The sequence below is a fragment of the Ischnura elegans genome, chromosome 2, assembly GCF_921293095.1.
Source record: "Ischnura elegans chromosome 2, ioIscEleg1.1, whole genome shotgun sequence".
NCBI lineage: Eukaryota > Metazoa > Arthropoda > Insecta > Odonata > Coenagrionidae > Ischnura > Ischnura elegans.
Genome location: NC_060247.1, coordinates 55214676 through 56368108, shown reverse-complemented (window position 1 = coordinate 56368108; position 1153433 = coordinate 55214676). Strand labels below are relative to the sequence as shown.

Below are 1153433 nucleotides of genomic sequence, written 5' to 3'. Positions count from 1 at the left end.
TTTTCTATTACCTGACGATTCGGTAGTAAATAAACGGCGTTTTAGTGAGTTAATTTCCTTCACGAGGCCCCCTAAATCCGCCTATGCATACTAGATACACTATGCTAAACTATAACAACGTAAAACTCATTGTCAAAGATCATTCCCAGCCAGTTTTTCATTGTGTTTTGCTTTTCATGCTCGCATCTTGCTCAAATTAGGATCAGTTTTGCATGAACTCGACTACAAGGGTGTAGATCTACGCACATGTAAGGAATTTTTCATTGACCAAAGATCGCTTTTCAAAAATGTATCTCACGTTTTCCGTTTTCCGTTCATGAAAATTTCAAGTCTGACATTGGCGCACCCTTGCGTAACTTGCTATTGGAATCCAATATGTTATCAATTTTCTCGAACACCTGATACTCGAACAGTCCCTTTTAACTTTGGTTCACAAGAAAAGCTCCTATATTAATCCACATCCTTCACTTCACGTTTCACAAGTTTTCTTTGATGGCGAATTATCTGAAAAAGTTACTTGTAAAACATTAAGTATTTTCCGTGACTTACCTTATCTTTATCAATACTCTTAAGGCATAACAAACTATTCATCAGCTTTATATATTTCGATATCTATGAATTCTAGCATTGATAAAAAAAACTCTAAACTAAATAAAAAAGAGGATTTTAAAATGAACTTTCCAGAAAATACAGTTGGGAAAGCCGTTTCTTTTCCGTCAGTGGAAGAAGAGTATATTTTGTGATACTAAAAGAAACTTTTCAGGCTTTAACGCGTGAATAGTTTGGACTGACGTTTCGCGACCCCTGCTGGTCGGTTCTTCAGAGGCGATGGAATCATCATTGCCTCGAAACAAGCGGGTCGCAAATCATTAGGCGAAACTGTTCCACCGCTAAGACCGGAAAAAGTTTCTTTTATTAAAACTATTAAAGGTAAAAGTCCCATCGGAGTATATTTTGAACTTTCATTAAATGAAAAGGTGAATTATTAGTCGGACTAACCTCCTTCAGTGCTTGTTTTGATTCCACCAACCTTCAGTTCAATCGATGGCTTGGAGTAATGGTAGGGAAGGGTAGGTTTGGAGGATATTTTCGCGCTTGACGTGTATGGGAGACGGGTCTAATCATCTCATGCTTTCTTTGTCTCCTCGCGACGACAATGCAGACTCCGATTTCTCGCCCTCACCCCCAACCTCACCAGAATATCGTTTATATCCGCGAAACATGTCCCTCAGCCCTTCTCCTCCATTAAAGGTCTCATCTCTGCTAATTGAATTTTTACCCACCAGTCGTCTCTTGTCATTCCCGCGCTCCTGCAGCAATGCCCCGCTCGATTGAAACTTTTATTCCCGAATCAGCACGGCTCCGTTTTACGGCACACTCCCTTTCAAAAATTTACTCGTACGTTCTGCCTCGGCTGTGCTTCATTTCACTGTCGCCGTGTAAATTAACGCCCGGCAACTTCAGGGATAATTGAGATGACATTGTGAAAGGTGTGGGGATAGGCGGAGTGACGGTGTTTCAAACCAGAGCTCCTTTATTTTCTTTTATCATAGAGTTGGTTGAGGTGTATGTGGAGTCTTATGAGATTCCGCATCCAAAAGTCATTCGAGAACTACGAGAAAGACACGGGAATACGAAAGAGAATATGTACTCCAGTGGCCCTCCACTTGGTTTTCACCCTGCTACAGGAGTCGCGTTATTTATTCAGTAACCACTATATTTTGGGGTCTCAAGAGTGGAAACAATGGTCCCTAATGAATTAAATACGTTGTTCATTTATAACTAGTTGGTCGCCACGAAATGATCTGTGATAATGAGCTCCGAGGTAAAGAGGGATGGGAACGCATTATCGCAACCCTTGTTAAGGTTAATTGGCATTCAAGAGGTCTTTCGAGTACTCTTAGTTACTCAAATGAAGATCAAGTTAAAATTATCTTTCCTCTGAGTTCCTTAATCCAATTAATCATCGTGCTTGGTACTATCATGGGAGAGATTAATTTGTCATATTTAGCGCTTGCAGTGATAAATAGTCTGATTGGATAGGGGCTGTAACATTAACTTTTTTAAACTGAATCTTTCACTCAAGATAATTCGGTGAACTAAATCAATATCAAGTACCGGCTTTATACGCGAATTAGAAAGATAATCTGTATTGGTGATAATCATAGAAAACAAAGTTTTTGTTCCATTAGGCTAAACGTTTAACATTAAGTACAGTTCCAGAAATTGAAATATGTTAGTATCATGCTTTTATCTTCAATCCACGACTTAAAAAGACCTATTTTTGGGAGAAAAAATTACCTCAGAAAATAATGGAAAATTAGTCAGTTTTTGCTCTATGGCACCATAAACACTTCATTTCAATCTAAATTTTCAATCGCACTACATCATGTTCCGTCAGTCATAGTGCTTAAATATATTTTCTAATTGTTCAAATAAGGCTATTTTTGAGACTTGGTGATATCAGATTCTATATAAGTAGTAGTTTATAAGTATTTCAAGGGTCGTAGTGAAGGTAAAACTTTGGCAAAATTTGCCGAAATTTTGCTGTGTACTACCGGTATCGATAATGTAAACTCCTCCAAGAAGCCAACTAAGGGTCATAAGTATTTGTGAAATTTTGATTAAGTTACACTACCATTGTTTTGTCTTTAACATTTTGAAATAAATGGTAGGTGTACAATTATTCAACGCGTACGGCTTTCGGCTACGGCTACCCATTTTGGCTTACAGAGCTGTCATATTGTACAGTACCAGTTGATTTACCTTTTATTTCAATATGTCAAATTTCCACTATATAACGCATGAATCGGTAAAACATCTTAAAAAATGTGACGAATTGCATTTTTTACGAGCTCTTTTTACGCTAATTCATGCATGTGAGATGAAATCGCTGGAGAATTCTCGACACGGGGGAGTAATAGGTTCTGTTTCCAAGTCTCCGCCTAAATTATCGCCTATTATTGTGGCACGCTATTTGTTATCCACGATAGGATGGCTGTGGGAAAGGTAACATGGAACCTGAACAGGACCTTTGAGGAGAATCATTCGCTCGAGTCTGTCCCCTTCACATTCCTCTGAAAGAGAAGCACACAGCTTCCATCTATCTCGTCCCATACTATTTGCTACTCCAGTTCCCATATCGGTGGCGTTTTGGTTGAGACAGATGTGATAATGAAGGCATTTTCGCCTCGGCAGCTTGTCTTTATCCCCCCTTTAGTTTGTTATTGTTTAGCGATTGATTGAATATGACGAATGTTTCGGAACGAAGTGACGAACCATGAAGACGCAGGTTTTCGGATGTATTATGTGTGTGCTTGAGGGGAAGGGTTTACTACTCTGCTGAGATACGGATAGGTTTTGTTCCGCGGCGAAGCATCTGTTTTCGAGAGCCCCATTTGTGAGATATCTGGAGTGAAGGGATGGAATTGGGGAGGACTTCATTGTTTTTTCATCAAGGGTATCTGGGGAGAATACGGCGATATCTACGACGATTGAATGGGTCTCCATCTGGTCTGGATGGAGAAAATTTGTGATTAAATGTTCTCCGCCCTGTTAACACATGAGCCAGTTTTCAAATATATTATCTGAAATAACGCGAAATTAATTTAGAGATAATTTTTTTTAGGTAAAACTGCAATTTAAAAAAATAATGTGGCTAAGCGTGAGTTAGCCATCCAATCTAAGGTGACTTAGGCCATATAAATACTTCTTGAATGCAGTATGTTCGAAAATGGTGATATTTTTAAAATGTACAATGTACCACCTGAAACCAATGAAAATTTCGTTCATAACTTTAATCATAAATACATGTTAAAAATATTAAACTGAAAAAAATCAATTTTGGATGCTATCATTAAAAGTCTGAAGACTTATCAAATAGAGAGGTGATGTAATATTCAAAATAAGTAAAAAATTGGTCACCGCGCCTCAAGAAAAATATTTTTAAACATTATTTTCGTATTCTACGTTATAAATCAACAAACCAGTCTTTGTTTTTGAAAGAAAAACATGGAGTAATGCTTTAAATGTACCGCCGTTCATACGCCGATCAGCCGCTGTCGGAGCAGTTACTTGTCATTCATTATGTAAAAAAATTAAGTCTGCTTTTCGAAATGATATGACAGCAATTCATTTCATTAAATATAAAGATGTTATTTAGATACGGCAGTTATTTCTTAAAATTACTGCCCTTGATAATGGGTTATCAATTCAATTAGTATTGTCTTTGGTTCCGTGAATACTTCATTCACCATTTCCCACATTGGTCAAATCATGATTTGTCTTCAAAATACTTCCGTCACCTTATTTTATGACAATCCTGATTAGCACCATACTAATCGTTAGCCACATCCATTTTAAGGGTGCAATGAGTGGAGGGGGTTGAAGGCTCAACCCCTAACCCCACAAAATGCCTGAGAGTTATTGTCTGACGCTCACCTCCTCCGATTAAATCTCCATGAAATATACCTTCTCTCCGCCACAACCCCCAAAAATGTTTTCTCCCTCCAGCCCTTATCTATTCCACTAATTGGTTTTTTTCTCTCAGTTTGTACTGCAACTTACTATAAAAGAATGTCTTTCAGAGCATACAAATATGCTTTAAGCTTGCACATATTATCATCATCTTCGACGATATGTGAATTAATTTAGGTATCAGAAATTCTATAAAAATGTCTGCATGTCCATATTTGTCCTTGCGCGTAAGTACCTTTACTCTCACAGGTTTTCTATTCTCGTGAGCTTGTTCTTGTATGATACATATTTAGCTTCCTCTGTAACAAGAGTACCGTTCTCATGATGGAGATGGGGGTATCTCTTTTCTTTGCTTTAACAAAATACATCAAATTAATGGGGAAACCAAAGGAAAAATATCCTTTGCTTCATTGTTATTTAAAATTAGCTTGCGTTGTGATCCTCTGTGATTCCGCTACATATTATATGCTATTTATAGGAAGTAAAGTCTATGCATCGCTCGGGTAGCAATGAAGGAAGTATGAGGCTCACTCCAACGGCATAGTATATCTACGGTCGGCTATCAAAATGCTCCCATTGTTGGTTCACTTCTCGGATGAAATAGGTTCCCACTGAGAAATAATTTTTGATACTGGTTAAAAAAAGAATAATTGCGCTTGGAAAATTATTTGATATAATTTTATTTGATTAATACAAAGTTATTACACTGATTCAGTCTACAGCTTCCATCTATTTCACCTACCAATACTGGTGCCGATATATCCCCCTGGATTATATTCCGCTCATTTATTTTTTTCCTTTAATACGATTTGATATTGCTATGCCCCGGAAGGAGCAATAGTGGTATATCGTTGACTGAATACTTACTCTCTTGTATGGTAATCGTGTTCATGATTCTAATAGTTGTTATCTGGACTTTCAATCCTCTTCAATGTGATTAGTCTGCCGTGTAGAATGTAGGTAGGTATTAATTACCAAAACATGTGCTATCATTATTGGCCAAGTTTTCACCAAAACTGTGGATGTGTCATTGTAGACGGTGTCATTTTAGAATTAAGGAGGCAGAAGTACATAAGGAACACCTGATTTGAAAAATGTTTATTTTTACTGTTGCATTGGTCAATTGTTATGTCTCACGATGTTATCGCTGTAGATTTCAAGGGCTTTCTTATCAGCAGTACCAAAGGTTCACGCTTCTGTCGCTTAGAAAACCACACACCTATCAGACTTTTTGCACAAATTTTGTTTAATTGCCTTCATTTTATGCTCTGCGAGTAAATTAGGATTACTTTGGCTCTACTTAAAGGCCAATCAGTATTATTACTTTTCATCATTAATTATTTCGATTGTCTGACAGAGTGGCGGCTGGTGTAAAATTATAACCGTTTATTTTATTTAATGGTTACTTACGGAACAACAGGCGTAGTAATTTCTGAGGGAATCTAGAGACATGGCTTTATATATTGTAATTAACTCCATTTTATATATCTTCTGCAGCTTTCCTTGACGTGAACAGTGGCGGATCCATGGGGGGCAATGGGGCTGTAGTGTATCCCCCCTTCGTGTATCCAACTTACACTAGATGGAATAGTAATTTTGCTCTGACCCTCACTGCTGCTGGTACACCCCAATTAGCCCCCCCTTTTCCTGGGTCCGCCCCTGGACGTGAGCACTTATTTGTCGAAGAAATCTATTAATTGAGTGAACGGGTTTTGGGCATTACTTAATGCCTCACATTTCTCCTACGATGAATTTATTTCACTGCACAATTCAGTTTTTCCTTTCCAATTTAATGATATGGTTATCATCTACGGTGAATGGGAATTTAAACTTAAATTACGCAATGATTACAGTTTTTAGCGAATTTTTTTGCAAGAAACCATCGGTATGGAACTAAAATGAGAGCTAGTGCGACATATCTCACAAACAAAAGAGGGTCTTTAACCTTCTTTCACGATTTAAGATTAATAAAAACGTAAAAAAATATAGGTATTAATATCGACAGCCTAACTTTCTCGTGGTAAATACTGTATCTCCATGAGTGAATAATGTTGTTCTTAACTCTCTCTGGCATGATAAAGGCTAGAGTGGAGTAAATTGTTTCGAAAAATATTCATAGCTGTTTATTCATGCCTTTTATTATCTTCGCTTAAGTACGGGTTGTGCATGACTGCATGCAAGTTTTAGTAAGTCTTTATTTCAAATATTATTTTATAAATATAGTATTTCTTGGAATTTTTGCGAAGCTAATAACCAAGGAACTCATCTGTAACTGTGATTACTCGCGAAATGAGTGAGACGCTTCACTGTCGTGGACTTGATATCGAAAACACCCTTTAAATATGTAATCTGAGAGCGTGGACACAAGGTTTTCTTCCTTCGCGGATTCGAAATCATTACTTCTTCCTGGAGGTAATCGCCCTACTTCGCGAATCCGTCCGACATCTGTTAAATTGGAAACGCTCAAGGCCAACGTATTGGTCTCCTCGGAGGGACTAGGTCACGGGGATGAAGAAATTTTCACGGACTCATAAGAATTTTCGGACGATAGACAAAAATCGTGCTCAAGGGTCAGAAGGTGGATTGGATTAATGGCGCCTGCTCCTGGGCCGAGCACGCTCGGGAGAATCCTGACGGCTGATCTATAGCGGAAGAAAGTTGGAGGCATTGATCAAAACGTATAACAAAAGCGGCATATCACGCTTATCTCTTCGTCGTCGTCGTCCGTAAAAAAATCTGAGCTCTGAAGGCTTTGCTGCCACGAGCAGAGTGTGACACACTATATATTACTTTTGATTCGGGGTGCGGTCAAATACCATTATAGTTGAAATGTGGAGTCTTAAAAATACTTCCGATGAAAGAAAAACTAATGGCCTTTTCAGAAGACGCCTAGGAGAAAGAGGCTTGCTTCAAGAAACAATGGTTTTGTCTTGTTTTATTACCAATGATTGTTTTTGTAAAGCTTCCTCTACGTACGTGACGCCTCTCATGTTTCCAGATCTTAAAAGAATGATGAAAGATCTGGAAAATAATGACTTTTTCAAGAAATTCCTTACGAAAAGCGGCTAATTACTGGAAAATTTATTTGGTCTAGTTTCCATATTAATGAAAATTCTTGTCTAAGGCAAAGCTTCCTAATTCTGCGATGTAGCAGTAGCTACTATCTCTTCTGCGGAATTTATTTTCGATCCAAACCTCAAAAACGGTTCAATATCCTTGAATAACTTGAGGTAAGGGGCAAATAGTGGTTTTCATTCTTAGTTAAAGTTTTTCGGAAACATGGAACCCAGCCGAAGCTTTCGGATACTTGGATTACCTACCCAACCGCAATCATCCGCATCTATGTCAACTGCTATGGTTTAGGGTAACTAATGGATCCCGTGTATTTTTGGCCCTAGATGCTATTGCAATGAATTATTGATAGGAATTAAATTTCTTAGAGAAATCTAACATTGTCAATGACGTTTTACAATATTTAGACGCCTTTGAAGTTACAAGTACCTAGTTAAAGTTTTGATTTTTATGTTAAATGAATACCTCTTTAACGAGCGTGAAAACAATTACATTAAAAGAGGGATACAATTTAATGGTAAAAACCACCACTGTGTACCTACCACGTAAAATCAATTAAGGGACTTGATGTTCAGATCGAGTGAATAGTAATTGATTGCTACATTTCGCTTTTGGGTTTGCTGCCGTTTAATTGTTTCTATCACCCAACTTTTCTTCCCACACCCCATCCCCATCTTCAGGTCGAAGATGTATTATATGCATTTTCAACGACATTCATACTTGAGCTGGCCTACTGATTGCTTGTGATTATTTCGCGCCATTTCATATTTTCCACTTATCATCGCTAAGGCTCATTCCCATGGCTTTGTTGTAGCTGTATTCTCTGTTTAAGTTATTTTTGAATTTTTTTGCTCACGATTAGAATTTTCATTTCCTCAAAAAGTATGGAATAGCCGGGCGCCGACCAGAAGCGTTCGGCGCCCGGCTATTCTTCGCGTCTTCTTTTCAAGTATTCATACTTGTGGTAGAAAATGAATTCATTATTTAAAATTTAATTGCTTCTAAGAAGCTTACATAAATGGCCGTTCGTAATCTGCGTATTTTGACGATAAATTTGCGAGGTCGTTATTATGTCTTTTCTAATGAATTACATCATTTTTAAATACTGAAAAGCATAAAGTTTTGTATGCTGATCCTTACGTAGTCTAATATGGAAATGGAATGTTTGTCCAACCAAACTGTTTAAATTCCCTATTTGCTCCCCAAGGAAGTTTTGAAGTTGAAATGGAGTAAAAAACGACGAATTTTTCCGCGAAAAAAATATCTCATTCGACGTAAAAGGATGACAGAGGCCGTTGTAGCTGCTAATTTTCGAAACAGTCCACCCATATGTTCCAAAGGTGTTTTATTCATGAAATGATATTCCGGCTGCGGATTTCCCGTGAAATGGCGTTACAGTTTCCCAGCTGATGTGTAAGATAATTATTGACTCAAGTAGCAAATTGCTGAGGATTTTTCAGTCATGGACAATTGTGTTTGGAAAAATGAAAGAAGTCGCATAAACGTAATTATTTTCATTACGAGAAAATGGTATCCATAGTTAAAATTCACATACACAATCTGCATTTGATAAATATGGGGAGTCGTTTCGCGATCGCTCTGACCAAATTATTTTAATTAATATACAATTAGGAAATCTAGGTAACTAGCGTATGTGATTCCGGATTCTTGTATTACAGCCATTCTTTTGATTGGAAATCATAGCATAAAAGTGAAATTGTTATTCTTTTAAAGTAAATGAATGCGACTCACGCGGCACATGCATGAAATTTTTGTTTGTGGTTTTTTGTGGTTTGTTGATGTTACCGGCCATGGATTTACACATCTTGGAATCTTGCCTGTAACTTAAACGGTGAACTTTCCCTTTCGAGAATGTTATAAAGTTACTGTAATATGCTATCTTTTCGTGATAATTGTTTATTATTTACAATTGCATCTCCAAACAGTCAATTTTCAGTCTCTCATGTTGAATCCATGTAACCGCCCGAAATAATCTTCGTAAAATACGCTGATAACTCTAATGACGCGCCACTAGTTTTTTATAAAACCTGTTCCCCTCTTTTCTGATGAATCCTTCTGATGAGGCTTCCAGAATTATTATGGCAGCAGTTCGAATCGGAATAAATAATAGATCGATTGTCTCATTAATCACTTGAAATTTTCGTAGGTGTGCCTTTTACAAATACCTGGCCTGCGGAAATCGATACTAAATGGAATGAAATAAAATGAATCAAATTTTTTATTCGATACTACTTTCGAAAAGCGACTTAAAATGTAAAACAATCTAACCGCTAAGTTAAAATAATAATAATTGGTTATTTGAGGTAAATAAAATGACCCTTTCATGAGAATTTAATGTAAAACAACCTTAATTGAATATTCCATAGCATTAGCTTCACGAAATGAGGCTAGTATCAAGTTAGGATAGAATTTAATGGGATCAGATTGGAGTTTGATGGAGGAATCCTTAAGGGCATTTTAGGCTCCGTAATCCTCGGTCATGGCGGTGCGTGATTTTCCATTAGTCGCCTATTCAAGTAATTAGTGAAGGAAGTTCAAGCCTCGGAAAGTTCGTCTATGATCGCCTTTACTTTCCTGAAACTAGTGCTGAAACCGATCAGATTTCAGCACTAATCAGGTTTTCCTTTAAAATTCCGACCCCCATTTCCGATTAGCATTTTATTTCGTAAAACTCGTTAGGAAGGATAGATTAAATCCGCTATTGATTCGAAAAAAATTTCGATTGATGAAAAGTGGTTGATTATATTTTTATTTTTATTCTCATATTACCGAAAACAGCGTAGTCTCTTGTATCGAGGTTTCTTCATTATTTCCACAATAACACATGTACAAACAACCAGGGCGTAGATAGGGCAAATTAACCCAGGCGGACTTAACCCCGTTTTACCGATATGATGGAAAATTTATGCCTCGCTGGGAAGTGATTTACGTATATTCATTACCATTTTATAACACATTATCCCTAAGTGAGGTGTTTTCTTTGGTTAATCGTGATATTATTTCAAGCATACATATTGCATTGCATTTACCTTGAAAAAAGACCCTTTTATTTTTAAAGGGTTTTTCAAAAGGGTTAAAAATTTTTCCCGAATCTTCAAGTAAATTTCACCCTAGGACTCTTCGTTCATTCATACGCTAACCCCCCCTGCTAGACGATTACTTTCTCTACAAATTGAATGGTTAGGGACTACCTTTCCAATAGCATGCTATGTTATTGAGATATTTTTCGTGGCCGATACCCAAATCATATGAGCTTGGTAAAAGTGTTCATCGTCACCTGCATTTCCCTTTATTTAACCCTTATAGTACCGGAAAGCGCTATCGCGCTCCTCCTGCAATGTCACTCTTAGATTACGAGAGTTTACTAATCATTCAATACTCAATATTCGTTTTATTTTAACACCAAATGTTTTCTTTTAATTATAAAAATGGACTCATCTCACCAAAAAACTCGTCAAATAATACATTAAAAAATTAAAACTACGCATAATAAAATTTCGTAAAGTGAACATATAGGTACCTTTAGTTATTTTTGAGGCCTAATTTTTTTCCTAACCACTAGCAAAATCAACAAAAATGCCTCGGCACTTATAGCATAGGACCTAGAAAATCGGTTGGCACTCGAAGGATTAATTTATTGGGTTTTTTTCCTGTCTTGAATTCTAGATTTAATTTTTAGTCAGTGTCTTGGCGTGCGGATCTTGAAACATTTTAAACGCAATTTTTGCAAACGCCTTGGTAAATAAATATGATCCGAATTATTATAGTATTATTTCTATACCTGTATCTTAATTGGAGTGAAATGCTCCGAGGATCAACCCGAGAGAAATGGATACCCTATCATTTTCATCATTAGTTTCATGGAGATGCTATATCAATGAATTGCAAGGGAAATACAGGTAACTAGGGAAACTTTTACCCACCTAATATCGCATCGTGATTCCTTTGCATTGAGGTCAAAGTGCAATTACTGCTTTTGAGTGCAATTTTAGTTGAAATCGTCGCGTTGATTTCCGGTCTCTTCATTAAGATTAGATGCTAGTAACATGTGGTAATAATACCCCAATTAGGTCTGGAAAAATATTGGTTGAATTCGCTTTCTACAGTAATCAATTTTTTTTCGAAATGAAAAGCTCGACTTTAAAACATTGAGATTGGAACCAAAAAAACAATGAAACTATAAAATTACGGTTGACATTAAATAAAAAGTTTGTAAAATTGTTTATTCATTCTACCCTCAAAATACCCATTTGAGTTGTTGAAAAAATCTACTCAGAGTAGATGCTTGGATTGATAGTTGTAATAATTTACAAATGCACGCACACGTAAATTTTGGTATCTCTAAGTTTGGATCATTTCCACTTCCCAAAAGTTTGTAAGAATGATAAGCTAAATTAGATGATTTCCTGATGTTTGAGTGCATGGATTTCATATTTTACCAGCATTAGAGAAAGTCTTGGACGGATGACTTTATCATAGGCTGGTGATAGCGACGCTGCTGAGATCAAACGAAATGGTAATTATCTCAGTTGAAAAATCGAATTTGGATCGCAACTCGAAGATCGATCTCTATTTCCCCGATCTTGGGCTGTTAAAGCCGCGTCTCAAACCGTTAGGTATGAGGAAACGTGAATTTGGGCGGCAAAATTTTGGGTAGCCTAAATGGAAGTATGAATTGGGCCATTCTATTGCAGGTGTTACCATCTCCTGGGAACGAAACCAATGAAAATGAAGAGGAATTGGGAATGAATTGAATAAAGGTTTATTCCTTCCCTTTTCTAATTCTAACGAATTTTTCTGTCATGTCAGCACTATCTATAACGATATCTCTTTATTGTAAACGAAACAAAAATCGCCAAGCCCTCGAACGAGTTTAAAAATATCGACACTACTCATAAAAAATACTTTCCTTCGTTGAAAGTCATGTAGCACTTCATCTGACTTCTCAAAGACGCTTCCCACGCTTTGAATCAAGGGAAAAGAATGGATTCGCCGATGCCCCAATCTGGCGGCCAAGAAAGGTACCTAAATTTGCTCCCTTAAGAAGCCTAACATGTTGAGAAAGGGTATTGGATAGGGGAAGCCTAATACCGTGTAATAGAAGGTTGATTTTTGTGGCCACTTCGGTCGCATTTTAATTTGCCGGAATCGATTAGAAAAGAACTGGAACGCACAAATAGCGGCTTAAGAAGAGTCGTGAGTGCAACCTTTTTGTGAAAGTAGGTCACTGGAGAAGAGTTACACATTGGGGGACAAAGCAGAAAAAAAACATTGAATGGAGAAATTGAAGCCGTGCGTGGGAACTCACCCGACTCCGAAAGGAGATATTTAGTACGGAAGCAAAGTTCAGTTCATGACCAAGGCCTTGACCACATTGCTCGCTGTTCCTTTTAGGCTCCACTCTTACGTATCCGCTCTAATGCATTTGCTATTAGGGCGGATAGAATTAGGCATAAAAGCTCTGTGTCGGAATTCAAAGTAAGTATTTGCAGTACACTCAACGTGGCTGCGCAGAAACCAAAAGACGATCACAAAGGGCAAATGTAAGGTTTCTCTTTCTTGTACAGGACCATAAGAAACAGGAAAAAATCTACCAGCAACAATATTTGAGTCCTTCCCGAAAAGGTTACGTACGTATTAATAAAAATAAATTAAAAAGAAGTAGGTTTCAAGGGCTTCTTATGTTGTTTTCAATTGCTTTCATCGTATGTTCATGTTACCACCAGACTAATGGCCTACTTTTATCAATTTTATAATAAAAAATATAATAATAGTGACGACAAAAATTAATATGCTACTAGTATCATCCCAAAACATGTACAAAATAGTTTCAAAATAATCAACCTTCATCCAATTACATACATCAAATTTCAAAAGGCTGTATTAATTTCAACCTACCATATACCGAGAAAATTTCTCAACGCAATAGAACAGTGAAGAGTTACCTGGGTGAGAACCGGTGCTCTTTACACTAAAAAAACTCAGTGAAAAATGAAGAAAATTTAAGGAAAAAATAGTGATAATGATAATAAAAATAATAATTTTATTAGGACATATTAACAATAAATATTTATTTGTCTAATTTATCTCTCACTTCACCAGGAACAGCGAATCATGGCTTTTTTTTTAAACCGGGGATTTTAAAATGAACAATGTACGAAACCAGGAAACGGTGCCCTGGATAGGGGTTATCTATGAATCAACAGTAGATGCATAACAAATTAATACTTCAGCAATTAAGAACAGTTAGAGCGTAGGTCATGCATCTTCTCAACGAAGAAATTGTAGCTTCGCATAGAAATTTACAGGATTTCCAAAAGAAATAGACCGTGAGGAAGCTATTTTCATGATCGCATTATTGACCCTTGAGCTCTTGGTCACATTCTGTGACGTTTCTTATCATTTCTCACTCCAAATTTCTCAAATTTCTTACTTTATTTCCACGAATAATAATAGCTGAAACAGAAAAAAATGCCAAATTATTTTTTTATAAATAAATTTTATCAAAATCCTTTTACCTTTCCCTATTCTTGAATGTTAAATGGAATGGCAATCACATTTTTGATTCTTGCGGAAGTTATTAGTCTTCTTATCGAAGAAATTGTAGCTGCGTAAAGTAACCTACAGGACTTCCAGAGGTAATAGTCCGTGAGGAACCTATTTCCATGACCTCATTCTTGACCCTTGAGCCCTTGACCACATTTTGCGCCGTATCCCATCCTCGCTACCCCGCCTCCTGTCTAGTGCACTACTGCTTTTTGGGCAAACGGAGCGTTAGCCTGACGTTTGGGTCGGATGGCGTCGCTGAGGAGTGGACTGTAGTTACGGGTATGCGTGCGGTGAGTGGATTGAGGTAAAAATGAAGGTGTGGCGTAATGGAGGTCGCGGAGTAAGTGCGAGGCCTTGGAAGACCCCAAGGTGGAGTACAACAGCTGGTAACGCGTGGGTGCTGTGTGGATTTGTTGAGAAGCTACAAGTGCACCACGTCACGCCAGGGTCAAATGTAGGCGAAAAGCCGCGAGCCGGTCGTGGTATAGGAGAGGTTAGTTTCTTGCTGGCTTTCAGTCCCTATAATATTTTTCGTCGGATATCGTTGTTTCCTCGATATATATCTCAGCAACCCAAAGTATTTGTGATCAGAAATCATTACATTTTTTCGTGGGTAAACTTTTGTGGGAATTCCTACCGGGTTAAAAAGTCCATTTTTTTCCGAAGTTTCGAGCTCCTTCTCAGGGATTTTCCTCAGGGCTTGCAAATGCTAAAGAGTTGCTATTCAAATTTATTGTTTTTCGTTGCCACCTACTTGGCAAAAAAATGAGATTTACCATAAGAAAAATATTGCTACTCAAAAAAGTAGTCGGAAAGGGGATGTTGAAATTATTCCATGAATACAGTCAGCAAATAGCTGCATAACCGGAAAATTTCTTGATTCATGATATAGTTAATCCCGGAAAATATATCAAACCACTGTCAGTGTTCACTATAAAACATTGAGCCCGGAGTCGGAACACGAAACCTTGGCAAAAAATGGAGGTTTTAACCTGGTGGGAATCTTGATAGCAGTTTACCCAAATAATTCGCCGGGAAAGCATCAAATCCTATTTCATTATGTTGCTTAGTTAGTGTGCCGTTTAAGGTTTTACTTCCAATATTACCCATGTTTCACGTTGCCATCCGAGTTTTCTCCGAAGTTGTTCTTCGTCAATTCTTCGCTCATTTTCCTGCTAAAGAATGCTTGAAATACATAAGGCACGTTCTCAGGTTTCACTTTATGACACTAAATTACAATAATATGACATTATTTCACTCGGTAACGCTACAAAGAAAGTTTTTTTAATCTCTGAACGATGTTTTTACTCTAAATAAGTAATTTTCAATGTCAAAATAATCAAGAATTGAAACCTAGGTTAGTATATTAAAAATTCTGTGAAATATTGTGTTGTGAACTATATCCTAATATAATGCAAATACTGAAATGAAAACAATTACGGTGGGTTGATATATTTTCCCGTAATAAATATTCTACGAATAAAGAAAATGCTCGGTTGTGAAACGATTTGGTGCATGCGTTCGCGGCGATGGACAACCTTATTATAAGTAGCAGTATTTTTATATTGCTCATTTTTTACCAAATAGGCAGTTGTGGATGGCAATACATTATAATAGTAACTTTTTAGCATAAGTCGTCTATTAGTTCACAATTAGTAGAGATTTATGAGTGTCAATTGGTTCTGATTAATGGCTATATTTTGATGCATTATCAATTCCGTTGGTTATATTAGTGTATCTAAAAGTTTTGATAGTTATTATTTTACCGCGGTACCATGTTCTCCTGTTAATTGTCTCCTCTTAGTGTCGAATATTTACATATTAATGGTAGAAGACTGCATGCGACAGAATGAAGGGGATGGAAGGTATAATATAATAGAAATCCGAAGTCTCTTGAAACGTTAAAAGTCGTTCGTACTTTGGCTTAATCTTTATGTCTTGAGGAAAAAAATTAGAACGTTCTAGTTAAAGAATAAGATTAACGAATAATGATAGTCAAAATTTGCTGAAGGGGACGTGTTCGTCGTTGAAAACGAGGGTGTTTGTGGATAAAATGTCTCACATCAAATAGTCACTTCGGTGAGAAAGTTGAATCCACCTTTTTGACACGCATCATAAACTTCAATACATGCCTGTCAAGCCCTTTCAAAGAATGCAGTTAACGAGATTTTCTCCTTTTCTCCCTCGCTAAATATATATATATATATTTTCATTCGTGTAATTCCCATGGAGGTGCTTTTTTAATCAAGAAAGAAGAGCTTGCTCTCGCTCATTAAAACGGGGCTTTCTTGCTAAATGTTGGAATTCAGTGGGTCAGCTTGAATGCAAACGCTCGTATTTTACCCTACAGGAGAGCATGAATCGCTTTAACTACTTTTTTTCCGCTCCAAGTCTCTTTAAGGCCATCATTATAAATATTATGGTGTACTCATGCAGGTTAATCCGTCCATAAAATTTTTCAATAACCTTAGTATTTTTCGTATATGCCGTGAATGAGATGTTAACGATAAGTTTTCATAAACACAGACAAAATTTGTCTCTTCTTCGGAGCTCCTTCAATCTTCTTATTTATTCACGTTGAACTCAGAAACGGATTCTATAATCTACTAATATTTTGATATTTGTTAGGACGAAGAACATTTTGAAGATGAAAGTTCAATACTTACCAACTTGTTTGTTGCCATGGCTAAAAATGAGTAATGCTCTTTTTATATTGCTTCTTTAACTGCAAGGTCGAGGTAATGGGACATTCCATACAATATATGGAACAAATGCGTTATTTTTATTATAGTTCTTTATGTAGAGGAGGCCCGGGCAATAAGCATAGCGCGGGTGAGAAAAATAAGCAATTTTTTCACAAATCGGAAAAAGATGGCTTCACGATACGCGTAGGCCGGGTCAGCTGATCGGTTTGGCGACGCCATAACAGTTAAATCAGAGCAATACAAACGCGAGTTTGTCGTAAAAGTGAATAAGAACGATCCTTTTTACGAACGAACGCATTTTTGCAATTTTTTAGTGATCAATAATACTTCCTATTTGTTTGATGGCACGTTTCTTTACGTTTTATTTGTGACTGTTGTTTTCCACTAACCGCCAAAGATACCTGAAAGTTTGATGCATATTTCTAGTATTGGGTCTCCGGGAAAGACAGGTATGGGCAAACGGATAGGTACTCGTTTCGGAGGAGAAACGCAACTTTGATGTGACTACCAAATATAACATGAACAAAGGTGTGAAGGGCAGCACAAGTACCTTCAATAGTTTTATCTATCAAAATCAAAAGCCAACTCGAAGTAGTGAGCAGTGAAGGAAGGGTCTACTAACCATTATTGTTAGCTTTCATATGATTTTCGCAAAGGTTTTTACATATTTTTTCCACCAATTGTCTTAAGGGCAAACAGTACAGTCGACTCCAGCACCTTCGGCGATATTCATACCACTGCAAATCAGACCCATACCAGCTATGGTCGCTCCCAAAACAAACCGTAAGCATATTAGGCAACAGTAAGAGATATTGACGAACACTTCTGTTAAAGCTGAGCGGGCTAAAAAAATATGATAATTTAAAAAATAAAAATACGAAGATAACTGAATTTTCAGGACTCAGCAGTTGCAAGAAGAGAGAGAAATCTAAGAATATGAATGCCATATCAGATTTCTCTTCCTTGGTGTGAACTGAAAAATACAGTGGGCCGATTATTATTACAAGAGGACCTAAGTGATCTAATACAAGATTTAGACTTACCAATGTGTAAAGCACACCTTTTTGGCTCGCATTTACAGCAGTGGACTCTTTTGGCTGATGTGTGAATGTTTCTTATCACAGAGGCAGACACTCATCCCTCACTCAATTTTTTTCAACGGATGATGAAAATGATGATCTGATTTTCTGCACTGATATTGAAGGACTGATGAGGGAATTAGCGATTACGAATAATCCAAACAAACGGAGGCTATTCATCGCCTCGCCGAAGACAATTTTAAGGGTTGTTTTACTGAACAACGGCCACGATTTACCTTCGGTTCCTGTTGGATATGCCACTGTTTTAATGGAAACCTATATTCCAGATTTTTGTGGCAGCACTTAATACCACCTCCTATACTCCCTCCTGTACCCACCTTCCCCTCTTATATTTTATGTTATATTAATCCTTTACTAATCGGACAGTGAATCCATCCCTTAAAAAATTTTCCAGTAGCTATCATATCATATGCAATAAAAAGCGAAGAAAAATGGTTATTTCAGAGTTTTTAAAATTTATTTTTCAATTTTCCCCCCCTAAATCTTTTCAACTCCAGTTAACTTTGTCTCTCTCGTGACCCTGATAGCCTTAAAAAATCAGGTTTTTCAATCAGAAGCAGATAAAGTTAGTAAAAGTCCCTTGAAAAGCGATAAGTTTAGATACGGGGTTGTTTTCCCTAATTTAGGGGTTGCTCGTAAAAATTGAGAGTGATAGAAATAACGGTGATCATTTTCGGATTCTGCGACCCAAAATTAGCCAGAAGCACTAAATTGTAGCCGGGCATTCTTTTGAACTTCTTTTGCAGAACAGTGCTATCGAAGATTGAATATAGTGCAGCCAGTGAAAAGGATGGGCACACGAGAACCGCACAACATATGCAGGAGTAGTCAGCTACTTCTGACATGATTGTAGAGACGGACTTTTTAATTTTTCAAGTTATCCTTTTTTCCCTAATGACGTATCCATTTTGCCCGGATACTATAGGCAAAACGAATAGTTGGTACGTTTTTATGGCAATTGATTTTAGGAGAAGTTACCGTTTAAGTTTTCATTTTTTTAACAGCTCAGTCCATAGCTAGTGAAACAAAGTACTGATTAACAATTGAGGAATCCTATTGGTCATATATTTGTACCTTTTTGTCTGCACTTTCCCTTAACATATGCGTCTTGCTTGGGCCTCCCATGTATACACTGAAGACTTACTAGAATATCCGAATTTTGATGTTTCATTCTTGAAACCTATCTGAATGATATGAGTTGTGGATATATTGAAGAGGGAAGTGATGTTCATCTAGACTTACTTGTGCTGTTACTTGTTTGTACTCTGTAATTCTTCTACAAATTTTATTTGATTCTAATTTTATTTAATAATAATTTATTATTTTCTAATTGTAAAAAATGATCTAAAATAATTGTATTTTATTGTATTTTCTTAAACGTTTTTCAAGTTTATTCGCAGACTTTCATTCATAATATATGAGCACATGTTACTATGACGAGTCAAAGATGAGCTACTTTAAAAATATCTCATGTGTAAAATGTACTGACGAGTACGGGCTTATTTTCATTGAATGGCAAAACCTACATCAGATTGTATCATCTGGGGTGCCTAATTTCACTGATTTTATATATTTTTTGGTATAATTTTTGGGCAGTGAAATGAATATCTATTATAATTGTATTGCGGAGTTTTGATGAGGGATAGGATGAGTTTGACTTTTCTGCTTCAGAACTGAGTATTCGATCGAAAACATTATTGGGTAGATGGCGGCAGCTGGTACGCTCTTGTCTAGCGGAATCCACGGATATGAAAGGGCGAAGGATGAGTGAAATCATTTTTCCTTTGATCCCCGTTTATCCTTTCATAAGAGAGAAAACACCAGAGACTGGGTCCCTAATGATTGCTCAGATCTGTCTGTACGCTTTCGCTGCCCCTCACCCCCCCTAATTCAATCATCAAAGCATACGCAGGAGAAAAAAAGCGTTCATTCCTTTGGTCTCCTGCCTCTCTCTTTTCCTGGAGTGGGGGTAAATGAAATCCGTGGTGCTTATATTTTCCCTCTTTAACACGGCCTCCCACTGCCTTTCACTCACGATTTCCGTCCGACTCCCTTCATTTTCAAGCCATTTACTCCATTTTCCTCTCATTATTAATAATCTTAATTAGATCGGTTTGAATCCGAATTTGGTTCCTGTTTCACGCCCTCATACTACCACAATATTCAAAATTACACCTTAGGGGCCTGGATACTGGAATATAACACATTATAAACACCATGATGTTAGCTCAAACGCTGTGCCAAGATAGTTATATTCTAATATTTGCCCACACTTTTTTCGCATTTTCAAGCCTGCGATACTTCATTTTTCCTCTCATTATTAATAAACTTAACTAAATCGATTTGAATTCGAATGAGGTACCTGTTTCACGCCCTACTACTACCACTATAATAGTCAAAATTACACCTTGGAGTCTGAATATTGGATTATTACACATTATGAACTCTATTGTATTAGCTCCTACTCTTTATCCCGTTGTATTTTATTGTTTTCCCGCTTTTTCGTACACGAACTCCCTCTCTTATCCCATCAATAAAACCAGTTCTCTTCATCCTTCAAATCAATGTAGTCATTGTATGCCATGGTAAAATCATGAATAATTTTTATACCTTGAAAGACATTTATACCTTCTTACAACTGTATTTTCCAATTATAATGCCTTGTGGTACAAAATGACGTCCTAAAGAGTGAAACGGGTCGTTAATTGTCATTAACATAAATTAGGAGTAATTTATATAATGCTGTGAGGATACCGACTGCGATGTGACGCTTGTATATAGCGAGCTAAGGTGTCGTGGAATCACAGCCACATGGTCTTTCTTTGCAACAAGCCATTGAAAATCACATTGCGATGGTGCCAGGGGCAGTGTGAAACGAATGGTGGCAAAGGCCTGGCTTAGAGAGGCCGCATAAAAATTGTTCGAGTTTTGCAAAGGACATTTTCTAACATCCTTTCTTTCTTTAGAATTTTTAGCTCTGAAGAACTAATGTGAAACAGCGATTTATGTATTCAAAAACTGTGGTTGGAAGAAAAATTTTCCTCCATACCTTTCTCAACTAAAACTCGGGCTGCAAAAAAAGTAAGCAGAGACAGTAACCATGCGCTCCTATAGACATTTTCTGATGTGCGATACATATGTTGCAGAATCTTTGGGAGTAAATTTATTAGTCTAATATTTTGAATTCATTTTTATAATAATTCGATCTAAACTTCTAAATGTTGTATCAGACTAATTGAAACTATAGATTTAGTATAAAGTTTTGCTTTTGTGTTAAAAAGTGGAATGTGTTGTCAAAATGTCAAGAAAATAGTTTTCTTTAAACTTATGATATAGTTAGCATCTCCACAAAGATTATTCATGCCTGTTTCAAAGGATATTTTATTCCTTTCCCAATGAATCCAGCCACAATATTGAGGCACTGTAACCACATTCTGTGAACAGTAATTTGTAATTTAATTCTTAGACATTACAATTCACATAATATTAACATTTTCAAGGCTCAAATGAGCCTTAACAGTGTGATTACAATATATCCAATACAATATTTGGATTCTGCAGAAAACTTTGCATAGTCATGGATGGTTTCACATCTTCCATACTTCAATTTAGAATAAATTTAATAATTTAACCAAATTCGCGACAGTCGTGGACATTCAGTAGTACAGTTTGAAAATCAATTTGCTCTAGTTCTGGAATGCCTTAACATAGAGGCCCGAAATTTAAAACTAGCCATAATGAATGTAAACCAACAATATGTACCACATTTAAAAAAAATCCTAGCCGGTGGATTGTAGGCCGTAGTACAGTTGGCAGGGAATAAAGTCTATGGAATTTATTGCGACTGAATGCCAGCGATAAATTTGTTCTTAGACGTTTAATTTAAAATTAAGAAGTTTAATAAGTGGATATTGGATGTTTTCATATTTCTCAACTCTTTGAGGTTGTTTGCAGTGCACGATATCCCAGATTCAAATGAGGCCCGCTTCTTCCTCCCATTTTTATTTTTTCGTTCGTAGCATTTTTTCAGGGGACAAAGCTCTCTTCCTCCCGAGATCCCGTCGACCTTTCCCCTGAATGCTTAACCCCAATGGCAGCGTCAAGGCATCGAGGAAAATAAGGTTTCCTCCCCCTTTTAAAGTCTCCTGCTCCTTCCACCGCGCTGTCTTGCCGCTTTCCCACTCTTGCTTACTACGCTTCTGAGGGGCCACTTCACGCCACTCCACCGGGATTAATTTAGCACCTCTCTCTCTCTCTCTCTCGGGAGGAGGAGGAGAATCTTACGTTATCTCCATGTCCCCTTTTGCAGGAACCCATTTCCTCCTCCTTTGCTTTCCTGATTTCTCTCGGGCCCGACCCACAGAGGCGCTAGCAACGCCTTTGCGTGAATGTTGACAATTATTAAAGGTGAGAAACCTTCAGGTTAAGGAATAAATCTAGATTTGTTTTCCGGTGAATTTTATGCAACATAGTTTCTCGGGCTTCGTATCATGTGGTGTTTGCTGATCACGCGGACCTTTTGACGGGCTACTTGTTCATCAAAGAGAGACATACGGGTGTATGCCGCGTGGTGTATCGGAAATTGCCCCGACGTTTCCTGACCATGAAAAAAAAAATTACCAACAAGGACAGCAGGAACACGTCCAAAGACTCAGAAGACATCATCAGCCAAAATAAAGCCTTCCTCCCTTACGTGAAAGGAAAGACAGATAAAATCAGCAACGGATGAGGGCTCATGGGGGCCCTTCGAGGATACAACGCACCGGGGCCGGGAACCAAGCCAGTGGCTTATACGCCCGATCACCCGGGGAGGGAGAGGAGAGGAAGGGAAAAGGAAAGAGGCGCCGCCGCGATAGGAGCCCGACGACACCTCTGGGAAAGTAGCGAAAGGGACGGGAGAGGGAAAAACACCTCAACGTTATAGAAGCGAAGAGGGCCCTACTAAAAAGCGAAACCAGGCAAAGCCATTAATGCGCCAACGATTTTGGTGAATTTTCCTGTAAATGAGAAAAATCCATCGATCAAATCGTTGGATAGATAAAATCAGCAATATCCTTCGCAAGTTTGGCATTAAGGCCTTTTTAAAGCACACTCCCAAGTACGACACCTCTTGGTAAATGTCAAGGATAGGACGCCACTTCAAATTGAAGGAGTGTAAGAAATCCCCTGCGGAACTTTCGATAAGAAATACAACGAAACGAGCGAACACTCAAAACTCGACTAGAAGAGAATAAGCGGGAAATTCGACGGGGTTACTCTACGATGCACAAAGCCACGGGACACACGGTCGATTTCGAAAAATATAGAATCATCGCGAAGGTGAAACATTTAAAAAACCGACTCATCCGCGAAGTCATAGAGACAAATCAAAACAAAAATAATTATAACATAGATACCGGATTGGGAACTAGCAATACATGGAACCCAGTCATCCACAACATGTCTTCATCTTCCCCCTACAGTCCTCACTCCTCACCCTCAGATAAAGAGTAGGTGTTAACTCTGACGTTTTCTTATTACCCTTGAAAAATTGGAGAGGATATTCCTAATTAAGTATTTAACTTTTTCCATACGTTTCATTGTGCGGTTACTTTAAGGTAACAGTATGAAATAATGTAATTTATCATTGTATTTAGTTACCGTTTCCAATAAGACACATAAGAGGAATAATGATTAACCATAGCATGAGGGTTGGCATGTGAGCTTTATATGTAGAGTACTGTTTTAATATTTGAAGTGTTAAAGTTTCTATAAAACTTTATGGCTAAAACAATAGCCTTCCTTATCAATTAACTGAAGAATAATTGCGTTGGGAAAAGCAATCTTTATTAAAAGATTATTATTGAAAAAAATAGGATATTAATTGCTCGTGAATCCGCGTCTTGAAGGAAATGAAATTTTATGCGGTAGATTAAAAACTAATGTTTGGTTTGATTGGATGGCATATTCGGGGAGAGAGTTAAAATGTATATGATAATTTACGATTCTCGACGTTATGAAAGATTGTAAAACATCAAAATTCGGAATAACGAGACGTGTTAAAGAGAATGTATGCACTGTGGTGGAAGGACGAAAATATAATTGTATGAGCGACAGTCTTTTATTACTCCCCCGCGCGATGTCTCACGAAGACGTCGAGGGATGAAAGGTATTTTGGAAGCGCCGCTGCCAGGTGATGAAGACAAAGTTTCTCGGCGCACTCTTAAGGTTTAACTTGAAGGCACCCCCAGTGACAAAAAAGCCATTTTAAGGGGTCTATCAAGCATAGAGTAAAGATAAGACGTGGATTTGAAAAGAGGAATAAGCAGTGTGCATAGTCTACTGCTTAAGACTTGTGCGAAAAATCTTAAATCGTTTTTTTGTGAACCCTTTGGGAATAAAAAATACATTTTTGATGGTACAGCTAAGAAATGTATTAATTTAAAATCGTCAAAGGGTAATTTAGATTCCTGCATCTTCTACCGCTGTGTTTTTCTGCAGCAACTTAAGGATTGTTTGACATGATCATAATAAATTTAATTTGGCGTAATTTCACATTCCATCGCAAGTTTAATTTTAAATTTCTAAATCTATTGAATATCCTGAGACGAGTTACGCTATTTTAAAATGTTTTGGATCAACTGACGCCCTCATTGAGTTTTCAACTTCAAGTTGCGCAGAATTAAGTGAAGTCAAGTTGTTTTGATCAAGGGCGAAGTCACTTAGCACTTCTTGCTTAGACCGGTCGTTTGGAAACTTCAAAATACTTTAGCTCATGTCAGTCCTTAAGTTGATTTCACCTGTTATCCTTGTCGGTAACGCCTCGTGATCATCATGAAACTTTTAGCCTTGCCAAAACTTCACGAGAGCTAAGCTTTACATGGTATGGGGACGATATTAGGGGATATAATGCCGGGGGAACGTAGTTACGTACCGGAAATTAGGAGGAGCCTGCCTTTTCCATAGAAATTAGATGATTCACTCATTTTTAACGAATTTCCGATATAACTCGTCAATGTTGCGCAAACATTGTGATCAATACAGATTAGACTCGCCTCATTTTTAAATATACATTTGTTGGGTGGGGAATATTGGAAATTTCAAATTATGGGAAATTTTAATTTCTGGCCTATGTTTGGTGTGATTATTTCTCTCCTGCATGAAAAGCATTTTTCTTCCATTTAATGTTGCGTTATTATTCACGGCAAACCTTCCAAAAAGTTTTGGAATAGGATGTTTATACTTGTTGCTCCTACTTAAATATGGCTTTAAAGATCTTTAGCACCCTTCCGATTTATAATCCTATTGTTATTGGTTTCCTCATCTGGAAATTATTGTGAAGTAGAAAGTACATGCTGTCATAGTTTTTTACATGAAGAGGCTTAATTGTGTTTCATTTGTTTCAGGTGGAATTAGTTGAAAGATATTTCCTCAAAGACATTACGGGTCCTTTGAAGGTGTTGCCAACGTGACATCGGGTGAGTAGAGTATTATTTGTTCCCCAATACACTGTGAACGTGCTGTTCCATTTTATATTTTTACTGCCTTTCTCTACTTCGGAAACTGGAGGTTTCGTGTCATAGACTGTTTAAATTTTAGTGCTAATGTGTAATGTACCTAAGGGAAACCCTGTCGCCCGCAATTTATCGTAACCCTTTCGATATCCGATGCCATTCGTAAGCTCTTTAAAGTTTTCGTTTTTGATTTTTCAAGTACGTAATTCCGAAACTCTTCTTCATAGCGCCTATTATTATTCACAGCCATAGTGTTAGAGCAGATGCCGCTTACTTTCTCCAAATAAAAAAATGAACACGTTGACTTTTATAGGTGTGAAAGAAATAAAGTTTTATTTATTATAAAATTTTCCTCTTGATTTACGTTTAAAAACAGTGAACTTTTCGTAGCGCACCTTATCATTTTTCTGAACAAGTGTAATCCTCACCTATCACAGTCAATATCGTGAATTTATTAGTGCTATCCATTTCATAGCAATTTTGCTTTTACTGGTAGCTGTAGATAGGCATTTTGCTTTTATTGTCAATGCACAGAAGTGAGATAAAATTGAGCTCGAAATACCCAAGCGCATACCAAATCCAATTCTTCTGGCTGCGTAATGCTATATGCATTACTTCAAGTTTCAAATATAAAATTGCGCATAGGCCAGCGACATAGATGTGTTGTGATTATGCTATTAAAATTAAGGGCTTCGCTTCTAAAATATTATTAGAATATTATGGTCTTTTTTAACTTTTTTTAAACCAATCAAACGCGGAATATCACTTTTGATACAACTAGGAAATTGCCATTTTCCACTTTTCACCTTTTGAATGTTTTGTTAATGGATACTCTGCTTCATTATGTGAGTTGGTGACCGCAAGTTTGAAGTTTTTAACGAGATGAAAGGAGAAAGATAAACTTATTAGATAATGGAAAGTAAATATTTTTGAATATCGACCTTTATCTTTGAATGAATTGATGGACCAACCTAATTATAAAGTAATGTGGGAATGTATTTAATACCAGGTTGAATAAATTACTTATCATCTCATCTCTATGCTCATCATGATTATTAAATTTTGAAAGGACTATTCTGCTGTTTTCGGTAGTTTCAACTCCCTATCTGCAAGTTGAAAATATAGTTTGCCTCAGCCTCTTTCTATCCAGTAAGGGTTTTTGTAGTATTCCTCAAGGATAATGTCAACAGCAAATATTTTCTTACCCTAAAGACCGGCCTAGAAGTCTTCTCGAAAGTGAACCAAGAATCATTTTTAGAATTATGATTTCCTAATATAACCCTGAAATGAGCCATTGCATAATTTCTCGAGCAAAACATTTTTTGTGCTAAACATAAATTGCAAGATAATTGATAAAAAAACTTTGGACATATTGATTTTATTGAATAATTGGTAAAATCATGTGTTTATATACATTCGTCTCGATAGTTTATCCGCTTTTGATCCAATCATGTTGTCACGAAGTTGCTGGTAGAGTTACCTTTATAGGTTTTGATATATGAATCTAGTACTCAGGCCATCTATTTTTGTGTGCACATAACTATAGTGCTATTCAATTCAGTTTTTTACTGCCTGATCAATGCGGAGAGCGGAGGCAAATTGCTTGCTAAAACCCTTAGTTCCATTCTCACACTCTTTATTCTTCCATCCGATCCAAGCTTTCACTCACGTAGCGTCTTCGTGGCCTCTCTAGGCATTCGATTTCCCTGGATTCATCCAATCGAATCATGCGCCTCAAATCCAGACCTTCACTCACGTCTTCCTTCCTCTTACCCTTGAGCTGACATCAGCTCTTTCATTTAGCTTTCCTTTTACGCATTGCTCGGAAGGAGTCCTAATGGCGAGTTGATGCTCGTAAGATCTCGAGCAAATATTTTTGTCTATTGCATAATTTGGCTGCCACGGGTATCCTATATTTCAGTGTATCTATAGCCACTTCGTGCGTTTTTAAATGTGTTTTTGTTCCAGTTCTTTAAAGAAAATCGTGCCAATACACGATCATTAAGTTTGTAATTTTGTGTTATTACTAATTCAGAGAATGAACTGCTATAGTTCTGCTGACGACGGGTCATATTTATTAAATTTTTGCATTTATCTTAATGTTAAGACACTGGTCCAGTAAAAGTTATTCAATGCTCTCTACATTCATCAAAATATTGGTCTCAATATTTATCGTTCCTCTCTGGCTATAATTATTTCCAGACTCTATAAGGGTGGTTGAATACAATCGTATAACTAAAAAAAATTCGTGTAAATACTAATTGCAAGTAGGCCACCGCGTGATTTTAACTACCAAACATACTCTGGCTGTGCCATCTTCTGAGATTTTGTGCAACCAGAAAATTTTGGTGACTAATATGAATTTCCTTGCCAGAGATATTTTTTCGTCACTATCCATTCCGAACAGCTATTAGGTGATGCAATAAGGAAGGTATACGCTTGAATGTTACAAATACTCTCATAGTTTCTCAGGTTCTTGTGAGAGCAGGTATGAATCTGATGATTTTGTTCACTAATCTTATCTTCCATTTTCATATACGTCTATTATGCAGGAAATATAGAGAGTTTTTCACGAAAGATATATAGTCATTGTGTCAACTGTTTCTTACTGTTCATTCCTGATTACCATTCCTGAATAAATTTCACCTATGAACCCTCTGGATGTTTGAGATAAGATTTTAAGATAAGATAGAATAATGGCGGAGTCTTCTTATCATAGGATATTTTATGCAATTGGGGTAAATTGCGCGAAGAATATTCTTCAAAATAATATTTAGGAATAACTTTAATACTTTCTTCAAAAAGAAGAAGAAAGCTATTTATATTCACATGGGTCACATATTTTTGGAAATAAAAACCAAATATTCATTATTCATAGAACGAAGGAATCAATGTCATATCGTTTGGCATAAAATTTCGAAGGGATGGCTCACTATTGACGTATGAAGGATAGGAAAACAGGATTTCTTAGCTTGGGAAATTGAAACAAAAAAGAACAATTTTCAAGTAGCATCACATTGCTTGATTAATTATGGAGAAATATTTTCAAAAATCACTGATATTCATTGGAATTTAAATGCGGTTTAGCATTTGATGCCAATGTCATACATGAACAGTACAAAATTTTAGGGCACACTGACAGTTTAAAATGCTAATATTAGTTGAGAATAATATATTAATACATAATATATATAATACTTTTAATCCTTTAAAATTTATTGAAAGATTTATGAAAAAGACAAACTGAAGACATGCATACCTTTCCTCCGAGTTTTAGTACGTTGGAAACAGCAAATATTCGCCATTTTGAAGAAAATGTTACCTTTTATTTTAGTAATTCCGTAGATATTATCGCGACACCCTGTATGTATATCTTCAACTAATAAATGTTATAGGCCCGTAAGTACTTAATGAATAGTTTATGAGTCATCCCTAGCCAAATATCTCTTTCTAAAATAGGGCAACACTACCTTACAGTGCTCAATTTATATGGTTAATGCTCCTAAAATATTCAACTGCACGATCGTATAACAAGAGTAACGATCCCGTTCGTTATATATTTCATCAATTTGCAGTCGTGTTCCTATTTCAAGCTGTGAGCATTATAGTGATGATTTATGCAAATTGGAAAAAGGATGGTAAATTATGTTTTACTCGGGATTGAGTGAAGCTAAACATTTTCTATTTGGAATTATTTTAGGCTGCCTGGAATCAGTTGGGAAATTTAAAATGCCTATTAGCTCCGTGGAAGCTTGCTGAGCTACAGCGCAATTCTAGGAAAGAAATACTTTAAGTATATCACAATGTATTGCTTATACTTCTGATTTGTTCAGGTATGTAACACGGTTTTGAAATTGTGTCCGCTTTCGATTTTTTCTCTTGGAAATTTAGAATTATTCATGGACTTCAAGCCGCACATGTGTCATCATTGATATTATGCTTGGAGCATGTGGTAAAATACAAAGGGATCGATAAACAAGTATATTCAACCCATCTTTGGCGCATGGTGAAACAGACTCTCTTTATAAGTCACTAGCAAAACGTACATTGATGGAGCAAAACACTAAAATCCGCGTATGGAATCATATTCTATATAATGATGAAATTGACACATACATTTGCTGATTAATAAGTATGCTAAGTGAACTTTGGTTTTACGATCAACTTAAAGTCTTTATGACCATCTAATTGAACTAAGTGTTTGTGAATTTATTTGTAATTCTTATTTTCAGCATAATGGACGACAAAGAAATCTAATTTTATATTCGAAACACTTGACGAATTTATCAGTGCTGATGTAATATTCAAACGCATATATATTTAAGCTGGAAGTAGAGCGAGCAGTAAAATAAGTAACAAAAGTTTTTATAAAAAAGTTCTCTGTGCTCTTGGGGGGGTTTTAACCCCCATAAACCCCCTCGCTGCGTCACTGCTTCGCTTCGCTATATTTATTTAGCTTCATCCGCTTTATCTTGCGCCTGATAACAAAACAAAAACTATTGTTTATCAGAAGGTGCTTGACGCAAGACATTAAACCCGAATGTGTAGGTCACACCGTGGTGCGTTTGCGCATGCAGCACGTTTACGCAGAGATACTATAAGATAAACAGAGATACTATAGTCATCTGATACGAATGATGCTTCATAGGGGCCTTTCTTACACGATTTTGAGCATCAGTCAAGCGTCGATCTGGGGTTTTGTTAACCTGCCCCGTGAACGGGCCAAGTTTACGCAACGGATTTGGATCTAAAAACATTTTTTTACGGTTAATAACACAAATAGCCAACAACTGAATCCGTATAATTTTAATTTCATTAACTGCTTTATTAAACCACAATGCCCAAAATTTCTTAAGCTAAAACGTAAGAAAATGCATTGAAAAAAAATCCGCGTTAACATGCTCCGATCCACCCTATGTGGATTCAGCAAAGAAAATGTCTTTCTGACAAGCAATTTTGATACTCATTTACGTAGTTTTGTTGAATTTGTATCCTTATTTTATTATAATAAATTAAACATGATTAAAAACGATACAGCCTCTCTTGATTTATAAATGAGGTAACTAAACTGTAAGTTCACTGATTGTTAGGCGGTACGAAGTTCGCCGGGTCAGCTAGTTCTATTCATAAAATCTAAAACGTTACCAGCCACAGTATTGTTGCTCTTAGAAATCGGTGGTTCTTTTGAGGTGAAGTCTTTTTCGTGAATCAACAGATTTTTAAAAGAAAAACGATTCAGGCAAAGGAAATGTTTCCAATATTCCTTTTGTGAAGTTCTGGAGCGTATGGTTAATCATGAAAAGACACCCTTGACCAAAGTTTCCTCTTTATTAAAGTTTCTTCAGAGTAAAGGTACAACATAAGCATTATGTTAGTTGGCCGATGTAAATAATAAAAAAAATGTTTCCAGACATGGAGTTAATGCTGAGTCTGATATCCTGATGAAAATTTTAAAGTAAACAAAATTAGGCCGGGAAAGTTATTTTAATTACTCATAAAACCCTAAAATACCTCGCAGAAGGAATTTTAATAAAGATGTCGTCAATAAAATTAGAACATTTAATCTCATCCAATGATTATAGAGGGAGAGTTTTTATGAAGACTTAAGGTTCACTGATTTTCTTTTCGGATCAACCCTATCTTCTCCAAACGGGAATTCTTTGGCAAGTTAGCCGGGGGTATCTTCGTGTTTTTTTGTCCATTCACTTCCTTTTCCTCTTCACTATCAAACTTGCTCTCCTCCTCAGCGGCGCCGCCGTGCACCGGGATGCCTTAAATAGCGGAGGGATTGCACGGGATGACATGTGAGTTGCCGGTGAGAAAGAGTCCGCGGAAGAAGGGAAAGTCCTGGTCGATAGACTTCGCAGAAATGTCTTTCATGTGAGGGGTGGGATGGCTTTTGAGAGATTTTCTTTGTTCTCTCCCTCAAAAATATCCCTCCTCACCTCTCCCCTAAACCCTCGTCTCTTTAAAAGGGATTGGCTTAGGGTGGACAGAAAAAAACTGTGGCATCCGAAGCATCCATCTTCACTCTCAGAAATCGATTTAACCTGGTCCTGTATCCATTTTAATGTAATACGTGAAAGGACTTTAATTCTCTCTACGCCTCATATTCTTCATAAAAGATGGGAAAGAATCTAGGATAATGCATTAACGATGTACCTTGCAAGCCAACGCCAGGGTGTGTGGCACGGGACGATTCCTCATCAGGCATGTAATACTCTAGTAATAGCAATAATTAGTCTCTCTCAATACATCTTGAAAATCAGGAACAATGTATTCTACTTGAAATATCCAGAAAAATATTAAATATAACTTTTGCCCTTTGTTCGGTTAGATTTTCCCATACAATAATCCCTAATCCATGCACATGCTCTACTATGCATATCGTAAATACTTTTGACTTGACAAGGAATATCTTGCTCCTTGTCCCTGTGTTCAATCTAGACTATTTCGTGAAAGGTATTTTATACTTTATTCTTAGTTCATGATTAGAGCCAGAAGTACTTAGGGTTGATGAAAAATAAAATATATTTTATTCATGTTTTCCTGTAAGTCGTAGTTTAGACCTCGATGGTTTCCTAGTCCATACAAAATGGCATGTGAATAATACGTAATTCTGGCCAGTGGAGTTAAGATTTTTTCAATAGATAAGGAGTATATGAGATGAACAATTAATATGCGTGAAAGGGAATAGCTAATCATATATTATTGATGGCGTCGATGTGGTATAAATGGTTAAAATGAAAGCTGGGTATAATTACGAATTTCTTCTCAAATTACTTTAATGGCGTTGAATCTTTAACGTATCTTCCAAATTAGTTAATAGAAGGGAATTCTTTCGCACAAATTACAAAATAGTATTATATGCCACTATTCGAAGATAAAATTTGATATATCGACGTCAAGTTTCACTATGTTTTCGGATTTTTCCTTTTAGATGCTATTAATGCTTTGATGATTGCTGTTCTAAAAAATTGTATTTATTCAAGAGACATCATTGAATAATAATTTTTTATAACATATGGATCAAAGCTTTTTTGGAAGTAGTGCTTTTGGTTAAAATTAAAAAAAATACTCCTGGAGCACGAATGATGGAATTAATGCATTCTTTGATTGGTGATGTGTGTCCCATATGAACATTTATTTGAACTTTTATTGGCAACGTTTACCACTTTTATGGCTCAAAGCAGCTTTCATTCAAGCTCATTGGACTGAATTAAAATTCCTTGTGATTGAAATATACTTAGTTACATTTTTTGCGAACATTTCACGTTTTTGTGTATTCATGGAATTTATAATATTTTTTATTGAATTATTGAAAACCAGCTTAAAAATGCAGTACCGTCTGAAGTCTGTTTTTGATAAAATGCATCGTATTTGGTCTAAGTTAAATATTTAGCTGAAAGTATTCAGCTATGAAATCGAAAAAAAATTCTCTAGTGTGACTAATTCATTGTACCTTTTAGCTATCCTTTATGTTACCAGTGAAATGTTTGGGTGTTTGGATGTGTGACTCTGTTCGTGAACATATGGCTCCAAATAGTTGGAATATGATTAAGTAAGTGGGCGTTATCGTTTACCCTAAGTACAATCTTTGGTTAATAATTTTCGTTTTTAATAAAATACGTATTTTAAAATGATGGAGCAATGACTACAACTGCAGCGGAAGGATGATGAATATTTTTGGTTTATGGGTTGTGTTTGAGTTTAGCGCTAAAAATTCATAGAAATACAAATCATTGGAATGGCTGTATGCAAAAATACTCTCAATTCTTTGTGCCAAGAAAGTGTATTTAAACTATTAACGTTTTTGCTGTTAAATCGGTCAAAAATTGTGTGAAACTTCATGACTCTCAAAGACATGAAAATAAGACCATACGATATTTATTATTTTTTCCATGTCTTTGAAAACACTAATGACAGATTCCTATTTTGTTAATCTGAGACAATACTGAGACAATTAGGAAACTCTAGGATTCGTAATTTAAGTTTAATTTTTAATTTTAAGCTTATGGTCAGGTTTATAATCTTGGTGCCGGGGAATGAATGCCAGTATAGTTCAGTGGCGTAACTACTGGGGGGAGGGGGGATGAGGGGATAGATCCCCCCAAAAGCCTTAAAGAAATAAATTATTTTTAAAGATATTGTCAGTCATGCAATTTAAAAAAAAATTGCCATTGACCCCTCCAACTCGCAAACCCTGTCGCCACCCCAGGCCATCCCATCCCCCCAAAGCATATTAATAGTTACGCCATTGATATGGTCTAGTTGTATTTCGGATTAAGGAGGGATGTATTAAGCATTAATTCATATGATAGAATTTTTTTTGACGTAACATTGTATGAACACATATTTAATTTGTTGATTTATTTCAAAGAAAAAATTTAATCGTATCGTTACACGTTGAAAAATACTGTTGCTCAAATGAGGGAAACCGTACATTTGTTTGCAAATAAGAAAACGACCTGAAATTTTTGAATTTTTTCTAGTTTTTAGGTTAAAAAATATGCCTTTTCCTGCGATACAATTAGGAATAGTTTATCGAGCAGAGATAAACTTGCATTTAGCTGTAACAAAAATTGGTGCAACCAGAGGCCGAAGCTTGTTTAACGGGCGATGTACTATATAACGTTAGGAATCGTTTGACTGGCCATGACGTTGGGAACTACTGGTTGATTAATGTATGTAGGATACACTTAATTTTATTTTTCCAATTCATAGATGTTGCAAATTTATAGGTGTCATTTCCAATTCATAGGTTAATTAACACTTTCATGATTTCATGCTATCCTTTTAAATTATTTTCCCCGCCATATTCCCCAACGTTCGTGGAAGAGTATGTTGGCTTTTAACAATATCTATCCGTGTGGAATTCAAAGGGTGTAATTAGCAAGCCTTATACATCCACCGTCAAGTTATTTCAATTCTTAACATCCATCTTATATCTTTAGGCTTTTATTATTTTTCCCCATATTTTTGTAACTTTTTTGACCCCTACATAATTTCACTTCCGTTCTTAACGGATCTTTTGCAATATTTCTGTCATTAATTTCTTTCCATTTCTTTTCCATTACGTACCTGCATTCACTTATAGTAAAATGATCCAGCTCTTTCCAGAATTAATGCCTCGCTGAGAATATTTCTTCCATCTTATTTTCTTTGGGAAGGAGTTGAATGGAATTAAAAGAATACGATATCGGAATATCCTACATTTTCACTTCGAGTGCACACTTTTCCCAACCACACATTTCTCCTGGAATTTTTTCCGTCAACCTCATTCTTTCCTTCGCGTACTCCTTATTCATCTTTAAATGTGAGGCATGCTTTGTCACCATGGTTCCTTTCTTGTCCTCTGTCTCTGATGCCTCATCGTGTCTCCCTCTAGTCTCTTGTTCACTCTTTCTTAACCAGACAAAGGTGTTTTAACCTGCTGAAGGCGATTCTATTTATCGGCTTAATTGCGTATATACGTAATTTAACTGGAAAAAACATGTCAAGAGGGGCGTTACATTTGTAAAAAAAAGTAGAACATGTACAGGAGGATTTAAAAGAAAAGAACTGCATTATACGTCCACTTGACTTTTTTCACCATTTGGTTCAACACGTTTATGTAGCTAATTAGCTGCTACGTTTAATTGAAAAGTTATCTAAATTATTGCTATGAGACTGATACCTTTATTATTGATTTCGTGAAAGATTTTTGACTAATTTTCATAGGCGGAAAGCAGTTCATCACACACTTTTTTCCCATAATATGAAAATTAACGCCCGATCAAGGACAATGTGATTTGAGCTTTCAAAACTATTCATTACTCTGAGAGTATATCATTAGGTACGAGTGTTTAATCGGTACTACTCAACAAGCTGTTTACTTTACTTTCATCCTTACATTGAGGCAAGCCTTGTTACTCTCACTCCCTATGTAGCCCGGTGGTTACTGTACCATCTTCCTTTACAACCAAACTCTTCTTTTTTCTTTCTTTCCCAAGAAAAGTATGTTGATCCCAATCTTTGAATCCGATATGATTGTGTCGTTAAAACGACTGACATCCTAAAGGGTATATCCTCATTAATTATTACTGCAAAATATGTATGTCTCCCAAAAATTAAAAACTTTGTTGAATTTGAATGTGATCTTAAGTTTCCTACATGAACTTATCCTTTGCGATTCGTAAAGAAGCACTAAGGTTTTAGCTAAAACTCTCTGTTTTAATCGTGTAAATACTTTTGAGCGTAAGTAATGAGTTTTAACTGTAAGTATTCTTAAGCTCTTGTTTTCACTTATTTTTGTCAGATTGAGAGTATTGTCATTGTTTTAATCGGATGTCAGTTCCACTGCTATAGGAGTTATTGCTGAAGCCATTTAATCCCGAAATAAAACAGGTATTTTCTATTCATTTAAACTTTTCCCATAATCATTGTTCTCTCAAATCAAAACTATAAATGGTTAAAGTTTTCAATGCACCTGAGTGGATATGTGGGATTGTGTAAATATACCTACGTCAATCAAGGTTACCTAAAAATACATTCAGTAAAACCTGATATTGTCCATTACGTCACTTTTTCTCCTTAGCCAAGTTCTTCACTCATTCATACCTTCTTCATTTCTCGAAAAAGCGGTCGTGAGATTAAAAAAAATAAAATCTTCTTCTTGAAGTTTCATGAAAGCTTATTTGTGAACTCCACCGGGTCCGGTTCTCGAATTCATCTCCGCCGACGCGACGTTTCGATGGACGAGTTGTCCATCGTCACCAGGGCATTCCCTGACTAATGGCCGGTTGCAAGAAACTTCCGCTATTGGTCCGATAGCTATGGGTCCCACAAAGTTATGGAACTCATATCTAATTTAACCCCGCTCATTCGGCCCGATAAATAATGGAACGGTTTATGGGACTCATAATATTATTGAACATTCCTGCAACGGAAATTGCTCGGTTACCATGGCTTATGAGTCCCATTACTTCATTGAATACATATGTATCGTTCCTGCAACCGGCCGTAAGATGGACAAGTCGACCGCCGAACGTAGGCCGATATGGAGTTGGAGAACATGATCCGGCGGATTTCCCGAAAAACCTTCCACGATTCGATACTCCGGGAAAGGCTGCGATAATTTTTCTTGAAATTTGACTACGAGTAAAAAAAAACATGCTTCTCAGTATCTTTTTATTTCTCTTCCCAGTATGCTTGTCCATTCACTGATCATCCCTTCACGCCTTTCCGAAAAAGAACCCCGCAGCCTTGCCATCCTTTCGTCTTACCTTCTTTCTGCAAAACTCCTGCGGCGCTATTTACTTCCTCCTGGAAATATCTGCACTGTGGCATGTTCCTCAACTTACTTGTTCGTCACAGAGCACAATTTACACCCTTCTGAGAACTCCGACTCCAAGATTCTCCTAATCCCCATTATAGCTTCCTCCTCCTTTGTGCCTCAATCATCATTTTCATCAGAAATTTGGGGTATACAGAGAAGAGGAAACGAGGACCTACTATTCTATTCTTGTGCTCTTCCCCGAATACAGACTGGCAGTTATTTTTTATATTTATACGTAGCTACTTTATAAGTTATAACAGTATATATACTCCATTTACATCAGAATGTAAATAAACCTGTAATAAATGGATATTTTAAGGAGCAATAACCAATTTGACCAATTTTGTATCAGTCATTTTTAATAAATTTTATGCTCTTTTATTTACGCTCGTATATTATGTATGAAATATATTCCACACTTATGTAAAGTTAAGCCAAGCCTGTAGAATACACTTCCCTGTAATAGGTATTTAACGTCCATAGAAAATTAAACATATAGCCTACTCCCTGACGACCTATGTCTCCTTCCTAGAAATGGTTACGCAATACCCAAGGTTCTTACTTTAAGAACCTTACGCAATACCCACGCTGAATTTTTTATGATTTTGATAAATTTCTTGTTTCAGGCGAAAACATTAGTGTAAATACTTAACGAAATTTAAATATTGCGTCTTTTTTCCCGTACGTTGACATTTAGGAGTGTGGAATGGTGATTTTTTACTGAAATTTGGTTTTTTTATCTTTGTTCATTAGAAGCTACGTTACAGAAATTCCAACTCTTCATTTGAAAAATAATGTTATACGACAGATATTTACATTTTAAGTAAATAAAAAATATATTAAAATATAGTCTAAAAGTAGGCATATTAGAAGTATTACAATTAGTTGCATGGTTGTATTATTAACTAATGCAATAGTTAATGACATTTCATATTGGTTTTGCGATAGCGTTTGCTTTTTTCGGCTTTTTTGGGGTCGTTATAAAGAGTTCCTTCCAAGTAGCATTCAAGTTTTCCCGTGAAAAATGTATATGAGAATTCGTATGGCCGTTGCAGAGCCACCTTGAGAGCGCTCCACATCCCCGCCGGCTGGTGAGAGATAAAACATAAAAGTATTCGTCCTCTTTCACTTCGTTCCGTTTCCTCCCCCTACTTTGGAATGGAAACCGACAGGGGGAGGGGATGTAAAGGAGGGCACCAGCGTGTCGAATACTCCGTGACCTTGTGTACGCTTCATGTTTACTCTACCATCCCTTTGTTATCTCCGTCCCGTTCCACCAACCCCTTGCCCTAGTGTGCTGCTTCATTAAGCTCATTTTTTCGGTCTTGCGGAATGAATGCAGCTCCTTTTTTTTGGGTGTCCGAGAATAGTTTCCTTTATTTTCACAAAATATTCTCGACATTTTTACACAATCCTGGGGGAAAAAGGGCGATTGTGAGCTTTTCTGCCGTCTAGGTTTTGGAAATTTTATTGTTGCTTTTGCTTGCGAGTTGCAGTTCTGTTAACATAGAGTGGTGCTTTTCAGCTGCAATTTGAGAGGATAATAAAATCCGAGGATTCAAACAAGATGGTTTGACAATTGTTCCATATAAAAATAAATACTTGCAATTTTTCACGAATTTCATAGTAACATTAATTAAAAACCACCGGGGATGATGTAGTAAGGTTGAAGCCTTGGTTTTACTAAATTTTTATCCGTGGAAAATTTCAAGTAATTATTTCAAAATGGCTAATGGCTGAAAAGATTTCAACGTTAGGCAATCTTACTCCTTTGTAAGCCTTTGCACCCATAAAGTGTTTATTTATAATTATTTAACTTGAGGGAAAATTTACTTGAACGAGGAGCGCAAGTTCCCTTGGGTTTGAAATTCTTTGAAACTTTACTATTGAATGAGGATGTCAGTTTGGTATTGAAATTAGGACATTTTTTGTTTGTAGTTCTGGTTGTGATGTATTTTTCTGCATGTTTTCCGAGGAGTCACGCTTTGTATGTAATTCTCTTTGAATTCCGTAATTAGCATATTTGACTAAATATTTCCTCGTATTTGTCTTGAGAATGGATGTTTAATTAATAAAATTAAATGATGAATATTTCGCGGTGAAGCTACAGATGCTGTTAGGAGAATTAATTCATTAATATTTGTCTCATTTTATATCGTCTGTTTTATTGCTTCAAGCCATTGCGCGCTAGTTTTCACGCTTTTGCTTATGTCCTTTTCTGCGATAAAAAAATCTTTGACAGACCTAATATGCGTGGAGAGACTCAGTGATGCGATACATGGACTCAAACATCAGTGAAGTATGTGATGGAACAGCAGAAACAAACACTTTGACATGTTTATTTGCTTTGGGCACTCTTCGCCGACATCACTCGCGCACATCGCCACTTCTCAGCGGCACAGGAAAACATTTTAAAATTCTACTTAACATTTCTTGTTCTCCACGTATTTTCCCAATCTTTTAGGGATCACTGCGCTGTTGTATTTTTTGGAGTTGGTCGTCCATTTGCAAAGCATGCCTCCGATTCGTTCGGGAATAAAAATCCAAACAAGCATGGCAGTTGCTGATTCGTTTGAGGTTTTCAAGCGTGGAATAGTCACTTTTGTTCTACCCATGCGAATGTTTTTTCAACTCCTGTTGTGTTTCAATAAGATACAAGACATTGAAATCAATACCATGGAATGACAAAGAACTGTGTCCGTGTGAAGGAAAAAAAAAATCGCAAAACGTCCATCTTGAGAGTGACCTTCCAAGTATGACCGACAATGTACCTCCTCAATACAGCATTTAAAAGGGACGTAAGTAAAATATAAGAATTGGTATGGAAATATTTTCCATTATCATATAAATTGAATGGGACTCGTATTTTCATGGTTTGTAAATGCACGTTTTTGCAGTCGATTACTCAAGTCAAAATCATTTGCATCTTTTAAGCAAATCTCAATGGGTTTTTCATATTTTCTGCATTAAAGCACATGTGATGTGGCTCTACGCTATCATGCTTCTGCTTATCCTATGCTTGTTGTACATCGATCATAAAGCCATTGTATTGAATACCGTGGAATCAGGACGCGATCGATATATTAAAGGTAACTTCTCCGATTGCATGTCAACGCTATGCTCGTGTTGATTCTGGCGCCACCAGCATTGGGCCTTGCTGGAGTCGACGGGCGCGAGCGGATGTTGACGTCATTTCCCGTCACCGGCGGCGGCGTTGTCACGCGCAGGTGGGGATGAGTTGCAAGCGGGTGGTTCCCGTGTCGATACCTGGTGAAACTAAATAGATCGCATGAGTGGAGACGCGCTCAGATATGGGCAACCAAGTTTGCATTTCAATAAAGAGTGATGCGTGCATCGTAGGCGTAACAGTTCGTGCCATACTTAAACAGATTAGCCGTGGTTGTGCCATCCGGAGCATGTTGGTTCACAAATGTTGATGAATAATGCCGGAGCAATTATTATTGCGTGTTATAACTGGATATTAAATCAGTAAAAGGCTCAGTAAAAATATTTCCTATTCGAATGTGTTTTTCTTATAATATTTTTAGGCTACTTAAGATCCATTTTCATTTTATTTCAGTAAGGAAATAAATTTGCTGTACTTACAAAAAAACGGTGAGGTTCCTTAAGTTTAATATTGAAATCACTCATATGTTACAGTTCAAGTAAAATCCTCTTCTTAAATTGGATCTGAGGTTTATCTTTTATTCCTCTTTATAAGAATGCATGATTCTCTTTATAAGTATGTACGTATGGGTCACTTTTGTGATACATAAGGTCTTTGTCCAAATAAAGTTTATACTTTAGCCACAAAATACACGATTATATAGCGTAGATGATCAGCTCCAAAAACACCATATACATGGCCACGGACTGTTAACGCAATATAAATTTTATGGGGTGCTAATTTTTTTTGCCTATTTTTCCCCAATAAGAAAATCATGACCAAGGGAATGAATGGAAAGTTACATTATTTTAAATGCAGCTGACATTAAAATACATAATAAATCATTTAAAATGCTAAATACCTCCGGAAAAGAATCAATTTTCAAAACATAATATGATTTATTTAAGTTTTGTTTTATTGCAATATGTTTCGCTTTGCGATTTAGGATCCCTAGCCTAACTCAGGTAGCGAATTTGATACTCTGCTAAGTTCTTGGTGTTTTTTGGTGAAAATCTATAGAACCAGTTTTTATTTCTCTTTTAATACCAATTTCTTTAAACTCAGGAAATTTTGCAATGCGAGGATAAGATAGTAATCGCTTGGTGTCTGGTCTGGACTATTAGGTGGATGCATTAAACTTTTTCAGCCAAGCTCCCGGAGTTGCTGGCGAGTCACTACAGATGTGTGCAGGCGCGCCGACTCACAAAAAATATTGGGGGGGCCCTAACCGGGGATCTTACCCTGGGAAATTTTATAAGTAGTGAGTTTTAAGTTTTTTAAGCATTTTAAAAGAGTCATATGATCAACATTAGAACCCTGATAAGTCGAATCTCGATATCTGAACACTCCGGGAAAAATCGACAAGCCTGACACATTTTTTCCTCACACCCATAACGAATTTTTTAGGGGGCTCGGGCCCCCTCAGGCCCCATGGAGTCGGCGCCACTGCATAATGTAACTTAATTAATTTCTTGAATTATTGGGGGGGCTCCGCCCCCCTAAACGAATTATTGAGGGGGCTCTAGCCCCCTCAGGCCCCATGGAGTCGGCGCCTATGGATGTGTGTGACCTTTTGTTTTCCTGATGGAACACAACACCTCTTCTGTTGTCCAGTTCTGGCCGTTTCTGGTCAACCGCTAGCTTCAAATGGTCCGGTTGTTGATAGAAGAGATCCGAATTTAACGTTTTGCCTTATAGAAACAATTTATGATAAATGATTCCTTTCCAGTCTCACCAAATGCACTGCAGAACCTTTCTGGCCGTTAGCCCTGGTTTGGCCACCGATTTAGTAGCTTCAAGGCACTTTGACCACGATCGTTTTTGCCTATTATTGCCGTATGCAATCCACTTCTCATCCCTACTCAGTAGTCACCCTCTATTTAAGAAATAGGTCGCTTTCATTCCGTTCGCCCTAGGCTTCGCAGATAGAAATTCGATGCCGATTAACTTCGATTATTTCTGTGATCTAATCGACATTTTCGATGACGGGCCTGCCCATGAGAGGTGCATTTTTAGCATCAAAAATTACTGTACGGAATCGGTAAAACCAAAATTGCTCGTATTTAGCTGGCAAAATATGGTGACCATAACCACAATTCAAAATTTTTGCACCCTGACTTGTATTTCTGCCTTTATCAGGAAAAAAGAACAGAATTTTCTTGTTGTTGACCTCCATTTTAACATCCTGTAACTAACAGCTGGATGAACCAAAAAATAAACAGCAACTAAATTTAATTAGTATGAAATATCACCTTGACAACGAACTTAAATTTGAAATTGCTTGATTGATACTTTACGAGATATCGATCACTACAGCCAACAACCTACAAAATAGTGGATTTCTTTTTCCTCAACCTAATATTTACTGCCTTTCTTTTCTTGACATAAATTTTTGTTATTTGATGGTGGCTCAATTCTAGTCCGATGACATTGGAGACCACCTGAAGCTCCTTTTCTTTGTTTTCTTTGTAATTCGGCTGTAAAATCAAAATGTAGGAGTAAATAAACCTATTATTATTATTATCATTATCCTTAAATTGCCTTCATTCTCACACAAATATGTGCATCACGCTAACCTGCCCGCGGCACAATCGTCAACAAACCTTGCTTTAAATCCACTCTTCGTTCCATCATTGTCACCCAATCTTCCAAAAAAGGCGGCTACATTTTCTTCCTTACTTAGCTCGCGGCTCCTGTCTCCCGTACGACTTCTCTCCTGACTGAACTTATGGAACCTGTCCATCCCCGAAAATTCTCTCTTCATCCCAGGTCTTTGTGGTCGTATGTGTTGAAGCCTCGTATCCACTAACGGCTCACGTTTCTTTCAATCCGTTTTGTATGCTTTTCCTCATATACTTTTGTTTTCCGTATCTCCGAGTCGCTCTTTGTTTTTTCCTCCATCGCCCTTTTTTGCCCCCAGGGTTTTCCACTTCTCATCCCCTTGCCTTTTTATTTATTTTTCTTTATCACGCTCTTTTCCTCTTCCACCCTCTTTTTCTCTAGCCATTGGCCCAATGATTACGTTTGGTATATTTTCATACACTGATTTCCGTTGCCTTGTACACAGGATATGTTTGTAATACGTCATTGATTGAATCTCCGTGTTCTGCTACCAGCTTAAATACTTCATTGGCCGGTGTTTATGTCTAAAATTATTGAAAATTATCCTAGTTTAAAACGAAAAATAATGTTAGTATGTAACCCACAAATATTTTATCATGTTTCTTGTGTAGTATTCTGAAATACTTCCAATTTTTTTCCATTTGGTTCTTATTAATAGCAGGCATTTGAAAGATATTTAGACGAATCTTGGTTTACGTTCATCATCCCGAGGCAATTGGTGAGTCGTTGAGGTGGCGGAACAAGAATACATTATCCTTATAAGCTATTGTTTATGTATGATAATGAATGAACATATGCTGTTAGATAGCAAAAAAGCATAAGATACACTGACTTCTAACATATAAATGGATTTAATTAGTCATCATTTGTACGTTTCTCATTTAAAAAATGCACATATACGGAATAAAGTAGTGAAAATCGTGAATTTTAGTACATATAGTTTTTTTTCTTTACAATTAATATATTTGAATTCCTCTCGATTTGACATTCGGCTGCGATATTATTTTAACGCCATGATATGAAAGGTGCTCTATCGTTATCAGTAATTGTATTGCTCTGGTGGTGATAATAAACGGAGAGATTCTCCAAATGGAAGAAACCTATACATTAATTTATAGAAACTGAAGATTAAACTCCGTTTGCGTGTGTCTATGTTCCCGATAAGGTAGCCGCTAGCCTCTTTACTTTGCTGCGTAGATGTATCAGTTTTTTGGGATTGGCTTGATGTTGACCTTTTACTATTCTACTTTGGGATGAATCCTAGTGTAACTAATGAATTGGACAGCAAGCAGTATTTTCGTGGGACTAAATCGCTTGTGTGATATTTGCTGCTTTGTTACTCGGTTTGCGCGCGCAAATTCTTCACATAGGTGAATTTTGCTGCTTTTAAAAACAGGTGGTCGCGAACAAAAACTCCATTTAGCCAACTTGACCCTTTCATGTGAAAGTTCCTCGTGAAACCCAAAAAAACCATATTCCAGATAGAGATGTATGTTTCGTTAAACCGTGTGTGCGCTGTGATGTCGCAGAGAATCGTGTTCCGCAGAGCGTATACCCTCCGGCATCTTTTATTTTCGTATCTCTTTCTCATCCCTCCACTCTGTGCTTTTATCTCTCCTGCTTGCCTCGCGATGAGTTTTTTCAAGTCTCTCCCCACATTTTCTCCTATCCGCCAGTGTCATCCTTGCTCTTGCACACTCATGTGGCGAGGGAAATATCCTATCCTTTTTTTTCGCATCTCAGACGTTATTTACAAAGGCCCAAGTTTCACCTCTGAGTGTACGTATTCGTCCAATTCAAGGATTTCTTTTTCAACGCCGCATGGGCCGCGCGGAGTCGAGCAATGTATATATAGAGCGACGAATGGTATCTCTCTCGCCCCGTTTAAAATTGCAGAGGAGTTCGTGAGTACGCTCGAGTGTGAATATCGGGTGGGGCACGGTTGCCGAGACTATGTTTGGTTTTCGTTTATTTTTAACTTTTTTATAACGAGAATAAATGTAAAATTGATTGGAACGATGCTCTTCAATCCGTCAAATGATTTTGAATCAACTTTTGATTGAATTTACCGTTTGGAATTCCTAGCAGTAATATGAAATTTCAATTGTTGTACAAGTAAAACAGGCTAGAGATTGTTTACAGAAGAATAGGAGAATAAAAGCAACTCTGAATCACCATTTACTCTAATGCTTTTGTAAAACTGTGATAGAAAATAATTGGTATCTTTAAATCTGTTTTATTGGCTCAGAACTTTTAATTTTATACATAATTTTAACGATAGAAAGTAATCTGTCATAAGGGTGTGAATAGCTGATACAATTTTTACAGACCATTGATACTTACCTTTGTTGTGTTATGATTCAAATTTACAAAGAACAACTTCTTGGACTTTATTTTATTTTCCTACGCATTCAAACAATTACAACTTAATGATGAAAGTTTAATCCGTTGCACATTAAAGGTGTCTCACAAAAATGTCTAGTTTTCTCGTAGTAAAATTTATTTCATCAGTTTCAAGCATGTGAGTGATTGAAGCAACACTTTTGGAGTAACGTATGGCAGATATTATCAATAGCGGAGGTCTGTAAGCGGGGTGGAGAAGAGTGGTGAATGGATTTATTGGGCGGATAATTTATAGATATATTTGCTATTGGTAGCATACGCATAAGAATGTCTTATGCATTCTTCAAAATCTCCCGCATAACTTCAAATGGTACTTTCACTCTTCATTCCCACTATAATGAAATTTAAGTATGCGCATATCATCCTATTGTGCAGGTTGCTTAAAACTCTCTCATGTCTAATCAATTTCTCAAATTTTTTCGTTCATGGTTATGTATAGCAACACAAAAAAAAAAGAAACACTCAACGGGAAAATAAACTTGGGAGCTTTCGAAGTAGTGACTTCTTCATCAACCTAAGTAAGAACTTAGGTTGATGAAGAAGTCACTACTTCGTTATTTGTCTGGTGCTGGAAGGCAAACTCGAAGGCAAAAGACCGGTAGGAACACCAAGAATGCGCTGGGGCGATGAATGAAAAGAACAATGTGAGAACGATGGGAGCCCAGCTGGATATGGCGGGCGACTGTAGAATGTGGAGGCTCCTAGTTGGTGACGCCCAAGACCTTCTAGGTTTAGAATGGCCACAAGAGTAAAGTATTTGTCTGGTGCTGGACTACTGGCCTTATCTCTTTACCTGCTGGTCCAATAATGCTGGCATCTATCATTTCCACCGTTGTTACACTTCTAAAAATTTGTGTATGATTACGCGTTTTTTTTCCATTTCTGATAATTTCTCCTCATATTTTCCAATATTTTGTTTTAACTTGATAGTTATTTCCCCAATTAACTAACAGCTTTTCCAAAGAATAATACCAATCCGTGGTTTTTATGAAGAGAGTTGCGAGATAAAAGGTTAGGGTATCGTAAATTCGAACAGATTACATTAATTCATGCTTCTATGAACATTTTCTGTTAGTCGATAGATTGCGTCTGTGAAAAATAATAGTATGCTCATTAAGTCGAACTGTATCTGGAATTTTTTAATAGAAGACTGATCTTTTTTGGCGAGCGCTTTTTGAGGAACGGCTCTTATTTGTCCATTATTCTTCCCCGGGCCAGGTTTATTAATTTGAACTTGTTTTGAGAAAGAACAGGTCTTTTGTGTTCTTTAATAATTAAAGAAGACAATATTGAGAGGAAAAAAGCAGGAAACCTTGCATATTTATTTTTGTGAGGCTGATACAAAATATTAATGAAAGGAATTTCAAGAGAACGTTGGGGGAAATCATTTTACCCTTGAAGCGGTCGTTAAGTTCCCAGAATTTTTACGACCTTTAAAATAACCTTTTCCTTACTATTTGAGGCCTTTGGCTAGAATTTGGATCAAGAATAATAGGTATGTCTCCTTATCCCCTATTTTTAACGTATTTCTATACCAACCTTTTTCCAAATATTATATGTCATACGTAATATTACTGTTAATTTTAAACTCAAAATAGTAAACTCGTCATCTTGGTTATGTGTGTTAGCTTGACTCATCATGCGCTAAAATATTTTAGCCCAAAAACAAAAAGAAAACGTGATATGAATTCTGTTTTTTCTTGTAGTTGAATCGAGTAGCTGGAAACTATCATTATTAAAACACTACATCCCTTAAGAGTTTCAAGAAGCTCTCGTTCTAAGTTGTAGATCTATTCCATCTATAAGAGAAGAGGAAAGCATTATCTGAGAGTGTAATTTATAAAAAAATAATGGAAATAGTACCAAAAAGGCGGTTAATCTCAGTGACACTTGCGATTCTTTGTACAGATTAATTTTATCTCGCTAACGTGGAAGTTACAGGTTAGAATCCCTCAATCCTTGGTAGGGTTCTTCTTTCTTCTACGACGTGAACATTATATTATCACTTCTACGTGATTCATTCGATTTAAATACATACAAGAAGTGTATAATTCTGATAACATAACACAGTTATATTCGTGTTAAGTACGTACTGCCTCTATTATCACTACTCACAGTTATTATTTAACTTTTTTCGAAGGAAAGTATGGAGAAAGAATGGAGCCAGTAAGCAGCAATTAGGAGCCAGAACTCTTTATTTTTCAATATTTTTGTTTAGTGAGGGTATAATTATTTCACACAAAAATCCCTATGAATTGGCATGTGTTCAGATGGCCTAATAGATCAAAGCCAATATTTTGAAAACAATGCATTTCAGAATTATATACAAATGGCTAACTCGAAGGTACCCCTCCACTGCTCTGCACTATTTTTTATCCCTCAAATAAATAGGCAAATGATTCATATTTCATACTCACGTACGTTTTTGAAATTTGCGATATGCATTCATACCATATGAATATTTGGTGAAAATGCCAAAAAAGAGGAATTTTCTTGGCTCCGCAAAGAGAATCTTTTGCGAATTGATTGCTCAGACGGAAAGTACCTACATGGACCGCCTCTTTCATAAGAGCAAGAGTAAAAAAGCAGCTAAGAAGAACGCCCGCGAGGAAACACACTACAGCGACTCATCAACTCTCCAGCACGTATTTGCCCTCATGTTAGCCTGAAGCCATTCCCTTTCCCTTGTCCGTGAGTCCCATTTCTCCCGACTCGCTCCTCTACACTTAGAGAACACTCCCATTACATCGCCCAACAGTATCGAGTACATGTTCGCAAAATTGATTTCTACTCTCCAATCATCATCCCTTTCCATACCTTGCTATCCCAATCTCTGTTTTTGCCTTTTCGTGGCCCTCAAGTATATACGTGTATCTCCTTGTTTGGCTTCTGATTCATATTGCTCAAAAATACAGCTAATAGAGAAATTAATACTTTGCTCATATTGCTTACAAGTTCTTACATTTCAGAACCTGCGTTAAAGCAACGTTCGGGTTCATTTATTTTCCTTTTCATATTTTTTTATAACCAGAATTTCTCAATACACGATATTAGGTCCTACTCGTATTTATATGAGTATCAAAAATCAACATGCTAAACTTTTCTGGAAGGTACCCATCGTATGTATGTTGAAAATGTATTGTTCAAAAATTCAAATATTTACTCTTGTGGTCACAAAAACAAGGACTTTTACTAATCAGAATATATGCCAGGTAAGAGTTCGCTCATTTTTCAAAGCATTTACTCTATGGAGCAATCGTAATTATTCTTTGGTCTTTGGATCTATATGTTGCTATTGAATTTCACAGTTGCGCCGCTGACAATGGTTCGAGGTAGAATGTGGCATTTCTTAGCAAGGAACATTAATGCTGTTTCTACTATTTACCTTTTGGATCTATAAGAATACGTATCCAAAACGATGATACCAGAGAAGGGGTGAAAAAAATATTTTTATCCAGTAGTAACTTTAGTAACTTTAGATGAAAAAGTCACGATCTTTTACCTTTACCTTTTATTTTCTAGGCCTCAATTGTTTATCGGAGAAAAAGAATGAACGCAGGAATTCTCGTAGAAGGCATGATTGAGAAGTGAAAAGCTAATCGGAAATCAAAGATGGCGGAAATCAAAGATGGCGGAAATCGATACGGGAATATCAGGACCCCCTAGAGAGAATACAGGAAAGAACGTAAACGGGGAATACATATCCGGAGAAGAATGACGGAAGTAAGAATTGAAACGTGATTGGAATAAAGAAAAAAAACACATTTCTTTCCTGGAAAGCGCTTTTCCTGGACTGACCAGTGGTACTGTTGGGCTCATAAAAAATGAAATAACGGCTTTAAAATCCACATTTGAAATTGTAAAAACAATTGTGCATAGTTTGTTTAGGCTATTTTGTCCCATAATCTTACTACGGTGGAAAACTGGAGACAAAGGGGATAATTAATATGTACATACGAGAGCAAAGCGATATTTTCCAATATTTCAAAAGCCCTCAATTGTGTAATTTGTGTTGAAAACAATGAGATAGAAATGCATAATACAATATCAATATTTTTGGAAATGTTTAACCAAGAAAGCGCACACGTCATATTTACAAAACTTATCGTTCAGATTATGAGTCGTAGGCAAAACCCATTCGGGACTTATTGCTAATCACGTGTCACTACTTTCATTCATTGTCGTAGAACCACAAGTAGAAAGCGTGGCGGAAAACGTGTCGTATCATATAGATTTAAGAATACTAGCAATTGATCACTTATTAACACACATAATTTTCTATCGTGAATTTTTCAATTCTTAGGTACTAAGTATTTACGAAGGACGAAATCAATGAAGAACACGCATTTTAGAACTAAATTCCATGTTCATGGCTCTTTTGGGTATCTCTGCGTCCTCGTGGTATCCTTTCCTCTGGAAGAGGTCTCCAACAGCAGAGGTAAACGGTCACAGGCCCACAAGAACGTGGAGCTTTGAAACAGCCATTTTACAAAGAAATGTTGTTCTTGCGACGACTGATATATTACTTATTACTGTATAAACCACGCATCCACGTAACCTACGTTTTCATTTATTAATTGGATCTTGAATGTTGAATCATTCGAATTGCAATGAATCATTAATAACTACCAAAATGGTAGTAAAAACTTTTTGGGCTTTGTTGCCCCATCAATCCGACAAAAAGTTTTAACGAAGTATAGCTACCATTATTTTATTGTTTCAAACAATTGGAAATCAAAGCTTTCTTCCGCTTTATTTTAGGTCATTCTTTCAATGAGAAATGACAAAGAAACATATTATATTCAAGTAAATAATATAAACTGTAATGGAGTAAAATCTACATTATCATTATTATATCCTGAAATGTTTGAAGTAACGCCAATGATATGAGGCCGGCGACGTAATGGTCAAGTCTAATCCCAATCATTGCCCATACCTTTCCTTTCTCCCTCTCACGCATGCATTCTTTTACTTTTCTCTCCCGAGCATACATCAGCATGTTTTTCTCACCTCGTGCTCTCTACTTTTTATTTATTTCTTTATATTCGTGCCCCTCTCTCTTTCTTCGCTCACCTCCGAATAACACTCTCTCATTGAACCCCACGTCCGTTCTCTCAAACAATTCCCTCGCCACTCTCCTTTGCGAAGTTTCCATGGCGAAGTCAGCGAGGGAAATCCGCGTTAGTGTTTTTTCCGGATGTTTTGTGAAGGCGCCTTTTTGCATGTGTAAACATCGCGTCCGAGGCCAGTGACGCTTCGATTCCATATGCCGGAATGCTCGGGTGAAATGGCGGCGCTCTGGAATCCACTCACTCTCCGAGGAATATTTGTATTGGCTAGATTACGCTTCAAACCCCTCATACATCAGCTGTTGTGTCCCACGATGTCTCCTGTTGACGGTGACGACCATCTGAAAAAGAATTGTTTATTGTACTAGGGTGAGAAAACAAAATTTTGTCGTTTTCTGGAATCTCTTTCTGTCAAATTGAATTAACCTTCTTGCATACTTAGGAGGAATTTCCTCCAATCATGATTTTAGTAGGGCCTGTTTCCATATTTGCGGTGTTTTTTTATCAAAATATTATTCATCCCGCAATATTATTTTTTATAATTACCGTTTTTTTCGTACCCATTAAGACAAGAGACTTATTTTTTGAGTAATCGCAAAATTATTTTTCTAACGAAATAAATTTTTGGTTAATTATTCTGCATGAATCAAGAGACTTTGAACGCAGTCACGCGCATTGATGCAGAAATATATGCACCAAGGATGAAGGTATCCGTGAAAAAACATTTGACTTAACCAGGATTCGAACTCGGATCTTCCGATCGAAGGTTAGACGTGTTAGCTAATTACACTTCCAAAGCATCTTCCCTGCCCAGCAATCGGGATATCAGGGTTCGAATCCCGGTTAAGCCAAATAATGGTTAATGACGATCAAAGCTTCAATAGTAAGTTTCATTATAATATTGAACAATTTGCATAGTAAAGGAGGGTGGTAAATTTTCAGGTGGGTTTTCAAAGGTTAATTTCCTTCTTTAGGTTAAGATATGCCCGCCATTATGATAAAGCTGTGATTTATGTATTACTTTACAATATTTGTGATAATACGTGAATTGGAGATATTCATCGATATTATTATTTTAAAATTTGTCACCGGTCGTTTGAGTAATTATTTATCTCCACCTTTTGCTGTCTAAAATGTGATTTTAAAGTATTTTTCAAGTGTTTCTTCTGCAAATTGGTCATATATCAGGGAATAAAGGGACTGAGACCTCCGCCAGCATAATAAATTGTCCATATGTGCCCTACTATTTGTTTTACCATATGGACTATGGGGCTAATAAGATCTTATTTTCTGCATTTGGATGGTAGCCAACATTTGTAGGGCCGGTGCCATTGCACCTCTCCCTCGGAGGATGGAGCTGGCTCCCTTTTCAACATCAATTATGTCTTCACGTTTCTCTCTCTGTCATATTAGCTTCACTGACTGTCTCTGGCATTGCCTTGTCTCCTCCTATCCGCCCTTTCCTTTGTTTTTACGTCTCAGTTTTACTTTCCGTCTCTTTTATTCTCATTTACTAACAGTCGGCCTGAAGTGATTCGGGAAGTAAATTCTTCAATCCATTTTCACCTCAAATCATAATTACGAGAGGTGTTCTGTACGTAATAAAACAATTTTTTTAAACAAGGGTTGTTTTATTCAGCATTATAATACGCCGTATTATATTCCAAAATTTTAGCTACACCACACTATTTTTCTATGTTATCCTCATTCAACACTATTCAAGGCTTGACGTCAGCTTGAAGGATGGGCCTATATGCCTGCACTGTACTATTCCAATGGTCAATGTCGGAGCCAACGTCCTACTGCATCAAAAATTCCTTCATCATCCCCGTAGCGGCGATAATGAAACACGCGATGCTCAACGACTCACCGTGCAACCGTTGACTGCCAGATCACTGTAGACATACTGTAAGCGCCTATAAATATGTGAGATACCTTGGTTTTCCGCAAAAATAAATTCAATCACTGCTTGCTGTTTGGAACGCCGCCCCGTTACGGACGTCATTTTAACAGTTCCGTATAGCGAGGTCACCAATTCGAAGTCAATGAAACTAAACGAGACAAAGCGGAAATGTCTGAAAATGTTCCACAAGAAATGCCAAGTTTTTCAACAGAGGTTGGCCTCGAAAAAAATGTTTTCCATTATTTATTGAACTCTTGTACTTCGTTCAAGCATACATTTCTAATATCATTTTCTCCTCATTACTCTGAGAGGTATTAATAATCAATAGCTCAAGCCATCTAAACCTAGCGCGTAGCCTCTTAGTCTCTGGTGGCTCTCAGCCTCTTTCTCTTAACGCCTGTGCAACACTTTATGTATACGTCCAAAGCAGTTTTTGACGAATCGCAAATAGCTTTTTTGTATCTTGTAAAGTTCACGGATTTAGTATTTCTGCGCCGGATGCCATATGCTCGATGAAAATTCAAGGCGCGGCAGGAGAAGCGCGAAATGTCGTGTCTATTTCATTTTTTCATCGAAAAAAAACTTTCCACATAACGCCTGACGAATCCTAGCTTCTTGATGGCCCTTCCGCAAATATTTCTCCAATTTGACCCTATGTTAGGCTTAATGATATCGTAACTCGTAGATAATTCACTTCATCTGCCGCTTTTATGTCCACATTTTCCACGACATGTACATAATTGGACGACGTACGCAAGAAATGTACCGCCGAAAATTCACTTGCATTTGAAGAGCTACTTTATTGAGAAAAATTAAGTACAGGAAATACTGTGGGGCCGAAAATTAAAAAAAATGATATAATTCAGCGTAGAAATAAATTCTCTCTTGTATGCTATTTGTTGCATTGAAATTGATTGCCTCGTTTAAACGATATAGCTCTTCAAACTCGGGTGTCTTGCCTTTTTTACAGACAGTAGTCCGCACACTGGCTCCACGCATTAACGTTGTTTAAAGCCTATGATATCTAATGCAGCTCATGTCTTAACACCCCCCGCCACTTGCTTATTGAGGTGACTTACGGGGTTGTGTGTAGATGTAGAATCCTTTGGAATGTAGATACACTTCTACCGCAGGTGTTGTTTTAAATGAGTATATCGGAGGCTAAGTTCTAACAACACGTATCTCAAATTCGGCCGGTTTGAGACAGGTATCTTTAACAAAGTGTAATAACATTTAAAAAAATTAAATAAAAAAAACAACTCTTTGTTTGGACATGAATGCTTCTTTTCCAGGTTTATTGAACTGTTGGTTTTTAATTTCTTAGTAAAAGTAAAAAAAATTAATCCTTTTTTTGCTATCCTGAAAAGCTGTTTTTTTTTATAGATACGTGTTGTTAGAACTTTGCCATCGGTATACTCAATAGCGTACGAAGTTATATGCACCTTTCAGCTTTAAGAGCTCACATCTGCTGGAAATGTCTTGGAGGAGACATTCACGGTCCCTTCTTAAAAAAATGTCAACTGTCGAAATAAGGTCGAATCTGTGACGGCAATGTCACGTTCGACACCCTTGCTCTATCTCGCTTCACGCTCTCTTCAGGCCGCACGTGCTGCTCGTGCACTCTGGTGCATTGTCACGAGCGTGCCGAATTTGGTTTCCAATGTCACCGGGTTGAGTGAAGTGCTAGGAATCCGTTTGCGTTGGGAAATAAAATTAATGGTTAGGCTAAGGGATTGCTAGTATTTCGGCTGCAGGTTGCGTTTTGGAGTTTGATGTCATTTACAAACGCAATCTCTTGGTTTGTTATTTTCGTGACCTTGGTTGTACTGGAATAAATAGTCCGTAATGTCTGCGTAAGCTTGGTTTCGCTGATGGTAGGACCTGCCCGCCTTGTGACGGTGCAGGATTCCTCGTCCCCTCCCTTCCTTCCCCGCCCTTCCCCTGGGGGCGTCGTCGGACTCTCATCGCGGCGGCGCCTCCTTTCCTTGTTCCTTCCCGTCCTTCCCCTTCTGGTGGCAGAGGAAAAAAGCTGATCGCTTATAGTCCCTGCCTCAGGAGTTTATCCCGCGAGCCCGTCCTAAGGGTTTCGTTCCCACAGTCCGTAACGTCTCCATTAAACTCTTCCTAAAATTTCCCGAGGAAAGTTTGTTTTTGTTGTTGGCATCCCGTGTGCTTTTCCGTGTGGGTATGCGGTGCCTTTTATCCTTAAAAGTAGAATCGCGATGCCAGTGGGGCAGAGTTTATCTCACTCTATGCCACTATTTTGATCTGGTCTCTTGTAGAGTTGTATAATAATTGCATGTATGCTAAATACCATTGTAGTAATAAATATTTTTATTCTAAGAAGTGGGCCATCGAAGTAAATAAATATAAAGGAATGTATACTTTTATCCTCGAAACATCCAGGTGATTTAGGTAAAAACGTCGTTTTTTTCAAAATAAATAGAATATAAAATTATATTCACCCTGAATATGCGATATTTTGTAACTTATTTTTTCTATCTTTGTCGTTTTTGGTTCTCTGCTAAAGTTTATTGGTATGGTTCATCTTATGTGATGCTATTTATAACGAATTTTTACGTGCTACTTCTGTCTTATACCGGTTTGGCCTATCCTATGTCCTGCTTAAGACATCTATGCCTCACACTAGGTGCCATTGAAAGTTTTTGACTGTTAAAATATATTTATTTTTTGTTAGTAAATTTTTTTGAGCCTGTACCAATGCCATTTATTAAAACTATTTTGCATCTTTGTGTACGTTCTATCATACGTATGATACAGTATTTTACGATACGTTTGAATACCGTATGTTTTACAATACGTATTGGATAGCGATTGGGAGATAATAATATAAAACTGCAATATATCTTCAACTGTAAAATAAAAGATGTTTATTTTAATTGCGGTGAAAGTATATATCTATAGACTACGGGAATTTATTGAGCTGTTTTCAGCTGACTTATTAGACTCCCTTGCGGCTGAGGAATGGTGTACGAATTTTTTATATCATAATTTTTATTGAACAAGATGTTATCTTAAAAATGTATTTTGGTATATTTTGTGCGTTTTATCTGTCTAAATGGTCGCCGCATTTTTCCTCCTCCATCATCATGTATCCATGCTTGTTTTTTCTCTCGTTGTATTTGACCTCGTTATCTTACCGATCGTCATGGATAAGAAGCCGCAAAATCTTCTGACATTTCTTGTTTCTTGGTTTCTGAGGCATGGGCCTATTTCCCATGACGTCGTATCTCCCGTTTTTACCCTCAAAATCCCCATCGTCATATCTTCTTCCGTTTATTTTGCTCTTGTCTTTTTCATCTGCTCCTGGAAATATGCCAAGAAGACACCACTTGTTATTTTGTGCGCTATGATATTTGTTGGGCTTTCACGGTGGACGTCGTACATTTGAATTCAAAGTTGCGGTCATCAAAAGTGATTGGGTTAGTAAGAGAAAATTTATTCAGTACGTATTTTTCGCTTAAAACTTTGATTGATTCTCAACCAGCCTCTTACACAGTCAATGCTCAGTGAAACTATAGAAATATAAAACTAACGTAATGGTTAATCGTTAAACAACTAAAAATAAATAATCGATCGATACGAGGCTGCAATTAATTTTTTAAGATTTTATTTGAAGATAAATGATAATTCTTAAATGCTAATTTATTTTGAAATCCAAATTTAGTGCTGTCGTATCTTTTTTACTGACATCCAGTGGAAATAAGCATAATAATGTACGCAAATCATTGAAGGAGATGTATAAATAGTATCTTAATATTGTATCAAATCATGTGAAAACGGGAATTTGTATTTAAAAGCACACATAGTAAACAGCGATTTGGCTCAATGTGGCTGTGCACAGTGCCTCTAGCTGAGGCCGGAATTGCAACCCCAATTTCAGTATCTCAATAGAACATGGAAAATACCATCCAGCCTCGCTATAATAACTAGCACTTTTTGTCGGATTTGGTCATTTCACCCTTGGTCGCATTATAGCAGTCACCGAAATCGCTCTTTTTTTTATGTATGATCTGGGGTTCGGTCTTGGCTCCATTCTCAGCTGTACGTCTCATGCAGGGATACACACTCATCCAGGTATCCTGCCCTTCCTCGTGACCCTTGCCTCGGCCCCCCTTTTGCCGTTACCGCTACGAACTTCCTCGCCAGGCCGCTCTACCCCTTGCAAGCAGGAAGGTAGGGCTTGCCTTCCAGCTCACATCCCAAATTTCCAACCCTCTCCTCGAGTGACTCTCAAGATGAAGGGGTTGGTCGAATGGGCATTGTAGGGGTCCACGGCTCGACGTTTGGGGTGAGTCTGAGGAGTTGGTCGAGAAAAATCGTTTCTTCCCTAAATCCGTTCCATATCGTTCATTTTTTTCCTGGAAAATTTATTCTTGCTCGTATGAGATACACGAGGGATGAAATTCCGTTTCGACAGAGTGCCTACTCTCCAGAAGATCCTTGGCAATCGCGAAAATACCTTGAATATTGTAGCCGCGGTAAAACCGAGGAAACTTCTTTGCTAAATTACCATTCGTATTGCACATCGAGAATTTTCTTCCAGTATTACTCGGCTTTTACTTGTGCGAACTCATGAAATTTAGCACATCGATGGCTGCAGGGTGAAATCCCACTGCCACAAGCCGGAGGTACGGGTTCAAATAATGTCTTAGTAGGCAACGTCTTTTTTAGGAATTTATGCTTATCATCTATCGTTGTCTTGAATTACCTGAAATAAAAGGCCGTACTCTCTAGTGGTGTCAAGGTGCTGGAATGCGCCGCAGCGCCGTTCCGGGACTGGTTTACAAAAGACTTAGTAGTCAGAAAACACTTTTATCACTTTCTCTGCCTCAAAAATTTTAATTTAAACATTCGTAACCAGAACAAAAAAATAGTAATAAAATGTAAATAATGACTTTTAGTAATAAAAACACGGAGTAACACTTCACTTCTAAAGAAAGTTAAGGATGCTGCGTTCCGGCACTGCTAATTTTTCCACGACGTCACTAGTACCCTCCTGTTTTGAGGGCTATTAGAAATAAATCCATGTATTGACCGCTTCCGAACCTCTAGTATGGGAAATCTACTAATAAAAATGCGGATCTTATGTTTGTCATCTTGAGGGATAACTGTGTTGGTGGAACATTTAAGAATTTAGTGACCGTTACGGCCGTATGTGATCATAAGTAACTAGTTCAAGTTTTACTTTGACTCGTACTTCCATGATGATTATGAAATGGGTTTTATCCACAATTCATTTAGTAGCAAAACTGCTAACCCATGTAAAGTCTGAGCTGTGGTTACTAACAAATAAAGTGTGGATTCAATCAAGTGATTTTCACTCTGAGTGTTTGTAGTCTATCGCTCTTAGTGGTGAGGTGAAAAAATATTTTGATTATGCTTCATCAGAGCAAAAAGTACTGAGTAAACACAATCAAACGAAGCACTCGGTATTAATCAGATCGTTAAGCATTCAGGTACATGCCCTTCTTCTGGACACTACCTGTTAAGTCATTCGTCGGGTTGTGAATATATTTACGTAACGTGCACTGCTTTGCTTGTTGCATTACTTTTATGGCTACTGCGCCGATACGCGGTTGTATTTTGTAAAGAGAGACATCCACCGTGCTTAGTTACGAGTAAAATGACATAAAAAGATTGTAGCAGTTAACTAGGAAATGAAATCAATGACTGAAAAAATCCTAGGTTTTATCGCAGAGACTTAGGTTGTGGTAATAAGTCTTGGGAATTTGAGGAAAACTCCGTTTTTAATCCATTTCTCTATTTTTTTTAACCATATGCCAATCTGCTTTTGCGCTTACGGCTGTATGCTTTTCCTTTTTCATTGGAGCTGAGACTCCTTCGATTTTTATGGTAGTTCTTAGAGAGACGACAACAGTTTGGCTTTTGAAGGTCATAAGCTACCATGGAAATAATGACTGCATAACGTAGATATCACCAACAGTTGAATTCGTGTTATTTCGGATAGAGCAATGAGTATTGTAACCCTCAAACTGGCCGACGTTTCGACTGTCTAAGCGAGAATTTTCCTCAGGGTTGAGTGAGCCCTGTTGATTAACCACCCTTTGTTCTTCCCTCGAAAGCATTAACTGACCAAATTACTAGGACGGAATGTACTCCCCTTATGAATGATGATGATGTGACATGTAATTTAGTTATGCTACGTTACTATCGATTGTACTTCCAATTTATAATGGATGTCGTTGGGTTGTTGCAGCTTCACATGCATGCTACCTTTTGATATATTAATTTATTTTCATCGCAGATTGTAAAAATAGCGTGAGTATACCATACCTAGCTGCATACCGTTAGATAGAAGGCTAATCAGTGTCTGTTTATGAGCCATATGCATTTACAGCTTCGTCGCAGCACCCTCAGTTTCCAGTCCAATATTCCGATATTTTACAATTTTTCTCAGATTCTTTTAACCCTAGCCACCATTGAAAAGCCTTTGCTACGCAGTGAGTGTGTTTCTCGCTAACTTGCGTGCTTACGCCGTCTTCGATATGTCTTTCTCCGAGACTGTCACTCTCTCATCACCTCCTCCGATTCATCTTCTGGTGCTCTCTTCTCAATAAGCCGCCAATGGTATTTGTTTGCCAGCTCTGGGGCTCTTGAACTCCCGCCCAAGTGTTCCCAATCCAGCGGACATTGCAATCTTTGTACCTTTATCATTATGACTGTAATTCTCAATTTTATATTATTTAAAAGTATTCAAACCTATGGTCGATTATCTGAGGTTAATATCATTGTTATGTAAAGGCTTCGTGACCAAATATTTTATTTTATCTTTTATAACCTTAGCTTAATGTAGCTTCCAGCCGCATCGGCTAATAAGGCTTTACCTTACACATATTGAGTTTCGTAGGTATGGTTTAACGTTTCGCTATCATGAATAATTATGGTGTTCTTGGAGTATGCATGGGTTGAGTGATATGTACGACTTTCGAGTGAATTGATTCAAATTTCGAGTTAGAATCACAATTCTTCATTTGAATAAATATTCAAAATGGCACTGTAACCCTTATGGATTTATATTTTCCAGTTTACTTTTAAAATCAGCTTACTGCTGTCCGACGATGAAAATTTATAAACAAATGGTAATGATATGCATCATAATATTAGCGAGTTTAAGGCTAAATGATTGTATATAGATAGGGTAGTCATGTCTCTTATTAAACCCATTCTCATATAATTAATGAAGTTTTATAGATTTGCATAGACGTACAAATTCCGAATACCATGCATCTCTTGTAACATCCGCGATTTATTGATGCCATTCTCGTATTTTCGAAACCTTTTATCTCAATTAATGGATGGAATTCTCTCTTCCTCCTTGGCTTTACCTCTGATTCTTCCTTTTTCGGCGTGCAAATTTTTGCTTTTTGCACCTTAATTTTATTGTAATTTTTTTATAAATTTTCGTTTATAATCCATTCAATTTCGGCATTTTTTATGCTAAAATTATGGCTGTATTAATTCCTCTGCATTAAAAAGCTGTTAGAAAGAAAAAATCCAGATGATACGTATGCCCTTGAAGATTTTCATATGCTTAAGTAGCTATAAGGAAGGGAAAAATTGGTTCAGTAAAGAGCAGCACTCTAAAATTATTGATTATAATTTAATGAAATTACTGATTGAATTAATAGTTGTTGTAAATAGTTTAGCTCGGAGTCATATGTTGAAAATGTTATTTTTTGCGTAAATCTCAAAGCAAGAGAACTATTTTCGAGCTAAAACTTCGAGCTACCTTTCGGGCAGGATATGACCGTCCCCCGTTATTTTTTTAAGCGAGGAACCTCGTTTCTTTAGAAAGATACTTTTTCCCATCACACCAGAAAAAGTATCAAATTTCCATTTATAGATACGATTTACTCTTCTTAAAGGATCTTATTACAAGCTTGAATGCTGATTCGAGCTTACAATTCAATCCTCACGTGAGGCAAAAAGAAATTCGCGGAGGAAAAAAAATTTCCCGCCGCCGCTATTCAAATGTGCAAGCTGCTGTGACGAGGAAAAAAAAGTGCCGGGTGAAACGCGTTGCCCCCTCATCGGCAGATCGAGTTTTTTCTCCCCTCTCGTCGTGAGGACAACCTCTCCATCGGACGCGCCGAACGCGGCCCGGAGTTCACGCATGCGGAAAGGAAAGCGGAGGTTTGACTGATGGAGAGTCGTTCGCGAACATGGCTGAGCTAAGGGGCGCGAAATGTGGTTCTGAATGAGCGTAAAAGAAGAGGGTTTATTTTCTTTCGGTAGGTCTCATGTTTGATGGGTAATCGGGAAATTAGGAAAGGAAGGTAAAGAATTCGGAGAATTGTAGAACTTTCACTTCCTCTGGTGAGCGCTCATTGAGTCGTTGGGTCTGGAGGTCCATGAGATCGTGTTAGGAAACTGATTTATAAATACAATATATAATAGAGCAGCTAGAAAAAGGTATCTAGGTCGGGTTTAAAAAATTTATTCTATCATGATCACTTTTATCTGTGGGAATGGTGTTTATGAAACCAATGATTTGCGTTAAAAGTAAATGATATCAGATACATAGTCGAAAGAAAGAATTTATTCTTGCTTTACATGAAAACCTGGATAGCGTCTTGGAAAAAATATCAATTGATATCAATAAGATGATCTACATCGAAAACTTACAAATCCGGGTTCACTTAAAAAAATTGGTGTACCATTGGTTTACATATTAGTATTTAACTACTGATAGCTGTGTTAACCTACATCCACTCCTGGCCACTGTAATATAACCCAAGCCCTTACAATTTAGTAATGTCGTTACATTTTTAGTGCGGTTTACCTTGCAAATAGGGCTAAAGCAACTTCAACTTAATAAAAATTTAATTTTTAAGAAATCCTGGATGATAAATTTACGAGTAGTGTTATTAAGTGTTTATTTACCACAGTAAAATAAATAATCCTTCAAAAACTATCCAGGGGCTTTATTTTATAAATCTGACTTCGTTTTCAGTGCTGAATGCTTATTTTAGTAATGAACTTTAGTTACAGAACTTCAACTGGTCTACGAAATCGACGAGTGTCTTTATTTTTTTCACAAATGTGAGTTAAAATTCTTGACATGTATTTCTACTAAGCAATGATCTTATAAACTGCGGTAGTGAATGGTGAATACGTGTAGCGTGCTTACTTCAAGTTAAGATAATGCGTGAGTGAAGCTTAAAATTTTTCCAAACGGTAGTATCCCTTTTTGATTTTTAGATAAAGTTTCATAGGCATAAGAGAGTTATGAAATGCTTGATTTTCCTCGGCAGTCTGCTACGGGAGACTTGAGATACTTATTATGAAAACATTATAAAGATCTGGAAGTTTCAGAAGTTGGTGGGAGCTTCCTTATAGGCTGCCGAAGCGAAAATCATACGTAATGGGCCGTAATGCAGTTTAGAATGCTTTTGAAGACTTCATGGTTATCGGAGCGTAACATACCTGTTTTCCTAAAGTAAATGGAGTTAAATTATGCTATATCAGCTGTGGCGTCTTGAGAGGGAAGTTTTGGGTTAGAATATCTATTAGTGCTATGCTCGGCTTGAAATCTTATTTTGTAAGACATTTGTAAAACTATTTTCCATATAACTCTTCAGTACGTTCACATTAAAATACAATAAAGCTGTGTTTTGGAGATTCATTTCTGACATTAAATGATTTATAGACAAAATGAAATGTTAAGGTATTGTCTCAAAATGTCTGTTAAGATGTGAAGATGTATTTATAATTTCACTCAACCACTTTATAAATGATGAATTTAGTTGACAGGAATCTATTGCACATACGTGTAATGCCTTTTTCGTGGTGGAATTGAGGTAGCCAGGAATTCCGTTTGATGAGGGGTCCAAAACCAGGGGGGGGGGGGGGGGTTTGTTGAAAAACAGGATATCCTAAGTAGAGGGTTTTAAACAAATTTTTTAGCTTTTATTAATCGAAAAACTTCATTTTTCTAAGAAATCTTCTGTGAATTCATGATTTTTCAATATTTTGTTATCATTCATGAAAAAGATAATTGTGGTTTTATATTTCGGGGTGTCTGGGTCCACGGACCTCCCCTTAGATACGCTACTGCTGATGTATTGAAGTGAATGTATGAAGGAGTTGGTGCTTTCCCTACGAATTGTTGATGAAGTCTTCTCGCGAAAAGACGATGGCAGAGAAAGCCATTGAAATGTAGGCAGCAACGTCTATCCTGATCCGGCTGATTTCCCGAGAAGGCTTCATCAACCAGTGAATGTATGTATATTGAATTTTACGATTATCTAAAGAAGTACGTATTTCAGAGCCAGTTCTCTCCGAGACATAGATTTGAAGTGAATTACTTCGAGTGCTCAATTTTATACAAGTTGTAGTTCAAACCTTTGAGGGTTCTGAAAAATTATTCTAAGGAATTCAAAATTCTGTGCTAGGAACTGAATTTAGTGGCAGTATCTTAATAATTTTTCAACAATGATGATTGATATTTATTCGAGAGAAATATTCGATCGGTGTGAAGGCATTGAAATACCAACATGAAATCCCTTTGGACTAGTTTGACACGCTCGATTGCCCTTAATTGCTTTTCCATTCATTCATTTCGTTGTAGTATGCGAGTGTTTGAATTTTCTTGATGTATTGCATTGCTCAAAGCGGGAGGAGAAACAAGTTTTTACCTTTAGCCAAATTTTCGCTTTGGAGTTTGCACTGGAAAGGAACGCATTGATGTATAATGTTGCCTTCAATATGAAATAAAAGAAGTCGTAAGGCTTTGAGACATTAGCCTTTCTGCTTGAAATCAAAGAGAAATTTAATGTAGAAAATATTGATGCCGTTTGAATATCCATCTAATAAATATGTTTATATTAAATGGTGATAAAGAGGACGAAGAAAGTTCACATGAGGAATTATTTTTTCCCTTTTGCTGACGAGAATTTTTAGCTATGCCATGAATTTCATGTTCCCTCCTCCATCTACTTTCATTCACAGCGTTTCTCCGAAATTCAAGAACACAGTGGGAATTCGTCCTCAGTCCAATCTCTAGTTTCTCATAATAGTGAATTGATTCATCGTATTTTAATCAAGAGATTGCGCTCATGAGCTACCTTCATCCTACCACCACATGTTGATTGGTTCTTACGGCCCAAAGTGGAATCCATTTAGAAGTGTCGAATAAACTACTTCTTCAGTGTAAATATTTTTGCTGGACTGCATGATGAACAAAATAGCGAAGCAAGTGTATGGCGTCATTATTATGAACTTCCGAACTTCGAACAGAACATAGAGTTGACTCGATTCTTCCTTCATTTCACCTTTTAAATACACCTTCATCCATAAATTAGATGAATTTATTTCCTTCTTGAAACTTTTTCATTAAATTTAGGTATTTATAATTTTATTATTGACCTTTATTTCATAGTTTTTATTGATTTTGTAATTCACTATCGAGGGTTTCATTGGTATACGTCAGCGATGAAGCTATGAAAGTTCGATGATTTAGGATTCTTAGCTGCTCCCGGAGATTGCGCAAATGGTTCGAAATTGCTTACTATGCATTTTCATCCAATTATTGTCCTAGCAGCGTTAAAAACATCAGAACAATGAATTATTGAATTTTACCATGCACATTTTGACTGATTAAGTAGTTAATAAGCCTGGCATAGGATAGATAACTAAACTTCTGGTGAGAACAGTATGACTCCGGAGACGGAGAAATAAGTAATTGCATTAAAAACGAATTTGATAAAATGGATTAAAGGAAGGAATAAATGCGGTGAATTGATGGAACAAGTAGGGGCCTGTATCATGATATTAGAGTGCCTAACATTATTGGCCCTCTCTTCGTATTCGTTCCTGAGAGGAAAATCATTAACAACAGGGAAACAATGGCTTGACCCCTACGCAGAGTGAAGCAAACCTCGGTGATGAGAGGCGTTCGTGACCAGTGGCGTAGCGAGGGGGGGTTATGGAGGATAACCCCCCCACAAAGGTCAGAGAAATTTCTAAGTTTTATCCAATGGATTAATATTACTTATAGAATAGTGTTAGGATTAATCAAATATCCCGTGGAAAGCCGTAAAACTCAACTAATGTTAAAATTTTTCTCGGGGAGGGGTCGCGCACCTTCCCCTTACCCTGGCGGGTATTCTATACCCCCCAGACCCCGCAGTATTAGTTGCGCCTAAAACCCCCCCAGCCTTAGTTCTTAGCTGCGCCCCTGTTAGTGATCGTCAAGACATTTTAGAAATATTATTTTCATTCAAATAGGCGATTTCGACCTCTATCTCTCGCGAGTACTCGGGCTAGAAAATGATTGATCATGAGGATGAATTTATTATAGCCGGGAGAATAAATTTAAGCATAGGAAATCTTGTTTTAAATGAGGACACCCCGAACGAATAAAAATCATGTATGACGAAGTATCACAAAATGCCGCTGCTATGCCCTAGGCGCATGATGCATTAAAATGATTTAGACTGCGGTGCTTAATTTCTTTAACATTTTCAACATTTACGGGAGAAGGTGGTATTTTCAGGTAGAAAAAATTGTGCAGAAATAATTTAGCCTTTGCCACTTTATTTTACTGCAAAACTGCGGTGCTTTTCTTTTTTATAGAAAGGCACCGCTTTGATAAATCTATTTCATTAAACACCTTTTCTAGTTTTTGAGTAAAAGCATCTAATTGAAATAACTTTTGCTAAGTGATTTTTTGCGTTATTGGGATTCAGGATAACGAGAAAAGAGCTTGCAAGGCGAAAAAGGAAGGATAAAAATACGTCTCATGAGTGATCAGGAAATAAAAATGGCATCACGTAACTGAAGGGCTGGAGAAACGATTTTGGCTGGTGCCAGGAAGGAAACAGGAATAAAATCCCTTCGAAAGAAAGAAGATGGGGCGCTGAAGTAATTTTAATGTTAAGAGATTTCGAAGAGTGAATAGCCGAACCGTGCAGTCCTTAAGAGCTTCCTGAAGAGCTCTCTCGAATTTTAATGCATCGATATTTCGCTCAGGAAAAGTCTTCCGAGAATTTTTTATCGATAGGACGTAAGCAGATTAGTCTCACGGCTGTGAATGAAATGGGACAAGTAATCGACTTTTGCAGAACGGTGAATGTGATTTTTGGAATGATCTCATAGATCGTTTTTTTGTCTTCCTTCCCATACTTATACGCACTGTAACAATCGCGTTCTCTTCCTTACAGTGATTTTCATTGGATTTCTCGGTTCTCAGTAACGTATTTTTTGGTAGTCTTAGTTGGGACTTCTTTAGTAGGGAATCGAACCTCGCTCCCATGGTCCTCCTGTCCGTTGTGCAAACTATCCAAGGAAAATTGTTCTTATGAAAGGCTGTTAATTCTCACACCACTAAGATACGATTGAGAATTGGTACTGTGAGTAAAATGTTTTCAGTCTTGTCAAGGAATGATGGGTATTATTAATTTGGAATGTAAATAATTTTGGCTATTTGATGCGATTCCCAGACCGCAAATGCACAAATAGAAAATAATTTTCATTTATCATATTGAAATAGCTTTGAGTTTTGTCCAAGTCACGTAGCGTGCTTGTGGAAAATCAAGCTATTATCTTTTCCAGCTGACGAAAATAGGATTCAAAATTAGGCTTTTTAAGAGGTGCCAATCAAGCTTCAATTTTTATCGTTTCCATCTTTGATAGCATTTAGGCCATATATTGCAGCCTTTAAATGGGTACTTTGAGCATCCCCACATTTCCTTTAATGAGATGTTGTTTTTCCATACATTCCGTTTTACCTATTTTGCCTTTTCGGTATTCGGTAAAACCCTCTACCGAATGGTGTCCCAATATTTCCTCTAAACCCATTTCACATTCTTAGATTATGATTTGTACTTTAAGAGATAACTACTGCACTTCGGTATAAATGACCCAGAGAGGAAGGCTAAAGAAATTTATTGTAGAGCATAAAGATATATGTTTACATTATAGCAGTGAAAATACGAATTCACTTTTGATTTGATCATACTATACCGGAAATAAAATTTAGATAATTCTTAAGGATAGGCCAATTGCGGGACCAATAGTGGATCTAATAACAGCTTTCCAATGGAAATATTATTGAATTTACAATTCTTAGCTGCAGTGCAACGATAGCATAAATTTACGTTGATTAATTATGAGTTACGACAAAAAAATTCAAGAGAGTTTACTTAACGTTGAATGAACAGATAATTGCATAGTTTTACAAGTATTATCACACAGTATAACATTGATATATTAAAAAAAGATACACCTTTACGGAGCCAATTCTGTATCGTGAGATTTATATTCAAACGTATCTGATGCGTAACAGTTATTAAACTAGACCTATGGTCGTTGTCATCATTTGTAACAGGAATTCGGCCTCATAAATTTTATTATTTAATAGAGTTATTGATTGCATGCTATTTATTTTGCGTGTTGGACTTATTTTATTGGATTTTTTTGTTTTGCTTTTGATCAGAATTTAATCTAAAGAATTCCTACATTTGTCAGTAACTTATTGTAGGAATATGCGTATATCTTCTCGATTCGTTTCATTAGGTATTCCTTTCTGTCTTTTATGTTATTTCTTGCAGGGCATAACGGAGAGAACCAATGGAGGCTGTCGTGGTCCTCACTATATGTTACCTATCAAATTATTGTAAAACTGTGTGGTCGAGGTTGATTTCTTCTCTCGAAAGTATTAAATTTTTGAAAACCTAAGCCCAGCTCATCAGTTGCGAGTACTTCTGCTGTCGCTTTTCATGCGGCAATAATGTGGTCATTAATTCCGACCCAATATAGAAGTTCTTTAAAAGAAATTTATTGATTGAGGGAATGGATTGAGGGAAGGGATGGAAGGGAAACGACGGAAGAGTGTATTCTTCAGTTAAGAAATCGTGAGTTTTCAATAAAAGAGTGAAAGTCGTCGTCTACTTTCCAGGAATGTCATCGTTGTAGTGCCGGTTCATTAACTCGTTCTTGGAAAAGTATGCCTTGAAAAGTTGAATAGCTCACAAGAGCTTGAAAAACATCGAACAATGCGAGGCCGAGGCGCAAGTCCGAAAAGCAACTAAGAGGCGCTGAACCACGTTGTAGGGGCGCGCGACGCCATCAACTTATTTGCAATGGGGTTAAGACAGTCGATTTTTCGCCATTAGAGAACCTGTATAGCGTACTGGTCTTCGTAGTAGCTGGGAAACTAAAAGTGCTTCGTACAATTCCCAATTGGGGGGAATTGTTTCCCATGGAAATTTATGTGAACGGAATGCATGTTGGAGAAATCTAACCAAATGTGAAACACCTTTATGTTTGCAAAAATGATGCAATGCTAAGGTATTTATCTTATTCTAAAGAAATGCATAGAAAAAGTGATTTAATACGCAGTTACGCGCGCGCGTGCAGAGTTACACAAACCGAGGCTGAAGTTCGCAGTGAAAAAATATTTAGGAAATAATTTTCCCGTCATCCTTGGTGTATAAATTTATACCAGATCGCTGAATCCACATTGCACTAACATACGTCATAAGAAGTTCCCCCGTATCCTTAGCTCCTTAGTTCCTTACACCGTCATCGTAAACCGTACGCGTTCATTCGTGTCCCAAACCCTCTGAAGCCTGATGGCTTAGCCAGCGACTGGATTTTTCTTTTTAACCCCCTGGATTTTTCTCCTATTTCCTTTATCCTGGTCCCCCTCTTCCCATTTTCAAAACTCCCCCCTTTTTCCATCACCACGCTTCCGCTCATTCCTTTTCAATCCGTTCCCATCCGGACCGCGTTCTAATTTGCCCTTAAAAAGAGGTCCCATCGCTCGTATTCCCCGATTTTCGCTCTACCTAATCCTCCCTTCCCATTTCTTACCATCTCCAGCCAAAGAGCGCCCTTCTACAACTATGCGTCTCCGATTTTCACCGGATCTTTTCTCTGCGATGCCGTATTGAATGTTCGACTCCTATATCGAGAATTTTCCCATTGCTCACAAGAGCCAATCCCCTTAACCATAAATCATTTTCATGGCCTCGGCTGATCTATGCCTTTTCGCTGTTTTTGGTTTCGAGTTTTAGCTTTCACATCTGCATAGTAATATGCAATCACCTCTATGGGATAATTGGGATAGTTTAGATTGGAAGCCATAATGTAGAGGAGACTCTCTTTGGGTAAAATAAGTAAAAATGAAAGACTTGAACACGTACCGAGCGATAGCGCGACACCCAAAGCAGTGCGCACTTGCAAATCTAAGTATTAAAAATAACTAAGGTTTGTTGAAATATGACTTCGTAATAGTTTACCAGTTTTTTTAATAATGTGGGATGCGCTTAACACCTTAAATAGTAATACAACCGCCTGCGGCATGCGATAACTTCGGTCTCCTGGAACAATATAAAGTATGTATTTTATTTACCCATGAAAACAAAATTTCCTTAATGGCCCTAAAATATAATGGCCTTTAATGCCATTTAATCAAATATTTAAAAATATGTGCAGTTTATTTTCATCACGAAAGTATGGCAGCTGATGTGTTACTTATTTATGGCCAAAACCGTGTGACCTCACAGTAAAACATTGATTATGCCATAATTATTACTGAATCGTAAGAAAACACCAAATTGAGCTTCCAAAAGGAAAAAATCGCATCATGTCATTCATTAGTTTTTTTTTCGTGAAATATTACATGGGGTAAATTAAAGAAACTAAGCAGCAACGGTCGATCTGTAAAAGTGAAAGTAGCTCAACGAGAGAAATTGCTTACGTGAATTAAAAAATAAGCTCATAAAGTGGAGAGTAAGTTAGAAATAGAAAGCTACCGAGAAGAATGCTTTGCAGCATGCTATTTTTTGCCTGCATCACGAGAGAAATCGAAGTGACGTTCTGAGAGAGGGCATCACCAATCTCGGGTTAGTCGAACGAGTGAAAGATTAGGAGATCCATAAGGAAGTTATTGCTGACTGGAGGTGACAGAATGAAGGATATCAATAATATCTACGAGAAAAGTTATCGATCAATTCTTTCTCTATATAAAACAGGTAAGGAAAACTGTCTAGAATCTTAATTCAATGCATAAATGCCGTCTCCAAGGGCATACATAAAGTAGGTTGCAGGGCATGTACGGAAGTCTATGCTTTAAAAGTCGAGATCTCTCAAATGCTCTTTTTATGCTATGTAGAACATCGAACAGAGTTTCTTGATGAGATGAGGCGAATTCACAAAAGATATTCCAAAGTATTTTGAGAAGTTAAGGTCGTTGGTTGATCGGTTAAGTATTGTCCGTTGGGTGGTTGGTTAAGTATGGACCGTTGGGCGAATAAATGATGCTGGCTGTTGAAGGTGATGTTCACTGAATGGAGATGGCCATTTGGATAGTTTTCAGTGTGTTCTGAATTTATGATGTTCGTGTTTCCTCTCGCAACAAGAGGTATTTGACTATTTTCTAATATTACCTGTTTATATTTGCAAATTTTCCCAGGTATTTGTTATTGGAAATACATATGTACTCGATAGATATGCATCATATTATGGGCTCTATCGATTTAGTCATCAATTTAGCTATTTTATCATCAAAAGTGTGAAATAAATTTCAAGTGAAGTTCAACAGTTTTAAGGTAATGTGTAATTTGTGTATTTTTGAATATCCGCGTGGATAAATGCATTCCTTGCAAATAGTGACTAAGTATTCAAGCATTGAATTGAATGTCACTAACTAGTATAGGGTATGGATTATTGGGGCATGGGATTTTGGCTATCGATTTATTATGGAGGCCTTAAAGATGACAGTTACGGCGACCGTCTCATTGTTGCCACATCCGACTATATCTTCTAGGTTGATTTTCGTGTTAGCTGTGAACTCCTGGGCTCTGCACCAAGTTTTTCCAATCGTGTTGGCCGTCATTTTCCGTAACGTAAGTCAATGTGACAACAATAACCTGGTGTAGAAGAACACCTGAACATTATTCACCAGAAAAAATTTAAATACTTTTTATACGCCTCTTTATTTGTACCATGGATTCGGTACTTAATTATTATAGGTACAATGCAGTACATTTTTTCAGGTTGGGCCCATTCTTGTTTTTTTCATTCCTTTCTTTAAGCCTGTTCACTTATTTCCTTTTCTTTGCCTTCCTTCTAGTATGTGATTGGGTGGCCCATTGCCTCTCTGTATGCTCTTCAGCTACCTACTCAGTCTCCTCCTTATCCCTTTCAATAGCTGCCTCTCCTCACCATCCTACAGAGAACTTCCTTGTTCGTTCTCCTCTCTGCGAACCTGACCTTATCCTTTCTGTATCAGCCGATGACGCGATGGGCACTTGAGGACTGTATTCAACCTTAAACTGCATGATTTTCGAAGGAAATAATTTAATACTCCTCACTAGCTGAGGAATTTGACTTTTAAAATTTTCAGATTCAATTCATTGATATAACCGACGGTATTGTCTTTGGATATTCTGTGATCGATACGCCAGGTAATTATATTTAGGGGTCGTATCACATGAAATCGACGAAACGGAATGTCAAACAGTGTCTACCCAATCTTCCCTAATTACTTCGAAAATTGGTATAATCATACGTGATTTTTGGATTTATTAAAAACGATTTTTCGAAATTGCCGGCTCAAAAGGTGAAGGAGAGGTACCTACCTGGTGGTGGAGAATGTTTTCGCTTATTTTATATCTCCATCAGACTGTTGAAATTCATAAATCTATTCTCATGCCAAAAATTGGGGCGCTAAGTGCATAACTGTGATGCGGTTTAGCTCTCAACAGGTGGACACCTGTTACGTAAGAATTTAAACTGAATAATAAAAATTCACATAGGATTTCCTTTCAAGGAAAAGCACAAAACTTTTTCTGCATGGCAGATTTGTCAAAGTAAAAGGAAATTCATTTAGCGGTCCCCTTAGTGTGAATCTCAGTGAGAGGTAGTGAAAGGCGGTGCTGCACATGATTTTGATAGGTTTATGAATTAGTTTAGAATATACTTGTGATATGATTGTGCCGCTGATTTTCCCATTTTAGATTGTCAAAGTATGTAGAAATTTTATAGTTTTATTTTAACATTTCAGGAATAAAACATTACTATGGGGAAATTTTTTCAAACATTAGAGGTAAAATATTAAATAAATTTTGATTAATTTATTAATAATTAATTTGTGTGTAAGCTGTATAACGCTTTCTGTTACCATGTAGCAGTTTTTGCCCAAACGCACCGAATTTTTTTTGTATTTTATTTGGGTCACAGATTGAATATTTCCGTCGGATCCCATATGCATGCAAATTATTTTCCTTTTTCGTCAAATAACCTTGGAAAATACAGTAAGGGTTTCCCATTTACAGTATTTCATATTCCTCATATGTTTACAATACTCAAATACGTGTATTCTAGTACTTCTGGCAGCATACTTGCACACACAGTACCGACATTTGATTGTTATGCAATCGTAGAGATGACGTATTTTTTCTGGTCGTATACAGGGGTGTGTTTGGAGCCATGCCGCGTGACGTCAGGAGTGTACTCTCTTGACCCAGCTCGGAAATGGCAGGCAAAGCATAAAGGTCAAAGAGCCCCTCGTCATTGTTCCGTCCCTTAGTAGTGCTGCCCCCTGCGGACTCCTGTGTATACGCTGTTTTCACTTAATTCCCGGGAAATCTCTTGAAATGCCTCCGCCTCTTATTTCAGTCAGCACTACCGCATCACCATCCATAATTACCACAGAGCCGGAAATTTCATTGTTGTTCTAAAACATCGTACTTGATGTTGACCGCTGTTCTCAACTTCGAAAATGCATATTATGTTCAAATTTGTATCAAATTAGTGGTACTTTCCCATAATTATTGTCTTCATGAATGACTATGATATTTTTCTTCCCTTACGATACAGTTTCTACTGCCAAAGTTTTGCGTGATTGGCTCTTTAATAAATCATCCATGCAGCTCTTTCCATAGTAGTTACCTGATTAATATTCTCTCCCATCAAAAATAATCTTAAATTTGGTAGATAAAATTCGACATAGAATATTGTGCTTCGCTGTATTCTATTAACCTTAGATTGTTTATAATAAGTCCAGTCTAGGATTTTACGGCAAAGTTCCTTTTTTGAGTATCATTTGAAAATAATTTCGCATTTATAGCTAGCTAGCGTCCTTTCTCTTTAATGGGTCTGTTTCACTTGGTTTCACAATAATCTGATTACCTTTAGAGATGATAATTCATCTCATTCTGCCGTGGAAAAATTATGTTGGCTTCCCTCCTAATCCCTTGTTTACTAGGTATTCAGTTCGAAGTTCAAGTATTCATCTTGAATGGAGTATTATGCAAAAATAGGTAAAGTATCGTGGATAAGACATTTTTTTGTGTTTATGAATGTCAGAGTCGTGATATTGCCGACGTTCTGTAATAAATGGGGATTGTGCCAGTACGCATGCATATTTTGCCAATGGCAAGACCAGACGCTACCACACGTCTTAACGCATGGTAAAAAAGTTTTTAATTTACACAAGGGCTATATATGCAATATAAATAGTCACATTCTTTATTAGTAGATATTTTGACGGACCAAATTACCTTTTTTCTGGGACATGGCTAATGAATTTCGTATATTTAACTTACTAGTGTACTTTCTCTTTGCTGGGTTTGTTTCACATTGTTGAATTTTAATATATTGATTTCATCGATACGTTGAGTTTTGGGTATTAAAATTAATTTCTCTATGAAGCCAAAATGAATTTACCCTGCAGGATATCATGAGATAGTAATGTAATCGAGGAAGGTGCTCTTCTCTTTCATAAAACCTTCATAATTATTTTCATATTATAGCTATGTCATTATCTTCTGCATATCATGTTTTAATTGATATAGAATTCAAACTGGCTATATATTCGTGTTCTGTTCGAAATGGAGAGAAATTTCTTCTCCATTTCACATCCAAGACGAATTCATTTCTCGTCATTGCAGTGAATGAACCAAGGAAGAGAGGGTTGGGTTCATTCGCCATCCATTTAGCTCAATAATGCTCCTGTCCCCTACTTTATTTTCCTTATAATATCCCAGTTCATTCATGATTTGCGGTCGGAAGAATAGAGCGCAAGGAGGATGGAGATCGAGTTCGGAAAAAAGAGGTGTCACCTTAAGGATAAGGAATTGGAAGGAAGAGTCGCGAAACGAACCTCGTGAAGCTGCTGGGTTATTCTTCGGAAAATGAAAACGATGAGGAAATACCGGAATGGCTCTTTCTCACTTCTCTTATGGAGTTACGCCGTGGAAAAAATGGAGGAAGGGATTAATTGAGATGTGCGTGATGAGGAGGTTTGCACAAGTGGATTTAGGTTTCTCGGTTGGATAACTTTTAATTATAAAGGTTATTTTTAAAAATAAATCGACCCGGGTTTCGATGAATAATCGTCATCATCAGGCGTAAATCAGGGTGTTATGTATTTATCTTATTATTGTAACCTAGTTGCCTATCGCAAGAAGGGATGGATTTTGAAATCGTGACATAATACATTTAAAAAGTAAACTTTGTTGTATGACACACTATATCTTTTATTTTTTAAATCGTAATAACAAAGCTATGCTTGCTACACATATTTTAGAAAATGACCATATGATTTAATCCCGAACCTTAAATATGTTTGTGAAAAAGGTAAGAAAATGTATTTTATAGAGAACTTTGAAATTTTATCATATCTAAAGGGAGGTATATAAGAATGATTTGATAAAGAACCAAGTCCCTTCCAACTCCTCACCTTTCCACTCAGTACCCGAATAAATAGCTGATTATATATATTATTGCTATATATTCTTGTGTCTAAGATTCCTGTAGTGAGCGTTAATAGGTTTTACTTTTTACCCATTTATCTCGTTCATATTACTGTGACGTGGACTTCCTTCACTGCAGCACGCCCAGTTTATTCGGAACGGTGCCTGTTGTAACTTCTGGGGGGCGAATAGAAATCCCTTCCACTGGCCCTTACGGAAATAACCATAGCCGGTACGCATCAGGCTTATCTTGAGCCACCACACCGGGAGTGAGCAATAAAGATCTCATTAACCCTTGTTGCGCCATTGGGTGTTTGATCTTGAGGGAGAAGACGGGATGAAACGTACGGGAAACAAAATACATGTGAGCTATGATAGAAAAACCACCTTAACAGAAGTTTTTTGTTTTATTTTTCGTAAAATTAAATTGAGCTTCACTCTTCGCATCCATTTTTTCTCACATCACTAAACAGGAGATTCTTGGAAACAGTCTCAGCGCTCAACTGAAAATTGTTTTCTCCTCCTGATCCAACATAACATCTCACTCGTGTACATTTATTTCTTTTAAAAATGAGATGGGTAGCATCAGCCTCAGAAAAATAACCTACCATACCGCCTCTAAATATACATTGGAAATTAAATGTCGCTGGCAGATAATACTTCCTCATTCCAAACTGTGTTTCGCAATCCTCATTTCATTATATTTATCACGGCACTGATAAATTACTCAAACTTCTAAAAACTCGAAGGAATGTTTCCGTCGATGAAGGTATAATATAAGCGATGGAAATACGAGTATATCCAGCAAGGAAATCACACCTACTTTTCAATGCTTTATACGGTATGCTCTATGCAAGGAATGCTCTTAAAGTTAAAGATTGATGTTTATCTTGCATTCTGAGGAATTACTTTTTGCTTCGAAGCCGTTACACAAAATACGGGATTAAAGCGGTACTCGAAGTATAATCTAATACTCTTGACCAAATTAGTCAAGTAATAGTTGAAATTGCAAAATATTTTTGAAAATATTTTGCAATTTCAATTTGTGTGCCTGGGAATTTCATGAAAGAGAATAATAATTTGCTTGTTTGATTCCAGTACTATAATCATTCGATCATTTTAAACTCATTAGTCTGTCGGTCTTCTTTGGTGGGTGGTATCATTTTATCTAAAATAAAAGCGCAATGGTATTGAATGAACCATTGCCAGTGAACAGCTTGGAAGCATATTTGCTTGCTATTATTTGGCTGTTCTTGCATACCAGCGGTACATACATTTCTGATACAATATCATCTTAGTTTATCGTTTCCCTTGATGTCTGTCTGGTGTATTGAAGGGAAATCCAAAATTTCCAATATCAAACTAGGATTTTTTTCACTGATTGTGATAAAAAGAAATTTGTTTCAACAGACACGAAAACATGTTCTGATTGACTTTCTGCTTTCGCGTAATTTTTCCACAAAAAGGTTGGGTGAAGCCCTACGGGGATTTTGGGACTCATATCGAGTCTTTTTAATCTTCTCAAATATGACCCTCATGTGTATTTCGAGAAAATTTTTGTCATTTTTGAAATACGAATTGGTTTTGCTCGTCTTAAGTGGAACTTGAATAATAGCCCTACTCTGGGCAGCAAAAGGAAAAGGCTAGACGGAAAGTGAGTGAGGGTAAATGAAAAATGATGAGCTCGGATATTTGGAAATTCGAGAAATCAAGTGAGTAAAAATGTGGATCTATCGATTGGGAGGGAAAATACAGAAGAGAACTGCTTGGTTTATGGTTCTTCGGCAAAAATATTCAGTCACTCCTCAATTTATCTCACATTAAAAAATTTTTAAATGGTGTGTTTACTTATTTTTTTATATCAACATGAGAAGTTTTTCTGATGAAGTAATGAAATCAAGGGAATCATCAAAGTAAAAAAAAGATGCATGTGTTGCTAGCTTATTTCATAAGGTGTATTCAACTCATTCGTTATTAAGGATTTAAACAGTCGAGAAAAATTCATAGATAAAGACGCGAGCTAAGAGAATAGCTTCAAATATTTCTAGCTGTAATATTTGCTCAAGTTTAAATTTAACGTGTCTTCCATTGAAACTGGTGACTTGGCATGATGACGAGATAGGTATGCATTGATTGGCGAAGGTGGGCGGCAGCTACTCCTTTGAAAACATATGATTTTCAACGTGAACATTATGCATTCTCGTACTTATTGTAAGTGGTAATACATGATAAGGTGTAGATTATGTGTAAAAGTTAGTTGAACTAACTTATGGCTTTCGTACCATTTTTTACTATGCTAATTCTTTTATTTTATCTTTCGATACATTGAATATCAGCACTTTCTTCCTTGCCTCCGTTCCTTAGGTAGTTCCAATGGAGTAAAGTTCTTGCGAACGGTTATGCGATGAGCTCTAGATACTGTCTTGGTTTTAAGGTAGCCACCGCGATGTTTGATGCCTGATGACAACATTTTATCCAGCTTCCGACTTTAGAATTTAATGATTTATAAATACTTTCTCGCGTTCAGGTCGGGTTTCTGCTCTTCGATCACTCATTTTTAACTGCAAATGCTGACGAAATAATCGGGACAGAAATCACGTCCGTTGGTAATACTATTTCAATAGACTCGGGCATTATAGAGTTCTTCGAATTATGTTTTATTCGTATAATTGTAATAATTAATAAATTATTTGATCCTGTTAGGAAAAAAAAGTTTTAAGGTAGTTTTTATGCATGAGTTCAGAGTAATTGTCTATCTAACGATTGGTTGGTTAAATTAAATGTGACAAAACTATAACATAATGAAAACATTCCTGGTGGGGTTCGAACCCACGACCTTTGGATTAGAAGTCCAACGCGCTATCCTCTGCGCCACAGGGACAGCGTGAGATTTTCAGTTATGAAACACGAATAGATGCAAAATGTTTATCTTTCTCTTCTTCTCTACGTTTCAATGTTGAAACCTGTCGAGCGAATAAATAAGTGCGACATGAAAACTAAGTGTAACAAAAAATAGTGAAGTAAGTAAAATAAAAAATAAGTGTGACCGGTTCCAATGTTTCCACGTCATTTCCAGAGCCTTTGAAAACGATGGTAAACGTTAAAACCGGCAGAGCGATTAAATAATTGTGGGAAATTACGAACACTTTACATTTATGAAATTATCAGGGTAGATATAGGCATAAAATTGGTCAATATTCACCAGCATGTCATACATTAAAATTTTACTACGGTACAGAAGTAAAATATTCATTCTTGAGATATATTTGGCGCATTATGTAATGTCACGGGAACCTTCGCGTGGAGATCATGTCCCAACAAATGTTTGGAGTGAGCATCCCAAATACGCCAAGTGCCCACTTAAAAAAATTAATTGAATTTATAATAATAAATCGATACTATAATATTATATTTGATATAATGTTTGGTGATATAATATTTTATCATTACAATAATTTAATGATTTAATAATTTTTCTAATTCCATATCCTGACAGTGTTTTGAGAAGAAATTTTTCTACGTTGCTAGTCAGGCCACCAGGTATATGCCCCCACCAATATATTGCTGATGATGCCGATCTGGGCTTAATTCATGAGTGATAGTAATCAAAACAATGCTTACGCATGAGAAATACGTAAAAATTTAAACTAAATCCAGGCGACACTGCAGATTAAAAAATACATTTGTTTAACTAATAACCTACGTGGGAGGAGGTACTTTTACTAGTACTTTTACTTTAAAAAACTTATTATGACTATATAAAGAAAGTAAGTTTCATGGAAACTCGTTATTTTTATAAACAAAAACCTACGAAAATTATACCACAATTGCTATTCGTCCATAAATGGCCATTTTTTAAATTTATTGGAAGATGCCTTTATTAAAAACGTCAAAACCGGTTGAGCGAATAAAAAAAAAGTGTGGAAAATTATTGCGACAGTTAGAATGTTATTACAATGAAAATTTGTAAAAGGAATTAAAGTCTGGAAATCAAGACAGAATGCACAGTGGTCAAGCGACAGTAATGTGTCTCTTAACTTTATTATGATTTACACTCCGTTCCGCCCCGGGTGGACCCAGCCACATTCTGTCCGGTGTCTTGTTCCCTCGGAAACTACGCCAGGTGGTCTCCCTTCACCATGGTTTACCCTCACTTTTGGCTCGAAGATATGTACCCTCTCGACCACATTACTAACGACAGGAACACTCCCCCCGCGTGGGATATTCGAGAGGTCAGCGGTGGGTGTGGTCCGCCTTCGGCCTCCGCCGCCGGTCCATCCATTTCGTTGCCGTGATTACAGCGAAGCCGTGATTCCTTCGCCGTGCCGAGAGGTCACGTGATCGCACTTCCCCTGTAATAGACTGGGTGGATCTCTGCGCAACGCCTCCGTTTCTCCGAAAGGATAATCATGCTCGACGGTAATCCAGTCTGAATTAGTGTAGACTCACGTTGGCAGTACGTACTCCTGTGAGGAAGTACTCCCTCTGATGTCGTCGCGACGGCAATTTCCTCTTAGTGCTCTAAGTAATTTCCCAAGAAGGCCGTTCCCGTCATGCTTGGTGACGCTTCACATTTCCTCGAGTTCAGCAATTCGATCAAATTTATCCGCACGAATGGCAGTTACGTTTAAGTTTCACCTATAATTTTAGGATGATTTCATTCCAAATAAATCGAAGTGACAGCTTCTCGAGTGCTTTGGAACGTGATGCCGATCCTAGTCCTCTTCAAATCAATTTGATAATGGCATTTCATGTCATAATAAGAAAATTAATGAATGCAAAAGTAGCTCAATAGCGGAGGTGAAGTGCCGGTGGTATTTTCGTCATATTTTAAGCAACTTTTCAGAAGCCTAGAAATACCAGCTGAAATCAAAAGTAGATAATTATTATGAAATATAGCCATTCCAAAAATGGTGCTTTCAGTGGCATATTTTTATTTCCCTTTCTGGTGGCTGTTGAAGGGACTGTCCAGTTTCGTCGACCAAAAGTGCGCATTTAAAATATGATATGACAAAGAAATGTTTTTCATTTCAGTTATGACAAGATTCAGCCAATGGTGAATAGATTTCACATAACTTCACTAATGATAGCATGAAAAATTCCTAATTGTGAACAAATTACATTCAATACGAGTGAAAATTGGAATTTCAAGATATGAAGTTTTTGTATGATTCACTTAGGATAGTAAAATAACATTGTAAGTGATAGCCTTAAGATGGGAATATATTTTTATTTATGATGATAGGATTTTAAAAAGTAGAAAAGAAAGATAAAGATATCTGAAATGATTATCTATCCAACCAAAGTTTCACATTTAAATACTTAACTGAAGCTTAGCTTTGAAAGTATTGATATATTGCTCTCAGATAGCGAGGGCTATGAAGAAGTCTCGCGTTAATTCTCTGAGGCGATTGATTAGTTTGTGTACTTGATTTATGTTTAGGTTCTGTGCAGAAATAAATGATGCTCCACAAATATGCAACAAAAAAATGAATAGTGACTTTTTCCAGCGATAATTGAGGATATGTCTTAGGTATTTTTGTATTTGTAACCGAATTTCGCCCATCTCTGTGGACTTGGTTTCGAGGGTTTTAAAAGTGCATTTCAAGAGTCATAGCTATAATATGTTGTTAGTCCAATCAATATATCTATGGAATTCAATTGATTCGGCTTTTAGTTTGTGAAAATCTATATTGAAATGAAAATACACAACCTCGGTAATTTTCCAGTGAAAAGTTACCAAGCTTGTGAATTTTCATTTCAATCTATTTATTTATTCTTGCGTCAGCACGTTTAACATCGGGACTCAACAATCAAACGTACACGACCATCTATGACCTGGATAGGGGCAACTAACTCAGGCAGGACTCGAACCCGCGACCTTTTGTTTGGCAGGAACTTAACCCCGTTGCCACCGAGGCCACTATGCCTCAGTACTCCTAATTGCGGCACTTATTGTTGGTAGTAGGCGCTTATTAATATGCTAGATGTTCCCGACTCGTTCTGACTCCGAAAGTGAAGTCACCGACATGGGGTCCTTGTTGACTTTCTTCCTCCTCCACTCCCTCCGCCCTTTCTTCTCTTTCCCTTCTCGGCTGTCTCCGCCTCTCTCTCGCTTTGTTCATCCATTCGCACCGCTGCATTATGGATGAGGTTCGTATTTCAAAGCAGGGAGGGGGAGGAACAAAAGGGGAGGATGTGGTGGGCGACCCTGTGAACCGAGGCCCGCACAGAGAATATCGGGATTGCGCGAGACAGGGAATGGAGTGGAGGACGTTTCCCCATGTAAGTAATTCTCCCGTCCTCTTTGAGTGAGCGTGGAAATATACGTTCGAGTGATGAAGCGATGTAAAGGGATGGAGATGCGAGGAGGGGGAATGATTTGCGTGGTGGGGTGTTTCTCCGAGACAGAAAACCTTTGAAGCATTCAGAACGGTGCGAGCAACATCGTCTTGTAACATCCTATGTTTCTAGGTCCCACGAAAATGATAAAATGAGAGTGATATTTCACTGGCAATTATAGACTTCGTGAAGAGTTCTCGGGGTCGCCATCCGGTCAGAAACTGTATTAATGCCGACGTTATGATGTCTGACTAGGCTATCATTCTCAGAGCGCCGAGTGAAATTTTTGACCGGCTTATACACAGTCAATCTCCTGGGCTGATGACTCCTGATTTTCCGTTGTTAACGTCGCGCTCCAAAGTCTGTCGTGCTGATGATGATTTTGCCTCTTATTTTGGATAGTTTTAATCGAGGGTTCCCATAAGCAAGCATAAGCACCTAACCACCGCAGTCGCTGTATATAGGTCAAAATTTTCACTCGACATAAATAGCCCTAAGGACGATGGCCGAGTCGGACATCGAAACATCGGTAGTAATTAAGTTCCCGATCCGGCGGTGATCCCGAGAACTCTTCATGCAGTCTTTTCAACGGGAAAGCACCATATCGTCTTCGTATAGGTACAGAATTTACGTTTTTCTCCCGAAAAATGAAGGGCTTTAATGCTAGGTGAAGCTCGGTTTTCAAATATCTCCAATCCAAACATAATTTTCTTTCTTTGCCAGCAACACACTACATGCCTATTTTGGCGGCAAGCGAAGTAGTATGTAGACGAAAATATGCATTTCCTGGCATAGCATTTGGAGGAGGTGAGACACAAATTGGGCTCTATGTGCCTTGAAGGGTAAACGAAAAAATGGGGACCACGGCTTAATGTCCCATCCGATGTACGGAATGCTGTGCTAGAAATTGCCTCCCCTCCACAACTCTCAAGGTGGAATCGGCCAACCTCGGAGAAGTATTTGTTATCTCCAAGATTTGAACCCGGGCCCTCGAGGAAGGTTGACAAGAACCAAACCACCACACTAGCCCGTACCCAGTGCATTTTTTTCTTGCAGAAAATGTTCAGTACAGACCTAGAATGAAATAATCTTTTCGTCTCACTCTTCAGAGGCGTCAATAGGTGCTCCAATATGTGCTGACATTCGTTTCTGAATTTCAAATACTCGGGTATATCTTGTTGCATCTCACAGAAATAAAGCTACTCTAAAATTTCAGTATTTATTTTGTTCTTGCGCGAACTGCGGTGGCCTGGGAAAAGGAATTGGCCCTCGTACATAATTAATCATGCATTATTTTTATAATACGCTGCTAATTGTTATAAAGAAGATGTTCCAAAAATTCCCAAAGAAGCAGAAAGAATGGCCCCTTAAATAAATGGTATATAGAAAAGCAATTATCTTACATACAGTGAGATATCTATCAAAATATATTAAAATAAACCGCGAAAATCTAAGGCAAAACTGAAGTTATTTTCCTAAGGTAAATACCTTTTTTCCTACCACAATATTTATTCATAAGACATGTGCGTATCCTTAATTCCTTTTTTTATGTTGAAAATCCTGCAGCCAAAGTGCTGCGGCTTTCTGCGGGATATTTAACTAATCCCCACGCCATTCTATAAGTAATATCATAGAGTAAGTATATACTTACTCTATAGTAATATTTATCCAATAAAGGAAAATGGATTAAATTTTAAAATTTTTCCGAGTTCTGGGGGGGTTTATCCCACAACCCCCCTCGCTGCGCCACTGGTAATGATTGTCTGCAAGCTTTTATCAATTTACTTTTCAATTGAGGCACACATATCTTACGCCAGCATGGACTGTCACTCCCGTACGAATGCCTAACGTGGACAAGTAAGACACATGAAAGTTAGCATATATGCAATGAAATGAGAGAAGAAATAAGGAACCCATACAAATATTTGATTAGGATTGAAAATATTGCGGGAGGCATTTGATCAAATTTGATGTAATATGCCTTAGGAGTGGAAGAAACTTTGTGATTGGAGTGCTGGCGCAATATCGGTTAAAATATTTCATGGACTTGGGTGAACTCTCGAAATTTCCTTGTTATCAATTGGATTTCTCTCCGTCTGTCAACTTCTTTGGTCAAATATCTCCGAGAGAGCTCATCAACGATATTGTTCGTCAGGCTTAGGAAATATTTGGTTCGCTTATTTTGTTACCAACGCTGTTTCATCTCTGACGTCTCATGCGTGACGTCGTTGGGATTGTTTGCTCAGTTGATGTTACATCTTCGGCTTTGTTTGGGAAAATGATATGAAAGGGTCTTCTCCGTAAAAGCAGATTCTTTCTCGAAAAACAGGGCAGGTTTCTCAATATGAAAAACTTTCCTCTTCTACTCGCCTCGGTGATCACAGAACTTTCCATTTAGATATTGATAAACGTGTATTCTTAATATAACGGAGTGGTTTACTCCCAGAGGATCCGTTTACTCACAAGATTTGTATTGTCAGGAAATGTGACACCTGATAATTTTGGTTCCCGAGGATTACATAAGTTTTTCTCTTAAATTCTTACGAGGTCTAGATATTATGCTGGAATGGGCTATTTTTTAAAATATTTTGAAATTGAATATAGAAATTGATGATTTAAATCAATCGGATTCAATGCCAGATCACAGAATGGACTAAGGAAGCGGCTACCTTTGCGCCTCAAGAGCTTTCTTCCCCGCTCTGCTTTCCGCATGATTGCCCCTGAGTGTGCTGATTAGGCACAGCTTTCTGGTGGTGGGTACGGTGGAAGTAGATGCTACCTTTTCCCTGAGAATTACGTGCCGATAGTAGGTATAACATTCTAAGTTTATTATTAATATTGGATCTTCTATACTTCCGGACAAACATTTTTAATGTAAATCTTTATGGTGTCCTGTATATTATGCAATGGCGATCCAAGATCCGGCGATGCAAGAAGAGTATTTACTTTAAGTGCAGTGTTTGCTAGTATATAAAATTATCCTTCTCTATATTTTTTGCTGTGATTTAAGTTTTTTCTATTTAGGCAGTGGACTACGTAGAATATTGCTTCGGATATTGCACGCAAAAAGCAGCCTAAATCAAGAACAATAATCCTAAAGAGCCTAATACCGTTTTCTGTTCTGATAAGCCTCCTAAATGGAGTACGCATGTCTGATATATAAATATCAATGCCGTGAAATAAAATGAATTCGGCTCTGATTCAGATTTTTGCGTTCCATTTTTAATAGTTGGATTGATTAGTTTTAGGATTGCTTAAATTTCACCCCTATGTGATAGTTATTTAAAAAAACTCTAGGCTCATTAGTCAAATCAATTATTTAATCAAAATTCCTCGAAAAAATATTCTTCTTTGATTCTAACGACCCAAAGGCGAAAGAATGCCTATTTCTCCATGTGAAGTCATTGAAAAACATTGAATATGCTTAGCTGGCAACTTGAACGAAAAGTCATTTTGGTCCCTAGCGTCATGCCAGGGAGTTTGAGCTATTTATTTAGAGTATTTGATTTTTTTATTTTGCGAATTTATTAAATTATATTCTTAATAGACATCATACATATTATATATACCTGAACCCATGCAGGTTTATGATCATGGCCTATAGTTTACCTGATTGCTTCTCCTATTATTACGAGTTAATATTTATATTTGATAAGATTTTAAAATTCTGTTTTTCAATATTTATTGGAGATATAAAATTGCGATAATGCTCAAACTACATGAATGCGCAACACATGAGAGTTAAGGTGGCGTCCCTTAATTTCAAAATAGGAAATTTACGGTTTTAATTCCTGCTGAGACACTATCATATTTGCCCCCAAACGTTTAACTCAATATTTAACTAATTGGAAGTATATTTTGAAGCAATTGTAAGTTAGAATGAGTAATTTGCATGGAATCTCTAATAATGGCGAAATTTAAATCAATTTTGAGTCATAAATTCCATGTGCGAGGGTGGACCCAAAAATAACCGGAGGGATATCTCTGCGCGCGTCGCTCTTATACTTTGGGCTTCTCCCGCTGGATTGGGGTCATTTCATCATTTCTGAGCCAGTATGGGTCATTCCATTTCAAATCAACCAATATGAATAAATTTGTTGCTCGACATTTTTCATTATCCTGATTTTTTTATCATTGGTTCCGTACAAGTAGACAATCACATAACACCATTTGAAAAAAATTACAAGCCATACTTTTTTTTGGCAGCCATTTTTAAAAGGGTGGCTGGGCAAATTTTGATGAAAAACGTCCCCGGCAAGCGTCCCCGTCCCGTTTCGATCAAAATTCATCCCCCGCTTGTTGCCTCCTGATCAAAAGCGGCACGTGTTTCTAATTGCCGCAACTTGAGCTTTTGGAAAAAAATGCATGATAATGCCTCCTCATCCACCATACTCACCAGATCTCGCACCTTTTGAGTCCCTTTTGTTCAACCGGATGAAAATGATGATGAAAGGGACATTTTGTTGTCATACCACGGAGGTGATAAAAAATCGAAGGCGTCGCCGTAACGCATCGGAAACGCGTAGTGGAAAGAACGTGTTAACCAAGGTATCAGCGTAAATGGAGAAAACTTTGAAGGTGACTTCAGTTTGTGGGGCAAAAACTAAATATTGATGTTGTTAAAAATTTTGTTCGGTTATTTTTGGACCCCCATAATGGAAAAATAATGAAAGATACACTGTTGTATGTGTTCCACAGAAGTTTACTTGATCGACTCAGGTTTCGAAATTACACTGTCATTTTCAAAGGTTGCAAGGTGTAATGTCGAGATCTGGGTAGGTCAAGTAAACTTCTGAGGAACATTCAACAGTGTATCTTTTATTATGTTTCCTGTCACCACGTTCCACCAAGTATCGCCATTCAGCCTTAAGTTGATCCCCCCTCATTACTGGAATAAAATGGTATCCAAAACATTTTCTAAATGAATATGGATTTTCTTGTGATACAGAGCTAAGTATTACGACTATCTGTGGGGGGGGGGGGGGGTATTGATGAAATATATAGGATTTATTTTAGCAACTACGCAATGATTCATAATATTTACATGCAGCTGGAACACATGGTACTTCCATGAAACACACGATACTCAAGGATAAGTGCTGGGTTTGTTGCTGTGTTATAGGCTCTTGGTAACGTAGGTATATACGCGGATCTTCTGTGGCACGTACAATATTGATGCGCGTGGCACCTAGCAATTCTCACCATCCCGTAAAAACATATTACTACGCTGCAGGTGTTATTCCCTGTGCACCTGTGTAACTGGTAGGGTTACGGCGCTACGGTTGTGACGACGAAGCCAGCGGTGCACAATAGGAGGAGAAGAAAGGTTTGAGTATGGATAGAGGCACAATAACTGACTAGCGGTGGAAAATGAAAACAAATATCTTATCGAGAAACCCGCAAACGTCCAAAATAAGGGATAAATTCTGAAATTGTACGGCATTGCCCCTAGAAAGATAATATTTCACGGTGCAAGGATATTGATGTGGTTATTAGAGATTTATAACATAACCCAGCATACGTTGCCCAAAGTGTGTACTTTTCTTTACCTCAGTTCATAAATAACAAAAGAAGAATAGTTACCCATTTAGAAGTCCAAAAGTGCACGTAATAAGATCGGTAATGGAGTCAATTTTTTTAACCTACTCGCTGGGTAATAATTTCGCCGTCGATATCATAATTTGTGAACATTATTACTAGTTATCAAGAAATGCGCTACATTTATTTTACATATAAATGTGAAACTATTGAGTGAGAAACTCAATTTCCAGACTGATACAATCTTGAAATAAACATCGATTGAAAAAACTACGAACTTAATTTGGTCAGTCATACGATAAAAAAATCCAAGCCCTCTAAATTGAGTGATGGCTCATACTTCACAAAGGCAAGCAAATGAAATCGCTCCACTGAACCCAATACTAATTGAACATGAAGCGAAAAGTTTGGCGAGCCTTCAAGAGCCCTGAGGGCGAATTACAGCAAATTAAACAGTATGAAAACCTTTTCCTGGAAAAAATACCTAAATGGAAAAAATACCTTTTTTTCTTGAAACAGTTCTGTGCGCGATCAATACGCAAGACTAAAAGAGGATTAATAGTGCATTAGATGTGAGCGTCCAAAAAATTGTCAACTCTTAACTGATTCCCCGTGGTTAGTCATCTTTGATTTTACTTTGTGGTTGACGGCAAAAATATCGGAGTATTACATTTTAGTTGACAATTGCCTCGCATGTGTTAAATGTGTGTTTGATATGATTTATTGCTCAGATATGCATTTTAGGATGCTTATCACAAAATTAAACAGCATGAAACTATAATGATTCTCGTTAAAGATGTACTTAGGAAGGCTGCTTTTGTGTGCAACGTCCGTAGCAAAATTCCATGTAGTCTAAAACCTACATGGATAAAACTTAAGTAAAAGCTAAAACTAGAAAAAAGTATGAATTTTATAGTCATAAGCAATATACAAACATGAAAATAATGAATGAATATAATTAGTGGATACATTGGTTAGCTACTTATTACTGCCTTGCATTTCCTCGTAAAATGTGGATATTGTTGGCTAGTTGCGCAGCTAGAAGTGAGCTTGAAAACTGATTGAAATGCTCGCGGAGCGAGAACAATTCCAGGGGTGGACATGAGAATCCTCTTATGTAATATTAATGGTGAGAGCTCAGCCCACTCCATATTCGCGATGAGTAGCTGCGATAAAAATTGCTGCATTTACAATGTATTTGGCGAGTTTGAATGGGAATCTTGACGGGAGCGTAGAATAAAGTATGGGTTACATTTCAGTCAGTCAATCAGTTTGCAAGAGTTTTCCTCAGGTAATGTGAAAAATTACCTTACGTTTACCGTCGTACTGTGGCAGATGTGATCACGAGAAGAAAATACAGGAAAAAGATTACAAAACAGGGGGATGTAAAATGAAAAATTTTCCTCGTAGGTACTAACAGGAATAGCAACGTTGTCTTGATTCATAAAATTAATGACGACTCATTGAATGTTTATCTTTTTCAATTGTCCTAATACTGCATGGATATACTATTGGAATTTTGGAGTTAATAACCTTAGGCAAATTTTGCCTTTGTATGAATGTGCCAATAATTTTTGTTAATAATGCGTAATATATACATGGCCTTGTGGAATGCGTGTGAGATGTGTCTTTCATGGTGATAATTAGTCACCCTCTGCCAAACACCGTAGAGGTGGTTCGCAAGGTAAGATGTAGGTGTAGAATTCAGGGAATCCGGCTTCGAATTACGGTCAAGGAAAACGGTTTCTGGTCGGTTGAATTTTTGTCCGTTGTAGAAAATTACACATGAATCTGTAAAGAGTCTCTGCCGGCTAATCCACGTTTAGTTACTTATTTTCTAGTTCTTTATTGTTTTACTGTATCATTTTCAGAAATTTTAATGAGAAGAAGTAGGCTGTGGGCTTGCCTTACCGTCAGTTTGCCTTAATGTCTATGCGATCTATGATGCAGTAAATGTTTAAGAGGCAGAAGACTCGAATATCCATCTTAAACAGCCGAATTGTTTTAATCAGTATATCGCAGTGAACGGTTACCAGGATAAACATATATGTTAACCTTGAATGAAGATCTTTGAAGAAATGATCGATGACTCACTCGAGGTAAATTTGACTCTTGGATTACGTTTATTAATGAGTATATTGTCTCCTCTCCTCCTCATGATCAGGCGTCAAGAAACAATACTAGCTGATTGCAAGGAGTGATACATCGAATATTGCTAGCTGTAATAGTTCCTTTTGCGGAGAGCTCATTAATTGAAATCGGGCGAAATAGCACACAATAGCCACTATCTCCGCTGACTTTTCTGACTTCTTCGGTGATCGCAATCACAGTTAAGAATAACCGTTACTGATGAGTAGTGATGGGTCGATCATGAACGATTCGATCAAAAAGATTGAATCACCAGGTGAATCAAATGACTCATGATTCATTTCGTTAAACAAGTCGATCATCAATCATCAATCACTCCGACTTCCGGTTTCATATCAATCATCTCGGTTTCCGGTTTGATTCAAAATTTGGAACGACCGATGCTTAATCTCTTTTCGTCAGGGCAGAAATAATTGTGATAAAATTAAATACTATGTTATGAAGAACTGAATACTTGTGTAATCTTTTTCTTAAATGTTTTCCAGCAGTTATGAGTATTAATAACACCAATACACGTAAAAGGAAAATATTAAGATGACTCCTGTAGAAGAACGTTAAGAAGTAGAAGTTAAAGCTGGTTATATTTTATTGTGCCGTTCATAAAATTATCCTGCAGATCAGATTCATGAATAGTGTGTGGTGTATTTTGTGTTATATTTTGATCAACTATAGTTAGAAATTATTTTATTAGTGTTAAGAAACTGTGGCAGTTTCGCCTTCCCAAATATTTTCATGACACTGCTTCCTTCATTTTTGCAATCTAATTTACTCATCTAGGAATTCACAATTAAAATAGTATATGAAATGATAATATGGATAGCAATCAGCGTTACCTGATTCTTGATTTGAGTCTTTTCGATCATAGTGATTGAATCAATTGATTGAATCACTAAAATGATTGACTTTGCCCATCACTACTGATGAGTATCAGTCACAGGTAACTAAATGATTGGAATGTCACAGCTCTGCTCTTTACTAATGTCAAATCGTCAAGTGCTGGAGTGTACTACTTAGAACGATAAGTCTAAGCGATGGCGGGTTATCAATTATATTTCCCTATCCTTTTATCTTAAATGTAATAAGTTATTTATCAGAATAATGTCGTTGGGGTTGTCCCCGTATAAATTTGAACTCGCTGGATTTTTAGTTTCGTTTTCCTTGAATACAAAATTATTCAGTCCGAAACTATTATACCTCTCAAATCGATTTTATTTTTTGAGGAAGATACGTCCATAAAGATATCAAAAAGTCATATCTGGATTTAATACGAGTACCCACTGCATACAAAACTCTTTCACTATATTCATCCAATATTTATATTGCCTACGAGCTGCCCTCTCTTGGTAACTTACTGAGGCTCAAGGGCGCACAAAATAATAGTCTGGATATATTCACTCTTCACACCCTGTTTTAATAGGGTCATTTACTCAGACCAAACATCGCAATTCATAGTGTGAAGTTGGTGGTCGAAAGGGGAAGATCAGATAGGACGAAGCCCTTCAGCGTTCCTATTGATATAAATTGAAAGTAATGTTTAATAAGTGTGTCATAGCTACCTTTCAGCAGTTCGGAATCAAATGTAGTGAAATGCTGAGTATTGATGAAAATATTCGTCGTTGAGAGAGCTCGTAAAATGATGGCTGACATATGCATATATATGTGCAGTGATAAAAATCTCTTTTTCCAGAGGAAAGGCTACTGTTCGGTTATCTTCCTCGCAGTTCGGCTCCAGATAGTCCAGCTGCTCCTCTGGCTGGACCCAAATATTGAGAGAGTGTTCAAAAGGTGCGGCGACTTTTTTTAAAGGCCAAAGCCTAAGGCTGGTACCTGAATAAGCCTAATGACCCCTTTTCGCATTGTAAGCAATAATCCCTGTGTCTGGCGTTATTATCTCGGCTTTCCACAATGCGCGAGGTTCTCTGGCACTAATTAAATTACTTACAAGGCCCGTTCAGATGCGAATTACATATATCGCGCTTCATTTTAATTAAGGGGAGTGTATACTCGTTCAAATTTTTCGACGCAACCGTCATCAAACTTTAGTTTGGAAGGTGGCCGTTGTAGCTAGGGGGAAGGCTTAATGGGTTGAAGGAGGGCTCGGTGGTGATCCTATGGCAAATAACATGGCGAAGGCCCGAAAGATGGAGAGATCAACGAATGAAGTACACCACGGAATTCTACGAGACATATTCATCAAAATCTATCCTTATTATCCTTATATTATCCACAATTTCTATTTAAGTGCGCTTGGATATTTAAATTTTTTTACCGATGCAATTCATGGAAAACACTCAACTTTTTAATTACCCATTATTTCGAATTATTTAAAATATGGTCTCACATTTTCCGACGTTCGTACCTCGCATATCTCGCTTCACTATATTACATGCATGTACTGCTAAGGGCCCATCTCTGCTACTCTTAGCGCTAATGCATCCCAAATATATATGAAAATTGACCCATTTCCCCCAATGCGGGTATTACACAATCCGCACGTATTGTCGCTCGAGTTCCAGTTCATGGCCGCATTTGGTGCGCTGTTTTTCTTATGGTTTTTTCCCAAATTTCAAAAACCGGACTTCTCGCAGAAACTACGTGGAAGTGAGTATCGTACCGTGCTCAGCGAAGAAGGGGAACGACGTGGAAGCCGCGAAAATTGGAAACTGCGTTTTGAGAAAGCAGAAACTTTTTATAAAGTATAGCAGTCGGGATTTGAATTTAGCTTGTGAAACTCAACCTCTTGGTTAAACTCTGTTCATAAACCTAGTTTCCTACGATTAATTTGTTTTTTATTATATTCTAGTAACACTTAAATTTAAATAACACCTAATTTTAAATAACCCCTAAAAATTGATTACCTACTGCGACTGCAAGAGTTTTCTACAATTTCCATCTCCTTCACAAAAATTTCTGTCTGAGAGGCATTCTAATAAATTTGTTGAGACACCAGATAGTAATTTTGCGGGCTGCAATTTTACTAGAGAAATATAGACCTTTAATGCCCTATTTTTGGTGAGTCTCCGAGCAGTAAAAATTCTCCGATTTTCTCAAAACGTCTCCGTGCAGCATTTCAAAACGTTCTTCAGTACCGGTATGAAGAATCAAAAGGAGAAATATATGTAATTTATTAGAGTTTTTTGGCGAATTTGTTTCATAGTTCAAACGTAGCCCATCTTTCCTCTTAATGCACTGAATTCCTTTACGAACTCATGCAATTATGGATTATTTACCCCATTATCCGCTTTTTCTCGGACAGGCAGTAGGGGGTAGGGAAAGAATTTGTTTTTGCATGAAGAGATGGTAGACACCATAAAATTATTTGGTTAGGCACTTATGGGTGCTCGTGAGCTTTATATTCCTATATATGCAAGTATTCAGTTTCAGGGTGGCGCATATCTAAACTCCTTGAAACCTGCTGTTTTTTTACAAAATAGAATTGTACGTATTATTTTGAAAAAGGACAGATTTGAAAGATCCTTCCCACTTTTTCTTCATTTGGGTTTGCTTCCGTTGAGGCATCTATATATTTATAAGGTCCTACGATGTTTTTATGCTAGAAGTGGCAACTCTAAAATATTTCAGTCCCTGCCTTCTCCCTTTAGCCTGCGTAAATAAGTGTGCCCTTACCACAACCAAATTTGACTGTGTTTAAAAGATGTTTTTTGTACATAGGACCAAAGGTTTTTAATTTGCTACCCCAGTCATGTTTTATTTCAAAGTCTTTAAAAAAGTTTTTGCAAAATGTACATTCTTGGCTTCTCACTAAAAAAAGTGTAGAACAAATATTGTTGTAAATGATTTATAAATAGTACTTTTGTTGTTTTTTTTCATGTACGCACTTAAGATTTGGTTGTATAGATTATCAAGGTAAAACAAAATGGGCTACACTATATGTAAAGCATAAATATTATTATTTTGGATGGTAGCCTCAAACAGGTTATCCTTCGCGGCTACCTAAAATTACTCAAATTTGTTATTGTCATGTAATTTGTGTATGGAGTAATAAAAGTATTATTATTACTATTACCTCAGACTCTAACCCAGTAAAAAGTCATGGTGGCATGATAATATGACCTTTACTTTAGGGAGATGCTAGTATTCCTCAGAGGTGAAGTGACTGAAAGAATTCATTGTAGCTTTTGATTATACATCCGTGATCAATTCCATAAATGGGGACCGTTTTCCGAAATTTAATGCCAGGCATTCGAGTTCGCTATCATTAAAATTCCTCGAATGAGAGCAAACTTAATTATTCGATTCTCGGAAACGCGTTTTCCTCAACCGATTTTGCATCCGAGTCCCATGCATTGTTTGTTTCAAGTTTTGAAATCAGAACCTGTCACTAAGAACAACCAGGAAAAGACAATCTCGCTGACTCACTTCATTTCCCACATATTTTATTTACCCATTTAATTTTCGTTTTTCTTTTCTCCGTATATTCCCTGAACGGTTGTTTCGTTTTCCCTTTTGCTTTTTCTTCTTTGAAACTTTCCTTCCATTTACAGCATTTCTTTCAGATCTTTCTCCCGTCCACTCCCACGTGCTTTCTCCCCCTTCGCTTTGATTCCTCAACTGTTCACCGAAAATACCCTCTTATCCTGGAAGGTTTATTAATCTTCTCCCTTCCCTGCCGATTAAAACTTTATCTTCCGTAACTTGTGAAAGAACCTCACTCCCGCCTGGCCCTCCATTTACTTAACTGCTGTTATCCTCGAGTTCATTTCCTCCCTTCAAGCTGCCTCCCACTCGGCCGAGCGCGTTTCGCAAGTCCTCGGCTAAGTTCTCTAGCTCCATCGGCCGGAGATTTTAATTTTCGGCTCCTATGACTACGTTAGCCTTCCAACGGAAAGGCTGTGATGACGCTTCACAGTGGGCTGATATCGAAAAAAGTTGGCCAAAAATCGGTGAAGTCATCATTTATGATAAATTAATGAAACTTTTTGCGGTTTGTTTATTAGAACGATGCAATGAAACTTGTTTAGGATGGTGCAGTCCACAATATTATTGAGGAGGCCAATAACAATTAAAAACGGTTAAAAGTGATGCGGGATGCATCGTTGCTAGCGGCAGGTAGACATTTTGCATCAGGAATATCTGGGGAAAGATAGAATTTATTCCTTTATTAACAATGTTAAAGCTTTGAGATAGCTGCACATTAGGTAAATAATAATTAAAAATTATTATTAGATTTTCAAAATTGATATTTTGGTCATGGAAGCGTAATAATATAAAAATAAAATTTACAAAATATTTATTGGTAATTTTTCAAAAACTGAGGCGTGCTGCTTTAACTCCTTTTCTGGCATTTTTTGAAATACACCAATCGTTTTACTTCTCCAAACACGCTTTATCAACAATCGTTACTATGGATAGTATCTCCTAGATGTGATACGGAGGAGACAAGGTACGGATGGAGCGAGTATTGAGCGGGAATGTTGAAAACAGTGTTAGAAGGTATATTTTTGGGTAAACAAGGGAGAGGAAGGAAGAGGATAGGATTTTTAGATGGAATGAAAGGGAGACGGCCTTATTATGAATTGAATAGGGAAGTCCATGAAGGGAGGGTAGGATGCCAGAATACTACTTAAATACTCCATGCAAACCAGCCTTAATCGGTAGAATACTTTAATTATAATTATTATAATGAAAAAGAATCCTATTATAGAGTAATATCATGGTCGTTTCCAAGCATCATAAAATTATTTTTTTCCTTTCTTGTCTTCTGCAGGAGAAAAGCATAGTGCTGTAGTTGACCGGAGTGTTTTAAGATTCAGCTGCCAGGAGTATCTGTTCTCCTTCTTTTAAACTTGGTGAGTTGTAACCTATGATTTGTCTTCTTTTTTATTACCAATTTTTTAGCCATCTTTAATAGTGATCTTAGAATAGATTTTTTCACCTTTAGCTATCAGTCTCGTTCCTGTGACATTTTGATTTTTCCATTGAATTAAGCTAGCGTTTTTAAACACTGTATAGTCAAGCCACATCCCATGGCGAGAATATGTGCAACATCCTGTCATTCGCATCCATGTTTAACGCGGCATCTCTGTAGCGTGACTCAAATAATGCGTAAAATATTTATTTTCACCGCAATAATTGAGCGAGTGAATTTCATTCGTTCAGTTAAATGAAGTTTAAATAATTAGTAATTTGTAAATTCAAAGAATGTGTCGTTTCCTGTGAGAGCAGGTAAGCCACGTGCTCATTCAATGCTTAAAAAAACACCTCACCATTGTTTTCATGGGAAAGTGAAACATCAAATAGGATCAATGTTGTAATTAAATGATAAATTAATTAATCAAATATTAATTTATTCATGCATATGAAAATTCACGCTTTTGATATTCTCGGCCAAGTTTAAAGCCAGCAACCTTTGGCTTGATGTTTTAGATGTGCTTGTTCACTTGACAGGTATCTATGTTTTGAATGGCTACATCTAATGAAAAATAGGTTTATAGTCGTTTACCTCTGGTTAGGCTGAAATTCTTCAAAATTACCAAACTTTGGTATCATGCTACCACTGCATTACTCTCTCTAACTCTGTGTACTCTCTCTAACTTGAAATCGGGGATTTTTTTATTACTTACCACACTAAGAATTCCAATATCACATGCAGTGTCACTGAAAATGTCACTCCATAGTTGTAGAGGGTCGATAAGAGTTACATGTTGAATTTGCATGGAATTACCCATGTCCTAAAGCCTCAACGCCGGCTAGAATAGGATATAGTTAAGGAAAGAATAGGATATAGGAAATAAAAGAGGATATAATCTAGCTATGACATCTTGGATTCTTGAAAATTAAAATACTCTCTTTACAATACTGAAATGTTGGAGAACAGTATTTCGAGTTTTATCTAAACTTACCATAATTTGCCTTATTACATATTTGTTGTAAACACGTCGCTTTACATCAATAGTATGGAAGTTTTTTTGGACACTTACTCAGCGCGGGTAAACATATTTATTTGCATTTCGTTTTACCATCTTTGAAGCATGTTAGACTTTTTTAATCTTCTTATCTCAAGTGACTTTTAATGTTTGAACCATTAAGTTTGCCGCTGGAAAGAATAAAAAAAAGTTACCATGACAAATTTGAGGATGAGTAATTGGGCCTTTAGACTTGGGTTCAAAATTTTGGAGACACTTAAAAAATTGAGTTTTGGACTTCAAAGGAGATGATCTGCTGCTCCCTCTGTATTTCCTCGGCCATTATCAGATTCTCAAACTTGAAAGGGACTTTAATTTCCTCATTACAGACCTTCTTTCAAACCCTTACGCAATCCATCATCTTCTTGATCCATTCTTTGCGTTTTAATTTTCTTTTCTCTTCTCCCTCGCATTCCTCAGTAAATGCTTAGTTAATCTAGTAATGCTTATTTTTACCTAATGATAGAATACTGTAGTACGCGGCAAGCAGACATGTATACAACTACTTTTTTCTACTTATTTGACTACAGATGCTGTGGTAGGTATAATTAATCTAGCTATTTTTATGCTATCAAGGTACTGTGTCGAAAGATATACTTTTTCATTCGCAATTCTTGTAACTGCTTGGATTATAAGTCGACTAAATTGATAATTATATACGTCATTGGATTTTGGTCATTTTACGCCTCGTTAATTGATTTTTTATTCTTTTTATTGTCGTACACTTCTCCCGCGAAATATTGGCTGTTTTTGTAATCCGATTAAAATAGCCCGAGAAGGATTCTAGATTTTAGATTTTGCGTGTTTTGCGTCACTCCTTAAAGCTCAGATGACGTATTTTTGTAGATGAATGATGCAGATAATCGCTAGAGAAAATTGATATTCCTTTTTTAAATTAAGTCAAGGGTAATGCTCTCGGAAAAAATAACCTGAGATATACTATAAATTACTCAATAAATGATTATTCTATCGCATACGGTTATTCATTGATCAATTGGATTCGATTGGAAATTTGAATTGAACTTCAAGGTTTTTGTGTTGTTTTTGGTGAAATTGATTTCTGTATAGCAATTTTGATAACAAATTATTTGTTTACTATATATTTTCATGGGGTGAAAAAATATATACAGGAAAGTAAATGAACCAAATAGATAATATTTATGCATGGCGATCCGGTATTTAAAAGAGACTTATGTACTTAATAGAAAATTCTCTTTCTACCAACACGTCGATATTTGGCTCTGACGCCACCACCGTTATATTCTCATTTCTTAATCGTATTCACGGATTCGTTGATAGTTCACCTCATTCTCAGATAGACCACCACGTTCTCTTTAATCTTGAAGCCCTCAGTCATCCTTTTCTCCTCGCGTTTTTCGTCATCCCCTTTATCCTTCATCATTCTCAGCAACTGACGTCTTGCCTATGACGTCAAAAACTGCTGTCGCATCGACAGTCTTATCGTCGCTTCTCATCTTTCCTTCCGGTTTCTCTCTGTCCTTATCTATCGTTCACACCCAGCATCACATGCCATTTAAAGGATTTTTTTTTTACTTTTTGTACATATTCCCCTGAGAATCCCTAATTTTGATATTTTTTATTACCATTTTTTCCTATATTGCTTTCTTTCGTAGTGAATTATCCTTCTGCTAACGTGCCGACATTTGGTGCTGGTATATGAAAAGTAAAGCGGTGTCGCTGCCACCGCTTTACTTTTCATATACCTTTTCTCAGTTGTATTCATCGTAAATTTTGCCGGTGAGAGAAGTGGTTTCATTATTATGCCGTCAATAATTCATGACCTTGAAAGAGTAGATTGAAAAAGTATGAATCCAGACAACCGTTGTTATCAAGAAGTAATATAGAGTCAATTGATGTCACTCAAGCGTGGCTTGTGGATAACAGCTTTCCCTGTGTATAATTATACATCTAGTTATACTTACTACCTGTATTATACATCAGATTATAATTATAATTATAATCTAACGAATTTATGTTGACTAATATGCCGCACGGAAAGAATATGTTTTCCATTGCATTTAGTAAGCACCTGCTTTCATAATCTCTTCGTTTTCCCTGATTTTTGTAAGTTTCCAATTCCAAGTTGTCTCGATTAAATATACTATAAATTATATCATTTCCTTTTCAATGAATCTATTGACAAATATAGTTCATTAACTTATTTTTATGCCGTCAGGAGAGCGCAGTTACAAATTTTTTGCATCCATAATAATTTGTTAATTAAAATTAATCAAATATTATATATTCGCAACTTCGCTTTCAGATTCATTGCCGTGCATGCGTGCATTGCGAATTCATACCTATACTCTCGTTTCGAAGTTGAAAATCAGGTCAGTAACAGGGTTGGATGGGGAAAGGGACTTCAAAGCCTCAAACTAGTCCAAACAAAGGCTTTTTATTACTACCACTGATAACTGATGTAAAACCAACTACCCTGAATTCACTCATTTTCATTTTCGTAGCATTCTCTTTCCCAATGCATTCTTCAGCGTCATATTCCTTTTCATTAGTCTCTTTTGCTAATTTTTCTGACCCTTAAAATTTCCCTAGGAGCTGAGTTTAAGTTACCGAGTTGTCAGTCATAACTCAGAGATGCGCTGCTAAATAATTTTGGCCGTAGGAACGGATTGAATTCTATTGAAATTTTCTAATGCAGTTGGCTGAGTTTAATAAAAAACAATGAAGTTGTAAGTTTGCATTGCCACGATCCTGTATGTATGTAGAAATGAACATGATCAGCAGTTGAAGTTCTATGAAAAATTGTACACCATAACTGTTTTTGAAATATCGAGGCTGACTTATGTCATTCGAGTCAAACAGGGAGCTGATTTAACTGGGATTTTATGGCAGAAATACTATTTGAGTTTTTATTTCGTGTGTTGTTTACACATTAACCAACGTCTCTATAAGGAGTGAACTACCGCTTATTAGAGTTTGAGAATTTTCTTTTCTTCTTTTAACTTTAGCAGATCATCTTTAAAATGATGTGGATCTTGTGGATGAATATATTGGCGCCGCTCAGAACCAATTCTTATTTTTCTAAAAGTGCAGCATTATTTTTACTGGCTCATAATACGAACTTCCCGTTCTGCCTTAAGTTGGCACGTTGGAATATTTACCATCCATAAGTGAGTACGAAGACTAAATTCTAGTTTTATATCAAATTTTCGACACTGACCAGAAAATAATTTTCCAAAATTGTGCCAACATTACGAGTGATGGCATTTATTTACCGGTATGAGCTAAGGCCAGAATTTCCATTTGAAAACAGCGCCCCTAGATAGAGAAACATTCACTGATATAAGTAACACTAATGGAGGACACCAATGATTGGAGATTTCAACCTCTAGATCCATCTGGTGATCATGTTAGTAACTCTTCCTCTGCGACAGGTGAGGGGATTGGAACGGCAAAATTTAATTGCGGGGAAAATTAAAAACTGCGGCGCCCGATCTAAACCAGGGGTTTAAAAAAAATTTGATTTTCCTCGAAAGAAACATGCGGGAATCCCCAAAATTGCCCTCGGAACGATATTATTTCCTTATCTACGGCAAACTGTTTGACTTAATCCTCTTAGTTCCCTTTATCCGCTCTTATCTTTGTTATCCGTTAGCCTCGTTCCCTTCGTCCTTATTTCCCTCCCTCATTCATCATGCCTCTCCACCAGTTAATCTCTTACTCTTTCCTACACCACCTCCCTCCCTTCCTTCCTGCGTCTATTCGAACGACGCGGTTACCCGGAAGCCGCAGCGCGAACTCCTCGTGACTTTCAGTAATTAGGTCTGTTATCGGGGGAAGTGAAATTTCAATGTCTTGAGCATTCTCAGTTCAACTCCTCAAAGGGGACGAGAACAGTTTTCTTCGTCCTCTCCATTTTGTCCTGATTCTATATATGTTTTTGTTTTCAATCCGAGATAATCAATTTAGAGAGTAGAGATAGTAATGCATCTATCGTTGAATTTACTATTTTCATTAATAATATGCACATTTATTTTTTAAACTAATTTCTCACATGCAAATCGAAAAAAATTAAATTTTTTGAGCATTTTTGGTTTAATCCTGCAAAGGGTTGTGAACAATTTTCCTCACACTCTCAATTTTGTTCTGATTCTATATATTTGATTTTAGTCTGAGAAAATAAAGGTAGAGAGTGAAGATAATAAAGCACCTCCCATTGAATTAACTACTTTCATTGATAATATGCTGATTTATGTATGAATTGCCATGGAAAAAATTCCCATGGGCCGCGAATCGAACTAATGATCTCTGACTTTCGGAGCACTGCACAGACCATTATACTATCTGGGATGCTAAATTCGCATGGCAATAGTACCGAGGCTCATGGTACTAGTTAGTATGCTTTTTTTGTAGTTCAAATAATGTAAGGTACTTATGCGATAATTCTGGTTTATTTGAGGTTAGGAACGCAATTTAGCGAATAAATTGCTAATCATGCTGCCATGTTTTTATTATCTTCTTGGCTGGCTAGCGCTAGGTGTAGCTGACCCTTAGCAGCAGAAGAGCCGATGTAAATGCACACTTTAATTTTTGTCCAACAATAATGTGATTGAAATAAAACGTTATTGAAATAAACAATAAGGGTGAGTTTTGCTTGGATTGTTTAAATATTGCACCTTGATATTTTTTCTTGCGAATGCTTTCTACAATAAACAAGGCATGGCATCAGGTATCGTGGAAAATTCAAAATTAGATAAATGGCCCAAGTCCACATTTGAATCAATTCTCTCGGTCACAATTGAAAATCTTTAACTGGACTTTCACTTTAACTGAATATTTGAGATATATATCATCTAGGATAGTACTTCCTGATTTCCCAATCTGTCTAACACTTTTGGGTGAGAATAAAGAAAAAAACATCGAATTTGGCGTCTACTAATCACCAAATGGCGAAAAAACACACGGAAAGCCTCGACACTCTATTCTCCTTATGTCAAGAAGTCCTCCTGAGGAGTGATCGTAACCCAACGAAGAGGAAGATGGTTCAACGATTGCCGGTTCAACGGTAGCTCCAGCTTGTTAGCCCAGATTCCCGAGGAGGGAGCTGTGCCTTGTAAAGAGATTAGCTTCCGAAAACGAGGGTGATGGGATGGATGGGCAGATTGGGAGAATGCTGGAGGGGAAATGGGGTGAAAGGGGTGGGGTTTTTGTGTGTGGGGTGGTGGGGGTCGAAGAGGAATTGGAGACGGGGGGGGGAGGGATAATTCTCTCGGATGGATAGTTTAAGAGGCACGAGGGACAAGGGGTGAACTAGCCCTAAGCAGGGAAAGGATGCAATCGTAAAGCGAGTGGAGATGGCAGATAACCGAAGTGCCCTAAGGCTTAAATTCACTAAGCACTTTCCTGGGTTGAGGAAGAAATGGAATCGTTGGAGGAAAGTGACGGATTGGAAAAATCCCCAGCGTTTTATATTCTAAACAAGTCTGAGGTAACTTATCCAAGTGGTCTATAAATGTCAATTCAGAGGGGATGGGTAATTTTTAATTAGAGGTTGATTTACGTTCAGCTGCGTGTATTTATAGATTAGAAACTGCATTTAATGTGCGGTATTCGAAGTTAAATTACTTATTGGTTTATGTAGTGTAATAAGGATTCTAATAATATTTAAATCTCTTTTAGGTAAAAATTATTTTAATATGCCGCCAAAGGGATATTGCATGCATTTTTCAGCCCTAAGAAGACCACTAAGTACTTTCCTGGGTTGAGGAAAAGCAATGGGGTCGCTAGAGGGAAGCGACGGATTGGAAAAATCCCCAGCGTTTCATATTATAAACAAGTCTGAGGTGAGAGAGCCAACTTATCAAAGAGGTCTATAAACGTCATTTCAGGGGCGTTGGTAATTTTTATCGTTAGGTTCGTATACGACCAGCTCCGAGTGAATTCTAAGTTGGTGATGCAGGTAAATTGGTTTCGCAAGGGTTTCTAAAAAAGTATGGTAACCATCCCAAAAATTGGTACCATATCCATGCTAATCGTTATAGTTCGTAGTCCTATTGTTGCTTTGACTCAGGTTTCTCTTTACTCCTCTATTAGATAACCGTATCTCATTTAGTTATGTCTTTTCATTTACGTCTTTGCTAACCACTAGTACGTGACTAATTACATGCCTTCTTTTGCGAATCGACTAGCCTAATTATTCTGCGACGATTTTTCGCGTCAAGCTCTCATGGATTTTTATGTTGTCTAATGGGTTACCGGCTTCTGTGAGTGATTAGATTTATTTTTTTCCTTTCAATTCTCTCGGCTCAATGCTGTTTTTTGTCATAAAAAATGTGTTTGTAGGAAATTGAATGTATAGAATCTAGACTTTCATTGCTTATTCATTACTAACTATATTTAGTATTACTAAGTAATATTTATATACTAATAAAAAGCGTTCAACAACGATCATCCTAAAGAAAATCAACCCAATTCAAAATCATAATGTTCACCCATTTACAGTTAAAAAATAATATTTCTTAAATCAATTAGCTTATCAGAATTAGTTGGCAATTATAGTATTTTTAAATGGAAATCATTACTTTTCAAGCATCACTGAAAGGTCGAAGCCTCTTGGTAAATTATTAGTGTTTTTTTTGGTAGTTAGTAACTTGCTAGTAAATATATCTAAATATCTGACCTTGCATGAAATTTAGTAATGAAGTCATCATATCTCGTAATTTCTTCTTCATTTGTTCTAAAAGATTTTATCGTCAGTTCATTTCCTTGCAAACAAAATGTTGCTGAAATTCCTTTAGATTTTCTCTTGAAATCTTTGAAAACTTTTAAACATGCGTGCAATATCGCGACTACCGTAGTTTCAATTTTGTCTTCCGCGCTTTTGTTTCCTTCTCAGCCTACGCCAGCCACCTGTCGGATAATTTTAGAAGTACCTTGTGGAAGCGCGCGTAGCCACAGTTTCAAGCTTCACCTGCTCGCATATAGATGGCATCTAAGGCGTGTATTTGCGCCTGATGTTCCGTAGTTTGAACTTGCGATATCGGCATATTCCTTGAATCCGTTCTAGTATACCATTCTTATATGGACATGGATGTTTTATATCCTTGAAATTTCCTCGAATAACGTCTCAGATGTTATCTTCCCTTTATTTCCGTTTGATGAATATAGTTTCTTGACATATCTATGTTTTCGTCAACCTGTCATAATAATACAAAAGCATACATATTTTTCAAAAATATGGTCGAATATCCGTAATAGATTTCTGTGAATTTTCACATTATCCTTTAATTACGAAGCAATCACCCAGCTCGATGTAGGTAACGCATTTCTAGCTATTACTTTGAAAATCGCTGCTCACTAATTGTGTTTAAATTATACGAGTTATTTTTATCAACATCTGTGAAATTTGAGTTAAATAGCTTTTCTTTCCTTAATTTGAAATAAATTTACTTCCCAGAAAGTGCTCGTTTTGGAAAATAAACATAAATCCACTTTTTATAATGCAGCAAGTGAAACCAAGTGAAAGTGCTGCATTTAGCACGACTGTGAAAGTAAATATTATTGTTACCAGACTTAGTATCATCAACATTGGTTTCATTTTACATACAGCATATATGTAAATTAGTAAGTTATTTTTTTTTTAATTTCTTAATTGACTATTCGTGAATAAATGAGTTGGTCTGATTCTCCCAATTAACTGTAACATATCTTCAATGATGGGGGAGAAAATTTACAAAAATTTAGTGAAATTAACAGCGAATATTTTTCAGACTAGTATACACAAAACGAGCAGAAGTCAAACTAGTCATTACTTCATATGAATGCATCAATCCTAATTAATTACCCGAACCTCCATCAACATGACACACGTTAGATTCCACTCTTTTTATGTGATGAGACTCCTGGAGGTTATAGCCTCACCTGAAACATTTATTCTCTTGGAAACTGAGAACCATTATGAAGTTTAGCTAGATATAGTCTGAGTAAATTTTCAAAATTTTGGCATCTTCTTCTTCTATAATCTGGTTGTAAATTATTATCAGAACAGTTCTTATATGCTTCTGTTTTTATTAATTCTCGTTAGAGTTAATCCGAATCAATATATTTTCCTGATATTCGTCCGAACGTTGATAAGGGATAATTTATGCCGCAGCGTGCCGGCTTTGCGGCGATATCGTTGAGGCGACTGCCCAAGGATTATCTCATCATCCGCTCCGTAAGCCATTCATTGTTTAACTTCGGTGGCCTAATCCGCCCATTTGGTTAACTACGCAGATTTAACCCACTCATTGGTTGGCTTTGCCGGCTTAATCTGTTTAGGTGGCTGCTTTAGTGCCCTCTCCATTCTTTCAATCATCGGATTTGGTTTTTGATGATTCCTGGTGGGTACCCAAAGTCTTGTCCCTAATTTTATTGTGCCGATATCCCTTTTATGGCCAAGTGCACCATAATTCCTTGATATCGAAGAGGATAGATCACGGGTTCGAATCCGTCGTCAGGGTGATGCTTCTAGATTTTTGTGTGACTTTGATACATCATTTTTATTGCTCATATTGCTCGGGCATCTCAGTTGCTCTATCATGCGCCGTTATAACGCCTTATATTTATCCGTGTGTTTTGTGAAGTTGTCGATGCTTGTATGATTGGAGGTGCATACCAGTTAAATTATTTGTTTTTAAATTTCGAAGGATTTTACATAGTATCTCACATATATGTACAAATTCAGATCCTATTGTGGAAGGAACGACAAAATGGATAGCTTACAGAAATTCTGAAGCTATTTTTGTGAAAGTAATTAATATAGAAGTTAACAATGACTGCATCTAGGAGGTTTCAACGATTGTATTAAAATTTTATGCTGGTATGAAATTGATACTATGTCATCTACTTGAATTTTTTGGCGAATGGTAACCCTTCATTCGTTTTTAATTGTGTAGTTTTTTTTACAACAGATTATTCTGTTGGTTCTACTTGCCACGTTAACTAAAAAACTTGGTTAAATAATTATAATTAATTAATTATAATCAACCCAAACCTCAACGCTACCAAAACAGCTCTAATCTCGCTCCCTCTTAGTAAAAAAGCGACCTAATTTGAAATTAATGGGCTAATTGATAAGATATAAAAATGAATAATAAGGGTTTATTGCTAAATAAATGGTAATTATAAATAAATAAATCGATCGATTACATAAATTAAAATCCATTCAAAAATAAAGTTTGGTATGGTACTTGGAGGTGGCGATCGATAGCTGAGGTCATTTGCTCCATAGGAGAAGGGTGGAGAGAAACCCGGCGTCGGCATTATCCTGCTCTTAGCGAAAGGCGCCAAGGTCATCACGGCCTAATGTCCCATCCGACGGAAGGAGTGTTGCACTTTAAATGTCCCACATACAACATTCAAACAGGGATCGGGCAGCCTCTGAATATTCCCTGCCACTGCCGAGTTTTGAACCCGAGCCCACGGCTTGGAAAGCCACTCTAGCCACCACACCAACCCGATCCCCTTTTCAAAAATAAATAAGTAGTATTTATTTATTATTTATGCTTTCCATTTTCCCAATATTATATTATTTTCACCAGTTATGCATTTTTGAGCTTCAATTATAATATAATAAAAAATTATTGGCTGAAGTATTCTTTGGTTTTACGACTTTTATTTTTCCTTTTCAAAATTAGTTTTTAATTTCAACCAAGAATTTATATTGAATTTATTTAAAGTCTCTCAATTAAATTGTCGAAGAGTTAGTTAAACATATATTCCGAAACGAATGGTACCTATCTGCTTCTTCCATGCGAAAGCTGAAGCTGTTAGATAATTTATGCTTTGAAAATATATATCCATGAGAAAAAGTAGGTAAATACAATGTTTCAAATATGCAAACAATGCTGCTCTCAAGTAAAAGTGTACACAGCACCGTGTGGTTCTCTGCGGCCGTGTATCTCCAATGCCAACCCAATTTGCGGAAGATAATACCCGCGTTTTTGAAGCGGAATCCGCCGCATTCACGTAGGACTGCCGGGAGCTCAATAAATTGATTGCCTCACCCCCCATCTAAACACACGTGTATGTTGTTAGGTTCGAAAACTTTGAGCTTGCGTTCCCTCTCTCCCTTTCCGCAAACTTCTTTCTCCGTATCTATTCCTCTTCCAATTCCTGCGCCAGTTTTAGATCCTGCTTTATCCTTTTGAATATTTGAATTCTTCCGAGACGGCTGGGGATAATTGGAGAGGTGAAGGTGGTTCGTGGTGTGGTACGGCGTAGCAAACAGACCGGGAAAAAAATGAACGCGAGTGGCGACCGCATTGGATTTTGGTCTTCGTTGTGAAGAGCGGGGAAATGATTGCTTGCCCTTCGTTACACGAAGTCGTGTATGGGTGCAGGCGCCGCACATACGAACCGTGTGAAGAATCTCACTATGCATTCCGGACACGGACAAGGACCCATCTCGGTGTTTTTTTGTGGGTGACTCTCGAATTCCGTTGCTACAGACTCGTCAGGCGCAACATCGAAGAAAAAATTTGCTTTCCGCACCTATGACCTTGCCCTTAGTTCCTTGGATAATGTCACACTGTTGTTTTACTCTTTCTTTAAACTTCTCTAATAATTGGGCATGTGCATTTGATCTTCTACCTCTGCTTACCCATGTTCATCTCTCTAGTAGCATCCTCTTTACGCCATAGTTGTAGGAAGCTCTGTTATCGTAGATATCCATGAAGCGCTTCGTCAAAATGAATATTCATAGTTAAAATGTCCATCATAAGGTTTGAGAATAAGTATAACAATGAATTTTCCCGCAATAGACTGAAAAGGTTCTCAAGTTTTCTCAGATGTACACGTATCATTATTTCAATTTGACGTCATTCTCTTCTCGTTCAGTTGCTTGCTGGCTGCATTTTTTTCATTCATGTGGTCTTCTTCCACGTACTTCTTTCCCCATTAAACCATGGAAGGGTCGTGGCAATAAAAATAAACATACAGTCACCTCATAAATTTATGAATGATTTTACTCAGTCCAGCCTCAGTGTTTCACCAGCATGATAAACTAGTATATTTTAATTGTAACTTTGAATTGCTGCATCTAGGAATCTCAACAGGAACTGGTGGTATTGAAAAATGTGAAAATCATCAATGCCTTTCGCCACTCAAATGTTTTTTGCACCATATATCGTGGTCCGTCTTAGCACTTAGAGGAGTGGTTCATTAGTGGTGGAGTCTATAAGCTTTAATGACGAGGAATGGGAGACACCTTCCCTTCTAAATGTTACTATTGTTGCTTCAGCCATGATTTACAATATACTTTTTCTTTAGCCCGTCTACAAATGTCAATGTAATATGTACATCCCATTTCTATCGACAATACTTTTACTTATGAAATTATCGGCTGTCCTGTCCATCTTTTGCAATGGATTCACCTTTTGTAATATGCTGCCAAAAGTTGTGATGTTGGAGTAAATCTCTGATGAGCTTCATTTTTTTTCCTTTACTTGATTTCCAATATTTATCTTGGACTTAATATACTACTTGATGATAAGTTTTTTTTCTGTTGTTATACCTAGTTCTTGTAACCCTCAACTGAAATTGGATGCAGTTATGGAAGGGATGTGAAACTTTTGCTGATTGTCCTTAAGATATGTTTCGTTGATTTTATGTTATCCACAAAGATAATTGTAGCTTACTTTTACAATAGACTCCGAATATTCCTTGACATTTCAACTTCCAAAGGCGTGATTTTTAATAAGTTTTATTTTCAGAGATAAAATAATTTTAATGACTAATTTTTGGAAAATTAATTTTTTATTTCAATAATCATGATTTCTCGATCATTATTTGCACGGCTTAAATGGAAATTTAAGAGATATCACGACAATTATGCACCATTTCTCTGATGACCCCCAGTTACCGAGGTGATAAGCTACAACAATGGAAGCTTGAAACAGAGGCGAGGAAAAACAACTTTGTCTTTTGTTTCAAACCTAATATATTTACACATGGGATAATAGAAAAGAAACATACTAATTTAAGTCGCTCACTGGAGTCTACTAAATATGCCTCAAAACATTCAAGATGATTCTCTAAAATCAGCCAGTCCATGGGGATTAAGTTCTCTTTATTTGTAACTATACCCTTACCAAGCAAGCCTACCTAAGCTGTAAAATTACCTCAAACGATGAACCAGCCAAATCGGAAGAACACCTTTCATTATTAATTTTTTTAAATTAATTAATGACTCGAATTCTTTGAGTTAGGTCGATGTCTATATCTTTTAAACTAATCAGTTCCCTTGCCAACGTATCGAAATTTCATTTTTGTATCATTGGGGAATCGAACTTCTGGGTGGTTCCATTAACTTCTCCGTGCTTATATAAATAAATATATGATATAAAACGAGATAATATATACGATAAAAAATCTCTCGTTATAAAAGGTCAGGGAATATAAATACATCGACAAGGAGAAGTGTTCGTAACCACCTGGAAGTTATGTTCCCTGTTGATGAAAAAATCAATTGCAAAACTTTGGCAGGAAAATGGATCAATCAATAAATAAATATATTTATTCACCTATATACAAAATATTCAAGACAACACATGACTCATTCTCATGTTTCCGTAACGTGCTTCCTGATACATTGTAGTGCGTCATATCTCGTACACCAGTGGCGTAACTGTGGGGGGATGAGGGGATTGATCCTTCCCCCAAAACCTCAGAGAAATAAAAAATTATTTAAAACTATTGTCTAGTTTTGACATGTAATAACTGCATGTAATCAAAGTCAAATCTTTAGTGCCAAAATGTTGCAAAATGTATTTCCAAGCATGTCATTTTTCAAAATTTTTTTCTCAGATCCTCCGTTGCCTACAGGGGGGGGAGGCTCGCCACCCCAGGCCATACCATCCCCCCCCCCCCCAAAGCATATTCCCAGTTACGCCACTGTCGTACACTATCGGTTCGAGATCCACTACGGAGTATGGTCTTTAAATGCGGTGGAGTGGGTGGCCTACGGTGCCGAAATGGATGAAGGGAAGGGTGCGCGAGGTGTGGGGGAATGGTTCGGTTGACGTGACTTAATGAGCCTGGCGTGCTGGCTGCGGATGGACGGAGGGAGGGAGAGGGTGCCCTGTCGGGGAACAAGGGGGGGGGGGAGAGTTGGGGGAAGCACGCTCTTGGAATGAGGGAGTGGGTTGAGTTAGGTGTTAGGTGTGTGTGTCTGGGTGTGGTGTTTCGGTGACACCCTCGCTCGGTTCGCTCGCTCGATTGATTGATTGGGCCGTGACGCAAGGGAGGGGGGCCTTAAACTGTACAGGTGGACCTTTCACCCCGCAAACCCCACCCTCCCTTGTCGATGTCCACAATCTCTCCTACCCACTGTCCGTTTTTCTCCGTGGCTAACTCGCTAAACTTCGTGCCTACCCCTACCGCACAATTCGTCCACCGCTTTCTTCTTTTGCCGTGCCGTAATCTATCTTCCTGGATATCCACTTGTGTGTGTGTGGACTGAAGTTATTCATTCCGGTAATTTTCTCGCCTCTTTGTTGCCTGAAATATCCGAACTCTTTTCACCACAATTAATGAATCGTTCCCTATTATTTCGTCGTCGATACAGCCTATTTGCCAAAATCAAAACAAAATTGAAGATTGCGAAGATTTTTTCTGTTCATTCAATACCTATCATTTATATCTACGAACTGGACACATTTTCGTCAAAAAGGACTTTTTTGTTAATTGGCACTCAACGATTACAAATTTTTTTAACGATTCATGAGCTCGGAGAAATAGAACTATGTATACATGTTTTACTGCACATTTCATTCACATATTTTATTTCCTAGTTTTAATGTTTTCCGCTAAAAATAGTGCAATAATTCGTTGCCAATATTCTCTTAACATTACACAAAGGTCTTTTACGGCGTTTGTGTACTTTCAGTTCCATTTGAGTTCCAATCTTTTTTGTTTCAATTGTCTTCTACCTCGATCTCCGCCCTCTGGCGGTATCCAATCTCTTACCTTTTCCCACTGCCACAGTTAAAAACATTGCCCTACCTTTTCCAGGAGGAAAACCGTCCATCTACCTCGTCCTCGATGTTCCTTTGGAGCTCCACTTCCATTTTTTTTCCAATCTAGTAGTTGTTCCGTCGCTGGCCTATTTTCTGGGGAGCTGCTCTCATTACGGAAGGGAATCGGGGATTTAGGTTTCTGGTGCCCTAGAATTTTAGATCGGAAGTGGATCGGGTTTAAGTTTTCATTCACTTCGCTTCGTGTCAAAATGTACTTCCATTCTCGGGGTATTATTTTTCTTTCCCGTTGGCCCTCGAGTCTCGTCAGAGTATTCCTTGACGACAATGTCCCCAGTGGTACGTTAGTATTGGGTCCGGTTACATCGGACGCAGAACTTTGACGTGATGGTATCTACTTGAATGTTTGCGACTTCAGGGTAGGAAAGTTGAGAAACAGGGGTTCTGGTGAGTTTTATTGCAATATTTTTAAGACTCGTTCTCCTCTTCTTCTTGTTGTCTTGCCTGATTGAAGGCATTTTTTCAATAGCATTGTTTTTAAATTGTCAGGCCAACTTCAAAAGTCATGTCTTCAGATTGCTCGGTAGGATGAAACAAATAAACCACAACGTTTGAAATCGCTCAGCGGTGTGTGCATAAACTTTGTGGGTAGTAATCTTCATGAGAAATAGGGATGGTATCTTCAGGCTACGCTTTTTAGCCAAAATATCGAGTTTTTAGGAATAAAACGAGTGTTCTCCAGTTTTCCCTTGAGGTTAATGTTCCAGGAGCGGTTTTTGGCGAATGTATTCATATTCTACTAAATATTAGTGTATTGTGTGTGTTTCTAAAACAGGAAAAAATATATGTGGTTCGCCAGAATTGGTCAAAGGACGCCAGGTATGGAGAAATAATATGGATCGCGTTTAAGTTTTCATTCGCTTTCGTCGCCGTCGAAATACACTTCCATTCTCGCGGTGTTATTTTCTTTTCCCGTTGGCCGTCGAGTCTCGTCAGAGCTTTCCTTGAAGACAGTGTCCCTAGTGGTACAATAGTACCGGCTTGGGTTCCCTCGGACTCAGAGCTTTAATGTGATGGTAACTACTCGTATGTTAGCGATTTCAAGGGAGGAAATTTGAGAAACAGGAGTTCATGCTCCCGAGTTCTATTGGAAAATTTTTAGGATTTCTTTCGTGTTCCATCTCCTCTTCCTCCTCTTGCCTTTTCGTACTTGGAGGCACTTATTCAAAAAAATTGTTTCATTGTTTAGAAATCTTCAGGCCAACGTCAAAATTTCATATCTTAGGCTTAAGATCATTTAGAGACATCTCGACACATTAGTCGAGAGAAGACATTAATTTTATGGTCAAAAAAATTAATTGATCTAAACAAATGTTTGTCTATTATGAGATATTTTGTGTTATATTTATTTAATGCAAGAATAAATAACCGTAGCTCAACAAATGTATAAAAATTTACTTCAAAACCAAAAGAATTACCTTACTTACCTTACTCGGGAGGATGGATCGGAAAACCACAATTTTTGAAATCGCTCTGTGACTTGTGTCTAAGGTTTGTGGTGAACGATCGTCATAAACCAAACACAACGTCACCTTTATAAGATTGCACCATAAGGCTTCGCTTTTTTGCTAAACATTTCGAATATCTAGAAAAAAATCTGAGTTTTATTTTATTTATTCCCACATCTCCAAAAACAGCATGTAATGGCCTTTATGATAAGGGTTTATTAAAAAATTCAGCAATTCCATGTGCAAGAACAACCAATCCCTGGATTCGGGCAACTTACCTAGGTGGGACTCGAGCCCGCGACTTCTTGTTTGGGAGGCGAGGACCCCGCCGCACCGATACCGGTGAACTTGCTACTTTAATCTGAGGTTGATATACCAGGGGTGGTTTTATCGAAATTTATTGATTATTTTGCCAAATATTAGCTATTGAGTGTTCCCTTGTAACAGGAAAAAGTATTCATGGCAGAAAAATTGTAGTTTCTGGCCAGTAATTAATTCCATATGAAAAGGCGACCCCGCCGAATTTCATTAAATTGCAAGGAGCGATAAGACATTCCTATGGAGAGAGAACTAAATGTCTTACGTAATTGAGTTATCCAGTTCTTTCTCTACCCAAAACGAGGGTAGGGTTGTTATCCGCCAACACGGGTGGAATGGCCACTCATGATTCAGAGTCACCTTTGGCACGAAATTTTGCCAATATTATCATCCAAGGGGTTCAAAGAATGCAATCGCAGGAATAATAGCCATTAACAACAGTTTATGCAGCAGTAAAATTCTTGGCACACTGGTTCATATGGTTCAAGCAAGACCTGACCAAGTCTGTAGTGCCTCTCTGTCAAATGAAAATGTCCGTTCGTTTTTAAATGTTTTGCTTGTTTATGTTCTTTGAGTTAAAATAAACTCCTATACTCACATTGCAATTGCAAGTTTTGGAAACTGGAGAATATTAAAAGTATTTCATGTATCCTGGCGAGAGGGCTCTATCATATGCAGAGAACATTGGCAATGCCTGCCTCCCATAGGAAATAGGCATCACACACGATTCCTTTGTCCCTATTGCCTCTGCCGGTGGATAAACCCGGTTTCCTAAAACTTCAGCCACTACTGCATTATTGAGAAACAGCGGCCAATTCTTCGTCAAAAGTCAGAGAAAGAATGTTTTCAAAATTATATAAAAATAAATTTCTGGGTTATCTCGATGGCCGTTAATTTCACGAACCATGTGTCCAGCCAATCCAAATTCCCATGATAAGTAGTATTTTCGTGACGCAGTCTTGAGTAATAGCCTTGACTTCGCACGCTCAAGATTTTAAAATAACGAATCCGCCTTTTTTCCATTTTTTCTCAGAAAATTAAGATGACGTTCATATTTATAGCAGGAAAATAAGAATAAATGGCCTTTTCAAAGGAGAGAAATATTTTTGAAACAACGGGAGGCTCCGATAAGACTGCGGATATTCTCGGTGGTCTAATTTTAAAACTGTATTTAAATACAGTTCTTTCATCTGTTTTTTCGGCTTGAACTATTTTAAGCCTAATTCAATATTCCTGTGATGTAAAAAAAGGTTCGGTTTAACGTTGTAGGCATAGAGTCGGAAAGAGTATGGTGGCTTTCCGAGTGACTTCTCATTACATTGTTTATTTTCAATGGATACTTTTTGTTGTTTTCCATTGTCTTGTAGGCGCTTAACTTTATCTATAGGTTTAAAGCCTTAAGTGCGCATCAACTTATTACTTTTCACTTGATCGATTTTCGCTCATGTAATTTGTATAAACTTGCCTCGGAGCAGGTTAGGATTACAACATCCCGAAGAAACTGGTTATAAAATTAACCTTGCTCGTGAGGATCATAAGACAGGGTTATCATGAAAGAATTTTGCGGTTTTGAACATAGTTTAAATGAAAAAAGAATCACCAGCATTTTATGTTTTTTATTTCTCGAATATTTTCATATCAAAATTTTTTTGTGAAATGAATAATAAATATCAATATTTTCGTCCATAGTCGCTCCACAATTGAGAAACCCGTGGTAGACATTAGCTTAGTCCTGAATTCCTTACTTCCCACCAATTGGTTCCGGCAAGGGGACTGCATAGAGGAGGCCCAATTCCATCCCATACAAGGCTGATTTCTGTTGCCAATTCGGTTACATTTTAATCGGTTTTTCAAAAATGTCTAAGGCGCAGTGATGAGTACATTGCGATCCAATTTTTTTTCCAATGTTTTGCAGTATAATGCTTGTAATTGCGAGGGATATTATTAAAAAGTTATGGATTTGATAGATCACATCACCATGTACATAAATTTCGGTTAAAATCCCTAATTATATCTTATTTTTTTTATCGTGAAACTCGGATCAATTTGTCCGTCAGCGACGCGTGTGGCGACTTTTGTAAGCCCATTTAAATGCGCGGTGGGTGACAACACATTTAGAGGCCGACTTAGGGATCCTCTTTTAAAATATTCGTTGGTTCCGGGTTCAAATCCTTGAAGTTGCAGTGAATTTTCAGAGACTGCCCGAACCCTGCTTGAGTGCCTTAGGTGCATAGTGTAGGCAATTTTTTGGTTAGTTGTCGAAGACTTGGGGATCATTGGTAAAATGGCATTAATTTGAAATGCAGCTATAATTGGAGACGGACTGGATCTATGTGTCAAAAGTCATGTGAAGTGGTTTAATACTTTATGAAGGAGACATACCACTGTCATATATTTTATTTTTACTACTGTTTCGATGATGTTACTAGTCTCGATCATTTGCCAGTTACTATAAATGTAAGTCCACAATTCTTGAATTTTCTACGCATTTAAATAATTACCCATCAGACATAAACTTGGGTCATACATGATTCGACAATAATTAGCTACAGTCGTTTCATTAACTTTAGTTTCAATGGCATGAATCATAAATTATAACTTTATTAATGTTATTACCAATAAATTTAAGTGTACACCACAATATTCATGTAACCCGTAGGAATGCTTTAACTTGTAACGTAAAATTTTTTGTCAGGTAATGAACTTAAAATTTGGTGAAATACACAGAAACACAGCATGCTGCAATGTAGTTTATTGAAGAGTTCATAGAGAATTTAACTATTGGAAATATTTATATTCAGTAAATGAATTTGCTCTCAGCTAATATGTTATAAGAATTATAACTAATTTTATGTAAATGACTCAATTTGTCATCGTCATCTCTCCTGATTCAAGAATTAGGGTACGCACTTCGTAATTTGCATCACCCCTTTGATTTCTAAGCTCTTGTTAGCCTTGCCGCTTCGTATCAGGACCCGTATGGTTCCAGTTTTCGCCGCAATATCCAATCATGGCGCTGTCCACGGAAAACATGACCCAATTGATACAGATCGGGTTGGCGCCCCAGCCGCGCCTTTTGTGTTGCGTCATCTGCTCTCCCAGTGAAGTCTGCCCGGAAGGAAAAAGATTAAATAAAAAAGCGGGGTGGCGTCTCGCATCGCGGAAAAGTCTCATCCTCACGCCTCTTAATTTATGCTGCCGCTCGTTCGGTTCGGCGACGACAGCGCCGCCACCCATCCGTTCGGTTTTCTGTTTTCGCGAAAAACGAAGCGAAGAGTAATTTTTGCTGCGCGTTGTTCTTCACCGTCTGGTAGTCTCGTAGCACCGTGTATGCCTCCGATATGTACAAACCGTGACGTTACCACCACCTCCCAATATCATTCTGACGTTCTGGCTCGGGAAATTTGCTTCCGAAGATATTCCTGACAAAGTGCTCTCACAATGGCAACAGTCTCACAATAATATCAGATGACGTGCCTAATTTTATAGGTCAATTCAATTTGATTCACATATTCTTTCCATTACTAAAACATTAGTCTTTTGTAGTTTTTTTAAAACAATACCAGCCCAAATATATGATTGATATGTTGTATATGAAATCATATAGACTGGATCAGAGCAGATAAAAATTCTTCATGCCACCCTGCGATTAATATTTGATTAAAATTCATTTTAAAATCAGCCTATTCATTCAGAAATTCATATTTTGGTATAAAACTTCCTCCAATCTATTTATATAAAATTAAAATTAAAAAATGGCCGAGGAAAAAACTAAGACAAAGCTATTTGTTATTTAAAGTAATGACAGTGGAATGCTAATTATTGTTGTGATCTAATTTCTTATGTTAAAACTTGCGCTAATATTACAATTTGCCCTATTATATACTTAATTATTAAATAATGCATATTGTATATTATCATTAATTTCTATTTTATCAATTGGCATCAATTACCTGTTGAGTTATTAATAGGTTAATTTTTCATTATTAAAGGTTGTAGTAAATTTTTCCGCGATCATTATTATTTATTCTTTATTACCTAATTTACATATTAAAAAATTAATGTCGCATCTTACTTGCCAAATCAAATGTGTTTTTTTCTAATTTTCAATAAATGACATCAAAATATGTTATATCTTAGTTATAAAAATCACTGAAGAAGTTAGTTAATATTGTGATAATTTTTTAGAGTTTGCGTTCCACATTACTTTTTCAATTTGTTATCACGAAGCATTATCGTGTACAACAAATTCTTTTCTGATTATAATATCATTCACAAGTATTATTTAAACGAGATTTTAGGAAATAATTAAATGAAAAACATAATCTTTGATAATTGCATCTTTGGTAATTGACCATCAACTCGTCAGAAAGTGCTTTCATTTCTCTTCTCAATAACTCTACCAACTCGAAATTTCATGGAACACAAAGTGCTTTGTAATTTTGAAGAAATGTAACTTCGTGCATAAATCTTCATTTTGAACAGACTTCCTTGATTTTCGTGCGTATATTTCGGGACCAAAGTAATATTAGAACGCATCATGAGCTATGTGTGACCGTTCATTTGCAATGCAGGTAATACTTATATATTCGGCATAAGCTAAGAGAAAATATTTGGGGGAGAGTGACCTTGTGGATTTGGTTGATAGAGCTGTTATCTTCTTATCGAAGGGTCGAGGCTCAAATCGTGGTTGAAGACTTTCAACAATCCCAGTCGAAATATAAAAATAGGTGGCCAGGGATAGGAAATACATCCAAGCCTGAGAGTGTGAAATTAACTCATCTGTTGCTCAGTCTGAATTGAGCTATATCCTCACCTATCTAAGTTTGTTGGGAGTAATGTGTGTGAACTAGCGAACCGAATATTAGGGGCCTAAAAATCTATTATGGGAACTTGTAAGAATAAAGAACTTGATAGAAATGAAGTAAATAGCTTTGGACTGGGAGAAAGGAAGGTTTACAGTACACCAATTCTGAGATTATGGCAATGTGTTTCATATTTATTTAAGTATATACTCAGTTAAAAAATTTAGACATCACTATTTTTCAAAAAGACGACGATCAAAAGTTGGTTGTCCGAGCTCTCGGAGGCTACGATAGTGTTTTGTTGGTTCCCCGCGTGCCCCAGAGAGGACGACACGTGTTTTTGAAAATGGACGCTAGTGAGTCCTCCCCTGTCGACAAGCGGTGCGAGGCCATCGGAGCCATGTCCACCTGATCCCTCTGGGGGGTTCGTGTGCTCTCGGGGGTCCCATGGCGCGGCCCCCCAGAAATTTCCTCGCTTTGTAACCACTCGCGACACGGTGTACACGATGACGCTGCCCGGGGTCTGTGGATTTTGAGGTATGCATCCCAAACGGCGGCGAGCCTCAACTACAAGCGAGCGTTTGTGCCGAGCAGAATGTAAAACACGCGTGGGTGGGATATATTTTGCATTAACCTCGGTTGAAGTGACCTAGGGAAATAATATGATAGTCGCCTGCGGTAAACGCTACCCAGGAGAATTGTATTTGGACCGTTCTAGTCAATTGCGAGCGACATAAAACTCGATATAATTGGGTTAAATTGTGACGTTCGAGATATCGCTTACAAATGTTTTCGACCCCGACAAAATCGATTTTCATCTCTCGGAATAATCTCGAGGGGTTTAAACCCAATTCTCGAGTCACGAGTGGGTCATGATTAATGAAAAACGGTCGATTATTTGATTTTCGATTTATCGGATAGAATAGATTAACCGCAATTGACAAAAAAACTGATTTCACTGTGAAATGCGATGGTGGTTGGCGTAACATAGTAGAACTCCTTCATGATGCACAAAGGTTAAGAAAAAGACTTCGCTGTTCCACAAAATAAAATATATTTGCGACCGGTTTCGATACAGCGTACATACACGCTGTATCGAAACCGGTCGCAAATATATTTTATTTTGTGGAACAGCGAAGTCTTTTTCTTAACCTTTGTGCATGACTTCACTGTATTAATTCTGTATTAATTGATACGATAGATACAATGATAGCCTAGGAAATAAATTTAAATACTCCGTATACTTTGTTAACTTTGTTAACAAAGTTAATAAAGTATACGGAGTATATAGTATTTATTATTATTTATATACGAAGTATATAAATAATAATAAATACTTTGTTAAATACTCCGTACAACGTAAAATAATGACCAATTGTAAGCTTACATTTCACTACTCCCCGATTCCTGCTGATGTTACGACGTAGTCGTTCCGTTATCATGTCCTTTCAGATCCTGTGATGAGCATACCCTATAAAACAATCGCAAAATGTCTAAAATATAATCGATTAATGTTTTTATTAATTACGTGGGAGAGTTGCATCACCATTTATATGATTGTGCCTGAAAATTAGAATACTATCATTCGACATGCTCTTTACTACTAGATGCGTATTTGATCGAACGCAGTTAAACATTATTGGCGTAGATAGCGCGTAAAGTGAGCATATATTTGTATATATACATATATATCTTTGTGCGAGCTAAAATCAGGAGGTCAGAAGGTACACATATCAACCTAACAGACCTAAGGAACATATGGGAATAAGGTGCTTTTGCTGCATTCGCTAATGCTTGATGCCCTGCCTTTTCTTTCCTACTTTTCGATGTCGATCACATGACTGAGGTGAAATGTAACACCGCCTTTCAGCTGTGATTTTGGTACTAAAATTATCTCAATTGTGGAATTTGTATATATTTTTGCACTTAAACTAAATAATATCTAAAAAAATAGGGACTTAAAAGAGAGAGACATATGGGTGCATGCCGCGTGACGTAGTGGAGATTGCCCCGACGTTTCGTGACCGACTGCTGGTCACTTCTTCTGGGGAATGATGCTGGGATTTGGTTTTTGCTGCGTTTTTATTTATAAACATCGGGGAAACGGGACAAACTGTCAAAACTCGACTGGAAGAGCATAAGCGGGCCATTTGACTGGGTTACTCTTCAAAGTCAGCCGTAGCGGAGCACGAAGCCACCGGACACACGATCGATTTCGAAAAATCAAGAGTCATCGCGAGGATAAAACATTTCAAAGCCCGGCTCATCCGCGAAGCCACAGAAATAAAGAACGAGAATAATTATAACAGAGATACTGGATTGAGAATCAGCAGTACATGGAACCCAGTCATCCATGGCAACATTTCATCATCTTCCCCCTCCAGTCCTCACTCCTCACAGCCTCCGCCCACCCTTCCGACCTGAAATAAAAACACAGCAAAAACCAAATCCCAGCATCATCCCCTTGATGGAGTGACCAGCAGTCGGTCACGAAACGTCGGGGCAATCTCCACTACGCCACGCGGCATACATCCGTATGTCTCTCTCTTTAAATCACCACGGGCTGCGAGAGCTTCAATCAAGAAATACTCACTTACTCTGATTTGTGGATTACATCGCGTATTCGTGTATTTTTCACGGATGATGGTATTTAGTTTTACACCAAATTGCTTTAGGCTCGAGTTACTGTACATGTTATCCAGCATAAAGGACACTGTTTGAATAAAAATCTATTAATAGACGCACAGCCTGCAATGAGGCGTTGGATACTTGATTGAAATTCAACACGCGTTATCAAAAAATCATTTAGTGATTATTTGAGAAGCTATCTAGTTGTTATTTTAGAAGAGAAAGAATGTAGAAATTTTTCAAATAACCTCCCAATAGGCTACTCAACTCCCTCTCCCTTAGGTCCTAGACAACGGGAGGAGTAGGAGTATCCGTCAGGAACCTCCTCTTCATTGAGATCGGTATTAGCTATTGCCTGAGCATATTGGCGCAATGGAGTTGATCCGTTCCGTAATCGAGTTATTGCGTTTGAATCATGAAATTGGAACCGGGGTTGCATTTGCACGTTTAGTAGTCCAATACTCATGAGTAGAAATTGGAGAATATACATGTATCTTGAAGTGGTACCAACCCCAATCGCACGTTTGTGTTATCGTCGCGTTGTTTGATCAGCGCTGGCCTTCATTGCGAAATCATCAATTAATGGTATCCTCCTTTTACTCCTGAGGGTTCTCTTGCATTGATGCGATATACTCTTGTAGATTGCATAAATAAATTGGCGCGTCGGAAACTCTGGGAGTCATGGATATTCTATAGCTTCGACAGCCAATCAAATTAGTTACTCATAGGTTGTGCTTCGATTTTGTGCCTTGCTCTCGTTTCATTATTCAAAGTGTTTGGAAACGGGGTCGTAATCTAATGCCACCGGCGCGGTGGCATCTTAAATACATTTACGTAATGCAAAAGCTCATTCGGAGTCCTGTTGGCCAAGCGGAATTGGCTCGCGGCCCTAAAAAATATAGAGCTGAAATTAAGCACTCCGCTACTCTTTGGAAATAATGGGGTTGGGGCTACTTCAGAGGTTTAGCTTTAAAGACATAAGTGTGGTGGCGATATGATCCAAATTTTGTTTTTTGCTGGATGTTGATTTAAGGTCTTGAAATTATTGTATTTTTTATGTCAATACGTTTTAATTGGTTGCACACATCTACGAGACCTTTTATGTAATCTTGAAAGAAAATGAAGAGGAAAAACAGACTAGCAAGGATTTCAGACTTTAAGAAGATGGTGTCCTACTATATTTTGATGAAGCGAAAATGTGAAAAGAATCATAAGAATTGGCCAATCTACCGTCTTGTTGAAATTATTTAATATGATGGTATATGTGAGGAAAAATCATTGTTGTATTGAAAATAGTATATTCTAAAACCCATCCGGGTATAGTTATTATAATGCAATAAACGAGGAAGTAGATATTTTATAGAGGGATGGTCAATTAAAAATGCAGTGACTTTATAAATCCCGCACAGCTTTATTTGGTAAACCTCGATAGGTTTGTAAACACACGTGCCATTCTCAAGTAGTATATGACACACTGGTAGTATCTCTTCTCGAAAATTACACGCACATTGAGAATACTCGGTCTAGGGATAAATTCTTCTACCAAGGGGAGCGTGAAGTCTTACGTTATACTCGGAGTATTTCCTCATGAGAATGGAACGTGTTCCAATATGTTCATGTGGCTATAAGTTCGAGTTTTCACAAAGCAAGTTCGCAAACCATCGAAGATATATTTTAAAGAGGTGCAATGAAGAGTGGATTTACATATTTCTACCTCCTTATAGATCGAATACTTGTTGGAAACATTAAAAACGATGATGTTCTCTTGTTGGCCAACGCGGTGGGTTTTCGTTGGCAGTTGAAAGGTTCGCGTATCGTTATGCTGCGGGAAAAGTTGTTAATTTTTTTCCTTCCCCTGCCAGTTTCTAAACTCGTGGCTTTCCATTCAAGCACTCTCCGTCCTGCTTCCCCATCTGGCGGCTCTATTCACCTTCCTTAGCCAGAGGCCCACAAAACCCAACGCTTTGGCTTTTGTCTGTTCCGCTCCTTCCACTTCTCTTGCTTTGAAAAGGCGATCCCCTTGATGTATCCCTGCTAATGCAAGCGCCCAAAACCCTTTTTCCTTCTGCCTCCCGCGCGTAAGCTCCATTGCTCTAAAATTCGATCACCACGTGGCCCTATCTGTCGTATCCATCTCTCCTTGAAGTAAATATAGATACTATGAACGATTTAAATTTTTGGGTTAATCCTCGTCTAGCCTGAAAAAGGCCATCGTGTCACCTCCTTTGCCGGTGACCGCATCAGAGCCGCATTGTATTTTTTGTGAACATCAGTATATTTCGTCACGAGTTCCAGAAATAACGACGTAGGGAATACATCACTCATCCTTTTCCCCTCTTGCTTCACGATAATATGATGCACAATAAAGGCAATTTGGTCATTCGGCCCTGTTGAAGTCTCCAGTGAAGGAGAAGAAACGTTGATGTTTCAATCTTCTGACGGTTTAACACAAAAATTATCACTTTATAGCGAGCATGGACCGCGATTGCTTTGATCATTTGTAGAATGATCTTATGAATTAGCCCACATGACCAAAATTGAAGAGATCGAATCAAGAAAAACGCGGCGGGTCTCATTCACCAAGTATGACGCTAGCCTAAGTTTTTTACTATTTAAATTTGATCAAGTAAACACTGGATACACATCTAGGACAAATTATTGGCCCCGGAATCAAAATTTTTCATGAAGAATCATTAGGAGTTTGCTCTGGACCATTCTTCTTGTTAGGTGGTCAATCATAATCAGGACTGGTGGGCGACATCTCTCCAAATCTCTGCATCTTAAGCCATTCTCTTCATTTCCGCATATCATCCACATACCATATCCTCCTTTATCTACTTTTAATTTTTCTGTCTAGGTTTTCCTCTGAATCTTCTGCCTTCCACCACTCCTTCAAAGATTATCCTCACTCATTTTTCATGCCGCAGTTTATGTCTTATCCATCCATCCCGTTTTTTTTAAATTTCTCCAAAAATTACTCTTTTCTCTCGCTTACCTCAAAAAAATTATTGGTCACTGTCTCAGTCGAAATTATTTTGCACATGCCCTCATGAAACCAAATCTCAAAATCTTCTAATCTTTAATTTTCTGCATTGAGGTCCATATTTCGCTTCCATACAACAAAACCGCCACACAGCGGTCTTTTTCCTCAGCAAAATACTGACTTGGAGTTGGAAGTGACAGGTTTTTTTTTGTTGTTATAGGTTACCTTTGCTATAAGTTTTCTATTTTTATGCATAATTAGCGTCACACAATGGGTTGTGCTGCTTACGATGAATATTATACAGCAAGCTGGAAATCATATCCTGAATGCGCTTCTCAGGTGAAATTATTGACTGTGTGACCGTGCATTACGTAAGTACGTAGTGTTTATTTCCTATATTTAATACCATCGAGTGGGTCGTAATATAGTTCTTTTTTACAATTCGTCAAGTTTGAGCAATGCATCTTTTAGTCACATATTTTCAGCTCCTTCTTCTTTTTTTTAAATGCAAATTCGTCTGCACTTCACAACTGCCTTTCTTTTTTCTCTCACTCTCTCTCTCTATCCTGCCGATCCTCTTTTCTCTACTCTGGCATTGATGAATCTCTTTGTAATACTTGGCGACCGTTGGCTTCCCGCCAATTCCATTTCTTCCTTGGAACACTTTGTAGTGTGGAAGAGGGACCACTGCTCTCTCTTCTTATCCGTCTTTTTCCTTTCTCTCACATTTCCCACTCCATCTTCAGGGCAGTTTAGTCCCATCGCCTGCGCTTTTTTTTTAAACCCTTTTTTTCTTCTCTTTTCATTTTGCTCCTGCAAAGTCATGATCTCCATCGTTACCACATCTTCGTATCTCCACTTTGCTCCCACTCGAGAAAAATGTAGCCGCGCACTCGTTTTAGCCGAGTATTTTCGTTTTTCCTTTTTTTTCTCCTCGTTTATATTTCCTGGTGATGTAAATAATATATTTATCCCTCTCAACGTGGCAACCTTTAATTACGCGAGGCGTTTAGTGGAGGAGTAGGTCAAGATGAATCTCACCCAATCTCACGTGTGTGGAAGAGGGGGTCCTGGCAAGTATCACGTAATTTTTTTTCCGAAAGTAACAGTGCACAATTAATATCTTAGTAATCTTAAATACTAGCCTTAAATAACCTTAATTAAAAATAATAAAAATAATTTTTTATAAGTCCGAGTCAATGAAGCATAGATTGAAGTAGATACACTGACAATACGCATTTTGAACAATATCACGTGAGATTACAGTGAGTCAAATCTCACGATATTTAACAAACGGAGAAGGATGGGTCCAAAAGTCGCGAAAATCACCTCGCCTAATCAATGAACGTCCCTTAACCTGTGAATTTTCCTTCACTACTAGTTAATGCGAGAATATCTATCACTCGGACTTAATCTCGATAAACAATTAATTCGAAAAAATTCATTGGGATGTGTTGCCGTGTAAACCGGGAAATACTAAAAGTGCAAAAGTCCTTTATTGGATTTTAGAGGATTGATTTCTTATTTCCGTATAGTCTCTATACCTACCTCCTCCGATGATGCAAGGAATACCGTTTTACAAGGTGAACGTAACTGCGCAAGTTAGTACTGCATTAATTTCTTCCTAAGGCCTGCAATTGCGCGAATGCACGAAATAAATTAGAACGGCTTATTTTGGCATCTCACGCCCATGAATTTTCTCAGAATTTCCAGCAATTCACCGCTTTACACGACGCAGTTTTGACTGCGCCTTCGTGCACATGTTAAATTGTGTCCCGTGTAAAACGACATTGAGCAGAATGCTTATATTGGAGCATGGAGGAAACTTGCTTGGCCCTGACCATTAGAGTCACACGTTTATGCGAAATAGCATCGTCTCCAAGGAACTACATTCTGATTTCCTAATGATAGATATCCGCGTCAATTTTGACTGTAAAAGCTATACATTTTTTGCCATTATACTCTTTACTCGTACTAGTGGGAAGTGGCCACATACCACTTTGGATAGAGTGCAAACTGATTGAGGACTATAATAATCTCAATTCGACCTATTAGAGGATTCATAACTGCTCAAATTTTAACGCAATAATAATAAATATTTTTGAAGATATAGTGCCGATATAATAGTGTCTCTATCATGGTATCTATATATACTACCGATATGTGTACATATATAGATACAGTTCGCAATCGGAAACGATATTTCAAATAGTGAGCCGAAGAATGTAACTATAACTTCCTTTTTTCTTTTCATATGATTTCTTATTCCTTACTTTCGACGGAGCAGTTGCGAGACAACATTTTTAGTGCATTTTCTCAAAATTCAAGGAATAAGGAACTATCTCACTCTTTCACCTCTGACATTTCTTTGCCTTTCCCACTTCTACCGTTGACATATTATGGCAAATATGTGCTTTTATTATGAGCTACACTGTCTTAACCATTAAAGTCAGCATGCAAACACAATTGTAGAAAAGCACATACCTACGAAATAAAAGGGCATATAATATGAAAGCAATGAACATAGAATTCAATCAAACGTTATTCAACTTAAGGGAAAAAAATTCAAGGCTAAAAATAGTTTACCGACAAAAGTGCAATAAAAAAACGCGGCCGTATGTTACGCATAATTAGAAATAATTTATTGATATAAACCATGTGATTCCACTAGTTTGGATTGTATTGGGACGGCTAGTTACGAAGATTTTTATGCTGTCGTCTTGAAATATACAGATCTAATGATTTTCCCCGCCTTACGAGCTTAAAGCGTCTCACGTTTCATGAGTCAAACTGGAATGAGATCTCGAGTTCAGCGCATCGTCAGGTCGATGGCACAGGTTTATGTAGGGATCTACTGCCCCAGTGATGAAGTGTATTCAGGGGTATGACATTTTGCGTATACGATCGAAGCTAATTATTAATATATTTGAGTACGTTTTGTCATCTTTTGATTTTTTAGAACAGTGTCAAAATTTTTTGCGGAAAGTATAGGTTATTTTAGGAAATTTTCAGATCCTTTAGATACCCACCTTCGTCTCCTCTCTTCTTTCCTCATTTCATATCCCAGTCTCCGCTACTACGTCTGTCGCCTTCATCCTCCCCCTTCGCCATAGTTCCATAATTGCCCCCCTCTCCACATCTTCCAAGCCCCGGGACCCGCATTCAAAGTCTCATCATCGCCCGCGGCGTCTTTAGGGAAGAAGCTCCGGCGATTGGATAGGCGTTAAAGAGCCGTAATTCAGAGCAACCCTTCAGAAAGGAAAAAGTTTCTCTTCCTCCGTTATTTTGCTCGAGTGCAGGGCAAAAGGCTGAGGGGATTCATCGGGAATCGCTCCCCAAACCCCGCTTCCCAAAATAAATTTTTTTAACCAGATGAACATTAAGATATGCATGCACTCACGGTGCCGCAACGTTGCCCTCACCGTGTGGCAAACCATCCTCATTTTTAAAAGAATGTTAACGATGAAGTGACGTAAGAAAACTTTATTTTCTTGAAAATAATGAAGTTTATCCTCTTATTTGTCTCTCTTAACAGTGGTACCAAGAAATAGGATATTCGATACAATATGTTTTGTTAGTAGCATTTAAAAATCCTCTAACTTAGTATGACTATTATTTTTGGCTATGTTTACATTTTCGCAAATAAGTTCAAACTATCTTTATTGCTGCTTCCATGATGTTAGTATTATGATATTATCACATTACTTCTGATCAAGTATAATTATTTGGTGTTTAATGGTAAATTTGCCATTAATATGGTACATTTCAAACCTGCTGCGTCCACGATACTAAAATCCATATGAATTTCCATGAGAAAAATTCCCCTGTGCCGGCAATCGAACCACGGACCTTTGGCTCCAGACTTTAAATAGAAATTCGTTGACTGCTCATTTTTTTAACTCTATTTCATTATAAGAGGTATCTTTACAGGATTTCAAAATATATTTAAATTATAAATTCCATGGAAAAAGCTGCAATGAAGATTTTAATTTTGACCACATTTTCATGGTGCAACCTTCGTTGTTGAGTTTGAATTGGGTTTGGGGAATAGGGTGAACTCATTAGGATGATGAAGTGCGACGGTATTTTCGCAAGATTGGGGTCGTGATTGTTTTCAAGACTTCTTCAGCGGGAGCGGTTATCTTGCGCCAAAACACCCAAACGGAGAGTTACGTGACAAAAAGATTCATTACTCTTCCGGATGTCATTCGAGATTTACAAAATGCTAATGGCGTTAAGGCATGACGCCATTTGCCTGACGAAGTGTTTTTTGCGTGGACTTCCTATTTCTTTTTTTGGAAAGTGGAAATTAAAGTAATTAGACTCCGAAGAGCTGGTGAAAGTTTAGGAGAAAGTAAAGAACTTTGAGTCAAATTCTCCGATTCAGCCCCATCGTAAATCAAGCCCGTAATATGTCTTTACGGAGCATAAATTTTAAGGGATTCGGAGGAAGCACAGCGGTGGATGTCCTCGGGCACAATCTCTGCGTGTTAGCGATCATGCGGGATTCAACGTGATACTCCAACTGATATCTGGGTGAGAAGTTGTATTTCAGATCTTAGGGAAAACATCTTCTCTTACACCACTTATTGTGCTACACTTTACAAAATCATCATTTTAATGTGCATTTATAAAGTTGCCTTTCTGTTAAATATTTTGTTAAATATTATGTCGGATTATTTGATATTGATGCATCATGTAAATCTTCCCATTGTGTGTACTACTTGTTGACTCTAAAGCTGAGCTCACTAAAAAGTTTATGCTTATGCTTTCCTAAAAATGCTCACTTAAACTCGAAAGGTAATACTGGTTCATTGATGTGTCATTAGTCTCCTTAGCGCGCATTAAACGCACAATCAAAACCGCTGAAGAGCTGGTATATATATACTCATCAGCAGCTACACTTTTATCCATTATACATTGGGATCATATTTGTGGGTGAACGAATGAAAAGACTCTAAGGTATGTGTATTCATGAATGTTCCTAAAGAATACACTTGTCCCAAAATTTTATGTCATTTTCCATTTATTATCAGGGAATATATTATTCGGAAATCGAGAAAATAGAGGTTTCTGTCCTAGCGAGGGGAATGGGTAGACCACTTGGCAGATGATCTAAGAGTCCCGTATTCAAATCCCCAAAGAGCCTTCGGAAACAAAAAAAATTCTTGAAGTTCAAGGTGACTCAGAGTCCTCTTACCCTGAATATGTGGATTTCACTCCCTTATGGCTAAGTCCGCCGTGAGCTCTACCATGATCTATCTAAAATAAAGTTTCTGGTTGAATCACTGAGGGAGAGTTCTAGCCGAAGGTTTCGGCGCTGCGTAATGGAAGAATTCAAGACTGGAGTGAGCTCGTACACCAACTTTTCATTATTGTCAATTTGGCTGGACGCCCATAAGTATGTAAAACCAATCTCTAGGTTGCAGTACTTAGCAAGAGTGATCAGGAGACAACTCATATAAAGTTGTTTCTTCACCATGGGGTAACTGAATAAGTTTTTTCTGCCGTTGTTCGTTTAACGTAATGAATATTATCGGGGGAAACTGAATGTCTGAAAATGTTGAAAGGTTGAGGACTTATGAGTCCTAATGCCAACAAGTAGCCGTAATTATTGCGAGTAATGATGATGCATACTTATTCTCAATACTTATCTGCCATCACCTCAATTTTCTAAGGCTCATTTCCGCTTCCGAGATTCCAGGAACCCTACCTCCTGACGATATCGTTGTCTCGTCCTCATTATTAATTTTAATGATTAAGATCTTATGTCGTTAAAATATCGTTTTCACTTTAAGTAAGTATTCTGCTCTTATACTCACGGATAAAATGTTTCTGAAGCTATGCTTATGCCTTCCTAACACGGTTTATTTTCTAAATATGCCTTGATAACTCATCTGTCTTCCCATACCACTCCTTTCAGCCCTTAAAGTGATTTTAAGATTGATTGAAGAAAACAATGGTACTTTTGGCTCTTTAAATAATAGCATTTCTGATAGAACTTTTTCCATTAGATTTAATTTAATACTACGAGTTTCAATCGGTGGGTCATAATCTGGCAAATGCATATTTAGTAATTATAAATTATCGCTGTTGAAACGCATAGTACCGAAGTAAAACTTGTAGAAAAAGTGCTATCTTGTGTTATTCGACCAACACATATTTGCGCTAGACCTCGTCTGCCTCATTAAATTTGATTTTAAGATACTGGAGCCGCCAGAATTGCTATAAGATCAGAATCACGTTCGAATTTTCTGTTTCAGTGCTTGAATCACCACCCCAGCGGTAGTGATTTATTGTTGCCCTAAGTGTGATCATAATGTCGTTTCATTAGATCCGTCGTACCCTTCCGTCGTAATGTTTTGGCTTATCTGGCGTCCATTTAGCAACCTCCCCTCTCTCTATAGCCCGTCTTTTCTTTATCAACGCTGGTTCAACCCCTCAGTGCTCCTTTTATCTCTCACCCACTCTGGCTCAGAGCGCGCAAACATTTGCTGGGACCGTTCCAACTATTTCAACCCCTACCTACCTCTCCCCATTTCTTTCTCCCTTCGATGTGGCTCCGTGTCTTAAGTGCTTCCCAGTATCTTCCATTTTCTTTTTATCCGGTTCTTGGTAATGCTCTTCTCAATTTAACCCAATACATAGAGATAAGGAGCATATGTAAATTTTTAGCGAATATTTTTGCGATTTTTTTCGGGTGCTAATGAAAGATTTTCTCTAGTTTTGCTTATAAAACGAAAATGATACGCCTATTTTACGCTATCTTTTTAGAGTAAGTGCATATGTTGAAATTATAAGTAGTTTCATTTTCAGTATATATAGCAGAACGGTAGGTATTCATAGTGGTTGGTTAAATAGAGCATTTTTTGTCGAAGCCTTTATCTATGTTAATGAGCAATGTTATTGAGGTATGCACTACTTTGGCTCTAGCACTTATTAGAAATGTGTTGGTAGTCGTATTGAAATAAAATGTGAAAAAAGCTATGTATTTTTTGACATTTTCATTGAATAATAATGACAATACTTGAGATATTTTCAAGTAGCAGATACACATACACCCAACTCCTATACTAATAACAGTTTTCCGCAAAAGTCGAGGAATAAAATCGCATAAAACTGTTTTAGTTTGATGCATATCTATATGCACAACTTTGATATTTTAGTTTCATTATAAAAAAAAATTTGAAAAATTTGGAAGGGAAAATCCAAAATTGTCTGTGAAATCTCGTGATTTAAGCTCTCATTAATGTACGAATAATTTAGTAAAATTTATGCAATGATATATCTTATAGCAATTGAAGACAAATGTCAAAGGACCAGGTAATAACCAAAGGTGAATTTTCGAGAGAAATGAGAAAAATAAATGGATATGCTCTCAGAGAGTAGAACATAAGGTTTCAGCAATGTCTGCGGAAATTATTTCGAAGTTATTATGGAAAATTACAATACCTGCTGATGAAGGGGATTAGGGGGTTCTTGTGTTTGTGCAAATCTCACTTTTTCAAAGAAATTGGTCATTTTTGATTCTTACACTCAGATATGCATTGTTTATGGGATTTCTTCGGGATATCCTTCAGTGCTGATTCATAAATATAGGTGAATTTCAGAAAAAGCTTTAATAATATAGACAATGAGTTTTTGATATACACGTGGGTAGTAGCTGATCGCCGGTTTCTGTGTGAAGAATTCAAATTTTCTTTTTTCTTGATGGGTTTCCAGTTGTGCATTACGTGGATATGCGATCCATCCACCTAAGTCCGTCGAAAATCCTCATCCTCCAAGGTTTCCTACACTCAACGCAATTATGCCTCGCGCAAAAAAAGTAAGGAGGAACTAAAAAAAAATGGCGGAGTTGCTTCGGATGTGGCATCTACGTGCTTGGATACTTCCACGTCATCTCCCACTACTTTGTTTTCCAGTTCTCTCCAACGCCCCATGTCAATTTTCACCCCAAATTCCATCCCGCTATCTCCATCGTCCTTTTTTACACCCCTTCCACACTCTCCTTCGCGCGCCTGGCAGTTGGTCACGTTCCATTCCGGAGGGGAGAAGAGTTGTGAGCGCGTAATTTGTGGACCACTTTTTTCACCTCATTATCCTCTTCCCTCCACCCATCCCTCCTCGACCCCCCCCCCCGCCTTCACGCTGTTGTAATTGCTTCCTCCCCCCCCCCCCACTATCCTTCCTCCCAGTTTGTTCTTAAACGGTCCCAAACGGCTTCATTTTATTTAAATTTATTTTTGAGTGACAATTCTTTCCCGAGGCTGTTTTCCAACTTGTCAATCTTGGCTGTCTGCCCTTGGGTGAGGCGAACGGGATATCAGGGTGACCATTACTCTGGGTATCCTGGAAGGCCAAGGAGCTCCATTGTGTTTAGAATTTCAAGGTAAATGATAAAAATCATCTTTGCTGTCGAAGTCTATTCATCATATCTAGTCAACAATCCTAAGATTGGTTTGATGCAGCTCTTCACTCAATTCTCCCATTTTAGCCAATCTTTTAACACCCACGCATTCCTTCTTTTTCGCATTTTTCTTTACCTATTCCATATACTTCATTCGAGGTCTTCCTTTTCCGTTCATGCCATCTCTCATTTGTCTCTCGGCGATTGTCTTCATCAGTCCACCATGTCTCAAAGTATCGCCTATAAGCTACCGGTTCTTCTAGTCAAGATTTTCATAGGATTTATATTCTCTCCGACACCTCTTAGGACTTCCTCATTACTAACTCGGTTGGTCCATTCGATTCCCATCATTTTTCTGTATTACCACATTTCTAAGGCCTCCACCCTTAACTTCTCCGCTGCTTTCATTGCCTATTCCTCACTTCCGTAGAGAAGCAAAAGTATGTTAGGGGACCTTTTTATTGGTTCCTGTGTTTCGTTCGTGTTATCAACATGTGGTTGAAGTCGTTCGTCCTGCCACGCTGTTGACGATCTGAGGTCAACCTGAAGTGCAGATGATGCCCCTATATTAACTACGTGATAACTATATTCCAGTGAATTTGAAGTTTATTCCCTCAAATTATAAATAAATGAAACTAATTCTGTCCCTTTTATTTTAGCTGGGAAGGAGGGCGTCTGTAGCAAAGAACGTGAAACGTCTTCATCACAATAATGATATTACAATAGAAACCTTAAAAACCATTCCTGTGGTTCACTACAATTTCATTGCGATTACATGGAAACGATTCAATGGGTGGATAAAGTGCTCTCGGATTTTCAACCCCGTGAAAGAAAGAGTCCATTATGTTGACGTGTCGAGGTACGTCACGTTCATCGCGTTCAGGGAATGAATTCACTAAGGACATGGAATATGACGTAACTCGAACTGTCAGGCATAATAGACCCTCTCACCCGGTGCGAAACCCGAGATCACTTTATTCAGTTAATTTGCCGAGATAGAACCTGGGTTTCATGGGTGATTTTCAGCATCCTGTGAATCATTAATATCTATAGCTTCGGTATTCGAAAGTTCTATTCCCAGCATGCCACCCAAAAAGTGTTTCATATTAGCTAAAATTCTTTTTATACCATCTCATACCTTGATTCATCTTACGTATCTTATTTGACTGCCCTTAATCATATTTATATGAAGATTTGTGTCACGTACAATATGCTCATTATTATTCACATACATATTGTTAATACGCGTGTAAATAAATATAACTACTCCGCAGAGTGTGGAAAAATGAAGAAATTTAAAGTTGACAATTGCGTTGCCGCCTTGGGTATACACTTGATGATCTCGAAGCATTAAATACGGTGCACAGTAAGCAAGAAGGAAAAGACATAATGCGGCCGTCTTCCTGAGTTTTGATCATAAAAATGAACTATCATTTTGCATTAATTTTTGACAAGAAAATCAGAGAAGTAAATTGTGACTTCAGAAGGCAGTTATCTATTATATTCCTTGTAGTAATTGTATTTTTAGCCTCGGTAGGACTATCTTAGCTTAGCTTGGCGTAATTTTGGAGTATTTGAAAAGAGCATTTGTTCATTCACAACTTGAAGCAGCATAATCAGACAACTTAAAGGCTACTTTTTAGAAAAGCTTTATTCAACTTTTCACTAATTGTATGTATTTTACTTACGTAAGCTATATGAATAATATAGGCAATATAAGTCCACCATAGCGCTATGCAGCTAGAGTCATTCGTCTTTATGCATTCCGTTAATTTACTAATAAGTCAAAAAATATTCCGGAGGTGACAATAAATTTTATTTTATTGTGCTTCTTATTGTGTAATACTCAGTACATCAGTTATTTTCCTCTAAATTAGATTTGTATTTTATAATTTATCAAAATAATCATCAATCATAGCAATGGTGAAATTTTCAATGCAAAAATTATACGGATGAGCTGCGATTTGATTGGCTCGAGAGATCTGGATTCGAATCCAGGATAACAAGGAATGTCCCTCAAGCGTCACCACTAGATCTCGTTCAATTGTTGCTAGGTGATAGGAAATATATATCCATGAGGTGTAGCTTTTGTTTCAGCCGCTACCACTCAATGCTCCTCGAAATATTAGAGAAGGAACTCATTAAATGTATGCAACCCGCTATACAACCATATGTCCTTTTAGTCCGTTGCAAGGCTACTGAACAACTAATTGTGGAAGTCTTGTTGCGGGTTGCATACATTTATGGCGTTTTCATGTTTAATTTCCGTCGGTAATATCTCGTAGAAGTATTGAGCATTTGCGGCTAAAACATAAGCTACACCTCATGGGTATCCATTTGTTATCAACCTGAAAAATTTTAACGAGATCAGGTGATGACACTTGGGGGACTTCCCATGTAAGTCGAATGATGTTTTCATGGAAACTTTCACATTCTTTGCAATTTTTTTAAAACCTCAATCGATGAGGTACCTACGTCATGAAGATCACATATTGAAACTTTATTGAATATAACATGTAGTTTAACACTTAACGTAACACTTAGTTTCCCGGGCCTGCCTTTTTAAGTCACGACGCGACGTGTGTTGCCAACTTTCTTTCGCTGGGCTTAATTTAATTGAGTACGAAGAGGAAAATATAATTCCACGCACGTCTTACTTACTCATAGTATCCGAAATACCTATACGCGAGCGGAGCATAAATTTTGGGTATCCTTGCTGAAAAAAGCGAGCGAAACCACATTATTCTCGCGCGAGTACCCCGAAGCGCGTTTTACGAAGGAAGAACAATGGATCTGGGTTAAACTCGGGGTAGCTCGCGGCCGTAATGGCTCGAGCAGTCACGGCTACGAGCTAAAAGGCATTGCTTTGCTTGAGTAGAGAAAACTCATTGCGTCTTACACCACGTAATGGATGTACTCGGCATGCTGGAAGAAATTATCGTATTGCTTTCTCTATTGCCGAAAGCATTACCTGGGCTTCTCCGAAACCATCTTCTTGTTGAAGTATACAACGTAGAAGTATATATGGAAGTATCCACAGTGTAGAAGTATAGACTGGGCTTTCGCCTTCTCAAAGACAATGGAAATTAAATGGGAAATTTAAGATACTTCGAGAACAGAATCGTTGGAAGTACATTGGGATGATTTGAAGAAGAAAATGAAAAATACATATGAGTGCTAAAGTATTCTGTAATGGATTTCCTTTTAATCAAATTTTATAGTAATAATTAAAGAATCCGTAAGTTATTATTGAACAATATTATATACTAGTTATATTTATGTTCTACCTTTTTATTCAAGGCTAGATTCAAGCCTCAAGTGTTGTTTATACAAAAATGCATGCTTGTGGAAGATAGCTTTTTCAGTATTCATATATTTTGGCCCACGCTGAAGTAGGTATGTATATTGTCTTTTCTGTATATGGATGTTCTTACGTGACGCCGTAGTTTTCAGTTTTTAATGTTTACTCCTGACCCACTTACTTTAGCTCAGGCGTCTCTCATTATAGATTCAACGAGGAAACATTACCGTAGTGGTTCAGCTCCTTCGGTGTGGAAAAATAATGGAGAATAGTAGAGTAACCGTCAGCAAAGAAGGCATCAGTAAAATATTCGATCTCATTTGAATAGCATCAGGAGCTTGGAAGGGAACTTCAGATTGTCTATAGTCTGTGTATCTTCTGCCTTGATACCCCTAATACTCTACTTATTAACGATTATTTTTTGAAAAAGCGGCAGTGATGATGCATTTTTACTTTTGTGGACAATTTCTTAACAATACTGGCCCAAACAATGTGATGACTACTGCAGTGTAGTGGCTTAAATGTTTTGAAGGATGCTAGTTACAAAATCCATTTTAATGATGCTAATAGTAGAATTTTTGTTATACCCTTACTCGTATGGTTCCTAAATTGCACGAAAATATGAAACTAAGAAGGTTCAAATAAAAAATCAATTCATTTTTATTTTTAATCTAATCAGAACAAAATCCTTTGATAATTATAGAGCCATGGTCTTCATAGAGGCGATAAGTTATGTAAACGGTCGTAATATAATTAGAGCAATGAGGTCGAATTACATATTATTCGGCATTTTTGAATAGAATATGCATCTGTACTAATTGCTAAAGTTACCATCTGGAAGAGAATCATTCAAAGATATGTGCTAATCACAGAAATATGAGTGCTGTTGTATGGCACAATAATATCAAATTTCCCGCGATCACATAAAGGGAGAGCCTGCACGTCATTCCTTCACAGTTTGGTAATATTAGTTTATCAGGCGGCTATCTATCACCGTTCTAGCCGCAAGATTACTCAGTAGATCGATTTGTTTCACGAGAATCTAGTAAACAATCAATGAAAAGAGAAACCGGGGATTCGATCGCCAGCAGGTCTTTAAAAATAGGTGAAATGGTTCTTTCAATCTCTCGGGGGCAACGAAAAGTAAATTCTTGCGTCTTGGGAGACGTTCGTCTCGTCTACCTGCTACAGACGGGATATATTTAAATAACATCTCTTTCATAGATCTTGATCATCCTGCAATGCTAGCTTGACAAATTTATTTGCTTGTATGTTTCCAATACTTTTGTAATTGCTGCGAAATAATTTGTTTTGGCTGTTTTTTCATTAATGTTAATGAAATTTCGCACTCGTTGGAGAAATTTAGGGTAGTCAATATCTTACCTTTTCTTAATGTAGAACCATCACGTGTAGCTTCTCCTTATTTGATAGAGAAGGTACATGGTCGTGAGATAATATGCTTATTTTTTTGTATTTATGCTTTATAATAGGTTCTGCTTATAATTATTAATATTTCTGGACGGTGATATTAGTATTTTTCGTACATTTTTTTGCATTTACAATTGATGCTTGATTGCACTTAAATTTGATGAAGTGATTCTTGTCTAAAATTAATATTATGTGAATTTGGTGGATATCAATTCTGTTTAAAACAATACCGGCCCTTAAATTTCGCTTTCGCGCCCTTGTGAAGTTACGAATATGAAATACCCTTACTTTTTTATGTATATACTGCTAGTAGAATTTGAGTTTTTCCAGGCGTATAATCTGCAGGGATAATTATCGAGTCCCCCACCGCGTATTGCTTTGGGTGCATGGCCCCAAAATTTCAACGGCAAAGACTGTTTTCTTCAAGGGTATGCCCTTCGTCTACCCCTGACCATGATGGACCCTGCCTGATACACCCTGAAAACGATGGCAGACTTAGCCGTTGGAACTGGGACCACGTACACAAATACATTCCTTGTAGGAAATCTGAGTATTATACTTGTATATTTTGCATCACTACATCGATAATATTCTGTAATATTCTGTAATATTCTTAAATTGTTATAAATAAATAATTCATTTATCGTATAAAAATTATATAAATACAACTAAACTATTTTATTTCGACCACCTTAATTGTTATTGCATTAAATGTACGATTCCTAACTCTTTGACGGTGCGTAAATAAGTGCATTCGTTTATCAGTGGTGGAGTCCCTTTGCTTACCCTCCCTAGCATTGAGTTACGTTTTCTGTCGTAATCCACTGTCACGTTTATTAAGTTTGTACCAAGGGTAAAACCCACTGAGCAGATTAATGGGTTTTTGCCTAATTTATGTATGACGTTTAGATACAAAAAGACTTTTTTGCATTGTGATCATCTCATACTAAAATTGCAAGTAGTTATTTGATTGGATTGTAGGCATCAGCACCAGCTGGAATAAATTCAGCATATTGCAAACCTGCCGCATTTTTGTTTAGTTTAGTTTACCTTAACCTGAATGTAATCCTGATAGTGAAGCCTCAAACCGGGGTCAAAATTTGAATTCTAATTTTTAGATATTATTAGCATAATTTTATAATGTGCACCATCAATATTTTGGCATAGACTAAAACATTTCCGAATAATTGTAGTTTTTACGTAAATTTCGATTGAATGCGAGTTATTTTCGACAGTTTTGTGTACATGGTATTGGGAATACTACTTGTGAGCTATGCTTTCCGAGCTATCGACATGGATTTTCCAAGTTCGTTTTCCACGGTCACTCCTATAACTTTCCCTTTTAATTTTTACTCTTTTACTCAATTTGTTGATTAAAAGGCGCTTTAATACTTAATTATTTTTTAGCCTTCGCCGGTTTTTTGTTCAAAACGAATTTAGCTATCAATCATGCATGTCTGCCACTTCAAAGTCAGGCACATCCCGTCCCTGTTACCGAAATTTCGGGCCTCGTGCGTTATTTTTTTTATCCACGCCGCACGTCGATGTAGCCAGGGCAAGAAGAGTTTGTTTCATGTGCACATTTTTGCTATCATCATCTCGTGGGACTGCTCAATGGGAGATTGTTGCTGCAATATAGTGTGCCGAACCGTGTATGCTAGTAGCTTATTTTTATTTCTCTTGTCATCAGGCGAAGGGTTGAGGCCTGATCTACTGAAAATTCCGCGCGTCATTGTCAATTAAATTAGGTTGTCTCGACAGGGTTTTCATCGTCAAAATTTTGGTGCATTGAAAAATTTTCCTGCGGTAATAGGACGAGCAAGGGCTGTGGTATCTGGGTGACGTGTTTTTATTTAGTCACAGGGTGTCGGCGTTGTGATTCAGTAAAATGGGTGATGTGATCCCCGATCCTGTGTTCTTTTATATTTTTAATTGAGCGCGCGCTCCATTTTTTTTGAATCGAGAGTTTTTTTGGCTATTCCTCCTAGGTTGAGACAATGTGTTTTGATTATGCATTAGGAGTGCCTGTTTCCCTGTAATGTAAAGCGGGACATAATTATAACTTATATTGTTATGTGACTAGTCTCTTGGTCTATCATTATGAATACACCCAATGCCCACGAAATACAACACTTGAAGTTTTTTCATGCTTTTAATATTCAAGTTATTCGTTATAACGAAAGGGATAATGATTTGTTGACACTATGGGTTTCACTTGTCTTTGACTCACGTCTTACCTCTAAGGTATCAAATATTCTCTGAAATATGAAATCTCCCATTTTTCCTTCTAGTTTATTCTTGTGGTCCACGTGCTTAACATCGCCAAGCATAGTAATAAATAGGTACACCAAAATTTTGAAAAAAAGCACTATACCGTAAAGTTTTAGCTGAAACGTAGAATTCAATTGGGTGTAAAACCACGAGAAATATTTAAAGGAAGCGTGACGAAGGTTAAACTTCGGATCCATTATTTGATCTTCACGGTATTTCTTGAAGGAACGAATCCCATTTATACCCAACAAGGAAGGAGCTGTAATCGGCTCCTACAAGATGACAAGCGTGAGATTCGATACCTTACCTTGAGTGGCAGGAATCAGCTGACGAAAGCCCGGAAGGCGCGAGCGAGGAAGTATAAGGGATATTTTTTCTTTCTCGGCCGGCTCGCTCAATAGGAATCAGGCGGAGCTGTATGGATGTAGTGTGGTGGGTGTAAGGGAGGGGAAGTGAGGAGGTGGGGTTGGAAGCGAAAGAAGAGTGTTGGGTGGAGTGGGGAAAAAAGGGAAGCGATGGTGGGGGTGGGAAGGAGTGGGAGGTGAGTTTAAAATTAGACTCTTCGGCTGAGTTGAATGTTCTCGAATCCATCAAAGAATAGTCTCCCCACCTCCTCTGCTGCATCTTGTTAAGCTGGAGGAGGCGGAGCGTGGATCATGGGAAGCCGTGAGGGCGGAGAGAGGCAAGAGAATTGAGAGTGGAGGAATGCTGATTGACGTGGTGGAGGGCGGGGGAGTTGAGCGGGTCGGTATTATCATTTCTGCGTCGGGGTATAAGACGATCGTGGAAAAAGAAATCCTGAATAAGGAAGAAGAAAGTCTGGAAGAGGGGATGAGAATATCGGTGGATGAGCTTCTTTTGGTTGGGAAATACATGCAAATGGAATAGCTCAGGGTAGAAATGCTGGGTTTTATGGTGATCTCAAGAGTAAATATGTACCAGCACGCTCGCTCAAAGTGGCTGTCCAAGAATAGAGGCCAGCATTGAAACACAAACGTTGTTATTAATGTGAGAATTGGAATCAATTAATAAATGAAATATTATTATTATTATTGCATATATTGTTACAAGGCGACCGTGAAGTCGGGTGGTAGCATAAAGTCAGGAAGTACATTATCACAAAAATATAAAATGCAAAGTACCAGCTTGGTTGATAGGTTACATCACACACAAAATTATACATAATCCAAAATACAAAACAAAATACTAAGTACAAAAAATTTTTAAAAGCCCTGAAATTCCATTATTTACACAATACATGTCCCCATGTACATAGCAACAAATCATCAAAAAACAATGCATGACTACATTTACATTGCCCTCAACATCCATTTTTACACAACAAAACAAGAAACACTTATAAAGATATAATTTAATTAACCTGTTATTTCTGCCTCTTCATGAGTATCGCATTCGAAGAAATGAAAGTTCAAATCGAAATTAAAATAATGAAAGTAAAAAATGGCGAAGAATAGAGGCCCACATTGAATGACCATTTTAATGTGAGAATTGGAATTGGAGAAGAGTTATTACATGAAATTCTTAGAATAAAGTATTTTAAATTCTCTCTGTGAGTATTGAATTTGATGAAAATAAAAGTTGCATTCGAAATTAGGAGCATGAAAATATACAATTTCATCGTAGTCATCCCAAAATGACCCACCAGAAACGTTATTGGAACGGAATTAAATGTATATTTACAGTTTCTATGGCTGTTTTTGCGATTTATGTTGCGCAAGTTTCTGTGCTAAGCTTCGTTCGTAATTTAGGACAATATTTTTTTCAACGGGTTGATATTCTCGATTATTTGCTAGTCTTTATTTTTATTTTGTTGACATGGCAATCTGATTTCTTCACACTACAAAACATTGTATTCCGATGAGAGAGTGAATGGATAGATTTTATGAATAAGATGAAATAAGTAGGTGATTTTATTTTGACGAAAGCAGTTAACCCTCAATAAATGTTGACTGCTATGTGATATGAAAGCATAATTTACTGTTGCTTGGATGGAAAATGTCCTTCGATGGAAGCGAAGAAGTTTTCGGGTTGAAGTGAGTTTTATCGCAAGTGATTTCCTTTAAAAATATCTCGAGGAGTCATTCAGCAACTTATTTCCGAGAACTTGGCACGGAAATGGTTTTGCGTGACAGATAAAACGTATCAAGTCTGGCCGGCAAGGAAAAAACAGAAACACATGTAGGCTAAAGAAGTCCGCATTCATGAGTTCCCAGTGACGGCGAAAGAACACGTGTAAACAATTTGGAGAAATAAACAAGATCATTGGACTAGAGGGAGATTACGTGATTTTTTTTCAGGGCTACGTGTGTCAGAGAAAACGCTTCCCTAGCCAAGTGTTGCTTTGTTTGTTGTATTGTGTATCTGGCACAACTTGGCTCTGAATAAAAGTTGTAAGGATTTCATTGAAACTTCCACGCAGAGTGATAAGTAACGGGTGTGAGGGGACGAAGGATAAGATTGGAACATATAATGACGCATATTGTTATGCGGAATTCTTTGATAGGACGAGGTTGCGTTGGTTGAATATATAGAACGGAGATGGATAGATAAAATTGCGATTTAAATAATGAATAATTGTGAAAAGAGAAATTTTTTTAAACCATCTATGTGTTGCGGGCCCATTTTCATTCAGCATAATCTTATGTGTCCTGTAAGCGCTCAGTCAAATAGTGTAGGAAATAATTGATTAAATATTCCATATTTTATGCTAAGTAATTTAGGTTTCGAGATACCTCGTATTTATTGAAGTAGTTATATAACCATCTTCGGCTAATGCTTATCACCTACACAGATTACAATCATTAGATCCCACTATCTAAATCGATATGTAGTATAACGTATATTTTATATGGGAATCATGATTTATTTACGTACACTTCTTCAAATCATTAAATTTGTTTTAAATGTAAATATTAATATCATCCATCCGGTTAGGTACTGCGTAGGGACTCTCAAAGACACATTATTATAATCGACTTGGACTACGTCTATGGAGATCACGCATTCCACGATTCAATTGCCGAGTAAAATCAAAGTAAGCCATCAAGAAGCCCTCTTCATAACAGATGATACTGAATGAATTAGCCTTGAGTTCTATTTTCTTCAACGATTCAAGCACCAAATATTTCGGCCCGAATAATTACTTTTCTTCAATAAAAATATCTCACAAAATGTATACCAACCGTGCGGCGAGGTATGGGAGGTTACAACACTTTAGCAAAGAGACAAATTGGAAATGTAACCTAAGTAATTTCCGATTATTCTAATTGAGATTCAACTTTCGTCATTTTCTCATCAGTCCCTGAAGACACAACACTCTTTTGGCCATCCAAACCAAATATCCATAGTTTCTATATATTTCTATTGCCTCACTAATAACCTATATTTCTATGGCTTGACGGAAATAGTAACTAGGAATAAATACCTCTAAAAATATTCTCATCTCATGTACCATACGTCCTATATTCCACACTCAAAAAAATTGGCCGACAAAAATACATTCAACCCATAAGCTAACAGGTCTAGCAAAACAGCGTTCTTGATGCGCAATGAATCGCAATTATTTCGTTTGCATTATGACCACTATTCGCCCTCTCATTGCCTTCCGATAGCATTCGTAAACCCACTCAGGATCACTCCATATAGACCGCACCGTTCTACACACACGGCTTTGGCTATTTCGGCTGCACGCACTTCAGATACGCCCTTTGAGCATGCTACACCCACCATTCATTGTGAATCCTATGAATTATATCGTTAGTTAGGTAGTAATGCCTCCCTTGTTCCCCATATTGTTCAGCCTTGGGTGTAATGTTTTGGGGATCGGGATGATGTGGTGGCTAGAGTGTTGGCTTCCCATCCTGTGGGATCGGGTTCAAATCCCGGCGGTGGCAGAAAATTTTCTAAGACTGCCTGGTCCCTACTTGAAAGTTGTGTGGAGGGGATTTCAAGCGCAAAACTCCGTCCGTCGGACAGGACGTAAGGCCGCGGTCCCATTGGCGCCTGTCGATAATGCCTCGTTCACATTACGATAGTCAGAGCGATCGTCACAGTAATACCTTGACCCTGCATATCTCAACAGCTTTGCCAACCGTCAATTTCTCGTTCACTTTAGATGTCAGCACTAGAGGACAGCAATGGTTTTAATCATCGTTGTGTGAATGCACGATAGTTTCAACGATTGCTGGAACAATCGTAATCTGAACGAGGCATAAGAGCAGGCTAATGCCGGCACCGGATTTCTCCCCACCCTTCTCAATGGCGCAAACGACCTCAGCTGTCGGTCGCCTCCTCCAAAATACCTTACAACGCTTCACCTTCCAGTCATGTAACATGGTGGCTTTACGTTTCCTCCAGTTCACACTGCTTCAACCGATTCAGTGATCTTCACTTGCCGTAGCTGTGGCAGTTGATACCGGAATTCCCAATCAGTGCCTTTAAATGAAACTTCTGTCTCTCGAACATTGGAACCACATGGTTGAGAGTAGGTTATCGGTTCTTCATAATGAATTTTTCACGGAATGATTGATAAAATTCAAAATAGAGCCAATTAGCCCGGCTCTCTTCTACATTCACAACGAAATTACTGCGAATTCCGTATAATTGGGACACTTCGGGATCGATACACTGTGCCTCAATGACGCGACTACCTTACTTTTTTCCAAGTTTTCGGTTTATATAAATAAGACATTGAAATTACATGAAGTAAACCGTTTGTGAATAAAAATAAATTGCCTTCTTGTTTATAGTGAAACAAAAAGCTAAAATTATAAGTATTGAGATAGTAGGTTAATATTTTTGTAACTTAATCAGTGGTTAGAGAGCGAAAAAAGAGGACAACCGCACGATCTTAGCGCAATAAAGAGGAAAAAAGTTAAAAATCGATTTGAAGGGGTTAAAAAAAATTGTGTACCCTCACCTTGGTCGAATACCATAGATTCGAAGTCCGTTTAAACGGCTTACATTCCCAAATAAAACGAGGAGCGTTAAGGTGGGGGTCCAATTTGACGTGTATGTTATAAATGTAATAGAAAACCCTCAATAACTCCACTTATAAAGTTGTCATGGAAAAAACCAATAATGAGTTGTTGTTTATTTTGGGACGAAAGAGAGAGAGAACACGGAAGCTTATATAATTTTTTGTGCTCTCAAAGATAAAGAGGAAGAATAAAGAAAGTAAACAAAACTGTAAGTAGTGATAAGATAATTAATTCTATCGCTACAATACGATAAATTGAGTTTTGCTCTAGAAGATTTTCCCCAAGTAGGAAGCTTTCTCTAATATTTGGTGGCCCAAAAAACATAAATATACTGTGCAACAATGTAAGATCAAGGAAAGGGAGGGCTCCTGCAAACTTAGCATGCAAAGATTGACTTCCCAGGAGCTCATTTGTCCTTAAATTAAGCATCTCTCCACGTACAACAAATCGAGCAGATCCCGCAAGCCTATCTGCCACCATAGTCGCTCGTTTAACGAGTTCCGGCAACACTCGCGAATCCACTCTTGCCCACACTCCATGTAGACCCACGCACGCCGTACCCTATACGCACAGCTTCGGCTATCTCGGCCGCACGCAATTCCGGATCACCACATATGCCCGCCAAACCCACCCCTCCCTCCCTCTCAGCCGTGCGGGGAGTTGGAAGATGAAAAAATAACGTCGAGAGAAGGGAGTCGGAGCATACGCAGGTCCCCGAACTAGCGCAACACCACTCACGATCCGAAATTGCGTTTCCTCCGAGCCCCTCCCGCTCCTACCGAACCTCCCTAAACAACTGAAAATCCCCGCTGGCCATTCTTGTTGCCAAAAGCGAGAGGGAAGGGGTGGAAGGAAGAGAGTGTAGGTTCCCTAGCGGTTACCACGCAAGCACTTCAGCGTGCCATACGGTCGGATTTCCAGGGAGCGCGTCGGTGCCCATAGCCGTGCTTCACAATGATGTTTACAATATGATAGTTTCCCGCTTTTTCCCACTTTGGGTAAGCTATGATGTAAGTTGCCCGCGCAACGGTCACATTTTATAATTAAAAGATTGACTAAAACTGATTTATCCCCTATATATTCCGTAGCCGATTCCTCATTTAACAACCATCCAACCAATACAACGCTGAATTTTCGTGTATTTCAATGTTCTATGAATCTGTATTAGATGATTCCATAGAAGGAAAAAGGCTTTAACTTATTATTTGTTTCATGTTGTGTCGATGCAAACAAAACCTTAATACTGAGTGCCAAAAACGCTAAAATTTAAGCTTTTTTTTGATGTTTTTTTCCTAAATTCACCGTAAATCACGTGGAAAACGAAATATAATTGCAAATATTTGCATTTCTTTTTCTTTCTAATGGTACATGTCTCAACTCAATGTGACCAATATCACTAGTTTAAATGTGCAAAAGGAAAATGTCTGCAGTCATTAAAAACGAACTTTACATGTATTTCTTATGGAAATGACTCAGGGCCTATTCCAGGGCCTCAAAGGCCCTGGAGAAGAATGAAAAATAACTTACAACATATTCTCAGTCCCACTGAACACACACACGAAATTTCATGGGCATTGGTCCAGCCGTTAAGGAGGAGTTTGGAAAAAAGCGTGACACGAGAATTTAATATATTAGAAGATAAATTTAAAATTTACTTGCGATGGTTTCAGGAGCAAGTTCCATTATTACCGTGTATTTCTATATTCCGTGGTTGCAGCGAGGTAACATGGCCATATAAGCTTACCGAACGGGAAGGATGACAAAATTAAAAGGAACATATTGTAAGGTACACATGACTACGCTACATATTTTTGCCAAGCTTTATCCCCTTTTGACCCCTCTGACGGCGTCCATCTCCTTTTCCTGGTTATTCAATTTGGAATTTACAATATGTTTTTCCCTTGATGATGCAAATGGTCGCTTATGCCATAGTTAATAAATTACTAAGTTATACATTGATTTTAATGTGTTTGATTTGACTCTGTAAGACCATTCTTGCTGAGGCAGCTGCATTGAAGCATGAATATGTGCTTCTATATAAAGGATATTCAATCGTGCAAGTATTTTTTTTACTTCTTGTCTCAAAATGACTGGAGCCACTGAAATGATATTGCGTTCCATAAATTATCTAAGATATTGAAATGCGGAGGTATACAGGTGTACTTTGCGCTTATAGCCTGCATTAATGGATCGATATTTTCAGGTTCATATTCAAGCAGGCGAACTTTGCTCCTTCGTTTAGCATCGGTGTTCGTTGGCCGAACCATTCCTTGCCCTAAAAACGGGGAACCGTGGTGTACTCTGAGAAATCATGGTTTCTAGGGGTTTAAACGAGATGTGTAAAAGAGATTCACTATAACCATCTTTCCTGTGCTATGCGCACAGTAGTTTCATGGCGTTTGCATATTATAGTTTCACCTCCGCGCTCCGTTTTCCAAGATGTATATTTAAGCCGAGAATACAACCTCCGATACTTATTTTCCCTACGCATTAGCCCGCTTATGTATTTACGATTTTATTAAAAATGTTACATCTTAAAAAGTCTTAAATTGGCTAAAAATTTCTTTAATTTGGATCTTTGCACTTACTTGAAGCTCAGAATCAGGTGCCAGTGAAAATGTGAAATATGAAAGTTATGAGATATTAAATATGAGAATGATTTCAGCCTCATATAAAAGAAAGAGTATCGACAAAAAGCGTAAGTGATAAAACCCGTGGTAACTTATGGTGGGGATTTTTTATGGCGACTATTGACATTTATTTTCTATAGCCATCTAACTTATTTGAAACAAAAATTCCCCATAGTCAGTGTGGCACAGATCAAAGAAGAAATTTGTATTGGACCATAGATTAGGGAATTGCTGAAGAATTTCAACAGCAATTGAGTTCAATGGAAAAAAAGTGCGTGGAAGGCATTCAAAAATGTATTTGGACATTTTCTAGGAAATATCATGGCTGAAAAATAATGCGATCTGGTGGCGAATCTAATTAAATCGTACAAAAAAATGGGCTGCAATATGAATTGAAAAATTCACTTACTTGACTCACACCTTGACTTTTTTCCACCAAACCTCGGCGCATTAATGATGAACATAATAAGCGTTTCCACCAGGATATTTCACGCATGGAAAAATGGCACCAAAGGAAATTCAACATTATGTTATCAGATTACTACTGGCAAAATGTCGGTCGTACATTTGATTGTTACAGATTTTACTCCTTGTCGAATAATTGCAATCCTCATGGGGTTACAAAGTTTTTGGCGAACAAACAAATGTTTTGACAATTTTACGTTACTTCCCAGTGTCGTAACTTGGAATATGCTTTGGAGGGTGATGGTGGGGCGACCCCCCAGGTAACGGGAAAATTTTTGAAAAATACATGCCTGGAAATTCATTTTACATCATTTTGATCCATGGTATTTAAATTCAATCAGATGCAGTTACTATATGTCAAAACTAGACCAACCTTTAAATATTTTTTTTATTTCTCTGAAGGTTTTAAGGGGGAATAAAATCAACTGATTTGGGCGTCACTTGGTGGAACGATGAAATGTTCATGGTGAAACAAGACCCAGTCGTATACCACATACTTTTAATATAATAATAAAAGTTTGCGGAATAGTACTGGGTTTTGTTTCACCATGAACGCTTTAGGGGGATTCTCCCACATCGCCCCACTATTACGCCACTGTTACTTCCTACTTATTCATTATTACTGAAGCCGTCCTTTTCGAAGAAGGTCCCTTTTTCTCAACCTTACTCATCCTTTGTTGTCTTCGCTGTACCGATAGTGCACCATTGCTTCGCGGAACTAGTCCTGGACATTACGGTCAATCTCCCGCTCAAGTATTCCTCGGGTCATGGATGAAGCGCCGTCTATGTCCCGCGATGGCAATGTGAACATTCCAATATGTTCGAGGGTAGTATTTCTGCGAGCTTTGAAGCACCTGAGAGGTTCTCTTTGGTCATTCAGATTCCTGGTGCAGTTGAGCGTGTTCCGGGAACATCTTATCCCTTGGAATGCGTCCATCTGCTCTTAAATCAGGTTTTCCTCGTAAATACAAAAAAAAGAAGTCTGGAAAATACTAGAAGGATCATACAATAGAATAGAAAAATTAGTTTGAACGCTTTTGGTAATATTTTTTACATGCTTTAAAATAACTCAACTCAAAGGTGTTCATCGGAATATTTTTTATTTTAATTACTTCAATTAGTATTCAAGGGGTTCTTCATCGGCTGGGAGCATAAAATTTTTTTATTAATAATCTTAGTGGTATTTTACACATAAAGGAATTAATATACGACCCAGATTTTCGTTGCTACAGCACCACCAGGGCGTAAAAGTATTGCAGCAAGCAATAACTGGGTATTTATTGTACTATTACCTGTTAACACTGCAATTTTTTAATGGGCTCCACATTAACAGCCCACTTTATGTGTTAGACCTTAAAACTCTAGATGCGGTTCGCGAAGGCCGTTGATCATGAGTATTTTATGGGAAAAAAGTCTCAGTTTCTCTTCTAGTGAAGTTTTGCTCGGTAGGTAGTAGACGTGATCGAGATTTTTCGGCATTTCTCCGCCTTATTTGATTTCTGATGACGACTGTTTCTCAAGGTATTACGCCCATATATTCGTGTATGATGCAGAGTGTGATGCATAATGGAATAATATAAAAATTGAAATGAATAATATAAATAATTGAATAGTATTAATAATTGAAATGCTTAGTATTTTCCCAAATTTCGCACATTTTATTAGGTAAATATAATCGTATGAAAGAATAAACTTGATGTGACTTTGATAGCTAGCTGAGATGGCTTTGTCAAATTCTCATTGGGGGAATAATTTACAATATTTTCCGTTAGCTTTTCTTTCGTTAAATGGTGCATAAAAATCAATACCTAAGTTGTAAATCTGCTGTAACAAATTGGTGGCTCGAGTAAAGTACAGCTAGCTTCCTAAATTACCCAAATGTATGTCTTAAATAGAGTTCGTAAGTGAATAATAATGTCTAATGAATCCTTACATGCCTCATCTAATCTTATGATTATTTTGTTTATTTCCAGAGCTGCTGTCTAATCCTCTTGGCGGTCCCTTTAACCATCCAAATATATATTTGACCAGTGCCAGAAGACTTTGAAAAGGTAGATGGTCGGAAATTTTTCTCAGAAGACTTAATAAGCCATTCATTCTAAGGTTTCACATCTATGAGTAAGCCAAGAGTCTTTTCAGACGAATCAATATGGAATCATTTCCATGAAATACCAATCCTTAAAAAATTATCAAAGAGAGTGAGATACTGAAGCAGAAAATAAAATTTCATTATTATTACATGAAATGGGCCTAGGTATTTGGCTTTTGAGGAGGTTAAGATTGTGAGGCAGTTCCTTACTCCTGAATTGGTTTTCTTCAAAATTCTAATGCTTTCGTGACACTCACTATGCTAAGAAATCACCATTTTATTTCTAGTGATGTAAGAATAAAGTACATTAAAAAACCTTAAAAAATTAAAAGTGGCTGTCCTTAAAGATATAATGGTTGGACATTAGGTGGCAAATACGTTAAATTGTGCAATTAAAATGACTGAACAACACAGTGGATATTAACACGTTGGAGTTAAGCTTGCTATTCCTACAATAGCAATTCCCCAAGTAAATAGCAGAAAATTTTCTCAAACTCGTCAAATGACACCGCTCTTTTCACAACTATGCTATGAAGCCGCTCCGTCAATGGCATTAGATTTCATCGAATAGTTTCAGGTGTCATTACTTTGACCGCCTTTGGGATTGCCCCGTCGTCGAAGTTTTGCGAAGCCGAAACTATTGAACGTAGACGGGAAAAAGCTCGATACTTTGGCCCTGGGATAACGCGGGTCTCAAAAGAAGAGGTGAAAAAAAAGTTCTCCAAGATTTCTATTATTCTCGCGATTGACAGCCAGCGTCGACTTGGAGGCGCTTCGTGTGTGTTTGCCGACTCTTCGTGCAACCTCCTCGCAGGAAATGGAACAAGAGTGACGTGGGTTCCCCTTGCGTGTTGACCACATTTTCCCATTGACGGTGGCAATCGGCTTTGAAATTTTGAAAAGTCTCACTTCCCATCCACTGTTCCGAAGAGCCCGGAGCAGGAAAAAGAAGGAGATGAACGTCGTTTGAAGTGACTCTCCTCTTCTCTCAAGTGTGCAGCCTGGGAGGTGGTCAATAACATAATACTCGCATTTATTCCCTTTCGAAGAAAATATAATCCCCTCGGCGATGGAAAGAAAACTCCAAGAGTTTTAAGGTCAAAGGAAGAACAAGGGGTGGTTTCCTGTCAGAGGGACTTTCCTGCCAGAATCTGATTTGGATGGAACGTCGTCTCGCGCTGTGTTTGTTCTCTCGGGACAACTGAATATTTGGCCCCATCCACTGCTTTGAGTAGGTCTATGAGGAAGTGCATGAGAAGGAATAATAGGCTGCATTATGTTCTGCTGGAGACATGGAGATATTTCACCAGTGTGATAAATACTTGGACAAGCTGTAAAGATATAACTAATTTTCTTTTATTGATAGTATTGTTTACGCCTCTAAGCGATTGTGGATGCGGAATTTAAAAAACCATACCAATGGGAATAAAAGTGTTGTGAGAATTATATCCTCATCTTAAGTAAGACCTGATGAATGATGAAGACTGAATAGTTTAGAATATCGAACGGCAGTTTACAAGGTTTTGATTCGGTCAAAAGTTGACGAAAACGAAGATATATGGGCTGCTATGTAGAGTTTTCATTTTTATGGTGTCAACTTCCTGTGGTAGGACTAGGGCAGAAGTAAAGAGGGCTTACTTCATTCTTATCAGATAGATGGTGTAGTCGTCATACCGCTTGAACAGGAAGATTGAGAGAATATAAGTGTTTGAGGGGTTGGGAAAAGAATTTGATACAATGTGTTTATCAATCTGAAGGCTCTTCTCGGTGGGCTGATAGTGGTGTTAACAGGGGAATCAAGTCAAGACGATGAGCAAGCTAGAAGTACCATCTGTATGTACTATTTTTCTACTGTACTCCTAATCTGGTGTATTCAAGGACTTATTAGGAGATGAATGGTGGAAAAAGGATGGAAAAATGTGATTTTCTCCACCGCAATCATGGAGTTCAGAAGATCCCAGTGGTAGAGTTGAGGTTGTGTAACTATTAAGGAGAGTGCACTGTTCTAGGAGTGTCAAATTCCAGGAATTGTTGGGTAAAAGGAGTGATTTTATGTGCCCCAAAGTTGCAAAGGACTACGTAGAGTAGGACAGATTAAGTAAGTGAAGTTGTTTCATTGGGATTTTCATCGATGAGACACTGTCCGTAAGTCGCTGGATTTGAATTGCGCAACTCCGACAGAGGGGGGGAATTTATTTGAGTTCTTCAGTATAGATCCCTGCGGCAGAGAGTAAATCTCAGAGGTGAAGCTGACAGGTTTTGATTTCTACTGGAAGACTATTCTCAACGCAATTGACCGCTAGATTTAAGAAAATGGAGGGAAATGGGTTTGATTTGCCAGTGCTATTCAAACGTGTGCCCATGAGACAGTAGAATCGTAGACAGAGTAGATTTGGCAAGTTTGAATCTATTTGACTGGTTTGCTGGCTGATTTTTCAAGGATTATTGGGCAAAGGGTGTTGATATTCAGTAACTTTAGGAACTGTGCCATCCGAAGAACAGAACCAAAGTTATATCTAGGCTCGTATTCCTCTGAGGTGAAAGTGTTGACGATCGGAAAAAATCCTATACCTCTCTTCTTGCTTTTTCCTGATTGCTTGACCATGAATCTGGCGCTGGCATCCTCCGGCGGGGGCCGCCGGTGAGACCTACTCCGCCCCTAGTGGAGGGGTACTTGGTGGGGTTTTTCCATCCCCACATTGATCATCGCAGGGGCCGGTGGCGGCGGTGATGACGTCTCCTCAGGGCCATGACGTCATCTCCACGCCGCCGCCGCCACCCTCCTCGCCCTCATCGGCGTCCACGCCGTCTTTCGGCGCCGACGAGGAAGAGGACGACGAGGCGGCGTCCTCGGCACCGGAGCCGTGCGGCCCCGGGTTCGAAACCTGCAGGATTGGCTGTCCACCGACGGCGGCCAGCTCCTCCTCTTCCTGTCTCCTTCTGGAGCCTCTGGCAGTACACCACCATCACCTCCACCACCATCCGCAGCATTCTACCGGGAGCGCGGCGGCCTTCGCCCCCCAATCTCCCTTCCGGCACCGGGCCGGGGTCTCGCCCCACGCCCGCCCCCTCCCGCGCAACCGCCCCCACTTCGCAGAGCTGCCGCCCCCGTGCTCTGCGCCCCCCGACGTCCAGTCGCCCCCGTCGTGGCAGGTCCGCTATCCCGCCTCGGCCGTCGCCAACGCGTCCTCCCGGAAGCAGCACCATCAGCCTAGAGCCGCCGTGCGCTTCGAGGACATGGACTCCGATTCCGGCGGTGAGGAGGACGAGGACAACAAAGGATGCGACAGGTAGGTGGATGAATTTTTTCCTTATGGAGATGTTTGTCAGATGTAGCTTGGCAATGTCCTTTTCATGAATACTGGACGAAATTCTTAAGATTTTATTCAGGGACATGCCTTTTCGGAAAAAATGGTGGTGTAAATTGGCCTATTAGATAGGATCAATTTTAACTTTAACAGTTTTACCAAACTCGAGAAGATATGATCATCATTTAGGTTGATCGTGGTTCGAACTCGGATTTCCCGAATTTCTAATAGACTTGACTAACAAGGGAAATGAAATGCTTCTGGAGGTTTCTTTGCGCATATTTATGGAAGCCAGGTTTGACGACAGGTTGAAATAATTTTTCTTCCCAGTAATTTTCAAATCCCAAGATTGATTGGGTGCATGTCAGAGTTCTCTGATAGGATTATCTTTTCACACTCGCGCAAAAATTTCTTTCATATCCTTCACATCTTGTGGATAGCGCTAGCTGAAATTTTTGTTGGAAAAGCGGTTATGTGTTTGAAGTCTCATTTGAAAATAAATCCACAAGGAAAACTTATATTACTATATTTTTTTGGAAATTAAAGGGAAAACCAGGGTATGAAACTAATTAGTTATTTTGAAAGCCATAAGTGTTTCCAGGGAACGGGGCAGTGTAAGCATATTAGGCTATTTACGGAAATAATTATGGAATAGATTGCAATTGTAATCCCTTCCATTGATCGCAATGTCTTTGATGAGATATGACGGTATCAAGGTCACCGTTGAACTGATATATTGAAATAATGATTAGCTGTTCGATTATCTAGATCGCTGACACGCTGAACGTCGCACCCTTGATTGCTGTACTCAAATTAACTCTATGTGAGAGAAATATATATAGTATTTAATGTTATATTAGAATTTAAAATGAATATAAATTATTCGTTAGGAAAAACTGACACACCGTAGTGATAGTGATAACTTTTAAAAGTGACGGTAATATTTTTACGCGTATTTTATGAAATGATCAAAACATACCCGATTAAGGTAGTAATCTTTGAAATCTTTATCACTGTTAACGATCATTGACTTCTTAGAGAAGCGTTGAAATTTCCTTGTAAAACTATTTCAGATGTGCATCAATGCTTCAATAATATCAAATCATTGTTTTAACCGCTTGTATACGTCCTTATTTCTGGTATAATATTTTACCGCCCTTCTGTCCTGATTTTGCCCAGCAATCTAAACCTTATATTTATCGCACAAAACCCTATTTGAATCAGTCGACTGAGAAATATCTTTTGGGGCGGTGTATCAGTTCACATGGCTGGCTGAAATGATTTTCTGTAAATTTCGGTAGTATATTTTAAAGGTAGAATGTTATTACATATTTTCACGATGAACAAAATGTAATAATTTTATTTTCTATGATCTTATAAAATTCATAGAAGATATATAGCGTCCCGCGTTAAGGATCTTTTGCCATCGAATGAAACGCCCAAGCGGAATGGTAGATAGCTTGCCTGAGTGAATTACTGGGTGTTGATAGGTAATGATAGCATAGGAGTGGAGGTATCCAAGAGTAATCAACTTTGGAATAGAGCTCCCGTTCTAGGCCACGCCTGAAATAGCCGATGTAAACACGGATGCGTTTTTAGTGTCACAGAGAGTTCATACAACCTTGAAAGAAGTACACCCCTTACTGACGTTTTACGGAATCAAAATGTATTTTAAACTTTGTTATTAAGTGAATTGATTAATAGGATATCGTATCTTTGGGGTAACTAAATTGATTTTTTTAAGGTCTTCGTTGGAATTCAGTAATTCAAAAATTAATTGATTAATAATATAATATTGGCGCTGAAAATGCGCAAATTGAGGAAAAATAGAATTTTTATTGCTCAAACATTGATTTTATTTTAATTATTTATCCTCGATTCATTCAAGGAATACACTCCTAAGATTGGCATGCTGTACTGCTGCTGTCTTCCCTTTTTACCTTTCCCATGTTAGAGGTTAGTTCCTTCGGCTCCCTTATGATATTTTTCTACTGTTTTTCTTATCTGTCCAAAGCACTAATATCTTGGCCTTCATTAGGGGACATTTTCTGCTATTTTACCCTCCATATCATTTCTCACATGATCACATATATCTTATGACATGGCCCATCCACCTGGTTCTTCTCTACACTGCACAAATGCAATAGGAATCATTGTTGCAATATTTGAAATAATTTCAGCGTATTGACCCAATAACATATAAACATAAACTAGAATTGTGTAGAGATAATTTTTGAAAAATTGCGCTGAAATTCATTGGAAATTTCAGTGCTTTTGATTCTTATTGTATTTTCCCAAAATGTTATTTTCAATGTGACGTACTGTTCTCCTCAGTTCCTTTGATTTTTACAGTCTTTGCTACAACAAGCTATATTTGGAGTAGATGCCTTACTTTATTGCATTAGGGCGGCCGTACGGGGACGCTGTTTGAAGCATGCGACCGACAGCTGAGGTCATTTGCGCCATGAAGGGAGAGGAGATAAGGAAGGGTGGAGAGAAACCCGGCCTCGGTATTAGCCTGCTCTTGACCAAAGACGTCAAGGAAAACTCTGCTAAACGTCCCATCGAACGGACGAAGTGTTACGCTTGAAATGCCCTCCACACAACAATCAAGCAAGGATCGGGCAGTCTCTGAAAAATTTCTGCTCCCACTGGGATTTGAACCCGAGCCTACGGGGTGAGAAGTCATCGCTCTATTCACCACACCAACCTGATCCCCGGTGGCCTTATTTAAGCAAGGTGCTGGGACATTTACTTGAGCGTTACATCAAAAGTGAGAGATACTAGCGTTTTAATCATTCATTAACAAAAATTCGAGGTCCTGATGTTGGAATACGCCATTTGGTGGCCCGAAAATTCGTGGTTGGTCACCAAGAAGAAAAGGACCCTTGCATCCTATCGCTGGTTTATTTTCGTCGTATGCTTGAAAGAATGGTTTATATTCTCTCGTCATTCAACAAAAATTTCTTGGCACCTTCCTAACTCAGAAGATTGCGTATTATCTCGCGTAGGTGGGGTTAATGAAGAAGGATATTGCTTTCTCCAAAGGCCAAAGCGGTTTACAAACACTTAGAAGCCACTGCCAGGGCTATTTCAATTTCCAATACATGAAGGGTTTAAAGCCCTACCCTTGGTATTCCGAAAAATTTAGAAATCCTCCGTTCTATTAATATGAAAAAAACTTGGTTTTAGAATAATAATGCATCGTTTACAGTATTTTCATGAATTATCATTGGTCTACGTGAAGGTGACGAGAGAGAATTGTTACATTTATTCCTGCTATTCTCAAAACATATCATTGAAAATAACTCGTTTTCAATTTTACATTTTTTCGTATAGTGTATCATCGCTAAGTACAACAGAGGAAATGACCAAGAATGAGTAAAATTAAGGCTTAATTAGTGCCAAAATATTTAGAATTGGCCTAACCATAAGTTTACAAGTTCTAATTGTAAACAAACAAACACACACAGAGGTTTTCTGAATCTATCCCTCCTTCAATTGATTCCCGGCCTACTTTGCTCGGGAAGAAATATCCGATGCATTGATCGTAGCTTTCGTATTTCTTTCAAGCTATAAACCGGTTCGTCTTAAAAATAGAAAATCTTTCTTATGAATGAAGTTAGTCTTAGTTTCTGAATGTACTCTTGATTTCCTTGACATTTAAGTGAGATGAATATTAAATACTCCATCACATTAAATTTTGGTGCTCGTTGGTGGGTTACTAAGGCAACATTGCTCGTGGGGTGCGGTTATAGACAGATATTTTTTTCATCACCTTTTAGGTTGAGCGAATCGCAAGCAAGACAAATGCTATTTTCTGCCGGTATCTTTTCTGACTGTTAGAACTCCATAAGTTGTCTGTCATTGAAGTTTCCAAATTTTCGGTCATGGACGTAAACTTTTCGGGTATAAATTTATTTTGTAATTTTGCTGAAATCTAGGTAATAAAATAAATTCTATATTTGCTTAAAACATATATTGATTCTTTGTGTTGTGCTCGTGTCAGCTATTTAAAAATATCCACCATCATCAAATTAGTTTGTTTCAATCAAATTATCTTATTCATTCAAGATGGCAAAGTTCAATCACATCCTATCTTGCATTAATGTACAATGTACATGTTTTTAGGGTGGTATACGTTTTCATCGTGACGAATTTATGATTGTGCAATGGGTCATTTTTAATAATTCGATAATTTGAAGTGCAAAACAATTGTAAACTTTATCATTAATAGAGATTATAATAATCGAGGTCAAGGAAAAGAAATCGAATTGTAAGTTTTCTTGCAGTCGTTGAGTTGTTTGATATGTAATCTCAAGAGTAACCGTTTCCTGAAAATCTGAAAAATTGTTTCAAATTGTTAATTTCGTTTCGGCATTATCAGGATTCAAATCCCAGAGTTGGATTCTACGTATTTTGCTGGAACGATGTTTGATGTATTTTACTTTCACCCTATGCAAACAAATGATAGTATATCAAAGGTTAACGATGAAACGTAACGTCAATGTACGTACATCGCACTTTCAGATATGAACCCATATCAAGGTTTAATTCGTATTTCTAGTCGTATTTCTTAACAACATGAACCAGAATAGTGTCCAATGGATGTTTATATCCTTCTAATTTTAATTACCATCCGATATGTGATCTTCCATATTGGATCGCACCTTTTTGCGTCTTAATTTTACTTCAAAAACTCTGCCGTGCTCCCAATTAAGAAGATACAATCTTCCCAATTCCCTTCACCATCATCTCAACTATCATTAAAAGTTCGTAATTTGCTTTTGCTCTCTCGTCTTCGTTTTAATTTCTTATCTCAGGCTCCTATTTTTGGGCCGAAAAGGGATTTTATGAAAAATATAACCTCTTTGATTGAGATGACACCTGTTGAAGCTCTTTTCTTTGAACAAACTATGAGGACCCTTGCTTATCTAAGATGAGGAGAAATGTGCTGATACCAAGAACAGAAGGCATTGAGGTCATCTTTATTGAACGATTTAGCTTAGTTTTTGATTGCTTAGCATAAATAACGTTCCCTCTCGATCTTAACCTGGCGTACCTTACGTTGCCGAGAGTTAGTTTATATATTTTTGTTTTTAAATGCATGTATTTTGCACTTATATTCCGTTCATTACGCGTGTTCAATATGATTGTAACTATTTATTTGTAAAATGAGATTGTTAGATGCTACTGCAATAATATAGTTTGGCTCATCCATTTTTATCCATTGCTGGTCATCTAAGTACTTCATTCATATTTCCTTTAAAAGTTATTACTCTACCGATCACTTCTATTTCCTGACAGTCGAGTTTCTTTTATTTATTCCATTTGTAAAACAACACTTTAATATTTTCCATTTCTTTTCCTATAGGTAAACTTTAAGTAGAGCAATGAGTAACAAAATGTTTCACGATAGATGCAAGTCACTTTCAAAGTGCTGTTTTGCCAACCTTTTGGGAGAGACTATGATGGCTTTGATACCTCCATTATTTGCCGACTAGGATCTAATCCTCACCAAGTTTCCCCAAACGTAGGGATCCATTAGTTCAAGACGTCATTCGAGGACGTGGGAGTTCCATTTGAAGCAACATCTGAGGACTCCTCTTGGAAATCGTGAGAGCTCAATGATGAATAATCATGAGCAAGATTCTTGAATTGAGAAAGAAAGATTCATCTTGAGAACGGATGAAAGATAAAAAAATCAAAGTTTTACTCCGGCATTGGGTTTTATTATCTTTCTGCGTATCCAAGGCAATTACGTTCAGAAACTTTCTTTGAAGTATTAAAATCGCATGCAACTGTGTAGATGTTTGCTCCTGTGCTTTGTATTGCTCTCGTATTGCTCTGTCTTGATTCAAATTGAAGAATGAATCCATAAAGTTCGAGCTTTTAAAACCCTTTCACATTCCGCATTGTTTTTTCGATCGAAAAAGGATTGAAAACTTTTTGTATATTTCAACTCTTTTATCTATTTCATCTATTTATGCGTTTATCTATTATTTGATCTATTTTAACTGTCTTAGCGCATTCATATAAATCAGTAGCACTTCAGAAATGAAAATGTCACCTTACTGTATGGTTGACTGCGAAAGTACCATAGGTCTTCACTTCTGATATTCTCTGTAAAAATTCCTCTTCGTGATACGGAAACTTGGACGGGAAAAGTGCTGGCGCAAATTTAGGAAATATGTAGCACTTTATGAAAGAACGCAAATGAAGTTACCATGTTAGATATTATTGTAATGTTTTTTTTTTATTTTCTAAAAAACGTTTATTTGTTGGTTATAACGTTCTAACTTTTGGATGGGGGAAACATCAAAATGTATTATTGATTTATGATCTTAAATCCAGTCCATACCCGAGCCTTTATATCGGATCGTATCACTTTTCTACCTTAGGGCAAAAGCCGATATATCGGCCCGTGGCACTAGTAAGAGGGTGAAGGTACTTTTAACTAAAGTTGTGTCTCATTTTACTCTACTCTCTTATTAAAAAGCAGGAAATGAACGTGAAGCGTATGGGTTGAAATATTTAATTTGCTTCATTCAGCGCATATTTCACGGAACCATTTACTTTTTCAAAGTGATGGAATAGGGAAGTGTTTCAAATGCACCAAACACATTTTTAAAATTAGAGTTCAGAATAACATAATGTCGTAAAACCGCAGTTTAAATCCTAATAGTGAATACTTGATTCGAGATGACCGTCCGAAATATGGAAAAATTCAAAGGCCGCTAAAACAGGTGTCCATGTTGAATATTGGCCGTGACGTCACAAGGCAGTAGCAGAAGGCAGCTTCTACGCCGTTTAGTTCTACCACTATTATTGCATAGAAAAATTACTGAATTTGAGGGTATCCGTTTTTTGCTGTCATAAAATATCTTCATATGTGGCTGCTTCTCTTTTGAGTACATGACTTCATCATTGCGTAATACATTAATATTCATTTACGTGTCAACTTCAAGTTTGGAAAGAGTAGTACGAATAGCACATTGAATCTTTAATAAATAGACGATGGTATTTATTTTTCGCTGGGTATATTTTGGCACAATGCCGTTTATCATGCCAAAACTTTTTTTGTAAGAACTGAGTCAAACTAATAAACCTATTTCAGACGCTTGCTGCAAGACTTATTTGTTGCGTATGTATTCACGCCGGCCGGAACGTTCGCCGTTCGCAGCTAAAATCATGGGATGTTAGCCTTATTTCCGTGCTGGCTGGTTGTTGCAATGGTTTGCTGTCCAGGATGGGTGCAAGAAAAGTTAATCTTGGTTGGGAGAAGGAAAATTCCAACGATTTATAAATGGTATACCAAACTTTGATGTATTTATGGTCACTGAATTTTTGAAAAAGGAGGACATATTCAACGCTCCATAGAAATGCGAGGCGTAAAGGCTAACAAGGGGAGACCACGTACCTTGCTCCGTCTTTTTCAATTAGGGCCTTAGTTAGGCTGTATTTAATTAATTTTCTTGCGGTACTTTTCACTTCGAACACTTGTAATTCACATTACTCCAAAGGGAGTTTACTTACCCAGTACCTACCAGTATACCTCAGTAGCAGTGCTAAAAGAACCATTAAATCGTTTGTTATCATATATGCACATGTCATGGGCAAAGTACGCATTTTTCCCGGTCGTGTAAAATAACAGTCGCGCCATAATTCCTTAGCCAAACTACTTTCAGTTTATATAATTACGTAGGTCTACGCGGAAGATGCTATATTTTGACTCAACACACTTTCTGATGTGACTGAGGTGCCTATTAAGTAAATTATTATAATATAAATATCAATTTGATCTTACAATACCTTCAAATGATCTTCAAAACAGAATACCATCGATAGGTAAGAGTCAGGAGCAGCCTTGCCCATTTATTCCGTATGGCTTGAGCTTAAGGCACGGAAATGAATATTTTCTCCAGGCTTTTGTTTCAACGTTGAGGTGAAATTTGGAACAAAAACCATTTATAATTCTATTTTGAATTCTTGTTTTCCGTACTAGCCGACATTTTTAGGAAACAAACTCCACCGATTCCCGGAAACTCTCGCTGCGCTAAAGAAGGCGAAGGAATACAGCGATACTCCACTGGTGACTACTGCCTTGTGACGTCACATCTCAATCAAGATGGAGGCACTGTGTTTCAGCGCAGCATGAAATTTTCCGACTTTCAAAACGTTTTAAAGTGCATACCCCAGGTGCAGGAAATAAAAGTGACTATACTAATGTTTCTTTTTTAGGCTAAACTTTCAAATTCAGCAATAAAAAAAAATTAGTGCACTTCCCTATTATTGCAGATAATCGCGCAAATAATATAAATAACATCTTTTTTCTGTTGCAATTAGTAAATAACAGTTAATTTTATCCATATGAGTCCTTATGAACGGCCTTAGATTTTAAATTTTTAATTCATAAGTTTGTTTATCGGTTGTCAAGCACAACCTCAAATGAGCGAAAATATATTCAACGTTAATAGTTACTTTTCGATAAATTCATTGTTGAAAAGAGCAAAATTTAGGACCGTAATATTTTTGCAGGACCCAATGGAGGCCCTGCCAGGACTCCAAGGCTACTTTTTATAGCCTTCATCAGAATAGGGTATACCATGGATATTCATGCCAAATTTCTTTTCAATCATTTGCCTAGTTTTTGAGTGGTCGAGAATCAGACAGGCACCATTCAATTTATATTTGGTAGCGTAGATTTTTTCATGCAATGTCTCTTATTTAATATTTAGGTTTCTATCCATACGCTACTTATGTATCCTCCTTTATTACTTTTGGTCTTCTTTTAGCTTGCAGTTGAGAAATAGAAGATAGATGGTAGGTTTTGCTTTTTGGCGTCTTGTGTGCGTAGGTTGGCCATGCGCTTTAGGGAGCAGGAAGTGTGTTGAGGAATATTTCCGAATTTACGCTGCTTCGTGGGAGTGTGAAAAGGTGGGAGTCAAGATCCGAAGTGGAATATTTTAGTTTGTCGAGTGGGAATTCTTGGTACTAGGGGTTCGAAGCGAATGGTTGATTGGACTACTTCCTCTTGCTGTTATTGCGACAGGGATGCCTCTACAATTGCTCTCACTTCCATTCTCGACGCGAAATCTTCCACTGCCAAAGATCCTTCTCATCGTCATCAAAGTTTACGCAGTTCTTCGTTGCAACCCCTTCACGATCTCCTGCTAATTACACGTATATGTCATACTTCTTTCAAATGTTTACTATGTATTGTTTGCATAAAACATCACGTAACAAGCAATTCAATTAATTGTAAAGACTCTCCTGTTTTTACATAGTTTTTCATCGATAATCACGCAAATTCAGACAAAATACCAACTCAGATCTTTGTGTTTATATTTAGGTATGGATAATCGAGCGCAGAATATCAATAAATGGTATGGGAAGATGGTAGCACTTTTCCACAATATTTGGAATAACGGCTGAATCTGTTGAGCTTGAATGGTATGGGATTTCATGAAAGACATTATTGGCTATTGATTGGATGAAATTATGGATTTTAGGGTAATCAAATCAAAATAAGCAAAATAAATAAAGTCGAAAAAATTGAAAAATTGATGTAAATTGTAAATGTAAACCGCTGTACAGGCGGAAAAAATTTATAAGAGATTCAAACTTGAGGTGCAAAATTGCAAACTCTTTTTAACGATGATGTAGACTTCCAATGAGCTTAAGAGGGAATTTATACATTATGGGGCTGTTTTAGGATTCCTCGCGTTGAAATGCTGCTATAGTTATTTTTTACGCCACAAAATATTTCTATGGTTTTTAATTATTATTCGTAATTATTTTTCCGTGACATAATGACCGTTCATTTGTAATGTTGGAAGTCACTTGCGTTCATCTGTGTCGGAAAGCAGTAAAGCAGTAATTCTTAGTGCTGGCAAAGGTTTCGAAAATTCATTTTAAAATGTTTTATGCGCTAAAAAGAAACTCTTGGAACTGTAAAGAAGTAGATTGAAAAATGTGATGAAAAATAATAATAAAATAATAAGCTATAATAAGCTCACAGCGAAGGTGACCATGAAGCAAGAATTGCTCAACTACGTTATAAGATGTCATTGGCCGAGTGACAGGAATGATAAATGCAGTTACACGTTCAAAGTATTTACTTTTTTGTTCACTGGATTGAATGTAATTAAGAATTCTTAGTTATTCATATTGATTTAATAGCGTAGATCAACGATTTTATCAATCTTCTACTCAGTAGGATAAGTCATTTAAAAAAAGTAAAGCCCATGTATCCAGATAGTTATTTTGTACTTTACTACGTTAAAAAACCTTAAATTGTCTACATCATTTTAAAAGTAAGGAAACATTCTAATACTTCGTAACCGAATGGTGGAGGAATCTTTTTATTCGTATTTTTGTTTATTGAGAAGTATATCAGAATGAAATTAGTTCTCGAAAGCTAGGCATGCACGGTCCCCGGTTGGTAGTGCGATGAATGTCAACATTCTGTGCCAAAAATATCAATCTTGGAGCGATGCTCATCCGGTAGGATTGTCCTGATATTTTAGAATAAGAATTGGTAACGCTAGGGAAAAATGAGGATCCTAAAATCAATCACTTTACCTCTAAAATATACCAGAATTAACCCTATTTTTTCAGCATTACGGTCATTATTAATGACTTTAAGTTCCGGTGCATGCATTTCTTCATCATGGCAGCGTAGAAAGTTTGTAGCATTCACGTTAAAGGAAGAAAATTTCATCGTAAAGCAAAGGCGTATTTTGGCAGGTACGCAAATACGTATTTACAGATGTAAGAGGGCTTTCTCTATTATATGTACTTCTGCCATGTTCAAGAGTGGCCTATATGTTTGCTTCAATAACCAGTAATCACTTAGTGTATTCGAAACTCGAGTACATGGGGTAAATCATGTGATTTTGCAGCCGGAAGCGGTTGGACGAAATCAAATTGGCATTGGTACACAAGCAAACTAGGGTTAACTGTAAATTTAGAGAGAAAAAAACTGAAGTTGAATGAGTCATCGTCGTGGGAACAATTGGCCATTATTCGCCATTCTAGCTGTTACTTCCATGTAACGAGTCATAGTGCCATTCAGTAGTTTATCTCGTTAGCATCCGTTTATGTTTGTATGTCTGAGTCTCTGAACCGCATGTATTGTGCAAACACACATTTTCCTGTTTTCGCATCGTCCGTTGTCGTGTACAGAATCTTCTTCAACACAAATACACCTGAATTTTCTTGGCAGTTTTTGTTTTCTCGCTGGAAACAAAATTCCAGGAACTGTTTCTTTGCAGAAAATTGCAAATAATATATATTAGTGGAAGTTAAAATAATGTTTTAGGAATCAGATTGTAGTTTAATTTTTATAACGGAAATTACAATTTCTCAAGAGGGACAACAAACATGGGATAGGATTTATATTCCCTCCTTGCCACATGAAGTCACAGAAAGCTTACGAGGAGCTATTTTTGGCGTGAATTTGGTTAGGAATTTGACTGGCAAATGTCGTTATTATGGCCAAATAATACCTTTAATGCTATTAAAGTAAGTCGCAATATCTTTTAGAAGTGTCTAGCAAAGTAGAAAGCATGTAAGCCTGATTGGAAATATTTTGAAAATTCCCGTGTTGCCTTTCAATAGGATTGTTCAACATTTCTTTCCTAAAAGAATCTGTTTCCAATTATGAAAATCATATCAGATAGTTTTATTTCGTGGTCGTCGATAATTGCCACCACTAAATTTGGTAACATATTTATGTGAATAAATATTTACGATATTTTCTGCCTACTGAAATAAGGGAGCAATGCAAATTTTATTTTCCCGGTCAAATAAATTGTTCTGATAATGTTTTTAAGTTTAAAGATCTTTTAAGCCATTACTTATTAAGAGACTTCATTTGGTTAAATAGCTGTCCAACAGTTGGATAAATATATATTATGTAATTTATTTATGCAAAAGATGATTTCTTTGTCCCTTTACAATGGGTATTCAATAATGCGATGCTTTGTATTATGATATCCTTCTTAGTTGTTTCCATAATTTATTTTGAAAATAATGTTTACGGTATCTCGAATCAAGCCATGACGCCAGAGAAATTGGATTTTAAATTCCCTGTCGTGTCTGGAAGGAAAGGAAATGAAAGAGGAAATTACAAAGTCTGATTTATATAATGTATCGATTTCGATTATCACTCAAGAGAATGACTATTCAATTTATTTCATTGATAATGATTATTTTGATTACCCCGGTATATAGTTATTACATATAATTTGTTACTGCTGTCTGGTTCTCAAGAGGTTATTTCCTGTTATCGAACTGGCTTCTTCTAAATTTTTGCCAAAAGAGAAGCAATGGCTGCATTTTCCATTTCTGAAAAGCCGAAAGGTCACTTCGTGCACTATAGGTGGTTGTATTGAATGGACTAATCACTTATTTTCTCTCCTCTCCTTCTTTATTTTTCCTTTCATAATGTGTTTTACCAAAATAGTTCTATCCATTTTCCAATTCATTTTTATAGCTGAATGCGCATCATTCAATATACCTAGATGCGTGGAAAATGTTTGGATGTCTTAATATGGAGTATTTGAAGCTACACATTCTGGTAAATAATATGTTTAATTAATTTTATTCGTACTATTCAGCTGTTTCATCCAATAGCGCCAGAACATCGCAAAATGAATGATCTTCACCAAATGCGTGCCCGATGCCCTTAGAGATGTCTCCAATGAATCATTTTCAGAATATGCGTTCGTTCAATTATTTTATATTTTCCTGAGGATTTTACGTAATTTACCCAAAATTTTTAATCCTACCTACATATCTCGCATTTGAGCACTTTCCCTCACCATAAGTATTGCAAAGGGGCTTAATTCTACTGAGCAGCCTTCATGGCAGCGGGGTCTCCTGCAAAGAGGGTCTCTTTTGCACTGGTTTTAAGCTAAATCGTGAACTCCCTCAGCCCCAGGGTTAAACTCTCGTGAATAAGGACGTCAATAAGATTGCCGCCGATGGATTATGTCCATGGTTTTTCAAAGATGAATTTAGGTTATGCGCAGTTACGCGTAACTGCTGTTACAATGAAAATTCTCGGTAAGAAAGTTACGATGTTCTCACGAAAATGACATTCATGGATACAAATCTGTGAACTGAATCAAACACAACATAAAGATGCGCGATTTGCCAAAAATTGTAGCGAGAGTACAGAAAGTGTTATACAGATGTTAAGAAAATTAAGTTGGAAGTCAGTGAAGAATTGGAGGCTGCTAGGCTCAGATAGATTGATCAATTTAGCATAGATCGACAGTAAGAGCATCCTATTTAAGCCCCATTATATTCCCAGGGGTAACAAAAGCGATAAGGTAAGAGAACTATTTTACCGGATGGATAAGTGAGGGAATCCGTTTTCCCACAAACAACGTAGGACTTTCATAACTGCTGGTAAAATTTTGTTTCAGCATTTGCTTTTTATATTTAACGGCTGGTGTTGTAAAACGCCTCACGCCTTTTTAGGCAGCTTGCGGGCTAGGATATAGATTTATATTCATCTTTATCCGGTTCAGTTTTAGACGGTTGTTAATTCCAAGGATAATGAAACACTCCACCTAAGAAATGGATTTATCTGTGCCTTGTCTGGAGCCGTTGTATTTGGTATTAATGCAGACCAATCATATAAACTATTAAGGTTCACGGCTCCCCAAAAACATCCCTTGCGCCTTTTTAACCGTCTCTAGTGATTATTTCAAATTTTTAAGCGATCAATTACACATTTTCCTTGCACCTCCGAGGCAGGAATGTTTTCACTTGTCACCGTTTTAAGACATAACTCCATTTTGTTCTCAGCCGCTGTCCATCTGATAACTGCTGTCGGATACAACTGGCCTTGACAACTGAGTGGCAGTTGGCGTAAGAAGCTGTTTGTGCCCCTTCTTGTCGCTCCAACGTCTTTTCTCTGTCATCCACGACTTATATCCATACCCAATCTTTACTTTTACTACTCTTACACTATGAACGTGTAAAAAGTGTCGAAAGACGGTATAAAAAATTTTGAATAGTTCGTTGATTTTATGATAGTTACTAGTTATTTTTTTCCCGTAGTGAATTTTTTTCTGTAACTTTTGTGCGTCGTAATTTATTACTAATCATTAATGAAATTTATATTAAGTAGGTACGGCGAATGGCATGGTAAGCCGTTTAAGACGTTTAAGTCTTATTTCAAGTAACAATTTAAAGTTACATAATGATTTTATTTAAAAAGTAAAAGAATTCTTACGCTGATTTGGATATTTGCTAGATGATGGTATGTTGCAACCGAAGTCATAATCATGCCATAAAACTATCCGTAACGCGCGAAACGAACAGTTTGGAATACCTAGAATGAGGCTGATGTCGATTAACAAAGGCAGGCTAAATGTAACATATCGACCAAGGTTTGCCAATGGCCAAGTCTTACATTCAGACAGGAAATCGCTGGTATCGACGCTTTAAGTAATTAAGTACTAATTGTGTGGTTTCGTCTTTAACACAATCGTTTGGATACTTATTATCGGTTTTTCCCGGACAACAGCCTTAGTAATCATGTTAGGTTGTCGGTACGGTCTCATTAAAGGCAGAATGTCAAGGTGGCAAGGCAGAAAGGCAACGGTGGTTGTTGAAGTAGTCTTTCATAATTGGAGGAACTTCGAGAGTTAAAAAGCGCTTGTAAGTTTCAACGGTTTGCACATCCAGGAATCAGTTTCTCCGTGAATGGATGATATTTGAGGACTTTCATTGTGATTATAGAAGAAAAATCGGTATTTTAGTAAAGTTGAGTTTCGGAATCCAATTAATGTGCCTTAAAAATTAAAACAGAAATACACTCAACCTAACGTCTTAATAATTGGATTCGAATAGGTAGCATACGTTTTTGATTTCACGAAGTGGGACTTAATAATGAAGTCGTAGGAACCTGCATTGTTGTTAATTTTATGGCCTTTGAGATGGGTTCTAGTTAAGAGAAAGTGAAGATTGTTTGGAATTCTGATTTTTTTATAAAATTTAATTGGAATTGCTTCTTTAAGAATACCGGGAAAATATGCTGGGGGAAGACTATGTATTCAAGAAAGACTATAATTTAAAATAGATTCATTATTAGCACTAGAAGGACGGCAGGGGTCATTTGACCCATTTTCAGAATTCAAATTTATTTTTCTCTTATTAAAATATTTTTTTTAACTTTGAAACTTTTTGACTTTGTTCATTTTGGTCTATATTTTGATAAATAAGTGAAAATTCAACGATAATGTTTTGTTTAAAATTTTAACGACGTGTTATACCTAGAAGGACGGCTAGGGGTCATTTGACCCACAACTGGTTTTCGCGCTATTTTCTTGCCCGTGGGCACTTTAGTGCCATGTATATCATATAATCAGCAAGAGGCTAGTGTGGTAGATGATTTGCTTCATTTTGAATCTGGAAGTACCCGGTTCAATGCCAGTTTCGTCCCAAGGGTTCCTATCTGTATTCGAAAACCTAGGCATAGCGACTTGTTGTGCACAATCTTTCGATATTTTTTGGGCAGCAAAGGGAAATAAAGCCTTTTCAATCCTTGATTTGCGTAAATTCATGTAATTATGATATTTTAATTTTGTTTTATTTATTGTTCAATGATTATTGTATTACCCACACCGGAAAATCGTCACGTATCCCAAGAATTGTTTTCCGTCGTCCAAGATTCAGAGCTCTTAGAGACATTATTTTCAATATCGACTCATCAGGTTTACGAATAACTTTCATTTTTCTGGCCTGACGGCACTGTCACTTGACCGCCTCCGTGTGCCCAGCATTAGTGCCGCCTGACCCCGTCGGGGTTTGGGGCGGGTTGACTGCACGCTGCGTCCTGGGGAAAAATCCTGTCTCTTTTTGAGAGAGCGGAGGAATTGGGTGGACCGTAAAATTCTACTGTAAATCCTACCCTTGGAATCCGCACGTAGGTCGAAGAAGAAGCATTACTGCAAGTTCCTGGAAGATACGAATCAGGATTCGGTTGGCGGTTGAGTCCCTGCCTTTGGAACGGCAATTAGCGTTACTTCTGAAAATTTTGTCCTTTTATATGCATTTCTAATGCTCTCCAGCTCTCTATACCTCCAATGCAACTAGAGAAGATTCTACCATAATGCGATTTCGTTTGTAGATTTTTTCGCATGCATATCAGTAGCGAGTTGAGGAAGAAAGAAGAAGTCGAGAAATATATCAAGAGAAGAGAATCGTCGCGATTCAAATAGCTGTAGGGAATATTGAAGATCAGTCTGGAAGTGAATCGTAAACATCAGTGCAAGGACAACCAATCCATCAACATCTGCGTGTGATGGAAGCGACGAAGTCCAAGATAGTGAATCCGATGGCGACTTTGGCGTGATAGCAAATGCACATCTCTATCCAACAAAATGCAGCTGTCCTTTTCTGAGGTAAATTCCAAATAAACCAGACAAATTTGGAATCGAGTAGTGGGTTTTGACAAATGTGAAATGAAAATACAGCCTAAATGGATTTCTATATTGCGGCAAAGATGATGATTGGCCATCAAATCAAGCGTTTGGGAAATAAATAGTTACTAAAGTGACCGTAACATTCAAGAATGCAGGAATAAATGTAACTTTTAACAATTATTTTCCATCCATCCTGCTGGCCGGAAGTCATAAAAAAATGGAAAACTTCTCTTGCATGGACGATCTGAAAAAAACAGGCGTGACGCACAAATATCCATGACCCCTAAAATAGCCATGTAATCCATTCAACGCGAGTGTTCAAAAATACCTAAGGCCACACTCTTTCGTAGAATCAGGCAAACTAGAACAATAATGTACTTTCACTCAGCAGAATGATCTCAGACGACACTATTTCCGAAATGAATAAAAGAATACCAGAGACCATCCTATTTCATAATAAAAACAAAGCGGGAGTAGATATGATGGATAGCATGTATCAATATATTTACACGTCTCCAAATCCAACAGCCATATCTCCACGGGCACAAAAAAGAAAAAGGTGCCAAATACCATCAAATTGAATCATTGCACCAATTTCCTTTCCATTTTCCAAATTCCTTTTCATGTGCAAATGGCTGGTGTCCTAACAGCCCCTGCCACACGCTTTTAAGCGGCTTGCGGGTTAGTGTGTAGATTTAGATGTAGATGAATAAATCGTCCAATTAATGCATTCAGCGCAAATAAATATTTTGTGGAAACAGCGCTGAAAAAATACTATCTATCTGAGATTTGCAACAAAGTAATAAGTTTTAAAAATTTTAATGCAAATTTTGTAAACCCAGTACCCCTATTGTTCAAACATGTAACACAACTTTTGTATTGAGTGTATGTATTTTCATTATTTGATATGCAATCGACTACTACATACGGTTTAATTCACGATTCTTTAAAATAATTGTTATTAACTTTTGACGATGGAAATAATATTTAATAATGTGAAATAGTGTTTTTAATGAACTGATTGAACAATTAATACGATTAAACTGAATATTGGTTGAAAATTAGGCGTTTTATTCCAAAATACATTTTAGGGGTCAAATGAGCCCTAGCCGTCCTTCTAGGTAGCGCGAAACTCCCGTCCTCCTAGTGTTACAAGATAGAAAGAAAAATTTCGAGAGATTCTTAAATATAGTGAATAAAGAATGGATAATTGAAAATGCAAAAAGCACAATTCAAAAAAATGTTCCTGTAAAAAAAATCCCACTTCTTAAAATTAATGCTAATATTTTATCTTATTCCTTTCCAAATATTCCACCATCATAGTAACAAAATCACGTATTAAAAAATACCTTTCTCTAGTACGAAGGGTGTACTTTGCTGATCCTGTCAACTCCAGCGGAATCCCGGGGAAGTAAGATATCTTTTCCCCGAATAATCGGCGGAACATTCTATTTGCAACGGAAATAGATTTTTATAAAGTTTATACTTTAATTTCTTCAGGAAAATGTTTATAAAATTTCTGAAATTTTCATTTATCTATATCAGAAAATATTTTATCTAAACCTCAGAAGATTTTTTGAAGATTTCGTGGAGCCTCAATTATACTTTAAATGACTCGTTCCCAAATGTTCCCAAACAATTATACCTCGCTCACTAAATTTGAAACGGAAGAAGTATTTAAATGGAAATATTTACTCTTTATTAATAGATGACATTGTCTATCACAGGCTACAAGCGGCTCGCATTGTTTGTGCGTGGCCTCATTACCCTTTGTACGAGTATAACCCAAAAGTGTGTAATAGAAAAGAAAAGAAAGTCACATCATTAGAAAATTTAGACTCTACCGTAAATGATACATTAAGTAGCTACTGTATCTAGTCCAGTGCGCTCATTACCCCATGTTATGACCTTAATACTTTAATTTGGAGAAGTTGGATCTCTGGGAGGACTTATTATGATTAATCATGGTGGAAGACTTAAGGATTCGTAAAATTTATTCCACATATCAACTACCTTAAGTGGTGAAGAATATTCTTTAAAAGGGTAAAATTATTGGATTTCTTATTCATGCTACAGTGATAACGAAATTTAACTTACGCGGAGGAAGGTAAATTACGATTAAGGAATAACTCTTTTATTTTTTCCCGGCATCGCTTCGGGTAATCATCAGTAAGAGTATTCAAGCCTGACGACTCAGTCTGTACTTTAGTCATTTGTCGACATAAATGTGCTGTGATTTTTTTTCACAACCGTTTGATTATTCTGTAAATTGTTCCAATTTAAATTCAAGCGGACATTTATTATGTGTTTTCACATTTGAAATGTTTTTCAGGAATGGTTCCACGTTTCAGTAATGAATTTTCGATTCAAATTGGTTCAACGTCTGTAGGAAAAGCCCTCTTCATTAAATACCTTTCAGTTTTGATGAGGATGAACAAAGCTCAATTTTATTCCTTCATGCGGTAAATATACGCTGCCGTTTCCAAAACGAGAGATCTTTTGTTACTTTCTTGATTAATTGCTTGGTAGATGAATGAATTTGACCGCTCGGCGATAAAAAAATTAGTTTTTCCACTTAACGAGGACAGAGGAGACCGTCTCTCTTGCGACTTGCAAACCTCATCGTAATCTGATGGTGAAATTTGGTAGGCATTTTATCATCCAATTACCCCTTGTACTCAAAGGAGAAGCCGTTTCTTATGATTATTAGCGCGGCGAAAAAGGAAAAACATTTACTGCCGGGAGATGTATTCAAACCGAAGAGAAATGTTTTTTTTTCAGACGATGTTTCAGCATAATCCCCTGGCCAACGCTCAATTAACTGAAGAAGTGACTATTTGATTTTTAAAATACCTTTCTACAATATTGTAATGTAATCATACTATCTTCAGTGCATTTAAAATTTAGAAATAAATTAAATAAAGCAGTTTTTCTGGTGACAAATTGAAATTGGATTCGAACTTGATCGACATTGCTTCAAACGTGAGTCTAAAGGGAAATTGAGGCAGCTGCCATCTATTGAAGGGAGGGAGATATGATAAAGATTAATTTAAGATATACAAGTTTCAGGTTCGCTTTTAGTTAGTCTATTGCGTCAGTTTTGGAGGGAGGGAATTTATTATAGTTCATTTCTGTCAAGAGGTAGTTTCAAGCATTTTATCCTGTTCATAGAGAGTTTCAAATTAATTTTTACCTTTTACAATTGTATAATATTTAATTTTAAGAATTAGATAGAGAGAAAATTTATATCGTAGAAATGAGTATAGCGACTTAAAATGTAGGAGAGAGGGTTTATTATCGGTGGCTCTGGATTTCAAAACCGGCTGAAGCCTTAGCTCTTTCTCATCCCTGGACTTACTCTGGTTGTTTAAAACATTCTCAAAAAATTGGATTAAGATCGTGGGTAGAATATTTGCTATCTGAAATACAAGGTCCGGTTTTCAATCCTACCAATAACGGAGACTTGTTAGACACATCCTAATGCCTACTTGAGTGATGTGTGGAGGTAACTTCAAGTATAGCACTCCTTTGGTTGATTAGAATGCTTAGTAATGATCGCCTGCGGTCCTATCGACGAGATTGGCCGTATTTAGGGATTGTAAAATCGATTTTAATTTTAATTTTTTATCTCACTTCAATTTTCAATTTAATCGAAGTCAACGTTTTGATTTGTAAAATACAAAAAAATCTATTTCCAATTATTTTTTTGCTGCAGCGTTCGTATTTTGCGCAATTGTTATGCCCAGTTTGATTTCTCTTCAATACTATTCTTAGGTTGGCAATAGATTGCTCTTATCTTTTCCCGATAAGAAATGAATCCTACGCATGCGTTTGCCTAGAAATGTGAGACTGAAAGACAGCAAGTACTGAAAATTCTTCCGAGGGAGCGTAAAAAGGGAGGGTTAAATTTGTGTGTGAGAGATAATTAAACTATCTTACCTTTGAGCATTTTTTTTAAGTTCTCTGAGAATGCTAATCCGTTAAATGAGACGAATTTCGCGATATTAGACAAATTTCAGCTTTCTGTTCATGGAAGGAAAATATTTATTTTAATCTATGTATTATTTATTATTATTATTGACTAATAAGTTTTTATTGGGATGAAGCGTATTGGAAAATATTTGTTGAAGAGAGGGAGTTTTTATTTGAGAAATTAAATGGAGTTTCGGAAGGTATTATGAGAAATAAAAAAAATGAATATCAAAATGAGTTAAAGAATTCAGCGCGGAATGAAAATTATTATGAAGCAAGCAATTTTAGGAGGAGGTATTTCAAGGAATCTGACGAAATGAATTGAATTCTATGGCTGAAACGAAAACCAATTGTGGCAGCGGGGAAAATTGGAGCCTTTGGGTGGAAAGAAAGAGCCTTAAACGTCACGTCAAAATGTGACGGCGGGAACGTCAATGAAGAAAATGAGAATTGAATTGGAGTGTTTGTTTGAATTATTTTATTCGGTGGTTAATTACACTTAAGCTTTGAGCTTATTCTGTAATGTGGAATCTCGTTAAGTACTGGCTATTAATTCAATGAGAATAGAAGTCTTGCTGCTAAGGAATTATATTAATTCTCTTGGTCTGTAAGTCCAACGGAAGCAAGGATAACCATTTCTATACAGCACAGAAAGATAATCCTTTATATCTTTTTTAGTGTTTCTACCGCTCAATTCAGTCAAAACTGATCAAAATTAAGTGCATTGAGATGAAAAGTAAAGAAATTGCGATAGGCATTGAATTTTTTCCATAAAACTTCTGGTGAATTAATGCACCCGGAAAAAAAATTACATGAAAAATTTCTACTCAATATTTAAAGAATATCTTTTTAGTCGTAAAGATTTTAATCACTGCTCATAGAAATATAAGCAGCATCACTTTTATTTTGTGCAGGTACTAATGAGTAATTTTAAATACTGGCATTCGCTCTCTCCACTCATCATCTGAACAATCCCTTTTTCTTAATTGAATCATTGTGAATTAGTGCCTGTTCTTACCGGTAATATATTTTTCAGTTATATATAAGGAAAACTCATTCCATTAACTCAAGAATACTTAAGGTCCAATATTAATTCATCTACATTAGCTCTTAAAAAATACTGTTGGGGTTGCGCTTCAGATTGTGTAAGTCTTTTGTCGACGATCAATCCTCTTTGATGAAATGTGACTTCAAACATTCTAGCGTAAGGTAATATTATGCTCTTATAGTACAAAGGCCTGTTAATACGTTTCCTTTTGTTTTACTTCCTATAAAATAAATCTTTTAGACTCTTTTTCATGCATGAGTTATGAAATTTTAACGCCAAAATGGTAACTTTGTTGCATTACACTTAAAAAAGTTCAATCTTTGTCGCTCTATATGCCATCATTTAGCATCTCAGATGTGAGCTTATGCCTATTCAATTTCATCAGCTCATGTCCGGAGTAATAGCGTAACATAATGGTGAATTACGGCTCCACAAACCATACATTTATCATTCTAGAACGGAAGCTATTAATTCATCTCCTGGGGCCAATGAGATATCAGCATAAACCCTAAGGGCAACGGTAACGGGTTTTTCTAGTTGCTCCCGAATGTGGCTGAAACAGCAAAATAATAACTCCATTGAGTCAGATAGCGCGGCTATCGAGATGGTAATAAGTACAATGCTGTTTATGCGCTATCCGAAAATTTCTTCACATGATAATTCGGGACGAAATACACATCATGGTAATGGAGGTCAGGTCTTTCTACCCCTCAGTGCTGATGACATTTATACTGCCCTAGATGTAACTTTGAGAACCCACGGGACTAGAATGCATCTCCTCGTCATAAGTCCATGAAGTAAAAATTCAGTTTATAGAGAATATTTTAATGTATCGTTGCATATTATTCGAAAAATAACATGTTGTCTGCTATGAATCAGATTTTAAGTAAAATATAAATCATTATTCTCTTGTCGTCCTAGCAGGTGTTGGCATCCCGTATAAATTAATGGGCAATCAGTAGAACGTAGCTTCATAAACTGAAAATCGATATTTCTTTTATTATGCTACGTTTTATTGCTGTGTATCAGTATATGCGTTTCATCATCTAGCATGTTTATCCATGCGATAATTTGTGATGGTCAGTTTTTTCAGTTCAAATATTGATGAAATATTTAAGCTGTATCAACGATAGTTGCACTCACCTATCACTTAATAATACCCCCATCGGGGACAAAGTTTTTCTAATGTCAATTCCCCTTCCTCTTCTAATTCCTATTCCCTTTGGCATCGTAATGAGGATCTATTCGAAAGATCCCAAAGGATTCTCACCATGAAAGAATATAGGTCACCAAATTTCATAACTAACCTGATATTTTTATTTAATTTTTACTTGCCAAGTTGTGTTTAGTCCCTCACAGGACTCGACTTTCTTCTCGTTTCTAAGTTTGTTTCTATTTGGTAACCCGTTGAAAACTGATATTCTCTACAAATACCGCGATCAAAGGATAGAACTTAATTCGATGGACGCTATCGTTATCTTCGCCTAATGGCGTAGTGCTGGTTTGTAATTAACAGTGCCGAAATCCTAATTCCTTCTTCACTATGTTCTCATTTCATTCTGTAATTTTCTCGTGGGGAAGTTATGTGGTTTGGATCCCCTATTAGTTTGCGTCTGTTCCTCCCTCAGCCGCATAATCCTCTTCTTGCTGTCTTCGTTTCTTGGGCACTTCATCACTTCCCCTTTTAATACTCACCCTGCGTCTTTTCGGCTTCTCCCTTCGCTCGTCTCCCTATCTTCTATTCGCCTTCCAGCGGCAAACGCCACAGACTGTTAGAATACAGTGACACTGCTTCACTCAGTGATGTTTTCAATGGTATTCAACGACATTTAATGGTCTTTAACAGTTATTAGACTTTTAATAATTGGCATTTTTTATTGATCGAAATGAACGTGTTTAAGCCGTATTATTTTATTTTGGAAGCTATCGAACTCGATAATTAAATTATTTACATTGCGAGGCGGCCCTTCAACCGTGAATTAATTGAACCAGTATGTGAATAGGGTGGTTTCCTATTATTTTTTAATTGCCTAAATTGAAAGATTATTACTCCTGGAGTATGTAAATCACACTTTCAGATTCTTAAATGACCATATCTATTTTTCGCGATTAAATAAAAAGTGAAAAATTTCAAGCGCGCGAAAACGCGACGGGTAAGTGTGAATGCTGGCAAAACTCCGTTTGACGTCGTTCTGGTTCCCGCTGCCGCAAGTGAGGTGACCTTGAGGCGAGGCTTTGAGCTCTGATATGACGCGGGATGCTAGCAGGTGGCAGAATACCCTGCTAGCAGGTAGCGCTTGGCTTAAATAAGGATTATTTATACCTTAGCAAACGAAGGAAACTTTCCAACCGTTGGCAGTTTTAATAGGTGATTATTAAGACATGTTTCCCTGAGCTCTGTGCCTCATGCATGCATTGGTAATCTCAGACGAAGTAATACTCCTATGTACTCGTATAGAAACTAGGTCCCTGTGACGTCATGCGGAGTGGAATCGCAGGGGTGCCAATCTGGCCTTTTTCAAATGAGGTAAGAATTGACCGTTAACTTTCGTCTAAACTGGGATTTCTAAAACCAAATAATTTGTATATTATGAATACTATAATGGTGGGTAACGAATCGCAATCAATGCCTTTCGTTTTCTTTGATGAAGGAAACAACCCTATTTCTGCCTTCTTGGGTGGGAGCTTCTCTGGTTTCCAACCGTTTCGTCAGTGTCTGTATGGTAAGCCTTTCAATGAAACTTCGGCCTACACCATACAGACCCTGATCCGGTTGGAAACCCGAGAAGCTATCATCCATGCTATTCACCGGGAAAAGCTCAGACTCTCAGTCTTCTTGATTAAGTATATGGCATGATTCAGTAGCAGGCTACATTTACAAAACTACTAATGCTAAGAGCATGTTTGATGCACTCTCTCCAATATTTCTGCATGATAATATGGTAGTTGTATCAATTAATTAGACAAAAATGGCACTAATAGGCGTTCCAATATACACCTGGCGTACCCAGGAGAGGGTTCTTTCGTGCTTCAGTAAAAGAGAAACCCCCCCTTATTCCGCTTTCTATCCTGAAGTCTTCCTTATTTGACAGTTATGTTGTTTTATCGTCTGAACTTATCCTATTTATAAGGTAGGAAAACAACGAAGATCCTCTATTAGTTCCTTCCACTCTTATGTTGCCCTTATTCCGCACTTGTCTTGAAGTTTTACCCCCTTCTTAAACAATCACGCTCATGGGTGACATATAAGTGGCACCAATCGGGAGAATATCACACTGAAATTTGACAGTAGGGTGGTCCTTATTTTTTAAGTTTTCGAATTTCTTTTGGTAGGCCCCGAGTTTTGTTCTTTTTGTTGAGGAAAGAAATTATTCTTGCAATTGGATACCGGGAAAACGTGCCGCATCGTACTTTAAGTTTTGTTTAAGTTGTCGTATTTTTCGGTGTTTTTTCGGACATAACTGAAGATGATGTCACTCTCGGATTATTCTATCCCTTTTCTATTTTTTAAAACGACTCGTTCGGCATTTGTTGTGTATCATCTCAAATATCTTTCATACTGCCCTTTGGTTCCCGGGATATCGCACCAAGTGACAGATACTCGTCATATATTCTGCTTGCACCATTATCCCTGTCGCCATGCTGTGATCGTTCTTGCGCATGAAAAATACGAATTCGCATCATGGGTTTGGTATACTGCTGAGTTCCTTTTGATGTTGTAATTATCTCAGATAGCTTTGAACACATAGTCGCAACGACTTTACCAGTCGCAAACTTGATTTTTTCAGCATTTATACGAAATTCCAATGTGAGGACATATATTTTCCTAAAGTCGTAGATTCTGTGTTGCTTTGAGACGATTTCCTTTCGATAACACCGGTTAAAGAGAACTAATCCAGTAAGCGATATCTTTCTGCAATTGATGTTATAAAACCAATTGACTTATATAGTGGTTTGCTAGTAAATTTAACTAGAATCATTCTGAAATGCATGCAGATTTTAGTTTAGGCACATTCGTAATCTACATTTTGAAATGCTTTGATTATAACCACCTATTTGTTACAAAATATTTTTATGCCGGTAGAAAATCAGCTTGAAAGATCTACATGTATGTACTACCCCACAAGCCACCTAAAAAGGCGTGTGGCAGGGGGTATTAAGACACCAGCCGTCTACACGTTAAAAGAAAATGCTCAAACGAGACGAAAGGAAATTACGCCTAGCATTCATCAAAGTCTTTTATTTTTCAGGGGAAAATAGAATTTCCATTTTTATCCATTCGGAAAAATATCGGTCTTAATTTATCGCTTCTGTCGTACATGGAAATATAGTGGTGTTCCAAAAAGATATTCTCCGCGTCGCAAAAAAATCTTTTCTCAATTACTCGAGGACTCTAAGCCTAACGCGCAGCCTATGAGTCTCTAGCGGCTCCCAGCCTAATACGCTTAATATCTGGGTCACGCTTCCTATACGCCCGTAGCAGTTTTTGACGAATCGTGCTGCGTTCCTTTATATTTTGTTAAGCTCAAGCATTAAGTCTTTCTACATCGGATCCCATATCATCCCAAATCTTTCGGTCAAGGAAATGCCTAGCTTTTGATCAGTAAAATATTCTGAGAAAGTTGTGGTGTTCAAAATATCTAATGTTGTAAGCACAGTGATGATACTGGAAAACAGTCTCAACGGAAGAAATGACCTCTAGTTCGTCGGGAACAGTCTCAAATTATAGACAAAATAAAAAAGGTAAAGTCATCGCTATTATTTTAGAGTGGGATTGAGGAGGCTGTTTTGAAAGAAGTCTCCCGCGAGGAGGGCTGCTTCCAAATTAGAAATAGCACATGGAATACTCGTTATTTTTTCCCCGTGGATGCCTTGACAAATCCTCCCCTCATTCTTGGAGTACGAATCTTTTTTTTACGTAGCGAAAGAGTTCCGCGTGCAGGAGAAGAAGAACATATTGCCAAAAATATCGGAATATTGCCAATCCAAACCCCCCGCCGCTGCCTGGCGTCAAAAACATGACTCGCGCGCACGACCAGTATTCAAGAGGAAGGGCGAAAGTATTTTGGCAACTTTCCCTCGGCAACTTAAGTTGCGTTAAACTTTCCGCTGATAACGCTTACAGTAATCGCATTATATTATGGTTTCTCTCATTGCTAGTGGCATAAGGATAAATAGTATCGCACAAAAAAATATGTGCGGGGTGAAAAACCCGTGGCTTCTGAACTCTCCATTTGACACCAATTCTATGGCGTCTCGTAGATGGGCTCCTCCGGTTTTTTTTACGTGCCTTATGGTCTGGGGAAATTTTTCCGTGACTGTGCCAACCATACCATTGGTATATTTTATCTGTCCATATCTTGAATTTTCATTCATGTATTCGTAGAACTACTTTGTAAGATTGGTGTGCTTTTCATTTTTACGTCCTCCTAGGCCGTTTCTAAGAAATATTTTAGAGAAGCTTGTGGAGGGTGGGAGTTATCAAGGGATATAGAATTGGAATAGTTTAAACATCTTCCAAATATTTTGGTGTCTTTTAGATAGATTGATCCCTCTCCTCTACTTGCTACGGTCTTGCTATTTCAAACTTTACATTGTTTGTTGCATTGTTTTTCTTTCTCGTGCCATTATCGGTTCGTCAATCGAATTTTGTAGACTTGAAGATGCGATCCCTTGAAAATAAATATACAAATTAAAATTCAAGTCAGGTTTTCGTTAACGTGTTAATGGGTGTGACGAAATAGTTCCTGAAATGAATTTTCTCGCTTCCCTTCTTGGCTACATAAAGCTGCTCGACTGAGGTTAAGGTGACCGTGAGAGCCTTCCTAGAAAAGGCATTAAAATTCACTTTAAGTTCCTGATAGTAGAAGAACTATTTTCCATAAAAAAATGAACAGTATTGCAGTTTGCTTAATCTATCCCTATTTCAAACATTTTGCCCGTGTGCAGCACACAATTAAGAGAAAATAAGTTTACTGCGTACTCTCCTCCCACAGGCGGATATAATTAGGAGTTTTTCTTTCAGGAACGACCCCTCACATTCGTAAGGACCGTGTAATTTTGCAAGATAGAGGACACGTGCGAGATATTTCCTTTTAAATGATTCAACTTCTTTTCATATATCTTTTTAAAATTTTTTTGTGGAGGTTGTATTACTTTACGACACTTTTGTACATCTTCATTCGCACGGTTATAGAAGTTGAGATAACGGATGCAGAAAGCTCCTGCACTCAAGAGAATTGCAACTGAGCATAGTAAATCATTTTTCCCAAGATAATTTCCTCCTTTACTCTTTCGTTTATATGCTGGAGAGGAGTTTTTTTCATAAGGAAACTTGTGGAAACGGTATCACCACTGCGCGGCAATCTCGGAGATGGAGGGAATTTAACTCAAAAAATGTCTTGCAAACTTTTTACACTTTAAACATAAAAATATCGGAGTATGTATTAGAGGACCTGGGATTTTCTGAAGAGTACATTTAATTCAGCGATTCAACGTTAAGGTTGTTTTGATTAGGTGAGGGTAGAGCACATCCTGGACCTGTCCATAAGCGTGTAAACTTCGCAAAATCAGAGTACTTTACTTACATTTACTCACCCCGGGGCACCTCGAATATATTTGCTTTGGGTTTCACCCGGGGTTTGAAGTCGGGCTCTCTAGATCAGCATTCAAGTGCTCTACTCACTTGGCTAGCACGCTCCCCAAAGATATATTTTCATACGGGGAAACATTAATACCTTTAATGGAATAATTTTGATGATTGCTCATATATATTTTGATTGGGTTTTTCAGAAACGTTTTTTGACATTTATTTGTCATTGTCATGCATTAATTTTTAGTAGCTCTAAAATACTTGTTTCGAACTGCCTCCGATGCAATAGGATGTGAGAGAATATCATTGTGGTATCACGTGAAAAAAGTAACTGGTAATGGTTCGTTTATTCACAAAAGGCCGTTCACAATATCGTCACATTTAAAGTTTTTTTTTGGGCGCTGACTGTGTATTCGTAATTGCTAATTATTCCTGAATTTTACCGTACTACTTCTCCAATCATGGAGTAAAATAACAGTTCCTGAGTAAAGACAGTGTTATTGCCATTTTTATTTTATAATTGAGAAGAGGATAATGGTTTATGTGTATAAAAATCAAGTTGCCGGCAGAAATTTTCGTTCAGAACATGGTAATGGGCTTGAGCGCCACAGACTACAATAGGATTATTTCAATGTGAGATATTGGAATTGCTAACTTATATCCTTATATTATGCATTATTATAATGAACATATATTATGTAAGCTTTCTTTGGAATGCGGTGGTAATAATAAAAAAACTCATTCCAAGACCGCGCAGATAATGGAAAATTTCCTGCTTCATTAAAGGCTGTACAAGTGAGCTAAGAATTGCGCAATAAAGCCCTTGGAAGTACGTTAAACAATAGCAGAATGAAGTTTAACAGTCGTATCGACTAGATTTGTTTCAAATGCTCGGATTAACCATCCACAAGACATTTTTTGTGCCTCTAATATATGAATTATTGGATCTTACGTCGACTTTTCACGCACTCTTTATAGTAATCCGAAGGTTACTGTTCACATATTAAGGTAGAGCTCTCACTATATAAAGCCTCAGGTGTGTGAAAAAAACACATTCAGGACAAGGAGGCCAGTTCCTTTCCCTTGACCACCATACTCTCCAAAGATTTTTATGTGGGGGTTTTAAGTATCACTTGGGATATGAACCGAGGCCCTTCGTCCTAACTACTGTGGCATACAGGGTGTCCCATTTATCTTGACCACCCGAAATAACTTTTTGTCCAGATGCAAATTCAAAAATGTGTCAAGCAAATGTTCATTAGCCGTCAGGGGGACATTAATCAGCATGATTGCCTTCCTTGTAGCTTTGTTATTTACAAATATATGAACAGCGGTATGTCTAAAATTTTTAAATGGAACCCTAAATTTTTTATTCGGCGATTCATTTCCTTTCCTATAAATCCTCCTGTTCATATCTTTGTAAATAGCAAAAATACAAGGAAGGCAATCATGCTGATTAATGTACCCTGACGGCTAATGAATATTTGATTGACACATTTTTGAATTTGCATCTGGACAAAAAGTTATTTCGGGTGGTCAAGATAAATGGGGCACCCTGTATATGACCCTGAGAAAGTTTCCCCTTAGTAACCTCCTATCGCACTAACCTCCGAAATCAAGACTTACTCCCTCTACATTTCTTAGCTGAGTCTGAACAAAGCTGGCGCTTGATGGAGTTTAATTGAACCTGACTGGCAAGAACAAGGAAAAGAAGACTCGCTGCTGACTTATTCGTAGGTTAAGGAATCCTGTAAGAAACACAAAATGGGAAGGAATGAATAGTCTCTTGTGGAAGAGGGAAGATTCTCAGTGGAAGGAACGAGTCTTGGTGTGGTGGATAAAAAGAGGGTGTTAGAAGCGTGGGCGGACGGTAAAAAAGACGCGAGGGTTCGACGAGAGACGTGAGAAGTACCCATGCAAAAAGAACGAGGAAGATGGTTCGCCCACGCGCAACCCTGGTCCTTCCCCGCCGAAAGCAATTCCCACTCATTTCCCCCTCCGCTACCCTGTGACGTCACCTCACCATGGAATCCGTACCTCCTTCAGCCTCATCTCCACGAATACTACAAAAGAGGATCCTCAAGTCGACCTCCAAATGTGTTTTTACCCTCAGCACATTTAAATAGCTTCACAAAAGTCACCACTCGTGTCGCTGACGGGCAAAGTGATCCGAGTTTGAACGGGGAAATAAGGTATAATAAGCGGTGTTAACCGAAATTTATATACATGATGATGCGGTCAATATCAAAGTCATACCTTTTCATAGACATTCCTCGCAATTGCAAACATTATAATACAAAACATTGTAAAAAAGTAGAACGTATTGCTCTTATAACTGCACCGCGGACAAATGTGAAATCCGATTAAAATGCGACCGAAGTGGCAACGATAAACAGCCTAGTAAGGGATGGAATCGGGCCTCCTCTATGCAGTCCCCTTGCTTATCTCTGTCACCCCGTGGGGATTTTTTATTTGAGGGTGTATTCGAGGGTAATTCAAATTTACCGGGAATATCAACGGTGTTAACTTTTACGTAATCACCTGCAATGCACAAATTGTGCGAAAATTTCAAAGAGAAAAATCATTCAGGAATCGAACCAGGATCCCTCGATTTTCGGTCGAGTGTTTTAGCCAGTTAAGCTTCCGAGGCGTAATTTTCCACTGTGGAAAATTGTGAACTCTACCTGACTAGATGGTTTGCACTGCTGAGAATATTGTACGAATAGCAGTCCAAGTCGTGCGGACAGCGCGACAGCTGGAGAGCAATGCCCGAACTTTGAATTCGGGGAATTTGAGGGGTTCAAACGGATTTGAACCCGGGGCCAGTTCATTGGTAGGTTGTCAGTTCAAGTGTTTGCTTCCTTCCGGCTAGAGTTCACATCCCGACGGTGGCGCAGAATTTTCACAGGGGAAGCTCGAGACTTGTTTTAGCGTTAAGGAGTTTTTCTCGTGTTCTCAACCAGGCTAATTCAGTCGTATATGTTGACGTTTCGGAAGACGAAATGTCTTCTATTTTCAAAGCGTGTTACTCAATGACTGTCCAATTTCACACTAAAAACGTTGGCCTATACCACTTAATTAACCTGGTTCAGAAACCGAAAAGATTTCCTCACTATTATTCACAAAGAGAAATTAAAATCTTTTTTGTTTTGTCGTTGTTTGCATGGAACCTCAAGTCCTGGAGTCCATCCGTCTGGAAAAGAGGTGTCTTTGTAGTTTAACAATAACCATAGACTAGCACCCACGCCGTATTTTTCTCCACTCTTCCGTAATTATCCTTTTCTTTTACATAGCAATATAAAAGTAGGCAAGGCTGATTACATCAATGTAACCAAAGAAATGAATTATTGGAAGCCTAATCTTTAATATTTTCGGCTTTATTAGCTATTTGCTATTTTTACAGTCGGCCATTCATTTGATGAAATTCCATGAAATTATTCTTAACCATGCAATTGGAATACGTTCATAATGCTGGTCTTCATCATTATCACTGGTCAACAATCCTAAGATTGGTTTGACGCAGCTCTCCACTCAATTCTTCCATCAGCTAATCTTTTCGCACCTACATATTTCTTCTTTTTCACATCTTTCTCTACCTGTTCCAATATATTTTGTTCTAGGTCTTCCTTTTCCGTTCTTACCATCCCCTTGTCCCTCAACGATTGCCTTCATCAGGCCACCATGTCTCAGAGATGGCCTATAAGGTTGTTCTGTCTTCTTATCAGGGTTTCCACGAGGCTTCTCTTCTACTCTAATTAGGACTCCCTCATTACATACTCGGTCGATCCATTTGATCCTCCTCATTCTCCCGGAGTACCAAACTTCGTAGACCCTTGTTTTCTCCGCGGCTGTCATTGGCCATGCCTCACTCCCATATAGGAGCATACTCCAATTGTAGGTTCTTATAAATTGTTTCCTTACTTCCATATTTAAGTTTCCCGCTTCAATAAGGTCTCTCTTTTAGGGGAATACTCTTTTCACTTGGGATATTTTGCGATTAATGTCTTCCTTGCGTCTCCCGTTTCTAGTAATCCTACTTCCCAAATAGCAGAATTATTATGCTTCTTAGATATTTTAATCATTTCTTGCCCACGCTGTTCTTACTATTTTTGCTTATATGACTCCAAGAATTTTAAGTAAGTTAATATTTTGTGTACGCGATATTTTTGGGACTTGCTACGACTAATAAATCTTGCTTATTTGAAGACCAGTATATTTTTTTGAGCATGCGGAATCCATAGGCGTCGTAGTTTTTCTAATTTTTACATCATCATCATCATCATCACTGGTCAACAATCCTAGGATTGGTTTGACGCAGCTCTCCACTCAGTTCTCCTATCAGCTAATCTTTTCACTCCTACGTATTTCTTCTCTTTCACATCTCTCTTTACTTGTTCCATATATTTTGTTCGAGGTCTTCCTTTTCCATTCTTGCCTTCCACCTGTCCTTCGACGATTGCCTTCATCAGACCATCATGTCTCAAGATGTGGCCTATAAGGTTGTTCCGTCTTCTTATTAAGGTATTCGTGCGTAATTTTTTAATTTATATCTCGTGAGTAATTTCACAGCCTTTCTGTCTTTTTTTTCAAATTTTAATTTTTTATAAGACTTATATTGGTAGGGTAAAAAATAGGTACGCCATTGTTTCCCTTGTGAGATTTTTACTGTTAGTATAATATGTGTCAAGAAACTCTGTCCTCCTATTCCTGTCTATATTAATGATTGTATTATTTTTTTATCCTTTTTATATACTTATTTAAAACGTTAATTATTAGTTGGCAGCACTGATTGACATTTGCTCGATTCGATTGAAGTTTTGTTTTTTTTTCAAATTGTTAGCAATGGTAGAGATTTTTTGCCGAAAAAAATAGGCAGATGGAAGCTGAAGTTTACGAAACCTTTGTTTTAATATGGATTATCCTTATCCAGAAAAATGAATGGGAAAGAGATGATTCGGGTTAAATAAGTATCAGGTTAATAAATACTACATTGCGCAATGACGCAGAAGGGATTTACAATGTAACCGCAGTACCATTTCACGCTGCTTCAATTGGCAATTACAAATTTTATTTAATGTGATCTTGCACACTAAAATTTGATGAGCCTACTGAAGGTCAATATATGCTACCGTGCAATGTACCGTTATCGTGTTTTTATGTGGCTTTTTTCAGGCATAAATCTCTGATAACATATTTGACTCTTTGGGAATTCCGCGTTCGAATTTCAATGGCGTTGCATCCATTGTTAGTGGTCAGTGTTGCTTTATTCGGCGTATATTTATGAGATAAAATGCAGGAAATAGTATAATGAGGGATTTTTTATATTTTCAATGGTTCGTTGCTCTGGAAATCAAAATGATTATCGCTAGTTTTTCGTCCGCCGTTTTGTTGTTAGATAGTTTCCTTTGGAATTATGTGATCCTGTTTCAAATTTGATTTTATAAAAAAAGCCATTAATGTAAGCATATTCCTTCTTTGATTCTTTTTCATTACACCCAAATCACCCTCATACGTCCGCTCTGGTAACGGCTTTGTTTCTAAAATTCAAAAGAACCATTGTTTATCAATTGCTAATACATTCATGAATGCGGAGACTGTAAATAAAATTGGTTTTGTCATCATAGTGGTCTGATAGTAAAAAGAAAATGACCTCGCATTTTTACGAAGGCACGGATACATTTTTACAGTTTGCGAACGTATTTATTTCTCAGAATAATAATACATTATTGCTATCATCATTATTTATATGCGTATTTGCATGCATTCTTAATTATTTAAAATTATTTAATATTTCAACCGTGATGGAGGCATATATGAAGATTATCCAAGTCCATTCTCATTCAATAATTTAAGTATTGTTTATTTTATGTCATTGATAGCCCATTGTTCCTACTGAAGCTATGAAGCTATGGCTGAATTTGTTGGAAAATAATTCCAGGGGCCAAAATTTAAACGTCATTTTGTTTTTCTTCAGCCTTGCTTAATTTTTTTGCCTATACTCGCAAAACGAGTAAGAGATGGTGCTGGCTAGTGAATTTCCCGTGAATTTCCGAGCTTAGTATTCATTTTCGTTTTCCTGGAAAAAGATATTTGACTTCAAAAATTCGCATTCGGAGTCGTGTTCGGGATATTACATTTTCCATAAGGATTGGAATGCCAACCTTCGACCAGGAAATATTGCTACGTATCAAATGATTCGTTAGATGTATTCATTTGATGGGAATTTCATTGGGAAGGATAATTGAAAAATCTCGTTTAAATTAAATAATAAACGATTTTAGATAAAATTGCCTTAGAAATGCTTTCAGCAATGCTTGTCCGTCGTAGGCTGGATGATGATGAAAAAAGCCATGAAAATAATATACCTAAATAAGTAAGAAAATACTGCTGTAACTTTATTAATAATAGATTGGAATAGTAATAAGGAATTACAGTAATAAGAAGCGTATTTGGATCGCAATTTCTTGCTTCAAAATTTTGCTTATTTTTGTAGTTTCAGGATGTGATAAGTGCGTTTAGATGCGTGCGTGCGTGCGTGATAAATTTCATGGCTACTTACTTCTTACCCTTCCAACTTTAGCATTTAAGGCCTTATTTTTAAATCTGGCCAAATATTGATACATAAATATGATAATTATTAGTCAAGTGTTTTTGGCATCAGTTTATTTACCCTGCATCAAATAAAAATTTTTACCGACAAATTGGTTCGTATTGGGAATTTAAAAATTTTTAGAATAGTTAAGAAGTTAAGGAAGAATTAAACAAAGCAATAAAAATGGCGTTGCAACATTTTATGAATTTTTGATTTATTGCGGTCTCCCAGACCGCACGTCACTGGTAGTGTAGCAAGAATTGCACGTCACTGGTTAATGGTTTACATTGTATAATGGAATGGATCAATTTTTTATGGCGGTCGTTAATATTTTTTGCCAGAGTGTAGACCTCACATCATATACGTGATAAAATATAAAAGAAAAATAGTTATTTCCACTCTTGAATAAGCCTACAAATCGACTATCGACCACGATTTCGACACCTTTGAGTCATTCTCAAGAAGAATGAGAATGAAATAAGTGTGACCACACTATGGCATGTAGTGGATATTACTATTATTAAATTGTTACAAGTAGGCCATTGGCCTGGTGGTAACATGTATATATTATGCAAAAACAATAGAAAACATTATAAAGAAGCCCTTGGTCCCTACTTCTTCAACCACTATTTAAAACTATGTAAATTTTTAGGGAAGGGCTCAAATATTTTTGCTCGTTGGTCCTTCCAGTCCCTTATGGTTCTATTGAAAAAGGAGAACTGCTTCGCATTTGTTCTTTGTGATCGGCACTTTATCTTGAACTGGTGATCATTTTTTGGAGTTGCTGATCAAGCTGGGTTTATTAGAGTGTGGAAATTACTATCATAGTTTAATGTGTTATCATTGATGTATTACATTTACACCATATCATACGCTCACAAAAAAATCACGCTCACATTCAAATTCCTTTCCATCATGATTTATCACATTTTTCCCGAAAAAAATCCCGAATTCGCTTCAAAAGTAAGCATCTTGATTTACCCAGTCGGGACGTGTCAACGTTGTAATTTTCAGACTTTTATTTCATTTAGTCATCTCAATTCCATCCGTCTTTGAATGGAAGGTTTTCGGTGCCGTTTCCTCCTTCAGGCAAATGACATCGTAGGTACTCGAACATTTATGCGTGAGCTTAAATTTTCCCGGGAATGGATGTAATTAGTGTAATTGATTCTTTTAAACAACAGTCGCCACGCTGAAGTTTAAAGAAATCCTTTCTGCAATGGATCTTCTCTAAATATTTATTCCATGCATAACCCACCTTCCTCTTACCTCACCTTGTTTTATTTTTTTTATTGAATCTTTTTTTGGAAGTCGCTGCGCTTTCTTTCTCGTGTTTGTCGTCTGGTTTCTCAAGTAGTTTATCTTCTTCCTTTCTCTTTTTCCTTCTTTCGTACGCTATATCATCTTCCCATTTGCATTTTACTTAGTGTGCCTCTCTGTCCTCCTCAGTTACTTCCGCAAATATTATTTTCTTTCGCACATTTAACCTCTCTGATACATGGACAGGGTAAAGTGCCTGAGGGCAAATCATTGTAAATGGTTGTTTTGCTAGAGCATTTATCCAATGGCGTTGCCTTTACATTTTATACCTTTTCTCTTATGAATGTGGTTTTGTGAATGCTATAAATGGTAATATTACATACTCTTTTTAATCTCCCCATTGACCTCTGTGGTCCGTTCTCTTGTGTGTCTTCGTATCATTGAAATTATTGTATCAAATAAGTATAAGAGCACTGAAATCACATAGCTATTTTCGGGGTTTTCTCTTGCCATTAGCTTTCATTTTCCTAATTATCTTTTTTTAAGAACAATCCGCCTTGTATTACATATGCGCTACCACTTACAACGTTTTAATACGCACCCGCGTTGTACTACTCAGTTTTGTTCTTCCGGGGATTTATCAAATGTGCATGTGTTTTCATAAAGTTGGCAGAGTCGTCTCCAGTTACACTCCCATTGTGTTAACACTGTCTGGAGTATCTCCTTTCAATTTCTTCTTCCTACTACCATTCGTTGTTTAAGTCATTCACACGAGTTGTACTTTTCAGGTTTTTCTTCCGAGGATTTTTCAAATGTTCGCGTGTTTTCATAAAGTTGGTAGTGTCGTCTCCAGATTCACTCTCATTGTGGCAACACTGTCTGGAGCATCCCCTTTCAATCTCTTCTTCCTCCTACCATTTGCCTCGCGTATCCTTCTGCGTATTTTCCTTTTTTTCTCTCGTATCTTTTGTCATCCCGACTGACTTGTTGCGGCCCGTTTTCTCTTATACCACTCTCTTTTTCTCTCGTTCAGCTTTCCTCTTCTCGTTCTCTTAAGGCCGCGAGAGTCCCTTTCTTTTTCCCATGCTGCTCCAAGTGGTGCGGCGATACTCGAGGAAACACGGTACAAATTAAATTGCTTTCTGATGAGATCCTTATATTTTTTTATCTTTTTCTACCCACGGCAGCAAGTTCCTCAAACCCATTGGTGCTCCGCTGCAAGATTTACGGGGCGGTTCGTTCGTACGCGCGTCGATTCCGAGTGTTCCATCTTGCGTTAAATCTCTCCCCTTTAGTGCAAGCAGCTGTACGTACGTATTCACCGTCGCCTTTCATAACGCGTCTGCCGTGAATCCGCGAGGACGCACCGCGAGGTTTTTCCTTTTAGCACGTGAAGCCTCATTATGTCATGTTTATGTTGTAGTGAAAGACTTGAGAGTGAGTTCCTTCCGTAAAGGATTCATCCTTCCCTGAAAATGTTTAATAGCATTCTTTTTTCTTTAAGCTTCTTGAGACATTTTCTCATTATAACGTTTATGCCTGTATTTTTATGGATAAATTTTTTTCCATATTTAATAGAAATTCAGGTATTGTACAACACAATTACTGATCATTTTTATAGAATTAGATATTATATCGGTTTTCATTTACATTTGGAACATAATACATATCGGAACATTTTACAATGCCGTATGCTTAGCGGAATGGTTTATATTTGAATTATGCTCTATTTTTTTCATTATTGAGCCAGTTAAACACATTCTTTAGCTAATGTGAGCTCGTTATATTTATATTTTTGCTTTTTATTGTTTATTGTAACTATTTTTATTTTTAGTTTTTTGCCTATTTTTGCTCGTAAACAATTTCAAAGTAATATTTCTTGTGATAAATATAATATCAAGGTTTGTAATTATTTTATGATTCGCAAAATGATTGTCAACAAACTTTGAGCTCGTTCATTCTTTGAGGATACCTTGCTTCGGTAGATATCTCTTTTATGGTCATCATTCTTGGAATACATTTTAGCTTCAGTCTTTAGACTAGCCGATGTCTTCTTAGAGAGTACATTTACATTGACGCTATTACAAACGTCTATTGTGACGTGAGTATAGCATCTGAATTGCTTTTCCTAACAAATTCCTCTATATACGTAGGGAAAACTATTAGTTGGCTGATATGCGTTCACACCTGCCGTGAATTAGAAGCGTCTTCTCAAAATTATAATTCTGAAACGATCTCAAAATTTTGCATACATCTTGGAGCTTTTTATTATTGTAGAGATATTTTATTTAGAATATTTCACGATTATGCTGTCGGGGATATTATGCAACACCTTCTATCGATCAAAGTTATCAGTGGTATCTCGCGGAAGATTGTCGGTGCTTATTTTAAATGTCTTTATTGACTTTAGAGTTTAATGAAACCTCCATCCTTGCATACTCATTGAAACAAAATATTGTGACCGATGCTAATTTTATTTCCTATGTCCCATTTGCAATATATGAATTTTTAATCATAAATATAAGAAGCGCTGATGATTATTTACAACATATACTAAAATAAAAGATATGCTAACACTTGCCAAAGACTGCCTTTTCTTTCAAGAAATAATTGAACATTTATTTTGATGTAATTTCTTTAAAACACTCAAGTAATATTTACTGCCTTATTATTTGATTTTTTACATAAATTTTTGTTGTTTGATGGTGGCTCAATTCTGGTCTTATGACCTTGTAGACCACCATAAGTTCCATCTCTTTGTTGTTTTTGTTATTCAGATGTAAAATCAAAATGTAAAATTATAATTATTATTATATTTTGAATCGATGTAAATTTATTTCCATGCCAATGGTGTCTTTTCATTACTAAATGGAGGAATTATAATCCAAGCCAAGTATTTTTATCAGGATCTAAAGCGGGAAATGCATTTCATGTTAAATAGTTCGCGGGGTCATCATTTCTGGGAGAGAAAATTAAATGAATTCCGCGGTCTGGAAGGCTTGCACAAAAATGGAAGTATTTTTGAAATAGTACCGTATGCTTTCATTTTTCATCGTAGGTTAAATGTCGCTCCCATTTATAAAAAAATTAATTCAATTCAACCCTCCGGATGATTCGCTGTGTGCTTGGGGTGTTGGTTTCCCTTTCCGCCGGCATTAATTCACTCATTCTTCGGTGGGGTTCGCTATAACCGGCGGCAAAACCGCTGAACACGCAGCTCACGGTGAATTCCCGACCCGAACCTCTGGAATCCTCCCCCGTTTCCTCATTAAAGTTCGCCGGAACGAGTGGAACGCAACCCTCAGCAGGGTTGCTTGGGTGGACTGCTTTCCAGGCTTCCCTTCGATGGGCACCAGGTTCAAACCCCATGAACAAATGATGATTATCTGAGAAATTTATTGAGCGACACCGAAATAATAAACTACGGACGATTTTGACTTTTTTTATTAATTTTTATTTTTTTGATAGCTTGGTTGGGTTACTTTCAGGGTTCCCTGCTTTGCACATCAGGTTCAAACCCCTGAACGGATCTGAGATCTGGGAAATGTATTTAGCGAGACCGAAATAATAAACCATGGACTATTATGATAGAGTGTTAAATTATATTTATAAATGTTTTTGATGGCTTGGATGGGCTGCTTTCCAGGCTTCCCTTTGAGGGGCACCAGGTTCAAACCCCTGATCAGGTGATAATCTGGGAAATGTATTGAACGAAACCGAAATAATGCGCCATGAACGATTATGATAGAGTTGTAAATAAAATTAAAATTTTTTTGATGGCTTGGGAGGGGTTTTTCTCCGATGGGCACCGAAATTTATTTTTAATTCTTTTATTTATTCCTTCCCAAACCACCGAACACATCACATTAGCCGTTTTACATCGGGGTGTTCAACAAATTTAATAGTAACACGAACACGGATAACTAAATGATAAACTATGGACGATTATGATAGAGTTTTTAATTTATTTACAAAAGATTTTGATGGCTTGAGTGGGCTGCTTCCAAGGTTCCCTTCGATGGGCACTAAGCGCAAATCCTTGAACGGATGATTATCTTGAAATGTACTGAAGGACACCGAAATAATAAACTATGACTATTATGATAGTGTTTTAAAGAAATTATTAATTTTTTTGGTAGCTTGGGTGGGCTGCTTCCAAGGTTTCCTTCCATTGGCACCGGGTTCAAACCCCCGAAAAGGTGATGTGGGATTGTCGGTCTCTGTGGCGGCGGGAATAAGTTCTCTTGATTGTTTAAACTCCCAATGTAAAAGCCTGATTGTGATGTTTTCGGGGATAATTGAGATAAATAAACATGATGCATTGAGCGACACCGAAATAAAGAGCAATGGACGACTATGATAGAGTTAAAATAAATTTTTATAAATTTAAACTTTAAATCTAAAATCATTTTTAAACTCTTCTCTCTTCAACCTAAACCCTCTCTTCAATCGGGAGATCCTGGTTCGAATCCCGGCTATGTCAAATATTTATCAGGGCGAACTTCATCCTTAGGTGTATTTAAATTTATAAGAACATATATTTGTAAAGGATATTTCATTAAGATTTATATCATCTTCGATCGTACATAAATGCTACTTTTGTGATTATGATTCTTCTTCAAGCTCCATAAAAATCATATCATTATTCACTGCTTTCCCAGACCCAGCTTCTGATTCAGACGAAGGACATTAGGCCATATGTATTCTCTCACAGATATCCAAGTGCCCGAGTGAATTCAAGGATATTTAATGAATATGCCAGTGGGTACCTCGAAGAGCATATGATTATCAGAATGAATGCAAGCTTTTCCCAGCCGTAAAGTGATCACGGCGGTATTCATTCATACGCTTAAGTATTCACTGAGGCGAGTTCGTCGGCATTCATTCAGGATCTGGTATTCAGGAATATGTAACCAGTTGTTCAAACTTTACTTTGAGGCTGAGGTAGCTGTGATAGTCATTAGGGTACATGTGTATTCATCGACGCACAGATCTACTCACATAATCTCTCTGGCACTCAATTTGCACCAGGTAAATACGCAATTATTTTTTCGGGCTGCTTCATTTTTTTCATACAAATATGAGGGTCTTCGCTCTTTTTCGCCTGTCGCGACATGCCCGCTTCAAATCTAGCAGTAGGTACCATAACGTGGGGATTTGCGAATGATAGGTTATTTGTTCAGAATATTTTATTCCATCATTTATTCAAAATTTCATGCAAACCACTGCAAATTATGCGATTCGTCAAGGGTCAAACAATCCCGCGGATTGAGCCTTAATATTTAGATTTTATTATTTTGACAATTTAGGTATTTTAAAAGTCTATCTCTTGTTCTGATATTTTCCTAAGTCGTATTGGTCCATAGTTGGGAAAATATTTAATAAATTTATTATAACGGGATTAAGAACGTAAAATATATCAGGAAGGTATTGGCATTAGTATAAGTGGAGTTAATGGATACGAGAGGTTCCTTATGCACAAGTGTATGGGAATGGCTGGCGAAGAGTCTGAAGATCTGAAGCATGATGCAGATACTAAAGACCTTGAGGAAGTATTGGGGAATACACCGGACACGTTTGAAATATGGGTGTGGAGGAGAACTTGATATAAATTGAGAGATAATGGAATGAGAAAGTGTTGGAGACAATGGAGGATGCGAAGAAACTTCCAAGGCGATGAGTGATGGGTTTTGGAAGAGGGGATTACTTGGAGGGGTTTTATTTCCTTCGTGTAAGAAACTGCCAAGAGCTCATTGGTTGCTGAAATTCGGCTTTCGTGTTTTCGTTGAAGAATAATGCATATTATTTGCAGGCTGAATCCTAATCAGCGGCTATAACTACTATATCAGTCTGTGAACTAATATAGACTAATAAAATGCAGTTTCCACAAAGATAATTTTTAATGCAACTCAGACTTCAATGTCACAACTTCACCTTAAAATTAAAATTTATCAATGTGGAAAATTGCTTCTTTCTATTTCAATGCGAGCACATTCTACTCAATCTCGCTGAGTCTTTGGATTTTATATTTATGAAAAAACTTGCGGAAAGACCATTACTGGGTCAATCTCCAAAAAAACGTACACTTTCTTCAGCCAAAACAACAAAAATTAACTTTTGTTTATTGTGAACCAAAATTGTGTAATTACAGTTTGCCAATCATACATTCTAATGACGTAAGTGGCAGAGATCGTTAGTAATGTTTACACTTTTTTACTTTTGTGCTGTTTACGGACATGAAATACACACATGTCCACGGACGTAGCAGAAGAGGAATATTGTGTTTACTCACGAGAACATTTTTTAAAACTGGTCATTGGACTCTCTGTAACCAGTCCTTGTGTAGGTATCATCATGTCCGTTACCATCTGTCATGTCCATGGACTGCAGATTTCACGTACATGATGTTCACGGACGTCCACGTGACAATTTCCTCTAAAGTAAGGTATAGTTGGGACTCAATATAAGTTAGGGCCCTGTCCTTACTACATTGAAATTGCATTTTATAGCTGCAAAAGATATCTCAATTGTAATTAGTAAAAGATTTTACTTTTACTAATTTTTACCTGTCCACGGACATGACTGATGATCTTGGCTCTTTCAAAAAGCTGAACCAAAATTTTTCTTCCACGTTAAAGCATTCACTAAAGCAAGTATAAACTCAAATAACCCAGTATAGCTGACAGTATCTTTCTCTATTCACTGGTTGTTCAATGCTGCCACCATATCCTATGAATATTTCCCCCTTTTTCCTGTCCACGGACATTGCTTTTTTTGGTATGAAAAATGTTTTTTTATTATTTTATAAAAAAATATTATGAAAAAAGCAACCCAAAAAGACTAACTTAGAATGTTAATATTGTTGTAACTTGTTTAACCATAGATTTTATGATAAAGTATTTAGTAAAGGTTGTTAATACAATAAGCACCTTTTCCAAAATCTATGAGGGACCGTCGACGGATATTATTATTACACATTGCTGCAAGTAGACTATTGCCTGGTGGCAGCATTAGATGTATACACATGAATAACTTATGTACCTCTCTAATACAAAGTTTAGAGTCATAAAAGACACCCATGGTAAAAAATAATACATTAATTCTAATCTCATCTACTAAGAATTTAACATTTTCCCAATAAACCAGTTTCAAACAATCCATTGAATACATTAATTCTAATATAATACAGCTAACAAATGAACATTGATCCAATTAACCCAATTTCACACTCTCCCTATTAAACTACTATGTTATTAATCAAGAAGTGATAAACACTTATTTCTAAAAATTTTCGCATTTGCAGGGAAGATCTTAAAAATAACTTCAGGTAGGTCGTTCCACTTCTTTATTCCTCTATGTAGGAAGGATTTTTTCAAAATGTCTGTTTTCTGTTTTTTTAACATAATCAACACTAGTACATGACGAATCATGGAATCATCCTCATTGCCTGAGGACATTAAATTTGGGGAACATATTTTTTTTGTCTTTGCTAATCTGTCACTAAAATTAGTAAAAGCGTACATAAAATAATTTGCCACTCTATTTTTGATTTAACATTTTTGGTTTTTTTTTTATGGTAGTCCATGGACATAAAATGTACGATGTGGAAGAATGACCCTACAATATTGTACTCAGGGTCCTGTGCAATTCCGCGGGACTTTATACTTCTCTGCCTCCGCTACCCTCTCCCCCACCCACTACTATCGGTTTCCACTCTATTCTGCTGCGCGTCTCCCGTGGCAACGGCGTGTGCCGTGACGAAAGATTTTCCACCATCCTCCGAATCCATCCCCTCCTACGCAACCAATCTCTCCCCCTACTTTTCACCCCCCTACTTCCCATTCCCACCCCGTAAACCCTTTCCATACGATCCCCCCACTCCCTTCTTCCACTCTACCCCCTCCATTCCCCCTCTTCTGTTGGTATTCTCCTTTCCTCGTCTCCCGCCACTTGCTATCTCGTCGGCGAGCTCTCCGCACCCCGAGGGAAGTGTACGTTGCGTAGCCGCCGCAACACCCGCGCCGTTTGCCGCGCCGGCATCAACTACTTCGCCCGGCATCACCGATGAGCCGGCCTTTAACCGCCTGGAACAGTCTCTCATGACGAGCCGGAAGAAAATACCTTTGCCCCCTCTCCTCGTTGAGGTATCCGTCGTGCACTGTGGACAAGGATAGTGTCACCAACCTCATGAGAACCTCTCGTATCTTCGTCTCAACGTGATATGCGTGTTGTGTGTGGTTTTTATTTTCTTACTCGTGTGTGCTGTAGCGAGTGAATAAACTTGATACTGCTGTAGCTACTGGATCGACAGGTGTGCAATTTGTTTGAGATTGAAACAACTATTTCTCCTACTGAAAATCCATTGCCCACTCAGCGAATAATAATTGAATCCGAATTATAATTCCGAGATCTTTTTGAAAAATTAAGAACGCCTTGTGATTGATGTATGACAAATATATACTCGTGCTCTAATGTTATTGGCGATGCAAGAACATCACTTGAATCAACATCTCTTACTTCATAAACAGATATTTGGTTAATAAATTATAACACCGTTTTATCACCCTAGAAGTTATTGAAACTTGTGATGTAAACAATATATTGATTGTCTTGCCTGATTTTATCGATTGTCGCCCTGAGAACTGAGGAAAAAATGTGATTTAGAAAAATACGGAACTTTAGTGACATTTGCGCCTAATTCTGGATCTTATTCAAAGCAGCTAAACATAAACATTGCTAACTGAAACTTGAGAGACTTCCTCACTCATTTATACCTCAAAAGAATATCCTACGCTAATGAAATATTGGAAATTTTCACTTCAGGTTTATCCATTGTCAAGTATTGAGATTATTTAAGATGATTAATGCCCTTAGAACTCAATAAGGCCGGTAAAAGATTTTATCTTTTTCTTTCATGGAAAATTTCATTCATAACAAAACATTAATTTGAATTTATGTTGATCCAGATTCGCTTACGGAAATAATTTTTCTCCTTTTTTTTGAAGAACGCATCGAATCTGTTTACAGAAAAAAATTGGTGCTTCTCCATCCTGTTTTTGAGACCGATAAATAATCAAGAATATTTAGGCAAGCGCTTGATATGCATTTACTTTTTGTTGTTAAATTCACGTAATATTTAAAATTTTATTTTGAACATATATATATTTAAAATACTGATAATAATAATTTCTCTCTATTACCATAAGTGCTATAAATTATGGAGATACATTTGCGGATTGTCCGCGCTCCCTGAATTTCAGGATTACGGGGTTGGACGCGATAAAAACTGGAGGTAAAACCTTGACGCTGTCGAGTTCAAGGATACAATTTAGCGGAGTTAAACCCTCGCGTGACTACTTGTCTCTTGAGTGTCCCTTGGCTTGACTCATAAGTAAAGGAAAATGATAAAAAATAAACTTAAGCGACCCTATCTGTGAGTGTGTGCGAATTGGGACATTGAAGAAGGATCGGACGCAGGTGAGATAAGGGCGATAGTCGGTGCGTCTGGCCCCGCCGCGCTCAGGCTCCCGTCTCCCGCTGGCGTTTCTCTCACTTTCGCCGGCGGCGGTAGCTAGGTCGTGTTCTTTGGTCGAAAAAAAGGTGACCAGAGAGGGTGAGAGAAAGACAAGGGGAGGTAGAGTGGGGGGTGGGACACGAGTGAGTCTGACGGTGGCCTCTCTCCTCTAATTACAACACACCCCCAGCTAGCGTCGCCGGAGAAAATTGAGTTTGAGTTGCCATCCACGTCTCCTTCAACCCTGATACATCCCTTCTTCTCTTTCAGACACGAAAGCATCATTTTTTTCTGTCGTAGGATACGTAAAGTCCAATAGGTCAGTGTGATAACCAAGTACTAGGAGAAGATATTATCCGTGCTAGAGTATATTTTTATTTTGCTGATTGTCTATAAATCTTAGACTGCGAGCAAATCTATGCAAGAGGGTTTCTATTTTGTCGGAAACAAGACGAATTCCGTGACGGACTGAATTTTGACCTTTCCAGAAAGCGGTGTCGGCTTTATAGTTGTTGTAACCCTTCAAGTGTCTACGTTTTCTTTAGTTTGTATTTTTAAACGGCTTCCGTGAAACTGGGCATAATATTTTATCTCCGTGTGCACCTCATAAATAATCTTTCGCCAAGTGCGCTATAAATTTCTATGTTGTCTAGATTTATAAGAGTAATTTTTAAGCGCAAGTGTAAGATTTGTATATGCAAGCATTCTTCTGGGCTATAAAGCTCACCTATTTGAATTGTGGTTAGTCTATCTGTTGAATGATACATTAAAACGCTTACAATTTTTATGAACAATAGGTTATCTTTTTCCCGAATGTATCTGTCTTTCGAAAGCTTCATATTTGCTTTGACAAAGCATACCATCTCACGTGGCTTATTCAACTTCGTGAGTTGGTCGTTTCTTTTGAAATAGGCCAATACGGACTAACTTGAAACTCATTTTCCTTCCTTAAATGATTATTCGGCAAAGCGTTGAGAGTACACGTGACTAAACTGGAGAATGATAATGTTTAAAACTAAATTCTTCCGTCTACTCCTCCTTATCAACTTGCCGTTCATTGAGGAGCTTTAAGGTGCGACTTACTCGACCCACTTCCGGAAGATATCACTCAGGGCGACGTCGGAGACGCCGGGAATCGGGAGTAAGAGGGAGGATACTCGCCGCGGGAAAAGTAAGGACAGACTGAATAATGTTCCTTGATTGCTAAAAGGCTTTATAAGTTCATTACTACCTATTTTACTCACCTCATCCTCCGGGCTACCTTCTCCCCCATTCCTCCGACGCACTCAATTTTCCTAATACCCTCCCACCTTCCACAGATGGGCTCTTTCGAAACTTTAACCTCCGATATCCTCCGAAAATATATTCCTTGGTCCCCCTCCGCCACCCATTAGGGCAGCGTGATAATTTTTCCTCGACCTTAACTCCTGATCTCAAACTCCGCTTTCCCCTTCTCCCACTCTCACTTACTTTCGATTTCCTCACCCTGGTGGTGCCGAGCTAAAAAGACTCGCTCCTAACCGACTACGCCATAGCCCATTGCCACGCTTTCGCTCTTCAATTTGTTCCGCATTTTTTATTCCCTTACTCTTATCATAAAAGATCGCAGTCTTTTTCCTCCATCAATCGAGACAATTTGTCTCTTTCACACTGCAAAATTGCTCAGATTTCTATTCCGTATAACATATTCTCAATGTAACCTTAGCTTATTTTAACGCTATCATTTTGTAATAATTGTTTTTCTATTACATTTTTATTTGTTCGTCTAATGCAGCAAAATTGCTCTTGAAACCATTTAGCACACATTTACCTACAACGTCTAAACTCAATCATCATTCCATAATAATATATACTGGTTTTATTATTTGATAATATTTTTATTTAGGAATAATTAAAATTGCTTTTGAATCGGTATCCCTTTTATTTCATTTCCTTCGGCTAATCTGTAGTGTCTCTTTACCTGACGTTCATGGTGGTACTTGATTTTTTTCTGCGTGCATTTTAGTTGTCCTCTTCACCTCCAGGGTCGCTCTTTCACCCACTTCCCCTCGGGTTGTACTTCCTACTCCTCCCACTTTTTTTTCCACCTCCCCCTCCAAACTACCTTCCCTTCACCTCTGCACAACCTCCACCCCCTGACTTCACCCCCTTTCCATCCTCACACCACGCCTTCTCACCGTTCCCATTCTTCCAAACTCTCTGCCCCATTCTTCCCCTGCGTTTCCCCCCACGCCCCTCAGTCGAGACTCAGTCCACTTCCTCCCTCCCCTCTCCCCCCTACACCCCCAACTTCTCCACCGCTATCCGCAGAGCACGCCGGCCAGTCGCGGAGCGAGCGGTAGGCGCCTCGACAGCAGACAAACTCGTCCGCTGCCGCGAACAGTTGGGACACTCCGTCCGACTCCCGTGTGAAATAGGGAACCTTTTCCCTGCCGCACCGTGTGAGAGGGAAAGAGACAACTCCTGCGGTTTGGATGAACTTGGACGAAGTTTTCACGCTTTTTTCCTCGCTAGCGGGCCAGTTTCTCTCGCCTAAGTCTTTCTCTGCCTTCGTACTTGTAGTTTCCGCCGGTCAAACCAAAAAAATAAGCCTGTAGATCAGCTCAAGCCGAGCCTAATAGTTGTATATTTAAGTGATTTATCGTATGTAAGCACGTTAGTAAACCTGTGGCTGGTGTAAACGTTAGTAGCCCGCTTCCGCAGCTAAACTGTGACCAATTAGTCGTCACTGATCTAGTTAAGCTTCCTAGTTCATCGCTTTAGGTCAAGGGTGTATCTTCCCTGTTCTGCTGCTAGTAATTGCAATAGTAAGTGCAACGTTAGAGTCGCCTGGTTGATTTGTCAGAGTTTCCGAACATAGGGTCTGCGACTAGTGACTAGGTCACTTCTTGGACGACCATGAAGAGCTCACTCCGCCATCGTGGTAAGAAGTTCCATTGGTAGGACCGTTGCGACCGGTTTGACGATGACGGTCGCGGGATAATCACCTTGGTTGCGCTGCGGAACATCCAGTGACTTCAATTGAAAACTCGGACCGTCTCATCCGTGTGTCGAATAATGTTCATTGGTTTCGGCAGACTTTTTTTTGGAAGCGTGGACGGTATGTGCGCAGTACCGACCCTGGAGGGTATCAGCCCTCGCCATCGTCAGTGACTACTGCTTGTTCCTCGTCCCAATCTTAACACTGTGGGTAGCCGTTGGAGAAGGTTGCCGCAGCACAGCTGAGAGAAGTTTTTAAAGTGGAAGGTGTCTCTCACTTTTGGGTTCTCGCTGTGTCTCGGGCCAGGATCTCGGCATGATGGAAGCCTTGGGTCATCCCGCTGTTGAGTTCTGCCTGCTCGTCTCCGGGAAGGAGTCTAACAATATACGGGACGCGGGTTCCACCGTCGCGATGGGTGAGTGTAGTGAAAGTGTGTGTGATGCGAATGTCTTTGCGTGTGTTTGTGTGGGTGAATTTTGGGGTCATGCTCCGAAATTAAGCGTTTTCAGTAGTGTCTCATCAACTACGTTCCGTCTCCCTCTCGAGATAAGGGTGATGGGCCCTTGTTGACGGATTACCTGGGAAGTGGTTGATGCATATTTAGCGTTGTTGAGGGTTCCACGCCGAGAATTTTTCGGAATTTAAAGCGGGTGTTTTTCATCCACGTTTTTCTAATGTGTATTCCTATAGCTCCTGGTTGTGCATCGTTGTAAAGTCGTAGAAACGTTGAAAGGTTGGAAATGGTGAAAGAATACCTACTTTTCAAAGTTTGTGATTTCCGACAATACCTTGTGGAATTTGCTAAACATTTTGGACGAATAAAATTTTACTTTGTTTTCTATGGAATTTTTTATTAACGCATTACTATGGTTTCGGCGGTCTGCGGACCAGAAGGTGACGTTAACCATCGAAACTATGGTAGTGTGTTCATAAAATTTCTGTGGAAAAACAAAGTTAAATTTTAATCATCCAAAATACCCACTTTTCTTCGCTTTTTGTTCACAGTGATTAACCCTATGATGTTGCGTATCATGACTATCACCCACTCAGATTTGGCATGAGCCAGCAATTTGATTATAAGGGTGTATATATGTAACAACTAGTACCACGAGCCTCGGTATAATTGCCATGGGAATTAAAGAACCTGGATAGCGTAGTGGTCTGCGCATTGGCCCGGTCAAAGGTCCGTGGTTCGATTCCCGGTCCAGGGGAATTTTTTCTCATGGCAATTCTTGCACGTGATATTGTGGGTGTTTGTCTTTAATGCGATTGCATTAGATATCGCTAATGCCATAAACCTTCTGATCTCGAGGCGTACCTCGGGATATTATTTGTGAAATATGGTTTTTACACTAATTCATAGGAAAATGTACGAAGTACGATTTTCAATTGGAATCATGCAGTCTCCCGTGAGCCTTGAAACTTCTTGGAGGGAAACACACTCATATTCAAGTGCGGACTACTTTTTATTTTTTAGTAGGTCGAAATAATACGTTTTGTAGCGCTATCAATTTTTGTTTGTGATCAAGTCCGGGGGTTGAAATTAGATTCTAATGAAAGAGATAGCGCTGCCTGACGCTTCTATTTGATGTTATGGAAATAGCGAACGCCATCAACTTGAAATAGGAAAATTTTTCATTTGTATCACAGCATTCCCGTTCCTTGTGTTAAGTTGTCTTTCAAATACACCGGTTTCTCAATTCATATTTTCATGTTAAGTCCTGATTTCTGTTGAAATAAAAAATCGGATTTAAAGTGGAGATAGTCTAGACTTCTGCTGCAGTTAATGATCCAAGATTGACTTTATTTTAATTTCACACCTATGATATTAGGATTAGTTATGAATTTTCCGTTTTCCACGAATATAACCCCAGATGTGGTGCGGAGAAAAGTGACTGAGTTGACTTTAGTGTTGGTGAAAATAGAATGTAATTTTCGTTCAAATTATAACATATAAGTATCCAGTATTGACGCTTCATTGCGTTATTAGTTTTTTTGGATTAACCGGAGGTGTTTTTCCGCCAGGTATGATATCCCGGAAATGGGCTACACTATGCGCTTATTGGCTATGCTGGACCTCACGATCAGAAATTTCACTGGGAAATCGGTTATAAAGTTCCGAATACTTATTATAAATTGCCTCTGTATCTTGCAGGAATGCATGATTTAACATCATACAACCTTCGGTTCCAGAATTCGTCGTGCTAAATATTTAAGGTATTTTACTCTTGGAGAAGTGTTGTATTACTGCAATACAAGTTTTTTTTTCATTTGGAATAATACCAATGATTCCAACGATTTGATCAATCTTGATTGACTCTAATAATAATGGAAAGAGATTTAGGCAGGATAGGGTCGTAATGCACCGCTTACTGTGACTCCTATGTCTATACATTTTTATAAAGTTTCTAAGTGAAGCGTATGCATAATATTTGCATCGCTTTTCCAAGAATCCTCCCAATTCGACCAAGGTTTTCCCGTTAGTCCTCGCTTTTCCTCGTATTCGCTGGGAGGCAAGCTGTAACAAAATTTATTGTCATAAGACTCATTGAGGATGCATTTTATATTCCAAGCCTTATCTTTACCGTGGATTTCGTTAACACTACTAGTCTTGTGTCTTAAGGTGTAAAGATGTAATTGTTAGGTACTTCTTTTATATGGCTTAGTAAGTACGGTGTTTTCACCAATTACTTCTCGTATTTTTATCGTCCTTTTATGCGTATATGTAATGTCATTATTACTATGTTACTTTGCATGATGTTCTTTTTTTTAACATTGCATCTGTGCTCAAAATTTTCAAGTTCTTCTCAATAGCAGAGGCATTTGATATTTTTAGTAAGAGTTGTGACCTCTTTGGATATCGCATCTGTGAGGTGGTAAAATACATAAAAGGAATACAGAAGTAAATTTTTTGGCGTTTAATTTTCCTTATCTTTGTGGAAAAAATCTAACCGCTCTTTCATGATAGACGGCGCACCGTCACGCAATGCATAGTTGTATTATGCCTCTAACTTGACTCTAATTGCCTAGTTTTTCCCCTTGAATGAATATCGTGTTATTATTCCATCAGTGATTTTAATTCATTTTTTATTTTTTTAGTGCTTAAATCAATAGTTTCCAAATATTCTTAAACACAGAGTGCTATAATTTAGACAATTATCTTATATTTTTGATGTGAGAAGGAACTCAACTTTAGGCATAACGAAGTCGTCATGTTGGATGAAATAAATCAACATTTGATCAACGATGCATTACAACTCGCTTTTTGGCCGCAAATTTCCTTCATACTTATTTTTAAATTTATCTATTTGGTGGATTCATAAGTAGCAACGTAAGGTATTGGTATTTGATTGCTTAGGAACGCATTGAACTGTCCAATAAAGGATAACTTATGTTTATCGTAGTCATCATCATACTTGCAGTTCTAAAAAGGAAATTTGTTCGATGCGGCCGAAGAAAAAATTGTGAGGTAATATTCACGTTATTTTAGATAATGATTTTAATATTTTGGGCTATTTTATATTTGAAATTTCACTGTAAAAATTTGACCTAAATGCGTTATTTTTTTAAGTATTCGGTACGGCAAATTATACTATCAGAGTGTTTGAGCTTTATTGTCGGTATACTTCTCAGATATTATCCTGGTCGATGTGATGCATATTATTTCGGTCACTAGCATTACTTTGGAACAACTCGGAGGGATTTTAATGACTATGCCTCTAACCTCTGTGATCAAGGGAAAGAGTAGACAGGCAATTTAGGATTTTCTCTCAGGATAGACTTTTGGGTCTTTAGGGATTGGCTGTGAAAGTGTTTTATTTGACCGATTCATAATAGTAGAAGATTAATACATGTCTAGGATAAATATGGGTATTGTTCACGAATATTTCCTCAGGGAAAAGAAGACGCAGCTGAGAGTATGAAGACGCGAAAGTTTATCCTGAACTTAAGAGCGGAGGTAGCCGATAGGGGGTGATAAAATCTGAGAAAACGTAGAATAAAAACAGTGCTCACTTATCCACGGAAGTAGAAGTCTTGAGCGTCTACCCATTGGAAGAAGTCTAGAAAGTTGATATCACCCACTAGTGGGAGAAATATTTCCTCGAATCTAGTCTCTCGGAAAGTATTGAAGTGAGAAACTCCTGATGGAATAATTCTGAAGGACTTTTTTATAGGACTATTTTCGTTCGAGCTTCACTGGATATAAACAAGGAGAAAAAAATCGGGATCGGGGCTACTACTACTAAAACCAACACTACTTTAGGAGCGATGGTTTTCTCCTGAAATTGGATCCAGCCGGCGAAAATAATCTCCTTGGAGAAGAGGAACGGAAAATACGGGCTGCGTTACTTTTTTTCCTCTTTCAATTGCTCATTCAATTTCCTATCTCCTCGATTGACTCGTGCGCAGAAATAAAAATCGTTCCTCATTTGTTTTGTAGATCTGCACGGAAGGGTTGATCAACCCCATCTCTCTAACCCCCCTTATCTTATCTCCTCCGGATGGGCCGGTTATGAAGTGATGTATTGGCTGAAATATGCAATTACCTTTCGAGGGTATGAACGCGATTTGATGAAGCTTCTGTCCGATCAAATTAGGCGGAACTTAAGGATACGGTGGGAGGAAGGTATGGCAATTAAATTCGCCCGCCTGTTATACACGCTTTGGAGGATGTGGCATATTTCCGCCTCCCAATCATTCATTATTGAGTGTTGGTTATCCTGTGGTATTAAGGGGGCCGCTCTACTCCGGATCGAATGGTCATTTTTCGTCATGTATAGTTAGTAGGGCCAATGATATCACATTTAAACCTACCAATCGCATGTATAAAGTTGAGAAACATTTGATTTTATGTTGAATTAAATATTTTTAACTGAGAAAGTAGTAAAGTGCGAATTTTAAATTTGAATCAAAAGGAAACGTAGTTTTGAGCTTCTATGATTTCGTGAAAATTTCAAGTGGTCAACATAGATTTACAGTATCACATCTCTAAAAAAGACTCACTGCTAACGGTCGAGATGGAGTGATGTTCTCTGCAAAAGTATGCGGAATAATTCCATTTTTCCCAGGTTCTTTGTAGTGCCTAGTAACAGGTTTTCTGTCATAAATTAGTATTTTCTGAATAAATACTTGGGCGCATGTCTAGGAAAATAACTTTGTACACCTTGGTGAAAACAATCCCGTCCAAAGGTCAAAAATCGATTGTTGAATATCGATGTGCTGGCTTGCAAAACGCACCAGTTCCTTTCCGATGGCAATTTCACATCAGTCTGAACTCGCAATCTGAATGAACCTAGACGATTGAGTAAACTCTGTGACAGCTATTCTAAAAAAAATGTAGGAGAAAGGTATGTGAGTAGTTTAACTGAAATATTAGATACATCGAACAAAAATTGGAGGAAATAATTAGCAAGGTTTATGAAAGAACTTATGGAAATAAGGGTGAGGAGGACATTGCAAATTGCGAAGTAAATTGTTAATTTGTGTAAATTTTCTGGACCTCAGGAGCTTAAAGATCTTCCCACCCAGTCAAATACTGAGCTTATTATTTTATTCAGTCAAGTATCTCAGAAGTAAAGGGCAATTTCATCAGTGATTGAATTACCTTTAGAGTGAACTATGCAATAGAATATTTCGATAAAATTGTAAAACACAAAATAATGGCCAAACTTCTAACTAAGCATGATCAAAAAACATTTATGATAGTGATGTTCATGTACAGAAACAAAATAAATTATCCAAATACCTTCTAAACATACCAATAATTAACATGTGACGGATTTACTGCCAGGTCAGCCTCCTATGTGTAATGATTTCAAGCATCCTCAAAACTCTGTGAATCAAAGTACAATTCAAAACTTTTAATAAGGCTCTGAATAATTTTCAAATACTGATTTCATAAAATAAAATCATTTAGCTGTTGATTTACCAAGATAAAATATTTCCAGCCTTAATTTTAATTTGAGAGAAAAAGTCGACATATTCATGGAAACGCCCTAAAACAGTAAACATTTTATTAATAGAGACAGCTGAAGCATTAAAATGCTATCTCAACAATTTTGTGACTTTTTTCTATTTTCCTTTCATTATCCAGCTCATGATTTTTTTTAATGTTCATACTTGAGATGGATTCTGTGCATTATCCCAACATTTATGAATTATTTATTTGAGCAAGGGAGTGGAGTAGTTCAACTTTCACGTACTTTTATTCTGCCTGCTCGTTCAACTTTTTGACCATTTAGGTTTTAGCACCGCTTTCGTTGTTCTCCATCTAAATTACACGGCATGTAACATTAGTTGGGGTAATTTCCGAGGGCAAACATCCTCAGAACTTGTTACGATATCATGCCGCCCTTGCCAAGTAAGCAAGTCCACTGGGAGCGTGAATTATGGGAGCTTAAAGAGGCGTAAGGGACATTAGGCTGTAAACACTGTCAGACTGGGAACGTGAGAAAAAGTGTACACACGGGAGTTGTAAGCAAGGGAGGCGGGTGTTAAATCTCCAGGGATGGTTTGTTCATTGGATTCGTTCTGTAAAAGTGAGAAATATATCCTATCGATGAATAGATTTTATATCATCAGATTATAGTAGTTGAGAATGGCGTTTTTGATATTTAGGTGAAGGATATTTTATATGACCGGAAGTGTATTCATGTGAATGAATTTACTTCATTTTTAAATCCCCAGCTTATATTACCTACTTGAAAAAATCACGTAGAAGTGTCAAATAAAAGTCAGATTTTGTGGAACGCTTTAATCATCATTATTACTATGGCATTTTTTGTGATAGAATTTTGGTGAACCAATCGTATATCCTGAACGGATAAAAGAAATGTTTACTTGCTCATTCATAGAAAAAAAACTCGCATTTTGTAACAGATAATAACTTTGAAGAAGAGAAAGGGTTAAATCAGATATATTATTAATAACTCGAGGAGATTCAGTGTTTTGCATGTGTCGAGCTGCAATCCTATATCACATTTAGGTAATTACACAGATTTAAAAGGTAGGTAAAATGTTTTTGATATTTTTTTTATGTTTTGTCCCGATACGAGTGAATCTCATGAAGTAGCCTTCGTGGTATCGGTATAATGTGAATTGAATCTCACATATACGTGTGATAGCTTACTGCTATTAATCACTTCTGTTTTTAGATGCTTTTGGACAATTCCTTTTTATGCTCACTCTTGGTTTTAGATGTTTTTTTGACTTAAGTATTTGTCGTCGCTGTAAAGACTGTTATGTACTTTCCATTAAAATGCTAATTTGATATACATGGGAGAAATTAGGGTATTGAGGAGGAAGAGAAGAAAGTCAGGCATACTTTTTTTCCAACAATTTTGGCAGTGTGTACATATTTCAATTGATTAAATACTTAACGAAAATCTGCGTTCTTTTCCATTTTCTTAAGTCATGCTTTAAGGTGCCAAAGCTTTCTGTGAATAAAGTATGAAATTGAAAAGATGAGGAATTCCTAATCTCTTCCGTATTAATGAGTTTTCGTGCTTTTTACCATGACTTATACCGTGCGTAGTTAATCGCTGTTTCTTCGCAGGTCTACTTTCGTTATCCCACCCAAAAAGGCCTCACGTTTTAGTTTGCGTATTTCTGGCCCATGAAGATACCTCCGCTTCATAAATTGACGAGAAAAATAAATATTACTTTGGTTATAGGCTACCGGTGGATACAGTTACATTATTGTGTTTCCTGATATTGAATGCGAAAGTGATGCATTAAAATCTAACATCAGACTGGTTTCTTTTTTGAAGTTCTTTTAACATTATCTCTATTTCAAATTATTGGGTCATAGCTTCATATTAAATATCTGTTACTCCTTGAATATTAAATCAATTACATCGAAGAAATTAATGATTTCAGTCATTATATCCTGAAGTAGACGGAAATAGAGAACGCTAATGGATTTTTTAAACGAAAATATTTCGTAGAGATTTTTTGCAAATGAAACAATGAAAACTCTTCTGTAGGGCCGTCGCAGACCATCTCTCGTTGTGGAAATGTTATATTACTGTGAATTTCGGTAAAATTCGTATTGACATTCATGACATGCCTTTCATAACCCGCAATAGTCGCTTTATATCCACGTGGAGGCCCGGTTTGAGGTTCTATTCTCATCTGATGAATTCTTGGCAACAATCCATGCATTACCTGTATTAATTTATGACTAAAGTATTTTTCTAATGATTTGGCTGGTCTATGTAAACAGATTTAACCCTATATCAAAGCGATCCTCTGAATTCCTCGCTCTTCCATTCATACCGAAAAATTGACTTGCCTTTGCTAAGTGTTATACAAGTACTCGGGTTTTTTTGATTTAAAATAAAAACTTCGGCTTTTGCACCTGCGTGCTTTTAGGGTGTCATTTAAAAATCACACACGTCTTTTGATTGCAAAATTTTTTAATTTTATATGGGATATTAGAATATTCTTGCGAAAACAATTGAAAACCCTTTTGAATAGAGGCTTATAATAATAATTATATAAAAATACAGGGAGTTTTCCCCACGCATTGAATTAAAAGCTAGTTTCTTTTAAGGTTCTGCGTATTTACCTCACAAATCTTCATCTCTCCATCAAGGTCGAAGTCGTTTCTGGGATATCAAATTGTGCCTCACGCAAGTCGTGCTGAGTGGTTATCTACACTTGGTGTTGTTTTCCCTGGGAGGGAAAATTATTTCAGTGCCAGATTGTTAAATTCGGGAGAGAAAGTCCTACCTACTGCTTAAAGCTCTTTGGTATAAATGCAGAGCCTCGTATTCTAATGCATATGAAGACTCTGGACGGCATCCAAACCTCCAGCCCACTTACTCATAGCGGATTTTTTGATTGGTAGAATTTTTCGGTGAATCATATGTGGACATTTGCGGACAATGTCTGATTGTGAGTGAGGTCTACCGTTGCTTATAATGAAGACCTATGTTAAAGGACCTAGTTTGAATTTAATTATATCCTATCGTGCAGTGTCTACAGTCAATTTTGCCCTTAGCTAATTATTCCTTTCACTTCTTCATTCCTTAGACCGTACGATCTAAAATGGTCCAACAGAATACACAGCATACTCTTTGCTAGGCAAAGATTGGCCTTGGGGAATTAATTTTATTTCAACTGTTAAAGAGCCGTAGATCGTTCAATTACCTATAGAACATACAGCCATTTGCAGGCTAATTTGAGACTGCGCTGAATTAAAAATATTTCTATACATGAAGCTTGTTGGTAGATGGATACGATAATGTCAACAGGGATTTAGACACGGCATTGCTTTAATAGTGGCGAAGTATGCTCGAACTCGAAACTTGTATGTGAAGCGATGAACGTGTAAAATGTTAGTAGAAATATTATGCGGAGGTATTCATAATTTTTTCGGTGCCTTGGGTCATTTAGCGTCACCCATTTACCGGGCCACATTTCTGCCACCGGCCATTAGCGGAGCACGTCTGATGGCGAACGAGTTGACGCGGATGGGACACACCAAACAACGCGTCGTCGGAGAGAGACAACAGGGTCAAGATAAAGGGAGCGAGGCGGAGGTCAAACAAAGGGACGGTGGGAGCCCCAGGATGCAGCCCAAGCCGACTACACCGGCGAAATTTATGCCTGAAAATTACCGGGAAATGTGAAGCAACGGGGTTGTATATATATATTCCGCGCTGTCACCTGTCTCAACGTTAAGGTATGGATAATATCTTTCACGACTTTCTCTATAGTTGTGTTCATTTTCACTCGTAGGTAGATAATGCTTCGTTAATGGAACGCTAAATGGCCTCATTATAACATATTTTAGCCTAGTTCGCTTTTATTGACTCGTATGCGTGAGGACTAACTTAATAGTAAAATTGGGATTACTTTCTAGTTAATGTGGAAGATATAGAAAAAATACTCCTGCTTTCACGGTGCCTTTAAGTTTTCAAAAATTGTTTCAAAGTGTTCTGCAGACTTTTAGTGAACTATAAAATCATTTTTCCATGTCTTTCTTTACCATATACCCTGCCATACAAATTATTCCGATGCAAATTAGTGCATATACTACTGGAAGGAATTGAAAAAACTGGTACTTTTTATATATCCGTCAACTATTTTGGCAAACGTATTCCGACTATTTAATAAGCTGCAAAATACATGTACAGCTGTTCAACTTTAAGCTTCTTCACATACCTTGCCGCTCTGATTCACTGAACAATATATCTTCGCGTATCTGTTTTATTGGGGAGTCGAAGGTCTTTTACCCCTTCTTTGCGCTAAAATTTGACCATTTGTGAGACTTATCGCCAAAAAGTTATGAAAGAGTAAGATTTCGTAAAGATTAGTATAGGGCCTATTTTTGTATTTTCTCTAGAATGCGGAAATATCAGAAAAGTGCTGCCGAAAAATTGTTTTATTCATAAAAATAACTTGAGGACCCATCGTGGGGTACATAGTCTTCAATTCTCATATAGCAATTTTAAATCTTCGAAATTTCTGCTTAATTTAATTATAATGAAGTAATCCTGTGTTCTGGTCCTTTATTGAAGAGAAACCTCTTCACTTCTCGAACTATCGTAACCATATTTATTCTTTCTACTGCTCTGCTTAGGATATTCTCATACTCGTCGCTCATTGGAATCGCTTTCAGATAGGACACCATTTTGTTTTATCGCCCAATATAAATAGTGGAGCACATAGTTCAGCATTCTTACGTATTGTGAGGCATTATGTATTTGCGTGTATTTTCATTGAATACTGGTTTTTATCTTGAAAATGGAACTGTTCTATCACTAAAATTGTGTTAAGTGATCTCACTGAATAAAATGTATATCAGTTCATATTTTCCTCCACATAAACTATCAAATACTGGATATATTAAAATATTATTTCATTTACGATTGATTTTAAATTACCTCATTTAAAATTATAATTCTTGGAACATGAATATCGTTTAGAAAAATTTTGTTGAAACTCGGTGCGAAGAACGCATGTGCGTATGCAACAAGGGAACTCATCTAACTAACTCATGAAACTAACATACTTTCCAGGAGTGGAGGGAGGCCCGGCTGATTTTTAAATAATGAGATCTTTATATTAATACCTGAAACCGCTATTCACTAATAGAATTCGGTATGTAGAATGGTTGATAAGTTAGGAAAAAGGACCGTTCAACCGTTCCCGTTTCATTTCAACCGTTATCACGTAACTTGAAAATATTAAAGTATGAAAGTTGCCACCCTCTTTTTATGATCTGATGATGTCATTAAACTTTTCGGGAATTCAATTAATATGGAAAAAACCTTTTACGTCAGGATGTAATCGCTAGGAAGAGATAGAACAATCACGAGTCACGCGAGACCCTTACTCAAGATCGAATAGCAATCGAGACGCGATGACACGTGACGCCTGGGGTGAGCTCTACCTTCACCCATCTAAACCAACCTATGAGCTGAGATACCGAGTGCGATTGAGCATACTTATCCCACCACTCAATTCGATTAGAGTTCATTTCCAATATGTTTCAACTAGGAATGGCAATCGAAACTAAACGAAAGCAAAAAACCGGTAAAATTTCAATAGTTTCGCCCGGGAGCGAAATTTAGAAACGAAGCGAAAAAGAATTTAAAGCGGGGAGCTGAACTCAGGGTCGAAACGAAATCGGAGTAAATCTACTTCGGGTGGAAACTTAACTAAACCTCTGGGATGAAACGAAACAGAGATTATGTTTCACACCGGAGGGACCACGTGCTTCACCTTCGAACGGTTTAGTTTGGACCCAAACTCCGAGTACGAAGTACGGTTGAATGCAGTAGAGGTTCGGCTGACCGCCATTAGATGCATGGACCTCTCATATTTTGACCACAAGCAGGAGAGCGGTGGACGCAGGTTCTCGAAGAAGTGACTCCGATTTCGTTTTGACCTTAGGCCCAGTTTCACCAACACGGATAATATTCTCTATTATCTCAGTTTTCAAAAACTCGGTTAAAATTATTATCTCAGAAATGTGAGGATCGTGTTTCACCAACGACGTATTATCTTAAATTTCAAAAACCGAGATAATCAGAATGAATGATTTGGCTCGTACATTTTTCATAACTCCTACGTGGGAAAAATAAATGACGGTAAGCAACCGTATGACATGGAATCAGATTTAATAAGCCGGTAAGAGTACAATCAAGTACAGAGTGAGAAAATGAGCTGCGACAGTGTTAATATTGACAATGAGAGTTAGAAAAGCTCAAATATTACGTTTTTGGGGAAGGATTTATTAATTTGCCTTACCGAATACCACGAACCGGTAATCAAAAATAAATAAAAAACAAATAGGGGAACCGCGTTTGGCAAGAGCAAGGAATGCGAGAATATTGCGGTAAAAAACTTGCAAGCTCCTTTGTTTAATGCATCGTTATATAAAAATGAATTTTTTTTATTTGTCTTCAAGTTTAGCCCAGGTTTAAATCCATATCGTTTCGTTTCTTCATTTCGATTAATTTATTTTCATTACGTTGAGTAAAGTTTCGTCCCGGGTTGAAACTAGACTCCTTCGTGATTTTAATTTCATGCGGGAACGAATCTAAACCTATGACTCGTATTTTCGTTTCCCTTGGGGTCGAAACGAAACATTTCCGTTTTGTTTCAATTGCCATCCCTGGTTTCGACTGAGAGGCCGACCCGCGTTCTGTGAGGGTTGAAGGTGCTCGTGACTTCCTAAGGACCATTCGTAAGGTTATTGAATTTTGAAAACTAACACAAAATTTCAATAAATATAATGGGCATAGACTACATACAACTTGGGAAAGAATAGTTCGCAAAAGCGCGCCAAAACCGAGGTTCTCGACGCTGATTGGTCGTGCTCCTGGTAGGCCACTGAGAATGATAAATATATAATGGGCCATTTTCATCTATCGGCACTCAGACCTGATCTGAAAATGTGGACAGCATAGATCACGAAACTTCATCTGAAATCAACTTCGACGCAGCTAACCCGAAAACTATGGAGAGAACTGCAATCCAGCGCTGCGGAAGGCTCGATGAGGAATTGCATAGGGCTCTGCTTCTCACTATTCCTATGGTTCCCTACCGGTGGTGCTCGTACCCCTTAGGTGTACGTGACGAACCAGCCGGGGGTACGCCGAAAATAATCGGTAGTGGCGGACGCTACGTTCCCGAATAGTAGCGTGGCAACAGTGGCGCGCTGTAAGTATTAATCAGAAAATATGTACCTACACGTATTATTGGAAGCATTTAAAACAAATTTTCTATTTGTACAATTATTTATAACTGTACCTGTGTCATCTTAAGTGTAACCTTAAATGGCATATACCCATGCTAAAATTATATAATGCAATGTGCACGTTACATTTTTGGGAGTGCAGTGTTAGTTATCTACATCTGTATAATACCCTGCGAGCCACCTCTATGGTGTTATACAGGGGGTGATCAATTACCAGCATTCAGCATGCAATTGGACTCCCACATGCATACCAAACGGTCCTGAAAACGTTTTTTTTTCATTCAAAAATTCATAAACATGCATTAAGTTATACTTTTTTTTCCTTTTCTTGACCTTATTTAATATATAATATGGTATTTCCTGGAGTATAGGTCATTTATACAAAAGTTAGCAGCCAACGTTTGGATTTATTTTCTTAAATCATCTTCAGGGCTATGTTAGAAAAAGTGTGAAACAATATAAAATACAGAGAATAAGACGATACACAATATTTAAACATAAAGAAGGAACAATTGATTTTTTTAAATATTATACAATATAATTTAAAGAAATATTGTGTATCGTCTTATTCTCTGTATTTTATATTGTTTCACACTTTTTCTAACATAGCCCTGAAGATGATTTAAGAAAATAAATCGAAACGTTGGCAGCTAACTTTTGTATAAATGACCTATACTCCAGGAAATACCATATTATATATTAAGTTATACTTAAGTTATGAGGCTACACTACAAGTAATCGAATCTATTTGTGAGTTCTAACGCTGCCGTTATAATCTTTTATACATGTAGAGAGGTACGGGAAGAAGAAAAGGTTGGGAACCACTGCACTAGGCTACCACGTTACCCCCAGAATAAGAACAGTCCCTTGGATATATTGCTAGAGTCATCGGGCCCGATCTAGCATTCAAACCTACCCTCAATACCTTTCTCCATCGTCCGAATTTTTGCATGTTTCGGCAGTTTAAATTCGTGCTTTCCCTCTCATCCAACGCCCACAGAGATCCTTCCAGCTTCTCCCCTCAATGCATCCCAACAACCCCTAGCTTTTAAAAAGCAGAAAGGCATTGTGTGAGGCCAGCGTGCCAATTCCACTTAAACTTTCCCTTTGTTTCCACAACAATTCAAACATTCCCTATGTCCTTCTCCGTGCTATTTTTTTACTACCTACAGCAGGCGTCACGTTTTAATTAAAAAGTCTTTCCACATATTTTTCCATTTCTTTTTTTTATGCTCGTACCGTAGACTTGTGTTTTTATTTCCTCTCATCCTCGGAGTTGTGTGAGGGTTAGTGGATGAGGGTGAGTCTGGTAATTCATTAATTTGAGTCCCATCGTTTACGAGTTTCGCGGGGTGAAAATTTTCGGTGCCCCAAACCCGCATTCTGATGAGATGAATATCGTATCGATTGGAGGCTCACCATTATTTATTCTCGCCCCAATCACTATCCCTTCGAACTTCCCCCATACCACCCCTCTTCCCTCCTGTTTTCACCCCTCCCAGTCTCTACTGTCCCCTCCTACCCCTCCTCTCCTTCAATTTTCTCCGATCTACCTCCTTTCGTCCTCGTGTAGTATTGGAAGAAGGAGACCGAAAGCTGGGGTCATTTGCGCAACGAAGATAGAGAATATTTACATCTACGAGATACCTTGCAAGTCACTACCAGGGTGTGTGGCACGGGATGATTCCACACTAGACATGCAGCTTTCATGGAAAAATTAGTGGTATTTTTATACTCGTAATTTTGGTAGGCAATCTAAATAAGGTGCTTCTATTATTCATAAAAAAGTCATGGGTGATTTTTACATTAGACGACAAAGGTCCAATTCTTTTTAGCTATCACTTCTTCATTTTTGGGGGGTCAAATTACATGATTACGCTCGATGAGAATAAATTCTTTAGTGGAAAGAGAAAAGAGTTGTATTTCGAGCATCAAATCTATTTTATGAAAAATTGATTATATTAACTTGATTCGGTATTATCTATTTGAAGAGATTCATTCGAGTATTCAATACTTAACCACACCTTTAATGATAATGCTACCGCGATAAATTTAGCGGCAGAGAATTAACAGAGAATTCTCGGTCCCTGCTTGAATGTTGTATGGAGAATATTTCAAGCGCAACACTCCGTCCGTCGGATGGGACGTTAAGCCGTGGTCCTCTTGGCGCCTTTCGTTAGTAGCAGGCTAGTGGCGACGTCCGGTTTCTCCACCCTTCCGTGCCTAATCTTTCCTCATGGCGCAAATGACCTCGGTCGCCTCCTCCAAATGCCATATGATACCTGAAATTTTTCTTACTACGTAAATATACTTGTTTTGAGGTTACTTTAATCTTGTTAAAAGGTGTTAATCAAAGTATTTATATTTAAAACGTGTCAATTTAATAGAGTCGCTTTTGATTGAAAATATGAACTTCATTGTTTTGGCCCTATTTATTAATGACTTCTTCAATTCGAATTTTTGGATACTTCGAAGTTTTTAACCGGTCCCTCGATGCTCGAATTATCGACGGTCCACTGTATCTCCATATTCACTAGTCAGCAATCCGAAAATTGCCTTGGCACAGCGCTCCAGAAAATTATCTGATAATTATTGTACATCTACATTTACATAATACCCTGCGAGCCACCTCTAGGGTGTTTGGCAGGGGGTGATCAGTCACCATTTTACTTCACATCCTTCACCACCTGCTTCATTTATCTCATGCTTGGTCTTCCTTTGCCCGTCTTCCCTTCCAGTTTTTCTTCAACGATCGTTTGTAATGTAGCCATAACGTGACAAATTCGCTGTCACGTCTTATTCCCTAGGTTTTTATTAGAGATTTTTCAATCCCTCGTGCTCTCCTTAAAACTTTCGCCTTAATCGCAAGATCTGGGGTGTCATGGTGTTTCGTTATTCAGTGCCGGAACGGTATTCCGGCGCGTTTCGGCACTGAATAACGAAAGACGTAATAATCAATTAAGACTTTAATCACTTTTGTTGCTCAAAAAACTCTAATATTTTCAATTTTAACAAAAAACATTGCAATAAAATAACTTGCAATAAAAAATACACGCATATATATATATACACAATAATACCGTCACTACGCAACGTCACGTCAATAAATACACACAATAATAACGTCACTACGCAAGATGTATCGATTTGATCTTATTCGTTCATCTCTAAAGGCCGTTTTACACGGTACACGGAATTGCGCAGGTTAGAGCTGCATTAATTTCTAAAATGGTGTGGAATTGCGCGAATGCATGAACGAAAATAGAACAGGGGCTATTTTGCCGTCTCGCATCCACGCATTCTCGCACGTGTTCTAGCAATTCACCGCTCTACACGACGCAATTTTGAATGCGCCTTCACACGTAAGTCAGACTGCGCAATTCCGTGTACCGTGTAAAACGGCCTTAACACCCGCCTCCTCTCTTGCTGTCATTGTCCATACGTAGCAACCACAAAGAATTACCTGACCAATACTGCTGTAATTCGTTTTCTCGGGCGTGATTTCAATGGAATTAGCTAAAATAATGGAAAGAAAATACTTCTGCACATATTTTATAGAATTAAATATTGTACTCTGAAGTCTGACAGACCCATGGTAGGTGGTTGTGTGATAAAAATATATAGTAGGTGGTTAAGGGCTAATTAATGTATGTGGAATTTCAAAGTTTTACTTTTCATTTCAGATTTCAACGTGACACGTAATCATTTGGCATATTTGTATAGTTCTACATTTCAAATTTACCTGATGATGACGTGCGACGTCGAAACCAAGGGCATCCATTAATAAATTTATTTACTAAACACAAAAAACAGCACTAAGGCCTTTAAATTGGTTATAAAAAAATAAATTATGTACTTATGTATAATAAATAAACGAGTGCAAAAATAATCTCATGAATAAAAATCATTTTTAACACATACAATGCATACAAAAGGTGAGTATCAAAAAGGAAGACTTCAAAATTGGCTATAGAAATTGTTGCGGGAGGTCTTTGAGATGAAATTGGAAAGAGAAGGTAAGCGGTAAAAAAGGGATGCGTGGGACTTTGACAGTCGGAATTCGGGTGGTCGGGTTTTGCGAGGTGGAATGCGGAGTGAAATGACTGTAAGGAGATCAATGCATCTGAGGGATCCATTCTTGATGCAATGAAGAAATTTTATGTGCGAAAAATCCACGGAGAAAAAATCATTTGCCTTGACCAGTATGTCGCGAATGATTTTTTCCCTGGGTATTTTTCGCACAATTTGTAGAATTTCGGGTGACTCCGTGAAGATATCACCGTGGCTAGTCCCGGATTCCTTAAATTAAGAAATTTGATGCAGGATGTCAATCGGCAGTGGGTGGGGTGTAGTAATCTGAATGTAGTATTTCTTCTCGTGAAGTTTTTCTGTTCACGAAATTTATATGAATTTATAAAGATTTACTTATCATAATGACTGTGTCACCATCGTATTATGGCAATTTTTTTAACTTGCAAATGGGTCTCTGAAACAGTGCGGTCGCTGTGATATTTTTCTTTCGCTAATGGATGGATCCCTTACTTTTCGGATCCTCTTCAAACTCGAGTGAGGCGGCCGCTCTCAGAGTGGCACTCCCACATCTCCTTTTCGGCGATCGAAAACATTCGGATTGGAACACGTGCAGTCGATGATCCCTTCTCTCGCTTGGGATCGCTCTTTAGCTCTTGCTTTTCCGCGAATATCTTGACGGCGCGGCGACGCAGACCGAGATGGAACGGCCTGCTGCTGCTGCCGCCGCCCGTCTGCCGTCGCCTCGGGATGTACTACATAAATAACCGATTTATATTTCTCATGTATTCCATCTCTCGGATGCGGGAAATGTGTGAGGATGTTATCCAGGGCGTTCGTGGAATTGATGCGCCAGTCTATGAGCTTGAGAAATATGTCTCTCATTTATATTACTGATGTTCTATTTTTTTTCTCGAAATCCTTGTTTCATACCCATCCGCTACGCCAAACAGCGCGGCGTCTGTTGTTATGTTAGCAGTTCATATTTCATGATTTTTTTAGGGCATTTATTTTGAAATTTCTGAGAGTGATAGGCTCTTGCATTCATATATCCATCGTCTATGGTTTTAGGCGTTTGAGGAGCGAAAATTTTCAATACGTTTCTATTGTTTTGAGAACCGTAATATTTCTACGAAAACTTTAAATTTGTGATTTTAATACGTTTTTGTGTTTTTATCAGTACCTAAGATGTGTTACTAAACATTATAATTCTATTCTGGAGAAAATTCAAAGTGAAAAATTTGACAATTAGTGTGCTACTCGGTTGGTCAAAGTACAGCTTCATTAAGTTAGGATTTGCTTTGTTAGTCGTATTTAGCATCGTTAACAAGGCCCATGCAACTGTAATTTCGTTAAAAATACAGTTGCTTGGACCATGCTACTGTTGCACGAAGATAGGTCCTTCATACTTGAATTCTGCAAAATTAAGTTAAGTACTCTATTGGTTTCAACCACCACTATGGCCATCCTGGAAACTATGGTCTGGGAATTTAAAACCCAGAACCGATTTTCGATTCACTTTGGATTTTGGTTTTAAATTCGTTTTTTCTAAAACTTCAATTATTAGCACAAATTACCAGAATAATCAAAATAAAAATCGATATTTTTGAGTAGCAAGGTAATTTTCAGCTGAAATAAAGAAGCACTGTTGAAAGAGAATGAAAAATATGGGTAAATGGAAGAAATGCATATAGCACCCCTCGTTGACACTCTTACTCAAATCCAAACATTTCCCTTCGCTATCCCTCCCAAGCATTCCCAATAATTGCCGTCCTTCAGTCTCACTATTATCGGAAAATTAAGGAAGGCATAGGCTTCAATTCCATCGAAAAAAAAGATGAGACCAAACTATAGTTAATCTATGAATACCGTCACAGAGAAATTATCTATGCAAAGCTAGGCGAGGAAGTAAATATGCTGTTGCAAGCCTTAAGTAGAAAATCAATCGGCTAGAAACGATTTTTAGCGATAAAAAATCCACTTTGATTATATCCAAAATCGGAAAGGGATAATTAGAAATTACATGTAAGACTTAACACCTATTGACGTACATGCGGCAAGGAAAAAATAAAGAGTCACGGGAAAAACGAATTTGCGAGAGGAATTCATTTTGGATAATTATTTTGTGAATTCATCGTTTTCGAAGTAAATTGTGTTGGCTTGAGATCTTTGTTCTGGTAGGTCGGGGTTCAAGCCTTTTATAATTATGTGCCAAGAAATCGGTATGGCAGTCTGTTTTTTAGTCAAGCATAACTAGGCAAAGAAAAGAGTAAATGAGGAACCTAGATTTAATGTTGAAATAATCCTAGAGGCTATAATAAACCTAGAGGCTGGTAGGTCATGTAATGTATCGTATGGTATTCGGAGGAGGCTTCTGACAGCTGAGGTCATTTGCGCCATCAGGGTATGGTATAGACGGAAGGGTGGAGAGAAACCCGGCGTCGGCATTAACCTGATCTCAACGAAAGGCGCCAAGGGGACAACAGGTCAACCTCCCATCCGACGCGACGGACGGAGTGTTGCGCTTGAAATGTCCCCCATACAAAATTCAATTAGGGATTGGGTTATGAAAATGTATTGCCACCGCTAGGATTTGAGCCGGATCCCACGGGGTGGGATGCCAACACTACAGCCACCACACCAACTCGATCACCTCATGTAACATGAGAAATCACTGAATTCGAATTGGCTTTAAACCAAAGTCATGAACGAATTTAAGTATACCGGGACTAGCCACGGTGATAACTTTTACGGGAGTCACCCGCAATGCACAATTGTTCGAAAAATCCACAGAGAAAAAATCATTCGCCTTGACCGGGATTCGAACCCGGATCCCTCGATTTCCGGCCGAGTGCTTTAGCCAGTTAAGCTACCGAGGCGTCCTCAGGGATGAATGACGTCTCGGTAGCTTAACTGGCTAAAGCACTCGGCCGGAAATCGAGGGATCCGGGTTCAAATCCCGGTCAAGGCGAATGATTTTTTCTCTGTGGATTTTTCGCACAAAGTCATGAAACATATGTACTAGAAGGTAGCACCAAGAAGGCAAAAGATTATAAGCAAACAGTTCCGAGTGAGGAACTGAAACGAATGGGCGTTTGCTCTTTTTCCAAATCTTTATCAAAATCAGTCGGTCATAATTGAAAAGGGATAACTTTACGTTTTGAATTGTTAATATTTGAAAATCGGCTGCTCTTGTTTATTGCCTCTATCCAAGGACATTTTCTGCTGTCATGCCTTCACTGCAGAACCCCCTCTGTTGAGAAATCGCTTTCATCTCCAGCTGCACTTAGGTCTCGTTTTTATCTTGTATTGAAAAAAATGTGGGTTCAGGAGGAATAAGATTTGAGGAGGAATTGACTACTGAAATTATATTGTGTGTGAAGACAGTGGAGTCTTGATGGTTTTTTACACTCTGTCGAGGTTAGGTACACAAAATCTCTTAAATAGTCTGCAATGAAGCGGTTACGGTGGATAATTTTCCAAGAAGAGTAAGTATTTATTTGTCGTGGCTAACTCTGAAGTGTTCGAGCTCAGCGATAATGAGTCCTGCACATACTCATATATACATGATTGTATTTCAAAGTTGGTTTCATTGATTTGTTATATCAAAAATGCTCATTATTTCAGTGATAAATCCATAGGTTAGTTTCTACGTAGTAGGGTACATAAAAAAGTTATTTCCAAATCATTAAACCTATTCCCGTATTCTAACGCATTAGAGTTTATAAAGATTTGAATAAAATATAATTGCTAAAAAATGTACTCCATGGCATCCATTTAAGTCAAAAAGTCCAAAAATACCTACGTCCTTCATTAGGCATCTAAACATGGGTAGTATCAGTGCAGTCCCGTAAAGAATATATTGATTAATTAAGACTCTTTTACAAACGACGCATGGAACGCATATTCAACTACTCACTCTGACAAAGTGAATAAATGCTCTTGAATTTTAACTCTACCATTTATTTCACCGGTTGCGTGATGTAATTTTCTGCACTAAGTCGTTTCGCGGCACGCCACTACCCCTTCGTGCATGACCGTCTATCTCTTGGATTTCAATTCTCTTGCGGTGACATCAGGGAATAAAATATTGAGAAAATAATTCTCAGAACATACGCTCGATTTACTTCAAGGAAGTAATTCCCTGTGAGAACCATATGGCTTAGCCGGGATTCAAACCCCGATCTCTCAATAGATGGCCAAGTATTATACCATTTTGACCAGTTATTCTTCGTGCATGTAATTCAGTGTTTTGGGCAGATGCAAGAGTTAAAATTGTTATAATGCTATAATTTTTTCTCTTATCCAATTTCTGATGTTTTTGCTACCTTCGCTTGAAGCACGAAATTTGGAAAAACCATTTTTAAGGCCACTACCATTTGGTGGGATTGATTTGGCACTTCTTTTGTCAAACATTTCAATTAGCTGACAAAATATTACTTATTCTTAAAAATATGACTAAAGTTACTGGTTCTTAAAGATTAAGTTTCAAAAGTCTACTAGTGCATACATTAATATAGCGTGGTTTTGCCATACTATATGCATGCTCATGCTTTTTGGCTTGTATAATCTCTTTTAGATGATCTTTTAAGAGTAAAGACTTGTGAGGAAAGTGCTAAGAATTTTTATTCCTAGGCTTTGGCTTAAGTCTTTTCCTCCAGCTTGCTTATTTTTGGAAGAATTCTTACCCTTTTTTGGTGAAAATGTGGGTTAAAAGCTGTTTCAGGGCACATACATATGTATGTGTGTATATCTCGAAGTGGAGTATCCTGATATCGAGCAATTTTTTAACCTAGCCAATGGTACATCTCGTCTTTTTTTATTGAGGCCAAGGTCATCTTCATTCATTTCAATAGCGCTCTCAGGATGAAAAAATTCAGGGTCGAAGCAATAAATCGTTTCTGTTCTTTCGCCTCCACCTATTTCTTTCTTTCTGCCAGCCTTTATTTTATTCTTTCAAGTGCTCTTATTATTCTACGATCATTGGCATTATTCGTGAAGACTCGCTAGCGCTCATTCAACCTGGCACCAAAATATCTTTTCCTTTGGTATGTTTAAGTACCAAGACGATCTATAGCTCTCCTGGACCTGCCATTGAACTACTTTTCTGTTTGCATCAAACCTGGTATATAGGCATCTTAGCCCTTCTGTGACTGTGCGGGCTAACACAGTTGCCCTAAATTATGTTAATGTTGCATGATTTTTTAATTTATTATTTTGTCCCTTTGTTATTTTCTGTATTTGAGCTCAATCACTTTTTCGTTGTTTAGACGAAGAATGATTTTTTTTACCTTTAAATTGTTTTTTAAAATTTCAATTTTCATTGAAGGGGTAACTGAGTAACCCCGCAGAGCTATGGGAAGAAAAAAAACTTGTTTGCTATATGACTGCAGGGATAAAAGTGGAATGCAATAAATTTTATTATATTATAACTTCAATAATGCCAATATTCTAAATAATGACACGCTTTTGCAATTGTTTTTTCGTTGCATGTTTGCCAATGTACAGTTACAATAGCAAATTATGAAGGATTCCTGCCATTTCGGAAAAAATCATTGTACAAACCTAAATATGTTTATAAAGCCAACAATGTGTTTATAAATCATACAAAAGAAGATATTGCGTTATTAAAAACAGCCATGGTGTTGAATGACAGGGAAGTCTGATATACAAATTATGATTTATGAATTATAAATGGGGTTACAAGAGGTTATCAAGACTTTAAGGGTGAAGTTATTTACGATAGAATTTGCATATAAATATAAGGTCGAACATTATTTGATTGACTATTCATGGACTTGGCGTTTTCATTTTCTATTGTTTTTGCTTAAAATGAAACATTAAATCTAAAGTAAAGAAGCTGTGAACCCTTGGTCAAGTGAAAAGAATTAAATTCCATGTGATGTAAATAATTTTTCCCTTTCCATATCAATGTTTACTCAGTGCCCATATTACTTCTATTTATTCTATTGCATCCAATTGTAACCAATAGATGATTTTCTGGAACTTAAGAGTCTCATTCCAAATAAATTAGTCAGTAAAGGTATAGATAAATGTATAATGTAAGAAAAAATTAAATCTTCAATTAAGAAAATTGCCCACTTACGATACATATGAGCTCAAACTAGTCCATTGAACTAAATTTCTCTTTGATATCTTGGAAGATTCATCCTATGGTACACTTCTCTCTTTACCCATGTGGTGTCAAGCAGATATTTCTATTCAATCCTCCTGTATTACCTTAGAATTTAATATTGAGCAGATCAAATAAAAAAAATCTCATCTATAAGGATCATTTCAGCGGAAACGAACTCTTCATTCCTCCCTTTCGAGCAATGAGTTCCTTTTCGCACCCAAACTATCTCGTTATCTCGCTTCATTGTTATTCTTTCTCATCTGCTTCGCGGCAATTTAAAGCGGAAGGCTAATTACACAAAGAGCTCTCCTTTTCTCGCTAATTTTTATATTATCGCCTTTTAATTGGCAACATTCTTCGTGGACCGTTTGCGTCCCTTTCTACCACTAAATGTGTTGCGTTGTGGAAGAGGAAAAAGGAATAAACGTTGAAAAAGAAATTCTGGAAAGAAAAAAAAATTCAATTTTTTTTCTCCTCCCCATCGTTTGCTTTTCTTTCCTCGCTTGCACCGGAAAGACCTTTCATTTTGCCCGCTCTTTAGTTCCTCCCCCGGCCGCCGTTGACGCCTCTTCTGCTCCTCAACTCTCTTTGGCTCTATTGCGTAGGGAAAGCCATTCGTTTCTCCTTCCGGAACATAGGCGAGCTCTTAACTCCCACACGCCGCGCCCGTTTCGGTCTTCTTTTGAGGAAGAACCCAGTTTCTCTCTCACTCCTACTCTGTTGGCTCAAAATTCTAGGCCTTTCTCTCCGCTCAAAAATGCACGTCGTCTCTCGCTCTTGCTTCCTACTCCTCCATTAAGAAAGACCATCTTCCCGCCTCTCCTACTACTTGTACGGAGTGGGTAGTTCTCGTCACCGCAGGGGTTCCAGACGATGCCGTTCCGTTCCGTCCTCTGGAAATTGACAAAGACTCCAGCAAGCCACTTAAGATCCAACAGTCGAGGTGTTGTTTATGCCTGAAATATTTTTTTTTTGAGGAAGGGTGAAAGACAGTTGGACGTATTGAGTGGAATTAGTGCACTAGGAAGTGACGCGCATTATCAAATAAGCGCATTTCTGCCTTCTTTGATGAGCGAGTTTTAGGCTTGAAAGATTTATCTTGAAACTAACTGGGTTATGTAGTAAGAGAAATGTGGCAAGTGGCTTTCAATATCGAGTGCACAGAGAATTTAGAAAAGAACACAACGAGAGAAGAGAATTTTAGAATACAACGATGCAAATCATATCATGAAAGGGTGTTAATTCGTATTTTAGCTAAATATTTCGGCGTGCACAACAGATTTCGTGGTGAAATACATCTCCGACAGGGGTTTTCATCCGTGACTTACAACCTTCACGGCTTTTTCATCTCCTCGAACACATAAAGCAGAATAATTTATTTCACCACGGGCGTACCACAATATCTTAATGATATCTGCGTGTAAAAACTTTTTCGGAGTACCATTTCGTGGTATTTACAATGTTTGGAAGATTACATTAAGAGTATAATAATGTTCTGATTTTACGGTAACGGCTTAGTTAGCACAATCAAATAAATTAACTTCATGTTTCATATGTTAAGGAATGTGTGATTTGAATGTTCATTTTTGTGATTGACCCATCCATGTATTCAGAGACATGTCTTGTTTTCGCAGTCGTGCGTTAAACACAAAGATTCATCTAATGTAGCTAACGAGCGAAAAATTCTCTCCTAGTAAGTTGGCAAAAATTCAACTGGTAACTTTAGCATCAGCAATGCTGATATGCGTCTACCACCTAATTGCAAGATGAATTTCTCAGAGTGACAAAAATGTGACCATCAGATTTATATGGAAATAAATGTGTTCAAGCTTCTTAATCTGTCGTAGTTTATAATGAAATGTATAAAATATCATTTTAACATGGTGAAAACATTTTAAAATTAAATTTATAATCACACATGGCTACATTTCGTAGATAAAGCAGCGTCTTTGAATCAATGTACGTAATGCCTAAACGTCTTTCACCGTCAGTCGATATAAAGATTAGTCTTTTTTTCAAGCTTTGCATTCAAGTATTAAAATTATTAATAAAAAGTACAGTTTTCAAATAGATATCACATGAATCGCTTACTGGAGGAAGGAATCATGTGCAAATTGGACGAATTATTTTTTTTTAAGTTGTTGCTAGGTTTAAAACTAAAGGTTTCCTACTATAAGGAAAACTGTCATGCTAATAAAACCCAGAATGTGTCACCGTAACACGTTTCCTTCTAGCAGGAAACTTAACTTAAAGAAGAAAAAAAATCTCGTCCAACTTGGAGATGATGCCTTTCTGCAGTTAGCGAGTCATATACGTAAGTGACACGAATAGTAAATACTAGCTACTCGCATTTTGTCTGAAGCACTTTCCGCGGTATAGGCATCTGAGTTGGATCAAATATGATTAAATAATATAATTAAACCTGCATTAACGTAAATCTTGCTGGACCATCGTCCAGTCCAGATAATCCCAAAATCACACTGATAATCGTTGAAGATCTATTTCCGTCCGTCCTTCAAGTGACCTTTAACCTTAATATTACGCATACGTGATAGGAAATGCATTTCTATCAGGGAAACATATATTTAATCCAGGGCGCCTCTGATTCAATTAGGCCGACATTCGATTTCGGAATGCGTTGCTGATGCTTTCATTTTCGTGAAATGGGGAACAGTAGGCAATCACTTTTTATGTTAAACCTGCAGGAATAACTGTAGATGATGCAAAACCAACATGACATATTGTGATAAAATGGAGGTATGATGCAAAACGAACATGAAGTATTGTGATAAATTGGATGCATGCATTGTGGAAAGCTGGTTTAGAATAGAAAATAGGATTTAAGTTTTCTTGGATATCACACAATTACTTATACCACTTATTTTTCACAAAAAGTGGTATAAGTAAAATATAAGAGGTAAAAGTTATTGTGTGATATCCAGGAAAACTTATAATGGAATACCACAACGTTAATTAAGAGTTAGTGAATTTTGTAGAAAATAGAAATCGTCTATTTCAATGAAAATACTGATTTTGTAATTGGCATGAAAAATATTGTATTAAAAGTTTTTGAATGTTTATCGAGTATTCATAATATATTTTATCCACTGAGCCTTTAGTTAATTCAAAATTCATTGAGTTTACATCAACATTGGACCCTGCTTGTCACCTCTTTTATTTTTATTTGTCCTAAGGCCATTAAGGAGATTTTCCCCCAAATTTCTCGAACCCGAAGGTTCGCAGTGGTCTCGAGGATTGAGCCCTCTACTACCGATTGCAAGGTCGTAGGATCATATACCGAATGAGGCCTTCGGACACTAAAAAGATGAATATTCAGAGAGTAAGGTAGAGTATGGGAAGGAACCAGCACCTTTCACTGAATATGTGGCAATCACAAGTCTGCGGCTTGGTCTGAGATGAGCTGTACCCTCACTTATTCACAACACCTTTCGGGATGAAGTACTGGATGCGTAGTCAGCGACATGTGTCGCTCTTATTTTAGTGTAAATTTAGATAACAGATGAAATTTTGTAATTTTGGTTAGTTCACCATACATTACTTCGATTCAAATTATTTCACTCAGCACAATTCAAGCAACTATTAAAATGTAAGAAGTTTTTGTACCATTGGGGATCATTAGCATTTGCTTTCTGATACTTCAATTTGTCGACTTCTGTCTCATTTCTTACTTTCCTCATTTCATCTTTCAAGTAGTTTTTATGACTTCCATTTTCCTTTTCTTCTCTCTTTCCGTGTTTATTTTATACTTTATCACGACTTTTCTTATACCCCAATTCTCTAACCAATCCCATCGCTAAGAGTTATGTCCCCAACTTGGGATTGGACCCTCTCCGTCTTTATAAAGCTGCGTACAATTTAACCTCTCACCAAGTATCCCCTAGGTTGGACCTCCATTCTCTCCACGTTCACCGTCCTCTAGAGAGTATCCAACCCTCTTCAACTTTTGCAACCAATCGAATGATATGATGAATTCCTCCTGAGATCACCAGAGGAATTCAATTTTTTTCATTTTCCTCAGATTGGAACCCATCCTGGCACGATGCCGTAGATATATTTATCGCACGTGGCTCTTAATTCATCCTTACCAGTAGTGACGGTAAGTTTCAAGTTCCCTCATTGAGAAGACATCATCAGCGTGATTTTTTTTAAAGATTCGATTGGGCTTAAATTAACTAAGAATGCCGGCTGAGTTATAATTTGTAAAATAGTAATAACCTCTTATTTTTCAGAGTGGGTGTTAAACACCGTATACTCCAAATACTTAAAAAAAACTACACAATTATATATTAGTATGAATCGATTCCACTCCATTTCACTGGGATGTATATTTTTCATTTCTTATCTCTAATAATCATTGCATGGCGGGACTGAACACTTTTTGACACTACACATAAATGGTTTGCAGGCACGAACAAAATGTATTGTAATTTACGAAATATAATATTCAGACTTTCAGTAAACGGATTGGGTACCAACTAAACTGAAAAGTGTTTTGCAGGTAGTATGTTTAATTCAATTTTATATTTAGAGGCTGTATTTAGAGTTTTTTTATTGGTAAAAGAGGTTGCATTTTTTTCTCGATGTTGTTCTTAAGTATTACATTTTCTCTACCAACCCATATCTTTTCGGTGCTCCTGGACTATCGTACTAAACTATCACAGGTATACCCTTTAAAACAAATGACAGCTCTTCATTCTATTCCTCGACATTACAATTATTATGTTATAAGTTTTGAGAATAAATGCATCACTCTGCAGTCTTCGCCGAGCTGCGGACATTTTTGACAACCGATTAAATGCAACCAAAGTGACAGCAGATATTAAGCTTCAACGGGAGGGAATGGGGTCATTATTTAGTCTCTTTGGTCACACGCCACACGAATCGCGCTGAGCGCTGCTTGCCATATTCATTAAATGTCAAAGGTATACACTATACAACCAATTACAACTCTCAATTGATGGGGGTTCAACTGATTTTTGTTCTAACCAGAGTTAGGTATAGAAATTCGATGAAGAAAACGAGATCAAGTAGATATTTAGTGGTGTATTTTATTTTCCACTCGATGTCACGACAGAACAGAGACTAACTCGTATCCCTTGGAAACCGAGTTTGCCCATATTTATTTTATTGATTTCTGTGTTTAATTTTGTTAAGATAAGTAAATCACTTGTACCCCTTGGATTCTGACCCCCTGAATTCTATTCCTCGAGATTGCAATTTTTCAATTTTTTGAGAATAAATGCATTACCCTACAATGCTGCGAACAATCGATTATAATGTGACCAAAATGGCAACAGATGTCAAGCAATAGGTTACGGTATAGCAATAGGTATACGCTCTACAACCTATTCCGCAGATTACTTCTATTTTACAGTCGCAAACCTTTTCGATTCTCAAGCGTATCTCTTGCGTTGTGTTGGTGGTACTCCTCTCGCCCTTCTTTTGCGAAACCTTTCACTTTCTTCTTTTTTTCATCTCCTCTCCCTCCTCTTTCCGTCGAAGAAGTGTGACTTGAGGGTATTCGGGGCGAGGCTGCATTCGCAAAGGAGGGGGTTCGAACAAGGGTTCGGAGAAGAGGGTTGGCAGTTTAAAGGGTCCGTTTGAAGGTGTTGCTGCGGGTGAGTCAGAAGTGAGCAAGTCCCATCAGGTGAAAGGCAAGATCAGGATGCTTTAAGATTTCTCGTACCCTTTCGAGCGGTTCTTTTTCACGATTCCTTTTATTTTTATCTGAAAAATTTGGAATAGGTTCTTAAGAGATGGAGAGAAGAGTGATGCATAGTGTTCTTTTTTGGAAAATTTCGAAACCACAGAGTTTTGCGGGTCCAGCTAAGATTTAAGCCAAATGCTATATCGTAATCTGTATTAGTCACTCCGGAGAATATATTGTTTTTGACGATGCTTACTACCACGGTAATTAGTTGGAATAGATTCTTTAGTGATGAAGATAAGAGTGACCATTAGTGTTCTTTTTTTGGAAAATATCGAAAGCACCAGGTTTTTTAGAGTCCAGCTTAGAACCGCGTCAAATGTATTTTGTGTTAGTCATTTCAGAAAAAAATATTCTCGACGATGTTTACTGTCACAGTAATTTGAAATTTTGAACGTACTTAAAGTCATGGTGGCCAAAATATTTTATGTTTGTTTCTACAAATGATAGAAAACTACAGATAAATATCAGAAAAAGTACAAGGTAGCCCACCTTAAAATGACGAAGTCAGAGAGAAATACAGAAATGAGCAAGTCCCATCAGGTGAAAGGCAAGATCAGGATGCCTTAAGAATTCTCGTGCCCTTTTGAGCTGTTCTTTTTCACGATTCCTTTTATTGCTATCTGAAAAATTTGAAATAGGTTTTTAAGAGATGGAGAGAAGAGCTACCCATAGTGCTATTTTTTTGGAAAATATCGAAGCACAAGGTTTTTCGTGGTCCGGCTGAGACCTTAATGTAATGTATTCTTTGTTAGTCATTTCTAGAAAAATGTATTTCTCAACGATGGTTACTGTAACAGTAATTAGATATTTTTAACAAAGTTTATAACCACAAAGTTTCATGTTTGTTTCTAAAAATGATAGCTAACTAAATATAAAAAAGAAGAGGCATAGAGTAATCCAAGGTAGAGAGTAAAGAAATGAAGAGAAGAAAAACCCATAGTATTCTTTAGCGTAACTCTCAGCAGGACCCACAATACTTTGTTCTTTCGATATTTTCAAAAGCTTTTCATTTCGATATTATTTTTAAAATCGAAAGAACATGGTTTTTTGGGACCTGCTGAGAGTTACGCCAAATGTTATATTGTCTTCTGTGTAAGTCGTTTCGTGAAAAATGTTATTCTCGACGATGCGTACTGTCAGTATAAGTAAAAGTTTTTTTTACGAAGTTTTAGTCATGATGGCCACTTTATATAATGCTTGTGTCTAAAAATGATTGCAAAATAAATATCAATAAGATGAGGCACAAAGTAACCCACCTTAAAATGGAGAAATGAGAAAGAAATACAAAAATAAGCAAGTCTCGTCAGGTGAAAGGCAAGGTTAGGATGCCTTAAGATTTCTCGTACATTGCCGAAATCACAGATCACAAATATCGAAAGCACAGTCATTAGTAATTTCGGGAAAAATGTTATTTTCGACGATACTTACTGCCACAGTTGTTAGAAAATTTGAAAAACGTTAAATTCATCTTGACTACACTTTTTTATGTTTATTTCTAAAAATGGCAGCAAACTAAATATCGGTAAAAAGAGGTGATTATCAATCCATATTAAAATGGAGAATTTTAGGAACTAATTATCGAGCGAGTATTTTCACAATTAACGCATGAATGTCGACTCTTTTAGAGCTCCTTAAATAACCACGTAATGGAGAATAGCCTTTTATATAGTAACGTAGAGTTGGTTATGAAATAAGCTAATATGAAAAGTTATGTTCCTCTTTAACGGCAGTTTTTCCATGAAATAATTAAATGAACCATTTATTTTTACCCCAAAAGCTTATCGAGGGATATAATTAGCTTGATATTTTGTCACTTTGATTGATTCGGTCGCATCGAGAGGCAGGAAAATTATCAACAAGAGGCGTGACTTAATTAATCATACAAATGGAAAAACAGTCTTACAAATGAATATTTGAACGGGGAGGAAAATCTACATTCATTTGGAACAATGTTTGGTAAGCGGGTTAGAGGGAAGAAGAGAAAAAATATAAAGTCAGAATGACCGTGAATAGACCTTACTTTTTCTAAGGTTAGGAAGGCCAGGGTAATTACGAAGCACCTAATGTGAACATAACCGGCGGGATGTCATGTTAATGATTATTTTTATTTATTTTTTTTATTTATCACATCCACCGTAAACAGCACATAACGGCCTTTTACAACGAGGGTTTCAAATATGAACAAAGTACAACACCAACATCCATGCCCTGGATAGGGATCACCTACCCAGGCGGGATTCGAACCCACGACCTACGGTTTGGCAGCCGAGGACTTTACCCCACCGCCACCGAGGCCGGCAATCATTATATATAGTAGGTATTCTAGTTTCCACAATACTTATGATTGAATAAAACATTTTCACATTTTTAGCATGAGAAATCTTGAAATTTAATTTCTCCCTGAAGGAGCTCTTGATTAGAAAAGGTTAATGATACCTTACATCTATTATGAACACGCAAATGATTATATTCCATTCCATCGGCTTGATGGATAGATGTACTTCTATTGATATGCTATACAAAATATACCCATAGTTATGGTATTGCTGCATTTGCAAATTTGGCCCTTGGAACTAAGTTTTCGTTGAGAGTTACGAGATTAAAGATATCTTGATGTCCTTTTTAAAGTATGGCGTAGCAAGGAGGAGTTATCAGGGGCGAAAGACTTGAGAGTGACGCATGATAAAAAATGGAGTCTTCTGGATGAAGGTTGCGGGAAAAGAATGGATAGATGGATGGAGATTTTTGCTACTCTAAATCTGTCTTATTTTTTATCTTTTAATGGATCTGTGGCTGTACGAAAGGGGGGATAATCCTTCTGTCAGGGTTTATTTCTGGACAAAAACATCGGAGAGTAAGGAAAGAGATAAAGAGTGTTTTATTACGCCAAATGAAGTAGTTTCACTCCCCTTTTTGGCGCAACCCAAATTCAATTCTTCGGAAAATTATTTTTCATACACTTTCCCTGGTATGTTTTTCCATTACTTTTATCGGACGATCCCATCGACTCAGAAATATATAAGATATGGAAAGTTTTCGTCTATGTTCTGAAAGCCTTGAGAATGGTTTATACTTCTATCATTGATGCTTTTAATAGTTTTCATATTAAGATCCTAAGGGTAGGGAAGAGGGAAAATGAGATTGCAAGAGGTACCACAATTATTTTGGCTAAGATTGAAACTTTTATGTCAAAGTAGAGAGTTTATTTTGCGGAAAACCAAATTTTCACGTTTTTCGCTAGCGATAGTAGATCTACTTCTCTACTTTACTGCCAAGAATTGGTGAATAAACAATTAAGAAAGAGATTCCATTTCTTTCACTGGTAAAGAAAATTGTGCAGTGCTCTAAATAATATTTCTCCAATGTTTCAGTAAATAATCATTAATTTTTAGGTGATCTGCGTATTATTAATGGCTTAAATAGAAATTCCTAAAAAAATTTATTTTATTATCACACGTTCTATGAATTTTAGTTAGAGAGTGAGAATTTTCAAACTTAATTGATATTTTCTCGAATTATTATGCCTTAATGTTTAAATTTTCTCCTAAATGCTATAATGGTTTTTTCTTTTTTTCACTTGACCTCAATTTTTTATGTTGATTAGTTTCTTGGAATGTAGGCCATTAAGAAATCATTGCAAACTGTTTCCAACGTTTTTTTTGTATTTTTATACCTTCATTAGAGCTTTTTTGCAATGAATATCATTTGTTTATTGAATTAATCATTTTTTCAGTTAACAAATCCTTCTTGCCGCATTATTTATTTAATAAACAAACCATATTCGTAGAAAAAGCCCTGATAAGGTGTAACGATATACCAAACTTTGGCAAAAAATTTGCATTGCCTTCTTGAAGACTAATCAACGTATAGAAGAGTGGTGAAATTCGTAAAATTTGCTTTGTATGTGGCCTTGTATGTACCTCTTACCCTGGCAAGTGCATCTCAAAATTTATAATATTTGTGTCTACGGGAAATTCGTCGTAGCCATCGCGGAGGCTGAACAATTCAGGTGGGAATGGCATCCAAAAATATTCTTTGGGAAATTCCCAAGCGGGGGAACCTTGGGCGTGACGCGAAGCAATGAAACTCCCGAACGAAACCAGAAGTGCTCGCCTGAAAAGATACCGTTAAATTACCAACACCCGTGTGCTCCACGGTCCGTGTGACCCTTTCATGCATGAGAGGATCGTGTGTTTTTTTCTTTTGCCTTTCCTCAGCACGGCCTTTCCCTTTCAATATCCGAGAACTATCCCTCTCGCATTGGGACTGGGAATGCAACCCGATTGGTTTCAATAACCGCCGTGGGAACTGAAGGTGTTGCGACCTCTGAGATGAGGAGTGCTCCAAACCGGGGTTGGAGGACTTCTGGAGGAAGTTTTGGGCGGTAGTGTTGTGGGAAGATTTTACGGAAATCTGGAAGTGAGGTGGGATGCAGGAAGAATTAAAAAAGGAAAAAGGAAAACGTGTTGAAGTTGCTCTCCGAGAGGATTGGATGGTTGAGAGTTGGGTTTCAAAGGTTCTGGGAGCGGAGGCATGAGATTGTGTGCGTGGATTACTCCGGGATGAACTTTTCAAAGGGGAACTTAACGGTGATAAGGAGGGAGGATGAACGGAAAGGAGAAAGATTATGGAGAAGGGTATTGAAACATATTGAGTTGAGTTACTCAGAAACAGAGCGAAATTCAAGAAGATATACTGTAAAATGGCATCGGGTAATGTCTTCGGTAATCTTTGGAAAATTAAAGTCATCTTCACTATCAATTCCGTAGTGGTTCTGGCAAAGGTTCTATATCAATTTGAATATGGTATTTTCTGTCGTAAAATATGGGTAGGTAAATGACCATTTATAAATCATTATTTGTATCTTACAATAATTAGAATCGCTAAATGTGTTATACATTAATGCACGCATGATTGGCAGTTAATTAGATACGTTTCCATGAAAGAACTGAACATTTTTTTGTTCTTTCTATTTTCATTCTGATTCCAGGGTACATAATTATCAAAACTTGGCATAATCTATAAATATGTTATTTAAAATTATGAATTAAAGCTTTTCTAAGAAATCTTATAAGAAAAATGTACCAAGAAGAGTCGAACTTCTGGTCGTTCAGACTTTCTTTAGCGCAAAGGGAATTTTAAGTAGGTACAATGGATTACGAATCACTGGCAGTATCGAGAATGGATTGTAAGGGTTTGGTAAATTTAGGGAACTATGTCCGAAAGGATTACCCTGGCGGAAAATCGGGGGAGTGAAATCGGAGGACGGGAAATCGAATTGAGGGTGGTTGTCGAGGTGATGCAGGTGCGATTCAGAAATTTTCAACGGTCTATAAATGCTAAGATTCCCTCCCCAAATCATTCCGCCGTGTAACCCTTGCCCTTTTCCTCATCTGGAATTGGCAGAAGTCTTGGAACCTGTCTCTCAGAAGTAGATAGGTGTAATTTTGAAGTTCTGATCCAGGTCAGTGACCCTAAATGCTCGAGTGCCATTTCAATTCCTGCCAATAAGTGTTCGCGTGACCAACAAAACTTGTATCGGGGAAGGTATTTCAGAATAAAATAAACCCTCTTCATGTATAGCGGGGATATATTCCTTGACATTATCACGTTCTTCGCGGCATGAATAAAATATGTTTTGGATAATCAAAGTTTTGATCCTCAAGCTAACGCTATGATATCAATTAACAAGGTTTAGAATTAATTTGTACGGGAAAATTTGGCCAAATTACCTAATAAGGTTCTGATTCAGTCAAACTAAACATTTAGGCATGCATTTAGATTAACAGAGAGAGAAACTTAATATAGGAAATTGAATGAAATTTTGTCATAGCGCGATTCTTGGAAAGCTGAGTATTGCTAACTTACCGCGAATTTCCTGTGGGGTTCCTTTTTTAATTTTATTCGTCAACCAGCAGGAATACAGATTATTCGATTTCACTCTAGATAGTGTGTATTTGGATGTTTATTAGTCCATCTCGTGGAAAGAAGTTTCGGAAATTCACTATTTGTTCATTTTGCTTGATAAATACGTTGTAGAAAGCATACAAAATCGAATCAATGTAGCCTTAAAACGTGTTTGCATACATGCGTAATTTTTCTCGTTTTATGTTCCTTCCTGGAATTCAGCCTGCTAACATTTAAGCAGAATTTTCAAATTTTCTAATTAGGGATGGTTGGGCCAAGCAAATTCTCCCTCGCTCCATAACTTTTTTGGTGTGTGATAAATAAGGCATGAAATAATAAGGTAAAACTTGTGGCTTTAAAATTGTCCTCTCCTACCAATAATTCAGCGAAAACTAAAATTAATAAAAGAGCGGAAATATGTCTTGGGACTGGCGAGTAATGAAAAGAGAAAATATATGATAACAATATTAAGTCCATACCTTGGCTTCTTCAGAGGCGGATATTATTGCTGAATGACATCCAACCTTATGTAAATATATGTTCAAGCTCTCCGCTGCAGTGTAAGTATTTTTGTCCATTCTTACTTAATGGGTATAGTAGGAATAGTAAAAGCATCACTTCGTGAACGAACTCTTGTCACTTATTGAGTTAAAAACTCAAGTTAGAGCTTTTATCCTGATTTGTGAATACCCACGTATTTTGCTACGCCACGTTTCATGTGAAATGGTTTTGAATGGCTGATTGAAGTCCATTCTCTATCCCACGGTTGATGCCGGAGAATGGTCTTCTTCTTCCGCAAGATTTGGAAAAAGAAAAGAGAATGTACGAGTGAGGTGAGTTTTATGCAAGGGAATTGGAGATTGCTGCTCTGTGGCGAGGATTATGGAAAGTAGTAGGAAGTGGTCGGAGAAGGTGAATGGAAGTGGGGAACTCTCTGCGTGAGGTTATTCTGAAAGAGGGAAATGGGAAGCCAGAATGCATATTGAAGGAAGCTTGTTTGAGTGGTCAAAATGGTAGTGGGATTCATGGATGGCAAGAGGATTGCTTAGGTATTGGACAATGGCTCGAGTAGGAGTTAGGGTATAAGAAGAATATAGTAGCTCCTCAGGAGGTTATGATGTTATTTGACCGGATTTGGTGGCGTAAAATCCTGTTGCATATTCTGGAGAGGTCCGAATCTGTTCTCAATTAAAGTGTAACGATTCTAAATTTGAGTATTACGATTTTCCTTTGAGGACTTTCAAATTCGCAACCCTTCTATTGATGTGAATATTTTTATAGTTAAGTGACACAGCAGAAAAAAATACTCGAGGATTGGTTGTAAAAAATAAAAAAAAACAATGTGCTAATTATAGATTCAATTATCAGGGTACTGCTGAATACCATTTAGATTTTACCTCTTTTCTTTATCAGGCCATTGATATCATTCACAAATCATCTCATCGCATGGTAAAAGAGAAAGGTACAAAAGGAAGTACGAAGATCAAGGAAAAGGCTGTAGGCATTCGTGGTAATACCCACAGCCTTTTTCTTGATCTTAGTACAATCCATAAAACACTTGTGATTTTTGAATGGTAACCATGAGTTTCTTTTTTTTACGAAAAAATTTATTATATCTTAATGAAATACCAACGCAGAGGTCTAATCACTTCTGATAAAATGCATCTTATCAACATCGAATCATGCGTGAAATTATTTTGTGCTATTTTTATTTGAATATTTTTACCCTCCTGTAACTTGTTTTCAATTATAATATCTTTCGATGCATTGTCCATCCTCTATTTATCTAATTTAGTCATGACTGATTGTAAGGTTGTCTGCAATGTTTAAACTGTGCCGAATGTGATATTTTACGATTCAGGGTTATCTCGGATGGTATGTGATGATAGCTCTCTCTTGCTAGCTATACGGATACTTTCGTTCTTACTTTTCGCCACGCTTGTTTTCAAATAGATTTGATGCCGCTTTTATGTCCAGCAAAGAGTACAAGGTTCGAAAAAACGGTAGCATATCCTCAGTGAAGTGGTGTAGCATGGGACAGTAACAAATGCATTCTAATTAACGTGGCTTAAAACATTTTCATGCACGGATTCACGTTGATGTGATGCATTGCATCAGGAATGATTAGATCCCTACGTTGATATTTGATTAAGATACTTGTTAAATTTAGGCGCGACCGAAAAAAAATCATGGCTACAATTAAAAATAACGCATGGAGAAAGTTATTGTATTATTTAACGTTACGTTTTTTTATTATGAAATTAGATGATGAAAAAGTTGATTTCGCACATGAGTTTAGCGTGGAGAACTGAATTAATCATGGTAGAAGAACTCGTATCCTTCTCCTCCAGCACCACTCTCTACCTGAGATTGGTTTTCTGGCTACCCCATAACAGTCAGTATTTAATTTTTTTTGCCCAAAAACTTTGTTTTCTCTTCGTTCTTCCCTTTACATACCATTGAGATAAACCCCGACTGCCTATATTGCCAACGGCGCCAATTTCAGCGGATCTCCAAACACACCACCGCAGGACATTCTGGCGACACACACGTGCACGTTGTATTTGCGTGAAAGTGTATCGAGATTGCTCTCGTGCGAGTGTTCCGCTAAAATTGCTATATGCCCTCCTCACACCACGCTTCCTGCTCTTCATATTGTTTTATTCCTCCCCCTCTCTCTGAGTCTCACTTTGGAGTGTGTAAAGAAAACCTCAGTTCCATACGTATCTTTTATTTAAGCCCATCCTCCCTCCTTATGCCTTCAAATCTTTTGCTTGTTCTACGTTTGAAGGTATGAGAACTGCTTTCCTCTTTTCCTTTGCCTGAGTCCCATGTGTATTATTTTTCTTTAAATTGACAGAATTCCATTTATGCCCGAGATTTTCTTTCTGCCTTTTCATTCCACCTATTCGTTTGAAGTTCCTAACAACAAACGCAAGACCCTTTCATGGTAAACAGCCAAAGGATGTTTTCCTAAGGTCTGATGTAACTCGTCACGTTCATATTGAATTTTTTTCAAATTTTTATTTTATCATCTGTATTTATTCAAATTTTGAATGCAATGTCCCAATTGTAATTTTTGGTTCCAATTCAGTATGGATGTGTATTTTCACGCATGGAACTATTGCGCAGAAATTATCCGACTACATTTATGTTTTGCGTTTTATCAAACTGTTAAAAGCTGTACTTAGACTGGGGAATGACATAAATTCATTAGGAAGAAGACTAATCCACGTTTACAGAATGAATTCGAAATATTATCACAAAAAAAAACTTAATCCGTTTGGAATACGTTTTAAGTTTCTTGAGGTTATACGCATTTATCTAGATGATAAAGTGGTTAAACGGCGATCAGTTTAATTAATAATTCAACCTGGGTGAGGTTGGTGAGGGTAGAGCTGTCCTCACACTAAGCCATTGTCGTGTAATTTAATACAGTCCTCGTTTAGGAATTTTTTTTCCAAATGGCGTTCTCGTTTTTCATGGATTATTTTTGGGGATATTTGATGACTTTGCTCGAGATTTCAATCTTGAACACTTTTATCAGCCCTTTACTACTACCTTGGTTCTCTCTCAGAGACACATATACTGCTCGCCGAGGCATTCGAGTGTCAATACTGATTGCCTCTGTCGGAAATGCCTCGTGTTTGTAACTCATGTTGCAAGGGATGATCCTCTTTTTGCTGTGAATTACTTTTTTAAAACTAACGCAATAAAATGGGATGGGGTGTACAGATTAGGAATTTTTAACAAAAATCTGTTTACAAAGATAACTATACCTGAGAAATCTTTGGATAAAAGTTTGTAGATGAAGATACAGTCCAGTTTATCGGTGAAATATAAACTCATAATTTATCCTGAAAATTTTAAATATATGGCATAAGTTTTACCTCACAGATAAGACTAATTGAGAGGGGTTCAGGTGATACATCGTTTTGTCGGTCAAATATTTCACTTAAACACTGCTGACATGTCACGATAAAATATCCTAGCATATTTAGTTAACATTTAACTATTTTTTAAATTATTGATATGTTAGTATAAGGGATAGCTGTTACTTTTTAGCGATAACCGTTGATCCAATGCAGGCTAAGAGCACCTATTTCCTTGTCTTGTTAAGAGGACGTGAAATAATTTAGTTGGTGTACTGGTTTTCCGCAAACGAGGCGTGATTCAATTTCCTGCAGGCCCTTCAGTGGAATCTGGGATTGGCAGAGAACGCGAGGCGTGAGGGCTGATCTCCCCTCATCGCAACCATCGCCATTCCCTTTTGAGCACTGAACTTTCCCTTGCAAACTCCAAAGTCTGTCCTCAAGTCGACTTTGACCTCCACAAACAATTTCCTGTTCCGGAATCCGCCCTCTGCGTCTTTTTTTTTTAATCCACCTTTGCGAGCAGGTACATATCCACACGTCGCTTTAGCGAAGAAACATCGTTGACTCTAGCGTCGAGATAATGGGGACCACATTGAAGAGCCTACATAGACCTCCCTGTCCGTTTCGTAGAAGCTTGGTTTATGCTGCCATTTTAGCCGCATTTATACGTTTTTCAAAAAAATTAAGTCAATAGATTGCCTAATGCATGCATTGGGCAATTTTTTCTGGTGCATGTGAATTAGCGAATTAGCCAGCATCTCAGTATGGGCAACCAGCATAGTGTCTTGCGCCCTATCCTTTTTAAACAGTTCAAATATAAATTTTCAAAGACATTTATTGATGTAAGTCATGGAAGAAATGAGGGAATAAGTTTTTAATAGCTAAAAATCCCACATAAGTAAAGTAGAGCTTGAATTAGCCATTCTAAGGAAGGAGGAGGGAGAAGGAGGGAGGAGGAGGAGGAGGAGGAAGGAGGAGTTTTCTTTCTTATAACATGAAGAATGATAAACTTATCTTATTTAATGAATAAATAATCACAGATGTCTGCATTCAATGAAAATATAAATCTTCGTTAAGTTTAATTTATTTCCTTGTGGAAACTTAATGTTCATACTTTTGTTATATTTCACCAAAAATAATTTTATTGTTCTTTCTCTTGTTTATTTTCCGGGTATGCTTTGCAGTTCACTGAATACTATTCTCCTTGGAAATTCATGTTAAAATTGCATTGGATTTTTTGATGACTTGATGGTGAACTATAAATTTTTGCATTTCTCCTGGTATGATTAAAAACTCGAGCCACCTTCTTAAGATGGATAACACTTGCGTATCGTAAAGTTAAGTATCAAAAACATCGGCCGTCCTGTATTACCGACACGAAACAGTTTGGCACTTTTGTATGTTTTGTGCCGACATTAATTGATAATAGCAAATCATTGAGTCCTGTGCGACTTCCTCCTGAGTTTCATTTCAGAATATAAATTCATAGCCATACCCCAACTCGGTCAAATCTGTTCCAATTCGAATTTCTTTTATCTTTGTGCACGTAAATACAGTAATTATCATCTGTTGCAGTGTTTCAATTTCAAGCTGCCTACGGTTGATCCCATAATCCTGCTCATTAGTTCCGGAGTTCATGAATAAAAATTTTGGATTTTCCATCAATAATTGTTATTTAATAATGGCTTTATCACCCCATTAGGTGCAATAGAGACGAATTTTCATTAAATCCAATAATCAATATATTCATTTCCAGCGTAATGGAAATCATATTTAAGTATTACATAAATGGAGCGAACTGTCTAAACGTCTCCACTTAAATGAATTTTAGAGCCATATAATGATCCAAAAAGGTTGGAATAATTAAAAAAAACTAATTTTTTAATTAATGGAATATGACGGTGTTAGCTGATGTTGGGCAGCCCTCTAATCACCTCTGATCAATATTTTTAAGATAGGTTTAACGTAGCTCTCCGCTCAATTATCCTATCAGCTAATCTTTTCACACCTACGTATTTCTTCTCTTTCACATCCTTCTTTACCTGTTACATATATTTTGTTCGAGGTTTTCCCTCAGCCCTCTATGCTGCAAGATTGGTTTTGTCGATGATTTAATACTATCATTAAATATTTATCTTAACATTGGATATCTAATCAATAATTGTATGTGAGCGTTGGTTTACCCTATGCATGAATATATTTTTAGAAGGTCGTGATAACTTTTGGAAAAATATTTTAAGTTTGAGGCCTTAAATTTTCATGTCATATGATTTTAGGAACAAAACACGTGCCTATAGTGATTTGGATTAGGGGAAGAATTTCATATCAAAGCATTTCTCATGAAAAGCCGTGAATTATGGGATGATTATGGGTTGGTGTGGTGGCTTGTCTTCCCGTTGGCCCGGTTATTTATTGCCGGCATTTATATATATTTTTAAGTGGAAACCTGATGTATACTGTCGGTCGCTTTAAGGAAAATATTCCGTCCTTAGAATGGCATGATTGGATACGTTAGGTTTGGCTAATGAGGTCGCTCATTCAAATCGGAAATCGTAATTGATGGAAATAATTTGTTAGATTGAAGAGGAAGACAAGTTAATACGAAATCTACTACTAGTCACGTTACTTCTATTGGTAACGGCTTATTATAATAAATACCATCTTCCTCATTCAGGCATTCGCTCTTGAGCATAAAATTACCACCCCTTTTTCATGAGTTGGTGACATCATTAGATATCGAGCTCGTTTGCGTGTTGAGGTTGATGTTTTCATTAAGGAAAGCAATCGCGCACGTTAGTGTTAACAACAGCGTACCCCACGCGGCCCACATAAAAGGTCGAAGAGTTATGGAGAAGCGGCGACACGCTTGCTATAAGATTGTTTCGTCACTCACGGCCGTCGATTTTTCGCCGACTCGAGAAGTGGGTGACGAATCGAAAAGTGGAAAATATTGGTCCATTTATTTTTCGAATCCTATTTTAATCTGCAGCTATACAACATTGGTAAAAGAGGCCATTCCGACGCCGTTTTTCTCTCCACACTTTCGGGAAATATTTTTAAGTTTTTCCAGAGGGTTTTTCACATCTTTTTACACATAGTAAATGTAACTTTGTTCACTTTGCATTTTTTGTCGTTCTTAAAGCATTATTTTATGTCTCTTTTTATAATTTGGCTTCATTTAATTTTAAGAGTATCTTGACCATGTATTCATCTGCAAATGCTTGACGAGGAAATAGATAAAAGATGGTATTTTCTTGTCTCAATCTCGCCTAATATAGACAAATTATTACCATTATTTTTATTAATACCATGTTATACTTCTATGAAAAGACGAATAATTAGCGATTATTATCATCATTTTTCATTTCATAGCACTAATGGTGGTTGCTTTCAGTTGCTTCCTCCTAATCCGCCACGCCATTAGATAATGCTGATGGAACGGCGTTCGAGATTTGCGATGGCCATGTTGTAGTCGACGCCGAGTTAATTTTCCTATTTTCCTGCCATATTGTGCCACAACGTGAATCGCGTTAGTTAAGAAGAAAGAAAGAAGATTGCATAAGTACTACTGCATAGGAAATGGATTCTGCACATAAAAATTCACGAAATAATCTTGACCCAGAAATTCTCATTTAAGAAATTAACTAGCTCTCAAAAACGCCTGGAAATCAAACGATTTCTTTGCGGGCCTTATTGAAATTACTCTGTTCCATTATTTTGTCCTTGTATAGGTTCCATGAAAGTTATTTTTGTTTTCTATAACTTCCCGCCTTCTCCATTAATGTCCTGCTGTTATTTCTCAAAGCTTGTCGGTCTTGAAGGCACAGGCCGGGTAGGTAATGTACCGCAAATATGGAGTGGAAGGGAATTCGGGTTTAGCAAAGTGAGCATTGATCTATTTCCCTAATCCGGTACCCCGAATCCCTATATCGGAGTAAAATGAATGGGCTAGGGATGCTGTGTTGGGTGACCCCTTTTTGTGATTTTAAAAGGGTATTCGAGACGAAGGGCCTGATGGAATCCCAGGGTGCTGGGTTCCGTGTTTTATTATTTTCAATCGAATCATAATTGATTGGCACAGGGTAAAAGAAAAGGGAGCCTTTTATAGGGTGGGATAATATTGGGGTATATTGAAAGGGATTTTTTTGGAATAGGAGATGTTGACCAGTAAGATGAACAAGAAAATGAAAAGCACATAATTAATGTATGTTTGGCTTTGAGGGAATGAGTGATTTTGATTGTATATATCATGAAGTTTTCCTTAAAACTTTAATAATTATATCTTGCGCAATATATTTCACCAAAGAAAGAATTGCTTGTTTATTATTTACGTATTAGCGCAAATTTAGATTCAATATACTGTCATGTAGAAATGCATTGGATCTTCGTTAAACTAGTCAGTGTGTTGTAATTTATCACCTTCATCCCGAGATGTCACAAAGTAAATAATGCGTGATAAAGTTCAAACCAATCGTTAAACTTACGCGATACGCTTGTTTCTCACATAATGGTAGGCATCGCAAAAGAGAGTAATTCCATCAAGTTTTCAGGATATCCAATAAAGGGACTGGGTGTTTAAAAAAACTTCGTAATTATCAGTCAAATGGTGTTGATGATAATGATAATATTTACTGGTCACTTGAATCAACGTAAGTAACATATAGAGAAAACCATATGCAACGTAAAGACATCTGCTTTTGTGGTTGCAAGACACTTCTAGAAACATTCACTCTCTAGGAACATTTGATCCAGTAGACAAAGTACAGTCAAGTCAGACAAAAAGCAGATTCATCTCCATTGTTTTCCTCTAAGAGGTAATTTTTAGCTTAGCTGCGGTATTTGCAAATGTTGTTGTGGTTGTGCAAAATGTGGCTCTTGTCACTCTTGGCGTTTGAGTGGTATGAAAATTCCCCTTTGGCGCGTAGTAGGTACACCTATAACATAGATATTTGCTATTTGTGTACCTAATACGTATTTTTTCACTTCAATAACTTTTTCGGGCTTTGTAAGTATGATATGTAGTCCATTAGATAATATTGACGACAAATAATTTTATAATCTATAATCGTTTCCACTTTTATCCCTTTTCAATCGGACCATAATGGATTGGCAGGGTTTAAAAGACTGGGCAGCATCACTTGGTCGGATGATGTTGACGTTCATCGAACGGAATCTCTTTTTTTTTTTCCCTGTGGTTTTGGGGCAAAGGTCTGCGGAGGATAGGGTAAGCTGAGCCGTATGATGAACAAGAAAACGAAAAGCACGATTGGGGGGGGGGGGGGGGCGTGGGGAAGGGTGAGGATCGTCGGGGAGATGAGCTGAGTGGATTCGGAGACTCAATAAGCTGGGCGGAGATCCGAGAGCACACCAGGCTCCGCAATTTCAAAAGCACTTCAATGCCACTAAAAAGAAGTGAATGAATAAAGAGACGTATATCCCGATTGATAACGAAATTCGCAATTATGTGTGTGTGTGTGTGTGTGTTATTTTTTTTAGATCATGTCATAATGTGGGCAGACGGTGGAGTGACTTGAGCATAGGCTCTCGGATTTAGAAGGGCTAATTTTTATCGAACATCCCGCTTTTTTCTACAATCGCGCACTCGTGGATTCGAATGTGAAATTCTTGATGGCGAAAGGAATTATTGGGAGGAAGATGATGATTTGATCTGTCGTGAAGTCATTCTCCGTTCTTTTCTCTCAATATCATGAAGGCTTAATATCATTTGCTTCAACTTCCTCATTGAGGTGAGAGCACATATTTTTTTCATGTTCACTGGGACTTGAATATTGATGCCGTCTGGCATGTTGCCGTGGAATCAAATTAGTAATGAAACTTCTGTTTTTTTTGCTAACTTTTTGATGAATTCAATACGTTTACAATATGCCAGTAAATTGGTCTCCGTCCACAATTTGGTAAACATCTTTCGACACATCCGTTCCATCATCGTTAAGGTATACCTGATGGTGACACTGATAGAAGGAATGGGTGGAAGAAATTAATGGACGGAAAGGAAGTTACTGTTTCAGTAGTGAAGCGCAACTTGCGCATTTTTAATGCGAATTATTGAAGTATAAAGCATTTTTCTATAAAACATAAGGCATCAGGATACTAGATACGAAAATGATAAAGTGGGTTGAAACTAGTACTCTCATTAGTTTTTTTTAAGTGGGAAATTAATATGAATTGAATTATAAATTTTTAATTGTCCCTGATTAATGATCCCTGATGTCCAGGATTAGATGTAATAGTTATTAGGTGTACACCAGGATTAGAATCCAGATGTCTGCATCAGGAATTATGTAAAGTACCTGTTCCAGTTTCCAAAGTTGTACCTAAGAGATCCTCTTTTTCGGGGAAATTTAATTTAAACGTGATGGCACAATACCTCTTCAAGTCAAAAATGAATCAAAAAGTTAGGTGTGTATACTTACCGTGTACAGGCATGCAAGGTATTTAGTGGTCGTATATATTTTGTTACTTCTCTGTTATTGATGTTCTCTAGCTAGTATCTTTGAAGCATACCACCATGGGACTAATTATTTAAGTGCATGCGCATTCTATTTCATTCTTATCTTCCAATTCAGGACAGCCATCTGAATTTTGTGATTTCTCTTGAAGCACGGGTGGAGAGTCATATCGAGAACTGTGCGGAGTAATCTATGATCGAGGTACCTAGATACGGACCACATACGTACGTTCAGTACATGTATCCCCCGTAGCCAAATGATAGGAAAGGTTCTTTGGAAGAGTGTAAAGGCCTGATAAGTTGTTCACTTGACGTCGAGATCGACGGGTGCGAATGGCTACTTGATTGACCTCACTTATTACGTCACAGTTGGAATTCCTGATTTATTTTATCAACCCTTTTTGACGTTATTTATAAAGAATTTTTGACAAATCAATAGGACTTTTGCTGGTATATCCGTGACTGGGCCTTTAATAATTCCATTTTTAGGCTACAGATAAAAATGAGAAGATTTTGGAAACGAGATTAAGAAAATATCTTGGGGATTAATTTTTTTGAGTCGATTTATCTCTTCAGATTTAAGCGTCACGAGAAAGGAAAAATGGAAATTCATATCTTCATTTTAGTGGACAAATTTCTCTCTTGGAGAATGAATTTCGTTTATTCGATGTTTTCTTCATTCCTTCTTTCTTGAGTGGACTTTCTTAAGTACATAAAAATTCTGAATACTTACTTTTTTCGCTGGGCCTTAATGCCTTAGGAAAAAATACCGATTGCAATAGAAAAGAGGCATGGATCCTTAATCTACCTATCGGCAGCGAAGTAACCAGGGTTTTTGTTCGGGGGGTCCAAAACTAGGAGAGAAAATTTTTCAAAACAGGGTACTAACAATAAGTAGAGGGTTTTAAACTAATTTCAACACTCTTCATAATTGAAAAAACTTCATTTGTCAAAGAACTGTTTTCTAAAATTACGATTTTCAATGCTTCGCGTTCTTTTACGAAGGAAAGTACTTGTGTTTTTATTAACCGGGGGGGGGGGGGGGGTCCGAACTCCCCAGACCTCCCTCCTAACTACGTCAATGTCTACCGATGTCTTTAGAATAAATGAATGGTGAAATAACTTGCGCAAAATTGTTTTTGTATATGAGAAGAGGTCATTTTGAAGTGTAAGATGGATGAGAGGGAATATCGGAAGCTATTTGTGGAAAATACGGAACTTTATTTTTCATAATTTCCTTAGTTATCCTCCAGCCTTTTTTTTATTCGATGTCGATTATGAATAGATTCGAATGTGCATCAGAAAGATCATTCTAAGTGGAGATACTTCTTAAATCTTTAGGTTCGCCGGTTGAAAGAAAAGGGAGTCCGTTGATTGTGTTATACGATTAAAAGTACCGGTTGTGTTTGCTCATTTAGGTAGGAATACTGTTATGGCCAAGAATCGTAATCTTTTTTCCTTAGAAGGTATCCAAGCAAAGTGATAGCCTTAGCAACCTTTTCGATAGGACGTTTTATATTAAAAGTCTATGAATTGGTCTGGTCTCGAACTCATATATCCCAAATATACTCACGTTAGTTTATGCTAACTAAAATGGTGGGTTTGCCCGGCGAAAGATATACAACGGTTCATTGATTAGAACTCACTCTCCATTGTGTCTCTCAGGTCATAGTTATGACTGACCCAAATTTAAAATTACATCGCTTATGAATCGAATATTGAAATAATTCTATGTCGTGACATAATGATTTAAAATGCTTTGAATTTTTAAAAAACGTAACTGCTATGGTGAGACAGATAACATAAAATTGAAAATTTGATGTAATGAAATGTCATTTAGATGATGTGTTACCCTAAGGTAATATTCGTCTCTGTCTTTAGACCGTGTTGGTACAGCCTGTGTCGACGCAAAAAAATATGTGGATGGGATATGCGAGTCTGTTAAAAACTTGAGCTTTAGCGTTAGCTTTTACTCAGTTCACCAGTACGGTAGGGACAGGTTGAATTTCAAACGATTTTAGATAGATTTAAGATTGTAGAAATTTAAGCATAGATGGTAGTGGTTCAACCTGTAGCAATATGAGTGAATTAAAATTCTAAGGTCAAGTTTTTCTTTTCATTCTAATAGCTACAAATTATACGAATCAGACGAATATTTCTCTATCTAAAACTAGTGGATGCGTTTTGTGGGTTATGTTGCTTCCATCAAGGACTACTGACATCTTACCATTCCATTTATTAGTTATAAAATACTGTGGTAGGACATGAACTCACGCATTGTAGTCTCATAGAGCTTAACGAAAGACTTATACGTGCTGGCACAAAATATCTCTTCGGAAACATATATGATTTAGTGCGGGTCCATGACGATCCGTTTCATAGCCCCGGTATACTGCCTTGTTTTTGCGTGAACAGACGTAAGCCTTAAGGTGTGTCTCCTAGTCGGAGACACCTCCTTAATCGCATCTTCCCTGTTTTACAGTGATCTATATGCCCTCTTACAACCAATGAATCTTTCAGCTAGTTCTTGAATCTTGGAAGATGACATCACTAGGAATTATCTTGAATTGCTTGGTTTAACTTGCAAAATTTTCATATTCCCTATAACAGTATTAAGTTAAGATTGAAATTGGTTTATTAAATCGTTTAAACAGCTTTAAATAATGACATTTTACTTAAGGATTCAGTATTTTTTATTTATCTGTGATGTATGACACGGAAAGGCTTATTTTTTTACTTTTTATGTATCGCCATAGTTATTAATTTGCGTTTAGTACATTTCAAAATATGTATACTGTTCGATACCTTAGTGTTGATTTTCTCAGTCTATTTTTTCATACCCCAAAACCAGCACCTTATTCTCCTATGTGCATATTTTATACAAACACGGTTTTGCCTGATGAAAAAATAAGAATCTTTTCAATTTTAATATATTTTCAGTACATTCGTATTTGTTGTAAATTGTAAATAAATATCTAATTATATACAGAGTTAAAAATATCTTGGTCAAATAAGGGTGATAATATTCCTTAGAAAAATGCGGAAAGCTCGGTATTTTTAATCGTGATTTTTTACTTATTTATTCGAAACGACAGACACTACTCGATAAGCGCCTTTTGAGACGAATCATTATGCTCTCAACTTTTTCCCCGGCAACAGATTCGTGCCAGACCTCGAAATATCCAAGCAGTTTAAATGCATTATTCATGGCCTCCACGCAATACGTAGTGGGCCCTTCGCGAGGCCTTTCTCTCTCTCTCTCCCTCCTCTTTACTACTCCCCTCGAGTCTGCCTTTTCTCCTCTTCATTATGCCCTATTCCGACCTCCTCCTCAACTCCTCGGGCATTTCCATAAGTGCTGTCTCCTCCATTTCTCCACAAAAGGACTTGATTTCTCGATCCGATGCCACTTGAAATTCCTCCATAACTTTTCAGTCAGTTTCGTTCGTTATTGTCGCCTCCCCTCCATATAATTTTTTCTTTCAGAAATTTTCATTTTTTCGAATCGAAAATTTATTTTTGTCACATTTTGAAATTATGGATACTACCCCATTTCACAAGTTTCTTAACCCATTCATGCAGTCTCGCACGTTGCTTTTTTGTTTAGTTGGGTGTATAGAGTGATGTGAGTCTTATGTGAGGCTCAATGCTTTTTATGGATCCTTTACTTGCAAGTTGCGATGATCCTGAACGATAAAATGAAGAGATCGGAGAGCGTTTCCCGTGTACCATGACTTATACCCTTTTCCCATTATTACTGACTACTATCACCATGCAATCGTTTTCGAAAACCGCAGTGCCTATTTATGTAATGGAACGTAGGAATCGTTGCTCAGGACTTAAAATAAAAACACATACAAATGCTCATTGACTTGTTACATGCATGGCGTAAGGTTTTTCACAATCGTTTTCCACTTGAATATTAAAGATTAGAGTCATAACTGCGTAGAAATTCTACAGCACGAAAAACAGATTATTTTAAACAAAAACCAGAATAAATTAACTCTTTGAGTTTGTATTGTTCGCCGTTTATTTCGTTGCTGAAATGTAACTTCTTACATAATGCAACAAAACTTTCTGGTATCATTAAGTTTAGGCTAATACCCTGTTACCGTATCATTTAAAACTATAGTGACATATTGAAAATTCACCTAAATAGATACAGTTTAGTCAGGCCAACGGGTCATTTTTATCTCTTTGGAATTCCTTCGGTAGTGTAGTAACGCATTCTCGCTTGAATACACATCGTATTACGTTTCCTGTGTTTTACGCTGATTCTCTCCTTTTTATGCTCATTCTTACGATTCACGCTTGCTTTTAGTTTCCGCAATCCTTAGTAATCTCTCTCTTACAGTTTTTCCAATCCCCTTTCTGACCTCATTCGCTCCTTTTCTATTGCCCTTTTTGTCCGTTTCCTTTCCTCGTTAATCCAAGGCCCATTGACCTCCGCTGTTTTCCACCCTCCATTTCATCCCCGTGTCCACCCTAACCTCCTTCCTTCCTTCGTTCCCTCCATCGTCCCTTCGCTGCGGCCCTCGTCTTCTCATAGGGCCGGGGTATAAACCACCAGTCAATCTCCAACAGCTCCGCTAAAAAGGGTCGTTTATTGAGAGGCCGAAATCGCTCGTTTGTCGCCGCCCAAACTGTTCTCATAAACAGGGATCACACGCGTTCCGTGCGAGTGAGTGTGTGTGTATATTCGTGTATTTTTAGTGGTTTTCTTAACCCTCTATGCCGAGGGACCATTCGATGATAACTTAGGCCTTGTAATGAAACAAAACTATTTTCGATGTTCCTATATAATCTTTATTCATCGTGAACTTTGGTGCACAACACCTCGTGTGTGGGTTTTAGATGATTGTTAACATGCCATTTTTTTTACAAAAGTAGATTTATAAAAAAATTAGGGAGCATGATAACGAAACCGTAGTGTTTGTGAGACTAGTGTCATCTTGAAATTCTATCCTTGACACGCAGCTAAAATAATATTTAATCATTGTAAATACGCACGAGGACACGTTTCAACCTTTACATTGGTATTCAGGTCAGGAATTATGGAATATTAATTTCAGTCACAATTTATTCAATTTTCATGTATGTACCCAATAAATATTTCTCAAGGGAGTTTTTATTCTGGAAGGTCATGTCGTTATTGTACTCTTACGAAATTCCCTGATTAGTATGTCATTTCCAAACCTATTCCAGTTGATAAGCTAGTTGCGTAGTAAAAACAGTTGATAGAGAAACTTGAGCTGGGTTTCGGTTTTATTCCTAGAGGCTAATTAACAATAGAGACAATCAACAGCTGAACAATTGCTAAATAGGTAATCAGAGGAAACAGAGCATTGTTAAATCGACGCCTCAGTGTCATGTCTCATTCAGAAATTGGCGTTCAACGTGCGGCCCGTGTCTTATTGCGCCGCTTCGTAGTTCTACTCTTGGCAATCTGCTCTAGAGTTCGATGCCATCGCGTAGCGTCTTCTCAGGCGTCTATAAGCTTCTCAACTCCTCACGTCTCTCTCTTTGTAAAGCCCTGATACGTGACTTCTATGAGCTTCCCCGGCTGGAATGATCGTGCAGCGTCGAAATAGGAAAGCCCATGATTGAAAGGTAGATGTAGCTCGTAAGTATCGGTGCATGTGGTCTTATTGCCTGAGCGCTACTTAACAAAGCCTGGGTTATGCATAGACAGGCGTAATTAATGACTCCGCGTGAGGAGTAATGTTAAGAGCCGTTTGTCCTGTTCCCCACAGCACATTCATGTTTTAGTGCAACCGTTCATTTAAATGGGGACTGCTACTTGTTTTTTTTTCGAATTTCTCTGTTTTGCCGATGATCACATTTTTACCGCATTTGAGTGATCTTGCTTTGGTCCACAATTGCATCGGCTTCTGGGACCAATAAGGAAGGTATCCTTAAAAGTGCTAAATTTTATTTTCGTCATGTTTCCAAAAATGTGGAAATAATGTGAATTACGCTCAGAATATACATGTAACATGACAAAAAAACGATAGAAGATGCGTCGTCGTGTGAAATAATCACAAAATAAACTAAGGCGTATTACTGCTGTTTTCTTAGTTATTATCATAATTAATGTTGCTACTGAAATCAAAATACTTTGACTGTCAATGGCGCTCAAGCAGCTGGAAATATCTTATTTTCTGTCCATTTTGATGTGTATGGTACCGTATTAATAATGATTGTTTAGCATGGGTGAGCGTGGCTCCATTGTTATAATCATGTGACAATAATGAAGCGTTTTTGGAGTAAACTATATTTTATGTCCAATGTTTTGTCTGTGACCCACCTAAGTCGGAAAGGCTGTGTAGAAGTTCGAATTCCTTGCTTATGACTTCCTCTCAAAGTCAATAAGGGCTTTTGGGGAATGGAATTCCAAGAAATGTAGGCAATTATCTCAAACGATGTTAATCTACCGAGTTAAGCAATAATGAATATTCTCTTGGTGTTGAGAGATAAGCGACTGTTTACCTTATTCAGAACTAATGTCTTTCACTGTGTCGATTTAGGTGTTCGAGATGAGATTTATTTAAACTCAGCCTTTGGCAGTTGCATGTTGAATATAATGTGTATGTGAAGGTTATGTGCTCAAGAAGCCATACATTACTTCACTAATTTGGCTAAGCACCGCTTTAGAATTTCGTATGCATAGCAATTTAGGAGTCAAACTGTAGCGAGTATTAAATTTTGAATTCTAGTGATTCATTACGTGTAAAGCCAAAGATATAATTTTAATATCTATATAAAAAGTGTACCAGAAAATCAATTAAGAAAATCCACGAATTACCAATAGGATGCGACGGGGATCGTATTGGTGTGGTGGCTGAAGTGTTGGCTTCCTACCCCGTAGCCACGGGTTCAAATCTCGGCGGAGGTAGAGAATTTTCATAGACTGCCCGATCCCTGCTTGAATTTCATGTGGAGGACATTTCAAGCGCAACACTCCGTCCGTCGAATGGGACTGATCCCCTTGGCGCCTTTCGTTAAGATCAGGTTAATGCCGACGCCGAGTTTCTCTCCACCCATCCTTACCTACCCTTTTCTCATGACGCAAATGACCTCTGCTGACGGTCGCCTCCTTCAAATACCATGCCACCTTGGATACAACCGCAAATGATGTTATACTGTGATATTTAACCGTCTTATACTTTAAGCTCAACGTAAGGGTTGTAATATCTCAAAATAAAATGGTTGCTGTCAATCTGTTATAGATGCCTAGAGAATAGGACACAGTTCAAACAAAGGTTATAGACCAGAGCATTGGTGTGTCGGCCATCAAAGCAGTAATAGCTGCACTGATATGGCTTCGCTTCACTCAAGCGTTACCTACGAACGTTAATGTATTATCTTTGGAGTCGAGAATAGATTTAAAATCTCAGAATAAAATGGTTTGTGTCAATCAATGCATAGAGAATAGGACACAGTTCAAGTAAAGGTGATTGGCCAGAGCGTTGGTGTGTCGACCATAAAAGCAGTAATGACTACACTAATGTGGCTTTGCCTCGCTCTAGCGTTACCTACAAACGTTAATGTATCGTCTTTGGAGTCAAGAATAAAGCTGCAATTTAATTTTATGGGGCGTGTAAATAGGGAGTGTGTCGTGTTCCGCTGGAGGAAATTGAGGGGCAGTCCAAACAGCGAGGAACAACCCGAGATTAAACGAACTTAATGGGGACTGCGTTTGAGGGCTGGCTGGCTGGCTGGCGGGCGCAAACGTAAAAGGAATGGGGTCTAAAGGAGCTCCCATTGCTGGCGAAGAACTTCCGTGGACTGAGTTTACCGAAGCATTTCCGGAACGCCTCAGTCCCTTGTCCTCGCGGTCTTTTCTCGGGCTGCTCCCAATCCTCCTCAGCACAGTCCCCACTACCTCCCTGGGCAAACACGTACGAGGAAGGAGCAGAGGAAAAGACGGAAGACCGTAGCCTTGGGGTAAAAACATTCATTCTCGACCCCCTTGTTACGTCTCCCGCTTTGATTTATTTGAGACTCCCTCATCCATCGGTAACTGCGTATTGGTTGCCGATGTAGAAACCGCTGTGATCCTCGTGGACGAATATTACAAAAGATTATCCTAAAGTTGGTCTCTTAATGTGCTGTCATCCGACGCGCATTAATCGGTTTGCGCATGTCACCACTCGTGTCGCTGACGGACAAAGCGATCCGAGATTCACGGGGAAACCAGAGATAATTAGGTGTGCTCACAGATATTGTTATGCTTAATTCGTTACGATATATCAAATGCATGTATGTATTGCCGATGTTATTCCTTGCAATTACAAACATAATAATTCAAAATATTGGAAAAAAAGTTGATTGCTTTGCACTCATCACCGCGCCGCGGAAATTTTTGAAAACTGATTAAAATGCGACCGATTTGGCAACAGAAATCAGCCTTCTATAGGATAGAATTGGGTATCTCCTATGGAGTTCCCTTGGGTAAAAACATTCATTCGTTCTCGCCCCCTGTTATATCTCCCGCTTTGATTTCTTTGTGATTCCCTCAACCATCCCCAACTTCGTATTGGTTACCGACGCTGGATCGGCTATGGTCCTAGGCTTTCCGATATTTTCCCCGGGGGGACTGCATAGAGGGGGCACAATTCTATCTCGCAGAAGGTTGATTTCTGTCGCCATTACGGCCGCATTTTTATTGGCTTTCAAAAATGTCCTCAGTGCGGTTATAAGTGCTATGCGATCCACTTTTTCCGATATTTTGCAGTATAATGTTTGTAATTTCGAGGAATAGCATTAAAAAGTTATGAATTTGATAGACCACATAATTATGTACATAAATTTCGGTTGATACCCCTAATTATACTATATTTCCCGGTGAAGCACGGATCAATTTGTCCGTCAGCGACGCGAGTGGCGAATTCTGTAAACCCATTTAAATGGGCTGTGGGTGGCAACACATAGTGAGGCCCATTTGAGGATCCTCTATTGTAATATTCGTGATTTACACATGTAGGTCTGTGGATTTCATGTAGGTAACCTCAAGATACCCCATATATCCAAAATAAAAGCCCGGGGATCCTCACCATTAGGGTGAATCTCAGTAGATACATTTTGCTATACGCGTTTCTTCTTGTGAAAAGCTGTAAGGTAATCAAAAAATCAAAATACGTTTAAGCTGATAATTAAAGTAAAATTTCGTGTGACTCAGAGAGTTAGGTGTATTTTGGAAGTAACCTATATTACTAGGTCCAAATAACTGCGATAAAATGGTAGAGATGACTTTAAAATGATAAACAATGAGTAATAATATTAACAATGATTTACTTAATTGGATGAAATATGCTGGTGAAATCGTTGGCTATACTAGCGCTTCCCGCGACACGCTAGTCTTGACGGCTTTTGGACGGGTGATATTTGTATGTTGGATCCTCCCCATGAATTAAAACCTGGAGGCAATGCAGAACAACACCCTCGTCCTTGTACACCTTTTTCCTCAGCTTTTCCTTATCTTCATCTCAACCCTTCGTCTACGCTAGCAAACACACAAACGAATGAGGAGAAGAAGACCGAAGTCCATCGGATTGTTGCCTCGGGGTGAAAACATCTGTTTTAGCCTTGTCGGGTCCCTCCTCTGTGTCTTCCTCCCCAACACGCGGCCTCATCTATTTGCAATCACATTGCGTTTGTAGTGGTCCTAGTGTAAACAAAGCTGTGCTATCTCTGAAATTTTCATGGGTCTGGGGACTTGGTCAAGGCTATCACGAGTTGATCTTCCGACCGAATCATAATCTAGGTCTCTTTGTCGCAGCGTAAAGTTCATTTTGCTCCACTCCTGTTTAAAGAAGATGTTGACTGACGCGTAAACTTTGTAAATTACTCCTTCTTGGATCATAATTACCATATTTCGCTACTCATGTTTTTGCATTAGGAAAATGTGAATCGAAACTTGAAGCTTGTACGTGGTGGAAAGGTACATATTATCAATAACAAAGATTTTGTCATTGATGTTAAGTGATATATTGGTTTTTGTTGTCGAAGTAACAAAGTGATTGTTATTGATAATAAAAGTCAACGTATTCTCGCAATTACAGTTTTGCCGTAGCTGTCATTAAATTAAAGTTTTATCAAGGAAGTTGAAGTACAAGCGATATTGTCTTGTCACGTCTCATAATTCTTCAAAATTTTCTATTTCCTAACATTAAATCAAGAAAAAAAGAAATGTTTTATATAAATATCATGTTGCTTCTATCAATAAGTTACCTATATCAATTGAGAAACTATGTTGATTTTCTCAGTATATCGTGAGTGGATATCGGTAATATTTTATTCTGAAAGTGGAAAATAATTTTTTTCAATGGTCGTCGCGAGCATCAAATAGGTGGCTGGATATGAGAAGAATTTTTGAAAATGTATTTTTCCATCCGTTAATTAAGTGCGCAAATGAAATTGTACATATGCGCCAAATTTTACGTTATATTTCTCTTCCGTGACATTCATAGTCAAAGACGGAACCCCTTGATTCAGCTTTTCAAATGGTTACTAGGGAACCTATCATTAATTTGAAGTGGTTCATTTTTTTCTCTGCTACTCTGTGTATTTACATTTTTTACCCGTATTTTGCTTCATAGTAATAATACCTTTTACATTTATACCAGGAGGATCATAAAGAGACCTCCTGTGGAGTAAAATCGTAGTTTTGAAACTCTCTTCCGGACGAGACAGGGAAATAAGGAAAGTCATTATTTTTCACTGAAATATTCCATTTATTCATGAGATATTTCAGGCGTAAATATACCAAGAAATTTCTTCTATATCGTGCAGATGCTTCCGTGGCAATAAGCGCCAAGAGTCAAGCCATATCTTCCCTACTGCCTGATTTTAAGCAAATATATTTCTCTGTGCGACAATAAGTGGTGCGCTTAGGTACAGCTCAAATGCATGCATGCTGTGCAAGTTCAGCTTGCCGTTATGTGCTCCAATAAGCTACGAAAGACGTCTCCTTTGTACCAAAACTGACTTTTATATATATATACCCAATGTCTACAATATTTTCGTCTCCTTTAAACTTTTTATGCATGGCAGCCGTTATTTGACGTTAGGAAACAGTAATGTACCATGAAATCTTCTGTTAGTACCATCATGAGTTATTGTGATGGGAATGTATGCATCGATTTGTTACCCAAAATCATATTGTCATTGCCGTTTAGTAATTTAAGGATATATTTGGGTGGCTGAACGATAATAAGCAATTGCCCTCCTCAAGCAACCTCCAGCGGATCTAAATGCTTCGACATGTCTGCGGCGAGGTGGGCCCTGAGTTACTTTCAGAAGAATGCGCTCTGAATGTTTAGTAGGTTGACGGTAAGTACCTACTTGGCTTTGAGATTCATGCTTCTCCCAACTATTTGGAACTAATTGGGGAAGTCTTTTTGACAAAATTATCTTTTTCTAGATTTATGGCTGAGTAAATTGAGAAAATATTATGTGCACGCTTAAGAATCATATTAAGTTATTACGAGGCAAGCTAAATACTTGAAATGATGTGTTTTCATGCATCTAATATATGAAAAATATATTTCATATTAAATGTATACATTTAAGACCATAAAATGCTTTTTCTAAACCATTACCTTGCGTCTCTGTCCCCAAAAACAACTGGCTGCTCTCAGCTCTTTAATGAGTGATTTGAACCAAATATATGCAGAAAGTGGTTCAGAGAGAAAGGAAATTGGGTTATGAAGATAAATGTATGAATCAAATTGCTTAAATCATATCTATAGGCATGCACAAATTCCTTTCAAACACTCTGAGGGAAAACACGGAGTGAGGAACTTTCGTTGAGAGTCACCATTTAGCCCACCGTTATGTGTGTGTTAGTTAGTTTGCAGCGTTCGACAATTAGAAAATGCGCTCCGCAGACCATCTTTAAGCAAAAGGAAATACTTCCGACCTGTCTGCGGAAGATGTTGACTCGAGTGATATGCGACACAATTAAATTTTCTTCGAAGAGTGACGGTAGTGCGGCTGCAGAAGGGGTAAAATGGCGAAGAGGAGGTCACCCGCGGAGATGATTTAACTGGAGGGAGAAAAATAAAACCGAGATGGAGCTCCTAAGGCGAGAGAAATCCAATCTCCTGACGTGTCATTTGCAAGGAAGAGAAACTGAACTTTAGCCAAATCCACGGAACTTATTCTCTCGCTTTATACCTGCTCCGTATCTCCACGGAAGCTGGCGGTCTCTTATTAAATTCATCCTTCCCTTCCACCTCACCGATATATCTGAGGAAGTAATTTTCTGTCTTCTTCCTCAACTTCCTCCTCTTTCCTTATGTCATTAATTCTTGCCCTCATTCAATTAACCTAATTCATTTGGCTCTTTTTACTCTCCTATTCCAGAGGTGAAGTTGAGTGTCCGCTGTATAGGCACTCAAGAGGGAATGAAAACCACTGTCGGCTTGGACGAGTTCGTTGACTGGATTGCTACCCTCTTTAATCAAAGGCCTGAGTTCAAAATCTGGCTGAGACAGACTTTTTGTTTAGATACATTCCAGTTCCTACAGGATAGCTTTGCGGACGGCTCTTCTGGTGCTGTACTCAGTCCGTCGAATGTTTTCTGCATCTATGATCCCCTTGGTGCTTTAAGTGACGAGAAGGCTGGTGTCGGCGTCTGGTTTCTTTCGTTTCTTCCTTACCTTCTGCAATAGCGTTTTCTCTAATAAAATCAATCCTTCTTTTGCCACCAATATTTCAGCGGAAGAAATGTTGCGGAGTCTTTGTTCCGTCTTATTCTCACTCCTCATTTATTAATTTTTATGCCATAAGAGTTTACTGGTATTCTTGCTTTACTTGGAAAATCTCGCCCGTGTATTGTGAATCAACAATGTGAAGCGCAAGGAAAGAAGAAGCACAATCCGACTAAAGCCTTCGGACAACCCCCAATGAAAGATAATCGAAGTGAAAGGTTACACAGGGAATGGAACTAGCCCTCAAACCCTTATTGTGTAGATGCAATAAGCCAATGGATTTGTCCGTGGTGAGCTCTACCCTCAATTAACCTTCCAAACTTTACGATTAAATTACTGAGTGGCTTCTTCCCTAGACAAACAAGTTGTAACTGTGAGATGCACTCTGTTTTCATTGAAGAAATTAATCATAATTTTTGGATGACTTCCTCTGCACAAAGTTAACGCTTAAATTTCCTCAATTAGTGGCATTCAGTCCTATTTTATTCTTTCTCGAGCTGTCTCTCAGTTTATTTTTACTGACTATCGATGGCCACCCCTTCACATTATGTACCTCATACCCTCAAGCGACCCTTCTCCCTTTTACTTTTCCTTGTCAGAATTTCAGCCGCTCTACTCCCTGCTTCCGGAAGTCCCTTTGGATGTAAGGCTCCCGTGCTTACAAGAGCAACACCCGCGCCCGCCCACCGTTCTCCTCCTATACGCTGACAGCCAAGAGCGAGCTTTACCTCCACCATCCTCACTCAAGTTCTTTATTGTTGCTTGAGTCCGAGCAATTTGTTCTCGCCTGGGGTTGAATAGGCATATTCAACCACTAGGATACAAGTTATATTCGCTAACCGTCTGCAGTGATGCTGGATTTAGAGTAATCATTTTTTCCTCCAGAATGACCATTCTTTGAGGGTTGTTCTTGATCTAAAAGGACCCTTATTGATTTATTTCTCTAGAATTTGCAATTTACAAAAAATACCGAGTGATAAGAAAAATCTGACCTTTTCAATAATTTTCCATTAACATATATTTCGTCTAAATATTGTCGTATTGATACTCCATATTCCAAAATTCATACGCTGCATACATGCATCTATCTCCAGCATTGTAGTAATTTATTTCGATTCGAGAGGTCAGGCCTTCTTAAGCTTCCTCGTGTGCCTGTGTGGCCTAAAATATTTATGGTCATAAACATCGCTCAATTATAGCGTCTAATAATTTTAAATTGATCGTTATTGAAGCCAATGGATTCCTAAGATGATGCTCAACTCCTTATACGCAAACTTTCGTAATTTTAATTAGTACCGCCCGATTAGTCGAAGTCCTTCACATTTTTTTTTACAAAATTTTTAAAACCCATCATGTAATCAGCATGATAAACGATTTGTTATCATTATTTTTACCGTATTCGACCGTGTCAGTTACAAGATGAGAGTGAATAAATCCGATTTAGAAGAGAAAAATATAACAAATATTGGTAAAAAAAGATGTTTTTAATTAATAATTGAAACCCATTCTACCTCCCTACACAGAGACTTTGCAAGTTTTAAGTTGTTCTGAAATAAAGTGCTCAACATATTTTGCAAAAGCATATTTAATATCTTCACGTTCTATCAAGCTCTCTCTAAAAAAATGTTTCTTTTCCGAGATAGAAGTGGACATGCGTTAGGGGATTGAGGGTATCCAATAATTGAACCCCGCGCAATGTAACTGGCAGGAAGTCGTCCTTGGTCACGCTCACCCCCACTGGGAAATATCATCCCATGACCACCGTTCTCCTATGAGACCGTAATGACCTAATTGTCCATGACTGTTCTCATTTAGACTCTTCTTGGCGCTGCTCTTTCTGACGTTCTCCCTGTCACCAAGTTCTGTGTTCAAACTGAACTCCTTCTGCTGCATAAAGATCGTCTATTTCTCCTTCTGGCTTGCTTCACTTGTCTTCGGCGGCGTTAAAAAAAAACAAATGTGTGAACCCGATATTCATCTATGTTCTTGGAGCTCGGTCTTACCCAAACCAAATGAATCAATTCAACTTGTACTTTGTGCATGTCATCTAAAGCATGTGGTTTTGTAAATGGTAATTAAAATAAAGCAAATAAAAATCCTCGGTTTGAATTGAAAGAAAATAATTGGCCACTTAATCCTGATTGTGTGAAGTGTTTACGCTTGTGACTCAGCGCGGGGTGAGCTCTATCCTCACCTGTCCTGACCTACCTTTCGGGCGAAGAGGACGCATCAATCACGCTGGGATGATATTTTCCTTAGTGCATGTTTATTAATCGAGGTAAAATTCTTGAAATCATTACGCTATATACAATGGACTCTTCTCAAAATTCCATGAACTCGAATTTGAATCTATTTTCGTCAAAATATTCTCCGATGAAAAAGTTTTACATTGGAAACTCAATCAGATGCTTAAAAAGGTCTACTTCATGCACCCTGAAAATATTTAGATATTAGCTTGAACATTAATAACTAAATAACTTACAAAGGGAAACTGCGTGATTCGTCATAAACTCTCTCGGGCGAACAGAAAGCGTTTCAAAGATGTTAAACGAATTAGGCTTGAACCGTTGGAGAATCGGAGGCTGCGTGCAAGACTTAGCTTGCGTGGGGGATACAAAATCTTTCAAAGTAACACGATGAACATCATATTAGATCCCCATTACGTTTCCAGACATCACAGATACGACAACTTATGAGAGATATTTTGCCGAGCAAATTCATATTCCCCCGATCAATATACTACTTTAATAAATGCAAGGGGAAACTTTTGAGTTTTTATTTTTTATTTGTAAACTGCTGATGCTCAGATATCATGGCTATTGAGGTAGCTTGTGCGGTGGTACGTGATTGTATGCAGTTGTATATGTATTGCACAAGCTATACTTCTATTCAAGCGGCATTTTTTGAACGGTTTAGCGGGAGTAATGCGTCCTCTTAATGGGAGTTTGAGTAAATATTAGTTGTGGTGACAAAGGTTGTTTGTTTCGCTTGTTACGCGCTTGCACTACTATTCATTTATGCGGCTAAATTACATAATTAAAACTGCCATCATAAGACTTCCTCTCGTAATCCTTCTTCCTTTTCCCCTCCCTTCCTGAATTGCAAAAATAGCGGATGAGGCGGTCATATTAGTGACATGTTACGTGGTGACTTAGTTTACTTAAGAGCGTTTTTTGTTGCTCTTCTTGTTTCTTTGTTGCCACATATTATTTAACACTTTGTTTTTACATCCAATGTACATGGTCTCATAGACTGATTTTGGATTCGATGAAAGTAAATAAATAATGCGGTTAAGTAGTTCACAGCCCGGCCACATTTCACAACTAAACCATCCAATATTAAACCCAAAAACGATTAATGCCATTTTAAAGAAGTGAGGTTCTAGAATCGTGATCTCACGTATGATTTTTCAATCTAACCTACTTCCGCATCTTTGACTATGCAAGAGAAAAAGTAATTCGAGCATCTGTTTCCCTTCATTTACAAATACTCTCCATTAACCACGTAAACACGCGCTCCCAATGCGCTTTGGAAAATCCCTGCGGGCCAACCAAACTCCAATAAAATTGCTCTAGAGTTCCATTCATCCGCAATACACTTACGATTTTATGCTCCACAGTTACTCCCGGTAAGATCTCTTTCGGAGTCATTCATTCACTCGTTGGTGGTGGGAGATGCACTTTAGCCTGAATCCCAACTTAGCGACTTTAATGCTTGGTCTCAGGATCTCGGCTTACCTACCTTCAAGCAATTCCCTCTCTGCCTTCCTATCTCCGTGCACGCCCTCATGTATCGGAATACGTAACGGCAATTTATGGTCTTCGCGCCGTGTGCCTGTTTTCACAAGTTTCCCAGCAGAGGCCTTTAAAAAGCTTCACCAAACACGGGGTAACTGGGTGACACGATGCCGACCGAGAACGAAAACTTCGTTAAGCTTTGGAGTAAAAGCCAAGCATACGTTGTGAACTTTAGGAGTGATACTTGCGAGATGTAATTTGTACTAGTACCATCCTGCCTTGCTATGAAATCTGTTCCTTTTTTTGGCAAGCTGAATAAAATGATGGCGAGGAGTTTTAAATTTCGGCGTTGATACATTATTTTCACGTGACATTTAATTTTTAGGCAGTCTAATTCATATTTTTAATCTACCCTGTTAGCATATTTTTTACTATTTACATTTTAATTTTTAAAATTAAGTTTATCATGAACAATTATTGAATCGACCTCAATCAAAAATGAAATGAAATTAAATTTATTTAAATATCTGTTTATATTTTTCTTTCATGCTAGGATTCAACAAACCAATAGGATTTATAAATCTGTTGGTATTTCATTCTAAGCTATGATATTATTGCAGACAGAGTTAAAAATTTAAGCCTTGCATAAAAGTTGGGCGACCATTTTTTGTTGCACGACCTCTTTGCGTTCAATAGGTACCCACGTACACATGAGTACGGTAGCAAAAGTTTCAAAATTTTAGATTTCGTGGATGAGAAAGGGTATTTCGTTATCTTTAGCAATCAGCTTTCAAAAAAGAGGGTACGCAGTTTGAATTTGGAATGACAAGTTACGATTTTAATGGCGATAGCTTTATCAGAGTGAGAGACCGCAGTATCAATTTCTTTTTTTTCATTTTTGATTAATCAATGTTCATGTTCATTTATGAGCGGCGTCATTTCGCTGATCAAAAAATAAAACCAACGAATTTGAGCTTCAAATCTGTATTAATTGTGACTCTGATCTAAATCTCAATAACAATCAAGGGTGCACACAAAAAGCCAGCTTAAATCTATGCCAAAATAGCGGTTATTTCATAAAACGCGCAACCGTGATCATTTTTCAGTATTACTCAACGGTATTATTTTTAGAAATTGACAAGGGATTTGTATGAGGCAACGCTGACCTAGTTATTCATCGCTTTCATGAATGTTTTTTTTCAGAAATACAATAACACCTCCCTAAAACAAAGGGAAAGTATGATTTGAGCAGATACGAGAAAAGAAAAAGAGGTAGAACTATATTTTCCCTTCATAAAATTTTTTTGCCATAATTCATTAGAATAATAATAATTGCAGTATTTTCCAAGCACGATTTTATGTATAACTGTCTTCAAATGTCCTTGATCAAATTTTTATATAAATAATATAATAATATGTAATTTTGGATAATATACACTTTGGTATCAATTTAACTAATTTTTTCCTGTTCCGTACAATTAATGGAGTCTATAGCATGTATCCTTTCAAGGAATTTAATCCTTTACGAGATTGGCTTGAAAGTGATGATGCAGCTTTCTATTGCACGTAGTAGTAGGCTACAGTGCCAGCAAAAATTATGAGGATGAAATGTAATCAAAATTATCAACCCTGAAATTCTATTAATAGGATTTAGAGTGACCTTCATAATGCGATAGTTATCATAATTCCCGATGGGATCGCTATTTTTAGGTCTTGAAATGCGACGGTTATAATTTTTTTCCACTCTAGGAGACGAGGGTTACGTAAGGTTCTCGTTCTAGCTGCAGCGAAGTGAAGAAAGCGAATGCTATGTATGTCAGCGAGACGGGGTATGATGTGCTGGGTTTGTGGTCTTTTGAAGGAATGGAATTGAAGTAGGTGCTGAGCAAGCATTGGAAATTAATTGGATGGACGGTTGGCGCTGAGGGGAACGTCGGATGGTTGTCGGTGAATAAAGAGTATTCGGCCGCGCGGGGGAGTATCGCGATGCCATTTTGATTCGAGAGAGAAAATTAAAATGCAAAAAAATGAAGCAAATGAAGCCTTTATTTCCCCCTTTACCATATAAATACCCCAATCAAGACGTTTTAGTGATATTTTTTTTGAATATATAAATGAGAGAGGGAAAAATACCGCAATACGGCTTTTCAGAGTTGGGATGACGTAATAAAAAGGTGCCCACGGGCAAGAACTCAAATGTAATTGCCTTTCTCGAGTGTTGTGGAAGAGGAGTAAGAACGTCTGATCCAGAGAATTTGTAGTTAGCTAATTCAAATGCGGATTTCTAGATCCTGCATAATGACACTGCTTGGAAGGTGCCGTGCGTCTTTCAACGTGCAGAACTCTCTAAATAAAACGGCTTTTTCAAAAGATCCTCCAGTCAAAGTAATTCTTCAACGTTTTCAATAGTTTTCACGAATTCTACAATTTAGTGCAGGAGTTTATTCTTTAGATAATTTCTCAATGAATACATTTTATGGAAGAATATTGTCAAAGTTTCTCAGCTTATGTTTTGACATTCCATAGTTTTGGTTTAATATATATTATAAATTAAAGAAACTAAAAACGTTTTTCTCGCCAGCTAAAAAGAAGAAAATAAATTTCTGGTCATACCTGAGTCTCGATATGAATTGTTACGCTGGCATACTTTATGACAATCATTGCCACCACAACGAAAAACGTGGGGCGCATGTAAGGTTACATTTAGTGTTTACAATGAAAATGTATTTGGATTATTATCATTTACAGCTGGGTTTCCACCGTTATGTAAATTGATAGTATATGCTGCTAATTGATACTACTCACTATTACTAAGGTTATTTAAAATTCAGTTTAAAATGAATGAGAAGGTAATGCTCAATACTTAACATCTGAGAGTATTAGAAATTAACACCTAATGAGTAATAAAACGTTATTGTACTTTTCCACACGATTTAATTAATACGACCGGTTTCGTCGCAGAGGCGACATCATCAGGTACAGAATCCGTTATAATACGGATCGGTTATTGTAACGGATTCTGTACCTGATGATGTCGCCTCTGCGACGAAACCGGTTGTATTAATTAAATCGTGTGGAAAAGTACAATAACGTTTTATTATTAAGAATGGATTTTCACAAATAAAGCCAGAAACAATCAAGTTTACCTAATGAGTAGATGGATTAATATTGATATTCAAGAAGTCATCAGTTAATGTTTAAGTTCTCAGCAATTATGCACGAATGTGTTATTACCTGACACTCAATGTTTGATGATTTAATATATGAGCGTTTTTGATTCTATTTTAGTCCTCAAATATCAGTTAAGTCTTCAACTATGTGAATGTATTGATTTTTTGTAAGAACATGGTTGGTAAATCAAATCGCAGTTTAGTAAAATTTCTTTAAGAGTAATTTCACCCATTGCAAATACTGAATGTACTGCTACATGCGCCCAACGCTTCTCGTTTTGGCCGTAATGATTATCATAAAGTATGTAACCATTTGAGTAACAATTCATATCGAGACTCCGATATGGACAGAGAAATTTATTTTCTTCTTTTAAGCTGGCGAGATAAACGTTGTTTTTTAAATTTTTTAATGTATAATATTATTTCCTTCTTTTTAGTTTTAAATGATTTTCTTCTTCGTTTCTCCACCGTAACAAACAGGCAAATAGACAGAGGCGAAAGTAAGTTAAGCAAAACGTAATAATAAAAAGATTCATACGGCCTTGTAGTCCAGGAAATGAAGCATTTTGGCTTGCAATTTTTTCAAACTGAATCGATTTTCTTGAAATTTTCACAATAAGTAGGGAATATACCAAGAATCAAAATCTATATCATGCCGACGGGCGCTTTTACCCTGGGGGTGGTTTCCACCCCATCTCGGGGGTGGAAATATTTAATTATATTTTGACCACAGGAATCGATAGAAAATTGAATTGTAAGAATAAAATGTTCTTTCCATTTTTTGCGTAAAATTAATATTTTTCGAGTTATTAGCGATTAAAAGTAACAGTTTTTTGACGAAAAAATCAACGATTTTAATCGATTATAGGCAAATAACTTGAAAAGTATTAATTTTATTAGAAAATTGTGAATTACAAAACTGTAGCTTGTAAAAAATTAAATAAAAATCTTATTTTATATTACCTTTATGACCAATTCGGACCGAGCTACAACTTGTTGATGGTTATCTATTGTTTGTCATACGCTAAATTTGAAAGATTCAATACCAAATAGCGGGAAAAATATAATTTTCGAGGAAAAATTATATAATCTGTTTAAAAGTGTTTTTAAAAAACTTTCTTATAATGAGAACAAATATTTTTTATCATGAAATTTGAGCGAGTTATGATTAAAAATAAGATCAGTCCCTACTTTTTTGTACGAAAAAATCAGTGAAAACAACTCCTTATTACCACACTAGACAAAATTGATCAATGCCCTTCAGTATTTCTCTTTATTTAAGTATTGTTAATTGATCCTAGAAGTTTTTTTAATTTACAACTCTAAATTTTGAAAAAATTGGAGGAAAAAGTGAAAAGTCATTTTCTACAATTTCGTTAAAAATGCTCTTTTTTTCAAAATAACTCCAAAAAAACTGGAGATATGAAAAAAATGCAAGAGTAATAAATTGTAGCTTCTTTATTTTCAAATATTTTAGTGTGTTTTAATTTTCTATACAATAAATATTTGGTGAGATATTGATAATTAAAACCTCTATTTCCACCTCCAGCTCCACCTTATTTAAACCCTTAAATACCTCCCCTTTCAAAATTAATGACTCGAAAAAAATTTAATTCATATGACCTTCTAGTCAATAAAATCCCTACAAAATACAATTTAAATGAACTTTCTATAATAAAAAATAAAGGAGCTATGCTTGAAATACCAATCAAATTTATTTTCGAAAAATTCGAAATCCACAATTCAGAGCATAATATTCCTCATAATCAGCATATACTTTTTGTACTTTACGTTAGAAGCTAACGACACACTCAAATTTGCTACAAAATAAACACACATACCCATAAGATGTATATATACATACACATGTGTGAGTATGTGAGCTCTCGCTTACTTGTGAGCATGCATGTGGTGGGAAGACTGGAAGCCATACAGTCTCCGTTTGATTGTGTTTCATGTAATGTCTACATAAATAGTACATTTATTTGTTTATGTTACCATGACGAAGTTTGTTCTGTTTATCCTATTGTTATATCTTTTCTGTGCAGTGATTAAAATCATGAGAGAAAAAAGTGAATACATAATAAAAGGAGTAAGAAAGTGAATAAGAAGATACAATGTGATAAATATTTTTTTTTACATTAACCCCCAATAAGGGTTGATTATTATGGGTTGAAACGCCTTAAAATTATTTTCCAAACAAAAAAAAATTATTATACAAATAATTTAAACAAAATTTTACCCGTATTTAGCTTTAAAATATAATTTTTTAAGTTTTAGCTTTTAGGGGTAGTTTTCACCCATAAAAAATAAAAGGCGCCCTTCGGCATAATATAGACTTTGAAGAAAGGGGTATGATTAGTCAAATCCCAAATATTTAAGCACAACGATTCGGTTTGAAAAAAATTTTTAAAGGAGGTATGATTAGTATAATCACAAATTTTTATGCAAATCGATTCAGTTTGATTATTCTTTTTTACATTAACCCCCAATAAGGATTGATTATTATGGGTTGAAACGCCTTAAAATTATTTTCCAAACAAAAAAAATAATTATACAAATAATTTAAACTAAATTTTACTCGTATTTAGCTTTAAAAAATAATTTTTTAAGTTCCAGCTTTTAGGGGTAGTTTTCACCCCTAAAAAATAAAAAGCGCCCTTCGGCATGATATAGACTTTGAAGTAGGGGGTATGATTAGTCTAATCCCAAATATTTATGCAAAACGATTCGGTTTGAAAAAAATTTTTAAAGGAGGTATGATTAGTATAATCACAAATTTTTATGCAAATCGATTCAGTTTGAAAATTCTTTTTTACATTAACCCCCAATAAGGATTGATTATTATGGGTTGAAACGCCTTAAAATTATTTTCCAAACAAAAAAAATAATTATACAAATAATTTAAACTAAATTTTACTCGTATTTAGCTTTAAAAAATATTTTTTTAAGTTCCAGCTTTTAGGGGTAGTTTTCACCCCTAAAAAATAAAAAGCGCCCTTCGGCATGATATAGATTTTGAAGTAGGGGGTATAATTAGTCTATTCCCAAATTTTGGTGCAAATCGATTCAGTTTGAAAAAATTGCAAGGTTTTTCACTTTTATGAGCTTCATTTCCTGGACTATTGAGCGTTATATAATTTGCGTGGTAGAAGTGGATATATTTAATTCAATCTCGAGTTTTTATCAAAATTAAATAATCGATTTTTCCTTATTCTCTTTGATTGTTATTCATTCCATTAACTTATGTTTTTAAGTACAATCAATTTAATTTTATTCAGATAATGCTTCTTATGTGTTATAATTCAGTAGATGTAGTATATGTATCAATGTTATTCAGTGACTAGTTAAAAAGTTTATTTGCCCTTAATAATAATGATATCATTGTGAATTTAATCTGGAGTTTTCCAAATTAGTGACGAAATTCAGCATTTTATTTCAGCCAGTTGGTATTAATTTTCATGCAAACATTTCTTTCTGAGATTCTGTGTACTAATTAGCGAGGTTATTTACTTTTCTAATGACAGAATACTTAGTGCCATGGTTTTGCGGCTGTTTTTACTATTTCTTTTAAATAAAAACGGTCTAATTGGATTGTGTGTACGACGTATTTTTTCAGTGGTTGTAATTATTTTGAGACCAAGATAGATCCATAAAGCCTATCATAAATTAATCCGTCGAGTCTTGGAATCGAGGTCAATTTTAAGAGCCACTGTATTAATCTGAAATTTAATAATAGAATAACGGCGTCTTTATGTCTAGTCTAAAATGGCGAAGGTCGTAAATTAAACAGTATTATATGTCTAACCGTGACCTCGATATTGCTGTTTCATTGATTTTTTTAATGACGCTGAAATATTGCTTTCAGACCGTTGCGCCAAGTTTGCGATTGATAAATCACCTATCTCCGCTATCTCTGAATTATTTAGATATTTCTGCCATCAGTTTTAATTACTGACTTGATCCTGTACGTGGTATTTGAAAGATGAGCAAAGGTATCTTTGAAAGTCTGGTATTATCCGTTTGACGAAATTTTATATGGCTCTTTCCCATAAGGTCTTGTATATCTATACTTTTTTTGCAGTTGAACTACTTATCTATAAAGGCACAAGGGAGGAAAAATCCAGTATTTTCGATGCATATAGTATTTTTAATATTTATAATTTTAAATACCTTTATTTAAATTTCATTTTTTACGTTTTGAATGAGAATGGTGCTTTATTTTTATTCTTTTATCGGTTTAGCACCACTTCAATAATTATTATCATAGAATATCATTATACTCACCATTTTGTTCTCCCTCCATTACAAAGGGCAATATATAACTCTCAACAGTGAATCGTGATGTACATTTTATTGTGAAACCTTTTATTCAGATGAAATCCATAGTCTTTAATTCTTCTTTCAATTTTATCATTTCATCTCATCTTGTTGTTCTAACTTCTGTGTGTAAACTAATAAAAATTTAAAATATTTCTATGTAAAATGGGACGCCTTGGAGTGACATATAATATTTATTCTTTTACTCTTAGTACTTACCTTTGAACTTCAAAATGTTTTTGGAAGTTTGAAATTAATATTATTGTCAAGCTTACCGATTAAAAATGAATAATTAAGGATGTATATTTATTTATTTTGCATGATTTTAATAAATACACTTTTTGACAGCTCTGAAAAGGCGAAGAGATTCTTGAAATTTGCTTTCAGCAAATGCCCTATTGTTTATAACTAATAACTTCAGGCTTTACTTTGTGAGACCTCTCCATACTGGAAGTAAGGAAATAAAACTTTGTAAGGTTCACTGTTATTTAATTATGGGCACGACCCGGGTTTCGTCACTTGGTTACATCGTCAGGTGACTGATCTTGCATGCATCATACATTTATACTCAAAGTACACAAGTCACAATGAGGACATCTATCGGAAAGGAAAAGGACTGGTTGAAAGGGCGGGGGTGAGGGTTAAACACGGAATGGAATAGTGAGAGGGTGGTAATGGGGAAAGGGGCAGCCTTGATTTGGGACGAGGGTTTTCTCTCTGAGGATAGGTATCTGACAAGCCAGGGGAGGGCTATTGTTTTATAATCTGGAAAGGAAGAAGACGTATAAGTGAAATATAGATAATTTTTATACATTTTATTGTGTTGCATATTTACAACCGAAAATGAGATTTTTATGTTTCGTACGAACTCATTTAGCGAATTATAAGTGCATCTTTTGGCTGTACTTTTAAACTAAAACCCTGTATATGTATTTCTTTTTAAGGAAGGTCATATTAGATGTAGAGGGTTGATAGCTGCACTGTAATTTTGTAACAACTATAAATCCTTTGAAACAGTAAAGGAACATTCAGAAAATATTTACGTTATGGGTGACATTCAACATGAAACCTATAAGTAAGTTCATTTATTTTAAAGTAAGGTGATCTTAGATGGATTGTGTGTATAAGGTTTTTAGCCGCGCTGTAATTCTGTAACAGCTATGAATCTGGAGAAAACCAGAAAATTCTTACATTATGAATAAAAGTCACCATAAAGGCTCCACGAGGAGAATAGCACCTCAAGTCCACGTTATAGCATGGGAGACGGTAATCGTGCTTACTTAGCCATTGTCTCAGATAAAAAGACCCTAATATGTATGCCAATATTTAAAACCGGGCGTTTTGCAAAGCACTACATGTAACATCCCGGCTCAGCTAGATGACACTTTAATAATGTGTTTCATCCTTAAGTTAAATATTTTCCCGCCATGTTAATCCTTGAGCGAGACTGCGGAATTATTTTTAACATTCTGTCCTCGGGAGAGCAAAAAAATATATTCTTATATGGATTATTTCATAGCAATGATGTGTATCATATTAAATATTGCTCGCAAAAATTATTTTTGGGAATTGCGGTGAACTTTGGGGTCGTTTAATTCGACGCTCATCTCGAAAAGAAATCGGTAGATGGAAGGGAAGGATAAGTTAGGACGAAAAATAAACCTTCCCCATTCAGTCACTGTCTCGTAGGTTAACGCGATAACCGTCCACTTTTCATGAGTTGCCAACGCAATTTTAGTTCTGGTATATTTTTGTTCTTCAGGGAAAGCATTTTATTTATGGTACTGATAGCTAACATGAGTGTTGAAAACAATGTTTCACGCTAGCCCAGTTCGAGGAGGAGAGGAGTAGCTGAGGATCGTCAACCCACTTGGCAGGAGTGGGTGACGTCATCAACTTACCTGCGAAAGAATGAATGCCTCGCTGAATACGGCTTGATTTCGAGTAATTATGGAGCTAATGAGCCGAAATCAACATCGCCCGGTTCTTAAAAAGTTAAAAAGGCAAAACACAACTTTACGTAGGCACTTGTAGGGAAAAGCTGAATTTCTCTTGAAATTATTCAATAGCAAAGGAATATAATCATGTCTATCTATAGTAACATAAAATAGCGAGACCACTCTTCAAATCATTTATGAAGTGATACTTTTCCTGAGCTTTGGTTAGTAGAACGTGTTAATTTCATGTGTATGTCTAGGTGATATTACTCCAAGTAATTTCTTTGTAAATCAGTATTTAAATAAAAAGATAGTAATCGAGGAGAGTTAAATTGATGAGGCGCGCTAGGAAGTGCTCCGCAGGGCAATAAAGTTCTGGAGACAGAGAAGGAGGGGTTACATCAGGGCTGTCGATTTTTTGTGGATAATACCTCGAGAAGTAGGCAATTTATCGAAAAACGGGAAAGCTTGTCTATTTATTTTCCATATAGTAAAACAGTGAGTAAAAAAAATGACGAACGATCCCATTTCTTGTCGTATTGAAAATACTCGGGTTGTTTCGATGTCAAAGCTCACTCAAAATCCTCGAGACATCCAGAAAGCTGGTGGAAACAACGATCGTGGGAGGTGCCACTCGTGTCAGGGTCTCGTGAAGGAAGGATAAGGGTAAAGAAATAGGCCGGAATGGCACCTCTCAGAAGGCAATGGTTTGGCGTAAAAGGCGTTGTTGGCCGGGACGTATCGAAAAAAAGGCAGGCGATTGCGTGCTCTGCAGGGTTCGTGTCTTGGACCCTAAGCGTTTCAAAAAGGGGTTTTGGGAAGGTCCCCCCGTCTCCATTACCTCAGAACCCCCAACCCTGAATTTCCGTTGCCTCCAGTCCCTACCCCAACCCCCCTCTTACGCAATCCCTCCCATGGCGACCAGTTTATAGCGCCCCCTTGACAAACACGTCGGTCGGGAGTTGTCGGCGTCGACAACGTTAACGACGGGTTACCGTTATGGAAAAAAAATATCGGGAAATAGTTAAGAGGGAAAAGGGATTTCTTCGGAGACAGACTGTGCGAGAGAGAAGGGGAATGTTTAGGATAAAAATATCCCTTCCATTTTCCAAGCTGACGGTTTTCCCTATCACAGTGACTGCTTTCCCTCGATTTACTCTCGTCCAGCTCAATCTCATGTTTCATTTCATTCTTATTCATTCTGACCTTACGTGGATCAAGTCTGCTCTGCGGGTCCCACCAATAATAATGGGAACTGCTACCATGTCCTGAGAGCCAATCATAGAATACTTGATGACATTCTGGCCAGTGGTCATTTTTGGTCGACCAAGTCGTTATTTGATCATGGGACGTCGATAACGTTGCGTTAGCGGATAAGAGGTTTTGTCTCCAAGTTGCTTTATTATATATCAAGTAAATAGCTTTTCATTGTTCACCTGGTTGCATGATTTCATTTCAGATTGCGCTGAGAGGTCGTCCGTAATTGGAGGGTATGAATTAAGAGGACTCATTTCTCCTACTCGACCGGCTTTTTTGTGACAGACTCCTGGGTTTAAACATAGGGAATTATCCTGAAAATTTCTGGGCATGCAGAGTATATTCCGTTCATCATTCGACTCTATCTACAATTTGATGTATTAAACTTCTATCTTTTAACTATCTTTTCAGGTTTATTGTTTTAACATTTGCGATACAGGGGAAGGTTGAACGGAATCTACTCTGCATACCCAGAAAAGTCCAAGTTAACACCATTTTTTACGTAAAGAATCCGTCTCCAAAAAGAGTGGCCACGAGGAACGCGTCCTATTAATGTAGGGTATTTTTCTTCTTATCATTTTTATATTTTACCGTATATTTCACGTGAGTTGCCAATGTACGTAAGGTAGCTGAGGGAAGATCAAGAATCCACTGGGGTTTTATGTTACCATAGAAATATTAAGCCTATGGGAATGAAAGTAGGTACATTCCATTAATATCCCACGAGGTCAGGTGTGAACAGCATTAAAACTCAGTTTCAATAATTATGCATTATTTTAAAATCCAGCAGATTTTCTATCAAGGGGGTTTGTTGCACTATTGGAAATGCATGAGATATTCACAATTCCATATTGCGTCGGAAGCAAGAACAAATTCCAATGTATCCATTTCCAATGGATGCCATCTTGTGTTCAGAAATCTAAGCAATGCAAAAGGAATTCTTAGGCTGCTCTACGAGGTAAAATGTTAGAGCAAATTCCTGTGTTAAAACGCTTATTCAAGGAAAATATGAAAGCTTTGAAAAACTTTGTAATATCTGATGCGCAAATTCTTGAACGAAGAGTAACTTTCACTGTATTTTCAATTCAATGATAGCTACTATTATCTAGGACTACTTTATGCTATATATTTAGACCCTAGTAACCGAAAACATTAGGTTAGGTGACTTAATGAAAGTTTACCAAATATACCGTAAATCTTATTTTTATAAACGTTCATGGTATGACTTTATATCAAGTGCTCGGTTATGGTGTACCTTGAATTTTACCTCTACGCCTAGACTAAGTTTATTTTAGCTAATTATTCCAGATATTTGTAAGCATCAGACTGGGAATTGTGGTTATCAAATTTACGCTGGATAGGCATCATTTAATCGCATTGTTTACGACATTTCTTTCATTTAAATGCACCCACGCTTATCGTGAATGTAAATGGATGTTTTTTGTAATGATGGATGTGTCAATGAATGCGCATGTTGGGAAAAAAGAATATTCGATTTTTCGGATATTTATTTAAAAAGCATTCGTGGGTGCAATGTCGAACTGCCATTTTTTTCTCCTCGTTAGAGATGGTAATTTTTTCCCCGGTCATTAAAATCGAAATTATTCAATTACGGCACACCCGCACGCACGTGAATTCATATTCAATTTTTTTTTGCTTCCTCCTCTCTTCCGTGAACGTATCTTTATTTGTCCCGCTCCAATGAATAATTCACGCCCTTGAGTCATGTTTCAATTTTTCCTTTCTGGATGCAAAGTCCGTGTCCACAAATTTTTTTGGTCCTTTTTCATATCAGCTTCAGCACTCCATCAAAATGTCGTGGGAGAAATATTTTTTTTTTACAGTTTTAATTTTTTTATTTTAATTTAGGGGTCTGAATTTTTGGTTTCGCCGAGTGAAGGCTCGCTCTGTTTCATTGAGTTTCTTGCGATAAGTTACAGTCCTCTGGGTGGTGGCCAGCGAATTTTGTGTGCTTCATTTTTACTTGATGGCGAGATACGAGATAATCCGCATGATTTGTCTTCGACCTCAAGTAGTGCATGATTTGAAGACTATTGGGCAAAATAAATTCGTCAAAACCATATGAAAAATTATCAAAATAAACATTGAAAACAGGCAAACATGGTGGAAAGGAAAAGAGTGGATTGTTTATTCCACTCTTTACTTTCATCGTTGATGAATACGGTAATTCTTTCAAAGGCTGTTTTGTTTGTAAAATCATTTCATAAAGCCTTTGACCGATGTCATTTCTGCTTTTGGTTCCTGTAGACGTATTGTATATCGTATTCATCGGGGAAATAAGAACAAATTCAAATTCACCAATCAAATATCATTCCGGAGTATTGCAAAAATATGCAATAAAATTTACAACCAGTGCTTAAACCGTTTTTTATATTTATGTAAAAATGCCGTCCTCATATGTATGGAATGCTAAGAATGTTTTTCAACTCGCCAGCGTACCAGCACAAAAAATAGTTTGCGCTCCCAGAAACTTAGGTTATACTGCTTTGAGGTCTTTCGGTCAAATCGAAATATAGGCCTTAAAGACTACTTCCTACGCTCGGTAATACCAATGAAACCTGCGCTTGGCTATTATACCCTATTAGGTAGTCAAACTGTCCTGGTTTACCGGCCCACATTTTACCGCTTACGCTTTGGATAACTTGTGTTTTGTTTATTTTTTGCCATTCTGTGCAGTCTCACAGCAGCGATTCTTTTTTTTTTATTCCAAATCACATTTCAACTTGCACAATGCCCTTTCCCTTTCAGTCTCATGAGGTTGGCAATCATGAGCGGCTTTTGTTCTCCTGATATTTCTTTTTTTCACTTCGTACAGCCCCATGTTCAATTTTGAGCCAATCTGGGTTCTACACCCCTTTCTTTCTGTTTGGTATTTCCTCTTTTTTTCAACCTTTGTTTTATATTCTCATTAGGTACGGAAGTCTTAACGTCACTTTAATGAAAATACATTTTTTTACATCCAAAATGACCTGCTTGCTTTTTTATTTCTTTAATTTCTTAATTTTTAGGTCTCTTTTTTATGCATGAATCGATTATTAATACCATGTTGCTGCACGCGGCGTTTGGGTCATAAAATTGGAATCCTAATTAGGCTGTCAATTTCAAGATTGGCGTGAAGTAATTAATCACTTTTCGACCAAATAGTAATGTACCTTTACACATGATACATATGATGCATTTAGTATTTTTCCATTCCCAATTTTATTCCTACCCGCAAGTGACGTAGACGCAGAGGATTCGAATCATTATTCATTGTTTGCGGTTTTATAGCACAAATACGTTTAATTATACATTATATGTTTTGGTGGCTATATGTTAAAAATGTAGCGTTGGGAAAAAAATCTCCAATTAAAATTTAATATTATTTGATGAAATCAAGAGCAAATCTGTGGCTGAAATAAATTAGGATTTCTGATAATAGACGATTATTTGGTCGAGTTGACAACGGTCCACATCTACCTTATGAAATGGTTATCTACGATTTTTGTTAGCTTATATCTATATAAAGGATTTGATATCTAACTATGGTGAATTTTTCTCGAATACTCGTTTCTTATATGTTCACATTATGTATCTCAGTCGCCATAAAAAAATGACAGCTTCCATATACTGTTGTTTTAATAAATAATTAATCATTGCTAGATTATTTTTCCGTTTCAGAAAAAAGGAACTTTATGATTTTTTCCTATAATGCTTAATATGCTAGTACGAACCTCGTAATAGCTAGGAATTTGTTTCTACTGAATCAAGGCAACCTTCGGTCGCAGTGAAATCTGCGCCTTTTTTGCTGCAAAGTATCAGAATGATTTCTTAATCTATACGATAATGCGTTTATCCTTACGGTAGCCTGCATCTATTTCGAGGATGCATAAATATTGGATGGCTTCACTTTAAGAATGGATATACTGTGGTTAAGCGTGGATTTTTAAATATAATATAATGGTATTCTTAAATAGGGTCATAAAATCCAGAGAGTTGATAAAAAAGCCACGATAAAGAGATCAATACAGATACTGGTGTTGCATTATTTAAAAAAAGCGTAAGATTAATCAATAACCCAAAAATTAATTCAATGAAATTTTGCAATTGGAAAAGGTTTGATTTGAATTTTTTAAAGTCATATTTATAACATATGAATATATCGTTTAAACATGTGGTCAATTTATTCGTATGCATTTTCTTATTCATCAAAATAATTTTTATTGCAACGACTAAATACCATCGCGCATGCCTATTTTAAATATGATGGTCAGTTCATTTAATTTATTTTAACCCCGGGAATTTTAAAATGCTTATATTTACTCTTATCTTTTATATTGATAAGCACTTTTGTGCTTGATAATTCTACGATTCATCGGAAACAGACTCAATTTTGCTAATTTTTTCACGTCAGTCTTCGTAAAACCTTTGCTTTGCAGTATTTTACTTCATAAATTTGTCTTGGTGCTATTTCCGTCGTATAAGCTGATTTACATGGCGTTTTTAAGCAAATAAATACCCCCAAGGATATCATAACCTTCTCTTATCATTGCCATGAATGAGGAGTATTTTGTGTACGGTAGCAGTCACGTTTCTTGCAAGTTAAAAACAGCGTTAGTAATAAAGAGAAAGAAGTTTTTTTATCTTTGGGTGGAATCAACTTCCCAGGAAATTCCAGTGCTCCCTTTCGCAAGAATAATAAAAATGGATTTTACGGTCGTAATTTATCCTGTCTGTTGGTCTCTCCATGCTTTGCGTGCATATGTGTCATCTTCTGAAATTCATGGATCGTGATCCGGGAGTTATTCATTCTTTCCGAGATTACTTTTCATAAGGATTATGCTCATTTAAAGACTCCAAGCTTAAGTGACTTTACAAATATTTACGGTCCGTAAAAAAACTTCGAATTGGAATATTCGGCTTTATGAATGTGCCTAACTACCTCCCTACTTACTCAAATATCTGGCAAAAATACTTTCCTGTAAGCACACTGAGCGGTGAGGCCATTGTCTTCAATCAGTGCAGCAAGTATTCTGACTCTAACTTTTTCAATGTTTGTTGATATTTCCGTACACCTGAAATTTACTCCGAGTCCTAGCATGCAAAAGAATAAGTAAATGTAGTAATACTGTATTATCACTCATACACACGATTTTATGGCGCGTTTTCTTGCCAGAATCGACGTCGACTTCTCGGTGCATGCATTACACGTTCTCATCTCTGACAATCTCCTATTGCAGATGTTATCCTTGGCACATGGTTTAAGATGATTCTTTGAATGTGTTCTACGAGCGTTCTCTTGGGCCACGTGGCCCTTTTTAATACACTTTGCGTGTCCTTCCGCGATCGCAATTGTGACCAATTATTAATCAAATCCCCTATTGTTGAAAAAAAAACGAACAGTTAGTATAATCTGCTTTGGTTCCTCTTTCCAGCCCATTGTAATCTCTACTGCCCCCTTCCCCTCCCGCAGTCTTTTTTTTTTACCGTCACCAGTCACACTCCTCCTCCCGTCTCTCTTTGGCGAAACACGTACCTGTTCAATCTCCCCTACTCTATTCATTCTTCTACTTTCCCTCACTGCTGCCCTTTTAATTTACTCTTTCCTGCCCACCTCTCGCACTCTCTCGTAATTAGCTCCACTTTTAGTCTCCCGACCCGCGATATACGGCCCGGATTTAAGCTCAGCTCTGGCCGAAAAAGGTTTTGTTGAATATCAGGTTGAAAGACCCAAAGGGAGATATGAAATCTCCGACTGCGATTTCCTGTTTCAAGCCTCTTTTTCAGCAATTGGTTTCTGAACCGCTGGTAATCATGGGATCGGGTGAATGATTCAGTTGCATTATTGGGTTCATTTAAATTCAATCTGCTTAAATGATTATCATGAAAATGCAACTGTAATTGTTTATTGTAGGAGCTGAATTCCCATTTCTACTGCCTTGTAGTTGAGCACAATTTTAAATTGTTATGCTATCATAATAATAGTATTCGACGTGAAATAGCTGCAAATTTTATCGTAATTCGTAATTAATAATAATTATTCGTAATTTATCAGTTTTCCTTTATTTTTCCTTTTATAGCAGAGGGAACTTGTTTCTAATACCATGGATTCCGTTATAATGGCGTATCTACGCGGTGGGGAATAAAAAGTACAATCACTTTTCAGCAAACAGCAATAGCAAATACAAACTTGGTAAAGTTAAAATTGCGCGTTTAACGTTGGCCAATGTTTTAAGTTGATGTTTACTTGGAAAGGCTTAAAAAACTGTGCTTACTTTTTATTTTATGGACTAATAATAATATTTATCTTGTAGCTTAATTTTATTATAATTCATATTAATCAACGCGTAGTATAAAAAGAAAATTAGTGGCTCTAAAGTCATGAAAATAGCTTAAAGGGTATGGTTTTAATAAAAGTTCAAACTCGAGTTTCTATGCTTTCGGTCGGGAGAATGCGTTCGAATTTTAGTTAGCCTTGCCTGAGCCATCATAAGGATAAAGTCATAGTCGAAAATACGCCGTATACCTATATATCACGTGCAGTGCATGTAACTTCAACGAAGTTAATATAGAAAGATTTTACTAAAGCTGCCGATGGTAAAAGATGAGCGAGAAAAATCCCAGGCTTTTCCAGGGCGCTGCCGCTGGCACACATCCGAGAAGTAAATCAGGTTTCCGAGGATTCCAATATGGGAACACCCTGATATTCAACACTTTCCCACGGCCCGTAAACAAATCAAGCGGGGAGAAAGGGTTTAATCCTCACGTACTCTGTCGTGGAACCAGGGTTTTCCATCTGGCGAGGAGGAGAGTGTTGCGGCATTGACTCTAACCCGGCGACGTGCCTCCATGTCACAGGGCGAGGAACTTGGCGTGGCTGGGCGGAGCTACGCCACGCCCTTACAGTCTTCGGTGGGTAGAAATTCCCCTGACCACGCCTTTGACCTTTAGCTCGGTCGAAAAAATAAAAGTATGCAACCCTAAAAAAAAGTGACCGGGTTGGAAGGAAGGAGTTAAGGACGGGGATTTATTCGAGAAAATTTCGTTTTGGGGAATTGATGGGAGAAATCGAAAGCATGAAGGTTTATATTAATGCATGCGAGGATATAACCTCCTCATTCCCAGGATATATTTAAATATTTCTGGTTAATTAGGTGTTAACAAAGAACGCGATTCGCGATTTCTGTTAATCGTGCTTCTGTGTGATGCAGTCATCTGTCAGGGTGCGCTGAACTAATGGTAATAATGAAATTTCACTTACTGTTAGTTAAGCTGTGAAAAAAATACAAAACGTCGATGTATTTTATACCATACTCCAGGAGGATATTGGAGTTAACCCCGCTCCCAAAATAATCTGTTGTGAGTTTATGGCTGAAGGAATGCACTTATTAAATTTTCTTGTAAATAGTTTATAGCCAACGAATTATCCACGAATATTCGAGGCTAATCTCAACTTCCGCTGTTCTTAAATTTGGGGCTCACATCATTGCCACTTTACCAAGTGCTTTAAAGTTGCTTAAAATGGGTTAGGGTAGAGCTCATCTTAGATGAGTGTGAATTGCAACAGGAAAGTGAGTTTCACTCATTCTATCAGGGAGACATACCCTTTCTGTAAAGAACATCGCTATTCAAGTTAAGTATGTGCTTAGGATTATTTAAAGTCTTCAACCAGATATGTGCACCGGAACCTTCGCTCAGTAGTTTAAAAAATTTAACTGTAGACGTTCAGCAAAAAATTCTCGCCTTGTTATATCATATTAGAATTTAAAAAAGAGCAAATTTAATATTTAGTGGCGGGAACATCTCGGTATAAGCAAATGGTTATCTCACTGAAGATCTGTAACCCTAAATGAATATAAAACTGAAATTTAAAATCCCAGGACTCCGCTGTAGTATAGAGAAATTACAGTTGTAATGAATACCTGAATTTGTTTTTATTGAACCATATATTTCCTGGAAATGTACTCATATGGTACCTACCTAAGTTTGAACCGAGTAAACAAAAATATCTGTAACACTGTAGTTGTGAGAGACAGCACCTGTCTCAGAGTGAGGAAAACAATGTAAATAAAATGGATTTTTTGGGGAACTCAACTTAAATGCTGCCCAATTATACCTTAAAAAGTACTAGAAAAGAGATTGTAACTGTGAAGGTTTGTGCGGTTGTATTTGAATGTTCCTTGGTCCTTCAGCATCTTCACCCAGCATTGGAATCTGGAATGAGTTAACCTACAGCTTGAACCTTAAACGCTGCGAGACCCCGGATCCTGCTTCAATAATATTCAGGACCTTCCCAGCTTATTTAGACACATCTAGTTATTGGACTTGGTATCAATATTTGATCCATGGAGTAATTTTACTTTTTCCTCCGCCGACATATCTCGAGATACAGGAAAAGGGAAATCATTTTTGTTTCCGTTACAAGCAACGGGAAGGGATTCCCTTTCAGGAAAAATGAAAACATATGATGGCGTTTCGGGGTCGTGCGAATGTTTTTAGGCAGGAAATTGTAGTGTTACCGGGAGGGAAGCAGGAAACCCCAGGGTTCGTATTTGTTGGGGAGTTAGTGGAAGGTCATGTAAATGGGGAGGGATTGAAGCAGGAAAAATGATGGAAGATATATATTTATATGGATACGCGTATGGACGGGAACACATCCAAATGAGAGTTGACATGAGTGGGGTGGGGGAAAGGTTGAAGCTCCAACGTCCATCTTTGGAGGGAAAATATATGTCAGTTGCTCGTGAGGTTTCCACGTGGCGTCCTTTCTCATACATATCGAATTTCCCAAGGCTGTGGTGGACCTCTTTCGAAATGAATTATAAATGCAATATTTGGTAGTATGGATTTTGTTCACCGTTTGGGGAGGTATTTGGCGGATACGACTTCTGCCCCAAATTTTTGCGTTTTCTCAACCTCTGATACCCATCTGCTCCCTGTTTGACGCCAAAGTTTCCTTTTTCATTTTTTATCACACTATCGTATTTACTTTCCTACTTCGTCTACAACTGCGGATCAAAGTTTTTTTTCTCCATTTACCGCACCGAAAAATAAGTGAAAGTTGTTATTACTACTTTTTGTCATAATTTTTTTATGTTTAGAATGCTCTTTCACTAAATATGTCATGATGCGATTGAATTTATAGCGATTAAATTCTAATTACTCTTAAATAGCTGTACCAGTAAGTATGAAATGATACGATTTTATTCTTAGCCTTGAAATTTCAATTACAGGTATTCGTTGAGAATCGGAAGCCGTAAATTATATTGGACGAAGTGGTTTCTAGCATGTGAAGAAAGATATAGGCTACGTAATGTGATATTATAGGTTCTTCTTATTTAGGTATATAGCTGTTTCAGCAATCATCAGTTTTTACATTCGAGGAAGTTTCGGTACTTGCTGTTTGTGAAACGATGGACACTTCCACCCTATGTTGTGTAAGCAGTTAATGAATATGGCAGTGACCTATGTGCTTCTCATACCTCACCTCTCGAACCAATATTTAGCTGAAGTGTAAATAAAAATTAGTCTGAAATAAACAGGGTCGAGCTTTAATTGCAATTCCTTGTAAAATAATTAATTTGAAAAAACAAACACTCCTTTAAAATATTTTCATTCTAGCATTTCCCACTTAAACTTACTCTTCTGTGACCACCTCATGATTTCGAAAATGTATCCCATAAGTCGAATTTGGACTTGAGTAAGATAGTTGGCTCCTAAATATATTGATAGGGATGAAAAATTTGATGAACTTTTCCTTTAAATAGGCATTTCACCTTCAATAAACCGTGTAATATATGTATCGAAGAATAGTTTTATCTATAAATTGATGCAATCTCTAGAGCGTTGTCCAAATAAATCAATTTATGCGTTAAACTGCCTATATTTGTGTATATACTTTATCTGTATTTCTCGTGATAAAGATTCCAGGTCCATGCACATTATCTGAAGCGCTTGAGCAAGTATATATTTTTCCCGATGGGTGTGAAATACGTTTAAAAAGATTTATCTACCCAAGAAATCTATTGAAATTGAGGGACCAGCATGGAATATAACTCAGTGCGAAGTATATTGGTTCTGCGGAAATGCATGACATTGACGCACCGTGACATTTGACTTGTAGACTTTTAAATCTTTTTCCTGCTTAAAAAATAAGAATTTTCATAAGATTTGGGTGAGTCAAAATGTTCTTTCAGTATAAGCACATGACTTTGATCGCTAAGTAAGAACCATGCCTAGTAAAACGGATGAAATCCTTGTGACATTTATGATCGTGAAAAATACTCCAGCCATCTTGCTTTTACCATGTTCAGTAGTTGTTTTTTGATTTTTAGATCATAAAGGTCCTCTTTGATATTCTGAATTGGCTTTGTTCCATCCGTTTCCATCGTAATCCATTTTAAAAGACATTGCTAATTGAGTATAGACTGGTGCTTCACAAGTTTCTCTGTCTTTGATATAATTATCCGTGCAATAATCCGTCCTGTGGACTGGATCTGGAAGGGCTTTTTGAGTAGCTTCTTTTATTTTAAGGCATAAAGGGGCTGCTCATTAACCTTTGATGTCCCATCCTATTCTGATATCAAAAAAAGGTGGAGTCGAGACTGATAATGTTTGCATTTTAAAGAACAAAGAGGTTGTTAAATGCGATATAATGAGCTGGAAAATGACATCATAGAAGCAGGTATGTTTTGGATTATCATCAAGGGTAAATCGCACGACTGAAACTGTTTTAAATTGCGTTTTAAGGACTATTTTTTAAGACTTGAATCAGTGAGCATGCAATCTTGGAGTAAACTGAATTCCATTCAATTTTGTCTCATTACCTTTCACTTCAGTATTCAGGCAGGTTTTTCCTCTCGCTGTGTACTGATTCAAAATATTGTCAGTGGGTAGTGAGAAAATAGTTATTACTCACTTGGAATTAATTCGTCTCATGTTACAGGTCGTCTTCCAGACAATTTAACTTCAAATAATTGGTTGAAATAGGGAAAATATGCCTAAAAGGGTTGATACCGGGAAAATAGGGCAATCCGGAAAAACACAGGTTTTAAAATAGATGATTAAATCAGGCAAAACCATGAATCAAGCCCATGTTGCCAGGGAGAATATTGTTTTATAGTGAGCTAAAAAAAAATACACCGCGAGATCTTCATACAGATAGGTTGCGCCTTTGACACGAAAAAAAAACGGTAAATTGGCCTTTGAAAAGACATTTAAACGTACAAAAACCATTGAACTCGGAAAATTTGGTCTCTAATTATTTCATTTCTTTGCAGTGTTGATATTGCCCAAATTCATTACGTTTTCTTACGCCCAACAAATTCTAGAAGCAAGCTGCATTCTTATCTTCGCTATGTTTCTCTCATGGAAAATTAAATTCTTGTGTCACTTCCAAGTAATTAACCTAACAGGTTAATGTTTTATTTGTAAGAAATGCGAAGAAGAGAAATGCGCTCTTAAAAGAATGTATGTAAATGTATAACATTTATGTATTTCATTGGCTCTAACTCTTTAAAAATATTATCTAGTGATCAAATAGAGAGTGTGAATAAAAAAGGAAAAGTGTAGGTTTTAGTCATTGATAAGTCAGGGAATTTGAATTTCGGTGTCATCGAACAACCAGTTTAAAAAAAAGCTAACATGATTATCTAGAAAACCTATATAATCACTATGGCGGTTATTTAATGGGAGCCTACCTCTACCCCTCGTGGTTGGAAGAAAGGGAATCATTCTTACGTGTGGTGTAGGTCAAGACATACATGCTTTCTAATGCAAAGCTATTAGAGTCTAGCACTTATTTGTAATTTCGCAGAACTAGAGATAATAAACCCATATTGAAGTGTTTTTTCGGTGTTTGTTCGCAGTAAGTGTGTATACGTTTGATCCAAGTAATTTCACGTTTAAAGTTTAATTTTACGTTAAATTTAATAAAATAATCAGTTTCAAGTTCAATAAAGAAGAAAAATGAAATTCAATCTTCGTTTTATAAACAATTACTAAGCATATTGATATCCCTGCGTCACTTTTGATCCGAGGTATTTTTCTATAAAACAACGCCTTTTCCCGCTTATTTCATTAACGATTTATTTACTAATGGAAAAATTATGTTCTTGAGGCTCATTTTAAGATTATTTTCTTAAAAAAGGTTGTAATGTTTTCATTTCAGTACAATAAAATATATTTTCATTTTAGTCGGCAAGATGAATATTAGACCATGACTTGTTTATGTCATAAGTCAAGGGAGAAAAGATTATTGCTAGTGCTTTTATTCTTAGCTTAAATTTGAATTAACCTTTCTCTAAACACAGATCAAATTGAGACAGAATTCTTAAGATATTCAATTCATATCATATTAGCTCCTATCGTAATCAGCAATTAGGTCAATTTTCAGAAACCAGCGGGTAAAGATATCATGGGTAATATTTTTACGAAAGGTGGACTGCGAAATTATTTCCATCTGGAAGAAATTTCCATTTGATTAAGCTTATGATGTGGGGTTGAATATTCGCGCTCTCCGTCTCCCCGTGCAGTCTCCTGGGGTGCCTGGAGGAGGAAATTCGCGGGGAACGTTTCCAAGTCATTTGCAGATTGGCGTGTGATTTTATCCCGAAAATCTCTCACCCATCGTCCCTGCATTCTCTGGGTGCTACTTTTTTTTCGCTTCTCCCGCACTCTGCGATGTCTCTATCTACTTTTCTAATCGATTTTCTCGGCTTTATAAAAATTCATACGGTCTGCTACTAGGATGAAAAAAATGCGTTAAAAGCGAGTAATTTGTTCGGCAATATTTCGTGTGGTATTGGACGCATCACTCCCACTGGACCAATCGTAATTTCTTGGAAACGTATTACCACTCAAACTTAAGTAATACTTTTGAAATATTCCGGGAATTTAGAATTTTCTAAAGAACATTTTAGGAAAAGTCAGTTTGCCTTCATCTTCACCACTACTGGTCAACAATCCTAAGATTGGTTTGACTCAGCTCTCCACACAATTCTCGTATAAGCTTATCTTTTCAATCCCACGTATTTCTTCTCTTTCACATCCCTCTTTACTGTTCCATATATTTTTTGGAGGTATTCCTTTTCCGTTCTTGCCATCTACTTGTCCCTAGACGATTTTGATTGAAGTAAAATTAAAACGGTGTTAAATCGAATGACTCAAACATATTGTTGCAGAAAATAGGGTTTAAAATTGTGTTAAAATAGAGTGTAATGCCAATCTGTAATTTTTTAAATATTGTTTGTGTGACACAATTGTTATAGTAAATTGTTTCCTTCATTTCTTGTAATAATTAGTCAGTTATATCGCAGTATGATATTTTTCCTTTCGTTAATATTGTTTTGCCGAACTGTCTGTAAGTTAACGGCGGTCTGCAACGAGTGAATCTTTTGTATTTCTTTTCATTTTTTCTTTTCTTTTATGAATGTAATGTCACGCTGAACTTGTAAAAGTTGTACAATAGTTTTCTCATGGGCCACAAGGCCCACGAAATAAACAAATTTATTATTATTATTATTTTCTTCATCGGGCTGTAATGTCTCAAAATATGGCCTATAAGGTTGTTCCGTCTTCTTATCAAGGTTTTCATCAGGCTTCTCTTTTCTCCCACTCTTCTTAGGGCTTCCTCATTACTAACTCGGTCTATCCATTTGATCCTCAATATTCTTTTGTAGCACCACACTTCGAAGGCCTCTATCCTTGATTTCCCCGCTGCTATCATTACCCACGCCTCACTTGCTTTTATCTCGGATAAAAAAAATTCATGGAGAAAATATTCAGTATTCTAACTGCCACCTTAGCCAAATTTTCTATTAGGGTCTACCTAGTAAGAGCTGCAAAGTTTGGGATTATAGCCGAAGTTTAAAATTTTATGTCGTAATCACATTCTCGTACTTTTATAATTTGCTCTTTTAGCGGCACTATATTTTTTACTCACTCCTATCGGCTAGTAAGTGCGGCCCCTTTCATTAGGACACTATTCAAGGTTTTCCCTTGCAGCAAAAATATGTTGAACACTTTGGTATTTAGAGTATGCGATAGCAAGCCGAAACCTTTTGGTTATTGCTTACTCCGGAATACTATCTGGATTGAAGTTTTGAGAGATGCTTGTAAGGGTAATCTACTTGAGTATCGTTCTCTTTTTGCTGATTTCATACCCATTTCCTATGCAACGCTATGTTTGTTTATTTTCTGCAAGTTTTCCTATTTTCAAATAAGTAAGAATTTCGCCTCTAGAAAAATTCACCACCCTGGCCGATATTTAAATACTTAGAGGCCGAGAGCCATTTATTGTAGCCTTCATAATAATGTTATCCCTGATTTATTTATTTTAGTGTAAGCATAGGATTGTAAATTTAGCGCAATATGAATGGTAAACCAAGACTTTTCAAGATTTACCTGAAGAAAATCATTCGTGATTACAACAATTTTTCCTGCTAGTATGGTATTGACACCGTATTTACTTTGCTTTAAGCAATTTCACAATGAGATATTCTTTTTCAATTCGTGGACCGGTGATAAAATTGTGTTTGGAAGAATAGCTTCCTTTTGCATGCAAATGTTTGGCTCTATGTGTAACTGTGTGACAAAATTCTTTTTAATGCGATGCTTAAGCTCTCGTTTTTGTGATAAGACGACCTACAAGTTTTGTCTCACATTTTGACGAAAACGTGCGGAATATCGAAAACCTTTTAATATAAACTTTCCTATACCTTATCTCTTATTGTGTTTCGCACATGGTGGGCGGGATAAAAACCTCTACGTGATACGTAATGTTAGTCATAAACAAGTAATTTATTGGAAACTTAAATTTAACATGCATAAACTACCTACATATACTGACATTTTTAGAAGATATTTACTTTTGAAAGTAGCATTTATTGTGGTACCCATTTGAAGCTTATGTTGGATTTTTTTATTTATTAATTGAATGCTGGCACTATCGAGTCACATATATTCCTGCATAATTACTAGCAATTTTCATACATTCAATAGCTTATCTATGATCTCAAAGGAGATTACAACTTTTTGCTTTTTTCGATTGATTTTCATTTATTGCTTTTTACGTCATCGCAGTAAATGATATAATTCGCTACGGTAACATTGTCTACATAGTATTATATATATTTCTTTATCATCTCATCTTCTTTTGCTCTCATAACCTGGGTGCAATGAGATTCGTACATGTAGTATCAAGGCAAATAAGTGAAGGAGGAAGTGTGATGGCGAAGCTCTGGTGTATGTTTTATAATTGGACGCCAAGGCGTCTGGATTCTAGAAAATTTCTGAAACCGCGAGAGAATTCCAGTGAAACAATCCAGCGATACCTGGTCCTTGTCCCGGGGCCTCTGAAAAATTAAGGAGAATTCCCAGTATAATTTTGAAACGACTGGATGCGGGACTTAGCTGGTGGATTATTGAAGAAAAAAAATTTCTTACGGCCTACTGTAAATGTAAAGTTTTGTAGATACTATTTGCGATTAATTTATGTGCGTAAAAGCTTTCTAATTTACTAATACTATCCTCACTATTTAGCCAGGAACTTTAGCTACGAGTGGTTATTCCATGGTGTACATCAATAGTGCGTGATTAAAAATCCCATTTGATTGTCAAATTCATCGTACTTTTTTCACGCTGGGTGAAATTTTGTATTCGCATGAATGCAAAAAAAGTTTTTTCGTAAAAGTTTTATTTAGTGATATTAAATTAATTTTTTTCATTGCAACACTTCAATTACAACATTTAAGTCACTATCGCATCACATAAAGCTTTTAAAATTGCATCGATTGTAATTTTTGGGACTTGAAAATATAACATTTACAATAAAATTTCACCCCGATTTCATGGATTGATATGGGACTTTCATCATGCTGGTTAATGATACTTTCTTTTGTTTTCATATTCATTTGCAGATTTTAGTCCATATCTGTAGTGCATTTTTTAATTATGTTTGGAATTTTTTATGGAAAAAAGCTTGAGAATATCTCTGTCCCTCACAGGTTCACTAACGGTAATTGAGAATTTTCAGATCTTATGAAGTATGTGGCAGTTCTTGGAAAATTAAATGGTGAATAAAAATTTCATAGAAAGCTCAAATTATGTAAGGTTTATTTAATTTACTTTACCCATATTTTATTTTATGTGACCTTTTATATAATATTCAATTTCATTTGATTTGAAATTCCATATTTCCTGTGAATATAATAAATCATATCAGACATTTTCCATATGCCCGTGGAGTTACTAATTGCCTTTGTTAAAAAGTTATGTTTCTTCCACAACAGCAAATCCTTTCTCTTAATTAACACCTTTTCCGTGATTGGAAAATTCCGGTGATTCCAGGAACGACTGAAAATTTGATTGCCAGATTTGAATCATCAGCATGCTACAATTCCATTATTGAAGAGAGGCTTACAAAAATACCTTTATATTTTTCATTAAAAATATTTAATATAAATTATGAAGTGATATTTGAGTTTTTAATTTGCTAGTGTACGCTTAATATTGCACTGTAAATAGCTTTTGATTATGTTGGTCTTTGTAATGGTAGATACACTAAACCCAATGGAAGTAGAAGCGTCTGAACAATGTTGAAAACGTTATTCGCAATTTAACAATTAAATCTAATTTTATCAGTAATCAAACCATCGGTAGTTTTAGAACGGATAACTACACCAGACGCCAAGTTTCCGTCACTTGCGCAAGGTTTGACTCGATGGAAGACCCGAGCGGAATTCAGTGCCTTAGTAAACTGATAAGCCATCTTTTGCTACTATTGCTTAAATTTGCGAAACAGATTTTCAGCTTAAATAAGTATTTATAAAAGGGGGGTGTTTGCTACATAGTTCCAACCTATCATTTTCTTTTAAATGATAGAGTTGATATTTTAATATTAAAAAATGATACGTTGGAACTTTGTAGATCCAAATAACGTTTAGTGCTGTCTGCACTTCAAACGGAGGAATGGTTTCAAATGGGAATGCGCCCTCGTGGGTGATTAGCAGAATGATTGTGTCAACTGGGATGGACGCTTTGGCGTGACTTTACGTAGATCCCTGGAGACAGCTTTGTTTTGCATTTAAATCACCCTTTATTTATTTATGCCCTTGTAAATCATCCCCTTAAACACGGAATTTCTCAGATGCTATTAAAGACTGAAAGTAATGTTATACTTTGAAAGATAGAATTCTGCATACGCAGAAAATTTTAACTACGCACTTCCAGAGGTGGGGATGATGGTGAATTAGGGGATGGAGCGCTTGGTAGGGAGTATTTTACGTAGGGGATTGGACAGCACCCACAACGTAAAATTGTAAGCCTCTTGGCCCTTAAAATTTCCTTCTTTCTCCTTCATTCCCATACCTTAATTGTTGATTTGAATTTTCTATATTAAGAATGCAATTATCATAGGTATTCACGTAAGTAAATCAGAACTGCAGGCTTCTCCTCATGGACGATGCCAGTTGACGAATAAATATTACTTTGCTGGTCCGGGAAAAATTCAATTGTATAAGGAGCTTCTCACCACGTGATATTGGAACCAATATTTCTGTCAGTAACCCATCTGATGTTTATATCAATTAAACTCTAAATATACATTCCTACTCAATTGAAAAGATCCTCAAGGAGGTCACTACAGCAGCAAATCTATTGTCCGTACCGAAATTATAGAGAATCAAGTTTGAACGCTAATAAAAACCATACCGTTTCAGCTATTTTCACGATATTGGTGCATTAATTTTTATTGTTGAAAACTTTTTACCCAACTAGTTAAATATAGTTTAGTGAATTAGTGAAAAACATAAAATGTGCGTTTAAAGCTGGCCAATGTTTAAATTGGAGATATACTTAGAAATAGTCAATAGTTCTCTTATACTTATAATAATACTCTTTTAGTTTATGCACTCATTTATATATTTAATTATCAGGGCAAAAAAAATTTCAACCCTATAAATCAACGTGCAACATAACAATAAAGGTAATAATACAAATACCATGGAAATAGCTTAAAGGTTATGGTTTTTACAAGCGTCCAAGTTTGAGTCTCTATAATTTTGGTACGGGAAGTAAGTGGAAAAGATTGGGTTTGTTGGAGCGATTTGAATTGTGTACCAGGGAAAAGAGAGATTGTGCGAGGCGAAAGAGGTTTGGAATCTGATGAATCATGAGGAATTAAGATTTGAGAACTTTCAAAAGATGCAGGGAAAACTGGAATGGAGATTTTGGTAATGACGTGCGAAAAGATATTGTCAGCCGGAGAGGAAATGAAAAACTCGATACGAATGAGGAAAACGCGGAGGAAAAGCGAGTCATTTACTCAAGTGTTGCCGAGTTTTTTTCCTCCCATATTCTTTGAAAGCAAAATGGTGGGGAAAACGAGCGTTGATGGTGAAGACGGATTTGTAACCTTTTCGAGTGTTAGAAAAGTAATTTATGGTGAAGAAAACGGTGATCCTTTCTTTTATTTTTTTGATTTAATTTTTTAGTCTTCTAATTTTTTATTTGAATCATTTTCTTCTGACGGTGAAAAGTTATTTCTATTGACATTGTCTCTAATTCTCTGTTTTTATCGGCCTCTTTAAAGATAACTTTTCTCTGTAGTAGGGACGCATTTTGTCAATGCGTACCTACTACAGAGAAAAGTTATCTGGCACTGAGCTTTCTTCTATCGTGCCACTTATAATTCTTAGCTCAAGAGCTGACGTCTGTTAGCACATAAATCACTTTACCATAAAAATATGGGTCATTCCACTTCAATTTGAATAAATATTTGTACCATAGGGTCTCAGATTTTGATAATGTTTCTGTATGGGTCCATGAACTAAATACCCCAAGACCGATGTTTTATGTCCTTTAGTAGCAATTCTTTCGTGAGATATTTTCTTATTTTGAAACTGGAGCATAACAATGAGTTTCTTCTCGCGGATTCTTATTTGATTAATGAGCTTCAATTCTGTTACAACTTCATATTACACTGGCCCTCATTCTAAAAAAATGATGTATTTAGCGGTCAGACTGTAGATTTTGAGCAATGTATTTTCAGATCTCCTTTCATACTATCGTTCAGATAAATTACCAATCAGATATTTTGTCTTAGTAAGTGCACCATTATTGGGACATTTTTTCATAGCTATAATTGAACGGTGTGTGGTAAAGAAATGAGTTGTTAATTTAAATACCTGCAGTTTACCATTTGATTTTCTCTGTATATAGTAATGGTGTTAATGTGGTTTTAGAGATTGATATTTTATGTAGTGCATCTACATATATGCATTATCATCAAAGTTATGGAGGGGTAATAAAACGGGTTCACGTAAATAAAGTCCAAAACTAAACGCAAATTGATGTATTTAAATGTCACTCACCGTGTGATTTGATTGTCTATTATACCAGTCTTTAATATTTCTAATCCTCTGGATTATTATTTAGCTTTCCTCAGTTCCTGAACAGAAAATAAAATTACGACACAATGCAGTGAAATAAATTATTTCGTTTAATGCCGTTAATTTTTTTATGGCTCTAAGTTTACGCACTACTGCTCACTGATTAATAATAGCATAATTGTTTGCAGGCCAATGCAGGATAGATATATTTCGTAGTTCGAGAATTTTCTTGAGTTTTTGTTTTTGCTGCTTTCACCTTAAAATGACATGTAATTTCATATTTTGTCGATTAATTAAGTGGAAAGGATTGATATTGGGAGGAACTAGATTAGCAGGAAGGGGATTCAGAAAACAGAGTTAGAGGTTAGAATGTTGGGAGGAAGAGAATAGGATTTTTATATGGAATGAAAGGGAGACGGGCTTGCGGTTAATTGAAGAGGGAATTTCATGATGAGAAGAGGAGACTGCCACAATGTTTCTGAAATGCTCCATGCAAACCTACCTTAATCGGTAGAATACTTCAATGATAGTAGAAATCATTTTGCTTTTTCGTTTCGTGCTTTAGTGGAACACCGGAGGTCGTGATATTTTACTTGAATTGAGAGTTTATTAACTTCAATGCGTGATCAATACCTATCATCGTAGTTTTCTTACTCAAGAATGCACTTCCATTCATCACCTGAAAAATATTGAAATAGGAAAAGGAAAATAAAAAAATCCCATTGCTTTATATCATAACATATTCTTTGTATATTTTTTAAGCTTTCAACCTACCATTTCATAGAAAGTATTACACCTGGGAGAAAAAATCTTTTCAGTTTTAACTGATCGCGAAATGTCGAATTCTACTCAATATCACTTGATTATTGAATACGTAAACCTGTGAATTGAATACGCCATTTTATATCCCAATCCATTGAATTTCTGTTGGCTTATAAAACTCACTCTCCCTTCCAAATTTTCGGTGCCCCTCGAAATGAAGTGTAGGCATTGAGAACGTTCAAAAGTTTGGCTTATTTTCATAATTTTCGTCTCAATTGTGGATGGAATCTAAATTGGAAAGATTGATTCTAAAGAAGAAAAAATAAAACTCAAGGTACATTTAAACTTCTAGTTGTGCGGAGAAAAAATAAAACTTTATTCTTAGGGAACGATTTAAGGATTCAAGTGCTAATGACGGCTGTTGTGTTTGCTCGTTGATGAAGTGAAGTTGGTATTATGCATTGTTTCCTAACAGTTGAAGTAGCAACGAGAGAGAATGATGTCTCAGGAAACTTTTGGTGTGATCAAGAGGCAAGAAGACTTGAAACTAAGAGATATTTAAAGAGAGGAGAAATGAAAATAGAAGGATACATGGTGTCCACAAAATTTAAAGCGGGTGAAACTTTTGAGAAGATAAAATATTCGTCCAGGTGGAATTTTTGAGAGTTTTTTTTCGAGGTGGCAGATAAAACTTACGGCTAAGCTGTCACGACATTATTAAGGGGCATATTTTGTGTTTCCACTACGGAATAGATGATAAAGTAACTCTGATTGTTTAACGCGCATGTGCAACCTGTTTTCCATCTTTAGGTGTTTTTAATCAATGCATCCCTTAGTCTTTTCCTGAATTTTATCGATGTTCGTTTTTAGCTCTGCCGCCTTAAATATTGCCTAAATTTGTTTCATTATGAAGACTTCACGTTTGTCCGCATTGTAAACATTTTTATGTTGTAACACATAATATAATTCCGGACCCTATAGGCCGAGGGATATAAGTGCAATTTTTACAATTTGCAGATAGCTGTAGATTATGATTGGTGGCGTACAAAGTATTATTGTGACACCCTACCAACGTTGTGTTTGTGTTCCCCACCAAACTATATAAGCGATTTTCTCGAAAATTATAAAAAAATGCACTTGTACCTTTTTCTTCTAGGGTCCTCAATTGGTATCTTGCCCTGGTTCCCTTAACACTGATAGAACTCTTTGTGTTTTGTTTCAGAACCTACTCATCTTACATTAAATGGCCGTTTTAATTTTGAATCGTAATGGGCTTATTGCATTTCCAGAAAAAAATATTTACATTGCTGAAGGCTCTAAATTTCTATTTCTACGTTACGCTTACCATTTTTTCCAATAAAATTTCATTATTTTGGTTCACATTGATATCATCACCTTGCAAGGATCATTTTTTCCATTCAGATATGATAAGCAAAACATTTTTTTTTATAAAAAATAGTACTTTCTTTTGACTTCAATCATTCATTAGTTTTTTATATATTTTACCCAAACATCTATCAAACTGAGTTGGCTTTTCAAACTGATTATTACGGCGTGGGTCGACGGAAAAAGAGTTGAATGAAGGGAATGAATAAAATAAATAAAAGGAGCCATGAATATTTTCCATCCGGTCTGAATTTAGATGAGAATAATGAAAAGACTGCCAGATGAGGGCGAATGAGGGTTAGGATAAGTATGTGAGCGCGGGAGGAACGGGCAGGAAGAAAAGTGGAGCAGCAGCAGATGGTTAAATCCTGGAAGCATTGGGAGGACGACTGAGAGTCGCTGCGCTGGGGGGGGGGGGGAGGAATGGATTTGGTAGGGACGGGGTCCTATTCATATGGGAGGCGGCAGAGCAATGGGATGGAGCCGGGCTTTAGGGGCATTCCAGGGTTTTCTCAAAGAGTAGTTGCGTACGGCCGGGAATAAAATGGAAGACGTGGTTTTCAGTGATTTGATTGAATGAGGACGCAAGGAGAGGAGGCTTTTCGGGTGGGTGCTAAAAAGGGGTTTCATTTTATGGGCAGGAATGGAAATGGTAGAATCGAGAGAGACTACTCGAGGAATGAGGTCTATTAGTACATTGGGAACATTTGAGTAAGTATTACTTAATCATTCCTATGACATAGGGGAGTTAATAGTTCGCTAACTTTTGTTGACAAGTTGGAGGGTAGGGCATAGCATTGCTTGCGTTGTGAAGAAAGGTCCAACTTTATAGCGAAGAAACGAGAAATGTTCGAGTGGAGGGTAATTTATGATGCACTGAACGCCGAAATAGGACATTCTGATTACCTACTTATTACGAGTTACATATTTTAATGGTAATTAATATTTATATAATAAATTAGGTTTTGTAATCGTCATTATAGTAACCATGTAACATTGCTGAAGAAAAAAATAATTAGTGTAAAATGTATTAAATTCAGTTTTCTTTTCCCAAAGTTAGTAAAAATCGAAAAATATTGCTTAAAAATCGAGGGAGGAGAGGTGATTGCTAATTCTGCTCACAAGGGGCGAGAAAGGAGGGTCAAATATGGTCAATTATGCGCTTATGTAATACTTGATTGTTCCCATTAATGAAGCGTATCGTAATGGAGAGAGAAAAAATGGGTTATATTGTATTGTGTATGCTTCGACTAGTGTTTTGCATAATAAGCTAAATAATAATCATTCACAGCGCGATTCTGTTGACACTGCTCTTATTTAGCAGGTTCTAAGTGAGCAGGGTCATTTAAAAGAAAATACAGACTTGTACAGTACCTGTTCGCTCAAAAAGAGGACACTTAAGACGTCGAAATCATTTAATATGAATAAATCTATTGAAGCAGTCCTAAATACTTATAAAAATGTTTAATCCAACACCCTACGGCCTTGTTTCCTAATATTTCAACTCGGTTTGACGATAATTTCAGGTGTCCAACAAGAAATTGTTAAAACATAAGTTTTGGTGAGTTGTGCTACCCTTATGTTTTTTCGCTAAGTTTTCAAATTATAGGGCTGAATGATAAAGTGTTTTTCAAATCTTGATCCCGACTCACACTCGATTGGGTCACCACATGGACATTTGAAGACTTCATTCGGTTCCCAACTCAAATGGAATCGCCACGATGTTCGTCGCTATCGACTCACGTTTTAAAATGAAATATCTCTCGTAAAATACTTCCACGTATGACATTATACTCTATTATGACTGTTTTTGATGAAAGGAAGCCATGATGAAAATACTTTACGTAAACGCATTATTTTGTGTGAGTTAATCCAGCTCAAGTGAGCTGATTTAAAAAAATGTTCTAAAATACGAACTCAATCTGCAAACCACAGAGGTAGAGTGAGGTTTGAAGTTGGAGTCCGGTCCAGGAATACGGCCCATGGGCTGTCGTTACCAACGGAAATCGTCACGTAAGGGAATGTGCTAGTCCTGGCTAATATTTTTTATATGGTCGAACGTTTTCTCATGCCTTAATGTTTATAGCAATCCAAATATTTCGTGAAGCGGAGATTTTTAAATGATACATCTTGGCCGTAAAGAACGTGTGAAGGGGGGGGGGGGACAAAGGCTCAAACTCCTCCCTCTTTCCCGAAACGTTCTTCAGCTAAGTTTTAGGCATTCCCGCTGACTTCAACTGATCCTTCCTCCGGAATTAGCCTACATCCTCAAATTAGTTTCTCCCCTTGCTCCCCTAAATGTTCTTCTGGTTAAGGCATTGGGACATTTGGTTGGAGATACAGATCAACATAGAAGATATTTTTGTCGACCCTCATTATTCCTCCTTATCTATGAGAATGTACTGTCACCACGGCTTAGTTTTAGCACGGAAGTGTTTTCTTGTTATGCTACTTTTCATCAGATGGATATTCATACTTCCGTAGAGTTACGCTAAATGATTGAAGAAAGTGGTGTCATGGTGCAAGAACGCCGTTTCGGCACTGGTCAAGAAAAGACATATAGTGAAATAACCTGGCGATTCAATATTTATGATATATATTCGTAAACAAAGCAAAATTTTGTTTTAAAATATGCAGACGTAACTAATAATAAAAAAGACATACAGAGTGTTATTTCACTAGAAAAAAATTATGGAAAGTACGATCCGGCATTGCTAATTTTGCCTCGACACTACTGATTGAAGACTAAATGCATACCGAATGACAGAAATTAGGTTTTCGGTTATTATTGCGTGCTAGAGCAACTTGCAACGTACTGGATCACCTCCAGGATTTGAGGAAGATTGTTGCATGATTGTTGGATCGGGAATTCATTAATAAGGTGTTTTACCATAGAAGTAGCATAATAAAATCATAGTAGAGGGTGATAGGTTTTGGCATATTATGGGTTTTTCTTTCTAGAGCAAGGAAAATAAATTGCAGCCCTTTCCTTTGAGTGAAAACGGCGAGTCAGGTTTTTCTCTAGGGGATTATTTTTAATGTCTCGGCGTATAAATTCGAGACATTTTGAACTCAAATGGGGTCCAAAGAAGATAGGGGGAATGGTTTCCTAGATGAAAGTGAAGGATGAAAACATGGATGAAGATGCACTTAAAGCGAGGAATGTTGAGGCTGCGTACATACCGGGCTGTATGTTGACGAATTCACGGTTGAAGGGAGGGGTTGAAGACGGTTTCTTCTCTCCCGAAAACCTTTCCTTCGGCTCTTCTCTCCTCTTGTTGCTTCTTTCAAGTGTTCGCTCAGAGGCAAAAGGGGGGAAGAGGATATTCATTCTGCTTTTTCTCATTTATATCTCTTTCCTCCCGTTTCTTTCCAAGTGGACCAAAGGGGTTGGGGTGAGGTAAGGGGAAAAGTTTCACTTTCTTCCAAGGGAGATTGAGGGAGAGAGTGGAGAGAGAAGGAGCGTTTGAATAAACACTCTCGCTTGCAGAAAAAACATGGCAAATACCGAAAAAACATCTTTTCTCTCTCTCTCTTCAGGCTTTTTTTTTGCGGGAGCGGATGGAAAATTTGGCTTCACTCCTCCCATGTTTGCGCAGCGAGAGTGGTGTACGCACGAAATGTTTCCAAAGCCCGAGAGATTGAATCTCGCGAAGGATACTCGGTCGGGAATAGTGTGTAACGAGATTTGTGTGCATATTCTCTCAGGTTAAGTCCCTCTGCAAGCTGTTTTGATATCTTGAGCTGTCTTCGTTTAAACGGTTAAGTTGCCTCACGAAACGCTTTTACCCCACCGTTCTCGCCAAGGTGATTGTTGATTAACTCTTCTCGGGATCGTAAACGGGTAGAAAAATTTAATCCTCGCCATAGCTTTAAGCTATGTTCATGACTCATCTTCATGGAAAACTTGTGTAAAATTTTATTGGATGATTCACTCTCGGATGATTACCAGAAGGCTTTAAAATTGTCGTTTGCTTTGAAATCGTTAAATCAATCTTGATTATCATAGAACGATATTATTACAATATTATTTCTCGGTGTTGTGCTCTCCTCTTAAGTTTTTGTTCTTATCAATACCATGCCACCACCATTGGCCGCCAGTCCCCTCTGATTTTCTGGAGTTGGTCCCATTGGATTCTTGCATTCCTGAGGTAGATGGGCGAGTGACACATCGAAACGTCGGAAGGAGATAATGAGGACCCTACCGGGTGTGAGACCGGAGAATTTTGTTTTTTTTTAGTATTCTTCCTCGTCACATTTTCGTACAAGCGAAAAATACGCTGTTATCAAAATTCAACTGATCGTGTTCGCATTTTTTGTCCTCTATTCCGTAGATTTGAACTTTTTACAAGCCAAAAATATTCTTAAGTATCCCAGTCGATGTGATAGCTAGGATTTCTGACAAGAGAACAGCAACATTTATAAATGAAACTTGCTTGCTTCATTGTAAACATTTTCTAACTTTAATATCTTTTTATCTTGCAGGTAAGGACGATTTATGCATCTGGACATTTGAGATTTCGTGATGTCTGCATACCAGGTTGAAGGCTAGTTTTTATTATTTCTCTTCCATATTTTAATATATTCTGACAGAGTGTTTGAAGAAAGAAAAATAAGTGGTGGTGTACTCACTCTTGGGTCGTACAATTTTATATTTACTTAAAATTTGTAGTACGGTTATGGCATCACTATGACATATAAGAAAATGAAAGGATCATTTACCTACTGCTTTGAGGATATTTGCTGGCTGGGATTAATTAAATCAGCTATATTTCTGATTTACCGCGATAGAAATGATAGCAGTTGGTGAATCTTTTAAACTCTTTATTCAATTTGTCCAAATATGAAGGATATGTATGTCAGGTATTTTCATAGCCATCTATAGGAGTTTCTAATCGTTATTTATTTACATACTTACCTATTTGTTGCATAAAAGTTTCTCGGGTTTTCCACCGGTTGATGTCGTCCATGTCTCCCGACGTTTCGATCCGCGACTTGCTGATCATCCTCAGGGGATCTTACGAAAATCCTTACCTATTTGTTCATTTCTTAATTTTTTATTAGATTCCAGGGATAATTGGGCCAATATTTTTTTCTAATCAGAAGGTTGAGTTGGGTAACCTTTTGATTATAAACGGAAGCATTGACATTTTGAAGCGGTAAATGAATATTCCATATTATGCTATTTCTGAAATACTTACTGGTATGTGTTGTATAATTAGTTGAGGAATGGCCCAGATTTTTAGCGGGCGTAATGAAATAGTGTGGAATTTTATGGTGACGTTTTAATTAGGAACTAGCCCCTTATATTACAAAATACCATGCTATTTTATGAATAATGGCAATATTTAAGAACCATAATTGTTTTTTAAATATCCCCCATTCTTAATTTTACCGCTCAAAATCGCTTAAAGCAAGAACTAGACGGTTTTGTGAAAGCATGGAGTAATCATTCAGCTCAAGCTGTTTATTATATCATGTACTGTAAGCTTAAGCGTACTTAATATTCACACTTTCTTCCTACCTATTTAATTATAACTATCATTCATTGGAAGGGGTGTTTCTTCATTCTCTAAATGCACCTGTATCGTTAAAATCGATTGATGCCCAATCCTCTTGCATTGGTAGGAAAAAAAATTTTCCGATGGTGTGTGTAGGACGTCTGGTATCTAAGGGAGGAGAAATACGTGAGCAGGCACCAATTATGGAATCATCATGAATTCCAGGTGTCTAGGTCTCGTGGATACATTCAAATTAGCGATAATTACTGAACTTTATAATATTTTTTCGATTCCTGTTAAGGAACCTTTTATATACAGCAGCACCTGGGTCCCAGATGGACCGCTAAATGGGCCATAGCTCAGAAAGAGTGCTTCCTTTGTCCCTGCTCTGTGCGTTCCTGAAACCTGATAATGCCGTACTCAGGACACATCGCCCCTTTTTTTCCGTCGCTCTGTATCAGTGGGTGGCTTGCCTTAACCTTGTGCGTGGTATCATCTCTCACCTTCTGTCCTTTTCGCGTTCCGTCTCCTTCAACTCGGACAGCCTTCATAATACCGGACAATGTCATTCGTGTTCTGCTTCGTCACGCTGTTAACACCTTCTCCCTCATCTCATTACTCATCCACAGTAATGTTGTCATTCATCTCATCTTTCGTTCAGATTGTTAGTGAGTCGATGCGAGATGGCTTAAAATAAACCTATTGAATTTCAAAAATTAAATTAAGATTTTGTATTCGCTAGTGTAAAGTATTATTGCGTCCTGTTTCGTATTCCATTCTATTACAATGGGATTTTTTAACGCACGCGAAACTTGTGCCTAAGGTTAACCAGGTCAATTTTCATCCCTTTTTCATCATTGGCCCCGTTTTCGTCGACGGTAAATTTCTGTAACCTTTGACTAGGAATAGCAAGAGAAACGAAACGAAAATGTTTGTTTCGATCTGGAGGAAAACAAAAATACGAGGTCTAGGTTAAGCTTCGTTCCTGCACGAAATTAAAATCACCAAGGAGTTTAGTTTCGATCCGGAACGAAACTTTACACCTGGGAACGAAACTAAATTAATTGAAAATCCGCTGCTCAGTTAACTATCGATCCAAAAACCTGAGAGGAGGGGAATAAGAGAGAATAGTTTCGACCCATTACGTTTGACATACGAATAGAGACGTTAAAAAATTGAGCTTAAAAAGCGAATGGTAAGTCTTCGTTCGCCCTTCTCCTGTTAATGGTAAAACTATGAGTGCCCCATGCATCCAATTGCGGTAGGCCGAACCACTATTTCATTCAACCATACTTCGCACTCGGTGTGTGGGTCGAAAACAAACCGTTCTAAGGTGAATTACGGAGTCTCTCCGGTACGAAACATTATATGCGTTTCTTTTCGCCCCAGAATTTTAGTTAAGTTTCGACCCGAAGTAGTTTTGACTCCGATTTCATTTCGACCATGAGTTTAGCTCCCCGGGTTTAAATCCATTTCGTTTCGTTTCTACATTTCTCTCCTTGGAACGAAAATGTTGAAATTTTACATGTTTTGACTCTCGTTTAGTTTCTATTGCCATCCCTTCCTTTGACATGTTAGCTTCTCCCACTCTTCTGTCTTCGAGTACCATCCCTCAAGATGACACATCGCTCTCGCTCAACCAATTGTGGTTTTTAATGAAAATTTACTCCTTTAAACCTTGAGTTATCACATTTTTTAAATTAATTTTGATTTGAATTAAAGATGGTGGCGTACGTTTTACACCAGTAATACGATACCAAGCAAGACTGGTAGGGTATTTTTGATATTTGCTATTTATTCTGCAGCCATTTTTTTAGCTATGGCTCGTGCAATATTATTATGTGTTAAACTCGAAAAATTAAATGAACGTGTTGGATTCCAGTATGGAAAAAAGGTAAAAAAAACTTAAAAACATCATATTTTATGCTATTCCGATGGTATTTTCTAACGTACTCAGGAAATAGGCCTGGCATCTTGTACTTCTATTGAATAATACCCTGCGAACCACCAACTGGGTGGTTGGCAAGGGTGACCAATCACCAGAATACAGTATGCGACAGGATTTCCACTTGCACAACGAAAAACACGCGCACAAAGAAACAATCACAACAATAGAAGCATTACGTCAGTAGGTGCAAATTCACGGAGTTGGTGTGAGCTCTAATAAAAAAAAAACATGCTACATGTCGTCTTACCAATCCCTGCCGGAGTAAAAGAGACCGCTGTAGGGGCCGGAACCCTTGAAAGATGTTGCCTTTGTCTTCACTCTGGTTGGACATAAAACCTTATAGTGCTGGAGTCCATCTTCCTCCATTCGGAAACCATTGTCAACCCTTGTTTATCCCTCATCGTGGGGCGTGTGAACTGGCCCCACTATGCGCGCGCGCTTTCGTCCGGCACCTACTCTGTCTTCTTCTCCGTTTATTCGGACATCCCTCATATTACCGGTCGCAGACAGCCGCCGTTCCGTTTCCGCTCTGTCATGTTCATTGCGTCTTCTTTATCTTCTCTTTCATCCCTTTGCTCTCTCCCATTCCGCGGACGAAACGCGATTTCCCCTTGGAATGCGCATTCGGATACGGTGTGTGCTCGAAAAGTATATAGTACCGGGAAATGGAAGAGCTCAAATGGCGTGTGATGGGATTATATTCGGTGGACACACTCCCCTCTTTGGCGGTGGGAATGGAACGGATGGGTTTACTGCGTTTGCCTCACCGAGACTGAATGCAAACACGGTGTGGTAATGGATTGCAAAAGACCTTACATGCTGGTGTATGCTTTTTAGGACAGAGGCCGGAAACTATTTCTTTTTTAGAAAGTTCAGTTTAATTAGGCTATGTTAGTGGATATACTTCTATTGACATAATATATTTTACTGTAGTTATTAATTTTTTTCCACAAGCACTCTCATGAGGTTAATCCTTAATGTGTTAATGATAAATAGGTTTATTTACGCTAGTACGCTAGCCTAGGGTTAGGTTCGACTACTATCTACCTTAACTCTTGATTTCATGGGTCCATTCGAGAAAATACTCAAATGCACTCTACAATATAACTTCAAAAATTTAATTTTAATCCGATTTTCTTGACGAATTTTAAGAGTAATATAAAATGTGTTGGCTGTTGAAGTTCTGCATGAAATGAATCGTAGGAATCTCGCTGTGCATTTTATATTATTCTAAGAAATTTTATAACTAAACTAACTGTGTGATTAAAACATCCATTGAATAATAATTATGAAACGAATTCTCCAAATGACCTAAGAAGTTGAAAAGTATTGATGACCTGAATATGAAGTATTGAATAGTGTTGATACTGAGTATTAATAGTGACTAATAAATAGTTATTATTATTTTACTAGTTACTAATTAGTAGTTAATATAATTTATAGTCCCTCGTTACTTTTAACATTGTTATAATGTGTGCCTAGTGTTATTTATATAGTGTTATTTTCTGTGGATTTCAAAATTTCCTAAGACTATCACGCTCAGTCTTTTCAATAACCCGATAGGAATTGTCTCTACTGATACACCAACAAGTGTAATAATGTTTCTCACGTTTGCTTTCTCCAGATAGAATACCTATCATAAGAATTTTTAAGTTCTAGTACATCCTCTATGATGTATTTGATTTACAGGAGAGGTGGATATAAAAATACCTAATGAAATTTTCTGATAATGACACCGAATAATTTATTCAGGTAAAATGCGTGTGTGAGAATTTGCAGTGGAATATATTATATTTGATCGGTTAATTTAAGTTCAATAGGCTCCTTCGGCCTCATTTCGTGACAGTTCAAGCATTATAAATTAAAACATCTTACTATATACCCGGAGGAATGGATCGTGTAAATACTGAGTTTCGCTCATTTTTTTGCTCCTCAATTGTCGAATTTTTAAAATAAAACCCTGAAAGGAGCACCTGTTCTAGTGTTTTACATGCTATGGTCGTATTGAAATGAATTATGTTAAATAAAAGGCTAAAGACTTAAAAAAATATTTTGCCCTACCTTGGTTGAATGGTGATACTGTGACGGCTTTTCAGTATGCATTCGGTCAACTTGTGTCTGTCTGCAGGGGATGGTGAGAATTGGGTTCAAAGTTTTTGCTCGACGAAGGGGTGGAGCTGAGAGGTGTACGGAATGAGATTGGTTGTGTGTATGAGGGAGAGAGAAGTAGGTTTCTTTGATAATATCGCTAGGGACGAGCCGAAAAATAAGCTGGATCAAATAGACAAACTTGCGGATAAACTTCAGTCCCTATGGGGGTCTCTCTATGGTCACGTTTTGTGCCGGTAACTCTTCCAAGCGGAAATAATGTATCTTTTTCCACAGGAAACTTTTCAAATGCTCATGTAGACCCTTTTATGGATTTTTTCCTTTTTGGTTTACGATTTTAATTGCTTTATTTCACCTTTTGGCATTTTTTAAATATTTTCTTCCCTAATTTCTATTTAAGTTTTTTCTCGCTGTGTTCACATTATTTCTTTTTTGAAGCATATCATTCATCATCAATTCATTTCAGATGAATTACTTGATCAATTGGTTCTTATAAAAAATGTTAAGTTTTCTGTTCATATGTTGGCCTAAACTTTATAAATATCTAGAATCTACATTTCAAAGGGTAGACTCCCCTCATATGTTACTTTTATCATATTCCATGATGAAATCGTATTCCTACTTAGATGGATTTATGCTGTTTCAATCCATTTCTGTGGAATTTATAATTCATACTTGAAAAAGGTGACAAACACTTGATAGAAATTGCAAATGTATCTGCTTGGAAGCTATTTGAAGGTTATGATTTGCTCTTCGCTCCATGGTGTAAGGTATTGTAAACCACTTTTAACTTATATGCATAATTTACGTTTTATTTAGGCTTCCTTCGAATTCATTCCTGTAACGTTAATAGCGCTTGTCCTTCAGCCAGATAAAATTTGATAGTTTAGATTAAATGGCCTTGTTAAATTTCGGCCGATAAATGGAGCAGCTATTGTTTTAACAGCAAAATTTTAACAGAAATTTTTCTCATATGACAGCAATTTCTTCTCTATTCCAAAGAATAATATATTCATCTATTACTGTCATACTTTCTGAGGTCGACAGCTGAGACTCCATGTCTAGCCTAAAAACAAAAAGAAAACCAATGCATCACTAAAAAAAATTAAAAGGTTTCGATGGTTCAAAAATGAAAGTTCCTGAAGTAATTTTTAAGTGTTATTCTAAATTTTTAATTATTCAAGCTACAGTCATATGATTATTGTAAGCCTGTCTGTACCTGAGTAATATTGATATTTTCATGAGAATGAATTAGGGGAGAGTAATTTGTGTGTTAAATAAAATATGTGATATTTGAGTGTTATGTTAGATACACTACTCAACTTCCTTGTAAATTTCTCACTTCTGTCGCTTGTTTTCCAAAGATTATCATTGGCGAGAATTTAAAAAATTGTCTAAAACGGAATAGAATCTGCTAAGAACCGTGAAATGCATTCAAGGTGGATATTTGTTATCGGATTCATTTCCTCTCAGTGCCCGTTAAAGTACTCAAATGTGCGTGACCATGTGCATTATTCTCTGGGCCCTGTTATAAATTTCCCATTAAGCTTAAACAGTGGAGATAAAAGTGGAAGCATAATTTGTCTCAGAAATCAAGAGCATAGCATATAAATAATAATTTGAAAATTCATTTTTACTCAGTTGAGGGCGACAGTAATAGATTATCTTCATTGAGCACTTATTAAAGGAAAAAATATTCGTGTGATTTTCCGATGCGAAAAATATATGCCATGCCAAGCATCTGCGCAATTCATACGTCGCTTGCTTTTTGTTTAAAACAAGAAAATGCTTTGATCACGTAAGTGAAGATTAATGTGAAATTTTTGGACCATTCTCAAAACTGAAGTGGTCCGTGTTATCTTGTCGGCGTCCGTCGGTCTGGTCAGATCAAATCTCCCTCAGTTTATGAATGGGAAATTCTGAGAATGTTATGTTGGGAATGGTGCAGCTGTGTTGAAAGAAAGGGAAATGGCTTACTGGGGAGAAAAATGGGGGGACGTAAGAAAGCGAACATTGATATAAGATGAGCACGCAATGGTAGAATTTTTGGAATATGAAAAAGTTGATTAAGAAAACTTGAAAAAATTAAAATAACTCTAAGTAGTCCATTATTTTTTATATTTGTGACCGCAACTTGTATCTGAATATTTATAAAATATTTATCCAACGAAATTGAGAATAGGGGTGGAAGCTAGGGTATTCACTACTGCTGATTGCGCATAGTTTTCTTATTGGAAAAGAAATTCTTACTACCGAATATAGCCTCGTGACATAGTTATGCATTTATTTTTTTCCAGTAAATTAAATATGATGTTTGCCCGTCCAACTTTTACAGCTATAATTCTGATTATCCTCACTATGCTTCGAGTTCATGTAGTCATTTTTGCTATCCTAGAAACAGCACCTAGTCATAGCAAATAGAACCACTTGAATTTTTTGATACAGATACCCAATCAGCTTTGTTTTCAACTTCTCCTTACGTAAAGTTGCACTATGCCCTTGGTCGCCTCAAATATTTCCCTTACAGGAGGCTGTTCCATTTGTGAAGAAGAGAGATATTTATCTCCCTTCTGAACACTGAAATAACTATTAGTAATATTTTTTATTCCTGATATGGTAGGTATGGTATGCCATGGGAAGGACACGAGCGAGAGATGAGGTAATTTGCGTCATAAGGGAAGGTTAAAGAAAGTACATTGAAGAGAAACCCAGTATCGGCATTAACCTTGTCTTGACGAAAGACGCCAAGGGAACCACGGCTGAACGTCCCATCTGACGAACGGAATACTGTAGGTTCCACAAATTTTAATCTCTGGAATATAGAATTATATTCGAAACAACAAATACTTTTTATCCACTGATGCAAAGGCTTCCACATTGCGATGTTGCAATGAAGGCTGCTTTTTTTCGAGTGTCACGGCGTCGCGTCATCTATGTGGCTATTGTCTCAATCACAAAGACGGTGAAACCGAAAAATGCATCCTTCACTAATTGTTATTCGTTCTTTTTGTTTCCTTTAGCCCTTTATTGCCCGGCGTTGCTTCTAAACAGCATCAAATTTGAAAGTCCGTCGTAGAAAAGGTTTTTTTTTAATCTCTGGCAAAGGCATTTAAACTGAGAGTTATTTTATTTTCAAATACAATGGTTAAATACGTAACTGCCGTGAAAATAATGATTATTGAGTTGAAAATATGCACACATTTAATTTGAAAGTCTTGAAATTTTATTTTTCTTAGAATAAATACTGGGTTAGAGTACTGAGAGTCATTTTATTTTCAAATCGAATGGTTAAATATGTAGCTGCCGTGAAAATATTGATTGTTGAATTGAAAACATATTCCCATTTAATAGGGTAGTTTCCTTCATCAAAAAAAACGAAAGGCATTGACTGCGATTCGTTATCAACTATTAGTGTATTCATGATATACAAATTATTTGTTTTAGAAATCCCAGTTTAGACGAATGTTAATAATCAATTTTAAACTCTTTTGAAAAAGGCCAGATTGGCGTCCATGCGATGCCACTCCAAGTAACGTCACCGGGACCTAGTTTCTATACGAGTAGATAGGAGTTTTGCATCGTCTGAGATTACCAATGCATGCATGAGGCGATCTATGGGAAACATATCTTAATAATCACCTATTAAAACTGCCTAAGGTTGGAAAGTTTCCTTTATTTATTAGGGTATTAATAATCCTTAATTAAGCCAAGCGTTACCTACTAGCAGGGTACTCTGCTACCTGCTAGCAGCCTGCATCGTAGCAACACTCATAGCCTCGCACCAAGGTGGCCTCACACGGCGGCAGCTCGAACCGGAACGACGTCACACGGGATTTTCCCGGCATTCATACTTAGCTGTCGCGTGTGTGCGCTCTTGAAATTTTTCACTTTTAATTTAAACGCGAAAAATAGATATCGTCATTTAAACATCTAAAAGCGTGAAATACGTACTCCAGGAGTAATAATCTTTCGATTTAGGCATTTAAAAAAATAGGAAACCACCCTATTAGCAAGTCTGGAAATTTTATTTTTCTTAGAAGAAATACTGGGTTAGAAATGGGTTAAATACTTATTACGCGTTACCTTAGGATTCTTCAGAATAGGAATTTCCGATCGAAGTGTTGGGGAATGATGACTTCGTTGTTGGGGATAGGTATCAGGATATTGGGCTCCAGAGAGAGAGAGATAGGGGGGGGGAAATATTATTTTCAAAGGAGTATAGCGTAGGGGTAACGTGGGAGGGGTGGAGGGGTTTTGGTCGTACTCTAAAAGGGTTCCATTAGGCTCGCGCGGTTCTGCAGCGGAAACTGCGGCGGAGGCGCCGAGGATAGGGTAGGGTGGTGGAAGGGGAAAGCATGAGGTTTTGTACATGTGTGAGGGAGTGGGAGAAGGGGTAAAAGAGGAGTGGGGGAATGCAGAATGTTATTACATTTTGGAGAATGGGGAAGTAGGCGATGGGAACGAATATGGTTCGGCACATTGGGGAGGGCTGGTGTTGGCCACACGAACAGCTTCAGGAGGATATCAGGGTTATCACTGCTTATTCCAACCGATTGACCCATTGTTTATCAGATTTTGATCAAAATTTATGCATGAGTGTAGTGTATGTAACTCTATCAGTATTAGTTTCCCTGACTATGATCAGAAAAAATCTGGCTACAATCATGTAAATTATAATTTTTCTCAGCCTTTTCCAAAAAGCCTACTAAAATAAAAATCTTAAGTTAATAGAGCTGACTTTCAACCCTATTGTTCAGAGTAAATTCATAAGAACCATTTTATGAGCATTTTAAAAATAACTATCGCCAGCATTGGCGGTTTACCGTAAAAGCTTTAGGTACTAACAATTATTTTATGGACTTAAAATATAAACCTTAAATCCCGTCAACGCCCACGGGTGCACCCAGTGCAGTGACGAGACGATACTCCTGCAATGCATATAATATGCGAATTTTAGCGTGCATTTCGGTGCACATACTTGTGCTACTTAGTAGACCTACTACTTAGTAGAAGGTTTCCTCTATTATTCAGTCAGTTTGAATTATCTTCTTTGTGTTGAACTCATTTGTATCATATTTGATAAAAATGAAAGATGTGTGTTTAAAAAAAACGTTGGGCGCTGACGGGTAGATCTGACTTTCAACTCTATTGTTCTGTGTAAATTCATAAGATCCATTTTATGAGCATTATAAAAGTTAGTATCGCCAGCATTAGTAGTTTACCGTAAAAGCTGTAGGTTCTATCTAGTCATAATAATTTTATGGACTTAGTAATAAGGCTACAGTATTCATTTTTAAAGAAGAGCCAAAGTGCCTCCAGGAATTAAAATTCAAATGCTTATCAAATAAAACAAACGCGTGCATCCGTTGCGTTCAAATTTTATTTTTGGAATGGCAATGTACTTAACTATACATTTAGTTTTGAAATAAAAATTTCGGCATATTTGGAGGAGTATTTGCGAAAGGTTTATTTAAAAATTTCGGTAATATTGCGAATTGCCATATTTTATGTGGTATTCCTTCGGGTACCTTCTCGTCGTAAAGTAAAAAAAACACTGCATTGGAGTATTTAAATGCGATGACTATTAAATATACTCACAATTAGCCAAGTCTGAAAAAAGGAACCTAATTTTTGTGTGAGGTTATATTTGAAAGAGATAATTCTAGTAGTAAATAATGATAATATTAATTTTATTGAAGGGTAATACGATGTTTTTGTCCAATAACTATTGCTATCGTTTTTGAAGAAGCTTGTCTGATCAGATATTTTCAGTTGGAATTAGTTGTATTAGTAGATGATGAGTCTGTGGTTCATTATGTGCTAGGGTGAGTGTATCGTGACTTATGTTGTTTGAAGTGGGTTTAGGATATTGTAGAGAACCGTTGAAAACAAGCAGTTAAATAATGAGTTCACCGTTTGAATTTTGTCACCCGATATAATTATGCACATCATTGTGTTTCTCCTTCGCAACAAGTGAGGAGTAGCCATGAGTTTGCAATTATATTAAATATTCGAATGATCTTGTATTAATTTGAAAGAGAAATGGCTGACTTCAATAACTAACGCAATTTATGCACTTGATAACTAATTCGGGACGAAAGGACACGAAAGAAGGGACCTCAGTGTTGTTGATCGAAAGAAATGCCTTCAACTCGTACATGAGTGTAGTTCTATTTTTTCTTTGGTTACCCATATCCTACGAGTTTATTTTTGCAACCGTCAAATCTATTTTTATTCTCTTCCACGCGCCCTTATATGAGCCAACAAAAAAAAGGTTAAGCGTGTGTCTTTCTTTTTCAAACGAAGCTTCGCAAGAATGACGTAATTCTATTCGTTGCTTCAACCGTGGGAATGCTACCTCGTGCTAGGATATACCTATAGCCCCCCCTAGAGTCTCACCTTGTTAGTCAGCGTGTCGTTAGTGGCTGCCGTCAATCATCTCTTGCCTCTTGAATACCCACATCTTCGTGCCTTCTCAATCGTCTCCTCTCGTCTATTTTTCCCAGCTCAATTATTGTTCTCTTTTACGTTATCAGGTTTCCCATTCTGTCTTCCATTAGCCACATTTCCCCGTCATTCCATAGCTTTGAAAATTTTTACCATGACTGATGACTTCTCTGTAGCACATTAATTTTCAGCTGTCATGGGAATGATTTTTGGAAATGGCTGATATTCCAATTGCTTGGAATTTAATTATTTCCTCAAAATGGTCGAGCATGCGTGCTGAGAAAATTACCTAATAAATGAACACTTGGGGGTGTCAAGTATAATTTACATTTTACTGTGTACACTTACAACTTATACTAATATTTTCTAGCATTATTTGAGTTGCTATTAGAAGTATTCTTTATTTGTTTGGTCTCCGGATTCGTTCAAAATTTAGGTATCCGATTTTTTTAATTGGTTGATGATAGCGGTAAAGGACCTTGTGAAACGTCTCAAAAGGTTTGAATTTAGGTTCTCATATTATGTTCCTTACTCATCCCTGGTGACGGCTGTTGAAGGAAGTCATGGATTGTTTTCATCAAAAAATTATTTTCTGTCCTGTATTCTTCTACACCTATGCTTTCTAATACTAAAAATGGCAAAATGTTCGAGGCACTGAAATCCTATGCATGCTTTCCTTCATATTAATGTATTAAGCTCAACTATTATCATGTTTAAAATTCGAGATTACTACACGTATTTATGATTTCAAGATGAAAAAAGTTAAATATTTCTGTTTAATGTTTTACACTTTTATACAAACCAATAGCATATACATAGAAGCAAAGTTGAGTTGCCATTATGCACCTAACATATTAAGTTGAATTTGTTTTCACTTCTTTATTTATATTTCTAGATAATAATAGTAACTCTATAATAATCAGGAAGAGTGGATTGATGTGCAGAGGCTCAATGATGCTACTGTTCATACCGACACGCCTGGTTCATTCCTCCTTTGTAATCTCTTGTTCACAGCTCTAATGTTTTGATTAGAGCCTCCTCACCTCTAAAAATGAATGAGAAGGAATGAAATGTCTTCTAACATTTACCGAAGGTAAAGAATAAGTTTCGATCAAATATATTTGATTTCCTCACGAATACTTCGAAAATATTTTTCTAGCTTGTGGGTCTCGCGGAGTAAAGTGTTAAGTATAAAAATAAGCTCAGAACGAAAATTGTACCTAACCTTAGTATTGAAAAATGACGTTATTTACTAGATGTTATTTACTAGCCTTTTGTCACAATTTTTGCTCCGATACAGTATAGTTCGCAGTGGAAACAGGGTTGATGAAATGATATTAATCTCACATTTAACAGCTCTTTTGCTCATACTTCACTGAAAAATGAAAATATTTTCATGTATTTCTTGGAGATGTATTTGAGTTATTAGATCATTATGATTCTAGTAATATGTTGTCAGTTTTCGAGCATGAATAAGTAGTGTAGTGCGTTAACGAGCAGAATTGTTTTTATGTGTAACATCCATTGGATGGGACATTAAACAATGGTCCTCATGGCACTCCTTTGTAAGAACAAGCTAATGCTGATGCCGGGTTTCCCTCCACCCTTCCTACCCTACCCTTTTCTATGGTGCATATGACCAAAGTAATCAGTTGCATCCCCCATATCTAAAATACCAACCGGGCTACCATTTTGTAATCCAAATCTCAGCCTACTTGTACCACGTATTATTGATCCGATTAAATTCTATAAATATTATTTAAAGTATGTTATTCAAAATATGGTAATTTTTCAGAATCGTTAATAATTTTACCCCTTCAGAATTTCTCCTAAAGTAATGGGTATTCCATAAAATACGCCATGTATATATATTTGTGATTCAAAGTAATCTTTTGATAGTTATACGGCGGCTTTTTGATATTTCCTCAGATTTGAGGTAATGCGCGATTATGAAAATGGAACGTGGGGGTGGGCTAGGGAACGCGGCCACGAAATCCCGCTTGACCCCAATGCAAAACAGCTGTCTCGGCCAACCAGCTCTCCGCCTCTCGTCCCTTCGCGTGCCTTTGAATCATTCCCTCTGACGCCAAGAGCCCTTGTCCACCCCGTGCACACCCATCGATATTCCGTCTCTTATCTTAACCAGTCCTCTTTCTTTCTTTCTCGACGTTTTCCTTATTTGCATCCTTCCCCTGTCTTTATTATACTGGGAATGATCGATTATTTAAAATGCATGTAGCTTCTTCTGCCTCCTTAATATTGAATGTTTTGCCTTCACGAGGTTTGAAGCTCCGCCCCTTTACTGTTTTCTTCCTGATATATTTTTTATTCTTAAAATTATGTTTAATAAGGTTGTCCTCTTCTACGTTTCTTTGTATTTGTGTATGGTTGAAAATGTTTGCCTTAAAAATTTCCTTCGGAGTTGAAATCGCGTTCTGTTTTTTATTTATATTTTGTACCCATTGTCCAATTGCGCATTGCCCAATTTTACTTCCAAATTTAACAGAAGCGTCTGAATTTAATTACAAACTTGATAAATAATACAAATAACCAGTGATATATGCTATGAGTGCCTTATGTTTATATTCCCTTCAAATTTAACTGAAGAACTTAAATTTAATGGCCAAAATTTCAAATTTGATAGAACTAATACTAATAACCAGCGTTTATTCAAATCTTGGAAATATTCATTAAATTCCCTAATGAGAATTGATGCGTTGCTTCAAGGAAAAAAGGAAGTCCAATTCAGAACAGAAATCTAATTTGAAAGGTATATGCGCTTATGATGAATGCGAAGAATCTATTCGTGTATTATCCGATGATGTGCGTCTATATTTTACGAATTCAATGCATTTGATTCGTGCGAAAGTAACATGCTAATGGAATGCGAGGCAGATTATCTTCATATCACCGTAAAACAACTTTCCTATACCATTGGAATATGGCTTTAATATAATGATATTTAATTAATAGTGATACGTTACTTGGAAGGTTTAATGCTAGTTTGTGGCAGAGCTATGATGAATAACTTCTAAAACCATTGGATATCATTTATATATCTGTTATACGAGCCTAAAAAATTATGTCCGCAGCTGATCCTCTTCTTTATTTTTCTCTCAGCCACGCACCTATTCGCATTTGGAAATTTGGTGATTTTTTAGAGTAGAAGAAGCGCTGTGTATTTATAGTAGCTCTAAAAAGCTTGAAATTATGGCCATTTAAGTCAAGTTCTTCACTTAAATTTGGAGGGAATGTAATCATGAATCACTCTCGGCATATCTTTGGTCAATGACGTCATTTTCTACGTCTTTGAAAAGTGCAGATACTTTGGCATGTAAGAATCGATGTATGAGATAAGCAAGGCATAATTTTGTCATTTAGAAATATTTGTGCCATGGATATGCGTGCCTTCTAAACTTACTATTATGCACTACGATCGCATTTGTGCTACTAAGGACCTTTACGATTCTTTGTCTATTGAACTGTTTTCATTGCTAGTAACCAGTTATCCCTTTTCCTCACATCTGGCCTGAGGTGAAGTCGAACCAACGTTACTACTATTGTTTGAATTAAAGTTTGAGGGAAATCGTGGAAACGTCACGTAAAGGGAAAGTCTCCTATTTCATGCTTTACACTAATCTATCAACCTAACTTCCTTAGGTGTGAACATTGATGAGACTTCAAGTCAGGATCCTCTCATCCATCCATCAAGTCAGGGTGTCATCGAGCAAGGAGTGCCAACACTCCAATGAGATCGTCCACTATGGTAATTTGGGATATATGGTAATATGGGATAATTTGCTATGCACACTGTACCTGCTACGTTATAGAACCAATGAGATGTCATCATTGCATTTCCTTTTATCATCAATAGTGTCTTTTCCGTCATTTTGTTCTGAAACTAATTCTTTCCCGAAAACGTAGCTTTGGGATATATTAAAGCTACAGAGGTTACTACTGAGAGCATTTATGCCTAAATGTACAGCCTGTTAGATTCACTGGGCACAAGAAAGTGTTGCTTATAATGTTTTCTATTCTTCCTTAGGAGAATTCTTAAGAGCACTACTTATAATTTGATCTATTGAGTTTCTAGTCATTCTCCGTACCTTATTTCAATAAAAGCAGATTTATTGTACACTTTGGGGGAGTCTTGTTTAAAAGAGTTCTTAAATTTTACGATCCCTTTGTTTGCTTACTTTTTCAGACTAGGCACGCAATGATCGTCAGTTTTTCAGCCGTTGAGCCATTTTACCTTTGTCTGATAATCTGTCTAACTGCCATCATGGGATTCCCTTGTTGGGATGGAGAGAATGTTTAGCGCTCGCTTTATTATCCGTTTGGGCTTAATCCTCCGTGGAAAATGTATAAATACAGCTTATCCCGAGCGGGCGCATTAATTATCAATCTGAATATACGAGCACGAGTGAGCCCTTTTAGGAATTTTCCACTACATCTCTCTCTCTCTCTCTCCCGCGCCCAATTTAACATTCAATTATGCCAATGTTTGAAGCCATCAGATTGCCTTGTGCATCGCCGCTCTTACCCCACGGGGTGAAATTTAATGGCTCAAGGCGATTGATTAGGAGCAGATTAGTTCGCGGCTATCCGGCGAGGGGCACGACGCGTCTACGCAAAATGGATTCTGCGGAAGTTTTTGCAAATGGAGCCGTTAATCCGCTAACGCGTGCGCCCATCGCTCTCCAACCTTCCGTTAATTTCCCCCATCCCCGCTATCCCAAACTTCATTCATTTAGCTTCGCTCCTCACCTCCCGCCCGGTCCCTTCCGCGTGTTGAGTCAGGCAGCAAGCTTGCATCCCGTACGCGGTTTTCCCCTTTATCGTCCTGCCCGACAGTGGCCCTTTAAAACTGACTCGGCGTCCGACCGTTCGCGCCTGATACCGACCAGTTTTTGTAATTCGTGACGCGGTGTGCTGACTGCTGTTGAATTACGATCCCCGAGTGATTCAGTTAATGGGTACCCACCATTTCTCGCGAATCAGAAACCTTCAGAATGATACACCAAGATATCTCACTGATAGAACCTGGCGCGTGATATGTAGAAACTCTGGATCATGGGGTGGTTCTTCTTTTCCCATTGAAAATTGAATCTCACATTTCGCCCGTCGCGCCTAAATCCCTAATATGTCGTACTGCCCACTTAATTTTATTTCAAAAACTTTACTGCACGTGTTTCGAATGGATTGCAATCATCATCAGGTGCTAACAGTACGATATCCCTGTGCATCATTTAACCTTCCCTCGGGCGCAATGGATCTGACAGGCACAGCGCGAGTTTTTTTTTCATTTTCCGTTCTACTGCGTGGCATCTTATAGTAGCCGTTTGTTTCGACATGCTCTACGCAGCCTTTTGCTTTTCGCGCTTATGCCAAAAGATCAATGGCGGATTATTACAATTAAGCAAAGTAAAATCATTATTAGCTAAGTAAGTTAGCAAAATAAAAAACAATGATCTTAAGGCCCGGTTACATGGTACATTAGAATGTACAAGAAAATGTGAAAATGTCTGAATCTCAGAATGAACGCGAAAATTCACCGTGTAACCACGCAAAATGTAAGAATGTATGAATTTCTGAACACCTATTCTAATTTCGTTCAGACGATCGTACAAGTTGAACTCATAACAAAGTCACCTGGTGGCAGACTACAAAAACGACACTATTAGTTCATCTGGCTCGTATTACTGACTCCTTTATTTACGTGCGGCTCCAATAGTTTCTATGATTTTAACGTCTTACTTGTCTTGGATTTTTCACTCATTGGATATGGGTAGCGAAAGGATGGAACAGAAGAGCAGGGGGTGGGTAAAAGGAAATATCAGATGGAAAGGCGCTGAATGTATGAACCGCGAGAATTGTCCAAGATTGAGGTCCAAATGATAGTTAAATGGTAATAAAAGCATTTGATAGACAAAGGAATATGCTTCAAGTACCTACTATTTACGCCTTATTTACTCGAGTTCCTGTTTTTGAACCGAGACTTACTGCAAAAACGAGTCGAAATTTTAGGTTTTGCATTGACATGCAGCGAACGCTATGGGCATAACAGTAATAAATATTGAAACTTTTCAGACGATGAACGGTAAAAATTACTTACATATGCACGATTTAGAGACAGAGAAAGTGAAGTGTAATCCCGCAAAATGAAAGGCATAGATCCACTATCTCTGCGTGATGTGTGAAAATTCTCTGGATCATCTCTTACTCATAGCCTGGTCTCCTTTCATCTATGACCATTGAGTTTCATATTTCGTTTGTGGTAACTCTCGCCGACCCTAAGATAGTTTGATAGTTTTAATAACCCCCCCCCCCCCCCCAAAGCTTACGAATTTATCCTGACACGGGTATTGTAACGTTTATTAGTTGATAATGGATATTTGTTTATTATTATTAACTATTATGTTGTAAGATTTGTGGATAAATTGAGGATATTTGATTACTATTAACACATTTCTTTGCTATTTGGAGTGTTCACGTTTTATTGTAGTTAGGTATATATTATATCATATCCATTTATTATAATTTTTAAAATTATATCCATTTCATATATATTACATGTGCTTCCGTAACATTGCATCTTAAATTTCCATTCTGCATTTCTGTGAAACCAGACCAAAAAAAAAGTGGGTGAGAAAGATTATAACCCCATAGTGATCATTTACTTACCGACCGAGATCATTTCTTAAAATAGAGAATTTATGTGATAAAATACATTGCGCAGACTCCATGATTACGTGATATCCCTCCATCATGCCTCGAATACCATCTGTCTTCTGCGTCTCTGAGTGAGAAAGAAGGAGTTTTTCAGGACGTGGAGTTGAATTCTCATATTTTCGGGCGAAACATATTTGAATATCAAAAAGCAATAAATATATGCATCCCTTTTTTAGGAATACGGAGGAGACAGAGTGGTGGGGTGGGAGGCGTTTTTATATTTTTGCGAGAGGTCGGAAGAGAAGGAACAACAGCTCTCCGGCAGCAGTTAAGTTTTTCCCGTTATCGCGTTCGGAAGAAGACAGTCGTTGGATCTTATCCGATTTCTCTCGTGGGTGTTTCGCAAGACGGAGAATTTGGGCGAATAAAAGAGAAAGACTGGAAGGAAGGAAAGGGAAATACAAAGGACATCGTTCGAGAAGAGTCATGTGGTTAAAAATGGCCATGCTAATGCGATGATCCCAAAAGCAGAAAATGGCTGGTGGTGAGGATTATTAATAATTCTCATCCTTTGAATATTTTATAATAGATAATTTCCATTGACCCAGGGTTCATTTCAGCCTCTCCACAGTCTATTTTCTCGGTTGCGTGATTCCATATTCAGTATTTGGAGTATATATTTACGATATTACAGGCTAAAAATGTTTTTGATCCTAAATTGGGAATTATAATTTATTTCAGCCTTTGTTTATGATATGCTTACATTATTTATAATGTATATTATATTTTAATATGTTGCATATTGAATGACATCAAGTCTGGGAGATTTTGTCGGTCGATTCGAGCAGTGATAAAAGCTTGGGGTGATTAATATTTCTGTGGTTTGGTTAACTAACTCATATCACGTTTGCCATTGCAAAATTTAATTATTTCCCTTTTTAAGTGTTACGATGCTGTAAATTATCCATTCGGGTTTTGATTCATAAAAGAGGTCTGAATGTTTTTTTTTTTTTAATTTACACCCTGCTGCAAACACAACCAGTCATGCATGAGTATCAGTATTTAGGCAAGCAATGGATTATTTGATTTAAAGTATGTTTATTTAATTGATTTTTCACTCTTGAAATTTAAAAAATTGAGGGAATATGCTATTATTACTTAATAATGTTTCATAAAATGCTAAATATATCCTGGGTAATTTTAATAAAATTAAGCAATCGTATTTATTTTAGTTGAAGTCAGATATTGGGAGAATGTATTATTTTAATATGTTGACCGGGATGGTTGTTAATTTCATTATTGCCTGGTTTTTCACATATGTCTGACTTCGTGATCATTCTGAGAATAATGCGACACGTTGCAGTATTTCTCAGTATAACTATTAGCGCGCTAATAGTAGCGTAGCTTACCTATTTCTTGCAATTTTCCTAATTCACTGAGTCTGATCAATGATTCCTGCTGTTATTCTTTCGAGACACATTTCTGATGAATTATTATAAACTGAAGCAAAAATCTAAATATTCTTCTATGATTTACTGCTAATGAATCAGCATTTCAAGGTACTGTCGATAAAAAGAGATAAAGATAAAATATTTATAAAAATGTATTCATAAAGATTGAATGAATACTCCTCAAACAGACGTCATGATGATAAAAAATTATAATTTTGTACTAGAGTAGGTTGGTTAATAAAATTGCATCCAATTTTTTGTCATGCCATGTAAGGAGTATCAACAGCTCTGGTATTGCATTATTTCGATTCAGTGCATGTGTTAGTTATGTCAATATAATAGAAATATTCAGATATATGAATGTCTTAATTTCCCTTTCTAAGTGAAAAATTTCAGCATTATTGCAATGACATTGATCCATTTTACAAGAAGAGTTTTTTTTCCTGCGTATTTATTAATGTGTAGTAGATGCATAGTAAATCCTGCCGTAGTTATGGAAATAGAAAATATAAATTGTCAAAGATATTAATTGCTACCTAAAGAAGGATGATTTTTTCCGTTAAATCAATTTAATTTTTTTATTTGGAATCGTGGATAAAGTAAAATTCGGAGTAAGTCTTGAGGAAGCTGTAATTTCAAGAGTGGGCATTCACCACTGAAGCGCAGATGGTTGCAGTGCATGCTCTCTAAACAATAATTTTCATTCTACAATCTTGTGTTTGAATTTTTTGAACATAGTTCTTTTCTTTTACTTATACTTTGATCAAACCTATGAATGTAACGCTTTTAATTAATTTTCTTACTAGCATCTCTTTCATTTTTAACGCATTTTAAGAATGAACGCACCTTAATTTTTAGTTGTTAGCTGTAAGCTTGTGGCATGGAAACGGGCTTCGATGAGTCAAATTGTCTTTGCTGTTCTGATATCAGTTAAACGCCTAACTCCCTCATAATCCCTCTTGTTAGTGTCTCCCGTAATATTCATGGTGGAGACATTAAACGTATTTTCACGCTATTCGCATCCACGATCTAAAATTTGAAATGTCTGTGGCAGTCTATCATCCCGGTCAAAAGTGTGCGACTCCGTGGTGATAAACGAAGATAGAACACCCCTCGCTTCCGTCATTTGTATGCGAGCGAGAATCTCGTGTGTAGACCATGCTTTTAATCTCGTTTCATATGGCTCGGATGTGCATTTGAGAGGAGAGAAATTCTTGCATCACTCCAGTTGGCGAATATGCTTGCTGCAGCGAATTTTCCGCGCGAATGACGCCTGGTGCTCTCCCGTGTGTATATCAGCTCTAGTATATTTTTCCGTTATTTTTTTAACAAGGCTTGAAAACGGGAGAAATATTCCTTCGGATAGTAAAGTAATAGGCATGGATATGGAGATAAAGTCACAGTAAACCAATTCTTGGATGAGAGCCGTCGGAATTTTCTTAAATCGATTCAACTTAAAAAAGGAATAATTGTTCTCAAATTTTATACGAATATGAATGCTTGGGAATCTAAGATTTGCATTCAGAGGATTCATTTTCGAATCACTTCACTAATTTTTTTCAAGGCACGCCGAAAGATCATTTGACCGTTCGAATTATTTGCGCTTTTGAAATTTGATGGTGGCCCCTTGGGATATATTTGCGTCACCAACAGCTGTATTGGTTTTAGAGATTTTTTTTCCACGTCAAGGTCTTAGAACAAACAGTCCCAGCAGCAGCATTCAACCGGCTGAAAATCCGATAATTAGCAGAAAAGTAATTCCACCATATTCAGAAGGCAATATCATGAATCAAAATCACTCACTTGTCTAACGATGACCTTTTTTAACAAATGACACTTGTCTAACAATGATTTTTGTATCCCATGCGAAGTTGTAAGCTACAGCGAAGAAACAAATTGCTAGCTAAGGATGTGATTGCTCTTTGATGAGCTGTGGACCACCCGCTAGCAACCGCGGAAATGTTGCTTGAGTCACAGCTGAAAAAACCAAAAGCTAGGCTTGCTGACGGTTTATAGTGAACTTTCTTGCTTAAAAGAGGGTTTGAAAGAGAAGAAGCGAGTATCTTGGGGACCACTCCTGCTGTTTTAGCCAAGCATTTCATGAGTAATCTTTATATACCATCACGGTTTAGGCGTGCAAAAGCTTATCTCGTTTAAATGAACTTCTTTGATATCTTTGCTGTATTTTGACACATTCTATATCGGATCTTACTGAACGGATATACGCCACTGTACTTTACGTAAATTTAATTGTGAAACATTAAGGAAAATACGAAAAATCTCATTGAAATAAAAAATTACTATTCCAAGAATTATGCCACAATAGTTTTTGTTGTTCACGATTCCAATAGAGATATATACTGTAATATAATAGAGATAATAATAATAATAGAGATAGAATCTAGATGCTGTCGGGTATCCAAAATTTTCTTCCATTACATACGTTATAACAAGAGTATTAGTGACCTTTAATATGAAATAACCTCGTATATTAAATAAACGGTCATCGCTGAGTTCTATTTCTTCTCCATAAGTCGTTTTTGTACCTGATAGTTTGCCTAGATAGATAGCTAGCGAAGTAGATTGCCACACAGAACAACAAGGTTCATTTCACCTCGACCGGTTGCGGCGACTCATTGCCATTGCCTACATGATACAAGAAACGTCGCACAACACAGTCTTTCTCACCCGCCCCCGTCTCTGTGGGATGGCATAAATGAGAATGATCTGTGCTCTTCGTTGTTTGTTGTCAAGGTTCTTAGTTTGTTGTGACCTCTTGATGGCGGAAGTGAGTCGTTGGAACCAATAAACTGTATTGTCTCTCTCAGAACTGTAGGAGTACTTAATCATTTAGAGAACAACATATCATAGAATTTATCTTCAAAATGAAAATGCTTTCTACTAGGCTACATTCAATCACTCATTACAAGAAGTTGAAGGAGCTACTAATCCTCGGACAAGGTCTAGAAACACCAAAAAAGACTTATTTTCCACATGTTTATATCTCGTTTATTTTCTATTTCTCCGCATTACGTAAATAATTAAATTGAAAAAGTAATTTCAATGCTTTTATCGTAGTCTCCGAAGTGGTTACTAATGTAACGTAAACCATTGTTAGCGGCGAACGATCGTACTTTCGTCTATTTCTTCCATTTTAACGACAATTTGAATGGTTTTGTTCTCTATTGAAACCATTTATGGACACAAAACTAAACACACGTGACACAAACATGTCTCTTTACCTATTGACTGCCCGCTTGATGAATTCAAGTTCTAAACTCGTTACTTATATACTCTGAGATAAAATATGTTGTGGTTGCCCCAATTTGGACAAAAAATTTTTCCCTTTACCAACAGCGAAAAGATTACAAAAAAAGTTCATTCGAGCATTGATTAAATTATTTTTGTACATAGTGGTCAATCTATTCGATAGGCACATTCCAGTTGGTATCACGCTCACATTGCACCTCATTCAAGAGAGTGAAACGGTGAGGATGGGAGATTGAAAGGGACGAGGATGAATGACGCAAAAGGAGAAACGAACGGGATGACGAAGAAGAAGACAATGGAAGTGGATGGAAGGGCTTCGCGGGGGTACTGGGTTATGAAGAGTGGCGCGGGGAGGCATCGCCGTAGAAAATCGGATTAGGATGGAGGGAGAGGGAGACGCGGGCGGGCGGAAATGACTCGGGAGCTGGTTGTTTTGCGAAGGAAGAGGTGGAAGTGATGTGCTGGAATAAGAGAAAGGATAGAGCGAGAAGCTGGATAGGGCATGTGACAGAAGGAGAGAGACGGGGCGAATTTAAAAAGCTTGACGTGTGGGCGGATTGACGGCCGAGAAGACGGGGAAGGAGATTTGGGCGTATGGAGTCATATAATTGGGGTGTTTTAAAGCCCCGACCATAATAAAGTAACATGGAGTTACACTTTTTTACAAGATGACTCCGACACGTACCTGAAATATTTGACCAATTTTGTGAATGCAATATTCTTCTCATTGGTCTCTTGATTTATCTATTCAATTTCGCGAGTTTGGGTCAGTTTAAGTACCTGCCTCACAAAAATATTATCCCCTGCAAACGGTTCTCGATTTCATTAATGCCGTTAAAAAGGCTCTGGATTGTGATGGCTCTATGTCATTACTTATGAATACAATTAAATTAAATACATATAAAACGAGATAAAATATGTTTTTGTCACCCCAATTTGAACAAAAATAATTGGAAAACTGAAGACCATAAGCACGGTAGGGATAACGAGGGGAGGTAATTTCAACGTTTGGGGTTATTAGTGAGGTGTTTTAAAGCCGCGTCGGCAATAAATCTACTTGATGGTACTAGTATTAGGATGGCCTGAGATATTTTATCGATGTTGATAATGTTGTATTCTTCATATAGACCTATTTATTTATCTATTCAATTTCGCGTGTCTGGGTGGGCTAAAGTACCGCAATAAATTATTGTCGCTTTCCAACGGATGGTAATGTAATGGATATGTTTTTAAAAAATCAGAATTGCACCTAATAGTTGTTCATCATTACTTTTATATTCTAAGAAAAAGTATGTCATGATGGCCCAAATTTGAACAAAAAAAATTGGAAACATCAAAGACCAGGAGCCTAAGAGAGAAGACGGGTAGGTAATTTCGTCCGACGTATTTTTAGAGGGGTTTTTTATAGCCTCGTTCACAATAAAGACTTTGGTCAGTTCAAGCCTCTTATCAAAATATTGTCCCTTGGCAAAGATTAGGTATTTAATGAATACCATGGAAAAGACTCAGGATTATGGTGGTACTTCATCATTACTTATACATACTGAGGTAAAATATGCTTTAGTTAATCAAATTCAAACAAAAATAATTGGACAAATTGAAGACCATCAACACAGAAAGGAAAACGCGTGGAGGTAATTTCGACTTATGGGGATTTAAGTGGGGTGTTTTTAAGCTCCGCCCGTTCGCAATAAAGTAACTTGTCGCGACTCGCTTAAGATGAAATATTCTATCTATGCTTTAAATGCAGAATTCTTCTTATGAACCTCTTGATTTATCTGTTCAATTTCGGGAGTTTGGGTCAGTTAGAGTACCTTACAAAATTTTGTCCCTTGAAAACGGTTCGTAATTTCATGTACTCCATTAAAAAGACTCAGAATTTTAATGGCTCTCCATCCCAATCTCCAACGGTTTCCCTTTTACAAAATATGCCAGAGTGACCCAAATTAGAACAAAAATAATTGGAGAAATAGAAGATAATCAGCACAGACGTGAGAACGAGAGGGGGTAATTTTGGCGTATGGGGTTCTAAGTGGGGTGTTTTTAATATAATATAATAATATTTTATATAATAATAATATTTATTGTTCTTGGACAAATTGTCCATTAAGAACATAAGATGAATATTAAATACAAAAGAGATCACAAAATAAACTTTTACAAAATATATCTGATATTTCCGAATGGAATTCAGCACAACTAACACATCAGGTCATAGAAATGAAATCTTGAAGTTAACTCAAACTATATTAGCAAGAAAACCTAAGTATGCACATATACCCATCACAACATTTAGGGTAGAACATGAAAAAATAATTAAATAACTAAATAAGTAGAACATGAATAATGATAAATCATTTACTTCAACAAATATGGCATTCGATTTCAAACAGACCTGAGGTTAATGTTATAAAACATTATTTATGTATAGTTGAAATCTCAATGACGAATAAATAAATGCATACTTAATAAATTTAAAAACCAGTAAATACTTTCCAATAGCATGGACATAAATTTTTAAATATGGTAATGGTATTGCAACTGCGATATATTATGTATTTCACATTATTCAAGAGTTTGCAGGTGTTTTTTTTTTAGCACCATCACTTATTGCTACCAAACCCGCATCTATACAAACTAAAAATATTTATAAATGGTAGCATAGGAGTAGGCAGACACATTACAATCTAGCACACACATTACAATCGGACAAATAACCATTTTTAAGCCTCGTTCACAATAAATTAGCTTGACGTTGCTTGCGTTAGGATGATCCGGACACATGCCTGAAATATTGTACCGATTTTATATATGCAATACTTTTCTCATCTACCTCTTGATGTATCTGTTCAATTTCGCGACCATATATCAGTTTAAGTACCTTATCAAATTATCGTCCCTTTCCAACGGTTCGGAGTTTAATGAATTCTATTAAAAAGAATCAGAATTGTATGGTACTTCACATTGCTAATATATACCAATATAAAATCCTCTATAGTTACTCTAATTTAACAAAATAATTGAAAAAACTGAAGGAAATCATTACAATGTGTATATTCTCATAAGCATAAGAATCATGACTATGTATTAAGAAAATCATATGACACTCGAGGCTGAATATCATTATGTACTTCAAGTTTTATCATAATTTACATTCAGACTTGCATTGAATATAGCAGGTTTCAATGAAATAAATTTCATCATAGATGAAGTATGCATATCTAAAAATTCTGAGCCCTTATTCAGTAAATTCCGTAAAGTTGGAAAATTATGAAATTATGACTCCTACCGATTACCTATAGCGCAGGTCGCGCATTATTCGCGGAATCAGTTTTAGAGAACATTCTTTTGCTTAGACTCTCTCGAAATCTCTCCCTCTAAACTCTCGAGCAACCGATATTTCTCATTATTGGATAAAAATTAGAAAGATTTGAGCTTTTTTCAGTTGGCACCTAGAAGAGTTACACACTTTTTTAAGGTCCTGAGAGTCAGCAGATTGTTTTCGCGTATTCAACTCCTCCGTTGCACTAAGTGAAGTTTTTGTGAACAAGGCTTAGGGATTGTGGGAGAAATAAACGACTACCGAATGATGGGTAGGGTTAGGGGGAAGATTTGGTTTTAAATTGAGTTTGTGTATTGATGCGTAAAGGGAAGGGGAGCCAAAAGGAGCCAAAATCAGTTCCCTCCACGAAAATCAATTGGGAATAAGACACATCTATTTATGAGATTGGGATGTATGTGGCAGATTGGGGATGAATTGGGGTGTCATGGCTCTAAACTGTATTGGCGGTAGACGATTGTTTTCAAATTCATCGCATCAATCTTCTAGCACGTATCGTATTTATCAGCATTTTGAGGATTTTATTCGCGATTCGCATTTTTATGAAGTAGACGTGCCTAATGTGTCGCTCTTCAGTTTCCGTTTCTTTCTTCCTTCAAATTTTGGCGGTGGAGTGAGGATTGGCTCAAAGGGTGAAGCGCTGAATTGCACTGGATTATGATTCTTTACGACCGAATTTTGTCGTTATTTGTAAAATATGGAAAATTACATAAGCTATCATACTTCCTTGGCTGGTTGCTGATCAGCTACATTCAATTAATACACTCGATCGGGTTTATTTAAAATATAAAGAAGTTCAGTGACTTGTAAGTAAATTTTGCACACATGATATGTACGATAAACTAAGTGACACATAAATTATTACGGAGGCTTCCGCGGTTAGTTGATTGGTGATGGTTTTCCGGGTTTACACCGCGTTGATACATGTTTTGCGGACGACAGTTTCGGGCGCGTTCCAGCTCCCGTCTTCGGGTCCAAATGATTTGCAGATCTGTGATCCTTATTTATTAATCAGCTAGTCAGGCGGATGTTGATTTTTAATTCCATTGTTGGAAAAGCCGTTTGACTAGCTGTAAATAAATCAAACGGCTTTTCCAACAATGGAATTAAAAATCAACATCCGCCTGACTAGCTGTAAATAAATAAGGATCACAGATCTGCAAAAAATTTGGACCCGAAGACGGGAGCTGGAACGCGCCCGAAACTGTCGTCCGCAAAACATGTATAAACGCGGTGTAAACCCGGAAAACCATCACTAAGTGACACATATTTTCAAATGTACACCATAAATAAAAATTTATTTTAATATGATCCAAGAAAAACATTTTTCTGCACACGCCATATCGATGCTCGACTGACGCTCAAAGTCTTGCGAGAACACCCTCTAGGGAGTAGCATTAATATGCAATGACTAATGATGCGCCAGTAATAACTCGTATCAGGAAAATGTCTCCGCGAAAAAGTGCCCCATTGACCTGAATGATATAAAAATGTTTATAACTACTTGTGGAAATAAACTTCTAAATCCTTCATTCTTATTAATAGGCCTAAAATAGGGAAGCTCTAGAAAGAATAATTAACTTAATTTCCAAGCATAAGCGTTGTCATAAAAATCTCTCCCCGATTACTTAAAACATTAGATCGCCCCTTTAAAGTCTTCCACTTGGACCGCCATTATGCGAACAACTTTAATTTGTTTGTTTGAAGTAAAATCGTTTCCTTAAGCATCAATTGAATTGAAAATATTATTTTTTTGATGCATAAGGAGAGCAATACAGATTTAATAATAACATATAGAGGGTGCTAATTTTAGTACCCTTTCGTTTTTCGTAGGCCTAAAAGTCATTTTAACATTTATCAAGACTGCTATTTAAATTAATGTTATTAGATTTTAGTAATGTTATACTCAGAATTGCCATTGTTCGCAGTTCTCTGAGAATTTTTGCTAGAAAGGCTAGCCTAAGAGAAAATCTTTGCACATTGGAGGAATTGTTAAAAACACCATGTAAATATTCTAGCTGACCTATTTCCTTTTGCGTCTCGAGAAAATCGTTACAAAATCGCGAACGATAAAAGGATTGTAGGACGCGACGTTGTTTGGAGCTGAAGTGGCGAAATACAATTCGCTGGAACTTCGCGGAATCTTGTGGGGATTGGGAGGTGAAGTTTTTGGAAGAGTCCTTTTTGTGGGTGTGAGACCAGAGGGAATGCGTTAAAGGTGAATGTGTACGCGTAGGAGTATATTTTATACTCCTTTTCGTCTGAGAAAGGCGCATCGAATTCCTGCTCCGAACGAGTGGCGACCCGTTTTGGAATGGAGACGCAGTAGGCGTGAGACAGGTGTCGTGAAGGAAGGTTTCCTGGATGTCCACGATTTAAAAACACTTATAGCCGGTTTTACAATGTCTTGTTAGTGCTAACCATAGTAAGATGATACAGCCTTCCACGTCACTTGGCGGTTGCTGAAAGTTCTGGTTAGCATGAAGTCTGATGATGTATCATAAACATGAAATATTATATAATCGAAGCTTTCAACCACCTCTAGGTAAACTTAAAGATTGTATTATAGTATGATTAGCGATAACCAGAAATTATAAAGCCGGCCCTTATTGTAAAGGATCTGATTTATTGGTTACTGCGCCGTAAAATGGCTGTGAAAGAAAGAATCAGTTGTAAATAGCAAATTATGAATGCTTAATTCTTATGAAATAATGCAAGTGACGGTTAATGCACAGTAGGCCGGCCCTTATTTTTCAGAATTGCGAAAAGTTATGTTTTCCTGGTCTCAAAATGATTCAAATGGTGTTCATATTCACATTTTAAAATTTGGTTACTTTAAAATAACGGCAACCCGTGCCCCAAGGGCCCTAAGTACTAAGGACCCTCAATTGAGTTTTTTGGGGCTTAAAAAGCACTATTTCTATGTAAAACGTAAAAGTAAAACCCTTTAGGGCCGATTTTCTGTTTGTTTTAACCCATCTCTAAGCGTTTAGGAGATATCGTCCGTCGTAATGCAATCCCCCCCTAGGGCGCCACCCCGCACCGCGGCACCGCTGAGGTATGTCCCGCACCACTTACTATTGTAGAGACTTCCCCTCAACCCCCTCCCCTCCCTCGGCAAAGACTTTGCTCCTGATGACAAGATTTACATGCTAGTGGTACAGTATTGAATAGGTTGTTCCTCTTGTGTCATGATTAATGTTGTTAAAGCCTATAATGTCAATTTTACCCTTCAACGCCGTCCTATGTACTGGGTACCGACCCCTTAAACCGTGATTTTTTGCCGCCAAACGGCCGCGAACCATTCCAGCAGGCTTTATTCCAAAGTGCTTTTTATGTACAAAATATTATAAGCATGTGATAGAAATGTGTCTATGAATAATAAAGGAATGAAGGGAATGAGAAGGGCTTCCAGGGCTCCAACAGTAGATAGAAATATTCAAGGAAGAAGAAACGAGGCAGTCAGTTCACGGATGTAGATCACTGTGGATAGATAGAGATAGTTCTTGTGTATAGTGTGCAAAGGATAGGAAGTGCTAAGTTTTTTAGGTTGTAATGAGAAAAGTGGTGAAATAAATTCTTTATCATGAACGTGACGTTCATTTTAAGAATAGACCAACAAGGAAAGGCACGTAATCAAGACTAAATCCAGGAATTGAACTGGTTGGAAAAGAAAGTCAAGAAATACTGAAATTTACCGACAGTGAGAGAAGTTCTATGTGTTTTCTCTGTCACCTAATGGGTTCGAACTTTGCAAGACTTAGTGCGAGAAAAACTTAGAAATGCGTCTCATCCATAGTATAGAACTAGAATTCCTGTTGTTACGGAAAATAAGGCTATTGAAAGGTTAGAAAAATGACGCAAAGAATGGATGAACGTGCAACGGCATAAAGAGAGCGCGAACTACAGTGGATATTAAGAGAAGAGAATCTTTTGTAGCAAAACTTAATGATTTGCTTGACATTGCAAGGAGCGGTACCATTGAATTTTTGACGCGCGCGGAGGAAAGTGCAGTTAATCTCTCGGATAAATGTGCTTGGGCTGAAGAAATAAAGTTCTTACGCAAATAAAGAGGAGAACGAAATGCAGTTATTGGTTGAATAGAATTCAATATATTCAAGAAGAAATGAAAAGATGTGGTTCTCCACTCCTTTTGTTGCATTAGCTCCCATCAGTGATCCGCAGTTCCTACAAAGACTTGTTAATTGCGAAAGTGTTAACCTAGACAGAGCGAAAGCAGCACAAAAGAGGTTTTCAAACCACTTGTGGTACATGAGTGAGGAGATGATAGGCCTGTCATTCTTTGACGGATCCTTTTCTAGGTGTGAAAAAAAACGTGATACGCCGTATGTGGACTTGTGTAGGAAAATATGATCTACCGAAGATGGCATTCTATAAACGTAAAGACATGACTAAGGTATCTATACCAAATTTTTTCACCACTAATTCGAGAAAGCTATTTAATGTATTGTAAATATGCATTGAATTCTTTGATGTGAACATGCTAGAATGGGATGAACATACAAGATCGATTTGCAAATTATTCGGGGTCATCAAGTGGGAAATGATTGTGCAGCGAGAGGAGTGAAACTAATTCAAGATTTTTAGGCAGTCACGTTGAAGGAAGAGAGCTTTCAAAATTTATTGCTAAGTGTGACTTTTCATCGCAATACAACCCTTACGTGCGGAAAGGCACTTTCATTGCCAAATATAGTATGTCAGTGAAAAATTATAATTATAATGAAAATCTATTTTATTTTGGTTATGTACCGAAATTCATGGACAGAGTGAAAATAAATCGATCTCTTGGATTTGAAGTATTGTTATGGAAATTAAATTCTTTATAAGGTAAGAACATTTCTTCAGAGGCTAGATCTTGACATCAGGAGCAAAGTCTTTGCCGAGGGAGGGGAGGGGATTGAGGGGAAGTCTCTAGTAAGTGGTGCGGGACATACCTCAGCGGTGCCGCGGTGCGGGGTGGCGCCCTAGGGGGGGATTGCATTACGACGGACGATATCTCCTAAACGCTTAGAGATGGGTTAAAACAAACAGAAAATCGGCCCTAAAGGGTTTTACTTTTACGTTTTACATAGAAATAGTGCTTTTTAAGCCCCAAAAAACTCAATTGAGGGTCCTTAGTACTTAGGGCCCTTGGGGCACGGGTTGCCGTTATTTTAAAGTAACCAAATTTTAAAATGTGAATATGAACACCATTTGGATCATTTTGAGACCAGGAAAACATAACTTTTCGCAATTCTGAAAAATAAGGGCCGGCCTAATGCACAGGTTATCTCCATTTCTTAGGCTCAGCCTTATAAACTTTCATTATATTGTAAATAAATAGAAAAACTATGTCATATTCAGGTACCTACGCCGGATCTAAAAAAGTACACTGTGTATAGTGTAATAATAGTATCTCATACCTGGAGAATCTTTAGAGATGCTTGACGTTATTGTACGTATTGATGCGTCACTGTTGCATTTACTCGATTTACACATCTCAGTGCAGTGGTAAAGTAGGTAGTAATACTGAATCAGTCGCGTATTTCTCTGCTTTATAGCTTCTGTGGAGAACTTGCATTGTAAAGAACAGTATTTGGAAATCCGTTAGATTTGGTTCAGTCTGGATTATTTAAGTCCTAATGTTTCTGTTGGAGAAACTAACTGATTCGAGAACGAGTAACTTATGCTGGTATTATTAAAATTAGCACTTATCTTAACGTAACTACTTAAATTATCTAATAATAAATAGGCTTTCATGGTAAACGAGTTAAATTTTTTCTGGTGAACAACATTGAGGAATTCCTCTTGGGTTCTCAATCACGTTGATTCTGTAGTATTGGCCGACGTTTCGAACTACGGTCGATTCGGTTCAGTGTGAAATTGGTCATTCAGAGAGTAACACGCCTTGAAAATGGAAACGCCTTCTGAAACGTCAGCCAATGCGACTGAATTAACCAGGTTGAAAACCCTAGGAGAATTTCTTAAGACTTCCATAGGTCCATAGGTCAAATATTTTGAATGTTTAATAATGGGTTCAATTTTTGTGACTGTTGTAAAAGGGTGTGTATGGTTTAGCGTTTCGTTATGAACGAAGTCCTATTTATTTTCAGGAATTATTGAGGCTGGTATTGTTTAATGCCAATCCGTGACAATTGCAGACTAAAAATTCCGCATGAGTCTCATTCACTTAAGAGCCTGGTGATACAATGGAGGAGAGGAGGGTTATTTGCTGCATCATGCTTGGGTGTGTCGCTTTTTTTCTTTCTCTGTTCCACTTACTGTTTTATGGATGTCAGGGAGAAATTGAGCTATTCGGTGCGGATAATGCGTGATGTCCGTTTATTGTTCGTCGGCCGTAATTTAGCGACCTAGATTCAGTCACGAGTCCTATACTTGCGTCCCATTTGAACGCCATGATTCATTTGCAGCAAGTCATTCTTAATTTTTCGAACCACTATTTTTTCACCACGAAACAAAACACACGCAAGGGGAACCACTCACGATGTCCAACTACACGCAAAGCATTGTTGGCGTAGATTAACCGCGCCCTTATTTTTATATGAACGGACGTGTATGATCTTTGATTAGTGCAGCAAAACTTTAAGCATGACATAACTGAATCATGCACATTGCTGCAGATATTATCTCGTGGACATTTTTTTCCTACACCAAAATTTTTATTTATTCAAACAAATGTTTTGATAATAAATAATACAAATTAACATAAGTTGCAAGGAATAACTAACTGCTCTTTTTTTCTTTAATTTTTGTCCTTGTTCTTACGGTCCCTTTTCCGCTGCAGCATTTTATTTATTCTGAAGTTAATAAACTGGAGGTTTTTGTGTTTGAATCAAATATGGATTGGTGCATGGCTCCATTTGCCGTTTTTTTACGTAGATTTCATGAATGTTTTATGTTACCAAATGGGTAAAATATACATGAAGGAATTTCAAAAAAAGAAAATTTAATCATTTTTGTATTTATCTATTTTGTAAATTGTACCGTATTATTTTTGTTCTCACGGATATTTTTTTCCTGAGCAACAAATATTTTTATATCTTTCTTTCTTTTTCGAATGTGAAGGGTCTTTATTCTTATCGCCGTGCATATTGCATTAATTTTGCTTGCATTGTTACATGCTTTGCCTGTGACTTTAACCTGTATATGGAAGGGTTTGATTGAGCCAATCAATTGAAATACCAGATGGGGAGATTTTGAGAGGATGCAAGCGTGCGTATCGAGGAATGGAAACAGTTGAGCCGCGGACGACGTGACAGAATGGCAAACATTCACTTTTTGACTGCTCGGATATAAAAATCGATTGAGGGTTTCCCCCTCTGAGGGAGAATTTTCATGCGTGGCAGAAAAAATGAAATTTTTACGACAAAAAATATGATATCTCTATTTGATGTGACTCCTGCCCATTTTAGCCGTTATTGCCGGAGTCTTTGATTTGATACCGATGTAATTATTTTATTTAGAGTTCCATTTTGCATAATACTGACCTGAAATGACTCATTATGGGTACTGGATGTTTTAAATACTTAACGCATTTTAGAAACTTTGGTGATTTTCAATATAGTTATTTTAATTGTAGAGCAAATACTGTCACTTGTACTTAATATAGAGATTGACCGCCGAAACATCCTGGAATGTCGTAACAGATTTCAGCATCGAATGAATGTAGAAATGTTATTTTTACCTTCATATTAATAATTTTATCAATTCGTTTATGGTTATTTAATAAGGCTTATGAACTAGACTGTAACTTTAATTTTGGCAGAAGAGAAGGGTATGAGGTCAAACTATTATTATTAGTTCCATCCCTATAGAAAACACACTCTCCTTTCATTTCGATTAGAAATAGAGAATAGTTATCTTTAATCGCAAGAATTTACTGTAATTTTCCATGAAAGAAAGAAAATTTCAGAGTTTTTTATTCCATTTTTCTCAACATTAACGTCGCTGAGATCGGATTTACGTCAAACCAGTGAAGAGTATTTTATCAAATGCCACGAGAGGGGCGAATTAAATCACCAGTATGTGCTATAAAGCGGAGGGTGAATGTGCGTGAAAATTTTCCATGCGAATTGAAAAGAAGACTTAGAAGCTAATAGACCAATGAAATTGAAAACGCGAAGCGCATGAAAACGTAGGCTAACACTTTTTCACAGTAACTGCAACCTCTTGCCTTTCTTCGAGATTTTTGCAGTAGCGTGACCTACAGATACAGTCCCGATAGTCTCACCTGCCATGACACACCGCTTCTTTCAACTTAACGCACTTCAAGTCTGTACAAGGTCAGCTCCAATCTTCCTTCCTGCTCAATCAATCAACACTCAACTATTTCATTGAGAGTTCCATGCTCTTGAAAACTAGGTGATGAATCATGCGATATTAATTGAGATACTTTCTTTCTGTATATCATAATATTCATCATTTATTGTTTGTTTCCTTGTTCTTGCCATCCCATATCATTGCAGTTTATCATTTTACCTTGTTTCTGCATAATTTTTGCTATGTTTCTTCTCTTTAAGGAGAACTATAAAAGTGTATTTTCTTTTGTTGCACTGCAATTTCATTTATTTTGTAAAGCTTTTATCTGTATCTAAACTTTCCACATGCATGAATGAAACACTGCTTGGCACAAAATTTTATTTTGTCGGCCACCTCAACTCAAGATTTTTTTTCTGGGATGCCTAATTTCACATCATTATTTAATTGCATTATTCTATCAGGTTTTTTAAAAGTGTGTATGGTTATTTATATTGAATGTAAAAATAGCATAGCACAACCATTAGAGATGTAATTTTTTTCTTCTCAAACTCTGATTCTGAGAGACCAATCGATTTGTGGTGGATTTTCGAATTCAACGAAGGATACACCTTGCATTACGTTAGTACACGGTGTGGCACAGAGGAATAACGAGAAAAACATGGTAGATGGAAGTGCTCCAGTTGTGTTGTGGAGAGCGACTGAAAAGAAATGAAAATAAGGGACAGAACGAGTGATGCAATGTAGGGCACTAAGGATAGCGTAGGCACTGTTATATTCGACAATTGGGTCCAAGCTCCGCGGTCGCCGGAATAGGTGAAATGTTTTCTTGTCGTGGGTGTGCGGAGCAAGGAGAGAAGAATCACTCCCCTCTGGTGATTTATACTCTCTGTTCTCTCGTTCCCCGTACGTGCGAACAACTGGTAACAGGTACAAATGGATATCGTGTCGGGATCTAAAAATAAAAAAATGCAGTGAGTTCTCATCATTCGTCATTCCTGCGTATGCTCTGGGAAAGGGCAAAGGGGTTCAAACATTAGAAGAGGCCACGGCCACACCATTTACGACTTCGTTCGTCGAGAAAAAGTGAGGTTTGACTTCTTTTCCTGCAATCTGCTCATAAACGTACTTCAAATATGCCTCCTAGCAGATGATATTTTGTAAATAATTAGTATAAAATTAAGGTTTTAGGTGTGGAAAATAATAAACGCAGTTTACCGTTTCAGATTCGTATTTTCTGTTAAAAATGCGGCGGCAAAAATTTGACACCTTGTTTTCACTAATAGGCTCGATTACTTGTAATATCGGTACCTGATGTGAAACCTGGCGCGCTGTTTTTGTATGTAATAAACCAGTTAGGTTGATTCGTTCGGAAGGCGTATAAGCTTTACTCTTCTTACCATTGTTGTACGTGTACGCATAGTCAACAGCATTTATGAATACTAGTATCGCTCTATGGATGCTAATTTTCCTACTTTCGTTGGCAAAATATGGCTTTAGTTAGCTAGTAGGTTGTCATTCTTATTGCGCCGAAGGAAAAAAAATGGAAGTTTGTACCATTAAAAAAAATTGCAATTGAGTCCTATCACACAAACTTCGGAAAAATATTATTACATATGCATAGGATGCCAAAATTTAAAAAATAATGATATTGATGAATTGAATTAGTCTATTTTTCATTTGAATGACGAGCGGAAGATAAATTGAAGAAATATTTGAAGAAACTTTGGAATGAACGGAGTCCAGTTAATGACCAAAGACGTAATAATTATTTGCTGTGTGTCCATGTAGCAAATGCACTTATTTGAAAATATAAGGAGAAGAATAAATTAAAGTAACTGAAATTTTTACTAGGGGCATCCATAAATTATTCCTGATACCTTTTTCTTAGGAGAGATGATTTTAATTTAATCGTTATAGTTTAAAGAGCGCAGGAAAAAAATGGCCTTAGATGTTTAGAGGAGCGAATACATTTGCCTTGAATTAGAGAGTGGGAAGGGTGAAGGGAAGGAACATAAGTGAAGGTAGTTTTGGACAAACAAAAGAGTGAGTAAATCAGGGATACATTGTGGGTGGGTGAATGGCCATAGAAATTGTTACTAGGCAAGAGGCAAACATCCATCGTTCTGTTCAAAGGAGGACTAATAGCGACCAAAGATTTAACTACCTCTCGACGCAATTTCCCGTGAATCCTCCTCGTGTTGTATTTTCATCTTGGGGAAAGAGAGGAAGAACAGGTTAAATAAAAAAGAATTGTGCGTGATTAAAAGTGTAGTTGAAAGGAAATCATTCAAATTAACGAATGGCTACTATTAAGGACTACAATAAAAATGCATTACGTAGGCAAGGGTGAAATCCGTAATCAACCTAATTACCTGGCTTTTTTGGTGAATTGATGGAGCTGCTAAGCTTGGAATTAGGGAAAATTGAATTGAAGCAATTCTCTACATTGACAACAGCTTTTAGATGAAAGTCATACATTTGAATCCAAAGGAGTCGAGTACACAATTTATTAGCATAAAGGAAACGACGCAGAGGTTTTTCTCTATTGTATAGATAATACTGTACGTGCACAACTCCCTTTTCGGTGAAAAGCTGTGCACCATCCGAAGAGATGCAAGCCTACGGAGTTATTTCCGTAATAATTTCTCAATTATAATTATTTTTTTTGTTATGTTTGATGCATATTATGTACTAGTATTGCGGTAATAGAAAATATGTTGGAACTAATAGAATCCGACACCACTTGAGACTAGTCTGAGGACGTCTCCACCATAATTTAAAAGAAGCGCTTTCATGTTTATGATGGGCAAGCGGAGGCCGGGGAAAACTATCCAATGCAAGTCGTATCGCCATGAAAATATTCGTCAGAACTGAAATGTTTTCCTTTGATCGAAACCATCGTAGCTTTAATTATGTGAATTTCCAATCCATGTACAGGCAGTCCTCGCGAACTCTTCACGCATTCTAGATTCGTAGAATAAGTGAAGAAAATATATGGAATATTTAAAGGGGTAATGGTAGGGAAATGTGAGCACATGCCAACCAGTATCGCGGGCATGGTGCCTCAGTGTACCCGTGGTAGTCCAAGTCGTATGGGAAAACTGAACTCGTAGTGGAGCGTGAATAATATAGTGGATGCTTCCTCACCTTCCTTGAGCCAGCTCTGTCTGGGAAGGCACAGTAGTGGCACACTATTCCGCGAATTAATCGGAGATTTCAAATTAATTATATGAAATTTCATGAAGTTTTAAACGCAAATTTACATGAACGGATATGAGAAAAAATCCCCTTGGATCGGGAATTGAACCGCGGACTTTTGGCTTTCCGGGCCATTGCGCAGACCATTGGGAGCCACTAGAGACTCGGAGGCTACGCGCTAGACTTAGATTGCTTGAGAAATTGAGAATGGACATCTTCAAGAGCGACACGGAGGACATCACATTAGAATATTTACAGGTCCGATAGAAGCGATAAATTAAGAGAGATATTTTGACGAACCGTTAGATGATGGACTTTGTTTTACCCTAAATCATAAAGTCTTTAATAAATGCTAGTCGTAATTTCGTTTCAACATTTAGATTTAAGTTTATCAGCTGTTGTCCTAACATCCTCTCCTACACGCCTTTTTATGCAACTTGCGGGGAAGTATGTATCTGCAAATCATTACGCTATCCAGGTTCATGTACTCCCATGGCAATTTTACCGTGGCTCATGGTACTAGATGGTAGGCCCTCGCAGTCCATCAAGGATATCAACGTGAAGGAAAAAGGACTTCAATGGAGCCACAACCGGTTGAGAGGGACATGCCTAAGTTGAGGCCTGTGTAATATTTCGAAGCCTACCACGAGAACAGCGGTGAAATATACATGTATTGTCGTGAGAAAATATTTCGTAAAAAAATTCCAACGCACATGTTAGAAATTGGTTGGACTGAGCTCTCCTTTTTCCCTCGACGGCAATTTTTTTTTAATTCAATTCAAATGTTCAGCATCAAATATCGCTTACTGCTGCGCAACGTTATAAGCCTTTGCTGGGAGTAATATGTTTCCCAAGTTGATGTGGAAAAAGCCTTCATCCGTTCCGCCGCGGCCATTCAAACCAAGCCCTGTCGCTCCGAGCAGAACCTATCCTAATTCAATTACTCAATCAGGATGTACCTCAGTGCCCGCCTCGATCGCCTAAATGAATTCGCCCGCTTTCTCCGCTGTCCCTGACTCTTTGCAGACTTAATTTGTTCCTCTTGTTAATCTCCTCTTGGTCCTCGTTTGCGATTGTCTCCAATTTTCTCTGGCCCTCTGCGAATTCGAAATTCCCTTCCGGTTGTTCCGTTTGTATTTGGTTCGGCTGTGCCGAGTTGAGCCAAAATCCAACTTTCATTGGAAAATAATCTCGAGTACATACTATTATTTAGCCGATAGTTTGTATAATCTGTTCTAAATTTTAAGAACTATTTGTCTACTTTCCTTGAAAAAATATTCTTTTTGAATTAGCCATTTAATATTTTTAATAATGCATTTCCATTGTGACCAAGGACGATATGAATTGTTGTCTTCTCTCATGTGGTAACTTATTTGATTGCAGCACCACTTGTCCGCCTGATTGTGATTTCTTCCTTATCATGGCTATGGCTCATGATGTAGGTACTCAATGTAACCACTATAAGGATTCTGTATTTCCTCGAAAATTTTAAATGTACCTTATCAAATCGTTTTTCTTTATTTGATACGTTTCGAAGAATAAAAATAAATTTTATTTTTGTAGTTGATGTATTTTCTTAGTTGTAAATGAATACTTCATCCCAAAAACGGATTACATGGGATGTATTCCAATAAGAAGCAGCAGAAAGAGAACGTTATCGTTTTTACCTTACGTCGAGCCGCGAAAATTCACCTCTCCGCCGATGATGCTGCTTTCATTGGCGCTCTCTTGTCACGCACATATTCACCGTCGTACTGCCCCAACAACCGACTTCTTCGTCACCATGAGCCCGGGGCATTCCCTTGATTTTTTTGTAGGCGGACACCTATCGATCACCTCTTTCAATTGTTCAGGGGCGCCGACTTATAAAAAACATTGGGGGGCCCATACCGCGGTCTTGCCTCGGGAAATTTTCTAAATTTTAGATGAAAAATAGTGAGTTTTAAAGTTTTTTAAAAGCCTTTTCGAGGGGTCATATGATCAATATTAGAACCCCGAAAACTCGACTCTCTATAACTCGACACTTCGGGAAACTCTACAAGCCTGACACATTTTTTATGTCATTCTTCCATTCTTATAAAATTAGTCATTCTTCCATTTAAATCAACCGGGAGGCAGCTTACATCCCTCTTGGCCCGCCAGTTTGTACCCGAAGGTTCACGCACCGGGAAAAGTTCAAAGTGTGTCACAGCCCCGAAACACTATCACGATTCACACCACTTTTTTCAGTTAACCTGTTTAATACCGTAATAATTATTTGTTTTATATCATCACTGAATTTATTTTAAAAAGTAACTATCGTCAAACAAGGAAAATAAAAAATACCAACATATTTTTGTGATTTTACAAAGCATAACATAACTTAATTAATTTCTTGAATTATTGGGGGGGCGGAGCCCCCCCAAACGAATTATTGAAGGGGCTCGAGCCCCCTCAGGCCCCATGGAGTCGGCGCCAATGCAATTGTTACTAAACAGTCAATCGATTCGTTTTTTTTATGTTATCATAAGTTTGAAGCTAATAATTTCTGAGTGTGCGCCTACAGTCCGATTTCTTTGCTCACGCATTGACTCGGCACTGACTCAAATATTAGACTTTCAATACCAGATATCGATTCTATCCGAAATTGGTATTTGATTTTACTGCAAATCTCTGTATTCTCAGGAATTCTTTGAACGAAACCAAATATCCGTTTCGCTGCGGTTGATGCTTCCATTGTCATTAGCTAATGTCGTTCTGCCAGCATGGCCCTTTTTCAAGGCCATCCCTGAACTCATTCACGCGCTTCTCCAACAATTTCTCCACCGCAAAGTCTATTGTTACTAAGCTTTACATTTAATACGATGACAGATTTCGGGATATTGATTATTTCAACCGTAACATACAAGGAATACTAAAAATATTCATATGCTCTGTATTACATTTCTACACTCTATTACTCTCCATTTTTAGTTACCATTTTTATTTAATTCTCTTACTCCGTAAAATTTTTCCATCAGGGCGTCGTTCATTAACCGCATTGTTCTCAAAGAAGATACAGAGAGAATTAAAATGAGTGATACTGGGCATTTAGGGATAATGTTTCGGACATGCTTGCATAATAAAACCTTTGAGCTCTATCTCGAATTATAAAACTCGATTTTTACTAAAATGGTATAGATTTCTTGATACTCATGCTCTTTTCTTGAGATATATTCCGTTAAAACTATAAAGGACATGAAGAAGAACCATTGTGAAACCAACCAATTTAGTTTTTTCTTCTATCAAAGCAATTTCATGTGAATTACGCACCCAAATGATTTTACTTTAATAATTTTATGGCTTTTTACCTTGATTAGTTTACATTTACTTTTTATCGTACGTGGGTATCTCTCACATTCCGATTATAATTTTGTGATTAAGTAATTCTAGAAAGTGAAACAAATACCTATTTTAATGATATAATTTTTTAGGGGGTATGGGTCTTCTCTATCGCTAACGCAGAAGTAGGACTAGTTTAACTTACTAAACTTAAGCTATTTTTACTGTACAGATTTTAACTCAGACAGTAGTCCAATGTGGATTTACTTTGACTCATCGTGCATATTTAACTACCATACCCTAAGCATTTGCCATTTGAATCTGACAATATAATATCTTACGACGATTTCCCCTGACAGTTGTGGTGAAGAATGGGCGAATATTTTATTAAATATGTTAAATTAAATTTTTATTGTTAACTGGTGCCAACTTAAGAATAGATTCAAAATTAGATATGATAATACGATCACTAATCAATCGTGTTTTGCAGTAGTGGCTTCCCGAGTGTGTTTAAAGTATTCCGTACAACACTACTCTGCAATTCTGGTAATTACATCGTTGAAATTAGGCCACACTTTTAGTCGAAAATACCGATATCTGACCATCACTCATGTCATGATGGAAGATACGTCTACCGACTTTAAGCCTTCCGGCACTGTGAATCTCGACAAAAGCCGATCCGAAGGTACGAGCCACCAGCATTAAAATCAAAATGGGAAACGAGTATTAGGGGAAGCAGCATTGTATTCGGTGAAATCCGTCAAAGCGAAATTTTCCCCTCCACTGATTAGGTTTTGTTTCGGCGACGGTCGTGTCCGTACCGCCATTGGTTCTCGTTCATTGATGCTTGCTTTTACCGCTAATGACCATTTCAAATACGTGAAGTTGCCCGGGGAAGCAGGTGTAGTATGTTTCTGTCGCCATTAAATCCTATGGCATGCACACTGCACAGTATCCCTCTCAAAGTTGAGTTAGGTGGAGCATAACGCGAAACGGTAAAAATCGTGTGGATTCAATTCCATTTAATGGCTATATTTACCATACAAATCCAGGAATAGGGATCTAAAACGCGAATTCGTTAATTTGGACGGATTTTTACCCTTCATTCATGTTTCTGTCAATGTATTTTTGAAATGTGATTTGTTTTTAACTCTCTTCCAGAACCCTACGAAGACACGAAATCTATGTTCTGAATTGATGGTTACCAGAATCCCGAACAAATAATCCCACCGAAGAAACTAAAACATATATATAACATAAAAATATACATAACATATTTTCATTCCTTTATTGTTCCAATTCCTCATCTTCCCTCTTTCTAAACGTCCGTCGATACGTTGGCTGATATTATCAATAAATGATGGCTAGAATATATTTTTGAAACGCCTAAGATATTAAAATTCATCCATGATTGCTGAGGGCTTGGTTTATACCTCGGTAATCTCTGCCTATTATGATATTGTGATTTCTGTTATTTCACAATTCACACAACGCCTCTTCCGTTGACATATTATCATTCATATAAGCATTCACAACTGCCATCAGCAGACTTCCTCTTTAATCCCAACCCTTATATTTTCCCCATCCCTCAATATAAGTCACTACACAGTGTCTTGTTCGCAAGTTGTGATGATGTATGTTGTACGTTACTTTGTTTTATGTTATATTCATGTCAGTTATTCAAAAATCCAAAGTAAAGTCACCTAGGGTGTTCTTAGTTTCCTATCAAATAAACGAATAAATGAATCAAAGTCTTTTTTTACATTTTTACTGTTATTGGCTATATTTTATTGGAAATAAAAAGGTAATGATTGATATAGTTGATATTTTGGGGAAATCACAGTGATCAATTGGAATATTAATTATTTCAACGTTAGCATGCAAAGGAGTCGGAAAATATTCTTATTTTATGTATTTTTTCCTACTTCACAGAACTTTCTCTACGCGTCATCTCATTGTATTAAATCGAAACTTCATCTTAATTCTGTGGAAATGTACTCAATTTTGCGACTTGCTGAATGAATGAAGTACTTTTACTCGTTAACGAGATTACCATAATCGAAATAAATTTTATAATAGCAAAGGAAGTCGAATGTTTTCAAAGAAAATTTCTTCAATTGGAATCGATTAATTGAAATTAAATATTCGTGGAATTTTTTATTGAATTGATCATGAGCCCTCCACTGCACTAGGTCCAATTGCTTACAGTTTGTATTTGTTTGTTTTTTCAACGTAATACCAAACTTACGGAGAAAATATTTGCAAAAGTTTTTTTCAGCTCCTGTTCAGTGATTCTTATTTTACTTTGTCGCTATCTTAGTCCTAAAATTCCCATAAAAATGGGAGAATGATGTATTTCTGACTCATTGGAATGGTTAAATCATCTAAATATAACTTTTTTAGGCGTTTAAATTTATATTTAGTTTTCGATTATATTTTCGTGGTATTGTTTGATACTAACAATAAGTAGTTTTGAGTTAGATTAAAGTTTTCTGACGGCTGACAATACATGGGAAACGTATTCGGTCGGCTTTGTGATATTAGAGCTTTCATTTTAATTTATTTTTTAGCATCTAAGTTTAACATTTTTTATAGCTTTCTTATTGACTCGGGAATTCAGCGCCTTAGTGGAAATGTGTGAAAATCAATTTCTTTCTGCAAGTCTTATGTGTCTCATAACGTATATAAATATTTTCCACGTTACCCTCCTCTTTATGGAAAACTAGGTTACCTTTGACATGAGGTGAAATAGGGCGCAAAATTCTTCATTATTTAATGCATATTCGGAGTACAAATGCAGTAAGTTCCTTGATTAAGACTGGTATATAACTTTGCGAATAAATGTGTCTCACGGAGGAGATTTTAGCTTAGCCATGCTTTCCTATTTGCCTGACTGTCTTAACTTATTCTGCTGGAGTACGGAGTGTCTATACGGATTGCATAATTTTCAGCCAGCGAACGAAAAAAAATGAATACCGTAAGTGCGACGGTGTCCAGAATGACCTACATTCAACGTCAGAGAATGGATCCTGGGGGTGGCTGGTTTGTAAAACTCCCGTGTCATCCTTGATTTGATTAGTACAAAAGCTTCGTATTTTATTTCATGAACTGTAACAATCTCCCAAGTAGAGGGTTGACTCCTTTATCTTCATGAAACACGATATGAAAGGTACTCTCACAAAACCTCAAATCCAATTCCAAAGGTTGTGTCACCCGATATTCCTAACGCTTTTCGCTAAAACTGCACGCTACGTGTAGTAGCGTGTTTACCCTCGAAGCTTCCTATGAGTCTTGCATCGTAGAGGCCCTTTTATTTAGCCTCTTTGTTTCGTTTAGGCTTTATTCTGAATTTCTCTGTTATTCATCAGTGTCGGATTCGTTGAAACAGTTTTTATTCGTATTGCTTACCTACATTTCTCTACTTCTAACTCTCACGCCAGTACTCTAATAATGACAATTTTTCTATAGACTGAATGAAATTGAATATACCTTTTATTTTATGGTTAAATAAAATATGTGCTTCTGTTACAATTACATTGATTACAACCCGGGTCGGATCAATGCAAAAAAGAGCAAAATGCAAAATATTTGTAAATGTAAATTTTCTAGCAAATTTGCAGTGCAGCCCCTATTTCACGCTTAGAATGGAAACATATGCTTATGATATTGCTAAATGATCATTAAATAAATTATAATCAGCCAAACGAAATTTTCTACCTTATGTTTATCCCCTAGAGTATTATTTCGAACCTCTATAAATTTATTTGTGTGTCTCTTTTCTCGTTTTCTTATCATGTCTGCGTTTCCATGATATTTTTTAGGTATTATATTATAAGGAATATTATTTGATATTCAAATCGTTTTTCTCAATTTAACTCAGAGAAATTTGAATTCAACGAGTGCTCCACATGATGGAGGGGTTTTATTGGAGTGATGTGAAAGGAATTTTCTCTTGAGTTGACGTACTCTTTTTTGCACGGCAGACGAAATATTTCACGGGTCAATTTTTTTTTCGATTCAACCCGAGTCGATTTAGCACGAGAGAATATCTCAAAAAATAAGCTCCCATGTTCTTATTATTTCACTGAATTTTATTCGAAGAGTGATGGGAAGAGTAATTAGATAAAATAAATGGCTGTATGAGGCAATGACATAGATTAAAAGTTTGTAAACTAAATCCACATTGAAATTAATTCTCAGCAATATGATTTAACGAACTGAATAAATGAATGCCTCAATCAAAAAATTAATAATAAATAATAATAATACGTACTAAATTTGATTAACGCCATGTTAATTCTTTATCCTCAGGAATTTGATTTGCTAAAATAAAAGGTACCCGTTTAAAATTAAAATATTGAAAATTCTAGCGCACGTGAATGAACGGCGGGAACTGCATTATTATTTACTTACGCCTATGCATAATAACCCCCGTTCATGCATGATCTTTCTATTTTCATAAAAGAAGAAATTTTTTTGTCTGTCCACTATGCGTTTCAATACGACTGCATGGATTGCAACCAAATTCAGTACATAGGAATATCCCAAGGATCCCATAGGATCCCAAAATATCAAGATGTGTTATGGTGGAGCTCCCAAATCCCGCTGTGCTACTTTTGGTTGTGTCCGACGCGTCCCTTGCGTTGTTTTTTCATTACCTTTTATTTACGTCACGTCATGCAGCTTCTGCGTTTGAGACTCCTGCCGGGTAGGCGCACCTTTTGACACGCTCAAAGGGAAAACGTAAAAATTCGGCTAAGTGACCATGAATTCCAGGTTTCAAGTTTCCTACTTCTCTGGGTAGTATCCTTCCCGAGCAACGCAGGGCGGCCTGCTAGTAACGTATATAACATGTACGTTTTCACCCATCCATCCCTTCAGTGAGGTGCGTTTTCCCTAGTAACAGCGTCGCCCAATCCGAAGCCACCCTCTGGTCCTTTTATCAACTGACCTATGACCTACTCTACATCGATGATCCTCCTCCCCTCCTCCCACCCATCCCCCTATCTTCCACTTTCTTTCCTCCCTTCCCAACCTTCCAATAGCTCCCATATCCCCTTCCTCTCTCTCTTGGTTAAATGTCAGCGGGAAACTTCCCTTTAGTGCGTAAAAAGCCTGCCCAAACTCCTACGTTACTCCTGAGGTATCCGATAGAGAGCTTTGCTGTGATATACATACATAAAACTTCTTTGCTTAGTTAAATATTTGGGTCAAGATGTTCTATCGTTCATTCGTTTTACGAACACAATTTGCAGCTTTTAATGATATTTCAGCTATATATAATATTTATAACGTTTTGCAATTTATTAATGGTTCAAAAACTCTTGACTTGATTGCATTTGAGTTTGCATTTTTTTTAAGGATTGATGTGGTTATGGATTTTTTGCCACCATGTATTTTACCTAAATATAGCTAGCAACATCTTTTTCAAATTCTATCCCCCTCCTGCGGCCTTCAAAATACAATAGCGGGGAATCTCTGGTATTGGTTGCTTTTATCATCCTGAATTCATGTTAAGAGTATAAAAATATGATTTTTCGAATATTAATTTTTGATGTTTTCAGACTGAAATGATGGCAAGATTGACGAAATGAGTATTTGATCTAGAAGACAACTCAAAAAGTGGTGGGCATTTCCGCGAGAGTTTACGGTATTGCTCGGCTGCAGATTAGCATGTATTGACTCGTAGGAACTCCTATAAGCGTTTCCGTGTAGTTTTTTTAGTTTTCAGTCCTACAACGTGTATGTGCCTTGCACTCCAGCTGCTTATTGTTGTACTGAAAAACAAAATTACGTCAATTTTTTAAATTTTTTTATTGATAAAATAAAAATAGCAATTTTTATTACATTATTTATTATTTATACCTTATATATATATATCCATCATCATCAATCATCAATCTTAAAATTAGCTAGTCACTACTCTCCACTCGATTCGTCCATCAGCGAAAGTTATGATACATAAATAATTCTCCTGCTCTACCTGCTTCACCTGCTTCATATATGTATCTCATCCGTACCTCTATCGTTCTTGCCTTCCGCTTCTCTTATAACTGTAACATTCATTGTGCCTTTAATTTATTACATATTGCAGTATGTGTACAACTCGGGGAGAGGAGGATTAGGATTTACAACAATTTAGCGAAAAAGACGTTCGGTAAATCTGTAGCCAGCATCGGAGTCGTCTTCGCCGCGAAGTTCTGTAGGGAATTCGAAAGTTGGCGAACGTGAGTCTCTCTGTTGAATGTATTATGTATCCTGTTACATCCGTCTCCGAGTGGTATTTATTGATAAATTGATGCTTCCCACATACCTAACTATTTTTAACACGTAATATTTCAATTGTTAGTATTGCCACAAATATTTTATTGATGTTATACAGTCCCACGAGAAAAAGAACCGTAAACTCAACATGTTCCCGGGAATTCTTTGAATGAAACCTAATACCCGCTTCGCTGGGGTCAATGCTACCCTTGTCATTAGCTAATGTCGCTCTGTCAACATGGTCCCTTTTCATGGTCATCCCCAAACTCTTTCACGTGCTTCAATCCCGAAGTCCTCCTCCGCAAAACCGTCCTCACTTTCCCTCTGCTTGGGTAAATTTCACCGGACCACACCCATTCAATTCGCCAACAAAAAACCTTTGTCCAAACTCCAAGAGTATTCCCGTCGCTATCAGTCACCCTCGAGGCTAATACAAATCACCTCGTCCTATGGTCTCTCTTTCCTTTATTCAAAAAACGCAAGAAAAAATATTCTCTTTTTCCTCTCTCGCCGGCATCAACGGTCGACCGAGGGGGCATCAATCTGGAGTCATAATACCTTTGAACTTTCTCACGTGCACTATCTCTGCTTACTAATTCTCGGCACTTTAAAAAAAAAAATACCGGTGGTTAATGAAACAGTCTTCGTATGCCTCATGGAAATCCCATTTTACGTACTCCGTCAAATTATTTAACAAATCTCGCACGTTGGCGCTGGCACCAATAATTTGATGGCGGCGGCGTCCGGGCGTATTTTGTCGGCGTCCACGCTGGTAATCTCTTACTATTTGGTCTCAAAAGACCGAAAATTGAGTTCTTGAATGCACAAAAAATGTAAAATCTGAGAATTAGCGTCCTGTATGAATCCTAGTGGTGAGTATATCCTGCGAAATTCGCGATTTTATTTTGAAATGACGATGCGTGGGCGTACTAGGCTAGCTTTAGGTGTTGGTGGTGTTTCAATACTTGCATTCTATCACACTCTTGTAACACCTTCGATATTATCAAGTGAGCATTGTGGTGTTCTAGGGTTTTGGGAGAATGACTTCACAACCCTGATGGCTGAATTCTGCAAAAGCTTATGGCATTCCTCAGCAGACGACTTAGCGGCTGGACCGGTTGGAGTGCGTGGAAGGGAATCACCGGTACACGATTTTCTTTGACGACAATGCTATGTGCTGTGTGTCCTAACGGCTGCATGCTCCCAGATATTCAATGATGCGGATTAAAAACGGAAGTAAGTTTCATTCCTCTGGGATGAAGCCCCTTAGAATATGAATCTACTATACATGCCTTCATGATGGATTATGTATCACGTTGCACATAAAAATACATGGCAAAGGGTGGGAGATAAAGAAAAAGTAGGTATCATAAACGGGGAAAATATACACAAATGAAGAGGTGGCTCTGCAACGACAAGTGAAGGGGGCAAATAAGCCACAGCTGTTTTTAAATACTCTACTGGCACAAATAATGCAGCGAAAAAGATTAGATGATTAGTATATTACTACTTTTCCTCTTCTATTCTTGACCTTGTTCAATTAACTTTTTATGATGTTCCTTGGAGTTTAGGTCAATTGAAACCAAGTTATAGCCAACGTTTCGATTTATGTAAAATCATCCTCAGGGCTCTTAACTTTGTACATATTTATTGATGTTAAACATCTATATGTCTCAACATCAATAAATATGTACAAAGTTAAGAGCCCTGAGGATGATTTTACATAAATCGAAACGTTGGCTATAACTTGGTTTCAATTGACCTAAACTCCAAGAAACATCATAAAAAGCGAAAAAGATTAAAGGGGCGATTTAACTGCTGCGTATGAGACCAAAGCCATAATGGCGTTATCCGAGATCATGGGATATGCCTCATTACACGTTTACGACAATAGAGTTAGTTTTCTTTCTACCTTTTGTTTCAAATTTAAACTTACTTTAAATCGCACGAAGTAAGGGAAGTGTGGAATCTATTCAAAAAGTATTTAATTTGAAAACATTTTTCACTTCCCATTTGAATGATTACGTTGGAGTTTCAATTTTGGTATCAGCTGTGGGCTACGTGTAACCCAGCCACAATTAAATTCCGCTGTATATATTTTTGCTACGAAAACTTTCAACACAATTATACGCGCTAGGTTCACCCGTTTATTTTCCTTTATTTTCGTACAAATTATTTTCATAATTTATGTTGTGTGCCGATGAATGAACAGTATATTTTGGATTCTAAGGCACTAGCTAGATCACTGCCAAAATTTTAATTCCAAAACTAAAATTTAAACGGGGAGAATCCGCGATAAGCAAGTAAAATTTCAGGAATCGACAATGATATTTTGTAGTATAACGCATTCATATTTTCGCCAAGTGCTGACGTATAAAAATAAGGTTTTTGGGGCATCGATTCTTCTTTTCTCAACTCATTTATCGCGTTTTTCGTGTGAAACTTAGCCTTTACTTATACTCTGACCCTTTTATACCATTTCATTTTTGTGTTCCCATTTCTCTTTTTCTCGTCTCTGACCTCACTTAGGAGGGTGTTGTGGGGTTATTACAGGGTCCGCGAGAACGGAGTCTCGACCAATCTAGAATATTAAGCGACTTTTATCCGCTCAGCCTGAATTTCTTAGGTATCGACTTTTCCTGTCTGGTCTTCCCGCGAATGGAGTAAAAAAAGGCCACTAGTGATCGTCCGTTTATATAGGCTTGCATAGATTCATAAAATATACAAGCTTCAATGTATAAGTATTTAATTATTATTTTATGCTGTAGTATGGTATGAAAATGACTGTCAGCATTTATGTTCAATTATTGAAATGGATGTCGGGTTAAGTACTGTCATTATGGATTTTCCATTATGGACTTGGAAGAAGGTACCAAGGAAGTGAACTTAATGTTCTATTCCCTTATAGCTCATATGAAGGATTGCTGAGATTTCTGGGTACTGTGCAGTAAATGAGTTATCCTATATGCATTGCTTTGTCTGTCCCTGTTTTTGACATTTGGTATACTAAAAGTGGTGCATATGATAAATGGTTACAAAAATCGGAACCGTCAAAAACCAGTGAGGTTTAAAAAGTTTTAAGAATATGAATTACTTCTGATGAAAACATGGGTTGTATAATATTTCAGTGCAGGTGATTGCATGCTTTAGCTATTATCGGGTAAGGAGTTGGCGTACGTATGGTGACAACGGTTTCGCCGGCTATCCTGGTAGTATCATCGGGTTTAAGATTCTCAAAGCCAACATACGCGGTCGCAGAGCTCTAAAATGTCGGCTTAAAACTTTTAAAACCCAATTATTTCTGACGCTGTCATGCTTCAGTATCAATGAAGTCCCACTCTCTGATTGTGAGACGGAAAATTCTTTTGTTGGATAGAAGACTAATGAAGTGTTATTCTGCTTCATTTCTGGCTAAATTGATTTATTTAAGTCACATCGATAACTCGATCATAATTTTTAGTCCCTGATCCTAAAGCGCCCTGAAGAATGGAGAAATCAAGAATATTTACATAATAGGGCATGCATTCACCTTTAAAAAAACACTGGAGTGGTTATGGTATTTTGTAGCCAACGGTTTCTTTTTCAGGAAGGTGATACTTACGGTCATAAAAAGCATTAGGGCAGTCAGTTAAGCGTCTGTTAACGCTTTAATGTCCCCCTTTTCCACACATGAGGGTAATTCCCGGCTCGTCTTTAAGAAACGTCTATTTCTATCGGAAAATTCTATTAGGCGCTAAGTATAACTAGGCCCTAATTTTTCCCTCCATTTTTCATCATCTAAGTAATGTATTTCTAAAATATAATGTTTTAAATTTATTTGTAAATGTATTTTTTACTACATTCATCAACACCCTACTTAAGAATTTCTTTTTTCAGGAGCGTATTTTAGCTCCGTGACAAATTAGTTAATTATTTATCGAGGATGAAACGTACTGCGCTAGTTTTTCAATATAGTCTTGCCAAATGGGGGTAGTAAAGAGCTCCCTGATACTTGGAAATATTTTTTTTAATATTCTAGGAAATTCAGGCCGAAAATTATATCCACTCCAATTATTTCAGAAATTTTCATTTTTTAGTTATATTTTTACCCAAAATTAGTTTTTTCTGTTGGTGTTTTCATGGAATAAGTACTTTGAATATAATATAATTTTTATTTCAATTAAAAGCTCGTACCTCTGCATGAAATTTATGTATGATACATTTTATTTATTTATTGATTGACTAATGTTCAATTTTGAAATTGTAAAATATTGAACGCTTAAATTTTCCTTTAGTGATTGATTGTAATTGTTTCACAAAAAATTTTTTGTTTCCCAATTTTATGCATGGCAAATGGTGACCAAAAATTGTGACCTTGATTGCTTAAATCGGTCACATAATGAGAATAAAGCTAGTTAAAGGTACTTAGTGCTATCCTATTCCTCAGATTGTAATGTCGACCTTGTGCTACGGACTGACTTTTTGCAATGTCTTGTCAACAACTTTTTCACACGTCTCCGTCCTCTTAAAACTTTCTTCACTCATACTTTTTCTTGTTTTTCGTATCCTAATACGACGGATAGCTTTTTTCCTTTCCAACTCTTAACAAACCTTAGAAATAGTTCTCTATTTTCGATTTTACTCACCTTGCTTTTCATTCGATCATATCTCTACTGTCGCGTCTTCCTATACGGAAATATTATCTCATCATGTACTTCGATTGGAATTTATCCAGATGAAACCTTCCCTCCGAAACCTTGATTCAACTTCGGCCAAATTCCGTACATACTCCCCATGTTCCTTGCCATTCTGAAGGTCGAAAGTCACTTAAAGGATATTGTGGTATCCTCGCAGACAGTTTGTGTTCACAATGGAGAGAGGGTAGAGAGCTGAACCGAGTTGGGATGAGTAAAGCTTTTGTAAGGAAAAAATCGGGAAGGACTGGGATGGAATTCAAGGAGTGGAGTGAAGAAGAACCAAGGGATAGGATAAAGGAATTCCATTGCGTTTAGATACTTCGATTGGGTTTAGATACTTCGGTGATAGGTATACCCCTTGGAGATGAGTTAAATAATTTCCCATTATTTACTTATCATCTTTACACGCATAAAGTCCAAATTCTACTTTCATCCATGACAGAACACACATGTGGACAGTTTGTTGTGAAAATATATAACTCGGGAAAGAATTGTTTAAAGCGTCCTAAAGTGCGTACGTGTCCACTTTAATGATGAATAATGCTATTTTTCACAATGAAAAGCATTTCCGAGTAAAAATCTGGTAAGTATAGGCCCTCGTTGGTGGTGGAATAAAGTTATCACCTTCAATCAAAACTAGAAGCTTGTACATGGTGGAAGGGCTCCATATTATGACTGTAATAACTGTCAATTTGTTACGTCCACAATATATTTTTAAAATTCAATTTTTTGCCGTTTTCGGCTTTTAGACCATTACAAAAAAGATTTTTTTCTTCTGTATTTGATAATGGTGTAACAGCAAAAACCGGTCAAAAATAGAAATTAAATAAAATATATTGTGGAAGTAACAAAGTGTCTGTTATTGATAATAAGTCATCTGCTAACCCTAAGTGCGTTGGTTCGACTCCCGCTAGGTTATGAAATATTCCCCTCCCTGAGCAATGAAAGAGATGAACCATAAATGAAGTAACAACAAATGGTTTCGGCTGTTTGGTTTAATGAAATTACTGCCATTCAAAATTTGGTACGATTTTTTTTCAATAATGTGTTTAAATTTCATTAAAGGTCATTTTATGCGGGGCACGTCATTGCGCATGTTAGCATTTATTTATCAATCTTACATGAAATATTTATTGTGCAGACGTAAGCGTTTACCGCTATACACGGTACTTGCAATCAAATATTCATTCATGAAATTTCGTCGTCTGTTGAGTGCGCGAGTAGCGAGTTAGTTGTTTGAACAAAGAGCAAACGAAATTCAGTGCGCACCGTTGTTGACAGACTGGTCTATTTCGTTTAAATGCACTAACACAAGGGTGAAACTGAAGCAGACGATAATATGCGTACAATTAAAGTAAAACAGTGAAATGGGAGACGAAGATCCCAAGCATAGGTGAGATTGCTTTTGCCACTACCTAGAATTTATAGTTTTCCGCGACGCGCACTAGTCGGAATAAGACAGAAATCATATTCAAAAATTACAAATTTTTCACGTATCTCAGATTAATGGAATCCTCCAGAATATTGTAACATATATGTACAAGGTGAATTTCATATGTCTTGAAAATGTAAGGGAACATACACTTGAGATGAATCAAATAATTATTCACTCATTAAACCGGTATGGCAGAAGAAGAAAGTTGCGTCACAAAGCTTCCTATAGTTCAATAGTTAATGTACCACACATACATAAATGCGCAGAAAACGTAATTCTAATGATATTTCCTTGCGGTTATTTATCTTCCACAAGAGTATCACGAGAAATAATTCATATAGACATCATCGGAAAATCACTCAAAGTTAGCAATCCAAATAATTCATGTAGGTACTAGGACATTTGCTCTCACGTAACTTGCCATTTTCACATACGATACTTTTTAAAAGTAGAAATCGGGGGCATTTTTGCTCAGTTCACGATAGCATTTTGAATAATCTTTGTAGTATTCATGGCTCCCTCTGCGACATCTACCGAAAAAAATAGTTGAAATTGCGAAAATGCTACCTCGGAATTAGAGCAGGAGCTATTCTGCCGTCTCGCATTCACGCATTCTCGCATGTGTTCTAGCAATTCACCGCTTTACACCTCGCAATTTTGATTGCGCCTTCGTACATACGTCGGATTGCGCAATGACGTACCCCGTGTAAAACGGCCTTAAGATAGATAATTGAATAAAATCAACCTTTTCCGGAAAGATACAATGGAAAAACAACCGTATGATAAACAAAGATATCGCAACTCCCAATAATTTTATCAAGCAGTTCATACGTGTTTCAATTGCTTTACAATACCTCATGATGATTGTAAAACAATCGAAACACGTGTTGTGAAGTGTTAAAAAAATTAGTGGGCAGGGCGATATCCTTGTTTATCAATGAAAATAGTTGAGCATAAAATCACGAAATGCCACAACTACATTTTCACTAAACAATAGCGGTGGCTGACAGCAATTTTTAACCGCCGCGCGAGGAAATCGACCAATGGAGGAGGTATTTTTGAGGAGAAAAAAAAGGTCTCATGTTGGTGAGGAAATGAGGTTCGTAAATATGAAGAATGTCCTGCAGCATGACAGCCAGTTCGGGAAAGGTTATGTAGAGGAAATACATCAGTGATTGAGGATCAAGTTGGAGAGGAATTTGGGGAGAATTATAGCGGGGAATCATATAGATAGATAGAGCGAGACGGGAGGCAAGGTTTGTAAAAAAAAAGAGGCAGTCGAGCCGTGATGGTCGGGATTTTCTGAGACGTTTCCTCCCGCTTCTGTGATCCATCGATGTTGTGTGCACATGCCGTGTTGGATCCGCAAGCAGCGGCTCTGGCGAGTGGTGGAGTGGGGTGGAATGAAAAAAAAATAATAATAACCTCGTATCAGGAAAGGCTTAGAGACGAAACGGATGGATACAGCGAAACCGAGATAGTGTTGGCTTCTCTTCCCAAAAGAAGGGATTTACTCCTCTCCTACGTTTTTGAGGAGCCCATTACTGTGCTAGGGAGGAGAGATACCTGTCATGAGATGACTACGGAGCGCGGCCAAATTAAAGCCCGAACAGAGGAACTGTTACTACATTTCCCGAGAAAATGTTTCTTTTATTTTCTAATCAGTCTTTATCCGTTTCTATCAGAACGTGTATAGAATAAAAATGCTTTGTAAGCATGCCTTATTCAATGTAAATTTAAAAGGAACATTATTGGTGCGATTTTTTTGGTGCTTTAATGCTGAAAGCCTAAATTTAATATACTTGCACGAAATCCAGAACTTCCGCGTTATGCAGTTAAATGCCATGTTTATTATCAAGTCTTGATATTGTATATATGTCCTTTAATTTATCGATTATTTCTTCGGTTATCCTAAAGAAATGCTATGTAGGCAATGCGGTAGGAGCCTTTAGACTCCATCTAATTTCAATGTGTGGAAATTCTTTACTAACAATTGTAACCGGTGATCGATTTTTCTCTAAACGTTTGACGGTCAAGTACATAAGGAAAAGGTGGGTTAGAAAATTTTTGGCACATCTTCGTTATATGTATTTGAATACCGAGATGAAAACGTAATTTTTCAATAAATAATATATTTTGTTGTAAATGAAAATGGAAGGGTGTATGAAAAGAAGACAAGTAAAGTACTCTTGGCTCATTGTTTTACGCTCTAGTGATCTCTACCATTTTAAATTTTAATCTTGGAAAAATGCTGTGAGAGTAAACAAATTTTCAGCGGAGAAGTTTACGGAATTTACACCGCATGTGTCCATCTGTGTATACGACATTTTCGCCGGCAGCTGGCTTCTACAGGCCAATGAAGTCCTTAGACACACTGAAAAAGCCTACACTAGGAGTAAACGAGGTTTCTTTGGCGATTTTGACATTTTCTCTGAATTTCCCGTTGGAAAACTGATGTGTAGGTGGCGGAATTAACTCTGTTTATAGGCTATTGTTTATATACGCTTTTTCACTATCCAAAAGCATTATTGCCTTAAAAGTTTGAGAATACCATCATTCCTACACAGCCCGTTTAGCTAGAGTTGACCGAAGTAATCGCCTAGTCAAACTGCCATCCAGCCCCATGACTCTCAGTTCATAGCCCATCGTAATCATGAACGTGCTGTGTACTGGTTTGAGCCGCCCGATGGAAGAATCTTGTCCTGCCCTTTCCATTGTTGGAACACCTTCATACATGCCTCCATTGACTCTATATGGGGAAGAAAATTTTCTCTCCTCTATCCGGAGGACTTTTTTTGTTTTCTTTTCTGTCCACTCCCAAAGGTATTGCTCAATGGAGCCGTCTTTTTGATACTTTTTCCCGCCCGCTGGTGGTCTCTGATGGATTCCTGTCGCAAAGAAAAGAAAGAATTCGAGAGACAAAGGCTAAAAGCCAGGGGTGTGAAAGAGACCATTATGTGCTCTGTGAAGGCCAAGGCCCTCGGAATGATTCTTGACAACATGATACTGCTTCTTCAGACTTTCGCCTCCTTTATTATGTGTGCTTTTTGTCTCTGGACGGATATATAGACTCGAGTAGGATGCGCTGATTAAGTGAAGAAAACAGACGTGACCGAAAAGCACACTTTGTCGTACCGAAGCAGTTTGGTATGAGCTCAGTGACTCCAACAGTTATAAGTCAAATTCTCCTCCATCAAGTGAAAATAATCTGTTGTTTTCGGTTGTTTGGGATTATTTGCAGTACTTTTACAATGTCTTGGAAACCGATTGACCTATAGTGCATTTAATAAATGGGATGGAAATTTCAATCCTTGCCTGCAAATCACTACGAGAACAAGGTCGTTCAGTTTATTGGTTGCTTGTTAGACCTTTATGCCTTCTAGAGTTCCAAATATGTTTTCTTACAGCAAAATTCATTGGCTTTTGAAAGTGGACGTCAAAAAAGTCCATGTGAATAGTATTCAATTGAATATCGTGTGCGATAAGAAAAACATTACACAGTCTTTATCTTAACAATTTTCCAGCCCATCCGATTCCTCTGCACATCTCATGTATTATATCGACATACTGATACAATCTACTGATATCCGTTTTTTGCCACCTTTTACATCGCTATTGTCTGATTGTAAGCCCTTGGACTTTCCGCGGAACTACTTTTTTCTTGTGTCAATTTTCTATTCAGTCCGTAATCAGTTTTTCTCCTTCATATTCATTTTCCACGTGTCTGAGCTGTAAAAATGATAGTGGTTCTTAACGGTAAAATTAATTGTTTCTAATTATTTTTATCGTTAATTCCATTTTTTCTATTAATTTTACTGCTCAGACATTCACAGTAAAATACGTTAAGTGCTACGATTCAGCTTAAGTAGATTATGCGTACGTCTCCAGTGTGTTTATTTTACTTTTCCGCGAAGAAGGAATCCGAATGAATTCTCCTGATATTTTTTCATGCTCTCCAGGCTCCATTCCAATGCATGGCCATGAGCGGAGGAGAAACGCCTGGGTTTTGCATGTATACCTGGTTGGAATGTAAAGAAGCGATAAGGGTATTTTAAATTTTCTCTGGGGAATAGCTTTGGTTAGACCGAGGAGCCAGTAATGAGGGCACAGTTCCTGTGGAGAAGAAAGGACGTATCAGCGCGTCTGCTAGTGCGTGTCGACGAAATTTAGCCCCAGGTTGAGTACTCGGATCCCTTGGATTAAATGCGTGGTATCCTCGAGGTCGGAATAAGGAGCAGGTTGTTACGAAAATAGAGGTGGATCTATGTACTCATCCACTTGTGGCAAGGTGAACGAATTTTCAATACAATTTAAAAAAAGGTTTCCTATAAAATTAGGTGTGATAAGGTCCTAGTTTTAAATTTAATCGTACCTTCATTGTAAGCGAACGTGACTTTTTGTAGGAAAATTCTCTTCCACTAGATTCTCCAGCACCAGTGGCATAGTGAGGGGGGAGGCCCGGGGGGTCCAGACCTTCCTCCCCCGAAAAATGAAAACGCCATCATTTTCAGTCATAAAAAGAAAACAAAATATTGAAAAATCATGAATTTACAAAATATTTTTAAACCCTCCAATTAGTACCCTGTTTTTATCCCCTGCTTTTGGACCCACCCTCCGAAAAAACTCCTGGCTACTCCACTGTCCAGCATAGCTCGACAGACATTTTTGAAAGAATTTATGATGTTCACTTTCCTGTTAAAAACTTGAATGCGTTGCTGTGGAACCGAAATGTCCATAGCATGGCATAGCTGGGTGAACCCCTTGAAGCCGTTGAACACTCACGATGTATGAAGTCTTTAAGTGCGAGGTGACACAGGAAATGGAATTTGCCTCTGTGCCCTAGTTGTGAGAAATTCACACGCATTCAGCATGTTAGTTTGAAGTGAGATCTTCCCTCACCTATCCAAGCCATGCATCGTTTGGAAATGCTTAAAGAGTGAGGACGGAGTATTAACGGAGACGTATTGACTTCACACCCCGTGGTTCCGGGTTCAATTCCCGACGGCGAAAGAGAATTTTCAGAGGACACCCGATCCGCGCTTTAGTGCTGTGTGGAGAACACTTCAATCCCAATGCTCCGTCTGTCGGATGGGATCCATAGTCCTCTTGTCATCTTTCGTTCAGAGCACTGCGCGCCATCACACCCTTTCACGCCAACATACCCTTTCTCCCCTACCCTTCCCTCATGGCGCAAATGATTCAAGCTCTCGATCCTTTCCCCGAAATACCGTGTAATGAGTGAAGATGGAGATGTCTAATTTAAGTTAGGTTTAGGACGTTAGGAATCTGCATTAATTCAGGAGGGGAGAAATTTTGAAGCATTATTTGTCCATAACTTGGGGACGCAACTCTTGTTTCATAGGCATAGCAACAAAAGCATATTTTTCGATACACTTTGCTGTTACCATGAACACAGTTTTTCTTGGGTATCCTGTTTGTTCAAAATTGTACGAAAAGGTGCGATTATAATTGTCTGAAACAATTAATCTCAAAATGGGTGAGATTGCGCAATCGTATTGTTGATACCCGCTAAAACCTCTCGTTTAATTAAGTACAAAGATTAATTGTTTCACACAATTATAATCACACCTTTTTGTCCAACGTTAATTAATAAATGTCCTAAAAATACGGAATAAAAAATAAAATGTAGAAAAGGCTGGATACCCAGGCAAAATTGTTGTCAGGGTAATTGCAAAGAACATAAAAACTGTTTGCATCGTTACATATCAATAAATAAGGAGTTGTGGCCCCATATTTATGGACAGCAAATGCTTAAAATTTCCCTGTAGGTAGGCATTTTCAATTCCAGCTTTTCTGCTTCCGTCAAAATTATCCGCGACTTAGTTCTGTTCCTACATTCCCTGACATTCCCAGAATTAGAAACGCATCTCTCTCAGTTCTCTCTTCACCTTCGGCTGTGGAGGAGTTCCCATGGCGCTTGCACATGGTCGCCTGCGTTAATTCGTGCCCGCAATGCGTGTGTGCTCTGTCGTTCGCGCTACGGCACCCAAGATCAAAAGATCGAATGTCACGCGCTTTCAAAAAGCGTCGCGTCTCGTCGGTTGACGCGAGAGGCCGCTTTGACTATTACTCGACTCGAGTGCTCTCTGTCGGCGGAATCCAGAAACGCGGTAGATTTTTCCTGCGTGTCTACTTACGCGCAAAATGGACTAGTGTGGATGTTGTGTTGGTCGAAGTGCAATCCCGTCTGGCTCAGCCAGAGATAGAGCTTCGGTGACATCCTGGCCGGCGGCTGAACGTGTTGTGTGGTGGCTTAGCATTGGAGTGGCATTGGAATGATTGGTCAAAAGGGATAGCGCATTCTTGAGGATCTGGTGATGATTTTCTGTTAATTATTCCTGTGTCCGTTCATATGTAAATACCATTAAGTTTGCGAGTTCCAAATTATTGAAAGAATACAATGCCACTATTTGAAAACGCTAAATCAGATCGCATAGAAGCCAGGAAAATGTCGAAGAACATAATTTATAAGAAGCATTTCTTAACGTATATTACGAAGAAACACTAATTGTTATATAATGCAATATTTTGCAGAATTGTTTAGTAGAAAGGTGCTATTCATATAAATTGTAATTATGAAAAATAAATAACAATTTAATATTTTTACAATTTGCAATTTCAGAACTGATTTTTATTTGGCGAGAGTGGCTAACTTAGGTCACAGAAGTCAGTGAAATGATTTTGGCATTGTATTACAAACATATTAGCCGTAGATTTTAAATGTAAGAATCAAAATATATCATTGAAAATGATGTGAGAACTAATTTGTTTGCGCAAATGTAGGAAGCTAGGTTTGATGGAATTGAAAAAGACTATATTTACGTCTCAGTAATTTGTGTAAGAGGAATGAGTAGGTATATCTTCGATGAAATCATGATTTCCGGGCTTCAACCGTGATGATTGATGCATCATGACGATAGGTTTTTTGGTCTTAAGGAGCTAGTGAGATTGTCAGCAAATTCGTCGTCATAAGACCTCAAATAACACGGTCCAATCCCGGTAACCATGACTGTATCTTCTATTCACAGCGGAAGACTTTTCAAAAACGATCCTATTTCCTTTTGTTCGCTGAAACATGGGCATGGTGTGGAATAGAATGGGAAATGGTAAGAGAGAAAGGAATATTACTGACGATTATACTCCGTGCATTTTAATAATTGGATCTAGAAATGGTTATATTTGCATGATAACGGCCTGGGTAAGGTAATACTGCGCCGCCCGGACTGAGTAATTGAATTTTCACGGAAGATGAAGCTGGGTTTGGGCAGTTAGACGGAGGATTGCGGCTATTCTCGTGCTCATTAGCAGAGATATACGGGGAGGAGGTGAATTTGCTGAGAATAAAGTACTGAATGACGTAGTCGAGAGTCAATTTTTGAGGGCGTAATTGGATTGGGTGGGGAAGAACAGTGATATATTTTACTCCACCTCAGCTTGGAACATTCTCAGTCACGTTGGAAGCATTAAATTTTGGTGTCTCAATTCAGTAGCGTAGCCAGAAAAAGACTCTTAAGAATACATTTTTTTCGAAGAGTTCGACCCTGTGGCGATTGAAGACGAAAGAGTTATGAAATTATAATAACAGACAACATGTTTATATAAAATAGTCATATAATCTCTGTTATTTTTAACAATGTAGAACGTCGAATATACCTACATTAGCTTCATACCTTACTGAAGAGGGCCAATATGGATGTATAACGATTGCTTTTTAATCTGGGATTAATTTTGACAAGTTTGAACAATATCCTATTTACTATCAACCATTATGCCATGAGTGAACTTGAAATTATATCATATTAGATAACTGTCTCATCCAAATCATTAGTAAATTTCTCGCATGAGGTTAGACTAATCACATTTTTATAAAATAGATAATAAACATTGACGGCGTTAATAGTTAATAATTAAAGCTTTAGGCCATATTGCTATGGTCTGGGACAGTTATCACGTATATAGACTTGCATTATGAGCCTGGGCTCGCATATCAATTGGAGGAGCCGGAAAGCCGCATAGGAGAAAAATGTATATGTTTAAATACCATTTATGCGATTTCATTCATATTCCAAAATCCAGCCGTATTTAATTTTTTTTTTTTTTGGAATAGGGAGCTAAATATGTCTAGATTATAAAATAAAACTTTAGGTGAATGAAAAACGTTTGCTGAATTGAGATTGAATGACCTATTACACATTTCTCAAAAAGGGCTTCATCACACCAGTCCAACCGGTATTTTTTCGTGAAGTATTATTTATTCAAAAGATAAGTTATCACTCTGAAATTTTCACGATGCAAACAGTTGACCCTTTCTCACATTTTTCTGTATTTCAAATTAAAAATTATCCTTTTTTTTTTTTCGGATAAAAGATATTCGTATATAAATAGTGGCATATGTTGACGTGGGTCTACTCCTAACTATATCAGTAAGATGGCTTAGGTTATATAGGAGCAAAAAGTCAGGGAACAAATTCAATATTCAACCAATCGAGTGGGGAAATGTGTTTATGTGTTTATATGAACCAGTGCGCCAAAATGGCCAGAAAATTCATCGGGAAAGCATCCAACTTGTGCATACAAATACATGAATGGAAAATACAGTCCGATTTGGGTCACCCATAAAATACTAGTTCCGTTTTATTTGGTGTCTTCGAAAATTAAAACTATCGTGCAGCCACATCTGAAATAACTTCTCAAGTGAAAATAAAATGGAACGCCCGCGACACGTACGCAGGTACAGCTATCAACCACTCGAGGATTTCGGTGAATGGGATTTAATTTATTTGGAATATATTTTTGGGTTGATATTTTTCTCTGGAGGACGAGCTGGAAGAGCCGTTGTCGTGGAGTCGTGTGAGACTCTTCGTGAAATATCTGCGATACGGAAGGGCGATGACGAAGAAGGATGGAATAGCGAAAGAAGTGGCAGAGATCTGTCACTTTATACTCGGCACTTCTCGCTTCCCCTGAGTGCTTTCTGGAGACGTGAGAGATGGCTTTTGTCTCTCTTTCTCCCTTAACCCCGAACTTTTCCTGATGCCCCGTATCATTCCTCCCGCGGGAAATAAGGCGAAGTCAAAATAATCTGTGCACATGTTTCTCAGTGAGATCTCCCGTATGTTTCGTGCGAATATTTTCCGACCAAGATTATCTCTAAGCGTGTCGGATTCAGCCTCCAGGGGAGGTACTGTTTCCTCAATTTTGTCGCGTATCACTTCATTGAAGTTCAAATCTCGGTTCATCACAGCTTTCAACGCGATTGAAGGATACCTATTTTTGGTGTAGGAACATGGCTTGGCGACGGAGTGTTGGATGTTTTCAGGTCTTTTTGATTCGTATGGTAGAGTGAAGTCTAGATAAAGCACTCTTGGGCTTGGAATACTTTTAAGTATCAAAACTGGTAAGTCAAATTTTTTTTTCGCGGGAAATAGTGTGACACTAGGTTACCCGTGTGAAAATTTTGCACTTCCATGCTTTTAGGGCATTACTTTATTAATGTAACGGTGTAATAATTGGGTTTTAAATACAGGAGAAGGTGTATCACAAGTACTTTCTTTATAATTGTTTTCTTTCAAAAATATGTAAAACATATTAATACAATAATGGCAAGAGAGCTCGGTAACAATAATAGTAATCATGACGTCTGTCACTAGCATGAAACTTTTATACCGTTCACCAATGTACAATCACTATGTGCATTTTGTACTATTTTCATTTTTTGCCGTCAATTACCGTTCATAATAATTCTTGAATACTTTCAACACGATATTTTTATTCATTCGTGATACACGTTATCTTTTAAGTTTCTTACACACGATGTCACTTTTAGAGAACGCTTAAAATTCTCATAATTCTTAGATTTTGTTTTTAATATTTTTGTAATCGGTATGGAAAAATTGAATCTTTTAAGTCAAGTGAACAATTAGTCAAATTTGGGATTGAATATTTTTTGCCAAAGGCCGGTGATTCAAGCTATTAAAATGATACTCAATTCATCACTGTAGGTGTAGTATTAATGGAGAATGGAATGACAGAAAAATGCTTTTTTGTAATAATACATATGATAATCATTAGCTGAGATGATTTTGTGACTTATAGATTTGAGAATATAATCTTTTATTGGATTTCTTTCTAGAAGCGAAAAGTGTAAACTACTAGTTAGTGCTATCCTCATTTACACATCCTCCCGGGGAATCTATCCTCGCATAAAGTATTTATTCAGATATGTCCTCCAAAAATAATTTCCTCCTGGCTCTAACGAAACCACCGTATTAGTATCGCTTTATGCTGTTTTATACGAAGCTAGAAATAATTCCCTTGCAAGTATAAGATACCTTTTTTTATAAAATGCACAATTTAAATCCTAGATGCTATTATCCACTACGTTATACTTGGAAAATGAAGGCTAAAGAGCAGGAAAGTTTTTACCCGAGAGAGTGTTAGTCACCCATTGAATTTGCTCTTGTCAGACATGCATTCACACGGCTAGTTCAGCAAACTATCGTTAGGACGATCGCTCGGACAATCGTAATGTGAACGAGGCATTACCGCGCTCCACAACATTGATCGTTATGTGTTTCCGTACGTGCGAAGACAAAAAACGTCGTGTGATCGATTAACCCTGAGAAAAGGTTTGCACCGAGAGGATTATATTATAGGTAAGTGTAGAATCCTTTGAGTTATGTTTTCCGTTTGAGAGTGAAGAAGTTTGCCTACCCGGCAAGATGTCCAACCACAGGAGTTGTATGGTGTGACGTAACAAACGGTAGGGAGAAAACTATGGATGTATAGGATACCACCAGAAGTAGCATTAAGAGCTTTGTAGGTATGAGATGCGCCAACGTAATAACTTAGATTGCAATACGTGTAGTCGTATGGAAATGCATAGCGGACAAACAAAAGACATCTTCTTTTATATGATTAGAGGCTATAAGGCCTAAAGAATCCTCATCAAGAAAGGAGTCACAAATAATCTTTTGGTAGTCGAAGATAATGCATGAATTGTACTCTTTGACTGCTGATTACGTTTCGTTTTAATTATTTTGAAGTTACGCAAGGCCTCAATTACACTCCTCTCCTTTTATGAAAGTATTGCGCCAATTCATTTCGCACTGGAAATTTCTGGGGAAAAACATTTCTTTCCGCCCAAATGTATTACCGCAGAGGAAGCATATAGCTTGGCGTGACTAATGCCATTAACGCCGGCGAAATATTTTTCATGGTTCCTAGGCCGGAGTTTGTAAATGCTTTTAATTTTTCCTCCAATTGACGTGAATTTTTGTTGGTTGAGTCGTTTTACGTCTGAATTTTTGTGTGCCCAAACAAATTCAATGTTGCGTGTTCCCCACTAAAGTTTTTTATTGCCTGCCATCACTTTTTCAGCAATGCGGAAATATATCTTGCCTGAATTATATTTACACGTTGGCTTACGCCCAAAATTCTTTTTATTTATTTTAGTATATTTTCTGCGAGTTATATCTATTTATTTCGTTATTTCTTTGGATGCTGTTATTCGTAGGCTATGGTTATTAAACGCAAATTTTGGATTGCCGGAAAATCATAAATTTTTCTCATGGCTCAGAAATGCAAGGAAATACGTTCTGTTTTCCTATTGGCTTAGCTTCTTGGATAGGATTTCGCTTTATAAATCGGAAAATCGATTTCAAAATACATTTTCCATCCTAAATTACCTTTGAGTTTTCCTTGTTTCGTAAAACATTAAATTAACTGGTCAACTTAATTAGTGTGAGCCAGCTTTGATCCGCAATAATTGAGGAGAAATTAATGCCCGTGGTTAACTAGGTGCAAGCCAACGCGTCATGAGCCCACAAAAGAGTCACTCAAAGCCATCTTGAATTATAACATTACTTGTCAATAATGTATTAAATTTGGCTTTTTATTTTAGGTAATTTTAAACATACAAGCAGTACTCATGAATAAAATCCACGCGTTGCAAGCTGGGTCAGGGAAAGAAACTGGCCCGCTACCGTGAGATTGTGATATTCATATAACTGTGGCTTACATAGGGGTCACCTCTTCCCTATCCAAACAAAAGTTCGGGTAGGATAACTTACTTTATGCCTTTTTACAATTGTAAATCCTTGTTAAATTAACTTTAAGGAAACTACTGCGAATTTGGGTGGGGTGAGCATGGATATAGTTGACCACTTTTACTAATTAAGTGAAATATTTAATTGTTTAAGAAATTCATTCGCCATTCAGAAGAAAGTCAATCCCTTTTATAAGGATGGGAAAAAATGTTTCCCTGGATTTTTTTCTCTGTAACAATTTCACTGTAATTATCCGTGGAAGTCTTCGTTTTCCTTCCGAGCATTTAGAGGGCCTTAGTGTACAGCAAGAATGAAGACGTGGAAAATCTATTACCATATGACCAATCTCCAAATTTAATTCGAGACATGCCGACCGCCCGGAAGTAATTTTGGCCCCCCTTAAAGAGTCATTCCTTTCACTCTCCTTGGGAAGGCGTATAAAAAAAGGTCTAATGCATTATGAACGACGCGGAGGAGACGTATCTCCCTGGAATAGATGAAAAGACATCTCTGATCTCTATTATTTCCACCCTTCCACCCACGTCTTTATATTCTCTCAAGGCCTTAACAACCTCCTCTCTTTCTCCGCTGCCATAACCCTCATACGTCTTTTTAACTCGGGTTGGGGATTGAATAAGAAAAGATAAAAAGGCAAGTAATTTTTTTCCGCGCATCTTCTCGCAAGGAGTGTCTTAACCTCTTCAGATCCATGGGTCTCTGAGCTGTTTCGTTTACTTCCCAGGCTCCTTTCAGAATCAGGGTGAATGGAAAAAATAACATCACAGTGAAATTTGCGAGAAATATTTATTAACAAATATTTTACATATAATTTCAACAGATTCAGGTTTCAATTGGTGGAAGTTAGACATATTTATATAAATAAAAGATCGTAGCACTTTTCCACAAAATTCTTTGCTGCGTTTCGGCTCAATGAGCCATCATCTGCTATAAGACCAGACTATTTATTATGTCTTGTACCAGATGATGGCTCAGTGAGCCGAAACGTGTAGTACGCAGTAAAACATTTTGTGGAAAAGTCTACGATCTTTTATTTAAAAAAATATTTTACAGTATAGTACACATATATGCACCTTGGGGATTTCACGACAATATTTTTATGCACTGCGATAATACTGAGAAATTATTCTCATCAAAAAATACTTTATCATCGTTTATTGTTTTCAGTTGATATAATCTTTATAGACACTATTTCATTAGTTTAAAAAAGCTGAATACGTAGCGAAATGAAAAAAACTTAACGACTTAACTCATCTTGCTTGCCGTGGTCTCATCCATCTTGTTTTACGAATGCAAAATGGAACACATGTGGCATGTAGAGGCATAATCGTGAACTACAAGGTGCAAAGAAGTGCAAGGGTGTGTTTAAATGGCAATAATTCACACTTGAAGGGCAGTATTTAGCGGAGCAATTTTTTAAGTAATGCAATCAGAACAAGAAAACATAAAGTGATTCAAGAAAATCAACAAAACAATTTATCAACTTTTACCGAAACAAATTTTGTTATAAATATGCCATTTGTACCGTGTGATGAATAACATAAATATCAGATACACATACAAACTAATACAGTTACATAGTTTTGTGCAAACATCCATTTTTTAAGCAGTAAAATCAAAAAAAGAAAAGATAAAGTGATACAAGCAAATAAACAAGACGATTTATAAACCATTACAAAAAATGTTTAAAAATAAGCCATTTGTGAAGTGCATGAAATGTCATTCATATCATACAAATATATGAAATTATACAGATACCGCATAGTTTTGCATACATTACCGAATGAAGCATTAAATTTCATTTTTATGGTAAGGCCAGATCAGAGCAAGAACTTCGTTTGAAAAACAGGTAGTTAAAGAGTTTTTTTCTAAATACACGGCTACTTTTGGAACTGCGTATTTCACAAAATAGGCCATTCCATAATTTGCTACCATTTACGATGAAGGACCAAGTGAAGGTACAAGTCCGGTGGATGGGGACTTTTATGTTATCGTTCCGTTCTCCAGTAACCCTTTCTTGAAAGCTCTCCTTGAAGAGAAATCGAGAGTATAAGTAAACTAGTTCCCTACTATTGAAAATATTCTATGAAAGTACCCAAGAAATATGTTCTTCGATTTTTCACTGTAAGCCACTGTAGTGTAACTATGCAAGGTGTGATGTTATCGTACTTTCGTGAAACGTATATAAATCTTATACAGGTGCTTAATGCTCTCTGAAATTTTTTCCATTTACTATGTTAAATCGCCATATACCAATCATAGCAGTAATCAATCTGTGATAACATCAAAATGGTCACTACGTTTTTACGCATTTACATTGGGAGAAGGATTATATAACGTTTTACTTGAGCTAGAGTGCCAAATACTTCAGCTCTTAATTGCGTGACATAATCAGACCAAGATAAAGTGCGATTGATTAATAGGCGGAGAATTTTCACTTTTTGGGTATATTCAACATCAATGTCGCAAACCCTCATTTTAGGAGGTAAGTCAAATTCAATACCTGGAGGAACTGGTCAGTTAGAAGGTAATCTCCTATGTAGAATTTTATAGGAGAAAAAACCAGCAGAAAACTTCATAAGTTAGGAAAATTTGACTGTCTGGTAGATGGGGGTTTGTTGGTTATCAGTTTTCTTGGATTTTACACTATTACTTATACCACTTCTCTTTCACGTAGTGCAACCCGGGTTTCGAACAATTATCATCATCTTCAGGCGCAAATTATGATCTCCTTATTTTATTGTTGGTATCTAGTTACCTGATGAATTTTAAAAGGTGTAAGATGCAATAGTATAAGATCAAAGAAAACTTATAATGGAATAGCTCAAAGTTAGTAATGAGATAGTGAATTTTGTGGGTTGTCTTTTCACCCTCTAGTAACCCGTTCTTGAAAGCTCTTCTTAGGGGTAGAGAGTGTCTGTCTGGCGAAGAATGAGTGTGGGATGTTCTAGGGTAGAGGAGAAGATAATGATCCTTACCGGATCTCTATCTTTCACAATCCAGTCTCGTCATACCCTATTACGGTCCCGCAGGCATATTTCAGGAGATGGGTTGGACCAAGCTCCCCAAATGAAGGGAGGTGACCCTTTCAGATGAAGGAGAAAGAAGGGTCTAGAGCAAAGTACTTTATGGAGGTCGGGATTGAGGCGACCCTGAAATAACTTGACGCCGACATATTGGCATCCCCAGAAATGCTTGTTAAGGACCTCAATAGTTGGTGCAAGTTTTGGGAGGACAGGTCGAGGGGTAGTATACTAGGAGCGTAGTAGCCGAGTGGGTTGAGCACTTGGCGTCTGACCTAAGGATCCCGGGTTGAGATCCCGGATGAAACTATTGGGATCTTGTAATTGTTGAGTAGTGTTGGGAAAGTAACTTGTACCACATAACCTGAATGTTGTAATTGAATTGATGAAAAGCCAATGGACACGAGTGATTTCGTTTCTAAAACATATTCATATGCAAAAATTGGATAAAAAAAGGAGATCAACTGGATATTTTGGAGTGTGTTTGATTTTCCACTCGATGTCAACACAGACCAGAGACTCACTCGTATGCCTAGGCTAAAATTTTCTGCACATTTCTTCCCTCTATTTCTGTACCAAACTCTGTGTAGAAGAAAAAAACATCCTTGGCTCCTTGGTAATCCTTGGCTTCTCTTCCCCCTCAGTTAAAATGCATGTGACATGCCTATTGCTTATTCTGGAGTGAGCTATCCATTCCAACATTCGGGATTAATCAGCAAGTTGTTTGGTGAGGTCGGATTGTATACTTGTCTTTCGGTATGCGATGGAATTTCATTTATTTTTAGCCATCAGCTGTTTGATAGGTTCCATATGCATATTCACAATTAAATTAGTTTATAAGTTATGATTTGAAAATATTTTGTATTGTTCCACGTTGTCTTTGTCATGTCGAAAACGCTTTGAGTGCATTGCAGTATACACTAAAGATTTTTTGTACAAATTGAAAACACTTTTTGAACAAACTGTAGCGAATTTTTTCTTAAGGTGTATAATACTATGAGCATAAAACTTTGGTATTCCTCATACTTGAGACGCCACGCACACAAATGTTTCCATGTTTCTGCTGTTGAAGTCCTTACTAAATTTGAGGTTTGGTGGATTCAAAAGTGGAGTGAATGTAAGCTGGCTCAAGACACTGTCATGTTTCTTGCACTTAGTCAACTTATTTTTTACATCATGCGGTGAAATTTAAATATGTGATAGTAAAAACAAATAATTATCGATAGCCATTTCTATACTTTGAAAATATATGAAAATATATGATGGCGAGACAAGGCTGCCCACGGTACCACCTTGCCATTGCATTCTTATTAATCTCTTCCATTATAAAGTCCAAGTGAATATTTATATCTTGATTGATGATTTACTCTTACGTTATGTATGATTTTAGGTTTTCCCGGCGTATCAGTTGCAGAAAAGTTTCTCGGGTTTTCCACCGGTTGATGTCGTCCATGTCTCCCGACGTTTCGATCCGCGACTTGCTGATCCACGACTTGAATGATGTTTCGGAAGATCCCCTGAGGAACTATGAGAAACTATTCTACTCTTACGTTGCTTGTCAAACGAGTTATGAATTACTATATAATATATTACTTACTTTATTAATTCACGCGACACCTTGAGTCCAAACATACAAGTTAATTCACAGGGTCGGTAAGAAAGGGATAGGAACACGTGGTTGTAAAAGGGTGTGGAAAACGGTGCTGTGTTAGATGGTAAAAGCCAGATGTCAGATGGTAAAAATGCGGCCGGACTGGGACTGGAACCAAGAACCACCCAGTTGCTGGCCGGATGCTCTATCAGTAACGCTCACAGGACGCTTACCACCACCTGTCCCAATTTCTTTTATCCCACTCTTTAAATTTACTATATAATATGATACAGTTGTAGAAAGTGGGTGACAAATGTCATTTTTTATCGGGAAAAACAGTACTTCTGACCCCAATTGGAGTAATCCCATGTATTTTCATCACTATTTCACTCAGGGAAAAAGTGAATATTTGTAATAATAATGCTTATGGAAGTCATATGAGCATTTACAATTCTCTCTCTTTTTTTCTAGGTGAGTCCTTCCATACGTGTGTCCTCTGCCGCGGAGAATTTGACCTTGGGAAATTCGGTTCGTAGAAAGTGCTTACTCAGTGACTCGCCGGGTGACATTTTAATTTTTTCGGAAAAAACAGGGAACTATTTCATTCCATTAACGTTTATTAATGTGCATTGTTTATTGCTCACGATGTGTTAGAAAGACATCAACTTGCAAACTTTACCTACGCTCTTAAAATAAATGAGAATTGTATCATGCCAGGAATTTTTGTCTCGTTGAGTATAATTACTTGAAATGCAAAAGGGCGTTTGCGGAAGTAAGGCTAAACTGGGACGAGTGTCTTCGCACTGCTTTTTTTATTAGAAGGACAAAAGAAGAATAAATTTCGATAATTTTAACTCTGCTTGTCAGAGTTCTTTAATGTTCTCTGGAAGAATATTATTGTAAAATGAAAGTGGTTATTTTTATACGCATAAAGATGATTGATTTAAATTTGAAGCCACCGGCATTTAGAAGTATATATGGTACTATTTGAATATTACCTTTCGATCTCCTTTTGACTTCTGGCACAAATGATGTACTGATCTTTGCTCCTCTGAATTATATGACCTTTTGGACAAATAATTAGCTCGAAAAAACAATAAATAGTAATAGGTAATTAGATAATGATACATTTAAAAGAATAATCAAAAGACTCAAAGGAAAGAGACTTGTACTTGCGGGATTCAACGGTTTGCTGAAGAATTTTTCGACAAATGATATGTAAATTGATTCCATCGCTTCATTTAGTTGGTATTTATTTGGCTCTATGTTTCTTTATTTTTATTTTCGTTACGGTTGTAAAATAATGTCATGTTTTAAAAAGAGATATAAAGGGTTTGATTTACTTAGTAAAATTTTAGAAATAACACCGATTTTTAAGGCATTACTTCATGAAAAGTAAGGTACTCCCTTCCAAGCGATGTACCTAGACAATGTCTCTGCTCTCACCCATGCTAAAATATCATTTGTCTCCATTATAAACAGATAATTTTCACAGAAAGGCATTCAGCAAATCCTTGTTTATTACACCGAGCAATCTGCGGGCAACGACTTATCACCAGTCTGAAAACGACAAGGTGGTATTCAATCGAGGTAAAAAGCGTAAAAGAACGCGACAATAATTTATTTTGTGATGGATGAGCTTTAGGTAATTTAAATAGCTCCAAAAATAATGCCTTAACATCAGTTCCAGAGTAGAGTAATAGATGAAGGCATGAAAGAGACACCAAAAATGACTCTCTTTGCATGCATAATCTCAGCACCATGGCTTATAACTCTATTCATTTGATAATGTAAGCTTACGGTCTCCGTTGGAGAAGAATAATCCTGACGTCTATATCAAATTTAGTATCGCACACTCTCCGAAATGATATATTTTTTTAGAAGAAACCATTGGTTCAGGAGTACTGGCTGCGCTCTCAACGTATGAACCACTGAATAATGTCTTTTGGTATTACGCACGCAATAAAGCTCTCTCAATAACGTCAAGTACTCGAATGCACGTCATCTAGTGGATAATACGGCAGACCTTCTATTACCTTACTCTATTCTCTTATTTTTTAAGTAAAATTAGTATTAAGTACGAATTAACTGTGTAGTTATTTATTATTTGTTAAAAAATATCGCAATTCGCAATCGCAAATGTCTTAGACACATAACCTGGTGTATGGACCGTGATTCGTGTACAGTGGTTAAGCTTATTTTTATCAGTTTTGATTTATTTATTTGAATAGTCGGTGCTTAAAAATATGTCTGGGTAAATATAGCGTTTTAGTCATTTAAACTTCCGATGGTAAGAGAAAAAGTCTTATTCCTACGAGTTACTTGTGCAAAGAATAAACATTCTGTGCACAGGTAATATCATTATGATTTTCTCCATATTATGATGGCTTGGAGGATGGGAAGATGTGGCCTTTTTTAAATTTGATGATACTGTTAATAGAGACAGAGGTTATTTTTATTTTTCTTGTTAATAATGAAGAGGAAAAAGCGTAATGCTAGACTGTTTCTCAAATGCTATCTGCATGGCAATTCGATTATGAACTTACGCTGTAGTTAAATAGTTATTACTCATTTGGCTTGGCTTAAATAGTTATTACTCATGTGCTTTCACTTTAAGTATCACGACCATAACCTGGTGTATGAACCGTGACTCGTGTACAGTGGTTATGTTTATTTTTTTATGAATTTGTACATGCTTGCGTAGCGAGATTCGTGGCTCAATTATAGGAAAACCCGACCCCGGAAAATGCGAATTGGATGAAGTCCCCGATAGGTATATGTTATCCTAGCTGGAATAAGCCAGCCTGGATAATACGAAGATGGATGGGAGGAAAGGGAAAGGTTATTGTGAATTAAAGAGGCCGGAATGGATGGAGGGGTTACATTAGCGAAGGAGGGTCGTGAGCCCGAGGCAGCGCCGAGTCGCAGCGAATAAATCTGGGCGTCCGCTGAAAACAGAAAATATTCCCCGGGCGGATGGGGTGACGTCTCCCGGGGGTAGCGCTGATGTGGGGGGTTGCACGCTGATGGGGAGAGGGAGGGTGCGGTTGCGTGTCAAATCAGAAAAAGGGTGGGTGATCCCCCCTTTTACCTGCCATTGAGCAGGAATACTAGGGAGGAAATGGTAGGGAAAGCGAGCGGGTGAGCTTTCTAAGGTGATGGCTCGTTCTGCTCTGAAAATGTTAACTCAAGCAAGGGACAAGACTTCCACCGCATTCACGCGAGGATTGACGCCGCGTGTTAAGATTTCGGGTACAAAAAGCCTTTTTGGGTGAGATTAGGCTAAAATTATCTACATCTACATACTGGCCGCAGGTCGCCCAAGCAGACGTACATTCCAACTATTTCGGCTTCTTTAATTCACAACTGGTGGGAGGATTTAGAGGTGAGGGGCAGCAACCGTTTACCTGTGGGAAAAAAATATGAGCGTGCATTTTGATTACCTGAATTTCACCTCGCAATTGTTTAGTCCTTTGTTGGTTTGGGAAAATCACGCCCCATGCCTATTTCCCTATGCCTCCGACATGAGTCTATAGCGGCACCTAGCCTTATTCCTCAAGAACTTTTGTTACACTCTCCTATTGCAAGTAGCATTTTTGATGAATCTCGGTTTTTCCTATTGTTTTTCAAGCGGTTTTGATGTGAATGGATGGTAAAAAAATCCTCCTGCGTGCTGCGTATTCCATTTTTTTTGTAAAAACGATTGTAGAACCAGTATCGAAGTCAGAAAAAGGATGTGATGGAGTAGAAACAATTTACAAAAACTTATTTGATACTTAAATCTGTATTCGTCAAAGAGGAACAGTGAAGTTATTTTAGGGCGTAATAAATTTTATCCACAACCCAATAAGCTGCATTTTACATACCTAGTTGTGGGAATTAGTGCTGCATATTTAGTCAAGGAATGGAGGTTTATCATATTATAAAAGATACTGATGTACATTCACAGATTATTTTTTTACGTGCTTCGAATTTAAGCGCATGCAGCCATCATTCCCATTACCAGTTCTTGCTCGAAATACGTCGTTTTCAGTAAAATTATTCGTTAAATATTACTTTAATGATTATAGCTATAGGTGCATCATAATGACGCCTGCCCATATACGGGAGGGATTTGCTCCTACCGAGCATGTTTACAGTTGCATGCATCCCGAAATTAATAACATGCACGAATAATCTACTTACCTACGAATGCATTAGCATTCTATGGGAATATAATTAAATAATAATCATATTGGAAATGAATTTATTATGTTTGCTTCGCCACGAAAGATCAGGTTTGAAATCGTTTTTCATTCAGCCAATGTTCTGCTGTAATCCTTGTATTATGTGCTGCATGGGCATCTCTTCAAGATCAGTCCTAAATGCATTTGGTACTTTATAGTGTCTAGCGTCTATCTGCCTATTTTTTAAGAGAAAGCCTATCCCAGGATGCCTCAACTATACTAGTATTTCTTATGAGAATCACCACGAAATGCTTGGGAATCATCCGTCTTAAGGAAATTATTGAGAATCTATCTTAAAAAATGCATTTACAAGATAATATAATGATGATATATTTCCTCGGATATAAATATAGGTTGCGTTTCATGAGTATTCAATTATGAGCTTACAAAAGACCTGTAAGTCTGTAGAACGCTCAAGGATCAAGTGTGAGGCAAAATGAGTCATTGCAAATAATTTGGGCTAAATTTTTGGTTTCCCGTTACAGACGCAAACCTCGTTTTCATGAGGGCTGTTAGTGAATAATTGCTTAATGCAGCTCTATGATTGGCAATATTTCGACATATGTAGATGCATTAAATTATTTCTGGCGTCCTCAGTCATTCTCCTGGCAATAGCGAGTTAAATATACATTTTATTTTGGCGCTTATTTATCGCGCGTTGTCCCCAAAGGAACACCGTATTGTGTAGGCGCCTGGAATTGATATTTTTTATTGCACTCTCTTGTTGTCATGGAGTAATAGCCAAACTCAGCGCGGAACAGTCGAAAAACGTTTAGTGATCCATAATATCTGTTATTACAAAGCTAAACTCATGGATGGGAATGGAGGTGATAACCACTCTTGAGCCGTTATATTGAGGCATTAGCTTTTTATGCCTCTTAGTTACGATTGATTGTGAAAATGATGGCGATGAAGGAATTCTTTCACTAGTCCCAGTCACGTTTGCTCAACTTTTATGGGGCTTCTGAACCTTGCCGTATAATTCAGGTTAATTAATTTTTAAGATTTTTAATCAGAGTTTTGAATAGACAGCCAGGTCGAGTGAGAAATTTCCACCGTATTTACCAATTGTAATTATCCAAAAATTTCTCTCATTTAAGTAAGAATAATGAGTTTCTTTTGATTATACAGCTGTTCAATTGATGTTTTTTTTCATTTTTCATACATTTTTCCTTATCATAGTCCTTTGCATTTACGGACAAGTTTTCCTCGATAGCGGCTAGTGTGGTTTATGATGAAATATAAGTCTCGGTGATTTGAGTTGAGGCTAGGTGAATGAGACAACCATGTATTTTCAAGGCTTGTTAAATTTATGTCACTTTTATGGTAAAATTTATTATTTTTGAAATTGAAAAATGATTTTGTTTTCCTATTTAGAGCTTGAGAAAATATCAGCTAATATATATGAACCCTCACGCTTATCTTACGAATTCCTATGTTTTCCGTTATAAGCCATTCCGACCCCCAGTTTTGACACATCTTCCTTGTATTCTTCCAAATCATGAGGCATAGTATTAATTGCACGATTATTACCTGTTAAATGTATTTACTGACCTTATCAAAAATATAGAGACTCGAGTTTGAACGCTAGAAACAAACATTCCCTTTGAGCTATTTTCATGACTTTGGTAACATTACTTTTCTTGTTATATTGCACGTCGATATATGTGGTTGAAAATTTTATACCATACTAGCTCAACATACATATTATTTCATAAACTAAAAAGTGTCGGTTTTCAAAGTCTTTTTAAGTAATCTCCAACTTTATTTTATGCAATAAAATCTAAATTTAACGAATGGGGTTTCAAAAAATTTCTACCATATTTATTAACGCGCAATAGAACTGGAAAAGTAATGGTACAAATATCATGAAAATAGGTTCAAGGGTATGGTTTTTTTTTAAGCCTTCAAACTGGAGTCTTCCTACTTTTCGTACGGACAGTAGGTATGCTGTTTTTCTGAGGCATCAATTTTGCTGTTTATCCTTATTTTGGTGTAAGGCCAGGTCAATCAGAAAATCTAGCACACTGAGGGGCTCATGAGAAGGATTCTCCTTCAATGAATTATTTCGTAGTCCTTCAGTTTCAGAACGAGGTAAGGTGAGCCGATCCAGAAGCCGCAGTTTCCCGAATTATTCACCTGAGGGTGCTTCGAACGCTTCCGGATTCATTTGGGTAGAAACAAGGAATGAGGAGGCGGAGACTGGTATTTCTACTTCAGCGAAGAGTTCATGGAGCGATTCTCTAACGATGGATCCGTATGTCTTTGGCACGATCCGAGCATAACCTCTTTCGCTTGCGCAATAATTTTGAGGTGTATGACTAGGAATTCTATAAGTTGTGTTTACCATGAAACAAATGGGGGGCGCTATCTCGATAGTTAAATAAAACGGAAAAATTCAGTAGCAGAAATAAGTGACAGAAATGGTGTACCATACTTTTCTTTGAATTAAATTTCTTGAACGATATTAATGCGATTGAATTGAAAAATGTCTTTTACTCCATGATGAAGGTTAAAATTACCTTTTTAAATTTTAATTTTTTTAAGACTGAAAAACTAGCTTACATTCCGGTACCGTATGGATTTTCATTTTTTCTTCCTTGAAAATTTGGTTTAAATGATAAAATATAAGTCACCTTATTCCATCAGTTTAGTGGGAAATATAACCATGCTATTCAGCGATATTGAACTAGGCTATGAAGAAATAAACCACATTTTAATTTTGATCGTTATGGATTGGCCCATTGATGACCAATGATTGTTTCTAGAAACACAACTTTCTTCCATTGAATATTTTTGTTCTAATGACATTTATGTTGATATGTTATTGAGTGTAAAATAGGATGTTCAGAGTAAATTTCACTCGCCAGAAAAAAATACCTAATAACGGTACCTATAACATTTTCAGGCATGTGGGAGGCTCTATTCATTTTGAAGTGTTGGTATCGACTTATCACGGCATCTTCCATAGCCACATCGCCAAGCTTTATTTATAAATACTCCATAGTCACTGTTTGAAAAAATGTTTTTCATCCCTGCCTCCGGGACACTTCTGTGTCGTTCATGGCAGCGATATATCGTTATTGACCTGCGGCCATAATGATAAAAGTACCTATTAATAATGTCGTTCTCATCAAAAGCAAATTGAGGACTAGATTATCCTTACTTACACTTGTTTGATATCACGTGAAAAGTCCATGCTCAAAATGATGGTAAATCCATCAAGGCTGTTATATGATTTTGTTATTTATGAATCGCTAACTTGAGAAAGGCACCATGTCCGAGTTTTTTTCTTTTGTCTTCTTTAAATTGTTGCCAGGAGCAGAAGTCAACGTTTACAGCTAAAAGAAAACATGTCCGCTCGTTGCTATTAGCATGGCATGCTTCGTTTTAGTAGGAAATGTTTAGTGTTGCACCTAGCCGCAACTTAAAGAAGAAAAAATAAAAATCGTAGAACTTGGACATGATGCTTTTCTGCGGTTACCGATTCATATTTGATGTTGTTCTTTCTCGGAGTATGATACTGAGGAAATATTCTCGAGTTTTCCACCGGGTGGCTGGCGTTTCAATAGCAGCCTCTGCTATCGTCCTCAGGGCCACCCTGGCGGAATTCGAACCCGCGGCCTTTAGGTTGGTTGTCGGGGACGTTGCCCTGGCGTCACGAGGCCGGCAAGGCATAGTAGCTTCGGCGACCTTCAAACCAGGTTTTAATTAATCTATTCGTGAATATTACAACAGAGTAATAAATAAAAGCGAACAAACTATGTATAAATCCACCAATTTATTTTTGTGGTACTACTAGTTTCGACGCAGCGGCGTCATCATCAGGTACCTTACCTGATGATGACGCCGCTGCGTCGAAACTAGTAGTACCACAAAAATAAATTGGTGGATTTATACATAGTTTGTTCGCTTTTATTTATTAGAATGAACCTCCACAAAGTTGAGCCTGTTACGATAGAGATTATTACAACAGAGTATCTTCAATTCGGCCTCATATTGTGTTTTCGCCCACCGGGTATTTAAGTGGGTTTACAGAAGCCGCCAATTTCGCCTCGCTGTCGGACAAATTGATCCGAGTTTCACCGGCAAATGAGGTAAAATTAGGGGCGTCAACCGAAATTTACATTCATGTCCTTATGATGTTTAGGTTATGATGTTATTTATAAAATTTATAACTCTTCAATGCTATGAATCGCATTAAAAATATTATACTGCAAAATATTGGGGAAAAAATTGGAACTCATCACCGTGCTGCAGAAGTTTTTGAAAGCCGATTAAAATGCGACCGAAGTGGTAACAGAAATCACCCTTCTATGGAATCGAATTGGGCCTCCTGTATGCTATCTCCCTTGAATCTATTAATCGAATTATCCGTGTTGAGACGCTTGTTTTACCGATTTCGTGGACTCTTAAGAGGGAGGAAACGATGTGGGCGTGGTTCGTCTTTAGGAGGGCCGGGCACCCGCGTGGAATTGCCCGCTCTCAGCAGCAGTCTCTGTGGAGAGGAGGGAATCAAAACGGATGCCCTTTCATCACCATTCCCTCAGCCCATCCACTACTCACATTTCTTGTCTCACACACCGCCATTTTCCTTCCTCGACCCATCTCGATATATCGATTCTCTCTCTCCCAAGCCTGTTGCCGGCCAAGTGGAAAACGCGATTCTGCCAATCCCAACGTCTTCCCTCGTTCAGCCTACCCTCCACTCGCGATACTCCTTCGCCAGTCTTCTCTCTCACTCCACCTCATTCGGATGATTTCAAACCTAGTCCCTGTTCAGCATGCGTTTCGATCTCCACTCCTCTGCGCATCCATCTTCATTCCTTTCACTTTCCCGGTTTCGTTACAGCTGTGTTCACACGTAAGCAATCAATAGAGACTATCTCACGTCTAAATATGTAAATTTTTACCGTGATTCACCCCTGCTTAGCACTCTGGTTAAGCTCTAGTCTTCTGCAGGACTCATCGAGCCCTTGCAATTAAGTGTAAATAGGTTTAGCATTCCGTTTCACTTCACTGTTGATGCACTTTGTTCCAGAATCGACTCGTAACAGTAATGTCACACTTTATATATGTTCACTTTATACATGGTATGGTTTAATAGTATTTCTGTTTGAAGAAGCATGCATTTGAAGAGAGCACAACGCTCTTAAGTCTATCGCATGGTGGCTGGACTCTTATTTCCTCATTCCGGTGGTAGACTATCCTACCTTCCGGAGTTTTGAGTCCTTCGATAGAAGTTTCCATGTAAAACAACCTTTTAGATAGATAGTTTCTCGCCTGAATTTCCCCATTTCTGACGATTTTGTTTTTGATCCATTCAATTGGAAACGGCACTCGATGCGTCTTGAACTAATACTTCGGATTAGTTTTTTAAATCGCCCGAAAAAATACTTAATAACGGTGACCTATGAATGCTGCAGGCATGTGAAAGGCTTTATTCTTTTTGGTGCTAATTTTGTTCGGGTATCTACTTATTAGGGCACCTCCTATAACTCATCTCCATTCTATATATATATGGTTCCTCCTCAGTATTTTAAGACAATGTGAATAACACGTTCCACCATTGCTACGGGACCACTTGTTTTTGCCTACGGAAATAGATGAAACCAATTTCCTTTGCTTTTATATGCGCCAAGTATTTGAAAATTGCCTTTTTAATGCTTATTTATTAATTTTAAGGAATTTATACTGCTACTGAGCAGGTGCGCATCCAGGATTTTTCTGGGGGGACTCAAGGGTCTAACAGGTGTCATATTTCAGATTAAAAACAAAATTCAACAATTACTTTAGAAAACATTATCTTTCTTGTATCAAGGTTATTAATATAAATTAAATGATTGAGGCTCCGTAAAACACAAAATAAAACGAACGTAAAGATAACTGTATTGAAAATCTTGTCTATTTTTAAGCGTCTCTTGGTGGACACGTGTCCCCCCAGCAGAATCAAGATATTTTCCTTACTTTTAAAGAAATGCGACATAAATCCGATATTCTTAGTCATTGGAAGGCCAAACTAAGGCACAAAACTTGCCTATCTCTCGATAGGTGCATTTTAACATTTTCCCTGGGTAATCGTTCAATCTTGCAGCAATTGAATACTTCGTTGACAGTCATGATTACTTTATATCGCCACCTTAAATTAACTAAATTACCCTGGAGAGTGGGGATGTTTGAATAGCGTGCTTCGATTAGTCTTTGTAAAGGCGATTTAAGAGAAACTTCTATCCTAATAATTATCCTACGGTCTTTTTTGGTGCTAAATTAACTCATCATATCCATAATGTAGCTCTTAATTGGTTTATCGCTGTTGTTTCAGTGACAATTTTTGTAATCACGCAATTGTCTGCGTTAACTAAGTTAATGGCTTTAATTGGGCTCTTTGCATGTCATGATGTTTCTCATGTTTTTATCCATCACGGCTGTCATTGATTCATAGCTTAGTCTGCTGCATCGCCCATAAAGTTTCTCAGCACGTTAGGCGTATATACATAACGTTTGATGCAATTGAGTGCTATCTAAGTATTATTTGCAACACTGTACGAATGAGAGCGCTTTATGCGCTACGACAATCTATTGATGGAATTGTGTATAGCCCTGTGAGGTGACTTTATGCTCACTTTAGGTGAATGATCCAGTTTCATCGCTGACTAAGATGTTCCCAAGTAATAAATTCAATCTGTAAATTCAAAGTGAACTTCCATTACATTGATCGATTAAGTTCATGAATTATATGGTAATATGATTATTAAGTGCGATGAAATTTTCGAATGAATGGAGTTGCGATAATGTTCGTGGTAAAATATTGACTTGAAACCATTTATTTCCTTTAGTTAACGATTACTTCTGGACAAAAATCCTATTATGCACACTACTTTTTTAGTCCACTGGAACTGTAAGAGGGGCTGCTGATAACTTCATAATCATGATATTTTGCACCATTCAAGTCTACTTTCTCTTTTATTGTGCGAGATTTTGTTCTTCTTGAATTTAATTTCATTTCTCCTCTTTTAGTTCTGTAAAAATAAATTGAATGCATGGAAACAAATGTTTGTGAAAAATGAATTATTTTCAAGCCGTTGTTCCTCATATGTTTTTCAATCAGTATTGTTTATATCCAATTTTTCTTCCCCTTTAGATGGGTTAACGATCGTATGCTTTCGTCTCAGTCGCTGCTTTTTATATTTCAGTACTAGAAACTGAAATTCATGATAGCACTCAAATTCTCGGTCGAGGCAAATATTTTTCCTCTTAAAATGTTCGTTTTAAGTCACACCTGAGGGTGACTCAGCAAATTTGCACCTCTAGTTAGCTCGCGGTCATTTCTTTGAATAGCATTCTTATTGACGGGGTACCGCAATTATCCTTCGCATAAATTGATTGTTTATTATCTATGAGCAGGTACGAGTAAAACGAGATACGGTGGATGGAAAAAGTATCAGTATTATTAATAACTCCTTTGGTTTCTGGTTTCTTTCGTAACTGCGCTCTTTTTAAATGCCCCTATCCCTTCGTTTTTCCATTTCATTGTTCTGCCTCTAAAAACAGTCTCCTCCCATTCTTCCTCGGACAAAAGGATCACGTGCTCTCAACCGCGTATGCGACCCAATCCCTGTTCTTTTATTCATTTTTCTTTCTCCGCGGTTCATATTTGATTAGTCTTTTCCGAGCTTAAAACCTCTTTTACCCCCCAAGTAGCTCCCCTCAAAAACCCTATTCATCCCACCACATATAAACCAGCTCAGTAACAAATGTGGGGCCGTGTAGGAAATTAAATATTAATCCCATTAATCCATGATTCTAACTAAGTCTCGAAATATATTTAAATTTTTTATGTTTTTCAGTTTCCCAAAAAAAATTTTTTTTTTCTGGTTTGTGAAATAAAAAAACACCTCAATTGTTTTCTTTGTTAATTACCTAGCGTATTTTTTTAAGCATTTTCGTAATTCCTTATAAGGAAAACTGTGATCTCATTTATTAAAGACGCGGTTTTTTTCCATACAACTTCTCTTTTAGGCTCTTTAAATTACAAATTATACGTTATATTATATGCAACATTGTATTTTCGTTTTGTACCAATGGAAATGCTACAACAGATCGTAAATGTTGTCTTGAGTTCTTCAAAACTTAGTTTGATGCTAATGAAAAATCCATAAACACCCTCAGGAATGTAAACTTTGAGTTGTGAATACTCGTGCCAGCTAGTTTTCGGTTAATGGCAAGATAATGCACAAAATCATATCTATACGAATATCATTTCTCTTCTATTACCAAAGACATTTCCACCGATATTTTATTATAGGGATTTGTTTTACTTCCTCGTATAATATCAACCTTATTCCAGTTTTGTATTTCCCGTTTATATTAACCCTCGATGAAGGAGACGTTTTCGTGCGCATTCGCGAATTTTTCCGTCCAGATATTGCTTCAGTCCTGATGCTTCTACCGCTCCCTTTGATTCTCTCCGTAAACATAAGCTTTCTCGCCCATTTGACCGCGGCAAACTCCTTGTGCTTCTTTTTTGATGTTCGTTCGTTCCTCCATCCGCCCTCCAACCGTTTACCAAACACCTTGCATTTTTGTCAAAAGAATCATCGTCGCTCCTTGTTGTTTTACCTGCCCCCTTCTACATGTTATTTCAGGAAAATTTTCAGAAAACACTCGCTAATCGTTTTGCCCTGCGGATGTATCCCATCTCCGATTTTAAGCTATTCTTTATGGTTTACCCGACCGTTGCCTCGAATGCAAACGCCGTGGATTTTTTAACTCCGCTGAACAACAAATGTAGATCGAATAACAGTGTAAATTCAGCACGAATTTATCGCGTAATTCTCGTTTTGTCTCATTAGAGCGGAATTAGGCTTCGTATTCCATTTGTATAGATGCTAAAAAGCATCATTCATCATTTGGCCGTTGTTATAATTGCTATATTTTTGTTAAAAAAAAGATCTTCCGGCATAACTTATTTGAATGACAAATAGTCTATTTCTATTTTTAATATTTTATTGTGTGTTAAGGCATGATTACACGGTACATTAACACGTACGAGTTTATGCACGTTTGCATGAGTGATTTTGGTGGACCGGAACATGTACGAATGCATGAACCAAATTAGAGCAGTTTATATTTTCTGTTCACGCATTTTGGGGAGGTTGCACGGTGAATTTTCCCGTTCATGCATTCATACATTAACTTGTACCGTGCAACCAGGCCCTTAGAGACCTGTAAAAAGATTTGCATAGCGGAAATACACTTAATTCGGAGTTGCATTGACAAGTTGTTCCCAGTATTTCTTAGATTTTTACGTGTACAAGGAATTATATGGTTGCATTTATATTCAATGCTCTCTTATGTGCGCCAAGTCTTGACAATTCATAAAACACCACGTCTTTGAGTAGTGGAAAGGATTCAGCCTCGATCTTAACCAAAATGTTGAGTTGTATGCAAATACTTTTTAAGAAGTTTGAAGAGGTGGAATGGTTACAGCGTGTATAATGGATTGCGTCCCTGCCTATTTTTATTTAAAAACAAGGAATCATTTCATTCTTATTTCAACGTTTGGTATAACGGATAAAGTCATGCTAACTTTTATTCCCAGAAATATCAATTAATATTCATGGCAGCGCCTCACAAGAAAGGCTCTGGCTGTTGGAATAAGGATTCTGATGGATAGACGTGTTAGACGTATTTTCCAATGAAAAATATTGCATCCATAGCTCTATATAAAAATAACCATTCTCTTACTGTTTTTGACTTATAATTGCATGTAATACAACAATTTATGTGGGCGTTCCTTTTGGGCAACATGCCACATGTATGTACGTTTCATTTTATGTCGTGCCTGGGATAAAAAGCCACTCCTCTCATTATCTCTTTGAATTTCAATGAGCAGTAAATATAAGGATGGCTAATTATCAAATCACAGAACCTAAACGATCTATGGCCGACCCTTATTTGGCTAAAAGACTGCTGGAATAAATGAAATACCTGAGGGTCGTGTTACCTTTCTTACGAATGATGTTAATGAATATTTGTGTGGGCTAAACACCTTCATAGCCTTGATGCTGAAGGAGAGTTCATCATACAAAAGATGGCAGCACCCATTATCCCTCGTTGTATAACTGAGAAAACCTTAGTATAAATTGTATTTTTTTTTTGATTTATCAATTCTATGGAATCAGTATACTGTCTGACCTAGTTTAGGCTGGGGCATACAACTATGATAACTGATAACGATTAAAATCGCTGTTGCATGAATGCAGAATCATAAATATAGCTAATGTTTTTAGTAAATCCATTCGTGCTTCACGGCAGTATTTCCTGAGTGCATAGCTCCTCGCTTGTCCACTCGCGTAATTACGTTGCTCACGTAACGAGATCTGCACTACTCGTTTAGTACACACCATACCTTACACAAATAGCTTTCAAGATACGGAGTTCGTTAAAGGGCATGGTTCCACCGTCGCGATAATAATCCATTGTGATCGATGGGTTGCGCTAGCCAACCCGGCGCTGTTATACGCGTTTCTCCTGACCCATTCATATTCCGCATGGGCTGATATAGCTACACTTTTCGTCCGCGGTGGAGAATTACACCCCCCGTGGTGGTACCCCTTAGGTCTTCCATCGTAGCGGCATCTCGCATTACCCATCCGAGACTCTTCGCTTCCTTTTAACGCCATCATCGCGCTCGCAACCTTTTTGCCGCTTTTATAGAGATGTTTTCCTCCTTCCATCTCCCTCTAATATCCCCAATGCCTCAAAACCATCTCATTTCTCTTTTACCGCCAGTCATTCTTGTCCCGGAGACACCATGCTTTCACCCCAGCCCCCCCCCCCCCCCTATCACAACAACACAGCGATTCCTTTCGTTCTGCGTTTCCCGGGGCCACCATTGTTCTCGGGACGCCGTGCGTGTGGCGCCACGGTGCGACCTCTTCGGAAACTAATTAATTTGAGAGCAACGCGTGTCCCAGCGTATCGTTCTTTGCACCTCCCTCCCATTCTCTTCCCATCCTGCTTCCTCCTCTTAATATCTTGACCCGATCTGTTGACCACGCCCGGCCGCCTTCCTTCTCTTCAAGCTTTCTTTTTTCCTACGTAAGCCAGTTTTCCTTGTCTCCGGTCATATTCCCTCTCCCTTCTGCGTTTTCTGCTTGTCGGAACAATCCTCAGTGCTCTCACAACCCGTTTACGATGATTGTTGCAATCTCTTCATTTTGTTGGAAAATACTTTCATATATTTTCATGCTTTCCTTTTTCCTACTTACACTTATGTTCCTTGTCTCCGGTCATATTCCTTCCTTCTTATACGTTTTCTGGTGGTCGGAACAATCCTTTGTGGTCCCATTATCCGTTTTCAATGACTTTTATTTCAACGTCTTCCTTTTGTTGGAAAATACCGTCACATATATATGCTCCGTCTCCATGCCCCAATTAAGGTGGTAAAGTCGTTAGTGCAGGATTCAGGGAAAATAATTTTACACGTGTTAATAAAAACAATTTGCCATAATGACGGCGTTAAACGCGGTAAAAAAGCAAAAATAGGATAGGACCGTTGACAATTACATAATTACATTTTTAAGGCATCGTTTTTGCTCTTTTCCATCTATTTTGCAAGAAAGTAGTGTCATTTTCATCTAACAACATGATTTTAATCATCAGTATGAATAGTATTCATTTGCAAAGATATGAGAAAGTTGTTAAATGATGTCCGTGCATTGAATTATTACCATGGTGCAACGCACATTATGTTTGTTTTTGTAAAAATTATGTTTCTGGCAGAAATCAACATTTTTCTTACTTACAGGGAGGTATACCACCATGTGCGATGAATTCAAATGTAATGTCCTGGCAATGTAACATGGAAATGCTATTAGAGTGACTAAATGTCAACAATGAAAAATTATAAGTGTGTCTCTTTAAACTTTTATGAAAATGACAAATGCTTTGCTTCTCGAATCAGTTTCGTTAAATATTTTTGTTTTAATTTATGAGAATTTTCTCAGATGGAACATTTGCGGGGAAGAATGCGCACAGCAAGAATCGGAACCGACAAATGCATCTTCTATCCAGCACCAGTAGAAATTATCATCATCAGCATTTCAAATATCGGCGGGTTAACTAGCATTAGGGTAATAAACTGATATGTATATATATCTCTTGCTCTGTGAACTTGATGATGGACTTCAATTCGATATTTAAAATATCGACAATGATAGGGAACCTCAATTGTCAGATGACTACAGAAGAGTTTTCCCACCCCATGCACTGGGAAAGCAGTTGATCATCCTTCGATGTAGCACACTCTTTCGAGTAGAATTACCTCTCCAGCACGAAAGTTGGAAGTTGGCAAGTATTTAACGCAGGCGAGAGGGCAGCCACGATAATTTTAGCGATTTTCATCTCCCCGTTTCAATCCATCTAAGACTTTCTTGGTCACATTCGCCCTCTGTGATAGAATCATAGTTCATATTCAACTCCTCACGTCCAATTGAAATTGACTTTTCCCCATCATAAACGCTACTCCATGTTATCGACTTTGTCAAGGTAATTTATGACATGGGCGTTGGTATGTCACGCAGAGATCCGGGTTGAATTTTTGGTGCGGAAAATATCATAGGGGGTTGAATCGGTCATTAGTATTCTTATGAAATAATTATTTGTGTTTGGTAGTCCGCCAACTGGTGATTGTCCAAGATTATTTTGAAAAAACGTATGCTTTCTTATTTTTTTAGGTTCCTTTCTCCAATTTCTGCTTATGTGGCTGATTATACACTTCCGAAACATATTTATAATTCTTAGTGTAGTTAATTATTACTATCATACTTGCATATGAATTTTGAAAAACAATACTTTAACGAAGGCAGCATTTCTACTCACGTTCAGATTAATTCTTTCCTCGCGTACAGATTATCTCCCCTACCAGTATGATCTTACTGTTTTGCCGGTTCAGATACAGCAGCAGGACACTCAGCTTACCTCCTATTCAAACCACGCAGGCATAGAATGTCCATTTTGATATTCAAACAAGAAATATCGTCTTTTCACGGAAAATTTGTTGATGGAATGCCTGCCGTTTGCCTTTTTACCGTGTGATTTCTTTTACTTCTTCTCTTCTCTTTTACGTCCATTATAACCTGCCCTATGTAACTCTTTCGAGGCGGTCACTTGGACTTTTTCCCTTCCATTTGTACTTCTACTATTGTTTTCATTAGGCCATCATACCTCATAATGAGGCAAACCAAGTTTTCCTGTATTTTTCTCAGTCGTTTTAATGAATTATGAATTAATCTCGGACTCCTATGACATAAGTGAGGAATAAGATGCGAAATGTTTGAATTATATTCGGCAATATTTTTCCAAGGAAAAGTGAAACATTGGAGAGGAAACGGATTTTCAAGCTGCCCGATAATGGTGGTACAAACTTCGTCGGGATAATTTTTTTCTCTCATAGTAGATGAATGACGGCAAGATATACGCCCTACATCACCACGCATGGACGTCGACGCCTCAGAAGAAGCCTTCTCGGATGGGGTCAGGGGCGTTCCCGCGTCCGATTAAATTCCCTCCTCCCCGGCCACCCCTCCACCCACCCTTGATGCCATTTTCGATGATGGAGGAGGATGAGGGTGGGCTGCCTTGGCGACGCCGCCGATCGAACAAGAGGGAGGAGCCGGAGGAATTATATGATGGGATGGAGAGGGAGGGAGAGCCGCGCGAAGGGTTAATGGAGGCAATAGAGAAAGGGTTGGAGGAGGAAGGATTCCTCCTCTTGTGCCTTGCTTATTGGATTATCATCCCCATGCGCCCTTAAAAAGATGAGGGCACCATTGTCGAAGCGCAGCTTACTATTTCGTCCTAAGAGAAATATGCTTGTTGATTTTTTTATCTTACTGGTACACTTTAAGGATTGGTTTACTGATGTAGGAGTAAAAAAGATGTGTGGAACTATAGTAAACCTGGAAAAAAGAAAGGCATGATGAATAGGAATTACTATTAAGACTATTCAGTTAAGTGAGGGATATAATCTGAGGTTTCAGGATCCTGCTCCTGCTGCTTCATGCTCATTGCTCCTGCTTCTTCATTAAGTGAGGGATAACAGGGGGGTAAAATTATGGAAAAGTCCCCCGAGGACAAGGGCTTAGAAAGGAGGAGGAAGAGCAAGAGAGAAAAGCATTTTAAATTGCTTAAATCATTTTCATATGTAATTAGCCATCAATTCATCTGAATTCTCAAATAGCCAGGCGCATTCATGAATATCCAGACAATTAGACAAATGCATTCCTAAGCGAGCCGAATTATTGATTGCCTCCTTGATTGCAATCGATTGCATCGGCAAATGCACCACGGCAGTCAAGGTGAATATCATTGCTCAATCATGGATTTATGTGATTACTGGAGTACCTAGACGAATACTGAGACACCTACCCAAATAGCCACCTCTATTGAGTGCCCTCCTCGATTAGTGGCCACTTTTCCAGGAACAAAATTTCTCGCATTAGTAACACAAATACCAACTCTTTCAAAGGACAGCGGCCAACGGCCAACCACCCTGAAATCTTTTTCTTTAAATACTTAATTCATCGTTGAGGATTTTCTCTCCTCCATTCCATTAACTCTACACACTATAGATTTATCAGAATATATGTTAGCAATTGCTCAATTCTATTCCATAAACTCCACGCCCTTAAAATACTTGAAACAAAATTTCAGCCGCCTCTCTCTAAACTAGTGCACTGTTAATGGACCTTTGATAACTATTATTGGTACTGGATTGCGTATGTGAGTAATTTAATGCATTCTCAATACCCGAATAACTTCACTCAAGTGACTCACATTTCTAGGGTGGAATGTATGAAAGAAGGCTACCACTGGCGATAACATATCTAGAATGAAGGACTAGATCTTATCATACCATGTAACTCACAGAGATCGGTGTACCAGCGCTTTTTCGGAGCACCAGATCGTTGACTGGTTTAAATTTGGAGATATTATTGCTTCATTTCCAGAATTTGAACCAAGATTCCCTCATAGTGAGCTATATAGTACATTCGCTTAAATTTTTCGACATGATATAAAATCCTATTCATTTATGGAAGAGCTGAGTTTCAACTTAATCAGACACGAGTGAAGGTGATTTTGGGATGGGAAGAGCATAAAGTGATTCGGTATCGTTCAACTGTTTGCAGAAGACTAATCATCTCTTTGCCTGTTAAGTGTTGGATATTTCATTTGATTACTTCACATTAAAGAAAAAAGAAAGCATTATTTTGAAGCTTGAAGAGGCCGGATTATTCACATTTCTCTTCGTTTTGAAGAGGCTCTTGGATCTGAAAGTTAATTCATAAATCATCCTTGACGCGACTTATTCCGGCTCATGTTCAAACTTCGAGAAGTATACTACCATTTTGTTTATCTTTTCTGGTCGCATGTATAATGCAATTATGAAAACTAACTGTGGATAATTCAATGAAACTAATTGGATAAAAACGTTTCCTCTTCCCAACAAAGAGCTATCCAGCGTGAAAAAATGTTTTGAATCAGTGTGAAATATTTTTCGAAAATACGAAACTTCATGGACATTTTAATGCAACGAATTCCGGCAAAAATGTAAATGTATGGTTACATAAAATGTTAGGCGTTCTTTTTATTTGTTTAAAGTTGACAGTTGGCCTTAGAGTTGATACATTTAAGTAGTTGAATGAGTTCTGATGCTGTTCGTCATTGGATTATGCGATATTGAAATAGTGGCTTGCATTTTCATCACCTCTATGTTCAAGTTTAATGGTTCATAAAAAGATGGCTGAAAATTTTTCTTGTGCCTAATTTCTTGCTTTGTAAGATTATTTATTATAATATCTAAATATATTGCTTTCTAAATGCTATATATAAAGTAATTATGATGTTATTTTTCAGCCATTTTCAGTAAATGTTTCATTGCTTGAACTTCTGTTATTTTTTTTAATTTAACCAATGCGCAAATGAAATTTCTAAAGTGTATTCTTACAAAGGAAGTGTACGAGATAATTGTGGATAATTTTTATTTGGGTTTTATTTCAATAATTTTCGTATACCATTATGATTTTGAACAATGAGGAAAGACAATGTTAGGTTCCACAATTCAAATTTAAACCTGCCATTGTCTTTCCTTTTTTGATTCATCATGAAGGAGTTCCATCATGTTTCGCCTGACAGGATTGAATCCATTATGATGTCTTTATATTATTGATGCTTTATCTTTACGTTAGCGAATCTGCTGACAGCGATGTGTAATTAGGTCATCTTGCTTTAGTTCATCAATTTAATGGAAGTCACCTCAGGATCTTAACAAATTTACTAGATCAACTGATTTGGGCGTTAATTGGTGGAACTATGAACTTTTCATGGTGAAACAAAACCCAGTACTATTCCACAAACATTCTACAATTAGCTGACAAATAGTTCCGACGTATATACAGTCATTATCAAAACTTAAGTCTTGATAGCTAGTTTTAGATGTTAGTCTTGATAATGACGGTATAAACGTCGAAACTAGTTGACAGCTAATAATAAAAAGTTTGTGGAATAGTACTGGTTTTTGTTTCATCATGAAAATTTACAAGATGCTACTTCACCAGAACTAAGGTGGGAATAGGAGGCAATAGGTTCGCATATCAATCGACGAAGATTTGTTATGATTAAAAAATTTACTGTAGCTATTAATGAAAAGTCGCCCACTTTATTATAAATATTATAATTTGTTACTTAAATATCAGGTTATGTAAATTAATCTTACTCTATACTCACCCCATATGCCGCTTGAGGCCTCATGTTGTTACTGTAAGTGCTCTATTTGATGTATTATACTTTTATTCGAAATGGGTATCTTGAATAAGTTCTTAGAAAATAACAGGGCTTAACAAATCTTAAGGATTTCCTTAGAAAATAAAGGCAAGTGTTACCATAGTGGTAAAGTAGTTCTTCATTTAGATAAGTGTCCTCCTTGCGATAAAGCCCAGATAGAGACTCAAGACAGCGCGAAATATTTCAACCCATGCCCGGTCGCAACCCTCCAGTGAGATGAGACGAAATCAAATGATCGCATATTAATGGAGTGCGGAACCCCTGCCTAGGCATTCCCGTCAAGCGGTGCATAATCGTTGATATTTCGCCTCGGCCCAACACCCCGCACCCGCTGCCCCTCCTCGGCTAAGGCCTGAGGGTGGGCAGGGAAAACTGAGCCGACCGTCTGAATAATGGAATCGGACCCGACGCAGCCAGAAAGATTGAGTTCGAGAGGTTAGAAAATCCGAACCGGGTATTAGGGCTGGAGGGAAAAGGTGGATTGCGTTACGATGGGCCACCAGGAACTGGAGACGTGGGTCTCCTGGACTTGAAGGAAGGAGATCTGTGAAGGGCAGGCGATTCATTAATACGATATCCTTGTGTTGTGACGGGTTGTAAGGGTAAGGTCCGTCCTCGTGAAATTTTATTGCGTTGCCTAGCAGACAATATCAGGACAGCACCATAAATTGATGGATATAAAGGCAACTATTTATTGAGCCGAGAAGAAAATTTGCGAAAAATATGGATGATCATAGTTAGAGGGAACACCAATTACTATAAAAATTAAAATCATAAAATATAAGCATAAATTTTCCCATTTTATTGCACTGTAAACGCATTTACAATAAGAAGGCAAATGCAGCTAAACTGCGATCCAAATGAGATCAACGCAGACTTCCGTTTCTTTGCGAAATTAAAAATAACGAAATGGTTAAATAATGAAGGAATAAAAAAATGAAAAAAGATTTGGGACAAGAGTAGATGCAAATTATTTTATGCCGGTAATAATGCTCAGGATAAGTATATAAAGGAGCGATTACCTTCTTCTCCGTATGGTCCCAAGATTTAAATGTCAAAATTTGGGATCAGGTGATTGGTCTGATTAACTGACTGAGACGATGAAGTTTGTTATTTTCATGTTATTTTTTTCGGTATGGAAATTGAATTTCCATCAAAATTAATAATAAAGAAAAAATTTCAGAATTTTCATGAAATACCATGAATATTTATAAGTGCAATTTAACGTGTAATTTTTTTTTCACTCCAGCATTGTACGCTGGTGTTGGGGTTTCAGTGGCTTCGTATTTTGGTTACCCAGCAACAGTTACAGTAGCAGTTGGTCATTCAGCGCTCTTGTTTATTATCATTTTCATTTTTATTTCATCATTTATTATCATTATGCTCTAGGGGGTAGGTTAAATGCACTCTCGTTTACGATCTTCGCTGCCAATCCTGATACTTTATCCCCTTTTAGTATTTAAATGCCTCCAGGTATTCGCCGCAGTCAGTTATGGAGGAAGGGTTGTCCCATCCTTGACAGATTGACTGCGAATAAGAGCCTGAGAGCTGATTTACTGAGAGCTTAAGACGGCCCAGTAGAGCTAATTTGGATTTAAACCCATTTTCGGCCCGCGTGAGTCTATTTCGACGCGCTGAAGGGACCGAAGGGTGGCTTGTGGCAAATCAAGTGGCATTTTTTTCCATGAGATCAGGTGCCAATAAAAACCAAGGGTAGCAAGTGAAACGAAAATGTTTCGTTTCGACCCGGAGGGAAACGAAAATACAAGGCCTAGGTTTAGTTTTGTTCCCGCACGAAATTAAAGTCACTGTAGTGACCCGGAAATGGAATATTTCCATTTCCAAAATATGGATAAATATGTTGTAGTGTGAAGTCTCATTATAGCTATGACAAACTATGCCTCGGGATTTGCACCTTTTCACTTTTTAGAACGCCTAATCTTCCTCTTCCCCTTCCTTTCCCCTTCCTTTTGGAGGAAAACATCCTGGTTCCACTTCCCTATATAATGGCACGGTGGAAATGCTATTGGCACTCAGGACTCAGGCACTCCGGGACTCAGGAACAGGGCAAGAACCCGCACGCATTACATCACTAAGGAATTAAGTTTCAAAATGTTCAATACAATAGGGAAGTGCACTAATTTTTTTTTATTGTTGAATATGAAAGTTTAGCCTAAAAAAGAAACATTAGTATAGTCACTTTTATTTCCTGCATCTGGGGTATGCACTTTAAAACGTTTTGAAAGTCGGAAAATTTCATGTTGCGCTGAAACACAGTGCCTCCATCTTGATTGAGATGTGGCGTCACAAGGCAGTATTCACCAGTGGAGTATCGCTATATTACGTCGCCTTCTTTAGCGCGGCGAGAGTTTCCGGGAATCGGTGGATTTTGCTTCCTAAAAATGTCGTCTAGTACCGAAAACATGAATTCAAAATAGAATTATAAATGATTTTTTGTTCAAAATGTCATCTCGGACGTCGAAACAAAAGCCTGGAGAAGATATTCATTCCCGTGCCTTAAGCACAAGCCATACGGAATAAATGGTTCAAGGCTGCTCCTGACTCTTAGCTATCGATGATATTCTGTTTTGAAGTTCATTTGAAGGTATTGCAAGATCAAATTGATATTTATATTATAGTAATTTACTTAGTAGGTACCTCAGTCAAATCAGAAAGTGTGTTCAGTCAAAATATAGCATCTTCCGTGTAGACCTACGTAATTTATAAACTGAAAATAGTTTGGTTAAAGAATTATGGCGCGGCTGTTATTTTACACGACCGGGCAAAATGCGTACTTTGCCCATGATATGTGCATATATGATAACAAACGATTTTTGTTAAAGTTAATCTTTATTTGTTGAAATAGGTACATTTATAGGTGATACAGATATAAAAGTACACAGCAGGTCGCGCGGCGTAATTTGTACTCCACTGGTGACGGGTTCATCTTGCTGATCTAAAAAATTAGCTACAATACCTCGAACTTTGAAAACTCGAAATAGAGGCAGTCAAAATACATTGTAGGAATACACGAGACCATTCTAGCCCAGAATCTACGTACAATGTTGAAATTCTTGGTTTTCAAAGATTGACGTATTTTATACGCCAGCGCGCCCGGTCCAGAGTTATCAACTTTTATTTCATCCTAATTGTTAGTTGAAATTATATTTCGGAATGGTTCTTTTAGCACTGCTACTGAGGTAAACTGGTAGGTACTGAGTAAGTAAACTCCCTTTGGAGTAATGTTAATTACAAGTGTTCGAGATATATGGCATTTTATATTCACTTTGTGTTCTTAATAATTATGTCTGTACGCATATTATTGCTTGCCGCGAGCCTTTAATGGTATGTGCTCTTGCAAGAGTGGTTTTCATTTTTAATGTAGAAGTTGGTCAGTACAAGCAAAGAAAAAATTAACATTTTGGCGCACACCAATCCTTGTAGTCATCGTAGCTCTGCGTTTGTAATGACACTGCTAAAATACCTAAACGCCATTATGATGATAAAAAAATTGTCTTATGTTAATGATTGCTGCAATTATAATTAATGTTAAACTTGACGCCGTATGATCACAAGGAAGACAACAAAAAATAATGCCATCACGTAGTCTTGAACCCTGGTCCTATGAGTGGTAATCTTACCTTGAAGTCATACACGCTACCAGTGCCCCAAACGACCCATTACGAAACGAAGGATATTTTAAATTTATAAATGTGACTTGTGAAAGGTAACGCATGAAAATTAATTAATTACAGCCTAACTAAGGCCCTAATTGAAAAAGATGGAGCAAGGTACGTGGTCTCCCCTTGTTAGCCTTAACGTCTCGCATTTCATCCTATGGCTAACATCCCATTATTCTAGTCGTGAAGGGCGAACGTTCCGGCCGGCGTGAATACATACGCAACGAATAAGTCTTGCAGCAAACGTCTTAAATAGGTTTATTAGTTTGACTCGGTTCTTACAAAAAAAGTTTTGGCATGATAAACGGCATTGTGCCAAAATATACCTTGCGAAAATATATACCATTACCTATTAATAAAAGATTCAATGTGCCATTCGTACTACTCTTTCCAAACTTGAAGTTTAATGAATATTAATATATTACGCAATGATGAAGTCATTTACTCAAAAGAGAAGCAGCCACATATATATTCTGAAGATATTTTATGACAGCAAAAAACGGATACCCTCAAATTCTGTAATTTCTCTATGCAATAATAGTGGTAGAACTAAACGGCGTAGAAGCTGCCTTCTGCTACTGCCTTGTGACGTCACGGCCAATATTCAACATGGACACCCGTTTTAGCGGCCTTTGAATTTTTCCATATTTCGGACGGTCATCTCGAATCAAGTATTCACTATTAGGATTTAAACTGTGGTTTTACGACATTATGTTATTCTGAACTCTAATTTAAAAAATGTGTTTAGTGCATTGGAAGCACTAGTGTACTTCCCTATTTGGAATTTTTATGTGTATTTTCGCTCTACTGCTTTCAGTGTGCTCACTTTTCCCTGCATTCCTTTTCCTCACATTATTTCTTCCTTTCGCGTATCTAGAGGCAGACATTTTCACCTGAACAGTTTTGCCATTCGATATAACTCTCCTTTTACTAACCCGGGCTCGGTGGCGGTGGGGTAAAGTCCTCGCCTGCCACACCGTAGGTCTTGGGTTCGAATCCCGCCTGGGTAGGTGATCCCTATCCAGGGCATGGGTGTCTGTGTTGTAATTGTTAATATTGGAAATCCTCGTTGTAAAAGGCCGTCATGTGCTGTTTACGGGGAATTTGATAATAAGTAAATAAATAAATTTTCTGCATTTTATCCTTGCCGTAGTTTTTACTCTAATGGCGTAGAATGGCATTTATTTAATTCTATAAATAACTCAATTCATCCTAGCCTTAATATAGTTTTTTTATAGAGCGTAGTCTTAGCGAACGCAGATTTCATACCCAGGAACCGGTTCATTAGTTGTAGACGCAAATTATCTTTTTCTCTGTATTATCATAACCACTACGCGTTCGGTCTTTCCAATAAAATGTAAAAATACTTGTGAAATTTATCATTATAATAATACGTACATGGAAGTAAACTGTAACCATTTATTAAAAATGTACACTTTATTAAAAAATAAACATTTTTCCCCGTTCGTAAGGAACACAGTTGTTGAACGATTTTTTTCTTCAAAGACAGAGAGAGAGAGAGAGATTTTACTTGTTAGCTTTACAATTTGTCTATTCCGGGCATATATGCTAATCACCTACAGTGCAGAAACTTTTCGTCTTGGTGTGTTAGTTTTGATGGTCTCCTTTGCCCTAGCAAATATGTGTCTTCATACACTGGTTGGCTCGTAGACTCTATATCTTATCAATCTTAAGTTTGACTAAATTTTTGTCATCCTTGTGCTTTTCAGTTGGAGTGCTTTGATCCCATCCCGATGACGGGGTCATACAGTCTTTCCGATTTTCGGTTCAAAATTTGGATGACGACAGTATAGTCAAAAACGAGCAGAGGCAGATCCTTAAGTGATCACCAACGACGCGCGAGTAACGGCTCACTTAAAGGCTCATTTCCACGTTAACGTTTCATTTCCATCGTGTCGTCGCAGTAGCCTAGGAGTTCCGTAGCAATAATCTCGAGTTATGAGTGACTCGTTGATCGACTCATTTGATGATCCAAAAGCTCTCCGAATATGGTCATTTCCCTTCGGGAAAACGAAGTAGGTAACTGATAGGATACTGAGAATTATTTATCAACCCTGGATCACCGGTTTTCGGAAAATTGACTCTTTCATTCTAATGATGATTAGATACTTTCCCGGACAATTGGCAGGTGTGCGCGTTGGGAGCTGGTCCTTGCTGTTGAGTGCGGCTTGGCCGTGAACGATGCTCAGTGAACGAAAGGGGAAGTACGGTGAAAGTGTGGGGGCGGGAGAACAGGTTTGAAGGCCGCCGCATGGGATAAGATTCGCCGACGAATAAAGGGTTGACTCTCGGTGCGCGTGGTCGTGCAGGCTAATATACCGCGTTGATCCCAAGGAACTTTAGCATGCGTTTTGGTCGCGCTGAAAATTCAATATGTTGCCCCTTGTTTGGTCTCAAGTTCCGTCCGGCCCTGTTGGCGAAGATAAACTATTCCGGGTCGGAGCTTACACCTTCAAAGCTAAGTGAGTTATGAAAAGGACCGGTAATGGGGCTTCACTCTCCGATATCTCCCACCCACGATTTTTGTCGAGAGACGAGACTTCATTTAATTGTGGATCCTCGAGATGGGTAAAGGTTAACCAGATATCATAATGGACTGTGAATGGTTGTTGTTAAGATAAAAATCCAAAACAAATCGAGCTTAAAGTAGAATAAACCGTTAATAAATACGTTTTTTTATCTATTTTCCGGAAGAGATGAATTGATTCTTGATTGGAATTAATGACTAACATTTTTCTCATAAGTGGAGTATTGACTGCACCTAACGATTTTTTGCATGTGTTTATCGCATAAGTTTTAAGTAGATTAGTCTTGGCTTACGTGTACAATTTAAATATTCCCGTGAGTTATTAAAATGTTAATTTTGTGGTGGAGAGTGGCGGCATTGATTACATCCTCTACTGCGTCTCAAACAGGGGCATGTAATTGCATTTTCCCAAAAATTTCAATTCTTATCTTATAGACCTCCGTGACGCGTAGTAAATTCTGCACGCTTTAAGTTCCAAAGGTAAAATCGCTGGTGTAAAAATTATAAGATTCATTTGACGCCGCTTTCAAATCTGGTATCTCTATCTATCAGTGGAAAGTTTTATTTTCTTTGGCAATAAATACTCATCCTTATTTTTTCTACGCATCCCTACTTTTCTATTGAACTTATATGCCCTCATATCGCTTGTAGATGAATTTGTTCATCAAGCTATCACATTAGATTTGAAGAATTAGGTTTCCAGTCTTCTTTTTGGTACATCTTGTGGCATCTTCTCTTCTTTGAGCCATTTGATTTTTATTCCTCATCAAAATCAGTCATTTAAAATTCTTCGATTATACTGCTCTGCTGCTGTCGTACGAGCATTACTAAGGTGTAGAAACATGATCCGGATGATTTTTCTTCATTCTATGCTTGTACTTCAAGCTTCAAGTATGATCTTCTCATTGTGCATTGTCATCTTCACTTATACTATTATTGTGGCATTTTTCCTTGCTCAACATTGGTGGTAACGCTACTTCACCTAACTCTTCTGCTTAAAAGGTATCTGTATAGGAAATAACGAAAAAATGTATATTAAAGGATATTGCAGAATAGAACTTGCATTCCAAGTTTCAGTGTGGAACATCTATGTTGTCAAAGAAACCCTCCAGCCTCCTTGCTCAAGTACCTCCAGTGTTCACGCAGTGAACGGTATTGTTATGGTCGTCGTATCAGCGGTACGTTGCTTGCACTCTTTTCTGGTGTCCCAACTTCGCACCAGGAATTGAGGACTCAGATTTGCATATCGTCGTGGAGATGTGGGGAGGGAGGGAGGGCAGAAGCACGCCGAAACTTCTCGAGCACAATCTACCTCCCGCATTTGTTGCCGGAGCGTCGTAATTTCGGAGATGAAGCACGTGACACTATTCCTCGAACATGTGTGGCTCCAAGCTCTTGGCCAAAGTTCTATCCAGTTCTTCTTTTATAAGTCCCAAATATTCAAATGTCTTGAATTGGCAAGTTCCCTAAGTTATGTTACTTACTGCGTTTACCCGCACGGTAGGTTGTGGGAATTTAGGCTTAACTCGCCCACAGATCATTGCAACTTGGATCACATTGCCAAAAGTTTGCAAGTGAGGATTTTGAAAGGAGGTTAGTGCTGCAATGTGGGATAAACTGAGTGTAATATTCATCATTATCCTAAATTGGTGGAATGCAGTGATGGGTTTGTATTGCATGGAAAAGGAAATTAGTAACACGACAATATTTGTTGCTCTTTCCCCATGAGTCAGAATTATGAGCCCTAAGAAGAATGCAGCGTAGCTACCACATACCTGTTAAGTTGCACAGGCACGCTGTTTTTACTGAAAGAAGATAATCAGCTATAAATGATTAAATAACCTAGAGTTTTGTGAAATTGGAATTATAGATGCATAAAAAATGTGAGGGAAACAAATGTATTGTAATTTTTATAAGTATCAAATTCTTAAGAGTTGTTTGTTGTGTGTTATGGATAAAAAATATTTTTATTTCCCTAAACATTGCTACCGATGCCATTTATAGCGTAATATAAAGGTTTGAAGACCTATGTGGACTTCATTTTGTTCATGTTGAAATTGCTCGGCAGCTACAAAATTTTGTTAACGTCTTCATTCCTTGCCAGGTGTAGCATAGTTCCGAGTTAGGCATTGTAATTCAATAAATATGGTTAGAAAATGTCACAAATTACTAATTTATTTAGATCCATGGTTATTGTCATGAAACAAGAATCATTGTGTATGTGTCAAGGGCTGCCATTCCTTGAGGATAACGTAAAATGCTGTTCTCGATGAAATTATCTCATTTTAAAAACTCTATTAAAAGAATCGATTTCGGCTTTTGCTCCGTTTTTTAAGTATTTTCTAAGATAAGTATCCATTGGAAATAGGGGTTTCATTGAAAACGGAAAAAATTAAATAAAAATAAATATATATTTTTTTTAGATCACGAGATGTGGGTCAATTGTAAATATTATTTATTTTTACCAAACTTTGCCAACGTTTCGGACATTATATTTGTCCATCCTCAGGGCTATAAAAATGATAATTTATGATACAAAATTAGCCCTGAGGATGGACAAATATAATGTCCGAAACGTTGGCAAAGTTTGGTAAAAATAAATAATATTTACAATTGACCCACATCTCGTGATCTAAAAAAACAAATATATATAATAAGGGGTCGTGAAGCATAAAGTTTGAATAAAAATAAAGACAGTTTTTACGCACCATATTTGCTCTATTATCTATAGGTATAAGTACTGTTAGTTTTCATGGGTATTTTGTTACGTGCGATAAAGATTTTTATGCTCTAATTACACCTTATTTCCTGCTACAAAAATTTTCGCTTTCTAAATTGCTTCATGCAACGTTTATTGGTACTCGAGGGTCACGATTTGTGCGTGCATTTTCTCTTCAAAGAGCTATATCGTGGACGTTTGCCTTGTGATGATATGATGCGTTTTTCTTATTAACCCGAGATTTGTATCAAAGCCTAAAATGTTACTATTTCTGGAACTGTAGAAACCATTCTCTACTCCAAGGTATTCTTATTTTTGTTCTTATTTGATTAAGGATGCTTTTCCAAAGTATGGGATATAAATATCATAGATTGTAAAAGTAAAATTAATCCACCGTAAAATTTGCGTTCGTTCTCACTCCATTTCCTTTCTATTTGATTAAATTTGACTCTAATTACTATTTGAGCGTCTTTATATAATTTTAAATTAGAAAATATTGATAAATACCTGTATACAGAAAGAAACCTTTTTTTCGTGTAATAAAGATGATTTTTATGAGCTCTGCCACGCTGGAAATCCTAATTTACTTCCATTGCTTGTTTATTTACCCGATAGATCCTTTATCTCGAGTCCGATACTGTGCGGGAAATTGTTTTACCCTTTCTATTGGATATTTTGAATTCCACACCCTGCAGAAATTTTCCCTAGTCATGAAGAATTAATAACTGAGGCCCTGATGGAGTTTGGATATTTTAACTATGGAATTTAATTAACTCCTTTCTTCCAAAGCTTGTGCACCGACTAGTATCTACTTTTTAATCAAAGCTGATGTTGCAAATTCTGATAATCAACCTAAACATCATACAGCTCAAAATTCGTAGCGAAAGTGTGGGAGGTATGTAACTCCGAACGGATTTCATGTACTAAGATATTGAATTCAGGGCATAGTATATGAGATTGCAGTTTAAGATATAGATGCGGTCAAAATGCCCATAAGAACAATTAATTTGTAGGAAATAATTACGATAGGTTCGTATCAAACAATTTTGTTGCTTAATTGGCGAGAACTGACACAATTACGCCTATCGACATTTGCTAAAACGTTGCGGTTGACATATTAAAAATCCACAACGTGTCTCAGACCAAATTCCGTGCCCTCGGCATTTCATTCTTCTGAAATATGTTTTGTAAATAATTTGAATGTGCTTTATAGTACCTACTTTAATTTCATTTTTTATTTGTAATAATTTGTAAAACTTGCGTACATGAATTCGTGAACTACTCCCTTATATATAGGTGAGACGAGTAAAACTTTTTCACACAAAAGGGCTAATTTTGCGGTACCTACTTACGTGAGGACCTTCATGCGTAATAATCTAAATATTATCTATGATATTGACTGAGGCAGTTGAGATGTAATGCACAGAACGTATATTGATCGAAAATAGATCCTTTTCCACAGTCTTACTACGCGTTTCAAACGCTAGGTCTGGTAATGAACCTCTGAACGGAATCTATATAGAAGGATATTGAATTCAGGGCATAGTATAAGAAATTGCAGTTCAAAGCACCAAGGGTGCAGCTAGGAATTCAGACTAGAGGAGGGGTTAGGCGTAACTAATATTGGGAGTGCTGGGGGATATTGAATACCCGCCACGGTAAGCGGGAGGTGCGAGCGCCCTCCCCCCAGAAAATTTTTAAAATAAATGGTTCAAAATTGAGAGTTTTACGGCTGTGTGATTAGTTAGATGCTTAGTTTATGAGCCATCCGTCCTCCTAATATTAGTTACTAGATTTGTAACATTTAAATATTTTTATTTAAAAATATCTCTGAACTCTGGGTTTATTCCCCAAAACCCCACCTCGCTGCGCCACTGCAAGGCACATACACCGCGTACTGTCTCGTTGTAAAACTTGTGGAAAGATACTGTGGGATCTTATTTTCTTCAACCAACTTTTTGAAAATTAATTCATCTTTATTTATTCGGCAATTAATAAATGTATATTTCATAATATTATTTTGAAAATCCTACCAATAATCGCAAACCAATAGGTGTACGGAATACATCGAAACGGTGGACTGAATGACTGAATCGGTGGAAGTATGACACAGATGTGAGCGGGATTATCTCCGTAGCGAGGGATGAAGAAGGGAAGATGCCTACTCGGTGAAGGGTATTAATCACGAGCGAAAGAAGAGTTCGAGATGAGAGTGGGAGAGATTTCTGAATTTCTGAAACGGGAGCCTCATGCATCACGGTCTGGGCAGCTCGGAAGATCGGATGGAGGGAGAATATCGGGGTGGGGGGGGGGAAGTAGAGGGGGTGGTATTGAGGCTTTAAAGTTTGCCCAACCGCTCTCGGTTTTACTGATAAGCCGATGCTGGGGAAACGACAAGCGAGTACCCATACCTACCGTTTCCAATCCGTAGGAATCTCCATCCCTTCTGTTTGAGAAGCGGACGCGTGGAGATGAGATTATTTTTTTCTGTTGGTTTCACTTTGAATCCAAAATACGGAAAGAACACATCAGGGAGATAAATATTGGTTTTCTCTTTTGTTTTTTTTTCTTCCTCCTCCGTTTTATCATTCAGGCGGTATACACTCTTGAAGCAGAAAATCCGTTTTTAATCAAAGTTGCGATTTCTATGTTTTCCTAATGGTTATTTGTGCGTAATTTTCTATCCAGTTGCTGTTTATCCTGTTAAGAGCTTTTGAATATACACCCTGGAAAGTTTTGGGAAATGAGTTATAATCTGCGAACGCCAACTACGGTTGGGAAACTGATATTTCTACGAGTTTTGTGAAACTTAACATTACGCTGAAAATATGGTGGGCTATTGGAGTTGGCAAAGATTTGGGTATGGGGTTTCCGCATTGAAATCCCGTACGAAGCTTCCCAACTTCCCCATTAAAATACTCCATGTGATAGGTGGCTCAGGGAATGTATCTGAATCCCCTCCAGCGTACTCTGAAAGTGTGAAATTCACTTGTTTTGTCGCATTGTAGGAGGAAATTCTCGGAAATTTGCGCGCGCCTTCGTCACAGTCTTGGTTTAGTTCTGTGCTCACCTATCCCAACCGTATTGCCTGACTTCATAGCCACCGATAATGAGTGGGTGAATATTAGGATTAATTTCGCAACCCAATCTCATGCTATTTTCCTACCTAGGACATTCGCTTTAAAGTAGAGGAGGAATATAATTAGGAATTTCGTTCACTCAAACTTTTTTTACCGGCTAATATGACTCGAGTAATTTGTGTGGTGTAAAGCTAAGTTAAAAGTTTCATGCACAATATAGAAGGCTTAAAAATGACACTCATTTTCATTAATAATCTCTTTGTATAATTACTAGCTAGTTAATCTTATGATTTTCCTACCATATTTGTTTTAGCTTTATGTAACATTTTCATGTTATTAGCCACTGCCGTACAGGACCGAAGTCAGCCTTTTGTTTCGGCGGGGTAGGATGAGATTAGCGGGGGAAGGATAAGACTTCTCCGAGTGGTACAAAAAGAGATTTTCTTCTGACTTTCCAATGGCAAATTGTAGGCACATTTACCAATATCGTGAGATTTCGTGTATGAGGGAAGTTATGAGAAAGTGCACTGCTAAGCATAAAACGACACTGCACAGCATTATTATTTTCCTTTTCGTTGCTAAAATTTGGCGCTAGTGCTACTAAATTTCTGTGCGTTATAAATAACACTTGCCTCAGCAATAATCAGGGCACATGCTCTTAGATCGAACTTCGAACTGAACTTTTTTTCGATTTTCAAATTGCTTTCTTGAGGTTTTGACTCAAAAGAAAAATATGTATGAAATTGCTTGCCTCATTGTAGATGTAAATGCGGTATAAAGTTTAAGTCTTGCGAAAAACTGAAAAAATCTCTTGAGGAGACAAAAAAGAATGATTCGTGAGGCTCACGGGGACTCTTCTCTGTCCTACTCATAAGGTTTGAGGTGGTGAAAGACATATAAGGAGGACCGGGAGGAGGTAAATCCCCTAAATGGCAAGAATGAGCAAATAAAAAATGAATTCGGTGCTCATGGTCTTTTTAGACAGCAAAGGAGTGGTCTATGAGGAATTTTTTATCAAGGATAGACAGTTAATGCTGCCTATAACATGTACATGCTGAAAAGACTACGGAAAAGGGTCATTTGAACTAGAAAATAAATCTCCGCTACTAGGCAAATCCATCTCGAAAAAGCGTCTTGCCACAACGCTCTGCGAGTCCACGAGTTCCTGGCAAAACACGAGGTTCAAACGCTGCTCCAATCTCCTATAGCTCTGAATTCGCCTCAGTAGACTTTTTTCTTTTACCTCAGAACTAAGTTACCCAGAAATGAGTCCATTTCTCGTCCTTGGAAGAGACAATATTAGTCACGACGGGGACCTTGAGAGAGGTCCCCGAAGAAGCATTCCTGGGGGCGAACCGGTCATGGCAGAATCGCTGGAAAAGTATGTAGAAGCCCAAAGGCAGTAATTTGATGAATATAAAGTGATTTTGCAAATTTGGTCAATAAATTTATTTAAAAAAGTCATTCCATTACTCTGGGATCGCAACCTGTATGATTTAGCTCTCGAGATTCACTTTTACGGATGAAATAATTGTGTAATTAATTGAATGATTATTAAACTGTTTTTTCACATAAAATATTTATCTGATCACTACTAGATGCATGGAGATATCATCTAGACAACGCCGCGGAAAACTACGCATCAACTAGATCACTACCACGGTTTCAACGCACGGATGACACAGTGCGTTGAAACCATGGTAGTAATATTATAAATATTTAATTTGGAAAAACATAGTTTAATATTCATTCAACCTGAATAAATTCCATAAAGTAACGCCCTAAACCATCAACTTGTATAATTAATATTCATAATGATTTATTTTTATCACTATAAAAATACTCCTGAAAAACACCTATGAAATCGGAAAAATTGCTGAATCATGATTTAAATAAAATATATCTTGAAAATTGCTGAGTTCAATGTAAGTTTTGTTTACTCGATATATTACGGAAGCTTGATGACATATCGGGGAATACCGACACCCTCTCCTAGTTTTCGTCGCTGGTGCTTTGTGATCCCGGCAGAATCATGGGTGAATCTTGAGCAGGGGTGATGTATTTTAAACGGCTTGCCACGAGTCGCGCTCTCTTCCATCGAGTCGACGCGAATGTTCGTCCCCGTCACATTCCCCTCCCCTTCCTCCTCCTCTTGTTTAGTGCGGCTCAAATCGTTTTGTTCCCCGGCGTTCATTAGGGGCGTGATGAGACGAAGGGGAGAAAGGAATAACGCACGGGAAGGAAGGAATGAGATAGCGAGGCGGCAGCAGCAGGCTGCTTGATGAGATGGAGAGCCTGTTTTTCCCTCGGTTCTTTTTCAAGGGAATAGGTATATATCGGATGGAATACAGGATCTGAGCTGGTTTATTGAAGGAAATTCCACTACTATCAGTCAATATTTCTGTGATTCCAATAGATAATATTATTCATCAACATCATCATCATAAGTCAACAATCCTACGATTGGTTTAACGCAGCTCTCCCTCCTCTCTCCTATCCGCTAGCCTTTTTACAGCGACGCACTTCTTCTCTTTTACATAATTCATTACCTGTCCTATGTAACTCATTCGGGGCCGTCCCTTGCCCTTCTTTCCTTTCACCTGTTCTTATACGATTGTTTTCATCAGGCCATAATGTCTCATAATGTGGCCAACTAAGTTGTCGCGTTTTTTCCTTTAGGTTTTTAGAAGACTTCTCTTTTTTCCCACTCTTATTATTTTTTCTCGTTATTTACATAGTTGATCCATTTTACCTTCATCATTCTTCAGTTGCACCACATTTCGAATTCTACCACTCTTGACGTATCTGCTGCTGTCAGCGTCCAAGCCTCAGGTCAATAGAGGAACATACTCCATATATAGCACCTGATGAATTACTTCTTTACTTCTGTCCTTGTACTCCCAGCTGTAAGAAGATTCTTATTTTTGTGGAAATCCCTCTTCACCTGCGCTATTCTACTTAATATTTCTTTCTTGCCTCGTCTATTATTATTGGAAATTCGGCTTCCTAAAAAACAAAACTCTTCCACGTCTTCAAACTTATGCTGTCCTAGGTATATGTTTGTCCAGCTTTCTTCCTTTATACAGGCATATTAGGTGTATATTCTGATTTGATAACGGAATAATTTGTTGGTATACCTGATTAACTCAAGTTTAAATGTGAGAAACCGTTCCATTATGGAAAAAATAAACTTTTTAAGGGCCACTTATATATTTAAAAAAATCACGACCCAGGTTTCATTACATAGTTACTTACATCTTCAGGTACATCTATCATGCTTTTATCTCATTTTATATCCCTTCGGGTGCGAAAATAGATGCACCTGTAGATGCACCTGTAGATGTAACTATGCTATGAAACCTGGGTGGTGATTTTTTTGTGTGAACCATTTAAGCCTTTTATTTTCCATAATTTTTCGGTTTCTAAGATTTGTAATTGATTCAAAACGGTACAAGCTTTAGAGTGGTCCAGCTTAAAAAAACTGTAGCATCATGAAGGAGTTTTACCATGTTACGCCAACCACCATCGCATTTGTAAGTTTTGTAATTTTGGAATGCAAAGCCATCAAAAATATCACAAAATAATTTCTCACGCGGCATACTTTCTTTTGTGGGAATATTCTCACTGTCAATACTTAGTACTGCCATTGACCGGAGAGGAATTGATAGAATCCATGAATTTGGCTGTGAATAGAGTAACGTTTTATATTCTGCACAACGTGTGTTGGAACCTAGTGTATCTACATGACATTCTTCGGGTTTATTATTGAGTAGGTATCGAACAAATATAAATTTTTAATAAAGCAAGTTAATGTACTGGTCATAATGTGAGGTTGTGTAGTTCCGAAATTATTACCACTTGAAAAATAAATATATTTGAAATGACGAATCCTTTCTTATCACCCTTTATTTTGAACGAACCACCAAAATTTTTAAACACCTCAATATCAGTAGTTCAAAAAGACCCATACGTAACAAGAACACTCGATTCAGGATCAATGAGCCTTCTCTTTTCTACCAGGACATAATACCTAGGGCAGGTAATTTGACTTCAATGAAACAATTAAATTATATTAGCTCAAAACGTCGTACGATGCTAAAATTTTAGTTTATTTATGCATATGTTTATGGGAGATAGATTCCCGAAAAATCTAACATGGATAGCCAATTATTTTAACGACAGTTGTCAGAGAGCTGTAAGATGAGCAGGTTTCGAATTTTTTGCGAAGATAATTTGTTCTTTGTAACTCAGTGAGATACTTTTAAGTTTTCCTGTCGGTGCGGATTTAATTTTTCCATTGATTAAGTTTTTAGGAGGGAGCGTATGGGACTGATATCTCAAAGGATCGAAGCGGGGAGGGCTTGCCGAAGAGGCTCAGCAGGAGTAGGATGCCGAAGGGATTTACTTAAGCTGTTCATTATCCATCGCTTTGCGGCGATTGTTGCCGATTCGTTACCTCAGTACCGAGAAGACCGTCTCAGTGGTTTCCCTTTACTCAGCTTCCCCTCCAAATCCCACGCGGGAGCTTCAATGCAGACATGCACAACTACCGTCAGCCCATTCGCTTCCTTGCGCACAGTACTTAGCTCTACCTCGTAACCACTGACTACCGTAAAGACCGTTAGTAAGTTATACCGTGTAGTTAATTCCAAGTAAATTCAACATGCCAATCAACGCGATCCTCACCAACTCATTGAACAATGGAATAAGCTTACAATTAGCTTCCCTCGGAAACGTAGGTGTGTCAGCAAAAGCACAAATCTGTAGAGTTTTACCTCAATCATTGTAAAAGTTAGGTCTTCAAATTTGGGAAATATTGTGAAATTTGAGCATCGTTGGATTAACTACTACGGCTACATTTTTTGTATAGATACAATATTTATACATACATTTTGACAAGGAAATGAATGGAGATTCAATACTGATTAAGAAAGTGGCCTTTAGGTACTTCAGCATCTCATAACCTTCTCCTGACCATTTTTTCAATGTAACTTTTTGCCCCAAGTGTATTTCTGTACCTCTAAAAATATCAGACGGCCAAATTAGTGGAACCATCTTAAAATTGATTTTCACAATTAAATCCCCATATAATCATATTTTCGTGAGATGCGCCACCAATTACAGTTTACTCTAGTGCTGACCGATATGGCCCGAAAGTGACATTGCCTGATAGCTAGATCCATCGTCTGGCCTGCGCTCAGCCATACCACTTTTCAGGGACAAATTCTGGTGAGAGGGCTGATACTGTGAGTCTTAGTTATCATAAAAGGCTATAGACATCGTAAGTGAAATAGATACGACCGATACGACCCTGCGACGTAGTGGAAAAGGATTTGAACTCCCTTGGTTGTAAGAATAAATGGCATGATGAGTACCTCAGATCACAGCGCTGTTAGCCAATCAGAGGTACACTCTTCAGTATCATTGACATCCGAAACCATCTTATCTACACAGGTACTCCGTCCGGTTGGGAGGAGAAACGTAGTCTCTGAAAACAATCGCTCTGCAGTTTCCTACAATGAGAATGGGACAGTCACCGAGTCGTCGGCAAAATCTTAAATCGAAATCATGGATCGATTCAGAATCGTATCGATTTTATCACTGCCAAATAATCGCGGGTGTGCGCATTAATGACATGCCACGGTACTATATTCCTTTGCACCTAATCCCAGGGCAAGAGATAACCCGCAAAATTACGTTGGATATATGATAACATGAAAAGTTAAAGGAGAAATTTTTATTTAAGTATGTATGTAAAACCGAGTTTTTAACATTTAAACGCTTTCATCTCATCCTGCGCAAGAGTGCGCATTCTAAGACCTTTGCCAAGGCGTAGTCTATCGGTGGAAACACGGGTATGAGTAAAAAATAACACAAGTCTGTACACCGAGCCAATTAAGTGCATAATTATAATTTGGGATTTCTTGCGTTTAGTTTTGACGTATATGTTATTCAAGTGAAGAACAATATATTTTATACCGTGAGTTATCAAGAAGTTACCGTATCGCAGAATATTAAAAGTAGAGTTCCATTTAAAAATAAGCACACCCAAAATTTAGTTTTTGTATTGGAAGAAAACATGTATAGGTCTATGATAATTGCGAGTGTTTATGTTTTTCATCTAATTTTCCTAAATGGCGATCATGGAGAGAATGAGGCATAATGTTTTGTAAATATATTGCGAGGGGTAAATACTAAAAATATTTTTATGGCCGCTACCTACGTTTAAGTTAATTTAAGCATTATTTTCTAAAGAGGGATGCTGTAGAGTATAGGGGTATTATTTTATTATTAAAACGAGCGAGATTTCCATTGGGGATAGGAGTTAAAACATGCAATAAATTGGAATAAATTAATAATGAAGGGCCGCGTCTGGGGTACGTCGCTTTGTGGGGAAAGGATGCTTTTTCAAGTGTTTCCTCTCCTTTCCCTCTCGTACGTTTTTCTGCTTATCCTCGTGATTTTCTCCCTTTTCTTTTATCTCTCTCTCTTGCCGTCTCAAAATTTCCAGCCTTAATTGAACTCGGTCTGATGGCCGGCGGGCGGTGTTGCACTTCATTAATTCCTTCAAGCGAGACGGCAAGGAGTTGCCGTTGTGTACGTATGCGAGGGGGAGAAAAAGGGGTTTAGTATGTACACTGACTATGGGAACATTAGGTACCGTTGGGAGTGGTAGTTGGTGGCTATAGGATTTACCGTTTGTTTGTGTGGTGCAACGATTATATCCCCGAGTCAGCCGGTTTTAAGAATCCCTTGTAAGTAAGAATCCACCGGAAATAAGTTGCTGAGACAGAAATGTCTCGGTGGAGCGCTGGAAACAAGCCAGCGTTTTCATTTTTGGGGGGCTGTTTCTCTTTTTCCCAGCATTTGTGATTGCGTTTTGCCAACTCTTTTGAGTGCTCAACCGGAAATTTGATGCTATTCTTTTCTTTATCTTAATGTACTGTATTCAGTGACAATATAATTGCTTTATTTCTTAAAGGCTAACTTTGTATTAAAGGTAATGGTGCCTACTTGGCTGAATCGCAATCAATTATAAGGTAATAGTTTAAATTATTCTTGAGTCATCAGCCAAGTTATCAATATTTTACTTCCTTTTTTTTAACTTATAAATCAGTGAATATGCGCTAAGTTATCTAGTGTTTTAAATTAACGGTACCTAATGTTGTTTATATTGCCATTCATCGAGGTCACTGAGTTGGTAATTTTTCCTTACCCATAATAATAGTTTCGCTCCTCACGTTGCAATTATTAACACCTTAGCAGTTAAAAGATGCAAAAATATTTGTATTAGATATGACGACCCGTTTTATGCCTTAAAAATGAGTTAATATGCTATAATTTCATTTCCAAAACTGGATGAACATTTGAGAAAATTGAAAACACCACTTCTTGAAAGTCTAAGACATATCCTAAGATTAGAGCTTTTTACATCGTATCATGAGGATAATTTTCGTAAATTAACTGAATGCTGAGCATTAATCGGCGAAAAATGTTATACTTTCGAAGTTATCGATGCATCATTACCTGTCCGGCAGGCATATGTTAATGCGCTAGTGCAGCTTACCAATGGGCTCTATTTCAACGTACCGCCGCTACGATCCTGTTCTGGGAGTGCATTCCGACTTTTTGATACTCTCATTTTTAACTCATAAAGCCATGATTACTGGTAATATTTTGAAGGTGCGTGTCATCTATAAAGATATTTTCTAGCATCAGTTTTTCTTGTTAAGTTTTTGTTGCCAGTTTTATCTCTGTATACTGTGTGTATTCAGTTTCTTATCATGGCTTCATATTGTATTTTCTCAGCCTCTCCGTTCTCGCACTTTCGCCTCCATATTTTCTTTCCCAACCTTTTTCTATAGTCTGGCCACCAGCATAGTATGTATTTTTTACCGAAATATCTCTTTTTTTGTATTTTTAATTTTCTCTCGTTCTCATATCTCTATTTCTATTGTTGGTATACAAATGCTTGATTATCGATTATTATCTTAAGATTATATTTATGATTATATATAGTGATTAAGTGTACACATTTTTATTTTTAATTTTGAAATTTAATTCTTCTGAGGGCGTAGGTTTGCCAGTTTGCCACTTTCTTATTCTGGTTATTTGAGAGTTCTGTCGAAGGCATTTGTCAGTTTTTTTATATTAAATTTTGATTCACCGGATTATTTTTATTTTGTTATAGTTATCATGGTTACTCAACCAATTTACTCCTTAACCTTCGTTTAAATTCAAATTAAGTGACTGAAGAATTATTGTAGGGCCATTTACATTGTATTGTCAGCAGAAATGTTGATGTGATTATAATCAATTGTTTTTATTGGGAATCAGATTGGTTAGGCGGCTAGAGTATTGTCTTCCCATTGCAAGTCTCAGTCTCAGCAGTGGTTAAGATTTTCTGAGACGGCCTGATACTTGCATGAGTGCTTTTTGGAGGATAATTGTAATAGAGCACTTCGACTGTAGAATGGGATATTATGCTACGGTCCTCATGGCACCCTTCGTTTATAGATGCTGACTTATGCTGGATGGCTAATGCTGACTCCAGGATTCTCTACGATATTCTCTCCCTACCCATTCCTAATGGTGCATAGCTTTCGGTCGTCGGAACCATACCATAATTGCCTTTAAAACGGATGTTGAAAATGACTGAAACAGGGAGTTATTTATTGAGACTCTGAAACTGAGCCTCCTAGACTTAAATTGCTTGAGCAACTAAGAATGGATTTTTTAAAGAAGGACACGAAGAATATCATATTCGAACAGTACTATACTTCCAGATACGCCAGAAACGATAGATTAAGAGCGATATTATATCGAATTGATAGGTATGGGAATTTTTTTTCTCCTGAACCGTTAAGGCTTCATTAAATGCTAGTCGTAATGTCGTTGGAGCAATTCTTTTTTATGTTAAAAGGCTGCTTTCCCAAAACTCCCTGCCACACGCCTTTTTAGGCGGCTTGCGGGGTAGCATGTTGACGTAGACCATCCAGGTTCCTGAAATCCCATGGAGTTTGTACCGTGGCTGATGGTACTAGGTGGTAGGCCCTCGCGGTCTATCTAGGTTGGCAACGGGAGGGAGAAAGGACTTTAAAGAAGCCAAAACCGGTTGAGAGCCTCAAACCTGCGCTAAAGACTCGCATTGCAGTATATGTAAGAGTGTATTTTGTTGTAAGGATAGGTATGAGAATTCGTTTTCTCTCCGAACAATAAAGAGCTTTATTGAAAGAGACACGAAACTTAGAACATTTCATTTTTATTTTTAACGGTTGGTGTCCTATGCCTGTTGAGGCGGCTTGCAGGGTCAGTGGCGCAGCAAGGGGGGGTTTTGGGGGATAAACCCCCCCCTTAGAGCTCAGAGAAATTTATAAGTTTAATCTGTTTTACTTAATTTGATTAATATTAATTATAGAATAGTGTAAGGATTAATAAAATATCCCTCAGAAGATCGTAATACTCACCATTTTGAACCATTTATCTTATTTTTTTCTGGCGGAGGGCACCCGCACCTACCTGGGGGGGATGCGCTCCCATTCCATACCCTCAGGTCCCCCAGTATTAGTTGCGCCTAAACCCTCCGTAGCTGCGCCTTTGTGCAGGGTACTATGTAGATGTATTGAACCGTAGATTCTCGGTAGACGTCCAAGTACGACTGCTTAACTCGGCCAAAAAAAAACAAATAAAATTCATCTACTCATGCAATGTTAATTTCACCAATTAGGACTTATATACGTCCGTTCTTTTCAGGTAACCGTATGACCTCCATTCTTCAAATACTTTCTCACTTTGGACTCCCAGAGCATATCCTTGTTTTTATTTTGCTCTCTATTCGTCGCTGACTGGTGCCAAGAGCCCTCTCGAATATTTAGCATTCCTTTTGACGTTATTACTATTAATATTACGCGTCCCAAAGGAGATGTGCATTTCAGGAGGGAGTCAGTGAAATATCGTTATACTTTTGACCCGTGTCTCTAGGAACGGTTGCGAGCACGAGTCCAGCGGTAATTAGAAAAGTTAAAATTCCCAGAGGCAGGTATGTGGTGAAGAGAGTTTTTTTTTCAAATATCTGAGGAATTCTCCGAAATGTTTCCCGACGAAAGGGCGCAATGAGTTGCCATTTATATATATTTAACAGAACGTGGACAATACACTCAACTTGGGTGGAGTCAGGAGTCATTATGGCGTGACTATTCTATTATCACGATGCATTTCCTTTACATTTCGCATGAGCCTTTTGTGTTTCTGTTCTCAAACAACAAAAAATGACTCTGAAAAAGTTCAGTCTCTTTGATATGAAAGTCCTTTTAACGTACTTTCGTTTTTTATGTGTGGCAATAATTCTCTTTCCTTCGTAGATTCTTCTTACGCATGCTGAAGTGTTACATAGGTGTTAATTTTCAAATGTTTTGCTGAATATAAATGTGATGGAGCTGTTGTACGCGGATCACGAGTCAGATGCATGTGGGATTATTTAGCATGTTGATTTCGTGGTAAATCATTAAAATTTCCTTAATTATTAAAGGTAAAAACATAAATTTAAAACATAATTCATTTTAAATATTTATATTTATCATGTATATACTTACTAATGACACATTTGATATTTATGTTTTTGAAACTCAAAATGCAGCCAGTGTCGTTGAAGAAAAACATGTGTTTACTAGCTGTATTAAAAAAATTAGGTTACGGGAAGGTATCGAGGTGGATCTAAATACTAGTTACACCGATTTATATAGAATTAAGGCTATCTGTCTGAGCTAGTGCAAGCTTGAGAATTACAAGCGTGTACAATTTCGAGGATTCTAACCGCATTAGGACATGAAATCACCTTCGTTTCGAATGCCTACCCATCCATTGTTGATAAGGAAATGGACGATAATCTTCATGGCTCAATCTCCTGATGGCTAACACTGCCTGTGGAATGCCGAAACATAAAATTCTGGCCCATGAGAATTTACCTTTGTAGATTCTCGCTTGTTTGAACTTACCGTCAACATGTAGCCTTATCAATGCATACTCTATGGGGGATCCACCGCTGTTTCGCCTGAAACACATAGCTCCACGTGCTCACTCAACGAAGCTCTATCTTCCAATGTCCGTAGTTTTTCAAAAGATTCTACTTTGATGACACTATGCATCTCACGCCCGGAAATTCTAAATTGGGACTCTCGGATGTGGAATCTTTACTGCATTGCGATGTCCATCCTTATCGTTGCCATCACTGCGTAAAAACAGGTCGTAAATGAACTTGCTGCTTCAGCGGTTACAGGAAATCCCAGTTTGACGGTTTTCTGAACCTGCAAACGTGTAGTCATCGGCGTACCAATGCGTGGACGAAGGAAGAACGCTCTACATTTCATTTTTCTTTAGTTTTTACGATTTCAAAGGTAAAATTGGAGTGGGTTACAAATCGGGCAGCGCTTCGTGTCTCCAACTATATCGTTACGATACTGTGTGCTGTCTCCTATCTTTTAAGATACCTTGATTTGGTACAGCCAAATTATGAACCTCATTAAATCATTACCGCCGCTTTCTGAGAATTATTGAACTTATGTCAGCTGTCATAACGATGGCATTTTATCATTAGCATGAAATAACATTCATTATAAGTTGCTATCACTTATTATACGTAAAGAATAACTTTAAATCACTGATATTTGAGACTATATTCCACTGAAGCATTCTCCTCTGCTGCGGTTTTCTTAAAATTGCCTCTCAGTAATCAGTGAAGGTTGAAATAAATTATCGTTTCCTACAGGTATATCGCCCCCAGCTACCGATAATTTTACTACTGGTAAAAAAAATCATTGAATTTTTAAAAATGTTCCTTCAACTAATAAACATAATGATTTATGGAAATAATTGAAAGCTAAATGGCGTTAAAATAATGAACGGATTATTTTGTGCATCATTGAATTGTTTCCTTGCTGTTTTGAATATGATACCACATTTTTTACGCCGAAATAACTAGCATTTCAGTAATATGAGCGGTGTACACAATGCTAGAAACATTTACGTTCCTAGAAATATTATCAAAGTGTATAGTCCGTTTTATGATCAATTGTATTTTTATTTTTATCTAAAAAAATAAACACGCGACAATTTCGTGAAAAAATGATCATGTTACGATATTTGCTGAGTTACATACTATGGTAAGGTACTCTGAATTTTGGAGGTACTTACTCTGAAAAAATATTTTTAATCATTTTACAGAGGGTGTAATCATGCAGGTTTTTATTATCGACCGACCTATGAATAAAATATGATTGGAATTATTTATATTTTTCATATTATTTTAAGACTAGAGTCGTAGGATCAGTAAGTGGTGCTTAAGACGCCGTCGCAACTTATAATCTAAATATAACGTCTACATAGTAAATATTGGGATACTTGTGAGTGTAGGAAACAATCGCATATTACTTTTCTTTGGTCTTGTCTTAAGGTATCATGTTTATATTATGCGGTGTCGTTTTTCTTCTTAGAGTTCAAAGAATAAAGCCCCCCCCCCCCGAACGAAATTCCGGGCTACGCGACTGGATCCAAGGTTCTATACCATTCCGAAAATGGCGGGCAACAACTGTTCCGTTCCATCCGGTGAATCTTTCGCATGGTTTCGTCCCCGCACGTGGAAATGTTCCGAGATATTTTGATCGTCGGACCGTGACCGGGTGGCGCATGGCATGCGGAGTATTCACACGCCCTCAGACCCTTATACTTTTCGCAAACCGTGAGACATAACACGAGAGGGGACAAAGCGATCCGCGATATCAAACGGATTGTCATCGCTAGTCGTAGCTCCTTTGTTTTTCGCATTCCTTGAACTCCCAAGTTCGCTTGCACGGCTGTAAGTGTTCCACGTGTAAGCTCGCTTGATGTGAACCGCCATCTATGTGGGTGTCTAAAAGTTAATCAATATGCTGCATGGATAAATGTTTGGCGTCGAAAAATGAGTGATTTGCACGCGGTCTACTGCGGTTGACGTTTGCCTGTGGTTGCCTAGCATTGACCCTAAATTAATTTACAGGACATTTAAATCCTTAATTAATTTTTAATGCTCAATAGCAATTTATTTTAGACTATTTCAGGCTTCATTTCGTTTAGAATTATCGCAACTGTAATTTCATTCATGATGGAAAAGTCGGGTGGAATCGGGTGAGATCATCGATAGGAAATTGGATGTTTGGAAATGGATGAAATAAATACAAATATTGGAATATTTTTGTTGAGGTAACTATGTAACCACAGTGTGGGTGGTGAAAAATGATACTTTTAGGATTCCGGAGATAGGTATTTATAGGGCTTCGAATCCAAAAACGGCAACGAGAAGCTGCAAAAATATTCCTTTCCATAATAAAGTACCTATTTGCATGTTCAATGGTTGCCATCTGCCTTGAGCGTTACCCACTATTATAGATCGTATAATATTTTTTGATGGCGTGGAAGGATGTATCGAACCGAAATCAATAACGTTTCTTACGTTCTTCTCAGAACTCGGACCCATTGGTCTTCCCTCCAGGTTTCACCGGTCGCACTCTTTCCTCTCTTCTCCAGCGATATCTCTCCGTCTCCTCTCTCCTTTTCGACGTTGAAAAGTCACCGGACTTTTGTCGAGCCAGCTCTGAGACCCTTGCCCTCTCGCCGCTCACAGATCAACCTACTCCCCAGACGACCATCTCCCAGGTGAGTGGGGATTTTTCTCTTCGGGTAACGGTCTTCCTAGGATCCGAGTGTGGTCCTTGTGAGTCAATAGCGAGGCAAAAGGGAAAACTTCTGTAAAGGAGATATTCCGGCGAATGGGAAATCCTCGTAGAAAATGTTTTCCTTCCGCGCCGAGATAATTTCCTATGAAAACAAGCTCAAATGCAGAGTTTAGAGGCGCAAATTATAACAGCACGAACATTTTCTCATATATATACGTTTCGACTACTTTACAGATTATTTTAATATTTTTTCTCTTTATGTATGTATCTCAGCACTCTGTATCTCAGTAAATTGGTGGGATCGGGCTGGTGTGACGGCTAGTGTGTTGGCTTCCCACCCGACGGGCTCGGGGTTCAAATCCCGGCAGTGGCACAGAATTTTCAAAGAATGTGCGATCCCTGCTGTTGTGTGGAGGACAGTTCAAACGCAACATTCTATCCGTCGGATGGGGCGTTGAGTTGTGGTCCCCTTGGCGCCTATCGTCAAGATCAGGTTAATGCCGACGCCGGGTTTCTCTCTACCCTTCCCTCCTTACCCTTCTCTCATGGCGCAAGTGATCTCATCTGTAGGTCGCCTCCTCCAAATACCTAGTAATTTGCTGGTTTATTCCAAAAATCGACGTTAATTTTTGGGATTGTTCCTTTTACTCAATGATGCAGAAAGAATGAAAATTTGGATTGGTGTTGGTAGAGCTCACTCCAGCCTTAACCACAGGCGTGTGAATTTTAGATGTTGAGTGGGTTTCCGGAAGGGGTTTTTCTTTCCCTGGACCAACTTGCATTCCGAGGATTTAGGTTTTTGGTGTCTTTTTACCCTTATTGAATTACCCTTACCCTTGATATAAACCTAGGACAAGTACGATCAGCATCCCAACTGTGCTCTAACCACTCGGCTACTAAGCGACGCACCCGTGTTTTATTGGCTATGAAAGAGTTTATTTTTCAATGAAAGAACCAAGTCTTTCTCACGCAATGAACAGTCAAGTTTTACTGTTGCAAAAAAAAGCCTCCCTTGAAAATTAATGAGTACTACTGAAGTTTTCACGAGCTCCTTAGCTTATGAGAAAACTTAAAATCAGTACTTATTTCAATCGAAAAACGAACTTATGTTTGTAAAATTCCTCTTAAATTCGTTATAATTTACCCTCAACACGTCACACAGTCGGACGAAGTGCTCCCTACGCTGAATAAAAAGTGTATTTTGTCCTAAATTATTTCATGCTGAAATGCTACAAGGTATAAAATATTTATGTCATTACATATTATCATCATCAGGCCTGATGATGATGCTATATATTGAATCCGGCCGTTGTATTCAATATATTGTGGAACCTGACATTGTCTTTCCTTCCTGATACATCATGAAGGAGTTCGTTCTATCATGTTTCGCCTGAAACGATTGAATTTAGCAATTTTTACTGTCACTGATTATATTTTAATGAGAACTTTTCAGGATATGAATATACGGGTAGTTTCAACTACCTATACCAAACTAACAACCGAGGTACATCAAACTATTAAATATAGACATTTCAAATAATATTACTTTTAATAAAATCGTAATATATAAAAAATATAATTTATCGTTGCTAATTTAAATTGAATATATTGTAAGGGATTCCCATTGACCCACCCTCTGCTACGGAAGCACCAAGAGTTGAAGAGTATCTACAGGAATTTAAGAGGTCGGATGGGGATGAATATCGTGAAGTTACGGATGAGAATGTTTTCACAAGAAAGTGAGTGGTTTTGAGCAAGAGGATGTAGGGTAAGGGTAGACTCGAGGACAATATGGGGAAGTAGGGGGAGGAAGGGAGGGAGGGGATGGGAGGAGTTGGAGATGGGATAAAAACCCTTGGAAAACGGTAGAGAACCCTTACGATTTGGAATATTGCCTCGAGAACTTGAAGCGCTGGAGCAACCGGCTTTGCACAACGGGAACCCCTCTTCTCCGCCTCTATCTCCCTTATTTCCTTTTGGCAAGCTTTTTTTTATGCTCTCCAACTTCTTGGAGGATTGAATTTCGGCTTTCATACAATCTTCCTTCATAACGGGTCATTCTGGCCTGTTTTTTTCCCCTGGGGTCTTTCAGCATACTTGAGATACTTTACGTATTCATATCACGCATCCGCGGATATTCTCATGTAGGAAAATAAGAGAAACATGAATGAAATTTGATACGTAGTGGAGGTCGTTATTATTTTCTAAAAAGACTATCATTTTAAGCCTGCAAGATTTTTTTCATGCATTGTGTATAATTTAATATCTTTTTGAATTCCTTTACTTTTTATTCTTGTTGCCATGGAGTTCCTATTACGATCTGCTTACTACTGAAATAGCACCTAATTTCTCATATTTCCTTTCACAAGTTTATTATAAAGAGTTTTGTTAAACAGAAATATAGTTAGTAATTTCTAGCCATTTTCAGTAACTTGCAATGGAGCATTTTATAGTCTTCCTTAGAGAATGCGTTCATCCTGTGATCCGCATCACATATAGGAATCAATTCATGGATTTAAAAGTTTAGCTACTTTTTGGAGAGCAATGAATGTGGCCCATTATGTATTATAATGATAGTCCAATGCTAAAAATTCTAATTCCATACTTATGATTTAGAGGCATCATCGCGTCCGAAGGAACTTTTTCTATATTCTTAAATGCTGAGCCAGGGTACTCGGAATCGGTACTCGTAAATATTGATCGCGAATATTCAGTCGATGTTAGAATATCACTTTTTTAAATTTAAATTTTTTACTTATAATTAAATAAAATACTTAATTTTTTTCTGAGGATGAGGGCCTAGTAAATTGGCTGCAGTACCTTGTATATTAAATAGTTTTCGCCCTTGGCCTGCTTTAGGCTGGCGGATGCATTAATCATTTATAACTGTTCGTAGCTTCTTTTGTTCTCTATCAGAATTTTTGATTTGACGGAAAAAATTCCCTTAAATATCTCTTCCTTTGCTTATCAAATTTCTATAATTGTCGCCACTAAAAGTGGGTACCCAATTACGGGACATCATTATCATCTTATTCAAATATCCTGAGTAGTAATGAATTTTACGTGCATACCTTTATCCACCCATATATATTTTACATCGTTATCCTTCCTCGTTGATTCCTATTCATCCTATGTAGTGATAATTAATGTTTTCCCGACGAATATTCCTTAGTCAAAGACTGAGCTCCTTTTAAGTTTATTATAATGTAAATCACAGCGTTAATGGCTCCTAGGAAAACAAAGAGAGCATAATTTAGGTATTTTGGCAATGCTCTAACAGAAGTGTGGGTCAATAATCGCTTTGGCAAGTCGCCCGCTTATATTATGCTGGATAACGCCTCTAAGAGGCATATATTCCAATTAATAAAGATAGCTGGCTACAGAGGGAGCCATTATATCTCCTTAAGGTTATTCGAAATGATAAACTGTATCGCCATAATTGGTCTCAATACTGGATCTGGTCTGGAGAAGCAGAATGCTCAAGTCACTTAAAATCTAGTTTTGCTGGTGGTAAATTGAATTGATCCCATGAAAAAAGTTTGTGTCATGCCAAAAATGCTTAATTCCTACTTTTCATATACCCAGTCGCCTTTTTTATCTCAAGTGTTGCAAAATACACCTAATGAGACATTCATCGAGTAAAGTGGTTAGGATCGCTTTACAAATAGGGGAAGTTTTCATCTAGTATTAAATGGAAGTAGATTTTTGGAATAGCGAAGATGATGTTAATGTGATTCAGCCTTATGGTCAGGTCCAATTTAGTAGTAGAAATGAGAGAATGTTAATTTCGCGAAAATGTTTATGTTTTCAATAGGATGGATATTTTACGGTAGAAATTTACCCATGATTATCTCAACAATACTGTTCTTTGCTCTTCCATTTCGTAAATAAATATGTGCACCTAATAAGGAACGGAAGAATTGAGTTTAGTATAAACATTCAAGGAAAAAAAGAAAATATTTATTGCCCAAAAATTCTTCCCTTTGTGTATCTTTGTGTTCATAATTGAAACCCAAAATAAAAACTGAAGTACATCGATCAATGTGGAATTCTTCTCTCATGAATTTTTAAATTCATTTTCATAGCAGGAGCATCTCATATCTTGGAAAATATTTGTAGAGAAGCTTTATATGCAGCTTTTATTTTATGTTTTCTTCTGCAGGGCCATTTCCACGAGAATTATGAGCATGGTGATCTCATCGGCACTTTTTACTGCCTAGATGTGGAAGCAATAATTCGCCAACCAAAACCATAAAATTGCCTTTTTTCTCGTAAATTATTGACGTTTTTCGTCTTAAATGTTCCTTTCTTTTTAATTCAGTCTTTTATTCTTCACGAATTTAGGAGTATAACTTAGAGAATGTTAATTTCGAAAAATTGTTTTTGTTTTCAATAGCATGGAAAGTATTTTACTGTAAGACTTTGCTCATAGTTATCTCTAAAATATTATGTTCTTTTCTATTCCATTGCGTAAATTTATGTAGGCACTACAGGAACGGAAGAATTGAGCATGAATGAGTGCGACGAATTTTTCATAGTTTTTAAAATGATGATTACCCTTTGCTAGAAAAAAAATCGTCTGCTATCGTATTTTCTTTCATACGTTGTTTAACTATTTTTCTTACTTTTCTGGAAATAACATGCAAAAGGTGCTATCGCTTAGAGGCTTGATAACTTCTAAATAAGAAACATTGAAATTAAAATTTGTCCTGGACGATTAAAAAAAATGCTTATTAGGTTATTTTGGCAGTATGCTGCACAATAATCATTGCCCATAATATTGAACGGCAAAAGAAGAATCACTGCTTTCATAATTCTTCCTTTTCAAACTTTACAAAGGGTCTATTAAAATATATTCCATAATTAAAAATAAATTGGAATAAAGGAGGATTGATATTATTTTCAAGGACCGAAGAAGGGTTATAAACCCTGGAGGTTGCTGATAAACACTTATCTTATCGCAGAAACGGGATCTTCCGGTTTATTAGTCCCTTATTCCTCGATAACCTTATTTTTCTCGAGCCGAATTAACAAAAAGTATGATTTTTAAGTTAAGTTTAAGTTAAGGCAGGTTTGATATTCATAAAATGTAGAGTCACTCATATTTTACGAAAAGTCATATAAAAAATATTTCCTGTAGGCATATAGGTCAGGTTATGCATTAGGAGTAAAAGTTTGCCAGCATAATTGGCAGCCATATTTTTTAGGCTTCAAAAGAACCACTACTATCCCATTTATCCGCTCTATTTTTTATTTGGGTTAATTAAACTTCCTGTAACCAATAAGAGGAATATAATATGGTATTTCCTGGAGTATAGGTCATTTATACAAAAGTTAGCAGCCAACGTTTCGATTTATTTTCTTAAATCATCTTCAGGGCTATAAATTTTGCTGAGGTTATCGATGTCTGCTTTTTTATTACAACAAATTTATTTTTATTTAATACATCAAAGTTAATGGTAACCTAGGCTGTGGCAATACCTTAGAAACAAAACTTCAATAAATATGCTCAAAGTTTAGAGGTATGGTATGTCAAAATTTTTTGTATATTCCATTCTGTTCTTATATATATGTTTATATATACATATTTCTTTAAATTATATTAATTGTATTTAAGAAAACCAATTGTTCCTTTTTTATGTATAAATATTGTGCATCCTCTTATTCTCAGTATTTTATATTGTTTCACACTTTTTCTGACATAGCCCTGAAGATGATTTACGAAAATAAATCGAAACTTTGGCTGCTAACTTATGTATAAATGACCTATACTCCAGGAAATACCATATTATATATTAAATAAGGTCAAGAAAAGAAGAAAAAAGTAATAATAAGAGGGATTATTTCAATTTTCTATCATTGATTACAGGTAGTTTTACTAGCATTGATTACAGGGGCGGTTTGTATGCATTATCTCTTTGGAGTACCTACTTTGGTCTGGTGGAAGTACCTAAGCTAGTTTGAGTCCCCGTATCCACCTTTTCTATCACTCCTCAAAATTCGGCCGGTTCGCATAATCCTGTTATTTGGTGAGACAAAAGGGCCTGTTTCTCAGTGTCTACAGGGCTAAAACTACACGGAACTAGCAAAAACGTACGCCTTAAACGACGGGTAGGCCATGGTGGGATTCAAACCTACAATTGTGGGAAAAACAGCTGCACCGCCATATGGAACGGGTATCCATAATAAGAACTGAGTCTGTATAGTTCAGGAAATTTGTATTTTTTTATTTTCGAGTAATACCAATATAAAAAACTGTAAACTTTTGGAGTCCATTCATTTCTATATTTTGCTGTAAGATTTTAAAATCTTGCATCAGATTGTTTTCTCACCTGCAATCGTAAAGATAGACTTTGAAAGATTGTGACGATATTTTGAAATTAATCAGGTTGGAAATTAAGGCTATATTTTGTGCGTAAACATTAAACCAATAGACTGAATGCAAAGTATTTTCTTTTATCCAGCAGCTTCAAGTATTGATAGTACATGGAACTTTCTCCGGTAAACATCTGAAATACAATTCCAATCGGTTCAATCTAATGAAATGCTACGTTGCATTTTTACCACGTTCAACGATAAGTGTAGATTGGTCTTCTAGAGAGCATTTTGGAGAGCTACAGCGTATTGGAAGTGGGTACTTTAGCCGGTGAGAAACCCGAGAATAGTCTACCTCACCTTTAATTCAGGTTTCTCATTTACGCCCGCTTGTAGGCCAACATCGGTTTTCTTTTTCTTGGCGTCATTTGACTTCGTAGCTGCATAGGTACATCCCACATCTCTCTTCGGGATCGTTCCCTATCGTGCACAAAGTCCCTATTATTTACCTCCGCCCCTAGTTTTACCTTTTTATTTCTCCTCGATATACCCAATTTCCCATCCCCCGTTGAAAATTACTCTAACCTCATTCCCGTGGTTGCCTAGTTACGGGAGAGTCTCCCCTTTCCTCTCGGCCGATGCTTGTGGCTCCGCCTCTCCGACTAGCGGCCGATGGCTTAAGCTCAAGACCAGGCAGCCTCCAGCAGCGAGAGGTGCCCTCCCGTGACGCCAAACTCCTTGAATCCTATTTAGAGAGAGTTTTAGGCAGTGAAGGAGGGAGTATTGTAAGAGGAGGCTGAGGTCTGCTATCTAAAGCGGAGAGTCCGATATCCCTACATTTCTTCTGCATTTCCTTATCCTCTCGGGGTAAAGATGCGAAGTGAGGAGATGAATGTTCTTTGCCTCTTTGAATTTTTGAGGTCTGTACTATGGATTGGAGTGTTGGAGTAGCATTTAAAGTGGTCCCTTAATCTTACTTTGGTGTTGTGATAGTAGGTCATAGGTAAAAGTCCTTGATTATCGTGATATACCAGTTTTCTTTACATTTTTTATTATTTTTTATTAAAATCGCAGCGTTATTTAGAATTTATTTGGCGATTTAGATTTTCCTAGTTAGTTCTGGCCCAGCTACCTCACTCGAAATGTACAAGAAATAATGAGATCATTAAAATTAACATCCTGGAATTCTTGAATAAATGTAAAGATACCGTTGTGAGTTAAAACTGCCTGAATTTTCATGTACTGGGAAGACATTATAAAGGGTTAATTGAATCAGAACTGGCTCTCATCTTCCTTTTATTTTGCTATATTTTGAATAAGTGGATCATATGGTTATAATTGGAACAAATAGTAGCATCCGTGCTTGGTTTGGTAGGGGCTAAACTCTTGAAGATTCATATGGCCACAGAGCTGTAGGTAGTAGGATAAAAATACTGTTTGAAGAGACACTATTCAGTTAATGGAATAAGTGTATCAACATAACTAATGGACTGCCATGGCCTTGAGTATGTTAAATTTGTTGTGATGGAGCGTATTATATCAGACTTAATGCCTTCAAAACTCTGGGTGGATGAAGATAACTTGATTCTTCGAAAAAAATTGAATTGATGTTTACATTTACTTATGTGAGAAAACATCTGAGGAATAAGACTCTTTAACGGCTCACAGGTACATTTTTATGACGAAACATGTCAGGAAAAAAATACGATATTCGAAGTAATATCACCGTCTTTGTACCATCCTAGCCCCGGTTCACCTTCCGCTGCATGGTATGGTATTGAAACTCAGTCAATTTTAGGGTATCATCGTGTTCCATTGGAATAGCCGTACTCTGTGTTATCGCTGGCTCTATCTCCTCCCCGCTCTTATCCTGTTTCCCATGAAGTATTTTGGGTCCCCATACCTCCCACGGGCTGAGGGAGCTTCGTAGCCGCAGAGCATGTGCTTTGGCGGGAAAACATGTCGCGGGCCGTCCTCACGCACTTGATGTCGGATGATTAATGGCCCGTGGGAGCTATGGAGGGAAGGAAAAGGACTCCTTTCGGAAGGGCAGGGCGTTGCGTGATGACGAGCGATGCTGTCTTTTGGCTTTTTGAGGCTTTTTTTCTCGTTCTACTTATTTCTCGCTTCCCATCGTTCCATCCTTATCTCTGATCTCTGTCCGTAGATAATACATTTCAGATGAAAAAACTCTGGATTTTTATAGCGTGGTTCTTCGTTTCCCAAGTTACACGATCTTTTTGTGTGATATAGTTCAGATATGTCGCGTGAACATCGGTAAAACTCATATTACTTACCATGGGCAAATAATCCCGTAGACTGGTTTAGCAAGTCTAAAATGGCTCTTTCCTGAGACTAAAACTGCAGCTAGGAACCCCATTGTGGAAATAATTTAAATTTTATCATATGTTGATTAAAAAAATACTTGAATGTTGGGCAATGAAAATAAAAGCCGTGAGCAGGTAAAAAATGTTTGCTGAAATAATCCGTGTAAAATCATCAGTGTCGTTAAAAATTTGAAAAAAATAACTTAGCAAAGGGTGCGTTTTTACTTAATTTATTGAGTTATTAGATAAAATGACTTCGTTTCCGATTAAAATACGAGTGTACTTCTATGCTGGCTACTTTATCTTTCCTGGCCACCGCGCATTACTCTATTACTCAATACCGTTTCCTTGATTTGCTCGGTAACTTCAGCGAGGTTCATGGTTCTTGGGTCAAGGTTTTATGGTATATCAAATATAGAAGCGAAAGGGATTTTTGTTTTGAATGGAGACTCAACCGTTCTAAAATCTCGTACCTTCCCTCGATTTTGTCCGACAGAAAATCAATGTCTGAGCAAAATATATTAAATTTTCTTCGGTCCATTTTCTCGATTGGGTTACAGCCAAGTCATTTAATAAATCAGTCTTTTTTATTCTTTTTTTCGTTCGAGTCATTGAATTAATCACTCCTTTTTTTATTCTTATTGTCGGTCATCATTTATCTCCATGTTATATTCGAGTAGTCCTTTTATTAGGTTGCACCTTCGAATCAAATTGTTCCTACCTGAAACAGTACTCTTACAGATGTTGTCCTTTTCGGCTCATATGCAATTTTCTCTCATTAAAAAGGTTAACTTTGAATGAAAACTAAAGTAGTCACGCCACGTTCAGTCGAAGAATGACACAAGATCCACAAAAATTTAATTCATGTTTTTATAACTGTGTACCACTACTTGCATGAACAATTACGCCGCACAAAAATTATATTCATAACTAATTTTATAATTATTTATTCTAATACTATTTATCATGATTAGATTTTTATAATAGTTTTAGTTTTACATTACTGTGAACTAAATATTTTATCTTTAAAGTATATTTTTCATTTGTAAGCATTCTTTAATTATTCAATTTAGTAGTTGATTTCTAATGATAATGACTTCTTTTCCTCACTATGTCGCAAACATGAATATATGTTCCTGTCTCTTTCCTACTATCGTGTGAGTGTGTGCCTTTCCTTTCATCCTTATGTCCTCGTCCATTCCTTCCCTTGGTGAGTGGTGAGCTGCCCCAGTGCCATCTATTGGTTACTCTCGTGGGCCACAGCAAAGGGAGTTTTCTGTGTATAAACACCGCCGAAATCATGGTAAATCCAAGCGTCCTGGTAGCGCAACTGGTAGAGCACCTGGCCGGCAACCAGGAGGTTCTGGGTTCGAGTTCCAGTCAGGCCGCATTTTTACCCTCTGATTTCTGGCCATTTTCCACCTACCACAGCACCGTTGTCCTCGTCCTTTTTCCATTATATGTTCCCATCCCTTTCTTTCCTTACCTCTGAATTTATATGTATGTTTGCGCTTTAGGCGCCGTGAGAATGAATGAAGTAGTTTTATAAAAAAAAATTATATTTAAATAGCTTTCTCATCATTTCTTCATTATTCAAACAACAGGAACAGCACCAGATTTGCTTTGGACTAAAGTAAGTGTCATCATTCCCTCTTTTCATCAATAAAAACGAGATCATTTTAGCTTTAAAGTATATTTTAGCGCATTCTTGCGGAAAGTGGTTTTCATATTTCATCTTCTCATGCCCTTCTGCGTCCAACTCTTCAGGGTTTTGACGAGCAGGTTTAATTTTCTCATCCAGCCTGGCTTGCTTTGGCTCTCAGGTTTCAAATATCCCATACCATCGCGAGTTAATTATTCCAATCTTCTGATCCAGTTTCCTTTTTTGCCAGCAGATACGCAAATGTATATTTACATGTCCGATTTTTTTCCGCCCTGTGCCCTTTCAACTTCCTCTCATAGCTTTCCCATCATCTCATAAGTTTTCCCATTACGTGGCGAGCCAGATTCACCCTTTGCAAACTTTAATCCTACGTTTGTAGTCACATTGCGTGGGAATATCAGTAGGGGGTGCTTTGAACGTAACATTTCAAAGGAAAAACCTTACCGAAATTTGAACCAGCGGGAACATGCAATAATGGTAAGTTGTCATAGCAACAGTAGGGGTCTCTTCTAATTCTGTAACTGACGTCGTATCCAAGAGAAATATTCAGTTTATTGTGTCCCCATTCTGAGGTCACTGTAACGATAGAATTCACAACTCAAGTAACAAATATTTGTTCACCAAAGGTCATCCTTTGTGGAATTTTCCCATATTATAGCTGGTATGTTTCTTATTCTTCATTCATACTTACCTACAACCGGTTCGCAGAGGGTATCGCAACTGTTTGAGAGGCATTATCTACTGCGACATGTTTTCTTCTCATTGTTGCCCTATTAACTGTGTTTAAAAATACTTAATTAGGATTTCGAAAAACAGAAAGAGAAAAATTATTTTAAAATAATTTTCCATTAAATTGATTTGTGGAAAATCATCGTGTATGCCAAGAGCGTGAATTGGTTCCCACGATGATAAGCTTTTGGTGATAGTCTATCGTATTAGCCTTATAGATGAGTGATTTTTGATTTTACCTCTTTTTAATGACCTTACACTGCCTCTTCTGATATTATTCTTCGGTGATTGGTCGAGTTCATTGATTTATAGTCAATCGAATCTGAAAGAAAGAGCTTATACGATGGAGACCGGGAATTTTTTCTCTCCTATGGAGAATAAATTCCTGTACAATGTACATACAGACTGTCCCATAGGTATTGTGTCATTTTTGACCTCTAATGTTAGTAACTTTCCCTCGAGATAATAATATTGAAAATTGGCATACTTATGGGGAAAGGTCCTAAGTTTTGTTGATTGTAAGCAAAATTTCACAGTTTTGACGTTTTGACCTCACAATATGGGTCCAAACCAAAATTTGAATTTTCCTTATGGGGTTTCAATGTTAAATAATGCTAGATAGAAAAAAGTATGAATTTCATGGACCAAGATGTCAATTATTGGGTTTTCGAACACGAGGAAACAGAAAATAACACTTTTATTTACGAAAATTCAACCGTTGACCCAGTAAGGTCACAATCAAGGTCATAAGGGGGGCAAAAAGAATAGCATGCCAACAAATCCATGGATTTTAACGGGTGCTCAAGTCATTGGTATTGTCCAAATACTCGTCTTATCCACTATTGGCCAAGGCTAATACGGAGGTCAAAGGTCATAGAGGTAAACGCTGGGTCATCGTGACAACCATGTAACAACCAACCATCCTGTATATATGTATTTCGATAGTCCTGTGCATATTACTAATACTAGTCATGTATTCCCCGGCAAAATGTCGTTCTTATCTCACATCACGCATCATTCTCACGTTTTCAAACTAAATATTTTATAGAAATTTTTTCTCCCAAACCCGATTCCAATTTTAAAGTTCACGTAATGAGAGCCGTGTGCAAATTATTCATCGTAATATGCTTTCTTATGAAACCGTTTAAGAGGTGAGAATTAGTGCTGGAAGCTTGCCAATCGGATGTTTGTATCTTTTCTTGGAAACTGTACAGTTTTCTTTAATATTTTCCTAAGAAAAATACGAATCGTTTAATAATTCTCTGCTTAAAATGGTAGAATAAAATTGTACTGATTATGAAAAATTATTTAAACTCTGTGAATGCATGGCTCTTCTTCATAAATACCGTGAGATATGTTTTTTTAACTTCATCTGCATCTTGTTAAGAGTGAAATTTGGCACTCGATCCTTGGTTAATTGAGGAAGTACGAGATAGAAATAAGCTACCGATGTTATTTTTGCGTAGTCACGTGGTACCTCATGCAGCTCACACGAGGCTCGTGCAAGGTCTCTCCATTTCAGCGTATTACAATTTTTTTCTATTTTAATAAAGGCCCATCACCAAAATTACTCAATTTCGTGCCTCAAATATTTCGACGCCTCATTGGAAAGGGCCTTTTCATGTGAGGATTATCACCCCTGCTCTTCGAAAAAGAAATACCCGAGAGGTACGATGAACTCGACTGAAATTGGCTAACCTCGGAAGGCCTACCGGTTGAAATATTGGCTAAGAATCTTTATACGGGAGTTCCAAGAAAATGTTTACGTTTCAAAATGGACCCTCACGTCTGCTCGTAATGTACACACGTGAAGGTGCGTTATTTCTATGGGCAATAAATGCGTGAGCCTGGCGGGAGCTCTTGATGTTTCCCAAAGTTGGGTGCCTAAATTATTCACGTTTGCGTAGTTTATATTTCATGTAGGTATTATCGTGATGGGTTCGGCAATATATATCCTTCGATCTTTAAAGAATTATTCCTCCAAGGGAGTTTTCTGAGCATAAAACCCCGCCGAAGTCATGGCAAAAATAAGAGTCCTGGTAGGACAACTGGTAGGGCACCCAGTCGGTAGCCGGCAGGTCCTGGGTTCGAGTTCCCAGCAGGTCGCATTTTTACTCAGTTATTTCTTGTTTTTTTCCATCTACCACAGCACCGCTGTCCTTTTAATTTTCTACTGTGTATTCCTATCCCATTCTTCCCTAAACTATGATTTATTTGTATGTTATTTATATTATGTAAGTAATTTTCTCAAGTCAAAGTGTCATTGCATTTTAAATATGTTACTGCATGGTGATGATAAACCGATAGAATGAAGTTGGCATCTAATTTTTTTTTAATTGTTCTTTGAAAATATAGAACTTTGATATTTTACGTGAGATGGTAACATCCCCTAACTTTTGGTATTAATATAACTTATATTAATTGAAGAATTTTCTGATATATTCTGGCAATAATTCTCTAACATCAAATTTGAGGTACAGCGAGTTCTCATGCTCTCTAAAAGCTTCTTGTTGACTTCAAGGTCTTCGTAGGGAGTAGGATCGGCTTCCTGACGTTCAGCAATGGATGAAAGTGGTGAGCAAAATATCGACCTTGATGATATGTACTCTGAACAACGCACCCAAATCCGTGAGAGGTATAATTACCTCAGCGTTACGATAGAAATTTCCAGGCAGAGACCAAATAAAGACTGAATGGAGAATGAAAACCTAAGATGGACTTCGCAGGGCTAAACGATTATATCTCCTAGAAATTAAAACAATTTTTTGAGACCGGGGAGCTGTCCATAAAATATAAAAAGTGAATATTGCAAAATGTATTACTTGTAGCCTCAGCAATTCAAAGGTTTCACGGTGTTAACGCCAAAGTTTTTTAAAACTGGTTAACCAAATATGCAGGGAATTTAAAGGAACACTTTTCTAAGACGATCATAAGATAATACAAATGCCATCCATCGAAACCATAAAGCTGTACTATGCACGAGCCGATAGATTCTTGCAAATGAGTTGCCTTATAAATAAAATGAGAATCATTTTAATTCTCAAACTCCATCTGAATCACCAGATAAAAAATGTGAAAAATTCATGGAAATATCAGAGAAATAAACAAAAGCACTAAGTGTGAGCTACATTTGGTCATGACAAGGGAAAATATCGAGTTGAGCCTTATGTTGTCGCCCTGGCTGGGGGACATGAGGTAGTTCCGACTTGGCCCTACTTGACCTAGTTTCTTCAGCTACGAGTGGTGTAACTTGGTTTTGGGGGGATAGATCAGAATGAATGACACAACACAACGGGGGATGAAACGCGAAATGTGGCTTGATAACGTGAATTTATTTTGAGTAACATGACTTCATCTAGCAATTGTTATAGAAAGTTATTACATACATTTTTCGGTAAAAAATGAAGTTGAACTATCGCAATAAACGGGCGGGGAGAGATCTCGGATGGGGTTCTGGAGGGTTTCTTTCCCCGACACCCCTATAGTTACGTCATTGGCCAATGCTACTAGTCTTTGCCTTGATTTCAGAATATGCCTTGCTACATTTTTCCATAAAATCTCTGTATGAGACTGCTATGCCGAAGATATAAAGTCAGGGATGTTGTTAAAAATTCGGACCGGAAATCATGTAAACGTCAGGTAAATAGAAAATGAAATAAGTTCAACGGATTCAGGTTTAAATTGGTGGAAGTTAGACATATTTAAATAAATAAAAGATTTTAGCATTTTTCCACATTTTTTTTTACTGCGTACAACGCGTTTCGGCTCACTAAGCCATCATCTGGTACAAGACACTGCAAAACATTTTAAAATCACCTTTTTACCAATGAGAAAGGGAGTTGGGGACTCTTCAAAGATGTCAAAGTGTCTTGTACCAGATGATGGCTCAGTTAGCCGAAACGCATTGTACGCAGTGAAAACTTTTGTGGAAGTGCTACCATCTTTTATTTATATAAATATGAAAATGAAATGTTGGTATGAAGCAGAGGTGGATAAAGAAAAAACTTAAGATTAGGAGGGGCAAAAAATGTCTTTAGCTACCTTTATCGTAATAAAAAATAACATCAAATAACTCATGTCACATTCACATTTTGACAAAAAATTATTTAAACCGATTATACACCTATGCAAGACAATGGCATCTTATGATATGAAAGGGTTACGATGTCGGGCAATGCGGGCGCCCCCAGCGCCTCACATATGCATCCGTCACTGGTATGAAGCGTGGCAATGCATGAACTTAGGAGGAAGGGAGCGCGGAAGTTGACCGAAATCAACTCGATTCCTAAGAATCCACGCATGCCGGCACATGTTGCTTTCAAGACGGGATCTGCAAGAGGGGTGCGGAGGAAGAGGAGGCAAAAGAGTGTGGGCGGGAAGAAGTGTTGCTTACCGGTGAAAGGCAAAGGGAAGGGAGATTGAAAAAATACGAGATAGAACCCAGGGAAGCCGTATTTTATGAGCAGTCGAATGAGTAATCACAGCAACGTGGGAAGAAGGGCCACCCTTGGAGAATATTCTCCGCCCACTCAGAACCTTCCTGGCCCTTCCGCCAAAGACGTTATCAGGATGGCCACACGTGCGAGAAAAATGGGAATATCGGGAATCAACCTGGGAATAGGAAGTCAAGGGGTGAAGTCCAAGGCTCTCCAAGGGTGAACGGTGAAGCCAAGTATACGGCATGTGCTGATGCAAAATATTTTTCTCACATCACATTGCTATAAGAACCGCTTCCGACCACTGACTCATACAAATGTTTTGTGGTGAACGAGACGAGAAACAAAAGCAAGTTACGGAATGGATCGTTTGAAAATCGTTTAAAAATTGTCGAAATAATAAATTTTATATCTATAACAGTGTTGCCAACTGCTTCTATGGCTCCACTTTATAAAGACATGCGAGGGGTCAATAAATCGCTTATTCAAAAATGGCATTTTTTTGAATGTAGGTCACGTGATGCACTTTCAGCGAAACCAATTCTCAGACAAATAATATTTAAATTTCAGCCAAATTCTGAAATTTTATTATTTCATGAATTACCATCTCAACAGCGGAGGAAGATACGGTGTTGCGACGTAGGGTTACAGCGGTCTCGCGTTATAAAGATCAAAAAAAATTTAAGCACAGGCTGAGTGACCAGAGAAGGCCGCAAGCTTTTCTGGAGGGTTTGGTGTCCCCCTAGCGAGGGAATGCGAGTCTAAATAGATACTTGCTACGTTGAATACTGCATCAAAAAGCCGTTAAATAAATGAAGGTGACCGTGGTGAGGATATGGCTACTGACTTCCACCAATCACTTATCGAAGTATATTTTACACGGGGAAAATAAAATACCTATTTTACCATCCCGCTTAATTATATCTTATCTTATTGTTTTTATCTGACGCGAAAATAATGTGATGTTCCTCTTGTCTTTCTCAAAGATAACTGCTCATAATTGCTAGTGCAAATATTGTAGACTGGTGTTCTCTAGAAGCTCTAGCCTTATTTGTGTAAAACCTATTGGTTGCCAATACGGGAATTGGCACCTTTTTGAACTGTCGACGTTTACCATGATTGGAGATTATCGGTAGTTCTACTCATTTCTACTTAGGTGAAAACATAAAATTATTGGAGTGGTGAGTAATAAATTGGAAAAATACGGAAGCTTATTTCATCAACCGGGAAAATTTCTGCTTACTAATGTAAAAATGTTTGGGAAGTCATTACTTATCTACTGCAGGTGCTTAGAGCAAATAAAAAACATTGTATGATAAGTTATAACCAATAAATCTAAGTAAATGTCCAATCACTCTGAAGCAAGCTGCCTCCTTTAATTTTGTTCATCTCTCTATATTAATGCTATCTGATATACGCACCGCTACTCTCTCTGAAATCATACTGCCCCATGAACAGGATTCGCTGTTCACAGAATGTATACTCTCAAAATACATACGCTGACAACTCTGAAATTATGCTTATTGCTTTACGCATTTCATCCACCCTTCTAATCATGCTGCCTGTATTCAAGAACACGTAGAAAATATCTTTGCGAACTAACCGGGAACTGAATTTATATTATCGGGAAAACTGAGAAAGACTGAAAATACAATCCTTACCATCATCTCATTCCCAGCCATCTCTAATCCCAAAACTCCTCTCTTTCTCACCGAAGCTTATCTTCCTGTAGTGTGGTAGAAGGCTGGCTCCCTCTGCTTTCCCCATACTCGTCCGACTTTAAACGTCTTTACCCCTTCCTCCTCCGCCTCTATTTCGCGGCACCTCTGATATAATGCCTTGGAAATAACCTCATATAAACGTGAAGCGGCGTCTGCACTTCTAAAAATAGCGGGCGGCACAGGTTGTCTCCGCCGCTGGAAAGCTGTAAGGAGAGTGGAAAGGGAGGCCTGTTTTCCCACGAGCTCTGGGTAACCCGTCGATAGAAATGGCGTGGTGATTTTTGGCTACAACTACACTTAAACACAACAGCATGAGTGCAGAGTCCAGTGGGAGCAAAACACACAAAGCTGCCGCGTTGGAAAATGGAATTGGAATATTTAAAATTATGTAATGCGATTTACTCCTCAGAAAAATATTGTCAAATATGGCACTGCTTCGAGAAGTTTGAACAGAAGTTTAAGCGCTTGGAATGAAGATTTAAATGTAAAAAACTGACGTCTTGTTGTATAATCATCTGAAATTACGGGTTGATTTCCCTGTTAAATGTCACGTTTTTATTTAATGTGAAGCATGCATTTGGAAAACGTAAGATTGGCCCAATGTAGCTGCTCCGTGGTATTCATGCGTGTATCATCAGGAACGTTAGGAACAATTAGTGTGTGTAGGCCCGTACCTGCCAATCTGTGTTACCGGAAAAACGCGTCATATTCCTTCACTTTTTATTTTTATCACTCAATTGTTTGGATGTTATGGTAATATATCCATCCTTGAATGTAAGTGATGAAAATACAAATTAATATGTGTCGTAAAAGCATTTTTCAGTGTATAAAAATAATTTCGTATTGTTTAAAGTAGAATGTTTAACTCCATTTTTTTCCATCTTATACTTTTAATTAACCATTTTCATGCAAGTAATACGGTAGTTGAGTAGTGTATTGTTCAAAATTAACGGAGGTGGAGATTTTATCATCTAATAAAGAAATATATTTGTTTCTTTAGTTTGTCTTTTCCATCTTTGTTTTGTTCAAAGTTTTATTTAACAAATGGGATGCGAGACATAATACTTTCTCAATTCACTGGTTATCTAACTGACAAATGTTATTTTCTGTTTTCAGGTAAGGACACCAGCCATCCGTAACATATGTTGATTGACGGGTTTGCACTGCATTGTGTAAGTACTCGGAAGCGTAATAATACACGTTATCAAGTTCACCGTACCTAATAACTAGCACCATCCATTTTTTTCTGTTTAGTCATCATATATGTCACGGCCTTATCATTAGCCTTTCAAATATATTTTAAAAATCGAAGAATAATTCCTATAGGTAAAGTGTTTTTATTTGCTCACTCCCTTACTGAGAGATGTAATCCTTAGTTTGGTTTCAATAGGTGAAGGTAGAGCTTACCTCGTAGTGTGAAATTTACTCCCTCTTGGTATGAGGGCCAGTTCCTTTCTCTTGGTCACCACGCACTTCGAGGATTTTTTCATGCGTGAGATATATGACGGCTTCAACTTAGATATGAACCCGAGACCCTTCGTCCAGAAAGCGAGCGCTCTCTCCACTCGGATTTCCCCCACTCTACTTTGTGGCTCGTAAATTCCTTTTCTATCGATTTATTCCCACCATATTTCTATAATCGTCTTCACTAATTCACTTCTATGATGAGGGATTAATAGCAGCTAATTATTTTTCGATTGAATCAATTTTGCAGGATATCTGAAATTACATAGAGGTCATTTAAGCCAACATTCTTAGTTTAATTAGAAAATGAATGCATATAAGTAGTCTCAATGATAATTATTTGAAGCTTAATTTTGATTGAAATAATGAAAATATTCAAATGCGAGGTTTTATTTTGGAAATTTTTAGTCTATTTTGTTTCGATTGCAGGCATACCTTTTTTCTGAGGAAGTCAAAGCTGAATTAAGTTTGAATGCTTTTCACTTGTAATCTACCATCAGTGTATCACACGAAGAGTACCACCCTTCTCGTTAGTCTGACTCTGTTCAAAAGCGGCCAAACTTCGATGGTGAAATTTCTCAAATGTATGAATCATCTAAAATAAATGCGATTAATACTATGTATTACTTAGTGCAATCCTCTTTGGTGTTTGAATTCTGGTTTACAATTAAGTAGGCATAAATTTGAAATACTTTTTTATTGCTTTTCTTTAACAGTACTCAATGTAAAAATTTCCATTTACCCATATTTTCCATTTTTAATATGATTTCTTGGTCATACTAGGCAATAGTTTTTTTTCACTTTTTAAAAGTCCACTCTTGCTTAAGATCAGCTTCTGGAAACCTGTATTCATGATTCTCTCGAATAATTAGTGCGAACTTTTATTTACTTAAGCCAGGTATTTTTTTCCTGGATGAGTTTTGAGAATGTCAAAATTGCCGTTCATCCACAAAAAGGGATCTTTTCAATGCATTAAGATTATTAAAGAAAAATTTTGAAATGAATTAACCTAAGGAACGGGATGGCGTTTTTGCCGAACTGACTTTTGATTTAACTCGCAATTATATGCTCAACAAATATTATTACCATACTCTCTATAAGTAAACCTTGCTCGTGGAGTCAAAAATCGATTGCCCCCACCATTATTGTAACATTTTTAAGGCTTAATTGTATAAGTAAATAAAAAGGATATATTACATTGTCCTCGAGGCCGTAATTTCGGCCGTGACCGATATTTGACACAGTACCGATATAAATTTCTTAAACTTTTCATCGATTCGTTCGATTGAATACTTTATAATCATGTCTTCTCATTGACCCCATTCTCTAACAATTTTTGACATGTGAGAGGCATAAGAGGGATCGATGTAAACGACATGACTGGAATGCTAAATTTGCGCCGCTATGCAACTCTCTGCTCGTTGGTGTCCAGTGCTTTATCACTCACGCTTGCTCTGCACGTTTAAATCATTAAATACTCGCATTCATAGCTTTTCAGATCGTATTGACCTTTACCAATATATATCATGTCTACATTCATATTCTTCGCAGAGAATGTGAGTGAAGGAATCGAAGTAGTTGATATTCAATGACTTTTTCACTTTAAAGAGTGCATGCAGCGGCGCTATGAATACCTCATTAATGCGTTGGAAATATTTATTAGTGCACCTAATCATTCTGAGTGTTGCAGTTGAGGGCGTTTCGAACGAGGAGTAAATTAATTCCATAAATAGGAAACCTTGATCAGTTTAATGGTACGTACTTCAATTACTTGTTGGAATACACCTTTTTGGTACCTACTTTAAAATAAGAGCAAACCTTTTCCTGTCAGAAAGCCTTTGTCCTGTCAGAAAAACGCGCGTGCTGTGACTTACATTGCATCACGTCAGTTACTGTTATTAATTAGTACTAGTGGCTGTATTGATGTGATTAACTCGGCGTTGGTTTTTGCTGGTACCGATTATCTTCCCATTTTAAAATACTCAATCTTTAATTTCTCTTCCTAAAGGATCGAACGGTTGGAGTTTATGCAGTTCGTAAATGTATTAGTTTTGAGTTCCAAATCCCAAGACTATAGGATTCAGTTCTATTCCTTTGGCCCGTCAAATCATTTAGTTTTGGGCTCCGTTATTTTTGGTATTCTAATAATTCTCCACACCTGACGCCCTCCGGTCATTAAATCAGCGCCGCACCCGTTAGGCTACTAAGTTTCCAGTAAGTATAATATGGCGTGAATAAGTTTCGAAATTTAACCGCTATTAATCAATTGGTTCGTTTATTTGTTCGTTCTATGAAATTTTTCTATAATTTCCGTGAACAATTTATGCATAGTTATTTGATGTATCCAGGTATATTTGTCTTTGTTCAAGCCTCAAAATTTGCGGCAATAGACTCCAGCGTGTGACTATTCTCTGGTAAAAAAGCATTGAAATAGAATATTTTCCTTGCCGATCCCGTAATTTTGTTGGAATGGTCATAATTCCATTTATTTTCATGATTATTTTTTAACTTTCAGTGTTAGTCAAAGGATAGATGCAGAGATTGCTACATTCTCAGTTATAGCACTGGGGATACTTCTCGTGATAATGTTATATCTGAAGGAGGATTTACTCTGCGTGTCCAAATAAAGACACTCAGAAAGTTCAGAAGTTCAGTAAACATCCTTGAATACGAGGAAAGGAAGAAAGCATTGCCAAACTCAGTTATTTTAAGTCAATAATAGCAGTGGAGTTCTTAGATTATCGTAAATATGATGGAGAGAATATACGTAAATCCACATCATGGGGACCGTGCAAAGAACTAAAAAGACATGACCTAGAAATCCCAAAGTGCGATTCCGGATGGCCTTTAGGCTATTTACTATTAATGAAGGCGATGAGGTTATGGAAGTTCCGATCGTCATTCGGATGATACGATATTGATTTCAACCTTACATTGCCGAGGTAGTATAGAAGAGTTGATGGAGTGGGGCATAGTGTTGTTATAGATTTCCGAGCTCTGTCAATTTTTTCAAGCCCTTTTGAAATACTTAAAAGAAGATTGTTTTTTCCCATTGCTTCGTAATTACGTCTCCATCGTTGCCTCAAATGACTTATTTCAGACGAAATAAACTGTTCCTTTCCTTTCAATGATACATTTTCCCCTTAATTATAGTCCCAAATACGCTCGTGAAACACTTTTAAAAGGTCAGAGGCATCGTCAGAATAATGATTTTGCAGACGACGAAGATCTTGTTTGAGATAATAATGAATGTCAATTTCACTCGTAATATGTCACCAGAATTTCTAGTAGCTAATGCCATCCGAATTGCAGACTTGGGTATGTAATATGTGGCAGTACGCGTTGAGTGCGGCTTACCTGTGTATCGCCGTCTCGGTTGCTTCGCCAAACAGATCTTACGGCCGGGACTCAACCCCCACGTTCCTCCCCGCTCCCTTGCGACCACCTCGCGAAAAATAATGCCGAACAAAGAGAGACGAGAAAGGAAGGTGACACACCCTGAACAATCAGAGCGACTAAGGGCTCCAACACAAAACCGTGACCTAGCTACCAGTGGGTAGACTACTGAGAAAATATCTTCAAAGGGAGGGACCTTTATGAACTTTTTGCATTCACGGTGATGGTTATATAAACGGGATTTGAATTTAGAAATATGGGGATGGGGTTGTCGAGAGACGACTCTGAATTATTTTAAATGGCATGAACAATTTATTCACAAAATTAAAATAAATTGAATAACCTTTGACACACGTAACAAAATATTCCTCAATTCGAAAATAACCTTCTAAAAACTACTGATGGATGATATGACTTATGATTTATGAGACAAAAATGAATAAAATAAAGCACTGAGTAATAACCCTTTTCACAAAATACAGCAATTAAAGCAATTTTAATCCTTATAAACACTATTTACAAGCTCCTCGTCGTTTAAAGTAGCTGTCTTTAATTGGACAAATGACGGGAGATCAATGATACAATAGGGAGTTTGAACTCCGCGTAAGAAATTTGACGTGAAGAAATTTTCTATCACAGAATTCAGTTTCTTTCGACTCGTGAGAACTTATCTGATCGTAGATTTGAGCATTGAGAACTAGAAATCACAGTGCCCTGCTCGACACCACGTGACAACTTTTACGATTACTATGAAATCAAAATCACTTCACCTTTTGATGGAGACAAATGGACTGATTTGTGACGCGGCTGAGGTGACAGAAGACAAAACACTCAACAATTACTATTGAGATGATGCAGAGAATGGGAACGTGGCCGTAATACTTAATTCTTTTTGATGCACATCGGCTCGGCAACTAGTAGACGTCGCTTCACGGATGGGTCGTAACAGATGCCGACACTCAACACAGGATACTCGTTTCCAAATGGCTGATGTCTATGTACGCTTCCGTACGTCTCGTCGTCCGACCGCATGCTCTTGAATCACGTGTCGTTCCGTCGGTCTCATCACCGACCTTCCTCTCCAGTCGTCACACACAGCGTTCTCCAAAAAATTTCTTCCTCAGGGTCGAAGTAATCAGATGTCAGATAGCAGAGAGAGAGAGCTTGCCACCTCGACACCGGTATTTATAGGTTTTTGAGGTAAACCCCCAACGCCACCTTTATGCGATCATAACCACTAACAAATGAAATACACAAATACAAAGGCGGTAGTTCAAAAAATATAGTGAGTCGTCTCTCCGACAATTACTAGCGTAAACATTCATGGGGATAACAACCAATAAATAGAAATGGATATACGAACGGTATGTCACAATTTATGTAAGTTAATTAAGAGTGGATTTGACCCCATTCCCGGTATGATCTTCGCGATAGTTTGTTATGAGAAAGAGAGTAGATTAAGTTAAGCTCGCATGCCTGGTGGATGCATCACGGCCCTTCTCTAAGTCTTATCGTTTATGCGAATGACTTGTGATTAAATTCACTTTAATTCTTTTATTAAAATACACCCTGAGAGAATAGCGGTATCAAACCAATCTTAGGATTGTTGACTAGTGATGATGATGATTGTGTAAGTAATATTTCCTGGCTCCACAGACGCAGAAATTGAAAAAAATATGGTATGATATAAGTATTTACGTACCATTATGAACTTAGCTTCATTCGCATTCGCAATGCGGAGGCTGTAGAGAATGGACGATTTTAAAACCGTTCACCATTTGATAAACACTTGGTGTTCACAATTTTGAAATGTAGCGTGGAATAATTTGAGCGAAGTAGCTCGAAATTTTGCTTCAGACTTGTGTCTTTCGAAATGAGCCAATGGAGTCTGAAGAATATAATGACCTAGTGTTTATAAGTGACACAATTCGTTTAAATTTCCAGTCCTCGTGATTTGTGTTTTCAACGTATTTGTCTCACCGGGGACCCCCAAAGTGTTAATAAATTCCGTCGCATCAGTACATAATATTATGTTTTAGGGAGTTGAGTGGGTATAGAATTTTACACATGAACGTGTGTTCCTTCCTAGAAAATACTGAAACCTTTGAATCTCTTGTCTTCTACCATGATACTAGCCAAGACGTAAGGCAATCCCAATTGCCGGTTTTACTCAGAAAATTGTACACGAAAGATTAAAAACTATGTAACAAACTCCGTCAACTCTGAATAAAATGATGATTGTTTGTCAACTATACTATGGCTTATAAACTATTATGAACAATAAACTATGCCAAAGATCTGTAAAAGAATTAGAGTTTTTCCTTTGAGGTATATCACATAAGGTCTGGAAATTCCCTTCCACCTCACACTTCGTTGCCGACTACGGTACATGTTTCCGAGAATTCTATGTCATTATCAATTAGGGTGTTTGAAACCATTGTCAGGAATAAGAAAATAGTGATGAATATACGTTTTATTATAATTTTGTATTTCCTATAATGTAATAATACTTCTTTTGCTGGCTGGAGAGGCTTTACCAAACCTCCTCGGAAAGGCCTGTGGCCTTTTCTGGTCGTTCTACCAGTACATACAATATTTGCCTGTACAATTTTCGTCTGCCATTTGTTCCCTAAGGATCGTTCTTATTTCGGTGATATCTAACCTACTTAAATTGAGTCCCAGAAATAACAAACAGTTCTTGGCTACCAGGCTTTCTGACTGTTACAAGGTGTGGAGTCTGCCAATATGACTGTGGTGCCATTAACAGCCTTCTCCGCGACGTTTAAATTCCCCTTTACCACAAAATTTTCACCTCCAAATGCTCCCAAAAAATAGAGGCAGTTAGTAACATTGTGATAGATAGAAACTTAAGTGTGCCAACAATTTTTCCAAGAGTTTCAGAAGATTTTAGAAGTGGTCGATTCTATGACTTCTTATCGTACCTCGTTTCATTCTTCCCAAGCATTTGTACGAATCAGTCAGTCAATGGTCGGAAGTGGGTTTTATGCGTAGCATATAGATAAATTGACCCTTGTATGTTTTCACGCCATCTTCGTCCGGGATTCCATTTAACTTTCATGGTCCCTTTCACGGTGCAAACTTAGAGAAGTCGGCGACAGCATCGATCTGGAGCACGACCGAGTTCCTGGAAGCCCACAAATCCAATTCTACGAGGCCCTTAACCTCTATCCTCCAATCGGGTGAAGGTCCTCCCCCCTTTCCATGTATTCGAAAATCATCCTCGCTTCGGGGCAGATTACAACCGGAAAAATCATCCGCGTGTTTCTCTGCGCTGAAAGCACCTCAGAGTCCCGACAGCGCCCAGCGAAAAGCCTTTGAGAGGCGCCTGATCAGTGTTGGATAATGGAGGAGAAGACACGGGCTCAGGGGGTTTGGGGATAGTGTTTATTTGGACAGCCTTGAGTGAAAAACGCATTTCTGGATAAATCTTTCGGCGGAGAAACAAATATTGTGGTGGGTGCAGAAAGAACATCGGATGGTGGCAGCTTAAAAATGGGGTGTATTTATTTTTTTCCTCCGCCTCACCTCGCCATGCCGACTGAAATGTTGGATCGGGCTTCTGGCGTTGAGTGGCGCCCCGTTGGAAGGTGTGTGAAGGTTTGGAGAAGAGGAAGAAAGTAATGGGTGGAGGAATATAGGAAAGAGAGAACTCGGATGGCGTCTTTGAAATTTTGAACACTTACTGTGGCTTTAAATAAAGTACATCCAGATACAGAACAATACATATTTTGGGAAAAACCATCGAAAATAACTAAAAAATCAGATTAATGTATTTACCAATTGTATCTAGGTACAGGCTTGAAAACTTTTTGCGTTCATACTACTTAAATTTTATTATTACCGCGGTTTGAATATTATTTACTAACTACTCCTTCGTGGAGAGTGTCAAATTATTAACACTTTTTACATTTAAACTTTTCTCGGGTTTCCCCGCGGGTAAGATATTCGAAGAGCGCCAAGATATACTGAGTGGTATGACATTCTGGCGCTCTTTGAATATCTTCCCCGCGGGGAACCCGAGAAAAATTAAACTATTCTATTCGCCGGGAAAGTGTAAAATCATACCTTTTTACATTCACCGCACACAGATCTATTCACACGCGGAACTTCTTTTAAAAAAATCAATTGTTTTTGCACACTATACTTCACCAGAGATCGTTCTGCGAACTCGATCACGATGTCAATTGAGTCCAGGACAAGCGACTGGCTATTGAATGAAATGGATAACAAAAATTTATCATTTTACCATTCATGACTGTAATTTATGACTTTGTTGTAATAAATTTCAGCCATAAAAATATTTTCAACAAACTGGTACTTTTATTCATTAAAAAATATAGGAAATGTCAAGGGGACGGAAAAATATCGTTATTCTGAATATTTTGTCACACTGGCGTTCGTTATAAATACATTTCATTATGTGTAAATTTTCCGTACGGGTGACGAGTTTTCATTTGACCATTTGATGGAAACTTATATATATTCGTCCTCACTCACTAATCTCTCAGTTAGTCAACTTGGATATTGGTTAGTGTTGTTTTGGGTGGAGTACTCACTGGAACCACAAAACCACAACCCATGAATTTCACGAATTCAGGGTAGGAAGGTGAAAGAAACGAATTTCCTAAGGCCGTACTTTTTACTGGACGAAAAAATAGGGGTAGCTGGGGGAAGGATAGGGCATTGGAATGTTAATAAGGACGTCATAGGGTGAAATACTACAAATTTAAAACTAACATCAGTAGAACACGCACTGACTTGAAAGCTCACTCACCTAGCAGTTTTTCCAAGAGAACAATTTTCCGCGTAGATGTCAAGCACATAACCACTCAAGTTTACGAAGCTTTTGCTGACGCCATAGACCTACTCACTCTTATAGAATAGTCAAAACACAATTAAATCAAAAAATTAAATACAGGCACTAAGTTACTTGCACCCTTTGCAGATTCACTCTAAGGAAGAAATTTTCGCGTGGGAACTACGCACGCATACACTTTAGTTTATGAAGCTTTCGCTTACACCAGTGACGTAACGAAGTAAACTCACACTAATAAAACAGTCAAAAAAAATTAAATAAACAAATTCCCAATGTAGAAGGGTGGGTTCTTTGCGTGCGTCTCATGTAATGTTGTATGTGGTTGTTGATTCACCCGGGTCAGTCAGTATTGATCTTAGAATACTGAAAGTATTTTTTTCACACCATGTTTGTCAACTTTTAAGTCAATCAGTCATCATTAATGACCCTATGCTGTCCACTAGCTTCATGTGTTTAAGATGCGGTTGTTTAGATTGATGAGACACAGGGATGAATAGAATTACGGATGGAGGGGTTATGCCGATCATTGAGAAGATAAATATTTTCAGTGAAGAGAATAAGATACACTTGTTGAAAGGACTGAGTGTGTGGTTGAGCTGAGGCAGAGACAGTGTGAGGAAATCCAGGATTGAGAAATGGAAATAAAGGTCTTGAAAAGACATTGTGAATGGAGAATATCCCTTTAGGTAGGATGGAGGGTGGAATCGAGACAATTTATAAGTTAGTTAATCACCGTGAAGTAGTCACAGAATTGTACGTATATTATAAAATGCCATCTTGAGTGTTGTAGTTCTTCGAGAAAATAAATTTCATGATTTTTATTTTAAGTTTATTTTTGTTCATTATTTAGATATCATCCTCTAATTCACTTAATCTTGACAGAAATAGTATATCCATTATACAGCCAATAGTCCCTGTCATCTACCCAACCGCAGACTTCGTGGAACTTCTTCCTGAGGAAGCCTTTAGAAAGCAATGGTGAAAATATTGCCTTCTAGAAAAATAAGCGTGGCAGATAAAAAACTATTTGAATAGTTTCTTTGATAAAATATCATTTGCCTTTAACTGGATTCCAACCAGGATTCCCATACTTTTCTCAGAGAGCTAAACCTATGAAGTTACAACGCTTTGCGAAAGTTGTCAATGCAGATACCGATAGATCAATTCCTTGATCGATTTTAGGGTAGAACGAATAATTTTTCATTAGACAGAATTTGTTCGTTTCTGCTGCACTTGTAGAATTACTCAATAAAAGTGTTACACCGGCGGGTCTGTACTTGCTTCTTCGAATTCACAAAAAAATAATTATCGATGAGAACTACCTAGTGTGAAATTCTCCGTAAAAGTGATACGTATGCTCCTCAGATCTTTCTTTAATTTTGGATCTTCTCGACTGGTATTAGATGAAGCAAAAATAAATTAAATAGAGCAGAAATTTCCTCTCAAAACCCTCATTTTTGCAATCTATGGACGCACCCCGCGCCGGTAATTAAAGCCCACTCGGGATCCCTTACCCGCGCGGTGAATTTAGGTTGATCTTCGGTTAAAATCGCGTCCCCATCTGGGAACATTCATCTGATCATCGCGTTCAATGTCTCTCTCCGCTGCCGGATAACGTGCTCTCTCGCTAACGTTGAATAACTAATCCGCTCAGGGTGAAAACCGTTTACAAAAGACAGCTTTATTTGGCTGCCCGCGCTTTTCCGCGGAGAAAAAGCGAAGGGCGGTGTTCGTCTCTCTGGGGAATGGTAGTAGAGCGAGGCAACGAGTTTCACTGGGGACTTCTGACTGAGGATGTGGTGGAGTTGGCCATTGTGTGGAAATTGAACGGGCACCGCGGGGAGTTGGATGGAGATGGCTGGAAGGAAGATGTGGAAGCAGAGAGAGACATCTATGATGTAGTGCAGGAAGTGTGGGACATTTCTCTGGGCATTCAGAAACCTAGTCGTCATCAGTGTTAATGGAGTGACTGATGACCGCTTGGTAGGTATATGAATACTTGTTGAACATTTGATGGCCGAAATGTGGGGATAGGATCCTGGACATCAGCATAATTAATGTGCACAAACTCGTTGGTTTAAAAAAATCGCAATATTTCATTCTTCTCTCTTTAATTAGTAGGTAACATAAAGCACTGACTAGAGTTCGCAGTTCTGTAACCAGGTTTTACATTTTTGAAACTTAACCTAATCCTAACGATAGAATATGAAGAAGTGCACGATTAATCCCGGTCATTGATTTGTATCTTACCTAAAGAAACGACCCGTGTATATATGGTCTCTATATATATGATTTATATATGTTTTAAATGGTCTCAGTACTTCTGGACATCCTGAAAACAGTTGAGATAGATTGACTCTAATGCTGAATATTCAAAGTATTATTTCAAGTATACCAATGGACTGTTATGAAATACAAAATTTGTCTGTTGGGTTATATTTCAATTTTACCCGTGACATTAGCTGCTATTGTGAAGGCGGTACTCGCATTGTGGTGCGGTTATTGCGGTTAGTGCTCGAGTACGACGAATTATAATCAGTGTTGTAACTATGCACGAGGGTCGTTTTCAAGTCTTATTTTTTACCATTTCTTCATGCAGTTCAGCCGTCCTTTCTTTGCTTTCTTGTTACCACTTCGTCTCTGCTTTGAACCCTTGACAGATTCTTTCGCCGCGCTTCCGTAGCTTGCCTCTCTCTATCATGGATATCAGTATCCTCAAAACCTCTATGTACGCTAGACGACACCCACAGCTCTTGCCTCTTTATCTCTTCGTGCAGTCTTCTCATCCCTCAAGTCGCCTATAACCTCAGTCTTCCCTTCAATCTTTATCGTCTTATCTATTCTCCTCCATAACCACGCCTTGGAAGGCTGGATACTATTCTCGATGGAGCTTTAAGAGAAGCAAATTTTTGCAGATGAACCCGATTGCCGGACATACGGTGGTAGTGAGAAGATTTTTACCTAGGATTATATGAAGTTTATAATCCTTATGCACGAGGTATTACTAGCATGAGTATCTGGGCATACACTGCAGAGTATAGCAAATGTTAAGTCCTGCCTTTTAATTTTATTGACGGCTATTAGTTGGTAGTAACGCTTATGAATAGTAATAAAACTTAAGTAATGTTCCACGTAGTTTCGATTTCGGCTCTTACTGGAATATTATCAAGGGTTCATCTCCTTGCGCACTTGAAAATGGTGCAGTTAGTATCGCAACTGGAACATAGGCTTTCGCAGCGAGAGGCGTCACCTGATGATGCTGCCTGCAATGGACGCGAAAGCTCGCACAACAAAGCGCAACACGCAGCTGCTCCCGAAAGCCGTTGATAACGAAGTATCGAAACTGGCTGGGTAAAAAAAAAATTATTTGGAATTTTTTTACAAATTTTTATTACACTCCCCATGGTGAAAATGGATCCAGAAGGTGCTGAATTAAGGTGATGCTGAGCTGTATGAGTACATGGATGGAGAGAAAACCTGTGTCAGAATTGACCTGCTCTAATAAAAGGCGCCGAAGCAGTCACTTAGCGTTTGCTTGACGCATGGGTGTGGAACATTCTGGACTGTTCTTAATTTATTTCTCAGTATTATTACGTAGCAGGTAATGTTTTTCGTGTATCTTTTACCATTTCTGTTGAAATTTCTGTGGAATTTTCTTATGTTGTAAAAAAAATGAAGAAGTCTTGAGTGGAACACGAAAATTTCAGCAATTTCTCAAACGTTATCAGGATTGGGTCTTACGTGATGTGCTAAGAAACCTTGCGTTTACTCTACTCGAATCGAACTCTTGCGAATAACTTTTGGAAACCTTCACGAAACCTGGATAAGGTCAACAGCAGTGTTGAATCTCACCAGTCCTTATCTTCGGCTGTTAAGCTGGCCACAGCTGCAACCAGGGGACATTGTTTTTCGCCATTGAAGGCATCCTCACAGACCCTTGGGATTTCGGTGGACACAGGAGACGGGCGGATGGCGCAAGCCGTTTCAGCACGTGTGGGAGAGATAGGGCCTTGAAGAGGAAAGGACGTGTTGAAAGTCTTTTTCGCGGGGAGTAGAAAATGCGGGGAATGAATGGCTGCCGATAGAGAGAGCCACGGTGTGGTGTCAGGTTATATCCTTTTATCTTGGAAATCTTCGCTCGTTGTATTGAAGGGAAGGAGAGAAGAGGGCCATAAAGCGGAAATGCGTGAGAGACCAGGGAAGGGGGAAAAGTGCGTGGGAGGGGGGCATCTGAGCGATGCGGATCGTATTGGAATCGGAAGACGAAGAGAGAGAGAGAGAGAAATGGAAAAATGGAGGCATTTGATCCTCTCCGTTCGACCCGTCGAAAGCAGAGAGTCCCTTTTTTTCCTCTTTTTCGAATGACTCCTTTACAGTGCGCGGAATAGGAACTCGCCTGATTCCCTTGGTGGTCCTTTTTATCCTTCTTTACTAGCGTCCGCGAAATAGAGACGTTTGATAAGATCACTGCCGAGGAAATTGTAGCCAGTACCGTTCGTCGTCTCTCTATCAGTCCACATACAAAGTCTCCAAAACGAGAATGGCCGTGGCATGATAGCCTCTCGCAGGATATAAACCATCTCCTCCGTTTTTTTTAAGATCTTGTTTTAAGATCAGTTTTTGTTTTATTTTGTAGGTTTGGAAGAAAGTGTTTTTCCGATAGCGGTGACTAAGTTCTAATGTATTCTTTTGAGAGATATTGTGCATTGTGGAGTCTTTGTTTATGAGGGATTACTTGGGATTATTTATAGATTTTTTTGGCTCGGTAAAGGCTTGATATCCTTTTTTATGAACTCATAGGGATGTTTAAGTGTTTTGAACACCCTTTTTATCTCTCCATTTCTTTCACTTACTGAAAGTTGATAGGGCAAACATTTCCTTTGGAATGTTGTTTATATTTTGTTATTCTTCTCATTGCATGGACTAATAACTACCTTTTACTATGATACTAACTCTTTCATTTACAATTTCCCTGCAACAATGACAAAGGCTACCACATTACTGTCAATTCCCTGAAAAATAATGCCAATATTGGAAAGAATCTTATGATACAATAAGAAGATATATAAAGTTAAATCCATTTCATGCATTCTAAAAATCTTGTTGGTAACTTCAATGCTTGCACAAAACTTTGAGTTTTTGTTCAGTTGAGTAACTATCGTATCTTCTTTTCCCTAAACTAATTTGAAGGTAGATGGCTTTTAGCGTAAAAGAACCCTATGCATTTTCTTAGTTTGCAATGGCACGTCCCAGCAAATTGCTAATCGGCTCTCATAGGTGGATCTAGGGGGAGGGGGGGCACGAGCCCCCCCCCAGACCCTTAAAAATATGCAAGATATTTTATACGGTCCCGTTATCATTGCGTTCGTTTTGTATTACGAGGTAACCTTGTGCCCCTCCCAGAACAAAATCCTGGATACGACCATGCTTGTGCCCCCCTCTCCCAATAAGAAATCCTGGTTCCGCCCCTGTCGCCTCTCATTAGACGGTTGTTTGAAAATATAATGTGTAGTGGGTATCACTCGTATGAACCAAGAAATTGTAATCTAAAAACTTTATTTTGGCCTAGAAAGCTAGCTCAAGGGCAATCAATATTTTTTCGCTTTATCAATTAAGAGAGTCGGTTTAAATGTGGGTGTTTCATGTTCAACTTGTAATTATCATCATTTCCTACATTTCTTTAATATGTTCTTATTTTGCGTGCGTAATGTTTTTTTATGTTTTTTATGTTTTATTTTTTTTATGCCGTACTTCACTGACCAAATATTCCATTGACTAAATTAGTACACTCGTTTTGCGACGTTATCGCCGTTGCTTCGACACTGCTTCCTTCATATTGGTTTTCATATCTCCATACAATGGCCTCCCAATTTTCCCGGTTTGCTACATAATCTTCCTTTCATCACAGACTACGAACTCCATCCGTTCGAAAATTTCTCCTTCATTCACTTTTGTAGCCTTCATCAAATTCCTCCGCTTGCTTGGTTTAGTATATAAGCATGTTCGACCTGCCCTTGTTTTTCCTTTATCCAGCTTATTCGCTGTGCCTCTTTTCCCATTCCCGCATCACAAATACCTCCATTCTACGCCCATTATTAAGCTTTGTCCCGTGGGACTCAATTTTTCGAGCCACGCAGCGCAATGCTCCACATTCCATATTGAGGCCTCCTGTAATCTTTTAAGCCCTCTCTCCTCGGGGTTCTTATCATTAGCCTCCTACTCTGAAATGGAATGCTTCCTTTGATGATGCATTTCTCCATTTAATAGCGTTACTGTTGTCCTCATTTAATTGAATAAAAATTGTGCTTTGAAAACCAAGGGTACACTCACGACCTAATCCAGTAAATTCCAACTTGAATAATACCTCAAAAGGACGTAATTCAATGGAAACTTTATTTGATACGTGAATTTTAATTTATATTTTACGCTTTTGAAAAACACTATCTGGGAGATTGTACTTCTTTTAAAAATATGCTTTCATTTATACTCAAAATTTCATGCTGTAATTTGGTATTAAATTTGTAGTCTTATTGCTTTCATTTAGGAACCGTATGAATGAATTATGTTTCAAGTTCTATGATTTAATTTTCTGTTTCAAAGTTCAAAGCAGCTCCTATAAAGTTCCACTGAGGATCATTCTTATCTTTAAATATGTCTGATATGCTTGGCATTAATTAAAATGCGGTTCTTAGAAAACAGCCGAGATGGTATTCATCCCATCTCCTTTTCCGACTCGTTTCCGGTCGTTAAATTAATACAGTATCTTTCCCCTCCTCTTACTTGCGTAATTCTGTCCCTGATGATGAAAATCAGGATGATTTTTTTCACCGATTAAATAAAGCATTCATAAGTGCCATTCAGCAATTTTTTTGAAAATTTGAATATTGCTCAGGAATACTCTGTGCAGTAATACGAATGTAATATCGTAGAACAGGTCGTTCAAGCATTAGTCATTTTTAATATCAAAACCCGGCATATAAATCTTCTAATGTGAAACGCTCATATTCACTTCGCAAATCAAATACATGAAACACATAAATTACAAACACAACCGCCCTGGATAAATATTCACGAGGAAAATTCGGGAGCGATGACGCGTGTGACCGAACACCACTGTTCATCATACATTACATGGCTCCCATTCTCCTCTCATATCATAAATGGGAATTTTAGCTACTGAACTTCCTTACTTCCTCTCTCTTGGATCCTTCCTTCACTTTTACACAATTTTAAGCAAGCCCACTTATCGTAATATTTGTTTCCTGTTGTCCTGTGCGTTTATTAAATCAACAAAGTACGGTCCTCTTCATTACCTCCTGTAGTTTATCTCTATTCTTCGTCATTTTGTTACAAAATTGAGCCTATTTTTGAGCATTGAAACAAATGAGTACTGGGACCAGGTTGGTGGCTGCTAGTATGTTCACTCACATTCCGTGGACTCTGGTGCAAACCCTGATGATGGCAGAGAAATTCTTAGCTGGAGTGCAACGGGGTGAGAAGTTAAATAGCTTCACTCTTTCCGTCGAATAGGACGTCAAGTCGTGTTGCCAAAGTTGATGTAATATCAGACAATTTTTTATTCCTAACCTCTTGATTTCTTAGCATAAACAATAATTTCACTTCTCCTCTCCTTCCTTCAAGCTCTTTTTTTAATGGCTTCAGTCTCAACAATCCCCTCCTTCCTCTCTCAAAAACTCTTAGGTAACATTCCATCCGTATTCATTAAACATAAACATTAAATTATACATAAACATAAAATTAGACATAAACATGAAAATAAGAGCAGAATTGATTCAATATAAATATCAAACGTTTCAGTGACTTGTTTTAAGAGTAGTATAATACTCTACAGACGCTAGGTTTCTCTGCACCCCCTCTTTCCTGATAGCATTACGGCAATAATGGCTTCAGGATGCTGGTGGCATCCTCGTTACAAAATAGCATGGAGACCAAGGTTATACGCTCTTTTCTAGAATTCAACTTCGGCCATTCTGTAATTCCTCCAACGCGCAGTGATTTTTCTTAGTATTCCTGTCAAATCGCGTCTCTCATTTCAGAGTATTTGATGAAGGGGAGCATTTTAATTCAGCGCTATTTTTACGGCTCCACCTCATTGTCAGTTCCAGTCGCAAAATGGGCCTGTCGTTAACCTGTGTTTCTTGGACCGTTGATAAATCCTATTGACAGCGAGAAATTGGGCGAGTTATTTATCGCCTGAGGACTTTAGAGCGGGGAGAACGCTATTTTTACGCTCCACTGAATCAATCTTTGGATATTAGTCTGTGAAATCAATACCGTTTGGCCTTTATGTAACTATGAATCTTCATCCCCCTTCAGAAAAGTGAGCGTAGCGGATAAAAAGATTCGTCAGAAAATGCTTATTAACCCTCATTTCAAATGAGGATTTTTTGGAAAGATGATGGAGACTTCAACCAGGTGTTTCAGGGAGACGTTTCCATCAGTCTGTCTCCTTGATTTCTGCGCGACAAACGAGATGTGATGAACATTGCCGGCCTTGGTGGCGTAGGGGTAACGTTCTCGCCTGCCAAACAAGAGGTCGCGGGTTCGAGTCCCGCCTGGGTAGGTTTTCCCGGTCCAGGGCATGGCCGTTTGTGTACGTTTACTTGTTACATTTGTTGAACACCCCGGTGTAAAATGGCCAATAAGAGCTGTATCCGGTGGTTTGAGAGAATAAAATAAAATAAAAAAAATATATTTTTCAAGAAAGAGGGAATTCTGAAAAGTCGGGTCGGTATTTAAATAAAATTATATGGAAGTTTACCATTCATAGTTTATTTATACAAGCCCATTCATAGTTTTTTCTCATGTAGATATGAGTTACAGGGAATCATCTTGTTCGCATGTGGCCTAGATTGTAGTGGCAAAGTATTATGTCGTGTGACCAAGGATGAAGGGTCTGATGGACTGAGTAAGACTGTAGCATGTGCGTTGTTATATTATTTACATCGATTGGAAATTGTATCTCCTCTAAATTTAATGTTCTCAAATGATTGGAACTTCATGATAAAAACGTTTTAAAAATTAATACTGGTGGTACTATTAACCTTGTTACGATTAGAAACAGACCCTGGGCACAAATAGAATAGCGGTCCACTTTACCCGAACTTGTGGGGTACTGCGGATTACTTTTTTCAATTATTTTATAAATAAATACTGTAGGAAAGTTGGCACACTCTCATGCACATTGCATCGGGAAGATCTGAAAAGTATTATATACATAGAATATCGAGGGGGTACTTAATAATAACTGGTGCTTTTATTTAATGATTTGAAAAAAAATGGTTCACTCTACGGTATTCATCGATGACATGGAGTGCTCAAGGAGCCATTTAAGTTGCCGCCTCAAGGTGGGAGGAATTTTCCCTCACATTCATGTACTTGGAGGGAGGTGCATATATAGGGGAGGCGACACACAGCCTACGTCATTTGCGTCGTAAGGAATCGTAGTGAAGGAATGGTGGAAAGAACCTGCTTTAGTCATTAAACTGCTCTCGTGTGAAGGTGCCAAGGGGCCCACGGCCTTACATGAGACGCACGAAGGGTTGTGCTATCCGCATTGTTTGGAGTGATATCCACATTCCAATCAAGCGGGAATAGGGAAGTCACTCAATATTCTTTGGCATCATCGGAATTTGAACCTGGGCCTTCGAAGTGGGTGGCTAACAACCGAGCTATCGTAACAGCCGCGTGTAACAACCGTGTATTTTTCTACGTTTCTTCTTTATCTAAAGTACCCAGCCGAAGAATTGGGTCCTCGAGGTCCCATTCCTTGAGTACTTTTTGGGTAACCAAATAGTGTATTAGCTTCCAAACAGCTCTAACTGATTATATTGGGCACACTCCCATTGTTGTTGGGTCAAAAGTCGGCCATTTTTTTCAATTCCTTATCTTTTTATTCATTGAAAGCCCATTGAGCTGCTGCTAATTGCATTTCTACCGAGTTTACTATCAAGGGAAATTGTATTTGGGGTTGAGGAATTCAAAGTACATTAAGCACCCATGATAGTAATAAAATGATATGAGTAAAAAAATGGTCTCTCGCCGTTTCGTTGAGCGCACTGCTGTGAAACAACGTAATGTTTTCGCAAAATTAGGCGCGACATCATTCTTATTCTTCACAAGCTCCCCTTCAACTTCCTTTCTCAGTTCTTAACCTTATGATCCGAAATAGTTTTAGGCATTTGCATTATACGGTAATGATTCTTGAAAAATCAATAGTGAAATGTGGGTCCAAAGAGATAGTGGATACCAAAAACGGGAAGGGTGGCGGCTGGTTAACCATTTCAAATAGGTGCATGAAGTGGTGAAGCATGTTTATAAGTCTTAATTTGGGATAAGGACATGGGAATGAAAACAAGCAATGTTACAATTAATTCGGAAACAAAAAAGAGAAACGTTTGTCGAGTTGCTTTTCCATAATAACTACTGATTTGATTATGAGGGGTGGAACTAATATCTGTTATATGCGTTCAAAATATATTTTTTGGTATAAAGTTCGATAAAATTTGTAAAAAAACATAATTTTAATAAGAATCTTGTCATTTTTCTTGATCGAATAATAAAAACTTTAATAAAAAACAATTTTTACAGTCGAAGAGGATTAAACGCGCAAGCCTCACCTTTGGTAAAGCTAGGCTTTTAGGTATGCCATAATGCTGATTTTATAAGTACTGATTTGTTCAAAGTTTTAAAGCAAAGAGGAAGTCATTTCATATTTGCCTAAAAAATTTGGTGAAACACAATGGCGTCATCCTCAACAATGTCGTCAAGATCTTATCATTTCTGAGAGTATAAAATGAAAAATGTCTGCTTGTCATCAGGGACTGACTTCGAAATGATCGGTGTAAATTACGATCCGGAGACGTTTGGATATTTTCTTCACAGTTTTAGACGACATTTGACCCAGTTCCTCGGGAAGTTGAAACGATGAATCATTCGTCTTATATAGGGCGTATTCAGCGAGGCATTTTTGAACAAATTTCGAAATTGAGATCAAAAATCGGTTCCCTCGTGGATATCATATTTGAAGATGAGCGTAAAAGCGAGAAAATGTGATGTGTGCTGGCGAACACTGAACTGATCATTTAGACTAGAAAAATTAGGTCAGGATGTGAAATATCACGATCGATGCTGTTTGCATATGTTGCTTGGATAATGTGATGCAATCATAGATCTAATCTTTTATGAAAGTTTAAGACACCTTTTTCGCTGACTGTTCATTCCGCCAGTCATATATGTAGTTAATAAATTTTACGCTCCACTCCTCTAAAATTCATTGAATTGATTCTATGAAATTCCTTCGTTTCTACGTCAATAGGAAGCACACTGAACTCAGCTTCTGAAAAATTGCATCCAAGTATCTTCTGTCCTTAACCTTTTTCCTCTCCCTTGATCCATAGCCATGCGCCTGGTCAAAATATTTTCCCAAAGTCATAAAAGTAACCTGTCTACTTACGTATTGAACAAATTGCAACACACGTTCTTAGAAAGATGTATTATTGTTGAAAAATCCGTTTCTGTAATTTTTTTATTTATATCATATTTTAATTATCATGTATTACATTTTGTTGCATGTTCAAAGGATTTTCTCATTTCAGTTCGTCTTTGTATTGTGCTTTGTGTATCATTTTGTCAGGTATGGGTAAGCTCTTAAAGCAAACAACTGAGATGATACTACATACTAGTTATTTCTGTCATTATTCAATAAATCATGAATTATGTGTTTCCTTGCGGCGATATAAATGCTATCATGGTTACTATAATAATGGTGCTCAAAATAAAATTTCCATAATTGTATTCCTTTCCAAGGATAAATATACCTGGCGCCTTTTTATTTTCGTATCATTTTTTCAATACGGAAAATTTAACCAAATATTAATCAATCCGTTAATGCTTGCTAAATTGGCTGAACTTTGACCGTTCTAAAATAGTAAAGAGTAAAATTTTCGGCGAAATATTTTTAGGAAAATTGCCCCAAATTCTTACGTCAGTCACGGAATTTTAACAAATTAATATTCTGTTGCGTCCTCGGCACACCGGTCGTCATGGCGTTGGTACCGGCATCTGTCACAGTGAAGGAATGCCCCAGTCCCGCAAGTGCGTCTCAAAGGAGCATCCCTACTTGTCTTGGCGTATGACAGCGCCGCGCGCGGGGGTAAACTAGTGCCATCGCAATGTCAACCCGCAGCTACGCGCGCTCCGATGCAACCGTTTATTGCAGCCGCAATCCTGCCCTTAATATCACCGTCCTCTCGCGGTGAAGCAGATTTAGAGGGAGAGCAGTAACGGTTCTCCCTTTATAACACAGTAAGTGACTGTTTAGCCTCGTCTATCATGTTTACGGGAAATGGATACAATCTATGAATATCCATGTACCGTAGATGGTTTCCGAAAAAATGAAAAGGCCTAAAATATGCAACTCCTTTTCGAAGAAAGAGTAGATATTGGAATAGTTTGGTTTTTACATCGTGGACATTTATTTTGTTTGAGGTACTAACTTTGTGATTTCGCACTTATTTATTCTTTAATATATTCAGTTTTACTAAATTTGAGCATCATCATGGTGTACCTACAATATAAATTGATAACTATCGGTATTGAATGTTACCAATTTGGTTAATATATTTTAAGCTTTCTTGAATATTTTGATATTAATTATACCACTTATTATAATTTATTTTATTCGTAATACATTATAATTTACGCCTGAAGATGATGATAACTCATCGAAACCCGGGTCGTGTTATGTTAAAAAGTAGTGGTATAAGTAATAGTGAAATATCCAAGAAAACTTATAATGGAAGACCACAAAGTAAATAATTAATTAGTGAAATATATTTTATGTGAAAAAATGTTTGGCATCCCAAAGAAATCTTTTTCCTAATAAATTGTATGTTTCAGAAGTGTAACTGAAGTTTCTATGCAACTGATAATTTGGAAAATGACTCACGTACAAGTTGTCCATTGAAAACCTAAATTAAACTGTATAAAAAGTCAAGGGACTTACCCTATCTTATGTACATGGTAATTTGCTTATTTCGTGTTTTGCGTTTAAAAATAATAGTCATTATGCGACCTCAACTCTCGCTTCATATTGCCGAGAGAGCTCATTGTTTTAAGTATTCGCTCGCACATGCCCGGTGAAACGCCATTGATGAACTTTCTTGGACAAAGAAGAGCCCCAAGATGAGTTACAACTAATGATTTTCTGGGAAAGTACGCTCTTATATTCAAGCACTGAAAAAAATGTTGGCACTAAAATGTGAAAGGCACTAAGAGGAGTAGTCTAGCCTGCAGTCCTGTAATATTATCCTCGATTGTCCTTCACGATGGCCTTGACTCCGTTTGGAAGCTTGCATTATGCTGCCCCACTTTGCCTCGAGTCATTTTTCACGTAAGTATGTGATGAACACACTCACCATTATTGTGATTCATTTTATGACACTTCTCTGCGTAAAATCCATGAGTGTACTGTGAGGCTTTTTATGTTAACTTCTTGAACCAAATGAATGCACTGCATGAAAGGGTGATATGATTTTGTGTATAAGCTGAATAAAATATTACCCTACTTATTATTTTTAATGATGAACTTTTTGCGTTGATTATATATTTTAGTATACTTCAATTATTTTAATTGCGCGGCAGTGACTAAACCGGATTTCACTAATACAGGATAGGATTTCGATGTGGTAAGATAAACCCATTCAGTAATATTCAGCGTTCCTTCATTGCTTACCCCCCTAACGGCGCGGCGTCTAGATGTGCCTTTTTCAAGGGAAGTTCAAATGAGTAGAAAGTCATCAGGTCTGCGGAAGTGATCGATGTACTGAGGTAACATTCTCAAACAATTTATGAGGTTTTATCGTGAATTGAGGAATTTATGGCATAAATAAACCATTTCAGTGAAAGAAAATGTAATCATGGGCATTGATACCTTGTAATGTCCTTTAGTTAATTCAATAATCTGACCTTTATGTTGCTACTCTTCCTGAGTTATTTTATGGTGGCTATTGAAAAGATTAGTACCTAGCGCCAACTAACAATAAAATGCTATATTTTAAAATATAGAAACACAGACGAAGAAGGGAAAATTAGATCAACTAAGTTTTAAAAAATTCACCAATCAGTACTTCAACTCAAATATTGGCTTTAATGGGTCAGAGAAGAGCTTTCCTGAAGTTAAACTACAGGCATATAAAGATCATGCATCAAGGTCTGCGTAACCAGTTTATTTTCCTGGGAAAGGTGGTATTTTTGCTAGAGATTTCAGAAGGATTCATCCGGGATTTGACCGGGAGCCTTGTAGTCAATAGCCAAAGCTCTTCCTTTAAGGCTGCTGCAATTCACCTCTTCATGTATGCATTGAAATATCCACTTTCAATACGACTGAGATGAGGCACATTGTATTTGCCGATGTTTCTGCGAACGATAATGATGTTTTTTCTATCGAACAAAATCTGGTGGCTCAAGTTTGGCTGCAATTTTTAGGAACAGCATCGGTATTCCGGAAATCAAACATTAGGACTTTTCGAACTGCGACGTCGACTATTACCGACGACTGAATTTGTTCTCAAATGAGGAAGTTTATCTTGTTCCCCCGTTAACCGATAGTCTCATCGTCGTTGATGAGCTGATTGGGGGTCGGCTACGAAAACTTTATCCAAAGAATCCTCAACGGTTTGGTTACCTTACTCCCGTTACAGACTTTTGCTCAGACAATAGATTAATGAAACCTGCTGAACCTAGCCTTAATACGAATGATTCAATTCGGCGGCAAAAGCCGAATGTCTATAGAGCCTTGGTGCTTGCCTTCCTGAATGAACGCCTGAGTTTGAAACCTTGAAGCATAAATGCTTAATGATTGTCCCAGACTATTCGGTTGTAGTTGGAAATAAAATCGCCGAAAGTTCATGTGGATGATTATTTCAAATACTATAAAGCCGAGGAAGGAAGATATTTAAACCTATGATTACTATTTAATGACAGCAATATAGTTTAAATGACTGATGAATATATCGGTAAAAATAACAGCAGCACTAAAAGAAGTCTGGAAGGTAAGAAATATATAGTATACTCGATTCATTGCCAAGCCAGAATTTAAACTTCCAATTTCATGCAGCAACAATTTAGTTTGCGGTTACTTATTTCATTACTGATTATATATATATATATATCAATTCTCACTTATATTAATTTGTTTTGTATGTCCAAATTTTCAATTAAAACTGCTGGCTATATTTATTGCATGCTATGTAATATTCGTTTACATTTCTAAATACATATTTTAAATATGTGTTGAGTCGGGGTGTAAATAAAGAAATAGCTCATTTTAGCTAGTTATGAATGGCAAATTCCTCCAGTTATTGGTTTCGTATAGTTATTTTTATCTTAATATTAAGGATTTTCGGTATGTGGCATAATACCCTATTATTTTAAATTATTTTCGCACATCATTCGTGAATTACTTGCAGTATTAACTTATTCTCCAGATTATTTTTCATCCTTTCCACATACATTATTTTAATCATTTTTCTCATAAATTTCAGAAACCAATTTGGAATGTTACCTTTCTAGAAAAGAGTTCTTATTTTTTACTATACCATGGAACAATATTTAAGTCAAGGAGCCATCGGTACCCATATGCTTCTTGACCCCTATCTTTTTTAATCTTTTTCATCACATTGAAAATTACAGTTTTCCTTTTAATCCTTCCTTTTCACTTCAAATATTCACGAGGTATCCCAAATTGATTCATAACTTTGAACAGCTGGCGTCTATTTAGTCTGGTAGTGAAAATACTCTTTAAAGCACGGATTAAATCTATTGGGGAATCAACCCAGACTTTTATTGTTTGCGATGAGAACGGAGGCGTTCCAGAAATTGATGTGAATATTGGCCTTGGCTCCATTGCCAGCCCATCCAATCCGGATGTTTCCTGTCTAAACAGGCCCTGAGTAAATGTTTATAGACCTAAAACGTGGCTCCCTTTCTCCTTGTACTGATTAACCCTTTTGGCGGCACTTAACCACCCTAATGGTCGTTTTTGATGTTACAATATATAGTCTCCTGTTCCCTTTGAATGATCCGAACTGAAAAATCAATTAATACTGAGTGACCTGCAAGGTATATATATATATCGCGGTGTAACTATTGCCTTTTTGCAGTCTAGTTCCTGTGACCTCATAGTATTTTATGGATGTCAATCTCCAGAACACTCTATGTAATTGATTTTTTTACTTTCTTGCCGCAACTTGTTTATTTCATTTATCTGCTTATGTAAGCTAGCAATATAGCACTCTAATATAACTTTTAGGCTGAAAAAATATATTGTCTGCCGCGGTCACTCCATAAGTGATCCCATAGTATGTGCTGATTCGAGTCCAGTTAGTACAAGTCAGACTGTTGAGTGTGTCACCCTAATCTGTACACAAAAATTTACCAGCTGCTTCTTTGTTTAATATATTCTCTGGGTTCGGAATGATTGGTAGTCCCTACATTTTATAGGAATAGTGTGAAATATTTTGTGAAAACAAATCTTTTTTCAGAATTTATTTCTCCATTCTATATAGAATTAATCTATACTTTAAAACCTTTTATCCTTTTTTTAGTTGCAAAAGGTATCTTGCGACTTATCAATGGGTTTTTGAGATGGGTGCTATTATCCTATATGGTCATAAATGACTTCAACACGTGCAAATTGAAGTCAAGCCCTCTACCCACGTAACTGAGAGTTACATTTCAATACCACTGAGGGTACGGGCTCATTACGGGGTGAATTATGCCTCTCACCTCATTGTATCCGATGCTGTTTGTACCTTGATATTCTACAATTGCCCTCTTCAATGGACTCGACTTCCTCTCTGTGTGAAATTCTTCATCGTTAAGTTCCCCGCCCAACCCATAATGGCCCCAACGTTTCCTTCCCCTTCTCAGGCATTGCGGTACATGCGTAATTATCTTCCCTCGAGCTTCATCACTTGAGCTCGACTCCATTTGTCATTTAAGAACAACTATTCTTATTATTTTCTTCCCTTCGTGACCGCCTACTACTAAATATCCTCGGAGTGCTCGTACACTTTAACGACTGCTTATGCCCAAGTCTACCTCCTTTAAGCCATGTGCAATCTAGGGATCTTTACATCGCCACACCTTACTCTCCATTCTTTCTTTCGTACTAGTGATTTGAGGTTGAATATTATACCATTTTTATGCACGTATTGTTCTAATGGGTATTTTACCTGGGTATTTCAGTGATGGCCAAGGGGAATTCTCATACTTCGCTTATTTTTGTTTCAGAATCTTAGCACGTAGGTTAATGTTTTTTAAAATTCCTTTCGCTGGAATATACTTTCACCCTGTAAAAAAGTGTTGGTGGTTTTCATAGCGGGAACCATAATTATATTATAATAATCCATTCTCATTCCAATTATTTAGATGCGCAGTTTAACCGTAGTAAATTATGTATATATAGTCGACCATCGATATCTTCCTCCAATGTTACCTAAGCATAATAATTGGTAGATTTTCCTCAGGCACGCTTAAAAGTGGTCTTGATACATTTATAGCCAATGAACTTTATATCCACCATAAATTGTTTTTAACTTACTTCTTGCTTGCTTATATCGCATAAATGTTGCCATCATAGAATGAACACCGTCGTAATGATTATTTCCTCTTGAGTAAACTACATTTCTTTTACCCTGCACCTAGTTATAAGATTTAATCTTTATCTGTCAGAGTCCCGGGATATTTTAATGAACTGTAGCCTTAACTGTTTGAATTGTAGTATATTGGAAATAAATTTGACATAGATTTAAAAAATATCTCATTATACTTACGCTTGCGCATTCTTTGTTTGTGTATCATGCGCATGTGCATCGATTACTCCACTGCACAAGCGCTCAACATCGACTGCCCACCGAATCAAATCCGCTCATCTTGGAGCCCAACAATACATTTGCGCACAGCTGGCAATAGCCGGAGCACAAATGCTCACCTCTGAAGCTTGGAGAATTGGAGGTGAGCGTTTATGCTCCAGCTACTGCCATCTGAGCGCATTCGTATTGTCGAGCTCCTAGATGAGCGGATTTGATTTGGTGGACGATTGTTAAGCGCTTTTGCAGTGGAGATGTCGGTATGTTAACGCCATAATCAATAACCTCAAATATTTAACTCCAACTTTAAGTTCAATCATTATAATTCACAGCTTAGTGTGAAAATGATTTATAAAAAATATCAGCTTAATTTGTAAAAATTTTAGCCGTAGAAAATTAGGACGTGAAAGTTTCAGAAATTTAGTCCTAGTATAAATTTTCTTATTCATTTTATCCTGAAAAATGTCATTTCTTGAAGAAGAGTATGTTTTAGGAGCTCTTCCTGTTAGCCAAACTGCATTGTAACTTTTATGACATTTCCATGGTTTGCTGAGCTACTAACTGCATTATTCGAGGGTCTTTACTACCCTTAATCAGTGTACACCAGGGTATTTACCCTGAGTGACCTTTAAATACCCTTCGTATTTTACGTCAGTTCTTAACGCTCATGTTTCCTCCATGAATACTTCAAAGCAACCTCATGCTAAAGTTTTTTTCCATCGTCTCAGGATATCCTTTATTTAGGATTTATTTTATGACTGCTCATCCTTTCGCGTTTTTATAATTACATTTTGAGCCCCTCATGTTGACGTAGCGCCCTCTTTTCTCGCCATCTTCCACGACTCCGCCGCTGAGTTATCAAGGGACTCGAGTCAGGAATGATAGGTTGGCTGGGAAGATTCTTATGACCCCCATATTTCGTAACTCTTTATCACTACCCTCTTCCTTCTTCACGCCTTCCGTACGTTCATCTTTTGGAATTATGTACTCCTTAATCCAACGGCCAACTTCTCACTGTCTCATTTAATCTGAATCTCATCCGATACCTAATTTGTAAAGCTGAGACCGTGCTCTCATTATAACTGTTGAGGGAAAAACAAAGCATTTTAACCTAGACGACAAATTTATGAAAATATTTAAAGAAAATATGGATGTAAGGAAAGATTTAAAAGAATTATTATCATTTCTTTTAAATTGATTGTTATTATTTTTTCTCCTATAGTGATATTTACAGTCATATCTCGTGACATTAACTCTATATTTTCAAAATTTTATTTTTTACAGTGTGCCATCGCTTAGGGAGTTATTCGTTTTTGTTTGCTTAAGGAAGTGTGCTGCCGTGATAAATGCATGTTTAAGTGCCACAGTTGATTAGGTGACAATGTTAAAAAAATGGATAATTTTAGCGGCATTGCTATTTTATCTTAATACTACTCAGTAAATGCCTTAATTGAGGAAATATTTATGCTTCTGTAGTTCTATGTTATCTCATAAGAGTTTTAGAACGCTAAAATTTTCCTATTCACTCGTTCATTGTTTGTTCAAACTCAAAATTGAAAAAGTCTCTGTTACTCTACAATAGTAAAGAGACGTTGAGGGATGTATTTCCTTAATATTTGCCTTTTGTCTTGTATTTGGTGATCGTTAATTGTGCCTCTGTTAAAAAAGTTAAGGTTACAAGCTGCTTCTCATCATTGTGAATGAATATATCGAATCATGTCAAATATCTCTTTCGGAACTAGACAGGTGTTGTGTGAAATGGATTTGATCCTTCCCTTTTCCGTCCGCGATTGCTTGTCAATCAATTACTCTCCTCTCAATCAAGTTAGTGGATTATCACGAATCCTCCAATCAGCGAGCCTCCGATGTCTTCCCACCAAAGGGGGCTTGGGAAAAAGGATGTCCTTCAGGGATATACAGTAGAAGCATTGTTCGATAGATCAACCGATGACGTGGAAAGGGAAAATGATGGTCGTTTGTGAAGAAGAAATTTTGGGGTAAAGTTATCTTGACGAGAAACCGAACCATCTTTATCAAATAATGTGGAGGATTTTGCGTGATAGTTGTGCTTAATTTCAATATCTGCGAGATATTTGCCTGTACCGAGAAAAATAGATTTGTCTTGATGTAGTTTTCAACTTAAGGCTGAATGGCGATACTTGGTGAAACTCGGTGACAGGAAACATAATGAAAGATACAATGTTGTATGTTCCACAGGAGGTTACTCGACCGACCCAGTTTTCGACATTACACTATGTCATATACCTTTATACCTTTCACATATATACCTTTGAAAATGACAGTTTAATGTCGAAACATGGGTTGATTAAGTAAACCTCTGCGGAACATACAACAGTGTTTCTTTTATTATTTTCTTGGTGTAGTTTTATCCACGTTCCTTGAACACTAATCAAATGAGGTAAATTCTTCTGTTTTATGTCTTATTTTCTTTATTAAGGTTGAAAAAATATCAGACACAAGTTTTAAGTATCTTATTTTGGTAATAACCACATATTCCATCAAGATACAGAAATGGAGAGTACTGTAAATAAAAAACGAAGTATAGTCTTCGTTTTAAAATTATTTTCACGTTAAGGTTGTTGATCCGAGTGATAATAGGTAGCATATTATGTCTGTACTTTAAGAATATCACCTTGATGATGGTGTAAACGGAAAAGAAATTCCTCATGGAAAACCAACAGCATTTCGCACATAGACCGTTATATGTTGATGGAAATTTCTCATTTACCACGAGTGTAAAAGTAACCATCGAGATCTTTCTGGCTTTCTGGTTTATGGGACATCTATCTTTGTGGGTCGCTAGACATAAAGGGTTGGGAACCACTGATATAATGCATATAGTAATTTGATACCTTGAAGTTCAACCTCGGCTCAATCTTTGGCTTTGCCACTTCCTCTTATAGTCTCGCTGTACCTCAGTGCTCTACTCAGAACTCCTATTTGCAGTGCACGGGCTCCCTGATGAAGACGGAGTTAGCTGACTCACGGTTTTCTCAAATCAATTATGTATTTGTTCGTAATTCTACCGCCGAATCGAAAGCACATTACGTACAATGCGTCCTACTTCGTGGCAAGAAATCACTCCTTCGGTACGTAATGGGGTAATTACTTCTCCTTCCCTCCGGGGTTTTCGAATCAATTACCCACCCTTCGAGGAATCGAATCATGGAATTATCACGGTTCTCAGAATTGCAACCTCTCCCCAGGATATCCTCCTTTTTTGGCTCACAATCAGTAAAATTCTTTCCTACTGAATTTTGTATATAGGTATTATTGGGCCGAGATTGTATTATTTATATTTTTTTAAATGCCTTTATTGTGGTTACCGTCCATTAATGCCCTATGTAAACCACGATGTGACATTCTCTAACTTGCCACGACGTATTCTGTGAAAATGATCCTTGTGAATTTTTCCCTCTGGTGGTGATTAATTAAGATATCAATTTACATTTTAACTTTCGAGAAATGATGCAATGTTTGGAAATCATCTCAGGTAATCACTGAGTTTATTATTTTTTTCTGATTTCAACGATATTTTCAGAGACAATCCGTTTACCTTATTGAAAATGTATTGCATGCGAGCTCTGCAGGAGATCTTTAGCATTATTCACTGAGGAATACTAAAAAATTATTCGTACTATAGTTGCTCTTAAACACAGGGCAGTTTTTGAAAATAATTTCGTGGTTTTGTGGGTCGCATATTGTTTCATTTTTTAATAGATATTACCATAAATTCATTCTTGATGTGCTGATTTTAAGGCAAGCTCTCTTCTGGCTTTAAGAAAAATTGCCATCTGCAGGGCTAAAATAATTGAAAAACAATAATTTTTCAGGAATTTTGGGGGCGCAAGTGGTCTACGGACCACAAGTTGCCCATTTCTGGTCAATTGAACGAATCAGAGAGCTTTGGTGCACATCGACGTTTTCTTGCCCATCCTTCTATTCCTCCGAGGCCTGAGATGCCATTAATCAGCGTTAGATTCGATCACTGGTGGCGGTGGATAATTCAGTGAACTCTTTGTAGTGGAATTACGATCCCCGTTCACGGGCTAATCCAAGCTCACTCAGATTGGATTATGGTGAATCCTTATTGATTTGAATTGAGTTTGCGGCAAATATTGGACGGCAGGTAGTTACTTGACACACTGAATCTCCGCGCCTCCGTTACGTATCCTTACTACCCTGCAAGCAGCCTTTATGCACGTGTATCAGGTGGTGCTGGAATTCACCTGTAAATGAGGAAATAAAATAATGTCACAATATAAAGAAATCATTTTTGTAAAAAAAACATTTTATTATATGGAAGAAATTTAGAGGCTGTGGCCCATAAAATTATTGAAATTTTCAAATATTTTTACGAGAAAATTACAATAAGTTTTTGAAGAAACTTTGATGCATCAAAAACGAAAAACTTGATTCGCACGTAACACTATATAGGAAGACCTCTGATGATATACATAGAGCTGGTGGTGATGGTTGTAAAGCTGAATAATTATGCGAGGATTAAAAGATGAATTGTTAGTAGAATTAAGTGAGATCTTCTTCAAGCCAATCTTCGGATTTTTATGACTCTTGGTGGAAATGATGATATTAGAGTAATTGAGTATATTACATTAACCTTGTAATGTCAGACAATTGTTTTTTTTTCAAAAAATCTCTTTATTTCCTTCAAATTACAGTTTCTCGTCGTCTTCCTCCTTCAAGGCACTCTCCTTTCCTTATATTCTCAGCAATCCCCCTATCATATTTTATCAAAAACTCCATGACAACCTTAAATAACAGTTTTTAAATATTAAAAGTTAAATTACGCATCTGATTGGGCCAATTCTCTTAGGTACTCAATTCCTACGAGATTCAAGAATCGATTACACACCCTTTGGGAAATAATCAAGAATCCGACCATCATCCATGGCCGTTGCGCGCACTTCATCCGCAGCTCTCCAGGAACCCCTTGCGGAGAACGGATTCCGCCATCTTACCTACTACCTCCCTGAGCCTCCTCTATGCTGCTTCTCTTCATTAACCCTTGCTCCGCCCACCAGCCGTGCTTCAACCCGCTCTCCCCCGTTCCTCCCCTCAACCATCCTCTCCGCCGCCGCCGCCGGCATGGTGCGACCTCCCCCAAGGTTATTAAGGAGAACTAACCTCACACCCTCGTCTGTATCCTCTTAATCCAACGCCAGGCAGCCGTTTTATATGCATTCTCTATTGGCCGGATACCTTAACCCCATTCCTGTCGGGAGGGAATTTATGTTCTCCTTCGATCGAATTTTTTTCCTCTTCAATTTAACGGTATCTCATTCTTTGGAGCTCGTCCATACTCTATATTTGTCTCTCCTGCTCTTTAAGCTTGAGTCTTGGTATTCATCTATTCTTTCTCTCCTCTAAGTTTCCATTTTTCATTTATTTTTTCAATGAAGCAGTCAATCAAGGTTATAAGGAGTACTTTTTCCGTTCTTTTGTCATTCCTTAACGCGGCCGTGCGAATTTTTTTTCTGATATCTTACGCCCAACTAATAACAAAACGAGTATTATTCACTGCAAAATGAAGTAAGTTTTGTATCATCACCCTTAAGGGGGTTATGGGGCACATTAATTGTCAATGAACGTAGATGTTTAAAATGAGGTAATGTTTATTAGCCTAAGCAGTGGCGCAGCGAGGGGGTGGTTTTGGGGGTAAAGCCTCCCCCCTCCCCCCAGAGCTCAGAGAAATATTTAAGTTTAACCCATTTTACTTAATTTTTGCTAGCTTGCCATTTAATTCTCTCAACGGGATCATTTGGTGCAGAGAAAAATGAAAGGGTATACTTTTTGGAGCCGTACCCCTCACTACACGCTTGTGCGACACAGCTTCGTGGCATTTCACATTCCGACGAAAATAAACCAAGCGAGCTCCTTCCTCACTTGTAATATTCACACCGAGAATTACCTTCGCGTTCAGAAATAAAAAAACACTAAAGAACTCAGTTTAATACTTTTTCAACTGCGAATAACTTGCGCAAATATACCGTACCACATACAAACAAGGAGGTTGTAAATATACTGGAGGGGGCACCACTGGTTCCGAGTGTTGAGCGCAGTGTGGCAGGAATGGGGGTGCTTGGGTAGGAAAGCCACGCCCTTTTGACCAAAACATTGATAATCCCATAAGAGTCAATGCTAACTATTTGATGAAATATTCAGTCATGATCGTTGTTACGTTAAAATAAAATATCGCAAACGGACACAGTAAACCTTTTTTCTATCATTATGGGAAGGATTCGTGAAAATTTGCCTCGAATATCTTTTCCCAAGGAAAAGTTATTGTCAATCACCACGGTTCCGCAGTGCAACTAGCTTAGCCGAAAATAGCATTTTGTTAGTGTAAAATATACATTCCCCTACACTTCTACTGGTAATTAATAATATTATAGCCAATGGAAATCTTGCGATAGCGAGCCGGTCGCAATAATAGTAAGAAAGTATATTCGCGACGATGTATTATCACCGCCATATGGCTGTATGGGCAGTTTAATATAAGCAGTAGTATGACGAACGATCGGAAAACTCCGACGACAATCAAGAAGTAATTGTTGCCTTTTCATTTTATAAATTAGAGGCGATATAAGGAATAGAATACTTGATTATACACGTGCACTGTTTGAGAATAAGTCCGGAATTGGTCAAACCAAGATGGCGGAATTCTGACCACGCTTAAAACTGGAATACAGCGCCTCCAGATATTTACAACCTCCTTCCATACAAAACCATGGGTGGACTGCGTGGCGCCCGTAGTTCGTTAAAATTCCGCAGCCTCAAAAACGTGCCACCAAAACTGAACGGCGGGCATGGGAAGTGTCACTGGTGTGGTGTGGTCTCGTGGTCATCATGCGCTCACTCCCGCGCCATCATCCCATCCGCCCACTCACCCATCCTCTCAAACTATCCAATCGTCGTGCGAGTGTTTGCCTGCTTAGATTCCCCGAATCTCTCTCGTTCGCTCGGCTCAAATCGGCGAAAGTTTGTCGAAGAAGGCTGAAGACGTGGGAGGCGTCGAGGAAGAAGGCGCGTGTTCTCGGAGAGGCGTTTGATTGGTGGAGCGAAGGAGGTTTGATTGAAGTACTTCCAAGGAGATGAGATAGGAACGCGTCGGGGGAAAGACGGTGGTGCCACAGAAGAAAACTATAAGCAGCATCACTTTGTGCGCTCTGCTGGGTAATTATTGAAAGCAACACGTCTATCAGCGCCTTTGGCATTCTGAATATGGAGCTACATAAAGAAGTATTTACTTTTTCGGCATAATTCGAGCTTTTGTCTTCAATTTCAATTTGGTCTAAGGTTAGAGAGAAAAATCCAGTAGGAAGTATTAGTATATTTCTAAAAATGCTTGAGCAATGGAGAGTGGAAGAGATTGAATCACCTTATTGAAGCATCTAAACTTAATATTATAAATATGATCTACAAAATTGTCCTCCTAATTTTTTGCATAACACAAGTTTACATGAAGTGCAAATTAAATCGAAACTTGAATCTTGTAGACAGGCTCCATATTATTAATAACAGACACATTGTTGCTTCCACATTATATTTAAAAATATTTTGACCGGTTTCGGCTATTACACACCATTATCAAGTACAGAAAATAAATAAGATTATATATTTTCCGAACTTGATAATGGTGTAACTGCCGAAACCGGTCAAGAACCAAATTTTTAAATATATATATATATAGGAACTAACAAATTGTCGGTCATTGATAGTATGAAGTGTCAAGTTTACACTTTCACCCTTCATACTCACACTATTTCGGCAATATTCCACGACGACTTTTTCATCACAGCCGTACCCTAATGAAATGAGAAGTACTTATTACTCTCGCAGTATATACCGTGAAAATATTAATAATAAGTTTTGAAACAACAGAAACAGCGTTAATTTATTTATTATTGGGAATCTCTAAGACATCCATTGCCACGGAGTTAATCCCCTTTGAATTCGAATCTGCAGAAAGAGGCGACTAGGCTGAAATGGATCGTTTGTCAATAAGCAATTTTGTTATTATTTTTGGAGGCAAATAGCGAAAGGGAGCAATTTGGAGAACGCAATGTAATAGCGAGAAGCCGATCGTGGTGGGTGGTTGGTGCGGAAGGAATCATTACTCGGCAGTGCTTGAATATTCATCGACGGGAGTAATTGTCGAGAGCCAAGAATAATCAATGAGTCGACGTGGTGAAACCAGACGTTCTTCAAAGGGGAGACGCAATGGAAATCAGAGACAAGAACGGAAGAGCAGAATGCGTTGGAGGAGCTGGAAAAGAAAAGGATTGATGGCTACAATTTCAGTGGGACGGCCTTGGTGTCACCTTAGACGAGGAAATGGGGTGTATGTTTGGCCTAGGCTAGGAGGAGAATAGGCTTAAGAGGTGGGTAAAAGATGGGAAAAGGATTGGTAAACACGCATTCGCTTCGGCTTAGACGACGTCGTGTAGATAAATACGAAGGTGCCGTCGCGTCGGTTTTACGAAGGCTGTTCAAAAGCTGAGGTTAGAAGGTTAGAGTTGGAATTATTTCTAGAAAATGTGATAAGCTGCTGATTTTTAGTTTAAAATGTTCACGTATCTCGAGTTAGTTTCTTAATTTACTATTGGATGCAATGTGAAAGGGAAATTTTTAGGGCGAATCTGTTGTTTTCTTTGTAAATTTGTGCCAATCCAGTAGTGGGCAAAATTATTACTACTTCTGGCATCATGGCAATAACCCTATTGTATCATCGAAGGAGTAAAATGTAAAGTACCTTTGGGAAGATTTTTATCATCAATAGAAAAAATAAACCCAACCGTTATCATTGATTATGATTCACATATAAATAAAATGATTAAATCATTCGACAAAGTACATAGATATTACTTTTCCTTTAAAAAATGGGTACTGATCTCGTTGTTCAGCTCACAAAGGTATTACATGTATACCTCTCTTCTCCATAACACGATGCTAATACATCTCCAAACAGAATTAAACTGGTGGAACGATTTTGCTTAAATCACCATCTGGTGAGTAAGAAAGAAATAATAGCGAAGTAAAAGGGTAACACTTCCTTTTTTATGTAGTGGATTTTGAGAAGGAGGCGTCCGTTGCCGTTGGCGATAATGGAAGACTTAAGGCTTTCGAATATTATCCCAGCCAACCTTAATTGCGCGGCTTTTTGTGTGCCGGCTCGTCAGCGTTTAAAGTGGGCCGTCGGCTTGGTGATGTGATTGGAGTTTGTGGGTAACTCATAGAAATTCAATTAGCATCCTCAATCAAGTCGGCGAGATGCGCGCTTCGGGCAATTTTTTCGCGAGTGAATGGGCGCATTAAGTCTTTCACAAATGGAGACGAAGGCCTAATGACGACGCGGGAAGCTTTATTCTGGGAACGGAAGGCGGAACTCGTTTCAAAACGGCCTAATTTTGTCACGCAAGAGAACGGCAAATTGTTATTTGCCTTAAGTTAAATTGGTGTCCCTTTTTATTGCCCCGTGTTCGTCAGTGTGCACCTTTCCGTCTCTTTGATGGCTGACCTCAATACAAAAGAAACTTAGCATATCTACAGCATTGTTTTTGGTAGGTAAGAGATATACGGACTTATGCTAACCTGTAAACGCACAAAATGAACGGAAATTTTTAGAACAAATTTTATTCCATCATATTCCTACCTTCATGGAAACGAACGACAAATTGTTAAATTAGTGTCTCTTTATATTACCTGGTGTTCATCGGTGTGCACCATTCAGTTTCGTCAATGGTTGACCTCAGTACATAGGGAAATTACCGTAGGGGTAAAATTATTTGCTGGGAGGTAATGTTTTAACGGACGTATGCCCACACAAAACCGCACAAATGGAACTTGGGAATATTTAGGACAATTTTTACTCCATATTCCTTCTTTCATGCAAAAGAACGGTAAATTGTTATTTACATCAAGTAGAATTTTTGTCTCTTTTTACTATCTCGTGTTCTTCAACATTAAGAGAAAAGTTTATCCCTTTAATATCCATATCTTTACGGCACATTTTTTTAAAGAACGATTATATTGCACCGTCAAGAGTTACAACGACTTACAACGACTCTTAACTCTTTGAACAATAATATTTTTATTTCTTTCATTATATAGAGATTTTTTGATTTTTTCTAGGAATTACTTAACATTATTGCAGTATTTTAGTATTTTGTTTATTCCCTAATTTTAATATCATTTTACGCATCGATTGTTTCAGCCAGCGTTCAGAATGGAATTTCTATTGGGTAATTAGCCACTGCGGTATGCATATCTATCATGTTATTTCCAAAATTACTTTTAGGATACTTACACAGATGTTATTACTTAAAGAAGAGCTAAAAAAAACGTTTAAATTGAGGGTTTAGTAGACTATCTTCTTTCCTGGTTTATTTTGCTAGTTTTAGTCAAAACTATGCAGTGAGGTTGCTTTAGATAATCATTGATGCACTGCAATTGTGCCCATATTCATGAATAATCCTGTTTAATCAAAGAAAAAATAAGAAAAGCAGTAATTATCAGTGATGTTTTACCCTAAACGCTTGCTTTGATTGATATTTTAAGAAGTCCGTTAGTTAAGCAAATATTCCTCTAACAAAGGACCTAACACACTTTTAAAAAAATATTTTAAAAATACGTTCCAGTAGTAATGCTTGATTCTTAATTTTGTTTTCGTACTTCATAAGATTTACCTCCGATGCCGGGTGAATTTTTCCTTTCACTCTGTTCATCTCGAGGATCGCATTTGCCGACGAGTATAGAGACGAGAAAATAGCATTCTTTTTCCGCTCAGATACGTTTCTCTCTGCCGAAATATTTTCGCTCCAGCAAAATGAGGCAAATGGTAGGAAGTCTCTGGGTCTGTGGCCTCGAAAAGATGCTCAGATTTGCAAAGATGTCTCCTAGATAGGTCTACTGAATTCGGGGAAACTTCTCGTGGTGGGTATTACTTTTTTCTGTAGAACCTCTCTTCCAAGCCTCTTGGTACGAGCCTTTAGATTCTTTTTCTCCGCAACAGTCGTTTGAGAAAAGTGGAAAGATTTTTTGATTTTTTTGAAGGAATGAAGATATAAGTAAGAGCGTAAAAGAAAGGTACGCAGCACCAAGATTTGCTAGTAATGTATCTTGAGAACGAGCTCATTTTCTAACAGCATTTGGTTTTTTTGCGGCTCGGGTCAAACGGCATTAAGCATTTTGATCATTCCCTGCCGATTCAGACTAGAGTCCTTCTTAAGCCATCTTATGCTTTCAAGGATTTCCTTCGGGGGTTTTCAAAGGCTTCAGTCGAGATTTGAACTCAAAACCTCCTGATCAGTGAGACACCACGCTCCCCCTCATCCCCTATTTAATCAATTTCACTTACCTAATTGAAATGGAACCCCAAACTATCACTGAAAGCAAACTATTAGCTGAAAAATAACCTCTGAAATTCTCACTTTTGTAACGAATCATTTGATTTGAAAGAAAAGCCAAGCTCTGTGGTTCGTGGTGGGACCCCGACCAGGAATAAATTATAGGGGTTCATTTGGTGATGGTACACTAAGCCATCTCCCAAAAAGTTGTGAGATAGTGAACCCCTTAGACCCACTGTTGGTCTTCTACCAAGGGTAATAGGAAATGAAGGCATGATTAAAAGCACCCTCTGCAACATCACAAAACGTAGTTCCGTTGACGTGTATGAAAATAAAGAATTTATCAACAACATAATATTATTAACAAGGTATTATGTGTAAAGGTCCATTATTCAACCAGGAAAGTATTTAAATTCGCTATGCTACTGGCTAATAGCAACTTAACATGGGATAATCATCGAGTGTCCCACTTCCAAACGTAAGAGTATGTGGCCTGCCGGTCGAAATAGAATGTAGCTGTTAATATTTGCGTAAATATTAGTAGTTAAACGATTGTTTTAGCCGTTTAGCCACTGTGTGAAAGGGAAGAATTTAATTTCGAATTTCCTATCGCACATTCGTGCCTTAATTAAAATGGGGAGGTGTAAATGAAAGATTGTTTGTATTCCACGTGCGTAATATCGGGAAAAATGTCATTACATGTAATCAAGTTTGTACGTTTTAATATACCCGCATATAAACTATAAATCGAAGCATATGCTATTATTTTATTGCTCATACTTAAAGATACTACTATTCTTAATTACTTATAGCTGTGGTCACAAATTAGTGGTTAGTTTACTTAATGTCAAACGTTTAACGAAGACGTTGATGGTAATATAATTTATGAAAATTTCAATCGCAATGGGGAGTTGGATGTTAAAGCCATGCTGAAGTTAATTACTGTTGCCATTTGAATTATTGATTTTTCTTTCCTGGTTTATAGATTGTTGTATTTTTATGATGGAGATATATAACTGAACTTTTGTGAACCCTGAAGCCTCTCACAACCACAGAAAAATGTCTCTATACTAAAATAAAATAATTCTCTTTCAGACTCATATTTTTCCGTGCCACTTTGAAAACCTCTCTTTCCATGACAGCATATACTTTCTCTCCTACCCAAGCGTCACATTCACACTCCTCCTTTATAATTGGCATGATAAGGCGGTGGTTTCGGACTATTTTCCCTCATGGACCCATTCATTCCTGCAATATGAAACCATACCAACATTTTCCTAGATCAGAAATCTCGATTAGAGTATTTTGTTTCGGGTTTACCTAATTCTCGTGATGATTTCTCTTTTTTCTCGTCATGGCCCGGATATTGCGGTATTTGAAGAAGTTATCCCACTTTGAATTCGATTTCCTAAATGTTGTCTAGGTTATACACAGTCCCCTGGAGTGGTTTTTTTTAGTTATCAAGCAATAAAATTCAAGATAATCTTTTTCTCCTTTGATCTGGGAAGTTCTAATGCGATTTGCAGAAATAAAGTGAAATCAAATAATAGTTTTTATTGTTTCGGCCCAGTATTTTTATTTTCCTTTATCTTTTATCGAATGTTTTTTTTTCTTTTATTATACTTCCTTAGCTTGTTTGAAAGCTAATTTTTTTATCATAAACTCAGACCTAATCGGGAGAGTTAAATTTTTATACATATTTCGTGCATAATTTTGAATGAGGTTTCTGTATTTAAAAAGCCTTTACATCTACCACTTGTTTTATATTGATTGCTACTGGTGATGTACTTTTTGGTTGATACTTACGCCACAAATTCAAAAATTTCAAAAATTTTCACAGGGCGTATTGTTGTTAAAGGTCTACTCCATAAGGTCTGAAAATTTGAATGTGATATCATAGGTTTTCCATGACTTATATAGAACAATATACGGCCGGTAGAGGTGTCCCCTTCACAGACATTGCTCCAATTACTTCGAACTTCGTTATTTTGGCTTTTTCAGAACTCAATTGTAGACTTCAAATGAGAGCAGATTCAATGAGAAGCCGAGGATAAGTAGTGAGGCTTGATTTTGGTGTTTTGTTCATTCAAAGAGAGAATAAGTCTACGTTCAACCCGACCATTCTCATGTGCTCAAATTTCAAAATTAATGCTTTATATATCTCAGAGTAAATTACTATTCATCTTAACTACAACTTTAATTTCTGTTAATAATGTAAATTGATGTTAATAATGACCTCAGATAAATTCTCTTCCATAAATTCTCATACAGCTATGATGTTAACAAAAGTCATCGTATCTTTCATTTCTTTCTCTCACGAAGGTCATTCTGGATCCAAATTGCGTAATGGAATTTCCGAGGTTAGATATACATTTTTTAATTAAACAACAAGCGTATAGGTGGTGATTATCGGAGAAAGCTTATGGAGCTCCTCGCAGGATTATCGTCATTAATTGATTTCTATGGCTACATTCTGAATATGTATTAGTGGTTAAATTAATGGTGTTCTCTTATTTTAACCCGCGTATTTCAATTTCCGAATTTATCTCTCATTAATATCCTTTTAATTCCTCCGCGTTTTCAGCGTGAGTTTCATTCATATTTCGTACCGTGACATAATTATGGTGGCCTCATCTGCCACCAAAACTATTCCATCCAATATTTTAGGATTTTTAGGAAACGTGTTACGAGAAAATAGAAAAGAATCATGATAATTTTATAGGTTTAATATGTTCAAACAAATCTCGGTGGTCATCAAAAAGTTATCTATTACGGTGAGAAAAATATATCTATATATTTATAAAATTCTATGTGGATATTGCTGAATATTTTTTTCAGTTAAGTATCTATCATTATGGGTGATTTACTATGTGCTATGAATCAAAATATATTTATTAAAAAGATATGTAGTATACATATGGTGTATTCACTTAGGGTGAACAAAGTATTCGAAATTTATTTATTGTAAATACGCTATTTTCGACGCTTTTACCCTTTACCTTTATACCCTTTTTCAGTCCTTTATCTGGTCTCTAAACCTCTGCTTCGCTAAAGTATAGTCTAGTTGATTTCTTCTCTTGACACCTGGCATTTTCCGTGTATATCTTCTTCGCATGCATTGGCAACCACTAATTTGTGTTCCGTGCAGAATAACAGGAGCCATTCTCCGCTTTTATTTCAATTTCCTAAACCATATTATCCGACTATTCTTCCATCCAGACCTCCACTGACGACAGCTCCAATCACCTAAAACAAGGTTTTCTTCACCACTTACCTGTTTTATTATTTCCCTGATATCATCTTAGGCGTCTTCAACTTCTTCATCCTCGTAGTCTATCATAGGCATGTAAACCTGTATCACTATGGTATCTACCGGCTTTGTCTCTGACTTTACTATTACGATTCTATCATTATACTGCAGGAAGCTTTTAACCCGTATTCCGGCGCTGTTTCTGAGCATAATACGAACCCCATCATTACCGTTTAGAGATTCTGTGTGTATAATCCTACAGCTTCCACCCCAAAAGTCGCCCTCCTCAGGCCACTTCATTGTGATGATTCCTAGCACTTCCAGATTCAATCTTTGCATTATAGGATTAGGTTTTAAAAATTCAAATAGCATCTTAAATTTTCGGTTTGTCTTCCCATAATAGATGAGCCAAATTGATTTAACGAAAGCTGTTTCGGTCACTGGGAATGATAACTGCTTTAATGATACTCTAATGTCCGTATCCATCAATATCTTCCATTTATGTTAGTTTTGTCCAAATTTTTGTATCGATGAAAAAATCTCCTTATATTCATGTTAGGTTGGATGCGAAAAACTGTTTATGCCTGCAAAATTGAGTCGTCATTATAAGTCCTCAGATTGGTTTGACGCAGCTCTCCATTTCTCTCTCCTATCCGCAAGCCTTTTCGTAATGACTTATTTCTTCTTTTTTACACCCTTTTTAAAATGTCCTATGAAACTCATTCGGGGGTAACATTGATTAGTCAGGATAAATTGAGAATTTCGTTCAGAGAGGAATGGTTTGAAAATTTCCATATTTCCATTTCAATATAATATTTCAATTTCCATTCCATATTCCATATTTCCATATTATTCCATAAGAGTTGACCCCTTGATAGGTTCCTCGAACATAAGAAATTACGAACAACAACGTTTTCACTTTTGCTCTTACGTTTCAATTCTAGTTACGGAGAGTTATGTACGACTTGATTTCTTTCAATTCCCATTTCTAGGTTACATTCCGTTTTTTCATAACCGTACCCTGCCTCGCGTCGACAACTGTGGACTGTTGTGCATGGTTACAGATGGCGACAGGAAACGGAAAAACGTAGCAAAAAGACCCTTTATCCCCCATCAGTCCATGGAACTCTTAAAGAGGTGGATAACCCACACTCTCACCCCGGCTAACCATTCAGCACGCCAATATTGATCGTCATTTCCTTAGCCTTCTCCCCCTTGCCATAACCCGTAGCCGTCTCGCGTCATTTTTTTTACCTGCCTGTCGCCGCTATCAAGAAGGTCTCTTTCTCCCCTCTTCAAGACCCGTGAGGGAAGTCCGCGTCTGTCGGTCGGTGGGAGTTGGAGGTGGTTATCCCCATTCCTCCGAAGTGCAGAGAGGGCGGAATGAGTGACTGCGGGACAAAAAAATCTAAAATTTATCAAAGTCCGCGATGAAGTTCTCTCGGAGCGGAAGCCAATGCGGTTCGAGGCGTCAACGGGGGCGAGTAGCCTTGTCTTTGAAAGGGGTGAACTACACAATGGATTGGTGGTGTGGAGGAAGAGAAACGTTTTAGCGTGAAGCGATCGTATCTTTTGACCCATTGTTTATTCTGCTGGGATCGAGTTGGTGCGGTGCCTATAGAGTTAGCTTCCCACCCTGTGGGTCCGGGTTTAAATTCCGGCGGTGGTGGAGATTTTTCTCAAGCCTGAATCACACGATCGTTTTGTCTATCCCTTCCGAGGGACAGCTTAAGCGATCGATCCAATGTTGGTGGAAAAAATGACAGTTTCAAGCGATCATTTTCCGCGATGACTTCAGGGATGGAAATTTAATCCCTTTTTTCCATCACTCGGTATGTGCCTATTTCCATCGCTGTAACCATCGCACGGCCGCTGAAAGCAATTTGACGCAACGCTTGGCTTTTAATTGAATGACAGTTTTTAATACAGAATGTGACGGAAAAAGCGATGGAAAGGAGGCACGGTGGAAATGACCGTGTGATTTAGAAAATGATGGCTCGAGCATTCATTCTTTTGGTCCCTGAAAACCTACCGCTTGAGCTATCATTATAATGGATGGAAAAAATGATTGGGTGATTTAGGCTTTAGAATGCCCGATCCGTAGTTGTGTGCTATGTGGTGGGCCCTGTCAGGTATCCTACTCCGTCCGTCATGTCGCGCTTTCCATTAAGAGTAGGCTCGTACCGACGCCCGGTTTTTCTTCCATCACTGCGCTTCTCTATAGGCGCAAATGAACTTATCTGTCGGTCTCATTCTCCTAATACCCTATCTAACTTGATCTCTTTCTTTTCTTTTAAAGTTATCTTTCTCTCATTCCCTCTCTCAATTCAAGCCGTGATAAGGCCGTGGTGGGCGGGAATTTTGGGTGGTTCCAACACCTCCCCTACAACGTTAGCTGCAGTATAAGTTCAACTCGAGGGTGGATGGCGATATTTGGTGGAGCGTTTTAACAGAAAACATTATCACAAATATACTTACATTGTATGTTCCACAAATTTTTTATGGCCTTTCCAAAGTTTCGATACTACATACTATGTCATTCTCCTGACCATTCACACCATCCCTTTTTCTATTGCTATTTCCGTCGCTCGTCACCTTTGAGAATGGTATATATGGTATAGTGTCAAAACAGGTTTCAGTAGATTAAAAAAGTTATGAAACATACAATATTAGTGTAGCAGTTTACTGTGTTTCTTCTCCAAATGAAACCTTCCGAAGTGCCTTTTCCCCCCATGTAACCCCTACTACCCCCCAAAAATTGTTATAGATACGTCCTTCAACTGTGATGCATTTTGTACAACGGCTATTTTATTCTTTTTGCCTACATACTTCTAATTAAAGTGTAATTTGTTTCAATTTTCACCTAGTCCATTTTAGCCGTTGCCCATTCGCCCTGCCGCGTTTTTCTTTGCCAGCCTTTAATCTCTAAGTCCCACTTCTAGCCTCTGAAATATTGTCTCCTCCAATTTTTACTATTCATCTCTGGTAATCAGGTCACTAATTAGTTTCTACCAACAAAATTACCTTCAGTCCAACTTTTTTTAGAAATTTCTATTTGAGGTGGCACGTCCATAATTTTTCTTACCAGCTACTTTTTCAGACTGGCGTAATTGATCTCTTCCAAACATTTCATTTCGTTGTCCTGATACATTTATTACCCAGGGCCCCCTTTGCCTTGCTAATGTGCCCAACGATGAGCTACGTTGTCCTTCTGTCCTATCTGCATAAACGTTACATTTCTTTGAGAACTAAATAAGCTGATGCCAAAACATCAGTAATTTATGTATTGATTATTGATAGCTGGCAGAAATCGTAGCCTACTGGTTTAAACAAACACTATGGAAAATTTCAATTGTAACACAATTTTCAAATAAAATTTCGTTTTTATGGTTGTTATATATCATGAGTCAAAGGAAAGGATATGGGACATTTCCGCAATTCTATTGTGTAACTTACAACGCGTTCCAAGCGTTAGGTTATTCCCAAGCACACTGACACTAGCACGAGAAAGATTTAGCGATCGTGTCGCACAGTACGCAATACACTGATGGAGATTTGGTGAACTAATAAAAGTCAATTTCAATTATGTCTCTTCCAGGCATATTAATGACTTCTATAACTATTCTCTCACGTCCTCTTTAGTCTCTTTTATATTTCAATAAGTAACATCTACCACGTGAGTGAATCTTAGATTCTTCAGTTTGTTTTTTTTTTCAAAGTAATTAGAAGACTAAATTTCACCGAGTAGCCCACGTTTCCAACGAGTATATTTGCATAAAAGTTCCAGGTGTAGCTCCGTTTTGCATGACAAGAGGGAGGGCATCCCTCCTCGATGGTGGAACGTTCAAGACATAAGGTGGTGGTTGCGGTGTGGTCGCGGGGGCGCTGTGGGTTCTAGCCGTCGGAGGCAACCGCTGGGGGTCGCCGGTGGCGCGACCCGTGTGGGGGCGGAGTCGCGACGTGCTGTCCCCCCACCCCCACCCAACTCCCTCGCCCCCGCGGTGTGACGGAGGGGTTTGTGGGAAGGCGTGTGAGACTGGGTCACCGAGCGAGCGCGCGACACACACACGGAGCGCGAGCGAGGGGGTCCCGGCGACGGCGGAGACTTTTGCCGATAAATTTATGTGGCCGTCCGCTTTTCTCTCCCGTCGCTCGCCAAACACAGGGGGCAGCCCACCCCCGCCCCCATACTGCCACCTTCGTCGCTCAACCCTTGAGGAGGAAAAAGAACCACAGAAACCGCCAACCACCTTGCTGTTTCCCCACTCACTCTCTGTTGGCCTTTAGGGAAGGAAAATACGTTTCTCGCCAAAAAAGCTAGCAAGCTTAATAGTATCAAAAGATATACATCGACGATGTGAATCGAGATACATAAGTAAGAAAAGCGTATGTACGAACACATTCCTACACCTGGTTTTCAGGCGACACAGCATTGATAGTACGAACAACAACCAATAATAATTGAAAGGGTCGGATAAGTTATCTGTACCAATAGGGGTGTTAACCTCAAACGAAAATGCCCATTTGAGTAGATGATAACGGTGAGTTTTGGCTAATAATTCCCATTGGTGAAAAAATTTCTGCAATAGATGCATTACATTTTCTTCAGTGCTCCGTTGAAATTTGTGCGCCTATGAAACGGCCAGTTTCGGCGGGAAGTCAGGCTCGAATGGCTCTGACGTCACACCCAGCTACTTCACTGACTGCACGATTTCGGTGAACGCCGTTATCCGAGCCGTGCTTGAATTTGTGGATGCCGTGGTGAGAAATGCCTTCGGATTGTGGTTTTGTGAGGGCTAATTCTACTACTGTGCCTAAAATGAGTGCTCTGAAGCTCATATTTTATCATGAATAAAAAGAGGTCAAGGCAAGAAAAAAATCTAAATACGCAGTAATGACATTTTTAGCGCTACAGAAATTCCAGGAGTCAAGCAGGCAAGTTAGGAGCCAATGCATATTAATTATGATAGCACTGTTAAATATGTAAATCGTACTTATGAGCATATTTTGCATCAAATACTTAATTTTGTCACGATTTACTCAACCTTGGCTTCCATTTTTATTCGAATTATCCCCTAGTAAACGCTGAAATGGTTCTCCAGGGGTACATTTCATATTATATCACAAATCCCTGTCACGCAATGCTCGTTTTTTTTTAGTTTTAAAGGCTTTTGATAATTTATAGCCTATAAAAACTTAGGTGACATAAGGGAACTAATACCATGAAATAATCACTTTTGTTCGTCTCAGATTTGTCTTAATCATGATATGGAATGGCAAATTATTGTCAATATTTATTCATGTGAATGTTACTGTAAGGTCCCTTGCACACGCACCGATTTTGGACGGCCGGTAAAATACCGGCCGATATTTTACCGGTGAAGCGCTGCTTGCACACACGCCGGATTTTCACAGGTCAAAAGATAAGTTGCTTGGTTGTTGAGCTGGCGCAGGGGATCCGCAGTGGCATTGGACGGTAGCTAATAGACTTGTTACCAGTACCGGTGCGCGGTCGGTCAGTGTGCAATCTCCCGTGCCCTTCCATTGTTCACCATTGGAATGTCGACGGCCGTCCAAAATCGGCGTGTGCTATGGGTCTAATGGTTGAAAAATATTTCAGCGCTGCCAGAAAAGAATACGGCGATTCAGCAGTTTGCTATATCCAACTTAAAAGAGAATAATATATATACACTATGAAAGGAAGAGTTTCTCCTGAGCACAAAATCAGAAGAAACCACAGGAAAAATAATTTTTGTCACTTATTCTTCCACCATACCCAGAGGAAACAAAATTTACAAATTCATTTGGTTCACAAGGTACTAAATACTTGATGGCATTACATTTTTTATACTCACTCCATGTCAAAGCTTGATTTATTGGATCAGGGGGCTTTTGAATTTGAATTTCAAAACATTCAATTATATACTGTACATTGCTGTAATTGACTTGAAAAGACAAAGGTAGATCAAATTTGTTATGCTTCGGAAAAAATATTAATTTTTTTAATAATGTGAAATAAGAGGTAAAGTTGTGTGGATAGTAGAAGAAACTCTTGTCTTACTGATTTGTAATTGGTCTCCTAATCTCTTTAAGTTGTCATTTAATTTAATTTTGATGATGGTGATGAAAATGTCTCTGGTGGCAATCTTAAATATTCCAGAGGGCAAATCAATGACGTACATTGGATCATTAGGTATTCCTAAGTACCTCTTGGGGTAACTTCATTATTAAGTCAGTTATATTATTGTTTTCACCAACTCCAAAACTCTCGGCTGAGAATGTGCTCGAGAATATTTCATCAATAAACATTGTTTGGTTACTGTATGGCAATCTCTGGTGTATTAAATCTAAGACTAAGTTAGCATCAATTAACTTCGGTGTTCATTGAATAGTAGCATAAACATTGTTCATAATCTTTTGTAAATTATTTCCCTTCAAATAACTTAACTTAAAATTGTTTTCGTCCGTTCGACTTATTTTGGAAGACCGCAAGTAAAACAATAAATCACGTTAACTGACGTTGTAATGCTGGAATTTAGTATAAATATAACACTAACATTAAAATAATCTTCACAGCAATAATAAAATGTCTTGCCGTTGATGTTTTTGGTCATCTCGCATTGCTGCAGTGAACCATTTCCTTCGCACACGAGAATTAAGAGGTACAGCAATAAAACGTTTTCCCGGATTTCTTATTGTGGTAGAATTACAAAGCGGTAGAAAGCAATACAGTATATACGCCTTCTTCCTAATTTCCTCCATTTTCACCCTCGTTGTTTCTTCTCTGACGCAGGATCACAGGTTATTCGACGGGGTTGACGGGTTCCGCGAGAAGTTCGCTGTGTGTGACGTCAGCATGCCTTCGGCAACCATCGTGCGCTTTCGGAGCGTTTGAGCCGGCCCTCGGATTCCACACTTTTCGCTTAGCCTTTTTGGGATTACATTTTTGAATAGAAAAGCGCTGAAACTGCCACCGGTATCCCCTAGGTGTGCAGTTTCATTTAAGACAGTAAAAAAAAATTGGTGAACAACCCTATTGGCATGACATTTATTCCATTCACAATATTCGTTTTACATCTCGCAAACAGACATGTATTTCTGCGTAAATGAAGAATTCTTCATTTACGCAGAAATTCATCAGAAATATTGTTTTTTTATGAACTATACTAAATAACTTTAGTTTTATTAATAAATAAATAGTTAATAATAACAATAGCTAATAAATGCATATATTAACAAATAATAAGTTAAATGAGAATCTCGACATCTAATGAATTTTTTGTTATTGTGAGTCATAATCATAATCCAAATTTTTCATAAAACTTATTTGCTAGTGTTAGTAAGAACTTATTCTGCCTAATATCACAATCTTCCAGAAGGCAATTGATTATTGCTTTAACCGTATTTCATGAAGTAAATGGCAGAGTATGTTTCAGCGGCGTAGGTACATCATCAGCGATTGCTAAAACCAAAAGGGGCTGTAAAATTATGGCCCAAAAAGAATCGATGTATGATATCGAATCGATTATTTTTCCTCGATGCATGACGCGGCTCAAAGATCGATTCGTTTTTCCCGCTTGAACCCCGCACTCACACTCTCTCTCCTGGATCGCTGTGAGCTTTTCTTTTTTTCCCCATCTCGTTTTCCACCCCGCTGTCTGACCGTAAAACTCTTTAAGCCTTCCATTTTATTGGACACCGAAGTCCCCTTTTTCATTTCGTTCGGGATATCTCGCAAAAGTCAGTAACCGGGGCAATGAATTTATTCAATTATCCCTCTCGGCATTGGACGTAGAAAGGAAAGAGATGGAGTTGGCGTGGAATTGGGTGGAGGAATGAGGATTTCTTGCTGTAAAAAAAGGCTTGAATAAAAGGGATCACAACGTTCCCCGGAACAAGGAGTCCTCCGTGTCGAAATTGGCCACGTAAGAAGTGTGCCGTGTGGGGTCGATAATTATTGATGTCCCCCACGGGCACTTAAGCATTCCAATGGGTAATATCTGCCGGGGCACTATGGGTTATTTTAATCTTTTTATTTTTTTTCACGTGCCTCGCTCCAGGAATTCTGCAAGGAACTTGTGCGTGCACAATCGGAGGAAAAAAAGGGGGGCTTACAACATATTTATGGCAACGTCTCCAATCTCGACTGGATGAAAAAATAAATGGACTTCAATCTGCTCTTGTTCCAGCGGAATTTCTTTTAGCTCGCGGGGGTCACTTTGAGCTCTGCGTTTCGGATTCCTACTCCTTTATTTCCCTCCGGCGTTTAAATGGTGCCATTGGTGGGCTGAACGTAACGGTACACGACGAATTAAAACCGTTACTGCGATTTTTTGCGATAGCTGAGATAGACATACTTAAGTTCAGGAAGCCTAGCATCATGTACTATTAGTACTTGCGTCTTGTATTCATTATTCCTGAAACATATTTTTTATTCCTTTTTTCCCATTGTTGAATTTTAATTTTAGCATAAAAAATTGAGAAATAAATAGTCATTTTGTATACTCTTGAATAATGGGATAATGAACTCTTTAATAAATTAATAATAATATTAATAATAACAATAAAGATATTAACTATATTATTTTAGTATTATATTGTTACATGAGTTCATTATTTTTAACAATATTTTAATTATTATTGTTTTTATTATTATCCTTTTATTTATGTATCATTGTCCGATTTTGACTATTTTTTTCTCAATTTTTATATTAAAGTTTTAAATCAGCTATGGAAAAAATATTATACATATTACGGTTTACTATTCATTTTTAATGGTCACAACCAGGGTTTCTTAACATAGGCAAATCTTAATCATATTAGTATAAATTATTTGAATTCCTGCTTGAAATGTCACATATAGATGTAATTTTCAATGCAATGAATATTTCACCGCCTATAATATTCTTGTATTTTTTCACAAAAATAGTTTTTGTCCATCAGAAAATGGTCTTTTTTTCTTTTACCAAGCAAAACTTGAAAACACTGCAGTAGATGTGAAAAGTCGCTACACTTTGAAGAAAAACTTCTTGTGTCTGTTGCTTTAATTAGCGAATGATTAATTACCTCTTGATTACTCTAGTCATTGATCACACAGTTATTAGACTAGATACTCTTTTTTCCATCCTTTTGATCTTCGGTATGCTTTGTGAGGTAGTTGAGAAGTATAGTTTAAAATCGATTAAAATGGTGAATGGAACGTATCAATTTAAGTAAAGCTTATATTAATAATGGTGATGATTATGTTTTTTAGGCCATAGCATTGTACCTTTTGACACTTCCAGGAAAGCAGAGTTACTTTTCTAACTTAACTCGGCGTTAATTTTCTGCGAGCTTCAAGGCATCTCTCACGAGAAGTTATGTTTAACATGAAAGCATTAGCTCATTATTTTAACGTAATTACGGTTTTCTGTAATGGTGATTTAGAGAACCATCGATCAGTCAGTGACTCAACCTAAAAACTTTTTTGAGATAGGTAAGGGTAGAACTCAATCATTATTAAAGCTAAATAGTGTCATGTCATACAAAATTTTCTAATTGGTGGATTGCGGTTATTTGCCATGGACCTCTATGCGCTACCAGGATTATCGCCTCGGAGTTTCTGAAATTTTTACTCACAATGTAAATCCGGGACCTCTCGGGCCACCACACTCCCCTATTCTTGATTACGGTAGACTTAATACCGGTCAGGTAAGTCAGCAAAATCATGAAAATGTTAGGGAAAAACTCCAGCGGAGCCTTTATAAGGTGAATATTGTGGTTGAGCGCGCGGTGCGTGGCTGAGATGGAGCGGCGAGCTTGCCATTTTGTTGTCATGTATCAGGGCAGTAGGAGGATCGCCGACTTGTCTTTACTTAACATTATACTCGATGCTACTACTACTACAGCTTGACCTCATTTCACAAAATATGTTGCCGCATTTTCCATAAAATCCTTAAATACGACTTTGCCATTGATTCAAAGCTAGATTAATTTTGCCCAAAACGGCAATGGTTTCTCTGTCTGTCGACAGATGACCGATTCTTGTCAATACATTTCTGGCTATTGAATTTATTGGAATTTCATTAAGGCAACTATGTAAAATAATCCAGTGAATCTGCCTCATTGAAAAACTGATAAATTGAATATTTAGCATTATATATACTAGAGTCAATGTCCTGTGGACAGACAGGATAAAAATTAAGAGTGTCTAAAAGATTCAAGTAACGTCTTACAATATATATTTTATTCAATATAAAAGTTTATTGATAAGCATCAATCTTCTCAATAGACATGATATTCCCAATCAGTACTATAACTGAGTCGTGAGGGCAACTCACAGCAAAATTTTGAACAATATTTCCAAATTCATCGGGAGAGATGCGTGAACAACATAGGAAATAATACTCAACTGGCAAAACCCATCATACAAACTTTAAAAAACACATTGGTACAAATTTAAATACATTTGGACAGGGGATCAAGGAAAAAAATTAAGTTGAAAGTTGGAATGAGCACTGTTTTTCCTTAGTTATGAGGCATTTTACGTGACCAAGGAAGATAGAGAGAGGCGTCGGAGAAATGGCGGGCAGTAACGGGGTCGCTCGGACGGGCAGGCCGCGGCAGGCGACATGAGCGTCATTGTCGGAGACACAGCAGGAGGGTGGAGCGACAGCAGAACGGGCGGGTATACGATGGTCGTCCAGACAATGGAGGAAAGGAGGGTTGAGGGGTAGGGGGAGTAGAGAAAATAGAACGTGAGGGTGGAGGGGGGAAGTGGATGATAAGGGGGGGAGGAGGAGGGAGTAGTCATCTGGGCATGGAGGTGGTGATGACTGATAGGAATAAATGAGAGTGTTTGCCGGAGCTGGGGCTCTCAGGAAATAGCTCCTCCGTTCCATTAGGCGAGAATATACATCGTCGACTCTCGTCACAGCTGCATGGAAATGCACGAATCACCCACGAAAATAGAAGCTAGTCATCAGTTCGCTCGAAAAAAAAGTAATAATGGGATAAAATAATCTAGGCGGAGAACCTCGTGTTGCCGATTGATTTTTTTTCTTTCGCTTAGATTTCCTCCATCGCAGTAGTGGGGCAACATTATTGAACTTGCAAAATCAACTGTGAAGAAAGAGAGAGATGCTTTAATAAGTATAAAGATTTTTAAAATGTGAAGTGTTTGTCGATGATTACGAAAGTTTGAACTTTATGAGCATATGTTATGTATTAAATAATAAGTTTTTTATGGTTAGACCTAAAATTTAACAATGAATGCGCAATGTTAAAAATACTGCTTCAGAGAGTCATTCATTTTATGGTAATCGTAACCGATATAGATCACACCCCCTCATTGTTACGGCTAGATGTTAGTGTAGCAAGTTGCCTGGGGATCGGGTTGTTGTAATGGCTAGAGATGGAATATGGTGTGGAGGACATTTCAAGCACAATACTACGTCCGTCGGATGGAATGTTAAGGCGTGGTCCCCTTGGCTCCTTTCGTTAAGAGCAGGCTAATGCTGATGCCGGGTTTCTCTCTACCCTTCCCTCATGGCACAAATTATCTAAGCTGTCGCTCGCCTCATCCTCTCATTTTTCTCTCAGTCAATCTTTCCACCAACATACAAGTTTCCTTTTTTACATGCATTTCGCTTGTAATTCACATGCCATGCGAAATAAATGACCATATACACATCATCTTAAGGCAAAATTATCATTCATGAACGCCATTTTTTATTTGAAAAAGTTGTTTTGGGGGCTTTGGATTATGTGGATGGTTTAATCCTCTTTCTTCCTGTCATGTTGTATAAGGTATCATGCTGTTTATTTATACCAGTCAGTATTATGTAATTAATATTATCGTGATGATTTTTTAAAGTAATTAATAGTGTGTGTAGTCCATATAACCAATGATTAAGAGGAATTTCCGCCTAATATGGCAGGAGCTATACTATCGATTATTTTGTTTACCCTAAGATTCAACTCAAAATTTGAACTATACTTAGAATTTGGAACGAAAATTTTTATCCCAGGTGAAAAAAGAGACTGATTGCTAACGGTAAATTTAAGAATAAATTAAGCAAAAAAACACCAGAAACTCTAAAATTTTAAATCATTTCACGTGTTTTGTTTAGTTTAAAGTTTTTTAATTATAGAGGGTTAATTATACCTCTTTTTTGATGAATACTTCCTCGGAAATGTTTTGCTCTTTAAATTTTATATACATACAATCTGAGTTAAAACATGAACATGTAGGCGTATCATTGATGAACACTTGAACCACTGGTAACTCGCAGTGGCGGATCTACAGGGGCTATAGTGACAAAAATATGAGATGTATTGTGTTTCATCTTGGAACATCTATCATAGCCTTAGTGCCAGCAATTTCTATAACAGATGGAACGCTACGACGAGAACGATTCTTGCCCCCCCCCCCATTGAGTTCGGGAGCCCCCCTACCATTGGGTCGAAACACACACTAGTTAAAATCAATGTATTTTGCGGTTACCACTTTGCTCTAAAGTGTTTAGTTATATTTTCCCACACATTTACCTTCTTCAGCGAATTGAAATACAAATTATCTCTAAACTTAGGGGCTATTTTACATAGGTACTTTTGATACATTACAATCCAGAGGTAGATCCAGAGTGGGGCTATAGCCCCCCTCCTTGGGTACTCAATTTACACTAGAGAGAATCGTAATCTTAGTCCCCCGCTTTTCCCTATCCAGGATCCGCCGCTGGTAGCATGCTTGGCTAATTTTAGTTTTGGTAAGTGGGCTCATAAATATGATTGCGGAAAATCCAGCACGGGTGGCTAAACGGCCTGGCGCATTTCTCAAACTAAATTTCTCCTCCCCTTTACGTTCTAAGCCTCGCTATACGAACGATGCATCGCTGTCGACAGCAGCATGCCGTAACCATTTCCTGAGTCCACTTTTCCAATTGCCCTCGTTCGCTGGACAGCGGTGCATCGTACCGATGGAGAAGTATCCCTTGTTACGTCGTTCCGATCGGAAGTGCCCATCGGAGGCTGTTTCCTGGAAGGGAATCCGCCAAAGCCCACACGTTCACATAATCCCCCACTTCGCCTTAGAGGATCTTGAATGTATGTTTGCTCGTGATGCCAGCGGGTAATGGGGGTGTGTAGGCGTTTATAAATAAAGAACCGAGAAAAAAAAAACCAAGAGGATTTTATCCTCGATCCCTGCGGAGATCGCATCGGGATATTGTTTTCGAAGCGTAACAGATCGAATTTCGCGTTGTAGCGCAGGAACGAGTGTAGCAATAATCGTAAGTATTAATGTGGTAACTTTTTAACCTTTTAGTCCAAAATTCCAATAGTATACAAATTCGCTACGTGTGTTGCTAAAATTGATTACTTTAATACATTAGCCTCCTCAGTACGGGACATTTACCGTTATTTTTGGTCTGAAGTTCATGGTTTCTGATTAATTAAATTTTAACAAAAAACATCAGCAAATTTTGTGAATAACGCGTCTTTATGATACTATCATCTGTAAGGAAGTACTGAAGAAGTTTAAATGATGACATTTCACTTGGTCAAACGGTAAAAAAATTCAAACGTCGATGTATTGTATGCTTTAACCCAGGATCGAGGAGGTTAATCAATTTTAGCATTCAGTATTTATAACCAAAAAATCACGGACGTTCGTAAAATTTATCATCGCGTCGATGAAAGTAACCAAAATCTGAAGGTTTCCGAATAGATGCAGTTATTTTTACCAAACTCTTTCGCACATTGCCTTAAAATTAGAAATTTCGAAATGTTCGATAAGTTTAGCTTGAAAACTTGCTAAAACAAATCAAGATTTTATTATTTGTATCAAAGCTTAAGCATATTCAACAAAAATACTCCGTATCATATGTGCTCGATATTTATTTACTGTTTTTTTTTCGTGTACGTATTACTAGCAAAACGTCCGCCTGTCAAAGTCTATGCCATTATTAATATTGTTTCCGTGTCCAGTTTTCATGCGGATCAAAGTTAATATTTTTAATTTACTGGTATATTAACAATGTTAAATATCTGGTCCTACTTTGTGTTGCGTACTTTTGTGCTATGCTCGCTTTTTCTCCGCGAATATACAGGTGATTTACGCCTACATTATTTATATGAAACGAAGGCAAGAGCAATTCTCTCATTGAATGCCTGAACTACAAGGCGGAGTAGTTTTTTGAAACTCAAATTAGTTTTATTTGTCAAAAAAGAGTCAAAGGTATAATATTGAAATCTTTTTAAATTAGTTTAACTTCGTATGTTTCGTTTTGCGATTAATTAATAATAATTGATCGTCGTAAATGTTTTTTCGCGACAAGAAAATTTATGAGAATAATAACAATTCATTGGTTATCCAGTAACTCTATGGATTTTACTTTATAGGCGACAAACTTGGCATGTCACAAAAATATGTGAAAAAAGCTTTAATCGTTATACTAATGCTGTTTTCAAGGAAAACAATCTTTTTACGCCTGAAAACGTGTTTATATTTCATCTTGTATACTGAGCCATTTTTTAATGAATTATTTACATTTAATTAACTGAATTAAGTAATTGGAATTGATTACTGAATTATACACTAAAGTTGCCACCACAAAGAAGTCTTTAAGAATGTACACATTCAGAAAATAGTAGTCGAGAATCAACTATGCATATGATAATTTTAATTTCAGTAATAGTTTATTTTAGTACATAAAAAATATGGTTATTTTATACATGATGAGTGTTCAAATTAGGTAATTATAAAATTTGTCCATGGCAGGTTCACAAAGCATTAAGGGTACGTGGAATGGAGAAAGTTTCGATGTCCGCTCTTCGAACTTTTTCCCCGTCTCATTAACGACCTGCGAAAACATTCGCTCCCCCTAAAAGTTTCCTTCATTCTTGAAATGGCCTTCACCTTTAACGCTTGAGACGCCTTATTCAAGTGGTATAGTTTGGTATTGGGTTTGCCTTGATTTGAATTTGGCCCTACATCCCTGTTTACCTCTTCCTTTCCTTTATAATGCACGGCTCACAAAACATATGCTTCCTCAACAGAATGGAAAAGAATATTCCTACGATTTTCTATCCGGCAAAAGTTTTGCAGCTGCGATATGAAAATAAAAGAGGGGCATCTGTCATCACTGAGTAACTCTCATCCCATCTCGTAAGTGGAGATTTTTTTAACGACTTTGGATCTAAAGACTTTGAACGACTTTTTAATGGCGCCTTCTCGAAACATTCTCGCGCGAATGAACTCTTAAAAGATGTTTAAGTCGTCGGGAATTGATTTATGCAGAGGTCTGCGCTTTCATGTATGTGAAGAGAATGGGAAGATCGAATAGGCATGTAGAGCATCGTGGTTCCCTTTCTTCTATTTCCAATTTTAAAGAGTTAAATTGTTGGAGGGGGAGTCGAGATAGTTCTCCTTTAAGTTGAGAGTATTTGCGTCTTCAGTTGGCTTGTCTTCCTTTGTCCTCCGACGATGTATGGTCGTTGCCCCCAAGGCCTAATTTCTCCTTCTTTTCATTGCAATGACTTTCTATCGTGCCAGTACATTGATTATCTTATTCAGTCCTTTTTTTTCTCTTCGACTTATTACTTATGCACGTATCCTGGAATAACGGGATTTTCGACACTTCGACAAGTTAGAAATCCAATAAAAATAATTTATTGAGGTCTTTTGTCTCTATAGAGGATCATTTACTAATCTGACGTGTATTTTGTTACAATGAGACGATGGAAAAAATTGTTAAATTGTAATGGGTAATGTCATTAAGGTTATATTACACACTCTCTAACTATTTCTTATCCTCAACATATCCTTTCTTTAAATGCCTTACTCTATGTCCTGATGAAGGATATTCGAAATTCCAAAACCACAAAAACGCTAAAATTTCTAAATTATTGCTCTCTGAAAAGGGTAAAGATTTGTTCCATTGTGTAAATAGCATCAAAACACGATCATTATAAATTATACGTATACGGTTATTTCTACATCATCATCTTCATAGATAAGAATTCCTTTGGTTAGTTATTTTGACGAAGCTCTCTACTTTAACTGTCTTTTCTCTAAATTCACTTTTGATAGTGTTTTCTCTGTTAAATTCAAGATAATTTGTACTATATAATTTATTCTAGGACTGCGTTAACTAATAATGAGTCTATATTGTCATTCGATGATCATAAGCCCTTAATGAGGTCACTTCAATACGTGGCTGATTAAGTTTTGCCACTCTAAACCATAGGATTATCCTTATATTTCTCTTCTATATTAGCTGTTTCTTATTTATTTGGTCGTTTTTGCTGAAATTTTAGTTTTATCTCAAGGGATGGCGAACTCGTCGCACTTGTGGAAACTTCTTGCTACCAATTTTCCTGAAGCCGAAGTTTAAGGTCTCTCTGAAGGCAGGTCACACCGTTCCGAATGGACCGGTTTACGTCATTAAGTGATCACCTTAATGCACAAGAGCTTGTCAGCTCGTGTGCGCCATTCCACGTTACCACACGAAGCCCTTGTCATTCTCATGCGCGTGGAAGAATCAGTGAGAGAGTTGGAGGTTGCGTCTGAGCTTGTGACAGAAAGCAAGCAGTCTGGAGGTATTATAGAAACTTCTACGTAGGCCCTTCGGTGTTGTACACTGAACCCCTCTTGAAGGTATTGTTTGGCTCTAAAGCTGGTTGTGTTGGATTCAGGCACATGTAGAACGTGTGGGCCGCAAAAGAGCCTCAAAGTTACGATGGAAAAGGGCGCATCTTGGCTTCTACCACGAATATTGCAAAAGAGGATCCTTAATTCGGCCTCTAAATGTGTTGTCACCCAACGCGCATTTAAATGGGTTTACAAAAGGCGCCACTCGTGTCGCTGATGGACAAAGCAATCCGAATTTCACGGCGAAATATAGTATAATTAAGGGTGCCAACCGAAATTTATATACGTGATGATTTGATCTTTCAAGTTCATAAAAATTCAGTGATATTCCTCGTAATTACAAAAATTATACCGCAATATATTAGAAATAAATAGATCGTATTGCACTCATCACCGCATCGCGGACATTTTTGAAAACTAATGAAAATGCGATCGAAGTGGTAGCATGCATCAGCCTTCTATGGGTTGGAATTGGGCCTCCTCTATTCAGTCCCCTTTGCTTCTATGTATGCAACCAAGAACGAAAATCGAAAACCGAGCTACAAACCTGTCCGCACCCTTCCCACCCTCATTTTTATTTGTTTCTGAGAGAAATCTAATTGATTTATGTCATCTACAGTAGCAGTGGTGACATTTTTAATTTTGAATGAACATGTTCTTCTTTCAAGTTAGAGTTCACGCTGAAAAAAGCAAATAACAGGATAAAATTCTTTTAATTTTCAGACTCAAACTTTTCAACTTATTTGATTTTGCACAGGAGCCCGAACGAAGATATAATTTTACAAAAACATTATGCTTGCAGCAGGGATTGCAATCATAGAAAGAAGTTGGGATTCAGCTCATCAAAGCTTGCATTTTTAGCGTATTGTTTTTTTGGATAATGAGGAATGGACGATGACGGTGGTAGAGAAGTCGAGGGCGGAAGTCTTCCAATTATGATGGCTAAGTACAAAACTGAAGATAACATGGATCGATTGTATAATTAATGGGGAAATTCTAAAGGACGCGGAGAAAAGAATATGAAGACAAAGCAGCTTCATTGGCCACATGGGATAGACTAACGACGTAATTATGGACTTAATTATGGACAAGTATGGACTTGGCAAAAACGTTTCCTCAACAAGGAAACCCATCTCGTGGGAACTTTGAGAAAAAATAGAAGAGGAACACCCAAAGAAGTCACACGTAATACGAAGATGAAAAGAGGCGATATTGTGGCTGAATAAGGTACAGGGGGGATCACCATTTTAAATTGGAAAGGTACGCGAAACGCCCTGATGCTCTCTAGAAAGCACGCAGATGAGATGGTTAAGAAAGGAAAGGTCATCAAAAAGCCAGCTGCCGTACTGGAATACAATGAAAGTAAATCTGCAGTGGACTTGTCCGACCAAATGGCTGCGTACTCCCCTCCGAAGATCGGTAAAATGGTAACGAAAATTGGCATTTGAGTTATTGCTATTAACCTCCGTAGTAAATGCATATGTGCTACAAAGAGAAATCATCGGAAAAAGATTAAAATACATACAAATTCAGGGGTAATATTGTAAAAGCCCTAGTGAACAGCGTATTCCGGCGATTGCATTACAACGGGAAGCGGTCATCCCTGGAATTCATCGCCCGAGGAGAGTACGTTACGAACTCAGTAGGCAAAATGGTGTTGCATCAACCAGAAAATACTGCCGCCAGTGTTGCCAACTCGCTGCTGGAGACCCAAGCAAAAACGCAAAGAATGCCAAAAAATAGTGTTCACGCATTGCGCCGGGTGTGACGGTGAGCCATATTACTGCCTGGACTGTTTTAATAAAACGCATCGAGAATAATTCATAATTTTTCAAAACAATTTCACAAGTTCACTTTCTCACATGAAAAACAATATGTTGTGATTATTTTGCCAATATTTGTAATTTTTGTAACTATTTTCTTGCAAAATATGTCTGAATGCGTCTAATGGTAATTTAATAATATTGTATAGCCACTCGATTCCGGTCATTATGACCGGCTTGGCGGTCAACGTGTTAACAGAAGTATAAGTGGATTGCAATAATGAGAAGAAGACTTGGAAGAGGTTTTGTCAAACAAAAAGTACCTATTCTCATATATAATACAACCTGAATCTTGTTGAAGCTTTCTTATAAATGAGAAAAACTTTGTAAAAATCGGTATGTTAAAGACAGCCATTTTCAGCGCGCCTTTTGTCATCCAATATCCAATCTGCTCCGATCCCTATCTCCTCCTTTAACTATTTTAGCGCGAAGCTGTTTCTTTTCGGGCATTCTAAGAATATGTCCTCACCAAAACAGTTATTTTGACAAAGTTTTATCCTGGTTGACTGATGTTGCTTGCTTTATCACTGTCTCTAATCCTCTCGTTTTTAACTCCATCAAGCCTGGATATTCCGGCAGCGCTTATGAGGAAGACTGAAGTGAGATTTTAATTTGAATCCTCTATGATCAAATATCCATGGGAAAGCACGAATTTTTGCTTTTCTACAAGTTGGATAAATAAACCAATGTTGGAAATGGCACATTCATACAGGCGCTAAGAGCGAAATATTATTATTAAAAGCTTCTATTTTCAACTGAATGCGACGTTCTGTATACTAATTAGCTGCATTCAGGTTTTTTTGTTCACTTTTGCTCCGAATTCTACGTACTGCACATATGACCAAACTTTAAATACCGGCGAGCAATGTCTATCACGTTTTTTCATCCTTTTGAATTTTTCCCCTTGTTTTCAAAACAGTGAGGGATAGTCAGTACAAGCATTTTCTGTAATTTCACGCCATGGTTTTTTGGTTGAACTGCGTGCTGCTTGTAGCGATGTTGTTTTTGAGTGTTTCGTGGTCTATGCTGGCCACATCTTTAGATGAAGTCTTTGTGCTGAAAGAGGGAATTGGCCGTCTATCAATAGCTACCATCCTCAGGGTGGCCTAACGGTGGCGCAACTGATCAGCGTCAAGGACCTCGATTTTTGGCGTTCTCTTTTGCGTGTGTTTTTTTCCATAATGTCTATACCCATTGAGATTGCCTGCTCAAGCAGAAATTTTGCTTAACTCATACAGATTCAATTTTGAACTCAGCATTGGACCGATGTGCATGCTTGTTGAGTCGACTACAATGTAAAAGAAATGAGGAGGAGGAAATATTTTTTCTCCCTTGAGATTCCCTGTGAGGGAATTAGGCCCCAGTTGGGAAGCGTGGGAGGCCCTCGGTACGGGGATATCCGGCGGCAACGTGCAGGGATCACCTGGCGCTCGTTATGAGCCGTTCGTATGCGCCGTGCGTTCTTAAAAAGATTGTTCTCTGACGTCTGCGGGCGGCGGCCATCTTTGAAACTGTTACGTACCACCACCCTCTCGCTCCGTCCTCCGCCATCACCCTTCGCATATCCGCCGAATCACAAGTGGCTCACGTCGCGAATACGCTCGGAAGGACTTGGAGAGAGGGAGGTGACAGACTGAGCGGCCTCGGTGGAGCACAAGAGTAAACAAGTGAGGGCGATTGAGCGGCTTTAGTTGCGGAGTCGAGGGACGAGTATTGGTTGTTTAGCGGAAGGGTTTGGAAATAGACAGGGCCGGACGAGAGTTGGCCGCTCGTGACGTAGGAGTCTCACCTTGGGCTATACATGTACACCGTCGCAACACCCTGCGAGTCGCCCTAAAGGAAGTGTTCCAGGGTGTGACTTCGCAGTTCCATGCATTATTAGGTTGTCCTAGACCTGCCGCGTGACCGACACATGCAACTGGTATATGCCGCGACGCCATCGCCGCGGGCGCTTAGTCTGCTCAAATAACAATGTAATTCTCACAAAATGTGCATACTCCAGAATGCGTGCTCATTAGTTAGCCTTTATATTACCCTTACGCCGGTTTGCTGCCAAAATATCTCTGGACGCCGCCGTCATTTAATTTTAGTGTTTATTGTCATTTGAACTTGGTAGGCCATAGAATTTTTTTTTCAATTAACCAATAAAAAACATAAGAAATCAGATGGAATCGAGATTAACCACCAAGAAAATTCTATCATTTATGCTTCAGGTCACCCTGAAAATATACTTTACATATCAAACATTTCATGTGATTGCCTTTTTGTTCTAGAAAAATTTAAATTATTCAGGTAACCGAGGGAAATATTCAGGTCCTTCGTGTTCCGAGAGTTGCAAAAAGAATGATCCTTAGATGGCTGAATGTATAAATACTTCAAGTGAGAGCGTAGGGGTATAAGTGAGTTATATCACAAATAGCCTGGGAACTTTAAAACTTCATGGCGGCGTTCAAATTGCAAACATTTTTTTCTATATTGTATCTCAAAGTCAATGTAAACATGATATCTGGCTGCGAAAAAGGCAAAATTGGAGTATATTGTGATGTTTTTTTGAGAATTTTTTATGCTGAAGTAGCTGTTCCGCATTTTTGTAAAGTTTTAATGCATTTTAACAAAGCAGAAAGCCTTAAAAACGTGTTTATCCACTGCTAAATGAACTACTTCGCTAAATCATACTTCTTTGCAGGGAAAGTGCTTGCGGTTATCGAAAGAAATTTTCATATCAAATGAAATTTATCACTAAAACTGAAGTAATACTTCAAATGAAATCAGGAAACCATCGTCGAGAGCATAGTCCATATGAATTTGTATTTTTTTCGACTTCGTTTCCTACGCAGAAGCCAACTATGACTTTTTTCTATGTAATCAGTCTATAATATACTTCATTCTTATGTACAACAGCGTTCAATTAAATGACTTACCAACGCCTCATGCTAGTTATAGTTAAGCATGGCTACATCTCTCCATGCACACTTACAACTATGTGCTACTACAATTCAATCAGTAGAGAAGATATTATCTACTCTCATGAGATCGATTTTGCGGCTGATTGTGTGCCGGTATGTTAATTTTTGATGCCCAAGTGTTAAAAAGTACTCCTTGTGATCAAGCGATAGTTAGAAAAAATATTTAGCCATTTTAGAATATGGAATGCGGTCATCTAAAAGCCTCTCAAAGCATTTAATGAGGAATCGGTTTGGTTTGGCGGATAAAATGTTTGATTTCCATCATGTAGGCCCACGATGAAATCCAGGTGGTGTTGGACATTTTTCTGACTGATTGAATGCTTTGTGTGCATTCACGTATAACTCTCCGCCTGTAAGATGAGACGTAAAACCATCCTTGTGGATTTTCATTGAGACCGTGACTTCTCTACCTCCTTTCTTCCCTTTACTCCCCTAATGCGCAAATGATGCAAGCTGTCGGTCGCGTCTTCAAAACACATTTCCTCTAGTTGAATGGCGAAAGCAATCTGAAAAATTCTATATACTTTACCTACCTAAAAACTCACAACAACACAACCCCTCCTCCCTTCTATTCCCTACAAACCTTATTCCCCAACTCCTTCTCCAACCCCTTCCACTTTCTCCAACTCGCCTCACACTCATTCTTGCGGGCTATAGTAATGAAAATTCTACCTCTAAAAAATCAGTGTGAAACCAGTGTACCCGATGTTGCAGTAGATTTGAGACGCGTCGTACTTAATTAAAAGTGTAAGTGAGCATTTGCTAAATCTTTTCCTGATTTTTACTTGTAACATTAAACTTACTTTACATGTGAATTTTGTGTATTCGCCTGGGTATATGACCTTGAGTCACAAATACCTGGGTATTTCATTGCACTAATCTCTTCTCCCCACGTGCATTCATTGTTTGCCATTTGAGCCCTCTTTCACCGTCCTCACCCTTCCACGTCACCCCTCCTCCTCCATCCTATCCCCACCCTACTCTGCTCCACGCGCCTTTCGGCTTGTAAATTTCCGGTCGATAAACGTGCGGTTCGATACTTGGTGGCGTGCGTTTCCTTCCTTCGCCCCGATAGGTTGAGTGATAAAGGTCAAAATTCGCCCATGGGTGAGAAACGCGGGTTGAAAATTTCGTATGCCTCATAAATCGAACTGCATGAATCATTTCAATATCGCAAAATCCTTCGGAATCGATCTTGAGACCCCATTAATCCACTTTATCATTGAAAGAGTAATTATACTCAGTACCAACCCTACAACTTCGGAACATAATTTCAAGTATGATGTTACAAGGAGTATATTGTTCCTGATTTATCTATTGAATTTATCGTAGTATTTTCGAATGATATCATTAGGTTTATCACTCTTATATCTCAAAATTCGGTCAAGTTTAATTTGGAGTTATCTTAAGCGACCCAATTCAATGTAAATTGGTCAAATTCACCTGAAACCTCGATGTAATTTAATTTTTCTGGCCTTCAAATGTTAAATAATGAGAGCCTATTGCATTATAATGCAGTTTCAAGATGCACCTCATTATTTTATCTCTTCTAAGCTTTCATTTTTATTTTTCGTACAAACTCACATTAAATTATGACGCGTATGTGATCTTGGTAACCTTTAGCCCGTGGCAAAGATCAATGAATCTCATAATCAAAAATTGCTCATTGCCTTATAGAATCCATGCATCAAATACGCTATTTCTCGACAAAATACAATAATTTCCTTTGTGCACTGAAGTCTGTATTCTAAATTTTTAATTTTTTACTGATTCACTTCAGTTATGAATGAAGTCTCTCAAATGTTCTGTTTTAGGTATTCCTCATAATTTCCTACCTTTAGACTCCCTTTACGTATAAACTAGACACGAATATTTAAAAAAAATTGGACTACCCACTCTCTTTCAGAATATATAAATATCCCTATGGATATTGCGTTCCACTACAAATATTCTGGAGGGTTTTGCCACAGTATATTTTTTCATTACACGTGATATGTTTGACATTTGTAAGCATGAGAATGGTATCTTCTGTAGTCGAGAACTATCGGTAATAAATTCGATATGGATTTAACTCTAGCATAAGCATTTAAATATTACCATGTACTTAGTTAATTTATCCGATTTCATTTGATAAAATATTAAATGTCTCTTGTCCTCCAAAGCTAGAGACGCTCAGAGGAATTTAAAAACACTTAGGTGTAACCCAAGTTAGTCAGCCGTTCTTTGCTAAAAGTTAAAGATATGGTAACGGTGGCCAAAGATATTGGCTTGCTGATTATATCGATTGCTTTCTGGAATCAATTCATTGATCAACTGAGAAAAGAAGGTGAAACCCCCCGGGCTCAAAAGAAAACTGCTCTCGCAGTTGCCAGCTTGTCAGAAAAGGTCAATTTTACGTAAGCTATAGGATTGAAGTATATTTATGGCAATAATTATTTCTAACTTATTTTAATTCAATTAAAATACAAAAATATCAGTTAAAAATGTATCGAATCAGATTAATTTCGGCCTCAAGGTCCATATGCTGGCGATATTATGTAATTTTCTAGACGAGCTCACGAACATTACAGTGTAGTATCTTTATAAAATTTAAAATAGGAACAGTCGATAAAGGAATAACATGCACCATATCAGTGAAGAATTTAAAGTGGCCCGTATCATAAATTCTTTTGTGCGTTAACATGCTAACTTCGCCTCAAAATGGTGGCCTTTAAATATTCTATTTATTAAATTCTTGTGCAATCTTTAACTGCTCTCCACAATCTTTGTTATGAAGGCAATTTTTTGTTTCTAGAATTAACTCCTGTTTGTCGAAATATGAGCCATAAAATTATTACTTGAATTCTTTTGACCTTAATTTGATATTATTCTTCCTGTAAGTATAAAAATGCCTGAGGTCCTTTTTTCTTCTCTTCATTGTGAAGCAAGATTGAGTTTTCTTACATTCCCTTTTAAGCTACGTCTTTTCTCAATTACCTGCATCCGTATTCTGAAATACTTCGTGTATTTTAATTCATTATATTTCTCATAACCACCGTACATAAATTTGAGAATTGCGTTTTTTTTATGACTTTGTTGAAGTTCTTCCTTGATTATAGTAATACTGTAGTGTCTGCTCTAACTACCCCGAGGAAGTTTTTGGTTCTCTTCAAAGGTAATCAAAAATACTTACAAATAAAGAGATACTATGTTAGGTATTTGGTATTTTAAGTAGGGATTGAATGTTTTGAGGAACTAGTTTAATTCGCAAAGTGGAGATTATGATATAAATCCCATTTTTTCATATTTCATTCATGTTCTAACAAACTACATTATTGTAAATGTTTACAGCTAATTGTAAATGAAACGCAGCTGTTGTTAGAATATCGCATTCCTTTTTCCAGCCTTTATATCAACTCACCAACCTGTCTGTTTGTCTGTTTGTTTGTCTGTTTGTCTGGTACTAATCTTGTAACTCAAATTTGACTCACTTCCTGTGAAGCAAAAACGCTGAAATTTTGCACACTTCTTCATTTCCGATGACAATACATTAAAATATAACTTTTTCTCTCCAACTCCCCTTTAACCACCCCCCAGTCAACCTATAGCCCTCCAAAACATGTTTTTGATCTAAGAAGTTCCAAATGGTCGATTTTCGTGTTTTGCGACCACAGTAAAAGTTATCCACTTTAGGCATATCCACATAGTAGGCATTTAAAAGCATAGGGGTGGCATTTTGAAACATAAGGGGCTTACCATTCACTGAAAATTTAATAAATATAGTAACTTTTTTAATACGTCACTTTTGGTTTTTCGGGGTCACTGAGTTTTTTTGCTTTGTGTCATATATAAACGTTGCTCATCCCCTGTAATCTAAATATAAAGGCTGGTTTAAAAAAAAATTTTTTTTAAGAGCTTATTATCATTCTTGTTCATTGCTACTCTTGAACCTGCTTTCCCAAATTCTGTTCCCTTGAATCCACTGATTCTTGTAGCTCTATTTTGAGCATATTTCTTCATGGAATCTGTACTGAGTGTTGATTGCAACATCTCGGCGAATTTGGTTCCTCTAACCGACAAGCCTTGTTGAAATTGACTTCAACCTTGATGGCAGCAGCAAGTAACAGAATAACTTTCCATCATATCATGGAGAGTATTGCCTCTACTTGGTAAGGTTTAACCTTCACCAAGCCTTGACAATACTTAGCAGTGAAATAAAATAACATCGAAGTTCATTATGTGACCTCACCAACAATGTCGTTGATAATAAGTTTTGAACAATGAACTGTTTTGCAGAATTGGGAAATTATGCTTCAAAATACTTTCCTGGTATTTTATTACTATTTCGATGTTTTTGACGCTGCGACGTTAGATTAGAGTAAATGATCACTTTTCAAATTATTTCGAAAATTTATCACAAATAAAAGGCTTTATTTTCATTAACTAATCTTTCGTCTGTGTTTAGATACTGTTTCGCGATTGTTAACCAGAAAAAAAGAAAAAAAGTTTATTCTTCAAAATGAAATTTGATCATAAAAAATGTGAAGAGATTATCAAAGAATTCCCCATGGAATGGAATTATGACAGCCTTGTTTGTATCATTTCTTGATGCAGTTTCATATTTTTCCGCTGCACGCAATCGCTTTCAGTATTCCTTACTGCGCTAGTGCGCCGGCCTATTTAATTGTTCATTTGCCGTCTTGTTTAATAAATTTTAAGCATAATCTTTTAATTCCATCATTTTTCCTTGCTAACATTCATTAGTTTATTATCCATATCTCGGCTTATTATCACCTGGGTAGGTTGCCCCTATCCAGGGCACAGTTATTCGTTCACGTGTAATTGTTATCTTGTTCATAAACCCCATGTTAAATGGCCAATACTTAGGACCGGTTTTATAATGCCTAGTTAGCGTTAACCAGAACATGATACTGTCGTAACCTTGAATTAGAGGTATTTTAAAGTTAATGTAGTGAAAAGTAGTTCAGGATAACGGTGGGTTTAACAGGTGACTTCAAGTGTAAGATATTGTTAACTTTGATTTTTATGCTCCGAAAAAAACTTAAGTAAACATTATAAATCCGGTCCTTACTGTTTGCGATGGTATTGCAATATATTTTATATAAATTTATATGAGAAATCAAATAAATATGAGCCTTCATCGCCTCTCGAATGCATTTATTGTTCATAGCACTGGAAAATTGTCATTACAGAAGCATGCACTCGCTTCGTCTGCTTTCCTTGTTCACTCAACCTGTGCCGTATCATGCTCCCCCACTTTCCTGGCGATCCAGTCAATTCTCCTTATCCTCCACAACCAGCACTCTCTCTCTCTTACACGTTACACTTCTCCCTCGATATCACTTCCCCCCACTCTCATTCTCTCTCCACGCTGCCGTCCAATACGAGTGCTATCGACGTTACATTGCCCCCGCATTGCCCATCCCCTGTTCCGCCACCTCAGACTCACCTCGTCCGGATTTTAAACGTCATGCATTCTCTCGCGACACCGCTTCCTCAACTTGTGCTGAGTCCTCCACCTCTTTAATCTTCTGCCAATTCCCTTTTACTTTTCCCTCAATACAGGGTGTTTCAGGAGGATCTTTAATGCTGTAGAATATGGTAGGGGATACAATCTAGGCTTCTTGTCCATATACATGTGATCACAACTCTTAAGTTACTGAGGTATTGCAACGCAAACATTTTTTGGATGAACTTTATTGTTACCATGAAAACGGGTTATCTTAATTATCCAGCTTTTTTACATTTTATTTAATGCTCGGGATTTTTTACCCTTTTTAACCCAATGTTGCTTCTAAGCAACACCAAAAATGTGTAAAATGTCAGCTCTTTTTATTTCTAAACTATATATTATTTTGTAGTGTAAATTTTAATGAAGAAATATCTAGCTGCCATGATAATTATCATTAATAGTAATATTTTCAAGTTTTCAAAACGAAAAATCTTGAAATTTGATTTCTCCCAGTAACATCTCTGGGTTGGAAAGGGTGAAGGGCACGCAGTGATGAAGGTTGGATCATGTGTGATTATATTGTCTGAAACAATCTCTTGTTAAACGAGAGCTTTGAGCGAGTTTCAACAATATGATTGCGAAATCTCACCCAGTTTGAGATTAATTGTTGGATACCCAAGAAAAATCGTTTTCATGGTAACTGCAAGGTGCATCAAAAAAATGCTGGGATTGCCATTCTCAGGGACTAAGGAGTTGTGCCCCCATGTTTGTGGTCAAAATTGTCTTCCCCACCACCTCCTGGAGTATTGCATATTCGTCCAAAAACACTCTGTATATGTTTGTGTCCTCACAGTGTATTCTTAAAACCATGGTCGTGTATTCTTTAACTTATCCCTAGCTTCTGAGCGTGATATTAGTGGTAAAAAGAATATGAATCCATATGTGTACGCAATCAGCAAGATAATCGGGCGGGAAGTGTTGCGATACTCCCTTATTTTTCATACTTAGCTCTTTTTTATAGTTTGTCTTATGTTTCTGAAAGCAATCATTCCTTTTGTTAAGTCTTAGCAAGCAGTTACGTCCTCCCATTTTTATTTTAACACTGAAATTCTAATAATCCGAATAGAAAGAACTGCAAGGTAAGGCCTAGGTGCATGTATTGAGTCCAATTGATGGATAGAGAAGATATTAAATACAGGCGAATGTGAAAATGTTAGCCAAAGGTATCAAAATTGAGCGTCAAGTTGCGGTAAATCAAACTCACCAAAATCATTATGACAAGTAATTCACCTGTTTTTAACGTACAATGTATCAGTACAATGTTGTCAGATGCTAAGAGAAGTCTCTCGAAGAAGAATCTACTGAATATAGTTCTAACACGTTTCCCAGATTCTAAAAGTCTTCAAACTTGACTGGAATCAATGGGCTTAATACTTGACAATACTTAAAATATTTCAGTACACGGTGACTGGTCTCGCCTCTGTGACTTCTTCTTTGATTTCAAATGTAAAATGGCTATCAAATTGCCAATAATATTCAACTCTAATGCTAATTCGCTTCTTAAGCCTTTTCTTTTGCTCTTCGTTGCTTCTAGAGTTAATTTTTATACAGGTAATGTCTTTTTTTGCTTCGAATTTCATCGCTAGTTCCAGCGAAAGCTTAGGTAAACTTGTCATTAATTTACGAGTTGTTGAGAACAAGCATTTTTTCCATTCGTTCGTCATTGGCAGTCACGTTACTAACTAACAGTATAGAGTTTAAAATAATGCAGTGGATTCGCCCATTACTAATAGACGAGATAGTTTAAAAAAATTGTTTTGGATGAAAGTGAAATAACTTTAAAACGTGATTGTGAATGAGAAAATAAATTTACAGATACATAAGTTAGCAGTTCCCCAGAAACTTTACTCAGACATATGTTTGATATGCTCCGTGTATATTATTCCCAAATAGTGCCCCTTTTCCCTCATTTTATGCGTCGAATGTTATTTATGTTCGTTGATCCGCGTGGTCGTTCCTAAAAAGCTGAGAAAGGCAACCCTTGAGAGTGTATTAGAGTTTTATCCGTAACACAATATTCGCGTCGATTAAAGGGAACGGCAAAGAGCTCCGAGAAAAAGGTCGAAATTATGACGCAAAGCCTAGATGAAGGGATGTGATGTAATTAAGTTTAAAAGCATGCCTCACGGGCCAAAGAAGACAGCCGATGGCGAGGCAGCCTTAGAGAGATCTTTGCTTGGTGTGTGTGTGTGTGTGTGTGTTGGTTGCGTCGTAAGAGGGAAGGACAGGAAGTTAGAAAAGACGAAGGGTGCCGAAAGGAATGAATAGGAGGGGATGGGCGAAGAAGAAGGAACTTTTAACGAGATTGGATGGACAACGTCACGAGGCGAGGCTTGGCGAGATGGAGGAGAAGAAATTGTTTGAGAGGAAATTGTGGGAACGATGGGAAGGCATGAGTCAAATGGCACGATAGAGGGGAAGAGAGGCGGGGAATTGAATGGGGTCCTAAAATGTCCCGGGAAGGGAATGGGATAGCGATACAGGGGTGGAAGCGTAATATTTTTGAGTGTGATGGCTTGATGGAAAGTTTTGACGGCTTCTCCTGAATGTAACCCGAAGCACCTACATACGAAAAATATTATGTCGTCGTGTTGTTTCGCCTTTCGATTTTTCGATCGATTGTGGATTACAGATTGTGGTTGTGAAGCGACCTCGACTTCTGTAGCTTTCTCGAATTTAACTTTTGTCAATGTTATACCTTGGCTCTTCCACTTCCTTTGAGAGTCTTCGGAGGAAGCTGTGATAATCTTCCAAGTATCGCATTGAAATTCCCGGATGTGGCCTTTCTTACTTCATCGCCGTCTCTGAAATGTTTAAATTTTTTTCTCCTTTAAAAAGGCAAAGTTCGTAAGTCACATTAGAATTCCCGGAACTTACCATTGACATTAATATGAAATTAGGTGGTTGTTAGTATTTAAGATTAAACTAGGTTATTTGTAGATGTTAACGTCTATCATGATGATTGATTTCAATTCTATAATTTTCAGCTTTATGTACCCATCTATACCTCAGTGCCATGGGTTTCGTATTGTTCATACGTGTTTGGAGCTTAAAGAATAATTATGTTATAAAAGGTCTTCTTATGTTTGTAGCGACACGCAATATGTATATGGAGCTCGAGGAAGATACATATTAAGTTTTGTCATAGGTCAATTTGGATGTAATTTGCAGTAGTTATTATATCATTGAACATGATATAGGTTCTTTTTCAACTGATGTGTTTTTATTACGTCTCTTATTAATTTAAAACTGTGTCCTTAGTGTTTGGTGCTTATGTTTTGGGAATTGATACTGGAAATACGCGAATTAAGGTCCATTATTTTTTTTTCTTTTTATACACAATGATGACATATATAGCTAATGAAATACTGAAAGCACAAGAAATATATTTTATTTCGTCAAATTATGATTTTCATGAACTTCTTGTTATTCAAAATCATGGGACTTCAATTATCACTATGATATGACTTAATTCCGCTAATTACACGTCAGACCTGGAATGCATTGCTCACACAAATTATGAGATTGATATTTTCATTTTTTTTAACAATGAGTTTATTGGAATGCGACAGCGTTATTGCTCTCGGTGATGAACACTCTCACTGGGAAACGGAAAATTACCATTACAGGGTCCAATTCTCCCCTACATGATTAAAATTTTTGACCTTTTGCGGCTCTTTCGGTGAGAGGACAATTTCCCGCTGGATGAAAGAGGCATCGCGACACGCATTCGCAGCGGAAAATTGGCTTTGTTTACCTACAGCATTTAGCATTTATGGCCAGGAATTTTATTTTTTTTGGGACATACCCTCTCCATTAGGTCATTGACGATTACAACTCACCCAAAGAGGATCAGAATCCATCTGGGATACGCATTATTTCTACAAATTTATATCTCAGAAATGATCGGGGAGAAGATGTGGTGGATTTTTCCGTCATGAATTCGCATGGCAACCTCTAGCAAAATATACGGCTAGTTTACTTTTACTCTCAGTTTTTTTTCTCTACTTTCAATTAATAATCAAGCGAGAGGATTGAATTTTGGCGGCGAAATTTGAGAGAAAATTGAGAGGTATTGCAATGTTTTATTTCATCAAAATTTGCTCATTTTTGAACTTGAACAGAACGTTTTAACGAGTCTGTTTGGTAAAAATACTTGAGAAAAATATAGAAAATAGCTAGACATGTTGGGGATTCAGATGGCTTATCTACCGTTTTTTATTGAATTTTGCTGCCGTCGGAAAATAATATTCATCCATCACTGTGATGGAAAACTCTTCCCGCAATTATCGCCTGTGAAGGAAGGAGGTAGATAGGTAATGAAGGAAGTAGGTAGAAATTTGGAGATTTAGATGGCTTACCTACTGATTTTGTCGTATTTTACTGCCATTGGAAACAAATATAAATGTATCATTGCGATGGTAAAGTCATACCTTAAACATTGATTGTTCGGTTAAAATGGTTTCCTTCTTTAAATCCGCTCAGCAATCCACACTGCTCAAGCAGGGTTCGTTTTATAAATTTAATTTGTATTACATTGGATCGCATGAAAGAAATCTTTGCGGGCGGCAGCTTTTCATTGCAGCGTGTGGTCCATTCCAGTGATGGAGTCGAGCGTCTTTCGTCTCTCCCTCACATACACACTCGACATTCCCTGCGGCGGCGTTCGCTTTGAAATCCTACAGGTGCCTCTCTCACTCACTCACTTTCCGCGCACCCGCGTCCCACACTCACTTCGCATTTTCCGACGCCGAAACGCCTCTCGTGCGGGCGTCTCGCTACACGCTCTTCCCGACGCCTCTACACGTGATTCAACATTCCCACGGAAACCATAGTCCCTGTTAGTGTTGGTAAAAGCAGGGGCGAAGCTAGGAATCAAGGCTGGGGGGGTTTAGGGGCAACTAATACCGGTGCGTGTGGGGGTATAGAATACCCACCAGGATAAGTGGTAGGTGAGAGATTAATAAATTGCGGAATTTTAAGATAAATGGTTCAAAATGGTGATTTTTACGGATTTCTGAGGGATATTTTATTAATCCCCACACTATTCTATTCGTAATATCAATCCAATTAAGTAAAATGGATTAAACTTAAAAATTTCTCCGAGCTCTGGGGGGGGTGGGGGTTTATCCCCCAAAAACCCCCCTCGCTGCGCCACTGGGTAAAAGAACTGAGAAAAAGTAATAGGGCTCAATTTCGTTACTTTGTACAAAAACTAATCCATTTCGAGTGCAAAGTACTGATTTTAGGAAGTAATCAGCAAAATTAATTACAGTTACGATTAAAATTACTTCTTGTCCACTCTGGCTACTGTAATAGGTGACATTTCCCTGTTTTTTTCTTGTATTTGTAGATACCCAGGTTTACATTAGCTCTTTTCTCAGTAGGTTTTCGCAGGTTCTTTACGCCCCCCATCTTGTTTGGGCGTTTTCTTGCAGTGAGCTTTTTTCCAGTGAGAACGGCAGTCAATATCATTACGTTTTTTCCACGTTAGTTACATCTTTTTTCACTTGGTAAATTATGACTTTGTTGACTTATAATTTGGTTTACTGATTGAAAATGTAACTTCTATGTCTCTTTAGTTACTTTCTCTGCATGTAATTTCACGAGCAAATTGATTATGTATTTATCTACATAAATTTTATGCTTGACGAGGGGTTAGATGGAAGATGGGACTTTTTAGTCCCAATATTGCCAAATAAAGACGTATTATTATTATTAGAGACCACAAGAAAATGTCGAATATTGCAGGCAAACGTGGAATAATTGAGTCATATAAATTGCTCATTGCAATCTCACTTGCAATACGTACAATTATGAACTGGCTGAACATAAACAAGAAAATTATGCCACTCAAGAAGCGGAAGTTATTTCCATGCCTAATTAAATCAGTGAAATCTGTAAATTAATCATAGACTACGACCAAATAACGATTACAACGAAAGTAGGGATTCCTCTGTGAGGAGTACGTTACGAATAAAAAATAAATTTCTATATTTATTTAATAAATATTTATTTAATGAACTAAGTAATTTACAATTAAAAATTACATCAAAAGTAATCGTTACAAGTAGTCCGATTACTTACCAACGCTGGTGCCTCTTGATCGTGACTGTGCGTTCGAGAGGTCGGCTGTTCACTTTCGCCCTCGGTCTTCTATTTAGTGGGAGGGGAATATTTTGTAACGGGAAAGAGTCAGGGTAAATATCAAAAGAGGAATTTTCGACTTTTGTTCTTGTCACAAAGATCCGAGACCGCTATGTGCATCTGATTGGCTGACTGCGACGATGGCGTTTGTTTCCTCAAATCAGGATTTGCGATAATCGCGCCGATTTTGGAACCAATGAGGCTTCCTAAGCGCCCTTCTCCTCTTTTGATGACATACATTTTTATATTTTTATGGATGCCATACATTTTTATATTTTTATTTCACTGTCGTTAATTGATGTACATATTAATATATAACAAATAAAACAAATATGAAAGCGTTATAAAAATACAATTTGAATGCATATTTTCTCGCCACTTAGAAGAGTAATATTCGGGAAAATGATAGAGTGTTTGAACGTAGCAAAGCATTCATCAAGATAAATAGGCTAAAAAAATCATCTTCTTCATTTGCGTACAAGGCAACCTACAAGCTGTCAGATTAGCTTGCGGCTGAAGGTGCTCGGACTACAATCATTTACTTGTATCTGGATTTGAAAAAATTACTGAGCGTTTGTAGGGTGATAAGATTGGAGCCTAATATTTATTAAGCCTTTATTATCAATGACTCAGCTGTGTTAGGTTTTTTTTACTCGCGCGGAAACCGAGAAAAGTTTTTTTAAACCCTTCATTGTTCCACAGAAAAAACAATTACTAAATCTATTCCTTCGGCAAAATATCTTCTAATGTAATATGTAATATTAGTTTGGATCCGAAATTCTTGAAAACCTTCGTACCACCAAATAAATTCAACGTCATTGTTATAGAAATACTATCCTGGATATATACGCTGAACTTAAAGCTACAAGGCTCGAGGCCGATAAAGTGGTATTAAGGCATTTTGAAAGGATATTACATAATTCTGTCCGTATACACTCACTACAACTAACGCCAAAAACCTTACTAAATAAACTAGCCTAATTAAAGGAGCGGTTGCCAAAGGAAGTTTTCTCCTTTGTATAGATTTTAATAAAACTGAACGCGAGAAGAATTTTCACTCACAAATGAAAGAATTCAAGCTAAATACATAAACCCAATTATATACAAGTCCATTGGAATTTACCGATGAACATAGAAAATATACCTTTTTGGCAAAATCTTTTCTATATACTATTTCCCATTCGGAAGTCAAAAGTTATTTTCATGCATAAATTACTTCACATTATGCTCAGGCCTTTCAAAGTAAAAAAAATCTTGCTTGAATGGGCAAATCTTCAGGAGACAGTACTGTGGTTGTACCCAGAATTGGATTACCTAATGGAATATATGGAAAAATAAGTGACCACCTCACGTCAAAATTAAACGGAATTTCAATTCAAAATCCAATAAATAAATGTTGTGTCACATGAAAATTCTTGCCTCTTGGTAGATCAGATCATAAATATCGAATTGTCGCAAAACTGACCTCCGATTCATCTTAATTTATGAATTACACGACTCATAAAAGGTTTCAACCCACTTCAAAATCTCTCCCTCCGTCTATCTGGCTTCTTTTAATCCTCCACTCTCGGACATTCGCACCTCTTTTGTTTTAACGTAGTCACTTTTGCATGCTTTCATATTCCTCCAGACACTTGTTCTTCAGTGGAAAGACGGGAGTGACTTTTTTTCTAGTTGACGCACTTCCGCTAGCGTGAACGGCCCTTCAGGGAGCCGCCGACACTTTAATTAATTTTTCAAGCCAAGTCTTCGCCCGTGAAGTGTACGGCGAGAGCTGGGAGTGTCGTGTAACGATCGCTCAAGTGACAAAGAAGGGTATCCACCCTCCACGCTCGCGAGCATTTCTCCCGCGCGAATGAGTGATATTCTCAAAAATTCACACGAACCACATAAAATATGTACGCAGCACACTTCCCATATGTATAGTTTTGATTTAAACAGGCCTCATTAGTGCGTTTATAACTCAAGGTAATATATGCCATATAGCAACCGAGCCGAGCTGTGTTTCCAGGGCAGATAGAAACGACAATGCAAGAAGATATTTTGACGAAAGAATAGATTTATTAATTGGTTTCTCTAACAATTAAGGCCTTAAATAAACTTTTCTCGGTTTCCGCGCGGTTAAAAATATCGAAGGCAGCCGAATTATCCATAATGAAGACTTAAATTAATATTAAGCTCTAATCTTATCACCCTATTAACGCTCAGTTATTTTTTTAAATCCAGATGTATGAGAATTATTGTCGTCCGAAAACCTTCAGCCGCACGTCAATATGGCGGCTTGTATGATACCTTGTTCGCAAATCATTAAGAGAATTTTTTCAACCTATTTATCTAGAAGAATTCTCTGCTATGCTCAAACACTATCAATATTCCGGAGATTACTTTTATAACTTATGATAAAATGTACTTTCATATTATATTTTTTTAATTCTTTCATCATTGTTTTATTTGTAAAATGGTTTCATGATAAAATGAACTTGGCGAGTTTCAAAAAGTGACGCACGGGTATTAATTATGAATATTAATTTCATTTCCGTCAGAATAATTAATAACAATTAAATGAAAAGAGAAACTTGATTTTCGTTCAAGATATTACTCTTACTTTGGATATCTCTCATCCGTATTTTTTAATCAGTTAATGCACACTTGCGTGGCGACTATCAGTGAGTGCTTGAATAACAGGTAAATACGTCCTTCTAGATGAATGCTTAGATTGAAATATTTCTTTTGTAATTCCTCTTAATTTGTTTAGTAAGTACGTTATTTATTTTTGTCGTTATCTTTTCATCTTTTGGAGAAGACCTGAGGAATATTTGCAATAAAAGTCATTAAACACATGGTAGTGTATTAACTTCGAACGTAAGGTATACAAAAATTACACAAGTTCCAAGAAATAGGGTAGGTTTTCAACATTAACATCTCGTGCTGATCACTTTCTTCACGGGCTAAAAATGCGTATTAATAGTTATTTGCTCGAAGGTGGAACTCTTCTTTCTTCATTGTCACCTGTAATTTGCTCATTTATGTTTTTTCCCAAAGGACTCTCCTTGAAATCTTGTATTTTATTATCAAACTCTTTATTTTTTAATTAAAAAGGGTGCGAAACTTCCGTTTAGGGACTTCCGCCCTTTTCTGCCTAAAGTAAGAAGTTTCCAATTTAGCGTCTTTTTTAATGGGAAAGGAGCTGAAGGAGATAATTGGGGCTGTCGTTAATTTACTAATTAACTTCGTGAAAAATGTAAATAAAAAATTAAGAGGCTTTAAAGAGTAAATAATACACTCTTTTGATGCCTACTTCTTTCTCGTGGTCGTTCTCCTTCTACCTACCTTTGCCTATCTTTGCAAGTATCTAATTTGTTGCGATTTCAATCTTTTGACCTTCGCTGGTTGTTTTTTGTCATATTTTGAATTGTTACTTAATGAGAGCGTCATCGATTATTTATTGGTCCATACTATGCAGAAAGTCATCATCACTGCCTTTATTATTTGCTTAATCTGCATTCCTATGCTGTTTTAATGCTCTCCAAGCTGGTTCAATATCCTCGGTGTTTCAATTTTATCATCGTGCTATTAAACTTCTCGATTTCAAAGTCATATATTTTGTCATCACCTTTATTCAGCATATACACTTACGTTTTGAAAGTTTCTTGCTAAAGCCCATCAAGTTAAAGTAGTTATAAATTTCTTTTGAACTTAACATGCCGAATTATACCCATATAGTTCCAAGAAATTTCTGTATAATAGGCTGCGATTCTTCCGGGTTTCCTCCCGCGTTTATTTATTTTACTGGTCATTATTTCGCCAAAATTCCAGTTGGCTTCTTCCCGTCCATTGAAGACCTAAATATCCTTGAGGAAGTCAACAGGAATATTGGCGAAATATTGTCCAGTAAAATGGATAAACGCGGAAGGAAGCCCGAAAGAATCGCTGCCTACCATCATAATCTCCGCGGAATCCTACTTGGAAAGCATCTGTACAGTTTCATTGCCCTCTATTTAAGAAAAAATTACATTATAACTAGTTTTGCCATTAATTGCCATTACAATGATGGAATAATTTTGTGTTCACGTCAATAATCATTCATTTTAGCATGGGAAATGTACTCTAGTAGTTCCTGAAAACATATTAATACATGACGTTATTCTTGTTGAAGAGGGAACACTTCCGATGTGAATGATCTTTTCAATATCCTAAAAGGCTAACCTAACCGTGGAATATGCGGTTTCTTGCCAATGAATATTTTGTATTTCTATTTTGAAAAATAATTTATGCTTATCTTTAGACATTTTCGCCTTTTTTCGTATGTTTAAGTTTGATTTTATCGGAGTACAATTAATTAATCAAAGGCTGACGTTATTAAATTTTCTTATGTTTATTAATTCTATTCTTGCATAATTGAAAACAAAATGTTCTCAGCATTGATTTTTTTTATTTGTGCCCTACACCTAATGTATATCTACCTATTTTTTTGATAATATTACTCAGTTTGCTGGAACGGAGTTATTTTCCTATTTATTCCCCCCCCCCCTTCTCTCTCCTCCTTTGTCCTATTTCCTCCTGGCTAATGAGGTCCCAGAAGTTGGGCGAGAAAATGTTCCCAATAGTAAAATTAAAGACCTCCTGCAGCTCAACTTGAAAATTGGCCAATTCCAGGCCCTCGAGGTCACTTTCTTCTCCTCAACTTCTTCCTATTCAGCCCTTTCGCCTCACTCTCTCTCTCTCGCTCCACTGTTTTCTGCTAACGAGTTTGGCGATTGAAGAGGTCCTGAGCGGCACAGCAGCGTTCTTTCTTCACCCGATATCTAATATACAACGTTTCCTTCGCGTGCTTCCGTATTTATTCCATAACCCTTTTTCTCTCTCAGGTCCAAATCTATTTTTCTATGGTGGTAAATATTTTTACGAATACTAACATTCTGAAATTGCACTAACATCTACTTCTATTTGCTAAATAATCGTCGTCTTAGTTCATCTCCATGTTGCATAGACTTCTTGGTTTGTGTATTTGTTCAATTTTGTCTTTTCCGCTCATGTTTAAACTTTAGTTATATTGCCTTCGATTAAGTTCTTCGAGCAACTTCGCCGCTGGCTCCGCCGAATACGCCACTGGTGCAATTGAAAACGGCTATAAAGGCTAGAGTGTATATATAATTTACTCCACGAAACAAATCTCCAACAAAACATGTATTCAAAACTTTCAGGGTCTCTTTCATAATTAATTTTTATGTGCTGTCATTTTCTCTTTTGAATACCATGTCAAGAATTTGATAGTGAATTGAGTTTTAAAAACACATATTTAGTTTTGGTGATAATGGCAAAGATTTAACATTTGCCTAAAACCTATGGAGAAACTAATTTTTACTGTTTCAATTTTAAGAGCGCAGGATATTTTTTTAAATAAATAAGTATTTACGGTGCTGAAGGATTTTGGGATTATTTTTATTGGGCTATACTTTGGGGTACTAAAAAAAGCGTCTCGCATCCAAGTTCAGGGAGAAACTTTCGAACACCTCCAACAGAAAATCATCAAGAACGACGTCGCCTAGCGAAAGGAAATGGTCACCTCACCTTGAATTCATTTGCTAGTGAATTAGTCTGGGACGAGCTCTTCATTGACCAATTCAAGCCATACTTCTGGTTGGATGGTAAAATAAATTTGTGTCACCGCATAATTTAGGCAAAACAGCACGATTTACTTGATTAGGTATGGGTGTATAGAACTACATTTGTCCAGTGAAAGTATCAGGCCATCAGGTACCTTCCCTAAACATGTGAAATACACTGAAGAAGTTCACGATGAACTCTACCCTCACCAATTCAAAATAAAATTCAGTCTGTGTGGTTGAAAACATTTATGCCACCGTGTCAGGCTTAACTCCACAGTTAAATAAAGATTTGAATTTGTGCAGGAAAATGATTTGCTCCTCCCTACCCTCCGTAAAATTCACTGGCCTGTGGCTTAGCCTAGGTGAGCTCTACTCTTATAGTTAAAAATTATACTTTGAATTGAGTGAGTGAACAAATTCACGCCAGTAGATAAGTAAGGCAAAGCAACTCAATTAAATAGAGCAGATGTGTGTATTGGAAAATTATTGTTCATTGAAAATTTTGATGTTCAAGATGCTTGATTCGTCATGACTTACGGGCAAGCATTGACTGTGTCGTCGATCGATACGAGAAGCCCGACTCGTGTGCCGACACTTAATCATCTCCCGTACTGTTCTCGTTTCTCTCCCTGCTCCTCGGCGAGGAATGAGTGATTGGGAGATCACACGCAATAGAACCGGACAACTGAATACAATTCATTCGCTCGGAAAGAATCCAGAAAGAAACGAGCTGACGAGTTCTCTCCGTGTCTCTCCCACTTCTGGCGTTCTCAATGGTTAATATGCGCCCTTTTCTTGAGAATTGTATTTTGTAATAGGTACTACCTGGCGCAGACTTTTTTTCTCCTGTTAGTTATGCATGTGTTAGCCATCACAAATTCATCACCGTCTGGAGGTTAATGCTCTGGTGGAGGTAACTAGAAATCCGGGAATTTTCATTTGGGAAGAAATATACTTTACCTACAGAAATCTGGGGCATGATTAAATGGAAAATTCCCAAATGTCTCCCAAACTTCATCGTCAATGTGAAAGATTTTCAGCATTTCTTTCTCAGGCAAACTTTCATATTTTTTTAAAGATAATACTTTGCTGAAACTGTCTCAAAACTTTTTACGAAACCGTGTTTGGAGTGAAACAGTGCAAATATAATATTGCGTTAAATATTTTTTCGGACGCAAGATTGAGCTATGCTAAAATACTCGTTTCTTTGTTTTCATTTAAAGAAACTTTAGACTCCTCAAATGTCTCGTCTCCATAGTCCTTTTTATTAGAAAATATTTAAGCAAGGGGAGAGCATGTCTAAATATTACTGCTATAAGTTAAGTGTCTGCATCGTGAGTTAGGTCTTTTATAACCTTATACCATATTTGAGGCCACATTTTTTTTAAAGAATAAATGATATTATGTAAAAAATTAAGGGTCTGTTTTGAATAAAATGTATTTTGGTGGTCGACCACAAACAATATATTTTGGATCAATTTTAAAAAATTCTCTTTCTACCATGAAAGAAGGATTTTATTATATGCCTGATTATGCCACGTCCACTTATCGGTCTTGTTATTAGGGAAAGATATTAAAGTACACATAGTTCGAGAAAATGGTAATCATGAATTAGATAGTGCCTACTTACATCTTATTTGGAATTAGTAGTTAAAAGAATGCATATCATGTGTTAAAAGTAGGTTTTCCTTTTTTGGCTCATAATGATTCTTCTTTTCTTTGTCAGACAAGTTAGCAGCGGTAAACGTTAATAATCAAAGAGGTTAATTTATCATGAGGATGTATCTTATTTATTAAAAAAACATCATTGCAAATATAATACTCGCGTTCCTATTGTAGGTTCACTCCTGAAGACGCTTTTGGTTTTACTCTTTTGTGTGTGTTTGGTCGATGCTAGTCCTGCAATAAACGCGCAACGAATTGATGAACGTCTTGGGAAAATTCCCCTCGTGAACTTCAGCTTTCGATGGCACAGCCATTCCTCACACTTCCTCCGTCGTCGTTAACCCTTTCGTCCCACTAACCTTCTCTGCACATCCGAAAAGGCAAACTTTCTCCCCTTCCCAAAATTTCCTTCTCTTTAAACTCTTTCCTCTCAACAACGATCCCTGATGTTCTCTTTTATATCTCACTTGGAAAATCAACGTAGCATTCATTTTCTCGCGGCGAGGTAATATTTTGCCTTCTCTCAAGACGCTCTGGCATCCTTTATTAGTGATGATTATCCCGCTTTCGTCATAGCCCTCATCTCATCTCCATATACTCCTTAATTTCTCTTTTCTTCAGTCTGTTTCTTCATACTCTTCCGTCATAGATTAAAGTGTTCTGCTACTTACGGTCATTTTCATCTCAAGATTTTCATAGATATCATCTTTTAAATGACATATCATAGAATATTTAATGGTGGTTGGTAGAAACCAAAATTGTATCAATTCCGAATCTCTTTTTCGTCAAATTTGAAAGCAAAATCAAAATGTTTTCTTTGTTTTAAAATTACCATCTTCATTTTATGTCTGAAATAATTTTTACTCAAACTTCCTTGTTCATAGATAAAATCTTTAATTCCAGAAAATACCTCATCTTAGGCCGTTAATCAAGCCATTACTTCTCCTTCACTTGCATTGCTCTCTGTAATCCATAGGTTCACTCAAATATCTTCAAAGATTCATTGGTTTTCGACGGAATTTGACGGTATGCCAACCAAAAACCTGCAGTAGTTTCTCTCTCCTTTCATAGGGTTTCTTTTTTGAGTCGGCTTAATTTTTTTCATTCTGAAAAAATATGTGATCCTCTCATCGGGATAGAAACTTCTGAATATAATGAAATACTTTAACTCTCATGATTTTCAGTGCCTCAATCCTTCATCAGTATACATGTCAGCACCAAGCCCTTTTTTATATATTTTTTTCGTTTTTAATTGACTCTCCGCTATTTAATTCCAATTCTTTCAGTTCAAATCAAAACTTCGTCTTTACCAACGCAATTTTTTCGTATCATCATGTAAACTTTTACCAACTTTATTGAACTTCTGGGGAAAATTATTTGCTCTACTTGCCATTTATTCCCTCCGTCAGTGATTTAAGTAAAACAGTTCTGGTTTCATTGTTTACTCAATGCATTTTATGCATAATGCATTTATTCCATTAATAAAAAGTAGTCCAAAAACGATCAGACTTGACAAATTTGGTTCAAATTGCAGCACTTTAAAAAAACCTTTTCAGATATTAATTCAAGAATAAATACAAATATAAGCAGACGCCACCACGTCAAATAGAATAAATAATGTGCATAAATGCGGTTGGGATATGGATGCAGGAAATCACGGTCCAGGAAATCCCTCGGGGATTACATCCCGGGCGTCTTCATTTGATTGTATTCCTTAATTGCATAGGGATGATTTCCTGCTTTGCTTTCGAGGTCCCTCCCGTATACGTTGTTGTGATTTCGTGTGTATTCTCGTAGATATACATATATATACTTGAGGCACTACATACATACATTAACCCTCTAAATCGAGCTACTCCAGGGCGACGATTCTCTCCATCTGATTCCAATTGTCCTATCTCCGGTCCACTCATCCGGTCCAATTCCATCCCATCTCCTGTGCGAAGTCTTATCCAATTTATGTTTGTCTCCTCACAGCCTCGGCGTCCCTTTCTCTCTTCCTTTAAGCCTTTCCAAATATCCAAGGGGACGAACCTCTGCCCCTTCCGAATTCTATTCCTTGACCATGGATTGTTTTCCTTCTATTCCTGGTTGTCTCTGGCCTCTAAATTACTTTCTCCGGATTTTCAGGAATCTGTACGAACCCAAGGAAATGCCTTTAAGCCCCCTGGTGAAAACATTCCGAATCATTCGTCCGTATGCGTAATATTTACTGCTTAGATTTTGAGAAGTAAGCCTATTGTAAAATGCTCTTAATAGGTATCAAATAATGTTATTCTATTTTGCAGAGGGATACATGGAAGTGTTACATAGACGATATTACTGTCATTGAACAATTATTGGCCTTGTGGAGGTAGCGATGCTTCTTTGTAAGATTTACTTGCGTATAACTTAAAAATTTATGTTTTATTTATACTCATATTTCAAGACCTATTGTGGTGAAAACACTGTAATACGTCATTGTCTACACTAAATTATCTAATGTGTTCCCTAATGAAAGGAGAAGTAATGTCTTGTGAATGAATTTTTTTAGTACAAAGTAGTATAGATAAATAAAAATACGCGCTTTATTATGGCGAGCCCTTTGTTTACCTGCGTAATTTTTTTGATCCGATAGTGGGCCAGATAATTACTTTCTAATAACAGCATAATATGTTATACCGTTCTTGATAGCACACTTTGTGTTCTTTAAAGGTTAGATACCTCATCTACTCTTCTTTTTAAAAATTGTATTTAGCTTAGTAGTAGTTTATTTAGCCTAGTATCCAGTAATCAATGAGGTTTAATAATTTTTTTTGTTTTATGTAAATGCAAAGCATGGTATTTACAGTATGTCGCCGGACGTACCGCGAAAATTTTCTTATTTGCCCAGATATATAATTTTAGTTTGTTTCTAAAGGTATAAACAAGGGGTAATTTCACGGTTTATTCCATTAAAATTAAATATTAATTCCTTACAGTTCTAACTCTGTTGCATTTCGCTTCATACCTGATCGCTTTGCCAAAATATCTTCTATTTCGAATTTTACAAAGATTCCTTTTTTCCCGAAACAAATGTATGCATGATATTTATTTAGTTGCCTTTCTCTACCTCGTGGCATTCCTCATAGGTTTGCTCCCTGAAGCCAAATTTCCAACTAAGTTTTGATGAGAGATAAGACCTAAGATTTACGGAGAAAATTCGATGAGACGTTTTGTATAACAGTCGAATTTTAGGGCGAGATTCATTTCAAGATCAGCTTCTTATAAGGGAAGTAAGCTCTTTAATTTCTTAGGTAAATTGAAGATAGACAGTTTTGATCAAAGTAAGAAACTTCAAATAACGACGCGTAGGAAATATAATGAGGTACGTGGGGTGAGTGATGTTCCAAAATAACGAATCGTCTCTGTGTTCTCTCAACATAATTGGATGCGCTTCCCTACGCAGGTACATGGGCAAACCATTGATTTCTCCTATTTTCATGTCTTCTCTTCTAATGCGATAATGAGAAGAATCATAATACCTGTTAATGCATAATTTTTGCCGTTAAAAATGCAATATCTATTGAGAAAGGTGATCTCGAGGTTCTCCAACTTATTATTCTTTTTAAAATTTCACCACGGGCCATTGACTTAGCTAATTATGAACTAGAACGCTTTCTGAAACTATTTACTAATCACGGCTTAGACCGCGCGTCCTCCAGTGTACTCGCTATTTTCAGTTTTTCTCAACAAATAACTTTGTAAAGTCAAGTTACGCCGTCGTAATTTTTTTGATCAAGTAAACTCATATCTTAAGTTTTTGATTCAATACTTGCGCTAAGTTTAATTAATGCAAGTATTTGCGAGCTAGGCTTCAGGGTTCAGGAAACACAAATTACAAACTTTTGCATAATTATCTACTATCTTATAGTGTCACCTAATGGCTTTGTTGACATACATTCGACACATTATTTTTTGGGTTTCAGGTGGAGCCCAGATGAATTATTTGCCCTTGTTCGTCATCCATCCATCCGGGAATGTATTGATCATCCATCAATCCATTATTCCGTAACTTAATTTTTAGTATCTGATTAGCTTCTTTCTTTCCCGGGATGCATGGCGTATTTTATCATTCATCGCTGGATGGAGATTTATGTCGGGGTTAAGGACGATCATGAGTTGGCTGAAATGCTGCCATATGAATCTCAATTATTTCATATCCTCTTTAGCTCATCTTTGGTGTTATGCAACTCAATTTGCAGAATTATCTGTCCCATGCTATGAGAACTGCCTGAATATTGCGTCCACCTATACATTTTGAATAATTCTATCTGATACTCTTAAATATGCCAATCATAGGTTCTGTTTATTTATGGAGTTGGTTATTTCCTCTTGCGTAGAACGCAATTAATGTCATCCAAAATTATTGCGAATATATATCTTTCTAGGTCTCATGAAAACAAATTTTATGGTAAAGGTGTCGCATTTGTTACTTTTCATAAATCTTAATTGAAATCTACTTGAGATGCAGAACACCGACATGTAGGAAAATTATTAACTACAAAGTTATAAGCAAATTTTCTCTCTCTGCCGTCATGCCGTTAATTACTGGAAACCCGTCGTAAATCAGGGCGAAAATGCCTCCTTTCGCAAGCTGCACATAGTAAAGAGTCTTCTTTCTAGGAGCGATTCATCTCAATCACATTTTCATTCGTCGACAGGTAGTACGGATATGCCATACCTGTTTGGAATGAAGCGTCTGTTGTACATCGGTGAAGGACGGCGAGTGTAACATAGCAGCATAACATGGTCTTGCTGTTTTATAGTTAGTCCGTTGAAACCAAAAGAATACCTAATAGGTGTCTAAAATTTAAACGTTTCATCCATCAAACCTCTGTAAAAATATATTTTAATACCCTGTCGACGTTCGGCTGAGAATAAAAACTATTAAATATTTATATTGAAAACTCATTTACTCGTCTGGGAAAGCATATTTATGATGTGTTGGCTTAGTGGCACTCGACTGCGTAGTAAAGGTCTTCAAATAAAAAACATTGGAATAAGATTTAAAATTGAAGTAGTTTTGGTTTTCAGTTGTACACTAAATGAAATAAAATTTACAATCTCTCTATTTAACCGTCATGGCATAAAAGTGGATGGACTCCTAATAAATTCTTGTTAAAGTAAATGTTAGAGCCTGCAAATTAATCTGCTGGCAATATGACAGTTATTACTGATTTTATTCATCATTTATTTTTAGTTTTATAGTGTTGGGAAACCACTAATACTCTTGAGGAGTGTGCATAGATATCAGGCACGAATTTTGATAATGACGAGAGTTATTTTTACTGTACACTTCTAATGAACCGTGGAAGTACACCAACTACGGTTTTTTTTAGTCCCGCTGGAAATTGCCAACTTACTGATTTAATTAATTGTTTTTTTTTTTAGTTTTTAAGAGTTTGGTAAGAACAGGTGTGTGCGTATGGATACCAGGCATGCATTTGGATTGTGAACAGAATTATTTTTACCATACACTCCTGATGAACCGTGGAAGTACGAGAACTACGGTTTTCAAATTTTACAATGTCCCATTTTTAGAGCCTTTTATGAGTATTGAGTGCATTTAGAATGCATCTTCTTTCAATATGTCTTCAACACGTACTACGTATTTCTTTGGGAGCATGCTCGAATCGATACCAAGCAATCTCGCGATGCCTTCGTCTTCGCATTGTCCGCCTTGAGTTATTCTCTCCCATTCGCCGCGGCGGTTTCTCATTCCTTTATTTGAGCGCTTCTAACACACCCTCTGACCCCGTGCCTTTGTGTCCCATCAAGTTGTTCATCTCTCACTTTCCACTCACGCTCCGCTGACCCAGTTCACGTGTTTATTCTCCGACTCCCTTTCTTCTCCTGTGCGCCACAAACACACCACTCCCTCTAACTCCAATTTTTTCTACCAAATCAAATATTTTCCCCATTTGACCTTATTCTACTCTGCTAGCACAATTTTTATCATTCTATCTTTCGTGCATTTATACACTATGCGCACGATTTGATGCTTGCGGAGAAGGGAGGGCTTTGTTTAGTAAAAATGTCAGATTTGAGTTCATCATCTCTGGCTTTAGCTTTCAAGCCTTATTGTTCAGAGGTGTACTTTAATGCTTCAATCTCTTCTCGTAGAAATAACAATATGACACTTTTATCTAATTTAATGAATACCAAGTATAATTCATGCACAGTTTGCAATTTTTAATTCACTGACGTGAGTTTAATGAATTATATGATAAAATTTCAACAAATAAATCAAAATTTATCCTTTCTCTTAAGATTTGTGCTAAAAACTTTTACTTGTTAAACCAACTGGAAATTTATTTACATTTTCCTACATTTCCTATGGTGGCAGTTCTAATTTTTTTCATTTTAGCTCAATGAATGTGTGTATGATCGCTTATGGTATTGCTTTATCCGAGGAAGCAAGGAGGAAAGATTCTCATAGTACGACTAATAAATTATTACTAATAATAGATGATTCATTCAATCATTATGACTTTAAACTTCGGTTACCCTGTTTTTAATGTTTTAAAATGCCATTGATCACGTGAGGAATGAAGGAAATTGCAACAAAATTTTAATTGATGTATTCTTCTCGGCGTTTCAACCAGGTTAACTCAGTTGCATTGTCCGACGTTTCGGAAAACGACTTATCTCCCATTTTCAAGGCGCAAGCCTTCGAAACGTCGGCCTATACGACTTAGCTAACCTGGTTTGAAAACCTGAGAAGAATGCATCATTATAATTCACCAGGAGAAATTAAAATCCAATTTTTTATGTTAAGATTATTGATAATCTTATTGCAAAGTAGGCTCATAATAGTCAAATTTCTAATGCATATACCGGCACCACATTCATTTTTACTGTAAAATTTTACATCTAAGAAGATCATTCGTAGTCGTAATTGTTCACAAAAAAGGTGCCGCTTATTTGAATGATAATTGTTGGTTGAAAGAATTAAAATCACGTTCAAGCGTTGAATTACTTTATACCTCCATTGCATCGGGCTCAAACACTGATCATTTAACCGTAAACAGTTTTACTGGCGGATTTGCTACTTTTCAATGGAAAAAGTTTTAGTGCCTGCACTTCTTATTATTTTCGAAATAATTCTTAATGTGTATTGAATTAACTTTATGTTCATTTGCGCCATTCAAATCTTCTAATCCCTGTCAAGGATTCAAATGCTATTGTTAAGAGGGTATCCACTCTATGGATCAACGTGGATCTATTTTTTCCAGTCAATGAATTATGGTCTCTATTAAAAGTCACCATTATGTTCTTCACAAACCGTATTCGTTATTTTACCGTTACATTTAACGAAATATATCCTCAATGGTATGGAATGAATGGTGTATCAATTGCGCGTTTTTCTATTCCAACTTCTTTCTAGAAATGCTAACGCTGCCTCGCATTACGTCTGCTGAGTATTATTATTCCATACTGCGTTATGTGTCGTTCTTGATGCTTTTTTGTGCTGTGGAATACGCAGCAGTCATTGGAACTGTCTCTGCAGCAAAATGGTGTAGTTAAGTACTTAGGACTCACGTAGGGCTTCCACTATGAATACATTTTTCACGTGGAAATTTTCCGTTACAAGGAAGAACCTAGCTTGCCGTCGGATTCCTTATTGCTTCATTTTCTTTGGCGAGCACTTAATGATGAAGCCATGTGTCGCCTTGCTCATTTGTTAGCGCGTTGCTGCACCCGGATGCCGTATGCTCCACGGTCACGCAACACCATATTCCCCATTACAGTCACGGCCTGCGGTCGAGTTGCCCCCTCTAATGACTTCGGGGTCGCAGGCCGGTCGGGGGCAGGTCAGGTTACTCGCTCCGCCACGGTCGCGCGATGCCAGCGTTACTTCCTTTTTCTTTCTAGTCTCGTCCTATATATGGTGATGGTGCCCTAGAAAGTCCCGGGAGAGAACAGGTCTGCGTGCAAGGAGTAATTTTGTCTGAAAATTCTTTATTAATATTTATGCTGTTCCCGGAAATGTTTGTAAGACTCTTTGGATATCTATGGTACGTGCTTCGTGAAATGGAGCTGAAGATATGTGAACTAAATTCATTAAATTAATTGATACCCTTTTTGTGGAAAGGCCAGTATTTAGTTATCGTGTCCTCTTGGAACGTTGCGTTCCGGCTGTCATGTTGTCTTGAACTAAGATTGATAGATATTATGATCGCTTACCTACTTACAGGATATTACTGTCCAAATGTGTTTTTTCTGTACTCCTCTTCGGTGATCTCATCTTGCAATCATGTGCTTCCCCTTTTTCTGTAATTACACTATCCGTTCGCAAATTTCAAATTATTCGAAAAAAACCACGGGCCCAAGTAACGTTATGCGGAAGGTTGCATAAATTAGAATAATTGAAGGCTAGCAAAATAAAATGGTGGAAATGAAAAAGTATTCCAGAATAGCGAGAATCGTGGACCATCTTTAGTTTTGGCTTTTCTAGGCCATTTTTGTTAGGTTGCTGGCTTTGTTCATTTCACGAATGACCGTGAAAGGCGCATCTCCTATGTACAGGTCATCACAAAGGAAAGCACCTCTTTACCCGCTCGTTAGTCACGCGAGATTACTTACGAGATTAAATTCCAATTATAGAGAATCAGTCATACGTGATTACCTATACTCTGCGTTCAAAATGATGAGTTTGGGGTAATCGGGCATGATAAACAAGATGCGCTGAAAGAAAATATTTATTAAAGGTTCATTGCCAAGGCACCCGATCCATCTGTAATGACGCCACAGCCACTGTTTGAACAGCATCGACAGCTCGTAACCACTGGCATATCATTTTCCGGTGGATTGTGTTTAATACGTGTTTTAACCCAAGATTTTGGACGTAGAATTGGTAGGCCTGGATTCATGAGAAAAGATTGAAACTGCAAAGAGTTATTTTGGCCCTTGTCGAATGAGGAATAATTTTGTACCACTACTTGGTACCCTTTTCCAAGAACAAACCGCGATCCGGCCTCTCATTTTTTTCCAACCCGAGTCGTTAAAACGTTTCAAGATTTTTTATCTAGTCCTACCCTCCTGTCCCAACGTTTCTCTATGTACAACTACTTCTCACTCCACATTCACCTTCCGGTGCTGTGGAGAATGTATATGTAGCTTTACAATGGCAACTATTACCGAAAACTTTTTACCGTCACAATTATTTTTTAGGTGAGGTAAAAAATTAGCATTTCTCCATTCTCTCCGAAAAAGATCTCTCCCGTGCTCTTTACGGACACTAACTTCTCTGTCACACTCAGCCATCCTTTCTTCTTATTGTTAATTAGTATCAGTTACCATTACTTCCTTGCATTCGTTCCGATTAGTAGGTATTGACTATTCTCCTAGGGACTTACGTTTGGTTTACTTTCACACGGGTCTTAAATCTTTGGCTATCTTATTTAAAGAAATATATTCAATTTGCTTTAAACGGTTGATCCTGTTGGAAAATTTTCCCCATTGATTCAAGCGGTTTTCCCGGAATTTGTGTCCTACTGTGTGTGATAGAATGGTTTTATTGCTTGTGAGTGTGATTGTGTGATTACTTATATCCTTAGCAGGGTCCCAAGCTTTGCGAGGAATCACAGAGCTAATGGGACCCTGAGCTAATGTATGTTTGTAGTAATAACCCGGCGTCCTTAATTAGGTCCCATCAGCCCCACGAAGACTCCCAGAATACAACACAAGGTCACCTTTGCGAGGTCCCTGCAACCTAGCAAAGGTTTCATTTGGGTGGTGTGAATGTTTTTAGTGCGGGTGGGTGTGATTGTGTAGTTACTTGCCATCTTTATCAGGGTCCCATTAGCTCTGGGAATGATCACAGGTAGTGTGTTTGTGGTAATAACCCGGCATCCTTAGTGGGTCCCAACAGCCCCACGAAGGCCTCCAGGTTACAACCCAAGTTACCTTAGCGAGGACTCTACAGCCTTGCAAAGGTGCCATTCGGATGGTGTGTCTGCAGCTGTGGAAGTCCCTGGCGAGGAAGCGATACTCCCGAAAACTGCCACAGGACGATTATTTGGGTACAGTAATTGTTTAATTTGACGTGTGGTACCAAATATTAGGGCCATAGGAGACTCTTCTTGTTTTGTATTCACAAAATTTATTTGAATGAATTGGGTCTAAATACTTAGTTTTTAAGAACAGACATGGTTGTGGTTATGTTGAATACCTGAAGGCCGGCGTTATTCATCACTTCCACCCAAGGCTGTAAAGTTTGCGGGAACGGGGCAAGTCAAGGGGTTCAGACCTCCCCGAAGTGTTCGAGAGATACGTTCTTAAGTGTACTCCCTCCATAGTAACCTCCCCCAAAATTTACGACCTGTCTAAAACTTCCCAAAATATTTTCTTGCTGCGGCCCTGCTTACGGTAATATTAAAATGTATTCAATTCTAATGTGGAAACATACAAAAATGGAACATGATACCGTTTTTAAATATTTAATCCATTGATGCTTGTCTCCTGTTTTTTTTTTACTGTGACAAGGAAAAGTATTAAACGTGATACCGCTTTTCGCAGATAATCGCCGAAAGTGGCTGATGGGTAAGTTCACTCCTCGCGTGCCAAAGTGAAGGTCGAGGGTTCGAGTCCCGAGAGGTTAGGTTACTCAAAACCAGGACGGTGTCCATTGTTATTTGTCGTGCTCCCCTCCCCACAATGTAGCCAAATAGTGCTGTTTCCGGGGTGATGAATAATAAATTATTCTATAATACTATTATAGGATATGAATTATGACTATTTTTGCCTAGTTTTTTTTGCTTCAGTGTGAAAAACAAAAAAACTGAAAATAATACCGTTTTAGCATACTCGGTCACTAAAATATTTTTCCCCTGTCTCTTTGTTTTTTCAGCGTGACGGTGGTCCAGGGTTCCGTCAAGCGCTCATCGTCGGCTGCGGCGGCGGCGGGTGCGGCGGGCGCGGCGGGGGCGGGTGGTGGCGCCGCGCTCACCGCCCCCTCGCACCGCCTCCTGCCCCTCCTTCCCTCCACCCCCCTTCCGGCCAACGCCGCCGGCAAGAGCCGTCTCCAGCAACCACGGATGAGTCTGCTGGGAAAGCCTCTCAACTACCGCGCCAGCCGGAGGGATGCACGCTACCGCCGCCTGCAGAGTCGCGTCTACAACTTCCTCGAGCGGCCGCGCGGTGCCCACGCCATCTTGTATCACATGCTAGTGTGAGTACCCATAATTAAAGTAAATTAAATTCCGCTTTATTTTTGTACCTGCCCACCGGGACCACTGCACTTAGCGCCAATTAAAAACTTACTTCATCATTCATGTCTCCATAAAAATGAATATATGGACGTTGAAATGGAACAAAGATGAATATATCTCATGAGAATAGTTCCATTATTAATTAATAAACTGTAATTATGAAAAATTAATGATTGTTACACATTGTCCAAAAAAGTGTGGGTGGATTAAAAAATAACTCATATTTCTATGAACATACACGCTTATGGTAGAGTTGACAACACAGACTAGGTAAAGCCTCATGAGGACAAAATTTATGAAGCATTTTGGCTGTCTCACAAAGGCTAAAGATGCTCTCGTTAAATATTTAATATTTCATTGAATACATGCCTATTACCGAGGGAGATGTTAAAAGAAGATAGGTATCCTTGATTGGTAAAATATTGCTGGAATTAAAATGTTTTCTATGCCTAAAATTGCATACCTTCACAGCTATTTTAGCAAATGCCAACGATATGAGGCCCGCGTAAACAGTATTTTTTCTCCAATTAGCCAGAGAAAACCTAAGGTTATTCTTCTTTTGGCCTCTTTCCTTCGAGAATTTTCACCAAAAAGAGGCCTCCCTTATTATGTGGTGTTACTTTTAAACGGAATCTTCTTTGCAACACCACTTCGGACCCTTTTCAGCTCGTGAATACCATTCGGAAAAAATAACATGTTTAAAAATGAAACAATAAGTGTAATAAAACTCTAGCTTAAGGAATTCGCCTCGGCATAGCATCGTATTCCAGCCAAGCCCAGTCTTATTATGCCGTTCACTAAGTATCCTGGGTTACTAAATACGCTGCTTGTTGGTCCCAGAAATCTAGATTTATGGCTAGATAGCTTTTCGTCCTTTTGTAAGTTCTTTGTGTGGCCAGATGGTTCTGATAGTTTGTTTCATCGCGTGTTAAAGTCATCAACACGAAATATAGCGTATTGAATATGTGGGTAGCCGCAAGAATAAGTCAGAAAACTGAGACTTGGATGAACCTCAATTTATGGCTCCATAAGGAATCGAGTCCCTTAAATTTCGTTAAAATGAAATGAATATACCAATTTACCAACGTTCTGGCTCCAGATACCCATAGTTCTGTGGTTCAACTGCGGTTCATATTCCATTTGCCGCATAATGCCTGAGCTGACTGCCGTGACGTGGTTTTGTGTCATTGCGAACACTGAAGCCTCCTTCACGATATTGATGTCCTCTGCAAAAACGTACGTTGGTTGGGAATCGAACAATACACCTATGCCTTTATTTAACGTAACGAAAATGGTATGATTTTCACAAGAATTAATGACACTGAGTGCGTACCTAGATTGTTAAACAAATCAATTTAATCCGTGATAGCTGGTAATCCAGTAGTTGCCCAAGTAATTTCTGTTTATTTTTATCAACTTCCATTGTTATTACGACCTTATTTTCAAAATTTCCATTTATATTCACCCAAGTCATTATTTAATCATTGATTGATGAAGTCTCCCGCTGGAGGAAATTCGTAGGCACCCGATAGATTTATGGCAAAGTGTTTTTTTTCATCTCTTGTATGAAAATAAAAACCAATAACTTCAGTCTGAGTTCTGCATAGAATTTCCATTATGAAAAACATAAGGACTTGAAAGTTCTTCATTACAATAGGAAAAATGAAAATATTTTACTCCTTATGTACATCAACTTCATTTATTTCGCACTAGGGCGAATCTTTCTTCATTATGAAGAAAAAGGGTTCTTACAGGCTTCGTATATTGGGATTCAATAAGAATAAAATAATGTAATTTTCTCAAAATGATTGCAACAGTAATATACTTTTCCATGATTATATTTTTGATGATGCCTTAGTCAATTGGAACTTAAGTAATTATGACTTATTCGACTCAAATTACAAATTCCCATAATTTCTTAATTTATCCATGACTACTGATTTTCTTCTTTATTCATACAACCCAACGTTCATTCATTCATTTTTGATAGTATCTTATATTCTTTAATGCATTAAAATCCAAAATAACACCATCATATCAACATAATTCATTTCCACATATATCATGAAACAATGTGCCTAAAATATGTGCCGATTATACGAATGTCGCCCTCCAATTTGCTTGTCCCCTTCTTTCCTTTCTCATCGCTTGGGCAGAGGCTCCAAGTGCTCCAGCCTCCGTTCGTCCATCATTCATTTCTCCCCTTTCCACCCGCTGCCATACGCCCTCTCCCAAAATGGCCTCCCACATCCGCTGGCTCCACAAGTGTTCGCCGAGTCCTTCTTTTGCTCTGGGGGTGGGGAGGGAGGGTGGGTAGAAGTGGAATGGGGGTGGAGTAGGCCGACGAGTAACTCGACGGAGACGTACGAGGGTGTTCTCTCCTTCTCCCTTCCACACAAACCTCTCTTTCCCACTTATCCTTCCTCGACCAAGTGCTCATTTTTATTCCCTCCCGCTGATTTCCTTTCTCCGCTCAAGTGCCAAACTTCGTTTACCCCATCCCGTGTTTTTCGCTGTGTGAACAACGAGCGAGTTGAGTATTTTACCCATAACCTGGGTATATGCTTTTAGTAGGGATACGTACATTCGCAAGGTTTAGCACCGTACTTTCCGCTAGACATAGAACGCTTGAGCAATTATGAGCCTATACAAGGTGGGTTCCTTGTTTGTGGGTTGCTTGTTCCAGGTTATAAATGTAGTGTGAGTAATAATTCCCCATTTACTTTAATATCTGGTTACAACTTCGTTCATCACCCACGCCAATGCGAGTAAATTAAATATTTTCTATATTTCCACCGTTGTTCCATCAATTCAATGCATCAGCATTGCCTTTGCTCTTATTCGTTTAAGTTTCCCTCCCTCTCATACCCCATTCGGTTCAGAGTTTTTTTTTTATTCTGGGGGAGAAAAATCTCATTAAAACTGAGTCAAAATACAGAGAGAGGAAAAAGCTTTTCCCAATTTCGCGCGCTTCTATTTACGGATGCAGTTATTTTCGATTCCGGAATTGTGAAAGATTGCATGGGTCCAATTACCACAGCTAAATCAACGCGATTACTGAAGAAATTTTCATTTGAAGTGTTATAAATGGTAGCCAAGGCTCATAAATTAAAGGGGGAACAATTATGATCTTCCCAATTCCCATGAAATTGTGGTATAATGAAATACTCATTTGGTCTTACGTATTTCCAAGGAGATTTGAGAAACATTGGATGAAAAACATTTATAGATTCTGACCGTATACAAGTTGGAGGTAAATAATTATAGGCACATTAGATTTTGCTGTTAAATTAACAGTATAAATTTTCGTTAAGCCGGCCTCAGCGGCGGTGGGATAAAGTCCTCGCCTGCCAAACCGTAGGTCGCGGGTTCGAATCCCGCCTGGATAGGTGGTCCCTATCCAGGGCATGGATTTTTGTGTCGTGCTTTGTTAATTCCTCCGTTTTAATGTGCTGTTTACGGTAAAGATGAAAATAAATCAATAATTCGCTGAGTTATATATTGATCTATTGAATCGTTGTTGCCATCTTTATTTGTAATTGCCTCTTGACCTTTGCAGGAAAAAACTGGTCTTTTTCTTCGCATTAAATGTAAATTCAGGGATTCACACCGTTTCTATCAAAGACAAAATAATATTCAGTGATATTAAATACTGAACTATTATTACAACTAATTTTAATGTCGGTTGTCATAGTAGCATTAAACAGAGGAATTGCGAATTAATTAAAAGTCATTAGGAATTCAATAAAATTAAAACAATATTTTCTACCAACACATAGCTGTTGCTAAACTTTTAAGCAACCATTGTTGAACTGAAACACTGGATAAATGTCTTGAAAAGTTTTAAAGTATTTTTATGAATCAGCTATATTATTTTTAGAAAAAAGCAATGCATCTACCCTAAAATAAAATAGTCACAGTTTTATGAATATTTTTTATAGCAATCAAATATAATTTTTATGACATACACATTCCCGAATAACTATGAGCACAATATTTTCGTATTATTTCCTTAACATATTGTTCTCATTGTTTCATACTCCATGCCTTTTCTTTTTTTCAAAATTCAGAGTAAGGATGCTCCTTATTAACCAATTTTTCAGCGTTGATGCCAACATTTCGTCGGGTTACTCTTTAGAAGGAAGCTCGTGGGGGTGCTATGGACTTCGGTTAAATATGAAATTTATGATTAGACAATTTTTCAAAAATAAAATCGCATCACAATTTCTCCATTGCTACCCATTCAGCTTGGCTATATGTGAAAATTTCTCTCAATTATTTAAATCAACATTTAGGCTGAAATAAATCAAGCGAATGGCATTTGCATTCGAATTATTTTCAAATAATAAGAAAAATGAAGTTTAAACGTCGTTCAAAGGGAAAATTTATCGGCAGTGGGAGAGAAATGCAGTTAAAATAACGATCCTGAAATTCCTACCTACTTAATTGGCCGCCTCGTATATATCTTCCAGCAGTTTTTCATCGAACTTCCTCCCGTGAACACAAACCCTATCCTTCCCTTACTTTCCCACTAACTCTCCCTCTCCCACCCTATGCTGCAAACGCTTACCGCATTCCTTGGTCGCATCGCCCCGTCAGCTCCCGATAAATCCTCCCGCTTCCTCCCCAAATCCCTTTCCCTTTTTTCCCGAGATCCATTGCCTTATTTCTCAGCGCCGCGCGCGCGGACGTGTTTTTCAGGAATTGGTTTTCGGAACGAGGGGGGAACGGGTAAACGAAAAACGGAACTTGCCTCTCGACTCACGGCAGCTCTGCGCGATACTCGCGTCGATTTCGTGGCATTTGTGAAGCGAATGTAACTGGAGATAGTCGCAGGCACACTCGGACCACCTGGTGCTGTTGAAAATCTTGGGGGGGGGGGGAAGTTTTCCCCTTGGAAGAAATATTTGATGCTTTCCCGGCGAATGATGTGAGTAAACTTCTCTCGGGTTTCCCACCGGGTTAAAGGCTTCATAATGGCCGACGTTTCGAGCTTCGTTTCGGTGCTCATCAGGGCTACTGGATGCTGTGATGCGGGATATAAGCAGGCCCATTCCCGCATCACAGCATCCAGTAGCCCTGATGATGAGCGCCGAGTCGGAGCTCGAAACGTCGGCCATTATGAAGCCATTAACCCGGTGGGAAACCCGAGAGAAGTTTATTTTCCCCTTTGGTTTTCGAGGAATCTCGGCGAAAGAGTTTCGAGAGCTTGGATCCGTCTCTTAAGATGTCGATGCGTGGCTATCGTACTGTGGAATAAATAATGCATATTTTGCTAGAAATTTATCGCAATCTATTGTGTGGGTTCTGTTGGGATAGAGACGATGTGTAAGTTCAAATTTCTCGTTGATCGCATACATTCCCTCTTAATAATGGCTAAAAGTAGATTGGGCATAGAATATAAAATCTGAAATGTACTTTAAGAGATCAATGTATTCCTATTGCTCAATAATGCTGGGGAACAATTTTTGATTTATTTTCCGTTGAATTCGATTGAATTTTCTTCTACCACATCAAGTTTTCTTAATAAATATTTTTTGCTACAATTTGGAATTGAGTAATGGCTAGCTTTTTAGCCAGCTCCAAGCCGCCAATGTGTGGTTAGCGCACTGTGAAATAAAGAATGGGGAGGTTGCATGAAAATAATCGCAATCTGGTGTTTGGATTATGTCAACTGTTGGGAAGCCCAGTTAAATTTCTCGTCAATCGTACGTATTTCCTCTAAATTATGGCTAAAGATAGCCTAGAAAGAGAAGATAAAATGTAAAAAATTCTTTAAAGTCATCAGTGTATATCTATTAATCAATTTCACTGGGTAATACTTTTTTACACATTTTCTATTGACTTCGATTTTTCAGCTGTTTTAGGGTAAAATAGGGTGATTTCAAAAATTTATTTAATTTATTTCAACTACGTCAAGTTTTTCTCTACGCCTAGTGTGATTGTGACCAATCTCTTTTAGGTTGAGTGTGGATGGCGGGAGGCACAATAACTCTCCAGTTGGCTGACATTCACCTTTTCCGACTCACACTGCGTGCCTGTGGTCTTGGGAGACCTGCGACAGGTTCATAGTTGTTTATTTACGCAGAAAATACCGTGGTGAGAGAGCCCAAAATTTTAATACAGAGAGGAGGGCTAATGTGTTATTCGGGTTGCCTACGCTAATAATCTGTTGTGTGCTCGCACGAAACGGTAAACCATGCATGAAATCTTATGAAACTTTTATGAAATCAGCTATATCTATAGTTTGAGTAATAGAGATTAAATTCAATGTTGGTTATAGGTAGGCCTTGCGAAGGTTCGAATGATAGCTATATCAAAAAATGGTTAATCAAAGTGTAGGTGCCTCTGGGCTAGATTCTCACGTGGATTGCGAGTTCTTGTCTTTTTACAATGTCAGCCGTGCTAAGGTTTGTTATTTACATATAGGTATATGAACTAAAAGTTTTCCTGTCTATCTCTGATATTCGGCGTTAAAGAATAAACGGGAAACAATCGTCATAAAAGCTTGTTTTGATTACAAATAAGGGGACATTGGTGGTCAATCAAAGCTAAATGATCACAGCCATTTAGTTTTGATTACTCATTATAAATATAGAGTATGGCCAATAATTCTCAATATTAAATTTAAACTATACTATTAGAATATCATATCTTTATTTACTTCCAATTTATCTAAATTTGTAGCATTTATATTTGAATCCAAAAAAATAAGGAAAAGAGTATATTTAGCAATGCCGTCTTAGTAAAAATGAAGTAAAGACCTCTAGAATGCACAAAAGGAAGTAAAAAATATCTGGTTGATCTTTATTAACGTACCTGTTTTCTCTAATGTTACAAAAAAATATATTTAAAGTGTACCGCATAAGTATCACTCTCCAATATTAAATTATTCCAATAAGGATGATATTATAATCGTACATCTTTCATTCTTTACTTAATTAAATATAGGGCAACGGAGGAATAATATGAATCTCAATAGGTACTATTAAATACAGTTTTTAAATACTTCAAGAAAACTATAATTGGAATATATGCATATATATGTATTTATAAGCTTAGGTAATGATAATATTTTCCCTTTTTAGAGAGGTATGACGCGTTGATGAGGGTGGAAGAACTTGATGTCGTCGAAGGAAGGGGCGTAGGAAATATTTATGGTCGATCGATTGCCGAAGCCGGAGCTTGCAGAATTATGTTTCCTCTCGTTCATCATAAGGCCAACGAATCTCGGGAGGAACAGCGGAAAATTTACGGGGCGAGGCGCTGGCGGACCACGCTTTAGGTGGCTTTAAGGGATTTAAGACGCAGAAGAGGGGGAAACGAGCATTTTATATGTACTCAGATCACGTACTATGGCGTCATAAACTTTAAAACCTTTTAGGCACCTTTTTCTTAGAGATTTTGCTGAACGTCACATTTCAGAACTTTCCAATCGTTCTGGAAGGTATGGGTTCATGGTGTGACTTGGTTGAATTTGGTCCTTAAGCCTGAATAACACGATCACTTTCTTTCGTCGCGAAAAGTTATCACTAGAGCGACCGCTTTTCGCGACAGGGAAAGTGATCGCTCTAGTGATTATTTTTCCGAATCACACCGTCCCACCCACCGCCACAGTGGGCTGAAATCGAAAAAAGCTGGACGAAACCTCAAAATTGATTTTTTTTGAGTGCGGAAATTGAAAATTTGCACAGATGTTGTCAATACATTAGTGCATTTTTTGAAGCAAACTCCTTTTGGTATCATACTCAATATGTGTTTTGCTGTATAAGTGGTGTAAATATCTCGAGGTAAAAACTCGGTCATCCTTTTTTTATAATCCTACACGAACACAAAAGTTCGACGAAAAACAGGGTCCGCCATTTTGTATCGTATCGGCCAAAAATAATAAAACTGAGTCGTGAAAGTTGCCAAGAATTAATTATTATAAATTGCATAATAACGTTGTAAATTTTTGTTTATACTGAATTACTACAGAAGGTGTGGCATTAGTTTTAACTTTTCATGCTGAATTTCAAAAAAATTCAGTGAGGGAAATTTTTGAGAAATTTGTTCAACTTTGAGGCCAAGTAATTTGTTTAAAACATTTACCATTGAAAAACTGTTTGCATTAAAAAATGCAATAATGTATTGACAACATCTGTGCAAAGTTTCAATTTCCGCGCTCAAAAAAATCGATTTTGAGGTTTTGTCCAGCTTTTTTCGATTTCAGCCTACTGTGCACCGTCGTCTTTCGCATCACTTCCGATATCACAGCTCGTTGTCATAGGACCCGCATAACGAGAATGTATAACGTGTTTGTTTATCTATGTCGTTTCCACGATTGTCAAACGTTACGCTTCAATCGCTCCATACGGGAATGCGTTCTGATTGGCTGATATGGGGTTTTAGTGGCGGTTTTAGCGACGGAAAAAGCGACCGGACGAGTGATGAAAAAAGTGATGGGAATCCTCATCGCGATCGTGATCGCGAAAAACAATTGCTGGCGATTATCACTTGCGAGTGATCACTCAAGTGATCGCGATTATGATCACTCGGAAATGACGGATAAAATGATCGTGTGATTCAGTCTTCATATTCCATTCTCCCTAGTTCTATAGTGGAAATCGTGTTTTCTTTTCATTCATTTTCTGTGACAAAGAAATTACTCGAAAACTAAAAAGGACCACCACTGCATGGTGTGCCATATCAGGCACAGATACTTATAACAATTTTTACGCATTAAACAAATACTTTTGTGTTATTCAAACGACCAGAAACATAGTATACACATATGTTATCAGTTATTACATTATTTTGGCAGCCTGTGTTTGCTAGAACTACAATTTATAAGAAAGTGAAAATGTAAAAAAATTGCAAACCCAATTTTTGACACATTCACATAGAAATGAGCACATGAAATGATGGTGATGCGCAGTAACGGTAGCCATTGGACTTCATGGTTTTCAGCAAACTACAGGCAATATGGCTTGGTAATTTCAAGCCGGTATCTAGAATAATACCCGCGGTGCAAGCAATTAAATAAGGTGTTCCATATATGGCACACCATGCAGTGTAGGGTTAACGATTAACATAAATAATTGGATCGTATTAGTTGCGCATGCAATGCAGAATTATTTGGGGGCCGCAAGCATGTTACGGTCCTGCAAATAAGATCGACTTCTGAAAAGCATATTCCACGCCGGATAGGGAAAGTTTTTCCCCTTGAATTTATGCATCTACTACCACTGTTATGTCGGGATGTTCGCATGCACCCAGGCGTTGCGTCTCCTTATCGGGGTAAGGCGAGTACTCGACGAAAACGAGTCTACCCATAGTCCATCACACTTTTCAGAAAGAATCCATGTACAAAGGTGGCCTCGTAGTTTATGCATGTAAAAAGTTCAAAACTTTTGCATCTCACCATTATGTTTCATGCTTTCATGGACGACATCAATAGATGTGAAAAGGAAACATTTTGATGTCAAGAATGTGGATGATTTAAATATTGTATTTAATGTATGAGCATACTGTAGTGTCATTTTCATTTCAAATTTTTTTTTTTAATTCTATGCTTCAGCGCAAAATTCTATTTACACACATATTTCAGCCGGAAGCGGGTTGGGGGGAAGAAAATCCATCGTTGATGATACAATTAACAACAGAATATGTAATGCATGTAATTTGTACGTAGGACTAAAGGTTTTTAATTTATTACCCCAGTCATGCTTTATTTCAAAGTCTTTGTAAAAGTTTTTTCAAAATGCACATTCTTGGCTTCTCACTAAAGTAAGTGTAGAACAAATATTATTATAAAATATTGATGTAAATGAATTATAAATACTACTTTAGTTATTTTTTTCATGTACGCACTTAAGCTTTGTTTTTTTATAGATTATCAAGGTAACACAAAATGAGCTACACTATATGTAAAGCATAATGTATTATTATTTTGGATGGTAGCCTCAAACAGGTTATCTTTCGCGGCTACCTAAAATTACTCAATTTTGCTAATGTCATATAATTTGTGTGTGGAGTAATAAAATTGATCAACAGCCTCAATAGCCATTTTCAAAGATGTCTAAAAGATAGACTTTAAGATATAACCCTCGCGTCGAGCCTTGAGTGAAAGTACGTGTTTGGGGAAGGGGTACGGGAGGAAAAGTTATGGAGGACAAGAGTGTGAGATAGTGAGGAAGAAGGAGTTAAGTGTTGAGTGGTGCTCAGGGAATTGTGGCAATCAAAGCGGAGGCGAGGAAGAAGTTCCCGCCTGGAGATCCATTTCGGTGGGGAGGCGGAAAGGGGGGGGGGAAGTAGAGGGTATGAACAGGAAAGTGAACGGAAGTGAGACAGGGAGAGGGAATGGAATATTGGAAGATCCAATTAGGAAGAAAGATGAAGGATAAGAGGATGGGTTTTGCGTCTGGGACTCTTGCGATTGATAAGGGAATGGGAAGGGAGACTAGAGAGGAAGAAGAGTTTATAGTGGTCTATAGGACACTCTTGGATTCATATCGTAGTATCACCTATGAAGAATGTGCGACTTGTCATGCCTTGAGAGAAAATCTATCAGTTTTTGACGTAGATTTAAACCTTTAAAAAATGGCAACAGGCAAGGCTAGGCAAAATACAGACCGAGGGGTAGTTGAATTAAAAAATACAAAATACCGCACCATATGAATTTGAAATGCAAAATGCAAAATACATTTGACTTGAATATATGTAAATCAAACTACAAAATAGTATTATAAATACCTTTTAAAATATAGTTAATAGTAGCGGGCGTAACTTGGTGGAAATCCATAATCGCAGGAATAGAACAACTTTGTTTTTCCCACACGGTAATTTATTGACACCGACCATGGTTTTGTAACCATATTTTGACAATAGTGGAAGTTAGCTATCAATTATTACTTTTCCCTCGAGAGGGATAGTAATTCTAATTTTCAGATTTGACTCTTAATTATGATCCCATATTTTAAAAATTAAGAGCGTGGATTTGATGCCGTATATATTTTTCCTCCGATTACTCTTGCTGATATATCATTTAATATCTTGAAAGCTTGGTTTTCCAATCAATTCAGAGAGAAATAGTTTGCTAAAACTTCTAGTACCGATCCAAAAAGGTATAGCAGTGTTTGCGCTTCCAATGTTTGATCATTCTCCTTTGGGATTTTAGCCTAAAATCACGTTTTTTCGTTCTTCGCACATTGCTCAAACAAATTATTAATATTCAGGGATCTTCGATCTAAGCAATGCCCGCATGGTTTTTCGGAGGGTCAGAGAATCTCCTCAAAAAGCAGGAAAGCAATCCAGGAAAAATAGGAAAATTTTATTTTTTGAAACTTGGGCATTTTTTTCTCATCCAATTCAGCTAAGCCCGAACTCAGAATTGTTCCCCAGGTTTAGGCATCGAAACCCCTACGTTACATCCTATTTTTAGCTTCGGGATTGGTTTTCAAGCATTGAAATAGTAATGTCATGAGAATCGTTAAACACAAAGGTAAATTCGTTATTGAGTCTTGAAAATAATTTTCTTTATCAGGGTTGTGCATATTATTTTATATCCGTGTGTGTTTTGTGTAAAGAAGTGCCCTTTATTTTTTTTCTGTATTACATGATATCTAAGTGGGAATATTTAGTCAATAAGATTTCCTTTTGATATCAAAATAAAATTCTTAGCATAAAAATGAGAAATGAACGTCGGTGATTATTTATGTAAGTGCTTAGTAATCAGCCACATGTCTGGAGTCAACACTAAAACCCCAGTTAAATCACAGATTCATGGTGAAAATACCTCTTAAGTTCATTATAAAACATGGTATCTGAGAGCGCTAGAGAAAAAATCCATGAAATAAAATGTTTGCCATTCTTGTTATGTTACATGGCGTATTGGTGGTACAAGGTCGTAATAAAGATAGTTTAACCATATCTGGTCATGATGCAGTTACTTTTCCTGCAAATTGAGCCTATGTATTTATATTCTATTCCATTCTGTTATCGCATGTGAGCGTGTAAGCAATGTTGAATCTATGCTTTGGCTCTTTCAGTTAGGAATATAAAAATAGTAGAAACTATGGTAGTATTACCGAAAATCAGATGGTATCATTCATTCTTTCACCTGAAATAAACATTGTAATGAACCCTCGTAGTAAAATTGCAGGGTTATGGAGCGTTTCATTGCTGTATGTTTTGTTTTTGCCGGGCGGCCCTGACGACTTCTCGAAATCAGGGTTCAGTGAAGCAAACCCTTAGGGAAATTAAGGCCTTTCAAATTGCATCCATCGGTATTCCTCCTCCTCTTGCCTCAAGGGTTCGTGATTACAAACCCACGCATGCCTATCTGTATCCCGGGGATGTCTTTCCTCCTCCTCAAGCCTGTTCGTATCAAATTTCATTGCAGATTTTTAAACCATCATTTGGCGGCATCAAGAATGATTTTCATCGGCAGTATGAACTTTCTAGGAAGTACCTGCTTACAATAAAAATGTCGATAATTACAAGAAAGAGTACTTCTGATCAAACCGGATATTAGATAGATATGACCAACCATTGTTCATCGGTGGTATCTTGCCGAGGTGGTCAGATCAGTTTAACTCTTTGTAAACGCAGTTATTTAAGCAATAAGTAATTAGATAAGTAATTAGATTCCTTACACGTGTTGATTTTTAAATGTGAATATTTGAGCTCTTGACCGTTGTTCTTTTTCAATCATATGGGAATATTGGACTAGCATCGAAGTTAAATTTGTATTATAAGGAGAGGAGCCTCAGAAGAATCTTTTTAGTTTTCATAAAGAATGCCAGGATGGTCTTGGATTTCTTTTTTGCGATCAGTTTCTGCGATCACTTGATTCGCACGCAAGCATCCGTGTCTGCTTTCGTGTTACTTTTTCATTCATGTTCCATTTCGTATCCCGCGTATCTCTCGTCGCTGATAATTCATAAAGGCCTGCAATCTCTAAACCCAATTCTTCTCGCTTCCCCAGTAGAACATCTCTTCGCGTCGGGAATGAAAATCATTCTTTTGCCAGCAGCTCTTATGCATCGCGGGCAATTTCAAAGATGCGTATTCACTTCGCGCTAAATGAAACCTTGAATCCATTTATTCCTCTCGTAGCCTTTCAGAGGTCGTCGTTGTGTACACCAGGTGATTCAAAGATACACTTTTGTCAACACTTTTTCGTTGTCTATTCACTATTCTTCTAAGATAAACTAAAAATGTGTGAATTATAATGGCCATTTTGCATAATTAAGTGTTGTTTTAATAGCCTTTCCACTTAGTCATAGTTAAAAAAGCCAGGGCTCATTTTTAAAGTTAGACAGCAGAAACAATAGTATTGGAGGCATGTTGAAGGGAATCGGAGATGCTACAGCCACCACTCCTTCCTACATTTCTTGTATACAGTGAATATAAGGCTAAAATTTTGAATACATATATGCTAAATATAAAGAAATGGTGTTCACTACAGATAGCCTTTTAGGCTGGGCCGCCAAGTGGTGGAGCAAGGATAATCAGTTAATTTGTTTTAATAATTATTTCGAAGAATACTTTGGCGATTATATTTAAAAAATAAAAAATAATACAAAAATAAATAAATATATGCTCGAAGATAATGATGAATGTGAGGTGATAATTATTCGCCATAAAGTGGGTTAGAAATTCTTGATGCTTTTTTATGGATTAGAATAGAAGTTACTGCTCCATTTTGGTCATAAATTACGAATCCGCTAAGGATGAACCCATTGATCTTCTGTGCAGGTATTTATTTAGTGGCGAAAGTACATTTAAATATTATGCTATAATTAATAGATCATCATTATTAACTAGGTCTATATAATTCTTTGTGTAGGCTTTCGCGGTGTAGTGAGGATTCAACGTGGAGGTTTTCGGGGTTACTACCGCGTAGATTCATCTCTGCAGACATGAATCAGTCTGCAGCGATGAATCTACGCGGTAGCAACCCCGAAAACCTCCACGCTGAGGTCTATATAATTAACCGTACGTCCTTTCCTGGTATGTAGCGTTGAAAGTTTGCTTTATTTGGCAGTCTGCATTGCTGTTTAATGTGTAAAATGTCAAATAAATAATACTGAATTAGTTTCACTTATGTTATTTAACATTTAATTAGTGTATTTCTGATGCAAATTCTAGTGTGCGCGGAACATCGAAGAATCTATTTGTAGCCGATAGTGTAAATGTCTAATACTAAAAACCTTTTACTGCTTTTACTCTTTCTCACTTCTGTTTCATCGGTGCGCATTCAAGTTTTTTTGTGCTCAATCCGGTTTGAAACTCCGTTGGAAAGCAGTCCATTTGTTTGATATGATAAATTTTCTCCCTAAGTTACTTCTTGGTTTTTATGCTGCATTCTCTGTTCCGTTTTTCATTTCTGAATTATGAATATCTATTTAGTAACAACTAATTTCCCGGAGCAATGCGCAATTTGTCATGCTGTATCTCTTTCCGAAAATCACTCGTTGATTGTTTACGTTATGTTGAGTGACACGCGAATGCCGTCTTTCCGCCATTAAATCTCATATTAATAGAAATTAGGCAGGAAAATGGTGGCATGAAAATCTTGCCACAATGCCCGTGTTTGTCTACCGTTAGATGTCCTGGTTGATTGTCTCGCATCGAAGGTAAACGATACAACCTTGTTGCGGACCCGCAGTTTACATTTCTCAACCCTGCATCCTCCCTGTTTGTTTTCATAACCGTTGACGTACTACAATTACTTTTTAAAGCACTACAATTTGTTGATATTACCGCTCTGACGCACTCTCGCCCCTTATTCATCAAGTAAACTGTTTTCCTTGACATGCGATCCTCGTTTACCCGCAAGGAGACCACATCCTGAATGTTATCCTATCGCTACCATAGCAGGAAGATATTGTGACCTTTGTGGCGAAGTAACAGAATATTGATGTGCGTACAAGATTGCGAAACCTAAAAGAATATTCTTCGTGATAGCAGATTCGGTTACAAAATCAATTCATTTCATGCATCCTAGGAGAATGGAGAAGGCTCACAATGTATAAGGAATGTAACTTTCAATAACAACATTCATGTATATATTGGTGTGTTTATCTGTGAAGTAGATATTTATACATTTCCTTAGTGTTAAGCGTACCGATGAATGCCATTGTTTTAAACTAAGCATTTATTAAGAATTTTTTACCGTCAAATGTCAAATTGTCTTCGCTCCAATACCGTAGCCAAGGGAGGTAATTAAAGAGTTGAACCCCTCCCGCGCTCAATAACTATCAGTCTAGGACGATATCTCTGTTGATGTGCCAAGCAGTTTTTCGCTGGAATAGGGTAGTTTCCTTCATCAAAGAAAACGAAATGCAATGACTGCGATTCCTTACCCACCATTAGTGTATTCATAATATACAAATTATATGGGTTTAGAAATCCTAGTTTAGACGAATAGCAACGGTCAATTTAAACCTCATTTGAAAAATGCCAGATTGGCGCCAATGCGATTCCGCTCCACGTGATGCCACAGGGACCTAGTTTCTATATGAGTAGATAGGAGTTTTACATCGTCTGAGATTACTAATGCATGCATGAGGCACATAGCTCAGGGAAACATCTCTTAATAATCACCTATTAAAAATACCTTAGTTCGGAAAGTTTCTTTCGTTTGATAGGGGAATAATTATCCTTATTTAAGCCAAGCGCTACCAGCTAGTAGGGTACTCAGCTACCTGCTAGCAGCCTGCGTCGCATCAGCGCTCAAGCCTCGCCCCAAGGTCATCTCACAAGGCGGCAGGGGGAACCAGAAATACGTCACACGGACTTTTTCCCATCATTCCTACTTAGCCGTCGCGTTTTCGCGCGCTTGAAAATTTTCGCTTTTCGTTTAATCACGAAAAATATATATCGTTATTTAAAAATCTAAAAGTGTGAAATTCGTACTCCAGGAGTAATAATCTTTCGATTTAGGCCATAAAAAAATTATAGAAAACCACCCCATTGTCCGTTGGTCAACTGAATAAACTCGTGAAATGTGATTGTGAAGTAAGCGCCTTTTTTACATTATTAGTAATAATTTTTATTGCTTGCCTCATTTATCGTGGATTTTTAAGAATTTTCCTTTTAAGCGAGACATTCTCATCAATAGACTACAAAAGTGGCCTTTACCTAATAACGGATCTTCTGCCGAGTGCTGCGGAGTTCATCTGGATGAATTACCTGTTTAGCTACGAAGAAATTCCACGTTGTAGACTAGGAGACAGTGTTTTATAGCCCTACTGGAACAACCGGTAAAGAATGCATGGAATACCTTCGGGGACGGATGGTGAAGATTAGGAGGAAGTAGGACGCCGCTAGTTTTGCCAGGGCTCGCCCTCTATCCCTCCATGCACCTGCAACCCTGTGGCGATTCTCTCTTCGAAAAAACATCTGTTCTTCTCCTCCTCACAACCTAGTTCCTCCCCTGAAATCCAACGGACATACTCTCATTCTATTTTTTCCACCCGCGATACCACGCAATTTTTCCCCACGAGAGGACCGTTACTGTTCTTAAATTCGGCTTGGCGGCATTGGTATGGAGACAACTGCAGTTGCAATTCCTTTTCCCACACCTGCGCCCGTTTCCGCCGCGGATGCGGCCAGATATGTTTTGCCAACGTAAACCACATCTCCCCCTATTACCCCATTTCCATTACTTTAGTTTGCACGATCGAGTCAATCGTTGATGCATTCACTATGCTATTATAACAGGTATACGGCCCTGCTGTAGCACTTTGTCTCAAATGAGTTCTTTGGCAACTTTTCATATTCTTTTGCCACTTCCGGCGCCGCGATCGTAGTGTCATTGTAATAACTTAGCGTTTTGAACCACTTCCTGGGACTTCACGGACCTACATGCACACCACTATATCGTTCACCTTCAGGCTGAAAGTTTTTCAATGAAGTTGGTAAACCTGCAATTAATTATTTGTATTTATATTGATAGAATTCACAGAAAAATTATTCTACCGTGGCTCTTTGGCTCAAGTGTATTCTTTATACTTTTCTTTTGCGAATCCTGGCACTATCAGCGCTGTGTCCTCGTAAAAATGTAGCGTATACCAATTACGTCTTGCGACTGCACGGACTTGCATGCACACTACCCTATTGTTCACGTTCAAACTGAAGGTTTTGCAATGGCGTAAGTAACTGCGTAATTCTGTATCTTTTCACATTTATTTTTCCACTTCCGGCGCCGTATTCGCCGAGTCATCGTAAAAAGGTAGCGTTTTCACCTACGACATGCGACTACACGGATCTGCATGCACACCGCAATATCCGTTTACGATCTTATCAGTTCAGTTATCGCAAGCACGATAGTAATGGGAACGGGGTAATACTCTACGGTTTTTTTATCAAGGTACGGAAGTGTGGTGACGTTGACCGACGAGGAATGGGGAGGATGGGGGAAAAAAACAAAAGAAGAATGTGGGCCGGCGGGCGTTTTCATCCCTCTTGCGCTCTCGTTATACCGTCCGAGCGTCCTTCTTTCATTTTACCTCTCCCTCTCTATCTTTCTCACTTGTGGATTGATGGTGAAATATATGTCTCACGTCTCCCGTGGTCTCCATTTGCCCCCTCCTGGCTTTCGGAACGGGCTTGAAGGGAAGACCGCGTGCGTGGGGACATACTAAGCTGGCAAGGCTGTGCTTCTAGAGGGCTTGTGTGTGCCTTTGAGGGATTTTCATTGGTGGAGTAGGAAGGCGTGAGGCCAGAAAAGGGTTTGGAATCGAGGGCAGTGGTTAGAGAGAGGAAGGAATGGCGATGTGTGGCGGTGGGGTCAGGGGGCGGGTAGTGAGAGGAGATTAGGTTGAGAAAGTGGGCACATTAGCTGTCCTTCCATCCCACGTATCACTCTGTCTTCGAGGAAAAGCCTCTTACTTTTCTCCAAGTCGCTAAGCAGAAATCCTTGTTTCTCCTCATGGTTTCGCAGCGTTACATCGCCTCGTCGAGTGGTCTAGTGGAATGTGCTTCCGAGTCTAGCTGTTCTGTAAATATTTGATATTTCTTCATGGTACTTCAATTGTTTTTCAAGAATAAATTCCCATATTTCATACATTTTTTGTTAATATTTTTCCGGCTAAGTATTGTGCGTGAAGGCAGGTATTCAAATGGATTTAATCCGTCAAGGGAACTCACTTTGAAGTCTGCATGTACCTGGAATCAAAAATTAACGTTATATGATGTTTATAGAAAATATAGCGAGATACTGTGCAAGCTAAGTCCAAGGTTTAGGTTTTTTCTACAACCCCATGCTGCCCTGATGATTCAAATTTTGCATTTTGTTCTGATTTTAGGTTTTTTTTCAGCGTTAGTGCCGTATCAATTTTATTAATGTAACTCGAAGAAAGTTTTCTTAAGTTTTTTTAATGACGTTTTTGCGTTATAGTCTTTCATTCCTTTTACCTATAGGGGTTGGCTACCTGTACTGTGGAATTTTGAGTTGAAATTCAAATAGGATTATATAGCTTAATTGACTTTCTTACGCGATAAGATTTGTGTCATTCACTATCGAGAAAAACACCGAAATGAAGGATAGACTAAAGGCTTCCCACCCTACGTCAATTGTCATTTCGAGTGCACAAGCATATTAAATGTTCCAAAATAACTATTTATATTCCGTTGAAAATATATTATTACCTTCTTTGAGCCGAGAAATTTTAAAGTAAGCTATCATGCCTCCGTGATCTCCAGAAAATCTCCAAAACGACCGTAATAACGTACGCTGACCTGTATATTTTCACCTTTTTCATTAATTCGTATACAATTTCAAGTAAATTATCCATTTATCGGATGAGAAAGCTTAATATGGTACAAAAATGCTCACATGATAAATACTTCTGCCATACCACCAGCTTGGATATATTCGCTACAGATGAATTTGCCATGGAAACATAGTGACATCACGTGGCCTTCAAAAAGGCCTGTTACTTTGAAGTATAAGTTCATACAATTTATTTTTTCGGAAAAGTATAAAATGAGAATATCTTCCTCTTATTGATATTTATATCAATCATTCTATGTGGACGTTTCGTCATCCCTAAATTTTTTAAATATCTTATTTAGCCATAATAGGTTAAACATTCATTCATTTTTTTAATGCTACTTTTTCCTTGTTCAGACTTTTTTAATGTTTAACTCTATCCTCTATTTTATTTTTCCCCCTCTTTGAATAAAATTCTTCATCTATCAATAATTTTAAGACTACCCTTATCATGATTTGTACATTTACGTTGATTTCTCGCTTTTCTCTGCGGTATTATCTTTTTGAACTTGTTAAATTTCACGTAAACATAAATGAATTAGCATATCCACAACGTTCTGGACTTGAGTTTTGCGTGGCTTACATTTTTGATTGCCGATGAAACACGAAGTGGCTCGCAGAGGCAATTAGTACCCATTCACGCGCTTCACCGATCTGAGTAAACATTCCAATTTCGATGCCTCGGAGTACAATTATATTCGTCGCATCAACATTCGGCGAGCTCACTTGAATTAATCCCAGCTGGCTCGCCCCCCCTGTTTACACCTCACCCACACACACACCTCTTATTAATTTTATCCTCAGTTTCACCTTGTTTCGTTTCCACCCTCGTTTTCATATTCCATTCCCTTGCCGATTGGTTATCATTATTTAGCGGGCTAGGGGATGTTTTCATTTAAGGTCGCTTTTTTTAATATTTTAGATATTTTCTGTGCATGCTTGCCTTAGAAACAATGTTGACGAATAGTTTCACAGCAGCAGGAGACAAAGAATTTGCGTTAGTCTCCCGGATTTATTATTGACGGAATTGTATTATTAATTGGCGCACATCTAATATATTTTGTTATATAAGTCATGTAGCGTGGCAATTTTATTTAAAACATATTTTGATTACACTAGTGGATTTGATACAGCTCACATTAGCATCTGACGATTGTTTAAGTAAAACCTAAATCATTATTGTGATTAATTTTTTTTAGAAAAAATCCCAGGGTTTTCCCTAAATATGCGTAAAATGTCTAAAAAGATCTGGCATCAAATAATTCCTTATCAAAAATAAATGAAAAGTAACTGAAGAATTAATCCATCTTAGGTAGAAACGCTGTATAATTCGTGATGTAATGTATAATTAATAATGTACTGACTTCATTGTATCGAAGCGTAAACAATTCGATCTAATGGAAATTTGTAGAGCAGATATTTATTTCATCATTGGATTTGCGATGCGGCGTATTTTTAAATTTTAAAAAGCAAACGAACCGGATTTCTCTATTGGATAAATTATTTTTCTGTGGTAGAATTGTTTTAATTGGATCACATTCAATTTTTTCATCGCGTGACGCGTGATAATCAATTGAAAACTTCATTTCTTTCCGTTTCATTTTCTTGGAATAGTACTCGAAAATGTCTGCGTGTTCGGAAATCCATTGGAATTACTGTACTTGATATTGGGATTGATTATATTTTTTTAAATCACGTATTTTCCCATCGATTTTGAAAAGATATCTTAAATTCTGTTGTCACAACTGCATCAAATTGCAGTTGTGACAACCTCTCATTTACAGGAACTATTCTTTCGTTCCGGCTTCAGGTCGAAATATTAGTATTTGAATATTTTTAAAGCGTCGAACGCAATATCATCTGGGAATCATTATCAACACTTATCCCCGAACCGCCACAGTTCATAAACATTATGAACACTGGTGGTTAGGAGATTAGTAATTTGGGAAATAATGTGAAAGGAAAAAAATCGATTTCGAATGCTACATTGATCTTACCAATTAAGAATATAAAGTTTATATTTAAAAACTTTTAATAAACACTGTTGATCCAGAAACAATTATAGATAAATTCCGACCTTCGGAGCATTAACTTGACAGGGCATGAAGTATGTCATACGTACTTGTCTTTTCCATCAGGATAAAAGTGTAAACACTCTCTCCAGATTCCGTCCCAGCATGCGTCCTTTTCTGGTCACTCTGCCGGTTTGTACAATTTTCGTCTGGCTTTCATTCCTCAAAAATCGATTTTTTGGTGCAATCTAACTTACTTAAATTGAATCCTAGGGATACCAAACAGTTCATAGTTTCTAGGCTTTCTGATTATTAGAAGGTGTAGACTAATGGCTGCAACCATAGGCGGATTTAGGGAGAGGGGCACGTCCCTGTCCCCCCCCAGACGCTTAAAAAATAGGCGAGATTTTTAATACAAATATTAATCAATTTTATATTTTTAACATAAAAGTTATCAATATTCATGCATTAATACATTGGATAATAAAATAAAGAGTATATTTCGTAGATTAATTGTTGTATTTAGTTTTTAATCCTGTACATGAGACGACCGGTTGCCAGTCAGACCCTGGTGTCCCCCCAAGAAAAAAATCCTGGGACCACCCTTGGCTGCCACGATAACTTTGGTGCCATTAGAAGCTTCTACGCGATGTTAAAATTCCTCATTGCCATCGAATTTTTAACCCCCAATATCCTCCAAAATGTAGACATATAGAGGCGGTTGGCAGCACTGTATAGATAAATATTTAGTGCTCCGAGAATATTTCCTAGGGTTTCAGACGATTTTAGAGAGGCTCGATTTTATGAATTTTTTTTGCCGTGTCTCGTCTCGTTTACCCCAGTCTTTTCTATGAATCAGTCAGTCAGTGGTCAACGTTGGGTCTTGTAGTAAATAGATAACTGATGAACATCCATGAATCGAAAAATACTCCATCACCAGGCATCTGTGTCGATCCGTCCCTAATCCTTCATATTTTTACCCACTCGTTAGATCCGCACCATGGCAGCGATTCATACGGCCGTCTGCCAGCCATCGTTTTCCACCCCTGTCTGTATGTGTGGGTGTGTATGTCAGTCCTCCCAACACTGCGTCGCGTCTCCCTTTAAAGCTGCCTCTCTTCCACCTCATCCTTTCCACGGCAGGCCCTCTGACGTCATCGGGCTCTGATAGCTTGGAACATCAGCCCTCTCTACGACCCCCAAGTGAGCACTTGCCCTTACTCCCTCCCCGGCCTCCCCCCCCCCCTCCCTCTCGTCCTCCAATTCCGTCTGCCCCCTTTCTTTCTCTTCTCTTCCATCTTCCTCGGGCATATATCTCCCCCCCCCTCCACTCTGGCCTCCATTCCAAGCAAGCCTATACCATTCCTCTCCCACAAAACAACCCCATTCTTCCCTCAACCAAACACGATGACTATCCCTCCACCACCCTAGGAAGCGGAGGGTCGATAGTCGAGTTCGGCCGTGAAAGGCGATTATTTTCAGATAGACTCCAGCGTTTTCAATTCAGTTTCTAATTTAGATTGATAACATTTATTATTTCCCAAAATATTCAAATTTCTATTCAGATAATATATCGATCATAAGAGTGTGAACAATAATGAACACGAGTGTGCGGGACTGATAGATGGCTGAGAAGCGAAGACACGTGAAGTTCGTGAAAAGCGTTATTATCGTCAAACAATCTACGAATGCCGTGGGCAACTCTAGTTAATGAAATAATTACTAATTTCAGAACACGCAAACAATGTGTAAGCAGTCACCACTGAGGAATCTTGCAAATGAAATACAAATCGCGAGAGGCATGGCTCATCGATAATTATTACTCGTCAGTAGATTCATATTTTTAGTGCTATTTTTATCAGATTCTAGTTTGTTCTAGTCTAGATGCTATTAAGTGTCGATCATTTAGAGATTTACGATTGGATTAGTTAAAATTTAATATTTTCATCTTCTGTACGATTGGTATTTATATTTTCTTCCAGTAAATTCTCCCTGGATATTTTTTTCAAGTTTTTCTTCCGAAATTTTATTGATTTGTAGGTACATTTTCACCTAACATAGTGGGTTCAGATCTGGCTGATATTATGAAATCAATCGGTTATTAAACTATCATGAACCAGTTAATTTGAATTTCCTTTAATAACCCAATTGCTGTAATCAGAAGGAGGTATTTTTTATTTGAATTTCTAAGCCATGTAAAAAGTAATCATTAAATTTTCAAGATGCACCTAATTGGCTTTAATCATTTTTTTATTTTCATTTTATTGATTTTATAGACGATAACGCAGATTATTACAGAAATATGCAAATTTTCCAAACGAACTTTGAAAAAATGGAGACAGGCTTCAGTATTCTAGGCTTAAAACTGATATTTAGTCCAACTTAATTAATTTTCATTTCCTCCCAAATTCTTGGAATCCTCTTCAATTTAAAACCCGGAAGGCAGCAAAAATAATCAAGAGGTCTGTAAATTTTTCCTGCCCACGCCATTTTACCTTCTAGGAAATGAATGTAGGACTCAAATCTGGAACAATAGTCAGTGAAAGAAGATCTCATTTTACAATCCTTTTCACTTAAATCGAAACTTGAAGCTTTTACGTGGTGGAAGGGCTCCATATTAATAATGAAAAATACATTGTTAATTCCACAAAATTCACAGCTTCTATTTTATTACCGTTTTCGGCTCTTACAGCATTTTCAAATTCTTTTTTTTGGAATTTTGTGGAAGTAACAAAGTGTTTTTCATTATCAATCCTTTTCACTGATAAATTCCTTCAATCAACACTCCTCAAGGGCGGATCCAGGATATTTTCTTGAGGGGGATGGAGCCCATAGGGTCCGACAGGCAAATGGTCTTCTCATACTTGATGTTAAAGACAAAATACAACATTCACTGTACGAAATATCCTATTCTTTTTAATGGGAAAGCTATTTAATGAAATTAAATTTTTGAGGCTCCGTAATACACAAAACAAAACGAATATTTTTTAAGACAAGATTTTGAATTCGTTTTTGGGGGCTCGTGCCCCCGCGCCCCCCCCCCCCCCCCACTTAATTCCGCCTATGCCACTCCTTATTTTCATTGTTGACTGCGTCCCAACATTCTTCGCATTATTGTTCGGCAGCTTTCATGGCTATATAGTGTGTGGAGTGGGTCCACTTTTCATAACTCTCGTCGCATTTCCTACTCTCCTTTCATTTTCCCTGATTAACCAGCATTTCTCTATTCCATCATTTCATATTCCGTAACCAGCTTCAAATATTTCCTTCTCATTTCTGTTCCCATGGGTCTTCCCCATGTGGAGTGTATTTCGCTTTCATCCGAGATTCTTTTCTACAGCTTTTCTCACAAGTCGTGCTGTAAAGAAATTCTTATTTTTACTGATCGAAAACTAGTGCGTAAACCTCAAACCCTATTAATATAGTTTAGCAAATTATACTCGAAATATTTATATCTGAACAAAATTCAGGAGGCAGTATGAGAGCGCCTTTTACTGACTTACAAGCATTCATATGTAGACTATGCTAAGTAGATTTTATTGAATACTTTAGCATAAACCTCAAAGGCTAACATCATGTTTTAATAAATTATATTCGAACTATTTTTATTTGAACGAATTTCAGGTGGCAGATTGGGAGCGCCTTTTACTGACTGACTGACATTCATATCTAGACCATGTTAAGTTGATTTGATCGAATACTCTTGCATAAACCTCAAAACCTAACAATATTATTTTAGTAAACTATTTTCAAGCTATTGCCTTTTACTGACTTGCATTCATATCTAGACCATGCAAAGTCAATTTGACTTTAAAAATAAGCTCTATTGGAGATTAATGGCGTCGTACACTCCGATACGAAAACTCAACTCATTGAAAAAAAAATTCATTAGGTCGACGTAATAGGTAATTCGAGACGAATATAAAGTCTTCCCCTATCAGCCATTCTCTTGTAAATTTAAAATAAAAAATAAAAGATTGGAAAAAAAACGATTTTTCTGGAAACAGTATAAAATGCATAAAAAAACTAAAAAATGAGCTTTTCATCCTTGAGAGAAAAATTGTGGGTTCTGATTAGGTTTATTAGAAATTTGTATAGAAGAGCATATATATCTGGTTTATATAAATTAATAATATAAAAACCAGAGCTTTCAAAGAAATTTCTTTCAAGCGTTCGCAACTACCGCTATCTAGTATGTAATATTAAAACCATTATTCCACGTGTAAATTCAGTTAATTTGAGCACGATGGATCAAAATTAAAAATATCTGATTTTTTAATATTGTATTGCCATGACCCAGACCTCATTAAATCAGTAGATATTTATTCTACTGTTAATTATAAATATATTCCCTCGAGACGAAAAGTTCTCTAAACGATAGCTATAGTCCATTTTCATTGCTTGTAAAAACTTTTTTACAAAAAGTTGAAAACTTATTGCAATAAAAATCAATTTGGCGCGCACAACCGCGTAACAAAAGTTAACGCGCCTGCAGAAGGGTTAATAAGTATCCTTTAGTATCCTAGGCCAATATCGAAAGTATGCTAGAATAAATATTAATATCAATTCTCCTCCCTTGTAGCATTTATCGTCATTGATTTATTCACGTTTGTGCTGAATTATATGCTCTCGCGCTTGTCGTGGTTTATGAAAAAGAACGATGTACCTGATTATTTCAGCCTACCCCGAAAGAAATATTTGCTTTGGTGACAAAAAGAAACGCGCAGAAGACATAAAGGACGAATCAGCATTACAGGTCCCTCCTCCAAGTGCCAATATATTCCTTTTATTGATATTGCCTTCCAGAACGTATGTCCTTGCCGGTGTAACCCCGTCATGGAATAAATCTTTCCTTTTGTACGGATGTGGTTATTCTCCCATTCTCACCGTTCCCATTACATTCTTTATCTCCTCCTAAACACTTCCTCTTCTCTCTCCTTCTTCCAAATACTTCCTTCTCCTCATCCTTAACCTCTACGAATGTTTTTATGGGTTTATCATTTCCCCGACCACCCACGCTCTCGGCCAACCTACTTGCTTTCCCACCATCGATTTTAATGCCACTCCAAATGCTATGCTCTCATATTTTCCTCCTCCCCAAGTCCTTCGCCTTTTCGCCTCCTTTTATCTCCTGCCACTCCCAGCCATATCTTTTACCAGGGCATTAGGTCTGCCCGGGGAGAATTTTAGATGCCATCCTGAAAGCCTTTTTTTTCAGAGTCGGACGAATATCGCGAATTATCAGTGTTTCTCGTCTTCCATGACAGGCAACAAGGTGACACATCCTATCCTTTGTTATATTGTTGTCAATCTTGGTTTCTCTTTGTGGTTCATTGATGGCACACATGATATATTTGTTGAATTTTAAGTCTTTCATCATATCTCTCTTTCCAAAATTATTAGCCACACTCAGCCACATTAGGCGGGCATTGATAATTTTGACGCGTAAGTTTCAATGCTTCATATACCTTTATTTCGTCAATATGTCATTTTTTCAATAATTTAGAAGTGCAAAATGACTGATGCCGTCATTTAATGATATAGCATTAATTATTTTACAATATTTGTAATTTAGTTACCCAGAAAAGCAAAGAAAGCTCTTTTTACAATGAAAAGCATTTATAGGGAAGAGAAAGGTTTAAAATCTTGAAGCAAATCTATTCTGATGTATTTATATTTTATAAAATAAACATCAGGAGTCCGCAGGAGAAAAATACTTTGAAACGTTACTTTGATGCTGAGAGAGGCAATGGGCGAAATTGCCCAACGCCGTCCTTTTTGATGCAGTATCCATTTTTAAATTTCCAGTTATCAGTTGCTTTTCTTCTGTATCAGTATAAAATGAGTAAAAATGCACTTATGTCTCAAAAATTGAGTGGAACAGAATAAAAAATGAGTAGTCAAATTTGATTTTGAGCTTGACATATGGGTCAAAATGATCCAGCTCGTCTTTCTAGTAATGTCTTTCAAAAACATGCTGCTGTAGAATTTTGTACATTATTGGTTAGTATGTTACTCAAGTTTTCGATATTGGCTTTAATATAACTTATGGGGGACGGGTTGGTGTGGTGGCTAGAGTGTTGGCTTCCCACTTCCTGGGCTCGGGTTCAAATCCTGGCGGTGTCAGAAAATTTTCAGAGAATGCCCGATCCCTGCTTGAATGTATTGTGGAGGACATTTCAAGCGTATCACTCCATACGTCAGATGGGGAATAAATCCGTGATCCCCTTGACATTTTTCGTCAATTGCATGATAATACCGACGCCAGGTTTCTCTCCACCTTTCCTTCCATACCATTCCCTCAAGGCCAAATTGACCTAAGCTGTCGGTCACCACCTCCAAGTACCATACCAATATTATTTATAAGGCTTCATTCGTGGGTCATCACAATCGATAAGCGATGAACTGAAACCTATTAAAGAAGTATCTCCTTTTTCTTCATCCTTTCTGTGTCTTTTCCAATTAGTTGTTAAGATTCACTGTGAATAGCGATAATTATAACTTTGTCTAATGCATTAATGATGGGGTCAAGCAAGGAGAAATCAAGTGTGCAATGCTCCATTTTGAAAAGCAAATTATTTGAAATGTCAAAAACACTTCAGGGAGGCTAGATATTTTATTTATGATATTAATTCACAATTATAACTCAAGTCACCGTTTTGCGTTTATGTGCAATCGTGGCTCCTTTCGTGTAATTTATCCATGAATCAAGAAGACATCCGGTAAAAAAGGTTATAAAAACCTCGGGAAAAGAATCGTAATTAAAACTAGCAACTCACAAGGTTTCGCAAGTAACAATTGCTTTTCAATTAACTTTATGTCAATACTTAGTATATTTGCGTAAAAAAGGAGTTTATAGTTTGAAATGCCATCAAAGTAAATGATTTTTATCTCTGAAATTCGTCCTTTGCGTATTTTCGTAATAGTAAGGCGACAGATATTTGACTCTCGGTTATTTCTAGCATTAAGTCAGGCGTAATTCGGTAGAAATATTTTATACATAACATAATGAAAGTATTTGTTTATTTCCACACTTCCTCATTTCACCTTGAAAACGGTATTGTGTACGGAAACCTGGGTCCGTAAAAATAAAGAAGAGAGGAAATAGACAAGTAATTTCATTATGCTAAATATCATTCTAGTATCCTCGTTTAGACTCGCTTTCGGGGTTCGATGGCCTACGTACTGCCAGTGTTGCTTTGGTATTTTTAATCCTCTGCATCGTAGCCATTATTTTCTTGGGCTTGAGAACACCCGCAGTGAACTGTGACCCGACCTGACCTTTTGCAGTGCGTCAACACGTCAGCCTGGGGTGGGCTCATAGTCAGTTTCTCCATTTACGAGAAGCCGGAGGACCATCCTCGTTCATGAGGCTTGATATCGACGCAGCCATTCATCATGCTTAAGAAAGGCTTTTGTTAAAGTTACTCCCTTTATACACCGAATGACTTGGGGAGGTTCCTCAAACTCTCACCACTCATTTCATACTCTGCTTCCCACATCAAGCCATTTCCCACCCTCCCCTCGTAAGATTTACCGCGAGACATTTCGAAGGGTGCGATTTTAATGATTGATTACACCTAGTTCCAAGTTGGGCTACAAATGTTCTACTACCTTTTTCAATCCTCAAGGGATTTTAACCGGAGTCTCGGAATAGGTACCCACTGAGCCTGGTGAATAATTTCGGCGAGTAATAAACGGTGAATGTCCTTCGATCGTGTGGAATTGGGGATGAGTATTGGAGGCATGTACGGGCGTTTACGAGGACCTTCAATGGGGAGGTAAATTTCTTCAAGTCTCCAATTGTAAGCCGAGGTAACAAATTAGTTGAGACAGGCTCTGCATACGTTCAACTCAGACCGTTTTTTTTTTATTTTTTCGCTATACGTTTCCTGGGTTTACGATTAGCTGGGTGCTTAGTAAATGCCGCTCTGAAACGAGGATTTTGTATTGAGGAGGCAATAAACGTCCATGTTTCCAGTTCATTTTATTCGTTTCAATTGGTGAATCATTATCCGTGACCAATATCAGGAGGTTATTTATTATTTTATGAACATTAAATTCGAGGATACGGCTCTATTTGCATTCCCCTTCGATCTTCTGCCATGATGATTCAGAATTTTGCATCCTTCAGCCGGGTGTCACCTATCTAGAGTAGATCAGGAGGAGAGCACGATAATACTTTATCATGTTAGGTTTTCATTTTAGTAAGCATTAGGGCTGTAGCAATTTAATTAGATGTAACTCTTATATAAATATCTTTTCCAATCATTTTTTGTGTTACATTATCTCATTAATATTGCCAACACCTACTGAAAATTGGAATTTCTTAGCGTGAAGGAACGAAATATTCAAAGATGCTGTGCATAACTAAATTTAAATTGTGTAAGCAATAAAAATGGACACATAAATAGTGACCTACGCGTATTTAGCAATGTTTCTCAGGGAAAATTGAATGGAAAAGTATTCTCTGGCTGTAAAATTCTATGATAAAGAAATCAGGGGCCATGTGTTATGCCCAGCCAAGCGTAACAGAATTCTGGAACGACAAGAACATCTTGGCAAGCCTCCATTGCATTTCATCCGTGGAAGTGAGACTTACTCCGGCCCTCCAGATACTGAACGAACAATTGAACTTGCAAATGCCCATTCGTGCTCTTTGTAGGAGCAAATATCCCAGAAACAACTGCAGATATAGAGAAGACGCAGCTCGTCGGAGCGTTCGTATGTAGGTCAGAGTTTGCGAGCGGATTTCGCTACAGTGCAGAAGATGCGATTGGCGAACTGGAAGCCTTGCCTTTCTGCTGGCGTTAATGGTTATTAGCCGAGGAATAGTGGTTCAATGATACGGCAAAAGAAGTTTATAACAAGGCTGACCTTTGTGAATACAGAAATTGTTCATGATGCCGAATAAATGTACTCATTAATCATATCTTGTTAAATATCTCGTCATAAATATGGTAGAGTTGAAATAGCTATTCAACGTGTGGCAATGTTTTCCTAAGTGCATTATCCAGGACTGAAATTGTCATTTCGTACAAGTGTAACAAGTTCATACGTTAAAAATTTAAATACTTTTGGGAAATTGTTGGCGATTTAACATGTGAACATGGAAGGTAATTGTAGTACATGAAGTAAACATATGAATTTAGTAGTACATTTCCTTCTGTGAAGTGCTTAATTTATCAAGATTTAAAATTCGATATTTTTCTAATTCATGTGTCAATTTGCTGCACTGTTTACCATTAATAAAAAAGTAACGGCGTCAATGTATAACTTACAAGATGAAATTTATTTTCTAATTATTATTCCATTTTGCTGTAGATAATTAGTATGTTCTGATCGCCAGCTACGACTTTCAAGAGTGGATGCCCTACAATGTTACGTTGTACTGTGATGTAATGTGAAACGATTCTTCGGCACGTGTATTTTCAATAACAGATATTAAACCTGAGTATTCTCAAGAAAAAACTCATTTGGAGCTGGAATCGAGAAATATATATTTAGCTTCCCCAGTCAAAATGCAGATAATTTGGATCTGCATATTAAAAAATGCCAGATGTGCCAAAACTGAATCAGAAGTTAGTATAACTATTTTATTAATATTACCCCCAAGAATTTACTTTTAGCATTAGTAATATCAGGTTTCAATCATTCTACATTATTGCACGGTCCTTCAGTTCTCATTTGTGAACAAACCTTATCGGCGCCACAGAGCAACCATCCCGGTATGAATTTAGTTTTATAGTATGATTGCCATCCAATAAAACAATTTTGCCTAGCCTTATTTAATGAGAATACCTGATGTTTTTCGAGCACTCAAGGAGAATGTTATGAGCTACCACGAAAATAGGTAAATGAGAATAAATGTTTCTGAAGCTCGGAGCGGGTGGAGGTGGAATGTAATGGGAAGGATATATCGTCGGGGATAGTCAAGTATATACCAGAAGAGCCTTTGGTCAAGGCGAATATACTGGAAATATACGTTTTTTCAACTTCGTAAAGGCCAATCCTCAAACTATCGTGCTAGGGAAGATGAACGGTCAACTGATTCTTTTATGTCCATCATAAAATTTTCAATCGATTGCCATGCTTGCCTCCGTAATCTGCTAGGAAAAACGACTATGAGATGTTTCTATGGTGCCGATGTTCCTATTAAGCTTTTAAAATCAATTTCACGGGAGGAATAACACGAATAACCGTCTGGTGTACAGATGAAAAATCCAAGTCCTAATGCTCTATCGATTCGCTCAGGGAAAATTTCCATTAAAATAATGCGATGATCAAGATATAAAACTCACTCCACTTTAGCTATAATTAGGCAGTGTCCCTCTTGTTATCATAGATATTTAGCTATTTCTGATGCGATCCTGTATCGCGAAGCGCATATGCTATAGGTAAAGAATTATACAAAGATTTCACTGTCATTATCTTCAATTGACAGCGTAGCATCCTCAAGTGCTAGGTTCAAACTATGGATTGAGAAATATAATATAAATGAAGCTTACGCAACATGGTGTACAAAATTCAACATGTTGGTGATATGGTGCATCATTTGCCACATAAAGGTGTTGGACCGGTGGTTACGCGTTCGACTTCCAACCAGACGGCCCACGTTTAAATCTCTGAATTTTTTCGGCCCGTTCCTGATAAATTCCGGAATGTTCGAGGGAGTTCCGGCGCGGCGCGGCGTTCCGGAGAGTTCACCACCCCGAGGCAGTCTGCATATTGAAGTGGTAATGAACGCTCTCCACAGCAATTTCGTTAGAAATTCATTTGGTATAGCTATCGCTAGAGTGAGTTACATTGTATCCAAAGTAATTCAATAAAAATGTCACCGAAGATAGATCGATGGACCCTTGTGGAAATGGTGACTGAAAAATATAGCGCTCGAAAAACCTACGTGCTTTGATTCGTGCGTGTTTTTCATTCCCGAGCGTGCAGTGGAGGATACTACGTTTTAAATAATGTTTCTTTAAAAATACTTGTAAAAAGCTGGAAGTAATTATAAATACTCCTCTTGAATCGAACAGTCTTTCAAAATCTCCATGGAGAAAACTGCGTAAGAATCCGCAGATTTTCTCCAACTGAATTCTTTCGGCAGGGAGGATTTCCGCTGGTCAGCGTTAGCGGTTGGTCTGTGAGACGTGAGGAGCACAATGGCTGGAGAAAGTGTCCTGTTGGGAGAGAGGAAGAATCGTTGGCTCTGGTGAGCAAGAGGAAATGGAAAATATGGGGAAGACGTTGGTTAAGGACGGAGGGACTGAAAACGAAGGGTGAGACAGATGCCTGGGAAGGACGGCGGCGGTAGGGTCGAGTTAGCCCTAACAGTCCGTCTTATAGTTCGAATAGCGTCCTCTGCACTCATGCGCGGGAAATCAGTCAGCCAAAGGAATAGACTTATATCGTAACCTACAGAATCGAACAGGAGGCTATAGCGGAAACCCAAATGATAAAAAATATCTTCTCTTACATATTTACAAATTTACTTCCCGCATGAAAAAATCGTACAACCGGTGAACCGGGATGACTAATTTGGGCAAAGAGGTGGTAAGATATACATGAATGCATATGCGCGGGATATCTATCGGGATAGACTTTAATCGTAGCCCACGGAATCAAATACAAGGCTGTAGTGGAAACCGAAATGGTAAAATATATCTTGCCTTACATGCTTATAATTTCACTGCCCGCATAAAAAATTCGCACTTACAGTAAGCAGGGATTATTTCTTTGAGGAAAAGAGGGAATTTGTAAGAATGACATGGGAGAGAAAAACTACATTCATTAAGTGTCACATTGGGGCTGGAAGGGACTGATAGCGGGTGACAATTTGCGGATACTACGGCTGTTTACACAGAAAAATCCCATTTTTAACGGCTACAATGTTCTACCATGCCGAAGAAGGTTGAATCCTTCAAGCCATCTTAGCCAAAAATTTGGGTTAAAATTATTGTAAATTTTTACTTGTACTTATAACAGGAACACAAGCTTTTTATTTAGCTCTATTTTTATGTAAACTAATTCCGTTTTTATAGAAATTGAAGTCCGGGTTGAAACTTGAAGTTAGATTCTCCTGGCAAACCGACGCACTTTGTACCCTGAGGGAAAAGTTAGAAAATAATAATCTAGTATTTTATATGAATTAAACAGTTCTAAGAGATAGGTGGTTGAAAAAGATACTTACCACGTGCAATACTGCTATATCCGACCATGTTATCCTCAATAAATGGCATTTTTAAATTGATAACCTTTGAGAAAAAGTTGAAAATGACAGTCTGTGATGAAACCATGATTAGCACCAATAAAATGATATGTGGATATAGCTTATGATTATATTTTATAACTGTCCTTCTACGGATTGAAGTTTAAATTTTTTGTTGATATAGTTCATCAATTAAAATGCACTTACGCCAACAAAATAAAAGTAGCGCTACATCCCAACGGACGCCCACTCATGCTGGAATACGAGCGGTAAGAACAAGTTAGGAAGCAACGGATCTAAGTACTAACGATTTTTGATTTAGTAGAACACTCTTAACACAAAAACTAGTCATGATGGAATGAAAACCTGCGTATCAAATCGAGTGTGATGGTTCTGAATGACTTGAATGGGAAAATGATGGGGTTCACGTATTATTCATCCCATTTTATACAGTTTATCCACGAGTGCCGTGGACTACGGAATTATTTTATAGTTCTGCTAAGTAAATGAAACTAAAAGATAATGAACAAAATATTACTCAGATAGCAGCATAGATACAATCGGGGAACGATGAAACACGTGGAGTGGAGTAGCGAGAGGTGACCATATCGCACTCTTTCGCTCGGTCTACTCGGAAGGGGAAACAATCGGAAAGACCAGTTGGCGTTCAGTCTGAAAGCCGTGCCGAGCGCATTACTCTTTTTTTTCGGTCCGTTTGATGTGCGCTCGTCAAAGTGACATTGCCCGGGCTTCCCCTTTAAAAGCCCAGCGGGCGGGGCTGTCTCGCCGGCCGGTCGGCGCGCATTTAAAAGGGGCGTATCGAGACGAATACGGGGTGAATAATCCGTAAACCCTATCGTTCTCCCATTCATGTCATTTAGAACCCCTTACACCCGATCTGATTCGCTAAGTTTTCGAATCGTCATGACCAACCTCTGTGTTAAGTGTTATCTATTATCATCGGAATTTGTTAGTACCCAGAACCGTTGTGTTCTAATTCTATAACACCTCCCTTTTGGGGAAATGCATTCGTAGAAATTCACTATTATGATATCTACTCCCTTCTCAATATGTGAACCTTTATTAAAATTAAGAAGGAGAAATAATTTTCAAAAGTGGGTTCTTCGGAAAATTTCGGCATCATTTTGATTGGCATAGTTTCTCCAATGCAGCTATTCTTCAATCTGTATGGGTTTCTGTGTTCAGATTTTCCGTCTAGCATTAGCTTGTTTCCAAAATACCAAAATGTGTCATTTATATGATATGAATGAAAATTCTATAAGAAACTATTCTTGCTTTTTGACCTTTGCAATCGATACCTCCACTGCAAAAAAGCTCAACAATCGCCCATTGAATCAAATCCGCTCATCTGGTAGCCGAACAATACGAATCCGCTCAGCTGGCGCAAGCCGTAGCTTGGAGAATTGAAGGTGAGCGTTTATACTCCGGCTACTACCGGCTGAGCGGATTTGATTCAGAGGGTGATTGTTGAGCATTTTTGCAGTGTACGTATCGCAATGTTATAGGACTAAAATGTTCTCTCCAATTTTAATATGTTATTTTTTGGTTTCAAAGAAGTGCTGTCCAATTTATTAAGTTTTGAGAGTACCTACTGAATGAGAGAAAACTTTGCGAAAAAAATTAATGAAACAGAAATATGTTATTTCAGATGTTACCTGGTGGAATTATACATGGCCATAGTATTTAAAGTAACTTTTTGCTTCTATATTATGTAATATGTAATGTTTAAAAGCATCGGTTTTCTCTGTTATGGCATCATAAGTTACACAGAACTCAAGAGTACCCCATGATTCCATGAATTGGCAAAACCGGTATTGCTTATTGCAAAAAATCTATGGAAAAGAAACATTTAGCGAGTTTGTCATCATTTTAAAACTATAGCTCATTTCTTAATGAAAAATGTTGATTTCGCGAAATTAAATTTGCATAAAACATTCTGTATCACCGGTTCGTGGAGACTTTTTGGCTTATATTATAGTCGAAAGAATTTCGGTCTATGAAGTAGCTGGGTTTAATATCTCCTTGCATCTTTATTTATAATTCAATTGACAAATTATGTTGGCAGATTGTTACAGATTTAATGAAATAATGAGCTCCTTTTAGTTGCAATTCAATTTGAAAAATGTTCATCAGATGGCGGGGATGGACATGGCGAATGGCGCCCATAATCAAGTTAGAAATGCTTTCTCCTTTCCTTTTTCTGCTCTTCCGCCCTTAAAATCTCCTTCTTCTCCCATCCACTAAGATCTCCTCCCTGACCGGACACTGCCTTTTTCGCATTATCGTCCGTAATGGCTTCCCTTCGCGTAACGTGACCGTCTTAGTCCTACCATCCTACTCTGCTCGTTTCCTCCACCATATCCCCCTGGTATTCCTCTCTCTCAATATCTCTCCCCATCTCTCTTAATGTTGCCAACCTCCACAGGCCGTAAAAAGTGTTCCAACACATCCCTGTTACTTTTCCCTTCTAAAATATTTAAAACATCCTCTGTGGAGGGATTATTCCGGAACCTTCGACGCATTCATTCTGTTCCAATACTTTCCCAGCGCGAAACTTTCATTTGGAATTTCTGCGGTGGAGAAATCTGGTAATCTCAAGTATTGAATATTGGCAGTCACATTATTGTCGTAACGATACCATTTCAATTTATTGATACAATATATAGTTCTACCCTAATTAATATTATTGCTATAATGGCTGAATATTAATTTGCCTGATTCGAGGCATGTTCTTTACATTTAGTGCGAGCGTTTCCTTGTAATTTCCGGAGATGTTGAGAAGAATGGACAATTCAGATAGCAACTACTGATTGTAAGAAATGTACGACGAGAATGTACAGCATGGAAGCTTGGTTTGGTGTGATAGGGCATGGAAGAGAATCAATGGTTGCGATTGAAATATGTGTGCTCTCTGGAGGGCGTTGGCCTTTAGAATATGCCATTTAATTGGGACTTTAGGGTTGTAGACTGGCTCCAGCATAACGGGGTGGATTAAGGCTCGCTGGTACGAGGCAGGCGAGCGCGGTGGAGGCAAGACTGGGCGAAATAGCTGGATGAGGGTTTTGAAACGAGCCAATGGCGTGGAATTAAGTGGATGCCTTGGGGCGAGATGGGGGATCGGCTTGTCGGGCAAGATATAAAAATGCCTCAGCCTTAAAGGGATGGGAAAGAAGAATGAAGATCACTGGAGTGTTAGAATGGGAATAATAAAGGCTCCGAACTAAATAGTTTTATCAAGGCTTCACTTTAATGATCTGAAAAACTTAGATGAGGGAAATCATATCTTATTATATCAATGTTTCTCTCCAAATTCAATTACTAAGGCTTCTCGGTAGACAGCGATGAGAGAAAGTCGGTTCCGAAGTAATATTAATATCCACAAAAGTTGAAGATTGGAAATTAATTTACGAATAGCCTCCGTCGAAGCATTAAATTTTCTTGGGAATTTTTCATCTGCGTTTGAATGAGTTGCTAATGGTTATCTTTGCTTCAGAGTATTGCACCCGTCCTCTGCTGAAATTTTCTCTGATGCTCATTTATTGTTGGAATTATTAGGATTCAGAGATTACGAGATTTTCATTAGGTAAGAGGGAACCATAGGCTTGAAGTAGTGACATAAAGGTTTTGTTTATTTAAAAAAATGAGTGTTTACTTTTTGCATCATGTTTCTTTAGTCATGATATTAGCAACGAAAAAGCGTTATCACCCGGATGACTAACAAACTCCCTGAGGCACTGCCTCCAGAAGTGCAGACTTCATCAGACAGAATCAATTCAATGAATATGATCGCCTGAATATTTTTGCTTTAATTCAAGATAATTTAAATAAATAAAAATTAATTCTTCAATAACTGTCTGTCTCTATATTTGAATACAAATATGCTCGAAACGGAAAATATTATGCAATGGCGACGTGAATGATACTTTCGAAAAACCAGAAAACAAATTGTATTTGTTCTCGTCCAATTACAAAATTCGTAAATTCCATTTTCATTTGTCTATCCAAAATGGTTTGAAGAGAGAATAAAAAATCTAAAAATGCATTTCTGCAGTGACGTACAATGAAAACATGTAAATATTCTACGATTACGCCTCAGTATCAGTACCGGTTATTACGGGTAATAACCCTTTGTTATTAATTAGTCGTCGCTTGCAATCTTGCCGTTATTACCCGTAAAAATGCAAGCGACAACTTAAAGAGCAATTTTTTTTTAATTTTATCATCCCAAACTAATTTACGAAACGGAAAAACAGTATTTTTAAGTGAAGCAAAGGAAACGCTCATTTTTTTAACGGGATAACAGCTTTATATTACTATTTCAAGCCTATAGCTTCCTCTTACCTATTGGAGATCTCGTAATCTCTCAATCATAATAATTCCAACAACGAATGAGCATCAGAGAAAATTTCAGCAGAGACTGGGTGCAATAATTTGAAGCTAAGATACTCATAAGTAATTCATTCAAACACAGATGAAACACTCCCAAGAAAGGTTAATGCTTCGACGGAGACTAATCGTAAATTAATTTCCAATCTTCAACTTTCGTGAGTATTAATATTATTTCAGACCTAACTTCTTTTCGTCGTTGTCTTAGCATCATAAGATATCAAATCCCTAGTCATTTGAGTGAAGCCTTAATGAAACTATTTTTTCACTTTTTCCATCATATTTCTTTAGATATGACATTAGTATGGAGAAAGGGTTAACTCACTTTTAAGTAACAAAAACCACAAGAAATTATCTCTAAATGTGCATAAAATGCCGTTGATTATAGTAATTGATGTGGATATGAAGTTTGGATTAGCTTTTTGACGTTTTTTCAATGCCTTAAAATTAAAAAAGTGGTAAATCCACTGAAATATTTCCTTGATATAGGAATTTCTATCAGTGATTTAGCAGCCTTTCACATGTGACTATCAGAAAAATGGATTCTCTAGACTTTTGGTGGGCGTCTTCACTGAGAATCACTGACTTGAAAGTTGTCTTCTCCACAATACCCTGGGAATTTCATTTGCTTAAAATCTCTCCAAAGGGATTTACTGTTTAAAAATATCAGTGACTGTTAAATTATAGTTTTCATAGCTGTTTGCTCATAGTTATAATCACAACTAAAAGCTTTCGAAAAGCTGGATATCCCTTAGGTCCCTATGTTTCTTATAAGTAGCTTTAAGTCTCTAATTTTCCTATTTTTAACAGCTAATCTCTAAGCCGGAGAGTGACCTTTGTGGCCACGAGATCTTTAAATTCAAGAGCAATTTCTTTGTTACTATAATACATTCCTTTTGCCACAAAATTGGCCCCGTCGTAAATATTTGTTTAAGAGGAGTGGGTAGTGGGTAGTTTAGGTTTTCTTTGGGGAATAACATTACCCCATGCCTAAGTGAGCCTAATTCAATATTTATTTTATTACCCTTTCGGGGGTACCCGGTCTTTCTCTCACGTGCCTCACCAGCTATTCTGTCTTCCGTGCCCTCCTTCGTCTCCCATGGGGGTCGCTAAGGGCTAAGTCCCTCCCCTAATGTCAACCGATAATGCTATCATGAAACCAATGGCCTGCATATCCTGTAATGGGTCCATGCCGTGTAACATGGCACAAGGATTAACTCGCGTCTCCCACGATCTGGTCCTCAGAGGGGCAGCTTCAAGGTGCCCCCGTCGAAGCTCAGTTCATGGTTTTCGTAGTAATTTTTATAATGCTGTGCAGCGTCATCAAGGATATGGCATGTGTCTTGAACGTGGATGATCGGCAACGTGGGAATTTTCACCGAAGTGACATGGGTCTCAACAATCAGGTTGATCCTTCCAGCACCTTCGTGGTGTCTGTGGATGACGCATTGGAGCAAGGTTACACGGCAAGCGTGGAAGGAGTTTACCGTGTTGACCCAATTATTTGGTCCATCTCACTTTTTTCATCGGAAATGTTTTTGGCTGTGTCACTGCTTCCGAATATTTTTTAGTTTCTTTCCAGGAGCAAGGTTTTCCTTCTGAAATTTTGAAAAAGCAGCTTACGGTTCTTATTATGGATGTTAAAAAATTAATGTTTCCTTTTCCAATTACTTTTGTCTCCCGCGTAACTTCTTAAGTGAAAGGCTTATACGTATTCACGAGGCCAAAAAGTTGTTTTACTTTCATTTTTGCTAGCAGTTTGTAAAATATTTCATCCGTGATATTCATATTCCATGTTTTATTCTAGGCATATTCTCCTCTGGATCAAATAGGCTGCTCTAAAATTATTAAATATGTTTAAAAAAAACTATATTATCAGGTCAAATTATTTTTAACTTTTTTCAATTCTCGTGTAAATAAGTTGCCACTACCCTTGTTGTTCATGCGCTTCGTTTATAGCTGTATCCACCGCCATTCTCAATATCTTATTTATAAAAAGGAATTGTGATTATAGGCAGGTCTTTCAATTTAATGTTTTTCGCCTAAATATTTTTTAATTAACGCCATCACCCAAATATTGGTCCTATTGATACAATCAAATTTTCCTAATTTATGAAGGTTTCTGCTGGTTTTTGCTCCTTTAAAATTCTACATACGAGATCTTTCTCAAAATTCTAAATGACCAACTCCTCCTCTATGTATGGCTAGAAACTATCGTCTATTTTTGCTTACCCATAAGAAAGCCTTTCTCAGCCTGGATTTTTTGTTCTTCAGGAGTGCATTTTATAGTCAGCCGATTTTTCTTACCGAGGTTCCAGCCTAAAAACCGTTTTATCGATATTTATTCGGAAACTTCAATTATAGCGACAAAAAATGTTATAAATTTACATTGAATACATCATTTGAATTTTAAATATTTTTGGCGGAACTCCATCCCTGTTTCTGATCATCATCCATAAATTCCATGTTATTGAGTTCAAGCCAACTAAGGGAAACAAGAGTTCTGCTTAATACATGACACGCTCGAGTGAGGTAAAGGGGAGGTATTTTACGCATCCCAATTTATGAAGAACTTCTTTTTTCCGATATAAAAATTGAGCAACAGCGATTTGGATATCGGTAAATAAATTTCCATAAGTGAGTTTTACTTGGATGTACGTATCGGTAATACTTGAACCTAAACCAACAAGTCGTTTTTTGATCCCTTAGTTTTGGCCACATTTCGGCAGCCTTTCGCATGCCCTCCATTGAGCAGTTAAAAGTAAAAATCCTTCGCTTAGCCGGCCTATGCCGCAAGCGATCCCTTTGGCGACAAATCCGGATGAAACATTTACCTTTTCCCCATTGACTTCCGATTCTTTTCGGAGAGGAGGCAGCATAATGAATAAATCCCCTTCGCTCCCGCTCCGCAAATAAAAAGAAGGGAAAGCCGCGCGTCCTCGCAACGCCGATATTGAGTCAGCTGTCACCTCGGTGTCGCAGAGTTCGCGAGATAAAGGAAACTTTAATCCGGAACGGCAGGATTTAATCCCAGATGGAGCACCCTAATGCTTTCGGCCGAATGAAAATCCCTATTTAAGAGAAAACCTATGATTCATCGGGGAGGAAAAGCCAAAGGTTGCAAGCGGGCTGAGTAAGCGGCTAACTGGCGACCTGGCGCGAAAATGTTGAAAGATAAACGAATGATGGCTTTTATATAGTCAATTCAAGATACACCAGTGTTATTTTCTGTAACTTTGGTTGATGCTGAGTCAGTTAATTAACAATTAGCTTCAGCTTCTGTGACATGAAAAAGGTCATGAAAGGCTTCAGTTTATTCTTTATTATGCTCTCCTTAAAAAAAGTACTTATTTTGCTTCCTGTTGAAGTAATTTCACGCTAGAAGAAAATCAGTCCGGTGAAATGAAGCATTCCTTTGGATTTTTTGCATCTGATACTTGAGGAACAGAAAAATTAGGTATAAAAACAATGCGATTAAATTTTGCTCGAGTGCTTCTTGAGGGATCGCCATGCATATTTCTCATAATATTTATTTCAATGATAAATTCACCAGTAACTAGGTGGTGTTGATAACTATTTGTTAGGGCACTCCGTTTTACCGCAAACTGCAAGTATTATTTTGACAGCAAGTATTGGTACCTATATAAATGATCGTAACATACCTACTTACTTTCACCATTTCACCATGTTCTCTCTCGTAACGTACAATACCCCTAAGAGCACCAATTTAACAATAGTGGAGTGCTCAGGGTGTTTTAACATTCTACAGAACAAGCATCATATTAAAGTAATTGTGAAAAAATACAAGAAAAGCATTGAAAAATAAATATAAACAGGGTTTAAGGGTTTGAATTCGTAATCAAAGAACAATATTTTTATTTTAACGTCTTTCTCCATCATGAAAACCACTTCTCTCTTGAGCTTAACCGCTTCACATAACTTTTGTATTCCTAAAACTTGTGCGTAGGTTTCCATGAAGGTGATCATGAGGGCTGCCAAATTCCGGGTTCTCCAGCTGCAATTGTCGTTTTAAATTGATATAGGTTTCAAAAGTTTTCGTGCTTTCGTCTTCAGGTCGAGGGTGAGAATTCTAAAGTTTTTGCCGCGTTGTATGGAACTGGCCGTCCTTCCCTGAGCGCTGATTAGTCAGTACTCTCTTCCACATATTGCTGATTGTATAGCCAATTTCTCTGTTAATATCATGTGCTAATGGATATCCAAGGCTTCCCTGATATGCCTTGGATAATATCGGCTCTCTTTTTCCACTATCTTCGCTCTTTTGGAATCGATATCGTGTCCTGCCTCACCCCAAGCATGTTCTGCAAAGGCTGGCAAGTGGAGTTGTTTCTTATTTCTTTTATTTTCAATGCTCCTCCATCTTTGTTGTCATTCCTCGGTATGTTTCTCCAACGTATGATCTTCGGCAGGAGCATGGTACCTTGTACAAGATTTTCTAGTCCTACGCGTCCATACCCTTCTGAACCATCAACTTCTTCCCCTTCATCCAAATCACCAATCACGCAGCCTCTGTAAATGTTCACCCATAGCCTCTTCCGACCTGGAAGTATATTTTCCGCATAAAATTAGCGTTTGCCTCATTTTTTCTGAAATAAATAAAATAAAAATAAAACTGAATTATTATTAATCCACTTAAAGATTGTAATTGTCGCGTTATTAACACCTTGTATAACCCATTATTCGTAAGAATAAAGCAACAATTACAAGAAAAGGGCTTTAAGCAAGAATAAAAATATTACATACATGCAGAGTATTGATGTTATATAAGGTCATATTAATGAAATGATTACAAAAAAAAAGTTGTGAAGTATTATCAATAAATGGTACTTACTACCCTTTCTTAATGACACTCATTGTAGAATAACACCAAAACTGGGATCTTCCGTTATCAACCACGCATGAGATTCAAGAGATAGATGGAAAACAGAGCCGAGTATGTTCAGATATAGAATGTATGGAATACGATATGAGCGGTGCTAAACACTTGGAGGTACCCTAAGATCAGAAAATGATTTTTAAATACAAGATGGACTGAAGAGGATATATTGCATTTGCTCCCAAACTGGAAACTATATGTGAACTCGTCTTCCCTCGGCCTTCGACCTTTTCTGGTCTCTTTATCAGTGCTTAAAATTTTTATGAAACCGTATGTCGCGACAACGTACATACATCTTTCCGTTGTAACCCCATGACGCTACATCGTATGTCTCTCCGTTTTTGTTGAGATAATAATTCACGAAATGGTGAAACTGCACGATTTGGCCAAAATTAAAATGCTCCGATCGGTCTGGAATTTGGTTTCTCCACGTAACACGTGGTCTATATTGGAAAACTTTTTTTTAATCGACTTTTTCACCCCCTTAAAATTCCCCAAAAATAATAGGCAGTTGGCAACATATAAATGGAAATTTACTGTTTTCACAATTTTTCCTAGGGATTCAAATGATTTCAGAGGATGTACTTTATAACTTTTTGTCCTATCTCCTCACGGTCTCCCTAAGCATTTGCATGAATCGGTTAGTCAGTCAGTGGTCAGAAGTGGGCTATATAGTATATGGATGACTGCAACCACAACACACTCACGTGATGACAATGCTGCTGCGCCGAAAACTGGATCGTGAATTTATGTTTTTCATGTGTTTCCCAAAGTTTACTGTTCCAAATAATTTGAGCAATAATTCGTTGAAAATGTGTCATGTCGGTTAAGGCATAACGCTGAGGTTGTGTCGCGGTCACTTTCCAGCTCTTTAAATACCACGCGTCGATTAACAAAGAGGCGAATATTGCATCCCACCCTTGCAGTATATCATACGCTCATCAGGGTTGATGCATGGCTCGACCCTCCCCTGACCGTACGACGTTCTTACCGCCTGAACCGCTCGCCTTACCCAGAAGCCCGGTCCATGATAATCCGGGAGCCCGACTCTAATTTGCCGCTTGGACGTGCGTTTTGATGAGGGCGTTATGAAAAGGGACGGCGGATTAAGCAGGAAGCGACGCGGCCAGTGGCCAGGGGCGGAACTAGGAGTTATGTCAGGGGAAGCTAAGATTAGTTTGCCGCCCCTCAACATTAAAATATAATATCTCCGTAATCTATTTTTTTGATGTAGTAGTTTAAATTACACAATTTGTTTGCTATTAAAAAGTTATATCAATATTATATTTAAATAATTTATCATCATCATCATCATCATCATCATGATTGGTTTGACACGCAGCTCTCCACTCAATTCTCCTGTAAAGAAATCTTTTCACGCCCTCATAATTCTTCTCTTTCACATCCTTCTTTGCCTGTTCCATATATTTTGCCCTAGGCCTTCCTTTTCCGTTCTTGCCAAGTACTTGTCTGTCAAAGATTGTCTTCATCATGTCTAAAAATATGGCCTATAAGTAACGTTGTTCCGTCTTCTCATGAATGTTTTCATGAGGCTTCTCTTCTCTCCTGCTAGTCACTTTCCCATCGCTCTATTATTGCCAAATTACTCCAGGGCAAAGGGTCATCCGGGGGCCCTCTCCCGGAAAATTTTGGCATATTTTATGTCGAAAACGTGAAATTTAGTACTTGAATATGTTTTTTGATGCCGAAAACGTGAATTATAGCACTTGAATACATTTATATACATATTTAAGTACTAAATATTGGGATTTTTTAATGTTGAAAATTGAATGTTAGAATTATTTATTTAGAACCCCCCCGTGGCTACGTCACTGCCTCCATGAACCATTATAAATACACTCCACGGAAAACTAAATCTTACTCCCTAAGAAATGTAACCAGCAACGGCCACAAAACTTCGGGTAATAAAACGAATAAGTACTCGGGGCACATCCGAATAAAACACCATCAACAGCCACAATGACCTGCGAGAGCTTCAACCAAAACATTTCTTACCTATTTCAAGAACTTCATTTTTCTACCTACTTTGGCCATATCCATTACGGTAGTGAGCAAAATACTGTTGGCCCCGAATAATAGAAGGATTGTCCGAAGTGGCTACCGTGCTCCACCCCAACCCAAACCTGCGCCGGCATATTTGTTGTTCGCGGTGCTAGCGAAAAATCGCTGTGCGTGGTACATTACCGAAAATTAGTTCCTAGCTTGTGATACATGATAATGAGCTTATTTTTTATCCGATTTGAAAAATATTTGCATTGATGAGTTTGGTAGGAAATTGAATACATTTTAATTGCCCATACGATCACTTTTTATTGAAAAACATTTCCTGTTTGTACGTTTTTTGGTTGATTTGCCGGCTTTTCCGCCACAAAATATTATCATTTTGGGATTCAGTAAGATTTTTCTGAGTACATGAGAAGAAAAACTATTGCAGAAAGACACGTGTCATGAAACTGCATCATTACCATCAGGACTGCGCAGGTTGAGGCGGCTTAAGAGGAGGGAGCGTTCGCGCATTTCTGGATGGCTACGCACAGTGGGGGAAGGCTTCGCAAAGTGGTGAGGGGAGGGGGTCTTTGCAGAGTGGTGGGGGGGGCTTTGCAGAGCTGGGTGAGTTCACCTCCCCTCCCCATGGTTTTCAGCGGTCTGAGGGGCACGGGGGAGTTTGGAATGAAAATTGGTGGAGAAGGGTGGTGGGTGGACTGATGAGTCGGACCGGACCTCCGAAACAGCGTGAAATGGCGAAAGTAGTTTTACGGAGAGTTTGGTGGAGGAATTAGTGTGATACGGATAATTGGTTTATGTGGTGTGTCGGTGTCAAGATTGAGGTCAGTTTTAGACGGGAGAGTTACAGTGTATCCTGTGGGAGAAAAACGGGGGAGTTGAGTGTGAATAATAGACTTTCAATGAATTAAATTTATTGCTTAAAAAAGATTGGTTTTCTTTCACTGCGCGGTACTAGTCTACCTGAAAATAGTTCTGCACATTAATTAAAAATGGGGTGGTTGAGTGCGTATATACTATCAATGATTTAAACTTGTTTTCTACCAAAAACTGGTTTTCACTTTGCTCCGTGGAACAAGACTTTTGGAAAATAATTATGTGCATTGTTAAAAAAAAAGGATGCGTTGGTAAAAAAGATCATTCAAGTTGACTGTGCTTTCTTATTACAATATGATGCATAATTCGTTGAATTGTACCAAGAATTCATAATTTCATTGTTCATATTCCTATTCAGATAATGTCACTCCTATTAAGAAAAATTTACTATGTTTGCTATTAAGTCAGCTGTTCGATTTATTTATATTTTTTTATTTTTAAAATTATGCGTAAAACCGATAAAACACTGCTTCTAATTGTTCCTTTTAGTGTTTAATAAAACGTATAGCAAAGGTGTATCAATTTACGGAATCGATCACATCCTTAATTTTGAAATAGCCTTTTAAAATGCCATCTTACAATTCACTTCTGTTAAGCGCCGTCTTGCATTCCATTGAAAGTATCAAATTATCGCTTCACTAGATTTAAATTTTCATATCAACGTAGCTTTTCATCATTCTGATGCTACTTATGAAAAAACGTTTGCAGATATGGGTTAAATCTTAATTAGCTTAGCATATCTTATTCAATGAATTACAAATTAATTTGAAACAGAAATTTTGCGTTTTTTTTCTCAGAATATATTTATAATATTTTTTATTTACCTTCTCCGCCATAAAACAGCATTCTACAGGACCTTAAACCGGGGAAATACAGCAAATAATATGTTGTACGATCACAAGCTATCATCGTCACTAGAGAGATTTGTTGTCTAGAAAAATTATTCTGTTCGTTAAGAATGAATGAGTACTTCACTTTCTTTATATTTACTTTCTCTCTTTCAGACCTCAGGCGTAAAAGGATAAATTTACTTTTATAAAACAAATGTTTGCTTTCACCTCTGCGTACATTAATTTGCGATATCAACCATGCTTGATCAATATGTGCACATTACAGTGAAAACAATAAACTGGGCTGATGAGAAATTAGCGTGTACGCTAGGGAAAAAACTTGTTTCAGTTTTTCTTCTCCTCTATTTCACAATTGCAGTAGCATCGGGTAGTTGGAGTTAAAATTAGCTTTTCAAGAATGTTTTACTGAAAACAATGCTAATGAAGCTAATTGCTTCATTATCGGAACACGTGTTTGCCGATAAAATGTTAAAATTAAGTAATCAATAGGTGCCATTTTAATTGAATGGTGTTTTGCAATAGGGTAATGGAAAAAATGTTTATGTAAAAATATTCCAATCTGGATGAAAATTTTTTTAATTTAATTTTAATGGTCATACAAAATAAGAACATTTTTCTACAGTCTTTACTGACTTTCACTTAAGGGACTTTGTATTATTATTCATCATTTGAGAAAATTAAAACATATTTTTCACTTTGATGATGAATAGTTTCATTAATTTTACACTGTAAAATAATGCTGCATGCTAAATGTTATTGTGTTTTTAAGAATATGATACCATTGAAAGGACAGAATTTTTTATGCTATTAATTAACGACTGTTGCTGTGATAGAATTACGTAGATTTATAATATCATTAATTGCGTAGAACATGAGCTATAAAAAATCACCAAATAACATGTTACGGTAATTATGGCAGAAGTAAAAAAAGAACTGGAAATAATTGAGGTTTAAGTACTAGTCGTAGCAAATATAAATATCGCTGTTCCTAAGCTTCAATGTTTATTCAACCCTCGTGACCTGGGTTTCGTAGAATTTACGAACATGCCGTTACCATTACTAAGTGCTATATTTTAGTTTTTCATGATGAAGGGTATCACAATTTGGAGCTTTAAGTTATAATTTACAGGTATGCTAGTAATTACGTTGGAATATATTTTTTGTTCTGTGTATTGCGATATTGGGTGATAGTGTAAGCATATTCTTAGAGGTGCGTTTCTTTTTTTTTAAAGCCTTAAATTCGTTTTAGCGTTTATCCAAGAGTTCACGTACATCTCAATTAATTTTCAAAAGGAATATTTTTAGGCAGAGAAAGTAGACTCTATATAGCGGGAATTATCAGTCCGTTCCAAAGCTCCGCTAACGATTGTTTCCCCTGAATCGTTGCTACAGATAAATTTTGTTAACAATTGCCTTCTTTTGTTTATTTATTCGAAGTCCTTAATTTAGTTAGGAATTTTATTCACATACACGTTATAGACTTGATATTTCGTTAAATTATTGTAACTTTTTCACTTTTGATGTCGCATTTCATAAATATTTCATTTCATCGCAGTTTTTATTTCATTTATTAAGGAGTTATCATCCATGGTATCCATTTCTTTACGATTTAAAATACTTGATATACTGATGAATTTCTCTCACTCTATGTTTCGGGCATCGTTGTTGAACCTCCTCTTAGCAGCTAATGTTTCTGTCGTAAACGTTTTCCCTTTGGCGGTGCCCGTCCTGTGGTGATAAAAATTTCTGGCACACCGTAGAGACATGGGTCTCCCTTCTGGGGTCATCGACCTTTCCGACCCCTGTTTTCCCCCGCAATTCGTCTCCTTGCAAACCTCTTGAGTCCTCCCCTCGAGTCCTCCCCCTTGATCTCACTGCGTGGTGAAAAGCCGTCCTTCTTTTACGTCACCACGCCACTGGGAGTTTGCCACGTGTGTTCCAAAAGAACTTTCCGGTGCTGTTTGAAGTGAAGCATTCATAAAATTTTATACAACCATTCTTTTTTCAAAGAATTGCGTTGAATTAATTTACTTCAAACTCAGTCACTTGAGAGGGTAAAATGATATGTACCCACCCGTACCTGGTACAATTAAGGGTGAAAATGATTGTGAACCCTTCGTCTTTGATGCAGCTCGTTTTTTCCAAATCTGATCGTAGCATGGCATGGGACGAGTGACATTGTTTGACTCCACGCGATAAGTCATGATAATATATTTGAGGTCAGATAAAAAAATTCTGAAATCAAATCACTCGAACTGACTTGGAGCAAGCCAAGCTCTCCTTATTAGAGTGACATGGGCTTGTTGCATAATTTTTCATGACATTCCCTTTCATCCTAGTTTTTCCATGGATTCAAAAAATAGTCATCTCAAACTAGGTTTATGTCGCTTGCTGTAATTAATTTTCCATAATAGTAAAACTTGCTTTAAGCTTACCGGCAGGTCATAGGAAAAATAAAGATCTTACAGAATGAAACTTTTATTGTTCATCAGCTTTTTGATTGTTTGTTTGCATTCCACATTAATAATTATTGTAAAATTTTATCTGCTCCCATGTTAAATTGGTTTAGAATAAGTTGGCTGATCTTAAGTTTCCACTTCCATGAATGTCCAAGTGTAATTTTGGAGAAATAATCCTAAATCTCTCTTAGTATTTACATTTTTCCGATTCTTCAAATAGCATTCTTCGACTTTTTTGATGATTCGATTTAAATCATTGCTTCACATAAAAAATATGTGAAAAACCGTTCTGAGATATATTTTTCCATTCGTGAAGCTTTTCCAGTGTTTGGTCTTAAGAATTTTTTAAACGCATATGCATTAATTGGAAATACATACGCTTGCATCTAATGTACGAAATATCTGATTGGGAAAAATCATTCACCTTGACCGGGAATCGAATTTGGATCCTCCTTGGACTTTCGAATTAGTGATTTAGCCAGATATTCTACCAAGGCGTCTCTCATCTCCGTGGAAATTTTACGTGAATTTTAACAAACAAGATGGTCCGCAATCCTTCAAACAAATAAAAAAGCACCCTCCTTTTCGTCCCCGACCTACCCCAAGAAATCGCGGGATCCGGGTTCGAATACCGGTCAAGGCGAATGATTTTTTTCCCTGAGGAATTTTTATACAATTGGAGCATTGAAAAACTGTACTGAGATATGTTTTTCCATTCGTCAAGCTTTTCCAGTGTTTGGTCTTAAGAATTTTGTAAACTGATATGCATTAATTGGGAATACATACGCTTGCATCGAGTGTACGAAATATTCAATAAGGAAAGATCATTCACCTTGACCGGGTCCGTAGATAGAGTCCGTAAATTTCCACCGTGGCTAGTTGTAAATTACCTTGCATCGATGTTTTTCTCCTTCTTTGGTTCCTGTCCATGTCAACCCAAAGAACATATCCTATCTCAACCCGCGTTCCACCAGTAAAACCTATGGTTTCGCTCCCATTTATTATCTTTACACAGCTTCTCACTCGTCTTTGCTGGCGTTCGCGACCTCCTCCGAGCCTACTTCCTCGGCCACTTCTCCTCTCGAGCCAACCCTCAGCTCTGCCCTTAAAACTTGGCGCACCTTTCCCCGTGGTCTCCGTTCCGAGAGTGCCCGGTCGAACCCCCTAACCCCTCCGGTTTCCGCAATCCTTCAAACAAATAAAATAAAGCACCCTGCTCCTTTTCGTTTCCGACCTTTCCCAAGACCACTAACAGGCTCGCGTCCTTGCTCTTTTCTTTTTTCACGCTCACCCGCGAGTTTCTTATCTCTCGCTCTCAGACTCCAAATGGCTCTCTCCTTTTCTTTTCTTTTCCTCTCGTCACTTTTGTCCTCCTCACTAACTTTCAGGCTCTTTCTTTCCCCCTTACCTTTCAAAAGTCCTCCTCTTTCCTTATGTTTCTTTCATCATCTCTTCTTTCGTTCATGATTCGATTTCCAGCTTCTCTTTTTTTCGCAAAGACGTCGACAGTTATTATTAAAATAACACATTGCAATATTTCCACTGAGTTTTATTATTACACAACGCGTTTCGTCGATACAAACAACATTATCAAGTGTGACGATGTTGTTTGTAACGACGAAACGCGTTGTGTAATAATAAAACTCAGTGGAAATATTTCAATGTCTTATTTTAATATTATTAAGAACTTCCACCATATCGTGCCCAACATCATACAAAATATACGTCAACAGTTAAATATAATTTGATGCTTTCCGGGCGAATAATGTATGTAAACGGGATTCCCACCGGGCTAAATAATCCATATTAGCCTACGTTTCAAGATCCGACTCGAGGCTCATACGCATGGATTGGCCTCGCAGGATCCGCCATTTTGTTATATATCTATGGTTATTAGTGAAGTAGAATCTTTGAAAACCCTCCAAATGGGAGAAAAAAAATTAGGATAGTATAACAGTTTTGCCAATAGTAAAAAATTAAACTACTGCACAAGGATAGCGCTGGAAATTTTCAGAAGAAATATACTCTCAACTTCAGGGACAGGAAAGAAAAAATCTGGCAAGGTATGCACCATTTATTTGAAAGTATTTATGCGAATTTTCAATTTCCTAGCTCAGATATTTCGTTTTTGAGGTTTTGGCCAGCTATTTTCGATTCTATACTACTGAGCGTCGGGAAAAATGGACGCCTTGACCCGGAGGACGACCAAAAAAAGCTCTTTTGCGTGTAACTATACTTCACTCACTATTGGTCTTGCACATGGATACATTTTTCCCAGCTGCAGGCGTGAATGCGAGATGCGTCTCGTATTATTTTCCTTCCAGACATCTTCCTGCGGTCTACTAACCCATTCAGCGAGAGTTTCCACCTTCTCCACAAAATTGCTGCTTCGCGCCGCGTTCCCTACGAACTCCTTTCGCATCTGCGTAATACCCCACTCTTCCGACACATGGGCGCTTGGGGCTCTGATTGCCGGCCGACAGCCGACGCGTCCTATCAAGCCCTTATTAGACCCTTCCCTTCACCTCACGCTGGAGTCAAGGTGTTGTTCGCACTTACGCCTCCCAGCTTATGCATCATAGCTCATTTCAAAAGTAACAATTTATTCATGGTTATAATTATTTTCACGTGTAAAAATTGTAAAAAAATAACAAATTGGAGATCTTTAATGCGCCAAAGGTCAGTATTAAAAAATTATAATAGTGGACAGTATTTTCTTTAGGTCGTTGGTTCATATCACTGTATAAAATCAAAATTTTTATTGATTCATATGTCTACATAACTGAAGTGAAAGAACAAGGTTTGAGGAATAGTTAGCAATGTACTATGAAAAGGAAACGGTTGATTCCGGATGCAGTCGTCCGTTCATGTAATTGATCACAGCAACAAGTTTATCGTATACTTACCAGTTTACTTTGAATCCTCAATATGTTTGTTATCATAGATTATTGGATTTTATCTTGTACGCCTTCATTTCCTTCAACTGCCCACCTATTCGATTGCTTTAGTTTAGTTAAGTTTTTCTCATCTCCTTTCTCTTACCTCTGGCAAACTTCCCTTCATTTTTCTCACAGAGCATGCCTATTCCCTTTATTCTATTCAATATTGTGTGGGTACTTTCTGTCTGCTGTCCTTATAATTAACTTAATTGATACCCATCAGTTACAGTGAAAACCAAACTTGCAGAAATTTTATGGCGTGCAACTTCTGTTGCTTATCGAAGAAATTTTTTATTCCCCGTTTGGTTTGCACTTCCGCCGTCATGTATAATGTATATTATAATTCATCTTACCTAAAAATTTATTTATGTCTATAATAATTTCCATGCATCGTAATTCAAAAGTCACTAAATGAAGATCATTAATGGGTCGGATGGGTCAAAACACAAACTTGTAGTAGTGGACAGTCGGTATTTATTTTAGGATTTTAGAAACTGATTTCATCACTATCGCGCGATCCTTGGACATGCAGCATATCGTCATGATACTTTGATAAACAAGGTTTCGCCGAATGGAGGCGCATGATTATGAGCCATCCGACACCTAGTGTCATCAGACTTTTATCATGATAATCTCCCATTGACCCTCTCATTTCACCTCGTCCCCGTGATGATGCTATCTCTCTACTCCCCCGCGACGGTGAATCTCATCCGTGCCTTTGACACACGCCTCATTTCCTCCGAATATCTTCTCTCTTTCTCCTTATCAACAGAGTTCCCGCCCTCCCATTCTTCCAGGGCCTCCTCCCCTGCCATCTATTCATCTCGGACACCCCTGGCCACAACCCGCACTCTCGCTTTCCCTCACGAGGAGCCCTGGCGGTGATCGTTCTTTGTTTCCATTCTCACCCGCTAGCTCTTTTTTCCTCTCGTCCCTATTTATTTATTCTAGAGCCCCGTTCGTGTTCTGCCCGCGGCCTTAACGATTAAATTAATCATTTAAGCGATAGCGTGTTCCCCGGTCTTACATTCGTTCTTGTTTGGCCTAGCATTTTCCCCGCAAACGTATACATCTTCCTGGAGTGCCTGCCCGAACTTATTTCGTTTTGCCCGCAGAAATATTCCTCCATTCGTGATAGGTCCACGGCATATCATCTAAATCAACGTGCTCATTTGTATTTATATTTCGCATCAAGGGCGTGTGAGCTTGCGTTAGTATTGCATTGCATGATGATTGTTTGCTGGACTGTTTTTGGCTTATAGTTCACAATCTGAAAACGACTTAGTCTTTATTTCTTTGCTAGAAGCATCAATGAGAATCAAAATTGCAGAAATTTTATCAATCACAAATATACTATTTTCGTCTTTTTCTGTACTCCTTCTGAGCTACTTCATTTTTTTTCAAAGCCTGTATTCACGTAGAGACAATTAGTTGCAATTCATCTATTTTTTATCATATCTCATCACGTTAAATTAAATGGCCTTAAGTTAGGTTCAGTTCGTTCAATATTCTGTATACATCATTCAATCGGAGGCCTTTACCACATATATATTCATAATGATGGCTTATAGATAAGTCATTTTATTTTTTTATGTAACAAAAGAAAGTTTATTTACATCTCATATACTTATGTAAGAATAACCATATCACAATGAAATAAATAAGAACATTTTACATCGGGAATGTTTAGTCTTGCTTTATTATTACGTTGCATTTTGATTGTTTCTGTGGCCATCATATTAACTTAAATGTGGTTGGGATTATCTGGCCCTGTACTGTTAAAATATGTGTGAAGAAAAGGAGAGATTTTTTGCATTGTTCACCTGCAGTTAAACTTATATGTTGTTTCGTGAGAAGCTAAAATAAGAGAATTTAAGACATAATTCCTAAGTACTCACTTCTATTTGAAACCGGAACCCTCACGTACATTTAGCAGGAGATTACTCTACATTCCGGTTTATCATGTTCCCATTGCAGCATTCCTGGAATCAAATTCTATTTTCTAACCTCGTCCACCTCGCAGTTTCTTTTTCTAATTTAATCTGGATTCAAAAATAAATTTGCCGTGAGACAAAATTTTCCCAGTTTTTTTAATTCTTGGTATGCTTCAACTCATTGCTTGTGTGCGCCTACTCCATTAAGATGAAATTAGATCGTGGAAACCGAGCCAAGGCTTTACATAATGCTCTCGTGAGCCTCATCGTTACATAATTAATTTTCGCTCGGATACTTTCTCTCCTCCCTGAGGCATCTCTTTTGAATAAAAATCCTCCACTTTATAGTGCGCGCGAGGACTCCGGGACGGAGGGATTATTTCACTTTAAAATTTATTCGCGAGGATGTTTTCAAGAGAGTAAGGGAGAGAGAGAGAGGGAGAAATTATTTTACTATTTTTTTCAAATTTTTTTAATTTATTTAAGAGGCAAATGAAATTTCATGTGCACGATCCGGGGTGACTTACGACTACTCCTGTATAACTCCTCCTCTTCAGTCTCCTTCTGTCACTCTGACCGCCCAGTTTATAAATATAGCGGGTGGAAAAACTTCTTGGGAGTTTATTCACCGCCCCCCCCCCCCCCCCCAGTCCGGAGAGATATAGCGTCGTCACCCGTCCTCCTTCTCCCTCCCCCCAACCCCCCCGCTCTTTCATAATACAACCCTGTCCGCTGATGAAATATGCTCGGCTGTCTTATTCAAACCATTCCCTTTTCCCGCCTGCTCTCCTCGCTTTTTCAACGTAGGGAAAGGGTCCGTCCCTACCTTTCCTACGCTTCCCATTCCATTGCCACCTTCCTTCTCATCTCTTCCTGTTATGTGTTCTCGCGTCTGCCTGCCATGTTTCCACTTCCCGAGTTTCGGTGATACTCACCGTATCTCGTCTTCATCCTTTACCTTGATATTTGCCGCTTTAATTTTGACCTCCTCTCCTGTCTTATTAGTTTCAGATGCCCATTTTAACTTTTCTCTCCCTGTCCTGATAGTTCTGTGTGGAAACCTCTGTGACTGCCCGCTTGAGTAATCGACTACATGAACGTATAAATGTTCAGGCGTTTGAAACAAACCGTTTTCTAAAGATCCGTAGGCAAAATCTTGAGTCGGTGGGTTATCTTTAGATTGTTCTCGCAAATATCGCCTTAATCTCACAACTCTTGCCACCATTCTTACTTTTATTCTCTTTCTGGTTTCTAAAGCAAATACACGTTTCAAATCAAATATCTGCATGTTTATTGAGACTTGAAGAGATTAAATGTGTAATAGGGAGAGTACAAATAACGCAGAGGCTATTTCCACTTCCGCTTATGTTTACTGATACCGCTCGTGGTCGTCGCGGAATCACTCCCTTTTTAAAGCTATGAAATTTATTTATAATCCCTCATATTCTGGTCCATTAATAATTGGTAGCAGGTAGAGCTTGTTGTTGTTGTTTCGATTTTTCCTTTAGTAAAAGTGTTTCAAAGATGAATAGTATCGAATTGCTGCTCTCATAAGCCATCTTGAGCTGCCATATGTAAACATCTGCCACCGTATTTCTCATCCCTTCTTATTGTGCATCTTTCACTTTTGCCTTTTATGTTTTCGACTCCAACTCCTCCAAAACTCATCTTATCTCCGCCCTCTCTCTCTCTCTCTCGATCTTTTCCCTTTCCGTTCATGCCGCATTATCTTCCACCACTCCTTACGTCTTATTAGATTCATCCAGGTAGCGTTCCCTTATCTAATAATTCCCGCGGGTTCATCTGTCCCTCTCGTGAAATTTCCATTCCCAGGTCCGATTAGCAAAAGTGGCTAATTATACGTATAGCTCATGTTTCCTAATCCCTAATTCGCTGCAGCCTTACTCCTGTGTAACTTAACTTCATCTCACTTTCTATTTTTTGCTTCTCCTGAAACCGGTATAAGAAATGAAAACCAAGTTTCAAGTCAATCCATTATAATTGCAAAATATCTCATAACAAGCAGTATTCTGTACCGCCAGCCTTCTTTCTCTTGAAAAACTTGCTGATAAGTGCTTTTATTTTTTTTTCTCCTCAAATTCTGGAAGGTATGTATGTTGGCAACAATAAAGGAAAAATTGAAATTTTCTAAGACGTCGGTTAACCTCGCGATATATAGGTATTAAGGGATACGAAAATACACCATTTTCTCCTAATGATGCAATAAATCCATATTTTCCAATTTTCCTCCTTTACTTTCACCGAAAAAAATATTTTTTGAATATGTTACTGCTAGAAAAACCAGCAGAGATCTACCTTTCGTAACCATTTACGCTGGGCTTACATAGACCCATGCTGTTTTTCGCTGCTTTAATTCCGCATGAAATAGCAGATGTCTTCACCATCCCAATTTCTCCGCCGCTCTCTGACATGTAATTGTGATGTATTTTTCTCTTAGGCATGTTTTCACTCCCGGCCTCTACGTAACTCATTCCATCTCCACTCTCCCACCAATTTTATCTTCACTTCCATTTTGTCCTAAATTCAACCTACTCTCTCAACTCATTTAATTCGTCTGCTCAGCAAACTTTCTCGTCACTCACATTCTTCCGTAATGCATGCAAACCACTTTTATGGGGCGCATCGCGGTCGTTCCATCGGTTCTCCACCGGTAGCATAGGACCTTTTAAAGCCTTCTCTATCATCATGAAATTTTCAGGATAAATAGACTCATTTCAAGGCTCCCATTTATCTATAATATAAAAAATTCACCTAAAGTATTTTCTGTGAGATTTTAGTTTGAGACACAGGTTAATTTCAAGAAAGAGTCTACTGATACTCTAATAATAATTTACCGCGCACCAAATACGACTCGTACTTTTGTATCTTCGTTAAGTTTAACGGCTGGTGTATTTAACAACTGGTTTCTTTCACCTCGTTCCGCACACCTTTCAAGGCGGGTCTTCGTGATTGTGTTGACGTTGATGTTTATTTCAATCCAGATTAAGTGATCTGTCTGCCGTAGATTGTCAAGCAACAAATCCTGTCAGCAAACGTAATTTCTAATAAGTATCCTTGGAGAATGTTAGGTAATTTTAGATGATATCGAGTTACGCCATTTTTGTACCTGACTTCTTATAGGGAAATAGTTGTTCAGGTTTGATTTGGGATTTGATGGACAGTTGAGCTGATTTAAAGACAAAGAAATGGCAAATTCGGTTAAATCGTTTTAAATTGTCTCTCTCTCTCTCTCTCTTTTTTGGCCTCAATTCCCCAACATTGGTGGAGTTTAGCCAACTTAAGTTGTTGTGAATGAGGCTTCACCCACATTTCCCTAGAGGAACTACCGTTTCGTCCTCCACTCCCCCTTCCTTCTTAGGGAATGCGGTCTGCATCGTCGACCGCGCTAATTAGCCGGAAACTGGAGGCAGTGGCTTCCACTGAGGCCACGTGGGACTGCCCACGCTCCCCGTCCGACCGCTGGTGGTCATCCAAACCCCTTCTCCCATCCCCCCCCCCATTACTCCTTCCACATCTTCCCCAATCAACTCCTGCTCCTGCTGCGGTTAGCGCTCGTTTCCTTCCCCGAAAACTACCACCAATCCTCCAGCTAGGCATCTCATTACCCAAAGTCTTCGTGGTCCCTCGCGGTGTCAGGGGCTTTCATCTGGACAGCTCCTTATGCTCAGGTGCGCCCATTTCTGGCTGTAAGTGGATGAGGCAGTAGGCTATGGGTGCACACTGTACAGTCAAGGAAGAGGTAAAAGTTATATATTAAAGTGCCATTTGGCGCTAATGTGACGCACTTTCCGGCGGCGGGAACTGAAATTACCCGGTTTTGTCGACGTATAAATAACCTGTGATGAGAATAATATTTTACTATGCAAACTTGCTCCGTAGATGAGGTCCTCGTACCAACCTGATGAGGAATTAAATATATGAATTTAAAATCTGTTAAAGATTGATCAAGCAATCGCACAATAGTTTTGAAATGATGGAGGTAATTATCTACGTTTAGGAAATGTCTGAAAACAGTTATGGGTAAATGCAATGAAACTAATATTTTTTGGGGAATTTTATTCTGATATTTTAATATGCATAATAAAATATATTGATAAGAGACAATATTGAGTATTATTTTCAATAAGGCCTCATTCATAACGTTCATTAATAAATAAAGATCAATAGTTAAGAATGATGTGCATTCTTCTAAGTAATGGCACAAATTTACAGGGACGACAGCAAATATTCTGCCTCTGCACTACCTGAAAGGCGCTGTTAACTCTCTTCCAGGTGTTGATATGCGCTAAAATTAAATGATTGATGAAAAGGAAGACCTCGAATGAAATATATGGAACGGTAAAGTAAGAATATGAAAGAGGAGAAATATTAGGTATGTAGAGAGATAATTGATAGGATAATTGAGTGGAAAGCTTCGTCAAGCCAATTTTATGATTGTTGACTAGTGATGATGATGATGATGATAAAATGATTGAGAGATATAGACTTTGAGTACCATAATAATTGTATTGAAATACATAAACTGAATGTGCTGCAGAATACAGCTCTGTCGGTTTCATTGTGTCTATCTCAGTGCAGTAGTCCCTGACCCAAAAGCTTGCTGCCGAAACTCACCGAAGGGTTTAAAACATTGCGGAGCATTCGGCCTCTCCCTTTTCCTGCATTTTATTCTCTCTATATTTTTACGCCCTGAGCCAAGTTCCGCTCCTTCCTTCCTAGAAAAGGTCCTCTCAAGGAGCAAAGGTGACTGTGTCATGCAAAATTCAAAGGGTATGAAAAATGGAAAAATGAAAGGGGGAAAAAATATCCAATTCCTGTATCCATCGCACCCCGCATTTTTTGATACCTACTCCGCCCTGCGAGAACTCGGGACTCCAAGATACCTATCACCCACGAACCTCTGCCCTGAGTTCGGCGTACGTATCCTTCGATGATTTCCTATGGGATTTCTGTTTATCATGAACCAACCCAAGGAATAAAACTGCATCTTCGATCGGTCACTGTTTCACGGTTTCTACTGTTGAGATTTTTCAAAAATCTGTGTTGGCAATCGTATTTGTCCCTACGATAACCAACTTGGCACCTTATGGAATAACTTTCACGTTCACCTCACTGTCTTTTAAGTGAAATTGAAATCATAATGCCCTTTGGCGTATTTTGATGACGTCCCTTGATTTTGGCTTAAATTCACAATATGAATTCTACCCGGTATTAATTGCTTTTTAAGTAACATCAGTGAAAATAAACCTTATATAAATGTCCTCAATCACACGTAACTTACTCTATTGTTGAGTCCTATTGCGCTGATTCAACTTTTTCTAAGCCTGTAATTCTCTTTTGCATTCACTTAGTGATGCTTAGCTGCAATTAATTTATATTTTATTATCTCGCATTTAGATCAATTAAATTGCCTACATTAAGTTTCAGTTCGTTTAATATTCTGTGTACACCATTCCATCGTAAGCAATTATCACATATATTCACAACAGACGTGCTTAGTTATATTTTTATTTTATGTAAGAGTTCATAGATAATCTAAATCTAATACTTAAGTAAGTATTGCCATACAGTATTATTTATGAGAATCCTTAATGAAGGTTTTCTCTAATTGATGTGAAATTTTTATTATGAAATTTCTGTATGGATGATTAAAAAATTTGGTTCATTTCAAGGTATTTATAGTCTCGCATTGTTTTTATTACGAAATACCTGCTTTTGTTGATTCCAATTTTTCGCCTGAGATTTAAATTAAATTTTGTCGGTATTTTATTTTACCTTATCCCCACATTGTCTATTTGATATTTACATGTCAAAAATATTCTAATATTTTTTCCTATCCTTTTCAAGACTTTTTATGAGTTTTTTTTTAAGTTAAATAATTTTATATCTTTTGTAAAGTGAGTGGAATTGAAATAATCAAGACCATACTTTCCGTTGGTCCTACAATCCGATTTATGTTTATCTTAAAGCTTTACTTCGCTTGCATATTAAAAAAAACAGAAGTGGCTGGAGGAAATGGCGTCGCTATTGAAAGCCTAGTGATATTATTTCAAGGAATTATTTCTTCTCCGAACGAGCAATCGAATTTGATATAAATCACAGAGTTCTCTGGCCTTTCAGATCTTTCCTCTCCAGGTTACATGAAATAGAACTTGCATACGAAGCGAATTAATCATTTTTCATGGAAATGAATTCTGTGGAACAAAATGTGGGGCTACATTTTTTTTGTGTGTCCTAGATAGAGAGTGAGTTTTCCACTTGAGGATAATGAAAAGGATGGGATTAATCCTTCAGGTGTTATTTGCTTTATGTCGCTCTGTTTTACTGGGCGCTTATTCTGAGACCGATGATCAAAAGGAAATGACGTTGCAGAATACTAATCGATTGGGAATCGAGCAAAGCCGTAGTGGGAAAAAAGAATGAAAGACGAAATGATCCACGGTAGGTTTTCCAGAGGGGATTCGATGCAAAAGCAAATGGATCGAAACTCTGTGATTGTTTTTTTTTGCTGTTGTATTCTAGAAGCCATATTTTTCTGAGATTGCTTCGTATGTTTTTCAGAAATTTTTAGCCAATTATTTTCCCCTCAAACGTAACATGAATCATGTAATTCGTGCTTTAAATACATTCAGTTTTATTTGTCTCTTTTGAGTGAGTTTCATCAAAAACTCATTTGTTAAGAATGTTGCCTGTTACCTGAGTACGTGAATGCTGAGGTGGATAGTATCATGGTGATGAGCTGTTTTTTATGCCATGAAAAATATTTTCCCGTTTTCATCCTTTTATTCCTCTTTATCACTCTTGTTTTGACATCACCATATTTTTCATTTTTAATTTTATATTAAGTCTTCCAAAAATTTATGTTACTTTTAGTTTTCCATCGATGGAAATAGTTGCTGAAATTTTAAAAGTTTTATGGCGGAAATTTATCTCTAATAATATCTTCCGTTATCAACCCCAGCCCGTCACTAATATTGTATCTTATTCAATTTTTCATGCTTTATTTTATCCTGTGCTTTGCTTATTATTATTCCATTGGATCTTTCATTGATACCATTAATTTTTTTATGAATATTTTAGCCAATTTTTCACTATTACTTACGTATCATTGCTAAGGGTTATTTAAAGTCTAAATTTTATACCTTAAAAAAGATGGTGATGAACTATGCTGTACTATTATGATGAATTGTGATCTTCACAGTATGATATATATGCCTCAAAGTTTACTTCAAAATCGTAAACGCACGCTGAGTTGCGATGAAATGAGACACACAGGATGCATACCCCTTGTAAAAATGTTAGCGTATTTACTTATTTCCGGCCGTACCCCAGATTATAAATAGCCTGAGAGCTGTAATCACCTTGGTTAACTTATCAAATTTTCTATAAAAGGGAATCATGAGTGCTAACATATTAAAATAGTTGTCAGCTTTGCCATTTAATTGGAGTTTCAGGAAATTATATCTTATTTTGTGCGAGTTTTATTTTAGTATTAACATAGCAGAAAATATACGGCGGAATAAAGATGTTTGAAAAAAAACTTATACTCTACCATTTTAGTGGGTTAAGCGTTTGTACCCATCGTTGATAAATTTTTCGTGACCGGGAGTACGTATAATGGGTAGAATCTTCTCGGCGCTTCAGTCAAATTCCATGGCTTACCAGACATACGGACTCCGCAGCAGTGATAAATCTAAAGGTGAATGGGTCCTATTGAGTCTCCACTCCCTTTTCTATCGGCCCGTAACTAGATAAAATTGGAGTTTTTCATGGATATCCTAGTAATCTATCACTAAAACTTCGAGTAATCTATACACATAAAGGAGGATGTGTAATATTTCTAACCCTGCCGCGTGAACGGCAGTGAAATATACAACAATTGTCATGAGAAAAAATTCCCCTGAACTGGTAATCGACCACGGGCCTTTGGCTTTCCGGGTCAATGCGCAGACCTCTACGCTATCAAGTTTCAATTCAAGTTGCATGCTTCCCACTTCTCTGATTACTAACCTTTCCGGGCAACGCTGGGTAACCTGCTAGTAAGTAATATTTCCCGGAAGACTTGCATTCAAAAGCGATTTAAAATTTAAATAAGCAATTTGACACTAAGATTTTTGGGGAGCGCTTCCAATCACACCGTCGCACAGTAGGCTAGAATCGGAAAAAGCTGGCCAAAACCTCAAAAACGATTTTTTTTAGTTATGAAGTTGAAACTTTGCATACATATTCTCAAACAGATTGGGCATAACTTTCCAGATTAATTCTTTCCTGTGCTTTCACGTTAACATTGTATGTGAATTCAAAGTTGAACTAATTTAGCGAAAAACGACCACCCTCGATTTTTTCTGAAAATTGCTTACTTATGGTTTTATCGACAAAACTAATATACCATCTTATTAACACTTCTTTTTCTTACATTTGAAGGGTTTTCAAATATTTTGTTTTATCAATAACCATAGATATATAACAAAATGGTGGAGACTGTTTTCAGCCAATTTTTTACGTAAACGCAGAGAAAAAATAGACACTGCCGGCGACTTCCGCAAAGTGACTGATACCACGACGCGTCGTCTAGGGACCCAAGATTTGTTTTTTTTGCGTAAGTTTTACCTCATCAAGATGTAGTTTAAAACCGATACTTTAATTGCATCACTTTTTTTAATTTATTTCCAATATAACGTTCCTAAAAAAAAGAGTTAATACCTATCGTCCCTCGCGAAAACCCAGAGAAAGCTTCTTTCGTCACAATGGGAGCAATTCGTGAGGGAAGCATTACTATTCTTCCCGTCTTGTTTTTTCGGTAATGTGCTCAGGGTGTGGTGTGCATTTCTACCTTTCTCTAGTCCACGTTCGGTTAAAAGTATTATCTTATAACTTCCGAAATATTTTCCAGGGTGCCATGTTAAATTGTAATTATTAATGGTCTCCACCGTGATACCCCTTCTCTTGGTGTAAGTGTATATCCGCTACTGCACCCTAATGGTGGTACCTCTGGAGCTATTCTCTTTGTTTAGCTTAGCATAATTTTTTTGCCCTTCCGAAAATCCAGAGGCAACTCCCTCCGTCACAATGGAAGCAAATTGTGAGGGAAGCATTCCTGTTGTTCCCCGCGTGCCTTTCCAGGCTCTCTCTCTGTCTCCTCATTTCCCTCTCTCTCTCTCTCACTCTCACCCTCTCCCACTCTCTCTCTTTCTGCCTCTCCGTACCTTTTCTAATTCCATCACACCTTTTAATGGCTTCACAATCAAGTAATGGAGCGGACCGCGAGTCACTAATTATCTGTCTACTCAAACTCGTTGGCTTTTCATATTGTTCAGCGTCGGCGTCCAATGCAAAAACCACACCCTCCCTGCTCAGAGAATCGATTCTATAGAAAAATATTTGAATCGATTTATAATACTTTCATATTTAATATCCTTATGGCTTGTAAAGAGTTTAAAAACAACTATAACTCTCTTAAAAGAAAATTGATTTTCAACTCTCGGAATTGTAATTTGACGTGCAATTTTTGTAAACGATATGCCTTTCAATATAAATAGTTTCTTTGGATCTTCAAAGTAGCATATCTAAGTAAATAACTAACCGTAAAGATTTTAAAAGCCTCCTTTCCATTTGAAATGTAAACAGCTATGTTTAAAAATTGTTTCTGAATGAAACGAACAGTAGGATTGGTTGTCAAGGAGTTGGCGACTAAGCATGTCTCAGCTGGGCTCCATAGTCACTGGATTTGACACCGTTTTACTGCTTCCTGTAGGGTTTCGTTAAAGATAATGTTTTTTACCACCACTCCCACAAAACCTGGATCAGGTGAAGAACGGGATCCGTACGGCCATAATATCAGTGACGAAGGGGATGCGTGCCCGAGTATTAAAGGAATTTGAGTATTGACATGAATATGCTCGCGTCGCTGATGGAGGGCATATTGAACATCTGTAATCTAAACTTGAGAGTTTCGTAAATATATGTGAGCAAAGTTTCATGCACGTATGTCTTAAAGTTTAATAATTACACAGGCCAACAATGAAAAAACTTTTTTACTGGAAATACCTTATTCTTATGTTTTTAAAGTTGCTGAATCCAAATATGATGGTTTTAAAGTTGTATCACCCGCCATTTATTCACATTTTACGACTAAATTTATGAAATCAAGCAATATTTTTAGAATTTAACAGCCTTTTATATTTATAATAAAATTGAAAAAGTAGGCCTAATGAACAAAGATTATTGGGGAAAACTGTTGGTACTTCACCGAGAAGTTCAGCAAGCGATTCATCGCAGAAAAAGCTACTCAAGAAGCTTCAAGGAAAAAAGGGAAAGAAAATGTTGACCAATTCCAGTTGACAAGTGAACCCTTTATTATCACGCTGTAGTAAATACAAACAATTTTATCACGATGTAGTGAACAGTAAATACAAATAATTTCATGATGTAACACAGTGTTTCATTGATTTCCTTATATACCGTATAGGGGTATTAGACTAACTATTAAATACATATTTCTTGGAAGCTATGGGTGATACAAAAAAAACTAAGGCCAGGGTTGGATTCGGCACATAAAATTCTATAAAGATCAGCTATTAAAATAAAAAAGTTTTCGAACAAATTTTTTGTCGGCCTGTGTTATCTGCATTAATAGGTATATACTTTTTTAAACACTAAGACAGACGAAGAGTTAATATTCACGGTTTGTGAACTGCTCAGTAATATTTTGAGATTGAGCATGAAAGCTAATTGGGAATGAGAGCTAGGTTCAGACTCTGTGACATACTTGGCGCATGAGAAGTGCTAGTGGCGCCGGCCACATCAAAGCGGATCCCAATCAGGGAGCACAAAGTTCGCTTCTGAGGACATGGCGTCCGTCTACCTTTTCCCTGCTGCATTCTCCCCTTCAAAACCTGCTCCCGGCCTCTGTATGACCCCTGGCTCTATTTAGATGCTCTGTGTGTGATGAAGGATGCACCCTCTCCTCTCCAAGACGAGATGAAGTAAATTCGTCAAAAAGTTATAAACTGCCGAGTGTTGCTTATTCTACTTGATACAGAGATATGACTGGATAAGATTGAAGTAGGTTGATTTCATCTACATATTTTTCAAGCGTACTGATCTTTAACACTATTCTTTTGAATGTTTCTAAATTTCAATTTTTATTTTTTAGGCACGTTTCTTTTTTCCGTGAGCCATTTTCCACTCCCAATGATTGCAATTTTTTTCCACTCCAGTAGCCGAGTCACTCCATTATCTCCGCTTCTTTGGTTACTGGTATTGGTTTGCTAAACCTTATATCGGTGTAGTAAAATTTATGTGACAGTGCCATTTTTGCTCCATCTCTTTCGTTATTTACCCATCCTATAATTTTGTGTGAGTTAAAAGGAGCCACAGCGAAGGTAACATTTTACAGGAAAGTAAGATTCAGTATACTTTGTGACAAAATGGGTCCTACTAGAAGAGAATGGAGTTTCTTCATTCTGAGACAGGATGTCCCTAATTGACACATTTTCTCCGACCTGCACAACGGTATCCTCACCTTTGAGATAACGAGCGGACTCTAGGAATAGGCAGAGAGGTACGTATGACGATCTCGTCCCAACTTCTACATCACTCGTCCTCCCTCCCGAAGACGCGAGCTTCCCAGAATACTTGGCATCTACTTCAAGCGTTGCCTACATCTCCAGCTTATTACAAGGAATCCTAGTCCGCTTCTCTGTTCCCTCTAATCCTCGGCGTATTCTCACTCTTAGCCCATCAAGCTCTCCACGCATTCGTCATTATCCGCCCCAAATCCTTGACACGCCGCTGGGAGTGGTATGGACCTCGAATAGGGAAACAAAGCATGGCGTTATCAAATACTGGGAGGGATGGGTCTCAAACTTAGTTGCAGGCATATTTACAGACTCATTTCAAGGAAAGCTGGAACGATTTTAGATCGTAAATCGGCGAGTTATGCTACGTTATTGAATCAGAACATTTTATATCGTGCTGAATAATTGTTTCCTCTCGAACATTTATTTGAAAACTCCAATTATTTTTCTCGGAAGTGTGTTTTTTGCATCGGTTTTTTTAAACAGATTTTTTCACTTTGAAATTATTTATTAATTTTTTTATGTTATTATATATTTTATTACAATTTGTGTGGTGGTAATATACGTGAAGCATTGTATCCCTCGGGGTGATGTGAGAGCGATTTTGGCCCTTGCATTCAAAAAGGTTGAAGACCCCTGCCATAGACTGAAGCATAGTAAGCTTAAATCTGGCCCTGCCTTTACTCCTTTTGCGTGGCGTGCATAAAATGGAGCACGTCCTGCAGCCGAAGGAAAACCCCTTTTACCGTCCCTCTGGCTGCCATTCCGAGAAAACCACTTCTTGGAGCTGCCGCTGCTACCTTTGCCGGACCCCCGGCCATTCCTCAACGCCTCTTGGGCCGTGAGGAGGACGGACGACCGTCGGGGGGCAAGCCGTTAATTACGTTCTCGAGGAGAAATTTCGCAGGTAGCAAGAGGGAGGGAGGGTATGCTGGGGTTGTTCAGGGGGGACGGGGACAAGATTACGGAGAATGAGGGCAATCTGGCGTAAGATGGAGGGCAGCGATGAGGAGATTTTGAAGGTGCATGCTCAGGTTGACCGTCGCCTGAGGAGAATCGGTTGGCATTAAAGCGCTAGCTATGATGTGGGGATCGTTTTGCAAAGCATGTTGGAGCTATGTCACAGATATGCGTCATAATTCATGATGTAGATTTAGGAAATGGGTGTTTAACCTAATTTTAGCCGCAATCTTTTCTGCAATGTTTTGATCTTATCAAGCCATTTTTATTTCCCGCGGCAAAATAATTATTTCTGCACAATAAAGAATTTATTAATCCAAGAAATCATCGCTGAGAGCGGCGGATGAAGTGACAAGTGTTCTTTAAATAAAATTAGAAGTTTTTACATGCGGTGGGTTGAATGAGAATATAATATATGATTGCATAAGTCTCTATTATTTATCAAAGTTAGTCTTGGCACAATAAAAAGGCCACCAGTTGTCACATTGTTTCCCATTAGTTTAACTTGTTAAGCTAAACTAACGTCAGAGATTTAACATTACCAGAGCACGAAAAAGCAATATTGAGGCGATATATGGGATTGGTATTATATGGAATTATATGGATATATTAATATATATGATATTAATATGGATATATTAATTATATGGATTGATGGAATTAGGGTTGAGAAATTTAAAAAGACATAAATTTAGTTGCCAATTTTTAAATGCTTTAAATCCTTGTCTTCGTAATATAAAGGTTGCAATAAATTTTGAACAATCGTTGGTATGTAAACTACTTAGTATAAACTACGCACAAAATTAAGAAAACTATAGTCGTATCCCACGCTATTAAGTACCTATTTTTTCTCTTTAAGGACAACTTTCGGATAAAATACTGTGTGGTAGAATTATATAAGTGTATCAGAGCATTTTAAATCGTTCTCATGAATCGATCGTTTTCGAAAATGTATTTCATTAAATAAATTCTTGAGTTTTTCCTGGAAGTCGATGTGTTTATAAAAATCGATAGCCTCTTTGGTGAACGCTACCCCCTCCTAAAGCTTATGTAATATTGCCACCCTCCAAACGGCTCACGCAGCTTCAAATTTTGCAGAATCTCATGTGTCCTGATTGCTCCCTCTACAATTTTTATCAACACCTTTAAATTTAATCGCTTCATTTGACCAAAAGGCGCAGTGATTAATACCGGAACGGCCACAGGGAGAACTTTGTTCTTTTAAAAATTTATTCGACGCGCGAAGATCACCCGGTTAGGCGTATTGCGCGACTTAGATACTTCCTGTATCTTGTAGAAATACACACAGAACAGTGGGTGCCATGACTATTTTCATGGAAAATTGGAACGCTTTTAGATCTAAAATCGGTGAGCAAAGCTACGCTATTGAATCACAACATTTTATATCGTGCTGAATAATTGTTTCCCCTCGACTTTTTTTGATATCTCCAACTATATTTTTCGGAAGTTTGCATTTTTTTTATCGAACGCTTCTTTCGTGAATCTTATCCCATTCAACACTCACGCTCACTCGTCCAGTATACAAATGCGCAATATTGTGTGTTCCTAATTTTCCCTCGCATTTTTCACCGACAACTTTTGTTTTTTTTTTATCGCTTCATTCGACGAAAATGCGTCATTGGTCAAGGCGTTGCGACGCGGCACCAATTACGTTCCTTCTTTTAAAATTTAGTCGTCTCGCGAAGATCGCTCGGGGCGATGAGGACGCTAGCATGAGTCACGCCACCTGCCGTCCGCTGCCTTCGACACCTCAGGGAGCGCTTCGCGCGCCGCGTGCAGTCGTGTCGGAGTCGGAGCATTGTTGTCCAGTTATCAGCCATTCCGAAAAAATGAATAACGAACTTCGCCCCAATCATCAAGTTTTTATGAGAGAGAGATATATATATTAAAAAGAATGGTCGAATGCTTTCTTTTTCCGTTTTGCTCCCTTGATATGTGCGTAAGCGTTAGGCGGGAATAAATCGCAGGAAAATTTGTTCATATAATTCCTTCGATTTAGAGGATACACCACAGGCCTTAATTTGTCTCCTTTCTTTACGCACTGCTTTTTAAAAAAATTGCTATCGCCCTGAAATTTTTAGAATTAATAGATTATTCAATTGTATTTCAGATTTAAACCTTTTAAATTTTTAAAAAATTATTGCGCTGAAATTTTCGATATTTGAGGTATAAGTAAATGTTGACTGGAGGCTTTACTATATCCTGTGGACTTTTTGGAATGATATTTTATATTTTAAATGCATAATTTGTCAAGTAGCGTAGGTTAGTATTTTTTTTAAGAGATTCGATCATAACTGAACGACAAAAAACATATGCTGTTCGCATACTTTTGAAGGCAGAGATTTTCTTCTTTCGTATATATTATTTGATTTTTAATACTCAAAATGTGACTAAATTAAATTTAGAAAATTCTTCCATGTTATTTTAAAATAATACCATCTCAACGTAAATGAACCAACCCTAGAGCCATGATTTTGCAGATATTGCGTTTTGAGTTCTATTCTAGCATTTAATTTATTGTCACTCAAAAGACGGTGTTAAGGTTCCTACATTATCAATAGTGAAACAGTGACTTGCTGTTCTTCCACAGATTTTCTGGTGACTTCAAATGCTGGAAGCTTTGAGGACAAATACCTAGTTGGTTTTTCTTTCGTTAACTATTTCCACTAATACAATCAACCAAGTTGAGTCTGTACTTGCAGCAAATGTGCGTCTTATTTTTACAGTACTTTTTAATATGTGCAAAAGTTTAATTTATTTTTTTTAAACTACGACTATCATGTTTTTGTTTTTCGTTTAACGTTTTTCCTGTGCTTATTCTAGCATTTAAGCAAGAAGCAATGCTAAAATGCTAAATATTTTCTGCAATTTCATTGCGATTCGTAGTACTCAAATTTTTGCACACAGCCGATGAAGTGAATTTAGAAGAGTATATTTTGGTATTTTTATGAAAATGACATAGCCCTCGTTTATCAGCGGAACTTCATCAAAATAAATGGACTCGATGTAGCATTTTGTGCCCCGTTTCATGTGAATCGATTTCTTATGTAATGGGCTTCTCATGCGGTCGGAATCGAGTTAGTAACATCAAAACTGTAGCCGCATTGGTGAAAATATTTGTAGGTCGTCACGAAAATGTTATTAATCGGGAATTTATTAAGTGTAGCATATAAATTCTGGGAAATAAATGTTAATCGCGTGAGGTTCGAAAATTTTTCTTGCATTGTCTGAGACTTCCGGCGTTTTTCGCTGTGCGTGTTCGGTAATATATTCTTCTTATTTGATAAAAAAATAAATCCTATCGGGGTTGTGGTCCGTTTGCCATACAGCCGTAATTTATGGCGTTTGAGAATAAAATAAGATTTAAGTATAATAACCAAATCTGGAATTCGTGCGTCGTTTTTTATCTTCACGTCGAATCCTATTAGATAATATGCGGCTTGTTACATGTTCGTGTCAAATTTTTCTTAAACTTTTCGTGTCTTTTTATAAAAAAAATATGTTTAATACCTCGCAATAAAAATCGAAGGCATTAGATTATTCAGCAGAGTTATTTCTCTCCTGAGCACTCGCGAGAATCTTTGTTTGAAAAATGACAAATATATTCTATTGCGAAGTCGACTGCATGGAAATTTTGTAAACGAGATGGACTTTTCCCCTTAATTCCCGTTAGCAGAGTAAGTTAACCTATTATTATTTAATTTATTATACCCGAAAAATAGGAGGTAAGGCCAACTACGAGTTCTCCAGTTCAAAAAAGGCTGATTGTGCACACTCATATATGTGATAATTCAAAAATTCTGGCTTTTAATTCATAGGCGCAAGGCTTTTGGTAAAATAAGTGTAGTTATCCTCGCTACTCGTGAAAATATTTCAAAACGAATATTTTATTTTCGAGTTTAATGCAGTACACAGATCCCACTATAATGGCCATAAATGTTGCTAAATATTGTTCAGCAGTATTTCTCCTTGACGAAAGTGGGTACCATGCATCATTGACTACCTCTGCGGAATTGTTACTTTCAAACGCGTAAAGTGTTACGGTTTGACTGTTCACCCTCTTTGATTTATGACCTTGGTACCCTGCAAAAATGAGCTCACTAGAAAACGAAACGCAAAGAAATTTCTCATGCAGTTCTTAAAATTTGACATAAGAATCTGCCCTATCCCATGTAGTTCGTTAATACTTTATTTCTCTGGGAGCATTGTAGACCAAATATAATCAGTTTACGACACGGTAGGTTGAACAACCAGCAACAGAGTGGTACATTGAGTTGGAAACATGCATTAACCCTCTTTGTCCAAGCCAATGCAACTTTTTCAGTCATTATCTTACGTAAGATGTCAGGATAAAGCATTCCCTGTCCAAACGATAGGTTTTCCGTATTTTTGACATATCAAATTAGTATCGTAGCTCTTATGTAGCTAATTTTTTATGGTCTCCCCTACGCTGGAGACATGATCGAATATTGATCATCGTCGAAGCACGCTATGTGAATCATATTTTAGTTCCAAAATTGAATATTACTTTTCCATAAGTTGTTATATAGGCGAAACTGTTTTCGTTTAGAAGGAATAAAATTTCCTGGTTTTGACGAGGCTATGTGGAATGAAATGATGATTTAAACTTCAAATAAAAGTTTCGGGTCCCATGCGTGTGAGAACTCTTCTCATTTATTTCACTGCTCAGTAACACACTCCTTATCAATTTAATTCCTCGTTCTCATTCTACAAAGTTTTAATTATTAGTTGCCGAAAAAAATATTGTAATAAAGAACATAATGAGTTTAAAGTAATCAGGCACCCGAGGAGACCCTGTCTTTATCGAGCTGCTGAGTATTTGCTGTGGTACTGCAAACTTAATGCCGTCAAAACTGTCGTAATATGAAAGTCAATTAAAGTTCTATACCCTTAGTAGTATTTATATAAGCTGAAACGTTATCGTACGTCCCTTTTTCATTTTTTAAATTGGTGAATTAGTTTTAGGGAAATTTACAAAGTCTTTGTTTTTAACATTTTGACCTCAGCTGCAATACAATTCAATTCCAGCATCATTTGGTTCTTATTTTTTCATTAATTGAAGCAAACCATGGCTGATTTCATTTGTTACATAAATACAATTGGCTGGAATGTATAGCTGAGGTATTGGAGAATTAGAGTTGGCTTAAGTACATTTTAAATGACTTGGTGGGTGAGTATTACAACTTACTCATCTGGTTAGGTGGACTGTCAAGCAGGGCAGAAAATTGACCCGGTGGTTATAAACGTTGGTTATCATTGTATTCTAAAAATTAAACTATATTTGATCTTAGCGAGGTCTTTCATACTGATCTTGGCATAATGTATTCTCCCATGGGAGAATAAATTATGCCAATAGGTAAGGGCTCCGATTTAGTTATCAGGAATGGAATACCAATACCAAAACAGAATATAATGATGTCTTCACGAATTAAATTTGATTCCCCTAGATGACCGACCAACGATTTCAATTTCAGAAAATAAATTTAAATAAGTTTGTACATGGATAATTGTTTTTGGGTTAATGCGTTGTCGACTCTTTTTTGTGGACGACAGTTTCGGGCGCATTCCAGCTCCCATCTTCGGGAAAAAATGAGTTGACGCGGCACTTACCCGAAAAACAATTATCAATTCAATTATCAACCGCGGAAGCCTCTGTACCACGTTTGTATATTTTCTCGCCATCCCAGTTGAGTATTTATTGGCCCTATTTTTACTACTTCTTGTGTACAAGTAGGCTTACGCTTTAACACTATCAACTGTTTTCATTTAAACGACCACTTTAACAAATCAGGCTACACTAACTACCATGTCATTGTATTCTTAGCGGAAACGGGAATGATCTACCAACATTCACAGAAACATCTACTACATTTGATGCTCTCTCAACAGCGACACCACCGTCTGCGGTGTTTGTTATCGTGTAGAAGGGGCAAACGATGGAAGTTAATGCTCGCGATCTCTTTGCACCCCATCATCCAGGATGGAGGATGGCAATAGGTTTTTGGCTTCCGTGTGCACGGCCTTTAATAATCGCACGTGTTTCTCATTTTCGGGCTAAAGGCAAGAAGAGTGGGGGAGGGTTACCAAGTTGCCATTAAGGTACGCAAACGAAGCGTATCACTCCCCACAACCATATCCTCTTCCATTCCATATTATTACCTTCCACTCTCCATTCTATCCTCTCTCTCGCTTAGTGTGCTACATCTCCCGTCTCCATGACCTCTTCTTGTTACCCCTCCTTTGTCTTCCCGTTCCCTTTTGTGAACACTTTTCTTCCTTTCCACCTTCATCCCTTTCGTATTATCGCACCTCTCGCTTTATTCTCTTGTACGCTGCTGGCATCCCTTACGCCTTGTCTTTCTCTCACTTTCCCTGGTGGAGGGAGCCATTTCAAAATGAGTTCGCGGGAATATTTATGACTCGCAACCCGTTCGCCTCAGTTTGTAAATCAACACTCCCTTTCCCAGTTTTGCCACTTTCGTCTTTGGTCTCTTTCTCCATTTATTTGCCATTTCTTCCTCAGTTATCCCGCCATTCCGTCTCTCCTTTCCCACCGTCGTTCCCCATTACTCCATTTCCTCGACCTCGACACGGAAATTCTCATCTGTTATCAGGGCTAATTTTGGTTGAATAATTTACGTGAGCGCTGCGACATTTTTTTCTCGCTAACGAGAGTAATTGCATGTTTTGTAGAAACACTTTTTAATTTTAGTTATAAATATCTAGGTAAGTGTAAATCATAGTTAGCACTCTTGTTTGAGATAAAACATTGCACTCCTCTAATTCTTCGTAATCCTTAAATTCCACTGTTTCGCCGTTGCAGATGCAGTGCGTTTATAAATTAATCTGCTCAAATAGCCCTCTTGTTGTGCAATCTATTTTTCTGCCTGTTGGCCTTGATAACTGGTTTCAAATTCGTTACTCTCAATTTACGTGTACATATACCAGTAAACATGTTGATAAATTCATAATCATTCAATCAAAATGGTAAATATTTCGGCATCCGGTACAAGTACCTAACACCCCCTGCCACACGCCTTTTAGGCGGCTTGCGGGGTATTATGTAGATGTAGAAGTACAGTTAATTCTTACCTTAGTTAGCTGTAATTATCCTCTGCGTGGAAAGATTAAAATGCCTGAAAATTTCTAGCCCTTCCTTTTATCAATATTTTAACGTTAATATTCCACGAAGCTTAGTTATGAACGGTAGAATCGGTTCATAGTTTATTAATAATTTATTTTAATATGTACTTACATCTGATAAAATAATGATAACGTCCTTGTGTGTGAGTTCGTATCTGGTGTTAAAATTCCTGAACAACCATTTTGCAATGTTTAAAAGTAAGGGTTTCCTGAAGAGAGTAAACTTTTTGTACTCCTGAATAAATTTCTCGGTATTTAAAGTTAGTAGTTCTCCGGGTCATTGGATGCTTATCGCATGTATGGTATGTCATGTAAAAATCACCATATATCGATGAAGAGGAGATGAAGGATGAAAAAAGTCGCTTGACTTTCACGAACGTCCTCAAATACTTTTCAAGGACTGTTATTACGGAGTCTGTCGAGGCGCAGCGGATTAGTACGGTCATATCACTCGAACTTTCGTATGATATACCTTATTTAAGTAAGCTGCAATGCGCATTCATGCGGTGTCGGTGAAATATAAGGGTATTCCGCTCCTCTAGCAATAAATCGAAGCTGATAGTTAAAAGGGGCTAGAATGAAGTGTTCCGATCGCATGTCTTATCGCAGCGAAGGTGCTTTGGGATAGAGAATTTCCCTTTGAGCCTGCGTGTATTGGATCTTCCGCGTTTCGTGTTTCAGTGGTCATGTCTTCCAACGGCATTCGATTAAACCGGAAATAATAATAGCCATCGAATGAATGTCTTCAATTCGATCCCTTGGTAGCTACCTCAACTTTTACTCCAAATTTTATTTTCTCTTCCTAAGAGGATTTTCATCATATGTACATGTTACCACCAGGCTAAATGCCTACTTGTAACAATTTTAATAATAATAATAATCTTGCAAATGTGGGCGATTCATGTGGATCGTTTTAATAACCCTTCCGCAGTTTAAAACGGATTTTCATTTCCGTTTCAGTGATAGGATGAGAAAAAATATACGAATAACGTTGAAAGGTCTAATTGGTAAAGTGGTAATTTCTATAAAATTGGGTCCCCTTTATTTGGTGCTCTTTCTCTACTTTAGAATCATTTTTGAGATTTTCTTCTCATCAATTCAATGCACACTGTTAGAGATCATGATATTGGCTAGATACTGAATATAACTGAGGAGTCGTCATTTATATTTTGACATTAATCTAGATAAACTCGTAATTTGTCGTCATAGTGACTCAATAAACACATTTTTTTGCTTTTTCTTTATAAATTAATCTGCATGTCTACTATTTTTAACTATATTAATCCTTTGAACAGTTTAATTTTGTATCAGCTTTTCTGGAATCACTAGGTATTCCTATTGAAATACTTTTCTTCAATTAGAGCACTCTGCTCTCAATTTGTAAACCGCTCCAGACGCAAATATGAAATATCATGTTATATTTCACATTTAAATTAATTATATCACTTTAAATATAATCCTATGCTATATGCAGCATATAATGACAATATTTGCCCTTAATAATTGGTTACTGTAGAATCAACTTACGTTATATTCATGACTTTAGGCTTTAGGCTTTGGTTACCTCTAAAAGATCATCGGAAAAGGTTACAGATTATAGTTTAACTTGGAAACGATTACATGGAAAAGACAAAGTGCTGTGATTTCATTCAAACGAGCACGCAAAAAATAATATAGTTAACTGAGAACATTACTGTAGTTCAAACTGATATTATATTTTTCCTTCTCCAAGTATTTATACTTGAATTAACGTTTAATACCTGAAACTAACAAACCGTACTTATCTCTCAATATTGATGTTGATCAACTTTTCTTACCCCGATTGTTTGCTTTGTTGAAAGTGTTCCTATTACTCGGGAAACCATTCATCCCAAATTTCATCGCGACATTTTCTTCTTTATCGATGCTATAAATCTGACCCACCTACCCGTTTCGTTTTTGTTTCCGTAACTCTAAGTATCTGTTCCCTTTCAAATTTAATCCGTTTCGTAACTTTCGGGGTCGGGACTCCCTTTAAACGTAGAGACCACATTTTCTGTGTTTTATAGCCGTTTAGCCATCACCGCCATTTACACTTGCCTCAGCAAAGCGAGACACTATTTAAAAATGCTTACGCCGGCGTTAAAACGTTGTCTTTAAATGTACGACCAACTTAACGATCCGCATTTAGTGGAAAAAGGGTTTGAGCAAAAATATTCACCCCAGCTGAATAAATATCACGCCATATTAACGGTAAAAACCATTAAAAGAGGCCAGCTTTAAGTTTGTTTGTTCTCGCTTGCCTTTAGAAGAGAAAAGGCGTTTTGCCAGAGCCAACTCCAGAGAAAGTGTTTACAAAACTTTACCTTGTCTTGTAAATGTATTCAGAATTCCTTTGACGCGATATCATTTCTATTCGCTGTTAATCTATCATGTGGCGAGTTTCAAAGAAGGCTACTGCTTTTATTTTTCATTAATTGCTTACTCCTTTATGTGAGTACTTCACCCACTCTATGTATACGTTTCATCAATAGGATCAATTTCAATTTTTAATCATTTACATTTAGTGGAAACTCAAATATAATTTTTGTTGAATGGAAATGATTTAGGTAGGGGTTTGACAATATTTCCCCTACTATTTCTTCTCAGATTTCTAGGGAGTAATTGATGATTAGCCATTTTGTGGGTATTTTATTTGTCCGCCGTTACTTGCGCTATTGTATATAGCATTTTTTTAAACTGAAAACGATAGTCTTCCTGAATATCTACGGAAGGCATGTCGTAAAAGTATCGTCTCTATTCCTATCTTCAGTCCGCCTGCTCACCAATCTGAGTGAAAAATGTGTTTTTGCTTGTAAAACTGTGGTTAGATGATTGTAGAAGCTGAAGCTTCATTTTATGATCACATTTATGGATTGGGCAAATCTAGCATGAATAGCTCTCAGCAGCATATTTAGGCTATGTCTCGTTTACTAGACTGTGAATTAATGTTACTTCTACGATATTTCAAAAGAGAAAACTATGTATGAGTATGTAACCTACACAATGCTTAGTTTATCCTCTTATTGAGTGCCTGCCTCGGTAGCCTTCTCATAGCCAATCATGAAAAATATATTTTTATGAACTAAGAATATGAAATACTTTTGATATTAATTTTGATTTTTTTCTCAATTTCAGGTAAGTACCTGGTTCCCATGGATATTTAAGCACATTGGTTTACGTGACATTTAATTGCCTGACCTTCAACGGTGACTTTTTCTGTGAGTACTTGCTATGTACAACGTTTTATTGGTCTAGCCGAGGTGGCTTAGTGCTTAACATCCTAGTATTAGTTTGGTAGGTACGTTGGATATTACCAATTGGACAAGGTAATTGTATATTTATCATAATTTCCCCGCAATTAGTGGGTATGCATCGTACTATAATGAATAAAGTAAAAACACGCGGATTTTAGTCAGCACTCCCTCAAGGTAGTATTTGCGGCACGTCATGGACAATGCTATATGTGCGCTGCAATGTAGTCGTTGAATTCCCGATGTCTCAAGGCGTTCCACAGTCTGTTTCATCCAAAATGAAATTAATTAAATCATTTAATGGAGTAGACATACTGTCGTCATTAAAATAGCTTAGTTTAAAAATTGGCCGAAATGCACTAGGCGTTTATAAAAGTCTTCGTTGCACAATTAACGCGCATAATAAAATCACAATAACTTCGTTGCTTTCTTTGAATTTATTTGAATCCCGGTAATGTTCCGTTAACAATCCTTTTCTCCGATTATATCCTCTGCGTTTCGGTCATGTTTCTTTCTCTCCTCGTATTGGCTCCGTTATATCCAATTCCAGGCTAGCTATCCTGTCATTGTTCTTTAAAACTTATCTTCCAAGAATTCCAAAGGACATAAGTAGACGATTCAAAAGTAGTGTGAGCCACTAGGATCAAACTTTTATAAACGAGAATTTGAGTAGAAGGGCACCGCTCAATAAACCAGTGCCGTAAAATAGCTATGGTAATTTTTTCCAATTTATGTAATATCTGAAAATTTATTAGTATTTATTGTTAAAAATATCTAGGGCATTTATTTTGTGCACAAAACCCGCACAGAAAATATTTTGGTGTATTTGTATATCGTAAAATAACACTTCCCACACGATTGGATGTACGAAATTATAATATTTTATAACAATAACGAATTAATCGTGTTAAAAAATAATTTTCAAATTATATGCTTTAGTAAACGTCCATCAAGTTAACATGACAAATTATGCATACTCCTTGCGAGTGTGATCCAATGAGCAATTGTCCTCTGTTACTCGTTATAGACTCTATCGTCGACTCTTTTTTTTTGTAACCCGATTTTCAGTTTGCTATACCCATTGGTACTCATCCTTTATTTTTTATATTCTTGTTTTTATTCACATCTAACCTTTCTATTTTGTTAACTGAGATATAGTCTAAGAAAGATTCCTTTTAATTCCGACAGAATATAAAGCATGTTATTCTCTGTGGAATTGAAACGTATTTCATATGGAAATATTTTCTTGGACTAGTTATCAGAGGAAATAGCGAAGTAATTTCTTTTTCATGCCACACCGGAGAGTCTCACAAAAGTTTAATTACATGTCTTTGAAGAGAAATTTTACGATTAACATCCGTTTTCACGCTGAAATACACTGTACTTCATTTAAAAATTGGCAGTGGTTGAAATTTTAGTTCCTTCGAGGAATAGGTACGAATATAAACGCCATGCAGAAATTACTGGGAAAATAATTGTTCCCTTGGATTCTCAATACCGATTTGGGAGTGCTCACTGTATCCAGTGCCAGATTTAATTTAAAAAGTCGTATTTTTACCATTGTGAGAACATAGATAGTAAAATTTATTTTTATTGATAAATTCTTTGTGTAAACTAGAAATATTTACTTTTTCTATATATTTTGAAGCATTCCGTCTACATAACGACAGAAAACAAGAAAATTATGTGAGGCCAATGCAACAGTAAGGAAAGGATCTTTAATGAAATGGGAAAGGAGATATTAGGAATTAACGTTACGAATAAAATAATAAATTAGCCAAAGTTTCTCTCAAGAAAATCCCTACGAAAACACTGAAACAATCAATTTAACGAGACAGACTAAAAGTCCCAGATACGATTGAAATAAATCTTTTCCTAGTCTAATATTCACTAATTATTAGCCTTAAGCTCCAGATAGAAACCGCGCATGAGACCTTTGAAAATTATGATCGCATACAGTTTCCAGTAAATGGGATGTATGTCCCGCGGCAGCAATTTATTGTAATTTAGTGAGGAGTGAAATGTTTTTTTTTGTTTATTTGGTTCGCACCAATTTGTGTCAGGCAGAAGCCACACCGGCGTTACGCCAACTGACGTCAGAATTAGTGGATGTGTTGAGATTATTCCACATGAGCGAAGACTATCAATTTAACGAGAAAGGCTAATAGGTCGAGATACGATTGCAGTAAAACTTTTCGGCCTCTGATATTCCATAATTATTAACCCAAAGCTTTAGATAGAAAGCGCACTTGAGACTTAACAAAATTTTGACCACACACTTTCATGTAAATGGAAATGTATGCCCCTTACAAGATGAGCGAAGACTATCAATTCAACGAGAAAGGCTAATAGGTCCAGATACAATCGAGGTAAAACTTGTCGAACTCTGTTATTACCAAATTATTAACATTAAGTTCCAGGAAGAAAGCACGCATGAGACCCTTGAAAATTATGAACACACACTGTTTCAAGTAAATGGAAATGTATGTACCTTACGAGATAATTCCACGTGAGCGAAGACCGCAATGTCGTGATAGCGAAGGAGAAGGACCTTAGGTGGATGGGGGAATTCGGAGAAAAGCAGGCTGGAGATAAATGTGGGAAGGAATGGTCACGCGGAGGAGTTGGGGTTTGGCGATCGCATGCGCTGCCCTGCAGGCATTCGTCCTCCGGAGGAATCCCATTTCAAACGGACGGACGGATGCGTGCCTCGGGGCAATTGGCGCTCCGCCCGGCGGGAAAGGCGGAGGAGATATTCAAGTGATGATGATGCAGGCAAACCTCGCTTCTCCCCCCGTCCACCCTCCCATCACGCATAGAAACAGAGCCCCCTTGACCGCACATTACCTGTCCAAACGTTGAGCCCGTCGAGGAGACATCAATTCCAAACAATTTTCCCTGAAATATTGGCATCGTTTTGATGGCTCGAGAGTACCATTAGGTACTGGAAATGAATGGTGATGTATGCCGACCATTAAAATGTTGTTTTAGGCTCATATCATTGGCATTAAATTGTAAAGTAAATAAAAACCCACTGAAACTAAATTTTAGTCGTTTATTAGACGCTGAAATTGAAAGTTATTTTATCTCGACCACTTTAATTTAAAATATTTTCTTACATTTTGGGGCTCATTCAGAAATTTTTAAGGAATAGTTTATTCATGAATAATTTTCATTTTTCAATCAAAGTTTCGGTAATTTTTAAACCATAAGCTGGGCTCCAAAAATGTTTTTCAACTATCAGTGACTTAGGGTTTTTAAAATAAGTATACTCAGAATGCTTTACAAAAAAATATAATAGACAGATTCTCTTCCTTCACTTACCCATCAAAAATTACCAAATAAGCTTATTGCGATGAATTTATCTAAATAAAACCTTTTTAAACATTGTATGTATGGCAATAGAAAATTCCCCCATGAAATATATTGCTATGTAAAATACGTGGCAGTCTAAAATTCAGAGTTAACTCCTTGAGTGTTGAACCTGGTATTGGAGCAAAGCTAGAAAATATTTCTATATATTATTTGGATTGATTAAAGTTGTACTTGGCGCAAAATATGCGTATTCACATGCATAAAAGTTGCTATTTTCACACAATCTATTGGAAACTACCGGTTTCAAGACACATGTGCCAATATAAAAGGTACTCACAAACTCTCCTATTGGTGTAGTCTTTCTTCTGAATGCAGAAATTCTCTCGCTAACTGGATTATTTCCAGTGTACCTTTTGTTATCCTCAAGTGTGTTGCAACCTACCTAAATGTTATGAGAGCACATTTCCTGTTACCACATGGCAATCATCCCACATGTAACTAAATTCTCAATTACAAAAATAGCACACCTGATCGATGTTAATAAAATGTGTGAAATAATGCTTTAACAGTTTATGCCTGTCATTACGACTAAATTTGACTGTTTGCTACTAAGTTTTACGTCTTAGAACCATTTAAGGACGACCTCGGTGTGGAATGCAGTCCTTTTCTCCATGATCACGCTCCGCTCTGGGCCAATGAGAGGGAAAAAGCGACCATGGAGGAAAATGGTAGATTGAGCTGCAGGCAAAGGGATGGGGGATGAAATCAGTCGCGTCATTCGGATAAGAGTGAGGGGTAGCGGTGGAGTGCTGAAGGGGGAGGGGGGGGGGGAAATGTGGTGGCCAGAGAGCACGGGAGTGACTTTATGAGGTCACTGGTGGCGCAGTGCAAGCAGTCACGTCACGATGCCGTTGGGAAAGGGAAGGGGTAGGGGGAGAGGCGTGTCTCCTTGTCGGCCGATCGGATCTTCCTCACCGCCCCATTACTATGCCTCATTCCCCCACACCCCGACCTCCACCAACTTCTCCACCCAGACCCCCCTCATTTGCATCGCTCAAATAGTTACACGTACGCGAGCGGACAAAGCGACTCGTAAGTGCTGCATTCAGCTTTTCAGCAAGGGAGAAGTCCATCGGCATGATGGAACACCTAATTAACACGTTGGCTGATTGCTTTCACCGCATTCTATAAAATGAAAATGTTTACTTTGTACAGATACGTACGATGATTTAAAGGGAGCTGCTAATTAGATTCATTTGACTGTTTTCCAATAATGAATTCTTAGAAACCCAATAAAGCCTTCCGAATTGATATTCTTCATTTGTTTTGGCAGCCATCGTCTCGCAGAAAAATCTGAAAATAACCTCACGAGTGTGACGCTAATGATAAACAACTTACGAAATGGAGTTTAGTTTCATAATTTCCGTAAGCGGATCGTAAGTGCTGCATTCAGCTTTTCAGCAATGAAGAAGCCTATGGGTACAGCGAAACAATATGCTCGCGAGGGACACCTAATTAACGCGTTTGCTGACCGCACTTACACATTCAATAAGATGAAAATGCTTTCTTTGGACAGAATATTTTCCGTGAGCCACTAATTAGATACATTTCAATGTTTTCCATTGGTGAATACTTAGATAGCCGATTAATAACTTTAAAAAATCGGTTTGGAAGGCCAATAAAGCTTTCCGAACCAATTATTTTTACTTGTTTTGGTAGTAATCTTTTCGCAGAAAAATCTGAAAATGACCTGACGAGGGTCACGCTAAAAAAAAACAGCTTGTACGACGGAATGTAGCTCCATAATTTCCATAAGCGGGTCGTAGGTGCTGCATTTAGCTTTTCAAGCAAGGAAGAAGGCTATCGGTATAGTAAGACAGTATGCTCGCGAGGGATGCCAAATGAACACGTTGACTTTGACTGCATAAAATAAGATGATAATGCTATCTGTGTACAGATTGGTAAAAATAATTTATAATGATCCGCTTTTTAGATTCTGTTTTTCAATAATGAATACTTGGAAAGCCAATTAAAAAAGTTAATACAGACTTCCGAACCGGGTTTTTTTTTTTAAGGTAGCCAACTACTTGCACAAAAATTTGAAAATAATCTGATGAGTGTGATACAAAAATTTTACAGTTTATACGGAGGATTATAGTTGCATAATTTTGTCAATTGTGGAGTAAAACCAACTGAGTGTTTTTATGATGGAACAAGAAGTGTAATTGGGCCTTTTATAATTTATGACTCATGAAGAGTATGAATAATTGACGTACGAGTCTGCGGTACACTAGGAATGACAAAGTGAACAATGTTAAACCCAGAGAGTATATTATTAAACGTGATAACAATCCCATTTTCTTACCTATTTATTTATTAACACTTAAACAGTGAATAACACCCTGTGTAAAAACCATTTTTGTTCTGAATGAAAATATTTCAATGAAAACTTTTTATATTACTGTCATTTCCATGCAAATATATCATTTTCTTTACAAGGAATGTTTCATGAATCAATTTTTGATTAGAAATTAAGGAATTATTTTGGATTTTCGGCGAAGCACGCATGAATGTATCAGTTGTGTCGTGTTAACTTCTTAATTCTAGAATGTATTAAACTAAGTAAGTAGTACAGAGCTATGTAGCTTAGCAATATACAGTGATTTTTATGGAAACTTTCTTTTCGTAGATTGCTTAAGAAAGGGGTACACCCTTTTTCCACAATCTCCAGGTCTCAATACTAAGCTTGGTAGTGTTTTGGATGACGACAATCTTATTTCTCCGTAGATATCGAAGGTAGCATAGTAACAGATTTAGGAATTTCCATTTCTGTGAGGGTAATATAGTCAATGCGGTAATATTGATAGTGATATGTTTTGCATGTCAGGCCTCCTAATGCCATGTATAAATGGACTGCTATAGCATTTACGGAGATATTGCTGAAAAATTAGACATTTTCAACACAACCTATAATTAGAAGGCACTTTGGCAAACAATGGGAGTATATATATGTTGTTAAAACCAAGTTTACGAGGTAGCCCAAAGAAAAGGACTGGCCCCCTATATTCACCAGTGTGTGGCTTATTATTAATCTAGGATAAGCTCTATCCACACATGCACAAACCTGTCTTCGGGTGGAGTCACCGTCCGAATGAGTAAAAAAAAGCGCGATGACTATATCGTAAAGTAAAATGTTACTAAAAATGTATATTGTCGTTTTAATTTGATATGGTACATATCTGTAGTAACTTTCACGAACGCACCAAAAGACAGCAAATAACCATCATCACTTTATCGATACGAGTTTACACCGTACAGCGATTTATTGCACGTTCGATAAAATTTTCCTTTCGGGTGAAATTTATTTCCCTGCGGTAAAAGTTCTCGCCGCCATTGTTGGAATCATTTGATATGAGTATTTTTATGAATGGCCGTATGCATAAATAGGCCCTAATTTAAGGGCTGCGGAATCGGACTGAATAAAATAATAGTTCCGCGGAAAACCAGTTTCATCGCCATCAAATGGGACGGAGGGCCAAGTTCGCCTCGGGGTGGGTATCTTAAGATGGATTAGGTAAAGATTAAAGAACCTTCGAGAAGGTTTTCATTAAAGAACCCTCCAGAGAAATATTAGTATGAGCGAATTTAGCCTATGACCTGGGTAAGCGGCCTTTGACCCGAAGCTCTCGGAATAAATTTTATCGCGGCTTACATCAATAATTCCTTTTTTTATGCAATTTTGTGCCCATTTCTGCCTGAAATAAGTCTCCATGAAGCAATTTCAAGCTACAGTCATGGAATTTAATGTTCCATTTTTAGGATTTTTAGGTCAGTTAAACGACATGGCTAATCATGAATGTTGGCAATTTGCAGAAAGATATTTTCAAAGCTTTGATCCTAACGCAGATTGAGATTACATGGCGCAAAATTTTGGCAAGCGTTGGGCTTCATGATATTTACCATCGTTTGAAATAAAAATTGCAGGAATACAAATGAGGTGAATGGCATTGAGAGTTCTACATTACTCGCAGTATCCCAAAGTAATAATAGATATCAAATTCTTTGTTCAAGTTAATCGACTTCTAGGTAACTTTTATTTTGAAAAACATTAACAACCATTGCATTCTTTTCACTAATTCGAATTTCGTTTGTTTTCGAGATGGCCAGCTCTGCAGTATGTTGGCAATATTTTGTGTTTTTTCATCGTTTGTGAAACAAGAAACGTTAATAAGATTATTTTCATGTATTTTTGTTCCAACATTCGTGTTTTAGAATGGTTAAAGGGCGTGCTGCATCAGAATATTTGCAATAAGCCTTTCGATGCATTTTACCTATCCTTAAAACCTTTTTAGAGTGCGGGGAATATGGAATATCTTCTCAAAACATTTTTCACATGCCCTAAAGGTGTTCTCAAAATTCCATGGGGGGCATATCCTGAAAAGAACTTGAATACATAATAGGAGATGGACGGTAAATATGTCACGCCCGGCAAGCTTCTTTTTTTTCTGTTATCCCGCGAGGGATTCAACGCACAGCATCTCCTTTATTGTTTTTCTGCGGTCGTCCGCACGGTGGCACCACTATCAGGACCAGGTGACCATCGTGACGCACCCTTTATTTACGGCGCCAGGGTGCCATAGAAGGGAGCATACAGGTGCGAATGTTGTCGCTTTTGGTAGATATGGGCCGGGAAATGTGGGGTCTCGCTTAGCGGATGCGTGTCGCCTGGTGGACGGTGGGTGTCATTGGGATATCGCGACGCGTAAAGCTGCCATGGGGACTTCTTGTCCTCGTGACCCTGCTCAAATATGCTAGCGGACCCTATTTACCGGTCTCACCGCTTCACATCGCACAAAGAATGTCACCCTCAACGCCATTTTTCAACCCTTAATTATCAACGAGTGACGTAAATTTTCGCTTTTATATTTTACCTATGACCTGCAGAGATTAAATGTGTCAATAGATTATGCATTTTTGCAGTTCTACTAAATTTTAAATTCTGCTTTTTTTCTTCATTTCCCCCAATTTCCTGAAAAGGCACTATTTTGCTCATGTTTTAAACCCAGCCTGGTCTCGTCATAAATTAATTAACTCAAGTCGAGGTATTTATCAGACATTTCATTGTTCACACACGCATTCATCTTTCATTAATCTAAAGAATACAACTTTTCAATTCGTATGTATTGTCTCACGATTTTAGATATTTTTATTTTAATTACTTAGTTGCTTAGCATGTTTTCAAATTTTTTAAATTACTCGATTAAGTTTTCAGTAGTGCTGCGAGAATTGATAGAACTGCACCGTTACTGTGTTTACTTCGTGTACATTCACGGGTCGATTTTTACTTTTTTGGCTTTTAAGTTTGCCAGTAGCAGTCAAAAAATCTTCTGTTTATAATATCTTTTGGTCTGCTCCAAGTGTTGAAATGCTTTATTTTTTAATTTTTAAAACGTAAGATATTGTTCCCTATTCAATTTATTTAGAGAACAACCAAATATGGGTGATTACGGGTTTAGGTATTGGCGTTGCGGGAATACTTTAATGCAGGAGGGAATGGAATAAAGGTTGGAATTTTTTTAAAAGATAACGAGTGTAACAAGAAGGCTTAATTCCAATGGTTGTGTTGAGAAAGCCTTAATTCCTGTGGTTGAGGAAGTGGATGTTGAACTTTCTGTGCGCCGAACTCTCACTATTTATTTTTGGCGAATTTTATAATTTCATTCTAGTATAAAGAGAACTTCCCACACTGTATGATTGGTAGCTGATAACTGATTGGTGGGATTAGGGAATCAATCTATTCATTATGATGGAGCGATAATTTACCTCCATCGTGAGAGATTATTTTTACTCCGCCAGTGATCTGTGTATTTAGAAAAATGTGGGAACCAAAATTATTTTTTTCCTCTCTGGTAGCAGCGTGATTCACAAAATCGGCGATTATGGTCCGCTTTCCTCCTTTACACCAATTTTCCATGAAAAAGGTATTCGGTGCGCTGCTTTTGAATTCTGGTTTAATTAGGGAGAAGTGTGGAAATCAATAGCGCTTCCAGTTAATGGTGCGGGTTAAAAGTTTTTTTCAGCGGTAGTTACTAATGAAGCCTACGATCAATTTTAAAAACCAAAAATCAAATGAAGCTCCATCATTCCGGAAAACCGGCTCACATTCATATACGCTTCACGTACCAATGCTATGAAATTCAATGTATGAAGCTCATGGAAATTTATGGCTATAAAACGCTGTGCAGACCAAATTTAAGCTTATCACACGCTCCTAAATACTGAGTAATGCTTAAAAACTCTGTAATATAAACTGTGGATAAATGTAAGGATGAATGAATGTATATTGTATATCCGAAATAAGGCTCGAAACCCTCAAATAGAAAATTGCACCTTCTAATGGGAAATTATGATACGATACGATTGTGGGAAATTACGAAACTTACGATAGAATTTAAGAGATATTTATTGATATTTAAGAGTTTTCTCCATTTTTAAGTTTATTTCCCTATTTTATGCGTAAAGCAAAAATACTTCCAATGATTCAGCGCAGCAGTAGGAAAAAATATCGAAGAAGAATTCACAAATATATAATATTTCATTGCTGTATGCCTAAATTTATTTCAGTTAATTTCACCGTGACTTTCTATTTTTACTGAGGGAAAGGCACAATCCTCTACTCTGAATACGTGGAGTTTGCACTCCAATGAAGTAGGCTAAGATGAGTTTTACTCTCTCGTATACAAGTCCATCTTTGAGTTAAAATTCTGTGTGACTGAAATGAGTCTACTGCATTATTTTTGTCAACAATCATATTGCCTGCATTATTTAGCGCTGGAGTGGACTAATGTTTACCGGCTGAATTTGTGTGTGAAAAATCCTATAAAATGATGGCGGATGTGGGTGCGCAATGAAATAAGGCTTTTTGTTGCATTTAAAATTTTATGGTTTTCAGAATAAAAATGACCGATTTGTCTTCGATTGGCAGCTCAGCTCTCCTACGCCTGTGCTTCCACTCCCCCTTGCCTATGTCATCAGGGAAAAATAATCACACTCAGTCAATCTTAGACACGGCCGTGATCTCTTCTTATGGGCTTTAGTGTTTACGATGCGTATCAAAATTCGTTTGTCTGGAAATTTTACTTGAATGGAAATGATTCTGAAAACTGTCCATAGGTAGAGCACACATTCAAAAGTAATAAAAAAATTTAAGTAATATTTTCCCAATGTGCGAATGGCTATAAATACGCTGAACGGTAAGAAGGAATAGATCAGTGGGAAAATATGTTCTATGAATGCATAATGGAAATTGAAAAGAAGTGCGTAAAAATTACGGTGAGTTCAGTATTATTATGGATCTTGCAAAAAGAACGTAAGTCATAGTTTTATTTCCTGTGAATATTTTAGTAAATGGATTATAAAATGGAGTTGGTGCCAAAAATTTACTTCCCATAGATCCTAGATCCCAGGGCAGGTTGTTATCTTTTAATCATCCCCCTGGAAATTTAGATAATCACATAATTAGCTTATTAAGTAAATGAAATTCAGCTTGTAATAGAAATTGAAGAATGTTTAACAGAGAATGATAAGCTTGCTGATAGTGAGTTTGATGGAAAAGTAAAATATGATATCAGTACGCAAAATTTTAGGTAGGTACTTATATATTTTTGAAGACAGATGAAGCTCATTGGATTGCGGTATTCATGTTCATATGGTGACAGACGTGCTAATGAATATTGGTCCGTTTTTATGAAAGTGTAAGTGCAATGTTAGAGTTTTTCCATCAATCAATCCAGGAAATTAATTCTGTAGGTAGTTCTTGAACCTGTTATGAACCTAGCAAGCTAGAATGAAAAAGCAATGGGATATACTACTTTGATTGAGAAGTCATGCTATTCCATTTAAATTTTGATTTTATTACTGGTTTGAATTGAAATATACCTTTTAAAGTGGCACAAAGTTCGAGTTGGGTACGAATAAAGGATTCTGAGGGTAATTTGAAGTGTTTTCGAACGATGCCGATCTTTGGTGGGAGAAGGGATCGTTTTGGGCATTTGAAGTCTTCAGAAGTCGATGAATTTTCACGAGCTGCCTCACCACAATCTCATTCTTTGTGGCCGTCTTTCTTCACTCATCTCCGAATCCATACTCAAACCAACGCTCTATCTGTTTTCTCGTTGAATGTTTGCACCGTGATATTCAAATTCAAGTATGTATCTCATTGTAAAATCAAGATTTGGCTGCTTTTCGGATTGCCTCCCTGATAACGCATAAACAAGTGAAATAAATAATTTGTTAAGAGCGGGGTATAATTTGCAGTGCTCAAATAATATTGAACTTCATCTAGTGATTTATGTGCTGGCTATATCTTGCAGTGATGAAGTAATATCGAACTTCATGTACCTTTTTCAACGCTTTTTGTATTGAGGAAAGGGGAACACATGCAGAATTTTTTGTAACTAGCATAATGAGTATTTCCCTAAGTAAAATGTATTCGTCGAAAATTTCGCTGATGCATAGTGTTGTTTGACTGATATATCAGTGTTTAAAAATGACTATTTATCAGCTGCTTGAGAACGCGACGTCATCAGAGTGCCGCGTGTGACGTCACAGTCCGGTATCGTTGCGGACAGAGCGAGGAAATGGGTAGAAAGTGGGTCGAGGTAAGTGTTCAGACAAACATTTGGAGAAAGTAATTGCATTTGTAACGTCTGACTTAAATTGTGCAAATGTTTGTTCGCCGAGGGGTTTTTGAAAGAAAAAGCATAATTTTGGGAAATTTCGGAAAGTTATTTGAAAAAAAGTTGGTTTTGTTGACTGACATAAATAAATTAGTTGGAAAAGATGGTTTCTTGTGATCAACGTTGCACAGTTATATCATTTTTTTAGTGCGGTGCATTTGTTAAATTCTATGTATTCATCGAATCAGCAAGGATCTCCAGGAAAAAACGTGCGAAATCAATATAAATCGTGTATATTGACCCGTTGCTCAAGTGACTTAATTTTTAACGTTTTGGAGTCTCATTAGTAGGGCAAAAAAACTTCTTCTCCTCATCTTATTCAAGCAAATTAACTACCTTCTAAATAGAATTCGGGTAAACTAATTCGGTGGAAAGATCTTCTAATAAGATTACCTATTTTCATGTAGGCATCGGAGCATTACATTTTCAGACTTGCGGGAAATATTGATCGTTTCAAAGAAATTGTTTACCGTCATGTTTCCAAAGAAATGGTGACACATAGGCAGCCACGTGAAGGTTTTTAAGTGATGCGGAATAGTAATGCAAAGAGTGCGACCCGGAGAGAAGAAATAAAGTCCGTGAAATGATAAAAAAAAAGATACGAAAAGAGGAGAAAGGCACGTTAATAAAGAGGAGGAAAACCGCCCCTTTTTTAAGGGTGCCGCCTGCGCAAATAATGAAACAAACCCCCCATGCTCAGGCTCTCGTAAAAACCCTTTGATGATAAAATTGCTGAGCATTTGAAATGAGCGCGATCCACCGTGTAAATAATTCATGCTTCTCACAGTTCTGGAAGAGACCTATTATAGGCATCCTTTTTTTCAGGGGGGGAAGGGATAGTAGTGTAGTACTTCGTGACTTTAGCAAAAAAAAGTCCTGAGATTCGATGGGAAAATGTAAAAGCCGTAGTGGCATCTCCCTCTCTCGGTGAATAATTAAGGGCTCTTTAAAAGTACACTTAGAGCGGGACCCTTTTGGGATTAATACATTCAATCCCGCCTCACTTTTCCCCAAAGAATTATTCAAAAACATTCAGTGTCATTCTCAGTGCGCGTACTAGGCATTTTTATTAACTTTATTTTTAAATGTATTCTGTAACTTCATTATAATTTTTTTGCCATATTTTTAGCTTTAGATGCTATAGCTTCTTTGTTTTTTATAAAACGTGCAAGAGCATGGATGAAAGATGGTTTGTTTCAAGTGCATCTGTCAACTATCGATACAAAACAATTTTTTCGTGAACTATTTATTGAAATTCTCATTTTATTCAATTCGATGGAATATATCTGACTGAAAATTGGTAGTGCATGAGAATTTTTGCAAACAGACTGCGGTAATACTTGTTCTGAGATATCGAGCAGTTTCCGAATGGAGATATTTCACAGTTTTTGGGGTGAATTTTACAGTTTTTGTTTGTAGCTATTCCTCAACCCTGGGTAATCAAACGTATTTTCCATGGAGGTTCTTGTTAATTTATTTTATAATATGCATATTGAAAGTTTCTTTCCTAAAGGAATGGTTATTACTTACGCAATTTCTTCGATAGTTCCAGGAATTCTTCAAAACGAAACTTGCTAATTCTGGTTGATTACCTAACATATGAAGAACTGATTACGCAGCCCCTTTTGCCCATTAATAACTTGCACAGAAACCCTGTGGTAATGTTTCATTAGGTCATACGGTAAAAAGTGACTTTTAAAAGTGGTTGAGAATATGAAACAAGTTAACAGTTTTCGGTATTGCTGTAAGGAGTACTTGAAAACAATTCTCGAAAGCATTAATTTCGGAGCAACTCATCTAAAGAGGCTTTGAGTGTAATTTTTAGTTATCGTGCTTGTTCAAATTCATTTGGTAAATGGAAAGGGGGAGGACTTCAGACGATGCCATCCAGCTCTGAAATATAAGTGCCATTGGATTTACAGCCAAATTTTCTCTTTTGAACCACCCGTCCGTGGTGTGCCAATTTTTTATCCATCTTATTGTGCCGGTTTAATCCAACGCAACTACTGCCGTTCCATATCATCTAGCTGAATGCACTAAATGGCGTGTTTGGTGGGACGCAAGTATTGTCACGTGGTTTTTTGGTGTGGAACATAAATATATTATAATCAGGCAGCGCTCTCCCGTCGTAATCACTCACAGCATCTCAAGCGCACTTAAATATTCAATTATTTGTCAGCTCTCTGCTTTCCGAGCCGTGGTAAATTGTTTTAGAGTTCCGATTTAATTCGTAGGCCTTGGATTTCTATACCCCTGCAAACATTGGGACTAAATCTAAGTCTCTGATCTCAACGCAATGTGCGGACAATATTGAAAATCAATTAAAAACTGAGCCAAATGACAGTATAGACCAAACGTGTATGAAACGTATTGTGGTCTAAAGTATTTCATACCATAATCTGGAAAACTGCAAGACAATCTCTTCTCTTTTATATTTTTATTCTACGATTTTGGTAAAAACGGACTGCATGAAGGAATTGATGGTTGTGGTATCGGGTGGCAGTTAAAAATGAATACTAATGGCCTGACCGCTAACGATATTTTTGTCTTTCTCTCTCTTGTTTTTTCCGATGTTTTTTTTTACCAAAATGTCTCCGCTAAAAACCGCACGCACATTTACCGCAGCAGGGTCCAACCGATACTTCTCTCATCCCTTCCTCGAAAATTCAATTTTCCGCGTCCCGGACCGCGACCATTATAAACACCCTGTCCACGTTAATTACGCGCAATCAACTGTCTTTAATCTACCGAGTGCCCTGCCATCTGCGTACCCCATCAATACTCCATCGTTAAGTTTTGTGTGCGTACAAACGCCATTGAAGGGTGCAGTTTCATTCGATTTACTGGTAATTTGTGCAGTTTAACCACCCGCAGTCTCTCCCATCGCGTGGATAAATTGCGTACTCCGTTATACGTTCAGTCGAGACCGCTAAAGTGGATTCTGCAAAAACGAGCGAAAAAGTTTACTGCAGTATAAGAGATTATTTCGGTATTAAAACGATTTTCTCTACAGTGAAAAATCTGCTGTTTTTTTAAACATAACGGAGATGAATTCGGGTTTTTGAAAGTTATTTGGTGAAAATCCATCTGAGGAACGTTCCTATGCTGTTTAGTCACATGACTAGCTCTGGATGAAGCTTTTTTAGCACAGCTTTTTTTGCCGTAGCCGAAAGCAAATTATTTTCAGTAACTTGTGTTTTTTTTTTAATTTCACTTGGCTGTCTAATTTTATGTAAAAGAAATTATTCATCACTCTCATTGACTCAGAGGAGCAGAGCGGCTTTTTATGTTATTATTTCACGTTTGCAACCAAGATTTATTCATGCGTTATAATTCAATCATGTTTAATTTTTTGCTATGAAATGCCTAGATAAAGGCATTATATATATTTGATATTCTTCTAGACCAAATATTTGTGTATTGCTTGTGAATATAGCCGTATAGTGCTTTTGTAATAGTCGTGAAAAACTCTCAATTTTAGTTTATTACTTCGGAGTTCCACGTTTTAATTACATTACTAATTGGTTTTAGCAATTAAATTTTATTTCTAAAAATCTCTCATATATCTTGCTCTTTTATGGAAAGCACTCAATACTGGCGTTGAAATATGGAAATTGTTGGTTAAATATTTATTAAAATAAATAAGGGCAAACCTAATAGAATATATACTCAATGCTTCTGTTCTATGCTTACGGGTTATGGTGTCATTGAAAAATTAGCTGTAATTATAAGTTCGAGAAATCTGGAATGTAATTGTATGCGGAAAGCACATGAAAGAAATCCAATATTTGTACTGGTGAACACTGTGCATAGTTTTCTTACGTCATTATTATTTACACGGCTTTTTTCATGCTTTCCGGTTTCCTCTGTCATTATCGGTTGGCTTTGGAGGCCAGGAGCTTGTCCCATTAAATATTTTCCCTCCATGTACGCGTTATTACTCTTCTAATTTAAAACGTTTTTAATTGAAAACGAATTGATAGTGGAGCGCATTAGCCCAGCGGACATTGCATTGGGCAGCTGATCGAAGCGTTCCGGGTTCAAAACCAGGTCGAAGCCTTTGATCGCACCAAAACTGAAAGTTTCATATTGAGAGGTATACCAGGCAAGGAACACGAGGCTCCCTTATTTATGTGATTTTTATACGACTGTGGATTTACTTTGGGTGAGTTCTACGCTTTCTTTTCCAAATTAATCTCTTGGTTCAAAAATAGTGACTGAATGAATTAATAGTGTGGTAGGGTTTTTTGTGAATGAATAAATAGTGGTGAAGACTTTTCTTCAGTAAGCATTCAGCACCAGTATTTAAAAATATTAAATTTTGGAATGAACATTGCTCAAATTTTTGAAGACCTGGTAATTTTATAACCGTCAGCGGTTTGTTTATATTTTGGTATCATTATTTCTCAAAAAGATTTGATAAATGAATACAAAAATACCTTCCTCGACGGATTCGTAACTGCTGAAAATCACGCTTCCGTTATTTTTGTGCGTAAATTCCTTTAAAAAGCTACCTTCCGTGATATTCTATTTTTCGAAGGTCGACGAGAGATTAACTTTCTAATGGCGAGGTAAGCGTTTAGGTCAGAGGGAGTGCTGCTCATTAAAAAAATTCGATCGAAGGAAAGGGGAAATCTCTTTTCCGTGCATTTATTGCACGTGGCTTCTTCTTCTTCTTTACTCAGTTGAAACGCCTACCCCGACTGGTCCCTTCCTCCTCGCGTGGCCTTTACGAATGATATGACCACCAAAGGAGCTACTAAAGCCGAGGAGGCGAGCCAGATAGGCACTAAGCACTTTAGCACAGGGTGGCATGATGGTGGGGGAAGGACCACTTGAGCGAAAGGTCAGACCGTGATAACTTCTGGTGGGACGACCGTCTCAGGCCTGTGGCCAACCTTATACTTAAGCATCAGCTACTCGCGTATAATAGCAGACCGCTCATTATTTTCTTTTCTCGTCCGCATGCCGAAAGTAGCGGGGTCTTGCTGCGACCGCAGCAGTTACCTTCGAATAATCTGACGTCGTTGTCCCAGTGGTTTGTGACCTGGTCAATGCGTCTCTTTGATTTCGTGTTCCTAATGCATTCGCTTGGTGTATCTGCATCATTATTTGTGTTCTCAAGAGTAATTTCGTCGAGGTAGTTCATTTCTCATGTGGTAACCCTTTCAGTCAATTCTACCGTCAATGGTTTCAAGTATTTCATCTTTATTATAAAGGAATTTCCTTGGACATGCTGCAGGTTAAGAATCGTATGATGAAACCGTATCATCATTTTTTTCCCGGCAGTAATGTAGTCAAGGTGGTTCGGCATAGGGTAAAATCATAGTTTTATTAACTATATAGAATGAGCTTTACCTTACTGCTTTGTGCGATATGCTAAACGACATTTGGAGGAATATATATGATGAGTCCTTCTTATCTGGCTTTGCTGAATTTAAATTTTTATCAGTCAGTCTAAATATTGTGATTACATTTGAAAATTAATTTTTGGACATTAAACGTAATTAATAGTAACAGCTTTATGATACAGTCCAGCATTTTTACGTATTTCTGGACTAGAGTCAAATAATTTTCTATTCAATTTTAGTATAACGAAGGCTTTTTCTTGAATCTTGACTTGTAATTTCCTCTTTGCCTGCAGTTTGAAGCCTCTAAAAAAATAAAATCGCTTGTCTCGAATTAACCACGTCAGAGCTAGCTCAAATCTTACACCTTTCCATTGAATAATTTTTTCACTTTTATTGGTTAGCGTCTTAACACTCTCTACCACTCAGATTTGTCGAGAAGTGGAGGAAATGGTTTTGATATAAAATCTCATCTCTACTCTTGGTTTTTCCATTTCCGATCGAGGAGGAGTTGTCTGATACAGTTTACATCCTTCCATTCTCAACTTTAATTTGGCTTAGCACGAAAATAGATTCATATTCGAGATTATAGATTTATATTATTGAAGAAGTTTTACGAGTTTCATCTTGTGGTTTATTCCACTCTTTTCGAACGGATTTTGAGTACGCTTATTCAATTATAGCAATCTATACCATATTTTTTAGGTGTGCACAATTTCACAATTCTCTTGGAAGATCATACAAGCTGACAACACTATAATCTAGTTAGCAGGGGCGCCGACTTATAAAAAATATTGGGGGGCCCATATCGGAGGTCTTGCCCCGGGAAGAGGTTAAATTAAAAGTGTGTCGCAGCACCAAAACACTACCATGATTCACACCACTTGATTCAGTTAACCCTTTATAACCCAGAGCTGCTTAAGGTAGAAATCAAATTTATAGAAGTTTTATTCTGAAAACATGAAAATTTTGCACTCGATCATAATTATCGAGGCAGATCAATATTTCGTCACTAACATTTACACCACAAAATAATGCGTAGTTTAGATATTTCCTAAATAGAGCTGAAAGTTTATACATTTTTGACGTTGCTTTGAAGCAACATTGGGTTATAATGGGCTAACCTGCTTAACCTTATAATTATTTGTTTTAACACATTGTTGAATTTATTTTAAAAGGTAACTATTGTCAAACATGGGAAATAAAAATCACCAATATATTTTTGTGATTTCACAAAGCATTATATTACTTAATTATTTTCTTTAATTATTGAGGGGGCTCAGCCACGACCACCGAGAGACAAGGCCTGAGCGCTGATGCCTTCTAATTGTCTGACGTCACGAGCCGTAGGTTATCAACCACGCCTTCCGACAATGCTTGCAGTTGTTTATATTTATAAGCCATTGCGGTGAAAATGGTGATTGGGTTGTTGAACGCTAAGTTATTTGGAGTTTTAAAGCTTTTGCGATGTTTTGTGGGCAACAGTATTGAATATAAGTGTTCAAGAGATGGTGTGCTAAAGTTGTCTTTCTCTGTACAGAGGAAAATACAAGGAGGAAACGAAAGTGTGCGTTTTCAAATTTCCTAAGGACGAAGAGACGAAGAGGAAATGGATACTTACCAATCCAAGAAAAGACTTCCAGCCGGCGAAATATTCCAAGGTGAGTTACTATCTTTTTCTTTCTATTTGGACGGCGTGATTATTCAGGGAAATGTTTGTACAATGCAAATGTTGATCGTCATTAAAAGTGAATTAAAAAGATACTTGATATAAGCATTGACCGGTAGACGAATTGTTATTGGTTTCTTGAAACAATTCTACTCTCGAGTGTATTTGCAGGTTGATTTTAATATTATTTGCGTTATCGCTTGAATAATTAATGGTTTTAATTATTTCATAGTACTTAAATGTCTTTGAAATTCTCGCATATGAACGCTAAAATAGAATACGCCGCTTATCCTCGTGTTCGAAGGTGTTGTTATTAAGAAGAACTTGATTTTTTGAGGTTATGAATAGTTATTTTATTTTTATTAGTAAATTGTGGAAACATGTGAAACACTCGGGATGAATAAATGGGATACCTTCTTGTGTAATAAATATGACCCATGCCTACGACGGCATTTTACATTATTTGTCTGTTTACGCATGCATAGGGTAGTATTTCTGTTTTAGAAAAGGTTTTTTTGCATTAAGCAGTTCTTACAAAGGTAATATGTACTAACTAATCGTGTTAATCTGAGAACGATTGTGTAGAGAGCGAAATCTTAAAGTCTTCGAGGGTATTAAATAAATGATTCTTCAGTAGTTAATCAATTATGGAAACATGTGAAACGCTCGGGATGAATAAATGGGCTACCTACAAGCGAGATAAATATGGCTCATGTCTAAGTTGGCATTTTAGATAAAATATTGTTAATCTAACTACCATTGTGTGCACAGCGAATTATTTAAGTCTTGTTTACTACACCCTTATCAGACGAAGGTATTCTTCACTTGAAATACATTTGATTTTCCGTCTACCAATAAAATTATCTCTGTTTTTAAGGTGTGTATCCGGCATTTTCTGGTTGAAGATGTGCTTCATTAAAGCTCCTACTTCGATGAGAAGTCAGGAAAACTGCTGGCTGTACCATTGAACAGCCCAAAACTGAGGGATGGTGCCATGCCGAGGATCTTCCCTGATTGCCCTGGGTACCTTACCACTTCAGAGCAGACCAGGGATGCGCCATCAATGAGGGAAAAGCGTCTTGAAAGTGCTACTGTGGAAGCTGCTTTAGCTGAGAGTTTGAAAACTCAGGAAGCATATAAGGCTTAGAAAAAGCTAGACTCTTTCGGAAACGTAAATTCTCTGGTGAAGATGAATAAGCATTCAGCATTTTGGGATGTGGTCGTGAAGCCGTTTGCTATAATATTAAAGCATTTGGAAGAGTGTGCACCACCTCTTATTACTTACTCATTAATAGAATACATTCATAATAATATCAAAATATACCACTGAAAAAGGGAATTAAAAGCAATAGGCAAATTCACTCCACTTTTTCAAGCCTCTTTCATGTATGAAAAGTACCAATGATGTGTTGGATAGAATTTAAAAACTCCACAAACTGTAAATATTTATAGCTATGGTGTAGCTCTACTGGAAGAATGCAAAATTAAAGACTTTGCAAATTAATCTTTGAATAACTTTATCAAATCACAAATGTCTCTTGTTCCAGAAAAAAAGGTAAGTAGGTTCAAGAAAAGAGGACAAGTAAGGTACATCTGTGACATATTTGTATTTGCTGCAATGTTTTGTTAGTATCTCCTGAAGTTCATATATTTGCTCGCAATTCTGGTAATTTGGTTTTCCCACATCCAGTTACTATCAAACGGCTCTGCTCTTCTTTTAAAGTTGGTCCAATTAATGAGAAAAATGAGCATGGGTTTCTATCTTACGTGAAGCACCGAGTATCTCATTACAGAGCCACGAGCGTTATATCACCCTTATTCATTAGAAACCCTTTCTTGACTACAAGGGCAGAGTATAGTAGAACCTGCATATAACTCCAGCAGTTTAGCTTTTAGTGCTCATGAGTTCGCGGTAGAGAACTTACTATATTCATTTAAAGATGTTGTCCATATTTTGCCAGTGAGTACTCTGTCAGCCCTTGTTCTAAAAGATATTCTGAAGAAAGTCATCATTGGCCTCGAAAAAGTTGGTCTGGAGGTGGTTTGTGTTATAAGTGAAAACAAATCCATCAACAGGAAGGCAGTATCTCTCTTCACCAATCCACCAAGGCTGAGTATAGTTTATCCACATCCTTCTCATCATTCTTGACCATTACTCTAAAGGCTTGACTGTCCATATGTTTAAATGTATTCGCAACAACTGGATCAATAAGAAAAACTATTATTTTCCCAACTGAATGCGTTATATATGCTACCTTTGCTGTGTTATCAGGTAGGACATGGTATTTTTCCATTCAAAACTATTTCCCCAGGTACTTTAAAGCAGCAAATCCTAGTTCACCGTTTCTTAAAAGGTTACAATTCGCCCCGTTAAGTGCATAAATTGCCATGAAATTATAGTTTGCAGATAGGTCTAATCAAAACAATCCCTATGTCATTTAACAGAAGCACAATCTAGTTTTATCCAAATCTTGTGCCTGTGTAAGAACATAACTTTTTTATTTCATTATCGTTTAATGCAGCGATGCTGAAAAAATAGAAGCCCCGTGAAGGATGTAAAAATCCTATGACTTCTATGTTATAAGTTCCACTGATGCGTAAAAAATGTTTTACTGAATATAAGACTTTTAATGATATTCTCGAGGTTTCGAATGCATTTGGAAGCAAGCTGTTTCTCTTCGAAGAAGATTTTTCGGCGAAGGCGTAGGTCCATTCGAGACAATTATGTTTCCCGAGGTAGGGATTTACTGTTAACATCATTTAAGTATATGTACATATGATATTATATAAGGAAAATTGTAGCCGGAGAAATGTCTTTTCACATATCGTTTGGTTTTCTTACGCATTCCCCACCAATCGGCGCTATCAATGGCAGTCTTCGCTACTCCCTCCGTCTGCCTACGACTCGTGACGTCACAATTCAGCGCTCAGGCCTTGTCTCTCGGTGGTCGTGGCTCAGCCCCCCCAAACGAATCTTTGAGGGGGCTCGGGCCCCCTCAGGCCCCATGGAGTCGGCGCCACTGCTAGTTAGCAATAACGCTTCTTATGGGTTTTGTTGTCTTTCTCACTCATTCGTTGTATATCCTTTGCTCTTCAGAACGCGACGAGTGTATCCTCAAAATGTTGCCATAAAAAACATTGAAATAGGGTGTATTTTTTGTCTGTGTGAAATAATACGCAGTAGTAAATGCTAGTTCACAAACTGAATTACATTCGCTCAGAAATTAGGGTTTGATCTAAAAATAGGAGATTCTTTGTTTTCTCTCCTGTTTCTTATTTTTGCCTTATAATGATGTTCATTTGTAACACACGCTCAAACATAGTCTTAATGAATTTGCTCATAATGCTCATGCTGTGATTTTATTTCTTTGAAAATTAGTTTATACCTCAGGCTTTAGCCTAATGGACATCTCGTTTCCTTTCTTGAAGATTTCATTTCTTAAAATTATGAAATAAATTAGCTTATGCAGCGATCTCAATCTCTGGGTGCTAGAGCAAGAAAAAACTCCCATAATTCCTTAATATTTTATCACGTTTGGAATTAATTCGCCTCATTGTCATATTTATGCCTGAATGAAATTAATTACTACAGTGAATTTTTATAAATTATTCCCCCACCCTGTTAACCTTCCGACGGGTGCAATGGATCTGACAGGCTCAGTGCATATGTTGTTTTCATTTTTCCGCGCATATTGGCGGCATATACCCTTTATACTCATTATAGCTATTTTTTTTGGCACTCTCTAAGCAGCCTTTTGCTTTTCTCATTTATGCCGACAGATCAGAGGCGAATTATTTAGTCTAATTAAGCAAAGTAATAGCGTCATTAGCAAAATAAAAAAGACTGACCATATAGAATTGCCAAATCCGCTGCATATAATAATTCTTAATATCATGAAGAGCACGTGAAATCGCACCTTGCTGGATCGGTCCGGGCCAGGATGACGGCGTGTAAAGGGAACTATGCATGGCTCGAAAGATATTGTTTATGTGTTAGACTACACTAATAATGGTGCTTAAAAGTTTAAAGGTGAACCACTGAGCTGTGCTAACAATTAATGAAGTTTTTTCACATCTGTGCCTGTCAGGCACATTGCGCCTGAACTCAGAATTCCAACATTGCGTCTGACGAAAGGTTGGAAGTAGGTTATAGCGACGCAGTAATTTTTTGGAGCGGGTGTCACATTTATGCAATTTCACGTGCTCTGGGGGCTAACAAAGTGAAATAGGGGATAGGGAGTGCTTGCGAATTATCATCTAATGTGAACATAAGGTGATATAGCGTGGGATGATGTTGATGGATCGAAATAGTCATTCGGTGCTGAGGTTAGAAAGTGGGGATGGGATGGTGCAACATGTGGGTGGAAGACATCATTTTAAATCAAAAATAAACCATATCCTCGATGACGGATAAAATGCGACTGAACCATTTTGCATACACTTATAGCATTTCTCCTCTTTAAGTACATAAAAGATCGTAGCACTTTTCCACAAGAATTTTTAATGCGTACAACGCGTTTCGGCTCACTGAGCCATCATCTGGTACAAGACACTTCAGAACATGTGAAAATCCCTTTTCCTCCAACGTGGGTTCTCCATAACCCGTAGTTGTATCTTTTCCCACTGTCTCTACTCTGTACGCCCGTTCCCATCCCCCATCCTCAAAGATATATTTCTCAAGGGTATACAGGCATCCCCCGAGTTACGTAAGAGATGCGTTCCGGCAGACTATGCGTAAGTCGAAATTTACGTAAGTCGAACCTTTGCGTTGGCGCTTCAGAGATTGCTGTATAACAAGTTGTATCGTAAAGAAATGAGCGCAACCACATACGCCACCACATCCATCGCTAGAACTGCAAATTTTCACGTTGATTGCTGACTTGGGATTTATAAGCGATTTTTCTACAGAAATTAATGAAATTTCCTTCGAGGAATGACAAAAATGGGTCACTTTGTTATTTTTAGCACGTAAAAAACTCTATAACTATTCGATATTTTTTCTACCATAGGTTGTACGAGCGAATATCTACTTCTTCGCGCTCGCATTCGAAAATTAACGTAATCATTTGAAATACGGTTATCGCTTACGTAAGTACGGATTTACGTAAGTCGAGACATACGTAACTCGGGGGATGCCTGTAAAAGGGATTTTCACATGTTCTGAAGTGTCTTGTACCAGATGATGGCTCAGTGAGCCGAAACGCGTTGTACACATTAAACATTCTTGTGGAAAAAAGCTACGATCTTTTATGTACTTAAATATGTCTAAATTCCACCAATTGAAGCCTGAATCTGTTGAACTAATTTCTCCTCTTTTATTTCCGCTTTTTAAGTTTCTTCGGGTCTGCAAAATCTCTCTTTCTCTTTCGTTCAGGCTCTTTGTGGTGCATATGGTCGGCGAAATATCGTCACATAGAAGAGGTAAAAGGGGCAACCACAGTTTGTTTTCCTCAACGCCCTTAGGGGAAAATCTTTTAGCCCTTCTGTGTGATAAAGAGCGCAGTGTGCATGCGGTTCGTGGCGTGTTCAATCGGTGTGGCACTGCACAAAAGAATCTATCCTCCGCCCATCATCTTCCCACCTCGGCTTCATCCGTCTCCGCCTTTGTTTTCTCCGTATTTCCAGCCTTAGGCGATCTATGACCTAAAAATGTGTAAGTTTTATCGGTTGCAGCTTTGTATCTTATGCATAAAACTTTGTAGCGCTCTCAAAGGCAATACGTCTATTATTGAATATGAGTGTAAAAGCCAAAACATATTCACTAGTTATCACTAATTATGCAACCAATAACAGTGCAATCGATTACAACGTGTAAATGGGTCAGCGCTAATTGTATTATTATCATCGTACACATTAATCAGATTTAATAATTATGCAATTAGCGCTAATGTATGTGTGTACTCATATCTGGGCGGCAATGCATATTTTCAGCGATGCATTTTTAATGCGATTATCGATTCCCTTTCAGTGCAGTTTGCTTTTTCCAAACCCTATTTTCATCCCTCTTTCTACCGTATTACTTCGTATAACTCCCGTATTTCAGATAATGTAATGTCTCATGAACTGAGTACATGATCAGTTCGCTCTTTCTACCTTCCATTACTTCGCCAGTCAATTTTTTCTCCTATGCCAGCCAGAGTAATTCCTCAATATTTTTCTTTTCTAATCATATAAAGTTGCCCATCCCATTTATACTCACATCTCTAATCCCGTAAGGGTACTCCATGCGTTAATATTTTAACATTTTTTTCCCAAAAATAAAGTTTTCTTAGACTTAAATTGATAGGGTGACGACTCTCTGTCCTTTGCGGAAAAGCGTTATATCCCTAGAAGCTTTAAATTTTGGATTTTTGCGAAAAAAAACAGATAGTAAATAATCGACATTGATCAAAATTATAAAACGCCATCTTCACCATTATTTTCATTAAATTTGTGTCTCATTGAGAACGTAAACGATTTTTTTTGTGGACTCTTAAATAACATTTTCATCGCGATTTCTGTTCCAATTCCACTCTTTCATTGCCCTGGTCAGCGTTTTTAAAGATTTTTGTGTTTTCTGAGAACTTTTAATCTTTTAATCCAATTAATAACTCAAAATATCTCCTTCAATTTGGCATTTTTATGTATTTAATAGAATTACTGTAACTGTCTTTGCCCCTGCTTAAATTTTCAATATCGATTTGTTACTACTTTCCTCAGAGTTTTTCTATGGTATGAATATGTTACAAAATTATGTGTTCTATATTGCTAATTATCAATTGGCTACCGAGTCATAGGAAAATTTGAGGAAGAATAAAGTGGATTTTATTGATTTCTGTATTGCATACAAGCCTATTTCGATTCGAAAACCATCCGGTCATCTTCTCAACCATGCTGATGTGGAATAAATAATCTAGTTTGCATGGATTAATACCTCTCCGGACGTAAATTTGTGACGTATTGAACCCTCTCATCGGCAAATCCAATCACCATAACAAATGAGTGATGACGTGATGCCCTCCTGAAGGACCCAATCTGCGCAATTAGTTCTTTCAGTCGTCGTAGAGTGGCGGTCACATCGCTAGCCATCGGCCGGTTAACACGCTTGAAATGATTTTGCGGATATCCAACCGTTGATTAGTTACGGAATGAAGGAAATATTGGGGTCACTCTCGCCAGAAAACGGTCGATAGTATCCTGATACCTCCGAGGAAAACTTCGTGATAACTTCTGGTGGCTAATTGACGTAAATCAGATATTAGCTTAGGTTCCGTGTATTTGAAACTAGAGGAAAGTATACCTGTAGTAGCAGATATTTCCAATTTGAAGTTATGAAAAATCTGTTATTAGTTGTTAAGAAAGTTTCCAATAAGTCATGCATGACCTTTTAAATCACTCTTCCATTAGCCGCTGTGAAATCACCTATTGAATCAAGTTCGGAACTTAATTTTTCTTTTAATATCATTATTTTTATAATTAATTATAGTATTTTGTTTCATCATGCTGAACACATTAATCTCAAATCGCATTAATTTGTTAGCAGGAGACTTCCTCTCATGATGTAAAAATACTCTAAAAAATATTGCGAATGCGCAAAAAAGTTCACTTCAAACGAAATTACCTAGGTAAAATAATTTATGCGAATTTTATATTTTATGGACTTATATCGATACTAATTTAGCATCAAGATTACAGCGAAAAACCAATTTATATTTCAATTCGTGGATAAAATGCTGGTGAATTGAGCTTTATTATTGTGGTTTCTTCGGAAACAATTTTCGTTAGATAGATTTTTCACCCTCTTCTGCTCCGATTGATATGGTATCTGCCATCTGAGGTCAATAATTAATCCAATTTCCTGGAACCGGAAAGAGGGAAGTCGAATTTGAAAATAAAATCGATTCCTTCACTATACGCCCAGGGGAGGCAGGGCTTTAATTCCATCCAGTCAAAAAAATGCAATTGGACGTATCATATCCATTTCCGCGGCATTTGAATTTTTTTTTCCAAGCGGTCATCTCCGGTCATTTTGGTAGCACGGCCGCGGGAAGCGCTCTAGTACCTCTCTCATCAGGATTATCGCCGAAAGGGTTCCGAGATTCGCTTCAGAAGCATAAAAATAGCAGCGGCTGCCGTGAATGTAGAATTTTTCCAGTTTCTGAGCAGCACATGGATGAAAGAAATAATAATCCAATTTAAGGCTACAACATTGATATGATACTGATAGTTTTTTGGATGTTTTAAGAATCAGAATCTGGAGGTAAAGGGTAAAATCATCCATAAACATCCTCTTGTTCTGCTTAAATTTACATCAGTATCGATTCTATTTTCGTTTTTTCTATCATTACGTGATTCTTGGTACGTATTTATAGTATTTCACATGGACTTAGATTAAACATCAAGCTAGTTCTTGAAGTAAATGATGTTTCATATTACATGAGTTCCTTGGGTAACTGAGTTTAATGGTGTACAATGGTCTTTTTGCTGTAGCTACGTGAAAAAAAACAAGAGAATATCCGAGTACGTCAATGCATGAGGCAATTCTCCGTTCACGCAAACACTTGACGTGAGATGACTACTCATTTTGCGAAATAGTTAGCTTTTCATTTTCTAGTATGACGATAATATTCATGTCAAAACGCTCCTAATTTACCACAATCTTACGGGCACTTCTCATGTTTACTGATCTTATCTTGGACCAATATTTTCCTTTTGAGTTCTTCAGTATCGACGATCTGGCGTAATAACTAATTATCCACGTATATTGCGCCAGCGACGCCCATATTAATATTCACTACGAGAACAGTGGTACCTCATGCATGACCACTAAAGTTACAACTGTTAGTGTAGTTTTAGTCTTACGCATAAACTTATATATGACTGCAATACTTCACTCTTGCGTTTTTCAGTACCGGCGACCTAGCATAACCCCTCATTACCCACGTATATTGCGCAAGCGACGCCCACGTTAATATTCACCGCAATAAATATAGGAACGAGAGGTGTAATTTATCAGCCAACCACCACCACCCTCCCACGCCAAGGTCGAAGAAATAAATCGCCGCTAGCGATACGAGTTGTAAAAAGGGTCGACCGAGGTCTGATGGGCCGTTGATGATGAGTTCGCATCGCCCCGTGACCGCCAGTCCTTCTGCGTCCCAGCGCCCCATGTTAATAACGAACGATAGAGGATACATCCGTCCCCGTGGATTTCCAATAAATATCCGAGGTTCGGATCGGGGAGGAATCGTGGGGGGGAAGGGAGGTAGGTAGCGTTTCATTTCGACGCAAAATAGCGTTCGCAAAAGGTCGGGAGTTGATTGAAAAGAGTGGAGAGATTGTGAAAAATGCACGTGTGCGAGAATTGCGGAACGATGAAGGGGTTTCTGATAGAAACAGCTCGGTTGGTGCTACCTTGATTTTTTTTTGTTTGTCGAAGACAGTGTTTCGGATTCGTTTTTAGTGCCTCGTTTCATCTATTCCAAAAGGCGGCGCAAAAGATCGGTGATGAATTCAAATGTGGGGGATGGTTTGCGGGCCGTAAAATTCTATGCTCAAGGTTGCCGATTTTTTTTTATTTTTTCTGCTCTGAAGTTTGATTCCCTCCGGGAATTATCCTGATCAGAGAGACCAGTGAGTCTCTATTGTGAGTGATTGAGGACAACGCAGTGGTTAAACTCTTGGCGATTGTCGGGAAGGCAGAGTTATCACCGCGTGCAATAAACTAGGCCAATTGCCCCCTTTTCTCTCGAACGTTTCCGGTTACACGGTTGATGAGGAGTAAAGAGCCTTGTGTAGAGAGAATGCACATTGTTGGAAATAAGGCAGAAATGAGCGATTAGCACAAACAGGGAAATACTTTCCATGTAAACCTATCTAAAAAATTAGAAAAGATGCTCCAATACAATTTTCCAACTGTTTTATGTGGTTTGCATTTGTCCTAAAAGTTGCCAGTTTTACTATCCATCAAAATGCGTCCGTAGACCTCTTACCTGGGGAAAACGTTTAATATACCCTTACAATCGTGTCTATTATACCACTTATAATTTTTAATGATGCATCAAATGAAAGGTCAAGTAAATCAGTACTGTACGTATTACGGCTACCTTATTTCCTTCATTTTCCGCCAGAAAACGCTAGAGGTATAAAAATAAAGGCGAGAACAGGAGAGAGAATATATTTTTACTTCTGTTTATCTGACTTTGATGCAAATTGCAAGCTTAAAGACCATAGAAAGGAGCATTAGTATGCGCCTACGCTGTAAGCTTAACTGTCCTCCTAAAAAGAGGATTGAATAAGCCGATGCATTGATTGCGCCAGACACACTGGTTAAAGCGCGGCATAAACTTGCCTTTCAGCTAGGTGTGTGCCTTTTTCAATTATTTTTTAAATTATTTCTACTCCGATTTTGTTTTTCAGTGCCCTGACCAAAGTGTATATTTTTATTATTTAGCTGAGTGAGCCTTTCTCTATTTCACCGTGGATATGTTATCTCCTTCTCCTCCTTTGCTTGCTTATTACTATCCCTTTTAAAATTCTTTCTTCACCCATTTCATTTTTCTCACTTGCCATGTGTATGTAATTCTGGTCATCAATTTATTCAGAGTTTTGTTTATGAAAATAGCCCATTTTATCCCACTTATTCGAAAATAATTGTATCACGAAACGTGAAGCCATTTCATTCACTTGAAATGAAGGAAAATCGTTATTTTATCATAGAAATTTGATATTACTGAGTTCAGCTTGTTTTGGGTTAATTAGTCCGTTCAAAACATCCTCTAAGACTTTTATTTCGATTTTAAAGCAAAATTTTCGGAAAAATCTGCTTTGTTAAGCTTGTGTAAACCGAGTTACCCCACTTGTTATCACCTCCTCAAGGATCAAGTAAGCATAAGTTTTTCTATACTCCTTTTCTAAAGCCTTACAGGAAGCGCTCTCTGATATTCTTGCAATATTGATAGTTATTTAAGGCTATCCATACAGAATGATTGCTCTAGAAATCGAGTTACCCCACTTAATATCATATCCTAAAAGATTAGGTTCTTATTAAGCGTAAGTTCTTCTCCACTCCTTTTCTAAAGTCTCACAGAAAACGCTTTCTGATAGCCATGCAATATTGACAGCTATTTGAGGCTAGCCATGTAGAATGATTGCTGTTGAGTCACCGTGGGAAAAAACAAATTCAGGACAAACCATTGATCGCCTTCGAACCGATGACCTCAATAACCGGCGGCCACCTTCACCGGTAGATAACAGCCGCTATTTCTCGGAAGCACAACGCCGTATCAAACGCCTCGTCTGGTGAGTGTGGCCGTTTCCTTATGCCCAACCCCCACCCCACACCGCCTTGCGTCGCAATCACGCGGCCGCAGTTCGATTCGACCCTCATGTCGTGCGGCGGCCGTCGAGCGATTCAGGTTGCCCCCGGTGATGCAGTGGTGCACGGAGCGTCTTTCAGCCCGAGTTGGCGTGCGCACCCTTAAGGGGCAGGGTCAATTTGGTGCAGGGGTTATGGGGGGGGGGAGAGTGTGATGGATATTGGGGACGCGGGTTCAAACTGCGTCGATGAAAAGGAGGCGATGCGCAGAAGTCAGCGATTTTGCTCCTTAAGAGGAATGGATCAAGACTTTCCGCCCCTGTGTGATCGTTTTGGCAAATTCTATGAAAGCACGACGGAAATAAAGCCGATTGCTGTTACCGCGAAGGTTGTGGTGTTGTAGTTGGTAGAGCGTTCGTATACATCTACATACTACCCCGCTATCTGTGCCAATAGGCGGATGGCGGGGGTTTTAGAACACCAGCCGTTTACTTACAAAAGGAAGTGCTCTTACGAAATTACGCTTATCATTTATTAGTCTTTTTATCTTGCGGGGTATAAATGAAGTGCCCTACCTGTACATTCGGTAAAAAGTCTCTTTTAATTTATCGTATCTGTCGGACCTGGAGCCGTTGGCTTGTTGACCGAAGGGTCTGGGGTTCCATTCCCGGGTGAGGCTCTCAGAAGTTTCCAAGTAAAGAAGCTCAAAGCGCGACGTGACAAATTGAAGGGATTTGGATCAGATCTATTCTGCATGTGAGACACTCTCGCCCCTGTGGTTTCGTCAGTAAAGAGCTTCATTATACCCTCTACTATCGATACCAACCTTACTGAGAGGGATAAGTGAAAGCATTAGCCATATTAATCTTTCATCAACTTCTACCAAATACTATGTATTTGAAATAATTATCATGTCTTCCGCATTTGAGTCTGCTCCATAGTGAATGGTCTCAAACTTGAGAAAGTGGGTAAATTCCACTATCTAAAAATCAAAGGAACACTAAAGAGCAGCATGTATAGCAGGAAAAGGACAGAATTTACTGATAGAGGTGTGTATAAAATGAAAATAGCTGATTATAAGGTTGTTGACTAAGAATGTGAAGAGAGAGCCGACGATGAATCTAATCAAAAGTGTGCGCTTAACTGTGCGGAAATGTGGATACTGAAGCATAAAGCCGAGAAAAGACTAGAGGCGTTCGAAATGTCAGAGTAAACGAGAAAGGAGTTTATGTGGACGGTAAGAAAAAGAACGAATAAGTGCTGTACATGCTGGATGAGAAGAAGAATCTTTTATAAGGGATTGGTACGGGACAGATTTATGTGGGTTTTTATCTGCGTGAGACTTCTAAATTATTATTATTATTATTATTATTATTATTACATAAATTGTTACAAGTCGGCCATAATGTCGGGTGGTGATAGATTATCAAGGGAGTAAGAGTCGCTAAAGAAAATGTTTGGAAGACGGCGTTTTCGTAGGTAGGGAAAGGGTTAGAAGAGAAGAGACTTTGCTGACAAAATGAAGGCAAGTAGGCCCTATAATAGTGAATGAAAGGGGGACTTTGAATGAGGGAGGAGATAAGTCGAGGTTAATCGCAAAATGCGTCATGCAGTCGTTTTCTCGCAGGTTGAGTACTAAGGTGATGAATTCTTTTGACAAATCTGTTTGTACGCAGAAAAGTTATGGGGTTATATTTGAAAAAAAGACTTTTCAAAGAAATGGTTTACATATCTAAAACAAAAAACAGTTGTAATAAAAAAACAGACATTGATGACCTCAGTAAAATTTATATTTATTTAATCAATCAAAATTAATGGTAACTAGGTGTGGCAATACCTTAGTAACACAACATCAATAAATATGCACAAAGTTAAGAGGTATGTCAAAATTTTTGTGTATTCTATTCTGTTCTTATATATATGTGTATACTTTAAATTATATTACTGTATAAAAAACGCGATCGTAACATTTTTATGTAAAAATATTGTATATCGTTGTCATCTTTGTATTTTATATTGTTCATGTTTTCACTTTCATAGCCCTGAGGATGATTTTACATAAATCGAAACGTTGGCTATAACTTGGTTTCAATTGACCTAAACTCCAAGAAACATCATAAAAGTTAATTGAACAAGGTCAAGAATAGAAGAGGAAAAGTAGTTATATTTGAAGAGAATTTGAGATGCCCATGACCAAGAACGTAAGGTTTGTGTTGCAGACATCTATGGTGCAGTTCAGGAAGTACGTAGTCAAAAAATATTTTTTCTAGGGACTCACTTGAGACTGAGACGTCCAATTATTTCAACGGGGTTAATTCCTTCACCTTCCTGATCTCCGTTATTATATACCATCTTCTCCGAAACTAATTTAGGAGCAAATTGCACTACCTCTACGTTTTTTGCCCAGTATTTTTGTTTGCTCAATTTCTCCACATTATTATCATTTAAAATTTGATGGATAACACATCATTTGCTCACTCTGCACAAGTGCTTAATGCATTATAGTTATAAGATCGATAGCATTATTGAATTATGCGTTCTCATGGCTCAGAATTGTAAATTACGACCATGGTCAAGAACACCTGTGTTCAGCGGAGTAAAATAAAGGCACCAGCTGGTATAATTTATTACCCCAGAATTCGGGATAAGCGGTGATGGCCACTCAACAGTAATATATTTTTAACGTTCGATGCAGGTGTTTGTTAAAAATTCCAGGACTCAATAATGTCAATTAACTAATCATAACAGTATTGAAATAAGTCTCAGTTGAAAGTTTTGCGAGCGTATTTCTATTTTCAAAATTATTGAGCAGTCTATCCAATTCTATAACCCTTGCAGTAACCCGAGGCTGTCACGTAAAAATAACTGAGTAAATTCACTTATCGCCTTATATATGAGCGGAAGGATTGTTCATAAAAAATCTATTTGATTTTCGGCGTATTTTATTTTTTTAGTTACCAATATTAATAATAAAGAGAACTTATTTTACTATGCGCGTAAGAACCAATAGAACTCAATGAGTTTCCAATTCATTCATTCGTAGTTCACTGTCTTAAGACAGTTATACAGTTGCAATATATTTTTCATCAACAAATGCCAGTGATTTAGTTCTCTGAAGTTCTCTCTTTTATCTTTATGGGTCTTTCCAATGTACCTAATTATCACTTTAACTCCCTCTAGAATTTTCCTCTAATTGTACCTTCAATAATATTTTTCATATAATTATTGTGTGGTATGATATGGTCCATCCGTCGAGCCTTTCTTAAGTGTAGCGCCGGTTCGCTGGAGAAGGATATTCAAAATAACGTTCGCTCACTTCGAGGTTCAAACCACAACTCCTTTATTCTCTCTCTTTTACAACGGGCCCCAAAAGCCCTTCTCCCGTCGAGGGCTTCACGCCCCCACCTCCTGGGTTTCCCCCGAGAGTCCATGTCCTGAGTAGCGGACAGCGCTCCGCTACACTGCCCCCTCCTTTCAAAGGCGTCGCGCCCTCGCGACGGTCAGCATAGCTGGAACCTTCGCTGTCCTCGGATCTCGGAAAGTTGGCGCCTTTATCTCCTTACCTCTGAAACGAAAAGAAAAGAGACCACCCCCCCGGAATTACTCCTTCCTCAGAGCCCGGCTTGAAACCTTTCTGGCTCCCTTGTCACCCGTCTGGGATATCGCATGGTCGGCTCAATAACCGCTTCAGCTGGTGGCTCCTCTCTCGCTGCCGGAGTCGCTTGGCCCTCCTGTGTTGGTGGAATGGAGAAAAACTTCCATCCACCCCCTCCGCGGACGACCGGTTTTTCCCTCGCTGTCTCGGCCTCTCTTGGCCCATCTTTTGTCTCTTCAACTCCGTCCGTATTCTCACATTCCTTTTCCGTGTCTCCTCCCGGTCTTTCCTCCCACCTTTTGAGTCGGTTGAAGTGTACCACTAGGCGGCGGCGAGGATTATCCACCTTCTTCACTCGGTACGTGACCTCGGACAATTTCCGTATGATTTGGAAAGGACCCGTCCAGGGGCGATGGAATTTGCGACACTTCCCTCTTGCCGTAGCGGGATCGTGGAGCCATACCCTTTCCCCTTCCTCAAAGGGTGCACCGTGACAACGGCGGTCGTATTGTTCTTTTTGCCGGAGGTGGGCCGACCCAAGCCTCTGCCGTGCGAGATCATGGGCTTTCTCGAGGCTCTCTCGCAAGCGTCTCACAAAGTCGCCTTCTTTCGCCACCCCCCTCTGCACGTCAGGGATCCCCCACTCTAACTCAATGGGAAGGCGCACTTCTCTGCCAAACATAAGAAAATAAGGTGTAAATCCTGTGCTGCTGTGTTTGGCCGACCGATAGGCTAGCATGACGGAATCCAAATGCTCATCCCATTCGGATTCCATATCCGTCCACTGGCTCAACATAGCTAATAATGTTCTATTGAACCGCTCGACTTGGCCGTCCGACTGTGGGTGGTAGGGTGATGTTCTTGTTTTTACCGCCCCAATCACTTTACACATCTCTTGGAAGAGGCGGGATTCGAATTGGCGTCCTTGATCAGTATGGATTTCCCGTGGCACTCCCCACCTGCACACGAAGCCCTTAACATGATGCGCCACTGTTTCCGCCTCTTGGTTATGCATGGCATACGCTTCGGTCCACTTGGTGAACTCATCAGCGACCACCAATATATATTTATTTCCCAACTTTGTTTGAGGAAGTGGTCCTAAAATGTCCATGGAAATCCTTTCCATCGGTCCTCCCGTCGGGCAATGACCCAGTGGTGCTCGTTGCTGGTGAGGCGGGGATTTCCGACGCGAACAATCTTCACACGTGCGGCACCAAATTTCCACGTCTTTTGTGTATCCGGGCCAATAGTAGCGCTCTCTCACTTTACCTAGAGTTTTCTCATACCCTAAATGGCCTCCGACGGGCGAATCGTGCAAAGCCCGAAGAATTTCGTCCCTAGCCTCAGCAGGCACAATTATCTGGAGACGGAAGGCGTCCCTTCCTTCTTCTTCCCACCTTCGAAAGAGAGTCCCATCCTTAAACACTAGTCTATCCCATTGTGTCCACAAAGCCTTCGCCCTCGGGCAGTCACCCCTCCTCTCTCCCTCGGACGGCCGAATTCCTGCTTCGAGTGCTTCCATTACCCTTCTCAGCACGGGGTCTTTGCTTTGTCTGTCTCTCACGCTTTCACTGGGGGCCTCTAAGACGGCGTCGATTTCCGCTGAAATCAGCTCCCCCTCTCCCCGAGCGCACTGTTTACAAACGGACCGGGATAAACCGTCGGCATTTCCATGTTTGTTTCCCGGCCGATGCACCACTAAAAAGTCATACTCCGACAATTGCTCAAGCCAGCGAGCAACTTGTCCTTCCGGTTCTCGAAACGATCTCAACCACTGTAGGGAATTATGATCGGTGCGCACCACAAACCGTTTGCCTAATAAATATTGGCGAAAATGGCGGGTAGAATTTACTACCGCCAAAAGTTCACGCCTCGTCACACAATATTGTTTTTCGGCACGTGAGAGCGTCCGACTGTAATAGGCCACAACCCTTTCCTCGCCTTCCTGTCTCTGGCTGAGTACGGCCCCGATACCCATCCCGCTAGCGTCACAGTCGAGCGTAAATTCGCAGTCCAACCGCGGGAAGGCCAAAATCGGTGAACACGTTAGCTTTCGCTTAAGAGTCTGAAAGGCGTCTTCACATTCTGCACTCCATTTAAATAAGGCATGCTTCTCGGTCAACCTGTGTAGGGGGCAGGCTATCTGTGAAAAGTCTCTAATAAACCGCCTGTAGTAAGATACAGTTCCTAGGAACGCCCTAAGCTCCTCAAGGGATGCTGGAGATCGCCATTCTGTGATCGCGGCAATTTTATTAGGATCCGTCGCGACACCATTTTTGGAGACTATATGGCCTAAAAATTTCACAGATGGTTTCATGATTTGGCACTTCTCAGGCTTAATTTTCAGTCCCGCCTTCCTTAGGCGTATCAACACATCTGTTAGCCTTTCTACGTGCTCCCTAAAATCCCTTCCAAAAATTATGACGTCATCCAAGTACACCAAACAAGACCTCCACTGTGCACCCGCGAGCACTAGGTCCATTAGTCTTTGGAATGTACTGGGTCCGTTGCACAATCCGAAAGGCAGCACTTTAAACTGATATAGACCGTCACCAGTGGTAAAGGCTGTCTTTTCTCGATCAGCTTCCGCGACCTCGCACTGCCAGTATCCTGACGCCATATCTATTGTGGAGAAAGCTGTTGCGCCGGCGAGCGAATCGAGAATGTCGTCCATGCGGGGGAGGGGATAAGCATCTTTGTGAGTCACGGAATTCAGACGCCTATAATCAACACAAAATCGCGTCGATCCGTCTTTCTTTGTCACAAGAACGATCGGTGAACTCCAAGGAGATGATGATTCTTCGATTATATCGTCCCTCATCATTTCCTCTACGATTCGTCGCACTTCTCCGCGTCTGTGGATTGGCAATCTCCTGGGAGGTTGCCGAATCGGGGACACATCCCTAGTCTCTATTGTGTGCTTAAGAATGTTTGTACGCCCTAAGTCGTAGGGTCCTCGAGAGCACACATCTGAAAACTCATTCAACACTGATTTGAGTTCCTCTATTTCCGCATCACTAATATCGGCACAGTTTAAGTCAAAGAGGGAAGATGCTGGGGGGAGATGCGCGTTCTCCAGACTAAAAACGGGCTTTTGACATGTTTCCACTTGTTCTCCACAACACTCGTGCAATACGCCCACTTTCGTGTCTTTGTATAGAGTCACTGTCTCTCCCAAGGGATTCAGGAAAAGCATATTCACCGTATCCTTCACGTTATGCAAAATCCGCGCACCGAAAACGCCATAACGCTCTAAAAGTTTTGGGTTTGGCTCGATTATCCCCACTTTTTCTTTGAACCCCGGGTCCGAGCTCACCAAACACTCCACTACCACTTCGTGGTGAGGAGGAAGAACAACGTTCTCCTTCAACGTCACTGCGCAGCCCCACTCGCACTTTCCCTCACTTGAGAGAAAAGGCACCGCTTTTCCGCGGAGAAGAATGCAATTCCGGGAAAAAGCCACGTCACACTGATGTGCTCGCAGAAAATCGGCACCCAGGAGGCATCCCTTCGATAGGCGCGGGGCGATGAGCACATCATGAGAGAACTCTTCCCCTCCGATCTGAAGTATCACTTCACCCTTCCCAAGCACCCGTAATGGCTCCCCATTCGCCGTTATTAGTGTCACATTGTCTGTTATGATTTTCCCCGGATTTTCGGTGCGGCTCCATATTTCTTCCGATATCAGTGACACTGCCGCTCCCGTGTCTATTAGTATCTCGACGGGGATCCCCGAAACGGATCCGCGCACCAGGGGCACTGACTCGGACAAAATTGTCCAAATTTCCTTTACTCCGCGTCCTCCGACGCCCTCGAGCGGTGAAGTAGTGTCTCGGTTTCCTTTTCCGTCTGCGGCCGAGAAGGTTACCGTCTCCTCGGCCTCCCATCGTTTCCCGAGAAGGAAAGCCGTGGGCATTCGGCCCTCAGATGGCCCTCCTCGCCGCACATCCAACAGCGCGGCCGATCTCTGCGCCTCACACTGGAATTAGGGCGCCGCCTCTCCGGAGCGGGAGCGGGGTCGTGGTCCTCACCACTCGACATAACCATCCCTCGTAGAAATTGCAACACCTCTCTCATTGTCTCTGAGTTCTGTGTCAACGCGGCCTCCACTCTGTCCTCGCGACCACACCCTCGACTCCCCACACCGATATCCTGTGACCTGACGAGCGTCGCCGGCGCCAACGCATTCACTCCCCTGGTGGATGACTCGGCGAAATGGATTGCCTCCATCTCGATTGCAACGCCGATTGCTTCCTCGAGGCTAGCAGGTCTCGCCTGCTTCACCCACACCCGAATGTTCCCGTCGAGCCCATCGAGGAAGCGGTCGCGCACTACGGCCTTTCTCGCATCCTCGGGCCAGGAAGGGTATGCGCGCCGAGCAAGGCGCCCGAGGTCCGTGGCAAAGGCGGCGATGTCTTCTCCGGGGTTGCGCGCCCTTTGGACGAATCGCGCCTTCTCCTTCTCGCTCGCTTCCCTTGGGTTGAAGCGCCGCCCCAACGCCTCCCGCGCCTTTTCATAGCTCCCTCTGTTTTCCTCCGGCAGATCACGAAACGCCGAGAGAGCGTTTCCTGTGAGGCAGAGTCTCAGGTAGAGCGTCTTCTGCTCCTCAGGCCATTTATTTATTTCCGCCACTGTCTCAAATTGGAAGACCCAGTCTTCCCACTCCTCCGCACCACTAAACTTCTCCGGCATCACCATACCCGCCATGGCTGCCGCCGCCGAACCGCACGCAAAATCTCAGGATCGAGAACACAATCCTACCGACTGCGCCAATGTAGCGCCGGTTCGCTGGAGAAGGATATTCAAAATAACGTTCGCTCACTTCGAGGTTCAAACCACAACTCCTTTATTCTCTCTCTTTTACAACGGGCCCCAAAAGCCCTTCTCCCGTCGAGGGCTTCACGCCCCCACCTCCTGGGTTTCCCCCGAGAGTCCATGTCCTGAGTAGCGGACAGCGCTCCGCTACATTAAGGATATGGTGCTCCATAATTCCCATTTTTCTCCTACTCTACGGTATATCCGATCTGTTCTTACCCTACCCATGCGTTTTAATAATAGTATCAGCCTCAATAATCAGATCTAGTATTCTTTCCTGATCAAATTTTGGTTGCTTTTTGCCACTAATCCAGAATATTCAATGTAAAATCCGAATATTATGGCGTGAAAAACCATTGATTTTGAACAGCATTCTGTTAACCACGATACGAAAGACGTGCTTTGAAATTTTCAGAATATTGGCGTTTGTTTTTCCTTCCCGTGTGTTCTCCAAAGCGCTTAAGAGGATGCTTTTCGCTATGCTAGAGATAAAAAAAAGTTATGGGGGAGATTGCAAACGTGCATTGGAGCATGGTATGAAGAGTAACTACCAAAAGCCCTGCTTGAAGCAGTAGCAAGTTGAGATAGCAAGACCGAGGCCACCGCGGCAAGGAAGACCGTTTATAGACCAAAAGCACTTCAGTGGACGTGTTGAGAGGGCGGAAGGAAGATGTGGAACCATATTGGGATGGCTGGAATTCTATTGAGGCTACGCTCAGATTTTGTCAGCGAGCAATTTAGCCGTGACTTTTTGAAAATGTAAAATATGATCTAAACATAAAAAAGGATCTACTCTACGGATAATTATTCCAAAAAAATATTTGTCAATGATGAGAAAAAGTAATACTTTCATGCGAATTCTAGAGTAGCTTTAGAGTTCAGGTCAACTGGAAAACGATATAAAAGTTAAAGCAGTATCAAGCTACATTATATCAAAGTATCAAGATAGGAGCGACCGTCAAATATTCCCTGCACATCTTGTGGGGGATGGAATTTTGAGTGGATGAACTATATCTTGATGATAAGAAATTCATTCTCGTCGCGTGAATTTCCGTAAGTATACAAGAAAAACTCGTGTGCTGGTGCTCTGTGCCCTCGGAGAATCCACATTCCGTGGAATTCATTTGTGAAGATAGCGATATGTCAAACGTCTTTCGGAGTATCGAGCGAGAAGTGGCTGACGGAAGGACGAGAGACTGCTTCAAGCAGCAGCGAGTTGAGATAGGACGACCGAGGACACTGAAATAGAGAATATCGTGCATGTGTGAAAGGAAAGCAGTTCAGTTCCCGTGCAAAGAGGTAATGGAGAGGGAGTGAGGGGAATCGTTTGAGAATGTGCTAAAACTCACCCCTGTGCAGTATTTCTATTTGTAATCTGTCGCCATTATGGCCAAACACTTCCAAAAATTTGTAAAATGAGGATTGAATTTGAATTTGCCTTGAGAGGTTTGAAGCTCTAAAAACGCTCTGCCCTGCTTTCAATTGTGAAAGATCATTGATTACAGTTAATTTTTTTAGATGGTTGGAAAACGCATCAACGGCGATAATAACTGAGTGGAGGGAAAAAATCGTTTGGTTGCCAATTTATTCTCAGTAAAAAATGCTAAAGCCGGTCTTCGATACTTGATGAAGACAAGCTTCAATAAATAGTGCGGAATATTCAGTGGTAAGCCATTACTGAGTCACTCATAAGTAAACTCAGAGTGGAAAAGTTCAGCAGCAAAATTCAGTTGCCATCTCCTGGATTTGAACCGGATTTCCCTTAAATTCATCTTAGGCGTTCTAATAATCCGTGGTGAATCTTTCGTTTTTCATGAGAAATGCATTTTTTGTGTCACTTCTTTGTCAGTTTAACTTAAAACGTTTATTAAATATCACTGAAATAATATGTTTCGAAAATTTCCAATTTCATATCCTTTGTAAGTCCTAAAGTACGACACGCACTCAAAAAAATTACAGGAGTCATGAATTTCAGTGAGTAGTTCATCTACATCTACATACTCACCCGCAAGCCACCTGAAAGGCGTGTGGCAGGGGGTGTTAGGACACCAGCCGTTGAAACATAAAAAGGAAATGCGAAATTACGATTAGCATTTATTAAAGTCCCTTATGCTTCGGGCGAAAAAAGAATTCCCATATCTATCCGATCGGCTAAATATCTCTCTTAATTTACCACCCCTGTCGGACCGGGAAATATAGTGGGGCTCTAATTTTATGTCCTCCGTGTCGCTCCTAAATATATATATTCTCGATCGTTCACGCATTCTAATTCTAGCGCGCAAATAGTTATCCTCAAATCTAACAGGGAAATACCTTCTATATCCAAAGATAATTCTTGCATAACCATCGGCTTAATCTTCTCACAGTAGCAGCTTGGTGTAACTTTTCCCATAGTTTAACAATCGTAAGGGTGTTCGATCCAAATTTAAGTGTTCGATGTCGAATTCCGAGTAAAAATTTGACGAGACTCGGGCCTATCACATTGAAAAAAGTTCCGACCACCCGATTTTCTCTCTTGAAAAGCGTTCGTTGACCGAACTATAGAGGAATAACGTTGTGGACGGGAGGAGTCTGCTGCGGTATGGTGTGATAGGGCGACCGAGGACATCGAAGTAGAGGAGGCCGGAAAACATTTGAGTGCACGTACCTAGAGGGTTTTCCGAGGGTGAGATCGGGAAAGGGTGGCGCCTTTGTCGGTTTATCTGACGCCCCCCGGAGGACCCGAGGCAGTGCATCGCCGCCTTTCGTGAAATGTCACGGCGCGGCGGCTGCGGAGCCCCCGAGTTCCGGTCTGGCCGGTAGGGAGCGGGTTGAAACGTGCAATTTTAAGGGAAATGGCTGTGGGGAGGGAGAGAGGGGGGAGGAAAAAGGGTCGGCCTCTCTCTCTAAGGGATGGGGCGGTACCTTTTGAAGTCGGTGGTTGGTTTGGGGGTAGGGTGGGAAACCTCTGCGGGAGAGAAACAGTTGCGTGCATCCCGTAAGAAAATTATACGAATAGGTTCATCTTCAAAGCCGTAACATCCATAAAATATGGCCGTTTGTTCGGTTTGCCTTTGGTCTCGCCCCAAATCTTCCGGAGTCTTTTTATTTATTTTTTTTTCGTTTGCTTTTTTTTATTCCTCTTAAAGCGTGCGGCCGAATGAACGCGAGCTATCACCAAAGGACCCATATAACCCGAGCGTTTGAAATTTACATGGATTCGCAGGAGAAATAATGCCTCCTTTGGTGCAATTCATGATGGTTCCGCTCGGCGTCAATAAAGATCAACGATTCGTTAAGGTGAAGGATGATTCTAAGTGTAGTTGAGGATATTAGCGTGACTCGTGCGCAGTTGAAAATTTTGCGATATCAAAGTTTCGAATGTTGGGCATTCATTTATAATATATCGTAATGCGTATGTATAAAGTATGTAATGCGTGTGTATGTATGTATGTATAATATATCGTAATGAGTCATGCGTATCTCCTCGTCTTTAGAAGTTTCGGCGCAAAGTATTTGCCGGTGAAGGATGCTACATTGCAACGGCCTGTTATTGAGTCCGTGGGATAATAAAAATATTAAGCCGTTATTTCTCAGTTTTAAGACGTCATATTGGGATGCATCTTTTTTATTTTGAAAAATGTAAAAACATGTAAAGAATGTTTAAAAAAAAACAAAGCCATCAATTTTTAAAAGGGGATTTTATACTCTTTTTTGATGACTCTTTTCTAGGATCGCCCTTGTTTATTCGTCTTTCTAATAAAACATTGGTTGGAACTATAAAAGTACTATTCTACTCCTAAAGGCACTCACAGAAATAATGATTAGGTTCCTCCGGGCCCGTGATTTATGTGTAAAAGGACATCACGTCAAAGTTTGAATCCACCAAATCTTATCAGCATGTTTTCCGAGTTCTGCGAACGTGTTAAAGAGCCTGGAATCTCAGAGCAGAATTAATATTTCGAGAAATTAATCTATCCTTCTAAAATATTGGCCATAATCATTTCTTCTTCATACATTCAACGTATATGCAAATCGTTTATTGTTACAAATAATTTTGATTGACCCTACGTCAGTTTTGCACATTCAAAAGTTTAGTACCGGGTGTCTGCGTCATTCTTTTCAACCGATCAAGATTGAAGTTTCAACCTTCCGACCTATGTCTTCATTTGCATCCATCAGCCTCCAGCTGAAAGTATTAATGGCTGCGACGTCGTTTTGAAAGTCTCCCGGTTACCACATTTCATCACCATTTCGCCATATTGCTAACCTTTTTGATTCCCATCCACCTTCCTTTTTAATTTCCCAATGCCGTTAGCGCCGAAGAATGGGCCCCCGTCTCCTTCCTCCCTTCCACAGGAATCGGAAAAACCATTACACATGCTCTCATGAGTTCCGGTTTTTTTTAAATCCTATGGCGAGAATACCAGGAGGCCTTGAACGCGCTCCTTCCATTAAAGTGACGGGGTTAATGTCCGAAATAAATATCCTGGAAGAGGGGAAATAACATTTGTTCATGTTTCGAACAACAGATTGTGTTGGTTTTCCAGCATAGCATATAAAACTTTTGTGAAGGTCATAAAATAAATTTGACCACGCATTTTGTATGTTGTATCTTCCGTTTAGTGTATCTAGACTTTGATTGCATTGTTCTTTGTATCATATATCATTTCTCTGTGAATATGGACAGTTGATCGAATATCAAGATTGGAATTTATAATGGTGTGGAAAGTAGTCGTTAGGTTATTTATTTGGTCGATTTTTTGTTACTTATTATTTGGAGTGTGATTAGATATCGCAAGGTTATTTTTTAATACCATTTGTGGATGCTTGAGTTTGATTATGCATTTTAAATCTAATCACCTCCGTTTTAATTCATTATGTATCCTCCTTTAAAAGTCATATATTTTTCTAAAATATTCACAAAGGGTAATATTTTCCTGGATTACAAGGGAACAAAGTGTTATATTTCTGCATGCAATTTATCACGACGTTGTTTATTCTGAGATTCACTCAGTACGTCAACCCATAGGTTGGTTATGATATGTGAGGGTAGAGATCACCCCGAGCTGAGCTACAGGCGCGTGAATTTTAGACATGCGGGTAAGCGAGGCAGCTCCTTTCCCTGGCCACCTCGCACTACTAGGATTTTCATGGATGTTTTCGATCAGCACCGAGCACTTGGCTTCCATGCTCCACATCATAAGAGTTACAGCGGTAGTTGCATTCAAAAATTCATTCAATGGCACAGATATTCCTTCATTTCTCCTTTGTAAAATTAGCAATTAATCATTGCAAATTTTATTAGAATTGTGCATTGTGGGTGACTCCGTTAAGTTTTCACCGAGGCAAGTCCCGGTATACTTAAATTTATTGAAATTATTTTCTTTGAAGATTGTATTTCGTGATGTTTTTAAATTCTTTGACTTTATAATCCTGCTTAGTTTTATTTTCTCTGATTTAAGCCTCTATCAGTTTATTGTTATATTATCATAGGTATTATATATATATATAGGTACTATTAGATATTGTCATCATATTTTCCCTCTACATCACTTATGTTTTCATTGCTGATATTCACTTACATTTAGCCTGTTGGTTTCATCATGTCATATTACCTACTAATTACCGCAAATCGAGGCCTTTTATATTATTTATTGTATTTAAAACTGTGGATGTTATCTTTCTAACTGTTATGGCATGACTGATTATAGAAAATTGGCTTAAGAAAAATTTCTCGTTGTATTCAACACTAAAACCCTTTAGTTTCTCTCCGACTTTGATGGAATCGGACATTCAGTTGGGAGGGGGTATTCTGAGGTGAACCCAATCAGTACGACGTATTCCACAATAGCGATCTCACTTTATGCAAAAATGAATCACTCAGAGGTAAAAGCCTATATCGCTTAATAATAAAACCGAGGTTTTAAGTCGCGAAGGACTTGTATGAGTTCTTTTTAAGTAAATATGCTCCATACCGAGAAATTTTTCCATTGTCAAAATACTAATTTTGCGATTCGCTTGTGTAGACAATAGTATCGTTTAAAACCGGAAGGACAAGTCTCTATTCTAGTTAAGCCTTCACTTGGTGGAGGCCGTCGGACTTATAATTTCCGCCAGGCTCCGCGCCCCAACTTCAATATCACACGGATGTTGCGCTCGCAGATGCTTTTATTTTCTTGCTCCATTGCGAAATTCGCCCACCTCGTATTTTCCTTCGTGAGATAAAGGGATAAAGTCAAAGGATTGTTTCCGAATAGGGTCAAAGGGATGTTTCTGCCCAGCCCTTAATCCTATATTTGGTATACATGCGTATGACTGTGTCTTCCATAGTATCAAATGCTGGGTTCTAATGTAAGTTGGATGAAGCAATTAAAATGTGCACTTAAATAACGTCGAGGCCTGACGGTGGTATCGCCTACAAAAACATTGTCTTTTGTCTGGAATTATGGTTAAGTGTATCGTATAGTCCCTATACCCATAAACATATTTCCAAGCAGTTTGATAGCAGTTATATTTGCGTTATATATTTCCTTGTTAACGTTTGATACTGATCTGATTCTTTGAACTAAATACGATGAAAATTAGGTCAAGACATTAGGTGCTTACTTGGATTTTATCGTGCATCGCCATAGGGTGGAGAGAAGTACCGATCTGTAAGAAAACGAAGCTTTTATTCTCAGTGGGACATGTGTATATTGTATGGGTGTGACCAAATAAATCTACAAAAAATTATTATTGGGTGAGTTAGAGTGACTATCAATGGGAGGAACTTTTGTTATATTTCTTTGCATTTAGTAAATGTATAACCCAGCTATGTATTTGGCAATTAATAAGAAGTGGGACTTGTGATTCTTGCCCGCTGGAGCCTTGCGCATGATCCCCTGGGTTTTCCAACATCTTTCCAGTCGATCCAATCTCGTGTGTTTCCCGATTCTTCCTCTTTGCTTCTTCCTTTCGCCAAAGTCGTTCTTTCCCAGCGTACCAATCTGAATCCGTAATCCCACCATACACTCGGGAAATGGTCGAGAAACGGGCGCTGGGTCCGCGAATAGTACAGGGTACTCGTGAATCGCGTCACAGAAACATAAACATTCCGCCACTCGGGATGACTTCGTGGAGATTTTCGAGTTACCGAGGTCAGAGCTTAAGAATATGCATGTTTTCCGCACAACTTGTCGTAATTTGCCTTTTGTCTCGTGGAGAATTAGGACTTTAAAATCTATGATAGCAGATTGAAAATTCCAGGGTACGTAGAAGAAACCTCTTTCAGAATTTGAATATTTTTCAAATGTAAAAAGTTTTTATATGAGGTAAAATTTTCAAATTTGGGACACAGAGTATAGTTAAGGTTTATAAACACTAAAGTGCCACGATCTTGGATTCCCGTGTACAATTTTATCGCTCATAGAGTAAATGTAAACAAGAAGAATTTTCTGCTTCAGAATAATCGCCTAAGGTTTGAAATTGCAAAATAAAGGTCATTGTTTGGTTTCAATGGCTGACTACGAGAATAACGTTTGTTTCCATGTTTTTTTATTTTATTGAAAAATTCATTTCCGCCGAAAATGAGAAGCATAGGGGTTTAAATATAACCTATTTAAAATTTTTACGTCTATGAATATTTTTTGTAATTATTATTTATGTCATTGATGATTAAATCAGCAGGGAATCCAAAGCTGGAAATTTTCAAAATGTTATGTTATAGAATAACGATGCCGATCAAATAGATAGTTTGTGCTAGCGATGTGTAAGTTCTAAGAAGATTGAGAGAGAAGTCTTTTCGTTCTTCCCTTTTTCTAGATTTACCATTTCTGAGAAAAGGCCATTCGAATGTTAGCTGGAGCTGTATTCTCTGTTATATGCATGGCTATATTGTTGCGCTCTCCGAAAATTATTGGACAGCTCCAGTTTTCCTCCACACAACATTCAAGTAGGGATCGGGCTGTCTCTGAAAATTCTCTCCCACCGCCGGGATTTGAAATAAAAGAATTAAACTTCGTAAGTTTCTAATGTATATTTAGATGGGCACGACCCGGGTTTCGTAACGTTGTTACATCTTCACGTGTCTCTCTCGTGACTTCAGTCACCTGAAGATGTAACTACGTTACGTAACCCGTCGTGCCCATTTAAATATACAAGTGGACCTTACAAAATTTTTATTTTCTTTTATTTCCAATATGGAGAGGTTTCACGGAGTCAAGCGTGAAGTTTTCAGCCGGGATTTGATTCCGAGCCCACGGGATGGGAATGGGAAGCCAACACTAGCCATCACACGAACCCGCTCCCCAAATTATTTTTATGTACTAAATTCGTCCATTTCACATAATCATACTGACGCTGCGGTTGTTATCCTAAACTTTATGTTTTTGTGCAGCCACCTTGAGCGCCCTTGTACACGCATATTTACTCCGACTGTGACTTCCCAGTTATGTGCGAGACTTCTCTGTGCAATCCCGTGTCTTCACGCATTCACAACCTGCGCCAAAACACGCCATCTTGAATTTTCCCTCTAGATTTTATATGTCACCCGAACCCCCATTCGCAGGCACTTGACCGCCTCCTTGCCGCTGGGCTGCGAAGGACGGACGAGCAGACCTTCGAGCATTCTGATTTCTGGGGGCGATTTTATCGCGACGGGAGGTTCCAACGCCGGCCGTAAGGGCGCGCGCGTGTTGGGCGATTTCGATTGGTATGCGGAGGTCCCCCCATGGGGGATGGTCGAAAACTGCTTCGCGTGAGTTAATACCGTTCTCCGCGCGATTGCTGCGGCAGTAAAACCGTGCCCACGCCAGAGTTTATTACTCTTTACCTCCGCGTCCCCTTGAGACAAACTCTCCTTGGGCGTTTTATCATATTATCAAATCTTCTCGCGGAACCCTGCTATCAAAAAGGATTAATTTTTTTTCCTCGTTTTTTTCCTTCCCTTTATTGTGCTGCGCTGCAGAAACCACGAGTGCAAGGGAAAATGAGTGGCCCATTCAGAGCGAATTCCGCTAATTGAGTGTATTTCCTCGAAAGGTGGTGGAAGCGGCGTCTTATCTTGTTGAGCCTCATCACACGATGTTCATTGCATTTAAATTGACGCGCAATTTGTCGGCTTTCAGCTCTTTTAGCCTCTATTTAATTGTAATCTTGTTTCCTCATTAAGTCTGCGGTTTATGATGCCTATTACAATTTCGATACCGGTATTAAATTCAGTTGGGAATATTAAGTGGAATATTATCCTCCGGTTTAAAATTTATATATTTTACCGTTAGTTTCTGGTCAAAATATTGTTGCATAACAAAAATCCTATTTCCATTATGGTCATATTAATTAAAAATCTTCTATTTCATTCATCATCATTTGTTGTTTCATATTTCTCAATTGTCTCCGACTACTCCTAAATTTGGATTACGATTATAATGTCGGTAGCTCATGAGGAGCACCCCTGTGCCCTTACTTTAGTCTTATTAAAACGTTTCAGGACGGGTGACACGATTGAGAAATAAAACTTATCATGTAATAATATTTAGAGAAACAAATAACCCCCTGAGTAAAATAAGTCTATCAAGAAAAATTGATTTACATGTCACGGGAATTCCGAATAATATCAAGGAAAATCAATATTGAATACATTTTCCCGCTACCTTTCCCCTTGAGTTTTTTAATTCCAATTGCCAGTGCCAATTCATGTTTGTGAGGACCTTTTTGATATTGGCCATCCATAGTGTGCGAGTCGACTTTGTGGAACCTCTAAATTATGGTTTTATAATTGATTATGTTAAACGATGGGATTAACTAAATTTGTTCCTTTGGTTGCATTGAGTCATTATGAGTTGTGAATGATCTGTCTCCCTCGATACGGCTTTAGTTAGAAATACTTTTCGGGGATGGAGTTTTTGAGGGTGGAATACCTTTCCGGAGGTTTCATTTGGATAGGTTGTACCTCATTACATTGCATCTCTATTGTGTATAATTGGAGGACCTTCGTCAGGTGCATCCTTAATAGTTTCCCAGCTCACTTAGGGTGATCGGGAGTTCATGGTTACATAAATAGATTTTAACTTTTAGAATTTCTCACAACATTTTATTTCGTAAACTCTGAACGCTATCGTAGGCAATTTGAATCTGTATATTGTATTACAATTTCGTGAATCCTGGAATGCTATGCATAAGCACTTAGATGAATTAATGATTGCGTCACCGATTCGCATATTATAGTGTAGTTAAGTTTCTCGGGCAGTTTACCTAGCAGCAATATTTTTATTTTATATTCTGCTTTCGTGATAATTTTCATGCAAGTCACTCTAATTTCTTTATTAATTTTACATTTATGAGCATAAATATTTAGTATTTTACACACAATTATCGTTGGAGTACATTCGAGCATGACATCATTGTATAACGGTCGGATAGATAGCCTCGAAAATACGAGAGAAATACAAAAATTTACTTTCACATAGAATTTTATTTTAATGTTACCGGTTCATTCAAAATCAAAACAGCAGCATAAATTCATTTCCAGCAACAATTTTTATTAGAAAACTATACCGTGAGATGTTGAAAACAGGTGACACGGATAAAAGGGCTTTTAGACAAAAAAATAGCCCAAAAATTTGACTCTAAAGGTTGAGAGACCCGCCGCGGTCAAAGTATAAATTATGCCTGAAAATAAGCTTTAGCTGTGTCAGGAAGCCATGTAAGGGGGGAGGGGGACCGGGTTTGGGAAAAGCCTGTCCGCATAAAACGCGAGTTCGGGTGGATAATAAAAGGAAAAATTCCGTCGGCCTTTTATGTGGGAGGCCGGTCTGTGAGGTAAGAGAGAGATTTGAAGGGGGAAAAAATCCGGAGAAAGAGGGTAAGGACGAAATTTAACAGAATGGACCCCAGCTCTGGAGATTGGCTCCGCGAGACTCGGCTTTGTGGTCCACCTGAAAAGTAAAGGAGAGAAAAAAAAAGAAAATAATTTAACTCGGCAACCGGAAAAGTTTAGTCCGGGGAGAGAGAAAGGCAAAAGGCATGATTAGGACATCCCCGGAGCGAAAACCTGTGCGGGGAACAGATTGACAATGCGGAGAGAAGTGAATGCAAAAGGGAACTAGGCAGGGTGGTACAAAACGAGTGGATTGGAGCAAGAATTCGTTGGTACACAAATGACCCCGTCATTTATATCGGAAAATCGAATACGATGTAGTTATGACTCTCTCTTCGCGTCTTATCGAGATATTTTGTTTAAAATTTCGCTTAAAACGTTGCATACGGATGGCAAGAATTCTCGTCATTTTTTCCCGAGCGTTCTGGACGGATGAAAAAAATTCTGGTCATTCAGGCGCGTCAGCTTACGCAATTTTAAAGCATACTATAGGTAATTATTACGGAGGCTTCCGCGGTTAGTTATTTGACGGGAGCTGGAACGCGCCCGAAACTGTCGTCCGCAAAACATGTATCAACGCGGTGTAAACCCGGAAAACCATCACCATACTATAGGTATTTGGTGATACGTTATCAGTTGTGCTCGTTACTTATTAAGAACTGACGTATCATCTTCTATATTATTTCTACTGTATAGATACCTTTTTCTCAACTTATAGGCAATTAAACTCTACAAATGAGGTACCAAAATGCACAGAATTTATCAGAGAACAAGCGACGGCATATCTTACTTCCTAAATATTGCTATTGTTTTTTAAAATTGGTTTTTTAAATAATAAAAAAAACTGTAAATATTCCTGACGTAAACGGCGCACAAACTGTTACATTTGTTCATTTGCAATAATATTTAGCATTCTTTAAATAACTTTTGTCAAAATACGGCTGATTCCACATTCAAGTCTCCTGTTGATACGTAAGTATGAGTCATCGTGTGCGTTTAACAGATGATAGTGTAATTACTTCCAATGTTGTGTTTAAAGAGGTCCTCTGACCTCAATTTGTACATGAAAATTCCAATTAAATTTGTAAATAAGACCCTGCCTTTTTTTTCTACATTTTCGAATTAGAAACGCGCCTATCCCTCTGTGGACCTGCATTTAAAAGAGCGGAGGAAGCCCGCTGGGAGCGGGCGCAGCACGCTCGTAATGTTTGAATTGCATAAGAGGGGAGAATAGCAAAGAGGTATAATTGATAATGCTTTCTAAACAGAGATAGATGCAGAAGTTAGGCAATGAAAACAAACGAGATCAACTAGATATTTAGAAGTGCATTTGATTTACCATTCAATGTATGCATAGAACAGAGACTCACTGGTATCCCTTGGCGATCAAGTGTTCGCATATTGCTTCTATCAATTTCTGTACCAAACTCTGTTTGGAGAAAAAAATACTTGCCTTTTCACCCCCTCATATGAATTCAGTGAAATGGAACTAATAATTAATTAGGAAATAAGCTTTTGAGAGACTAACATTCTAGAGCTGGTTTTTATAATATTTGAATTTTTGAGAAAAAAAGCCGTTAAATTCTATTTTCAGATCTTTATTTCACTTCTCAAGATGTTATTTTATAGTTAGACCTTGAAAATCTCAACCTACCACCTCATAGAGTTCTAGAAAGCTTTAAACACAATAACCTGCTTCCGCATTATCAATACGGGCGCTGCCAAGAATTTACCTTCCGCTTGCTTTCCAAGGAGAAATTTGGCATTGAACCGGATGTCTTAATTCGAGAAAAAATATAAAATTAAGCTGAAACCTTCTTTTACAGATGTTAAGTAATCTTTTTTTTTATAGACTATATCGTATTCTTATGCATGCAAATAATCCATAGATTTTATAGATCTTCACCGACCCGAAAACATAGCAATGAAGTCCTTTACAACGGGGAAATATAACGAATAACAACATTGGATAATCATATGCACTCGCGCCCTATATAGGGGTAGTCAAAACAGGCAGGACTTGAACCCGCGACCTTCGATATGGTTGGCAAGGACTTCGCCTCACCGCCATCGACATTGGTATGAATATGGATGGATGGATTTTTTACGGATGCAAATAATCCATAGATTTGAAATACTTTTCATTTAGAGCACAAAGCTATTCGTAGCATGCAATTTCATTTCCGCGGGAGACAACCATTTCTCTGAGGACTTCTGCACTTATTTACCTACGTATACGTACCAATCGAAAACGAAATGACTCCAAAAGTAAAAGCTAAAAAGAGAATCAACAATGTGTGGGATTGTGGATAGGCAAGAGAAGAGAAACATCCGGAGAAGTATTATCTGAAAGTCGGGCATGAACTTGACAAGTATAAATGCGGCGGGCAGGGGAGTGAGCACAGATGATGTGGCCCGAAGGATGGGCTTAATGACCCGGAAGAATCGAGCCAAAATGGGGTGATGCGTCAATCAGTGACCATTCCACTGAAATGAGCAACATCAGCAATCCTCGACCGTGAAGCAACCAGCGCTCTACCCGTGACGTTGAGAACAATCATATCTTTCTTTCACTGCAATCATATAGCGTACACAAGTCATTAATCTAAGTTTTTTTTTGTCAGCCTGTCAAGTAAAATTGCAATAGCGCATTAAAGTACGATAGGATATGGAAAAGGCCAAACCAGTACGAATTGTGATTTTTAAATATAATGGAAACTCTGAAAATCTAAGTGCTTAAATATTTTGCTGCAGGGATCTTTCATGAGTCATTTACAGGGTAATTTTCCTGGTGAAAAGTCCTATTGCTCTGTGAAATCGTCATGATATAATACATTTTTTTTAACTACGGAGAAAAGACTAATAAACTCGCTGGTCGTGATTACTCATCCTCCTTACCAGACTGGGATAAGATATTCAAATACGAGAATTTATACGTCTTACTAAATGTTGGTAAGCATAACTGATAGCTTCTCATGAGAGATTATTAAATTATATGGATAATACATGGGCTCTTTGTGTTCACTTTTCTTAGTATTTCTTTTAAATGTACAAGTTATCGAAATCGTCTAAATCTGAAATCGCTATTGGTGGAAAAGTCGAGGGCATGAACCAAACAATGAAACATAAGCCAAAATAAGGAATAATGTGAAATTTTACCCCCTTTCCTTAAATTGACTTTTTTGTGCACATTAGATCAGAATAATATAAAATTAATCCCTCAGGGTTATTAAAATCTCAAGGTAATCATGACGTACAATAACAGATATAAAGTCTGAATCACACGATCATCTTTTTTCGTCGCGAAAGCGATTACTATCGCGATCACTAGGCGAAGTGATCGTCGCAGGCTTTTCGCGTTCGCGATCGCGATGAGGATTCCCATCGTTATTTTTTATCACTATTCCAGTCGCTTTTTCCGTCGCTAAAACCGTCCCTAAAACCCCATATCAGCCAATCGGAACGCATGCCCGTATGGAGCTATTGCAGCGCAACGTTTGACAATTGTGGGAACAACATAGATAAACAAACACGCTATATATTTACGTGATGCGGGTCCTATGACAACGAGCTGTGATATCGGAAATGATGCGAAAAGCGACGGCAGGAGTGACCGTGTGATTCAGAAAAATGATCACTAGAGCGATCGCTTTTCGCGACGGGAAAAGTGATCGCGATGGTGATTACTTTCGCGGCGAAAAAAAAAATGATCGTGTGATTCAGGCTTCACCTAACGTATATGCAAAGAAGCACAATCAATAAAGAAGATGCAAAATCAATAACTTTTTCTATTTAATAAGTTGGACATTGATAACGTCATTCTGCGTATCAGCAGAGTCCTCCTTGTTCATTTGATTAATGGTGAAGGAGCTCTTAACTCTTGCTGCAGCAACAACATCACTCCATGATGATTAGGGCTATACATATACTTCGTATCGCACACAACAGTGCACAATACCTCTAAGACTGCGGTCAAAGGGGTATTGTAAGATATTATTCTCGTGAGATCAATTGCATGCTTTACTTTTTTCTTCTCTAGTTCTCGTGAATTGCAATAATAGTCCTGTATTCCAGTCGATGATTATGTCGACATCATTTACGGATATGATACGCTTGTCTGTTTCTGGACAAAAATGTATTTGTGGAAATCTGTTAGTATCGCATAAGCAGATTCAAATTGATTGATATATTTAAGTTTAATGTGACTCATTAATCTTCCATGTCCACTCTTGATGTTGACTGACAGGGAGATGCGCACCCTATCCTGAAATGTCTGACATGATTACCTGATTACTTACAGTAGACGTGCCTTTATTCGGTACGGGATTCAATTTCAAGGAGCACTCTCAGAAAAAAATATTTTAATGTTTGATTAAAAACGATACTAAGAGTTAGAGAGCTCGCCATCATCTACGTCTTTATTTAAAGTTTCCGTAAAATAGATTTTTTCATCTTCATAGCTTCATGTCTCTTGTAGCCATGATTATTTGGATATATGATCTGCAGTACAAAGAGTTTTCATGCCCATGGTTCAGTTGACAAACATCCCGGAATATTATATCCTGAAGAGCTGCCCCTAAAGAACTGCTTATATAAAAATATTTTTTATGCGACTTTCCAATAAAGACGATATGAAATATAATACTTAGAATATATCAAAAATGGAGGAAATTTAGAGTAAAAAACCTTAAGAAAATCACTCCATTATGACGTAATTAGCTAAATACTTATACTAGGTATGCTACATATTCGACACGCAATGAAATATCCAGGAGTCCTTTCAGCAAATAAATTTTAATTTGTGAATAATTTAAATAATAAGAAAGTGAGTGCCTGTTACCATATGACATGAAATAATTAATAGTATTTGTGTCACTGTCCTCTATTGGGCTTCACGGGTGCACACATTTAAACTGGGTTAGTTGTTTCATTGAGAGTCATTCTAGTTTCAGCTGTTCCTATAAAGTGGTTTCAAATCGACATTACTACACTATCCATTCTTCCACGTTGTGAATTTCTCATTCTTCTCGTTACGAATAGAGGAAAACGGGACGGTAGTTTCCGGGCTATCCGAGGTCGAGGATGTAATGTGCGAGAGCCTCTCTCCGCGAAAGGGAGGAGGTTGCCCGAATCTTTTTAGGAATTTGAAAGGTTGGAAGGCGATGGATCTGAATAATGTCGGAATGTTGAGAGCGGGCCGAAAAGGCGTAGGGGCAGATGCAGCCTCAGTGATCTCTCGGCGGTTCCCGGTCGAATGTGTGGCGGCGGATAGTGCGGGAGAGCGTCGGAGAGCACTTAGCGCGAATGCTCCGTTGGCCCAGATACATTCTCGGCGCAAATCTGCGGGCCGGAAGGCAGTCGTAGGACTGGGGGAGATCTTCATCCCGACCTGCTGACCCACTCATACTCACAAGACTCCCTTGCAGTGTGTTTAACACATCCAGTTGGAGGAACACATTCAGATGATCAAGAAGACTTCGGAAAGAATTTTTTTTATTTCTTTATTTCCATTGCACCGAAAACAGCACGCATTGGCCTTTTACATCGGGGTTAAACAAACATTTCAACAATTTTACGAACAACCATGCCCTGGATGAGGGGAACTTACCCAGACGGGGCTCGAACCTGCGACCTCTTATTTGGCAGGCGAGGAGTTTACCCCGCCGCTACCGAGGCTGTCAAAAAATCATTCGCCTTAACCGGGATTCAAATCCAGATCCCCTGAGTGTTTTAGCCAGTTAAGCAAAAGTGGGTGACATTTTCCGATAATTAATCATAAGAAAACTCCATGGATTTGCCTATGATGAATTGCCCTCACCTACGAATTTTCAAAAATTTGGTTTTAAATATAATCCATTAAGATGTAGCATCCTCTCTTGGTATGATGAGGAGTAAATTTGAATTTTTTGCGAAAAAGGTTTTTTTATAACCTTATTACATCTAGCAAAACAGCGGTGATAGCTTCTTTTTTATGATGATTCATTAATGAACCGGAACCAAGAGTATGTGAGAATCGTTTTTTTTTTATTTTGAAATGCTACAATTTTCATAAGTAAAAAATGTATGATACTAATTATTATCAAATCAATTGCCATCACAAAAATTAATAAGTTCACACTTTAATCATTATCGAATGAAATTTAAGAAGGGCTTTATGAAAAAGAATATATCTTTGATTCATGGCACCATGGAAATTTAAGTGGCGTAGTTTTTCAAGTATTTAAATTTATATACACAACGCTTGCGCATTTATGGCTTCGTCCCCTACGAAGTTGCATATACCTTTAAATGTAGATATGAACTCCATGTATCTCATTCGATGAGGGAATGAAATTTGCTACATTTAGATGGAATGGCCGATAAATTGATCGTTGGTGAACATACTCAGTGCAAACAACTGAAATGAAACATTAAATATGCTTTTTGAAAATATTATTGTTTTTGTTGAGGGCTATTTTCTCTTTGTTTATTTATGTATATGTTATGAAACTATCACACAATATTTCTAGTCTAATGATTGTTGATGAATACACTTGGTAGAAACCACTGCAATAATAACATTTAGTTTTAAAAACTTTATGTTTTAGAGTGGATTTTTATCTCTTTATTTGAAATGTAAACGTTATGCAAGTATCACACTATATATTTCAAGTCCAAATGTTCCATTTTAATATTTCACAGGGGCGCGGCTTAGTCCGTCAAAGCTGGTATCAGAGCTTTTTACACCCTTCATAGGAGTCGAGGCCGACGCCTTATCCTTGCATGCATCCTCAATTTTCGTCTCTCGGCAAAGAGTTGTTTAATATGCCTCACCCCTGGTGACATCTCCAATCCCTTTCTCACGCCTGGCTTATACCCGCCTCGGAGCAAATCAGAGAAAATTGAAACACATAAGGATCCCTCATCAGAGCAGAGTAAAAAAAAGAAATTTTCTTTTTCATCGTTTCCTTCTCTGTATGTGACATGATAAGGATACAAAGGCAGCCTTATCCCTCCTGGCGTTTATTGAGATTGAGAACTTGGCCCAATTCGAAGCTCGGTACAGAAACGCGAAAAACTTACTCGTACCACTCATGAATTGCATCACGTGAAGTTGATTCGTTCCGTTTGAAGTAAATAATTCTTTGTCACCGTCGGTAATCGTCTTTTCTTCTCTGCTTTTAGTAGCGTGCCTTCCGAGTCAAAGGTGGTATTTTCGAGTTCATTTCGGAAGTATATTTCAGTACGTGAACAACTTCGTGAGTCAGATAGAAAATTTTGAGACGACTGAAAATAATTGAACCAACTCCACCTTCTTTCGTCCAATCCTTTTTTTATGAGCAATTGAAACTGTTTAAATGCATCTTTTTATATAAAATTTTGGCCTGAGATAATTGCATGGTCAAAAGAGTGATCTTAGATCATAGAGGTGGTCTTAATCTTAAGTCTTAGGCAAAAACAGGAAATGCTTACCAAAATTTGTGCTTGTATGCATGATTGTTTTAGATAAGTATTGAAGAGTTTTAATTCATTTTACTTCTTTATTGTCTAAGAAATCATAATATCCCAGTTATTTCATTGCTCCTCATCCATTGTATGATCTAATTGTTGTTTCTCAAAATGATATTGGATGCTTCTATGTTTTTGTCGACCGAATTTCTTAAGGAAGTTTTTTTACGATCACCTTTCGAATTTCTTATTGATGAATGATAATCATCAGTCTCACCTTTTGGTTTATTTTAGGGTATTTATTAATGAATCCATTCTAAAATATACGAGGCCCTACATCATTTTTAATTAATGAGTAATCATGAAATTTCTCAAATTCATAGATCGACTTCGAAATTTCTTGTTTTTGGTTACCGTTTAAGTATTTAGTCGTCTCATTTGGACCATCTCAGACATGTTCGTTGCAAGCATAGCTCATGAAATTATTTCTGTATTTTATTATATCGGTCATGAGTATTCCATTTCCCTTCCTTTAATCTATAATGGTGGGAAGAAATGAATTCATAAGCATTTCAATTGTTTTCCGTCACATTACACTCTAGATATGATTGGTATGTCATTCTACGTGAATACATTAATGCGGAAATTTGTAAAACAATTGAATTGATATGATAAAAGAAAATGAAAAACTTTGTGTTTGTCCACAGTACGTATTATCGTACGACGCATTTCAGCGACTCACCTTCGCCATCATCAGGTACAAAATCCAAAAAAAAAAAATTGTTTTTTTCTTTGGAATTCGTCATTTTCTTTTATCATTGCAATATGTTCCACAACATCTCGCCGAACGCCGTTTAAAACAACTGAAGCAAACACCGCAAATCTTTTGTAACCTTTGGGTGCAACCTCTCGATTTCAAGGTTGAATAAAAGGAAGGAAAAAAGGTAGGTTTCATCAAAGTTATTGACGAAATCATTATATTTCAATGCTTTCATCAATAAATGTCTTCAAAATTCATCTTGTACGTGTTTCTTGTTTTTATTTCGGCTCAGAGTTGAGCGCAGGGACAGGTTCGATGGCAATCCCGAGTTTTATAAGCCTTCATTTATTTACGTGCTATCTTATTACCACGACAAAGCGTATTCCTGCCGCTCTCGTTCCGTCGCCAATGGCGCACTGTTCCGAGTGCACCCCGGAACTGGGTCTAAAGCAGCGCGGAGACGAGGACATTTTATGGCTCCAAGCGGGCCGCGGAAGTTTTGAGGTGGTATTTGGGCGAAACGGTCGCGGATCCTATCCTCCTGCCGCTTCAGCGGTGCATACCTAAACGCGAATCGATGCCTCAATCCTCCACGCGGTCATTTTATTTCAAGTGTGCCGAAAGACAGAAAAAAATATTGGCCTTAAATGCCCTAAATATCAATCTCAGCTTAAGCTGGCTTTATGGCTGGTAATTTACCTCAAAAATATGTTGAGTCATTGCCCAATTTTATGTAACATTTAGATTATACTAGGAATAAGGACGCACATGATGAGAGCTCATGGAATTTTTCGCGTCAAAACCGGAATTTATGTGTAATTCTACATTTATAGAAACAATGGCTGATATTTCATCAGCTGTAATTTAATTCACTTATTTATTTTATCTATTCCACAAATTCCGAAGCCTATGATTTGCCTAATGGGTTGAAGCAGTCTTTTATGTAGTATCAACCATAAATGTATTTCTTTGTAGTGTTTTGCTGCTATGTATGACAATTTAACGTATAAGCATTCATTCAAACGCTTTTAAGTCAAAGATATAACCTAGAGCACGGCTGCCGAGCGATGGCTCGGGCCAAGGAGGGGGTTAGAGGGAGGCGCTCTCCATTCGAGCGAACCCCGGTAAGTACCGGCATGCGAGTTATCTTCCAGGCTTGGGAAGGTATGTTGGAGAATTGAGTCGGGATAAGCCTGGATTAAGACACGCCGCAATCAGACAACTCGATTTGGTGTTCATTCAAGATTTCTGCCAGTGGCGGATACAGATGGGGGGCGCAGGGGGCGCGCGCCCCCCCCTTGCGGGTCCGCTTGTATTGCCGAACATTGCAAAACCACAATTGTAACTTTTTTATATCATAAGATGGCATTGTCTTTTACATGTTTATAATCACTTTAAATAAAATGTTCATATACTTTGCCTGCGACTTGATCATCTTTTATTACGATAAAAGTAAAGACAACTCAAGATATGTTGCGCCCCCCCCCTTGAGTTTTTTCTGTATCCGTCACTGATTTTTGCACGGTAGCAGTTACGCCGAGGTACTGAACGCGTAATTAGGCGAACGCCGCCTTCGTAAGTGAATGATGTTTTTCCGCAGTTTTCACACAAATTTCTCATTGCGAGCCGTTCAAATAATTTTAATTTTGAAACAACGCGTATTAATCTACATCTAAATCTACATGCCACCCCGCAATCTGCCTAAAACTCCGTGCGGTGGTGGATGTTTACCTTTACACACAAAAAGTAAATGCTCAAATGAAATTGCGACAAGCATTTATTAAATTCGTTTATTGTCCGGGGGAAAAATTAATTCTAATACCTATCCGTTCGGCAGAATATCTCTATTTATTTTCTCTATTGGCTTTTCCATTTTTCAGGGAACAACTCGATGCTACATTAAGAATTATCAGCGTAATACTTATGCCAAGTTGAAACCGGCATCATCAAGTCATTTGCACCATAACAAATGTGTTGAGAGTTAAAATAATGGATTATCTAGTGTTGACTATTGCCTAATTTCTGCTTTAGAAATTGAAGTCAGGGGAGTATAGTAACACGCCCAATTCGACGGCTGGTGTGCGTAATGTACTAAAAATGAATACACAAGGCTACTCAAATCCAAAGCGGGGATCGGAGTTCCTCTGAAAAATTACTGCGTCTGCTACTGAAGGCAATATACTAATCGATCATATCTGTTATATAATAATATAGGTATAAAGCATTTCATTCAAGTGTAACCAATGACCGTATTCTAGAGCGTTACCCAAGTCTAGATCCCGACTCAAAGTCGAATGGGTTGCCACGTTGGTATTACGAGACTTTACTCAAGTTTCAACTCAAATTTAGTGCCCAATGTTCTAAAGTTGTCCACCACAATTACCTCACGTTTTTAAAATGGTACAACTATCATAAAAATATTTGAGAGAGTCATATTGTACTCGAGTAATGCCGTCTGACTAGCAATGATCTGGAAACCATGGACCAAAATATTTTCCATAAATTCATTATTTTATAAATTATGACGCAATAAATCAGTGAGTTGGGATTAAATGAGAAAGTTTAATAGATCTCTACGACCTCTATGTATTAAAATTATTATTAATGAGTATTATCTCTACGGCCTCTGTTTGTTATCATTAATGAAAAGGTCTCTAATGCCTATAAGTAATTGAAAAAAATGGGGATTTTTTGCGGGCATTGGAGATCCTTTCTTTAACTGTTAATTGAATAACTCAATCTCAACTTGAGTCTGAGATCTGAATCACCGTCATTTAGTCAGGACTCAATATCGAGTCTGGTTCGGGAGTACAGGCCTAAGTAAACGGGGAAGCAACTTTAAAGGGTAAGGGAGACTGGGGCACAGTGGGACAGTTTTAGCATTTCATTTTTATTTACCACAGAATTAATGGTAAATGGAAAATGGAGGTACCATCGCTTGGAGAATATATTCTAAATCGTATAAAAAAATTAGCAGGTATTACAATTAGCCTAAAATAGTTGAAATTCTTAAGTTTCTTCTTCGATGAAAAGTGTCCCACTCTGCCCCAGCCTGGGGCAGAGTGGGACAGTGCACGGGGCAGAGTGGGACAGGCTTGCATTAGTCAATAAAATACAAATATTAAATTAATTGAGGGAACAAATGAATTCATTTACATTAATATGTGAAATATACATGCGAGTGAACATATTAATCAAGAAAATTATTATTCAAGACACATGAGCGGGTAAAAAATATTTAGTCATGTTAGTATAAATTTTAAATCACTGCTTGCAATGTTTTTCATCAAAATTTAATTATTTTAATGGCTTAAGTACTGTCAACTGTTCTTTATGGTAAATTTAGAGACTTTATTCTAACATTGTTGCTATTTCTTCCATTTCCAATCCCCATTTGTAGTCCTCTCATATGAAAATATTTAATTTTCTTTACATTTTTATCCCTCATTTTTTAATATTTTCTTATAAGCAGGCTGTTTTTTTCTCCCTTTCCTTTGATTACATTAATTTTCCAGTGTCTTTTTAACTAGCCTATCCGTAGGGATCTCCTGTCTTTTCTTCTGTCTAGTATTTTTAGATATCAGCATGGTAGACGGACGTATTTCCTCAGGGGTGACAACTTTGCCCTCTAAAACGAAGTTTCAGCCCGGGATGTCCTGGACTTTCGAGATTCTCCTCGGGTTCGAAAAGAAATTCTTATTGATCTTCGACAACACTGATCTTCGACATTTGCTTATGCAAGGTGTTAGTCATAAAAAATCCTTGGGTTAACAGGGCATACCCCGGTTGAACTAAACGTAGAAATAATATTATTAGATGTAAATTCTTTTTTATATGCTGTACCCACTAACTCTACCAAGTTGCAAATAGTAATATTCTCCTGAGTTGTTTATAGGCCATACGCAGTCATTTTAATATTTTTTTCAAAGGGCCGAACACAGTTATCTAATGGCTGCGGTTTGTGACTCCAGTGAGGTGGCAAAGTAAACATTACCACTACATTCATTTTTACTAACTCAATAGCATCAACAGAAATATGCAATTCATGGTTGTGTAAAATTAGTAATGGATTATTATCTTGAGAACACTTTGCATCATCGATGAAATGCTTTAAAACCAGTAAAATTAAATTGATAGTTATCCATCCAGATGGGTTTGCGGCACGTACTGATCTCATAAGTTAAACAGTATTTTTGGGAAGAATTTCACTCTAGATAACAAAAAAATTGAGGAATTTTATTAACCTGAGCATTTATAATATAGCAATATGTCATCGAGGAGCCTCTTTCAAAGGAGGTAACTTCACCTACTTGTTTTTCACCTTTGTGGGCTATCACTTTTACTTGGAGTTGAACGGAAGTGGAACCACTTTCATCATGTTTGTATATTGAATAATAAAACGTTATTGTACTTTTCCACACGATTTAAATCAGAATCAGAATGGATTTTCACAAAGTAAAGCCAGAAACAATCGAGTTTATGATAGTATACACTTCCAGCAGAGAATGCGTGTTTCACCTAAAGATCTGACAGATCGGAAAAAATGCACTCACAACCGTCCTGTAGAGGACCATGGCTTTTATCAGTGAAGTTTCCGATGGTTAATCGAAGGATTCCGCTTCAGAAAACCATAAAATAAATCATCATCAGCGATTTCTTTCTGATTGCAGGATGGCGATTATTTCTTTCCATTGTTCTGAGCAAACTCAGATGCTAATTTTTTCGTGTGCAAGGGAAAATATCTGTGGTGAAGTCGTGCTGCAGTTGTTACCCACAGTTTACTATGGTGGTAATTAATTTTGTAAGCTATGAATCGCAAAATTTCAATTTATAAGTAATTTCAATTAAATAGATAATACGTAACAAACACTCTTGCCCCAAAATTCTCTTTAAAACTAAATTTTAATTGCCTGTTATTCTTGCTCCTGAATGTTCCCTGAATGAATCTCTGAATGTTCCCTGAGCAGGCCTATAAAAAGGAGAAATGTCGCAGCAACTAATATTTATGATACTCTCTCCTCACTACCTAAAGCTCGCTTATGGCCAGGACTGAACTGTTCCGTATATTAAAAGCATTATCTACGTAACAATTGTGTAATTCAAGAAATTTAGACAAATTGTCGCATACGATCGGGGTTCACTTAAATTATTCACTTCGGCTTTACATTTCTTACGTGCATTGCTGATGCCATTCTATACATTTTTCCTCACTTTGTTGCATTGAAATGTACTGCTTCAAATCCTAAAGCACCAATATGGAGCCAAAACACTATAAAGTCACCATGACATGAAATTAGAGTGCTTTTAGATTACGGAGATTGATAGTTCGAAGCATCTGGGCTGTAAGTTGGTGTCCAACTATGACCCAATCCGAGTTGTCCCACTGTGCCCCAATTCAAGTTGTCCCACTGTGCCCCAATTCAAGTTGTCCCACTGTGCCCCAATTTGAGGTGTCCCACTGTGCCCCGCATGTTCTGAAGTCTTATAATTGTCAGCAAAAATTTTAAACATGTTACTTTCGGAAAATATCTTTTTTTAAATATTACACAGTCTCTAAATTATGTATTCGACAAGTCATTTTGCATGAAGCTTGTTAAAATTAGGAAAATTGCATAAATATTCACAACATGAAAGTTGCGAAAATTATAGCAAAAACACATTTTATAACATTTATGCGAAGCTACTTAACATTATGAAATAAGATTTTTGTGCATTATTTCCCGTGACAAGACATCCTTAATTTTAGTACAATTGCTCTTTGTCCGAGTAAATTGTTTAAATAAATCAATTGTCCCACTGTGCCCCGTGTCCCACTGTGCCCCAGTCTCCCCTACTCCTGAGTACATTGCTTTGGAACGTCCATAAGGTACTTTACTCCTTGAAAGGTTAATATTACGAAAGAAATCTAGGGCAAGAGCAAATTTAGCTCTTTTCAACGTATGCCACTCGTTTTTTTCCGTTTGTATATCCTTATTCCGCTCTCTTAAATCCTTCCATAACCCTCTCCCATTCCTCCCCACTGGGAACCGACCGCGAATCATGGCTTGTGTATATTTTTTCTCGGTACGCTGGTGATATTTCTCACCGAGTTTTTCTTCAACTCTCAGGAAATTCCCTACGTGAAAGGTTAATTGGCTTGTGTTTTTTCTTCTTCCGAGGCGACAAAAGGTCCATCGTGAGTAGGCTCTTCTCTAGGGGTATTATTTTTTTTGTTCTCCTGAAGATTCGCACGAGGGTTCGCAGTGTCGGGAGGGCGTGTAAGGGTCAGCTTGCCCACTCTTCTCATTCCCTCGCATCGCGGACGTGCCGTGACTTCGGTCGAGATGAGTCCGAGGGGATGGACAAATTGAATCGGAACGAAAATAACCCTCCCTCACTCAAGTCGTCCTCGTAGCCCCAAACAAGATGGTGCAAATTGAAACTAAGTGGCCGCGTTATATCATCCAAATTTTGTTGCTGTGAATTCGAAAGGCTTATTTATCGGTTCCGAAGAATTCAGTGCATACTTTTATGTCCGTTTCGCATACATTAAAGTTGTATTTTTACGACGTTTTTTTTAGACTCGTTCTGTTTTTTGTCATCTTGTCTGGGTAAAATCTGTCATCTAAATTTTCACCCACTTTCCGATTACCAATCGAGCTGAAATATTCAGGAGAAATCAGATCTATATGAAGATGCAATATTCTAGAACTTTTATGATGGTTATAACTGTATCTCGATTTTGATTCAGAATTTCAAATTAATTTTGGAGATTATTCCACCAAAATGGCCACCAAAATCCGATGGCGGCGCTACGATCATTTAAAGGAACGAGAATAATAAGAGTCACATTAAAATATTTGTTTGGGTCAAATTTCATTAAAAATCGATTGAACGAAAATTAAACAACAAATTTAGTAATTTATTTCGCGATAAAAATGATGTTTTCAAAAACATTCATTTTTATTTTGCACTATGCAAGGGGACACGTAATGGGAAATCTTAAAAAAATTATATTTACATTTTATATCACTTATGTTTTAAGGAATGTTTCTTAATTGATACTTATTACTTCGCGAAGTACTGGCTGAGATTTATAGCGGAATTGTAGAAAGTTAGCAAGTCTCATTAACTTGTGCTTCTAAATTACACGCTTTTCATTACAGAGACTTCTTCATAAGGACATTTTTTTTAGTTGGAAGACGATCAAAGATTGTTGAAAGACATAATTCTAGAGTTTTCACGCGAGCCCAAGTAGCCGGCTATTCATTACGCGCGTCTTTTTCATTTTTTTCTAATATTTCAATTAATTAAATAAGCATGGCAGTAACAGGGTTGGTGCAAGGTGTTTTTCATTCATAAAATTAGGTACTGGGTGTTCGGCCGAAACTATGATGAAAGCAAGAACTTGATAAAACAATGAAGTGTTTATTCCTTAAATTATAATGGAAATTAGAAACTTCAATCTAAATGCCATATAAATAGAGACATTATCGTGGATTGAATTACTAGATCTATTTAATGATAAATAAGTCATGCAACAAGATAAAGAGGTAACCTTGCTCAGATGGAAGTTTCAATTTTCTCAGTCTACACCTAAGGGTGAGTTCTGATAATAGTTGCGCAAAGAGACTGTCACTTCCTGTAAAATAGCCCTGCAAGGAAATCGAATATCGACATTGATAAATAGCATGATTGGATTGCTCGTAAAAATAATGTGAAACCGGCGTTTGGCTCCAATGAAATATTTTATGAAGTCACTGAAATCTCTTGCAGGAAGGACTTAGGAGGCAACCATCCATTGATGAGAGAATCCAAGAATCGCTCCTATCCCCCTGCGGAAGCAAATAATCCTTATGCTCCATTTCCTCAGGAAATCAATAGTGCTTCGAACCATACATTTCCGAGGCTTTTGTGTGGAATTTTCTGGGTAATCTCCAAGTTTACCTAATGTAAACGAGCTCTCCATACCATTATATCTATATTCATTGAATCCGATTCTTCCATGCAAATGAACATCAATGCCATACGACGTTCATTTATAGTACGCCTATTACTTTAATAGAAACTACGGTCAACATACCCTAATTCTTCATGTAGTATTGCGACCATTCATTTAATCGTGTTACATTCGCTGTAGATGAAGTGAATATCGTAGTTTGAAATTCCTTGATCGTCAGCTTATATTAGTTATTGCCATTTGCTGGATTTTTCTGGAAGAGATCAACGGTATTTCCTATTGAAAATCAAGTTTAAGTAAGTAATTTTAAAATTAAGCTTAGAAACAGCTTCACATGTATTGCCTAATTATATCCATAGAAATTGAATATTTATATCATTTTTAAGAGGTTCTTTTCACCATTACCTGTCTTTTGTGATTATATTTTCCGTATTTTTGCCTGTGCCCTGGTGAAGTCTTTTATTTTTACTCAATTTAGTGTCCATCGGTGGAGAAAAATTGCACTTTTTCCAGCGTTACAGGGTTAGCTTCTTATAAGTGCTGCCAAAGGGTAGAATAATTGAAAGAGAAAGTAATAGGTAATGTATCGCACTAAGCAGGGATCTTTGGTTGTTGACGTCCCAAGCAAATACCATTATCATACCAAATACCATTTGTGATTCCTTCGACGTCTTTAAAGCGATCCGATTTTCCCCGTTTCGCCCACGATCTGTCTACCTCTTGTTCTTCCTAGGTTGTTTTTAGGGAGAATAGAGGCAAAAATCACGCAAGATGGATCGGATATACGTCTTTCTTGCTTGGATAAAAGCAGAGCCTTCAACAGTTGCGCCCATCAATATGGGGCTCTGTCATGAAAGAAAAAAGGTATGCTTCCTAACCTTGGATGTGTCTGCGCACTCCTCATTTTGATCTATCAAACCTTCCCTCAGCTGAAAGAACGGAAATATTTTTGTCCTCTCAGGATTTCCTGTCATCTCGGTGTCCACAAGATCCCTCGGTGTGCTTCCAAATTGGATATCTTGATAGACCTGTCTCTGTTCAAAGGAAGAAAACTCCATGGAAACCGCATCGTGTCGAAAAGTCTTCCATCTCTAAGGAAAATGAGTGGATCCGAAAATTGTTACACCCGTGATAAGTGGCGTGGGTGGACTCTTATGGGTACCCTAGGGCTGATGAACGGATTGGAGGCCTATATAAAACGCTCCCTTGAATCTGAAATTTTCGTGACCTCGTTAAATTGAACCTCCCATATCTTTCAGTTAGTTAACTTCCTCTCGCAGCAGACGTGTTGAAATTCACAATATTTCCTCAAACTTCACATTTTTTCCCCCAAAGTTTAAATTTTTCCCGAAGTTTTATTTTTTGCCTAAAAGATAACATTTTAGCCTTAAAATTACATTTTGTCCTGAAAATCCACGTGTTTCCCTACAATTTTAAATTTTTGCGTCTTGAGATACCCATACTTGACATACGGGTCCTTGGGTCCCTAGCTGATTCTTGCGCTTGAATACATTCTTAGGTATAAAGTTCTCGTTTTCTAATGAAATAATTCTCATCTAATGTCTCTGGTTATTTAGCTCTTATGTGCTTTAAGTTCACCTCTAATCTAATACTCTGTTAATTCTGGAACTTATTTCATCGGCTTTCTGAAGAACTTATTCTTTTTCTGTCTGCACCTGGGTCAGAAGCCCCATAACAAAAAATGGATTATGTTGTTTCTTATTTTGAATGTATGTAATACGCATCACTGAACGGAGCACCAATAGGATTGGCGTGGTATTTGCTAAATGACAGTGGACAAAGTATATCCTACGTGTGACCGAAGCAAGGAGTTTTACCTGGTAGCAGACAAAAGTAAAGATCAGAATTGTTTTACAGTGCATTGAAGTGCTACTCCAGGCAGTATTTTTGAGTGATACTGAAGCAAGTGCTACATAATCGTTTTCTGCTTAAGGAAATGACATTATAGTGAGCACATTTTTAGAATAACATAACTGAAGCCAATGATTTGGAGGTTTAGCGGCGTAACTATAACGTAAAAATGTTAGGTGCTACAGAAACATTAAGAACGTAACAGAATGAATGACGAGTATCGCTGAAATTACTCATCTTCTATCCCTCTCGTGGAATTGTAAGTAATTCTGGTAGACTGGTATTCTTAAGAGGTAACGGTTAGGAGCTTTGGTGCCATAAGGCAGGAAGGATGAAAAGAAACCCGGCGTGGGCATAAGCGTGTCCTTGGCAAAAGGCGCTAAGGAGACCTTTGCTTAACGGCCCATCTGACGGACGGAGTGCTATATTTGAATTGCTCCCATAAAACAAGCAGGGTTGGTCTTGGCTGGTCAATCGGTTGGTCTTAGAAAACTCTACTCCATCTCAGGGATTTGAATCCTGGCCCCGAAGGTGGGAAACCAGCGCTCCAGCCAACAGGCTAACCCTATCACCTGGCGTGATAATAAGTGATTCGGGTAGATAATTTTTAAGACTCTAATTAAGGCATTTTTGCTATAGGCAAGTCGTGATGGATCTCAAACCCTGTCTTCCAATCACGCAAAACTTGTTTTCTGAATGACATGATGTTATTAAAACTCCGCGGAACCTTTAAAAAAAAATAATAGGTCACAGGTTAGAAAATATGACGCTCGCACTCAGCTTCCTTTTTCAGCGGAGATCCACTAATTATTCCCGTGGTTAGTTGAGACCCCTATGTTCCACATCCTACGCCACAGCCAGAACTAATACGTGGTTCGCACGGTCTGAGGTGGCGATTTGGAGGGGCAGCCTTTGAATGCATTGGTGATGATGAAGGAAAGGATTGATGAGTGAATCGATTTGGGAGCTGAGGCGAGCGAATGCCGGCGTGCAAGCGGATTGAGATGCTCGCGGACGAAGAGCTCGTCTCGTCTCGCGTTCCGCAAAGCGATTATAGTGCCTGAATCTCTTGCTGCGTCCCTCTGCGGCCCACCGTGCCAACTCCCTAATCTCCCTTCAACCGCTGGAAGCTGGAACAAACGGATGGCCACCATCTCATTTCCTAGGCCCCTTTACCCTTGCAACTTCCCATTCCTCCAAACATGTCGTCTGACGTCCCCGAGAATAATTTGCGGGAACGTCTGGTGGCGTTTGTTAAGCAATTCACGCTGGCCTCTTTGTCCTTCATCATAGTTCTACTTGTGGTATCTATCTCTTCCTGATTTCATGTCCCCCATATTGGCGAAACATTTCAGCTATCTTAATTTGATATATTAAAACAAAATACGTCAAGCTAAGTTACTATGAATATGGCCAATTGGTCAACAAGTGGTTAATTCTTCATGAGAGGATTTTTTTGATAAAACTTTTAACTTTTCTTCACAAACACATGTGGAGTAATTTAATTATACAGGTATTATCCGAAGAGATAACTTTACGGAGTCACCCGCAATGCACAAAATCCACTAGGAAAATCCACAGGGAAAAATCATTTGCCTTGACAGCGAATCGAACACTGATCCCCCAATTTCCGGTAGAGTTCTTTAGCCAGTTAAGCTACCTAGGTGTCATTCACCTCCGGGGAAAGTGACGCCTCGGTAGATTAAGCGCTAAATTACTCGGCCAGAAATCGAGGGAGCCAGGTTCGCATCCCGGCCAAGGCGAATGACTTTTTATTTGTTGCATTTCCGCACGTTTGTGCATTGCGGGGGACTCTGTAAATTTATCACCGAAGCTAGTCCCAGTATACGTAAATTACTCCGATAATTATTCCTCCAATACTTAAACTATGTGTTTGTGAAGAGAGGCTAAGATTTTAATTAATTCACTGAGGAAGACTTGACCACTTATGCATCTGCCCTGTTCACATTCATTTAACTTGTTGTATTTTTACTTAATATAGCCTAGAGATAAAGCCGAAATATTTCGCCAATCACAGCTCGGTCAGTTCATTAACTGTGAAATACATATTAGAGGAATTTATAAAGTTAACATGATTTCCGATAGACATCACAATATTCGATTCAATCGCTGCTGGATCACATTAGTGGAATATTTTCATAATGATGGAAGTAATAACGACTAACTCCTATACATTCTCATGATGAAAGGAAAATGTTATTACAAATTTCTTCATTTTTCTATTCCAAAAAATGAAACTGACTTTCAACTATTAGAGATCATTTACATTAGTTATAATTACGATAAATTATCGTATGAGGAGACGTAAAATATAAATGCTCAACTTCTTTCAAACATCAAATACTTTACCGGTATGCCAGCTATTATTCATCAAAATTAATTCTGAATTCATTATATTTTTGGTAATTTTCCTCCACTTTTTGGCAAACTTTTCTCCCAAATACCATCTGTTCTCCTGTGAATGGTTTCAACGTTTCAAGAGCTAACTCAATTTATATTAGATCACCGAAATCAGTAATGTTGTCGGTACTCTCGAAGAGCTGGATAATTTTCAGTGACGAAATTTTTCTTCGAAATATAACGGCAATTAAGAGATGTTTTCAGATTTTTGGCTTTGCCTGCTCCGATTTTTAAATTCAGCTTCCGAAATATCCTCTTTCGGCGGATATTTTGGGAAACGTCAATCTAGGTGAATTCCCCCGTGTTCGCGTTTGATATGAGTGGCATCCGACAATTTTCTGGGACCCATCCCTGTCATTCCGGTTCTTCGTGAAACCTATAGGTACAGTTCCACCGTGATGTGATCGGCTCGTTTTACTATTCAAACCACCCCTATTTTTTTCCTTTTAAAATTCTCATTTCGTCCTTTCTTCAATCGAGAAGCCTATCGCGTCGGGCTGTCGACGCAGCATATCTATATTTTTAGTTAAAAATCCTACTGCCTGCTCTGCATTTAGTTACTTAGATATCCGACGCTATATCATGGCCTTCGGACAATGGTCGGAAATGATAGCGTGTGCGCTGCAACCGGATTTTATTTCAGGTCTCTTCCATTATATTGCTTCCTCTTGATTCGCATGCATTGTGATGCAGCGCCTGCATACGTACACGCAGTGCAACTGTATCTTAATAAAAATCGCAAGAAGAGACAAACACGAATCCCATCCTCTACACATAGTGTGACGAGTGTAGCATACGTAATTGGATGGAATACCGATCGTCAATTGAAGACGCTACTTGTCGCAAACAAGAGCACCGAGAATTGTTCACAATTTGGAATGCATACGGCATATTTTACTGCTTTCCGTTATTCTCTGCTGCTGCCCTTATTTCTTGGAAATAATTTTTTTATTCATAGGTCTATAAATATCCAAATATGATCGCTTGTTCCGATTTCATTGTTCGGCAGCCAGATTATTTTCAGTATCGATTTATTAGCCTTTATTATTGAATTTCATGTATGGATGTCGATCTTTTGACTTCTATTGCCTAGTTCTTTTAACATCAGAAAGTTTCATAGTTCTCAGTCATCGTTTCGGATAATTATATTTCCATCATCGGGGTTTTTAGTGCATATAAATTCTGAAGGTGAATTTCATATGCCAATAATGGCAATACTTCTTCGTCAAAGCAATAAATAAATAATACCATGAACTAAAATGTGACCATACATGGATTGAAACATCCACCATAAGAATTGATTTGTACCAAATGAATTTAGTATTCCGAATCGCTGATTATGCGAATACGAAGCTCAGAGCATTGCCTTAAGTTCAAATAATTCCATTAATAAAACTTAGAAGTAAATAGCTGTTTATTTACCTTCAAGGTCACATATTATGACGTGAATCGTTAATATACAACCAAAAATGCTTTCTCGATGGCCATAATTCATTTTTCCAAAATATTTTCCGGCCATAATTTGATTTTTCCGTTTTTATTTAATGGCATAAATTATACGAGGTTCACTCCATAACTAATGCACTTACATTTCTTGACACCACAACCTTCATTGTAGGCACCTCCAATTTTTACATTGTATTAAAACATCGTTTAGGAACAACATGTCTCTTTTCAACATAATCTCCGACCTTTTCAATAGCCTCACGCTACTTTGGAACTAAGTCGTATATTTCTGTTAAATAAGTCTGAGGGTAAATATAACTGCCTATCGAGATTCGATATGTAATATTTTCATTACTTATTTTTTTAATACTGTTTTCATAACATAAGTGTCTTGAATTCTGCGTTTAATGGTAGATGTTTGAAATGTGTCTCGTAAGTACTTTTGTATTTCTGTTCGGTAAAACTCTGACTCGGACCTTTGAACAAAGAGATGTGTTTGTGCAGTATGGGGCCTACCGCGGCGTTCACGATCTTCAGTAATGGCGTGCCTGTTCTCACCAGATACTCGTTGTACCCACTGGCAAACTGTACTACGATCGACATCATCAACTCTATATACCCTGTTCAATCTTTCGTGAATGTTTCCGACCGTCTTATTCTCACAAAAAAGGAACTCAGTACAAGTGTGTTGCTTTTGACAGACATGAAATGCAGCGCTATCTTAAAATATTGCTTCTAATACGCCAGAATCGGTGAATTTTAATGAAAGCGGGAAAGATGCTTCTATGCACTCTATTAATTGGAAGTGCTTAGAGTAACAATTGCGGTGTCAGGAATTTTGTGTGCATTAGTATAGGAATGCCTCTCGTATATTCGTCTAATATATTTGGAATAAACTATTTAAACGCTTAAGGAAGAATTATCACAGGTTTCTGGCGTATAGAATTAGAGGCCAACTCGTGACGGCCGAGGACCCTTGTGGCCTTCAGACTCCGGGTATCTACCATATACCATGCACATGCGGCCTGGTGTACGTGGGAGAGAGAGGGAGGACCATCGACTCTAGATTAAAAGAACATCAACACCACTTTAGACTCGGCCGTGGCCGACCACAGCATTTCCTCCGACCACGCCATCTGCTTGGAGAAGACCAAATTCATTAGTCGGATAGACAAATTTTGGGAAACACTGGCAAGTGAGGCCATTGAAATTCGACTGAACACCACCATGAACCGTGACACTGGCTACACACTGAACGCCTCATGGAAACTGGTGCTGAGGATCAGCGGCGCAGCGAGGGGGGGTTTGGGGGATAACCCCCCCCCCCCAAAGCTCAGAGAAATTTTTCAGTTTAACCCATTTGACTTAATTAGATCAATATTACTTATAGGATAGTGTAAATATTAATAAAATATCTCTCAGAAGGCCGTAAAACTCGCCATTTTGAACCATTTATCTGAAAATTTTTCTTGGAGAGGGCCCGCACCTCCCGCTTACCCTAGCGGGTATTCCACACCCTCAGATACCCCAGCGTTTTGCGCCTAAAACCCCCCCTAGCCTAATGCCAAGCTGCACCCCTGCTGAGGTTCATTTATGAGGAACGGGAGAAAAGGCGGCAATTCCTCGACCAATCACGTGATTCCTTCCCCGGTTGATACCGCCGTCATCCGTATATAAGGACGATTTCCAAGATTCGACATGCCCTGATGACGATGGACAACTCGTGCATCGAAACGTCGGCCGAGATAGAGTTGGAGAACCTGACCCGGTGGAATTCCTGAGTAACCCTCCACGATATCTTTATGTAATCGTGGCCGATTAGTTTTCAAAGCAACATAACACGTGATGCTACTTCCTATAAATTATAGAAAAGCATCAAAATATTCGGTGGTACTTTTCGTGGGTTTATCAAAGCAGGCTACATATTTCGCTGCGCACTAATGAGTGCTTGCTTTATTCACTAATCCCAGCCAATTCCTACGAGGCTAAATGTATTTGCATTTCGAGATTCGGTATGTAATATTTTCATTAGGTACTTATTTTCTAATACTGTTTTTATTACATAAGTGACTTGAGTTCTACGTTTAATGGTGACTGTATGAAATGCGTCTCGTAAGGACTTTAGGAAACCCCTTCCTATATCACGATGAATTGCTAGCTATAAAATTGTCAAGGACCATGGATTTATACGAGATCGTTCAAAATTTTATATGAGCTCATAATACCAATAAAATGCCTCGTCGAAATCGTTTTCAGAAATCAAACGTCGAGAATAGGCCATTTAACATTGAAGTGAAAGTCTTTTTCTTATGGAGTGTAAGTTTTTAATATTGAATGATCGAAATTTTGCCACCAATGCCATGTTTTGTCTCCTCTCGGCGATGCGATGACTCTGCGATGTTCTAATGCGCCAATGGAATCGGTAAGAAATTAACACCGTCAGTCATCTTAATAGATACTCTTATTCTGAATTGCGCTAATAATCAAGTGTGAAGTATTTTGATCCATGCTAGATAACTTCGACATATCTTCCAAAAATGTCGATGTCTAAAAATTTTATTGCTGCACCACCGCTGCTGTCTCTATCTCTTCGTAAAATTTGAAAAATCAGGCAGCTTTTAATTCTGTTAACTCATCTCTTCACCCCTCCAGTATCTCGCGTTTAGTAATTCTTGATTTCTTTATATTTTCATCCTCCAAACTAATAAAAGTCGAGAAACTAAGATATTAACATTTTTCTCTTGCTGGTGGTGCTAACGGTCTTCAAATTTAAGGAAAGTTTACCTGCAAGGAAAATTTTGAAGTTTTTTATTCATTATTTTTTATGAACTTCCTGGCTTTGCAGTCTTTCCGTGATTGTTTAGTTTTGTAATATTCTGGTTTCAGATCATCTTTGGACGTCTCAGTTACTTTGAACCGAGTGATAATTCATTTATAATTTTAATGATTATTCGTTAACTATGAAGAAATTTACAGGAAAGGAACCTATTATAAAGGAATTCCATTTCAGCTCCATATATCATCTACAGTATCGTGCTATTTTCATTTAATCCATCGCTGGGCAGAGTCATTGTTTCATTTCACGTGAAGTATTCTTTTGAAATTCACTCAAAAATTTTCAAAAATATCAAAAAATCCATTGAAAAAGTTACTTTATGCCAGATATCGGTCATCATCATCATCACTGGTCAACAATCCTAGGATTGGTTTGACGCAGCTCTCCACTCAGTTCTCCTATCAGCTAATCTTTTCACACCTACGTATTTCTTCTCTTTCACATCTCTCTTTACTTGTTCCTTATATTTTTTTCGGGGTCTTCCTTTTCCATTCTTGCCTTCCACTTGTCCTTCGACGATTGTCTTCATCAGGCCATCATGTCTCAAGATGTGGCCTATAAGGTTGTTCCGTCTTCTTATTAAGGTTTTCATGAGGCTTCTCTTCTCTCCTACCCTTCTTAAGACTTCCTCGTTACCAACTCGGTCGATCCATTTGATTTTCATCATTCTTCTGTAGCACCACATTTCAAAGGCCTTATTATCCTTGCTTTCTCCGCTGCGGTCATTGTCCATGCCTCACTTCCGCAACAGATATCGGTATGAATAATAAATGTATATTATTATTCATGAAATGATTATTATTGTTGATTCCAGGGAATATATGTATGTTTATAGAACAATACAAACAGTTAGGAAGCCCCCACCATTTTTATGTTATTTTTGTAAGAGTCTGAAATAAAGGAGGAAAATTGTCGCAATTTATGAGTAAGGCTATTAGCTTTTGTCAAGCAAGCTTTGCTCTGTAATTAAAAAAAAATGCCATCCCTTGATTTTAAAGATTATTATCAGTTAAATCTATCATTTGGTTCAATATGGCGAATTTTAGTGCGAGCGAGATAATCTCAATTGATGGAATAGCCTAGGATTTTACCGATGTATATTCATTCCAATGTATACCATAGTTCTTTGGCTACCGATTACCTTTTGACCTTTTAGCATTCATCATTGGCATCTGTGGATGGTGTTTCTTTTTCAGAGATAAAATGAATTTAATAAGTTTTATGTGGGTTGAACGTACCCCACGACTAGGCATTCAATCGAGAAGTGGTAGATACGCGATGAATTTTGACGGTGCACCTCGACACGTATCGAACTTGAGTATCATTCCTTTGGGCGGTAAACTCAACTCCCGCTCTCTTCAATCATTAATCGAAAGTTAACGAGCGGAATCATTCCTGTTCCTTGATTTTTGCCGTGGAGTTTATCGCAACATCCCAATTATGATGGTTAGGAATCAAACCCATTTCCCACTCGGATGGAGGAGTTTTTTTTTTTTGAGGGTTTCGCGAGCACGTCAGTGGGATCGATCGACCTTTGACGATACGACGATGAGATTATCTCCTCTTTCCTAGTCTACTTCAGCCATATAGATGAGGTGCTCAGAGTAATTTAGTCTGCACATTCCAGCCGCTTCGGTGCTCGTGAACATACGCAAGAATTTGTTTTGTTTTAAATAGGATCCAATTCCAATTTGTATTTTAAAGAATCAGTGGTGATTTAAATAATGATAAAGTGGATGTAAATATTTTCATTGATTTTTTCACATGCAATAATTTGTTTTGTTTCAAATAGGATTCGATTCTGATTTATATTTTTAAAGGATTAACTAGCTGACCCGGCAAACGTCGTTTTGCCATATAAATTATTTACAGTGAACATTTTGGTGGTCAAATAAAATGTAACTGATTTATTGTAAGTGTGTGGGGATGTAGTAGGTGACTTAAAGGGGAATGGAGCGCTGTGAACGATGACGACCTGTAAAAATAACAAAACACTAAACATTCATGTTTTGAATACATTGCACTTTTATAATCTTAACCAATTAATTTCAAATTACATCTCTCTAAAAATTATGACAATTTGAAAAATAAACATTATTAGTCTCTTATTGCAATGGAAAGTACGATATTTTTAGTGGATTCGTCGTTAGCCAGCATAAACAAACTGGATGGTTTACCCGCGAGACAGTATGCCACGTATAATTTTCCGTGTGAAAAACGCGGTGAACCCAAAATCTAAGCCGCAAACATACTTCGTTTGGCCTTGAGACTTATTGACTGTCATTGCGAATTTCAGTCTAATTGGAAAATGAACCCGTTTGAATTCTATTGGCACATCTATCGGAATAATAGGGATACGTGGTAGCAATATATCTTCTCCTTGGAACTTGCCATTCACAATTCTGGCTTTGACAACTTTTTTCATTAATTTTTTTATGACTAATAGCGTGCCATTGCACAGCCGTGGTGGATTCAAATTACGAAGCAAAATAACTGGAGATCCAATCTTCAGTTGTAAACGGTGCAGTGACATGCCTGGAAAATCCAATGAGTTAAAAAACTCTGCTTTATAATTTACAGCTTCGCTAGCATCGCAAACTGTATCAATGGAAGAGATGTCAAACGACATAAACAATGCTGACGGTCGTCAAGGGGACAGTGAGCCAAAAACGTTAAAATTTCAGCATTTGTTTGGATGTTTTTCTAAATTCACCGTAAATCAAGAGTAAAACGAAATTCGATTGCAAGAATAAGAATTTGCATTTTTTTCTTTCCAATGGTATTTCTCAACTTAATGTGACCAGTATGACTGATTTAAATATGCAAAAGAAAAAAGGTACGCAGCCATTAAAAACGAACTTTCCATGTATTTCTTATGGAAATGACTAATGGCCCATGCCAGGGCCTCTTGGGCCCTGGAGAAGAATGATAAATAGTTTATAACATATTCTCAGTCCCACTGAACGCACACACCAAATTTCATAGGAATCGGCCCAGCCGTTACGGAGGAGTTTGGAAACAAAAAAGCGTGACACGAGAATTTTATATATTAGAAGGTCAATAATAACGATAAAGTGAATGAAAACATTTTCATTCCTTACCATAATTATTTCCTGATATATGTTTATACTGGATATATAAGTAGGTCATTTATAAAATGTTCGTTTCATGTTGCCGGTATTTTTCCCATCAATATGTTTAAAAAAATTAGAACCGCGTGAATCAATGAAATTTGAGATAGTGAAAACTGCTTGTTTATTTCCACACTTATCCATTCCGGCAGACTCAGGTTTCGGCATTTGAAAATGGCATTATGCGGTCGTATTTATTAATTCTTTTTCATGCTATTACATAACGAAAAAGAATGATAACACCTTGAAAGTTTAAAGTTAAGGAGAATTCGGCCTCTAATCCGTATTAAAATGGCATTATGTGCCGAAACCTAGGTCGGTTGGAATAAATGAATGTGGAAATAGACAAATAATTTTCACTATGTCCAATATCAATGATTGCCACCGAATTAAACCAGAAACCTTATCTTTTATAATAAATGAAATAGCTCGTGTGAGTTTTGGCTGGCCTATCAGTGGATATCCTTCGCGTAGATGTGGCGTTGGGTGGGTGGAATGAGGGAAGTGAAACCTTGATATCTTCGCCTCAACCCGCCCTCCTCACCGCACACTCATCTCCTGAGCGGCCCTTTCACTCTCCGCCACAACACTCGGATCGCATTACTCCCATTCGGAGGGTCTCAAGAGTGGCTGCTGAATTCCTCCAGAAGCACGGCGCTAGGATTTATTTCTCCCGGCGCCTTCTCGCCCGCCCGCCCACCAGTGTTATCTTTGCGGTCCGCTAATGCCGACTCTTCTGTCTGATCCATCGCTTCATCCCCACGGGACTGAGAGCGATCGCGCTGCGATTTGGATGTGATAAGCATTAGCCGTGTGGTAACTGTGGAATGATCGTTGAAGGTTATTACGTTCATCAGATGAAATGTGATTTGCGATTATGGGTCAATTTGGCATATAAAATGTTTTGGGATTTAAATGTTTTCCATTAGAGAATTCATTGGCGCCAAGGCTTATACTACTTTATACTATAAAATAAAGTTTTATTTCATTTAGGTACTAATTTAGGTGTTTATCTTCCAATCAAATTTCTTTGCATGCACCTGATTAAAATTATTACATTATTTTCACCCCAGCGTCCGTTAACATTTTGGGAGAATGGTCTCTGAGGGAATTCACTGATAGTGATTCTAAGTGGTAATTATGATAGCAAATGATAAGTTTCAAGTGAAAATTGTATGGAGACCAGCGGAAGATCGTGTTTATTGATTCATTTTAATGATAATTCACAATGCATGAGTAGGATAGCAACTTGATTGTTAAAAATGAAAAATATTTTTGCTTGTAGGTTAGAGGATAAGATGGTTTTTGAAAACTTGGGTACTACGTAAGAAATATCCAAAAAATGGCCATTGGAACGCATGGAATAAGCATGATTTAGAGAAAATACCGTAACCAGGAGTTATATTGCTTATGAATGATAGGTAAGTTTGTAGTACCTACTCGTACCTTAAATCACTGTACGTAGTATACATGCGTAACTTGCGTGGATATTTTAACCTGTATATATGCGTGGATATTTTAACCTGTAACTGTTATCACAACACAGTGTTATGGTATAACCGTGATATTGGCCAAAATGGGTGAGGATTGCGTTCAACTTGGACTGAGCCACAAGCGCGTGAATTTCACATATTCATGAGTAGGGGGCCAGTTCCTTTCCCCGTGTATCTTGCACCGCGACTAATATTGCTTTTGTTTTGCAACTGCTGCCACTTTTAAAACTCTGGACCTTTTGGGTACCATCAAGTAGGTACCTTACCCTATCCACTATAGGTCACCATGTTCCACTCTCATCCCACGATTTGGAAGAAATGTCATTTCCTTACACCTTCACCAACTACAATAAATTTTAGATTCATTCAATTTTAAATTAAAGAAACTTATTTATGTCCTTGCCATGTCTCTATTTTGTGCAAGCAGCACATAATATCAATTTCATCTATTCTTTGAGTGCATAACACAACCGCAATTTCATGCATTCAATCTTTCCAAATTTTCGCGTACACATCCATTATGTATTCTCTTTTCCCTGTCATGCTCTCGACAAAATTAAGGACTTCGGCTTCCACTGAATCCATACCAGAAAGTCTGCCTGCGTGCTTCGGTCGTTAAAAACACTAACCGCAAATGAAATCCTCTTTGAGTAGGTACCCGACTCCACAAGCGATTGTGGAAAACACTTAGCGTAAAACGAATCTTTCTAGCTTTGAAAGAACTTGGAAATTAAACTCTGCAGTTTTCGCTTGTCCACAAGCCAAATCTTATCTTTTATAGCCAAAACGCCGTAGAGCATGACTCATACTAAAACACAAACAGACAAATAATGGGTCGATACACTCAAGCTTTGAAAGCGCGTTTGAAATAATGCTTACATAAACAATGTATTAGGATGGGCTTAACCTTTTCTTCGGTTTTAAGACCATATTAAATGATCCAGAAATGTATTTATTCATTCTGTATTTGTCAAAAATGTAGTAATTTTTACTTTGTACTAATTTGACTGACTTCACAGGCTCGAAAAGTGGAAACAAAATAAAAACTTCATTATAATTACCAATCATATTCATTTTCCTCACTACAATATCATCCAAAAGGTTTCTTATGGCCTAACTTTTATGAATGAAATTCAATAGTCAGTCAGCATATCAATATGTTAAAAAAAATCAAATATTGGGGTTTGTAGGAAAATCTCTTTTTGAATTTAGTTTGGTATAGCATAACTAATATAAAGCATGAAAACAACAAGTTTCGTAAGTGGGATAGCTGGAGTTAGGCCGCGTGCCATGCTACATAAGAAAATAAATTCTGATCCTTAAGGCCCTTTGATATTGAGTCAAAAGTTAGCAATTAGAGTTTATGTGAATCTACCTTTAACAGTGGACTACTGGCAATTTTGATACTCCGTAATCATGATGTTTTTAGTATCTCTGGGATGCATCCTTTGAAGATACGATTTGGAACTGAGGTGTTTTTACTGAATAGTTCTAGTTCACGTTCGTGCCCTTCAGTGAAAGGAGGCTTTCATAACCTGAATGGAGTAGATGCGGCTAATGCAGTAAAATTTAACTAAACGCAAGGTAATTGCTGCAAAATTCATTCGTAGTATGATACCACTATGTATTCTCCTTCCTAATTAACGCAGATTCTAAAGTTGGAATGATATTTGGAGCGAGTACACCAAAAATGAATTCATAATCTCATTCCAGCTGGTAAATTTCTTTCTCGGAATTACTCCCCTGTCTTTCTTGGCATTTTAGCTCTAAAATATTCATCTATCTCCACGGTAGTAAAAATTAGCTCAGATTAATTTACGTAGATGATCGTCCTTTTTCTGAGTTTCATGGTGACTAGTTACCTCCAAGATGTGTATTTTAGATTATAAACGTGTTTCCTTTCACATTTTCTCTAAATTAATACCCTAAAATTCCGTTCCCTTTGCCCCGTTCTTTACTACCATACTCATTTTCAATTGAACTAACTCTTACGATTAATTACAGCAATTTGTCTAGCCCATTGTGCATTCAACACGTCTTGAAAGTTTAGTTACAATAAATAAAAACTATTCTCGACCTTTAATGCCCGTCGTTCATCAGTGAAATAATGAAATAATAATAGCAAGCGTTTCAAGATTTTTAGGGAAAAGACTCATGAAAATATTCAGTGTAAAATAGCAAAAAATACTAATCGTCGAAACATGCGGTAAAATATTCTCCTGAATTCAAACTAAATTCGGTTTTTCCTTCGATTTTTTTTTAATTTTCTACATTACATGTATTATGCATTTATGTCCCAAACTAATTAACGGCATTCCCAGGAATGTACCCAAGGACTTTAAGTCGGCTGATTAAATGACGAATGTAATTGTTTGTATCTGCCGCTGCAGCTTAGCCTGAACCTACATATTTATCTTCTTCGCCACTTGTGTATTATCCACTGAAATTTATTATTTTGAACATTGATTGTTTTCCCCATGTTTCATTTTCGTTCAATTTTTGAGAAAAAACTTCGTTTTCTTTCTCCGATTGCTTTTCCTGCTACAGCATGTTTCGCCTCTTTGATATCATCATCAGGATATTGGAACCTGTATAGTGTACGTTCTAGTAATACATTTTCAATTTGATGTTAACCGTCATAATATCCATTATTATTTATCCATATTGTAGCAATAATTTCTTTGGATTAAATGAGTGAACAGTTGTTGGTGAGCATATACAAATACATCATGTTAAAATTCATGCTGAGCATTAATTTGAATTTTAATGCCTAGGTAAAATTAATTTTTCCCCTGTGACAATTTTTATTTTAATATTATTTTGAACTTGGAGCTCCATACTCTATTGGCATCATTGATATTTTGGCTTATAAAAATAATTTATCCCCAATGAAAGCATCAAGCCGATACATTTGCTAGGTTTAATTTTTCAATATTCATCTCTCGCCAATGTATTCCCTTCAGGTTTTAATCAAACGAATCTATAATAAGAGTTCATTAATAATACACAAGATTGCAATTTTTTGCGAAATGGGAGCACCATAATTTATTTTCCTCTGCTAATATCGCTTCATTATCAATAAGTTCTTACTGTATCCATCGCTGTGTCTATGAAATTAGTCCAAGATATAATTACCTAAAACTTTGATAGGGAATATCAAGGCCATTTGAAATCCAAGATTCACAAAATTCCCAAGAGCCAAGAAATTCACATTTTTTTATTATTTTCATTTGTAATACGAGTTTGAAAAATCCTCTATGGAAAATGATGCCGGAAAATACTTTATTATAACCTTTCACTTTATATTTTTTATTAATTTGTTGCATTTAAAACTTTATGCCTGTTATTCGTTATGATGCTTGTCGTCAAATTGGCCGACTGAATGTCCTTGGATATATTTATTGGAATGCCGTTTATTCATCGAGGACGTAAGCACATGATCCATTCATTTATAAATGACGAAAATGCAAAAAGTTACCACGTGTAACACATCAACAATAACACAATTGCCTATTTGCCTCAATTGCTTTCATGTTTGCTGAAATGAATTGATTTCAGGGACTGAATCATTGTAATATAGGTTAAGAGACTAGTGAGGGCCCATTTTTTTCCTTCGTTCTAATACTTCTCCCGCATCCTCTACAGCTTCCGTCTGTCCTCGCATCTTTTCTATCGGCCAGTATAACTTCCTGATATTTGGCTCCTTCGCCATTCCTTTTTATTTCTCCCAACAAGCGCACCATTCCTTGGCACGATGTGCTGGTCTCTTTTTCCGCCCGATTCCTGTGTGGGCCTATTCCTGAAGAGTTCATTTTCAGTTCTTTTTTTTTGTCATTCGATCTCGATGTCTCGGCTGACTAAGGATTTTTTCCGCCAAATTCGACGTAAGATCGCGGAGCTTCATGAAATTGGATTCTTGGATCGGATTGGACTTTTTACTTGTTTTGGTCGTCATTGTTTCCTTGCGTCTTGCCTTTTTTTCATCCGCAAACATCTCGACAAAGTCCGCTCGTAAAAATCAAAGCTGCTTGATTGAATCTGTGACCGTCGTCTCCTCGTGACATTGAAGCTCCGGGAGCACCCTATTGAGTGCACGCTGTTACAACCGTGAGAGACCTGATGGAGATTTACCACGGTGATTGCGGATAGAGAGGTCACTTGAGTATCCCTACGATTGTGTGGAAATAAAGAGAAAAATTTCATCTTGCCTTTACAACAGTGGAGTTCTTCACAAATTTCTTTTATTCTTCATTTGTAATACGACTTTGAAAAATTAAGATAGCCTTTTTTTTATTTCTCGATCCCCAACCTACTATTTGAGTTACTAGCGATCAGAATTCGAGGACTTATACCCTTTCGTAGATAAGTTGATGACGTCACGTGCTCCTGTAGAGCATGTAAGGCCTGGTTCTCGCGAGGTTAGTTGCTCTTAAACTTCTGTGAGCGAATCATTCCCTAATTTGAAACGAGAGAATAAATCGGAACTCTGCTGACATCACAAATTCATGAAAAATTGATCGGAAACTTTCGCGTTTTCTTTTCTTACTAACTTTAAAGAGAATGGATGAACGGGGAATACTTACTTGTCTTCCATTGAATTTGTTGAGAGAGTCCTGGAGTCCTCGAGGTCTCGTATTGCCTTGTAAATGTATGCATCGGAAGAGAATGGTCCTACCATATTCGGTGATCCACGGAATTCGGCAGAAAACGAAATAACTATTGATTCCTATGCAATTTTTCTAGTAGAGAGATTTACGCCGTCCAATTTAAGTTTGATTTCATTCGGTTTGTATAAAATTTCTTAGCAATTTCTCTTCGATCACTCAAAAAGTTTGCTGATACGTTTGTGAAGCTGTCCTTCAAAAAACAATATGTTGTAACTTCCTCAATCCTGCGTCCTGTAATAACTTTTAAGCTACTAATTAGACGTATGCCGACTTCATTGAAGGCATAAAGCAGGAGTAGCCATCCCAACATTTTCTGGGAAGTTCATTACACTTAGCAAAATATGTTTATTTTACTATGCCCAAAGTAGCGAAAATCAATTTTATTAACAAATGAATTCATTCATCCAAAAATTAACTGCCGAAATTTGAAATGCGGCCTGTAGAATTGTGAATTATGTCCAAAGAGTCTTTCAGATCATTTTACCGCAAGATCATTTTGGTTGGAATAAATGCTTGTACACGTGATCGTTTAAGTTTGATCTTTCTTCGAGGTGTAGGATGAGATCGATTTTGCTCGGTATCTTTCCAATTGACCATTATTTAGCCTCGAGTTTTACCCCATTAGTTATTTGACAATCCACTCTGATTGACAATCAGTGCTCCAATTTTTTGGGCATTATACTGGACTTATCGAATCAATAATTTGCTGTTTTCTTTTGCTTTCCTTTCAGAATAGTATCTCTTCCGCCCGCATTTTTACTTCAGTTTTTTTCTTCCACTCGATTTTCTTTTAAGCTTCATCCCTCATTTTTATATCATTTTACCCAAAAGATAGAGCTCTCTCATTATTCCACATTTTATCGTAATTCCATCTGGTTTTATAAGGCTTCATTTACTGTAGTGCGTATATTCTGCACGCCTATTATTCCAAACCCTGTAACTTTTGTTTTGATTTCGCTCTGTAAGTGGTTCTTGAAGTTTGAAGCAACTTCAAAATATTTTTACATGATGCTTATCTTCGCTGCGATTTATATTGACCGTTTGCTTGGACACGAGTCAGAACCTAAAAGTCTTAGCGAAGCCTTCGGTATACTCCTTTATATTCTTTTGCGCCCCTTCAAAGCATGTTAATTCTTTTGCGTGCGAATATATTTTGTTTTACAAAAAGGTATCATTATCGCGGCTACTACTATTCGCTACCAGCTTTGTGTAAATCGTTTCTATTCTTTTGATAATCTCTTGGGAGTTCGAGATCAATTGCATTAACTACAAACATAGTATAGGCGACATTTTCTTACATGCTAAAATATGTTCTTTCACATTCAATGTGTTGGGCATGCAAGAATGTGTATTTCAGAGGTAATCAACTCTTTCCTTTTTCTTTTCCATTGCGAATCCTCTTTATCTATTGTTTCTTATCGATTTCTCTCTCATGAGCGAGGATTTTCATTTTTTACTTGCTGCATGTCGAGGTCCGGTGCACATTTACTCGTCTATAATTAGATTTTTCTCCTCTTTCTCCCGTCCTTCCATGAAACCACAGACCGTACCATTCCTTCTCCGTTCTCCTCCTACCTACTTCGCATCCCTTTACCCTCGCCTCAACTCCCTTGCCTGTGAGTAATTGAGATTTGTAGTCACCCCTGTGTCAATAAGGGTGGCTGGTGATGTCGGTGGCTCATGGAGGGAGAGGGATAAGGAGCAGGTGGGGGTCTTATGGCGTGGGAAGTTGTGACGGAAAGGGGTGTGGGTGGACGGCTTTGAAGGGGTGGAGAAGGAGGCAGCTTAGCTCCTGGACGGCCAATGGCTGGGTGGGGGGGGAGATGAGGTTGAAATCCGGGGCTCAGGTAAGGAAGGGGTGGGTTTAGGGGGATTGATATAGGCCCATATTGTCCCCGTTCCAGCCTTCACACCACCTCATTCTTCCTAACCCTGACTTTGTCACCTCAGGGGAGCCTACCTTGGCCCTCGCTGATGGTCACATCTTAAAGTAGGTCCCACTACGACAACGGTATTCAGTACAAACTCGTAGTGTCAGCCTAATTAATTTTTAATACACCGGAGGATTTTGCCAGCCTCAGTGGCGGCAGGGTAAAGTCCTCGCCAGCCAAACAGGAGGTTACGGGTTCGATTCCCGCCTGAGTAAGTTACTCCTATCCAGGATGTGGTCGTTTTTTACGTTAAATTGTTAATTTGTTAATAATCCCGATGTAAAAGGCCGTGTAGATCTGTTTTCGTTGGTATGGAAATAAATGAATAAGTTCGCCATGAAAAAATGGCGAATATTCTTTCATTGTGCACTTCATCCGTGCGCGTGACTGCGTACAAAGTCACGTGTTTCGTGGAGTGCTTCAAAATTAATGTTGTCTTGTATTACATGATGCAAGATGAGTTTGAAGTTCTTAATATTAGTCAAATGAGACATTGCAATATTTTCACACGATTCATTCGAAGACGACGCGTTTTTGCTGTAACTATAACAAATCTGATGTTTTTAAAGCTGATTTCCTCCTTCTCTGTTTGCAAAAAAAACTTGATTATTACCTGATTTTGATATCGCGGGAACTTGATAATGTTGTTGCGTCAACGAAACGCTTCGTGTTCTATTAAATCCTGTGGAAATATTGCAATGTGTCATACAACTAATAATTAATGTATTTTAAATCTTATTTCGTTGATGGCATATCCGATCTCGAAAGCAAAATTTAGAACCTTTGCAAAGCATGAATGAACTTATTTGAATGATCATTTTCTAGCTGCTGTATGCAAATTCTTATTCGTTATTTTAAACTTTTTTTTACTTAAATTACATTTTATATGGTCTCCTAAGGTGAAATTTGTATATAAAAACAAAAATTGTTGATTTATGCTAAACTATAATACGAACATAGAGATATAATATTTGAGTATGACATAAAAATGATATAATATGCATCACGTTACAATCATTGAAGTTAACCGGACTACATTTCGAGCTATGAGAAATTGAATCTTATAGTTGAAGCTAAAGCCAGTGAGCTAGATGAAAATGGTGATATGATCGACCTAAATAACTGTAAAAAATATCATCTTCAAGATATATGGATGTAATTACCGGAATTCTATAAGCTCTAATTATTCCTTTTTATATTTATAAATATCGTCTGTCATGCTAAAACTTTTTTTTTTTAATTTGAGCGAAAATTGTTTGTTTTGAGTCGTGCGGTCGAGCGCCTACCTCATTGAAATCCCAACTATTCATCTTCAGTCTTCATTCCAACCTTCTCTCGCCTTCTCAAGATTGCTTTCATTTGCTCGACTCCTATCCAAACTCTGCTTCCTTTCCAGTGCGCCCCTAGGTTACCTACCTTGCTCCTCCCTCCCGTTTCATCCTGAGCCTTACTCCTTCATTAGCCTCCGTCAAATTCTTTTCTGATTTACTTCCCTCTCCCTCCCTCTCGACCTCTCGATCCCAATCATCTGGTTTTTCATCCCAAAGGGAGTCTTTCCTCAACGACGTGGAAATATTTTCTGTCCCTGCTCTCAGTCTACCCATTCTCAAATCACACCTTTCCCCCTCAAGTCTCTCTCTACCGTGCATTAAGAGCTCTGATTCCCAACCTTCTCTGTTTGCGAAAAACTTGATTATTTTCCTGATTTTGATTTCGCGGGAAATTCTTGAGGCTTATAGAGATCGATAAAGGGGTTTAAAGTGGTGCTATGGGAAAGCAACATGGTTTTTATCAAGGTGTAATTCTTTCTGAACGAGAGATAAGTCGTCAATATCTGTGGAAAACTATGAAGGATTGATGTAGGAAGGGAAGTTTCTTTCCTAAAGACGGTGTCTTGATAGCGAGTAGAAATATTAGAGGTAATGGAGTTACTATGCTGGAAACCTGAGAACAAATACTGAGCATCATTCACCGAGATAATACCCAGCCATACCTATGAAGAAAACAAATCAGATCTCCTCAGTGTAATGAATGTGACTCCGTAATAATTGTTATGCATTTCCTGTGTGACTTGTATCGGGCAAGGCGCAAAAAGATAGACCTTGTAGGACTAAATAGCATGCTTCGCGACGACTAAGGCCCTTATTAGACGAGGTAGCCAGGCGACGTCGCCAGCGACGGTAGCTGGCGACCCACTGGCTACCAAACCTAGTAGCCAGTTATGTAGCCAGTTCAGTAGCCAGCATTTTTCCGTTTTCTCTCAGCTTGCTGTGAACTATAGTGGAGTGCGATGTGTGAGTGGTAACGTTATCTTAATTTTTCGTCGGCCAACTTCTGGCACTTTTTCACGAGCTCTTAATGCTTTTTCTTTTGGTCGTCTTTCTGCGGCTCTTCTTTTTTCTTCTTCTCTCCGCGTATCCCTTCCACTGAATCAGAAGATGTAGGCATTTTCTCAACTGGCGTGGACATACTGAACAACTCACCCACACACAACAGAACACAACACAACCTTGAGCAGTACCTACCAACGAGGTGTACTGACCGAGTAGCCTGGCGACCTCGTGTAATAAGCTCCGTATGCTACAACGCAGCGTCGCCAGTATGGGTAGCCAGTGGCGACCGGATTGGCGACGGGGCTCGGTAGCCAGTCAGTCGCCAAAGTGTGGCTACGTCGCTGGCTACCCTCGTGTAATAAGGCCCATAAGAATCAATGACCCACGACAAGCTGGGTAGCCAGGTTCGTCGCTGGCGACGTCGCCAGGCTACCTCGTCTAATAAGGGCCTAAGAGCGTCTTAGCCGGGTAATAAGATTTTTAAAAATAACTTGTCTTCAAAACAAAATCTAAGTACACGATTCACTACGCATAAATTTTTCTTTTATAAATTACCAAATTCAGAATATGATGAATATCGATATTTCTCGAGTTAATGAAGTGAGGTATACAAATATTCAGCATAAGATACGGTTTGGTACAAAAAGGCCTCAGATGACGACGCACCCTAAAAACTAAAATAAAACTACTGCTAACAAATTGGAGAAATCGCAACAGTTATTAAGTATCAAATATCTTATATTAGGCTTATTTAGTGTCGAATAGGCCGTTAATTTACTCAAAATAACCAAAGTAGAACACGTAGAATAATCTATGTGGCATGAAGTCAACTCTGAGGAATTAGGAATTGTTGATGCATTGAGTAAGAAGAGAACACAAGAATTCAATTGAAATTCCTCACATGTAAGTTGAGCAGGAGCTATTTTATTTGCCCATGCTTTTATTCCAGAGATTTCTCATTCAAGTCTAGCTATTGTTACTTGATAAAATAAGCAAAATAAGCAACTGTTACGTGGATAATCACATTCTAATTGTTCCTTGTGTACCTATGAGGATGTGATTCTAATATTCCATTTTTTGTAAAATATAATTCTTGCTTTTTGGTAGTCAGAAAAGAGTTTTTCCTTCACAGGAGCTCGATATGCAGTAATGAATGGTTAATCGGAGCCCATGGAAAAGCGATACTAACTGTAAAAACTGTGGCCGACGGCTTATTTGCGAATCATTTATTAATGCCGTTTTCTATCAGTTGATCTAATTTAGCGTTAAATATCGTTAATGAGAATCGAAAATGGGAGATTATGGGACCTATATTAGAGAGCTATCTGCGAGAGCGCACATTGATGATACAAATCTGTATAATCTGCGAAAATGTTTCCTGTTTATCGTGTGCCGTGGTCATTAATTAACTCGCTTACTGTACCAATTAGGGGACACAATTTAATGGGGCGATCGTTTAGTTAACGCTGGATTAATTCAATTACGAAGATCGACAAAAATGAGGGAGGATCTTCTATTGATCCTTTTACCATCAGTTTTCGCTATTTACTGCATTTTCGTCGTTTATAATGTCATCGAATCACCACGAGAAGCTTTAAAAGCAGCCAAAAGGGAATTTTAGATTGGCCCGTTAACTATCTCAACGTTACGTAAAACATGGATAATGCTGACTGTAGTTTTGTTCTTATCTTCATTTGCTACATTTAGTTTTAAAATCCAGGGCGAAGTAGTAAAATTCGAATCATCGTGAGTAGCTGTGCTAAATCAATGATTTGGATAGTATCGGGTGTGCCCTGTAACCATTCGTGACGCAGTCAAGTGACGACGCGTCGGAAGTTGTTTACTGATAAATTTATTATATTTACTGCGTATTTATTATCTACCGGAGAATATTATGTGTATCATTTCGGGGTACAGAAAAAACATGTGAGTTTCTCACAATTTTTAATTTTCTATTTGTATGGCCTGTTTGCTTTTCATGCCATTAATTTCAGTGGTGAACTTAATACTTACGGTTTTACCCAATGGCATCAGATAGATATTGTCCGCCCTTCGACTAAGTAATTTCCATCGTGTCATGGCAATGATTTATTTATGACGCCTCATTGATTCATTGACCTACTTGCATTCATGACCGTATAGTCATGAAACATGAGTTTCCCTGACGCGACGAAATTAATTTTGTCTTGGTCATTGGGAGTTTAAGTATTTGTTTCGCTTTTTGCTCGAGCGCGGCATGGTTTATTTCCAGATCTGCTTGTTTATTTATTTTCATACCAGTTGCCCCAGTTTCCTTGAAGAGTAATTAATTCAGTAGTGACAGAAATCCACTCCTATCAGGAATGGCTTAAATATTTTAGTTTGGCCTTAAGATAATATATACTGCACAGTGCATAGTATGTCTAATCTTTATGTCGTACAAGTTAAAATCGCAGCACCAAAATTCTAGAGTATAGAGGCTTATTGAATATGAAACATCTGTACTGTATTGATTGAACATTGCGTCACTAAATTCGCATTTCAATTTTCGTGGAGTGATTTTTGGCCTTTAAATCCATCTGAAAAATTCAACTCATTTTTTAAATCTAGTAATTTTTATTTTTGTTGCAATATTCTTTATATCTTGATTTTTTATGATTATAAAATACTAAAATAAAAGCAGGTGCCTCGATGAGGTATAGGAAATGCTAAGTCGGGCATAAAAATGCTGATAACGTCTTTTCCAGATGATAATTCAGCACGCTCTAAGGTGTGAATGAAATTTCAAGACGTAATTTTCCGTGAGTATTTGGCTGCGGGCAATTTTTAGATCGGAACCGTGCTCGTTGAGTTTAAATCCTGAAAACGCTTGATGTAATATTACGTCACTCCTCTAAAAAACGAAACTTGAATAACTTTGAATTAATAACTTTTTCATTCCCACGGATATTTCCAGTATGATTCTGACAGGTTTCTGATTAATTTTAATTAGAATTTCTTAGTGAGAAAGGACGATTTCAATTCTTTTTTCAATTAATGCAAAGGTCGCACCAGCCATGATTTTTTTTTCGGGGGAGGATATCTGAGAGTTGTCTGTCTAAAGTGTTAGCATTTTTATAAATGGGTCTTCCATGCCTGATAGTGTGATGCAACCACTTCTAGCTCACCCACCAGTTTTTCTCTAAACTGTTTTTTCTCACCAACCATGTCATCTTTTTGAATTTCTCAGGAGCTTGATGACTAAATGGCCCTTTACCTTATCAAATATTCTTATTAACCTTACCAATTATCAATTTTAAAGTTTCATGGAAATATAAAATTGTATTTCTCCTGTTATTTGGGTTGTGAGAGTAGTAATTGATTTAAATCGATACAATCGCTAGGATCGGAATCTATTTATGAATTCAAAATACGGGTCAATTTTTATTTCACAGTTGTTTAAACATATTCTTAATTTTCCACTCTTATTCCCAGCCCTTTACATCGTGGCTTTGTGCTACAGTTTTTCAATAATTGAGAAAATTCTGTAATTTTCCCATCCATTTGAAGTGTAGCAAAATAACCACCTTTTTGCCAATATCCGTCGGCTACTCCATCGTGTCAAGATCGTAAACCTTCCCAAACGAACACCATGAGAGCATTATCCTTAATAGTTTTTCTCATACAGCGTACTTGCTAGGCAGAATAGACGCAAATGGCCTCTACGCATGAGGAAAAAATTACAAAATCCAATTCAGGCTTCAATCCAATGGTTCTTTTTTATTTTATCGTACGGAATTTTATTTCTCTCGAAAATTCTAGCGTAATGCAAATTTTTTTTTATTCCTCCTTAGAATTTATGGTACTTGAAGTGATCTTTGCGGAACCAACTGTTGCATACAAATTAAGTGTCCCTTGGTACAGGATATTGTGGCATTATTCAATTTTTTTCCAAATTATTTGTCGACAATTTCAATTCCTGCAAAGGCCTGCAAAGGCGTCGATGTTAATGGCGATTGCAGTTTTCCGGGTACTTCAGCCACGTTCGTCCGTTGCGAGTGCCGACAGTTTCAAAAGACATCTGGCTTTCGTGTTTCGGTCTAAACATTTATGAATACATCTCTCAAATGCTCTGATAAAAATATTTTTATTCATTGCTAATAAAATCTTTAACATCTATCTTTTTTATCCCCATAATTCTCCCATGTTTCAGCTGCAACTGTCGCATGCAGTGAAATTGTACCAGCTACGAATTGACATAAATTATGATTGATGCTCGGTTGACTTTAGCTGGCCAAACACCAAGTAAATTCCGCAACGGGTTTGATGCTTTGGGATTGAAGCTGGGTTTGGAAATTTGGTTAAAAACTTAGATTTATTTTACAATATAAATATACAATAATACACAAATATACCACAATATACGATAGTACTCCTTTGAGACCTGAATACAATGCCACGTTAGTTAATAAGATTGAAATTTATGCAGGGGTTCCTTTTTGCCATCAACATTCATTTTTCCTGTTTTTGGCTTTGGACCTCTTCTTCGGAAAAGTCACCATTTTGTTCGTATCAAAAATAAACTGTTTTGCTCGGATGATTACTTTTTTCGTCTGCGATATCCTCGAAAATAAATAACTCGAAGACCCTCCAATCCTCATCTTTTAACCCTCGCCGTCTGATTGTATTTTTTCCTTCTCGTGCTTTTTTTTCACCGTGGTCTTCACAGTATAGACACCATAAATAATTCATGAGGTGTAGGGGAGAGAGGGTTAGATCGCTGTGCCTTCGCGACATACACTCCAAGCTGGACCCGTGGGGACCGGGGATAAGTGTTTTCAGGGTATCGTCGCGAAAGGAGAACCGGAATAAAAATTTTAACGGAATCAATGAGCTAGGCGGGCGGACGGCTTAGGAGTGCTTTTCTCTTCCCACCGAAATCCTTCGCTGGTGAGTGGAAAAAATCTGTGTTTTTATGACCATTGATTTTAAATGGTCCAGTACCCGAAAAAAGTGTGTTAAAAACTCAATTTCTTAATACATATGCGAATGCATCTTAACTAATTTTCGTACTCCATACCTCAATTATATATTCTATGTTATATTTCATGATACCTAATTTCCATTCCACTGGCAGCCTTGGCTCACTCTTCTGCGGTTATTGAAAAATATGAGTACTCACTGTACATAATTTATTCCCATCGTGTGAAGGAAGATTTCGTTTCTCTGCGTAAAGCTAGAATTATAAACCGGGAAAATGACATGCCCTTGTTGATTAAAACATATTTTGCACTATCATGCAGAGATCATCTGACTTTTATCACTTTTTTAAATAAACGTACCAGATAATATTTAAGTACCCTTTTGGTATTCCAAATATTTTACATATGAGATCCTACCGATGCAATGTGCATGAGAGTGTGCCAACTCTCCGATAATTTCTATTTTGCTGTTAAATTGAAAAAGTGATCTGTTTTACCCCACACGCTGGGGTAAAGTGGACCATTGCTCTTTTTTATGCCTTGGGCCTGTCCCTCATGTTAATAAGGTAAAGTGAACCGCCAATATTTGTTTATAATTTTTTTTTTTCAAATTATTTGTGACACTAAAAAATACTCGATCGTACGCCGGATAAATTCCGCTCATCCATTACTACTAGGGCTACTAGTATATTAGCAGATTTGATTCGTTAGGCTATTGTTGAGCGTTTGTGTAGTGGAGGTAACGTACTGTTTGCCTCATCATGGTTAACAATATTTTGAGGCGGAACATCTTTTAGGGATACTTTGGGATTAAATCACATTTTTATGGCATCAACATCAACCTGAGCTCTGTTTCCTTTTATGTTTTCACGAAATATTTCAGTGATTTCTGGGCAACAACCTAGAAAGCCACGTATCCGTTCTGGACCCGGCCTATTATTTAAAAACATAATTTTCAAACACAATTTCTTTACAAGTTACATGTGATATGTGTGATAAACACAATCACAGACATCAACTGCTGCATTAGAGCAGGCCCATTCTCCACACAAAAACAAGCCATCAACAATGAAATTCTCTTCACTTTATGAGAGGACGGTTTGTCTGCCATGTATCTGAGGATTTAAAGTTTTCAACCTACGGCAAACTGTTCTTCGAAGAACAATAACTATCTCCGCAGCTTTCCTAATTAACATTCTGCCACTTTTGACCTGTTGCAGAGTACATTTAAAATCTTTCTCAGCCAACTTGTGACAGATCGATGGTCCGGTCATCATCACGTAGTTACGAACCATGTTGATCCACTTTACCGTACAAAAACAAAAATTTCTATTTTAAGTAGAATTTTATAGCAAGTGAAGTTGATGTAGAATGAACAAAGAGTCGACATAAACTTAAAAGTGTACCGATTTCATTCATGCGAATGGCAGGCGATGAAATCTTTCAAATAGTAGGATAAAACATGTTTTTACATACTTTTCAACTAGGTGAAATACAATGTTTCATATTAACATGATGTTTTACTTAAATGTACCAAAGTTCAGGTTACCACGCTGGATGGTGCACACACCACAATCCAGTGCCTGCTCAAAGACTTCTTCCAATAGTTCCAGAAAAATCCGCTAGCTATAAGGAGATGATAGGCATGGAACTGTTTTGAGTGGTCAGCTTCATCCAACTTTACGGTATTTGTAGCTGCGCCAATTTCTTTTTCTGTTCCTGACCCTCAAATATAGTGTTTGGTTTCAATTCTCTTTTTGCGATTTACTCTGGTCATCGATCTTGAGTTACATAATAATAATTTTGCTTTGATATTACCTAATACTTTTGCTTTAATCGGATGCCTCTTCTAAATATCCATTCTTATTTCTCCTTTAACCCGTCAGCGCCCAAAGTTATTTTTAAATCACACATACTTCATTTTTATAAAATATGATACATATTTGCTTAACATAGTGAACACAATTCAAATTGACTCAATAATAGAGGGAACCTTCTACTAAGTATTTGCACCGTTATGGGCCTATCCTGTTCATTGAGTAACACTTCCAAAATTCTCGAATTTTTGTCCAGTCCTATAATTACGTGTATCTTTATTAGTAACTGGTATGAAAAATAATTTTCTTAAATAATATAAACTCATTTCAGTTTCATTAGTTATAGCACATCGTTTGAATGCATTCTCAATGTTTCCCTTACCTAGTAATAAAAGTTCTGTGTGTTTTCTTGGATACCTAGGAAATTTTGAGATAAATTCCAGCTTTTCTGAGTTAGGAGTTAAAAAAGGGTTTTCTCAGCGGTATTTCCATCTTCTTCCTCATCGCAAATTTTGACATTCCCTTGTCTATCGTAATGTCTTCTTTCGCTTTCACGCCACTAATATAAGTGAGGAGGATGTAGAGGCCCCTTGGCTCGGCCCTAATTTCCATTCCACGGGGAGCCTCGATTCACTCGTCTCGTTTATTTCGACCCTGAATTTTTGGAGCCCGGTTTGAAATATTCCACCTGCTTTTGATTCTTCGGAATTTTCTCTCTGTTCCCAATACCAAAAAGGTTATACCCGTCTACAAGTTCTTATTTTTGCGCCTGTTTCTTCTCATAGTACCATTCTCATCTCCATTGATGGTGTCATCCTTACCTCAAGGACTTTTGTTTCTATCGTTGAAAACTCTTTGTGGTGATCCAGAGACGTCATGGCAAAAATAGCAGGGCCGGAACGCATTTTCCTTAACTTTTTTGCGAGTGAAATATTATTATCTGTGTTTGTGTATTACGAGTTATTATTTAAATTTATTTCATCATCATCATTGGTCAACGATCCTAGGATTGTTTTGACGCAGCTCTCCACTCAGTTCTCCTATCAGCTAATCTTTTCACACCTACGTATTTCTTCTCTTTCACATCCTTCTTTGCTTGTTCCATGTATTTTGTTCGAGGTCTTCCTTTTCCGTTCTAGCCTTCCACTTTTCCCTCGACGATTGTCTTCATCAGGCCATCATGTCTCAATATGTGGCCTATAAGGTTTTTCCGTCTTCTTGTTAAGGTTTTCATGAGGCTTATGTTTGTATAAGAAATTTTGCGGCACCAAAATTGATAAAAGTGTTATTTGACTATTTTGTCTTTTGTAAACTAGTGGTGGAACGGAACAAGAATGGATATTTAGAAGTCCATCACCATAACACCACTGGGTGCTATCATTTCCGAAACTAACTGAATCATTTTCAAATTTGTACACTTATTTCATCTCAAATTCGAGAATCACTGGTAACCTTCCTTACTTTATTTTCAATTTTTCTGGAATTTTTACATTCTCAAGTGTCAATAATTTTGGCTTTCTGTGCCAATCTTGAGAATTTCCCCTAAATATGATGTTCCTGGAACGAGTTTGCAAGTTTAACACTGATTTTATTTTCTGTTATTTAATTCAAGCCCTTCCTCTTGGAGTGGACTTCCTCATTTCCCCAATTTTATTAGGGGAGACCGGGGTAATACTGTACGGCGGGGCAATACCGTGCACCATAATGTTAGACCCGCTAGAGTACGTAGTGAGCGCTGGGAAGTAACGCTGCATAGCGGAGGGAAAGCGGAGCCAATAATACTTTACTATAAAAACAATCATGGTGCTTCTGCTTCTGAATTGCACGTCCATGTGACGAAAGTTTTTCTGTTTTATCAACTTTCCTTATACTTTTAAAGACTAACTCGAACTGAGGTATGGGATACATGTTATTGGTGACTATATTCAAACTAGTTGTTCTGAATAGCCCATATTATGGGCTATTTTTTAATACCAAGCAGAATTCCTGTATACTTCTTATTTTAGGTTAGGGCTGAAAATGCTGCGTCATGTCGTTTTGGTGCAGTTTCGTACACCTTTCATGGGGCAATACCATGTGAACGCAAGTCGTTAGGTCTACGGTATTGCCCGATGTTGAACGGTAATGCCGAAAATAGTATTTTAACTTTTTTGAGCAACTTGAAAATTAAAATGCTTATGTGAATTATGAAGGACCTTTGAATTTGTGAGTTGTCAATCCTACCAAGTAATGGCGAACCTCGATGGTCCGAGCACACGATAGTCGGAACACCTCAATAATCCGAACGACCTTCATCCGTCGTGTCGTCAGTTTGTCTGCACTAATTATGAATTTTCATATTTTGACGCTAAAATAAAACATTTAATCGTAAATAGAAAAGGATATTTTTATATTTTAGTTTTATGCTTGCTCACTTTTATTATAACTTAGATAGGGAGTTGGTATTATTTTAATGTAAGCTAATACGCTATTTTTTACTCATTTCGATTATGGGATAAAACTTTAAATTACATTCTACATCTTTGTTTTACCCCCACAGTCTTTGCAATATCGTTCATTATCTCCAGTTAGGGCAATAACGCACAGAGCGGTATTGCCCCAACTGGTGTACGGTATTGCCCCGGCACTCGGGACAATGCCGTGCAATGTAGGTGTAACACTCAAAATAAGTTTAATTTTCCAAATATGAGGCAAATAATTGGTGGGAAATTTTCTTCCAAATAATATGATTGCCTCTTTCCTTGAAGTTTTCAGTTGAAAGGTATAAAATAAAAATGCTTAAGTGCACGCTATTACCACCCCCCACTCTTGATTTCACTTTGTTGCTTATTTTTAATAAGGAGAGAAGATATTTTTCAAATAATGTTCGTCAAATTCAAATGTCTATTTTCATTTTCATTTTTTTTAATATACCCACTTTTTCGTTTTTATTAGTGTCATGCATTTTAATTTCTCGGTTGGATAATGAAATTTCCTTGCACAAATTTTCGCTGTCAATGCTCGATGTTAATTTGATAAAAATTATAATGTATTAATCAATGTTTATCGTACCCGTTCATTTACTTACTTTTGTAATAACTTATTTATCACCTTTGATTTAAAGTGGTGATTAAATAAAAGTGGACGACTGGTATGTTATATTTTTTATTACACTGCTATTAATTCTTACGATTTCCATGAAATTATGCAGAATTGCTCGTCAAAATTTTCCGCATCCCGTTGAGAATCGTTTACTTTATTTTGAAAATTCATCATCCAATAAGTTATTATAGTTTCGTAAGCACCCTTGGGCCTGTTAAGGAATGTCTACAATTTCCGGAAGAAACAGTTAAGAAAGCTCAAAAACTTCGTTACCTATGCCTGCGTTTGATTTCTCTTCCTTATTGTTATCAGCTCCAATATCCTTTCGCTTTCAGACTCAGACGTCTTTCAGCTCCTCCCTCTCGCTATCTCTTTCTCAGCACCTTAGTGCTTTTGTATCCGGTTTCCTGTTATTTCCAGCATTTTCCTTTTCCCACTACCTACAGCTTCTTTTTCATCTCCATCCCCAGTCTCCTCCCTCCCCTGATTCAGGTTTTCAAAAGCACCCTCTTCGGCTATTGACTGCAAAAAATAAAAACAGGGAAACATTTTCCTACCTTCTATCCTTCGACCTTTTGGTCCAACCCTATTCGCGAATGACAAAACCCGGATGACAAGGTAACCGTCACACGCCTACACCACCCTCAAGTTTTCCCTTTATTCCGTCACCCACCAACGACTCCTACGTACCAATGTCCCCTTTACGTCGACCAATACATACCGAATATATCGAATTTTGATCTGGTTCATCGATAAATGGGGTGTTTTACATCGTTATCTCTTGCAAAACCATGGGCGTGAGAAATAATTGAGACTACGCACCCAGCCGTAGAGACGTTTTACGTGGACCCGCCGCCTTCGAATTTTACTCATTGTTGTTGTACTCTACCGTTTAATTACATTGATTAATTTTGGTTGTTTTGCATTGCTGAAAAAGGTGAGCTATTGTTTTCAATATGCTGAATTTCCAAAAAAAATTGGTTGGGAGAGTTTTTGCTAAATTGTTTCAAGTTTTAAGCTATTTATATTGTTGGAAGAAGTAATCGGTGAAAAACACAATGCGTCAAAGCATGCGCTGATTTTTTTAAAGTTGGCAAGAACTGTGTAAATTTTTGGCTTCCGTACTCAAAGTAATAAACATTTTATTAGGTTTTGCCTAGTTTTTTGTCGATTTCAGCCCACTGTGCGCCGGTACGCTTCTAGTATCCAAAGATGTTGGTTATAATCTGTAACACCGCAACTGCAAGGGCGTTTTGGGCCCTCTCTATTTCTATTAAGCTGGAGTACCAAGAAAAACATCTTAAAATTGTGTACCTATATCCCTAGAAAAGCCCTCGGAAACCCCCAAGAAAAAATCTCGAAGTCCGAGGTTACCCTGGGGTAGGAGTTAAAAAATTGCTATTTTATAGCTTTATCATCTCCATTCATTACTTTTTCCCCCATCTATCAATTTGTTAGCAACATTAAGATCTGTCGCGTGTCAACGCCCTGTCAATCTTATGGTAATATGTGGCAAGATAATGTTGTTTCCACAAAAACTGAATACACCAACGTTCAAGTTCTAATGCAGCTATTACTTATTTCAATTTAATTTACTAAGTAACGTTTTAAAATCTTTATCATGTGATAAATCCCAGCAGCGTTGAAGTTAGCTACATTTACATTTCACCAGCCTTTCATCGCGCAGCTTACTAAGAATTATTTTCAAAAAGAAAATTATTTTGACCTCAAAAAGTTCAAGATGGAAATCTCTTCCTCCACCCCCATCATGTAGCTTTTCCTCCGCAGCTTTCCCCTTCTCAAGCCTACTTCAAGCGTCCACAACTCTTTTGCCTCCCCTGCAACGCTTTCAAGACTCCACTCAGTCTTCAAAAGGAATGTGAGGAGGGGATAGGTGACGTGAGGGTGGGGCAGGTAAGATAATGGCTGGGGAAAGGGGAGGAGAAAGCGGGCGATTGTGTTTTTCCCCTTATCTCATCCGAGCATTGAAATGGGAAAAACAGAATTGAGGGTTTTGCTCATATTTTTTCTCAATTTATTTTCCTCTTTCCGTCGTTTATACATATTTATAGATATCTTTTATTTTTTTCCTTTTTGGCCTTTTCAGTGGTTTCGTCGAAAATTTTCATTTTTCTTCAATTCCTGGCAACCGCAATGAATACCACGTGAGGCGATCCAATGAACAACACGGCATTTTAGATGGAGAGGATATGAATGGTGATTCGTAAAAGGTCGGGGGAAATATTGCGTCATTCTCCCATACTGCGACTTGGTTCTCAATGGCCACGGATTTTTAAAAAATTTTGATTTTTCTAAATCGATGCCACTCTTTGTGAATTGAATAATCGCCCGAGAAGTGGGTACTTTATTATATTTTATTACTACCCATCGATAGACAGTTATACCAAATAATCGTTTTGGCTCGTAGTATCCCGACCGGCATAAATCCCATAATTAATGAAATTTGTGAAAACGTTACATTTCCCGTCTCTATTGAACTTTCACTTAAGGAATATTGCTTAGCATGTACTAAACTATTTCTTCAATATAATCAAATTTCGTAAATTTCTTACAATCAGCTATTTTTCATGTAGTTACTACATGAGTTTGCTTAAATTAATAACAATGAGCTCAAGCCATAGGATGGTATGCTTAATATTCCAAATGGGTATTTTTTTCTCTGAGGGTGCTTAGTTATGTGGTTTATATTTTATCGAATAAAAATGTGTCGAAGGTGCGTTAAAAAGTTTGTTTAAGCTTACGTCTTCTAGGAACTTATGTTATTGTAATCTGAGGAAGTGTATTAGATCTTACGCTCATCTCCAAGCCTGATTTAATTTATTATGTGGCCATGATATTACATTAATGCCCGAATATACCTCGGCCAGTGAGCATAATCATGAAGGCTACTAATTAAAATACGAAATAACAACTCAATTAAAAGATATCATTGGAAAGGTGCTCAATTTCACATTTATGTATTTTTTATGACATAACAATAGATTATGCTCAGGTTATTACGCTATTTTTTCATGGTGTTAATATGCATATGTCTTGTTTTATAACTTCTTCGAGAGCCCAAAATAAGCTGAGCTAATTCGCGTTCCTCATGCGTTAAAGTCTCTTTGAACTGCTTTATGCTTCATAATGTAGATGCCTGTTAATGTCTATAAACTTAAAATATCTACTAATAAATGATCTATTACTATTTATTTATCAACATCTTAAATTCTAGTTATAGAGACTTCGCTAATGATAGATTATTTAAACCTGTTAGTTCCGCGGGCCGATATATTGACTTTGAGATAGTATATGTTGAAATAAATTATATTGCAGCAAATTAACTCTTGAGTAAAAAATAAATATTGACTATACAGAAAAAATTACTATTATGAGAGAAAAATAAAAAAATAGTATGTTTACATTCCAAAAAATGACAACAGAATTTTTCTCGAAGGTGATACATTTTATTGAAATGCCATTGACATCTCTCGCCAGTACCACTATACGTAGGTAGCAATGAGAAGGTTAAGTTAATAAACTGAATTTTCATCCTTTTTTGCCATCTCAGGTGTTTTCGCGTTAAATTATGGCTCCGATTCAAATATATTCATCAACTGTGCATTTTTTCTCTCATCATCGAATAATTTATGGTAGTGTTATATATGGCTTAGGTATCTCGCCATACATTGGTAACGTTTTCAGGGTCATTAAGTGTTGGTTTTACTTTTGAATCAATTGTTTACCGATTTTAAAGCCGAGAAGAACCTTACTCCTTTGAGATAAGGCAAATTATAATTAACGAGCTATTCTGGTCAAGGGCAAAGGCCAGCCAGTTTAATTTGCCTATTGTCAAGTATGATTGATGAAATTTGAAATGGATGTACGTGTTTCTGCCTTCTAATTTGTATCCTTTATGTGTGTAAAATGTTTATTATTTCATCTGGCTCACATTTATCACCATTTTATTTTCCTTCTCTACAGGTTTTGCATGGTTTTCATGTGCCTGGCCCTAAGCGTGTTCTCGACGATCGAAGAGTACGAGAAGGAAGCCGGTATAGTCCTATTCTATATGGAAACTGTGGTTGTGGTTTGGTTTACGATAGAATTCTGTCTTAGGTAAGTACCATTTCCAATTATATTAATCTTCCACCGTCAAAAATTAGACACTTTGAGGATTCTATGACGAATCATTCAATTTCTTAAAACAATATGTTTTTAAATAGCTGCATATTTTTTATTGGTCACATACAAATATTAACTTTTTCAAAAGGCAGTAAAGTTTAACATGCTATAGTAAAATTTTTGTTGGCTCATAATCCTCTAGAATGAGTAATATTTGACGTCATTGGAGGTGGCAGTATATATTCCTTGCATTCTGCACTGAAGGCCTCGGGTTTGAGTCCCACCCAGATAAAATCTATCCGGAGCATGACTTTTCGAAATTTTCCACAATTATCTGTTATCGGCATTGATGTAACTGGCCGACAGAGTCTGTTTTCGGATACATGGATATGAATTCATAATTAGGCCATGAATATTTAATGGGATACTTAATTGAATTTTTTCTTATAGTTGTTTTTTCCCGTTTTTATATCGAAACCTTGTATATTTCACTGATCATAATAAAATTTGCTTCCTGTATTCTCAGGCTTTGGTCTTCGGGATGTCGTTCCCGTTATCAAGGCGCCATTGGGCGCTTAAAGTTTCTCCGAAGACCATTTTGTATTATAGGTGAGTGATGCCTTGCCCTATGTCCCGTTCCCTGTTTTAATATATGTTTCACGCCTAATCGTTCCATACACTTGCACATAGCATGCAATGAGATTCTCGTGAAAATAAATGGAAGCAAAATATTATTAGCTTCAGACTACAGACCATCGTCATGTAATCGCATTTATTGCAAATAGTGATCTATTTTCAATTGTTATTAAGAATCGATTATTGAACTCTCTTTTGCTTGAAATTTTGTCCGTGGATTTTTTCTAACTCTAGTTTTCATCTTATTATAGGAGCACGTGTTTCATGTAATTGCAGTTGCTCCCTTAAGTTTGATGCCGCCAATAAAACAACAGAAGAGCGCACATGCAAAATTCCTTTAATTGTCGTATAAACCGTTATCTCATCTTACACATTTGCGATAGCAAGTTATAAGCGATATATTTCATTGTTGAGTCTAATCACTTAACTCGACTTTCCATTTCCCTCTACCAAATTCTGTAATTGTTAAAAACTTAGAATACACGATTCATAGATTTTTCTTAGCATAAATTGACCGATTGATCCCCGTCTAACTGGTTATTTGAAGCATATTCATACTTCTTACCCTATTCCTAAGGATATGACAGTTCCTCCTTGTGTCTGAAAACTCTTTCATCTTCATCTACGTCCGTGATCTTGATTTAAACGATTTTTGCAATTTCAGAGTTCAATTAGTCGATTTTAAAGAACAAGCCTACCTTATATAGATTTTCTATCGTAAAGTGATATTAATCCCCGTCTAACTGGTTAATTTAAGCATATTCATTCTGTTTATACTATATCTAAGCATTCAACAGATTTTCCTTGTGTCTGATAATTCCTTCGTCATGACCTAAATCTGTGGTCATGGTCAAAACGATTTTAGCAACTGATCAGCTCACTTCTTCGATTCATAGGAACAAGGCTAGCTTTCAACTCGTTCATTTCTATTTACCTCCTCCTGTTTAGTCTTGTTTAATACTTTCCATCCTTTTCGCCTCCGTCCTAGATGTCACTACTATCCTCGCTTCGTTCGTGGTGCTGGGGATGGGCTCCAGCGGTCAGGTGTTCGCCGCGTCCGCCCTCCGCGGTCTCCGCTTCTTCCAGATCCTCCGGATGGTCCGCATGGACCGACGGGGCGGAACGTGGAAATTGCTTGGTTCCGTCGTCTACGCTCATCGCCAGGTGAGAAAAGTGTTGTATGTGTGCAATTTCTATTTTTTTTAACAAAAAATACTGTTTTGTTTTACGCTTTGCCTAAGGCTTTCTATAGAATATTATTCTATAATGTATGGAAATTTGTAGGTTTTTTTCTTCTCCATGGAAAAACTTTTCCTTTCCGTAGAAACATTGAAGTATGGTTCCGCTAGTGGCTGCCTACGTCGCCCTAATTATGGCGTTGGGATTTCTTTGTCCCCTCCCTTCCAACACTATTCTCATCCCAGAGGCTTCGGCGGGCTCCCTAACGCGGCTTCTTTCCTTTGTTCCTTACCCCTCAAAACCCCTCCCCAGGATGTCTCAAACTTGGTTCCTGGCCGTGGTGGTTGTATCCTTCTAAGGGCCCACCCTGAGTCCTCATCCGCTGTTTCATTTCCTTTAACGAAAGAAGTACTATTTTGCGTTACGTTTTTCTTCTGTCTCTTCCCTGAAATACTATGTGCTTTGTTGGTTATCGTTGGTCATTAATAAATATCAGAGATTGCTGTGGATCTGTTGAAACAGAAAATATTTTTTTTACATGCAAGACCAACTCCCAACAGCATAAAGTGCCATGAAAATTAAGCCGTGAACTTGTTTGAGTACGGTGGACACACTTTTGGAAAACTTTTAAGGTGGGTGGACTTCGCTGTTCCTGGAATGTCATGAAAATGCAGGTAGTGCTCATCTGCATAAAAAGTCAGAGAGTCCAATTATGTCCGGAATGCCTTGAAAAGTCAAGGCATTCCATTTCCTGCAATTTCTTTTTTATTATTTATTTTTATTTCTTTTTTCTTCTTCCTGCAATTAGGGACTTTAAAGAATGGATTATTATGGTAGACCAATGAATTTTTTTTTGTTATCCACAATTAGAGGTTACCTATTTCTCATATTATTATTTGGTTAAAGTCTTTTTGGTTTATACATTCTCTCCTGGTGGAGCATTATATATAGAATTTCGCAGCTTCATGTTTTCTGGAGAGGCTTTTGGTTAGACATATCCGTTAACTTATTGCGACCATTGTGATTATCGATTTGTATTCAGGTGGTAGGCATCTTTGGCTACCTTTGTTTTCTATTTATAGTTTAAATAATTAATCTCTTCTATCCCGGGATTTTATATTGATACTATTATTTCAACTGCAAAGTTTGTTGAGGAAGCAATGGATAATATCTCTGCTTGTTATAGAAGCTTCGTGTTATTCACTTAAATCACTTAATGTGTTTTAGTTTGTACATCCAGCAATAATTTCCACGAGAGAATCTGTTTCAATCGATTTTATTTTTATTATGTTTGTCCGAGTAGCACTTATTCATCTAAATAAATAAAACATTTTTTTCATCTTTACAGGAACTCATCACGACGCTATATATTGGGTTCCTGGGGCTTATCTTTGCTTCCTTCCTTGTCTACCTCGCTGAGAAGGACGCCAATTCAAAAGCGTTCTCTAATTTCGCCGATGCACTTTGGTGGGGAGTGGTAAGTACATTTTGTTTGTGTTTCCACATAATTTTTCTTATTAATAATGCAGAAAAATACTCTATTTTTATTAATATATATCGCGAATAATTTTCTATGTAGTAAATGCCTGGCGTAGATTTAAATCTTCCTTTATTTATTGGGTTAAAACGATTAATTTTTACTACAAGTTTTTGCCTTTTTGGGAATCATTATTTTCCAGTTTCATAAGACGTAGAAATGCTATTTTTTCTATTTAAGTCTGAATTTGATTGCAATGATTCATACACATTTATTTGCGTTGAAATATTTTAGTCAACCCCTTTGTTTTATTAAAGTTTATTTTATAGTGAAAATGGATTTTTCACTCTATTGCGTAGCATTCTTCGTAGTTTCGAGCATTTAAATTTCATTGTCAGCTTCTGTAGGAAAATATACTGAATAAGATATTGGATTTCGATCAAAAACGGTATTAACTGGTGAAATTTTATTCTTAGGGAATTTTTCTCTAAACGAAATGTCAATCGACTCAAAAATGGTAATTTGAAATATAATGGATTCATAAAGGGTCAATTTAGATTCGAAATTTTTGATTTAGGGATGAATGTTAGGTTGAGCGGATCAATGACCAATAATTCAGATAAGGTCTTATCATTAGTATTTTTTATTTTTCAGTTGAACGCTTCACTAGGACATGTCTGAATTTGTCGCCCCGGAATGAAAAAGTGCTTAGCAGATGAATTGCAGTATACTCGATTCAACAATTGCTTATCTAATTATTTTCCTGGCATGCTACTTTTTGGATTAAATGACTAGTAATTTATTAAAAAATTCTCAACTCAGTGTCTTTGGTTAATAAATAATGATAGGTGTCTGTGAACGAAAGACTGTAGATATCCGTAATTGTCAAATACAAAATAAGTGACAAGTACATTTTACAAGTTTTCTACTTTGCAGCTCCAAATTATTATCACTTCGTGATTTGGGAGTTACTCTTAATTTCATGCTAAATATTCATGCATCATGTATACGTACCACTTGCGTAATCATTTGATGTGCTCTTTTAAGAAGCTGAGACTGTCACAGAATGTGTATTTGTGGTCATTCGCAAGGCAATGACGATGATAACTATTTATATATGTGTTCACATTCTGCCTTGCAGATAACTCTGTGCACTGTTGGATACGGTGACGCCGTTCCGGTCACGTGGCAAGGAAAGGTCATCGCGTCCTTCTGTGCCCTTCTGGGGATCTCCTTCTTCGCCCTCCCAGCGGTGAGTATCTCAAAATTGCTTTGGATTCAAAGGGAAAAGTTTTTAAATGATGTGTAATATTTTCAAGTGTTCCCGGCCAAAAAATTAAATCACGGGCGGTCAAATGTTCATGGTTCGATTCCCGATCCCAAGTATTTTTCCCACGGCAACTCATGTGAAACATTAAATGATAATTGAGACACTCCATGAAATGCCTGAAAAGTTTGCTGTACAAATAAGGAAGTACATTTTTATTCGTAATGTTAAGTGTAATACAAAAATTTTTAGGCTCAATTTTTTTATAATTTAATTTCTGAAAAGTTATATATTAGTGAGTGCCGTATTTGTGTTTTGGTTTTATCGTAATTCTAATGACATAAAGAAAAAAATACTAGTTTTTTTACAAAGTGACAATTATATTCTACTTTTAGTTAACATGTTTTTATGAATCGTGTCGTATTATCACCATCACATTCAAAGGATATGTGGAAATTATGATTTTTAAATGAATTTTCGGAAAATATGCAATGCGTTATACTATAGCATAGAACGCCAAAGTTTTAATCGAAAATTGGTGAAGCAAAATAAGGGTAATTTTGGAATATTCATGATAATTACGAATTTCTTCCCTTCATGGAGGATACTCGTCAAAATATCATTTTTATGGATGGATGGATGCTAGATTTCTGTAAGATTACAAACATACATATTTAAGATTTTGTCTACTTCTCATCCTCTTTGAGATACTATTTTATATTATCTCTGAGGGTCAATACTGGTGCTATTATACTGAGAACCCAAAAAAATCTGTAAGCGAGTCAACTAATGGCGATCAGTACGCTGTTTTACAAAAAAATGTGGAAGCTACACCGTGGAAATCGTTTTTATCACCTCTATACAACTCAGAAGTATGTGCTACTCCAATAAGTCAGAGGGTACAATTGTATCGACAGAAATGAATTTTAACATTATATGTAATCGTCCATGTCCTCTTCAATGGAATAAATATCTAGGTAACGGTTTTGAATTCATCAAAAAGTGCAGAACCTCATTCGTAACACCTAGTAATTTCAGACATGCCATTCTGCAATCTGAATGTATGCAATGCAATGTATGTGCGAATGTATCTTAATTGTCTAATGTTTGACATTATTAGCAAAATTAAGTGAGCGGTAACTATTTTATGCATGAATGAGTTGTTTGCAAAACTGCATTTCTTCGCATGGCGGCGCGTAGTGGAAATATGGCGCCTGGCGTTGATGTAAAACGCGAAGTTTTCAGGATCACGTTCGAGGCGCTATCCGATGATCGTCGTCCATATTCCGTTAATGCGCGTGGTAATCAGAGAGGAGAGAGATTCTGCGGTAAATGACGAGTGAAGGAAGACACGCACACACACAGAGAACCTTTAACGACGCCCTTAACTGCGGGAATCCACCTCCTTAACTCCGCCGGACTTGCCTCGCAACGGTTCCAATTACTGCGAAGTAGAGCGCCATCTTCTTCTCACGGTTATATCCAGACGGAGGCTTTTTAAAACCCTTCGTAAAAACGGTCTGCCCCCGTTGGCTCGCTGCGGAAAGGACGACTTGAGCCGATGAAATTCGCGATTTAAACGGGGCCAAGTGCGGATCTCGTGCATTCAACGGCGTTTAAACGAGGGGAATCATTTAGTCCTTTAAATGGCATTATGGCTCTTATGCTTTTAATATCAAGGGAGCTGAAAGGGATTGTTTCTCAGATTGAAATGTGGATTTTTGGGTGAGTTTATTTATATCACGTAACCATTACCTTAGCTCAAAAACTTGGATTTTATCACATAAGATCACAGGTGCTCTGCAAAAAGTAAAGATGGCACAACTCTAGTAACATGTGAAAGAAGAAACTTTAGATTGTGATATCTTTTTCATAATGAAATTAAAAGCGATTGAGATATGATTGTACGAGGTCTGTTTTTTTTCAATCTCCCATCCGATAAACCGCTATTCATGTGACTGGCGGGTGTTGCGCGGAGAAGGCAGCTGCGCGTCATTCATATCATATGCTCGGTCATTTTCAAGCATAAGTTGTCAGTTTGAGGTGAGTAGCAGTCTCATGAATAAGTTAAACTCAATTCATTCTCCTGCCAAGTGTGAATTACCGAGGGGCAACCACTAAACTTGCCGGATGACTTCAGCATTGACATGACTTTATGCTGATAAAAGAGAGAAAGTATTAAAATCAACTACGGTGCGGTGCGCAGCTCTACTTAAAATCTTGTAAATGTCGGTAAGTAAATTGGAAAACTTTTTCCATCTTGTTATGTATACTCTTCCAAAACATTCTGCACAAGAATATGCCAGTAGCACCGAAGAGTACAAAGCCATGTTAATCAACGCTACATTTTACTATAAAAAAGAAAAATAGTTTATATTACAAATAAAAAATTAAATATAAATGTGAACAATACTAAAATGGACCAAAGTTACCGAGATATGGTTAAAAAAAATTGGAAACTTACAGTTTAAATCTTGATTAAAAAATTTAAAGTAAAAAAGTCATGTATTAAGTTGATTGTCCCTGACATCCTCTATTTCTACGCGTTTTGCCCTCAGCATCTCTATGTTTGACGTATTTATAGGTCAAAACAAGAATCACAGAGACCGAAATATTGTAGGCCTTACATTGTAAAATCTGAATACGCCATCCAAAATTTCCTCGAAAAAATCGGAAAATGACTTTTGGCCAGCTTTTTTTCAATTTGCGACCTCTGCGCGCGGACGGATGGATGAAGAATCCTGACGCAGCCTAGAGATGGAAAAATCTATTTCCTGAAAAATCGCTTTAGACCGAAATTTTTCCATCACTCACGCAGTCATTAAGGAAGCACCGGTTACCAGAAGCGTAACCGCGCTTGCTGTGCCAGCTGATTCAGTACAAACTGACGACTTATGCTTGAAAATGGCCGAGAAAATGATATGAATGACGCGCAGCTGCCTTCTCCGCGAAACACCCGCCAGTCACATGAACAGCGGTTTAGCGTATCGGAGATTGAAAAAAAACAGCCCTCGCACAATCCCTATCAAATCACAAACCGTATCTCAATCTAAAGTTTCTTCTTTCGCATATTACTAGAGTTGTGCCATCTTCACTTTCCAGAGCACCTGTGATCTTATCCGATAAAATCCAAGTTTTGGAGCTAAGGTAATGATGGGTAATGGTTACAAATAACTAAACTAACCGGAAAAACTCATATTTCAAATTAGAGACAATCCCTTTCAGCCCCCTTGATATTAAAAGCATAAGAGCTATAATGCCATTTAAACGACTAAATGATTCCCCTCGTTTAAACGCCGTTGAATGCATGCGATCGGCACTTGGCCCCGTGCAAAAAAGCATATAATATGAATGATGCACAGTTGCTTAGGGGAATTTCATGGTAGATCACCCTGTAAGAAGAGTTATCCTTGAAATTTCCAAACACTAATGGTCATCTTTTATTCTTTTCCATCTTCCATCAACGCTTGCAGGGCATCTTGGGTTCGGGGTTTGCCCTCAAAGTCCAGCAGCAGCAGCGGCAGAAGCACATGATCCGCAGGCGGCAGCCGGCGGCGTCGCTGATCCAGGCGCTGTGGCGATGCTACGCCGCAGACGAACACTCACTCTCCGTGGCCACCTGGAAGATACACATGGTCCCGCTACCCAGTCCCCCCTCGTGAGTGTCCCGTTGCGTTGGTCATTTGGGCCCCGAATCAATCCCACGTGAGCCCCAGTAATACATGGAGTTTCCAACTAAAGGCGTGTAAATACAGTGGTCGCACCGCGATCAGTTCAGTAACACTCATCATAAAACTATGCGTCCAATTTTTAAAGAATTAAAATGTCTGCGGCCGTTTCACTTACACAATAAACTGTATCCGACGCAAATAAATTGGATGATCGGATGGGGTGATCCTGATTTTTAAAAAACTATTAGATTAAATTCAGTGTAAAAGAGTGCTCGAAGAACCCGGATACAGAAATAAGAGGGGCTCTTCAAGGGCTATTATATTTCATCCTCAAAAAATGTGATCTAAACCACTCGCAGTTGTTGCTAATTAGGTTCACAAATTTAATAAATTTATGATAGCTTGCGTTACGCGCTTGGAGAAAAAATAAGTTCCAAGTGTGTAGAAATAACTGACTCATTTTTAATTAATCGTTTCTTAAATAATTCTTTTTTTAAATGCTATTCAACGGATCAGCAGTGTGATGTACTATTTCGAAACATCTCATGGTGTAGATCCAGTCTACGAAGGAAAACAAGTGCTTTCCTCAATACCTTTTAGAAACAAGGTTCTAGATTTAGTGATTCAAGGGGTCTGTTACTTTTAACGGAAGTACACCACTTTGATCAGGACTGGATGCACTAAATAAGTGTAAATTTTAATACATTTGATAAAGCACTAAAATTTAAACCATATTCTATACCTACTAATAATGCTTCGCTCACAAACTTTTATTTTAGCCGCGGGTATTGGAGTTTAGAGCGCGAATTAAGTGGTATTTCAATCAATACTGGCTTTTTATAAATATCAATATTTACTCATAGTGAGTACATATTTGCCTTGCCGCACTTTTAAACCAGTTAATTCATTTAGCGACTACGCTGAACAAATTTGGAGGGCAATCCTCCAAATTGCACCACAGCTGCTTTTAACCACTGAAAAATAATTAAAACGGCTCTCTTAAACATGAAGCTAATGCATTTTGCTCACTGCTTATATCTAGAGCATGATAACTATAGTTACAAATATTCTCTTTGCATAGTGCATAAAATAAAAATGGATACATGATTTTTTACAGCATTAAGAGCTATTTAGCAAAGATTAGCTAGCTATAGGGGCCAACCCAAAGCATTGATTCCATGTTTGGAGAATTAACTTATGAATAAATATCAAAATCCTGTGCCCTGAGTCTTATACAGGAGATATGTGGCCTTGATTAATGAGGTAAACTAATGTTAGAAGAATGTGGCAGTCTAATAAATGTGCTCTGACCCATTAATCTAACTCTAGTTCATAGAACCTTGCATTTATTGTCTATCCTGAAAGTATTCCACTTTCCTTTGACTTGTCTTGATATGCTCTAGTGTCATAGTGAATTAAATGTGTCGTTGTCTATAAAACAAATTAGTTTTCTAATGTTTTTCCTTGAGTTAACTGTCCTATAGAATGTGTAGTATCAATCCTTTATAAAAAATGGATTCTCTTCTCATATCTGTATCTGTCCTTGATCTCGAAACTTGCGCAAGCTGTCAACTGTCTTTCTTGACGAATCTAAATTGGTTCTCCTTGTCTCCTTCCTCTCTTCTCTCTTTCTTATTACCCTGCATCGTGATTACCTCACCCCACTCTCCATTTTGTTGTCACTGTCTGCATCACCTCCATTTCCCTCCCGAACTCGATCACCTTTTACGTTCCGCTCGTAACCTAATGCCTCTCCTACTCCATCTACGACTTCTCTTCTCTACTGTATCTTGGATGTGACTGTCTGAGCAACAGAACCAAAGTGGAGGATAGGGAGAAAACGCACCTGACGTCATCGTTAATGTAAGTCTTTTCAAGTGTGATTAATTTTGGCCCCTTGTACTGGAAAGCTGTTTTGATTTCCGTTACTAAAATAGTTATTAGTGATATTTGTCAGTAAGAAAACTTTTTGATGATAAATTTTGATCATTGACGTAATGGTGCAATGGATCAAGGACGAAGTGGCACAATTTTGCTTTATTAAATAAATTTTAATCGAAAATATACTTGATAATTTTGGTAATCCGAAAGTTTGATCATTTTCAATTACCATTTAATAATATATTTTAGTTTTCTGTTACGCATCCTCATTAGTTGAATGCTGCCTCGTCCATATTAAAGCAGCTTCACAGTACAGCTAAGCATGTGGTCTTCTTAACAATACTTTTTTTGCTTTCTCACTAATAACATTGGCTTCCTTTAATGCTATTGCAAACTATGCGTAATCTTTGGCTTCCATCATTATCTCCTTTCACTCTGCTGGTCATCTGTCGTACTTGAAAAAAAACATCCACAGCTGCGTATTCATGAAATATTCGCCTTAGTAAATGGCATCTTTTCCGTATTTTGTGGAGTAAATAGTACAGTTTTGTTGCAATTATTATAGAGGCTATGATAGTTATAATGGAGTATTTTAGATATAAAGACTTCACTAAACTTAAGGATTCATCTCGTATCCTTGAAATTAGGTCTTATTATTCTGCTATTTTCACGAAATCTGCAATTTTGTTATAGTGTGTTTTAGTCGTTTCTTTCGGACAATTTTTCTAAAATTTAATTTTTTCGTAATTACTGTTTTCATTTATTGGAAAAATAACCACATATTAAGCAGTAAACCCGGTTACTTAGGGTACACGACTCATTAAATTTTTCCTTAAATCAAATCCCAGGTTAGGATAGATGAAACATTCCTGACACGATAATAAATAAAAAACAATGTTATAACTGAGTGCTGTTGCGATTACGAGTCTTTTTTTCGATTAAAGAGATCATTAAATAATTTCTGAAAACTTTTCAGGTAAATCCGCGGTTAATAACTATCATAGCAAATAATATCATCATAAATATGGGCTCAAATTATTTTCCAGTACCTCTTTCCACATTTGATATTAAGGCATAGTATTTTTCGTCGTAACACCCTCAAAGTTGGAATAAATGGCTAATTTGCCTCACTTCCGATACGATACTGAACAATTGATCGGATCTTACTTTGCATTGGTCCAACTAATGAGGTTCTCTTTTTCTTTTATTCCCGCGAATCATTGTCCTTATTTTCCACTGACTCACGTTCTTATCCTGCGGAAACTACTGGCTGTGCAGTTACGTAATGTATGTTGCAGCATATTCTGTAGGATACGTCACTGTAGCTTCTACCCCTAATGCGCATATGGTTGCTGTCACCTAACTTTATGCAAATCATGTATTTCCAAGGAATCGGCAAAGATGATCCGTCAATCGCTTTTCAATCCTCTACACCACATGGCAATCCTAAGCCGTTTCCGCGGCAGATCCGAGATTTTATCTGCTTATGTTTGACTCAGCTAAGTCCATTAGCTAATTTTTCTCACGCAGTTCATTTCCATCACCTGCATGCTATTTTTTCGCAAATATCTTTTCGTATATAATCTCCCTCCTAATAGAAACACTTAATAAGAATTGGTGTTACAATATTCTCAAATTATTACATTAGTTCTACGGGTTAGAGTATGAAATTTCACTAAACTCTTGGTTTTATATGTTTTAGAGATGGGAATCTAGCCCGAATAATTATTATTAGAATAGTTGGTAAATCAATAGTTTTCTATCTACCTTCTATTGTTACAACGTATTCTCTTCTAGTGATCATGCAATATTTGGTGAATTACCCACGCAATCCGATTAGTATTTTCTTGGGATAATAAATGCCTTTTTTATTACATAATTCATCTTTCTAAAAACTTACCCAGCAAACTTACCCTACTTTTCTGGAAAGCAGTTCATTATTAAAACTGTAGTAATTCTCACAAAAGGACATTTATTTTATTAAAAATAGTCGTAGTTAATCCTCTTAATTTCCAGTGCGAATAGACTAGAACTTATGTGTAGATGTCAGAATAGTGTTATTATTCTTGTATTTATATACAGAGTAGTGATTTTAAATACTTAAATATCATCTTAGAGGCAATTTGTTGTTGAATAAGTTTTCAGCTGAATGCAAATGTAACAATTCTGGCGGTTGTACTACGATATCTATATCCAGCCTTTGCACCTTCAATGGCAGCTCACAAACACGTATGAAGTGAGACTTCTGTATACACAAAAAATTGGTGTTACAATATGCTCACATCAGTTGATGTTAATAATAAGCTGTGCCTTCACAATGGTGTGTGCTTGATCATTAAGAAAGTAATCCATGTTACACATCGTTTTTTCTATTTTGTAAATACATATAATCATGAGTGCAATTTTCCCCTTATTTAAGATGGAATAATACCATCAATTTTCCTTTTTGGTGACTAATATATCACTTTGGGGTTATTTCATACAGGTTATTTCATGCATTGGTAATATTTAAGTATAAGTATTTTCTACTGACGAGTCTTACGAATTCATCAATAAAAGCCTTTACTCATGGCTGTTAATTGCATTTGAAAATAGAAATTTTGGAAATGACTTTTTATTGGCCCTAAATTACTTTTTGGATTACTGTAAGGCCAAAAATTATTCCATTTGGAATTACGTTTCAGTATTGCTGTGGGAGTGATGACATTTTCAAAGGTTTTTCATTATATTTTCATTAATTTTTTCTCTGAAGCTTGTAAGAATTAGAGTTGATTACATGTACCTTAAATATCAGGCGTGGTTATAGTGATATTATTTTTTGTGTTGCTTGTACGCGTATGTATACGCGTAAGTATTGTGATTTATGGTTACCTACCCATTGTATTTTATTTAGAATTAAACTCATGGGTTGATAATTAATCAACCATAAAGCTTGAGCGTGGCTGAATTAGAATGCCTCTAGCATAAAAGTAATTTGATTGAAAACACATTTTCTGCGTTGTTCTTTAATGTAAGATTCAATGCCCACCATAAACTAATTTGGCGTATTTAGTTGGAGAAGGAATAATGTATATGCGTTTATGCTTTCTAGTAGCTGTTCCTTTCATGGTGAAGCACGTCATAAAATCTCATGAAATAAATACGTTTTCTTCAATGAGAAAACCGATTATATTGTATAATTTTCGACGAGAATAACTACAAAAGTATATGCTTTCTTCACAATGAAATACGTTTTTATTATTCCTGCGTTGAAATACCTGCTTAATTAAAATATTTCTCAATTGCTTTGAAGTTACGGCCTTCGATTCCTATCAAACTTGAATTGAAAAGCATTCAAACTTTAAGGTGGGATAATACCATCATTTTTTTATTTTTTATTCTGATATATATTTGTATATCAGTTAAATTTTGATGCAAAATATTCATCGTGTTGTCTTTCTATATGCTTGTGTCTTATTATTTACTGCCTCCCAAATTTTCTCGAGGATGAGGTAAAGGACCAAATGTATTTCAAATTTATAACGCGTCTTTTAAATGAATTAAGTTATTTATCTGATCTAAAATTTAAAAATACCTTCTGAAATTCCGAAAGATATTATTTTCAAGATGATACTAAGAAACTAAACTCACCCCTCCATCACTCATCTTCCTTGTTTAACGAATGCCCGTCCGAATGGTTGCATTAGCGTTCCCTTTTCCTTCTTGTGGCGAAGGGATTTTACTAATCACGTGATAATTTCTATGAAGATGATATTTTCTCAGAATATTACGCGTAAATTAATAAAGTTAAAAATTTATTGTCCTAGGCCAATATCCTTTGGAACATATAAAATATTTCCCTTTACAACTGGAATCCGTAATGTGAAAATATAGGATAATGATAATGATAAAATGAGAAAAAAGGGCCTAATTGAATTAATTACAACAATATTTATAGATACATACATATTATTGAACTTATTGAATTAATTGCAGCAGCAAAAGAGTAGGCACAGTATAAAACAAAAGCCATCAATTCAGAATCAAAGCAAAGAAACATCTCATATAGTTGTAAAAATTTGCGTACGAACCATTATTAACTTGAGTATTTAATTCCGTTCGGGCCACCCTGCGTTCCCTTGGAAACGACCTTCAGCTTCAAGCACAACGCTTCGTTCGTGTCCCGGCTGCCAACCATCCGGAGGCACAAGAGCACCTCGTTTCACTCCCCCTCGCTGGTCAAGAGCCGCTTCGCCGAGATCAACACTTCGACGGAAAACATGAGCGGAGACGGAGGCGGCGGGGGCGGCGGAGGCAGGGGGAGCCACAGTCTTGGTGGGGGCCTGCCCGGGTCGCGGCCCATCAACGCCTCCCACAGCGAAGACTCGGTCGCCAAGGAGACCTCGGAGACATCGCTTTCCAAGAGGAATTCGGATGGTGAGTGGCAGGGGGTCCGAAACGTCTCTTACTGCACACAACTCATTTTTTTGGCCTGTCTGTGTTCGCATTATCTCTCGACTGACCTCCCAAAACTCCCACTTTCAACCTCTACTTCCTCCTTTTAAGTCGGGGATGAGGTATATGATAAATAAATGTGTATTGATGCATCGAAATATACAGTTTTACTCAGGTAATATTTTGAAATCGTTAAAATTTTTATATAAAATATTCCATCATGTCATCAATTTATATGCTTGCTACTTATAATTTTTGCTGCCGTACAAATTTGCTTGAGGAAGAGGTCAGAGACCAAAGGTGTTTAAATATATCTATAATGCGGCTTTTGTGTGATTTTATTTATAAATGTGATCTAAACTTTAAATTAATTTTAAAAGTCTGCAAGTAATCAATTCATTTTCGTGCTGATACTAAAGAATTTAACTTGCTCCTCCATCAAAATGTACCTCCCATCCTTGATTTAAATTTTACCTCACATCCTTTATTATCCGTCGTCGAGAGCGAAATCTTCCCTGTTCGTTTCTCTAGTCCCAGAAAATTCCCTGACTTCTGAGTGACACGGTTGAAACCCGGTCAAAGGAGTTTTTTATTCGTCCCCCTCCCGCCCGCTTTGATCGTTCTGTGGGCTTGACCATTGAATGGCATCGGTGTATAGTGTGCTGGGTGGCTCACGAGTTTTCCAGGAAGTCCGCTATGGCTTACATGACTATAATCTTCTTGTATGCATATTTGACGGCATAATTTTTGTTTATGAGGACGACCAAGTTCTGCTATTTTGACTGCCATCTTATAATTGGGATTCATTTTACCGACACCTTGCATTTGGCATTCATTTGATGCCATATATGGAGAATGTGGCGCAATCGTAAGAAAAAAATTCTAATCTAGTCCAGAAGAGACATTTAATTGACATTTTTTTAAATCTAAGCTTCGATGAATATTTGATTTTTTTTACTTTTACTAATTTTACTTTCCTTAGAGGTATCTCTGGATTGTATTTCCACAAGACTTCAGTGTGTCTCTCCCGGTCTTGTTAGCTTTATGTATCTGGAACTGGTCTTAGCTTGGGAAATTAAAATTCACTCACACACTGATACTTTACTTCCAGTGAAGGAAATATTATTGAATAAATCTAATGAGGCTCGATTACTATCGCACTTGCACATTTTAATTAATGACATTTAAAAATGCAACACTGAAAATGATGCACTGAATAAGTAATCAGTTCGATCAATATCAATGGCTTTTGGGGATAACCCGCGTTAAGTATTACTTTAAAATGGCCAACGATTCCTCTCCTATGCCTTAGACGTCATTAGGACTAATAACCTTGTCACCACTATTGGGCATCAATTTATAGGTGGTGGGAGTTGGCAGAGAATTTTCTCAACGTCTTTCTTTCTAGAAATGACTGGAAACCGAGTTTTGCTATTCTGAACCAGAAAATTTTCTGCCAGTCCCCACAGCCTACAAAATATAATACTCAAAATATGCGAGACGGTCATTAGCCCCGATGAGTTTTATTGACAAACATGGACCGCAAATGTTTTTGTAATATTAGGATTTAAATAACCATGTTTTTTACTTCTGATTTTGCTGCTATGCATTATGCAAACGCTGTCAGTATTCACTCGAGCATAGAGTTATAGCACACAAACCAGAATTTCAATAATTATTAAATGCAGTCACATAAAATAATGATAGAAATGCTTGATTTAGGCGCTTTAGACTTAGAAATAAATATGTTCTACCAAAACCCGTGGATAATGTGAATTTTGCTGGAACTACCTTTCGATCAGCACGCATGGATTTAAAATTTTCATATTTTCGTTATTAAAACGTAACGATTACACAAATAGCTCGTATGAGGTTAGGAGTAGATTACAAGAAAAAGGTATTTTTTAAATTTATCGATTACAAGTAATAGTTGCCAGTGATTTAATTCATTTTTTCACTTTATTACATCACAACACGTATATCCGTTTATATCCGTCGATAGTTCCGACAATTAAATATCAATATCAAGGTTAAGATCGCAAGTGAACTGACAATCAGTGCCTAACGTACCAAGTGAATATTCATTTCCTATTTGTTGGTACTACAAATCAAGGCCTCAAGCGTAAAACCAGTCGAAGCATTTTTCAATCTTAGGTTTGACGGATCTTGAAATATTTATTTTTGAGCTTTTTTTCTCTTTTTTACGCCCCACGGAAGTGACTATTAAACTCTTTTCCTCGAGAGACCTCTACGCTGCATTACTCCTCATTCAATGTTATACGCTCACATGCCATCAGTATTCAAAGCACCTTATTTCATCTGTTTGTCACTAAATAACATTTTTACGACAGAACTATTTCCTTCTCATTTCTCTATTTTTTATCGACTTCGACGAAAACTCGTGGCCAGCCGTCATATTTGCATGGTTGCAAAACAATTGGTGTTCTCATAATTGTTGCTACATTCAAGGATTTGTTATCGGTGTATTTATGTTGTGTTTAAGTGTCCTCATATGTAATTAACTTAACGATGCCAATATTAATTCCATGTCATAATAACACATCATTTGTCCAGAATGAATTGAATGAGTTTTTATTTAATATTCCAGCAGTAATAAGGCATGGTCTAAATGTTAAATGTCATTGTGTTCATCGCATGTTTTATTGATGTGTTTTAACATATGTAACTTCCTTCCTAAAGAAACCATAACCTCAATACTGTTTTAATTTTCCCAACCACTCGGTAAAAATAGCACCCGTTAAAACAATCGATAAACATATTCAAAATAGCTGAATAATTTAGAATCATAATAAAAACCTTCTCGTAGTTTAGTCATAGATTAACCAATGTAATATCGCGTTTTTCATTTTGACATTTTTTCTGTAAACTTTAAAAATTTTAATTTCGAAATTGCTGTTTACGCACGATTTATCCCCTAATAACGCTAAAAAAGTATGGGATAATATTAAATCGATAATCCCAGTAGGCAGAGAATACAAATTGCAGTGAAGGTTGAATATTTGATCAACAATGTTGATGAGAAATGCAAAGAATTCAAATTAATTTAGTTCATTTCTCTATTTGTATTCATTAGTATCATTTAACCCAACGGTTATCCCACTTTGTGGTTCGTTTCATTTTAGCTATTTTTTTCATTATTTTTTTACTCTTATACTTTTTTACGTCGACAATTCAGGGCCTCATTTGAAAATTCTATTAACTCACGGAGTCTTAGGCTGGCACGTTATTCAGAGATTCGTATGCGAAGGTCCTTCTACTGGTACTATTTTCAGCGAATTATTCCATGTCTTTCCTTGCAAGAGCATCTCATCATCAGTTTTGAGAACTATAATGAATCAAATATCTTTTGGAATTTAGTAAGATTTGCTTCATCCTCATTCATCGGTATATAGTACCACCAGTGTTTTTATTTGGTTAAAATTCCAAATTATTTAGAAATTTGCACATAAAATTAATTTTGGGTGGTGATACAGATAATCCAGGGTTTTATTTCGAGTCGTTGAATGCCATAGTGTAGCGCTATTTTGGTCATCTTATACCGCATTATGTTTCCAAAGCATTATTTTTTAATACTGCTTAAAAAAACTTCTATTATATTCCGCATCAGGTAAAATATTCCTGCTAGAGGTAGAGTACAATTAATGCGCTAGCTTGCTATTGCCCATAGCTTACCTAAAATGCCACTATGAAAAATAGAAGATAGCAATTGCATACTAAATCATGTCAAGCTTAGCGCAAAAATTCTTGCCAAAATGACAGTGATTCCTTTGTTTAAATAAAAACCCTTTTGAAGGTGATTTCCATTTTGATCTTCTGATTTAAATTGAGGCTTTATCACTGTGTAGAATATTTTGATTTATGTATGGATTATAGGGGACCGAAAATGGATATTTTTTACGCTTAGTTGAATTTGATCACATGAAAAAATCATTTAATAAACGTGTGCCCTGTGGTGAACTAAAAATATTTATTAGCTTCAATACAAAATTGAAGATGATAAGATGGTAATACTTACGTGGCGTAATTCGTTTAGTAAAACGAATTTCGTGTCAAGGTCAAAGAAAATAAGAATTTCACAGTGGATTCTTTTTCAAAAGGGTTTAATATTCTTCGTTAACGTCACTAGACTTAACTGTAAACCATCGCGATAGCCCCTACGCTCATATTGCGGACAGCTTTTTAGATTACCCTCTTACGTTATTATAGATACCGACATTCAAACTGATGCAGAAGTTTTAGAATCACATCTTAATCACCAATGCATACAAAACCATCAGCGTCCATCTTGATGCTGCGTGTAATAGAGGATTGTTTTCTTAATTTTGACCTAATTATTTCGCGTATGACTAGTTTATTTATCAGTCAGCAACTCAGTACCCGAACATGTTAAATGATCGAAACTAGTTGTGCGTGAGATAATGAAGTGGTAATTTACCATCCAATCTTCTATTGTTAACAGCAATCACCATGTCACATTATATCTCCCATTATTATCAGCCCGAACCTCTTTACCTCCTTCAACCCTTACCTAAACCAAACTTCTTTGAACCCGATTTAAACATGTTTTCCCCTTATAACCGCTTAAAAATCTACTCGGCACAATCCCCGAATTTATCACTACGGAGGATGCATCCCACTAGAAAGAACAAAAAAAATACAAAAAACAAATGAAATGAATGTGTGATGTGAAGGTCGCTACCACCGCGGCTTGGTGGGTGGCGGTACCATCCTGGCGATGGAGGAGGCGGCGGCCAGCCTTCCGGCCGTACTCTGTGGCCTCCTGCGGCACGAGTTCTACTCGAGCAACGCAGCTGCAACGGCCGCGGCTGGCGGAGTCGCCGCAGCGGCGGGAGGAGTCGCCGGTGGCTCGGACTTGGAGGAGGGCGGCGAGCAGAGCGAAGATCAGTGCGGGGACGGACCGCCAACACCCAGCCCAACCCCTCCGTTCCCGCCTCTGCTGCCCCCGCAACCCCGGCCTCCGAGGCCGCCCCCTTCACGCCTGCCCCTCCTCCCGCTCCTACCCTCGCTTCCGTACAGGCCGGGATCCGTCAACAGGAGAGGGGCAAGCTTCGGAGGTACGGAGCTATGTCGCGGGAGTTTTTGGATGATAACGAGGATACTAAAAAAATCAGAGCATCTGAGAGACTTTTGAGTTAATTTTTTTGTAATGAAAACAATCGTCTCTGCTTTGAATTGAAGCTATAAACCTATATAAAAAAACGTAAGAGTAATGAAATTTTCGGCAACAAAATTGCACTTTTTGATCTGATCAAGTTATAAATTGGGATTGGTTTTGGGCTTGATTTTTGGATGCTGAAATGTTGGAGACGAATTACAAAATGAAAAGTTCCTTTTATTTTTAGCATTTTCATTTGCTAAAAAAATGTATTTACCGCTAATCATGAAGTTCTCCACATTTCAAATTATTAAATACGCTGAAGTTACACGTGTCTTGGCTCACTGTTTATTTTCCTTAAAGCTCTAAACCTAGGTTCTTTGTTACTGATGTTTTCCCTGGCTGTTTAGATAGATAATATAGCCAGTTTTCTAATGGTTGGGAGTTGAATAAATCTTTAAGTCTGAAAAAGAAGTGCTTTGATAAATGATGGGATATTGCCAGGTGGGTATATATGGGAAGAAAAATATATTCGTCTCTAATTATTTATGGCAGTCTTAACTTTTTCCTTTTGCGCGATAAATTTGACATTTTACCGTGTTTCTTTTAATTTTTCTCTTTCTTCAACGCTAATTACCGACTCACTTCTGCAACGTCGAGTGAAAACTCACTTTTATCCGAAATGGTATCACCCTCAAACGAATGGATTGAACTTCAGTCATGCTGCAAGCGACGAAATTTGGTTTGGTAAAACGTGAAGGTATCCTTCATAGTTTGAATATTAATATTGCATTTTACTGACCTTTGCAAGATTTATATTCTAAAGGGTCTAGCCGGTTAAGATGGTGAAAAGTGCCCCCCGAGATTTTAAAAAATAAAAAATATACACATAAAGTGCATCCAAAATAATATGTTTCCCCAAAGTTTCAGGCCTCAACAATGGAAAACAACTCCAAAAAAAATTGAAACACGATTTTTAGTTTTTTAACCATATCTCCAGTATTTATTTCTTTAAAATCGTTATCGTGATTTTATAATGTAAATAAAACTTCGTTTTACCATCCTGATTTTTTCAAAATTTTTTGACCGAAAACTCAACTTTTACATAAGTTTGAAATTTTCAAAATTAAATTAAAAAATTTAGGAAACAATAGTCACGCCGAAAAAAATATATGTTGTCACCCCTACCCTGAAGTATAATCTAAATTGTTTTCAGATTTTTAAAATTGGTGGAACACGGTCAAAAACACGAATAACTGCTTCGCGCCATTTGCATCTATGTATTCCAAAAGGATATTTGATTTGATTGTTAAGAGCAACTATTGTTGATCAGTTTCTAATATTATTGAGTAAGAATAAACATTAACATGAACAATGCTTATCACACTTAGATTGATCGTAATTATTGATTATAACCATACTGTTAAACTTTATATTCCTAATTACTGCGCGAATATGACAGAAGCGGTGATAATTGGTATATCGCCTTTTCGAATATGCATAATGGCCGTTTCCCTGGAAAAATCATTGCGCAGGTTAGTATTGAAAACATTTGTTGAAATTGCGAGAATCCGAGCCTGCAGTTAGAGGAGGGCCTATTTTTCCCGCTGATAGCAGCACATTCTCTCGTGCGTTGCAGCAATTCACCGCTTTACACGAAGCAATTTTGACTTTGCTTTCGTACATACGTAAGATTGCGCAGTGATGTAACCGGAGTAAAACGGCCTAAGTCATACTAGTACACCATTTGCGGCACAAAATATCATTGAACCAGACCACGTCACTAATTTCCTAAAAAATTCCTTCATAAACTAAGCTGTGTTAAGCGACTTTTTGTGTGCAATTATTTCCTTGCAGTGAATGCCACGCCTTACACATTTTTATCCATATTCTGTTTCCTTGTAGACATGACTGTCCATTAGAACAGATATATTGGCTTTAATGTAATGCTCTACCGATGAAGTTATTAACTGTATGTTTTTAAAATCAAGAAATAGAATGGGTATACAATTTAAAAATGAAGTCATATGTTGCAGTAGCTATGCTTTATTGCAAAATGATTTTTTATATTACATTTAAAAAATAGTTTTAAACAATATCTCCATTATATAATACCATTCATAGAAAAGGGCGAAAAACACTCTTTTTATTTTGTTACAATAAACGTTTCGTCATACCATCGTTAACATTACAATCTCTAACCCTGTCAGTTATTTAATATATGGGTATCGTATCTCTTCGCGTTCCTAAACTGAGAAATGGAACCCTCTACGCCTCAACTTCGTATGTCATAGGGCAGCTGCCTGGTTCCTTTGGAATACATTAATTGCACTTTTCTCAAGTTCAATTTCCGCCATTGCTCCTTCCGAATGTGGTGTCTCTGGTTCCTCTTTCGTCTCGGTGAATAGCAGGTGCCAACGGACGAGATTATTCGACTGCCCTATTTTTTCTACGGAAATGGACTAACTCTTACAATGTACACGCATGTAGACTTTTATAATTAACATTCATGGAAACCTGTCTCCCACTTAGCAATTTATCCGAATAATTTTCTCTCTCAGTGCTGCACGTGACTCGTACGTATTGTTTCACATTCACTGATTAAGAAATTAAGCATCAGAGAAAGCCTATTGCTGACATTAACAATGAAGAGGTGTCATCGCCTCGTCGAAAACCCTTCCCCGAATATTCAGTCATATTCTCGTACTATTAGGTAGTTGGCTTAAATGTAGTTGATAAATACATAGTTAATTAGAGTCAGGAGATCATTCTTAAAAATCATTTCCGGCAGACGTATTTGTAGAAGCTTGGGGGCTAACTTAACATTTCGTCAGGCGCAGTATTGGAATTGCTTAGTTCAGGCGCAATTTGCCTAGCAGGCAAAGATGTAAAATAACATAAATAACTCTTAGCGCGGCTCAGTAATTCACCTTTAAACTCATAAGCGCCATTATTAGCGTAGTCTAACACATAAATTAATTATTATTTGTCATGTATAATACAAGGATATATTATACATCCGATAAAGTTTTTGTTTCGCTTTATTTTACCAATATTTTGCATAATTATGCTAAATAATTCTTAACTGATATGTTGCCATAAATGCGAAAACCGAAAGGCTGCATGTAGCGTTAGAAACCAAACAGATACTATGAGTATAAAAGGTCTATGACACCTATTGGCAAGAAAGCGCCGAGTCTGTCAGAGCCATTGCTCCCGAATGAAGATTAAAGTTTAACAGTATGGTTATAATCAATAATTACGATCAATCTAAGTGTGATAAGCATTGTTCATGTTAATGTTTATTCTTACTCAATAATATTAGAAACTGATCAACAATAGTTGCTCTTAACAATCAAATCAAATATCCTTTTGGAATACATAGATGCAAATGGCGCGAAGCAGTTATTCGTGTTTTTGACCGTGTTCCACCAATTTTAAAAATCTGAAAAAAATTTAGATTATACTTCAGGGTAGGGGTAACAACATACATTTTTTTCGGCGTGACTATTGTTTCCTAAATTTTTTAGTTTAATTTTGAAATTTTCAAACTTATGTAAAAGTTGAGTTTTCGGTCAAAAAATTTTGAAAAAAATCAGGATGGTAAAACGTAACTTTATTTACATTATAAAATCACGATAACGATTTTAAAGAAATAAATACTGGAGATATGGTTAAAAAACTAAAAATCGTGTTTCAATTTTTTTTGGAGTTGTTTTCCATTGTTGAGGCCTGAAACTTTGGGGAAACATATTATTTTGGATGCACTTTATGTGTATATTTTTTATTTTTCAAAATCTCGGGGGGCACTTTTCACCATCTTTACCGGCTAGACCCTTTGTTATTATATTCGAAAATGGACTGTAGAAAGTGGGATTTAATCCAAGTTTCTTATCGTGTTTCCTTGATGGTCAATACAAACCAACTCACTTAGCTTGTTAACAGTTCTCTTTTTCATTTTAATGTATCACGTGAATTGTTTTCTACTGCGACATTCTCAATTACATTTTAGTATACTATGATTATGTTTTATTGTGTTACTGAGTTATTTTCAGATAACCTCTAAAATTTTTGTGGCCTGCCAAATCCCGGATAGCACTCAAGAGGCCTTATTGTTTTTCTCAGTCAAGTAAATTTTCGGTAATGAGGAACATTTTTGCCGCATAATTTGTTCTCGGTTTTTTCACTTTATATATACTCTCGATTATTGCAATGCGTTGCTAGGCTCTCACTAATGACGTTAGAAATGCAATAGACTTCACAATCTAAATGGACGACAGCGCTTTCACATTTTCATCATTTTTAGAGATGAATAAATCCTCGAAAGTTCCAATAACGGAAACTCTCGCCGAAATATTGAGCTATGAGGATTTTTTTCATGAGCCAAAACACGACGTAAAAATACGTTTTCTGTCGCGTGAAAAGTGCAATTTTATTACCATTACATAATGGGAAACCGTTCATTAAATCACGCCTGATGAAGCCAAGGATAAAAATGATGATTGGAAAACACGCTATGCGCCTCTCTTGAGCACTGACACACACCAATCAAAAAAAATAATAACAAGTTCCCGAGCACACTCAGAATCGATCGTGGTTATGTCCCCATTCTTCCCGTTCCAACGGAGGTGCAAATTTGAAAAATGGATTTGACTGCGCGGCACGCACGGACGGCGGAAGTCGCGGAGCTTTCATATGCCTCGCAGCGTCGAATGTTACGGAGTCAAATTGATCCCCCTTTCCTCTACCATTCGACGTGCCCAATTCGACTTGTCCCTCTCCACAGGACTGGCGCAAGTAATTATTAATTTCTCGCGATTTTGGGACGGTGATTAACCTTCCGGGATCAATAGACTCAAGTCGCCGTGACGTCTTCCACTAATCTTGACCGAGAAGAGGTTGCTCCAAGGACGGCTCATCTATATATCACGTCACGTTAAGGGGGTTCGCTCCATGAATAGATAAGGCAAAAGAGTGATTGAGCGTGTAACTAGAAAACGGGAAAGAAGAATGATAGTCATACATTACTGAGACATCGGTATTGAGAAAAAATAGAGGTCTTGCTGACAGCTTTATTATTTCGTATTCGTATTTAAACTATCATAGCACTCGCGCAAGAAGTTAGGTTTGTGTGAATACGCTAGTTCCTTTAATTTTTCTAAAAAATTAGTGATGTAAATATTGCTTTAAAAGCCCAAATACTTGCTGAAAATCAAATGTCTAATTGATGAAAATATGGATTTCGTAAGAATCGACTAGCTAGAATGAAAGAATGCAATATATTTCTTGAATGATTCAGATTAACGGAATAGAGTTAAGAATAAATTTCGCGACGCCGCAACTCATTTTTTAATAGCGATGCGTTTTTCCATACACCCCATTACCTTTTATAGGGTTGAATATCAGTGGTCTCTTAAGGATGAGGTGGGTTTATATCAGTACATTGCTCTTCTTTTGTGGATTTTACTCCTTTCCTTTTGCTCTCAAGCGAGTGAAATCATTCGATTTTTTTATCCCTCGCTGGTAAAGTTTCTAAAATGTCGTACATTCTGACAGTTAATAATAATTTTAATTTTTTTCATCTGTTAGCAAACTATCCATATGGAACGCATGGGTAAAAAAATGGGGATCATTAAACTTTCAGGAATTTTAATATGACCGTTTTACTCGTCGGATAGGTATATATCACGCCACTATAGAATGCATTTAAATTTAATCCACATAGGTGCATAGAAATACATATGGCCGGTAATTGAGGGTATACTTGAGGCCGGTAATTGAGGCAATGGAGTGGTAGAGTGATGAATGCTTTGTAAACTCAGATGAGAGTAGGTATCTTGAATACAGTGATGTAAGTTGAATCACTTACCTAACTGAATTAGGAATTATTACGTAATAATGAAGACCATATGGGATGGATGAGTAGTGTAGAGAATTACATCTGCACGTCATCACCTACTGATAGTCTCCCTCTACTTTCCGGCGAGATAAAACTGTTATACCAATGTTTTTGTGATTTACTACGCCATGATTTTAAATTTACTTTGCATGACAATGGAGTGGCATTAATGGAAGCTCACTCATTGTCAGTTATTTCATCTTGTAGCTTTTCAATTGCAGGATCTACCGCATATTATGGGCTGATTATTTGAAGTATGTGGTATTGGAATAGGGTAATGATTATAAAGACGCCGTAATTTCCCCAGGGACACTAAATTTATTGATCCCATCTGATTCGTGGCCAGTCTTTTTAAGGACAAGCCATCGAATACTCAATAGATTTTTGACAGTTAATAGACAGACATTTTTTAGAAAGTTAATAGACAGTTGAACAGACATTATCATTTCATTAAATTATTCAAAAAAAGTCTTTTGCCGCAACTAAGAAAAAAAAACTGTTTCAGCAAGTCTTAGTTTTTGCCGGTTAGGGTTGAATTTTCCACTAAGAACGAATTCACGCCATTTAAAGTTTGTAGACTCAATCCTCGAAACGAGAATATTATAGAAGATTTTCGCTATTCCATCGCAATAGGGGACCAGGTGTGATGTGAAAAAATTCCATTGAAACGCTCCGTCAAATATTTTGAAGACGTGGCATTGGAACGCTCCGAGGGAAAGCATACGTAGTATTTCCGTCGTCTGTGCTCGCAAATATATATTACGGCACATTTCACCCAATTGGTTCATGACACGATGCCCTAATGATATTTATCATGAGATCATCTAACAGAGCACTCGCATTGAGTACAGTGAATGTTATCATTACTTTGCTTTCAGTCATTTCACAAATGGTTTGGATCGGGTTTCAGTAGAAACCCCCACAGATATCACATTTTTCCGCTGTGCACTGAACGAAAAATTTGCTATGCATTAAAAAATTTACTCAAAAATACATTTTTCACCCTCATCACCTGCCTTAATGGCCTTACCTCAATAATATAATGCACGTTGATGAATGGCTCTCTTAAAATCATATTTTTATAGTGTTCAAAATGTTTCACAATCTGTCAGTATACGACAAATAGTCCCCATAGGATCACACGATTTATTAAATTTCGTGAAATTTAGAGGGAGAAACGATAATTTACAACCACTTCGTTCTTCCTTAATTGTTAAAAGCTTTCAATTTGACACGCGATTAGTCAATAGACATAGATTTTTAATTCAACCTGTTTATAATTGCAACTATTCGAATGTCTTGAAAATTTAATGCATGCATACAACCGATTGTCATTGAATTGACTCGAATGAGGGATATTATTTTCATTTCAATGCATACTTCATCATTTAGTAATTGATTTTTGAAATTGTTGGTCTTCAATGGTCAACTTTTTAGAGTCCGCATTTATTTTTAGCGGTAGTTTACCATAGAAAATTAATTTTCTCTAAAATTCCATTTTCAATGCATAATTCTATTCCTACATATTTAACTCTTCCGATACGTAGTTGAATGGTCTTTTTATACGAGATATGTAAATTCTAGAACTTGTTTTGATATCTACCTTGCGGTTAAAGTAAAAACTTGAGCATATCTTTCTTTTCTTAGGCAAGCTTCATTTTCTGGCATCATTAACGCTGTACAAAGAAATCGCCAGCAGTTTATCTGTGCATGTTTTCCTCTCATTTGTTCTCTTAACATTCGCAGTTCATTATCTCACTTGAAAATACTTCTCATTAATTATACTTATTTGGTAGTTATATTCGGATCCTCTGGCTTACTGCTTGAAATAAATATCATTTACTCAATAAATTCAGTGAACTGGAAAGACTTCTCCGTTTCTTATTCAACTGATTAGCGGTAACTCTTTACGCGTGCTTCAATATTTTCTAATTGCTTTTAAATACTAAATTTCACATCTTGGGATTTATCATCTTTCCTACTGTACTTAGTTACTCTATACCTGGTGCAAACAGAACTTTGTAATGTATAGATAAAGTTAAGCTATTATCTGCGTAAAAGTATGTGTGTATTTACGTTTAAGTAACATGCAATAATATCTCTTCCTCATTCTATCTCCCATCTTCTCCTTCCTCTATGCTGTCATTAGTGTATGGTACGTCTTTACTGCAGGATTGTCCCATTTAATTTAATATTCAACGATAAATTGCAATTATCACTTGCTAAATCAAAGGCGCTGATTGTGGGCGCGGCCGTGGTTGAATGAAAATTACTTGTTGCTATTTAAAACAGCCTTCCCAGTTAATGCCATGGCTCTGTGGGGGAATTTAACAAAATTTTATTGAGAAAATTAGCCTCTTTGTCAGAATTTTGTGTACAACATTTGACGAATCAATGTGCGTAAACATATGTAACGATGTATGATCTCAGGTTTTCCCGGCGTATCAGTTGCAGAAAGGTTTCTCGGGTATTCCACCGGTTCATGATTCATTCGGAAGATCCCCTGATTCATTCCGAATGATTTCATTCGGAAGACCCCCTGAGGATGATCAGCAAGTCGCGGATCGAAACGTCGGGAGACATGGACGATATCAACCGGTGGAAAACCCGAGAAACCTTTCTGCATATGTAACGATTTCCATAGATATAGGAAATTATACCAAGATGTGTAGATAGACGCTTTTTATTTTATTCCTGATCAACATTTGTTAGTAGTCTGCAACTGTCAGCTCTGTGATTTGACGCTAATTAACAATATACATTTTTTCGTGGATTTTATTTATTTTTGATGAGCGGTGACTGCCTTCCATAATCAGCGTTCCTGAATTAGCCAGGGTAAGTAACCATTTCTCATTCGTTACCGAACACTCAACCAAATTTAAGGCAGTCTCACATATACCTACGTAGTAAATAACAAGAGAAATCAATTGTATTTACTTGTGACGACTGCTTTCCGGTTTGATTGTGATCGCAGCTATGGCTTAAGCGCTTTTGACATTTTGAGGTATCCCCGATTAATCTCTGATGTTATCTATGTATGTAATGCTGATATCTGTCATTTCCTTCTCTTATCTTTTCAAACTTACCTCTAATTACAATGCTTTCCTTGAACTTTTCTGTGATGCTATTGCTACACTTTTTCCGTTTCTATTTATGGCTCTAATGACACCTGATCCAAAACAAGCAAATATAAATTTTCCATATTTCTAAGAGTGTGTGTGAGTTTTAAACAAACTTTCCAGTATTCAACCTGCTATAATGCTCGGTATTGGTGTGGAAATTATTTCTATTCCTTAGTTAAGGGATCAACTCTGTTGAGATTTGATAAGGTTTAAAATGCGACTGCTTTAATTCTCTGTAATTATTATGTTCTCCGCGTCCAAATCCCAATACTCTCTTCCATAACCTCATAAAAAATATTTTTCCACGTATGTACACTTAATGCACTCTTTCTAAAATTGATCCAGGTCTTTAATTAGCTGTTACGTTACTACTACCTGATTCTTCCAACAAATAATAGAAATTACGTGCGATGCTCATATCCACTCCCTTACAGTTTTCTCATAGCTACACCTTTCTATTGCAGAGATTGGGATTTTTTTTATCTTGGCAGATACTGCATATTGGTAAACGGGTAGTGGTGATTTTCATGTTTTTCTACGAAACAATGTTGAGGAACGCATGTAAAGGTGCTGAGAAAAATTCGCGATGCCTTTAGTCTTGGCCGTTACATTCCATTCAAGGAAATATCAACCATTTTTCGATTAAAACGTGTAATTAATATACACGATATCCCTTAGTGATTTTCTGCTTACTTTACTAAAGTTTTGGAAGAGTCTTCAGCTTTTCTTGCCTTAAAACATCCTTGGTGCCTCTTTACATCGTTTAATCAAGTCAAAAAATGCTTCAACTCACGCTGTGGACGTCTGCGGTTTAATTTCTGATAAGTAAATCGATTAAATATCGTGATTTGCGGGAATGAATTGTTGAAGAATGGGAAATGGTGTGAATGGTGCCTCTTGCTCCTTGTAAATATTTTTTATTTTATTTTACATCATCGTGAAAAAAAGTTTATTTAACCCAGCTCGTGAAATCTTTGATCAAATACAACGTGTTCCATTGTACTGATCAATTAGTTGTTGCACTCAGTAGCCAATAAGAGTAGTTAATAAGGGTAGAGACCGAAACTAATCTAGGCTGAACTACAGTGGCGTTCCCAGGATTTTGAAATGGGGCGGTTTACCAGAGATTTCGGGACCCTTCCGGGATGTATGGAAAACACCCCAGGGCAAATGGGGGTCACCCCAACCCCCGAAAAATTTTAGGATTTTTGATGTTGAAAACGTTATTTTTAGGACTCAAAAAGAGTAATTTTATACGAATATTTATTAAAAAGTTATATCTTGAGCCCATCTTACTCGTTTTTGGCGCTTATTTTTAAGGCTCAAGGGAGTTGAGGAAGTAATAACCCGGAAAACCCCCACCGTGGCTACACGCCACTGCTCGAATAGTAGTCATTTAATTTTTTTATGTATTACTAGAATGGATATTTTCTTTGAGTGTGTTGCAATATTATTTCGTCATTGCCACCAGCTCTTCCCACACGAACCCGTCATATGTCTGGTCCTCATCCTCCTTGTCTTCTCCTTCCCCTCCCCTTTCCGTTCCTTTTCTCCAAATATCTCATATTACCCCACCACCTCTGTGTGGGCAAGGTGGTCTCCTCTTCACAACTACGCCTATCCCGTTCTTCTTCCACCCAGCGCGCTTTTCCCCGCACCATCTTTGAATAAATGATGAACTAATCCCGCACTTACGGGCTTACGGCCCTTCCACCCTCCATCCCATGCATTTGGAAAATGGCGCCATGAAGAGAATCCTCGCTTTGTCGGCGAGGAATTCCCGCGGTCGACTACCAACAGTCCTTTATTCACCACCTTTCTCTCTCATCTTCACATTCTCCTCCCCTCCGAACCGTTAACCCTTGAGCCACGAGTCGTGCTTGAGCGAAGGCGCTTGACAACCACTCGCTTGCTGCCCCGCCATCTTTTTTGCCGCCATCTTGTTGAGCCTTAAGCTCAGTGCCATTTCTAGACATTTTTCTAGTGTAAGCGAACAACATTCGCCCCTGCCCCTCAAAATTAACTCGAGAAGTAGGAGGGATTCTCTCAGGTTAGATTTTATAAATAAATACAAATATGTACTTTAGAATAAGGATCGAGACTAAAATATTAGCGTGAACTTATAAAATGCTTGCTCTATTGTACTGAATGTGATAATTTTAGAGCTTAAAAACCAGCGCTTGGGCGCCCCCTTTCGCTTGGCGTCCTACCCGGCCGCGTACTTTGCTTTCCGCTTGAACCGGCCCTCCTTAAGCTAATGCTGTATCGTCAAATTTGTCTACGGTTGACGGAACACTTGATCGAATTATCACTAGAGGGAACGGTTTTGGACCGCATAATGTTGCAGTTCAAGGGCCGTCAAATTGAGAGATCAATGGAATGGCAAAGCTGCGCCAACCGGAATAATTTTGAGAGGAGGTAAATTAAATTTTACGCATAAATCCCTTTTCGTTATTTTTTTCTTAAAATCTTATATTTTTTGGGAAAAATTCGCCGTTAACGTTGGTAATAAAGAACTGCTGTAATCGTAACGCCTTTGTCACTATATTTAATCAGAAATTATTTTAAACTTAAATATCAGGTTTTCTCGTTTATAGGCCTCCTCAATAATAAAACTGTAGTTCACATATGAGGACGCGAAAAGCCAAGGGATATAAGTAATTTTTTTCTCAACAGAATTAGGTAAAGTTAATTGTTAGAAGAAATACACAAAAATTGGTTGAGCTTTGTAAGCGTAGAGGGGCACTATAGATAAATGTTAATCATGCTGTAGAGGTTAAGGAAGATCGCCCATCGGAAGAATGAAATATTATTTTTATTTGTATTTTATTGCACCAGAATCTCACCTGACAAAATTTTTGTTTTATTTTCTGCATTCTTTGCAGGTCAGAAGAAAATAGTCCACGCATTAATTTTTTCACAATATTGGAAACTATATATATTTATGTTTGAATGCTCGAAATGTATTCATTCCTTCAGACTCACTTTTTCTGGTGCCTCTTCAACCACTCTGTCTTTCTGATTTCGTTTCGAGCCACGAGCGAGCGCAGGTAGCGCGTACAATGGATGCAGGCCGTGCCCAGAGGAAATGGGGAAAGTCGGGGGCAGCACAGCCCCGCGGCATTTGTCTTCTCGCTGCATTTTAAATGTCTTCGTCCTCGGCCGCCTCATCACCTTCCGCTTCTTATTCCCATCTTTATTGCTGCGCGCCCTCACATTTTTCACCGGATGTCCCCTCTCATATCTCTTTTGTCTTCTCTCCATACTTTTGGATTGTGCCTTCCCTTACCATAAAAATATTAGGAAACAGCTTCGAAATAACACTATATCTCTGTGTGAGAAGATGCAATGAATTATTTTTCGGTTTCACTATATCTAATTACTCGATTGTTGATGTAAAAGTAATTCTAGATCTACAAAAAACCAGGTTGCCCGTGCAAAAATGTTTACGACTATACTTTGGTACTTTACGTGTAAATTCATAATATTCTCGAATTCTTAACCCCTTGCGCCGTATTGACGAGTCTAGCTCGTCATGAACTTGCGATACCAAACCACGCGATGACGAGTGTATCTCGTAATCGGATTTTCATAAGTTTAGCACTATTTTGGGGAACAATATAATTATTTTGAAAGCTTAACAAGGTTAAAACATTCATAGAAAACATAAATAATTCGTGTTTCATGAAACATGATGCATTGGAAGGATTAAAATGATTTTATTCGAGTAGCGATAGGTGTGTTCTCCATGTTTAATAATCACATTTTATTTCACGGTTCTACGTTGATGACAAATTACAAAATATCATTTCACTACCTACCATTTAAATGAAAACTGCAGAAAAAATAAATGTCGAATAGGAGCACGATATTCAGAAAACTAATCGAAGAGGAAGTTGCCATGGGTTAAAACAATTTCATTATTAACTCTCAATCTTCCACAAAACAATTTTCATGTGTGATGTGTGCACGTGCTTTGGTGATAGGTGCTTATCCTTATAAAATTTATGTGCATTTCGTTCTATTTTCATATTTTGTTGTCGATTCCCATTGATAATAATGGTATACTTCCAACACGAAATTTTTATTTATTCATGGTACAAGTTTTCTTAGGTTCCTTGCACACGATGCCTCTTTTAGAGAGCGTTAGACATTTTTCATACTTCTTAAATTTATTTTTTATATTTTTGCCTACTTATGTTACATTCCTTTGGTTCAGTTATGGATTTAATGGATTTTTTAACCTATTTTTGAAGTTAAGAATAAAAAAATATTCGTGGAGTCGATAAACCTCGCGTGAGTAATGTATGTACATGGAAGAATCGAAATTTTTTAAGTCGAATTAATGGGTAAATTATGAAATTTGAGATTATACTTTTCGTCAAAAGCCGGTGATTCAACGTTTAAAATGATACCTCATTTATCACCGTAGGTTCAGTATTAGCGGAACATAAACGGAATAGGTAACAGAAAAGACCTATCTGTAATAATACATAGGATGATAGCTTCAAAATATGAAGCTCAACAACGTTGTTTAGGGTAGATTGGAGATTCAATAATTTTTTCCACTATATGTATTAACGCGATAATTGATGTAAAACTAATTCTATAATTTATAAACGATCGAGTAAATGTCATGGATATTTTGATTCTTAGCTATTGATTGGCATTTCGGAGTATCTTAAGTGAGTGAATAAAAATTCCAATCCTGTGTATGTACACATGAATTAAGGAAATAATTGAATTAAGTTTTATTAATGATATCTTGATTCCGTTATGAACTTTCATGTTTCTTATCGGAAGAACGGTGCTAGTTACCACGCCCTTCATCGAATTAGGAAAAATCTTGAACTCATGGCAACACTCTGATCATTTTATTTTTAATATCTTTGCTTAAATCGTGCCAGTATTATAAATATGGATACCCTTTCAGTTATTCAACTCCCCATGTGATCAATATCCTTGTGTTTATTAAGCTATTTCTGCTGCCGTTTAGACTTACCTGATTACCTGACAAAGCCACTACCTCAGGCATTTTAAAAATCCATAAAATTTTACAAATTCGGTGACCAATATGTCATCTGAAGTTAAATTGTGATATGTTTATGGCCATAGAGGCAACAGGAGTTACTTTTATAGGCAGTAGTGTTACAGGAAACTGCGATCACTTAGGCTCCTTATTTTATACTTCCGCGCATTTATTTCATGAGTTGAAAGTAGCATGCTGTTAAGGATAAAAAGTATTTAAACGTCGAAATTCCTTTCAGTGACAAAGATACATACATTTTACAAAGCTTACAATTTCGCAACTATCATGTCATAAGTTATTAGTGAAATCAGTGCAGTCGTTTTATTTCCAGTATCAGGAACACTAGTATATTTAAGGCCTGAAAAGATAGTACTGCTTACCTCGGGGAGCGTAGAAATAACATGAGCTTTAAAAAAACAGTGGGTAAATGGTTAAATATCGATGAAAAATAATATATGCTGGTAATTTCGCATGAAAATCTTCAATTTCATGATCATCAGGTAGCGAGTACATTTCAATTTGGCGCTCTTTCATGATTCTCGGCATGACTATATCATCCCAAGTTTTGCACGTCTCATCATTCTCCCTGCTTCTATATATCAACGTCATTTTTCCATTATGTTCACCTCTTCGTCTTCACCTGCTGACAGGTATACTTGCCTATGGAGGGACGACTACCCAAACGTCTTCAGTTTCCTTTTTTTCTATCTTTCTCTCTCATAAATTTAATTTGACTCCCAAACCATGTTTTCATAATAGAGTCATGTATAAAGGTTATATTTAAAATAATCAAAGACAGTTTTCGACTGAATAATATGTAAGAAAGTGTTTGTTTCTTATTTAACATTAGGAACTTCCACAAGTTTGAGTCTGAATTAAATTCATAAATGTATTACAATTAAGGTTGCAGATCATATCATCATCTAACACAACTTCCTTTCTTGCATTTTTACAATTTAAATGCTTTCTAAAATATCAATTTTTATTTGCTCTCGATGCTAATTTTCCCTTGAAAATGTAGGATTTGAATTCAAATTTTTTTTAACGTGCGACTTCTCGAAAAAGCCCTATTCCTTAGTTCTCTGTAATAATTTTTTCACTACACCTTTCCCAACAATATTCAACTCAAATTAAAACTACATAAGGGTGAATTCTTTAAATAATTACAATCAAATAGCTACAGATCTTTTTGCGATGACTTTATGTTGACGTGATGATCTTACGATTGACGTATTAAAATCAGAATTTTTTTCATAAACTCGGAAACGGTATAAGTGCGTTCAATAGTAGAAATTGCGTGCACTTTATCGTATATTGTCACCATCGCGACTTGATATTGATGCGCAATAGCCAGTTTTAGAGAAAGAATGCCATTCTTTACCTTCGTCTACGCATCATAGTCGAACGAACTTAGCCGCATCATATGTATGATAGATATTTTTTTCATGGAAACATATGTGCTCCTTTCATGTACGTCGAGATGTCATTCATCCGTATCCCGGCTAATCTCTGTTCGCCACTCAAACCTTTCCCCACGACGATGTCATGTCCAACTCCCACCCTTTAGGCCCTCCCTGCATCCAATTCGACACGTTCTTTAATTCAGAGTATTCCTCGCACCCCTTACCCTCTATGTCCAGGGCTCCGTTTTTATTTATCAAAGGAGTGCCGCTCCGTTGCAGAGGGTAGCTAACGCAACGCAGTCACTCTGAAATGTGCTGGGAGACTTGAGCCGTCGATATTCGAGGATTTAAGCCGTCACGTTCCAACCCCCAGAGTAATACCCCTTTCAAAATAGCTTAACTTGGCGTAACTTAACTTACTATGGGCGAGACGATTATGCGAATAACTGCACCAATCAAGGCTCAGTGCGTGACTTAATTGTGAAATCGGCTTAAGGCGACTTTCTGTAGGTTTTATACGGCCGTTGACTGGCAATACTATCTTCCTTGCTACAACCCATTTTTTAAGACAAATGTTTGCTCTTCCCAATGAATGACTATTCCAAGTAAAGTGACACCGCTTTCAGCTGTACTGGTCAAGTGGATGCTTTTATTAAGTTCTCAACTCCTTTCTAGGTTTAGTTAAGTTGCTGCGAACGGAGGTTTAGCCTAAGCAGCGCTTATCGATGCAACACGGCTCGTCTTTGCGATTTATTAATTAAAATGATCGTATGAGTGCCCAAGATCCTGAAAGCAACCCTTTCTTCCTGCTTGTATCGGGGCTGTCCGAATGAGAACTATGCTTTTTATAATTCGCATTTGATCGAACTTCCGATTACTTGTGCTTGCATTACCCGGGCTTTGCATTACGCAATCGCTTTGCCATTGGTTCGCAGTGAGACGAAAATTAGCAAAGATTTCCCTCCAATACTCGTTTACGAAGCAATTGGCTGTGCTTTATCGCATAATGTCACCTTCGTGACTTCATTTTGATTTTGACTTGTAAGTACGAAAATGCCGTTCAAGAGCTTTCGTGAAGTATATGCTGCTGGTAGTTAAACTTTCCCCCAATACTTTCCTTGGCGTCGATGCGATTCAATTATTCAACCTTATTCTTGACAAAATATATCCATTTCCATTAATCTCTATAGTCACAGGCTCAACTTTGTGGAAGTTCATTTCAATGAATAAAAACGAACAAACTTTGTATTAATCCACCAATTAATTTACGCGGTACGACTAGTGTCGGCCGCAGAGTCATCCTCAGGTACCTTTCATATCCCTTAGGTACCTTTTTTATTCATATCCATTTCCCTTTTTGAACGAAGGATAGAATTTTAGATCCCACAAGGCACATAAAAAACTATTCGGGAAAGTTCCGAAACTTCTAATTACGTCATTAAGGTGAATATGAATCATAGAATTACGTTTAAAAACGTTAACGCAACAAAGCGAGTTTATATTTACGATTGTATATCTTGTTTTGGGTTTTTTTTATGAATTAATCTCTACCGCGGTGACGAGTGCAACGATGAGTTAAATAATAAAAAAGCCAGGATCTGATGATTCTACTCCGTGGCCTCCGTAACAATACATATGTCTGAAATAAGTTCTCTACAGAATAAATTAAAATAAAATTATAATAAAATTAGATTAGAAATAAAATCTACAGTTTTCCTTATTATTTACCTGATTGCAGTATTTTTTTCATTTTAATACGATTCCATTCTTTCGCCTGTATTTTCATTAAGTCTTATATAGCTGTAGTCAGTTGAGTGGCGGTAATAACGAATTTCATTGCACTCTATCTATGGGCTCTAATCAGTCATTGACCCACTTATTCTTTTCTTTCATTTTATCCCTATTTTTGGTCTATGTGTGGTAACTGCGTCCTGGCGATTGGATACCTTCTTCTTACTCTTGCATTTCCCCATTATAGCCACTTAACATTTTAAGGTCACGGCATTGCTCCAGTCAAATACGATTCAATTATTCATATAAGTCAGAATGCATTCTTTTCAGGCTAATGCTTAAATATTGCATCCGATAAAAAACTATTTTTTATTGGTTAAAATATGGTAATTTTTTAGATTGTCTGGACTGTAAAATATCAAAAATTAATTTCAAGCGTTTTATCAATTAGTCATGGATAATTCTTTTTAATCGGGAAAAAAACTGAATGAAGTTTTTTCGGCTGATTTCATGAAATTAATGAAAAGATAAATGCGCATTTTAGTTTAAATTATGTGGGAAATAAATTACTTTCAACAGCTTTTTTCAATCGATTTCGGGTATAGTAATGTGGACAAATTTATTATTGATTTTATTTCACATTATTGGTCGGTTTTAGCAACATTTCACCTAAAATATTGAGCATCGTGGTCTTTTTCGCGCATTTTCTTATGAAAATTCGGTAGCCATTTTTTTAATGAATCCTCGATTTTATCAATCTCACGTTAGGTACGTTTTTTTATCTCCCTCTCGTTTTTTTTATCTTTGTAACATTTTATGTCAGTTAACTTGAAAAATCTGCGTTAGTTAAATGTCACCTCTGAGTATCATTTCCGCATTTTACCAACAAACTTCTCATTCTTGCGAATCACTATTTCAATCAATACAAAATTAATACGAATCGAATATAATATTTTTCGATTCATTTGCTAAACGATGATCGCAACTCCTTGATTTTAAATATCCTGCAGGTGTTTGAATATTTGACATCTGAAAACGGGTGTAATACTTTCCCAGTTCCTGGAATGAAAGAATTTTCTCCTCCCTTCTCGACCGATGCCTTGGCTTTCTCGGGAGAAAATCTTTTCTCCATTGCGATACAAACTTCTCAATTTGTGTGACTACATCCGTCAGGAGGAAAAAATCGCTATCATTCTTTGACAACTTCGTCTTTTTCCGTGAAAGAGACTTTTCCCTTCCAAAATCCTACGAATTCCGAACCCACTGCTGTCCCCAACCCGTCTGCTCCGTGGATACGACTTTCCAACAACCCTTCAATGCGTCTTTGCTTTCATTTCGCCCGAAAGATTTCTTCCATCTCTGAGCGTTTTTCTTTTGTTTTCTCTGCTGGCTAACAAAGAACGAGGAATGCGCTCGGTCTGTAAGGAATTTAATTGGCATAAAATGGTCGAGAAAATCGTAAAGACAGAGTTTATGTGAAAACTTTTGCATCGCCGCGGTCGATTTTTTCGACACGAAAGACTTATAATGGAAAAAATTTAAAGGTAAAATGCATGATATTTTCCTCTTATGGTTCAAATGTGTAATACTTTTTTATCCAGCATCGTTATTTTTTTCGATAAAATGCCGCGGAATGAAAAATGGTGCAGAGACACATAAGTACAATAATTCTCCGATTCATCATCATAAGTTAACAATCCTAAGATTGGTTTGATGCAGCTTTCCATTCTGCTCTCCTGACCTCTAGCCTTTTCATAGTGACGTATTTCTTGTCTCTGAAATCCAGGGGGTAGCTGGATTGATTAGGGGCCCTCCTTACCGGGAGTTTCGGGGTTCCTTCCCCGGAAATTTTTGGGAAATTATATCGACGGAAATGGATTTTGACGCTATTCTGGCTATTGGAAACAAGTTAAAATTTAATAAAAATCAATTTCGTGAGAAAAAACACCATGAAAAGTGAGATTTTCCCAGTTTATAAAATTTAATAAGGTGCAATGGTTATATCACTTATTTAGTGAATTTTCTCCTTGAAACTGAACTGCAATCTAAAAAACCTTAAATAGACTTTTCGAAAAATCTTTTCAGGCTTGATTTGGTGGAATTTCGATACATCCATGATGAAAGAACACAAATGGTAATTTCCACATTTTTTAATTTCTCAACAACCGACCATGGTTTCAACACATTGTGTTGTTTTCAAGGTAAATGTGTTGAAACCTGGGTCAGTTGTTGAGTTTTAGAATTTGGTGTGTGGAAATCACCATTTGTGTTCTTTCATCTTGGTTTTTATGTAATCTTTTTACACTCAGTATATCTTGAATATAGCAACTAATGAAAACGTAGAATTTCATTATTACGAAAAAAATTGGTTCAAGTAATACGAGTTGTTTTTTATTACAACTTTCATATAAGCTGAACAATAGTCTCGAGCATTGTAGGGGGTTCCCCAACTTCGTGGCCCTCGGCGATTGCTGACCTGTTGACATGGCAAGACTGCCCCTGTGTAACATCCTTTTTAACGTGCCCTATGTAACTCATTTGGGACCGTCTCTTGCCTTACTTCCCTTCCACCTGCCCTTCTACAGTTGTTTTCAACAGGTCTTCATGCCTCATTATGTCTTCTCTTAAAGGTTTCTAAAAGATTTCTTGTCTCTCCCACTCTTTTAAGCACATCTCATTTCTTACCAGTAGCAGATACTCAAGAAACTCAAGGGGGTGGGGTGCAAAATATATCTTGAGTTGCCTTTAAATTTATCGTAATAAAAAATGATCAAGTCACAGGCAGAGTATAAGAAAATTTAATTTAAAGTGATTATACACATGTAAAATACAATGCCATCTTATGAAATCAAAAGGTTACAATTGTGGTTTTACAATGTTCGGCAATAAGGACGGACCCACAAGGGGGGGGCACGCACCCTCTGCGCCCTCCATCTGTATCCACCACTGTTTCTTACCCAGTCGATCCATTTAATTTTCATCCTTCTTTGGTAATGCAACGTATCGAATGCTTCCAGTCTTGACTTCTCTGCTGCTGTCAACTTCCAAGCATCACTTCCATAGAGAACCATGCTCCATATGTCGCATCTGATGAATCGTTTCCAAACTTTTCTGCTTGTATTTTCACTTAAGTTGTAGGTAGATTCTTCTTATTTTAGAATGCCGTCTTCGGCTGTGCTATTCGATTTCTTTCTTGCTATGTTCATCGTTGGTGATTCGGCTTCCTAGGTAACGAGAGTCTTTAACCTCTTCAAGCTTTTGCTTTCCTAGTTTAATATTTGTCCTTGCCTCCTCCCTTTTGGTGCGTACTAATATCTTAGTCTTCTATTTTTTTTATTTACAGCTGATATTTGTCCAGCGTTTCGTCTATATTTGTCAAAGTCTTCTTCAAATCATTCTCTCTCTCTCAGTCATGACTGCTAATTGTCAGTAAATAGCAGCATACTTATTGTCTCTGAGGATATTGACACCTAAAGACTACTCTATGATTTCATCGAAGGCTTTCTCGATCTAAACATTAAAAGTTACTCTGGAGAGTGCACATCTCACTCCTTTTCCAATTCTTGCTTCCGCACAGTTGGTTCCAAATTTTATCACAGCCACTAGGTTTTTATACACAAACTGTGTTGTAATGTGAAAATTAATATTTGTAGGGTTTTGCATTTTTACGTTCAAGGTGATGATGAATGTTTGTTTTGTTATTTATTTACGTTGCCAATATAAAAAGTGATTGTTGTGACGGCCTTGGGATAAAGAAGACGAATAAAATAGTTTAAAGACGTAAAGAGGACTTCTTCCGTTTTTTGACAGATTATGAGACTTAGTTGCACTAAGTGTTGATGCGAAGCGAAGTTTTTCTTTTGATGGTGTGAACGGCGAATACGTTTGAGGTTAGAAGAAGTGAACCCAATAATTGTTCTTTGTAAGTTCGGAATCATCAAAAATGGCGGAAGAAAAGAAGACGTGTATCCCAATACTCGACAGCGATAATTACGATGTATGGGCTGTAAGAATTGAAGCTTTTTTAATGAAGAAAGATTGTTGGGAAGCGGTAAAAGGTTTCCATCCATACATAACATTCGGCAGTGATGGAAACGAGATAGAAATGGAAGACGAAAGCCAACTCCCACCACAAGAGGTTAGGCGCCGTCAGCGACAAAATCAACAGGCCAGAGCCATTATCATACAATACGTAGATGATTCATTTTTGGATGATATCGTGGGACTGGACCTAGCGAAGGATATGTGGGAAGCATTAAGAGACATGTGCACCACTTACGACGTGTTCCAGGAGATAATGTTCCTAAAGGAAATGGTAAATACCGAAAAAACGGAAGACCTTTCCATGATGGAGTACATGAGCAAGATCCAGAATTACAACCGTAAAATTACTAAGTGTGGCATTAATCTCCCGGATAGAGCACTGGCTGCGTTCTACCTCATGGGTCTGCCTCGAGAAAAATATGCTGGGTTTATACGAAGTATTTACAGAACAAATGAAGGAGACATAACATCCAAATATGTTAAGTCCCAACTCCTGCTAGAAGAGAAGAGAATGAAAAATGAGGATTACGCGAAGACAGAAGAACACAAGGCTCTCAAGGTAAAGAAGAAGCCAAACATACCTAAAGTAAGCAGTGAAAATAAATCACAAAATGCTCCAAAGAAACCTATTGGGAGGAGATACATTTGTTTCACATGTGGAAAGGAGGGGCATACTGCAAGATTTTGTCCTGCCATACAGAAGCAAGATGAAGAAGAGAAGAAGTCATCAGCATCAGTAGTATCAAGGGGCTATAAAGTACTCTGCATGCAAAGAAATCCAAACCATGCAAACAACGGCATATGGATACTGGATTCAGCAGCATCGGATCACATGAGCCCTAGGAAAGATTTGTTTGTTGATTTCAAACCCCTCTCTGGAGAAGTAACTGTGGGTGATGGTACATCACTAAAAATAGAAGGTCAAGGATCAGTGACCATCCAGATGTCGAATGAATGTGGTGGATGGAAAATAAAGTTAACTAATGTGTTATATATTCCTTGCCTCCAAGACAATTTGATTTCGGAAGGGAAATTAGAAGAGAAGGGCTTGACCATTGTGAGGAGAGACGGAAAGACTACTGTTAGCGACGAAGAAGCTACTCTGTTCCAGGGGTATCGCGTTGGTTTCCTGTATTACCTCACTACTGAAGGGAGTGCTTCTATTTCACAAATAAGAAAAAAAGCTGAAGAACATGAAGGTATGAAAGCATGTAAAATTGCAGCAACAACATGGAACAACCGTTTGGGACACCTGCACCATGAAGGGGAAAGAATCGTAGTCGAGCAGAAGAAGGCTTCCAGAGTTTCTTTTGCAAAGAGGCACACACACCTTGAACCAATGGACCGGGAGAAGAGGTTGGCTGAAGTAGAAAAGCTGGAGACATCGCTTCAGGAGGCAGAGAAAGAGGCCAGCGATTGGAAAAGGAAAGCAGAAGTTAGTAAGGCAATATCAGCGGCTGACCAGGCAGAAATGGATGCCTTCAAAAGTCGTTTGTCCACAGTAATGGCCAAGGAAGAGCATGGTGACCAGCTAATACTATTCCTAAATGAGTGTTTGAAGAGCAAAGATAGTACTATTAAGGAGAAAGAATTAGAAATGAAGGCAATGGCAGAAGAACATAGGAAAGAAAAGAAAAAATTTAACGATGCAGCTGATGAAAGAACAGGCAAAAGTCAATAATTTGGAAGATACACTGGAGAAGAAAAATATAATGGTAGAAAAGTTACAAGAAGCCCTCCATAGCATGAATGTTTCTCAAGGCTCAAATGATAACTCACTGGTAATTGCCGCAATGAGATCCGGAAATTTCAAGTCCTCGGAGTATGCTTTAAGAGCCATGATGCAGGCTGCTGAGGCTGAAAAACTCAGATTAATGGAATTGATGGCTGTATTGAATAAACGCCTGAAGGAAAAACAATCACAGAAAGACTACGCCTTGAAACAACTGGAGATGGAAAAACGAAAGCAGGAGAAGACGATGACTTGGGAGGAGCTCGAGGCGAGAGGTGGAGAGCCAGAGGAGGTGACACCCATCCAGGGGCCAGGGGAGGTAATCATCGCCTGTGAAAATGAGCCTGCCTATGAAGGAGTAGCGGAAGGTGGTCTACCACATAGGTCTCAGAGACAGAGGAATCCCAAGACCTGTCCCTGCTGCAGAAGGTCCAGATAGCAACATTCCGGAGGATGCAGAGGAGGCACTGAGTGGACCAGATGCGGAGAAGTGTCATTATATCATATATCAAGAAGTATTATTAAATATGATTATATGTCATACATCAAGAAGTATCATTGTATCAGGGAGATGGTAAAAACAGGGGAGGTTTCATTCCAGTTAGTCAGATCAAAAGATAATGTCGCTGACATGTTGACAAAGCCACTGTCAGGAACTAAGACAAAAGAATTTTGTAAGATGTTAAATCTTAAGGAGTGCTTAGAGATTTATATTTCAAATTATTATTTTGTCAATCCCGAGGGGAGATGTTAGAATACGTTATTAACAAAATAAGCAGCGCCTGGGTGGAATTCGAATAGGCGTTGCCAACGTATTGTTTATGCATGATGTTTCTTGTGTTCCTTTCCATCATCCTCGAACGAGGGGAGGTGTTGTAATGTGAAAATTAATATTTGTAGGGTTTTGCATTTTTACGTTCAAGGTGATGATGAATGTTTGTTTTGTTATTTATTTACGTTGCCAATATAAAAAGTGATTGTTGTGACGGCCTTGGGATAAAGAAGACGAATAAAATAGTTTAAAGACGTAAAGAGGACTTCTTCCGTTTTTTGACAAACTGTGCACTATTCATAATTCTACAATCATTGTAAAGCACTCCAATTTCTTTAAGAATCCTAAGCATTAATTCAATTCCACATTATCAAAGGCCTCCTCCAAGTCGAAAAATGCTATGAATCTCGGTTTGTTCTTCTGCATTCTCTTCTCTACAAGTAGTCTAAAAGCCAAAATTGCTTCCCTAAGTGCCCAAGCTTTTCCTAAATCTGGATTGATCCTCTTCCAGGAAATCTTCTGCTCTTTATTTTATTCTCCAGTTGATGATTCTGGTCAGAATCTTCAATGCATGTATTGTCAGGCTTATGGTCCTAAAGTCTTTGCATTCACCTGCTCTCTTCTTTTTGAGAATAGGAATGATAATACCCTTTTCTAAGTCACCAGAAATATCTCCTGTTGAGTGCATATCACTGAAGATTTTGTACAGCTGTGTTGTATTCCCTCCAGCATTTTTGATAAGCTCTGCTGGAATATCATCTACTAGCAGGCCACCCAATGTCGCTTGGCAAGGATAGTAAACCGAGAAGTGGGAAACTTAGAATTCGTAATCTCATAGGAGAATTTATAGATTTTTTTTCTGAGTGTGTCAAGAAGTATGCCTACCCGTTAGGATAATGCAACCATAGAAGTTGTATGATTGTGAACAAACAGTGATGAGAAAACGATGCAAAAGAACTATCGGGTGCAACTGCAATTCCAGATGCAAAGCATCACTATGGGTTTTGGGAGCATGAGATTCATCAAGGAGCTAAGTTTGGTCACAATCCATGCAGATTAGTGGAAATGCATACCAGACGGACAAACAGACATCCTCTTATATATATAGATGTATTCCTGGAGTATTAATCTTTCCCAGGTCTCAAATGCTGCAGAAACAAATTCCAATCTTAAGGTACTAGCTCCAATGCTATTCTTCTCTACCTCACTTTCCTCTTGCATACTTTTTGAGCTGAGTTTGCTTCTTTTGTATAATTCCTCCTGGTATTCTTTCCATCACTTCACTTCATTTTCTTTCTTGTCTTCATTTTTAATCAAAATACTTCCATACTTTTTCCTTATGGTATTATATCTTGTGCTCCATGCTTTGAAATGGTTCCTCAATATTCTTTGTATAATATGCAGTAATTACGTTGATCATTGCCGATTGATGATAATTACGCCGATTCAATTAGATTTGAATGAATTTTCCACTGTGGCAGATTGAAATTTGTGTTGGTGATAGGAAATTCTTTCAAGAGAAAACAGAGTGATTTTTATTGGTCCCTATGAAAACCTTGCCCTTACCTACATTGTGACATTATGGGTAGTTTTATAGCATTTCATAGAGCAAAGTTATTAAATATGGTCAGCAAGAATTTATTACAGTTTACAATATCCTGATAGAAAATATTATCCCCTGGCAAAAATTATGAAGCTCCTTATCATCGCCGTACTCTGCTGTAAACTGGCCAGCACCCCATGAAATTCCATGTATATCCGGGATATCCTTACATTACTCCAGAAAATAATTGGGATGTACGGATGCTCCTTGGGAGGTCCCGTATTTTGGTAAATGACTGTGGGACACAATCGGGACATGAGGGACTTCAATGGGAGGTCCCTGCATGGACCATTAATGCTACATGGGTATGTACAAGTGTACATATCATTAAGGCTGGAGGCACTACTCATCTGTGGTTTTTATATGTATGATATGGTATGGTATCATTGTTATGAGGAATGTTCTTTGAAATAATTTCCTTTATGTATTCAAGAATCTCTACCTGTGTAGGTAATTATTCGGAGTCTCTATTTTCTATGCAAGGAAGCAAATAGTTTTTTGAGCAATACTTCACCTATGAATTTGGTTGTTGATTGCATGATTTCAATAAATTTTTGGCTCTCATTGAGCATAATAATGGCCTGTAAATCTCAGTATTCAATGTTAACTTAATTGATTGTTAGTTACATTGTTATTTCACAATTTTTTCTCTGTGACAACTGTCATTGATATTCAGTAGTCCATTCTCTGCCATTGGTTGCCATCTTCATCATTCTTATAACTCACCTACCAATAATATGCCACTCTATCATTTGTTCCATTTTAAAAACTATTATCACTTTCCGGTTGTAAAAATCATGACTTTTTCAACGCATTTTAGCTGAAGGACCTTGTGACTACTTTTCTTTTGCTGGTTACATTAGAATTTTGCCACATTATTTATTCTTAAGTTATATTTATGTAAAACATTCAATTCCTGCTGTTTGGCGATTTTCCTGTCATTATGAAAAGCCATGCATTCAAATAGATTGTTAAAAGGAATCGTGAGGTTTCATAAAAGTAAAAGAAATTTTTTGTTTTATGTATCATGTAAAGTTTTTGATTTGTTTAAATGTTTTTTTTTTCAATGAAAGGAAATGTTGATCAAATGTAAATTTAGCAAAAAGTTAAGCTCAACACAAGCATAATACTAAAACTGTTAAATTACCTCGGAATAAGCCATCAACTAGCATTTTCATCGAGCAATAATTATAATCTACCTGAATGATTTATTTAATTTAGGCATAGAATATTAATGCTGAACCGTAACTGCAATAAATTAATTTCAGCTGTACTTTTTATGGAATTAAAAAATGTTGTAATTTGTGATTATTAAATGTAGTGAAGGTTATTTTTTTGCATCTTTCATGGCACATAAATTTCTCTTATTATGTGGTATTTGAATATCAGCCACCGCATTTCGCAACCATCTATATATACTCTGAAAATAATGAGTTTTTATTGTAATCCAGGATATGTAAATTATTGATTGATAATCTTTTTTCATAACCTTTGGTTTGTTGGTAGGTAATTAATCTCTTTAAATCCCCTAAATAATTTAAAAATTACAACCTTTTAGTACAATTTAGACTTGTTATCACTAATCAAATTCTTTCTGAAAATGTTTTTACATACATCACCGTACAAAATAAAATTGATACCTATGTAGATAACAATTTTTTTCACTTATTGCAAAACCTTTGTTTTATGTTTCTGCACTCTTCCTCACTCTTTTGTAGTTTAGTTCCTAAGTCTTTGGCATGACATTTTCCCTTTCTCAATGATATGCATGGTTGAAGCACCGTCAATGGGTAGTTAATAGTCATAGCGAGCTTTCAAGTGGGTGCTAAAAGTATGCACAGCATTTTTTTCCTTGTCTGTGGCTATTTGATTTGATTTTCTGTTCTTTGGATTTCTATATGCCAATCAATATTTTGAAGTTTCAAACACTGAGTCACTAATCTGTCTATCAAATTCAAATGGTGCATAAATGTTTTAAGAGAACTGATGACTGAATGAAGTTTCTCAACATGGATTTAACTTTTCAAACTGACAATTTTGAAGCAAAAATACAACTTTTTTATTAACTTGATTGACAAAGGTTTCAAAATCTTCATTTCAGATGAAGAAGATGAGCCAAGGTGTGTCCAACTCACTAATCAACACAAGGGGGCGATACGAGCGATAAGAAAGGTATGTTCATCATTATTGTATTTTTTTTCTGTGGAGTATTTATGACTTCATGCATTGAATACTCAGTAATTATTGTACAATTTTCATTTTCCCCATACTACATATTTGGTTATATTAAGAATCAGGTTGGAGCTTGCTTGATAATTGCTGAATTTGGTGGGAATACATTAGAGTTTAGAATGAAAGTTTATGCCCCTCAATGAATGAGGAAATTGATGTGTTGACTATGCAAACCCATAAAATCGTCATTATTTTTTAAGAAACATTTCATTAACTATTAATTAATCTGTCTTTTCTATGTATGCAGTTTTGGAATTATTTTTCACTTATATTATACTATGAGCCTTATGCAGTCCCTTTTAATTTCTGCTATCTTCCCATTAACTATAAATGATGCCCACTCTAGAGCCTCCTTATACAACCAAATGCTGACACTCAGTTGACCTTCAGAGGAACTCAGAATTCAACCTCAGAAAAAAAATATGTTCTTTTTCCTAAGTCATGGTGGCTGAGCTGCTCTTTCCAGTACCTAGCTCAATTTACTTAAGACATATACCTATTATGACTTTAAGAATACTTTAAGAATTTCTGTTACTTTGTGTGTATTTTAGATCTACATAACAACTTTTTTGCCCCAGTGTACTTGGCATTTGGGGTTTTGATAAGATATTATGACGTTGTGGGAACATTTCCCAGTGGGGTAGCCACGGGAGGGGTTTACTAGGTTTGAGCCTTTAAAAGAGGCACCAAAAAAGAGTAAGATGGCCTCAATAAATAAAACGATAATATATATGTTTTCAACATCGAAAATCCCAAAATATTTCTCCTGGACCCCCCTGTGCCCTTGGGTGTTTTCCATGCATCCTGGAAGGGCCTGAAATCTGCAGTAACCCCCCTATGTCAATATCCTAGCTATTCTAGTGGTGTTTCCCCTTTCACCTTTCCTCCCTGGGTCTGCTGCTGCTTTTGTTGACCACATAAAAATCAGTTACAGATTAACCCCTCAAGCAGTCGCACTTTGGAAATAATTTCTGTGAAGGGATATATTGCTTTCAATTGTCATACATGATATTAAGCCCTGAAAATGGATTTTTTCAATGTATTATGTAAATCATTTATATAGATACATAGAAAAAATAAGGGCTATAATTTTATGTAATTTGAAACCTGGAATAATTCATGCAAAAGTGTTTGTGATTGCTTCCAGTTTTGATAAATATCGTAATTTTGAGGTCAAATGCCTGGCTTCAGACATCCTCTTTAGATCAACCATAATTTTGTACCTCATTTTTGGCTACTTTTCTCCGTGCCTTGGTTGACTTACTCAATTTTATGCCTACTTAAGTACATTGTTGTACGTATTTATATTACATATTCCACTCGCTGAATAATTCCATAATTGGGAAACCTATTAGAGAATCAAGTTTCAATGCATAGCAAAAAAATTAATTATATTTGTTCCAATTTATTCCTCCTGCAGCTTAAAATTTTCAATTCCATTGCTCAAATGCTACCCTTTGGACTTTAACCTTATTTCCACATTTTTTCACAAACTGTAATTGGTATTTAAGGTCCTCCATACAATCCATCCATCTAAATCGTATCTTTCTTAACTTTTCCTTGATAATGCTTCCGAATTTAATATTTTTAGTGGTATTAATTATGTATAAATTGAATATAAAAATATTTGTAATTTTGCAATGTATATTTTTTTCAGAGAACTGGAGTTTTTTAAAGAATTTCAATTTAAAATGGTCATATTTATTACCCTGACACTTGTGAATATCATTTTTATCCTTTGCTCTTCACTTCATTGGTTCTGCTCTTTTTCGAACACTGTGAAAATACTTATTTCGCTTAAATTTTTGCATATATTTTCTACGGGAAGTACAAGCAAATCGAGCCATTTTTTGTATATTTTAAATAAATAATTATCTGCATCTTGATACATCATTAATAATCACTACAGAATAGAATAAACATCAATTATTTAAGGATATCCGGTTACTTATTATGAATGGTATGTTGCAGATTAAGATGGTATTTTGCATACCTAATTGGAAAGATTGATGAGTATAATCATTTTTCTCTTTTAGCTCAAAATGTTACTTCTCATCAATTGAAGCAGACTTCAGCAGCTACAACTTATATTCTTGTCTCATTGTGAAACTTTTTGGAAAATGCATCCTCCATTAAAAATATTTCTCTAGTTTTTCAGTGGCATGGAATTATTGATAAAAGGAATGCAGATTTGCATGATCAACTCTATGAACGACAATTTAACTTCATTTATCTTCATTGTATTTCCTCTTCTTCATCTTTTCCCTAGATGAAGTACTTTGTAGCAAGAAGAAAGTTTAAAGAGGCCTTGAAACCATATGATGTGAAAGATGTCATCGAACAGTATTCTGCTGGCCACGTCGATCTGCTCAGTCGAGTTAAGAGCTTGCAGGCGAGGTATTCAAATGGTTAAATTTGCCTCAACTTCATATGTTTTCATTTATCTATGTTAGTTTAAGAATGTAAGAGTTGTTTATTAAAACTTGAGAATTTTGGCTTACTTTTAACCTAGCTGATAATTTAAATCTTATCCCCATTATAACATTAAGGACTATACAATGAATATCATTAAATTTTCCATATAACAGATAGCAGTTTTCAAAAGAATTTAGGCAAAACTAAGTGTGTCGCAAAATTTATATTGGTCCCTAATATAAACTTCTGAAGATGAAGCTTTTAGTCAGCTGAAATAAGCACCGATGATCTTAATACCATATCGTGTGACATGTGATACTTAATTTGATAAAATTAATCCTCAATAATTTTCAAGTGCACGCATTGGTTTTTGATTAATTTTATGTTTTTCATTTAGTTTTTCAGTTTTTCTCCTGACTGGTACCATAATCTTATTTCTGAAATGAACCTGTCAGCATATGTGAAATAATCCATTTTATATGTTTTAATCTCCTAGGATGAACTGAATAGATACACTGTAGTAATTAAATTTTGTTGATTTCATTAATTATGTTATTCATACTATAATTTTTGTTCTACTTATATGTATGTTTTCCAATTACATAATATTCTTTGTGGATACTATAATATTCGGACACAATTACTAACTGAATTCCCTGTGGAGCATTATTTAATGATATTTATTGCTTTGGATTTTATCACCAATGTCTGAAATGCCTGATCTTTTACCATTCTTCCATCTCTTCTTTTTTCTACTGTATCATTGGTCTGTTTGTCCTGGAATTGTCATTGATATGTTTACATTTACATAGGTATTTATTCACTAATTATGCCTTCTAGTATTCAAGGAAATCGATGTAACTCTATGTAGATTGCTATATGCTATGATTTGCCATGACTGGTGTAACACTGCTATGAGGGGTTTTATATTGATATGATGACCCCAAACTTGATGGTTTTTGCCAAACTTAACATTGATAAGCTGCCACTGTCTTTACTTTTACTAGTTGCTGTAATGCCAGAGAAACTGAATGCCTATTCATTCTGCCTCTATTTGCACTTCTTTCAACTTGGTAGGTGGATGGAATGAAGACATGTAGGGTAGATACATTTTCATTTATTTACTACACAGTATTTATTTAGTTTGCTGTGAGAACTACTCCAGAGAATGAAATCTTTGATTTTTGTATGATGCTGAGTATTTTTATTTTCATGTTAGCCATACATTAAATGTAATGTTTGCCATTATTCACTACATGAATACTCTCCTTCATTTTGGCTTTGGTTCCTGTCTGGTCTGAATATGCCCCTTAAAAGGTCACCTCCTGCCACACTTTATTTTCTCTCTCACTAACCTAGACTTTTTGCCTTTCGTATAGCGCATTGAGCATTTGATGTTTGAAAAATATGTGTTAAAATTATTGTACTGAACACCCATGACACAATAACCCACACAATCAAAATTCATGTTCATAATTAATTGAAAAGTGAATGGATCTTAAAGATTATGTTTTATTCAGCACAGATGTGTAACTGTCCGAGATTGTGACCAGGTGAAAGCTATCCAACTTAGTACATAAAAGAATGCTAGTCACCAACCAAATTTGAGCGTAGAAAACCTTAGAAAAGCTTTGCACTGTTTCATTTGGGCATTTTTAATCTTATCATAAGTGCCATCCTTGAATATTCTCAGATTTTTACGATAATACACTTGGTTTTAGCTGATATTCATTTTTTAGAAGCATCACTCTCCATAGTGATTCTGTCTGCAATACAAGGGTTGAATTGAATATATAGAATTTTGAGGAATTTTTGTAAATGCCATTTAATACTCTGTTTTCATTGGTAGCCTTTATTCCACAGATTTGCTTCCTTTTAAATATTTTTTCAAGGATATCTGCGTGCGTATTCCACGGATGTCCAGTGAAAATGCCCAACATATATATATTCTGACTTGTCCCTAACTTTGAAATCAATTCCATCAATCATATCCCACTCAAACTTATCTTCTCTACAATTTCTATTTTCCCTCCGCCTTCTCTTCTCTCTCCTCCTCCTTCTGTAGCTCAAATATTTTGTGGCTAGAAAGAAATTTAGGGAAGCACTAAAGCCATATGACGTTAAGGACGTGATTGAACAATACTCATCGGGGCATGCAGACCTCCTGAACCGGGTCAAAAATATGCAGTTCAGGTGGGTGCCTCCTTACCTGCATGTAGCATCATGGATATGAGTCATGTATGCTTTATGCCTGCCTGAGCCAAAGCCTACCAAGGAAGCACATGCCTGTTGAATGTACAACTTTCTTGCAATTGCTGTTGATTGTCAATTTTAACTTCATATGTACCTTTTTGCCATTTCAATTGGAATGAAATTCTCTGGCCTAAGAAATGGGAACGTTTTTGGTGTATTTTTGGCATTCAGGAGTTAGATTTTAATTCTAATAAGGTGGAATATCTTTTCCTCATCTGTAATCATTCAGTAACTTTAACCCAAAAAATCTGTAAGTGTTTGTGTTTTCTTAACTCTTAAAAAAATGTGCTTCACATTTACTTTTCTATCTTACATTTCCTGCAGACATAAAGTTTAACAGGTGAAAGAATTATATTTTCTAGATTTTTGGGGGTTTGAAGCTTGAAATTTCAGATTTTTTTAAGAAGGTGAAAAATTTTACATGGAATACCATTACATATAGCTTAAAATTGGTCATTTTTTAATATTTCAATGAAAAGAGTGTGTTGAGGTGACTTGAGGACCTCGTAATCCCTCTTTTTTGAAATCCAAGGATTATAATCACTGATGCTAATTTAAGACAAGTAAATTTATAGTAGACATAAAGTTTAACAGATGAAAGAATTATGTTTCCTAGATTTTTGGGGGTTTGGTGGGTACAACCTGTATCCCAAGAGTGCACCTTATATAAACTCATCAAGCCATCGAGTATTTTACATTTCCAATATAAATTACACTTTTTTGTAATGGATTATTCCAAGTGTTTAATGCCACTCAACATTAAAGAGAGGAACTTTGTGCTTTCACAAAATATTAATGTGAAAGCACAAAGTTCTTCTTTTTAATGTTAATTATGAATTGCTTTCACCAAGTTACGCCTCAAACAATCAATTTTAATTCCACTGTTATATTCTACCATTCTTTCTTTTTATTTTTGGTACATTTCCTCTTGCCACACTAAGTTCTATGCAAATATTTCCAATTTACTCTCATTTCTCTCTTATATATGTACCTACCTATTTTTCTAACACTTGGTGCCTTGTAAAATAGCAAAGCACTTTATCCTTTTAATTATGACTAAGACTTTTTCTCAGTTTTTTCTTGCATTTCTCATGCATTCCAAACAAATTGCCATAAATACATATGTCATTCGAGTTGTTTCTTATGATTGTAAATCAGTGATTACTGCTCATCAGCACCTTATTATATCCCATGTTTTTCTTTTTTAAATCAAATGCAGGTTTTTATGAAAGCTCCACAGGTAGTCTTCTGGTGCATAATTAATATTTTTTAAATTTTTGTACTCTTTTACTCTAGTTTATTGCAAATTGTGTACTTGGCAGTTGAGAATTTGGCCTTTCTTGTCAGATTTAGTCATCTCCTAAAATGGGTGAAATTCTGGCCTCCCCCATTATACATATTTGATAAAACTGAAAAGATGGTAGTCATTAACCCTTAGACTGCAGGAGGACAAGGACATTTTTACTACTTAACTGTGTGTGAGAGAACCAAGAAATACTCTTCCTTCTAGCCCAGCTGACTGTCTTGCAAGGAGTAAACCCTGCTAGGGATTATGGCATGGGAAATGACGACTAGCAAAAACAATATCTAAGGTGTTAACAAGCGTATTTAAGGCTTAATACATATTTCTTGACATGTAGTTGAAGAGACCGACACCACACTGCTCTGTGGTGTGCAATACAAATCACTGGCAGCTGTTGGATTATACAATCATTGAAAACAACAAACCCTTATAATCTGGGGTAACCCTTCCTTCTTCTTTACCCACTGACATAGGCGGATCCAGGGGGGGGGCACGGGGGCACGTGCCCCCCCCAGACCCTCAAAAATATGCAAGATTTTTAATACGGTCCCATTATCATTGCATTCGTTTTGTATTGCGAGGTATCCTTGTGCCCCACCCAGAACAAAATCCTGGATACGGCCTTGCTTGTGCCCCTCCCAGAAAAAAATCCTGGATCCGCCCCTGCCCACTGATGGGTGTGCAATTGGACACTTGTCTTAGGCATAATAACAGCATGGAGCAGGAAGGAAACAGTAAGAAATGGGTGGTACCATAGGAAATTTGGGGAGTTATCCCATGCTGTGAGGGATGGCGTGGGAGAGTTAGGCCACTTTAGTGATCTCTACAGTCAGTGGTGTAGCCAGGAATTTTGTTTGGGGGGTCCAAAAGTAGAGGGGAAAATTTTTTAAAAACAGGGTACTAACTATGTAGTGGGTTTTAAACTAATTTTATCACTTTTCATATTCGAAAAAACTTAATTTTTTAAAGAAATATTTTGTAAATTCATGATATTTCAAAATTTTTTTCTTTAATTAACCCTCTTAGTGCTATCCTTCTTCTTGGGATACTGGTGAGAAATGTGGAGGGTATTTTCATAAAATGTAGGAGCTAGTAAAAAAAACATTACAAAGCTATTTTATTACATATGCATAAGCATTTTTTTTATTGAGGTTGAACTGGTTAATATTGACAAAAATTTTTTTACGTTTACTGAAATAAAATATATCAATGTAATAAATTAAAGCAAATTAAATAATGTACTACGTAAGAGCCAATATATCCGCCCGCCGCACTAAAAGGGTTAATGAAGAAAAATAATTGTGTTTTTATATCTTGGGGGAGTCCTGACCCCCCGCACCCCTCCCCTGGCTATGCAACTGCCTACAGTGAGGGAAAGTGCACTTGGGCTCTACCTGAGTAGCACTACCGTAGGTAGACGGTCAATGGTCAAACATTTAACCTTTTCGCGCCGAGCTCCTTCACGGGAAGTTTCTTTTGGCTCTACGAAGGGTTTGAGATTTTCTTTTTCGCCCCGTACGGAGTTTTTTTTCGGCTTGGGACTGACCAGGTAGTCGCTTCCTCCCCTTAATGACCTTTCCTAGCGGGTTCCTCGGCAACTGGGCAAATATAATCCTCGACCCTTTTCCCCGTAGGCAGCCCATCCCGGCGTACTTTTGCGGTCAGTTTATTGTTGCTAGTGCAATTTTAATTTTTTAAATTGTTAAACTAAATGTCAGTTCATCAATGTATTCCTTTCATTTTGCAATGCCTGTAGAACTTTTAAACGAAGTTCTGCGGTTATTTTTAGGGTTTTCAGCAAAACGGCACTATATCATAGCCAAATGAGCTTTTCCGAGAAGAGTGAGGTTGTCATCTTCCACATACATATTTCAGTAGGAGAATACTTACACCAATGAGAGTACTTACAATATGAGAGTAATTACCTGGGTAGAGCAGTTCTTATTCCTGCAATGGTATGGAATGCTTCTCACAACATGTGTCTACGTAAAACATTCCCTATTGGTACATTAAATTTACGAATTTTTAGGATATGCATTAATCATTATTTATAGCGAAATTCGTTTATAATACCTTCGTATTCAAAGATTGGTAAGAGGTTATCAAAAATAGTCGCTGTAATTTTGGCTCACGACAAAGAACTGAGAGAATCAAATTTTATTACATTACAAGGGCTTTTTTTCATAGAAGTTGAATCGGATATTCTATCGAATTTCACCGCAAATGTACACTTAGAATATAGCTAACAGAGTAACGTATATTTTTAGATGTAAATCATTACAATATCGCTCCTATAAACTTGCTAGTAAGTTATAAAAATAACAATTAAACATCTAACCATAGCGTCTCCAAAAATTATTCTAGGTGATGATCAACTCCGTTAATATGAACGCTAGAATTCCGTTTAAAATTTGGAACCAATCAGCAGAACATACAGAATGTAATAACTCGCATTGATTTTCAAAAAATGCAACATTTACCATTTTAGTTATTCCACCTTATAAACAAATAAGTGACCATGGGCACCTTCCTTGAGTGGGACTCTGAGAGCCGGAATGGGCCGAGGTAATCCCCACACGGACAATAGGAAAGGGTCGGACTTCTCGCGCCGAGGGACCCTAATGGCGGTTGGGACCCACTTGGCATGCTTGACCGCGAAACCGTGAAAACACGGCCTTTGGCCTTTTGCTTCGAAAAATTCAAGCCGTGAAAAGCCGGCCTTCCTTCTTTAACATCAGAAAATTCAGGCCGTGAAATCACGCCCTGCGTAGGGAAGAGGTTAAAAAAGTTTTTCCTGCAGTCAGCATACAATATGTTTAAAAATGTTACTGCAGTCTAAGGGCTAAGATACCTATGCAATAAAATTTTTTATCTCATAAGCTTTACAATCAATGTTTAAAAATAATTTATGAATGTCAATAAGTTAATTGTGTATGCATATCAAGCCTCAGATGCATTATCACTGGGAGGAATTGCATACCACCAAGTCACCCTGGATAGCAATGAACCACCCCTCCTTAAAAAGCAACAGCCTCAATCCTCCCCTGTCCTGCACTCTAGTCAACAACAGTTGATGAAGAATGCTCTATACTTCAGCTGCTGAGTCATTTGCATTGAACTGTGATATTTACTGTACATATGCATATCCTTTTTTTTGTTTTTGTAACTTGAGTGCTTATGATTTTTCCACTCAATTCATCTACTCTACTTTTTGTTACATTTCGTGCCTTTTTAAGAGAGTACATATAAGGTTTAACCAATAAAAATGAAAAATTTCCATAGGAGCTGGTTATTAAACCTTAATATTACAGCTTGCATAGCTAATGCACAGAGTATCACTCATTCTGGTCTTTTGATTTTCATCGCAACGCAAAGAGGGTTGAACTGTGTCTAGAAAACCTCCTGGTGGTACATGGGTATAAGTTTTTCCAGATGGTCTGATCAGTAGAGGTGATCGTTAATCACTTGTTCCCAGATTTCCAGAAGTTGACTTTGTCAGAAATTTGCTTTTAATGAGCCATGCATTTGAATGAAGTCCAATCTATCACTTGCACAAAACTACATGAACTGCAAATAATTGAAAATCATTCACACTTATGGTGACATTCTCAAAATTCCTCCTTGTAAATCTTGATGCCAATATTTACTGCTACACAAATGATTCCTATGCAAGTACATATAAGTAAGGTATACCAAATCTTTCGGATATTTCTCATAATGAAATACCGTATAAGCTCGTGTAAGAGGCGCACCTTTTTTCCCAAACCTTGCAGCCGAAAATGGGGGTGCGCCTCTTACATAAACTTCTTATCTTCCCCCCCCCCCTCCCCTACCCGGTCGCAAGTCCAAGGGGAACTGAGGGGCCTTGGTTTAAAGCGTGAGTCAGTCATCTGAAACCCTGGGTCAAAATCAAGCGGCAGGTAGGGGAGTTTCTCCCTTAGTGACGTATTTTTAAAATGCTCCTGTTTGAATTTCTTGTAAGCATCGCGCCGTCACGTCGGTGCCCCAGAGGTGAACATTGAAAAGATCGCGCGGGGTGATTCTCTCCGGAGCGCGCGCTAAATTTACTGCCACGAGTGGGTATCCCGCGGCATTTATGCTGCATATAGTAATCGCTTATCAAACGTATAGAAACGCGTAGTTTTGAAGGACATAACTGATTCGTCAACATCTGTCTTGCCGAGCAATTTCCATTACGCTGAGCACCTGATTTTTCAAAAATTATCTTCAGACGCTCATATGAGGATTTTTGCAACTGAAAATTATATTGGTGTCAAAACCTGCGGTTTAAAAAATTCGAACGAGTGTGTTCATTGTTGGACTAGCGCTGAAGGAGAGGTCGAGGGGAAGGAGCGCGCTCAATATTTCAAGCTACGAGGCTATGAGCGAAGGAGCAAGGGAAGAACACGTCCGATCTTGCATGTGACGTCGTTGCCTTTAAAGTGAAGAGGCGAAGGCACAGCAATGTGATATACGCAGTTTGCGTTGCCTGAAGTTTCCAGTCCGTCTCGTCTTGTTTGAATGCGCTTATGCTACGCTTGTTTCTTCCGAAATTGTGCGCTTTGGACTATGTTGAATATTAGTAGCCTTGTTTTAGCTATATATCTTTGTGTCAATCAATTAGAGCTCAAAAAACTTAAATGCTGTCAGAAATACGTCGCGTTAGGTCTAATTCTTTTTAGAACCTCGTGCGTGTCATACAATTGCTGAAAGATATCGAGATATCTTCGAGCTCAGAAGGTGACTCACGTAGCATTTGACCTCCAGAAACTCGGAGAATTGAACCTGGTAGACCGAAAAAGGTCAGTTGGTGAGATGGGGTAGGGATGAAACGCGTTTCCATTGATCCCCTCTAACTTGATAATTTCCTATGGAGTCCCGGAAAGGAAAAAAACGGCCCCTTGCACACACACCGAATTTGGACGGCCGGTAAAATATCGGCCGATATTTTACCGGCGAAGCGATGCTTGCACACACGCCGGATTTTTACCGGTCAAACGATAAGTTGCTATGTTTTTGAGCCGGCGACGGCGATCCACAGTGACAATGGCCGGCAGCTAACCGGCATTTAGCCGGTGCCGGCGCGTGTTCGGTACGTGTGCAAGCTCCAATGTTCTCCCATTGTTCACTATTGGAATGTGGACGGCCGATATTTTACCGGCCGTCCAAAATCGGTGTGTGTGCAAGGGGCCTTAAATCTACGACGTGGTTATTATCCTAAGGCGCTGAGATTGCCCCGACTGTTGTCCTATCTCTTGGGAAGGTTCATGCTATGTGCCTGTCGTGTTTTGCCTTAAAATTTTCCACGGCTGCAATTCTATTGCAATACTCCTGCGAGAGCTTTTAAACAAAATTGTTCGTGAGTAGGACAAGCAACGTAGAGCGATGACGTATGCGAAGAGAGGATCGGAACTCTTTCTACTCCCTCTTATGCCGCTATTACCGCCGCAGTTATCAAAATTTCCTCTTTCAAATAGTACTGAAAGAGGAAATTTCGATAACTGTCGAAATGCCAGGCATACGTCTGCCACACCGCACGATAGGATAAAAAAAATACCGTAAAATTTTTTTTCTTTATAGCTTCCTTCCTCAAAATAGGGGTGCGCCTCTTACACGTGTGCGTCTCTTACACAAGCTTATACGGTATGTTAGCAACTGAACCCTTCAATCAGATAGTCTCCCAGTGGCATAACTCAGATATTTAAATATTTATGAAGCATTTACCAACAATCGAAATTTGAGGCTGGGAATTTTATAGCAGCCTTGCAAAGCCTTTGGAGCGATATAAAAGATTCTGAAAAAAGAAATCCTTCATTTTACTGAGCAATTAAGACTACATTTATGACCCCAAGCTGTCTGAAATCTGGGAATAAAAATACTTGATAACCCCATTTTATATGTATGTATTTAGTACATATAACTGTTGGCTGCATAACTGTCTACATGTGCTATTCTCCCACTGTGGACAGTTACTTAGCCCATGTTAGCCATAAAAAAGGTGAAGCCTGCAGCATGTAGTCTACTAACTGCGCATGCTGAAGCTAACTATGTTGGCACTACATTGGGATGTTATGATATCATTAGTAGATTAAATATGTGAAATTATATTTGGGTTTCAAATAGCCCACTTTTAATTTTTGGAGGGTGTATTTAGAAAGGCCTTAGTGTGGACTTGTTGTTTATGAATTCTTTAATTAGCTAAAAAAATTAATGTCTTTTAAAATACTATGTGCCACCGTTTTGTTACTATGAAATTTTTCAGTCAATTCTGAAGTAGAAGTTTCAGTTACCATGCACACTGCAATAATAATTTGACCATATACCAAATGTAACTCATTATATGAATCAAGTATATATTGCTATCAGGGGATTTGTGTGATCATTGTATTTTGCCTTTATGCAGCGCTGATTTAGCATTCAGGAGGGTGCATTTAGAGAGAAATCGCTTCAGATTAACCCTTTTGCACCAGAGCCTCGGGGAGGGAAATTCTTCCATGCTAAGAGTCGCTTGAAAATTTTTTGCACTCCCCTGTACTCTCTCGCATCGATGGAAGGCAGAGGTCGGCACCCATCCTGAGGCTGGAACCCTACTGAGTGGGAAACCGATGCCTTTACTCAGCTGCTGTCTGACCATAGAGAGATTAAAACACTCCATCCTGAAATTACTGAAATTGCCATGTTTTATGTAAACAAATGCATATTTGTTTTTCCAACCAATTTTTTTAATATAGTATGTACATAATTGTTGGGATGTTGCATTCCGACCTCCCTAGTGTAGATCTTTTGAAGTTGGGAAATCAAATATTGAATGGGAGAGAAAGTACCCATTAAGAATTAGGACCCCTAAACAGTACCCTGATTTTGTAACCTCTCTTTCAGCTTTGAGAGGTTCTGTAAGTAGTAAGGATCCCATATCAGCTGATGAAAATTTGATTGATATGGGATCCTTACTACTTACAGAACCGCCCAAAACTAAACGAGAGATTCTGAAGTCACATGGTTTACAAACCTTGTTTATTTGCAACTAACACACAGGAATTACAAAAACCAGAAGCATGAGAAAACTTTGAATAAATACTATAAACAAAATAGTAGGAACTGAAATACACAACATATCATAGTGGCAGTTTAAAAATTACAACAATAATTAATTCCCTGTATTCTTCTGAGGGTGAAGAAATTTTAAGCAAAATTCTAACGTCCATTTTGACGAATTTAGTGTACATATTTCTATTCCATATCAACTGTTTTAGAACTGAACTGAACTCCATTGATATTAATGCTAGAACTCCATTTGAAATTTTCATGTGATAAGGGAGAAGGATTTATGTCTAACTTGAGATTTATAAGATTAGCAACAAATATTTTTTTGGAGATTAACACTGTAAATAGCATTGGGTGACCAAGCGGAGGGGATGCAAAAGGGTCGATATGAGCGGCTGAGGAAGGGCCTGGGCTCGCACTACGTTCGGTCTTGAGGGGTGACTACGTAGCTAGGTTTATTGTGTCCACAACTTGTGTAAATTTTCAAGAAACTACGCTACGTAGCGATTTGTCTCAGTTACTATAATAGTAATTATTTTGTCATAAAAAAATAACTCAGATTCCAAGGATCCTCTTTACATGAATAGGCGATATTTTTTTTCAACTAAATCACACACAAAGGTTAGAGGCCCGTCTTCACAGCCAATCTCTTCCCAATTATTTTCTTGAAAATTCACAGAAAAATGAGATGGTATAAATCTTCAAACCTGGAGTCAAGGGAGTATCCAATTGAAACTTCTGAAGTCATATCAGAACATTATTAGTTATAGTATTTATCCCAGGGTGTCAAGCATAGGCTCGTCAGACCACTCACAAGAGCTAGAAGGCATGGTCAACTAAGGAGGGGTTCAGATGTGGAAGGGGCCCAAGGTCGAAAAAAAGAAAACCACCAAAGCAAACGTAGGCTTGAAAAAAACCCCAACCCTCAGCTTCCAATGTTGTAAATAAGATAACAGATGCTGGCAGGTCATCAAGGTTCTGAGAACTATTGAGTGACAATGCCTGGACGGTCCAAGCCTTCACTATCATTTTCACAATGAAAGAGAAAGGAAAAGATGAGGCAGAAGAGCAGATGATAATGAAGCACAGAGGAAGGCATTCAGCGTCCCCACATTGAACACACAATCGCCAAGAAAGCACATAAATTGGAGTGTAAGTGGAAGACGTGCGTCCATGAGCGTCCACCAGACGCTGCTCTTAGAGGAAGCATCCTGCCATCAGCTGGAAAAAATATTCTAAAAAAATAGGAGCACACAAACAGAGACACTGAACGAAATCAGGCAGATATGTCTCACGTATATACTCCCTAAAAGTACATACATATATGTATATGGAAGATTAAGAGATAGGAATACCTAATGAAACTTTCGAACACCTACGGTGTGTCGTACACGCTTGAGGCATGGCATTCAGAAGACGCAGATGTTGCGTCGTACACGCTGAGAGAACGACCACGGGCATATAATGTCATGCTTGAGAGGTTAAGAAAGACTTTACTGTGAGAGAGTTTTGAAGTTTGAAAAATATAGTTTTTAAGGCAATTTTTTGCACAATTTGCATTTAGCTCGTTTTTAGAATAAGTTATTTTTGGGATAATATGCCAGTAATATTATCGTAAACTCTAAAAAAAATTTTTTATGAGACCCGGCATATGCATTTTATTTTATCTAATGATTCACCCCGCCAATATATTTAACTGTCTAAATAAGAGCTAAGTACGTACCTATTTACAGTATGAGCTTAAAATAATTTCATCTATTGCTGTCCATTGCTTCAGAAAATTCTTATGGCTATTGTCTGTTACTTGATAACCCTCCCTTAACATATATATACTCTTTACACCTTCTCCTAATTATGATTAGAATAATTTTTGTGGTAAAGATGCTAATTTTTATTTTATCATCTTAATATTGCATAATAACTGTTGCAACTCTTTGTCAATCCATTCTATGAAGTGAACTTGTTTTTTAAAGGATCCTTTAAAAATCAATGAATTTTAAAAATACTACCACCTTTTTGTTACTATGAATTTTTTCAGCCAATTATGAGGTATACATATACATATATGTATCAGTTTCCACACACTGCCATAATAATTTTACATATCGATACCTCCACTGCATAAACGCTCTACAATCGCCCACCGAATCAAATCTGCTCATCTAGATAGCCCTTATAGTACTAGATGAGCGATTTGATTCGGTGAGCGATTGTAGAGCATTTATGCAGTGGAGGTATCGATATGCCAAATTTAACGTTATGAATCAGGTAATACTATCTAAGGAAGTGAGTGGTTATTGTGTTTTTCCTCTATACAGTGTATAATTTTACATGCATTTCTAAAGTTCTTTAGATAGTCACAGAAGTACAATAATTTGAGTCATTATTTAACTGCATTTTGCTAACAATTTTTTTCTTGATTGCCTTGTCATGGCTTCTATAATATTCTTCATCCCTCATAACAAAAGATTGAAGAAAATTAGAATTTTTAAAATGTTCCACAAGGTGATGGTTTAAGAGTCACATTTTAAGAATGAGGCTAGAACTATCCAATAGTATTTCCTAGCAGTGTGTAAGCGTCAGGTATTCACTTATAGAGAAAAATTATGAAGTTAATTGGTAGTTTAAGGCTTTTAAATATGAAATATTTCTTTTTTGATAGAAATATGAAATACATATTTCTGTTACAATTGCAGTATTTATAAGCCTGAAAAATATCTAACAAAAAGAGTTATTTATATTAGTCACTCTGAATTTTTTGTTTGTTACAGATTAGACCAAATATTGGGAAAGCAAGGTTCAAAGGCTAAGGATGTATATGTATCCAAAATCAGCTTAGCCTCACGTGTTGTCAAAGTGGAGAGACAGGTATATATTTGCTTTCTACTTTTCTTTATAATCTAAGCTTGGTTTAATTTGAGAGATGCAAAGTCTAATATAAGTAAACCATCCTTTCTAAAAACGATACTTAATTGAGAGATTTGCAAAAATTTGTCAACTCTCCATACAGAAATAGAAAATTTTATGTACCTATGTATGTAGAAATTATTATATTCTAGCTAACTTTGTGTTTAGTCAGATGTGGGAAATATTTTAGGGAATTCTGAACAAATTTTGGGGGTTGCCCCAGCCAAGGTATAAAGATGGGAGGTACCTATGAGGAGGTACCTTTCACCCCCAAAGTCTCAGAGAAATAAAAGAATTATTCAAAACTTAATGTCCAGTTTTGATATATTATAGCTGCATCTGCTTTAAGCTAAAGATTTTTTAATTAATATCAAGGTAGTGAGACGAGTCACAGAATATCGACCCCTTGGCCGAGGGTGTTGCCTTCTGAGGGGGAAGCCCTTCCATCCCCCAAAGCATTTTCCTAGTTATGCCACTGGCTCTAGCTAGTACTCTCTCTAGCTGCATGCCTGTAACTACTCATATTTGACGCTTAATTCTTTGTAGGTTGATGACATTGAAGCAAAACTTGATCAGCTTATTGACCTGTATATGGAAGATCGAAAACGGCTGTTGGCCCTTCCGGAGCCAGGACAGCCCGCTCAACAACCTCCCAATCCACCCCAGCCACCTCCTCCGATGCCGCAACCAAGCCTTCCATCATCTGCAATTTATCATCCATACGGTAGACAGCATAGTGTCCATCAACATCAGTCCATAACACCATCAGTTGTCACGACAGCTCCTCCAGGATGCCTTACAACAAATCAGCCCAGTATGCCCACCACAACCATAAGTGTCTGTCCTCCTTCAAGTCGCCCTCCATGTCCCACGCAACCTTCATCAGCTGGGCCGACCACCTCAGTGCTTGCTTGGCCAAAACCAATCCTAGTGGATAAACAGTCTTCAGAGCCGAACACTCCAATAGCCAAGAATTTTGATAGACCCATGCATAGGGGTTACTCTGACCTTGGTCACAGGATCAAGAAACGAGTCACCTTAAGGTATGGATCCAGTTGTTTTGGTATTATTTTATTTGCTCAGATGTAAATTTTTGAGTTCAGGTATTTTTAAGGTTTGAATTTTTCTTGTGCCCATTACGTGCACTTAATGTTGTGCAGGATAAATCAATTATGTTTCTTATTAAGTTTTGGAAGGGCCTTAAAGAGTGAAGTGGATATATGTACAATAGTATTTCCGTTTCTAGTTTGTGTTCAGGAATCAAGTCATATTCTTTGTTAGATAATTATTGGCAAAAAATATCATGCACACTAAATGAATAGAAATAGCATAAACATTTAGGTGAGAAATATAGGTATATTATATGGCAGGAATATGTTCAATGTATTAATAATGCTATAAGAATAACATAATGGCATTCATAGCAAAGGAGAGAAAACCTTTGTTGTGTATGTTTTCAATATAGGACGAGAAGAAAACAGGAAAAAGCTTTCTGTTTCATATGTTAATGTGCATTTAATTGAGCCTCCAAGGACCCTTTACATGACAAAATTAGGCCATGTAACGGTATAGCTGAGGCTTTTTTGTATTCTACTTCTTAATGCTGCATATCCAAGGTGTTGGATCTTATATAAGGTGTGAGTTGTTGTTCATCGAAATATTTTGTATATTACAAGATGATTTGAAGAGATGCACAGCCTGTCTACCTTGGTAGACAGTTACGGCGAGACTGCCGCTCAAGATCCCCATAGCAGTGATTACCCACAACTACACAGTGGCAATTAGGCAGTTACCAACATAACATTTTCCTCCCACATAGATACATATTAAGTCATAAGAAAAAATCAATCTTGATACATGGCAATAAATAATCAATAATTAGATTGTGAATGTCTATTCAAGGTCTCCTGATCCTTAATGGTCCAGTACTCATGTTAGGTGTAGGAGTGGACTCCGAAGGCTTTGGATTCTTTGATCCCAAGCAATCACTCATTGATGTCCTAGGAAACCAGTCCATTTCCCTGCTTGTCCTATGGCAAGTTGCTCCTTTTCATCTTATGGACTTGGATCTTTCTGATGGCTCCTGTCATAAGCAAATTTAGGAGGGGGGCATGGGGGCACGCCACAAACCCCCCCCCCCAGATGATTAAAAAATAGACGATATTTTTAAGACAAATATTTAAATAAATGTATTAGGTGCACAACTAAGTTCCCGCTGTTTGTTATTAGATGGCTCTATCAGTGATTGCAATTCTATTTCGACTTATCGGAAACGTCATGAACCAAGCGTAGACATTTGGTAAATAAACCGCTTCACGACAATGGTGAAGTTGTGTTGGCATCAAAACCTTATTGTTGCGTGAAAATGTCTGAGTTATTGCCAAGTAACCGTGATTTGCGGGAAGAGTTCATTTTATTCTTTAATTTGAATGAAACGGTGGTCGAAGCGCATTAAGGGCTCCAAAAAGTTTTCGGAGATGCTGCTATGATTTAAAAAACATGCCGTGATTGGTTCTGTCGCTTCAAAGATGGTCATTTCAACGCTGACGACCGTCCCTGTGAAGGAAGACCAAATGCCTTTGAAGACACTGAAATGAGGCATTGCGCTATGAAGATTTATGCCAAACTCAAGAAGAGCTTGCTTCAGCATTAGGAGTATCTTCATTGCATCATGACTAGTGATGAAAAATGGATTTATTACAGAAACTTAAAGAGAAGAAAGTCTTTGGGACAGTGTGGTCACAGCTCTATGTCATCAGCTCGGCCGATATTCATGCTGCAAAGGTTATGCTGTGTGTTTAGAGGGACTAGGTCGGTATTACCTATTTACTATGAACTATCGAACCAAACAAAACCATTACTGGGGAACGGTATGGACTCTAATTGATGCGATTGAGCTGAGTACCATGCAAAAGACAGCCACAATATGAGCAGAGGCACAACAAAGTGATTCTACAGCATGAAAACGCCTGACAGGGCCCGACAAACCCATTAAAACCTACCTGGAAACACTCAAATGGGAAGTCCTAACCCACCCACTATATTCATCAGATATTGCGCCCTGCGATTATCACTTTTTCGGTTTGATGGCACATGGACAGGTTGATTAGCAGATTCACTCAAATGAAGATCATTGAAGACCTCTAAAAATGGCTTGATTAGTGGATAGCCTCATAAGATGAATACCTTTTCCCGAAACAGTATTCAAGCTCTGCCAGAAAGATGGGTAAAAGTTGTAGCTAGTGATAGAAAATACTTTGAATGATTCATTTTCAACAATTGTTCTACAATAAAGTTGTGATTTCATTAATAAAACAGTGAGAACTTAGTTACGCACTTAATATATTTTCTTATAAAAGTTATAAATATTTATAACTTTTGTATCAAAATTAAGAGTGTATTTTGTAGAGTACTTGTTGCATGTAGTTTTTAATCCCAAATATGATAAAGCAGTATGCCTTTTATACCCTGGTTCCCCCCAGAAAAATCCTGGATCCGCCCATGGCTCCTCTGCTATGCTTAACTGAATAAATAACATTACTAATATGTATGTGTAAGGCATTGAACTCCAAGCAAGACATTCCCACTGTGAAACATTTATCATTGTTTTAGTTGATACTACAGATTTGAGAAGCATTTTTTTCAATTTCTTGAACCATTCTCTCTGCTTGGTCTTTTGAGGATGCACAATAGGGTGCTGGGTGTGCGTACTTGACATTATTTTTTACGAAATAACTTTGAAATTCAGCACCATGGAAGGCCACTATCAGAGACAAAACCTGAGATACTTTTTAAATGTATTTGTCCAAAATACATTGTATGTACAAACGGTGCTGAGCCAGCCTACCTTGGTTGACAGTTAAAGCAAGACTGCCACTCAGAGTAACCATAATGGTGATTACCCACAACCAGTGGCAGATCCAGGATAGGGACAAGGGGGGCTAATTGGGGGTCAACCTACCAGCAGTAGTGGGGTCCGAGTAAATTACAATTCTATCTAGTGTAAATTGGATGCCCAAGGTTAGGGGGGGAGGGGGGGCTGTAGCCCCCTTAGCCTTAGCCCCCCCCCATAGATCCATCACTGCCCACAACTGCATTGTGGCAATATCACAGCTGTCAACATTCCAGAAATACATATTCTTCATGCGTTGTTATCAAAAATAAAATATTCATTGAGTAGGTAATACTTATACATTGAATATTATTCTCCCCATTATTTTCTCATTGCCTTATCTATATAAAATCTTGAGGAAAATATTTGGGTGATCTCTTCCCCAGGGTGGTCCTTCCCTTTCTTCAGGGACAGAAAATCTGACTTTGCTTGTGGTAGCTTGCTTTACCCTAATTACTGCATAAGATTCTTCTATCCTTTTCTTTCTTCTCTTTTCCTTACCTGAGGGTCATTCTGTGGCTTATTATTTCTTCCCTTACCCATCCTCTTAAGTGCAGAGTAGAAGAGTATCAAACAGTTTTAGAGTCTGCATAAATATGTTTTTAATGTTGTCCCTTTCGCTACTATGGATGGATGACATACATTCTCCCTGCGAATTCTAGTGGGTGATCCTACTCTTTTACGTCTCAACAGATGATGTAGCATACTACATGTTATATTTCCAATTTACAGTTTTGGAGTAAGTTTGTATTCATTTATTTTGATTCACAAAAGTACACATTAAAGATCAGGATTGTGCAGACTTGGTGACTTAACTTTTCTGTAGCACCCCAGAGGTATTTTGTTGGAACTGCCTACATCTTGAAGGGAAAAAATATTTTCATCATGGAGCTAATTAATTTTCCACATATGTACATGAAGAAAGTTTGGTCATTAAATGGAGAACCAGAGGGGAAAAATTCTTATTAAAAATGCTGTCAATTAATATTGAGTGGAATGAGGAATTGATCAGTCTGTATGCTCATATCTCTATTCCATTACGAGGGAGCTACTTTTGTTAATTCTTGACACTAATTTTGTATTTGAATACTTTTAAACTAATTTTTTATTTAAGTATACATACTTCTATCACACTTATTCAGTCAATTCCATGTTAAGTAAGTGTCTAAAACTTTTACTTTAGGGAATATCATATGCTAATTAATTCATAAATTGAATGGGTGCTTACTATAGTTACTCTCAATGATTAATGTTCAATTAAATATGAAAGTCTTTCTTTCTAAACTATGTGATTATTCACTGGCCTAAGCTTCATTTCCATTTTGAATCATTTCCTAGAATCCAAGTAATGAATTTGGAGTACCTAGTAATTTTGTTTAAGGTGATTTTGATTAAGTGTGGCATTTCTTAATTATTTACATAATTTTAAAAGTGAAGATCACTCATATTTAACTATGTAAAAATCATAACCTTTGAAATAAGAAGCTTTAATACGAAATTGCTCTTTCAGAAAGAACCCCAAATAAACACTCAGCACTATAATAATGCATATCAAGAAGGGCCAAAACTCCCACGAATAATAATATCAAATTCATACATTTTTTGGACTACAGTGTCTATAATTGACAATTAAATGCTAACATTCACACATAAGTATAGTTTTGGAAATTTCCGATAATTTCTGTATTTATAAAAGCCTATTTGATTGACAAAGGGGGCAGTTTAGTTTATAAATTTAGTTTATCTCAGCAGAATATTCAAACAGATTGCATGATTACAAAAATCAAAATTAATTGACATTAACGTATAATTAGTCCTTGAGCCCCATAAAATATTCTCATATTTTAACAGAGTGTTGCACTGCAGGAATATTCTTGCCAATCATTTTCATCAGTGCTGCATAACCAAATTCCACTGCCCTAAAAGGGTTGGGGATCAAGTTCGTCTTATCTACAGTTGCAGGAGACGTCTTCACTCCAGAGGATCATTAAGTAAAAGGCAGGTGTGGGTTATGAAGTTCAGTATCACCTGTTGACTGATATCTCACAGCTGTATTCATTGAAGAAGATACTCAGGCCACCATCACAAAGTTCCGAATTTCCTTGAGTTTTTCTGTAGCTCTGCAAATATATGACAATTTGATAGGCCATATTTTGAAGCACTCACTTGATTTCCATTTTATCATAATACCCTTACACTGCATGAAATATTTTGCCATTTGAAACATTTGATGGGATGTATAAGGCCTATTTTAAGGGTTATATCACAGTTGATAAACCATATCTTTTTTCAGGTATCAAATTCCTAAGTGGGAAATTCAATTTGAAAACTTATCATAGGCATAATTTCGATTTCAGAGTTTAATTGGAGACCATTAACTTTAAGTAGAGTCTAATCTAAATGTTATGGATCCAGTCACTTCTAAGACAACTAAATGAGTTTCTGTAGATGGCTTTGTATTATAAAAGATAGCTTTGATATTACCCTGATGAAAGTTATACATAGTTTCATAGTTTTTTATTATTTTGCAATGAAAATGAAACACTTGATTTAGAAATAGAAGCAATGACCCAAACAGAGCAATGATGCAATGAACCAAACCAGAGTTGGAACCAACAGAAAAGGGAAGTTGATATAATTTAAGTTAATGTCTCCAGATTTCAATCAAGATTCTTTTTCAGATGTATTTTCATCTATTAAAGATAATGGAAAGTATCTAAGTCATTTTAAAAACAATTTTTATCACTTTTCTCTGACTATAAGAAATTGCAAACATTGGTATTTCCATGAAGGCTCTGAATTCTCCCTTTCACTCTTCTTGTACAGCTAATTCAAGAAAATAAAATTAGTCCATTTTCACATTCTTATGACAATCTAAAAAAAATTTATTGCTTTCCCATTCAATACTTCAAGGCTGATTTATGAGATTTACATGAGGCTAATATTGTGGCTCATCCCAGCTAGCACAGATTTTGCCTTATCTCTAAATATGAGGATATTATACATATATGCCGTGACGAAACCTATCTGGATGCAGAGATAAAGTATGAAGAATCAACGCCGTATTTGGGGATAAATTGGAGATGAATGTCCACATAGTTGGAGATACACCTATCCTTACGCCGTAATTACCGGTAGGTGGCGGCTGTTTCGCGTACAATCGCTGCGCCACCACACGAGATTCATGACAATTACGTGAAAATAATTTAAATACATAAATTGGCTTTCATTGAAGAAAGATTCAATGCATTATATTTCGTCATTGCATTTTATTATATTGCAGTATCCCGTATAGCATCAAATATGCCAGAGACATCTCACGAGGCATATATGACCACTCAGAGAGGTCTCTATGCATATAAGATCATGTCTCGTGAGACACCTCTGAGATATTTGATGCTATATGGGATACTGCGATATAATAGCATAAATGATGAAATATAATGCACTGAATCTCCCACCATTGAAAGTCAACACTGCATTAGTCTTCACAATAAGGTTTTTTTTAACTATGTTACACATTCACACAAGTTTAGGTACATACAAAAAAATCCGATATAAGAAGGTTGAAAATAAAACGATTGCTCTAAAAACGATATATTTATAATGAATAATTCATCTTCAAACAATATACATTGCACTAGAACACGGAGCAATCTTCATACCTTCATCGGTAAACCATAAATTTTACTGTCGAAGTCCATTCTAGCCTTATCACCTTATAGCAGAGACTGGTGAAGTACCTTACGTGTTGTTTTAAAAGCACAAATTCATAATCCATTACCGTTAGGTACCATAGAAATTGACATTTGCAATCACTAATACCTTGCATTCGTTAACAATCACAGCACTGTCTATGATTCCTTCGTTAATATCCATGACAATCCGGATTGTTTTGCTTTATTCGCCAAAAATCTTAATACACCTGTGCGTACCGGCGTAGCCCACATCAAACTTAGGGACACAAGAACGATGCTTAGGTCGGATTATCACTTAAACTATTACTGCATAGATGTATTGTTTTTACTCACAAACACCACTATACACAACAACACAAATGTAAAAACCACTAATGGCGTTAATGGTAATGGCAAGGCCATATATGTGTATGTGTTCATATGTATGGCCTTGGGTAATGGAGGACGTCAGCGCTGCTATGCAGCCAATTTTGGCAATATGGTACTGTGACAACCCCTCCCCAAATGCTTGAAATCACGGGAAAAAAGGGATAATAAACGTGGAAGATAAGCTTATCCCCGCAATATCTGATTTCTCCAAGGATAAGTTCAAATCTGTGCTAGCTGGGATGAGACTATTAAAAGTTTATATATTTTTATATTGGAAAAATTAATTTTTTTACACCTGCTGTGTACCTTGAAAGGAGTGTTTGATTAACAGCAACCCAAATGTATCCCTCCATTATTTTCTCAAAATTTTCACTGTATGTATCACGCCTCTGTTGCTCCCTAAAAACTTGACTTGGGAATCTGAAAATCTAAGGATAGGGAGAATAGCAGAGCATGAAATTCCTGCAATAGACATTTGATTAATGTAGCCCTAAGCTTGAATAAAGATTCCTCTAATCTGTGCCCCCCTTGGTATTTGAACCATGGTCATGGTAGTGGAGAGTTAGTCACCTTCTTAGGTAAAGGAAACATTAATTAATGTATGTCATGTTAAAAAATATTTCTGGAAATTGTCCTTGTAGGTATATCCTCGATGACTTTCTTTTTTTCATTTCTTTTGTGGCTAATGAAAAGGCTTCAATACTTTTCGGTTGGGAACTTCATCTGCTTTTTCCTAGAGCATTTAGGTATGACTTCTCTCAGAATATAGCAAAAGCCATCTTAGAAAAGAGGAAACTTATAATGCATAATACAGTGCTTTGATAATGTATTTTTTTATGTTCTAACTTCAGCTGTAACAGGCAGTCTGTAAATTATGAAACTTGCTTACTATATTTCATATTCATAGTTTTGGTGCTTTAGATAGCTGATAAATAATATGTAAGACGATCTACATTTAAGGGCTGAACTGCTGAACATTTAGAAAGAAGATGCAGTGGTGATAAAAATTAAAAGTTGTCGTACCTATTTAATAATTTCAAGAAATGGACCAATGTGCACAGAAATTAAGTGGAAGTTGAGTCAACCAGAGCAGATGTGTTTATAAACAAATTTGACTAGCAGAACTTTTCAGTAGCCGACATATCTCATCTATGACCTAGAAACTTCCTGTATGTACTTCTATTTTATTTCGTTGTATTGGCAAACTTCCTCTCATAATAGTGTGTACATTTTCCACTTTGAACTTCACTTTATTTTAGGAACGTGTTGATATGAAAGATGAAAACTGTTATAATTTGTAGGAAAGCTGGCATAGGAAGAGAATATATATAATAATATTGTTTTGTGATGGACATAGGTCAATTGAATATTGCTAAATATTCATTTTACATCTGATTAGGTTGGCCCATAGAGTTGTAGGTATTTACCGACTCATATCTCTCATTTTGTCATTAAAAGACATTTTTTTGCTCGAGTATGGCGTAAAAATATGTAATATTGCTAAAAGTTTGATAATAATCCTTTGAAAGTCAGTTATTTGTGTTCTTTAGTCAATGTAATAAGCCGTTACAACTCTTTTACTGCCTTTCTGAGACTTGAATTCAAATCACTATTGATTCTCTATATTGATTTACTTTAAGTGTGTGCTTTAATGTAGTGTATTTCTTTAGTTATTGTAGTTGCCTATATCACTGAAATGGCTGTTTTGGTGTTATTGTTTAATTTCCAAACACATTGAAAATTATGCATTCTTGCTAGATGACTTTTTCCACTACATAAATCTACGTACTAAACTCACCTAGTGACTTGTTAACTGAGCAATAATCCTCTTTATAACCTGTCTCACCATCATACTAGTGCTTAAAATGGTTAACTCTTATAAATTTTAAATTGTTTTTAAAATACACCCTAATCTTGGTGTAAGATCAGAAATTCAAATGGTCATTATAGTTTTTCATTAGTTTCTACAAACAGAATGTTTCTTTTCAGTGATCTTATTTTTTGTGTGAGTTAGTATTAAAAAGCTGATGTAAAATTTAATTTTATAATTCAAGGGAAAAAATTAAAATCAATAGTATATAGTTTTCCTAATAAAGACCAACAACTTCATTTAAAGTATTTTTTCTCACAGACCTTATGCTCAGAAAATAATTTCATTCCTCTAATCCCTGTCAATTAAATACAATGCAATTCCTTGTCTCATTCTCTATCAAAAATAAAGAATTTAACCAGATAATATATAAATTAACTCATGTAGACTACTTTCTTGCTCTAAGCTATGCATTAATATTTCTCTCCTTTGCTTGATTTCTATTTCTACTTTCAATTAAATGTTAGACATTACATTTCCTTGGCATATTTTTGTAGTTCTGCATTTAATTTTTGTTTCTTATACATGCTTACAGCTCCATCCCTTCACAATACACTACTCCGTTATCTACTGATGACAGTCGTGAAGGTGAAGTTGTGATTGTAGTGCCTTCTATTCTCCCTAAGGCACCAGTTTCTAGCCCTTCTAGAGTTGCAGAAAGCCAACTTAGTGATTCTACTCCCACATCATCATCAGGTGTTGGAACAAGTGCTAAAATTTATCGTAATGGAGTGTCATTAGGTAAGAGATGTTCTAAAATTTGAAATTGAAATATTTGACTGTATGCCACTTCAAAAAAGGGATTGTTTATTGCTCTCAGGATTTATTGCAAGACCCAGTCACATATTTGATGACAGAAGCACTGCCCTGGACCTGCGAATCAAGTGGGCTGACTATACACTCACCATCAATAATCATTCAACTGATGCTTGCCATTTTCTGTTTGAGTAGAGCTTTGTATGCATGATATGTACTTTGTGAGTGTATGTTCAGTTAAGAATATTATGACTTGCATTAAGTTCAAGCATTGGTATACTGGTGTTTCAAGTTAGGTGATTGTAGTAGTAAAATAATTCTCCTAAAACAAAGAATAATAGCTCACTAGATGGACTTCAGGAATATATCTGGTATAATTATGTTATTTTTGGGAGAATCACTTCATATGCCTAGCCATAAGTTGCTCATTTTTAGTTTTTGCATGCATTCTTAACTAATAATGATCATGCATAGGAAGTACAGTCTTCACGAAAAGTCTGGTGGTCATGAAAACAGTCCTTTTTAAGTGGAACTACAATTTAGTGTGACAGTTGTAATTTTAGGATGAAAGAGGACATAGAGAATTGAAATATATTCTAAGATATATCGAAGCCTTATTTATAAATGATTGCTTAGTCATATGTTCCGTAAGTATTTGGCCAACCTGGCCCCATGTCATTTTTGGGAATTCATTTCATGGGAATTTTGTAGCATGGAACAACTACACCTAATTGAAGTTTATATTATTGCATGTATTGAAAAATACAAACAATGACACAGTGTCATAATTTACACTATTTGGTGGCCTTGTGTAGTTTTGGGGAATATGTATTTGCATATGATAATTACCATACACTTTTCTTCCTTCATCTTTTCTAAAAGGCTCACCTTTATGTATATGTGTGACTCTGATTTCAAGGCCAAATACCCTGGCCTGGTGACCTGCGCAGCCACATAATTTACGAACACCTCACTCTTCAGCATTATGTACTGTTATGCATTAGGTTCTCCTCATACTGAGCTGCTCTTCCATTGAGAATATGAAGTATAGGTGATCTGTTGAGGCTCTAAATTTTTTTAAACCTTAAGATGTTCAGATCAGTCAGAAATATTTATTTCCATAATCAAATGTAATGCATAATACAAAGCATATCTGCAAACTAAATGAAACAATTCTTTATGGTCTGCAATAATATTTTGGAAAGAAAAACACTTGAACTGAACTGTGCCATATCTAAAAAAAATATGAATGCCTCTAGTGATATAATTCTTAGGAAATAATAAACAGATGAATGTAATTCCAATGATGTTGTGGGGAAGAGCAAACAAATACTAACTATCCTTACTCTTACCTAGTTGTGAATATCTACGGATTAGGATATTTTTTAACTTGAAATGGTGTTCTAATTTTATGGGCACACCACATTGATATTTCTTTGTACTCCTATGAAAAAAGTAATGAATGATGACTGTGGCGTAGCTAGGGGGAGGTGCGGGGGGGTTTGGGCCCCCTTATCACCCCCCCCCACCCCCTCAAAACATGAAAACACAATTATTTTTCTTCATGAAAAAAAAATATTGAAAAATCATGAATTAAAAAAAGATTTCTTTTTTATATTCATGATTTGAAGTTTTTGGATTATGAAAAGTGCTAAAATTAGTTTAAAACCCTACACTTATAGTACACCCATGCCTTGTTTAGCGCAAGGGATGCGTTCCTTGGGGTCTTTGAGCTCATCCAATTCGAATTATTTGAGACCATTTTAGCATTGAGGAAGAAAGGGATGCGTTCCCTGCATCAGAGTTGTTGGGTATCGAATTTCCTATAAACCATATGTATTCCTATTGATAGCCTTAGGAAACCTGTCATATATAAACATTTATTGTTTAAAATATCCTAAGCACTTTCAATGCTGACTATGTAAAACTCAAAATCATCCTCTGGTGCAGCCTCCGATTTCTAATGCAAAACCCATGCTTGGATGCCAAAAGAGCTGGGAAAAATAATGAAAAAAATTTCTTGGCCCTAATTTGTTAGCTATGAATTTTTTATTTATGACGTGATATCACGTCAGCCGCACAGCGGGTTGCATAACGTCGGCTTTTTCCCCATGGCACCGTGTTCTTTCAATTTCTTTTTCTGCCCGATGTGTCCAAAAAAGTATGAGGAAAATGAATTTGTAAAGTTTTACTGGTATCGCCATTGGAATTTTGCCACTGCCATAGGAAATTTTTGGTTTAGATTTAGGTAATGCAAATTATAAGCACAAGGAATTGCCTTGAACAGCTGTTTGATTGGGATGGTAATTCTACACAAGATATTTTGGCATATGCCTTGTACTAGTAAGCCTATGCATGGGGGTAGGGTTCTAGAGTATTGAATAATTTCTACATTTTCTTCTCAAGCTACTATTCTCGTCACAAATTCCGTTATTTGGTTCAGCTGTTTTCAGCTTTAATACCTTTCCTCCGATACGACCAACCGTAAGCATATTTAACAAAAATGGTTTTCACATACCATTATTCCCATGGCTGCAGGTGCTTAAGATGGGCGGCACTCTGCTTTCAAGATTATTTTCTGACGGTGTATTAGGGTGTCTCCTGACATTCACTACCCCTGCCAGCTGTTCTAAGGTTGGAGGAGGTATGGAGATGAAGCGGGGGGTGATAGCAAGACTTAGTCGATTCGCTTTTAAGAACTAGGAAGAGCTTTCTTGGGAGTGCCATCGGCACATCAAAAAGATGGGGAAGGTATGAGGAAAGATTTTGCTGACACGTGTCCTTTTTGGGTCATTTGGATAGAGACTTCTGTGCCGAAATAAAAATGGATGGGGAAACAGAAAGATTCAACCCATAACTTCCTCATTACTATCTTCTGAACTCAAGTCAATAACATATTTTTGCAATATGATGTGCCCAAGTTAAAATTTAATACATATAAACTGGAAATAATAGTAATTACAAGCAAATACATGTAGGTACATATTACGAGAAAACCTCATTTAGGCCACATATCGAGGATCTTACTACGAATATTCTGCAAAAATCTGAATATGATGCAAATTTTTACTGCAGTAATAATATTTTTTCATTTGGTGCATAATAATATCAATTCAAGTAAACCATTCAATAATATTTATTGCAAGGAATAGATTTGCAGCAGCTACACCCCTTATTACGTACCCGATTACCGAAAGCAATGAGAGCATTTTATTTCTAATTACACAAAGCTTAAACTTAAGCGCAATATTGCTTTGAAGCTTTCGGTTTTCAAAAAAATTGATCTCTTTCAATTTTTCTTACAGGTTTATGCTTTTTCTTGGTAACTCTCTTATTTTTCTATCCGCATTCCTATTTTTTGCCATTGTTCATCTGGCTTTAAAACTGTATTGCTCCGTCAATCACTTTTCTAATGCTGAACAACTGTCGCATTGTATTCCTGAGACCCAAAGGGCCGACGACTGCAGGGAAGGAATGAAGCCAATGTGTTTGAGACTCTCTCTAAGACCCTTTTATATATTCATCATGTTGATGCTATTCATCCGCAACTCGGCCACTGCTCAGTTTCTTCCCTGTGAATACTGGTGACCTTGAAGGCTTGGCTTAGGGATTCATTCAGATGAGATAAATTACTTCAGTAGGTCGGCATTCTGGATGGCATGACAAGATGGTAATGTTTATGCCCATTGTACAGCAATAGATTTTGACGAATATATATTAAAAAAGAATAATTTTGAGGCAAGCAATACTATTAATATGCATAAAATGAGAGTAATTTCATGCGTATTTAGCGCAAGTTCAGGTTTTATCAACAGAGTCTTAAGGTTATTTGATTAGGCTAGGCAGCGTTGGGATGTTTCCTCCAGGAACGAATTTGGGCTACATAGGAATTGTACCAAGCAAGGCACGGGTGTACCTTGCTTTTCAAAAATTTTCCCTCCTGGTTTTGGACCTCCCTGATTGAAATTCCTGGCTACTCCACTGAATGATGATATTGCACATGGTGTTGTTACTAATCACATCTATTTATACCAGACAACGTGTAATAAATGCCTTTACTGTTCATCCCCTCATATATCATTCATTGTTATTCTTTATTGTTGATTAATTGTTGGAATAGGAATCTTCTTTATGAATGCATCTAATTTTACTTTGTATTCCCCATGTAAATTCCTTCTTACATGACTTTAATAGATAATGAACTCATTCTCTGTTAATTCATTAATTTACATTCCTGTATGGTGATAAAATATATGCATCAAATTTCTAATATTTTTCACCAAAATCATGTACATACCTACCATTTGAACGTATTTGCAGGTCCACAATAACGGCAGCCAATATATTAGTCAAATAAACATACATTTAATTGTTTCGGATTCTTTATCTACGCCTCAATTGCTTTGATTGTACTCAGTGTAATACCTTGGAATTCGAACTACATTTTGAATAGTTTATTTCTTTTAATACAATTCATATTTTTACATGGTGGAAATAAGAAGTAGATAATACTGGGTAAACAATTTTCCATGACATAATTTAATATGTGAAATGCTTAATTGGGAAAGTTAAATTCTGGGGAAGAGTAAATGAAGGTGTTACCAAAATCTTTTACAATAGTTTGTGTGATGCTTCCAGACACCTTCAGCCAAACCAATGCAGAGGAAAGCTTTCTGAGTACCTGCCGTAAGCAAATAGGAAACCATTCGCAGCACAGGCCGAGGAACTGGGATCTCTATCCTGAATGTATGATTTCTCGAGCTCTAGTATGACTTAATGCAATGTGTGATCTACCCTATCACCTGTCAAAGTAACCTTCAGGTTGATGACTAAACTTTTATATATGAAGCACTTTCACACTAACATTAATGCAATGCAGTTGATTTCATAGTGATGACATTAGAAAAATAACATTAGCACATGCTTTAGCTGAAAAAAAAATTCGTAGAAGTTCAGTATTATTGCTAATTTTGTGTTACCAGCTATAAAGATATAGGATTGATTGGCCAAATTTTTCAAAACTTAATGATTGTTAGGTTATAGGTTGGAGCAGTGTTTAAAAAATGAAGTCTACCTGTTATTACCATTCAATGAGCCAAACTTTTTCATGGCTTCTTCAAAGCTTTTCCCCAAAACCATTAGTATACATCCACATGCTAATGGAAGTTTACCTAAGTAACCTATTCCTTGACAAACAAAAAACAGCCTTCATTCCTAGGGTGAGCAGCATTTGGTTTATCATCATAAAAATTTATAATATTGAGAAAATGAATAAAATGAAAAGGGAAGTAGCAAAGAATGAGAGGAAAATAGGGAAAGGATGAAATGTGAGATAAATATGAGATAATATGTATTGTGTACTACCAATGCATATTTACCTCGTCTAGCATGAGTTTATGACATATTTTGTCATCTCCATGTATATATGTGAGTCCAATTTGGAAACATTTTCTTGCCAGTGTATTCTTTTCTGCCTATATACTAATAACAATTATAAAGTCAGTGCATGTCTTTTGTCTCATTTACGTACATGATATACTTATCGATGGTACAAAAAATGAGACTTGAGTAAATCTCATTTGTAAGTAATGGATTTTTATGCAATTGTTTCAAATTATGAGTATTAGTCATAAAAAAGGGAATACCTTCAAATCTTCATGTGTTAAGAAGCTCAATACACCCCTAATTTTCTGATGAATGAACAAGATTGCAATCCCATGTTAGAGGAAGCTTGAAAAATTGCTACTGTTCCAGTTAGGATTCAGTTTCAAACACCCTTTCTGAATACATTCAAGGCTTTGGCTTGAACATCTAAAATATAATTTCAAGGCAGCTTAAACATTAATTGCTCCTCTGTGGTTCGATTTATAATGCATTGAATATCCATCAAACACTGCAATCAGTTATCATTTTTTCTATATGATGTTTGTAAGGGAATCTTATACTTGCCTAATCATGAACAATAAGTCTGTCAGAGGTATTAGATGAATGAATTTTATTTAGCAATGCATATTTACCTAGATGTATGTATCACATATCTAACATAACAAACAGAAAGATTGAATCTTTTTCTTAGATATGTTTGTTGGGAGCTACTGGTTGCATGGACGGCATGCGTACTAGTGCTTATCTCTGGACCTGGATTGGTTCCTACAAGTCCAACCTATAGGTGTCAATACTTCCCCAACCATCATAATATTCCAACCAATCAACACGCTTGGATGAATTTCCTGGTTCACCATAAGGTGTTCCATCAATTGTTTGTTAGTGATATTTGGTTCCTTTGAAACATGAATCCATTTATCATTGAAGCTACAGATCTTACTTTTTTGGTCATCATGTCCATTTTTATAAATTATTAATTGCTACACCTTTTTTTAAAATTCTAAGTTATATTTAAGATTCCAATCAATAATTTATCAACACCTAGAAAGAATTTGTATTTAGAATGTTTTATATTGAAATTCTTAAGAAAACAAGGAGCTTTTAGGTCATATTGTAATTTTAAAAAGTCATAAGAAAAGTTTTGTTTCTAATTATTATTTCTTTGAAAGTGTGTATGTATATTTGATTTCTGTAACCTTATTTCTGAGAGGAAAGTTCAGCTTTCTCCTAGTTCTCTGATGGAATGTGATGAGAGAGTAATCTAGTCCTTGCAGTGCTTCCAAGTTATTAGAATGGAAACATATTTGTACATTAAGTTTTCAATTAGAATATCATGATTTTTAATACCTTGTTTATAGCTTAATGAGTCCTTCATTTTTTAACATGGAGGAAGAAATTTGCTGATAAAAATTAGATACATTCAAATATTTATCAAGTGTGAGAATGAGTGATAATTAAGGTCTAATTTTTTCATACTGCTTTGCTCACTCACAACCTTTGGTATACTCTAGGCCATTGGTGTGATGAGAAAATTTTTCCATTCAAATGACTAGGGAGTTAAAATTTTCAATTCTTCCGATAAAATTTCTTTCTGTCTTCTCATCTTTTACTCCTTTCCCTATTTTCATACTGCCAGAAAAATATTAAGTATGTCAGTAATTTATATGGACCTTTTTCATTAATTATTCTTCCCATAAAAGTGGAAAATTCTCTCATATTGGTGAAAATATTGCACCAATATCAGTCCTTAAAACTGTAATGCTGTTCTATAGTTATCTCTTCACTGCACAACCAAATGTGGCTTTATCTCGCATGATCAGCCTTGACTCAATTTTATTTCCTGAGAATGTAAGCAATCCTGCTACTGTTACCTTTAAAATAGGTGCTTTATTTGCATTTGAAGAATGTGATGAGGAAATAGTGACCAAGTGCTGTCTTTAAGCTATGAAAGGTTACATAAAGCATTTTAAATGAAAAGATATGGATTTAAATTTTTGATGGAAAGAAATATGTATTTTCCAATTCGGTGAAAGTACTGTTTGATATAAATAATATGAATGCAAATAAAGTCGACAATTTATTATGAAAATCAAAAGATTCATGGCATGTAGATGTGAAATATTTATGTAATTCATTCACCTGAGGTTAGAGAAATTCTTCATTACAGCATCATGTTATTTTCATTATTTATTATAGCATTCAGTTATTTGGCGAAATATTTTCTTTTTAACGGGTTTCTTTACTTTTATTTGGAGGGCATTAACCTAGGTAATACTGGCAAAAACCATTATAATTTATTTAACTTGGCTGGCTTTTTGTGCCATGAAGTTCTCACAACCTTTGCGTTATACCTTGGCAATTTATGTTATTAGTATTAGGAAATACTTTCATGTTTCTAATATGAACCTAACATCAACTATAATAAGTTGATATAAATTATTTGTACCTCATTTATGTAGGTTGAAAGTATCCTACGACAGAATATACACCGTATCCTGGAGTGCATGCAGCACACATTGCTCAATATATTGTGGGTCGCATACTCACTAGGATGTTTACTGTTAGAGTTTAAAATCGCTAGTTATTTCGTCATGGTAGCGTTGAAACAATTAGAAAATGGCTTTAAGTGAAGAGTACCCAAAATTAATCAGTTATTAGTATTTAAATTTCCCAGCCTTTATACTCTACAGGTTCACTAATATAAATGTATTTCAATTTTTTCCAAATCATAAATTTGCCTGAAGAATTGTTAAACCTCTGCAAGTATGCCAGAAGACTTGTTTAGATTATAGCCACTCAATTGTTTGCCAAATTGTCAGTTGTGAGATAAATATGTTACCTACCCATTTTAATGAGTGCAAATATTTTTCTTCATATTGATTCCTTATCTGTTTTTAGTGCATATACACCCATGCTTCGCTTAGTGCAAGGGATGCATTCCTTGGGGTCTTTGCGCTGATCGAATTTGCATAATTTGAGATCATTTTAGTAGTGGAAAGATGGGGATGCATTACCAGTAGCATAGGTCTTGGGCATTGAATTTCCTATAGATCATATATATTTCTAATAATAGCCTTATAAAACCTTATTTATGTAAACATTTTAAAATATCTTTCAAGTTATTAGGCACGCATTCAAAGATTTTTTTTCATTTAAAAAAATTTGTATGTGCTTTTGGAATTCCCTCCTTTCATGCAGGTGGGCTAACATCTTGGAAAAAATGGATGCTATCTCAGGAATTTGTAATGCATTGCTGGCAGTTGACAAATTTTGAAAACAGTCTGAAAACAATTCTTATGTCACCCAGGCCCTTTTTTTCTCATCCAAATGACAGGCAAATGCTACTTTGAATGCATTTCATTGCTCGCACACTTTGTAAATGATAAATCATAAGTGGCTTTAATGTGAAGTCTCCTTAGGCAGCACCCAGCAACAACATAAAACGTTCGTTAAATGCCCTTGAAACCTAACCCAGATTCTTCCCTGAAAATGAATGAACCAGATTGAATCCTATTCCAAAACAATCCCGTCTCATCAGTGGCACCGACTCCATGGGGCCTGAGGGGGCCCAAGCCCCTTCGAAAAATCTGTTGTGGGTGTGAGGAAAAAATGTGTCAGACTTGTTGATTTTCCCCGGAGTGTCCTGATATCGAGATTCGAGTTATCAAGGTTCTAATGTTGATCATATGACTCTTCTTAACCCTTTCGAGACGGCAGAGTTTTCGTCTTAGCATGACTGCTGTACTGAGCCCCAAGAGACTCTTCTTTCTCGTGGTACGGAGCATTTTTGGAGGGCATTCGTTAAGAAGGGTCTTGCTGAACCTTTTTCGACCCCTCCACGCAGGGACTTCACATTATCTCGGACTCCGAGAGTAGTTGTGATTCCCTCCTTTCCGGGTTTACGACCATACCTGCGGCATTGGTTCGCGGTCAACTTATGTATTGCTTATATGTATTTAGCAAATGGATAATTGTTGCTTGCACGTAAATTACAGACTTTGAATTGAATTCCTCATTTTTATCTGAGCATTGTCAAATTTTAAACGAAGTTCTAAGGCCATTATTAACGCATTTATCGCAGCAACAATTTCCATGTTGATGTTTATACATAACTCGAGATATAAGTTAACATTTGTCGTAGAATTTCGTTTAAAAATTGTAAACGTGGCTCAAAAGACAAATAATTCAATTCTTAGTGTATATTTCTTGAGAAATGAACAAATATTTATTTCGAAAATTGACTGTATAAACAATTGAATGACCGCTGTCCCGTACCGCTGAGAGGGGTTCTAAAAGATGAAGGGTCCGGGTACCTGCTCCCAGATTCCGAGGGTTAATCCTAAACCCCGAAGCATTGGGTCCCGAGGCAAAGACGTCGTAAACCCACGACCGACCTAAAAGGGGGTAGCTAGAAAACGTATACATACGGCTTTCGATCTCCTGGCCGGGAAAATCTCACACGCATATATACGCCCGTCGTCTCCCGGGTTAGGAAACGTCCACACGTATATATATGTGTACAGTAGGGAAAAGGTTAAATGCTTAAAAAACTTAAAACTCACTAATTAAAAATTTCCCGGGGCATGATCCCCGGTTTGGGCCCCCCAATATTTTTTGTGAGTCGGCATCCCTGCGTCTCATGAAAATTAAAAACTAGTTGAGGGGATGGGAGCCACTCTCAATCACAGCTTGCAGTTCATCAGAAAATGTTACGATGACGGTGCTCTCAGCACTTGCAGATTTACCTGATATCGCAGCATGAAAACACCAGCTTGCCATTCAATATTCTGGAACCAACCAGAGTTCCACTAATTGTCTCGGAGCAATCACCACCCTCATCTTCTTTTGTTGATTCAAATAAAGCCACAGCTTTTGTGCAAATAACTGCCTGTGATAGAGGAACATCATTTGACCATTATTTATAAATCCAGGTAATTAGAGGTCCTTCCGTTGTTTTCCAGCGATGAACTTCACGTACACGAACTGACCCCTTCCCTGAAGTCGGTGTAGCTGATGTAACTGATCTCATCTTTATTCAGAACAATAGTACGGACTGTCGACGTTGTGAGCTTAAACTTGCGCACAATATTGCTATGACGCTCTATTTTCAAAGCAATTGATCATTATTGGGCTCTTCTACATTTATGCTTTATCTTGAATACTTCTTTATTTTTCTATCTGTACTTCTATTTTTTGCCATTTTTCACTTGGTTTTTACTGTGTAAGGCCCTATCACAATCACCTTCCAATGCTGAACAACTGCCACACTGTATTTTTGAGTTGCAGAGGGCCTAAAAATGGAAGCCAATGTGATAGGACTTTCTCTCAGACCCTTTTACATGTTGAAGCTATTTGTGCTATTTGTATGCAACTCGGCTACTGCTCCATTCCTCCCCCATGAAATGCACTGCTGACCTTGAAGGCATTAGGGTGGACCTTTAATGAGGATGTCAATTTGCCTGATTATATGATGGTGAAAACGACATCTCATACCGTATTGCTTTCAAAAAACTCATTTCCATTAGCTCCAAACTTAATAAATGGTATAAATTAACTAATGGAATTCAGTTGAGGAGACGAGATAAATTACTTTGGTAGGTCGGCTATCCTGACGCATGATGAATAATGTCTTTGGCCATTGCACAGCAATGGATTTCAAGGAATATTAAACAAAGAATTAGATTTGAAGCAAGTAGTACTATAAAATTGCGTAAAATGAGAGTAATTTCATGTTTACTTAGCATAATGATTGGGATGTTTACCCGAGGAACAAATTTGTGCTATAACGAAATTGCACTAAGCAAGACATGGGTGCACTGATGACTTAAGGATTTATATTTTTTTCAACTTAAATAAGCATTCATTGCAAATAGGAATATTTAAATATTGATAATACTACCTATTGCTACCTTCTACTAGTTCTCTCTGCCTGTAGTAATAAGCATGTAATGAGTAAAGTCATTGTGGCTTTGCATTCATACTTTCCTTTTAATCTATGGCATAATTTGTTGGAATTCAATTGGTACAGCATTTGAGCTATCCATCACATGAGTCTCGTTAAACATATTATTTAGGAGGCTGCAAAAAAGTTACCTAATTATGTATCTGTATTGGATTTTTATATTACAGGTATCAATTTTAATTGGCAGCTTTTTGATACACTCTTTACCTCATAATTAAATTTAATGCATTTGATCAGATGGCGACCATCCACTGGGAGGGCAATGAAGTCAGATAGATATAAAAAAATTTTGGTCATTCAGGATTTTGACTGATGAGGGGTATTAATGCAATGTTAACACCCTGACACAAATTATAACTTTTTACACTTAAAAAAATAATAATCCTGTACAATACCTCTTGCCTTAATAGCCTTAGACAAATGTAATTTCTATTTTAAAATGTTTCTTAGGTTACCTAACTTTGCAACTCCTAAATACTGGCAAACTCACAGAAGGTGATTGAAAATAAGAGGGGATGGCACTAAAATGACTAATATGTATTGAAAATTTTGATGGAACAATTTCATGGGCAAAGATAGGTAATTTTTCCTTGGGAAGTGTCATTTTTCTGCCTGAAATGAAGTTTAGCATTACCCATCTATGCAGGCTACATTAGAAGTCTTATTTCATTATTATTTCTTGGTTTTGAAATTTTAGATTCCCCTCAGAGTATACACTCCTGAAAAATCTTCTTGATGTAACAAACTTCTTCCACTATTAACAAGTGATAATTATTGAATTTAGAACCAAGTCATCAAATGGCCTCTACCAAATTAAGAAAAATTAATTACCAAAATTAAACATTCACAGATCATCTATTCAGTAGACTGCAAAAGATTGACCATTCACCACCGCATTATTAAGTCCTTTGCACCTTCTAACATTTGTCACAATTTCAGTTGATTGATCTGCATGGAATCGTAGATTGTTTGAAATCCAATTCTCAATCACCAAGGCCTAAAACTTTTTTTTGTCTGTTTTGTATAAGAAGTTCAAGGATTTAGTGAGGATTCATCCGTTGATGTGGAAGTGACCCTGGCGAAGGAGGAAGACATGGCTGTGGATGGCACCCCTTCGTCGCCCCCTCCTTCGAATCATCCATCCCCCACCCGACGCCCTTCGGGTGGAGAAGGGTCGATGACGGGTGACGAGGAGTGTGGAGAGAGCACCGCTCTCTTGGACAAGGACTCGGGTGCCAGACTTAGCTTGGAGAAGTCTCCAGACACTTGTATCAACATCGGGAGCCTTCAAGGTGCAAATAGGGTGATTGACAATGGTGATAACGGCAGTGGAGACTGCGCAGTCGATAGTAATCTCGGGGTAGATGAGAAGTGTGATCATTCCTTTCAGGTGGTGACGAGTGTTCACCATTATGAGAAAGACTCACCTACGGAAGAGGTATGAGAAGAAATTTAGCGGCAGTAAGGGTGTTTGTATGAATTTATTGTTGGATACTCTATAATAGAGCTCAAATTATGTGCTGATCCAAAATAATGAGTGCAAGTATGAGTGAAGTGTAAAAGGCACAAATCAATTTAATATATTATTATATTTCAGTATGAACTGCAAGAAAGGAGTACAAGCCTTCAGTAATATCCATGGATTTATTGATGGTATGTGAGTGTTATTTGGTAAGAATCAAAACCACAATCAAGTTTGCCTGAATTTGTGATGAAGTTACTACAGATATCTATTTAATTTGTTGACCGATAAAAAAAAGCAGCTTTCAGAGTGAAAGTATACATTATCATTCCTAGAATTTCAGGTTTTAAAGCAAAGATAACTAATGAATTATGATACACTTTTTTAAAGCTAATTATTTTCAAATTCTGACAAGCTTTACTGCTAGGGTCATATTTCCAAAAAAATTGATTTGTAAAAACAATTTTGATACAGATTCTTTTTTAATACTTTGAGGACAACTTGAAAAAAAAATTCTCCTTACCAATGAAACATAATATAAATAAACCTTATGCTAGATAAATTGCTACATAAATTTATATGAAAAGCTCATCACTAAAGGTGGACTACATTCAATTATTTGCCTAATTCTACAATTTTATCTAAAAAATAATTTGGCTAGTGAATTAAAAGTTAATCACATCTTACCGCAAGTTACTATGCTTACACAATGGCCATTTTTCTCATTTATTCAAATCTGATGTGAATTATTCATGCTGGATAAAATTTCTGACCATTTCCTACAAGTACACATATTGTCGTTTTATTGGCCTGTTGGCACTTGTTTGCTTCTTTATGATTGTTGAAATTGTTTAAACTTCTTGATATTAAGGACGAGTTGAATATAAATATTCAGCAGCATTGTTATTGTTTGTTGCTGTTGAAATAAAGTTGTTATGAAATGTGCTGGATTTATTCTGGGATTGACTAAATTGAGTCATTTAATTTTTCCTTGATAAGCTTGCTGTGCTTCTCCAGTAAATTGAGTCTCTGCTTGAATTGTGTGAAAAAGCTGCTTTCAAAAGATACCACTTTCAATGTTTGTGATTTGAGAGTATGACTTTATAGCATATATTCTAAAATTGTACATAATGATGCAAATATTGACACTTGTATGAAGAGAGTAAAAATATGTTCACTCTCAAGTCCAACAGGGAAAAGTTACTTGGCTCATTGTTACAATGGGCTATTCATACTATATCAATTTATCAATCCATTTAATTAAATACATAAATAAATATATATGATATGCCCAGATGTTCAATGGTGCATGTACCTATGTTAAATGAATTATATTTTTATGAGGAAAAAACTGTGCCTGGGCTGACTTTCTCAATGCTCTAGTTTTGAACACATGAATGAAATTAGAGAATTACTTTTAATAAAGTCTGATTTCATTATTTGCATCACTATTATCTCTTGAATACATATTCGCATTCATTGGAACGGTAAATATTTGCTTGACAAAAACATTTGGAATCCATGTGCATAAGTGAATAATTATTGGCTCAGGGGTAAACTGATTTGGAATACGAAACCCTTCATTCGCAATTTGATTCTTAGGCTAAAATAATATCATAAACAACAAAAATGTTACATAGTACACACACTAGTTACTTTGGCTTGAGCTTTTTCCTTTAAAAAAAAGACATAGTTTTATGATAAGTATTCCAACCCATTAGGAGTGGATGCTTCTTACAGTTAATGATGCAGATTAAGGTTTTCTTTCTATGGAAAGATTATTTTTTTTATCTTCAGTTACCTTACCATTCATTTATCACCCCTGATGAAAGGGAGATATAATGTTGTGATCTATGAAATTATTATGTGTAGTTATGTATTTGGTTTTGGGTTAATGCTTTTAATGTTGAGCCTTTATAACTCTTTATGTTATTTTATGCTAGGCCAGGTTTCATATGGATGTTGAAATGTGAAGTTTGTTTTGAGTCACCTTAGCTAGCTGAGCATTTCCCTTACTATAATGGAAGTTAAAATTATTATAAATTAAGTACATATAAGCCATATCATGAGGACTTAAAACAAGTTTTTCGTAGCTTCGGTATACTTTTATTTTTTTCAAATTTGTTTTAGAATTGTAATATTCTACTTTAAACAGATGATATCTATCTCAAATTTATTTCAGTATACTCATTCTCATATGTACTCTGTAGCAAAAGTAAAACTTTGTATCCAGATAGGAAAGCCATTCCTAAGTTTGGGAAATGCTGCACAGGTGAAATCAAATTGAATGGAAGAATACATATGTGCTGCCATCAGTATTTTTTTACAAAAATCCTTTTCCAAATTATAGTTAGCCTTTGTATAGGGAGGGCCACATTGGTGATCCAATATTTTTACAGATATTCCAAAGGTTTTCTGACCTTAACTACTATTGAGCCATTGAAGCTTAACTAAAATAAGGATCTATAGCTCACATCATGGCACATAATACGCACTATCAAGCTTATATCTCCAGGCCCTGGCCAAGGAATTACTGATCATGAGGAACAAAATGTCTGACAATATCTCTTATGTAAAGAATATCAACTGAGAAAGGCTTTCGTCTGATATTTGTGAAGCCATTACGCATTTCGATAGGTTCATTTTCTTTCTTGGCCGTAATTACCCCTGAAACAATGAATCTTTTTAGGCTGGAAGTGCTGCAGCAATAGTTTTCTTTCTTTCCATCTCCAGTTTTTTATGATACATTGACTAAAGAAAACATTTTTACATTATTTTTCACATTATGGCTCAAATTAGTAAACATGAAATGTAAAATGAAACACAAAGAGACCATAATGACATTCAATGACAAATATTTATAATTCTCTAGCACATATTTTTATTGGCTCATAATCCCAGTTACTAATCATTTGACACCCCATAGTTTATCGAACATTATTTTTCTGCATGACCTATTTCATCTGTAGTGTGGCAACTATTTAACTAATCCACAGTTTAGTAGAATAAAACTTAAATCACGGCTCACGGAAGAATAATCTGCAGTGGCAAAATAGAGTACAGTAAACTCCTGATAATTTGGGGTAAGGATGGTGAGAAGCAGTACAAATAAAACAAGGAGAATCCAAACTTATTCTTTTATTTCTTATTACATGTATTCACAATACATATACTAAAATAAAATGATATATTTATATTCATGCACATATTCTATTATTTTAGATTACTTCAAGGACTCACTGAGAGCTTTCTTCACCCAACTGCGGATCTTTTTAGGGGTGATAACGACATTGTAATAGTTTTCACAACACTCCACTTACTCCAGCAAGCTGTCTACCCAGGCTAGCACCTTGCTGTGACTCATGCTATCTCTCCTCCATGTGTCACTGCTTCCATTTCCCTCTTTACATTCACTTCTACTGTCCTCATCCTCTCCCATTTGACCTTGACTGGTCATTCCGTAAACATTCCTGAGTGTGACGAATTTCCGGTTCCCTTGGGCTGTATTCAATTGCATGTCAGGCCATGGCAATAACTTTTCATTTGCAATATGAAAAATACATTTAAACATCTTAGATAACATTTCCTTAATTTCCAATTGGTTATCTATTAAAGGAATCATTTAAAATTAATCAAGAGTTTTTTTCTGCCACTTTTTATCTTCTGCCATTGTAGAATAGATGTCCAAGTGAACAAAAAGTCCAAGTAAAGCGTTCCTTGTCAGCAAGTAAAGAATATTATTAACTTTCACAAGAGACTTCGATTGAAATAATAGATTGTGTGTATTCTTGCATTAAAGTATGATTATCTTGGTGTTATATTATCTGATTACATTTTTTACAAAGGTCAGGGTACACATCAAAGTAGGATGGCTCTCGTGCATGGATAATCAAGAGTTTACTGTAATTCTTTAATGCCTAATGCAAATTGCTAATGCTTACCTTAATTCAATAAAATAAGGATTTTAAAAAATTCCGACAACATTCCTCAATTTTAAATGCTGTAGATTTTGGGAATCAAAGACATACCATAGTGAATATAGTAAAGGAGAAAATCATTGATTCCTAAATAAGCATCCTTAAACTCAACGTTCGAGGCCTCACAATTAAAGGAGTAACACCTCTCATATGTGGCCACCAGCAGACATTTTGTGAGCGAAAGTTTAACAAGGTAAAGGCTATTGTTGTTCAGAAATTGAAATTAATAAGATTGAATTGATAGCCCAAGGTACTTAAACACTGGTTGTCTTATCATGCATCAATGTTCCTCTGTAAATATCAAATGGTGTTTATCATTAATTATGATAATAAAGAGTGTATTATGTGCCATTGATCAACAGCTATTGAACTGAATTTTTGGGGTTGGTCAAATGATATTTTTTCCTTGTTTGACTACCAAATTACTTTGGATTTAATACTCTATGGATTATGTGCAAGCGTTATTGCCCTTTGACATTTGATTTAGAGTATGTAATTGTCTGTAAATACACTTTTTATAGGTGCTAGTAGCTATCTGAGTGTAAATCCAGAACTACTTACTTTTAACAAAAAGGGAACATGGTACGAGCTTTAAATAAGTCCAAAGCCGTGACAAGTCGAAGGCTGCACCAAGCAGACCTCTGCATCACAGGCTTCTCTCCAATCAACGGCCTTCATAAGGATTTTTTAGCCAGATGAGCCAGTAAAAATTATATTAATGCATTAACTATAATATTTATAATAATAATAATTAATGAGCATGTCCACTCTGGAATTTAAACCTCCTGCACAATTTGGTCCTGGTATTGAAACCATAATAGTTGTTCTGCACTGATTAGGCTGGGAATGGAAACTAATTTTGAAAGAGATTATAAAGAAAAGCAGATTCTGATAGGCCTTGGAGCTCATTGATAGTGAACAATTTTTCGAGGGATTGCATGCGCTGTTTCCCCATGCAAGAAATTAAATTTTCTGCAAAAGCAGTGCTAATGATTAGTGTTTGGATATTTAACCAGCAATCAATGAGTTACTTTTCAATTACTCAAAAATTTAATACACCATTAAAACATTTAAACAATGTAATTTTTTCTCGAAGGAAAGTGACTTCAATGAATAATTATTGTATTGCTCAGTTGTTGACATCTCTATGTATCAAGATGTTGGTGTTGTTTTTTTTTTAAATTATGGATTCACTGTGAAAAAGACAATAGTTATTGAGCTATCACAATGAGCATTAAGTTGAAATGCCTATTGGAGAGTAGAAAAAGTAGAATAATATTTTTGTTTGATTAAAAGCCAATGTGATTTATGTAAATATTGATTGAATTATGCCTGGCCATATTTTGTTAATGTTGGATAATGATTCATTGACTTATGAAATGGATTTGCAATGATATATCTAGAAATTTCAGAGCCTTTCAAATATTAAAACTCTTGGAAAGGTGCATCAGACTGTATCATCGAACTCTATAAAAAAGTGGTACAAATAGCATTACTTTTTTAAAGAAAACCTTATAAGCAGTTAATTTACGATGTAATATCCCTTCAAAAAATATTTTCCATGCACTGATACTCCAAAACATCTCATTATTAAAATTATGAATTTACCATCAAATGAGATTATCGAATTGTTTTCTGAACTTTTAATATTCCCATTTTTTTCCCATTTTGACCTCATAAAGCTTTGTTAATAATTATGCCTGTCATATGAAATTTTATTGTAAATATCTTTTGTACATTAAAAAATAAAAATGTTGCATTGAAACTTTATTGCTGGAATCTGTCTAGTTCAAATGTATAAATTGAATAATGGTAAATGTATTGTGAAGTCACCCTTCCTTAGACTAACTATAGGACAATATGTTCCTCATTTAAAAAAACTGAATTATTGATCGAAGATTCATTTAAATCACTATGGAACTGATTTCACTTCGAACAAGATTTGCAAGCACTTAGTTTTTCGGAGGCGTTGAAGCTTTTGTGCAGACATTAATTAAAATATTTTTAGTGTCGTAATCAATCACTGCAAAAATTTCAAAAAATTTTATTCTCTGAAAATTGTTTGAACTTGATAAATATTAATACAATACATACTTACAATTTTCAGCGCTGTTTACTTTTGCCTGCTCCCTGTATGCCGTATTTAGAAGTTGAACAGTCTGGTGTTTCTCAAAACAGGGTCCTACGCAGGTTCCTGGGCAGTTTTGCATCTGTATCTTGTATCATATCTCTCTATGTTTTTCTCACTCACTACACACTTTCTTCATTCAACCCTATATTTTTCAATTTGTGGGTTTTGCTGAACAAATTGCAGTCTGGTCGATTGAGCACATTCCGTATCGGTAACCGAGAGCTGTCCTTTTGCTCTGTTCTAAATTCTGTCCTGCTATGATTTTGTTCACTAAGTTTCAAATATTCACTAATGGGCAAAATGTTGTAGTGGTAAGATCTTTTTTACAACTTCCTTCCTCTTTCTATCTACAAAACAGAGAAAATTATGGTGCAATGAAAACCTTCCCATTACATTGAGAAAAAATGGAGTTTCGAATACATGCTTTCCGATAAAATACATTCTGAAGCTTGGTTTCTTATTTATTCCCATCGATATGAGCAAACCTAGAAATACTATTATTTCTGCCAGAGTTGCGGGAATCCACTTTTGAAAGCGCAATTTTTTTGTAAATTTTCAAGAAACTATGCTATGTAGTGGTTTGTCTCAGTCACTATAATAGTTATTACATATTTCATCATAAAAAAACTCCAATGTCAAGGATCCTCTTCACACAAATAGGCGATATTTTTTTCTAACTAAATCACACGCAAAGGTTAGAGGTGCGTGTTCACAGCCGATCTCTTCCCAATTATTTTCTTGAAAATTCCCAGAAAAATGAGATTGTATAAATCTTCAAACTTTGAGTCAAGGGAAAGGGGAATTGAAACTTTCGAAGTCGTATCAGAACATTCTGCACTCTTTTATTCCAGAGCATCAAGCACAGGCTCATCGGACCACTCATAAGAGCTAGAAGCCATGGTCAACTAAGGAAGGGTTCAGATACGGAAGGGGCCCAAGCCGAAAAAAATAAAACCACCAAAGCAAACGTGAAAAAAAACCCAACCCTCAGCTTCCAATGTCGTAAATAAGATACCAGATGCTGGCAGGTCTTCGAGGTTCCGAGAACTATTGAGTGACAATGCCTGGACGGTCCAAGCCTTCACTATCATTTCCACGATGAAAGAGAAAGGAAAAGATGAGGCAGAAGAGCAGATGATAATGAACCACAGAGGAAGGCATTCAACATCCCCACATAGAACACACAATTGCTAAGAAAGTACATAAATCGGAGCATAAGTGGAAGACTATCTTCCATGAGCGTCCACCAGACGCTGCTCCTAGAGGAAGCATCCTGGCATCAGCTGGAAAATATATTCTATAAAGATACGAGCACACAAGCAGAGGCAACTAAGAGGCACTGAATGAAATCAGGCAGATATGTCTCACGTATATACTCCATAAAAGTACATACATATGTATATGGAAGATTAAGAGATAGGAATACCCAATGAAACTTTCGAACGCCTACCGTGTGTCGTACACGCTTTGAGGCATGGCATTCAAAAGACACAGATGTTGCGTCGCACACGCTGAGAGAAGGACCACAGGCATTTAAAGTCACGCTTGAGGGGTTAAAGGATTTCAGATATGTGAGCTTATCCTTAACCCAAGGCTTTCGACAGTGAGAATGGCCCAATGCAATGCCATCTGTTGACCATCGCCAGAAAATTCAGAATACAGTGGAACTTGGTTAGTACGTTCCTCCTTAGTACGTTTTCCTCCTTAGTACGGCGATTTCCCTCGGTCCCGGTACCATCCGAACAAAATACAGGTAGAAGAATTTGGTTAGTACGTTTGAAAAAATTGCGCTTTCCTGGTTAGTACGCTCAATTGCTTGCCGTGACGCAACCCGCAATTCGTTCTCTAGTGTCTTCTTAAGGGTCGCAAACGTCTGAATTCAAGATTTAATTTATTATTATTAGCCATTAACATTCTTCCATTCATTCCACATCTCTTTCTTCTACCGTAATTTATCCAAATGCATTTCTGAATTCTTGTGACGTGCTGAATAATAAAATTCGGCCATTTTTCGGGAATGTCTGACTATGAAAAACTACAGCCAATAAGAAGCCCCAATTTTCCCCACCCCGAGCTCCTCACCTTCTGTTGCCTTTGGAGCGCTTGGGAGTGCCCACTGCTGCGCACAAAGTTCGTGAGTGGGCAATTGTTGCTATTGCACGAGTTATCATGATGAAGAAATGAGTCTTTAAGGTATTAGACAATTCCCACATTATCTAAAGCAGTACTGCTCCATAAACTCGACGTCGTGCGTATTTACTTGACTACTGTTGCGGGAACAGACGATCCTCTGGATCTCCACGCGAAGCTTAGCTTAAAAATACTTTATCTCGGAACGAAAGCAGACGACATTAGACAAATTTTGAAAGTAAATTTCAACTGTTTAATATAAAATTTTCTTGTAATTACGTCGTAATCTAATAATCTTGCGTGTCATCTGTCGATATATCGATCGATTTTACAATCGAAATGGTATCATTCCAGAAGCGAATGTCTACGGCTGTTGCCGTAATTTGAAAGTCAATATAATTTTGCCCAATTTTTATGATGTTTAAAAAACCAGTTGACTTACTCCGGGTTGTTGTTATATTCTCCGAGTACGTTGTGAGAAAGAAAAATGACTTGTCTTCGCTTGTCTGAGCTTCACTCGTCCTTGTTCTGTAAATATGTATAGGATAAATCACGGGAGATAGACGCCGTAATCATGAAATCGTCTCCGGGATGTCCATGAAAAATTGCGATTTTTATTCACATGGTATTGTTTTTCATGGTAGCGCTCATTTTCTTGATTTTAAATGTGAAAAGAGTTCAGGAAGGCGATCCTATGAGAACTACCGATAGTAATTGTAATTATGACGACTTTTTCACTGATTGCAATAACCCCGACGGCTATTATTTACTTTCCTCATTAGTACGTTTTCCTGGTTAGTACGTTCATTTTTCGTGGTCCCTTCAGAAACGTACTAACCAAGTTCCACTGTATTCACTCTTGATGAGTGGTGAAAGTGCCAGGCAGCCTTAGCGAGTGCTGAGTAAATGCACTTAACCTAGCTTATCCCCAATGCATGCCACTGATGGTTCTCCAATTGTCTAGAAGCACTAAGTTTAATTTGTTATGTACTTGAGATAGCTCATTTCATGTCCACAGGAACAGGGTGAAGTTCTGCCATCCCCAACCTTATGAAACTAGCCTTAACCAAGAGGACATGCATGCCGTGATCATCATGTAGTATGACGTGGGGGAGGTGGTTGGGGTTTGGTTTGGGAGAGGGGGGGAAAGAGAGGGAGGAATGGAGAAAAGAGGGGAAGGAGAAGTTATTATGTGGGGAGGCTTGCTGCGATGATTGGCATACACAAAAGACTGAGAGCTTACAACATAGATTCTGAGTTCAACAGAATATTACATACAACACATGAATATATATTGTAGTGGTCCCGATTCACTCCCCACCCTTCTCAGGTTCGGCCCTTTTTGTCTTTCCCGAGGGATTTAACCGGGGATGATGAGTCAGGGTTCTGCTAATTAAAGGTGGTGCTGTTCGGCCGTGACCAACTATGAAACCGTACAGTCAAAGAGCGATTGATGCCCCTCCACAAGCAGACTTTTGTCGCATACACGAATGTAAATGTAATGTGAATGTAAACTACGTAAATGAAATAAGGGCCCAGTTTTGGTTCTAGGTTTCTGCTTCCACCGCGTTACTACTCTGAGAGGCGATCGTATGCAGGATGTTTTGACGATTTTGGCAAGATAAACGAAATATGTTCTTTTCACAACACATTTAATTAAAAAAATAGAGAGAGAGAACGGAAATAGTAACCCTTTTCAACATACACAGCATCTCCTTCAATAAACAAAAAAAATGAACCCTTCAAAACACACGTAGTTATCTTCAATAAACAAAAAAAAATGAACCCTCAAAACACACAGCGTTGCCTTTAAATACAAAATAATTGAAATGGGATACCAGATTGGGGGCAAGGCACGTGACATCGCCTCAAATGAATGCCCGTGATTGACACTTACGGAAATAGAGAATTTCTCTTAAAGTTCATTGTCTCTTGTCTTCTATTTCTGAGGATTTAATGACCAAGGGAGGACAAAACACTGAGATAAGTTTCGAGAGCTCGAAACCCCAAAAAAATATGTAGTGAGTCTATGGTAATTGAAAATGTGGGAACCATCAGAAAATGTGGCGACGAGAATTCTTACGACTTTTTTTTTTTTGTTGAGCGAGGATGGATCCTGCAGGAACCTTGGGTGTTGAAAGGCAGGTCAATGAGGCGATGATATCAGCTCTTGAACATTGCCCGGTACACCACTGTTTGCAGAATTCTGCTCGCTGTTCTCTTTGCCGCGTTCTCGTACCTTGGCTTCTTGATTCCACTATGACGGCAGACTCCCTGCTGAGAACTACTCGACCACAACTCTCTTAGGCACTCAGGTCTCTCCCTCAATCCACCTCAATCTCTTCTTTTTTTCTTTCACTTAACCTTGGGAAGAGCTTTATATAAGTATGAGGGCCTCCCAGAATACATCACTTTCTTTGTCATCCGCATTTTCGACATTCACTTGTATTTTCACCGGTTATTTCAACCGCGGACAGCAAACTTCACTGCACTGGTACCACAACTTACAACACATAATAAAATAAAAATACACCCTGTGATTTTACATAGAAATAGACTTAAAATTCTGAACAAAGAACAAAAGAAAAATCAACCCTTCTTGCCAAAATCGCAAAAACCTCCAACGATCGGCTCTCTAGAATAGGAATCATATTTTTTATATACATATGTGATGGCCTCGGACCATCACAATATACACATAAAGCATATGAAATCATTCAATATCCTTCTTTGCTTTGAACATCAAACTGGCCGGTGATAATAACCGAAATGATTAAATCGACAAAACAACGACAACTTAATAAAAAGAAAAGCTTCTCTTCCAATCAGTTTTTGGCATGGTTTCTCACTGAGACACGGGCACCCAAAAATGAATTTGCAAGAAAAGAAAACATTAACCTTATGCATAATTAATGATAGAAAGCACACACTGTCCTAAAATACACAATCATTGAAACACACGCAATCATTGAAAAAAAGGGGGGGAAGGGGATAAAAATCAAAATGCAATAAACAAAACGTGGGAGCAACGGCTCTTCAACACAGGGACAGTTTCTTTGGTTCTTGGGAGGGGATACTGGATTTTTTCAAGATCACTAAATCGCAGCTTTAAGTCAAGATTCTTCTTTGCTAGGGGGAGGTAATTCGGGATTGTGGTTCTACTTACCAGGTTTTCCTGCTCTTGTTCACAGCTTAGGGATGATCTCCTTGGTTGGCTCCTTCAGTGGTCGCTGCATCTTCTGCACCCCGTGGGCTGAGAGAATGCTCTGTGGAATGGCATGGGATGACTTTCTTCTTATTGGCGATGGAAATCTACCGTTCATTCTCCTGTTTCCTTCTTTCCGCTAGTCTCCTCCTTTTCGGTACTACCATATTCCTCCGAATATAGTCCCCCCCCTCAAATTTTGAGGCTTGAGTTTCGGGAAAAAATTTTAAAAATGGGTTTGAATATAGTCCCCCCCTTAACTTTTATCACGGGCATTTTTGGAAAAAAAGGGGGACTATATTCAGACATATATGGTAACTCCAACATCTCTGGGTCGTCCTCTCTCTCTCATCAGACCACTTATTTAATGAGGAGCCTTGACAAATTGGCAGACCCTCCGGCAGCATGACGAGGCCAGGGTCGATGTTCCTTTTTCAGCTTGAGGCTCTCGAGGTTTTACATCCCGAAGAGCGTTGGTTTTCTGGAGGTGAGGAAGGTGGGGAGAAATCGGGAAAGAGCCCTATCTTGAGACTCCTCACCATGGGGGTTTTGAAGCACGTTTTATCTATTTGAGGGGGAATGGGTTGTAGATTCAGGTGGTTGCAAGCCGCCGTGCACCATTATTGTTCAGGGGGTGGGATGGGGGAGGAATTAACTCTTCTCTCTTCGGCACGCATGCTAAGTCACGTGATGGGAAAACCCGGAATTTGGAAGGCAGGGATTTGTGGGGGGGGCAGGAAATGCAGTTTCATATCATGTCACAAGTTCATTCACACTCAGTTACACACACAGTCAAACACAATACAAGACAACTAAATGAAGCTCTCCTTCCCTCGAAAACACCCATTTAAACCAAATTATGTACCTTGCCAAATGGCAATGGTTACAGTAGAGACCCCTTTTCTTTCCCAAATCCCAGCCCTACAAGAAGTGTAGGGTGAGGAGGGATCAAAGCCTTACTTGGTCTACAGACTCATGATTCTAGTACCACCACTTAATAAAGCAGCCAGTATCATTATTGTGTCTTTGGGTAAGCTACTCTAATGGGTAACATGTAAGGATTTTTTTAACAAAGCATCAATTATTTCAATCAAAGAGAAGGTTTTCATTTAGGTATTCGCAATTCATGTTTATATCAATTATGCATACGTTGAGCTGGGGAATATGTACATATAAGTTTTCAAGAAGTATTCCACCATAAAATGAAAATAGACCTTGGATTAAGCAATAAAAATATATCTTTATTCAATCGATAGTGATACTACAAAACTTATAAACAAAAGTAATCATATAAAATGTATTCCCCAAAGTATATTTTTTCATTAGAAGGGTACATGTGTTGCAACATTAACAACATTCACATACAAGAACATGATTGGGTATAAAATATTTTATGTATACATATGTTATCAAAAATAAAATCCAGTTTCCAAATCCTTTAAATATTAATAAATTTATAAAAGGTTTTTGATCACATAATATAGGAAACCATATTACAACAAGAAATTATAAAATATTAGAAATTAAAATAAATGTTCAAATAAATTTTGAAATAAAAGTCTAACTAATTACCTATGTAATTTAACATTACTTATAACAGCATACATAGGAATAGTTATTATTTTTCTAATTGTTAGAAATCATTAGTGAAGAAAATAAATGCTAACATATAAGGTCTATACATCTTCATTGTTCTCCATTTTATTGGTAAAAGCCATGACAATGAAAATGTAATCATTCGTAGGCATGTGGTTTTTAAAAAGGTCAACCACTCATGGGTGCAATATCACAACAACTAAAGGGAAGGGTAAGCCATGCTGAAATCAGAAGTTCTGAATGTCGTTGTGTCTTCTCATTTTTCGATTGTTAAGACCGATTTGCAAAATGCTTTGCCCCTTCATTCCAATTGATTCCGCAGGCTGGGAAATTTTTTCTGCTGGATAAGGTCACACAATCTCTCCCCGATTTTCTCTCAACTCATCCTTCCCACCCTTTTAAGCTAGCTTAAACAGGTTTTACTGGGAATTAGACCCTCCTGCTCACAATTTGAGTGGTTTTCTGCCCAAGTGTGGTTCAAACAGTCCTTAGATTCAAATGAGACATTTTAGGAGCAACTGTTAGATAGGAATGTATATCAATGTATACTCAATTTTTTCCAATTTTCACCATGATGATAATATTTTTCACCATTTCAACACTAAATTGATTGTTTATTTCCTACTGGCTGTTCCCTGGGTGTGAATGGATAATTGTAAGCCACAGTGAATATGTTTAAGATGCAGTAATAAAGTTGACAACAAAGTAACGAAGTGAAGCATAGATGGCTGCAAGATATATAATTGATGAGGTTTTCACTGTGGTTCACAGTGACACAGCCATCCATAACACATTTACAGTAAAGCACCAATTATCTGTTGTTAAATTAAGTGTTCATGTGACTAACCATCTGTTTTGCCCATATTATTCTGATTGTGAGATTCAACTAGATTCCAACTTCAGAGACATGATTTGCGATTTTTCTAATATTTTGTTTTCTTCTATGATGAAGCAAAGTAATTGTGTTTTTTATATTTTGGGGGTGGGGGTGGGGCAGCGATTCGGACCCCCCTGACCCTCTCCCTCACCATATACTTTACAGAAAATATGCATTTCCATTTGGATACTCAATACCTTTGAATATATCATGCATCCAACCACTGAAATATTCTTCAAATTAATGAGACATGACAAAATAACATGGATAACTCACAAAATGGATTGTGAATATTAAATAATCAAGAGCCATTAATGTGCTTAAAACACAGTAAAACGTAATAAAAAGTTTTGGTAGAAGACTATGATTAAAATACAACAGCATTGCAAACTCGGATGTGAATATTTAACCTTTAATTACATAAAAATCAGACAACATTACTAGGAATCTCAATGAGGTTGAAAATGAAAGTTGAGTATTTATCCTTTTCAGTAATATTTCAAGGAGAAGTTACAAGATGGAGAAATCTGTAACAAAAATTATCTACCATGAAGTGGAAAATAAAAGTTTGTCAAAAGAAGGGTAAAAAATTAATTATTTCCAAAATTTTCTGTGCAAAATATTTAATTTTGTGGTGTGATGAATAGCCTGTGAATAAGTACCCGGCTTCCAAGGTATTTCCATAGTCATTAAAACATCTCAATCTCCAGTATTCCAGTAGGTAGAGGATCCCATGGGGCATTCACATACCTGTAATCCTGCACTCTGCTTTGGAAAACGGAACATTCACATTAAGTCATTTACCTATTGAGTGGAAAGTTTGTTTGGTATTAGTTTCCTCAGATTGCAAAGAAGTAATTTTCCTGACCTCCTCAAAAATCAGCAGTATAACTCAATGCTCCTCAAAAGTCACCCATTTCTAAGACAAAAAAAAATTGGTCATTATTCTGCAGGGACCATTTATATTTTTTATAGCAAAAACCACCTTCTTTAACATAAGCGTGTTATTTCCTCAAAGCCTCATTACAACTGACAAAATAAGTACTTATCTAACAAATAATCATAAATTTCATATAATTCATTATTGATACTACTTCTGGGGAGCCTCAAAGAGAACAACTGAGGAGAGAACCCCATCCGTTGAATGGGATTTTCACCCTTCTGTGCCCAATGTCAGCTATAGTCACCGCAGTTTCCATTTGCAAAAGAATGAATTTTGAATGTAGATAATAAGGGGGATGAGAAGTGACCACGGCCATAGTAAAAAAAAAACTCAGGTATGGATGGTATAATGCCTTAAGTCACAGCTTAATTAAAAGCCATCTTTTAGCAAAGTGGGCTCAACCCTTGAACTTCTAGCTGAACAAGTTTGGGGTTAAATAAGGTTATTTATTTAAAATTTTAGGAAAATTTAGGTATTTATTACATTGACCAAAGTTTTAATCTTAGAACTGCTTCATCCATTTTTATTTGAGTGGAAATTATAGAGTTTTCATTATGTATTAGTGTTATAATTAAACTAAACCAAACAGTTAAAAATAATGCTGATATCTTTTTATTATGAATTAATAGCCCAGCAAAACCCAAGGTTAGTATTAGTTTTGAATAGCCATGTATTAAAGATTAAGTACCTAATCGGAAAATAAACACATATTTACTTCTCCTAACTCCTACTGTATTGAGTTTACCTGAGTTGAGTTCATTCATATTCCAAGAAAGGTTGTATTCATGAGAGGGTTGAGACCAGTGGACAAGAAAAGCATTGTGTGTATTTAGGGTTAAGTACCTAATCAGATAATAAATTAACACATTTTTACCTCTCCTAACTGCTGCTGCATTGAGTTTACCTGAGTTGATTTTATTCATATTCCAAGAAGGGGTGTTAATTCATTGGAGGGTTGAAACCAGTGGACAAGAAAAGCGACCAGTTTCTCACCGAGTTGAGACTTAACCCTTTCGTGCCAAATGCCGCACCTGTGCGGCGCGAATTTTCCTACCCTAACCAACCAGCCTGTGCGGCACAGGTTGAAAAAAGTGACCATGGCAGACACAATAGACCCACGGACGCGGTCGCCCCTCGAGATCCGCCGTAGCGCGAGCCCAGCCCCTTCTTCCACACAAAATTCATTTTGAATGTAAAAAAATCAATGCGAACAACAAATATTTGCATATTTTTAACATTAATATTATAGCCAGCTGACCGCGGACTCACTCTAGGAAGGGGCTTTTAATCCTTCTAGGGTCTGGGACAGAGGCCGAAGAAAGGGTTCGTCGCCCCACTGAGTTGGGTCCAAAAATGGATAGGGAGGGTCCTTCAGTCGACGAGAAAAGGCTTTGTACTGGGGAGTAAAGAAACATTTTAAGAGACTCGTAATGAGGAAGAATTTCCCTCAATGAAGGTCCGGCACAAAAGGGTTAAGATGGGCAATGACCTTAGTTGTATGCCACCACCAGAGAGCTCTGTACTGAGAGACGAAGTTTCTATGGTGCTCTTATTAGGAAAAACATTTCTCACCAAGGATTTGGCATGGGACTATGCCATTGCAGTGTGACGGGTCCACCCTTTCTCACCCAGTATTTCCGGAAAAAATGAAAATTTAGTAATTTTTAAGGTGGCTCTCCAATATAAGTTTCCATTTTATCAGCTTGTCAACAAAATATGACAAAGTAATTGATGAATATCTAAATGCCACTTGCCTCTGCAAGTCAGACCTTTGATGCATTATCCCTGCTAAGTATTGCATTCCACCTAGGCAATAATACTCTATCATATTGAAATTTTCAGTATTCATAGAGTTATCCCTCTTTAGCCTTTGCCTGTCTCTCAATTTTGAAAATGAACCTCTGCCTCAATTTCTGAGATGAAAAAAAAAATATGCCGGAGACATCGGAAAATTACAAAAAATATCAATTCTAATCTTCCTGAAAATAAAAAAGAAATAACGACCACCAAAACACCTTTAAATCGCTCCTGTCACTGCTTCATCCTCAGAGGCATTTTACTTCGAGGCCCAAAGGTATCAGTAGGCTCTAGGCTCCACTTTCCTCAAAGGCCCACACATTTTAGCTTTTCCCGAAGTTATAGAGTAGATGGTGTCAACTCCCAATATCATGCATGTTTCATAATGAGTGGCACAGTAGGGCCCTACCTAACTTGGTAAGGCAATGTCAAGCTTTATTTCAATGTGAGCAAGCCAAGGCCAATAGCAGGCTTCCCCCTACTTTCCAGGCTGCCTTTTGCTAATTCTTACTGCACCTATCTGTCCACACTAAGGCACCCAATTTGTGGGACGGACTTTAAGGTAGGTGCACAAATTTTTCTGGGAAAACTTCATTTCATTATGACACCTTAGTAATCAAAATAAATCAACAATGTTTACTATATACATATGCAGGAGTGGTCTGGGTGATTGGGGGCCCTCGGCTTTACATCCCTGTTTCTCAAGCAACAATAAAAAATCATTAAAAACAGTTAAGCTAAATCATCACATCTTCGGTTAAAATGTTATACTCCACTTGAGGAGACTGAAATGAATAATATGGTAAACTTTCAACATACACCTCATGGCTTTTACAACCAGATTAGAGAAAGAAGAAAACATGTAAAACTGTCAAATTCAAATCTAATCACCTTTGAGGGCGAATCTCAATAGAATGACACCTTTTCATCCATACCACCTGAAAGTGTAAATCAATAAAAATATGGTTTCCAAGAACCCATAAAAGGAGGTAATCCATGTAATAAAAGAATCCTTAAGCTATTACTTAAATGATACAAATAAATAAAGGAGTGATTAGAAAATTATGACTCAAGCGCTGATTTCACAGAGTACACACAAACAAGAGGAATAACTGGCTTATGAGCATGGACCAAGATTAAAATGGCAAAATGCAAGAAGTGATGGGTCTAAGAGGCTAATTTCGAATATAGCATATGTTTACATGTTTTAATTTTATTCTGACTACATTTAATGCATGCACACATAGAAAAGAATTGGGATTTTGTTAAAATATATTTTAAAATATTTCACTAGATAACTTTTTCGATGATAATTTCAAAGGGATTTCAGTGATGGCCTTAGATTTTAGTTGCTGTACAATCACTTGAATACTCTCGTATGTATTTACTTTGAGATTGTTGAATTTAGGTCAAATGTATTGAGGAGAATTCTTAGTGAAGGTGAATTAAAACTCACATATCATTTGCTAAAAATAATTGCGGTATTTTATGTATGAAAATATTTCATCGGTGTCATCCAGAAGACAAATGATCCCCCTCTGGTAACAACAGTCACAGCATATCGAAGGATGGTAACCATGATCACAAATATGAAAATCCAGCATGATAAAAAATCATGGCCACAAAGTACTACCTGTTTTGTACGCACATAAAATCCATGGTTTATAAAGTCATTACTCATAACTTGTGGATTGTGTGAAAGTCTTGAAATTTTTCCAACTGGTGAAGGTTTTCCCACCAAAGAGGGAGCCAATGTTTGACAACCAACTTGAACCATGGTGTCACCTTGATACCTTTCTCTGACAGACTGTGAAGAAATGGAACTAAGCCTTCTCTTGAAATAAGCTTCACTTCCATTACCTGAAAAAATGAACACATATCTTATATATAATGGATTCCAGATTTGGAAAACTTTCCAGTAGTAACCGAGTAATCAATCACCAAAATAAGAAGAATAGAAACCTACTGGATTGGGTAAACGCTATGACGGTATTGGGTAAACGGTATGAGTCAGAATGATCTCAATTGCATGCTTACCTCATTCGGGTTTGGCTTGATTTCCATATCTCCTCTCAATATCAGGATATAATCTATTTCATGTTCTCCCCAAACGGGAATATTTCCGAATGCTTCAATACTTTTTTGAGAAGCATCAACTCCACTGAGGGAATGATAGTGGAATCGAGTGAGGTACATAAAGCAACCAGGTTGAGTTTGATCAGTTGGGATACCCAGCTCATATTCTAACCGACGGGATGCAGCTCTCTTCACTCCAATAGCTATTGATGTACCGTCTTTTCCATTTTCTTCCAGTTCTTCGTCAGTATACAAAGGATGACTGCAACAAGCATTAGAAAACTCACCAGGAAAGGTAACTTTCTGTTTTGAACGTCTTTGCATTAACATCTCTCCTTTAGAATTAAATAAGAAAACACTAAACGCGCGATGAAGGAGAAGTCCGTCGTGATTTTTACTTCCACCAACTAAGTGACAGTCCCTCTTACTTGCTCTTCCAACAACTTCATCTTTTTCATTAACGAGGATACAAGGCTCATCAAAGGAAGCAGCTTGATTTGGGTCAATGGCCACATCGACAACGCTAGAGGAAAAAATCCTTATTTGAGCTGTTACCAGTTTTTTGGACAACCCAAGACACCGCCTACGAATCAGGTTCATTTTCGCGTTTCTGAAATAAAATGATGAAATTACGAATGAAAGAAAAATATTTGAAGTATTTTATACATTATAGAATGGCAATTGAGCCTTAAATGAAATCACACACACTAAAAATAAGCACTAATGAGGAATTAGAACGAAAAATTAGTACGAATGTAAATTCGCCGCAAATGGAAATATACTTGAGCATACCTTAGAGAGGAAATAATAAACACTGTGATACATAAAAAATCCAAAGCTTCGCGACCTGCGGCCAACGTAACACGAAAGGATGTCGAGGTCCACGAAAACACAAAAAAAACAGTTATTTTAGCAGACGTCGTCGAGTCTGATTTAAAATGCGCTGAACGTTATGTTGCCGTTAAAAAAAGGAAGCTCTACCATCCGCTCCCCTTCACTTTTTCGTCCCCTCCCTCCAAATCAGGTGTATCGAGGATATATGCAAAATCTTTGATATATGCCTATTCCCTCGTTTTCTTATGTGTTATTCTTCTAGTGCATTCTTCAGATACAAGTGTTATTTTTAGAAGCCGACAGTGATAGATGAGGAAGCTTGATGTCATCCTTTTGAGGGGCTTTAAGGTCATCCCTCAAACTCACGATCTAGTCAGAGAGATAAGTCACTGTGAATATTTTTGAATTTTTAGCAGCATCCTCTCTACGAAAGCAGAACATGCGTCAGAATTCTCGACTAATGTTGGTTGGTCAAAGTGTTATGCTACTACCTTACAAAAGGCACATGGTCCCTAAGTAATTATCTCCAGTTGAAATTTATTTATGTCGTAAATATTATTTGATTATGCTTCTTGATTATAATGGGGGGACTCAGTAAAAGTGTCCCTTGTGTTGTTACTGACAGATTTCCATATACCTAAATAATATTATAGACTATCGATAAGGTTGGCTGGAGGTTTACGCTTTAATTGAATCGCTAGATATATAGGTAGCCGACGAATGGCGACTCCTATTTATTCGGTAAACTTACTTTCAAAGGTATCACGAATGGATGAAGTCTCCTGATCTTCTTCAATTGACGGCTTCAGAGCCTCTATCTTTGGAAGAAGAGTACGAAATGCAAATTAAGTGGCAAGAAGATGATGACAGTATGTTTATAACTATTTTGCATGTTTTGCGTATAGTGTCGTTTGGACTCAAATAACAAAGAACCTTTATTTCTTTCAGAGTGTACTTTTATTGTCCTAGACCTGGACCTATTCAGGGAAACAAAAGACGAGATAGGTATGCACGATTCCATTATCCCGTTATGTATCCTTTTGGTATTCTTTAGATTATACTCAGCATGAGTGAATCCATATAATTGTTATTATCCCTGAAGTTGGTGCATGGGCTATTCATATAACGTGGTATAGAACGGGCTTCCATTGTAGTCCAAGGGTAACAAGTCTATAAATGAGATTTATTTGAAATTTGTCTCAGTTTGTGCTTAAACTTTTAGCGGTGGATTTGAATTTTGTGTTATCGTTTTCATAATATATTTATCGTCACATCGTCAATCATACTCTATTCAAGAAATCACAGAAATAAGTCAATAGGCTTCACTGGTAGCCCCTGAAAGTATTGAAGGGTAAAATATTTTCATTGATGTTAGCCAAGCCGGGTTAAATTGGTGGCAGATCCTATTGCCCCTTTTGGATATTTTTTTCAGTTTGGCCTGTGATCCAATATTCTGTTAGATTATCCTTTTCTTTTATTGCATCTCTTTCGTGGACTAATAGCATGACAATAATTGAATAAACAACAAAAGAAAAGCACAAGTAGCGGGAATGCAAAACAACATCACTAATGTGGCCAAAACAAACAAATGAACCCATGTAATTCTTCATTCTATCATTGAGCCTTGTTCTCTCCTCCCCTCACATGCTTGTAATGGGTAAATCAAAGATTTTTCCTCGATAATTATCAGTATCACCTAACCGCATTAAACCTGTCTAACCACTCCTGCTCCATTCTTATTTCTAGTAGAGTTTTTTCTTTCTTCCCCGTCTCATTGAGAGCTTTCTCATTTATTTTCCTTTACATCCATTTCAACTCCCTCTTCCAGCCTTTTCTCCTCCTTCCTCAGTTTCCACTTTTATGCTCTGCAGAGTTTTCAAAATTATTAGTTATGTCAAAACAGTTTTATAAGCTTTCCTTGAAAGTAATTAAAATCAATTAAAATGTAAATAAAAGGAGTTTATTCGTTCAGAGTTATCTGTATTTGAGTGTGCATATATATCTTGCGCATACCAAAATAAGGATCAACCATACATCATTCTGGTTTGCAGCTGTATGTTATCATAGTTTTGCCATCTATTTGTGACCATTGTTTAATTATTATACTTTCAGAGTCCATGATTGGAGATACAAACCTGTTTTTCATGCTAAAGGACGATAATTGTGGTTTATGCACTGCAGAAGCAGAAATTATGATTGCAGAGCCTGGTGCAAGAAGAAAAAGAAGAGGTTGGGAAGCCATGATAATGATGTTAATATATGGTTAGCTATTTTTTATTTGGATGAAGTTACTATTATTGCATGAGAATAATCATTATGACAACTGTCATTCGTTAGTATGTATTCATCTCTTATCATCATCATCGGTTGAGATTGTATAAAAAATCTTTTGGGATTTCCCTGTGTCTTAAAACCAATTGATTTAAAGTGGCCTACAAGTCTTCTCCTTTTGGTGGAGATCTTGTCAGGGCTTCTCTTCACACCTCAGTTGTCCATCATTATATTCTGTACATATTCAAAGGTGAAGGTGCATCTTAAATTGTATTTAGGGTGTTATTCCTTCTCAAAAGTAGTAGGAGCCATGCATCAATATGGCCATTCAATAATCCTCTGCTCTTGGTCTCTGTTTGTATGTATTAATTTTGTAATTTTTATCTCAAAGCGCGAATTTGTACTTACTACTAAATAAGGATTACTAAATAATCAGTATTTCTTACTTCTGTTTTGTAAGACAAGTCAATCCCAGTTTTTTAGTCCTATGTATATCCTGAGCTGCTCATTTAGATAATTCTTGGTTTTATCTTTTCAAAGTTACATTGACTCCTTTGTAAAATTAATTTATCTTATTTTTATTCAGGGATTTTGGAATTAAAAGTGAAAAAGTACCAAGCCAAGATTGGAATCAGTAACTCTGCTAGTATTCAAATGTTTGAGAAACTTGGATTTCAAGAGGTGAGTTTGATTTATGTAGTGGTATCTACTGGTTTCATTGACAATTGGCATGAAAAAAGGTAGTATGTGACATAATTGTGACTTATTTTGCTCTACCAGTCTTATTTTGTATGCTTGTATTGATTTCTAAGCAGGCTGTTTAATTTGTGAAATCATTACAATTGGAAAAACAGCTGAAAACTTTCATGCTGCAGGGTTCCCACTCAACCGTGAAAACCTTAAAACTGTGAATAAGCCGTGAATTTTGTGTGCCGTGAAAAAACCTGGAAATAGCCGTGAATTTCGTCATAAAACCTTTAAAATCTCTCAAAATTGATTTTATAACTGCGATTGACGGAATAAAAGAAAAACGTCGATCATGTTTCAAGGTGACACGCAGACACTGCACACTTATATTCGAGGCACAATTATTGGTCCGTGTGCCATGATGACACATTGACCTTAAGCCTGTACCAAAGCCATAAGACTGGTAACCAAAGTGTTCATTAACACTTGCGAAAATCCAGACACTAGGGTAGTTTCCTTCATCAAAGAAAACAAAAGGCATTGATGGCGATTCGTTACCCACCATTAGTGTATTCATAATACACAAATTATTTGGTTTTTGAAATACCGGTTTAGACGAATGGCAAGGGTCAAATTTTATCCTCATTTGAAAAAGGCCAGATTGGCGCCCATGCGATTCCACTCCACGTGACGTCACAGGGACCTAGTTTCTACACGAGAGGATAGGAGTTATGCATCGTCAGAGGCTACCAATGCATGCATGAGTCACAGAGCTCAGGGAAACATGTCTTAATAATCACCTATTAAAACTGGCTAAGGTCGGAAAGTTTTCTTCGCTTGATAAGGTATTAATAAACCTTTTTTAAGCCATGCGCTACCAGACAGGAAGGTACTCGGCTACCCGTTAGCATCCTGCGTCCTATCAGCGCTCAGAGCCTCGATCAAGGTCACCTACCAGGCGGGAGGGGGAACCAGAAATGCGTCGTACGGACTTTTTCCCTTCATTCCTACTTACGCGTCGCGTTTTCGCGCGCTTGAAATTTTTCACTTTTCATTTGATCGCGAAAAATAGATATCGTCATTTAAAAATCTAAAAGCGTGAAATATGTACTCCAGGAGTAATAATCTTTCGATTTTGGCAATAAAAAAATAATAGGAAACCACCCTCTTCTTAACTTCCCTGGCACCCTGGTCCCTCTATTTTCCCACTCACAACTTTAAGCCGGAGCTGAATTTTGCAAACGATACGTGACGTCAGGAGACTAGAGGAGAGATAGCACTTTGATTGCTGCGTTTGCATTCACAGCTTGTGTTGCGTTCGTAAAATTTTAAGTGAATGTGCGACCGGTGATTGTCACATGTTCAATATTTCTGCCTAAAATGGCTTCTCAACGAACCGTGAATTTGACGACATTTAGACCGTGAAAACCTGGAAAAAACCGTGAATTTTATAATTTACTTTGAGCGGGAACCCTGTGCTGTCACATCAGGAATTGAGGTGGTGACGTTTTACAAATTTGTTAATGGTCTCAAAAAATCTTAGGTTACCTATCTAACTAGGGAAATGATAAATAAGAATTAAAATGAAATAAGCAAATATACTTTAATTTTTTATAACCAATTTCACTGTTGATGTGGAATGAAACAAATAATTCATTTAAAACGATGAAAGGTATTGGCCTATTAAGGTTTTTCTTAAAAATGTTTTGCTATCAGAAGGTATTTACCTCAAATGTTTGCTGAAAGCAAGCTGAATTCGGGGTGGAGGATCATTCTTTAACTCTTTCCTGTCGGTGCCTACAATAGGGTGGTTTCCTATTATTTTTTTATTGCACTAAGTCATAAAGCAGCATGGTTATTGAGAAGGTAGTACCAACACTAAAGCTGGATGTTGATGGGAAGATGTATGCACTTAACCTTATCTTAGAAATAACTGGTGACTGTTCAGTAGTAATCCAGTCAAGATGTCATCCAAAAGGGTCTTGCTAGTAAAGTTTCTAGGTATGTAGTTCTGAGTTCGTCCTCCCTATTGTTTTGTGTTTTCCTATTGTTTTGAGGTTTGGTAATAATATTGCTGTTTCAAAGTTGGTTTTTAATTTGAACCACTCATACTTTGACTCAAGCAGTTCCTTTTATATTGTACTTTAGGACCATTTATGCGCAATATTTTGCTTTAGTTTGCTACAGTGATTTCTCGCAGATGATTTGTCGGGGAAAAAACCACAGGGATGTATGTGCTAGAAAATTTTATGTACTTTAACCAATTACTAGGGCTCCTTGATTTTTGCGAAAGCGAAATTTTGCAAATTTTGGCACATTTTCAGTTTTACGTAAATTTTAATGATTTTGACTTTTTTTGGGATTTTGTTAATGATTTATGATCGATTTCTATTGGGATTTTTGATAATTTTGCTATTTTTATAATTTTGAAAGAGCCAAAAAGCGCTTGTTTTTTGAACAAATCTACGAATAAAGTCAAGATGTCATCAAGAAGAGCTTGCAAAGCGGCCGATAGTTTGTTGAAGGGAGGAGCATTCAGGAGGAGTGAGTGCTTGGCCGCGAATCACATTGGAGCGGTGGCCGCTACGTGAACCTTCCTGACTGAATGAGCGATTCGGTAGGGCACCCAAGTTTTAACTTTTATACCTCGTAGCAACACGCCCCTAGCACAACGGATTGCCTCAGCAGCAATGAGTTCTAGGGTAAGAAGCAGCCTCAATGAATGTTCCGAAAAACAGCTTCGCCCTCGTAGCGAACGCGTTCTGGGTCGTGGCTACTACTGTTGCATTCTGGGAGCCTACAACCCCTGGCAAGTCCGAACAAGGTGGTATGGTGGCATATTCAGAATCAAATGCACACGTGGTGCGACATATGTTAACTATGATCAAATATTTTAATTCATTATCAACACGATTTTTTAAAGATGGCCATTGTGCGCAACAATTTCCGAAGCTCTTTTTCTGGCAGACCTCTGTTGCATCCCAAATTCGTTTCGGGGAAATATCTTGATTTTTGTTAATAAAGAGGTTAACACATGGCTTTAAAGTGAAATTCATATAACTAAGGGTGATTTTTTGCCGTTTGGAATGACGAAATTCGTTTACGTGTTTACAAGTATGATGGGGAAGGATTTTATGTTTTTTTACAGACAAAACCATATTGTCATGTTCAAATTCTACAATGCAAGAATTGATTGGATCATGAGGATTCCTGACGGAAGCACTTAGCCACAGTTCTTCAGAAAGACATGGAGGAGTCTCATGAAGCTGGACCATTGGCACGACAGGTGTCACTGAAAGACTCTATGGATAAATCAAAGACAACCAAGCTAGATATAGAACAGTTCAACTATGATTTAACAGAAGCATTTATAAAGGCTGTTATACTACTTGAAAAAATAGAAAATCTTACTCTAAGAGGTTTCCTAAGCAAATCTGCCCTGGTTAGTTTATCTTAAGAGTTAAAAGAAGCTGTAGAAGATAAGCCAGTTAGAATATGTGCGACAGAACTGCTCACCGTACTGGGAAAAGCGTCTTCATTGTTATTTTACAGCCGCTTAATTGCTCAAGTTAGCAGTGTACTTACGTAGGTGGAGTTAGGGTTTTGGAGAACACAAGTGGAGCAGAATATTCCAGAGCAATACTGAAAGTGGCTACTGAGGTTACTAAGACGGAAGCATTAAGTTTGAAAATGTAGAAGCAATAGCCACATATTCTGATAGGTATATACTTACATGTGTTGGCTCTAAAACACTCTGAAGCCCATGGTATTTTCATGTGTAGATTGTGAGAACTGGTTAATATGGGTAGGGCAATGAGTAGATATCAACTGAAAATAAGCACAAAGAAAACCAAGATCTTAGTAGGCAGCAGAAGAGAAGAAGTCAAGACCAACATTAAAATAGGGAGGCAAAAACTGATAGAGGTGGATGAATTCTGTTATTTGGGAAGCAAGATAACTAGTGACGGGTGAAGCAAGAAAGAAATTATCAGCAGAATAGCCCAGGCGAAGAGAGCATTCCACCAAAAGAGAGACCTGCTTACAGCGGGAAACTTAAATATGGAAGTAAAGAAACAATTTATAAGAACCTACATCTGGAGTATGCTCCTATACGGAAGTGAGGCATGGACAATGACCGCAGCGGAGAAAGCAAGGAAAGAGGCCTTTGAAATGTGGTGCTACAGAAGAATGATGAAGATAAAATGGATCGACCAAGTTAGTAACGAGGAAGTCCTAAGAAGGGTAGGAGAGAAGAGAAGCCTCATGAAAACCTTAATAAGAAGACGGAACAACCTTATAGGCCACATCTTGAGACATGATGGCCTGATGAAGACAATCGTCGAAGGACAAGTGGAAGGCAAGAATGGAAAAGGAAGACCTCGAACAAAATATATGGAACAAGTAAAGAGAGATGTGAAAGAGAAGAAATACGTAGGTGTGAAAAGATTAGCTGATAGGAGAACTGAGTGGAGAGCTGTGTCAAACCAATCCTAGGATTGTTGACCAGTGATGATGATGATGAGATTGTGAGAAACCCAGGGCTTTTATTGTTTCTTTATAAAATTATTTCCTAATCTGGAAAATCACATTTAGGTGCCACTAAATGATAGCACCTGCCATACAAGAAAACCAGATGCCTATTAAAAGAGGCTATCTAGTTAAGGCCCGAGAAACATGCATAGAATATTTTTCCCCAGAATCAAATACGAAAGCCTGAGCTCTACTCGGGCTCAAATCCGTGGCAGAAAATAAACATCCCATGGAATATTTGGGCTTGAGCTTCAAAGTATTCGCAGTACCATTTAATGAAGACATGTTACATACACAGTATTGGGCCTACAAGCTCAACTTGGTAGCCAGCATTTATGGTCTACGCAACTACAGGAGCTGAACACAAGTTAGACTATGCAAACTTTTGTTCTTGAAGAAAGCATCGATACCTGTCACACCTTAGGAACAAGTACTCTAATGAAGAAAAATATGCCAACTTGTTCCCTATTCCTGTACTAACAAGATGGACAAGCTAATGAGGTTAGCGGAACACTTTAAATAGTATTGTGAGGACTTAAGAATTCCGGTAGTCAACTTTGGATGAAGAGATTAGTTATATGCTATAAATTTGCATTCATAAGTGGACTGTTCTTTATTTTTTATGTTAGGAAGTTCTAAGTTAAGTTTGAAGTTTTCGCTATTACATATTTTTCTGTTGATGTTATAATGTAAGCATCAATATAATGTATTACCTTGTCATCAGTATTTCCCCCATTGATATGTGTTGCTTGGCAGCATTTGGCTCGACAAAAGTTTATTTTTGTTCTTGGAAAAGGGTGTTTTATTCAACAATTTTTTTACTGCCCTTATCACAAAATAGATCTTTGTACCAACTTTATGTACTGAATTTTGGTCCATTTTTATACCGTTAAGTGAAGCTTGTATTTACCATAATCTAGGAGCCCTACCAATTACTAAAGTGTTACATATTTGACAAAATTTGATGGATTCTGAGTAATCAAAAAATTGTCAATGGTTTGCCATTTTTTTGCTATTTTCCTACATGAAATTTTTTTACAAACCACAAACTTGGATTCAGTGACTTAAGGTATGGTATGATATTTGAAGGAGGCGATTGACTGCTAAGGTTAATTGTGCCATGAAGGAAAACCCGGCATTGGCAATTAGCTACTCTTATGAAAGGTGCCAAGGGACCATGGCTTAGCATCGTATTTCCAAGTGGTACTCCTTTTGGAGTGGATATAATTGAAATTCTTCTATTTGTGCCATCAGAGTGAATGAGTTCCTAAGAGGGAAGTCATTTTCATCAACCTAGTCTCAAACTGGCAATCACATTTTAGTTACGTCTTCTAATTCATTATGATGACAAAACTATGTGTCTGCTTCTATGGCGCCACAATTCAGTGGCTGGGGTTAAAAATTTAAATAGTGCATGAGCAGGTATATATTTGTTTTTCATTTCATTCTGGAAATTACCACATGGTAGCAATTCGGAAAACTCTTAAGGAGTCACCCTCAGGTTCATAATGGGTGTGCAAATTCCACTGAGAGAAATCGATCCTCCTGTCATAGTACATACTTACTTTGAACTTTTGGATTTCAGTTTATTTTTATATATATTTTTCAAATTCTTAACTAGTGGTAATGATAAGGATATGTTGGTAAAGTAAAATTATACACGTATGTACATACATATTTTTATGCATGCTGAATGGTCTGGAAACAACTCGTAGATTATTTAGATATTTGATTCATTATTAATTTGAGTTGGTGGATCCATCACAATTGAGCACAGTTCATAGAAGATTTATTTTTTAAATAATAATAATGGTAATTAATGCTATAAATTTGAAACATGAGACTGAAGCATATTTATGCATGTTTTTAATTTCTAAGGTTGGTCTTAACGATTTTTATTGGATGGTTCACTTTCAGGAGTCCATCAGTGAGGTTTTTCAAGAGATAACTTTGATGAAGGTTGTGGATGAAGACTGGTCTAATTGGCTTCAGGAGCAAACAAAAATGAAAATAATGTCATATGATCATGACTGAAGGTGTGTAGAAGTCAAGGGCATTTAATTCTTTATTTGTCCTTTGAGCTGTTTATTTACTAATGCCACTTATGAAGTGGAATTCCTAACCAGAGCAGGTGTTGACCATTATATGTATGTATTTATGCATACATAAAATGTCTTTTGTTACCTCATCTTTCTATTCATATTCAGGTGCATATGAATGAGCATATTTCTACTTGCCTTCCACTTTTTAGATTACAGGAGTTGCTAGACTTGTTTTAGAAAAGCCATCCTTCATATCAGGTTGTAAGATGTTAAGACATGTTAATTTTTGAATGGATATATGTATTCCTGTTTAAAAATAGCTGGTTGGATTAAGAATTGGCATCAAATAATTTAATGGCGAAGATATCTCAGAGTGTAGCTCTATCTGGAAGTCATTCCTAATCACCATTTGGCTTTCTTGAGAACACTACAAAAATCATGAGTTTTTGTGGAAAGATTCTGGGGTACATCATGGCTGAATATTTAATGGAAAAGTCAATTTCCTGTGGAAATTATGCCTCTGCTTATCTAAACTCCCATGAGTCATACCATCCCAGCAATGGTGTAAATTATCGACCCATGTCCCTTTTTCCAAGGTAGGAGACTGATTTGTTTTCATCAGTAGAGAATGAGATATGGGAAGAAAATGCTTCACGATTTTAGACCTTGTTACTTCATCAGGAACCTTAAAAAGTGTTACAGGCCTACAAAAATAGTCGCGGCTTGCCCATTCCATACCTTTTGCTGCATTTTCGCCTCAGATAATGTTTTTTATCTTGATGGGATCCAAATATATATATGTAATTGTCAGCTTGGTGTTGGGGGAGTGTCCTGAATCACTCCTCACTATTTTTGCATCTCAGACATGTGATTTGTTATAAGTACATCTGTGCCTGTTTTAGAAGGAACGTGGGAGCCTAGTGAGTTGAGCGCTTGGCTGCTGATTGAGGAATCCCATGTGAAACCTTTGTACTCCATCAAACAAAAACCTCAAAGTGTCTAAGGCAAAGGAACTGGCCTGAACGTGTGAAATTCTGATGCCTGTGATTTAAGTCTGGTTGAGCTCTACCCTCACCTAATCAAATCATCCTTTATGTTGAATCATTGAGTGAGCCTGTTTTACATTATGTATATACTGATGTATATCTTTTTGATAGTACATATAATTAATTAAAAATGTCTTATTAATTGCTAAAGAGCAAACAATCCATCATGGACACACTGATAGATCAGATAATTCATCAGATAATCATGCATCAATGTGAAACCATCCTTGGTTAAAATTGTGGTGATTTTTATCCTTTTGGTAAATTAACCCTTTTACTGCCAGCCCATTTCGGGTGGGATGTGCGAAGACTGCAAAGGCTATTTTCCGGAATTTGCAACATTTCAGATTTTAAAAATTTTCAGCTACATACTTAATTTTATTTAATACATCTAGATTTTTTTCTCAATGCTTAAGATATACAGTACACTTCTGATTATCCGGGCTAATGATGGGGAGAGACAGCACGAATAATTGGAAAACACGGATGACCCAAACTTTCACTTAAATGTCTTGTAATGTTCATAATTTACATAAAACAAACAATATATTATTATTTATGCAGCCATTCTGTTATTGAAGAGTGCTTCCCGGACTCATTGAGAGCTTTCTTTGCCAGTTCGCGATCTTTTTAGCAGTGATAGCATGGTTGTAATCATATTATTAATGCTCCATGTAAGGCCTTGTTTCGAAAACCACACATCCGTAGCTGTGTGAACACAAATATAGGAAAGTGGTTTGCACGAATGTTTCAAAACTACTGCTCGACGTCGAAAACTATGCTGTCAGGCACCACACCACATAGGCGCGTCTCGCACAAGTTGCCCGGGTCGCGACTGCTGCGTGCCATTCATCTGTGATCAAGGAGCGCGGTCGCGCACTACGAGGCTTGAAAAACAGGAACACGGTGCTCCCGTGAATGCAGCTAGCACGTGATCGCTTCCGTTCTACGAAAGGGATCCTAACGGAAATAATAAGGCTGGTGTATCTTAGCATTAATGCTGTAATTCGGATGATTTTGTGTCCGATTTTTTTTTTTTTTAAATAAAGATCACGAAAAAATTGAGCGAGAGTAAAAAGCGTGCATGGAATATCTGGATATAACCTGGATAAACCGCAGCCGGATAATCGGGAGTCTGCTGTATTTATATTATAACCATAGATAGATTATGGGGGTTTACTTAAATTACAGCCGTTGAAAAGGCCACAATCACGAATAAAAGTCAAATTAGTCGGGCCGATAAATGGCCCCCTGGCAGTTTTCGCTCGACCAGCCAGGGCCGATATATTGGCCTGGTGGCAGTAAAAGGGTTAATTAGCATCAGTGCGCATAGCTGCATATGAAGTTACTTGTTGCACACTGTACTTTGTACTCCCTCAATGCCTGACATTTTGGGCCAATGTGACAATATCTTTTGGCAATCTTTGCAGAAGGGATAGTTTTGTAACCACAATACATACATATATAGATTCTGGGAATCCAGAGTATCAGGTGGTTATTATTGGCAATAATGTAACTAACATGAAGGAGAGGATATATTTGGGGTTGGTTTTAGGGATGGTCGGATCGGATACCTCGGATCCAGATATCCGCAGTTATTGCCCTTCATCGGATACATCGGACAATCTGGATCCGAAATTTTAAATTATAGCTTCAGTGAATGCTATGAATGATAAGAGTTCCGATTCTCTCTTTGAATGCCCCGTCGCTCTGCGATGGTTGCCTTACTCATGAACTAATTTGTTTAAAAGCTCACGCTGGGGTTACATAGCAGAATTTCAGGAAAATAAAAAGGCAAAATATGACTGGCACATAGAGTGACTCCTCCCCAGAGGTTGAACAAACATAGGGGAAATCTCAGCGTCATAGGATAATAACCATGTCAAAAGTAACAACATTGCAGAATTCAGAAAACCACCCTTGACTCTCCATCAGCCCGTGCCTCTGATATTTTTTTTTCATTTCCGAGATCACACAGACCATAAATCATTGTCTTCGAAGGAAAATATCAAGTTGTACGAACAATCAAAGCGTGTTTCATCCCTGCCCTGTCTCACCAACTGACCTTTTTTGGCCTACGTGCTTCAATCCTCTGTTATCCTCTGTTTCTGGAGGACAAATGATTTGAATGAAATGAAAGCAAGGTGAGTGATTTTCTGGTCCTGAAGATGTCTCAATAGTTTCACCAATCGGATGACATGCACGAGATTTAAAAAAGAATAAGACCAAACGGGACGCATTTCTGATGATATTTTAGTATTTTCAGCTCTAATTGATTGCCTCTATGTTTTCCAGTTACAACTGGACTATACTAATATTCAACTTTGTCCTAACAGAACAATTTTTAAAGAAACAAGTGTAGCATTAGCTCCCTCAAGCAAGTGGAGACGGACTGGAAACGCCAAATACTTGTATCATGTAGCTCGCCTGGCTTTGCTTTGAAGGTGACGACGTCACAGAATTTGACGTGTTCGTCCTAGACTCCCTCATTCGTGGTCCTGTTGCTTGAAAGACAGAGGGATTGTACTCCTTCCCCTCCACCTCTCCTTTATGCACTTCTGTTACCTGCCCCTTCCTCTCGAGATTGCTGAGCGGTGTTCTCGTTCTGTTCCAGCACCTCGTCAAATGTGAAATCAATGTTGTTCTATACATTGTCAATTATGTCGCAGATTGCGCAGTTGCAATTTAATTTAATGATACATTAATAAAAAATTTGTCTAACAATAAGTGCAAAATCCACCTCACCACAACTGAAGCATTTGCGGGTAAAACATAAGTATGCAATGAGAAAGTAACAAAAAATCGGAGGAAAAATGCTTGAGGAAAATGTTAATACGAGGGTTGTACCAAAAGTAAGGTTCCCTTATTTTTTACAAGTACAAAACTTTGCTTATTTGTATTAATTTTCATATCGTTGAAAAGCTTACACTTTTGATTATTTTTCAACGTAGTCCATTTTTTTCGACACACTTTTAAAGACAGTGGTCCAGCTTTTCTATCCCTAAGTTGAAGAAGTCTCCCGCCAACCCGTTGAGGAAGTGTGCGACCTCTGCTCGGACTTCATTGTCGCTCTTGAAGCGTTTGCCACCTAAGAGTTTTGTTTCGGGGACATAATGAAATACCCACGCTCCATCTCTGGTGATGATAGAGACCAAAAACTCCTCCCCACCCCTTAAATTGTTGAAGAAATTTGCGAGCACACTCAAGGCTTTGCTGCATGTGTCCGTCAGTCAGCATATGGGGGACCCAGCAAGCACACATCTTGCAATAACCCAACATTTCTGTTAAAGTTCTTTCAATTGTGCCGTGGGAAGCTTCAGGGATGCGTTCAACAAGTTCACGGACAGTGACCCTCCGATCTTTGAGCAGCTCACTGTTGATCTTCTGGACAATCCAAAAACGGCGCTCTTCCACTCCGTTCTTCATCTTGAACTTCGGTGCGACCCTCGGCAAAAGCCGTACAACATTTGCAGACGAGCTGAAAGGACATGCACTCTTCACCATAAAGTTCAGTCAGTTGCTGATGAATATCCAATGGCGGTAACTTCCTTGCAAGGAAAAATCGGATGACTGCTCGATCCTCACAATTAGCGGGAACGGGGATCATCACTTTCATTGTTGACGGTTGCTAAGCCAATAATGAGCGACAAAGTGAATCGCGGACTGGCAGACTCGAGAGAAGGGGAACCACTGCGCACGGCAATGTTGTGGGATTTAGCCTATCACCTTAGCTCAACATTGTAGCTCATTGGGAACCTTACTTTTGGTACAACCCTCGTACATACTCTCAAATAACTTGAAATCTTATGAAAGTCATTTTTAATCAGTTAAAATATTAAAATGTAATGCAAATTTAAATAGCATGTATTCCTTTGATCACATGTACCCAGAAGAAACTTGAATAATTATGTACTTAGTTTTATAGCAGTGAATTAAAAATGCATTTTGATCCAAGAATATCCGAAGGTCGGACACCTGAAATTAAGTATCTGATCCGGATAAAAAAAATCCTGGATTGTTCACAGGATTGGACTAGCCAGGGCGGGCAGGATTCCCTGCCTTGACCCCAATACCAAAAGACGTAGAATAGCCTAGGAAAGCTGTGGGCTCTTTCAGCAGCATCCATTTCCCTTGGACTCTGCAAGTATGTGAACTGTAAAATGAAAGAACAAGCGAGAACCCTACAATAATTACCCCACATCCATCTTTCTTCTCACACCCATCAGCAATGTAAAATTGTAATTATCAAGTACAATAAAACTCACCTTCAATGATCATGCATGTAACAAAATCTGCCAATAGTGAAGTGAGTTCCTGGTCCCTCGGACTTTCCTATGATTGCTAATGTTAATTTCCCTGCATGTAACAAGTTTAGATGATAAAAAATCTGTGCTATTGTGAACCATTCATTGGTCCTGTGGGGAAATTTTCCTCTTTTATAGAGAAATTTGGCCATCTTTGGTACTTAACTGTTCCTTGCCCTAACATCAGTTCTTACATGTGGCCATCACATATAATTCTACAGTTGACCTTAAAATCATCCATCCCTTTACAGGCATTTGATGGAAAGGGTGAGATGATGGTCAAATGCTATGGATCAGTTACATAAATAAAGATGGTATATGGAATATTAGCTGGAAATCCTGTGATATATTGGGCAAAATTCTTTATTATGGATGTCGTGAAATCCCATGTATAACAAAATAGAACGATGATCCCCTGAAATTCGTTATAAGCGAGTTTTACTGTATATTGAGGATGGGGTCCCCATCAATTTTGTTTTTACTTTTGAGAATGTGAGGATTGTCCGTTGTGGCCCTTTAATCACGTTGCTGCCTGGAACCTTGAGTGTACCCTGTGGTTGTTCTCAGTAGTACTGTTTCACCCTATCCACTACCGTACTACTCCCCTGGTTGTAGACCATGTGAAAAACTGCAAACTTTTATCTTAATGCTGGCTTCACAACTTTACCAAAGTTCTTTCATACTTCTTTAAAATTCTTTGATAGTTATCCATCACTCGAACTTTTTTATGAGCAGTATCTGCTGCAACTATGCATCCACCATAGACTTTCACACAGAATGTTTATCTTAATGTTTTGGTTTTTCTTTGTGTTAGAAACTTGTGAGAGTTGGGTACTCTCTGTTCCAATGAAGTTCAACACGTGCCAATCTTTCAGTTTGTGTAGTTTTTTCAAAATTTATTTTAAAACATGTATGTGACATTACAATCATGGGAATAATGCTTTTGTGGTGATTTAATTTAAAAAATACATGTACATTTTTTTCCCTTTCATTGTCCATGAACAGGTACCATGAATTCACAGTCACCAGTTGATTTACAATTTTGGGTATTAGCATTTTTTTAAGTAACTTTAAATGATTAACATATATTTGGTCCACTTATGATTCTTAATTTCAGTTGTAGAATCATACAAATTTGGCATATTTTAATATTTGTCATAACTTGACTGATGTCCCATTGGCAGTAGCTCCACATATTATAACTGTAAGTATGCATGCCAATATTTGCTAGGCCTCCTGGCTTTTTTTTTATGTAGAATGAAGTTATATTTGTTCTTGAGTGAGTTACCAATTTTTATTTACATTATTGAATGATTGAATGAATGTTTTTCCTTTGAGTAGTTTAAGTCACACTATTTAATACAATACATGCATACTATACTTGAATCCTCAAAAAGTGAAATCAGCACGTTTATTAGATGGATCAAAATCTCTGTGCTCTAACTTAACTTCAGTATTTTCATAAACTTTTCTTAATAAAAATTTGGGCTTCAGCCTTAAATGGTATTATTTGTGCACAAGTTCTCATTTTGTTCTTCATCAGCCCTTCTTGTATGCAAATGATCATCTGGAAGTGTTCGACTTTGAGTTTGGAATAAGGATTACAAAGCTATATTTCTGGGCCTTAGTAGATTTTTTGTTCTCAATACTGTCATTTGTTATTGTATATATACATTTTTTTATATAGTTTAACTTCCAACCTTTTTTCAATGAGATATATTCCTATAAATAACTTAAAATATTGTTGACTGTGGTGTACATAGAGAACAATATGAGTGCTACTATTCCTGCTTGAACAACTCTGTGCATTATTTTTAACCTGAAAAGAAAATGTAATTTATTTTAGACTGTTTGGGTGGATATACTTAACTTGTCAAAACAGATTAGTTAGATTTTTTCTTAAGCCACTCACCTTTTGCTTCTGTTTATAGCATTTGGAATGCTTTTTGGGTCTTCTTTAAGTAAAAATTTTCGAAGTCCATACATGTAGTCACTAAAATAGACTTTCCAGTTCATTTTTTGCATATTGCACGGAAAAAGGTTTTTGTCTTCTACTGAAACCCTACTGAGCATACTTTGGACATTTTTATCAGAAAACGTCCATTGATGCATGGTGAAGAAAGCTGATAGGTCTGCAAATTCATCCACTTTGTCATATATTTGTAACATCCTGTGTATGAAAAATAAGAAATGATTATACTCAATGCTATTCAGTACTTTGCTCTATTTTTTCATTAATTTTCTTATAAACTTTGAAGACATTGATTGTCCTCAAAATGGGGATAATGTATGCATTTGCAAGGAATTTCATGCTGAAAGGAGCTTTATTTCGTTTATTGGATTTGAAACTTCCATTTATTTCTGTAGTACAAATTTTGACGAGCCAATTCAGGTGTATAACTGGAACTGTTGTTCGCTTACTCTAGAAAAATGCATAGAACCGGCCCTGGATATAGCTGAGCTTTTTTAATAGCAAATAAGGCATGAAATATTGCTTTGTACAAATTTGCAAATTTTTGCAGGTAAAGCCATTATGTATGTACTATTAAAAAGAAATTAACAATATCGAGCCTCAAAAAATTGCATTTTCCAAATTGAGTGAGCCTTAGCTGAACATGGTCTCACGATGCATTTAAATATTCAACCATACCTATATGGTGAATACTTATTCTTGGAAGAAATTACATAGTTTTTTTATAGGTGTTTAGTTCCTTATTATTGGAATTCAGATTTGGCACTAATTTGCCATTTTAGTACCTGCATATCATTTTGTTTTTGCAATTGATTTTTATATATTTACTTACTCTGTGAAGAAATTTTTGGTGGTGAAGACTTTCTATCTACGCAGTTATAAATAACGTATCATATAATTTGTAACGTACCTCTTTGGCTTCCCAACTAATGAGCATGTAAAATCCACCATCAATGCTGGCCAAATGTGGAGTAACAACCTCAAAATTAGATACACCCATTTCTTTTTTGTGAGCGTTAAACTGTAGTACCAAAGTGCCTTCTCTGGTGGACATTGGTGTCCATATTCTTCACAGTAGCCCATGTATTCTTTCCATTTGATTGGATTTTGTCCTCCTGATGAGTAGTTGTAAACAACTGTTCCCTTTCTGTAAAAGTAAATTTCATGAAGAATATTAGAAAAAGAAGTTTTTCCCATTATTTTTCTAAGGTTCGTTATTCTGATAATTTTATTCAAGTTGCTGCTTATGATGGGCATAGTAATGTTAATTGAACAGGCAAATAAGTTGCAAATGCTGTATGCAGTCGAGTTAAATACAATTAATTTTGTCCTTAAAAATGGAGTGCTTTTAGCAGAAATAGGAAAGGTTGGTTGTGCCTTGACTTTGAAAAGGCCTACCTTTAAGTCTTTTGTTCTGTGTTGGAAAACCAATAATTTATGGTTCAGTGCCTGGGCCTAGGGAAATTACTTCCTGTGGCAATTGAAGGTAATAACACCATTTTTAACCTGACAGGTTTGAAACATACCACTTTGCTTTTCTTCACTGGAAATCATTCTAGGAGTTGCAATTTCATGGCTGTACGTAGTGTTGCCCATTTAAATACTCTTGGTGCACTCCTCCTTGAATTTTCTCCCAGAAAATACTTGAATGGTTTAACTGAGTGGTTATTTTTACAAATGCTGTAATTAACTATTGATTTTGGAATTTTTAATATTAGTGGTGTAAGAGTTTTTTTTTATAAAATAATATGGGAATAGCGGTGTGCATACCTGTTAGTTGCTACATCCCAGGCTGTTGTTATGGCGGCATTCACGACCCAATCTACAGGCACTATGTCGACCACAAGATCTTGGTCACACTGGAGAGTTCTTACAAGTCCCATGGCTGAACCTAAAGTGACACCAGCCGGTCCGTTCATACTATTTGTCCATCCAGGTACTGGTTCTTTCACTGCATTCACAACTAGAGATACAGGAAGATGAAGTAAATTCGTTGAATACAAAGCTATAACTTCAGTCATATTATTAATTTTTTGAGTCGAAAGGAAATGTACTATTCATAGAAGCTTACTCTTTTTACTTTCAGGGAGGGAATATGAGCTTGTCAACTAAAATTTTTTGGAATTCTAATTACATCGGAATTTCAAAAATATTGGATCATATTTTGTTGTTTTTTGATCCATTGTCTACTGCTGCAGAATTTCCTAAACCTCTCATGGAAAGAGTACAAAGTTTGTGATGTCACTAGAAGCTCCCATCCAATCACCGATGTACTGTGTTCTGTCCTTCCCTCATTCCATCTAGATCTCTGGTAACCTGACTAAGGTTGTAAGTCGGTGATGGGATCTTCTCTTTTTCGATGATGACACTGAGTGTAATGGAGTCTATTTTGCTGAAAATTATTTATTTTTTTCATATCCTCTAAGGAATTCCTGAATTCAAATTTGGATTTGGGTTTGTGTAGTGATAGTTCAAGGAGTAATTTCTTTGATTGGGGTAAAATTTTAGTTTTATATTTCCCAATTTGTATTTTATCAGAAAGGGGATGTATCCTCCAATAATTAAAAAGGAACCATATTTTTCCATAAATAATAATTAAGCATTTTGAAATCGGGCACCAAATGAAACTTATTTATGAATGAAACCAAATTATTCTTTGTTGGATGACTAGCTCTAGGAGTATAATTGTAAATTGATTTAAATAAATTGAATTTATTTGTCTGTACAGGTTTGCCATTAATAGAAAAATACAAAGTTTGTCACCAAGGGGATTAAAGATTTTCCATTTAGCTCCATTACCATATTCCTCCGAATATAGTACCCCTCTGAATATAGTCCCCCTCTGAATATAGTCCCCCTCTGAATATAGTCCCCCCCCCCTAATTTTGAGGCTTGAGTTTTGGGAAAAATAAAAAAAAATGGGGTTGAAGATAGTACCTCCCCAATGAAATAAAATAACTATGTTTTATTCCACACTTTATTTTAAATAGCACGACCTGGGTTTCAATATCTAGTGTTATCATCAGGTCACCTGATGATAACACTAGATATTGAAACCCGGGTCGTGCTATTTACAGTACCTCCCCCTTAACTTTTATCACGGGCATTTTTGGAAAAAAAGGAGGGACTATATTCTGAAATGTACGGTATTATCTGTTGCATATTGCTAATACCCCCAGAAGTTTTTCCAATGATCTATGAATGTTTATAGACTTATAGTTAACTATTAAATGCCTAGGGTGCCCATATAGACACAGGGAAATCGCTCCGCATGGTACCTGGCATGCCTGTACAAGTTTGCTTATTATAAGAGTATTAAAGGGCTGATTAGAATTAAATATGGCAGTGAAGAGCTACCTCTGGGAATTTAAATTTTAGTGGCTTAAGGTTAGAGTATAGAGGAGTGATTATCAATCACCCTGCTTCTCATTCTTTGAGTCCTCTGAAATATTGGTACTATTTGCTGCTAATCTATGTTTCCAAAAGGACTCTGCTCTTGGTTTCCTTTAGGGTACCAGGTCATCTGCTGTTCACAGGTTGTTGGTAGCGTTGTTTGCTGATTTTGCTGGAATGATTGCTGATATAATTTCTACTACTTTATTGGAAAATAGAGCATGTACTATTCTGCACTTGTGGCCATTATTTGTGTTGCATGTGATAGACTTAACAGCATATTTTAATTATCAATTAGAAGCACGCAGATTGCAAAATTTTCCCAGGTGTCATAGGCACAATTTCCTGTTCTTGATATTGAAGTTCTCAGTTTCTCATACAAAGAGCAAATGAAACATCTGATGTGTGAATCATGCAAAGCAGCATGAAAATACCTTATGCTACTTATCTGTTATGGAAAGTATTACATTTATTGATTTGTATTGTATTTCCAGCTTATCACACTACCTTCAAGTGTTATTTAAGATTTTATGGCACAAAGATTTTTAAGTAGAAGTTTTCAATTTTGTCTTACCCTCTTAAGACCAATGGAGTGTTGTCGTATCTCAGCTTATTAGCATTATATTATTCTGCATCTTGAGTTATAATTGCTTCAAAATTTGTCATTTCTGTGTCTGTGAGAAACATCATTCAATTGATATTTCTTCATGTTTCAAAAATTGTTGAGCCTTTCCTTAAATAATACTTGAAGGATCCATAACCCTAGTTTATCATTGTGATGTTCATTCACCTTTAATTTTGTTAATAGCTGCTTTTGTTCCATGCTTTAGGACGTCCCTGATCAATAGCTCCCTGTCCTCTCCTGCATGATTTTAACATTGCTTTGGTGAGTGAATGTTTTCATGCATGCTTTCTACTTTAATATTTAATCACTTCTGGCTTTGCTGTTTAACAATTGGTAGTGTTGTGAGAATTTGAGGTTCTGTTAAGTGCCAATAATGTGGAATATTGTTGAGAGAAGCCAAAAGGAATAATTAGAAAAAATGCATAACCATGATCAATTTTATGGCATTTTGGCTGTAGTTTTCTTGAAATCTTTTATCTGTAACTTTTTCGCGATCTCAATTATTTTTGCTGGGGAAAATGGATGTGGGAGTAAGGTGCGAGAGGGGAACTAGTGCATGCATTTAGGGTCTAAGCGGACCAATAATCAGCGGAACAATAAAAGCGGTCAGTTTGGTAATCAAATTATAAATAATTTACTCTTTACTGTATTAAGATTAATTATTTTCATCAAAAGTATATTGTACAATTGACTTTTTGTCTGTTTCATCCCAAAATGGTAAATTTTGATTTATCAGTTTCTAGAATCCATGTAATATCCTAAAATTCTTAGCCTGGGAAGTTTCAAAGCTCCTTCACGAGTAAAGTAGTATTACCAATGATTAGCTTCAGTTTTCTCTCTCTCTCTCTTTCTCAAGTTTTTATCCCTCCTTGTTGAGACAGAGGAGTTGTGTAATTTCTCCTTTATTCCTCGGTGACTAGTGGTTATTATTCTTTAGCCTAGTCACTGCCTCTTGAGTAAAAGCAGCATCTTGAACCAATGTTATTTTCCACTGCTGGTTCTGTTAAACTCTGCTCAATTTCCTCATCTTTGTAAATGCTTGCATGTTTTATATTTCCATGCATAACATTTGCATTGAGTCACATCATGTCTAAAAATTTAAGACTAAAACATATCTAATATAATGTTGAATTTTTATGCTGTGTAAAATTTACTGATGATTGTAGGTTAATAGATTATTTCTTTTATTTGAGACTTTATGTAATGGAAAGGTGTGAGCTGTTTTTCAGTTTTCTATGGTTGACATCTTTTTGTGGGCTTGCTACTACTATAAATTTTATATTTCACAACAAGTTGGTTTCTTTCAGGCTGAATCATTTTACTTATTTGGTTCTACATGACTCTTATCACAAAGCTACTGAAACAGTTGGAAAAATATGTAGAAATAGGATAAAGGCAGGAAGAAGAGATGACTAGATGTACCTATGTACTCCATAGATTTTACTCTTTGAGATTTACCCTGTATGAGATTTTACTCTTAGTGCAACAAATAAGCAAAAAGTTGAGGTTGAAAATTGGTAGCACTCTAGGTATTACATTAAATAGATGGAGTTTTAGATGTAATTCTGTAGCTCAATGTATCTGCAATGTCAGCTGCGGTTGCAAGGCCATAGCAAGTCTATGGGTTCAAACAAAATATTTTCTTGGCTACAGCCTTCATGGCAGGCTCATATTTGGTGGAGGCTACTGACAGCTTAGGTAATTTGCCCACAAGGAAGGGCAGCAAATGAAAGGTAGAGAGAAAGCTGGCATCAGAATAGCTTGCTCTTAACAAAAGGCACCAAGGGGGCCATGGCTTCACGTACTATTCGATAGACTGAGTACTACACTTAAAGTACCCTCCAAAGCAATAATGCTGAGATCAGGTAGCCTCCAAAACTTCTCTGCCACCACAATGATTGGAACCCAGGTCCATGAGGTGGTACGCCAATCCTCAGGCCACCAAACCCTGGAATGTCAGCTATATAGGGTGTTTCAGGAGGGATCTACAATAAATACTTCAGTTGGTGGTATGGGAGACGATTTTAAGCATTTTTCATCTGTAAATATGGGGTTGCAACTGCATACTTAGTTACTGAGTTATGGCTAGGCCAACATTTTTATTATGCACTTTGCAGTTACCATGAAAATAGTTTTTTCTTGGGTGTCCTATCTTTACAAAATTTTATTTAGTACTCTGGGTTTTTAAGGACATTAAATAATTAATGTTTTACTAATATGTGCTATCATAGTTTTCTGAAACAATTAATTTCAAAATGTGTGAGATTGTGCAATTGTATCGTTGATACTCGACCCAAGCTCTCATTTAATTAAGCTCAAAGATAAATTGTTTCCGGCAATTATAATCGCATGTTTTTATCTAAAATTAATTATCTAATGTCTTTAAAATGTAGAGTATGAAATAAAATGTTTAAAGGGTCGAATAACCAAGAAAAATCATTTCCGTATTAACGACCAAGTGCATCCAGAAACATATTTGTGTAGGCATAGCTCAGTAACTAAGTAGTTGCAACCCCATGTTTAAGGACAAGAAAATGCTTAAAATTGTCTCCCCTACCACCTGAAGTACTGCAGATTCCTTCTGAATCACCCTTTAAGAGGAGAATATTTACAAAGCTTTCATATTTTATTCCATCTTAATTGACTTTCTGCATGTAATTGGAAGACTGCCCACAATTTTGATTTATTTTGAAACAAATCTATGGAGCTAAAGGGGGTGAACTTTTTTTTGGATGGATTTCAATTTTTTAGCAGCAAAAACTTAAGGATCATACCTTCGGAGTCAGGGCTACCTTGAGCAGTGGCGCCGTGAGGTGGGGTTTTGGGGGATAAACCCTCCCCTATAGCTCAGAGAAACTTTTAAGTTAAATCCATAAGCCAATTTACTTAATTTAATTAATATACTTATAGAAGAGTGTAAGGATTAATAAAATATCCCTCAGAAAGCCATAAAACTCACCATTTGGAACTATTTATCTTAAAAATTTTCTGGGGGAGGGCTCCTGCACCTCCCGCTTATCCTGGTGGGTATACAACACACCCCAGGTCTAGTTGCACCTAAAACCCCATCTAGCCTTAACTCCTAGCTGCGTCCCTGACCTATGGATATTTGGTGGCCTGAGATAATATTCCCCTTTAAGCTGTTTCCCCCACCTGTCACCATTCTGAGGATAACACTGGTTATATTGTATACGCCTTAAACACCGAACTAGCCACCCTCTGTGCCCCTCTGAGTGACTCTGATCCAAAGGGTTGTGTGATGGGTGTAGTTGCAATGAAAGAGCCTCAAACAGGTTAGCCATTTTCAGAAGGTTTGGACATTCGATTGTAAGATTGTATAATGTTACTTATTTTAGACCGTAAATTTGACCTCACTCATCAATAGTAGAGAAATATGAAATACCATGAACACTTACGATTACTTTAATAATTTAACCGATTTTATTTCTTTGCAAGGAAGGTGCTTGCGGAAAAAAATCGATTTTTTCCATTTCCTTCCTTTCCTATCACCACGGTAAAAATATGCATTTAAAATATGCTCAATCCATCTAATATCATATGTGCAAAAGCAAGTTTCTTTTGGAATCGATGGTCTTTGGATCGTTATTTCCTTATTTAGTAAAGAATACCTGCAAGAGGACACCTTGTCGGCAAGGTTTTGTAATACCTTTGGCGGCCTACAAATCTGGTTTTCACTGGAACTACCTACTAATACACATGTTTGAGAAGTCTTGTTAAACCAGTACATACGTAAAATCAAAATATCGTTATGGATGGAAGCTCGAGTGTTTTTAAAGGAATACCGCGCGATAAACATGCGAAAACCGGATTCTAAAAGCTGCAAGTTCACTGTGTTCTTCAGCCTTGCCCTTGGTGGATTTTTGTGAAGACTAGTTTTTATCTTTAATGTGCCGGAGGAATCAGCGTCTAATGCCTTAACCTTCAGAGGCGTCGGCTGCGTGGTGTGACTGGCGGATTTAGGCGTGAAAGGCTCTCCTCATGGGGGTTCTCATTTTTTTTGTTCGCCTTCCTGCTGTGGTAATGCACAATCATGGACATGGAAAAACTGTGATCATCGACTCATTTGACTGCGAGCCCCATTCGCATGGAATCAGGCGAACCGACGACTAACGTCCGAAAAGCGGCTCGTTAGAATGAAGCGGTATTGCGTGTAAATTTTGTTTCAAATTTTGTTGTTACATCAGAGTACATGTAAACAAGAACGATTATCTGCACCTCCCCATTGCGACCTAGATTGAAATGGCAAAATCCGAGATCTTTTGCATGGTCTGCTTGGCTGACTACTATGGTAGCGTTTTTTTTTATGATTTTCATTTATTTTTATTTTTATGTAGTTCATAACAGTAGAAAATTTTATTTCGATTAGGTGTATTCAATGCTCAAAGAGAAGTATTAGTAGCAGAATTTTATCTTTTTATTAATATTTAATTAACTAAATTTTTCCAGTTCCCATAACAATGCTTAAGTTGAAGTTTCGATGAAGGCCTCAACCTCCTGGTACTTATTAGCCATCCTAAGTGCCTTGGTTATTAAAATTACGAGGAAAGCAATGCGAAAATCTTCACAACCGTGGTTCCTTCTTCCTCCGCTGTGAGGCGAATTTTCGGCAACGCAATTTCATATGTTGCGAAGTCGGAGCCACGTTTAATACGCTTTCAACCGGCGTCGATCACCCAATGATCCTCAATATTCTTTTAGAGTTAATGCTTACGATATTCCTTACTCCTTGATACGGTCATGAACCTCACTTACCGATTGTCGGCCTGAAGATAGCCACGGGCAGATCTCCGCTCTCGGCCTTCAGCAGGTTTTCGGCCAGGAACTTACTGAATGTGTAGGAGTTGGGCCAGCTCTGCATCACCCTGTCGGCAAAACGATCGGCGCCATGAAATCAAAAAGAAAGGGAGAGAAAAAAAACGAAAATGATATAGTATTTTGATTGATTGATTCTTCGGTCGGAGCCGGATAAGTGAAGGTCAGTCGTGGTTTGCTCGATTTCATTTCGGATTCTGGGCGTGGCCTGACGAATGCCTTTTTGCACTGTCGTTACGGCCTTGATTTTGGTAAAAAAAGGCCATTTACGCTGGCCAATTGCTTTATCCCCGCAAAAGCTTTAAAGTGTACTCCCGCAAGCAGGGCCGGAACGAGGAGTTTTGTCAGGGGGGTAAAGATCAGTTTTCCACCCTCCACCCCTGATCCTCCCCCTACCCAGCCACGACAATAACATCCATAAGTTATTTTTTTAAGATGTGGTAGTTGAAATAACACACCGTATGGTTGCAATTAAGAAGTCTTATCAATATTGCTGTTCAATAATTTATAAATTAATAATTATTGTTTAATAATTTAATTGGAAAATTAAATAAATTTTCAAAGTTAACTGTTCAAATTTTGCCGCCCCTACAACCCCCCTCATTCCCGTCCGGGCCTACCCGCAAGCCGTGTGTTACCTCGAGTGTTCAGGTATTTTTATTTATATCCCACTTCCCCATAAACAGCACATGACGGCCTTTACAACGGGGGTCTTTAACATTAACAAAGCACAGCACAAACATCCATGCCCTGGATAGGAATCACCTATCCAGGCGGGATTCGAACCCACCACCTACGGATTGGCAGGCGAGGCCGCCACCGTGGCCGGCAATCTAAATCAGAAGCAGGTACATGGCCTGAACATTTCTTTGGGACAGGAAGATGCTTCGGTTGTATGCGAGTTGCTTGCTTTCGCAATTTGTTATCAATTCGTTTGCATCGGAAAACCATAAATTTCATTAAATAAGCTATTAATTTCATTTGCACGATGCTGAAATTTATAGTCATCCTTGGTTTTCAGCGATGGAACAGTCCTCACTCATTCTCCCTGCCAGGAGGTCTGGCAGTCTGTCTAACCATTCACCTGTGTCTTTTCTTCACCACATAGTTAATTATGGTATTCACAAGCGGATTTAGGGGGGGAGGGGCACGGGGGCACGTCCCTCCCCTGGCACTTAAAAAAAAGACAAGATTTTTATTTCGTTTATCATTATGATCGTTTTTCTTATAGTATTACGGAGTCTCAATCATTTAATTTCATATTAATAACTTTCTTATTGAAATAAAGATAATATTTCGTGCAGTAATTGTTGGTTGTTGTTTTAATTTCAAATATGAGAAAACTATTTGATTGGCAGACCCTTGCGCCCAGAAAAAATCCTGAATCCATCCTTGATGGTATTAATATATGTAATTTCATTCCTCTGTTCATGCCCTGAATCTTTCCGTGTATGTATCAATGAATATTGTACTTTTGCAAAGGAGTTTGAATCACTTTTTTCTTCTACTTGAAATGGCAGAAATTATGAAATGTAACTACAAAAGGGGGACGAAGACGAAGAAAAAGCATGTGTCTATTTGCCTGCTCAGAAGTTTACAATGCAATCTAACGTCATTTTAATCCTGGCTTTCTAAGCGGTGGCAGGTTTTTGGAAGTGATTAATTTGAAGTAATTAAAAATGCGTGCGCGGAACAGCGAAGTGCTTCAACGATCGTTACTAAGCCTGAAACTCACGGTCATTTTTCATCCCTCAGAATGATGGCTCCAGTGATAAGTTTGATTGATCACTTGACACATCATTTTCTGTATTACACGGTCATTCACAGTGGCGGAATTTTTTTCGAGGGGGCAAAACCAAGTGGGGGGATTTTTGAAACACAGGGTACTAAATAGAGGGTTTTAAACTAATTTTAACACTTTTCATAATCGAAAAAACTTCATTTTTCAAAGAAATCTTTTGTAATTATATCATTTTTCAATATTCGGTTTTCTCTTTTGATGCAAAGAAAGTGTGCTTTTTTATATTTGGGGGGGGGGGGGCGGACCCCCTCCCCCCCCCCCCGCCTCGCTACGCCACTGGTCATTCCCATCATTCCTTTTTCCATCCCAATCCCGTTTTACAACTGTAATTCAATTAAAAGCCACGCTTGTCGTAATTATCTGTGTTAGCTACCGTGCGTTCTGATTAGCTGAAGGACATTGCCAGCGATGGAAAAAGAGACCTATCGAGTGATGGAAAAAGGGATTTACATCCCTCGAGCTATCGCGGAAAATGATCGCGTGAAACTCATTGTTTTTCGCCAACGTTGGAGCGATTGCTGGAGCTGTCCCGTGGAGGGGATAGAAAAAAATGATCGTGTGATTAAGACTATAGATAATTGATTCTGACGACATGTAATGGATCCAGCTCCAACGTCGCAACTCGCTCCGTCAATTACATTGTCGATTATGATTTGCTGTAGGTAGGGTCTCTTAAAATTTCAAATGCCACTTATCGTGGAAATGGATGTGAGGTTAGTCTTTGGTTGGTGCGAATCGTTTGATTCTCTTCTTGAAATTGACGAGTTAATGGTGTAAAGTTTTCTTGCTTTTCTTGCAAATTGAACTGTTTCAATATCATCTAAAGTATCGAAGTGTAACAAGTTCCGCAGAGTAATAAGCAGTAAGGGGATATATTATTGATATAAGTTATATCATTTAAAAGGGGTCTACAATAAATGAGGAGTAAGTCAGACATCAAAATGTCTAAAAGTAAATGGAGACACTGTCCAAGCTGGGCGCCTGACAGAAATGTCATCTTTCTGCTCGTCGAAACAGAAGCAGATGACGTATAAGCAAGTAGCATTGATAAGGTGATTGCAACCTTAAGTTTAATTTTCATTTGGTGCTTTTTCTGGTATGACATCCCGCAAAAGTAGTTACAACGCTTAGTGAAATTTTTAGAATGTTTTCTTGCCAACCTGGCGAAATTATATGATGAAGTTTTTTGTAAGGCAACGTTGGAAAAGCCTTTATTGAATGCCCTCTGCTGAATGCGTCATTAGATCTGTATTGTGTGAGTCATAAAACTCGCTTCACGAAGCATTGCGGAGGTCAGGGAGGCGTTTTTGTGTGTAGCATATTTTATGTCATCGATGTATGCCCAGAGTGACTCGGAAGATAAAACGAAAAAGCCATTAAGTAATGAAACGCTCCGTGCGTCAATTGATTGTTTGCGCTTTATCGAGAAACCCTACGTCAGTAGTCTGCCAACACGGATAATGATGAGTTTGCTCCTGGGGATCCGGCCATTAATTCTACACTTTTTGTGATTTAAAACTATATTTTTTCTATGACCTCTAGAGAGCTCAGCTGTGTTAATAATTATTAACTGTTCTGAATATTACAAAACATATTTTTTTTCTAAGCGATGTTCCTTGTGTTTATTGGTAAATCTCTCCTCGTACGTTATGTGTGTAATTTTACTATTTTCCTCTAACTTGAATGATAAATTCATGATGTACTGGTATGGTGTTGAACATTTTTTCTTTTTACCCTTCAGTGTTTACGTAATCTTAAGCTATTACACACTACTGTCACGTATGCAAAATGTTGGATGAAATAGGTTTACATATGTGAAATGTGACTCATATTTGTATACCATATCTAAAGGGATAACTTTTTATCAAGTATTTAGCGAATATTGTCAGTCCGATAGTTATTAAAAATGATCAATTAAGCCGAATATCTGTGATGTCTATAGTTCAATATAAACTTATTAAATGATATACACTTATCACAAAACATGATAAACTCTTAAGTAACCTCTAGCTACATTAGTAGTAAGTTGGTTAAAAATATATCTTCCATGAAAGCCTGTGGCGGTCCCGACTCCAACTACTTAATCCTTTAAGGTCTACAAAGATTGCAGTCATTTGATCGCATAACAAAAGACGTTTTTAGACTAATATGAATGCGTAGATTCCAAAAACTTTTACATGAAAGCGATATCTCTTATAGTTTCTGAGATACAGTCTGGAACGTGAAATAATACCGAAAACTATCGCTCCTTTATGGTCCTTTATGGACATGTGTGTCCAAAGGCATAAAAACACTAATTTTGTGAAAATTAAAGCACAAATGCGGAGTTTTCGGTATTCACTCCACAGGGTAGGTACACATAAGGGACAAACCGAAAGTCTTGTTGTAATTGACTTTCATTGATTTGTTATAAACTATCAAATTTCCACTTAATAAACAGCATTTCAAATGAAAGTTCTTAGCAATGTGGAAACTACAACATCTAAAGGATACAATTAAAATAATTTAAAACTAGAAGCCAATAGCCTATTCTTCAATGGAACTAATTCTTACTATCATACCTTCTCATCTAATTTTGAGATAATTTCACAAATTTGGGACATATTTGTCCCGTGGACTTCAAAAGGTTTAAGGCCTGATATACCAACTCCTAAGCCGTGGCATACCAGCAGCCTGAGCGTTTTCGGTGAGGAGTTAATCCCAGTCTGTATTTCCTCCTGTGGGCTCTCTGAGAATGTGTTTTGCCTTGGTACATATTGGTTTTGGGAACTTATTTTCCTCCCTTATGTGGAAATAACATTTCAGATGATTACTTATGGCAAATCATTGTCATTCAAGCCAAACTTTATTTGTTGCTCTTGAATCAGTATAAAATAAGGAACTGCTGTATGTTATGAATCGTCATGTTTTCGTTGTATAGTGACGATATTGAGTTAAGTTATGTTGATGGCTGTTTCAATTTAACTGCCACTTCGATAATAAAATTGGAAGGGTGTTCATTTTCCATACATTGACAGCATAATATAGACATGTTAGTTATTTTGGGAACGCATCCTCAGTAATTACATGGAGACTTGACGGCAAATGGGAAAAAAACCACCACCAGGTTCGCTGGCGAAGCGTCACTGCATCTCGAAATGACGCATCACATGAAAAACTTCCTCGCCTGACGAAGAAGATTGCTTTTTAATGAGGGTGCGAAATTTTTCTGCCCAGAGCAACTTGAAGAGTAATGGAATGACTTGCGGTCGTGATGTGAGAAGTGTGTGATTTTTTGTGTGCACAGAAATGTACGTAAAACGAGTGCCATTTAATATCCCGAACCATATGTCTTGACTTTACATGTTCTCAGTGCCTGGTCGTCTTCTTGCAATGACTGAGCGAAAACAAATGTAATGAAGTGCGAGTAATGTCGAGGCCATGTAGGTATTCGTACCCTACGGCAAGCTCTAAGTGATGATAAAATTTTGCTGGTTACGTATAGGTTGTGGGAATGGGCTTTGCAAGATGGTGTTTTCTGTTCAAGTAGAGAGAGGGATAGAGTTAGGAATGAGTGGGCCAAGAAACAATGGATTTTGAATGGGCCTGGTAAATCGTATGTAAAAAAGTCGCGTGATTTGTCGTTTTGAATGTGTTGGTTGGGGAATATATTAAATATGAAATACGCCTAAAGAGAGTAAGGAAAACGGAATTTGTGATTTTGGTTTGAATTTTTCAGTCCCAGTTTGTATATGTTGTACATTTTGTCGTTGAGTTATTATCTGCGCTGTGGTGTATCACCTTGGTATATTATTTCATAAGCATCTATATATGTATTCCCAAACCGAAGTTGAGTCTCAAATCTGGTTTCAGTGATTTTGTTAATACTTTCGCCTTTCGTTCGGAGGAAAAGTGTTCTACTTATCGCCCTTCAATGCTCTTGTAGGATTACCGATGACCAAGTAGGAAGCATTGGTACATCGTTTGCGTTGACATTTAAAGGACTCCTGATGAGTTCTTTGATCGATTCACCCGGGCTATTTTGAAATAAAATGAAGGTATGGTATGGTATTTGGAGGAGGCGACCGTCAGCTGAGGTCATTTGCGCCATGAGGGAAGGGTAGGTAAGGAAGGGTGGAGAGAAACCTGGCGTCGGCGTTAGCCTGCTCTTAACGAAAGGCGCCAAGGGGACCACGGCTTAACGTCCCATCCGTCGGACGGAGTGTTGCGCTTGAAATGTCCTCCACACAATATTCAAGCAGGGATCGGGCAGTCTCTGATAATTCTCTGCCGCTGCCGGGATTTGAACCTGGGCCCACCGGGTGGGAAGCCAACACTCTAGCCACCACACCAACCCGATCCCCGAAATAAAATGAAGCAGCTGAACAATGTCATCATGTTTATGTGATTGAATTGCAAATTGGAGATAAAACCAGGCCAGATCGTCACACATATTCTGCAAATAAAAAAGTGAAAAAAACTTCTCATATGAAGTCTTTTTTCTCTCGAAATACAAATCTTTTTCTGTAATGTATGCGGATGTTATCAGTATTATAATATTTAATGGTGATGACTTTGTGTGACCCCTTAGTTTTTATCCTGGTTAGTTGTAATTTCTGATTGTCTTTCTGCATAGGCGGGTTTAGGGGGGCACAGGGGCATGTGCCCCCCCAGACACTTATACGGTTATAATTCGTAGTACACAAAACAAAGTTTGTTTTGTGAATTATTAAGCCTCAACCATTTAATTTCACATTAAAATGAAGAGAATATGTCGTACAGTAATTGTTGTATGTTGTTTTCAATTTCAAATTTGAAAAGACAGTTTGCCTGTCTGACACTAGTGCCCCCCCCCCCTCCAGAAAAATTCTGGATCCGCCCTTGTCTCTTTGTATAACCTTGAAGATGGAAGAGATGTACTCTCTCTCAGACTTGGGCGTTAAAAAGAAGAAGTGATGTATATACATTTCCCTGGCTATGAACTTGGCATCGGGAATGATACATCATTATACATGAATATAGTTTTATCGCAGGCTTAGAATGCCGAGAAGAACTTAGGGATACTTTTTCCCATTAGTACCTGTATAAAAACCTGCTATTTCCATTACATTTAATAAAGGCGATTTCAATCCCCGGCTTTGGGTATTGAAATATTCTAATTGACCGTAGCGTTTTAATACATGGTTCTTACCCCATATTTTGATCTGTACTACATTGTACTGAAACTTACTGAGGAGCGAGGGCTTCCATTTGCTTCTCTGACATCCACCTGGCGCACTGCAGAACACCCTGTGCTGGAACTGCGGCGTCATAAATGGTTTCGTCCACTTTGGACAAGTTGCAGTTGGAATATGCCGTCGAGACGTACACCAAAACCTGGAAAAGTAAATGCGAAAGCATTCAGGTGTATTTTAAACGGTAAATATTCGTTGCGAGGTTTTTTGGTTTCGAATTTGTGTCGGCACAAAAACAGGTTAGGTAGATTTAAAAAGAAACATCGAAGCAACTGTCATTTTGCTTTTAGTCGAAATTTGGCGATTATTTGTCATTGCTGCGATAAATTATCGCGTTGAAACTCTTTTAAGTATTTGATTTCTGTCTTATACAGTCGTGTATCACTTTTTTAAAACTTGGTCCATCATCTTGAAAATTTCCGGGAATTTGGACTTTTGTCCTTTTGTCAACAGTTGTATGCATTTAAAATGCGATAACTTTTGATGTGATAAAATGTTGAGGGACTTTTTTCAGCAAGGAAATTTTGAAAATTTTCAACCAGCGCCTATTTTATCTATCCTGAAAATTTTAGGATGATAGCTTAAAATTTAAACAATAATAGTAATGATAAAAAAGTGATCAAGGGAAATTGATGCGTTTTCTTAGTCCATGAATATTCTTATTACTGACGTTACAGAGTGAGTCGTTCATTTCATATCCGGAAGGCTATTTTAACCTTCTGGACCCTAGGACAATTTGCCCCCATGCTCGCGATTGCACCACTTCGTCCTCACGGCGGCTTAAGCCATCAGATGCGCAGGACAGAGGGAGTGAAGAATTGAAAGCATTTGAAAAGTTTCAAAGCTGGCTATGAAAATGTAAGGATTTTCGTTAGTGGTACCTTTCAGGGGCGCAGCTAAGAATTGAGGCTAGGGGGTTTAGAAGCAATAATACTTTGGGGTGTGGGTTTTTGCATACCCTCCAGGGTAAGTGGGGGTTGTGGGGGCCCTCCTCCAGAAAATTTTAAGATTAATGGTTCAAAATGACTAGTTCTACCGCTTTATGAGAGATATTTGATTAACCGTAACACTATTCTATAAGTAATATAAATCCATAGAGTAAAATGGATTAAACTTAAAAAAATCTCTGAGCTCTGGGGGGGTTTATCCCCCAAAACCCCCCTCGCTGCCCCTGGTACCTTTCCATTTGAGATACCCGGCATAAGCAAAAGCTTACTGCATTATGAGTGTTGCATAGAAGGCGATTTTGGGACTGGGAGAGAGTATTCTCTTAAATCCGGGTGAACACTGCGGGAATACGACTGTTTTTTTTCACAGCTATGAAATCGCCGTTCTTGGTTATTAGTTACTTGGAGAAGAGGAAATGAAACACTTGTACCCACCTTCATCCCTTTGAACTGCTTGCAAAGGTTGAGGATGGCCTGTGTTCCTCCCACGTTGATTTGGATGGCCGTTTTGAGGGGTTCGTTGAATCTTACGGTGGCCGCTGAGTGAAAGACGACCGAGATGTCTGCATCGATGAGTTTCTGGGTTTCCTCGGGCGAGAGGTCGAGGCCCGGCTGCGAGATGTCACCTGGGATGGCGATCACCTTCGACGCACGATCTGCTGGGTAGCCTCGGAAAGCCTGGAAGACGATGGAAAAAAATCATCATTCGTATCAATCAGCTGCTGAGTAATGGTTGTTTTTAACGTGGTCCTTTGTTTCCCATACCTTGGTTCTTCTAGTATATTTAATAGCTGACTTTTCTCGAGTTAAATTGAGGCTTGTTTCAATGGCTATGTTTCAATCAGAGTGTTACTCGTTTTCATAGTCCATGAATTTTATTAGATTTATTTTTTATTCAGAATAATCTGGGACATTTTTTATGCCATTGAAGTTATTAATAACGATGACTTCAATTAAATACTTTCATATGAAAGTATTGGCAGGTGTTCAAAGGATTCGCATTTTAGACGACTTGCATGAATGATATGGAAAAAAATTGTTGTTGGAAAAAAATTGGTCCAGATTATATCCAATGATTTTTCTCTAAAAAGTAAATTATGAAAATGAAATAGGAACATATTATCAGTAAAAACGCATAGAAATCTAGTTTTCTCGTTGTAATACGATGTGTATGAATGAAGGCTCAAAAAATCTTTTGTGCAAACGTGAAGTAGATCTATCCAGGCTTCCAATAAACCAGCAACTAATATTATTTTCGTGCTACTTTTTTTCTCTTTTTTTTATATTTACAACATTTTCACCCTAGATAATTTAAGCGACCAAGCCGACGATATAATTTATCAGTGAATCGTTCACTTACAATTAGCATTTCGTGATGATGTAATTTTGGGCATTCACAATCATTTTTGGTCAAAGATGAAATTTCTACCTATAGGTAACGAATCCTCGTAAGTGTAATTGTTATTAATTGGAACGAATTTGGAGAATACTGAGTAATACTAAATGCTAGAATTTGGCTGCTGTAATGAAATACCACCGCATCCGAAATGAGTGTCATATAATTATGTACATGTCACATTTTCAGTGGAAATTGTGGTAAACGGTTCAATTAAAAAACTATCTTGCGTGATGCAATTAAATGCGAGTTACCAATTCGTACAGAATTTAGGAATTGCATCATTCTTCTGGTTCCAACATTCAAGTATCAAAATCCCCGAAAGGAGCAAAGGTTTCTCGATTGATGCCGTTCTGACAAAAGTAGATTTATCGTATCTCACGCTGTGTATCTTCGGTATTTCGTTGATAGTTGATAATTATAACGCGCGTGTCGTAGGTTTGTAATGGAAAAGATATCTTCTTTTTTTGTGAGTAAGTAAAAAATATCTTTTTAGTCAAAGAGCTGCCGCGAATTCTGTCTGAACGATCATCCCAGTTCAATACCTATCTAGCGAGCACATGTCTCGTTTCGGGGAATTTCGGTGTTTGTTTGTGCGGAAGCAATGACCTCAAGAAGTCACTGGGATTTGCTGCACGATTCAGCGGCCAAGCGTTAACGTAAAAAATCATTCGAGAGATATCAGAAATAATTCCGATTTCATATTTTTAAGAGAATATCTGTTCGTTGCTGTTCGCCAATGACGAAGGATGAAATTGAGAATCAAAAGTGTGGTCGTAAATTAAATTCAGGGTGTGAAGTAAGTTATTGTGATATTTAGGTATTGTAAACCATATTTAGTCTTTCTTGCAGTCTTGTATAATAGGCACGCTCCTATCTGGAGCCAACTGTGTCCTTTGGGAATAATGTGTTGACAACTAGTGTCTAATTGTTTCCCTGTTGCCGTATGCCTTTGATTCGAAATTATAATCACTGACATTAAGTCCAGAGACAATTTTTAGTGTAGAAATGTGTTTAATCGTTTTAATTATGGATAATTATGAATTTTGATGGACTGGGGGATAATTGTTTTATATATATGGTATATTTTTATTTTCAAGCAGATGAAAAACGTCGCGAAACCCAACGTCCAAAAAGGCACGTGTTATATATCAGTCGAGGTAATGTAGTGCCAGCAGACAGGAAAACAGTCAATTTTTGTTGGAAAAAATAATATCTACGTTTCCGGATTTTCAATCGTGATGCAATAATTTTTGGGGAGGAGAGTATGTGTTAAAATATTAATTGAGAGACACATAAAAAAACCGTTTCCGAAGGTATATATTTTTATACTTTTAATGGGAATTTTGTTTTTTATGCCTTCGGACATTTTCCAGCAAATCAATTAGTAGCTCAACCGAATTGTTTTAGTGCAGCAGATGCTTTCAACTATCCCTTTTGGTCTTTGTGGTATTTGCCTACTCGTCTGGGTACTCGAGCATCTTGACGATTACATTAATACTTGAGAATCTGCGTGGGTATTCGTAGATATTTCCTCGGGTACATTTGGCTGCTCCTATCTGGAGCCAATTCTGTCCTTTAGGCATAATTTTTTGGCAATTGGTGTCTAATTGTTTCCCTGTTGTCGATTGAAGAGTGAATTGACTCGGGGAAGCTTTACGTCGTCATTCGGCGGCCCAGCTGGATGGACCCGCCCCCGGGAGAAAGTGGAATGATTGTTGTAATAAAAGACAATGAGGGTGCGTTGGGGAAAGCGCCATATTTCATCCACGGTCCATTATGGGTGGAGCGCTCCGCTGAGACCATGGGAGAGAGACTACGCGGAGACAATGTGACTCAATATCTTTTGGATACATTTTTTTTCTGCCAGGTCATGTTTATGAATGATGTGACGTAGCAGAAGTCGATGAACCATCGAAAGCTTTTCGTAATCTGTGTGAGGTAGTTTTGTTTGTTGTTTTTCTACCGATTTTCAATATTGTTTCAATTCATCAGATGCTACACATGGGGCATGTTTCTCTATTAAAGCGAGGCTTGGACGTTGAAAGCAGTGGAGAAGTCAAGAGTGGAAGCATTCGATATATGGTGCTACCGAAAAACGATGAAGATAAAAATAGATTGACCGTGTAAGTAATGAGGAAGAGCAAAGAAGAATGGGAGAAAAGAGGTCTTTTAAACACTTCAAGCAGAAGACGGGACAACTTACTTGTCCACGTTATGAGACGCGATGGCCTGATGAAAACAACCGTGGAAGGGAAGAAGGGAAAGGGACGGCCTCGAATAGGTTACATAGGACAGGTTATAGATGATGAAGAAGAGAAGAAATAAGTCACTATAAAAAGATTAGCGGATAGGAGAGAGAAATGGAGAGCTGCGTCAAACCAATCTTAGGATTGTTGACTCATGATGATGGCAATATTATGATCATAGCAGTCTCTGAAGTAATTCTAATGGAGGATAATCGGATTTAGTGATGCTGTCCCAATAATTTTTCTGTAGTAAAAAGGAGCTTCGGAGAAATAAATGTCATTAACTTAGACATCTCCTTTCGGCTGATTGATGCTCGGCATACTGTACTCAATACAGGGGGTGGGCTAAAGAGGTCCTTCTAATATTCGTTTGGACTTCTATCTCCTAAGAAGCTCTGTGGGAAGATGCTACTCCGTGGAGGTTGCCTCTTTAATTGTTCCCGATTTTTGCTACGTCAGTTCAATATTCGGACAATAGTTCATTGCAAATTTTTCGATGAACTCCATCCAGTCCCGTGAAACGTTTTTATTTTATATTAATCATTTACCGAAAGCACTATTTTATTACCCTGGTGTTTTAATTTTATGTGGATTTTCCTGTAAATTTTTTGCCGATAGAATTAAGAAATAGAACCTTGAAGTTTCATCCCTGAAATCGCCCGTGTCACTTAATGAAAAAGGTAGGTAAATACATATATTGTTACTGCTTTGAGCGGAGGTCGGTTTTTATGGTGGATATTTTTTAAACATAAAAAACTGAATTCTTTCACCGCACAGTTGAACTATATATCTCTCGAATTTTATCGAATACGTCTGGTCTTGTGTGGGTTTTATATCTGTCGCTATTTTTTAGCGAGGCATTTATTTCAAAACCTAAGTTCTGATTTTAGAGAAGCGTATCGTAAATACCATCTGTGAACTTAACTCCTGTTGCGAAACTCCCCACCTTTGTCTTACCAGCGAATAAAGAATTACGAAACCTATGGGTGTAAGGCTATTGTTGAGTTAAGGTATTTAGTCTGCGTTGGTTAAGTAATCGTTATGAGACATCATGGTGGCCCAGTAGGTAGTGTCTGGTTTAAGATCGGTGCGTTGTTAGTTCAAATGAAGACTTCGGACACCCCAAAATAGAAAACTTGGTGGTTCAGGAAAAGGTACGGGTCCTTAAACCCTTAATTAGTGCTATTAAACATCTGTGGAATAGTCTGGGGTGAGCTCTACCCTCGCCTATCTACACCATCAATGGGGTTGAATTCCCGAGTGAGTGCATAGCTGTCATTGCAGATTACAAACTAAATGCCTGTTTATACGGTGCATTAACACGCACGAGTTAATGAGTAATTGCATGAACGATTTTGGTGGACCGTAACGGAACATGTACGAATGCATGAAACAAATCAGAACAGCTATTTTCTGTTAATGCATTCGCACAAGCTGGGTGGTGAAATGGTGCATTTTCGTGTTCATTCACGCGTTCAAATCTCGTACGGGTTAATGCACCGTGTACTATGGTGAGCTGCGCACTGCATTCGTGTCCCGAGAGCTGTGGCTTGAATGTAAACATTATCTCGTTCGGGTTAATGCACCGTGTACTATAATTGGCTGCGTACTGGAGTTTTATCCTGAAAACTGTGGCTTCAAGCACGGAAGTAGTCCAATCTTCCGCCGGGTGTAGACCCTTGATTCAATGACCCGAGGAGAGTGCTCACCCTGCGTTGTATTGGTAGTTTAATTTTGGACTGCTCGTATTTCCTCAGGGTTTTTCTCTCACCAGTTCCTTTCTTTCATCCAGTTTCTCAGTAATCCAGCTCCTGTTATTCTTATTACTGTCAATGTATTAACTATTGGTAACCCTCTCCTGTAAACAAGGAGAGTTATGCCTCGTTCAGATTACGATTATTCCAGCAATCGTTGGAATTATTGTGCATTCACACAGCGATGGTTAAAACCTGTGCTGCCCTCTAGTGCTGACTTATAAAATGAACGAGAAATTGATGGGTAGCAAAGCTGTTGAGGTATGCAGGGTCAAGATATTACTGTGCTCAACGTGTATTTAATGAATAATTTTTCTTCCGCCCATATTATTCCTTGCTTGGACAAATTCACGGAAAAAATAGAGCGAAGGGAGCTTCACGAACTTTTCGTCTTTCTCTTGTCGCCTCCTTTTCCGGTCCCTCAGCGCCTAAAGTTTTTTTTTGTAAAGTGGCAAGCACCTAAAGTTTTACTTCGTAAAGTGGCAACGTTCGGAACTACGGTAACTATTGTCAGGACATGCATTCACACTGCTAGTTCGGTCAATTATCGTTGGGACGATCGCTCGGACAATAGTTATTATTAATCGAGGTATTATACACCACTATTGTTGGTAAGTTGTTAGTGAGAGTGATTTGTCTCGTGAACGGCAATAAACATTGAATTATCTGGCCTGAGAAAAGCTTCATTTTGTCCGGAAATGGAACGATCAAGCTCGAATTCTTTCAATTTGAGGCAATTGTTTCTCGTGGCAATTAATATGGACCTCAATGGAGTTAACATTATTTCGATCGAAGTTTAGTGAAAATTTAAATGTTATGTTAGGACATGCTTCTAAAATGAAGTGAAAAATTACGTTTTGAGATACCAAATGACCTGTAAGCACATCGTGAGACATGTTGAACCAGCCAGGAAGACCTTTGTGAACTTCCATGGGATGAATTTTCGAACGACCATGGTTTCGTCGAACAGTCGATCAAGAGAACTATTTATTGTACGTATCCATTAAATTTCATTACCAAGGAGGATGAAGTTGACTGTTCAACGGAACCATGGTCTTGTAGTAAATCATCCTGTGGAAGGTTATAATTTTTTCTTGTTGGTTCAACATGAATTATAGATTCCACAAATTTACGCTAGATACTATCTTAATTCTTAAAAGTTAAAGTGGTGGAATTTTCCCATGCTGCAAAGGTAAAAAACATGAGAATTTCTCTAGCAATGATTGCTATTCACGACCCGGATTTGTACAAATTTTAACTATCTACATTTGAAAATTTTGTTGTGAAATTTGCATTGTCTGCCTTTTGCAGCAACAGATTATTTGTTGCTCTTTTCCACGCATGGATGTTATCGAATCCGCGCTCTAAGAATTATCGTAGTGTAGGGAGGCCGTGGAACCTAGGAGATTCAAATCTGTCTTATGCCTTCAGCTTTTTAAAGCTGGTGTTGTTGAGCACTCAGCTGTGTAACTGGGAAAAGCGAGAATATATATGTACTTTCGATTCCCGGAACCTTTCGCGAGTGTATGAGCGTTTTTTATCAACCAGCTACCTCTCGAGTTGGGTCAGTGATCTTTTTATGAGCTTCTCACCAACGTTCTTTTTTTTCGCGGGCATATTGCAAAAGACTTCGAGTTTTGGTCGCCGTCCAAAGTTGTCTGGCGCATTGCTACGTGAAGAACTTTTCCCTCGGCTATTGTTCAGTTGAGGCACTTGGCATTCCACTCGGTGGAGTCATGGTCACTGAGAGGCGATCTTGAAATCATACCAGCCGCTTTGGTAGAGTGAAAATATTCGTACATCCAGTGATTTTGCATTGAAAATGTCTATCTGGCTGTATGCGTCATCGTTAAAGTAACATATTGCTTTGTATAGATTCAGAAAGAATTCTCAGTTTCCGACGTTTCGAAGAACGACTCGTTTTTCATCCACGGGGGATTTTCATTCCGAAGAGGATTTTCTGTATTTTTATTCGGAAAATCCCCTTGAGGATGAAGAATAAGTAATTCTTCGAAACGTCAGAGGATATGCAGCCAATTACCCGGTTGTGAACCCGAGAAACACCTGATTTCTGCACCTGGTTCGCCGGGGAAATCTAAGACCTCGCATGCCGTTCACATATAGAGTTCTTCCAGGTTTATAGTGTGTACTGTATAGTATTAATGATGATATTGGAAATATAAATTAAAAGTTTATCATTTCCTACTGATTAGGTGGACAAAAATATAGACGAGAAACTAATTAAAACGCCTGGGCGTCATCATCGGGCACGCTAAAAACTTCGTTGGGGTGTTTGATGATTTAAGAGTGAGGTGACCTTGAAGGGAGAGTGACAGACCCTATAATGGACATTTTTAATTGGATTGAGGGCCGTCAAATCCAGTCTAAACTCTAATTCCCCTTACGATTTCTCAAATGAAGCGAAACTTTGACCTCGGGGGGCCTAATGATCAGTTGTTTCGCGATAAAAGTATAGCTTTGCTCTTTATGTTGAATGGATATATATTATCTTTCGTGTAGTCGCCTTGTGAATTATTTTTTATTTTTATCCAGTCGACAACTTATTTTCCCGTAGTGTTTCCTGTTTGTGTGCTCTTGTAATACGCGTCAATTTGACCAAATTTATCTGTCTACACCTATCGCCATAACATATATTTCATAACATATAACATAAATGATAACATTCCTTTACCTTATTTGGGGTCTACACTTATCAGTAGTGATACTCAGCCACCAATTTATATTACTTTTATTCAAGAGATAGGTAATATAATATGCATTCGAAGTTTATCTGAAGATTAATTACGACCGAAGTTTTCTGTATTCAATAAATATTTTCTTAATATAATGGCTTCAATTGGAGTAGGTGTGCGTATGATGAATGTTCACTTATCTTCTTATATCCACTATATGGCTTACTCATTTTGACGTATGTAAATCAAGGCTTGTGCGTCAAAAGTCGATTCTCAGCATGTCATTAGTACCTTAAAATGTGCACTTATTTGGTTTCGAAATCACGGGGTGTATGATAGCAACTTAAGTTCCATAAAATATACTGAATTTGCCGTCCGCACGTCATCATACTGTATGCCAAAATGAATTTACCTCTAGAGGGCAAAGTTTTAGTTACAAATCGTTGTAACTGGAATAGTGTTTTTTGATTGTGATGTAATGTATATGTACCGCCGTTGCTGATACTCGATATGAGAATGCAGTTTAAGATTGCAACTCCATTTCTTACTCCTAATAATGTAACAAATGTGTACGATTCCACTGAAATATTTATTTACAAACCCGAGTTTCTCACTATGCTTACGCTTTGGAGTCAAATCTCGGGTGGGTTAATTAATACGTATTTCTGTTGGATCCTTTCAAATTCTTTTTCACTCTTTGTTGTTGTATTGTTTCCATTTATTCTTACCGGAGAATCTTATCTTCGATCCCAGTTCTCTAAGTTGCCTTAGAGTAGCCTCTTTCTCATCATACCCGAAACGTTTCTTAATGTTTGCAGTGGCAATATGTAAGTTCTCACCAAGTATGCATCACTCTATATGCCTCATATTACTATTGTGCAATACAGAGCCGATAAAATACTTGAGAAAAGATGACTGAGTTGCCAATTTCTCCAATCCAATTTCTCATTGCCTTTCGATATCCTCTTTTCGATGAGAGGGCGTTTTTCAGTGTTTTCAATCAGCGGCGGATATGAGAGTCTTGAAGTTCATGGCAGGAGGTCTCCCCCAATCCGGGGAAATTTTATGTAATGTTCATCATTATTGCCAATAAAAAATGCTGTTTTCGATGTCTAAAGAAGTTTTGTGTTTACTAAGAACTGATTTCCATCTTTTATTTAGTATTTTAGCTGCCCTATAGTGATGTATTGCAGTATTTAGAGCGAAGCATACTTAATGAGAACTTACATGTGGTCTGAACAAACCTATTTACGCGTATGTGAGGTATTTTTAATGAAAATTATGTATGTCATGCATTGCTCATAAGTGAAACCTGTACCCCTGAGAAATACTCCTGAGGCAGCTCGTAGGATGTTGGGTAAGTGTACGTTGATGAATCCAAGTTGGGTACGTGGGATACGCTTGTATTACTTAGGCGTTAAGGTTTCCTAGTTTTCATCAGTCGCTTTCCCCTCGTAAAGTAGCCAAACTTGCTGATTTAACTACCGATCATCATTGCAGTCTGCTGGCATTATCTCTGCTAATACGGCCTTCTATGGCAATTCACTGCTATTCATTATGTCCCCCATTCACCGTCGTTATCAACTGTGAGTTTCCCCCCCTCCTACGACTTCCTCCCTGCGGCAGTGTGACGCGAGCTATTTCATTGTCTATTGCTTTGACATGTGTACGTTCATCTCGTTATCCTTATGTTCCTGTGCGCTTTGTGTCAACTTCCTGTTGAGTTGGTGTCCGAGATTAGAGTCACAACGCGACAGGGTTCAGTCACCTTTTGATTATATATCACCGAAGTTATAAATGGAAAGTAGTAGCTTTGTAACGTCTTCAGCGAAACGTGGTTATTAAGGAAAAATTGGGCATCGCGTCGGTGAAAACATCTTTTGTACGATATAAAATTTTACGTGACAAATAACTTTTTATGCATAAATTCAAAGTGTTTATTTCTTAACGGCGCGGCGTTATTCCCCAATATAACGATTGGATCAATTTCTTACAGAGTGTAAGATTGTTACTGTTGTCTTAAAAAGACTTGTGCCTGGGATTTTAGTCTGGACCTTTGACTTTATTTAACCTTAGTTTAATGTGTAGTGATGTCAGTATTTGGTGGTACTTAAATAATAATCTTCTTATAATTATCATCAATTTGTGGATGAAACTAAAAGTTTGAATTGAATGATAAGTATAAGGTATTTGCATCCACAAAATCTGTCAACATTCTAATGGTGCCTCTGGAAGAAGTGTTGATTCCGATGGATTTTATTTTGATGTTGGGAATCTATTGCTGCTGTGCAGAGAAAGGCCCTGGCAAACATCAAAAGAGGGAATAAATTTCAGGATTTTCTTTCGCAAAAGTTATTTAACAGTAATACAAACAGTGAAACTTTTGTATGACGGGGTTGAAGGATCAAGGATTTCAATGATAATTTTGATAAATCCAGAATATAATTTCTCACTTTCGATAATTAGATCGAAAGTAAGATTTCTTTTTGTTAGAAATATTAGGAATTTATCATATGTACTATTGATCAAGTAACTACCAATGCGTTGAAATGTTATATTTTTCGCGGAAAACCTAGTAGATAGTTAATTTTAATGAGGAGAATGTTTTCTTTTTCGTAACTCTTCATTGCAGTTATACTTGGTTAACTCTAGGTTTTTAGGTATATTTTGGAATATCCTCAAGTGTATCGTGTAAATCATAAAGCATAGGAAGTAATTAAGGATACTATTCCCTTTGTCATAGGTAGAGAACCTAAATGATATTGTCATTTGATATCGATGACTCTAGTCAGGTATATCCTTCAGAATTATCTTCGAACTTCCAATAATTTTTTAATTGAATTTCTTTAGAAGAAGGTAGATGCTAGCATCCTCAATTCTCTGTGCTCTATACTTTCAAACGGATGGTATAAAATAGGAATAGTTTTTGACGTTCATGACTAAAAATTTTTTTCCCAGCACAACTGGTTAGTCTAAGCTACGTAAGGACTTGGAAGACATTAAGCCAATGCCAGACCGTTTGCGTTCGTTCCTGCTCTCAAATCACCTTCAGTCATCGCATACTTTCCATTTTATTTTCGGTTATTCCTTCTGTTAACTCCCAAGGACATTTTTGTCATCAGCTTGGGAACCGAAGTTAAATTAAGACGGCTTCATCTTGGGGACCAATTAGGGTGCCGATCAAATCACCGCTGCTCTACAACGTGCTGTGATTAATCACATCCGAGGGCTTCCACCTGTTATTATACTGGAAACTGATGTTCTTTCATGAGAATCCATTTGTAATCCTCGAGGATGAACTCAAGCCATTCCAGCATCTTTTACTTGATTTGCTCGCGAAACAACTGTTGTTGTGTTGTGGCCTTTTAATCAAGCAGTCTGCTAGGCAATTTTAATATGTTTAGAGTTTATCTCTTTTGATTTGAGGGAGTTACGTCATCTTATCTATGCTTATCGTAGACATGCCTGCTGTAGCGCATTGTGGCCTTGTATTTTTTGTTTAATTTACAGGTTTATAATTTTTATTCCAATTATCGCGACACCTCTCGATTCAAAATCCTCGGAAAGAAATCCCCTTTTGCCCTGAACGTGTGAGAATTCAATCGCCTTCGGCTTAGTCTGGTTTTGAGTACTACTCTATGATATTAATATCAATATTCGGGTCGTGTAACTGTTTGAGTTAGTGATGCAAATGATAAACAAAGATATCGTGCTGCCCACTAATTTTAATTAACTCTTCACAACTCGTGTTTTGATTGCTGTACAATCATAATCAGGTATTATGCCATACGCGTGTTTAGATTGCTTCACAAATGATTGTAAAGCAATCGATACATGTGTTGTGAACGGTTAAATATAATTTGTGGGCAGTACGATATCTTTTTATATCATTAGATATGTTGTTACACTATATCTCTTCGGAAAAAGTTCACTTTAGTTATGCAAAATTATTGCTATTTACTTATTGGCCGTATATGTGATTAGTTGTGAATTATGGAATAGAGCTTTACCCAAGCTTACCGTGTTTTTATTCCTCGATCCGATATACCGTCGATGAGCTATCACAAATAATTAAACATCGGCTCTATGGCAAAAAGAAGTATTTTTTTACACCGCATTCTTCAGGAATACATACTTGCTCTAATTTTACTGATTGAAACTAGCTTGTGCTACGAAACTGGTGCATACACTATGTAGAAAAGTTTATGTAATTACTCAATGGAGAATTGACTACAACTACTTGGATGGAAACTTCAGAAGGTAAATTTTTATCATAAATTGAATGATGAAGGAAAATTTTCACCAGAGAAATCGTTCATATTTATTTTGAAAATAAATTGAAATTTGTATCAAATTTAAGATTTTATTCACTGGGTTTTCCCCCATCACATTGTTATAGACACTAATCATGTTTTAGTACACTTATTTGTGTAATGCGAAGATGTCTTATATCATTTTTACATCAAGGTTAATGCTGTAAATATATTTTTACGCTGTAAAAATCTGTAAATGTTATTCGTCGAACTGTTCTATTAAAAAGACTTTGGACCTTTTATAGTGTCACCTGAGATTCAAGTTTTCTCTGATATGATTGAAATTTCGGGGCACGAGTCCACATGGTTTTGAATTTTCAAGTTTTGATGAAAAGTATGAAAAGGTTAAGAAAGGAGTACGTTTGGTAATTGAAATAAGTTTCGTGAAAAATAGTCAAGTCCAAATATGGTAAAACATAATGTCGAAAATTTAGGTAAAGCACAACATAACGCTATTCATTCCCTCTGATTTTATCTCCAATTTTTAGCTACTATTTGGACATAATGGGATGTTGCCGAAAATATCCACCTAAGAAGGTCGTGTTCAGCACTTCTATTAAATGCTCACTGAAACTTGCTCGGTAATTCTTCAATGAGCGTCGTGGTCATTGATTTTCTGTTGTAAAAGTAAGAAATTCCGTCGCAAATTACAGGTGATTGGAAGTGAAGAAATTAGCCAATCACAGTTTCTATATAAGGGTAAGGGCTGAAACATTGAATATTCTGCCTCAGGATTGTGCTTCTTACGCTTTTTTTTTAGCAAGTGCAACGCAATTATACGTTCATTAGGGTATCATCTCCGTTTTACGACAGTGCTAGATCGTATTCAGTCTTTAGCTCTTCATGCGTCCTCTGAATTTTCTTGCTTAAGATTTCTTATAATAATCCCTTCCATTCGTTCTCACGTGAGATTCAAGAATGCGCAATACTTTGTCTACAATGGGACGTAAGACGGATGCCGTTAGATGTAATGCGGAGAAATTTGCTGTACTCAATTGGGAGTTGAAAGGCGAAAGAAAAAAAATAGGAGCTCACGGAGAAAAGGCGGAAACAGTTGAGTTCCGATGACATGGCTCGCAATCGAGACTTGTGTTGTCATTGCGTTTTTTAATGATGCGGTTGTTTTCCGAGATTTTTTTTTCAAATTTATTTTTCCGGATCTCTCCATGACATTTTTTATGCTCTCTACATCTGCGCATACTTTTTCAGTGTTTTAAAGCAGATTGAGCGACATGAGGAACAAGTATGGTCAAAGTAAATGCTCGAAATATCGACATTTATTAGTATTTTTAGGTGCTCATTAACGTCAAGCCCTTGATCCGTTTTAGTGTAATTATTCATTAAATAGAGGTCTTCAATTGATGGACACTCCGATATTCATGAATTTACTTTAATGCACCATATATTGACCGTAGTGTTTATTTTTTCTGAAAATTTGGATGTGGTTGATGGCCTTACCTACCACCCACTTTCGATTTTGAGAGACAGTGTGGTGACCCCAGCCCTGCTTCAAACGTACTCTGATTGCCTGTACTTTTGGGATGGTCTAGGCCACTTTTCTCATGGGTTGTAGATTAAGTCTTACGTCCATTGTGAAATGAAATTTTGGCTCCCTTACGGCTTACGTATTACAGCTTATTATACAACAACGCCTCATTGTGGACCAGGCATAAGTTATTTTAAGTGACGGAAGTGAAGGAATTTTTCTGGAAAACCTGTCTTTCCATATACCCCTCCGGGTGTCAAATCCGCTTTCTCCACCTGTCAAGTCCTCTGTCTTGTTGTGGCTCCTTCATGATCTTAGGTTTTAGTCTTTTCAATAGTTTAATTAAAAGGAATTCCGTGTTCGTTATCGAGGGAAGAGTTGACTGTGGCAATTTTTTTTCAAAGCATATTTTAAGTTAGCGTAAAATATGGGCCTCATCCATGGAAATTAGAATCCAGTCCACCTCAATGAGATATTTGAGAACTGTTAATCATCTTTACGGTGCCCTCGATTTGAACACAATTCCATGTTTTGCATATTTTTTGTCTTTCTTGATTTATTTATTCAATTATTTGAGTGTACCGCTCAAATATCTTGTATTACTTATTTATAAAAAATATCCCCTAAAAAGAACATATTTTTGTTTTAGTTAGCTCTCATAATTTGAAAGTGCATCCTGTTGGCAGCAAAACATTGCCTGATATTTATTTATTGTAAAACTTTCATGATTTTATCGGTGGCGATTCTCTCAATCATGTGGTATTAACAAGAGTTAAGCTTTTCACTCCCATAACCCTGACTCCCGCAACTGAAGGACTCAAAGTAAATAGTACTCAGTATTGCACTTTCTTGCTTCTCTGCTAATTGTAAAGTTAGTTTTTTTGTGTCTTTATACCACCACGAAGTGCTCTTTGAATACCCTTAAGAAGTGCAAGATTAAGCTGTCTTGCTGCCGAAAACCGTTACGGCTTTTTTGTTACATGAAGACTTCCAAATGAAAAATCTGAGGATAGTGAACCGGTGGCCACTTAAGAACTTAATATTTTTAAAGTCCTAGAGATGAATCTATCAGTGGAGAGCCGCTGTCTAAAATTTTATTTAGCACAAATTGGATTAAATTAAATCGTCAAAATTCGAGAAAGTATATTTACTTTGAATGCTGAACAGGAGATTGGGTTTATCTATAAGAAGGATTTTAGAGGGGAGAGTGAACACATTTAGCTAAGAAATCTTTCGGTAGCATTTTAAAATCATATTGTATGATGCATAGGATCCATGAGTTGTGTTCTTCAGCAATCTCCAATTAAGACCCGTTTTGCTTGACTATATGTAGAAGCTAAATTTACCATGTGTTTATTCACTTCATCCCTCAAACTTCTGCCGTATTTGATTTATACATTCCTGTAGATTATAGGCTATAAACAATATTTTAATGTATTTTAACACCTCTTAAGATACTCCTGAATCCGGGTCCCAATACACACCATATCTGTACCTCCCTCGAAAAATTTATTCGATTCTAATCTTGATTTAATGGGTAATTTTAGAAGTACACATTTCATTAATTTGAATGGTTATTAGAGGAAATTTTACTAAATCTACTTAAATAGTATTCTGATTAAGAATGCCCCAGTTTACTCTAGCGTTCATTGTATGGGCTGTGGAAAAATCCCTCGGCACACTGTGGTATGCCCATAGCGAAACCTACAATGTCTAATCGTTTACCGCTGCAGAGGCTGCTTAGTTACTTTTCGGTTACAATTTTTCGCAGATAAGCGTTTAAATCTGCACCATATGAATTCTTTTTAAAATTCAATTCATAACTGTTTTCATTTACTAACGGCTGTTTTTGTTCAAGTTCAATTGCGGGAGCGAAGCCCACAGTATTTATAAAGGCACGTAGCCAATGAATAGACTCCTGTCCCAAGTCTGTGGGATCCATTTGAAGATCTTTCTTGAGTCTCACTCAAAAGATATTCGAAGTGTTTTGTGATTTTAGTCTCTCAAAAGAAGTTTCTTTGCCCAAATATAATGGATGCAAAATGAATAAATTCTGGAGAACGAAGAAAAAAATAAGCCTTTGGGTTTTAAAGTAACTCGTCTATCTTGATGGTCCTCCAAAGGAATCCTTGAAGATTCATTTGAATATCAGATTTGTTTACATTGTGGAAGATTTTTGCCCTTTTTCCGCTCGTTGTTTACCCAAGCAATTATGAGAGTATGAATCAGGAAGCAACGTCTGATGACAGCCATTAGGCGTTGACCGATAGGCGATGAATGAGCGCAAGGTGGATTTTTGCGGCCGTCGAGAACACAACGGGGTTTTTGAAAAGCCTCTCAATGTTTTGACGCCTGCTTGGCATAAGTTGTGGCGAGAATGGGCACAAATGTAAAGTGTGAGCGAACTCTTCAACTCAGCCAAAGACAGATGCTTATGAGGAAATTAAGGAGCAACACTTAAGAGCGACTCTTCCTAAAACTAGGACGCGTCTATCTCAGCACAAGGAATTGTTTCCGTTCAGGCTACAAAGTATCCATAACCCAATTATTTCCGGAATATGACTTTTGCCTCAGAGACCGTCTACACAATAAGGATTTTAGCGAAAAATTTCGCCCTGCTTTGGTTAAATATTTCCCTTACATGCTATCGCAAAAATCACTATCAATAGCTACTCCGTTGGTGAACACAAGTATTAATGTTGCGACATGGCTAATGTTCAAGGAGAAAGGGGTAAATAGAAGTGAAATAAAAGGTACCGAAATGCGTCCGCTAATTTATTACTGATACAGTGATTTGTATAAAAAGATGAATTGAGAGTAGATTCCAAGACAAGTGTATCATCTAATTTCGGCGGTCTGCGAATAGCTTATGCATTAGGTGATCATGACAGAAGCCGATTGACCTATTTACTCACTTCCACGGTGTTTTGTTCCAATCGCAACTGCTTACGGCTTTATGTTTTTAAATGGGTATGTTGTTTGGATGGATATGCGATTTGTTTACATGCTGTCATAAGGGAACTACCAACCGCAAACGCAACTCCGAACTCGTTTTCCGCTTCCCCTTTCTCGAGTTTGACCTCTCAGTGTATCCCTGGTCTGAAAACGTAAAGCACGGTGCGACTAAAAAAATAAATCTGTTCATATCCCAATCGGAAATAAGGAATTTCCTATGCTTTAGCCGTTGGGTTCACTTCAGAGGGGCAGCCACGGAGGTAAACACACTTGACAACCTGATTTCCGACCCGACGAGGTATCGCTTCCCGAACAGGAATGTTGACTTAAGTTTCAACCCTTCCATTTGGGGTATGACCTTCCGGTGGGTTTACGGCGTAATGTGTCTCGGTGCGTCGAATGTGAGGAAACATTTGCGAAGGCTTAGACGGTCGGTACAGTCTTGGTCGCTTCAGAAATGAGGCGGCCTTACTAAGGACAGAAACGTCAAGGGAATGGAAGAGGAAGAGAGTGATTAGCGCGGTAGCTCGGAAGAGAAAGTTTAAACTTATTCATTGGTTTTCATTTTTCGAAGTGACGGCGATATTATTAGGTGAAGTGGAAGGTTCTCGGTATGGTTTCACAATCTTTGATTGAGAGGACTTTTGTAATCTCTTGAGGGAGACAAGCGGACAAGAAAATGCGTTTGTTATGACTTTATGTTTCTTTTTTTGTACTTTTTTTTTCATTCATCTGACCTTTCACCCGTCATAGGGAGTCATTGTAATGCGAACGGGAAATTTCTCTTTCTCCGATTGGTTTCGGCGTGTCATGACTTTCACGTGTGACCTGTTATGTTATACACTTTACCTCAAGCGTGTATTCATTAGCGAAGGAACGCTTCCAGTTGTGTTCAAGGAAGGCTGGTCGAAAATGCCTGGGTGAACTTTCACGGAATGACTGTCGTGTGGAACTTGGTTCAATTTCGCACAAAGACGTCTAGGACTCCGTGAAATGAAAATTGACTGTTTTTGTGCATTTTTTTAATATGAATAACTTTCGCTCATTTGTTATTTTCTCTGTTTCAGTTGTAATTGATACGCCAATTGGTAAAAACCATCTTTGTGATTAGTATCATTATCGGAAAATTTCATGGTGAAAACCACATTCATTTTTATGCCAGCATTTTATACTATAATTAAGAATGAACTTGCTCGTGATCTAGCGTTTTCATATGTTAAATTTGATGGTAACTCTTGTGAATTATCGTAAATATTTGTTTACATATATCTTTCTGACCAATATTTTCAGTGAAATGTTAATCTCATTTGAAATTGTCCCTAGCTTGAAGTTTTTGACCCCCCCCCCTAATTTATACTTTTGTGGTTGGTCAATAGTAGAATAAATAATTAATATTTATTATCGATTCCGAAGGTATTTCGTTGAGGAATCGTTAACGTGATGACTAAATTACACTTACTTCATGACTTTCAGGTGCTCTTATTCTTCAGTGTAAAAATGCACATTTTTGAGTAGTCCTACTTTTGCTGAAACATTAACTACTCAGAACAAGCTATCAGGTTTTGAGTTCCTGTCCTTTTTTATTTCCTTTTTAGAATTCATGATTTTCACCACCATTCACCCGAGTACGGCTGGTAAAATCGTCTTCTACACAGGACATGACAGGAAGAATTTCCACCAAAAAACGCGTCCATGACGCCGAAAGACAGTCACCTTGCCGTTCATTTTCCTCTTGAACGCTGGCTAAATACTGCAAGCAAAGTTCGAATACGTGAGAGGCTGAGCTGTGAGAAAAGACAATTCAGTTACGTTACAGTTAAGAGTTACATAAAATATACAGTTTTGGAGGTATCACAGAAATGCGAGACAATTAGCGAAAGATCTATGAAAGAGGGATGATTGTCAGGCAAGAAGCCAACAGGCGTGAGGGATTACTATGAGGCACAACGCAGCCTACATTCGGCATATGAGTTACACGTAAACAGTTCACTCTATCACCATCGCGCTGCAAACATTTTTCGCCGGTAGTTGGCGTCTTCCGGGCTGGAATCGCGAATACGACCACAATCAACTGATCTTAAGAAGGTTTTTTTTTGTTACAGTATACAGTGTTATTTAATAGTGTCAATACTTATTGCGTGGAATGTGTTGATACCTAAAGTGATGTAAGAAAATAAAATTTTGAAACCTGGTGATAATTTCTGTCAGTACCTCACCCAAGAGCACGCCCAAAAAATGTTACTTTCCTCAAACAATTTCGTCCCATTTAAGAATTCGAAGGATATTTATATACTTATTGCAGCAGCGAAAAATCAGTCAGAACAGTGATAAAATTTTTTTCGTGGAGGGAGTACGATAAGAATACACCTTCGAAAACTATTGTGAAAAAGGATCATTATCGTTACTGGTAAAAATTGGATGATAAGCCGCGGTCATTAGGTTTAAGGATTTCAAAGTTCAATGTGCCCCAAAAATGAAATCGCTGTGATACATTTTTGAAGTATCATTATTTTGTAAAAAAAGCATAGCTATGGCTTATGATAATATGCTGGTTTTGAAGCACATATCTTATGTCTATTAAGTAGGAAAACCAGTTTGTAACCTTTATTTGACAGTGTTATATGAAAAATAAGTGACGACTTCTTTCGATAAGACAGTTTCTGTATCTGTTTGAAGGAGTAAGGCTCTCTTAAGTGAACTCTGTGTAACCTGATTCCTGAAACCTGTTGGTTTACGATATGTTAATGAATAATTTTGTCCTTGCTTTTATCAGAGTGCTTAAAACCTAATTTTTTCAATAAGCCTTATGTGGAATGTATGGTCATTGGTCACTGCGGATCTTGATTGACATGTAACCTCAGAATGAATAAAACCTTAGTGGTTGGTGTTGTTGATACAGGTTTCCCATAGCTTTTGAGTATGGAAAATTCTTAATAATATTCAGAAATAATTCTATGGATTATATTAATTATGATATAAAATCGACTTTGTTGTTGCGGAATTATACCTATCAATGTTTTAAGTGCGCCTCGTAATATTTCTCACTATTATTTTTTGGTACCCTCCGCGAAAGAGACATTGAAGACGTCCTATGACCTGGTGAAGTTGAAGATTTAGATTCTCAGATTTTCTATCGTGTACTTTCATGTTTATGGAACGACATTCAAAATATTTTCGTAACAGGCTTCTTCAAGAGCTTATGTTATTTGTCTGGAAAATTCTGCTTTAAATTGATGAAAAGTTCATTCCATAAACATTGGTATACACGACAGAAAACAGTTGAGAGCTGCGGAATGTATTTGATCACGTAGCAAAGCTTTCAGCCCTAAAATCATGCTATAATTTGTTTATGGAGGAAAAAATCATTATATGAAAAGCACTTCGCTCCTTTATTCGTTTTAGGCAGTCCCATATACTTATTTAGTCATCTAACTCAGAAATAAGCGCCGTGCTATTTTCCGTGTTAAGCCGGAGTAGTTATGGGATATCACATTTTTTCCACACCATCGTGAGTATATTTTTCGTCGGATGCGAAAATAAGATTGAAAAATGGATAATTTTTCGTTAAAGTGACCTGGAAACGTACGGTACGGTATAATAAACAGAAATTCCGGTGTCGTTGTCTGGCATTTAAAGCCTCACATTTAAATGATGTGCTTAATAAATAAGGAAATAATTTGGCATTGCTATTCAGTGACATTATGAATAGATATCTACGAAGGATCTCATTTATTGAAAACATTGGCGGAAAACTTTTGCCTCTTAATATCTGTCATCGGGTGTTCACGGCATCGGAAGCGTTTCAATCTCTTGGCAAAAGGTCAACGTATTTGGTGCGGACAATAATATACTGGCTGTTGTTATCAATGGCATTTGATTGCTTAACTGCTCGTTGCCGGTGGCAAAACGTTATATTTCTAAGTTGATAGAATTTAAAACCCAATATCTAGAGAACCTGTTGTGGATCCAAGACTTGTTGGAAATGCTCCGGGCTAACATTTTGCAACTAATTCACGCACTCACCAGATAATATTTTATTTTTTTCGAATATGGTTTGCTTTTGAAGAATATTTCAGCTTTTATTATGAGTAGCTATACATTTTTTTATTGATGTTTTAATAGTGCATTCAGGACAATACAGTTTTACAACATAGATACAATTATAATTGAATAAAATTAAATATAATAATATTAATACCACCAGCACTCCAGTATAAGTTGTTTCTAATTCAGGATATGCGGTAAAGTATTGTAACATGGATTTTCATCCATTAGTCTAAATTGCATATAAAATATTTCGTTTTGTGGTCTTTGGTGCATTTAAATATTTCGTTGATTGGGTCAAATTAAGTATGGAGTAAACTTTATTTTTATGCCAGACATAGTCTTATTGTAACCCAAAATTGTTCACGATCAGAAAAATTTCTCGAGGTTCTGAATATCAGCAAAATTCATATCAGCAAATTCCCGCAGTTAAAGGTTTCGGATTCGTAGGAAAAGTTGGTTTTTAGATTTCATTTTGAATACATCTGTGAAAGCTGCGAAAATTCTTTTCAGTATTTATCTTGAATTCGTTTATGCAGTAAAATTAGCGATGAATTATGAATTGAACCAGTCTATGTTTCAGTCATAAGCCTACAATATGCTGTACATGTTCAACATGTACATGAATATTAATCCATAATGCACGTGAAAGAAAGTGCATCGTGTTATATCCACTTGTGGATACATAATTGAGCGCCGTGTGGCTTAGATTAATTGAATTGTGATTCTCATGATTCCTTTGTGCAATCTTGATACCTTTGTGCGAACTAAAATTGAGCTTCTAATGAATTTTAATGAAGAAAATACTTGGCATAAAAGCATCGGAAAGGTCCACTTGCGGCATGCTGTGAAAGCTAGGTGGCCAATGCCTGCTGTGTACTTTGCTGGCCCTAATAAAAGTACGTGTAGTTGAAAATTTTATTTTATTGTTATTTTTCATTTGCCTTCCCGAAAAACTCACATTTACTGTTGTGTGAAGGGATTTCAACACCTACGATGGTTTATCATAAACATCCATGCTCTGGATAGGGGCAACCCACGAGGGAGAACTCGAACCCAGGACCTTCGGTTTGGCAGGCGACTGCTTGAAATTTATTGGCATGCCGTCTTTGATCATTATATTTTTACAGAATGAAAGTAAGCGCTTAATTAGTATATATAGCTCGCGGAAAAATAATTAAAAAGTTCGCGTTTGTAAATATTGCTATTCTTGTAGAATCTGAGTTTTTCCCGGCGTATGCTCTGCAGGAATATTTTTCGGGTTTCCCACCGGGAAACTCGACACCCGGTGGGAAACCCGAGAAATATTCCTGCATTGCTATTCTTAATGACTGATGACAGAGTTTTTTTTAGTATTATCTTAGTAGAGTTCCTTCTGCCAATATACCAATAAGCAGGAATTACTTAAATACCTTAGGTAATATACTGATGGGTAATGAGTCATTTAGAGTTTTTGGACTTGCTAAATAGGCATTTTTTGGCAAATAAGTTAAAATGAGTACAATGACTAATGGGTAAAAATGAGAGAATAAGTAAAAATACAAGATACTTAAGCAAGAATAGTGCAAATAGAAGCAAAATAATGTGCTTTTAATTTGAATGATTAGTATGTATGCGTAAATATTTTAAGTGTTTAAATGTGTATCAAGTATCCATATCTAAGAAGTACTACTAACAAAAAACTACTAACAAAAGACTACTACTACATGCCAGAAATAACCCTTTGCTTTTACTCATGGTCTTTGAGATGGGTATCCATGCAGGCTGGCGAATGAAGGGACTTAAAAGGGGGTGTGGTGAAATAAATCATTACAGAAATAGCCCTGAGCTAATCTCCTTCCCTGTTGGGAGCTTTATGCCTACGGGTAATTGGCGGGAGTCAATTACGACCGGAAACACGTGTTGCGGGCCTTATAAATATTCAACCCACTTTTATGCATTTCAACATGCCTGCTCCCATTTTTCCTGTCTGATAATAAAGCGACTCGCACGTTTTGTGATTTTTTTCGAGAAATTTTTTATCAATTATTATTTAAAAGCCCTCTTAGTTAATTTTAGCAAGTATGATATTGCTAATTATTTTTAATTATATGCTGGCCGTCATGTTTTATCATCGGGGATATACTTCTTTTGAATTCAATGAAAATACTCTGCTTCCCCAAATTTTACCCAATAACACACACCTGATAGTGATTTACATCCTATTCAACGAAACCGATGGAAAGTTGTTAGGAAGACCTTGCATCCCTTGAGCCCGTAATATTTGCTAGCAATATGAACTTCAGGCATTATTTTAGCCCAAAATAAATGCAAATGAGGTTTAAAAAACCTAATGAAGTAGGTACATATATTGATAAATTAAGTAATTAATATAAATAACATGAAATATTGCATTGGAATTACTCTGTTGCATTTACCATAGTTAAAACGTACTATTTGGCCGTAAACAAATTATTCGTAATAAAGCTTAATGGTATGCATTTGAAAAATAGTTTTTCATGTTTGAAATTAATTATTCTGTTATGGTAATTACGCCATAAAATGACTCAATAGCATTACCCTAAACTCTGTCACTGATCATGTCAGTGCTTAACTTCAAATGTAATGTAGAATTTACTTCAACTATCTGTGAGGAAGTACCTCAGAGTTTCGCAAGCATGCTTCATAGGTGAAAAGATTCATGAAAAATTAAGGGATCTTATTGGACGAACACAGAAATGAAATTAATTTGGTAGTAAAAAAAACGAGAGCAAAAACTGCAATACTCGATACCAGATCTGCAGTCGACGATGCATAATAAATAGCCTTGGAATTTTCCATTTACCTTGAATGGAAGGGACGGTGAATTAATATTCTTTTGGATGTCCTCAAACGTGGTAAGACGTATGAGTTAAAGGTGTATTGAAATTTAGACTACTTTTGTTAAGGCTGCAGAGTCTATGTTGCGTTACCAGGAAAAACAACGTAAACATTTAGTGTACCTGATATTTTATATGGTTTATATCGTTTTGGTTTTGTTAATTCGCTCTTTGGGAATCTTATAAAAGCGTGTATACCTATGAAGACACATTTAAAAAATATTATGTTTGTAATAATTGTATAAAAGTTTGTTGTGATATTGATTTTTACAGGTAACACCCACGTGTTTTTCACTACCTCGCAATAATTCGTCAAAGAAATTTCCACTGAGCAATTCTCATTACATCGGGATGTAGGTCTTGACCGTGAGAAATACGTATAGACTCATGATTAAATTGCATTTTAATATATGCGGCAATTAGAGTGATATTCATGAGCAGACCGCGGAATGAACGTGGGAAATCCCTGGTATTGACATCGGCTGGACGTCACGGCCTCACTTCTTTATAGCTTTTTATGTTCATGAATCTTTCACTGCTTTGAGAACATCTACATAAAGCTGTAATACGAATAAAAATTTTATCCTTCGATGCGTCTTTGTTTCCGTATAATTTGGTTTTGAAACATCCCTTCGCAAGAACTCGTGAATGAATAAATTCAGACTTAGCCCCATTTTTTCGTTTTAGCTGTTTTAGTGGTAGCTAATTAGTTTTATTTTTTTAGAAGTATCTTATCATTAAATTCATTATGAAATAAATTTTGAATTTTGATATTATCATAGGTTGTTGGTGAATTATTGGCAAGAATGAAGTGTATTCGACCATGAGGAATGGGATCTTGTTAAGGAACAGAGTGACTTTACGGAGTAAAAATATCTCGAAGGTGGAATATTGTTATGACACCTCTAACATCAAAGGAAATAGACGCCTCTAACACAGTGGCGGCTCCTGAGTCAAATGTTGGGAGGGGCACACTCCACCGGGCGGTCAACATTTATTAATATTTTGTGTATTGTAGTGAGTTTTTAACGCAATCTAGAGATCATTATGACTCACTAAAACACTAAAAGTCACAGAATCGATTAGATCAACTACAACTAGGCCTTTTTACATTAAAACAATTTTCACATAATAAGTCAACTGGTAACCAAAACAAGGTATTCTGCACCACTGCAACACCAATTCGCCAATTGGCTGGGAGCATGAAAGACACCTATAAAAGAAAACTCCGCTTGGCTTGGGTATTTGGATACATCATCCTTTTTCAAGGATGAAAAACTTATTCAAAGTATTGGTACCGTTCGAAGCGTATCGGAATCCCCTTTAATTATTGTGGTTGCCATTAATCGAACTCTAAGCCGCAGGAAATGGTGGTGGGGATAATGAACTACAGCTCCAAAATATGAGTATTATTACTTAACAATTGATTGATTTCATTTCATTCAATTCTTGAAAATTTTTGATCAGGTCAGTTTTATTTGTGTAGTTATTGATTGACGTAAGAGTTAGGTTATTTATTGTGTTAGTATTCGTCAAATGTAGGATTTATTTTATCAATCTTGGCATAGCTATGAAGAATTACTTTATATTGTGTATATTGCACGATGTGGTGGAAGTTTTTAGTATTAGTAAAATGAAACAAGTTATTTACACTGACAATGAGTTTATTTCAGCTCGACGCGTTTCGTTTCCGGCAACAATGCTATTGAAAACAATGCTATGCAATTGAAATGTTGTTTTATCAACGAAACGCGTCGTACTCAATAAATTAAGTGAAAATATTGCACTGATTCATTTTACCAAGAATTGTTTAATTCGATATTTTGGTAGTGAATTAAAAAATGGAATTTTCGAATTTCTCGTCGATAGGAGTAAGCTCTAGTGCCAGTAAAAATAAATAAAAGTTAATGTTGATCCTTCACTGTGAGTATTAATGGGATTTTTAGATACCATAGTTTAATTTCCCCAAAACGTATAGCCTACGGTGTTAATTTATGCCGAAAACATAGGCAAACACAAATGAATATGATGTGATGAGGTGGAGTTGAATACGAAGAAACGTAAGTCCTGATTTACACTGATTAGTGAATGTTCTCTTCCCCACTCACCTTATCCTCCAGCAGAGCCTTTATCCTCTCCTTCGGGTCCTTGCCCTTCTTTGACCTCACGATCACGTATATCTTCTCAATCCCCGGACAACACTTGAGCAGCTTCATGAGCAGGGCCTTGCCGAGGAAGCCGGTCACTCCCGTCATGAGCACGGAGCGACCCTCGAAGAAGTCGCAGATGGGGCTGGAGATGTCCTCGGCCTCGAGAGGCATCACCGGGCCGGAATCCTCGGAACTGCCCGTCGGAGGAGCCATCGCAAGTGAACAAAGGTTTAACCTTCCGACTGTCCGCGCAAAACGTGCTCGACTGCGTCCGCGCTCGGCGGATTTTAAACACTCGCTATTCAGAGTCGTCCGAACGTAGACCCTCGGCACTTTTTTTTCTTCTCTCGGCGGGGGAGTGGGGTGTAGGGAGGAGAGGAGGAGGAAGGTTTGCGCCTCTTTCCACTGTTCACCCGAATGACGATGATAATCCAGGCGGTATCGCGAGCGGAGGAGGCGGGGGAAGGTAGTGTGAAGGCTCGGAAAAGGGGAAGGTGGAGTTGGGGAGATGGTGGAAGGCTGGAGAGAGGTGGGAGGTGGGAGAATTACGGCTGCATGCGTTGGCACCCAAAGTGACGCACTGTTGGGGGGGAATCGGATAGGTATTGTTGACACGCGTTCACTCCAGATTTTCCCAGATGACGCGGTGGTCTTCGTGGATTTGAGCCGGGGTGGGGAGATGCCGGTCACGCGTGCGGTCTAGCTGCGTCCAGAGCTCTCACGTGACAATATTTTCTCGGAGCCTACTTGGTTCAAATACCTACGCAGTGTCCTCTGATATGTTCCCGGTGACTGTACTGGTTACAGTAGCGTGGGTGGATGAGTGACGTAGTCTGGGAGATGCCTCTGGGTCACTCAGCTTCTCCCGCAACGTCCAACCTCCAATTGGTTGGAAGAATCGTATTGATGTCTTATGCGGGTGTCATCCACTGGGACTTCCTCCTCGTCGGTTGGCAACCTTGTGTGGAAGGGATGGGGAGTTGAAGGGGGTTGCTCTCGTGAGGTCTCCGGGCCTTTTTCTTCCCCTCGACAAACGCGAAAGTTATCCGGCACCTCTCAGTGCAGCTCCCGACCCTTCAGAACGTCCGCACCCCGTCTCGCACATCCGCCTAGGCTCCTCTTGGTCTTTCCCGTCCCGGAGCGTATGTGCTTCTGGTACTCTCCTGGTCTCGCGCTGCGGAACCCGTGCGTTTTTTTTTCTTCTTCCGCCCTCTGGGGAGGTCGACCCCTCTCCGTTCCGTGCGAGCGACAAATCCTTCGCGCCCCGGAAAAGGGATACGAGAGAGAGAGACTCGCTAGAGGGTCAGGAAGGCTCGTGTCACGTCACTCGGAGGTGACCGGCGTCGTGGTGGGTTCGCGACCGTTTTTGGAAGCATCATCTCAGCCATCCCCCACTGCAAGTCGTCGTGTTAAAGCCGGTCGCACTCCGCCCGGGCACGTGCGAGAGAGAGTAATCCAATTGATCCGGAATTAGGTGAATGTGGCCGAAGTGTCGCAGCTGGTGTGTAATTCTCTCGCCACGAAAGGTGAGCCCGAAAATGGGGCCAAACACAAGAAATCAGGGCGACCTGCACCTTCTCAGCCCGTTCTATCGCTGCGGGGGGGCACCTCTTCAATCCGGACTGGCCCGAACACGGGCTTTATCGAATTAGTGATCCGGTTGAATCGAGGGACGAGAAATCATTACAGCACTCCCTGCTAGGCAGCCGCACAGCAGTGCGTTCGCTCCGTAGGAAGGCGGTCGTCAGTTGGTCACGCTCCTCTTCAATTCCGGACGGAACCGGGCACAAGGACCCGGTCGAAAGACGAGCAAACTTATTCACACTCTAAAGTAGACGAACACCGTTCGCTCAACAGGAAGGTAGTGGTCACTCACTTCCTCGTTTCCCGATGTACCTGGATTCCAAGCATAAGATCCGATCTAGGGACGACAGGATTTTGGACCCACTCGCAGGACTCCCCGCACACTTCTCTTCGCCCGTGATTTTCGTGAAGCGTCGACTATCACTACTCTTCATGCATTCTTGTGAGCGATTGAGGAGGTACTACTGAAGATCATCCAAGGGCTGTATCGTCTCTCGTTTTTCTTTCCCCTTCTCCACCTTCTCGCGACTTTTCTCCTCCTCCGCTGACAACCTGAAGCAAGTCGGCGAAACTGAAAGACTTTCCCCTGTGCGTCGCGACCGACCTGGATTCGATAGCAAAAGCTCTCCTTCATGAATTTTCCCTCGCGCTTAGCGGCAGGTGATCTCCACGGCACACGCGCTTCCTCGCCTCATCGAAAATGGGCAGGGTCGCCGAGCGGTTACCGAGTATTACAATCCACGTTCACTTTCTAAGGCTCCCCCCGAGAGCGAAGCAGGCGGAAACGCATTGCCAGCATAGCCCACCCGGTTTTCTCTACCTCCCCAGCCGCGTCGTATATACCTTCCCCATACCCTCGCAAGTCTAGTACATGCAACTTGCTATTTTTCTGTCTCCAACTCCGCTCAATGCGCAGCTTTTCTCTTCGTCGTGGTCCGTTTTTACGCTCCGAGGAGCACCAAAGACTACTTCCTGATGCATTGGCAGCGTTATGAAATAGTTTAGTTACCATAATATAGTGTCTTATTTTTATTATTCTTTTTCTCTTGCTTTTATTATAACACGCTTTTTTTTGACATTTTATCGTCTGTTATTTGTGTCATATATGGAATCTACTACTATTTTTTTTACAAATAGCATGCGTAACTTCAATATTCAAGTATAATTCTAATCTTCGGAAATTGAAATCTACATTTCAGCCATAAAAAAATAAAGTAATGGGTAAAATTTAATGTTAAAAAGCTCTTCGTAATGCGAAGATGTCGTTCTCTCTTTAAAAAATACAATGAAATGTATCAATCAAATATTTTGCTTGTGAGGAGATGAAGAAGACGACCGTTTCGCCGTTTTCATAGTTTTTCGCGTGTTCTTCTTCACTCCTTCGACCGGAAAAGCTAAAAGTTTACGTTTAAACAATGTTTAACAATTCATTGTTGTGGCCAAACAAACAATGAGTAAATAAAACCATATATGGCGCGACCCTATGGAGCTTATGTAGAATTTCGCACAACTGCGTTCTACCTTTTTTTGCGGCGACAGTAGCAACTTATTTTTAACGTACTTCCCATTGTTGAATTGGCTTGGAATTTTTAGCATATATCATAATCATATTACAATGTGTTCTTAGGCTTTTACTCGGTCTTTAGAGACAGTGTGAGCCGCAATTTTGACAATGAAAATTTGTGTTAAACACTTAGCTTCAGGTAGGTATAAATGTCATTCTTCGCCATTATAGCAGCAGTCACCTGGTGCAACGGTTAACATGTCTGCCAAGGAATCTGAAGATTTCAAGTCCGAATCCTGGAAAAGTTGATTGCTTTCCTTATATTTTTGATAATTTTTTACTAGTTGACTTTACGCGTTATTCCATCGTTGTAGGATTTTCCATTTCGCACTTTTATGTAAGAAAGTTTTAGATAGCCCCATAGGCATCTCTTTTATGAAATAAAATCATGAAAATTATGTTAAAACGCATGTCAAAATTAATTTAAAATACATATTTATATTCTAAATAAAAATAAGGAAATGAAATAAAAAACACGTTTTTTGTCAAAACAGCATTGTACGCACAAAAAAGTAAACAAATATGCTTTCCATTACTTGCGAGAATAAATCGTGGGTGCCAATCCTACACTCATTTATAGTAATCCTAATCAGCGCCTACAATTTATTCTTCGAGTGATGAAAGGATTATTTTTTTTACTCTTTAGTGCATTGTACGCTGTTTAAAAAAAAAACAACTGTTTTTTATGTTGAATTAAAACTTTTGGGCTATGTCGCCGCGTCAGATTTTGGGTGGCCCCAACGTGTTTTTTATGGTTTACTTTATTTTTTCTCTCCTTTCTTTCCTTGAGAGGAAACCTAATGCTTGTTTTCATTATGATCCATTTTGACCCGAAAAAACCAATATGAAGCTCCCTCGTAATGCTTGAACTTATGAGAATTATAAGAAATATATTACTTTGAGTCTTTGTATGCTTTTTTCCTGTTTGTCATCAAGCCGTTTTTTTTTACTGTTATTTCCTCGTAAGTAGATGGTGCTATATGGAAATGACCGGAATTACCTTCTTTTCTCCGAAAAAAGAGGAGGAAAATGAGATTGGCAAATGAAATACCTGCCATGCGACCACTTATTTTTGGTATTTTACTGTAAGCGTCTTCTTTCCCAATGTCGCAATTGCCTCTTCAATGTATTTTGATGACCATGTCTGTTTTGCAAAAGGAAGACAAAGACTCATGCTCTATCGGCAAATTTTGCATTATGTATAAAATAATGTTTGGTATGTACGTAATTTTCGTGCGGATGAACTCTGACTTGTGCCGTGAAAAGGCTTTTGTCATTATAGTTTTTCCGTTTTTAGAACTATGGAGGATGACTCGAATTTATTATTAATATTTAATGAAGAAATTGAAATTAATTGGAAAACAAATGAAATTATCAGTATTCATATTTTTGCCCGGCAACTTTTTAACTCTCCCTTGATTACTATTCGTACGACTGATTTACAAAACTACCTTCTGCGAGACCCCGGAATCTACTTTTCATCTATATTTTAAGTCTCATATCTCGGAAGGTAAATTCGTATTTACTTCCTTGTTATTTTTGCGCCTCGAAGGAATTTTTGGATGTTGCGCAATGTAGAATTCCATGAAGAGAGACAAATATTTCTAGGTTCTAATACACGTGATCAGAGATGTCTCCAAATTTAGACTTTTTATCTTAAGGGATTGATGTGTCTATTTGAAGTATTTGATATTATTACTCTTCACAAGTGAAAAGATGACTTCATTGACAATTTAATTTCAGTGGAAGTCAACGGAGTCGTCTTTTCATTTGTGAATGTCAACTTCCTCATAGTTGTGCCTGGTACCATTGAACGTTTTATTACTCTTTAATCACGTTTTTTTGGTGTTATTTTTTCCACAATTTAGCGTATTATACTCACCCATCCCGTCTGAGGATCGAATAACAAACTTGCCGATGGCGTCTAACAATAAGTAAAGGATGGGCGAATATAAATCGCCAAATAAGACGGGATTTTAAATCTTTCTGGTAGAAAATTTTAGTCGACTACTGCAGGAGTATATCTTGCTCGAGCGTCAATACGTCATCCCTCCTTTTGTAAACGGATCGTAAGTTGTAGAAACCATAGTTGAAAAGAATGTAGAGCCGACCTTCATGCTGAACGTCCCGTCGTACATGATAATATACACCCACCCTGTTATGATGAGCCCTGCACATAAATGTTCACTTATAGGCCTTTTGTGTAGAGAAATTCTTGTTTCCAGTACTAATCTACTCGCAAATGTGTGCTGTAAATTGTTTTTTTTCCTAGAGGACATATGTTCAAGAGCAATGAATACCTTATTAATCATTTATGCATCTTTGTTGTAACTGATTCGTCAAAATGTTTGGGTAAATAATAAATCGAGTTCTAGGAATGACATATTTTCATAAAATTATTCAAAATCAAGACCACGACATTCGTGAATATCTCGCTCTTGAACAACCTTCGGTTTTGGAGCCACCTTACAGCGTCGTCTCATCCGTTCCAGACGGATGAATCTGCGGACCTCCCACCTGCGGCTCCCGAAACAAAAGCGACTCGCCGAAAAGAAAACACCGCCGACCTTCGGGCTGGGCGCGTCCGGAAAGGCACGTAGAACCCGGAGGCATCCTCGCACTAATGCTTTTTGGAGGCCAACGTTCTTAACGAGGGAATGAGCGAGAACGAAAGCGAAACTGAGCGAGGGACACTTTCATCTTCTCTCGAGTAGCCTCCGGCGGGCGATCTGTAATGGATTGTAACGGCTCCCGCGGGAGGAAAGTGCATGGGAGGGAGTTCGGAAGGCCGGAGAGAGTTACCTCGTCAAGACTCGCACTCTTCAACGAACCTGGGTGGAGCGAAGGGAAAACGGAACGCATTACCGAACAACCCACTACTCTTGCCTCTCGGAAACCGGAAAATCCAGCGTGTGTCTCTCGAGATGTTACATAAAAATATGTATATCAATTGAATTGGACGTGGCCGGCTTGCTGGCTGGTCTACCTGCCACGCGTGGGCTGTCGTACGGAGAAGAAAGTCAGACGGGACCTGCTACAGGTGGTCGTGTGACTGCCGGCCTTCTTTTTTTGTGCGTTAAGTTCGTCGCGAATAATAATATAGGAGGTAACCGCCATTCCGCAACATCACGTAACCAAATAACTGAATTTGAGGTGGTGGTTCTCAGATGAAAATAGGTCATTGGCGTCACTTGATATTATGGGTGCCCTCAGAAAGAAGTTTTTCGGTGCGGAATGTTCGTAACACACATCTGTACTCAAAATATCTTCCTGAAGAAGGTTTTTTTGGGGTCAGATGTGAGTTAGAGGGAGCTCGATATTTCAGACTGCTAAGTTTCGTATGTCTATACGTGTCTCATTTACTTTTTAGCTGTTGATATGAGACTTAAAATTATATCGGATTATTATTTTTAAATTATCAACTCAAATAATTATAAATTATCGACTCAAATTTCGGATATTAATAGTTTCCATTTTTCAGTTTTGGCGTAACCAAGTTCATCTTCTGAAGTGAATTACTGGTTTTAACAAAGTTTATTGTCAATTTTCCCAAGTTTTTCTTTTAAAGTGAATTACTACTGAACTTACTGAATCATCTGAGTTTAGGGACGGTCCAGATGGTAGCCTTCTGATATTTTTCAAATCTCGTAATAAATAAGATGTTGACTGTAGCAATACAGGCACCAAGAGTGTGTTGAAAGCCCTTACCTAATGAATTACCTCGAATTACATTAAAAAGTGATTTGCGGCGAAAGGAAGAAGAGGTAGCTAGATAAATAACTGAAGATGTTTTTAAAGCTACTCATGCATATACTTAATCAATTTTAGGACTTGGATTTAATCGAAAGTGAATCTCATCGTTGCATTTCCATTAAGCAGTTCTCCCGTAAAAACGCAGTAAATTGGCATACTTGCTTTATTTTGTCAGTTATTTGATCACTTGGTCTCAAAATCATCCCATATCGACCTTTTAGTAATTATCTGCCTCGCTTTCGCTGAAGAATCTCTTAATCAGCTGCAATTACTCCTTCTCTTCCGAGTAATGATGTATAATAAGTATTTTCTTTATGGAAGGTGAGAAATTACGCCATTGCCCTGCTAACGTCATGGTTGCTGTTGCACGCAAGGCCATTGTCATTACGCCTACCTTTTCCGTCCGAATGAATCGCTTAAGTTATGCATACTACTCCCAAGCTACCTTTGGCTGAAATAGGATGACTCAGGTGTTTCCCTAGGAGATGTGAAAGTGATGATTAAAATTGCATTCGTCTAAATGAAAAATTCCCCAATTATAATCACCATTGAAGACTTGGGCGTACCGAGCGGGGAATAGAAGGGGGCGGCTGCCCCCCCCTAGAAGAAAAAATCGCCAAAGTCTTTTACGAAAATCAGAACTGGATTGAAACGAAAGTTTTCAACAAATTTTCTTTTAACCCATGAACAAAGGTATTAGATTAAGAAATGTAACTAAAATATTTTTTGTCACGCAAATAATTTTATAAATTATGCGCAGTCATAATTTCTTAAAATTTTGGTTTAATTCACCTTTTCCATGCAAAAATTTTAAGACTTGAACGACCATGGCTTGCCCCCACCACCCTAGTTTTGATCCTGCCCATACAGCACAAACGGTCGCAAACTGGCATATAAGCCGTTTATTACACGTGTTTTATCTCGTGTAAAAACCGTTATTACTCGAGTAAAAGCATAATAAATTTGGTGCGTAAATGGTCTTACTTCCGCTAAAAACCGTATAATACACTTGTATGCACAAGGAACACAATAATGGGACCGTTGTAGTTATTCCTTTCTTCATCAGGGTTAGGGATTCTTGAAATAGTTTAGTTGATGACCGGAAAATGGCAGTGAACACGGAAACGGTGGCACTTTACTTGTACTAAACAGGTAATAAGACATAGGCAACATATTCGTTCAAAAATTTCATTTATTGTCTCAGGAAAAGGTTCCTCGGTATAAAATAATTCATCAGGAAATACGTACAGTACAAAACACTAGTGTTGATGATGTGAAAAATAATGTGAATGACATAATGTACAGGATGATAGAAAATATGAAATGATGGATGGATCTTAAAAGTACTGCTGAATAGTTTCAAAAACCGCAAAACCTTGTTAAAACCGCAAGTCGTTTCACTGAGCGCAATCACACCAGGATAAAGAGAATGACCGAATTGCTGATATCATTGATGTTTCCATTTCGAGTTGGTTCGAGTCGCCCAAGTTATATCGTTGCGTGATAGTTGTCCCAGCGTTTAATTCGCGTGGTGCGAGGCTATGACGGAAATAATTCGAAATCACTGAGAATTTTAAATTGATAGACAGCATCATTTTAGTTGCAATTGATGATTAACTCGTTCATATCTCGACAGGAGCATGGTCCTAATAAAATATACACCTGTATAATATATGCTGCACGATGATTCGTAAAATGATTTTAACCAGATTCCGTTGGGAAAATTTTGCTGGCATTAAGGTGGACGACTAAATTTGAATGAATGAAACTTTCATCGTGCTCAGATTACTGCTGACCACCTCACATGCATTACCACATTTAGCTTCATTTTTTGTATATAAGGGTCAAGGGAATTGGACCAAATTTACACAGCAAGTACACGTGTAAAAATGGGCGAATGATCGACTTATTCCTAACACCAAATTTTGACTCAGTATAACGAGTAAATTTCTCCCTGTGCTGTATGGGTCGGTACGCCCGTGATTGAAGATGCAACATATAAAATCAGGTGATAGATAAAATAGAGTCTTTAAGACGAAATCTCCTTTCAAACTAAGTATATCTGCTTTACGAGTCTTGATAAAGTGGAAGGTATTCGTACCGTAAACTTTTTTATGCTTGGTGTTGTCATCATACTAACTGATTGTAAAACTTTAGATTACTTTAAAACACGAACAAGACGGTGACATCTAGCACACACACACCAAAATTACGATTGGCGCTAAATGTACAAATTTCGTAACATTTTGTGACAATTTATATAAATCGATAATTGTATCATCATATTATTGCCCGCAATAATGCTATTATGTTTAATAAATTGATATCTACTATCGCAGTCCACTATAAAGTAAACTAGGTGCGCAACTAAGTTCCCGCTGTTTATTATTAGATGGCTCTAGCAGTTATTGCAGGTCTATTTCGACTTATCGGAAACGTCATGAACCAAGCTTAGACATATTTTGGTAAACAAACCGTTTCACGGCAATAGTGAAGTTGTGTCGGCGTCAAATCCTTATTGTTGACTGAGTGAAAATGTCCGAGTTAATGCCAAGTAACCGTCGAATAATCGTAGGCTTTCCCGGCGTATAGAATTGTGGAAGGTTACTCGGGATTTCCACCGGGTCAGGTTCTCCAACTCCATCTCGGCCGACGTTTCGATGGACGAGTTGTCCATCGTCTTCAGGGCATGTCGAGTCTTGAGAATTGTCCTCCTTATATATGGATGGTTGATACCGCTGTCATCCATATATAAGGAGGACGATTTTCAAGACTCCACATGCCCTGAAGACGATGGACAACTCGCCCATCGAAACGTCGGCCGAGATGGAGTTGGAGAACCTCACCCGGTGGAAATCCCGTTTAACCTTCCCCAAGTAACCGTCATATGCGGGAAGAGTTGACTTTCTTCTTTAATTCGAATAAAACGGCGGTCGATGCACATCGATGGCTCCAAAACGTTTTCGGAGATGCTGCTATAAGTTAAAAAACGTGCCGTGATAGTGTTGAAATGACACATTGCAATATTTCCACTTATAGATTTATTTTACACTACGCGTTTCGTCGTTACAGCGACATTTTCAAGTGTGAAAAAAGTCTTAAAGATTTTCCTTATATATCATAGTGCTTGAGGGGAGGGTGGGAGTAAGATGGAGAATGGGGTTTGGGTGACGAGAAGCGAGCATATTGAAGGCTGTGGGGGGGGGGGGGGGGTTGGAGGGTCGTTTTAGGGTCTCGAACTGAAAACGACCCTCCAACCCCCCCCCCCCCCCCACAGCCTTCAATATGCTCGCTTCTCGTCACCCAAACCCCATTCTCCATCTTACTCCCACCCTCCCCTCAAGCACTATGATATATAAGGAAAATCTTTAAGACTTTTTTCACACTTGAAAATGTCGCTGTAACGACGAAACGCGTAGTGTAAAATAAATCTATAAGTGGAAATATTGCAATGTGTCATTTCAACAATATTACGAACTTCCACCACATCGTGCCTAACATCATACAAGGTGCCGTGATAGGTTACATCGCTTCAAAGACGTTGACGACCGTCCGCGTGAAGGAAGACCTCCATTGGAAGATCCATGCCAAACTCACGAAGAGCTTGCTTCAGCATTAGGAGTTACTTGCCTAGTCATTTACAAGCGGTTGCATGCAATAGGATTGATTCAAAAGTAAGGAACTTGGGTTTCTTATGATTTGAAGGCAAGGGACGTTGAACGACGTTTTTGTCACCAATGAAAAACAGTTCCATCATCAAAAAAAGAAAGGCTTTCTTCATCGCATCATGACAAGTGATGAAAATGAATTTATTACAGAAACTCAAAGGGAAGAAAGTCTTCGGAACTGCGTAGTCATATCTCTATGTCGTCAGCTCGGCCGATATTCACGCTGCAAAGGTTAAGCTGTGTGTTTAGTGGGACCAGGTAGGTATTATTTACCTACTATGAACTGTCGAAACCAAACAAAACCATTACTGGGGAACGGTATGGACTCCAATTGATGCGATTGAGCTGAGCACCGTGCGAAAAACGGCCAAAATACGAGCAAAGGCTCGACAAAGTGATTCTACAGCAAGACAACGCCCGAAAAATGTTGTCGAAACCTACCTGGAAACACTGAAATGAGAAGTCCTCACCCACCCGCTATATTCATCCGATATTGTGTCGTCCAATTTTCACTTTTTCGGTTTGATGGCACATGGACAGTCTGATCAGCAGTTTCACTCACATGAACACCTCAAAAAATGGCTTGATTAGTGGATAGCCTCATGAGATGAACTTCTTTTCCCGTGACGGTATTCAAGCTCTGCCAGAAAGATGGGAAAAAGTTGTATCTAACGATAGAAAATGCTTCAAACGATTCATTTGTAACATTTTTTACAATAATGTTGTGATTTCATTAATAAAACAGCGAGAAGTTAGTTGCGCAACAATATAATAATTGTTTTATCCTATATTATATTTCTTGTTTGGCACCCAATCTTTGGATCGCAATTCATTCCCTTGTTGCTGTTTATCCTTTTCACTCTTTTAATACTTGCATCAGTACTCACGGATAGATCTTAATTTTGAGGTCCGCTTCAAGGCATTGTGGCAAATGTGGTTGAGTAGTTTCTGAAGTGGTTAGAATTTTAATAAATATTCTTTTCTCCATGATATTGTTTTTCTTTGCATGAATATTGTGATTTAAGCTTTTTAATATCGACGGCATAGTAATGCCGTGAAGCCGGATTTGCCTAAAGTAATGTGTCGATTAAAAAAATAAAAATTTGTAATAATAAAGATCAGTGTTATTATCTTATACCTATATAATACATAAGAACGTCGTAAATCGTATTATTTACAGCATTTTTAACGCGAGAACGGCTGTAATGATTTTAATGATATTTGTTTTGTTTGGATTCGTCTCATCACCGGATAACAGAATAATCATTAAAAGTAGTAAATATTCACGAAAAAATTAATCTTGATCTTAGGGATATTGTTTCAGGAATTAGTGACACTGTAAAGTCTGTCACGTCGGTTGAAACTAGAGGATTTGTTTTGTTTTTACCACTTTAACGACTGAGCTTCGTAACAATGTTAAAAAATTTTAACATTAAAAAATATTTAAATATTAAATTAATATTTATATAATTTAATTTGAGCTATCCCTTGCTCGAGTTGAGTGGTCAACACATGATTCACTCACTACCTTGTGTGTCCTCAACAAATATTCCTTGAGGAATTGTTGACTAACAGTAATGGCCGTGTACCTGTCGACGAATCTAGCGGATTGTTTTCATTTCCTCGGTATTTTTGCAATTTCCTTTCATCAAAATATCAGCTTATCATCAAAGTGTTCCCGAACATGATTTATAACCTCCGAGATCACAAATGGTTGAGTGAGCGAACAATTTTGACGGCTAAGAACGAATATGTGGATGACTTAAAGTTTGTAATTCAGAATCAAATCGTTGGTACACTGTATATACTCAAATCTATTGACTGAGTACTGAGTACAAACGAACATCAATTCATCAACTATCCCTCTGGATTTTTAACTTCTTGGATGTGCCTAGGTTACCACAGCACAATTAACAGCTGGAGGTTGACTCGGTAGTCATAATGCTTGGAAACCTTAAACCAACTAAAATTATGCAATGAAAAGCGTTTGTTGATAAAAAAACTGATAAATATTTGATTCACGTGACGATACTCTAAGGAAAATTCGAAGATGAGGAAGTCCTGATTCCAAGGATTCCCATCATCCCAACCCATACGCCCCTTGAGTTAAAGCAAATTTAATTACCAATTTTTGTTGCATTCACGATGACGGTTAACAAATCACAAGTTGAGTGTTTGCAGCCTGAATCTGGAAAACTCATTTTTTTATTTTCAAATATATATGGCATGTTCATGTGTTGGTAAACCATCCACTTTATTTGTTCTTGCGCCGAATAACAAAACAAAAACTGTTGTGTATCAGACACTAAAGAGAATAAAGCCGAAAGTGGAGGGGCATGTTTACGTAGTGTACTTTTCCGAACCGAGTTATAACTAGCGCGTCACAAGTCATGATATATCAATGCTGCTCCCCAGGGGCTATTCTCACGAAGTTTTGATCGTCAATCAAGCGTCCGTCTAGCATTACGTAAAATTGCCCCAAGAAAGGGCAAGACTTGCCCAGAAAACATTTTTTTACGGTTAAAAACACAATGAGCTCAACAAGTAAGTGCATGAAATGTTGACTTTATTGACCGATTTATAGCAACACGATGTATAAAATTTTAAAAAGTTAAAAAATAAAAATTGGAAAATTCGTTGAAAAAACTCGCCTTATACGTGCCCTAGTCTAACTTATGTAGATTGAATAAAGTAAATGTCTTTTCTAACGAGCCATTCTCATGCTTATTTTTTAATTTTTATTGAATTTTTGTTATTGTTTATTGTAGCAAGTCAAAAATTATTCTAATATGTAGAGCCGCTCTTGGTTTATGAATGGTGTAAGTAAACTTCTCATTGATTATTAGGCGGTACGAAGGTCGTCGGGTACGCTAGTATAAAATAAATGCCTAATAAAAGCTTTTGATTTACTGGCATCTACGACTCTATCAAGGCGATTTTATCGGAAAATAGCATAAATATACTAGGGTCGTTCAAAAAGTAATGCCCCTTATTTTTTTCTCATAACATATTTATTGTAAAGAGTCAGAATTTGGTGACAATATGCACCAATATGTCTTTTCTTGCTCCAATGCACCAATAAGCTCTTGTCTTGTAGGCGTTGCCATGCCGAGCGTGGCTGATCATGGGGCTCCGTTTCTGCATCTCCTGAGGCTGTAACTTTCTTTACCCATCGCCCAACTTCACTCCTACCTACTGCAGCTTTGCCATACACTGCACACAAACTTTTGTGGATGTTCACCACGTTTTCGTTTTCTGTACACAAAAATTCAATAACAACACGCTGCTTTTAACGTGAGTCGTATGTAGACGCCATTTTAACTCTGTACTACGGTTCTGCTATGCGCTAGAACAGTGTCAAACTTCATCAGCGCAGAGAACAAACATCAATTTTGAAACACCGACAAGGGAATTGATCTATGTATATCAATGGCTTTTTTTAATGTGGGACATTATTATTGAACGACCCTCGTAATAAGTTATATCCAGGATGAGCGAACTTATATTATTTAGGGTTTTCAGGCCATCATGTCTCAAGATGTGGCCTATACGAAACAACCTTATAGGCCACATCTTGAGACATGATGACCTGATGAAGACAATCTTCGAGGGACAAGTGGAAGGCAAGAATGGAAAAGGAAGACCTCGAACAAAATATATGGAACACGTAAAGAGAGATGTGAAATAGAAGAAATACGTAGGTGTGAAAAGATTAGCTGATAGGAGAATAGAGTGGAGAGCTGCGTCAAACCAATCCTAGGATTGTTGACCAGTGGTGATGATGATTATCCTATCAGTTTCATCAGAAACACGTTGAGTCAAATCTACTCCACTAGGATGGGCTCACTCAAATATAGGTGGAAGTATGGATTTTCATGTCCTTTCTGGTGAGGAAAATATGATCGAAATGAATACGCACTAGCATGCTGATACCCATCCATCGCCTTGGTGATATGGAAACTAAACAGACCTTGAAGAATAACCGTGGAATAAATCATGCTAAAAGTTACGGCAATTTACTCGCAGTTTACTCGCAATTTTTGAGGAAAATGGAAGACTTGAAGAGTATCTAATGAAGTTTATACGAGTAAGAACTACAACTTTCTAAAAACAGCCCTTGGGGAATATAATTGGGAAATGTTGATTGCCGAGCACTGTGAATTTTTGAACGTCCATGGTAACGTATTACGAATTTTCGAGTTTAATGAGTGAGAAATCCTGTCATGCGGACAGGGAAAAGGAGTTCAATATTGGAAGCAAAGGAAACGTTAATTTGGCGATAGCGTCAGTTAAGACCGTTCGCAATGATTTATCTAGTTAAAAAGGTCAACTTCTCTCAGAGATCAGTTTATTTCATGCTGAGATAAGATGGCATTGGTATTCAAAGCGAGTCCTTATCTCTCTATCTTTCCGGTATCATCTTATCAAAGGCTACCTTAATCGTTTATGAGACTGGGTCAACATTTCCGAGTCTTGATGAAATGATAAGCGTGTATTCCACTGTCATAAACGGCTGTACAAACCTTCTGGTGTCATAGAAACTCTTATTTTCGTCGTGATTCCTGAGATTTTTAAAATCTCTAATCTACATTTCTCGACTTGCAATTCTTTATTTTTGATGATTTTTCAGTTTTGGTAAAGAGATCGTAAATCTTAAGGTTATGCCCCGTGAATGAACATTGATATTATTTTCTTTAACTCATTGAGTTACGATTGATATATTCGTGAATTACACTAGGCTTGAATGGTGTGATATTTAGTGGATAACAGGGGATGACAACCTTGCATTTTTAATCGTTAACTTGGACTAAACTTTCATGTAGTTGTGATTGGAACATCTATCGCATCATCGTCTATCTGCATGCACTTTGCATTTTTTTTAATATTTAGCTTGAATGTATGTGGGATAGGGTTGGTGTGGTGGCTAAAGTGTTGGCCTCCCAACCCGTTGGCTCGGGTCCAAATCCTGGCGGTGGCATAGAATTTTCAGAGATTGCCCGATCCCTGCTTGAATGATGTGTTGAGGATATTTCAAGTACAACACTCCGTCAGTCGGATGGGACGTAGAGGCGTGGTCCCCTTTTCACCTTTCTTCAAGAGCAGGCTAATGCCGACGCCGGGTTTCTCTCCACCCTTCCTTCTGTACCCTTCCCTCACGGCGTAAATGGCCTCAGTTGTCGGTCACCTGCTTCAAATAACATAAAAATATCGTAATACTTGGACATATATTTTACGTAGCTGTGAATCTATCACTCTGCATACACTATAAAATATAATGTGCATGTATATATCTTACTGAAGTGTAAAATGGTTACTTGAAAGGTTATTATGGCTCTGATGCATTAAAGTATTTTATTTATTTGATATTGTAGCTCGCGGAATATAAGGAGTTTGTATTTTGGCAACCCTCCTTGATGATGGATGTCATATTGAAACAATTGATCGAGATATCTAATCTAATTATCTACCAACATTTTCACTTCCTGTGTGAAAAAAAAAATAAATTAAATTATTACATTGACACGTAAAGAAGTGGTGTTAGAAGAAAAATGGCTTCTGATGCCGACACTCGTAATTTTTTTTCCGCAGCAAGATTAGTGAATGCCGTCAATGGCATTGGATATTCAAAATTTCCTGTTGTACTAAGTAGGCTTGGATTAGATTTTCTATTTGCTAGAAATAATCATCGCAAAGTCGGTCACCAGCACTTATAGTTATCGCGAACATGCTCGTTGATGCGTTGAAAAAACTGGAAAATGGCATTTTAAATGTATGCGGTGCTAACTTGGATATTTTCGAGGCCTCTTGGTTGATAGAGCCTCGAAGCGGCTTTCGGCTGTAGGACTTGAGTGAAACAATATGTAAAATAAATTTTTATCCAGCCGTTTGAATAAAATTTAAATTATTTAGGGCACCCTGCACATAAATGAAGTTGCTATATCTGTTGAGCGATAGTAAGCACAGTGGGTTAATATGTTATGATATTTTCGTTATTTTAATTAGCTCAAATGATAAAATAGAAGACAGTGAGTAGGAAACCTTGGCAATTCACCGTCGAGAATTGCACGATTGAGAAACTCTTTTTATCGTCCAATAATATTTTCTGGTTCTCACATGAATATACATTAGAATGCAAAATTTTCACGATCCATTTTCTTACAGCGATTTGGAAATAATGTCACTGAAGAAAAAAACTTCGCTTTCCTATTTTTATTGAAACAAGCAATTTGTAGTTCACGGAATCAGATGACTGACGGTAAATTAATATTTTCGAAATAGAATAAACGTTGCTAGTCATCGATTGATTGAAATTAACTATCAAATAATTAATCTAAGAAGTTGAAAGAAAGAAATGGAAATGGTTACAGTTCGTGAAATGGTATTTTTCTGTTTTGTCAGCACTCACTTGATCTCGATAGTTTGTGAAATGACCTCTTTATTTTTTAGTTTGTTTGAAATCATGGATTACTATCGGAACAAAGGACATGATTCGTGCATTGTTAAAATAGAACCGAGGCCTTTTTTTATTTTACGCTTTTTATTAACATGCTTCTTCTGCCTCTTTATCTGTTTCATCAGAGGAAGCTTGTAATTGATATTTTTTAGCCCTTTCCTGTTGTCAGATCGATTAAGAATTTTGGGCGCTTGCTTTTACAAGATGCCAACTCAATAATCATAAATTATTTTTTCCATTGTGCTCTAATTAATTAGCTTTTTTTTCCTTTTCTTGACCTTATTTAATATATAATATGGTATTTCCTGGAGTATAGGTCATTTATACAAAAGTTAGCATCCAACGTTTCGATTTATTTTCTTAAATCATCTTCAGGGCTATGTTAGAAAAAGTGTGAAACAATATAAAATACAGAGAATAAGACGATACACAATATTTATACATAAAAAAGGAACAATTGGTTTTTTTTAAGAGAATATAATTTAAAGAAATATGTATGTATAAACATATATATATATATATATATATATATATATATAAGAACAGAATGGAATATACAAAAAATTTTGACATACCTCTAAACTTTGAACAGATTTATTGATGTTTGGTTTCTAAGGTATTGCCACAACCTAGGTTACCATTAATTTTGATGTATTAAATAAAAATAAATTTTGCTGAGGTTATCGATGTCTGTTTTTTTATTACAACAATTTTTTGTTTTTGAAATATAAACCATTTCCTTGAAAAGTCTTTTTTTCAATATAACTTCATGATCTAAAATTACGGCGTTCTCAAAATCAAAACTATGGCCATTGCTTATGCTATGGCTAGCAAGAGCGCACAGAGTTATACCACCTTTTACTAGCTAAATTTTTTAATTAGCTAAATTTCCATGTGGAAAAATAGCTTTAAAATTTCTCGAAAAATAGTGTTAGTTTCTGCCATAACTTATGGCAAGAGCTGAGAGCTGAACGAGTTCAAGCCCGGTCTATTCCCAATTTTTTTCTCGAATTGTAACTCTTTTTTATTGAAGCTATTTTCCTTGTGGAAATTAAGCTAATTAATTAGAGCACATTATGGCCTAAACTCCAGGAACTTTTGATCATTATTAGGGTTATTAGAAATAAGTTTTGAAGAGCCTGAGGAGTGAGGAAGGATTGGAACGCAGTATTGATATCTGAACCTAATCAAGACCTATACTTTATTCTGCTAGTGATGTAAGGCTTATTTTTTTACTTTCTAATTCAGTGCATTTTATACCTTATGGAAAACACGCGTTTTTATATATATTTTATTTTGTGCCTGAGAGTGCATTTGAAGATGTAAACCGAGTAAGAAGGTGGTTGTCGAGATATTTGGGGATAGTTAGCTGAGTAGACTATGTACCAAAAAAAATATTGTGAAGTTTTTGTTACTCTGCCAATATTAGCCCTGCTTAACGGCATCTTAAGCTCCGAATTTGAGTTATCCTCAGCTAATCGTGTTATGGGAATGAAGACTAATTTGAAAGTGATGGTTTGTCTTTGTTCTCAAGAGGAAAAAATTGTGCAATGATTAATTGAAGTTCAAACCGTTGTAACGCGTTGGCGCAATGAAATATCAAATAATTATTTATTATTATAATTAGTGTTGACCGTCCCGCTTGAAGAAAAACCTGATATATATTGGGTTATATATGTATGCACTGTAATTGCTTAAAAATATTATATTCTCTCTGATGGTGTTGAATGTACTAGCATTTTTATTCTTGTTTTCTGCTTAACTCAAATAAGCTCAATTTTCTGCATTTCTTGTGCCTGCATTTTTTATTACCTGTAGTTAATTATTAATTCAACCCTAAAAGTTAGTATAATTTTATATTTTGCTACAAACAGGGCTGGGCAAAATATGGCACGAGAAGTATTTGGAATACAAATTACCGCTGTAATTGTAATTAAAATACAAAATACTTTTGATTTGGGACTTTGAAGAACAAACTACAAAATAGTATTTTAAATAACTCTTAAAATTTAATATACATTTAATGGAAACTAAAAGAACTTAAAAAATATAACCTGCCATGAAAAGTTATGAATAGTTACAAACTTGAAGAAAACAATTGTAAAGAAACGAAGTAATCTTTGAAGTATAATGTTACAGAAGTGTTATCGTAGCTACCTCTTAAACTATTTTACAAATACAGTTTTGTTTTAAAATGGAAAAATACCAAAATCCTATGTATTTGCAATACAAAATAGAAGATACATTCAGGTCGTAAATTTGAAATCCCAAATACAAATAACAAATATGTTTCAAATACGTATTTTAAAATACTTGTATTTGAAATACTGCCCAGCCGTGGCTACAGGCGTGTGAATTTTACACATTCAGGTTTGGGTGACTAATATTTTTCCCCAGCAAACTCCCATCCTGAGGAATTTTGCTGGAAAGTAACCAAAGGACTTGCCGCTTTAAAACATTAATTAGCGGCCGAGCGCACTACGGACTTGACCTCCACTGTGAGCGTTTCATTGTTAGTATTGTTTCTACTGAGTTTCTAGATGTGATCTTAAGAATTTAAAATTACACGTGCATAATAGAGGCCAAAATTTTCGTTTTGTCAATGTGCAAAAGTTTAATATCTTTAACAGTTTAGTCAATCATAAATTTGAATTTTTATCGTTTTAAAGTCTGTGACCTTTATTTTAGCTTTGATATTCACCATTGGCTAGCCGTCTGTGCTAATTAATTGCTCCAAAGCAGCTTTGAAAAAGTTTAACGGTTCTACTAGCAGTATATAATTGAAAAACATTCCAAAAACACCAGGAGCTCACATAAAAATTTAATTTATAGTGTGTATACCGTACGTTGGAGCACGGACCCGCGAAGTACCTGAGCCGCGAGTAAAGGAGGAAAGGACCGACAAAAAAACTGTACGGGACCGACACGGGTAGCTGGCGGGTCCGTTCGCCCGTCCCTTCCCTTCCCCCTGACGAAGGCAATTAGCACCTCTTATAGAATTATTAACTTTTTTACTTTCTCATAATATCTCAATCTAAATAGCATACTTGTAAAGTACTAAAAAAGCTTAGAAAAATGATATAAAACACGAAATATTCCGATCATAAATAACGAAATGGTCAAAAGTTATTTTTTAGCCGTTATGCTGTAATTCACACATTCTTTTAACATTCAAATTGCAAAAACTACGCGTGCTACGAAACGGCATAGTTATCAAAATTCGTACCAGAAAACTGGCACTGGTATTTGGACTAGGCGAGCATCAGCATTGGTCATTTTCGCTGTAAGGGAAGGTCAGTGAGGGAAGAGTAAAGAGAGAGCCTTTACGTTAGCCTGTTCTTAGCGTTAATCTCTACTGGGACCACAGCATAACGTCCTATCCAACGAACTGTGTCTACGGAAGTGCCTTCCACGCATGTCGTATAACAGCGATGGGTCTCTGGAAAGAGCTCCGCCATCACTGTAATTTGAACCTTTTTCCGTGTGGTAGAAATGCCATCACCCAACCCACGCATAACCCTTGAGGGCATATTCCTTCGAAGCATGTGTCTTAAGTAGTACGGCGTGTTAGTGCCAGCGTAATGGACATGTTTACTATTACTCTTACTCCTGTGGCCATTCGAAACCTAGAAGGTCTTTGGCCTCATGAACTAGGTGACTCCACATTCTCAGGTCGCCTGCCATGTACAGCTGGGCTCCCAACTTCCTCACATCCTTCTTAACTTCATCGCCCTAGCGCATTCTTGGTCTTCCTACGGGTCTTTTTCCTTCGGGTTTACCTTCCAGAACTTGTTTCAGCATTGTGTCCTCACTTCTTCTATGGAGGTAGCCCAATCATCTTATTCTCTTGCTTTTAATTATTCCCACGATATCTGGTCCTTTATACAGGTCTCTCAACTCTTTGTTGCTCCTAATTCTCCATCTTTCTCTTTCCTTCGTTGGACTTCTTAAAACTTTTTTTTAAAGTGATGAGATTATTTTGTGCTACATTTGTAAAAATTTCACTTCCCACACTTCAGAGCCATATAGTAATATAGGCATGACTATTGTTTTGTATATTCTAAGTTTTGTTTTCTTTGACAAGGGTTTATTTTTAAGTAGTTTTAATAAGCTCCAATATGATATTTCAGCTGCTGCTATTCGGGAGTTAATTTGTACATCGTCTTAATTGTTGTTCGTTAGTATCCCTCCTAAATATTTTAATTCCTTAGTTTTTTTTTAATTTTAATTTAATGCTGGTAAATAACTCTTTGTCCTCATTTCTGCTAATTTTTATGTAATTTTTTTTTTCTTCGTTCACTTTTAAACCTACTTTGTTCGCCTCGTTCAATAGCACCTTTGCTAGGTGTTTTAAATCTTCCTTGTTTTCAGCAACTATTGCTACATCATCTGCAAAAGCTAGCAGATTAATGTTCTTTGGAATTATGGCTCCACCAGGTGTACTTCTGGTTTTCTATGGGGCCACTTCAAGTGCTACATTGAAGAGAAGTGGAGAAAGTTCATCTCCCTGTCTCACACCCGTATTTATTTTAAACGTGTCGGTGCTTCCCACTTTTACTTTGGCTTTCGACTCTTTCTTACATATTTTGGCTAGTTCAACAAGTTTTACAGGTACTCCAAGGTTCTTTAATGTTAACTATTTGCGCTGGAAATTAAGTGTGGTGGAACATGCGGAAAAGTTAGATATACTTGGAGGAAGACTAGAGAAACCTGTTGAATGAGTATGCTCGCATAAGGGCGATAGAATGTTGAAATCAATGATAAAAGGAAGGATATAGGGTGAGCGGTATCAGGTAAGAGTAGGAACACAATCAACAGGAAACAGGATAACCCCATGATATTGTGGGTAAGAGTAGTTTCGCGGACTAGGAGCGCTTTCCAGATCGCTAGTATTTGTTTGCCAGATTCTTGACGACCCTTCCTAAGCCGGTAGACATGCTCGTAATATCATAAGTGCTGTGAGACAGTATTTTTAATGAGCAGTCACAATGATTCAAATTTTATGCCGTTTATTCGTCTGTCTGAAAAACTGAACTCATAAACGTGGTGTGGTAATTGGTTATATTTGTTACTCGGCTTAAGTGCGACCGTATCTACCCAGTAGATTTATCCATTTTATTTATAGTTAAAAAATCAGAACTACGGGAATGAATGACTAATGATTAATTTGAATAATTAAAATTAAGTGCTAACCATTCGCCTAATATGCATTGACTTCCTCGTGAGGAAATCATTCATCGTCCAGCAAGTATAATATATCATAGTGTGGACTCGTGTCGTCGGAAGACATGTGTATTGTTAATGAAATTGATACCTCAAGTCACATTAAGTCACCTTAAGTACCCACATGTCATTTGAAAGCGGTACCAGTTCTTGGTATCATCAAGGTTTATTAATGTGAGAGGAGAATGGTGTTTATTTTGGGCGTATCAATTTATCAATTTCCTTTGATTTAACTCATGAATCTACGATTTATTTTCTCTATATCAATTAAACCTTACCGAGTAATTAGTTTTAGTACATCGACGGACCTCGCAGCTCATTTTTCGTAGGATAATTAACCTCCTGTAAGGAATCTCTACTCTATGATCAACACTTGGATATTTGGGTAAAATCTTCTCGGGATTTCCACCGGGTTAATTTATCCATATTAGCCAACGCTTCAAGATCCGACTCGGGGCTCATCCTCAGGGCTGCTGAGGATGAATGTCCGGTGGGAATCCCGAGAAGGTTTTACCCACATTACTCGCCGGGAAAGCATCAAATCATATTTCACTTGGATATTTATTTCCTAAAAGGACGAATGGAGAGGTACCGTAAACTGGGACAACTTTGCCACTTTTTTTTCTTTTTCAACTGCATTCTTGTAAGTTAATGTACGACAATGTTTCAAAACCATTTTCAGCCATTACTCTTGGTCTCTACTTTCAAAATGTGTGAAAAAATTACAACCTAAGTAAAAGTTTATGCGTAAAAATAATTGAAAATATAGTTGGCAAAGATTCTCTGGAACCATGGGCAACTTTGCCATCGGAGTTATATCCAGCGGAAATCTCAGTAAAAGAATGGAATAAATAATTTTAACTTAGAAAACTCTTAAATATAGAATGGCACACACAATACTCAAAACACTGAATATAATATGCTATGGTTATTGCCCTAATGTTTCCTCTATTTACAAGTTCCTCCAATATGATTCTGGTGATCTGGTGTGAAGGCGCTTGGAAGTGATCAAGTGTGATTTTTCCTCGGTTTTCCCTGGAGTCACATTAATTTTCCGTCTTCTCCTCCATGGCGAACTTTTGTTTCGATTACGACGACAGGCTTGAAGATAATTAAAAAATGAAGCAATTACTCTTTCAGGAGTGTCATTACGATCAGTTTTCTATGCATCCGGAATTCAAGACTAAACTTCTTTGGGATTGAGTGGCATCTTGCTACATTTCTCGAACCCTGATATGATGTTTGAGTTCATTTTACCTTCTTCATCCAAAGCACTGAGATTTTTTTGCCAAAAGAGTTGGAAATGATCTATTTTCAAGACTTTTATAACGAATAAAGTTCAACAATTTATGGTCGTTCAGTATGGCTCTCCATTTATTTTTTACAAGGTTTGAAGACTGAAACATCAAAAGATTGTCATAAATGATTGGACGATGGCGTAAGAACAAAAAACGAATCAATCATCAATCAATGACATTAAAAGGCATTCCCCGGTCTGCATAAACAAGCACATGTTCGAGGATATCTTCTTCCTTATCCTTGCTCAGTGCCGTCTGGCGCCCTGGATTCTTTGAATGGCGACACATCTCCTTACTGTCAATTGTCCTATGTGGAATATTATATTTCAGGACTGCTTTGCACCTTCCCATTTCATTATTAATGTCTGCAGTGACAGCAAGTTGCAGCGCATTGTCATCATAATTTCGATACCTGCGGCCTCCCCAATAGGTATTAAAGCGTCTTGGCATCTGAATGGTCTATAAAACCAATATGAAAAACGCACCCTAAGGAAAAAGTGTATTAGAAATTGAGAAATAACAATATTGTCAGTTGGCAAAGTTGTACCATTTCCACAAAGCTTCCTGGTGCAACATTGCCAAGTTACATTATTGAACCTAAGTACTACATACATTTTACCATTTAAAGCGATTCTGAAATAAAATTATATGCTCTATTGAACGATACCAGAAAAGTTGTCCCTGTTGACGGTATGTATTTTTTTTTAAATTCGAAGTTTATCTGGAAGTAACTCTTGGTGACGATTTAAGCTGCGTGAGATGACCCATAAAATATCTAGTATGCGAATCGATCCCGATATATAATAATTTCTTTTTTTCCTGCTGTCTTAATATATTAACGGTTTTCTTGTAGGTCAAAGCGACATACTTAAGTCTTATTAATATTACTACCAAATGCTAAATAATAACTTTTTCCAGTGCTTTTATCTTGTTTTAAATCGTATTTTATTCATTAAGTAATCTTTAATCTCTAGCGAAATAACTGCTATCGTATTGTGTCTGAAGGACTTGGATGAATATTTCGCTTTGCCATCAGGGGTAGGTGACTGCTGATCTAATATAGAGGAATAGTAAATTGGTGGATGGCTAGCCAAAATTAGTATCCTGTATAATTAGATATTTTTCATCAAACATCCTGCGTCACGGAGTCACCTGCAAACACGACTGAGGAAGATTCCACTGAGGAATAAATGTTTGCCTTACCTCGTGTTCGAACCGGTATCCCCAAAATTAAGCCGGAGTGCCCTAACAATTTTCAGGATATGTTTTCTTTAAAAAAAATACAACTTTTTTGTTAGTTCTTCATGATATTCTATTAAACTTTGATTTAATTTCGTCAAAATACGACTTTTGAAAAATTCAAATTATAGTATCCTCTGCGTGGCTTCAACTAGACATCCTGTAGAAAAAAATGATGAGTAAATTTTGCTTAGCAATTTTGTTTATTTTAATTTCGTATCTTTTTATTGTTTCCCTAGAGATCACGGTTTCTGAGTTGTTCATGAAAAACGTAAAACTCGTGGCCTGTAAAGGCCGATATTAAGCCCCCTCGGCCCTATCACAGGGCAAAAACTCGTGAAATGCCATTTTTTACTCTATTTGGCTATTTTAAATTTTTTACTGTACTATTGGACTAGGAATTTGCGCGTCCACTCTATGCTTTAGGCGAAGCTTTTAGTTGAAGATACATAGCAGGTAGAGTAACGATTTATTTCATAATTCTTTGGTGGGTTAGAGGTTATAGTTGCGTTATCTTTAATTTAAGGATCATGAGTAAATATTGCTTCAACTGTAGTCGTACTTTCAATTTATTATTCTCTATCTCTCATCTATCGCTGCAAATTGAATATTTTAATATAGAAATTCAAATAGTAATTGCGTATGTGGGAGCGAGGGTCGCATTGGGTTCATGAACGTCTGTTATTATGTGTAGATATTACGGGATATGGACTTCTTTTACATAATTAATAAGTTCACGAACATATGGTTTTCCGTGGCATCTTCAATGCTGATTTTAAAGGCCTCGGTAATTAAAAAAAATAAATGGCGTTGCTCAATCATTAAGGGCAGAGAAACGTGTTTTGACCCTGTCTTTGTCGTTTTCTTAGTTCAATCATGATAGTTGGTCATGACGGAGTTAGGTTTTTCCACCCAGTACCTACTTGGAATCGCGTCGCTTCAAACTTTTATATACGTAAGATTGTCCCTCGCTTTTAATCTGAAAATATCGGCACGTTCCTTTATTTCTTTACTGGAAGTCACTAGGGAATTTCCAGTGCCTCACTTGCTTAAGACTTGTTTTTTAACATAGAATTTTAAGTACTTTGGCTCTCCTGCTATATTTTCCTAAGAAATTGTCGGATGGCGTGTATAAATCATTTCCCACGGCCATGCAACAAGCCTAGCTTCCTTTCACAAATAAGATCCCCTGCGTATTGGTTAGCAATGACTCAATCGCCCCGCCGCGGCCATTTATTTTGTTTAAGTAGATAAGCAATGAAAAACGGAATGCATCAAAAAATGAACTAGTGTATGAGAACGTATGTGCAAAGTAGTAACTTCCATACTTAAAAAAAAGAAAACATTTTCGAGGTTTTGTCCAGCTTTTTTCAATTTCGGCCAACGGTGCGTCGTTTACTGCCATAAAATTCCCAAGTTATCGCTAGCAGAATGTCAAAAATTATTTTCTTACACCTTTTCCCTTTTATTTTGGTCCAAATAGTCATAATAGAGTAATAAATTTCGTAAGCCACTTTGTGTGTATCGTCAACGTGCTGTGTACTATCATACAATTTACCTATGATGGAAATTATTATGCGAGAGATCTCTGAATTAAAAAGAAATGTATTCCATTGGCATGCATTAAATAGTGGGTTGTCTGGTGGTCAGAGGGTTGGGTGCTAAGCGAACGTCCGAGGATTGAACCCCACATTAGGCCTCTTGACATTACATCGATGCGTGCTGTATTACATCCGCCGTGGGCAGTGGCCTGGGAAAACGGATTTCTTAAAATTTATTAATTTATATTTTACTGAAAGCGTGGAATTCCCTTGCTTTAAACATAGTGAATGGTGAGCAATATCCTCGCGTTTTGAAGCCAACCTTCGGGTAGAAGAAGTGAGTAAAACATTTTATGAGCCGCTGCATTTTTCTTCGTGAAAGTGATTTATGGACGTTAGAATTTAATGTGCTCGCAAATTGGGCAGCTAGTGTTATTTATTTCAACCGTCATTGTGTGGATATATCTTAATTCTATATCTCAATCAGGCCTTGGCTATCAATGGAAACTTTCATAATTCCATTTTGAGTAACGCGTGATTCTTGCTTAGGCCACGCAATCGTAACTCTAAAGCTAATGCGGCGGTAAGTTTGACCAATTTTGCCTCGTATTTCGAATGACGTTTTTATATTTCTTCATAGATGCCCAATCTTTTCCATAAAATATAATAAGTTGCTGTCTTCATCATTTTCTCCGTGGTTACTCAGTTGTTTTCTTTGGTTACAATGCCAATAATGTTAACTAGCCGGCATGATGATCACGTATTGCAGGTTTCAGTTCGCCATACTTGAAAAAATCCATGATTCTGTTTGTCATTTACTTCCATTTTGTTGCCTAAAACGCTCCTACTTTTCCTTTGAAACCTTTTTTCGCTGTTTTGTGGTGTTGCGTTTGCACGCAATTGAATCTTCTGAATTTTATCTTTGAGTCACAATTGTGTATTTTTTATTAGTTAGAGTAAATGTATGTACCTCAGTTTATGTTATTGACGCAGCAGTTCATATATGTACAGTGAAGGTGTTTTATTTCTAGGTTTGGGTAGAATCCGGTGAAGCTAAGCCTGTTATTAATTAAATTTACGAGTAAAACTGTTCTATAAATTTTGCCTTCATTTTGATGGGGCTTGTATCTTTCGGCAAGGTTCCTATTTTTCGGTCATTTCATAAAAATACCTTTCGATAAAACGCTGTGTGAATTGATGGATATTCATTTAATTCTTTTCGATCTGTGAACTCCCTTGCCCAGGGCAACGCCACCTAAAGTAAAGGTTTTCCAACGGTGGCGTTGGAACTTTCCAATGGTGGCGTTGCCCGGGGGCGTAACTAGGGATTAAGGCTAGGGGCGGTTTTAGGCGCAACTAATACTGGGGTGTCTGGGGGTATGGAATAACCGCCAGGGTAAGCGTAACCGTAAGCGTAAGGGGTATGGAATAACCGCCAAGGTAAGCCGTAAGGCTTTGTGAGGGATATTTTATAAATCCTTACAAAATTCTATAAGTAATATTAATGCAATTAAGTAAAATGGATTTAACTTAAAAGAATTTCTGAGCTCTGGGGGGGTTTTATCTCCCAAAACCCCCCCTCGCTGCGCCACTGCCCTTGCCAACTCTTATATTCACGGAGGAAATGCCTGGGATAAGTTTATGGGGATACACTATGACGGTAATGGGTTTATTTATGAAACGGTGGATGGAAAGAGTGCAGTAATTCCAGCTTGGTTGGAAGACAAGATCCCAAGGTTACCAGTCTCTCGCGTATTACTGCTATGCCTTAGAGGCTGTGTGTAATCTTTAGGCATTTCCTCTCAAAGTCACGGGTTCAGGTCTTACTCACGAGGCTGGAACTTGGCGCGAAGATTTCTTTTCGTGTCTTGTGCAGCCCCACGTGACTGAAGCACCGTAATTTCTTTATGAAACGTGGTATTTGATGCCTAAAATGCTCTCACTTTTTCTTCGAGACCTATTTTCGCTATTTTGTGGTGTTAAGGCCGTTTTACACGGGGCGCGGAATAGCGCAGGTTAGAGCTGCATTTATTTCTAGAATGGCGTGGAATTGCGCGAATGCATGAACGAAATTAGAACAGGGGCTATTTGGCCGTCTCGCATTCACGCATTCTCGCATGTGTTCTAGCAATTCACCGCTTTACACGACGCAATTTTGACTACGCCTTCGCACGTACGTCAGATTGTTATTTATACTAAATAGATATCCTAACCGGAAAACGCGTTAATGAGAGAAAGTTCAATTCAATAAAAGAGCAAAGGAGCATGCGGTTGAGTCCAGACTTACGCGGACTGATAAAAGGCATGGTGGAGTTCGGCATAACAGTTGCCTAAATATCTGGGTTGGTGAATTTGTCCCGGAATAGTGTATGTTATTGGGTAAGGCATACCAAGGAAGGCGACGAGTCGCTGATAGACAGGCAAAGTAACGGCAGACTTCGATTCATTCAAAATTTCGAGGACATCAGGATTCGAGAAGTTCAAGACTGGTTCCGAATTATCCATGAAGTTGTTTGCGAACCACATGATTTTATTTAGTTCGATATTCCATTGTTCACGGTTCCCAGGTCCTGTTCCCATGATTACGACTCCTAAACTATGGCAATCTTCAATTTTCACAAATCGGTAATTCGTGACATGGAGGAGAGGTAAGAGCGAGACTGCTCTGATGAAGACTCAGGTTTTTTTACTTAATTTTTTTGCTCATGAAAATCTATTATTTCTATGTATTGATTATCATAATTATTATTCAGTTATTACTCAAAGCTTATAAATTGTTTTAATGTGTTTTCAAACAAATATATCAATACAAGTTATAGGAAGACCGGTGAAAATTAATATTTTAATGTGCGTTTTAATACGCTTTCATTTTGCTCGCTTTGCTATGGGTTACTGTTCTATGATCCACGTTTTCATGTTTATCGCTTGAAAATAATTGTCTAATCATGTTTTAGCGCTCAATTGAATTAACTTGGTGACATGGTATGCGCATTGATTTAATCACCTGGACCCGGGTTGTAATCCCAGGGTGGACGAACTTTTTCATGGAACATTATCTCAGGTAGGGAAAAGTTTAGGTTGCTAAAGATAATAATAACAATTGTGCGTATTAGTTTCCTCTCTGAAAAAAGATTGTTTTACGAAATTCATGCTAGCATCAATGACTAAAAATAAAATAGGACTCCTATAGGATTGAAGTACTCAAAATGCGCTCGACATAACGCGATGACGATATAAAGGTGCGTCACTACAATAAGAGGTAAGATCTTTAGGCCTATTAGGTTTTTCATTCATAATAGGTTATAACGTCGGCAAGTTTTCTTTTTCAGCGATTAATTGGACGAATCCGTTCTGAAAGATTAGTTTGACCTTTGCATTGATTGAGAACCAGATAATACATTCAATGTGTAACCCGAAACGTGGAGTAGTATGCGATGCTTATGAAGACCATTTACGCTATATAACTCAACTAAGGCATCATACAATGACGCACAAAAAGGAAAATTAACCGATATTGATGATCACAAAATGCGCACACTCCAAAAAGGTGCAAATAAGTTTTCAAATCTGTCCGAACAACCGAGAAACCCGAGGAGAGTGCAAAGTAAATGAATTCTAGCAAATAATTAAGTTAAATATTAATCGGAAAAGAGTAATAGGTTTCTAGTAATGAAAAAAACTGTGTGACTTCTTGCACCAGTCTTTGAAAAGTTCAGTAATGCTTACGCCGGGTTTTATCTGCCCTATATCACCGGCTGACGATCTTTTCTGAATCCCTTGCCTTTTAAATGCAGCAATTCTCAACAAGGATGAAACCACACTTGCCCAATTATTAACTATAATGTGGCTCTATACAGTTTAGAAAAAGTATATGATGCTGTTGCAGCGAATATAAATTGAATTGAATTCTATAAAAAATACAAAACGAACGAATGACCTGAAATAAATGCAATCAATGTTTTCTAGGTCGGGGATTTGATCTCACCATCACCACTACTTCAGTCGTACGTTTACTCCACTAGTCCATCGCATCCGCTGCCAGAGGAGGTTTTATAATATGTACAATACGAACCAACAATGTGAACAAGGGCAGGAACATACGAGTAGTAAATGCGCACAAAATAATCATTAAATCCGACATAAATTGAGTGAAATATCCTACTGAGTGCCAATATCTATTCCCGCAAACGTAATATTTTCGGTGAGTAATCAAGGAAAACAAAACGAGCAAGGGAAACTAAAATTTCTTGAGAAGTATAAGTGGCGCCACAAACTTTGTCCTAAAGCTTTTGAAAGTGACTGTACGTCGTATGAGCATGTATGCTCATTGTGTAAAGTGACGAAGTATCGTAACTACTGTATTACCCTTTTATAGCTGTTGTGAATAAAAATATATCACGACTTTTGCAATTCAGCGGCGTTTCTTTATTGGCTAGAGAATCGGGGAGAGGAAAAGTGATCGGATTAGTTTATCGTAGTTATGTACACCCAAGATTGAAACGTACTGTCTATTCATTTATGGAACAGGTACGAAATACCTTCAGATTTTCTAATTTTTCAGAAGTCCTTCTTCGAGTAAAAACCAGTTATAAAGGTGTTAAAGGTGATTTGAAAGTCAAAGTTGATCAATAACTTGCTCTTGAAAAAGTAACCACTTGGCCCGCGCACGTGGTTATAAATGATCAGGATTTTAATTTTGTGACAACCTCGTTCGTTACTTTAATCATAGCATACAATTCTTAACCAGTTTATCGTCACGGGTTAGGCAACATCTGCGTAAGTAAGTAATTCAAATGGCTTTTGTTTGATTCTTGCTGATCAGGATTGTCATTTTGTGATAACCTCGTTCGTTACTTTAATCATAGCATACAATTCTTAACCAGTTAATCGTCACGGGTTAGGCAACATCTGCGTTAGTAAGTAGTTCTAATGGCTTTTGTTTGTTTCATGAAAGTAAGCAAAGTTGTAGGTGTTATTTGCGAAGCTTTTTTGTTTCCATGAATTCAAATTGACTTCACCCGACGAAATTTTATTTTTCGAGCTGCGTATCTTGGCTGTCGTACATGATACTATGAAAATTAGTATTGGCATGCCCTTAAAGCAATAATTACGAAATGGGTACTAGTTGGATTGGTCTCTATAATATATATATTGCATTTTCCTTAATGTCACACTTATAGTGTAATATAAATGTTGACTGGTTGCTGCATCTTCTTCGTCGAAGAGGGAATTTATCATCGAATGCAATCACCATTGATTTATTTTGATCTTTGCCTAAAATTTGTTTTCTTTTTAAACCCTATGATGAGCTTGTTGTTTTCAGCTTTTCGTGTCAAAATATCCCTCTTGTGATGAGTACGCCGAGGCATTTGTCCTCAGTGTATGATATGCGTCGACCATTTGGCTGCTTGCGATCAAGTTTTATGCAACATATTTCGCTGCTTTAGAAGAAGCTCGATTTAAGAGGAGAATAGACAATGCATTCAATCGATTCGGCTTATAATTTGTGAAAATCCATGTTGAAATGAAATTACACAACCCTGGTAACTTTTATCTGGAAAATTATTTATTGTTAGGACGTGTTTCGACGCTGAGGCGTCATTCTCAATTTCACTGTTTATAATATCGACAATACAATAAAATTTTGAAATTAGAGATAGAAATTTGAGTTTGGGACATGTCGTTAATGACATCGTCTTCCTGAGAAACTCACCTCTCTTTACCACTGCACTTAACCTTCAAAATTTACCCCGCTCCACACCTACCCTTTCCCCCGGAACCTTACCTGCCTCTCCTAGCGTGGGCTTAGTCACGCATCCCAACCATTCCCTCACTAACCCTCACACCCCTCCCCAAATTTCCCCACCTGTATAACCCTTCTCCCTCCCCCCACTGCCAGAATTAGGGTATTTATTGGATTGTGGATGTTATAAACAGTGTACTTGAGAATAACGCCTTAGCGTCAAAATGCGTCGTACCAATAAATAATTTTCCAGTGAAAAGTTACCACGGTTGTGTAATTTCATTTCAGAATAGACAATATTTTAATATGGCCATATGCCCAAGTATTTGCATAAATTATGAGTGAATTTTTCCCATGCTCAATGTAATTTCGGTCGTCGAAATCTCTCCTGTCAACGCCACGTGATCAATACTGCTTGGGAAGTTTAGAATTATATATTTCTTTTTATTGCTCTTAGATATTCACGTTCCGCATGAAAAAATATCCTTCCTTTTTCCTCCTCTACAGAGATTATTATTAGAGATTATGATTCATCTGTTTTTTGTTTTCCGCGAGAAGACTATACGCACTAATGCGTGAGAATATTCCGATGATTTCAATACGAGCATTATTACTGAATTGCAAGAATCCGAAATACGTCGGTATGATTTTTTCGCGTGTTAACACATCCACGGGGAAAGAGGAGAGTCCATATTTACTATCACCAGGTTTTCTTCCGAGAATCCAAGACTTCTATTGAGTGTTATATTTGCATTGTAGTTTCAGCACCTAGATGGATGACAAATGGGTGAATTTTAAGAGTGAGGGAATGATTAATTCTTTTCTTGTGTTGAAGTTTACTAATCTGGCTTAGAAATTGACAGAAAAGAGTTTTCCAATGCTATGTTTCATCGTTCCAGAGTGTGAATTATTTACTCCCTGCTTTATTGTTTTTCATTATCATATTGCGAAAAATACCTTGTTTTTTTTTTAAATTCCCTGTGGCTGTAAATTCAAAACTCTTTAATCCTTTTTTTACGTTCAATAAATACTTTGGGGACTCTCTTTCGTGGGTCTCACACTTCCGTGTGGTACATGCGCTAACATAAATCTTACAATTAAACCCTGATTCATTTTTAGATTTTTGGATGAATACTATTTCTTTTTCTGAAAGTTGGAAATCGTGCGAAAAAAATCGTTCTGGGCGTTGATAATAGTTATTATTAGCATCTGCTTACACAGGTTAGAGAAGATATTAGCGATTCTTATTTCTAAGGTTGTGTTATCATCTTAAGGTCTGCGAATGTTAACTGTAGCTCTTATCGGAGAAGAAACCTGAATGAACGCCCTCAGAGGCCTGGTAATTCGCCCTTAATGTGGGTGCGATTACTAGATTCATGTTATTACCTCCTTGTTAGAATAATTGGGAAAAAATAGGAAAAAGGTAAATAAATTAAATGGAATGAAGTGTGTTGGACTAGAGAATAAATGGACTAGATGGAGTAAGATATGTGAGACACACGTAAAATCCGGGAAACTAAATATATCTGCGTAATTTAGGCGAAGTCGGTGTAGTGTTTTTCGTTTTGTGATGTTGTTACCAGTGATTCCCTGCCGCCTTGCCAGTTTCAGGCAGTTTTTCGCAAACATCTTTCTTATTTCATCATATACTTATACTTTCCCATGCACATTTAGATTTTTCACAACATTTTTGCTTCTAATGAGTGCCATCTCAATAACTTCCTGTTACAAACAGCTTTGCAAGTTCGAAAAAAACCGTGTCTCTCCATAATCGCCCATGTTAAATTATCCCAATTTTACCTTCAATTATCTCAAAAACGGCGCATGGGAATCTATTTTCCCTTGGACCAATAAAATTGCGTCTTGAAAAAAAAATTGTGACCTAAGTTTCATATAATTCTTGTAACTTTTACCGAGGCGCTCTGACTACTTTAAAAACTTCATTCAATTCACTTCACGACGCTTATCGAGCCTTTTACGTCATTTTCGTATAGAAAATTAACGATGCCATCTGTTATGTGACTGTCTGTCTTCATCATCATCATTGGTCAACAATCCTAAGATTGGTTTTTACGCAGCTCTCCACTCAATTCTCATATCAGCCAATCTTTTCCCACCTACGCATTTCTTCTCAAGATGTGTTGTCTTTCTCATGTCTCAAGATGTGGCCTATAAGGCTGTTCCGTCTTCTTATTAAGGTTTTAATGAGGCTTCTCTCCTCTCCTACTCGTCTTAGGACTTCCTCATTACTAACTCGGTCGATCCATTTGATATCTGTCTTAAGGATTATTATGTATGAGCCGTTGCATAACAATTCCTCGGAATTGCAGGATGGGACTGAGAATGAAAATGGCCATCTTACACTGAATGTGTGAAATTCTCACGTAAGTGCCTAGTCTGGGGTGAGCTCTGTCCTCATCTATCCAAACCAGCCAATAGGGTGGTTTCCTATTATTATTTTTATTGCCTAAATCGAAATATTATTACTCCTGGAGTATACATTTCACGCTCTTAGATTTTTGAATGACGAGATCTATTTTTCGTAATTAAACGAAAAGTGAGAAATTTCAAGCGCGCGAAAACGCGACGGCTAAATAGGAATTATGAGAAAAGTCCGTGTGACGTATTTCGGGTTCCTGCTGCCGCCCTGTGAGGTGATCATGAGGCGAAGTTTGAGCGCTGATACGACGCAGGCTGCCAGCAGGTAGCAGAGTACCCTGCTAGCAGGTAGCGCTTGGCTTAAATAAGGATTATTACTACCTTATCAAACGAAGGAAACTTTTCCACGAGAGGCAGTTTTAATAGGTGATTATTAAGACATGATTCCCTGAGCTCTGGGCCTCATGCATGCATTGGTAATCTCAGACGATGTAAAACTCCTATCTACTCGTATAGAACCTAGGTCCCTGTGACTTCACGTGGGCGCCAATCTGGCCTTTTTCAAATGAGGTTAAAATTGACCATTGCCATTCGTTTAAACTGGGATTTCTAAAACCAAATAATTTGTATATTATGATTACATTAATGGTGGGTAATGAATCGCAATCAATGCATTTCGTTTTCTTTGATGAAGGAAACTACCCTATTGGCTGAATCAGTCAGTGAGTGATTGAGAATATTCTGTGACCTTATCCGGGGTGGGCTGTGCCCTCTTCGTTCCAAATCAACCTTTGAATTCAAGCTGTGAGCGACTTCGTAAATGTTCATTCTTATTTATATATGGCAATCCCAAATCGTTTATTTGATAATTTTTGGATTTTAGAGTTGCAGCTTAATCTTTCCATAATGAAAAAGAATAGAATTGCAAAAAAAATATTTAAAATATTATATGTGTCGTTATAGACGCTAGTTTAGCCATACTAATTCGTTGCCATTGGGCCTTAAAACTTAATAATAGACGTTTAATTCATTATTTTGTAAATTTGTTTCAAGTTTTGCTAAAAGTGTTGTATGGATTCCATCTTATAAAGTATTTATGGAGGTGAATAAACTGGCTTCACAATTCCTTATCCGTAGCGATCACTTTTATCGTTTAAGGTTCAGTGAATCCGGGATGAAAGCTAATAAATGATAAACAAAGGAATTCTATGACCGGAAATGAACCCGTCGACTTCTTGCTCGGCCATACACCCTATATTTATCGCTTACAATCGGTGACATATTAGCAATCGAAAGTTGCATTTTTGCCGTGAGCTATGTATGCAGTTGTCCATTCAATCTATTCCTTCGGTCAAACTGTTCTATTGAACGGCATGGTTATCGCTGACTCAATCTAATCTTGATACGGGTTACGGCCTTTTAAGTGCTTGACTTGCGATTAGAAAGTATCACTCCGGTGTGACTGAATGTATTTTTATGTGCAATGAGGTCCATGTATCCATTATTACTGTAATCATATGCGCTGAAAGTACGAAAAGAAAGTCAGGCAAGAGTTTTTCAGTTTTGCTAAGATTCGATATCTTATAAGGATAGGCATTTACTAAAAAGTGTGGTTTTCTTTTTATATTTTGTACGCATACTTTGTATATTTCTTTTTTGATAAGATTATTTAATGGTTTTTGACCGACAATATATTAATAAATGATAATTTTAATGATTCAAAAGGTACCTTGATGTGATTTCCGCTACCGAGTTTTGCACATGTCGTAATTTCATCGCGTATAAAATTCGTTGCTAAGTAGGTATCGTGCGTCCTTCACTGATGCCTTTAATCGTTAATAAATTGAACGGATAAAGGTCGCCGGTATAGGTAATTATTTCGAGATTTCATTTATAAATGGTAACGTAGGTATTGTTGATGCCACATTAAATGTGAGAACCCGTTTGATGTATATTTTCTTTCTACATATCCGAATGTATCACTGATCAAAACTTATAAATTAACGGTCTGGTTCCTTCAAATAATGATGACTTATATATAATGCTTATTTCTTTATTCCAAGTATTCAATGACCGGTAGATGTTAGTTCTCATAATTTCAGGAACGTGAGTACCTCGGAAAATAGCCAAGCCAACGAATATTAAAAAAAACTCGCACTCAATTCCTATTTAGAAAAGACCGCATCAATCAGGAAAGGTATTTGTTATTTTTTACTAGTGGTTAGGCCCAGGTTTCACAAAACTGAGAGTTTTTAGAAAAAATATTTCCGGGTTAAAATTAAATCTACTTATCATTGGTGATTCATCTTCTTGTTTATACGTTTATGGGACGTTTTGAAGGAAATAAAGGTTAGCAGCGTGTTCAGTTTTTTTTACAGCTGGTAATTAAATTCTTCTCGTGTTTTATGTATCAGCCATTTTATAAGTTTTGTTACGGGAAAACATCTGGGTCTTCACCCAATACGCATAAGCGAGCGTAGGAAATTTCTCACTTAACGTGGGAGTATGCCTATTGAAAAAAATAACAGCTACGGCCGTTTTCGGTCTCGAATTTATGTACTAGTGCATTCTCTCCCGAATTGTTTGCCGCTTAACCTAATGACATTTTCAATAGGCTTCACCTTGTGTGTTGAAATCATCAATGCCCATAGCACCTCATACAATGACCCATTGTGCATCGAATATGCTAGTTCATCAAATTTTTTTACGCTATTGACTTGGCAGTTATCCCATTATAACCGAATGTTGCTTCTAAGCAACATCAAAAATGTATACATTTTCAGCCATATTCAGGAAAGATTTAAACAAAGTATGTGTTCTTTTGTGCTGCGAAGTTAAAATGTAGCTACCGCAATAATTACGATGGAATGGAAAATTTTCATATTTTTAAAATGATAAGGTTTGAAAAATAATTTCTTCCAGAAGAAGTTCTGGATTATATAGGGTTAAAAAAGCTAAAATCTTTTACAGATAGAGCTACTGAAACCTAGGTTGAAATAAATAAATGATTTATTTTGAAAAAAGAAATTTTAATCGCAAAAGTTGAAGTATACATATCTGTTTTGTGCGATACCTTGCCAACGTTTCGAGTTTGTAGCGTGGAAACTTCAAGGTCTTCAACCAATACGCGTAGGCGAGCGTGGGAAATTTCTGACTCCACGTTACTTCACGTGGAAAGTTTCTGACCTCAGTTGATGTACGAGCTACACTGCATTCACTCATCTCTTATGAAATATGTATATAGAGTTCATATTTAAATATTTAAATTATTGTAATAAGTACATTGAGAAAGTTATCGGTAAAGAAAATATTCAAGGTAAATAAAATGTCCAAAGACAGGAAAATTCAAGTACCAATTGCCTAGTCAATCGGAATAGTTCATAACAAGACCAAATATTTATATCAGTAACACGTTATCAATAGATATTTTCCTACTTGAAATGGCATTCGGGGTTTTCCTGTCTTCTTACCTTTTCCAGTAAGTTACTAAATGTATGAAGAATAAGAATGTTTTTTGTAAAAATCCTGTTTTTATCGTCTATTGAAATTATGAAAACACTTAGATGTACAGTCAGAGTGAAAGACCCTTAAATGGCACTGTAATTGTGGATGAATGCGCCGCGGGATTCCCTTCAGATTAGCAAGGAGGCACCTACTATTCAAGGCAGCTATTCAAGGAGGTTGTAAATATCTGGAGGAGGCACCACTGGTTTCGAGCGTGGAGCGCAGTGTGGCAGGAATGGGTTTGCTTGGGTAGGAAAGCCACGCCCTTTTTGACCAAAATATTGATATTCCCATAAGGGTCCCCTGACTATTTGGTGAAATTTTTGGTCATAACTCTTTGATAAATTAAAATAACCTATGGAACGCAAGATGTAAACCATTTTTTCTTACTTCATTGGTAGGCTTCGCGAAGTTATGTCTCAAACATCTTTTCCGAGGGAGAAATTATAATCAATCACCACGGTTACGTTCTACAACCAGCTCAGCTGAAAATAAAATTTTACGAGAGTAAACTAGCCATTTACCTGCACTAGCACTGGTATTGAATTTTATTATAGCCAACGGAAATCTGAAAATCACAGTAATAGAGTATATTTTCGGGGATATCTCCACCAGTAAAGTGGCTAACAAGCACAACCGAGTTTACACATCAAAGAAGTAGGTATTGCAAATTAGGGGAAAAATCCGATGACAGTCACCGTCGAAATACTAATGATTATGGTAGCATTTTTAACTAAATGTGGTTCACTTTCAGGACAAAACTTAGGCACCTCAAAATATCAGTCGGAGACTTAGTCCAAAAAATTCTCAAACTAAAATGGCGAAATTTGACCTCGCCAAAAATTCGGAAACAGCGCCTCCAGATAATAGGAGGGAACACTCAAAATTAGAAATTGGATTTCGTTATTTTAAACCAAAAAGATATGAATGAAAAACACACACGCCAAATTTCAGAGCTCAAATTCGATTTTTTACCGAGATACGTAGCTTTAAAAGTCCGCTAGGAGCTTTGGCCACGCCCACGACGCGAAACGTATTTCTATTGGCTGACGCCGTGTGACGTGTGAACCTCATGAATGCCCGCGGAGTAACGCTTGAAGAAGCCGTAAACACATTGGGTTCGTGGAAATAGTGGTCAAAAGTTATCATCATGGTGAAACAAAACGCTAATTTTGTTCTGGCTAATTCTCGAAATGTATTGGCATTATCAACCGAGGCTCTGAACAATTTTTTTGTCACATAACGAATCATTTCATTGAAATGAAACTTCTTAAGATGAAAGTTTTACAGTTTTGAGAGAGACAGTAATCACGGCAATTATGATGCTTTAATTTGAGGACATACAATCGTAAAATCCGTAACTTATTAATAGTTTTTAGTTTCCGGATGTAAATTATGAAATAAATTAAAAAATATGCTATAGCTGTTTTCTTGCTCTCTGAATTGAGAAGTTCGGGGTTCTCTCCGTTTCTTTTAGGATTAGCATTCAAGTTTCGTTGGAACAGCATTTTTAAAGCAGAGGCCTCGCTTTGGCCAACTGTGCTCCTGATAATTCTTCAAGTCAGTTTCGTACTATAAAAGATGGTAAACAGTTGTCATCAAAATGATAGAGGCACTCAGAGATCGGGATTTTTACGTGAAAATATCCGTTAGTTCCCTTATATTTACATCTGAGTTACACGTACAGTCACTTTCAAAAGTTTTAGGACTAAGTTTGTGGCACCAATTATCCTTCTAAAGGAAATTTAGTATCCTATACTCCTTTTGTAGTTTTCTGCTGTGCTCCACTAACATTCCGCTTGTGAGTGAATATATATATGCACTCAAAGGGATAAATTATTTTATACTGCAAATTTATCATTCCGCCTCTATTTATTCAGGATATAATGATTCTTTCGTTAGCATTTACTGCATACTTGAACCGGTTTTCACCCATTTATATTTTTATAATACTTATTTTTTGAGTAATTTTATGTTACCGAGGCGGCCAAGCGGCCATCGATTTGAGCTATGCTAGTGAAGATTGAAGGATCGAGACTGTCTTTCATATTTTTTTCAGCTTGTTCTCTCGTTTTCTTTCTTATTTACAGGTTTTTTGTATTCGTAATTTCTCTGTCATTGCTAATATGCTTCCATTGAAGCTAATGCAATTTTTTTAAATTAAGAAAAAAATGGTGGATAAAATACTGACGTCGGCGTTAACGTACAGTTTGAAGTCTGGCGAGAGGAGTCGCACATTGCATTGTATAATTTGATACTTATTCCTATTCGATTGATGATAGTTCAAGCTATTTGCTAGTATTCATTCAGTACGCATTTGCCTTTGGTTTGCCTGTTTTGTTGTAAGATCAGAAAAGTCAAAAAAGAAAGAAAATATATTATTTACTATTTGTGCTTCTATTTGCAAATCTGGCGGCACCGCGACTCAAATGTGCTTATTTCTGCTTGTTGTGAGTGATACGATATCGTAGTATTTCCTGGAGTACAAATTTGTGATTATGATGTATTACTTTGTACTATTTGATACATCACCAGGTTATCGTCGAAGACCCTTTTCATTACAGTAGCTGGCTTTTAATGTGCAAGATAGAAACAAAGAGTGAAAACCGGGGCAAATATGTGGTGAATGCACACGAAATAATCATTAAATCCAACATAATGATATATTTGCAATTAAAAAGTAAAATTTCCCGTTGTGCGCGTATGTATTAAAGCACATACGAAATTTTTCGATGTGTGGCCAAAGACAACAAAAGGAGTAATGGAAACTAAATCCCATTGAGAAGCAGAAGAGACTTACATTAAAATGGCCCTCACAAATTCTACAACAGCCCATCTCTGAAGGAATATCCTGTCTCCGTGCAGCGTCGTACCACCGCCTTCCTCGGTCTGGGTCGTTTGGCACAAAAAAAATACTTTTCTTGTGTTTAACGAGAGGTAGATTCACATTAGGCACACAACAGTACACGTAAGGTTTCCTCCCACTCATTTAAAATTCTCCGTTTCATCTAACATTTATTTATACTCGAAATAACGCCTACGATAATGCACTCCTTATGCAAGCAATGTGGATATCATGAGGTTCACACGTCATCAACATGGCGTCGCCCGAGAAATACGTTTTTGGCGTGGAATTCAAGTTGAAACTTCAAACTCTTCTAGGGGCGAAATTATTCAGCGCTCAACGGTAAAATTTGGTGAGAGGCTTTCTTACACCCATTTCTTTATAAATCAAGCATAATATTTGGTAGTGTAATCCCTTCTATTACAACCTCCTTGGTTCTATTGGAGCTGACGGCTCAATGGCTAACTCTACCATCTGTAATTGTATTGATTCCATTTCGTAGATGAGGGGTAGTTCTCTATAGTTAAATATTGACATGAATCGCCGCGAGGAAATAATCATCCTGGTAGTGGATTGAACCACGGTACGTTTTCTTCCTGCGCTTTTTTGCATGCGCCACTACGTTACCCAAGCCTCGTATTCTCGTGACAATGCTATAGGCTACACAATAGAGTAGCACGTGATCTTCGCATTCACCCGGCTGGTCGTTGATTTATCATGTCGAGAAGGACTCACGTAGTGATATTAAATTGCCTCAATACGTTAGGAAAACATTTCATTTAAGTAATTGCAACCATTGTATTACGACGAAAATTGAAACGTAACAAAAAGCTGCTACATGAAGGTTGTGTGTACGAAGCCATTGTTCACGAACGTTCATTGATGGCAGTAAATAATTCCAGTAAAATTTCTTGTTCCTGCTTGAAAATGCCAGCTCATGGGACAGAATAGTTAGTGATTTATAGTTACAGTAGAGACAAATAGTTATTTTTATATTCATTTTCCCTTTCAATTGCTGTGGATTAACGAAAGCTCGTTAAAAGCTATGATCGAAGGAGAATTTTTTTACCCATCCTTGGTTGAAGATTTAATATCTGAGCGTTTTTGATTTTGTTTTACTTCTCAAAAATCAGTAAAGCTTTCAACTACGTGAATTTGTTGATTTTAGATAAGAATATGGTTGGTAAATCAAATCGCAGTTTAGTAAGTATTTTTAAGAGTAGTTTCACCTTTTGGAAATACTAAATGTAATGTTACATGCGCCCTACGTTTTTCGTTTTGGTCGTAATGATTGTCATAGAGTATGTCGCCATTTGACTAACAATTCATATCAAGACTCAGATATGGGCAGAAAAATTTATTTTCTTCTTTTTCGTTGGCGAGAAAAACGATTTTAAATTTTCAAATTTGTAATATTAATTTCTTCTATATAGTTTTAAACGATTAAAATCCATCGTTAATAAAATGAAACAGTTTTAATTGAATCAATATACTAAATTTTATTTTACATTATGAATATATTTTTCAGACATTTCTAATTTTTTAAAATGTAAGTTTTATAAAAATTTTAATGTTTTCAATAAAACTTTTCTGAAAAATGCGCCTATATGTTGCACAATATTCAACATGTCAAATAATATTTGCTGAAATGTGATTTCAGCGTCACCGGTGGCAAATGTGGAATCAATTTTCCATGCAAAATTAATTTTGCAAATATTTTTTGAAATATAGCCAGAATCGCGATACAAAGCATATAAATATACATTGTCATCAAGGTCTGAGCTAGATATAACGTTTCAACGCTCTAACTAGTCGTTAAGTGTGTTAAAATTGAGTTTTAAAATCCCACCGTTACAAACAGACAGACACGAAAGTAAGTTAAGAAAAACGTTGTAAAAAAAAAGCATCATGTATGAGGGCATTCGAACTGAAGCTGGGTTATTTTTTGGTTTACATGCAGTCGTCAGCATTGACGTTTATAGTTGATCAGTGGAAACGAGACTCCAGGGCGGGCTCGCAAGGATACACTCGTGGGGCAGGGACTGTAAGCGCGAGCTTTTCTCCTCTGCACCCAGAAGGGGAAGGACGGGAAGGAACAAGGAAGGAGGCGCCGCCGCGATAGGAGCCCGACGACGCCTCCTGGGAGGGGATAGGGAAGGAAGGGAGGGGACGAGGAATCCTGCACCGTCACAAAGGCGGGCGGGTCCTACTATTAGCGAAACCAAGCTTACGCAATTAATGTGCCAGCGATTTTAGTGCATTTTCCTATGAGGAAGAAAAATCCATCCATCAAATCGCTAGATATTATAATTGGTCAATGCTGCTGATAAAAAAAAAACATTTTATCCGTTGGTGTTGTTATTGTAGCTTTGAACGCAACCAGTGCAACACCTTGAAACAGTGAGCCTCCCATCAAAATGGGCCGAGGGTCACCTTCATTATAAATCCGGCACTGTATCTCCTAGAGGCCTATTCAATAATGCAAACTGTTCAATCTATTGTCTTTAATTCGCACCTACACATCAAATTCGTCAGATAATGAATCATTGCCGAGAGAATCTTTTATTTGGCGGTGATAGAAGATTTATCCCCTGAGATCTTAATATCCAGTAGGGAAACGGGGCGCTCTATGCGTTGCTGTATATTACACAGCACGGCGAATTGTCAAATATCATTGTCAGTGTAAGTATTAAATGATTTTTGTTTCATTCAATGGTAATTTGTTTGACTTGTTGATTGATAATCTTTAATATTTAATGCTGTCTTAATAAAATGGATTACTCTGTGAATTTTTAATCAGTGGTGTGAAAGGTTGGCAATCGTCTCACAAGAGTTCCCTTACCCATGGTTTGACGAGTCTCGTGGTTATCTGGGGGGTTATTATTTCAAACCATATCAGTCGGCTGAGGCGCTGTCAAACAGGAATTAGTGTTTTCTTTATCGGCTCTCCTTTGAATGTGGTATTTTAAAAATGAAAATGACTTTTTGACTTCGCTCTGAAAAAAGTTTCTTTTAATCCAAGTCGTTGGACTGGTTATTGTGCTCTAATGTGCTGTGTAATTAGGGAGAAGAATCGCTGAGTTCATTAACTTTATTTTATCGAAAAATGCCATCCATGCCATTTCGTTCTTGTTGGACCTTATAACTGAATGATAGATGTCATATTTATTCTTTTACAAATTTATTGCAAGTGTTACTCAAATAGCTGTACGGATTCCCTGTCATAAATAATTGTTAAGGTGAATAAATTAGCCGCACAATTTATTATCCGTAGTGGTTCTTTTTATGGTACAATAGTATTGACGGGGAATTCAATGGTCCATATGCATAAGATTTCCTGTTGCTATCGCAGTCAGATCAATGAACTGAAGACCATATACAATTCTTGAGGAACTATTACTCTTGAATATCACAGGAGATTTCGCGGAAAACTAATTTATTTACATGTACCATGATCCTTTGATCAATGTGAACGATCTTATCGCACAAAATGATACTGTCCCAGTATTTCGTTTCTTTTTCATTTTTATCGCCATCAGTGCTGTAGTTGGGCCGGCACGAGCCGGTACGGCGTACCCCCTTAAGTCCAAACTCGCCATAAGCGTACCGGTTAAAATACCTTCGCGGCCGGATGTGTAACACATGTTCAGCTGTTGGAATTTTTGGCGAGTACCGCCTAAATTTTTTTTTTCAACTACAACACTGCTCGCCATCCCGTTATCATTATCCCGTTCATGATAAATAGTGCAACATCAACGTGTTTTTAATTTCATTTAGGCAAAATATAGATGGAATGGTTGATGGAATTTGGTTTTTATTTTAACACTGTTCTGCAAAAAAATAGTTCAAAAAATGCCTGGCTACAATTTTAGGTTTTCTGGCTAACTTTGGGTCGCTGAATCCGAAAATGACCTCCGTTTTTTTCTATCACCCTCCATTTTTACGCAACCCCTAAATTGGGGAAAACAACCCCTTATATAAACTTATCACTTTTCAAGGGACTTCTACTAATGTTATCTACTTCTGATTGAAAAAAACTGACATTTTGAGGCTATCAGGGTCAAGAGAGAGACAAACTTCACTGGGATTGAAAAGATTTAGGGGGTGAACATTGAAAAAAAGAAACTTTAAAAAAACATTAAAATAACCATTTTTCTTCATTTTTTATGACATATGATATGGTAGCTATTGGAAAAGTTTTTAAGGGATGAATACACTGTTCATCCCCCCTATTTTGTAAAGGATTAATATAACATAAAATATAAGTAAATGGTACAAAGAGCTGCCAAAAAAATCTGAACACAAATCAAATTTGTCAAAATATTATTGTAACAGCGATTGGGGGCTCATGATTTGACTTCGTTGTCCTCCTTACTTTTAAAGTAAGAGCTGAGACCTTTCCATTAAATGCATTGGAAAACGTTGGGAAATGCATTGTAAATACATTGGGAAAAAATTGGAAATACACTGTAAAAGTTACTCACCACATGTTTTGACATTCTTGTCTTCGTTTGTCTTGGCAGTCGAACTTGCTGATGTTCATCTATGAAATAAACCAGTGGTCTATTCAGTACGTCACACTTTTTCCTACGTGCCGGGTTACAATCTTCCAAGTTCTTTTTTTGATTTTCTAGCGTGTTTTCGATTTAGCGTGTTATTTTGCGAGCGATAAAATGTTTTCTCGCAATCATTCAGCGATCCTGCAAAAATCATCCCAATTCATTTTGTAACACCTGCGGAAATTTAGTGTTTAAAGGCCAAAGGAAAGCGATGGCAGAAATTGTGCGGAAATCTTATGAACTTTTTTTCGGGTGTAAAATTGGTGGCCAAGACAAATCGTGGGCCCCTAAAGTCTGTTGCAGTGGTTGTCATAGAAGGCTTTGTGAATGGCTATACTGGGTAAATCGTTCCCTAAATTTCGGAGTGCCAATGGTTTGAGTTGAACCCACTTGCCATTTAATGAATTGCTATTTTTGCGAAACCGGCACTACGGGTTAAAAAAAAACAATTCTGAAATGATTTATCTGAATTTACCGTCAGCAATTCGCCCGGTAAAGCATACTGATGCTAATCCTATCCCTAAAGCTCAAGCTACTAGCCCCCTTGATGATTCTAATGTCTTAGTGAACGAAGCTACACCGGAAGTGGAAGCAGGTCCTAGCCATCGAGATGAATATTACAGCCCTGATGTAGAAGAACCCCAGACTAGTCAAAAAGGGCACCTCATACCATAAGACGAGGACCTAAGTGATCTAACACAAGATTTGGACTTACCGAAAGGTAAAGCACAACTTCTTGGCTCGCATTTGCGGCAGTGGAATCTTTTGGACGATAGTGTGAATGTTTCTTACTACAGAGGCAGACAGTCAACCCTTGCTCAATTTTTTTCAACGGATGATGAAAATGATAATTGCTTTTGTCTGCTCTGATATTGAAAGGGCTAATGAGGGAATTAGCGATTAAGAATGATCCAGACCAATAGAGGCTATTCATCGACTCGTCGAAGACAAGTTTAATGGTTGTTTTTACTGATCAGCGGCCACGATTTACCTTCGGTTTCTTTTGGATATGCCACTGTTTTAAAGGAAACCCATATTCCAGATTTTTGTGGCAGCTCTTTATACCACCTCTCTAAATCCCCTCCTATACTACTCGTATAACCCCCTCCCCCTTTTATATTATAATAATCCTTTACAAAATAGGGGGGGGGAACAGTGTATTATTCCCTTAAAAACTTTTCCATTTGCTACCATGTCATATGTCGTGAAAAACGAAGAAAAATTGTTATTTTAATGTTTTTTAAAGTTTTTTTTTCAATTTTCACCCCCTAAATCTTTTCAACCCCAGTGAAGTTTGTCTCTCTCTTGACCCTGATAGCCTTAAAACGTCAGGTTTTTTCAATTAGAAGCAGATAACATTAGTAAAAGTCGCTTGAAACGCGATAAGTTTATAAAAGGGGTTGTTTTCCTCAATTTAGGGGTTGCGTAAAAATGGAGGGTGATAGATAAAACGGAGGTCATTTTCTAGCTTTAGTGCCCAGTGATGTAGCAAAGGCCTTGACCACACTACTTATATTCCAAAATATCTGCCCGTTCCAACTGAAAAATGTGTATATTACTAACAGCATTGAGAATTTATAACACGATTCAGAGCATTTACAGTGTTTAATAGGGTAGTTTCCTTCATCTAAGAAAACGAAAGGCATTGATTGCGATTCGTTACCCATCATTAGTGTTTTCATAATATACAAATTATTTGGTTTTAGAAATCCCAGTTTCGGCGAATGTTAATGGTCAATTTTAGCCTCATTTGAAAAAGGCCAGATTGGCGCCCATGCGAAACCACTCCACATGACGTCACAGGGACCTGGATTCTATATGAGAAGTTAGAAGTTTTACAACGTCTGAGATTACCAATGCATGCATGTGGCAGTGAGCTCAGGGAAACATTTCTTAATAATAACTTACTAAAATTGCCTATGGGCGGAAAGTTTCCTTTGCTTGATATGGTATTAATAATCCTTATTTAAGCCAAGCGGTACCTGTTTGCTGGGTACTATGCTACCTGCTAGCATCCTGCGTCGTATCAGCACTCAGAGCCTCGCCCCAAGGTCACCTTACTTGTGGCAGCGGAAACCAGAACGACGTCACAAGGAGTTTTCCCGGCATTCATACTTACCCGCCCGTTTTCGCGCACTTGAGAATTTTCACTTTTCATTTAATCGCAAAAAATAGATACTGTCGTTTAAAAATCTATGAGCGTGAAATACATACTCCAGGAGTAATAATCTTTCGATTTGGGCAATAAAAAACTAATAGGAAACCACCCTATTTACAAGTTAGGTTTTCTACGTATGTATTTCTCGTAATATTTTGTTTTACGAGCCTCACAAAAGTGGTGGGTCGGCGCCCATCTTATTTGCAAAACCTAATTGAAATCGTCTAAAAATAGATATTCTTGAAATGCTGTACAAAAACTCGCCAATTCCGTCCCTGCTAGCTTTTTCATGTCGCCAAAAGACTTTCTTTTTTCTTTAAACCCATTTTCATCCACAATTTTAGTATATTATCACAAATTCTCTTCCCTGTGTTGCGGGGAAGAGAATTTGCTTAAGTGCCTTTATAGTTTTTGGGTTTTTATCTCGGGAATTTTTTTTCTAAAACGACAGTTATGCCGGTAAACCCGTTTGCAAGTTTATGTCAAAATGTTGGATTAAATGGTGACCAGGGAAAGCTGGTGGGATTACTGGCTTCCTCGACCTTATAGAAACGGGGGGACACTCTTACAAGGTACCAATAAATATGTTTTCAACATACTGCGGAAGATTCATTCCTTTATATATATCATTGCCCATAGTCATTTTCAAATGATTTCGGGGCTAAAATGTTGGTGTGAAATGCTTCCAGCTATGCAGGAGATTATCGATATTCGACTTTCTCAGTCCCAAGCAATGAGATGTTAAACTAAATGCTTATCCATATATCCACCCCTACCATCACGAAGGTGCGTTTACGGCAACGATATTCAAATTAATTACTTTTTTGGGTAATTTCATCCATATTTTTAAAATTGTACATTTTCCAGCCATTTTGCCAAAGGTTGTGCCATTTCATGTAGTTAACTAACCTGATTTGAATACAATTACAGAATTAATTTCCTAATTATTCAAAGAGTAATCCGAAAGCCAACAAAAATTTTATTTTAATTTTATTAATAAATTGGTGTGTGGCGGACATTACATAAGTTTTTTTGAGAAAACTTCTGAAAAAATGTAGCATTTTATAAGCAAATCTGTATAGTTCGACAGGAATCGCATCAAAAACATGTATAGTTATTTGAATTTTCCAATTCAATATCTAGAAAATATGGCACGGAAAACCTATTTTTGAGGCTGTCAGTCTATGAAGTACAATGCGCTCGTTCACCAATTTTTATAACTGCCCTTGTTATTTAGTTTGATGTCTAAAGGTACTTGTATTTTTCGTTTTCCTATCCGCCCTCTGCTTTTAGGGCCATTTACGGCAAAACATTGACGGGCTTAACCGTATTGCGGATGAGTTGATGACGTCACGCATCATTGCCTGGCGGCTCACCTTCGCTCCGGTGTTACTCTCCACCTCGCATCAGTCTTTCGTGGGACGTTGTTTTATTTACGCTCTTGTGAGTGATTCTTTTACCTAATGATGCCCCGCTCACGCAACTAAGGTCCGTACCGAGGTAGCACTTAATTAACCATTGCCTTAATGCGCCTTGGCCACCGAAACATCAGTAGTACGTAACGCTGCCATTCAACCGCGGTCAGCGCTGCTGGCATGGCCGAAACCGGAATAAGGAAGTATGAAGCGAAGAACGATATGATCATTTTGAGGCATCGAGAGGAAAAATGTATCACGGAAGAAGCTTCAGCCTAATGAAGGCGAATGAATGAGTGAAGTCACTTACTTATCATTCTTGAAAGTGAACTAATTTGCAGTGTAATGCAATATTTTTTTCCCCGGTAATTTATGTTCAGACGAATTTCTAAACTTCGGCACACGAGGGCAGCTATGTGTTACCACGGTCACGTGGATATACGTTAGTTATTACCGAGGTAGTAACTGGATCGCATGGGTGAGGTGTTGAACGAGTTAATTTGACTATGCGTCAACTTCGTTATGAAAAATGAACCGCAACTTTCGCATGATTTCATGTTGAAGTAATGAGAAAATGGGTTTATCAGGAAGACTTTTTTCGTTGTTACTTTCATTTGCTTCCATTTCTTTTCATAAATTCAAGTTTAGGGTCTGATGTGAGTGGATGACCCCATTGGCTATATAGAGGATAGTCTGAAATATTTATAAAAATAACATTTTTCGTACCTACCTCTTTTTTATATTATAGGCTCGTCGTAGGTGCCTAGCTATAAGAAAAAGACTTTCTGTCACTCGTTGGGGGGGCTCTACCCCCCCAGATCCGCCTGTGGCCTATTCTGGTTGCTCTCTATGACGCAACACCGTATCTCCTCCGTTGTTCGGATATTAATTCACGCAATAGTGAAATTGTATGATTTGCCTAAAATAGGAAGTGCTGCCAACCATCTTAAAATTGTTTTCTCAATGTATCATGTGGTCTAGGTTCGAAAAAATGTCATTTTTTGGTAAATTGATTTATTTTACCGTCAAACACCCTCTAAAAGTAGAGGCATAGAGGCCATTGGAAACATTAAAATAGAAAATTCCGTGTTTCAGTAATTTTTCCAGGGGATTCTCTGTACGGTTTCCTGTCATAAAATAATTGTTGAGGTGAATAGACTAACCACACAATTTCTAATCAGTGGTGGTCCTCTTTATCGTGCAATAGTATTGACGGGGAATTAAATGCTCCTTATGGATAAGATTTCCTCTTGTTATCGTAGTCAGATCAATGAACGGAAGCCCGAATTAAATTCTTGTGAAACTATTACTCTTGAATATCAAAGGAGAATTCGCGGAAAGCTAAATTCTTCAGATGTATCATGATCCTTTGATGAATGTGAACGATCTTAATGCACAAAATGATAATATCCCAATATTTAGTTTCTTTTAAGAAGCTAGTTTATTCACCTCAACAATTATTTTATGACACGGAATCCGTACAGGTAGTCCCCAGGAAAAATTGTGTTTCGGACGATTTTACTGGGGCAATCAATCCTCGGAGAAAATATCATACGCCTCGACTGGGATTCAGTGGCGGATACAGAAAAAAACTCAAGGGGGGGGCGCAACATATCTTCAGTTGTCTTTACTTTTACAGTGATAAAATATGATCAAGTCACAGGCAAAGTATATGAACATTTTATTTAAAGTGATTATAAACATGTAAATGACAATGCCATCTTATGATATAAAAAAGCTATAATTGTGGTTTTGCAATGTTCGGCAATACAGGCGGACCAGCAAGGGGGGGGCGCGCGCCCCCTGCGCCCCCCATCTGTATCCGCCACTGCTGGGATTCGAACCTGGATCCACCGATTTCCGGTCGAGTGCTTTAGCCAGATAATCCACCGAGGCGATGTTCGCCTCAGTGGAAGTATGAGAATTATACAGGATAATATGGTATACTTAAATTGATTTTAGAAGGGATTTATTTTATGACTTCTTGTCGTATCCCGTCTCATTCATCCCAAACATTTGATTGATTGAGTCATTGAACGGTCTGAAATGGGTTTTATAGTATCTAGATTCATCAAAATCTACATACTACCCCGCAAGTAGCCTAAAAAGGCTTGTGGCAGTTAGGACACCATCCGTCTACTTATAAATGGGGCAAATGCTCAAACAAAATTACGACTAGCATTCATTAAAGTCCTTTACGGTTCGGGGAAAAACGAATTTCCATATGTATGCGTTCGGCAAAATATCTCTCTTAATTTATCACTTCTGCCGGAATATAATGGGGCTCTAAGATTATGTACTCTGTATCGCTCCTAAAGATATCTATTCTGAATTGTGGAAGCAATCTAAACAAAGTGCGCAGCCTCCGAGTCTCTAACGGCTCCCAGCCTAATTCGCTTAACATCTGGGTAACTCAGTTTGTATGCCCTGTAGATTGTAGACAAGTTTATTAAAAATTGATTATTTCTGCCTTATTTAAGGCCAATGGGTTCAACTGCGACATTGGAATGGCCTACGGCGGCTTAAGGAGGTGGAGAGCGCAGAGAGTCTGGGATGCCCTGACCTTGAAGTAGGACTTCGGCCTCCTGGCGTCGAAAACAACGCTCTTCAACACATGGCAGAAGTCGCGACGTCTGCTCTAAGCTCGAGCACACCCTCCAAGTTCCTTGCATCTCTACTGAACCTTTTGAGGTTAAGTTTGGTACTAAGAAAACACTTGGTAAGTTCTCTAGAAATAATGGGTTACTTTATGCAGAGCAAATATGCATTGAAGGCCAACATTTTCCCATTCTCCTATCATATTTCTTGTTTACCGATGCACTCCAATGAATGATGACGGTGGTGTTATATTGCTTAGATAGTGGCACCTGCCGATGAAAAAAAATAAAACTATTTTAGAACGTTTAGTCATGATTGGTATGAAGATGCACTCATGATTGAGTCATTGTACAAAAATGGTGACTAGTGGCTAAAAATCAAATTTTAAAGAAAAAATGCTTGCTGAAAGTTATATTCGCTATGAAATCTTCACCAAAATTGATGTCTGATGATCAGAAATAATAGAATTTCCAAAGTGTAAGTTGGTACAGTAATATGTTTAATTTTTCAAATTTGGGTCGAACCCTTATAAAAATGGCCGTTGTAATCTATCCCAATTGAAGCAACTTCTCTCATAATAGAGCTTTGATGAAGGTTTTCTTCTTAAAAATGATATTGTTTACAAGTATGGATACTTCGTATTCACTTTGCTCTCTGAACAGCTATAAGAAATTGCTCTGTGTTTGCATCGATTGTTAAAAAAAATGTTACACCTCATTGACCCGCATCTACGACTAAGTCCATCATGTGTGAGCAGCTGGTGGAAAATAGGTGAAGAGGGTACAGTTGAACGCTCTGCGGGTTCTCGATTTTACCCACTGGTTATGCTGCAGCTTTCACAATAAGTCCCGCGTTAATGTCCAAAATTGGTCAGGCTACTTCTTTGACCCATTTTCCTACTTCTTAATATTCAGTATTTAAAAAATTCAGGTGCTTTTGCGGCAATGAATAGCTTATTTTACCTGTAGTCGGCGAATGTGATGAAGTAAAGAACTTGTCATTATTCGTACCTATAGCTTCCTTTTTTTATACGTTTTAAAAATCTATTGAAATCATGAATGGAAGGATTTGGACTAATTGTTTCAGGAAGTTGTTTCGATTGAATCCAGCAATGTAAGATCCAAAGAAGGAGGAACGATATTTTTTTAAATAATGCTTGCCTGGTGATTGAAGAATACTGTGAAAAATTGCATCATAACTATGCCAATTGACAAAAAGCCTACCTATAGTGACGTAAACTAGTATTTTCTGGATTCAAAGAAGGCCGACTCACTCTATATTTTAGTATGTGTACGTTTAAACATGCAAAAAATATTGCGCGATGAATAATTCTTCCTGAATCACCTCCTCACCCTCGAAAAGTGTTTAAGTGACGAGACACGAAGTCCTCAATAAGGGTCAAAGGAATGTCAAGTGGCTCACCATGGGTGGACGTTTAGGAGGGTAGCCTCTTCAGGGGGAGGAATGGGAAGTGGATGGGGCAAGAGGGGGATTTTGGAGGGGAAATGTAGTATGGGGGGCCTTGGAGGAGGTGGGTTGGAGAGGGGAAGGTCGCCTCCTGCCCCTACCCCTCTACAGTGTCCGCAGGTGCTGCTCTCAGGGGGTAGTATTGCGATGGTTTCCGGCGCACTTCGTCAGCGTGAAAAACCTTCTTGTGGTCCGAAGATTCGCCCGAAAACCCAGCATCTCAAGAGGTCCGCGGAGGCTTTGGTGGACGTTTCTTTCCGTACTACGGGGTCGAGCTGCTGAGTGGTCCTTCGTGTGAGGCAGCCGTCTCCGGTCATCGCCTTTCACCGTTCCCCCGAAGAGTGCCGGCTTTCACGGAGAGGTGCACTTTCACTCTCAGTCTGGACCACGCCCCCCTTTGTGGTTTTTTCTCCACCGACAACCCCGAGGATAGGCAGGTGGAGGAGGGACGAGAGGGAGAGTGAGCAGCAGCCGGTCGGCAACCCTCTTCCTTCCGCAACCCCAGCAGTGGAGAATGTCGGTGGCTAGGCTGCACACGGTGAGCGCTCTTTGCCGATTGCTTATCTTGGTTCTCCAGCCAGTCCGCATTGTTCCGTGTTCAATTATTTTTTTGCCGGCGTACCATTTATTCCGGAGGGCTTATGTATGATCCTGTATCAACCCTAACTCGCTACTCTACCTTCTGCAAAGTGATTTCTACTCGTAGCTTGTATCTTATAATCGTAAACTATGCTCAACAACTGAAATTTTATGGCCAATTTTGGCCTTCTAGGCCTCTGTATTTGATGGTTACTTTAAAAATAACATATTTACATTTTTTGCGTTCTTTGAAGGTGGCTAGGTTTCGGTTGAAAGCGAATTAATATCCAAGACGTGTCACGAAATTAAATAGTTTTCAATTGTTATGTACGTAATAGTATTAATAAATTTATCTTCCCTCTTCCTTGAATTATTTGTTGAACTTTATAATCCGCGGATCGTCAAAAGGCATGAATGCGTATCAACGGAAAGAATTCGCAAAAGTTGATAGAAGATTCTTTGGTTATAATTTGTGCCTGACTACTCCCTTGGAATTTATGTTATAGTTTCCATGTATTCTTGCCGAGGAGCTGGCAACTTATCTATTAAAACGAAAAATATTCTATGCATCGATGAATCCAGTTAACAATTTTTTTAAGCGAAATTCTAACGTTGTGTATACATTGAAACCATAACTTCTAGCCTCGGTCACCGCTTAAACAAAAAGAGAGAATTTTATTCCAAAATCAGCAAGGTTCCGTGATATTGGCTTTCTTTGGCTGAAAAACTCATTAGGTGTCAACGTACCGGCTTACGTTCTGTGAGAATTGCATTAAATATATTTTGATGTAAATAATTATTTTATGAGTGCATTTACTCATAGCTTAGTCACATGTTAAATTTGTGTTGTTGATATTATCATTTATTTACATGCTATCATCCAAAATCCACTCTCGAAAAACAGGTTCAAAAAGAGTGGGTCATGAAGATGCCAGTTTTAAATTTTATCTCTTAAGCCTTGCCTGATTGCAGATATACCCGTGAAGAATTTTCTGGAGTTTCTTGTGCTATTATTATATCTGGTGCTTAACACGCTAAGAATGTTTACCCATATGAGTTTACAGCGCCAATTTTTTCATGCACCTGAATCATATGAAATTGTATTGAACTAAGCGATTATTTTCGCATAATTCGGTGCACCGTGATAAAGGCATTTAAAGCTTTATCATTCAAGTTTCGCAACCTCAAGTCCAAACCTCCCGTTCATTGCTCTTTCCCTTTTTACCGTAGGTCGCACACCTGCAAGACAAGATCCCCCACGCATCCCAGTGAAAAACTCAAATGATATCAATGCCAAGTGAGCGCTTGCTTTTCCTGAGACGAGCACCCAAATGTTTACATCGGAGTCATGCAATGCGTCTGAAGCTAATTTCGACTTGAATGTGCAGAATTCTGCAAGTAACTGTCGCTCGATGCATGTAATAATTTACGCCACTCTACCCAGCGTACTATATGATCAAATATAGAGTTTTAGCACGTAATCATTCCCTGTATCATGCGAAGTTACCATCCAAAGAGCCGTCGTTTGTTGCATTGAACAATTTATAGCACTATACCCAGCGTGATACATGATGTGATTTAAATACAGAAAGTTAAATTTTGTAGGTTGCTATTCCATGTATCATGAGAAAGAATGTGTCCGTTCACTTGTTTTATTTTAATGTCAGCTGTGGTAGGTTTTGACAAGTTAAGGGACCCGTATACTTCTCTTTTGATCCGCCTCCTATTTCTTCAGCTATTGACTATAAAAGTTGATGGTCTCAACCCTTTTCCAGATGAGTTATTGACGTCACTGACTTATATTGAGCGGTTCAACTCTTCTAAGCCACTTCTTGGCCTTCTGCATAGGATTCGCATAGTTCGCTGCTGTTCCCACTCTTCGAATCCTGATATCCTCAATCTAAGGTTTTCCCTTAACAAACAAATAAAGCAAAGCTCTAATAACGTCACCAACTCTTAAAAAGAGGGCGGTAGGTTTCGCCTTTTTGTAATTGTCCGTATGAGCAAATATCTGTAGGAGAAGATTTATTTTCTTTAACTTATCTTATCGTTCCATCTACTAATTTAATTTAATTTAATATAATAAGTTCAGTGTGAACGACGCTTTTCTATATTGAAAGCGTTGAAAAATGCATCGCTGTAATATTGTCACTGTTGCAACTTCCTTCGTGGGCACGCTAGTCAATTATGTTCCGCAAATGCAGCCCGACCAACGAGTGATTTACTATATTTTACCGCGACTCAGGAAACGAACTTACCTTCCTATCTGTTAAAGGAAGTTGGCCAGGTATGGGCACCACACCATCCCTGGAATGGCTTGTAAGGATCTGGGTTTGTATGTTTCTATGTCAGTCATAGTTACAGGGCAATCAACGGTTTTTTGTTTTAAGTTTAAATACGAGGCATTTCAGCTTTTTCTTTGCTGCCTTTATCTTTTTCGACACGAGTTACAGGAAATTAACTTCGGCCTAGTATTGGCCCCAAGGAATGAAATAACTTAGGAAGATGGGATGAATATATAATTACTATTTAATGATTATTTTTTAAGCTTTCACAACAACCACTTTTCATAAGTGTGTGATAATAAATGGTTTCATTGGTTTTTGTACACGTTATCATATTTAAGTCGGTCATTCCTTCTGTAAGAGTTTTGGTAGCTGCTATGTTAAGACTAACATTGTTAAGTGTCAGTCATCATCCCCACTGGTAAACAATCCTAAGATTGGTTTTAAGTAACAAATATATTTGGGTGATGGTAACGAGAGATCGAGAAGCATTATAAAAAGTGTGACTTACCAAATTTGAATTCACACTCAATGACTTTAATCCTAGTTTCCGCCAAGAATTTCATGCTTGAAGTCATAATATTAATAACACAAAACTTTACTCCCAGCGGTATTTTACAGAGTATAACTTTGGAGATTTGTATTTTTACTATTTTATCAGTCTATAATTCAGGTGAATGAACTTTTTTGTTGAGTGATTGAATCGAAGATCAATGCAGTTTATAAAATTTTAAAGCCGTACTAAGGATTAAATAATGGTGCAGCACAATTTTTCTATCAATGTTAATATTTCATTTAACTGGGAGAAGTTATCATTTTAGCTGATGGAATAGATAAAATTTATTTTTTCCGCTCGTGAATGGTTAAAGAGACTACGGACAAGGCACGAATATCGTCTGAAAAATCTACAGGAGTGATTTATCATGGTGCCTTAATTATTTTTTAAAGTATTAAATAACTTTTAGGAAGCCTAATGATATTCATTTACTTGATCTACAATATTAGTCTCTCTTGGAAAATTTCTCATAACTATCATTTTGCCGTGAATTATTCATGGATCATATCGAATTAAATAATTTCGTGAAAACGGTAGCTATATGATTCTGCTTGAAAATAATACCAGAAAATTATTATTATTGATTATTGGTGTAATCTATGTATAATTTGTAAGCCGTAACGGTTTGTGCATTGTGTGTCTGTTAATTGGTTTCAATTTTACTTAAGAATAACAACTCGTCAGCCATTAATGGCATTCTTAGGTTCCCCCTAGTATTTTCTTTAATCTTCTCCTACACTTTTTAAGATTCGATTGACTGAGATACCTACTAGCTTCAATTTGCGGCATACTTTTGCGCATAGCTGATTTCTGCAAACAACCTCGAATTTCCGCATTTATTGGGAAATGTGTGAGGCATACGATGACATTAACCGTTATACACTTATTTTTCAATTTTTCGATGTCAACTTCTTTTCCGAATGAAAATTTCCGAAAGAAATGACTCAATGAAAAATTCATGGTATAAAAAATTTCAACTTTCTGAGTCTATTGAGAATAGCCAATCGCCTTACTTTTGTGAGGAAATCGTGAAAAAATTCCTTGCTCGCCCACCCGTTACGTAACATTGTTAGTCTAGCTCACTCTTTTCAAGCTCACTCTTTTCCTTGTGTTTCAGTTTAATTTTTGTGTATCACCCCGCTGCCATCCTTCCAACTTCCAACACACCCCTCCTTTTTTGCCCAGCTAAGAACACGGCCTTAGGGAATTTACTTTCTTTCAACTGTTAAACGGCTGTAGATCGTTCAATTACCAATATGTAAGCCAAGATTTTTCGCCCTAATTAACTTTCCCGATAAGAGAGCGAATACCTCTGTTTGATTTTTATTCAGTTTCATCGCCTTTTGCGTTGATGAGTAATTAAAAGTAAAATAAGTAGATGAATAATTTTAACTAGTAACATGGGGCGAAACTTTTCCTTAGTCATATGTCACCGTATATATATACGGTGTGGTGTGCATGTGGGAGTCCAAATGCATGCTGCATGCTGGTGATTGATCACCCCCTGCCAAACACCCTAGAGGTGGCTCGCAGGGTAATTTGTAGATGTAGATGTAGATGTCATTCAAAGATGATACTAGCTGTTGTATGAAATTAATCTCACCCGTGTTTGCAATGAGGTTTGGGGTGGACATTACAATTATGCTAACTTTTGTCGTTATCTAAAAAAATAGTTCTATTAAAAGTTGCTATTTTTTTCTTTCTCCTTAGTCATTCGATGTATCTCCTTTTATTGAAACTGGAAGTATCTTGCGAAAAGTTGGGGCTAAGTTTGTGGTTAGAATCGTGGAGTGACAATGCATTCAGCTATAGATTTAATGAAAGGCGAGCCCAAAAGAGCAAGCCTGCTGTGTCAATACTATTTCGGGCTTGTGTTGATAGAATAAGATTTGCCCATTCCTTCGACTTTGGATCATGGCTTTACCGTCGTCGTGTGTCAACGAATTCGATCATCCTCATCGAAAGCAAATTCATTACCGGCAAAATCTTTTCTTTTCTTCAGTGCCTCACCTCTTCAATGTCTAGTTTTTTTTTTGTATTCTCAGTGGTGTTTTGCTGCCTTCGAGTCGAAATCTTGGTAAATATACCGGACTATCTCGAGAGGGGGAAGGATGCGCGAGAGAAAAAAAACTTCCTCTTGAGAAATGGGCAAGATTTTTTATTTAGAACCGTGGAAGAGTTCTTCTTTGCTGTCATACAATCCTTAGCACTTGATAGGTGATCCTGATGACTCACGGAAGAAATCTTTTCGAGGGGGAAGCGGAAATAATATTTGTTGAGGGTGGATTCATCCATCACCCTTGCATCTATGGACGATAAAAAAATATATGCAGACGGAGTCCCACCTGCCGAAAAAAAAGCTTCATCGAATGACCAACCAAAAACTGCTTCGTATTAGTAGCTGGGGTATATCAGAGAATTTTTGAAAATATATGCTTGTAGTAAGTGCATTGTTCCTGTAATACTTTGTAAATGACTCTATGATTACTTGCATCTTCATTATCGCTCATATTTCTCTCCTTGAATCACTGATTTGTCAGCAATGGTAGGCATATTTTTCTTTAAGATTTTCCTGCGATCTGCTCGATGCTAATTTTGTCTCTGATATTTATTTTCAGAAGAAAATATGTGCGTATGATACTGAAATCCTATATTTTTAAGAATCAAAGGTAACCTACGGTGAGCCTAAAATAGAAATGTCTTTTTAAGGAAGTTTTTTCTTTTGTCTCTATTTATTGGCACTGGTTTTTCGGACTTAAAATTTTTTCGCGAAGGTAACCGGTCGTGTTGGTGGAAAACGCCTTTTCCTCAAAACCAAGGTGTTCAAGACTTACTTAAATATTTCATGGACTTGACAAACGAAAGAATGTTTAAGGAAATACTTCCAAGCTCAACGAAACGCATATTGAGGCTGGTCCTTGGGAACGACGACTTTCCCAATAATTGCATTAGCGATTTGGGTTCTTTCATTGTTTTCGGAAGGGCATCCTTCGAATTCTGGGAGATGTGTGAGTTGGCTGCCCGCGATTTAGGAATAGTGTTCTCGGGTAGTGTCCTTCCTCAAGTCCTATGACTTTCTCCATTTGGGAAGGTGTGGACATGTTTGTATTTCCCTCACGCGAAAGGTAGTGTATAAGATCTAATTATTACGGAAGCAGTCTATCTCTGGGTTGGCAAAATAAAAAAAGTTTGCTTAAACATTAAGGCATATTTCGGCTATCAGTATGTTTTATTTAATGTTTTTGTCTTTTCTGACGACTTTTATTTTGACAAAGAGACATTAAATAGGCGGTTAGTTCATTTTTGATAAAAAAATCTTGTAACCGGTTAATATTTTTATACGGTGTAAACATTGGTGGTGTGCTGCGACAAATATGAAAGATTTTGGTACTTATCAGATATACGCCAAAAAGTTCTAAATTACACCCTGTGGATATATTTGGTTAAAATATTTTGTTAAAGTCAACATTGCGCCGAAAACGTGAGTGAGAATTTATTCCTCCAAATGCCCCTTTCGGCATGTTTAATTCACTCAATTGATATTATTGCTGACACCTTTTGTATTATTACGAATATTCTTATGATTTTGTTTATAAAAATTGACGATGATTCGTAAATTTTTGTAAGTGTCCAAGGGCGTTCGTTCGTTTTTGTGCATAAGAAATGCATGAAAGTATTTAATTGGGCATTTTAATTTTGAGGTATTTTTTATCTTATTTATTTTAAATTATTTTCCTTACCAATGGGGTATTTGAATTTTATTAATATTGTACTGAATTATTGGATAGGCCTCATAGAAACCTTTTAACATTTTTCGTGGTGGTTAAAATTATCAATAAAAATCAATTTTCAAGCACGATGAAAATCTTGGAAAAAACCTTCCGATTAAATATGGACGAGATGTATAATGGGCTTCCGCGAGTGCGACCAAAATTGAAACGGAAAAAAATGCGAGGTTACGTGATAGGGATCTGATTTACTGATTCTAACGATAGCGTTTGATTGCATAGTGCTTATTTCAATTTGAATATTTATTTCCTTTGAATTAAAAATCCCCGAAAAAGGAGAAGTACTAAGGAGTCAGTAAAATTCATCTTAAAGTATTTAATTTGTTATCCTTTACAATTTCCTATAATTATGCTGAAGTTTTGATTTTAAAAATTGTCCTCATCTTTTGGTTACTCCACGGCCCCCTACAGCGCTCATGTATATCTTTATTACTGAGAAAATTCAGCCTTAGGCTCCTGCCAACCTGAGAAGTCGTGCAAAGGGAATTGCAAGCAGTCAATACTTGCCAGAAAAACGTTACGTGTTTATCGACTTACCTTCCTTCGGCAGAGTAGTCCAGCTCTTGACTAACTGATCGTGAAACGAATGGACTCCGAGATATCTTTGGAGTGCGTGTTGACGGAAATATAGTTGCTGGGTTAAATTGGTACCCAAGTTTCGCTCACATTGGCAGCCAAGGTCATGAAGACCGGTGCAACTGCACTCGGCACGCCTTGGCCCGTCACCGTCACCTACACAGCTTTATAGCAATGCCCACGAATATTACGAAAGAGGATCCTCAGGTCGGCCTCTAAATGAGTTGTTACCCATTGCGCATTTAAATGGGTTTACAAAAGTCGCCACTCGAGTCGGTGACGGACTAAGTGATCCGAGTTTCACGGGGAAATACGGTAAAATAAGGTATATCAACCGAAATTTATGTATATAATGATGTGATCTATCAAATTCATTACTTTTAGATGCTATACCTCGTAATTAAAAATGTGCTTCAAAATATCGGAATAATTGGATTGCATTGCACTTTTCACCGCTCCGCAGACAGTTTTGAAAGCCGATTAAAATGTTATCGATGTAGCTACAGAAATCAGCCCTCAAAGGGGTGTAATTGGGCCTTCTCTATGCAGTACCCTCGGTAATGCCATTGGAGTATTTCAACGCCTCTGTCTTGTAATCTCAAGGAATATAATAAATATGTTGACGCAATGAATTACATAAATTTTGGCTATAAGATGATGAGGAAGATGCGATAATCTATTGATTGTTGATGTGTAATTCTCATTCTTTTATCTAGGATGGTATTAGATAAATAAGATATTGAAATATTTACATTGAATTTATTTTCGCACGATGCGGATTCTTGACAATGTTGTATCAACGAAGAGCTACGAGATAAAATGAACTCTTAAATATTGCAATATCTTATTTAACTAATATTAATTATGTCCAGCCCGTCGATCCACTTATCAAACAAGATATAATGGTATTGAAAAATATGTATTTTTGTCTTTTAACTTTCGTTTTATCTTTATTCATTCGATTATTCCCCGTTTATGGAGACATAAAACTCTCCCAATGTTTGTTTGCTTGCATGTAAATAGTGCATAGTTGTGTTTTTTTAGATCATTAAAGGCATGCGGGTATGGGTGGAGGGTAACCATTACTCGCGAATCTTTACCTTATGTGCTAATTTTAATTACTAGCTTGACCCCCCAAGATACTTACTGCCTGAACGAGATGACCTTTGATCCTTCCCTTTTTCTGTTTAAAAAATATTCGTGGACAGGCTTTCAAACTGTCGCTCTTAAGGTTTTTAGGGTGATCCAGCCACCAAGCTGCTCAGAATTATTAGTTCGCATTGCATTTTTCTGGAATTCTAGGCCCTTGCGGCTCATATCGGGAGGAGATGAAAGTAAAATGATCATGCCTTCCAAATTTACAGTGATAATATTATTGATCCTGGAGAGCAGCAATGTGCTCTGAGATAGAGAAAGGCGTAAGTCGATTGTTATGAGTGTAACTCAAGAATAGCCCACAAAAATGCCATTACATAACCAATGCCTACTTATTGATGTGTTTGATGTTTTCAGTTATAGGTGCGGCTTTTGAATATCGAGAGACAGGTTATCGAGCGGTTGACCTTGACCTTGTTTACTTATTTCTGGACTTACCTCAAGCCGTTACGGAGGAGTCGCAGTTTTTTTTTTTGCCCTGAAGATGAAAATGACCCTAATTATTTGCCTATACCCGGGTCGGTATTATTCACAAAATTCCGTGTTTCATGTCAACATTTGTCTTTATTTATCTGATTGTATTTCTACACTTTTTTACTTTTCCTTTTTTGGAATCCTGGTTCAGGGAACTTATTCTATCATGGCAGCTAGTTTAAAAATTGATCGGTTTATCTTTATTTAAATTGTATTTGAATTGAAAATAATGTTTAATTGCCATAAGGTAGCTTCGCTGCTATGGTGCACGTATAAGTGTCCCTCATATGTTGTACCTTAGTCAACCAACCGTCCTTAGTTTTTTTCTCTTAATGCTATGGCTCTGGATAAGAAAAACATGCTTACGAGTCGTCTATGGCACAAAAAATATTAATATCCCGGCTCTCTGTTGCTCTGAGCTGAAAATGAAAGAGTCTCTCGATGTCAGTATAATTCCTTTTGTCTCGTCATGTTTGATCGCATAGGAAGCCGTTAATTTTTTATGCCTTCTATTTTGTTGAACGAGGCTATATCATTCGTTTTCTGATGGCTTTTTACTACTTTTATCTCGAAATTAGCATACAGAAAATGCTAATTAAATACCAGGAAAAAGTTAATGATTGCCTTTGAAGCATGTATAACCTTACGAGAAGTGCGCATGCATTCTAACGTTAATAGTTCTGGTACTTTTCCATTTTTCCTCATTCAGATCACTCTCGTAACCAGGTGTGTATACCTGTACTATAGTGTGAAACAGCGACTTCAGTTTGACTCATGTATGCCAGCTGAATTATTTAAAAAAGCCTTTCAACTCGTCAATAAGATAGCCTTTCAACTCATGAATAAAGAAAATTTCTTCTCAATATTTTAGGCATTGGAAAAAAAAGTTTACTATAAGACAACTCTTTGACTTTTTTGAGTTTGATTAATTATTAAAAACACTTTGAGAGCAGCTATGCAATCCTTTAAAATGACCCTTTTCGATTAAGCAAGGTAATAAGACTGCCAGCTCTTAACTTCTCTGGTAAGAATGCGTTTAAGCGAGGCCAAATAATCGTCGCGGTGGAAAGTGTACCTCTGAATGGGTCTGCCAGTGCTAATGCTCCGATAACAGTGATTATAATAGTGAATACAGAGGCTCCCGCAACGATAGAACAAGTCTTTAACCAAAACTTGTCCTATCCTCAAAGTTGGTTTTTCGTCTTTTTTCTCCCTAAATCCTAGATTCCTCCGCTGTTTGTTGCCGGCCAAAAAGTGTGTGAGGATGGTTTATGGAAATAAATTCGTCAATTTATTTTTAAGAGTAGCTTTGTATAATGTTAAAAATTAAATCTACGTAGCTGAATTGGGTGCATATATAGTATAATTGTTATCACGCGTGAATTAGATTTTGCTCCAAGCAATGAATGTATTTGAATCAAGACATTTTGCTGCTGATTGAGTTGACTCAGTTGCCATTTTTATTCACTGTTTTACTTCAAGTACAGCATTAATTCTGAATTTAATATAGTGGTGATTCCACAGTTGTATTGCATCTCTCATGATGCAACTAACGTCATTGACCGTTAAAAACGAAAATTTTCTTATTTCAATATGCTTTTCTCATGTACATCAACAAAAATAACTATAAGTCCATGCGATTATGTTTATTTTAAGCCGTGATGCCAAAAATAGTTAACTTTGAAACCCCCGAGTTCTCAGAAGCTTGTTTTATAATCCTGCTTTGAGCAACATTTTCTTGTTTTTATGATAAAACTTAATCTTCCTGTCCCTCTAGCCCTCCGAACAGGCCTGAAAGTTCATTAGAATGATCATTCGACTGCAGAAAATTTCCGTTATACACGGTGAATGATGGTCATTCGAATGATCTTTCGAATGATCATTCACCGTGTAAAGCGGCCGTAAGGAGTGAGGTTTTCTTTGTCAAAAAGGAAATGTTTTTCCAGATGAAGAGTCTGTTGAGTATGAAGGATTATTTTTTATTTCTGTAAAAATGACGCGATCATCTTTTGTCGGTGAATGACCCTTTGTGCACACGTCCGAAGTCCGCACGAAATTTCCTTCCGTGTTGAAAGAATGAGGTGGCCGACTAAGGGGGTTTTTCACTAACTTTGGCATCCCATGTTTTGGAGTTCGTGATGCCAGCTTCGGCAACAGTGACGATGAATTGCTAGTCACTTACAATTGCCGATTTTGGAGTTGTCAGCACTAACCCCAAAACATCGAGTGTTTAACTTAAGGAAAACAGCTTCTCAGCCCCAGAGAGAGAGAAAGAAAAGCGCCCTTTCATGATGACGGAGAATTGCGCTTGATTGGGTCCCCTGCGGTTTTCGAAATGGTTCCCCATGCCTGCTGTGACTGTTATGAAAATGGCATTACGGGTGTATCACTGGTGCCATAAATAAGGCAATGTGGCGTGGATAAACGAGAGGTAGAAGACAAAGAGTCATCTGAGCAAGCAATGTTTACGTTGATACGAGGGTCCTTCAATAAGTCTTTAGAAAAAGGTATAAAAACAAATTATATTGGGTAAATGTTTCTACATTTTTCATTACAGTTTTATTTTAGCTTCACAAAATGTTTTAAGAATTTTTCCGAGAATTTTAAACCGTCCAAAAAGTAGAATTTCGGGATCTCCTCATAATAGGCATTGGTTTGGGTGGTGACCTCTTCCTTAGATGTCGAGTTTTGTCTGCAAAGCCATTTCTTTAAGTTTTGACATTATATAGCTTCACCGGAGGCCAATTCTAGAGAATACGGTGAATTTTGTAATAATTGAAACTTTAATTATGCAAATTGGCTATTGACTCTGAACAGGTGCGCAACCGTGAATTGTCTTCTTGAAGGAAGAAATTTTTCTGGTTTAAATGAGGACGCTTCTCTTGATTTGTATCATCAACTGGTCCAATAATGATGCATAATACTATCCTGTTATCGTTTTTTTCCTTTTCCAATTAACCCATTATAACCCAAGAAAACTTATACATTTTATGTAATGTACACAATAAAATGTTTAAGTTTTCTGCTCTATTTAGGAAATATCTAAACTACGCATTTTGTGGTGTAAATTGTGATGACGAAATATTAAGCCACCACAATAATTGTAATTGGGTGCAAAATTTTCAAGTTTTCAAAATGAAAAATCTTGAAATTTGATTTCTCCCAGAAGCAGCTCTGGCTTAGAAGGGGTTTATGGATGTAGATAATTCTGCATGCATTCCAAAATATCGTTGCTATGACTTCACCGGCTCATTTCAACACCTTCGCCTGATTTGGAGCCCGTTCATTATCAAAATTCGATTGTTTACTCGTTATTTTGCCTCTGTAGTGTTTATTTTGCCTCTGTAGTGTAATGATGAACCTCTTTATTTTGTCAAAAGTTATGAATTGATGGGGAAAAATCCTCTGTATTGCGAAGGAAAAAGCGCTAAAACAGCCTTCGAGTTGACCACATGATTGCGTTCATTCTCCACTGAGAGAAGACGCGGTAGTAATCTTGCCGATATTTTTTTCACAGTCAAATTTTCGTGTAAAATTAAATAAATCGTGCATTGCGATATGCCTGTGACCTTACATATATCGCGCACTTCGATTCGTCTGGCACTTAAAGCCATATCGTGGATTTATTCAATCATTTTGGGGAGTAGACACTTCCACAGAGCGCCCGGAACAGTGTTCATTTCTTAGAATCTACGGCAACGTTTTAACTCATTTACCCAATTGTAAATAGTTTCAAACACAGGAGCAGATCTTCCGCAAGCTTCATTCAAGTTATCTTTGATATCTTTCGGCGTTAACCCTTTCAAAAACAAGTGTTTGATCTCCGCACAAAACGCAATTTTATCCATTTTTATAAACAATGAAAGTTGTTCACTAAAATCGGCAACGACAATGTAACTATGGAATGGATACAGCTGAAACTTTAACAGCTGACTATTCACGAGTGATACTGTCTATTCAACATTAACTTTTGGTTCTAGGATAGCAATTTCTTGGAGATTCTAAGGACTTATTGAACGACGCTCGTATTTCGTTTGTTAGCCGGAGACGTCTATGTTTTGACTTTCATTACAAATACTTAGATTCGATTTGTGACGCGGTCGGTATTATTAGCTCATGGAAACCCCAGCTTTGCTCCTTATGGGCTGTTTTATTTTACACATGGCCATGACTAGGCCACAAGCTGCTTCGTGGAATAGAGTACCAGCCGTTGGCCTTAAAAAGGCCACTGCTGAGGTTTTCTAAATTTGATTTAGCAATTATTTGGATTGTATCGGCATTTTTATCACTGTCATCGAATTTCTGGAGAAATGAAGGATTTCAATTATGCATTCAATTTATTTTATGGTATCTGTAGAAATGACTGTTGCTAATGACACATGTCTCCGAGTTTCTACTGGTTCCCACAAAAACCCTTTTAAAAAAGTTAATACACACACCGTGCCCACGTAAGTGTGAAGGGTATCACGCTGTTTTCACGTGTATTTTTATTAAGCTCACGAATTAAATATTTTTATCCCAAAGCTTACCCACTTGCCGCATTATCAAGGTAAAAACTGAGCAATGTGAAAATGCCCAGTAAAGTAATTGTTGCCGATAGTTATCCTCAAATATTTTATTTGTGTTGATTTGGAGGTTCATTTTTAATTTACAAACTTGTTATAATTTCACCGGAGTAGATCATTAACAGCCATCTATGGCGAAACAACTCCTTCATTTTTTAGGCGAGGACCTTCCAGTCACTATGGTGATGAATGCCAACTTTTCTTGGGCTTACCGTATGTATTAAACACAATTAAAGGTTTTAAGTCATGATTTTTTTTCAGTGTGTGCCATTACATTTGCGTATGTAATGGCTGATGAATTTTACTAAAATTCTGACAATTAGGTCGGAGTACATTGAAGTCCTGGTTCAAAGTTATTGGTGATTTTTTTAATTACTTGGCATTGATACGCATACGTATATCTTCTTAGGTCCCGTAGCTTGCAACCCTGCTGCCCCAACAAAAGGTAGATACGGCATCTATTACACTTGTCATGGCGCGTCGTCTACATTCTCGAAGCCTTGACATTCCTTCCGCCATGCACGTAGCGGTACTGATTGATGGCTAATTGACTTCTTTTCCGTTTAAGGATGTTTCGCTGCGTTTCCTCTTGTCGCAATGGTGTTTTCGCACTGGTCTCAGAAATATTACGAGCAAGTTGGTTTTTTTATTCTCGTTTTTTTAGATTGTAGACAATATGTTTAATTTTGTTCGAAAAGGTCACCTTTTTAGTCCCATAATTTTTTATAGATTCGAGGGGCAGTGGCGCAGCGAGGGTGGAGGGTTTGGAGGATAACCCCCCCCCCCAGAACTCAGATAAAATTTAAAATTTAATCAATTTTACTTAATTGGATAAATATTACTTATAGAGTAGTGTAAGGATTAATAAAATATCCTTCGGAAAGCCGTAATACTCACCATTTTGAACCATATATCATAAAGATTTTTTGGGGAAGGGCACCCGCACCTCCCGTATCCCATACCCCCAGTATTAGTTGCTCCTAAAACCTCCCTTAGCCTAAATTCCTAGCTGTGCGCCTGTCGAGGGGTACTGATAATTAATCTTTGTGCTCGATTAAACGAGATCTTTGAGCGTGTATCAATGCTACGATTGCATAATATCGCATCCATTTTGAGATTAATTACTTCAGGCAATTATGATCGCTCATTTTCGTCCAACCTTGATTATTTAATGCCCTTAAAAATCCAGAGTATTAAATAAAATGTCGAAAAGGCAAAATATCCAGAAAAAAACGTTTTCATGGTAACTGCAAAGTGAATCCAAATAAATTTTTTCGTTGCCATATCTCAGTTACAGAGGAGTGTCGATCTCCTATTTATTGAGAGAAATAGCTCAAAATTTTCTCTCCTCCCACCTCCCGAAGAATTGCAGATTCCTTCTAAAACACCGTGTACACCCTGATAATCTAAAAGTGATGGCTTGAGTTTTAGGGGAGTTATTCTTCACTAGAAGCCGCTAAAAACACAGGTCGAGTAGGAGTGATGCGTCCTCTTAAGGCCCGTTTCACATTGACGCGGACGGTCCGCGTTCCGCGCTACGCGCGCGGGGCGCTGAGAGCGGTCGCCGCTGTTCACATAGGCGCGGACGAAATCCGTTCGCCTCCGGCGCAATGTCAGCTGGTGCAGCTTGCCTAGGTGGAATAACGTCATACTGCCTGGTGATTTTCAAGCAATTGATGTATAGCAGGTTAGAAAAAACGGAAGGCAAGAGCCCGTAAAAGGAGGTTTAGGGTGCGCCCTATTGTGGCACAAAGAAAATTAAAAGCAGCTTTCGTGACCACATTTACTGACGTTTGTCCTGATGAAAGTTTTTCAATTACTTTCGCATGTCCACTTTCACCATATATGGTGAAAAAAGCACTCGCACTATTAACCTTAAGCTCGCTCTATTTACAATGACAAATGTACTTGGTCCGCATCAGCCGTCCGCGTTCATGTGTGAGCACAAACCTTGTCTCTGTGGCCCTTACGCGCGGGGATGATCCCCGGGGCAGAGGGGCCACGCGGATGGCTCCTCCGCGTGCGGACGGCCAGCACTCATGTGTAAGCTTCCATTAACCCATTATAACCTAATGTTGCTTCTAAGCAACATCAAAAATGTATAAATTTTTAGCTCTATTTCAGAAATATCTAAACTACGTATTATTTTGTGGTGCAGCGCTTTCTTACGAAATATTTTTAGCTCCCATACTAATCATGATTGAGTGAAATATTTTCAAGCTCTCAAGATGAAAAAAAACTTGAAATTTGATTTCTCCCCGAAGTACCTCTGGGTTAGAAAGGGTTAACGTCAGTGGAACCTTATCCGCGCGCGGACCGTCCGCGTCCATGTGAATCGAGCCTAAAGGCCGCTATGCATGATTTCATGCGCATGATCATTCAGTGAAAATTAGAACGTGTTCTATTTTGCTCGCAAGATCCTGTGAATGATTACGTGATAATTCAGCATGATAATTCGCATGATCATTCACCGTGTATAGCGGCCTTTAGAATCGCACATTGCTTCCGCTGGGTTTTGGTTAAGTATCGCGGCACTGCGTCTTTACAATTGTGACCCGCTCGACTCCACTCAGTCCGATCCGTCTCGCGCTTAGAGGTACCTACGCAATTCCCGGAAATGACGTTTGAGTTCACATGCGAGAAGGGATAGCTTCCGCATAATAAGTCCATAATCTGCACGTCAAGTGCTGAGTGAAAGGGAGTGAGGTTGACCGTGGGTTATTCTCTGTTCGCATTCCCGAAGAAAGCACCGCGTGCCCGTTTCACAATTCTCTACAGCGTATTTTTCCTAAAGAAATGCGTCATTGATTCAATGATTCCTTTTAATAGATTAAGTTCTCATCAAATTTACTTATTTTGTCAACGGAAGATTCTGCTCGTATCAGTGGCGTAGCTAGGAATATGCTTTGGGCGGGGGGGGGGGGGGGGGGGGGGGGGAGAAATGAAAGGGCCTGAGGTGGCGACCCCCCCCCCCCCAAGCAACGGGGAGTCCTGAAATGTTTTTGCAAAATTACATGCCTGGAAATACATTTTACATCATTTTGGCATTAAAAAGTTAACTTTGAACAGACGCAGTTATTATACGTCAAATTAGAAAATATTTTCAATTTTTTTTTTAATTTCTCTGAGGTTTGGGGGGGGGGGGGGAAATATCCCCCTCATCCCCTCCCATAGTTTCGCTGCTGGTTCATATTATTTTTTAAATTCCTCGCAATACTTAGGCTCTATCTTCATAGATCATCCTTCCCGATGAGGGTAATCGGTCATTTTGTTGTACGTAACTCATTCATAACTTGTTCGTGTTATTAGTTCCTCAGTGTAATGAAGTTTATACTGGTAGTGAACTAGATTTCCTTGCCATTGATATTCTCCGGTAGGTACGTATATTTTACTATTATTTTGTCTATTATTAATATTATGACCTTTGAACAGACTAGGAGATAAAGAATATTTGCATCATCCTACAATATTACTTATGCCATAGTAAATAAAGCTTGGCTAATTCCGTAGATGAACTTTAACCACTACTGGTAAATGGCGAAATATATTATCAGACCACCATATGATATTATTACCTAATGAAAATGATTACATTTATACTGAGAGTGGATGAGATTCCCTTGCCATTGATATTTTCCTATATTTACGTATATTTTATTTTTGTTTGGCCTATTATTGATTTTTTAAACAAACTTACTAAGAGGAAGAATAATTTTTGTTAAATTTGAAGTATCCTGTCAAATCACTTATGCCCGTAGACATAGCTATGTCTTTATTATTTATCCATCGTATGCCATAAGCTTTTTAGACAGGTATGTGCACGTATGTGAACGTAGCATGCAACTCGCATTGAGTACCTACCTTAAGCAGAATTTCGTAATATTTGCTTTTGCCGTTCGCCGAGGAGCAATTTTAATACGACTTTACTGCAGTTCCGAAGCCTACCCAATGACTGAGATATTTTTACCATTTTTCCTCTAAGAAATTCCTCGAGTTTCTCTCAGAAATCATTTCAGCGGTTCCAGTGTCCCAATCTGGCCACTCTTATGTTGACAAAGAATGCCATGAGCATTCTTGCGTAATGAGGTGACCGGCGTGATGAAAAGTCGCTTCCTCCAAGCTTCCTAGGAAGTCTCATTAACTCCGTGCGTAACAACGACCACACAGAGATTATGCCTGCCAACGATAAATTCCTCACGAGTGACATATTGCGGCAAATTCTGTGATTATCTCTTTGTATATTATACTCTCGGAGTTCCTCAGGTAAAAAAAATACTAACACCTGTTTAACGTTAAAATGATTTTTCGTTAGTTAGTTAGTTTTCACATGTAGCGTGAAACAACGCACTTTTTACTGCAATAGGATTCGATTCGAAGGTATTTTAAATGATACTAAAGCCATTTAAAATTTCCAATTTATTAGGAATCGGTTCATGATTATATTTTGAATTACTTCGATGGTTCTATGTTGAAGCTCCAGATTTAGGTACTTTCGCGTAGAAAATGATCTTTTGCGTAAACCTATAAGGTTCCATGCAAGTTGTATGCAAATAAATATTTGAGCAAGCAATATTTATTTAGGCATTTTGGTTGTTAAAGTAGCGCAAGTGATCCATCTCGGTTGTACGTGATTGTATTTTCTTTGATATGACTCTGACTCTTCTTACAATTATAAACTCTCAGAGTTATTAAAACCTATCGTCGTCGGAGAATTATCATCTAGGTATATATCTAAAATCTTTTGAGCTGGAAACTTACAATTTGCAATTTTTCTGTCCTTACAAATTGGTCAAGTACGTGAAAGTTGATGGAAATTATGTACATCTCACATTTAAAAATTGAGGTAAGACTCTCCATTTAATCACCGACAGCGTTTCTCTTAGGAATTTTCCTTGTTCTACGACGCGATTCATTTGTAATTCATCATTGTCGTATTTTGCACATGCAAATTTGAAACGATATTTGTAACTTGAATCATAAATTTGGAATCGCAGTTTATTTTTTTACATTAACAGCTCGGACAGCGTTATGGCATGTTTGGTGACACAACGAGTATGTATATCCAAAAAAACAGTTGACTGAAGTCCGAATTAAATGTTGTTACGGAGGCTTAAATTAATAATTATGGTGATTAAATTTTTTTTCCGGGTAAAGACCGCCTTGGCTTATTTTTGAGGACTAAAGTTTCGGGCGCATTCCAGCTCCCTCCAGGTTTTTGGACTTGAAGACGGGAGTTTGAATGTGCCCGAAAATGTCGTTCACCAATAAAGAGTCGACGCGGCATTAACCCGGAAAAGAATTATCAAAATTAAATGTTATTTTCAATCCCGTACTTCGGGAAGGAGGAATATATTAACGTGATGTGGTGAAAATGCTAGAGATTTAACTGCTGCTTACGGGAACTGTGTTCTCTGAGACGAGGAAGTAGTTACCTACTGTATGTATCCCACTCCCTTCTCCTAGACTTTCCATCCTTCCACGATCTTTAACGCCTAGTTCACTGAGGGAAATCCCGTCTCTTGTCATTACCCGTTGATAGGTTTACAGTTGAATGGACTCTCCCCCCTCCAGCGCTAGACAACGGTATGCAGTTAGACTAGTATACCTGTTTTGATATCATCGCTACGCATGAATTGCTTGACTCATCAACGTAGTAGACGACATTATTAGCCTCTGCAATCCAGACTCCTGATTTTGTGAACGAGTATAATCAATATACTTTTATCAATGACTAGTAACAAATAGTTTGGCCAATTCTACAAAGTCCTTCACTCTTTGAAAACCGTTATATCACAGGATTAGCCCATATCCGCCATTAGCTGTCGCCTGGACTTCTGAATTTGTTATCGACCGAGCGTAGTAATGTGTTTTGTATATCATTAAAAAAATCACTTTTATCAGCCGCATATTGGATAAAAACGGCAAAAATCAACGGTATTCGAAATTTTGTCGACTATTCCCAGTGAAAGACTATCCTTATGTATAAAAAAGTTTTTGTTTCTGTTATAACTGTTTGTCTGTCCGATATGCATTTCCATACGGCTGTACAGATTGGAACCAAAGTTAGTACGAAGGTGCATCTTATGCTCCCAAAGCCCGTAGTGCTACTTATGGCTGTGTCTGACGCGTCCTTTGCGCAGTTTTCTCATTACCGTTTGTTACGTCACGTCATACAAGTTCAGTGCTTGAACATCCTGGCGGGCAGGCTCACCTCTCGACACCCTCGAAGGTAAAACTTTACTCAAAGGATTCTACACTTAACTATTAATCCAATCGGTGCCAACCTTTTAGCTGGGATATGCATTCACACGACGTTTTTGATCTACGCACGTACGGACACATAACGATCAATGTTGTGGAGCGTGGTATTACTTAATTCCGAGCGCGATGTACGGAAATAATTTTTTCCATCATTTGCTGTTACCTTTGTATGCCATCGTCATATGTGTTTTGTCCCTTTACCTAAAAATCCTGCCATGTGACCATGGATTCCAAGTTCCCCACTTGTACTTCAAAATGACGCCTCAGCGTTGAAACGCGTCGCACCAATAAATAATTTCCATTGAAAAATTACTAAGGTTTTTTTTATTTTTCAGTTTAATTCCCCACTTCTCTGGGTGCTATCCTTCCCGAGCAACTCCGGCCCACTAATATCCAATTATCGACGATCCACTGTCATACACAATGGATGATCATCTGCAGTCATAGTTAATCTGCAATCAGTAATCGTAGCTAATCATAATTGACGAGGTGAGAATTAATGTTTACGAGGTATTGCGACTCTTGTGATTCTATGTTCTCCATTTTTCGGTTACCACCACGTCGGTTGCTGCACTATAAAAGGCATCAGTTTCGCTTGCACAACCGCTGTACTTTACAGCAGAGTAACCGACGCGGTAGTTCTTGAAAAATGCAGAATTTGGACTAATTGATGTGATAAGGATCAACTTTTCCAACTGTCCAAGTTTTCAATATCTATAAAGTAGATAGTATTCGTTGTTTACTTTACCGTCTCTGAGTGTCTGTGTCACTTCTCGTCCTCCGCAACTCCCCTCTCGCAATCATTTTCCCTTTATTAATTCAGTTCGTAATTTATCGCTCGTAACTGTCCGGGTTTTCACCTTGGAATGACGTACGAAGTCGAAACTCATTTATTTTTTCCATTGAAATCAATTTGAATCATCAAGTTGAAGTGTTTCCTTTACGAGTGAGAGGTTTCTACCCATGAATAGCGTTGTCACGACTAGCGTCGATGGCGGTGTATAATATTATGCCATGCCGGTTTTCAGGCTTGAATTCAATTTAGATATAGGTGATAGTGGTCGCTGAAAATGCCATGTCAATATGTTGTCATTCTTCCGCGTGGTTATTGTTGGACCCATAGCTTCATGAGAAAATAGAAACATGTCATTTTAATTGAATTTTATTAGCACGAAGGGATCGGGTTGGTGTGGTGGCTAGGGTGTTGGCTTCCCACCCGGCGGGCTCGGGTTCAAATCCCGGCAGTGGCAGAGAATTATCAGAGACTGCCCGATCCCTGTTTAAGTGTTGTGTGGAGGAAATTTCAAGCGTAACACTCCGTCCTTCGTAAGGGACGTTTAGCCGTGGTCGCCTTGGCGCCTTTCGTTAAGAGCAGGCTAATGCCGACGCCGGGTTTATCTCCACCTTGCTTACCCTTCCCTCATGGCGTGAATGACCTCAGCTGTCGGTCGCCTCCTCCAAATACCATACCATACTATATTAGCACGATTGATGCAGAAATTGTAATTGGAGAGTAATCCTGAAAATAAATTTTATTTTTAAGATAAGTTGAGTAGAATGCTTGATGAATTTACTTTTGAATTAGCTCGCTAAGAGCCGGTTTTCTAATGTCTGGTTAGCGCTAACCATAAGATGATACCTCCTTCCACTTTACTTGGTGGTGGTTGAAGGTTGAGGTTAATGTGAAGTACGACGTGAAGTATATCTTACATAGAAGCTGAACAGGACTTCCAACCCCTACCAAGCAAATTGGAAGGCTGTATCAGTTATGGTCAGTCTTAACCAGACATTATAAAATTGGCCCTAAATCGCACGAATAGGAACTGTTGACCGTTTGAAATTGCTAAAGTGTGATATCTAAAATGAAGCTCATTTCAAGTGCATCAACAATACTTGGCTCGGTAACTTCTTGTTCAATATTGCGTCTTTTAGTGTCCATCAGTGAAGGTCTATTACCTGTATTTCCATTGCTATGATGCATCCTGTTTTCCCATGGAACGTAATGGACGAAGTAACTCTTTACCGGGTTTTACATTTGTTTATGCCTTCCATAGTCACTAACTTTTTGATGCGCTCGGGCTACGTACGTTGGCTCTTGAAAGCTATTTATACAGTACTTTTAGAAGCTTATTTCATGTAACGTAGAGAACGATGTGTACAAAATGAACCTAATATCTAACTCTATTAAATAGCTTGTCCAGCAGTATTTGGATTTAGAGAATACTCAGTTTTCTATCAACCCTTCAAAACCGCATTTAACCAGATCGTCACTGTTCTAAAGGGTATGAAAGTTAGTATTCATCGTTTGCTTGAAGTAATTATTAATAGCTTAGGCCGCAGTATCTAAGACAAGTAGCTGAACGTAGGAATATTTAGGCCGATTCTGGAAAAATTTCCCATTTTTCTGTTGCTGCAAAAAAATGAGAGCTATGCACAGGGATTACTATCGGCGATTTGGATTATGATTTAGGCCTAAACAACGAAATAATTGTTTAGCCCTTAAGTAAAATATTTCATATATGCAATGAAATATGAAAAATATAATTTTAGTCAGTTCTTTAGAATACCATGAATCAAAATGCAGTTTTCATTCGCAATATTAAAAAATAACATTAATTTCTAAGGAATGTCTTGCAATCATTGGCTTGGGAGTGATGATGTATGATTTAAAAAAATCTTAGCATCTTGGTAGGCTTCCTCAAATATGTGTGCCTGTAATCTCACTCGCTGGAATAAAAAGAAAACTTGAGCGACTAAGACATTGTTCCGTCGAAGTTATTGATAATCGGTCAGCTCCACGATAACATGACCGTAATCTTCATAAAAATCAGTAATGAAAAAAATATCAAGCACGTGTAAATAAATAGGAAATTGACCGGAAGAAGAAGGAGAAGGTAAATAAACTGTCATTTCCCTCGGGAAAGTAACTGTCCTTATCCGCTCTTTATCTCTTCTGTTTTCTTTGCTAATCAAGCGTCATAAGATTTCTTGGTGGGGAATACAATATTGCTCACCTCCTCTCTCTGAAGATAAGTTGATTTTGAAGTGGCAAGACGCATATAAAATACTTATTTGACGCCACAAATAATTTTTTTAAATAAATTACTTAAGATAAATTATTTAAAAATTAAAAAAAATATATACATTGAAAACTCACTCATTAAGAAAATGCAATATTAAAAATAAATGTTAATACTCACGTAAATAACCTGAATCAACTATATGAAAACAAAAGAAAACTAATTCATGTTGAGAATATGAAAATAAATAAAGCTCCAATAATGATATAAAAGCTAATCCAAATATCATGACCCAGCTTCATCTAACAAGTCTATTAAATAATAATATAATTTCTCCAAGAAGATTTAGAATACTACTCCAATGAGGGGGATGTGACGTCAAACGTTTTCCACCAAAGACTGAAAGACCGATATCAGTTTATCGGCCATCGTCCGGTCACCTCAAGAAGGAATTAAACGCGAAATTGGTCGTTTTTAAAATAAAGAGTGGAAGTCTCCATGTTTCTCCTGTACGATTGAGAACTTATGGGTTTCTCAAAGTCTGTTATTTTAAAATCGCACGAAATATTCTGTTCTGACAGAAACTATAAAATAAGAGAGGAACTTTGCCGAACGGTTAGGAAGAGAAATTAGTTTTTTTCCGAGGAGAAATGTAGGACTTAAAATGAAAATTAGGCCGAAATCAAAAAGCATCGTACGCTTTAAACTCTATTTCAGATGAGTTGCGCCAAATTGTGCCTGATTATCGGGAGCGGACATGAATTACTTTGATGATGGTCAGCAGTAAAACAGTTGAGAATATCAATATCGGATATATCAGCAGAGAAATACTTGATGTGTGTTTCTTGGATACAAATAAAGTTTTTATTTCGATTCCAATCGACTTTGTTTGGTATATTTAAGATTGTAAGTGCCGTGAATGGACCATTTTTTCTTTTATTCAGAAACTTGGCCTGTCGAAAAACCTTCCTCCTGTAGTAGGGGAACCAAAAAACTTCAAATAAGCTTCCTTCTCTCCTTTGGGGTTATTTCACGTGTGCAATATTCTCCACAGATGTTTAGGGTGACCAACTGCTTCAGACGTGATGCAGACGCTTCCAAATCCCCTGTGATGGTAGCGAAGGTGGTCTAGACCCCACAAAATATTTGAACTTAGTATATTTGCTTCATAAAAGAAAATAAAATATTTAAATATCATGAATTAAAATATTTCTTTGTAAAATGAAGTTTTTTCGATTATGAATAGCGTTAAAATTAGTTTAAACACTCTACTTAGTACACTGTGCTTAAAAAATTTTCCCCCTGGTTTTGGACACCCCCGAACGAAATTCCTAGCCACACCACTGGTGATGGTACACAAAATACTCCGTGAGATAAGTTCGTGACTTTTTGAATTTCCCACGCAGTGACTTTAAGTACAACAAATCTCTCGTTGCCTTTATTAACGTAACAATTCTAATATAGCCATCCATTAATGAAACAACTGAAATTTTGAGCTATTTCCGACGTTTAGTTAGTGTCATATCACAGCATTGACATTAATTGTAATTAATTTTGATAGATACACTTGGTGAATGGTAGGTGTGGCAAAAAAGCGTACTGTTTTCTTTCAGCCCTCCGGTTGTAATATTTTGATCCAAACTCGATAGATTTCAAAACCCATGTTTTGATAGGGCCAGTTTTCAGGTGCGAGATATCAACTTGCTGAGTGATGGGCGTCTGTTTGAATGTGCCTCAATTCAGAGAAATCTATGCTAGTGCTGACTTAGCAATTTTTGATTAATGCATGACGCCACAGCTCTGACGAAAGTTGCTCATTAAGATGTGGCATGGAACCCACTGTTATCCGCGAGTTATGCCTCGACACCTATTTGAACAATATCCTCAATACCTCTTCCAAACTGAGAAATGAAAGTACGATGACTCCAAAAATGTATTGTGATGGTTTGGCTATCGCAGTGTTAGATTAAAAAAAATATCTTCCATAAAAGTGTTGAAGCATTAAAATTTCTCAATTTTCCCCTCCAATTAAACAGCCACTTGGCTGTTATTTGAGTCAGAATATGTTGCCTTTTTCCTGCAAATATATTTTTAGATGATAGGATATTACTTGATGTATCTCAATATTTAACTCGATCAATGAAACTCTGTCATGCTTAGATTATTGAATAAGAAAATGGATAAAATATTGAAATTGGTGCGATAATGGAAAGTATCTAAGATGTGTAGGTTTGTAATTAGCATTTGAGGTTTTATCTATTTATGCTAGGAAGGTAGGTTTCTTGGGTATGCATGCAACGAAGAGTTGGAAGGACAATTGAATACTTCTCCAACTTTTTTGGAGAAAATATAATTTCTGCTTCATTAAGTTCCAAATTATTGGGCTAGGAATTAAATTTTAATTTCAATGCTATTATCATATTTGTTTGGCTTACATGAGTGCGTAACTATTTTAATGAGTATGGACAGTGGTATTAAGACAAGAGTATTTTCAACGACTTGATCTATAAGTATGGAATGAATGGCCTCTCATTTTCATAGGATGCCTTATAGATTACGTGAAAAGTATATTGTGCAAACTTTCGCTTGTGGTGACTGGCAACTAGGAAAAGAGCGAAATAAAGGCGTTGTTTCATTGATGTTATGCGGTTTTTTACGCAATAAATATGTGTTTATGATCTAATTTTAGAAAACAAGCATTTATTGTTTTTGGGCGCCAACAAGTATTTAATGAATGATTTTTCAAATAAATTTGTTCCACTCACTGTGTACAATAATCTTACCATCCCCAAAGCAAGTCGTCTATGGAGTCTACACTAAGCTATGCAAAGTAGAGAAGACGAAACAACCTTAAGGTGGGTTTATAGCGTTAAAGGGCGAGGAGTGGTATCGTAAGAATCTTCATAGACGTGTTATCTCATAAACTTGGCGTCAGTTTTTTTTGCCACTTACAACCCATTACGGGTCATTTCACATCGTGCTTTAGTTTTCTGACTTGCCATCGGTTCACATTCAAGAGTTGGCTTATTTTTAGCTCAAGTTTGCTCTCTCATTTATGTGTTTATAACAAGTTTTTGTCACAAAGCTCTCCTTATGCTGCTGATAAAAAAGCTTTGTCTCGGTAACCGTGATAGCTCCCTTTATCGATTTTTATTAACTAAGCTAGCAATCAGTGACGTAAGTGCGGTTATGCAACAATATCAGCAATTAAATTTTTTTGTTCTGCAGAATATAAAAAATGTGGTGCTGAGCATATTTCATTTTTCTCGTGTCACATTTATCTCCTGTATTTTTCGTACTCTTCTCATATATTTCTATATCTCATTCTCCTACATTTCATTTATCTCGTGTTATTCAATAGCTCTTTTTTCATTGGTCGTTCTTTTCTTTGCATAAGGGAGGGGTAATTTACGCGCAATCCTTTTTTGAAATGGCATCAGTTGTTCCAATATTTCATAACATTTGGTCAAAGGGGCATAATTGGCACCCGGGTCCATTTTCGTCGCTTCTGAGGGTCAGTATTTTTTTGGTAGGATTGGGTAACTGACTTAGAAGCTATCCCTACATTCCCTATCTTGCGTTGGAGAAAAAATGGGATAAACTAGTCTGAAAGGGAGCATGATTGAAATCATATGATCATGCCTTGATGGCGGAAAGAGAGATATTTTAAATTGATGTTTGGTTACTTTTCAAAGTGTCACTAAGTAGTCATCCATTGCTTGTTTTATTTAGAGTGGAAATAATCACTCAATGAAAGATCTCGTGCTTTACTGGGAAATTAAATGGATGGATTTTTCTTGGGTCTTCAACCAGGTGAGTTTCTTCATGGTACATGATTCGAGTCCTGAAATGTCTCTGGTCCTTGTAGTAAATTTGCAAATATTTGCCTAACTTTTTTCGGGGTTTATAACTAGTGAGTAGGTTTGTAATACCTACCACTACTTAAAGACCCAAATTGTTTCTCGTCGTTGGAGTTGATCGCAAGGAAAGATTCGTGCCTCCAAATGTTGGAAATTATGAATGTTGTGAAAATTATGAAACGTTGGGTGGTTTCCTATTATTTTTTATTGCCTTAATCGAAAGATTATTACTCCTGGAGTACGTATTTCACGCTTTTAGATTTTTAAATGACGATACCTATTTTACGCGATTAAATGAAGAGTGGAAATTTTCAAGCGCGCGAAAACGCAACGGCTAATTGTAAGTATGAATGTGGGTAGAGCCCGTGTGACGTAATTCTGGTTCCCGCTGCCACCGTATGAGGCAACGTTGGTGCGAGACTATGAGCGCCGCTAAGATGCAGGCTGCTAGCAGGTGGCAGAGTAACCAGCTAGCAGGTAGCGCTTGCCTTAAATAAGGATTATTACTACGCTATCAAACGAAAGAAACTTTCCGACCTTAGGCCTTTTTAATAGGTGATTATTAAGACATGTTTCCCTGAGCTCTGTGCCTCATGCATACATTGGTAATCTCAGACGATGTAAAACTCCTATCTACTCGTATAGAATCTAGGTCCCTGTGACGTCACATGGAGTGGCATCGCATGGGCGCCAATCTGGCCTTTTTCAAATGAGGTTAAAATTGACCATCAACATTCGTCTAAACTGGGATTTATAAAACCAGATAATTTGTATATTATGAATACACTAATGGTGGGTAACGAATCGCAAAAAATGCCTTTCGTTTTCTTTGATGAAGGAAACTACCCTATTAAACACTGTAAAAGCTCTGAATCGTCTAATAAATTCTCAATGCTGTTAGTAATACATACTGAACCTCTGGAGTTTGCAAGGCCAAACTGACTATAGCATTTACTGTTACAATTTGAAACTTAAATGAGCTCTCAGGCGTTCCTGTTGCAAGATTTTAGTAACTGAACTTTCAATTGTATCGTGAAGAAAACCATGGGGGAAAAAATAAAGTTCGGAAGGTAAGAGGCATAGATATTTGTTAGTTTTGCTGTTTCTCCTATCATTTGAACTTGAAAAAAATCGACCATAGCGCTTATTGAAGCTTTTTTTTAAGATCTCAGGTCTTGTGACAGGTCCCTTAAATGACTACCTTAGCCAACAAACTGTCTTAAGTTTGCAAAAAATTCTAACTGGTTTAAGCGTAGTGAACGCTACGGTGGTACCCCCTGGAAAAAGTCTGTTTGATATTTCTCTATTTTTCCGCTATGTCCTTTCATTATCCTGAAATTTAAAATTTAATGGTTATTTTAGTATACCCATATTTAATGTCTAAAAAAAACGAAGTTACATTGCTTCGACGAGTGAAAAAAAATCTCTCCCCTGTTCAAGGTGGGGAAAATTTGCGGCTACTTCACGCTATGAAGTGTAATTTTGATGCTGTCAAGCAGACGATCTCCGCAAGAGTTCGTGATAATTATGTGCTGTCTACAATGTTTACTGAATTCCGTCCACGGAACAACCAAAGACGTCTGTCTATGGTCTTAGCAGACCATGCCCGTTTGATTGAGATTCGTTCGTTTCATTTCCGAAGACTTGTTTGGCAGACTAATGCCATCGTGAATTTTTGGGCGGCCGTTTTCTGAGGCCGCCCTTAAATTATTCAAATTTAAGGATGGAGCTGCCGGGTGTTTACTTCTAAAATTATTTCACCTCCAAGTATTCCGTAATTGCTGTGAAATTGATGGAGGTTCCTGAAAGTCTTCCTTTTATAGCAGGAGAAACTTAAAATTAAAATACTCCTTTGAAGGCATTCAACAAACTGCGAAAATAAAACGATTATGTTGTCTCTGGAATAATTACCTTTCCATCTTCCCGTAGATTTTCAAATTAGTGCTGGTCCTTAATTTCTTCGATATCTGTCGGTAAGAATTGAATGATCAGTGTAGAATAATTTTTGAATTATATACGACCTAACTTAGCTGTTAATAGCTTTATCAAGCTTTCAGAAATTTTCATTACGAGACAGTTTACAATTTTTTATAAATAATTAGTCTGCAAAAATAGAATTAAAAATGAAATCGGGGTATCTTTAGCCTTAAAAATCAATCACTGAAAGGACAAGACGTACTTGATAATAAAGCATCCCTCATGCATAATTTTGTCATTTGAGATACACTGAAGGTTGTGACATTATTGTATGAAGTAAAACATCTAGCTCGAATCAAATTACTATTTTAATTCAAGAAGATCCCCTGAAAGTTATTTTTTGCTATGGAGTGTATGTTGCAAAAGCCTTAGAATTATAATTTGCTGGTGTTGGTAAAATTGAAATGCTACATAAGCCTAGGAACCTGATTGTGATTTAATTTTTAAACAAAATATAACTTCATATTTGTATATGCTTCGAGCATTTTTCGAAATTTTATGCAAGAAAGGATTTGATACTGAAGTAATGTCTGATGCTTCTCCGGCGAAAAATATTGGTGAATATCTCTCGAGTTTCAGCTGAAGTTTTCCATGTATTCTTCCTGAGTTTCAGCGAGTGACTCGGTCATCGTCTCCCGGGGTACCTGAAGACAATGAGCGCGTCGCTAGTCGAAACGTTGGAAGGAGAGATGGCAAACCTAATTTGGTGAGAAACTGAAGAGATCTTCACCGATTTGGTTTGATTTGATCACTGGTGTGGCAGCCATTCATAAACAGTAGTACAATACTTTTCAAAATAATATCCAAAATTTCGATTTCTGAGAGCTGTTTTGCGCTTGAATTGGAAAGTGCCGTTAGGTATTCTGAGTAAAGAAAACACCCAGAAGGTTGGGTTGTTTTGTGTTATTGTGGGAATGAATTATAGTTATTCGGTTTTCCACTCTCTGTAAATATCATGGAATTTATTCTTTGAAAGGCTCTGTTATGACTGAAAAGTCAGTGGTGGGCGGAAAGTGAAATCCTGGAAGTTATATGAAATACCAATGTAGTAAACTTTATTTTTTAATGGGTGTATTTGCATCTTTTGGCAGCATTTTCTATGCACAAATTAGCTTTAGTTATCACTTTGTTATCATTAGAATTTCAAATATTTATTTAGGCCGAAAGATACGTGTGTCGTATGCATTTCGCACGGAATTTTCCTGCGGTTTTGTGGTGTTATTATGTTGTGTGGTACGAATATAGTCCGAGCTAGCGCACAAAATGAAATCAGTTTGAAATATAAAACAATTGAAAACCAACTTATTCATGTAATAATCGGCTCAATTTCACCCAGAAATTACTATGTGTGTTAAACAACGTCACGTTTCACTTCTTGGAAGTTATTTGCATAAATAATTAAATTTTGTACATTTTCACTAAATTTCAATGTTTTTCAAAGATATTTCACCGCAAAGCGGAATCATCAGGATGATTTTACAGAATTTGATTGGAAAGACCGAATCTATAATAATAAATCTAAAATTGCCATGTTTAAACTGATTTTTGGCAATTTATTTTTTTATACTAGGCGTGGTTTATGAGTATCCTTGTGGTGAAAATAATTAATGACAAATGCTGCCCATTTTTTGCTCCAGATTTTGCAATGTCTCCGCAGAGAAAGATAGCCTACTACACCTTCGAAATTATTGTTAAAATTTAGCACATTTATATTTAGTTTCTCATTCTTCAGGTATAGGGAATGCAGTTGAAGTGGCGCAATAGTATAAGGTTATCATTCATAAAATAATAAAGGAGGTATTTCAAAACTATGCAAAAATGACGTTTCAGTTCTCCCGTGGTTGGCAGTTACTCTTATTGGATTTGTAGCTTTTTAGCGCGTGTCAAGGGCGTCTTAAGAAAATTTTAATCTTCTTTAATTTAATGCTCATCCAGCTTCATCTGACCGCTGTCATGGAAAACAAGTGCTCCTTTGCGCCGAAATTTACGCGAGCCTTCTTTGCTTTGACGGAGAGAGCAGGCGTATTTTTAATTTTGCTCCACGTGGCCATGACAATCTAATCTCGCTCACGTTCGGCGCCCCGTGGTTTTTTGGGTTGCTGTGATTATCATGTCGCGAAGCGGCTGTCTAAAACTTACATCGTGAGAAGTGGGCGCTATATCTGCATCGGAGCATCAAAATTTTGAGGAGTGGAGTTTTCCAGGACGTGGAGATTTTTTGCGAGTTAGTTCTACCTGTATCCCCTACCAATTTGGACTTCTCCTCCCTAATTTAGGCCACAATAATAATAAATAAGGCCGCAATAAGACCTACTCCCTTCATTATATCTACAAATCATATTTGCTTCCTCCCCTTCCTCGTTTATTAAACATTCTTCCCTTTTTCGCGGATTATAACATCTTGTCCTCACTTAGTACACGATTCAGCCATAACTTATGTGTCCTCCGCATGCTCTAGGATATATATAATAATTTCATCTGGAAGACATTTTTTGTTATGCAACAATATCCTCAGTATTACGATAAGATTTCTGGTGGTCTGGAGGTGATAGTCTCTGGGTTCACCTAAAGCTATAAAATTGGTTTAATGATGTATGATATTTGAATGTTTAAATTTTTTAAGAGGCAAAATATATGTTATTATATATTACATGATATCAGTGGCGCCGACTCAATGGGGCCTGAGGGGGCCCGAGCCCCCTCAAAAATTCGTTATGAGTGTGAGAAAAAAATTTGCCAGGCTTTTCGATTTTCCCCCGAGTGTCCATATCTAGATATTCGTGTTTACAGGGTTCTAACGTTGATCATATGACTCTTCTAAAATGCTTAAAAAACTTAACACTCACTAATTATAATTATAAAATTTCCCGGGGCATGATCCCCAGTTTGGGCCCCCCCAATATTTTTTGTAAGTCGGCGTCCCTGCATTATATTCATCTCTTTGCGCCCAATGCTCAGCATTTTGTCGTTCCTCTTGTTTTCCGTCCTCACCTCCTTCTCCATCTCGAAGCCCAGTATCCTTTCCTCGTCCTCCGCGATTTGGAGGGAAAAGTTTATTTCACCGATTCCAATAGGGTAGTTTCCTTCATTAAAGAAAACGAAAGGCATTGATTGCGATTCGTTAACCACCATTAGTGTTTTCATAATATACAAATTATTTGGTTTTAGAAATACCGGTTTAGACGAATGGCAAGGGTCAATTTAATCCTCATTTATAAAAGGCCAGATTGGCGCCCATGCGATGCCACTCCACGTGACGTCACAGGGACCTAGTTTCTACACGAGAGGATAGGAGTTTTACATCGTCTGAGGTTACCAATGCATGCATGAGACACAGCGCTCAGGGAAACATGTCTTAATAATCACCTATTAAAACTAGCTAAGGTCGGAAGGTTTTCTTCGTTTGATAATGTATTAATAATCCTTATTAAAGCCAAGCGCTACCAGCTAGCATGGTACTCAGCCACCTGCTAGCATCCTGCGTCGTATCAGCGCTCAGTCTCGCCCCAAGGTCACCTCACTTGCGGCAGCGGGAAGCAGAACGACGTCACGCGGAGTTTTTTCCCGGCATTCATACTTACCCGTCGCGTTTTCGCGCGCTTGAAAACGTTCACTTTTCATTTAATCGCAAAAAACAGATATCGTCATGTAAAAATCTAAAAGCGTGAAATGCGTACTCCAGGAGTAATAATCTTTCGATTAAGGCAATAAAAAAATAGGAAACCATCCTATTGTAATTGTTGAAGAACTTATCAAAGTGTCCCTGTTAAAATCTAGTTGAAGCTTTCTGGCGATCTCCAAAATAATCTTCTTGTTGCTAGGTGTCACAGGTGAAGGAACTTCTTCTGCCCTGAACGAATGCCATTAATGGACACTAAAATAGCGATTCCGAAATGCACTCCACCCTCACCAATCCTGGTTAACTCATGGAATAGAAGCGCGGTGAACAGGAGACTATGTGCGTTTCTACGCCATTCTTAATGTCATATTTTTCATGGTATTCAGAATGCCAAATGCTGCAGGTAATAATTCAGATTTCATTGAATTAGCTACAGTTTTGCTGTTATTAATCCGTCGTTCTCGGAAATCGTTTGTAGTCTTAATTTTTCATATGTTTATGCTTCAAATTAGTCTGAGAGAGATTAAATCAAGTTTTTGAATAAATAATGACCAATGAAAATGAAATTTCATTTCCACGAATTAGATTGAAAACAGCTGGTACATGTGTATCGAAACTTAATTTTAGCTTGGGGAGCTTTCGCGGGAAATTCCACATCCTGAACAAGGAGACATGCCTGGGATGACTAACCATTTTCAAGGCATCAGTGTTTGTGGCCGCACGTTTTAATATACTGATTTCCTATTTGTGAAGGCAATAGATTGATAAAATGTAGGAAATAAAAATAAAACAGAAGAGGACTTGATATGTTAAGGGCACCTTCTTTAACAGTATAAAAATTACGACCCGTGCAAAATAACTTGGATGGGCCAGGAACTTTCAATCAAGCTAATTTGACAGCTTATCCATTGTTTTCTGAAATGCATTTCTTGCGAAATTCTACCTAGTGCGAAGTTTCTATTTCCCGCAACTTGCATCTAGAACGGCTGTAATCGCCGTGCTCTCCACCATTTAGTTCAAGGAAAGCCTTCACGGTGGCGCTGAGCACTGAAAGTGACTACGAATGAGGTTTCAAAGGATTGACATGAGCGCCTGCCGGGCGAATTGAAACCAAGTCTAATCGTCGCGATAGTATTTCTTCGTCATTTAAACCTTCGCGACATTCTTCTTGAACACCCAGTTCTTTTTTGACACTTTTCAAGAGCCTATAGGTTACTGATTTCCTATATTTCTTTGTAATATCATCAAAATAGATTTTCGCATGATTAATTATATTTAAATATCAATTCTAGGTTTCTTAATTTGAAAACTACATTAGATTTCTATCATAGATGAACATGATATTTATATATTTTCAAAATTTACTTAACTTTTACAGGAATAAGTCATCTTTCTAAAGTATTTTGGTATGATTTTAGAATCGCTATCATAATTTCCATCAGCCTTATGCACATTATGATACATTCTGTATGTGAACTACTGTCACAGAGGACTCGTCGCTAAGAATTGGAATTCCCATGAAATCGTATCAAAAGTAAGGGTATTATGTATACCATGTGGAGCCATATAATTCGTTCATTCAGGATATCTTTCAGTATTTATTAATCCACACGCCCTATCTAATCCAATCTTCTGCAAATAATACCAATATCATATGGTCAACATAAAGATTAGGTACCTAGTTCCTGAGTTTGTCGTGTTATCCATTCTCCTGTTGATTTGTTCAGGACTGGACCATGTATTTTCCTAAGCACCCGTCTCTCAAAAACTAAGAGTTTGTCCAAGTCTTGTTTCCTCCACCTTTTACAACCATTACGAACTACAGGGGAAATTAGTGACTTGTATAGTCTTATTTTAATTTTTGTGGACACCTTCCGGGAAATCAGAATACAATTTTGTGCATTGTTCTTAAATATTCATCCTAAATACATCCATGCATGCATGCAAAAACTTGATGATTCCAATTAGAGTAACCTAGGTTATTGCAGTGACGCATATACGAAATCCACGAGAAACGATCGTATACGTTGATGTACTTATGCGATCTACAATCTCATATATACGTCACTGCAACAGATACAGTTAGTAGATAGTCGTAGATCCTCATTTCGGGGAAAGTAGATCGTCTCGTAGATCCTCATTTCATAATACCTTCCGGAGGGGTTATCATTAGCCACCCTGAGGATTGATTTTCTCCAGTGAAGAGCACGGTGACGGTGACGAGAGGCAATCATGCTAGTGAGGAAGCTTTTGGTATATTCGTCAAAGTCAGTTGGGCTATGTCAGTCCTTCAGTTTTACTTCTCACAATTTCTCGCGGGTAACCTAATTGGCAGTAAATTAAGACAATGGATCGCTAATTATACGGAGTCCAATATAAATGTATGATTAGGTGACCCAGTTCAATCTAGAGCACCCCATGATATTTTTTATTTAAGATTATACCAATAGCAATGCATATGAAGGAGCATCCCTGCTTGTCGCGGCCGTACCCTCGAGCATTACCCACTCCCACGGGCAGCTTTCATTGCTCAACCAGTACCAAAGAAAATTCAAATTTGCTGAAGTTATTTCCGGGATCCCACCGGATGAGGTTCTCCATCTCTGCCGACGTTTCGATGGTCGTGTCGGTCATCATCATCAAGCCCTGATGACAATGGACGACACGACCATCGAAACGTCGGCAGAGATGGAGAACCTCATCCTGTGGGAAACCCGAAATAACTTCAACATCATCATACGCCGGGAAAACCTCAGATCAAAATTCAAATTTCTCTGCATCATTTTCAGCCTGCATTTCTGTGCCGATACGCCATCTCAATGTCTGACTAAGTATCGTTTTTATAAAAAAATGAAGAACTAAGCTTGATGGAATGGAACTTTCCCATATTAAAAGAAACTTACATAATTTTACACGATTATAAACTATTATTCCCGACTTAGGTCTCGATGTTACTACGATGGGCGTACCCAGCGAGGGGCAGGGCAAAAATCGCAAAAGTCTTTAAGCAAAATCAGTACTGAATTGAAACGAAAGTATACAACATATTTTATTTAAACCTACGAAAAATGATATATATTAGTAGAAGATGTTTGACTTAAATAAAACTATTTTTTCATGGAAATAATCTCGTAAATCCCATGACTTGTCCCCCGCCCCTAGTTATGATCCTGGGTACGCCCTTGGTTAATACACAATCTTCAAGGTACAAAATAGTACCAGAAACTATTTAGCACCATAAAGACGATGTAGTAACATCAGCTCCTAGGTCGGGAGTAAAAGTTTACTACCTTGGAAAATTGGATGTGTTTCTTTCAATATCCTTTTTCTAAACTGATTATCATCGCAATAAAAAGTTTCTAAATTCTTTTTGGTCCTATTTAATAGTTACCCGCAAAATTGGCTACAAATTTTAAGGTGCGTTATCCACTCACACTCAATTGACTGTTCTTCCGTAGGTTACTATGAGTAATCGGCGTCTTATAGTCCTGATTCTCTCACGTAGGGGACACTCGGCTCCTTCCTCATACATGCCCCTGGCTTATTGTTTTACAGAGAAAATTCCTTGGTAAAACACAAGATGATAAGATCCTTTCGCTTTACCTAACATGAAGGGGTGGAGTGTGAAACTATTTTTGTATGACACCCATATACCCTACGGAGTTCTAGAAAGTACTTGTCGCCGGAGCGAATAGGGTAGTTTCCTTCATCAAAGAAAACGAAAGGCATTGATTGCGATTCCTTACCCACCATTAGTGTATTCATAATAATCAAATTATTTGGTTTTAGAAATCCCAGTTTAGACGAAAGTTAACGGTCAATTTTAACCTCATTTGAAAAAGGCCAGATTGGCGCCCATGCGATGCCACTCCACGTAACGTCACAGTGACCCAGGTGCTATACGAGTAGTCAGGAGTTTTACATTGTCTGAGATTACCAATGTATGCATAAGGCACAGAGCTCAGGGAAACATCTCTTAATAATCACCTATTAAAAAGGCCTAAGGTCGGAAAGTTTCTTTCGTTTGATAGGGTAGTAATAATCCTGTTAGCAGGGTACTCTGCTACCTGCTAGCAGCCTGGCAGTGACGCTCATAGCCTCGCACCAAGGTGGCCTCACACGGCGGCATCCTGAACTAGAATAACGTCAGACGGGCTTTTCTCAGCATTCATAATTAGCCGTCGCCTTTTCGCGCGCTTAAATATTTTCATTTTTCATTTAATCGCGAAAAATAGGTATCGTCATTTAAAAATCTAAAAGCTTGAAATACGTGCTCCAGGAGTAATAAGCTTTCGATTTAGGCATTAAAATATAATGGATAACCACCTTATTAAGTACTCTGAGTAAAATGGAGCAGTTTAAGCCACCTTATAACACAAAAAATCATGATTAATTATCCAATTTGTTTTTTGGCTTAGTGTGACGTGATCTTACATCCTAAATATGGCTACTTATAGATATAACTGTGATTTATTTGAACAGGATGATAAACGAGGTGGCTTAAATTAAAATTTATCTTTCAAAAACCTTTCGTAACGATGTTTGGATTAAGATTTCAAAGTTTTTATGAGACCATATAGACTTTAATTAATCTCTGTTTACAAGCCCTAATAGTGTATTAGTCGAGGTTATTTTTCGAAGAATAAATTACATGCTACAAATTGCTAGACTGCTTATTTGATCGTTTAATGCTATGCCGTATGCTTTCGCGTACTTTCTCCGTGAAATTATCTTAGCCCTGGCAAGTCATAAATCCTTTTGTGTATCGCTTGAATACTGATTCCTTCTGTTTAAATGTTGCAATGATATTTACTTGTTAGCCAAAATGTAGCGAACCTGTCTTCGAGGCAAATGACGCCTCTAGAGACTGTTGCTGGTAACTCATCATGGATACTTTTTTCAGGTATTTTTGCGTCGTGTTTGTTAGCATTGAATTAAAACTATATTTTCTTGGAAGTACCCATATTTTTACTGAGTAAGAAAATTCTCCATGACGCATATTACTGCTGTACCTGTCTCGTCTAGAATTTTACCGCTGGTATCGGGTGGCCGGTGGCATCGAGGTATCTTTCTCTGATATCTTGGTTCCGTACCTCATTCATTTCCGGATAAAACTCAGAATATGGTGGTTTCCTATCATTTTTTTATTGCCTAAATCGAAAGACCACTACTCCTGGAGTACGCATATCACGCTATTAGATTATTAGTGACAATATATATTTTTTGCGATTGAATGAAAAGTGAAAATGTTCAAGCGCGCGAAAACGCGACGGCTATTTTAAGTATGAATGCTGGGAAAAGCCCGTGTGACGTATTTCTGGTTCTCGCTGCCGCTGTGTGAGATGACCTTGGGGTGCATTGGGGCGAGGCTTTGAGCGGTGCTACGATGCAGGCTGATAGCAGGTAGCAGAGTAACCAGCTAACAGGTAGCGCTTGCCTTAAATAAGGATTATTAATACCATACCGAACGAAGGAAACTCTCCGACCTCAGGCAGTTTTAATAGGTGATTATCAAGAGATATTTCCCTGAGCTCTGTGCCTCATGCATGCATTGGTAATCTCAGATGATGTAAAATTCCTGACAGATGCGTTACGTTAACATTCATTAGATGCAATTACTTTATAAGATTATCGAAGTAGATTTCACAAGAGAGGGTATCCTAAATTCTTAAAGCGCTTAACTGGTTCTCCAAAGAAGATTTTTCATTTCATTCATAACCCATATGTCTCTTTATTGGTCGGTCCAACCATCTTTTACCTGTGGGGATCTTTTTTTCGTGCGATTATGATTTATTCTTTCAAATTTATCAATCTTCATGCTATTAAAGTGCTTATAGCATTTTTTTTTGGTCTAATGTAGTGTAGGCAATATCCCTGATAAATGTAGCTTTGGTTTATGTCAATGTTGACTTAGTCTGAAAATGTATTCGTGAAAGGTTGTTTAACTTGTACTTTAATGCTTAAGGTTTCCTGGGAGTTTTTGGTTGTGGGCGTTTTAGAATTTTTCTCCCCCATTTATCATGATAAGTTTCATGGACTCATTGTTACTAGTAGATGCTGTCTCTCTTCCCCATCCCGTATTTCATTAGGCTGCTTCAGCAAAATCGCCTACTAAGCTATGGTCCTCCATTACCTCGTATGTAATCTATGTCTGACTTTACTCACGGCCCAGAGACAATTTTTTCAGAGGCTTTTTTTTATGAAATCACGGTCATAGAATTTACTTTGGTGCTATGGTTTTTTATTTTTTTATGGCAAGATAGTTTAATCCAGGGGTCTCCAATATACTAGGCCACGAGGGCCACATTCCAAGTTCCGAATAGCCCCGCGGTCCGGATAGCAAATTTGCCGATGACGGAAGTATTCGATACCAACGTCTACTGAAGTATCCGGTGGCGTATTTGTTATTTACGAACAGTTGAAGGCGACTTTGACGTGCAGTACAGCGCTGCAATGCGCCTAGCGGCGTCTCAGAGTTAAACGAGCGATAATCGCGCGCTACTTGAAACGAGTGCGCGGGCCGGACGAAAGCCCTTCGCGGGCCGTATTTTGGAGACCCCTGGTCTAATCACTTATTTTCTGCACTAATTTATTGTAAATATAGGGGAGGGTGGTTTTCCTAGGGCATAGTGTTCCTACTGTTAGAACCGTTGAAACTATCGGCAAATGCTGCTACCTAGGGTCTTTAAAGTAAACTATTACGTGAAAAAGCACTAGAGTGTAGTTTAGGTCAATTTGATTCCATTTGGATATTGCTTACAAAGAAGACGCTAGTTAGAAGTTTTTGACGATGAAAAGTAAAAATTTTTGGTAGCATATCGAAGTCTTTTGCCAAAAACTGACCCAACAGTGTAGTAGTAGTATTTAAATTTAGGGTGCGTCGACGGCTAGGCCATTTCGCACCACTACTGTGTCATTTAATTTCAAAACTTATGTAGAAAGAGAGCCACTGCACATGATATCTTTGTACAAAGAGTGAGCATAATTAGATTCTAGTAAAAATATTTATTTCTTTGAGGAACTAAAATGTATAGTGTAAGTTGGTAGGGTGGTCTCCTAAAATGGCTTCTAGGTCTCCCCCTCGATTAATCCGTCTTCGCGCGTCGCGGTACTTAACACAATCTTTCAGGATATGTCTAATATTTAACGGGCATCTACAATCATCACATTGGGGAGGTTCTTTCTCTTCAGTAATGAGATACGCATGGGTCAAAGGGCTGTGCCCTATCCTCAACCGTGTTAGTACTACCTCCTCTCTCCGATTGCTACGGGAAGAGGAGGGCCACGCTGCTATTACGTCCTTGATGCCATGGAGTTTGTTATTATTCAGAGTCCTCCACGACTCCCTTCATTGTTCCAATGCTGCATTTCTTAGTGATGCTCTTAGGTCCTCGTAGGGAACCAGCGTTGAGGCAAACTCTTCGTCACTCAGAGTTTCCTTGGCCATAGCATCTGCTTTCTCATTCCCGGCCAACAACAGTGGCTATCGTGGCATAGGTTAAATCGACAAATAATGGCGATTAGTATTAGCTACTTATTTGGTATTTTAGGCGTAATATTAAACAGTAAATTCAGTCGACATTAAAAATGACTACCTCTTTTACCAGGGAACACAAGCCCATGATGTACCTAGGAACATGTTACTGTATTTATGATTTTTGTAGTCAGCCGTAATTTATGGTGTAATATACTATGATTTGCTTTTTTGTGTGAAATTCATTACATATTGGACTTTAAAGAATGGTCTTAATTTAGGAGGGTTCAATCTTAAGTTTATTTTTATTTGAAAGTAGTTATATTTTAAAATGGAGTTTTTAACCTAATCTACTTTAATTTTCTTTATGAGACACGTTAATGTATTTTCAAATTTAATAAACAAATCATATATATTTTCATTTTTCACGTTTTTAATTACAGTTCCCACCAATCTAACTTATGTTCCTACCAACAGTCCGCATAGCTGTTTCAGCAGACCTTGCTTGAAATTCCTGATTTGTGGAAAAAATAAAATCTAATAAAATAATATTATACCCCAACTACCATGGGAATCGGAAGTAAATTTGAAAAAAATCCCGTTAACCTCGCACGGAATTCATCCAATGAATGCCCTGTCCTCGCTGTAGCTCATGATTTTCGGTTGTTTTTTAATTTAACATGCCTCGCGATAAGATCACTCCGGCTCATCATGGTGACTAGTTAATTTGGATGAAAAGACGAGACCTTATCTTCATGTATCTGCACTGCTTTTCTTTTAAAGTTAGTTAATATTCACTCGTACGATAGCTTCAAAATCAAATCTTTCTGCTTGATTAAAATCCAGAGATTTTGCTGATAACTTCTTTTGTATTTTTTTTCTGAGATTGGTTCTTTAGTATTTTATTTTAGGCCGATGAAAAAAATATACATTTAAGTTGACAGACAGTTTTGATAGCTATAGGCGGAGGTGACCGGTGCGTGAGGTTGTTTGCTCTTCATATGATTGTCGACTTATTATTGGGTCGGTAGAGTATTTGCGTTTGAAGGAATAGTTATATGGAAACTTTTATTTCAATACAAGATTCATTCTCGACGCTCGAGACGAGAACTTCATTTCTCGGCATTGTCGGGACGAGAGTGACGAGACTCTCGGCGCGGCGAGAGTCATGTCGAGAGTCGAGAAGTCTCGCCCCTTCGAGATTTCTCGACACCCGTCGAGTCTCCCGGGCAAGGCGAGAATTTCCGATGAATACCGCAATCAGTCGTTAATAGAGATTACTGGGGTATCCCTTACTACTTTTATGGATTTATTGACACTATGAAAATATTTTATTTCATTGAAAATTTAAGCATATATTATCACTTAATCGACCAAAATTGACTGGTAACCATGAACCTTAGTTACCACAAATAAACATTTCAAAAAGATGTATAAAATTCTATTGAATTCTATTGGAAAAATAAAATATGCTTAAATTATCAATGTCGATCTTATGCCACAACTATTTTTAGTTTTGGAAATATTTAATATAACATTTGAATCATGGAGTGTAGGTCTTTAAATTGAAATGTAAATTGTGCCGACGTTTCCGTTTATTTACAATCTATTATCAGGGCTTATAATGAAATTGAGCATATAATTTTGATACACAGGAATGCTAAAGGGTTACATCAATGTTAAATATTATAATAATATTATAGAAAAGAAACATACACTTGATAATTAAAAAAAAGACGAGATCATAGTTTAATTCTATTGAGTTTTATATATCTTTTTGAAATGTTTATTAATGGTAACTAAGGTTCACGGTTACCATTCAATTTTGCTTGATTAAATAATAAAATATGCTTAAGTTGTCAATGTCGATCTTATATTACATACTATATTGACAAAGCCATTTTTAGTTTTGGAAATATACATGATGTCTTAAAATAATCTTTTTGCTATATTATTTTCAATGTCTAAAATAGAAATAGTGTTATTTTTTCGGGGAGCCGGGAGTCTCTACGGGTGTCGAGAAATCTCGAAGGGGCGGGACTTCTCGACTCTCGTCAAGACTCTCGACCGGCGAGAGTCTCGCCGCGCCGAGAGTCTCGTCCCGACAATGCCGAGAAATGAAATTCTCGTCTCGACCGTCGAGACTCTCGGGTGGTCGAGAGTCTCGCACAGCCCTAGATAAAAAGCCCTAGATACCACAATAGTATCCCATTGTGGGGAATATATGTATATTAGTTTTTATTGCGAATTTAGCATGTATTTCTAGTCCTATTGCTACAAATTTATTTTTTTGCCCCTCTTTATACTTAAATCAATGAAAAACTGGGTTTTAGGTTAGGAATTTAGTGGATGGAATCCTGTGATTTAATGTATGGCGATTTTTATTCTGACAATAATTATTGATAGAATGGTGGATGCATTAATTCAAGAAAACGAAGGTAATAGAGAGCGAGAAAACACTTAATGACTAGTGGATGAATTAGCTCGCCATTTTCTTAATTGAAGTAATTATTGTTTTGCTTACATTAAATGTCACATTATGAAGTAATTTTATTTAGAATTTACGCAGAAGAGGTTTAAATGTTGCTAACTCCTCGGAATGCGAACATTGTCGTTTTTAAGTAGTTCATTCTTCTTACATAGAATTTATCGATTTTCCTGTATTATATTTTGTAGTAGAGAACTCTATACTGCATTTAATCATGAATTTAAAGCGGAATTTTGCTATTTCTTGAGAAAATTAAGAAATAGATATCATCTTTGTGATTTATTCCTTCATTGTCATTCATTATTTGTTAATTCGTCGAGGCTAAATGGGCTTTTTTTTATTGATGATAACGGGTGACCTGGCGAGTGTTAGGATTTGTTTACGAATGCTTAGGCGATGTACGGTAGGTGCAAAAGAAGTGGACTGAATTTATATGATTAAAAGTGAAGGCATTTAAATGTTCTTAAATGTTTTAGACGGTTAAAAACATTTTTCCGGAGCCATTTTATAAAGTTTTCTCTGAGTGCTAGTGGCGGATCAAGGAAGTGGACCGGGGGGGAGGGTAAGTGGGAGGTCTGGGGGGAACCTACCCGTATTGATTGGTGTTCGAAAAAAATACCATTTTATCTAGTGTAAATTGGGTACCCCGATAATATCAGGATAATACCCGTTTAAAATTAAATAAGGGGAGTGTTCGTACGCAGGTTTCCGCGGTGATTACTTGAGTTCAGCATTATTTCGGGCTGCATCCGCGTCCGTTGTCGAAGAATCACAACAGTTTCGCCAGCTCTCCTGCCAGCGTCCTCAGGTGAAGGAAACTGTTGTGGTTCTTCGACAGCGGACGCGGATGCAGCCCGAAAGAATGCTGAACTTAAATAAGGGGATTTTATTGAACGATATTATACCTCATCTATATATCCTGCATGACTAAAGTTGTTTCATCGACACATAGTCACCTTAAATGTAAAACCTCGCAAATCAAAAATATCAAAATTTACAGTTTGAACAAAGATTTTTTTTCTTGTCATACAACATTTAAATAACTGTTTTGGTTTTTAAATTCATTGAATTCATTTTAAATAGAATTGTTTTCAACTGCATTATGCGAAATACGAGGTTTTGCAACTAGCGGCATACAAGTCTAATTATCATGACATTTTTTATCAACGAGGTTTTACATTTAGGGTGATGATATGTAGCCATCGGCGAGTAATGAAAAATATATGACAGCAAATCCAGAGAGGGGCTAGGGGGGCTATAACATTCCCTGCTATTGGCGCATAGAAGGTAGAACGCTGAAACTTAAGCGTTTTTATGAAATTGTGCCTTTTTGCTCCCATAGGAAATTTTATGGAGGCAATCGTTTATGATAATGTCGGTGGTATTTTTTGAGCTGGAAAAGAGTCAAATAAGGAGGAGGGGCTGGGGATAATAAAATTAACGGGAATGTATCAGTCATTTCTGAATGCTTTTCCCATTTTAAGTCAAGCTCTTTTCGCTCATTGGCCAAATGAAGCTAAATATAGCTCTCTCGGGAAGGTTAGGCGTGACGTAAATGCAGGATATCATTAATGTGGCTGCGTTAGTAGTAGTCGAAGAATTTTCTAACGATTTCATTATTTTTTGGCGGCTTTTCCTTTATTGCCGTAAAAAAAACGTTAATATAATGTTTTTTAGGGCATACAATTTTTAAAATTATCAACCCTTGCTGTAAAATGAGACTTCTTGGACTTTTGAATCGCTAGTCATATAATGAGTAGCCGCATTTCAAGTTTCGTTTGGGGATTGGATGACAAAGCCCCAATGCCATTACTGCGAAGCGGATGGGAAGAAAAGGAAGTCGTTTTGAGGTAGGTAATAAGGAAAAACACGCCAACTCTTATCCATGTAATTACCCATGTTTTGCGACCACTTGCACCGATTACTCTTTATTATTTCGAGTTTGTAAGTGCCATTTAAAAATTCAATTTCGCCTCAATATCCTTTTCGTGTGAAAAGTGGATGTTTTAAGGCATGCAATCGCGTTCAATGTCAGACTAAATGTTCCTCTCTCGAATTAAACCTATGAGAGACTCGCAGATTAAAAAAAATATTCACCGGGCTGGAGGCTTAAACTCCGGTCCATAGAAATAACAAAAAGCTGTGAAATTTGAAGATTTTGGTGACGAATACAACGAAAGAGAACCCTCAAGGAAGCCTCTAGATCACCCACCTTGCATTTAAATGGGTTTACAAAAGTCGCCACTCACGTTGCTGACGGACAACGTATTTTCACGGGGAAATAAGGTAAACTTTTTATATAATTATGTAATATTAGGGATGTTAACTGTAATTTATAAACATGATGTTGTGATCTATCAAATTCATAAATTTTCAATGCTATTCCTTGCAATTTCAATCATCATACTGCAAAATGTTGGAAAAAAAGTTACTCGCATTGCACTCATCACCGCGCCGCGTACACTTTTGAAAACCGTTGAAAATACGACCGAAGTGGCAAAAGAAATCGACCTCCTATGGGATGGAGTAGAGCCTCCTCTATGCAGTACTCTAATTTTTGGTTCAAGATTAGAATTTATTTCTAAGCGCGAATAAAAAACTGGAAAAATTGTCTACTTTTATCGTAGTTTTTAATAATACTGTGATCGATTCTTTTCTGGTCTGTGGTTTGAGAAAAATGTTTTCTTCCTGAGACCTTCGACTTACGACCTAGAGAAAAGGAAATTCCGATCCAACTTATTTTGCATAATTATTATTATTATAGCATTCTACCGATTAAGGTAGGTTTTCATGGAATATTCAAGAAGTGAGCTGGGAGCCTCCTTTTCCTTCCAGCACTACCTTATTTAATTAACTGTAAGACCTACTCTCTTTCAATCTATCTAAAAATCCTATTCTTTTCCTTCCCCTCCCTCGTTTCCCTAACATTCTACCCTCTAACACCATTTTCAACATACCCTCACCGCTAAGCACTAACTCCATCCATACCTTCTGTCTCCTCCGTATCTCATCTAAAAGCTGCCTCTCCTCGCCAACCATATCCAGCACTTCGTCGTTCCTTTTCCTCTCCGTCCATTTCACCCTCTCCATTCTTCTCCATACCCACATCTCGAATGCCTCCAATCTTCTCTCGTCTTCTTTCCTCAGTGTCCACGTTTCTGCACCGTAGAGAGCTACACTCCAGATCAAACTCTTCACTAACCTTTTCTTTAAACTCTTACATAACGATCCTCTTAGAAGCTCCTTCCTGTTCACGAACGCCTCCTTCGCTAATGCAATTCTCTTCCTGATGTCCTTACTACTGTATCCGTTTTCCTCTAACGTACTGCCTAAATAGTTGAATTGCTCAACCTGCTCAAGTTTTTCACCACTCAGCTTTATCTTGAGTCTCACATTCCTCGCTCGTGATGCTTTACAAAACCGCATAACCTTAGTTTTCTTGTGATTAATCCTCATCCCATACTCCTCGCAACGTTCGTATAATGCATCCACTAGAGCCTGAAGCCCCCTTGCTGACTGGCTGATCAACGCCTGGTCATCCGCGAATCTCACTGATTTGAACATCATTCCTCCCACTTTTATCCCAGCTTCTAATTCATCCCAAGCTTCCCTTACCATCTCTTCAGCGTACACGTTAAAGAGCAGCGGCGATAAAGGACAGCCTTGTCGCACACCTTGGCCAATGCTTGCCCACCCAGATTCTCCGTCCGCTACCCTCACTTGCGCAATCTGGGCCATATAAAGATTACGAACCAGTCGTCTATCCCTCCAATCTACACCTATTCTCTTGAGAATATCCATTAGATTAAACCAGTTCACCCTATCAAACGCTTTCTCAAAATCCATGAAACACGCATATACGTCCTGCTCATATTCTAGGTTCCTCTCCACGAGGGACCTCATTATTGCTATTGCATCACTAGTTGACTTCCCTTTTCTGAAACCAAACTGATCTTTTATTTATTTATTATCAAATTCCCCGTAAACAGCACATGACGGCCTTTTTACAACGAGGGTTTCCAATATTAACAAAGTACAACACAAACATCCATGCCCTGGATAGGGATCACTTACCCAGGCGGGATTCGAACCCACGACCTACGGTTCGGCAGGCGAGGACTTTACCCCACCGCCACCGAGGCCGGAGGATCTTCGCCCAAATACTCCTTTGCCCTCGTCTCCATTCGTCTGTTTAATATCCTCAGCACTACTTTCGCCGCATGCGATATTAGGCTGATAGTCCTATAATCTCCGCATTCCACAGCTTTCTTCTTTTTCGGAAGCGATTAAAACCGTCTTCACGAAATCGTCCGGCCAGCATCCCTCGGCATAGATCCTGCGCACTAGTTCGAAAAACCTTTTCTTACCTTCCTTCCCTAGATTCTTCAGAAGCTCACACGGTATATTGTCCACGCCTACTGCTATCCTAGCCTTCAAATCACGGAGTGATCTCTCTATTTCCGAATCTTATATCTCCGGCCCAAGATTATTCTCCTCCACTGCACTTTCCTCCTCTAGAGTCAATCTCTCTGATCTCTTCATTCCGTCACACAGGTCCTCCACGTATTCCTTCCATCTACCCTGTACCTCTTCTCGCTCGGTTAGTATCCTCCCATCTTTAGCTTTAATTTTAGCCATGGCTTGTCCTCTTTTGCCGCCCGATAGCGACTTCACTTTGGCGTACAACGCGCCTACTTCTCCATCCTTCTGGAACTTTTCCATTTCCTCACACAGTCTTTTCCACCAAGCCTCCCTTGCTCTCTTTGTTTCACGACGTAATCGATTATTAATTTGTCTATACATTATTTTGCCCTGTTCTGTCCCCACGTTCTTCCACTTCCTCCTCTCGTCCATTTCCCTTATCATGTTCTCCGTTATCCACGGCTTCTTTATCCTTCTACTGTCGACGTAACCAATTGATTTCTCCGCTGCTTTGACTATTCCCGTTTTAATATTATCCCATCTTTCCTCAACAGTCTTAGCACTGTCAATGTCCCGCATACTAATGTCCACTAGTTCCTGATATTCTCTCCTCATACTCCCCTTCAGGGCTTCTACGTTCTATTTCTTCGCCTTCCTAACTTTCATAAGTCTTTTGAATCTTACTTTGCATTTCATGAGCACTAGATTGTGGTCCGAATCCACATCCGCTGCAGGGAAGCTGCGCGAGTTTTTTACACTATTCCTAAACCTCTGTCTTACCATAATGTAGTCTATTTGAAATCTCCCCACATCCCCTGGACTTTTCCATGTGTACCTTCGCCCTTTATCATGATTGAACCACGTGTTTGTGATGAATAATTTGTTTCTCCTACAAAATTCTGCTGCTTTCTCTCCCCTGTCGTTCCGTATTCCTTGACCAAAATCTCATATTTCGTTTCCATCCCTCCCGTCCCCGACTGAGGCGTTCCAGTCTCCCATCACTACCAGATTTTTCTTACCCGGTGTGTCTCTAATTATTTCCTCGAGGTGTTCATACACCTCATCTACTTCTTCCTCCCTATGATTGCTAATGGGCATGTAAACTTGGACCACCACAAGGTTTGTGGGCCGCGCCTCAATTTCTACCACCAGAATCCTATCGCTTACCTGGTCTATACCTACCACACGCTTACCCATTTTCCCGTTTAATACTAAAGCTACCCCTCGCTGGCTTTCCTCCCCACCACTATATATAACCCTATACCCATCACTCCAATAGTCCCCCCCATCCCTCCACCTCACCTCGCATAATCCTAAGATATCTATTCTCCCTTTATCCATTTCCCTTTTGATATTTTCTAACTTCCCCGCCCTCATCATTGTACTCACATTCCACTTCCCCACATTTATAGCTGACTTCTTCTTCTCCATCTTCTTGGTCTTCTTTTCTTCCTTCTTCGTTGCTGCTGCTGATGATGATGATAAGTCTCTGCAAGGATTTTGCATGTTGACGACCCCGAGGACCTTGCCGACGCTGCCGTGCCCGACACCCGCCCTTTGCGGACGGGTCCCGGGCGATGAGATTCCGAGGCTCATTTGGTTGTACTCCATGTTTTCAGGGAAGAGATAGTTGGTAGGGTTTCCCACTTCCATTCCAACAATGTTTTTCACGTGACACCATCACGTGGAATACCTTTCGTTTGGCTCCTACCCTTCGACCAATCTGGCATGGGTGGCCCTACCGGGAATAATTTACAATTAATCCCGCCAGTGCAGCTCTAGGGGTCATAGGAACGCGCAAGCCTTTCCACCGCGACAAGGTTGTAGCCCAAGGGAAAGGATTTTGCATAATATTTGAAGAATTTGCGATTCATTAAAAAATTCATGGTTTACATACATACTATTGCGTCTCTTGGGTAAAATAATATCTTCTTTGCTTATCATTGCATTGACAGAGCTCGAATTGTAACTTTATTTCCATCGGGTTAATTGAAATTAGTCGCTGCTCATATCGTGAATTTCAAAATCATGATTGTGCATCAAAATCGTTGGTACATGTTATGTCATTGTATGATTTATCTATATTTATATCTTTATTACCTATTCCTCGCAAGGCATTACTTAGGATTTTAAAAAGGGGTTAGTTGGTACTTTCAGGCATCTAATATAGAAATTATTGCTCTGAAAAATCTTTCCTCGCATATAAAAGAGAATGTCTGTTTGTCTGTCCGCCATGCGTTTCCATAAGGCAGCACGGATTGCGATAAAAGTCAGTACATAGCTGCATCCAGTGCTTCCAAACCCTGTAGTGCTAATTTTGATTACGTCCTACGCGTATGCTGCGTCGTCATCTTGTTACCGTTTGTTACGTCACGTCGTACAACTTCTGCGGTTGGAAATCCTACCGGGGAGGCACTCATCCTCACCCTCTTAAAGTGAAAACATAACTCAAAGGATACTATACTTACCAATCAATCCTGTTGAAGTTAATAGTAATTGTTTTAACGAAATGTTATTTTAAATCAACAAGGGAAAGTGTTGAAATTTATAAATAAGCCAAGGGTTGTCAAGCGTAAAAAGTCGTTGATAAGTTACCAGTTAATTTAAATCAACAAGGGAAAGTGTTGAAGTTAATAGTTATTGTTTTAACGAAATGTTAATTTAAATCAACAAGGGAAAGTGTTGAAGTTTATAAATAAGCAAAGGGTTGTCAAGGGTAAAAAGTTGTTGATAAGTTACCAGAGCAGATGAATAAATAAGTTAAAAGGGACAACAACATCGTGTATAATTAAGAAGAAGAATTGACTTACATGAAATCCTTTCGGTGCAAACCTTTTTTCTGGGCTATGCGTTCACACGACGTTTTTGTCCACACACACGTACGGAAGCACATAGCGATCAATGTTGTGGAGCGGAGTATAAGATGACCCCATACACGTTGTACGTAGATCGTTTTTTTTCATTTTTTTCTGTTCAACGAGTTAAAAATCCTGTCATGTGACCATGAATTCCATTCCACGTTCCAATCTTCCCTTTTCTCTGGGTAATATATTTCCCGTGCTACGCCGAGAGGCCTGCTAGTCAGGGGCGCAGCTAGGAATTAAGGCTGGGGGGGTTAGGTGCAACTAATACCAGGGTGTGTGGGGGTATGGAATACCCACAAGGGTAAGTAGTAGGTGCGAGATTAATAAATTGCGGAATTTTAAGATAAATTGTTCAAAATGATGAGTTTTACGGCTTTCTGAGGGATATTTTATTCATCCTTGCAGTATTCTATTAGTAATATCAATCCAATTATTGTGGATCTTGTGGGAATTTGTGTGTGATATTAACAATTCATTCAACACTGTCCTCATCTTTACCGCTTCGGGGCGTATTTACTTTTCCTTCGCTCGCGGCGAGGCCAGCGGAGTCGGTCCTCGGAAGTCTCGTCTCTGTGCTGTCACGTATCCGACTGTTTGCGGTCCCTCTCAACTCCACTTGAAGGCGCCTGATCGAAGGTCATTTCTGTATATTTTAAGGAGAAACCGCGAAACGTGGTAGATGTCACTTTCGTGAAAATCCATAAAATATATATCCTCCATGCGCTCAGATTCCCACCGCCTCCCGAATTAAATTTTACCTTCCGCTCTATATTAAGGGAAATTGCATTTCAATGTATGAAAATGCAAATTAGCCCTTCATCGGTGGTCGTATCTCCGTGGGATGTATGGTGATTTGAGGGCACGTCCGACATGGGAGGTCATTGGAGCAATGAAGAAAAGTGTAGGGAGGTACGGTGGAGGGAAACCTGGCGTCGGAATCAGCCTTTTCTCAAAGAAAGGCAACAAGGGAACCACGGCTTAACGTCCCATCCGACGGACGGAGTGATGTACTTTTAGTGTCCTCCACAGAGTACTCAGGCAGATATGGGGCAGTGTTTGGAAAATATCCGTCACCGTCTAGATTTGGTCCCGAACCGAGAGCTTAGGAAGTCAGGACTACATCCATCACATCGACTTGATCCCCCTTTACTAGCATTCGATTGCAAATTTTAACGTGGGAAAAAAGCTTGAATGGTACGATTTGGCGAGAGAATTTTCTTCTTTTTCTTCCTTCCAGGATCTTGCTACTAAGCCTGTTCTGGCTCCACATTACCATCTTTTTCTTGGTCTTCCAATACTTCTCTTGCCAATTGGTTGATATTCCATTGCTTGTATAGGTAAGCTGCTGGGCAAGGAATCGATATACTGAAATACTTTTTCGTACTTATTAAGGAATTAAATAACTACTTTAATATTTATTGAAAAATTAGTAGTTAACTTTATACTCATTTGCTAATTAATTTTGCAGTTTAGATGAAATGAGTTTGTTTGATGCAAATGGCGCTATTCATGTTTGTCGATGTTGTCCGTGAGGCAAAATTTCCATGCTAAGTTTTTTCACATTTCTTCCTGCAGAATTCTTTCATTGTGCTCATATTATGGGGTACTATCTAGATTTCAAGAATTGAAAAGTAAAGATTAAAATAAATGATATGTTGCTGCTGTTTGGAAAATTAATTTAAACATGAACTAGAAAACGAAAAAAAATAACTATAGACTGGAGGTAAATATTTTGTTTACCGGGCCCGTTGGTCACGGCCAACTTGTTCAGCGTAGGAATGCCACACTGCGTCTGAATTGTTATTTACTATAGATAACTGCCGCTGTAATCCATCCTTTCACAATTCTAGCTTGATAAGAGGAAATTTCTGTGTTGCTGAGGAGGACCAAGATTAGAAGGTAGCGGTGGAATTGTGGTTGGAACTCACGCTAGAGGACGGGCTTGTGGTATACGTTCTTCTGTATCCACGACTGTGGTGGTTGCGGCTTCTTCGCCGGCCTTCGGCTAATCGTTCGATTTTGACGGGAAATAAGAATGAAAGTCAACAGGAAGTACTAAGAAAACAAAGCTTGAGGTGAGTGAAATATCTCCGGAAGCGTAGGAGTGGTGAGTATCGTGTTTGGATGCCGTACTAGATAAGTGCAGCCAGATACCGGTTGCAGGAGACCTCTTACCATAAATAACAATAGTACCTTCGAATATAGTTGATTTATGCTAAAATAAAATCGTTTAAGTGATAAATTGCGCAATATAATACAACTTAACGATTCGGGCGCCAAACAATTTCGTGGAAAATTGTACAAATTCTCATTTAAACAATATGGAGTATTTATACCTTTCTCGCCGCAAATTTTTATAATTTATACATTTCTTTATGGTTTATACCTTTTCTTGCCGCAAATTATATAAAATACTAGTAATAAAGAAAAGTCAATCTCTAAAAAAAAAGTTGAATCTTCTTGATGTATATTGAACTTAAAATTGCAAAGATATAAAAACGCAGACCTTACTTGGGTAATCAAAATGCTCGTTAATGCGGCAAAATGTCTCGTGACTTATCCCTTCGTGTGCCGTCATAATTTCGTAATATTTTTGAGCCATTAGATTTTCACTCTGGTAAACATTATAGGAATATTGACCAACAGCTGAGGTTTTCCGGGCAAATATAGAATGTGGTATTAATTTTTTGGCTGATGATTTGGGGATTGAAGAAATGGTATGGAGGCATCGGGTACTGGTATGGGTTCTGTATCAGAGAAGTAATACCGCTTTATCCAACGCGGGTTGACATCATATGCTATACTAATTATACTGTGCCTTGTGGGTATCTTCTTCATGAGCAACACTTGAGACGAATATTTCCAATGGACTAATGCTCCCATCAGGGTAAAGATACCCGTGAGTGCTCAAGGTGGCTGTGCAGACGCAAATGGTTGTAAAAAGTATGACCTCAACTTGTGTTTTACGAAATAAAATAGAAAAAGTTAGTCATTAAAATACCTAGTAATACATTTTAATGAAATGCATATTCTTACTCGTATGTAATTTACTATGTAGGTAATAAGCATGAAAAAATTCTGACGTTGCAGTCAGATATTCATACCCGTCTCTCGAATTTTGCCATTTTAATCTTGGTCTCGTGAGTAGAGGCGTAACATAGCCGATGTTAATGTTTACTCTGAGCTACTCCCGCTTCTGTAATTCAATCCTGGGGTATTTTGAATGCAAGGACAGACTTCTGGCCGCCAAAACTTACCGGTTTATCTCCATTTATGAGTCAAGTCTTACATTAACAATGCATTCCTCTGCTAATACTTAATGTATGACGAGGGGTTAGTTGGAGAAAGGAGTTTCTTATCCCTATCTCGACCAATAAATGAAAATTTTTATAAGGCGAGATTTTGGTCGAGTTTTGTCAAGAGAACGAATTATTTTTATATAATTTAGAAAAAAGAAAATTTATGCTATGCTAGCAAGCATATACGATATATCTTGGGAATTAGAGCCCGTAAGGTGAAATAATTAGTTCTGAATTAAAGATAAAATATATTTTACAAAAAATGCAGTGTATAGGTATGGGACTGTTTCGCAGTCTTGATAGCATAACAATGTATTTCTCCTTACATTTTATTTATGTCCCGGCGGGGTTTTATTGTTGTCCTTCCCATTTTTTAACTCCCGACTCCCATTTATCTAATCGATCCAGGCAATCTCGGACGTGATCCATTGTAGTTTTTCTCAATCTCGGAGATCCAATGAATCAGCACAACATTCACGGGGTGTTCAGCTCAAGGGTGATCGTGACTTCCTCGCGGGCTGACACTGATGTTCGCTTCCGCTCCACTTTTAGAAAGTGTACAGTCGCCGACGACATCGCCGGGGTTTTGCGGCTTACCCAAACGGATGGAAAACCTTCCGCAGTTATCTGAGTAATTGATGAAATTCCTCGTAGGACGACTCGAGAACGCACGTGCTGCGTTTGTGTAGTAGCGTAGCAAGGGGGGTAGTACCGGGGTCCAGACCCCCCTGCCCTCGTGAAATATAAAAATTCCATTACTCTCCTTCATAAAAGAAAAAAATATTGAAAAATCATGAATTTGCTAAAGATTTCTTTGATAAATGAATTTTTTTGATCCTGAAAAGTGTTAAAATTATTTAAAACCTTGTACTTTGCCATTTTGCCTGGTGCCATTTTTTTATTTCCCCCACTTTTTTGTTTTGGACCCCCTTCACGACCGAAATTCCCGGCTATCTCACAGCGTATGTGTAATGTTTACAAAGGACCCTCATTCTCTTTCGGCCGGAAGTATCTTTTTCCGCGACGGATTAAGGCTGGATTATATAAAAGAGTTGCGTAGTTAGTGTCTTGGAGCGTAGGTTTTGAAGAATTTAAATGCTAATTTTTGCCAGCGTCTCGTTATATTTATATACCTTCATCAGGGTTCTTTTTGCAATGATTGGCTTTAAAGCTTTCAATATATGCCCCAAAGCCGTGGCGCTCAGGCGCGCAGCTAAAAATTAAGGTTAGAGGGGGTTTTAGGCGCAATTAATAATGGAGGAAATACCAGCCAGGGTATGCGGGAGGTGAGGGTGCCCTTCCCAAGAAATTTTTTAAGGTGAATGGTTCAAAATGTTGAGTTTTACGGCTTTCCGAGGGATATTTTATTGATCCTTAAACTATTCTGTCACCAGTATTTATCCAATAAAGTAAAATGAGTTAAATTTAAAATATCTCTGAGCTCTGGGGGGATTATATCCCCCAAAAACCCCCTCGCTGCCCCACTGGTCGTGCTCAGTGTAATTTATTATAAATATCTTTCTACCTACCGACCAATTTATTTCCAAAAAAGCCCTGGTGAACGTGTATAAATATATCAACACGTTGGAAAAATGGCTTATCCAAAGGTAAGAAAAACCTTCCGCCGCGATCCGAGTAATTGAGGAAACTCCTCGTAGAAGGAGTCACACACGTGCTGCGTGTGTGTAATGGTTGAGGAGGACCCATCATTCTCTCTCTGCCTGAAGAAGATTCATAATTAAGAACAATACAAATTTATTAGCACTATGATTTTTATATTTTTCTGTGATCTAATTTTTCATATAAGTTTTGCATTTTTAACAGAACTATTTTTACCGAGGCAATGTTTAATTTGGTTCTCTCCGCAGTGGACTGAGGTGACACAAGAGAAAATACCCATTCTGCATTTGTATTGTGCCCTGATATGCCGGAGAAATATTCAGAAATGTTGAGAAATTTGGAATGGCTATTAAATTGGCGTTCATTAAGTCCTTAGAATCTCCAAGAAATTACTCTCTTAGTATCAAAAATTAATGTTGATTAGAAAATATCACTCGTGACTAGTCAGCTGTGGAAGAGGTCATCGCCCAAAGCAATGCCTGTTTTGAGGATTTCCCGAAATTCTACTTTTTGGACGGCTTAAAATGCTTGGAAAAATGCTTAAAAATTTTATATGGCTGAAAGAGGACTATAATCTACATCTACATAATACTCTACGAGCCGCCTAATAGGCACGTGGCAGGGGGTGTTAAGACACCAGCCGTTTACACATAAAAAGGAAGTGCTCTAAGGAAATTACGACTAGCATTTATTAAAGTCCTTTATGGTTCGGGGGAAAAACGAATTCCCATATGTACCCGTTCGGCAAAACATCTTTCACCTGGAAATACAGTGGGGCTTTAATATTATGTTCACCGTGTCTCTGTTAAAGGTATCCATTCTCAATCGTTCATGCTATCTGAGCCTAGCGCGCAGCCTCCGAGTCTCCAGCGGCACCAAGCCTAATTCGCTTAACATCTGGGTAACGCTGTCTGCACGCCCGTTGTAGTTTTTGACGAACCGCGCAGCCTATAATGAAAAATATAAAGAAATCGACCCAATAAAATATGTTTTTAAACCTTTTTCTAAAGACTTATTGAACGACCCTCGTATAATTATGATTTTCAACAATGGGGACATTTTCGGATTCTTAAAAAGTCCGCTCGGATCACCCGACGAACATCTAAAAAGGAGGACTCGTCCGGATTAATCCGAAGATCTGGTCACCCTACCCACGCCGTGAAGCTAATTTCTCGTCGAGTGCTATTATGAATGTTTTGGTATTATTTCTTTTAGCCCATTTCCGCCCACCATAGCCATAAGGCTGAACACTACCGCGCTAGGAAAATTAGGCCCTTGATGAAAAACTACGCAGTGTTTTTTTTTAAACTGCCAAAAATATACTACAAGGTTTTATCAACCTAATCCAGCTGAAAGATGGGTGCTAATTGCTGAAAGAGACGGGTTCAAATCCGGATTACTATACGGGCAGTTACTGTCTGAAGATGCGATGCAAGATATATAGAAATAAAAATGGAAGGAAATTGAAAAATTGATTTTTACTTTCCGTCATTCACAACCATGCTTTCCCTGACGATCTACCAGCTTTATTATGCCGGTGGAAAATAGTAATATTAGATTTTGACATCGTTACCGCCCAATGTAGCCATGCAGCCTTTAGGCCATTCTGAGATACCTGCTAAATGAATGAATGGCAATAATCTTTAAAAGGAAAACTTTTTAATACGAATGTAGGAACGAAACCCTTGAAATATCATCGAAATTGCAATGAGAAATTTTTATGAGCGGAAATAGACTGGCCGACACTTGTTTACAATTGACGTAATCGTTATTCAAAGAACAACCGCTGACTAGCCTGCGGCGCGGCGTTCCGTGCAGGAGTCACCCACAAGTGCACTTAACAAGTCCACGAAGGGAAAATGATTTGCCTTGACCGGGATACGCACCCGAATCTCCTGAATTGGCGCTAGTTATTCTACCATTTGTAATACCAAGGCATTTTCCTACCTTCTCAGAGTATTTACAACGAATTCCCGTTTAGGGAAACGATATTTTCTCTGCTAAATTTTTAATTCTTACGTTGTCATCTTTAAATGCTCTAGGTTATAGAGCTGACCTTTGTCAATACTTTCTTTTCACAAATATTAAAATAATACACCTGAGAAAGTAGTAGGCTAAATTGTTCGAGTTTGAAATGCCGGCAGAGGTTGAAGAGGGTCTACCATTTGTGCATTAAAAATTATAAGATGGTAGCGGAAGTTTTAAATGACCGATTCTCCGCGAAAAAAGACCTGTGGAGATGTAAAGATTCTTCGTAACACAATAGGATCACTCTTACCCGACCAGTCTTTTTAGCTGAATTATAACTTGTTTTAAAACTCACGCTATCATTTCAGTGAACCTTTCTCGCTTCTTTTCCTAGAGTACTGATGACGATTCGCGACTCAGTGACCGAAACCTCGGCAGAAATATGGTCATCCATCCGATGAGAAGGACCCCAGAAAAATTCAATAAGCTCATAATTAAGCTGATATTAGCCTTTGCTTGCCATGCGCAAGCTGAGTAATGCTTCGTAAAGTTGAAAAAATTCTTCTGCAAAACTTTTATCCTTAAAAATAATGATCACGGTTAAGAAGTAAATTCTCTGACAAGTCATCACCTGAGACGCACAATTGTGGAAAGTTACGTTATTAATCTTGAAAAAATACTCAGTTTTGATCAATAACTATGTATCGCTAGGTAGGATCCATTTTTGATTGCAAAATATGAATTTAAATCAATTAAATTTAATCATAGATTCTCAGGCAAGAGTGTTCGGAATCTATGTAATTAATTGATTGTAAGTAAAATAATCGTAGTACAATGATATGGTTTTCCTACAGTGTTTGAGGATGTATTCTTAATAGAAATTAAACTCGGTGATAGCATGCTATTGACAAGCCTTGGAGCAAATCTCGTTTGTAATTTATGGTGCCATCCTGGGTAGACTTTTAACCATTTTCCTTGAAACAGTTGCAGTTGTGGAACATTTCATTCCGACTGCAAATAAACATGAGATAGGATGATAAATCCAAAATTAAAATCTCGGTGCTTGATGTCAGCTGTATATTCCTCTGACTCAAAATATATAGTCTTAATAATGAGTCTACAGTCTTAATAATATGTCTAGAGAAACGTTTCATGGTAAGAATTGATCACTGATATCATCACTGATTGAAGCCTTGAAATATTTTTGACCTTGCGTTAAATCTCATGGAAGTTGCACCAAGTGAAAAACCAATGTCGAGTACGAAAAAGACGTTGGAATCGCCGGATAAATTTATGATGCTGAGTTTAATTCCGATAGGGCATGCAACGGCAAAGTTTTTTTTTATTGCCTTCAAAGGATATTTTTCTGTCGATTTATTTCATGCAGCGTGAACCACCATGTTATTATTGTGGTCAGCGCAGCCTTCTTAGCTAGTGCGATCGACGATTACAAATCAAACCTGAGTAATTAAGACATTCTGGAGCATCAATTACAATTAAATTGTGGGATTATATAATTAATTCATTCAGATATGGGATACTCGTTTTTTATTCGTTTTAACTGCTTGGGCTGCTTTTATTTTGTAAATGTTTTGTGAATTTATTACTTGTCCATGAGACTTGACCAATACCTGATTTGCAAACGTCTGCTTCGCTTCCGTTTCGTTAATATAATGTCATCGTTAAATTAATTTTTGTGTTAAATTAATTTATTGTTTTCATGATCAGTTTAGTCTATAGAAACGTTTAAGAAAAGGTAAGAACAGATCACTGATGTCATCACTGTGGCTCCTACGAGTAATTTTTGTCTCTTTTAATCCGATTTTAAAGCGTGTGTAAATTTATGTGCATGGCATTCACCATAATGGGTAGAATACTAAGCAGTGTGAAGGATAAAATGAGTATTTAATATTTTTTTGTTTAGTTACAATCACTATAACCTCAATTAATCGATAATGGTTGGTAATTTCCTCAACCTTTAGTTTCCCTGCCACGTTTTTCTGGGCCTCCTAGGTTATGCTTAAGTTTTTGTGCATTGCATCGGAAACAATATGACTTTCACCTCAAGAAAACCCGATTTTAAGCGATAGCAAGTGGAAATCAAACGCGATTAGATCTTCGAAAGCCTTTTATTAGACCAAGGATACGATGATTTATGGGATTACTCTCATCTCCGAAGTTATAACCTTGTCGATCTGTGAAACCGATATTGCTGCATTCTGGAGAAGGGTAATTAATCTCATTGCTCTAGTTAATTTACCCTCTTTTTTAAGATATACGAAGAAAGAAGACTAAAATTGATGGATTCTAGGTTATTAGAGCCGTAAGTGCGGTAATAGGCTGGTTTCCTATTTTTTTATTGCCAAAATCGAAATATTAATATTCCCGGAGTACGTATTTCACGCTTTTAGATTATTAAATGACAGTATCTATTTTTCGCTATTAAATGAAAAGTGAAAATTTTCAAGCGCGCGAAAACGCGACGGCTAATTATGAATGCTGGAAAAAGCCCGTGTGACGTTATTCTGGTTCAGGATGCCGCCGTGTGAGGCCACCTTGATACGAGTCTATGAGCGCCGCTATGACGCAGGCTGCTAGCAGGTAGCAGAGCACCCTGCTAAAAGGTAGCGCTTGGCTTAAATAAGGATTATTAATACCTTATCAAACGAAGGAAACACTCCGACTTTTAGGCAAATTTATAGGTGATTATTAAGAGATGTTTCTCTGAGCCCTGTGCCTCATGCATGCATTGGTAATCTCAGAGGATGTAAAACTCCTGACTACTAGTATAGCATCTGTGACGTTACGTGGAGTGGGCGCCAATCTGGCCTTTTTAAAATGAGGTTTCAAATTGACCATTAACATTCGTCTGAACTGGGATTTTTCATGCAAAATAATTTGTATATAATGAATGCACTAATGGTGGGTAAAGAATCGTAATCAATGCCTTTAGTTTTCTTTGACGAGGGAAACTATCCTATTAGGTGCAGTTTTCCGAAAAATGATATATACATGCAAAGTTTTTCAAACTATTTTAATTGCAAATTATCTTCCGCAATTTTTGCAAATCTCGTTGTGTTCATTATGCCGTTGACTTTTACTTAATTTTCTATCTTCAACGTATCTTTTTTCAATTTAATTCATCAAATTTTCAAAAGCATCACAATATCATAGATTTTTACATATTAGTAGATTGGTAATATCTATCAAGTTTCACAGTGGCTCTTTTCTTTCATGATTTATAAAATTTTCATTAAGGTTTGATTAATAGCCGGCATTCCACGAAGGCCCGATAGTCACATATTATCTCCAGTCAACAGCTACACATGGCCTGCAAATTTAATGACTGTTGATACTCTTAACATTTAAGGGAGTGAAATTCCTTTAGAAGAAAGCGAAGTGATTACAGTTGACACATAAATTATCTGTTCATGAAAATCCGTCTTTAAAATCTATGGTTATACGTCCGACGTAGCCTTGTCGTTTTGAGAACGCGGTCTTCTGCCATGAAAAGGTTACCGACTCTTGTCTTACATTTTTAAAAATATTCCGCACAACGTTTACAGACACTGATAGAATGAAAAAGACCCGACGTAATTTATACTTCTCCGTCAGTTCAATTCCCCCAGTTATTTTTCCAGTGCCCTCTCAGATCTGGTGGGTAAAACCGGATTCCTTATCTTAATCGCTACACGTGAAATTCAATATCATGATTCCGTGGGGCGCTTTTTTTTCCTTGACGATATTTTTTTTCGTGATTTTCGTCGTCGTTATTAGTTTGATGTTACGAGAACGAGTAGGTACACAAATCACATCGTGCAAATGCAGTAAAAATCGGTGATTTTCATTACGAACATTATCTGATGAAATCTCTATAGAAACGTAGGAGAAGCGATCATACCTCCAGCGGTCTTCCTTTCGAGCTGATGTCCCTGTTGACCGTTTTCACTCTCAAGTATGGTATGGTATGGTATTTGGAGGCGGCGACCGACAGCTGAGGTCATTTGCGCCATGAGGGAAGGGTAGGTGAGGAAGGGTGGGGAGCAAAGATTATATACTCTAGAAAGATGTGTATGTACGTGTTAAAAATGACGTAGTAAGTTTTGGCCGCCTACTGTAGCGCCATCCTACTTTTGCAGCGGCCAAAAAAGTAACTTCGGCTATGCTAGAGCGCTAAATTCAAATTGAATAGCCTTTTTCCCCGCCCCCCTTTCCTAAGGATTACCAATATTACTATTTATTAACAACTCGGGCCAATGACCCGTTATCATAGTTGATATCCATTACGGTTCGCTAGGGTGAAAACACTAAAAAAAAATAATTGAGTAATACAAAGCACATTTATTAAGATTTCTTGCATATTACATTGTGATCACACTGCAGTAGCCTTTGACACAGAACAATAAACTGATACAAAACAATTATACAAAAAGATGGGATTATATCCACAAATGTGAAGTAACAATCAAATGTGCAACAGAAAAGTTTGAGAACTGCACCTCAACATTAATAATGAAATGAATCCCTAAGGGTGCTATTCGTAGACGGCACTTTAAGCTAAAGTATACATTAGCTGGGCTAAAGTCTACTTTAGCCAGGCTAAAGTCTGCTTTCTCTGTTTCATAAACACCACTTTAGAAGAAAAATGGCAGAATTGTCACTTTACCGTAAAGTGCCCAACCGGAGCTCACTTAGGGTAAAGTGTTCTTTACGGATGAATAAATATGGCTGCTTTTGAAGTTGAAATATGAAGATATTTGGGTTACAGAAATTAATAGGAATTAATTCTTTGGTGAGACTCAGCAGAAGACAGGCATATTTCAAGAAATAACCAGACACGTAATGTGTCTCTCTTTCCGGAAAATATATCGAGTCAGTATTGCTGGAGATGACCCATTACTTCTGCAGTTGAACTCTATTAGTTGTTATACTACCTAGGATATTTTTACGATTATGTGATAATTACAGCACAGTAAGTGGTTGAATAGGTTGGCATAATTTGTGTTGATTTTTAAAACAAGCTAATTATGTTCTTAGGTTATGCATGTGTTTATATTCTAGAATTTCCCCCCTAGAAATGATAGCAAATTTCTGTTTATATTGGAGCCAATGGTCCTCTTAAGCAGACTTGATTTTCATATCGTTTGGCAAACCAAATGCTATTTTCTAAACATTTCATTGTATTTTAAGCGTTTTCATTCCATAATTGCTTTATGTACTCTTTCCACATGCCTCCATATTATGTTAACATTTTCTTGTTTCTGTCATTTTGAAACTAGAGAGTTTTTGTTTCGTTTTTCGATTAGTCATTTGAATGTTTACAATGATGAAATAGTATCTTGCCATGAAAGGCAGCAATAAATAAGTAAAACATACTTTCCTTCATAGTCATATTATCTGCAGCTAAGCAATATTTTATCGAGGATGTATATACATACAGCCGCATACATCAACATCCCAAGAATTAAAATACTGGTAAGAACAAAAAAATTCAATAAACACCAATACCTACTTCAAAATATGCGTCCACCTGAGACAACCACTGATTGGAAAATCTTCAAATTGATTACTACAGTTTCAAGTTAACGTGAGAGAATTTCACTATTTCACCCACCTTCAATGAACTTATACCATCAAACTTCGACTAACATGTAGTCCAAACAACCGTGTGCAGTTAAACAGGCAAGATTATCATAAAATGATGTGAAAATATCAGCATTTGTATCTTTACTTTGCTGAAAACATCGAAGTGCATTTCCAATGCAGGAAGCTAATTAAAAGTGAGCTTTTATTCACCTAACTCAGTCATTATCATACAAAAAAGTTAGTGGGGAAAAGCTTCGGACAACGCAGTATTAATTTAAATCTGCACACAAAATGAGAGAACGAGAAAATGTAGCTTAATAAAATCTTTGCACAATACAACATGGAAACCTAGTCCCCAAAAACCTGTAAACAACTTAGCAATTCATATCCTGAGTCAATTTTTTGTTAACCTTTATGAAGCGTTCATTGCCAACACTCAAAATTTCAATGCCTGATCGAGACTTAAGCAGCTACAGTTCCACTTTATAAAGTGAGATCCTGGGGATGCCTTTGAAGTGAACTTTAGCTAAACTCTCACTTTACCGTAAAGAGACTTTGTAAAGTGAGGAATTTTAGTGTCTCTATGAATCGCACCCTTAAATGCTTTTTTACCCCAAAAACACTTTGTATGGCACTGCATAACATAATAAATAAAAATGTAAATGAAATACAAAGATTTCTTAAAAATCTAATGGCACAATTAAGTGGTCATGATTCCAATTGGTTACGCATCATTGTAATTCCAAATACATACAGCTACACCATTGATATAAAAACACTGACTATAAGATGGCCTGTAGGCAAAGATAAGGAATACCTTAGATGTACACCATGGCAATGTCAAAAATTTTACTTTTGCATATTTTCCTATCAAGGTTATTAATTTGGTTAAGAGCAAAGCTTCATTTCCATGTCCATTGCCGCAGGAGAAATCTGCAGGTTGAACCACTTCAGCAACTTCAGTTTCAAGATACTGTCAGAGCAAACAAAAAATATATAAAAATATGTCACCCAATAAAAAGCAGGTACTCATAAAGATGAATGCGAAAGTACATTAGCAATCCCATCAAGTTGATTACATACCTCTAAGCTCCATGCCTTGGAATGTTAGAAATCCAATGGAATTTTTCAATATTCAATCCCATTCATCAGTTTAACTGCTCCATTATCCTGATCTAAGGTTTCACATTGTACTTGGGTGATGAATGACATCAATTCAGATACTGTCAAGGTAAAAAAAAAGATAAATGACAATATGTTACCTGGTAAAAGAGAGATGGCCATAGATATGAATATCAAAGTACATAGTCAATTCCATCAAGTTCAACACGAGCCATTCCATATCAATGCAAAATAAAGTGTTTACCTCACCATTTTAGATTTTGTGGAAATTTGTTACGATGATTGCAAGTGCTGGAGCAATAATTACCAAATTTTCAATTTTTTATCTGAAGCAGTTACAGAAATATGGCTAAGTAATATTTTCATAAACTGACAAAAAAGGGAGAACAAATATTTTTCATCACTCTTTGTGCTGTCTTAATTGAGCTGCAGAGATGGGAAAGGTGTCATATACCAACATTTTGTACACTATTTCCAGTGAGATACAAGTATTAGATAGAAAGTTTTGCAGAAGGGTTATGCAACATTCTTTCAAGTTCTCTGCTGTATTTATCCATCTGAAGATGGCATGTATAGCAGGCATTCCAGTCTGCTTCTTCAGGCTGGAAGTCAAGGTTCAAATGAAAAAAAATGTCAACTGAATTAAAAAATCAGCTTGAGTTGACATAAATAAAATGGACAAGTGCCTATTCAGAAACACCTAAAGTGGGGGAACTTGAAAATTTGGAGAGTGAAATGTTTCAAATTTGATGACTCTTGACATTTAAAGAATATTCTTTTGACAGGTGGAACATCTAAATTAAGTCATAACTTAGGAGTTTGAGACATAATGCAAAAGAACCTCTGATGATAAAATAGATGCACATGACTAAGGGCCTATCTGAGGCTTTCTGAGTCCGTACTTCACAAGACTTAATCTACAACCAGATAATGAACGACTATCTTGTTTCTCTGTTGGTGAGACTTTTTCCTTACATTTTTATTGAAGATAAAATTAAGTACCACATGGCTAAGCTATTACATTATGTCATGATGATGATCAAATCTGTTGAGTGATTCATTTATTAGCTTAATTATTAGCTGGACTGAGTGGCCACACCCCACTTGTGAATATTCAACTCAACAAATCATAAAATGAATGAGTGACAATGCCAAGCAAAATGTGGCATAGAAAATAACTTAAGTAATAACAAGCAATGCAGTGTAAAATAGCATTTCAACTGATCACCAATTGATTGAAACATACGTACATAATTCTGAATATTGCCCTTGAGAAACTGTTACACCTAAAACTTTGCAAGACTCCCTTGAAGTAAATTTAAATTTAACATGTTCCACTCTGACTGTAAAATTCAGTTCATTACTGTAACCTTACTCAGACTAGATCATTTAATGTGATCTGTAAAACTGGAATTAGCATAAAGTAACCTGCAACATGGCCTCCATTAGGCAACCAGCTCTCTAGCTCCATTAGGACTGCCACAAGTATAGCTGAAACAACACCATTAATGTATGAGCCAGTTTTTCCAAACATAAGAATTCTTATTCCATAAAGAAACTTATATCAATTTTAAAATTTGGTAGATATTTAGTATCAGAACCAGCTATGGGTGTACCACTTTTGAACAATATTAAAATTACGATTTTTCAACAGTAAAGGGCACCCAACAGTTCAGAACCTCAATCATACAAATCCAATGTCTCACGATAGAAGAGGATAATGAATGAAACCATTGACTACACAGCGAAGAAAAAAAGTTCTACTAGAGAAAGACTCCAGTTCAGATCAAAGGGGATGTAATCGTAAAATTAAATTTCAAAGATCATTACCTATTCCATTGCGTTGAAATTTATCCAAAAATCACACCCCAACATGATAGAAATCCAAGAGCATTTTACAACAGATCTTGCCAATATTCACTTAACCATGTCCAGCATACAAAGCCAATGTCCCATGCTATACGCGACTGATGAATTATAGCATAAATTTCACTGTGAAGAAAAAAAATAAGATAGGTTCCCATTCGAAGAGGTCATATTCATAGAATGTAATTAGAGTTCTTACCTATTTCATTGAGTTGATCTTTATCCAACATTCACACCTCAACGTGATAGAAATTGAAGAGCTTTTTTCAATAGAATACGCCAATTTTCACTTGACAAAATACACCATACACGTCCAATGTCTCATGCTATATGTGATTGATGAATAATAGCATATATTACACTATGAAGAAAAAAAGCAAATGGGATAAGGTGCACAATCAAAGAGGTTCTAGTCATAGAATTTAATTAAAATAATTACCTATTCCATAGAGTTGACCACGTCCAACATTCACACCTCAACATGATAGAAATTCAATTCAAGGGCACATCCTTCCTTACTCAAATATCGAACATCCATAATTATTTCCACTTATTTTCATGTTTTAATTGTCCAGATAACGAGATAACTGAGTAATACTGGTAATACCTCGAGCAAAACGAATGTTTCTGTCAACAAAAACATAGGCAGGTAAAGCAACTGCACAATGTTCGCATAGTACAGTGGCGTAGGTTACTTTTGCACAATATGCATTAATCCGTATAAAATATCGTTCATATGTATCCGCAGATAACATTACACAATATTAAAATATGTTTCTTCCGCTGCACTGCTCTTTATTTTGCCAATGAAAAGTAATTCACACTAAAAGGATTATGTTGGTAATAGCATGAAGGATATCGAATAGGATGCTGAACTTGATGAATTTTCACTAGCGCCCCAGGTCTTCACGCGGTGTCTTATCCACAACATTAGGTAAGCCGGCGGCCTATACTTCTTTCACGGCCTTGCTCTAGAGTGGGGAGAAACCCGGCGTCGGCATTAGCCTGCTCTTAACGAAAGGCACCAAGGGGACCACGGCTTAACGTCCCATCCGACGGATGGAGTATTGCGATTGAAATGTCCTCCACACAACATTCAAGCAGGGATCGGGCAGTCTCTGAAAATTCTCTGCCGCTGCTGGGATTTGAACCCGGGCCCATTTAACTCTCAAGTGACAGTTTTGATGTACTTCTTTATGTTGATGGTTCAAATTGATCGTACTGACCGTTAATGGAGAAAAAACTGTACTAGGAGGAGGGGAATCACTAGAAAATGTATAAGCAAATGACAGAGGGTGTGGATGAAGTGAGGACTTAGCGGAGAAAGGATGTTGAGAACCATGGTGCATGGAAGGTTGTTGGGTTTGTGGGAAAGGGAGAAAATTGCACAGAATGAATGGCTTCACTGCAAATTAAAGTAGACGATCAATGTTGGAAGGGGAAAAATCTGGGTGGATAAGCAAAATACTTCATATAAACAGCATGAGAGAACTTTTGAGAAAAAATATATTTCATTGATTTATAAATGTATTTGGAGTTTATAAGTAATAGTAGCGGGGGTGACAAGGTGGAAATCCTCAATCATGGGTCCCACCTTGAAAATCTTACGCTGTAACGGAACCATGGTCGGAAATAATAAATCACCATGTGGAAATAGCCAAGTTTTTATTTCTTTAACTCTCTGGTATTTAGTGTTATTCAGATTCATTGCTTTCGAATTTTGTGGCGAGAGTTGTCATGATAGTTTTAGAATATAATGACAAACCAAAACAGCAAATATGGCCTAATTCTGAGATCCATTCCCAAAGAAAAACTACGTACTTGTTGCTTAGGTTATTATTTATTGGTGGGGTCGTCTCAACGAAGTGATGGGCATCAATTGAAGCAGCATACATTTTGGTTTCCAAAATTTTGAGAAATATTGAACCTTGTTTGCACGATGCGTATTCACTATGTAGCTCTGCATTTGCTTGAAATGTATGGAATGAGCTGCGTTTGGAGGGAAAATCACTTCTCTAATTTATATTCATATTTTTGCTTTTTCTACTCTACTTCAAATGGATTTTTTATACATAAAAAGTACTTGCCCGCGACGAAGTACTTAATTAGTTTTTGATATTTCAGATTATCTAGATTTAAAAGTTCGTCGTGATCAATATTACCCTTCCATTTGAACCGTCTATGTAAATTATCTGTGTATGGTCAATATGTAACATGTCTCTCGTTCCGTCCGCAATTGGGCGGAATTCCAGTGAGCTACTGATAGGCCTGACATTTCAAAATTATTACGAAAAGAAAAGTGGACTGTTCGAAGCAGAGACAGAAAAAAAGATATTGGGCCTGCACGAGAGCCTTGACTTACCCGAGGTCTCCAGGCTAGAAGCTCCACCGTGGATGATAATGGTGATACCTTTTCGTCGGTTTGACCGTGAGTGAGGCCGGGTTCGTCGCCTCATGGTCCCAGGAAAGCAATACATATCAACGTAATATTCCGACAGGTGTCGGGATAAGAGGCAAGTCCCTCACTGCCCTCTTTAGGCAAAAAGTAAAACAGACTTAGGGCGCGAAGACCAAGCACATATTCATGGCTGATTTTTAACAAGAAATGAGATACAAATTTTTTACCTTAGGCAATTGACCAGCATTCTTTGACAAACGGCCTTCGTTGGCCTCGGTGGCGGTGGGGATAAGTCCTCGCCTACCATGTCGAAGGTCGCGGGTTCGAGTCCCGCCTGCATAGGTTGCCCCTTCCAGGGCATGGGTGTGTGTGAACTTCCGTTGTTTATTGTTTAAAATCCCGATGTAAAGGCCTCATCTTTACTGCATGTATACGCCATTTCAATTTCGAGTGAATCGTCAAAGAAACAAACACCACTGCGTACTGTCCCGATTAAGTTCATGTATTATATATAAGTATATATATGTATATATCGCTTCCACGTGCGTGAGACGCATGTATCGGGACCCAGGTAAGAACCATTTCAAGCTTCACATCAAATTAATGCGCTTCACTATGAAATAAGGAGTAGCGAGTCGAAGATAAAGACGACTGGGAAGAGCCACACAGAAATTAGTCGTCGTTTTAGTTTCTTTTCGAGATTGAAGAATAATTTCGCATCCCTGCCTTAAGAGGATCTAATGACCGAGGGTCGGCGGCGTGACTAAATTCCAAATTTGTGGTGAGTGTCCATCTCCCGAGAATTTCCCTCGCCCATCACCGAGGCAAACGACTTGGAAGATTGTATTTCTGAGATTGAGCCGATAAAGATGTTTTTCTGGGAGATTAGCGATTCAAGCTCGTTTGTTAAATTAAAAGCAGATAATAAAAAAAACACGCGTTATCGATACAATTTATTCCCACAGAGGAAAAAAACCATGTTTACTTTGGTGCTTGCTCGACGAAAAATTCCTATTGTTATTAAAATATACTAATAACTAAATACGAGGTTAATTTCTACTGATGAAACTGATTATCGCTATGATTTAAGTGTAGCATACCTCGAACTTAATATTGTTTTAGCCTAATAATTCTTATTTTGAGGAGTAGGGTGCAGCGGGGATATTTTTTTTATAACCAATAGGATAAAGATTAGGTTATGTTTTTTGGGTCTATTTTGGTTACCGTTGGGCATGTGTATTTTAAGAGAACAGCCTATGTTATTTGAATGCATTAAATCAGAGGAACTCTTATGAAATTTTATATTTTTCAATTTACACTTGTATCTTATCACTATACAAGTTTTATTTAAAAAAATGCGACAAGGAGAGTCGTATCATGAATGAATCCAGTATTTTTAAAGCAGTGTTTCCAGCATGACCAATATCTTGTCTGTGCTGCTGCATGCTCACATTACTTTGGTTCTAAGTTTTCAGTTACAGCCTTTACTCTGTGAACTGTCAGGAATCCTCTGTTTTTCACCTCTTACTGATTCATTCTGTAGGTCTTATTAATATGTGATGGTAGAGTTCATCCCATACCTATGCAGCCTTACCATTATCATGTAGGGCAGGGAATTTTCTAGAATATATAGTGGCTTAAAATTTTAACCTTTAATTTGAACGGAAATATCATCAATACTGAGGTAGATATCTCAGCCAATTTCTCCATTTCAAACCTAAAGCTTTTCATTCCCCCCTCTAATGCCGCAAAATGTAGGCGAGGTTTGAAACGTTTCAACTTCCCAGACTTGAGTCTCGGTGAAGGGTGGAAGGGCTCTATCCTCCATACCGTATCACCGGGAGAAGAGGGTATGATATACACTCTAATGTGTTTTTTTATTTTTATCTGGGGGGGGGGGGTATTATTTTTACCAAAGCCTTCTTAAAAATTCCTTTCGCTTTATCCAGTGGGGCCGTATAAATAGGTCCACTTCAGTGCGTAGGGGTTTATCTGCTTCAATTTGTTTCCCGTGGACGTTGATTGAAATTGGCAAGCTTTTGGGACCCAATGGAGTTGGCTTTTCCGACGTCGCGTCGCTCAGCCTCACACTTGAACGGTGTATCTCGCACACTGAAAGTTTAGCTCGAGCATAACGTCTTCCGCTCGGCTTGCATCCTCCCGTCATGACAATAAGATGTGTACATATGCGACGTGACACTTAAACTCTCGCACGACCACCGGGGAAGTCGAACGGTTTCGGCTCAACCCTTTTCCGCTTAATTTACATTTAGATAGTCGTTCGATACACAGGATTTTTCAGTAGGAATATGCAGTACTTCTGGAAATATTTAGGCTGCTCTTACGGAAATTATGCTATGCAAATGCCACCTCATTTCCCTGGAAACATTCGTTTTACCGCGATGTTCTGGTTATCAGAAATTCACTTACGTTTAGCTTAGATTTGAGATTATCATATATTTTGTACTGATTATTATCAATCTTATGAGTTCACCATTCATCATCACTTTGTTTACCTACAGTTCTTAGTATACAACCATTGCTGTTGCTCTGATTGTTCTTCTTGTTTAATAATATTATTTTATTCATATTATTTGTTTTTTTCCTTTTTGTCCAACCGATTAACCGATTAAGGTGCAGGGACTGAATCAGTCGGTTTACCTTCCTAATAGTTCACCGCATGATTCATTGCTCATCAGTCTTTGCTCATCATGCTTCTACCGTAGGTACTCGTAAAAGGTCGATACTTCCGTCTCCAAATTGGTCGTGTCCTTATATTTTACGCCTACCTACCTATGTATCACCTCTCCTCTGTTTTATTGAAATCAGTGATACTCGCAGGTATGTAATCACGTTCTTTTTATCATTTGCAAGACTTAACTGGAAAAAATGCTCATTTTCAAAACATCCAGATGTTCTATCATCCTTATGACGTCCAATTTAATTTCAATAAAATAAATGGGTGATTACGTATTATGTATCAAATTATACGAACAATTAGGCAATAAACGTGAATATTTTAATGAAAGATAAAAATAAGTATTATGGTCAGACGTCTACCAGAATTGATTTCAGTAACCGAAAAGGTCATTTTTCACTATTTTCAATCCAAGTTTAAGTTAACCAATGAGAAAACGACATCGATTTATTCCATGGATTTATTTTTCGGTACAACTTGTTTCAACCTCAAGATGTCATTTTCAAGTACCTTTTGAGGTTGAAACATGTTGCGCCAAAAAAATAAATTCGTTGAAGAAAACGGAGTCGTTTTGTCATTTGTGTACTTCAACTTCCACAAAGTTGAGACGGAAATCATTGAATGCATGTAAAATTTTCCCATGTGAGACATGTTTTACGATAAAATTTTGATTGCAAAGGATTCTTGTCCCAACATTCTTTCTTAAAAATATATCGTCAGCATTACCTAGCATTTGTGGAAAAGGGAAAAGAGTAAAGTAGAGCCCAATTTATTTGACGCTTGATTTTAATCAGTAGGCCCATCGCCTTTCTTTTTTGAAAGGCAGGATGGGTGGTCGGGGAAAAATGAAGGTCGGGGCAAATTCGGGTTTATTGGGTACATCGTGAGAGATTCCGTAGGCACCACCATGGCCACATTGTTTCCCTACATTCGTCGGCAAAAAAATAAACCAGTCTGAAACGCGAAGCAACGATGAGATCATAACGTTTTTTTCGACTCAAGTTTTTTTTTCTGAAGGAAAAAAAAGAGTGACATGGTAAATATAAGGGAAAAGGTTTAAGAACTCTCGGTCTCAGAATTGTGAAACTTCATAGTTGATTTAATAAATAAACTTTGTGCAAAATTTTCAATAGGATTTGTTTAAAAAATACGCGACCTCCATTTTTCCTGCAGCAGACGTCATTAGGCACGCAACATACAATCTTACAAGGCTTATCCTTGTAGATCCTTTATTCCTCATTTACCAATGTAATTTAGTTCAAAATGTGTCAAAACCCATTGGACCGCTATTATGGACGCATTTTTTTGGCCATGGACTGCTGATATATGGAATGAAGCTGGGGATGGTGGTGTACCTAGGAACATATGCAACTACCGGCAAGTTCTGCGACGCAGCGGTTTTAAAGTAAGCTACAGCCTGTATTATGTGAGAGATGCGCTAGAGTGCAAAACAGGTCAGTTATGAGTCCATTTGGGTTGTACTTACAAAGAAGACGCCAGTTTTGTCGCTCAAAAGTAAATAGTTTTAGTTGTTTATCCTAGTCTTTTACCGAAAATCGATCACATCAACAGAGTATTCGTAGCACAGGTGAAATTGACATATAATTGTGAGTAGTATTAGCTACTTATTTGGTATTTTAGACTTTATATTAACCAGTCAAATCAGCCGAAATTAAAAATGGCTACCTGTTGATCCAAGGACCACAAGCCCATGGTGTACGTAGGAACATGTTACTGTGTTTATGATTTTTGTAGTCACCCGTAATTTATGGTCTAATATACTATAATTTGCTTTTTTTGTGTGAAATTCATTATGTAATTGGACTTTATAGAATGCTCTTAACTAAGAAGGGTTTAACCTAAGTTTATTTTTACTTGAAAGGAGTTATATTTTAAAATCGAGTTTTTTCCTAAGCTACATTTATTTTCTTTATGTAACACTTTGATGTTCTTTCAACTGTAATAAAAAACTACATATTGATTCCCATTTTTCACGTTTTTAATTACTCTTCCCACCAATCTAACTTGTGTTCCTTGGTACGATAGGTAGTGTTCCAATAGTGTGTTGTTGGCGCACGGGCCCGCGAAGTACCTGAGCCGCGATCAAAGGAGGGGAGGAAAGGACCGACAAAAAAACTGTATGGGACCGACACAGGTAGCTGGCGGGTCCGTCCGTCCGTCCCTATCCTCCCCCCCGACGAAGGCAACTAGCACCTCTAATAGAATTATTAACTTTTTTTACTTTCTTGTAATATATCAATCTAAATAGCATATTTGTAAAGTACTAAAAAAGCTAAGAAGAATGATATAAAACACGAAGTGCTCCGATTATAAATAATGTAGTTATTTTTTAGCCGTTATACTATGTTTTTTTTTAACTTTCGACCATTTCGTTATTTATGATAGGAGCAATTATAAACACTTTTGGAAGTTTAAATTAGATCCATCCAGAGTAAAGGTACAAGTCTAAAACTTAAAATTTTTGTTAATTTATCTTAATGGATTGAATAGTTATTATTAGACTGAATTTTAAGTAAATGTGTTTTGCTTTATCTAAAAAAAAAGTTTAAACAGTGCTCCGTGGTACAACACTCTCCCCCATCTGTAATGTGGACCTGTTGGTGTCTGCATTTGGACGAAATCGGTCCTCCATTTGACATGAATTGTAGACATGTTCAACGTTTATCCTTCAAAAAAAGAAAGATGGTTGTAGAAATTACGCTTACTCTAGGCTGTTTTCTTCCAATGTCAGTGAGTGTTTCTTGCGGTGAAAGCGAGTGAGATGCAAAATTTTGCAAAGTTGAAGTTGCAAAAGGACTCCCTTATCCATGGTACTATGTTTGTCAATTGTCAGTCTAGTGAATGGCAGCAAGCCTTAGAGAGTCCTCTTAATATTTTGTTGATAAACTTTCCCCTGAAGTAAGTACCATTATATTTACTTGTAAGCCTGTATCATAACGGAACGATCGGTTTAAGGGCTTATTTTGTGAAATTACTCCATGAGGGAAAAAAGAAGAGAAGCTATATTTTTTCCATCCTGTTTCATTAGTTGGTGGAAGGTGCAGCTCTTACGCCGGAAATCAAACCAAGATACTTTCTAAATCGATTGGTCATCCTGCTAACAGAGCGTGAAATGATCAACAGAAACTGCTTAAACTTCTCTCTTACTCGTTGCCGGGTGAGGAAATGAAAGGCGGCCGTACTTTCGGGCTCCGACTCGTCACCCATTCTCAGGGTTACTGATGCTAGTTTGAATTGACTGTTGAAAATTGACGTAAAGAAGGTAGGAACGTAGCTAGGGGGAAGCTCTGTGGTCTTCATCCCCCACTTCCGAAATATTTCCCCTAGTGGCGATTACCTGCGATACATATGCTGATGACACCACTAGCCCAATGGCATCTGTCCTCTGTCCCTCCATTTTTTTTCGATATAGTTCCATTTCATACCGGTACTGTATTCAACAAACGATGAATTTAATTCCGAGAACCAAGGAATCATAATATGTAGCTGGCTTAATGAAATATATGTTGCTTGTATTTGATAATACTGTTGATAATAATTTGAAATATTTATATTGTTTGTTATTTGTTAATACAGTTGAATATTATTTTGCTCCTTGTTGTTTCTCTTTTGATTACTATTTGTTAATTATTTTCTTTGTGATGTTATTGGACTGCATTAAATAAATAAATATATGCTTTAACGGTGCAAGAGAATTAAGATCAACATATCTTTGCAAACCAGTTGCATTCTACCCAAGCTCTCTTAAATGCAAATTTCTGGCCACATGCTTTCTGGAGGGGTGGGTTTGGTCAAGCCACGATTGTTGAGGTTGGGGACCTCTGACCATCTCAGCTCTGGTGATCTGAAGTCTTCTCATAATCCTCTTCCAAGAGCTGCTGATCACGTAACCAGTATCTCTGTTAAAATTATTTCAGGACACCATACAGTTTGTCCAAACTTCCTCACTCTGTGAGCCTGTTTTGACTCGAGGCTTAACAAAGCTCATTTGGGCAGCTCATACCTCATCCAGTAAATGCTCGAAAAAACCTGCGCCTTATGTTTAACAAACTCATTGGTTATCGCGACCTCAGAGGGAATATAAACAAATAACTCAAGATGGCTTCACCGTAGCCAAATTCTTATGATACCATTTTTACCCAACGGAAATTGTATCAATGAAATGGAAAAATTAGTACACCAAATGCTCAGTATTAGATTGTGTTAACATTATGAAACCAGTATAAGAGGGCTGAGTAATGTTATAAAGAAAGTTTCGGCGCAAATGGCCATTTCGCACATCATTCTCATAGGTATTTATTTAAGTGTAGCCAACGTTTCTTTGTTTATTCTTTCTCATTCGTTACCTATTCATTCGTTCGTAGGATAGAGAACAACTGCATCTGTAAAATCAATTTAATAACCACTCTAATTTCTAAAATTTAATATAATTAATCATGACAACTTTTATTCCTCGTGAGTATTAAAATTAATAGGAATGAAATGCTAATTCGAAATTAAGTACATGTGCAGCATGTTATCGTCGGGATAAGCCAATCATCGATCTTCCCTTTAAATCGTTGAAAAGGAAGGGGTGATCACGTGGTCTGGAAATTTTTATTTTCAATCTTGCTCGGGGGAAGCCGGAAATCGCTGCACACACTCTTGAGGCCACGGCATCCATCGGGCCCGAGCGGAAAATTGTGTTTTAGAGCTAGAATAGCTGAAAATGGCATTAATGTTTTACCATTGAAGTTGAAGCCATCTTGCTCGCAAGTTTTAATCAAGAAATAGACTCGCTCCCTTGACTTTACGTTTTCCGTTATAAACCGATAGCAAATGGCATTGATTCAATTTCCGCGACGAATGTTACGTATTTTGTGTAAAAGCCATATTTCAAATATTTTAAGACACCATGATGGGTAAGCAGCTGATGATAAACGGTGTATTTGAATAAAATAAATAAATAAATTCATTTATTGCTCTAGAAGTATGAACTCTGTTTAGAACATAGTATTAAATTACAAGACGTCCGTTGACAATGGGCATTAGGGTAACAATAGGAATCACACAACAATATAAAAAAAAGTTGAATTTCTTCTTTTAACACTAAATGAACGTTCACGTATCCATGTATCACTGTCGGTTGCCAGTGAGATTGTGGTTTGTATCTTTCCTGGGAAATTACTGGAATGATCTTTTTTGTTTCAAGCTGTGACGCGCATTAGGGAATTCACTTCGAAATCATTGGTGCTTAACATGAAAGAATGTCCCTGACTTTCGTTGACTGTCATTGTCAATGCTACGTGCTTATTTTTTTGCCTTTGTGGGAAATGGTTGCCCAACAGTATCGCTGATGAGTGTTACCTGTCGTAAAACGCTTATGCAAGACATTGAATAGCTTCGAATGGGAGAATGACTGAAGTTACGGATGGCTGATGACCTTGCCCGCAGTTTTAAAGTGCTTTTCCCTTAAAATTGTTCCGTTTAGAGCAGGTTCTCCAGGCATTGTTGACTTTGTTGATGAATGAGGATGAGAAATGCCCACGTTTACAGTGCACTGCATATTAGAGTATAATATTATGAATGTAATGTAACTAATAGCAACTGTAATTGTTATTGGGTTTATATGGCTATAGTTTCGTATTATATCTACTTTTATGGGACTTAGTTTTTGCTACCGCCTTTACCTGTGTGAAATAAAAATGAAATAATTCCTTTCTAATGGTATCGAAGGTCAATGAAAGTCAAGGGTAAGTTGTTAGGTGCGGTGACGCCATTGTCGCTCAAATACTTTTTTTCGATCCGCATGGGCAAAAACCGATATTTCCCAATACATGTGAGCGGTGATAGAATCGTATACATATCCCCGTGGCTCTCGGAAAGATCTCGCCCAGTCATTTAGAAATAAACGTGTGCACTGAAATCGATTTGTGCTTTGACAAAAAAAAAAAAAAACAAAAGTTATCAATATTGGTGCTATGGGAGAAACAAGTATCTCCTACAAACAGGAATGTACTGGCCAGGTTGGGAATCCCGCTAGCCCTTCGGAGGCCGAAGGCCTGTATAATTCATTTATGCTGACTGTCCCGTTCGCACAGGTATTTTGTTCGTGAGTTTTCTTAAAATTTAAGGTATAAACATTCAGATTACATAGCTCCTTTTTTGCTTGAACGGAGGATTCAGAAGTGTGATGGTGTAGGCATACAATTCAGCAGAAAATACGAACATAAACATATTTATTATATTTCTAGCTAAGACACAAAATGTATCATAAAAATTCAAAAATAAAATGCATGCTTTTAGTAATTTATTACAAATTTAGGAAGTAAAAAATTATTGCTGAAAACTTTGAAATTATTTCTTCAACAATGAAATGATTATTAAGTATTCTGATTAAAATCATCATCTTATATCACGTGTCATTTACTACTGTCCAATTTTTACGAAATCAGTCTTTCTTTTCTAATATACAATATTTTGAAAATGACCCAGTATTTATTCTCTTTCAAATTCTTTCATACCTACTCCATATATTTTATTCACAATGCAAAAATGAGTGGCATAGTTGAGACTTCACGGGATACTACTGGGGTGGTTCCCACATGTCTTTACAACAGCCGTTGCATTAAATGTTACCATTCCCGCAGTAAAATGTGTGTCGCTATACCTGCCACTATGGTGTACACCTTCCCACGCATTAAGAAGAGCTACTGCCCTTACCCAGGGTTATGAGAGGTATAATTTTAGGCGGTGTCCTTTTGCTAAGTCACGGCATCTTCACCGGATTCGATATATTTAAAATAGCCTACCTTACCCCAGAATGGACCAATAACCCGTCGTAGCGCCTGCTTACTGGATGAGTGAACTCGATTATATCGGAGCAGTATCGGATCTATATCTAGAGGTAAATCCACCATCCACCATCCGTTAGATGCACAGGGTGTTATTAAGCGCAGCCTTGGAATGGCATGCAGTAAAAAAATGCACAGCCGTATTGTGGGTTTCTTGTGACTTGAAAACTTTACTTCTCCTATGTTTTGCTCCCACGTTGCGGATGCATGTTTGGAATCATGACCACCATAAATCTAGTGCTGTCAGCAGTGAGGGAATAGCGTTTTTTGTAGTAGGTACTGCTGTGAAGCTTAGAATTTGATCTTCGTTAAGGATTAAGCTATGTAGATGAGGCTTGAAGTCCCGACCATCCACGTGTGTGGGCGTATTCCTCATTAACCTCGCGTTTTATTTCAGGATGGATGAGACGCTTGTCGGAATCCTACCTTTGTCGAGTTAATGGAAACCAACGTGAATGTTGAAAGGATTTATCATTTCACTTGATCTTTATCGTCCCTTAGTTAAGCAATCAGTGTGGTTTTAAAGTAGAGTGGGTGAAAACCTCATCGTTACCGTTATCCCCTTTATAATGCTCATTCACTTTGAAACTCTGGCCATGCGTTGCATTTCAGGAACCAATTGAGCTGCTGAGGTAGAAACATTTCAAGTATCTAAATTATTATTTGGATGCCTCTTTCTTACTCACCATTGGTTGTAAAGGGAAGACTTTCATACCTGGCATGAATCCAGAAGTTGGGGGAACAGACAGATCATTCTGACGTATTACCAGGTGGCATAGGCATAAGAAATGGTAGCCTTGAGTATGTTTTTTACTTAGGAATACCTAAGTATCAAAAGGAAGAATCTATGTTCATTTCTGATATGTATTCCGTATCTTTCATTATTTTACTTGAAGCTACCCTTTTCTTCTTGATTTTCATGAATTCTCGTTAATATTTTAACGACATTTTTACCAAGGTAATTCATTGAATTTTTATGTAGAAAACATTCTCTTCATCGCCTGCATCTCGAAATTGCTACTATGGTTCATATATAATGCTATTTAGAATCAAATAACTATCAATTGAGTAATTGCGTTTGATAGCAATTAGTTTTTACCTTCTCAACGACCAGTTCAAAAAAGAGTCTACATAAATTTTATTCACTCACCGTGCAGTCGCTTCAAGAGTTTCGTGTTTCTGTTGACTAAATATGATCAAGAAAGAATGAATTGAATAAATTAAAAATCAATTTCATTAAAAATAACCCCCTAAAAGATACAGCTGATTAATGATCGGGATCCATATGACCGATGAAATGAAATTTTGAGGCCCGTCTAAAAAGGCATTTTTTTCTCAAAGCTATTGAAAATATTCATTTAATTAAAGCCTTTTTCGCAGAAAGCTGACTGAAGGACTTTTGTTGATGAAAAATAAAGCCGAAAGCCGACCTCCGCAGCTATTCTATTCTTTGATGGGAAGTGCCGATACAGAACTTGATTGTCCTCAATAGTGTCGTGCGGCGTTTTAGAAAGTCAGCGTGCGTTTTGGCGTTTGGTGAGTGGGAGTTGAAGGATGGACCGTGTCTTGCCCTAGAGGATCCTTTCAGGGAGCCTGCGGGGGAGGGGCAAGGCCTTTGCCGGCGAATGGACGGAACCGGTGGAGGTAAAGGTGCACAGAGGGCCGACTCCCTTAATTGACTCTCGTCGGACTGACTTTCGCGACTCTCAAAACGTTCACCCTCTCTTGCTCCTCTTACCTTGCAAGCTTAAGGTGTAACAGGACCAAGAGAGAGATTTCCCCAAGCTCTTCAATTTAAAGGACATGTGAATGTATAGGTTGGAGGTCATCTCGTATGAGAACCGACCCATACTGGTCCTAAATCTATAAAAGGTGCTAAAATATTCTTCTATTAACAAGAAAATGTGACGAGATGTATTCGTATTCAATAGGATATAGTCTAGGAATTTTTTGCGTATAGCACTGGACGGCATGAAAATCGACCCATGACACTATTCCTGCTGATCCTTAAGGCCGTTTTACATGGGGCATGGAATTGCGCACGTTAGAGCTGCATTAATTTCTAAAATGGCGTGGAATTGCGCGAATGCATGAACGAAATTAGAACATGGGCTATTTTGCCGTCTCGCATCCACGCATTCTCGCATGTGTTCTAGCAGTTCACCGCTTTACACGACGCAATTTTGATTGCGTCTTCGCACGTACGTCAGATAGCGCAATTCCGTGTACCGTGTAAAACGGTCTTCATGTAAAATGACCTTCTGAATCCGAATATGATCTCTTTTATATACCATCACCCACCATTTTCGAGGGAGCCCTCCTCCTATTTTAACCTCTTTTCGGTCATGTGGGGGGATTAAAAGGATTATTTTAGCATTTCATTTTTTTTCTAAAAATCTAGAGTGGTGAAAAATTATTTAACATGAACACTCAGGGTAAGAAGGTAGATTTGAGGGATTAGTCCCCGTAAATTGTATACAGACGCATTAACATGATCGATTTTGCAGTTTTTTTCGTAATATTTCACGTATTTTCTAAGTTTTCCAGTTTTCATTTCTCCTCATCCTCCCCGAATGATGAAAATATATATCAGCAAGAAATTTCAGTAATAATAGCAATATTATACAACAAAATATAGCAACAATAATTAAAATGTGTAGCAAACGTTACGGAAGATTCACGCAACCACGCTGGCGCTCGTAATGCCTCGCCCGCTCAGGCTTGCCAGCTTTCCTCATTCATTCACAGCATAAGATGGAAAAAAGAATACTTTGTAATTCCACTAAAAATTAACAATTGTGGTTTATTATTCTTGTTGATGAAAAAAAAGGATTCTTTTTCTCTTCGTCATGGAGTTCCAAAAAGTATCAGCCCCTGGAATGGATTATATTGCAGTTGTCATCTTCCTTCAGTGTACCTCAAGCGACAGCTGAGTCAACTTGTCGGTGTTCTAACCAAGCACTCTGTGCTTCCATTATAATTGGATTCTTTAACCTCACTCACATCGTCACGTCGCGATGCAAAACTGTGTGAAAAATTTAGATCAATGAGGAGAAGTAGGCGCAGAAAAACTTAAGATGTGATTTTGGCCCGCTTTTTTTGGTGTACATTGGGACCCCGTTTTTCGTCGTCTTACTCTCTCATCAGTTGCAGGTATTTCAAACAATATATCTATAGGCGTATTGACATGTAAACATTGAATTGAGTGAAGGCTGAATCGTCTATTTTCGACGCACTATTTATCGATTTACACCTTTGCGATGATAATTTCAGAAAAATTAATGCTTGCATGGGAATGAAATCACATATATCACATGCTTGTCTCCAGGATGAGGAGAGGTTATGCTAAACAAAACGCATGGCAACTGAAGTACATATGTGGTAAGTGGTTACGAGTTCAATACTATTAAGAAAAGCTAAAAGCTATTGGGTATTGAACGCGTGCTTCCTGTTACGTTCCAAACTTACTTAAGCCACTTCTTTGGATAGCTGTGAGCTTAATAGTATTAAAATTGTTACTATTTGCCTCAAAATTACTTCAGTTTTCATGCGTTTCGTTTAGCATAACGTCTCCGCACCTTGGAGACAAACCTGGATCCGCCCTCGTGGCCTTCGGGAAATTCACCGAGTGAGTTGAGTTGACTGCTGTCCTCTGCACCCCTGACTTACAGGCGGTCTCTAATTTACCCGAGAGAAAGGATTTGGATTCCCAGTGACGTCTTTTTGTGCCGCTGCTGCACATGGGAAGCCAGCCACAACGCATTGATGGCTCAAGGACGGCTTGTCTCAAACACCGCCGACAAAAATTTTGGCAGCATGCTACACCCCCTCGACGAGGCAAAAAAAAACATGATATCCTGGAGATTGGTTCGCTCGAGAAATTAATGACTCGGATCGTCAGGTGCCTATTCCCTCCCGATACAAAAAATAACTGATTTCTCGCGAGCCTACCTACTCTCCGAAATTCTTGCATTTCATTAACGTCATGCTCTTGAGAAATGGACGGTGGTAATGGTCGAAGGTCTCTTCTCCTTTTGAGGTATAAGCACTCCCGCATTTATGGAATCCTCGTAATGAAGGTAAATATTTTCATTTCTATCCACATTTTTTGTTTCCAAGCCATTTCTGAACCATACACAATTGTGTCATAATCTAGGTCGTAGCTTACTCGCATTAATGTATTGTCTTTCCGTGAAGTTATTGAATAACTTATTTACTGCCCACCGTAGCCACATTCACCCATTCCGAGCGTACACTTATTGTTAGGAATAGGGTGTCCGGTGACCGGGAAAACCGGGAGAATCTGGAATGATGCGTGAATTTTTAGTCCCTGGGTTTATGCATGAATTACTCATGAATATTTGCTCCAGCTTGAAGTTTCAAAACCATTATTTCAGTCATTTTACATTAAATTTTGCCAGTTCAACGCCCATTTTCTGGCTTAAAATGCGTTTGTCGTAATTTATTAAAGGCAATTTTATGTACCTAAATGGATTATTTACTATGTATTGATTATATATAATAACCTGTAATTTATGAAAACATATTTATCCATGCAACTCATCAAGTCTTGACGAATATCTCGAGGTGCCAAGTGAGACATTCATAAATTAAGTTTAAAATGTCTATTACTCAGTGTATGTCTTTCAATTGCGAAATAAAATATCATTCAAATGTATCGAAATAATTTTGGGTGTTTTATAATTCTTATCCATCGCAGTAGTCACGTAAGATATACCTGGAATATTGTAAAATTATATGCATGAATTTTTCCGCAACCCGCACTACTGCACAGCTCCCTTTATTGCTGCCGAATCGTCACAAGTATGTTGTTCCAGCTTGCAGTCACTTGTTAGCTTATTTTGGAATCCGGTCGACATAAGATCATATAATAAAATAGAAGACTGCGTAACGGAAATTCAAGATGGACGCCAACTGCCTGTAAATTACAAGCAAGTATCATAATATTAAAAATAAAATGGCATCTTAGAGATCATTTTAACTTTTCTTCATTAAAAAAATATGCTTGCTCTGAGCATTCATCCTCACTATCAAGGTCATTCGTAGAAATTGAACAAGATTAGATTCTGACCTCCTTACCACCCATTGTAGCTGTACGGCTTCGAGTCATTCTGAAGAAACAGGTTAATGTATCAAAAAAATATTTCGGAGGAATATCGAAGACGAACACAGGAACAACGTACGTTCAAACTTCAGATTATGGAACTACATCTTTAAGTCACTAATGACTTCGCTTCACTCAGTTCCTTTCCGTTTCCTGTACATTCGACGAAGATACAACGGACAAATCAAACAAAAAAAATGCAAACAATTTATTCAAATGTCATTTTATTTTTCATTTTATGATACTTGAATGTAATTTACAGGCAGTTGGCGTCCATCTCGAATTTCCGTTACGCTCGATCGCCTATTTTAGTCTATGGTATTATGTCGACCGGATTCCAAAATAAGCTAACAAGTGACTGCAAGCTGGAACAACATTCTATTTTGACCATTAAATCGTCATTTTATTTTCATGTAAATGCATATTATATTGAACATTCGTTATTTGTTACAAAGTTTGAGATTAGTGAGGTTAACCTTGAAAAAGAAGTGCTTTTATTAATGGAAGAATTCCTGCGCCTCCTTTAAATAAATTTTAATCCTTGGGTCGTTATCTTAATTGTTCGTTTTAAGATAAGGCTTTCTTTGTGTTCGTCGTTCGTCTGTGTTCCTTGTTGGATTGTGAATGTCTTCACAATCTCAACGAGAAATGTTTTTGGGCGGAATGAGTTCATGGCATCGTTACCACTGGGTACTCGTCAAATCCTTCAGTCGTTACACAGTTCCATTTAGCCTGGCCTCCTTCATCGTGCGACATAGTGGATGGCACAACTATGTTGAATCCTGGGACTGTTTAGATGCTAAAAGTGTGGATTAAAAACAAATTGCTTTAATCATGAATGTTAGAAATTCGAAAATCCAAGCCTGAAGTAATTACTTTTTTGGAATCAGTTTTTTTGCCGACACAATAAGCAAATGCATGATCGTCTTTTACCTTTGGTTGGATATGCAGAAAAAATCAATAGGATTAAATGCATTTTTTATATGAATTTCTGGCTTCAGAGCCCGTAAAATATCTTATAATTCCCATTGTGGCTTGTCTTTGGGTGCTATTTCCAATAAGTTATTCACAAGACAAAGAGTAAGATATTTTCTCATGCCTCTTTTTATGTACCTCTTTTTATATACATGTTTAGAGGACCGTTGAATCGTTGTCGAGTGTACAGGAAACAGTGAAACTGAGTGAAGCAAAGTCATTAGTGAATTGAAGATATAGTTCCATAACCTGAAATTGTAAGTGTTTACGTACGGGACTTAATTTGCTACATCCGCAACAGGTAAAAATTTAATTCGGTTGAGGGATCTTCTGATTTTTTCTTACCGGACGATTCTTCCATCCGAGGTTGCCTTTGAGCGGAATATTTTATTATGATGTGGTTTTCATGCCAAAAAATTGGAGTTGTATTCATGAATTACTGCTCAATTGGCGTAAGGTGTGAAAAATACAGGAGCTGTTCTAATGGTTAAACCTTATGACGACTTTCTTGTCCTCGAGTACCGTATTACTGCGTACCTTAATACAGCATGGGCGATGATAGAGAATTGGTAATTGCTATGGGGAATGTGAGATGATGGCGTAATAAACGAGCCAGGTTATATTATCAGTAATTTAGTGCTCACTTTTTCATACATTCAACTCCATATCCCAAGGGTAATACGAGGCCCAAATTTTCGATGCTTATTATATCCTTAGAATAGTCATTTTATTTTCATGTAAATACATGTTATATTGAACATTAATTATTTGTTAAAACGTTTGAGAGTAGTGAGGTTCACCCTTTAAAAAATCTGCTTTTATTAAAGGATGAATTCTTGCGCCTCCTATAAATAAATTTTATTCCTTGGGTCATCATCTTAGTTGTACGTTTTAAGATAAGGCTTGGTTACAGCTCTCATTAATCGTTATAGTCCCGGAAAATCCATAAACTAGGTGTATTTTTTTCCATGCGGAATCGATTTGGGTGTACGTTTTTTTTAACTAAATCGCTGTTAATCACTAGTCTAAGTTTTCTGTTCCAAGGTTTCAAAAATTGAGGACGAGGAGGTTTTAAAAAAAACGTTATCATTTATTCTGGTCGCCAAAAGAGGCAGAAGTCTCCTACCATAACCATGCTACGTCTACGTCCATGTCGCTCAAGTCATTATAAGTTTAGTTTAAGTTTTATGCTTGAATTGGTAGAAAAATAAATGTTAACAATAGTCAACATTCCTTGCGGAAATCGATCGTTGTATATAAATCAGGATTCAGATAATATATATTTATAGGTGGTTAATCCGAATTGATTCATTTTTTTTATTACGGGGATCAATTGGATCGAGCGGGTAAGTAATGAGGAAGTCCTAAGAAGAGTAGGAGACGAGAAGACACATGAAAACCTTGGCAAGAAGACGGAACAACCTTGCAGGCCGTATGTTGAGACATGATGGCCTGCTGAAGACAAAAGTCGAGGGACAAGTAGATGGAATTAACAGAAAAGAAAATCCTAGAATGAAACATATGTACGAGATAAAGAAGGATGTGAAAGAGAAGAAATACGTCGGTATGAAAAGATTAGGTGATGGGAGAATTGAGTGGAGAGCTACGTTAAACCAATCTTAGGATTGTTGATCAGTGATGACGAAAGGCAATTATAAACAGTGGTACCCAAATCCAATCGCTAAGATTTTTTTGCCAACTTAAGTGCAAAAAAACAATCGACAGCAAATATGCTCTCTCGTTACGCCGTAAAGGTCCAACCGTTGCGTGGCCCAGAAATGTCAAATAAACAAAATTATTTGTGAGTACCCTCATTATGCATACTTACTGTGTGAAAAAGTGTCGTTGCCCATGCTTTTGGGTGTTAAATATTCTTGTGATTGAACCTACCCCTTTTTCTTGTCTCGAATGGAAAATTGAAAATTCTCCGCTCCACCCTTGCGTGTTACCGGCACGTCAAGGCTCCAGATTCATTTTATCGCATTTCGCGAGCTTAATTCTCGTCATCCGTGTTACTGTGGCAATTTTATTTTTTAAGATGCATAAATTATTTGAACTGTTTGGAACACATAAAATTAGGACTTAATGCTATTGGCAAGTGCGTGTTGAGGGTTATTGACATGCCCCCAAGGCCCTCACACAACCTTAACTTTGGTGCTGCTTTTTAACTTCTGCTAAAAGGTGATAAGGCATAGTAAGCAAGGTAATGAGGCGTGATCCAGAGTTTTTGGGTAGTAGTTGACGCGTAGTATATGTCCGTAGACATTTCGGCTCTTTTGTTAGGTATGGTTGACTTCGTTCGCGAATACCTTTGCTTTTGTGGTGGAAGGAACCTGTCTATCACAAGTCTCGGTGACCTGCCGTTCGTAGAAAAATAGATTTTATGCAGTACAAATTTGGGATCTTTTCATCGAAGAGCAATTATACGTTAAGAGTATGTTATGAAATAGGTTAGTAGGAATTCAAATCAATTTATAGCTTTCTTGAGTTTGTTCTTTCAAGCTTAGATATTAAGAGTCGCCCTTAATGAAATGCATGTATTTCAAATTTTAAAAACTTCAATAACATACGATTCTGGAGCATTTTTATGCCAGTTGACTCTAGGTGCTAGAGGATTGTTAAGGGAATTACAGTATCCCTAGCCCTGTCTTGGAACCACTCAATTTTTTTGAAAACGATATGCCATTTGATGTAGCTCTGAAATGTGGTGGGTAAATAAACTCCTAATTCCAAAAAAATATTACCTTAGTACACCATTATTTACTCCCCTCGTCGTCGCGTATAGTCGAAAATTTGAAGTCCGCACCCATTAAAATGTCTATCACTGTGGGGACGCGTGTTGTTGTATACTTTGTCTTGACTTGTGAAGCTTTGTTTTACCTTATGATCAACTTCATTTCCTTAATTATCTATGACTTTTGACGCAGAATCCAACAAACGACGATGAAGTACTATCAAAAATTATCATGTCCTGTATGGAGGCGTGGACTTCACCCCGTCACCACAATGCCGACAATCAATGCCAGTGTTTCCCAAACTTTTTCGAGCCACCGCCCCCCGATCCATAAACATATACTCAACGCCCCCCTAATCGGTGTCTTTAAAATAATAATCAGAATCATATACTAATTAACCAAATGAGGAACATTGTAATAATTAAATTAAAAACAATGACTAATTAAATGACTAATAAATAATTAAGTTCTTTGTGTCGTGAAGTTGTACCAGCGATAGACCAAATGAAAATAAACCTCTTCAAACGTAAACCTTGTGCAATAAAGGCTTGGAAATATTTTTCAACAGTTCTTACTTTAAAATGTAAGAAAAAATATGGTTTAAATTACTTCCATATGCGGGAAACAAAGTAAACTTTAGAAGCGAAGCTTGTAAACGAAGACAAAAGGAAGGATACGGAACCTTCGCATTTGTCACTTTGTCAGGACCCTCCGGCGCCCCCCTGCCGCCCCCTTGGCACTTTTCACCCCCATAGACTACAGCAACGTCCCCCAGGGGGCGGTAGCGCCCACTTTGGGAACCACTGATCTATGCCATCAGCTACCTTCAATCATTGACAATCAAGCTTGCATTCCCATACGGACTTGAAGTCCACCATTTAATTTTTTCTGTGGAAGTTAGATGGATCTATCGGCACTGTCGGCATGCCGCCTGTGGCTGGTCCAACAGCTCAGCCTCCAATAGCGCGTCGACCGCCTCGGGCGAAAAGGTAGGCAGAAGTCGGACGTGTTTGAGACTGCCCAAAGTGACGTTGACTGACGCCCTACGGATTTTTGCCCGGGAGCTATTCCGTGAGCGGTTCGAGCTCCTTAATCGTTTAGTGGCGCAATGCGTGTTAGGTCTAAAATCTCTTTCACGCCAGAAATCCATGCAGTTAATTTGCCTTCACCTGCCGAATGCGTGACTGAAGGTACCAGTCGTGCATTCAGGCTTATTAAATTAATCATATGTATGCGCTTCCTTCCTTTTACATTTTTTATTATCCTTAAGAAAAAAAAGAATATCGAAATTCATAAAATATCTTGGATAGAATTCGTCTATAAGTCCTCAGTGTATAGAAGTGAGACGGAATTTCGGGATGTGTGTTTCAACACTTTCCCGGGGAATAGAATGAATTAACTTTTGTCGGTGTTTTCGAGTGGGTAAGGAAATTTAAGGTAGCCGATGTTTCGGGCTCCATCTCGTTACCCATTCTCAAGTCTACAAATGAAAAACCCAAGATAAGTTTTATGAATTTTGGGAGCCTCCGTGTGTTTTTCGCATTATTAGTGTACGTAGTGGAGGCGAAACAAAGCTCAAATTTTAGTGAAGCGAATATTATAATTGCCGGCCTTCGTGGCGGGATAACGTCCTCGCCTGCCATACAAGAGGTCGCGGGTTCGAGTCCCGCCAGGGTAGGTTTTCCCGGTCCAGGGCATGGTTTTTCGTGTACGTTTACTTGTTAAATTTGTTGACTACCTCGGTATAAAATGGCCAATAGAGCTGTATCCGGTGGTTTGAGAATAAAAAAAATAAAATGATTACGAACGAAAAATATTACGGAATACCGGAGAAACTGTCGTCGCAAAGAAAATCAACGCAGTGAAACCCAGAAGCATGGAGACATCATCAAGATTACGATTCTTTTGTCGACCACCGAATATTTTGTCACGCACCGCGCGTTTAAAAGGATTCTTAATCGTTGTCACTCGCGTCACTGACGTACAATGCGATCCAAATTCAACGGTGGAATAAGCTATAGTTAGACCTGTTTATCGTAAATATATATTCGAGGTGAGGAGGTCTATCAAATTTAGGACTTTTAGGACTATGCAATGTCCTGCGTTTCCAAGTACTCTTTTGCAAATTTTGGGAATAAATAGATCGCTGTGCACTTATTGCCGCGTTGCGGGCTTGCGTGGAAACCGAGTGAAGTGCGTCCAAAGTGGCTTCAATAGTCTAGCTTCTGCAGGATGCAGTAGGGCTTACTCTAAGTAGTCTCCTTGCTTAACGCAATAAGGAATTAGCAGGAAAAAACAGAGTAGAGAATAAAGTCACTTTATTCTGACAGATGTCGCGGAACAACATAACTAAAGTTAAACGAAAACATGTATTGCCCGCAATTTATTGGCAGAGTACTACGCGCGTTTCAGTTGTTACACAATCATCATCTGGTACTAATTGAAACTAACTATGTTACACAATCATCCTCAAAGTTAGTTTCTGATAGTACCTGATCATGATTGTGTAACAATTGAAACACGTGTAGAGTACTCTGCCAATAAATTATGGGCTATACGATATCTTCGATTAACTTCAAAGGAAAGAAATCTGCTGTTAAAAGGACTCATTAATACCTTTCGACGAGTCGTATTTCATCTTTTCTTCGCAACGAAAGGCTCGTTTATAAATGAAGTTATCATATTAAAATCTTCAGCGTATGTAGAATAGACATTTGAGCACATTTTAAAGTTATCAAATATGAGAAAAATATTCATCTGAGAAAGTACTAAGGAAACATTTTTAAATTTTAGATGGAGTTAAATGTTAACAAGGGTTTATTTTGTGTTATCTGAAAGTTTCAAGATCATTTCGTAATTTAAAAAAATTATAAATCTCGAAAAAAGATCGATCGAGAGAGGTAATGCGTCTTTTTAATTCAGCGCCTTAACTTTTTCAAAAGCATTTTTACCTCGTGTCATGCCATACATCGTGTTCTTGTCGTTCGTTTTTTGTAAACCATCTCAATTCCTACATTCTCCTTTCGTAGATCTGGAACACCATTGAAACATATCAGTTCTTAGTTAGCACTCTACGAAAGAGGACGCTTTCCCAAGGGGATGGGTTGAGGAGAGTGGGTGGATGCCTTCTTATTCCTCAAGACACAATCATGGTCCATATACAAGGACCATGGACACAATCGTCGAGAACTCTCCTATTGTTATTCTCGGTAGGGTTGGACCCCAAAGGATATGAAGCCCCCACACCCCGTGTTGCGTCGTGCGGCATGCGTCAGCATCCACGCCGGTTGTCAATGCGCGCAGTGGGCTGAAATCGGAAGAAATGTGGACATAATTATAAAATGACGTTTTTCGTGATAGGAATCTGAAAATTTGCAAAAATGTACAAAAATGGTTGACAATCAATGAAACGAATCTCGAAAGCCATAGTTACCTGGGCAAAGACCGGAAAAAATGGTAATCAATGAAGTGGATATCAGTTGTCACGTATAATCGTTGTTGTTTGGATACAGGCCTAAAACATGTGAAAGCTTTATGAGGAACGGCGTTTTTCTGTTTTCTTGGAAAATCTTTTCGAATGAAGTCCCGGTGATGCTATAAGAATATTTCAATGGGGTTAAAATGTCATCATCTATTAGTATGATATTTCTACACCGTAATTACGGTGGAAATTAGTCGACGATTACAAATTAAGTTCCAAGGACTCATGGCAAAGATTTAAAAGTAATCATTTATTCCAATTCCGGGTCTATTATGGGGGATGCATAACTTATTTCTTGCCGTAGCGGTGTCGACATGGACTTGTTTTCGGTGTCGGCAGCGACCACATCTATTTCGCGCTCACTCTTCGCTTTATCTCGATGGTTAATGTGAATTGTTCACGGTAGATATTCCCCCAGACTGAGTCACTCGGGTGTGAAATACACTCTTTCAGGGTTACATTTCATGGGTCACCTCACTGTGGAGGGTTTCTATTTCGGGGGGGTCGTAAGGTTTCACTTGAATGAGAATGTCGAGACTCGAATGCCGGAGCATTTGGTAGTCAATATTCGATCCTTCATCTTTCAAGGCCTCCGCACTCCCTCAGTGTTAATGAGTGAATCCACCTGTTATTCTAAAATCATTAAAAACGATTGGAGATAGGTTTCCTGAATCGAGTGGATATCTTCATAGTGCATACTGGTCACATGTTTTTGCCTCCTCCACCACTGACAATGTGAGACGAGTAGGAGTTGAAGGACTAAAACTTTGCATTTTCCACTTGGTGCATTATATTTTCCTACCTTATTTTGTCCAACCTGAAAATATGGTCGAACAAAATAAATCACCATGCGGAAATGCAAAGTTTTTATTTCTTTAACTCTACGATAAATGATTTCCTCCAAGTCACGCCCACTACTATTACTCATAATGTGAGACATTGTTGGCCTAGTGTCGGTTGAAGTTGGTGTTCGGGTGTAGTGAGGGCGAGGCTTTAACGTATTACAGGTGTTTGCGTTTTTCCTTCATTTTTATCAACCTATCAATCTCTTCACTATATTTGGGATTGTTTCAGGGTGTTTGCGCGTGCACAATATCTTCCTGCGAATTCGAGTAGTATGAGCAATGCATTAAGAGCCGGATGAACGCTTGTGAAATCGGTTAACGTTTATTATCGCCAACAAGAAAAATCATGCCTCTAATGATGGGTGGGGAAGAAGCCAAGGGAAGGAAGAGCGGGAGTGAAAGGAGTACTAAAGACGGAGAGTTCGCCGGCATCGCATTGGTCCTACTATTTATGAAACCCGCTGAGGGGAAGCAGCTGAAATCCCAATCCAACAGTCGTGATCTGGCGGTTATGTTTTCCACATTTTACATTTTGAGGGTAGCGAATAAATTGAAATGGGATATCTTTCAACCACTTTTACACCTCTCTTTGGGAAGTTCCTTTGCAGCCTCACCTATTGCCGACTGATCCGCGTTGGAAAGATTTAGATTAGACTTCCCCTGGAAATATTGGGGTATAATTTCACCGCCATATTAAGTAATGAAACGCGGAGAAAGGCTTCTGTGAAAAATAGCTTTTTTCACTTTTTTATCTGGTGACTGTATTGATGCCTGCTCTAAAAATCAAATTGCTTGCAGTGAAATTTTTTGGCTATCATGCGTGCATAATAAGTTTCTGTTATCATTGTACTACCGATTATAGTTTAAACTTAGTGAGAAAATAATTTGTTGAAAATCTTACGAAGCATTTTTTATTCTCTTCCATGTAGGAATAAATAGAAGTCAGTATCAAAAAACATGTATTTATGTAATTTTTTGTCACTTGGCAGTCCTGTGGTAATTCTAAGGGCGTTACAAAGATCAAAAAAAGTCCGAAAGGTTATATGTTTTAGCTACCGTTGTTATGAGATGAGTGATTCCTAACTTGCTATTATTTGTTCTATGACTAGTCTTTTGCTGATGTATTTGTGAAAATAATTGATGAGAACTCAAAGACACCAACAGTTACTGCTGCAGAAGTCGTAACTATAGTTAATATGATAATATTTTTACTTATAGAATAGGTACCTTTTTTTAAAGTTACCTCAACATATTAGAGTGTATCCAATCTCTCAGTGGATCAATAATTTCCTACCCTGAGAGTATCAAAATTTCTTATCTCCTAATTAAACTTCTTCAGTAACCAACCATTTAATAGCTATGCATACACATACATCCATTCTATAGAGTATTACTGTCTACGACATTAAGTTAGGACGATTTCCAAAGGAGGTAAGTTGAGAAGAGTGGCTTGCTTCTTACATCTTACCTACGTCTTTAATTATCTTATTTTTCGGTTCGCTTTCTGCTTATACGCCGCCCAAGTAGTTTGCTGCTCCACCTGCTCTATTCAGAGCCTATCTGTCTTTATTATCCTATTTATATCCTCTTTTCTATTTATGAAATCCTATTTTCTTCCTTCCCTCCGCGTTGTATCAAGAACATATCGTTTCTCAAAATTTAGTTTGCAATATCGCTATGTTTATCTACTCGTCTTGATCCCCTTCCAACACTGATCTTCTCATTTTAACGCAATATCAGGCCTTTCATTCCACCCTATTTTCTTTCTCCAACGTCCTCACTGACCCAAAATCCTTCCATCTAACACGATTTCAAACATTCTCGCCCCGCTTTGTTTGCACAGGGTCCCTGAGGCGCAGCCAGGAATTAAGGCTGGGGAGGGTTTAGGTGCAACAAATACCGGTGTGTGTGTGGTATGGAATATCCACCAGGATAAGCGGTAGGCGCGAGATAATAAATTGCGGAATTTTAACATAAACGGTTCAAAATGGTGAGTTTTACGGCTTTCTGAGGGATATTTTTATTAATCCTTACACTATTCTATTAGTAATATCAATCCAATTAAATAAAATGGGTTAAACTTAAAAATTTCTCTGAGCTCTGAGGGGGGGTGGGAGGTTAACCCCTAAACCCCCCTCCCTCGCTGCGCCACTGCTGGGTCCATCCATACACTCTGTTAGCTCGGAACGAACCCCCGCGCAGCCTCGAGGCCGGCATATGGGTGGAGCAAGTCTGGGTCCGGTGCAAAAATGCGATGGCGGAAGGGCGGTCTCCCGGCTTTTGGGGGGGATGGCGAAATTTGAGACGACAAGGGCAGTTAAGGGAGGCTGCGAGGGGAAAGAGTTTGGGCGGTGGGAGGGAGGGGATGACGGCGGAAGTCTTCGAAGGACCCCCAAGAGGGGGGAAGTGGGAAGATTTCCGCGTCCTCACTCTCTCTCTCGAGCGACTGGACGGCTCTCGTAGGATTTCGTCCGCAAATCGCTTTTCGTGGCGTCCGTGTGTACCCTCGATTTCAACGGTGTCAGCCGTCCGTTTGACATGCGGTCGCGTTGTTCTTCGGAGGCCGGGTTGCTCGGAAAATGTGCGAGATTTCCGTACTTACTTTGTCTCTTTGCTCTCATTAGCTTCGGAGAGGCTGAAGATTGGCCGTAGCCTCCGATGACAACTCCTCCTTCATCCGCGCTTTTTGTGTGGGTAATGGAATAGGTGTGTTGCCGAAGGATTGTATTTGCCGCATCGCGTGCGAATGAATGCGGAGCAGTTTTTATGAATCCAACCGTAAAATCCGCTAAGCTGCCGTCCGAGTGATGGAAAGTTGTTTTCAGTGAAAAGGTGATGATTCAACTCGCTATTCTGTGTGCTCTGCTGGGAAATAATTCTACCTAATATAATGGAAGGTATTTAGTAAATGGTATCTTAACCCGTTAACGCCTACCGGTACCATATGGTACCAGCTGGTAGTGCAAAACTAAACGAGCTTTTTTTGTTATTTATTGTAATTTGTTCGGGATTTTGAAAGTTTAAAACTAATAAGCATATTTATAATTACGTTTTTGTGAAAAGTTTGCCTTTTTAAGCCAGATTTGACATTTTTGAGTAATTTTGATAATTTTTGAAACACCAGAAATTTTAAAAAATTGAAATTTGTTAACGTTTCTGGTTTTAAAATGTGAAATTATTAATGCCTATTTAATTTCGATGTTTGACCCCTTAAGGACCTAGCGGTACCACATTGTAGCAGGCTGTATCTTCAAGACTATTAGTGCTAAAAAAATTTTAATTGGATCTAATCAATCAGATTTTACAATTGAATATTACGAAAAAGTTGGGATGAAATTGTTAATTCAGGCGTTACCGGGTTAAGTAAACCCCGCCAGTCTTCCCTCCCCAAAATGAGCTACTTCATTGAATACCCAGTAAAATTTATTCTCTTTCATTGTATCTATAGATCCTGTTCTCTTCCGCTTTCGCTATCAATCAAAAACATATTATTTATGAAATATTTATATACCGATTTCGCAATTCTTTTGCTCATCCACTCGTCTTGTACCCATCCAACATTGAGCTTCTCATTTTAATTCGCAATAAAAGGCTTTTCATTCTATTCTATTTTCTTCCTCCCTCTTCTTCACTTCACTTCACCCAACATCCTTCCATATAGAAAGATTTTTAACTTGTATAATATTAGTCTTCTCTTTCCCCATGTTTTATATGAAAGCAGTTCCAATTCGTCGTTCCACTTCCTCTCCATTCACGTCAACCTTTTTATTCTCCGCAACAACCACTGCTCAAAAGTCTCCTGTTTGTTCAACTTCTCTTTCCTTGGGATCCAAGTTTCTCATTGCGTATCAGTGGGGTAGCCAGGAACTTCTTTATGGGCGGTCCAAGAATTTCAGTAATTTTTGAAAAACTGAAAAAAAAATTTGAATCGGGGAATTTTTGAAAAAATAGCGTTCTAAGTGTAGGGTTTTGAACTATTTTTAACGCTGTTCATAATCGAAAAAAACTTCATTTATCTAAGAAAGATTTTGTAAATTCATTATTATTCATTCATAATTGTTTTTATATTTGGTGGGGGGGTCCAGACCCCCAACCTACATCTCGCTATGCCACTGCCGCGTATCGCTTAACTTCAGGATTTGAAGTAAAGATATTCTGCACTTTTCCACATAAATATTTATTCAAAAATGAGTCTAAACTTCTGGAAGTCCTGATGATACTGCAGTGCTGTGAAACATGTTGACTCATTTTTAAGAATTTATATATGGGGAAAGGCACTAAGTAACTTCATATCCTGCAAATGGGTTCCACAAAGTATTAGCCTTCAACATTCATTTCAGCTTCACTCCAGATCAGGTCGTTCTCCAGCCTTTTTTTAACACTTAAAGGTAACCATATTCTCATTAGCTCTTCCCTATTCATAAACGTCTCCTTTCCTAAGGCAATCATCTTTCTGTTATCCTTATTTCTTATTACTTTTGGGCCGGTTTTTCTCTTATAAATCTCATTAGAATAGAATTGAAAAGTGTAGATTAATGTAAGTAAATTGGAAACCCATTTTTTGTACCTAGCTTATCAGTAAATAGTGCAGCGATTTGATGGATATTTTTTTTAAGGTAGAAATAATACACATGTTAAAATATATATTAATTTTTAGACACTATTCTCGTGTTTCAGTGCAATTCATTCGATAGTTATTCATTCTCTATGCAGTCATATTAGTGCTGACAAACTCCGTTTTTATGGAAATACAATCTCTCAAAACGTTATCGCAATTAATTAACAAAAAGAATGAATTTATAAGGGGCTAATGTACGCTAGGCAACATAAACGGGTGGCGTACCAAATTCATAGGGTTGTTAGGAAATCTTTAAGTTGAATTATACTCATTTCATGTTATTTCTCTGAAGCCGGGCGGTTCATTAGCTTTAATCTCAAGTTATTTGTACGATTTATTTCATTTTCCTTTCTACTTTAGGCCTTCAGTAGTTCTTCTATTGTCTGAGCAGGAGATCAAAGACCTTACGCATGCATAAAAAACTTTTCAATGACATAAGTTTGAAGTCATGAATATCAGGCAAAGTAGTAAATATCGCAGGTGCAGCTATCATTCGGTCATTACTATACTAAATCCGTTTCCTTTAGTTTTTGTCTCTGAGTACATTTTATCGGAGCTCATCTAATTATAAACGAATTGATGTGATTGATCGAGCAATTTATAGCACTACCTTTAATGCTAGAAATACGATCTCTGCCGTTGAGACTATTTCTCATTGGCGCAAAAAAAACTTGTCCTTTGATGATTGCTAAATTCCGCTCTTTAATTGTTCATAGTTTCGTAATTTTATGTTAATATCATATTTTTAGTTATAAATTATATGTAATTCCGCAGAATAGTGGGTTTACTCTTCGAACAGGCAGTACTCCAAGCAATAAATCGAACATAAATACTTCGAAATTTCCATTTGTAGATACCTTTCTCGTATCCCGGTTCTATTTTTTAGTCATTCGCTCTCCGTCCTAACATATTAGAGCTGATAAACTTTTTTAAAAGTACAATCCTGCAATAAAGTTTTTATATCGTTACTTTTATCTTGCTTTGCTTTTAAGGTCCGTAAATTTAATTAGTGTTCGGTTAGAACTTTACTTCTCATAAGTACATATCGTTTCTGCATCTCCTTGTATTAATCATAACAAAATTTCCCAATTTGACCACTGTTTTGCAAAAAATCAATAGAAGGTAAAGCTTAGAAATGAATATAGACTTATTTATGGTACCTTGAGTACGAGCAATGGTTTTCTGGCACATTTTTGGAAGCTGAGCCAGAGTGGTATTATTTGCTCATGTCCTTTAATGTCCTGGAAGAATATCTTGTTTTCCGCTCATAAAAATGCGAACCACTCTAAGAGATACTTGCTACTCGAGCACGGCGAGTATTGGAAAGACTCGTAGCTATTATCTTTATTACCATTTCAAAGCGACATTAAAAGTAGAAGATATTCGTAAAGAAGTAAAACAAAAAAATGTTTTTGCCTCAGAAAATATGTAATGTAAAGTATTAACCAATAAATTGATTAATATTGTATCATTTGATGGCAAATACATTTTATTCTTTGGAAGACATTGTTACAGTTAAAAGGTAAGGCCAGCGGTAAAGTAGGATAAAAAGGAAGATAATTGCCTCTTACAATCTCTCAAATTTACTGGCAATATTTTTTAAATATTAACTCTTTTCATGCTGAGCTCAAGTCTTGCCTTGTTTTATGCTTACTTAAACCTATATCTACACAATACCCCTCTGGCCGCCTCAATTGACATGTGAATAAAACTTTATTCGCCAGCCGTTAACAAAAACAAATCCCCTCTGGGCTTGCCTTACACTCGTAAATTTAAAACACTTATTCATTTACAAACAAATTATTCAATGCATATGGCATTGTAGACTTAAATAAGAAAACGTCAAATAAATTAACATATCAGTCGTAGGTACTTAAGAATAAAAATGCTTATTGCTTGCATGTGAAATATTTTATTTTATCTGATTTTTTAGGGAATTATTCTGTAACTGTGGCTTATGGTTGTATCCTTAGTAAGCGAGAAATAAAAAAAATTGGCTCCTGGAAGGGGTTGGCCTTACAATCGAGGTATTGCTACTGACATGGGTTAAATAAATTAACTATCATTCAGAAGCCTCGATAATGAAAACAGTTGAACTTTGGAAATCTGAATTCAAACTATGTCTATCCAAGAGTCCGTGATCATAAATCTACATCTGAATACTATCCCGCAAGCCACCTCAATAGCCGTGTTAGGATGCATGCCGTATGTAATTTAGACGAATGGCTCTATTGAAATCACGCCTAATATTTATTAAAGTCCTTTAATGTACGGGGTAAAACGAGTTCCCATACGCCGGGAAATATATCTCTCTTAATTTACCGCTTCTGTCGGACATGGTAATATTGTAGGGTTCTAATATTATGTTCTCCGTGTAGCTCTTTCGATTCAGGAAGGAATTTGCTGGGAAAAACTTACGGTACGGTCGAAACTTTAAATTATTCTCATATTCACAATACCTAAATTTCTATAATTTTCTGCTTTGTGAGGAGGATGTAGTTTTCAATTTAAAAAACTTAACTAGTAATCTCTTTTTTACTGGTTCAGCGTTTTAAACTCTCCAGGGATTATGAAGGTGTCCTTTTATTGATGCATCACTGCGAGTCAAGTAGTTCACCTTCATCTTTTTAGTGACCTTCTCTTAATCGCGTTAAGGACAATATATTTTTGTGTGTATTTTATTATTCCGCTCAAATTGTGTTTGAAGAAGGTCACTTGTTTCTGGCCTTTTCCATGGAATATTTTTGTTTATTCTTAGAACGGAGCATTCCAAGTTACGGAGATTCGAAGATTATTTTTTACATTGGAAGTTTATTTGTCGTATTATGAATATATTTAGCAGGAAAATATGCTTTTATTAAATTTTGAAACGCTTCTCAGAATATTTAACTAATGTAATTTTTTTACATATTTTCAGAACCGGCCTTAGATTGAGCTATTTACTACAGTTCATTTGCAATGTTCCTTCATCACTTCGGCATTATTTGATAAAATATACATCTTCGAAAAATGCAACTGTAATTCAATCGTTTATGTAGGTTTCCCTGTTTTTTACGCAATGGAATAACATACTTAAAAGAATCTGCAAGCAGATTCACAGGAATACATTTTCCATTCCGGGTGAACACAAAATAAACTTGTACCGTCGGAGACTTTAAGAAGGAATTTTATGACTTAGAGATAGCAGATATTTACGATCAGTTTATTTATGAGCACTCTCCAGGGTCGATTGAGAGCTAAATTTTGGTGGTCACCATGCGGCCGCCTTATCTGACTCCACGCATTAAATGTACTGGTTGCCTCTCATAAATTCCTGGAAAGACTGTTGATGCTGCTATAGGCTTTCAACAATATATTTTCCTGCAGAGATACCGTATCTAGATCTCGAAAAACAAATCCTTCACTCAGAAAGTTATTTCCTGCCCCTTTATTGAAGTTTAAAAGATCCGAAAGGTAACTGTGAATTTAAGAGACTTATTTTTAAGCTGATTGATGTTTTTCTTTCTTAAAGCAAGAACGAAAAAGGTATATTGAGTTCTTATCATGTTACCGGAGATAACAGTACTGCCACGGAGTTTTCCATTACCGGCCTCAACAACCGATGGTGGAAGGCTTTTATCCTTTAAACGTCGTATCGTATTATGGCCGTATCCATGCCGGACCAGAAACGTTAAGAGATCTCTGGTGCTGTTTATCAAAAAATGTTTTCCCAAAAATAGCGCTTTCATACCAGTGGCCACTTAAGTCACCATGGCACTCACAGGTATGGATGGCTTTATTAATGCATTAGATATTGATATATTTTTTTAATCACCATTTTTTGCCTACAAATACATGGAATACGTAAAAAAAGATGTGAAAGAGAAGAAATACTTAGGTGTGCAAAGATTAGCTGTAAGGAGAATTTGGTGGAGAGCAGCGTCAAACCATTCTTGGGAGACATCATCCTAAAAGAAGTTAATGCTAAATAGGTTTCCAAAGTGACAATATTTTTATTACTTGTAAGTTAGCCTTCCGAAATCGGTAGGTGTATATGGAAAGCAGCACCTGAGATTAAGTAACCACTCTCACCCATCCCCAATTCCTTTTTTTAATTATTCGGCTCAGTGTATAGGTTATTGCTCTCCATTCTACCTACCCATTTACCATGTGCTGCTCCTCCACCTTAGCTCCTTACCCAGCACTCTTCTTTCTTCTATAATTTTCAGCGTCCCCTCACCCGTTACTCATCGATGCTGTCTGCGGCCGAAGATGTGCCTCATCTTAATGTCCTCTAGCGTTTTCCTTTCCTCCACCGCCAAGTCTGGACGGGGCTCTACCTTTCTTCTCTCGGAAATCCAACCTTTTCCGATTCCCCCTCCTTAGGAAACTTGCTTGTGTCCACGAATGAGTCAACCAATTTCCCAGTTGTTGCTTGAATTATAAAACCTCGTTTTAATTTTATTAAGAATATAGCTGCTATAATTTACTCAGGCGTTTGTAGCCCGTTAATATCACGTGTCAAAATGTCCTAATGGAGGTAGCTTTAAATTATTTGCTGGGATACATTTTTTTAAAGATATCATTCTGTCGAGGTTGCGGTGATTTAGTGGCAGTATGGGGAATATTTCTTTTGAGCGATGCGTAGTGGGCTGAAATCGAAAAAAAAGCTGGTTAGAAACTCAAATACCTTTTTTATCGAGGAATTTGAAACTTTGCATGCAGAATTTTACTGTGAAAACTCAATGCATGTATCTGCACAGGACACCATCATTGCTCTTATAATATAATATTCTCGTAGCAACTTACTCAGAAGAAATCACAGGATAAATGTCAGTGAAAAGAGGGAAACATCCAAGTATAAAAACGAAAGCAAAATAGCGTCGGAAGCTGCGTCTACTTTCAGTTTAAGGTTAATTTGCTGTAAACGTTCAGTTTTAATGGTGGCCTCGAGGTTAAGTTATTAGCAGTCTCTTGGATAAGCATCGACATATCTCGGGGTGAAATCTTGAGACTCCATTTTTTATTTCCGCATTAATATGAATTCAATGTTTTTTTCAGTCTTGAATTGGTTTCACCTAGAAGCGCCAGAAGCAAAGCGCTTCATGTTACTCGATCGAATCAAAGGGTGATACAGACCTCTGCCACGTATAAGGGATATGTTGAAAAGAGTTGTACTAGTAAATCTTCGTAAAAAAGGTAACAGGCGCAGTGTAGAAAACTAAAGACCTATCTCATTACTACCGATACTGCCAAAAGTAATGGAAAAACTCGTTAAAATCATATTAGTGAAATACTTCCATAAATTTTAACCTCTTCCATGTAAATAAGTTTGGTTTCCTCAGTGATAGATGGCCTTGCCAACGATATGAATTGTCTTCTTTGGAATCAACACAAAAACACTCGTGTTTATTTTCATTGACATCATGATAGCCTTTTGATTGCCTTGGTCATGATATCCTGATGAGAAAGTAAGAGAGAGCAGGTGTACGTGATATAGCTAATGAGTGGCTTCAAAGCTACCTATGTAATCACGCTCATTGTCTGAGAATAGGGAATGCCTTGAGCAGGTTAAGAAAAATGAGCATTGAGGTACCACAAGGTAACGCATTAGGCCCCATTTTATCCCTCATATACCTCAATGACCAGTGCAGATATGAATTTATTGGCAAAGTGACGGCTTTTGCCGATGATGTGGGATGAAGTAAACGGCGATATAAAATGGGATTTACTCAAATCTCGGCAGTGGTTTGACTCTGATGGTTTGAAATTAAATGAAAAAAACAAATGTATATGATTTCCCCTCTGTTTTTGTTGTCAAATGCGTTTTAGTCTTTTCTACCATATAACGGATTTCGTATTAAACATCTTCAACTGATCAGCAATTGAACAAACAAAACAGATAAGATATTTGAGTATGTATGTTACCCTATGTTATACCTCAGTCAAACTATATTTTCTTCAAAAGAAGTGTCCACTCAATATCCGTAACCTTATTCATTCTTTCTTTGTTCAGTTGAAGTTTGATTACGGATCTATTTGTTGAGAAGGAGCTTATCACAATGTAATAAGGGGCCCTATTATATTGCAAAATAGGTAGCTTGATGTTCCAGAAAAATCCGTGGGATCAAACTCCTCCCTTTTTCATTGGAGTTCTTCTTCTTCGAAATATGTGCAGCTTCAAGGTACTTACTATATTTTATGTAAGAAGCGGCAATGTGCCTATAGATATGGACAGACATATTATGATTAATCGTCGTAGAGATGACTGGGTCCATCTATTGTGGGCTTCAGGCTTTTCAAAAACGACTTTTTTTAATGGGACCTAAAATATATAATAAACTACCAAACAACTTTAGAGAAGAGAAGATTTTTACGACTTTTCTTATATTATCTATAGAATGGTTAATGTCTTGCATAAACATCGAAAAAGTGCTTCGTTATTATTTATTTCTTGTTCTTTTGTTTCCATAGTCAAGTTGTATGTTAAAGAATGATTTTTAATTTTTTTCTGTTAAACCTTTCTTATATAATGAAATATCATCACTTCGAAATGTCATTTCAGAAATGCATGAGAAACCTATTGTAACCCTAAAAATAGTCCTTTTTCCCCTGTAAAGCAACTTATTTACAAATATATGTGTAAGTATTGTAAGAATCCATTTTTTTAAGAAAAAATTATTTTTACTCTTAATAATAAGTCTCATTGAAGTATTGCAAGGGACTGTCTACGCCCACCATTTTTGGTCTAAGGCAAGAGTTGTGGAAGTTTCGGAAGGTATGGAGCCTTGAGCGGAGAAAAAAAATATGTTTGCACGAGGGCTGAGACGAAGAAAATTTTAGTATTACATTTGTATCCCCTTCGATATATCCGTAATCAGTGGTGCTAGCAAGGAGATGATTGGTAAAGCAATCCGTTTGGTACCCTAAGGTGCAAACTTATGAAAAGCCTATGTCATTTCTTGCCTGTTTCGGGAGAAAATTATATCCTCCGCCGTCCCTGATACTCAAGTCATCAGAATTTCTAATGCCCTAGCGCCTTTGAGTATTTCAGCTGGTCCAAAAATTACACCATCTTTGCGGCGCCTCCTGTTCCCTTGCGGCGGTTTTATTTAGCATTTTATTTCGTTCGAATTTACATGCTTGCTGCTGATGTCTTAAATATTTGCCGTTGACCTCGAGACATGGCTAATTGGAGGGTTTTCAGCACCTCTCCTTAGCAATTTTATTTGGAAGTCTGAATGATATTTGTTTCAAAAATCATACTGAATTTGTCAATGATTTTCGATGATTTTTATTGATTTTTTGATGAAATAGCTGTGTTACTGTTCAATTTAACTGATCAAATAATCTTTATTTCTTCAGATATTAATTATATGGGCTGATATTATTCCATGATATAATTATATATGCTGAATAAGTACAAATATACTTAATAACATCGTCTTCGACTCATGTTCCGCGTGATATGTTTCATTTAGGCATCCATTCTAGGTATTCAGGTATTCATTATGCCTATTATCTTTTCTGAACTCAATTTTGATTATTTTACGAGAGGTTTTACGTCTCATACTGCCTTGTGAATCTTGTTGCACAGTATTAATGCGTCTGTGGGCTGAGAGGAGACCGTTGCTCAAATGAATATTTTATGTCTGTGTTCCACTCGCGTGTCTAATCTTGTGTCGGCGGATTCGCTAACAGCTCCGCGTGGCGTAAATGTAGTAAAACCGTAAAAGATTGCTAGTGTGGTATAGTATAAAGAGGAGGCGACTCACAGTTGAGGTCATTTGTACCATGAGGGGTGAGTAAGGAAAGAAAGGGTGGAGAGAAACCGGGCGTCGGTATTAGGCTGCTCTCAACGGAAGGCGCCAAGAGGACCACAGCTTAACGTCCCATCCGACGGAAGGAGTGTTGCGCTGGCAATATCCTCCACACAAACTTGAAGCAGGGATTGGGCAGTCTCTGAACATTCTCTACCACTGCCGAGATTTGAATCCGAGCCTACGGGGTGGGAAATGAACAATCTAGCCACCACACCAACCCGATCCGAGAAACAAGTACTCAATATCTTCCTGGTTCTCGGAGGAAATATTTGCATGTTAATTAGAGCATTGCGCTCCTAATGTGCTTAAAATTTCAATTGATATGTTTTCCGCTATTTGTATTATTACTTTGTTTGGTCTCTTTGATGGAAAAATCCTGCGACGGTCAACTTTTAATCATTTTAATTGCATTTCCATGGCCAATTTTAGGGTAATGGTGATTTCTTTTCTATGCTTCCGCACCCTATCATTTTACATCTGTTAAGAAGCATTCTGTATATAATTCCCCCATCGCTTGGATTCTATCGTATTCCATAATGTTAATTTGAGTATGAAATATGGTATATTTTTCACGGCGATTGGTGTGCACGCAACACGTTGGATGGTGTCGAATCATTGTCAAAAGTGAAACCTTCCGTGGTACCATCCGCACCACGGGTTTCAAAAACTTCAAAACCCCTGTCAAAGGTAATAACGTCATAAATCCTTGGCGGTTCTCGATAATATCTTTTCAGGCGTTCAAATCTCTTCAATGCTGCGTCGAGGGTAACTCAGCAGTAAGAAGGCGGGCGGTTTTTTTTTTTTTTTGGGGAAGCGTCCCCTAGAATATCGCGTCGCGTGACATCTGTCGAACTATCATTTTTACTTTTATTTTGTGTACGATCTCTTCAATGCTGCGTCGAGGGTAACTCAGCAGTAAGAAGGCGGGCGGTATTTTTTTGGGGAAGCGTCCCCAGAATATCGCGTCGCGTGATATCTGTCGAACTATCATTTTTACTTTTATTTTGTTTACGCCTTGACTGCTTATTTTTTGTTGGAAACTGAAAGTGTAATGGCGATGGATTTCATTACTTGACGGAAATAAAATATTTTTAATTCGATCAGGGATGTGTGTTTTGTTCGGCCATTAAGACAAAAGACCCAAGGACTTTTTGTCACAATATCGTTAGGTGGGAAAATAACAAGCATTGGAGAAAAACTTCTTGAAACATCTTGAATGGCCTATGATGCTGTCTTCATTCATAAAACATAATGAGACTAAATTTATCTACCTAAAATGATTTATCTTTATTATTATTTATTTATGCTCGGACATCCAACCTTGTCATCAGAAAGAGACCTATGGCTCTAGTACAAATGGTTATGTGGATGCGTTTTATAGAACTATTCATTTAAATTTATTTCCGAATCGGAGGCAGTTGATGAACATCCTGGTGAAAATTCACCCACCAATCCTGAGCTTAACTCTCCCATTGATAAAGTTTTTGGTAAATAGTGTAATTCAGGATATAAGTCATAGAGGTTCTATTCGGTGTTCTACGTAATCATGTACTCCGAAATAATGAATTTTCAACATTGACAATGCTACTCTTGAAAAAGAGAAGGTTGTCTTTTATGGAGGAAAGCGTCCCAGAGCACCCTGCGTCCCTTGCTATTCGTTTCTTTTTTTCTTTTCATCTCGCGTCATTTTATACATTTGGACATATCAGGTAGAAAGACCGAAAGACTTGGCTCCCATTTTTTTAAGAACATGGGGAGCTGCTGCCTCGCTTCGTAATTGGAGACCCACGTTGCCCACCACGTCCTCCAACTGGGGGACCTTGCTTCGGAATTGTGAAAGGCTAGTCAAGGAATGATTAAAGCAGCGGTGCCCGATTCAGCACTGCCGCGTCCAAGCTCTCTTGTGAGTGGACGATGGGAAGGTATTCTGGGCCGAAGGTTTTATATTTCCCTCCACATTGGCTCATTGGTGACTTGATAGAATCTCCAGGAATTAGGTTCTCCCGTGAGGCGTTTGTTGTTTTCCTGGGCATAGTGGGTGATGCTATTTTAGATACACGACGGTCTTATGCCGTAATCGGCTGTCTCCGAGTGAATGATTGCTGGGCATAACTGGGCGTCGCCCGTCCGATAGGAATCCTGTCTTTGCCATAGGAATGCATCTGACTGCAGAAGAATCAATCTAACGATTTGATCGTTGGGTCATTCTTCCTCATAGAATGATCCTCCAAGATTGTTAGAACATTAATTGCGTAAGCTTGGTTTCGTTAGTAGTAGGACCCGCCCGCCTTTGTGACGGTGCGGGATTCATCGTCCCCTCCCATCCTTCCCTATCCCCTCCCAGGAGGCGTCGTCGGGCTCCTATCGCGGCGGCGACTCCTTCCCTTCTCCTTCCTGTCCTCCCCCTTCTGGGTGCAGAGGTAAAAAGCTCGCGCTTATAGACCCTGCCCCGGGAGTGTATCCTCGCGTGCCCGCCCTAGGGTTTCGTTCCATTTGCAGAAGAATCGAAGTGTTCTAATCTCTGGGGGTGATGCTTCAGAGACTGGGTCTAGAAGTAATCAAATTTTTTCTTCCTCCTCAAAAGGGAGTAAATTTTGGGCAGGACTATGAGTGTGGGGTATGCGATGTGGGCTTAAGATACGCTCGGAATGGTCTGGGGGATAATCTTGCGCCGTTATTGAGGCAGCGCGAGCTTTGGGCCCAATACTTAATATAAAAGTGAGGTTCTTTAGTGCTCTCGATTATATATGGCTGCTGTTAGCCTCTTGTACCCTTTGAAAAACTTTTGCATGCATTTTAAACTCATGAAGCTGCATAAAATTCATGAATTTCTATGCATCCTTACTTGCATTTGAAAATTATTTGACTTAGTACGAAGCTCTACACCAATACTAATATTATGTAGTCGTAAACGTATATTCAAGAGTGTGAGGTATATGAATCTGTTGACTTGCAATAGACTGTTTACACATCTCCTTTATTCCCATGAAACTGCTCATACAATTCAATATCATCTTCACAGTGCTTGAATTAAAAACTAATTTACTCTAAGGAATCATTCAAAATTATCTTTAGTCGTCCACTCGTGCTTTAAAGATATTGTACCTATGGGCCACAGGCAACTAAGTTTATTTGGTGGAATAAAATTTTCTGCATAAGAAAAGTACAAAAGTAAAGGAAAAAATTTATCCGAACTTACTTTTGGAAAATTCTTCTCTACGGAAAGGTGGCATGTGCAGTGACAGCAAGAGAGGAATTAAGCGTATATGTTTTAGAAATTTGGTGGTACAAAAGAATAATGAGTATCTAATGGATCGACCGATTAAGTATTGAGGAAGCTCTTCGAAGAGTATGAGAGAAGAGAAGCCTCGTGAAAACTTTGATAAGAAGACGAAGCAACCGAATTGGTAATATCTTTGGGCATGATGGCCTGGTGAAGGCAACCCTCGAGCGACAAGTAGATTGCATAAACGGAAAAGGAAGACCTCCATTAAAGTAATGGAACAGATAAAAAAGGGTGCGAAAGGGAAGATATACTTTAATGTAAAAAGGTTAGCCAACTGGTGAATTGAGTGGAGAGTTGCGTTGAACTAGTTTTGGGATTATCAACTAGTATTTATTTAAAAAATCCCATTTTTACATTAAAATGCACCCATACTGATTCCGGGAAATAATTGGAGGCACAAAACTCACTAACTCATTATTAACTTTGTGGTCCTCCATTATAAGTATCCTTGGATATTTCGTTATTACTTATACCACTACTTTTTTTACATAATGCGACCCTGATTTCGATGAGTTATCATCATCATCAGGCGTAAATTAAAACCCGAAAATCCTCATCATCGGAAAATCTCATCGAAACCCGGGTCGCGCAATGTATAAAAAGTAGTGGTATATTTAATAGTGAAATATATAAGAAAATTTACTTGGAGATACGTCAATTTCTTCATGGAAAATGAAAGGAGAAAAATCTTTAGTCTTATATTTATCGGGAAGAAGCTCTTTGACTTCATTTCAGCCAGTCAACCGTTAAATGGATGCATTAGTTAAATAAAATACCGGAGTAAGCAGAAAAATATTTCATCATGCGTAATAAGTTACGTTTCGTTGAATGCCAGGTGCATCATTGAGAGCATGTTGCCGTTGTATTGAATTACTCTTACGCATCTCCTCTTTAAAATTTATTGCTTGTTTATCTTCAACGGTTTCAGATTTTATTGCCAAATAGGTTGGAAATTGAAATGGTTAAGAGTTGATAAATGAGAAGATGATGGACTTCGGTGTCATAGTCTTTTTCCTGTCTCTTTATACTATAATATTTTTACAACGTGTTCCCAAATTAATAAGTCTGGTCTTCCTAAGGGGAAAGTATGACTATATTTGATAAGTATTTTGTTTAGAAGTCGTCGTAATTTAAAATACATATCGAAGAATCTTTTGAATCGAGTTTTATTTATCTTAGAAAAGTAAATTTTATTGCAATGTGGGATTGAGCTCAATATACGACTAAAAGATGCTATTGTAGAGAATAATGAATAATTATTCAACAAAAAGATGAATTGGTCTTTAAAATATTTACGTATTTTTAAGTGACGTTGGTTTTGTATTTCCTAGAAAACCATTACTTCCATGGAATCGACGATAAACGTGGCCCTTAAGTCCTTAACCTGATGAAATGTGAATACGACATCTGATTTTACCTTAAACGCCAACCAATATCTGGATAACTCTTGGGCACTGATCGGTAATGTGACCCCGAGAATACCTTTCTTTCATACCAGTCAGCAGTGAAACCGCGATACCTAGCCATTTTGCTGGATTTATTTATTTATTTCACACACCACCGAAAACAGCACTGTTCAGCCTTTACATCGGGGTTGATAAAATTTAACAATCACACGTTCACAAACATCCATGCCCCGGACAAGGGTAACTTACCCAGGCGGGACTCGAACCAGCGACTTATGAGTAAATTATAAAAGGAATCATGGAAATAAAACTATGTAAACATATTTGGTAGCAATGTATTTTTATAACTCTAAGTAGGACGTCAGCTGATTAGGCATGGCTGAAATGGATCACCATGATATATTGTTTCAATGCATAAAGGTATGGATGACCTGCTTCAGTTTTCTATGGCTTGGACAGAGTGATTTCACTTAAGAAGTGAGCCGATATTTGCTTTACACAAATTAATTCCTGAATGCTTGATTGATTAATCATTCTCATGCTTTTACTTTTATATTTTGTTTAGCTTACCGCTATTTAAATACCTTAGTGACGATCTGGTTATTGTGGATGGGATATTAAGGGTAAGTACACATCTAATTCTAGGATTACGGGCGTTTTATTCATTGCAGCGCGATGAGTTTGATAATAAAGATATCATGGAAATAATAGCTATGTAATACAATATTAGATGATTATAATTTAAAGCAAGTCGTGAACTGATTATTCGTGGCTGAACTGGATAACCGTGAAAAATATCATAAAATAACAAAAACCTAATGGGTGCACAGCGGCAGTGAAGCCATTTTAAATGCCAATTTAAAATGCAGCCTGGGACTGCCCCGGGGAATGAACTGTTTATCTCCTCAATGCGGTGAATTAATGAGATTCAACGGGGGAATAATATTTCATTTTATCACTGCTTATTTTTTACCCGCACTCATTTACTCGGGAAAAATGCGTTGAGGTAAATTATATTCGTTGGGAAAAAAAGTCAAATTTATTAAAAAAGGTATATATTTTAATGGAGAAGAACGTACGTCTGTGTTTCCATTCCCTGTCAGCTAATTTTATTGAACGGCAATGCGGCCGATTTTATATTTAAATGAGGACCATTATCCGTGAATGTACATAGCCAGGAGGATCATTATATTGGATTGACGGACTTGCGGCTCGCGGCTGGCCAATGGGCTCTGAACTTCCGCCAATTTGAGGTGTGGTCTGGGCGTTGATTGGGCGGCCACCTTGATCGCCGAGTGGTAATGGGCGTGGCGGGCCGGAACATTGGACCGGATACGCCGGAGAAGCGAATTTTTTAGCGGGGGAAATGAGCGCGACCCGCTACATGCGATGGGGCGCTCAAAATCTAGATTAGCCTGGCCTTGTGACCGAGGTGACGGAAATCTTGTCTTAGCAGAATGAGGCTACTAAGGCAATTATATTTGGCGATCAAGTTGATGAATTCTTTTTCTCGCGAAAATGATTTTGTGAACTTTTATTTTTCCAGCGAGTGTAGTTTCAAACTGAATTTTAAGGTCAATATGGGGTTATCAGCGATTAATTTATAATCCGTGACTTCTTTTTGATTTTTTTACCCATGACTACTTCATCCTGGACAACTAACAAACTTGTACTGTGTACCTGGGTAATATTGCTATAGGGATTGAGGTAATTGGAAAGTGCAGTTTTCCTTAAAAGCGGAAGGCCCGTGGTTCCATTGCCATATCAGGGGACTTTTGCACATGGCGGTTCATATGAACTTAAGCTTCATTTCAACTCATCAGACTGTTAATTAAATTACTTTCACAATAGTGATATGGGACATTTACTCTGGAATAACTCTGTGGAGGTTCTTTAGTAATTTCAAAATTATATTAAACCTTGAAATCATTTTATTCATTATTGGAAATAAACCAACTGAGGTCCGGCTCTTATGTCACGAAAGAATTAGCAGATAGGGAAATAGAGTGGAGAGCTGCTTTAAACTGATTTCGAAATAGTATTCCAATGATGATTTTGACATAATCACGGTGGCAAGATTTCTAGGTGATTATTTCATTACATTTCTTGGTATTCATTGCAAAAATACGTCTTTATCCAATCAGAAACGATGTTTACTGTTTAATCATTAATTTTTGGTAGCATGATCTAAAAATAGCTTGAATTGTATGACTTGTAAAAGTTTCATGTGAATTTTTATTCACCGTGGGCGTTGCTGTCATTATTATCTACTGATAAAAAGCAATTTACTGAGATTAAAAAGTGCTTAATTTAATCTTGTTGAATGCTGTTGCATAACGATATAGAAACTTCTTTGGTGGTAGAGGAAAGCTGTACGGTAGGAGAAACTTAGGAGCCATCTCTTGCTTTACGTATTCAAAATTTAACGGTGTTAAGTCGCCTAAAATCAAACTAATTTAACGGTGCATTCGCGGAAGTTTCAAAACTTAGAACGTGTGCAACAGCAAATTTTGTGGCAAATCAATTTTGAATGTTTCTTGTTCAATTTTATCATCGCCGGTTTGAGCACACTTTGATGCTTAAAATTATCTTGTTTGAATTTATTTGAAATCTCGTGTGAGTTGTGCAATTATACTTAAGATGGAGCTTACACAAAAAAACTAAACTCTCCATTTTAATGTTCACGACGACTTTTCTGAGTGATTACCATAATAGTAATTTATTAGCTTCAGACCTCGCATAATTAGTGCTATATTGCAATCCATATAGGTATTGCTAAGCGTACTGCAACCCTCAATTTTCTATTCCATCTCTTTCACTTTTCTGGGGTTCTTCTTTCTTCTGTCACGCCTTAGCTTTCCCAAAATCCCTCAAGTGTCTTCATATTCAATATTTACCTCCGTTTTGTTTCCTGCGTAATTGTTGTCTCATGATGTGACCATCCCGCCGTGTTCGTCTTTCTCACAGTATGGAGGTCATAAGTGCTCCTTTTCCTATTGTTCTGTATGAATCCTCCATACCATAGATCAATTTTCCCATCGGTCCACGCCAATCACTTGCAGGATGCCATATTACCACAGCGAATGTTTCCGCGTACGCATTATATTCATTCTATGATTGTATAAACCCGAAGTTTGCTTTGCGTAGATGAAGGGATAGTAGTGCGGCTAAGCCTTGGATAAGCTCTACGTAACCGATGAAAATTTAACGCATTCGGGTACCTTATAATACCAGGTTTAAATACATTAGGCAGGGGGCCAGTACCTTAACTCGTTCCTCTTCTCACTTCGACAACTTTACTAGTGGGTGTTCAATGGCTTCCTCCATTATGGTACTTTATATACATAATATAATTAAGCGTTTGCTAATTCAATATTTTTTAGCCTTTTCCACTGCCAAATATAAGGAAAATTATTCAAATTAGTTGTTGTGGTGTCACTTAGGTTTTGCTTAAACCAGTTGCGTAACAAAAACCACCTTTTCTTGAGACTAAGGAATGACATTGGAACGCGCCTTAAAGTAATAGAAATAAGTTTTCTTGGATATATATATACACTATTACCTATACCACATATTTAAAAAATTAAAGAGTGGTGCAAGTAATAGTATCTATCATTCACCGTTTTAACGGCCCACGTTTGGTCTCCAGAAAATGAGATAGTTTATCCAAATAAGATATTTACATTGCATATTTACTCCAAGTTCCGCTAATTTATTCGAAATTCTCTCCTTCACAAGAGTGCTTCTTTTGGGGCGGCAGTCATCACTGGGACATGTTTGCTACCTGTTTTAATTCATCTTTTAAATATGTAATTAAGGTTTTAAAGTTTTTAGTACTTTCTTTCTCTTTCCTCTTTCTTTTTAAAGAAGTGGTATAAGTAGTAGTGTTTAATATCCAAGAAAATTTATACTGGAATACCACAAAGTTAGCAATGAGTTAGTGAATTTAGTAATAGATATACCTGAGAAAATTACATTGAAAAATATTTCACTCATACTTGAAATGCCAACTCTGGATCGAAAGCAATCGCTTGCGTCTTAAGAAAAGTAGTGAACCTACTCGAGCACCACTAATTTTTTCTGTAATCTTTCGACGAGTCCTGCCACTTCAAATTCGTTTTCCATTTTTTCTTTCCTTTTCCTGCGGTAATATTATAGGTTTATAATATCTTTTATTATAACACATATTAAAGATTTTTATCATTCACACACTCCTTGTATCCTCACGTTGTACACCTGCTTTGGTTGTTGAGCGCTCCCTCGTCCGTTACCGTTGCATACATCGCCATAAGGTCTCCTTCGTGACCACATCTATCATTTACCGTTTTAACGGCCCACGTTTGGTCTCCAGAAAATGTGATAGTTTATCCAAATAAGATATTTACATTGCATTTTTACTATTAGTTCCGCTAATTTATTCGAAATTCTCTCCTTCACAAGAGTGCTTCTTTTGGGGCGGCAATCATCACGGAGGCATGTTTACTACCGCACCTGTTTTAATTCATCTTTTAATCATGTAATTAAGGTTTTAAATTAAAACGCTTGGATGTGTTTTCTCACCGTGTTATTATTTATGTTCAGGATCCATTATGTTTCCTGATGAAATCGGTGTGTAATACCGGAAGCCAGCTTTAAATAGATAAGAAGAAATGATAAAATGCATGAGCTTCATGATTGCTTAGTAATTGCGCCATTACAGTCCAGCTATGATGCAAAGTTACGATATTTTGTATACGCATTAAAAATTTTTATTCTCCTTTAGGCCTTGATTTCTTCGTGCGATGGATATGGAGGATTGAGGGAGTTTTATTGTTTGTGACCCGTGGATGATTCAAGCTTAGTGCAAATTTAATAAAACCTGATAAAACCCGCAGTTGTCTCAACACCTTTGAATGGGCAGTTGGGCTTTTTTCTCTGCAAAAAATATTTTGCTTTTGGCCATTGGCTATGTGAAGATTAGAATTTTAAGTAAAACTTCTTTATTGTGTTCGGTCTAGACATTGACCATCCCATAAAATTTGTGCATTGTACCCTTCACTGGTGAAATAGGTCCCTGTGCTTTGGCGCTTCAACTAATTTTTAGTGATAATTCTCTGGAATTCAATGGTATTGGTAGTATTATTTTAACGCTTGTTTTCAACTTTTTCTTCACCATTTCATGCCTCATATATTTTGGTAAGGTGTCGAAGTTGCGTCCTTCGTAAGTTTATCAAAGTGGGGATATTATGAACCCCCATTTTATCGTCGTATATTGATCGAGATTCATTCATGTCAGTCTTACCGCTGTAGATAATGATCAAGGCAGTGCCATGTCCCAAAGTTTCGACTTTTGGTGTACCAATATTTAATACCTGTGGCGAAAACCTCTTGAGGACCTTTCCGCCGCATAACTTTGAACTCCAATGTGGAAAGGGTGCTGAACCCAGCAGTTTCACCGGGGTGGACCATCTTGATGGAAAATGCTACCGTTAAACAGTCTGCCATTCCAATGTTAGCCTTTCTCGATTATGATGGATGGATTATGTATTTTTCGGATCGCTTCATTTTTATTGACCCTAATATTTTTTTGCTGTCTGCTCGAATCTACTCTGAACGAGTTGCTTCTCTAACTTCCATTTATCCTGGCAGCTATCGTCCCTCGTGACCTCATGGCGTTTCGATTTAAATGGAAGACATGTCACGAAGACGAGAAACTTTTTTATTTCTTTTAGAGAAACGAGAAATGAGAAAATGTTTTAGTCACAATAAATTCCTAATGATCAAATTTTCATGCTATTTTAAGACTTTTATTTCAAGTGTCATGTTTCTCTTTTCCTTTTCCTAGTGACTGACTTTCCCATGAAAAACGTAATCGTAACTTTATTTTGCACACATCTTCTAGAAAATTAACTTCCCAGTGGGAAACTAGGGATGACGACCATTAACCTTAACCTATTGGCGTGTATGATAGAGGTGAGTGGATTAGGCAGTAATTTTGTTTGAATGATGAGAAGTCCACCTTGCGTTTGATTGGGAAATCAGACCTCCATTTTGCTTCCTGGAATTTTTTCTCTGGAAGTAATTACGAGGAGCCGAAAACCAATACGACTGAATCATTTGAAAGGTCGGTCAAGATAGGGTTGTTTTATTTTCTTGTACGAAAGTGGTTTCGAGAGGCACCGCCTTTTCAAACGTGGACGTATAATGATTGAGTTTAATCAAATAAAATATTATAAAATAAAATATACATAATAAATAAAATGTCTGCGACCACCTTGAGAAAATTATCGACTCTCACGGGCATAAAAATGGCCTCCTTGATTTCATCTGAAAAATACATTTGACGAGATTTCGACCGAGGTGGCGGGTTTCTCAATCTTTCTTCCAAGGCCTTTTAAAAATTTGTCACCTTCAAGTGATGAGAATGATTTCGTTCAGAAGTGGCTTAGGGCCGTATTCTTAGTCGACCCTGTAGGGTCAATCGACCCTGGATACGTCATCAGCCCCTACATAAACCGATCCGCCCTACATACGCCAAATCAAGCCCTACATATGGCCGTTTTTTGAACTAAACGAGCCCTACTTGATGTAAGGTACCCGAACCAACCCTACACCCTACAAAAACATGGCGGCCAAATATCGACTGCTGATCACTTCGATTAAATAATCTACGTTACCATGGATATTAAGGGAGACGACCTCACACAAACCATTTTAAAATGTATAGTAACACAGCGGAAATGTGATAATACTACCACTTTATAACCACCAAGTTAAATAAATTATAAAATTGACTGAACTAATAAGAACAATATAGCGGTATACATCACCTTGTTTCTACGAATAAATAATAATATTTTTCACGTTTGGCACTTGGTATACTTTTGGGAAACTAATACTTCGTTTACGTATAACCATAGAAAACGTATTTTCATGCCACTATTTGCCACATAATAAACTTTTCTACGGAAGGTGAAAGCGAATGACGAACCTTGATGATGCAACGTAATTTCCCACGTCAATGCTCATATTTGCTCCGTACTTATTACTATCTTGTACTGACCGCTTTTGAAGTAATTTAAAGACAATTAGGTTCTACTTTTGGCTCGATATGAGAGTATTTGTAGCAATTATTAAGGTACCGACACGACCTGGCGGACGACACCGATTGTTTATTTACCTTGAGCCGTTACCCTAACAATACGCCCGAAAGTTATCGGACGTCTTTTCTTAGTTTCATAGTTAGTTCCCATTACGCCACCAGAGTGGAAAATTGGCGCTGCGCCATCATCTACGTCATTTCAGAGAACTTGACGACGGAATTACCCCCCACCACTTATGTAGGGTCGACTGAGAAACGCATGTAGGGGCCTTGCGTTATGTAGGGACGGATATGTAGGGTCGGCTAAGAATACGGCCCTTAGTTAGGAAACGACTCTTATGGAAGAAATTTATGATATTTCATGCCTGACCCAATCACTGCACTGATATGTTTTAAAGCTAAAAAATGTGCTGAAAAAATATTCGCAGAGAACATTTTTTGATTACTCAGGACTTCGGTGCTTTCCTCGTTCGGACCTCCATTCAGTAACATCTCGTAAACGGTCCAATTTTTTTTTCTATTTTTTTTCTCACTACTCCTCCGGCTATACCCATGGAGTCATTTATTTTTTTAATTAAATAAAAACCGGCCTTAGATTGCTAAAAGTAGATTTTTTTTAAAAAGGAGCATTTATTTTATTTTTTACAAAGTTGACCCTCTCTATCTTCTACTCTACCAACAGTTATCTTTCCGAGTCAATATCCTGCTTCTTTCTAGCCATTCTAGCTTCATATAACGCCAGGTCAGCAGTCATTTTATATTGAACTTGCTGTTTGAAAAAAGGAAACACAAGCGGAGCATTTTGCTGATTATTTTTCCATTATGAGATGATAGTAATGTGCAACCTACTGCTTTCGAACTGAGGTCTCGAGATTATCACTTTCTCCCGTCCAGGTTATTGATTACTTACTTCCTTCCGTCCAGGTAATTCGCAGTGGACGTCTAATCTTCAAGCGTGGCGGATTAATTTTCTTAATAGGCAGTGGATTTTTTTATATTTCTTCTAATTGATAATGGAAACAAAATCTAACGTCATTTCAGGAGGAATCTGTAATTCTTGAGTAGGTGATAATTGATACAATTTTAAGCATATTTTGTACATAAACATGGGGTCTCAACTCCTTAGTTATTGACTTATGGCAACGAAAACCTTCTTTTGGATGCTCTTTGCAGTTACCATGAAAACTGTTTTTCTTCGGCATTCACCCCTATCGACATTTCATGCAGTATTATGGATTTTAAAGGAAAAGGAATAGTACAGGCTGGACGAAAATGTGCGATTGTAATTGCTTGATACAATTGAAGCGTTGATAAGGGAAAAGTAGTAAGACACTAAATGTGAATTATACGGGAGACGAAAGAAAGAGGTTTGCTGGCATTGTGAAGATTATATTATAGTGCAAATTTCGTCAATCATAGCAACTGATCAGCTCAGTGCAACTCGCCAACGCTAAGCGGTGTTGTCCTTACTGTCGCCCCGCGAAGGTTTTATAGGTAGGTGGCAGCACTAATGCTGCCCCTTGTGCTCCTAACAATGTGCATGGTTAGGACGTTAAGGAAAAAGTCCTCAATATGAAGTTAGATCATTTAAATACTGACTCAAACGCTGAAAAGTATTTGCACAGTTAAAAATCTTTGTCCTGTTATATGGATGCGTGGGGAACCAGGAAATAGGTCCCCGAACTTGACATTTGCTGCTTTATTGGATCCCGTCTGCTAGGTTTCCATCATATCAACCAGCGGCGTCAATCAAGTACAAACTCTACGGAATGGCTTAATAGTTAATACTCATCTCAACAGCTTACCAGTGAATTTCAGCTTCCTGAGTCGTAAGCACGTAATTCCGATTCAGGGGGATACTATTCCAAGTCCTTACAACTAATGAATTGTACCAATTGACTTTCTACCTTGTCCATGCAATTGGCATGTGCATGTACTACCTTTCTCATATATTCTTGATGAAAAAAACTAAATTTCGATTTTTTTTCTGACTTACTACCTTTCTCATATCAACGCTTCAATTAATCTAAAAATTGTTGAGATTGCGCAATCGAATGGTTTATCCACGCTCAAAGATCTCGTTCAATTAAGCTCCAAGATCGCTAGTTCCATAGTTACGGGGTAAAGCTAGTTTTGAGAGCACATTATTTTCTACTATCCTTATTATTACACAGACTGGTTCAGTTCCTGGGGTGAAGACTGAGGTGGGCTCACAAAAATTCTGAATGCACTATATCATATCTATATCATTTAATATTCCTAAATAGCCTCAGTAAACAGAAAATCCTTGCCAGACAAAATACTTTACACTAGTCACATTCTTTTACACATTCTACATTACTAAATTATTACGTCAAATTTGCCTTGAAATATTTGTATCCATTTAAAGTATACAGGTAATCAAATACATTATCCTGTTGAAATATGTCTTTTTGAGCTGTCGATTTCTGTTTCTTTTCAATTTCTGCATGTATTTTATGTGATATGAAAGTGAATTTTTTAAACTTTAAAGGAATATTTATTGCCGATAATGCTTCATATCTCCTGTTTCATATCACGTTCGTAGCCAAAAGGTTTTGATTGGATCAAGTATTCGCGCTTTTTAAACCAGCTTGCACAAAGCCTCCAACATTTCGCGGTCAGATCCGGCCCTTGTAATTAGGAAGACTGCTAGTAATGGAATCATTGGAATATGCTATCGGTTGAAGAAAAATAGCCTCGAATTGCGAGTTATTCCCCGGGGCAACGCGTAATATCCAATCCTAAAAGGAAGTGAGGAAGAATATGGAAAACTTGGAGGAAAAATGGCTGCCACTGAAAAGGCGTCAGTGTAAGTTTTACTCTTCGTAATATGTTCGTCAGCCGAAACATTTGCTCAGGTTTATTCCAATTGTGTATGTGGTTATAGTTTACTCGCTGATTTTTGGTCATTATGTAGTTGCGAAGTTTTCAATTAATATAGTTTTGTTAGATGAATAAATCATCCTGAATCAGCAGCTTGTGTTATTTTTCTCCTTTCTCATAATTTTTTATCTTTCAATTCATTTTCCGTTGATATTGACTAATTATAACCGTTATAAACGTAATAATAAAAATAAATTCATGTCTCCGCAGGAGTCTTACGTGTGTAATACGATTAAAATGTTGTACTTTGCATGCTGAAAGATTAGTGCTCCACTGTCCTTCATTACACTTTTAGCATTTATCTTTAAAATTAATTCAAAAGCCGCAAATCTCGCCATTTTTTTCCACCTTGCGTGGTGTTCTTATTGAACTTATATCTTAAGCTATGCTGTGGATTTAAGGACTTGGAACTACATATACCGCGTGTGCGTGTTGGTACCGATAACACACTGCTGAAGTATATTGCCTTTCAGAGGAAAGTCAATCATATTTATTTTTATTCAAAGTTAGACCAAGCCCTAGAACCTAAAAGTGACAAGAGAGTGGTAATTATGTTATAATGGAGATTTTGCTGTAAATTTCACATAATAGAACCTTGCTTTTATTGTGAGTCGGCCATCGAATGAGGGAAGATTTTTTAAAACCACGATGGCCTTCAAAAATATGAGTTGGGTCAAGAAATATTTGGAAGGAAAGTCTTATTAATAATTTCATATTATTATTATTCTTTTAGAATCATGTAAAAATATGGTATAGTAGAGGTGAGTTGCCTGTATTGTCCAGGCTCATAATTTGTACCACCTCGGTGAAACCGAAGGACGTGGAATCATGAGACTTCTATCTTGCGCAGCTTTAACTAGGTCGTACTAGACACCGAAATACCAGTTGCCAGCATAGTGCGTTCGAGAGCGGTCTGTGTGTGAGAGAATAAATTATTTTGTAGTTTTAAAGCAATTTTTTCTCCACGAGACTAAAGGAATAACAATAATAAGGTAAATGGAAACAAACCTTATTTTATACTTCGGTTTTCATGAAGATATGTTTCTATAACTCTTATTGTTAGTTTGGGCGAAAGCAAGGGAGACAAAATGGCGGAGTTACCTATAATGTACCACAAGCAGTTTCCTATATTGTGCCGGTATAATTTAGGACACCGTAGTGCTATTAAATGATGATTTAGCGGTTTTATATGTAAAGATATTTTTAGCTGATGTACTCTAGTTAATGCAATTCATTGTTAATATGCTATTTATTGTAAGCGATTTGAATTATCCTATTGGTTCCAAAAGGAAATAATGAAAGTGGAGCGTAGATGAACTCCATTTAGCCTAACAGTATATTTAAAAGGAGATATCTCCAATTCCCAAGGTAAAAGCAAGAGTAGCTTCTACTAGACCTCCAAGACCTGAACAGGGAGCTTGTGGGTTGACAAGCAGTCCATATAAGGAAAAACTCAGATCGAAGGAGGAGAAGGTCAAACCTGCAAAATTACCCGTAAAAAGGAAATGTTTTGGCGACACTGCAGTGAAATCAACAAAGAAACCAAGGGATGGAGCTGCGGTAGAATGGTATTGTGAACTTTGCGAGGAAGATAAAATGGAAGATATGATTGGGTGAATGCAATACAATATATGGATTCATCCTAAAAGCGCGGAGGTGGGAAAAAGAGTGAAATCTTTTTCTGTTAAGTCTATATGTATTTACTGGCAGGGTACAGTAAAATGCTTAAATTGACAACATTGATATAAACTGCGATGTATTTATTTAGCTTCGGCCAAATAATTTGTTGGAGTAAATGTGTGGTTCAATTTAGGAAACCACTGGTATAAATTAGGAGACTAGTTTCCTAATTTGTACCACTTGGAGATATTTATAAAATCAGAAATATTTTGCTTATTACGGCGTGACTTTGAACATTTTACGATCAAATTCCATGCATTACATCCTATTGAATAAGATAAAATAATACCTATCAGTGTGTAAGTTATTATTTGAGCTACCTACATTTAAAAAAGTAAAAAGTGGTGCAGTATAAACAACTTTCCCTATGCATTTTTCAGGCTTTTAGTATAACGACTTTTAGTTTAAGACTTTTAGTGAAGTAATATCCTTACAGTGTCTGTAATCAATTTGAAGCTATTAAGCTTTAATTTCAGCAACATTTCTATCAGTCAAAGGTCTTGATATCAGAAAACATTGCATCTGATACCAATTTTCGAGTATTTTTGTCCGCAGGGGAATTATCTTTATGACTATCAATATTTTAGAAGTCAGCATTACAAGCATTCAAAATTGTAGCCAAAATTTTCTTGGAAGTACAAAATCTCTCCGATAGTGGCATAAACAGAGCACAGTTATTTACTGGTTGTCAAAATTTAGGCTGTTATTAATGCCAGTATAAATGTGCTCATAATCCATTCTCATGTAGTTGGAAGAGAACCTATGAAAACTGCGTGACAGTAGTCTACTGAGTAGAAGTGTTCATCTTATTCAGAAATTATTCGCTCATCTACTTATCTAGTATTTATCTAGAAAGTATTCATCTACTCCATAGAAATGGAATACAAGTGCGGAGTTGTATTGACACAAGAACCAACATTTTATCAAGGGAGGTCATTGTAGAGAAAGGTAGATTACTTTAGGGTCCTGGAAAGACAAAATACCTTTGCATTCCGTCAGCAAAATCAATGCGAAAAGCTATATAATTATCTTCTTTTAATAGTTTTATTTTCATTGTTCAAATACAATTCTACCTCAAAGTTAAATTATTATTTGTGATTATGATTCCATAAATTCCATTCCGTAATTATTGCTTATAATTCCAAAAATCTAGGAGGCTTCTATATTAGTTATTTATGTTATTGTATTATCCCGTTCAATAACTTTATTTGCGAAAAAATAATATTGATTGATATTTTGAAAATCAACCTAATGTGATGGAAATATACTGAAGTTATGGTTTTACCATGTTTGGTACGAATTAAATCAGTTGTGTAAGTTTATGCAATGATCGGAAAGTTGGACCATCTCACCCGGATACCCACCCGAAAAAATTTGATCCAATTGATTTGACTCTGATGGGGCGGAAAGCCTCTCAAAGTTCTCTCGGAGTTGGAGGATAGCTGTCCGATGATCGGATGGGATGTTTCTCCGTGATCCCTTGGTCATTCTCCGGCGAGAGCAGCCTGCGGCCAGCACCTCTCCTTCCTTCCGACCGTTCTTCGACGGCTATCTCTATGGCCATTATCCCGATATGAGGCTCATATTCTTGTGAGACAAGCCTGTTTATGATTTTTAGATACACGATAATGATCTTAGTTTAACTTATTATTATGTGGCTGGTACTCAGCTACATTTCGTTTACTCTAAAGAATTTTCCCAATACATCTATAAGAAGATACTCACTATGTATTACCCTTATATTTCATCCCACAAAATTGTTACCAAATTTTGCTCATCAACTGTTACATGTAGATTGGTTTAAATTCAATTATGATTTTATATCACTTGGTGGAATTGTTTAATATGCTCTGAATATTTACCGATGGATACAAGGTTCAGTTTCACATAGTGCGACTAATATTGGAAATGATTTTATGTCGTAGATGAATTTATATAACAGAACAGGTAGATATTTATATTATTGAACAGGTAAATACTGGTGATTTTTTATTACCAGTGAAATGGTTATTATATACTACATATTTACCGGTTAAATGAAAAATTCAGTTTTACACACAGCGACAACTACTAGTGTCGTAAATATTTATCACAATCCCAAAAAGGGCTAAGTACTCTTATCCTTCAATTACAAGCGATTGCCAACCGTACAAAATTCTCATTGTTTCACCTCTTAATATTTACGATATTCAATTGCAGTGCTTAATATTAATTCAAGTATATGCGATGTGCCAGTGTCGTGGATTGGTTCACTAAACCGATTTCGGTCTAAAGGAGAAAACAGCATTCAAGCTTAATAATTACCTATTCCAATGATATGCACGAGAAAAATTTGAGTTTTTTATCCCACCAATAGAAGTGAACGTGCCACTAAAAATTCTATGCTTAGCTATAAGAAAACTTGATCTTTGGAAATGCCTGAATATCATCCTTTTTTATTTCCTTCAGCTATCTTGTGTTTCCACCGAAAATGAAGCATATGACTTATCTCAAATAAGAACAAAACAGTTTTTTTTGCATAATAAACTTATAAGTAAGTGTTTTGCGAGAGAAAGTCGAGAACTTATCGGCTTACCTATGTACCTTTTTTTCTTTGGAAATTGTTTCCTCTTATTTTTGAAGCGCCTTTAAATTTAAGGGGGTTATGCATGCATTAAATTCTTATACGAAGATACTTTTTCTTCTCCTTTGACTAATGCCAAGCACCCTGGTTCCTCGCTTCAAGCTAATTTCCGTCCCTCAGATGGGAGATAGACCGCCGATGTCCAGATGTTGGATATGAACAACAACGTGTTTTATTCCGCTCCATCGCATAAGTGTACTCGTGAAGGTTGGGTACCCCAGATGCGGAATAAGCGCTGGCCTTCACAGGGGACAGCAAGCAAATCGTTGAAAAAATCATCCGGGAAGTGACGAGGCAAGAAGTGTTGTCGGTGTTAGTGCGGGTCGCTTTGAAAGGTTGCTACAAGAATGGGATCTACAAATTGACCAATTTCCGAAAAAGGAGAGGGCACAGCCATTTGTAAGAATGAAAAGATCAAAAACGCAGTTAGCCTTCCTAAAGTTCAGTTTCATCCTTTCAATGACAATGTTATGCTTTGAAATCACTCTCGCCGCTAAGCAAAGGAGCCTGATACTGCGAACAAGCGAAACCAGCCTCGGATTCAAATACGGCATTGATATTTTCTTTTTTGAAAACCCTGCGCATGAGACTGAGCGAGAGCTTTTAAGTGGAGATCAATATTAACAAAAAAGTCACAAGAGTGCGAAATGGAAAATGTTTGTCTTGAAAATTTATGTCCATTTAGATTCGTAAGTATGTTTGCATCTCTAATTTAATCCAGGCAAATGAGCCATGTAAGGCTTTCATGGCTAACATCATTAGGTGGAACTATGCGATTATTGCTAGAGAAATAATCTATAAAGCCCTTAATCATTTATAGATGATACATAAATTACTTCAAATCATTACAGATGTAGAAGCAATCCTAATGACAAGGGCCACATTTTGCGTCGAAATATTTGGTTTTAACCCGAGAAGATTTGATTCAACCTAAAACCTCGTCTTCGATTTAATATGGCCTTTTTAAGGTTTTTTACAATTTTAATTGCCATAAAAAAACTCAGGTTATCTCGGAGATACAATTTATTTTCTCTAACACAAATAATGACTTTGGAATTTTATTTACATCCTTATTTATTGACATTTTAATGTTTTATGTCGGGATAAGTTTTTACATGTCGGGCTCGCCGTAATTACCATAATAAGTCGCTCGTATAAATTTCTTTTCCAACTATTATAGTGTTCTCCCATCAGTGTAAGGTTTTCTATGTCTGAAACTTCCTTAATTATGCTTAAGAGGTTTACTGTTATACTCCATTCACTTTCATATGTTTATTTTAATCAGCCTTGCTTGGGAAACCTAACTTTTAACTTGGGTAACTGTGAATATAAGTCGGAAATGTTTCTTTTTCGATCAGTTGTATCCAGCACTCACCTGCTCTGTTACAACGCTCTTCCTCAATTATGCATTGAATACCAAGGTCGCACGATGTTGGATCTTGTTTCTCCCGGTACGAAACAGCAGAAATATTAGCTAGCACCCGCTGTCTTCCGACCACATCCTACCCAAACGCATAATTAGAGTTACATTTAACCTTTCTTGATTTCCTGGGTAAATTTTCAAACCTTCCCACCCTTAACGTGTATCTCGTTTCTCTTTTGCAGTGAAACAATCGCATTAACTGTCTTCTACCCAGTTCCTATCTTAGATAGTGCGAGAGCTTAGGTGGCAATCTCTACCAGAATTCATCGTTATTGCTCCCATGAGTCTAATTTTAGGAGTCGTAGAAGCACGTGACTAAATTTTATGCATCAAATATCCCAGCTAAGACTAGGGTATTTTCAATAAAATATTTTTTTTACTATTATCATTTAAAATATATCCGAACTTATATACTGTTTTATACTATGTTATGGTGGATTTGATGCATGAGTTGACGAATAGTTACAATTTAAAAAGCGCTATTTTTTTACATATTTTTAAAATTACATGGTCACTCTTTGGAACGGAATTTGTATTTAAGAATATCAGGTGCTCTTTAATGATGTCTTAATAATAATGACGTCAGTAATGATCACAGGCTCCCCAATTACGATCATTTTAATGTAACTGAAGAGCACATTCAAAAACACCTATGCCTGGGCAGGACTCGAACCTGCGGCCATCAGTATGGCAGGCGAGGACAACATCCCGCCGCCAACGAGGCCGGAAAAGATACTTTAATAATTTAATTAGCTTAAATTTAATTTCAAAATGTACTCACAACTGGTGTAGTGCTGGATGACGACGCGACGTTGCTGCATCTGATTAAACATGGTCTAAAGATTCAACGTGGGAGTTGGACTTCTTTGGAGAACGCAGATCGGTAGCCACATGGAATAGGGTTGGTGTTTCGGCTAACGCGTTGGCTCCCCAGCATGGACTCGGGTTCAAACCGCGGCGGTGGTGGAGACTATTCAGAGACTGCCCGATCCCTGCTTGAGTGGTTTGTCTGGAGCATTTCAGGTACAGCCTCTCCGCCCGCCGGATAGGACTTAAATACGTGGTCGTCTTGGCGCCCTTTGTTAAGAGCAGGTTTATGCCGACGCCTAATGTTTTCACCAGCAAACCTGCCCTACCCTTTTTCTCATGGGGCAGATGACTTAAGCCCTCAGCCAACTCCTCCAAATACCAACCCACCAGTCCAAGGGCACATCTATCGCAGATTTATCCCCTCCCACTGAGGAGGGGATCTTGTCGGAAGCACTGACCACGTCCTAAGGACCCAGAGTGAGGTGCTCACGGAAAATTCGCTGGTGGAATCGTGTTTCTACGCGAAAACACAACGCGCTGAATCACGGCATTCCCCTTCGCCCGTCTCGACCCTGAAACGACGACAAAAATCCGCAGGTGAATGTTTTTTCTCAGGGACAAAAATCCCCCGAAAACTCGCCAGCCAATCAGGAGCTTTGCTCGGTAGACTGAGTTTGACAGCCCGTAGATGGGCGAGCCGAGGCAAGGTGGTCCACGTAGCCTCAACGTGATCCAAATTGTTCCTGGTCAGCCACGGCGTGGGATACGCTCTCCTCTCTCGGCGCTGAAGGTCGTGGAGAGAATTTTTGGGAGGAGCCATCTAGACCTTCAAAAGTACCTCTTCCCGCCTTTCTCCTATCTTGCCGATTTCGAGCGGATTTTATGGTGTTTTGGACGATTTCCGATGGCCTTCTGCTCTCATTAAGGATGATGATTTGGTCTATTTGGACGGATATGGAGGAAAAACTGTCCATCTTTACTTAATTAATATTGTATAAATGGATATAAAATTAAGTAATTAAAATGTAGTAAATAGAGAGTTATTCGTAATAATATGAATAAAATCATATGGCAGATTATGGATCTAATAATTGAAGCCTAAAATATAAAAGCATGTCATAAAATTGATGATAAATTGTACGGAAAATATTATTGTCTTTAGATTAGAGATTGTCTTTAGGCGGGAATAAATCCATAGTTATATGAGAAACGCCAGCGGCTAATGTATGAGTCTACATACCTTCGAAACGTAAAACATTTACTGTCCCAAGATAGCTGGCCCCACTCGTTCAGTCAACACACTTTAGAATCCGTTGGGAAAGGTTAGGGTAGAAAGCACGCAGAACTAAGCCGTGGATGTATGCCAGCCATTCAAGGTGGGAATAGGACCAGAAAAATGATTTTCCTCGAATGAATTTTGTTAACGTTTAATCTAGCATTTTTAGGGTTATAATTGTAATAGTTATTATAGTACGGAGCGTCAGCTATGGTAGATTCTAAAAATTTTCTTCTATGAGTCTTTCGTATGTCTTTCCCTTCTTCAATCAAAGTATCCAATGTAATTTATATGGAATTTTTTCAAGTGCAAATAACTTCAATTATTTTGTGAAAAACCAAATAAAAAAAGAAAAAAAAATATATATATACATATTAAAAGATCACATGACACAGATTTGTCTGATTTGCTTAAAAAATCCTTAAAAAAATATTTATAAAATATAATCAAAAAGAAAAATAATAATTTCAATCATCTTTGCAAATGTATTGCAATTCTGTTATGCAGCTGAATATTTTCTTTTAGAATTAAGTTTCCTATTTCACACGAATAATATTTTACTCCGACAACGATACACATGCGCCATTTTAGTATGCTTTTGTCAACTGTCTCGTTGGGGTGGGATTGACTCACCGGTATAGCCCTGATAGTCGACGGATACGACGTGACTGACTCCAATCACCATTAGCCCTGAAGATGGAACTCGACTCGTGTTCCGAAATGTCGGCAGAATGGAGGGAGACCACCCGGCTGGAAGCCCAAATAGCCTTTTTCCATTATCAACTGGTTTTCTGCCTTTCACTGGCAGGTCCAAAGCCGTCTCCACCTTCTTCTGTTTGGTTTGCTTTATACCTTCTTCCTAGCCTCACTGCGTCTGTCATCATCAGCCTTCATCTATCTCTTCTCTTTTCTCCTTCCACTGTTCCCTCGATTGCTGTGTTTAAAAGCCCATTTTCCCTTAAAATTTTCCCGATCCACTTCCCCTTTCCTTTTAGCACACTTCTCAACAGGGGCGCAGCTAGGAATCAAGGCTGGGGGAGCTTTTAGGCGCAATTAATACTTACGAGTGTGGGGGTATTGCATACCCACGAGGGTAAGTGGGAGTTGCGGGGGCCCTCCTCCAGAAAATTTCAAGATTAATGGTTCAAAATGACTAGTTTTACCGCTTTATGAGAGATATTTGATTAATCCTTACACTATTCTTAAAGTAATACTAATCCATTAAGTAAATGGATTAAACTTAAAAATTTCTCTGAGCTCTGGGGGGGGGGGTTTATCCCCCAAAACCCCCCCTCGCTTCGCCACTGCTTCTCAATATTTTTTCCTCCTCAACACTTTACAGCACCTCCTCATCCCTCACCATATCCACCCACTTCACTCTCCTCAGCCTTCTCCACACTCACATCTTAAAAGCGTTTATCCTATCATGGGCGTACCCAGGATCATAACCAGGGGGGCAAGCCATGGTCTAGAGGGTTGGGAAAGCCAAGTTGTTACATTTTAGCATGGAAAAGGTGAATGAAACCAACATTTTAAGAAAATCATAACAGCGCTTTGTTAGTTTATGAGATTATTTCCTTGAAAAAATAGTTTTATTTTAGTTACATATGTCATACTACTTAATACATATCATTTTTCGTGCGTTTAAAGAAAATTTGTCGAATACTTTCGTTTCAATTCAGTACTGATTTTTCTCAAAGATTTTTGCGATTTTTGCTTCTGGGGGGGGGGTTAGTTGCCCCCCCTACCCCTCGCTGGGTACGCCCACGGATCCTATCCCTATCTCTTCTTCACAAGGTCCACGTTTCGCATCCATGTATGTAACACAATACTCCATAAATTGAGTGTAGCAACGTGGCATATGTTATTACATACCAGTATAATTCTACTTTGGAGTGGCGACATGAGAGCGACCGAATAAAACATTTTTGGATCTTAATCCGAATGACAGGTTATATTTCGTTCAATGTTTCGAACTCGGCAAAGTCCCTGTCATCAAGGATACTTTTTTGGACGCTCACAAAGGAATGAATCCGCGCCCAAGCCATCAACACCTTTCACAATGCTGGACGGGTACGTCCAACCTGCTGTCATTGGATCACAAGTATCTCAGCCGTCGAGGATCTTGGAAGACCTGTCATCGGAGTTAAAACGCCAGATGGACTCTTAGGGGTCGAATCGATTGGACGCAAATTTGTTTCGTAGTTTCCTTTGCGGTACTCTCCATCTTTATTGCCACAGGATACATTATCGAAAACTTGGATGAAGATAAAATAATGATAGGCTGCAAACAGATAGTTCTTTTACCCCTGGTAAAAATAGAAATATTTGATGTTATCATCGAAAACATCATTTTATGGGATTAAAAATGCCCGAAGTCTATCAAGACCAATGAGGTCGCGGCGAAGCCAATTACTTTAAAATCTGGGATCGAGTCAGTTGAGCTCCCAGTTGAGTTGTCAGTTGAGATGTAGGTACCTATAGTAGTCGAGGCTTGGGTGACTACAGTCATCGGCCGTGGAAAAGCGTCGTATCTTTTACCATTTACCCAATGGGTTACCTCTGGGGTGTTTATTATTTTGTGACTATTCATCTCCAACTTGCAAAATGCTACATATCGATGTGCAAAAATGATACAATAATTGCACATAATATGAGGTTGGGTTCAGCTTTCGACAAGCTGGTACCGTTCATTTGGCTACAGCAGTCTTTTGACTCAAATCTGCACGCATCACTAACTATTCTTGCATAAATGAAAATGCCTTACATGAATCGGTATATTTTACGAACCAACGTCTACTGAAATAATTTAATTAACAAGCGATTTAGATTTGGAACTTGAACAAAAATATGAATTTGTGCAACCACTATGCATAGAATAAGAATCGATAACTGTTTTGAGCACGAGAACAAGTAGGTTCGATTTGTTGTAAAACTGACGTTGCTCTTCAATCTGTGAATTGCAAACAAAATTCAAAGGAATGTCACCAGTATCCCTGGTGAGATAGGTCGCGTTGGAATAGATTTAATTTTTGTATTTGATTTGAAAAATTTCCGATCAAATAATATGTCTATAACGGTGATATGGGCGTAGCATACTGTTGGCATCATAAACTGAACTATAATTCAATATCGGGTCGTCGTCGATGCAAATATCATCCTTACCTAGGCCTAAGGGAACTCATTAAATCATTTATCATGCTTGGTTGTCTGAAATATCTGATAAGGAATAACTAGATGCTAGGCATTCAAGTTAATTCTTTTATCTAAAGCTCTTTCGACTACTTTTGTCGACTAGTCTTACCGACAACTTTATTTTAGGCGTTTGATAAATGGTATTATTGGCTTTCCATCTGTTTTAATGGTGCTTATTTGTTTAGTTCGGAATTCGGAGCAATAGCGAATTACGAAACTTCATAGATCCGCGATTCATTCTTATGTAGCAATTGAATCTCAATAAACATTCCGTTTAACAATATGAGGGATGCGTTATTCATTAAACGTGGTAATTTTTAGTCTCCAGGTTGAACGTGTGTGATGCAGCGAGCTAGCTTGTAGTTAGGGAATGTGAAGCTCTCGGAGATAAGTTCGAGATCTCGTTTAGTATGTCGCCTCCGTGACTCGCTCACTCACTTCTATCCCGTAAAAAGGTCATATACACCATCCATAGTGAACAACAATCGTTTGAATTGCGCCTTATCTTAGTCATAGAGATTGAGAGTGACTTATTTTTCCCGAGTAATACATTTTTGGACGACCAGTTGCTTTGTAGAGAATTTAACGGCTGTACAGGTGTCGAGGCAGTTGTGCTGCTGATTAATTTAGGCTGCGATTGACAGCTTCAACCGTTTTTGCCTTTAAGAGGAAGATATAAGAAAGGGAGAAATGATAAAATTTATGAGATGTAGTTATGTTGAGGAGCCGGTTTCATTTATAGTTATGGGATGAACGGTGTGTTTGGAGCTCAACATTTTACTTGGGATTGGTGGAAGGGTAGGAAAGTACTCAAGGCTTTATCATTTGCATAATGTCAAACAATACAACACTGCAGACGTAGGACTTTCATCAGATGTATAAAACTATGATGAACTCTAATAAGGTGCTAGACACTCTACCACATGGTGTTCATATTCAAATTTGTGGGCTGTACTAAAACGCCGTTTTGAATTAAGCCATTGGTAATTATGGTGAAAATACACCAAGAAAAATAAGACGAATGAAATACCATAAGAAACTAATGCATATAAATATGTCTATTAAAATATCACAAGTCAATCTCTACAACTACTACCTTATTCAATTAAATATTCGAGGAGTATTGAGAAAAATCTTCTTTTCATCGTAATAAAAATTATTAAAGCGCAGATATTAATATTGGAAGTTGTCAACGGCTTCCCCAAGGAGAGGTAATGTAGTTAGTTATTTTCATGGCCCACGCCTGCTAGTCTGTAATTTTGAAGTGTTTTGTGTAACTTCGTCACCGTATTTTGCCTTTATTTTTTGTTTACTCCTGATTGACGACAACCTGAAAAATTTCGAGAGGCTTCTATTTACTGCCTGAAAAAGATTTTTGCGGATTTTGGACCTCTGAGCTTGCTTATCTGCATTTGTGCGGAGTGAACTTCATTGGTATATTAATCGTCTAAGGAGATATAATCGTGCTTTTCTTTTTAGAGTCTAATTATTGCTGTCATCGTAAAATATCAATCAATGTTGGGAATTGGTTTGAGGCTTATTATTATTGTTCCTATGCATCTGTACTTCTAATATCCGTAATAATCACAAAAGAAGAGCAGTATTTAGTTAAAAATTTCTGAAATAGCTACCTCTCTTGTTGCTTCAAACTTATGTACCTTGGCAAGAAACTGATTCATGGTGTTCCATTCTTTAAAAATCATGCAATGAATTTAAGTAAGACTTCTCGCTGTGGCAATAACACTGGCCTCTAAAAGAGATTTTAATTTCAATACAACTTTTAAAATGTGTTTGTATGCTGTTGGTCCTAATTTTTCTTTTTAATTTTGGAGAATATTGTGCACGATATCAATATAACATAAGGAATACGGAAAAATTTTTATTCATCTAAAATTTGTGGTGAAAGCTGCTATTTGACGCGAAGCTATTACACTATTCTCAGCCGGAGCAAATATTTTTACGTTTTACGTTTAGAAAAAGACGAGGAGAGGAATGAGAACGAGAGTATTAGATTTATGCTGAATCAATTCGTACTAATGTATGGAAATATTCAGTCCATCATCTTCAGTTTAATCTAAGACACGGTCTCAGACGTTATTTTGTGGAATTGCTTCATTATAGAATAAAATAAAATACTTTAGGTGATGATAGCGTTAGATGCCGAAACCCAGGTCGTGCTATTTAAAATAAAGTGTGGAATAAAAACAAAGTTATTTTATTTTATTCTATTCAGTTTAATTCGCTAAAACGTTTTCAAGGTCTTCTTAGAAAACCGAACCGACGGCGACGCATCGAAAAGTTAGTCGCCTCTCGTCTGGAAATCTCGAGTATTTTATTCTCTTATTTTACCTTCGCAAAGGAAAGCGAACTTCCGCTGATCCCAACTCCTCCACCTTCTGCTTTCGACCTTTTCGAATAAGGCAAGGCAACAATGCCACCAGCTAATCTCCATGGACGTCGCATGCCTTGTAAGTATTTCTCTCTCTCTCTTTGCCTCTCAGATGGGGTCTTAAGATGTTTTTTTATTTGTTTTTAAAGATTCAGGAAGGAGGCCGAATGAGTCGGTAGTAACACGGAGGAGAAAAGAGATGGACGCCACCGGGGGAGATAGAATGCAAGGAATTCCGAATTGACCCAATGTACAGTGGCGTGTCTTGACGTATGAAGAGGCATTGCCGGAAAGTAAAGTGAAACACGCGAAGAATTCATTTTTTACCGGTTACAATGCGTTTAACTGTACTGTGATTGTTGCGATTCCCAGTGATAACTTATGAAGATGTGGAGCCGCGGAGCTTTGCTTGTTAAACTCTTATGCGAAGCTTCTCGGGGCCAAATTGTGTTTTTGAACGAATTATAATGAAACAGATGTCATGTTTAGGAAAACGCTGCGGTTTCTATAGAAAATCCTTTATGTACAACGTTAAATAATAGTTTAATTTTATTTATTCATACCCATGAAATGCAGTTATCATGATGGAAGATGGTTGAGCTCACTCATAAGATCCCTCCTTCCAAGAATCATAAGCGGAAACAGTTATAGAGTGGTTTCCTATTATTTTTTTATTGCCTAAATCGAAAGATTATTACTCCTGGAGTACGTATTTCACGCTTTTAGATTTTTATATGACGACATCTATTTTTCGCGATGACATGAAAAGTAAAAATTTTCAAGCGCACGAAAAGTGTAAAAGTGTAAAAGCGACGGGTAAGTATGAATGCCGGGAAAAACTCCGCGTGACGTCGTTCTGCTTCCCGCCGCAAGTGAGGTGACCTTGGCGCGAGGCCATGAGCGCCGAAACGATGCAGGCTGCTAGCAGGTAGCAGAGTACCCTGCTAGCAGGTAGCACTTGGCTTAAATAAGGATTATTATTACCCTATCAAACGAAAGAAAACTTTCCGACCGTAGGCAATTTTAATAAGTGCTAATTAAGAGATGTTTTCCTGAGCTCTGTGCCTCATGCATGCATTGGTAATCTCAGACGATGTAAAACTCCTATCTACGCCTATAGAAACTAGGTCCCTGTGACGTCACGTGGAGTGGAATCGCATGGGCGCCAATCTGGCCTTTTTCAAATGAGGATATAATTGACCCTTGCCATTCGCCTAAACCGGTATTTCTAAAACCAAATAATTTGTATATTATGAATACACTAATGGTGGGTAACGAATCGCAATCAATGCATTTCGTTTTCTTTGATGAAGGAAACTACCCTATTGTAATATTTTTATGATTGAGATTGAAAATTTGTAAATGCAGGCTTGGATTGATATGTATAATTTAAAATCTCTCCTATAAGCATGTTTTCTGGTTGAAGTTTCCTAGTTGGAGGCTTTTATAGCTAAGCGACATCTTATATTTTATACAGAGTATGATAATGGGGATGTGCAGCTGTATATTCGGCGCACAATTGGGAAAACATGTATCCCTTGCATCTTCAAAAATTCCCGGCCGTATTTTACTCTACTATACCTAAGGATTGAGAACCTGGAGTTTTTTTTAAATAGAGCCATCTCATTTGTAATACTAGTAATTCATTTTTATGATTTTGGAAACTTCTGGAAACCTTTGGAAATATGATTCATACAGTAAGCAATTTTATTGGAGTGTAAATTAGGTTTCTTCAAATGGTAACGTAGGTAATGGATTTCCTCCTATTTTTGCTTGATTTATTATACTTTTCTTGATAATGAAAACGCAAAAAATAATCTGTAATAGTTAAATGCTGTTTTACCCTGAATTATAGTCGCATGAAATCGAAATAAACATAAAAATTGAATTCCTTCGTAGTTATTATTTTCTCTTGGCCTAAATTGTTAACGCTGATAAGTGTCTTGGTGTGTAGGTCTCCAAGTATTAAATGCAAAACTTTTGCTCAACTTTACGGTGTATTTTTATACCTTCTTCAAGGTTGTTACTGCATTAATTTGATACATAAAAGCAGAAAAGGGTATTGCACTCTTTTATTTTACAATAATTAAATAAAAAATAAAAATAATTCTATTGTAAATTAGTTAAAAAAAGGGAAAAGAATTTTTAAATACCTTGTTTTGCAAAGAATATGATTTGTTTATTGATTGTAACTAAGATAATACCTATCAATTTTTATTTAAGTGCTTGGTTCTGGAAACGTATTTGAAGATTGTGAAACCGCAACCGTCGTTTGTTTTTCAGAGGCATGAAATTCGCATTTCTATGGTGAGTGCTTATAAGGTCAAGAGTAGGCGTGTCCTATTGTAACCAAACACTCATTTTCATGCCTCCATACTGAGGCACACCCGGCGGTCTCCCCATTTTATTTCAACCCCTTCGTTCACGGTTGATCCGGGTCACTTGTGCCCATTCCAATTCCATCTGCACTGCTCCCCATCTCTCGAGAGAGTGATTGTACTCAAGGTTACCGACAGGGGGAACTATTTATTCCGTCAGGGCCTCGACGCTCGAAGACTGTCTTTCTATTATTATTCGTCCCTTCTTTCATCCTCTCCACTGTCCTCATTCACCTCACGCTTCTTTGCCGGCCCGAATTGCTCTCAACTACATGCGGTAACCGGAGGATGCTTTTTCAAAAAGCCCTCTGATTTCGGGACACGTTTGCAAAGTAGTAATATCAGGGAAATAAAAGGGATAGTAGTAATATCAGGGAAATAAAAGGGATAGAAGAATGCGTGAATGAAATTACGGTGAAATATTTAAACTGTTTTCGTATATTTTCGCCTTCTGCACCTGCAACCAAGGCTGAAATAAAAATTCCAGATTCCACCTTCTCTTAAAACTTCTGTTCCCTTACTTTTCTATGCTTTGGAAGATTAATGTTTGTTTTTTCCCTATTATTATATTTGTTTACGAGTTCTTTATAAAAAACTTAAATTCAAAGCTGCAAATAGTAAAGTCTTATCGTTATCATTTTTAGGGTGCATTTTGGTCAGCCCTTTTCATTAAGTGGAAACCGTTCTATTTATACCACATGTCCATTGTATGGTGAAGCTAACATTTTGAACTCAGCTTGCGTTCTATGAGGGGAAAACTTTCAAATTCGAAAAATTGGTTTGACTCCATCAAAATTTTGGTTACAGAGTAAAAAAATTCACCTCTTCACCTCTCAAAAAGTATTTATTTTGATAAATAATCCTCACTCGGTCAAATTCTGTGCAAAATACAATACTTTTGTCGGTATAATTATGAAAAACGTCCCGTCGAGAGGCATTTCCTGACGGTAGTTAAATGTAAAACTTACTAAATGAATCGAATATCATAAATAACATAAAATTTAAAGCTTTAACCATTTCTGGGCAAATTTATTAGAGGGGCTTATTAAGCGGTGAAATAAGAGAAACTTTCCGTGATGACCTAAAACGAACGTTCCGCCTGGCCCCGTAACTGAACGATTCTGCTTTGATATTTCAAATATGATCACGAAATTTCTCATCCCGAACGATTAATGAAAATTTGATCTAGGAAAAATATTGGACTGCTGAAGCTGTTAAAATTTAATGAAAACACACACTCTCTCTCTCCTTCTCTCTCCCTCCCTCTCTCTCAATATACATGGTTATCTCAAAAAATGGTCGCAGTTTTGAACGAGGTTTAAATGAAACTACAATAACTTACAGTATTTTTTAGATTTCCGAATTTTTTGGGCCAAGCAGTTTTTTTTATATAAGTAATAAAGTTCAATACGTGCACTCTTAGTCGCTCGACAAATTTAAAAAGATACCCAACTTATGTCCAATCGCTAATTAACATTACTTAGTTGATGATTTTCATTACTTCACTAATCCTGTTTATTAAGTGGTTTAGGTCAAGAATTTTCGTTTAAACAATAATTTTAATGTTTCCCTACCAGAAAGAATCACAAGGTGTAAGATCTGATATAAGTATACCTTTAAAATGATGAAACCACACCATTCCATTATTCTATGATAACAAAATATAAAAATCATAAATCATTCCTGTATCGCAAAATTCAAAATTCATAGCACTTAAAGCCGAGACAGAGAAGGGTTTGAAGAAGACTTTGACAAATATGGAAAGAGCAATGGCCCGGTATCAGCAGAAAATCAACAAAAAGAAGACTATGATATTAGTTTGCAGTAAAAGAGAGGAGGCTAAGACGAAGATTAACCTAGGAAAGCATAAGCTTGAAGAGGCGAAAGAGTAGTCTTACCTGGGAATCCGACTTACCAACAATGGACAAAGCAAAAAAGAAATACTCAGTAGAATAGCGCAGGCGAAGAGGGCTTTCTACAAAAAGAAGAATCTTTTTACAGCTGAGAATACAAGCATAGAAGTGAGGAAAAAATTCTTCAGGTGCTACATATGCAGTACGTTTCTCTATGGAAGCGAGGATTGGACGTTGACAGCATCAGTGAAGTCAACAGTGGAAGCATTTTCAATGTGGTGCTACCGAAGAATGATGAAGGTAAAAATAGATCGACCGTGTAAGTAACGAGGAAGGGCTTAGAAGAATGGGAGAAAAGAGAAGTCTTCTAAATACCTCAAGCAGAAGACGGGACAACTTGCTTGTGCACATTTTAAGGCATAATGGCCTGATGAAGACAATCTTTGAGAGAAAAGTGAAAAAAAAAAAGATTGGCAAGGGACGGCCCCGAATGAGTTACATAGGACAGGCTATAAAGGATGTAAAAGAGAAGGAATACGTCGCTATGAAAAGATAAGCGTCGCGGATAGGAAAGATAAATGGAGAGCTGTGTCAAACCAATCTTAGGATTATTGACTAACGATGATGAGGAAAATTCAAACATTTACCAGTTATTAAATTCAGTGTTTAGAACTTTCCAGTGGTGCTGTCCTGCTTTTCGCATATCTGGTGAATAAATGGTGTTTTGATGTGCTATTAGGAATTTTAATGCCACCATTGGGTCGCAAGTTCTTATCTACACCTACTATCTAACTCGCCTTTACAGACGTGTGGTGGGTGTTGTTGAGAAATCAGCCATCAGGAGAATGATCGGAGGCTTTCACGGCGCTCAGGCTCTTAGGTTCGCGGGCGTCCAGTCTCTCGCAGGCTTTCCCGGCTTTTCCTCGCAAACATACCCTTATGACGATAGACAACTCGTGCATCGAAACGTTGGCCGAGATGAAGTTTGCAGAACCTGATCCGGTGGAATTGCCGAATAACCTTCTAGCCTTCAGGAGATTAGACACAAATTTAGATACAATTAGTTGGACATATGACTGCCTGAGCTCAAACTAGCTTTTCTGCTCGCGTGATAAAATGAATGCTTTTACCTATTCTATTAGCAAAATATTTATTCTTATTTTATCCTTTCGTTCGGGTCTGAAAATGTAGTGAGGTTATAAAACTCTTTTTCACTCTGAAACAAAGGTGTATTAGCTCTATAGACTAGCTCCATAAATGTAACCCTAGCACGTAGTCCGTGTCTCTAGCGACACCTAGCTTCTTTTACGTGAAAGCAATCCCCGCAGCAGAAATTGGCAATTCGTGTAGCTTAACTTTGAATGTTTTGTTTAAGGAGGTTTTGTTAAATATTTATTTGCCCCATATCATATGATAGCCCCTTATTCAAGCTGCAGCCTGACGAGTGCTAATTAGCACTTAATTACATGGAACATTTCATCCCCATCCATTAGCTAAGCTAGGTTTTTGGAGTTAGTATATATCTCTTAAGGCATAAAAGATTTTAGTTGAAAATTATAGCAATTTTTCATGAACTAAGAGGTTAATGAAATCAGGTACCGCAATCTAAATATATATAAGGACTATATTTTAGGCAAGAAACTGTTTAGGAATCGAACGAGCCCAACTTTTCGGTGATTCTAGTGCCTTCACCAATTGCATACATTTTAACGTCTATGGATCTCAGCTCCTGGACTTTTCTAGTCTTATAATTTTTAAAATAAAAATCTGTCAACTTAATTTGAAGAAAAATTTTCCCATTCAATAGGAGTCGGCTATATAAAGGACTTCGTTGGCTTAGTGCTCATGGAAACTTCCGTTGCGGTTATTTTCATCCGATCGAAATTTCTTGTGTCGCTAGAAGTGGGTGCTTGTTTATGCTTGGAATACCGTCTCCCTTTGGCCTTCAGACTACGGAATAGCCTTTTTCACGCTTTTTCTTAACTTGCTTCGTATGTTTGTCTGTTTCATTGATGGAATCTTGCAATTGATTTTTCACCCAGTTCCCTCGGTAGGATCATCTTGAAATGTTGCGCACTCGCTTGCTTCTGATGAAAATACGATATTCAACAATCAGACATTTGAAATTTTGTTCCAATGTGCTCTAATCAATTAGCTAAATTTCCATTCGGAAAAAATTGTTTTTAATATCTTAATCGTTTACATGATTCATCACTAAAAAGTATAAAATAAGAATAAAGTAAAAATAGACCTCTGCCTTTCCAAAAAAAAACATAAAATACACTAAAAGGTAAAAAATTAGCTTTTCATCACTCGAGTAATAAAACAGTTGGATATTAATAATGCGTGCAAATCCTTACTCATTTATCAGGCTCTTCAAAGCTCATTTCTAATTAAGTTAATCAGCACTCATTCTTTATTTTCCAAGTATTGAAATGCTTAATTTTTTCCATTAAGTGCAGTTAAACTGATTTTGAAAAAAAGCGTGTTTTTTCAAATCTTTTTTCTAGTTTCTTACCCTTAGCAATTATCGCCTTTAAATTTCTGTACCACAATTTTCACTCCTCTCTTGGTCCATTGGAGATCTTCCTTTATGTGTTCATTTTTGCCATAAACTCTCTGAGAGAACACCTTGATGCATGTTTTATTGACTATGATGATTTTTATTTGAACTCCAACAGAAACCCTACCCTTTTATTAAAATGAATTGCTCCTGTACTTTTCTAAAATATGAAGATTCTCTTGAACTCTCATTCCTTCTATTGAATTCTTTCACTCATTATTTCTCCCAGTCAATTCCGGTATCTTCGGTTAGAAATGCTTATCACTAGGATTTATTTGGCAATATCCTGCGTACTCTCCTAGCGAGTAAAATACATTCTATTTATAATTTCGATTTAGATTTTAGGCTTACGATTGGTACCAAGATTTTGAAATCGGACTCTGTATTCTTCATGAAAAATCCCAGCATTCAGAATTATTGAAATAGTGTTGAGGACGATTTGAAAGCAAATTTGTGCCCCCAAGGACCAAGATCAAGTTCGTCATGGTGAAAATGATTAGGTAATGCATAAAAAATGTTAGATTCGTTCATGCTCATAATGGAATTGTTTTACATTCAAAACGAACTATTTAACCATTGTAACAAGTGAAGTTGCATGTGATATTTGTGTAATACGTCAAGTTGCAGTTTTGTGTGGGGTTTTTATTAATTGATTCCGTAATAGAAGCGGATTTCTAAAGATTACCGTTGGAATAACCTTTAATAACTTTGATTTTAGTTGGCTACGAATGATCATCTCTGACGCATAATTAGCATGTGCTTGGGAATTGGACGAACGCCAATATCTGCGACATTGAAGTCTTAAAGAGCAGAGCTTGAGAGGGTGATTATCTCTGTGGAATAATTGATTACTGTATCCGGATTTTATTTTCAGGAAGCTTGCAAATGCATGTCCATAACTTAATTGTACTGTCATTAAATTGCTCTCGCACGATTTTTATTTTATTTTTTTCCGGGTTGATGGCCGACGGATAATGCCATTTCCGTCATTCATAACAGGTTTTTATGATGAAGTGGATAGACATTAAAATAAAATTGAGGAGTTTTGGAATGAAGATAGGTGTTATAATTCTACTGCAGTGCATGCGTTGAGAGTGCTCGATTTAGCGTCTCCTCTGACGGACCTAGTGCTGTACTTGAAAACTTAATTCACACCGATTCGATTATCGTTTCCGCTGAGACTCGATCTATATCGATGTACGATCTGATGTATGGAAATGGATGTCTTAGGCCGTTACCGGGTCAACTCTTAACCCATAAATTTTATGGTTACAATCGATAAGTTCATCTTCATCAACATTCTACCCTGCAAGTCGTGTCAATAGGCGTGTAGCGAGAGGTGTTGGAACACCAGTCATTTACCTATACAGTGTACATGTATTAAAAATAATTGGAAAGGCTTTAATAAAAAAAGTGTTTGATGACGGTTTGTGGGTTTATCATGACGGGTGTGGATTAAAGGATGATTTGACAACGCCTTAACGATTACTGAAGTCCAATGTTGTGCGTGGGGAAAACGAAAAGAGTGGTTTCCCATATTTTTTTAAATGTCCCAATCGAACGATTATTACTCCTGGAGTACGTATTTCACGCTTTTAGATTTTTAAATGACGATATGTATTTTTCACGATTAAATGAAAAGTGAAAATTTTCAAGCGCGCGAAAACGCGACGGTTAAGTATGAATGCTGGGAAAAGCCCGTGTTACGTCTGGCTGCAGCTGTGTGAGGCCACATTGGTGCGATGCTATGAGCGCCGATACGATGCAGGCTGCTAGCAGGTAGCAGGGTACCGTGCTAGCAGGGAGCGCTTGGCTTAAATAAGGATTATTAATACCCTATCAAACGAAAGAAAACTTTCCGACCGTAGGCAATTTTAATAAGTGCTAATTAAGAGATGTTTTCCTGAGCTCTGTGCCTCATGCATGCATTGGTAATCTCTGACGATGTAAAACTCCTATCTACTCGTATAGAATCTAGGTCCATGTGACGTCACGTGGAGTGGCATCGCATGGGCGCCAATCGGGCCTTTTTGAAATGAGGTAAAATTGGCCATTAACATTCGTCTAAACTGGGATTTATAAAACCAAATAACTTGTATAGTATGAATACAGTAATGGTGGGTAACGAATCGCAATCAATGCCATTTATTTCTTTGATGAAGGAAACTACCCTATTGTGACCTGGAATGCCCAGATGTGGCCGATCCTTGCTTGAATGTTGTGCGGAAGACATTTCAGGCGCAACGCTTCGTCCGTCGGATCGGACGTTAAACCTCGGTCCCCTATGCCCCTTTCGTTAAGAGAAGGCTGATTTCGACGCCGGGTTTAACTCCACCCTTCTATCCATACCCTTCCCTCACGGCGAAATCTATTCGTTCGGAAACACATCTCTCTTATTTTTCGGGGCTGTCGAGAAAGGAAATGCAGGTCTAAGGCATCCTACAAGTCACTCTGAAAAGATATCTGTTCTTTAATGCTCGAAAAATCAATGCCTAGCACGTGGCACTGGAAAATCTAGCGGCTCTCAATGGAATGTGAAAAAGTAATGCATAGTTTTCTGTTCGCTAGCGGAATTTTTTGACAAACCGCGGCACTTTCTTTCGAATTTTATTCAGGTTGCGGATTAAATACTCCGAGTATCGAGTACCAATTGATAAGATGTTGATATCATCCACCTTCTTGGGAAAATCCACTTAAACTTCGGTGAACCATTTGTTACGAGTAATAGTGGCGTAACTATGGGGGGATGAGGGGATAAACCCCCCCCCCCTAAAGTCTCATAGAAATTAAAAAAATATTTCAAACTATTGTCTAGTTTTGACATGTAATAACAGCATGTGACTACAGTTAAATTTTAAGTATCAAAATGATCTAAAATGTATTTCCAGGCTTGTCATTTTTCAATAATTTTTCCAGACCTCTGTTGACTATGGGTAGGGTCGCCGCCCCCGGTCCATTCATCCCCCCCTAAAGCATGTTCCTAGTTACGCCATTGACTAGGGAGTGATGCTAAGAGAAAATCACAAGTTCAAATTGTTCTGTGCCTTAGTTAAATGCAAAAAACGAACAATTTCTCCTCAGTCTTTTATACTATTGCGTTTATTCACTGTCCCCCGCATCCCATTTGGCTGAGCTTGGCGGGGAAGGATATTTTTTTAAATGCCGCAAAATATATTGATTGTTTATTATTTTGTAAAACTCAAAATATATTATACTAATCGCCCACATAATATTCTTTCTATCACCATGCCTTCATCCTTTCTATCACCACCTTCCGATCCCAACGGAGGATTTTTCAGGGCGTGTACTAGGTCTGCACCGACCCGGAATAGATTAACTACCTTAGAGATATGAGACTAAGTTGAGTTATATAACATCGGCTAGCAATAAATGTTCTTTCAAGGACATTAAATTCAATATAGGAAGGAGCACCGTGGAACGGGATCTAGGTCAAGCTATTTTATGCTGTAGTTGGTATATAGTGTGTATAATATGTGGCTGAACTTGATTTTTATTTGCGTGCGTAAGAAAAATGTTGATTCAAAGCCAATTTTTATTTATTTTTTTCATTTGAACAGCTGCGTGAATTTACTCCTAAGGAATAATTATAGCCGCATAGAAAAATATTTCAAGGTCTTACTCTTGATTAATATATTGTCTTATTAATTTTAATTTCTTTCGGCATATGGGCAATGCTTTCTTTTTCATATTTTATGTCGATTTAAAAAACCCTCGACATACGAGTAAAAGAAGTAACAGCGATGGCATCTCTGCTTAAGATGGTATTCATTAGCGTCAAAGGAGCTTGTGTGAGTGGTGTTTTTATTTTCCTGTTCCGCTTCTAATGAGTTACTGATTGTAAGTATGATTTGAGAAACTTTGGAAGCCATCTGGTTACCATTATTGGAACGATGGCAACTGATTCCTATATCATAGTAATACTAAGAATGTGTACAATGTACATTTCTTCGTTAAACCATCCTTTTTTCTTGTCCATTTTTTGTGCAATAAGAGATAGCAATACAAATTGTGACTTGGAATTTTAGCTATGCCTTTAAATACTCTTGAGAACCTTGTTAAAACAGCAATTATAGTCTGTATACCATATAGTGGCGCACGGACCCTCCAGCTACCTCAGTCAGTCCTTTCCTTCCCTGGGCGCTCGCGGCTCAGGTAGTTATGGGATACATGCGCCACCATACGGCATACATACTATATTTAAATGTATAATTGTATATTAATTATTGATTTTTTTCAAACTACAATTCTGATGAGTCTGCGTGAATTTTTGTCTTATCATTGCTCAATTTATTCATATTTTTTAAAATTGACCTTTCTTATCGAGTCACGATTGTATTCTATTGTGTTGTGGCATTTTTTAGTGTTCCCCCCCCCCCCCAAAAATTTCTGGTACCCCTCCCCCCCAGAAATTCTTCGAACTTCCTCGAACTTCCTCCGAACTTATCCGCAGAACTTAGCGCGAAAAGTGTTTTTTCGCGCAAAGGATTTTTCGCGCAAAGGATTTTTCGCGCAAAACGCCTGTAGCAAAACCCTGTCTCGCAAAATCCTGTCTCCGGAAAATGTTGCCTCCGGAAAGCAGCATCCGAAAGCCAGCACCGGAAGCCAGCACCGAAGCCAGCACCGGAAGCCAGCACCGAAGCCAGCACCGAACCCAGCCTACCTGCAATCCAAGACTTATATAGGACTACTGCGGAGGAATACTTACTCCTTGGCAAGCAAGGGGAAATCGGTGCTAAGGCCTTAGTATTGCACTTGGAGTGAGAAGTTTTACCATTGTCCTATCACAACTCTCTCTCCCTCCAACACCTCACCCCAGTATCTCCCTCCCCTCCATGTGTTCCAATGAACTATCCCTCTGATTCCTCTGATGTCTCCAACCCAGAAGTTGAGGGGAAAATTCTGGGTGCTGTGCTGTTGTCTCAAAACCAGGGAATGCTGATTTTGTGGAGCGGCCGTTCTATGCAGAGTGGCGCCGTAGTTGAATTCGCCTGCCTACCCCTCCACTCCCTGGAAGAATCCCTCCCCTCAAATCCTGGCTTTTCCTGAATAGGAGAGCCCTCTTTCTGGTCGTGGCCTGCTGGGAGTCACATGTCTTGTGAGGCATGGCATATTTAGAGCAATTTTCTGCTGGTATTTAGCTGGTAATGTTTCCTTTGGGATCATGAATTACTATCATTGTTTTCTGTAATACTTGTGATTTTGAATACTCTACTTTTGAATAGATATCGAACGATAATAACTCGTAAATTGTTTTTTGCTACCTTTTTCTTGTGAGCTGTTTTTCTTGTTTGTGGAGTCTTTCCCTGATCCAGCTTGTGACCGACGGTTGGAGTTTTTCCCTTGTCTGGACTTACGTGAAAAATCAACCAGATTTTACGACGTAACGTTACAGTGTAGTGAATATTGTATTTTATTGTAATTGTAATTGTCAGTGTACATCTTGTATATAGTAAAAAAATCATTCTAATTTGAGTGAGATAATTTTGCCGTAATCATGGGGCACGCGGCTTAAGAGGATAGATGGACTTAGATGAAGAAGGTAAATAGTGATATCTACATTCCCAATTTATCGAGATGTATAGGCATAGTATTTGAATGATTCTAGTATTGTGTTTCATTCTACTTTCATGTGCCAAAAAATTTTATGATTCGATGAATTCCCAGAGAAATTGACATCGGGAAGAAAGTACTGTCAAATTTTTATCACTTCCAAAAACATAACATTTTACTGGTCCTGTGCCTTTGTGTAGATAGCTATCATTGTTTCAAATATGTATAAAATATTGCGAAGTATGTGTCGCTACATAGGGCGTCCACATTTTTTCAGTGTTCAAAAGTGCATACCAAATAATCATGTACTCGCAAAGAGTGCTTCGATTCGTTGAAATTAACAGCAGAAGAGTTAAAGATTTTACTTAAGGAGTGTTTTTTCTACATTTGGAGCTAAGGTGGCAAGCACTATTTTCTGCTCAAATATTTCCGTATCAGGTCTAGAGAATCCTGCTAGTCTGCCCATTAAAATGTCAAGCATTAAGAATTTGGCCTGCATTTTTTTATATGAAGAATGAAAAGACATGGGGAGATTTAGAGCGTCGTAAAACTGTAACAGTGATCGTTGGCCGTCCCCCTGTTGACAAATGATATCGTAATTGAACCGGGCAAATGTAGTAAACCTCACATGCTGCTTGTAACTTTTTTATTGCAATATTAGTGAAGGATACAGCGATTCAGTTGTTGTTGTGTGACATTTATCCCACAAAGGATTGAATTTATGACACTCAATCGTTTCTTACGCTCTTTGGTAAGTAAAAACCTTTGGTTATATTGCTTCGCAACACAAGCACGCTTAAGTTTGCGTCCCATGCAATGATAATCTTGCAAAACGAGAATATGAATGGTGAAATGAGACAAAGGAAGAATTATTCTCGTTTTTTATAATGTGACCTTCTGAAACTGTACTTTTTTTTATGAAATGGTAATCCCTTTCAAGTTTCCATTTTAGGTATTGAGGGATTTGATTGCCGTTGCCAAGTTAGAACGAACAATTTGTTATTTGTAAATGTTTTAGGATTTAGTTTTTCACTCTTTTTCAAACAATGAGGATATTGCTTGTTCTAAAAAAAGTTTCGAAAAATATTATTATTTTCTTGAATTTTTGCTGAGATAGCCTATTTCCTATTATCAGCTTCAAATTCCTTCAAATTTGAAAGTGAATTCTGGTTTTGTATCCATACGAGCGTCTTTTTATCTTAAAAAAATGATTAAGCCGCTCGCAGATTTTGTTTTAAAACATGCAGTAGGAAATAGCTAGTAACAAGTTAGATGGATAAGAATGTTAAGTAGGCAATGGGACGTGAATAGTCTCCTATCGTGTGCATTAGCGTACGGAGCTTATGTATGGATTTTTTGGGGCGAGGTGAGATCAAAGTTCGAACCGGTCAAGATACGGGTTGTGAGAAGTTAAGATGAATGGGTAAATGAGGAACGAGGACGAGCTGGATTTGGCAGAAGAGCTTTGGCTGGATCATGTGATTGCTAATGTGGAGGTGGTGGAAAGTTTTAACGGTGCATGTACTGGTTTGCTAAGGAATGGTGAAGAGCGATTGAGAGTTAGATTTGGGGAATGTGGAGAGTTTGGAAGAGGAAGGGAATTGAGTGAAGAGATGGAGTTAATGGAATTGTGCTACATGTCGTGCTGGAAAGAGGAATACAATCCAAAGTTGTTGGCGTTAGGTTGCTCAGCGCATTGTTCTTGGCGGAGTGTCTTTCCAAGAATCCCCATCCTTTCAGGCGTCCTCCAAGGCAGCGTTCTCGGATCTCTTCTCTTTTCCCTCTTCGTTGATGATATTACCAGCTGTGCACTTTCCAACGCATGCGGAATTCTCCTCTTTGCAGACGACTGCAAATTATTCAAAAGAGCTGAGAATACTTCTGACTCTCAGTCATTGTAGTCTTTCCTCCATTCCCTCGAGGTCTGGTGCCTTCAGTGGGAACTTAAAATTAATGCAAGAAAATCCAAACACACACCTTTTTCTTTAAAACGCACCGTCACTCCAAACACAATATTTTTAATGAAATTTTTTTCCGATGGATTTCGCCATTAATGACCTGTGTGTTACTTTTGGCCCCAAGCTCACTTTTCTTCCGCGCCTCACCAAAATAAAATCAAAGGCCATGTCAGCCGTGGGAGTTCTGTACCGATTACCCATGTTACCCACCCTATTGCCGTGAGAGCTATTTTCACTGGTTGCGTTCTCCCAATCCTCGAGCACTGCTCCGTAATCTACTCCACTGCCTGTCCCTCCAACCTGACAATTCTTGAACGCCCTGTTAATGTCTTAATTTCAGTAGTCCGACTCCGTGTTTCTCACCTCCGTAATTCTTATCACTCTGAAGTAATTTCTGCCCTATAATTGGTCCCACTTTCCACTCATAGGATTATTCATGATCTTCCCTTCTTTTGCGATGCCTTAAATGGCAAGTTTTGTTCCTCAGAAATACTGTCTTACTTTTCACTCCACATTCCTACCCGCTTCTTTCGTAATAATCACCTTCTACACCAACCTTTAGTCCGTCTTTCTCTCTCCCAGAGATCACTTTTTTACAGTCTCTTCTGGACCTTTCCTTGGATCTTTCGACGCCCATCAGATCATTCAAGAAGCAGCTTCGAAAAGCCATCTTCTAAATTTTTTTAAATATTCTTTTTATATTTTCATACTTTATATTTATTTAAAGCTGCAAATTTTAAGTTTTCTATGTGATATAAAGACCATTCCGGTTTTTTTTTAATGATGAAAAAATAAAGAAATAAATAACAAAAAGGGTTAAAATATTGAGCTACTTTTGGATAGAATGGTACATGTTTATTATATGTATGTACAATGGTACATGTTTATTATGGTATAGTAATGATAGTATTTTAGTTTCCGAAATGGAAAAATTCAAAATATTATTGACATAAAGTTATTAAGTCTCTGTTTCATCGATAACTCATTCCGTATAGTGTCTTGCATTAGTGAAGTCTCGTTTTCCTGTTAGTTACAATAAACATTATTAGCGTTTGCATGGCTACATACCGAGGTAGATAATTTATAATATTATTTAATTTTGTTATGAATTATGTTTTAGACAGGAGAAGAATTATGTATCCATCAGAACACTGGAGAATATTCCAGAATGACCGGCCGAGTCAAGTGCTTTTTCCACAAAATTTATTCCAGATTTTCATGCAAATAGCAGTTCATTGGGTACTTCCATGCAAATATGTATTGCATTATCGCGATTTAAGTACCGTTAGAAAGTTATTAATCAGTAAAGGCGTGGCAATATCGTAAGGCTGAGGAAAAACTGTTGCTTACTTCACATTTTCACATGAAAAATCGTAAGTGTTGCTAACCTGTATTTACTTCACCCGTACATATGAGGTGCGCTATACGCACTAATTTCTACGGTAATTTTTTGCCCGTTCGAAACGAGTTAGTCTGCTTACGACGTGGCTTATCTCCTGACGTGGAAAATATTCCAAGCCTGAAATATGCAGCACTGGCTGAAATTTAAAATTTGGTTCGGTGCCATCGTCGATTATGAGACAATGTTCAGTTCTATCCAAGGAGGTTGTAAATATCTGGAGACGCTGTTTTCCGAGTATTAATGTATGTACTCTGTGCCTGTTAGCCACTTTACTGGTGGGGATATCCTTGAAAATATACATTATTACTGTATTTGTGAATTTCGGTTGGCTGAAATTAAATTCAATACCAATTAAGTGCAGGTAAATGACTAGTTTACTCTCAGAAAATTTTATTTTCAGCTCAGCTGGTTGTAGAACGTAACCGTAGTGATTGATTTATTACTTTTTTCCTGAGAAAAGATATTTGAGCCATAACTTCGCAAATCATACCAATGAAGTAAGAAAAAAAAGGTTTACATTATGCGTTCTATAGGTTATTTTAATGCATTAACGAGTCATGACCAAAAATTTCACCAAATAGTAAGCATTGACCCTTATGGGATTGTCAGTGTTTTGGTCAAAGTGGGCGTGGCTTGTACTAACCAAGCACCCCCATTCCGGTCACACTTCGCTCCACGCTCGAAACCAGTGGTGCCCCCTCCAGATATTTACAACCTCCTTGGTTCTATCAGGTCACAGATCTATTGTTCCTTTTATTGTTTCCTTCGCATTCACTGTTGATTCGATTCCCAGCTGCTGGTATCTCCCACTTTGATCCCTTAAGGTGTAGACAGTGTCAGCGTGGGTCTATGAGTAGCCGCGCGTGCATACTTAAGGTGTTGCACCGCATCCCCGCCCCTCGCTCCATCCCGTTAGCTCTTTATCTTAGTCCCTCCGTTATGTGTCCCCAGCCAACTTGTCTACCGTGCTGAGCACCTTTAGTCACTTCTTCCCAGAATGCCACGCCCTCATTGTTGCCAACACGAATGTTACAATAGAGGATCATCAAGTGTTCCTCATTATGTGTTGTCGCTCACCGCGCATTTGAATGGGTTTGCAAAAGCCGCCACTCGCGTCGCTGACGGACAAATTGATCCGAGTTTCTAGAGGAAATCAGGTATAAATTGGGGTCTCAACCGAAATTTTCATTCATGATGTTGTTATTTATCAAATTAATAACTTCTCAAAACTGTTCCTCGCAATTACAAACATACTGCAAAAAATTGGGAAAAAGTGGATCGCATTGCGCTCATCATCGTGCCGCGGACATTTTCGAAAGCCGATTAAAATGCGAGCGAAGTGGCAACTAATCAACCTTCTGTGGAATGGAATTGGATCTCCTCTATGCAGTCCCCTTTGGTTACCAACTTATACTCTCCGTGAAAATGTGGACTTTGAAGGGATATTGGGCTTCTTCAACCAAGATTGAAAGTGTAAAACCGAGTTGACGTTATGATTCCGATGGCACCGAATGGCCGATGGCGTTTGTTTGGACGTTGTTTGTATCGATTGGGAATTTTATTTCTTTTTAATTTGTTCTAACAAACATGGGGAAGTATCAGAATTTTTTTGTAACAATTATCTTAGAATATTTCATTCATAACTTTTCCATACCCCTGAATAGAACTGAGATTAGGTATTTTCAAGTTTGCCTTATCTCTTAGTTGCGTTGCCACTTACGGCTCTCTCGCATATATTTCCTCCGAGCTTCCATTGAGTATCGTGCTCACCTGCGATTGTCATCACACACTTTAACTTCCCTCATGCATTCATAAAATATCTGCATAGCCCTCGTAATACCGTGTTGATCTTAAGCAAAAAATTGAGAGGGCCCGAGCGATTATCAGCTTCGCTGAAATAGTAAGCGTTTGGCATCCTTTCGTTCTAATTATATAGTGTACTCATCTGGAAAAGTGGTAGTTTAGGCATTAGAGCGTTGGGCTAGTGATCTGAGTGTTCTAGGCCCAAGTCTCGAGTGAAGTCTTCGTGCATTCTAACATAAAATTGAATTGTTACAATGGGAATCACTTTAACCCTAATAGCTCAGCCCTCTAGCCTATCCCAATAAAATAAAATCGCACGCATGTGGGTTAATTCGTGGGCGATTTATGTTCTGATCTATTCAAAACCATTGTATTTGGATAGGAGTGCCGTGTATTTATGAGTGTTTTAAATTCTACAGTTGGCCTGTTTTTAACTGGCACATTATAAAGCGCTGGCAATTTTATTTTCCTTTTACAAAAAACCGAACTTCCAGGTCCTCCGGGAACTTTTTCAATTTCATCGTTAACACTGAATGTGCAACGGCTGGGAAATACGCTGTGGACTGATGAGAGCAAAAGATGACCAAGCCTTAAGGAATCCGCTCACATTCGGCAATTTTTATTCTTGTGCACATTATATTTATTTAGGAAAGCATCGTCGTAAGTATTCCAAATATGCAAATATGCGACATATTTTTAAAATACCGTCTTCTCCCTAATTTTTTAATATTTTATGTCATTGAACGCGCAAATCTTCCTAACCTTTTAATGGACGCTGTGCAATATGAATTGTGTGACTATTAGGGTATTGATTTTATATTTGGCCTGTTTAAAAATGACAAGAGTAACTTCATTTACCTATTATTTATTAAAAATCATTCGCTTTGACTGGGGCTGGGCGAATGATTTTTTCTCTGTGGATTTTTCGCACAGTTTGTGCATTGCGGGTAACTCCGTAAACTTGTGCCATTTCCGATTCCCTTTTGCCTTTTTCAATTGCGGCGATAGCGCTTGCTAATGTTATTTATCAGCCGTAGATATATAAGATACCTGCGCAAGAGAGAGTTAATTCTACGCAGAATACCTACATTTATGAATTAGTGCCCTAACTCTGCATTTCTCCGGCGTTCCCCATGACCGTGAGCATTTTTTCAATAGTTTGTGGAAGTTAATTTAGTTCACAAAGGTCTCGAATATTGATTAGATATCATTTTCATTCTCAGGAATCAACCTCCTAAAACAGAACTGGTGTGATTATTCCGGCCCTTGAGCAATAAGAGACAGGGTGGTGTTGAATTTTCTCAGGAGTTAATTAAGGGAAAGGTGTAGCTTTATTTGATAACGAGTAAGAAAGTTAGTGGGCAGTTACTTATCTGCATATCACACCCGGAAATTTAGTTATTAGGGGAGGCTACCGAAATTAAAGATTATGGATACCAATTAATGCAAATGGGTTCAGAGTAAATAAAAAATGTTAGGGGAGTGAATGAAAGCTTGAGGTAAATTCAGTGTTAAACTGACCATCGCTGATTACTAATTCAGGTAGGTCTTTCGAAGGCTTAATTACGTAAAACGAATTATTGTGGATTAATCATTTAAATAAATAATTTATCATGACATTCTGGGGTTGACTGCTTATTTCCAGGATAGGAACTTTTGGCGAATTTATTGGTTGTGAACTTTCACTTGAGTGAATGGGTATAACATATTATCGGTATAGAGAGATAACTAATTTAATATTTATAAATATATAACCAAATATTTATATCCTGATATCAAAACAGCTCATGACGTGTCTACTGCCAGGAATAGAATCCACAATTAATCGATGTTCACATATCTGTCGTGAATGATGATCGTGATTTTTGAAATTTTCAATGCCGATCGAGATTTAGTAGTCATTCGAAATGTCTTTTTTGATTGATCCCGGGCAATCATTATGTTGGTGAATGATTGGAGGCCTATTTAGGTGATACATTTTTCACTTAACTTGCACCGAGTTATATCCCTTGCGGACATGGGACCTTACTCCGTGAAAATTCAGAGTCATTGGAATCATTTTTCTTTGATTTGTCCGATACAAATGAGCGCGGATTTTCTCTTACTAACGAAACGAATTCTGCGCAAGAGATTAATGGTCCTGTCGCCGTTACAATGCATCCGAAATTATTTTTCAGCCTCCGCCAGCTGCCAGTGTGGCATACGGCAGCTCTTTCTTTTTGTTAAATCATGGTCCAATCGCAAAATAATTGTCGGTAATCTCAAGAAAATTGATTTCGTACGTGACTTATAGTCTAAAATACTGAAATGAGAATGCTGCCGACGTCAGAGAAAAAAAACTTGAATGTCTTACGTCTTCGCAAAAGCGGCTTGCCTTGGGAGATATTTAAGTATTCTTTGCGTTTCTTAAACTATGCGACAATAGAAAGTCTAAGATGTAGTAGAGTTAAAACGATGAATTGGCATTAATCTTTGGCTTTTTCCCTTTTCCTATTGCATTGAGCTATTAGAGCAAAAGACGAAACCACGCGGGAAAATAATAGGTTTTTATTTCTCAATAATTTAGAGAATTTTATAGCAATTTAGTGTTTATTCTCCTTGAAACGATGACTCTTCTTACATCCATCCGGGTAATCATGATTGTCTAGTTATTCCAGTCACTATAATTCTTTATGTTTTGTCCTCGAATGTTTTAAAAAAACTACGTAATACCTTGCACTCTCAGTGATGCTGTTGAAATTATGAGCCTTCACCAAAATGCAAATTGCATATGTTTATGGCAAATTTTTAAAATAAATTTATAGAGTACCTTATTGGTGTAATTAGTAATTTATTCGTTCATTGCTCATGATAAACGCGCTGAAGATTCTTAATCGGCTGGTACACCAAATATATTTTTTACCGATTTTGGATCTTTCGCTGATTAATTGTGATAAATCTCGCACTTAAAGGCTCTTCTTTCGTTTTATGTATCGTTTCGAAGCTCTTAGAGTAATAGAATAAGAATAATATAACAGTAATAGACCTAAGCAGGAGTAGGAAAAATAAAAAAAAATTATAAGAAATAGAACATTGCAACGTGCTACTCTAAACTCACAGTATCTCAACACGGATTACGATACCTATTTTTGGGTTACCGGTTGCAAAAATCGGTCTCGACCACTGAGTGAATTTTGTTTTAAATTGTTGAGGTACCTTTTCGCCTCTAACCAATCACTGATGACCTGTTTTTCTCGTAACTCTGCTATCTGCGAGCTAACTGGGAATACGTTTAGTTCTTTGAAGGTGATTTTTCAGTTATCATTTACGAGTCCGTGAATGAATGATCGAGAATCACCTCAATTCTTGGTTTCGTTTTTCAAATCCTTCCAGAATCGGCAAAAAAATCATTTAGGGAAAGAGCTATTTAAGAAAAACAATCGAGCTGAAGATAGGGAATTAGTAATTAATGAGAGTTTACACTAATTATTTAAATTTCTTGTCCTTAACTGAAATTTTTTTCCCCACCTCTATCACTTATGAGATTTAATGTTTGTGCAGGGATAAAGACACTTAGTTTTGAATCTGTGTCTTGAAGTAGCTAAACGAAAACAGTGAATTCAATTTCCTTGCATAATGTGATTAAGGTTCAACGTAAGTGGACTTTATTGCAGGCTTCCCTCCGTTACCGATACTCCGTTGGATAGCCAATTTTGTACGCGATTTTTGGGCACTTTGCCAAAGAAACCTCTGGAAGCTCTGGAATACACTTGCGTGCGACCAGACACGGATTGCGCTGGTAGTGTTCCGTGGGTAGTTATAAATTCACATCTATCAATATACATTGTAGAGACAGCAAAGAGTGGGTTTGCTTGGAGGAACTGTGCCAAGTCAAGTGGTATGTCGCTTGCGTCAATGTTACAGTGGCTTGAGTCGAGAAATTTCCATTGTTTGATTGGCTCCAATGCAGAAAACGGATCTAGGGGTGCAAGCGTGCAAAATGATATCAGAGACATCAAGGGCGGGAATGTGCTTACGAGTGTCGCGGAATAGTCTTGCCTACCGCCGCCCTAAATGTGTCATAGTGATTGTCTACGAGTCTACCGGCACGGGATACACCTCTCTCAGAGGGCGAATGCTGGTTACTAATCTGCTTCATGATGAATACATGGAGTGAAATGTCGTGGGTCAGAGTGGTGGGAGGCTGGGGCGCAGCTAGAAATTAAGGCTAAGGGGGGGGGGGTTTAGGAGCAACTAGCACTGGGAGTTCAGGGGGTATGGAATACCCGTCGGGGTAAGCGGGAGGTGTGGGTACCCTCCCCCAGAAAATTTTTAAGATAAATGTTTCAAAATGGTGAGTTTTATACCATTCTGAGGGATATTTTATCAATCCTCAGACTAGTTTATAAGTTTTATTAACCCAATTAAGAAGAGTGGATTACAATTAAAGCATTTATAGTAATAATAAGAAGAATAGACTGAGCGTTAAAAGGGCTTTGGTTCTATGAATAGTATGACGTTTTGTTTATGAATAATTCTATAATATAAGTTACAAAATTTTACTCATTAAAATATTTTTATACAAAAAATTTCTCTGAGCTCTGGGGGGGGGGTGGGATTTATCCCCCAAAATCTCCCCTTCGCTGTGCCACTGGTGGGAGGTGGTCGTTTACGAAAACGGGATGTTGACATCAGTGATGGAAACGAGATTGGTCTTTGAAGGTGGCTAGGAGAAGAATAGGGCGACAATGTTTGCTGACGTGAGAGGTGGGAATCATGCATGCAAGAGGATTGCATAAAGGAGCCCCAAATCCATCTCCTAAAGGTTGATTTCTGTTTTCACTTTGGTCGCATTTGTATCGGTTTTCAAAAATGTCCGCGGCGCGGTGCTGAGTGCAATGCGATCCATTTTTTTTCTTATATTTTGCAGTATAATGCTTGTCATTGCGAGTAACAGCATTGAAAAGTAATGAATTTGATAGATCACATCATTATACCTTAATTCCCCGTGAAACTCGGATCGCTTTATTCGTCAGCGACGTGAGTAGCGACTATTGTAAACCCAATTAAATGCGCGGTGGGTTACAACACATGTTGAGGTCGACTTGAGGATCCTCTGTTGTAATATTCGTGCATTAATGGATAAGGTTATGCTCACTCACTCAGTGAATCCACTGGGAAGTCAGTCGGAAAATAAATATTCAGAATAAGAAAGCAACAGGCAGTGGCGCATCTATTGGGGAGGGGGGGCTAAGGAAGCCATAGCCTCTCTCTCCCATTGGGTCGGAGCATACACGAGATAGAATAACAATTTTGGAGGTTACCACTATGAACAAAAGTATTAAATTATGTCTTCAGGTAAATTTACATACTATAACGAATTAAAATACAAATTAATTTTAACCGTTGGGGCTATTGAACACGTTTTGGTACTTATAAAACGATATATTACGTGTACTCAGAGGCGTCTTTTTCACCAAAGAATTAGCATAAAACAGTCGTTTTTGAGTGTTGAGAATCCCAAATTTCCAAAGTCCTCGAGCCCCTATTCCGCTGGGGGAATTTCCCTGCCCCGCGGTTGTGTAGTAATTCACGTAGCTGTGCCACCTTGGTCCAGATCTAGATCCGCCACTGGCAACAGGCATGTGAAGTTTAGTCATTTATGGAAGGGGTCCAGTTTATTTGTTTCCCTGAAACACCTTGTCCGGCGAGAATTTTAATTGTGGGCGTTAAAAAGCTGCTCCCTGATTGTGAAACTGGATAATTTCGTTAGGAATCCCAACGCTCATTCCAGTAGGCTACCGTGTTCCTTATACGATATTACTCGTAGGAATATGTATTTCCACCGGTACTGTATTATTTTTCCTGGATATAATCTGAATTATTTATAGTGTTAAGCCATGGCCAAGGTTAAGCCAATGGGTTGGGAGATTAAAATATGAATTTTGTGCTTAAAGTTTCGTAATTTAAAAAAGTCCTCTCACTGAAATTGTTAGGGGTTGGTTTTTTTCACTTAACACTATATATATTATTCTACTTTATATTAATTACCTCTTGCAAGCGTATTGTTATTATTGGAGTCCATCACCAATCGTTTACCGATATATTCTCTCCATAGAAGTGTGAAAGTAAGTTATCAGCTTCTGTGCGCAAAAAATGAATGCCTTTTTAAGGTTATCAATGTAGATGCGTTCAGCCATGAAAGGGTAGCATCCAAAGTCAAAAGAAAAATTCAATTGACTTGAGAACATAGCGCTGCATTTAGCAACTTTTACTGTGGCTGCTAGTGAGAGAATAGAATGGCGTCTTAAATATTTACATATATTCCAGTTTCTCCTCTCCATAAAAAAATTTCATGCTTACTTTGTTGCAAAATGTTTGTTTTTGTAATAGTTTATAAATTGTCCTGTTGATTTGTTTGTATCGCCTTATCTTCTCTTGTTTTCATTGCATTACTTAACAAATAGTCCGCCAAATACTGGTGTATTTACACATTACGGGCGTTTATTCATTTATAAATTTATACAATGCTGATATGAGGCTGCGTAGCCCCCGTGTAAGTATGTGACAATATTTTGTTCAATATTTTGTGCTGGGATTACGGAATAAAATGTTTTTTTTCCTCTCTCTCTCTCCCCCGTCGTGATTATATCTTCCATTGAACGAACTATTACGCTATTGATTATAGTATATTGGTAGCCTCAGAATCATTATGATACGCGATAGGAAAAAGTTATCTCATCAACACAATTCTATTAAAACCATTAGACGGTATTTGACCACCAATATAAGGCATATAGCTCAATGCACGCTGATAATTTTCATCTCCTGCACTGATATAAGAAACCACTTCGTATGCTAGTATCAAATAATAACCCTTTGTTTTCTACATATGTCATCTCCTGGTTTCGAAAAACATCTCATTTTCAAGATACATATTTTTTTTAATTTTTATGTTTATTTCATTTCAGTTCCATTGGTTTTTTTCACCAATGGGACAAGGTTTATTTGGTTAATTTTGCCTTGTAATTCAACATGCTCTTCCGTACTATTAACCAACCGCTGTAATGCTTGTCCTATTATACATGAGAGCATTTCCTTTCCTTATCTAATTGCTTGACGCACCCTTGTGATTCAGTTAATTGAAAAATAAATTTCAACGCCACGCATCCGCTAAACTTGATATGCAATCACAATAAGCTAGGATTCGAGATGCCGCTACGAGATAATTGAGCTCAGAGTGGTAAGTGAAAATTAGCATTCGTAGTGTTGGAGTCTAAGCTCGCAAAATCACCAGAACTATGGCAATCTTTTTCATACCTAACTTAACCATTTTTTTTCGTCATTCGATTTAAGTGTCCAATTATTTCCAACTCTTGAATAATTGCCAATTGCGCATGCTTGCTGGATATCAGGATTGAATTTGTGAATATATAGTGGGCATTGGAGCATAATTTATATCGACATTCGTGTTTTTCTTCGATAAAAAGTAAGGGTGTAGCAAAAACGCCTTCTTTTGCAGAAGACGATTATTTTCGCTTTATTGGCACCTTTTCTGTCGCTCGCTACCTTCATCTGCACTCGTTTCTTAGAAGCACGAGTCTCGTGAAGGATATGGTCATCGTCGCATCGTATTGCTCCCTCTTGAGGATTTCCTTGCATGATGCTCTCGGAATCTCCTCATGCTTTTGTTCTCAGCATCCATGCCTCCAATACGGGGAAAGGATTCTTTGACAATTGCTATATCGGTAGTTTATGTACCTTAGGTGGCATGTAATACCAACTATAAAGCTCGACGTACAGCTCAACTTTTTCCATGCAATGATATGTGGAGGCTTGGTTATTTATCTCCTAACCGCTGGATTTTGATTTGAAATATCACTGAAAATCGATCTTTCATCAAAGCCTGCAATAAAAATTGCAAGTAATAAATATAATTACATTTCAACCATCAAGGTCATCCGTTCGTCGGCATTTCAAAATTATGGAAACAGCTCCAATACTTAGTTAAATTTCAATGTGATGAAAAAAATTTATTGCTTATTTTTTTGTAATTTTATACTTACCGGTAGTTTCTGTAGATGATGACTTTCTATCTGCAAAAAAAGCTGACCTTTGCTATCATTATTCGGTGTTCCAGAGCCTTGTTTTGGCGTGTCTATTACTTGCCTCATTTCTGATCTGTAATAACTCAGAATGCTCTTCGTTTTCTTCAACACCGCCTAGCTCCCACCATTATTTCATATCCGAAATGAAATCCTAATTTAAAACTATTATTTTACTGTTGAAAGATTAATATTCAGCTATGATAATTTTAGGTTGCAGTCAAAAGGCCCGCTCCTAAAATCCCCGGCGACAAAAGGCCTGAGAAAAAACGCCCGGGACAAAATCCCCGCGGCGACAAAACGCCCGAGACTAAATCCCCGTGGTGACAAAACGCCCGAGACTAAATCCCCGCCCGAGACAAAATCCCCGTGGCGACAAAACGCCCGAGACTTAAATCCCCGTGGCGACAAAACGCCCGAGACTAAATCCCCGTGGTGACAAAACGCCCGAGACTAAATCCCCGCCCGAGACAAAATCCCCGTGGCGACAAAACGCCCGAGACAAAATCCCCGCGGTGACAAAACGCCCGAGACTAAATCCCCGTGGCGATTTTGTCGCAGATTTGGTGGCGATTTTGACGAGGGGATTTTGTCGCCGGGCGTTATGTCCTCAGGGGGTTTTGTCGCCGGGCGTTATGTCGGTAACCCGATAAGTTTTACTCTCTGATCTTCTTTTTCTCAATTTCGTGTTCTTTCTTCCTTTCTTTCCAAACGATTACTTATGCGCAAATGACACTCAGGATTCTTAATTAGCAATGGAATAGGGATAAGCCGAGCGGTTAAAGTGTGACCACGTATAGCATAATGCATCATTGAATTATAGCAAGTGCAATCGGAAATAGCCATTAACAATAATTTTCAAATACCTATCTTTCCATTCCTTTCATTGCCAAAGTGAGCATCATGAGCATTTTCATCGTGATATTTCCAATATTAACTGCTTGAAGCTTTTTGATTTCCTTCGGCTAATTCCTCTCTCCGTTCTTTTTGCTATAGATTTGGCCTCTTGCACTCCCTGAAAACGAATAGGCTGGCAATATCGGGTGGATGAATGCCGAGAGTTTTTCCATAAAAAGTTCCCTTCAATGAAGAAGTGCTGAATTACTTCCCAGAATGTATTGAGTTAATGGAGACTGTGTTATCTAAATGGCAATCCTTACCTGAGTTATTATCTAACAGTCCTAATGGGTCTCTGGGCTATCCTGCCAGCGTCTTCAGGTCGAAACTGTTGTCTTCAAACAAGCTGACGCGGAAGGAAACCCGGAACAAATGCAGAGATCAAACCATCGCCGCGGAAACCTACGTTCTAAGTCCTAATGGGTCGTTCAAACAATTCAGGCGTGATATAATGGAAGTTCAACATATTGAAATGAAAGGTAGTTTCAGTTGCGTTTCGGCTCACGGAGCCATCATCTAGTTCGAGACACCAAAACTTTCCAAAACCACGCGTATTCGTCGCATCTTCCTTTTTCCATATATTTCTGTACTGTGTGTGCTCTAAACTCCGCTCGCAGCCGTTCTTGCCGTTGAGGTTTTTCCTTTATATTATGCACTATGGTACGTACGACACAATGAGCGAACTGCGTGCGCTAGAAGAGCTTGCAGACTAACCGCAGACCTCTCATAGGAAGCACAAATACCTTTTGGGTAAGATGCATGTTTAGCTTTCAAGACTGCCTGGGTGGCTAGGATATATGGTGCGCCCATACTTTCGTGACGTTTTAAAGAGCAACACATATCGGCGTTCAGTAAAATTTCCAGACACCACTTTTTCTGGAGTAAATTTTCATAAATACACCAAAGGATGAAGTTCGCCATGAAAAAATATTTGACTTAGCCGGGATCTGAACCCGGGTCTCCCGATTAAGTCAAATATTTTTTCCCGGCTAAGTCAAGTTTTTTTTTCATGGCGAACTTCATTCTTTAGTGTATTGAACTTTGCACCCGTGCGCGTGACTGAATACAAAGTCACTTGTTCCTGCAGTGGTTTAAATTTTCTTAATTTCTTGTTCTTTCTTCCTCTCTTTCCAATCGATTACCCATGCGCAAATGAGACTCAGGACTCTTAATTAGCAATGGAAGAGGGATTAGCCGAACGGTTCAAGCGCGACACGCCTGTAGCACAATGCATCATTGATTTATAACAGGTGAATTTGGAAACTGAAAACCCATTAAAAATAATTTTCAAATACCTACCTATCCAGTAGAGAATAATAAGAGATAAGAGAAATAATAATAGAAAGAGATTGTGCATTTCAATGAGAGAAAGTTGTTGTGCCTACTTCGCTCTCCGTTTTGTTAAAACATGTTCTGCAGTAGTAGGTGTTGTTGTTGTTACTTTCTTGATCAGCTTTGCAGCCGCCTCATCGCCTGCGCTACGGTAGCCCATTGATTCGGCGTATGATAACTTAACCGGAGATGTGCTGAACCTAAGCTTTCCCGTATTCCTTCTCCAAGCTTTAGCGCTGGACTCAAAAAATTTTCTTTGTGTTCGTCCCACTTCAGTATTCTCTAGCGGGAAGATGAGAATTACATTAAAAAATAAATTTATCGCTATCGCTTACATATGTTCGCCAACCGCACAAGCATAGTAATCACTGGTACTCACCAGATGAGAGAGAAAGATATTGGTGCACTTCTGAAGGGATTGGTGTACCCGCCAGGGTAAGCGGGAGGTGCGGAGGCCTTCCGCCGGAAAAATTAAGATAAATGGTTCAAAATGGTGATTTTTACGGCCTTCTGAGGGATATTTTATTAATCCCCACACTATTCTATAAGAAATACTAATCCAATTAAGTAAAATAGATTTAACTTAAAAATTTCTGTGAGCTCTGGGGGGGGGGGGTTTATCCCCCAAAACCCCCCCTTCTTATAGAAATCTTATAGTATGGAAAATATTCGAGCGATAAAGCCCTTCGGTCTTCCGCCAGCCGCCGGCCAACCACGGTCAGCGGCGCGATTCACCGCTCTACTTACACCTCCTATACGTTGGATATGCGAAAATATGGATGATTTCAAATCTTACATTACATCTTTTTCTTTCAAAGAAATGTGCATAGGAATATTCGAGAAGCACCAACTACCACAAAATCAGATCGATGAATCAAAAAAATTCCAAAAATAGTTAAAATTATAAATACTTAAATATCGTTATTAACTATACTGAAGCGGAATCCATTTGGCGAGGTGTAAAAAGATGCAAAATTACCTTTTTATAATTGATAAATAAAGCCCATGGAATTTAAACAGTCAATTGATAGTTAAAATTCAATTAAAGTTCGATTGACTGAAAATGGACTATTTCCACGCATCTATCGTTTTGCCATCAACTCGTCCATGTTTAACGGGTTTCAACGGGCAACTTAATAATCGCGGAGATATATTATAGTAGGTTATATCCCGTAGAACCCAAATATAACATATAAAAATTCCTTGAAAAAAGTCGAAAGGTTGACTCTTGGTCATTCTTTTTCTATTTGAGATCACTGTGTGCCGTTAGCAAGGGTAATCTCTCTTTCTGCTGAAGACGTTCGCTTTTTCTTATCTTTGAAATTTATGCCTTCCTGCAATATCCCTTACGGCATTTTGTATTTACGAAACGATAGGTTTCCGCTTCTTTTGCTTCACATGTAATCAATCACAAACTCTTAGGATTAAGAGGGAAAGTATTTATTCATTAGTTGCGCGTTGTTAACCCGACTCATTTTAATTAACTCTTACACAGGTTAATCCCGATATTTTCTGAATAATTGCTTGAGAATAAATACGTCACGGCTAGTTAAGTGTGGGTAGAAACGAGTTCAGATGGGCTTGAGGACTAAACGATAGCAATGGAGGTATTTGTTAAAGGTTTCTAATGATTACCTTGAAAAGTTAGATAGCTTTGAATATCTTAATTTCTCATGTAGGTACGCATTCATATTTGTGGAAGTTTACATTTTTATGTGTTTCTTGGCGTGTAATAACCCTAAAATTGGCATTGTGTAACAATTTAGCTTTCTCGGCTTAGTAAAAAGCATGATAAGATATTGACCAACTTTTTTTTTATGTTCCCATGTGTGATTGCGGTTACTTAGACGACACAACATTTTCTCATGATGCCTTCCCATCATAAAAATCAATTTTAATATCCATAATTGAAGACCCTCCAAAAATGGTTAATGGTTCTTAATTCTAGTAGAATGAAGCTAACTTTGTGGCATATAATCGAAGAATTTGTGCAAGAGTTGGTATGTTTTGTAAGAATCGGTTTCTGTTGGAGAAACCGATGATGACGAAATGTTCAACTAAAAGTTGGGTCATTCTTCGAGTGGCGATTCTGTAGTTGAAGATATGTTTTTTATTGAATATATTGACTTTCTGTTAAGGACCCATCAGTCGCTTAAGTCATTTGCGCCGGACGGAAATGGAGGTAAATTTACTTTAACAAAATCTACGTAGTTGTCGGTTATATAGTGATTCAAAAAAGTTTGTGAATGAAAGTAGTTGCCAAAATTAACCGAGCATAGCGTCGGATACAAATATTTAAACTGCTGGTGTCCTTACTCCCTGTTCCCCGTCAAACAGTCGGTACACTCTTTTGGACAGTCCTAACTTCTTCCATGGCTGTCAGCACGGATTCCGAAAAGGTAGATCATGCGAAACACAGCTCGGGCTCTTTCTTCACAACATTCTCAAATCTGGGGCATTGAAAAGACAAGTTGATGCATTATTTCTAGATTTTAGGAAAGTTTTCGACACAGTACCTCACAATAAAGTTTTTTACAAAGTGCAGTCATGCGGATTATACGAAACAGTGGTAAACTGGATACGCAACTTTCTTAATGATCGTAAAGAAAAAGTAGTTCTTGACGGAATCAGCTCTGATGTAGTTAGAGTGACATCAGGTGTTCCACAAGGAAGCGTAATCGGCCCACTTTTGTTCATTATATACATTAATGATCTCTGCACCCGAATTAGCAGTGAAAAACGTTTATTTGCTGACGACGCTGTCATCTATTGCGAAATTAGTGATCACTCTGACTATGAAATTCTATCATCGGATTTAAACAACGTTCATTTGTGGAGCCAAGAGTGGGGACTCGAACTTACTCTGAGCAAACGTATTTCGATACATTTTTTGCAGAGTTCGTCCAACTTTAACTATGTTTATGCTGTGGATGGTATTAACATAAAAGCAACAGACGAGGTAAAGTACCTGGGGGTTACGACAGCCTCGAACCAATCGTGGGGAACACATGTAAGAAATATTTGCGGCATAGCCCTGAAGAAATTAGGATTCTTCAAGCGTATTTTGGGAAGATTTTCGGATGAGAAAGTAAAAGAAAAGTGCTATTTCACACTCGTCCGACCGCTCCTTGGATATGCAGCGAGCGTATGGGACCCGGTGCAGAAGGACTTAATCCGCGAACTGAACAAAATACAAAGGAAGGCTGCACGTTTCGTCAAAATCCGGTACGTGGGTACAGACAGCGTTACCCAGATGTTGAGCGAAGCTCCCAGATGCTGGGAGCCACTGGAGACTCGGAGGCTGCGCGCTAGGCTTGGATTGCTTGAGAATGGATATTTTTAAGAGTGGCACGGAGAACATAGTATTAGGGGCGCACTCTATTTCCAGGTCTGACAGAAGCGATAAATCAAGACAGATTCCCTTGAGAAAGCGACCAGCATCGGTCGGGAAACGTTGGGGCCACCCAAAATCTGACGCGGCGACATAGCCCAAAAGTTTTAATTCAACAAGACAGATGTTTTGCCGAACGGATAGATATGGGAATTCGTTTTTCCCCGAACCATAAAGGATTTCAATACATGATAGTCGTAATTTCCTTAGAGCATTTCCTTTTTATTTGTAAACGGCTGGTGTCCTAACATCCCATACCACACGCCTTATAGGCGGCTTGCTGGGTATTATGTAGATGTAAATGGAACGTTTTTAAAGCCATATTTCGGGGTAACATGCGGTTTTTTTCGCATGAGCTGAAAATATATAATGTACATTCGACTGTCGATTATATAAATTGTCTATTATCTTGCCCCACCGCTGCGATGGTTCTGTCGAAGAAAGAAGCCTGCGATTCAAATGGAATAATAACATTTAAAGAACCACTATTTAAGGTATACTCTACTAGTTATTTTCTACTTCATTCGGAGGCTACTGTGAGCGTATTCTGAGCTGGCATAGCTGTGAGGCTTGACGATACATATATTATACCTTTACTCAGTTGCTATCTAAGTCCGTGGTTGCAATTCATGATTACTGCGATGGCAACACCTACAGTTGCCCTTTCCGACCAAGGGAAAAATTTATTCTATGTAGGTATTCGCGAGTGATATATACTAACTTGCATAAGGTACGGCTGTTTAAGGTGTGCTATGTATTCCAGTGTAGTCCTTATCGCTTGCCGTAGTAGAATAGTTCAAATTTGAATAAAGCAACAAAGTTAATTTTTCCTTGAATTCCAACCAATTTCATGGGAACTTTGATACAACTGCTAATTTATTTTAGCCAATCTTGCAGTAATGTTGGAACAAGTGTGAATTGGAATGAAATATAGTCACATTCTCAATAACTTAAGAAAACGGCCATGTTTGTTTTCGTCTTTTAAAATATTTTGTATCGATTCTGTTGTAAAATATCATTAGAAATAAATATTGTGCATATGTAATGGTTTGTAAACTAATGTTCACTAAGAATACATAAATGACAATATTTCTAATATTTTTAATAGAAATGTTGGTTTTTAATCTGAAATATTTGGCATTTTCTTGGATTTTACAAAAACTCATCCGTCTAGGAGCATAAATCACTGCAAAACAGAAAATCAACTTTCGCTTCCTCTCATTAATTTAATAATTTCAATCTCCATTTAAAGTGAAATAAATATTCGTATTTCGAAATACCCTGAAGCCTTCCTCCTCCCTGCTGTCAAGTAATTATCTTTCTTCTTATCATTTCATCTCAGAATTTTCTGAATTATTGGAATATGGGATACTATTAGATCCACTAGACCTCCATTATGTACTCCAAGAATAACATACTAGGGAACACCTTGTGTAATATTGACCGGGTTGTGGCATTGTCGTGGAAAGGAAGTAGAAAGCGATTCGATGGGGTCATGCGCAAAATTTATAGCGTATGAAAGGGAGAACTTGCTTGCCCTTCGCTTAAGTCAAAGGCCAATGAGTATAATCCATCATCGAATGCATTTAATCACGCCAGGCGTTAACCTCATACATTAAAAAAAAGAGGCTGGTATTAAAGCGCTTTGATAACGAGCTACGGAAATCCTTAGCGTCATAATTCTGCCGTACCTGAGCGTAGTAATAGCTTCGAATTCCAATCTAGGTGATTAATCTGTTGTACATGCTCCCTCTTAATTTGACATCTTGCTCCCGTGATGTATGATCCTTATTTTCTCTTGCGTGAATCATTGTTTTCTAAGGATATCAAAATGATTAATCTAGAATATAGTTACTGCTTAAATTTCATTATAATTTCTCCGTAATTGACAAGAGGCCGTGACGGTTTATACCATCTTCAAGGTAGGTCAGTTTGGTTTACTCAATTCGAAGACACCTATATCTATAATTGTCAAGAATACTTGCTTAAATTATTTATCCTTTGAACAGCCTTTACAATGCTGTGTATTCACGTCCATCCGGAGATTTTATTATAATAATTGCTAAATTGATGAAGATGGACGGCCTCAGGCGTGGGTTTGTACAAGGCTATGATCATTAAGTCATGAGAATTAAATTCTTACTTTTATATATATTTCAACAAAGATGACAGGATGGCAAAGCTACGTCGCATAAATATTTATATCGATGGTTCATGGGCTGAGTTACCCAAATATGGCTGTAATGATCTGACTTATACAGTTATTCATGAATAAACCTCGTCAACTGCTTGCCGCCACAAATATAAATTAAGCTGTAGGCGTAGTAAGGAGAGTGCAAACATGGTGACTAACTCTTCAGAGCAGTGAATGCCGTTAAACAGAATCTCCTGAAGACACAGGGTGTCATGCCCCCTGCCCATCACTTAGGGATCTAGCTAAAAACTGGGCCGGCTTAAGGGCCGGACAAATCGGGCGACGTAGCAAGGGGGAGGGGGGTGACCAAATGCCCAAATAGCAATAAAAAATTGTTTTCCGTCTTTATAACTTTAAAAATTTGTATACAACTTCCAGGAGGTTCCCTTGAGGGGAACCTGTTCCCCTCCCCGAGACTTTCCCGTACACCCCGTTTAATGGGGGTAGTTCATATCAAACCCCCCGTTATGGGGACGACACAATAGTAGTTTTCCCGGGTAAGTATTTTGCTTTGAGCCGGTCCTGGCTATAAATCATGGTTATTGGTCAATGACTATTGGTTACTCTCATTTTAAATGAAGGAAAATTGAGGTGACTCGGAAATATCAATCACCATATTCAGTCATGAGGTAAATTCTGACGGTGATATTAAGAGTCGATGTTGGCATGCATTGCATTTGTTGATGACCCTATGCGTTCATTTAATCTGAGAGACTGAAGCCAAAAGGCATGTATAGTTGGATACACACTTTCTCCAATCGATGTGTGAAACCTAAGGCATCGTTAACACATCAAAATATCCATACTCTTCATTCCATTGCAACCGTGATGCCCTACTTTTTGATGGGCGTTAACCTGAAACTACCTGACCCCTTGAGAAGTCCCTCAGGACTTTGTGAAGTTGTAGAGCTGAGGTGTAATAGGAGCGAATGTGGCAGCAGTTTAGTTAGCGGCGGAGAGAATGCAAATGGGCTTGTTACCTTGGAGCGTTATCTTCTAATGAAGCGTGAAATATAGCTACTTAAGAATTGTGTCCGCAGTTTTCAAATGATAAGGGAATAAAACAGTCCTTGATGTAGAGTTTTTACGGAATACACTCTGTTATTGCTTCTTCATAAGCATTATTTTGCGGATGCAGACATGAAAAAACATTATCTTCCTCAATCTTTCATTGACAGCATAAAATCGCTGCAATAGAATCTGGAAATTTTCATCCTTGTAAATCCAGCACTATGATGGCATTTGATATTGTGTTTTATATCGTCAGTGAATACTTATACCTTTGTCGTGAATTTTTAAGCAATGAAATAGAAACATAGTCATAAACCAAGTGGATGATCTGCATATTTTAATGATGATCAGTTATTCTCAGTTAGATGGGTGTGATATAGGTGCTACTTTTACTCTGCTCCTTATATTTTAATATACTTGTTGTGACATAATTAGTATGAGATGAAAGTTAGGAATTCTAAATGAACCAAAACAGTAATAATCGTGGGATTCTTAGACGGGCAATTCTTCTGTCTAATTTCTCGTCTGAACCGGTTCAGAAAAGTTTTCGGATATTAAGTATAGAATCATAAGGAAGACGACCAACCTTTATAATGAAAGTAATTATAATTTTCCCTTCTTCCTCAGTGAAAAACGAGCTTCCTAGAGAGTAAATTTCTCAGTGTTTGTTTACCCGGTAGTGCAATGTTTGTTTACGCATATATCAGTTCACCTCCAGATACTTTCTCTTGAGATTACTATTCCTTTTCGGGGATATTTTTTCCCTTAAACGTTAATCATTTAATTTAGTTTTCTATGAAAGCTTGCTAACTAAAAGTATGCAGCCAATTAATTAGCACTGGTCTCCCGTGGAGGCCAAGTGTTGTGAAGTTGATTGCATGACATATATTTTGTGTACTGCCAGCATTCCCAAAATGCATGCATTGTTTAACATTTATTTCTTACGTATAATTTTTCATTACCACTTATAGAAAGTATTGCTTTGACCTCTGTGTTTTTCCCAATGCAAGGATTATTAGAGACTCCAAAAAATGTAAACTAATTGTCAGTGAATGGCGAGAGAATCGGATCTGCGAAGAAGTAACTACCTAATACTTTTTTCATGTTATTTTTATGCTTAATGCCAACAATGTGTTGCGTTGTGTTCAATGAGTTTTAAAACATTTCTCTTCCTCGTTTTTATTTTGAACTATTTCTTAATTTCTTATGTTGCCTTCCACAGTCCTCATCAATGATATTTTTTTGAGCTGCGCGTGTCAGTTGTGACGACGTTCGTTCGGAAGGCTGCTAGCTCCGCGTTTGAGAAACCTCTCGAGTCACTCGATTCTCGGGTCGTAATTATGTGCCCACGGGCGTCTGTCAAGACGTTTGGAGTGTTGGAGAGGGTGTCATCTTTCATGTCATCCCTTAAGTCTTTAAGCCGCTCGCATCGAATATCATTCAATCCCTGGGGCGTAGAAAAACTCATTCCTGCACAGATTAATATTTCTCTGCTGAAAGTATCTGACGCCGTTATTGTCGATCGACGTTATTGAATTGCCACTGTTCATGTGATAAATCAAATGCCTGAGGTTCGCATTTCATAGTACAACGTTAACTAGGTGTTATAATTTGTCAATTTCTGATCCTATGTTGATATTTGTAAAAAATGGACTAAAAATAATACATAGCTAACACAAAATTTGGAGCAGAACGACTAAGGCCATTTTACTTAGTTATAGCAAAATGGTGGATATTAAATCATATCAAAGGACTATGTCTCCCAATTCTGAGAGCACCTGAACATAAATTTTTAATTTTATTTTTCTCAATTTTTTATTATTCTTTGCCTAAAATGGCATTTCCTCTTCTTTACATTGGGTATTACTGTGAATTATGTCTCTCGGATTAATTTTTTTATATTAATATTACTAGCTGATCCGGCGAACCTCGTACCGCCTATTAATCCCTAAACAGTTTAGTTACACCATTTATTAATCAAGACCGGACTGTACTGATTTTAATAATATTTGGATTACGGTAATAAAATAATTATAACAATTATAATAAATTTAAAAAAACAGAAATATGCATAACATTGGCTTGTTAGAAATATATTTTCTTTATTCAAACTATACCGGGGGAGTAGGCCAAGGCTTGTACATGCGGATTTTTTCAATGATTTTTCTAATCTTTTTGTTTTAACTTAGGAAATTTAAGACACTGTGGTCTTATAAAGCAATTATTAATGTCAAACCCGTTCTTGGAGCAAGTTTACGCCACGCTAGACCGATACTTGACCGATGCTCTAAATCTTGTGAAAATAGCCCCTAGGGAGCAGAATTAATATGTCATATACTCGTGGCGTGCTAGTTGTAACTCGGTTCGGGGAAGTGCACTGCGTAAACGTACCACGGCACCCACACATTCGGGTTTAATCTCTTGATTTAAGCATTTTCTGATAAATGACAGTTTTTTTATCAGGCACAAGATAAAGCGGATGAATCGAAATGAGTATAGCGAAGCGAAGAAAGAGATTAATTGGTTGGTTTACCTACTCGTGAACATACAACTTATAAAATCTTAGGTTTTTCATGAGCATATGAGCACAAACACTGAAAGATTGACCTTGTGATTTGTTAATCATCATCACGAATGCAACACGAACTGGAATTCGTTTAAGGTCAAAAGGGCATATAGGATTGGGATAATGGAATCTTCGGAATGAGAGCTTCCTCATCTTTTAATTTTCCTTTGAGTGCAGTTGCTTGAATCACATTCATTATTAGTTTTTTTAAATCACCAAACGCGTTCCGTTGGATAGTTTTGGTTGGCTTAGGTTTCGAAAGATCATGAATACAGAGCCTACCTTCAACTGTCAATCGTGCTGTGGTAAGCCAGGTACGTCCAAGGACTTCAAATATTCAGATAGATAGTTGGTGACTCCTTCTCTTTTTTTTACACAGTAAAATATTTGAATTCATGCAGGGTACCAACTATATGATCCTGATTTACCTAGTTTGAGTATCCACATCTTCGTTCTAGGCCGTCAAAATTGCTTGCTCAATCAACCATTTGTGATTTTTTTGGTGATCAATCATAATCGGGAACACTTAGTTCATGAGCTCACCTTCCGATGATGAAACTAATTTGCAAACATTCCGAGGAAATGAAATCAAACTGCTCGATTCGTCAACAGGAACACGGACATTACCGATTGTCAAAAATTTCTTGGAGATTTGTTGACATACACGGTAGTGAAGTGTCAACTCGAGCTGAGCTTACAATTAGCTCGAATTAAATATTTTAAATATAATTTCAATATTTTGAATATATTTTACAATTTAAATGTTTTATTGTTACGAAGTTTAGTCATTAAATTGGTAGAAACAAATAAATAATTTAATTTGTAGTTTTGACCGACTTATCGATTGTTGTTGTGTTAACAACTCCTAATACATATTTCTACGAAAAAGATGAATTTTTTGTGAAATTTTCCTAGTTTTTAATGTTCTATATGTTATCCGGGGATGAGACGAATCCAAAGAATCTAGTTTCATTAAAATCGGCGCAGCCGTTCTCGAGTTATAAGTGTTCTAACTAACACGATTTTCGACTTTCTTTTATAAATATATAGATAGATAAAATAATGACGTAAGTATTAATTTATTTTCGTGATAAAGTGTTCTTAGAAGAAAATAGGCTTACAAAGAAGCCTAATTGCCGTTATTTGTCCCGAAAGCATGCAGTATTGTAAATGAAAAATGACGTGGTGTATTCAATTGTCCTATCAGCTAATCTTTTACATCTACATAATTCTTCGGATTTACATTCTTCGTCACCTAATCTTTGTATCTCATCCAACTTTTACCCTACTGCCTTTCTTCTCCTCCACCTGTCCTTCAACAATAATCTTCACCATACTGTCATGTGTCATGATGTGGCAGATTACAATCTCCCGTCTACTATCCAAGGTATTAAAAAGTCTCTTATCTCCATCCCTACCTTGAACTTTCACGTTACTCACACGCTGACAATACATTTTATCACCATCATTTCTGTATATTTGAAGCATTCTGTGTATTTGTAGTATATTGGTGGTTCAATCTCCAAAAAACACATTTTCTATAGGAAAATTTTTTTTTAATTCTATTTTTGTTTCATAGGCGGATCTAGGGGAGGGGCACGGGGGCACGTGCCCCCCCAGAACAAAGTATGCAGCATATTTAATACGGTCCCAATATCATTGCGCTCGTTTTGTATTACGAGGTATCCCTGTGCCCCCCAGAACAAAATCCTGGAAATGGCCTTGCTTGTGCCCCCACCAGAGAGAAATCCTGGATCCGCCCCTGTTTTTTTTATGTAAGAACCAAAATTGTGTAATTACAGTTTGTCAATCATGCAACCTAATGGCGTAAGTGGCTGAGATCGTAAGTAATATTCACACTGTTTTTTTTTACTTTTTACTTTCGTGTTGTCTACAGTCAGGATTCATTTGTCTACGAACATGATATATATATATCCACGGACAAAACAGGAGATGTATATTAATAATTTTACTCACGAGAAAAAGTCTATTTTATTTGTCATTGGACATTCTGTAATTTGTCATAGTGTATCATCATGTCCGTTTACATCTGTCATGTCCGTGGACTGCAGAGTTTACGGACACTATGTCCACGGACATGAAGATTTCCTCTAAATTAAATTATAGTTGGGACTGACAATAGGTTAAGACACTGTCCTTATTACATTGAACTTGCCTCTTATAGCCGTAAAAAATATCAATCGTAATTAATAAAACGTGCGGAGTTACTATTTTGAGACTATTTAGCAATTTTTATATTTTTTAACTTGCTTATTGATAGATTTCATAATTAATTATTTATTGGAGGTTGTTAATACAATAAACGCCTCTTCGAAAATTTATGTGTGACTGTCGACGGATATGTCGAATCATAGTCTGTGGACATTAAATTTGGGGAATATAATTTTTTCTTTACTAATTTGTCACTAAAAGTAGTGAAAGGAATGGCTACAAAATTTACTCCGGTAACTTTAACTTTAAGGTAGATTTAAATTGTTATTAGTAGCAGTGAAAGATTTGTGGAATTTACCGGGTGGTCTGATGAGGTAGAAGTTTGATGAAATGGTATTTGATTGCTCGAATTAGCTTTTCTTAGTTTCCAGCTTAGAGGTTTAACGTTGCAGAGGGCTGTTTTCTACTTAAGGAAGAGTTTCCTGATTTCCCTCAAGAGAAAACTTGAGTATCTACAGGGACATCAAAATTTTACTGGGTTTGGGAGTTTTATGGCTTCCTCTTATCCTGTTTAAAATAGTAGGGAGATTCTTTTTTTAATATATCTTTGCGTTAGAAAACGTCATTGAAGTTTAAATTAAAACGAATTAAGTTTATATTTTCTACTAACTAGAACTATGAAGTGGGTTCTCAGAGAGACATTCATACTGCACAATAATGAATGTAATGCCTGAATATTATAAATGAAATAATCGTTATAAAAGATACTAATTTATTTTCTTGAAATAATGGGGAAAAATTATTATTAGTATAAGAACGCATCAAATTAGTTAAAAGTAGTTAACATGTCGCTAAATATACGTAGGCCTCTTTGTACGCGTCTACGCATGTGCAAGAAGACCTGCTGATATTATTTCATACTATTTTTTTCTCATTATTTCATTAAAATGAATTAATACATTTGATAACTAAGATGCTATCTTTATTATCCAGGCTCTGAATTCATTCTTGCCCGGGCTGGATCAATCTACGCGAATTCGCGTAGCAGATCCTTTCTTCATAAAGAAAATACAGAAGTTTTCTATTTGTCTAAACTGTAATGAGCTAACCTACGTTTACACTTCCACAGTCAAACCCGAAAGTCAAAGCAGTCCATTCTTGTTTTTTTAGTTCAGCGATATCTATCTGTTTTTATATTCTCAATATATTAATATATTTTATATATCGAATTCCTCCTGGTAATTTGAGATGACTTACTCTTGAATGTAATTATTTATTTAGCATATTATATAAAATAAGGAAAATTTGGCGAAATCTTGTCACTGTAAAGTTGTTTCGCGCACTGTTTAATATCGAAATACGTATCTGAGAAAGGTAATTTTATATTTGCATTGTGTAGTTAATGGAACGCGACGTTGGAGCTGAATGTGGTGAGAAAGCGGTCTTGAAAAGTGATAAATGTGACTGCCAAACGGTCTGCAACTGCATTTGACCTACCGCATTTTTAATCCCAAGGTCGATGCACGCTGCGCGTCCAAAATTCTTGCGCCGCCCGACGCCGGAAACGCGGCCTACGTTCTCGATACAGGAAACCATTTAACTTTTCTAAATGTTTATTCCGTGCGAAGACCTTCGTATTGGCCTCCATTACTCAATTTCAACGAAGGACCAACCAGAAAAGCATTCAGAGCCTCGAATACCTTTTTGCAATAATGCCTGATGGCCATTGAGGACCTTTTAAGACCAGCCGTATGATGAAATTCGGATCGGAATGAGCCCAAATAAAATTCAGTTTGCTAATTTTTAGTTTCAGCCTGCTCAACCTCAGATGTCAGGAAGTGAGTCAATTTAAAACCAACGGATTACCTTGCTTACATTCGGTGCACAAGGTCACACTTTTTGCATTGTGCCAGGGAAGCTAACTTTCTGTGAATTTTATCGGTTAAGTTCGATTCGAGGAAACATTAGAAAAGAATGCTTTAATCAAAGCGCGAGTTTCTTTGAATTGAGGTGTGCCTTTATATTTTTATCGATCTTGTACCTCGTCGCCTGTTTGTGATATCGTTGAATATTCATTAATAATAAAACCTCATTCACTGAGATCGTTAGTATTTGATAAGAATATGATGGCTGTATTTCATTAAGAAATGAAATATTATTGTTTAATTAAACATTGAAATTTAAATGATTTTTTTTATCTTTTCGGTGAAAATAATCTTCCACTTTAGAAACGACCGATTCATATCAATTGATAATGAATTGGTAATGAGGCCAACCCAAATGAGTGTATATTTTGCGCCTAAGAATCTAAACCTTGGATATTAATCGCTGTGAGGGCATTGACCTACAATCACTGTACTCGGTTTTGTATGATAGAACTGGTTATTAAAAGGTAAGATAAAAAAGTTTTTTAATCTAATTTTTTAAACATCTGTCCATGAATTTGTGTCATAATCTCCGAATTGCAAAAGGGAATAATTTTTTTTTCAATTTCTTTTCTGTTAAAAACTTCATTGAACCAGGAGATTATTTCTCCAATGCTTGAATTGAAGGTAATGAAAAAAATGTCATCAATATTGAAAATGAGCTTTTCTGCAAAATTCTGTAGATTTTAAAAGTTAAAGAAGTAAAAAAGGTAATAATCAATCAAAAATGATCATTTAAGGGACGTGTTCATTTCTAAACTCCGCCCATCGTTTCTTGTAGTATGAGCTCCACTTGGAGATCCTTATTTTTCACGATGTGAAAAAAAGTTTCCTCATGAATTGGAGGCAATTTGGTGGCAAGTGAGATTTTTAAAAATATCCCTAATAAAAATAATAATTAAAAAATCATATCTCTATAAAATTATAGCTTATGTTTTATATTAAAGGGATGGTTTCTTTTTTTACTGGTCAGACTGAATTATTCATCAGATTCCTATAAACTAGCCCAGTTCCTTGTTCATTCCAGCTCAATCAAGTATTAAGGCCTGTTTACACGGTACATTAACACGTACGGGTTAATATCTAAATTTATGAACGCGAGAATAAACACCAAAATTCACCGTGTAACCACCTAACTTGCGCGAATACATTCACAAGAAATAGAACCTGTTCTAATTTGGTTCATGCATTCGTACATGTTCCGTTCCGGTCCACAAAAATCATTCATGCAAACAGACATTAACTCGTTCGTGTTAATTTATCGCGTAAACTGGCCTTTATGTATGGCATATCGTCAAAGTAAATATTAGTTAGTTATGCGCGCTGTATTCTCTCCTATTGTCATTTCAAGTGCGCTAGTTTTTAGCTTTCCACTTTATCAATTCATCGAATTAGAATATTGAAAATACTTAATCTAATTAAATGGAGACGATTTTCATACATTATTTTTAACGATAAAGTGAAATAAAATTTATTTTTTGTGGTATGAGTACACTAGCCAACTTTGTTGCTCAGGCCTATTGACCATAATAATCCAAAAAATATTTAATCAAATTCAGCCAATCATTTACCTGCTTACTATGACACTATTCAGGCGACGACTGTTTAAAAATATTCTTACCTTACAGAAATTGGTGAAAATATTATTTGTATACGTCGATTACTTATTTTTTTACGATAATTCTCGATTCCTTTAGTACATCTTATCCTAATTTTCCATCTGCATCGTTCCGGAGTGCATGGTCGCATAGCACAATTCGAGTCTGAGAGAAACCGGTATCTCATGCTTTGTACTTTATTGTATGCATTGCCTTAAGCTTTATGGGAATCCGCTCATTTTTCTCCGCCTTATCTCATTTGCATCTGCGAAACATCGTGCAGACTACCTGCTCGGTGTGTGGCACGAGGTTATTTCACACCAGGAATGCAATACCCGTCCCAGAGGAAGGACTCCTATTGCACGTTTCCCTGGCGGTTAGGGAAGGACCAAAGAGCCTTCAGGGCAACTATGCAAGGTCGGGCCCGGCCATAAAACTAGGACACAGATAAGTCAAGAATTAGCCCAGTATTCAGATTGTGACGGCCATGCTGAGGAAACAATGGGAGAAATAAATATGTGATATGTAGATTATCAATTCATTGTGGAGTTGATGGATGATAATTTGTTCTCGTGGAACTATTATGGTATCGTAACTATGGGAGGAGGGGATATAAACCCCCTCCTTCCCCCCGAGCCCCAAAAATAAAAAAATATTCGTATCACAGCTATCCTACTTATTTAAAATACATTAATTATATGTTTTACCTTTCATTTGACCTCTATAGTATATTCAAATTAGCATTTTACTTGCATAGTTAACGAATTGTAACAGGTTAATTTTTTAGCTCACCCAGCAAAGCAAAATTTAGTTTATTATTACCCAGTATAGTATGCTATTCTATCGGATCCATTCCCTCTAATTACAATTCCTAGTTACGCTTCCAATTTATGACATGGTTGTAATTTAATCGGTTATTACGATAACACTTCCCTTGCGTTGCCGTACTGTTGTCAACCAACGCTCTCCACCCATCTCCTGAACACATAATGGTTCTTTTATCATAACCATTCTTAACTTACATTAACGATATTTAGAAATAGTAATATGAAGTCTTAAGGAAGACTGCTATTTATGAGTATGTTCATCTCTGAAAAGGTCATGTGGAAAATTTATATAAATACAAAATAGCAAATGCCGATCCACCCACAGATGTGCGGCGCTAGTTGCGCCGGAGAAAATATTTCTGGTAGTAAAGAATTTGCATGGGAATTTAGAAATACACACAATATACAGCTTAGGAGATTTGGGGGAGGGTTTTTTTTTATTTGAGATAATGCCCAATCAGCATTATGGGGGATATGGACTACTGATCTATTGGCCTTAAGGTATTGCTCTGTCTAACAAGAATCTTTTCTCCCATATTAGGCCCAAATGGAAACCAGAACTCAGTTCTTATACTCATATCTGCACGTCCCTATTCTCTACTTCTTTTTAGAAAATTTCGTCTTGTGGCCTGATTCTCTTTATCACATATTATCTAATCATTTTAATTACCTCTCATCACTTGTACAACTAACCATCATGAACTCTATCATAGATGGGAGGATATCCCATCGCCAACAATTCTCTTTCCTCGCGGTTATTTTCCCTTACTTATCAGGCTATTTTCCCCGATTAATACTCCAACATATGCGAACGCTACTTTCACCGAGATATATGCATGGAACCCTATTAATTAAATGAAATATGCCTCTGAATTATTTTTCAATTTCCCATTGCAGGTTTGAAGATAATAGCGGCAAAGTAAACGTATTCGAATCAGATTTTCCCTTTCTTCTACTCGTAAAGTCTTTTTTTGTTTTTATGTCCAAGACTTTTTCGTGTTTTTATATTTTATTAATCTTTCTAATAACGAAATCATATGCTGAGTGAGTGCGTGATTAAAAAATTTTCTTTCGTTTTTATACTTGATTTTGATTCGTGGGTTTTTGATTGTTGAAATCAAAGCACAAGTTCAGTTCTGGAATAAATGGATGGATTCTCAATGACGTTCAAAAATTCACCTCTACTATAATTTAACTTTTTTTGCTATCAACTATCTCTAAAGGCTCTCTCTATGTTATGAATTAATGAATAACGATATTCAAAACAAAGTAATGAAGTAAGGTCAAAAACATTGATGAATGATTAACCTAAAGGCAGAAAGAAGTGGATACATCAGAATATACTCAAAATTCACAAAATATAATAGATTAATCAAATGCAACAACATCTCCATACCGTGGGTTCCTCTATATTAAGAAGGGTCTCGCGGAACCTTTTTCGACCCCTCCCGATGGGACTCCGCATTATCTCGGACTCCGAAAGTAGTTGTGCTCCCTTCTTTCCGGGTTTACGACCATACCTGCGGCATAGATTCGCGGTCAACATACGTATTACTTATATGTATTTAGCATATGGATAATTGTTGCTTGTACGTAAATTGCAGACTTTGAATTGAATTCCTCATTTTTTTCTGAGCAATGTCAAACTGAGTCATTGTTTATACATACCTCGAGATATAAGTTAATATTTATCGTAGAATTTCGTTTAAAAATTGTAAGTGCTGATCCAAAGACAAAGAATTCAATTCTTAGTTTATTTTTCTTGAGAAATGAGCAATTATTTATCTCGCAAATTGACTGGATAAACAATTGTATGACCGCTATCCCTTACCGCTAAGAGGGGTTATAAAAGACGAGGGATCCGGGTACCTGCTCCCGGATTCCGAAGGTAAATCCTAAACCCCGCAAGGTTGGGTCCGAGAAAAAGACGAAGTAAACCCGCGACCATCATAAAAGGGGGAGAGCTAGAACACGTATATATACGGCTTTCGTTCTCCTGACCAGGAAAATCTCACACGTAAATATACGGCCGTCTTCTCACGGGTCAGGAAACGTCCACACGTATATATACGTGTGTAGTAGGGAAAAGGTTAATAAATTATCTGGACAAATTACGAAAGTATTCAATAAAATAGGTTATAAAATTGCACACAAAAATAATAATACTCAAAACGACCAAATTAATCGAGAATGGTAAGTGGTTCCTCACACTTTAAAGAGGAATTTCATTCAAACAGGAATATAACCTTAAGTATCTCCATGGCGTTGATTTTTGCTTAACTTGCGCGAAATTGCACCATCCCCCGGCCAAAATGGGATAAAGGTCATGAGCAGATACTTTCGTATTCGTGAGTCGAGTGTGCAGTAGACGTGATCATCGTCGCGTGTCTATTTCTCACGCTTGTCTAAGGAGAAGAAAGGGACTTGATCTCATGGCTTTCAAGTTTACCAACATCCCACTGTCGAAATCGTTCATACTTTGCCTTTTTGGTGACAAACCGTTTTGCCGCGGGAGTCATTACAACTAAGAAGGTGAAAACCATGGAAGGAATTCCCATGAAATTGAATTTGGAGAGGATATCTCCAGATTATTCCAGTTCAACATCATGACACATATGTGTTATTTATGTGATATACATGAGACACATATTACTCACCTGCCAATTAGCTCACCCCCTTGAGTGCGCAAATTGGTGTGCAATATTTCTGTTTCGACTTCGATGTTTTATACCATTTTATGGTATCGAATTGGTATCCTGAGTAAACATATTTTGAATTATTTTATGTTTCGTGATTGCAGTATGCGGTATGTATGATAACAGTCTGCGGTAACAGTGTGCGGTATGCCGATGCTTTCTGATTAAGATGTTGATGCGTGCTGCTTAGTATCTTTACCATGCCGTATGCGACTCTTACCCAAGTTATTTTTAGCTGACTGAGTGAAATCATTGGGTGTTGAAGAAAAAAAATGGAAATTGTAATAATGGTCGTACAAATAATTTACCTGGGCGTAAAACCGCAAATGTGGAGTTGTATCACCAATAAAGTTAGCATGGCAATTTCGGAAACTTAAGAGATCAAACCATCGCCGCGGAAACCTACGTTCGAACATTAAGGGATAGGTATTGGTTTTATTCTACTGCGATTCATCTAAGATGGCAGTGCAGTGGATAAGAAGATTTGAGACGACTATAAGTTTTGTTTTTTGACATGATAGCCATAATTCTTCTATTTTGTTCAAATAATTTGGCCATCTTGTTTATTTTATTTTAATAAAAAAGTACGCATACACCAAGCCTGCCAGCCTAGAGAGCACTCATGACAACTAAAAATTAATTTAATTTAATAAAAAAGTACACATACACCAACCCTGCTAACCTAGAGAGCACTCATAACTCATCTTTAGTTGTTAATTTTTAGTTCTTATAAGTGCAATTACGAATTACAATTTTAAATCAAGAAAAAAAACAGCAATCCGATTTCCGTGGCCTCAATCTCAGTATTTATCCAGTCATATCCAATTAAGCGCTAAATATGATGATGGAAAGTGAGTAAAAGTTTTTATTGACAAAGAAAACGGATCAAAATCAGCCGGGAGAGAATTTATCAGAAGAGGAAGGCGGTGAAATGGAGAGCTTTGATTACTGATAGCCTGGGTATATAGTATAGTATAGCCATATGGAGTAAAGTTGGGTGGCGGGATGGTACTCAGATGTTGAAGAAAGGAAACTATATCAAGACTGTCGAGGAGGGAGTTAAAGGCATAGTAAAAGAATTTTATGTCTGATTGAAGTCGGAGACAGGATATATAACAAAGGGATAAAGAGGATAAAACTGCAGTAGTTAGCGCCTCGCGGGGATTTGGGTTTCTATGTTTTACAATTTGGCAAGAGAGTTGTAACACTGTTAAGGGTGGCAAGATTTGTGGGAGCAGACATTGAATTGAAGAGCAAAAGGTGATTGTTGCATTGCAATTTCCAAAATACTGAGAAATAATTATAGAAGAGCTAAAAAATTCCATGCCAATGAAGACTGTTTGGCTCATCCATCGAGAAAGTTTGTGTTTTGCTGCTACGAATCTACGAGCATGGTGGTGTCTTCCAGCTTCTTTAAGGCTAAGTAGCTTTGTGAAATTTTAAAAGAGGTTGATGTTATGTAATTGTGATAACATGTTTGAATCTTTAACTTGAATAATATTCCAACGATGGTGTGTAATTCTTCAGAGCGAAATGGATTATAATTTTCATTATGAGCCGAAATGGTTTAATATTTATAATATTTCAAAACTATGTGTTAAAAAGTCTCATGACTCCCTCTCTGACGGTCATATTTTGTCCTATTGGTGAATAAATACTAATTTTAAACCTTTGCTATTACCTTGAAAATTTCAAATATCTAAATTTGGCGTCTGCTAAAATTCGCCTTCATCTCAAATTTTAAAGTATTGGCACTGTGAAAATACTGGTGTAAACTTTTCAAATTCGATTTAATGAATAATCGGTCGACAAAATAGTTCCGATAGTACAGTAATAAAATAGTAAGAGTCCATATGTTCCTACTAGAATTACTTGTTATTTTCCGCCACAATGGACGATATTCCTGTTACCTGCACCGATGAAATTTAGTTATAGGTCGGCAATATTATACATATTCAAGTAATCCTCATGAATTAACAATTATGTTTACGTAAGTATGTAAATTACTTCGCGCCTCTGCAAATCCCTTCTTGTAGTTCATGAAGTACGTACTACAGAAGCTATCGAATTCTCCGTAGGTATTTTTATGGACTCGAAAGAGGTTTCAATGAATATTCATCCATGTTTCATAAGGTTCACTGCAGCTGGTGAGCCTTCGGCAGTGATATACGCATATTACCGTTTTAACGACGTCGTTTATCTGGCGTCGTCTATCGGATGTCAAGCCGGTCTAACTTCTTCTCCCTGTCAATGTCCGATATGATGAGAAATACGTGTTTTCGTCCTATCTGAGGCTGAAGGAGTCCTCTTGTCTCTACGAACCAAGTCTTAGCCGATGGGAGAGTGTAGGAAATTCCAGGAAACCCGCTAACCCCTCCCACTGTAAGTGGACGATCGAGGTGAGCTTCTGAAGTTCCATTTCGCAGTGCTTTTGTGTTTGGAAGTTTAAACTTGCTGAAAAGATGTAATATAACGTTTTTTTGTGGTAGCTTGAAGCGAACTATAGAATTTTAGCAGTAGGTGAAGTTTGCTCATCATACTCTATCTTACAGTTCATACTGGATGATTAATGAACGTAGGTATTTTTTGTTGTATAAAGTAGCATTCATCAAGAATGCATCGTTCATTCTACTGAGTATCCTATTGCTGAATAGTGATACGTTAGTTGGACAGTACATGATTCTGTAATTAACATTATCCCATAATCATTTGTCAAAGACGTTTGATGTTCCCAATTGTAGCATTCAAGTGCGCTTAATCAGCGCTAGGGAGTTAAGGAAATTCAATTAATCACGTTTAAGAAACCCGCACGAACGTTAAATAAACGTTACATAAAGTGGCTGGCAATCTTTACGGCATTGATGCTTATACATATTTGCACACCAGTATAAAAGATATATTGCGAAATAATACAAAACATTTCTTTTAATTTTTTCCATGAATCTGGCCCAATTAATTAAATTCTCTTCCATCAATTTCCATGAAGAGATCTTCATAGTTACTTTATTTTTTTCAATTTTGAAAATTTAAAAAGTGAGGTAAGCGAGAATCCTACTTTACTTAATTATAAAATATCATTAGCATTGAAATTAAAACTTTAATTGAATTAAATATTGTTAGCTGTAGCAAATATATTGTTTTCCGCTATAGGCTTGTGTAATGTGCAGTTAACTTAATGAGAAACACGCGATACGAGAATTCACAAGCATACCGAGAAAGCCCCTTGGCAATACACTAGGTCGTAGCCATCCGATTTTCAGCGAATATTAAGATTGCTGTCCTTCTCTGTCATGCCTAATGGGAGAACTACGTTTCTTGTTTTATCCCATTGTAGACCTGCGACGTTCATGCCCGGATTATCTTGCAAGGTGAGAGGGAGAGCAAGGTGAGGACTGCCGACCATAATCCCAAGTGCACGAGTCTTATTGCCTCAAAAAATCCAACAGCACAATATTTCAAACGGGAGTCGTCTTGTCTCCGGTACGTACCTTCTCCTGAGATCAAAAACTGGAAATGTTGAGATAATCTGAACTTAGTTTACCGGTGTGAACTAGGTAAGCAGATAATTTTGTTTCAATAACGGACGGAGCCGTTTCAATCAGTTCCATGTGATAACGGAAAGCTCTTATGTACTCATGTTTGTTAAGTCCGTGGGAAAGTGTCTCTCTGGATATACTGACGTTTAAGTGATCGAATGGAGGAAAATAATTTATCACATATTTTCTCGCTAATTTCGTCGATTCTCAGGACGTGGATTTTAACGCGCTGCGTTAACCACATGTTAATGGCCTATATACTATATGGGTTCGAAAATCGGTCGTTAAAATCAGTTAGTTTTATGTGAATAGGGAAAATGAATTATTATCATTCATCGAGAGCCATGTTCAAAGCGTGTATATGTAATCTGTCTGATACTGAAATATCACCGTAACCATCGTCTGTTTTGCTTTAGGAAATGGTAAGTTTGTTTGAAGTAGCTTTTAATATTTTACTGTTAAACGTAAAATTGATTTGACGATCATTCCTTATAAGCGGTCACTTAAGTACAGCAACTACCGGTGCAGAAATTACGTGCGCTCTGAGTTTGGAACAACTAAATAACTGGGAGGGAATTACTAATTGCATCGCAATGTTTGTTTTCTTCAATTATGCGTTGTTTTATGGCTCAAATCTCAACTAAGAAACTCATTACTATGGATTTTAACGTAACTGTTAGGAAAACAAGTATCCTTTTTATGTTATGTTCGAGCGAAGCGCCAAATGTGGTCACCCATAACTCGGAAACTGGTCAATTTATTTCCATCATGTAATTGATATACTGTAATTTTCAATAACGTATCTTCAACTAGATTTTGCGAGAAAATTTTGGAGCCAATAGTTTTTCTTTGTCCATTTTTGGTATTCTTTTGTATCCGAACACATTGCACATAATTTCTGCTCCAGGAGGATAGTTTAATATTCATTGAAAGTGGAAGAAATATTTTTTATATTAATTTTTTGAAGGAAATTTGAATCACGCTTTTTTTTACAGTTCACACCACCTTTTTATTATCATTTTGCTTGACTGAATGATAAAGTAGTGGGCGTTATTTGGTGTAAATCTTTTATCGTAGGAGTTGAAGGAGTCAAAATTTTGCTACTTCCACATAATGGAACAAAATAGGTACCATGTGTATAAAGCAAAGTTATAATTCCTTCAACACCTAGTTATACTGTGCTGCATCTTTCTATTGTACCTTCCCGTACAGAAATATCGAGACTATATTTTGATATTTTTGACACAGGCAAGTTCTGAGAAGGGCCTAACTCTATAAGAACTGAAATTTTCAAGGTGATACCCTAGGCTTCAGACAAGCCGTCATGACGAGTGGCTCCATGAAATACAATAAGAAGATTATATTTTGAAATGTTCACGAGAATGACATCCGTGCCGTTTATCGGTCTGCAAACACTTAGGGACTTTACAAAGAAGGCCCATCCATCCCGTGTGAGTTTGATTTCCCACTTGGGACACAAATGAATCGGTTTTCAAATAAGTCCGGGGCTTGGCTAAAAGTGCATACCAATCCATTTATAACCAATGTATACAATACAGTTTTTGCGCTCACAAAGAATAACATTGGATGGTGAATGACTTTGGTAAATTATAAGTTCTACAGATTCAGGCTTCAATTGGTGGAAGCTAGACATATTTGAATAAATAAAAGACCGTAGCACTTTTCTGCAAAAATTTTTACTGCGTTCTCCGCAGTAAAAAAATGGTGAAAAAGTGCTACGATTTTTTATTTATTTAAATATTGGTACATTATATTCGATATTTCCCCGGAGAACTAATGCGATGAATCTTTCTGGGGCTTTCGAACGGCTTTATTTCTGGCAGAAGGCAGAAATATATAATGATGTATTATATCATAACGGATATAAATTTCAGTTAACAGACTTCATCTCCGTGAAATCCGGATCACTCGACAAATGCAACGGGGCGGGTGGCAACTTTAGTGTGCCCATTTAAATGCGCGGTGGGTGGCAACACATGTAATGGCCAACTGAGGAATCTTCATGTGCCAGCGTAAGCTCACGCACAAGGGTACTGCATAGAGGAGGTACTATTCCGTCCCGTTGAAGCTTGATTTTGTTGCCTCTTTGGACATGTTTTAAATTTTTTCAAAAATGTCCGCAGCGCAGCGATGGGTTAAAAGCGATCAATTTTCAAAATCAAGAGGAATAGCATAAAAAAGTTATAAACTTGACAGACCACACTATCACGTTGGTACATTGGTCACCAGCTCTAATCTAAATTATACAATAAAACCCACTTCCGTCCACTGACTGATTGATTGATTCATACAAATGTTTACAACGAAATACGACAAAAAGACTTAGAATCGACCTTCTCGAAAATCGTTTGAAGCTATAGGGAAAACTCGCGGCGCTTCCCGCTCGTCTACAAGAGAGGACTCCGCCCCTATTACTCCCGCCAGTGGGAAAGAATTGCCACCCCCAGCTTCTCCGCGGCCGCCTTCGCAGTCGTGTGGCAGCTACTTCAAAGTTGATTTTTCCCCCATTTTCAATATTCTTGGAGGGAAAGGAGGGGGGAATCGGGGGTTTTCGGATTTTTCCCTCGGTTCACTATTGGTCCCTCACCGTCCAAAAAAAAATTCTGCCCTCCCTAAAAGTAGGTTTTCTTCGGGGTGCAGTCGTTCTGAATGGAAAATTCCGAAATCTCCACCAAGCGCTGCGTAGTGGCATCTGTCAGTCATTATCCACGTGGATTTCAATGCCGTACCACTCTCGGAAGTCGTGAAAATAAATATTTGAAATTCAGTGCATTGTTGATATGCGTTCTGCCAGGCGTCCCGGTTGGCGATCGTTGAAGTCACCGACGAGATCCTCCGTTTCTCATATACAATTTTTTTTTAATCTCGATCATTTTTAAAATTTGACGATTCATTGCGGAGTCATCGCTTGGTATAGAGATGGTAAATTATCGTTAGAGAAAGCGCCTATCTTTCTAGTTTTTTAGTCAGTAAAGACATTTCGGATTAGTGGACTGGTTCGGGTGCAGGAGCCGAATGAGTGACGGATGGTATCCCAAAAGTCAATTTTTCCGCCATTTTCAATTTTTTATGGCCGACTAAAGAATCCTCCATACTAAAATTCTTGCTCACTCATCATTTAAGTTCGTCCACACCACATCGTATTACTGCGTCTTTCTTTCTTTGTGCCTGCCCCAATTCCCCTCAACTAACCTCGTCCAATATATCACGAGCAGTCCTTTGAGGTGGTCGGACAATGCCGCAGCAGGCGCCAGTGCATACTCTCCTCTCACGGTCCTTCACAACTTTTCCCCTCTATGGAGTGCTATTGACCTGCAGCACAAGCTCAACACTCTTGCTATTGTCCACAACCCACGCAAACCGCGCTCGGTACCGCAAGCCAAAGAACATTTATGCAGATCCGTATCGCTGCTTTCAGCGTGAAATGGGTACATTACGTTCGTGACGGTAAAGGCGGGTTGTCTAAAGTCATCAACATTTACATATGTCTGTTTAATGGACCTTTCTACTCTTTAGATCCGCACGCTATATGTCTTATTGGAAACATAAGTTGTGTTCAATAAATGATTTATTCGACATCCTCTTCTTCGTCTATGGCAGGGGTCTCCAATTTACTAGGCCACGAGGGCCACATTCCAAGTTCCGAATCGCCCCGCGGGCCGGATAGCAAATTTACTGATGACTGAAGTATTCGATACCAACGTCTGCTGAAGTATCCGGTGGCGTATTTCTTACTTACGAATTGTTATAGCTATAAAGGAAGGCAAATGAAAATGAAAAATGAAAATGAAAAAGCAGGAGCAATTTCCACAATTTTACATTTATTAATACGACCGGTTTCGCTTTTCAGCATCATCAGGTACCCCTCAGACTATAAAAGGAAGGCGACTTTGACGTGCAGTACAGCGCTGCAATGCTCCTAGCGGCGTCTCACAGAGTTAAACGAGCGAGAATCGCGCGCTACTTGAAACGAGTGCGCGGGCCGGATAAAAGCTCTCCGCTGGCCGTATTTTGGAGACCCCTGGTCTATGGTATTTTAAATTTGTCTCATTAGCTCGTAATGATTGTTTCTAAGCAGGTAGTGAAGGATGCTTGGATGCTGCACCTGATATTCTCCTCCATGAATGCCGAAGTTTCGGGGTACGAGTCGTACTCCATACTCAGGGCTGAAGAAAACTCCATCCTCAGCCTTGAAGATGGAGTGTGCCTCATACCACGATACGCCGGCAGCCATAAGGGAGATACCCGGTGGAGCAGCCCAGCTGCCTTCACAAATAGCATGCGCCGGGAAAGTTTATTTCATTGTTTTTAAGCCCTCGCGTCATCTTGTCTTTCGAATTCTTCAGCAGTTTTGTGTATTGAAACAATTGGTTTTCCACCAGAGAATATTGGGCGAAGCAAAGAAGACGAACTAATACAAGTGCACTGAGAGTCAAAAATCCCTATGTCGGTGCTAGTTAAAACTAAGGGAAAGAATGAGCGATGCTTTGACGGGGAATATTTATGCCAAACGTTGCCTTCTGATCCATGGGGAATGATTTGTTTTAAGTGCAGCCACTATGCTGAATCTCAATTGATAAAAGCCGCTGAAAAGTTCCGCAAACTGTGAAGGTAAAGGTGAGAATGTTGTACGTGAAAATTGGTTTAGGGATAAATAAATTAATAAATTTAGTTACTTATGACGTGGGAATTGTGCGTCAGTGTAGGAGATAGGAATTCAAGGCGTGTAATAATGTCCCTCCAGGATCCCAAAAGTCAATTAAAGATGCTATGCATAAAATGTCGTGCCAATGAGCCATGCGTATTTAAATATTTCTATGGTATCTGTGATTATCGGCAGTATTTTTTGTGCTAAGTTCTAGAGAAAAACGAATGCCATTACCTCTGCGCTCTGGAAAGTACCTCGCCCATTTTATCGGTTCTATCGGACGTAGAAATATATTACGGTTCTAAAATGACGTTCGTCACTCTTAAAGATCCATATTCATAAGTACTTAAGAATCTAAGCCTAACACGTGGCTTCTCAGTCATCAGCGGTTACCTTCTCGTGTGTTTGCGGATACCCGGCGGAATATTTTCAATTTTTAAAAATAAATGGACGCATGCGAATAGAAATGATGTTATTTAAATCCATCTTTTCTAACCTCGCGATGGAATCTATGTATATAACGGTTACTTCCAATGCGTCCTTTGCGTCATTTTCTCATTAAAATTTGTTACGTCATATCATGCAACTTCTGCAATTAGGAAAGCTTCCGTTCGGCACACCTCTTAACACTCTCAAAGGGAAAACAAAAAAGGATACTACACACGCCTTTTAATATTCTCAGTCCAAAAATTTTTGCAGGGGCATACGTTCAAACGACGTTTTTGTTCCACGCACGTACGCGCACATAACAATGTTGTGGATTTGGGCAGGGGTGGATCCAGGAGTTTTTTCTGGAGGGGGGGGCACAAGGGTCTGACGGGTGTTCTCCAATTTGAGATTATAAACAAAATACAATAATTACTTTATAAAATATTCTCTGTGTTTCGATATGAAAGTAATTAATATTATATTAAATGACTAAGGTCCTGTAACAACCAAAATAAAACGAACGCAGTAATAACTGTTTTAAAAATTTTGTGTATTTTTTATGTATCAGCACGTGCCCCCGTGCCCCCCCCCCTTAAATCTCCCAATGGAGTGGAGTATGAGGTGATCCCGTGCACGCTACACGGAAATCGTTTTCTTTTCATTGTTTACCGTTCAGCGTCATCCGCTCACTGTCTCCCTTAAATTTTTTTCCCACTTCCCCGGGTACTATCCTTCCATAAAAATGCCGCGTGGCCTGCTAGTTGATAATATTACCAATAGTATGATAATATTATAATAAAATATTCTGAGCATTCGTTTTCTTCATTATTTTTTCCATCTCGAGAATAAATAGCTGTCCATCTCGAGAATAAACAGCTGTCCATCTCGAGAATAAATAGCTGTCTATTACAGAAGCCGGAGAAGGCACGGGACACCGAATTCAACTGACTCCTTTTCATGGCTTCACGCTGTGTAGAGTCCATAAACTTCCATGAGATGAATGCAATATTTTCTGACATAACTTTGTGGGGGATCAATATTAAATAATGAGGAAAGCAGCTGTATTAAAACCAACAGAATTTTTTTATTCCGTGCTGCTAGTATCGATGCCACTGAGTCCTGATGATGACGTAATGGCGTCGATTCTAGAAGTATCGAATAAAGTGATATTTGGTTATTCACGGTTGCTTTCACCATTATTTCTACCGAATAAAATATTCTGAGCATTCGCTTTCCTCATTATTTTTTCCTTGAGATATCTAAATTGGCCACGGAGAAAGCTTTGCGGTCTCTCTTTTATGTTTCACTCAGTCGCGGACTGGTCTCCTTACCTTACTTGGCATCTGTGTATTGAAGAAGTGGGAGACAATTTGTGTGGGCACAAGTAGGAAAACATTTTGGCAAAACTTTTTTTCCCGAAACCTTTGATTTGCATCCCTGGAGTAGGGAATGAAGTCATTCAACCAGACCATTAATCGTAATTCAATATAAGAATTCGGTGAGTTGTAAGAAAAGACAGGAGAAAGCGGAAAAGAACTTATTAATTTACCCATTCCGTCATGAGTTTCAGAGAACAAAATGCGGAAGTCGCCCACGCTTGTTTCCTGAGTTGGTGACGTCATTAGCATTCACATTTTTTTTAATCGTTCAGGTACACACGGGAGGAATCGCTCTCATGAGCGTTAACAAAAAACCACGCGAGGGCGAAGCGAGGAGGGGAGGGGTAACTGAATGCGGTAAACCCGATCGACAGGAGCACGTGACGTCATAAACTTACATATGAAAACGTTTGGTCGTTTTTTGCTGCGAACCGCTCGAGAAGTAGGCGACGAATAGAAAAATGGAAAATACGTGTCTTTTAACTTTTTAAACTTCCTAACAATGGACTGTAAAAAAAGTGATCAATTATCCAATCTCTAGTTGAAACGCTGTCACCTGATTCGTCGAATCTTCGATGGAATCACCGACATGGCGATTGATATGTTTGCAATTGTATGATTGATAGCGTTATGACATAAGAACTTTCTTTTAGCAATTATGCAAAGTATCTCAGGCCAGCTGAGAAGAAGTTAAAACTGTAATTTCAATAAAATTTTATAAACGATTCAATTTTGAGATTTAGTGACCACAGTGAAAACTTGAATAGAAGGAGATATGTGAACATGTATATTTAAAAATCATTAATAAATTTCACGTTTGAAAAACATAGTTAAGGTAATGGTTATTATGGTGAAAACAAAGTTGAAGTTTTCTGGCAAGAGAACTTATCAACGGAGAAAAAAATTGATGTATTCAGATTTGAAGTTAATTTTCCGGACGGTATGGTAATTTATCCATTAGATTGTTGTAAATTCAAATTAATTCCAATCACGCAAGGTGGGCTAACGATAAAAATTATGATCAAATTAATTACTTAAAAAAATAATTTTACGCATTTTTTATCCCCCATATATATGTTTCAAGATTTGTCATTGACATTGGATCTCGTGTGCTATTTGTGCTTTAAATTGCGAACGGAACAATAGGAAAACATAATTTTTATTTGCCAAAATTCTTTTCCTTTTGCTTTTACCTATTGAAATTGATCGCGACCTCCTTTAATTCAGCTCACCTTCTTTGCTTCAAAAATTGGATATACGCCAAACATACGTAATATTACGCCTGGAGATATCGCAGCCTTCCATAATTATGTTTACGTCATTAGGAGTATACCTTACGTAATGTGATCCATGGAGAGATTTAAGAGACGAAACGAAATGGATTTTAGCCCGGGGAGCTAAACTCATGGTTGAAACGAAATCCTCAACGAAAGCTCAAAACCACAGGAACGGTTCATTTCCATTTGGCATCGTTGTTGCCTGGAGCGATGAATTGCTCACTGAACGATCCATTTCAAGATATATCTCCGAATGTGGTCATTTTCAAGGGATATGGGACCGCCCTAATTCAATTGACGTTAGGGAGGTTTCTCAGAAAAACCAGAGGAATAATTCTGAGTATGCGAATTTAAACCCAAATTCGACATAATCGATATCGACACGAAAAAAATGTTTAGAAATTGACAGCTGGTATCAGTAATGTTACCAGTAATGTTTATGTAATGAAACCAGTGATGACTATCGAAACTAAACGAAAGTCGCAACAAATAAAATGTCAATAGTTTCGTTCCCAGGAGCGAATGTAAAAACGAAACGAAATGTATTTAAGCCCAGGGAGCTAAACTCAGGGTTGAAATGAAATCGAAGTCAAAACTACTTCTGGTCGAAACTAAACTAAAAGTCTGGATCGAAACGAAAAGTAGATAATTTTTCGCGACGGAGAGACCACGTGCTTCACCTTGGAGCAGTTTAATTTCAATCCTCACACCGAGTACGAAGTATGGTTGAATGAAGGAGAGTTCGGCCTACCGATATTAGATGCATGGGGCACCCATATTTTTACCATTCACCGATTAAGGGTGAACACAAACTGGCCATTCGATTTTTAAGCTCCATGTTTAACCTCTCTACACGTATGTCAAACGTGATTGGTCGAAACTATTCCCTCACATCCCCCTCCACTCAACTGGGATCAAAACTTAACTATGTGCAGCGGATTTTCGATTAATTTAGTTTCGTTCCTGGGTTCTTAAAGTTTCGTCCCGGGTTGAAACTAAACTCTTTGATGAGTTATAATTTCGTGCGGGAACAGAACTAAACCTAGGCCTCGTATTTCCGTTTCCCTCCGGGTTGAAACAAAACGTTTTCGTTTCGTTTCACTTGCCATCCCTGCTAAAAAGCCTGTTATGTGACCATGTATTCCAAGTTTCCCACTTCAGTGGGTAATATACTCCCCGAGCAATGCCGGGTGGCCTTCTGGTGATTAGTAAAATGAGGAAATGGTAATTAAATGAGATCAACAAATGAGTCAAGTAGACACTTCTCGGAAATGGGACTCAAAAACTCCTGGGTCTTTGGAGGAAGGAAATGCTACTTCTACCGTTATTAGGTCAGTGGTTGACCATGAAGTGGTAGACACAAATAAAGTGTCGATTTCTTTTTGTGACTTATAGCTCAAAATGGTTCTTGGAAAAGTAATTTTTTTGTATCATTGGCACCCTTAGAATTGGTCATTTGCATTTGAAGAGAGGAATTCTAGTGAACTCCAAAAGGGCCCGAGTGAGTTTTTAAGTTAGTTTTTTTGACAATTAAGGTCCTGGGAAACAGTTTTCAGATAATTTTTGGCGGTCAGGAAAATCCATCGGTTACTGTAAAATTAGCCATAAGTAAATAATAAACTCATGAGAGAACGGGATTTTTAATAAGGCTAAACTCATTTATGTCTAATTGTATTGCATACATGTGGTTGGACCTAAACAATTACCCAGTTGCTTTGATATCCATTTTTACTTCTCATCTGCACGCATCAAGACTAGGAATGTGTTTCGGTATAAGTGCGTGCAATGTGTAGAATTCAATTCCTATAAATTCATGAGCTCTCTACAAGTAACTACGGCAGCGTGGTTGAAAACGGTTACGTACTTCATTCCATCTTTTGGGCCTTATTGTTCAAAAACATTTGTATTTCAGATGAAATTCTTCGGCGTGAAATAGCTAGACCAGGAATAAATTACATTTCTATTATTCATTTAATTAATTTTGGAATTGAGTTCTATATCTAGCGGTAATTTTTATCTTAGAGCGCCTCTATTCCAATTTAATTGCAATTTTGTATGTTTTCCATGATGGGTAATATCCATGCATCTTGGGCAGGTGTTACACTGTAATAGACTCAATATGTTTCCGTTTTTAAACATTCACATAGTAGAAGACTCCAATATACATTTTTTTGCAAGTTAAGTCCAGAATTGTCCGAATAAAACTACATTTTACCCATTGTTTACTATCATCTTCCGACGGCTGGCAACACTGAGTACAGTAAAGGACGTAATCTGTTTAAATCTTCATATATTAAACACAAATTGTTTCGTTAATCGATGGAAACCCTTCTTGATGCAAGTTCAACACACCTGCTCCCCTACGCTCCCGATGAAAAAGTTCATCCACTGCGCAAACCTTAGATCCTATCCTGGTTTGTTTGATTCTTGAGAGATGGCTTTCAGACGTGGACGGTAACTGAGCGATTCTTTTGAGGTGCTAATTCAGCGGAGCACACAAGTCGCTCGCCTGACCGCGACCGTCTAACATGGCGAGAATTAACCCTCCCGACAATTTCCTCCGGCGAGACTCGGGCGGCTGAGAAACACTGGTGTCACAGACGTTAAAAGTCAAGTTAACAACCGCGCGCGAAGACCAGACCTTTCTCTCTTCCACCCTCCCTCCCCATTCCTCTGCTTCCCCATTCCCCCTCCCCTTTCAGCTCACCTTCATCATCCCAGGCAACTTCTTTTGCCATTCCTCCCACTACCGAGCGCATTGCCACCCGCCCACTAGCAGTGTGTCGTTCATGACTGACTCGGAACGAACGATTCGTGATAATGAACCGAATGAATTGAACTATATCGTGGCGCTATTCCAGAATACTACGTACGTATATATATATATATTGGGTTAAAATCCAATGAAAAACAGGTTTTACTGTCACTGGAAGAAAATGGACCCTCGTATTCCTTTGGTTGTGTCTGTTTTTTGTCGCAATTGCCGAAAGATATTCTCAGAAAGTCTGACTTTTTGAAAACGATATAAACTTATAAATGCGTGAAAGTTTTATGGCATAAATGCGCCTGTCAAACTATTTGGGGTCATCGAGAGAGATTTTTTTCATAGTCACAGAGATTTTTTTATCCTGAAAGTAATTAATGTAAGAGCTCTTCATACGGAAAAAATAATTTCACTAGTGAGATATTCGTATTAATTCCGGAAATGAAGAAAATCGTATGAAGAGCCCCGATGCAAGGTCGTACGCTGGATCACATCTAGTGAGGGGGGGGGGGGGGGCAAGCCATGGTTGTTCAAGTTGTAGGTAAGATTTAAGCATGGAAAAGATGAATGAAATCAACATTTTTAAGGAAACTATAACAGCTCTTTAGAAGTTTAAAAAATTATTTTCTTGAAAAAATATTAGCTTCCGTAAGAAATTTGCGTATTTGCTTCAAGGGGGGGGGGGGGAGGGCAGCTGCCCCTTCCTGCCCCTCGCTGTATACGCCCATGCCCTGATGAATTTTATGTATTCGTCTAAATTCTTGGATTTGGGTTCTGCATGAATAGATTTGGATTATTGATTTTGTTTCAAACCCCGTGGTTGTGGATCGCCATATTTTTGTTCATTATGTGCGAGCGATTAGAATCATTGCCATTGACCGAATCGCATGGACCGTATATCCAGATGAACTGATTTTCCGTACGCTACCACCCACTTCACTTCGACGTCAGAGACCGCTGCTGAGCCGCTAGTCCGATCGTCTCTCTCCAGGGGAAAGCGTGGCGCCGGAAAAACCAGACGCGTTTCCCGCCTTGTCTTCAAGAAGCACTGAAGCCTCAGCGGGATACTTCGCCTTTGGTGGTGACGCAGCCTCTCACGTCACAGAATGCAAAGCTGGTTTTCCTTCTGAGAAAACTTTATTTTCGTTTTGTCGGTCCATTTGCTACATCTCCGCATTCTTCCGGTTCTTTAACGGACGTTTTATGATGTCCGGCCGGTCAAAGCAACTGAGAATGTTACTCTATCGGCCGTGATTTCTGTGATCTACTGATTATTTTTATGGTGTGCTATTGTCGTAAAGTAGAAACGGAACATGCTACCAATATTTTTGTAAAATTGAAATTTATTTTTCTCTTTGAAAATTATTTTTTATGGAGCCATCAATCAACAAATAGAAATAGAAGTATATTTTCTTTTGATGTGTATTTTATTAATTCTGATAAATTGTTTATTATATCAAAAATATTTAAACGAGTTTTCCATTTCTCGTGTGAATTTCATTTCGGATGTGGTATTTTTGGTTTCATTGGTAAATTGTATCAAAAAAATAATTCACCAATCGCGCAAAATTGTGGAAGATGGTATATATATACCAGGTACAGTAAAGCATGCCTTAGGCTAGAATAGTCATTTTAGTCGATACAAATGTCTTGCCCTCGAAACTTAGAAGGCGTCAGCGAAATAACGTGTTGGTGAAGGAGTATGGATCTTTTTTTTATCTGAATCGAATAATTTTTACATCATAGTTGGAGAATTAAAACGGTAAAGATAGAAAAAAAACGAGTTGTTTTTAGGATATAGAAAAGGGGTATTTTTCCTAGTAAGCATCCATTTAAGTTTAAACAGAAAAAATAACTTAGATTTTATAATAATCCTGCTCTCAGAAGTAGTTATCTTTCATCGAAATATGTTTCTTCTCATAATGAGGTAACTTTCCTTGTTACGGGTATGTTGTATAGTCGCCGAGAGTTTCAAAAGTCTCTCCAAATATGCGGTCAATCCATGTTCCTCTTTCGTTTTTAGATATACATATTGGTATAGGAACTGATCATAATAGGTGGACATCACGCATATTTTCTTGTTTTATTGTCATTTCTACTGATCATTCTCATTAAAGGAAGCTTTGAAATTTATTATGAAATGTTTCCTTCATAAAAAAATAATATTTTAAATGTGATATAGTTACGTTTTTTAAAACTAAGTAATTCATAATTTATTGCGAGAAATAATTATTGAAATGCTTCAGTCAACTGTTTTTCATTTCAAGTAACGTAAAATGAACTGCTATATGGTGGCTAAATTCGTATTACCTTTGATTCCATGCTGTGTGTAGCCATAAAAGTCAAGCTAATAAATTTATAAATAGTATATTGTGTATGGTTTCACATTTTGGTTGAGAGATAATTTTATTTATCAGCGTTATATCTTACTTAATGTCCAAATTATCACTGGGATAATAAATTTACGTGGCCCTCCGAAGTAGTAAAAACTCAGCGGGATACTAAATGGTGCTGAAGTAGTCACACCAAGATATGTGGAAAATTTGGGCCTGAAGCGTTTTATATACTTAAAGAAATACTTTTTGCCTTTAAATTTATCCTTTAATCAGACACTTATTAGCGAAAGTGCGACTCAACCGCTTACATTATCACATTCTAAGGTGCTCTAATTTCAGTCGTCGGATATCATATAATGCCACCCTTCACTTTACATTTGATTTTACATTGTTTCATTGTAATCCTGTTCGTAGTTAAAAGAATGTAATGACTTATACACAATTTCATTTTCGCCAAATAGTAATTTTAAGGATTGTGTATCGTGACTGCTTTTAACGTATAAGTTCTTAAAATTAATCAGAATACGTAATTTTTTATTTTGAACCAGATTTTAATTTAAAAATTTTGGATTTATCTATAAGTCAAACCTTGGATCGTAGAGGAAATAAGAAAGATGGAAATCGTAGTAAAAAGTTATGAATCTCCTTTATATTAAATATAAATAAAAGATGGTAGCACTTTTCCACAATATTTTAACTCGTACGATGCGTTCCGGCTCACAGAGCCATCATCTTGTACAAGATATCTGGTGCAGTGTCTTGTACCAGATGATGGCTCTGTGTGCCGAAACGCGTCGTACGCATTAAAACATTGTGGGAAAGTGTAACCCAATTTTATTTAAATATGTCGAACTTCCACCACATAACAGCTGAATATGTTGAACTTATTTAAAATTGAATAACTCTTTTATGGTAGGTCATGCAATGGTATATATTATTTTAGTTCACACAGATATAAAATGTTATTAAGTATTTCGGTACTAAGAAAGTATTCCAAAAATTTCATTTGGAATTCCATTTCTCTACAATTAGTCATGATTTTTAGGGGCGACACGGAGAACATCTTATTCGGAACCCCACTACATTTCAAGGTCTGACAGAAGCGATAAATTAAGAGAGATATTTCGCCGATGGTAATGGGAATTAGTATTCCTCCCGCACGATAAAAGATTTTAATAATTACTAGGCGTAATTTCGTTAAAGCATTTCCTTTTTATGTGTATACGGCTGGTGTCCTAAGAACCCACGCTATACGTCTCTTGAGGCGACTTGCGGGGTAGAGATTCCAGATGTACATGTAGATTGTATTTATTCCTGGCCTCTGTGGCGGCGGGGTAGAGTCCTTGCCTACGAAACAGAGTCCGAGGGGTTTGAGATGGGTTTGTAATTATCAAAGGAAATGGATGCTCTTGAACGTCCGTTGTTTTTGTATCTAATTTCCCTGATGTCTTAGCGTCCTGTTTACGGGCGTGGTGAATATATAAATAAATATAGATTTGAGCCTAATCGTGACGGCAGCGAGGAGAAAGGCGAATTTTAGAACTCCTATCCCGAGGTATCCCTCTCGCTCCGGTAGAATTTTATCTTTTCCGTGTCAGCCCACATGCTCTCTACGTTACACCCAATTGCGGAATTCCCCCTTTGTGATAGGCATGCGAAAAACGATGTGTTTTTCGGCGGCTCGTTTTACCATTCTCTTTTGGCGCTGACAGATCGGTCGCCTTCCGTCTTCCCCTCCTCCACTGACCCACCCCCCCTCTCCTCGACCTTTCCTATTCCATCGCACTCCCCCGCCTCCTCCCCCCACCTCCTCCCTTCGCTTAGATTCGCCCCCAGTCCACTGCCCTCCACGCTCCGGTTCCCCTGTTTTTCCCCTCCCCTCTCCCCCTCACACCACAGCACAGTCTGCCATCTTGGTTTTGGTGTTGGCGCTTGGTGCCAGCCCTACCCCTCAACTAAAGACGTACACGCCTGGAGAAAAAATCCCTTCCCATCACCTGGACAACTACCCCATCTCCTCATATTCGAGGCACCAAGTCCCTCCCTCCCCTCTCCAGTTTGATTTGTCGAAAAAAGTCTACGAAGGTCATTCCGATTTGATACTTTGTTTTAAATGTTTTGTTTGTTTAAAAATTGCGTTGGTCCTTCTGTGAGTGAAGTTTTCCCGTGTAAAAACGGTTTTCTTACTTAGGATTGAATTAAAAATCATCCCCTTTCGAACTGGATTGGTTCCTGTTTCGAGTTAAGTCATTCAAATGTCCGCACGAGTGTTGAGCACGTTTTCACTTTTTCGTAACACAATTACCCTCATGCGAGCGATGGCTTAAAGAGAATTAACGTCTGAAATGACGACAGACCAGCAACTTGTAGAAATATTTGCGTGTTCTGCTGAAAGAAGAGGAGGATTTGCAAAAAATCCAATAATTTTGAGGCATGTATAAATCTGTTTGGAGATGTTCATTTTAACGTTAATTTGCACAAACTCAAATGGTGTCGAAAGCTTGGATCCAAGTTTCTATTTTATATGATGACCGATGCGAGAATTATTTTTATTTAAAACAGAGAAGGCGTCGACTGAATAGAAGCTATCTACACTAGGACCGTTTAAGATGAAATTCAATGAAGCGTTTAAGTATTTATCATCACTCTCGTTGCAATTCAATTAATTCCTGGCGCGGTAAAAAAAACTGCGTTTGGCTGTTCTATTGAAGTCATTACATTAAAATTGTGTTTACGTTACCGACTCAAATACTGCGCAGATAATCAGCATGATATCTAATGAAAGTTTTTCAGACATTGCACTGCCTTGTGAAAGAGAAAATTACTCATGTTCCATTGTGAAGTTTCCTTTTTCAAGAGATAATCTAACGCCATATAGGAGCAGTTTATTTCAATTCAAAATGGGACTATAATAATGAAAACTATTTTCAAATTTGCCATTGATGAATATTTTACTCTTGTTCTGCATTAGATTTCGCGAAAGTTTCCTGGGGATGGAGAACTTCCGGGAAACGCTTCTCACTTCATCTGCCGCATTTGTCTATTTCGAATGTCACTTAGTCCACATTTTGGCTGTTGCTACTGCCATTGTGAAATATTATATGCGAGCGAAACAGTCTATGATGATTTATAGATTCGTCACGGAATATAACAACCAAGTCTGCTCAATTCTTCCTCTATCATATTGTAGTCTATTCAAGCCAATGTGTTATGAATTTTACATCTCCATCCTCAATTAAATGTACCATTGCATTTCTTACTTTAAAATACAATTTGGACATCAATCAGTCGAAATACAATCAAGTGTGTGATACCTAAAATGTGCTTTCTTCACTGTCAATGTGCTCGATCCTTATGATTTGATTTTGACGACTGTCAATATTTGATTTTCCTCCGGTTTCTGTATTCTTGACGTTGAGCCAACTATTTCAACGTTCACCCGTACTCAGCTTCGGAAGGTCGTTTCCAAGCAATTTTCTAGTTCATTCGATGTGCATCAGTGGTAGTCAACTCCTGATGTGAGAATTACGTAATTACATGTATATCTTAAATCTAAACTCACAAAATTCTAGATATCGGTACTATTCGAGAAATAGCGTGATAGGACGGATCTTTCAAAATGTTTTCTGAAACATCTTCTTTACGTTGAATTTCAATTTGAGTATCGAGCACTCGTACTTAACATCATGGTACGATCATTCAGAAATGCTTGTTTGGGAAAGGAGGATCATCTATTAAAAAGAAGTTATCATAGAATTCATGAGATTGTGGGATTTCAATTTTTAAGTTACCTAATCGAAAATAAATCCGACTGTCAGCTCTGCCCTAAGCACGATCTTGAGACAGTTCTTTTAGTTATGGTGACCACGCTGCGGGTCAGATATAGCTCGTGGATAAAGTACCTCCTCAATTTTCATTTCCATAAAGCTCACACTCCTTTGAAGTCATGCGGAGTAATTTGTAGTAAGCTCATGCTATGCCTTTTAAGGTGAATGATGAAACCGTATTACTCTCCCATTAGCAAGTTTTACGCAAGAATGGAACTGATTTTAAACTGCGGAAATATCAAACCCCGGCTTTTGAATTCCGTAACACAAATCACTCCTCTTTTAGATAATGGAGAATTATTGTTTTTCGACACTTTCCTTCATTCGTGTTGACTCCAGTGCCGAGTGATACAATAATTCAAGGGTGTTCGAAATTGCTCTCGGATAGCTTGCGATTCGACTTAGCACTTTGGCGCAAGACGGAGAAGCGAAATTTTCCATTCTCTTTCATTACCGTGCTTTGACTGGCAACCCTTCCGACTTTTAGCCCCGTGGCCAGTATTATCTTTTCACTTAGAGCTTCCGTTGATCGATTGTTTACAGTTGTAGAACACTGTAAACAACCAATTATTGCCAGGCGTGTGAGGACCAGTTGTGAAGTGAAGCAGTTTAATTATACGACGCCACCATAGCGTAAACCATCAACATATAGCTTAAGTTGCCACGCCCTGTACGAGAAGGCTTCTCACGGCACCTGTTCACAAAAGATCAACTTGGGGTCTGAAAACCGCTGTATTGGTCGCAATTGGTGGGCTTCCTCAAGGTAACCGTAGTTCAGAATTCTCTATCCGTCCGAAAAGCATTGTCTAAACAGGTGCCATTATTTTATTGCTATTACAAAGTTTCTTCCGTGAGATATTCGAGAAAGTGTGAAAGAAAAATGTGATTTTTTTAATAAACATAATTAGCCTCTGTGCTCCATCCTTGAGTCACTTTTAAAGTACTCCCGTTTAAATCATCTCCTTTATGTGACAGAGGGATTTTCTCCTAGCTTTGCAGCACGAATCAGAAACTTAGATAGTGATTAGCGGTCACGAAAAAAATATTTCCGCACGTGGTCTTTCCTTAGATTGTACGTCACTTCGCTGATAGATAAAATTTGTATTTATTTCTCCAATTGAAGTCATTTTAAATGAAAATACATTCCTTTGGCCTGAAATAAATTAATACCGTGATTATTCCCATCGCACTGTTTTCATTGATAGTGCTTCAGACCCTAGGTGGGTATGGATAGGGAAGGGTAGAACTCACCCCAGACTAAGTAAGGAGGCCAGCCCTTTTCTCGGACTACTTATTATCGCGGTGATGGCGTCGCGGGTGACTGAAGACTTAATAATTCATAATATTCAGTGACTAATTATTTATCGCTTCTGATAACGTTATGTCAAGCAAATGATACAAGATGAATAAGTTTTTAACAATAATTGGAAACATTGAAGAGAATATACCATATGTCATAGTCAACTAAATGACATTACGATTACCAATCGTCAGTTTTTTAGCTTCCGAAATGTGTAACTTCCAAAGAATAAATCCTCAAGGCAGATTTAAGAAAAAAATATGCTATTGTTTACATCTGTAATGAAGGTATTGCATTTTTATTTGCACCCGAGGGAGAGTCTGTCCATTTAGAGGGAAATGACTGCGGACGTAGTTCATGATGGAGAGGGGCAAATCTGGCTGGTTTAGCTCTTTTTGAAAGTGCCGACGATTCCATCGTGACCACGTGAATAGACAGGATAAATTACATCACCAAGCCTTGGTTATCTTGATGACGTGATACTGAGGTGTATTTTCACCCAATTCATGTAATACGTCATCAATGTCAATGGTATCGATGGCGTGATTTTGACATGCTGCTGCAGTACGTAAATAGTCTAAGACGAAATTTCAACGTGACCTTATTCCTGTTTGCATTGTAAATGTGAGACATTTCGAAAACGGCCTTAGGTTATCTTGAAATGGATATGAATGAAATAAAGGTTCATTAACGGAAAAGGAATACTCAATGACGTCGGACGTAAGGTTTGGGACTCTGGCTGCCTGAGAGGTATAAAGAAATTGGATCCTTCTCGTTACTCAAAGAACACCACTCTAAGGTTTTGCAACGGTGATATGAGTAATTCTATGTTTCGAACGTTTCGTTCTCAAGGAAATCGGTGCACTACGTTTTAGTGAGCTAAGTGACCGGAAGAAGAAAGACAGAATATATCGCCTCTGGCTTACGTACCATCATGGACACATCTGTCCAAAAATAACCAGTTTTGAAACGACAGTGTGCATGAAAATTCCTTAAGAGATCGTATCACTTTCGCTCGACATGTCCTATTGAATCTCATTTCGTGACGCATTACCTGTTTAAACTTGTGTCATCACCTTGAAATATTGCGTATTTATGGTAGTGAGGACGTCTCTCAACCTTTTTGTCGTGTCTCTCAAATATATAAATTTCACATCTGAGAAAATACTGGTATGACATTCTCAAAAATGAGTTACAGGTAAAAAGGTAAGAGCTTAATTTCAGCCTGATATTTTGAAGATGAAGGCAAAAGGTTTTAAAGAGAAGAACGTCGCGATAAGAACAAATTGAGTGGAGTTGAACCGTCCTCATGCATTTAAGAAGAGACATTTTGACTGTCACAATCTTTTGAGAGAAGTTTGAAATGAAGTATGAATTTCGTTAATCTGCTTACAGAGTTTAAAGCATAAAGTCGAAGGAAAACTTATGCTTGGGTAAGCGAGGGGTTCTATTGAGATTATCTCATAACATGGAATCTGAGTTCACAACAATGGCGATGTAATTGCTGGAGACAAAAGGAGTGCTTGAATATTGGAAACATCAGCTCACAAAAAACGTCAAACCGTGATCGACACAGTGCCTTATATTGGTATACTGATGGTCCACATGATAGTGGATATATTTCAGTTTCAAGATTAATGAATTTTTGGGTATAAACATCAAAATTTAGAAATAGATCCGATGTTCAGGTTTAGCTTGCATTAGTTATTTTTAGTATTCCCTTACATATTGTGCGATAATGTGAGAAGAGGGTGACTTCGAAATCTATGGTAGGTAATGAGAAGGAAGGCTGACTTAAAATATTCACCATATCTGTTATGATGCGCTTACTTAGTTTTTTACTCGTAATAACGTAGCGTATAAATATCTTTAACTCTATGCTTAATTGAGTTTCTTTACTTGATATAATTTAACCTAACCTAACAATGACATTGGCCCCACACACAATTATAATCTACATTCATCACTGACTGAGTCGACGAACGCCCTGACGGCTCAGCGAATTACGCGAAACTCAGCCAAACGAGGCGTGGAAATAAATGGACCAATTGACCCGGTGGACTACCCGTAAAATCTTCACTGTTAGAAATCTCCGGGACATCGGGGAAGTTCACGGAACCAGTAGGTAGTGTGAACCTTCATCGATACTCTGATATCGGTTAACCATATCCATTTGAGTCACATTTCCATTGGCACCCTTGTCAACACCGCCCACCGCAACCCTTATCCTAATTTTTCCATGGAGCCCAACCCTTGTTCAGCGTGGGAGTTTCCACCCTCCCGGTGAAAATATGGCCTTTGCGTCAACGGAGGGGGAAAGAGCGCGATTTCCCTTTTTCTCCCGGCACACGACTCCGCGAACTCCGCTTCCGTCTCGCCCTTTCGCCGGTCTTTCCTGAAGTGACTCCTTCGGTCACTCGTTCCGAGTATTTTGAATCCGCTTCTCGGGAGAGAGATTAAGAGAAGCGTTGATACCGAAAATTGCGGGGGCAACGCCTGTAGCGCAATCTAGGAGTTTTCCTAGTGTACTATATTACTTGCATACTCTGACGTAATTATCTGGAGCACCCATGTGTGTCTGCGTGCTCAAATTCCTAGAATTAGTCAGGGATGAAATAACCTAGGAGTGTTTCTAATGTACTCTATTACTGGTATTCGAGTTCCCAGACGTGAAATTGAGTGCACATGTAGTCGTCAGGGTGATCGACCGCCAAAATAAGCTAGAAATAAGTTAAATTTTATGACCGGACAGGTTCTCGAGCATTCATGTTATGGTAATGGAATGGATAGATTCAGGCGATAATTTGTAAAGTAGAGTTGGTTCACCTATTAAGAAGCATAATCTATGCATTGCTTTACTATTGCAACTCGTTAGGTCAACTCCTATGAGTACCTTTGCAAGATCCTTGGGGATCTCCCTTAATGGGGATCTAAGAATTAGGGGTGGATAATGGACATAAGAAATAAGAAATGTATCAAAATTGCAGGAACCGGCTTGAAAAAGGGAAAAATGGAGGTCTTATGAATTAAAATATTTAGATTGCAGTTCCTACAATGAGTGAATGTATCTTTGATAATGAAGCAAAGATGTAGGAATCCTACAATGAATGAATTCATTTTTTATATTGGGGCTAAGGTATAGGAACCGGTTTGGTTTGTGATAAATTGTGTGAATTAATGCATAATATATGCAGTATTTTACCTTTGTAATCAATTATTATACTCTGAGTACCTTTGATAAGAAGATCATTTTGTAAGAATTTATATAAATAATGCTCACAAGAAAGAAGAAATGCATTGAAAATGGAGGAACCAGCTTGGAAAAAAGGGGAAATGAGAGTCTACGGTACAAAAATATTAAGATTGCAGTTCTACAATGAATTAATGAATCTTTAATTATGAACCGATGGTGTTGGAAAAGATTGAATGAGTTGTAGGTGTAGGAAATGTGCAGAAACTGGAGGAACCAGCTTAGGAAAGGGAAAAATGGAGTCTAAAGTATATAAATATTAAGATTGCAATTAATACAATGAATGAATGTCTTTTATTTTAGGAGCGAAGGTGTAGGAACCGGTTTGGTTCGTTATAAATTCTGTGAATTATGATGCATAGTTTTACGCTTTTAATAATACGCCCCTCCATCCACCCTCAGCTATTTTTCCCCGACTTGGAGGACCCCTCCCACTCCTTCGATTGCGTCCCCCCCTTGCTCTGCTTCCCCTTCTTCTGGGCCCCACTCGTACCCTCTCCAGCGCGGAAGTCCTTCTGTCCCCGCCCGCCTCCACTCCAACTCTCCCGCCGCTGACTTTTCCTACCCCCATCCTCCACATCGCGATCGCTTTGTTGATGGCAGCGACGCGTTAAATAGCGGCAATGGACGCTTCCCGAGCACATTTAGAACCAGACCGTCGGTGGGGTTGGAGATCTTTGTGTGTTGTTTGTCGAGACCAGAAAAGGGTTCCGCCAAGTTTTAGCGGGAGACTCAAGTGAAGAGAGATTGAATTCGATTTCTGCTTAAAGCGACTATCGTCGAAGTAGGAAGCGAGGGAGAAGTTAGAAACTCGTCGGTGATCGCCGCAGGATTGTTCTTTTGTTCGAGGGAGAAGTTGCAGAACACGAGGGAAAATGGCCACACAATTCGGTGCCATCGCTCAGGAACCGTGGTTCGGAAAGGTAAGGGAGATGGGTGTTTCATATGCCCTTTTTTATCATAATCTCTGGCCACCTAATTCGTGTGTTTCTCTATGGTGAAAAAATTTAATATCCTCCAAGGGAAGATAATTCATTCCCTTAAATTTTCGTGTTTGCTGCTCTATGAAAAAAATTAGTTTTTTTCCTGAAGGTTTTCGGGTTGTGTGTCCTCTTGTTGCCCTGTGAAATACCGCTCATTCGAAGACTCTAGTGATTATACTTTTATAAATAATGCTCTTTGCATGTAACTAGCAAATTTGCCAATTATTCGAAGTGTAATTTTAAGTAATATTAGGAATGACCCTCCATTTACATTGAAGATATCTCCATAAATGTGGAAAAATGAATTATGGTAATTATTTTCCTTTGATAACCTCGCCTTCATTTTCGTCATAGACTCCTCCATAAGTTTTGAAACACCATTTTGTTTAACGGCAAAATGGAAAAGTATCCTCGGCATTTTATTTTGTTAGTTAATAATTGAAACGATTCAATTGAAGAAATTCAAAAATCGAGCATTTAAAAATAATATTTTACGTATCTCCATCAGAATCGTTGCACATTTAAGTATTAAGTTATCCTAAACAAAAGTGCTAGTGTCGTCAATAGCCTAATGCAGTGTTGCCTTTAATTTCTGATCACCCGTACGAAATGGCAGGGGAAAAAATATCGGAAATAGCGAGAAGTTCAGCTAAAATACATGTTTTGGATGTAAATCTTCAATCGCTGGAACTAGATTTATATTCTGTGACATAATAAGCACCGACGCTAGATAATCTTGCCTTATATTTCTCTATTATTCTTCCTCTTCATTCCCATGTACGCTGTTATGCATTTTTTTGGTCAACGTGTTGCCATTTTGAGTGGGTACGATTGCCCTGGTGGAGGTTTTAAAATTTATATCATCAAGTGGTTCCTGATGGTCGTTATTAATTAGTTTTTCGTTCTTACTCGTACTATAATTGGAAATTCGCAGTTGTGAAGCGCCTTCTCAACTTGTTTTAAAATAACTTGCTTCGATACCTTGTTATAATTTGACTTTGGTGGCGTTCGGATTGAAGACATGAACCAATGAAAATGGCGCGAGATCATCATTCCAGTTGATGAGGCAGTTTCTCACATATTGCTTTTATAGGATTTGCATACTTTTGTGTAAGTTCATTTCTATCTAGTGGATATTTGTTAACCTCACCTTCATTTTCGTTATAGACTCCTCCATAAGTTTTGAAACACCATTTTGTTTAACAGCAAAATAGAAAAGTATCCTCGGCATTTTATTTAGTTAGTTAGTAATTGAAACGATTCAATTGAAGGATTCTGCATGATGAGGTTGGTGGAAAAGTGTTTTTTCCTCTTCTGCAATTATTTGTATAAATAATGGGGATCAGTCCGTGCATTATGCTTTTAATTCCCTCCAGCGGTTTCTAATGGGTTAAGAGTGAATATTTTTCAAGTTTAAATCGCGTCATCCCTTGCCTTTTTGCTATCATATGCTTCCATTTACTTTAGAGTGGTACTTATTTTATTTTTGTATGATGGCATATGGAATAATTTTTTGTTAACAACCAATGTTGTATATCAGTTGTGTAGTGATATTCTCCGCTAAAAATCATAAAGTTGTTCATCATAGTTAGGGCCATCCGTTTTACTCCCAAAATATTTTATTTTCCCGGAATTTCTTTGCAAATTCACATAGTATTGGCCACTTTTCCTCAGTGGACGGTAATATGAGTAATCGAAAGATAGACAAAATGGCCTAAATTATAGACGAAATTTCAAAAATTAATACTTCAAAATATTATGCAAGTGGTTCACTTTTGGGGTTATACCGTTTACCTTCTTAAATAATCTAAAAACATTGAGCTACCTGGTATCTCGAGTTCCAAAGTACGTTAAAATTTTTTTCATAATATGTATGTGAACTTAGCGTTGTATTCTTAAATCCTTTGGCATTTTACACATTAGATAGGATGTATCCCTGTATGGTGTACTTTTCACCCAATTTTTCATTAGTAGGCTTTATCTATGTTTATTAATTTTTTGATAAGCACAGTCCCACTTATTTTCATTGTTTACTGCAAATCGCTAAAAAACTCTTCAGAAATCTTTCTAGGGTATTTGCGGAAGTTAAAAAGATAATCCAACTGCCTAAAATTTGTCGTTTGTGAACTCAGATTACAAAAAGCTAAGGTACGCCATTTATATAATTGATAATAATAATAATAATGTGTGGAACCAAGAACAACCTCCAGGTGATTCTTTGTAGTAACACTGCGTTGCTAATCAGGAAACACCGCCTAATTTTGCAACTTATTCAGTGCAGTGAAGCACTTTGCAATCATAAAGTTATCATATCTCACGATTAGTTTTTTACCCCCTAAATTTTTAAATTTAGGAGTGAAATTATGTTGATAGCATTCATTTAAAAATAATACATATGGCTTGTTAACTTTCAGGGATCTCTTAAATTCTATATAATTTTATTCGTATTGATTTCTTTATAAAAAAGATATGTTGGTCATGAAATAAGTCCTATGTACCGTAATAATTAGAATTTCCAGTTATATATACAAATCTATACCATTTAGTCAATCAATCTTTCTCTAAATGTAAAAATTATGCTTCGAAGTACCTATAATATCCTCTAAATTTACACCCAATTTTGCTAACAAGTGTCCATATTTGATCCTTTTTTAATACGTGTGCATTGAACTATACCGATTTTAATAATCTCACAACCACCCCCTATATCGAATATTTTAAATTTCATTATACTTACTGTAATTTTCCTTCCATTGAAACTACTCACTACTACGTTACCATATGCGGAGAATAATAAAGAAACCAGTTTCTTTTTCACCATTTTCGGCTCCCTTGAAAGTCTACTCTTTGGCATTGCAAACAAAGTATCAACTACGAACTGGAACTCCCATAACTGCTTCAAATTGCGGAAATACCTTGACCTCCATTTTATTAACCTTCAGTCGCATACGTGTCCGCAGTAGGATAATGGTTTCACCTTAAATTAATTAATTTTTACTTTCGGAAACTTAAATTCTCCCTCTCATTATCTAATCAGACTACCACCGCAAAAATAATTTCAAATTTCAATTTTCTGCGATTAAAATTCATTATCGATGTTCTTGTGTAGCCTATCTTTTCAACGTAAAGTTATGAGGGATATTTTTCGTTTAGCGCTTTCAGTTATTGTGTTAGGTTCTGCATATAAAATGAAATCATGTATTTTTAATTGCTATACCCCATTCTAATGCTTTTTCCAATTTTCAATAAACTTTGTACACCTTCTACTTAATATTTTTGCCACTTTCAGAGCGATAATTGCCTTGCTATTTAAAGAGTTCTATCATATTCTTCGTTTTTACATTAATCATCCGTATTTAGTCACCTAATGTTTCTTCACGAGCGTAAAACTTAAATCTTAATTTATCCATTCAATCCAAATATTTTTACTCCATCATTTAAACAAACTTCTTTCGGCACCATTTCAAGAATATCCGTAACTTTTTTCCCGTTGGTTATTTTAAAAGTTGTCTAAATATATAATTGCATAATTCATCCCTGGTCATGATTTCAAATATGCGAAGGTGATTGTTGGGGAATGGTTTTTTGTGGTATGCATTAAATCTTGATAAGCGCTTTAGATTCTAATTTTAGTAGTAGCATTCTACCCCAGTAAATATTACTACCAATTCCTAGAAATTGTTGCATTTATTATTCACCTTATTATATACAGCTGTTGAGAAATGGTACGATTTTTCGGCACAGCTCGGCTTATGATTTATCTTCGTTTCTGGCTCTGCCCTAGCGAAAAGTCATGGTTCAAATATCATTCAGCTTTCTCTTTTGAAAGTACACTGTCGTAAAAGTTCTTGGCATTCGTTCAATCCGATTTAAACTGTAGTGCACAATAAACCACCATTGGGCTGGCGAAGTATCGCAGCGCATTTGGGGTTAGAACTGCGTAACGGCTATCGAGAATTACTACTTGGCACGGCTAGCTCTCGGAGGAAAAGTAACTTAGGATTGGTAAAAATATGTGTCCTGCTTTGCACCAAATAGAGCAGAAAGTCTTGGATACCGTGGGCAGGCTATGGAAATAAAACATTCTGGAGTTTAGCACTCCAATCCCCTTTATTAGCGAACACGTTTATGACGCATGTTTACGGTCTAGATTTATGCAAGATCTAAGGTGAAGGCCGGAAAACATAAAAAGATTACAATTATTACTATTATTATTATTATTATTATTAACCATGAATTAAATGAGGTCAAGGTAGGAAAAAAATGACAATTTTAGTATTTTATAAAAAAATTTTAGTGCTCTTTTGCATAAATGAATATAATCCATCTATGGTCATAGTATTTCATACGCTATTCTGAAGGCAGGAAAAGATTGAAGCAACTAAAAATTAATCAAATAATATCGATACGCAAAACTGCTACAGTTACGTGGTGCAAGCTAAATTGTCCTATAAATATAATAACTCTTATGAGCGGCGAAGGTCAATGTTAGATAAATATTTCTATTTGTATCCATCGGCTGTCGTGAAAACGCTGAACGCGGAAGCGCTTAATTCACTTTTTTTGCCATTTTTCTTCGATTCCTAAATTTCAGTATTTTCATGATTTCAGAGTTGTACTGGGCTGAAAAAGTTTTTTAGGCTCAATCGTATTTAATTATAGGTGCATATGTGGTTATAATCGTGAAAAATAGTTTTTTTGTCTCGATCTATATTCTTCTATGATACACATCTGAGTCAGGTATATGTAGCATTGACCGATTGCCCTGAATATCGTCAGAGCGCATTATGACTCGAATAAATCGCTCCGTTCCCGGCTAAAGGCTTTCATTTTCAGTTTTATTTGGTCATGGCCGCTCTTCTGATTTGAATATTGGAAAATTGAAACAATGTCCCTCGAGGAAAAACCCCACCACTTAATCGCCGTTTTCAATGAAAACTAACCTCTGCAATTGATATGTGATCTGAAGAATGCGTTTAAGATCTTACTGATATGGAAACGATATACGTGTCGTGAAACAATATAAATGTCGTGAGACAGGTTCTTAAGTTTAGGCCTCAACGGATCCGTCTAATACATCAAAATCGCTTGCTCGATACATTGCCAAACTGAAACTGTACAGACGCGCCGCTTCGTTAACTCATTACCATCTTGAGATTGTATTTAATTAGCTCCATGGCCTACTGAAGAGATTGCCTTATGCCAAAGATTATCAGTCCAGCGAATATAGTTCGGCGAGGGTATTGCAGCCGTTGAAACTTCGATAGGATGCCAAATTTTACTACAGAGATCACTGGATAGCGTTTCTGTCTTTGCGCCAAGTTGGAGATGTATAAATAGGCATTGGTTATATAAATAGGCGTATTCTTGTCAAACAAGAGTATGGTATGGTGGCAATGTTATCTAATCTTAGCACATATGCACGTAATCGTAATTGATTTAACAGCATCTCTTCCGGTGCTAAAAAATTATAAATCTTGGGCACATGCCTTGACAGCCTTTATGATTACGCCAATATTTTTTTATTTTAAAAATGTTGTCGGGGTTATATTTTTTATTTATTTAGCTAAACTATATTTTATAAAATCTCTATTATACAGTTAATAAGCTGTAAATTACTTTGCCATCTTGGAATAGTCTTCAGGTAAAAGTACCGTATTTTAAGCTTCTCAATTGTGTGGCATGAATTATACGCAAATTATGGGTGATATTGAGGAATAACTTAATATCTTGTTTCCAAATCAAAACAAAGAATTTTTACCGAGTGATTACCATAAGCTTGAGAAAACATGTTTTCGTGCTGTGATTTTTATATTGATAAAATATACAAATCGGTGTCAGGCTGATTGAAAAGGTTTTGATACAGCGTGGATTATTATTTACAGGACTAATTGGTGGTTAATTTGGAAGGCTTTTTTTTAATCGATGTGTGATACATTATGATGAGAAAGTGTTTTGTAGGTCGCACAAATATGATAAACCTGAGGTATCCTTCTGGTTAAACGTGATTTTCCACAAGTTTAACTCGAAACCTGTGATCCGCCTATATTTAGGCATATATATGTATGTGTGTTTTAATCAAGGCTTATTATATGAAATTAACTCTTTTGCCGCCAAATTTATATGAGCTGGCTTTTAAAGCATGTCATTACGAATTCATAGTAGCTTGTTAACACCCAAACTCTAACTACACCAATAAATGTTTGGGTTGAAATTGAGAGGAATCATCAGGTGGAATTAACCAACCTTTAGAGGAACATTCCCAGGATAAAATTCATTTCATTAAAAACCAAAAGGGAAGAGGATTGTTCTCAGAACTATACAGTGCGGAATCAATTTAAAATTAACCTGCAAGGGTTTTTTTCATGACTACCGGTCCACAAGCTCACCAGTTCCTCTACGCAACACGCCTGAAAGGGAAAGTAAAAATGAATTGGCTTGGAAGGAGAATAGGAAGAAAGAAATATGATCTCCAGGCGCTCGAGACTCAGAGGTTACGTGCGAAGATTAATTTACTTCAGCAATTAAACCAGATGTCTCTAAGAGTTACTGGGCGATCAGGATCCCAGAACGGCTCTATATTTCGAGGTTCAACAGAAGCGAGAAAATTCTCTTTGCCTTTAGAAAAGATATTTTTCCGATGTAGAAATTCGTTTTTCTCCCGTACAGTGGAAGACTTTGGTAAATGCTAGTACATACTTTAACTCAGTCCGTCAAATTAATCGCGCCGGCACTTAAATTTGTCATCACTCTCTTAGAGGGTCTTGGCTGGTGTACAAACACCTTCTACCATTGCCCTATTGAAGCGGCGCCACTCAAATCCATCGAAACCTATTTATTGTTCCTTGAGAAATGGATACCCATCGTGTGAATTAGAAATGGGACAGAGATTTTTCTCAAGATAGTAGTCGCCTATAAAGTCAATTGTAGTCAGCGCTTACAAGGAGCGTGTTAGCCTAGTTGGTGGAGCGCTTGGCTGTTGACCAATGGGTCCCTGGGTCAAATTCAAGGTGAAACCATTTGTCACCTCCAAATAAAATCCTCGAAGTACGAGGTGATACAGGAAGAGGGACTGCCCCCTAATTTGAGTTCGTGATAAATTCGAAAAAAATGAGAATTCGGCATAAAGGAAGGATGGATTGGGAAATCAATAGTATTTAATTGCTCATGAGAAAAGACCCTGGGCCAATAGTTTAGGGAGTTCCAATGCTTTGGGCACTTTCTTCTTTCTGGCACACAATTTCCCGCACACGTCGATTCGGTAGAAAGCCTCGACTAGCCCATCCATCGATCACATGCCACCCGCGAGCCCCACGAGAATTAAAACCGTTGAAGAGGTGGACCCTGTAATTTCTCACTTTTCATTCGCGATCGGAATCGCCCGTGGTGCTCACGCGCCCCCCCCCCCCCCTCCCCCAGTGAATTATGGGCCACGCACCGACTAAAAGCCACCCACCCACTCTGCTCTTTGAATCCGTCCTGCATCAGTCTCCGGCTCCATGACCTCCCATATCTCTGAGCGCAATGGAATGGGGAACTATCTTTCGAGATGCAAAAAAAAATAATCTTAGCCTTTCACCGCTCTGCACAATGGGATGGAGATTTATGCAAGGCGGTCGGAAACGAGCCCGGGTAACGCCGAGTGGGGCCTTTCAGATGGCCGAAGCCCACCCGAAGTCGGGATGGGATGGAATTAACGTTGCGAATGGGGCAACTTGGTTTTTAAGTAAGATAGGTCATTGGGAACGCTCCTTGGGCGCTGTGCTGTCTGTTGAGCATCGTCAGAACCATAAGTAGGTGGAAGAGGGGACTTCTTAGTCTCAACCTCGCCCGAATAAAGGCATTTCATTATTATTATAAGTCAAGGATTCTCAGTGTGGTTTGACTCAACTCTCCATTCCGCTCTCTTATCTACCAGCCTTTTCACAGTGATACATTTCTTCTCTTTTACATCATTAATTATCCGTCCTATGAAACTTACTAGGGACCGTCCCATTAACTTTATTACGTCTATCTGTGATTCGATGGTTGTCTTCATCTGGCCGTCGTGTCTCATGAGGTGACTAAGTCGTTCCGTTATTTCGTAGGACTTTAGAAGAATTCTCTTTTCTCCCACTCTTCTTAGCACTTTCCCATTACTTACTCGGTCGATCCGTTTCACCATCATAATTCTTCGGTAGCACCACATTTCAAATGCTTCCTCTTGAAAAATCTCTAGGCCATCACCTTTCAAGGATGTTCTTGTCTTTCCTCTATCGAAGGAGATTAAATGTGGTTTAGCTTGTGGTAGCTCTCATCACTTTAATTACGGCGCGAGATTCTTCTATCCTTCTTCCGTCCTGTCCCATCTTTATGGGAGGTTAATCATTACGACGATCTCTCTTTCTTTTAACACTTCCCAACTCTAATCCCTCTTGAGGATGCAGAGTAAACAAGTGTAAGAGTGTTAGACCCCGCCTTAGGAGAGTGGCCTTGCGAAGTCGGAAGAATTCGATGTACCTGCCTCGAGAGTTTTCGAGAAAAAAATCTCTGTACCATCTCTAAATCATAGGTTGGTTTTCCCATTTTCTGTGGGCAGTAATTGGGGTTGTGGATACAGAGTTGGGCTGCTGATCGAACGGTTCCGGGTCCAAATCCCTGGGGAAGCCGTCGGGCACCTCAAACGAAATTCTCAATGTGCGAGGTGGCCCGGGGAAAGAAATTGGCCCCCAAATTCTAAATGAGTAGACCTAACCTGTCTGTGGCTCATCCAGGGTGTAGCCTACCCTAACATACCGATACCAACCTTAAGATTGAACCATCGGGTAGGTGTGGAACAGTTACTTGTAGTTTAGGATAATTGTAGCTTATTCCACCTCAATGAGGGTGGGATATTCTAACTTCCCTAAGCTGAATTAGCTATGCTTAACCCATGGGTATTACGCGAGCCCATTACGTCGAGACCCACGCTGTCTAATGCCTTCCCTTTTTCAAACCACTTCAAAGAAGCTAGGTGAAGTGTCTGGAGACTTGCATGAACGGTTCCATGACGTCACTCAACGTGGTTGAAATACGCTCGATTATTACCACTTGTGGAGAGTTCGGAATGCTTCGGAATAAAGGATACTCGAATCGGGTGTAATCCGGTTTTAATCGGTTGTAAGTCGGCATGCTTCGATACCGCAAGCTCGAGAAATGAGGTATGTTAAATTTTGATGAAAGCGTACAATGTTCGCATTAATAATTTCTTGCGGAGGCTTAAAAATAACGGTCAAATTTGAATTTCTAAAGTGTATATAAATTTGCAATTCAAAAATATATCCTACTTTCATTATAACTCATTTTTTAGTTGAAATGAGTGAATTAATATGCTGTCTCTCTCGACTGATATGCTGTCAACAATCATAAATTTTAATTTAAGATCATTGACGCTAGAATGTAGCCATACCAGTTTGATGATCTGCAAGCAATTTTCATCCTCTACGGTATAACATCTTAAAAATCTTATCCTGTCAGTGACGAAAGGAAATGTTTCATTTTCACTCGACTGCATGAAATATCTTGTTTTTGGGCATAAACCTCTCGCATAATTGCACGATTCTAATATCTAAGTACAAATAATATGCTAACTTTTATTTTAGAACATAGGGTAACGTAGGATAAACATGAACGTTTGGCGGTTATTTCAACATAAAAATCGTTCATAGCAATGTTTTTTGAGTTATTATTATGCCTTATACAGTCGTACTAGGGTATTTCATTTCAAGAAGCAAGCATATTATTTTTGCGCGCTAGTTGAACCCGCCAATTAATATTTATTTATTACATTTCTATAATTAAATCGCAACAAATTATTCCTTCATACGAGCAGCCGTTTGTGATTAAATATATTTTAGAACCGTTCCTTGGGTTGAGGTCTGCTGGGTCTCACTCCACCGGTGGTTACAGGCTGTTTTATACATTGTATTGTAGTCTTGCTTGGCATTCCTTGTGCATGTATAGCCATTTTTCAGCTTAGAGCGATAGAGTACAACTGAATGGGCGATAATTAGTGTAGCTTGTCGGATCTTGATGCTTCAGGAAGATTACACGGCGATAATCGGCGCTCGTTAATTACTGTGAGGATCGTTGCGGTCTTAGCGAGCGTGGTCAGCTTCTTCAACGACACCTTAACTTTCCAGTACCATGTAGGCACAGAGTTAACGCAGAAAAGAGCAGTTTTAGACCGCAACGCATTTGAAAAAGATTAAAATGTCAAAATCCTGGATCACCTGATGCACCTAACGTGTCTCATTGGCTAATAACGACGCTTGCGTTTCTTTTCATGTTTTTTATTTCCATAGTATTAGTGATCACGAAGGAGAATAAGTGTGATGATATTAATGAATTTTGTTAACAAGTATTTAATTTGATGCCTTTTTCCATTTTCCATGAGAAAATTGACGCAAGTTTACACGATCTTGTTTGTATATATTATTAGAGTGGCAACTCTGTCGTCACCAAGGCTTAGAGTCGTCTCATTCCCAAAAATGTTAACTAACCTTCCTCTTTTCCCGCTCATACGTTTCCGCCTCCATTTATCTTCTTCCTGCATTCGTCGAATTTTTTTTCTTCCTTGAAGTTGTACACTCGTAAAAATCGAAAATTTCTCTTATGCCCAGTCAAAGTGACTTCCCAAACTTTTTTATGTATCTCTCAGTTGATAATTTATTGTTAAATGTTTCTGGTTTAGAGACTAAATTTATATTTCAAGAATATACGTAATTTATTAATTATTCATTCCTTTCAATTAACTTTTGATATTATAATTCAACCTTACCCGTTATAATTTTATAATCGACGGACGGGATAAAATATTTATGAGGACGATTTGTCTGCTCAACCCAATTATTTTCTTGAACATTTAATGTCTATAATTAGTTGCAATTCTCAGAATCCTTCACTTGCAGAGATATTTTGTTGATTGATCAAGTTGAAGGGCCTTTATTGGCACCCAATGTATGGTAGTTCTGCCAAAAAAATGAGAAATTAAAGCGAAGGGTTCCTTTACATTCTAATGCAAAATATTTTCTAACCAAACTTTAGATAGGATTGAAAAAAAAAAACGTAAATCAAAAGCAGTATCTGCTAATTTTTATGCCGGCATTGCTCTAGGCATTAACCCGTTAACGCCTGCCGGTACCATATGGTACCAGCTGGTAGTGCAACACTAAACGAGCTTTTTTTGTTATTTATTGTAATTTGTTCGGGATTTTGAGAGTTTAAAACTAATAAGCATATTTATAATTACGTTTTTGTGAAAAGTTTGCCTTTTTAAGCAGATTTGACATTTTTGAGTAATTTTGATAATTTATTATTCAAAATTGAAAATTTTTAACGTTTCTGGTTTTAAAATGTGAAATTACTAATGCCTATTTAATTTCGATTTTTGACCCTAGCGGTACCACATTGTAGCAGGCTGTATCTTCAAGACTATTAGTGCTAAAAGAATTTCATTTGCATCTAATCAATCAGATTTTACAGTTGAATATTACGAAAAAGTTGGGATGAAATTGTTAATTCAGGCGTTACCGGGTTAATTCATGCATAAAATTATGAACTGCCTTATGGTTAAATCCTTGAATGTAAATGTTAAATACAAATGAATTAAATAACTTCTGATCAAGAGAACATGATATGGAAGATACTTTTACTACTGATTTCAGTTTAGGATTTTTATTGGCCACTACTCGTACTTCTATCTTCACGTTTATTACGTATAGTCACACTTTTCAATAGGCATGTCACAAAACCTTGCGGAGCGGCCTTAGTTTACGTCACTCTAGTTTTTCTTTGACTCATATTTATCCGGAACTTAAAGAGCTCAGTCTTTCACGGAATTGTGTATGCGTAGTTTGACCACCTAGGCGTAGTTCGAGTGGGAAAGGTCCGGCCCGACGGGTGGTCGACGCCTCAGGGAAAGGAGCCGTGGATCCCGGGAAAGTCCGGTCCTCCGCCGCGGAAGAAAGCCAAGGGCGAGGCGAATAGCTGGCCAGCCCACGATAAAAGTCTTAGAAAGGCCTATCGTCGATGATCTCGACAGCGCTCATTTTTGAATGTCAGCCGTCCTTGGAAGCTCAAACGGGCAGTGAACCTCGTTTTTTCCTCTCTCTCTCTCTCTTCCCGCTGCACAACACCTTGAGTGTCGTTACTCAGGAAGCCGTTGTCGCTATGGGCGCTGCCTTCGCGTTAAGTGGGGAAATAGACCGTGCGCCTGGTTACGGCATCTCTCTTTGCGTCTGGAAGTGTGAAATTGACCTTCGTCCGATAGGGATACCCATAATATTCTTCTGTTTCTTCCTCTCTTCCTGCAGCGGAATGAGTGGTTGTTACTTCCTTTCCCGGTCGTGTCTTTCGGAGCGCGTAGGTCGAGGGATAAAGGTCATTGAGCCGTTCACTTGCTACACGGCTCTCGTGATTTTCGCTTCGCGGTGTAGATCATGTTCTATTCTCTCGGGCGATTTATAGTCCGCGTGACGGGTTACAAATGCGTCTGTGCGCCTCCAATTGTCTCCCTGACCTTATTTTTTTTTGCTTGTGGCAATAAAATATATAAAATCCTTTTCAAAGATGTAAATGATCGGCAAGTATTGATTGGATACGCTCATGTGAAACATCTGACCTAGAAAAGGCTGATAATTCGCGTCCTGTGAGAAGAAAGGCCGTGATTTATTTCCCCCATAGTTCAAAGTAGTAAACCATTAAGAGTGAGGTGTTTTAATTTAATGAATGCGAAAATACACAGAGAAGAAAATTAATCATGATAATTACTCTTTTATGAGAAATTAATTGAAAATGATCTTGAAACGGCGGTGCAATTAATCGGCCAATACTTATTCAATTATTTTGCCTGCTCTATGCATACAAATATTTTAGGGTTATCCTGTAGGATAAGCATCTCATTTTGGTACTGGCCAAACACCACTTTTTCTATTAATCAGGAAAAAATGAACCTCTTATATTTTGAAATTTTAGATTTTTTAAAATTTCTTTGTTTTATCTTAAAAAGTTAAGAGTAAACGAATCACATAGGATAAGTCTTACTTATTTATAAGTTTTTTTTTCTTTATCTTCGTATAATATAGATTCTGTATAATCTGTGTGGTTATGTCTCATTTCCAACATTCATGTCAATGATTAAAGAGCGATAATGATGGAAACTGAAACTATAACATAAATCCAGCGAAATATGTATCTCTAAAATTGCTAATTTCTCATCACGCGTTTTATTATATTGTTTTAAATGTAATTTGAGTGTATTGTGATTATTTCAGTCATGATTCGCTGACATTACAGATGTTTCACATTTTGTTTTGGAATCTAAATAGATCTTTATTATTGAAGGTATTACTAGAAAATGTACTGTAATCATTGCCTAATTAAACCTCTCTATCTAAGTAACCCCTGATGGAGTCACCAAAAAATAGTCATTATTTCATGTTACGAAAGTAATAAGTAAATTAACCCCAAAAAGTAATAATGATATGAAATATTTATTATCCTCGATGCAATGCAATCAGACAGCGCTAACCTCTTTTAAATTGTTTTTTCTCTTCCTCTCAGACACTCTTGGGTGCCTCCAAGGACGTCTCTTTGGCCACCTACTCCGGATACGAGATCCTGCCAGTTGCTCCGGGCGACGCGGAGCGGGTCCTCGACTTCCTCCGCCGCTTCTTCTTCAGGGATGAGCCCATCAACCGAGCCGTCGAACTCGTCCCACAGGACGGCTCCGGAACCTCGCTCTTCCTCGAGGCCCACTGCCTCTCCACCCTCAAACAAGGCCTCTCCCTGATGGCCGTCGAATCCGGGACCGGCGGTGCCGCGGCCGGCAAGATCATCGGCGTCTCCCTCAACGGCGACGGGAAACCAGGCGACGCCGATCTCCTCGCCGAGGAGGCTGACCTATGCCTCGACCCGAAGTTCAAGCGGATCCTCCGGCTCCTGGAAACGGTCGAGCGGAACGCGGACGTGTTGGGCTGCTTCGGCGTTGACCGTCAGTTCGAGCTGAGGATCATATCGGTGGACGACTCGTGCAGGGGAAGGGGTATCGCCACGGCCCTCCTGCAGCAGTCCATCGACCTGGCCAAGCGTAAAGGGTACCCTCTTTTCCGGGTGGATTGCACCTCGGCGTTCTCGGCCAAGGCGATGGAAAGGGCGGGTCTGGATTGCGTGTACTCGCTGAGCTACGAGGACTACGCTGAGATGGAGGTGAAGGTGTACGGGGAGAGGGCGGTGCAGCCGATCAAGCCTGAGGAGCCCCACACCCACATCAAGTGCTACGCCCTCAGGATATAATGAAAGAACAAAATACTGACTCAGCCGGAACCGCGTGGCCGAGAGGGGAAGAAAAGATGTGGGAGGAGTTCCCAGATGTGTTCTGGCCGCCTTACTTGCTTTGGAAACGACTCTAGACCGTCTTTAAGAATGGATATCGATTGGTTTTATCCAAGGGAAGGATATTCTCTTTTATATAACAACAAACAGGCCTTGATCAAGCAACGCCCGAACGATAGTGCGATTCTAAGGATTGAAATATTAAGGTGAAGTCTCAAAGTTAATCATCTCCGTCCGCAGTGGCTTCAGGACATTTAGAAGCGAAATAATTTAATATAATGTCAAATTTAGACTAAAAAAATCACTGTCAAAATAGCAAAAACATTTACCCGAGTACGACAGCGCACCTAAGCTGTCGAATTTTTCACGAAAAGTCTATTTTTATATTCCTAGAAAAGATACATTTCTGTTACGTGATTCGCATAAATCATTTACAACCTTTGTGCATCACAAGGACGATTTCATTACGTTTCAACCGAAAGAAATCTCGCGTCAGGGTGAATAATTCCCTCCACGGCTTGTAAATATTTCTATTATTTTTATATATTTCGCTTGCTAATGATTCTGTTATTTTTGGGTTCGAAGCGAATGCTATTCTTCGCTGCCCGAATGAACTATTTGCTGTGTCATTGTCGGGTTAAATCCACAGGTGTGGAGTCTTTTTTTCATGCACCTCTCAGAACTGATTGGCTCGAAGCATGATGGGAGGTTGTTTTCCCTGTACACTAATAAATAGATGGAGAGAGTTGGCAAGTTTTAAGTGCTCTGATAAGATGCTCAGGATTGTGAAAGGAATCTGCTCTGCATGCAAGTGCTGATCACACTTGGGCAGAACAAAATTCCTCCATAGTTTTTATTTCCTTTCTTGAATTCATATAATATTCTCTTCCTAAAAACGTGGAGGCACCTAATTCTGCATCGAAGAGAAGAGATCTCATTTTTTTTTAATTAGTGGTATAGTGACCGATTCGTTGAATCGGCTGGGTATGAATATGACCTCTGATGCTGAGCTACATACATAGCTCATGCTAATGGCAGGGTGCGTGTTTGTTTCCTAAATTATGTATATATTTATCAAATCTTGCTGAAAGCATTTAATTTAAAAAAGCATTTTTAAATGTTAAAAGCATTTTTGAATGAAATACAATCGAATATGGACGATTCTTTGGGTTTTAAGTTATTCTTTTGTCGCATTGAAAGTATCAATGCCAATTGCTTCATTAATATTTAATGAAGAACTGATTGACGGATGTATCACGAATTATTTAAATGTGCAATGAAATAAATGATAATTATCAATAATTCAATGCATTTTTTGTTTTTATTTTAATGTTTATTGTAACCATCGGCTCTTGACTATTCATGATGTGAGTTATCCTTAAATATTTGCGTTTTTTTTCTATATTTTCAGCTGTGTTTTTAAATTCTATATGGTGTAAAACGATATGTCAGTAAGCACATAATCAAGACCTACTATCTCGGTATTTTCAATGTAAATTTCAACTAAAGAGGACTAATTTTTTGCCAAATGATTCCTTCGCCATATCAAGTTTTGACTATTTTCCACAATTACGGCTTTAACCCTTTCTAACCCAGAGTTACTTTTGGTAGAATTCAAATTTCAAGATTTTTCATCATAAAAACTCGACAATTTTGCACTCAATTATAAATATTTTGGTGGATAAATTATTAATCATTACAGTTAACACCACAAAATAATGCGTAGCTAAGATATTTCCTGAATAGAGCAGATCATTTCTACATTTTTAATGTTGCTTACATTCAAAACCCATCCTAACCCGATCCAACTTCTTGTAAGCAGCATTGGATTATGATGGGTTAATTACTTACGCCCTGAATGAGGTTTTGGATTCAAAGTGTTGGTAATTGCTATTAGTTCGAAATTTTTAGTGTAAATTTGCTCTTAAACAATTTATTGACGTAAGGTTGGTAATTAGTGACCTCAATTATATATTCCTCATCAGATAATATGGTAATAACAATGAAAGTTAAAACATCTCTATCGTATATTTTGGGAGGAGTGATTATGTCTGAACTTTCCATATCACCCAAACGTGCAACTGGGAATGAGAAAATATATATAATCTTTCTCTCAATCACACACTCAATAAATAGTTGAATGCTCCTTCACTGCCTTCATTTTCGTCGACTCTCATTCAAGTATAGTGAATTTTATATTCTTTTTCTTTCTCTTTATAAATATCCTTTGAAAAAAAACTAGATGGGAAAATAAATATCAATAGTTAGTGTGGGTGATATTCTGTTAAGTATATATTGAATGCTATCTTTGGATTTATTTTATTTTCGTAGTAAAGGATATGCTTTAATTACACCGACCGTTGAGAAGCATTTTACACTTTATCATGGTGGTATGGGTACTTGCTGGGGTACACTTTACGCAAGTCAAGTGCACATTTCCCCGCACACATTATGTAGTAAAAATAATTCTTCAGGAGTGCTTACTCCGAGAGTGATTTCCATGTTGAGAAGCTGGCAGTTGAATAAGTCTCTTAGTGAAACCATGTCACAGGATGAAGCAACCAGTGAGCCATAGTTTTGGTCTTGGTGAAAGATATTTGGTCTTTAAAATGTGCTTGGATGATGTTCTGCAGTCAGGGAATCCGTTGTTTTAGACACGCTCACTGGTAGAATTTATTGTTTCTCTGTCCTGATTTTATTAATTACTCTTTCGCCCTGTGAACCGTTTGAATTAAGTGCTCCCAGCAGTGATTGCTCCATGATTCCTTTGCGACGGTTGGCCACTCCAGATCGCAGAGTAAACTGAAATAAATCAGATTAAGACAGTCGTTATTGATGGTTGAAAATGTTTAGGAATTGAGTATGTTGGCTGTAGAATCAATTAGGGCTTCTCTAGGAATCAAGTTCTCTTGACTCAAGTTGAGGTTTTTTTGACACTTGGGTTTTTATAATCTTCCTCACCCGTATTTAGAACGCCTCTGGTCTTTCTTTTTCCTCTTTTGTCGGCGTCCGCTTTTCCTCATTATATAGCCGTTCACTCTAAATCGGAATCTCCTCTAACCTCTTTACTTTTAGCAATACGATCTTATAGACGTTGTAACGTTTGATATTTGTTATTGATGTTGATGTTGGTTGGGAGTTATCAAGACTCACATTATAGATACTATGAACATTCTAAGTCAACCATGTCCATTAGGCCGGCCCTTATTTTTCAGAATTGCGAGAAGTTATGTTTTCCTGGTCTCAAAATGATCCAAATGGTGTTCATATTCACATGTTAAAATTTGGTTACTTTAAAATAACGGCAACCCGTGCCCCAAGGGCCCTAAGTACTAAGGACCCTCAATTGAGTTTTTTGGGGCTGAAAAAGCGCTATTTCTATGTAAAACGTAAGAGCAAAATCCTTTAGGGCCCATTTTCTGTTTGTTTTAACCTATTTCTAAGCGTGTAGAGTCTCTAGTAAGTGGTGCGGGACATACCTCAGCGGTGCCGCGGTGCGGGGTGGCGCCCAAGGGGGGATTGCATTACGACGGACGATATCTCCTAAACGCTTAGAGATAGGTTAAAACAAACAGAAAATCGGCCCTACAGAACTTTACTTTTACGTTTTACATAGAAATAGCGCTTTTTCAACCCCAAAAAACTCAATTGAGGGTCCTTAGTACTTAGGGCCCTTGGGGCACGGGTTGCCGTTATTTTAAAGTAACCAAATTTTAACACGTGAATATAAACATCATTTGGATCATTTTGAGACCAGGAAAACATAACTTTTCGCAATTCTGAGGAATAAGGGCCGGCCTAATGTCCATAAACAGTTTTTATTCAGGGATGGCAAGTGAAACGAAACGAAAATGTTTCGTTTTGATCCGGAGGGAAACGAAAATGCAAGGTCTAGGTTTAGTATCATTCCCGCACTAAATTAAAACTATCAGGTAGTTTAGTTTCAACCCGGGACGAGACTTTATTCCCAAGAACGAAACTAAATTAATCGAAACTCCGCTGCTCATAGTGAAGTTTCGATCACCGAAGTTGAGTAAAGAGGATAATAGGGAATAGTTTCGATCCATTTCATGAAAGAATATAGATAGTTAAAAACATTGAGCTTAAAAATCGAATGGCCAGTTTGCGTTCACGGTTATCCTGTTAGTGATAAAAATATGAGTGCCCCAGGCATCTAAAGGCGGTAGGTCGAACCTCTACTTCATTCAACCATACTTCGTCTTCATTAAGTTTTTGGTATGGCAGGTAAAATCAATTTTACAAGAAATGCATACATAGCCCAAATTCGGATATATTAAAGATGACATTTGATGAGAATAACCCCTATGGTTTTGTCGGAAATGAAGAATATGGACGAATGTGAAATTGAAGATGGGATTCGATGAGAATAACCTCTATGGCTCTATTTCGCAAACCGTGAGGCAGTCAAGTGTTCCTCTCATATCCCATTTCAAACCATCTCTCCCTATATTACCACTCAAAAAGGTCCGTGGTTTCGGGCGCTCTGGCAATACGAATTTCTCTCGCCCTGAGGCTAGAACAGAGGTAGCTCCACCACCGCAGACTTTCGGTTCGCCTTCAAGGTCGTCGATTCGAAGGCTGTGGCCGATTTAGGGAAGAATTCGGAGCCACCAAGGACCCCTCTCTTCCATCCACACCGATGACATTAACGAGACAAGATAATGAGGACGTATCATATGATCAGGCTCTATTTGTAGGGAGATTTCTTTAAATGCTGCTGGTCTTGAATTAATGCCGGGCATAAAGGGGAAGGATATTTTTATACGTTGATTGATAAAAAAATAAAAAAAATTATAAATCAAGATTGGATTGATGTTTTACTCCTGAATTATAATCTTCGTTGACATTTTTGTGCAAAAACGTTGCCCCCAAGTACTCTATTTTTCTGAATTTTTTTATGGCGGCGTAGGATCATACCACAACGCTTTCCCCGAGACAAATATTTTTCTGATTAGAAATTTTCAATGGATTAGAATTGGAATATTTTAAATGTAAAAGTGATTGCTCCATAGAAATCGCTAAAAGTGCCTTGTGCACGTGCATTCAAGCACAAAGATAATATTGGAATTAAAATGTGATGGGAATATAATTTTAGCCATAAAAAAAAAAAAATCTCTTGAGCCAAGTTTCCATACCACGCCATTGTTAACTTTCCCTCGAAAATGAAACCATTAATAAATAAGTTTAACCGAATCGGCTGAAGGTCTGCACGAAAGCTAAAACTTAAGTGTTGCAGCTATTTAATTTTATCAGTGCTCAATGATATCCATAAAGATTTTGCTGCCATTTTTTCCGTAGACATGTTCAAACCATTACTCGTTAAACATGCCCATTGAAAGTTTAAGATTTTATAATGAAATTTTCGTCATCATAGATGAGATCTTAGAAAATACGCTAAGTTATTGGTTGTATGCGTCGGAAATTGGCTCAAAAAATCACCTTAATGTTTCAATGCAATGGTATTCCCAAAGCTAACTAAAACATTTTCCAATAATTTGATATTTTGTATTGTTGGTATTTTAGAGACAGGTCACTATTTTTTTATAAAAAAAAAATTATCCTCAATACTACATTTTGATTCATAATTTTTTTCATTAACAGGGATAGTAAATGTTTAAATAAATATTTCACATAAATGAAACTATTCGAACTCTCTGGAAAACTTAAGCTTAAAATAAAATTGATGTTATACTTACGGTTGCAGTTATATTTCCATTCAATGGTACAGCGACCACAGGGAAGAAAATGCCTTTATGTCCCTGAAAAAAATACAATTATTAAGTGAATGCGAGGCCAACCTGTCTCCATCCATCGTAACTCGTAATTATTTAGCTGTGCACATCGATGATGCGCATATTTACTTTGGATCATTAAAGGAGAATTCATCAAAAAAAAAACTTTCGATCTCATGAAAACCTTATAATATATGTGTAAAAATCAACTTTCTACTTCAGAATGACGGCCATAATGATTTGGCTATAGCATTATTAATTTTTGCCGTTGTATTTACTACCGTATTCACATTGAAATTGAAGTATTATAAATGCATAAATTTTATATCCAGAAACTGTTGCCCAAACTTAGCTTCTAAATTAGTTTTTTGTAGGTTCTCTTCCAAATTTATATATTTTCACTCTTAAATCTTGATGCTAAAAATCCAGGTGATTCACTTATGCAAAAACGTACTTTACAAACTGACGAAAGGGAATTATTTCAACTCGCCCTCTAACACTGTTTTAAGATTTCCCTCCTCAGCTTAATATTTTTTCATTCCATGCACACTCTATCACCTGCTGTTATCCTCTAGAAGTTTCCTCTCCTCGCCAATTCCGTGTAACATTTCCTCTGTTGTTTTACTCTCCGTCCATATCACTTTTTTTATCATCCTCTTTACCCGTATCTAGAACGCCTCTGGTCTTTCTTCTTTCTCTTTAGACGGCGTCCGCTTTCCCTCATTGTATAGCCGTTCACTCTAAATCAGAAACTCCTCTTATCTTTTTACATATTAGTAATACTATCTTATAGACGGTGTAACGTTTGATATATAGCAATTGATGTTGATGTTGGTTGGGAGTTGTTGATGAGAGGAGAGGTGGCAATGTTGAGAAGAGGAGAAAAAGAGAAAGTTGCTCTAACAACAAGTAGTGGGACATAAAGAGAAGACGATCTTTAAGAATATTAATTTGGAATAGACTAGTAGGTTTGGAACAAAACATTCGTATGACGTTGCAACAGATATTCACTCTGCATAGGTTCCTTCTTTGCTTGCACAGTTCTCTTCGAGATATCCTAACAGCTATTTCCAACTATCTCTAATAATCTTCCCAATTTTTTAATGGATAGCAAATATGCATTAATCTTATCCTCTGGTAAATACTCCAACAGTGAGTGAAATTCACACAAAAATGATGTGGACGAATGGGATCTGTGATTGAATCGCAGAATAATTATCTGCGACATACCGCTGTGATTCAGTATTCTGCTGCTCTTTCCAGACAGTGGCATTGCCAAGGCAGACTTGATTGGTTTCACGGGCTCCACAGCAGAATCAAAATAACGGGGAATGTAACGTTATCTGATGAGGTGTTCTGACTGGCGCGCATTTTAGAACTCGAGTCTACAAAGTCAACATTTTTCAAGACTCTACACGAAGTTACGTTTGACAGACTGTTATATATGATGTAGGTATGAGAGCATCATCGGCGTGCGTACTCGGCATAATGTTAAAATTAAAAAGAAGAACTTTGTGCTTTCACATTAATATTTATTCACAAATTTGTGAATTTGTAAGTAAATTTGTAAGGTAAATTTGTGAATAAATATTAATGTGAAAGAGCTCTCTTCTTTTTAATTTTAATAATGAATCGTTTTCACCAAGTTACGCCTCAAACAATCAATTTCGGCATAATATGATGAAAAGATTTTATAACCAGCCGCTGTATACGACTGTAAGGTGAACCATACAGAGCTCTCTACTACTGAACGACCATCATGCTTTATGACTATTAATTGCAATATCTTGACCAGGAGCAATGCCAATTATTGCAACATCATTTTATTTAAATTTGACTTGTAAGGTAATTGAAATTTTCAAGATTTTCTGACCAAATTTTGGTTTTTGCGCGCTGACACCTGTACTATATCTTGATCAATTTCAGATAACACCACTGAGTATTTTTATAAACAAAATCTAAGTTAATATTTGAAGTTCCAAAACAAATAATTCCATCCGACTAGTACTACGATACTTTACTCACATTTATCAAAATTACATTTTATTACAAGTGCAGTGATGTTTGCATGTGCAATAAATGTTACTTTAAAACGTTTTATGTATTTTACATTACGATACTTAAAGCTGCGGAATTGAAAGCTCTGAAGTTGACGAATGGGTGGGTGAAAGTTTTGAAGATAATTAACACACATAGAAGAATACAACACATTAACGAAACAAAGATAAAAAGTTTTAATTAAATGCAACAAATGCGTGCACTCATTATTACATATATGGAAATTAAAAGTGACGTATTCGATTGAAAAAGAGGTAAAGAGGAAAAAGAGGAAATTAAATATAATTTGATGATATTGAATCCAAAAGTCATAACGCAGCATTTATGATGAAGCTACGGTAGCTACGAGACGTGGGAGAGTAAAATACCTGGAAGTCCAGGAAAAATATTTTAGAGAAATTTCAATCATGTGTGCTTCGAGTGCTTCTGAGGAAAAATTACTCCCTAGTCGTAATCACATGACAAAAATTGAATAAATGCATGAAGGATGTACTTACTCCGATGCTTCTGCCTTCGGTATCCGCAACGAACCCGCAGAAGAGCAGAGAAGCTATGACGAATACGAGCTGAGAAGGGCGCGACATGTTGGCGTCTGGTTGCCAATTCCACGAGGAGGAGGGTTTTATACGCACTACAGATGCGTGTCTCGATAAGTTAACATGAAATAAAATATGAAAGAGAATCATCGGGATGTTTGCTCTGATAATCGCAGGATTTTATCCTTTAAAAAAAGAAGGGGGTGAAGGACATTTTTCGTTTCATTGTTTCCGCCCTTGTCAGAATAGTCGACGGAGAGCGGCTCTCTCCTGACCATTGTTACGTCTGTCACAGTTTTTGACACCTATCATTTTGCGGTAACGTAATGACTGGGAAATCCTTTGCTAATTCAAATTGCGAACATATTTTTCCTCTAGTCAGCACATTAAGACCAGTTCTTTCAAACTTGTCTCAATATGGTGACAAGTGGAATAGTGCTAGAAAATTTTGTGAAAAATTTAGTAGACGTCGTGTTAGATCGTCATAGTTTATAGATAATGAACTCTTTGAAGGAAATGATTTTCCGATAGATCGATATTCACAGGTTTTTAGCTCTTAAAAAATTAGGAAGAGGATATTTATAGAAGGAAGATATTTCAAAGAGAGAAAGAGGATTAAAGTAAATATGAATGAAGTAAGAATGTTTCAGCGAAATCTGCTGAAGAGAATCTTTTTCTCTATTTTTCTATTCATTACTAATGACATTTTTAGTACGATTCATTTGTGGCAAAGCCTACGAATTTATTCTTTAAATTAAGTCAAATCTTAAAAACAAATTGTCTAGCCGGTTAAGATGGTGAAAAATACCCCAGATGTTTTGAAAAATAAAAAATATACACTTGAAGTGCATAAAAAATTATGCGTTTTCCCAAATTTTGAGGCCTTAAAAATGGAAATTAACCCCGAAAAAAATTGAAACACGATTTTTCGTTTTTTAACCATATCTCCAGTTTTTATTTTTGTAAAATCTTTTTATTAACTTTAAAATGTATACTCTATTACGTTCCGCCATTCTGATTTTTTTTCAAAATTTTTTGACCGAAAACTTAACCTTTGCTAAAGTTTGAAATTTTCCAAATTACAGTAAAAATTTTACGAAACAATAGACACGCCAAAAATATATGTTGTTACCCCTTAATAAAAGTATAACCCTATTTTTTTTTCAGATTTTTAACGTGGCTCACTTTCACGAATACTCGAGTTACAAGAAACGGCAAAAAGATGAGCAGATACAAGCGTAGGGCTCGTCCATTGCAAGCGAACTTGCACTGCCAGTGGACGTGAGTATTCGTTACTGGCAGACGTGAGTGAGGGAGTGGTTATATTTGAAAAACGACGTTATACTGATGCACTACGTCGTCTCAAGTCAAGCGTCCACGAGCGGCAGATCCAACCCAAACAGACTATGTAGCGCGAGCGTGATTTCGCCTGAAGCTCCGCTCTAGGCGGTTGTAAATATACCAGAGGGGGCACCACTGGTTCCATTCGCTGAGCGCAGTGAGATAGGGATGGGGGTGCTTACGTAAGATATCCGCGCCTACTTTGACCAAAACATTGATAATCCCATTAGACTCAATGCTAAATATTTGGTGAAATATTCGGTCGTGATCGTTGTTACGTTAAAATAAACTATCGCAAACGAACACAGTAAAACTTTCTCTGTCATTATGGGAAGGCATCGTGAAAATATGCCTCGAATATCTTTTCCCAAGGAAAAATTATTGTCAATCACCACGGTTCCGCTATGCAACTAGCATAGCCGAAAATAACATTTTACTAGTGTAAAATATACATTCCCCTATACTTCTACTGGTAATTAATAACATTACAGCCAATGGAAATCTTGCGATAGCGAGCAGGTCGCAATAATAGTACAGAAGTATATTCGCGACGATATATTATCACCACCATATGACTTTATGGACAGTTTAATATACACAGTAGTATGACGAACGATCGGAAAACTCCGACGACAATTAATAGAAGTAAATTTTGTATTTTAGTTTTATATATCAGAGGCGATATAAGGAATAGAACACTTAATTATATACGTACACTGTTTGAGACTAAGTCCGAAAATGGTCAAACCAAGATGGCGGAATTCTGAACACGCTTAAAACTCGAATACAACGCATCCAAATATTTACAACCTCCTTGCTCCGCGCAGTTTGGCGCCTGCAGCAGACGCGGGTGCGTCTGACTCTGGATTCTGGGATTCGCCGCGCGATGCCACTTGTTTACGTTTGTCTCGCGTAAGACGACTGGAAACGCTTCTAACGACCAGCTGCTTTGAGGTCATTGTGCCATGCCTTCAGCAGTTCACCCAACAAGATCCTTTCTTACCAGCTAGCATCTGACGTCTTACGAGGTTAGTAATGTCAAGCAGGTATAATCCCTCGAAATCCATATTTACTGATAACGTTGTTTTTCAAACATGGCCAAACTCACGTATGTCTGTAACGAATACACAAGTCCACTGGCAGCGCAAGTTCGCTTGCAATGGACGAACCCTACGCTTGTAGCTGTTCATCTTGTTGTCATCTTGCGATTTGATAGTTAGATTATTCTTCCTCATAGGATAATTCTCTAAAATCGCTGGCACAGCAATGGTTTTCCAGGTTTCGCTAGTGGTAGGACCCGCCCGCCTTTGTGACGGTGCGGGATTCCTTGTTCCATCCCTTCCTTCCCTATCCCGTCCCAGGAGGCTCCTTCCTTTCTCCTTCCTGTCCTCCTGCGGTGCAGAGGTGATATGCTAACGCTTCCAGACCTCGGCCCAGGAGTGTAACCTAGCGAGCCCGCCCTAGGGTTTTGTATCCATTGTTCACATTGTTGCTGACTCTTGCCTCTTGAGTACGGGTGAGGGCGAAGCCACCAGCATACGCTTCCAGTGTACGACCAGCCTTACTCGTAATTTTGGAGAAAAATCTGTATTACCCCTTGTATATAAATTATTTCTCCTTAGAAATATCTTTATGGTAAGGCATTAAAACAAAGATTTTTTAAAAATAAGTAACGCATAAAAAAATGGAAAATAAAGTATGATACATGGCCCAAATTTTAGAGTGAACGATTTAAATTGTGCTCACTACCCTGATTAACTGCACCTTATCGTCTTAGTTTCTACGTTTCAAATTGATTCAATCTATTTTTTTCATCATCATGGTGATCTTTAAAGTAAGTTCTGCTGGGTAACGCGGAAACTTTTTCCCAAAGCACAATCAAAAGTGTGCCTATGAACTGAATTTTCTTGTTGAATGGCCTTTTACATTTGCTATAGAAAGTTTTTAAAGATTAAAGGTTATTACTCGTTTCCGAGCAGTTTCCAATTTTCAATATCTTTGTAATGATAGCATAAATGTGACTAAAGAGAAGTTGAGGGAAAAAATGATTCTAAGGATAAAAATGCATGACATAGGTGAATTACCTTTCACATTTGCTCTAGACAGTTTTTCGAGATTAAAGCTTAATTACTCTTTGCCCGAGCAGATTCCAATTTTCAATGTAAATGTATCAGAAAGAATCTTCAATGTAAATGTATCATTATCAATGTAAATGTATCAGAAAGAAACAATTGGAATTACTTAAAATTGCTGACTTGATTTTATTCTTTTCCGAAAAGCGTGTGATGTGAAGAAGGTGATGTAAACCTGATGAATCGGTATTCAGGTAATTAGTAGGCGTTTATTTTATATTGGATGATGGACATTAGTTTATGTATGTAATTCTAATTGCAGAAGTTTCAAACACATATAATCTGAAATGAATAAAACTGGATTGGAATTAAGCGTGGAACTGTGTCTTTCTTTCTGACTTATACGTACATTCAAGTTAAACATTTACCATTTAAGTCATTCATTCTATCAAAAATTCATTTTACTCCATATGTTACTAAAAATGACATAGCCTACGCGTCTATATACTATAAATCCTCTATTTAATATGATCTGGCCATATTTAGGGAATTGATATAACTTTGCTTATGATATTACGATGATCAATTTAAAGGCGACCGTATGTTACAAATTTCGTGTAAAACCATGCATAATTGTTTGAGTTTCTCACAATCTAAGAACAACAAATTTCGCTATGCGATATCGATAGTTAAGGAATGATAATACCTACAATGGTTCCTTAATCTCTTTATTCGTTAATTAATCAAGGAAGCAATTTCATAGTGAAAATGCGTGGTAGACTTGGATGGAATGTTTCACGCAATACATTGACGGACATAAAATTAGTTTCTTCTCCGTATTTTCTGTCGCAAACGGGTATTATTCATCTTTACGTATTAAATAATATTCTTTTGTGTTAATCGCTTTGAACCAAATCTATGACTCGAAAAATTAAGCCGTAGATCTCCAAACCCGGATGTCTTAATTAGAGAGAGCAAACCTATGGTCATACATTATGTTTATCATTTATGAATAATGGAATTTAGAGAAAATTGTCCTTTTCTGACAGTAAACATCTAAAATTATACTGGATAATGCTTTGCTCGTTCTTTCTCTGAAAATAAAAATTAATTGATGCCTTATGGTGATACATCATTCTTGGTTTAACAGCCCAAAACTTTCACTGCATCTTGACAGAATGATAGATTAATGTGTAATATCCATCCTACTACCGACGATGAGGCATTAATTAAAAATAACTTTGCGCAATTAATTTCAATACTGAATAATTTTATTATGTTTGAAATATATTCCTGGCCACGTGGAATTATTATTACCGCTAATATAAAGACAATACTAGGAAGAATTTTTCTTCGGAGAAAACTCCTAGTCTTAAGTGGTTTTAGAAACGTTTTTCTAATTCGATTCAGTGGAGTAGCAATGGGTAATGCTTTATATATATTATAAATTCCCATTATAACTTTCGCAATGAACCGTAACACAACAAATTATGTTTCCTTGTGCAGCAAAATATTTTGTGAGTGTTTCTTTGTAATCGCCGTCTGAATAAACCACGTTGTACCTTTTTTTGAGCAAAGTTAAAATCCTTATTTTTATTTCTCTAAGTCATCTTTAAGATTTTTTTTCTGAACTCTAAACTTGCTTACTGAGCTGAAATATTACTTACGACACCTTGATGGCTTTGTGAATTTTTGAAACCATTAAATGAAGCTTAATGAATAAGATATATACAATAGATATTGTCATTTTTTTATTTTTATTTTTTATCACCGTTATATGATAATATTTATATTACAAAGCGAATAAATAAAGTTATTCTTTTAATGAAATATGATTAGGTGATTTCACTATCCGAATAGCAGGCAGGTGAGGCAAAATCCAGCATTCGTCCCTGTTGTTGCAGTAGTACCCAGGGTCGCCAGCTGTAGAGCTATCTGTCAAGATCAAAATATTAAAATCAGTTTGCACAATGACACTACGGAGGGTAAATCGTTTATCATAATAATAAGCTATCCACTAGTAACTATTGAGAATTTTTGAATAATGCTTATTAGATTATTAAGTTTTTTTGTTTCACTCTTCTTCCATTTTGAAGTTTGCTCCCCAAAAATGTTTTCATGTATAAATGTAATTTTCTACTGAGCACGAGTTTTCGTATTTTTTAATATTTCACAGAACAAGTATTTTATTTAAAAGCATTAATTTTTCATTAAGCATTAGAAAATGATCACAGGATTTTTATGGGTTACTGCGATAGGTTAACCATGACATCCACATCCCTTATATTTACTGCCTATCCCGCAAGCCGCGTCATTGGGTTTCCAGTGGGAGATGTAAAAATACTACCAGTTGACATTTAAAGAATATGAAATGATAAAGTCACGCTATGAAAGAGGCTTAACTACCTGAATGTGACACGTCTAAAGAAAAATAGTTGGATCATTCTTCTCTCAGGATGGTCTCCCATTTCTTCAGGTACAGCGAATTCGGTTTCGCTATTGGTAGCCTACACCGCCCTCATGACAGCCCCTCCATCCCCTGGTGGCGTTTCTTCAGAATAACCCACAATTTCAATTTAGTAGATCTAAATACTGCACAAGTGAACCTACCCTTTTTTGTCTCCTCACTCTCACAGTATCCAACTGACAAACTTCCCAAGCAACGGTGAGAAGAGAAATGTCAAAATATTATTTTGTCGTTTGGCCATCAATTGATCTTTTATATGTATAATAAATTTACATCCTCAGAGATAAAAGTGAGATCTTGCTCATGAATTTCTGAGGTTCGGAAAAAAAATTCTGAGAGAGAATTTCTGGCGTGCATTATACTCATCACAATCTACATTTCA

At 37.6% G+C, this 1153433-nt stretch overlaps 5 protein-coding genes, 2 long non-coding RNA genes and 1 other non-coding gene across 12 annotated transcripts; 3 read left to right on the top strand and 5 right to left on the bottom strand.

The window, feature by feature from the left end:
- Window positions 1–76453: 76453 nt before the first annotated feature.
- Window positions 76454–76526, bottom strand: Trnar-ucu. The gene has a single exon. It is a non-coding gene; the product is annotated as a tRNA-Arg (tRNA).
- Window positions 76527–197506: 120980 nt separating this feature from the next.
- LOC124153767 (potassium voltage-gated channel subfamily KQT member 1) lies at window positions 197507–794871 on the top strand. Its single transcript, XM_046527120.1, has 18 exons — window positions 197507–198552; window positions 524213–524533; window positions 702648–702782; window positions 703315–703397; window positions 704413–704588; window positions 705952–706080; window positions 707222–707332; window positions 710821–711005; window positions 712834–712881; window positions 717035–717315; window positions 749907–749977; window positions 752307–752434; window positions 765824–765920; window positions 766506–767002; window positions 776324–776529; window positions 781183–781290; window positions 788923–789329; window positions 789489–794871. Exons 2-18 carry the CDS (start codon window positions 524400–524402, stop codon window positions 789522–789524), a joined length of 2832 nt encoding a protein of 943 aa, XP_046383076.1. The 5' UTR covers window positions 197507–198552; window positions 524213–524399; the 3' UTR covers window positions 789525–794871.
- Window positions 794872–807468: 12597 nt separating this feature from the next.
- Window positions 807469–809006, bottom strand: LOC124153765 (isopentenyl-diphosphate Delta-isomerase 1). Its single transcript, XM_046527116.1, has 3 exons — window positions 808878–809006; window positions 808047–808695; window positions 807469–807869 (listed from the first exon to the last, which is right to left on the bottom strand). The coding sequence occupies exons 2-3, from the start codon at window positions 808683–808685 to the stop codon at window positions 807687–807689; spliced, it is 822 nt and encodes a 273-aa protein (XP_046383072.1). The 5' UTR covers window positions 808686–808695; window positions 808878–809006; the 3' UTR covers window positions 807469–807686.
- An 89-nt stretch (window positions 809007–809095) lies between these two features.
- Window positions 809096–921456, top strand: LOC124153766 (N-acetyltransferase 9-like protein). Of its 4 annotated transcripts, XR_006863757.1 has the most exons (8): window positions 809096–809435; window positions 809679–809788; window positions 809868–809924; window positions 811032–811181; window positions 811777–811871; window positions 818325–818443; window positions 829995–830050; window positions 919889–921456. XR_006863757.1 is itself a non-coding variant. In XM_046527119.1 (7 exons), exons 1-6 carry the CDS (start codon window positions 809359–809361, stop codon window positions 818439–818441), a joined length of 606 nt encoding a protein of 201 aa, XP_046383075.1. In that variant the 5' UTR covers window positions 809096–809358; the 3' UTR covers window positions 818442–818443; window positions 829995–830171. The 4 variants fall into 4 exon arrangements, 3 of the variants coding, with proteins under 3 accessions (XP_046383075.1, XP_046383074.1, XP_046383073.1); XM_046527119.1 differs by lacking the exon at window positions 919889–921456 and having other exon boundaries at window positions 829995–830171; XM_046527118.1 differs by lacking the exons at window positions 829995–830050; window positions 919889–921456 and adding an exon at window positions 819352–819626.
- Window positions 824669–869546, bottom strand: LOC124153764 (fatty acyl-CoA reductase wat-like). The gene is made up of 8 exons (XM_046527115.1): window positions 868440–869546; window positions 843019–843261; window positions 841633–841778; window positions 834563–834672; window positions 827542–827734; window positions 826682–826918; window positions 825712–825969; window positions 824669–825618 (listed from the first exon to the last, which is right to left on the bottom strand). Exons 1-8 carry the CDS (start codon window positions 868692–868694, stop codon window positions 825522–825524), a joined length of 1539 nt encoding a protein of 512 aa, XP_046383071.1. The 5' UTR covers window positions 868695–869546; the 3' UTR covers window positions 824669–825521.
- A 108-nt stretch (window positions 921457–921564) lies between the features above and the next one.
- Window positions 921565–1140126, top strand: LOC124153761 (arylalkylamine N-acetyltransferase 1-like). Of its 2 annotated transcripts, none has more exons than XM_046527114.1 (2): window positions 921565–922011; window positions 1138054–1140126. In XM_046527114.1, the coding sequence occupies exons 1-2, from the start codon at window positions 921988–921990 to the stop codon at window positions 1138783–1138785; spliced, it is 756 nt and encodes a 251-aa protein (XP_046383070.1). In that variant the 5' UTR covers window positions 921565–921987; the 3' UTR covers window positions 1138786–1140126. The 2 variants fall into 2 exon arrangements, with proteins under 2 accessions (XP_046383070.1, XP_046383069.1); XM_046527113.1 differs by lacking the exon at window positions 921565–922011 and adding an exon at window positions 1124072–1124412.
- Window positions 985093–986902, bottom strand: LOC124153763. Its single transcript, XR_006863755.1, has 3 exons — window positions 986862–986902; window positions 986460–986522; window positions 985093–985132 (listed from the first exon to the last, which is right to left on the bottom strand). It is a non-coding gene; the product is annotated as an uncharacterized LOC124153763 (long non-coding RNA).
- A 1001-nt stretch (window positions 1140127–1141127) lies between the features above and the next one.
- LOC124174062 lies at window positions 1141128–1147247 on the bottom strand. Its single transcript, XR_006868851.1, has 3 exons — window positions 1147133–1147247; window positions 1144542–1144604; window positions 1141128–1141626 (listed from the first exon to the last, which is right to left on the bottom strand). It is a non-coding gene; the product is annotated as an uncharacterized LOC124174062 (long non-coding RNA).
- Between the last annotated feature and the right edge of the window lie 6186 nt (window positions 1147248–1153433).

Coding starts and splice junctions, on each gene's coding strand:
- LOC124153767 (XM_046527120.1), top strand. CDS start 524,400: ATGAGTCTGCTGGGAAAGCCTCTCAACTACCGCGCCAGCCGGAGGGAT. Junction 767,003..776,323: donor AAGAAACGAGTCACCTTAAG/GTATGGATCCAG, acceptor ACATGCTTACAG/CTCCATCCCTTCACAATACA. Junction 789,330..789,488: donor AAGACTCACCTACGGAAGAG/GTATGAGAAGAA, acceptor ATTATATTTCAG/TATGAACTGCAAGAAAGGAG.
- LOC124153765 (XM_046527116.1), bottom strand. CDS start 808,685: ATGAACCTGATTCGTAGGCGGTGTCTTGGGTTGTCCAAAAAACTGGTA. Junction 807,870..808,046: donor TCAAGCCAAACCCGAATGAG/GTAAGCATGCAA, acceptor TCATTTTTTCAG/GTAATGGAAGTGAAGCTTAT.
- LOC124153766 (XM_046527119.1), top strand. CDS start 809,359: ATGCGTCAGAATTCTCGACTAATGTTGGTTGGTCAAAGTGTTATGCTA. Junction 809,789..809,867: donor GTGGCAAGAAGATGATGACA/GTATGTTTATAA, acceptor TATTTCTTTCAG/AGTGTACTTTTATTGTCCTA. Junction 811,182..811,776: donor GATAATGATGTTAATATATG/GTTAGCTATTTT, acceptor ATTTTTATTCAG/GGATTTTGGAATTAAAAGTG.
- LOC124153764 (XM_046527115.1), bottom strand. CDS start 868,694: ATGGCTCCTCCGACGGGCAGTTCCGAGGATTCCGGCCCGGTGATGCCT. Junction 827,735..834,562: donor TATCTTCAGGCCGACAATCG/GTAAGTGAGGTT, acceptor CTGTATCTCTAG/TTGTGAATGCAGTGAAAGAA. Junction 826,919..827,541: donor TGGGATGTAGCAACTAACAG/GTATGCACACCG, acceptor TTACTTTTACAG/AAAGGGAACAGTTGTTTACA.
- LOC124153761 (XM_046527113.1), top strand. CDS start 1,124,365: ATGGCCACACAATTCGGTGCCATCGCTCAGGAACCGTGGTTCGGAAAG. Junction 1,124,413..1,138,053: donor AGGAACCGTGGTTCGGAAAG/GTAAGGGAGATG, acceptor TCTTCCTCTCAG/ACACTCTTGGGTGCCTCCAA.